Source organism: Schistocerca serialis, chromosome 1 (assembly GCF_023864345.2).
Source record: "Schistocerca serialis cubense isolate TAMUIC-IGC-003099 chromosome 1, iqSchSeri2.2, whole genome shotgun sequence".
NCBI classification, from domain to species: domain Eukaryota; kingdom Metazoa; phylum Arthropoda; class Insecta; order Orthoptera; family Acrididae; genus Schistocerca; species Schistocerca serialis.
The window spans coordinates 26,511,941-27,665,373 of NC_064638.1; the positions used below are offsets into that span (position 1 = coordinate 26,511,941).

General features: G+C 43.2%; 2 protein-coding genes and 1 non-coding gene across 8 annotated transcripts; 2 read left to right on the forward strand and 1 right to left on the reverse strand.

Moving 5' to 3' along the window:
• Positions 1-54,412: 54,412 nt before the first annotated feature.
• On the forward strand, positions 54,413-84,310 carry LOC126456930 (uncharacterized). Its single transcript, XM_050092868.1, has 4 exons — positions 54,413-54,536; positions 83,786-83,884; positions 83,980-84,090; positions 84,204-84,310. Coding segments are annotated over exons 1-4 (312 nt in total). The 5' UTR covers positions 54,413-54,435; the 3' UTR covers positions 84,205-84,310.
• A 13,149-nt stretch (positions 84,311-97,459) lies between these two features.
• On the reverse strand, positions 97,460-821,589 carry LOC126461015 (tight junction protein ZO-1). Of its 6 annotated transcripts, none has more exons than XM_050095962.1 (20): positions 821,441-821,589; positions 505,577-505,749; positions 432,145-432,362; positions 400,128-400,415; positions 389,755-390,144; positions 381,730-381,796; positions 381,432-381,582; positions 379,505-379,656; positions 361,878-361,999; positions 344,997-345,169; positions 312,090-312,261; positions 280,815-281,037; positions 265,807-265,981; positions 238,784-239,023; positions 177,798-178,352; positions 161,426-161,634; positions 157,481-157,821; positions 147,156-147,459; positions 120,286-120,479; positions 97,460-98,378 (listed from the first exon to the last, which is right to left on the reverse strand). In XM_050095962.1, exons 1-20 carry the CDS (start codon positions 821,492-821,494, stop codon positions 98,128-98,130), a joined length of 4,452 nt encoding a protein of 1,483 aa, XP_049951919.1. In that variant the 5' UTR covers positions 821,495-821,589; the 3' UTR covers positions 97,460-98,127. The 6 variants fall into 6 exon arrangements, with proteins under 6 accessions (XP_049951919.1, XP_049951920.1, XP_049951921.1 ...); XM_050095963.1 differs by lacking the exon at positions 821,441-821,589 and adding an exon at positions 602,503-602,675; XM_050095964.1 differs by lacking the exon at positions 238,784-239,023.
• Positions 748,825-748,898, forward strand: Trnat-ugu (transfer RNA threonine (anticodon UGU)). Its single transcript has one exon. It is a non-coding gene; the product is annotated as a tRNA-Thr (tRNA).
• Positions 821,590-1,153,433: the final 331,844 nt, after the last annotated feature.

Below are 1,153,433 nucleotides of genomic sequence, written 5' to 3' on the forward strand. Positions count from 1 at the left end.
TTCTCCCAAGAAAAGGGGGACCCCAGGGCTCCATGCTAAGTGTTGTACTGTTTGCTATTGCCATAAATCCAATTATTGATTGTCTCCTTCCTGATGTCTCGGGCTCCCTGTTTGTGGACGATTTTGCGATCTACTACAGCTCTCAACGGACCAGCCTTCTTGAACGACGTCTTCAAGGATGTCTCGATCACCTCTACTCTTGGAGCACCGAAACCGGCTTCCGTTTTTCTCCCAGTAAGACCGTTTGTGTTATTTTTTGGCGACGTAAGGAGTTTCTTCCACCCTCCTTACATCTAGGACCTGTCAACCTTCCGTTTTCGGACGTCGCTAAATTCTTGGGTCTTATGTTTGACAGAAAACTGTGCTGGTCCTCCCACGTTTCCTATCTTTCGGCTCGCTGTCTGCGTTCCCTTAACACCCTCCGTGTCCTGAATGGTACGTCCTGGGGAGCGGACCGAGTGGTCCTTCTCCGCCTCTATCGCGCCTTAGTGCGCTCGAAATTGGACTACGGAAGGATAGTTTACTCCTCTGCTCGGCCGTCTATTCTTCGTCGTCTCGACTCTATCCACCACCGTGGATTACGTTTAGTGTCTGGAGCTTTTTACACCAGCCCTGTGGAAAGCCTTTATGCTGAGACTGCTGAACCTCCGCTGTCCAATCGGCGAGCAGTCCTTCTGAGTCGTTATGCTAGCCATCTGTCTTCAATGCCTGCTAATCCAGCCCATGACATTTTTTTTTTCGACGCCTCCTTTGATGTAGTGTATGCAGGCCGCCCCTCCTCCCTACTACCACCGGGAGTCCGCTTCCGTCAACTGCTCCATTCTCTTTCCTTCCGCTTTCCTAAAACCTTCTTGTCAACTTGGGGTACAGCACCGCCTTGGCTCCGTCCCCGGACCAGCCTGCTCCGTGACCTTTGTCAATTTCCCAAGGATGGTACCCCTTCACTTGTTTATCGTCGGGCATTTGCTGCTCTATGTGCACAAGTGAAGGAAGCCACATTTATTTACACTGATGGCTCGAAAACATCGTTAGGAGTAGGGAGTGCCTATATTGTTGGCGACATCCCAAATCAATTTCGGCTTCCCGACCAGTGTTCGGTTCGGAAGACAGCTTTACGCTGTTCTCCAGGCTGTCCACTACATCCGCCGCCATCAGCGGATACAGTATGTTATCTGCTCAGATTCTCTCAGCTCTCTCCTCAGTGTCCAAGCTCTTTGCCCTGTCCACCCTTTGATCCACCGGATTCAGGACTGTCTGCGCTTGCTCCACCTGGGGGGCGTCTCGGTGGCGTTCCTCTGGCTCCCGGGACACGTTGGTATCTGTGGAAATGAGGCGGCCGATATTGCGGCCAAGGCTGCAGTCTCTCTTCTTCGGCCAGCTATTGAATCGATTCCCTTCGCCGATCTACGGAGCGTTTTATGTCGTCATGTTGTTCTTTTATGGCTCGCACATTGGTCGACACTTCCCCATAATAAATTGCGGGACGTGAAAGCTCTTCCTTGTGCTTGGACCTCTTCCTCCCGAACGCGTCGTTGGGAGGAGGTAATTTTAACTAGACTCCGGATGGGGCACTGTCTTTTTATCCATCGACATCTTTTAAGCGGCGATCCTCCCCCACTCTGTCCCCACTGCTCTCAGCTGTGGGCGGTAAGACACCTTTTAATTGAGTGCCCCTATTTTACTCCGATACGCTCCCGTCTACAGCTGTCGCCTGATATATCGTCAATTTTAGCAGATGACACGCGCTCGGCCGATCGCGTTCTCGTGTTTATTAGTGCCAGTGAAATGACGTCAGTCATTTGAAGCTTTTTTTTGGGGACAACCAACCCCTTTCTGTATTGGATTTTTAAGCCTTCCTTCTGCTTTTAGACCGAGCGAGGTGGCGCAGTGGTTAGACACTGGACTCGCATTCGGGAGGACGACGGTTCAATCCCGCGTCCGGCCATCCTGATTTAGGTTTTCCGTGATTTCCCTAAATCGCTCCAGGCAAATGCCGGGATGGTTCCTTTCAAAGGGCACGGCCGACTTCCTTCCCCGTCCTTCCCTAATCCGATGAGACCGATGACCTCGCTGTCTGGTCTCCTTCCCCGAAACAACCAACCAACCATCTGCTTTTAGTTTCTCCAATTTTTTGAGTTTCGTTCCCATTGCTGCCGGTTTCCATTTTCGGTTTTTACTGTTTCCTAAGTCACGGACCGGGCGCTAATGACCATAGCAGTTTTGCGCCCAAAAAAAAACAAATAACAAAGAAAAAAAGACGGTCAGATTAAAAACGCAGTGAGACGCTGGCTCCAATATCGACCAGTAGTGTGGTACCACGCGGGAATACACACCTTCCCGTTAAGGCAGCGTAAAGCCATCGCATTGAATGGAGGTTGTTGAAAACTAGCGTTGGCAGCCACAAGTGGGAGTAGTATTGTGTAACGTTTACTTGAAACGTCGGACTGTTTCTGTTGATTCGTCTGAAAATCACTTGGGCTCCGGAAGGCGAACCGAAACTTAGTTTAAACTTCAGGCTTCGCGAAACCGGTTGTGCCTGTGCTTCTATGACGATCATGTTGACAGCCCAGCGTCCCACGAGCGAATGTCGTGAAACGACTTGCCTTCTGCCCGGCCGGAGGACGTACTTCCTCTCGCTACGTCCAGAGCGGCAACAGCCAGTACCATCCCTAAGAGGAACAGAACCATTATAACAGATAAAACACCACCACATAACAAACCTGACATCATACTCACCAATAAAAAGAAGAAATTAACACAACTAATCGAAATATCCATACCCAATACAACAAATATACAAAAGAAAACAGGAGAAAAAAATTGAAAAATACATCCAACTGGCTGAGGCAGTCAAGGACATGTGGCATCAGGATAAAGTTGACATTATACCAATTATACTATCAACTACAGGACTTATACCACACAATATCCACCAGTACATCAATGCAATACAGCTACATCCAAACTTATATATACAACTACAGAAATCCGTAATTATTGATACGTGTTCAATTACCCGAAAGCTCCTAAATGCAATATAACATATACCGTACAGTTAAAAGGAAGTCACGCTTGATCAAGGTCCGCGTCACTTTCCGTTTTTGACCAGACATAACGTCTGAGAAAAGAAAGAAATAATAATAATAATAAAAATAATAATAAAAATGGAACAATCGACGCTAAGTGTTCCGAACCGATAAGTAACGAAACCAAACTATAGCGACCCATCCACCACCTATTGTGTTACACATTCATTTTGCTTGTAAAAACTGCCTGTCATCACGACTTCTCCATAGTTGACTCCAAACTTCGTTAGCAACAGTAGCTCGCATAGTTTAAATGTTGTGCAAGTTAACAGACAAGGTGATAATTTTTATGTTTCACCACAATTATAGATATGAATTTCTCGGGAAAGACTTTCCCCCTGGGCCACCCCCAGAATTCATCACTAATTCTCACTTCACGTATGTTGAATGAATACGGAAATCAATGTTCCGCGACCGCAGAAAGGTGCAGTCGATTTAACGCTTGTGTTTTGGCTGCCAGGGATTGGCGGAAATCAGACGCTGATCTGTGACTTACCAGTGACCGCTAACGTCGCTCTTGCCCCGAGCGCATTTCACAATTTCTTAAGGTTTTGCCGAATGCAGACAGCACCATTCATGTTGCTCACCATTCGACTCATTCAGACTGTTGCTAAGAAACGACATGCGACGTCGAAGAGACCCCTGTATTGTTGAAAACTGCGTCACATCGCGATTGCTGTTGTTTACTGCAAGACGGTATGCGGACAATTATCACCGTTATTTAAGGGAACTGATCACCGATCATAATAGGGGCGTAAATGGGCTGTGGTGTCCGGGGCAGTTCCGCCGAGAACAACACCCTCACAGCCTTACTTCCTGCAGCACCTCATCTTATACCCAGAAGAGCTAAAGAAATTAATATCATGTAGGGCCCCTGCGAGCATGCGGAAGTGCCGCAACACGACGTGGCATACTCTCGACTAATGGTTCAAATGGCTCTGAGCGCTATGGGACTCAACATCTGAGGTCATCAGTCCCCTAGAACTTAGAACTACTTAAACCTAACTAACCTAAGGACATCACACACATCCATGCCCGAGGCAGGATTCGAACCTGCGACCGTAGCGGTCACGCGGTGCCAGAATGAAGCGCCTAGAACCGCTCGGCCACCCCGGCCGGCCGCTCGACTAATGTCTGAAGCAGTGCTGGAGAGAACTGAATTCGTGAATCCTGCAGGACTGTCCATAAATCTGTAAGAGTACGAGGGGGTGGAGATCTCTTCTGAACAGTATGTTGCAAGACGTCCCAGTGTTTAAACTCAGAAGAGTGTTCCTGGAACCACTGTGTAGCAATTCTGCAGGTGTGGGGTGTCGCATTGTCCTGCTGGAATAGCCAAAGTCCGTTGGAATCCACAATGGACATGAATGGAAGTAGGTGATCAGACAGGATGCTTACGTGCGTGTCACCTGTCAGATCCGTATCTAGACGTATCAGGGGTCCCATATCACTGCAACTGCGCATCCCCACACCATTGCAGAGCCACCGCCAGCTTGAACAGCCCCCTGCTGACATGCAGGGTCCATGGGTCCATGGATTCATGAGGTTATCTCCATACCCGTACATGTCCATTCGCTCAATACAGTTTCAAACGACGTCCAAACAGGCAACATGTTTCCAGTCATAAACAGTCCAATGTCGGTGTTGACGGGCTGAGGCAGGGAGTAAATCTTTGTCGTGCAGTCATCAAGGGTATACAAGTGGGCCTCCGGCTCTGAAAGCCCATACCGATGATTCTTTTAATGGTTTGCACGCTGACCCTTGTTGATGGCCCAGCATTGAAATCTGCGGCAGTTTTCAGAAGGGTTACACTTTTCTCACGTTGAACGATTCTCTTAAGTCGTCGTTAGTCCTGTTCTTGCAGAAAATTTCTGCCCGCAGTGATGTCGGAAACTTGATGTTTTCTGGGCTCCTTCTATCCACAGTACACTCGAGAAATGGTCGAATAGGACAACCCCCACTTCGTCGCTACCTCGGAGACGCTGAGTCCCATCGCTCGTGTGCTGACTCAAACACCACGTTGGAACTCGCTTAAATCTTGGTAACCTTCCATTGTAACAACAGTAACCGATCTAACAATTGCCCAGACACTCACATAGGAGTTGCCGACTGCAGCACGATACTGTACCTGTTTACATATCTCTGTGTTTGAATACACGTGTGTACCAGCTTCTTTGGCGCTTTAGTGTACTGTCAGACCTCACAGACGTTCTTCTGTGAAACATGCAAGACCTGCACTCCTGGAAGAAAGGATATTACGGAGAGTTCTTTCTTCCAGGTTTCGCAGGAGAGCTTCTGTGAAACCTGGAAGATAGAAGACGAGTAAGGCTGCGAGGACAGGTCATGAGTCCTACTTGGGTTCGATTCTCGTTCAGGCGTGGACACCTTTAATCTGCCAGGAATTTCATATCAACGCACGTTCAGCTGCAAAGTGAAAATTTCTCTTTGGAAAGTAATTTATTTATTTTTATTTTATTTTACACGTCTAGTTCATTAGGACCAAATTGACTAGCAAACCTCTGTGATCATGGAACGAGGAAGCACATGAAATTAACATCGGAAACCTTAACTGCAGATTACGAATAGTACGAAAATTACAAGCTGACGAGCAAAATCTGGCATAATCCACAATGTAACACGCGAATTTTCTTTCTTTTATCCAGGAACTCCCCGGCACACGAGGAGTGATCTGTTTCCTTCACGGCTTATTGAAAATGAGAGGATCTGAATACTGCATGCCTTTCTGCCCAGGAGTAAAGGAGATGCGATCCAAATGCAGATTGGATTTCTCCCTAATATTAACTGAGCGGAAAGATGCTACTTCCTGGGAATAAGCTAATAATGTTAACAGCGAATGGAATTGGAGAAAATATCTATTGGAATTCTGACACTGGCCTCTCAAGACTCCTGAACAGGGGTCGACAAGAGGTTTCGTGCCATGTACCACATTTTGCTCGAACTGCCTGTTTCTGAACCAAAAATACCTTTTTAGAATGGGAAGAGTTAGTCCAGAAGGTTGTAACCTCCCCACAATAATTTGAAAGAAAGAAATATGACAATATTTAATTATGAATGCTAATGGTCACTGCTCTATGCGTAACCTGCCCACAATGAAATCTACTGACAATGACAATTAAACAAAATTAGCAATCTGACTCAAATGTAAATTCTTCACAAAAATTAAAGTCCATTCAGTGATAAGAAAATTCAATTAAACCGAAATATCGGTCTATGGCCCTGTGTAAATCAATCAGAATTAAAGTCTTACCTCAGAATAACTGGATGTCAAATTTCTGCTCTTATCTTTGCGCACGGCTTGGAGGAACTGCATTGCAAATAATAATATTCCTTTTTTCTGTCATTTTACTGAAAATTTTCTTTAAAAGAAGTGGAATGAAATGGGAAGTGCAACGAAATCTTTAGTTCAATAAAAAATAAAATTTTTGAAAAAATGCTTTTGAAATTAAAATTATTATTGGGGGACTTGTTAGAGATTGATTACAATAAATAAGTTTTACATTGTCTAATGATTATATTAATTAACAGTATACCTCATTCAGCATCTTGACCAGTGTTGCCGACCGCCTACATCACACAACCGCACTGGGCTGCTACTACTGACCGACCGCTCTGCATGACGACTATTAGCGTACTGCACTGCACGACTACTACTGACAGAGTACTGCCCTCAACTAGACAGAGCTACAGACTCGCAACGACTGACTGACTCGCAACGACTGACTGACAGACTGAGAACCGCTCGCAACACTCGCGCGGTCAAGCGCAAACTCTCTGGTCACAGATGCTACAATGCCTCGCCATCGCTGCTATGTTACATACGTGTTTCATAACCCTCCACTGGGGGGGCAAAAATTTGGCAGCGATGGTGAGTCATTTGGACTTGCCAAGCGCGGCAAAATTTTTCTTTAATTAACAAAATCCTACAACTTACAGAATATTTAAATGTTGTGCACACGCACTAAGTACAAAATATATCAGACAAAGACAAAATGTGAATACAAAACATAGTAGCAAATCAGAAAAATGTATGTACAAATTTTTTGACAGATAACAAAGTGCACAGGCACTGAAAAAATTCTTTAGCATATTCAGAACAAATAAACAGACTGGCAAAAAATATTATGTTGACAAGTGACATGAGTGCACATGCACTGTAGTTCATAAAATAAAAAAATGTATATACAATATAAAAGACAAGAGTGTACATATACTGTACTTCAGAACAAATCGAAAAATGTCTTTAGCATTTTCGCAATAAATAAACATAATGGCAAGAAAATCATGTCCAAAGTGCACATGCACTGAAAAATGTCTTTAGCATTTTCACAACAAATAAACATAATGGCAAACATCATGTCGACCAGTGACATAAGTGTACTCGCACTGGAGTTCAGGAATCGAAAAAAATGTATAACCTACGAACAGAAATGATGTTACCAAAAAAAATGATTTTCATTATGTGACAAGAATTAGGATAGGAAAGGGAAGGATTGCATCATGGTTGTAGCACTTTAGATTGTACACAGCTGTTCTGAAAGTCCATATCTTTCCACAGAAGTACAACACCAAGTGACACAACTTGAAGTTCTTTTCCCATCAGAATTTATCAGTGTAGCCAAGACACTGAACTGTCGTAGTACTGCTCCATGTTTTCATTTTGGCAGTACATTAGGTACACCAAACAGTGGGACCATAATAACGTCTTCATCGCTCACGGTGGTGGACAGCATGTCGTGTCAACACCACTCTCTTACAAGGCACACCAACGTAGAATTAGTGCAAAACCAAAGATAGTGCTCCATGATCACTAGGATAAACAGGACAAATGGACATTGCAGTAATTCAGAGTAGTCAGCTTATGAGGTGAAGGACATCAAGTCACATAATATTGACAATTACAGACTTAATTAGCAGTTTGTGGCATTCATAGCCCAGTTATTGAACATTTCTGTACCAAGTATGTAGTATTACAGAAAAATGTTCATTAATTGTTTTACATGGAATCAGTAGCCTTCTTTTCCTAGTTACAAAGCATTATGAAATAAATGCATTCTTTTCCAGTTACAAAATATAGTATAATTAATTAATCATTTGTCTTCCAATAGTAATAATCATTATCTTTTTCCTAACCACAAAGCATTATGAAACAATAGCATAGTTAATTAATTATGTGTCATTCCAATCTAGTAAGAATTATTAGCCTTCTCCTAATTACAAAGCATTATTAAACAGTCACATTCATTTCCAATTACAAAGTATGGCATCGTTAATTAATTATTTGTCATTCCAATGTAGTAAGAATTATTACCCTTCTCCTAATTACAAAGCATTATTAAACAGTAATTAAGATTCATTAGCCTCCTAATTACAAAACATCCTAATTACAGTTAATTAATCATTTGTCATTCCAATCTATTAAGAATCATTAGCCTTCTTCTAATTACAAAGCATTATTAAACAGTCACATCCTTTTCTGGTTACAAAGTATCAACATTGGAAACAAGAGCTAATCAATGGCATAATTAATAACAATTCTTCAAGTGACATTAATTATTGGCACTCAGTGGCCAGCAAGTATTGAATAAAATAAAACATAGTTCATCATTCAGTATTATTCAGATCATTACGAAGTCATTATTAAAAAATCAGCTAATTAGTCATAGCATTAATAATCATGGGCATTATAAGTAGTCTCATTACAATAAAACATTGTTCCTCATTCAGTAGTATTCAGATCATTACAAAGTCATTATTAAAATCAGTTAATTACAATCATAGCATTAATAATCGTGGGCATTATAAGTAGTCTCATTACAATAAAACATTGTTCCTCATTCAGTAGTATTCAGATCATTACAAAGTCATTATTAAAATCAGTTAATTACAATCATAGCATTAATAATCGTGGGCATTATAAGTAGTCTCATTACAATAAACAGTGGCAGTTATTAGCTAGTGACAAAGCATTATTTTATATATATATATATATTTTTTTTTTGTCTCATTAGGAAGTCATTACTCAAGTGACATACTATTCAGAGTTGATCAGTATTATTCAGAATTATCATTAACTAGTGACATTATGTGGGACTGGTAATACCTCTTTTAGCAATGCATTGCGTTGGGATCGATAATTGATTGCTGAGGCATAACACTATTTGCTTTTGACCTATTGCAGCAAATGAGGATAGGTAACGTCATTCGTCATGAGTCAGCTGTAGCAAGATTATGTAACAAGGCAGTACATGTGATCACATTTATAAACGATAGACACAAATGGGTAAAAATATAAAAATGCAAGTACTAGAACAGGTATAATAAGTAACAGGTTTAGCAAGTATCATGAAAAGCTTCTCCTGGAAAAAATACAAAATGGATTATTGACCTGAAAGAAGAAACGCATACTATGCTGAAAAGTAGTGAACTTCGAATTAACAGGTAGTGAAATGTGTATAAAATATGTTCCATAGCTGTCCTTTCCAAAACTTTCCGTCATCCTACTATGCAATATAACACCTGCTGTCAAAGCAAACTGCAACAAAAACTTAAATAACTACATAGCATAAATACATAACTTCAACATTATCCTCATCTGTAAAGAAAAAAAAACTTCATTATTCATTATCCATATTATCATAACTTCATTATTATCATCACCTGTAAAGAAAAACTTCATTATTCATAATACCATATCCTTCATCATTATTCATCAGTATTCATTATCATCTGCAAAAAATCACCTCATTACTCATTATACAACTATTCCTTATCTCTAGCATATTTCATCACTAAAACTAAGATGTGTAGTTCAGTCTGACAGCCTGCATCAATCACCTTGTATTCTGAAAGAAAAAATTAGTTAAGACTGCTATTCTGTGATGAGTATAGTATATTCTTGTTAATGTTTGTTAATCCTGATCCATTTACTCTTCCTCATAAAGTTATTGCATCTTCTATCGTTTATTCCGTAGGTGAAATTCCCATTTCTGTTGAATTTATCTCTTACACGCATCATTTCTTTCTGAAATTGATGAACAAAGATTAATGTCTTGCATTTAAATCCTATACCCACTAAATACTGACTGGTTTATGGTGACACAATTAGCCATACAGCATAACATGACAGAAAACGTAATATGTCAAAGACATTGACAGTGTTCAGATGCCAAAATGTACAGAGAATATCACAATGCAGCAGCAAAAGAAAAATGTAAAACAGTCACGATGTTGAGATATCATAGGGCAAAAAAAAAAAAAAAAGTCAAAGTCGACTGGTGTGTGTTATATCTTAACTATTTCACAGTGCATATAAACAAAACTGGAATACAATCATACATAAAAAGACAAAATGTGACGTTCGTTGTGTTCAGCTTGTATGTAGTGTAGTTAATAGAGGCGAGAATTAAAGACTTTAATGGAGAGAGAATTTGATAAAATTAATACGTCATTACATAGAATTGCATAATTATTCATAAAATACGTAAGTTCATTTGGAAAAATATGCACGGTCTGATGTGTAACGACAAGAAAAGCGACCTGCTAACCTTACCTTGCCGGGCACTTGCCAAGAAAAAATACGATAATCATCAGTAATTAGTCAGGTGAAATAATTGCGTTAGTAAATGGCATCATAGTGTGTTGAATCATAAAGTGTCTTCACTCAATAAACGGTTTAATGTTTGAGATATGGTGATTGCCTTTCGATTTTTTGGTTCTCAAAGTTTCGACGTGTACAACATTGGGGTGAGGGATGCTGCGAATCCGATATGGACCTGCGTATAGAAGTTCAAATTTACTGCACTTACCTTTTAATTTGCTGGATAAATAGTGTGTACGTACTAATATCTTCTGTCCAACGTGAAAGTCGCGGCGTGTACAAACCTGTTTTTGCTGTCTTCTCCGGCGCTCTGCGGCACGTTTGATGTTCTTCAGCGCAATGTCAATTATTTCGTGGTGTCTTAGTCGCCTACATTTGGGTAATTTTACTAATTCTTTAATTTTGTTCGGTGGTTCAACGTTTTTCAGTATAACAGTCGGAGATAGCATAGTGGATTCATTTGGAATGGAATTAATTACATCTTGGAATGAGAGTATGTGTGTATCCCAATTAATATGTCTTTTGTGGCAGTATATTCAGCACAGCTTACCAATTTCTTTCATTAATCTTTCACAGGGGTTCGAAGAAGCGTGGTACTTGGATATATAAATCGGAGAAATGTTTCTGGCTCGTAACATGCGTGTCCATATGCTACTACGAAATTGAGATCCATTGTCAGAAATTACTTTCATTACATGCCCTACATGAAATAGAAAATGTTTTACAAATGCTTTCGAAACAGTTTTAGCAGTAGCTTTACGTAACGGAGTGAAAGTAACAAATTTTGAAGTGAGCTCAACAGCGACAAAGATGTAGCAAAAACCTCTGTTAGTTCTCGGAATCGGACCAAAAATATCTACTGCGGCCATATGTCTTAATTTAACAGGTATAATGGGATATAATGGAGGAATATGTGAAGTGGTGTCTGATTTAGCTTTCTGGCAAATTTTACAAGACGTTAAAACTCGTCGTATACGTTTCTCCATGTTGGCAAAATAACAGTTCTGTCTCAGTATAAGAAAACATTTTCGTGCTCCGTAATGTGCGTAGCTTAAATGAGTGTACCAAATTAATTTGTTGACCAGTTCGTCAGGAATGCATCATAACCAATTGTTGCTGTCAGGATGAGAGCGGCGAAACAGAATGTCATTGCGTACAGTGTAATGGTTTCTAATCGTAACATTATTCTTATCTTGCCAAAGGTGTTTAATTTCTTTCCACACGTTGTCTTTATTTTGTTCTTGTGCTATGTCCTTTAATGACGATGAAATAAAATTTTCAAATGCAACTTGCTGAATGTACATGACACTGAAATTTGCTTTGCAGAAGTTGGTTGCTACGTCTTGCTGATTGTTGCTCGTACGTGTTATTATTATTTACGGGAGAATGTTGTGGCATATCCATTATATGAACTGTTCTGTTATTTCTTATTGACGTATTACGCTATCGATGACACCTATTGTCTGTTTCATTCATGATTATTTGTTGTTGCTGCTCATAAGATCGACTGTTATTAAATGTACGCCGAGAATTGTGCTCATTATTTTTACGTCTGTCGTGATAGTCATTCCTATACGGTGTATTGCGATACGAGTTGAAATAGAGTGTTGTCTGTACGTAGTTATTTTTTTGCTGCCATGCGTTACCATTTGTTGGAGCTGGGACTATACGTGCACGCGGCGAAACATTAAAGTTTGGTTGACCTTGTAGACTGCATTGTTGGTTACGTATGCTAAGCGGCTGACTTTCATGCTATTGTGGTGGAAAACGTCTATTGTTACCAAAAAATGCGTTTGCTGTTAATTTTACACATACTGATGATTACGATTTTTATCTGTTATTTAGGTTCTCGTGATTCTGGAGTGCCTAATGAAAATTGTCACATTCGCTAAAAATTTGTCACATCGGGTTTTCATTACTCGTTTCTTAATACTAGGTAGAGCAATAGTTGAAGAGCAGTTTTGATAGATATAAAGGATAGTAGAAGAAAAGGCAGCAGTGCAGAAAACTAAAAATGAAATAGCACTACTACAGCTCGGGGCCCTATGCTCGCTACGGCACATATTCATTAAAGCGTAATGAATCCCCTGAGGTCATTTACGCACTGCAAATAAATTTTAGCTTTTGTGTTACAGGCAAAAGCGGTAAAATTTCAAAGGCAAATTGTTGTATCCGTGCTAATTCAAATTTCTTCATTACAGGCAATGCTGTTGTAAATACAAAAATAAATTGTCGCATCTGGTTCAAAGCTAGCTTCTGCATTACAGGCAATAGCGGTGAATGTACAAAGATAAATTGTCGTATACAGTGCAAAGCGTGTGCCTGTACGCTGTCATTATTAAATTCCTTAGATTTTCTTACAAATGCAAATTGTTCGAAATCTACGTTCTCGTCACTCAGTTTGAGAACACGTTCAGGTTTGTGTGTGAATTTGTTTGTCTGTGTCGTTTCGTACTTCAAGTTGCGTAGCTTTTCATATTTTAAGTCGCGTAGCTTTTCGGATTTTAAGTCGCGTAGTTGCTGTAAATTGCTCAAATTATACACGCTGCGTGACTCTGACAAATGCTCGCAACGTGGCGTCTGCTGTGATGTGTTATTGGTGACTGAAATAGTTTTTAATTCTGTTACTGTAACACTTTCGACATTTTGGTTGTTCCGTTGTTCACTTTTATTATTGACTTCCGTATTCGGAGTGTGTGAAACTTCCAATGACTTCAAATTAAACTCGTCGCATATCTGTACTGCGTTTTTACGGCATTGTTTGGTGACTGCATTAATCCCGTCTTTATGTGATTCTGTTGTGTCTACACGTGTGCTACTTAATTCTTGTGCGACAGTGCCAACTTCTTCATTACTGTTATTAGCACAAGTCTTAGTATCTACACGTAATTGTACTTTATTGTCCCGACATTGCACGGTAATAGCTGTATTCAGTTCACTAACTTGTCTGCTCCGTTCGTTAAGGTTGTCTTGTTTTTCGTTCGTCAGTTTGAAACTTTCATTAATTGTTTCGCTAAGTTGTTTGTAATGGTTGTCAAAACTTTCATTAAGTTGTTCGAAATAATTATTCATCATTTCCTTCCGCTGTTTGTACTGTTCACGAAGTTGTTTGAGATCTTCGGCATTTTTGTCAAGTTTTTCGTTCTGTTGTTTGAAATTTTCATCAATTTTATTAAATTTTTCATTAAACTGTTTGAAATTTTGCCGCAAAAATGCCATAATTGGATCCGATTCAAAATTGGCATTTCTATTCTCTGTGCTATTCAATGGTCGATCTGGAATTGTCTCGTTTTGCGTGACCATTTGGTCATTCTGTAATTTACAAAAAGGTTTGCCAGTTAAACATACACTGTCAGTCCCTATTTCGGAATTAAATAAATCCGTCGTACTTTCACTACACTGACCATTTTCATTCGAAAAATTTGTTTGTATGTTACTTAAATTTTCCAAATCGGGTGTGTTAAGCTGGGCAGCGCTCATTACAATAGAGCGTCCCGCGTCATCAATTGTCGTCAAATTAACACAAGACACAATCGAGTTCGTTTGTTCATCATTAAGACAAAAGTCATCATTAGTGGTTGGAATGCATTGATTGTCAGTGAACGCAGGATTGTCATCATTACACTGCGTGACACATGTCCTATCAGTCACGTTGTTTAAGTCGGTAAATTCATTCACAATACCTCGCGATACACTATTCATAGTCTTTCGCGGCATTTTTACAACAGTCACAAATATTCACAAAACAATAAGCACAAATGCAAAAACAACACATAAATACAACAGAGCAACGAATTGCCGTTGACCTGTAGAAAGAAAGTCACAAAATTAGTAAAAGCGTAGCGCCCAAATCCTAATTATATCTAAGCAAATAAGAGCAGATATCTGACTGTTGTTCAAAAGACTCTCAACGAAATTCGATCCTGGACTGGGTGTCGCCAAGTGTAACCTCCCCACAATGAAATCTACTGACAATGACAATTAAACAAAATTAGCAATCTGACTCAAATGTAAATTCTTCACAAAAATTAAAGTCCATTCAGTGATAAGAAAATTCAATTAAACCGAAATATCGGTCTATGGCCCTGTGTAAATCAATCAGAATTAAAGTCTTACCTCAGAATAACTGGATGTCAAATTTCTGCTCTTATCTTTGCGCACGGCTTGGAGGAACTGCATTGCAAATAATAATATTCCTTTTTTCTGTCATTTTACTGAAAATTTTCTTTAAAAGAAGTGGAATGAAATGGGAAGTGCAACGAAATCTTTAGTTCAATAAAAAATAAAATTTTTGAAAAAATGCTTTTGAAATTAAAATTATTATTGGGGGACTTGTTAGAGATTGATTACAATAAATAAGTTTTACATTGTCTAATGATTATATTAATTAACAGTATACCTCATTCAGCATCTTGACCAGTGTTGCCGACCGCCTACATCACACAACCGCACTGGGCTGCTACTACTGACCGACCGCTCTGCATGACGACTATTAGCGTACTGCACTGCACGACTACTACTGACAGAGTACTGCCCTCAACTAGACAGAGCTACAGACTCGCAACGACTGACTGACTCGCAACGACTGACTGACAGACTGAGAACCGCTCGCAACACTCGCGCGGTCAAGCGCAAACTCTCTGGTCACAGATGCTACAATGCCTCGCCATCGCTGCTATGTTACATACGTGTTTCAAGGTAATAATGTATGCTATAAATGAATGAAAATAAGGAAAGTAGACTAATTTCCGTGTTCGACTGTCACTTATTGCAGATACTGTTGTAATAGTAAATATAGCAGCATTATGTTTTTGAATAGGCTCCTGAATGAGGGCTTTCCATGACAGCTTTTCCTTAGCAGCTATCCAAACTCTTAGGAATTTGGAGTGTTCAGATTCACTTATCATATGCCCATTCTGTGTAATCAGAACAACAGTTTTGATTGAATTGTCCGATAGAAACTGTAAAATCTGAGTCTTATTGTGATTCAGAATCAATTTTGTTTCTACAAGCTAGGAACTTACATCTTGAACTGTACCATTTCATACTTTGCTTATGTTGCACTCAACATCCTTCACTATGAAACTAGTGTCATCAATAAACAGAAATATCTCACAATCGCCTGTTATTTAAAAAAATATCATTTAGATATATAAGAAACATCCCCCAGTCAGAATCCATGTCATACCTGTCCTTATTGTTGTGGCTGTATGATCTTTCACTGTATGTTCTTAACCCTAGTACCAGTATGGGGGAGGGGGGGGGGGCAAAAATTGCCCACAGTATTAGTTTTATTTGTGTAATATATCTATCTTTTGGAGTGAAGAAGCCAGAATTTTGGTAATTGTAGAAAAATATCTAGAGTAGGCTAAGTGCTGTCATATATAATTTTTGTGAATTATTTAAATTTGCCTATTACATTTAAGTGCGGGCAGTTTTTGCCCCCCCCCCCCCTCCCCTTAGACATCGGTGAGGTAACTTTTCTCATTAAAATATTTCTCAATATAGCAGAAAGAAATGCAGGTTCTGACTGTTGGTACCGCTGTATTGTGTTGCCATTGTTGTTTTGAAATAAATTTTCTTTGTTGTTCGAGCATTTGTACATTACTCGCAATTCTAATAAAATGTCTCGTCAGTATAGGGACTGTGTCTGTTGTGTGCGGATGCAAGAGGAGTCGGCCAAAACGCAGCTGGAAGCTTTGTTGGCCACAGTCAACAGGCTCCAGAGTGCCACCTTGAGGTGCAGTGGGGATGGCGTGCCTGGGGCAGCCTCTGCTGCACTGGATGTGCAGGAGGGATGTCACAGCTCTCTGTCACTGAGCCGACCTCAGGTGCGACGGAGCCGGCCGGCCCACTCTCACCTCAGTGTGGGAGGTCTCGAGCCTCAAGGCGAAGGCTGCATGGGGGACACAGGCTCCTGCCAAATACCATGCACTTTGCTAATAGATTCAGTGTGCGATCTGATGCAGGGGGGGGGGGGGAGGAGGAGGCTGAGCCGTATCAGACTGCACCTTCTGCCAGGATAGTGGCTGCTCCTTCAGCAAGGTCCAGACCGGCACATAGGGGGTTAAGGGTATGTTAGTTACTGGGAGCCCCAATGTTAGGTGGATCATGGAGCCCCTCAGGAACATAGCGTCTAGGGCGGGGAAGAAGTCCAACGTTCACTCGGTGTGCTTGCTGGGGGCCTTGTCCAGGATGAGGAAGAGGCTCTTCCAGCAGCTATCTATCGAGCGAGCGAGCAGGTTGCAGCCAGCTGCAGATTGTTGCACATGTCGTCGGGGTTCGGAGGAAATCCTTGGGTCCTTTCGATGGTTGGCTAAATTGGCGAAGGCGTCCTCCATATCTCGAGGAATGGAAGCCAAGCTGACGATCTGCAGAATCGTACCCAAGGTGGACTGGGGTTCTCGCGTTTGGAGTCGAGTGGAGAATCTAAGCCAGAGGCTACGTCGACTCTGTGACGAAAATGGTTGTAGATTCCTCGACCTACGCTATGAGGTGGAAGGTTGTAGGCCGCCCTTCGATAGATCAGGGGTGCACTACACGCATGAAGCAGCTACATGGGTAGCACAGTACTTGTGGCGTGCACATGGGGGTTTTTTAGATTAGGTTCCTCCCCGTGGGAAATAAACCGCTGGCCTGAAATATTACAAGTTCATGACACTGATGTGGATCTGCCAACTGTAAAAATTGTTAGTTCGCCAAAGGATATAAATATGCTTAATCTCATTTTAGTAAATTGTCGAAGTGTCTTTAGCAAGATCCCCGAGTTTATTTCGGAGATTAAACAGTAGCAATGCCAATATTGTATTAGGTACCGAAAGCTGGCTGAAACCAGACATAAAAAGCAGTGAAATTTTGATCTCTGATTGGACAATGTTTAGGAAGGATAGGACTCATGCTATGGGGGGGGGGGGGGGGGGAGGGGAGTGTTCATTGCAGTTAAAAGCTGTTTAAACGCAGTTGACATCGATACTGCGTCGGACTGTGAAATAGTCTGGATAAATCTGTCAATCGGACAAGGATTGACCATTGTATTAGGATGTTTTTATAGACCACCAGCATCCGCAACAAACGTCGCAGAACGTTTCAGGGAAAGTCTTGTGTACATAGGAAGTAAATACCCAAATTATCCATTAGTTATTGGAGACTTTAATCTAGCATCCATTGACTGGGAAAATTACGCGTTTATCACAGGGCGCAGAAGCAAAGATTCGTGTGAAGTTATCCTAGGAGCGCTCTCAACATACAACCTTGAGCAATTGGTTAGAAAACCAACTCGAGATGGGAACATATTAGATATCTTGGCGACAAAGAGACGCCGGCCGCGGTGGCCGTGCGGTTCTAGGCGCTGCAGTCCGGAACCGCGGGACTGCTACGGTCGCAGGTTCGAATCCTGCCTCGGGCATGGATGTGTGTGATGTCCTTAGGTTAGTTAGGTTTAAGTAGTTCTAAGTTCTAGGGGACTGATGACCTAAGATGATAAGTCCCATAGTGCTCAGAGCCATTTGAACCATTTTTGACTTGATCTTTTTGAGGAAGTTAATCTAGGAGAAGGTATTAGCGTCCATAATGTCGTTGTGGCTTCTATGTCAGTGGAAGTTGCAAAAAAAAAAAAAACAAAGAAACAGCGTAGAGTTTTCTTGTTTGGGAAAGCAAATAAGTGTCATTAATGGATATCTTCATAGTAGGCTCTAAGCATTCACCGCGGGACACAAAGATAGTGAGCATCTTTGGTCGGAATTTAAAGGTATTGTCCACCATGTGCTAGAGAAGTATGTGCCTATCAGAAGTATAGGGGATGGAAAGGATCCACCGTGGCACAACAAACATATTAGGAAGTTGCTGCGAAAGCAGAGAATTTTGCACAGTCGTTTTAAACGTAGTCACTGCCCCGCGGACAAACAAATTATGCGAAATGAAAGCAGCTGTTAGTAGGACAATGAGAGATTATTTTAATGAATTTGAAAGCAATATTTTATCTGCAGATTCTAAAAATAACCCCAAAATATTTTGGTCGTACGTAAAATCTATGAACGCTACAAGTAATTCAATACCTTCTCTTGCTGACAGTACGTGTAATGTAACTGATGATGATAAACAGAAGGCCGAAATTCTAAACCTAGCTTTCAAAAACTCGCTTACGATAGAGGACTGCAGCACCATTCCCCCTTTCAATTATCGAACAAACGAAAGGATGGCTTACAATCACAGATACACTAAACACTATGTCAAACAGTTAAGATCCTTTGACGCCAGAAAGGCATCTGGCCCAGACGGTATCCCCGTAAGATTTTATGTTGACTACGCTACAAATATAGCACCACTCTTATCCGTCATCTATCAGAGATCATTGGAACGGTGGAAAGTTCCATGGGACTGGAAGAAGGCCCAGGTCATAGCAATCTATAAGAAGGGTAAAAAATCAGATGCACATAATTAGCGGCCAATTTCACTGACATGTTCCATGATTCTACAACAAATCTATATTTTGTGTTCAGACATAATGATCTTTCTAGACTCTGAGAAGCTCATCTGCAGAAACCAGCACGGTTTCAGGAAACAGCGTTCATGCGAGACACAGCTGGCCCTCTTTGTGCATGATATACAACAGGCTCTAGATACCGGCTCCCAGGTTGATGCCATATTTCTCGACTTTCGAAAGGCTTTCGACTCAGTTCCGCACTGTCGCTTGCTACAGAAAGTGCGCGCTTACGGTGTGTCCAATGACATATGCGGTTGTATAGAAAGTTTTCTAACAGGTAGGGAGCAGTATGTCGTCCTGAACGTGGTAACTTCAAGAGAAACAAGAATAATTTCAGGTGTGCCTCAGGGCAGCGTAATAGGTCCTCTGCTTTTTACGATTTACATAAACGATGTGGTTGATGGCATTGACAGCGGCCTTAGACTGTTTGCCCATGATGCTGTAATCTATAGGAAAGTAGTATCACACGAAAGTTGTGAACGAATCAATGAGGATTTGCAGAAAATAAATGCGTGGTGTAATGACTGGCAGTTATCTCTCAATATTAGTGTGACCTACTGCGTATAACAAGGCGAAAATCCTCATTGATCATTTATTTTGTACATATATATTAGTCTTTGGAAGTGTTAACATCAGTCAAGTATCTGGGTGTGAACATTCGAAATGATCTCAAATGGAATGGTCAGATTACACAAGTAAGAGGTAGGGCGAACTCTAGATTGCGGTTTATTGGTAGAATCCTGAAGCGATGCAGTCCTTCAACAAAGGAAATAGCCTGAAATACGTTAGTTCGTCCAGTCTTAGAGTATTGTTCGTCTGTGTGGGACCCTTACCAGTTGGGTCTGATTCAAGACATTGAGAAGGTACAAAGAAGATCGGCAATATTCGTGACTGGTACATTTAGCGCGTCGTCTATCTGCAAGTGTGTCCCACTTCAACGTTCTATGACATTTGTAACGCTCTCGCGATGGCTAAACAGAAGGGGCTTCTCACTAAATTCCGAAATCCAATCTTCACCGAGGATGTAGAGCATATATTATTACCACCAACTTTCAAATCGCGTAATGATCACCATTCAAAGGTAAGGGAAATAAGAGCTCCTACTGAGGCGTTCAGACAGTAGTTTTTCCCTCCCGCGAATTGTGCCCTACGCCACACACCGCTTGGTGGCTAGCGGATTATATATGTAGATATCTCTCCACCTGTAAGAAACCTCTTATATCTACATGTCAGCTATAATAAATGAAGCAAGTGAAGTTGATGAAATTCGTCCAGAAAAGACTATATAGTTGACATTCATTTTCAATTGCTGTGTCACGTTCACGGAGTTCATCCGCTGATGAACAGCATGCAGGTGCTTCCAGCATCATGTTACAGCAAAAAGCGGTAGGGAATATATTTCTGTGCGTCCAAGGCAAGTACGCACGTCAGTACAAAATACAGTGAATTTTCCTGAAGTTTTGACTCCTGAAGGCTTGACCTATAGTGTGTCAGAATCTTTCAAAAAGTTTATAACTCCCGAAATAAAGAAGATTATCGTGGATTATATAAACCAAGAAGCTCGTAATAAGAACTTAAAACTTAAAACAACTATAGAAGAAATATACACCTTCATTGGTATTTTGATACTCGTGGGCACAAATAATGACACTAGATTGCCTCTTGAGAACTTATGTGGGAAAGTACTGGGAAAGAATATCTACGTAGCTACAATGAGTAGTATTCGATGTGGAGAACTTCTGTCCCTGATTAGATTTGATGATAAAGAAACAAGAACCGAAAGACGGAAGCAGGATAAGTTTTGCCCCCTTCGTGAAGTTTTCGACAAAACTGACGAAATGTTTGTGAAATACTACGTACCAAGTGCAGATCTAACGATCGATGAAATGCTCTCCCTATTTCGAGGAGGATTTCCCTTTAAGGTCTTCATGAAAGACAAGCCTGGGAAGTATGGCATATTGATTAGGATGTTATCAGATGCACACACCCTGTATGTTCTAAAAATGGAGATCTATGCAGGGAAGGATGAACGACCTGCCGAGGAACAGAGTGCAAAGGCAGTTGTTAGACGCCTTGTGAAACCGCTTGCAGGAAGTGGAAGAATTATAACAGATCGTTATTATACATCCACAGACGTAGTCTAGGAGCTTTACAATGATCAAAAGTTAAATTTTGGTGGGCAAACTGAAGAGTAATAGAAAATATATAGCTCTCGACCCTGCGTCTTCTTTAGCTGTTCTGGTAAGTTCTTATCCATAGGTCCGAAAATAGGCAACACACCAGTTACCTTGGTTTCATACGTCCCCAAATTGAAGTCTACTAAGAATCTCCTACTTGATATGCGATCACAAGTTTTCCCGGCGTATTTCCAATTTGAACAGTTCTCGGGTATCCGACCGAGTAGCGTCGTAATTTCTCCACAATATTTCGGCAGACATACACGCTGCCATCTTCAGGTGGTTCCTGACGAATGCTGTGCTGTTCCTCTCGGCGCCTATATATACTGGCCGTTTCCCCCTCCACCGTTCTCCTCCTGGTGTCTTCGGTGAGGCTACTGGAGGCGGTGGGGGAAGCGGCGCCTGGGTCTGAACTGGGGTCTGCAGTCTCCCAGCTGCCGCCGTCGGGGGCGGTCCTCGATGTCTGGGACCGCATCTTTCTCTCCAGGCTGAGTGCGGGGTTCCAAGCCTGACTAAGTTGAAGGCCGCTGTCTTTATTAACTAGATCGTCCTGGACGATGGTGCGCTACCGTTTCTTGACGTCCTGGTGAAACGGAAACCTGACGGCAAGCTGGGACACAGTGTATACAGAAAACATACACACACACCGATTTGTACCAAAATGCCTTCAGTTGCCACCACAACTCCCAGCGTGAAGGCCTTTTGCACACACTTGTTCACAGGGCACGATCGATCAGCGATCAGGAGAGCCTTCCAGCAGAACTGCAGCACCTCGAGACAACATTTCGGAAAAATGGGTACAACCAGAAGCAAATAAGACATGCACTCAGACTGCGCTAAGAGAACAAGAACAAGAAACAGAAGAACACAAGTCATTGGCGTGCATTCCGTTTGTTTCCCCAGGATTCTACTGATTTTTCTTGAGGTGTTTCCGACACAGTGTGGAATGTGTGTTCCGACCCCCTGCAAAAACCTTGACTCTACTGGGTTCAGTGAAAGATGACCTAGGCCTTCGAAAACCAGGTGTTTATCAAATTCCCTGTCAGTGCGGAAAATCATACATTGGGGAGACAGTGCGCACTGTAGAAGAGAGGTGCCGCGAACACAAGCGCCATACCAAATTACGCCAGGCCACTAAATCAGCCGTGGCTGACCATTGTATAAAGTCTGGCCATACTATTGACCACGAAAAACCAAAAATACTCTGTCAATCCTCCTACTTATGGGACTGCGTTACTACAGAGGCCATCGAAATCCGACTACAGGACGATCTACGAGTAATTAATAAAGACAGCGACCTTCAACTTATTCAGGCTTGGAACCCTGCACTCAGCCTGGAGAGAAAGATGCAGTCCCAGAGATCGAGGACCGCCCCCGACGGCGGCAGCTGGGAGACTGCAGACCCCAGTTCAGACCCAGGCGCCGCTTCCCCCACCGCCTCCAGTAGCCTCACCGAAGACACCAGGAGGAGAACGGTGGAGGGGGAAACGGCCAGTATATATACGGCGCCGAGAGGAACAGCACAGCATTCGTCAGGAACCACATGAAGATGGCAGCGTGTACGTCTGCCGAAATATTGTGGAGAAATTACGACGCTACCCGGTCGGATACCCGAGAACTGTTCAAATCTCCTACTTCTTTCCACACAACACAATGATAACAAGGTGTAGGAGTCGACAGAGAAAAAAAGGACAAGCATCAATCTCTACTACAATGAAACCAAAGGGAGCATAGACCGCATTGATCACGTAACGCAATATCAAGGTGAAAAAGAGAGATAATGGCCACCTTCTCGCCCCTCGTTTTACTGAATGATAGATATTGCCTGCCTTAGTGCTGGAACAATCTTGAAAAAGATAAACAACCCAAAGTGGAATAAGAAGAAGCGTAATGTAAGAAGGCTGTATCTGCTAGAATTAGGTCAACTGCTCGTTTGGCAAGCTGTGGAAGAGACAGCAAAGAATATCATGGGTTTGCAAAAGCCAATCGTCTCTGCAATGGGAAGTGATCTAAGGGTAACGCTGCGAAGCCGTCCTGCAACTGTTCAATCTGTTGAATTTTATTCAAGAGGAAGATGTCACATCTGTTTGAAGAGTAAAACTCAAAAAAGGAAAAAGACAAGATGACAAAAGTCTGTAGTTTGTTGCAGGTGTTCCAAGTATGTGTTTTCCATTCTGCAAAAAAATCATATGGAAAGGTAGTGGAATTGAAAGTGAGCAGGAAGGAATAACTCAACTGTAATTTCTGACTTTGATTTTCTATTTTCTTATTTGTGGTTTGCTATTGTACGTTCTTTTATGATTTCTTAATATAAGTCTGATGTGTATAAAAGTGTTAGTTTCATGAAAAAATACAATAATATTTCTCATTCATTTCTTTATTTATTGTATTTGTATATGTTATAATGTTTCTGATAACTATGGAAAGTGCGTTGCAACCTAGTAAAGAAATTCCTCGTTCATTAAATAATCAAATCAAAACAGCGTGCCAATGTGGCCGAGCGGTTCTAGGCGCTTCAGTCTGGAACCGCGCGACCGCTACGGTCGCAGGTTCGAACCCTGCCTCGGCCATGGATGTGTGTGATGTCCTTAGGTTAGTTAGGTTTAATTAGTTCTAGGGGACTGATGACCTCAGATGTTAAGTCCCATAGTGCTCAGAGCCAAATCAAAACAAACAAAAACAAACGAACAAAAAAGTCAAAATGTGGAGGACAATTTTTGCCCCCCCCCCTACCCCACACACACACACACACACACACACACACACACACACACACACACACACGCACACACACACACACAGCGCCTTAGACACCCATGTGACAGATTCGAGCTTTTAGTGGTGCTCAGTTTAAGAGATGGGGATTGTGTAGAGAAGTAAAGTGCTCTTTCATATAGTTTTGATAAATGTGCTTTAACAATTCCAGTATTTTATTTACAGTGTAATGAAGGCTACTTTTTTTGGTAGCTCTCTTATTTGATACAGCACAACGTATTTCTCAGTAATATGTAGTTTCCTTGCCACGTGTTGTCCACAGCACAAATATAATTTTTGTAGAAGCAGTAATCTGACTTGTATCCTTTAACCAATGGAAGCTTCAGCTGATTGAATTGATATTATATAGAATAATAATTGACGGTGGCAGCCCTTGATAATTACCGTGCCCCTTGTCTTGTGCAAACAGAGAGCTGGAGATTGACTACTGTGATGGAGACAAAGACGTACTGGACAGAATTACTGCCCAAATGCCAAACCTGAGGGTGGAAACAGTTATGAAGAGGGTGGCTACGAGTGACACTGTTCCCAGCACCTGGAGCTGGTTAACTGTGGGACTGGCACACTGCTGGAGGCTGCACTCATGTTTCCTAGGTCCTGGCTGCAAAACTCAGCAAGGAAATGGGAGCACTGGCTGTCATCGGCATAATAAGGAAACGGGAAGGGGGAAACAACTGCCAGTATGACAACAGTGAGCACTTTAGTAATTCCAGATGTCTCGAGTGTCTGATTTTTGTTTTAAATTATTGCATTTAGTTATCGACGACTTGAGTGACTGTCAGTGAAGGTCAGCGGATACAAATTGAAATTACTTTCTGCAACATTGCAGATGGCACCCAATGTTTTTAGTACTGTGTGGCTGAAAATATTTCTGTGCATAATTGTAGATTAAAGTTTTTCATATGTAGTAGTGTTTGACTACATTCACTAAATGGCATGTTGGTCACACTAAAAGGATACTTGCGATTTGTTTCATTTAAAAGACATTATTTGTTTTCTTCCTTATGCATCTGGTTGTGAGTTAATACTACTCAAAGAAAACATATTTGAATTTAATCCCAAAAACTGATGTACACGCGTGTATTTTTGGGTGCAATCAGATTCCTGCAAGTGTGTCTCAGTTTCTATTTTCAAACAATGGAAACTCCAGGTAGGAATATCAACAATGTAGGAAAAGATAGATTGCTGCTTACAGTAGAGAAGACCGTCAAGTTGCAGACAGGCATGATTAAACGACGCTCACATGTAGCTTTCGGCCACAGCCTTCGTCAGTAAAGAGAGACATTCACACACACACACACACACACACACAAGCAAGCACACCTCACGCACACACAACTGCCAACTCCAGCATCTCGGGCCAGCATTCCTTTTCCTACATTGTTCAGTTTTTATTTTTTTTTTTTTTAATTGGCTGTGAATCACGTCTTGCTCCATCTCCAGTAATCTTGTCCTTCTTATCATGTTGAACTGAAGTCAGTGTTTCTTCAGGCTTCCAAAATCACTAAGGTCCAGATAACAAATATGGGCTCTTTCCAGCCTCCATTATCAGTTCAGAATTCCCATGACAACTGTAATTATGCCTCCTTACTTTAGTTACTGTTGTAATCACTGGCCTGAAGACTGGTTTTACACAGCCCTCCAACCTAGTCTCTCCTAAGCATTCCACTTCATGACTGGGTAATGTTGTGCACGGCAGCACTGTAGTCGAACCTTTGTCGTATTCTACATGTTAATGTATTTCTCTTTCCTCGTAGGTTTTTCTTGCTCTTACTACTTTGAGACCACCAGAAGTAAAGAGAATATAAAACAGTTATTTTGCTTGCCAAAAATGGATCATTTTCAAATGAGCAGTTGTATGCTGAATTTTAAGCAAAAAATTATTTATTCAGTATCAAAAGTTAATAATTCTATTATGTATATGGTGACTTACAAAAAATGTTATACGAGTGGCGACAATTCTCTTCAATATAGTTTTAAACTCTTTGCTAGAAGTTACCCATAACTCACGCCAACAGGCACTAGTCAATAAAACCCGTGTCGGCACAACTAGGAGTTGGCCATCTGCACAACTATTACTGCACGTATCGAGAGACTCGGCCAATTGAGCGAGATATGGACAGTGTACCAGGAATAGATGAACATTTATTAACCAAGTAAACACTGAATAGATAACGAAAAAGATGTGAGGTTAATTAGTGCTGGAGAAGAGTTTGATATGAACTGTGTATATCTGCCAAGAAATTATTGTATCAAACATTGATGAAATCTCATGCAGTACACAGAGAACAAAACGAAACCCAGTGCCTCTCGCAGCTGGCGTAAACGCAGCAGCTGACCGTAAGTGACAATTTCGGTCACTACGTCAGCCACTCGGGAGAAGAGGAGCACTGTCGACATCTGGAACGTGTTCTGCTGTGTGGCAGCAGCTCTGCTTTGGGTGGGTGCTGTTACGCTTGAAAAGTTGAACAGAACGGGTAGTGTCTTAAAAGGAGATTGAGGTGCATACCAACAAAAGAAAAAAAAATTAATAAAATGTAGCCAGACTGCATCAGAAAGTGATGATGAGGGAATTAGGTGAGAAAATGCAACATTGAAAGCAGTAGATGCGTTTTGCTGTTTGGCGAGAAAGATAACGTGATGGCCGAAGTTGAGAGAATATAATAAAATTAAGAGCTGACAATAGGAACAAAACCATTCCTGAAAAAGAGAAGTTTCTTAACACTGAATATAAATTCCATTTAGAAGCAAATGTGCGACGGGCATCCGCAGCTGTGGTAGAACATCTTGCAAAAAGAACTCTGGCTGTGACTGTACCATTATCTGTAATGTGACACGACCAGTTTTGATATATACCTGAGGATGTGGATATAGGCCACAAAATAGAAAAAAAATCTGAATAACACTCTATATGGCCCACTGGACCCACGTCATGGCATTACAGGCACAACATCCTAATGACGACAGTCAGTAAACATACTCGTAATACCTTAAAGTCTTTAAAGGAATTGATGTGGGACAGAATGGTGACAAAATCGTCACTAGTAAGATGGCATTGCCTACCAAACGCAGATAATTAGTTATAGAAGATGCCAAATGTGTGGATCGTCCTCCATAATAGGGAGGAAGAACTTATAACCAATGATAAAGAATATGGAACAGAGTCCTTGGAGAATAGCCCATACCAAACAGATTGTTTGCAATGTCTGTTACTAGGATGTGATTTGTTGGTATGCAAAGAGTAACAACACACTGGCTACACGGAGCACAGCGCGGAGCGTCAGTGCACAGAAAATAGTGCTTTTGTTGCGGCCAGCCCAACTTTCTCAGCTGCGTGAAGTACACAGGATGAGGTTTATCTACTGCTCGTCCCCCTCGCAGCACCAGCTACGATGCAAGTTCTGTGCCCCGAGTCCCGGTGCGTTTGATCCCGGGGGCTGTCACTAGGATATCCTGCATGGTCTGTAAGCATTCAACCTGTTCGTTTGCTACGGGCTATTGTCCAGGGTCTCTCTATTCCATATTTTTTGGTATTGGTTGTAGGTTCTCCCTTGCTTTTATGGAGGATGATGTATGCACCATTTGGCCCCTTCTATAACTATCGGGATTTGGCGGGCAGTGCCATTTTACCAGCGAAGATTGGTTCACCTTTCTTTCCTACAGCGATATCTGTAATGACTTAAAATATTTCGAGTGTGTTTAGCGATTGTCATTATCACGGTTTTGTGATTGTAATGTTATGACGTGGGATCCCTGGACCATACGGATAGTCATCCAGATATTTCTGTTTAGATATACACCTGGGGATGCGGCTGTAGGCCACATAACTGGTCGTGTCGCATCAAAAATTGTCGAAGAATCCAGAAGATTGGAAGAGGGCACTAATTGTCCTGATATTCAAAAAGTGAATAGGAAGGATTGTAGGAACTACAGGGGTGTCACACTGATTCCACACGGTGCCGAGGTATATGAAAGGATCCTGGAGACCAGATTCCGAACTAGGGTTGAGAAACAAATTGAGAGGAACACCACAGGTTCAAACTAAGCTAGCACCAGGAACACAACTATGATTTTTGGAAAGACCTCACGATTTCCTTTGTTGATACAGAAAAGGCATTTCATAGTGTCTGTAGAAGAAAGGTCTGGGAAGCACTAGAAAAGAAGGAGTGGAAAAAGAGACAATAAGCAGAGTGGAGGAAATGTACTAAGATGTGTGAAAATGGGAAATAAAAGAACAGAGTGGTTTCAGCAAACAAGTGGCGTGAAACAAGGCAGTGTGTTGTCACCTCTCCTCTTCAGTGTGGTCTTTGCTGAGGTAATGACTAATTTGGGAGAAAACAATGGAGAAGACAATATGAAAGCAGTGGTATTTGTAGATGACATGATCACCTGAGGATACATGCAGGAGGAGATTTAGGAACACCTGGATGCTTGGGAAGAAACTGTGAGAAATTTAATGTAAACAAATATGAAATCGTGGTTACAGCTAGAAAGAAAGAAAGAAAGATAGACCAAGTAATGGTACTGTAGGTGAACAGTTGAAGATAGTGGAATGTGTCAAGTACTTGGGGAAGAGTAACAGAGAAAAATCGAAGAACTAAGAAAGTGATCAGTGAACATGACAGACAGGCAGAAGCCTTCCTGTGAAATGTCAGGAACCTGTTTTGGAATGAAGATGTAAAAGTAGAGAAGTGATGCATAGAAGTCATTGCATCGCCAATACTGATCTGTGCATGTGAAAAGAGAGGTAAGCAGATTACAGTGATGTGAAATGTTCCTCAGTAGTAGGACAGAACTAACAAAGAGAGATAGGATGAGGAATGAAAGAGTAAGCGAAACAGTGAAAGAGAGCATGATAGAAACGTCAAGACTAAGATGGTATGGATATTTAGAGAGATTGGAGAACAAGAGGATTCCCAAGAGATACACGAAACGAAGATGGGAAAGAAACGACCACGAGGAAGAGTAAGGGGTAAGTGGCTGAAAGGTGTGCAGGAGTGTGTTGAGAAAAGAGGCGAGAACTGGACCATAGTGAACACAAGAATATTGTGGAAAAACTGGATTAAATGGCGAGGCTTATTTTCCACCCAGCTCAAGCCATACAGTTGTAAGCAGTGTTCTTTTTGCGAGATAAATTTAAGTTTTAGGAAGTATTTTATGAAGATATTTGTCTGAAGTGGAGCCTTCTACGTATGTGAAACATTAACAAATATTTCGGCCAAGAAGAGAGAAACAGTTTTTGAGGTATGGTGTTACTAAACAACGATGAAGATTAGATGAGTACACTGAATAGGTACTCAAGAGTTGCTGAATTAAATTGGAGAACACTAGAAATACATGGCACAACCTCAGTAGAAGGAGGGATTGCTTGACAGAACACCCTAAGGCATCAAGGAATTGGCAAATTGGCAACTTGGTAACAGAGGGAGGTTCGGGCGATTAAAACTTGCAGCAATGGACCAAGGTTGGACTATAAGAAGCAGGACTGAAAGCATGGGCCAAATGCAGTGATGAGATGAGCACAGGATAGATTAGTATGCAGAGCTGCCTCGAAACAGCCTTCACTATGGAGACCACAACAATTCCTGCTGGGAATCTTCCAAATACTCTTTGATAGAAATCCACCTATAAATACATTAAATTTGGAACTGTATTGTGACAGATAAGTGTTAAGCAACCTTTGCAAATTCCTTTTGTCTGAATTTTTCAGAAGAATAATGTTAAAATTTCCACACACCATTGCTTGTTTCTTTTATCTGATAGGGCGCATAATGACTTAAACATTTCAATTGTAAACATCTGTATCCCCACCCCAAAAAAGAAGTGCAATGTGCAAACAAATGCTGTAAAATGTTTAATAAAACAGTAAATGTGGAAGCGTATTATAAGATAGTAAAGGGATCACAACCTAACAATGAAAAACACGCCCGTACGATAATACTAGCTGCTCCGTGCTTTGGTGTTGCCCCTACACGCTATCACAGATAACTGTCTCCAGGCATTCACCAAACTCTAAATCTTCCATTGGATTCCAAGAGGATGAAGCATAATTCGTTACTCCAAATCACTCATTGCCAGTCATTCAGTGTCCAGTGACATCACTCTTTACACTTTTCAATCGTTCCTTTGCACTGCATACAGAAATATTATGGATTGTGGGGAGCTGCTTGACCACTGTACATATTCTCTTTAACTCATACACAGTCAGTATGCTACCTGCACTGCTAGTGGCACTTTGTAAACTCACAAGTGATTCCTTTAGCAGATATCAAGCTATTTTTTATAACCACACTCTGCCATGGTCGATGGTCCGTGTCCATCAGTACGTGAGTTCCACTTGGTCTGGGTTTAGCCGTGTTGGTGCACAGTCAGAATGGTCAAAATGTCCCTGCTTGTCACTCAGGTGACATCCAGCGGTTACTCCCTGTCCAAAGACACTGAGCTCTCAGGACTGACCCATTCAGCTGTTCCCACTTCTTTACTGGCAACTCAGTATTCCTCCCCACCTTTCATACTTGTAGGTCTGCCTCTTGACATATAGTGGTCAATTCTGCGTTATGTAGGGCTTTCTGGTTTGGGTAATTATATGCTCCATTTAAAGAGTTAGTTCTGAAGAATAGAAGACAATGCTTTCGGTGTCCACGTCTACGTAGCATTAGCTGACAACAGGCTTTGGTTAATAAACTTATATGAAGACTTGGGCGTATTATTGCAATTCCAAGCGAACTACAATCTTAAGGGATCCAATAAATCTTAATTGCTATGAAACAAACTTTACTATGAGAGCTGCATGTGATGAACAATTGAAAGTTAGTTCACTGGCCTTAGCCAGGCACACAAGTCAAACATGGTCTAAGACAGATGTGGCTAAACATTATCTCATTTACTGAAGCTCCTACTGATGCCTGCCCATTCCTTCATACATTATGAATGCAAGAATCATGATGCACAGTTCTCAAAATAAGATAATACAGGGATATGCATGCTTCTATTGTAGTTCATAGTTAAAACATTCCATTCCACTCTAGTGGGTCAACTCAGATAGACGGTACTGACATGTAAAAATTACTGGAGCAATGAGTGACTCAGACTGTATTCATCTACAGGCTCCTTCAAGTGTTTTCTGTGAAACACAGCTCCTCCACTGCAGATGTGAATTGGATTTAACATCGTGGCAGCTGACAATGTAGACGAGAAACACACTCTTGGGAACACTAAATACATTCTGGAACAAAGTCTTCTATAACGTATAACAAGTGTGTATATGCCCCAGAACAAATGGGAAATCAGGGAAAATGCATGAATTTCTTCATCCAGTGAAATGCAGGAATTTTTTAACATTCTGGAGATTTTTCATTGTTATACATTTGAGATAAATTTTTGTAATTTTGACAGGTAAGAACTTATACTCTAACAAAGGGCGTTACTTTAGCCCGCTACTGCAGAACAACACTGCAACAATAAAACGTAAATGAGAGAAAAAGCACCAAAATAAAACTTCCCTTGCAAAGACCACCTGTATCCAGATGTGTAATAGAAATTTAATATATTTCCTTATTCCATTTTAAAATGATGGCACACTTTTTACTTGTTGCAGTATTTTTTAAAATTACAAAAATTACCCTGGAAAATTAAGACGTTTACAAATTTGAAATATATTCAGAGGTAAAAGATGGTCATGTATCTGGGAACAATCTACTGCAATTTAAACATATTGTGATCTATAAAGTCTTGTCAATACTGTATTTAATCCTTTCAGACACTCTGGCTACAACTGTATACATTAAATTTTACTGCCTTTTAGTTGCAACAGAAATATTCTTCCACAGTGGAAACCTCAAAAACATATTTGTGAATGTTCCATCTTTTTATCATGTATATCTGCTGCCAATTGTTGGGCTTACCTGTAAAAATATCTACAAGTCACTGTAGCAGCGCACAGAAACATGAAAGTGATTCGTTAGTTATATTCCGATATGTAAATGAACATTTTTATTATTATTTTGCATGTGGTAAACATTGAATGAACAGTTTATTTATTACAATAGCGAATATTTGAAAATAAGTTACTTTAGTCCATAAAAAAGCCAAATGTACAAAGTATAATTTTTGTATAAATTGCATCTGACATCATTGAAAAAGATCACCTAAGAGCTTTACAGCCTATAGAAAATCATTCCTTCTTCCAGAAAACATTCAGATCTGAAAGTGTTAATAGTCTATTTCTTACATTATTATTCTATTAGACACTAATAATCAGAAAGTGAAATCAAATTAAGCATAGATATTATCAAAAACCACTTACAACTTAAATGAATTTTGAAATAGATGCTGTCTACATCACTCGTACCAGTTACAGTGTAAGGACTACAAAAATACAATTTTCAATAATTTGTGTAGTTTTTGACCAAATTCAACGATGTAAAATGCTGTCATAATCTATTCATCAAGAAGTATAATGTTACGTTAAAAGTTTAACACAGTGAGACAAATATTACTATTAGAAACTGTCCGTTTCTCTCGAGGCTACGTAAGTAATGGCCCGCAAATACCCAGACTATATTCATTCAGTATATAAGAATTTGAGTACTTTGAAGTTATATTTAAAGTTTGTCGGAAGTCACAAAGCTATACGAAATATTTTCTCGCTGACACCATCCACAAAATGAAGGAAAGAATAAAAATTATCGCTTACTATATTTTCGCTATTCATGCAATAAAACTTCAGCATCAGGAATAAAGTTTTAATTTATTACTTCCTTACTACAAATTCTGTTCGCTGAATGTACCTGCGGAGTTACATTTAAGAGCCAAAGAAACTGGTACACCTGCCTAATATCGTGCAGAGCCCCCGAGAACACGCAGAAGTGCCGCAACACGCCGTGGCATGGACTCGACTAATGTCTGAAGTAGTGCTGGACGGAACTGACACCATGAATCCTGCAGGGCTGTCCATAAATCTCTTATGAATAGCACGTCGCAAGGCATTCCAGGTATGCTCAATAATGTTTGTCTGGGGAATTTGGTGGCCAGCGGAAGTGTTTAAACTCAGAAGAGTGCTCCTGGAGCCACTCTGTAGCAATTCTGGAGTGGGGGCTGTGTATTGTCCTGATGGCATTTCCAGAATGCACCATGGACATGAATGGATGCAGGTGACCAGACAGGATGCTTACGTACGTGTCACCTGTCAGTCGTATCTAGACGTATCAGGCGCCCCATATCATTCCAACTGCACACGCCCCACACCATTACGGCACCAAAAACTGGCTTCTACTTAAGACAGAACGCAATTACCCCATTTACATTCATTCAGTGTTTCAACATGATGGCAATTCCAACGAACTTTAACCATAATTTCAAATCTTTCCTACATTTTTTCTTTTACATGCTGAACATCAAATATTTAACACATTAATTTATTTGTAAGGTAACCAGAGTTTGAAGGTGTCTTATTCGTAGGACTTGGATTGTTTGAAAAATTAGAGGTTTATTGGTTGGAAACTAATACAAATTTCCATCTTCGAGACAGGTATTGTGAAGACATTAAAGACATTCAGCTAATTTGCAAATATCACCTTTTCCATGGTAAGAGACCTCATTCTGTATCAGGGTACAAACGGTCCACGACGGACGAAATATAAATTAACCATTGACTTGTTATATAAATAGTTCTAAAAATATACAGCATTTTACACCCCACAAAATTCTGTAGCTGACGAATTATGTTCCAAGTAGTTTTAATGCACTTTAATGTGTAGAACACGAAATATTTACATATGTTTCGTAAAACGCATTATGTGTAACAACAAAAACTATAAAAAATGGCAAAAGGTACTTACTGTGGTCTAAAATGCGGATTCCATCATGTTATTGTAGAATCAGTCAGTATACCAGTAGTTCCCAAGCTTTCTTAGACGATTACCCCTGAGTGCAATCAAACATTAGCGTGTAACTAAAGTTGGTGATAATGTTCAGGAGGGGGGAAAAGGGGGGAAGGGAGGGCGGGTTTATTAGCTAAACTAAACTATAAATATCAATCGTCTTTCACATGTTTCATCATTTTAAAAATGAAAGAGAGAGAGAGAAAAAAAGTCTTTCATTAGTGAGTGTGTGTGTGTGTGTGTGTGTGTGTGTGTGTGTGTGTGTGTGTGTGTGTTTGTTTCAGAATGAATGATGAAGCAATTCGCAGTGTGTCGCAAGCACAACTCGGAACTCCTTCTCAGATAAGAAAGCTAATTATCCACAATGAGGGTACACACTTGTTACAAAACATACTACTTCTGCGTTACTCATCTCCATTGCGGCATTTACTTGACCTGCACACTGCAACCTCATTTAAATAAAAACAAGTTCAGATGCGTGCGCTGTACTTACCGTTTGTGAATAACTCGATTGCTGGGCCCCTTACTTCTGAACTGCGTGAGCCGGCCGGTGTGGCCGAGCGGCTCTAGGTGCTGCAGTCTGGAACCACGTGACCGCTACGGTCGCAGGTTCGAATCCTGCCTCGGGCATGGATGTGTGTGATGCTCTTAGAACTAATTAAGCCTAAGTTCTAGGGGACTGATGACTTCAGATGTTAAGTCCCATAGTGCTCAGAGCTATTTAAACTTTTTTTTTTTTTTTTAAATTGCGTGACCTGAGGCTGATAATGCTTCATGTCTAACCACTCTAATAATAATAATAATAATAATAATAATAATAAAGAAAATTCTTTCTAGAACGAGCAGAAACTAGCAAAATACACAAGGCAATCACTCATATAAATACATCGGCTACACCACTGCAATTTCATAACCACTTCTACAACCCTTTAGATCACATAACATCAACAGATACGAAGAAAGTAAATTGGAAAAAGAAAACACTTCATGGCAAGCACCCGTATCATCTAACACAGCCACACATCGATCAAGAAGCATCCAACACATGGCTAAGAAAAGGCAATATATACAGTGAGACAGAAGGATTCATGATTGCAATACAGGATCAAACAATAAACACCAGGTATTACAGCAAGCATATTATTAAAGATCCCAATACCACAACGGATAAATGCAGACTTTGTAAACAACAAATAGAAACAGTAGATCACATCACAAGCGGATGTACAATACTAGCAAATACAGAATACCCCAGAAGACACGACAATGTCGCAAAAATAATACATCAACAGCTTGCCTTACAACATAAACTTTTAAAACAACACGTTCCTACATACAAGTATACACCACAAAATGTACTGGAGAATGATGAATACAAATTATACTGGAACAGAACCATTATAACAGATAAAACAACGCCACATAACAAACCTGACATCATACTCACCAATAAAAAGAAGAAATTAACACAACTAATCGAAATATCCATACCCAATACAACAAATATACAAAAGAAAACAGGAGAAAAAATTGAAAAATACATCCAACTGGCTGAGGAAGTCAAAGACATGTGGCATCAGGATAAAGTTGACATCATACCAATTATACTATCAACTACAGGAGTCATACCACACAATATCCACCAGTACATCAATGCAATACAGCTACATCCAAACATATATATACAACTACAGAAATCCGTAATTATTGATACATGTTCAATTACCCGAAAGTTCCTAAATGCAATATAACATATACCGTACAGTTAAAAGGAAGTGACGCTTGATCAAGGTCCGCGTCACTCCATTTTTAACCGGACTTAACGTCTGAGAAAGTGAAGGAAATAATAATAATAGTAGTAGTAGTAGTAGTAGTAGTAGTAACAACAACCTGGACGCCCGAGTGGCCGTGCGGTTCTAGGCGCTACAGTCTGGAACTGAGCGACCGCTACGGTCGCAGGTTCGAATCCTGCCTCAGGCATGGATGTGTGTGATGTCCTTAGGTCAGTTAGGTTTAATTAGTTCTAGGCGACTGATGACCTCAGAAGTCACATAGTGCTCAGAGCCATTTGAACCAGTAATAATATTGTGCACCAGTTTGTGTAGTTACTTCTGTGTCATGTTGTCAATTCATTTAATTGTTCCGAAACGAGATATTAAGGAATTTCTGGACTACTGCAAGTACTATTTACAACTTGGAGAAGAGATTTTCCTGAGATATTTAGCATTTGTATGTGTCTGTCTCACTTTTATCATGAGCAATGCACAGGACATAGCACAACGTATATGTGTAGTGGGTGGACTCTGTGAGGAACCTGTAACCTCCATAACATTAATGCCGCTAACAGAGGAAAAGTAAGTATTGATAACTTATATAATCATATTAGGGTTTTACAAAATTTGATAATGGCAATGATATTTGAAAAAAATTTAGTTTTGTGACTGAAACAGAATCGAATTGCTTAGTTTTTACCTCTCAGAAAATTTCATTTTACCCCTCAGGGGGTATTTACCCCCACTAGATTGTTGTAGCTCGAGTATAGGATAACACCATTTTTCTGCTCGGTACTTCACTGTCCCCTACGGATGTAAATGTTGATGTCGATTGCGGTTTGGGTAAATTCCTTTCTGATCATTGACCCTAGTAGTCAACGCCACGTAATCTGTGTAGCGCACTCGTAGTTGTGTGAACTTTTTTTTTTCCACGGCTTGCCTTACTGAATTGGTGTAAAATATCTCTGAACTGCTGGCCATTGCCACGACACCTAACTGTGAAGCAAGGTTAGGCTGTCAAGGAAATCCCCAGTCCGGCGCAAACTGTGTGAACTTCTAGGCCGATAACGAACGGCCTACACACATCCCTGCTCAATACTGGGACAATGGTGGGAGCTTCAGAGCGTGTGTGATCGGTTTTTAATCCAGGAACTTACTCTTTGTCTCCTTCCCCCTTTTCTTTCTTTGAGCTCTTGCATCAAAGCTCATCTACATCTATACTTGGCAAGCCACCTGACATCCTGTGGTGGAGGCACTGTCTGATCGCCCCTTGCCTATCCCACTCGCGAATGGTGCATGGGAGGAATGACTGTCGGCAAGTGTCTGCATTACCTCCGAGCTCTCGGATTTTCTCGCCGTGGACATTTCACGAGATGTATGTGGGAGGAAGTTGTTGTCCCTTTGCGGGACATACTCTCTCGGGATTTCAGTAGTAAACCTCTCCGTGGTGCAAAGTGCCTCTCTTGCAACGTGTACCACTGGAGCTGTTGACTATCTCCGTAATGCTGTCGCGCCTACCGAATCTCTCTCTCTCTCTCTCTCTCTCTCTCTCTCTCTCTCTGTCTTGTATCAGTCCTACCTGGTAAGGGTCCCAGACACATGAACAGTACTCAAGAATCGGTCGAACAAGTGCCTTGTAAGCCACTTCCTTCGTGGTCTAGTTACATTTCTGTAAGATTCCTCCTATGAAAGTTACTCAAGCATCTGTTTTTCTTAATATTTGTTTTATGTAGTCATTCCACTTAACGTCGCCGTGAATGGTTACTCCTAGATATATTCAGCAGTTACTGTTTCAAACTTGTTTGTCATCACCCAGTGCTACTCCAACCATACTTGCACATAGGGTATGTGTAGGTGTGATGGTTGTCAGTGTCTGTGTTCACAGTGGAATGCTCACTCCTAAAAGTTAATTAAATTAGCCCTGTCATTGACGACCTGTAGCGGGGAATAACATGTGAATAAATCCCCAAGTTGTGAGAATACTCAACTTAATCAGGATCAGTACTTGGACTCTGATCTTAAGAAATGAAGAAAAACTGAGTACTTTTAAGATATTTATTATAAAAACCAACACTAAAAAACTGTTCAAATGGCTCTGAGCACTATGAGATTTAACATCTGAGATCATCAGTCCCCTAGAACTTAGAACTACTTAAACCTAACTAACCTAAGGACATCACACACATCCATGCCCGAGGCAGGATTCGAACGTGCGACCGTAGTGGTCGCGCGGTTCCAGACTGATGCGCCTAGAACCGCTCGGCCACTCCAGCCGGCAAAACCAGCACTAGAAAAAAATGCAAACTGAACACAGTTATTGACACGAAACGTTAACTCGTACTGATTAACCCAAATCTGAGATCGGCATACATCTATGACTTGATTCGAAATCGCGTCCTCATTTGACTGAAGCAGTAAGTGGTTGATACTGGTTAGGCAGCTGGTCATAATGTTCTCAGGGTTGCCAGAAGTTCTGGAAATAAGGGAATATCATGGAATTTCAAACGTATCAGGAAAATATGAAAAAAAAATTGAAAAATATTTTTTTTGTCTCAGCAGATGAATTGGTTTGTTTACCGAGATGTCATGCGTCGTCGCTGGCTGGGCGCAGCTGAGTACGTGAGCCGCTTCCCTACTCCCTCATTCCTACTGCTTCTACTTCTACCGCTCCCCTCGGCTTGCAGTCAGTGTTGCCACCGTTTCTTGCTCCTACCTCAGCAGCTGGCGACGAGTGACAGGGAGGCGTGAGGAGTGGATTGTGTGGACCTGATTCTCACACATTGTCGACGCAGCGGCCGGAGACAGCGCTGATATGTGCACGAGTTGAGTCTGAGTGCTTGTGTGAATGTGTGTGTACTCTCATTTTCTGACAAGAGCTGTGGCTTAAAATTTAGTTGCGAGAGGATGATTCTCTTTCCTACACACCTGTCTGTGGCTCAGCAATCATCTTTATGGTGAGTTGCTACCTATCGTCATTATTATTGATTCCCAGTGTATATGAACAAGTTGTCTGTTGCGTGGGCTGATCACCGCAGTCTCATTTCGTCGACATGCTGTCTGTGGCTCGTGAATAGCTGGCCACACCAGCGGACATCCATGACGAGACAAAAACGCAGGCCGTATTTGATTTGTGGGTATCTCTTAACGGATCAGGCTGGCCAACCTGAAGCCCATGTTTCCCACTAACGTGCAGGCCCTGTCCCTCACCGATCTTCCTGCAAGCCGGGTCTGTTTGCCGGTGGCGTAATGTCGCAGATTTTCGTGGTTCATCCACGGACTCCGGGCTGCAGTGCTCCTTGGCAGGCCAGAGGACACAGGCAGTGGATTTCAGGAATTGTGACAGTCTCGCCGCAAGTACAGTGTACAGTGCCGCGTTTTATACACTTTTATTTATTCTAGTACATTTTGGCACTTCAAAAATAGTTTATATATTGGAAAATATGGTTGCTGAGAGGAAGAAAATTGTGGCAATCACTGGCAGTTTGAAGAAATACGTGAGTAAATAGCGTACAAAGAAAAACCACACAATGCCTGTAATATGATAGACATAAAACATTGGGTAATAACCGACAATAACAAACATAGTAGAACCAAAATTTTATTGGCAGTTACCTATAGTGCTGGTTTACACAACCCTTCCCTGCCTTATAAACTTCTTTCAAGAGGCCTACTTTTTCCAAGGTTATTTCTGAAATCGGTGAAGATATTTTAAATCTTTCTTGCGACTCCAGTGATACGCGTTTTTTTTTTTTTTTTTTTGTCACCAGATGTGTTTCGTTTTGTCGAAAAAAAATATCTGTGGTCTTCATGAAATATATGTACCAAATGGCTTGCTTTCTCCATCTAAGAACAGTTCATTACAAAAGATGTTGATGTTAGTACTTAAGTGTTTTTCTCACACGTTTAGAAATACAGAAGTCTTCACATTTTTTTGTCAATTTATGCCTCTTGAGATCTCAAAATTTGTCCCCCTAGGGGGCCCACAGCTCTTTTGTGGGTACGTGTGTGGTGCGCATGGGTCTGTGAGCTATTGCAGGCTTTATTATTTTCCAGGCTGCTTTGCCTTCCCCTATCTTCTCCTTCCTTCTTCCTTTCCCTCTCCTCCTTTCTTCTCTTGGTGTTCTTCTTAATGTTGCCCCGGCTATCCTCATGACTTTACTTTGCCTTGCAGTTTTTGTTGGTTGCTTTTCCTCCTCCTGTTTGGCTTTTCTTTTTTCGTCCCCCTCAAGGATTAGATCTACATCTCCAAATTTGAAACCCCTAGTGGGAGCCAGATGGGGAAGAACTCCCTCCCTAGCGTCTTTGGCGTGGGTTGCTCTCCCCCTCCTCTCCCTCTCCCTTTTTCCCCTCACTCTCCCTCCCCACCAAAGCCCTTTGGTCTCCTTGCTAGGTCACCGGCTCGATAGCCAGTCCATGTGGTTGAGCTTTTATCTACCCATCTGGTTGAACCCCTTGACAACACAGGGCTCACACTGCTGATGCTTGCCCTTGTGCAAACCTAGGAGTGGTTGCCCATCTTTTCGGGGCATCAAACCTCCCGGCAATGACCGTCCTTCCAGGTAGCAATTACTGTGGCGAGCCCCTGTTCTGAGTGTGTGGCACACGAAATGTATTACTCTCTGTCCATTCTACATCACACACATCCATGCCCGAGGCAGGATTCGAACCTGCGACCGTAGCAGCAGCGTGGTTCCGGACTGAAGCGCCTACAACCGCTCGGCCACAGCGGCCGGCACCTATGTCCTCATTGACTGGACACGGTACTTTCCTTCTTGCCTCGACATGTTCACGGTTATTGAAGTTTTTGTTTATAAACTGTAGCGACAAAAGTTATGAGACAGCGATACGTACGTTTAAGGATGACGGCAGTATCACGGTCACGAGGCATAAAAGGGCAGCGCGTTGGCGGAGCTGCCCCTCTGTACTCAGGTGATTCGTCTGAAAAGATTCCCGGCGTGATTACGGCCGCACGACCGGAGTAAACAGACGCCGAACGGGGAATGTCCCATTCTTCTAGCTCGAACTACCACTCCATTTCTCAGATCTATAGGGTGTTCAATATGCAAGAACCCGTGGTATCAACACTGTGCCGAGAATGCCGCACTTCGAGCATTACGTCTCAGAGTGGACAGCGAAGTGGCCGCCGGACTTTACTTAACGACCGAGAGTAGCGGCGTTCACGTAGAGTTGTCAGTACTAACAGACAAGCAGCACTGCATCATACAACCGCACCAGCCAATGTGGAACGTACGACGAACGTATCCGCTAGGAAAACGCGGCAAAATTTGACGTTAATGGGCTATGACAACAGAAGACTGGCGCGGGTGCCTTTGTTAACAGCACATCACCACCTGCAGCGCCTCTGCTGGGCTCGCGACCATTTCGGTACGATATGACATGTCCGAAATAACAAATGCCATCTACATATCGTTAAGGCTAACCTCCTTCAGTGCAGATGCACACGAATTGCCTGAACTCTTACGGGACTCCGTGAATTGTCTGCCGCGAGTAATGGATATAATGGCAGGGGCACTACGAATGTAGCGTGTGGACTCTAAGTTGAGAATGCGGGTCTCACGGGGAGCGTGCCGGCGATAAGTCCCTGCCGTCGCACTATCCTCTGTGCCCTCGGTGGCTCAGGTGGATAGAGCGTCTGCCATGTAAGCAGGAGATCCCGGATTCGAGTCCCGGTCGGGGCACACATTTTCAACTGTCCCCGTTGATATATATATCAACGCCTATCAGCAGCTAATGGTATTGATTTAATTTTAATATCAGTATGACGCTAGACGACTGAAAGACAGAGTCCTGGTCAGATGAATTCCGATTTCAGTTGGTAAGAGCTGACAGTATGGTTCGAGAGTAGTGCCGACATCACGAAGCCGTGCACCCAACAAGTCAAAGAGGCACTTTATGCAAGCTGGTGGTGGTTCCATAATGGTGTGGGTTGTGTCTACAAGGATCATTGACTGGAAACGGAAACGGCCGTGTTCAGCTACTTGGAGACCATTTGCAGCCATTCGTGGCCTTCATGTTTCCAAACAACAGAATTTTTATGGATGACAATGCGCCATGTCACCAGCCCACAGTTGTTCACGATCAGTTCGAAGAACATTCTTGACAGTTGAGAGAATGATTTGGCCACCCCGATCGCCTGCCACGAATCCCATCGAACGCTTATAGGACATAACCGAGAGTTCCCGCACCGGCAACGTTTTCGCAATTATACAGGGTAACCCATTTATCTTGACCACCCTCAATAACTGTTTGTCCAGAAGCAAATTACAAAATGTTTCAAGCAAATGTTCTTTAGTCGTCAGGGGGACATCAATCAGCATGATTGCCTTCGTTCCAGCTTTGTTTTTTTACAAAGATATGAACAGCGGTATGACTTTCTTAAGTGGCGCCCTGTATTTTTTATTCGGTAATTCATTTCCTCTCCTAAAGACCTATTCAAAAATGTATCACAGTGTCCCATTCACTGAAATACAACCTTATTAATTATATAACACAACATTCACGTTGATCCGTACCAGATCGGGTTGACGGAGGAGACAGAGCAGATCCAAAGAAGAGCGGTGCGTTTCGTCACAGGGTTATTTGGTAACCGTGATTGCGTTACGGAGATACTGAGCAAGCTCAAGTGGCAGATTCTGCAAGAGAGGTGCTCTGCATCGCGGTGTAGCTTGCTCGCCAGGTTTCGAAAGGGTGCGTTTCTGGATGAGGTATCGAATATATTGCTTCCCCCTACTTATACCTCCCGAGGAGATCACGAATGTAAAATTAGAGAGATTCGAGCGCGCACGGAGGCTTTCAGACAGTCGTTCTTCCCGCGAACCATACGCGATTGGAACAGAAAAGGGACGTAATGACAGTGGCACGTAAAGTGCCCTCCGCTACACACTGTTGGGTGGCTTGCGGAGTATAAATGTAGATGTAGACGCTCCCAGGGCTTAGTGCGAGGTACTCGGGGTAATGGAACACATCCACGTGCTGACGTTGACAGAGGGAAAATGTAAACATAAGTAGAATTCACACCCGTCATTCCGTCAACCATCGTCAGTTAAAGAGTTAGTCATTTTATGTACTGTTGTGTAGAGTAGGCATACAGTAAAGGCTGTTCTTCCTACTAACTGCATCGACATAACGTTTCTTTTATTGTCGTTGTTGAAGGTAGGTGAAATGTTACGCAGGCAGCGGAACTTTACAGAGAGCGATATCCCGACGCGAACCCATCTTCCCGACGGATGTTTTCTCGTCTTGTTGCGACGTTCAGGAAACGGGAAGTTTCAACCCACAACGCAATCGTCGTAGCACTCGCACAGACGAAGCTGCCGAAGTTACTGTTCTCGCTTCCGTTGCTATGCATCCATATGTGAGCATACGACAGCTTGAACACGAGATTGGAATTCCTAAAACCAGTGTATATCCCATTCTTACAGGTCACCGGTTCCATCTTTACCATGTACACCTACATGAAGAATTGCATGGGAATGATTTCCAGAATCGTGTACAGTTCTGTCAGTGGGCACACGAGCAAATTCTCGTCAATCTGAACTACTCCTCCAATGTTCTATTTAGCGATGAATGTTCTGTATCAAAGGACGGGTAAATGCAAGGAACATGCATTCTTGGTCCAGCGACAACCCACGACGGCTTCGACAGATGGAACATCAGCGTCAGTGGAGAGTTAACGTGTGGTGTGGGATGCTTGGTACTACAATTATTGGCCCTTATTTCATCAATGGTAGTCTAAACTGCACAGGGTATGGCAACTTCCTCAGACGAATTCTTCCTCCTCTTCCGGATGAAGTGCCGCTAAGAACCAGAATGCTTATGTGGTATCAAGACGATGGATGTCCAGCACATCATGCCTTGCGTACACGTCGTGTTCTGAACCGAAGGTATCCTGCCAGATGGATTGGTCGAGGAGGAACAGTTACTTAGGTTGCTAGGTCTCGTGATTTAAATCATATGGACTTTTTTGTTTGGGGATGCATTGAAGACGTTGTCTATCACGATATTCCAACAACTCCAGAGGACATGCATGAACGTATCGTGCTTGCTTGTAATTCTCTTCAGCAGGCAACACTGGAAGCAGCAAATAAGTGTTTCATTCAACGAGTGCACCAGTGTATTGGTGTCCAGGGTCACCACTTTGAGCAACTTTGAATGTTCTACTCCTGGGCGATGGTACACGAGAGTCAGTCATTTTTGTGTTGTGTTTTTACTTGGTTTTTAATTTGTTCTCTGACAACTTCGACAAGTGGACGAGTTTGTGATCACGGGCCCAAAGTCAATGTAATTAATAACGTTGTGTTTCAGTGAATAGTACATTGTGATACATTTCGAATAGGTCTTTAGGAGAGGAAATGAATTACCGAATAAAAATACAGGGCGCCATTTAAAAAAGTCATACAACTGTTCACGTCTTTGTAAAAAAACAAAGCTACAACGAAGACAATCGTGCTGATTGATGTTCCCCTGACGGCTAAAGAACATTTGCTTGAAACATTTTGTAATTTGCATCTGGACAAACAGTTATTTAGAGTGGTCAAGATAAATGGGACACCCTCTATATGGCTAGAGAGGACTTCCACCGACTTGTTGTGTTCATACTGCATCGCGCTGCTGTAATGTGCCAGGCAAAAGGTCGGACGCGATGTTAGGAGGTATCCAATGACTTTTGTCACCTCAGTGTTTATACTAGAGACAGAACAAGTAAACCAGCATATGGACAAGGGAAGAACTGTACTTTTTAACACTGCTAACGAAGGAATTTTGCGTCCGTTCATTTTGTAAACAGTGTGATCTGCGAGCCAGATGCAGCTGACAGATGCCGCTGTTGATCGCTACGACCGCATATACCACGCTGAGAACACGTACAGTACGCACGAGTGACATCATTTCTGAATTTTCAGCAGTACGTTGAACTTGGTATGTACAACTTCGGCGTTCGAAGGCATGGTCCATGTGTCAATACCTTTACCACACTGTGAACACGCGGCGCCACCAGGCGAATGATCACCTTCTAAAGTGTGTCTGTCGTGTACAGCGCTTGAACATATCGAGCTGAATTTGGCAAATCCATATTGGCTTACGAGGGTTGGAACTTAAAAGTGGCAACTATTTATTCACAACCGATACAAAAGAGTTACATGTTTGCACCTGTTATTGCCCTTCAAAGTAGTCACCAGCGTTGTGTAGAGCCCGTTGCCAGCGATGTGGAAGGCGTAGTACACCGTTAGCAGAGCCTGTTGTGTTGATGGTGCGAATGGAGCGGTCCACTGCCTGTCGAATCTCTGGAACAGTTCTGAGGCCAATGCCACGAAGTGATTCCTTCATCTTCGGAATCGAATCAGTCACAAGGACGTAAGTCCGGGTAATATGATGGATGGTACAGTACAGTAGTTCCCAGTCCATCAACCGAACAGAGCAACCACAGCTTGCGCTGTATGCGCCCGCGCATTGTCGTGCAAAATGATGGGTGGGTTGCGCAGAAAGTGTCGCCGCTTCTTTCGCAAAGCTGGTCGCAGGTGATGCTCCAAAAACGAACAGTAATATCGTGCATTGACGGTGGCATTCGCTTCAGAACTGTTCGAGATCCAACAGGCAGTAGAGCGCTCCATTCGCACCATCAACAGAACAGGCTCTGCTGACGGTATACTACGACTTCCACATGGCTGGCAACGGGTTCTACACAACGCTGGTGACTGCTTTGAAGGACAGTAACAGGTGCAAACGTGTAACTCTTCTGTATCGGTTGTGAATAATTAGTTGCCACTATTTAACTTCCAACCCTCGTATATACGTCATATTATAGTTCTCAAATGGTCATAATGTGTGAACATAAGTGTTGTCCATATTTCTACAAGAAATTCATTTAAGCAAAATAGGCCTATATTTACCTGCATGTCCCGAGCGAACCTTCTTGAATGTGGAAGTGATCTTTCCTCTTTCTTTCAATGTCTTGATACTGTTAGTGCAGCGACCTACGATAGACTGATGCTAGTGGAAGAGCAAGTTCTTTCGCATAATGGCCGTACAATGCCATATATATCACACCGAGTCCAGACACCTTTCCACTGCTTACTGATTTTAGTTGATTAACAGAAGATTAATTATGGCTCATTCAGAAGTAAGTTGTTCACCATTTTTCCGTCCCTTACACATACGGATTGTAGCAGACAAACGCTGACACTGGGATTAACTGCCCTCTGACAGACACAGTACAGTGCTTTGCGGAATATTGTACGCTGGTGTCCAAAATTCAAGAAGGGAAGTAACTTTCATATGATGTATCTGTGCCAAGTAACAGCTCGATGAAACTTGGTCCAAATATTGACAAATCTGCTGAAGTATATTACAGAAGGTAACTGAAAGAAAGTATGCAACCAGAGGAAGATAAATGACACTTCCATTCAAAGAAAAAAAACACGCTGAAGACACCGCGATTCATGGTGGTCCCCTGGAGATAACAAACGACGGGTCGTGCTTCTTAACATGGTTTGTAATCGCCACTAAACGTGCTGACCTCAGTGTTGGGTTGTTTGGGGAAGGAGACCAGACAGCGAGGTCATCGGTCTCATCGGATTAGGGAAGGACGGGGAAGGAAGTCGGCCGCCCCCTTTCAAAGCAATCATCCCGGAATTTACCTGGAGTGATTTACGGAAATCACGAAGAACCTAAATCAGGATGGCCGGACGCGGGTTTGAACCGTCGCCCTCCCGAATGCGGGTCCAGTGTGCTAACCACTGCGCCACCTCGCTCGGTCCTCAGTGTTGGTAATGATTTCTGTTGTAGGGTGTTCCATTCCTCAACCAGCGCGATTGATAACTGCTGGATGGTCGCTGGTGCATGTGGACGTTCTGCAGTGTCTCTTCATCGGATCCGATATGTGGTCGATGGGATTTAAGTCGGGGAACCGGGCAGAGCAGTGAATTCTCTGAATATCACAACGTTCCGAGAGCTGCTACCACGTGCGCTGTTACATGCGGCTGCAAACTGTTGTCCATGAAAATGTAGTCATTGCCGAATGTACCCATGAAAAGATGAACTACTGTCATACTTTTCCACAATAGCGTTGACCTGTAACTGTTCAGATTTGGAGGTCATTACGCCCATGCAAAACTGTACATCCCCGTACCATAACACCTGAACCACCAAAACTACCATGTCCGACAATGCCGGACGTACCCAGGGACGTTGCCGAACATCAACGTTTTGCTGGCCCTGGCGCTATCGTATGGGGAGGCATAATTTTGCATGCCTTACTCACCTCCAAATATCTCAACACTGTACACCCACAGGTCATCGTTATTGTAACGCTGTACTCCTCCCCTCATGTCGAGTCGTTGCAGGCGAGCACTCGGCCTCGATTTCATTCTTGTGGATGAAATTGCGCGATCGATTCGAACTGCGCAGGTTCAAATGGCTATAAGCACTATTGGACTTAACATTTGAGGTCATCAGTCCCCTAGACTTAGAACTAGTTAAACCTAACTAACTTAAGGACACAGCCATGCCCGAGGCAGGATTCGAACCTGCGACCGTAGCAGCAGCAACTGCCCAGGTGGAGGAGCTCTTTGAACGAGATGATATTCACAGAAATGACTGGTCTGCCCGTTTGCCCGACTTAAATCCCATGGGGAAAGTGTGGGATGCGTTGGGAATACATTTTGCAGAACGCCCACGCGCATCGACGACCATCCATATATATCTCAATTTATTGATAAGGTAGATAATTGTTTTTCTAGTATAAATAGTACATTTGACTTCCATTCCTTCACCAGCGCGCTCGATAACTGCTTTCTGTTTGGAACACCCTACAACAGAAATCCCAACCAACCTTGTGTCCACCGTAGGAGGAGCATGAAATGCCATCCATGGTGATCACACGCCCTGTTGAGAATCATGTTCAAAAATGTTCAAATGTGTGAGAAATCTTATGGGACTTAAGTGCTAAGGTCATCAGTCCCTAAGCTTACACACTACTTAACCTAAATTATCCTAGGGACAAACACACACACCCATCCCCGAGGGAGGACTCGAACCTGCGCTGGGACAAGCCGCACAGTCCATGACTGCAGCACCTGAGACCGCTCGGCTAATCCCGCGCGGCTAAGAATCATGTCCCGTTCGTAATATTTAATGGGCCATCGCAAATTGCGGGACTTCAGCGTAATTATTGTCTTTGAATGAAAGTGACATTTATCTTCGTGTGATTGCGTATTTCTTTCAGTTACCTTTTTATAGTATACTGTAGCAGTAGTTTCTATGTGTAATCCAAGTGTTGCCGAGCTGTGTTCTTTGCAACGACAAATGATGCCAAAGTTTCTTTCGTCCTTAAGTTTTGTACACCAGTGTAGATCCTTCAGTAGTCGATGTAGATGATGCAAGATGAAATATAATAACTCCAACCGCTTACCACGCCAATATGCCCTGAAAATAATGTTCGTATTTGTCATTTTTTAAACATGTGGTCATTAATTACCTAAGTCAGAGTGCACGTAGTCTTTCATATGGATACTGGTCACAGTTCTCTTTAGGTTGAACAACGTGTTTCCAAAAACACTAAACAACAAATGTAGCCGCGCGGGATTAGCCGAGCGGTCTTAGGCGCTGCAGTCACAGACGACTGTGCGGCTGGTCCCGGCGGAGGTTCGAGTCCTCCCTCGGACATGGGTGTGAGTGTTTGTCCTAAGGATAATTTAGGTTAAGTAGTGTGTAAGCTTAGGGACTGATGACCTTAGCAGTTAAGTCCCATAAGATTTCACACACAATTTTTAGTTTTCACACACACAACAAATGTATTGAAATGGTCATTGTTGTTGTGGTCTTCAGTTCGACGGTTGGTTCAATGCACTTTCTCGCGCCACGCAACCGTGTCCAAGCTTCTTCATACTCTACTGTAACCTACGTCTGTTTCAGCCTACTTACTGCCGACAGGATTTCCTCTACAATTTCTACTCGTCACCTCCGCCCCCCCCCCACCCCCCCGCTCCCCACCTCCCATACACAAGCAACATACACACTTATCCTCCTTACACAAACGGACGATAAACATTTTACACAACTGGCGAATAGAAAATTTTGAAATGTGGTAATACACATCATGAAAACTGAAAGACTTCAACAACTGAAACTGGGAAGAAAGAAATCTGTGGCCGCTGATATGACACATTCAAGTAATCGTCAAAGTTTCGATTCCCGTATAAGGCTACACAAGAACAAATACTCGTACCTTCAGAAAAAAAAAAAACTTCTTAAGATTTAAATTTATGTCGGTACGGCATGGTGCCTCATTCACAACGCTACGAAGACGTGCTCGAAACCAGCTAAGAAAATTACAGTAATGTCTCCAAAGCCATCTAGACAATATTCGATGAAGACACAAAAACACAAAAATAAATTACAACCCCACTGCCGATGGGCTCATAGCCCATTACCAGTTCGTTAAAATAAAAATGATCTATAATCATATATACACCAATACCCAGTGAGCCTGCTGTCGGCGATATATAGATAAGCTCTGCTTTCTCCTGAATTGTAGTCGGAGCAAGCGTTGATAGTAGTTTAGACGTCTACTACTCTTTAGCGGAGGGCAGAAGTCCCTCGCTTCATTTGTTACATGTCAGTTCTCCATTACATGTTCTGAAAGTTCACAAAATTTTTTCAGTGTGCTATGTTTTTTGTTATTTGTTGTAGATACTGGGAGGTAACCCCATCAGACTATATGTATTTTTCGGTAGTGAGGTTCAAGGTTAATGTTTATTACTAAACTATTTCACTCAGATGTCTGGTTAAAAATTTGTGCAGTTAACAAAATGTAGGCTGTAGTTGCGTATACTGGACCCCCATCATTCGCCTAAATCAGCGACTGTAATAATATTTAAAAGGATTCACATTTATTCTTCAGTCTCAATCACATTTTTGATTGCCTGGCGTGTTTCGATCTCTCTGGATCATCTTCATATCTATGTGCGTCATCAATCCGTCTTGTAAACATTTTACGCTCTCCTGTAGCAAATAACTGGTACGAACAACTGTTGATCATGTTAGGACAGCAACCAGCCACAAATTTACTTTGAGTTCCTTTATTCAAAGGAAACCGTTACCGATTTCGAATCGTTGCGATTCATCATCAGACGGTTTACACGCTTTCTTTCTACATTTGGTGTGTTTTTTACAGATTAATTGTCCTAAAATATAAATAAAACACAATTATAAACATGCCACACACAGATGGTTGCGTTGCAGATTTTCGTTGCATGTGACTTACGTGAAACGTCGGTTTCGAGTGATTGTTTCTATAACGTTCATCCAATCGATGTAAATGCATTCCCACTGCATCCTCGTTGTTGCACACGTAATAGTTCTCACTGTACACTTTAGATTTGTCACTGAGTTCATTCCAACCACGCACCACATGTTTTGGTACATACAAAGAGCTTACAAACATATGGGTGTCACAGATGCTATGATATATCGTAACATTTGACGATGATGTCCTATGTTTGGAAAGGATCATATATTCTTTTACAAAATTGTAATGTCTTTTACATTAGTGTAGAGGGGAATTAGCTGCAAAATTTTTAACACCACTTTTATAAACCTTTACGCACCATCAGGCAACAATGCGAGACGAGAGAGGGCAGCCTTTTTTAAAAGTGACATTTTATTTCTACTCCAAGAAAACCCTGCAGAAATTGTCATTGGTGCAGATTTTAATTGTGCTTCAAATAAAAAGGATCAGCGACCAAATTTTAACTTCTCCCAAGAACTGCAGGCGTTGGTCACCAACATAAAGTGGTTTGACGCGTGGGAAATAAAATATCCGACGCTGGTTCGCTTCACATATATCACTGGTGCTACACAGAGTAGAATCGACAGAATATATGTCACCCCCACTTTAGACACCAAAGTCTGTGGTATCGAGGTGATACCAGCCGCCTTCTCTGACCACCTCGGAGTGAGGTGCAGCATCAAATTATCCAGGCAAAAGACATATTGGGGTCGCCCACTGTGGAAATTAAATATCAACACCCTCTCTGAAAACGCTCTAGCTTTAAAGATGCAAGAAACTTGGCAGTCTGTTTTAAGGATGCGTACTAACGTGCATAACCCAATAACAAATTAGCGTTTAGTGTCCTGCAACTTTTATGAATTCAACGAGTAATGAATCGTTGCCAACCCAAAGAGGTTAATTCCTTATGTATAGTTTATCTTGAGCAGTGGACGCACTTCATGCTTGTGTTCAGTTTTAATCTCCCATTGCAAAATTTAAGACATGTGTTGTTATCATTATTAACAATACTGCCAAAACAGTAACGCAGTGAGCGTAGATTTAAGATAGTGCTTCACGTTCTTAACTTCATACTACAGTATAATCATAAAGGAATATTTTTTATTTTGCTGATAGTTAAAGTTTAACTAGAAAACATGCAAATGGGCTATCCCAAAGTATTGTTCTTCATTCGGAAATGAAAAAAAACTTGCAGTTTTCGATCCTGTTCCATAATTTCCTTTACATATACTGACACAAATTTGAAATATACTTCACGGAAAAAACATTAAAAATTGTGCAACATTCAGGTATTCCTAAGCTCAGCCCAACGTTACAAAACACTAGTCGTTTGCTGTTGTTATAACTACTCTAGGTACACCCAACATGTTGTTTGCAGGCCGTCTTAATGTAAGTGGCGTTGCAGGACACCCGTAACATGGACTCTTCGCCGCGACCAGAACTTCCGTGTCTTTGTTCCGTGGCGGCAGTGTCCACTGTGACCAGGAAGTGTGGTCGTGCGGCGTTTCATGGTTGTGACGTGTATGCCTGGCGACATGGGTACTGCACGGGTACAACACATCCTGGACGCTATCCTGACCCACAGACATAGTTAAAATTACACCTCACATGTTCCCTGGGTTTATTTTTTACCAGATCCCACCAGTTTCGACATCTTAGAGAGTGCATAACTGACACGCATGTTATTTCATACGGACGTGCACAATATATCAGTAATATCAGTAACCTTTCGACTGTTTTTTTATGTATGCTAAATGTTAATGCTTTGTATGTATCAACATGTAAACATTGTTTAAACAATGGAAAATCCTGGATGAAATGTAATTGTGTTAGCCGGCCGTAGTGACCGAGCGGTTCTGGGCGCTACAGCTGGAACCGCGCGACCGCTATGATCGCAGGTTCGAATCCTGCCTCGGGCATGGATGTGTGTAATGTCCTTAGAACTACTTAAACCTTACTAACCTAAGTTCTAGGGGACTGATGACCCCAGAAGTCAAGTTCCATAGTGCTCAGAGCCATTTGAACCATTTTGTAATTCTGTTATGAAAAGGGTAGTTGCTACACGCCATACAGCGGAAATTCTGAGTCACGTATAGACACAAGAAAAAGAGAGTCAGAAACTGTGTGTGTCTTCTTTTCGACGAAGGACTTGGCTTGTTGATCGAAAGTTCACTTTCCAGTCTTCTTCTTGTGCCTATATGCGACTCAGCTTCTCCGCTATATGGTGAGTAGCAATTATCCTCTCCATCCGCTATTTGGTGAGTAGCAACTATCCTTTTCATAACATTGTATACATCGTTTGTTTGTCCTGTACACCGGACGCCACTGATGATGTACTCTCGGGCCCGAATGGCGGTCTGACAGTTGAATACTTTTCATTCTGTTCGTGGTGTGGAGCAAAATGACTTTTAACAAACACTTACAAGCTGCAGAAGACGAAGCACACGAGATTTCACCATAAAAAAGAATTAATAAGTCGACTCAACACTGGAAAGCAAACCAAAATGCAGAGGAAACCTGACACATTACAGTATTTTTATGAGTTTTGTAAGTCATATTGTTTTATTCCCTGTTCCCCCTACAAAATTAGGTGACACGCCTTGATAGCTAAACAGGTGATGAAACAGATATTCTGAGCAGTTGTCTAGACGCGGTTATAGTCGAAGAAACGGATGTGACGAGATTCGTTAAAGTGGGAACAAGGCGCCCCTATCTGAGGTAAAGTGCAGTGGCTGGTTATCGTGTGACACTGTCCTTTTTTTTTCCTATGCTCAGCTTTCCCTAGAACGTTGGAAAGAACATGTGCCAGCCCAGCTGTCTGATATTTGAATTCACCTAAGTGTAGTCGCTATTTTAACGACTCATGTACGGGTATCTACTATAAATACTTTTTTACCTCTTTTTATTTTATAATAGTAAACTCGACAGTACAATCTTTCTTATTAATTACAAGTGTATCTCTTCGGTCACAGATTTTTCAATAACTGAATATGTAATCTTTGCTATGAGAGCTTGTACGGCAGACGAGAATAAGCAACCGATAGTGGAGACTCGGAGTGAGTTGTAAGCACGCGGCTGCAGGGAGGCGTCGTGTCTCGCGACCCACCGAAAAGGTGCCGAGAGCAACGTGTGAACTGAAGTATAGCAAATTATAAGGGGCTAGTGATTAGCGTAAGTAACCTGTGAACGGTTACATTTCACCTGACTGAACAAAGACGGTTTCGCAAGTACGTTGGGCAGCTCTCGTACACTCGCAGTTGAATGAATTTCTGGGCGTTATAAATAAGAACAGAAAATTCTGCCTACAGCGGGGACTACATGTCCCACCTTCACCCGCCCATGTTAGGCAAAATTCTTCCGCCTGACACATATAGCACGATTACCGTCAGAGGGTGGCACGGGACCACAAGCCCCACCGCCACACCCCCAAAGTCAATTGCAGTGACGCAGTCACTGCCCTGTGGAAATTTACCGCCTCACCAACACAGCTAGACCGGTGATGCTGTATTGTAACATATCACCCCGGACCACAAGTCCATTAAAAGATAAAAAAAAAAATGCCTGACTCATGCAGTACTATCACCGTCAGAGGGTGGCATGGGACCACAAGCCCCACCGCCACACCTCCAAAGTGAATTGCAGTGACGCAGTCACTGCCCTGTGGAAGTTTACTGCCTCACAAACACAGTTAGACCGCAATAGACTGGTGATGCTGTATTGTAACATATCACCCCGGACTACAAGACCATTTTTAACAAAAGAATGTAGTTGATGTGGTGTCACCGCCAGACACCACACTTGCTAGGTGGTAGCTTTAAATCGGCCGCGGTCTATTAGTATATGCCGGACCCGCGTGTCGCCACTGTCAGTGATTGCAGACCGAGGGCCACCACAAGGCAGGGGCCACCACAAGGCAGGTCTCGAGAGACTTACTAGCACTCTCATCAAGAACGATGTATACTAATGATGGGTTAAAGTTAAGTATTCCAGCAGCTACGTACCTTTCTTTATAGCATTCATTACGTGTCCTGTTTCAGACCTCACGCCATCCTGCGTGAGTTTAAGCGCGTGCCTTTCGGTTACCCATCACTGTGGACTGGCTGTCTTGTCAGTCCACAACATTTTTGACGACGAGGCTTAAAAGAGGATTTCGCGTTCGTATTGCTCTAATTTACTTGTGTCATGGCTTCGCCACATTCTCCAGATGTACTGTCCGAATTTTATCGCTTGCAGAATCAGCAGACGCAGGCGTTATTGGATGCCCTTGGACAGCTCGTCCAGGGTCAACGTGCAATGCAAACCGATGCGGCAGCCGCCGCTTCACCGCTACCGCAGCCACAACATGCTGTGCACCCCCGCTTCGGCACTACGATGCGGAGGTGGAAACCTGGACGGAGTGGTCACGCCAGCTTGGATTTCATCTCGCCGCGTACAGAATTCAAGGTAACGAGCGGCAGCCTCATTTATTGGCGCGTGTAGGGGTGCAAACGTACCGTGTGATAGTGAAATTATTTCCCCGACGCGACGTAGCAACTCTGTCCTACGAAGAAATTTTGTCGGCATTAGATGCATATTTCAAAGAAACAGTCAATGTCGTTGCAAAAAGGTATACGTTCTTTCGTACAAAACGTACGGCCGGTAAAACTAATCGGGAGTGGGTTGCAACATTGCAAGGCCTTACCAGGGATTGTGCTTTTGAGTGTGAATGTGGACTCAATTATTCAGATACTATGGTACGTGGTGCAATTGCACAGAACGTTTCTGATATTCGTATACGGGAGCAAATTTTGAAACTAGTCAATCCCTCCCTTCAACAAGTGATAGACATATTGGATAGGCAAGACACACTTGACTTTGCTCAGGAATCATCTGAAATTTCGCCAGCTGTGTGTCACATTAACCGGCCCGCCGGGCGCGCTGCACGGAACGGTAAACAGCCCTCGCACCCGTCCGCGTAGCCACGTGTCCCGCGCCAGCATGCAAATGCAGTACTAAAGTCATGCCCGCAGTGTGCTACTAGACATTCGCGTGAGAATTGCTCGTCACGCCAAGCTATTTGCTTTTTCTGTAATAAAAAAGGACATGTTCAGAGTGTTTGCCAGAAAAAGCTCAGATCGGACACTAAAAACAACGATTCCAGGCCTTTTGCTTCGCGCCGGTATCGAACCAAGACTGCTCAGGCTCGTGAACCTCCGCCCATGGCCAGGCCTTTTGCTTCGCGCCGGTATCGAACCAAGACCGCTCAGGCTCGTGAACCTTCGCCCATGGACATTCATGTAGTTAATTCCACTCAGCCCAGTGCCACTCCTTCTAACAGTGACTGTGTTCGTCCCACAAATAGTGTGCGTCGACGTCGCCGGAAATCGCGTCAAGTCGCAAGTGCTGCTGTACCAGTATCAGTTCAAATTGCACGAGAAAGTCGCTCTTGTCGTCAGCAGGACAATAAACTTTTTGTAGACTTGGACATTAATGCCAACGTGATCCCATACCAGCTCGATACCGGAGCTGCAGTTTCTCTGATCAATAAAGACACGTACAAACAACTGGGCACACCCCCGTTGCATGCCGCCAATGTTACGCTAACTACATATTCAGGTCACGCGATCCCTGTGTTAGGACAGTGCAGCCTTCTTGCAACATACAAGGGACAAACAAAACTTGTGTCATTTTACATCCTTCGTTCTTCTTCTGCAGTGAACTTGTTTGGTTTAGATTTATTTCAGTTGTTTAACTTGTCTATAGTAAATCAGGTACTATCAGTGAACCAGACTGTGCCTTCAGACAGTGTTTCTCGTCTATGTGAGGATACAGCATTCGATTCCTCCGAACTTGCTTGTAGGTTCATTGATTCGGAAACCGATGACGTGGTCGAATCGTTTCCGATCGATTTTCGTCGTGTAGCTACAGCCTCAGCTGCTGACCCTGTCCTTGCTACGGTTTTGCGTTTTGTTGCTACGCAATGGCCCTTGTCACAGTCATGGATAGAGGATCCGTTGGTTCGCCGATTTTTTGCTCACAAGGAGAGACTTTTTGTTCGACGTGGTGTTTTGTTGTTGCGTTCTGATAATGATCAGTCCAGAGTCGTGGTCCCACGTTCGTTACAGTCCTCTGTCTTAAAGCTTCTTCACCAAGGACATTGGGGTATTGTGCGAACGAAGCAACTTGCTCGTCAGGACTGTACTTGGTTCGGAATCGATGCTGCGATTACGAATATGTGCTCTTCTTGCATGGCGTGTGCCGAACAACAATCCGCACCGCCGCGGAACTTCTTTGCATGGCCAAAAGCCACTTCCCCTTGGCAACGCTTGCACATAGATTTTGCTGGTCCATTCTGGAATGCTTGATGGTTGGTTGTGGTCGATTCTTTCAGTAATTTCCCTTTTGTTGTCCGGATGTCTTCCACGACGTCTTCTGCCACCGTCCAAGCATTATCCGCTTTCTTTTGCATTGAAGGTCTTCCACAGACTATTGTTTCCGACAATGGCCCACAATTCATGTCCGCAGAATTTCAGTCACTCTGCAAGGCCAATGGTATTCGACATCTGACATCCGCGCCGTTTTCGCCTCAGTCAAACGGTGCCGCTGAACGATTGGTCCGGACTTTCAAGTCACAGATGTTGAAGTTGAAAGAGTTGTTGCTCTTTTTGTCTTCGTATCGCTCTCAGCCTCGAGATGGTCGCTCGCCGGCTGAGTTGCTCCACGGTCGTCCTCATCGAACCTTGATGTCTTCGTTGCATCCGCCGCATCAGGTTCCTGTGCAGCGGGAGACTCCTGTTTTTGCTCCAGGCGACGTTGTATGCTATCGAAACTATCGCGGTTCACAGCGTTGGCTCGCAGGGCGCATTCTTCGCTGCCTCGGCCGCGCTATGTATCTGGTTTTGGGGGCCACTGGTGAGGTGTGTCGGCATCTCAATCAGCTGCGTCTCTGTCGTCGCACGGGTTCTGCCGCTCCCCGTCTGCTTTCAGCGACGGTGCCGTCCGGTCAGCGCCCTGGGGACCCATCTACTGGCTCGCCTCATCCCCAGGTGTTACCAACGCTGCCTTCCATTTTGCCCCATGGCGACGCGCCGCCGCCGCCGCCCTTTCTCCCGCCGACGCCGCCCGCAGTAGACGCGTCGCTGCAGCCGCCAAGCGCCTCGCCTCCCTGGGTCACGCGCCGCCGATCGCTTCCCGTGACCAGCACTCCTCCGCCATGGAACTCTTGCCCGCTCCGGATCACATGGCGTCTTCGCGCGTCGGGTACCCCGACGCGATGGAGGTCGACCCTTCGGCCCCTCCTGTCTCTCTACGGGCGCATACACCGCATGTTGGCGTGCACCCTGGACTAGGTTTTCAGGCGTTTCCTAGATCCCCTCGGACCGAATGGCAGGTTGCGGGTGGCACAGCCTCGCCTGTTATTAGGCTTCCCACCTCGTCGCATACGTCAACATGGGGTCCTCCCACGGCGGGCGGAAGCCTTATAACACAACCGTTCGCCGATTTGCGGGGGAGGAATGTGGTGTCACCGCCAGACACCACACTTGCTAGGTGGTAGCTTTAAATCGGCCGCGGTCCATTAGTACATGTCGGACCCGCGTGTCGCCACTGTCAGTGATCGCAGACCGAGCGCCACCACACGGCAGGTCTCGAGAGACTTACTAGCACTCGCCCCAGTTGTACAGACGACTTAGCTAGCGATGCAACACTGACGAAGCCTCGTTTATTTGCAGAGAAGATAGTTAGAATAGCCTTCAGCTAAGTCAATGGCTACGACCTAGCAAGGCGCCATAGCAATTGATAGATATCGTATGAAGCATGTCTCATCAAGAACGATGTATACAAATGATGGATTAAAGTTAAGTATTCCAACAGCTACGTACTTTTCTTTATAGCATTCATTACGTATCCTGTTTCAGACCTCACGCCATCCTGCGTGAGTTTAAGCGCGTGCCTTTCGGTTACCCATCACTGTGGACTGGCTGTCTTGTCAGTCCACAACAGTTGATATGCTTAGAATAATATTCAGTAGTTCATTGTTGGTTATTACCGATGTGTAGCGTCATAACGCAGAAGGGAAGGTGAAACCCGTAGAAATTATGCGTTTGCGACGGAAGTCGTCGGTATGATGTACTGGTACAGACAAACGATTTCAACTTTAGAAAAACTGGATTAATCATATAAGAGAAAGACCTTCACAAATTGAGGAAGGCAGTAACGTGTTTGTCCACCTCGGGCAGCTACTCGTTGGAATTCCTGACGAATACCGCACCAAATTCTGTCCACCTGGTGCGTTACATCGTGAAAATCTCTAGCTGCTTGGAGGACCCCTCCCACATTGGTGCAAACTTTCTAAATTGTGGAGAGATCCAGCAACCTTTTTGGCCAAGGTAATGTTTGGCATGCACGAGGACAAACAGTAGAAACTCTCGCCGTGTTAGGGCGAGCATTATGTTGCTGAAATGTAAGCCCAGGATGGCTTGCCATGAAGGGCAACAAAACAGGGCGCTGAATGTCTGCGACGTGCACCTGTGCTGTAAGGGTACCGCGTATAGCCATCAAAGGAGTCCTGCTATGAAAACCAGAGGAGTCCTGCTATGAAATAAAATGGCAAGATAGACATCTGGCCGTATGGCGGACGATTGTCAAATTGGTATTCAACTACTATCTGGGTCGTCCCCAGACACTTCTCTGCTGGTCATCGAGACCTAACTCGAAGAGCGACTCATCACTGAAGACTAGTCCAGTCGGTCAGATTGCAGGCCGAAGATGCGTCTGGAGACGAGGAAATGTCTCGCAGAGATAGTTCAAACATTCATCATCTTTCGATAAAGCTTTCACGATCTGTTTCAATGAGCTCAACATAATGTGTAGCGGTCTCAATTCAGTTTTTTGGTATACAAGATACAGCACGAGAAGCTTTAGGTACGAAAACAGCAAATGTAATGGGAGGCGATACTACACACAGAACACCCTATTTCTACCGAGATGTTCAAAAATTACTTGTTCAGCCAGTCACATGCGGGAAGGCTGCATGGAGTGTGAGATTAATAGTAATAGGTTTAAATCGAATATACGAAAAATAAAACAGCACTATTGCAAGTGATAGACAAAACGCATGAAACGAGACCTTTATGGAACACAATGTGTGGTGAATGCCCCTGGAGCAAATGAACGATGCTACTGAACACATTCGGATATAGAATATGCAATAAAATTCAGTGGGAAAATTATTTTCGACCTTTCTTGGTCTCTATTGATTGGGCTATCACATCACCAGCATAGTCGGCTATACCCTTAACATTATTATTATCATACGACTTTTGTAGATGTTTACTCCTCCCCCCATGAACCATGGACCTTGCCGTTGGTGGGGAGGCTTGCGTGCCTCAGCGATACAGATGGCCGTACCGTAGGTGCAACCACAACGGAGGGGTATATGTTGAGAGGCCAGACAAACATGTGGTTCCTGAAGAGGGGCAGCAGCCTTTTCAGTAGTTGCAGAGCTGCATCAAACCAGTCTCAGGACTGAAGACCACAACAACAACAACAACAACGCTTGAACTAACTACACTGATATTTCGATCCAAACTTAACCCTTGCAAGCACAGTACATTCGTAGTCTGAAAGCCACATGAATGCAACGACATAACTGTTTTGTTTATTTTGCACTGTTGGAATTCATAAAATTGTTAGGTGAAATTTACACAATTGTTAAGTGCTCAACTAATACAGTGGTGGAATATAGGGATGAACTTTATTAGGCTTGAAAGCCCATTTTCGAGTACAGAACTGTTTCCGACGATGGAAACCATGTGAAGGTAATGTGTGTGAAATCTTATGGGACTTAACTGCTAAGGTCATCAGTCCCTAAGCTTACACACCACTTAACCTAAATTATCCTAAGGGCACACACACACACACACACACACACACACACACACACACACACACACACACACACACACACACACACATGCCCGAGGGAGGACTCGAACCTCCGCCGGGACCAGCCGCACAGTCCATGACTGTAGCGCCCCGACCGCTCGGCTAATCCCGCGCGGCACGTGAAGGTAAGTGAAGACCAAAGACAGACTGAATGTGGGGAAATAATTCGTGCAGTCACAAATTTCTGACGAATAGTAGGAGTGAGTGGCGTGACCAGCGTACTAGAAATCCCGACTGGTAGGGGCTGAGTGTGGGACTGAGGATGCATTTGAAGGTCACTTTGTACGTTTTTCTTGAGTAACTCGGAAACTACGGCCTCTAGCGAAAACGTACCCCAATGTAGAATTTAACTATTTTAAATTTCCTACAAAAATGTCCTGTTAATTGTTTCTGCACAATTTGTAGTTTGCGCGTGGTGAGCGAGAGAATATGAAAATCTCCCGCATGGTTTTTGAAGGCCAGCTGTAACACTACGGGCTGCAAAAAACAAAATCGGTAGGGGCAGCTTGAGACACCTTGTATATTATACAGCAACTGAAATGTGTACAATGCGAAATATTTAAGAATGCAGCACGAAACATAACATTCTATCAGTGCTAAAAACTATAGAAAATGGCGGAAATTGCTTATGGCGGTCTCCAATGAGGATTTCTTCGTGTGAGTCTAAGATTTGTCATGTGACTGAAGTACCGACCAAAAGAAAAACACGTGTTCCTAGCTACACTATCTGCTAGGTACAACACACTCCCGACCTAAAACTAGAGTAATGGCATTTCCGGGAATATTCCCATTCTGTTCAAAGACAACTATCAACACAAAACCTACAGAACAGATCCCTTATTTCTCCTATCTGGTTGCTGAAATAAGTGACAATAAAGGCTGGTATATTGAAACTACGTTTCAACGTTTTCGAACACATTTGTGGTGACGGTGAGTAACAAGACAGGAAAGGGCGTGAGAATAAAAGTAAATAAAGGCATCACCAGTTTTAATGAATGGGAGTGAGACAGAAGGACGTCAGTAAGACCGAAAGGACGGAAATGAGGATTTCAAGAAATGTTAGACCCAATACGTAATGAACACGGAAGAACAGAACTTAATGTTTAGAATATTAGAGAGAGTGGACGATACAGAAGAAGAACGAAAGAAGGTATTAACACAATAAATGAAGACAGATTGCCAAAACGGATAGGGCTAATAAGCCACAACGAAGAAGAGAGTCGGAAACGCCCAGGAAAAGATGGGAACAACTCTGAGTGTGAAGTCGGAATACGTATTTTTCCTTCCCAAATCGTGGAGTGCAGAAGAACAGACTTTTACTCATGTCGTTATTTTATAGCATGTATATTATCCAGTGATTCCAGTAATGATTTATTACATTTTATTATGTATCTAAAAATTTTCCGCATGTCTCAATTGCAACATACTCAACAAGGAATGCAGGAGTATCAACTGGCCAACAATTGCACGGGCCGTGCATGTGGGAGGCAGGGAGGGTGTACGAGGTCAGTTGCGGCGCTTCGCCAATCTTCACGACGTATCGTTCGCGGTCATTCAGTTGGAATTCACTTGTTTCCAGCATTTGACTTACTTCAGTTATTCACCGATTTTAGAAAATGTTGCAACTAGAAGGGGAACCTTTGTGCCATCGTTCATAAATAAATAATCACACAAATACTCATTCCTCTGCACACAACTGTACACCAGTTCGCTTATTCATAGCTTGAGTAAACACTGCCATATTAAATGTCATAAAGTTGTTCGATGCAAACATAAACGTCAAAATAGGCAACATTTATAGTTTAAGGCGAGATTTCGTAGATTAAGAAGTTGACATGCATTTACCTGCACGTGGTTTCCATCTTCGGAAATAGTTCTGTATTCGAAAATGGGCTTAAAGTCCTAATAAAGTTTCACGAAGCAAGGCAAAAAGAGTCCCGTTTAATCAACACAATACGAAATGTTTTTCCAAGATCCTACAGTTAAATCAGTCTTTTGCAGCCAGAAGTGTGGAGTATAATATGGTGTACTGAAATCCTAAATAAAACCAACCTTTCAGGGAAAAATGTTTCTGAGCGCCTCTCGTAATTCTTGATCAGCTTCGATATGAAAAGTTTCTCGCACTGGAAGCGACAGTCACTGGCATGGTTATTAGTAATTGTTGGGTTATGGGTTTCCAATTTCATTTAAGTATTTCAATATTAGCACTGAAGTTTTCATATTCTTGTTCACTTTGTCTCTGACGCAACAACTTTTGAGTATTCACCACTTACCTTTTATACTTAGCTCTCTCACACGTTTATTTCATAGCGTTTTCAGTTCATCCTATAAGTGTCTTAAACTTTTTGGTGAAAAAAACTGAAACAAAAGTTTGGGCAACTGGCTAAGTATTCCGAAATATTCAAACTTATAATACTGTGTCAACGACAGGGTAGAAAAAAATCAGCTACGTATTCTCCTCTGGAAGCTGTGGCCTGCAAAGTACATCGTCACTTTTACAATCAAATTGGGCAAAATTTGAACAAAAGAGAACTGGCAGAAAAGAAACCAATCTGTAAAGTTTGAGCTATCACTTTCGTAGTTACTGCGCGTTAAAGAAAACCTTCCTCACGGCAATTCTCGCTTAAACTTTATTTAACCTTCGAGCGATTTGGTTGCTAATTTCACGTCCATGTTTTCTGCCTGAAGGGCCTTACTTGCAAAGAGAAGCTCATACCGTATGACAACACCGTCAATAAACTAGAAGTTATCTAATTCGTTCACAGCAAGAAAGTGTGCTTCGCTCTTCGTTTTCAATTCATCAATGCTATTGCTCATCTCAAGAGGGGCATCTGTGACTTCTCTTGATTGGTACGTCATAGCGTCGACACTCTCCACCCAACTTTCCCATCGAGGTTCTGAGAGCTTCCTCACTGTTAACTTTGGTACTCTGTTTTTGGTGCATCCTCTCAGAGAGCGGAAATCTTATTGAACAGTGTATGTTCTTTGAATTACACGAAAAAATGTAACTGCTTTTGCTGTGCGTTTTGCCGCATCTGATAACACAAGATTAATATTCCAGGTAGCACATGGCACATAAAATGCTCTTGGATTACATCGGGATTCTGGTTTGAACACCACTTCAATTACCATCTATATTTGTACCATTTTCGTAACTTTGGCCTCCGCAGCTACGAATATCGAGACCTAGTTGGTCTACTTTCGATAAACGGGTTTTAGGCAAACTTTCTCCTGTTGTTGAAGAGACATCCATAAAGTCTACAGTCATTGTTAAGTTTGTAAACCTATAAGAATACACAAACAATGTCATTTGTTCATTTTTGGTTGTATCAAGAGTACAATGAGGGATGACTGTTAATTTTCTAGAAGAAAGTAAATATTTTTCAGTGTTGTTTTGTACTTTGAGTGCATGCAAATTTATGAGTTAATGTTGAATGTTTTTGTACACAAGAGCGGTCAGGAATTTCTTAAGTTTTTAACCGCGATTAAATTTTTCTGCAAAACAGGGTCAAATTCTACAATCATTCGGATCAAACCAAGAAAATTGCAATTATTATATTGATAGAGCATGTAGCTGGCTCCTTTGAAGGCCATATTATGCTGAGCCAGATACCTGATGGCGCGTATAATTCTGTTTAGAGCCAAAACCAACGTCGCTTCTCTCTTTCTAGTAGTTCACTTCGATAACTACCACTTTTTTGTTTCAACTGTCTCACACTGTCAGCATCTTTTTGCAGTGTATGTGGACAAATGATTGAGACTGGGTTCATTTAGGAGATCGGCTTACAGGCCATGAACAGTCTGTCACTTGACAGCTTGTTTGCAGAAGATCGAAAAATTTAACAACAGCAACAAAGAACGTTTTTGGTACATTTCGAATACACAATCCATTTTCGATCCCTTTTTTCTCCATTGGATAGAGTTGTTACATAATAAAAATTTACAATTCATTTTTAACTTTAATACGAGAAGGGAAGAAAATTTTCAATTTTAGTAGGGCCTTTCTGTACAATTTCATTTATTATGGAGGATGTTAACGTATTAGGTCAAGTGCCTGGGTGTGGATTTGTGATTATTTCACGGCCGCTATTAGTAGACCTAGCTGAATGTGGGATACCAGTTGGTTCTCATAACAATATATTTTCAGTTTTATCTAAAGCACCACATGATGAGAGGGTAGTGTTAATGACATCACCATTTCAGCATAAATTAGTTTTAATTTGTGAAGATAAGCGTCTTTTTTTGCAGTTCAAAATAGTTCGTGATGAAGTTTTTTATCACCTTATTTTTATTTATTTATTTATTTTTTTAATTTTTTTTAGCACACGGGAGGAACTCTATATCGTATCACAGGACGCACATACAGCACAAGAAACATTTTGAACTCGAACGTACATTTAAACTCATGACAACTAACAAATTATTCTGTGAGATACCGATGAGAATAATGCTTAATTGTTAGCCACAGCAGTGAGTTGCAAGGGTGCAGAGAAGCGCTAAGAGACAATGAATAACGTTTCTCTTAAATTACGGATGAGCAGATATTAACAGGAGATACTGTCGCGCATCCATATTGGGGATGGTGGTTATCATTGGTACAACTGGTTTTCCGTTATATCGATTTATTACAACGTCAGTGCCACGGACACCTGACCGCTCAAATTTTGAAATAACTGAGTTAAGTTTTTATTTCTGTTATTTCCTGTAATATATGTAGGAAAAAGTTGACTTCCTCAGTTTCAAGATAAATAGTATCAAAATAATGAATAGGCAATAAAAGAAAACTTATGTCGAGAAAATCAGTGATCAATGGTCGGACTGTGTTAAGTGGTTGAATACTACGAAAAATTACTAGTTTTATCCTATTGATTCTAATTTTATGAAACTAAGTTCAAAAATTATGTAATCTAGGATCATACCACTATTTGGACATTATAAATAGCCAGCGCTAAAGGATGAAGACTGAGGTTGAAGAGCTCGTATTTTGCACGTTGGTTTGTCCTTTTTCAAGGGCTACAAGCGGACAAAGGTATATTATGTAGGCACAGAGAGCAGATCAGCTACTTTCTATTCTTATTCTATACTACAAATTATTGTTAAGTTTTTGATTTATTACGGTTACCATAATATCGTTCCTCTTTTATTATTTCGTAGATCTTCAATCATTCTAAAGTAAATGAAGTATTGTACTTCGTTCTTGTGTCACTTCACAAAAGTATTTCCACACTATAGATGTAGTCACGGACGGTGGCTTTCGAATTTAGCCTCGGTCTATGCACTTACGTCGCGCGTACTCCGTCAGCCAATGAGTCTTCAGCAGTGTTCTCAGCGCTGTGCTGTGAATGTTAGCCGGCCTGAGTGGCTGTGCGGTTCTAGGCGCTTTAGTCTGGAACCGAGCGACCGCTACGGTCGCATGTTCGAGTCCTGCCTCGGGCATGGATGTGTGTGATGTCCGTAGAACTAATTAAACCTAACTAACCTAAGTTCTTGGCGACTGAAGACCTCAGAAGTTAAGTCGCATAGTGCTCAGAGCCATTTGAACCATTTGTGAATGTTGTAAGCAATGCGAGCATCATACGCGATCGTAGCGAGTTATTTAACGAATTTTTATTCCATTTGTTTCGAGTTTTCATGGTTGATGGTGGTGGTAGGAGACTAATTCTGCACTAGAAAGCGTGTATCCTGCAAATTATATCTCTCGCTTGCATCAGGTGCAAAGCACGTGTATGCGAATACGGCAACTGCCACTTGTAGACTTGGCCACTGTTTCTATGTTTCGATACAGTGTATCGATACGTGGAACTGTTTCAGTGTTTCGGAACGGCTGTGGTTCACTGTTTGGAAACAGTGGTGTTTCATTCCGCCCCTGTCTCGGATATCCGGACCAGATTCGATCTCGAGCCAGACACAGAAACTGTATCGTTGTTTCAAAATAAGGCTGGTTCAGTCCACCTGTGCTTGGAACGGACTGATTGTATCGAAACAGTGATGTTTCATTCCGCTCTGTGTCGGACGAGATTCGGGCTCGGCACAGGTACTGAAACACAACATACCACTTCGTGAAACACTTTCAAGAGTGTCGAAATCGTTTTGACAAGCAATAGCATGAAGCTTAAGATATCCGAAAATAAAGCTTCGTTTCTAGATGACTGTCCTATTCCGAAATGGCGTAACATTTGCTTTATAAACATTAACCAAACAGTAAAACAACGCATACTATTCACATTCAAAATAATAAATATGTGAAAATCATTCAGTTAAATTACACTTTTTTTTATAACATACTTTTCTCTGTTCAAGTACAGTAATCATATTAAGAAACGCAAGTAAGTCTAGAACATTTTGAATAAAAAAAAGGCGTAGAGTGACAGTTATTATACATATACATAAATTTAATGAAGGTATAATTGCAAGCAATCTGTTTGACTTATCGCTGATAGTGTAATGGTGAACGGGAAGGGCTGGGAAGCATGGTGAATGTATAGTAACGGTTCGAAACACCTTGAAAGACAAAATTTTTTCTGTTATATTTTGTTATTTATTCGAATTATTTAGCATTATTTGTGAGTCTATAGTCACTGTGCCTATTATCCACAATGATTCCCTTTGTGTGTATGGGAATTAGCAGGATGGGTATATTACCATACTAGCGGAATGTGGGAATCCCAGTAGCATATCTGTTGTTTCTGCAGTTCGCTCCCATCTCCAGTTCCGTTCGTGGTGGTTCTTCTGTCTTCAGCTATGGCTGTCCTCAGCCAATTGAAAAGTATGAAAGTCACACGACACGAAAGCAGCGCATTTGCTGCAGGAAATACGAAACTGCCAAGACGCCTAAGTGATAGTTTCATACTTTCTGCGATATGATTAACGTTCTCGCACCTCATTAGTGTTTATATGGACATACCTATACTGTACACATTCAAGATGATAAAATGTCTAGGTTTATTAGATTACAAAACACAAACTGTTTCACTGTTTCGAAACAGCGTATCGAAACATTAAATTGTACTGTTTCATTTGTTTCGAAACAGTAACGTGTTTCAGTTTGCTCATCTCTAGCCACTTGTAACCGGCAACAATGCAATCGCCGTCCTTGACCTGTGTGAACCGCCATCGTTCGTGGATGGGACTCTAGGATTGGTGCCGTTCTCCAATAGGATTGATGTCCGGTGACGACAGGGAGAAACTAGCATATAGACCAGGTGGGGGTAAGTCTTCTACACTGCACGCACACACGTTTACGTTAAGCCGCGACACATGGCAACAGGGACATTACTGTCTCAGCAATGCTGTACCAATTCTTATGCCATGTGTTTGTTGGTCGTTTCTGTCGGCGGTATTATTAAAATAGCGCTGATCACTTCTCTCATTTTCTACAATAATGCAGTATTTCAAAACAATGGAAAATGTATGAATAAAAACTACTCGTTTTCCAAAAAAAGATTTATTTAAAAACAAACAATGGGAAACTCCAGGTAGGAATACCAACAATGCAGGAAAAGACATGTTAAGTTGCAGACAGGCATTCTGACTGCAGGTGCTGGAGTTGGCGGTCGTGTGTGCATGAGGTGTGCTTGTGTGTGTGAGTGGTGTGTGTGTCGTTTTTGCTGATGAAGGCTGTGGCCGAGAGCTAGCTTTTAATCGTGCTTGTCTGCAAATTAACGCGTCTTTATTTAAAAACAAAAATTTACACTGCTGCTATGGCTAACTGATACTTCAGTATTTTTCCCAGTTATTAGTAACAAATAAAAATACCTGTTATAACCGAGGCCAAAAGATACCGAAAAATACCGGTTATCGATAACTAATCCTTATCATAGACCTTGGTTCCCTCGACTCCGATGCTGCGATAGTTTTGTACGATGTACACCAGTAGCATGTAGTCAGGAAACAATGGGTATATACCTCAACACCTAAATACTTGATTCATGCCTAGGATTGTCATATCTATCTGGGGCCTCGTCGGGACGCTCTGAGATGGGGGTGTAGAAATGAAGTAAAAATTTTATTTAACATAATCACTTTATATTTAGAAATGAAATACATGGAATTTGTTGCGGCCGAAGTAGTTGGTACACTATAATGTTCGAAAGATTTCACCTTTCCAGCAAGTCTTTTTTTTACTTTTTAAGTGTTTATAAAAATCCGTGCAAGTTAGTTTGTCGTTAAATGGCAGTGTGGCATTGATTCCACAGTCCTTGACAGCAGTCAGTTTCTTTCCTCAGTCCACTGGTCCGACATCAGCGAAAGTACTCTTTCCACAGTGGCGTTGAGTGCGGGAATAGAAAACAAATACTCGCGTGATTTTAGCCGTTGGCATTTGCGTTCAATGATTTTCGGTTTGCTTAAGAAAATAAGTACACTTTTCCTCCACAGAGTGTGTAGACTTCCATTCTTCGAGTCACGCTTAGTTTCTAAAAAGCCCTTCATGTAGAGTACTTCAGGCGACAGTTATTTTCACGAATATATGTATTCACAATATTTTGAGTCAGGTATATAATAATGTTTTAAATCTTCACCCAATCTGAGGTTTCAGATCGAATCAAATACTTGATATTTATTAAAACAGAAAGCCCATTTCTCGAACTAGTCAAATGCTACGGTATAGAGAACCATTCTGTCTACCTCAAACTTCGAAATAAAATTAAATTAGAACAAATTAAAGAATGGGAACCCTAATCAAGAAATAATTATCTGGGTTTGCATGCCAATAACATTTGCAGTCTTCCTTTCATTCAGACGTCTTTGAGTGTCGATTAATGAATGTATTTCTTATTTCAGTTATCGATACTTTATTCTTCTCCACGATTAATATATATATATATTTTAAAGAGCCGAGTTTGACTGCAGAAACATGAAGTAAATTTCGCTGATAGGACTACTCAAAAAATCTGAAATTGTTTTAGGTGACCTGTCTTCACCGTCCAAAAATTGTATTAATGGAATTCAAGGCTTAAGAATTCTCTCAGTTGCGGGCATTAACAACAGCCATCTTGTTTTTGAGTGAGATAGAAGAACATGATGATTGACACCATCGTGTAAGCAGAACTCTTTCTACTTTTATGTACTTATCATGTATACTGAAAAATTATGAAATATTTTCATGACGATTATTTCCGTCGGTTAAGTCTGCAGCAACACTTTGATATACACTGAAGCGCGAAAGAAACTGGCACAGGCATGCGTATTCAGATTCAGAGATATGTAAACAGGCAGAATACTGCGCTGCGGTCGGCAACACCTATATAAGGCAAGTATCTGGCGCAGATGTTACACCGGTTACTGCTGCTACAGTGGCAGGTTATCAAGAGTTAAGTGAGTTTGAACGTGGTGTTATAGTCGGTGCACGAGCGATGGGACACAGCATCTCCGAGGTAGCGATGAAGTGGAGATTTTCCAATACGACCATTTCACGAATGTATCAGGACTCAGGTAAAACATCAAACCTCCGACACCGCTGCCGCCGGAAAAAGATTGTGCAGAACGGGACAACGACGACTGGAGAGAATCGTTGAACGTGACGGAAGTGCAAACCTTCCGCAAATTGCTGAAGATTTGAGTGCTGGGCCATCAACAAGTGTCATCATGCGAACCATTCAACGAAACTTCATCGATATGGGCTTTCGGAGCCGAAGCCCCACTCGTGTACCCTTGATGACTGCACGACACAAAGCTTTACGCCTCGCTTGGGCCAGTCAGCACCTACATTGGACTGTTGATGACTAGAAACATGTTGCCTGGTCGAACTAGTCTCGTTTCGAATTGCATCGAGCGGATGGATGTATACGGATATGGAGACAACGTCATGAAGCCATGGACCCTGCATGTTAGCAGAGGACTGTTCAAGCTGGTGGAGGCTCTGTAATGGTGTGGGACGTGTGCAGTTGGAATGATATGGGACCCCTGATACGTCTAGATACTACTCTGACAGGTGACGTGTACCTAAGCATCCTGTCTGATCACCTGCATCCATTCATGTGGGGTGTCGCATTGTCCTGCTGGAACTGTCCTAGTCCGTCGGAATGCACAATGAACAAGTCCAGAATTCCTACAGAGTAGCTCCAGGAACACTCTTCCGAGTTTAAACACTTCCGCTGGCCACCAAACTCCCCAGACCTGAATATTATTGAGCATATCGGGATGCCTTAAAACGTGCTGTTCAGAAAAGATCCCCACCCCATCGTACTCTTACAGATTTATGGGCAGCCCTGCAGGATTCATGGTGTCGGTTCCCTCCAGCACTACTTCAGACATTATTCGAGTCCATGCCACGCCATGTTGCTACATTTCTGCGTGCCATTAGGTAGGTGTATCCGATTTTTAGCTCTTCTGAGTAGTATTGTCGAGAATATGGGCAGAGCATCCAATTCCTTGTATATTTTTTCCTAGTTCTTTAATCTGCTGGAACGAATTCCGCTGGCCATGTTAATGAAGCGCTCCGAAGTTGGTATTCATACTGTTTCCACAAAAAGGGATTAATTTGTCTAATGGAATCTGCATTTGTCTTTCAAGGTCAGGATAAAACTTTGCACTTGTCTCCGATGTTTCGTATTCAGCGAATCAAACTTCACTAGCTTCTGTTGAATTTCAGCAGTTTTAGTAAAGTATTAAGCAATTAAATGAAAAAGAAAGAACATCTTTTCAGAGTTGTGGTTCAATGCGTCATTGCCTGTGTCGTAGAATGAAACGTATTTCAGTTGTTTTATGCATTCGGACACAGAGTGCGGTGCGAGCTTTTTAACAATCGCTGTAGTTTCGGTCCTGTCTGTAGACTGCTATGCGGTGACTTTGGAGTCAAGATACACTGCGGAAATCAGTTTTGCGGTACAGTCGAGAGAGCTGAAGGATTGATGCTTGACAACGTTATAAGCTGTTGTTAGTTCTGCAGCAGCAACGAGAAATTCTTCCTGGGTATCTTCTTTAATCATGAAAGTAGAAATATACCTTGATGTCGAATCTATTTGTATGATTCTTGGTAGAAATGTGATGCCTCATATCTGCCTTACCTCCACGAGTTACTGAAACGAAACATCTACATATCACACACAACGCTTCCTGCTCCGTGCGTCTTTTGTTGACAGAAGACCACTCTTTTGTGTAATCATCCGAAAAGTGGCACTTTCTATTTCCATCCTAAGGCATATTCGTAAGCTATGATAAGTTCATTAGACAGGAACCAGTCGGCAGTAACAGTATAGTCATAGAAGTACACGTTATTGTTCACTTCACGCAGTAAAAACTTCAAGCGTTACTAACTTGCACTCTTTGTTCGTATTACGTATAGAAATAACCGTCTTATCAGATTGCTATTCACTCGAGAACTGCCCGATTCTTTCGCGTGGCGCTGCTTAAATAGTTCCAGCCACGTACCACTGGAAAAATATGGTATTTTCTCAAACAGTGGCGCTAGATGTAGAAGGTGCTTCCATCGTCGATACAGGGCACGCAATATGCAACGCCATGTGTGAGACGATCTTGTCAAAATAAACGTGTTGACTTTTACTAATTGAGGCTGCGCCAACAGATGGCGTTACTCCATAACTTAAGGCAAGGTGGTAACAGCATTTTGTAAAACTGGGACAGAATTAGGTCCTGTCTGGATGTCGGGACAAGAAGGTCCGTCATGGTGACGGTCCCCATATATCGAGTGGGATGGCAACCTTATTTATACTGCTGCAATTCGTTACGGCTGTACATGGAAACGACAGGGATAATATCGGGTCCTTAATTTGGGAAATGTTCCGTAGAGTTTCACGTGCCCCAAGATTGCAAAATAAATTCACGGCACGAAAAACAGAATAATTGCCCATTAACAAAGTGACAACCAAACACCCCGGTGATTTGCTACAGCCAGAATAATCTTGGATTCAGCAACGCTAAAATCAGTGCCAATCATTTCTAGAAATACACGAGAATTCTGAAAATAATAAAAAGTTTACATCCCATTCTAGGTGGGGGTAAGAACTCCCCTTGCTGAGCCTATGAGAACAGTGATTAAATGTACATGATTTGTGAAGAAGTTACGTTTCAACTCATAGGAGAAAACCAGTTTGGCTAGGACACCACATACTGGTTCTATACTCGCAGTTGAAACATGGGTAGCGGATTAATAGCCGTGTATTTGTAACTAGAAATCACAGAGATATGGTATTTATTTGCAGGAAAGTTGTGAACTGTCTGAATGGGTATTCATTGGACGTTTCGTAAGTTGATAGTTTTAAGTTAAAGTAATTATTTCATGAATATGCTTCGTATGTGCAGGGAAGCTGTGAATTGTGAATTGATAATCGAGCTCTCGTTATGTAACAATGCATCACAATAATGTGGGTAATATGCACTCCATTTTATGGAAAGCTAGTTTTTCTCGCATCTAATATTTTACGACGACATATCTGCTAAACTATCTTGCACTATGATTCCAGTTTGGAGGCACGTCCAGTCGCATACTTGTATTGTGTCTGAAAAACGGGTTGTGAATACAGTTATTAGCAAAGAAATAATAAATTAGAAAGTCATGCATATTACTCCCCGAACAGCGAAAACATAGTAACTGATACAGATTTTTTCCTTTCTTTACTTAGAGGGAATTTTCGGCGAGAAAAAAGTATCGGAGTAGTTCGAAATTATGAGAAAAGTCAGTTGGAAGTCGCAAAGCGCTCTGATTCTGGAACACTGTATGAGGGTAGCCTGGGTGATTCACATGCTTTGAGTTACGCTGCCTTAGTTTAATGCTTCAGTCGTGCTAAACCTGTTACGTAAGATCACACCTCTTACTGAGATCATTACGACAGCAATATAAACACAGTCTATAAATATGTGAAATGCTGAAAATCAAATTTTTCTTGTAAGACGTTAAATTGGGGTCTTGCTACTGGAATTTATTTTCAGTTTTATGTGATTTTTCAGACCAGACATACAATGGAGAGACGTGGCGTAGAATGCCAACGTTGCTCTCGCCTTTTGAAACCCATGAAGTGTGCCATCCCTCAGCACTGTACGACCACCGTGCATTCAATGGAAAGTTATGAACGCAGAATTTCGAATTTGGGACTACGTTATTAAAGTATTGTTGGAGATACGTCTGACATAAAATCTTATTAGCCTAGGCAGTGGCCATCAATTCGACGGCATAGTGGATGGAATGGTAATACTACGGCTTTACACTGCACTTCACTAGACGATAGGAGAGTCTGTGTTAAGACCGTGGCCTGCTTTCCCGCATGCTGCTCCTTCCGCCGTGGTACTGTGGATACGCTTTGATGCTCCAACACGACATAAAAGTTCGACACGGAAGGAATGAACGGCTGCTATTACACCATTTGAGGTAAGATGGCTCTGGTAATGTCAACTCTATGGAAATGGAAATGAAGTCCCATGCTTCTTTACAGAGCGTGGGGGAACGATGCGGGAGATCCGCACCGCCTTACTAGGCAAGGTGGTTTGCCGTTGCCTTCCTCCGACCGTAATGGTGATGAATGATGATGATGATGATGATGAAGACGTCACGACAACACCCAGTCATCTCGAGGCAGGAAAAATCCCTGACCCCGTCGGGAATCGAACCCGGGACCCCGTGCTCGGGAAGCGAGAACGCTACCGCGAGACCACGAGTGGCGGACAATGTCAACTCTATACTAAGTTGCTTATCCTCAGGGTTGCTATGTTCCCCTCTGTTTCTATGCATGAACTTAAATCAGACACTAAAGGGCTATTGACCGCTTACCAAGAATTTCCTGATTAAGTCATCAGTAAAAGCCGGAAATAGTCCACAGGACACCCGGTATCAATTACAGGTTATTTAACAGACATGTCATTTTCGGTATTTTACGTAATTGTTAACGGACTTCTAAAATTCAAAATGCTGTCCTCATGTACCGTGGGTATAATCTTACGTTAAAGGTTCAGCATAATTTCTCAAGTACGAGAGTTGGGTAATTTCGGCGGCTCAAGACGTATACACATTTTCCAACTATATTCACCTTGTATTTGACAATGAGAGCACTTTGAGACTTCCAACAAACTCATAATTTCAAACGTACGTGACACGTATTCTCCCTATGGCCCTTCATAAAGTAGGAAAAAAAGTTTCTCATGTATTAAAGCTTTAGGATCCGGTTTTTTGTTGTTGCAGTCTTCTGTCCGAAGACTGGTTTGATGCAGCTCTCCTTGCTACTCTCCCCTATGCGAGCTTCTTCAACTCCGAATAACTACTGCAACCTACATCTTTCTGAATCTGCTTAGTGTATTCATCTGTTGGTCTCCATCAACGATTTTTAGTCTCCACAGTTCCCTTCCAGTACTAAATTGGTGATCCCTTGATTACACAGAAAGTGTCCTATCAATCGATCCCTTTTTTTAGTCAAGTTATGCCACAAATTTCTTTTCTCCCCAATTCTGTTCGGTACCTCCTCTTTAGCTACTTGATCTACCCATCTAATTTTCAGCATCCTTCCATAGCATCACATTTCAAAAGCTTTTATTCTCTTCTTGTTTAAACTGTTTATAATCCATGTTTCACTTCCATACTTTGCTACAATCCAGACAAATAAGAGTCAGGAAGTGTTTCCTGAAGTTAAGTCTATATTCGATGTTAGCAAATTTATCTGCTTCACTAACACGTTTTTTGCCATTACCAGTATACATTTTATATCTTATCTACTTCGACCATAATCAGGTATTTTGCTATCTAGATAGCAAAACTGGTCCACTACTTTCAGTCTCGTTTTCCTAATCTAATTCCATCAGTATCAGCTCATTTAATTCGTCTAAGTGTCCACCCCCTGGTAGCTGAGTGGTCAGCGCGATGGAATGTCATACCTAAAGGCCTGGGTTCGATTCCCGGCTGGGTCGGAGATTTTCTCCGCTCAGGGAGTGGGTGTTGTGTTGCCCTTATCATCATCATTTCGTCCCCATCGACACGTAAGTCGCCAAAGTGGCGTCGCCTCGAAAGACTTCCACCAGGCGAACGGTCTACCCGACGGGAGCCCCTAGCCACATGGAATTTAGATGAATGGAAAATGTAAATGCCATTATCCTTTTTTTGTTTTCGTTAATGTTCATCTTATATCTTCCTTTCAAGACACTGTCCATTCCGCTCAACTGATCTTCCAACTCTTTGCTGTCTCCGACAGAATCACAATATCATCGGCAAACTTCGAAGTTTTTATTTCTTCTCCCTGGACTTTAACTCCTTCTCCAAATTTTTCTTTGGTTTCATTTACTGCTTGCTCAGTTTACAGATTGAGTAGCGTAGTGGACAGGCTACAGTCTTCGTGACAGAAAATAGAAACACCTACAGCCGTTTTAATTTATTTTGTCGCTACCAGTTTCAATACTCCATTGCGTCACCTTCAGGCTGTCTTTGATGCTGCACAAAATAAATTAAAATCATAAGGATGGCTGTAGGTGTTTCTATTTTTTGTCACGATAGTAAACGGTCGTCGTCCCAGAGACCTCCTGCTAAAAGGATGAACATACAAAAGGCTCACTCCCTTCTCGACCACTCTTCCATTTCATGTCCCTCAACCATTAAAACTGCGGTCTGGTTTCTATACAAGTTGTAAATAGCCTTCCACTGACCGAAATTCTGAAGATAGCAGGGATAAAATACTAAGAGAATATTCCAGTCGACATAAGTATACAGGTGCTATAAACGTAGGTTTGTCTTTCCTTGAACTGTATTCTAAATAACACTGATAATTTTAAAACAACCACGTATTGGGTAAAACGGCGCACTAAATGCATCGTTTGCACTTTTACGCTGCGCCTAAGTATGAACACAACTAAGTAACTGCCTTTTACCACTCATATAGACTTCCACTTCACTACTCGTTCTGCAAGGGAGGCAGGTTGGGTGAAATACGCGGTGAAGTGTTTTATGGAAATATTTCATTGTGAAAGCATTTTTGAAGCTAAATATATGAAAACTGGTGTGTGTCATCTTGTTTGGAAATGAAAGAAAAAACGTGTTTCACTGTTTTTGGAAAACCAACCCCTAAGGGGAGTGAAATGGGGACAGACTGAGATTTTCACTCTGCAGCAGTGTGTGCGCTGATATGAAACTTCCTGGCAGATTAAAACTGTGTGCCGGACGGAGACTCGAACTCAGTAGCTTTGCCTTTCGCGGGCAAGTGCTCTACAAGTTCTGCAAGGTTCGCAAGAGAGCTTCTGTGAAGTTGGAATGTAGGAGACGAGGTACTGGCGGAATTAAGGCTGTGGGGAGTGGTCGTGTGTCGTGTTTGGATAGCTCAGTTGGTAGAGCACTTGCCCGCGAAAGCAAAGGCCCCGAGTTCGAATCTAAGTCCGGCACACAGTCTGGCCCTGAAACTTCCTGACAGATTAAAACTGATTCACTCACTCATCATCGCCCAGCCGAAACCGCTACGGATAGAAACTTGAAATTTGGAGAGGGTGTGAATCTTATACTGTAGTTATCGTTGAAGTAGCGATTGTTCGAAATTAAAGACAAAAAAGGGGTGAAATAGGGGACGGAAGGCTTTCTCAAAATACACTCCTCGTAATTGAAATAAGAACACCGTGACTTCATTGTCCCAGGAAGGGGAAACTTTATTGACACATTCCTGGGGTCAGATACATCACATGATCACACTGACAGAACCACAGGCACATAGACACAGGCAACAGAGCATGCACAATGTCGGCACTAGTACAGTGTATATCCACCTTTCGCAGCAATGCAGGCTGCTATTCTCCCATGGAGACGATCGTAGAGATGCTGGATGTAGTCCTGTGGAACGGCTTGCCATGCCATTTCCACCTGGCGCCTCAGTTGGACCAGCGTTCGTGCTGGACGTGCAGACCGCGTGAGACGACGCTTCATCCAGTCCCAAACATGCTCAATGGGGGACAGATCCGGAGATCTTGCTGGCCATGGTAGTTGACTTACACCTTCTAGAGCACGTTGGGTGGCACGGGATACATGCGGACGTGCATTGTCCTGTTGGAACAGCAAGTTCCCTTGCCGGTCTAGGAATGGTAGAACGATGGGTTCGATGACGGTTTGGATGTACCGTGCACTATTCAGTGTCCCCTCGACGATCACCAGTGGTGTACGGCCAGTGTAGGAGATTGCTCCCCACACCATGATGCCGGGTGTTCGCCCTGTGTGCCTCGGTCGTATGCAGTCCTGATTGTGGCGCTCACCTGCACGGCGCCAAACACGCATACGACCATCATTGGCACCAAGGCAGAAGCGACTGTCATCGCTGAAGACGACACGTCTCCATTCGTCCCTCCATTCACGCCTGTCGCGACACCACTGGAGGCAGGCTGCACGATGTTGGGGCGTGAGCGGAAGACGGCCTAACGGTGTGCGGGACCGTAGCCCAGCTTCATGGAGACGGTTGCGAATGGTCCTCGCCGATTCCCCAGGAGCAACAGTGTCCCTAATTTGCTGGGAAGTGGCGGCGCGGTCCTCTACGGCACTGCGTAGGATCCTACGGTCTTGGCGTGCATCCGTGCGTCGCTGCGGTCCGGTCCCAGGTCGACGGGCACGTGCACCTTCCGCCGACCACTGGCGACAACATCGATGTACTGTGCAGACCTCACGCCCCACGTGTTGAGCAATTCGGCGGTACGTCCACCCGGCCTCCCGCATGCCCACTATACGCCCTTGCTCAAAGTCCGTCAACTGCACATACGGTTCACGTCCACGCTGTCGCGGCATGCTACCAGTGTTAAAGACTGCGATGGAGCTCCGTATGCCACGGCAAACTGGCTGACACTGACGGCGGCGGTGCACAAATGCTGCTCAGCTAGCGCCATTCGACGGCCAACACCGCGGTTCCTGGTGTGTCCGCTGTGCCGTGCGTGTGATCATTGCTTGTACAGCCCTCTCGCAGTGTCCGGAGCAAGTATGGTGGGTCTGACACACCGGTGTCAATGTGTTCTTTTTTCCATTTCCAGGAGTGTATATCGCAATTAAGGCAGTTCTGAAGCTAGAACTACGAAAATCGGTATTTGGTTTCTCAGTCAGAAGTAAAAAAAGACACGTTACAGCAATTTTGGAAATCCGACCACTAACTGGGGAAAATAGTGAGTGAACTTTTTTGGAAGTAATTCATTATCACTATTTAAAAAGTCGTAGGTTGCACAATATTCATTATTAAAGAACAACTAAGGCATATTTAAAGCTAAATCTATGAAAATGGATGCTAATTTTTTAAAAATGTTTCACTGTTTGTGGAAATTCAATGCCTGAAGGGAGTGAGATAGGGGATAAAAGGTTTAAAAAAATTATTTCATTATGGAATCGTTTTCAAAGCTAAATCTTTGGAAATTAGTATTTGGCTTCTCTGTTAGAAATAAAAAAAATGTGTTTACTCTTTACAGGAATTCAATCCTTTAGGGCGTAAAATTGTTAGGAAAATATTTTACATTAAAAAAATTTTAAAGTTAGCCTACGAAGTTGGTTAGATATAGAGAAGTATGTGTTTCAATGGAAACATCATCACAAGAACGCAAACGGCATGATGAACAATATGAAAATTTGATTAAAGAAAATAAAAAAGAAATCTGTGCAGATGATACAGACTACGCGTGAAAAGCATCGGGTGCTAAGGTAGTATGTGATACAGACTCAATTTTACAACAGAATAAATAACGTTCGCACACTTGCTTTGAACCAAACGTTGAACTAACTTTACCGAATTGTCTGTACAGTGGAGGATATGGCTCTTGGGATAATATTGTGTATATTGTATAAATTTCTGTAGTTGTCATATGAGCTCAAGTGGGAGGTAATGAGGAGGTACATCAGCAGCCACAACCATAAATGGAAATCAGTGTTCAACGTGCAAAGTGTTGACATTTCTTTGAGAACTCGTGACGAAAATTTTCAATTACTGAAACGAAGGTAATCAAGTCTGGTCGAGAAATGACTGCCTTGAGCTTTGAGAAATGTTTCATGTCATGAACTAGAATCTGATTTTTCCACAGGATTAACCTTTGTTTTTTAGCATCAATATAGTCGCCATATATGTAAATCATTATCCCCTTGCATTAAAAGACTTGATGAAATCAAATAACTGGTGACGTCATGCATAAAAGATTTTGTCACTGCTCTATTTTTCACCTTAACTCTTCGCCTAATCACATCGTCTTTGTGCCTGGTGGTGTAACGACGTTCCAATGAAGGTTTTTCCCAGCTCATAATAGTGCGATGGTGTATTAAGCCGTTTGCATGGCGTTCAAAGAGCAATTTCCATTTAGCACTGAGTGATGTGACTTCTCCACTTTTTCTTTTAACAAGTGCGTAGACGCAGCGGTGTTCCTGATTCAGAACGTAAATCTAATTTAGCACAGTCGGTGTTGTGACAGGGCGACTGGCTCTCTCTAGCGGCGTCCGGCTGCTGACTCGCTTTGCATTTCCTGTTCCCCACCGCTCGCCCCTCAGCACCATTTGCCGTGGCGCTCGGAGCGCTGTTTGGCCATACCAAATATAACCAACTCATTTTTCTGAAAATATATAGAATTGAATCAGTATCTTTCTTCAGTTTGGTGCGAAAATTGCTTCTCAAAATAATGTTAACGTTTCCTTTGTCTTACAAGAAATTATGAAAAAGACGTGAGAAATGTTCTCAAACGTAGTTTTAGACATGAGCTGTTAACATATATACTAGGTGTCGAAGATTTTCCCCCACCAAACGCTGACTGGAAATATCTTGTATGATGAGGGGCCCCATAATCTGCAGGTTGACAGAAACTGTTCCGTCAGTGGAGGCGCGTCTATTTGGTAAAACATCCACACCTTCACCTCCGTGCGACTCATCGCCTGCCTCGGGTGGGTCCTGAACCCGTCCTAAAGTGAGGAGGCGTGTTTCAGCCCGAATCAATGGAGCACTCTGTTATTTCAGAGGCAGGTCTCCGTGCCGGCGCTGACGCACGGCGTGGTAGGAGGTCCACAAAACCTCAGGTGTTGGTGGGGATGTTTTGCACTTTTCCAGAGAAGTGGTAAGGGTGGGGGGAGGGGGAGCGTGCGTGCATGCGTCCGTCGGTTACTACTACTCGCACGACATCCCGACAAGGAAATTCATCGCTCAGTCCGTCTAAACGCCAAATGCATCCAATTTGTCGCTCGGCCGGTTGGTACGTGTGTAGGGCGCTTCGAAAAGTTGCGAGCTGTGGCCGTATTGGCTAGACAGCTCTTGTGACGTCACATCCCCGAATCACGTGTTCGCGGCGCCTCAGTTAGCGGGGCCGGGTTGTATTCAGCGAGTGGGGTTCGAAACTTCTAATCTGCATAATTCTGGGTTCTAATTTATCCAGCTGGGTTGCTGTTTAAATTTCCAGCGAAAGCTAAACCTCCCTACGACGTAACAGTTAGGTGATGAATAATTCGATAAGAGATATCGTAAGAAAAGTGTACAAGTTTCCACGGCGGTTCAGTAACTCGTTACTTGTAGGACGATATCTGCAATTGATAGGCCGACTAGAAAGATTGCCAGGTGTGTATCAGTTAGCTTTCGTTAATAAAGTTATGTCTTACCATCTGCGCAAGTTGGTTCGCCATGCTTCGCTAGCGTTAAAGGACTATCGCATTTTACGATCGCCAGAGCAGCGTACATTTGCAAAACGTTATCACGAGCAAAAATGTTCCGTTAGCTACATGGAAAGCAGCAGTGTTCGTTGTAAAATCTGACAGGGAGTGACGTACTGAAATTAGGACTGAACTTTCACAAATCCAGGTAAACATTATCTTTCATAATGTTATTGTAATGAAGTAAAAGTTTAGCTACCAACAGATGACAAAAATCAGCGATTTAATTCAACAAAAATGGCAGTGGCTCTTTCAAACCAGCAACCTCATATCGGATTTAGGGTCAACGGAAGCGTCCGTGCCTCTTAGAACATTTACAGTCAGCACATGAAGTAGATGTGAAATATATTTTAGCACCGTTGATGAATTTCAGAAGTGGAAGGAGGAAAGTGAGCAGAGAACGCTCTCAAAGTTCGCCAAACGCCGTGATTCCCATGCTAAGGTTGATTCAGAAGTTGTTTCTTATATTTGTCACCGGTCTGGCAAGTTTGTGTCTAGAGGAAAAACGTGCGATGTCTTAAATTACAAGGTAGTAGTAAGATTGGTGCACTGTGCCCTGCTAAGATGAGAGTAGATATGAACCTGCTGTGTGAAATATGTTTCAACCCATGTTGGCCACAAATCCGAGTTATGTCATCTGCAACTAACAAAAAGAGAAAGGGCTTGTATTGCTGCATACCATTCTGTCATATTAGACAAAATTACAGATACAGTTGTAGATTCGAACTTGGAAAGGATACATTTGATTACGAGACAGGATCTACATAATATAGATCAATCTTACAATTTGTCCTTCACGTCAATAAGAATGTGTGAAATCTAATGGGACTTAACCGCTAAGGTCATCAGTCCCTACGCTTACACACTACTTAACCTAAATTATCCTAAGGACAAACAAACACACCGACGCCCGAGGGAGGACTCGAACCTCCGCCGGGACCAGCCGCTCAGTCCATGACTGCAGCGCCCAGACCACTCCCTCGGCTAATCCCACGCGGCCGTCAATAAGACACCATAATCATGCAATAAGTGTACAAGCATGGGTAAATGAAGTAAATGGTGGAGACAGTCCTTGTGTGCTTTTCTATAAACCACAAGATGTCGTCCTTGATTCGTATCCACAATTAAAGCGCTCTGATTTTGCATTGATAACTATGAACAATGCCCAAGGCGAGATGTTAAAGAAATATGGGAACGACTGCGTTTGTGTTGATGGGACACATATGGTCTCAATGGATATAATTTTGAGCTTAACTCTACTAGTGCCGGCCGGAGTGGCCGAGTGGTTCTAGGCGCTTCAGTCTGGAACCACGTGACCGCTACGGTCGCAGGTTCGAATCCTGCTTCGGGCGTGGATGTGCGTGATGTCCTTAGGTTAGTTAGGTTTAAGTAGTTCTAAGTTCTAGGGGACTGATGACCACAGATGTTAAGTCCCATAGTGCTCAGAGCCATTTGAACCTTTTTTTTTTTTCTTTTTAACTCTATTAGTGCTACACGATCTGAGACAGGGGTTTCCATGCGTGTTTCTAATATCCAACAGGAATGACTCCCAGGAGCTGTCCATATTTTTCCAGCATATAAAGAGGTAGGTTGGATTAATTTCGCCAAATGTTTTTATGTCGGGTTTGGCCGAGTCTTTCTTTATTGCACGGAATGATGTCATGGCAACTCCATCTATGCGACTTTATTGTACATGGCATGTTCATAGATGTTGGAGGAAGACTATCAAATGTAACATTCAAGGTGTAGAAAAACAAGGTGAAGTGTACAAGCAAATCAGAACTTTGATGCATGAGCTGGATGTAGATTCATTTGATGAGATGTTAAATATTGCGCCAGAGAGATTGGAATGTGATCCTGATACAGTTCAATTTGCCACATACTTCCGAGACAACTATGTTGGGAATGCAAATTGTTGGGCATATTGCCATAGATTGAATGCTGGAATCAATACCGAAATGCAAAAGAATGCATCGCACTATTATATATATATATATATATATATATATATATATATATATATATATATATATATATATAGGTAGTAAATGTGTCAAACGTTTAGACAAAGTTATTTTTGCATTGATGTCATTAGTGAACCACAAGCTGTTAGACAGGTAAACTGACAAGTAAACTTAAGGACATTCGCCTTAGGCATAAATCTGGGAGTAATATTAAGGAGGACTTCATTACTATGGGGTTTTCTGGCCGGAAAGTGCAGTTGCACTGAAAGTCATTATCATTTACAAAATAATCTGTTGACCTTCTTGAAGATGAATACAGATTGATGTGCATTAAATGTAGGGCTTGCATTCATAGGTATTCTTGTACATGTATCAACTATACCATCAAATGGAATATGTGCAAGCACATACATAGTGTTTGCCAGATTCAGTTAAAGCAGCAACATTCTGAACACTCAGGAAATAGTGAAGTTATACTTATTGAGAGTGAAGATATTTCTGTTGTAGACGAGAAAACAGGAATACTAGCTGAGGTAACGAAAAAAGTAGTAATGATTCTGTACCTTCGTCAGTCCAAACAATGGAACGTACCACAGTTTTCTGGTATTGTATCTGAACTGACTTCAAATGACTTGGAAACTGCTAAAAAAATGTTATCATCGCTAAAGGCAACTATAGCTGTAGGAATGTTGCAGCAAAAACAGGCACCTATGCAAATAGGAAGGAAACAACCACAAAAGATTTCACCTCAATGTAGACTGTACTCTAAAAATAAAAACAAAAGGAGTAACAATGCATCCCTGGTGTTACCAAATTCAGAAGAATCCAGTTTGATCAAATTATCTCTACTGGCAGACAAAGGTTTGTGAAAAAGGTATGTTACTAATGCCCCCCCCCCCCCCTAACAACATACATCCCTGCAGCAAAAAATGCTTGTAATTAAGCACTCTGCCCACATCAGCACACTATAGTAAAATTCTACGTATGACTCAAGTGGCAATGATCAACCATGAAGTAAATAATTAATGCTGTTCCTGTTCTCTGGTTGTCAGGTTCTCGTGTGTACCCTTGTTTGCTCAGTAATTTGCTTGGTCTAAATGTTCGTTAATTTATTCTGTATATTTTGTTTCTTGTAATTAATTATCCTTGTAAAGTGGTCATAGCCAATGTCACAGCGCCACGCTGCCTAAGCCGTAAACCAGTGCTCTATTATCTGTCAGCAGTCTAATATAATATTCTGTTTGCAGGTTCAGCTCTTCAAAAGATACCAACAATAAGAAATACAGAGGGTGTAGCAGGTCCATCCCTCATTACAGCATGTGCCCTACAGCAGAGCACGACAAATCGTGAGTATTATTTTATAACAAAAATGTACATTAATGCCTGGATTTATATCATTCTAGTTTCATGCCATAGTTCCTTATAGCAATCTGGTTTGCAGTTCTGCTTTCAGGCTCAACTCCTACGATTCAGCCAATAGTAAAACGGGCCGAGGTGGCATCTGGTCCGTCACTCGCTACATCGTACGTGCTGAAACACTGCCCGAGGAATAGTGAGTACTATGAATCGAGATATTAGTGCACCTCTGTGTTATGCCATTGTTTCTTTTTGTCACAGCTCCTTATAAATCACTTACTGTAACTTAGTTTGCATTTCTGCTTGCAGGCTCAACTTCCACAACCCAACCAATACCAAAACAGGCTCTGGTGGTGCCACATCCATCCGTCAGTACAGAGCGTGTGTTGCTACACAGCTCAACAAATGGTGATTTTTATGAATTCAGGCATTAGTGCATCTCTTTATTATAAAATGATATTCCAGCTTTTTGCCATAGTTCCTTGTAAGTTATTTATAGCAATCTGGTTTTAAATGCTGATTGCAGGTGCTGTTCTCCCACATTTAAACCAGTGGCAGGGCAGGATAAGACGGTATCAGTGCCATCCCTCGCTACAGCGCATGTGCTGCAACACAGCAATGGAATGGTATTATAAAATCGGGCAGTATTTGTGGATCCTTTCTGATCTGAAATTTTGCTTGCCAACTACAACCTTCCTTATGAACTTTCATTTCTCATTTATACCAAAGACGAGTGTCCTTTTGTGTAACTAAATTTGGTTACCACTTGTCAGACTGGTTTTTCTTCACAAAATACAAAATACAAATATAGCTAGGCCTGTATGCATTCTTTCTGTCTTGATGTTGCTATTAATACCAGTATTTAGTGTATGAAATTATGGCCAATATTTCACATTACAGGTATAGGCAATTGTCTTGGTTACAAATTAAACTGTATCAGGATCACATACATCCTTGTTGTGAATCACGTTGTCTGCACTGGCGATTTGCTCACGTGTCCCAGTACACCTCGCACATTAAGTACACTTCACTGGGAAAATTAAAAAAATGCTGTAACTTTTGAATCACTGCAGATAAGACAAAAACTGTTTCACTCTAATGCATAAGAAACATTACAGTTTACATCCTTAATGGACATCACATGCAAGTTACACCAAGAATTAAATTTAGCAATAGTTTTTAAATAAGGCTAAATTTCACTACATAGTCTTCCTTATAATAATGTCATACACACTTCATTTTACTCCTCACTAAACTTGAATTAAGAGAATCTTACCTTGCTCACTGAGGAGAAAGATGCAGTAAACACCAAATGAAAAGGCTAAATGACACTAAGACAACACAGTATGGTAGTCAGCACTCAATATGGTATAACCACTACTAGATATTGACACCACTGACTATGCCTCTGAGAAGCACAAGCGGAATGTGGAGACGATACAGGATGAAGCATGTATCATTGACTGTGACACCTAGCCAAACTGCTAGGTACAGAGATCGGCAGTGTGGAGATGTACTTCATAGTGTTTACAATCCCAACATCAAGGATGCCCGCAGCTGCAGGGAAAGATTCTCAGAGTGAAGGTCGAAGGTGGTGCACTTCATACTGGACACATCGTGCTTCAGTAGTGTGATAATTTGCTGCCAGTCAGTGTGACTGCACTAAACATGTTGGTCAACTCTGGTCAAGTGCAGACAAATTTTTTTTTTAGTTAGGCTGTGTGCTAGGAACCTTCAATAATTTTCAACATTGTTCCTTTTATTTGATTATTTTCTCAGAATGTGCCATACGGCATATAGGCAAGATTTATCAAGTCACTTTGTATGAGTGTTTTCCTCCATAATTCTCTCCCATGCCACTCAGATGTCTAAAAATGTGTTCTTTGTGAAGACTGTCTCTGTAAGTCAAAGCAATGACCAGAAACACAATATTCTGTTTAATCTTGATTCAATGCTTAACATATTCTGCAACTGACACTTAAACTAATTACGAGTTAATAGCATGTGCATAAGCCAACAGCAAATGTGTTAATTGCTAATATTTGAAACTGAGTAGCTAAATGGCATAATGCTAATTTAATGGCTTCCTACTGTCCTCACAAATTATAAACATTAGTTTTTAAAATTTTTTTCCCCTTCACATCACTTTTCAGCACCTGATATGTGCATGTAACATTTTTGATGTTTGAAAAGGCTTTAAAAAATTTTATTCCAACACAAGTAGCCAAAATATTTTTAGCCAAATAATCAAAGTTTAATTCTGCTAGCTGCCATGGTATGCAGTGAACTTTTTAAATGCTATTAGTAGACCTTACATGAGGATTGATTGTTGGAAAGGGGGGGGGGGGGGTATATATCTTCACTTGCAGGTTCACAACAGATATTATGGAAGTTACTTTATACATTGATTATCTCTTTGTTCTGTGTTCGGGAGTGTAACAGGATTGTACTGTATGTGATGAGACTAAAAGTTTTCCAATGAGAGTGTGGATGTGCAGTTCTTAAAATATTAAGACTTCCATTTGTTGGCGTGACAGCCAATTCCTAATCTAACAACACAGGTTGGTTTCACTCATGACCCGGGAAAAACCCGGGAATTTTTTCATCTGGGAGAAAAGTGGGAAAAACTCAGAAATTTTTCAGAATTCCGGGAATTTTTCATTGTTTCAGTTTTCAATTAGTTTTATGTAATTTTGACTGGTAAGAACTGATACTCTAGCAAAGAATGTTACTGTAGACTGCTACTGGAGAATAATACTGTAGCAATAAAACTTAGCCGGCTCGGTGGTCTAGCGGTTCTAGGCGCGCAGTCCGGAACCGCGCGACTGCTACCGTCACAGGTTCGAATCCTGCCTCGGGCATGGATGTGTGTGATGTCCTTAGGTTAGTTAGGTTTAAGTAGTTCTAAGTTCTAGGGGACTGATGACCACAGATGTTAAGTCCCATAGTGCTCAGAGCCATTTGAGCCAATAAAACATACATCAGAGAGAAAAAAAATAAAAAAATAAATAAAATAAAACTTTTGTTGCGAAGGAAATGTGCCATTTACAACAAAACACTGTGCACGCACAAACATCTCCGCAAACAGCAAAAATATTTCAATGGCCATAGGGCAAAGACTATGATGGGATACAAGGGTTGAGAACTGTTCATAAGAGATAAGAAGGGGGAGCTGGCTTTTAGTGCAAAGGAGAACTGTAGGATTTTTGCAGAGTCCTTTCACGACCTGCTAAACTGTGAACCACCCGGAGACGGACTGGAATTGGGAACTGATACAGAAGAGAGAGAGCAGTAAAGAGCAAAAAGGACAATAGGGCTCAAGTGGACTGCCTAGCCTTTGCAGACAATCTAGGAATAGTAAGTAAGATGGAAGAAGACACAACTTGACAGCTTAAGTAAGGTAGCCAGAAAGGTGGGACTGAGGATCGTCTATAACAAGACAAAGACATGAAATACCACTGCAGACTGAGAAACACTGAAAGACACTGTGCAAATGGTGGACAAATTTAAATACCTGTGAGAATTTATAAAAGGAAGAAATAGGAGCAAGGAGGGATAAACAGAGAGGATAAAGAAGATAAGGTCAGCCTTTTGTATGATGGGAGAGATATACAATAAAAAGATACATCCACAGAGGCAAAGATAAGCCACTACAAGGCAATGGTGAGGAATACTGTATTATATGCTGCTGAGACGATGACACTATGAAGAAATGGGACAGAGCGACTAGCGAAAGAAGAAAGGAAAATACAGAGAAAAAAACTGGGTTCCGAAAGAGGTAGAGAGAAGTGGTTGTGAAAACCTAGGGAAGAACTATACTGGAACATGAGGGAAATCAGACTCAAAAGGGCAAGATTTGCTGGACATGTAATTAGGATGAGTATGGACAGAATGATGAAGAGTGTGTGGGAAACAACAGGAACCAATTGGGTTGTTGAACTTTGGAAGGACTGGTTGGAATTGGGGATCAAGGTTGAAGGAAAGGAAAACTGTAGGAACAAATATACACCAACCAATATGCCAGAGATCAATGACAGAGAAGAATACAGGAAAAGATTAGTGTGTCACCAGTGGAGCCAACAGGAGAAAAGGACACTGAAGATCTCGCAAGAAGAGCAGGAGAGAAGAAGAGAGAGAATGAAGAGGTTCTGGGAAAATAAAAGAAAAATGCAGTCTACGAAGGGGGCTACCCATGGTTCTACACAGACCATAATGCGAGAAGAAGAAGAAGAAGAAGAAGAAGAAGAAGGGCAAAGACTATGCAATACTTCATAACAATAAACTGATTTCTATGAGTGTGACATCACAACAATGTACATTACGTTCGTTTGAGCAATTGCCAGCGGGCTCATGCGCATGCGCAGTTGACTCGCATATGAGCAGTACCTTCTCCCGCTTCCGGCTACTTGAAGTGTGGCTGTTAGCTGTATCGGCAGTAGCTCCAAACACCCAGATGCAAACGAGAAAATTTTTTCTGGCGTGCTCTAGCTGCCAGATTTGCACATGCACAGAGTAGGGGGGGGGGGGGGGGGGGGGCAGTACATGTATACACCCTGAAAATAGAGCAGGGAAAAACAAATATTTATATGCTTCTGTATAACTCCTGATTTCTCTTGTCTTATTTGGTAGCAGTAGAATTGCTCTGCAGTCAACTTCAAATACTGGTTCGCTAAAGTTTCTCATTAGTGCCTTTGGGAAATCCCTGTAGGAGAGGCGACGAACTCTTCATAGTATCTCCATAACACCTGTGTGCTGTTGGAGCCTACTGGTAATAAATCGAGCACCTCGATTGTGATCTGCTTTGAGTCTTTCTTTAATCTGACCTGATACGGATCCCCAACACTTGAGCAGTGATCAGGAATAGCTTGCACTAGCATCCTATATATGGTCTCCTTTACAGATGAACCACATGTTCCACAAATTCTCCCAATGAACTGAAGTCATCCATTTGCCTTTCCTAACACAATCCTCACATGCTTGTTCCACTTCATATCACTTTGCCGCGTTACGCCGAGATATTTAAGCTACGTGATCGTGTCAAGCAGAATGCTACTAACGCTGTATCTGAACATGACATGTTTCTACATTTAGATCTAGCTGCCGTTTATCACACCAATTACAGATTTTCTTGTATCCTCCTACTGTCACTCAACTTTGACATCTTCCCATACATCACATCATCATGATCAAATAACCACAGATTGCTGACCACCAGATCATTTATGTATACATAAAATAATAGTGGTCCTTTCACAGTTCCCGGGCAACTCCTGATGACATCCTTATCTGTGATTAACACTCGCCGTTGAGGACAACATACTGTATTCTATTACTTAAGAAGTCTTCGAGCCACTCATATATGTGGGAAACCCATCCCATATGCTTTTAGCTTCATTAACAGTCTCCATTGGGGCCACCATGTTAAATGCCGTCCAGAAATCTACAAATATGGAATTTGCCTGTTGCCCTTCAGCCAGAGTTCGCAGTATTACATGCGAGGAAAAAGGGCAAGAAGAGTTATGCACTGGTGATTCTTTTCGAAACTTACTGATTCATGGACATAACCTTCTCAGTCTCAAGAAAATTTATTATGTTGAAACTAAGAATATGTTCAAGGATTCTGTGGCAAACCAATGTTATGGATATTAGTCTGTACATTTGTGGTTCTTTTAACCTTCTTATATACAGGAGTCACCTGCATTTTTTCCAGTCATTTGGGATTTTGCACTGGGTGAGAGATTTGCAATAAAATGAAAGGTAAGTAAGGGGCCAACAATGTAAGGTACTCCTTGTAAAACGGATTCGATAGACTCTGACCTCCGCAGGCAGGGGCTGTGGTCGTTTTGGTGTGAGTTGTGTGTGTACATACTGCCTAATTTAGATGAAGGCCTTTTTGGACAAAAGCTTACTTGTTTGACAGACTTTTTGCTGTGCCTATCTATTGACACACCGTCTCTGCTATATGGTGAGCAGCAACTATCCTTTTCATAATATTGTCAACTCTTTGAACAGTCTCTCTACCCTAGGGTGGCTCATTACTATGTTGTCCATATGGAACTCTGTGTGATGGTCACATGGCAGGATGTTTGCATGATTCTGCTGCGTGAAGCAATTTCTTAACTGTGTAAGTTAGAATTTTGGCTTTTGTTTTGCTACCTTCAAATGTCACATGAGACTGGTCAGCGAGTGACTAGATGGAACCTTAACCCACTTATCGATTTTACATAGGACCAGAATTTTCTTGGGTCCTTGGCTAGATCTTTTAGTAGGGTACAATGGTGGTAGTTGTATGCTTCTCGCGCAAATCTTTTCAGAGCTGCAAGAATCTTTACTAACCTTTGCATGTAATCATTTGTGCATTCTCTTTTGAACTGAAAATGCAACAGCTTTTGCTTCCTCAGCATATTCCAAATTTCATTGTAAAGTCATGGAGGGTCTCTTTCCATCCTTAATCCAACTTACTAGGCACATTGTTCTCCAGATCATGATTTACAATCTGTTTAAACTTTGCTCATAATTCCTCTATATCCATCTTACTGGAGCTAAGTGGACATCAGTTCATTGCATAAGTGGAGGCTAACAACTGACTATCTTCTTTTTGTAGCAGGAACACTCCTCTAACCTTCTTGGCTGAGTTACTTTTTTAATCACAGTTGCTATGATGATATTATCATCCCTAATACCCATATCTATTCCAAAGCTATCGATGAGGCCTGGCCTGTTTGTAGCTACAAGGCCTAAACTGTCTGTCTGTAATCCCCCCCCCCCCCCCCCCCCCCACCGCAATGAATCCATTGATGTCCCTGTCTGTGCTCAGTAGGTTAATACTGCAGGAACTGTGAACTGGGTATTTACACACATACTAACTGTACCCGTAGACTTTCTTAGAATGACTATAGAACTGTCACAGTGGAATTGGGTGGCCAATAAAAATATCCAGTAATGAACTTTGTTTCACTTAGACCTGTTACATGTGTGACAGCTAACTTCACTGTCACACTCGAATTTGACCTCAACAGAGACAATATTTTCATCAATTGCAATGAACACTCCCCCTCCTATGACATCCAATCTGTCTTCTAATAAACATCCCATGACTTGATGACTTGCTAAATATCTCGGAGCTTTCTACTTAAGAGCTGTGATGTGTTTCACAGTAGTGAAGGTGAGCAAATGCTCACAGCTCTTGTAGTATGCGTTTAGAGCCCAATATAATAGACTTTTTTTTTTGCTTCTAATGATCATTCTTTCATACCCCTCAATATTGACCATTCATCCTGGGACACTCCATATTGTTTTCTACTACACAGTTTTGGCTGTGTAACCAGCAATACATACCAGACGTAACATAATTAAAATACAAAGGATAAAGCATCACTGGTCGTTTAGCCGACAGAATAAAAAGAGAACTTACAGAGTATCAAACAGAGTTCGGACACATTAATTACACGTGCTGTGGTCGAAGTCAACATACTTCTCTGTGCCACACAGTTTTAGAAGTAAAGTGCAGTTGACCTGATATACGATAATACAAACAGGAATTAAGTAAACTTAAAAATGATAAGTATTTTCATGTATGATATCCTCCCTTGCAGTGTACTTAACTTCAATACCAGACTCTAGAATAAAGGCATGACACCAGGTGTTTGAAAACATAACAATGAAAATAGTGCAACAAAACACAGCCTGTGACAGCACAGCTCAGTGAGAAAGCAGGAGACAGTGTAGTTGACACCACTAATATTACATGCACAGTTAGAAATGAACATCTGCAAATCACTACAGCACGAAGTCTTCCGGCTTCTGCCAACAAGGACTGGGAAGTCCACATGCTGGTTTGTAGTTCCCACATGACAATCATTTATACTGTGTAATAATAAACCCCATGCGAATAAGAGAAAAATGAACAATAGAACAACACTGTTAAAGGAACCAGCCATCTTCTGATGGCTACTGGGACAGCAGCTGCTATATTTATTTGCATTAATGATTGTAACTTGAGCTGAAGGTATTATCACTATTGCAAATAGAGAAAGAAAAGTCTAAACACAGAATCTTAAAGTAGTCTTGCTAATGTCTCAGATCAGGTAGCTGGACTATTTCATAACACTATAGGGGAAAACTTGCTTCCCACATAGAGAACACTTTGAGTAGGAAATAGCTGCACAATAATTGTACAGTACTTCCTATTTCACATATGGGTGTTTACAAAATCAATTGTGGAATATTACAAATAGTACTGTGTGTGTCAGACGGTAGAACATTTAGTGAATGGATTAGGAAACATACATCTCTAAGTGACAGCAGTAAGTCTTTTTTTGGAATACACATCACGTTGGAAATGCACGAAATAATGAGTGTGGATGATGTACATATTTATAAACTAAATAAAGGAAAATTATGGACATTCTTGGGAAGATAGAAATACATAACAACATCCACAGACAATCTTCAAGCATCTTCAGAGAAAAAACTGGACTAAAATGTCGAAAGTCACTAGAGAATTTTAATCAAATATTGTGCAATATAATATTTGCTAACTTCAGAGTGTATGCGAATTTCCTGTGCAACTTCACAATGATGTTACATTCTTGCTTGTGAAGCTGTTAACTTTCCAGTATCTCTTAACCTCGAACCTTGCCTCACCTTCATTCTCCAAATCCCTGAACATGCAAACTAACCTTACATTTGCAGAAAGAAGTGCAGTACATCATCTAAATACTGATGCCGACCTCATATCCTACCTGCAGACAAAGGTTCCACCACCATTGTTTTGAACTGCAAGGATTACCTGGCAGAAGGACTCCGCCAGCTGTCAGATGCTTCCACATACAAACCTTGCCACAGTGACCCCATTCCAGAAATCCAGTATGATTTGCAGTCACTCCTCAAATCCTTAGGTGGATTCTGGTAAGAGGTTGTGGAATGGGCCTCTCTGCTCACCCCTACCACTCCCTGCACTCCCACCTTCTACGTGCTTCCTAAGTCCATAAACCCAACCACCCTGGCCTCCTCATTGTGGCCAGTTACTGTGCCCCCACTGAGAGAATCTCTGCTCTCGTAGACCAACACCTTCAACCTGTTACCTGGAACCTACTCTCCTATGTAAAAGATACTAACCAATTCCTCCACTGACTCTCCACAGTTCCTGTCCCTTCACAACACGGTCCCCTGCTCATCACTATTGAGGCCACCTCCCATTACACTAACATCCCTTAATGGCCAAGGCCATACCACTACTGAACACTACCTTTCCCAGCGCACGACGGATTCCAAACCGACAACCTCCTTCCTAGTTGCCATGACCAACTATATCCTCACCCACAATTACTTCTTCTACCCACAAGCAAATCCGCAGTACGGCTATAGGCACCCGCATTGCACCATCCTATGCTAACCTATTCATGGACCATCTAAGGGAATCCTTCCTAAACACCCAGACTCCTAAAACCCCTCACCTGGTTCAGATTCACTGATGACATCTTTGCGATCTGGATTGAGGGTGAGGACGCCCTATCCACATTCCTCCGGAACCTCAACAGCTCCTCCCCCATTTTCTTCACCTGGTCCTACTCAAAGTAACAAGCCACCTTCCTAGATGTTGACCTCCACCTCTGTCCATATCAATCCCGACTAACAACCAGCAATACCTCTACTTTGACAGCTGCCACCCATTCCACACCAAGAACCTTAGCCACCCATGGTCATCACATTTGCACTTGATGGCCAGACCTTAATTATCTTCCCAACCTTGTATAGAAACAAATCTCCTGTGCCTTATCTTTCTAGTCTCCCATCACTGTCCAGCCACAGAGGAGCATTCCCCTTGTAACTCAGCACCACCCAGGACTTGAGCAACTGAATTACATTCTCTGCCAGGGTTTCGAATACCTCTTGTCATGCCTTGAAATGAGAAATGTCCTGCTCTCTATCCTTCCCACCCCTCCCACAGTGGTATTCCATCGTCCACTGAACCTACACAATATACTTGTTCATCCCTACACAACTCCTGTTCCTAACCCCTTACCTTATGGCTCATACCCCTGTTATAGACCTAGATGCAAGACCTGTCCCACACATCCTCCCACCACCACATACTCCAGTCTGATCACAAACATCACCTATCCCATCAAAGGCAGGGCTACCTGTGAAACCAGTGATGTGGTCTACAAGCTAAGCTGTGGATCCTTCCCACCAACACCAGCTTTTCTGAATTGTGCAAGTGGGAACTTTGCCTGCAATACAAGCTACATTCTTGTAACACTCCTGGCCTCGACCTTCATTAGTCACTGTCCTCACCCATCCAGCCCCTTCCCCTTCCACCACTGTACCGTCCCATTCCACCACTGCACCAAGTCTTTTTACTTCCCTCCTTTTCTGCTACACCCTCCAACCACCCCCGCCTCTACCCTGCCCATTGTCTAACCTTCACTGTCCACCACCCCTACCCTACTGCCCTCCCTCTCCCCACCCCTGTCTCATCCTTACCCCCACCCATCATGTGGTGCTGCGGCTCGCAGGGTGGTTTCAGTTGCCTAGACTGCAGTCGTGTGTGTGTGTGTGTGTGTGTGTGTGTGTGTGTGTGTGTGTGTGTGTGTGTGTGTGTGTTCTTGAAAGCTTTATTTGTGACAGTATTTTTGTTGTGCCTATCTGTGACTCAGTATGTCTGCTGTATGGTGAATAGTAACTTTCCTTATCAATATTGGTACATTCCATCCTGGAGTTTCCTTTGTTTGTTATCTCATTACAGTATGCTGTGTAAAAAACTGTCACAGAAATGTTGTTATTAATTATTAACTATTTGTAGTTTAAGACACTTTTACATAGGGCCTTCCTATGAACCATGTACACACAATAAAGAAACAAAATTCCTTCTTTCACAACCAGTCACTCATAAATTGTACTATGTTAGTTTCATTGTTAATGAAGATTATCTGTTCATATTTGATCAGCCAGCCACAAGGTGTTCCTGTCATAGTTCAGTAATGCCTTGAACTTGTATATAACTATGTAGTGTGACTACAGTTGTCGTAACACCTGGTGTCGGGACTGTAATTCTAAAGTCCGATAATGTACTTAAAAGGGGAGAGATCATACAGCAAAATATTTAACTTCCCTTTATTCGTGTTTATGTTATTGTGTCTGGCTATCCCCATTCTTATCCATTTGTGTGACATATCCAACTTTCAGTGAATAAAAGTTGCCAAGACTACAAGAAGCACTGTGGCCCGTACAGATTAACTATGGAATATTCAAGTACTGAAGATAAAGAAATTGAAAATATACAAGGTGATATTCACAAATCATTTACTTCTGTTTTGATTATGACCAAATTAAGACAAGAAAAAACTTCCTATTTACAAATGCCAACACACACGCGCGCGCGCGCCCACACACACACACACACACACACACACACACACACACACACACACACACACACACAGAGAGAGAGAGAGAGAGAGAGAGAGAGAGAGAGAGAGAGAGAGAGAGAGGGTTGTGCTTGTATGAATGTGTTTTTGTTTCTACTTTAGAAGAAGGGGTTTTGGCTGAAAGCTCACGTGTAGCAGCCTTTATTATTATTATTACTACTGCTGTGTAATTAAAACCCTCAAAAATGACAAAGCTAGTGGAGAAGATTGTATTACAGCTGAACTTCTGTAGTGGTCCTTGCCAAATATAGCAAATGAGCTAAATTTACTCCCTGAAGAAATCTAGAAAACAGAAAAAATCACAGAGAAATGTGAAGTTGCTTTTAACATCCACCCCACAAAAAAGTGTGCCACAGAGGAATCTCTTTACTGCCAGTAGAAAATAAAGTATTTTCCAAGAATTTATTAAGCAGAATAGAAACAATATGAGACAGTCATTTAGGTGAATATCAAGATGAGATTAAATATTTGTTCTGAGCATGACCTTCCCTTCCCAAAACCAAGTCAGAAATTCACCACAGATTACTTAATTCAAAGGACATTGTAGTTATGTTTGTGGATTTCAAAAAGGCTTTTGTTTCAGTCGACAGAGAAGTTATAGATAAAATAATTCAAAAATTTAGCATGAAGTCTAAATTGGCAAACCTAATCTATGAAACACTTACAGATACAGTCTGAAAAGTAAAATTTATGGGAGAAATTTCACAGCTTTTCAATATAAAAACAGATGCACAGCAAAGTGATGGCTTATCCCAAATTCTTTTTAAATAGTATGTTAGACAAAACAGTGAGAATTTGGAACAAAAAACTTATTGAATTCAACATCTCACCTTCAGGAAGAGGAAAGAAAATAGATTGTAGCAAAATCATCTATAAATGCAATTTCACTTTCCGAAAATGTGGCATCTGCTACTGCACAAATAAGTCTCCTGGAAGAAACAGCCAGCAGAACTGGCTTAAGAATTTCTGCAGAAAAATCAAAACTTGTAACAAACTTAAGGAGGCTCCAGAATTACTGAAATCAAATATTAGACAAATAGAGAGTGTAAAAAAATTCAAATATCAGAAAATGCTTTGGGAAAATCTGCAACAGAGGAAAGGTTGCATAAAACGGGGAGAGCATAGGGCATCACCAAAGACCTTTACAGTAAAAAGTGCCTATCCAAAAATGCAAAAATAAGGCATTACAGCACAGTAGTGAAGCCAGAATGCCTAAATGCAAGCAAATGTCTGGTGCTAAGCTATAATTTAGAAGTACTATAAAGGTGACTTATAAGGAAACACAGCATAAGGTTGGAAATTACAAAGGAATGTTGAAATATACCAAAATATAAAAAATATTTCAAGCACAATGAGAAAAAGAGGACTCATGTTATTTGGAAATTTATTTTGATTGCGAGACAGTACATTAACCAAATGGTTTACAAATATTTGTGGGGTAAAAAGTCCACAAGAAGCTGGGTTAATGCTTAATGAAGGTTTTACAAAGAAACAATATAAAAACACAGAAGATATTAACAACAGAGAAGCCCTTCAGGAAAATGTAATGAATCCAAGGCAGGGTAGCTAAAAAGACTGGTTCAAAATAATCTGAAGACAGAAAGAAGAAACACAGTGAACAGATGAAAACATACTGGCAGAAGAGAAAAGACAAAGAATTGAAATTGGAATGTGGTCCTTAGATGGCCTATATACAATTAAAAATAAAAATAAAAAATTTGTATAACTTCATTACCTTCATCGAAGCAGAGCATACACGTTCACCACATCAGCTAACTGCATCAGAGCTTAAGGAAATTTATTAGGAAATTTATTGTGCATTGCAGCCATAATTTTCTGCTTGGCTTGCCAGCATCTTAGTTTCCTTTCAGTTTATTGTAGTCTTTATAAATAAACCATTCTAGGCATTTTTTCTTGTCTTCCTATTCCACTAAAGCTTGGCACAATTCATATCCAGTTTTAGATTTACTCCATTTAATTCACTACCCTCCAATATAACCACCTTCATTCTTCTTTAAAATTCATGTTCACTTTTATAGAGCAATACCTTTTTTAAATGCCTGCTAATTGTTCCACACTCCATGTTAAACCTATTTATAATAGTTAACTGAATGTATTAAATAAATCAATATATACATACACATATTTCTTTGACTTTATTTTAGCTACTTCGATAGAAAAATCAGGTTTTGTTTTCAGTATTTATATTCAATACACTGTGCTAACATTTGGTAAACTACACATTTTCGTTATTATACACAGGAAAATAATATTTGTGACTGGGTGCCAATACAAGGCATATGGCATGAAAAATCAATGACTTTTTTTAATTAGGATAATTTATAGTTATATACACTTAAATTCAACTACAGAGATAATATGGAAAGGAGATGAGGCAGTTTAGTTACATACAAGAATTATATGATATGTAATTGCAAAATTTAACAAAAAATTAATGAAAGACTTTCCTCTGCACTTGCGTTTGCTAGCACAAAATATAAATCCTGCTGGATTCAGCCTCATCCCCAATGGTAACATTGCATAAAATAATAGACATAAATGTAAAAAACTGAGGTGTTGCAACTGACCCCACTGAAGCATAGCTTTTTATGGCTTGACTCAGTACTGGGATTTTTCTTCCTGAAATCTTACTGTTGCATGTAGGTATCCCGTAAGAACAAAACAAAGAATTCCATGTGCATTTTCTCTAACATAGTCATTGTATCATCATAGTCACTATCTAACTCATTTTTGAATTTCCATTCAGTCACTAAACAAACACTTTGTAACTCTGCTATATTCTAGAAATGGTCTACAAGAACAGACACACTGTTGGGTCCTATGTGTTTTGCAGTGTTGTTACTGTCCAGTGCAACACTCTGCCAGTCTTTGGGTTGACACGAATGCTCTCCAGATTCACCTGATTTAAGAGCAAAACTCCACGGGTCTGACGGGTCAGACGATGCCCAGTGGGGAAGGCGAAGTTCGACAGGGACTTGGAACTTCAGACCGTGAGGCCCACACATTACTAGTGGACTTAGTAAAGCTTCACCTGAAACAATAAAAAACATGTACAAATGGCAAATTTACTAAATTAAGAACATAGTTTTACTGAAATGATTTGAATTTTTTTGGTCAGAAAAGGGAGAAAGAGACACTGCATTATTTAGATCACAAAAATAGTGGCACTGCAGCTATGTTTCCTATGTACTAAAACTGTTTTTGTATTGCCATATTTTAAATTGTTAAATTATTAGTCACATTTTTGATTAACATTTGTTTTCTCCACTTAGTAACATCATAAGGAACTGACATTAATTTTTTTTTTTTTTTTTTCCAGTGGAGCCCCCTGCTTCAAAGACTGTATAAAGTGAGATGGTTTTAAAGAATGCAGAAAGATCACCTACAAAGTGCATTGAATATATCAACATAGAAAATGTTAAACAATTTCCTATACAAATTTCTTCACTCAACCATGGGGCATACCTTGGGCATCTGGGTCCTAATAAACTTGTAGACGTCAAATTGATGCACTTTCCTTCAGTTTACCAAGTTACTGTTATCAAAACAGTTGTAACAACTATACCCATCAATTTCATCTACAGCACTTTTATTATACACAAATCAAAAACAGCTAATAAAATTAATTTTTATTTATTTACTTGTGCTTCGGCCATTCTGCACAGTACTGTACTACTCATCAAATATGTCACAGGAATATTTATACTTCCACAATACTAGTCATCAAAGTTTGGGGCTTTAGGCTTGCTCTTGGTCCTTGTTGGCACTACTATCTTTTCTAAGGAGGAGCCCTGTCAACACAGCACATTTCTATTCCTATCCCTGCGTAATCAGAGTACGATTTCATCACTGATGGGATGTGACACCCAACATACTTTTAGTTTGTAACAGAGCAAGATAAAACCAGCCTCCTTGTCCTTGTAGCCTACCACCCCTGACATCAACATAAAATTTGTTTTCCTTTTGTGGTGTAGTTCTATGAAAGGCATATATATGACATTTGCAGAAATTAGCTATGTTCTTATTCAAGCAGGAATTTGTAAAGTTCTACTGCTCACTGTGTCATCTGCCTGTTACAGATTACTACAATCTAGTTAACTTGACTGGAAGTAATTTTTATAGGGAGATATCCATAATCCAAGATTCATAAGGAACACATAGGGTTCAGTTTTTTAGTGAGCAAATACCAGTTTGTTTATAAATTGATATACTTCATCTTAAAGCCCTCATTCCCTTCTTCTCCATAAGCATCTTTTGTGAAAATCATACTATTTCCAAATAATATATGGAAAATTCTAGTTGAGAATTACAAAATATTTAGGAATAAAGGAGAGAAATCACTGAAAGGCGGAAGCTCCGTGTTGTCGATAGGTACACAAACAAAAGGTACAGAGCTTTGGTAGCTTTCAGAATAAATTTCCTGTTTCAAGCTTGTAGGAAAAACATGCACACAAACACAAGTTCACTCACATGCACATGCCTGTCTCCCTACATTGTGCTCAGTCAACTGCCAGTTCTTTCCTGTCCCACAGTGAGTGTACTTGGGTGAGGTGGGGATGCATGGTGGGGTGGGATGAGGGATGGAGAGAGGAAGGAGGCAGAGAGGGGGTTGGGGGAAAGCATGTAGCAGCTCATGGGAGAGTGGGGAGCCATCTGTGGGCTGGCTAGGGGTACAGAGAGAGGGGGCAGGTGGCAGATGGCTGGGCACACGATTTCACAGTGGGTGGAGGGTGAGGGGTAGAGAGTTACCTTATGTTTAGGCCAGGGAGGTTATGGGAGTGAAGGATATGCTGTAAGGATAGCTCCCATCGATGCAGCTCAAAAACGTTGGTGGTGGTGGGGAGGATCCAGGTGGCAAAGGTTATGAAACAGCATTTAAAACATCGCATGTTGGGATCTGCTCCATGTTGTAGCACTGGGTGGTCCACCTTATTTTTGGCAACACACACCTGATCCTCACGTCCATCCCAAGAACTAACCACAAATAAGTGCAACCTGCCTGGCTTTGATTATCTATCATCATGCCCTGAAATGAGGGACAGCCTACCCAACACATTTCCATCCCCTCTCAAAGTGGTGTTCTGCTGTCTATACAAACTTCAAAACATCCTAGTCCATCTCTATGCCACTCTCACCCCTAACCCCCTGCTACAGGGATCACACCCTTGTGGAAGGCCCAGATGTAAGACATGTCCAATCCACCAACCCAGCACCACCTACTCCAGTCCCGTCACAGGCTTATCCTACCCCATCAGAGGCTGAGCCACCTGTGAAAGCAGCCATGTTACATACCAGCTCTGCTGCTACCAATGCACAGTGTTTTACATTGGTGTGACAACCAACCAGCTGTTAACTAGAATGAATGGCCACCACCAAACTGTGTGTGTGTGTGTGTGTGTGTGTGTGTGTGTGTGTGTGTGTGTGTGTGTGTACACACACACCATCCCTGTCCCGGTACCCCTGCCCAATTCATGTCAACTAGTTGTGTACACACACACACACACACACACACACACACACACACACACACACACACCATCCCTGTCCCGGTACCCCTGCCCAATTCATGTCAACTAGTTGTGTGCTGCTATCTCACCCCCTAATCTGTGAAACTGTGTGCCCAGCTGTCTGCCACCTGCCTCCTCTACCTACACAGCTAGCTAGCCCACAGATGGCTCCTCAGTCTCCCATGAGCTGCTAGACGCTTCCCCCCAATCCCCTCCCTGCCTCCTGACTCTCTTCATCCCTCACCCCACCCCACCCTGCACCCCTACCTCACCTCAGTACACTCAACTTGGGCCAGGAATGAGCTGGCAGTCAACTAAGCACAATGTAGGGAGACCGGCGTGTGCATGTGTTTGTGTGCAGGTATTTCCTACGAGTTTGAAAATGGAAATTTATCCCAAAAGCTAGTAAAGCTCTGTACCTTTTTGTTTGTGTACCAATTGAGACACAGTGCTTCTGCCTTTCGGTGAGTTGTCTCCTTTATTCCTGAATAATTCTATTTAAAAAATTATTCCTAATCAAAGTTATGTTTCGGAATATCTGAATATTAAGTAATGGTTATTTTGAAAATCCAGTACCACAGTTTTGTTGCTCAGATTTTTCTCATCCCAAAAATGTCTACTTCCATTAGCAAAATTTGTTTGACCATCAGATCATCTGATTTTGCTCTCTTCTCTGTTATAAATCAAAATATAACAACAAATTTTGATTATTATTCTTGTGTGTGTCAGTAAGTAGTTATTAAGAACAGTACTTCCCTCATTTCATGCCTAACAGCTACATTATTGATACCTCTATGTTGTTTGCCTTCATCAGTCAATCCTCAATCAGTTAACAAAAAGTATACGGTGAAGTAGCAACAATGTGTACTTAGTCTGTTGGTATCAAACATTATATTACCGTCACGTATTTATGAGACAGTGAGTAAGCGGGATATATATGTGTATCATTCTCATGCATCACTGACCTAATCTGCTACCAATGAAATGTAGCACACTTTATTAATGACAATAGCTTACTGAACTGGTTTAAAAATTGAGACTCCTGACAGTTAAAATCTGCTCATCATAGAAGTGAAACTGTGTTTCAGTAAATGTGAAGCAATTGATGCAGTGTAAACAGGGAGTTCACTAGAAACGGTGATGTAGTGTAAAAAGGAAGGTCACTACAGGCAGTGATGCAGTGTAGTGTACATTCTTTAACCAATGTCAATCTAGCTCACTAATAGCAGGAGTGTGATTCAAGGCAATAGATTATGAGACCATCAAACGCAAAACACAAGATCGGATAATTTACAAGATGCCTTCAAATTCAATGTTTCTTCTGTACACATGCATCGTTTCAAACAGTTCTGACAGATGACAGTGCCGTAGTGAAGCATTCAAATGACGTCTATGCAAAGTGACGTCTATGCAAAGCACTCTTACAAGCACTGTGTTGTAACTGAACCTCCGTTGCAGGAAAAAAAAAACTGTGGCGAACACCTGTAAACATTTGTGTGCAGTGTATGGTAATGATGCAGTCGGATGATGGACAAAGAAAGTTATTGTGTCAGGAAGCACAGAAACTGAGGTCCATGGTTGGTCACGTTCCAGACGTCCTGCCACAGCCATTGCCCCTGACATGATGAATCACACAGATGCATCACAACTTGAAATTTGGGTCTACAGCTATCGATGAACATTGGAAGTGCATGTGCAATGACTGAGGCACTCGGATATTCAAAGACACTTGCCCCTGATGGCTTCACAAATGCTCACAACATACCACAAGTTTCAATGAAAATGCATTTCACATCGACAAATGGAGCAGTTTGAGGCCTGCAGAGAGGCCTTCCTGTCACTGATTGTTACAGGTATGCATCACTTTGAGCTCAAAACAAAATGGCAGTCACTGGAGTGGCACCACTCAGAATCACTAAAAAAGGAGAAATTCAAAGCAGCTCCCTCTGTTGACAAAGTCACGATGACAGTCTTTCAGCACAGTGGTGGGTTCATTCTCACAGGTGTGTTGCCAAAGGGGTCAACCATTAATTGAGAAGCATACGTGAAGACCTATTATAGTTACTTAACGTTTCCACTTTGTTATGTGGCAGAGTATACTGTCTAAATTATCTAAGTAAGTTTTTTCATCTGTTAGGGAAATGGTAAATACACACTAACGTAAGTTTCATGACATCAGATATGATTCCAGTGATTTCAAAGTGTTGCTCTACACATACCCAACTAAGATCTAGTGCTCCAAACTCATTTCAATTGAAACAAAGATAACAGTAGCACTATTACCGTACTGCAAAAACTTTTTCCATGTTTATAACCTTTTGGTACATACTATTCTATTTGTCCTGGTTTACGCCAATGTTCAGATAAACACAGGAAAGAATACTTATTTTGTGGCAATGACTGCTCCAGTACTTCAACTTTACTTTCAAGACCCTGGTTGTTTAGAAATAAGATGTTACTGTGACTTAACTGTGAGTTATCTGGCTGATTTACCACATTTTTATTTCCTTCTTGGCTTGAAACCATAAAAAATCATCATTGAATGACACAGACGTATTTTGCCTTTGGCTCCTCCTTAGGCTGTGCTGTACTACTGCTCCAGTTGTTGTTATTTCTGTCACTGCAACTGTTGCTGTTGCTGCTGCTGCTACTGCTTCTGATGATAATGTTGCTGCTGTTTCACTCATTCCTGGTGTTTGCTCTTCCACAACTACTGTGCTGTTCTGTGAGTTGCTTGCATTTGGGATGTTCACTTGCGTTAACAAAATTTCACATTTGTCTTGGAGGTGTGTAGCTTCACTGCCAGCAGATTTACCATTTGAGTCTCCAGGTAACACACACTTCTTGTCCATGAGAGGTACGATTCCTGTATCATCACACTGCACATTTCAGATTTTATTTACTACATCTAAAATTTTTGTTACTATGTTTCTCCCAAGTTTACTTTGATGAAAGCCATGTGCTGTGTGGAATCTTTTCCCCAAATTGATTATGTTCACAATTGTTACATTTACAAACTGCCTGTGAATATTTTGGATCTCTGTATTCGCACTTTCAATTTCTTTGTTTATGCAGGACCCTTACCTCAATTTGTAATGATGTGTCACTGAAAAAACAATAATGTTTGTTCCTCTCAGCTCAAACAATTTTCTTTTTAATGAGATTAAGAGATTTTTTTCCCCTCCATTCCTTGCAACATTGTTTCACACTGCCAGGCAGATGGAGAAGTCATTTTTGCTCAATGAGAAAATTTTTTCCTGGCTCATTGGTGTAGCAGCACTGAATTTCACTCCTGGCTTTATTATGAAATTGAAATTATGACTGCTAGCCTGCCAGAATTAAGTGGCTATACTTCGCCCTTGGCTCTCTGCATATAATTCAATTTTACGTGTACTTGCTGTTGGGAGCCTACTGATTTTCTGCCTACCTCTGCTGTGCGTGATGTCATGTTTGGCATTATTTATTTTGTCTTCTTTGTTAACATAGGTCAATAATGTCTTAGGTGAACAGCTTATCAGTGGCAAATTTTTTGAGAGCACTTTCGCACTTAACTGCAGTTGAAGTATTCCATATTCTACCTCGCTCACAAAGTTGTTTTGTTTTCCATGCGGTGTACTCGAACTGTTAACAACACTATCACATTCTGTAATAGAAAGAGCTTGAAAGTGATTTTTGTGCACTACATTTATGTTCTCTTCACAGTTTGCTATACCCTGTATTATCTGTTTGTGTCTTTAGAACTTTATTTCCATCTAATCCTCCAACAAAGTCCAACTTCCATGCTGTGATTTTGTTGTGTTCAGTACACTTTTATCTTCTTTAAGTTTCTTGATATCCATTTCCAATAAACTGATAATAAAAAACTTGACACACATTCTTAGAGCTTTGCTGTTTCATCTTTACAGATGTTTGGGCAGTGCATCCTTTACTACATTCATGTTGTAACATGAGATTATTACTGTATTAGTATTGTCTACACACTGAAATAGAAGTAGTGCTTTGCATGGTAACTTTTAAGAGGAGATTGACCTACATACATTCATAAATAGTTCATCACACAGTGATAGCATTATGGTCTGTTCTAAATACGTATGCCACTAAAAAGTCATAAACATTACTATATTTTATAGAAACTCAGACTGCCAACTAACAGTCTTGCACAATAAATACATTTAGTTCCCTTCTGGGAAGAGCACATGTTGACCTTGTTACCAAGTTATGAGCATAAACATGATAAAAATCTACAATTGGAAATATTGCAATACTAGGTAATACACAAACATATGACAATTTAATTATTGTTCAAAACAATGAAAACAGAAGTAATTTGGTGACATTAAAGAGAGAAACAGTATGAGGAAGTTATGGACATCAAATTGTGTATATTATAAATGGAATGTTACCCACCAAAAGATTATTCTATAGTCTCCTCTCTTCTCTCTCATTATTCTCAATTCTCTCCTTCAAATGTGCAATACAATTTGCCTTTTTCTGTTCATGTATTTAAATTTTTTCTCCTTTTTGCATACATTACACTTTCTTTCCATTTGTACCACTCTGAAGATTTGTCTATACTCCCACTTTTATTTTGAGTTTTCTTTCTTGCTTGTTCAGACACACTGAATCACTATTTGTTGTTTAGTAAGCTGCTAATGTATTCAAATGGTATTAGGAAATTGCCCTTTTACTTGCCCAGACAATGACTGTGTGTCCTAGTGGCAGTCAGCGGTAAGGGCGTCATAAGCAAAGAGATCAGTAATGGTATGATGAAGGAACTGCTCACAGTCATGCCAAAAAGATTATCCATGCACTCACCATCAGTATTTTGGAAAACCAAAAATAAGACGAGCGATACGGAAATAATGTGATATTATCATTATTTAGTTACGCTATTATAACAAAGATACTTAAAGAATTCTTTGAAATTAAATGGCAACACAGCAAATGTGAAGTTATTATTATCCATTCATTCATTCACAGGTGCTTCGTAAACCTCATCATGCAGGAAAAACTTCATGGACATGTAATGAGTGAAATTATACATTAAAAGGCAAAAGCAGCAACTACGGATGGGCTACATCTGTAAGGTAAACTGATAATAAATTATAAATGGTGCTATTCTACCCACACTCATAATGATGGGAATCAATTTATATATGTACATTAGTAGAAAAGACACAGGTCCTTCTCTTTTACTACTCTGCTGCCGCTTTATCAGATACTTCAGACTAAGCATCTAGTAACACAAACAACTACCTGCTGCCAGTATATGGAGAACCCTAACTCTGTCAATACAATTTCGGAGGTTGAACAGTGATATTTTTTGAGTATTTCATACGAGCGAGGGACCTGTTGTCCACGATGGACCATTACAGACTAATTGCATTTACTTTCATTTCTTCCCCAGTTTTTCTTCGTATCTGTATAGCACAACAGCACAAATGTCAAATTTTTGGTTTGGTCTGTTTAGTCTGCTGGTTTGGAAGCAAACTTGTTCCATTCACTCATAATACTGTTGACAAGAGTAATGCTCACTTTACTCTGTCATAAAACTCATAATCAGTAATGCTCGGTTGTATCTCGGGCACATTTTTCCAGTACTCTCAGTTGTACATTATCAGTTATACGTAACAGTAAGTATCAGTTTACTGGCAAAGATTTGGCCGACATGTACTTCGTGTTTTGTATCACTGAATGAAAAGAAAGAGTGGCACAATAATGCAATGCTGAGCTGTACTTTTACATGTAAGGCCTGACGCATCACTCTCTGTTTTGCATTGTACGTTTTAGTGATTGCATAATACAGGCTTTTTCATGTTGTGTGCCTATTTTCATGGAAGCAAAGATAAACAAGTAACAAAACGAATGAATCATAATTACATTATTTCCCAGGAACAATCCATCGTAGTCCACAGGTTTGTTGTACCAGAATACACTATAGGACAAGGTCCGAAATTGTGTCAGTGTAGTTGTAATACACTCTGTATGCTTGCAGAGGGGAGGTCTGTGAGGTTAATATGGGATTTGCCCTCCCAGGCTGAAATATTCTGATAAATTGTAGAGAGCCTAAGGTCAAAAAAGTATTCTCTTACTTGATTTTTGAACATCTGGGAATGTTAAGTTTCCAGCCTGATGTCCACTGGAAACTTGTGATAGGGTCCAAGCAGGCTGTACTCTATCTATTGTTTGTGCTATTACCTAATTTCAACCGTCAGTCATTTTTGAGAACCTCGAGATCACTGCTACTTGTAGACAGCACTGATTCCAAGGCACTTCAAAATATTAGCTAATAACACAGACAATACATAAATTACAGCCTTCATGGACCATATTTTCATTCTTAAAACATATGTAGGTTGTGGACCCCAACTAAGAACAAAATTATATGCAAAGTACACTGATGAGCCAATACATTACAACCACTGGCCACCACAATGTCGTAAGCTGCCCGGTGGCACTGAGGGCACCTGACGTGGTAAGAAAAGTATACGAGTGCAGCAGGGATGAATAGTGAATCATTCTAGAAATGATAAGTAGTGCAAATATGGAAGTTTGCTGACTTAAATGACTTTGACAAATGCCAGATTGTTGTGCCTCAGTGCCGGCATCTCGGAAATGGCGAAGCTGGTCAGCTGTTCGTGTGCTACTGTCACGAGTGTCTACGGAAAGTCGTCGAAGAGTGCTGAAACCGTGAGTAGCTGACAAGGAGCTGGCCATCCGTACCTCATCACAGAACACAGGGATCAGAGGCTTGCCCACTCTCTAGAGCTGGGTAGGTGATGACCTGTGGTAGATCTGACAATAGATTATAGTGCCGGTGCAGACACAAGTGTTTCGGATTATACCGTTGGAATGTGGTGCTCTGCAGCAGAGGACTCCTAACCTGCTCCCGTGCTGACCAATCGACACTGTCAGTTATGATTACAGTGGGCACGGGACCATCAATATTGGACCATGTATTGGTGGAATCATATCACCCAGTTGGATGAATCCCACTTATTGTTAAACCAGGTCTACGGTTGTGTACGGATATACTGTCATCCAGGCAAAAGGCTGCTCAAAACAAACAGCATGCCACGAACGCGTGCCGGTGGGGGCAGTAATATGTTATGGGAATATTCACCTGGGCTTTCGTGGAACCTGCGGTAGTAATCAAAGACACCAAGCTGTGGAATACGTGAACATTATAAGGACCATCTGTAACTCCTTATGCTTGACATCTTCCTCAAATGAAGCCCACACCCACCACAGTAGTTTAAGCATAGATGACAACTAGCATCACATATGAAGACCATCCATAAATTACTGTAAATGTGTGGCCTGAGCATAGGCAACTGGTGCCACAAACCTCTGGAGACCTATCGAGTACTTGTTGAATCCGTGGAAAGGAGTCACTGGCGAATTGCTTGCAAGTAGAAGGTTACAATGTTTTGGCTCATCAGTGTATGCTTGCAATCCTATATGCAGTTCAACACAGTGAGAGATACTTCTCAGTGTGAGGCAGGTAGAACTGAACTTTTTTGGCTAACTTGCCATTATGCTGGTGTCACCTATGTTTATTACTGGATACCCAAGAACATTGTACAATGAGCCTCATCTCTACTTTTGGTACCTGGAGGCATTTTTATTTGTTTGGAATTTGAACAACATTACTTTCTGCAAGATTAATGATTAACCTGTTTGATGTGAACCATGTGTCAGTCTGTTCCATTATTCCCTTCATTGAGTCTGGTACATATGTGTTTGGGCCCTTTATCAGTGTCATTGTGTTAATAGCAAATTTTGCAGTTCTTGAAGAGTTTACAATCTTCTTGTCGAATAATTACAAATGTGACTTGAGGGGATGGTGGTACTGGTGGTAATGTATGCAATGTCTGTCTGAGTTATTCTAATGGGTCTTGCTTGATGGACTACTTTTTGTCCCTGCATTTTTGGTACTGTTAGTTAGAGTTAGCTGAATTTAGTAGCTTATAATTTGAATCCAGTAACCTATGATTAGATCTGAATATCACTTGTCTAGCTGTCAAAGTCATGAGAGAGTTGAATTCCATTTGCCTGACTGAGTTTATTCATTTTTCAATTACATGTTCAGCCTCATATCCCCCATGAACCAGATACCTTGCCACTGTAAGGTGACTTTGTGCTTCAACCATAGTTGCAATCACAATGGATGGTATTTGTGGAGTGGCCTGACAAACATGTGAATTCTGAAGAGGGGCAGCAGCCTTTTCAGTACAGCAATGACTGATCTGGGAACATCAGTCAATGTGGCCTTCCTGTGCCGGTACTGTGAATGGCTGAAAGTGAAAGGAAACTATACTCCTTACATTTTCGGAGGGCATACAGCTCTGCTATATGGTTAAATGGCATCCTCTTGGGCAAAATATTCTGAAGGTTAAAGTGGTGCCCAGTGGCATCTTTGGGCAGTGACTACTCAGGATGATGATGCCATCAAGAAAACAAAACTGGGATTCTACAGTTGGAATGTGGAATCGTGAATACTTTAATTGGGCAGGCAGGTCAGAAAATTTAAAAAAGGAAAATGGATAGGTTGAAGTTACACACAGTGGGCAGTAGTGAAGTTCAGTGGCAGGAGGGACTGAACTTCCAGTGAGGTGAGTGCAATACAAAATCAAACAGGGTAATGGAGGAGTAGATATAACAGTGAATAAGAAAATAAGAATGTAGATATTATGAAGAGGAAAGTGAATTCATTATTGTAGCCAAGATAAAAATGAAGCCCACACCCGCCACAGTAGTTTAAGCATAGATGACAACTAGCATCACATATTAAGAGATTGAAAGAATGTATGATGAGATAAAAGAAATTATTCATATAGTTAAGGGAGACAAAAATTTAACTGTGATGGGTGACTAGAAGCTGGTGATAGGGAAAGAAAGATGAAGAAAAATAGCAGGAGAACATGACTGTGAGAAAGGACTGAAAGAGGATGCCGCCTGGCAGAATTTTGCACAGAGTATAATTTAATCACTGCTAATAATTGGTTTAAGAATCATGAAACAATGTTGTACACATGGAACAGACTTGGAGACACTGGAAGGTTTCAGATCAGTTTTTAATGGTGACACAGACATTTCCAGGGCAGATGTGGATGATTATGACCACAATTTATTGGTTATGAAAACAGATTAAAACTAAAAAAAAATGCAAAAGGTAGGAAATTAAGAAGATGGGGCATAGATAAGTTCAAAGAACCAGAGGCTGTTTAGAGTTGCAAAGGGAGCATTAGGCAACACCTGATTAGAATAGGGGAAAGGATTAGAGTAGAAGACAAACTAACACTTTTGAGAGATGAAATAGTGAAGATAGCACTGGATCAAATCTAAAGACATGGCCTAATAGAAAGCTTCAGATATCACAGGGGATATTGAATTTAATTGATGAAAGGAGTACATCTAAAAATGCAACAAATGAAGCAGGCAAAATGGAATACATACATCTAAAAATAGAGACGGACAGAAAGTGCAAAATACCAATGGCTATAATGCAAGACTACAGAAGCATGTATGGTAAGGGGAGAGGTAGAAACCACTTACAGGAAAATTAAAGAAGCCTATGGAGAGAAGGGAAACAGCTATATAAATATCAAGAACTCAGATGGAAATCCAGTACTAAGCAAAGAAGGGGAAGCTGAAATGACTAAGGAATATATAGAGAGGCTATACAATGGGAATGAATTTTAAGGCAATATTACACTAACGAAAGAGGAAGTAGATGAAGATGAGATGGAAGATATGATATTGCAATAAGAATTTGACAGCACTGAAAGACCTAGTTGAAACAAGGCCCCTCGAGTAGATGATATTTCCTTACAACTATTGATATCCTTGAGAGAGCCAATCACAATGAAACTATTCCACCTGGTGTGCAACTTGTGTGAGACAGGTGAAATATTCTCAGACTTCAAAAGGAATATAGTGATTCCAGTTCCAAAGAAAACAGTTGTTGGTGAGTGTCAATAGTATCAAATCATTGGTTTAATAAGTCAAGATTGCTCACTACTGACACAAATTATTTACAAATTAATGGAAAAAAAATTGAACCGCAGGGAAGATCAGTTTGGTCTCCGGAGAAACGTAGGTATATGAGAGGCAATACTGACCCTACAGAAAAGCAAACCTATATTTATAACATTTGTGAATTTAGAGAAAACTTATGATAATGTTGTCTGGACTATCTTCATTCAAATTTTGAAGGTCATAGGAATAAACTACAAGACCAAAAGGTTATTCACAACATAAATGAGACAGCAGTTATAAGAGTCGATGGGCATGAAAGGGAACCAATGATTGAGATGGTGTAACAAAGCAAACTGAAACTTAAACCACTTGCTATTAGTTCAATCTTGGCAAATGACTGATTTTTTTTTCCATTTATATTTCAAATGGATCTGATTACACATCTGTGGGTACACTACATTTACTCAAAATTACATAAATCCTATACATACAGTATTCTCATTCAGGTTTATTATTCAAGATTTTGCCTGTAATGTGTTGGTTCCATTAGTGTAATGAGTTTTGTGATAGACAATATTAATTAAGTTATTAACAACAGAAAACTTTACTACTAAACAAGAGAGAAAATTTAGACTGAGCTAATCAGCAGAATCTGAAGCAGTGATGCCACACACTGGAAAGCACTATTCAACTCCTGGAATATGTTTTTATCTGCTGGAATCTAATTCACATAAAAGATGTATTTAATTAAAGTTTGGGGAAAGCCACACTTACTACTGTCTTCTATGCCATAATACCGGTTCAACACACAAGTTTATCCACATACTTTTGCATACGTATTTTTTATGGACTGGATGACATTATAGATTAAGCAGTTAAGCCACTAATTAAAATCTTCACAAAATTGATTATAAAGTATTATAAATTTAATTAAATATGGCTTCTGTATTTATAGTTATGGAATAGTCAATGTGGATGACTTATCTGGTATGATCTTTTGTATTTTTATAAACCTTTCTTCCTGAATTTAGGATGAATTTAATTTTAGACTTAACAAGATAGTGATCTGTATCTATTTTGGTTCCTTTCTGTACCTTAATATTTTGAATTGTCTTAAATTCTCTTCTAGAAATGGCTATGTGGTCAATTTGGAACTCTCCAAGGAGTTGATATGGTGCTTTCCAAGACTTCATCTTCTTGGGATGTTTCTTGAAGTGTGTAGTCATAATTTTGAGGTTGAAGATTTCACAGAGTTCCACAAGTCTTATTCCATTGTTGTTTGTCCTCTTATGCACTGGGTATTCTCCAATGATGTTTTTGTATTTCTTCTCCTTGCCAAGCTGTGCATTAAAGCCGCGGAGCAGAATGATGACATTTTCCTTTGGAATCTTCTGAATTGTGTCTTCTAGTTCTTCCCAGAAAGTCTGTACTTCGTTCGGATTATTTATAGTGTCAATATTTATTGGAGCATGAGCATTCACTAGTGCATACATTTTGTTTTTACATTTGATTGTGAATTTAGAGAGCCTGTTGGACATAGAGCTGAAGTTTGTTACAGACTCCGTTATATTTCTTCTAACAATAAAGGCTGTACCCAGTAGAGGGCATTTTCCAAAGATATACCCTGCTGGTTTTCCTTTATAAGCTCTGTAATTGCCCATTTCAAAAGAATTTTCATCAGTATAGTGAGTTTCTTGTAGTGCTGAAATTTGGATATTATGGTGTTCAAGTGCGTGAGTCAGTTCTGGATGGTTTCCTGTTTTGATCAGTGAGTTAATGTTCAGTGTTCCTTCTTGAATTTGAGTTTTTTTAGGTTCTTTCAATAAAACAAGAGCAGAAAGTGCAGGCTCCCCAGAATCCGAAATGCCTGCTTGTGACCTGAGGTCGAGAGATTTTACTCCCTGGGGTAATTTGTTTTCTTATCCACTCATAATCCATAAAATCTGTAACGTTGGAGTGGTGGAGCTTTCCGAAGATTGCTTGAGATACAGCTGGAGTGCTAGTACAGAGGGTTTGTGTTTGGTCCGCGAGAGCTGTTTTGTTTTGCTCAAGTCCGCTGGCAAGCCAGTGAGGACCCCCCCTCCCCCATCCGCCACATGGGGACGTGCCATGTCAGAGTATCACCTCTCTGTCTGTTATGACAGCGTAACATTTTCCCATATAATATGTGAGTTGACAAAAATTCACTGTCATTAACTATTATGATTGTAGACCTGTCATTTATTGGTGGTAAAGATGACACTTGTTACTGTAACCCTAACACTTCCTAACTGAATGATAAGCTCAATTATCATAATTACTTTCTACAAGTTCAGTTTATTGATGTAATTAGTATACCATCATGTAGCTCTTACATGACATTATACATTTTTTTGTTTGATATTTTTGCAAATTAATGTTTGTTTCATCTTTGATTTTCCTTATTCTACACTCACAGCATGTTGTTTGTTCACAGCACCACACTGAAATTTAACTTGTCAACTAGTGTTCCCTCTGATTTCACCAATGATTGTATAACTGATAGTATGTTTTTCCTCTGTGGTTTTAGACTCTTACGACAACTGTGGGTACATTGGCCTGTGGTGTTGGTCACTTGTTAACAATCAGGAGTGCATGCGTAATTTATCTAAGCTTTTGAAAATAGTCACATTTTGACAATATAATGTATGGATAGATAAAAAAAATCTACTCACCAAGAAGTGGCAGGAGAAAACACACACTCACACTCACACACACACACACACACACACACACACACACACACACACACACACAAAGGTTTAACTTATTCAAGCTGTCAGAGCCAGTGGCTCCAAAAGCTTGCATAAGTTAAACCTTGTGTGTGTGTGTGTGTGTGTGTGTGTGTGTGTTCTCCTACTACCTCTTGTTGAGCGACTTTTTTTTTTTTTTTTTTTTTTTTTTTTTTTTTTTTTTTTTTTTTTTTTTTTTTTTTTTTAAACTTTATAAGCTTTTGAAGAGTTTGTCAAAATCTGGATATGTCACATTTTACATTTTGCCATTGCTACATTTGGTTTATGAAAATGTATTCTGTGAAAAATACGCATTTTTAAACCAACAGATGTTAGAATTTTGTAAGTACTGTGTATGTTGTTGGTTTTAAGAGGTACAACCCTATTTTTTTGTTATGGCCTATGTATATTGCACATGGTTTCATCTGTTCATTTAATTCTTCCATTTGATTATGATTGAAATAACTGAAATTGGTCATATAAATAAAATTTGCACAGCTGATTGGCAAATAAAAATGCTTTCCTAAAAAATTCCTCAAGTGTAGACTTGTACACCAGGTGAAGCATGGACAACAAGCAGTTCAGACAAGAAGAGAACAGAAGATTTCGAACTGTGCTGGGACAAAAGAATTCTGAAGATAATATGAGCAGATTATGTAACTAATGAGGAGGTACTGAAAAATAGTTTGTGGCACAACAGGACTAAATGAAGGAATCAGTTAAGAGAACACATTCTGAGACATCAAAGAATCAACAATTTATTTTTCGGAGAAGTGTGTAAGGTAAAAATTGTAGTGAGAGACAAAGAAATGAATACAGTAAGTAAGTCCAAATGAATGTAGGTTGCCATAATTACTCAGAGATGAAGAGGCTTTAACAGGATAGAGTAGCAAGCAGAATTGCATCAATCTAGTCTTTGGACTGAAGATGACAACAACGACAACATTCAGCATCAGGTCACGAGTGATGAGGCTGAAATAGGCACTTCTTTTTTTTCCCCAAAATACTCACTGTGTTTCCCTTAGGCAGTATGCCCAGGCTAATTTGTGTAGGATTCTCATTTTATGCCTATGGTTGCTCCAGGCTGCTCTTGCCTATTTCTTGTAATTAGATGTGCACAGTACATACTTCTTGGCTTTTTGATTAGATGGAGAAAAAAGTTGCAATGTTGCTCATAGCACACTTTCAAGTCTTGATTTAGAGGTAGTCCTCTGCATTAAATAAAGCTCTCTCTTCAAAGTACAATATTATGAGAATGAGAGTTTCTGTCGCCAAATAGCAGAGATGCTGAGTTGCAGACAGGCACAACAAAAAGACTCTCACAATTAAAGAATTCGGACATTAAAGCCTTCGTCAACAATAGACATACATACGTACAGACTCATGCAAACACGACACACACACGACTGCGGTCTCAGACAACTGAAACCACACTAAATTGTGAGAGTCTTTTTGTTATGCCTATCTGTGACTCGGCATCTCTGCTACATGGTGAGTAGAAACATTCCTTCTTGTAATACTGTTACATTAAATCCTGGATTTTCCATTGTTTGATTTCTTCCAAGTACAAGATACTTTGATCCCAGGTATTAACCATTCTTTCTGTCAGATTCAAGTCTTCTTGCTCCTGACCCACTGTAAAGGGAAAGGGCATTCATTTTGTTGTAAAAATATTTTTATTAAAAATTAAAGTTCTCATCTACCATGTGTTGTCAATAATTTTTTCCCATTTTTTTTTATTTTATTTACACGTCGAGTTCCACAGGACCAAATTGAGGAGCAAATCTCCATCATGGAACATGTCAGCAACATGAAATTGCAACATAAAAGTAGTAACAGATAAAAATAAAATGTTTATGAACCCAAAAAAAAGTCAATCCGTAAGTTTAAGTAAACGCAATCAACAATACAACATGATATAGTTTCATTTTTCAAGGAACTCCTCGACAGAACAGAAGGAGCTGCCAGCCATGACGAAACTCTTCAGTTTCAATATGAAAGGGGGAAGTCCGATCCAAATGCAGGTTTGATTTCTGCCAAGTATTACCTGAGTGAAAGCTCAGTTATTCTTGGGAATAAGCAAAAATACTGTTAACAAAAAATGACAGTATATATATATATATATATATATATATATATATATATATATATATAAAAAAAAATAGAAGGAAACATTCCACGTGGGAAAAATTATATATAAAAACAAAGACGAGGCGACCCACCGAACAAAAGCGCTGGCAGGTCGATAGACACACAAACAAACACAAACATACACACAAAATTCAAGCTTTCGCAACAAACTGTTGCCTCATCAGGAAAGAGGCAAGGAGAGGGGAAGACGAAAGGAAGTGGGTTTTAAGGGAGAGGGTAAGGAGTCATTCCAATCCCGGGAGCGGAAAGACTTACCTTAGGGGGAAAAAAGGACAGGTATACACTCGCACACACGCACATATCCATCCACACATACAGACACAAGCAGACACCCAGGCTGCCCATCACTGCTAGACCCCATTTAGAATATTCTAATGGAAAGCAACTCTTAAAGAACATGAGAAATGTGTTAAGGAAAACATAATATTTATCATCTATGTTAGCGGCACTATAAACATCATGCCACTCTTGGTCCTTGACAAGGTTTAAAAAACTCTCTATTGCTGTTGGATTAACTTTCCTACGTAGTATGTTATTATATGTGACATTTCTTTGAGTACAAAACCCTTTTAGTGTTAAAACTTGTGTATCGTGGTCTGAAAGGCCATTCACCCTTTTACTAACAGAATGCCCATCTAGTAATGAAGAATGAATAAAAATATTGTCCATGGCTGTGCTACTGTTCCCCCACACACTAGTTGGAAAAAACACAGTCTGAATGAGATCATATGAATCTAGATCTACCAACATCCTTTTTCTTGCACCATCATATAAAAAAATTATATGGAAGGCACCAGTTATAACTAATTTCTGTATTTCCTACAAAGTGAATCAAGAACCTTCTCTAGCTTCAGCAGAAATGCTCTGAAGTCACAGTTAGGGGACCTATAAACAGCAACAATTAGAAGTTTAGTTTCACTAAATTCAACTGCCCCTGCACAACATTCAAATATCTGTTCAGTGCAGTGCCATAAAACGTCTATGGCTTCAAATGGAATACTGTTTTTTACGTACAGAGCCACTCCCCCTCCCTGCAAGGAACTCCTTGAAAAAACAGCCAGCTAATCTGTATCTTGGCAAAGGAAGCATCTGAATTGTCAAATTATTTAAGTGGTGCTCCAATATAACAATAATTTCTGAGCCAACATCAATAAGCAGTTCACTAAATTTACCTCTAATACTATTTTGATAAAATAGGCTAATTCCTTCTCTACTTGGAAACATGACTTCATCTGAAGGAGAGCCCTTAGTTAGAGGGACTTCCTTTATGCAGGTATTCCTATCAGCTAACTTCAATCTAAAAAAGGTGCAACTATAACTGCAACTACTACAGGAATTTTTCCATAGTGTCCCCACCACCACCACCCACTACACTGTCACCTATAAGCTTTGCCAGCCTCCCTTTCCCATACCTATTGAGATGCAGGCCATGCCCAGTGAAACCCGATCTGCTGATAGACCCAACTGGCACCACTGAAATGTGACTCATGCCCGCTGCCATCAGTGCCCTCTCCAGCCCCATGTTAATGCACCTAGCAGCTGCATTAAGATGAGGACCATCATGATGCTGAAACAGTTTCATGAAATGCACATTAGTGCCACCAGTTTGAGTAGCTATCTTTACCAGGTCACCACCTACACCATATTCCCCGACCCTGTCAACACTGTTCCCTGCTCCACCCACTATCACTATCTGATCCTCTTTTGTAATATTCCTACATAACTCCCCTATGCTGTCAGTCATCTGAGCCAATCCTGCACTAGGCTTCACAATGCTGGTGACCTGGTACTCACCCCCCAATACTTCCTGCAACTGCTGGCCCACACCTATATCGTGCAAACTACCTAGCAGCAGAACCTTCTTCTTTCTGTTAGACTTTGCAACTGACCTAGGCCTCCTGAGGATTGCTGCATGTTCCCTACATCTACAGCTACAAAAGGCTCCTCTCAACTCATCTCTGACAGTTTCTATTGCATATACGCAAAGTATAACTGTCTGAATGCCTCATCCTCCTAGCTGCCTTCTTGCCAACTGCCAGTTCCCATTCCCCACCACCCTTCACCTTCCTCAACCTATCAAGTTCCTCCTTTGCATGACACATGGTCACTGTTGTCTCGGGGCACTTAAGGGATGACAGTGGGGATGGCAGTGTCCACTTGTGTATGAGTTTATGTGTGTGTGTGTGTGTGTGTTTCAAATTATTCTGTATATACCCCCCCCCCCCCCAGTCAATGATGTAACTGAGTCAGCATTTACAGTTCTGTGAACCACTGCTTTACTGATTGATATGACGTGCTTTACTGCTGGCATCATGGTCAGATAAACAATTTATCTGCTTCTGTTGGATTTAAAGATAAATTAACAATTGCTTGTGTACTGTGTACAGCAGATGTTGGGAAAGGTTGCCGGGACGATTAAAAAAAAATTAAATAAAAAAAAAAAATTAACACACTGCACATAGCATGTAAAGCAAACAGTGGAAAATTTGGGATGGTACAACAATAACAATATGCATTAGAATGGATTGCTATTCCCCACATAAAACAGGCACTGAGTGAGTGTAGACGGGCACATTTAAAAGTAGATTGTTGGATATTATTCAGCTATTGGACCAAATACTTTGACAAATGAAGAAGCAAACAAACAATATTATAAAAAGTATACATTGGTAACCACCATAAAGATTGCAGGTTGAGCTGCAGAAAGGTACAACTAAAAGACTGTTACACACTGAACTTTTGGCCAAAGACTTTTTCAGAAAAGAAAGGAAAGCACAAACACATTCACACAAACAAATACACTTTATGCATACATATTATTCAGCTATTGGACAAAATCCTTTGTCAGATGAAGAAATGCACAAACACATTCCTATGCACACAATTCGCACACACATGGTCACTCTTGTCTCCGGGCACTTAGGGGATGACAGTGGAGATGACAGTGTCCATGTGTGTATGAATTTATAAGTTTTGTGTGTGTGTGTTTCACAATCAAATAATGGAAAATACAAGTTGGAATATCAACAATACTATGAACTGGATAGACTGCTCCTCACCTTAAAGGAAATGTGCTGAGATGCAGACAATATTGTCACACATTGAGCTTTCAGCCAAAATCTTCTTCAGAAAAGAAAAGAAAACATACACACACACACATTCATACAAGCAAGTACATCTCAAACACATGACTACCAACTCCTGCCGCTGCAGCCAGAATGCTGCGGTGACCGGAGAGAGGGGTCACATATGCTTGAGGTGTGGATGCTTGTGTGTGTGTGTGTGTGTGTGTGTGTGTGTGTGTGTGTGTGTGTGTGCGTGTGTGTGTTTTAAGATTATTATTATTTGAAAGCTTTGGCCAAAAGCTCAATGTGTAACATTCTTTTTGTTTTCATGAAGTAGCAGTCTATCTTTTTCATAATATTGATTTTATGTTTCTTCAACTATCTCCTTTTAAATGTGCCTATCTGCATATCAGTGCCTGCTCTGTGTGGAGAACAGCAATTTATCCTATTTCCTGTAACTAATAAGTAAGATACTTTTGTTTCATTATTTTGCCAACACCTACAGTGAACATCAATGAATTGTTTTAGCTAACATAGATATGGCTAAATGCTATAAAATGGTTAAAACACCAGTCATCAACAAAGACAAAAGTAAAGGACTTCTGCAGCACAGAAAATAAAGCTTTTTTTGTGTGTGCAAAAGATTTAAGGGATGATGAATGACACTGAGATGGACAAGATAGATAATGAGACATAGCCGAGTACTGAACTGAGGAGAGGTGTTAGACTGGTCTTGTGTTCAGTGGACTACAGATATAAAATATTGACATTGACTAAAAACTGAAGAGATACTTAAATTGAGGACATAAACACAGTCTGAAGAATTAGGAAAAAAAATGAAAGGTTTGCATTTAATTGATCAATTACAACCACCCTCTCCACCATCTGAAATCTGACTTACCCTGTCATCAATTTTTACTCTTCAACAATGGACTTTTAAGATATTAGACACTTGCGCTTCATTCATAATCAAAGTATATGTTTCCGTTCCTCTGGTTTAGTTAATATTTCTGCTCTTTTTGAGCGATCAATGACTCAATCTATCATTTGTCAAATTTTCTGCATTTGTACCTTTTCGAGACTCAGTACATGGCATATTCAGTTAGTAAACTCAGCTTTCAGTAGGATAGAGTGGGTTCATTGGCTGCATATATTCATCCTCTTTTTGCTTCATATTGGTGTCAGATGTAACACTATGAGACGGTATGTACAGCTTCCATAGTTACGATATGACTTGTGCCTCGGAATAGTCAGCACCAGAATTTTGGGAATAAATGTGTTGCTTATAATTTTCATACAACTGTTAAATGTGAAATTTGCTGCAGATGTTAAAAACAGCATGTTAGTGCACCTCTAGCAGTTGTCAGTAGCAGCAGAAGTTTCAGCTACTTTACAATATTAGTAGGACGAGGTAAAAGGAAAGATAACAAAAGGAGAATACTTGTCACAGTAAAGAATAGAGAAAGTCACACAAGAAGCCTTACCTTTATCCACATCTAAGGGAGGCAACACGGAATTGTCCCTGCAGACCTTGAAGTAAATTTCTTGGTTTGCCCCGCAAGGGAGGGCCCCGGGCGGTATCACAATAGCGACACCTGTCTCGGGGCTGTGCAGGGTGCCCCCCTCGTGAGAGAACACCCCCCTCGCTGTGGCCACCACCTCGCCACCCCCCTCACCCCTACGTACACAAATAGCAGTGTTAGTATTGGATGCACACGTACACACATTAATTGCTGGGAGTAAAGATTAGTTGCCTTTTAGAACCGAGAATGCAAAGTGAAATACTCTCGATTCGAAAAGATCGTGTGACTGTAAGCACATTCACTCATTACAGGCATCACAAAGTTGCATAAAATGAAAAAGCAGGAATAGTAATGGAAAATTGGCTCTTGTGTCAGACAGACTGGTTGAACAGTATTGGAATAAGGACAGTGCAATATATCCAGACCAAACACCATTGCATGATATTTAAATTACCTACTAGGTATTCTACAGATTAATGTTAATACAGAAAACAACAAAATAACAGTACTTAGATGTAGATTCCAATATGTCCCAATTAATTAGGCTGAGATTCTTACTTCTTATTTAGTGCCATCCACAAATGAAGTCAGTGTAGAAACTGTGTAATACTACAGCATTTTCTAGTGTGTAAAAATGCAAAATTATGAACAATTTGGGGTATTTTAAACATTAAATGCTTCTTTTGCATTACATTCCTAATATTATACTGCTGAAATCACAGAGATACTAAAAACACTGTTTTGGAATCACAATACGCAAGGTCACCATTTTGTTTTGGACTATATGGCAATGTCCGACTTATGGAACATGTACTGGAATCAGCTTACATGCAGTCTAAACAGAAACTCCAAATGAATATATGAAGTAATGTAATCCAAGTAAAATGACAACAAAAGATGTAAACCATGTTTATATATCACATTCAGTTATTTCAAACAATGGAAAATCCAGGATGGAATGTACAATATTACGAGAAGGAAAGTTGCTACTCACCATATGGCGGACAGACTGAGGCACAACAAAAAGGCTTTCACACACAAAACTTTCGGCCAACGACCTTCGCAACCACAGACAACAGACACACACACACACACACACACACACACACACACAAACGTAATTCTCACACACGACTGCTGTCTCAGGCAACTGAAACCACACTACAAGCAGCAGCACCAGTGCATGATGGGAGTGGCGACTGGGTGGGTATAAGGAGGAGCCTGGGGCAGGGAGGGGGAGGGATAGTGTGGTGAGGGTGGCAGACAGTGAACTGCTGCAGGTTAGGAAGGGGGCAGGGGAAAGATGGGGAGGGGGGGGGGGGGAGAAGTACAGGAAAAGGAGAGAAATAAATAAATAAAAAAGACTGGGTATGGTGGTGAAACGATGGCTGTGCAGTGCTGGAATGGGAGCAGGGAAGGGGCTGCATGGATGAGAACAGTGACTATTATCCTCCCACCCTACACAAAAACAAATTTCCTGTGCCTTATATTTCCAGTCTCCCACCACCTCCCAAAGTCCCACCATATCGCCACACAGGAACATTCCCCTCATAACTCAGTCCCACCCAGGACTGGAGCAATTGAATTACATTCTGAGCCAGGGTTTCGATTACCTCTTGTTGTGCTCTGAAATGAGAAATGTCCTGCCCCTTATCCTTCCCACCCCTCCCACAGTGGTATTCCGTTGTCCACCAAACCTACACGATATACTCGTCCATCCTTACAGAACCTTTGCTCCCCATCCCTTACCTCACAGCTCATACCCCTGTAATAGACCTAGATGCAAGGCCTGTCCCATACATCCTCCCAACACCACCTACTCCAGTCTGCACACTAACATCACCTATCCCATCAAAGACAGGGCTACCTGGAAACCAGTCATATGGTCTACAAGCTAAGCTGCAACCACTATGCTGCATTCTATATAGGCATAACAAACAACAAGCTGCATGTCCGCATTAATGGCCACAAACAAACTGAGGCTAGGAAACAAGTAGACCACCCAGTTGCTGAACACACTGCCAAACACAATACCCTTCATTTCACTGGTTGCTTCACAGCCTGTGCCATATGGATCCTTTCCACCACCACCAGCTTTTTCTGAATTACACAAGTACATTTGCGTGAGTGTAAGTGTGTGTGTGTGTGTGTGTGTGTGTGTGTGTGTGTGTGTGTGTGTGTGTGTTGTTGTTGTTGACGGAGGCCATTGGTGGAAGTGAAAATCTTTTTGTTGTGCCTATCTGCGACTCACCATCTCCACTATATGGTGAGTAGCAACATTCAGTTATCTGAAACAGTTGCTTCACTTCTATGTGAAAATATTAAATGATACTGAACTCATAAAATTATCACACTCATGTGCACAATTCTTGACAGGCAACATGCAAAACATAGCACTGGATTTCTATTGTAGCCTTTAAAACTGGGTCTATCCAGTTGGAGTTGCAAAAAAACGTGACAAATCATTTGTTGGAACACTGCAGAATGACATATAAGCTACCCCAGATCGAAGAGCTGAAGTGTCTCCTATTCTTTTATAAGTACATAGACCTGTTTATTTCTACAATGGTCTACATCAGTTTACAGCTTGAACATTTAGCTATTTTTTGACATAATCACCATTTCTGTTGATGCATTTTTGTAGATGATGTGGCAGTTTTTCCATGCACATGTCATACCAGCTTGCTGCCATGCTGTTCAGAAAGTTATGAACCTCTTCTTTCACCTAGTCGTTGATCTGAATCGCTTTCCAGCCAAACGTTCTTTTAACCTAGGGAACAGGTGATAGTCACTGGGTGCCAACTCAGGACTATAGGGTGGGTGGGTGATTATGTTCCACTGATACTGTTGCAGGTGAGCAATGGTTTGCAGCGATGTGTGGGCGAGCATTGTCACATAGAATGTGTATGCCCTTGCTCAACATTCCTCTTCTCTGGTTCTGATTGCTCGTTTGATTTTTTTCAGAGTCTCACATTACCTGTCAGCATTAGTTGTGGTCCCAGTGATTCAGCTCCAATGACGAGGTGAAAGAAGAGGTTCATAACTTTCTGAACAGCATGGCAGCGAGCTGGTATGACATGAGCATACAAAAATTGCTACAGCATCTACAAAAATGCATCGACATAAATGGTGATTATGTCACAAAATAGCTAAATGTTCAAGCTGTAAACTGATGTAAACCATTGTAGAAATAAACAGGTCTATGTACTTGTAAAACATAGGAGACCTTACTTTTGGGAATACCCCCCTAAATAAAAGCATGTGGTACAGATTAAATGGGATGCACTAACGTAGAAACAGGCAAATACTTAATAATTTAATATGGAGGTGTCAGCGGCTGGTTGCTTAAAGTAACTGGGCAAATTACAAATTACAGTAGAACAAAAGAACAGGCAGAGGAATGACAAAACTAAAATGCTGCTCAAAATGTATGCAAGTGAATACATACAATGCTAAAAAAATATGACGAAGGTGAGAAAAACGAGAATTATATGATACTGAAAAGCAAAAGAATGAAGTTGACAAATGAAGCTGTCACAGGTCTGAAGACAAAAGTAGATGGCTTTGATTTTCAGTTATATACAGGGCTGGCGTTAAAGGAGAAAAATGCCCAGGGCTTGGCCTCTGGTGCCTAACTAAATAGGAGGCAAACACAAGATTTAAAATCTGCACTTAGGGTTCTGAACAAAAGGCCTGAGCACTGGAGGCCCTCACTGAACCTGCAGGATTGTTGTAAAAAACATATATACAGTACATAACTAGTGATTTTGTTAATACAAAATAATACGATTTGGCATGTAAGGCACAACAAACTAAATCAGGCACTGTAGAGCAAAAAAGTATTATTTTTACTTACATGCAAATGTTATAATATTTATAAACATTATTTTAATTTCCATCATTTGATAATGGATTTTAATGGAGATATAACTATTTTAATCAAAGTCAGGAAAATTTAATAAGAATTTTATTCATAGCCATATTAAAAATGTATGTTACATAATATGTATGAGTATGCACGTACAAATTTTAAACTTCACGTTGCTTGTCAAATACTGCTTTTGTATACAGACTGAGCTGGAGTTCGGCAAGTTTAAAACTTTGCTTGACAATTTTCATATGATAATAATATAAGCATTTAAAGCACATTCATTAGTGAAATAATCAAGTGTCTTAAAACAAATTATGTGTTAAATACATAAAAGTTTAATTAATTGACATCTACAATTTTTGTATTTGATACTTTCTTCTTTTCATCATTTCAAAATGATCTTCACCTTTTAGAGCATTAAGACAATAATTTAGACAAAATGTTTATGTTTGAATCATTTTAAAATGGATTACGTTTTCATTTTTGTGTACGCTAGAAGGCCGCTGGCCAGCTGAGGTACTATCAGTCAGCACCTACTGTGAGCTACCATAGAGCCTGGCAATAGAAAGCAGCGAGCTTTGACAAGCCGAGGTTACAGAACTGTATTCACTGAACTCTTGAGAGTGTGGACATGTGTAGTTTTGTTTTGTTGCATTTTGTTTTTATTGTGGCTTGCCACTACATATGAATGTCAGTGGAGCTGAACAGCCTGCTGCATGCTCTCCAATATTTTGTGGTCATGTAGGATCATTGCATCAAACAATTTTTGAGGGTTTTGTTACAATGGAAACAAATGTTGTGGGTGGAAAAAAGTGTTACAGTGCTTTATCAGTTTATGAAAAATGAAAGTTTAAGGTGGTAAAAGATAAAGCTGCAAAAAAGGGACAGACACTGTTACTCTATGTGCTCACTAAACCGCCAATGTCGGCGAAGTCGGGATTTTCAGAGGCAATGTACATCGTCAGTTAGACAGATGGACTTATAACTGATTATGGTTATTGTGGTGTGGACACTTAGGAATGAGCCTGCATTCAGGAGAAGTGCACAGAAAAGTGAAAGTAATAGTATTAGAGCAAGCGAATGACAGTGGCGAAACCACTCCAGAAACAGAATATGTTTTAACAGCTGGATCGACGAGGAAAGAGAAGCTTTCAGATTTTGATATTGGTCTCTGACACGGAAAAAAGGGCTTCTGCAGTTTATAGGCCGAATAAGCTGTTATGCAAGGACCTGAGTGAACACTGAAAACACTGCTACTGGGCCAAAAAAGTAATCAGTCTTTCCTTTCTCATGTGTATGACTGCATCTAAAAGTATGGGGAAATATCAAAAAGCAGCTGACTTGTTTGAAACAGTGGAAAAAAGGCATTGTACTACTTTGCTTGCCAGCAGTTTTCACAATGCAGGGTTGTCTCTAAGTCCAGTTTGGCTGGGGATAAGCAGGAGGTTGGAAAAAGTTAAAACAAAAAGTGAGTTAATATAAAAGCAGCGATGATCACAAAATGTTGCACTTAGAATGGCGCAAATTAGAAAATGCGCTAAATAGTCATTCAGCTGTAGAAATTCTTTTAGATCAAAGCACTGTAAGAGAAGAAAAGTACTGGACTGAATTATTGCATTGTGTAATTGAAGTTATCGTTTTTCTCCCAGAAAGAGGTTTAGCTTTGAGAAGTGATAGTGACCCAGTTGGAGAACACTGAAGTGGCAATTCTTTGGATGTCTTAGAGTTTTTGGAGATATGATACAGTGATGAAAGAGTATTTAAGATAAATTGAAGTACTGCAACAAGGAGGAAAATGCACAGTTCATTATCTATCACATGATGTTCCGAACAAATTTCTGAAATAGCTCAAACTTTGCTCCTGATAAACCTGGATGTGGGGGTCTTCTGTTCCTGATGTTTCATCCAGGACTGTGCTGGACATACTCAGAGATGCTCTTCCATTGAGTCTTGTCAACTGACCCGGTCGGACATCTGAGAGTGACATAAATACTGTAGGAAAGGGGGCATGGTCAAAGTAACATGTGATGAGCAGAGATAATCCTTGTCAGAGATGAAACTTGATCGATTGTCCTCTTGTCAAAGATAAAACTGTCTAGCAATTCTGCACAGCTACTGTCCATATGTCAAAAAGTTTCATTACGTCCTCTTTCCTATTAAAATTATCCTGATGCTTATAAATTTCAATGGCTTCTCTACATAGTTGTGGGTAATAATTTGACACTGTAGATAAAGTTTGTGTTTCAGAAAACTTGTCCTTGTGGTTTCCTGCCTGAACAGCATGCTCTGCTACAGCTGATTTCTCTATTTTTCCTAGTCGGCAAAGACTTTTGTGCTCTTTTAGCCATTTATTTACTCTCCTCTTGGTAGTCCCAATATAAACTTTACACACATACACGGAATTTTGTATACACCACATGTCAAAACAGGAGGGTGTTTATCCTTCACAGATCGGAGTACTCGACTTATTTTGTTTGTTGATCTAAACACCAGTCTGATGTCATGTTTCTGTAAAATCTTACTGATCTGATTTATTACTTTTTTGATAAAAGGGAGAGAAACTGTATTTTTCCCAATGTTGTGGTTCATCCTTGTCCTTCGGTCTTCTGTTCCTTGGTCACAAAATTCTCTTTACCTCTTTCCCTGAGCAGCCATTTTTCTCAAAAGCCTGCTTCAGCTAGTTTATTTCAGTGTGTAGCTGTTCTGAAGTGCATATCTGTTCAGCTCTATTGACAAAACTTTTAATGACGCCCCTCTTTTGTTGCGGATGGTGATTGGAGTTTTTATGCAAATATCTGACTGTATGTGTTAATTTCCGAAAAACTTCATGTTCCAAACTTCCATCGGACTGTCTCATAACTAAAACATCCAAGAAAGTTATTCTGTTATCATTTTGCATTTACATAGTGAACTGGATTTTTGGATTAATTTTTTTTAGATGATCAAAGAATTTATCCAAAGCCTTTCTACCATAGGATCAAACCACAAATGTGTCATCTACAAACCGGTACCAGTGAGATTGTTCCTCATTTGCTTTGTCCAGAGCCGATTGTTCAAATTTCTCCATACAGAAAGTAGCGATAGCAGGATGTAATGGGTTACCCATTGCTACACCATCAAGTTGCTCATAAAATTCATCGTCCCACTGGAACTGACTCAAAGTAAGGCAATGTTTACAAAGAGCAGTCAAATCTCCTGGAAAAATATCCATTGTAAAAATCATAACTTTGTTAACTGGAATCATAGCGAATGAGGACACTATGTCGAAACTTAGAAGAATATCTCCAGGGGCCAGAATGACCCCTGCTATTTTCTCAATAAAATGATGCGAGTCTTTTATATATGAGTCAGTTTTCCCAATATATGGTTGTAAACGAGTTGCCAGATATCTTGCTATTTCGGTGCATGGGAGAATTGATGGCACTAACTATGGGTCTTAAAGGAAAATCTATTTTATGAATTTTGGTTACACCATACAGTCTAGGACATAGAGCTTCACTCTTCAACAAAGCTCTTTTATCTTCTTTTTGAATAGAGGTAGGGGACTTAATTAGATTATTTGTTTTCCACAGTATGCTGGCTGTAGGGTCCTTCATAAGTTTCTTGTACTGTCCGGACGTTAAAAGGTTAAAAATTTTGCTTTGATAATCCTCTGTATTCATAACAACAGTAGCATTCCCGTTATCAGCAGGAAGAACCACTATCTCTTCATCTGCATTTAAACCTCTGAGAGCCTTCCTCTCACCTTTTGTTAAATTACTTTCCAAAGGTTTACTGTGGCATAAGACCCTGGTGTTTTCAATTCAAACTGCATTTGCAGTTTCCTTGGGAACATTTCATATACCTACTTCTACATTCGCAATAATATCCTCAACTGGTATCTCATAGGTCTTATACTGTAGTTTCCCTCTTTTGAAAGGACGGAAATCTCATCCTGGTACAAAACTCTCTATGGCTTGTTAATAACAGTATCAGACATCACCATATTGCTTGTAGTTTTTACATTAGTTTGTAACTTTCTGAACTTTTTCTTATGTCTACTAGTAGTCATTTCCGTCATAGCTTCCATAGATGTAAATGTAAGGTAATCTATTTTATTCCACAGATCTATCTGAACCTTACTAGCAAGGAATAAATGCAGTTTCAGTAACTTATGGTCAACAGAATCCATTTCTTATCCTGTATAATGTATCCTTTCTCAGAGTACTGCTCTTTCTGTGCAATCATAAATCCAATGCACCCAAGCTGCCTGGAGTTGGTGACATATGGACAGTAGCTCTGCAGAATTGCCACAGTTTTATCTTTGACAAGACGACAATCGATAGTTAAATTTTATCGCTGACAAGGATTATCTCTGCTCATCATGTGTTACTTTGATGATGCCAGCTTTCCTACATTATTTATGTCGCTCTTGCTGGACGTCCGACCAGCCAGTCAGCAAGACTCAGTGAAGGAGCGCAGTCCTGGATGAAACGTCACGGTCAGAAAAGTTTCTTGGACCACGACCTCACATCCCGAAAAGTTTAGCAGCAGCTATGTTATCCGGTTGAAAAAGCCTTCATTCTATGAGCTCAAACTTTGTTTGCGAAACTACTTTAACAAAGACAAAAATGTAATGAATACTTTAGTTTTATTGTGGATGCAACTTACAATGAAGCTCAAACAGAGAAAAATGTCTTTCTAATGGACTATATTGCCCTCAATGAAGAAAATCAATACAGAATTGTTAACTGTGCCAAAAATACTGGTTAGGCAGATGCTAAAATGATTTGCTAACAGCTAAAATGTTATAGCTTACAGGTTTCATACTGTAGTGGCCAGGGTAACGATAATGGAAGCTATATGTGTGGTATCTTAGAGAGCTCAAGCACATATGTTAAAAAAAATCCTTGCAGTGCTCATTCACTCCATCCTTGTGGCATCCATTCTATGAATAATTGCACAGATGTAGTCACTTTTTCAGAATTGTTCTGAAGATTCAAAATGGAAAGGTTATATATACTGAATTGTCCCTTCATGGCCTATTGAAAACAAGATGGTCTGTGCAGACAGATGGCACGTGTCCATTTGCTAAGTATCTGGCACGATTACAATTTTAATTTTGACTGAACTACAGAGCACTAACAAATCTTTTAAATCATTTCACTGTGTCTTGACATCTTCAATGTTTTACAAAGTATTAACTGCAATAAACATAAGCAACAAGCAAGAGAAGCAACTACAGGTGCTGAAAGTGCAGAAGTTAAGAATCTAGTGGAAGAACTACATAAACTGAGAACGAGTTGGGATACTATTTATGTAGAAAGTTGTGAAGTAGCAGAAAATACTGAAATACTACCTCACTTGAATATAATGATTCATGGCACACAGAAACGGAAAGGCAAAAGAAAATGCTTTGCAGAAGATTTAAACCTGAACTCAGAGAACAGTTTAAACTAAAATTTTTTGATGTGATTGTAGATAAAGTTGTAGGGGACTTAACTATAAGGTGTGCTGCCACAAACAATGTGAACACATTTGGTTTTCCACAGAACTACATAAGCACAGACTATTCTACAATATCAGAGTGCATAGAAAATATGGCACCTTTGTACAGTGGAGATCTGAAAGAAGATATTTTGCAGTTAAAAAACGACCCTTGAAGCTAATTTTGAGTCTGAGCCAGTTCCTCCTTTGTACCTTCTCAATGCTCTTCATAACTGCAATTTTAATAACATATTTCTAAATATAATAGTAGCCTTATAGATTTTCCTGCACTTTGTTACTGCTGCGCAAGCACAGTGGTCATTCAGCATTCTTGCAAGAATTAAGAACTGTTTGAGAACTGTAATGGGCCAAGAGTGGCTTGATGGATTATCTATGATCACAATAGCATCTGGCAGGATTACAAAGGTCAGATTTCTTAAAAAATGGCACTGTTTGATTTGGCATTAAAATTTTCTGAATTTACTGAAAATACCAAAGTTTAGAATTAAAAAAATTGAGTGAGGGTCCTAAGTTGTCTTGTGACAGCCAGAGCGACAGCACCAGCAGCAGCGAGTACTGTTTGTATAAAGCGTTTATTTTGCATTTTGTTTACGACCTTCCACTAAGGAAGGGGTTCTATTTGTGTTTATCTGCTCTGCATAGTAACTAACAGTTCTTGATAAAACTTTACGTAGTTTTCGTGTTAGATTTCTTAGTGTTTTCTTGATCGTTTAGAACAGAAAGCGCCCTAAAACCGTCTTTTGTTTGTTTCGCGGCCGTTAGCCACTAGTCACCCGAATCAGCAGTTGTCTTGTGACAGCCAGAGCGACAGCAGCAGCGAGTAGTGTTTGTATAAAGCGTTTATTTTGCATTTTGTTTACGACATTCCACTAAGGAAGGGGTTCTATTTGTGTTTATCTGCTCTGCATAGTAACTAACAGTTCTTGATAAAACTTTACGTAGTTTTCGTGTTAGATTTCTTAGTGTTTTCTTGATCGTTTAGAACAGAAAGCGCCCTAAAACCGTCTTTTGTTTGTTTCGCGGCCGTTAGCCACTAGTCACTTGAATCGGCAGTTGTCTTGTGACAGCCAGAGCGACAGCACCAGCAGCAGCGAGTACTGTTTGTATAAAGCGTTTATTTTGCATTTTGTTTACGACCTTCCTCTAAGGAAGGGGTTCTATTTGTGTTTATCTGCTCTGCATAGTAACTAACAGTTCTTGATAAAACTTTACGTAGTTTTCGTGTTAGATTTCTTAGTGTTTTCTTGATCGTTTAGAACAGAAAGCGCCCTAAAACCGTCTTTTGTTTGTTTCGCGGCCGTTAGCCACTAGTCACTTGAATCGGCAGTTGTCTTGTGACAGCCAGAGCGACAGCACCAGCAGCAGCGAGTACTGTTTGTATAAAGCGTTTTTGTACTTATTTGCTGCGCGTAGCTTTTAAATAGTTTTTCTGGGAAAACCTAGCGTAGTTTTCGCGTCTCGTATTTCAGTGAGTGTTTCTTGATTATCAGAGTAGCTCATCAGAAGATTATCTTGGGAATTTGTCACCGTATAGAGTAGGGTAAACATAGTCATGTGTAGGGGCTGTGGTTGTTGTGAGCGGACGCAAGGAGAATTGGCCACTCTTCGGGGGCAGGTGGAGGCTTTGTCTGTTAGGCTCATCGAGCTCGAGGCGCAGGCGTCGGCTCGTAGTGGCGTTGGGGCAACTGTGGTGAGACCTATGCCTACTTCGGTGGCCTTGGAATCACATGGAACCCCTGATGTCGCTGCGTCTTCCGGCAGTGAGCATCTTACCGGTCAGCCATCACTCCAGGGTGAATGGCGGACAGTGGTGGGCTCGCGCGTGCCTGGCCGAAAGGCGAAGGTGGGATCTGGCCGCGTGGCAGCTGCCTTACCCCTTTCCAACAGGTACGGGGTGCTTCCTAGTGGTGATGACATCGTTTCCGAGCCACCACAGGGTGCCTCGCCTGTTGGGCCAGTGGCCGATTCTCCGGCAAGGTCCCGACAGTCACAGAGGGCGGGCCTATTAGTTATAGGGAGCTCCAACGTTAGGCGGGTTATGGAGCCCCTCAGGAAAATAGCGGGTAGGTCGGGGAAGAATGCCAGTGTGCACTCGGTGTGCTTGCCGGGGGGTCTCGTCCGTAATGTGGAGGAGGCCCTTCCGGCAGCTATTGAACGCACTGGGTGTGACCGGCTGCAGATAGTAGCACATGTCGGAACGAATGACGCCTGCCGCTTGGGTTCTGAGGCCATCCTTGGTTCCTTCCGGCGGCTGGCTGATTTGGTGAAGACAACCAGCATCGCACGCGGAGTGCAAGCTGAGCTTAATATCTGCAGCATAGTGCCCAGAGTCGATCGCGGTCCTCTGGTTTGGAGCCGTGTGGAGGGTCTAAACCAGAGGCTCAGACGACTCTGCGACTATAATGGTTGCAAATTCATCGACCTCCGTTATTGGGTGGAGAACTGTAGGGCCCCCCTAGACAGGTCAGGCGTGCACTACACACCGGAAGCAGCTACTAGGGTAGCAGAGTACGTGTGGCGTGCACACGGGGGTTTTTTAGGTTAGAGGGACCACCCCTTGGGCGAAACGATAAAATACCTCACGGCTTACCAGAGAGGACATTATCATCGTTGATAAAGAATGTCCGTCCTCAGAGACCAAAAACAGGAAAAGTTAACGTAATATTGGTAAACTGCAGGAGTATCCAGGGCAAGGTTCCTGAATTAGTATCTCTTATTGAAGGAAATAGTGCGCATATAGTATTAGGAACGGAAAGTTGGTTAAAACCGGAAGTGAACAGTAACGAAATCCTAGACACAGAATGGAATATATACCGCAAGGATAGGATTAACGCCAATGGTGGAGGAGTATTTATAGCAGTAAAGAATTCAATAATATCCAGTGAAGTTATTAGCGAATGCGAATGTGAAATAATCTGGGTTAAGTTAAGTATCAAAGGTGGGTCAGATATGATAGTCGGATGCTTCTATAGACCACCTGCATCAGCAACCGTAGTAGTTGAGCGCCTCAGAGAGAACCTGCAGAACGTCGTGAAGAAGTTTCGTGATCATACTATTGTAATAGGGGGAGACCTCAATCTACCAGGTATAGAATGGGATAGTCACACAATCAGAACTGGAGCCAGGGACAGAGACTCTTGTGACATTATCCTGACTGCCTTGTCCGAGAATTACTTCGAGCAGATAGTTAGAGAACCAACTCGTGAAGCTAACGTTTTAGACCTCATAGCAACAAATAGACCGGAACTTTTCGACTCCGTGAATGTAGAAGAGGGTATCAGTGATCATAAGTCAGTGGTTGCATCAATGACTACAAGTGTAATAAGAAATGCCAAGAAAGGAAGGAAAATATATTTGCTTAACAAGAGTGATAGGGCACAAATCGCAGAATATCTGAGTGACCACCATCAAACGTTCATTTCTGAGGAAGAGGATGTGGAACAAAAATGGAAAAAATTCAGAAACATCGTCCAGTACGCCTTAGATAAGTTCGTACCGACTAAGGTCCAAAGCGAGGGGAAAGATCCACCGTGGTATAACAATCATGTACGAAAGGTACTACGGAAACAAAGAAAGCTTCATCATAGGTTTAAGAGTAGTCGAATCATAGCTGATAAGGAAAAGCTGAACGAAGCGAAAAAGAGCGTAAAGAGAGCAATGAGAGAAGCATTCAACGAATTCGAACATAAAACATTGGCAAACAATCTAAACAAGAACCCTAAAAAGTTTTGGTCATATGTAAAATCGGTAAGCGGATCTAAATCCCCTATTCAGTCACTCGTTGACCACGATGGAACCGAAACAGAGGACGACCGAAGAAAGGCAGAAATACTGAATTCAGTGTTCCGAAACTGTTTCACTGCGGAAAATCGTAACACGGTCCCTGACTTCAGCCGTCGCACGGACGCCAAAATGGAAAATATTGAAATAAACGATATCGGAATTGAAAAACAACTGCTATCACTTAGTAGCGGAAAAGCATCCGGACCAGACGAGATACCCTTAAGATTCTACAGTGATTATGCTAAAGAACTTGCCCCCTTTCTATCAGCAATTTATCGTAGATCGCTGGAAGAACGTAAAGTACCTAGCGACTGGAAGAAAGCGCAGGTCGTTCCCATTTTCAAGAAGGGTCATAAATCAGATGCGAATAATTATAGGCCTATTTCGCTTACGTCAATCTGTTGTAGAATAATGGAACATGTTTTGTGTTCTCGTATTATGACGTTCTTAGATAATACAAATCTCCTTCATCATAACCAACATGGATTCCGCAAACAGAGATCATGTGAAACTCAGCTCGCCCTATTTGCCCAAGAAATTCACAGTGCCGTAGACACTGGCGAGCAGATTGATGCCGTATTCCTGGACTTCAGAAAGGCATTTGATACGGTTCCGCACTTACGTTTAGTGAAAAAAATACGAGCTTACGGAATATCGGACCAGGTTTGTGATTGGATTCAGGATTTCCTAGAAGAAAGAACACAACATGTCATTCTTAACGGTTCAAAATCTGCAGATGTAGAGGTAATTTCGGGAGTACCGCAGGGAAGCGTGATAGGACCTTTATTGTTTACAATATACATAAATGACTTAGTTGACAACATCGGTAGCTCCATGAGGCTATTTGCAGATGACACGGTTGTCTACAAGAAAGTAGCAACATCAGAAGACTCGTACGTACTCCAGGAGGACCTGCAGAGGATTAATGCATGGTGCGACAGCTGGCAGCTTTCCCTAAACGTAGATAAATGTAATATAATGCGCATACATAGGGGCAGAAATCCATTCCAGTACGATTATGCCATAGGTGGTAAATCATTGGAAGCGGTAACGACCGTAAAATACTTAGGAGTTACTATCCGGAGCGATCTGAAGTGGAATGATCACATAAAACAAATAGTGGGAAAAGCAGGCGCCAGGTTGAGATTCATAGGAAGAATTCTAAGAAAATGTGACTCATCGACGAAAGAAGTAGCTTACAAAACGCTTGTTCGTCCGATTCTTGAGTATTGCTCATCAGTATGGGACCCTTACCAGGTTGGATTAATAGAAGAGATAGACATGATCCAGCGAAAAGCAGCGCGATTCGTCATGGGGACATTTAGTCAGCGCGAGAGCGTTACGGAGATGCTGAACAAGCTCCAGTGGCGGACACTTCAAGAAAGGCGTTACGCAATACGGAGAGGTTTATTATTGAAATTACGAGAGAGCACATTCCGGGAAGAGATGGGCAACATATTACTACCGCCCACATATATCTCGCGTAATGATCACAACGAAAAGATCCGAGAAATTAGAGCAAATACGGAGACTTACAAGCAGTCGTTCTTTCCACGCACAATTCGTGAATGGAACAGGGAAGGGGGGATCAGATAGTGGTACAATAAGTACCCTCCGCCACACACCGTAAGGTGGCTCGCGGAGTATAGATGTAGATGTAGATGTAAGAATGCTTACCCTAGTGTACCCTGGTTGTATAACAACCATCACAAAGCTAATTTTCGAAATACGCACTGTGAAATGGGTCATAACAACAACAGTGAGTGGCATACTACACTGAATAGCCAAAGAAACTGGTACACCTGCCTAATATCGTGTAGGGCCCTCACGAGCATGCAGAAATGTCGCAATACAACACGGCATAGACTCGACTAATGTCTGAAGTAGTGCTGGAGAGAATTAACACTATGAATTCTGCAGGGCTGTCCATAAATCCATAAGAATATGACAGGGTGGAGACCTCTTCTGTACAGCATGTTACAATGCATCCGAGATATGCTCAATAAGGTTCATGTCTGGGGAGTTTGGTAGCGAGCGGAACTATTTAAATTCAGAAGAGTGTTCCTGGAACCACACTGTAGCAATTCTGGATGTGTAGGGTGCTGCACTGTCCTGCTGGAATTGCCCAGTCTGTCAGAATGCACAATGGACATGAATGGATGCAGGTGATCAGACAGGATGCTTACATACGTGTCATCTGTCAGAGAGTCCAATTGAACATACCCCATACCATTACAGAGCCTCCACCAGCTTGAACAGTTCCCTGCTGACATGCAGAGTCCATGGATTCATAAGGCTGTCTCCATACCTGTGCACGTCCATCCACTCGATACAATTTGAAATGAGACTTGTCCAACCAGACAGCATGTTTCCAGTCATCAACAATCGAATGTTGGTGTTGACAGGTCCAGATGAGCCATAAAGCTTTATGTCATGCAGTCATCAAGGGTACACAAGTGGGCCTTCGTCTCTGAAAGGCCACATCAATGACATTTCATTGAATGGTTCACAAGCTGACATTTGTTGATGGCTCAGCATTGAAATCTGCAGCAATTTGCGGAAGGGTTGGAATTCTGTCACATTTAATGATTCTCTTCAGTTGCTGTTGGCCCCGTTCTTGCAGGATCTTTCTCCAGCTGCAGCAATGTCAGAGATTTGATGTTTTACTGGATTCCTGATATTCACGATACATTTGAGAAATGGTCATACAGGAAGATCCCAACTTCATCGTTACCACGGAGATGCTGTGTCCCATCACTCATGTGCTGACTATAACACCACATTCAAACTCACTTAAATCTTGATGACCAGCCATTGTAGCAGCAGTAACCGATCCAACAAATGTGCCAGACAATTGTTGTCTTATACAGGCACTGTCGACTGCAGCAGCGTATTCTGCCTGTTTACATATATCTGTACTTGAATACCAGTTTCTTTGGTGCTTCAGTGTATATGCAACTAGGAACCATCATAGAATATTGTTACTAAAGTCATGAAACAACTTTACCAAGTCTATATGAGGAGCCATTTGGTGGAGACTGATCGTTAGCCAGTGAAAAGCAAGGCTTCCACACATACAAATAGCTTATGCACTACATGGAAACATCATCTTATGACCAAAGGGATAGGAGAATGTTGAATGGAATCTGCTATTTTTGTAATGTCATTCATAACTGCTTACAAAAGTAAAAGAAACAATGGAGCCACTAAAAAACTGTCATATGTCGTGTGCTTGAAATAAACTGGCAAGGTAATGTGCAAGGATGAATGACCATACCGCCTTTCCACTAAAGCAAAGATTATGGTAACCAGAATGCAAATGGTCTCTGTAGTGCATTATAGTTGGAATCACGAATGATGGTGGTCGAGTTGAGGCTTGTTCTGTGCACCTACGACATGCATTCTCCAACAGCCAGTGGCTGTTCAGTAGCGTTCTTAGCACTCTGCTTTGAATGCTGCAGCTAAAGTGAATGTTAAACAGTATTGTAACAAGTTGTTTAGTGAATTTTTGTTCCATTTGTTGCGAGCTGTCATCGCTTATGTTGGTGGTAAGTATACATTCTGCATAAGGAAGCGAGAGACTTAATTTGCAGGGTATATGCTTTCTTCAAGCAGAAGGCACGCATGTACCGCAACTGTCGCTTGGAATTGTCAGCAACGCAATCCTCATCTGTGCCTCGACATGCACCAACGACCATCGTTCTTGGATCACAATATAGTCAGCTTGTACTATTCACGCAGTCCAAGATGCAGTGACCTTAATGGTTGCTACCATCATCCGACCTTAATGGTTGCTTCCATCATCCAACGTGTAGAGTGTGATCTTGGATTGTGAACAGTGCTGTAGTCACAGACATATCTCTGGTGGGCCGGCACAGCTATGTCTTCTGCCAAGGAATTTCTGTTCAATAATGTCCTGCCACTGTAATCTCTAAACCTATCATGACTCTTTGCTTCCAATGCCAGCAAACTGCATTACAACTGAATATAAAGCATTTGAATCGTATACAATAAAATAAATTTTGTCACTTATATGCAGTATGTTAAGCAACTACTCCGTGAGCAGTACTGCATTTTATAACATAATTTGCTCTTTGACTCATCTCATTAAAACTATCTTCTTATGCAGTTAGCTATTGTATGCATCAATTTGCCAGAATATACTGCTTTCAGTATGTAATACTACTTTATATACCAAGAATACTTTACACACACACAGAAGTTCATCAAAATTATAACGAGTCAGAAAACAGGCCATAAAAATAATTCTCCTTAAAGAAAATTTGCTAGTTTAACAAATTTTTGGGTGATCTCTTGCAATGACTACAAATTTCTAACTTCTTTAATGTATCTAGAAATATACTTTCCAGAACAGTAGGTAATGCTTTTGAATTGTCATTTATAGTCATACAGTCCCTACAGAGTGCTTACTATATAGAAGATGTTATCCAACTATAGACTCACTACTTGGTACTCTAATGTTATGTTCTCTGAATCAAAGGCAGAAATTAGGGATCTGTCTGTAATTTATATTACTGGTTGAGTATGAAAACCTATAATTTTTTTTGGTAAAGTGACACTGTTCAACAATACATAAGATTGTTTGAAAATGGACAGCTTTGAGCCCTTACATCACAGAACAAAGGCTTGTGCAGAGCATGACTTAAGACTAAAAAGAAAGTCACTACTTGCTGCTCAGAGTCAAGCCAAATTTGAATATTTAACAAATTTCATAGTATACTCACATAATAGTGGAAAGAGCAAAAGTAATGCCTTGTGGTTCCGAACTGATTAGGTAAACAAATTTTATAGCTTAAAATGAACCAAGTAAGTGGTATTGAGATGACTTGTGAGAATCAGGGGGTGATACTGTAGGGATGTTTCCTTACCTAACATACGAGTTGATTACCAAATGGTAGAACAAAGCGTGGTAGGTGCTGCAAAAAATATTCATACATGGTCAAGGGACACACCTAATTCCCAATTATGCAACTACAAAGAAACAAACAAAATAGACTCAAAATTCATAAGTTCTGTACGAAGTCACTCGCTGGTGCGGTTGGTGCAGAAAAATGGCATGGCATGGTAGGAAAGGCAGATGCCAGGCCAGTTGCCAGTCTCATCTCGAGTTTCACCAGCACTATGATCTTCTGATGTGAAGTATGGAATTAATAATCTTCAGCAGAATATGCGGCACGAAACACTATCTATGCCCAGCTGCATAGCAGGGGTTTGATGATGATGATGTTTGGTTTGGGGGGCACTCAACTGCGCGGTCATCAGCACCCGTTCCAAATCCCAATTTTTTCACAGCCAAATTTTTGTACATAATAGTCCAATCTAACCACTGTCACTAATGATGATGATGATGAAATGATGAGGACAACACAAACACGCAATCCCCGGGCAGAGAAAATCCCCAACCCGTCCGGGAATCGAACCTGGGACCCCGTGATCCAGAGGTAGCAATGCTAGCCACTAGACTACGAGCTGTGGATGCATAGCAGGGCAAGAGACAGTGTGACGCGGGTGTCTTTCAAACTTCACGAAACACATCACCACGTGGTGTGTCTGTAGCGGTGTGAGCATGGAGAGGGAACCGATGTTGATGCCACGAGGAGAAGGAGGAGACTGATCGACGCTAGGTCGGTGGAAGTCTCGCCAAGGACCAAGCTATTGTTATATACTGGTAGCCAGAGACTGTAGTGTGCAGTTATCAGGTCACATGGCAGGATCGGCTGCTTGGGATGGAAGTAACAAGCAAAGGGAGAAACTCGTGCCTTAGCAGATAGCTGTTGTGAGCCAGGGGCATACGGAACTGCTAAGATAGCTGTGTGGCGAAAGGCCACCATGATAGAATAAGGACAATGAACGCCACTTTTGCAGCAGAAAAATGAGGTCAGTCAAGAGCACTGCTTGTGCTCGTGAGGTGTGTGTGTGTGTGTGTGTGTGTGTGTGTGTGTGTGTGTGAGAAGGTCACTACGGCACAGAGGTGCTGTGAGGTGTTTATGGGGATTATTAGAATTATGTGATATTAATTCTCTCCTGCATGTTGCTGTATTAGTGGGCAATGTGCTTAAGCTTCAGGATCTGCTCTGTACTTGAGTGGATATGGCTGAAATTGCAGAGCAGATCTTTTAGCAAATGGCAAGTTCAGTATCTTAGAACATTCAATCCATTTGGGAGAAGAAATTAAAACATCCAATTAGTTTTACACTGTACTGCAAATTAGTATTATGTCATCCATTCAGAACTTTTAAATGCCTTTCCTGGAAAAAGTATGGGCTTACTATAGGAAAGCTTTTTTTACTAACTTAAAGAGTTGGTTTCACTTTCTGGATCAGTCTATCATTAACTAATACCTTGACTTCTATTCCTTTTAATGACTGAAACCATTAGGTACAGCATAACTAAAGCAATGTCGGAGCTGCTACTTCTGGTAACTTCCTTTGAAGACATTAATGAGTGAGTGACAATCTACATAGTATGAGTGTAATTTACAGTGCCACTTTCATTGTCTGTACTTTATTTAGTGGTAAAAAGGAGGAGGACAGTTTTGTTTCATTGAGAAATTTAAAATTATAATTGCTCTAAAACCTGAAAGAAAGCACTTTGGTTGAGTCTTTGCTGCAGGAATTTGCTGATTGACTAGTCGTGTTTTCTGCGACTATTTCGGTAAAACATTTATGAACTGAAATATTTTTAATATATGTTAGCTGTAAGTGGTTTCAACTTCTTCTGAGTGGCAGAGTTGACATTCACTCATTATGGTTTTTTGAAAGATAAACCACAGTGTTTAAGTGATTTGAAGGAGTAATTCCTGTGATATTAAAGTGAGTCCCAAGTAGGAAAGCAAATACTGGAATGTTTCATTAGGGATATTGACACTTATGGACTCCCAATTTTAATAAAGGTAACTCTGGACGAATACTGGGTATTATTATAGGGAAGGCTTCAGCATATGTGAAAATTTTGCTGCCAGTTGGTTCAATGGTTGTGATTCAATGATTGTTATGGGCAATACAAAGATTCCATACATCACTTGAGACCTGTCTCATCATATATGGGGAGATTTTTTCGTGCAGTGGTACAGCCATAGAAAGCCTGGCAGAAGAATTCCGCCAGCTGACGTAGTTTTAACTTGTTGTAACTGTGAACATTATGTATGAGCCATCTCCTATAAAGACACACATAAATTTTTGCAGTTGTTATACGAAACCCACTGGATGTACAGGGTGACAATTATTGAACTATATGAAATAAAATCATCATAACTTTTGAACAGTTTGCGTTATGTCCAAACTGCATGGCTGGCTATGGGGCATGATTAGTATGTGGATTCTTGTTTGGTTTATCGACGAAGCACAGTTTTATTTGTATGGGTTTGCCTATAAGCAAAATTGGCACATTTGGGGGACTGAGAATCTGCATTTTGCAACCGAGAAATCTCTTCACCCTCAATGGGTGACTGTGTGATGTGCAGTGTTCAGTCACGGAATAATTGGTGCGATATTCCTTGATGGCACAGTAACTACTGAATGGTACATGAACGTTTTGGAAGATGATTTCATCTCCTTATCCAAAGTGACCATGATTTCAACACAATGTGGTTCATGCAAGATGGAGCTTGACCCCACAGAAGCAAGAGAGTGTTTGATGTCCTGGAGGAGCACTTTGGGGACTGCATTCTGGCTCTGAGATACCCAGAGGCCACTGGCATGGGCCTCGATTGTCCACCATATTCTCCAGACCTGAACACATGTAACTCCTTTTTGTGGGCTATATTAAAGACAAGGTGTACAGCAATAACCTCAAAACCATTGCTGAGCTGATAACAGCCATTCAGGAGGTCAATGACAGCACTGATGTTCCGACACTTCAGCGGGTCATGCCCAATTTTGATATTTGTCTGCGCCACATCATCACCAATGATGGCAGGCATATTGAACATATCATAACACAAATCTGAATATCTGTAGTGATGTTTACATGTTGAATAAAGTGTGTGCATGCCGTAGTTTGTAGCTAATTTGTGTTTTTTTCAAACATTTTAATAACTGTCACCCTGTATTTAATTAATTCTTCAATATGTTTGACTGTTGGCTCAAAAATGTGTTTAAGAGCAGTGAACATAAGTATTCTTTTGAACAAAAACCAGGCATGTGAGGAGAGGAATATAGTTGATCCATCGTAACAATCAGATACCAGAGTTTGATGTTAAACAAACATCTAAAACAAACAGTTAAAGCTATATAAAGAATTTCACAAACAATATTGGAACATTATAAATTCCTTTACCATTACAGGACATGTTACTCAGAGATTACAAGCTCAGTAAAAGGCAATAAAAACAGATCATTACATCTCCTATGTATTGTTTTTCTCAGTTTTTAAATTTGACACTATAAATACTTGACCTCTGAAATTTACTCAGATAGTTACTTACAGTGTGTTTCAATTTCAGCAGTAGCAGGTTCCCAGTGATGAATCTTATATTAATGTTCTTATTTTGAAACAGCCTGACTACCTCATTGTTTAGGTGTACTTGGTACTGACACTGTACAACAACTTTATGAGAAGAACAAAATGTATCTGAAGGGCAAGCAGGTTCAGCCAAGTAATTGGAAAGGTTTTCCCTATCCTCTGCACCTGCAGGCACATTTCCTTTGCAGAGTATGAAAGTACGAAATTTGGGTGAATAAGTGCATGGCAGTGTCCTGCTTGTGTCAGAAGTGATGAGAGTGGATGGAGAGAGCAAAAACCCAGTGCCAATACGTGGCCTACTTCTCTCGAAGAGCACCAAAGGGGTCGCAGAGCATAACGTCCTCGGCCTCATCACACGGACAGATCACCACTGACAGTGTGACGTGCCATCACTTTGTGAGACACTGCGGAGAGGTTTGGAATTTAATACAGCACACTGGCGCAAATACACTACATCGTGCCAGCTGAATGCACAGTGCTCAGAATGCAGTTCTGCAGGCTGACTGGTGTGAGAAGGTGCATCAGGTGGAGTTGGCGAGGGGAGAGCCGAGGCAGAAAGTCAGACGGAGGGGTGGGAAGAATTACTGACAGCTCAGAGGGAGGCACAGGCAGTACTGATAGGAACACCAGAGAAACAGGCAGCACCTGCTTAGGATAGGAATGCAACACACTGAAACTGTCGCCAGTGAGTTCGTGCACTGCACAACGATGATGATGTGGGGTTAGGGGTGACAGAACAGATGACAGGGAGACTGTGGGGAATAGCACGTGTGTGCAGGATGATAGTAGTTAGGGTCCTGGGAAAGGACAGAGGAGGGTTGTGGCACGGGGATAGTGGAAATTGAGGCCACTAGGACTATACAAACAAAGAATACGTTGCAAGGACACCCATCTATGTCAGTCAGGAAAACTGGTGCTGAGGGGAATGATCTAGATGGCACCAGTTGCGAAGCCACCACTGAAATCGGGTATGTTGTACTAGCAATGTGTTCCGTCACTGGGTGGTCAACTCTGCTCTCAGTCAAAGTCTGACAGTGGCCATTATTCATGTGGGCAGCACTTTGGTGATCAAGTATACATAAAATCCTGTGCAGGAAATTCAGCAGCGCCAGTATACGGCATGACTGATTTCATATGTGGCCCTGTCTCTAGTGGGATAGGATAAGCCCCTGACGGCACTGGAGTAGGATAGTAGGATATACTGAGTATAAGAATTACCCAGGTCTTCCACCTGGTTCTTCCACAGGGATATGAGGCATGCAGAAAGGGGCTGGCACTCGGACAGACCAGGATATTGCATAGATTGGGTGGGTAGCAGAATACCACTTTAGGAGTGGGAAGGATTGAGAGTAGGATGTTCCCGATTCCCAGGCACAATAGTTGAAGCCTGGCAAAGGATATGGTAAAGGTGTTCCACTCTGGGATGATATATGGTGATAAGGGATGTGTCCTTTGCAGCTGGTTCTTGGGGGTGACGGGAGGCTTAGGGATGTTCTAGGACACAGCACAGGAATTTTGTTTGTGGGCTTGGTTTACAGGATACTGCCTCTCTGTGAAGGCCTCTGTGAGACATTCAGCACACTGAGCAAGGGACTTCTCTTCAATGCAGATGTGCTGTCCACGAGTGGCCAGACTATATGGGACTGATTTCTTGATGTGAAAGGGAGGACGTATCGTCGGGCATCCACATTCTCTTCCCCACAGTCTTCCTTTCCTATGTTCCATCACCCCCTCCTGATCCACTCCTCACCACTCCCATCATGCACTGCACAAACCCATGGGTTCCAGTGCCCATGAGTCACATTCCTATTCTGTAAACCTCGTGCCTCCCTCCGAGCTGCCAGCCACCATTCCTTGACTCTCCATCCCATGCCCCATCTCCTTTCTCCTGTTACCCTGCCCCACCAGTCACCTTCACAACTGAGGTCTCGGTATTATGTATACAGCTTGCACAATGTACTTGTACATCTAAATTTCTGTGACTCAATGCCCCTACTATTTGGTGGGTTTTTACCTCAACTCCTAAATTATTTACATCCTGCCACAACTTTCCACACCATATTTATGTAGAATGTTGTGTGTTTTTCTAAAACTGTTTTGAGGACCATATGTTGGGGGATCAGAATTAACAAAATAATAGCCATAATGGAAGCCTAGCAGATGTTATTTTGAACAATTGCACAAATTTAATGAAAAATCAAATTTTGATAGAAATAATCATCACCTGTGGTCATTTTAACAAAAAAATTGTGAGAAGTGTTCTCTGTCAGAGAATGTACTGTGAAAACTGTGAACTGGTTTATTCTATAAGAAGTACTACAAATGTGCCACTACTCTACATTTAATATAGTGCTACTTGGCCAGAGGGAGCTTTTTATTTATATTCCAGTACAGTATCTTCTGGTGCTGGAAATTTTAAATGTTCTACAAGGAACAGAACTTCCAAAAACTGAGATGAAAACATTTTTCTGCTAAATTACCTGTAAGCATTCTCAGTGCTCACTCACTTTCTTCAGATCTCTAAAGCTATCCAACAACACACGGGTAACAACAGGCAGGCACCAAGTGTCGAACACCATTACCACCGTTCCTCGTCTCGGTCAGAAACACACCGCAGGAGGCTTCTATTAGAATATACCTCGGAATGTTCTGTACACTGGTATTTTGACTGCTGTTTCCACATGACACAAATGGCAGTGATAAGTTCAGACACGGTGTAATTGTCTCGGTTGTATTGAACTACAGCTAAATATCACAAAAACTGCTTGAACCCTTCAAATCAAGAGAAAAAGTGGACATATTCTGATACAGCATGAAGTGAGGAAGTCAGAATGAAAGCCCCCTGGCTGCAACAGCAGGGCACGGTATGATGCTCAGGTCAGGCACTGACAAGAAGGCCATTACGCAGCAGCAACCACACCCCTAACTTCTTTGCATTCCCCTGGATCAAAAGAAGCCTGATAGTGCAATGCTCCCGGTGTAGCAGGATGGGATGAGAATGACAGCTAGTGGTTGGTGGAAGCCAGCTTCTTGAGTGTCAATATGGGCTCAACCCCCACCTGGGCACTGTGGGTTCGTATATGGTTTGTCAAACTGCAGAATCTTTCTTACATCCCAGGTCACAGACACGAAGTAGTCTGACAATACAGAAGTGGGCACATGACAAGGGTGCTTTTGTCAGTATGATGTCGACTGTGGCACTTGGTCTTCTGTGTCCTAATTATGTCTTTGGGCCATAGCTGAATTCTAGGCAGTTACACTGGATAACTGAGAAGACTTTTATGTGGTGCTTGAGTGGCTTTGCCATTGCAAACTTTTCAGGCATTTATGAATAAAAAGTGCAGGCAGAAATTTATTGACTGAGAAGTCATTTTTAGAAGAACATTAATTGATTCTACAAATATTTTCAATAAATTTCTTTTTTATGTCTTTAATACTAACTAGATAAACGTTGTGTATTGTGACAAAGTTGGGAGCTGAAGATGGTACTAGCAGACAACAAGAAAACAGCAGCAGAAGAAACATACTGCCAAACTTGCACATACGACACACACACACACACACACAAACACACACACACAGATATATCATAATATCATAGTTCCACTGGAGGTCATGACTGGCATTCTTGAAAGCTATAGGCAGGCATCTAGTAAACAGTCAGAACCTCAAAATGGTTGAGATGTTATGGACAAGCGCGAAGTACAACTGAAGAGCCACAATTACTGAAAGTCTTCACCCTGGGTGTTTACCCACTGAAATAGTTTGATTCTTCAGGTACCCAAGATCAATCTAATACGGGTCCCGTCTCCTGAATTTCCTACCTGTCTGCACTTTCTTCATTTTTAATCTGCAGTTTATAATCAATGAATTACGGCCAGAGTCTACATTAGCCTCTGAAAATGTTTTGCAGTTTAAAACAGGATTTTGAAAGCTCTATCTAACAATGAGGAACTCACAGTGAGTAATATGTATCTAAAAGATGAGAAAAACGGCAAGGTAGAAGCGCGATTGCCAGTCACACTCGATACGAGTCTCGATCTAACTAGACTCAACCTAAATAAATCATTTTATCTACAATACAGGCCAGAGCAATGAATTAAAATTTGTACTGAGGCCAGAGCTTGATCCCTGGTCTCCTGTTCACTAGGCAGATGCACCTGAATGAAATGCCTGTGCCTCAGGTATAGGGGACAAATTAATCAGATAAATTATATGTTCCAGAGATACAATAAGCCACAGCTTTATCTGTGATACTGAATTCAGGCTGAAGCAATGAATTAAAATTTGTACCAAGACTGGGATTGAAAACTGGCTCTACTGCTCACTAGGCAGATGCACTAATCATTACACTGCCCTGACAATGCGGCTAACACAGCTGCACAGATTACCCTAGTTTGGGGATAGCGCATCTGCCTAGTGAACACGAGAGCCAACTTTCAATCCTGGGCTTGGTAAAACTTAAAATTCATTGCTTCGGCCTATATTCATTATCACAGATAAAACTGAGGCTTAGTGTATCTCTGGAGCATATAATTTATCTGATTAAATAAATCAGTTTATACTGGATCTCTCTCTTGCGCTGTTTCACCACTTCACTCCCCTACTTTCATCCTCTAAATTTTTTTTTCCCAGTGCATTCCGATTATTTTTCTCTCTTTACCGTAAGTCAAACTATTGGTTGACCAGAATTTAATTATTCTATCTTCTTCTGTACTGCATAAATTCCTCTGCACCATGAATCCTCTCTCATCTACTGAGTCACATTTGAAACCGTACCTCTACTTTTCTGCTTTACCGTGAGTTTCCTCTCCTTTTTTTCCTTAATCACTGATAGAAGAAACCTTATTTTACATCACCATTAGTTTGGGACATCCTCTACACGTTATCAACAGTAATGTGCTACAGAAATGCTACCGAGTCACTAGTATAACTTTAAATGCTACTTTTATGGCAGTGCCTTTCATCGCGTTCAGTGCTCTAATAGTGAGACTGCCCTAAAGTATTAATAATGGACATTAATACTGAGAATAGTGAATTTATAGGTAAAAATGTTCATAATGATGTCCTCTAATATCTAAACAGAAGAGCACAGGAAATTATGCTAACAGGTCCAAAACATGCAAATGCACGGTACTACTGATTCTATAATAATTAAAGATGCACACATGTAAAAAGTTAGTATTTATAATTCAATAGCACTGACCTTAAATTATTATCGAGGTAATGCTGCACGGTGTTCCCACGTGGGTCTGTCGGTTTCTTGTACAGCTCGAAGGCCGAACCTCTCTGTTCTCTATTTGCGAGATCTAGCCCACTCGGTTCTCGATTGTGGTGACTGTGGTGATTGTGATTACGGACATTGTCGGTAGGGGCATTCCTCGAAGGAGGGACGTTGTAGTAATATTGACCTCCTCCGGCTCCTGCTGCAGTTCTGGGCACTGACGGATTGTAATTCCGGTCCAGACTACTTCCGTGACCAGAATCGAATCCGCCGTTTGTTTCTTCAGCTGAAATATGCAAAGTACAACATTGGTTTCCTGTAAATGAATGCAATAAAACTACTGTGGTAATTGAAAGACGGACTGAATGAAAAATAGAGAGAAAAGTTCCAGATGCTGGAAAACTGAAAGACTATTGTCAAACAAGAAGCCAGTGTTTGTAATTTTTAGAATTACTATGTGTTCTAAGTACGAGTAGAGAGAAGAACAATATTAGAGAAGGAAAGTTGTTACTCACCATACAGCGCAGATGCTGAGTCGCAGATAGGCATGACAAAAAGATTCTTACAATCATAGATTTTGGCCAAATGTGATATCCTTCATTTCAATGACTGCTTCACAGTCTCTGCCATATGGATCCTTCCCACCACCACCAGCTTTTCTGAACTGCACAGGTGGGAACTTTCCCTGCAATACATCCTACATTCCCGTAACCCTCCTGGCCTCAACCTTCGTTAGTCACTGTCCTCACCCATCCGGCCCCCTCTCTCTTCCCATTCCAGCACTACACAGCCGTCATTTGGCCACCACACCCAGTCTTTTCATTTCTATTCTTTTCCGCTAATTCCCCCCCCCCCCCCCCCCCCCCCCCACCACTCCCCTGCCCACCATCGAAACTGCAGCACTTTACTGTCTGCCATCCTCACCATACTATCACTCCCCCTCCCCACATCAGCCTCCTCCTTACCTCCACCCAGTCGCCACTCGCATCATGCAATGGTGCTGCTGCTCGCAGTGTGGTTTCAATAGTCTGAGACTGCAGTCATGTGTGTGAGTTGCGTTTGTGTGTGTGTGTGTGTGTGTGTGTGTGTGTGTGTGTGTGTGTGTGTGCGCGTGTGTCTAATGCTGACAAAGGCCTTACTGGCCGAAAGCTATAATTGTGAGAATCTTTTTGTTGTGCCTGTCATGACTCAGCATATGATAAGTAGCAACTTTCCTTCTCTAATATCCTTACATTCCATCCTGGATTTTCCTGTAGCTGTGGAAATGTGTGGTCAACTGACTGAGTGACAATGCACATATGTAAGAGATAGTGTAGAGACCACGTGCTTCTTCTTAGTACAAGCTGCCAAGCATTGTTGCTGCCGATCTCCCTTCCCAGATGTCAAATTTTTGCTTACAGAATGTCTGATTCACTACTTTTTCTCTGTTGGTCGATAATGGTGCAACTGCTGTTCCTGTGTGCAATGGCAAAAATGGTTTTTATCGTTTGGATGTGATGGTCATTCATCTGATAACGTATTATGGTGTTGATGTAACTGGTCTACAGAGATGGTACGAATGTATGATTGTCAAAATAAATGCTATGTCTCAAGTGCAATATATAATTTTTATCTATTTACATAACACTTTAAACAATATGAAATTGATAGATTGTTACTCACTATGTAAAGTAGGCACTTAGTGGTAGAAAGACGCAGTGACCAAAAAAGTAGGCTACATACACTATGTTATCAAAAGTATCCGGGCACCTGGCTGGAAATGTCTTACAAGTTCGTGGCGCCTTCCATTGGTAATTAGCCTTTATGACAGCTTCCACTCTCACAGGCATACATTCAGTCAGGTGCTGTAAGGTTTCTTGGGGAATGGCAGCCCATTCTTCATGTAGTGCTGCATTGAGTAGAGGTATTTATGTCGATTGGTGAGGCCTGGCCCAAAGTTGGCGTTCCAAAATATGCCACAAGTGTTCTTTAGGATTCAGGTCAGGCTCTGTGCAGGCCAGTCCATTACAGGGATGTAACCACTCAGCCACAGGCCATGCATTATGAACAGGTGCTCAATCATGTCGAAAGATGCAAGCACCATTCCCGAATTGCTCTTCAACAGTGGGAAGCAAGAAGGACCTTGAAATATTAATGTAGGCCTGTGCTGTGATAGTGCCACGCAAAACAATACGGGGTGCAAGCCCCCTCCACGAAAAACATGACCACACCATAACACCACCACCTCTGAATTTTCCTGTTAGCACTACATACGCTGGCAGATGACATTCACCGGGCATTCGCCATACCCACACTCTGCCATCGGATCACCACATTGTGTACCATGATTCGTCACTCCACACAACATTTTTCCACTGTTCAATCATCCAATGTTGATGCTCCTTACACCAAGTGAGGCATCGTTTGGCATTTACCGGTATGATGTGTGGCTTATGACCATCAAATCCCATTTTTCTCACCACCTGTCTAACTGTCTTAATATTTACAGTGGATCCTGATGCAGTTTAGATTTCCTGTGTGATGGTCTGTCTGCCTATTAAACATTATGACCCTCTTCAACTGTCGGCAGTCTCTGTCAGTCAACAGATGAGGTTGGCCTGTACACTTTTGTGCTGTATGTGTCCCTTCATGTTTCCACTTCACTATCTCATCAGAAATAGTGGACCTAGGGATGTTTTGGAGTGTGGAAATCTCTCATATAGATGTATGACACAACTGACACCCAATCACCTGACCATGTCCAAAGTCCGTGAGTTCTGCTGAGCGCCCCATTCCGGTCTCTGCCGATGTCTAATGACTACTGAGGTCACTGATTTGGCGTACCTGGCAGTAGGTGGCAGCACAATGCACCCAATACAAAAAACAATATGTTTTTGGGGGTGTCTGGCTACTTTTGATCACATTGTGTATTATCAGCTATCACACTAAATCTTTCTCAGACGTAGACAAAACCCCACAAATTCACATGTGCACTGTCCCTTCAGGCACTGTGGACCACCTGCGACTGGGATAAGGAAGAGGGATGGGGTAGGAAGGGGGACTGGTATTGGGTTAGAGGTAGAGATGCTGTGCTGCCAATCAGAGTGTGAAATGGCATGGTGGGGACAGGATGGTAGGCTGCTAGGTGCAGCACTGAGGGGAGGGGTGGGGGAAACAGAGAAGGGGAAAGGACTATGGATGTGCCCTGAGAGGATAGCAGTCATGTGTGAAGCTCGAGAGGGAGCAGGGAAGGGAATAGGTGCATGTGGGAACACAGAAGGTCGAAGCCAGAGGGTTACAGGAATAGAAGGTATTCTCATCCCATGTAGGCTTTCACAGCCGGTGTCTTCATCAGTAAACACTTCCGGGCTCCTCAGCACGCTCCCACCTGTGCAGGTTGGGAAAATTGGTGTTGGTGGAAAGAATCCAGATGGAACAGGCTGTGCAGCAGATGTTGAAGTGAAGCACATCATGTTGGGCAGCATACTTGGTAAGTGAGTGGTCCAACTGTCTCTCGGTCACAGTCCAGTGCTGGCATTTGTGTGGGCAGATGGCTTGCTAGTAATCCACATAGGATGCAACACAACCGTTGCAGCTAAGTTGGTACACAGTATGGCTCTTATCACAGGTGGGCCTATCTTTGAGGGAGTAGGAGATCCCTGTGACATCACTGAAGCAGGTGGCAATGGAAGGATGTACAGGACAGATCTTGAATCTAGGTCTGTTACTGGGATATAAGCGATTAAGCGATGAGAGGAAAGGTTTGGAGTCAGGGGTGGGACAGGGATGAATGAGGACACTGTGTTCATGGACACAACCACTTACAGGCTGTCCATCCACAAAAATGACCAAGAGGGAACTGCCCCAGTGTGATGGTACAGTTAAATTCAAATTGCACTGTCTAAAAGTTTTTTATTTATTAAACAATATCGGGTGAAAATCCACTGAGTAAAATGATCGATCTTATACAAAAGGTTAGTGTTGAGGAAACGTCTATAACTGTGTCAAAAATCTAAAAGTGTAGTGTCTGTCATAAATGTTTTTTGGAAGGAGAGACTATTTTGTTAAAAATTAATAATTTCATGAAAAATAAAATATAGAAATGGATGTAAGTTATAAATGTACTGACTCAACATTCGAAAGGTATTAGAACATGTAGTTCATTTAAACAAAATGAAATCATAAAGGTAGGGAATCCACTATCGGTTTTCAACCAACAGTCTTTTGGATGATGCAGGTGCAAGCACTCCGAGAGAGGAAAAGAATAGGAAACCAGAGGCAGTTGCAGTCAAGCCGTGGCAGTATACGTGTCATGCGTGTCATGGCATGCCTGCGGATGTGAGCCTTCAGCAATGACAATTTGATGTGAAAGTGCTCAATATTTGGTGTGGCAGTGGTTCATAGCTCCTGAAGTTGTCTCCAGTTTATTTTGTGTTGGAAAGCAAGAATATCTGACTGGATTTATATGATGGTATATGGAGTTGATGCCACAGCAAGTTAACATGGCTGCTGTAAGCGTGTGGTAGTTATAAATTAATTCCATCACCGCAGACGTGAAGAGCCTATTCAAATTTTTAAACAGCAAGCACCAACTTCAACACTGATACAACTGCAATGAACAAGGCAAGACATTTTCGCATTAACAGTCTTTAGCAGTGTATCAGAATTTTACAGTCAACTTGATTGTTTGCCAAAGTTCTAATATAGTTATGTTAAAAGTATTTGTCAGAATCATTGTCTGAATGTCCTATACCAATCCAAAGTTCCCTGCCAATTTGTTAAATGTAAATTTTGTGTCACCCTGTATGGTCAAAAGATCTTAGTCAATTAATTTTGATGTTACGGCAATCATGCAGTGTCATATAAAAGGAACTTCCAAGAATAATTGTTTACTTTCAATCTGAAGAGACAATAAGTGTGGTTGCTATGATATGTCATTGTAAAATTTAAGTTAATGAGATTTCTTACTTTAAATTTGCTTTATCAGAATATTAGCTTAACATAATTATTCAAAGTAAAGGTGGCAGCCATTAAGCCGTGTAGGAATAACTCAGCCCTCCTCCATCTTGTTTCCAAATAAAATTGTTGCCAGAAAAGTCATTAAAGTGTATTTACTTTTGGCACACTAAAAGAAATATAAACTGAAATAAAGTATTGAAATTGCTTCTTCCGAGCTGGAGACCAAAACACTCTTTGTAGCTATAGTTTACTTTCAGTGGATCTGTCGTAAGGTAAGGTTAAATAGCTGCACGCTGTTTACTACAGGGGTGATATAAAACCAAATCCAGGTAGGCCATATAAAGTATTATGTGTGTAACAACTTGCACGGCATACCAATCCTGCCGCACGGGATTAGCCAAGTAGTCTAAGGCTCTGCAGTCACGGCCTGTGCGGCTGGTCCCGGCAGAGGTTCGAGTCCTCCCTCGGGCACGTGTGTGTGTGTGTGTGTGTGTGTGTGTGTGTGTGTGTTTGTCCTTAGAATAATTTAGGTTACGTAGTGTGTAAGCTTAGGGACTGATGACCTTAGCAGTTAAGTCCCATAAGATTTCACACACATTTGATACCAATCCTGAAAATCGAATCCCACTATACACACCTCGATTTGGAAAGAAATTTAAAACATAAGTAGGTGCCTTGCTAATAATAGTATTCTGTTATCTATTAGGCAAGATGTGTAAAAATTTGTGTTAGAGATTGTTATTACTGTTAGGAAAAACACTGAAATGTAGAGCAGTTGTAATGAAAATGCCCTACTGGGCTAACAAAAGCTGTATTTCTCTGAGAAGCGATACACAGTCAATGGGGGACAGATGCAGGTTCTTCTTTTTTGTAAGGCAGTCCCGGCAGGGAGCAGTGCATGTGGAGGGTGTCATAAACCCGACTGCTAAATGGAATCACATTGCGTAGTGTGACCAACATTACAAAATGATACAGAAATTATTCTGCACATTATTACTTCCATATTAAGCAATATTAGTGAGTCATACAGCTAATTATTGTCATGTTTGTAGTTAAAAAACATTCCTTTCCCTGCCACATAACATTAAAATCAGTTCAATTACATGTGATTCGGACATTTAAAATACAAAGGCGAATTGACAAAACGTGGAATCATCACCACCCAGCTCAACTTCCACAGCTGCTTCAGAAACTGTGCCATCTGGATTCATTACAGCAACATCAGCTTTTCTGAATATCATAGATGGGAACTCTCCCTGCAATGCAACCTCCATTGCCACAACCCCAGGCATCAGTCTTCGTTATCCTCTTTACTCCAACCCTCTGCCTTTATCCCCTTCGCTGCTGGCCTAGTCCCACTCCAGTCTCATGTGTGTCTTCTATTTTGCCGATGCATCACATCCTTGCATCATACTCCTACAGGCAGTACTACCATCCTGACCCACCACTAACCCATTATCACTCCCCTTCCCTGCCTCTCACCTCTTCTCTAACCCTAACTACCCATCCTAGTTGAAATCGTTGCTAGTTGCAGTCAGGCCTTAACACTCAAAGACAGCAGTGGTCCTGTGTGTGTGTGTGTGTGTGTGTGTGTGTGTTTTTTTTTTTTTTTTTTTTTGTCTACGTCTGTTGAAGGACTTGGTGTGACAGCTGATAATATTCTGCAGTCTTTTCTCACTGTGTCTGTCTGCCACTCAGTGCCTCCTCTATGTGGTGAGTAGTGATTAATCCATTTCATTATTGCCGTAAGGGGAAGTCCTGCAGTTTTTATGAATTGCTGGCTGGTGTTAGTTCATAAAATACAGCTAGTTATTAAAGTCCAAAACCCACTCAGCCTGGAGAACTAGATTATACAAATATCTGCGGACTCATGAAAGAAAATGATTTGCTGGGTCATCAGTACTTTGCTATGTCACATTTTTTTTTTTAAGTTTCAGGGTAATGTTAATTTTGTGATACAAAGACAAAATTGAAAAGTTACTCCTATAACTATGAAGTCTCTTGCAACATATTTATTCAATTATATGTTCTCAGTAAACATGTAGAAAGGAAAAAAACTGGTTGGGACATTCATTGAGAAGGGAGTGCTTGGTAGCAGATGATTTAGAAGGATTGGTTTGTGGGAGAAGACTGAGAGGAAGAAGGAGATACAAGATGATAGACAACGTAAAGGGAAGACGAAATTATGCATACCTGAAGAGGATGGCAGAAGACCGGACAGCCTGGAGACCTACCATGTGGAAACTTGCCTTTCGGCAGAATACTAATGATGATGATGAGTGCACATGTGCCAGTAATTCACTACAAAACTATAAGCTTTTAACAATAACCACCATTTGCTTATCAAAAACACAGCTAACAGTCAGACAATAACCAAATGAAACAGATGTGACAGATGAGTGTCCACTATGGTTAGTGATTACATTGTCACTAATGATGTACCGAGCGAGGTGGCGCAGTGGTTAGCACACTGGACTCGCATTCGGGAGGACGACGGTTCAATCCCGTCTCCAGCCATCCTGATTTAGGTTTTCTGTGATTTCCCTAAATCGTTTCAGGCACATGCCGGGATGGTTCCTTTGAAAGGGCACGACCGATTTCCTTCCCAATTCTTCCCTACTCCGAGCTTGCGCTCCGTCTCTAATGACCTCGTTGTCGACGGGACGTTAAACACTAACCACCACCACCACCACCACTAATGATGTAGCATCATTTGCCCAGTCTTTGTTTCTATCATATGTATAATATTAGATATACTTAATTAGGCAGCTGACTGGATTGGTAAAGGCAGCTATCATGCACACAGAGTGCAAGCACAACTTATCACTTGCAGCATATTACCCCGTGTTGACTGCAGTACTCTGGTTTGGATTTGAGAGGGAGGTCTAAACCACGGGCTCACACAGTCCTGACAAAATCTCAGATTCAAAGGGTTTTTTTTTAGTTTAGAGGAAGCTCTCCTTAGGGCCAATGATGAAATGTCTATCGAAGTCAAAGGTAGATCACCCAGATTGCTCTCAGTGGAGAACATTTGGCCTTGCAGGTCAGAAACGGAAATGTTAAGGTGTTATTAGTAAACTACACGAGCTTCCATGTTAAAGCCCTAGATTTAGTCTCCTCTATTAAAGGTAATTATATAACATAGTATTAAGAGGAGGAGACTTTAACTTACCTGCTGTAGAATGAGACAGTCATGCAGTTTACAGAGGTGCTAGAAAAAGAGTTTGTGTGAGACTGTTCTGAAAGTCTTGTCTGAAAATTACCTCACACAGATAGTTAATGAACTGAAAACAGTATCTCAGGCCCCCTCACAATGAACCATGTCTAATTTCTGGCTACCAATACTTAGACACACACCACCCCCAACTCTGCAGCAGGAAAATGCACTTGTACAGCAGTACAAAAACTACAGAAAAATCCTAACCTCCTTGATCACACAGACATTCTGAGCAAAGGTAGGCTTTGCTTTCATCGGCCAGTCTTAGAAATGCAAGAATGTTAGTTGGAAGCAGCTTCAACATAACATTGATGACTGCTGGAGATCAACATGGCAGATTAATGTGACACTGAAACGACTTAATGTGTTACGCTTACAGACCGGTCCACCTAGCTATGAATTGCCACACAAGATCTGGTTAGTTCTTAACTGAACAAGAACCAACAATGGAATGTGTGTTGACTCTTTGCACACACGGATGAAAATAATCTCACCAAGTTGTGAGTGTGGCACTGAAAAGCAGACTGTTCACTCTGTACTTTGAGAATTTCCTTCGAGTGTTTTCCCTGTGACCTAACACAGTTCATAGTCATGAGGACGGAATCAATAGTCTGTATTTGTGACCTGGATATTAATTTGTAGTCTGAGCTAATTGTAATATTATTTTTTGTGATGTAGCCACATGCTAAATGAATAAAATTTCTTTGTAAATTCCCGAATCAAGTGCATCAGTGTTTAAGGAAAGTGTTTTTCTTAGGTATAGCACAGTTTTTTGTCAATTAGATGTTACAGATGCAATTGACACTTCAGTTTAGTTCATAATTTTAAGAAATAGAACAAATGTTTTATTTTAATTGTCCTATAATATTTCAATAATACCCTAAACATACACTATTTATGAGAATGTTGTGCAACATTGAGAAACAATCAGCACTAAGTGCAGCTGCTGTGTCATCAGTACATTTACACTGGAAGACTTAATGTAACCTCTAAGGATATATGGTGATCATCTTTGGATCTTCTATAATAATCCCATCCATGTTTGTCTATCGAGCTCTTTACTAGGTGTCTCTCCTACGAATCCTCAGGCTCATTTTCCCTGGTGTTTCAGCAGTGCTGCTGTTGCTGGCGTACTGGTTATTCTTCGTGTTTTACTGTTGTCCCTGTTAATACAGATCGACAAACCAAATATCACACTAATGGCACTGCAAATATCTGCTGAAATACCATAGAAAATGAGTCTGACAGCTCTTGGGAGAGACATCCCATATACCTCAGCTATATGGTGAGTTATTACTTTTACTCCTCTAATTACAAAATACACGGTGCTTGACAGAAGAACAGTGATAAAAAAGCTATAATATGCAAAGAAATTTAGCACAAGGACATAAATATAGACTACCTACTGGAAGAAACTAGCATACAATACCAGTACACCAAATGAACCAATCGCGTACAAGCAGATGTCTGCTTGTGTCTGTATATGTGTGGATGGATATGTGTGTGTGTGTGTGCGCGAGTGTATACCCATCCTTTTCTCACCCTACGGTAAGTCTTTCCGCTCCCGGGATTGGAATGGCTCCTTACCCTCTCCCTTAAAACCCACATCCTTTCGTCTTTCCCTCTCCTTCCCTCTTTCCTGATGAGGCAACAGTTTGTTGCGAAAGCTTGAATTTTATGTGTTTGTTTGTGTGTCTTTCTGATTTGGGGGGGGGACTCTATTTTTCCACTTTTAAGATAGCCCCAACTTGTAATTCAATGATCGTATCCCATATAATGCAAATTATAAGTGACATTTAAATCTTCTTGTTTTCTTTTTATCTTTACTATTAAGCTACTCTTACAAGGAAAAATGTAAATTTTTCCTTAATCTCGAGTTACTCTCCACCCACTGTCTGGACTTTGCCTTTCCTTCACCACATATCAATGTTACATTTTTCTATTTGACCTTTCCCAGTATTAGGAAGAGTTAATTTTCAGAGGCTTGAGGAGATTCAAGAATGGTTTTAAATTTATGCCCCAGACTTGCTACAGCTATTTCTATTGCATCATTTGATAAGAAAATATTAAAATTTTGGTGATAATAAGTTTTATTCTCACTCTGAAAAGAGCAAATAGCTTAAACACTATTAATATGTTGTACAAAAATTACCTCCATTCTGGTGTGGAGTGAAGGTAGCACCATCTAAGCTTCCAGCGGTTGAATATGACTTGGTATGCTGATATGTACTGCTGCTGGCAGTGCCAGATTTCACTACTGGTGGAATGTTTGCATTATCGTCATTCCTCAGGATGCCCACAGGTGATGAGGACAGACCGGCCTCACCGCTCTTGTGAGCCGAGTGCTGGTCATAGTTGCCATCTCCTGCTGTGCGTGTCCAGTGGTTCTGATTGTCAGTAGGAGGAGGGCGGTAGTTTTTAGGCTTGGGAGGTGGCACGGGCTTGTAATTGGCTGATTTTGGAGGGGGCATTGGTTTATTATAATCACTGGGTCTGAAATGGTTAAACAATTTATTGCTAGCATACTTGTGGCCAATAGAATTGCAGATAAATCTATATACAGCATAATCAATTTAAATACTGCAGAGAAAGTATCTAAACTTTGGATACTATGCATAAAAACATTAACTGAAAGCACTGTACTACTAAATGATAATTATAGTGCCAGAATACAGTGAATACTAAATAAATCATAGATAGAGAAACTGTGTGTGCGTGTGAGTGAGAGAGAGAGAGAGAGAGAGAGAGAGAGAAAGAGAGAGAGAGAGAGAGAGAGAGAGAGAGAGAGAGAGAGAGAGAGAGAGAGCATAACTACCTGGTTTCATGAGAATTAGATACTCATTTCGAGGCATAAACATTTTTTTGCAACAAGATACAGTTTTCTAGTGCTACTTTCACACTAATTATTAGGAACAGGAAAATTTTGTGAAAAGCAACACAAAATCTGTGATTTTTAGTGGTTCAATGCAAAATTAATGGTTTTTACAGAATTTCATTTTTCCCTGTTTCCCTGTAAAAATGTTGTATATTTGAAGGATGCAGTTTACTAATATTGCTAGCTGACAGTTATTAAACACTGAAATTGGCTTTTGATTTTTTTTCTTAAAGGCTGAGTATTGTGCATAACATTAAAATGACAGCACAGAAAGAACTATGACTCTAGATGTGACATCAAACAGAATACCCTACCTCCAACAATCTCTATATCAGTAACAATTTGTCACCGACATAACATTTCCTGACACTTTTGCACAACCCAATGAAAAAAAAGTGCATTTTTGAGATATCTTTAATGTGGTGCATCAATTAAACTACATAATTTCTAGTATGAAAGCATATATATGAAAAATACAGCACTTTCATAATGCTAACACAACATGGCATTTGATCACTTTTCAACCTAACCTAGGCTGGGTCTATGCAACAGATCTTGCTGCAACCACAAACATCATTTAAAATATAAAAAAGATAATATTGAATAAATACTGGAATAAACATTCTCAGTTTTACCACCAGAAACATGTCTGTATGACATCATGTGCCCTGTTCTCTGATTGGATGACACAGGGCACTGTCCCAATTTTGATGTTTTTGTATATATACTTATGCGCTACAAAAATATGCATTTTAATTGGTGCACCACATTAATGAGCTCCCCAAACCACATCAATTTCGTAAATATGTTGTGCAAAAACATTTACAAATCTGACATCACTGGATAAAATCGTTACCTGTATTTCAACAGAAAAATGAAGATTGCTCCATTATTGTGGTAAAATTAAGTTTTGTTTGTTAAAGCGGTAACATGTTGAGAAATATAATGTGACAAATACTTCAGACTGAGATGAAATATTATGGCCACAAACCCGTGTATTAAGTCTGTTCATAGCTCCAGGTTCTTACTTTGACTGTGGAGTGATGAACTCTATTAAAACTGACATGGCAAGGAGTCTGTTATGTGTAACTAGAATGACAAATTTCAGATGTGTATGATATTCTGAATCTCTTTATAACTTAGTGGAAAAGCAACTTTCCAAATCAGCAGGACATGCGAATATTGTCAAATGTCTGGTATTGTGCTGCAGGCAGTTCATCTTCCACATCAAATTGCAGCCTCTGGGAGCTTGTTCTTACACTACGGAGAAGTGAAGTGTTGATGGATTGGTGGCATAATATCTCAGAAAAGAACTTTGATGATATAACAATGCTTTCTGTTGAAATTTATTTTTTCTTTAACAGATTAGATTCAATGGGTTTAATACAAATTACTCTTTTAATAACATAAATAAATGTGATCTGTGTTGCCAAAAAAATATAATTAAATTGTTGGGTATATTTTTCATTTTCATATAACACAGGAAAACAAAGAAAAGGACAAAAATAAGTAATATATGGTTCGTAATTAAAAAATATGCTGTCAGAAACTAAAACAAAAATTAGCAAAAAATTATTACAAAATTGGAAGAAAACACACAGGGGGTAGGGAAGTGCGCACATGGGGGAGAGGATGGGGGACGGGGAGGGGGGGAGGGTGAAAATGGTCATAAAAACAATTTTTTTCTTACCCCTACTTATTATCAGTCTTCAACATTGTGCTAAATGAATAACTTTCAACTTCAAAAATGGTTCAAATGGCTCTGAGCACTATGGGACGTAACAGCTGAGGTCATCAATCCCCTAGAACGTAGAACTACTTAAACCTAACTAACCTAATGACATCACACACATCCATGCCCGAGGCTGGATTCGAACCTGTGACTGTAGTGGTCGCTCTGTTCCAGAATGAAGCGCCTAGAACCGCTCGGCCACCACGGCCAGCTTTCAACTTCAAATCACACAGGAATATAATGAGCCTCTACTATTTACAACTTCCACAGACATGGCACGATAAATTATTTCACAGTCAACACTGATTCCAGTGAGGATTTTTTGGAAAATATTGTAGAAGAATCCCCAAGATGTGTCGAGCTCTGCATATGCGGTGCTTGGCATTTACCATTAAACACAAAAGTCATTAAATAGTGTTCATAATGGCTCACATGCTGTGATGATTCATAATTTCTTCTGTTAATACTAATAGCAGTGACTGTGACAAAATTACGTACTTTACTTACATGTATTCACTGGTCTACGATTTTATAACCGCAAATGGCACACTAACAGGGGAAAATGAAACATGTATTGGCAAATTTGAGATGTTTTTTTCCTCCTGTAAGAACACTGTCCCTAAAGACATACAATAATAGAACACAGTGAACCATACATCAAATTGAACTCAAATATTGATTACAAGGGGCTCACACTCACTTCAGTATGAACTGTTCTAGCTGAATGTGCCCCACGGCAGCTTTCTGCACCACTATCTATTTGTCTTCACAACAAGATTGAGCTCTAACGGTGATGTTCAGTTATAAAATTGCCACTACAGCTATACTGAAATGTTACTGTTGAATTTTTATATTAAACTTATCACCACATATGCCATATTTTACGTTAGCTTGCATTATTGACTTCCTGGTACAAAATCAAAACACAGTACTGGAGCTGACTGTAATTTCTACAATTTATGTCATTAAATGAAGCTGACAGAAAAACTATAGGGATAGGGAGCTAAATACAAGTGATAAAAATATATTTGTACTCAATAATGGCAGTTAGCAGCAAGATGTTATGTGCACACACTTAAAATATATACCACAGTTCCTTTGTGCAATCTAATGGCTAATCCCAGTTATTACGATGTGCTGCTGACACAGAATTAGACAAATGGTAAATAGATGAAGAAATTTAATAGACTAATGACAGCTCAGCATAAACGACAAATGAAAAAGTTATTTGAGGAACACTAACACAATATTTTGCTGTGGAGACTAAGCTCAGACTAAAGTGTTTTGGCTAGATATAAATATACGAGAGGCTTTGTGGAGTGGAAGAGTTACATGATTTGTTCTGTATGAAAAATGTTCCAAGAGTTCTGATGAATAACTGGAAATAAAAGACAGTAAAAACATCAAATGAAATCATTATAAAAAAAAATTCCAAATAATGTTTCAAAGAAAAATTGCAAAAATTGTATAGCAAAGTTTTAAATACTTACCTGTATTTACTGTAGTCAGGCGGTTTATTTGGCTTTGGTTCTGTGTTGCTAACTTTAATCGGTTGAGCTGTCGACCTCGTGAATCTATATGGATCATGATTCCTCGGCGACAGAGGGCCACCGTTTGTACTACATTTCAGGTCATCATGTGCATTAGGACCCAGACGATTACTGTAGGAGTCGTACGAGGACACACTGTCGTAGCTGCTCTGTATGAATAAAATAGTAAAAACTGTTTATAATTTTAAAAATTTAAAATTCTAATAAAACAATTTTGAAACAATTACTTTGAAGCCAAATATAATATTGAAATACATTTCTTGAAATAATCAAATTATGGCTGTGCATGGTGATATTGGAGCTGCTAGCAAATGTGTACTGAAAGTTTTCTTAATGTGTCAAAATTTTATTATTACTGATCATTATATAGGAGGAAGAAAACCAATGAAGCAAACAACTGGAGATACAATGTCTGACAGTTGCAATGCCACAGTTAGTTCCTTTAGTTTATGGTACATGTGCTCATTTTTTGAAATTTAAGAAAGTGTTCATCTTTTGTACACTGCAGTGTTTCCATTGGATAAAAATGTGTATTTACCAGGGCTGCAGGTAATGTAATTTCTATGAAACTGGAGCTATGACCACCATTTGTCTGTTTCACAAACTGCGGCAGTAGCATCTTGCGACTAATAACTGCAACCTTGTAACTACTATAATTACGTTTGTGGCGAGTAATGATATTACGTGAAATAATAACATCTGACAACACTTTACTGTAATGATATACGTTATTCACTTTATGATCAGAAAACGTAACAATACAGAACAAAAGTAGACATCAAGTTAGTTCAAAGATCATTATAAAGAGAGAGCACATGGATCGACGTATTGAACTGATACATGTTGTTAGCGACATACACTCTCTTTATTGTAATTTATCCACAACTAAAATGTGTATCAGATTTTTTACAAATTGATTCAGAAACTAAGTGCTCTGTACAACTGAATTTTTAATAAAATTAGCATTAGCAAATGTTTATTCCTGTCTAGTGTCAGAAAAGGTAATTTTTATGTATTGTTACTATAGATTTGATTTTATCAACTCTTGTTGTGTGCAATTTTTTATGTATTATAAATTTAGAATGTAAGCTCATTTAGTTCAATTAGAATGTGGACTCGGAATGACAGTCATTTTCAGGTGTGAAATGTGATGGATTCAATATGTGTACAGTAGAAAGGTACCTTGCTTATCTGTTAAGACACTGCAAACTACAAAGAGAAGATTTTTGGGGAAACTACCCTTAAAGCGAGACCTCAAGTACTAGTCCCTCTGACAAGTACAGCTGCATCTCCATACAAACATAGGTGCGTCATTAGCAATAGTGCTCTGCTCTATAAATACAGTGTCTGGAGGGTGTTCCAAGTAGGGAACCCAGGCCCTTTACCGACAGACCAATGTAAAACAACTCTGCCTGTAAACGTTCAACATCCTGTACCAAGTTAAAGAAAATATAGAACTGGGGGACTATGGAAGTAGTCAGCAGTCAGAACATAGAGTGAGTAACTGTGTCTCCCACAGATGTGGCAGTATGGGACAGGATGCCTTCGACATGCTAAAGTGAGCTCGAGTTTGCAGCCTGTACCCTGTTTCCTCATGGTGACTGGCACATGAGGCAGGAAACACTGGGCGTGCTCCTCCTGTTCCCATGAAGCAGCAGTCCTCCTAGAATTGACTGTGAACGTACAGTTCTGAGATGAGTGGGGACTTGGATAAGAGTTTCTGACTACTTTAGAACAACCGAGGTCATGACTTTCTAGATTTGCCACAGAGCTGAAAGATGCAAGCCCCCAGAAAGTACTGAGGGCCAACAGAAATGTTCAGACAAAACTGACTCCAAGAGTATCTAGATTCCTCTGTTGTAACTTAACAGTCGGAGTAGATTTCAGCCGTCCTACAACAGATTGGACAAACTATAATTTTGTGAGTGATGGTAGAGACAAAACTTCCTATTAAACCATTCTACATACTACATTCTACATACATAAGGCAAATTTACTTATAACACACAGGATTAAGCCCAAAACATGATGGAAACATACTTTATTCTTTGAGACTAGAATCAAGTACCACAATAAAATTATTGTCACAGTTATTACTGAGGTATAATGAGCTACAGAAATACGGAAAAGAGGTGGCCATACATTACGCAAATTGAGAAGATGCGGACTTCCTCGAGTTGTGACATGTCAAAATATCTGGTGGAACGATACTGCCTTAACTTATTTAGACATCAATTGTACATTGAGTGTTACTTAAAACTTAGTTGTTGTTGTGTACTTGTGGTTATGTTTTATAAATGGTTGTGCAAACATGTTGTAGATAAAAGGTAAATAAAGAGATCCTGTGAGCTGTTGGGTGTCTCGAACCGTGCAGCCACTTGAGTGGCAAAGATAATATGTCGTGTCACACCTTGCGGCCGAGAAGATATACGACAGAAAGCACTTACAATAAAGTAATTTTTAAAAATACTGGTAGCACCATTCATTTGTTTATTTTAATGTCTCTCAAAAATTTTAACACAGTTCTAATGAGCAGTATTGTTTTGATTAGAGTATAGGAAAGTTATCTGATGAGGGGAATCTTTCAGTCTGGGCACTGTGAGGTTGATGTTATGAGGTCAGGTAAGTCAATGTGAAAGCTTTGCTACCTTTGAATGTTGTAGTTCAAAACAGAATTTGGTTCTGCTAATTTCTGGAGAGATTAGTAGAGGTTCCTATGGTTATTCAAGATATTATTCAACTACAATTTGAAGTTGAAAGATCTTGGGCAGTATGAGAGTAACTGAGGGACTGAAATAAATGGTTGAATCCTTGAGGGATTAGTAGCTGATGACTGTATGTTAACGAATCACTTTTTGTTAAATGATATTTGAGGATTATTAATTGGAATTGGCATAAGTTCCAATTTGGTTCCCACCTATGGTACTAGTGGGACTGCACAGAACCACCTTGTCAGGAAGAATGGATTCTGTGCGTGTGTGGAATCAGTTGTCAAGTTGCAATGAGTGAAATGGGATAACCAACCAGTATGCACATGATGTCCAAAGCATCACATATTAGGTATTTTGAGACTTTTAAAAAGCTTTTCATTCAGTCTAATACTGATATCTACTAAACGAAATACGTGTGTACGAGACGTCTACACATGCTTATGACTGTACAAAAGACTTTTTATTACAATGAACTCAGAATGTTATTACCCATAAATAGCCATCCACAGACACAGAAATAATTTTGACTGTGTACTAGTAAAGGATGACAGTGCCATTACTGTTCATGACACACTGCCGGGGGGGTGGGGGATGGGGGGGGTGGGGAGGGGGGGGGGGGGTGAAGGATAAGAAAAAAGATGTGAAGCACCCAGAAGGTGAGGAAGAAACAAAGTGATACTTCACAGGTTGAGACAGTATATGATGTTATTTTATTGATTACAGAATCGAGTCAAAAGAACTTGACAGCATGAGCGCTCTAATCTGTATGATGTTGCACTCCCTCTAGCCTGCAGGCATGCACTGCATCCTCTCATAAGGTAAGGTGGCCCACAAATTTTGTAACTTAGCCTTGACATCCTGGATACTGGCACTGTTAGAAGATGGCTACCAATGGCAGTTATAAAGCGAATGCTGAGGAACTTCAATGGTCTGACAAATGGGCAAAATTGAAATGGCACACCTCTATGATGCTTCGTTCATATAAAATCGAATACATTATTAACAGAATGCCACAGGAGCTGACGAGTGAATGAAAGGCAGTATACGAACAATGGCAAAAGCACGATGTGAAAGCAGCAAGTGTCATAGCAAGTGTGCTACGCAAACCAGCTGCTGAACTTGTGTTGATGTACAAAAAAGAAATATCGAACAAATGACATGCACCATTTGAAAATATTGCCACATATATTAATTACAACCTTCTTTTAGGTCAAACATTATGAAGCAGATGGTAGTAGCACTTAAGGTATGTGGCTAAGCTGAAAGAGTTACACGTACATGTAAGTGATGAATTAACAAAAAAATAAATAGAATACATTATCTGAAAGAATATTAAATGATTGAATCTTATCTATGCTGGGAAAGCGATATTTAATTTTTAAGATCTCTGGATCACAATACCACTGGAAAATCAGAGTTTGAATTTAATCATTGAAAAACTTTGTGCAACTAAATTGCATCAACAAAATATAATGGAATCACCTAAATCTGCCATCTCAAATGCATAACAAGGGGAACAAAATAAAAATCAAAAGATGTCAAAAGAATGAGGAAAATAAAAATTTCGATGTAATAAACACTAACTACTAGGACAATGGGCGGCGGAGTATCTGTGGAACACACGAGAAGACATTAATGCTTTGTGAGAGAGAAGGCAAGTGGAAATGCAGTGTTTACTTCACATTTCATAGGTGAGTCTACTGGAAACTACAGTGGTGTAAATAAATGGTGGCGTGGCAGTGGTGCTGCAAAGCAAATTACTCCGAAAAAAATAGCACTTTCATTCTACACAGTGAATTTGATGTTGCTGGAGTGATTTCATTAGGTACTTGTGCATTTGGTCAAGAAACAGTTAAGATCGAAATTATATGATGCGATGAATGGTTGACTGCCAGAATGGAAAAGATTTTATGTGCCTGATGCAACTGCTCAGCCAAAGCAGCTGCATGTAACAGCTACAATAAACTGTTTTGACTACAAATGTGCTGTGATTACTGAAAAACCAGTGGTGACATTGTCATGAATGGTTATGTGGAAACTGGGCTGTTTGTATTGAACATGGGAGCTGTCAGTCAAGAAAAGAGAAATCAGTTGAACTTAGTGACGCCCTCTGAAATATTGCCAAGTGTACCACAAAAGATTTGGCCATCAAAATAAAGAACATGTGAAGAACATCTTGAAGAAGATTGCAAAGATGAATTTTGTGCTGGATTTGCATTACAAAAGATGCATAGAATATCATTCACACAACAAGCAAACCACTCTGATATAGAACCCAGCGATTCTGCAATACTTCAGCATTCATAGGATGTTCAGCTAACATCCATGTTTGTGCCTCTTTAGTGATTCCATTTCTTCATTAATAGCGTGCATCCATTTTTCTTTCTCATTTGACTGCAATACTTCATAAAAACAGTATGGATCTTTATGTCAATCAGTACCAACTTTTCTTAGCATCAAGAAAATGGTGAATTCTTGGTGCTAAGAAAAGTTGGTACTGATTGACATAAAGATCCAAACTGTTTTTATGAAATATTGCAGTCAAATGAGAAATGAAAATGGATGCAAGTTATTAATGAAGAAATGGAATCATTTAAGAGACACAATACATGGATGTTAGCTGAACATCCTATGAATGCCGAAGTATTGCAGAATCGCTGGGTTGTATATCAGAAAGTTGAAACTGATGGAAGTAATGAAGATCATGGGTTTTCAAAACAGTGCTGCAAATTGTTGTCTGGTCTACCTAAAACAATAAAAATAGACTTTATGTAGTAATTTATCTTTATGATGGCTTAATTGTTGGCACTCACTTGGAAGAAACTACTGCTCTTCTAAACACTTTACAATGTAAATACGATATAAAAACAGGTACCCTCAATACTTTTCTCAGCAAAAAATATAGTAAATGAAGAGGGAGCAATTATGATAAGAAGAGGACAATTTAAGAATTTACAGTGATGGTGATTTTGCTGGTGAGAAGCAGTCAAGGCACTCAACAACTGGCATTATGATGATGTCCTATGTTGGAACAAATTGATGGAAAGAAACAGTCGGCTGATCTTGTGACGAAGTCATTTGAATGAGTTTGGATTGATTTACTATGTGTAAAAAGTGAAACAGTAACTATTTGTTTATTTGCTTGATTTTGTTTTCCCTTTAGGAGGAAATGTTGTAATAAAAGGAAAAATGTAAATTGTTAGTGAATAGTATTTTTTGAAATGCCATTTCGCTTTGTAGGAACTCTTTGGAATAAGTTTTGTTACTGAATAGTCCATGTCTTGTGAATAATAGTTCCTTAATGAAACTGTATTGGTCGAACTCAATAATTTCTGCAACAGTTTTTTATACTTTGGTCTATCTACTTCTGGCACCCACCTCCTTTTCCTTTACATCATTAATACCATAGCTTAATTTTTTTGAGACTGCACCACCTTCAAGCATCTAAAAATGCCTCTCTTCTGTGATCTTCTACATCTACATCTACATCCATACTCCACAAGCCACCTCACGGTGTGTGTTGGAGGGTACCTTGAGTACCTCTATCGGTTTTCCCTTCTATTCCAGTCTCATATTGTTCGTGGAAAGAAAGATTGTCGGTATGCCTCTGTGTGGGCTCTAATCTCTCTGATTTTATCCTCATGGTCTCTTCGCGAGATATACGTAGGAGGGAGCAATATACTGCTTGACTCCTCAGTGAAGGTATGTTCTTGAAACTTCAACAAAAGCCCGTACCGAGCTATTGAGCATCTCTCCTGCAGAGTCTTCCACTGGAGTTTATCTATCATCTCCGTAACGCTTTCGCGATTACTAAATGATCCTGTAACGAAGTGCGCTGCTCTCCGTTGGATCTTCTCTATCTCTTCTATCAACACTATCTGGTATGGATCCCACACTGGTGAGCAGTATTCAAGCAGTGGGCAAACAGGTGTACTGTAACCTACTTCCTTTGTTTTCGGATTGCATTTCCTTAGGATTCTTCCAACGAATCTCAGTATGGCATCTGCTGTACCGACGATCAACTTTATATGATCATTCCATTTTAAATCACTACTAATGCCTACTCCCAGATAATTTATGGAATTAACTGCTTCCAGTTGCTGACCTGCTATATTGTAGCTAAATGAGGCTCTGAGCACTATGGGACTTAACATCTATGGTCATCAGTCCCCTAGAACTTAGAACTACTTAAACCTAACTAACCTAAGGAAATCACACAACACCCAGTCATCACGAGGCAGAGAAAATCCCTGACCCCGCCGGGAATCGAACCCGGGAACCCGGGCGTGGGAAGCGAGAACACTACCGCACGACCACGAGCTGCGGACTTGTAGCTAAATGATAAGGGATCTTTATTTATATGTATTCGCAGCACATTACACTTGTCTACATTGAGATTCAATTGCCATTCCCTGCACCATGCGTCAATTCGCTGCAGATCCTCTTGCATTTCAGTACAATTTTCCATTGTTACAACTTCTCGATATACCACAGCATCATCCGCAAAAAGCCTCAGTGAACTTCCACTGTTATCCACAAGGTCATTTATGTAATTGTGAATAGCAACAGTCCTATGACACTCCCCTCCGGCACATCTGAAATCACTCTTACTTCGGAAGACTTCTCTCCATTGAGAATGACAGGCTGCGTTCTGTTAGCTAGGAACTCTTCGATCCAATCACACAATTGGTCTGATAGCCCATATGCTCATACTTTGTTCATTAAACAACTGTGGGGAACTGTATCGAACGCCTTGCGGAAGTCAAGAAACAAGGCATCTACCTGGGAACCCATGTCTATGGCCCTCTGAGTCTCGTGGACGAATAGCACGAGCTGGGTTTCACACGATCGTCTTTTTCGAAATCCATGCTGTTTCCTACAGAGTAGATTTCTAGTCTCCAGAGTCGTCATTATACTGGAAAATAATACGTGTTCCAAACTTCTACAACTGATCAACATTAGAGATATAGGTCTATAGTTCTGCACATCTGTTTGACGTCCCTTCTTGAAAACGGGGATGACCTGTGCCCTTTTCCAATCCTTTGGAATGCTACGCTCTTCTAGAGACCTACGGTACACCGCTGCAAGAAGGGGGGCAAGTTCCTTCGTGTACTCTGTCCTCTCAAGGCTTTCCTTAACATAAATAATTATAAATAATTATGTGCTCCACTCAGTCTCTTCCCTTAACAATTTCTTTGTTTTCTTGTCTCTTGAATAAAACCTCAGTTTTGACTGGTTTTTATCTTCGAAGTTAATGTGTCACAGCCAAGTCAAAACCAGTAATGCTCACAGTAGTGAACTTACTTTTTAAGATACACTGGACACATAGCTTGAAACCATTATTTAGTTTTAAATATGGTTCTCGGACAAGATGCTGGATGTCACTGTGCCTAAGAAATATTGTGGAGTTTTCACAATGACATCTGACATTTCATCCAATAACCATATTTACATCTAACCTGTCAGGAAAGCCTCACACAACACTATTTAGCTGGCAGGTTGATAGACACACAAACATACACACAAAATTCAAGCTTTCGCAACAAACTGTTGCCTCATCAGGAAAGAGGGAAGGAGAGGGAAAGACGAAAGGATGTGGGTTTCAAGGGAGAGGGTAAGGAGTCATTCCAATCCCGGGAGCGGAAAGACTTACCTTAGCGGGAAAAAAGGACGGGTATACACTCGCACACACACACATATCCATCCACACATATACAGACACAAGCAGACATATTCAAAGGCAAAGAGTTTGGGCAGAGATGTCAGTCGAGGCAGAAGTGCAAAGGTAAAGATGTTGTTGAATGACAGGTGAGGTATGAGTGGCGGCAACTTGAAATTAGCGCAGATTGAGGCCTGGTGGATAACGGGAAGAGAGGATATATTGAAGGGCAAGTTCCCATCTCCGGAGTTCGGATAGGTTGGTGTTAGTGGGAAGTATCCAGATAATTTGGACGGTGTAACACTGTGCGAAGATGTGCTGGCCGTGCACCAAGGCATGTTTAGCCACAGGGTGATCCTCATTACCAACAAACACTATCTGCCTGTGTCCATTCATGCGAATGGAGAGCTTGTTGCTGGTCATTCCCACATAGAATGCATCACAGTGTAGGCAGGTCAGTTGATAAATCACATGGGTGCTTTCACACATGACTCTGCCTTTGATCGTGCACACCTTCCGGGTTACAGGACTGGAGTACGTGGTGGTGGAAGGGTGCATGGGACAGGTTTTACACCGGGGGCGGTTACAAGGGTAGGAGCCAGAGGGTAGGGAAGGTGGTTTGGGGATTTCATAGGGATTTACATTTATTTACATTTGGCCAAACAGTACTCATCTGTTTTCAAATAGATTGCAGCACAAAAACATATGTTAAATTGACACTAATGTTCTTAATGTGCTTTCCATTCAAGACAAACTGGTAGCAGTTTTCAGCCAAGTTCATTTGGAAAATATTAGTTTTGTTTCAGTCAATCAGTTGAAAATATTACTCAGTGAAAGATAATGATTACAGGACTTCTGTTAGATGACTATTTCAGCTAAGTAATTAGGAAAATGAGAATTCCTGGGTGACAATTGGTTTCACATGTTTCAAGTGATTCATTGAACTTTTACTGAAATAAATGAATGCTTTTCACCAAGGTAATCTAAAAATAGTTTGTAAGTGCAGCAGAATCAATCATAATAATTTGTTTGACAAATTATACACAATTATTAATTATCCAAATACTCTCATAAGACAATATGAATAAATATATCAACTCATATGTACTTATATGATACCAAATTATCAACTTTTTTCTGTTGCATGTTTTTAACTAATTAAAAATCATATCTGTCAGAAATGTACTAGTACCTCACAGTTTCAAATCACTGAAAGTAATATTCAGATAATTAATGTTGACAATTTTAGCAGCTTTTTAGCTGTGCTACCGAAGAGTAATTTGCTACTGGCAATACATTTTGTTAATTCATACTCACACTGTTTTATACAGAAAGCGAAAGAAGTGAGAGGAGATGAAAGACTCCATCAGACTACTATATAGGGTGGGTAAGTAATATCATCAAGCCTCACAAAAAAAGGCAGATCTCGCAACCTAGTAAACTGAAGATGTAACCTTAACTACTTGAAAAAAACACTTTCTATAGGCTCAAACTGCACTCTCTTGACCATTATCACATGTAAACTGAGGTCATTACTGCAAACATGATACTGTACAAGTGTAAATATCTTGCAGCTTAGATGATGTGTTTCCAGGTAATCATTATAAGATGACAAATACTTTCTTCTTCACAATATTTCAAAAACTGACTACAGTGTCTCAACACTAAGTTCAGTTTCTAGACTTATGAATATGTCTGATACCACAGCTTGCAGCTCCTGGTGGAGATGAGGAGGTGAGACATCAATATACTGTGCAGAGAACTGGAATTCTCTACCCAGATGGGCAATCTGCTCCTAGCAATCACACATGCCAAACCTCAGAAATAAAACCTCTCAATTTCTTCAGTCGATAGTGAACATATTACGACTGACACCTCCCTGATTCTACCTTCCTCTTTAATTTTAGTGAGCTATGGTTCCAATCCTCCCCCCCCCCCCCCCCCCCCCCCCATGAACCATGGACCTTGATGTTGGTGTGGAGGCTCGCGTGCCTCATCGATACAGATAGCCGTACTGTAGCTGCAACCACAATGGAGGGGGAACTGTAGAAAGGCCAGACAAATGTGTGGTTCCTGAAGAGGGGCAGCAGCCTTTTCAGTAGTTTCAGGGGCAACTGATTGACTGATCTGGCCTTGTAACATTAACCAAAACGGCCTTGCTGTGCTGGTACTGCGAACGGCTGAAAACAAGTGGAAACTACAGCTGTAATTTTTCCCGAGCAGCTTTACTGTATGGCTAAATGATGATGGCATCCTCTTGGGTAAAATATTTCGGGCAGGGACTACTCAGGAGGACGTTGTTATCAGGAGAAAGAAAACTGGTGTTCAGTGGGTCAGAGTGTGGAATGTCAGATCCCTTAATTGGGCAGGTAGGTTAGAAAATTTAAAAAGGGAAATGGATAGGTTAAAGTTAGATCTAGTGGAAATTAGTGAGGTTTGGTGACAGGAGGAACAAGACTTTTGGTCAGGTGAATACAGGGTTATAAATACAAAATCAAATAGGGGTAATGCAGGAGTAGGTTTAAAAATGAATAAATAATAGGAGCGCGGGTAAGCTACTACAAACAGCTTAGTGAACGCATTATTATGGCCAGGATAGACACGAAGCCCACACCTACCACAGTAGTACAAGTTTATATGTCAACTAGCCCCACAGATGATGAAGAGATTGATGAAATGTATGATGAGATAAAATAAATTATTAAGTTACTGAAGGGAGATAAAAATTTAATAGTCATGGGTGACTGAAACTCAATAGTAGGAAAAGGAAGAGAAGGAAACGTAGTAGGTGAATATGGAATGGGGTTAAGGAATGAAAGAGGAAGCCACCTGGTAGAATTTTGCACAGAGCATAACTTAATAATAGCTAACACTTGGTTCAAGAATCATAAAAGAAGGTTGTATACATGGAAGAAGCCTGGAGATACTGGAAGGTCTCAAATAGATTATATAATGGTAAGACAGAGGTTCAGGCTCTGAGCACTATGGGACTTAACTGCTGTGGTCATAAGTCCCCTAGAACTTAGAACTACTTAAACCTAACTAACCTAAGGACATCACACACATCCATGCCCGAGGCAGGATTCGAACCTGCGACCGTAGCGGTCGCACGGTTCCAGACTGTAGCGCCTAGAACCGTTCGGCCAAGAGGTTCAGGAACCAGGTTTTAAATTGTAAGACATTTCCAGGGGCACATGTGGACTGTGACCACAATCTATTGGTTATGAACTGTAGATTAAAACTGAAGAAACTGCAAAAACGTGGGAATTTGAGGAGATGGGACCTGGATAAACTGACTAAACCAGAGAGCTTCAGGGAGACCATTAGGGAACGATTGACAAGAATGGGGGAAAGAAATACAGTAGAAGAGGAATGGCTAGCTTTGAGAGATGAAATAGTGAAGGTAGCAGAGGATCAAGTATGTAAAAAGATGAGGGCTAATAGAAATCCTTGGGTAACAGAAGAGATATTGAAATTAATTGATGGAAGGAGAAAATATAAAAATGCAGTAAATGAAGCAGGCAAAAAGGAATACAAACGTTTCAAAAATGAGATCAAAAGGAAGTGCAAAATGGCTAAGCAGGGATGGCTAGAGGACAAATGTAAGGATGTAGAGGCGCATATCACTAGGGTAAGATCAATACTGCCTACAGGATAATTAAAGAGACCTTTGGAGAAAAAAGAACCACTTGCATGAATATCAAGGGCTCAGATGGAAATCCAGTTCTAAGCAAAGAAGGGAAAGCAGAATGGTGGATGAGTATATAGAGGGCCTACACAAGGGCAATGATCTTGAGGACAATATTATACAAATGGAAGAGAATGGAGATGAAGATGAAATAGGAGATGTCATACTGCATGAAGAGTTTGACAGAGCACTGAAAGACCTAAGTCGAAACAAGGCCCTGGGACATTCCATTAGAACTACTGACAGCCTTGGGAAAGCCAGGCATAACAAAACTCCACCATCTAGTGAGCAAGATGTATGAGACAGGAGAAATACTCTCAGACTTCAAGAAGGATATGATGATTCCAATCCCAAAGAAAGCAGGTGTTGACAGATGTGAAAATTACAGAACAATCAGTTTAATAAACCACAGCTGCAAAATACTAACACGAATTCTTTACAGACGAATGGAAAAACTGGTAGAAGCTGACTTTGGGGAAGATCAGTTTGGATCCCGTAGAAATGTTGGAACAAGTGAGACAATACTGACCCTACAACTTATCTTAGAAGAAAGATTAAGGAAAGGCAAACCTACATTTCTAGCATTTGTAGACTTAGAGAAGGCTTTTGACAATATTGACTGGAATACTCTCTTTCAAATTCTGAAGGTGGCAGGGGTAAAATACAGGGAGTGAAAGGCTATTTAAAATTTGTACAGAAACCTGATGGCAGTTATAAGAGTCGAGGGGCATGAAAGGGAAGCAGTGGTTGGGAAGGGAGTAAGACAGGGTTGTAGCCTATCCCCTATGTTATTCAGTCTGTAAAGGAAACAAAACCAAAATTTGGAGTAGAAATTAAAATCCATGGAGAAGAAATAAAAACTTCGAGGTTCGCCGGTGACATTGTAATTCTGCCAGAGACAGCAAAGGACCTGGAAGAGCAGCTGAATGGAATGGACCGTGTCTTGAGAGGAGGATATAAGATGAACATTGACAAAAGCAAAACAAGGCTAATGGAATGTAGTCAAATTAAATTGGGTGATGCTGCGGGAATTAGATTAGTAAATGAGACACTTAAAGTAGTAAATGAGTTTTGTTATTTGGGGAGCAAAATAACTGATGATGGTCGAAGTAGAGAGGATATAAAAAGTAGACTGGCAATGGCAAAGAAAGCGTTTCTGAAGAAGAGAAATTTATTAACATCGAGTATACATTTAAGTGTCAGGAAGTCGTTTCTGAAAGTATTTGTACAGAGTGTAGCCATGTATGGAAGTGAAACATGGACGATAAATAGTTTAGACAAGAAGAGAATAGAAGCTTTTGAAATATGGTGCTACAGAAGAATGCTGAAGATTAAATGGATAGATCACATAACTATTGAGGAGGTAGTGAACAGAATTGGAGAGAAGAGAAATTAGTGGCACAACTTGACTAGAAGACGGGATCGGTTGGTAGGGCATATTCTGAGGCATCAAGGGCTCACCTATTTAGTATTGGAGAGCTGCGTGGAGGGTAAAAATCGTAGAGGGAGACCAACAGATGAATACACTAAACAGACTCAGAAGGATTTAGGTTGCAGTAGGTACTGGGAGATGAAGAACATTGCACAGGATAGAGTAGCGTGGAGAACTGCTTCAAGCCAGTCTCTGGACTGAAGATCACAACATGGTTCCAATGTGGACTTTATAAGACTGAAGTGTGATGTCAACATAAGAGTGAAGATTATCAGGTCCTTAAAAATTTAGATCTCACAGTTCCACTAACAGTGCCATTAAGTTGATGTTTTAGAACTAAAGCAGTACTGGCAGTTTACAGTTGCTGAAGAAAGCAGAAAGTAATAACAGTGTTAGTTACCAACCACCACTAGAAATATATATACAAGAGTACTATGGTATCACCAGAAAGAGGGGGCTGTTCCCCATTAGACAGTCTACAGTCAGAAATGAATTATGCATTATTTTAAATGAGGTTTAAATTTTGCACTATGTGGATTTATTTTCAAGCAGCTGGAGATTACCTTGTTTTGACACTAAACTGACTATGTTAGTGGACATATACTTTATATGGACAATATTTGGCATTTGTGGAAATTGTAACACCAAGAATAGTACACTGAGCTGAAAAGCACTTTACAGCGCAGATTAGGTACACGATCTCCGACGGAGAGGTTCTCTTACAGTGGGAAACTCCTACACGCTGCTATTGGAACTTTAACTGTCACTGTGCAATATCGACAAGGAACTAGTTACACTCCTTGATAATCTCTCTCCACACTGTCCGTAAGGGAGTCGGTTCAGGACAGCGTAAACAAACTGCATACAGAGCACATGTGGGGCTGCAGATCAGGTAGGAGGAACGGCAGTATCTGTCAGTCTTCGAAGTGTCAAAGTATGGACAGGCACAGCTCAAGTGAAATGTAGTGTATACAAAGGTGAAAATTAGGAGCTGCATTTTCCTGGTGTGCTGGTAGCCAATTAGGTAGTTGTCAGTACAAAGGGGTAGTAGCTGACAGCTCATTTTTGGGCTTACACAATTCCACTCTGGCCTACAACAGAGGCAACACACTTGTTACAACACCAAATTCACATTCCAGAGGACAATGGTTTGAATCCATTAGCAGCTCCCCAGATTTAAGTTTTCCCTAAACTGCTTAAGGCAAATGTCATGATGTTCCTATCAAATGCACTTGATCAATTTCCTATGTGTAGTACTGCCAGCCCAAGCTAGTGTTCCACCTCTAATGACTTCAGACAAGAGATGTCAAACTGTCCTTTCTTTCTTCCCAGAATATATGGCTTCTGTCTGCGAATGCATACAGTTCTGCAGGTGTCTGTATTAACCTGAGAGTGTGTGTGTGAAGCTGTGCAACCTGTTAAAGATATTGACAACCACATGATACTCTGTCATCCAGTGCCCATTTGTCATCCTACAACCTACAACCTCCTTCTGTGCATTGCCCCCCCCGCCTCCTGCCCACTCCCCCTCCCCACTCACACACACACACACACACACACACACACACACACACACACACACACACACACACACACCACTCTCATAGCAGTATTACCTGTATGAACACAAATGTCATGGTACAATAACCCATTTCCCAGAGACTAATCATTGTGACCTGGTCTAACTCATTCACACCCTGACACTGTGGTATCACGTATCCACACCAGCCCACAGGTGACAGAGTTGGCAACAGAACTGGAAGTTTCCACCAGACATCATCGTGCTCCTGCGGGATCTTGTGGAGGTGGCGGAGCACGCCCACTGGGCCACGCCTCCAGCAGCACGCCCAGCCATCGCAATACAGGATGGCTGTTGGCAGCCACACAGCCCACTTGCACTTGGAACCTCTCCACTACTTCACGCTATGCAGTCGCTGACTAATTGTGGCGCCGATATCGTCATTCACAATATAGTTTGGAGAGCCTCGAGCTTGTTGGCACTGAGAGCTGGACTCTATCTCTTGCTGCATTATTTGCAATGAGTTTTTGTAAAGTTGGAGAAATACTAGTTACGTAAATCTTCCATTGACTACGTTAACGTGTTCACTGATCGTTTTTGCTCCCGTCCAGTTTTCCTCTGATGACACTTACTGCACCGCTCTGTACCCCACCTCTCCTCACCACTGTATACCGAGTCATACGCAACAGCTGTACTCCTCCCATAATGATGAGATGTACTAGTACTTACTTTCATATTTTCATTTTGTTTAAGATGTCTTCACTGATTCTATCCCATGTAATACTGGATTTTCCATCACAAAATTAGAGCATTAATGAGCTTACATAGGTCAATGATTTCTGATGCTTTGTTCCTAGTACCTCCCACATTCCAATATTCATTTGGCCATTCATTCCAGGTCTATTATGTTGGGGACAGTTATTCAATGGTGTTGGTTCAGTCAGAGAAATAACTTGTTACAGGAATATGATAACGCAAACTTTAGAGACATTCAGAGCAGTTGTAGAAAAAAAAAAAAGGATGAAATGCACACATTTTACTTTCATGTTGCCTAGAAGTGTCACAAGTCAGCCAGTTCGTGTGTTTATTACACGAATGTGAAAGATACTTTCTTTTTAGCTGCAAAATAGATCTCTAACAACACTGTATGCAATTATTGCCATCAGATCAGATAATGCTACACGAATTGAAATGATCCATTCTAAAAATATAAATATCATTAATACTTCTATTTAGCAAGAACTATAGTCGATAATATGTCTGATATGTAAATAATATATTGGAAAAAAATGTTTGGACTTACTGACTTCATATTATGCCTTTCGAGAGACGAGCTGCCTGCAATTCTGTGATGTGGGGTGGCATTTATGTAATTTGGAGGCTCACTACGAGACGCGAAATCGGGTTCTCCGTCACTAGTTTTCCCAAAGAGTCTTTCGGCAGCAGACCTGCCTAAAGTAGTGTGAGGGGGCTTGTTGCTGCGATCGATACGGGGTGGGAGTTCGGGCGGCCCACCGGTCGGGAGAGGTGGGGAGTGGGCCAGTGGGGATCGAGGCAGGGCACCTCCACCACTCCCGTCGCTCGTCCGGAGCTGAGGGTAGCCGGCAGGACTCGACGCCTGATGGTGGTGGTGGTGGTGGTGGTGATGGTGGTGGTGGGCATAGTTGAGGTCGACAGTGGAGGAAGTGACGGGAGGCTCACTGGCTGCTGTCGTCAGGTGTGTAGGGGAGAAACCGTACTTGCTGTCACCCCCTTGAGATCTCCGTTTGCCGATACCAGCTGACGTGAGATTGTGCCCGTGATGATGATGGTGGTGATGCTCAGGTGGGACAGGGACCCCATTGTGGTTATCATAACCCTGCAGTAAAAGTATACGACAAAAATAGTAAAACTGTACATAACTGAACACAAAAAACTAGACATATGTTTTTACATTAATAAACAAAATAAAACAATCTATATATTTTGTGCTAAACAGCTGTGTACACAACAAAACTACCTCGGGAGTTCTGAATAAGAGCAATGATCTTGAATCAAAAACAAGATATTGATAATTACTTCTTAATTTTATTTTTTTCACTGCCACATTTCTCTTGTGGCAGATTTCAGAAAAATATTAAAATTTTTAATACTTGAATGCAAACACTGCTCTAAACAAGGTCAGGCTGTCCATGTCAGTTACTGTAACTTCTAATATTAATCATGGACATCATACAAACTGGACATAACAATATCAGAAAGACAGTTAAGAGATACCATGAAATAATAAATAAATATATTCTGCCAATATATACAATCCATGAAAGATTTTCACATAACTCAAAGCATGATAAAAGTCTGTGAGGGATAAAGTTACATATCCTGTATCCCAGTCTGATGATTAACAGAAATGTCAGACTCAATTTTCATTAAAGAGCTACATAAAATATAAAATTCTCACTTTTACATGCCACTGTGCTTGTCTTCAGATCTTATCCCACAAAACAAGTATTATTATGGACAGATATGCATAACAGACACAGTGAGGAACTTACACATACTTATAAGTTCACCTACTACTTCCCATTACACATTCTCCATCCTGAAGGTAAAATGAATGTGGTCCTTCTCAATATTTATTACAGTGTTTTTATATAATTTGAATGACAGAAATGTGTGTCTGAATCAAGAGAGGACTGTCCTACTAATAGAGCTTAAATTTGAACAAATTAGGAAACATGGTTGAATCCTCAGTATTTGTATTGTTTAAATACTTATCTGACCAGAAGCAAGGAAAAGATAGGCTACATGAGCACATAAAAGCCTGACAAGTAAGAAACTACTTCTCTCTTTTCTCTTGCTCATTGTGTTGAAATGTAGCACAGCAGAATACTTCCCTTTTCTGTAATCCCACAACTAACATAAACATTGTAGTTTCTCTTTTTTTTTACTTTTCTTTCTTTCCATATACTAGCCATATATGAAACCCCTAAAATTCTTATCAATGGAATATTTTTCTAAACCTCATTATTCATTGTATAGTTCACAGCCTGCTGAAAACAACAATGTAAATATTTCATGCACAAACATTTTGTTTGAGGAAATATTCAAAATTTACAATTAATGAAAAGCACAAGGTCTTTAGAATTCAACCGTGCTATTAATTCTGTGTTTCAAGATTGACATACCTTGTCTGAAAGCCCTAATTTTCATTTTTCTAAAGAACACTGACTCTTCTGAAAACCGTGTAATTCAAAATTATCTTAAAACTATTGCCATCATTAAAATTCCAGAATTTTCAGACCTTATAATTTAATCTTTTCAAAAATCCACTGCTGTAAGGCTGTAGACCCACTTTTCTGATTCCAAATATGAATGTTTTTCCTAGAATAATATGCTAGTATATGAAATATTCCAATTATAAAACTTGATTCTCCAGAAAATTCTTGGCAGGCTTTTGTAAATTCGACTACACACACCCCCATTCAAAATATAAAACAGGTCCTATCATTTATATCTTTTGATGATATTTAACTAACTGTTAATTATGACAGTTTCACCGCCTAATGTGGGTATGAATTCTATACTTTTTCTTGTCTTTGCAAATATGAAAACTGAGGTAATTTGGTATTTTGTGATAAGTGTCCTTTGTGTGTCTTTACACAAGTAACATACACAGAGCCAAAGTCAGTCCATGGCTAGCATTCAAAGACTGCAGGAAGTCTGTACCCAGTAGTCATTTCTAACTTTGTGAATCAATTGCCATTATTTCATGTGAGTCCACACTACACAATCATCATGCAATGGCGATGCAGTCAGTGGGAGTTTAGCATTTGGCCACATAAAATTTCATGCCAGCAGAGGATGCTGAGACAGACTGAATTACATAAACACAGCTACTGTGTGGAATGTACTAATATTATGATCACTATCATAATAGAAAGAGTGTGATAATGTGATATCTAGTAAAGTTCAGTAATGTCAAATAACCAAAAAATATGCATGTCTTTCACTATCTAGCGGCCAGAAACAGTCGTCATGTGTGTACAAGTGGTGCTTATGTGAAAGTGTGTGTGTTATCTACTTCAGTAGAAGGCATTTTCGCTGAAAGCTAAAACGTATAGCAGACTTTTCATTGTGCTGGTCTGTGACTCAGTGTCTCCTCTGTATAGTGTGCAGCAATCTATCCTTTTTCATAATATCAAACTACAGAAAATCCAGGATGGAAAGTAACAATATTATGAAAAGGAAAGTGGCTACTCACCATATAGCGGAGATGCGATGCCGAGTCACAGATAGGCACAACAAACAGACTCACAATTTGAGCTTTCTGCCATCAAATATCTTTGTCAAAATTAGACAATAGACACACACACATACACACAAACACACATGAACAACAGCAGCAGTGCGTGATGGGAGTGGCAAATGGGTGGTGGTAAGGAGGAGGCTGGGGTGGGGAGGGGGAAAGATAGCAGGGTAGGGGTGGCGGACAGTGAAGTGCTGCTGGGGAGCGCAAGAACAGCCAGGTGCAGCCGGGAGGTTCGGCGGAGGCAGGGGAGAGGTTGGGTGAGGAGAGTGGGGGGGGGGGGGGGAATTGTGGAAACAGTAACCACTGTAAAATATCTACAAGTAAGTAAGTAAGTATTCAGAGTGACTTTAACTGGAATACCACATATAAGAAATAGCAGGAATAGCAGATGACAGACTAAGATTCATAGGAAGAATCTGTAGTAAATGTAACTTATCCACAAAGGTATTGGCTTACAAGGTGCTTGTTCAACCCACTCTTGAGTACTGCTCTTGAATCTGGGACTCCTAGCCGGTAGGACTGGTAGAAGACGCAGAGAAGATCCAATGAAGAGTGACGCATTTTATCATGGGATCATTTAGTTGGTACGAGGGCGTTACAGTGATGATCAACAAACAGCAGTTGGGTTGGGTTGGGTTGTTTGGGGAAGGAGACCAGAGAGCGAGGTCATTGGTCTCATTGGATTAGGGAAGGACAGGGAAGGAAGTCGGCCGTGCCCTTTCAAAGGGACCATCCTGGCATTTACCTGGAGCGATTTAGGGAAATCATGGAAAACCTAAATCAGGATGGCTGGATGCGGGAACAAACTGCAGTGGCAGATGCTACAAGAGAGGCATTGTGCATCATAAAGAGGTTAATGTGGTATCAACATTTGATACCACACTTGTTAGGGGTTGCAGTTATCGACTGTCGTCTGTACTAGTATCGTTGGACCCGCGAGTCTAGACTAATGCTGCTCCGCAGCTTGCAACGAATCTCTAGCGTACGCTCGGCCACTCTTGCTCGGGACATCAAGTAGGAAAGTTGTATAGCCTTCAGCTGAGAGGATGCAACCTCTAACAAGGTGCTTAGTTAAAGTATGGCCTCTATAGCTCTCTGTTTGTAATTATATTCATCCTGACTATGAAGACTCCTGTACCATCAGTTAAGTACAATATATAACTTTTTACCAACAACTTCTAATTATTTTAGTCGTTGCAGACCCAGACCATACAGCCAGCTCCTTATTGACTTCACTGACAAACCTGCTGTATATGCAAAGAAGAGATTTGTATGTCTCTATTTAGCATTGGCCACCAGTCATTCACAATGGCAACGATTCGCTCATCGTCATCGTAACAGTTTACTATTGAAATTGCGAGACACTACTTTCGGAGGAGAGTCAAACAACTTCCTCAGCACACAAAATGACCATAACGACAAAATTCACGAAATTAGAGCTAATACAGTGGCTTACCAGCAATCATTCCTTGAAAACATTGCTCATGAATGGAACAGGAAGGGGGAGATCAGTTACTGGCACCAGACAGACCTTTCATCATGAACTGTCAAGTGGCATGCAGAATACAGATGTAGATGTAGATCCAAAATAAAATGCAGCATTCTCCCTACCAAGAAATTCCAAATCCAGTACCAAATTTTGTGTGGTAACTTATATGATACTACATTCATTAACAAGCTTCAGTGTGAAACTAAGTCACATGTTCTTTGGAAGTCAAGAAACACTGCACAAAATTTGTAAATACGGTGGTCTTGGCACTGCACAAACATGGTGTAAAGATTATTTACGAACTGATAAAGAAGATGAAAGAGTGTCTCACATTGGCAAAGAACAACAGAGACCATACTCATTAAATCAAGAATATACCATATGCTGTGTATATCTGGAAAAACCTGTATTGGAATGGGCAATCCTCCAAAATCAGGATTGCAGAATTAAAATGATAGTGTAGGTTGGGACAGGTAGACATATCATGTGAGACTGACCACATTATAAAATTCGCCTCCTCATAAAGTTTCATTAGGGTGAAGAGCTACCACACACAGTTGTTCAGCGAAGCCATACAAATTCACAAACATGACAACAGTTTCAACAAGGCAGAAGAAAGCCTCTGTGTAAACAGATCCTGGATTCCTGTGCTGTAGTGAATGACTGTTCCAGGTAACAAGGGGAGAATCAGAGCAGTAATGATAATGAAAAGGCCATCAAACATTGGGTGCAATAGGTCATCTCCAATTGTGGATTTGGCACCTGTCCACAGGAAGGAATGGAGGGTGACAATGCTAAGGCACTCATGTTGGTGAAATGTCATGAAAATCAGTAAACAAACAATGGTTGAAAATGGCATGGTGGAAGTCAGCAGGCAACACATCAGCAAGTGGCCACAAAAGCATCAACAATTTTATATCTCATTATGTTTAAACTCATGACTATATTCTAAGATTCTACGACAGCTGGCTGTGAAAGATATTGGTCAGTGTTTTGTGGATCACCTCTGCTAACATTCCTGTAGAGGGCTACGACCTGTGCATTCTTCATACTTCTTTTTTGAGGTGCCAACTATAACTGAGCCGATAATTCTGTACTGAGTCTTAAAAAGATTCCATCAGACCCTGAAGGCTAGTTCTATTTTAGTGATTTCAGCTTTGTCTCAACATTGCTGAGACTAATTTCTATACTGTTCCTCTTTCCAATGGTGTGAATATTAACTGAGGCAGTTTTCTCAGATTTTCCTTCATAAAGGAACAATTGAAAGCAAGAGTTCAGCATTTCTACTTTTGATCTGCTACCCTCAATGTTAATTTCTTTGTCATCCATGAGTGTCTAGACACTTAACACTGGTGTCACTGACAGCCTTTACATACAACAGGAATTTCTTTGGGTTTTGTGATCAGTCATCAATAAGATTTTGCTATGGTATTTGCTGAAAGCTTCATACATTGGCCATTTGTCAATCAAGAACAATTCATTTGGCACCTCCAATTTGTTTTACATTTATTGTGTGGTTGTCACTGTTTTTTTGGAAGTTTCTTTTGGAAACTTTATACCACGGAGGGCGTCTCCCATCAAGAACTGTTCTACTAGACAGATAACCATCTAATGGTTAGTCAAATAATTCTTTATTCTTTATTCTAGTGCTCGGATCAAGAGCCCAAAGGATGAGATGTATTTCTTCCTCATCATGCTCATTATCGATTCTATTTTCTTGTCTACTGTTTCAGCTGAAGCTTTCTCCAATACACATTTATTTGATAATGTTTATTTATAGATGTCCTAATTATTCTTCTTTCTATCTTGAATATTTTGTGAATTTCTGCTGTATTAGTTGTTTTGGAGATGGTTTCAGCTGCATATGTTATTTCTGTTTTATAATGTTTTAATTTTGGAGCTATCATCAGACTTCTTTTTGTTGCATGTGTTTAATGTTCAATTTTTAACTCTGTTTTGCCATGTTGGTTTCTCATTTGTTTTATGTTCTGACTTCACTTAAATATTTAAATGTATCAACAGTTTTGATTTCCTTTTTTTCAATTGTAATTTTGTTTGCTAATTGTTTTTGTCCCTCAAATGACAGTCTAAGGCTAATTTCTGCACTAATTCTTGTAGTGATTTAACTTGTCGGCTGGTCTTAAACACTGATGATCAGGAGAGGAAGATAATCAGCAAATTCCAAGCAGTTTTATACTTATGTAATTTTCTTTCTGAGTTCCCAATTCTTATGTTCTTTAGGTTATCCTTTTCCTTCTCTCTCATTATATATTCCAGTGACCCACTGAACTGTTATTGCGGTAGGCAGTCACCTTGTCTGAAGCCTATTTTTATAACAAATGTTTCAGGAGTTTCTCCTCTAAACTTGATTTTTGATTTGGTGTTGGTTAGAGTAAGTTCTATTTGTTTAATTAGTTTTTGATGAAGTCCTAGGTTCCTTAGAATTTTTAATACTGGATATCTATGGAGACAATCATATGCCTTCTTTAAGTTTACAAAGGTTATGGTCAAAGATTTGTTCCATCACCTGTAATATTCCATAATTATTTTTAAACTAATGATCTGCTCTCCATGACTTCTCTGATGTCTAAAATCTTCCTGATGTTCTCCTAATTCCTACTCTGGTTGTTCCTTGATTTTCTCATATAAGATCTTGGATAAGATCTTGTTCAGGCAGTCTAGTAGAGAGATTTTCTGCAGCTGCCTGGATTACTCCTAAAGCATTTGTTATATTAAATGTGTCTGGTGCATTTACCATATTAACCCTCTGTAAAAATCTGAGCGTTTGATGACACTGCCAGTCTTTTACAGGTGTAAATGAAGTACATCTCTGACAAAGATGATTGTGGATATCGTCAAAAGCTATGATTTTTACAGAGAATTAATACAACATTTACCTCAATAATGTTTAATAAAAACCTCGAAATGTTTTAACAGCACTTTACCTGACCTCAACATGGGCACTGGTAAAGTTTCCTTCTGGTGATAAAACAAAGGAAGGGGCAGAGGGCAAAGTTTACATTCTGTAGTTTTCACTTCTTCTGTACTGTGTCTAGTTGATGGTGGTTAAGAGAGCAGTAGACCGGATGAGACTCCAAGTGCTTTGAATTCTCTCTTCCGTTCTGCTTCAAAAGAACTATACAAACAACTGAAAACAGGTGCTCAATAGATATAATGGTAAAAAAAAAGGGGCAGAATCATCTTCCTACAATGGCAGGAAATGACATGGTATTCTGTGGGCTGTCAAGCTATATGCTAATGCACCCTTGTCAAACAACACCTGTAAGTATGTAAATGTCTGTAAAATAAATTACATTATTTTTGTTGTTCTTAAACCGAGCGAGGTGGCGCAGTGGTTAGCACACTGGACTCGTATTCGGGAGGACGATGGTTCAATCCAGTCTCCGGCCATCCTGATTTAGGTTTTCCGTGATTTCCCTAAGTCGCTACAGGCAAATGCCGGGATGGTTCCTTTGAAAGGGCATGGCCGATTTAATTCCCCATCCTTCCCTAACCGGAGCTTGCGCTCCGTCTCTAATGACCTTGTTGTCGACGGGATGTTAAACACTAATCTCCTCCTCCCTCCTCCTGTTGTTCTTAAATTGTTGTTGTTGTTGCGGTCTTCAGTTCTGAGACTGGTTTGATTCAGCTCTCCATGCTCCTCTATCCTGTACAAGCTTCTTCATCTCCCAGTACCTACTGCAGCCTACATCCTTCTGAATCTGCTTAGTGTATTCATCTCTTGGTCTCCCTCTACAATTTTTACCCTCCACCCTGCCCTCCAGTACTAAATTGGTGATCCCTTGATGCCTCAGAACATGTCCTACCAACCGATCCCTTCTTCTAGTCAAGCTGTGCCACAAACTCCTCTTCTCCCCAATTCTATTCAATACCTCCTCATTAGTTATGTGTTCTACCCATCTAATCTTCAGCATTATTCTGTAGAACCACATTTTGAAAGCTTCTATTCTCTTCTTGTCTAAACTATTTATCGTCCACATTTCACTTCCATACATGGCTACACTCCGTACAAATACTTTCAGAAGTGACTTCCTGACACTTAAATCTATACTCGATGTTAACAAATTTCTCTTCTTCAGAAACACTTTCCTAGCCATTGCCAGTCTACATTTTATATCATCTCTACTTCGACCATCATCAGTTATTTTGCTCCCCAAATAGCAAAACTCCTTTACTACTTTAAGTGTCTCACTTCCTAATCTAATTCCCTCAACATCACCCGACATAATTCGACTGCATTCCATTATCCTCATTTTGCTTTTGATGATGTTAATCTTATACCCTCCTTTCAGGACACTGTCCATTCCATTCAACTGCTCTTCAAAGTCCTTTGCTGTCTCTGACAGAATTACAAAGTCATCGGCGAACCTCAAAGTTTTTATTTCTTCTCCATGGATTTTAATACCTACTCTGAACTTTTCTTTTGTTTCCTTTACTGCTTGCTCAATATACTGATTGAATAGCATCAGGGAGAGGCTACAACCCTGTCTCACTCCCTTCCCAACCACTGCTTCCCTTTCATGTCCCTCGACTCTTATAACTGCCACATGCTTTCTGTACAAATTGTAAATAGCCTTTTGCTCCCTCTATTTGATCCCTGCCACCTTCAGAATCTGAAAGAGAGTATTCCAGTCAACATTGTCAAAAGCTTTCTCTAAGTCTACAAATACTAGAAATGTAGGTTTGCCTTTCCTCAATCTTTCTTCTAAGATAAGTCGTAGGGTCAGTATTGCCTCACACGTTCCAACATTTCTACGGAATTCAAACTGATCTTCCCCGAGGTCAGCATCTACCAGTTTTTCCATTCGTCTGTAAAGAGTTCACAATGGTATTTTGCAGCTGTGACTTATTAAACTGATAGTTTGGTAATTTTCACATCTGTCAACACCTGCTTTCTTTGGGATTGGAATTATTATATTCTTCTTGAAGTCTGAGGGAATTTCGCCTGTCTCATACATCTTGCTCACCAGATGGTAGAGTTTTATCAGGGCTGGCTCTCCCAAGGCTATCAGTAGTTCTCCCATTTCATCTTCATCTACATCGTCTTCCATTTCCATAATACTGTCCTCAAGAACATCGCCCCTGTATAGCCCCTCTATATACTCCTTCCACCTTTCTGCTTTCCCTTCATTGCTCATAACTGGGATTCCATCTGAGCTCTTGATATTCATGGTTCTCTTTTCTCCAAAGGTCTCTTTAATTTTCCTGTAGGCAGTATCTATCTTACCCCTAATGAGATAACCCTCGACATCCTTACATTTGTCCTCTAGCCATCCCTGCTTAGCCATTTTGCACTTCCTGTTGATCTCATTTTTGAGACGTTTCTATTCCTTTTTGCCTGCTTCATTTACTCCATTTTTGTATTTTCTCCTTTCATCAATTAAATTCAGTATCTCTTCTGTTACCCAAGGATTTCTACTAGCCTTCATCTTTTTACCTACTTGATCCTCTGCTGCCTTCACTATTTAGTCCCTCAAAGCTACCCATTCTTCTTCTACTGTATTTCTTTCCCCCATTCCTGTTAATTGTTCCCTTACGCTCTCCCTGAAACTCTGTACAACCTCTGGTTTAGTCAATTTATCCAAGTTCCATCTCCTTAAATTCCCATGTTTTTGCAGTTTCTTCAGTTTTAATCTACAGTTCATAACCAATAGATTGTGGTCAGAGTCCACATCTGCTCCTGGAAATGTCTTGAAATTTAAAACCTGGTTTCTAAATCTCTGTCTTACCATTATATAATCCATCTGAAACCTTCTAGTATCTCCATGCTTCTTCCATGTATACAACCTTCTTTTATGATTCTTGAACCAAGTGTTAGCTATGATTAAGTTATGCTCTGTGCAAAATTCTACCAGGCGGCTTCCTCTTTCATTCCTTACCCCGATTCCATATTCACCTACTACGTTTCCTTCTCTTCCATTTCCTATCATTGAGTTCCAGTCACCCATGACTATTAAATTTTCATATCCCTTGAGTATCTGAATAATTTCTTTTATCTCATCATACATTTCGTCAATCTCTTCGTCATCTGTGGAGCTAGTTGGCATATAAACTTAGTAGGTGTGGGCTTTGTGTCTATCCTGGCCACAATAATGTGTTCACTATGCTGTTTGAAGTAGCTTACCTATACTCCTATTTTCCTGTTTATTATTAAAGCTACTCCTGCATTACCCCTATTTGATTTTGTATTTATAACCCTGTATTCACCTGACCAGAAGTCTTGTTCCTCCTGCCACCGAACTTCACTAATCCCCACTATATCTAACTTTAACCTATCCATTTCCCTTTCTAAATTTTCTAACCTACCTGCCCGATTAAGGGATCTGACATTCCACGCTCCGATCCATAGAATGCCAGTTTTCTTTCTCTTGATAGTGACATCCTCTTGAGTAGTCCCCACCCGGATATCCAAATGGGGGACTATTTTACCTCCGGAATATTTTACCCAAGAGGACGCCATCATCATTTAACCAGACAGTAAAGCTGCATGCCCTTGAGAAAAATGACGGCTGTAGTTTCCCCTTGCTTTCAGCCGTTCTCAGTACCACAACAGCAAGGCCATTTTGGTCAGCGTTACAAGGCCAGATCAGTCAATCATCCAGACTGTTGCCCCTGCAACTACTGAAGGGGCTGCTGCCCCTCTTCAGGAACCACACATTTGTCTGGCCTCTCAACAGATACCCCTCCATTGTGGTTGCATCTACGGTACGGCTATCTGTATCGTTGAGGCACGCAAGCCTCCCCACCAACGACAAGGTCCATATTATAATACCATATATCCAATTTTCTTGTAAAAGTGATCTATGGATGAATAAAATGATTACTACTGATGCTACTACTACTACTATGCTATTACATGAGGATGGGAGGAAACGATGGGGCAGCAAGCAGCTCGATAGGAAATCACAGCTTTTGCCTATAACATCCATCCCACAGGCAATCGTGTGGTGAATAACAAAGAGAATAATGAGAATAATTTGGCAATTTCTCTGGCAATCAATTTGCAACCTGTCACTTTTTTACAATTTAGTCAACCATGAACAGGTTTTCAAGCAACTGCAGCCTCATCATCAGTTGAGGGACACTGTACACTTAATAGCAAATTGTGAGATATAAAATGATCAATTATGCTTAGATACACAGCCTTTTCAATAACTTTAGCAAACACTGATGGTGTAGAAGTTGGTCTCAAATTGTCTACATTATCCCTTTCTTCCTTTTTATAAAACAGCTTTACTACTGAATACTTTAATCGTTCAGGAAACTGACCATTCCTAAAGGAAAAATTACAAATGTGGCTAAATACAGGACTAACATGCACAGCACATTATTCCGCTAGCCACTCCATCATGTCCATGAGAGTCTTTAGTCTTCAATGATTTAATTACTGACTCAATCTCCCCCTTTTCTGTATCAGACGTCAATCTCGAAAGGGATTTGCCAAGAAAGTTACATGGTTCCCTGCAGAAACTAAATTTTTATTTAATTTACCAGCAATACTCAGAAAATGATTGTTAAACACTATACTTACATCTGATTTATCAGTAACAGAAACATTTTTACTATGATCTGACTTTATATCGTCGACCTTGTGCCACTGACCAGACACTTCTTTCACAACTGACCAGATGGTTTTAACTTTATCCTGTGAATTAGCTATTCTATTTGAGTACCACATACTCTTTGCCTTTCAAATAACATTTTTAAGCACCTTACAGTACTGTCCGTAATTGGCTACTGTAGCTTGATTGTGAATGCTTCTAACATTTTGATGTAATTGCCACTTTGTTCTACATGATATCATTTTCCCACTAGTCAGCCACCTGGGATGCCTACTTCTGCTAGTACCCCGTTTAGAACATTCTCATGGGAAGCAACTCTCAAAGAGCATAAGAAACGTGTTAAGGAAAGCATTATATTCATCATCTATGTTATCAGCACTATAAACATCATGCCGCTCTTGTTCCTTGACAAGGTTCAAAAAACTCTCTATTGCTGTTGGATTACCGTTCCTACATAGTTTGTAATTATATGTAACATTTCTTTGAGTATAAAAGCCTTTTAGAGTTAAAATTTGTGCATCACGGTCTGAAAGGCCTTTCACCCTTTTACTAACAAACTGCCGATCTAGTAATGAAGAATAAATAAAAATATTGTCTATGGCTGTGCTACTGTTCCCCCACACTCCAGTTGGAAAAAACACAGTCTCATTTGAATTTAGGAGATCTACCAACATCCTTTTTCTTGCACCATCATAAACAAAAATTTATATTGAAGGCATCACATGTAACTAATTTCTGGTACTTCCTACAAAGTGAATCAAGAACCCTCTCTAGCTTCAGAAGAAATACAGTGAAGTCAGAGTTAGGAGACCTATAAACAACAACAATTCGAAGTTTAGTTTCACTAAATTCAACTGCCCCTGCAAAACATTCAAATATCTGTTCAATGCAGTGCTGTAAAACATCTATGGACTCAAATGGAGTACTGTTTTTTACGTACATAACTACTCTCCCACCCTACAAGGAACTCCTTGAAAAACAGCCAGCTAATCTGTTTCCTTGTAAAAGAAGCCTCTGAATTGTCAAATTATTTAAGTGGTGCTCCGACATACCAATAATTTCAGGGTCATCTATAAGCAGCTCACTAACTGTATCTCTAATACCTCTTATATTTTGATGAAATATGCTAATTCCTTCTCTAATTGGAAACATGACATCCTCTGAAGGTGAGCTGTTAATTAGAGGGATTTCATTTAAGCAGGTGTACCTATCAGCTGACTTCAATCTAAACAAAGTGCAGCTCTAACACCAACTACTACACGAATTTTTCCATGAGTGACACCACCACCACCACCACCACCCACTACACTGTCACTTATAAGCTTTGCCAGCTCCCCTTCCCACACCTATTGAGGTGCAGGCCATGACTAGCGAAACCTGACCTAGTGATAGACCCAACTGGTACCACTGAAATGTGACATATGACCTCTGCCGTCAACACCCCCTTCAGCCCCATGTTAACGCACCCGACAGCTGCTTTAAGATGAGGCCCATTATGATGCTGAAACAGTTGCATGAAATGCACATTAGTGCCACCAGTTTGAGTAGCTATCTTTACCAGGTCACCACCTACACCATATTCCCCGTCCCTGTCAACACTGTTCCCTGCTCCACCCACTATCACTATCTTTTGTAATATTCCTACATAACTCCCCTATGCTGTCAGTCACCTGAGCCAACCCTGCACTAGGCTTCACAATGCTGGTGACCTGGTACTCACTCCCCAACACTTCCTGCAACTGCTGGCCCACATGTCTACTGTGCAAACTACCTTGCCGCAGAACCTTCTTCTTTCTGTAAGACTTTGCAACTGACCTAGGCCTCCCAACAGCTGAGGACTGCTGCATGTTCCCTACATCTATAGCTACAAGAGGCTCCCTTCCACTCAACTCTGGCAGTTGGTCAAATCTATTGCATGTATGCAAACTATAACTGTGTGAATTCATTGTCAATGACATATATTACATATATCTACATCAATGAAATGTGTGTTAATTATAAATTCTTTGTGATTTTGAATCAATGTTCATTTGAGAGTCCATAGATCGCCACGGATATCACAGGTGTCATATTGTTAATGGTGACATTTTTTGATCACATAAGACAACTTCCATATACCGAAAACATGTAAACAACTGACAGCAGTAATGTACACGACAATATTTATACTGTGAGATGAACATCAATCTGTTCATTACACAGAATTTATAATCAACACGCACGTGACTGATATACGTATACATAATGTACGCTACTGGCATTGGGTTCTGCAACCGAGTATTGTTATTAAAAATTTTAAATGCCGCTCTTAGTGTTTACAAGATGTTCTTTAATGAATATTTACAAGTTGCAGAGCACCAGGCAGACAAGATTTTTAAATGACCTTACTGGTGAAAGTCAAATGCTAAATACACTCATTTAGTTCAGTAGTCCATAAATCAATGGGTGACTTTCTATAAAAATGCTGTAGCACAAGTATGCATGATTAATAATCCCAAATGTCAAACAAGATATTATATGCCAGATCATTTGAGGTGCTTACAGTTTTTGCTATTCTTTATTATGTTTGCTAATTTTTTGTTGTGCACTTGCATGTATTCCAGGAGGTGAGCCGCAGAACTAATCAAATTTCTCTTTTCAGAGTCTTTGCTCCCCCTCCACCCCTGCCACTGCACCTTAGCCGCAGACAGCCATAGTGATGGAGCTAAGACAAGCTTTTCAGTTTCAGAACCAACAAATTGCTACTTTGCAGATGATGGCACAACAGCTTCCGGCTGCACACGCTGCACCAGCCACTCAACAACAGCTGGCTGACCAAGCAGCCCGACTAGTGTCGCAGACCGGCACACACCGGTGTCCCAGCAGCTTAACGATGCCGAAGACACAGTCCCGAGCTCATTGTGCAGCTCATCAAGTTCAAGGTACTGTGAGGCTACAATACTTTGTTTCGGTTGCAGGGTCCCCGGTGTCCAGGTTAATACAAAAACTATTCCCAAGTGCATCTCCCAACAAACTCAGTTATGATGAAGTAATGGCTGCATTAATGAAGTACTATGACAAGCAAGTTCAAGTAGCTGCAGCCAGATACAGTTCTTTTGCTTGCAGAAAAAGCCAGAACAGATACACCAAAAATGGTAGACAAAACTAACAGGCCTGACTAGGAAATGTAAATTTAAGTGTAGTTGTGGAAACTTTTACAGTGATTTAATGGTTGGAGATGCTATAACATTCAATGTCCCTGATAGTAGAATTCAGGAACAGATCCTAAAGTAATCTGATCATCACTTCCTCAAGTCCTGTGAACTTTGTCTTGCCCTAGATGTTTTGCTCACCGTAACAGACAGCACTGCCCATCACATAACGCGACGTGTTACACACGTGGAAAACGAGGCCATCTCCAAGCAGTTTGTTTGCAATGGCACAGAAATACCAATTTTGCCCACTCTCAGAAAAAGAGAGGCTCCTGCACATGCAGTGAACATTATGTTTTCCAAACCTAGAACAGATCCTGATAAAAGTTAGATTAAGGTTGTGCCTCCTTCTCACCCTAGTGCTGTGCAACAATGTTCTAACAAACTATTTTTCTCATTACAAATTGCTGGCCGTCATGTGAGCTTTTAGTTGGACACAGCTGCCTCAGTAACTTTGCTTAATCGTGCCAGTATGAACAGTTAGGCTCACCATGGCTTTCTAAATCTAGCAAGCACCTCGCAGAGAGGAAATTACAGTGCTCGGACAGTATACTTCGCCTGCCACTTACAACTCTCACACTAGGATAGTGAATTTTATTGTGTTGAAATCAAGAGACGGTGAGAACATTTTTGGTTTAAATGCCTTTGATTTGTTTCGACTCAGCATCCACGACAACGTACTTTCCGTATTGGATTTTGCACTGAAAGACAGTGTCGCTAGCTTGCTTAAAGAATTTCCTGAGCTATTTTCAGAAAGAGTGGGAAAAGCTAATAACTTTGTAGTGCATGTTACATTGAAAGACAATGCACAGTCTAAGCATTTCCAGGCCCACCCTGTTCCAATTGCTTTAAGAGACAAAACAGCAAGTGAATTGAAAGAATTGCAAGATAATGGTTTAATTGCTCCAATTCAAGCTAGTCAATGGGCAAGTCCACTAGTTTTGCTGCCTAAGCCTTCTAGTCACATTCGCATTTGTGTGGACTTCAAGTCTACAGTCAATTCACAGACAATAGTTGACACTTATCCGTTACCTCGCCCTGAGGAACTCATGGACAGGATTGGTGCAGGACATTACTTTTCTAAGACAGATTTGCATGATGCCTATTTAAAAATGTCATTGGATGAAGAATCACAGAAAGTGTTTGTTGTAAATACACACTTAGGACTGTTGAAATATTTGCATTTGCCCTTCAGCAGTGCTTCTACACCCACCATTTTTCAACATTACTTGGTACAGCTGACTGCAAAAGTGCCATTTTCTTCAAAATATCTTGACGATCTTATCATCTCAGGTTGTACACCAGAGGAACACACTGCCAATTTGCATACTCATTTTTGAGTGTTGTCAGAAGCAGGACTCAAGTGACGTCATGAGAAGTCTGATTGTTTTCAAATTGAACTACAGTACTTAGGTCATACGATAAACAGTCAGGGTGTGCACCACTCCAATCTCATTTGCTTGCAATCCTTGACCTGCCTGTTCCTCACAATGTGTCTGAACTGCAGTCAGTACCAAACAAGACAACATACTAAATTCAGTTCATATCGAAGTCTGCTCAGATTGTGGCTCCATTGCATCACTTGTGTCACAAAAATGTACCTTTTGTGTGGACTAAAGACTGTCAAGATGCATTTCAGAGAGTCAAAAATGCTTTGTTTAGTGACAGACATTTAGTGGATTTTGAACCTGCCAAGCCAGAAGTTTTGGAAGTCGACACTTCCTGCCTATGGAATTGGCGCTGTGCTTTTGCACAAAATTGGTGCACGAGACATACCTATTGATTTTGTGTCAAAGTTGTTAACTCAAACTCAGTGCATTTATTCACAAATTGAAAAAGAAGCTCTCACTATTGTGTACGGTGTGACAAAATTCCATCACTATTTGTTTGGTTGCAGGTTCTGCTTACAAGGGAACCTCCCCATCGCACCCCCCCCCCCCCCCCCCCCTCAGATTTAGTTATAAGTTGGCACAGTGGATAGACCTTGAAAAACTGAACACAGATCAATCGAGAAAACAGAAAGAAGTTGTGTGGAACTATGAAAAAAATAAGCAAAATATACAAACTGAGTAGTCCATGAGCAAGATAGGCAACATCAAGAATAGCGTGAGCTCAGGAGTGCCGTGTTTGCGTGGTTAGCGTGAGCAGCTGCAGACCGAGGGGTCCTTGGTTCAAGTCTTCCCTCGAGTGAAAAGTTTACTTTCTTTATTTTCGCCATAGTTAGGAACTGTCCGTTCGTTCATTGACGTCTCTGTTCACTGTAAAAAGTTTCTACATCTACATCTACATTTATACTCCGCAAGCCACCCAATGGTGTGTGGCGGAGGGCACTTTACGTGCCACTGTCATTACCTCCCTTTCCTGTTCCAGTCGCGTATGGTTCGCGGGAAGAACGACTGTCTGAAAGCCTCCGTGCGCGCTCGAATCTCTCTAATTTTACATTCGTGATCTCCTCGGGAGGTATAAGTAGGGGGAAGCAATATATTCGATACCTCATCCAGAAACGCACCCTCTCGAAACCTGGTGAGCAAGCTACACCGCGATGCAGAGCGGCTCTCTTGCAGAGTCTGCCACTTGAGTTTATTAAACATCTCCATAACGCTATCATGGTTACCAAATAACCCTGTGACGAAACGCGCCGCTCTTCTTTGGATCTTCTCTATCTCCTCCGTCAAACCGATCTGGTACGGATCCCACACTGATGAGCAATACTCAAGTATAGGTCAAACGAGTGTTTTGTAAGCCACCTCCTTTGTTGATGGACTACATTTTCTAAGCACTCTCCCAATGAATCTCAACCTGGTACCCGCCTTACCAACAATTAATTTTATATGATCATTCCACTTCAAATCGTTCCGCACGCATACTCCCAGATATTTTACAGAAGTAACTGCTACCAGTGTTTGTTCCGCTATCATATAATCATACAATAAAGGATCCTTCTTTCTATGTATTCGCAATACATTACATTTGTCTATGTTAAGGGTCAGTTGCCACTCCCTGCACCAAGTGCCTATCCGCTGCAGATCTTCCTGCATTTCGCTACAATTTTCTAATGCTGCAACTTCTCTGTATACTACAGCATCATCCGCGAAAAGCCGCATGGAACTTCCGACACTATCTACTAGGTCAGTTTAGTGTGTGTTTTGCGACCGCACCGCAAAACCGTGTGATTAGTAGACGAAAGGACGTGCTTCTCAAATGGGAACTGAAAACATTTGATCGCAAGGTCATAGGTCAACCGATTCCTCCACAGGAAAACACATCTGATATATTCTATACGACACTGGTGACGGCATGTGCGTCACATGACAGGAATATGTTTTCGACCCACCTAACTTGCACACTTGGCGAATGTGTAAAAAGATTCTTCTACCTTGCCCAATTTAGGTTTTCTTGTGGATGTGATAATCACTCCCAAAAAAGTGACAAAAACATAAGAGTTTGTCACATAAACTGCAACAAACGAATGCAACAGTTTCACAGTCGCACAGTTTTCCCTGTGCTCTGTCAAAACATATTTTTTTAACGTTTTCAAATTTTTCCTTGTGTAGACCGTCAAATCCTGCATATGTCCAAGTAAATCTGAACATGTCCTGGAATTTTGGAGAGCGAAGTTGATTATGTGTGAGTGCCTGAAATTTGATGATTGTCTGAAAATAAAAAATTAAACTTTTCACTCGATGGAAGACTTGAACCAAGGACCCCTTGTTCCGCAGCTGCTCACACTAACCACGGGACCATGGCGCTCCTGAGGTCACGCTACCTTGATGTTGCCTATCTTGCAGACGGACTACTCAGTTTGTATATTTTGCTTACTTTTTTCATATTTCCACACAACTTCTTCCTGTTTGCTCGATTGATCTGTGTTCAGTTTTTCAAGGCCTATCCACTGTGCCAACTTATAACTAAATCTGAGGGGGGTGCGATGGGGAGGTTCCCTTGTTAGTGGCAGATCGCAAGACTTGGCAATCCTTGTTTCATCTGTCAAAGTCGGTTCCTGCATGCACTCCTCAAAAATTGCAACAATGGACTTTGTTGCTTTCACAGTATTCGTATTACATTCACACGTCTTGGACTTGTTCATTGAACAGTATGCAGAACTCAGTTGGGCACCAATATTTTGGAAGTCAGCATAACCTTTCAGTTCAACAGGATGTGATTCTAGTTCAAAATGACAGTGAATAATTGCATATGCTTATTCCCAAAGTGTTGCAACAGGATGTGTTGTGATTGCTCCACCAAGAGCATAGGGGAATAGTTCGCACAGACGCCCACATTGGACAGAAGACGTCACAGTGTTCCTCATGCGCGGAGAACAAATCCACTCCATGACAGACATTGTCAGCTTGCCCTAAGACACAATCGTCATGGCAATGAATGTATATAGACTTTGCTTGATGATTTTCGAACCCTCGTTGGCTCATAGTGGTAGACTCTTTGAGCAAGTTTCCATTTACGGTGTCAATAGCTTCTATCACATCACATAGCACCATTCAAGCAGTGTCCTCCATATTTTGCATAGAAGGTTTGCCAGAACTACTTGTGACAGACAATGGACCACAGTTCACTTCATGTGATGATGAACAGTTTTATGAACAAAATGGCATTTGTCATCTAACAAATGCTGTGTTTCACCCACAGTCCAACAGAGAAGCAAAACACACCATACGCACATTCAAGCAACAGATGGCCAAGCTTTGCATCACCCACACACGGGAACAGGTGCTGCAATTCTTTCTCACCTCCTACAGCTCCCACCCACGAGACAGACCATCACTGGCGGACCTTCTGCACAGCCGCCGGCATCAGACACTGCTACACACGTTACACCCACCGCAGCATCTGGCGCCACCAATGGTCCACAAATATCACTTTGCTCTGTGTAATCTTGTTCTTTTCAGGGTTTACAGCAACTGTGGGCACTGGGAAAGAGGTGTAATCAAGGAAGGCATTGGCTCTTCTATGTACCTGATTGCACGCCCCAATGGTTTGCAGCGCTGCCACCAGGATCAAATTCGCACATGTCATTTTCCCCATGATTCTGCTGGTTTTCCCCACAGATTCACAACCTCACGGGACCGCGTGTGGCCTTTGCAGCCGCCCGCTGGAGCCACCAGCGCCCCCTCCCCCCCACCCCACCCCCTCCCGAAGGAGGAGCAGATGGACGATGCACCCTTGTCCCCGCTGATCCCGCTTGCTGACCCCATAGATCTGGACCTGCCATCACCATAGCTGTCATTGCCACAGCAGATGCCCTCAGGCCTGGATGTGTGCCCTGGCAGTAGTTTTCCATGGGATGTTCCTGTTGCCTCACAATACAGATGGCGGGATACGGTTGGGAGTATGCTGTCCTCCACAGTCATGGCTCCCAGCTTTCTACATGCCGCTTCCTACCTCACTCCCCATTGTCATTCGCAGCCTCATTGCACAACAATTGTGCAGCATGTTGGGGGGAGTGCGGGAGGAATGTGCTGGCATAATCTGTTGCCAGCACTCCGATTAGCAAAGAGGTTGCGAGAGGATCGATAGAGGCCAAAGACAGACTCACAAAAAATGCGCCGCCAATGCTCTTTCGGCTGCCAGTATTAGGTTGCTGCCATGGACCAGAGGGCTAATCAGTTCCGGTCAGTCATCCAGTGAGTCGAAGAGTTGAGTCATCAGTTGCAGCAAAGCAGCCCAGTGGGAGTCACAGTTGCAGATAGCTCAGTCAGTCAGTACCCAGCGACCAGAGTAGTGTACATAGCGGGACTTGCACTTCACTAGCAGTGAGGTCAAGGTGGACTATTACAGACGAGCTTGTATCACAACACCTGGACTATCTTAAGATAAGTAACTTCTTGTTCTGGTTAATAAAGAACCCTGTTAATATATGTGAGCAGTTGTGTTATAGAAAGAGGGTACTGGCCACCAACAACATCTTCTCCTTGCCTCCCATGACACAAGCATTATACAATAGAAAGTACTGTAAAAACTTTCAAAAAAAAGTTGAAAATTTAGAAAAAGGAATGTGGAGATCCAGAGATACTATGGACAAAAGAACACTTATATTGGAATCAAAGAGAACTACCTTAGAAACATGAAAAATTTGAATGAAGGTTTAATTTCACAAACTTGTAGTTTGTTGAAGAGAAAGAAACCAGTTACACAGTAACAGTAAAGAACAGCAAATTGAAACCCTAAATGTAAGTTCAGCTATACACAGTGCAAAAGCGATGCTTCTCTTTTTTGCAGTTTTGTAGATGTATTCCTCAGAAGGGAGGTTCTTGTGTCTACATATTTCTGAGTATTAAGCCATGTAACTCTGATTCATATAAAACTAGTGCTTCTCCAGTGCATAGGGCTGAGCCTACATTACAGCTTTCCCGATGAGTACAGCCGAGACCCCACACCTAAGCATCGTTAAATACAAATCAAACAGTGTAGTATCATATTCAAAACCGATGGAAGAAGGAAAACTAGAAAAAAGTAGAGAAATGTAGTAAGAAAGTTCTGGGAGAAGTAAATAATTTAGAAGTAAAGGAGACCATTCAGTAAATATCAGAGACATGAAGTCTCCGGCAAGCACACTCAAAAAAGAAGGAAAACTTGCTAGCTCTACACACACACACACACACACACACACACACACACACCTGCGTTCTTACATAATGGGGACTGGGGTCTGGCACTATGTGGGGGCATGGCTAGAGTGTGTGTGTGTGTGTGTGTGTGTGTGTGTGTGTGTGTGTGCGCACGCAAGTGCGTGTAATTGTACTCTAGCTTGAGAAAGGATTTATTTCGAAAACTAACAAGTTTTCCTTCTTTTTTGTGTGTGCCTGCTGACATTTCAGTACCTATGCTATTAGGAGAGTGGTTTCCTTTACTCCTAAGGAAAGTAGAGAGAGGCATACTAAAGATTTATTTGCAAGAAAGTAAACATAAGAAGGAACATTCATATATGAGATTCATTAAAAACACTATTCTCCTGCAAACACTCAAAAATTGCTTGCTGTAAAAGTAGCTCCAATTCTCTGAGCTTTCATCTCTACTGCACACAATCCCTAATTCTTTGATCTCTGGTTGTAATTGTTTTTCACAATCTTTCAGCTTCATTCCCTCCCTATCTACAAAGTAATTTATAATCATCCCTCTCTAATCAGATATGTCCTTTCACAAGTGCTATTTCTTGGATTTATAATGTAAGAAGAACTGTATTATTGTTGGATGCACGAAACTTTCCCTTCTTGTTTTAACTTCTCACTGACAATTATTCCAATGCACATAAAATTAACAGTTAAGAGTTACGGTTTGTGTGAGCATTCATACATGAGCTGGCAGTGCTGCTGCCAGAGTCTCTGTATCAGACCTGTGCTGACACAAGTCATGAGCATTCCCTGCCAAGGTTTAGCACTCTTCACAAGTTTCACCAAATTTGTCTGATGGATGCACAGTACATAGGGTTGTCAGAGGCTCCATTTTTGGGATGTCAGTATTCTGGCGTAGAGAGAATCTGAAGAGTCCTGCGTGGAGCGATCTCGTGTGAAGGGTTCAAGCACTGGGTCCACCCAATTAATTCTGCAAGTGCACCTCAGTGCACAAAAGCTCGATTAAGTAAATAACAACATGGATCATAGAAACCATACTACAGTATTTCTAATTAGGAACAATAAACTGCAGACCTTCAGAACATAAAGATAGTTCAGCGGAGCTAGAAGAGTAGTTAGATAAGATCAAATGCAATATTGTACAGTTATCAAGTGCTATGGAAAAGTAGGATCAAATAAAATTAAAATCTGGACATACATTTTACTACAAGGGAACAGAGTATGGAAGACATTCAGACCTTCTTGTAAGCAAGGAGATGAAGAACAAAATAATAGATATTGAGGAATCTTGACAAAATAGCAAGACTTGTCTTAAAATGAACAAAGGATGTTCCATGGAAATCTTTTGGTATTATGAGCACAGAATTTGATTAGAAGCTAAAAGACCTATACAAGGAATCAAAGAAACCAAAAAATACAACAAAAAAACCCAATACAATGTACTAATGGAACATTTTAAGGTCAAACTAGAAAAGGACTATTTTTCTGTGTGGGTATTTAGATATAACAGAGGAAATTACGCAGATATCACTGGCAGAATTGGTTGCAAAGTAATGAAAAAAAAAGGGACATGTTCGCCTCTAACGTGTTGTTCCAGAAGAAGAAAAGAAATTGATTTGGCAGAGAACAATTATAATTAACATTAAACTGACTGTATTTTAACAAAAAATTAAAAAATGTACAGGCTGCAGCAATCTCAAAGTATTGACAGTGTGGGCAAACTGACACTGTAAATATCACCAAAATTTGCAGGTGCTACTAATTATGATATTTTGGTGATTACAAAGCTTCTGTAGACATGATAGTTAGTTTAGTGTTAGTGCATCTCAACTTAGTATACACATGCAACGGTTGGAGCTTTAATAGTGGCAACTATTGATTTACAGCTCGTACAAAATAGATACACGTTTCAAAGTTTTACTGACCTTCAAAGAAGTCACCAGAAGTATAATCCACTGCCAGAGATGTGGAAGTCGTAGGATATTCTTAGCTGTGCTAGTTGTGTTGACAGTTTGAGCAGCGCAGTCTATTGCCTGACAAATCTGTAGCAGTTAACACTTAGCAGCGCCATCAGTCAAACAAATCAGTAACAGTTTGCTCTGTATGTGTTTGAGCATTGTCTTGCAAAATGGTGGTCAGGTCCTGCAGAAAGTGTCATCACTTCTTTCTCTAAGCTGGTCATAGGTTGTGTTCCAAAAATGAGCAGCATAGAGAAAGAAGTGAAGACACTTTCTGCGGGACATGACCATCATTTTGCAGGACAAAGCTCAAACACGTGCAGTGCAAGCTGTTATTGATTTGTTTGACTGATGGGGCTTCTAAGTGCTATACCACCTACTGCACTCCCCTGACTTAAGCCCTCATGAGTTCAACTCGATTTCTAAACTAAAGGAAACACTTCACGGCATTTGCTTCAGAACTGTTACAAATTCATTGGGCAATAGACCACGCTGTTCAAACTGTCAACACAACTGGCACTGCTAAGAGTATCCTATGACTTTCACATTGCTGGCAACAGGTTATACACAATGCTGGTGACTACTTTGAATGGTCAGTAAAACGTTGAAACATGTATCTATTTTGTATGAACTGTAAATAAATAGTTGCCACTATTGAAGTTCCAACTCTTGTATTTACAGCAGTTAAATTCAAGTAGTGATAATTCTTGGAGTTCTAATTACAATAAAGCTAATTACAGCAGTATTGTTGAAAACAATTTACAATATTTCCTAAAGCACTAGCTATGTAGAACAGTGGCAAGCTTTACGTCAGTTTGGGGATTAAAAAAAAAAGTGTTACTATATTTTACTACCAAATTTGTTCACTTGATACGTGGGTAGTGGATGCAACTTAACCTGATCTCAATGTGCTTTAGTGGCAGTTTAATCACATAGAGGAAACATCATCTTTTGTGGAAGATATCTAGAAATGTAACAGATCACTAATTTGTTGATAAAACATCAAATGCTGTTTACAATAACACTAACATGTCCCTCCATTATCTGTAGCTTTGCAAAATAGGGATTGAAGATTCATCAATAGTTGTAATTTATTTTAGAAATCAGTCTAACCACACAAATGCTTTGCAAGCTTCACTTGCAACCACATAGTCTGCCTCCAGTTGAGAAACAGCTGTAATTTGCTTTTCCACATAACTCTATCTCCATGACATTTGAGTAGAATGCCACCTGTTGATCCTCTTTTACATTTGTCCTACTATGATCGGCATCACTATAAGCGCCAATGTTACAGTCTTCATTCTTCTTAAACTACATGTTATCTCGTATCCATTCTGGTTCAACTGACATCCATCACACTACATTTCTCTATAGTCCTCATCACATATGCAATTAGCTTATGTGAATAAAGTTGTTAAATTTCTTGATTTGCAAGCCAAGGAAGTAATCAACCTTTTTTTACATTTATCTGAAAATGTTTACCCAACTGTTCAATAAATTTAGTTATTGCATCAGTAGAGCCTATAGTCAATCCATCATCAACATAAAACAGCAATATCAGGTTTTCACCCTAGAATGTACATGTCCCTGAGCAGCTCTCTGTACATTACATTTAGTAACAATTTTAACAAGATATACACCATTCATACCAGAATTTTGAGGCTTGCTTTAAACCATACAGACTCTTCAATAATTTACATACATGTCCAATACTATCAACATAGTACTTTGGTTGATACATTTCTGTTTCACAACACCATTGAGAAATGCTGTCCTCGCATCAAATTGTCTTACACACCAGTCATGCTGAACTGGAACACTCAACGGGTTGCTTGATACATCTGCTTCAGATGAAGTTTGATTATGCCTTTGTTGCTTTTTGTTAAACTTCATTTTTGTCATCACAGTTGCAGCAAACACTTCATCATATTTTACTCTCAGCTCATAATTTAAATACCATTCTTGTAATTTATTTCATGTTTTGTCTTCAGCAGGTCATCATAATTGCTTGGTTTGTCTGACATAGAAAGAGCAGTTTATATTTAATTACATTTGGCTTGGCCTTGTAACCAGTAGACGATTTCCACACAATGTTATGAAATTCGGGTGTAAGTAGAGCAATGTTTTCAGCTGAGTGATTATCATAGACCCAGATTATCTCAAATCTTTTTGGCAGTATTACATTCCCAAACACAAAATATAGGCTTGGTATACAGTGATCAAATCAGGCATTACAGTTGTACAACTACACTATCAATGAGAATCTGTTGGAAACAGTGTCTACCATAAAACATCTAGGAGTAAGTACTTGGAGTGACCTTAATTGGAATGATAGCATAAAACAAATAGTAGAAAAAGTAGATGCCAGACTGAGATTCATAGGAAGAATCTCAAGGAAATGTAACTTATCCATGAAGGAAGTTGCTTATAAGGCAGTTTTTCAGCCAGTTCCTGAGTATTGTTCAACCACCAGGTAGGACTGATAGAAGAGATACAGATGATCCAGTGAAGAAGGGTGTGCTTCATCACAGGATTCATTTAGATGGTGCTAGAGTGTTACAGAGATGTTCAATCAACTCCTGTAGCAGATGTTACAAGATTGGTGTTGTGCATCACAGAGGGGTTTGATATTGAAATTTCAAGGCAGCACTTTCTGGAAAGTGTTGAACAACATATCACTTCCTCCCACACACATCTTGCTTAATGACCACAGTAACAAAATCCAAGAAATTAGAACCAATACAGAGGCTTGCTGGCAATCATTCCTCTGACAAACCATTTGCAAATGGAACAGGGTAGGGGTAATCACGTAATGGTACCAGAAGTATCCTCCACTACACACCTTTAGGTGGCTTGCAGAGTATGGTGTAGATGTAGATGTTATGTACAACAGAACATCATCAGGAAGTCACAGAGACTGACAGATGTACCTAGATGGATACAAGTTAGTGTCATATTACTGTAAGCGCAATATGGGGAAAGTGGGAGAGCCATTTACACGTGGACAAAATCCCAAATGCTACATTGATTATGTTTTTGAGTGCTGTACTTCAGTGATGGGACTTGGAAACATACAAAATAGCAATTTAGACAGCCCATACGCTTCCAAATGGAAATATTTAAACATGTTAAGCAATTGACAGGGGTCCTAATAAGACTTATTAGAAATAACTATGAAGCGATTGTATGTGGAGATCTAAATACAGATTTTATATCAGATATTCAGATAGAATTAATGATGTCCAGCTCTGGTTTGACCCCAACAGTACATTTCCAAGAACAATGAGGTGACACAGTGCAACAGCAACAGATAGTTTATTTGTAAATCTTTCTGTCTTTAATAAAACAGATGTGAGCCCAATAATAAATAAATTATCTGATCATAATGGAGAGTCAGTACCAATATGGCATCCTCATCAATTGAGTTTAAGTGAGAAATGGAAAGTACAATTTCACATAATTGTAAATACTGACTTACTTACACTATTCAGAGAGAATTTAATCAATTCAGAGATTTAAAAAATAATGATGCCGGAAGTCAGAAGTGTAAATTTCAAGTATTTATCTAAAAATAAATAAGGCTACTAGATTATATTCAACAACAAGCTGAACACTGTAATAAGAGGGGTAGTCAAAGTTTTAATTGGACAATATTAGGGAAGGAAAGTTGCTACTCACCATGTAGCGGAAATGCCGAGTCACAATAGGCACAACAACAAGATTCACACAATTATAGCTTTCCGCCATGAAGGCCTTTGTCAGCAAGAGACACACATACACACACCAAATGCAACTTGGACACACGTCTGCAGTCTCAGATAACTGGTGTGGTTTCAGTTATCTGAGACTGCAGACGTACGTGTGTGTGTGTGTGTGTGTGTGTGTGTGTATGTATGTGTGTGTGTTTGCATGTCTATTGCTGACAAAGGCCTTAATGGCTGAAAGCAATAATTGTGTGAATCTTTTTGTTGTGCCTATCGCGACTCAGCTCTCCGCTGTATGGTGAGTAGCAACTTTCCTTCTCTAATATTGTTACATTCCACTCCTGGATTTTCCAAAGTTTCTCAATCAATGGAAAATCCAAGATGGAATAATGACAATATCCTGAAAACGGTAGAGACAACATACTCTCTCTCACACACACACACACACTCTCGCGCAAATCCAACTCACACACACATGACAACAGCCTGTGGCTGCCAAGGTTTAATCTGGCAGATTAATCATGAAAATTTTGATATTTCAGAAGTTATGTTAGATGAGGTGTAAAAAGCAACTCAAGTTAGGAAGAAAAGGAAGGGAGGCAGAGATCACGAGATTTCAATAGAAATGATTAAAGCAGTAAGTGAGTAATATAAAAAAGTGTTAAATATAAAACGAGCTTACAAAATTGTTTACAGAATGTCTGCAGAGGAAAAAAATTCCCCAAAACTGGAACAATGTCATAATTATACTATTCTACAAGAAAGAACACATAAAAAAGGTACACCAAGAAACCAACGTCAATTTTGATCCCATGATGGCATATGCCACCTTCAGGATAGTGGATTTACTGCTAATGGTTTCAAAATCATCCACCAACAGATAGCATAGTGGCATTGTTACCAAGCTGCCATGTGTCTGTACCTTTTAATAATGAATGCCCAGAGTCAGAAGGTTCAGTACGGTGCAAACTTGTGAAGAAAGCAGTCAACTATGCAACAGAGATGCACCTGTGTTTCCTACAACCAACTAAGCAAGTCTGAAAGGGGTCAAATTGTGGCCTTCGGAGTGTCGGGATGGTCCTTTTGGAGAATTGTCAAGCAAATTGGATGTGCTGCATTAGTTGTGGAATGATGCCGGTATCAGTAGTTACGTGAAAATTCCCACACCTACAGACAAGGTTCTGACTGTCCACACAGTACAGATGCCCACAAGGATCATCGTGTCGTAAGGGCAGCAGTGGCAGGTTGTACAGTTACCACAGCACAGATAAGAGGGCTTCTGAGCCCAGACGTGTCGACACGAACTGTTGCAAAATGTTTATTAACAGTGGGATAATGGGCACGCACAACTCTAGCCTATCTTCTACTCGTGTCACAGCTCCGATGTGCACGACTCGACTGGTGCCATAAGGTGACAATTGGAAGACTGACTGGCACACCACGGTCTTCAGCGACGACAGCATATTTTGCCTGCATATAGGTGACGGTTGTCTGCATGTATTACATAGACCTGGTGAGCACTACACTGCAGATTGCATTCATTCAAGACTCACTAGGCTCACTCCAGGCCTTACAGCACTTGCAGAATGTTGTTAGACCCGTTCTTTTGTTGTTCTGGCAACAAGAAGGTGACATGTTGTTCTGCAAACTGCCCTAGAAACTCAACATGCTCTGCAAGACATGCAGCAACTTCCCTGGCCAGCATCATATCCAGACTTGTCTCCAGTCGAGCACGTGTGGGATATGATGGGATGAGGAGTGACTCGTGTGACTCATCAGCCAACTATTCTTACAGACAGGTCGAGCTGGCACGGCATAACATACCTCAGGACATTATTCGACACATGTAAGATGGACTGGATGCCAGAGCTAGCACACATGGAGGCTACACCACATCCTAATATGGGTGTTTCAGCATGGGTCGATATCTGCCTATGCTACTGATCTGTGAATGAAATAATTTCATGTACACCATATGCACTTTTGCAAAAATAAATCTTGAGTGAATTGGAAAAAAATGTACTAATTGTTTTTTCTTTGGCAGTTTATTCACTAAAATTATCACAACTGTATTGGAGAAACATTACATTTTATTCAGGCATATGGGCATTCTTGCTTTAATAGTGAAAGTGGCACAACGATCCATTGATGAGTCATCATCTATGACCTCGTCTGAGATTCATTTCGACAAAATCTACACTGACACAATGAGAATGATGGATCTGGCAAAGCGTATGATAAGGAGATACTAAGGACTGTATCACTTCAAAAGTCATAACAGTTTCTCTGAAAACAGTAGAGATCTCGACTCACTCTAATACTCGCGGTTCAGCGAACCCTTTCAGCCACCTCTCATTAAAAATGATTTCTGGTGATCATTCTGCGGGAGTTGACTTTTTCCCTATGTTCGTGACTTAAATAGATTATATCTTGCACAAAGGAGAGTTCAAAGACCCAAATTTGGATTTAGTTGTTGCATGTGTGTTCCAGTTCCAGTTAATTTCCACACAATGCCAAGGGGTACATGCACCGCTTTGAAAACTTACGCAGATACATTTTATTCAGTCTGCAAGCACTTTATTATCCCATCTCCTTTAAGATCTAACTTAATCAGCATCTATACTTGATGAACAGCAAGGCTGAGCTAAAGAAAAAATCACAGAAAAGAAAAACTTTTTTATGACATAACAACCAAGTCTGGTGCACTATGTGTCAATAAAGTCAAAACAACAGCAGAGATGCCATGCTGAATCTAAAAATAAAATCTGCAATTAAAATACGTGTCACAGAGACAAGACGGTTCCCAACAGACAATGAAATAATGCTGGATGGGAGGAGCTTCACTGCAAATACCTAAGATTTAACAGAAACAGCAATAACAATTCTGAGATATTACCTCACTGCTATTTGTAATTCCTGAATACTGACAGTGCTACAATGCACCGGTCTCAATTTGAAGGTTCTGTGGTGAAATTCTCTTTCCATTCAGGATAAATGTCCTGAAACTGCATCATACTAATGCCACAAGAAATTCAACCGCAAAGGCAGAGTAAGACGTACAAGAAAAAAATAGTAGAAGTCTCAAGAAAGACTGCTCATTATGCCTGAGAAGGATAATTTCCTTGATGAATAACATAACAAGCTAAGAAAGTCAATAGAATGACAACAGTCAATCATTTATGTGTTTACATACATCATTACTTAAAACAGAATGGTCACATTAATCCAATAGTTATGAAAATAGATTAATTCCATCTATATCTATTCTGCAAACCATCCTTACATTATTCTGCAATACATGGCAGAGAGTACTTAGCAGGGTAACAATGTTATGGTTTCTTCCCAGTCATGCCACACATGCCTCTACAAGTGCTGTAGTTACTCTCATTCTATCTTCACGGTCCCCGTGGGTGTGCTATATAGGAGGCTGTAGAATATTTCCAGATTCTTCACTTAATACTGATTTCTGAAATTTTGAAAGCAAGATTTTACAGAATAGCTTGCATTTGTCTTCAGGCATCTGCAATTTAGGTATTACAACATTTATGTGTCACAAGGCAAATAAACCACTGACCATTTGTGGCATCCCTCTTTGTACACTTTCATTATCCATTGTTTGTCCTATCAGGTATGGCATACACACAATTGAGCAAGATTCTACGATGAGAGCCTGACTGCGTTTTCCCAGAATCCTGCCAATGAACTGAAGTCTGCCATTTGCCTTACCTATGCCTGAGTCTCTGTAACCATCCCATATCATATCCCAATGAACTGTTGTTGTTGTGGTCTTCAGTCCGAAGACTGGTTTGATGCAGCTCTCACTGCTACTCTATCCTGTGCAAGCTTCTTCATCTCTGAGTAACTACTGCAACCTATATCCTTCTGAATCTGCTTAATATATTCATCTCTTGGCCTACCTCTATGATTTTTATCCTCCACAACTCCATCCAATACTAAGTTGGTGATCCCTTGATGCCTAAGAATGTGTCATACAACCAATGCCTTCTTCTAGTCAAGTTGTGCCACAAATTCCTCTTCTCCACAATTCTATTCAGTACCTCCTCGTTAGTCATGTGATCCACTCATTTAATCTTACACATCCTTCTGTAGCACCACATTCTGAAAGCTTCTATTCTCTTCTTGTCCAACCTACACTACTGGCCATTAAAACTGCTACACCATAAAGATGACGTGCTACAGATGGGAAATTTAACCAACAGGAAGAAGATGCTGTGATCTGCAAATGATTAGCTTTTCAGAGCATTCACACAAGGTTGGCGCCGGTTGCCACACCTACAACGTGCTGACATGAGGAAAGTTTCCAACCGATTTCTCATACACAAACATCAGTTGACCAGCGTTGCCTGGTGAAACGTTGTTGTGATGCCTCTTGTAAGGAGGAGAAATGCGTTCCATCACGTTTCCTACTTTGATAAAGGTCGGATTGTAGCCTATCGCGATTGCGGTTTATCGTTTTGCGACACTGCCGCTCGCGTTGGTTGAGATCCAATGACTGTTAGCAGCATATGGAATCGGTGGGTTCATGAGGGTAATACGGAACGCCGTGCTGGATCCCGACGGCCCCGTATCACTAGCACTCGAGATGACAGGCATCTTATCCGCATGGCTGTAATGGATTGTGCAGCCACGTCTCGATCCCTGATTCAACAGATGGGGACGTTTGCCAGACAACAACCATCTGCACGAACAGTTCGATGACGTTTGCAGCAGCATGGACTATCAGTTCGGAGACCGTGACTGCGGTTACCCTTGATGCTGCATTACAGACAGGAGCACCTGTGATGGTGTACTCAACGACGAGTCTGGGTGCATGAATGCCAAAACGTCATGTTTTCGGATGAATCCAGGTTCTGTTTACTGCATCATGATGGTCACATCCATGTTTGGCGACATTGCGGCGAACACACATTGGAAGTTTGTATTCGTCATCGCCATACTGCCGTATCACTTGGCGTGATGGTATGGGGTGCCATTGGTTACACGTCTCGGTCACATCTTGTTCGCACTGACCTCACTTTGAACAGTGGATGTTACATTTCAGATGTGTTACGACCCATGGCTCTACCCTTCATTCGATCCCTGTAAATCCCTTATTTCTTATTTCAGCAGGATAATACATGACCACATGTTGCAGATCCTGTACGGGCCTTTCTGGATACAGAAAATGTTCGACTGCTGCCCTGGCCAGCACATTCTCCATATCTCTCACCAATTGAAGACATCTGGTCAATGGTGGCCGAGCAATTGGCTCGTCACAATACACCAGTCACTACTCTTGATGAACTGTGGTATCGTGTTGAAGCTGAATGGGCAGCTGTACCTGTACACGCCATCCAAGCTCTGTTTGACTCAATGCCTAGGGGTATCAAGGCCGTTATTACGGCCAGAGGTGGTTGTTCTGGTTATTGATTTCTCAGGATCTACGCACTCAAATTACGTGAAGATGTAATCACATGTCAGTTCTAGTATAATATATTTGTCCAATGAATACCCGTTTATCATCTGCATTTCTTCTTGGTGTAGTAATTTTAATGGCCTGTAGTGTATTTATTGTCCATGTTTCACTTCCATACATGGCTACACTCGATACAAATACTTTCTGAAAAAGATTTCCTAACACTTAAATCTATACTCGATGTTAACAAATTTCTCTTCTTCAGAAATGCTTCCCATGCCATAGCCAGTCTACATTTTATATCCTCACTACTTCAAACATCATCAGTTATTTTGCTGCCCAAATAGCAAAACTCAGCTACTACTTTAAGTGTCTTATTTCTTAATCTAATTCCCTCAGCTTCACCTGATTTAATTCAGCTACAATCCATTATCCTCATTTTGCTTTTGTTGATGTTCATCTTATATCCTGCTTCCGCGACTCTGTCCATTCCATTCAACTGCTCTTCCAGGTCCTTTACTGTCTCCGACAGAATTGCAATGTCGTCGGCAAACCTGAAAGTTTTTATTTCTTCTCCATGGATTTTAATTCTTACTCCAAATTTTTCTTTTGTTTCCTTTACTGCTTGCTCAATATACAGATTGAATCGGGGATAGGGCTACAACCGTGTCTCACTTCCTTCTCAACCACTCCTCTTTCATGCTCCTCGACTTGGTTTTCCTTAATCTATCTTCTAAGATAAGTCATAGGGTCAGTATTGCCTCGCGTGCTCCAACACTTCTACAGAATCCAAACTGATCTTCCTCAAGATTGGATTCTACCAGTTTTTACATTAGTCTGTAAAGAATTCACGTTAGTAATTTGTAGCCATGATTTATTGAACTGATAGTTCGGTAATTTTCACACCTGCCTACACCTGCTTTCTTTGGGATTAGAATTATTATATTCTTCTTGAAGTCTGGGGGTATTTCGCCTGTCTGAGACATCTTGCTCACCAGATGATAGAGTTTTGTCATGGCTGGCTCTCCCAAGGCTCTCAGTAGTTCTAATGGAATGTTGTCTATTACTGGGGCGTTGTTTCAACTTAGGTCTTTCAGTGCTCTGTCAAATTCTTCACATTTCATAATTCACTTATCATATCTCCCATTTGCTCTTCATCTATGTCCTCTTCCATTTCCATAATATTGCCCTCAAGTACAACACCCTTGTATAGACCCTCTATACACTCCTTCCACCATTCTGCTTTCCCTTCTTTGCTTAGAACTGGTTTTCCATCTGAGCTCTTGATATTCATACAGGAGGTTCTCTTCTCTTCAAAGGTCTCTTTAATTTTCCAGTAAGCAGTATCTATCTTACCCCTAGTGATACATGCTTCTACATCCTTACATTTGTCTTCTATCCATTCCTGCTGAGCCATTTTGCACTTTCTGTTGATATAATTTTTTAGATGTTTGTATTCCCTTTTGCCTGCTTCATTTGTAGGATTTTTATATTTTCTCCTTTCATCAATTAAATTCAATATTTCTTCTGTTGCCCCAGGATTCCTATTAGCCCTTGTCTTTTTACCTACTTGATCCTCTGTTGCCTTCACTATTTCATCTCTCAAAGCTACCCATTTTTCTTCTACTGTATTTCTTTCCCCTGTTCTTGTCAATCTTTCCCTAATGCTCTCACTGAAACTTTCTACAACCTCTCGTTCTTTCAGTTTATCTACACCCCATCTACTTAAATTCCAACCTTTTTCACATTTCTTCAGTCTTAATCTGCAGTTCATAACCAATTAATTGTAGTCAGAGTCCTCTCAACAGACAGCCCTCCACTGTGACTGCATCTAGGGTATGGCTATCTGTATTGCTGAGGCATGCGAGCCTCCCCACCAACGGCAAGGTCCATGATTATTGGGGGGAGAGGGATATACTTTACATGTAAGTATATGTATGGGTTGTTCTGAATCACTGATATCACAAGATACTATATTTTTTCTTGTTTTGTGAAATCTTTTATTTAATACTTCTGTATATTTAATCTAGTTGCCAATATTTGTAAAACTTTAAAATCATATCCAGATCTGACTGAATTTTTCTGTAGGTTGTTTTAGTACCTCATTACAGACAACTGTGTCATCTGCAAAAAGTCTATGGTGACTGTTAGCATGATGTCTAACAATTTACAACCTGGTTCCTACATCCCTGTCCTAGCATTATATAATCTACCTGAAACCTTCCAGTATCTCCAGGCCTCTTTCTTTCCTGATTATTAAACCAAGTGTTAGCTATGATTAAGTTATGCTCTGTGCAAAATTCTACCACGTGACTTCCTCTTTCATTCCTTACCCCCAGTCCATATTCACCTACTACTTTTCCCTCTCTTCCTTTCTCTACTATCAAATCCCAGTCACCCATGGCTATGAAATTTTCATCTCCCTTAACTATCTGGATAATTTCTTTTATCGCATCATACATTTCTTCAATCTCTTCATCATCTGCAGAGCTAGTTGGCATATAAAGTTGTCCTACTGTGGTAGGTGAGGGCTTCATGTCGATCTTGGCTACAATAATGCATTCACTATGCTGTTCGTAGTAGTTTATTTGCACTCCTATTTTTTTGTTCATTATTAAACCTACTCCAGTAGTACTCTTATTTGAATTTGTATTTGCAACCCTGTATTCACCTGACCAGAAGTCTTGTTCCCCCTGCTACCAAACTTCAATAATTCCCACTATATCTAACTTTCACTTACAACAATATTGTGAAAAGGAAAATCCCTACTCACCATATAACAGAGATGCTGAGTCGCAGATAGGCACAACAAAATAAGTAAAGCTTTCGGCCATTAAGGCCTTCATCAACAATAGACGTAGACACACACACACACACACACACACACACTCACAGACGTGCACACTCACGCAAACACAACCCACACACACAACCGCAGTTTCAGGTAACTGAAACCACACTGCGAGTAGCAGCACCAGTGCATGATGAGAGTGGTGACTGAGTGAGTGTATGGAGGAGGCTGGGGCAATGAGGGGGAGGGATAGTATGGTGAGGCTGGCAGGCAATGAAGTGCTAGTGGTTAGGTGGAGGGCAGAGGAGAGGTTGAGGTTTGGGGGAGGAGGAGGGGGGGGGGAAGTAGAGGAAAAGTAGAGAAATAAATAAATAAATAAATAAAAAGACTGGGTGTGATGGTGGAATGATGGCCGAGTAGTGCTGGGATGGGAACAGGGAAGGGGCTGGATGGGTGAGGACAGTGATTAACGAAGGTTGAGGCCAGGAAGAATACGGGAATGTAGGAAGTATTGCAGGGAGAGTTCACACCTGGGAGCTCCCAATGCCTTACCTCGTGGCTCATTCCCCAGTAATAGACCTGGAAGCAAGGCCTATCCTATACATCCTCCCACCACCATCTACTCCATTTCATTCACGAACATCACCTATTACATCAAAGGCAGAGCAACCTGTGAAACGTCATGTGATCTACAAACTAAGCTGCAACCACCATGCTGTATTCTATGTGGACATGACAACCAACAAGCTATCTGTCCACATGAATGGCCACCGAGAAACTGTGGAGAAGACACAAGTGGAGAACCCTGTTGCTGAACATGCTGCCAAACATGACATCCTTCGTTCCAATGACTGCTTCACAGCCTGTGCCATATGGATCCTTCCTATCAACACCAGCTTTTCTGAATTGCGCAGGTGGGAACTCTCCCCGAAATACATCCTACATTCCCGTAACCCTCCTGGCATCAATCTCTGTTAGTCGCTGTCCTTAGCCACCCAGCCCCTTCCCTGTTACCATTCCAGCACTACACAGCCATCACTCCACCATCACACTCAAGTCTTTTTACTTCTCTCCTTTTCCACTACTTCCCCCCCCCCCCCCCTTCCCCCCAGCCAGCAACCCTGCCCTTGTCCTCCGTCTAACCTGCAGCACTTCACTGTCCGCCACCCCCACCATACTATCCTTCCCCCTCCTTATCCCCACCCAGATGCCACTCCCATCATGCACTGGTGCTGCTGCTCGCAATGTGGTTTGAGTTGCCTGAAACTGTCTTGTTGATGGAGGCCTCAATGGTCAAATGCTTTATTTATTTGTGACAGTCTTTTTGTTGTGCCTATCTGCGACTCAGCATCAACATGGTGAGTAGCAACTTTCCTTTTCATAATATTGCTCCATTCCATCCTAGATTTTCCATTGCTTAACTTTATCCTACCCCTTTCACTTTCCAAATTTTCTAACTTACCTGACCGATTAAGTGATCTGACATTCCATGCCCTGATCTGTAGAACACCGGATTTCTTGCTCCTGATAACAACGTCCTCCTGCGTAGTCCCTGCCTGGAGATCTGAATGGGGGAATATTTTACCTCCAGACTATTTTACCCAAGAGGACGCCATTATCACTTAACCATACAATAAAGCTGCATGCTTTCGGGAAAAATTATGGCTGTAGTTTCCCCTTGTTTTCAGCTGTTCACAAAACCAGCACAGCAAGGCCATTTTTGTTAGTGTTACAAGGCCACATCAGTCAATCATCCACACTGTTGCCCCTGCAACTACTGAAAAGACTACTGCCCCTCTTCAGGAACCACACGTTTGTCTGGCCTCTCAACAGATAGTCCTCCACTGTGACTGCATCTAGGGTAAGGCTATCTGTATTGCTGAGGCATGAAAGCCTCCCCACCAACGGCAAGGTCCATGATTAATGGAGGGAGAGGGATGAACTGTTACATGTAAGTATATGTATGGGTTGTTGTGAATCACTGATATCACAATATACTATATTTTTTCTTGTTTTGTGAAATCTTTTATTTAATATTTCTGTATATTTAATCTAGTTGCCAATCTTTGTAAAACTTTAAAATCATATCCAGATCTGACTGAAATTTTCTGTAGGTTGTTTTAGTACCTCATTACAGACAACTGTGTCATCTGCAAAAAGTCTATGGTGACAGTTAGCATTGTCTGCCACTTCATTAGTATACAACACAAAGAATAGGAGCCCAACACTCTTTCCTAGAGAACACCTGACATTACTTCTAGTTCTGTCAATGATTCTCCATCAAGATTACATGCAGCATCCTGCCTATTAAGAAATCCTCAATCCAAATAGCAGTTTTGCTCACAACACATATGATCATGCTTTTGAAAATAAGCATGGATGTGGTACTGAGTGAAATGCTTTTTGAAAGTCAAGAGAACTGTATCTACCTGACTTCCTTGATCTGTGGGTTTCAGGATGTCATGTGGGAAAAGTGAGATTTGAGTTTCAGACGACTGATGTTTCTGGAATTCTTTTTGGCTGTTGTTGTCAGGTCATTTTTTTTAAATTGTCTCATTATGTCTGAACTCAGAATATGTTCTAGGAAGCTACAACAAATAGTCGTCAATGAAACTGGAGGTTAGCTTTGCAGATCACTTGTGCTACCGTTCTTACAAACAGCAGTATTATGAAAGGGACAAATTGCTACTTACCATATAGAGGATACATGGAGTTACAGACAGGCACAACGAAAAGATTGCTATACATTTAAACTTTCAGGCGAAATGCCATCTTCCGAGGTAGAAAACACATACACATTGACACAAGCACAACTCACACACACATATGGCCAGTGTCTCTGGCCCCTGTGGCCAGACTGCATACTGCAACTGCAGCTGATCTGAGCTGAAATTTGGGATAGGTGGTAGGGGTAAGTAGGAGGGATGGGGTGGGGTGTGTGAAGGATAGTGGGGGAAAGTGCAGTACTGTTTGTGGGAGCATGCAGAGTCGTGGTGGGGACATGGTAGGGCCGATAGGTGCACTTGGGAGGTTCTGAGGCAGGTGGGAGCAAAAAAGGAGAGATGTAGAGGAGGCGAAAAAGATTAATAAGTGCACTGGCAGAATAGAAGGCTATACAGTGCTGGAGTTGAAGCAGGGAAGGGGATAGTTAGGTGATGGCCAGGGACTAGCGAAGACTGAGGCCAAGGGGGGGGGGGGGGGGGGGGTTTACAAGAATGTAGGATGCATTGCAGGGAGAGGGTCTCAACCTTAACAGGGACTAGCAGGCAGAGAGGGTTGTGTGTATGCATGAAACAGAGTATTATGCTGACTGTAGCACACCTACTGTCAGGGTTTCCCATGCCAGACAGGCATCAGGAGATCGACCAAACGAAGAGTGTCCCACCACGCCTCATCTCTCCCACATCCACTCCCATAGCCCTTCCTCAGTTCCCCAGGTTCTAAACCCCAGGTGCATTCGACATTGGAAGATGTGTCATGAATGGAGCCTCAGGGATATTGGGTGGCCCTGCACAGCATGGGACTCAATGGTGTTGGCATAAAAATCTCAAATTTTGAGGGGACAAAAATGGAGAGTACGAAACAAAACAAGAACTGTGGGACTTGATGACACCCCAAGCATCCAAGTGCTGGGAATGGGACTGATGGAAGTTGTTTTGGCAACTGGATTGCATGATAGGTCAATAGCAGAAGTGGAAACAGTTGCTGAGATGCTGGACTTGGTCAAGATGAAATACTTATCTGGGGCTCAGAGGAGAAAGCTCCCCAAAGAACAAAAAAAAAAAAAGGGGGAGGCAAGGAATGGCTTCCTAGACATATATGGAAGGAATTAAAAGGTCTCAAACTTGAGACCTCCAAAACAAGACTGTCTCAGAGTGAAGGGAGTAAAATCAGACCCCATCAACCTCCAAGATGGGGAACAAAAAAACAATAGAGGATTTCAATACTCCCATTTCTAAGGATAATCAGTCAAAGAAAGAAGTAGGGAAACAGATCTATTACACTGCAGTCTTGGTTTTCACAATCGTGGTAGAGGACTCTGTTTGAAAAGCTTGACGGGACACAAGTCCAGGCCACAAATTCAGGAGAGTCTATCATGAAAAGGTGCTGTAATGTTTGTCTGTAAGAGGATCTAAACAGTGGATTAGCTTAATGATATGGTGCCCGAGATATCTCTGTGGGAAGAAGCAAAGCTGCTGACCAATACAGCAGGTGAGCTCTTCAAGACTGCACAGACATCAAATTGGGAACTGAAACTTTTTAAAGATACTCCTCCAAAGACTTTGTTAGAGAAAGTATAAACACAACACCAGAAGGTTTCAACAGAGGATTGAGGGGTAATCAAGTATAGCATTGTATCGTACAGCCAAATCCTTGTGATTGAAGTAGAATCCCTGAGGGCTATACGAGCAAACGACCTTAAACTGCCCTTAGGTTCTCACATGTCTGTCAGGATAATCCAAGACATTGGAAGTGGCCATAGTGGCAAGCTGATGGCTACAAGTGTTTCAGATAAACCTGCAACACAGTAAAGGGGCAACTGCCACCCTGAATCATCTTCTGAGAAGACAGGAGATGGGTGTAACCCTGTTCCAGGAATCCTATTTCTATGAAGTGAACATTTCAGGCCCTAGAGGAATTGGAGGTAACGTGATTTATGCTATAAACTAAAGAACTCTACAACATGCATATACATCAAAAATGGAATTGCGTTCATGCCAATGGCAGATTTTTGTTCCAGGGATTTAGTGGCCATCAGGATGAAGCAATGAAAGGAAGTCAGCATGAAGGAAATTGTACTGACCTCAGCTCAACTTCCTTACAGGGGCAGTGTGCTTCTCCTTCTCAAGAAGTGAGGAGAATGGTAGGCAACTGTTGACAGCTGAATGGACAACTGTTGGTTGATTGTGATGTCAATAACCACAACATATTGTGGGGAAGCAGTGAAACCAACAACAGAAAATATTTACTTGAGAGTAACCTCTAGAACCCAAATAGAGCAATGGAGCTGACCTTCAGGAATAAAAGAAGGGAAGAAGTACATGACACAACTTTTGGGCCCCTCTTAATGGATAGTTACTTCAAACAATGGCATGTGGTGTTTGAGCCAACCTTATCTGAACACAGCATATCAAGTCTGAGATTGAAATAGGTGCTAAACAGATCATGACCTATAGGAATCGTCGGGAAACTGAATGGATTCATACAGGAAAGACCTGAACCCGCATCTGTTTGAAGTCGGAACTTCAATAAGGAATCCAGAAGATTATCGGGAAAAGGCAGACAAAGGGACGTCTGGCATTGAACTACTCAAGATTCACTTCCCTCAGTGCACTCTGGCAGATTACACAAGCCAAGACTTAGTCCCTGAGATGCACTGGTTTACAGGAAACCAAAGGGAGAACTGGGAATCTTGATTTTTAAAAACTCCAGAGCACAGGGGAATGTTTCAATCATTCATGTCAGTAGGCCCCAATGGAATCTTTCTGGCTCTACTGCAACAAACAAGGGGATAATCATATTCCTATGCAGACTCTTTAGAGTCAACCTACTAGCAGGAGCCATTCCTAATGCTTGGAGAACAGTGAAGATTGGTTTCATTCTGAAGCCAGGGAGAACATATCATACCAATGCTAAGGATATGAGACTGACCAGTCTGTCCTCTTTCCTCCTAAAGACATTAGAAAAACTGGTTAATCTGCACATCTGGGAAGCGAGGTTACCTGAGGTTACTTTACATGCAAACTGAAATGCATACCAACCAGGAAAAATAATGTGAAACAGCACTTCACCAATTTGTTGGGAAGGTGGGATAAGCACTATACTTTCAAGAAATTGCTCTCTACATTTTCCTGGACCTGAAGGACATTTCAGTACTACAATCTTTGAATTGATGGTTAGCGATGCAGAGGAGCATGGCATTAACACCAACATATGGAAGTGGATTGAGGCCTTGCTGAGTAAACAAAAGGTAGAAGCCATTCCATTGAATTAAAAAATTATGATCAACATAGGGTATCTGCAAGGAGAGGATCTGTTGCCAAAAAAAAAAAAAAAAAACCTCTACCAGCAAAGGGTATAGTGAAACAACTAGGGATATTTGATGATACAAAACTATCTTGGACCTGAGACACAAAGAGTATATGTTTCACGGTGAAAGGTGCTCTTATGTGCATTAGAAGAGCCTGTGGTAAAAACTGGGGTCTAAGCACCAGGATATACTGGATATATACCACTATAACAGGAAGAATGATAAGTTATGGGGTTACAGTCTAGTGGAATAGAGTACAACAGATGGTGGCTGGTAAGGAGCCTGGTAAGTTGCAGATATTTGTATGCTTAGCCATAACAGGCGGAATTAGCAGCACTCCCACTGCTGAGATGGAGACTATGCTGGATACATCCCCATTACACCTTATGGATTATAATGGAGGCAATAGCAGGAATAGATAGGTTAAAAACAGGAAATAACTGGTTTCCTTTAGGATATTCCAGAAGCTTAGACCAATACAGGGAGTGAGGTAAAAATAGGAATGGTCGTGTAAATGATGACTGACCATAAGCAACTTCCAGCTGCTTCAGTAAACCTTTTCAGGTAACAACTGGAAGGAGGGAACAGTGGAAAAATGAACCTCCATATTGCTCAGAATACAGAGCCTAGTTTACTGATGACTCAAAAATACACAATGGTGCTGGAGCCAGAGTATACATGGTATAGCCTAGACTAGAGGGAGGCTGGCCATGTTTTCCCAGGTGGGTATATCTGCTGCCACAATGTGCACGAAAGAGAATCTGCAAAGGTGCTACAAGGATGTGGCATTCACATTCAATTATAGCTCTTAAATGCCTATCAGACCCAGCAACAAGACAAAAGATTGTTGCAGAACATCATGAAGCCCTTGTGAGACCAGGGTAAACCATCACTAACACAATGATACAAACAAAACTACATTCCTGGATTTGGAGGCAGCATACATACAATATTGGCCTAGAAACACAGCAACCTAATTATGCCAAAGAGATGTTTGAAAAGAAGTTCTACAATCCTGGGCTTGATCAGGGGACAGATTAAACTCTTGGTAGGACTGATGACTGGCCATGGGAACTTTAAAGAACTAGTAAAGTTCTCTAACAATTCTTCAAAGGTTCTGGCTGGCTTTACTAGAGTTACAGGAAGAGAAACCACACAATAAACTTCATTTCAATGTGGGTAACAATGCACTAAGACCAATGTTGCTTTGTCTCCTAACATAAATCAATCAATCAGCTGTGAGTCAGGGAAGTGTTGTGTATGAAATACTATTTGGAATATACTTGAAAGATTTTTTGTAAAACATAGTGAATAGTAGAATATCAAATTAGATATAGTTACTACCAATCTGAAGATAAAGATACAACGAATAAGAGCACAGACAGATGAAACCACTGTTAACTTAACTGCTCAAGGTGTTAGGTTTGAGAAAGCTTTTGGCGAGACAAACATTTCCGTAATACAGTTAAATACTGAGCTAAATCCTAAATTAAATGCAACAAATGTTAAAACAGACAAACAAGCAAATAAAGGAAAAAGAGTCAAATAAGTGAAAAGATGTCAGATTTGAAAGCAACCATACTAAATTTAAAGGGCAAATTCCATTCTAACATAATTAAGCAGTGTGATCTAGTGAGAAATGAAGTAAATAAACAGTCTGGTGAACCAAATACTGATCTAAAACAAATTTCACACACAAATGTGTAACATAATATTTTAGACAAAAATAAAAGATTCAGAGGCATTCATGTTCCATTTCCACAATGCTGGAGTGACACATTAATGATTTAACTGTACAAAAGGTTCAAGAAAAGACAGAATTATCTGCCAGTACACTTCATTCATCTGTTAGCGATAAGGAAGTTGGAGTACAAATGCTAAATTCAGTTGCAGACAATAATTTTAATTCTGTTATATACACAAAACCTGTGTATGAGTCTATTGAAATTTAGTACAAAATTACAACTCTACTGCACAATATATTCTACAAATAATTTTTGTAAACAATTTAAAAGGAATTTTGTTGTCACTTACAATTTGATGTTGATTTATCAGGAATTGTTTAATTTTGGTTTCAAATTATGTAATCACGACTTAACATTGGCATTAATTAAGAGAACTACTGGTGAAAGGAGAAGAATAGGGTCATGTTGAACATTTAAATTTAGATTGTAAGTTACAAAAAGAAAGGCAAATAATTTTGAAGAATTAGGCTCCTTACACACTGGCAGTGTGGTCATGCAACATGCCCACATGGCTGTGCTGCATTCCTCATTTAACATTCAGTTCTCATATGGCCTTACACACGTCCCTGCAACTGGTCACAGCAATTCAGCCGCATTCGACCCTTCCATATCTGGTGATTTAGTAGCTACAATTGCAGTCTTGCTTCATGACATTGTGCTGTGTTTGCCATTTGTTATCATTCTTTGACTGTCAGATCTGTCATTGTAAGGATTTTATGCTCTTTTCTGCAAAAATCGCTTTTGGTAAGGAACTTTTCGTAGCTGAAGTAGAATGGTGTTCTGCATTTTTTATTACAGCACTAATATAAAAAACCATAATGCTTGGGGGGAGATGTATAAAAAAAATTGTTTTGATTCTGAAAATAACATTGTATTGGAGGAAAACAAATGTGGTATCTGTTAAACAACTGAAACTCATAACTCACAGCATAAGTGGCTTCTCACTGGTGTGGTGCCCCGTATATCTTCTAAATAAGTTATTTCTAAACGTCCATCCAACTCGAATCCAAGTCTTTTGTGAACACAGCTCTGCACAACGCAACATGCTCTAATTACTGCTGCACAGACATTTAAAGGATGATGAAATGTTTGTTACTTGTTGAATAGGATATTCAAAGTGCACTCTGTGTAGCAGTTGGTAACCAGTAACTATAAACTTTTCTTTCTTCTGTCAAATTTTTTTCCACTATCTTGATGTTGCTCATTGTCTTCAAGAGCAAATACTTCACCTCTCATCAAGCAGTGTCGAAAGTAGAGGTTTTGGCAAATTTAAATTACTATATTTCAATCGTTTATAAAGGTCACTCCTTTTATAAATTGTGAGTCTTCACTTTTCTGTACAAATTCCGTTCTATGAGTGTAAATTAATAGTCACTGGGAGAACCTGCTAGTAACACAATGGAGAAAAGGGTCTGTAGAAAGACCCAATGTATTCAGGTTGACAAGTATAATATATTTCCCATCGACTGCACCACGACAGTTGTAAAATCAGCATATTTTTTTTTTAAATTTCTGCTATATTAATCCAACCTTCTTCCAATGCACACAGCACGCATATGTTTTGTAGATTATACCTAATTTCCTGAGAAGTGTCTTGCACAATTCTGGATATAGCAGAGATAGCAAGGAATAATGCATCTCTGTAAATGTACAGTGTATGTTAAGGTGCCTCACATAAGACACGATTGTGTTATTTCAGCCACGCAGTTGTAGATGGAGCGCGAAAACATCTGAAAGTCTACATGAGAGAATTCAACAAGAGGAACACCTAAAAAGTAGTTCTCCTACAGAATCACACAAAAATGTGTATATATTGATATATTAATTTCCTACCACCTGTAATTGCTACTAAATCAGAAGCTGTTGCTCATACTGACATAAATGATTTTCATGTTCAGAATGGGGTTGCCTCCGGTTCTTGTAAGAGTGACAGAATGACAGAGGAGAACAAATTGCTTCAGGTACTTGCAGCAAACATCAGGAAAAACAATCATCCTGTCAAGCATTTTCTACTGTCATTATTAAACAAAGTGAAATCTGTGCCACAACATCTGAAGATGGATGCTAAATTTGAAATAATGTCAGTTTTGAGGAAGTCTTACAGTTCAGTACTGTTTTGCATCAAGCAAGAAGTAGACAACAATTACCACACAGCCACAACCATTTGCCCAGAACCTCACAGTTCTCTGCAGCAGCCTCCAGATGGCACTTGCAAACACGGACCTCTTTCTGCTTCTGTGCCAAGTCCTTCTGCACATCATATAGATCTGTAAATAGTGCGGACAACCATCAAAGACAGTGCTGTCAACTGTGAAATCACTGCTTCTGCCTCATGCTGGCAAACATGGAAGTCCTTCCACTGTCAGGCAACAGATCAGTTCAGTGCCTGCTGCCAGCTCAGTAAAGTTCCTGCAAGACTACTTTCCTACTTAGCAGTTTCTATTTACAGATAAAAGGACAACCAAGAGCATCTGCAGTACTAGCTTCAGTCATGGAGACAATATCACAGACTGCCAAAGAGACAGAAAAAATTAATTAGATGTTATCGTATCAGGTTTAGGACATCCAATGCCACACATCAAATTGTACCGAAGTTCAGTACCATTTAACAACACATTCTTAATAAATGATATTGGTTATTTCTTGTTGTGTTGTCACATTTCTATTCTTGCACTGCCCCAGTCAAACAAGTGTTAAATTAGCATGCAATCAGACACTTTTAAAGAACTATACCAGTAAGACACTTTTCTGCAACCGTGGATGTTTGGGCTGAATTAATAGTAGCATTCTGTTACAAGGTTCGCAAGAACTAGAAAACTGAAATTTTCAATTCACTTCATATATGGCAGTACCTGTATATTCAAATCCACCTGTAACTGTTCTCGCATCAAGCCAAAGCCCAAACACATCAAATCATGATGCTGTGTTTTCACCCACATCATCGGATTCAACTGTGGTTACTGATTTATTTTCTGTGTAACTTAAATATTTAACAGTTGATTTCTTGTACGTTAATATACATTTGAACAAATTCCTGTTGAGAAACCTATCTTAAAAGTAAATGTACTTATTAAACAAGCACCTTTCTTATCTTAAAGTAATCAGCAATCTTTCATCTGCTGATATACCATTCCTCATTTGCTTACTTTCCTTTGTTAGAATGCCCTTGGCAGAGCATATCATTCACTAAAAATGTCACAGACATTCTGAAGTAGTTAAAAAATTTTGCAGAGTTTCTCTCAGTAGCTTATGAACTGTAAAAATAGTCCATGTTTCTCTCAAATTGTTAATACTGGATGAATCCAATACTTTCATTGTCACTGGGGTGTCTTTTTTTTTCTACAATAACATAACAAAAAACAACTCTTCCTCATCATCTAACTGGCTCATACATGCACAAATACAGCTCTTGCCACAGAGCTTCAGCTTCACAGTTCAGTCACATGCCTGGTGATTCGATTGCACTAACCATTCGCTCAATAGTCACACACTGCCTCACTTCAACTGTACAGCTGAACTGCTGCAGTGGAGCCACTAGTGTGAAAGCAGCCGAAAGAGGAAGAAAAGAAAATGAAGATTTGGAGTGAAACTAGAAGACCACAAGTCTATATTAAGTAAAAGGTGGGTCGATACGTGTATCCTGAGATGGGTCTCGACACACACTTTTCAATGCAACTGGCACAATGTGGTTAGAATCGCATGCTGAAAAGCTTAGTTCACCTAGAGACTGTGACCAATCTCTGAAATATTTCTAAGATGACCAATAAAAAGCTTTATTGTGACATGATAGATAGGGAAATGTAGAATCAACGGTGAGAAAATAACTAATATAATGAATTTCTTCTTCTTCTTAGGACCACGCATTATTGACATTTGTTGGCCTTCCTTTAACCCAGTATTCCTTCATACATAATGAATGGGCTAGTTTTCATTGTGCAGACCACGTATGTCGGTTTTAACTAATTTTGTTTGGATATAATTATTTGCACAGATTTATTAATTGGTTTAATTTACAATTGTCTTGTAAAAGGTCGTTTATCATATTTACTTGACTATAAGACACAGCTTTTTCCCCAAATTCCTCATTAGGAACAATACTTTCTGCCATCATTATTGCATAATTTGTAATCTATGAAAGAACTAAAATAAATATGAAAAACTAACCCTGAAGCTTGGTCCTTTCCAGCATGTGTTACCCTTTAAGATATATCAAACACAAATGTACCACTAATATTTTAAATGATGACATAAATGGCTAGTCTTCTGGGTCAAAAATTTTTCTCAGTGTTTGGCACTCAAAGTGTTAAGTTTTGAACAAGATTCAGACACTCCATGATTTACAAAATTCATCACACTTCCTCACTCATAACATAATTCATCTTCTGCAAAAAGAAATTTACTTTGAAAGAAATACTTCTCAAAACACCATTCGAAATATTTTCCTGTGACAGATTAGAAATATAGACAGTTGTGAAGCCACACTCATCAAAAGCAGTTTGTTATTCTCAAATATTGCTCAGTCTTCATCATCCTAGAGACTTTGAAAAATTTGGCTGTCAGCAGATACTTGTGCATGAACTTTGTTTTGTTGTTTTCTTTACAACTAACATTTTATTTTGGTGTTATTCTCTTGTTTGTGTTTTATTACTGCAGTATTATTCCGCAGCAGTGGGCTAAAGTAAAATTTTTTGTTAGACTATCAGTCCTTATCTCACCAGTCAAAATCACAAAAATTTAACTGAAAACTAAAACAATGAAAAGTTCCCAGGTTTATCTGGATTCTTCCCAGCTGAAAAAATTCACAGGTTTTTCCCAGATTTCCTGGTTTTCCCAGGGTGTATACCCTTGACCTTACATTCGCAAATAAAACTAATGTTACTGAAGACAACATATTTACAATGTGTAATGTAAAACTTGGGGTTGTCTCGTACATATAGATGAAGTTTGGCACTTGAGAGCCCACACTGATTTAATACGAAGAATCTGGAAGGATTGGTGATACCAGTTTGGGTACTGGATGTGTAAAGGGAGTGGAGTGGTGAGTGGGTAGCCAATTTCATCATGCTGCCAAATGTGGGAACGTGTAAGATGTGCCTTGGCTTTTTACAAACATCTACCACAACTAAACTGCAGTTTTCTGAATCCATCAATAAACAGAATTGAATTCACTTTAAAACTGGAGAAGTACTCAACGAAAGAACACATTTCTGCAGGAGATATGTTATAACATATTCACACAGATCACTAGAAACACAGTACAGCAAATGAAATATGAGCTTCAACAACAGAGCTAAGCCTGCTCTGTAGATTTTCATGGTTCACTGCAGAGTTAATCTGAGATGGTACAATTTTTGCCAATTCAGCTGAAGGGAACTGAGACAACAGCATTGTTATTATTCTGTTTGCTTATATTGTCTGCATGGTAAGAACTGTAACCTGCAGCAATCAGTAATGGATGCAAATTACAGCAATGACACTATTGAGATATATGTGTTTGTTTACATAGACACTATAACACTAATTTTGAGTTAATGGTGATCTATGAAACAGAGGCCACAAAGAAATGTACAGCAGGAAGAAAATTTAACGTCACAAATGAGAATATACATAGTTGGCATCGCATAAAGAACATGAGTTTCACAAATCCAACTTTTAGTTGACTAATGCAAAGAAAGTTTCATGAACTGGAGCAGCGTGTTATTTAGTGCATGCAAGAGAAACACAGTGAAAGCTTTACAATAACTCAAGAAATTATCCAAAGCAAGACGCCAGAAATAGAGAGGAATTTTCCAATGCCATGTGTCATAGAATTCAGAGAACTTACTGGTGGGTGCTTGAGAATGATGAAAAGGGCTGAGCTTACAATAAGATGTAGAACAATGCTAGCCCAGTGACTTCCTGTGGTGTCTCAAGAAAAATTACTTCTGTATTGGCACCATATAATCAGTCTATGGAAAAGGCACACAACTATATCCTAGTCCATATGAGTGACACAAGTTAGACACTTGTTTGCTTTGACATGCCATGATACTGGTAATTATAATGACGATAAGAATTATAAATATGATATCACAGATTACTGACTTATACAAAAAGCAAAAATAGGAAGACAAGATAGAAATTGATGTAAACCATTTCTTTCTTTATTTCTTGTTGTACTATCAAAATGTAGACAATCAATAAATGGCATAAGTTTACAATACAGTCAAAACATGGAAAATCCAGGATGGAATGTAACAATATTATGAAGAGAAATTTGCTACTCACCATATAGCATAGGTGCTGAGTGGCAGATAGGCACAGCAAAAAGACTGTCACAAATGAAGCTTTTGGCCATTAAGACCTTCGACAACAATAGATGACACACACATACATACACATGCAAACGCAACGCACACATACGACTGCAGTCTCAGGTAACTGAAACCATACTGCGGGCAGCAGCACCAGTGCATGATGGGAGTGGTGACTGGATGGGGATAAGGAAGAGGCTGCAGGGTGGGGAGGGGGAGGGATAGTATAGTGGGGCTTCAGACAGTGAAGTGCTGCATGTTAGAAATAGGGCAGGGGAGAGGTGCAGAGGAGGGTGAGGGAGGGGGGGGGGGGGTGAGGAAGTACCAGAAAAGGAGAAATATAAAAAGAATGGTCATGATGGTGGAATGATGGCTGTGTAGTGCTGGAATGGGAAGAGGGAAGGGACTAGATGGGTGAGGACAGTGACTAGCAAAGGTTGATGCCAGGAGGGTTAGGGGAATGTAGGATGTATTGCAGGGAAAGTTGACACCAGTGCAATTCAGAAAAAGCTGGTGTTGGTGGGAAGGAATCATATGGCACACGCTGTGAAGCAGTCTTTGAAATGAAGGAGATCATGTTTGGCAGCATGTTCAGCAACAAGGTGGTCCACTAGTTTCTTGGCCACAGTTTGTCGGTGGCCATTCTGGCAGACAAACAGCTTGTTGGTTGTCATACCAAGATAAAATGCAGCACAGTGGTTGCAGCTTAGATTGTAGATCGCGTTACTCGTTATGCAGGTAGCCCTGCCTTTGATGGGAAAGGTGATGATCATGACCAGACTAGAGTAGGTGGTGGTGGGAGGATGTATGGGGCAGGTCTTGCATCTAGGTCTGTTACAGGGGTATGAGCCATGAGGTAAGGGATTTGGAGCATGGGTTGTGTAAGGATGGACGGGCATATTGTGTAGGTTTGGTGGATGGCGAAATACCACTGCGGGAGGGGTTGGAAGGATAGTGGGCAGGACATTTCTCATTTCAGGGCAAGACGAGAGGTACTCAAAACTCTGGTGGAGAATGTAAGTCAGTTGCTCCAGTCCTGAGTGGTACTGAGTTATGAGGGGAATGCTCCTCTGTGGCTGGATGGTGGGATTTTGGGAGGTGGTGGGAGACTGGAAAGATGAGGCACTGGAGATTTGTATTTGTACAAGTTTGGGGGGATAGTTATTGTCAGTGAAGGCTTCAGTGAGACCCTCAGTATATTTCAAGAGGAACTGCTCGTCACTGCAGAAGCGACGACCATGGCTGACTAGGCTATACGGAGTTGGACTTCTTCATATTGAATGGATGGCAGCTGTCGAGTGGAGGTATTGATGGTGGTCAGTAGGTTTGATATGGACGGAGGAACTGATGTAGCCATCTTTGACCCACAACCATGGATCCTTGCTCCTTCCATCTGTGTCAATACAGAAAGTTTCCTTATCCCTAGCCAGATCCCAGTGCCACACACTGTTCCTACATTGTTGCTTGGCTCATGGAATCTCCCTTAATGGTCTTACCATCAAATTACCCATTTCTGGCCGGCACCCCTACTTCCACAGTGACCTCCACCTGTTCAAATTCTGCCTGCCAGAGTGTCCGAGCAGTTCTAGGCGCTTCAGTCTGGAACCGCACGACTGCTACGGTCACAGGTTCGAATGCTGCCTCGGGCATGGATGTGTGTGATGTCCTTAGGTTAGTTAGGTTTAAGTAGTTCTAAGTTCTAGGGGACTGATGACCTCAGATGTTAAGTCCCATAGTGCTCAGAGCCATTTGAATTTTTTTGTTCAAATTCCACCAATCCTTAGCCCTCACCAACACAGTCCTGCAAAAGCATAAGAAGCCCAAACTTTGTTGCAGTTCTTTCTCTCTGTCCACAATATTCTTCTGCTATGTAATCCCAATTTCCTGGAACACACACTGAAACTCTTGCCCTCCATTAATTAAAGTAACATGCACAACACCACCTCAAAAAGCTCTCCGTCCTGCTCACTTCCTACTCCTGCCTTGGAGTATAATTGTCCACCACCACTACAACAACCTCCAAACCTCCTCCACATCCACTCAAGCTGAAACACCCTGTCTCACAGACCTACTCTACTTACCCCACCCTCCAAAACTGCCTCCAAACACGACACAGAACCCAGAACCTAAACACAGCCATAGCAGTCATGAACCTTTCCTCCAGAAGCCTTAGCCCCACAGAAATATCAGTTCTTTCCAAAGGCCTCACCTTTTGCCCCATTCCCAAAATACATCATGCAGGACCTGTTAATGACCTTCTCTCCTTCTCATAGTCCCTACAGTGAAAACACATTTTTCCCCCAACCCTACCAATCAGACTCAACCAAAGACCAATATTAAACCTTGCCTAACTCATTTCATCCAACCATTATCCACTCCCACTGTCCCCAAATCACCTCCCGTTAACTTTCCAGAATTTCTTAACCTCGAACTTTGCCTCACCATCATTCCCCAAATCCCTCAACATGCAAACTAACCTTACATTCACAGAAAGAACCAAAGTCCACCATCGAAAAACTGATTCCAACCTTACAATCCTACCTGCGGACAAAGGCTCCACCACTGTAATTTTCAACCACTAGGATAACCTGGCGGAATGACTCTGCCAGCTGTCAGATACTTCCCCCTACAAACCTTGCTACAGTGACCCCATTCCAGAAATCCAGAAGGATCTCTAGTCACTATTCAAATCTTTAGGCTCATCCCAGAACTTCTCCCTGGAGTCCATCTCTCTACTCACTCCTACCACTCCCCGCACTCCTACCTTCTATATGCTTCCTAAAGTACATAAACCTAACCACCCACGATGTCCCATTGTGGCCGGTTACTGTGTCCCCACTGAGAGAATCTCTGCTCTCATAGACCAAACCTCCAACCTACTACTCGGAACCAACCCCCCTACATAAAAGATACCAACCATTTCCTCCACCGACTCTCCAGAGTTCCTGTCCCTTTACCACATGGTGCCCTGCTTGTCACTACTGATGTCACCTTCCTTTACAATAACATTCATAATGCCCAAATGATTCCAAACCAACAACCTCCTTCCTAGTCACCATGACCAACTATGTCCTCAGCCACAATTACTTCTCCTTCGAAGGTATTACCTACAAACAAATCCGAGGTAACGGCTATGGGCACCCACATGGTGCAATCCTATGCCAAGTTCCTGTCCCTTTACCACATGGTGCCCTGCTTGTCACTACTGATGTCACCTCCCTTTACAGTAGCATTCATAATGCCCAAAGGATTCCAAACCAACAACCTCCTTCCTAGTCACCATGACCAACTATGTCCTCAGCCACAATTACTTCTCCTTCGAAGGCATTACCTACAAACAAATCCGAGGTAACGGCTATGGGTACCCACATGGCGCCATCCTATGCCAAACTATTCATGGGCCATCTAGAGGAATCCTTCCTAAAAACCCGGAATCCTAAACCCCTACCTGGTTCAGATTCACTGATGACATGTTTGCTGCCTGGATTGAAGGGGAGGACACCCTATCCACATTCCTCCACAACCTCAACAGCTTCTCCCCAGTTTGCTTCACCTGGTCCCACTCAACCCAGTGAGCCACCTTCCTAGATGTTGACCTCCACCTCAAAGATGGCTACATTAGTATCTCCATCCATATCAAACCTACTAACCAACAGCAATACCTACACTTCAACAGCTGTTGTCCATTCCATATCAAGAAGTCCGTTCCACACAGCCTAGTCACCGGTGGTCAATGCATCTGCAGTGATGAGCAGTTGCTCTTGAAATATACTGAGGGTCTCACTGAAGCCTTCACTGACCGTAACTATGCCCCCAACCTTGAGCAAAAACAAATTTCCCGTGCCTTATCTTTCCAGTCTCCCACCACCTCCCTAAGTTCTACTGTCTGGCTACAGAGAAGTGTTCCCTTCATAGCTCAGTACCACACAGGACTGGAGCAACTGACTTACATTCTCTGCCAGGGTTTTGATTACCTCTCATCTTGACCTGAAATGAGAAACGTCCTGCCCACTATCCTTCCAACCTCTACCACAGTGGTCTTCCACCGTCCACCAAACCTACACAATATACTTGTCCATCCTTAAAAAACCCCTGCTCCCAGTCCCTTACCTCATGGTTCATACCTCTGTAATAGACTTAGATGCAAGACCTGTCCATTACATCCTTCTACCACCACCTAATCCAGTCCAGTCACTAACATAACCTATCCCATCAAAGGCAGGGCTACTTGTGAAACCAGTCATGTGATCTACGAGCTAAGCTGCAACCACTGTGCTGCATTCTATTCCCGTAACCCTCCTAGCATCAACCTTCTTTAGTCACTGTCCTCACCCATCCAGCCCCTTCCCTGTTCCCATTCCAGCACTACACAGCCATTCTTTTTATTTCTCTCCTTTCCTGCTACTACCCCCCCCCCCCCCTTTCCTCTCCTCCATCTCTCCCTAGCCCTTCGTCTAACATTCAGCACTTCACTGTCCACCAGCCCCACTATACTGTCCCTCCTCCTCCCCGCCCCAGCCTCCTCCTTCCTCCCATCATGCACTGGTGGTGCTGCTCACAGTGTGAATTCAGCTGCCTGAGACTGCAGTCGTGTGTGTGAGTTGCATTTGCTAGACTATGTGTGTCTGTGTATGTGTGTCTGTCGTGTATTGTTGACGAAGGCCTTAATGGTCAGTAGCTTTATTTGTGACAGTCTTTTTGTTGTGCCCATCTATGACTCAGGTTCCCTGCTGTATGATGAGTAGCTAATTTCCTTTCCATAATATAAGTTTACAATAGGTATAAAGTTAATTTTTTAGGCAGGTATTTACTTCTTATTAATAAACCAGTTTGTCATTCTGATCAGTCAGAACATGTTAAGACAAAAAAATTTCAAGGTGCCTCTTAAGAAAGGGAGCTTAGTACTTCCTAAATATTTTGGTATAATGTGATTTAGTTGGTAATGGCAAATTAATCTGTTTTGGTGGGTATTATTTTAAAACTTTTTTGTGTGCCAGCAGTGTTATTTTCACACAGGAAAGGACAGGAAAGATAGTTGACCATATACGTAGGTTAATGAGTGCTATCATCAGGATCAGAATAACAACTATAATGTGCTAAAATAGACAATAAAATAACAATTTTAAGATCTTCACATGACTGCTAATATAATGTTTATGACACACTAATACGTAGTTTTATAAATAGTAACGTAATGGCAATGATTGCTGGTGAGAATGTTATAGATGGGAACTCAGAATACTGTCTAAAATGATTAAGATAAAATAAAAACATGCATACAGGTGGTTTCATTTTCTTTTGCTAAGTAGGAGTAGTACTGTTTGATCTTAAAAAGTATATGTGCTTATGAGAAGGATGGTTTACCCACATATATATAGTGTGGCAGGAAATAGGGTGGATGTACAAAGAAAGGAAGAATAATTTCAAAAAGAAATATGACTGAGGAATGAGGTCTGAACTTTATTTCAATAGAAGTGAAATATTTAATATTTTGAGACCTATTACAATGCACAACAAAACTAACCTGAGTTGCACAAGGCTTAGAAAAATAAGTAAGTAGCAAACTATTAAAGTTATGAGGACTGTCTGACATTGTGCAATAAAAATAATAGAAGTCAAAAATATAAATGTCATAGCAGGGTTTAATATTTCTAAGTTCTCAGAATATAATTTCACCTGTGTCAATACCAAGATAAAACTGAAAACTACCATGGAACAAAAAGATAACCAGGATCTATTGTTTTCTGAAGTAGATGAATTTTTTAAGATTCTTTCTTGTAAAAGTAGTATAAAAGCACATTATTCTAACTGTACTGCAGTTACCATTAATATTCAAATTCTGTAATAAAAATCAGTATTTGGTGCAAATATACAAGCATATTATACAATTATATTGTAGTTGCAATAAAGATTTAAATATCTGTCATAATAATAAAATAAGATGTACAAACATAAATGCACATTCCTTCTGTTATAACAGAGTTACCATTATATTTGTGATGGTCAAGATAAAACAATGAGATGTGCAAATGGGAAGCACATTCATTTTCCGAATTGTGGTTAGTTTTATAACATGCCAGCACTTAAAGTGATGTATCAAAAGAATTTATTATTAACATAAAAAGACTACAGAATGACACAAACAGTACATATGAAGTAGGGAAAGTAACTATACCTATAGTGACATCATTCATCTAAGAGGTGGGGATGTGTGGTGAAGCATATCATGTGTATTCCTATGTCTTCTTAATGATGAAAGATTCTCATGAATTAAAAGTATAGAATAATGAAAGAGAGGTAAGAGCACAGATATTTCACAGGGTTGTTTTTTATTTACATACGGCGAGTCATGGTGAGAGATGGCACATGTCTTCAAGATGGGACAGTAATGAAAGCAAATTTGTGAGAAGAAATACCTGCTACAAGGTAAATATGTGAGTTCCAGAAGACGTGCAAATGTCTAAAGAATATTTACAAATAATTCTGACAATAGTTACTATGTGGTGTAAATAGATAAATGAAATTTTCTTTTAATATTCAATTTATGATAGGATTATGTATTGGAGCATTATCATTATTGACAGAAGCTACTGATGTTATAAGTTCAATGATGTACATGTTTAATGTCAATATATGGTTTATTAATATGAATGCACTTACAACGATCTTCAAAAAATTGTGGTATTGAGTTTCTTGACAACAATAACAACACAGTTGTAGAATAAGTCCAGCAGAACCTTTCAAGAGGTCATGGTCCATAAAATAAAAAGGTCACACAGGAACTGCATTAAATAATACAATGTCCAAAGGAACAGCTGGAGAATTAGCGAACTATTGTAGTTACTGAGCATTAAATATGTATGGAGAGACACTGTCTGTGGTAACCACTGGACATTTCAGCAGAAAGTAAATGTGAGTTTTCAGCAAGAGGAAACAGGAAATTCACTAGGACGTCAAGTGTAAGTGACAATCTGAAGTGTAAGAATGCTTCAAGAGGATCCCACAAAAATCAGTTGATGGTCAGGAGATATGACCACTACATACACAGCTCTGCATTTTTCATCTGCAGGTTTACACTGTTTGGAGATAATGGAATTAGTCTACATAACACCTGAATTCCAATATATGCCTACACCTTACTATGTTTTATTTAACAACTGCAAAATCATGTCTGTTGTATTTCCCCTCTGGCTGACTATATTTTTACATTTCTGGTGTTATAAAATCTCCATTTTTCTGGAAATATGTCAGTAGCATGTTTTTAGGTTGGTGCCAGGACATTATTTTAATATTTAAAAAAGATTATTCCATTAACAGCTTCAATTCTGAACTTTAAAAAAGGATAGCTATTTCACAGTGGCTATGGGGAAACATTCAGAACATACACAAACATAAGCAGAATCAAAATTTCTGAAGTGTCAGTTGTCCAGTGTCTCTGTGTGACATTCTGGAATGACAGAATAAGCAGTGGTGGCTGCTGTGTGGGAGCACAAGAGCAAGTGAACACCCAAACTTTTGACACCTTGTGGATTTGTTGGCCATTTTTCTTTGAATGCTGTTAAATGTAACATAGATGCAGTAATCTGAAATACATGGTACTAAATCTACTGTGCTTTGTATTGCTACTCCTCTAGACAATGTGAAACTTGACATCATGGTTGCGACCACATCTTCAGTTGTGCACATTTTAAGGACCTTTTGCACAAGTGCAACCAGTGTGACGTCATTGCCTTATGGGTCATGTGCATACAGATTTCATAAACAATGTGCATGGTTCACAGTGTGCATGCAGCTAAAAGTTTACAATAGTGCCACCAGGTGGTAGCACACTGCAGCAGACTTTTATCCCCATTTGCACGGCATAAGTCACGCTAGATGGTAGCATCCTCTTCAGATATCCCAATTCATTCACTATACAGTAAAATTAGATTAGATGACAGTAAATGTTATAGTTATAGTGATAGAAAAATCTGGTTTGTGGATTTGCAAATGAGCTGCAGTACATTGAGTTTTAAATTTTATCTTACAGTAATCCATTTCAGGCAATCAGAACCATAAGGGCCTAAAGCACATCAGCGTAGATTGTGAGATTGTAGCATTGCTCATTGATTCAAGCTTCTGACATTTGTGCTGTAGGCCCACAGTGTATATATGAACATTCATGAAAAGCTGCCACACTGTTTACTCTTATATTCACTTAAATGTATGATCGACAATGGTGTGCTTTTGGCTTTTAAGGCTCTCAGAGCCTCATTTGTGCTCTTGTCAAGTGACCCGGTTGGTAGACATTGCTACTTTAATGTAATCATTTCCACAAACGGCAGCTTGTGTTCAAAGTTGGTTGTTTACTGTGCAGGAATTCACTTTGATGTGCGGTATCAACATCAACTCTGTTGAGTAGGTTTTTAAGCGCTAACAGAAAAGAAAATTATCAGGAAAAGTTAGCTCCAAAGGAATTAGGGTCTCCCAGACAATATCCGTTGATTGAGAAAGTGATGAAATGAAATAAGTGTCTGTACAGGCAAATATTTAACAAGGAAGTGTTCAACAGCATATGTTGTTGTGTTGGCTCAACATAAGAATGCCTGATTTTCAACCCGAAAGTTAATTTCTGGACTAATACATGTTTTAGGGATTTTGTACATTTGTCCAAAAAAATAAAAAAAGCACTAAAACTACCACTTACACAAAAATTCAAAATGGAGAGTAGTAAAAGCTTACATATTAGTTCATTTCTGTCCTAAAATGCACTTAATTATGTCCAAAACAACAAAATTCCACAAAAACAATTTTTTTTCTTTTCTTATCCTTGTTATGACTATCATTAGTATTATTATTATTATTATTGGCACTGGCTGTAGTTGCATAAATTTGTTGATAAGTATAACTGTTATACAGCAGATGATATTAACCTGAAGTCTCAAATTTATCTGAATCTAAAAATTTGTGAACACCCAGAACATATACTCATGAGCCACCTCTGAGAATAAGGACCTCCAGCTTATAGGTGCCCTATGCATATCAGATAGTGCAAAGGATCAATTCAGAGGGATTTAATTGATAATTTACAAGAAAACTTAGTATAATGGGTACTAAGAAAACAGGCATATAGAGGAGAAGGAAACAAGCAAATAATCCTAACAAACACAGGTCTGGAAACCAACAATTTCCTCAATACAACATATTACACTGAGTACATACAAGCCATATAAGAGATTTCCTGAGGATACAAATTGCACTTGAGGACAAACACTTTACAGTGAGTGTTCCAGATGGTCGCCATTCGTGTGAAGCTCAGCTACAGTAAGCACATTCAGATGGATGTAGGTCGTAGTGGTTCTGCACGGATGAAGAGGCTGACACAAGATAGACTAGCATGGAGAGCTGCATAAACCAGTATTTGGATTAAAGACCGCAACAACAGAGAGAAATTCTACAGACTGTGACTACCAAACTGCATCCAGAACTCCACAACACCGACTGTGAGAGAAGGCCACTTCCCGAGTTGCGGCCAACAGCTGCACCCATCTCCAGGCAGCCTGCATCCTGCAACCAGCATCTCAGGAACTCGGTGGCCTGCCCCTGCCCCACCAGTCAGACCCCCTCTCCTCCCTGATAAAGGACGGTGGTTTCTCTCTTTCTATGGCCTTCTATCAGCCGCATTGCAAGCTGCTATTTCTGAAGACAAACTGTGAATTCAACAATTTGCTGTATCTAATATTCCATTTTATGCAATAGTCAATTGCCACACACGGAAAATAGCTGTTCATTGTGAATACTGTGAGTAAGTGTTGCTGGTCTGCAAAGGAACTGCTTATAAAATTTGCATTTGATTGGATCTGATTTGTCCAGTGTTCAGAATAAAAATTAGATGACGATTCACTCATTACAACACGTGTACACAGCAGACACGACAGTGTTATAAGAGTCGACTAACAAATACTTGTGGAACACACTGTGTAAGAATTAATGCACATCCGGAGGAAGGCTAGTTACAATTTTCCAAAAACTTATTTTTTATAACAGATATATATTATTTACTTTTGTCAGTCATAATTTATCAATAAAAACATGGCTGCCAGCAACAGATGCTTTGCTGATAATAGTGAAACCATTGTGTTACTCTTACATGCATACACAAGCATTTCATGATAGGTGGAATAAAAATAAAAGAATATGTTACATCTGTCTACACACATATTCCCAAGGAACTATCATGATATATGAATTACAGCACATACAGATTTTTGGCAATAGTTATTTTTTTAATATCACCTGTGGGTTAAAATAGTATCTCCACCATATTCCATAAAACCTCCTACAGAGCATAAATGTGAATGTGAACAGAGAGTAAAATGTATGATTTCTGAGGCTTACTGCAGCATATAGGTGAGAAACAGTTTTGCCAAACAATATCTGCAACATTCCTTAACAAAAACGGAAAGATGAAGAATGAAGAAAAGTTTGAGATACAGAGAACAAAAGGATGCACCCCTGTACACCAACTTCCAGATTTACATGTACAGTTTATAACAGCTTCTATGATCCAGCATTATGTTAGTTTTTAAGGCAGGCCGAACAAATTATATGTAGAATATTAATCACTAAGTGAGATAGATATTGGTATGGCAAGCAGTGACAGTAATCACAGGCATCAATTGTATACATCAGAGTACTCCTCATCTCACTCCTCATCTCAATGGTCAACTTCTTGAGTTTACTTTTGTTGCAAATAGATATCACCTTACCCTACTACCATCTAATAATTTCTTGTCTGTCATGATAATCCCATGTAGTTTGTTCCTTCTGTCAACTAGGTTATGTTAACAATTGTGTCCAGTTTGGTACAGTTAAAAAAGAGTTTTCACCTCCTCCACTGCAGACTGAAAGGTCAGGTCAGGGGAAAGTATGCTGTCCGTAAGTAAATTGTAAAAATATGTAATATAAAACATACAAAAAAAGTTTGACGGATTCTATAATGAACGACAAAACTCATCCCCCATAAAAGGAAGTTGAGCAGCAGAAATTATGCCACAAATGTTGGACGTTGTGCTCCAGTGTATGAGTATATATGATGTGAAATATTAATATTACTCATTCAGAATCACACATTACTGTATCTCTCATGAAACAGGAGCAAATCTTTCTACAGTACAGTCCAAACAACTACATTTTCTATCCTTGCACAGAAATCTAGAGAGTGTACTGACCTGTTTGTACGGGTTGTTGGCCGAGTAAGGAGGAGGAGCACTATAGCCAGGACCGGTGTCCTCCTGTGTCGCAATGCTGGGGTCCGACGAGCTCTTGATGAGGCGAGGAGGAGGAGATGCAGTCACCACTCCACTCCCGTGAGGCTCTGGGGAAAGGTCGAGGTCGGATTCGGGGGAGGAAGCGTAGGATAGGCGAGACGTCATAGGGAACAAGAAGTCATCTGACAGGGCTTCGTCGGGCTAGAGAGAAAGGGGAATGTGTGTTAAACCAAATAAGCCAATCTCGAGTGAGTCAAAAGGGGGCTCTTACACGAGGGAGTTAGATTATGTGAGGAGGTTAAGTATGCAATGGGAAAGCAAAAGCTGAGGCTACATGTAGTTCTTCATATACATATGAAAGTGAAGAAAAAGAATTACAATTAAGAGAGTCTTATGTCACAGCCTCACATTCATATACACTATAACACACACACACACACACACACACAAGTACATCGTTATATACACTGATTTGTGAATATAAGGAAAAAAGACACACACACAAATATTATATGTGCTAAAAAAGTAATGAGGCTGACCATATTATAAAGACTGAGGTTACACTACATACCAATCTATTCTATATTTTGTTTCGTTGCTGATACCGACAGTGAGTTGAAATGAATCACCATTGATCTAACTCTCACCAGTGCCAATTTTCTGCCACTCTCTCTTGCTGTCTCTCCCACCACCTCTCCCCCGTTCCGATATATACAGTTGCCACCTAATGTAATCAAACGGTCGTGGCCAGCAGTACAATAAAACACTTACTTACCATCAATGATAAACACAGATGAGTTTATTTATGAATTACGTACAGGCTGTGAAATGTTATACATGCGAAATCTCCTGTCTTGCACAAAATCCTGAGAAAGTTAACTATGAGGGAGGTGGGAACATTGATAACAAGGTCACTAGAGACAGAGATTGAGAAGGGAGGGGGGAAGGAACTGGCCATGTAATTTTTAAAGGATTCGTCTGAGCATTTGTTTTAACCAGCTTGGATGAACTGTGGAAAACCCAAATCTCAACAGCCTGTATGGCACCTCAACAGTCACCCTCCACAATAACAAGTCCAATGCCTTACCACTGTGCCACTTTGCTCAGCAAGAGCTAACTACAGCAATCAAAAACAATAAAATGAATGAATCCAAACTGACCACTGCCAAGGATCTCGAGATCTCATATGGCATGTAGAATTACCATAGGGGACAAGAAATCGGGAACAAACTCTGAATGTATCTGAAGGGTCAAAATGTAGGAAGAATCAGAAATCTCCTGAGGTTAATCCACTAACTTTCCATAAAGGAGTAGATTTAAATTTACATTTACACAAAATGACATCTGGCCACCCATTCCTGTGTCCTGTGTCCAGCTGATGCTGCATAGGCACCAATATGCTACTTCTCCAACTTTGCTGAGAACTGTACCTGTATATAGGCATTTATTACAGAGGGTCACCACTTGCAAATGCATTTTAAAGCTACTTGGAGCTGCTCCCCAAGAATGAGAAACTTGTACCCCTTCTGTCTGCATCTAGTGTATATGGCATGATTAATATGACATCAGTTTTCAAAGTATTTGTGCATTATGTAACGAAGGTGGAGCCTGGGAACTGGCTCGCTATTTACCTCTGTGGACACGGAAAAACCATCTACAACCAAATCTGGGCTGCCTGTCATTAATCCAAGTAGCAGATTCGATCAAAGGTTGGTGTGCCCCTCCTGTCCTGGAAGCAGCTACTTAATGCACTCAGCTATCTGAGTGGATCACAAGAGAGGATACGTGAATAAAAATGTGGAAAAGTATGCTAAAATCCTCACAGATGGGCTGGCAAACATTTTTTTACAAAATAATGTTACCAAAGATAAATCTTGGGCTGTTGAGTACAGTACTCAATTCAAATTCCAAATAAAGATCCATCCACCATTTGTACCATCATTACATGAAAAGTAAATGTTCTCTCTACTTTTTTCCTCAGTGCAGCTAGATTATTCCCCAATATGAATTTGTAAACCAGGAACAGCATGTCGACTGATATTGTAATTGAGATGCTATCGAAAGAATTACAAAATGGAATCGTAATGTTGTGCTCCTCTAGTCTGGATTCTGTGACCCAGCCCACTGTTACTTAGTCTTCTTTTACTGAATTTTCCACACAAAAAGAAATCCAGTATAACCTACAATATTTTACAAAAGTGCTTCATTACTTTTCTACCACATTGTGTGTACACAGAAAGAGTAAGATCAGAAGTAAAATGTATAAGAATAAAATATAACATACAGAAATAAGTAATAAGAAAACATAAAAGTAAAATATCACTGTAATAAAAAATTGGAATTAATTATTTTCAAAGTGAATAAAACTTTGTGTATTTTTCAAGATGGGAACAAACATTTCATGCAAGGTAGGAAAAAATGAAAATGAAGCAAAGAGAACTGTGCACGATAAATTGTGTTCGAGGAATAGTGGTGATAAAATCGAACAGAGATAAAGCACACATACCATTGTTGCCGTGCACACACGTAACAACACAAATCAAGCAGTCTGTATTCCCTCCATCCCTTTTCCATCAGATCGTACAGTCATTTGACTGAAAGTGCCACTGGCAAATTATTGTACGATATAGATCACTGCCTTGGGCACTACAACTCCTGCAGCTGTCATATTTTATGCAAAACAACTGCAACACAGTTGGAATATGGTCCCCCATAATGAGTAAGAAGCACAGACTAGGTACCACGATAACAACTCTGTAATTTTATTGTATTTATTTCCTTAATTATGGCGCACACATCAGTTCTGAAGGCTTGTGGAGGTACGAGTAACAGCAACTGTAGCATTTCATGTTAATTCAAAATTATTCAGTTTCACCTGCTCTTTTAATATGAAGTAGTAGTATAAGTACAAAACAGAATTGCTGGCCAGTAGTTATGTTTACAAATATGAAGTAGTAGTATAAGTACAAAACAGAATTGCTGGCCAGTAGTTATGTTTACAAGTTGAAATGTTTAGTACTGCCTATAGGCACATCTAAAAGAAAAAGTGAATTCCCAGCTTTCGGAACAACAGATCTCCCTTCATTCCTGTTACAGGAGGGTCTCTCATCCTTGGGTCTCAGTGAGCTGTCCTTCCTTTTTAACCCTTCCCACTAAATCATTCTCTCCTTCCTGAGGAAGGAACTGAGAGCTAGGCTAATGTTATCACACTTACTTTTATAATTTATATTGGCATTGCAACACATTTTGCCTCCTGAATGTAATTACCGAGCAAGAATTCTAATTCGGATATATTTGCTAAATTGAATTTTTCTTTGAAACAATAATATCTACAAGGTCAGTATGGTGTTTGTGTTAAAAGAGTAGATACAGAAAACAGTGATTTTATAAATAAAACAAAATTCTCACTCTCAGATACCCCTTTTCAGCAAACATTTGTGTTTATTTGAGACAAAAGAAGAAAAATGAGAAGTCAAAACTCTACTTCTATGCTTTTCATAATACACCTCTCATTAATGCACATGTTTTCAAGAGAGTTATCTCGAAATTTAAGGCCCCCATACAGTAATGTCATCTCCACAAACTGTGGCTCATCTACTGCGTACAACCAACAAGTCTACTGATGGAGCTGGATTACGTAAAACTTATATTCGATGGCAGATGTATTTCTAACATCAATGTACAATGTCTTGTCCCTGTGAGATTGCTAGCGCCAGCCGCAAGCCAACACCCAGTGTTCCCACTGACTTAAAACCCGTAGGATTAATGTCTGGTATTGTCTTGAAATAACTATCATTTTCCTTCCAACCATATTTAAAGATAATAGAATAATTATGCCTAAAATGTTTAACATATTTAGCCATCGGCTTCACTGAGGTTGGAATTACTATCATCAGACGACGCACAGCGCGTCACTTGCGGCATGCAGCTACGGCTCGATGAAGGCACGGGCGCCAACGCCTCATAACCTTCCTCTTCATCACTTTGCAACGAAAGCAAAACACAAGCCTCTGTGTGCAGGAACGCCGTGTAATGGCCGCCCGGGCCTCTAGTTTTACTAGGCCCCGCCCGGGCTAAAAGTCGGCAATCGGAAGTGATAAGTGGCATGATGTCAGCGATAAGCAGCCTGACGGGGTCTGCCTGCGCTGCAGCACGGAGCATCATTCACTCTGCGAACATCGAGGAGTGCGGAAGCTTAGCTCTGGGAGATCGCTGGGTGTCGGCTTGCTACATTCACTGTGTGTTAACGTGCCTCAGCAATGTCAGTTCTCTCAGACATGGATAGCTTTTGTGATTAAATAGCCACCTACTTTTTTCTGTTCATCATATACTTGTATTAAAGGTGATTTTTACCAACAGTTAAGTGCAGAGCATCACAATCTGATGACTGTTAAACTACAGGTGCCCTGAAAATGATTAAACGAACAATTTCTCGCTTTAGAGCAAAATAGGTGAGGGCACACTAACCCCAAAACATCTATGTTTGGTCTGGATTGCAACACTCAGTTCGGCCTTCAGGTTGATAACTGCTTTACTTACGTGTGATTCATGCAAACATTTACCAAATAAAATGTAAAAAAACATTAAGGAAACATAAATGAAAATGAATCCTTCAGTTTCAATTGAAATTGTTTATATTCAATGAAATTATTATCCTAAATACATTTAACGCAAAATATTTCAATTGAAAAACTGACTGGGATCCAGTATAGAGCACAATGCTGCCTGTGCTACCACCCAAACAACATTCTGACCGAAGATAGTACAGTCAAAACCCGCTAACTGGAAATTAATAACAAAAGTGACTTGGACAGTGTCAAGGTAAGTATTTCATGATCTGTGACTGAAGTTTCTGAGATGTTATGTCTATTAATAGGAAAAAATCTACTCATATTGAGGCAAAACATGGAAACACCCAAAAGGGATGTAAATTTCCTTTTCTGGCAAAAGTGTGGAATGAGTTTGGGGGAAAAAGAATTGTAACACTTAAGGATGAGGGAGTTGTGACCCAGGACCAAGAATCAAGGGACACTTGAGTCCCACATGTTTCCATCTGTTGCTGCATGGCAAGCAAATGAACATATTAGGTATGTTGCAAATAGTCGTGTTTGTTGTAAAGTCGAAAGATGAGTACTGGTGTACTGTAAACTGTCCTTAATCATTACAAATACAAGTAACTATTTTCTTTGGAAAATAACTATGTACTGAAGTACATATCATGCTGCCAATACAATATTAACTGCTGCTATCCAATGTAACTGCCTTTTTCGATGGGGGGGTCTCTTTTTAACTTACTAGCTTACAATTAGCTGTAATCACTAATAGTGCTAACAATCACAATAATAGTTTAATGTATAATAACAGTTTATTATTATTATATCATATAAATTAAGTTTGAAGAGCTGCTTCTCTGTTGTTAATGTGTACCATAACTCATGGCACATCCCTGAAGGTTCTGTCCCTAGACTGGCTTTATGAAACAATGTTAATGTCCTTTTGTCACATCTTCTAAATCAGCAAATTGTACTGCTCTAACAAAATTAATACATGAAATGGATTTACATATTGTGAATACATATTAGCATCACCTACTTGTGACAAATGAAAATTTGTATCAGACCGGGAGTTGAACCCAGATTTCACACTTGTCATGAAAAGTCACCTTAACAACTTGTGTGTCTGAGGGATACTGTACTGCAATAAATGCAGTTACTGTGTCAACACAGACACAATGGCCTTCAGACAGCAACTGCATTTATCACAATAAGCCTCCTTTAGACAGTACACGCATGTCTGAAAGACATTGTTTGTAATAACTGAAGTCACTGAAATCCCACAGGTACTAACAATAAAATGATACAACTGAAATAGTATGTGCCATAGTTCCATGAATAATACCATTTCAATTCAGGTTCTACTTGTTACCCTGCCTTTATAGTAAAAACATGAACACGCAACTGTACATGTTTTCAATGAACACTGGCAAAGTTTCACTTTTGCCAACATAATATTTCCAGAGATATAGTCATTTGTTGACGCCATAATGCAAATATCAAAAGTGCACCCCTGTGTTTTCATAAACACTGAGACATGGTATCTCTAGCAATATTTTTCTCAAAGGAAACAAAACTAGGCCATCTTGTGCAACATGTTGCACTTTACTAAGCACAATAATAATAGAAAAAATTCTTGAGCAATTTTCCAATACATAATTTGAAGCAAATCAAATGAAAAAATTAATGCTTAAAAAATAAGGTTTAGCTTTTTATATCTCTGGAAGTAACTATGGATAACCCTGGAACTTTGATGCAGTAACTCAACAACACAAGGCTTTTAGAGTATAAATTTTAATCTTGTATTGCTTTCCAATAGTTTACAGATTAAGGGCAAAGTTAACGATTTTCTAAAAATGCCAGAAATGGCTATTTTTAGCCCACTTTTATAAAAGAAACACATAATGCTTCTGCAAACTCTTTTAAACCCTTTTCATTAGAAGTACAATGTTCTAAACCATGTAAAAACTATATTTCGCTTTGCAGTGTGAGTATATAAGGTCCTAAAAAACAAGTTGGAGCTGCATTTAAAATACACTCTTCAAAAAATAAATGTAATATCTATTACCATGTTCTACAATTGTTTAGCACTCACTTAGGCAGGTAATAATGAAAATCTTGATGATAAGAAGTGAGAGCAAGCAAGAACAACTTAGAAAACTTTTCTCATGACTCTTCATGACATATTTCGGCCTGTTTTTCTGCTATGATAACTAGAGAACCAAACTGGTTATAAACTTCAGAATGTAACTGTGCACTGCCAAGGCACTGGCTATCACATTTACATCCCAAGCAGTTGTGTCAAATACCCACACCTACTTGGGAAACAAGTGCGCCAACTGCATGCCAGGGAATGTTCTGGGGATGGTACCGTGTAATGAAACCAGTTGGGAAAACAAAAGAATTGCAACAATAGACTAAAACATACAGTATTCCTGAGAATAGTATGCTAGACAAAAACACCAATAACAGGAATTAGTTCTAGTGGAAGGTCAAAAGCTATAAGAATCTCAAATTGGAACCCAAACCCAGGGAATGGAAGGTGACTATCAGGGAAATAAGAGTATATTGTGTGGTGGGCTAATACAACATCAGTACCATGTCAAAGCAGATAAATGAGCAAAGCCAAAACATTAAAAGAAAACAAGTATCTAAAGAGGTCAAATATGAATTCTTTTTAAATGAAGTACATATTTGCAATAGCTTATAGTTAAGTGTGATACCCTTTGAACTGTGTACGGCCTACTGTATTATACTTTTTTAAATATACAAGGTTAATATAGAAAGTGGTATCTGCATATCATCAAAAGTTGTCAGGGCCTAAATATTTGAGTAAGACAGACCATTTAAAAAAAATTTTCCTCTTTATTAACTGCCACATTAGACCTAAATTTTGAAACAGTTATTTCATCAACACAAATAAAAAATAGGAACAAAGGAGGAAACAAGGAAATAAAATTAGGGTTCAACATCACATCAAAGATGTGGTCATTAGAGGCAGAGTTTGAGCTTGGATTGTCCAAAAAAAACTGACTGTACACTTTTCAAAGTAACCATCCCAGAATTTGCCTTCAGCAATTTAGCAAAACCACAGAACTCCTAAAGGTGGATGGTCTGACTGGGCTTTGAGGCCCGACCCTTCCCATCGAGTGCCTGAGCACTGCCTTATTCACTTTACACCCCAGCAGCAAAGAGGAAGCCAGGTGTGGAAGTATGACAGAATGCAGGTAGATCACTCTCATCTGTACATACTTCACTATGAGGAAGCGGCAGTGAGTGGAAAGTGACGAGAAGCTAGCAATATTTAAATTCTGATTTTCAAATCTTTTGTCCCCCCCCCCCCCCCCCCAATAATGGCCTGCATGGATTACTGTCAAGTCAGGGCAAACTGAGTGCACCCACCTCCAGTAATCTCATAGTCGGTAATGTGTAACTTGTGTGTCAACAATGTATGTAGTTTTATAAATAACTTGAGGAGAAAAGGCAACAAATCACCAAGGTCAGGGTGCCAAAGCATTGGTAAGCAGGAAAATGAGACTAAGAGCTCTGCTAGTTTTCAGACAAGTCCCCCTCTTTGAATTATTTAGACAGGATCAAATTGCAATGTATCCTCCGATCCCTTAATCCACTCAGCTTCGATCTCCGCTACCCCACTTTTCTCCTGCCCCCGACCCAATAGCCCTAACTCCACTCTTCCTGCACCCACTCTCTCCTCCCCACAATCACCCTCCCCCACTCCACTCTTCCATGCCACAATGTTCCAGCCAAGACTCTCCTTGGGTGCTGCTGGAGCGAGTTCGCTGGCGTCGTATTCCTGCCCTGTGCACCTGGTGCCCCTCCCTACCGGCCATCTGCCACCCTTCCGCAACCATTCCTCAAACTCTGTGCCTCCTCTTTGTCCCCACTCACTACTCTATCCCCAAGGCACCTCGACCCCAGCTGAGCTGTGGTGCTGGCACAGAGTAGCTATGCACGTGTGTTAGTGTTACTCTAGCTCTGTAAAAGGACTCGTCAGAAAACTAGCAAAGTTTTGAGACCCATTTACATGTCTACCAAGACTTGATGCCTCAACTGCTTGGAATTCATTAACTTTACACCACTAGGGACATAACATTATCGTATTTATACGTACAGTTCTGATAAATTTGACTGATTATGTGTCAGTTTCTTCCTCTCCCTCCTTCATGACAGTTGTAGCTATTATTCTCTTGTTATTAATCGTACATCGTTCTAGATACTACAAAGTCTGAAGTGTGTTCTCCAAGATTAGAAAAGGACAGTATCAGAATAATAATGTATAAGTGAAGCCAAGAGTTTCAGTGATACACACAGGTCTGTAATTATGTAGACTTATGTAGACCTTTGCTACAAGTGAACTGAAATATGCATTCACTTTACACTTCTTAAAACTCCTACTTCTCTGATCTGTAGACTAAACAAATAAAATTTTCAGTGGATTTTTGTTTTATGCAAAAGTAGTTTCACACATTGTCTGCATAACAGCAACACTGTTCTATGACGGTTTAAAAACAGCTTATTACTATGCTAATGTGCTCAGCAATTTGTGTTTCATTATGAATACACGCTATTTGTAGTTTTTTCCATTAAAAGGTGCAAATAAGTTGTAGAAAACAAAAATTGCAAGGCAAAAACTTCTCCTTTCAGGAGATGTTTGCGAAAACAGCATTACGGCAAAGGTGAGGACCTCCAACAAGATTGTTACGCATGGTCAGGAGTGAAAGCATGGAATTAATTAATTTGTAAAATATTTTAATGTCCAAAATGTAAAGTGAATGTAATATGTATATGGTCCAGAGACTCCTAATAAACATAAGATCAATCTACATTAATTGCTAAGTCAATCGACACATTAAAACGTGAGCTCATTTTTCATGGTCATTTGCATTTAGCATGAGAACACAAGCAATTAATGTGAAGCAGACATTTTACACAAAAGATCAGTAGCTTTCATGCAGCATACATGCAATGACATATTGTGTAACTTGCAGTGGTGCTGGAACAGAGCTAGGTTTGCACACTGGTTCCTACTATGCTAATGAAATGTTTGTGATACTCAACACTGACACTACTTAACTGTAATCATGATCTTCATAGATACCTACATAACACTAACAGAATGTATGGTAGCCAAACATCTGTCATATATACCCAAAGAAATGTTCTGTAATCACAGGTAGATAAGTATTATTATTCTCTATGTGCCTGGGCTCTACCACAATTTCATATGGATAATACTGATTATTCTGAAAAATATACGCAGGTTGAGGGTGTAGGACTGGAAAGGAATTATTCAAGGGAAGTAAATACATATCAGACAGGAATTCAAATGGCTGTAATGGAAAGAAATGAACACATTTTTAGTATTTAGTTATTCTGTATCATTTATATATGAGTTCTAAAACTATAAATAAGTTGTAATAAATGAAAGAGGCAACTCATAAACATATTGTTTGCAGATAAAACAATCTCTCCTTTCAGTACATAGAAAATGGCTACATACAAAATAACAGAAATTAGTAATAGTATAAGACATACTTTGGAGTATCACTGATACAAGAGGATGTTAAAAAATTTCTGTCAAGCGAAGTGTCTTTTGTTTGTTTCTATAAACCAGAGGGCAAAAAGAAGGGACAGAGAACTCATGAATATAGCATGTCTTTGTAAGGAATGAAGGAAGGCAACAATCAAAGAAAAATGAATCTCCCTTTGTCCTACTCATCCATTTGGTATTCCTCTTTCCTTTTATCATGGAGAGGAATTACTTAATTTGTCTACTCAAGTATAATTCTCTACTTTCAAAACCCTCACTACTTGTGATCACTTAAACTAGAACTAAAATATGTATATGAAACACATCAAATAATGTGGGAGCTCAGTTTTGAAGGGCATACCATTCTGAACCGTGATATTTTTATTGCCTTGTAGCATCAACACGAAATATTTTCCATAACATTTGATAAGAAAGATACAATACTACATCTACATTAATGTAATTCTGAAAGTGACAATGTGAATAAAACCATTCTATAAGAATAATAAATAAAGTGATCACAATAAAAATTAATATTGCTACCTGAAATAAAGTGTTACTGATCTGCAATTGACAACCAAGTGCTTAAACCTCACATCCATCATCAAATTCACTGTTATCAAAATGGGCTTCATGCAAGCACAGAATTACTGTGTTAACAGAAACATTAAAAAAAAGATAATTACTTTTTTTATGAAAATGAAACCAATTAAACCAACAACAGGTACATCTCTGATAGCCAAGAAATCTGAAGAAAGAAGTAAAATGAAGAAACTGAAGCAAAGCAGGCGAGACTAAATCATACAGAAAAGAAGTTACTATGTGAGAGTGCTCTGTTGGAAAACTGAGGACATAAGAGAGTTGAAAGGGCTGCTAAATGTCTAGCCAAATAAGTGTTGTAGAATGTAATTACAACAACAATGAAAACAAATTAGTGTATGAGACAGAGAGAGAGATGCAATGAAAGGAAAATAAAAGATAGCAATTAAAAATAATCATGAAGTATTAACAAAGGATTACATGTTGTTATGGTCTTCAGTCCTGAGACTGGTTTGATGAAGCTCTCCATGCTACTCTATCCTGTGCAAGCTGCTTCATCTCCCAGTACGTACTGCAGCCTACATCCTTCTGAATCTGCTTAGTGTATTCATGTCTTGGTCTCCCTCTATGATTTTTACCCTCCACGCTGCTCGCCAATATTAAATTGGTGATCCCTTGATGCCTCAGAACATGTCCTACCAACCGATCCCTTCTTCTAGTCAAGTTGTGCTACAAATTTCTCTTCTCCCCAATTCTATTCGATACCTCCTCATTAGTTATGTGATCTATCTAATCTTCAGCATTCTTCTATAGCACAACATTTCAAAAGCTTCTATTCTCTTCTTGTCTGAACTATTTATCATCCATGTTTGACTTCCATACATGGCTACACTCCATACAAATACTTTCAGAAATGACTTCCAGACACTTAAATCTATACTCGATGTTAACAAATTTCTCTTCTTCAGAAATGCTTTCCTTGCCATTGCCAGTCTACATTTTATATCCTCTCTACTTCGACCATCATCAGTTATTTTGCTCCCCAAATAGCAAAACTCCATTACTACTTTAAGTGTCTCATTTCGTAATCTAATTCCCTCAACATCACCCGAGTTAACTCGACTCCATTCCATTACCCTCATTTTGCTTTTGTTGAGGTTCATCTTATATCCTCCTTTCAAGACACTGTCCATTCCATTCAATTGCTCTTCCAAGCCCTTTGCTGTCTCTGACAGAATTACAATGTCATCGGCGAACCTCAAAGTTTGTATTTCTTCTCCATGGATTTTAATACCTACTCCGAATTTTTCTTTTGTTTCCTTTACTGCTTGCTCAATACACAGGTTGAATAACATCGGGGAGAGGCTACACCCTGTCCCACTCCCTTCCCAACCACTGCTTCCCTTTCATGTCCCTCGACTCTTATAACTGCTAACTCGTTTCTGTACAAATTGTAAACAGCCTTTCGCTCCCTGTATTTTAACCCTGCAACCTTCAGAATTTGAAAGAGAGTATTCCAGTCAACATTGTCAAATGCTAGAAACGTAGGTTTGCCTTTCCTTAATCTAGCTTCTAAGATAAGTCGTAGGGTCGGTATTCCCTCACATGTTCCAATATTTCTACGGAATTCAAACTGACCTTCCCCAAGGCCGGCTTCTACCAGTTTTTCCATTTGTCTGTAAAGAATTTGTGTTAGTATTTTGCAGCCATGACTTATTAAACTGATAGTTCAGTAATTTTCACATCTGTGAACACCTGCTTTCTTTGGGATGGGAATTATTATATTCTTCTTGAAGTCTGAGGGTAATTATCCTTTCTTATACATTTTTCTCACCAGATGGTAGAGTTTTGTCAGGACTGGCTCTCCCAAGACTGTCAGTAGTTCTAATGGAATGTTGTCTACTCCTGGGCCCTTTTTTCGACTTAGGTCTTTCAGTGCTCTGTCAAACTCTTCACGCAGTATCATATCTCACATTTCATCTTCATCTACATCCTCTTCCCTTTACATAATATTGCCCTCAAGTACATCACTCTTGTACAGACCCTCTATGTACTCCTTCCACCTTTCTGCTTTCCCTACTTTGTTTAGAACTTGGTTTCCATCTGAGCTCTTGATTTTCATACAAGTGGTTCTCTTTTCTCCAAAGGTCTCTTTAATTTTCCTGTAGGCATTATCTATCTTACCCCAAGTGATATGCGACTCTACATCATTACATTTGACCTCTAGCCATCCCTGCTTAGCCATTTTGCAGTTCCTGTCGATCTCATTTTTGAGACTTTTGTATTCCTTTTTGCCTGCTTCATTTACTGCATTTTTGTATTTTCTCCTTTCATCAATTAAATTCAATATATCTTCTGTTACCCAAGGATTTCTACTAGCCCTCGTCTTTTTAACTACTTGATCCTCTGCTGCCTTCACTACTTCATCCCTCAAAGCTACCCATTCTTCTTCTACTGTACTTCTTTCCCCCATTCATGTCAATTGTTCCCTTATGCTCTCCCTGAAACTCTGTACAACCTCTGGTTTAGTCAGTTTATCCAGGTTCCATCTCCTTAAATTCCCACCTTTTTGCAGTTTCTTCAGTTTTAATATACACTTCATAACCAATAGATTGTAGTCAGTCCACATCTGCCCCTGGAAATGGCTTACAATTTAAAACCTGGTTCCTAAATCTCTGTCTTACCATTATATAATCTATCTGAAACCTGTCAGTATCTCCAGGCTTCTTCCATGTACACAACCTTCTTTTATGATTCTTGAATCAAGTGTTAGCTATGATTAAGTTATGCTCTGTGCAAAATTCTGCCAGGCAGCTTCCTTTTCATTTCTTACCCCCAATCCATATTCACCTACTACATTTCCTTCTCTTCCTTTTCCTGCTATCGAATTCCAGGCACCCATGACTATTAAATTTTCGTCTCCCTTCACTATCCGGATAATTTGTTTTATTTCGTCATACATTTCTTCAATCTCTTCATCATCTGCAGAGCTAGTTGGCATATAAACTTGTACTACTGTAGTAGGTGTGGGCTTCGTGTCTGTCTTGGCCACAATAAGGCGTTCACTATGCTGTTAATAGTAGCTTGTCTGCACACCTATTTTTTTTATTCATTATTAAACCTACTCCTGCATTACCCCTATTTCATTTTGTATTTATAACCCTGTATTCACCTAACCAAAAGTCTTGTTCCTCCTGCCACCGAACTTCACTAATTCCCACTATATCTAACTTTAGCCTATCCATTACCCTTTTTAAATTTTCTAACCTACCTGCCTGATTAAGGGATCTGACAATCTACGCTCCAATTCGTAGAACACCAGTTCTTTTTCTCCTGATAACGACGTCCTCTTGAGTAGTTCCCGCCTGGAGATCTGAATAGGGGACTATTTTACCTCCGGAATATTTTACCCAAGAGGACAGCATCATCATTTAACCATATAGTAACGCAGCATGCCCTCGGGAAAAATTATGGCTGTAGTTTCCCCTTGCTTTCAGCCATTCGCAGTACCAGCAGAGCAAGGCTGTTTTGGTTAGTCTTACAAGGCCAGATCAGTCAATCATTCAAACAGTTGCCCCTGCAACTACTGAAAAGGCTGCTGCCCCTCTTCAGGAACCACACATTTGTCTGGCCTCTCAACAAATGCCCCTTCATTGTGGTTGCACCTACGGTATGGCTATCTGTATCGCTGAGGCACGCAAGCCTCCCCACCAATGGCAAGGTCTATGGTTCATGGGGTGGGGGATTACGTGAAGGAACAGAAAACTGGGTGTGTACGCTGCAGAAATACTGATAAATTTGAGGTTAGAAAAGTGGGCAGTTTTCATATGAGAAGGATGTACAAGAGTCTCACCACTTGTTGCTCAACAGATGCTACCCTCCGTTGTGTCTCAGAAGTACTTGGGAAAAAGCAGTAGTGAACGTAAGAGCTATCGCCACAACTGACAAGTCACTGTGAGACTGTCTTGTCATGAGAATGGTGCATGCTGTCTGTCGTAACTCTACTCCAAATATGAACTGCTGCTGAGAGAGCAATAAATTTTGGACAGTCTAAACCCAGAATTGAATCATTCTACTTTTCTGGATATGGGAATGTTTCAGACTCTTCCATACAAAAGCTTTTTATGTGTAAAACTGCAGAACTTACCTTAGAGTTTTTTTTTTTTTTTTTTTTTTTTGGAAGGATAAGTATAATTCCTGTCATCGTAATCATGACATTTGTAATCTATCACAGAAGTGAAGTAATGATTGTTTGTTATGTGACAGAGCAAACAAGTATAAAAGGATATACAAGGACGGGAACAGAATTATGGTGTGCTGTAATTGGTGTAAGGTAGACAACAGAGTGGTATTCCCATTCTGTATGCTAAACACTCTTTGTAAGAAGAACTGGTTACATGCTACCAGACCTTTTATCCAATGAGTGTAGGATTTCTAAATGTGTATCTTTAGGGTAGTCAATTAAATTGGGATTCAGAAGTCATAAACATGTGAACACGATACAGTACCGTATCTGCCTCCGTGGTTGAGGCCATCAAAGCACGCTCGTGTGGTGGCACTTGACCGATTTGAATGCTGCTCTTTTTTTTTTTTTTTTTTTTTTTTTTTTTTTTTTTTTTTTTTTCCCCATCAGCCTACTGACTGGTTTGATGCGGCCCGCCATGAATTCCTTTCCTGTGCTAACCTTTTCATCTCAGAGTAGCACTTGCAACCTACGTCCTCAATTATTTGCTTGACGTATTCCAGTCACTGTCTTCCTCTACAGTTTTTGCCCTGTACAGCTCCCTCTAGTACCATGGAAGTCATTCCCTCATGTCTTAGCTGTCTTAGCAGATGTCCTATCATCCTGTCCCTTCTCCTTATCAGTGTTTTCCACATATTCCTTTCCTCTCCAATTCTGCATAGAACCTCCTCATTCCTTACCTTATCAGTCCACCTAATTTTCAACATTCGTCTATAGCACCACATCTCAAATGCTTCAATTCTCTTCTCTTCCGGTTTTCCCACAGTCCATGTTTCACTACCATACAATGCTGTACTACAGACGTACATCCTCAGAAATTTCTTCCTCAAATTAAGGCCGGTATTTGATATTAGTAAGCTTCTCTTGGCCAGAAATGCCTTTTTTGCCATAGCGAGTCTGCTTTTGATGTCCTCCTTGCACCGTCCGTCATTGGTTATTTTACTGCCTAGGTAGCAGAATTCCTTAACTTCATTTACTTCGTGACCATCAATCCTGATGTTAAGTTTCTCGCTGTTCTCATTTCTACTACTTCTCATTAACTCCATCTTTCTCTGATTTACTCTCAAACCATACTGTGTACTCATTAGACTGTTCATTCCATTCAGCAGATCATTTAATTCTTCTTCACTTTCACTCAGGATAGCAATGTCATCAGCGAATCGTATCATTGTTATCCTTTCACCTTGTATTTTAATTCCACTCCTGAACCTTTCTTTTATTTCCATCATTGCTTCCTCGATGTACAGATTGAAGAGTAGGGGCAAAAGGCTACAGCCTTGTCTTACACCCTTCTTAATACGAGCACTTCGTTCTTGATCGTCCACTCTTATTATTCCCTCTTGGTTGTTGTACATATTGTATATGACCCGTCTCTCCCTATAGCTTACCCCTACTTTTTTCAGAATCTCGAACAGCTTGCACCATTTTATATTGTCGAACACTTTTTCCAGATCGACAAATCCTATGAAAGTGTCTTGATTTTTCTTTAGCCTTGCTTCCATTATTAGGCTTAATGTCAGAATTGCCTCTCTCGTCCCTTTACTTTTCCTAAAGCCAAACTGATCGTCACCTAGCGCATTCTCAATTTTCTTTTCCATTCTTCTGTATATTATTCTTGTAAGCAGCTTCGATGCATGAGCTGTTAAGCTGATTGTGCGATAATTCTCACACTTGTCAGTTCTTGCCGTCTTCGGAATTGTGTGGATGATGCTTTTCCGAAAGTCAGATGGTATGTCACCAGACTCTTATATTCTACACACCAACGTGAATAGTCGTTTTGTTGCCACTTCCCCCAATGATTTTAGAAATTCTGATGGAATGTTATCTATCCCTTCTGCCTTATTTGACCGTTAGTCCTCCAAAGCTCTTTCAAATTCCTATCTCTTCTAAATCGACTCCTGTTTCTTCTTCTATCACATCAGACAAATCTTCACCCTTATAGAGGCTTTCAATGTATTCTTTCCACCTATCTGCTCTCTCCTCTGCATTTAACAGTGGAATTCCCGTTGCACTCTTAATGTTACCACCATTGCTTTTAATGTCACCAAAGGTTGTTTTGACTTTCCTGTCTGCTGAGTCTGTCCTTCCGACAATCGTATCTGTTTTGATGTCTTCACATTTTTCCTTCAGCCATTTCGTCTTAGCTTCCCTGCACTTCCTATTTATTTCATTCCTCAGCGACTTGTATTTCTGTATTCCTGATTTTCCCGGAACATGTTTGTACTTCCTCCTTTCATCAATCAACTGAAGTATTTCTTCTGTTACCCATGGTTTCTTCGCAGCTACCTTCTTTGTACCTATGTTTTCCTTCACAACTTCTGTGATGGCCCTTTTTAGAGATGTCCATTCCTCTTCAACTGTACTGCCTAGTGCGCTATTCCTTATTGCTGTATCTATAGCGTTGAGAACTTCAAACGTATCTCGTCATTCCTTAGTACTTCCGTATCCCACTTCTTTGTGTATTGATTCTTCCTGACTAATGCTAAATCGCTCCAGGCAAATGTCGGGATGGTTCCTTTCAAAGGGCACGGCCGACTTCCTTCCCCGTCCTTCCCTAATCCGATGAGACCGATGACCTCGCTGTCTGGTCTCCTTCCCCAGAACAACCAACCAACCTTCCTGACTAATGTCTTGAACTTCAGCCTACTCTTCATCACTACTATATTGTGATCTGAGTCTATATCTGCTTCTGGGTACGCCTTACAGTCCAGTATGTGATTTCGGAATCTCTGTCTGATCATGATGTAATCTAATTGAAATCTTCCCGTATCTCCCGGCCTTTTCCAATATACCTCCTCCTCTTGTGATTCTTGAACACGGTATTCGCTATTACTAGCTGAAACTTGTTACAGAACTCAATTAGTCTTTCTCCTCTTTCATTCCTTGTCCCAAGCACATATTCTCCTGTAACCTTTTCTTCTACTCCTTCCCCTACAACTGCATTCCAGTCGCCCATGACTATTAGATTTTCGTCCCCCTTTACATACTGCATTACCCTTTCAATATCCTCATACACTTTCTCTATCGGTTCATCTTCAGCTTGCGATGTCGGCATGTATACCTGAACTATTGTTGTCGGTGTTGGTCTGCTGTCAATTCTGATTAGAACAACCCGGTCACTGAACTGTTCACAGTAACACACTCTCTGCCATACCTTCCTATTCATAACGAATCCTACACCTGTTATACCATTTTCTGCTGCTGTTGATATTACCCGATACTCATCTGACCAGAAATCCTTGTCTTCCTTCCACTTCACTTCACTGACCCCTACTATATCTAGATTGAGCCTTTGCATTTCCCTTTTCAGATTTTCTAGTTTCCCTACCACGTTCAAGCTTCTGACATTCCACATCCCGACTCATAGAACGTTATCCTTTCGTTGATTATTCAATCTGTTTCTCATGGTAACCTCCCCCTTGGCAGTCCCCTCCAGGAGATCCGAATGGGGGACTATTCCGGAATCTTTTGCCAATGGAGAGATCATCATGACACTTCTTCAATTACAGCCACATGTCCTGTGGATACACGTTACGTGTCTTTAATGCAGTGGTTTCCATTGCCTTCTGCATCCTCATGTCGTTGATCATTGCTGATTCTTCCGCCTTTAGGGGCAATTTCCCACCCCTAGGACAAGAGAGTGCCCTGAACCTCTATCCACTCCTCTGCCCTCTTTGACAAGGCCGTTGGCAGAATGAGGCTGACTTCTAATGCCGGAAGCCTTCGGCCGGAAATGCTGATTATTTATCAAAATTTAGGCAGTGGCGGGGATCAAACCCGGGACCGAAGACGTTTTGATTATGAATCAAAGACACTACCCCTAAACCGTGGGTATGCTAGTGGTGGAAAAAATGTTCACTGCCAGTGTGTGGCCAGCAAGGGGAAGAGAGGTGGTGGCATAAATTTCCTGATTACCAGATTTAGTGCCAGTGTCCTGGTTTAAATACCAAACTCCTCCGCAGTGTCTCACGAAATGAGGGTGTGCGACACTGTTGACGGTGATCCATCCATCGGATGGGGACTTTAAGCTTGGCAGCCTCTTTGGTAGTATTTGCAAGGAATGGGCTGTGTGGCAGTACTGGGTTTCACCCTCTCCCTTCTCTCATCATCATCATCATCATCATCATCATCACACAACACAAACATCATACTACGCACGCATGCACACACGCCGGCACACACACACACACACACACACACACACACACACACACACACACACACACACACGCCGGCACACACACACACACACACACACACACACACACACACACACACACTACACACATGCAGTACTACAAATATTGTAATAGAACATGTTGCAAATAAATGAACAAAAAATTACAGTAGTGTAGACCTTTTAGAGTCTGTAGGGGTAAGTAATCGAAAGGCTTCCCTAAATAATCTGCAACAAGTATTTAGGCATAATGAACTTGTGCCACATTATTGCGTGCCTTCAACACAGATATATTTTGAGTGTTGGCTATAAAAAAGTATGATATCTGTCTTCAGTGCAATCTTTTTACTGCTATGGAAGAATACTCTTTTCTTTATGACCAGAAAATTTTGTTTCCTTGCAACTTTCTGACTACGTATGGGACAAACGCTGAGCTGCAGTACAGTTCAGAGCCCAACTTGCACTGACTAGGTATGCCAGTTCTAGGGTCAGAGGAAGGCAATGGCATAACATCTCCGATAGGACTATGCCTAGGAAAACAATGTAATATTCGAACTGATCTTCAGGTTTGATTACAGCTTTAGCAATTCTTTTTCTTTTTTTTTAATAATATAATTAAGAGTATAAGTGCACTAATGATTCATTCAACATTTGGGAGCAACACATCTTCTTTACATCACTGCTCTACTTACTTTCTATGCCACTTATTTTTCTATGATAACCTAAAACAGGTTCCTGCTACTTAACAACAGATAGCTGAAGCTTAGTAAAAGTATTAAGTCACTTATGAAAAACCTGGTTTTTACTTGTAATTTACTTGAAAAATAACATGGAAAATGCTTAAAAGGTTGTGAACAGGTGCTGTGTGAACGTAGTCTACTGCAGCAGCACGGTACCTCAAAGAGAAGAAATATTACCATTATAGCCACAATAGCAGCGACCGGTGACTAAATGCAGCTATTTGCGAGCTATAAGTGATTTAATGTGTGGTCACAGTGTTAAAAAAAAACTTACTTTAACGGAAAGAAAGCTGACTTATGTGACCATAAAATATACAACTTTAGGAAGTTTTAAATTCTAGAGAAAGTACACCAGGACATCACAACTATATCTAGTTAATGCTCAGACAAAGTAAATTAGGAACAATGTGTATGTTGTTGAAGATGTAAACTTCCATAAGAATTTGTATTACAGGTCATGGACCATTTTATAAAAATAATTCGATCACAGGAAGGTCGACATTGACAGGAAAGGAAATAGAACCATAAGCAAAAAGTCAAATGATTCAGAAGAAACATTTTTCAAAGCGTGCCTACAAAAGACAGGCAGTCAGAAAATGGGATAATCTGATCTAATACAATGAAAGAGGAGGCTTTTATGGCTTTTCCTCAAGGTTCAAGATATGAATCTTCCCACTCAATGTCAACACATTAAATGAAGCAATGGAAAATCCATAATAGATTAATTGAATTAATTAAATAAAATATATGTCAATAAAATAAACTACAAAGTCTCCGTCATAAATAAATTTGAAAAGGGGATGATAGGAAACAAGTTGCAGCATTAAGAAAAACAAAGAGAAAACCTAAGCATCAACAAATACCTGAAATAAAAACAATTAAGGGAGACAGCACTGAGTAGAGAACAAAAGATGAGGAATGGACAGTATAATCAAAAGAAAGACAGAATGCAGGCACATGAGGAAGAATATTTAAAATAACAGTCTGTTCAAAATTATTTTAGAATTAACAGCTACGAACGAAGTGGCAGGATGAAGCTCACGAGGAAGGCATGGCACACACTCAGCCAATCCCATGAGCCCTGCTGTATAGCCGCAGTAACCATTTCCAGTTGCCAGACCTTCACCCCAACACTGCAACACTTCCTGCTTGCACTACATGGCTTATTGACGTGAGGGATTGTTGGTTACCCAGGGAGATTTTGTTTATTTTCTATTCTTAATATTTTGCCTGTGATCACTGTGCGTCATGTGGTGACTCTGAACAATGTCAGAAGGAAGTTTGCCAAATGTTATTCCATTGGAAAACTCAACATTGCTGTCTCAGCTAGGGCCAAAATATCGTACAAAGCGATAAATTTAAGGAGGTGGAGGTTATGGATCTCATCTCTCTTCAGAAACCATAGTTCCCCACAAGGCAAAAACTTAAGGGCATACAGTAAATAGGCTATCACTCGTCACTGCCATTTTGACCCAAAAGAATTTGTAGGTCCCAAATTAATGGCTACATTGGCAGCAACAATTTTTAAAAAGTACAGTCTTTGGTTGAGACACTCATCAATGAGGCTGTCAGATGACACTAAAAAAGGAGGGGGCATGGGGGGAGGGGGGACAAGCATCATTTAATAAAGATAGTTACAGTGTCAGTCAAATATGTGTAACAGTGATGAGAGAAATGTCAGAAAAGTTTTTCCATTCTCACACAAAAAAGATGCACAGGCAGATTTATCTCTTGCAGCAATCGAAAGTCAGGATGGAATAATGATAATATTATGAAAAGAATAGATGCTGCTCAGCAGCAATCTATCCTTTTCATAATATTATCATTAGTCTTTCTTCCAAATTGATAAGTGTCCTCACTTTGACTAACAGGCACAATTCTTTGTTATGTTACAAATAAGTAGAAAGTCTGACTAGAAGACATTATAATAAGATAATTATACACCCAGCAATGTGTTTCTCTCATTAAAACCAAATGTGCAACAGCTGCGCTTTTAAAATGTGAGCACAGCAGAATGTGTCACATTTAACTCAAATTATTCTGTGGATATCTCCAACAAAGTTGCAGGTTGGAGCATATGAAAATATGATGCATTCATAAGATTTTGTTCATAAATGTGTTCGGCTAAATTCGATTACAAAAAAGCTTCCTGCATGTCAAAAGTTCAGTAATGTCCTCAGAAAATGCATTTTTGTGAACTTTCAGTATTTCACCTTAAAATATTGGAGCCCTCGCAGAAGACATCAATCCCATTTCCATCTATGTGCACCGAATGCTTTATGGCTCCGGGTGAGTTGAAGGAGATGTAAGACTCCATGTGTTTTCTGTGAGGGATGTGGCAACTCAGCTCCACAGTATCACATGTTCCTGCCAATGTTTCAGTCCAAAATTGTTTTTGAGCGCACTATAGTACAACAGTAATGCAGGATGAGGGAAAATTGGGACAGTAATAATTGCAAATGAAGTTTTTGGGAAAGAAATTAAAAAGAGGATACAGTTGAAGCGGATTAACATAATATTAAGAAGATTAACATTTGCATATTTAGAGTTGTCATTTATAGCATTCTACAACAGTAATAATAGGGAATACTTGTTACTACTTCATTCACTATGTCCTGATACAAATCATCCTGTGTGTTTCTGTTTCTATGAGTAGTTTATTCTCTAGTAAAGTTCTGGTACAATGTAATAAAATTTCGGAGTAAAGGGAACCATTCACCGAATAGCAGAACCATGGAGTCATCAAAAGGCACACACAAAAGAGAATGAAAACTTGCTAGTTTTCTGAACAAATCCTCTGATGAGCCAGAGCACTACCTGGCACAATGTGTGTGTGTGTGTGTGTGTGTGTGTGTGTGTGTGTGTGTGTATGTGTGTGTGTGTGTACTCTATTGCATCATAGGATTTATACTGAAAGCTTTCGTGTGTGCCTGTCAATGACTCCCCATTTCTGCTATTTGATGAGTGGTCTCCTTTACTCCAAAATTACCCATCACTTAGGATAGTAATGAATATTCAAATGATTTTATGGACTTCTCAAATTCAGCTGGTTACACAGAATATAACAGAAAAATGTTCTTTGTTATATGCCTCAGGCACAACTTTGACTCTGTTGGCTTGAATCTCTTAAAGTACCTTCCTGTAACATATTGAGTAGGTCAACGCTTTTTGGAGATTATAGAAAGCGCACACTGCTATATCTTCTTGCCAGCACTCAGTCCATTCCTATATTTAAGGCAGTGATCTTCTTACACACAGATAAACTGGATCAGCTGTGATGTACAGCTCGAGAAGAGTTTCAGTGTTTTTTTAGCTTAATTGTGCAGGTTAGAGAGGTGACAGATAGTCTTCACCACAGCTAGTGTCAAGTTACTTGGAGCTTCCCAGGTCGAGATGCGGCTGTTGTCTTCTACCTACTACCACTGCTTTCTGCCCTACCACTGTATGAATCTCCATTCATGTGCAGCACTGTATATTTTCTTTTTGGTGGATTTGCTTTGTATGTGCAGCAAGACATCACACACGAGTGTGCCCTGAAGCAACTACTTGAAATACTTTACCATAGTCAGAAGTGTTCTTTCAGAACAGTTTCTACGACAACCAGTGTTCTGTGTGAGGAGGACTGAATAACTGATAATCAAACAGTCTACTGGTTTTTCATATCTAGACTTTGTGTTTCCAGATGTCTGCCTTCTTCTGTTTTTGCTTATGAATGCCACCAGTTTTCTCTTATACAGTACATACTAACAAACATACTACATCGGTTCTCTCAACACAGTTGTTTGTAAAGGGGCGATATGCAATGCCTCATCTCCAGTACACAAAGCGAGGTACCACTAATGTGGCTATCTTATTTCCAATAATTATTCACAACAGCTTATAATGCATGTTCTACTTGAACATATACATACACATACTACAAACCACTGTGAAGTGTACAGCAGAGTGTACCTAAACATCGTACAACACAGTAGGGTTTCTTCCCATTCCAACTGTGCGTGGAGTGCAAGAAGAATGACTGCTTAAATGTTCTTGTGCATGCTGTAATCAGTCTCCCATTCCAACTGTGCGTGGAGTGCAGCAAGAATGACTGCTTTAACTTTCTTGTGCATGCTGTAATCAGTCTCTTTTGTCTTCACAGGCCCTATGGGAGTCATTTGTAGGAGGTGGATATAGGAGATAGTGCCCTGCAAGCTCATGTGTAGTCTGCAGAGAGCAGATGTACACTTTGAAAATGTCGACAGAAGTTGCCAAAGATGATCAAAGTCACCTCACATAATAACACGAGTGAGTAACCACTTCTCAATGAATGTGCAGCTGTCACAATCACGTGGATATCAATCACACACTCGAATGCAGACTATGAGTTTGCAGTGTGGACATGTGCAATGTGGTTTCCTTACCACCGTAGTTACACACAATTTATTTGAATGATGAATAATGAGTACAGTTAAAAATTATCATTCATTATTCGTGAACACCAAATAAAAATATTTCCTGAAATATTATACATTTACATGAATAAAAAAATTTATTTGTCATCTGTGAATAAAAAGTGTTGCGAAAAATAGATTAATTTGAAATTCTATGACCCTAACTGCTCCATTTCGTTGTCATTTATTAAAGAAATATACATATTGTTGCTTTTAAATTAGTTTTCAGAACAATGCTTTTTTCAAAGATCTCATCATAAAGTTTTGAAAAGTAATATTATTAGATAAATAAAAAAATCTATTCACCAAGCAATAGTGGGAGAAAACAAGTATAAAAGTCAAGGAAATGTGCAAACTTCCAGGGAAAGTGACTCCTCCTAATTCCGGCAGAAAGATTGAAAGGGAAGGAAGGAGGACAATGGAACTGACTGACGAGGTTTAGGAAATGGCCTTAATTTACCTCTTTCTTTTTCTTTGTTCTCAGCATTTCCTCTCAGCAAATATTCCTTTCAGTCTTTTATATCTTTTTTTCTACGCTGTCTATTTATGACTGTCCCCCCCACCATTACCATACAATGTGCACTCAGCTTTCTGCTCTTAGTAATGCTTGCACAATGTTTTATCAGTAATCTCTATTTTGTTTATTACCTTATCTTCCATCTTTAAGCTCTCAGATGCTCCCAATCCACAAAGAAAGTATGGTGACACTCTACATTATTTTTTATCCATAAAGAAATTTGTTTGAACGCTCTACTTATTTGAATAATTATGTAGACAGAAATTTACTCGAATAATGCCCATTTCTGCTTGCCAATAAATATAGGATGGAATAATGACAATATTACGAAAGGTTCTGGTTTGGAATTACGAATTATTAAGGAATAAAGGAGATGACTCACTGAAAGGTAGATGCGCTGCATCAACGATTGGTATGCGAACAAAAGGTACAGAGCTTTGCTAGCTTTCAGAATGAACTTCCTTTTTCAAGCTCGTAGGAAAAACATGCACACAAACATACAAATACACACTGTGACTCATATGCACACACCTGTCTCACTACATTGTGCTCAGTTGACTACCAGCTCTTAACAGGCCCATAGTGAGTGTACTAGGGTGAGGGGGAAGCAGGGAGGAGGGAGGAGCAGGGAGGAGGTTGGGGGAAAGCATTAGATGTTCATGAGAGAGTGGGGAGCCATCTGTGGGCTAGCTGGGGATGCAGATAGAGGGGGCAGGTGGCAGACAGCTGGGCACACGATTTCACAGACTAAGGCACAAGATAGCAGCACATAGCTCCCATCTGGGCAGCTCAAAAAAGCTGGTAGTGATGGGGTGGATCCAAATTGCACAGGTTGTGAAGTAGTCACTGAAATCTCACATATTGTACTTTGCTGCAAGTTGTGCCACTGGGTGGTCCCACCTTGTTTTTGGCAACACACATCTGCCCTCACATCCATCCCAGAACCAATCACAAAGAAGCACCCCCCTTGTCACCCAATACAACCTGGCTTTGCTCATCTATCATCATGCCCTAAAATGAGCCACATCCTACCCCAGATACTTTCATCCCTCCCAAAGTGGTGCTCCACCGTCCACCCAACCTCCCCAACATCCTAGTCTGTGCCTATGCCACTCCCACCCCCAATCCCCTACCACAGGGATCATACCCTTGTGGAAGGCCCAGATGCAAGACCTGTCCGATCCACCCACCCAAAACCAGCTACTCCAGTCCCTTCACAGGCTTATTCTACCCCTTCAGAGGCCAGGCCACCTGTCAAAGCAGTCATTTTATATACCAACTCTGCTGCAACAACTAAACTGTATTTTACATTGGTATGTCAATCGACCATCTGTCAACTATAATGACTGGCCACCACAAAACTGTTGCCAAAAACAAGGTGAACTACCCAGTGGCAGAACCTGCAGCAGAGCACAACATGTGAGTTTTCAATGGGTGCTACACAACCCTTGCTATCTGTATCCTCCACAACACAACCACCAGCTATTCCGAGCTACGCAGATGGGAGTCCCCCCCCCCCCCCCCCCCCCACGCCTCACCAAATGGTGTGTGTGTGTGTGTGTGTGTGTGTGTGTGTACCATCCCCTGTCCCAGTACCTCTGCCCAATTCGTGTCGGGTACTTTTGTGCTGCTATCTCATGCCCTAGACTGTGAAATCACGTGCCCAGCTGTCTACCATCTGCCCTCTCTACCTGCATCCATAGCTAGTCCACAGATGGCTCCCACTCCCCCATGAGCTGCTAGATGCTTTTCCCCAATTTCCTCCCTGCCTCCATCTCTCTTCACCCTTCAACCCAACCCACCTCACCCTAGTACACTCGCTCACCTTATGCCGCCTTAGGTCGTGAAAGAGCTGGCAGTCAACTGATCACAATGTAGGAAGGCAGGTGTGTGCATATGAGTGTGTTTGTGTGTATGTTTATCCTACAAGCTTGAAAGAGAAACTTCGTTCTGAAAGCTAGCAAAGCTCTGTACTTTTTGAAACTTCCTGGCAGATTAAAACTGTGTGGCGAACTGAGACTCGAACTTGGGACCTTTGCCTTTCACAGGCAAGTGCTCTACCATGTAACAATGTAACACATGGTAAAATTTTTACCAATGCACCAGCAAGTCTATCTATGTAGGCCAATCATGAATATATGACATTAATTTTGAGATTAGGTAACCGACTACATCTCACAGAAATGGTAATATATCCAATATGAAAACTGGAAAAGTTAATTTTGTTTACCTTGCTCTCACTCATCCATACAGGTGAGTTTTGCTGCTTTTCAATCAGTTCTCGAACTTTCCGGTACCATGAGTCGGGACTTGTCAGAGTTACACTGCACGTGAATGTATGTCCCCAAACCTTCTCCAGTTTTTGACATTGTTCAAACAATTTTTTACTGCTTTTATGTGCTGCCCTGTGCAAAGAATGTAAGTACCCATTAATAACATTATACATGGCAGTATGCACTATGACATTATTTGTGTAATTATCACAAAGATGCTAATTACTTATACTTTCATATCACACATCAACTAAATGAGAACATAAATGCTGATATCCTTTGTGAAAGTGGCCAGGTTCAATGAGTGAAGTATGTTTTGGAGTATTCTCTTTCTTTATTTCAATATTTCCTTGAAGGTCTATGAGACACAAGAAGTATGCCTTTGAAGTAACTCAGTACTGAGCTGAAAAACTGCAAAAACTTGAGAGTTTTCTGGATCCATAAAAGAGAGGGTACACTTACATATAATTTGGGATTTTTTTAGAAGTGAATCAAGAGCACAAAAGACTAGCAGGAAAATATAGTGAATGTACTGTCATGCATAAGCCAGAGGAATCTTCTCAGATTACAGTGTTGCGAACAGTGAGATGTACTTGTAAATCCTACATTCCCGTAACCCTCCTGGCCTCAACCTTCATTAGTCACTGTCCTCACCCATCCAGCCCCCTCCCTGTTCCCATTACAGCACTACACAGCCGTCATTTCACCGCTACACCCAGTCTTTTAATTTCTCTTCTTTTAATTTCTCCCCTTCCACTACTTACACCCCCCCCCCTCCCCCTTCTCTTCTGCCCTCCGTTTAAACTGCAGCACTTCACTGACCGCCACTCCCACGATACTATCCCTTCCCCTCCCCGTCCCAGCCTCCTCCTTACCCGCATCCAGTTGCCACAACCATCATGCACTGGTGCTGCTGTTCGCAGTGTGGTTTCAGCCCTGAGACTGCAGACGTGTGTGCAAGTTGCATTTGCATTGTGTGCGTGTGTGTATGTGTGTCTACTCCTGACAAAGGCCTTAATGGCCGAAAGCTATAATTGTGTGAATCTTTTTGTTGTGCCTATCACAAATCAGCATCTCCGCTATATGGAGAGTAGCAACTTTCCTTCTCTGGTATTGTCAGAAAAGAATATAGTACACAATTATGCAAAAAACTGATAACTGATTTTTTGAAAAATTTCAGCCTACCATAAATGAAGTTCTTGTGATGTAATGCATACTAGCAATTATAAGGCCTTACATAAATTCTTTGTGTGATAGAAACTGAACTAAATCTTTCTGTGGCCCAATTCAATTTATATTTCATTTTCAGCACTTCTGCTTGTAATGAGTATTCAGAAATGAGCTACTCTTGTTACTATTAAGCTACTTTCAGCCCTCACAAGGCAAGTCACCTTGAAAACTTTGAGAGGGAAGCTGAATCACTTTTGGATTGTACGAGGGTTGCCCAGTAAATAATGCCCCATATTTTTTTTTCTCCAGAAGTATTTATTCCACAACAATCAAATTTACATATGTGAAAGACTGATGTTTTGTCTACTTGCTTTATTTTTCCACATAATCTCCTTCAAGTTCGACGGCCTTTTTCCAGCGAGACACAAGAGCGTGTATTCCCTGCCGGTAAAAATCTTTACTCTGCCTACGGAGCCCGGTTGTCACTTCGTGAATCACTTCGTCATCGGCAAAACGTCTTCCACGAATGAAATTCTTAATTGGCCCAAACAAGTGAAAGTCTGAAGGAGCCAAATCGGCGCTGTAGGGTGGATGGGGTAGCACTATCCAACCCAGTTTTGCGATGTGTTCACAAGTCCTCAAACTTGTGTGAGGACGAGCGTTATCATGCTGAATCAAAACATCCTATGGGTTAACATGACGCCCAAGGCGCCGGAAGCGCTACTTAAGTTTGTCTAATGTTTTGACATAAGCCTCTGAATTAATGGTACTGCCTTTTGGCATCACATCAATGAGAATTACGCCCTCGCAATCCCAAAACACAGTCATCATGACTTTTCCGGCTGAAGGAACTGTTTTGAATTTTTTCTTCTGAGGAGAATAAGCATGACGCCATTCCATCGATTGTCTTTTTGTTTCGGGCTCAAAATGATGCACCCAAGTTTCATCACCTGTCACAATCCGTGACAAAAAGGCCTCCCCGTCAACGTGAAAGCGTCGCAACAAATCGAAAGAAATGTCTTTTCTTTGGGATTTGTGATCGACAGTAAGACACCGAGGAACCCATCTTGCACACACTTTTGAGTATCCAAGCTGATTGATAATCACATCCACACTTCCTTTGCTTACTGACAACTCCAGTGCCAATTGTCGAGTCGTAATGCGTCGATCCCGTCGAATGAGAACATCAGCCCGCTGCAACATGTCAGGCGTGACAGCCGTGGGAGGCCTTCCCGACCGCGGCAAATCTCGGAGCTCCGCAGCACCGCCCTCTGATGCTTTCACCCTCTGTGCCCAGCGACCAACAGTACTCCTATCGACTGCAGATGTTCCGTAGACGTTGCACAAGCGTTTATGAATATTGCCCACGGTTTCTTCCTCTGCTATGAGAAATTCAATCACTGCACGTTGTTTCTGACGGATGTCACTTGCAGACGCCATTTTAGAACATTCCTACACCACCGCTCTCTGTCGGAGGAAATTTAAACTTTGCGTACACACGCGGGAAACTTCAAATAACTCGCACCTAAGGTGTCACATTTCTAATATTTTTTATTTCGGAGAAAAAAAATATGGGGCATTATTTACTGGGCAACCCTCGTATGTTTCATGATATGATGTTATTACAAGCTCGCCATGCAAAAAGATAATCATATTATACATGAACGCACAAATCTGGATCCATATATTACTAATCAGAGAAAAGCCAGATCTTAGTAAGTTTCTACCTGGTTTCAGTAAAAGGAACATTATAAGTGAATAGTATAATTTATTTCAACTATCAAATATAACATCTGTTGCACTATTTAAGTATGGTGTCTAGGAACTATAATGAAAGCAGTCAGGCTGCATTATATTAATTGGGGCTTATTCATTTTGTAGGAAGGGCAACCTTTATGTGGGACATAATTACCTCCCCCCTCTGCCCCCCAACAAGTGTGGTACTTTAATATACAGCAGAAGTTTTCACTATACAGACAGCATACAGCAGTGAGTAGTTGAATTTACTCAACTCTTTGTTTGTAATTAAATTCATCAAATATTTTTATAGCATAGTTTTTGATTAGATAGAAAGTGATCCATGTGGCATGCATAACTACACCAATAACAAATGGAGATTCAACATAAAGTGTAATTACAGCCTTTCAGTTACTCTCTCGCTATTGTTCTGCTACATCAATACTTGCTCATTAGCTGTTTCTGCAATTGATGCATTAAATATCTTTGTAAACTGTCAAACCCTTTCAGGCCACTTCCCATGAAACAGAAAGGAATCAGAAAGTGCACTTTATAACAACTCCTGAACTTCATTAGCTTTCAATAAATATAAATTTGACCACAATGATAAGCTAACCAGTTAATTTTGAAGTCCTGTACAGAGGAGTAGTGAGGTGAGGTGAGGTGACCTCGGGCCTCTGGAAAAACTGCCAAAGCTGGACCCCCACTCCCACTCCTGTGAAACTACCTTCCTGCAATTTTTACTTCAGACATCTAGCAAATTTTATTATATTGTTAGTAGGTTTAATAAAAAATAAGCACTATTGAAAAATATTACTTAAATGTAATTATTGCACACAACAAATTAAATGTGTCATTTTAGTAAATAAATTATAAATTGTATAAACTTCTAAAAAAACTGAAAGTAAAACAAAAGTTATACATTTTTGTTTGTGGCAGGTGCTGTACATTGGTTTTAGTATGATGTATAACAAAAAATAGTTTTTGTGTGTTCCTCATAAATTATTAATAGTCCATAAATGATTAACTGAAAATAAAATACAAAGGACTATTGTTATTGAGGAAATATTCCTTTGCAGGAACTGTGTTTTTACTGTTGTTTTACTTCACTTTTCCTCACTACGAGTCAAGCAAACTTAGCAATTATGTCGTGTTTAATAGTTCAAGCAGGGCAGCCAATGACAACACGCAGAGCACATGTTTATCTGGAGGACCAAGTAAACCTTCCAGCTTTTCAAGTTTGCTTCCTTCACAGTCACATCTCTTTTCCTTCTTCAATTGGCAAAAATAGGAATATGTCAGATACCTTCGGTCAAATAATATACCCGTTTCAGCAACTGTTCTTCAACCTTTGAGACATCACAATATTGTAACGAAATAGCAGCGAGAACTCAACTGCTGAACACGTGTGAGCTGCATAAGTAAGCGGCTGTGTGAACTGAGGACACTGTTGCCACATGAACTATGTTAGCAATAGTTTGGTAGAAGTCATTTCTCTAAGACAATACTAGAATGACATGACATTGGACAAACGACACTGTGACAACAGTGTGCAGTTACAGTGACAGGCTAAGGGAGAGGCTGAAGACGGCAACAGGAGGAGCAGGCGAGCTCACATACCATTCCTGGTTAATGCTTGAACCTGACTTCTTCTTCTTCTTCTTCTTCTTCTTCTTCTTCTTTATGATCAATGTTTTGCACCCCCTCTATGCCCGTGCCCCTGACAGGGACCTAGCTCCAACTTTTAGGTACAGCCATGGTCCTCCTCCATTTTAAACACATTGATGATGTCAAATTTTTGTTGTAATGTAATTATACTTATTCCATGTTATTGGAGGGAAATGTTACAATAATGTGTATGAACTTTTGCAACAAATGTGTAGTTTCTTTCTCACTCAAATTTGGGACAAGAGGTTTGCTCACAAGCAAAATTCAATGCAGCTCATTTGCTTTCTCATTGGACTTGGCACCTCCAGGCTCAAATACCTAAATTTACTGGCTGATCACTATGGTACTTACTTTATGTCCACAGTACCCATCCTGTTGCATGAATAACAACAGCTACAATTTTGTTTACGTAAGTAACTTTCTTCACATGTCAATAAAAATTAACTGTTGCATGGGGAGCAAGCGAGAGACCTCCACTTGAGCAGTCACTTCTTTTGCCTTCGAATGCATCTTCAAGTTCCTTGATCACTGCTGGTGCTCCCTGGGCAACTAATTGGTCCTTTCCAATTAGGCTAACTCTCGCAGAAGGTGATTTAAAGATAATTCCAATGGCGATTACGAAATTACCAACAATATGAAACCCTATACAAATTGCACTGTTCAGAGCCAACCTGGAAATGTGCTCAGAATATGTCAACTGAATGTTGAGGCACTGTCCAGAAATAAGGGCGAAATACTATCTAAAATTTTGAGAGATAATAGGACGGATGTCTCAGCACTGCAAGAGACTCATACTGAAGATGACAACGCTCTGTGGAAGCAAGGGCGCATCCCAAGCTATAAATTAGTGTCCCGATTTAACCACCCTCAATATGGAGTTGCCAGCTTTGTCCGCAACAACTTAAAGGGTGTCTCAGTTATTCTTGAGGAGAAACCAAACAAAGAAAATGTGATGGTAGTGGTGATTCAGATCGGAAATCTAAAAATGGCAAATATCTACAAACCACCGAATAGCACTTGGTGCAAACAACTCCCAGTGCTAGAACATCCTGCAATATATGTAGGTGATTTTAACAGCCATAGTTATGAGTGGGGCTATGCCGAAGATGATGAAAATGGTAGAAGTCTGGCAGAATGGATGGAAGCAAACAACTTAAAGTTCCATTATGATGCAATGGGAAAAGACACATTTAGGTCTAGAAGATGCGGTACAGAGAGCACACTTGACCTCTGCCTGTCAACTATGGATCCTTCAGAGAGCAGTAGCGGAACTATCATCAGAAAGGTCCTACATGACTTTCCCAGAAGCCAACATCGCCCCATTCTCATCTCCTACGGGCTACACATTCCCCCAGTGCGGTCTGCTCCTCTATCCCACTGGAATTTTCAAAAAGAAGATTGGGATAAATTTTCTAAATTGCTGGACGAGTCAATAACACGGGTCCCTGCACTTCCAAAATCATACTCAATGTTTTTAGAGATCGTGATATCTACTGCCAAAAAGAGCATACCCAGAGGATGCCGGAAAGAATACATTCCTGGCTGGAATAAAGAGATCAACCAGCTGTTTAACCAATTCAAGGAAAGTGGAGACCAAGAAACAGCTACGAACCTTAAGAATTCTTTGAATGAACAAAGGAGAGAAAAATGGCATAAAGAAACAAGGGACCTCGATTTCACGCTCTCCAGTAGGAAAGCATGGACGCTGATTCACAAACTTGGAGAAGACCCTTCCCACAGCAAAGAAAACACAACATTCTCATGTGACCCAATTGTGTCACTTAGTGAGAGTTTCCAAAGTCCCAACAGATAAAGCAAATCTTTGGCAAGTAAAGAGAGAGCTTACGGAAGTCAAGAAATCTCTGCAACATAACCCGGAATTCTCTTCTCCATTTACAATCACTGAACTGGAGATAGCCCTTAGCATACAAAATGTAGAAAAGCTGCAGGTGCAGATGGGCTTTACGCTGAATATTTGGTGCACAGTGGACGGTAACGTGAAATTGGCTAGTTTGCCTTTTTAACGAAATTCTTCGTACAGCAACATTACCCAAAAAGTTTAAAAGAGCAAAAATTATCGCTGTCAAAAAGCCAAGGAAAGAGGGAACAGCTGCAGAACACTTCCACCCAATATCTCTGCTTAGCTGTGCTTACAAGCAATTGGAAAGAATGATTCTAAACCGAATCCCAGATCAAATTAATGCTATGATACCACCTGACCAAGCTGGATTCAGACCTTATAGAAGCTGCTGTGAACAAGTACTCTCCTTGACTACTCACATAGAATCTGGATACCAAAAGAAACTTAAAACTGGAGTAGTGTTCATTGACCTGTCAGCAGCTTATGACACGGTGTGGCGCGAGGGCCTATTATTGAAATTTTTGAGAGCAATACCTTGCAAAACTCTAGGCAATTTCTTAAGGAACATGTTAAGCAATAGGCAGTTTAAAGTATATCAAGGAGAAGAGAAAAACAGATGGAATGTACTCAATAACGGATTACCTCAGGGCTCTGTTCTTGCTCCAGTGTTATTCAACATCTACACAGCTGACCTGCCGAATTTGACCCGCCAAAAGTTTCAATATGCAGATGTCCTGGCAATTTCATATCAGAGTGAAGACCTTTCTGAATGTGAAGAACACCTAATGAACAGCCTTACTAAACTTTATGAGTACTTTGAGACATGGCGACTGAGACCAAATGTTTCTAAAACCGAGGTAAGCCTGTTCCACCTCTCTAATTGCCTTTCATCAGCAAAGATCAGTCCACAGTTCGGCCCTCTTGGCACAGTCAGATACAATGAAAGCCCAAAATATCTGGGAGTTACTCTGGACAGAACTTTAACATACAAAAACTTTCCAACTTGGCCAAGAAGATACAAACACGAGTGAACCTTGTGAGAAAGCTGGCAGGCAGTACATGGGGAGCAACCACATCAGTTCTCCGACGAGCATCCCTTGCAGTGGTATACTCTGCAGCAGAATACTGTGCACCAATTTGGCTCTGAAGCACCCACATAGCAAAAGTAGATGTCCAACTGAACTCGATTATGAGAGTAATTAGTGGTACAGTCCGGTCTACACTTACTTGCTGGCTACCAGTGCTTTCAAACATCTGTCCACCAGACCTCCGTCGAAAGGCTGCTCTTTACAAGCTCTGTCAGCAAGTTTCTGAAAACAACTCGATCCCTCTTCATGACGATTTGCTATCACTGGCCAGGAAACGCCTCAAATCTAGAAGACCAGCATATGAAATTGGAGTCCAAATGCTATCCACAGGATTCGACCAGGATGAAGAGTGGAAACGTGAGTGGCAAGCTACAAGAACCCGGAACCACGAACTTGTAGACAACCCAACAGTTCCAGTTCCAGGCTTCCACCTGCCGAGGGAGGTGTGGGTGCAGTTAAACAGATATCGGACCGAAGAGGGTAGGTGCAAATACAACATGCACAAGTGGGGCTTTTCAAGTGACAGTGGGTGTGACTGTGGTGACACCCAAACAATGAGCCACATTGTGAATGAATGTCCAATCAGACACTTCCCTGGTGACATTGAGAAGCTCCATCGAGCATCCCACGAGGCACTCTGCTGGATTGAGTCCATCAACATCCGAGTGTAGTCTGAGCAGTTTTAAAACTTGTGTACTGTAGATAATTTCACATGTTCATTTTTATATATATTTCTGGTGACTTACCGAACAAAAGCGCTGGCAGGTCGATAGACACACAAACAAACACACGTGGAATGTTTCCTTCTATTATATTTATATATATTTCTTTGTTTTACTAAATGTCTATTACTGTAACTCATGCATACAATAATAATAAAATATAACTGTTGCATCAGTGGACCTTTTCAGACAGAACTATCCCTTGGGCAGTTATAACAACAGCTAAAATAACAAGAACTTCCAGAATTATTTGTAAAGTTAGCATATAATTGTTTAAGTAGCACAGACTTTTATATACAATCCAATGAGAGGAATGGCAGTTCTATCATTATGTCTAACTGCACTTACCCTCACAAATGGACTGTTGGTATGTAATAAACAATGGCACAAACTGGAGACACTACAGCATATTCACACATCTTATTAAAAAAATTAAAGGCTTTACATTTTAAAAGGAAAGAAAACTATGTATAATTAGAGTGAAATCATGCAAAGCACTAACATGAAAACTTTTCTAACAATTAAGACATCTGAAATGGAGACACATCAGCCTGAATCATACACATTGCCCTGAAACAACATAGAGAACAGTCTAATTGTAATGTCTCAACACTCCAACAGTACAGAGTCACATTATTGTTTTGGTGGATGCTGAGAGGGCACAGAGTAACCCTAGCTGGAAAACCAACACCCCAGCACATACACAATTTAATTAAAAAGTACAAGTGACATCCATAAAGGAATGAACACAATTAATAATGGAATTTAACCTGAGTGGAAAACACGGTTATAGTTGCTGACACCGATTACCAAGTTATATGAGACAGAAGTTCAAATGCTCGACTTGTATTCGAGAAGCTGTGGAGTTACTCTCTGTTCAACTGTTCCCTATTTTTTGAGGCTACCCTAAATCAAACCAGCTGTATGGTCAGGTGGTTTTTTGAAGACACTACTGCTGGTTCCTTCCTCCCTCCTACTCCACATGACCTGAAAATTTGTTTGCAGTAACTGTAACTTTTCACTCTCCCTTTGATGATTCACTTCTTAACGTGGGAAATACTCTGTACCCATGGCATGCTAAATACATGTGACTCAATTTATCCAGGAGTTACTACATAAACTGTGGATATCAGGTGAATATACACTGATATTAATATAACACATTTAAATTATGCAAAGTACATGCTAGGATTAATATTTTTGTAGTGAATGAAAATTATGCATCAGGCAGGAACTTGAGCCCAGAACCTGTGCCTTGGGCAGAATATGCACAGCTTTTTCTGCTCATCTCACAGACCGATCCAACATTTCAAGTCACACAGCTCGTTTCTGCCTGACTGGTCAGAGTTCCACATAAGATAGGTCTCCTACTCTGCTAGTAACTAGCATTTCTCAGAGAAGGGGGAGGGGTCATTGAGAATTCTACATTATTCACCAAATCCCTAGTTTCTTAATACCATCCACCAGCTCTCTAGATATCTCAAGGGAAATTTGCCATTTGGTGATTTCATTAATATTTTCCAGTCTTGAGTGTCAAGGTCTCTCATGGAGCCAAAGGTCCATTCCAGCCACACCAAATACTGCTCCTCTGTTTTCCTGGCAGCTAATGTTTAATGTTCCTACAGGATTATTGCCTGTGTACAAGATCAATCACTTCTAAGTTTGGGCTTTTCCAAGTGATTTGTGTTCAGCACGTGTGTAAGACTAAAACAATTTATTAGCTTCTGATATTTTTCCATAATACTCAAAAAAGATATGGACAAGTGCAAAATCTTGATTTTCTACTCGTTTGCTGACCTTGTACACTGAATCAGTCAGGAATGGCTCCATGTAACAGGTGACGTCTTTGTTGTCATCTTTAATTTGACAATCAGTTTGATGCAACTCTCGATGGTAGTCCATCCTGTGCAAACTTCTTCATTTGTACATAACTACCACAACCTATGTCCTTTTGAACATGCTTACTCTATTCATCTCTGGCCTTCCACTACAATTTTCTTACTTTTTACTTTACTTTACTTTACACATAGCAAGGGCCTTATTGACCGTAAGCCTGCTCTACAAGCCTCTTCCACTTCTGCCTGTCCAATGCGCTGTTTGTCCAGTTGCTGTTGCTGTCCATCCTAGTTGTGTCCTCCAGAATGTTATCCCGCCATCTGATTCTGGGCCTCCCTCTTCCTCTCGTTCCATCTATTGTTCTGCTGAATGTCATTCTAGGTAGTCTGTTCCCTGTCATTCTTGCTGTATAGCCTGCCCAATTCAACCTTCTCCTCTTGAGCACTTCGACGATGTTATGGTGTTTGTACACCCCTCTTAATTCTTCATTTCTTCTTATTCTCCATTCCATGTTATTTTCATCTTATACAGGTCCAAAAATTTTCCTTAGAACTTTTTTTTCAAATATTAACAGTTTTTCTTCATCTTGCTTTCTAAATATTAATGTTTCACATCCATATAACATCACAGGTATAATGGTCGATTGATATAAGTGGATTTTGAAGTTACTGCTACTGATCTTTTTCTTAGAATTTTGATGAAACTAAAAAGTGTCTTGTTTGCTGTTGATAAACGATCATCTATTTCTATATCTGTTCTGTTGTTTTCTACAACACCAAACTGATATCTCCGAATATGTGCTATCGACTGATTCCATCTTGTGATAAATTTATGCCACAAACTTCTTTTCTCTCCAATTTTGTTGAGTACTTCCTCCAATAGTTACGTGATCTATTTGTCTAATCTTCAGCATTCATCTGTAGGAACATATTTCCAAAATTTCTATTCTCTTCTCATGTGAACCACTTATTGTCCATGTTTCAGTTCAATACAAGGCTACACTACAGACAAACACCTTCCAAGAAGAATTCCTAATACTTAATTTTTTTAAGGATTTAATCTTGCTTTCAACTGTTAGAAATTTATTTTACAACTGTAATTTCAGCATTACGCTATTTTAAAGCATAAGATTTTGACATACAGGCAAAATAAAATTCTAACAGCTGAAAGAAAGATGAAATCCTTTCAATACATTTAGAGAATCATTCTAGAAGAAAATAACCAACTTAGTTTAACATTTGATGTTAGCCAATTCCTCCTTTCTGAAATGTTTTTCCTGCTATCGCCACTCTGCATCAAATATCACCTCCATTTAGAGCATCATTAGTTATTTTTCTGTCCAGAAAGCAAAAATGATCTATTGTCTCATTTCTTAATCTAATTCTGTCAGCATCAGCTGATTTAATTTGACTACATTCCATTACCATCATTTTATTTTTGTTAATGTTCATTTTATAATCTCTTTTCAAGGCACTATCCACACTGTTCAACTTCTCCTTCAAGTCTTTTGTCGTCTCTGACAGAATTAGAATGCCATTGGCAAGCTTCAAAGTTTTTGTCTTTCTCCCTGAACTTCAAGTCTCTTTCCAAACTTCTCATTGGTTTCTTTCACAGGCTGCTCAATGTACAGACCGAATGCCATAGGGGACAGAATACAACAGTATCTTAACTCCCTTAAGTTTTTCAACCCCCTTCGATGCTTACAGCTGCTATCTTCTTTTTGTACAAGCTATAAATAATCTTTCACTCCCTGTCTTTTATCCCTGCTGCCTTCAAAATTTGAAGCAGAGGGATCCAGTCAACAGTATCAAAAGCATTCTATAAACCTATAAATACTATAAACTTTAGTTTATGGAATTGGAATTAGAACATTCTTCCGGAAGTCTGAAGATATTTCACCTGTCTCATAATGACACCAGATGGAATATGACACCAGGTGGAATAATTCTGTCATGGTTGGCTGTCCCAATGATCTTAACAATGTCGAGGGAATGTTGTTTACTCCAGGGCTCTTGTTTCCGTTGTTTCAATTTGAGCTTTTCAACTCTCTGCCAAAGACTTCTTACAGTATCATATATTTCACCTTATCTTCATTTACTTCCTCTTCCCTTTCTACAATGTTGGCTTCAATTCGCATGTATAGAACTTCTATATATTCCTTCTACCTTTTTGCTTCTCCTCTTTGCTTAGCACTGGCTTGCTATCTGGGCTCTTGATATTCATGCAGCAGCTGCACTGATCTCTAAAGGTTTTCTAATTTTCCTACAGGCAGCACTTATCCTTCCCTTACTTATACTTACTGCCACAGCCTTGCATTTGTCCTCTAGCAATTCCTGTTTCGCCATTTTGCACTTTCTGTGAATCTCATTTTTCAGGTGTCAACATTTCCTTTTGCATGTTCCATTTGCCCCATTTTTATATTTTCTCCTTCCATCAATTAAACTTAACATCTTACAGTGGAAAATCCGGGATGGAATGTAACAATATTATGAAATGGATAGTAACTACTCACCATACAGCAGAGATGCTGAGTCACAGATCGGCACAGCAAAAATACTGCTGGAAAGTGAGCTTTCAGCCAACAAGGTCTTTGTCAAAAATGGAAAACACACACACACTCAAGCAAACACAGCTTACACACACACGACCACAGTCTCTCTGGCAGCTGAAGCCAGACTCTGGTCTGTCTTCCCAACAGTCTTTTTGTGGTGCCTATCTGAGACCCAACATCTCCGCAATATGCTGAGTAGCAATTATCCTTTTCATGAAATTGTTAAACTCAATATCTTCTGTGTTATACAGGAACTTCTCCTAGGACTTGCATTTTTACCTATGTGATCCCCTGCTGTCATCCTTATTTTATCTCTCAAAGCTCCCCATTCGGCTTCTAATGTATTACTTTGCTCTATTTCAGTCCAATGCTGGTTAATGCTCTTCCTGAAAATTTCAACAACCTCCGATTTTTTTTTTCATTTTTTTCCAGGTCAAATCTCCTTAATTTCATACCTATATGCAATTTCTTCAGTCTTAATTTGTGGTTCACAACCAATAACTTATGGTCAGAGTCCACATAAGGACCCTGGTAATGTCTTTCAGTTTACATTATGATTTCAAAATCTTTGCCTTACCACTACATAATTAATCTGAAATCTTCCAGCGTTCCCTGGTCTCTTGCGTATATACAATCTTCTTTCATGATTTTTGAATCAAGTGTTAGCAATGATTAAATTATGCTCTGTGCAAAATTCTAACAGGCGACTTCCCTTTTCCTTCCTTTCCCACATCATGCCCGCCTACTGTTTGTCCTCCTCTCCCTGTTCCTACTACTGAATTCCAATCACCCATTACAATTTAATTTTGCTCCTCCTTAAATATCTGAGTAATTTCCTTTATCTCATTATACATTCTTTCAGTCTCTTCTTCATCATCATCTGAGGTGCTAGAAGTCATATTAGCATGTACCATTGTGGTACATGTCCATCTTAGCTAGGACAATGTGTTCACTATGTGCTCACAGTAGCCTACCCGTATTCCTATTTTTGTGGTCACTGTTTGACCTACTCCTCCATTACTGTTATTTGATCTTGTCTTTATAACATATACTCACCTGACCCTAAGTCCTGTTTTTCCTGCCACTGCAATTCACCAATGCCCAGCCTGCCCAACTTCAATCTATCTATTTCCTTTTTTAAAAAATTCTCTGATCTACATGTCCAATTAAGGGATTTAAATTCCACACTCCACCTCACAGAATGCTAATTTCGTTTTTCCTGATGATGTCATCACCCTAAGTAGTCCCCATCATGGGATCCAAATTGGGATTTTTTTCCCCCCCCAGAAAATATTCCCCAAGATGATATCATCATCATTAAGCCATGTAACTTGCAGATATTTGAACACAGATGCAAATTATCCAAAGAAAGCCTACCTACAAAGTTTCAAGAACCAGGTTTAAATTACTCTAGAAATATACTACAACACCATACATATCGCTCCCACAAGGATCGTGAGGCCAAGATTACATTAATTACAGCATGCACAGTGGCAATTAAAGAGCCATTTTTGCCATGTTCCATAAGTGAGTGGAATGGGAAGAAGCCTTAATATTTGGTCCAATGAGAGGTACCCTCAAAATATAATGGCCATAGTTTCCCCTCTCATTCAACCATTCAGGGAATGAACATAGCAAGCCTACGTTGGCTGATAATACAACATGGCCAGATCAGTCAATTGCCCAGACTGTTGCACCTGCAACTACTGAAAATGTTGTTGTCCCTCTTCCAGAACCACAGGTTAGACTGCCTCTCCACATATACCCCTCCGTTGTGCTACAAGAAGATCTGTGGTTCATTGGGGATGGGATCACAAAGTTATTACGTACAAATTAGGACAGACAGGACAAAAACAGGGGAAAGAATTGGTCATATGGTCCCAACAGGAGTGATTTACACAGAGTTATTCTTCCAACAGACAATGTAATAATGAATAAACTAAATAGGTGAAAGGTTCAGGCTACTCCTATAAAAGATAGCCTTGAGAAAATTAAACTTCTTGTCCAGCAACAACAACTTCTGATAATTCTACTGCGTAATTATTAAAAAATGTAATGATCTTACACAAATAACATACTTACATCATAAATTCTGGCCAACAGTCCTTTCCTTGTGTACACAAATGACAACAGTATTACACAAACACAGGCAAACAAAACAAAAATGATGAGTACTCACCAGCTAAAAATATCCACCATTGGGCTTACAAAAAGAAACAAAGTGCAAATTAAAAACTTAAAGTACATCACTCTACAAACAATACCAGTTATGAGTAGCTGTCAAGTGGGTTACTGACACTGTTATTCCAAGGAGCTACTTCTGGAAACTTACTTGGAAAGACCTGCACGAAGCTCTTTGACGACATGTTTCGATTCTGCTCTAAGAAAGACAACAATTGGATAGAACTGAGCATAATTCAGCCTGTCAACTGCATTAGGTGTGATGTCCAACAGTGCATGTTTTCCTCTGTCCATTATTTCCCTTATGGCACTCAAGCGAATTATTCCTGATGACTTCTGACTCTTTGGGATTTCTTCCAGATTACTGTCCAGCTCTGTGCAAAAGATAATTAATCCAGTGTGATAAGAGTGTTTCAAAATAACTAAAAGTCATATGCAAGACAATTGACATTTAATAACAGTTAACTATTTTTGTATTTCCGCATTATGCGTGCTGGGTCCTTGCACGGAATTCTCCAGGTACAACCTAATGGAATCATTGCCCACTTTTTTAAATGACACAAACTAAAATAAATTAATACATATCTACTTGCAGCTCAACTGTACATTCTTCATTAAACACTATCAGGAACAATGGCACACAAAGATTGCGAGTAGGAACCATCTCTCCTTTGTAGAAAAGGAAGTGAGGAAGAATAGGGCTTATTGTTCCATGGACAATAGATCATTGGAGATGCAGCAAAATCTCAGATTAGGAATGGACATGAAAGAAAAGTGGTTAGATCTTTTTCAAAGGAACCACCCTGCAATTTGCCTGGAGCAATTTGAGAGAATCAATCTGCAAATACAGACAGTGTTCTGCAGCACTGCCCTCATTAATGAAAATCCAGTGTCTGTCTTACCACTGTGCCATCTCACCGAATGTCTGCCTTCTAGATTGCAAGTCATAAGAGTTCATATCCAAGCAGGATTCAATACTGAAGACAATTCTACTCCAGTCAATGAGATTCCAGGCCGGAGACACTTCTGGAGATGGCTTAGCAACAGTGGGATGCCAACCAGAAGTGGTAGTCTGGGGTGACACTTCCGTTCATAGCAGGACACCCTTGGTTACCATTCAGAAAATATTACACTGTTAACTAATTTAGTTCAGAAAACTATACACACATATATGTTAAGAAAGGTGATACACAGCTTTTTACACCAGCTTCTACGGGTAAAATGTTTTTAGCACATGAGGTGCCAAATTAAAACCATCACACAAATGTCAAAGGAGTGTCAAAAATATTCGTCACTGGAGTCTATGGGGTGCCATCAGAATGTGTTTTATGGAGTTCATTATGCATGACAGTAGAGGACCCCAGAAGCTGAACAGATGAGGAACTGATTAGTAAGGACCAACTGCTGCCAATTTCCCGTAGTCTCGGCAGATTGCACTCTCTGTGTTGAATGTGGCAATTAAGTGACTCTAGTAAGCCTTTAAATACAGATTGCCAATAATGAAAGCAGTCTTCACAGATCTTAGTGCCACCAAATTTTCTCCTACATTTGTGAGAATATGATCTGCAGTGGACGACTTCCTGAGTTGTCTAGATTTTACATAGTGGGCATGGTAACAGTATGAATGGTCAGGCTAGAAAATATACTCCATGTTTGCATGCTTGACTGTAAATGCCAGGTTCACCGAGATCCATATCATCTTAGGCTGGTCAGAACAGAGCTACAATTTTTGGTGGTCAGTGAAAGGCAGTTTCAGTGTCTCAGTTCCTTAACACACATCATTTTTTCCTTGTAGACCTCTCATCTCAATTTTTCTCATGCATATCTGTCTAGAGGTGTTGAGTTTAGTGACTGTGCAGGCCATTTTATTTTTTCTGAATGACTGATTAAGTGATCTCCGAGTGTTCAGTTAAGAAGTCATGTAATTATATGTGCAGAATGTGTGGGGCATCTGTTGTGTCGATAACATGTGAATTGCTTTATCCTCAGTGGGGTGTTTTGCAGTATCTATGGCACTATATTTGTTGCTCTCTATAGATACTTGTGGTGTACATTAGCATTCCTGTAAATTATTTATTCGTACTGCAGTTCGGTACAGTTTGACTAAATGAAGCTACAGTTACACAGGAAGCAATGATGTGATTCTTAAAAAGCTTGCACCGTACGTCGAAAGACTGACGTCACTGTTTGTCCACTTCCCTCAACCAGTGTACATTTCCAGATGACCAATAGTATGTATTGCAAAGAATGATTTGCTCAATTTTTTAAATGATTGTTAATCTGTAAACAAAATAATGTATCACTGCTTCACTTTGCAGTTTTGTAGACACTATATTTGAAGAAGTGTAACCAATTTTGAAAGTTGGTGCCATGAAGCAAAATGTAGAAAGAATAAAATGTGTTGGAATCTAGTATTCACACAACATTCCTTCAGACAAACACATGCACACATTTGAGCTGCCTCTTACTGTTATGTGGCCTGTGTGCTACTAAAATGTGTGTTGCTAAAATGTTTCTCTAATCAGTTATACATTACATTGGTGTACTTTATACTTCACAGAGCAGGTGAGCTTTGCATAATCAGAATATCTTTCAGTATATAACTAATCTGCTGCTATAACAGTTTGACGAAATCCACCATAAGGAAAATCTGCGACCACTCTTTTGATTGTCATATGTACTGTGAAACTCTGAATAGCTTCACAAACAAGTCATGTGATAGGAGAGCACAGACTAATGAGATTCAAATGCACAGACACGAACTGTAACTGACTCATGTGTTTGCTTATATTCGTTACTGTAGGGCTGTCAGTTGTGTGACTTTATGCCACAGAAAACAAAACAAAAAAGTTTGTGGTTCCATTATGTTGGAATGAAGTCAGTGTCAGAACTCAGCAGCTGTAAAAGTTAAAAATTATTTGGGTACATCAGCAAATTCACTGCATTGATCGCTGGTACAGCTTAACGACATCTCTGTTCGTTACTCAGTTTTGGGTGGCCTCTCTTAGCTGCCATGCCCTGGGCATTTTGAAACAAGGAATGAACCGCAGACACTGTCGGGTGATAAAATACATTATTTGTGATTTTAGCATGTGAATAATTTACAGTAGTAACTGTAGCTTCATTTAGTCAAACTGTACCAATCTGCAATACGGATAATTAATCCACAGGAATGCTAATGTGCACTATCAAACACAGTACTCTTGATTCTATGGAACTGGTGATCTTTCATTGAGAGTGAATAGAAAACAAAATCGAGAAGTATGGGAAGTGTGAAAAGGAAGAAGCTGATTTTTTATTTAGAAATGAGGTGGCATGCATGATAATGTTTTGGTAAATTTGATTCAGATTTTAATAGACCAAGAAACATTTTACTGGGTGTTTATAACTAAGGCGCAGCTACTCATAGAGGGCTCTAATTATTGCACGGTATTAAGACTGGATGGATATACTAATGAGTTAGTGCGGAACTGATTTACGCTCAGGAGTGGTGATATATTTCCAATTTACGCCATCAGATGCAAACCTGATGCTGTGAATGTTAGAAAGACATAGAAATGTTTTGACATGTAATGTTGATTTAATTATTAACCTTCAGTGTAAGCACTGGAGACAGATACAAGATGTTGCATCTGTAAATTAAAGTGACCAACAGTTGCTTGCAGCACTTCTGGTTGCCTTTGAGCAATGTGTTCCTGTATACTAGGCCTCCAGATCAGGTAGACACCAAACGTGTCCCTGGTAAACACGTTCTTTTAGTTATTCCCAGAGTCAAAAGTTGCATGGATTCAGATCAGATGATCATGCAGGCCGTGAGTGTGAAAAATCTCTGGAGAGAAAAGGTTTGTGGAAGGTTGCATTCAGCAGATTTTCACTGCACATGTGACACGACCTGTTGCCCGATATTGCACAAAAACAGGAGTTTGTGCTGTTCCGAAGCAGGAATCTCACGCTGTACGAGGAGGTCTCGATTGTGTGCACGTCACAGTACACCTGACAGGTCCTTTCAGTGTATTCTCTTCAAAGAAGAGACCAAGAGCAAAGATGCTCATGAATACATACCACACTGTCACAGACTAATACATACCACACCATTGCAGACGTCGAGTTCAGCGGTTCTCCGTGCACAATGTGCCTCGTCACTCAATAGAATAGTGCCTAATCACATGTCATCAATTTCAGTCTGTGCCAGAAACCAAAGGGCAAACTGAGAATGTTGAAGCAAATCATGAAGTCTCATGTTGTGCACTGTCTGCTTCTTGTATAGGTACCGCTGTAAAATAGACCACGAAACTTTCCATACTATTGACAGTGGGATGGACAGTTCTCGAGTATCAGCACTATCCAGGCCACTCACAACAGAGACCTCGTCAATGACACCTCCACTGGGATAGGATGCATTTCTCTTACAGGTGCCATACCATGCTCACCCACGTTTTTGAATTTCATTATCACCTTCTTTAAACCATTGAACCATTTAATGGCATCAGGTCTCCCTTCAGACCTTTCAGATGATGACACTACCCTAATGCAACACTGTAATTGCTACCCTTCACCTAAACCAGTTTTGCTAACAGCACACGATATCTCTTCTCGATAGCTGTAGTGTTCGATCTCATTAGGGCTTGTCAAACGACAGCGTGGATGGTGGATGTCATACCATCATTCAAATGCTGTACAGCACCAGATTTGCACCTGGTGGTCAATATGAGAATTAATTTTTTTCTGCATAAATGGGTTCCACATTAACGCATTTGCATATCTATCAAATTTTGATGCCGTATGATAATGACAGCCCATATTGGACCTCTGTGAGGAGGTACGCTTTAATTACAACCACCTAAAGTGCACGTCATTTGTGACGGCGGCCGAGTTTAGGTTCGTTCTGCGCATCTGACATCACAAAACACAGTCAGCCAATGAACAGAGAACGACGTTGCCAGAGCTCGACTGCAGTGCAGAGCAAGGACGAGTGTCTTCAGTTTTAGAAACGTTCAGTCATAAATAAAGTAATTGAACAAAAGCAATGTCTTGATAGCAGACTTTCTTTTATAGAAAGTTTGGAAAAAGCATTCTATTAATTAATTAAACAAAACAAACAATAAGCCTCCTAATTCAGGCGATAGCAAGGAAAGGTGTTTGTATCATTCTCACTAACCGCTTTTTCGCAATAAAGAACAGCGGTAATTGTTTATTTCCTATTGTACTTCGATGAAACATGAGTAATTCATAGTCATACCAACAGTGTTTGTCGGTGTTTTGCGTGAGTTTTACAGTCTCCCGGGAGATATATTGAATGTCGAGCTGCGTTAGCATAAAGGTTAAAGTGTATGGCAGCTAAGCGAAAGGTTCTGAGTTCCAAACTGGTTCAGTGCTTAATACTTTCTTTACTGAAAAACAATATCAAAGTGTCTTACTTCATGAATTTTACGCGTTTGAACGTAATTTTTTGAAATTTCTAGTGGCAACTAAAATTGACCATACGGAAAGTATACACTATGAACTTTTACCTCTGCAAACTCTTCAAAATTTCGTGCAATGGTTTACTACAGCTAATGCTGCACAATAACTGTATTGAACATCGAAACAAAATTTAGTCATTTATGGGGGGAAGGTATCAGTCAAAAGATGTGTAAAAATAAAATTTTTGGGCCAAATAGTTTTTGTGAAATCGAATGATAAAGTGTGTCAAAGCAGTCGAAACTCCATGTGTCTGTACAGGCAAGCAGTGCGATGACGACAAAATCACGCACAGCGCGGAGTGCGGGGAGCATGTCTCTGTAGCAGCGAAAGGGTTAATGCGGCCATGGTGGCTTTACTTCATAAAGTGTGCGCTCCCCCCTAAACGTAAGTTTGCGAACTATACTATACTATGGCGCTGCTTCTCTTGGCGCGTACAACTGGCAATGCAGCAATCTCCCACGTCTGGGCGTGCATGCGTGAACCGCCAAGATAAAAGGATTGAACTATAGTACATTAATATTAAAGAGGAGGGTACTGTTGAGAACGACAATGAAAGTAAGGAAGAATGATAATCAAACAAGGAAGAAATTTATTAAGCAAAAGCATATCTAATTACTCATGCCTGAAATTCACAGTAGATATTTTACTTTTATCTGATAGCATACTTCTTTGTTGTAAACCATCTCTTTTCAGTTTTTATCGTTTATTTATTTTCTTATTAAAATGAAGTGTTGCAATATTCATCTCATCTTTCTACAGTCATGTCAATTTCTTGCATTGCTGTTACATTCATAAACTTCAACTGAAACTCTCAGTCAGTAATTAATTTGTTCTTTCTTTGAATTATGTTCATTGTTTACCTCTTATACTAATTTTCGGTAATGATTGTAAAACTTAATGGCTTTTTCTGTTTTAAGGCAAGAACTTGTCCCCATAAATAAGAGCCAGTTGCCTACTTTTTTGATGTAATGTGCCTATTTTGTGTTCCATCTACTTCTTTTGTAAATTATTCATTGTTTATCCCTTATAATCTCTATTTGAAGTCTTGGATTTGTACTTTTTTGGTAGTCATCACTTCCTTGAGCCTCTGAGGTGAAATGTACTCGAACAGCAAAGCCATAACCACTTTTAACCAGTAACTAGTCAATATCATGTTGTTTAAATAGCTGTTACTTCAATAATGCACTTGAATAACTATTTTTCAGTGCAAAAGGATACTTGAATGTACTAATGAGCAATGTCTAATTCACAGCAAACACACAAACTCACAGTAATTGCAGATACTTATTAAAGATACAGCTATTCCAATAACCTGACAGAGACTAGTGATTAGTCGAAAATGGAGTTCTGTTTAGTCACAGTATTTTACTACAGTGACTGAACTTCATCATTTCTTGCAAGTGTGGTGTTCACCAAGTTTGAAATATTAATAAAATTCTTTCACAAAGAACGTCTGCTGTAATTTTCTAAATTTATTCCCTAATGCAATTTCTGACTAATAACATAGATTCATTCAAAAGAAAATGAAGCATTTACTCAATGAGTGTTGGTCAGAGAGGCGGTTACCTGCTTCACAGTGCTTCTGTAACCACTGTACAGTGTCGTATGCATTACACTGCAGGTGTCATTCTCAGTAAGCTTCCAACAGAAATGAAAAATGCAAATTATAAGTTGCAGATTTTCATATCTAAGTTGAAGGACTTCTTATTAGTGATTGGTGCACTTCTCTTAAGGTCAGTTCACACTGGATGTCAACAGATTGTCACAGAATGGAAGGAAATGTCTCCATCAATGGTTATACATTGATATTAGACAGAGTGTTACATCACTTAGTGCAGTATCAAATGGTGGAAGAGGAGTTGTGGAGGATCATATATCTTACAAAAGGTCAAAATATAGTATCAGCATTAAGAAAATAACAATGATAGTAGAATTTATTAATGATGAAAGCAAAATTCTTAACAGATGTCCTTGACAAATGTCATACGGTAAATTTACGACACTGCTGAGAACTAAAATAAGTTATTCATTCAGTCATATTGTGGGTCAGTTCTTGATTTTAATTAAAACCAGCCTAGCACTGATGACTGGTGTTGTAATGATTCCAGATGAAATACAGCACACAGTATGTCTGTCCAGAATTGCTTCCTAGCATGCACCAACTCTCGAGGACAACATTCTGAGCACTCGATACGACAAAGTCATAAAAAGAAAAAAACCATACCCAACTTATATGACTGCTTGCATTTGTTTTTGTTATAAATGTTAAAAACTACTTGCAGAGACCAGTCTGCTATCACCCTTCAGATAGATCTAGTCAGGATGGTTATATTCTGCATGGCCTGCCTCAGCTGTCTTACCTACCCACTGATACACATTGTTCAATAAAATATCCAGGTTTCTATAATTTATATGTTTTATACTTACAATTTACATGTTTTCTTCTTAAAATATATTAGGGTACCTTTTATTAACTTTGAGCAAAATTTAATTCCACAAACAATTCATTTTTTGAGTGAAATTTGATTACAACCTGCACACCTTTCATACCCTCTCAGTTGGGACATATATTTGATGGCAACATTCTGTTATAAATCAAAGATGTTCAGTTTGCACACACAAAACAATTTGATAATTCACTCAATAAAATTAAATAGTTACCAGCTGACAAAGAAAATTTTAAATATAATCTGAACTCTTTACTTTTAGACGTCTCTTACAAGGGAGCAGTCCAATCCAAAATGTCAAAACGTGCCCTGAAATTTTTTATACTGGAAGAATACACCAAAAGAAACATAATGTCAAGATTTTAGCTGCTAAGACACACTGCAAGTATTCAAAAATATGTTAAACATTGTCAAATTCATAGTTCACCAGGTGACTGGAGAAATGTAGCAGACAGCGCATGTGCAACGTGGCAGTCACATAACCTTGATTAATGGCACATTGGTAAACAGTATAAATTTTCTGAACCTTACAAAGATAAAATAAAAAGAATGTGGTATGTAACTGAAGTCATCTACTTTTCCTGAAGACCTACATGTGGGTTATTTACTAGTTCATTTCTTGGAGTTTCATTCAAATGGTGCCGACATTTCATTAGAAATTGTGAACAAATTAGAAGAAAGAGGAAGTAACTCTGAAAGTTCCATGAATTGTGGTTCAAATGGTGATTGTTGTGCTAATTAACGCCCAGAGCAAAAATATAGTATCTTGCTAGCCCAAAGAAAACATGGAGAGTAATATCTTTCAATGACAAAGAAAAGCTGTAAAAGTTTTGGTTCAATAAAAGAGGGAGAAAATGCTTAAAGATAAGCTGCCTTCAAACCCCATATCATGTTGTAAGACCAGAACATGAACTGTATAAATGGAAGAGAGATTTATTTGCAGAAATATGTGCCAAAATCAAACTTGCAAAAGTGCGAAAGAAAAACTATTTGAAAGATTTAGAACTGCTCACGAGAGGCAGTGTACCATCACCGAGGGAAATCTATGAGTCTAGGCCCCCAGAAGTGAAGTGCGATGAACATTACTCATTTCCAGGCTTCTTTGACCTGGTTAAATAGATTTGCAAAATTATATAGAAAAGGAAGTTACAAAATTCAAAGTTTACTTCAAGTAAATGTGTAGAGGACTACGGACAAACTCTCACCTTCTTGTTGTCCCCTAAAATGTTGTGCATGAAGCAAAACAGAGTTCCCTGTGCAGTCAACAAACATTATGACACACAGCAACTCTTAGTGTCTTGGCCAGCTGCACAAGGTTTCTCAGTTGAGGAGCAATGGTGCAAACAGCCCTATCATGGTGGACCCATAAAGTCTCGGTAGGGATAAACTCTGGACAGTTTTGTAGCCAGGGCAGTACTGTAAATTCATCCTAATGTCTTTGAACCTCAGATGTAAACTGAAAGCTGTGTGACGCACTGCATTTTCCTGCTAGTAGATGTCGTCATGCCAAGGGACAGGGTTCCTAAGGATAGATGCATACTTGTGTGATCCACTGTGCCTTCCAGAATGACAAAATCATCCAGGGAATGCCACAAAAACACCTCCCAGACCATAATGCTACTTCCTCCAGCCTGTACCCTCACGACAGTTGTTGCAGCGTGTTCGCTGTCAGGCATTTGATGTTGTTACACCAGTGGCCATTTGCCACCTGGAAAGACCACTGTTGCTACTCAGTGCATAGCTAGTTGTGGTACTGGCATGCAAATTCCAACTTTCATCACCAATGAACAGCACTTATTGTGGGCTGCCTTGTACATAGAACAGTTTCCAGAATGAGATTTTCACTCTACAGCGGAGTGTACACTGATATGAAACTTCCTGGCAGATTGAAACTGTGTGTCGGACCGAGACTCGAACTCGGGACCTTTGCCTTTCGCGGGCAAGTGCTCTACTGTCTGGGCTACCCGAGTACGACTCGGCCCCGTCCTCACAGGTTTACTTCCGCCAGTACCTCGTCTCCTACTTTCCAAATTTCACAGAAGCTCCCCTGTGAACCCCCTGTGAACCTTGCAGAACTGGAAAGTAGGAGACGAGGTACTGGCGGAAGTAAAGCTGGGAGGACGGGGCGTGAGTCATGTTTGGGTAGCTCAGTAAGTAGAGCACTTGCCCGCGAAAGGCAAAGCCCCGAGTTCGGGTCTCGGCCCGGCACACAGTTTTAATCTGCCAGGAAGTTTCATATCGGCACACACTCCACTGCAGAGTGAAAATCTCACTCTAGAAACATCCCCCATGCTGTGGATTAAGCCATGTCTCTGCAATATCCTTTCTTCTGGGAGTGCTAGTTCTGCAAAGTTCGCAGGAGAGCTCCTGTGAAGTTTGGAATGTAGGAGACGAGGTACTGGCGGAAGCTGTGAGGACGGGGTGTGAGTCGTGCTTGGGTAGCTCAGATGGTAGAGCACTTGTCCGCAAAAGGCAAAGGTTCCGAGTTTGAGTCTCGGTCCAGCACACAGTTTTAATCTGCCAGGAAGTTTACACAGAACAGTCTCGGCGGAGACACTGTTGGTAGACCTTTGGTTCATCTGGGAGGTCACTGAACAACAGTTGCCCATTTATTTGGCTGTCCATATCTCCACAGCTGTTATTCACCGCTGTCATCTAGGGCCCACGGTGAACTACAGTTGCCTTGGTGCCATTTTGCCATGCACGGTATGTTTTAACCACAGCAGCACACGAACAGTTTACAAACGTAGCCATTTTGAAAGTCTTACACCCTTGGCCCGAAAGCCAATGATGATGACATTTCCGACGTCAGATCGATCATTCCATTTCCACAGAACAACAATGACTGTATTGCTTTTCACATCCCCCCTAATACGCTTTATATACCCTCCACTCTAGTACTGCCACCCGCTGTCTGTGAATGGTTATTGCTCCTTGACCTTGAACATAGGTGGTGGTCACATTAATACACTGGACCAGGCCTTCAGGAACTTCACGGCAAATTAAGGCAAGAAAAAAAAAAAGACTGCTTAGCTGCAAAAATGTTGTAATCGATGCAGCAGAATCTGGAGAAATGGGAGAGAATAATTTTCAGTACTATGTACGAAATGTGTTCTTATTAGTTGCAGAAAATAATTCACTGTTGGACTCTTCGTGAGGACATAATGATACCTCTGTCTTTAGGAGGACAATGAAGAGACTGTTATAATGTAATGTGGATTCCACCCGAAACTAACAATGTGATTTAGCCCCTCAATAAAGGCATTTTTCAACAGTGTAAAGCATTTTTCAGAAAATTGTCAAACAATATAATTTCTGATAGCTCTTTGTCATTTCAGGTTTATCAATGCAACACTATTACTAGACTACAGTCAATTGCTATTGTCAGTTTGCATCATCATGTTTTACGAATTTGATCAAGTATGTCTGATATGCAGCACAATATGTGGAACAATGGCTATGACCATTTCTTACTCCATTCTAGCTCTGTCTAAATAAAGCTAGTAATTACTGTGAAGTGCTCAAATGCATTTATCTTTCTTTTAGCAGGCGTGCCTTGGGTAAGGAAAATGCTTACTTTTTGTCATCCAATACACACTTCACATTTCTGTGATGATTATAAGCAATAAACAAGGAACAGTCTCATTGATAGTAAAATGTACATAACTGAAAAATTCTCATAAGATCTGTGTGACAGTAATTTTTATAAAATACTGATTTTGTTTCCTGTCCCAGTTACTTGCATAAAAATTACATCTGTGACAGTTCAGCTGTCAATATGAAATACAAATTATTAAAAAAAATTAATAATTTCAGTCATTTTACAAATAAGTGCTTAAAATTCATTTGTGTGCACTTTGAACTTCGCACATGTGCTGCTATGTTCTCTTGTCACAGCTGTGTCTGCTTACTCGGCAGATCTGGCAGTATGGAGGAAGGTCTGCACAAACTTCTGTTATAACTGGTTCTTCATGCAGAAAAACTAAGTAACTCCCTCCCTCCCCACGTACATTAGCAGTTAAAACCTTTGTTGTTAAATTTGTCTTTCACTTTTAATACAAGTAGTGACAAAGACAAATATCTTCACTTTTATTACATTTAAACCACTGTGCTACTTAGTAATGCACACACAGACAAAACAAATCATATATATAAGGGCACTAGACTGACTTGTTCCATGTCTTTTCAATACAATTTGGACAAATGATGCACAGAACAAGGAACTAACTATCACACCGCAATAGCAACTGCAGTGTCATTAGCAAAGTGCTTTCTGTAGTTCACTGTAATGTGTTTCAGACAGTAAACAAGTATGTGGTCCACCATAGAGACTGTCTGTGCTTTCTACTTGGAGATGCAGTTTCATTTTCAGTTTTGTGGAATATTTATTGCTCCTCAATATCAGTAAGTACTCTGTATGAAGCTGACATAGAGATCCCATTTCCCTTGTTTGTAGTGCTAGCATGGGAGATCGGCATTTATCCTCCGAGCCTCATATTACTCACATGAACAGAGCTTACTTCTTCCAATCTTCATGGATACTTTTCATAATAGTAGACAACATGTTGAAAGAACTCATCCATCTCTGTACATTCAGAATTTTAGTCAAATCGCTAGAGTAAAAATGATATCTACATGCATTCATCTAGCACTAACACTTTCAAATAACAACATATCACTGATGTGGTTGCAAGAGGATACACTTTCAAGATATTACGGGGAACATTTTGTGATCTATCCAAAGCAGTGGATGTGTAAGTTGTTATATTATTTTGGAAAGTTAAATTCTATGGAAACAATAACATAAAAAGTATATGGTATCTCCAACATCTAATTTAATGTGTAACCAACTATAAAGTTGGTTGATCTGGGGGACGGGATCTAACAGAGAGGTCATCGGTACCATCGAGTTAGGAGAGGATGGGGAAGGAAGTTGGCTGTGCCCTTTCAAAGAAACCATCCCGACATTTGCCTGAAGCGATTTAGGAAAATAATGGAAAACCTAAATCAGGGTGGCCAGATGCAGGTTTGAGCCGTCAACCTCCCAAATGCAAGTCCAGTGTGCTAACCATTGCGTCATCTGGCTCAGTTAAATTAAAAAAAAAATTGTTTTCTGGGTTACTTTCAAACTTGAAAAATTCAGAATTATAATGATGGACAGAGTAAAGTTCACAGTTTGTTATTAGAAAACTAAAAATAGATATCTCAAAATTTTATGACAAAAATAATGAGTCATTATTGGAGACCTACATGGTGTATCTTCCAGAGGGTAGTTTAAACACCTCAGAAAAGTGGACAAAAGTATCATACAAAAAAAGTAGGCAAAATGTGAAAAAATGGAAATATAGTGAATGATAATTATCGTCAAGTACTTTCTAGTATGGATTGTGGGAAAGCAGTGAACAGATGGTAAGAGTGCAAAAGGTACAAACACGACAAGACAATCCAATGTGTATTCTTCTTTTTCTTTTGCCTTTGTCCTGCTTCTACACGGGGTTGGTATTATTATCTATTGTAACTGGAATGGTTAACTTGAAAGGGGGGGGGGGGGCAGACTGCCCTTCCTGTTGTTGCTACCCCATTACCCCTCAGGAGAGAATACGTGTACTCCAACTGCCTATGTGTATTGTTATCCATGTGAAAGTGTGCAAACATTTTCAACATGTCTGGGCAACTGCCTAAAAACCACATGCAGGCTGGTTGGAACACAAGCCCTCGTCATCATGCCAACAGGCAGATTTGATCTGGGATCAGGAACCTGTCCAAAAAATAATAAACACTATATGAATGTGAAAATTAATGATTTACCAAATCACAATATCCCAATGCTCTATGTGATTATGTGGAAACACTTGACTCTGCATTATAACTGCTTTACAGCCAATTAATTTGTTTGTAATCCTAACAAAACCCAATAACTTCTGTTAGGTGTTTCTTAGAATATGTAAAATAAATTTATCAAACAATGGAAACTCCAGGATGGAATGTAACAATACCAGAGAAGGAAAGTTGCTACTCACCATATAGCAGAGATGCTGAGTCATGATAGGCACAACAAAAAGATTCACACAATTATAGCTTCGGCCATTAAGTCCTTTGTCAGCAGTAGACACATATACACACACGCGCACACACACACACACTCACGCAAACACAACTTGCATACACATCTGCAGTCTCAGAGAACAGAAACCACACTCCGGGCAGCAGCACCAGTGCATGATGGGAGTGGCGATTGGGTGGGGGTAAGGAGGAGGCTGGGGCGGGGAGGGGGAGGGGTAGTATGGTGGGACTGGTGGACTGTGAAGTGTTGCAGTTTATACAGAGGGCAGGAGAGAAGGTGCAGAAGGGGAGGGGGTAAGTAGAGCAGGAAGCAGAGAAATAAAAAGAAATTAAAAGACTGGGTGTTGCGGTGGATTGATGGCAGTGTAGTGCTGGAATGGGAACAGGGAGGGGTCTGGATGGGTGAGCACAGTGACTAACAAAGGTTGAGGCCAGAAGTGTTACGGGAACGTAGGATGTATTGCAGGGAAAGTTCCCACCTGCACAATTCAGAAAAGCTGGTGTTGGTGGGAAGGATCCATATGGCACAGGCTGTGAAGCAGTCATTGAGATGAGGGATATCATGTTTGGCAGCGTGTTCAGCAACAGGGTGGCCCATTTGTTTTTTGGCCACAGTTTGTTGGTGGCCGTTCATGCAGACAGACAGCTTGTTGGTTGTCATGCCTACATAGAATGCAGCACAGTGGTTGCATCTTAGCTTGTAAATCACGACTGGTTTCACAGGTAGCCCTGCCTTTGATGGGAGAGGTGATATTAGTGACCATACTGGAGTAGGTGCTGGTAGGAGGATGTATGGGACAGGTCTTTCATCTAGGTCTACTACAGGGGAATGAGCCGTGAGGTACGGGATTGGGAGCAGGGGTTGCATAAGGATGGACGAGTATATTGTTCAGGTTCAGTGGACGGCAGAATACCACGGTAGGAGGGGTGGGAAAGATAGTGGGTAGGACATTCCTCATTTCAGGGCACGACGAGAGGTAATCGAAACCCTCGCGGAGAATGTAATTCAGTTGCTCCAGTCCCAGATCGTACTGAGTTACGAGAAGAATGCTCCTCTGTGGCTGGGCTGTAGGACTTTGGGAGGTGGTGGGAGACTGGAAAGATAAGGCACGGGAGATTTGTTTTTGTACAAGGATGTACCAAATGAGTTTTCGCCTTCCACTATCGTCGTCTTCCACAGACTTCACCTCTTCCCTCCCCTCCCCCCCCCCCCCACCCCCCACTTGTGCAACCATTTAGTCCTTTTCGTACTTTTAGCACGTATTTGGGTGTATTTTTGCATAATTCTTCAGATGTAATTCTACTTTCTTATGTAATTTTTCACATTGTTTGCAGCACCATGGATCCTTGTTCCTTCCATCTGTGTCAATACAGAAAAGTTTCCTGATCTCTATCCAGATCCCAGTCCCACATACTGTTCCTGCGTTGATGCTTGGCTCACGAAATCCCCCCAAATGGCTTTACCATCAAATTACCAATCTCTGGTTGCCACCCCTCCTTCCAAAATGACCTCCACCCATTCAGATTTTGCCAATCCTTAGCCCTCACCAACATACTCCTGCAAAACCATATCAATCAAGCCGAATCCTCCTTGCAGTACCTTCTCTCCATCCGCAAAATTCTCCTGCTATGTAATCGCAAATTCCTGGAACCCATAACACATTGAAACTCTTGCCCTGCAGGAACTTGGGCAATGTGCAGAATGCCACCTCAAAAAGCTCTCCATCCTACTCACTTCCTATTTCTGCCTCAGAGTACCACTGTCCACCACTTCTACAACAACCTCCAAACCTCCCCCACACCCCCTCACAGCTGACAAACCCTGTCTCGCAGACCTACTACACGAACTCCACCCTCCTAAACTCCCTCCCACCACCACACAGAACCCAAAACCTAAACAGACCCACCACAGAGTTATCAACCTTTCCTCCAGAAGTCTTAGTCCCACAGAAATATCAGTCCTTTCCAAAGGCCTCACTTTTCGTCCCACTCCCAAATCCAACCATGTAGGACTAGTCAAAGACCTCTCCATCTCCTGGTCTCTACAGTGGAAACACTTTTTCACCACCAACCCGGCCAATCAGACTCAACCAAATACCAATATTGAACCTTGCCTAACTCAGTTCACTCCTCCATCCAACCATGATCCACCCCCACTGCCTCCAAACCAACCCCTGTTAACTTTCCAGAATTTCTTAACCTCGAACCTTGCCTCACCATCACTCCCCAAATCCCTCAACATGCAAACTAACCTTACATCCACAGAAATAACTGCATTCCACCATCTAAAAACTGATCCTGACCTTATAATCCTACCTGCAGACAAAGGGTCCACCACCGTTGCTTTTAACGGCAAGGATTACGTGGCAGAAGGACTCCAGCAGCTCTCAGATACTTCACCTACAAACCATGCCACAGTGACCCCATTCCAGTAATCCAGCAGGATCTCCAGTCACTACTCAAATCCTTTGGCCCATCCCAGAACCTCTCTCCAGAGTCCATCTGTCTACTTACCCGTACCACTCCCCGCACTCCCACCTTCTACATGCTTCCTAAGTCCATAAACCCAACTACCCAGAACGCCCCATTGTGGCCAGTTACTGTGTCCCCACTGAGAGAATCTCAGCTCTCATAGACCAACACCTTGAACCTATTACCCGGAACCTATTCTCCTATATAAAAGATACCAACCATTTCCTCAACTGACTCTCCACACTTCCTGTCCCTTTACCACACGGTGCCCTGCCCATCACTATTGATGCGACCTCCCTGTACACTAACATTCCTAATGCCCATGGCCTTACTGCTATTGAACACTATCTTTCCAGACGCCCTATGGATTCCAGACCAACAATCTCCTTCCTAGTCTCCATGACCAACTATATCCTCACCCACAATTACTTCTCCTTTCAAAGCATTACCTACAAACAAATCTACGGTACGGCTATGGTCACCCGCATGGCACCATCCTATGCTAACCTATTCATGGGCCATCTAGAGGAATCCTTCCTAAAAATCCAGAATCCTAAACCCCTCACCTGGTTCAGATTCACTGAGGACATCTTTGCTATCTGGATTGAAGGTGAGGACACCTTATTCACATTCCTCCAGAACCTCAACAACTTCTCCCCCATTTGCTTCACCTGGTCCTACTCAGCTCAACAAGCCACCTTCCTAGAAGTTGACCTCTACCTCAGAGATGGCTACTTCAGTACCTCTGTCCATATCAAACCTACTAACCACCAGCAATACCTCCACTTCGACAGCTGCCACCCATTCCATACCAAGAAGTCCCTACTGTACAGCCTAGCCTCCCATCATTGTAGCATCTGCAGTGATGAGCAGTCCCTCTCAAAATATACCGAGGGTGTCACTGAAGCCTTCACTGACCATAATTATCCTCCCAGCCTTGTACAAAAACAAATCTCCCGTGCCTTACCTTTCCAATCTCTCACCACCTCCCAAAGTCCCACAGTCTGGCCACAGAGGACCATTCCCCTTGTAACTCAGTACCATCTGGGACTGGAGCAACTGAATTACATTCTCCACCAGGGTTTCGATTACCTCTTGTCATGCCCTGAAATGTCCTATCCACTATCCTTCCCACCCCTCCTACTGTGGTATTCCGCTGTCCACCAAACCGACACAATATACTCATCCATCCTTACACAACCCCTGCTCCCAATCCCTTACCTCATGGCTCATACCCCTGTAATAGACCTAGATGCAAGACCAGTCCCGTACATCCTCCTACCACCATCTGCTCCAGTCCGGTCACTAACATCATCTATCCCATCAAAGGCAGGGCTATCTGTGAAACCTGTCAGGTGATTTACAAGCTAAGCTAGATAAGATAAGATAAGATACTTTATTGTCACATAACATGTTTTTATACAATCATTCGATTGAGAACATTGGTGACTCATCAGTCTTTAACCTAAGTTGTTACAGTATTTTATATACTACAGGAAATACGTAATACATACATTGTTTATTATAATAAAAATACAACATTATATTTTAAATCTTTTTGTTACTCATTAAATCATTACCATAACCTTCACACACCTATATGAAGCATGGATGTACTGAATGGAATACAAACCACCATTCAAACTATAATTCTATTTATAAACATGAATATACAGTTAACGTGTATACACTAATCTCTAAAATAGCACAAGGCTTCCAGGAGACATCATGTGCTTACAAGAACCTTATAATAGAGGTGGGCAACTAACGTGTCTACCAAAACATGCTACCACAATAACAGGCAGCAATAACTGTAAGGCTGCAATAGTAACTTAAAAATAGAACTTATAACATAATTAAGGTAACAGAGTTATGCAATCAACATTTAGTTACGACAGAGATAACTAATGGGAACCTTACATGGACATCCATGTACACCCAATACAATGATCAAGTACAACCATATGCAGACCACATCAGAAAGCTAGCAATGTATGCCACAGGCAAAAAATTAGTGATAAGTGCTGACATGAATTCCAGAATGACCCTCTGGAACTCAGACATAACAGATAAAAGATGACGCATAATTACTGACGTAATATAAGAAACACAATTACATGTAATGAACACAGAGGGACCTATGCCAACATATGCAGGGTTCAAGGGTATGAGCAGTAATATTGACATTACACTAGCAAATAATGCAGCAATGGCACACTAACAAACTGGACCATATACAACAATATAATGAGTAGGGACAACAATGTCATAACATACACAAGAACTCACACTCAGAACACAACGATCAAATCAAGCACCAGACACTTATTGCCTCACAATGCAGAATGGAACAAATTAATGGAAATTATCCAACAATACAATCCAGAAAACATTAGTGGAGGGATCAATTACAGAGCGCACAAGCAGCTAACACTGGTAATACAAGATTCTCACAACACATCAATATCAATGGCACAGAAGACAAAAAGCTCACCAATAACTTGGACAACGAACTCCCTAGACACAAACAAGATGCCACATACAAACGAAAATTATATTAAAGGGAAATAATAGATACTGACAGAGAAGATAAGAAAACCCCACTAGTTCTGGAAAAGCTAAGGCAGAAATCATGGTACGATGACAATACACCAGAGTTTCTGCTGTATAAACTACTCACTGATGATGTCATCAATACAGACACACTATATCATACAACACTATGAGAAAACCTACACACATTATACAACACCACAACTGCCATCTGTCGTTTTGCACAATAAGAGGTTGCGCTACCAATCTCAGAGCTCAAAAACAAGAAAGCACCTGGACCAGATGGTATCCATTAGCACCACTGATCACGCCGTTCCTAACAACGTTACTGAACGATGCATTATGGCTGGACAGGGAACCTACAGTATGGAAAACCTCCAAAGCAGTCATTATTAAGATCCTTCAGATCCAAAGACTTACAGGCCAATATGCCTTATAAACATCTGAGCAAAGTTTCAGGAGAAACCACTGTGTAACTGCTTGCAAACACACAGAGGTAGAGCCAACAACAGTTCAGCTTCAGAACAGGCAAATCAATAGATGATGCCATCAACCAGGCCCTTCACATAATTCATACTACAACACAGAAATACACCATTGCAATAAACATTGACATTGCCGGAACATTCGATAACCTCTGGTTGCCCGCAATGTTTTAAAGTTTAAGACATCTTAAGGTACTACAATCACTGTATAACAGTTTCCTAGACTACTGTAAAGTCTGAGTAGTCAAATGGCAGATGGACAGCTGGAAAGCAATTAAAAGAATTACCAAAGGCTGTCCTCAAGGGTCAATCTGCAGTCCCATCTTCTGGGACATAACAATCAAACACTTCCTGCAACTTCTAGATGGGGATGAAAGGCTAGATGGAATTGTCTCCTATGCAGATGACCTATTAGTTGTAGTCACTGCAAACAACAGAGCCCAGCTAGAAGAGAAAGCCATCTACAAAAAATTACACAATGGTGTCACAATAACAGAATCAGGATCTCCAAAAACAAAACAACACACACATTAGTGAAAGGATCACTCCAAAGTAATTCTTCAGCTAAAATTATGGAAACAAGCATCAAATGAGCACATGTTACACACGATCATGGGGTACACATAGATGAGAAATTGAATTTCCACGAACACATAAGGATAACAACAGACAAAGCAGAAAAAATACTACATAAACTGGAGAAGATAAATTCAAAACAGTACAGGCTACCTCTACCAGTCATAAGGACATACCACTATGCACTCTTTGAATCAGTAATTAGCTTCACAGCTAGCACGTGTGCACACATGGTCATCAACAAAGCATCAGTCACATGAAGGTAAAGAAGTGTCCTACTAAGGCTATCTGGAGCCTTCAGCACTACCTCCATGGATGTACTGTGAGTGGTGCTCGGAATATGCCCCATAGATATCACAATCAAATACAGAGCTGCAAGGTAGTAGTTAAAGATGGAGAGACTAGATAATGTACATGCAATAACTGGTGTACCGATACAGATGACATGTCACCTTAAAAGTTGGCATTTGGATACATGGCAAGGTAAGTGGGATGTAAGTGATATGAGGCATAGACTTCCTCCCTAACGTAAGGGACCAGTTGAGAATGAAACATATCGATCCCAACTACGGTATGGTACATTTCTTAACTGGACATGGACCTCATCCCACGCAGTTAAACCGCGTGAGCCTGAGGCAGACATCTACATGCACATGCAGCGACGCAGGTTCCCCATAACACACTGTCTTCTTCTGCGGACAATATGTGAACAACAGACATACACTACACTTTGAATACACAGAAACAAACACACATATATTCACAGCAAAAATGGATGAAGAACAGTGGGCACAATTAATGGCATTGACAAACATTCAACACATGACAACAAACAACGCATGACGAGAACCTGCAGACACAGCATAAAAGAAATGCCTACATGCAACATTAGAGCAATTTCCAGAAGGTGGACAGCAATACCCACAATGATAGCAGAAACAGTGACAGTGAAGAGGAACAGCGGAGGAAGATGAGATGTGACAGTAAATAAACATAAGGTGCTGGCAATCTAGCTAAGAAATCAGCAAATTCTGTACATAGATTAGCACTTAATACATAAGGTTAGTAATACATAGGATTAGCAATTTCTCTACTACTAACCAACTCACATATATTTTTATTTTATTTATTTATTTATTTATTTTTTGGGGTGGGGTGCCTGGAGGTCAACAGCTCGAAGAAACCATTCTGAGGTATTCACCATCACTCACAATCGGTGATGGCACTAACAAATCTCTCCTCTATCCTATCATCTTTTTATATTCGTCACAAAAAACAACAAAGTTTTATTTATATTTCAACCTTAAATTATTGTTATTTTGAAAAGTATTGTTCTTTGTAAATGTTATAAATAAAAACAAAAGAATATAAAACTGCAAAAAAATGAAAAAAGAAAACTACAAGATGTATGATCTTCTTTTAAAACATCAGGTAACACGTCTACAACTGCGTAATAAATAGATAAATAATACACTACAGGTGGCAGAACCCGACTTAGTGTTGATTTTCACTTTCATTACAGTGTTGCCAGAACCTGGCCAAGTGCCAAATAAACACCTAATTGAGTTTAATACCAACAGTACTACAACCAGACTCCAGGTTGTCACATGAGCAGTAGTTTTTTCGACTAACCAGAAAATCTATCAGCATTTGGGTTCCACAGGTCTGCAGCTGCCACAGCAGCAGGTTATTTCACACATCAAGTAAAAGATTCCCTTGAGAGGGCAAACTACTGTACGGGCAAAATACAGGGTGACAATTATTGAAGTATATGAAATAAAATCGTCATGACTTTTGAACGGTTTGCCTGTGCGTCTAGTATTTGTGAAGGCCTGCTATGTGAGCAATAATAGCTCAACAGTGCAGCTCAAAGGAAGTTTGCAACTGAGTTCAAGCTGAAGATAGCAAGTCCAAGTGTGCTAACAATCAAGAATTCGATCTGCAAGTCTGAGAGAATGGGAAGTGTTTGCGATGACAGTGTTGGAAATGTCAGTCATTCAAAAAGGGTTAAAACACCTGAAAACATCAAGAAGACAAGCACTGTGTTTCAAACCAGCCCAATAAAATCAATGAGATGAGCTGCACAACATCTGGGAATCAACTGGGAGACACTGTGACAAATTGTTATTGAAGACCTGCATCTCTTCCCATACAAAATTCAAACCCATCAGCCATTAAGCCCTAGGTCCATGGAACAGCAGTTGTGTTTCGCCAACACTATTGTTCACAGAGTTGAGAAGGGAACTTTGATGTGAACATAGTTTGGTTTACCGACAAAGCCCACTTTCATTTGAATGGGTTTGTCAACAAGCAAAGTTGGCATATTTAGGGGACTGAGAATACATGTTTTGCGATCAAGAAGTCTCTTCATTCTCAATGGGTGAATGTGTGGTGTGTAATGTCCAGTCACGGAATAATTGGTGCAATATTCCTTGATGGCACGGTGACTAATGAACAGTACATGAGGGTTTTGGAAGATGACTTTATCTCCATTATCCAAAGTGACCCTGATTCATGCACGACAGAGCTCGACCCCATGAAAGCAGGAGAGTATTTGATGTCCTGGAGGAGCACTTTGGGGCCGCTTTCTGGCTCTGGGGTACCCAGAGGACACTGGCATTGGAATCGACTGGCTGCCGTATTCTCTGGATATGAACACTTGCGACTACATTTTGTGGGGCTATATTAAAGAGAAGGTGTACACCAATAACACCAAACCCATTGCTGAGCTGAAAACTAGCCATTCAGGAGGTCATCGACAGCATCAATATTCCTACACTTCAGCGAGGCACGCTGAATTTTGCTATTCATCTGTGCCACACCATTGCCAAGGATGGCAGGCATATCAAACATGTCATAACCTAAATCCGAATATCTGTAGTGATGTTTACGTGTTGAATAAATTGTGTGCATGCCGTTGATTCTAACTTTATGTCTTTTTCATATATTTCAACAACTGTCACCCTGTATGACAACATGGAATGCCAAGTCACTCTGCTGGCTGTAACTTTGCTGTTGCTTGTAAACATTTTTGGTTTACACATTTTCACTACATTTGGACGATGTGAACCTGATGTCAAGCTTGGTACCATTCAAGGATTTAGATTCATTATTAGAGAATTATCAACATTAATTACAATGAATGTTTGGTACGGCCAAAGACTTTGAAGCTCACATTTCACTTAAGTAGTTTGGAGCACTTAAATTTTATCATGCAATATGAGATGCAGTAAAGGGGGAATCAGTGTGATTACAAGATACAGCGGGTAATTGCACCAATTTCCATTAGTCAGTGGATAAATCCCATGGTCACTGCAAAGAAAACAAACCCGTGCATCAGAACTAGCGGTGAGTCTAATTCCATGATTAACCTCCATGATTAACCCACAAAGTGAGATTCACATTTAACCAATCCCTCAGCCTGAGGAATGTTTAAGCAAAACATTTTCCAAAGATTGACTTGAAGCATGCACACTTGCAGCTGCATCTAGATGCACACACACGTAAAATCTTGGTAATAAACATGCTTTTTGGAATGCATCAATACAAAATATTATAATTTGGGGTCATCTCAACATGAGAAATTTTCCAAAGATATCCAGAGCAATTAACTCAGGTTACTCCAAAGTGTGTTAACTATTTGGATGGTGGCAGCTACCACAGCAGAACAAATGAAAAACTTGCAAACAATGTTTCAATGATTGCTAGACCAATTGGCTCCACTGTGACCTGGAGAAACACGAGTTATTTGCATCATTAGTATTTGGTGGATATATATGTTAAACAGCAAAGGAAACATGCTGATAGCAGAGCACGTTGATGCTATCAGAACCCTACTAGTTCCAAAATACTTAAAGCAACTGCAATCTTTTCTGGGGAGTGAACTACTATGCATAATTCATTCCCCAAGGAGCTCATCTCATACATTCATTGAACCACTTGAGGAAAAGAGCATTCCATTCACTTGGTCTCATGAGTGGCACACAGCAAATTTCCAATTTGAAAAAAAGAAGAAGAAAAGCACAGAAGTCAGATCTGCAATTAGTGAAGGTCACACAGGAGAAGGTTCTATCCCTGCAACCAACGCATCAGTGTACGACACTGGAGCCATCCCATGACATAAGAATGCTGATGGTACAGAGCACCCAATAGATTTTGCATCTATGACACTCTCACAGGCACAGCAGAATTATTCACAAATAGAGAAGGAGGTGTTGGCAATTGCATATGGTTTTAAAAAAGTCCACATTTTTCATATGGGAATAAGTTCTAGTTACTCACAGATCACAAACCCCTCAAATCACCTCCCACACAGAATGGTGCAGCCATTGCAATGTTGGGCTTTACCCTTGAGCAATTATCATTATGACATTCATTTTAATCCCACTGCAAAAATGCCAATGCATAACTCATTATCATGCCTCCCCATTTCCACAACATTGAGTTTGACTGCAAGGAAGCAGTATGTATTGCCCAACACCAGATTGTGCTCCACCTTGCAAGATTTCCAAATCACAGCTTCCAAAGTAGCGGCTACTACGCAGCACGCCCTCATGTGTACAGCCGTGATGGTGGTGGTGCAGAACTGTTGGTCAGTGTGTCTCTGAAAAGGTTCACACTTAACAATATTAAGTCGCCAGTCGCCACTCCCATCATGCACTGCTTGCAGTGTGGTTTCAGTTGCCTAAGACTGCAGTCGTGTGTCTGAGTTGTGTCTGCGTGCACCTGTGTGTGTGTGTGTGTGTGTGTGTGTGTGTGTGTGTGTGTGTGTGTGTGTACGTCCATTGTTGATGAAGGCCTCAGTGGCCGAAGCTTTATTTGTGACAGTCTTCTTGTTGTACCGATCTGTGACTCAGCATCTCCACTATGTGATGACAATATTGTTACATTCCATCCAGGATTTTCCATTGTTTGTGATTAAGATTCAGACTTAGTAACACAAAATCATATTGCTGTGAAACAGAGGCTTAACAATTCTTTAGGCGTAGCATTGTTTCCTACAGAGGATGCTGAAATTCCATGTCCATATCCTTCAGTGAAACAGGCAAAAAGGAATACAAACGTCTCAAAAATGAGATCGACAGGAAGTGCAAAATGGCTAAGCAGGGATGGCTAGAGGACAAATGTAAGGATGTAGAGGCCTATCTCACTAGGGGTAAGATAGATACCGCCTACAGGAAAATTAAAGAGACCTTTGGAGATAAGAGAATGACTTGTATGAATATCAAGAGCTCAGATGGAAACCCAGTGCTAAGCAAAGAAGGGAAAGCAGAAAGGTGGAAGGAGTATATAGAGGGTCTATACAAGGGCGATGTACTTGAGGACAATATTATGGAAATGGAAGAGGATGTAGATGAAGATGAAATGGGAGATACGATACTGCGTGAAGAATTTGACAGAGCACTGAAAGACCTGAGTCGAAACAAGGCTCCCGGAGTAGACAATATTCCATTGGAACTACTGACGGCCGTGGGAGAGCCAGTCCTGACAAAACTCTACCATCTGGTGAGCAAGATGTATGAAACAGGCGAAATACCCTCAGACTTCAAGAAGAATATAATAATTCCAATCCCAAAGAAAGCAGGTGTTGACAGATGTGAAAATTACCGAACTATCAGCTTAATAAGTCACAGCTGCAAAATACTAACACGAATTCTTTACAGACGAATGGAAAAACTAGTAGAAGCCAACCTCGGGGAAGATCAGTTTGGATTCCGTAGAAACACTGGAACACGTGAGGCCATACTGACCTTACGACTTATCTTAGAAGAAAGATTAAGGAAAGGCAAACCTACGTTTCTAGCATTTGTAGACTTAGAGAAAGCTTTTGACAATGTTGACTGGAATACTCTCTTTCAAATTCTAAAGGTGGCAGGGGTAAAATACAGGGAGCGAAAGGCTATTTACAATTTGTACAGAAACCAGATGGCAGTTATAAGAGTCGAGGGACATGAAAGGGAAGCAGTGGTTGGGAAGGGAGTAAGACAGGGTTGTAGCCTCTCCCCGATGTTGTTCAATCTGTATATTGAGCAAGCAGTAAAGGAAACAAAAGAAAAATTCGGAGTAGGTATTAAAATTCATGGAGAAGAAATAAAAACTTTGAGGTTCGCCGATGACATTGTAATTCTGTCAGAGACAGCAAAGGACTTGGAAGAGCAGTTGAATGGAATGGACAGTGTCTTGAAAGGAGGATATAAGATGAACATCAACAAAAGCAAAACAAGGATAATGGAATGTAGTCTAATTAAGTCGGGTGATGCTGAGGGAATTAGATTAGGAAATGAGGCACTTAAAGTAGTAAAGGAGTTTTGCTATTTGGGGAGCAAAATAACTGATGATGGTCGAAGTAGAGAGGATATAAAATGTAGACTGGCAATGGCAAGGAAAGCGTTTCTGAAAAAGAGAAATTTGTTAACATCCAGTATTGATTTAAGTGTCAGGAAGTCATTTCTGAAAGTATTCGTATGGAGTGTAGCCATGTATGGAAGTGAAACATGGACGATAAATAGTTTAGACAAGAAGAGAATAGAAGCTTTCGAAATGTGGTGCTACAGAAGAATGCTGAAGATTAGATGGGTAGATCATGTAACTAATGAGGAAGTATTGAATAGGATTGGGGAGAAGAGAAATTTGTGGCACAACTTGACCAGAAGAAGGGATCGGTTGGTAGGGCATGTTCTGAGGCATCAAGGGATCACCAATTTAGTATTGGAGGGCAGCGTGGAGGGTAAAAATCGTAGAGGGAGACCACGAGATGAATACACTAAGCAGATTCAGAAGGATGTAGGTTGCAGTAGGTACTGGGAGATGAAAAAGCTTGCACAGGATAGAGTAGCATGGAGAGCTGCATCAAACCAGTCTCAGGACTGAAGACCACAACAACAACAACAACATCCTTCAGTTGCCACATACATCCCACTCGAGGGTGTCCAAGACGAAAGCCTTAGCTTGTTCCCACATTTAATGGCCAGGGTAGGCAGCACAATTGAGCACACATTGTATGACACACGTACACATGTAATCGAGCATCCACAGCAAAAAGCTTCCTCCCCCTCTCCTGGCCCCAGCCTGAGCACCCTTCGGAGAGGGTGCACACTGATTCTGGTGGCCCTTTAGAGGGTGGATGCATTCCCTAATTTTCGTTTGTGACGCAAGTCACTTCTACAACTGCACGCTCTACAATCAGAGCACTACTTATCTTTTTTTTGCCATGGATGGAATACCTCACACTTTATTGTTTCACAACAGACTCCAGTTCATTTCAACAGACTCTGAGGTATTCTGCCGATGCAATGAAATATGGTGCCTGACCACATCCCCATTATACATGGCATCAAACTTGGCAGCAGAGTGTATGGTCAAAACCTACCAGATGCAAATGTGGAAAGCACTGTCAGTGCTCCAGAATCCCTAGCAAAGTTTTTTGCCACACCCCTGTACACCAATCGACAGACAAAGCCCGGCTGAGGTACTGCAAAGGCACTGGCCGCACACACTCTCAGACCTGCCACAACCTGCAGCATGACTCTCTGAGCCCAAGTTACACATCCAGCTACAAGCAGAGTGTCAATGTGTGGGGTTACACATTCAGCCAGAAGTCGTATCAGGCACTGGCCATTATTCTCAGCCATAGTAAAGGGTGCCAGATGATCCTCTGTCTCTGGAATCAGCCACCACTGCGACCGCACAGGAGATATCCTCACTCCTCAAGCCACAACAGGGGCTTCCGGCCCCATAACTTTCAATGACCAAGCTTTTAAGAATTCCCCACAGACTGCAAGTGCTCCTAGGTTCACACCTTACTACAGTCACTGAGCTATTACAACATTACAATCAGGGCCCATTGTCATCACTAGTGGCAAAAGGAGCGGCATAGGATTGACAACTCATCAAGGTCGGATCACTTTCTCTGACACTGCAATCAGTGGCAGTCTCAGTACCTTGGCAGCAATCACAACAACAAATAGACCATCAGCACATGGCCACAATGTTCATGGGAATAGAAATCCCAGATTTTGAGATGCAACTGGAGCCACAGACAGGGCTACCAGTACAGCGCTCCCGCTCTCACTGGTAGGCAGAACATTTTGGGCTCTCCACGTCTGTTAAAGGGTGGGAGGTATTTAGTACTGTTGCCAGACTCTCATTTCCTTATCGAAATGAACGCACCAACATCAATGTGAGTTGCTCAATTTCACGGTCACATTGCAGACAGCAGAGACTTTGCATCAGCTGGCAAGACCCTCTGGTGGCTTTAGGAAGGAGAAAAGTACACACATTTCCCTGATCTGTGTTGTGTCAATATATCTGAAGCTTACCAATCACTGACAGTAATTTTTGCATATAGTTACTACTTGCTTGCTCTCAGTTATTTCCTTGAATTCATATTGTGGTTTTGTTCATACACTACTAACAATTCTTGGTTTCCATGTTTTGTACTACTCTCAGTTTCTTCTTTTAGATTTTCGTACCATTCTTGCTGTCATCCATTCGGTGCTCTCTGCCACTCACAGCTTCCTCAGAAACCATTTTGTAGCCTTCCACATCTGCATTACTAAATTTACTCGAAAACTGACATCACCACTGAAGAGGCAATGAACAATTTTCCTTCAATGTCTGAAGAGTTAACAAAATAACACAGAAGAATTAGATACTGGACAATAAATGTGGTAAGATACAGAACTTTGCTGACTGGATAAGGAGAAATTTTAAATAAGTAAGAAACATGTAGCATAAAGTGAAATTAATAGACTGATACCTCTCATGTCTAAACAATTCTCTTCTCCGATTTTAAATTTTAAAATACATAAATAAATCCTTTCCAAATTCATACAATGCTAACAGGGGTTTATTCACCTTTGGAACATTTGCATTGCTCCTGTTTCATGACACTTTGGAAGCTGCACCATCAGCTTTGAAAGACAAATATTCATTCACATAAGATGTTTCACCTCAATATCTTCTGTATGCTAGAAAATTACATTATATTATCTGCGACACCTACTGCATAATTTTTGTTTCCTGCTGATCTGGATATCATACATAGCACCATTCCAGAATTAGCTCTTGGACAGAAGGCCAAACTAAGCACAGATTCATATCCAGTGGTGACTGATGTTTAGTGCTACAGCAAACTACTGAGGACCATTCAGTCTCACGGCAGGTGGCTATCGAAAACTAACCCCTGCTTGAAAAGTTCACAACAATACGTGTTCACAATTACTACATTACCTTTATACCATGTCACTTTCAGTTTTGCATACAGAAGTTCTCCCTACTGTGTTTTTTTTTTTCTTTCTTCTTTTCTGTGCTAAAGCTGAAATGTATGCAAGTGTAAAGAAAATCAAATATTTTTTTAATGCTGTAGCCATGTAGAACAAAATAAAACAGTTTACAGATGAGTAAAATCAAAAGGGTGTTTTTTGGATTACATGATCATGTTACAAAAGTATGGAATTAATGCATATTTGAAAACAAAGCATTATGTAACTTGGGGAAGACAGCTTATGTAAACACTACAATGGATGTAAGATATAGGCAGCAGGCTTGTGTTATTATTATTTACACAAGCAGCAGCAAAACAGCTGCCACTACTAATACTGCCAAAAGCAACAGGAAATACGGTATTACTAGCACTGTCAGGACAATTTCTGGTGTCCCCACTAGTTAAAAATAGGAAATAACAATCTCAGTATTTTTAACTGCAAAACAAATTACACTCTCAAAGAGAACTGACCTTTTCTAGGACATTTCAATAAACTGATCCCATAGCCAGTATAGGTACATGGTATGATGTCTATGAGTCCGCAGCAAAAACAGAAATGATAGTAGTTTAATGAATTTGCTTTCTTCAGTGTACAGTAGTTGACAAAGTTATGAATTTAAAGAACAATGACATACATAAAAACACAGTTACAGGAATTATAAGTACAGACATAGAAAGGAGAAAAAGGTACAGAATTGTGGTCTAAGAAACACAATGTGCACAACCCACAACATGAAAGCATGTACAAAAGAAAACAAAATCAAGAGTAATGGATAAATTGCCATGAAACAAGATTCGTATATCATATATATAAATTTACAATATGGTGGAGAAAAAGAACTTATTTTTTTCTTTGGAGGGAAAGGGGATATGGAGGGAGAGGGGGAGGGGTCAAGTAACATGGGGAGCAGCTCATATACAACACAGAGTACAGTTGCAATATTATGAAAAGGATAGTTGTTACTCACCCTATAGTGGAGATGCTGAGTCGCAGATAGGCACAACAAAAAAACTGTTGGAGAGTGAGATTTTGGCCAACAAGGTCTTTGTCGAAAATAGACAACACACACACACACACACACACATATGTATGTGCAAATGCAACTTTCACATATATGACCACAGACTCTGGCAGCTGAAGCCAGACTCTCTTGGACTAATCTTTACCTCTAGCATGCAAATTCAAATATATCTGGATGAACCTGACAGTCATTTTAACCTGTCACAGTTACAGTGAAAGATGCGCAAGAAAATCAGCCATGCCCTTCTCAAAAGAGCCATTGCCTAAACAAAGGCAACCGCAGGAAACCTAAATCCTCATGGCCAACTGGAATATATGGGTTGTTTGTCTCTCAAATGAAAGCCCACTGTCTGAAGCACAATGCTGCTTCATTTGGTATCACATACTGTAATGTAAATTTTGGTGACATAGTTAGTGGAACATCAAATGATCCAATGTACATGCATAGAATGTACAAATTTTCCACATCAGTCTTACTCATCATGTTTCTGAATGATGTGGACTCACCAGTGTGTCATCTATTCTCTCCAAATCCCACTATGGTGTGCATGAGGATTGGTCCAGGTTGGTTGAACATGCAGTACGAGCTTCTTGACACTGACCAGTGGTCATGAGAGACAGTCCACACTGCACACAATAGTGCTGACATTTTTAACCTCACAAGCCATATAAAATACACACTAGCTGCAGAGGACCTGGTGTATGAGATTTTCACAACTAACTTTCATTCTGTGCTTGTTTATAATAATTCGGATCACTCCTCGCAGCTACCTATCCCAAGGATTGCTCTCTATTTGCAGCAATATTGAGGACTACACTCACAAAACACAGGACTTGATCTTATGACTTTTTTAAAAATTTGTTTGGACACATATGTGAACAGTTCACCAAATTTTGCTGTTAACACTTCCAGAAATTCTTCTGCAACTCCCCCTAAATGTTACAATTGTTATACTGACATTGTTCATCACTTCAGCCTCAAATGTATTCTGATTGCTAGCTCACCTGATGTACAATAACACCTAAAACATGTTCCTATTGTCATTCAATTCTATAAATAAACTTAGAAGTGTAAACTTACGAGGTGATGTAAACTTGTCCGGAAAATCTTTAAGTAGTTTCTCTCGGGCAATATCAGCCACTGGACCAAAGAGAACAACAGGGCGCACAAAGCCCGGATGCCTGAGCACGACTCTTTCATAAGCTGGAAATTTGCTTATGCTATCGGCAAACACAACATCATCCCAGTGGTCCTGAAAGAAATAGTCATAACATCTGTTACACAAATGAATTACTAAGAACAGAGTTAAAAATATATGTGAATTAACTGTTCATAACAAAACAAGACTCCTGCTCAATAACTGAGGTCACAGACACAGGGCTCTCCAGGACAGCAACCAGCTACTAGCCTCATTCTTCCATGTGGGGCACATTAAAATCTGACAAGTAATTACTCTGATGAGTATTAAAAAGTTTCCGGCTCAAGATGCTGGAGTTGGCAGTCACGTGTGCGTGAGGCGTGTTTGGTTGTGTGTACTAATGGTGTGTGTGTCTCTTTTACTGACAAGACAAGATCAGGACAAGTGAAACTCAAAAGGAAAGTAAATAGAAATAGAGAAGAAATTACAAGATATAACATAGGAAACCTGGTGAAAGTAGATATAAAAGAAAATTTTACAAAAGAAATTAAAAGCAATCTAACAAAACCGAGACTGACCAATGCAGAACCAAAGGATGTCGAAAGCAGATGGAGACACCTGAAGGGCTGTATTCAAGAAGCAGCTTCCAAAATCATGGGTGAAAGAAAACGACCTAATAAAATTTGGATTAACACAAAGTGTCAAGAAAAAGTGCTGGAAAGAAGAAATGCGAAGAATGTATGGATTAAAGAAAGGGACAATATGACATTGAAGGAAAGATACTATAAACACCGCCAAGAAACGCAAAGAACCCTAAGACAAGAGAAAAGGGAATACTATAACAATATGATCAGAGAAGCAGAGGATTTCCAAGATCACAGGACAAGGCAGATGTATCAATATATAAAAAAATCCTTTGGTAAATTCAATAAAAGGGAACAGTTTATAAAAAATCAGTATGGGAAAATATTGACCAACAAAAGTGACATACAAAACAGATGGAAGACATACTTTTCACAACTTCTCAAATGCAATGACCCACACTATTACTTTAAATTGGAAGAACCTGATACAACTGATACAGCTGATACAGTTACAACACCATCAGTAAATGAAATACAGCAAGCAATAAAGAAACAAAAGAATAACAAGGCTTGTGGCGAGGACAAGATATACGCTGAGTTATTACAGAAGGGAGGCCCACAACTGGAATTAGAAATACAGGCGTTAATAGAAACAATTTGGGAGACAGAAACCATTCCTGCAGATTGGAAAACTACAATTGTGTGCCCCATATTTAAGAAGAATGACCCACTAGTTTGTGATAACTACAAAGGAATTGCCTTACTGGATGTCACCTACAAAATCTTATCGAGCTGCCTATTAAACAGGCTGATATCAATAACAGAAGAACTGACTGGGGACTACAAATGCGGTTTCCGCAGAAACAGATCCACATTAGATCACTTATTTACCCTAAGACAAGTAACTGACAACGCGAGGGAATTCAATGTAGATGTCCACATATTATTCATAGATTTTAAAAAGGCCTATGATAGCATACACCAACACACACTCCTAAATATAATGAAGGAATTTAAAATACCATCAAAATTAATCAGATTAGTTAAAATGTGTATAGATGAAACTTTATGTCGCTTAAAGAGACCGATAGGAGAAACTGAAAATTTTAAGGTGTACACTGGACTGAGACAAGGGGATGCCATTTCACCTATTTTATTTAACCTTGTCCTAAGAGAAGATTGATAGAGAATTTTCTAAAACCAGTCCACAAGGGATCCAGCTGCACGATGTGAACATCACAAGACTTGCCTATGCAGATGATGTAGCACTAATAAGTAGTTCCAAAAGAGAATTAATCAGAATGATGCAAAATTACTACAAAATTGCTGAGAAAACAGGATTACATGTTAATGAAGAAAAGACAGAATACCTGCCCATAAGTAAGAAAACCAGAAAAGATGCACCTCTGACTGTAGATGGATTCAATTTGAAGACTTTTGACCACTTCAAGCACCTAGGAAGTCTTTTTAGTAATAACAGCAGAACAGATATAGAACTAGATGCCTGTTCATCAACAGCACAAGACACTTTTTAGTTTCATCAAAATTCTAAGAAAAAGATCACTCAGCAGTAACTTCAAAATCCACTTATATCAATCAACCATTATAACTGTGATGTTATATGGATGTGAAACATTAATATTTAGAAAGAAAGATGAAGAAAAACTGTTAATATTCGAAATAAAAGTACAAGGGAAAATTTTTGGACCTGTATACAAAGAAAATAACATGGAATGGAGTATAAGAAGAAATGAAGAATTAAGAGGGCTGTACAAACACCGTAACATCGTCGAAGTGCTCAAGAGGAGAAGGTTGAATTGGGCAGGCTATACAGCAAGAATGACAGAGAACAGACTACCTAGAATGGCATTCAGCAGAACAATAGATGGAACGAGAGGAAGAGGGAGACCCAGAATCAGATGGCGGGGTAACATTCTGGAGGACACAACTAGGATGGACAGCAACAGTAACTGGACAAACAGCGCACTGGACAGGCAGAAATGGAAGAGGCTCGTAGAGCAGGCATATGGTCGATAAGGCCCTTGCCACATGTAAAGGAAGGATAAACAAATATAATTTTATACACTATGTCTTCTGAAACAACATCAATTGTTTCTAATAATAAATTTAATTGCTAACAGTCAAAAATCACAAAATGCATTACTGGTTTTAGTTTATTTAATCACCTTCAGAGAGTGTTCAGCTACTAACAACATTTGTCACATGAGATAAATAACAGCCGACATCAAAATCTACAGACCACATCAAAATCTACATCTATACTCTGCAAATCCCTGGCAAGTACATGACACAAGGCACTTCCTATTCTATCAGTTATTGGAATTTGTTCCTGTTCTATTCAATAATGCAGATAGAATGACTGTAAACACCTTTGTTTGCACTACAATTTATCCAATCTTGTTATAATGTACGAAGTTGTAGTATATTTTTTTTTTTTTGTCATCAGTCTACTGACTGGTTTGATGTGGCCCGCCACGAATTCCTTTCCTGTGCTAACCTCTTCATCTCAGAGTAGCACTTGCAACCTACGTCCTCAATTATTTGCTTGACGTATTCCAATCTCTGTCTTCCTCTACAGTTTTTGCCCTCTACAGCTCCCTCTAGTACCATGGAAGTCATTCCCTCATGTCTTAGCAGATGTCCTATCATCCTATCCCTTCTCCTTATCAGTGTTTTCCACATATTCCTTTCCTCTCCGATTCTGCGTAGAGCCTCCTCATTCCTTACCTTATCAGTCCACCTAATTTTCAACATTCGTCTATAGCACCACATCTCAAATGCTTCGATTCTCTTCTCTTCCGGTTTTCCCACAGTCCATATTTCACTACCATACAATGCTGTACTCCAGACGTACATCCTCAGAAATTTCTTCCTCAAATTAAGGCCGGTATTTGATATTAGTAGACTTCTCTTGGCCAGAAATGCCTTTTTTGCCATAGCGAGTCTGCTTTTGATGTCCTCCTTGCTCCGTCCGTCATTGGTTATTTTACTGCCTAGGTAGCAGAATTCCTTAACTTCATTGACTTCGTGACCATCAATCCTGATGTTAAGTTTCTCGCTGTTCTCATTTCTACTACTTCTCATTACCTTCGTCTTTCTCCGATTTATTCTCAAACCATACTGTGTACTCGTTAGACTGTTCATTCCGTTCAGCAGATCATTTAATTCTTCTTCACTTTCACTCAGGATAGCAATGTCATCAGCAAATCGTATCATTGATATCCTTTCACCCTGTATTTTAATTCCACTCCTGAACCTTTCTTTTATTTCCATCATTGCTTCCTCGATGTACAGATTGAAGAGTAGGGGCGAAAGGCTACAGCCTTGTCTTACACCCTTCTTAATACGAGCACTTCGTTCTTGATCGTCCACTCTTATTATTCCCTCTTGGTTGTTGTACATATTGTATATGACCCGTCTCTCCCTATAGCTTACCCCTACTTTTTTCAGAATCTCGAACAGCTTGCACCATTTGATATTGTCGAACGCTTTTCCCAGGTTGACAAATCCTATGAAAGTGTCTTGATCTTTCTTTAGCCTTGCTTCCATTATTAGCCGTAACGTCAGAATTGCCTCTCTCGTCCCTTTACTTTTCCTAAAGCCAAACTGATCGTCACCTAGTGCATTCTCAATTTTCTTTTCCATTCTTCTGTATATTATTCTTGTAAGCAGCTTCGATGCATGAGCTGTTAAGCTGATTGTGCGATAATTCTCGCACTTGTCAGTTCTTGCCGTCTTCAGACTTGTGTGGATGATGCTTTTCCGAAAGTCAGATGGTATGTCACCAGACTCATATATTCTACACACCAACGTGAATAGTCATTTTGTTGCCACTTCCCCCAATGATATTATAGAGTCATCATTAAAACTGATTCTTGAAATCTGTATGTAGGTTTTCTTGGAATAGTTTATGACTATCTCCAAGTGTTTGCCAGTTTCTTTGGCATCTCCATGACAATCTCACAAGGGCCAAACAAACCTGTGACCATTCATTCTGCCCTTCTATGTTTCCATTCATTATCCCCTGTTAGTTCTATCTGGTGTGGCTCCCATACACTTGAGTAGTAGTCTAGCATGGGTCACAAGAGTGTTTTGGAACACTTATTACATTTACCTACTATTCTACCAATGAACTGAATTCTGGCACCTCTTTTACCTATGGCGAATGTGGTGTCACCGCCCGACACCACACTTGCTAGGTGGTAGCCTTTAAATCGGCCGCTGTCCGTTAGTATACGCCGGACCCGCGTGTCGCCACTATCACTATCAGTGATTGCAGACCGAGCGCTGCCACACGGCAGGTCTAGAGAGACTTCCTAGCACTCGCCCCAGTTGTACAACCAACTTTGCTAGCAATGGTTCACTGACAAAATACGCTCTCATTTGCCGAGACGATAGTTAGCATAGCCTTCAGCTACGTCATTTGCTACGACCTAGCAAGGCGCCATTATCAGTTGCTATTGATCTTGTGACGCATGTACCGTCAAGAGCGACGTTTTTCATTAACGGATTAAAGTTAAGTATTCCACCAGCTATGTCCGTTTTTCTAAATTCTAATTTCCTTGTCCTGTTCCAGACCTCACGCCAGCCTGCGTGAGCTAAAAACGCGTGCCTTTCGGCCTCCTCTGGTAACACGGTGTTGGCTCTCCTGCCAACCAAAACAGCAAAACCTATACAATCGTTGCACAGCCAGATATTTGTGTAAATTGACCAATTCCAACTGTGACTCACTGAAATTGTAGTCTTAGGATACCACAGTTATTTTGTTTTGTGAAGTGCACGACTGTACATTTCAGAACATTTAAAGTGAGTTGTCAATTTCTAAAACACTTTGAAATCTTATCAAGGCCTGACTGAATATCTGAGCTGCTTTTTCAGACAATACTTGATCAATAATGCATCTTTTGCAAAAGGTCTGAGGTTACGGTTCACATTGTAAGATCATTAACGTATGACATGAACGGTATGGGTCCCAACACATTTCCCTGGAGAAAACCTGAGTTACTTCTACATCTGTCAATGACTCTCAAAAGACAGTAACATGCTGCATTCTCTTTACTAAGAAATCCTCATCCTTTAACAATAATTTGATACCTCACATAATCATACTTTCGATAATCCTGAAATACTGTGTCCACCTGACTTCCGTGTTCCATGGTTATCACGATATCATGTGAGAAGACTGCAAGTTTTCTGTGTTCGATTTTTTTGGAATTCATGCTGGTTGGCATGAAGGAGGTCATTCTGTTTGGGACATCACATTATTTTTGAGCTTAGAATATGTTCTAAGATGTTACAGCACACAGATCTCAAGGGTAGTGGACAACAGTTTAATTCCCACTTCTACATGTACATCTGTACTCTGCAAACGACTATGAGATGCATAGCAGAGGGTACGTTCCATTGTAAAAGTTACTACAGTTTCTTCCTGTCCCATTCACATATGGAGCATGGTAAAAATGACTGTTTGAATGCCTCTGTGTGTGCAGTAATTATTCCGATCTTATTCTCATGATCCATATGTTAGTCATGTGTAAGGGGTTATAGTACATTCCTAGAGTAATCATTTAAAGCTGGTTCTTGAAACTTTGTTAACAAATTTTCTCGGGACAGTTTATGTCTATCTTCAAGAGTCTTCCAGTTCATTTCCTTCAGTATCTCTGTAACACTCACCCACAAATTAAACAAACCCGTGACCATTTTTTCTACCCTTCTCTGTATACGTTCCATATTCCCTATTAGTGCTACCTGGTACAGGTCCCATACACTCGATCAATATTCTAGAACTGGTCACACAAGTGATTTGTAATCTCCTTCATAGACTGATTGCACTTCCCCAGTATTCTACCAATAAACCGAAGTCTACCACCTGCTTTACTCACAAATGAACCTGTGTAATCATTCCATTTCATATCCCTACAAAGAGTTACACCTACGTATTTGTATGAGTTGGCCAATTGCAACAGTGACTCATTGATGTTACAGTCATAGGATACTGCAATTTTTCATTTTGTGAAGTGCAAAATTTACATTTCTAAACACTTAGAGCAAGTAACCAATCTCTACACCAAGATCCGACTCAATATTTATGCAGCTTCTTCCAGACAGAATTTCATTATAGATAACTGCATCAGCAGCAAAAAGCCTGATTTTGCTATTAATATTATTGGCTAGGTCATTAATTAACAAAGTGAACAGCAACCGCCCCAACACACTTCTATAGGGCACACCCAAAGTTACTCTCCATCCAAGATTACATGCTGTACTAAAAAGTCCTCAATTCAGTCACAAATTTCACTTGATACCCCATATCATCATACTTTTGGCAATAAGCATAGGTGTGGTACTGAGTGAAACGCTTTTCGGAAATCCAGAAATACTGCATCTACCTGGTTTACCTGATCCAAAGCTTTCAGTACGTCATGTGAGAAAAGTAGGAGTTGGGTTTCACATGATCGATGTTTGCGAAATCCACGCTGGTTGGCACTGAGGAGTTCATTCAGTTCAAGATATCTCATTATATTTGAACTCAGAATATGTTCTAAGATTCTACAACAAATCAATGTCAAGTATATTGGACGATAGACAGGTGCGACCTGTACCTCTTTCCAAGAATTAGGCATGACTTTTTTGTTCGAGGAATCTATGATAGATTATATACTGAAGAGCCAAAGAAACTGGTATAGGAATGTGCATTCAAATCAGAAATATGTAAACAGGCAGAATATGGTGCTGTGGTCAGCAATGCCTACAACAAGTGTCTGGTGTAGTTGTTAAGACCAGTTACTGCTGCTACAATCACAGGTTATCAAGACTTAAGAGTGTTTGAATGTGGTGTTATAGTCACTGCATGAGCGATGGGATAGGTAGAAATGAAGTGGGGATTTTCCCGTATGACCATTTCACAAGTGTACCACAAATATCAGGAATCTGGTAAAATATCAAATCTCTCTGACATCACTGCAGCCGGAAAAAGATTCTTCAAGAATGAGACTAATAAAGACAGAAGTGCAAACCTTCCACAAATTGCTGCAGATTTCAATGCTGGGCCATCAACAATTGTCAGAGTGCGAACCATTCAATAAAACATCATTGATATGGGCTTTCAGAGCTGAAGGCCCACTGTGATGATTGCACAATATGAAGCTTTACACCTCACCTGGGCCTGTCAACACCGACACTGGACTGTTGATGACTGGAAACATGTTGCCTCGTCACACGAGTCTCGTTTCAAATTGTATCAAGCGGATGGACATGTACGGGTATCGAGACAACCTCATGAATCCATAGACCCTGCATGTCAGCAGGGGACTGTTCAAGCTGGTGGAGGCTCTGTAATGGTGTGGGGCATGCGCAGTTAGAGTGACATGGGATCTCTGTTATGTCTAGATATGGCTCTGACAGGAGACACATACATAAGCATCCTGTCGGACCACCTGCATCCATTCATGTCCATTGTGCATTTCAACGTACTTCAGCAATTGTAGCAGGAGAATATGACACCCCACACATCCAGCATTGCTACAGAGTGGCTCCAGGAACACTCTTCCGAGTTTAAACACTTGCGCTGCGCACCAAACTCCCCAGACATGAACATATCTGGGATGCCTTGCAATGTGCTGTTCAGAAGAAATCTCCACTCCCTTGTACTCTTTTGGCTTTATGGACAATCCCTGCAGGATTCATCGTGTCAATTACCTAGTGCTCTACCTCAGACATTAGTCGAGTCCATGCACACGTCATGTTGCGGCACATCTGCATGCTCATGAGTGCGCTACACAATATTAGGCAGGTGTAGCAGTTTCTTTGGCTCTTCAGTGTAGTTAGAATAGTTAGAAGAGGGGTGAACTCAGCCACAAAGTCAGTATAGAATCTAACAGGGATTCCATAAGTGCCTGGATCTATGTTCAGTTTTAATGATTTCAGCTGTTTCTCAACATCACTGACCCAACTACTTATTTCATTCAGCTTTTCATTGGCACAAGGATTGTTGTTGTTGTTGTTGTTGTTGTGGTCTTCAGTCCTGAGACTGGTTTGATGCAGTTCTCCATGCTACTCTATCCTGTGCAAACTGCTTCATCTCCCAGTACCTACTGCAAGCTACATCCTTCTGAATCTGTTTAGTGTATTCATCTCTTGGTGTCCCTCTATGATTTTTACCCTCCTCACTGCCCTCCAATACTAAATTGGTGATCCCTTGATGCCTCAGAATATGTCCTACCAAGCGATCCCTTCTTCTAGTCAAGTTGTGCCACTAATTTCTCTTCTCCCCAATCTATTCAATACCTCCTCATTAGTTATGTGATCTATCCAACTAATCTTCAGCATTCTTCTGTAGCACCACATTCTGAAAGCTTCTATTCTCTTCTTGTCTAAACTGTTTATCGACCAAGTTTCACTTCCATACATGGCTACACTCCATACAAATACTTTCAGAAACAATACACGATGTTAACAAATGTCTCTTCTTCAGAAACGCTTTCCTTGCCATTGCCAGACTACATTTTATATCCCCTCTACTTCAACCATCATCAGTTATTTTACTCCTCAAATAGCAAAACTAATTTACTACTTTAAGCGTCTCATTTCCTAATCTAATGTCCGCAGCATCACCCGATTTAATTCGACTACATTCCATTATCTTCATTTTGCTTTTGTTGATGGTCATCTTATATCCTCCTTTCAAGACACTGTCCATTCCGTTAAACTGCTCTTCCAGGTCCTTTGCTGTCTCTGACAGAATTACAATGTCATCAGCGAACCTCAAAGTTTTTATTTCTTCTCCATGGATTTTAATTCCTACTCCGAATTTTTCTTTTGTTTAATTTACTGCTTGTCCAATATACAGACTGAATAACATCGGGGATAGGCTACAACCCTGTCACACTCCCTACCCAACCACTGCTTCCCCTTTCATGCCCCTCAGCTCTTATATCTGCCATCTGGTTTCTGTACATATTGTAAATAGCCTTTTGCTCCCTGTATTTTACCCCTGACACCTTCAGAATTTGAAAGAGAGTATTCCAGTCAACACTGTCAAAAGCTTACTCTAAGTCTACAAATGCTATAAATGTAGCTTTGCCTTTCCTCAATCTATTTTCTAAGATAAGTCATAGGGTCAGTATTGCCTCACATGTTACAACATTACTGCAGAATCCAAACTGATCTTCCTCGAGGTCGGCTTCTACCAGTTTTTCCATTCACCTGTAAAGAATTCATGTTAATATTTTGCAGCCATGGCTTATTACTCCGATAGTTCGGTAATTTTCTTCTTGAAGTTCGAGGGTATTTCGCCTGTCTCATACATCTTGCTCACCAGATGTAAGAGTTTGGTCATGGCTTGCTCTCCAAAGGCTATCAGTAGTTCTAACGAATATTGTCTAGTCCTGGCACCTTTCAGTGCTCTGTTAAATTCACGCAATATCGTATCACCCATCTCGTCTTCATCTACATTCTCTTTCATTTCCATAATATTGTCCTCAAGTACATCAACCTTGTATACACCTTCTATATACTCCTTTCCTTTTTGGCTCCCCCTTCTTTGCTCAGGACTGGTTTACTATCTCAACTCTTGAGATTCATAGGGTGGTCTCTTTTCTCCAAAGATATCTTTAATTTTTCTGTAAGTGGTATCTAGATCACCCTTGTGATATTTGCTTCTACATCCTTACATTTGTCCCCTGGCCATTCCCGCTTAGCCGTTTTGCACTTCCTGTCAATGTCATTTTTGAGACATTTGTATTCCTTTTCGCCTGCTTCATTTACTGCACTTTTATATTTTCTCGTTTCATTAGCACGTTTGCTGCCATCGGCGCACCAGCGTGCCCGGCCGATACTGGTGCACATGCCATGGACGCGCCTGCGCGGTGACAGACTCAGCTGTTGAGAGGCACATGGTTTAGTCAGCACAGCCATTCGGTGTGGTTTATTGGGCAGGCGCTCTGAGAATGTATTGTTTTCAATTTTTACGGGTGCGGTTCACATTTTTCCCTACAGTTTTTCTTTGTTGTGGGACTGAAAATGGAAAACAGTTGTGACACGGCGGGCCCCTCAGAACCTAAGAAGCATAAAATACAGGACACAATAAACGTACAAAAACTAACAGATGTGGAATTATTATGAATATTAGAAGAAAGCAATTCGGAAACTGAACTGGCCAGTGGGGAGGACGGGTGGGAATCCAGTGAAGAGTCTGACGGACCCGAGTTTGATTTAGATAAGACTGTAGGAATGGCTTGAATCCAAGCGACAGGGAAAGGGCAGAAGGAGTGGTAACAAGTGGTAACACAGCTGATAAAAGTGTTGCATGGGAATGCAAGCCAGTTGGAATGGCAAATTGCCCGTTTATAAAAAATGGGGGACTGCTAATTCAACCAACAGGAAACACTCCCTTAGATTATTTTCGTCTTTTGCTGACGGACGAACTTCTATTGAAAGTTGTAGAAGGAACAAATCAAAACGCAATTGAATTATTCCTTCCTGTGGGAACCAAAGAACTATCACAAATAAATTTTTGGAAAGATGTGACGGTTGGCGAATTGTTAGTGTTCTTGGGAGTTTTCTTGAAAAAAAAAAAAAAAAAAAAGAGGCTCTGAGCACTATGGGACTTAACATCTGAGGTCATCAGTCCCCTAGAACTTAGAACTACTTAAACCTAACTAACCTAAGGACATCACACACATCCATGCCCGAGGCAGGATTTGGACCTGCGACCATAGCGGTCGCACGGTTCCGGACTGAAGCGCCTAGAACCGCCCAGCCAGTTTTCTTGCACATGGGAAATATAAGGATGAGGAAGTTGCAGGACTATTGGAAAAAGGACCCTTTATTTCACATGAAAGGAATTGCCGATAATATTTCACGAAATCGTTATCTTCTAATACTTATTTGTCTGAGTGTAATTGGTAAAGTTCTTGATTGTATCTTCTCTGCTATTTGACATACATTGTATTTCATAAGTTTCTTCAAAATCTTGTATTTGTTTTTGAACGCTGTTTCTACTATATTTTTGCTCAATAAATATGTCGTTTGTTATTAGGATTTTTCCTTTTATTTTTGAATACCAAATAAAAATGTAGTACTCTGTCATAATTTCCAGGAAAAATAAACGAGACGCACTAGCGCATCCATGGCCACTCACTACAGAATATGGCCTGATATGCCACTGACGCCTGAGTGCGCCTAATAAAAAATTTGATTCACGAGAGTGAATTTTATCTTTTACTTATATAATAAATACATTTTAACTCCGCCATTGCCGGTCCCAAGCCCGAATCCTCATCTTACAAGTGATGAGGGCGGAGGAGGGGGAGGAGAACAACCTCGTAACAAAACCTGGGTCCATCTGGCTCCGGATGGTAGCACCCTGTGAGGGCCCCTGCCTAGGGTTACGGGTGAAAACCGGTCAACGGTCTCATAGGCGGATGAGGAATTTTTAACTCCCAACGGCTGAGAGAGCGGAGGAACCAAAAATCTATAACTGCAAGCATCTGTACCCAGATTGGGCGGCTTGTGGGCAGCGTCTGTTCCTCATGTTAGAGGCGGCTGTTTCAAGAAACCTTCTAACGCTAACAACGTTAGTCGTATTCCTGGTAAGTTACGCAAGTAATCTCCCCAACTTTGAAGAATTTCAACAGTTACAATCTTAACGCATGATGGAAATGTCTTTCAATAACGAAACTACCCCAGGTGGCCAATCCACCGTCGGCAACGACGCAAGCAGACCCAAGGATTCTGGGGAGTCTGCAACACCATGCAAATCCAACAAGATTAAACCCAGAAAAATCTTCAACATAGCAACTCTCAACATAAACTCCCTTCTCAAAGTGGGAAAACTTAAGCACCTTACAGACCAGTTACACACGGAAGACATACAAATTGTGGCGCTACAAGAAACTCGCTTCACTGATGAAAACACATTTGAATCAAACAAATTCAGAATATTTAAAGGAAAACCTGGAAAAATTGTAATGAAGAAATGCCCTCAGCTTGGCACAGCTTTTGCTGTAAACACAAAAATTCTGAACTCTGTCGAACATTTTTAGTCAACATCATCGAGAACATCTTTCCTCACTTTTCAATGTGCAAATAAAAAATACACATTAATCAATGTTCACACTCCCAAAAATGACAAAAATAATGCTAAAAATAGGGAAGAAACAGATGAATTCTGGGAAAACCTTAAGGATCATATATTAGAAATCCGAGAAAACAATGCAAAAATACTTCTAGGAGATTTTAACGCTCAGATTGGAAAAGAAAAGAAATTCCACGATATTGTCGGCAACTTTCCCGCACACAAATGAACCAACAAAAATGGAGAAAGGTTAATCATGCTCTGTAAGCAGTTTAAACTCAAGCTAATGTCAACACGTTTTAAACATCTTCCCAGAAAACAAAAAACCTGGGTATCTCCGATAAAGAGTATCGGAGAATTTCAAATAGATCACGTTGCCATCTCCTCCAAATGTGAAAAAGAAATATTGAACATATGTGTCCGAAAATCTCTAAACCTCAATTCTGATCACTATCTCACGAAAATAAAAACTAAACTGATCCCACAAAACAAACAGAAAAGCAGAAACGGTGAATATAAAAACAGAAATAAAATAAATTTTGATCTTACAACCCTGAGAAATTACAACCTTAAGTCCAACTCTAACCTCAAGGATTTTCAGAAAAGACTAAAGACATTCTCCCCTTCACAAAACCTCCAAGAATTTCAGAACAACTTGATTGAGGCAACAGAAACAACCTTTCCAAAAAAGAGCAAACCGAGACACCCGTGGTGGGACAGCAACTGTAATGAAGTTCTGCATGAAAGACTTAAAGCCTGGAAAAAGTGGAACTCACATAAAACTGAAAACAACTTTGATGAATTTAAGCAAGCCAGAAAGAATGCCTCGAAAACTATTCGCAACACCAAGAGACAATATGAAAAACAACAACTGGACTCAATCGAAGAGAATTTCAAGAAATGCAACACGGCAGCTTGGTACAAAACATTCAACCAGAAACTCCGAGGATACCAGTCCCCTTGCCTAAATCTTATGAGAAATAGTAAGACTCTCGCCACCAACAATACTGAAAACTGTGAAATCCTGGCTGAATATTTTGAGACACTCCTATACTGCCAAACACCCATCCAGACTCTCAGTTTTATGCAACCAGAAACATTACCAACACATTCAACACCTCCGACACGAGAGGAAATCACAAACATAATCAAAAATCTCAAAAACAGGAAAGCATGTGGAGAAGACACAATTACAGCAGAAATGCTCAAGCTTGGGGGAGAAACATCAGTAGAAGCACTACACAAAGAACTTGAACAAGTATGGGAAACCAACAAAATCCCAAGTCACTGGAAAACTGCCCTAATTCACCCTTTGTTTAAAAAAGGTGACAAAAGGGATGTTAACAACTATCGTGGAATATCGCTTCTCCCAGTCCCATACAAAATTCTATCAAAAGCCCTGCTCAATCGTGTATCACCAATTATAGAGGGAAAACTTGGAGAATATCAAGCTGGCTTCAGACTAGGAAGATCCTGCACCGAACAAATTTTTAACCTCAAAACAACAATGAACTATTTATCTACAAGGAGCAAGAAATATTTCATAACATTCATTGATTTATAAAAAGCTTATGACTCAATCGATAGGGACACACTCATCAAAACACTTCGAGAATATGAAATAGATGAAACAACAATCACCATAATTAAAGAAACATTAACAAATACAACATCAAAAGTAAAATTCCAAGGAGAAATTTCACGGCTTTTCGAGGTCAAAACCGGCGTCAGACAAGGAGATGCGCTGTCCCCGGTACTCTTCAACTGTGTTCTGGTTAAAGTCATAGCAGAATGGAGAAAACTCACGCAAAAACATAGAGTTGAGAAAGTCCAAATTGGAAGGAAGTGCTACAAAGCCATTGAAACCAACTGTTTTGCCTTCGCTGACGATCTCGCCTGTTTAACTTACACACAAAAAGACACAATAAAACAAATAGAATTACTTAAAGAAACTGCTGAAAAAGCAGGCTTGCAAATTTCATTTGAAAAGACAGAAATCATTACAAATATCAAAAATCCAACAAAGAAAATAACTACGAAATACGGGAAAATACAGGTATCTAAACATTTTAAATATCTTGGTGAACTAATTCAGCCTGTGGCAAAAGGTCATCCAGCCTGCAGGGCTAGAATACAAAAACTAGAGACAGCAACTCACTACTGCAGACAAATGTATTCAAAAAAATGTATATCCAAAAACATTAAACTCAGACACTACCAGACTGTCATTAGACTGCAGATACTATATGCATCAGAAACACTGGCAAATTTTACATATGCAGAACAGATAGAAAATCGTGAAAGAAGAATTGTGAGGACAATTCTTGGACACAGGAAAATAACAGATGATCAAGGCAAGCCTGTATACAGACTAAAAAGCAACAAAGAAGTGTATACGAAGTGCAGCAAAATTACAGATGAAATTAGAAAAAGAAGATGCTCCTTTTATGCTCACATCATGAGGATGAACCCAAATAGGCTTACAAAACAAATATTTTCGTACATCGCAAATCTAAAAAATAAAAATTTATGGTTTATCAACACAGAAAGAGATCTAAAAGAAATGGACATAGATCAGGAAACAATATTTAACAGAAACCTTTTTAGAAAAAAACTGAATTCATTCACGGGTTTCGGTGTGAAAATTAAGAAGACTTGTGGAACTAAATGGTCTGAAGAGAGAAAAGCCGCCTTCAGCGCAAGAATGAAAGAAGTGTGGACTGAGAGAAAGAAGACTTCCCAGAAGCGCAAGAAATAACTGTTTTCACGGTCTTTAACAGCCAAATTTGTATAATAATAATAATAATAATAAACAGACAACAAGGACAAGCCAGAAGAAACAGACAAATTCTGGGACAAACTCGAAACCACCCTGGCAAAAATACCCCAAGACAACGCGAAAATTCTACTAGGCGATTTCAACGCACAAATCGGCAGAGAAAAACGCTACAGAAAAACAGTAGGAAATTTCCCTGCACACAAATTCACCAACAAAAACGGCACCAGACTGATCGACCTCTGCCAGCAAAACAACCTCAAAATCATGTCAACCTCCCTGATGAAAAAGCCCAAGAAACAAAAGACGTGGCGATCACCAGTCCACTCACTAGGCGAATTCCAGATAGATCACGTGGCAATCTCCTATGAATACCAGAAAGAAATCCACGACGTCCAAGTGAGAAAAGGCGCCAACATAGATTCGGACCACTACCTAACAAGAATCAAAATCAAACACACACCAAGAAGACAACACAAAAAGAAATTGACCTCACCGAAATTTGATACAAGAAAGATCAGAGAATCGAACATCACAGAACACTGGGAAAAACAAGAGGCGAAAGATTGGACCAGCTTTAAACAAAAAATTGTGAACACAGCCAAAGAACTGATCCCGCTGACTAGAAAACCCAGGCACCCTTGGTGGAACACTACCTGCGAAATCGCCCTATAAAATCGAAGAACAGCTTTCACAAACTACAACAGCAACAAAACACAAGAAACACAGGACAACTTCTATGAAATTCAAAGACAAACATCGAAAACAATAAGACAAGAGAAACGCAAATACATAAACGATCAGCTAAACTCCATCAAAGAAGACTTCAGAAATTTCAACACACGGGATTTCTACAGGACGTTCGCCAACCAAGTCAAAGGATACTCACCACAGAACCTCTGCTTCAGAAAAGAAGATGGAAAACTGGCACTTACCAACAAAGAAAACTGTGAAGAGCTCGCGAAGTACTTTTCAAAATTACTAAATTGCCCGGAACCTAACTCAACCTTCGAACCCCGAGAACCGGCCAACGCACCGGAAGACTCACCATCACCAACAAAAGAAGAAATCCTCCACTGCATAAAGAAACTGAAAAACAACAAGGCAGCCGGTGAAGACGGAATAACGGCAGAACTGCTGAAGAACCTAGGACCAAACTCGCTAAACGAAATCACACAAATCATACAGAACACCTGGACAACCGAAATCATACCTGACGACTGGAAGACCGCACTCATTCACCCGCTACACAAGAAAGGTGACAGGACAGACACAAACAATTATAGAGGAATTTCCTTGCTACCAGTCACCTACAAAATTCTATCAACCTGCCTTCTCACCAGAACGCAAGGACAACTGGAACCCGCCACCTCGGAATACCAAGCAGGTTTCAGACCCAACAGAGCCTGCCCCGAACAAATCTTCAACCTGAAATCAATCATAAAGTCCCACATGACAAGCCCCAAAAAAATCATCTGCACTTTCGTCGACTTCAAAAAGGCTTACGACTCGATCGACAGAAAGTCCCTCATCCAAATCCTCAGAGAAAAAGGCCTAGACCAAAAGACCCGAAGACTAATCGAACAGACACTAACCAATACAAAATCCAAAGTCAAATTCATGGGCGAAGTCTCGGACCACTTTGAAATCCACACTGGCCTAAGACAAGGAGATGGACTATCCCCGCTATTGTTCAACATCGTCCTGGACAAAGTAATGAGCGAATGGGAAGCTGAAGTCAGGAGACAAAACACCTGGAGACCAGTCACATTAGGAAGGAAAAGACTGGAAATCCATTACCTAGCATTCGCAGACGACCTAGCGATACTGACCTATGACCCAACATCAGCAAAAACACAGATCGAAATCCTGAAAGAATGCGCCGAGAAAGTCGGCCTACAAATCTCTTTTGAAAAAACGCAAGTCCTAACAAGAGAAGGCGACGACATCACAACCAAGTATGGCAAAATTAAAGGGGTCACACACTTCAGATACCTAGGCGAAATCATCGAACCAACCAGAACAGAGAAACTGGCTTACGAAGACAGACAACAGAAGACACAGAAATCACTAGGCATGGTACGAAACGTCTACAACAAACAATGCATTTCCAGAAACACCAAGATCAGACACTATAACACAGTGATCAAACCTGCCGTACTGTATGCCAGCGAAACACTAGCACTCAACAGGAAAATCAAAATTGAAGAAATCAAAAAAGAAGAACGCAAAATCATGAGGAAAATTTTAGGAGGAAGACCCACACCAGATGGCTACAGACTACAGAAGAACTCAACAGTAGAAGCATATTCGAACATCGAGAACGATATGAGAAAAAGGCGCCTTAAATTCTACGGACATTTAGATAGACGCCCTGAAACAAGACTCACCAAGAAAATTCTAGAACACATCAAGACACTTAAAGTCTCGACACCCTGGATGGAAGGAGTCCGAAAAGACCTACAAGCAATTGGCACCACAAACACCACAGACAGAAGCACCTTCCGAAAACACATAGACAATTGGGAAGTAAAGTCAGAAGCGCTAAAACAGCGGACCAAACAAGAATGGTCTGAGGAGAGAAAAGAGGCCCTCTCCAAGAGAATGAAGGAGTACTGGAAGGACAAGAAGAACAAGCCTTCAAAGTCATAAGCTTAACGATTTCCTTTTAGGGAAAATTCGCCAACAATAACAATAATAATAATAATAATAATAAATACGTTTTATATTACTTATAGCAATACAGTTTGAGATTCTATTAAAAAAATAATTGGTTACGTGGCAATGCAAGGCCAATTACAGTGGCAGCAAACGTGTTAACTAAATTCAATATTTCTTGTGTTACCCAAGGATTTCTACTACCACCTGTCTTTTTACCTACTTCATCCTCTGCTGCCTTCACTATTTCATCTCTCACAGCTACCCGTTCTTCTTCTGCTGTATTACTTTCCCCTGTTCTTGCCAATAGTTCCTTAATACTCCCTCTGAAACACTCTACAACCTCTAGTTCTTTCAGTTTGTACCCATCCCATCTCCTTAAATTCATACCTTTCTGCAGTTTCTTCAGTTTTAATCTACCCTGAGTATGTGGACACTAATTTCGGTTCCACTAACAGCCTTTGCATACGACCATAATTTCGCTGGGTTTTTTGAGAGATCTTTCATTAAGATCCTACTATGATAAACATTGAAAGCTTCATGCATTGTCCTCTTGATAGCCGAACACTTTTCAGTTGGGATCGCTCTATGTACAACCCTATGCTTTGTTTTCCACCTATTATGTAGCAACATACGTTTCTTTAGAAATTTCTTTACACAGAGGGTCCTTCTCATCTTGAACTGTTCTACAAGGTACATCTATATCAAGTGCGTGGTCAATTGTTCTTTGAAACTTGAGTCACTTACCTTCAACATCCTCTTATGCATTGTCCTGTTGGAAAATGGCATCACAATACTGTTGCATTGGAGGTTACAAACGAGGACACAGGATGCCCGTGATGTATTGCGGTGCTACCAGAGTTTCCACTGTGCCTCTACAACACACTGAAAGAATAGACCTCTCCCCAGACATCATCATATCCACGAACAGTGCCCATCTGAGATAGTGCAGAACTGTGATTCATCAATGAACACAATGCAGTTGCATTCCTTATCAGCCCACAATTCCTGGTCATGGCACCATTACAAATGCAGCTAGCTGTGTTGTGGAGTTAACAACAGCCTATGCATGGGATGGTAAGTCACTCCTCTGGTTGCTTCTAGTCACTGACCAACAGTGCAGAATGAGACAGAGTGTTGCAGGAGGTCTAATACTTCTTCTCGGATGGGTCACAATGTGCTTGATGCTCAATACAATGATGCCCCCTTGTAGTGGTCAGACATGTTCAGCCGGAACCTTGATAACTAAGATATCAGTCCTCTAGACCACTCTTACATCTGAATATCCCACAAATCTCGATACTGCACAATTTGACCAGTCAGACAAATGGAGACACACAATGAGCCCCCTTTCAAACTCTAACAGATGCTGATAAATGTTGTTCCTCAACATCTGATGCCGTTCACATCCCTTATACACTCTACTGGTTCTGGTAACAACACGAACCATGAATAACACCCATGCACTCAGGTGATCATTCTACCTGTCTCAGAAAATTGCACATCTTAATCATTTACAAACCCACCAATGGTATGTGTGTGTACAAAGGTACATTGACATCCAATGATGTCTTGTAGGAACTTCACTTTTTTGCAGCAGTACATAATAAGTGAGCTTCTGAACTATCTGTTGTAGACAGTTTTCGGAGAACACATACAGTGACATTTCGCAGGATGTCTTGTCACACCCACCACTTACAAAACTATAATTTTCTCAGTTGACTGTTGGATGATTCAAGCCTCCTGTGATGATCGCACTATCATTGGCAAAATTACATACTAGCGAAACGTTTTCAGTTAAATCTGGAGGTGAACCTGGTTATTAGATTTGGGTTACTTGTCTACTGTGACAAATAAGCCACCTGTATTTCTTCCTTTCGATATATATTTAAATTTACCCAAAAAAATCTGACTGCTATTAATTTCAAATTTTAACCAAGTTCCTGTATCTAGTATTATGTGAGCTCCACTGCTTTGTAGGTGTACTTCAAATTTTGGTACTTTGTTGTGAATTCTTAGGCAGTTAATCATTAGGATTTTAATATTCTTGTCTGTAAGGGGCATTTCTTTGGATCTTACAGTGATACTTCTGGATACCTAAGTAGAAGCATTTCTACATCTACATCTTCATTTATACTCTGCAAGCCACCCAACGGTGTGTGGCAGAGGGCACTTTATGTGCCACTGTCATTACCTCCCTTTCCTGTTCCAGTCGCGTATGGTTCACGGGAAGAATGACTGCCGGAAAGCCTCCGTACGTGCTCAAATCTCTCTAATTTTACATTTGTGATCTCCTCAGGAGGTATAAGTAGGGGGAAGCAATATATTCGATACCTCATCCAGAAACGCACCCTCTCGAAACCTGGACAGCAAGCTACACCGCGATGCAGAGTGCCTCTCTTGCAGAGTCTGCCACTTGAGTTTGCTAAACATCTCCATAACGCTACCAAGCTTACCAAATAACCTTGTGATGAAATGCACCATTCTTCTTTGGATCTTTTCTATCGCCTCCATCAACCTGATCTGGTACGGATCCCACACTGATGAGCAATAATCAAGTATAGGTCGAACAACTATTTTGTAAGCCACCTCCTTTGTTGATGGGCTACATTTTCTAAGGACTCTCACAATGAATCTCAACCTGGTACCCGCCTTACCAACAACTAATTTTATATGATCGTTCCACTTCAAATCTTTCCGCACGCATACTCTCAGATATTTTACAGAAGTAGCTGCTACCAGTGTTCCGCTATCATATAATCATACAATAAAGGATCCCTCTTTCTATTTATTCGCAATACATTACATTTGTCTATGTTAAGGGTCAGTTGCCACTACCTGCACCAAGTGCCTATCCACTGCAGATCCTCCTACATTTCGCTACACATTTGATGTGTAGTGCACAGCTGGACTACTCAGAGCGATCCTGCAGTTCTCAAATGCTATGGCGCAAGTCTAGGAACTTGCAGCCTCTCTTGCCAAAGAACCTTTAAAGTCTCTGGTTCGAGCCTCATACTTGGCTCAGGACAAGGGGGAGCAATGGGTCCTAATGTGCTGCATGTGTGTCAGGGTGTACTGATTGTGGTGTTTGCATTGGATTAGGCTGTTATTCTGAATCACTACTGGTTACCTTTATTACAATTAAATTGCAGTTTACCTAATGCATATTCAAATTTAATAAAAAATTTTTTGAATTTTTCAAATTAAAAAATAGTAATTGCTGTTGTTTTGTTTCACATGACTATTGCCATATTTTAAGACAGCTGAACAATGAAAATGGCTATATATACTTAAATAAGTAACATATATCAAATTTCCTGAATTTTTACTGCTTTCAAGAATCACAGAAATTTGAAGTTAAGATCAAAACAAATGCGTTTGTTATGGCTGCAACTGTCTCGTATAATGCTGCAAGTATAACTGTATCCCCAATCTCCAGTAAAATTCTGGTCAACAAATTTAAAAGTGAGGAAATAATAATCAAACCCGACTAGTGACTGGCATTCTTGTGTAGAACTGAGTTGTAAGATTCGTTGATTGCAGCACAGACTGGACACATATTTTTTGTGAAACTATACCAAAGATGTTCACCAAAGGTAGTCCAGTCCCCGGTATTTAGCAATAAACTTATCATTAAACTTATCATTGAGATATTTTTGTACCATATGATGAAAATTCTTTCTAAAGATCTTTGAGCAACTCCTCAATATTTTGTACAATTGTAACACTTATAGCTTTGATTTTCTCTTCAGTATTTCTCTGGTTACATGTGTTATTTGTATGTTTGCCTTTAAAAGTCGTGTGTGGTATATTGGAATTCATGACATGCTCCACATATGATATATGGCCATTATTTAAGTAATGACAGATGTGATGTTGTGGCTTCAACTGTATTAACCCCATAAGTATTCATGGATATTTTGCCCCTCCTTGGAAAAGAATTTTTAACAGTTTCTGTATACCACATGTATTATTTTGTGTCTTCGGATAGAATCCGTAAAGATGGTCTGTGACTGAAACCGGTTGATATTTCTGTTTTAAATAAAAAAGAAACTGATGGTCAAATATCCATTTTATACATATCCTCATCCTTGAATGTCTCATGGCGAGCAAACACATGACCTGGAAAGTATTTCAGCCCTGAACTTTCAAAAATAAAAATTTGACATAACATTTTACATAGCTGGTTGCTCAGACATCACGAGAAGCAAAAAACTGTTGATATATGTGAATTCCATAATAAATAATCAGTGTGATTCAACTCCTTGGAGAAGAAATGTTTGGCTGTGGAAAACACTTTTTTGAAAACCAGGACAATTTACTTTCTGGTAGCTATTTGACATTTCAAGTGCTTCAGTAGAACAATATTCTCAACCTTGACATATTATGAGATGGGAAGTTGCTACTCATCACATAGCGGAGATGCTGAGTCGCACATAGGCACAACAAAAAGACACTCACAATCATAGCTTTCGGACATTAAGGCCTTTGTCAATAATAGACACACATATGCACACACGCACATGCACACATAATTGTGAGAGTCTTTTTGTTGTGCCCATTTGCCACTCAGCATCTCAGCTATAGGGTGAGTAGCAACTTTCTTTCTCATAATATTGTTACAATCCATCCTGGATTTTCCATTGTTTGATTCTCAATCTTGAGGTATTTATACAATATCACTTTGCATCACTGAGCTTAATGAACTTGATAGTGAATGGCATGTAGAAAAATAGCAGGGGTCACTTCTTACTGCTCTCTAATTTTATATAAAAATACAATTAGTTACTGCAAAAGTGCTTGAATGCATCAGTTTTTAAATGGTGGTTTTTCGTTCAAAAAGAAGGAGGAGGGCTCTTAAGGGGAACAATTTGTTCTGTAAATTTAATGATGCAGTGGTCTCAGTGCATCATCATAGGAAGATAATCAACAGATGAGTGTACAGGTAATGAAGTACTAGCAACTGCTTCAGGTGGAAAGCTCAATGTTCATGTACTGCATGAAGTTTAGTTTTTTAGGCAAGTATTCTGTAGTTTTTAACTAATTCCTCTACTTATTTTTGGCTCTGAGAGAGCTAAGTTCACATTGATAGGGCTAGCCATTGTGCCTATTGTGGTGTCATGATGAAGGAGTCAGATGGTTTTGTATCATCACAGCAAACTGTGCTGGATGATGTAGAGGTAGGATAATCTAAGTCTCCTATTGTGTACATGAGGTGGATCTGGTGAGCTACTCCTGCTGCTGACAGATGAGGCCAATCTGACACTGAGTGGACAGCTAATGGCAGCTGACAGGTCTTGTCCAGATCTGAAGCTGTTTCGCAGGGTTTAATGCTGAGCCTCATACTTCTAACGAAGACACTGTATCACATTAACAAATGGGCAGAACTTGCAGATCTCACCTCTTCTGCTCTGCTGACATCTGGGTTCTCACAGAGGCAAAAGAAGGGGCTGCTAGGTAGCTTGAATATTAGATGCATCAAGGCCCCTTTTAAGGAAATAGGGCCACATGGAGGAGATGCACTAGCTGTGAATACCTAGAAGAATTGTCTGCTGGGTGGGACGGGCCACCTGAAGTGCAATCACAGTCACTTACTCGAACTAGCACCAACACTTCTTTCTGGTGAGTGGTAACAACAGCTGGCCGAGGTCCTAGAAAAGTTGGTGATTTGCAGCACCATTCTAAGATCTGATTGGAGCCCAGAACTCAGTGGAGGGTCTAAACCAGAAAGTCTGTTATTTTCATGATGAACTCGACTGTCGATTTCTTGATCTACACTACACAGCAGAGACTCATAAAGTTGCACACAATAAGGAGGACTGCAGTAGCTGATATTATTAATATATCCTTTATAACTGGTAAATTCCCTTCTTCAATTAAAAAATGAATAAAAAAGCCACTTTATAAAAGAGATTGTACATATAAAGTACAAAATTATGCAACTATTAGGTTTTGCTTATAGAGAGGATAAACTATAAGAGATAGATGAGTTTCCTGAACAAATGTAAAATTCTTGCCAATGCATGGAATGGTTTGAGAAAAAATAGGTCTACCAATACAGCTGTGTATCATTTCCTAGAACTGGTTTTAATTGCAGTAGACAATGATGAACAAAACTGCAGAATATTTTTAGATCTATCTCAGATATTTTGTCTCATTAACCATGACATATTGCTAGGAAAGCTGTATCAGTATGGTGTCCATGTAAAAGCGTATAACTGCTTTAAATCATATCTGTTTGACAGTTATAAAAGTGTTGAAATAACCCATAATAGCAGAAAATATTACTCAAGATACAAGAAACTTAACTGTGGTGTACCTCAAGGTTTTGTTTTATGCTCCCTGTTTTTCTTGGTTTATATTGACTCACAAAACAACCTATCAAGCTCTGAATCAGTCCTTTTTGCAGATGGTACAACCCTTTTTATCAAAGGACAGAGTGAAGCCGATATACAAGAAAAAATAACTGCAACAACAAATGAGGCAGCAAAATGGTTCACGGACAACTGTTTACTTACTTATCAAACTGTTTACTTACTTACTTACACACACACACACACAAGATGAATTTTAGGGACATAAGGAACAAAATAAAAAAGGACATGTAAGTAGAGACAGGGAACTGTGTAATAGAACAAACATCTTTCACAAAAATTTTAGGTGTATGATTGGCTGGCAATTTAAGATGGGAAAACCAAGTTGAATTATTGAATAAAAGAGTTACTAAATACTGTTATACATAAAGAAAACTTAAAGAATACTGCAATTTTAAAAAAGTATTATGTGCCCACTACTTTTACATACATAGCCTTATAAGGTATGATATTATATTCTGGGGGAAATCCATTCAAATACTCATGGGTGTTGCCCACAGAGATTTGTGTAGAGAACTCTTAATGAATTAAAAATTTTGACCCACCCTGGTTTATTCATTTATGAATTTATATGTTTTCTTAAGTCACATCAAGAATTCTCTACTCAACAAAATGAAATACATAACTGTGAAACAGAGTCATTGATTCAAAAGCTCTGTACCAAAATAGTGTGATGTATCTTCCAAAATTAATGTGCAATGCCTTGCCTAAATAAATCAAATACTGCAAAACTTACATAAACTGAAAAAAAGGATTAGAGAAACTATTGTTATGTAAAAGTGACTGAAGTGTTGATGAATTCCTTTGTCATCGAAACAGATAGGTTTTATCATTTGATTTATGCCTACAAACTATTGTTATTGAACCTATATGTATAAGGACGCTAACAAATTTGTGCAAATATGTGAAGTATAATTAAAAAATAATGTTATTGCTTTTAATTGTTAGAAATATAAATTGCTCTCTCTCTCTCTCTCTCTCTTTCTTTCTATATACAATTCCTGTATCATGAATATAATAAAATGGATGATAATAAATTACATTAAACTATACACCAGAGACACCCATTGGGCAGTCAGAGCATGTGTAACATGAACAGATTCTTTTAAGAGCAAATCTCCAAGACCTCAGTAGGAATGCAAGTGTCAGATAAAGCAATTACTACAGCAAACCTGACAATATATGTGGAGATGAGAATCACACACTATTTGTTGTTAACTACCACATCATTTGTAGAAAAGTTCAAATGGCTCTGAGCACTATGGGACTTAACTTCTGAGGTCATCAGTCCCCTAGAACTTAGAACTACTTAAACCTAACTAACCTAAGGACATCACACACATCCATGCCCGAGGCAGGATTCGAAGCTGCAACTGTAGCGGTCACGCAGTTCCAGACTTTAGCGCCTATAACCGCTCGGCCACCCCGGCCCACGCAGAAAAGTTCCAGAAACAAAAATGACGGTATTCTGGGAACTTATAGATAGTTGCAATACGGAGAGAGTAGGAAAATTGTGACACTTGGAACATTTCGGAAAGATGAATTATCTTTCAAACAGAAGCAGGTGGACAAGTAGACTCTATTATCCACTTGATACTGTACTACACTGTTGTCTAATAACCAAGAGAGCACCATACCGAGTATCTTCACAGATATGTGTGAGTGGACTGATGAAATTATACGTTATACTGGCTGGCAAATTTTGAACAGAAATGATAGTAATATCAGGCATGTCCTAAGGATCTCTACTGTTCTCAATATATATAAATGATTTATCGAGAGGGTCAAGAGCGTTATCAGATTGTTCACTGATGATTTTCACTTTTTTGGTGTAATGACAATAATTCAATAAACTGCTCATAACAAAGAAAAAGAACCCAGCAGTATCCAGCCACAAGGTTAGTGGTTAACACCTGAGGCGTGCCAGTCCAGCAATTTAAGGCGGTACTAAAAAGCAGTAAGGAATGTGACAGACAGAGAGAGTCTGTAATAAGCAAAATTAATGGGAAACTAAGGCTTGCTGGAAGAGACCCAGAAAAGTGTAGTGACCTTGTAAAGGAAATCACATATAAACACTAGTACAAAGATATAAAGTATTTCCCCAATCTTTAGAATCCTCATTAACTATGAACAACAGCAGACACTAAACGAGTTCAGAAACCTGCTTCTAGGATGAGAACAGGTCAGTATAGCTCATATCAAAGTGTATCAGAAAAGCTAAGGGAACATAAATGGGAATTTTTGGAAGAAAGGCAATGATGTTGTTGCAAAATGTTGTTGGGTAAATTTAGAGAATTATTATTGAGAAAGGCTATGACACTCTGGTATATTTTACACTGAGATGATGAGAATATGATACGAGAGATAATGTCTATAGAGGCATATAGACAGACATTACTCCACTGCCCAGAATGTGGTTGGGATGTAATACAAAATCATTAATACTGGTATAAGATATCTTATGCCATGCACTGTTAGTGGCTTGTGAATTATCTATCAATAGCTTAGTTTAAAGTATATTTTTGCTCCAGTCTTTGAGTGATTTCTTGGTTCAGTATATGAAACCTGCATATCACTGCAGCATGAATGCTTACCACAGATGTGTGAAACTTACACCAAGTAAAGGATTTAGAGGGAGGCTGTCTTCTCAATTACCATCAACACTGACTCTCTCTGCTCCACTCCTGGGGTCACACCACAGCATTCCCTCTCACCAGTGGGAATATCACTGTGAGGAACTAAACACATTCCATGACCTTGGAGATTTGCTCCTCAATTTGGTCCTATGGAACTAGATGCACAAAAATAAAATAAAAAGGAAGTTCAATTTGATGATAAATAAAATAAATTAATGTGGTAATGGAAAGATGTGGTGAATTTTCCACTATAACAAATTTATATCGCCAAGTGACTCCATTTTCTTACACCTCATGCTGTCTGTCCTTCAAAAGTTAGCAAAGTTTTCAGTCTTGTTTATGTGCTTTTCAACAACTCAGCATCTCTACTTACTATTCAGTGAATAAAATAACTTAGCAAGAGAGGTAAATATATGAAAATTATAATATCTTATCAAAAGTATCCAGACAATTATTAGTGGATATTAACACGGTATGTGCCCACACTTTTCCTTTACGATGGCTCATCCTCTGCTGCAGATAGTGTCACTGAGGCACCTGAATGTCTACGGAGGAATGGCAGCCCACCGTTCCTCGAGAACCCAAACCACAGAACGTTGTCATGTCAGTGCTGTGGTCCGCATCTGAGCTGATGTCCAACTGAGCTGACGGCCTAATTCGTCCTGAAGGTGTTCCCTCAGTTCAGGTCAGGACTTTGGGCAGTCCATTTCAGGAATGCTGTTGTCCACAGATCATTGCCTCACAGTTGCTGCTTTATAATGGATGCACTGTCATGCTGATACAACCACTGTCTGTTAACTTTTCCTCTACTGTACACAGTACATAGCAGTGTAAAACATGTCCATATCCTTTCGCATTTAGCGTTTTCTGAAGCACAATAAGAAGATCACATCCCACCAGTGATAAACAACCTCATACCGTACTACCTCCATACTTCACTGTTACACTACACATGATCTCCAGGCACTCACCAAACCCAAACCCAAATCCAAACCCTTCCATTCGATTATCAAAGTGTAGAACATGATTCATTAAGCCAAATCACACTTTACACTCACCTCAAACATCACTTAGTACAGACAACAGAAATGTACGGCTTACGAGGACCTGCTTAATAATTGTATCCCATTCTTTTTAACTTTCTACTCACTGTTATTGTGCTAACTGGGCTTTTGGTAGCACTTAGAATCTCATGACTGATTTCTTCTGCTGATTTCGTGCAATTTTTTACAACCACTTTCCACACTGCTTGTCGGTACATGAGGTCTGCCTGTCCTTGGTATAGCTGTGGTTCTTCCTTTATCACCAACAGTCAACTTGGGCAGCTTCAGAGGGGTCCAAAGTGTCCCCGGTGAAGCTGGTATTCAGGTGACATCCGACGACTAGACCACGTTCGAAGTCACCGAGCTCGTCTAACTGAACCGTTATCCTGTTACTGCTGCTCTACTGACAGAACGGTACCCCTCACTTCCTTTCATAGTGGCAGTTCTGCCTCTCATGACATCTAGTTTCCTCTCATTAAACCATTAAATGAACAATACTAGTGAAAAGACCATAAAATTGTACCACAAACATATGCATCTGGTGACTGGTGGCAAAAATTAGATGAGGCACAGGAGGGGGAGGGGGCAGGGGGGGGGGGGATTTTCACGTGAGACACAATTAGAAAAACATTTGTTTTTCATCCAAAACAATGGTAACTTACATATTCAGACTACAGATATAATGATGACATATGTACATGTCTGATATTTTAAAATTTTATCACAAGTGGAAGCGCAAAAACTTCGCATTGTTTGCCTTGAAAATGAATAAATGGCCAAAGGTGCAATAATGCATTTTATCAATAAATAATTTTAGTAATCAAAGCTGACACCAAAAAGTTTCACAAGACTGTAAACTGCGGCCAAGAAAAGTTTTAAGCACTTGTCTTATCTTCAGTTATATTGCTCAACAGCTTTTGGAAAGTTATACTCAAGAGAATTGTTGAAACGGCAACTGGAACGGTCACGGGGTAGTAGTGATGGAAACGTGGCGGGACCCGCGGAGTGGCCCGCGAACGACAACACAACGGGAGAGGATGGACACGACCATTGGAGGACCTTACAACACAACAAGAACAGACAACAGAGTAATGAACCAAACAAGACAACTGCATCCACTGGAACAGTAACACGAAATTCAATACGCTGTCTGAGGCGATACGTCCTGAGACGCACGCGATGTTAGACTGCTGGCTGAGCGCGAGGCAGACGCTTAAGTATGCTATCGGGGGCACCGCTATTGGCCGCTGGGACCTCGTGTTTCACTGTGGCACCCTCACAGTAAAAGCGGGCCAGGAGGCGCGCATAGCCACAGCTTACGGCATGACGGTGCAGAGACCTCTATGGGTCTTTGACATCCATGACGTCTGGCACAGATTCAAATTCTGCGGCGCGCAGTACCAGAAGAATATGGTTTCTTTTGTTTTTCATAGAACACAACAATAAATATTAAATGTGCTGATTATATCTCATTTCTGAGATAATGACATTTATATTATGTAGCTTTCAAGAAATCAAACAATGGAAAATCTAGGATGGAATGTAACAATACCAGAGAGGGAAAGTTGCTACTCACCATATAACAGAGATGCTGAGTCATGATAGTCACAACAAAAAGATTCACACAATTAAAGCTTTCGGTCATCAAGACCTTTGTCAGCAGTAGACACACATACACACACACACTCACACAAACGCAACTTGCACACACGTCTGCAGTCTCAGAGAGCTGAAACCACACTGCGAGCAGCAGCACCAGTGCACGATGGGAGAGGCGACTGGGTGGGGGTAAGGAGGAGGCAGAGACCCCCTCCCCCCTCTGCACTTTCTCTCCTACCCTCCATCTAAATTGCAACACTCCACTATCCGCCACTCCCACCATACTACCCCTCTCCCTCCCCGCCCCAGCCTCCAGCTCTCTGAGACTGCCGACGTGTGTGCAAGTTGCATTTGCATATGTGTGTGTGTGTGTGTGTGTGTGTGTGTGTGTGTGTGTGTGTGTGTGTGTGTGTCTACTGCTGATGAAGGCCTTAATGGCCAAAAGCTTTAATTGTGTGAATCTTTTTGTTGTGCCTATCGCGACTCAGCATCTCCGTTATATGGTGAGTAGCAACTTTCCTTCTCTGGTATTGTATCTTTCAAGAAAATATGAAAACAAATGCTGATACTCCAAGAGCAACTGTTTTGTTCCTGTCTCTGGTACTAGGCTGCTAGGACATAAGAACATCCAGCAGCAATCACTCAACAGCAAGCTGTTTCTCTTTATAACTTTATTCCATTAGTGAAATATGTTTCTGAAAGTGGTCACCATAATTTGGTGGGAAGAAATCCAGTGTGATAGCTCAAATCGTATTTTTAGCGGTATGTCACACTGTACCTGCTCATACAAGTGTACCAAATCATTCATGAGTCCTCTGAAATTTTCTGCTTTAAAATTTTGCTGAAAAGCATTGAAAAGACTGTTAAGATATTGCCATTATATGTTTTTCCCTTACGTTTTAGGACTAATTGAATCTGATAGTCTTTAAAAAGTTTTCTGATCTTACTATACATCTATCACCTTATACCTAAGGTACCTGACGAACTACATCCTCACCCATTAACTGCCATTTGTTGTATAGGACAATATACAAACAAACCTGGGCCACAGATATGGGTATCTGCATGGAACATTCCTAAGCTGACCTGTTTATAGGCCATCTGGAAGAACCCTTCCTAGACACCCAAGATCCCAAAACCCTCATCCTGTTCAGATTTATAGATGATATCTTCACGGATTGGATGTGAACCGAGACACCCTATCCTTATCCTACTACAGCCACAGCACCCACTCCCTTATCTGCTTCATCTGTTCATACTCAGTGGAGTGTAGAATATTTCTGGAAAACGAAAACCACATTTCCAATGCTTCTGTAAATATTTCTACCCATACTGAGACCCCTAACCACAGAGAATACCTCGATTTCGATAGCTGCCATTGCTTCCCCTAGCAGGCTGGGTACACACAGATGATACATCTGTTGTGATGAACACTCCCTTCACCTACATGGTAAAGACCTTCTTGAAGCATACACAGATCCCCACGAAATGGCTGGAAAAGACCACTTCCTCTGCCTCTTCCCCCCTCCCCCACCCCCAATTACCCAGTATCATCCTAGACTGAAACAAGCTAGCCACATTGTTTTCCAGAGCTGGAACAATCCTTGCCACTCTGCTATCAACTGAATTTGTGAAACATCCCAGTCTTAATCTGCACCCGCTTGCCACACGGGCCATACCCCTGTGGAAGGTCTGGGTGTGAGACCCGTCCTATTAACCCACTCAGTACACCCTATTCCAGTCCTGTCACATTCGTACTCTATCCCATCAGGAGCAAGACCACCCTCAAAAGTGGTCACACTGTGTAACAACTCTGCCGTTAAATCTCACACAGATTTTCACACAGGCACAACGCCCAGCCACCTGTGTGCACAAACGGTCACTGACAAACTGGGCCCAAGAGCACACCTGACCACTGATGGCCAAAAACTCTTTCAAACACTTGGTCAACAGGAGTGGCTGCTTCAAAACTTTCCTCCCTCACCCAATACCAGCTTTTCCAAGCTATACAGATGGGAATCATCCTTAGTACACATCTTAGAATCCTGCATTCCAACAGCCCTCAATCTAAACTAACCCGTGCTCCTCCCCCTCATCTACCCCCACCCCTACTCCTGTGTCCCATGCTCAGTTGACATGCACCTTTCTGCAACCTCCCTCCTCCCCTGCTCCATCGTGCAGTCCATGCTTCCACATCACTGTGCACCAACTCCCAGTGCCACACTGCTATGACCTCTCCCTCCCACCACAGCCACCCTTCCATCCCCTCCCTGCCCCTCACTCATCACAAACTTCATACAACACAACCCATCACCCCAGTTGAGCTGCAGTGTGTGTGTGTGTGTGTGTGTGTGTGTGTGCGTGTGTGTGTGTGAAATAGCACATCATCTGAAAGGTTTGCAGTGTTTTCAATCTTATTTATATGTCTATGTAGGCATCCCATATTGATGTTCCAAAACGATTGTCAAATTTGTTATACTCTATCCCGTTTTTGTCACATGTGCTTGAAACTTTCACCTATCCTTCAGTAGCTGCCTCATTCCAGTCAAGATTTCACCTTCTTTTGTTTTCTTCACTCCTAATACCATTTACTGAGAACTTAAGCACTGTTGTTGAATAAATATCCCTTTTTCTGTGTATGTATAATCTGCATTTTCTAATATGCTGGAAATGTTTTACTTTTGTACACATCTGTATCGTTAAAAAATATCTAAACCTCTAATCACCTCTCCGGTGAGTCTGTTTCTTCCAACCATTCTATTAATTTCACACTGTATATCACAAGTCTACTATAGTTTCCATTTAATGGTCATTTAGAATCTGCACAAATGCTTTTTTTTGTGATAAAACAATGATAAGATTTAGTAACTCATAGAACTGGCACTGGCAGATACTGTGTGAGGTGCTAAGCATACGCTTAAGTGAATTAAAGGAACACTCTCCGCCGGAATATTCTGCATCAGTGACAGATTGTCATTAACCAGTTGTAAGGACAAGTATCTATGATAATTATGCACAAATTTCTACTGGATAAAATTCTACGGGGCTTCAGTATCATTTTATATCAGTACAGAATACTTACTCTTCCGAGAGACTTAGACCTACGATGACTGCCTCGACGCCTCCGGAAGAAACTACCTCTGCTCTCTGATGCGGTCAGTTCTTTCTTTGTAGCGTTAAACTGTGCTGTGGCAAGCTCTTCAGCCCGTGCCTTATTAGGTATTATACCTTTTTGTACTTCCTGATTGTTACGACCTAAAACAAGAAGTTGATGAAAAGACAGGTTCCACACAATCTCATGAAATGTTTAACAGATATGTAACAGAATAAATTAGAGGTGGTTAGTAGATCTATTAACTTGCCAGTAAGCCAGAGTTTCAGACTAGTGTACTCCCCCCGTTCATCTACAGTATTACTGTAGGAGTGACAAGCAGCTCAGAGACTTACAACAGCAGACTCCCATTTGAATGAAGTTGAGTTGGCTGACAGATGCAGAATTAGTGGCTAGCGTGCCCTCAACAGGTATGTCTGTGATTGTTACAGGATGTTACGATAAAACTGAGGAGGCACTCATCTGATACAGAAGTGGAACTGGACACACACAGTAAGTATTCAGATACATGTCAAGAGCAGCGTTTTTATGAGAACTTTGTTGTATTTGTAATCGTGCAATATGTTGTGCTTAGTTAGATGCAAGCAGTCTGACTATATGACTCAGTGGGTATACGCTAGACTTAAAATCCAAAAGCCTGGCATACAATCCCCAATCACGTAAGAATTTTTTCCCCCTGTTTCTTACACATCTTTCACCTCTGCAATTATTTATTAATGTGGATAATGCCAAGCTCCACAGCAGTACAGGTCCACACTGAACTGAAGGTGCCACTATCTGGAAGGGTCAGTCAGCCTGAAGATGGGAGGAAGGCAAAGGGATTCTGCTTCAGACCAGACGGTTCCTATAAAAGCACTGCGATGTTAAACCGACTTTCAAAATTAGGGCAACTATCTTATTTATCTCACATGAGAGATAAGATGTGTAGCAATTAACAATGTGTAATAATTATGAACAATTTCTCACCTACTTCCAAAGGCACAATTGTGGAGAGCTAAAATAAGCCACTTCCACATCTGGAGGTGTACATTAGTTTTAGAGTTATGCACAGCACGAAATGAACAAGCATAAAATGGAATAAGAGATGTCCAAATTTAGAATTAATTGAGACAGTGAGTGCATCTTCGACTTTCATCCCTAAGATATCAGCAATCCTGATGCCAAGTAATGCTATGCATTTTGTTGACATAATGATTGTGAATCAAAGTGTAGAAGTAAGTTTAGTATCACCATGATTCCATAGAAATAAAATTTCATTGAGAAATCTTAATTCTATCAGTGGATAAATGATAGTGTTTTCTTCAGTACCTACAAACAAAAATAAATAAATAAAGAATGACTGAAAGAAAGGAAGGAAGAAGGGTGGGGGGGGGGGGGGGGTAATTCCACAGCCTGGCCAGAAGAAGGTATTCACTTGAGAAGCTCTACTTGGTCAATCTAATAATTCTAAATTTCAATGGTATATTAGTGCTATGTCAAGAAGAAGATACGGAAATCACAGCATTCATAAAAACTTAATTGGCATATTGAGTCAACAAATATCATCTGATAACTTCAACTTCTCCAAAATGCAGTGACAAGCAGATACTGTAACCTACTTGTGGAGTTAAAATACATCAATACACTTTGGCAGATTCCACAGAAGACAATAAACAGTATTCTTCAACAAGCAGGTAGGGGTCTATCTTACTTTTACATCATATCTATGCATATCTATCACATTTTCCCATATAAGATTTTAAATTCAGCAGACATATTGATGTGAATTTTAAAATTACCCTGGTGAACTGGATATTCAAAAAAGGTTTTGGGCTTGCTGTCGGTCATATTACAATGCATGGGATTTCAACTGGCCAGCTGCCGGTCATATTCAGGTGAGTTCATCTGTTTCTTGTTGGTGCCACTATAACTCTTTGTTAATAATTAAATTACTGAAGACTTTCATATTTGAACACTCAGTACCAACTTGAACATTAGAGTAGAACTTGTTACTCAATTTGATTTTTATTTGATCATGTAGTACTACATTGTGATCAGCAAAAGTATGTGGAGCAGAGGACATGTCAAGAACACAATATATTCATATAATAGAGGGAAACATTCCACGTAGGAAATATATATCTAAAAACAAAGATGATGTGACTTACCAAATGAAAGTGCTGGCAGGTCGACAGACACACAAACAAACACAAACATACATACAAAATTCAAGCTTTCGCAACAAACTGCTGCCTCATCAGGAAAGAGGGAAGGAGAGGGAAAGACGAAAGGATGTGGGTTTTAAGGGAGAGGGTAAGGAGTCATTCCAATCCCGGGAGCGGAAAGACTTACCTTAGGGGGAAAAAAGGACGGGTATACACTCGCACACACACACATATCCATCCACACATATACAGACACAAGCAGACATATTTAAAGACAAAGAACTTTAAATATGTCTGCTTGTGTCTGTATATGTGTGGATGGATATGTGTGTGTGTGCGAGTGTATACCCGTCCTTTTTTCCCCCTAAGGTAAGTCTTTCCGCTCCCGGGATTGGAATGACTCCTTACCCTCTCCCTTAAAACCCACATCCTTTCGTCTTTCCCTCTCCTTCCCTCTTTCCTGATGAGGCAGCAGTTTGTTGCGAAAGCTTGAATTTTGTATGTATGTTTGTGTTTGTTTGTGTGTCTGTCGACCTGCCAGCACTTTCATTTGGTAAGTCACATCATCTTTGTTTTTAGATATACACAATATATTCAGTGTCACAAATTCAGTAATAGCTGCAATGTTGATTTTACTTGCTAAAACTATCATTAGTAACAGCATTTGAGCTTTATGACTGGTCCTTATTCCAAGTGTTATGAATGTGGATGCTTGAATTTCTTTCCACTATAACTTGTCTCTTGTGAGTGATATTACTGTATTTTAATGTACACAAAGGTGAAGGTTAAGATGCAAAGCATTTTGAAGATATTTCTGCAAAATTGAGATAGTCTTTCTTCTTTATACAATTTCAACTACACTTCTTTTTGCAATTGGAAGGAGACACAGCATTGATCGTATTTTTTTGTTTTATTATCCGCAAAATCGATTTTTGGTCACTTAGTGACCATCCTCAGTGCTGTAATATACAATTAAAACTGGTAGGCACTGGTTTATGTGATCACTCTAAGCTTGTTGATACCAGTGCCTACCAATTTATGTGATCACTCTAAGCTTGTTGATACCAGCGCCTACCAATTTTAATTGTATATTACAGCACTGAGGATGGTCACTAAGTGACCGAAAATCGATTTTGCGGATAATAAAACAAAAAAATACGATCAATGCTGTGTCTCCTTCCAATTGTATCCAATATCTGGTCGTGGTGCACAGAACACTCCATGGAGTCGCCAATCAACACTTCTTTTTCCCAAAATGAACACTTTCACTGATGATCATACTGTTACTTTGTTTTCAAGTGTGGTTTAAAGATATTATGCTATACTTACAATATTATGAGAAGGAATCAAGTGTGGTTTAAAGATATTATGGTACACTTACAAAATTATGAGAAGGAAAGTTGCCACTCACCATACAGCCAAGATGCTGAATCGCAGCAAGGCACAACAAAAAGAATGTCACAGTTATAGCTTTCGGCCATTAAGGCCTTTGTAAACAATAGACACACACACACACACACTAATACAACTCACACAAATGAATGCAGTCTCAGGCAACTGAAACCACACACACATATTGATGTGAAAATGTACAAAAACAAATCATCCGTGCCTTATCTTTCCAATCTTCCACCACCTCCCAAAGTCCCACCGTCCAGCCACAGAGGAGCATTTCCCTCATAACTCAGTACCACCCAGGACTGGAGCAACTGAATTACATTCTCTGCCACAATTTCAATTACCTCTTGTTGTACCCTGAAATGAAAAATGTCCTGCCCATTATCCTTTCCACCCCTCGCACAGTGGTATTCCCTGTCCATCAAACCTACACAATATACTTGTCCACCCTTACGCAACCCCTGTTCCCAGTCCCTTACCTCATCGCTCATACCCCTGTAACAGACCTAGACGTAATAACTGTCCCATACATCCTCCCATCACCACCACCAACTGCAGTCAGGTCACTAACATAACTTATCCCATCACAGGCAGGGCTACCTGTGAAACCTGTCATGTGGTCTAAAAGCCAAGCTGCAACCACTGTGCTGCAGTCTATGTAGGCATGACAACCAACAAGCTGTCTGTCCGCATGAATGGCCACTGACAAACTGTGGCCAGAAACAAGTGGACCACCCTTTTGCTGAACATGCTGCCAAACATGATATCCCTCATCTCAATGACTGCTTCACAGCCTGTGCCATATGGATCCTTCCCATCAACACCAGCTTTTCTGAATTGTGCAGGTGGCAGCTTTCCCTGCAACACAACCTACATTCCCGTAACCCTCCTGGCTTCAACCTTCATTAGTCACTGTCCTCATCCACGCAGCCCCTTCCCTGTTCCCATCCCAGCACTACACAGCTGTCATTACACGCCCACACCCAAGGCATTAATGGCCAAAAACTATAATTGTGAGAGTCTTTTTGTTGTGCCTATCTGAGGACTCAGCATCTCCGCTGTATGGTGAGTAGCAATTTTCCTTCTCATAATATTGTTGCATTCCAGCCTGGATTTTCCATAGTTTTATTATGGTATACTTACATAGAAACTGCTTGTCAATGTACTGCGGTAGTTTTTTCACACTGAATATGTGTGAGCTTAGTGTTAACACACTGTTGCCATTTCAGCTCATTCTCCACAGTAATAAATACAAATCTAAAGGATTCTGTTTCTTCCAATTTTGTTCCATTCACAATTGTGTCCACACACTTGCACTTTTATTTGTTTCTACACACTAGCAAATCACATGCTGCTTCATGCATTGCATGGGAAACAGCATCAAATGTTTTGGAAAGAATCACAGACACTGCAGCAGATACAACCTGCTTTTAATCTAATGACTGTACAGTATAATTTATTCTGTCACAAAGAAAACTGACTTGAGGAAACTACAGCACTACAAAGTGTTACAAGCCCTGGGCACTGCTTATTTCCAGAACACTGCTGACAGAAACATTTAAGAGTGAACAACTATTCCCACCTTTTTTAACTATTGCCTCATCCCTTGAGGAGGAAACAGTGATAGGTTGAGAAAGGTTAGAAATGAGAGGCAGAGCTCAGAATGAGAGAGACCCACCTGCAGCAAGGACGAGGCAAGAACTGTACCAGACCAAGAGAAATGAGAACTGAAATGAACGGTACAACTACAAACTCAAAGCAAGATGGTGGAAAGGCAAAGAGATGGGGGAGAAGAGAAAACTAGATGAAAAAGAATAAAGAAAAGAAATATGAAAAAATATAACAATAAAAAAACAATAATAGCAAAAGATACATTGCTACTCACCACACAGAGGAAGCAATGTATCGCAGACAGGCGCAATGAAAAAGAATGCTAGGAATATTTCTGATTTTGGGCATATTCATTCTTTAGAAGTTGATAACTGGGTCTGAGGGCCGACTGTGTGTGTGTCTAATGTGAACACTATCTGGGCAGGGGAACTGGGGGTGAGGAAGAGGTGGAGGTGGAGGGTGAGAGATATCAGGGTAGGGGTAGGGGAGGATTCTACCACTGGAGTGTGCAGGAAAAGGGTAGGGCTACTAGATGCAGCATTGGGATGTTACGTTGGGCGCGAGGGGGGTGGGACAAAGCAGTGAAGAGGATATAACTCATAGGTGCATTGGCAGGATAGGAGCTGTGTGTTTGTATCGTAATGGGAGCAGGGAAGGTGATACGCAGGTGCAGGACGGACTTGCGAAGGATATATTGTAGGAATGTTCCCACTTGTGCAATTCAGATGGCACAGGCTGTGAAATTGTCATTTAAGTGAAGAACATCATGTCAGGAAGCCCTTTCAGTTACTGGGTGGTCCAGCTGTTTGATCACACTGATATTTTGTGCCTGTGCAGAATTCAGCACAGTGATTGCAACTTAGTTTGTAGATCATATCGATGCGTCCACATGTGGTCCTGCCTTTGAGGGGGTAGGAGATGCCAGTAACAGGATTGGAGTAGGTGATAGTAGGAGCATATATGCGACAGGTCTTGCATCTAGCTCTACTGCAATGAGGCAAGGTGTCGGGAGCACGAGTTGGGTAAGGACAGACAAGACTATTGCATAGGTTGCGTGGGTGACAGAATACCACTCGAGGAGAGGTGAGGTGAATGTGTGTCATTTCAGGGTAGGATGAGGTAGTCAAAACCCTGGTGCGGAATGTGTTTTAGATGCTGCACTCCTGGGTGGTATCGAGTCATGACAGGTTACTTCTTTGTGCCCAGACAGTAGGTATGTGGAAGACGCTAGGTAATTGAAGATACTAAACACAGGAGACCAGTTTCCGGACAAGGGCAGGTGGGTAATTTTGGTCTGTGAAGGCCTACATGAGACCCTCAGCATATTTGGAAAGAGACTGCTTATCGCTACAGTTGCAATAACCACAGGTGGCTGCACTATATGGAAGAAACTTCTGCATGGAAGGGGGGACTGTATATTAATAGAGGTTAAGTCCAGGAGGTTGCCAGGATATGAGCATTTTCTAGTGATCAAATCCCATCACCAGAGTTCAGGAATACTAGTATCAGGTGGGAGGATCCAAACAGACCCTGCGGTGTGGTGTAGCAGGCACTCAGGTCACGCACATTGTGCCGCAGAGCACAGATATTGGGTATCTGAAACACGGAAAATTCTAAGTCAAATCATGCACTTAGCTAGTTTAGTTGTGGTCATACCTATGTAAAACAACATACAGTGTACATACACTATTTGGTACGCGAGATATGTTGCTCTGCCTTGATTGATCTGCAAGGTATATATGTAGAGAACACACATACACACTACATGGGGGATACTTTCAACTGAAATGGCAAATTGTCTCGAAAACAGCTTAGATGTAAGATTGACAGCATCCTCAAAATCTTTATAAAACTGTTTTTGCAGTTCTTTCCAGGCTGCAATGAATTATTCAAACGTCATGTTTCCTTTAACGCAAGTGAGCTTAGGGAACTGCACTGTCTTTGCAGAATTTGTCCCTTCCACAAAGCTATTTTCCTTTTAAATGCATCCCCATCAAATCAGAAAGAAGTTAACTTGCAATGTCTTACTGTGGGCAGCATGCAGTCAAGTCCACTTAAAATGCGAGTCCGTACTCCAGAGATATTCTAATTTTTGTTCACGCATTCCTTTTTCCTTCATAAATTCAACAGCAGCAAGTTTCAATGCAGCCAAACAGGACCAACATGCTGTTATTCTTTTCTTGGTTGCCAAAGGAAAAACACTGTAGGCATCCACTGGAGATTGTAGAATGTGTATAGTGCAGTATGTCTGCTGAGAACCACATCTGTGTGCCAAGTTCCATGCTGGTTGCAATTCGACACAAGACAGCAGTCGATTTGGGAGGCCAGCCTCATCCATTACACCAGCTCAATGGGGAGGATGGGAGAGGAGGAGTAGGGGGGGGGGGGGGGGGGACACAAGCACCCACCCTATATGAGATTTTCACTCTGCAGTGGAGTCTGCACTGATTTGGAACTTGCTGGCAGAATTAAAACTGTGTATTGGACTGAGACTCGAACTCGGGACCTTTGCCTTTTGCGGGCAAATGCTCTACCATCTGAGCTACCCAAGCATGACTCACGACCCATCCCCATAGCCCCAGTTCTGCCTGTACCTCATCTCCTACCTTCCAAACTTCACAGAAGCTCTTCTGCGAACCTTGCAGTTTGGAAGGTAGGAGTCGAGGTACTGGCAGAATTGAGGCTGTGGGGACAGGTCGTGAGTCTTGCTTGGGTAGCTCAGATGGTAGAGCACTTGCCTGTGAAAGGCAAAGGTCCTGAATTCAAGTCTCGGTCTGGCAAACAGTTTTAATTCTGCCAGGAAGTTTCACCCACCCCATAGTCCTGATATCTCCTCATGCATTTATCATACATTAGGTCCCTTAAAGAAGGCTTTTAGGAGCCAACAATTCCTGTCGGATGAGGATGTGTAGCAGAGACAGACATCTTCATGTAGCAGGACACAGTGTTTTACCAAACAGATATATTCAACCTGATGCATCTGTGGGATGATTGCCTCAATGATTATGGTCATTTTGCCAGACTGGCATACCGATTCTGGATTGCCCCTAATATTACTTACTTCCAAAATTAAGTTATCTAGATTTGTAGCGCTAGTTTATTCTGATTACAAAAACACCATTTTGTACTAGGGAAACATGGTTTGTTAATTATCTGAAAAATTATGTATTTTAGCCAATTTTGGTGGGAAATGGGAATCCCTATGGGAGTATACATATAAGGGCGAGTCAAATGAAAACTTAAATATTATTTTTAAATATTATTTATTGTGCAGAAGTGGTACAAAGCTGTATCACTTTTCAACATAATCTCCTCAATGCTCAATGCAAGTCCTCCAGCAATTACAAAGTACATAAAATCCTTTAGAAAAAAATTCTTTTGGTAGTCTGCACAACCACTCATGCACCGCGTGGTGTACCTCTTCATCAGAACAGAACTTCTTTTCTCCCATTGCGTCTCTGAGTGGTCCAACGTATGAAAATCACTTGGGGCAAGGTCTGGTGAGTATGGTGGATGAGGAAGACACTCAAAATGCAGCTCTGTGATTGTTGCAACTGTTGTATGGGCAGTGTGGGGCCTTGCATTCTCATGTTGCAAAAGGACACCTGCTGACGGCAATCCATTTCACTTTGATTTGATTGCAGGCCGCAGATGATTTTTTAGGAGATCTGTGTATGACGCACTGGTGACAGTGGTCCCTCTAGGCATATAATGCTCCAAAATCACGCCTTTTTCATCCCAAAAGAGAGTCAGCATAACCTTCCCTGCTGATGGTTCTGTTCGAAACAGCTTTGATTTTGGTGATGAGGAATGGCGCCATTCCTTGCTCGTTCTCTTCATTTCTGGTTGGTGGAAGTGAACCCAGGTTTCGTCCCCAGTAATGATGCTTGCAAGGAAGCCATCACCTTCTCGTCCAAAGCACTGAAGAAGTTCTTCACAAGCATCAACACGTTGTTCCCTCATTTCAGGAGTCAGCTACCATGGCACCCATCTTGCAGACACTTTGTGAAACTGGAGCACATCATACACAATGTGGTTCAAATGGTTCAAATGGCTCTGAGCGCTATGGGACTTAACATCTATGTTCATCAGTCCCCTAGAACTTAGAACTACTTAAACCTAACTAACCTAAAGACATCACACAACACCCAGTCATCACGAGGCAGAGAAAATCCCTAACCCCGCCGGGAATCGAACCCGGGAACCCGGGCGTGCACAATTTGGTGTGCTGACCCTTGACGAATCTGTAAATATGCTGCAATGTCATTCAGTGTCACTCAGCAGTTTTCCTTCACTATGGCTTCAACTGCTGCAATGTTCTGTGGAGTCACAACTCTTGCCTGACATGGACGAGGAGCATCTTTCACTAAAGTCACACCATTTGCGAACTTCCTACTCTATGCGCAGACTTGTTGCTATGACAAACATGCATCACCGTACTGAACCTTCATTTGTCAAAGAATTTAAATAGGTTTCACACCTTTACTATGCAAAACCCGAATAACAGAACACTGTTCTTCCCTGGTGCAAGTTGCAAGTGGGGCGGCCATCTTTATACTGATACTGCAACGGTACGTGTGCATCTACACTATGCTGCCACCTACAGGCCATTCTGCACGCTGTTTGTAGCACGCTTACCAACTTACAGGATAATGGCATGAAATTTCGATTTGTTATTTCAAATTTAAGGTTTTCATTTGACTCACCCTCGTAGTATTCACAATATTGTATTGACAATATGGTATATTTACCTGTAATCTGACCCACAGTTAAACCAGATTACTCCTTGGCTCATTGTAATTCAATGCCCATCAGTTCTACTATGTTTTCCAGTAATAAACAGAAAATTTAATAATCAGTTTCTATAATTATTCATAGTTTCCTGGAAGTAGGACTACTGGACAAGTTTTTTGGTACCTAATAGCTACATTGTTAACACTTAATGGGTGATAAATAGATTGGTATCTGCATTTGACAATTTCATGGCTTCATATTAACTCCTGGCCACTTCTGATTTATCTGTGGCAAGCTAGTAGTGGAAAAGGAGCAGTGGACAATCTCTGATTTTGTCGAAGAAAATTAAAATTTTATGGAATTAATGGCTTTATGCACAGCTGGTTTGCATCATACTTAGGAAACAGAACGCAAAAGGTTGTGCCAAATACTTCAGACAACGTCGAAAAGGTAAAAATTTTTATTGAAGTGGGTGGGGTAGAAGGGAAGGGGGGGGGGGGGGGGAGGAGGAGCAAGGGGGAACCACAAATGACATCCCACAAGGTTCAGTTTTGGGTCCACTTCAGTTCCTTATGTATGTGAATGACCTTCCAGTTAACATACAATAAGCAAAATCGATACTAGTTTTGTACAAGAAATACAAACATACCAACAACCGATGTCACACAACGAGCAGGAGTCAGTACAGAGTCGACTGCTCCAAATTACCATGTGTACATACTGATGAAAACAAACTGAATGAAGCATATTAGTGAGCTTCTCAAACAATTATGTTTGACTATTTTTGCTCCTCATATAACTGCTAATCTTGTATACAAATATATCAACTTCCTGACATATTCTAGACATTTCTACTGAATAATGTCTTACAGAATAATTTTCTGGGGTAACTCATAATTTATAAAGAATGTATTGGTTGCACAAAAGAGAGCAGTAAGAATAATATTTGGTGTTCACCCACGGGCATCAAGGAGCCAGGCATTTTAACTGTACTGTCACAATTCTTAAGTATGAATTGAAATCTGTCATAAATAATTCATCACAATTTGAGAAGAAAAGTGATGTTGATACATACAATTGTATAGGGAAAAATGACCTATATTACCAAGTGTTAAAGCTTGAATTGCTCAGAAAGGACCATTTGACAAATGACATAAAATATCTGACAGGTAGCGAAGCAATTTTTAAATCTAATTTAAAATTATTTTTCCTCAATAACTTCTTCTATTCCATTGATTAATTTCTACTTACATACTATGGAAAATCCAAGAGGGAACGTGACAATATTATGAGAAAGAAAGTTGCTACCCACCATATAGGGGAGATGCTGAGTTGCAGATAAGCACAACAAAAAATGTCTCAATTGCCTGAGACTGCAGTCTTGGGTGTGAGTTGTGTGTGTGTGTGTGTGTGTGTGTGTGTGTGTGTGTGTGCGCATGCATTGTGCCTATCCGCAACTCACAACTCTACTTACAAACTTGTAGCCAGTAAAAAAATAAAAAATAAAAAAAAAATTATGAATAAAATAAAATAAAATAAAAGTGTAGCTGTATGAGTATGCCGAAAAAAAAAAAGTGTTAATGAATGTTAATGCTAACTATGTGCACAGATTCTGTTAACTGACTTGTTCCACATCATTTTGATAAAAGAATCTTTCATGTGATCTATGAGACATGTGACTAACTAACTATTTTGTGTACTTTGCAACAAAGGTTGGGTACCAGGACAAATCATGGGCCCGGCATAAAATGTGTTCAAGTTCTGAGGAATGACTCATGCTTTCTGTGCAAATGGGACAGTCATACAAAAGACAAGCATTGGCCTCAAAAAATTTGGAAAATCAGGATGATAAAAGTTGGAGTAAAATTGTACATTTGATTCAAAGGCAGATCCAAAAAAACTTCTGCAACCACTTCACAAAAACATGGCATTATGTAAAAATTTATGATTAATAAAGCCCTACTTTCAAATGCCTGTGGCACCTAAATTACCATGGCTATGAGAAGTGAAGATGAAAGAAGGGGATTTTCATCAGCCCTGACATTCACAAATTAATGACAGATTAAACATCTGAAGACAAAATGAATGAAATTTAAAAATAATTTCAAATATATTTTAAACAGTAATGGAGAAGGAAAGTTGCTACTCACCATATAATGGACATGCTGAGTTGCGATAGGCGCAACAAAAAGATTCACACATTTATACCTTTCGGCCATTAAGATCTTTGTCACCAATGGACACACATACACACACACACACACACACATACTCATGCAAACACAACTTGCACACACATTTGCAGTCTCAGACAACTGAAACGATACTGTGAGCAGCAGCATGATGCATGATGGGAGTGGTGACTGGGTGGGGGTGAGGAGGAGGCTGGGGTGGAGAGGGGGATGGATAGCAGGTGGGGGTGGTGGACAGTGATGTGCTGCTGTTTAGACGGAGGGAAGGAGAGAAGGCAGCGAGGGGAAGGGGGGGGGGGTTAAGTAACAGAAAGGAGAGAAATATAAAGACAGAGTGTGGTGGTGAAATGACGGATGTGTAGTGCTGGAATGGGTACAGGGAGGGGGGCTGGATGGGTGAAGGCAGTGAGTAATGAAGGTTGAGGACAGGAGGGTTACGGGAACATAGAATGTATTGCAGGGGAAGTTCCCACCTGTGCAGCTCAGAAAAGCTGGTGTTGGTGGGAAAGATCCCATGGTACAGGCTGTGAAGCAGTCACTGAGATGAGGGATATCATGTTTGTCGGCGTGTTCAGCAACAGGGTGGTCCACTCGTTTTCTGGTCACAGGTTGTCGGTGGCCATTCATGCGAACAGACAGCTTGTTGGTTGTCATGCCTACATAGAATGCAGCACACTTGTTGCAACTGAGCTTGTAAATCACATGACTGGTTTCACAAATAGCCCTGCCTTTGATGGGACAGGTGATATTAGTGACCAGACTGGAGTAGGTGGTGGTAGGGGGATGTATGGGACATCCAGGTCTATTACAGGGGTATGAGCCACGAGGTAAGGGATTGGGAGCAGGGGTTGTGTAAGGATGGATGAGTATATTGTGTAGGTTTGGTGGACAGCAGAATACCACTGTAGGAGGGGTGGGAAGGATAGTGGGCAGGATATTTTTCATTTCAGAGCAAGACGAGAGATAATCGAAACCCTGGTGGAGATTGTAATTCAGTAGCTCCAGTCCCATATCGTACTGAGTTACAAGGGGAATGGTCCTCTGTGGCCAGACTGTGGGACTTTGGGAGGTGGTGGGAGATTGGAAAGATAAGGCACGGGAGATTTGTTTTTGTTCATGGTTGGGAGGATAATTACAGTCAGTGAAGGCTTCAGTGAGACCCTCGGTATATTTTGAGAGGGACTGCTTGTCACTGCAGATGCTACGACTATGGGTGGCTAGGCTGTACAGTAGGGCCTTCTTGGTATGGAATGGGTGGCAGCTGTCGAAGTAAAGGTATTGCTGGTAGTTAGTAGGTTTGATGTGGACGGAGGTACTGATGTAGCCATCTCTGAGGTAGAGGTCAACATCTAGGAAGGTGGCTAGTGGGGTTGAGTAGGACCAGGCAAAGCAAATGGGGGGAGAAGTTGTTGAGGTTATGGAGGAATGTGAATAGGGTGTCCTCCCCTTCAATCCAGATAGAAAAGCTGTCATCAATGAATCTGAACCAGGTGTGGGTTCTGGGATTCTGGGTTTTTAGGAAGGATTCCTTTAGATGGCCCATGAATAGTTTGGCATAGGATGGTGGCATGTGGGTGTCCATAGCCGACCCCAGATTTGTTTGTAGGTAATGCCTTCAAAGAAGAAGTAATTGTGGGTGAGGATATAGATGGTCATGGCATCTAGGAAGGAGGTTTTTGGTTTGGAATCCATTGAGCATTGTTCAATAGTGGTAAGGCCACAGGCATTAGGAATGTTAGTGTACAGGGAGGTCGCATCACTAGTGATGAGCAGGGCACCGTGTCGTAAAGGGACAGGAACTGTGGAGAGTTGGTGGAGAAAATTGTTGGTATCTTTTACATAGGAGGACAGGCTCCGGGTAATAGGTTGTAGGTGTCGGTCTATTAGAGTAGAGATTCTCTCAGTGGGGGAACAGTAACCGGCCACAATGGGGCGTCCTGAGTGGTTGAGTTTATGGACTTTAGGAAGCATGTAAAAGGTGGGAGTGCGGGGAGTGGTAGGGGTAAGTACAGAGATGGACTCTGGGGAGAGGTTCTGAGATGGGCCTAAGGATTTGAGTAGTTACTGGAGATGCTGCTGGATTTACTGGAATGGGGTCACTGTGGCAAGGTTTGTACATGGGAGTACCTGCAGCTGATAGAGTCCTTCCGCCACGTAATCCTTGGAGTTGAAGACAATGGAGCCTTTGTCTGCAGGTAGGATTATAAGGTCAGGATCAGTTTTTAGATGGTGGAGTGCGGTACCTAAACCCCTCACCTGGTTCAGATTCAATGATGACATCTTTGCTATCTGGATTGAAGGTGGGGACACCCTATTCACATTCCTCCAGAACCTCAACAACTTCTCCCCCATTTGCTTCACCTGGGCCTACTCAACCCAACAAGCCACCTTCCTAGATGTTGACCTCTACCTCAGAGATGGCTACATCAGTACCTCCGTTCATATCAAACCTACTAGCCACCAGCAATACCTCCACTTCGACAGCTGCCACCCATTCCATACCAAGAAGTCCCTACTGTACAGCCTAGCCACCCATCATTGTAGCATCTGCAGTGACAAGCAGTCCCTCTCAAAATATACCGAGGGTCTCACTGAAGCCTTCACTGACTGTAATTATCCTCCCAACCGTGAACAAAAACAAATCTCCCGTGCCTTATCTTTCCAGTCTCCCACCACCTCCCAAAGTCCCACAGTCTGGCCACAGAGAAGCATTCTTCTTGTAACTCAGTACGATATGGGACTGGAGCAACTGAATTACAATCTCCACCAGGGTTTCGATTACCTCTCGTCTTGCTCTGAAATGAAAAATATCCTGCCCACTATCCTTCCCACCCCTCCTATAGTGGTATTCTGTCGTCCACCAAACCTACACAATATACTCGTCCATCCTTACACAACCCCTGCTGCCAGTCCCTTACCTCATGGCTCATACCCCTGTAATAGACCTAGATGCAAGACCTGTCCCATGCATTCTCCTACCTTCACTTACTGCAGTCCAGTCACTAACATCACATATCCCATCAAAGGCAGGGTAGCTGTGAAACCAGTCATGTGATTTACTAGCTAAGCTGCAACCACTGTGCTGCATTCTATGTAGGCATGACAACCAACAAGCTGTCTGTCCACATGAATGGCCACCGACAAACTGTGGCCAAAAAACGAGTGGACCACCCTGTTGCTGAACACGCTGTCAAACATGATATCCCTCATCCCAATGACTGCGTCACAGCCTGTACCATATGGATCCTTCCCACCAACACCAGCTTTTCTGAATTGTGCAGGTGGGAACCTTCCCTGCAATAATCCTATGTTCCTGTAACCCTCCTGGCTTCAACCTTCGTTAGTCGCTGTCCTCACCCATTCAGCTCCCTCCCTGTTCCCATTCCAGCACTACATAGCTGTCATTTGACGCCACACACAGTCTTTTAATTTCTTTTTATTTCTCTCTTTTCCGCTAGTTACCCCCCCCCCCCCCCCCCCCACCTTCTCTCCTGCCCTCCATCTAAACTGCAGCACTTCACTATCTGCAACCCCCACCATACATGATTTCATCCTGCTTTTAAGTGATATATGCTTTCGCAAATGGAGAACTTAAATGTGTGTTGTAAGTGTTAGTTTACTTTGCGATGAACTTTAGTGGACAGTGAAGCAGGATCACTCACAAACTTTTACAGCAATATATAATCAGGACTTGGATATTGATTTCACTATTGAGTTAGTTGCTTTAATTGGGGAATCTACTGGGGCTCTTTTAGGGCAGAAGCACAGCAATGACTGATCCACTTCTATGATCATAGAGACACACTTTGTCATCAAGATCGTTCACTAGCCCAGATGTGAATGATTCTAGTACTAAGTTGCGAACACAGATGCAAACTGTCACAATTATTTTCTCAGCTGCGGGAAGTCAGTTGCAACAGACAATAATTGGGATACGCTACTGTGGAACTTGATAATGACTATGAGAACTTATTTTGCGATACTTTCACTATCAAGACTCTTGTGAAAATTGCCTCACACAGCTAATGTCAATAAAATGCTTCTTCAGCAAAGGGGAGCACAGCGTATAAAATTAGCCCCCCCCCCCCTTTCCCCAATGATTACACAGTTTCAAGAACATTACTTCTAAATTTTTTCTTTGCAATAATGAGTCCAAAGGGAACTGTGATTTACACACCTGTGATATATAACATAAAAATAAGTTTCATGCAAATGAGTTCTGCTTGTCTATGGAAATAGCACAAATAGTATATAGCAGTTTAGTGTTAACTGTTATTACAGTATACGGAATTGGTACGTAACAGCTGCTTCTCTTTGTGAAAATGTTGCTCCATATCCCTGAGAATGTACCTTTATTAAGGGATAACAACAGAAGAAGAGCTGATAAATTAACTAAAGCTAGAGATGCTACACAGTTGTATGAGGTAATGTTTCTAAGCAACTATAAAGTGTATCACTGAACATCCACACCTCCTGAAAGAACAACTCAAGAGACCCTAAAAACCTGAAAGCAGGTACTTCCCAACTACAGTTGCAACCCTGCCCCCCCCCCCCACCCCCCCCCCACCCACCCACTCCTGTCCACCAAAGAAAACTGTTATTTTTCACCTGTTACACTTTTATTTTGTATACACTGTGTTGCTGCCTGAATTCTGTATGTAAAAATATAAATATAAAAATTATGAAGTATTTCAGTCCTACCCCAGTCACCAGCATAACTGGACATTCCTCTTCTGTCTCAAATTATAAACAGAAAATTGCTGCAATCTTACCTATTCTGAAGACTTGCCATGAACCGACAACACCATTGTGCAGAGTATCAACCACGTGAAAGACATCTCCTTTCCGGAAACTCATTTCTCCTTTATTTGGTTGGTCATAATTAAAGTGAGCTCTGTAAACATGAAGTTTAACATCATTAAGCAAATCAGACACTACAGTGAAGTCTGAAGCAGTAAAATGTCAAACTTAAATTGTAAAGGGAAGTCTGGTACATACAAAATTTCCAGCATAAAAATCGAAAACATTTTTAAAAGTGAAGGAAACAAATTAAATTAAAGTAAATAAAAAAGTCCTTCTTAATAACTATTGAAACATATACGTCTTTTAATTATGTTTTATAAAAAAAGGAACAACTCCTTGAATAGAAGAATTGTCGAGTCACTGAAAGGCACATGAGCTCGAGCGCACCCGTGCACAAATACACACGCATGCACACTCACATGCGCGCGTGCACCCTCCCCCCCCCCCCCCCCCCACACACACACACACCTGTACAGCTACACTGTGCCGGCTCAATACACAGTGCTGCAATGCTGGGACCACAGTTCTGCTGGTTGGCAGGGCTGAGGGGCTGTGTCAAAGGGACTGGATGAGGAGAGGAAGGAGGTGGGGAGTGGGAGAGAGGGCTACAAAAGACAGGCAGACATTTCAGAGGGAGGCAGCTGGTGGGCAAGATATGAATGTGAGAGGGAGAGGCAGCAGATTCATGGGATAGGAACGCAACACATGGGCACCGGCACGAATGGTGGAACACATGCTGTCCCTCCCTCCCATATTCATATGCTTCACATGGCTGCGTCCCTCTGAACTACTTGCCTCTGTTCCCTAGTGCTCTCTCCTACTCCCCACCTCCTCTTTCCCCTCGTCCATTCCCTCTGACAGAAACCCGCACCCCGATTTATCGGTGGAACTCCAATACTAGCACAGTGTACTCGGCCAGCACAACGTAGCTGTACAGGTGTGTGTGTGTGTGTGTGTGTGTGTGTGTGTGTGTGTGTGTGTGTGTGTGTGTGTTTTCTAGTTCAAAAAAGGATTCATCCAAAATGTAGCAAAATTGTCAGTATCATTTATAAGTCTTTCTACAGTTCAATGTCTCTACTATTTGGTGAGTGTTACCTTTACTGCCAAATTCTTTGCATTCCATCAGGATTTTCCATTACTGTATTTTTAACTATCTTTATCATGTACAAAAGAACATATCTCTTATTACCCTGGGCTGTTACTCTGGTATAATATATTTACTTTGATTCTAGACCAGCACCTTGCCTGTTTCACTTGGGGTTTGATTCCTTATTATGTATTATCACCATTCCTTAATCTTGTTGTCTTCTACTTCTGTAGCATTTCTCTACTCATAGAAGGATCTCAGAATAGTCAGCACCTTTTTGTCAACAGCTGGACAGTTATTTTATCTTTAATTCTGAAGTAGGTGTTCATTCCCACTAGAGTTGTCAGTTATTGTGAAACAGGATAATTATGTATGCAACCTGCCTTTGAGTCTGGTAAACTTTTTTTCTGCGAATTTGAATTTCAGCTGTTTTTGTATTTTTTTTTTATAGCAGGCATGGTGAACAAGCATAGTATTATCTTACAAGTGTGTGGGAAACTATTATAATCCACACTCAGCTGATTGGTATACCAGACTCATGGTTATTTATTCGGAACACAGTGTTTACCTGTAGCTGTCTTGCCTACACAGAGTTAGCACACTGCACATTAAGGTATTTCTACATGAGCAGTTCTACTGTCCCAATAAATGAGCACATTATTCAAAAGTTTGTGACTGCCTACCTAGTTTATTCTGTTTTCAATCCCGTACAGCTCTTTTAATTTTGATGAGTGTAAAGAAGCAGCGAACCCCATCCTCTGAAGATGGGGAGAGAAACAGAATTAGCTTCAAGAACTTTTGTTTCTTTTGGTCTTCTATTACAGGACAAGGCACCAATGAATCCAAAATCTCAAGATTCAGCAGCCAGTTTACTTCTACTGGCAATATTCCAGTTTGCTGAACTGAGAACAACAGATTATGTAAAGGCAATGCCGCAGTACGTAATAGAGGTCTGAGCTGCAGATGGACATCTCAACTACAATTGAGATGCAGTAGCTGAAGTCGTAAAACATTGTTCTAACACAGAGGCACAGACATACACACATACAGCTACACTATGCAGATTGCAGTGCTACCTACTTTATTCTTGTTTCTTTTATGTGCTTATCTAATTCTCATTGTTAAATGGTGAAGTGTTATCCTCCTAGAACTTTCCATATCATATTACTGATTCCATGCTCCTAACAATTTTCACCATTTAGAAACTTTTGTACGTAATTTTCCTGTTCACAAGAACAGAAGAAGAAGAAAGGAATGAAGGAATGTGAAATGAAGCCTGGTGATCATAAAGAGTACAGTACATTATGCAAGAATGGATGCTTCATTTGTGAAGAGCACGATGCTTCAAAATCATGCTTCCATTATTCTATACTAGAAGAAGGTATATGCAATTTGGTTAGAATAACTTTGGATGAAGACCCACACATTGATGAACTGAGGAAGTATGGGGACTGGTCACAATGATGGGATGTAGGTTAAGAAGATTAATCTTTGGCAAAGGCACAAGTCTGAAGTATCATGAACTGAGAAAATATGGGGATCAGTCACAATCAGAAGGAGGTATTGCTTATGAAGAATGGTAGCTATGCCACAAGTTGCTATCACAAGCATACTTAGAAATAGGAGAGAAGCATTAGTTTGTATGAACAATAAGGTAGTCACAACAAATAAACTTTTACCACTGAATGAGGAAGTGTTAAAAAAATTCAATTGGGAAACATTGGTATTAGTGTTAGTAAAGGAGTACCAAGATGAGTCATGAAGAAGAAAAGGACAGTGGATGCAGTGTCTACTTTGCAACATCTAAATCTGGAATTTAGTGATCACATCCTGATTCAATATGGAAGTAAAAGCAAATGACTTAATCCATATGTTAGCAGAGGAAAAAATTCAAGAGTGCACGTACTTGTTGTATTAAGTACCAATTAGCAGTTAAATGATGATGTTTGACATGCTCAAGAAATATACTCCTGCAACCCACCTTTCAAATGCTACACATTATGGGAACATGCTCATTAGCTGCGTTTACAGCTGCTGTGGACAATATACAAGAATATATGAAGCTCCAAACAAATGTGAACTCTAAAATGTTCTTACAAGAAGAGGTAAATTTCTTTGTCAGAAAGTGTGATCGATAGTAATTGTGGAATCACCAAAATATTACAATAAAGCCCCACACATACAGGACTTCAACACATCACAAGAAGAGGGAAGTAAAAAAACATCCCAACTCTCAGGTCTACTACATGTGACTGATTAATCAAGTGTTTAGCAGGGTTGCAGAATTGATTTTTATGCAACAATATTTCGACAGTCGAGCCAGTTGCCTTCTTCAGGTGCCATGGACTGTATTATTGTGAGTAATCACTGCCTTGACTCCAACCAGGAAGTAAGTATGCATAACAGCACAGTTTGCTGCATCTGAAGAAGACAACCAGATCGACCGTCAAAATATTTTTGCATAAAATGGAAACTGAAACTCAGCTGAGCACCTGAATGCCATCCAGTTTAATTGGCTGTTATCCTCAGAATTCATAAGTGACATATGCCAAGAAAGCTTACATTGAAATTTAGGCTCACTATTTTTACAGATATAATCAGAAAGAATCCACTAGCTAATTATCAGAAGTCATAAATAATGGAAAGAAGACTGAAAGGCAAAGTTGTGAAGTTCCTCAATCAAACAATACTAAAAAGGAACATGATATACGGAACAAATTAAATTATGCTTCGAAATCTGAATGAACAATAATACACATTTTCATATGAAACAAATTTTAATGAAATAATTTGCTTGTGAAGGTAAAATCAATCTTCTACATGATTCCTAAAATCCACAGAATCAACAGTAGTGGGTGTCCCATTGTAGCTGGTAGTTGTGTTCACACTGACAGAATCTCTGCTCCTCATGAGCAACTCTTCAAAATAATTGCCTGTAACCTAGCCCCCCACATCAAAGACATGAACTGTGTTTTCACCCACTCTCAACCACCTCCAGCCCATTACCAACTTGACCCCTACTCATCATTGTTGAGGCCATCTGCCCATGCCCACGAGCCGGCTGCTATCAAATACTACCTCATCCATTGTCCTCCCAATTTCAAACCAACGCCTCATTCTTTATACATCTAATTACACACTCCCTTCACACAAAGATATATAAACAAATCTGAGACACAGCCATGGGCATCAACATGGCATCCTCCTATGCCAATCTGTTTATGGAGTATCTATAGGATATCTGCCCAGCCTCCCAAACCTGAAACCACATGTCAGGTTCATGTCCGTTGATGATGGATGCACTACCTAAACCCAGGGCGCAAACACGATATCCTCATTCTTCCTCAGCCTGAACACCTTCTCTGCCATTTTTAAACCTGGTTTTCCTCAGCCCAATGCACCCCCTTCTTAGACAATGATCTCTGCCTATCTGATGGATCTATCCACACTTCTCTCCATATCCAGCCCACGAATCGTCAACAGTTCCTGCATTGAGAGCAGTCTTCCCCCTCTTTTCTTTTTTTTTTTCTATAACCACACACACACATATACACACTCCCACATAATTTGATCAACCACAGATGCTGCATCTCCAGAAAAAAGAATTCTCTTGCCGAGTATGCTTAAGATCTCGCAAAGGCCTTCACTGAGAGGCACTATCCCCCAATCTATAGACAGAATCCCACACCAAATCCTCACACACACTTAATCCCCTTACCAGTCCCAGAACCAGCTCAAAGAAGCAGCCCATTTGTCACCCAATGTCATTCTATACCGGAGCAACTGAACCAAACACTTTGCCAGGTCTTCAACTATCTGCCATCGTGTCTAGAAAAGAGGAACCACACATCCACAAGCCTTTCCACGCTACCTATAAAGGTCTATCATTATGCCACACTCACTTGCTACCTCTTGCCATTTGGCTCGTATCCTTTAGAAAGACCCCAATGTGAGACTTGCCCGATTCACCCCTCCAGCAATTCCTACTACTGTCTTGTCGGAGGCCTATTGTCTTCCATCAGAAGAAGAGCTACCTGTGAGTGAAGCCAGCTGTGCTCCTTTTCTCCAGAGCAGTTTATGTGGACACGTTTGCCAACTGACTGTCCCCCTGAATGAATGGTGACCACCAAATTGGCTGAGAGCAGAGTTGACCACCTAGTGACGTATCACACTGTCAAGCACAATACTTCGATGGCTGCTTCACAATGTGGGCCATCAAGATCCTTTACCGGAACACTAGCTTTCCAGGACTACATAGATGGGAGTGATCTCTCAACAAATCCTTCATTCTTGTAACCTCCGGCCTCAATCCCCACTAGACCTGTGTCCCACACCTAGCTCCAACCTACTGCACTGGCCTTAACTTCCCTCATCCTACATCAACTCCCTTTTCCCTGCAGCCTCCCCCCTCCTCTGTTCTATCAACCCCAATCGACACACACCTCTATGTCACCATCATCGTGCACTGCATGAGCTCACTGGTGCCAGTCCCACATTCCTATCCAGCCAGTACACCTGCCAATGGTTGAGACTGTCAGCGACATTTCCCCAATCGACCCCCCCCCCCCCCCCTACTCACCAATTTCGCTCTCCCTCCTCTGCCCTTCCACCCCACACAACTTCTCACCCCAGTCTACTTGCAAAGTTGCTAAAGGATTCATCCCAAACCTACCAAAGTTCCCAGTCTGTCAGTTACTTGACAACTGTGCTATTTGTTAGTTGTTATCTTTACTCCTAAAATATTTACAATCTACAAAAACTTCCTTTGCCATATTTTTAATGAAAATCATGGAACAAGCAACTAGATAGGTTGGAACTTAAATAGTGGCACCAAAGCTGTGGAGACAGTATGCAATGGAATCTACTATTGTCGCTGATAGCACATGTTGTTGACATACCTACCTCACCTCCGAGCAAATGGACTCGCCCGTCCCAGGTCACCGGCGTGCGCACAATTGAGGGAAACACAGTCACTTGTGAATGAGCAGTCTAAAGTAATGGTGTCACTATGTTTTTGAAACAGGAACAACGGAACTGGATTAAGATTCAATGTGCCAGAGGTTGTACAGCATGACAGTGTCATCAAGGTCTTCAAGAGGCGTGCGGGGAATACGCATTGCTGTACAGAACAGTTGCACGCTGGGTAAAAGCCTTCAACGAAGGTCGCCTAACTGTGGCAGATGTGCATCGGGCAGGTCGTCCTAGCGTCTCTGAAGAAGTGCATGCTGTTGCCACATTAGTGGACAGCGATCGACGCCATACGATTCGTGAGCTCGCCCATGAAACTGGATTAGCGCACAAGACTCTGCTTTGCATCCTGAAGCCTGGGCATGCAAAAAATTGCATCATGATTGGTTCTACATGACTTGACGGAAATGCAGAAATTGATGCATTACGGCATTGCTCAGACGCACTTGGAGCGCTATGACCAGGAACGAGAGGCTTTCTTATGCCGCATCATAGCACTGGATGAGACATGGGCCACATTGTATGAGCCAAAACTGAAACGCCAATCCAATGAATCGTGTCATTATGGGTTGCCGTGAAAGTTAAAAGTGTGTCAGAGCCCCAGTATGGTTAAAGTTATGGTGGTTCTTGTGTACAACTGTGATGGTGTTATCCTAATGCATTACGTTCCTCCACGGCAGACTGTCAATGCACAGTAGTACTGGTTGTTTTTGGAGCATCACCTGCGACCAGCTTTGCAAAAGAAGCGGTGACACTTTCTGGGCAATCCACCCATTATATTGAACAAAAATGCACACGGGTGGAAACAGCGCAAGCTGTGGCTGCTCCGTTCGGTCAATGGGACTGAGAAATGCTGTAACATTCATCATACTCCCCAGACTTAAGTCCTTGTGACTTTGATTTGATTCTGAAGATGAAGGAAACACTTCATGTCACTCGCTTCAGAACTGTTCCAGAGATTCGACAGGCAGTAGACTGCTTCATTCGCACCATAAACACAACAGGCTCTGCTAACGGTATACTACGCCTTCCACATTGCTGGAAACAGGTTCTACACAGTGTTGGTGACTACTTTGAAGGACAGTAACAGGTGAAAACATGTAACTCTTTGTATTGGCTGTGAATAAATAGTTGCCACTATTTAAGTTCCAACCCTCGTATATACGAGACACTGAACAGTCAGCTCCACATAAAAAAGATTGAAATCAACTTGTTCCTCACTGCTACCAGATTAACAAAAACAGACACATACAACTATATTGCCTGGTCAAATGCACTCTCCCTGAGCATCACTCATATTTTAATGAAACTTTTGTCATTTTAGCAAAAAACTTGTTTGGGTACACAGCTGCATCGTGCTGTCAAATAACTAACTGTCACTAATGTTTCAGGGACTATTAAGTGAGCTTCCTGTGTGTCTACCGATCAGAAGGGTCTGAAATCCCTGAATTCCATAGAATTAATTATCTGAGGCGTAATTTTCAGAAGACTATTGGTCAAACCCTCCCCCCATGAACCATGGACCTTGCCGTTGGTGGGGAGGCTTGCGTGCCTCAGCGATACAGATGACCGTACTGTAGGTGCAACCACAACGGAGGGGTATCTGTTGAGAGGCCAGACAAACATGTGGTTCCTGAAGAGGAGCAGCAGCCTTTTCAGTAGTTGCAGGGGCAACAGTCTGGATGATTGACTGATCCGGCCTTGTAACATTAACCAAAACTGGCTTGCTGTGCTGGTACTGCGAACGGCTGAAAGCAAGGGGAAACTACAGCCGTAATTTTTCCCGAGGGCATGTAGCTTTACTGCATGATTAAATGATGATGGCGTCCTCTTGGGTAAAATATTCCGGAGGTAAAATAGTCCCCCACTCGGATCTCCGGGCGGGGACTACTCAAGAGGACGTCGTTATCAGGAGAAAGAAAACTGGCGTTCTACGGATCGGAACGTGGAATGTCAGATCCCTTAATCGGACAAGTAGGTTAGAAAATTTAAAAAGGGAAATGGATAGGTTAAAGTTAGATATAGTGAGAATTAGTGATGTTCGGTGGCAGGAGGACAAGACTTTTGGTCAGGTGAATACAGGGTTATAAATACAAAATCAAATAGGGGTAATGCAGGAGTAGATTTAACAATGAATAAAAAAAATAGGAGTGCAGGTTAGCTACTACAAACAGCATAGTGAATGCATTATTGTGGCCAAGATAGACACAAAACCCATGCCTACTACAGTAGTACAAGTTTATATGCCAACTAGCTCGGCAGATGATGAAGAAATTGATGAAGTGTATGATGAGATAAAACAAATTATTCAGGTAGTGAAGGGAGATGAAAATTTAATAGTCATGGGTGACTGGAATTCGAGAGTAGGAAAAGGGAGAGAAGGAAACATAGTAGGCCAATATGGATTGGGGGGAAGAAATGAAAGAGGAAGCAGTCTGGTAGAATTTTGCACAGAGCATAACTTAATCATAGCTAACACTTGGTTCAAGAATCATAAAAGAAGGTTGTATACATGGAAGAAGCCTGGAGATACCAAAAGGTATCAGATAGATTATATAATGGTAAGACAGAGATTTAGGAACCAGGTTTTGAATTGTAAGACATTTCCTGGGGCAGACGTGGACTCTGACCACAATCTATTGGTTATGAGCTGTAGATTAAAACTGAAGAAACTACAAAAAGGTGCTAATTTAAGGAGATGGGACCTGGATAAACTGAATAAACCAGAGGTTGTAGAGAGTTTCAGGGAGAGCATAAGGGAACAATTGACAGGAATGGGGGAAAGAAATACAGTAGAAGAAGAATAGGTAGCTCTGAGGGATGAGGTAGTGAAGGCAGCAGACGATCAAGTAGGTAAAAAGACAAGGGATACTACAAATCCTTGGGTGACAGAAAAAATACTGAATTTAATTGATGAAAGGAGAAAATATAAAAATGCAGTAAATGAAGCAGGCAAAAAGGAATACAAACATCTCAAAAATGAGATCGACAGGAAGTGCAAAATGGCTAAGCAGCGATGGCTAGAGGAGAAATGTAAGGATGTAGAGGCTTATCTCACTAGGGGTAAGATAGATACTACCTACAGGAAAATTAAAGAGACCTTTGGAGAAAAGAGAACAACTTGTATGAATATCAATAGCTCAGATGGAAACCCAGTTCTAAGCAAAGAAGGGAAGGCAGAAAGGTGGAAGGAGTATATAGAGGGTTTATACAAGGGCGATGTACTTGAGGACAATATTATGAAAATGGAGGAGGATGTAGATGAAGATGAAATGGGAAATAAGATACTGCGTGAAGAGTTTGACAGAGCACTTAAAGACCCGAGTCGAAACAAGGCCCCAGGAGTCGACAACATTCCATTAGAACTACTGACGGCCTTGGGAGAGCCAGTCCTGAAAAAACTCTACCATCTGGTGAGCAAGATGCACGAGACAGGTGAAATACCCTCAGACTTCAAGAACAATATAATAATTCCAATCCCAAAGAAAGCAGGTGTTGACAGATGTGAAAATTACCGAACTATCAGTTTAATAAGTCACAGCTGCAAAATACTAACGCGAATTCTTTACAGACGAACGGAAAAACTGGTAGAAGCCGACCTCGGGGAAGATCAGTTTGGATTTTGTAGAAATGTTGGAACACATGAGGCAATACTAACCTTACGACTTATCTTAGAAGAAAGATTGAGGAAAGGCAAACCTACATTTCTAGTATTTGTAGAGTTAGAGAAAGCTTTTGACAATGTTGAATGGAATACTCTCTTTCAAATTCTGAAGGTGGCAGGGGTAAAATACAGGGAGCGAAAGACTATTTACAATTTGTACAGAAACCAGATGGCAGTTATAAGAGTCGAGGGGCATGAAAGGGAAGCAGTGGTTGGGAAGGGAGTGAGACAGGGTTGTAGCCTCTCCCCGATGTTATTCAATCAGTATATTGAGCAAGTAGTAAAGGAAATAAAAGAAAAATTTGGAGTAGGTATTAAAATTCATGGAGAAGAAATAAAAACTTTGAGGTTCGCCGATGACATTGTAATTCTGTCAGAGACAGCAAAGGACTTGGAAGAGCAGTTGAACGGAATGGAAAGTGTCTTGAAAGGAGGATATAAGATGAACATCAACAAAAGCAAAAAGAGGATAATGGAGTGTAATCGAATTAATTCGGGTGATGCTGAGGGAATTAGATTAGGAAATGAGACACTTAAAGTAGTAAAGGAGTTTTGCTATTTAGGGAGTAAAATAACTGATGATGCTCGAAGTAGAGAGGATATAAAATGTAGACTGGCAATGGCAAGGAAAGCGTTCCTGAAGAAGAGAAATTTGTTAACATCGAGTATAGATTTAAGTGTCAGGAAGTCGTTTCTGAAAGTATTTGTATGGAGTGTAGTCATGCATGGAAGTGAAACATGGACGACAGCTAGTTTGGACAAGAAGAGAATAGAAGCTTTCGAAATGTGGTGCTACAGAAGAATGCTGAAGATTAGATGGGTAGATCACATAACTAATGAGGAGGTATTGAACAGAATTGGGGAGAAGAGGAGTTTTTGGCACAACTTGACAAAAAGAAGGGATCGGTTGGTAGGACATGTTCTGAGGCATCAAGGGATCTCCAATTTAGTACTGGAGGGCAGCATGGAGGGTAAAAATCGTAGAGGGAGACCAAGAGATGAATACACTAAGCAGATTCAGAAGGATGTAGGTTGCAGTAAGTACTGGGAGATGAAGAAGCTTGCACAGGATAGAGTAGCATGGAGAGCTGCATCAAACCAGTCTCAGGACTGAAGACCACAACAACAACAACAACATTGGTCAAACAATGAGTGACAAGTGTTTTATGTATACACAACCAGGTGAATTAAAGGACTGGGACAATATTGGATCAATAAAGGAAATAATTGATCAGTGAATCAAATTACCCCAACATACAAAGCAGTTGTTGCTTGCAGCACCCGAAACTAACTTCAGTGGATTTATAAATTGTGTGGGAAGATTTGAGTGTTGTTCAATCACTGGTCTGAGATATAAATAGGATACAGGATTTTGTGCTCAACTATGCCAAAGATTTTATGGTGCTTTGAGAAAATTCAAATGTAAGTGTATGAAGAACTGCAGTGTCTTATACTGTGAGCTACTGAAGAGAATAAAGAAGAATTAATGTAACAAGAACTACAGTATGGCAGTAATAGGGATACAAGAAGTAATTTCACTGATGACAGTGGGAGCTTATCTAATATTACTGAACAAATGTTTGAATTTATTTATGGTGACAGGGATAATTTTTAAAGTACAGAAAAGTCAAGTGCACCCAAATTAGATGAGGAATTGACTAAGCTGTATATGTGCCAGTGGATGTTCTGATGGATGGAGATTATTCCATGTATGACTAGTGTATAAGGGAAGAAGATCTTTTTTTCTTTTTTTTCCTTTTTTTTCTTTTTTTGAGAAAGAATTAATGAAAACTATATACGAGGGGCGGCTGTAAAATAATAAGACTACAGGTGAAAAACATTTTATTTCAAAAATCTACATATTTATTTATTGTCACCCTATATACTTCCATCCTTTCTCTCTAAAATGCTCCATGCAAATTTTCCATTGATAGAAACAGTGCTGGAAGTCTTCCTCTGTGAGCTCCTTGATGACGTGGACCACTTTTTCTTTCACTCCTCCAATGGACTGTAATCTTATCCCTTTTAATACAGATTTGATTTACGCAACTAGATAAATGTCACAATGCAAGGTCAGGCAAATAAGGTGGGTGGTCTGACACTGGGAGGCAAGTAGCCTCTTAATAGACAGTGTGGTATGACCCAGTGTGTCATCTTGATGCAGGAAAGGTAACTTTCTCCTCCACAACTCAGGGTGTTTTTTACTTCCTCATGGAGTTTAGCAAGCACCTCAAAGTGTAGTACAGACAATTAATAGTTTGACCTTCAGGAACCCAGTGAAAAACCACAATTACACAACTATCAAAAAACATTTGAACTGCTCAAAAACTTGGGTACATAATAAACAGTCTTCACTGTACACTTGTTTTAGTAAAACTCAGGTTACATTGGCAGTTTTTCCAAGTTTCACATGAAGCTTTATGACAAGTTGCTCTATTACTACACTTTTCATTTTTTCTGACAAAATAAAGTAATAGCTCTTACACAAGTGAAGGGAACAGTCACATTGATTTGTCTACAGACACCAGAAATACAGCATTAGACTGAAAACACTTCACAGATATTGGTTGTTCATCTTCTGGTGCATAAGTACTTACTCTGAGACAGTGTCAGTGCCACATATAATGGAAGGTCTGGGATGGAATAACAACATTGTCCAGAAACAGGAAACAGATCTCCCATGCCTTGTCTCACTAGTCAATTACCATCCTCCAGACACCCTCTGCCTAGCTACAAAGAAACACTCCTTTTGTGACTCAATACCACCTGTAAGAGAACAAATGAACCACATTCTCAGCCAGAGTTTCAACTACTCTCATCCTGCCTGGAAATGACAAATATTCTTCTCACTATCCTCCCCACGTGTCATACAGTAGAAGTCTGCTGCCTACTCAACCTATGTAATTTCACTGTTCATACCCACTCCACCCCTGCTACCAAGCCCTTGCCTCTTGGTTAACATCTGTACTACAGACCAAGGTGCATGACCTGTTCCATTACAGCCTCCCAGAACAACCTGCTCCAATCCTGTCATTGGCATCTCCTATCCCATCAAAGGCAGGGCTACCTGTGAAACCAGCCATGCGATCTACAAACTTATCTGCAACAGCTGTGCCACATTCTACATGGGTATTCCAACCAGCAAGCTGCCTGTGATCACGAATAGCCACTGCCAAACTATAGTCAAGACACAGCTGGACCACCCAGTTGTTGAATGTGCCGTCTGACACAATATGCTTCATTTTAATTACTATAAGTTATGTGATAAATATTCACAACACTGACTCAGCATGTGGGAAGAAAGGTTGTTTAGAGTTTAATACCCTGTCAGTGATAAGATAATCAAAGATAGAGATGAAGCTCAAGTTGTGGAAGAAAGTAATCTGTCACTTTTTCACATGAATCAGCCTGACACTTCACTTGTGCAACACAGTAGAGCCATAGAAACCAAATGGGAGAACAAGTGGTGAATAACATGGAGTTTCAAGAAAGTATTTCATGAGGAAAAATTCTTTCATCCCGCAAACATTCTGAGAGTAAAAAGACTTGGAGAAAGAAATGAGGTAAAATAGTGTTTATTGATTTCAAAAAAGCATGTAGGTGAACTAATAGACAGACACTCATCAAATTTTGTAATAGGAGCAAACGGAAGTCCAAAGTCCACTATACATCAGTTATTAAAGAAATCTACCACTAAAATTAAAATTTCATGGAAAAAATTTGGAGCCATTCACGAGTGAGAGAGAGAAGTCAGACAAGGCAGCAGGTCATTGTACATCTTAGAGAAATAAGAGTATACCAAAGATCACAACAGACACAGAATTACCAAAAATTAGTGCTGTGTGGTGACTAAGATTAATTTTATAAGTGATCGTCCACAGAAAAAATGACGGAAGGTCTCCTAAATTCATATAATTTGATGTGAATCACATTCTTTCCAACCAGAGTGCAGGAAAACACAACATTTTTGTTGCTAGAGAGGCTTTCTGTTACCAAAAGAATAACTTGCCTTTCAGACCATGATGCATACATTTTAAGACTCAAAGGAATTTGTGTATGCACAGATGTTAATTAGATTTTATTTAGAAATGTTAATCCAGTGGCAACATGACTTTTTAAAGAACAAGAGTGGCAGGAAGATTATAGTGCAGATAACGTAGATGATAAATATAATGCTTTCTTCAACAAATTTCTTATTCCCTCTGAAAGATGCTTTTCGTGAGCAGATTAAAAACAGGGCACTGGCACTTACAGGCAACTTGGGTGGTTGGTTAATGGTATAAGGATATCATGTAGAGCAAAATAGAATTTATATAAAAATATTAGGGATAGTAACAATCAAGCTGCAGTAGCACATTACAATCAATGTTTAAAAAAGTCATGTGGTATGCAAATAGAAAAATGGTGAAGAAAGTGTGTGGCCAATGGCACAAGGTGGAAGATATAAAGTCAATATGTCGTAAAAATGTTTTTGTTACTGATGAGTCAGACATATGTAAAGTATTTAAGAATCACTTTCTGAATATAGCAGCTGAATTAACTAAAAACTTGGTATTTACAGGGAATTGTACAACTCTCTTAGAAAATGGATTCCTAGACTGCTGCCTGAAACATAGCTCCATGATACTGATAAGGATGAGAATGAGTCAATAATCAAACCGCTGAAGACAAAGGACCCTCATCAGTTTGGTGGGGTATCTAGTAGGATACTACAGCACAGTGGTGCATGTGTTAGCCCTACAGTTAGCCACATTTGTAATTTTTCCTTCAGCAAAGAACCCAATATTGATACCACTTTATAAAAAAGGAGAAAGGAATAACGTAGCCAATTTTAGATTTATTTCTATGCCAACAGTGTTTGCAAAAGTTATTGAAATGGCTGTATAAGAATAACTGATCATTTCAGTTCAGATAATTTGCTGTAAAATGTACAGTTTGGTTTCTGAAGAGGTTTAACAACTTCTTTTCTCTTTTCTCAGTGAGACACTGGTAGGATTAAGCAAAAAGTTGCGAACACTGGGTGTCTCCTTTGATTTAAGTAAGGTGTCTGATTGTGTTGATCACACAATATTATTGCAGAAGTCAGATCATTATAGAATATAAGAGGTATCTCACAACTGATTCCTCTCATACTTTAAGAACAGACAGCAGACGGTTATTCTAAAATATATCTCTCTGCCGATAACACTTACATGGTAGTGAAGGATGTTGAGTGCAACACCGGCAATGTATCACACATGCATTTCGGGACCTGCGTTCATGGCTTGTAGAAAATAAATTGATGCTAAATCACATTGAGACTCAGTTTTTACAGCTTCTAACACATAATTTTACCGAAACTGACATTTTGATTACACAGAACGAGAATATGATTAATGAGTCTGAACAACTGAAATTATTAGGTGTTCAGATAGATAGTAAGCTTAGTAAGCTGTCATGAAAAGCCCACATCCACGAACTTGTTCAAAAACTGAATGCTGCTATATTTATTTCTCATTAGAATAGTATCTGCAATAAATGATAGTTCAACACAAAAAGTTTATTTTCATTCACTTATGACATATGGGATATGCTGAGTTAACTCTTCCCACTCACAAAGGGCAGTTTAAGCAAAATGTGGTGTAAGTTTACCAAATTCTCACTCAGGATTCCAGGACTTCGTGAATTCTGACAGTGGGTTTGCAGTATATAGTTTCTTTGATGTCATTTGTTGTTAACAATATCAGCTTGTTCCCAATAATTAGCAGTTTTCATTCGGTTAATACTAGGCAGATATCCAAACTGCATTCTGATCACACTTCCTTGACTCTTATGCAGGAAGATGTACAATATTCTGCTGCACCCATTTTCAATAAGCTACCACAAAAATTACACAGTCTTAGAAGTAATCCTGACACTTTCCAGTCCAAACTGAAAAATTTCCTTGTGACTCACTCCTTCTACTCTGTCAGGGTGTTACTTAGAAAAATTAAGCTAATTCTTATGTTATATTGTTGATTACGCTAATATATACTAATAGCATATCATCCGCACAGGAATCACATATATTTTATTTTATCTATTATTGCTTTTCTGACATTAATTTCATGTAATGGCTCAAAGATGACATAGTAGAAAGAATCCTGATGTGACAGAGAGAAGCATCTGGAATAGGGATTTGGAAGAAACCAAGAAAGGAGACATATTTAAATATCTTAGGGAGTGAATGAATTCTGCTTAACTGTTAGTTCCATGTTTTGATTCTGCTAGTGTATCAGCAGCTGAAACATTGTGCATATGTGTTGTTTAAGGTACAGGTACTAGATAGGGAGAGCAAACTGGGCAGTGTAAGAGGAGGAGTTGTCCATTTTTTTCACAGTAGCTGCTTCTCTCCTAATACACATACATAAAGTAATCTACAAGTAATTCCCATAATTACCATTGTGATTAGATAAGCACTAGCCATACATTGTTGTTAGTATATTTTTACAGAAGTAGCTGATTCTGCCTGTTAATGGATAACTTGAATCATTCCACATCCCCAATAGCTCCCATTCATGATGGGATTAAAGGCACACAATGAATGAATGAATATCTACATCGCCAGACAGACTGAATACAGAAGTAAATATAGGAAGAGCTTGGGCAATGGAATTAGCATACAAATTAACATGTAATGGGCACGATGAAAAGAAGACATCCTACAAAGAGACAATAAAACATTACATCACAACAGTGAAGCTACTGAACAAGGAAGGAAAGATAGAAAAAAGAAAGAAAAATTAGGAAAGATTTTAGGACAAGAAAAAGTAAAAAATGGTTTGCAGAGGAAAAGGAAGAATGAAGACCTGTACAGACAATCAGAGAAGATAACAGACATTATATGCAAGAGAAGACTGAAATTCTATAGGAGTATTACAACACTTACAAATAATATTTTCGACAATACTCATATTATGAAAAGGACAGACTGCTACTCTCCTTAAAGAAGACATGTGTTGCAGACAGGCACAACGAAAAAGACTGTTACACATTGAGCTTTCGGCCAAAGCTATCTTCAGAAAAGAAAAAAAAGGAAAAGCACACCTCACACAAAAACATGACTGCTATCTCCGGCTTCTCTGGAGCAGAGTTGAAAGCTCGATGTGTAACAGTCTTTTTCGTTGCACCTGTCTGCAACTCTACATGTCATCTTTACAGCGAGTAACAATCTACTCTTTTCATAATATTGTTGTATTCCAATTTATTGTTTCCATTGTTTTAATTAAATTTTTACCAATGTCACAAAGATAAAAGTGACCACAAAATGAACTGACAGTGAGAAATGAAGTGTTTCAAATTAAGACACCCACAAAAGTCGTGAGGACACTTCGTCAGAAGAAAGGGAAACAACCTCAGTGAAAAATGAAGATATTCTACAAGGAGAACAAGAAGAGAGAGATTAGCAAATTTATAGTTTCTTATGATCCATAGTACAACAGATCAGTGATGAAGGTAAAACAAGAAGAATTGAAGACAACAAATGTAAAATTCATTACTTGGTTACTTTTCTGTATACAAACATATGTACAATGATTTTGAAATGTTTCTTTCACTTTCAGTTCCTTCTTTGCCTCTCATACTGGGATCAGTCACCTATCCCTCTATATCAGCCTTCTCAGACCTTCCACACTTAAATTTATATATCAGCAGTACTGGAATACTGCCTCATGAAAATAAATAGTGGGGGCCATTCTGTTTGTGGGTAATTTTACATTTTTGTGTAGGGTATTCTCCATATGGGAAAAAACTGTATTGGAGTTCAACAACTACAATAAAGATCAATATATTATGTTTATATTAGCATTTCAATGCTGTTGTTAAGTCAGCATAAAAAACAAATCACACATGGAACTCACTTGATATGGAACGAGTCTCCTCGCTGACTTGCAACGATTTGCTCGTACTCGTCTTTGCGGTACTGTACAATTAGGTCTATCTGATCCTGCAAGCTTAGCAAGAACAGAACAGCCTCTTCCCGTGTAATGCCCTTCATGTCCATGTCGTTCACCTATACAATGGAATGTTGAAGGTATTAGAAGAAACATAAACAGAAAAATGAAAATTTGAGTACATTTTTGTTTCTCAAAAACTTAGAAATTCTATATGTTATATGATGTTATTTGAAAATGATTGCTTTCCTTTTTAATTCTATAAAACAAATTAAAACAACAATGTCAACATCCACTGGACATAATAATTTTCATTATAACAAATACAAGAAAATTACAAACACATGGCAGCATTACTGACTTATACTTAGGGTTGGTATTATGATGCTATTGAAGCTCTATCTGAGTCATATTAGTTTGTAGTTTGCTCACTGCTGTGATTATATAAACACATCCAATCTGCTTGTGTGCACAGGGAAAGAACAGAGAGTTGTTAACCACTTTCTCTGGTCATTAGGTGAGCCTCTGATTAAAATTCATTGCTGGCTTTCAACACAAAATGAGAAGAATGGCCTACCAGGTAAATGTTTATAACTGGTTAAAATCTCAACCACTGAAGAGAAATATGATTTTGGTGACGCGACAGGTCTGAGTTAATGAGACAGCAAGTTTTCTGCAGTTTAGTCATAAGATTATGCGCTACATGCTAAATTTCTGCAATATTGAAGTGTTGGCAGAAGAGCCAACACTGTGTTGCTAGAGGAGGCCGAAATGCACGCGTTTAATTACACGCTGACTGGCGTGAGGTCTGGAACAGTTAAGGAAATTAATAGTAGCAAATAAAGTACGTAGTTGATATAATACTTAACTTTAATCCACAATTGTAGAACATCGCTCTTGATGATACATGCTTCACATAATAAATATCAATTGAATACGGCGCCTTGCTAGGTCGTAGCAAATGTAGCTGAAGGCTATGCTAACTATCGTCTCGGCAAATGAGAGCGTAGTTGTCAGTGAACCTTTCCTTGCAAAGTAAGCTGTACAACTGGGCGAGTGCTAGTAAGTCTCTCTAGACCTGCCGTGTGGTGGTGCTCGGTCTGCAATCACTGACAGTGGCGACACGCGGGTCCGACGTATAGTAACGGACCGCGGCCGATTTAAAGGCTACCACCTAGCAAGTGTGGTGTCTGGCGGTGACACCACAAATACAATTACCAAGAGAGTTCACAGTAGATCACAAGTGTCAATAGCTACTGATTCTTACCCGACTCGAATGTATTTTTAAGTATAATATTTGCAATGATGAAATATCACCCGAGATTCTTGACAGAGAACAAATTTGAGATTTGTGCAACTATGGAAAAAACAATGCTAATCATTTTTATGGCATAAAATGGTCTACCCTGAAAGGATGCCTGTAGAAGAGAAATACAATTGATAAAGCAAAATTCACTGTTACACCGCTCAACAAACTGATGCCAGCAATTCACCCCAAATATTGATAGATATTATCCATAACAAGTGTTATTGTTTCACAACACTGTAGTCCCACACACTACTGTCTACAATGTCAAACTATTAGTACAATAGGACTGAAAGGGTTGCAAAACCATGGCTGTGCACAAGTTCTCATGACTTAGTGCTGTCGACTTTATTAACTGCTCCGAGATGTAGTAGTAAAATGTTAATTTTATATCTGCGGTACTGTATGAGAAACAGTAGATAAACAATTGCACAACCAACCTTAAGATCTTTTCTCATCAGCATTATACAATCTGACTGGGTGCATTAAAGAAGACGGACTATACATAACAAAGTGATTTACCTGATACCTTCTTTTTGGGACACCTATATATGAAAGTTAAACTACATGTGTACACACAAATGTTACCTTTAGGATCTTGTCACCAGGCTGCAGGCCTTGGAGAGAGGCGGGGCTCCCAGGCTGGACTGCTGTCACGAAGATTCCCACCTCATTGCCTCCAGTCAATCGAATGCCAACAGAACCTTCCTTTTGGAATGTGATGAACCGAGGATCAGGTCTGTATTATTCCAGAGATTTAAAATAAGAATTAATGGAGCTTTTACAGTAATAAATGATTAAATAAAAATATATCAGCATCTGAAATGCTGTTGTGTGCAATATACAAGTCATAATTTACAATATATGCTATTTTCTGGTTACTCACATTGGCTGTTTCGATCTCTGCAGCAGTGGATCATCATCATACAACTGTCGTCTACTGCTGTAATAGTCTGTAACAGAAAGACATTGCTGTACACTGTCAGCTTCTAGCTGGTAACAGACCATAGATATGGAATGGCATTTAAATGCCACTGATACTTTAACATAAAGGTAACTTACAAACATCAATTTTAAGTTTTAATTTTCAACATATGGTCAATGTCAGCCATATGTAGAGTTTACTTGAAATGATGGGATCAATCTTAACTGACAAAGTGCTTTCTAATTGCTACATTTATTACACAAATGTCTCAGAATACATCTAATGGAAACAACATCTCAAACAAAAATTTTCAGCACATTGTCTGGTATTTAAGGACTATGACAGATTCAATTTTTAGTATGAGCTAAAGTCAAACTATACCACACATTATTTAGCACAGTGCATCCACATGATTATATATAGGAAGGATGTGGTTTATTAAGGGAGAGGGTAAGGAGTCATTCCAATCCCGGGAGCGGAAAGACTTACCTTAGGGGGAAACAGGGACAGGTATACACTCGCGCGCGCGCGCGCGCACATACACACACACACACACACACACACACACACACACACACACATCCATCTGCACATATACAGACACAAGCATATGTAAAGGCGAAGAGTTTAGGCAGACTGTTTTGAACATCAGTCTGAATGCCAGAATCATTGTACTGTGTCTGAGGGAGAGTACTTTGAAGTCTGTAATGGAATTTGAAGAGTGGTAAATTCAGAGAGCCCTATGTCTTACACTTAGGCCTATTATACAATGAGCAGAAACAGAGAATGTTTATACCATTTGTTGTTCATAATCCAGAATAGTAGGATGAATGCTCCAGAAATGCTCAGTGAAGACAGTCTCCACTCACCAGCTAATACATGGGCACTGCTCGGTAGTGTCAAAGTGACCTAAGACTATGCAAATCCCAGATCTGTCGGATATCCTGCCAATGTGTCAAGGCAGTCTTAGGTAACATAAAGCACATTGTCAGATCATTCCTAAAAACACCAACAGCACACCAGATTGCAGCAGCCAAAACACTGATTGGTTTATGAACATAATATGGTTCTGACACAGATGTCTAGAATCTATCAAGAGGCAAGTACGGAAATTGCTAATCAGTCACGATAGTGGCTCGGCCTTGAATCCCGCACATAGTCCGATTAAGAAAAAGGCGATACACCACAACAAACCAGGGACAATGGAGCAACAGCAGTGATGCCACTAATGTGTGCCTTGGGCAGGTGTGAAAGGAGGCTGGAGGAGGAGATGCAAGGCGCAGAACATGGAGAGAGCCATAGATCGGAAAGAGAGGATAGAAAGAAAAGGGCAGCACAAGTCCCTACACAGACAGTTAACTAGCAAAACTGATGATGGCAATGTGAACGCTTGCCAAAATATTGTGCCCAATAGGCATTGACATTCAGCCATTCACCCATCAACTATTTCATCACAAATTACGCAGAGAGAAACTAAAGCAACACAAGCACAGTGATGTTTTTTTTTTTTCCCAAACAAGTGGTCCCAGTCCCTCCTGAACAATAGGGAGCAAAAGGCAGAGAGAGTTCACATGTCTGATAAATTTTTGGTAAAACAACTGAATCACTTGCCTGATCAACACTGTGACCGTGCATCTGCTGGTAAAATTGATTCCACCTCACGTTATCTTTAGTAACATTGTTGATCCACAGAATTATTTCTTGCAGTGAACAATGTTGTAAGTGAAGGCGCTGTGGATGATGCACCAAATGTTGTATTCACAAGTAAAGCTTAAATGTGCTTGAATAAAGGAAGGAAAACTAAAATTCACTTTTGCGAATGGAAGTACAATAACACAAGGAACTGCGGGATATCTAGGAGAAATGGACCTTTCCCAAGAAATTCTCAGGTGACAGAGTTTCAAGTACAAGGTTGTAAATGCAATGCATAAAGAAAAAATGCAAAACAATTCAAGTAGCCATAATCTATATATATAGTAAATATTTACAGAGTCCTAATATAGTAGTGTTATACTTAGTCAAAACTGGAATTTTTTTTTAACATAATTCCTATTTTTTATACCATTTTCATTCAAATGTAGGCCTAAATACTGCAGATTCTGAGAGATGTCCAAAACATTAGGAATGGAATTTCATTCTTTTCTAGGAGAGAATTTGTGACTGTCAACTTTCATGTGGAGATTTGCCAGCAAATGATAAGGTGCAACTATTTTGGAGATTTTATGCACTTGACTGTGACAAGCAGATAAAATTTTTGGCTTTCTAATGTAATGAGATGGCTGATGCAAAGAGACAAACAACAGAAAAGAATTTGTCTCTTTGCCATTGTTCACTTATATATCACCTGTCTTTAGGAATTCGTAATGCACGTTTTTGTTGACAGATCCTATGTAAGTGCAAATTTTGATCAACAAATTAAAAAGCAATTTCCCCCTCAAAGACAAAACAATAAAGGATTCCAAAAGGCCTCTCAGAATCCTGGACCATGACAGACCAAAGCAAAAACGCTACTACTCCAAGTGTAGAAGTTAGTTGTTATTTAAGTTCAGATGTGAGCATCTGTGAAGTGTATATCCTTTCACAGGAAAAGTATTATGAACTATCTCCTGCTTTCATGTGTTTTTGGCATAAAAGCATTGCCAGGAGAGGCTTGGTAGAGATCTCTTCATGCATTCTGAAGTACCTTCTTTACACACTTCAATTCGATCCAGGACGGTGGGAGGCAGAATCTGATAGTCTGGTCTGACCATTGCAGTGGGGTGAACAACAACTGACAGATAATTTCTCCTTTCTAAAATCTGATCATCTGTAAATATTTCACTCTCTGTAGTCCAGAAATTCCTCATTACAAGCCATAGTTCCCTACAACGTGATATGGACTTGGCCACTATAGACAGAAATAAACAATAGTTTCATGTGTATCAATCACCCAGCAACTGTATTCAAGTCACTGACAATGCCAGAAACAATGGTTTCCTTGTCTCCAAGATAGATCCATAGCATTTCAGGGATATTAGCACACTAGACCAAAGGTTGCATAGCAGCTCATTCAAAATAGCTCAGTATGTCTTGCTACAAATTTCATCTGATGACCGTACTACACTACAGGAATGAAAAAGTCATACCATCCTGCAACCATGGGCTTTGTCAAAACATTGTACAGAAGCTGTGAGGCACTGAGAAAAGAAATCTGATGCCAGCTAAAATTTCAGTTTTCCCTATCTCGAATGAGCTTTTTGCCAAGAAGAATGACTTATTTGACATGTGTCAGAGTACCCCAGCTGAAAATTACAAAGTGAATAGTGAATTTGCATATCTGGCTGGCTGTTGACTGAGAACTCAAAATGTAATGCTGAATGTACATGTTCCGTGTAATTGCAATAGTAACAGTGTTAAATTTTTCAGCATCTTTTGCTGCTGCTTGTACAGATTTATATTGCAGTTAACATTATGTGTTCCAGCCTGAGTTGCTATATTTTATCACAATAAGCTTTCTGCTTCTGAAATAACTAACACAAAAACCACACCCTTTCAGCACTACAACATTGCAAATGCACAGAGATCACACTGGTCCTACAGGGAAATTAAAATAGTGGTACTTTTTCAAAGATAAATAATCAATTGTGCAATAACTGTTACAACAATATTCAGAATGGCATTTGTCTGCATCACAACAGATAAGAGTAAAACAGTGTTTTTGGTTTCCTGCAAAATTTGTTTTTTGTTACAAACAACACTAGATGGATGAACACTTCAATTGTCAGACAAGTAACATACAAACGTATGTGTTCCCCAGGAAAGTGTATTGGGTCCAATTCTATTCTGAATATATATCAATAACTTTCCAGAGGCAAAGAGAAAATGTTTTCTTTGCTAATGTCACCAAAACCACTGTCACTGATAAATCATCAGAACTCTTGTTAGAAAAAGCAAATGAAACTCTCTAGGACGTTTATGATTGTGCAGTATGTGACAAATCAACATTTAATATAAAGAGGAAGCACAATTCTGTTACATTATGGATAGTCGACAAATTTCTGTACTGTGTATCACACACAAAGTATTTAAGGATGAATATTGATTGTCAATTAATGTGGAATGACCACACTAAGATGCTGGCAAAAAGCATCAATATGTTTCGCTTTTAGATTTCTGTCATCAGTCTGTAATAGCCAGTGGTAAGTGGTGACACAATATTGCCATGTACACTCAGTTCTTAGCTATGGTATTCTTTTCTGGTGATCGAAGGCACAAAACATGGATGCAGTTTTTAACATATATAGAATATAACTAGAAGTAGCAGTTGGGCCTGGAGACCCATACTATACCAAGTGAATATACCTGTCAGTCTGTTGTGCATACCACAGAAAACATAACTAAGTATTTCACTAATAGTTTTGTACATAGCTGTGGAACAAGACCCAGTTTGGACCTTAGTTTGCTACGCAAAACCAAACAAAAAACTGAAAACAGCATTTTCTATCAGCTATAAAAGTGTATCATAAACTGCCTAATGAAATGAAAATTATTATTAAAATACATCTGTTTAAAAAGGTAGCTAAATAGTTCTTCATAAATAATGCATACTTCACAATCAAAGATTACTTAGAGGATTCAGAGCAGTGGTTAAAGGTGAAAGAGGATAACTACAACACCTTGTCACATCACAACATTCTGCAATGCTTTTGCACAAAAATTACATGTCGGAATATGCAGTGAATTATAGTAATGTCTTGTGATTCTCCTGGGTTCAAAATCTCACTCATCATGGAGGATGCTTACTCAGTTTTTTACGTGGACTAAGGGGAGAACATGAAGACACGCATGGGGTTAGAGGCATGTTTACAGGCCTGCAGTCAGGTTCCCTTAGGGACGTGACATAATGCAAGCGGCATAGCAGCAGAGCTACCAGAGTGTGCAGCCAATGTGTGTAGCAATGAAGACAAAAACTGTGTTCATATCAAAGAACACTGAACAAGAGGGACTAATCAAATGGGGCAGTGCAGTTATTAAGAAGTTAACCTCATACTCAGGAGGATGAGATTGTTCTGCCCAATCATCTCGCTTTAGGTTTCCCTAAATCATTTCAGGCTAATGCTGGGATGGTTCTTTCATCAAAGGCCATGGCCAACAACCTGTACTATGCCCATATACTTGTGAATTCAAACAACAGAAAGTCCTGGAGGTAGTAACACCAATATGGAAAGAATAGCAGCTACTCACTACACTGAGGAGGCACTTGGCCACAAACAGGTACAATGAAAAAGACTGCTAAAATATTAAGCTTTCAGACAAGGTCCTTCTTCCAAAATAGGTAACTCACAAACATTCATACAAGAACAACTCACACACACATGGGCACTATCTCCAGGTACTGTAGTAGCCTGACTGTAACCACGTCTGACATGAACAGTAATATAGTGGGGCAGGTGATGCGGGAAAGAGGAGGCACGGGTTGAGGAGGGGGAAAGATAGCAAGGTAGGAATGGGGGGAAATGCTTTGCTGCCAGTGGGAGCATGCGGGGTCGTGGTGGTGATTGAACAGTGCTGCTGGCTGGAGTGTCAGGAGGAGGGGGCCATCTCAGTCACTTCTACACCTGCGGTGTTTTTAATGTCAGCCATTATGATTACCACAAGTAATTTAGACTAGAAGTTTCGCAGTCCCGAAACTCGCCTTTCACAAAATCGAGCTCACTCGGACATATGTCACAAATTCCTCTACTGCACAACTTTCTCAAACATACATATACACAGTTTTATAAAATATCGCACTGACACTTTATTTTTGTCCTCCATTCACTCTCTCTGTCTCTTCAATACACTCACACAACCAAAACACAAGGAAATAATAATTTTCCAAAGTACTTCTAATTACATCAGAAAACTGTGGTAATGAAACTAAAGAAAATTTGAGAAAATTAGATTGTATAAACCGGTCCTCTGGTTGTAGTTTCAGTTGATACTATTGGTAAATATGTCACAGTCCCTAACTCAGTTTCACAATGCCAGCACGGTTATTATGTGCTTTAGGTAAAAACTTGTCTTCGAAAGTACTGAAGTTATTGATTTGAAATTTTACCAATATGTTGTACTACGTACAAAAAAGATTGATTAATATTTAATAGTACTTCTTCAGACTCATAGAGAGAAGATGTAATATAATGCATGCAGTGTTAGGCAAGTATGTGATTTGCTCTGCCCAGATTTCTGGAATGGGGTCACTGTGGCAGGGTTTGTTCACGCATGTCTCTGACAGTTGGCAGAGTCCCTTAAAAAGGTAACCCCTGTGGTTCACAATCATAGTGGTGGAGAAGTTGTCAGTAGGTAGGAAAATAAGGTTGGGATCAGTTGTTAGGTGCTGCATTGTGGTTCTTCCTGCATATGTAAGGCTGCTTTCCATGTAGAGGGATTTGGGAAATGATGGTGAGGCCAGGTTCAAGGTTAGGAAATCATGGAAAGTTTGAGGAATTGTGGTCAGGCTCGGTTCTAGGTTAGGAAATCCTGGAAAAGTTAACAGGGGATGATTTGGGGGCAGTGGGGTTGATTACGGTTGGATGAGGAGTGAACTGAGTCAGGCAGGGTTCAATATTAGTTTTGGGACAATTCGTAGAGTTCGTGGCAAAAAAGTGTTTCTACTGCAAGGAGTAAGAGAGGAGGAGGTCCTCAACAAGCCTAACATTATTGAATTTGGGAGTGGGGCAAAGAGTAAGGCCTCTGGAAAGAACTTACCTGTCTGTGGGACTGAGGCTTTTGGGAGACAGGTTCATGACTCTGTTTCAGGTCTGTTTAAGTCCTCTGACTCTATAAGGTGATAGGAGGGAGTTTCTGCAGCTGTGGGAAGTGTAGTGGGTCTGCAAGGTAGGGTTTTGTGGATACCAGAGAATGTAGGGAGGGCTGAAGGAGGTTCTTGTACAGTGGTGGATAGCGGTAGTCCAAGGCAGTCGTAGGAGGTCAATACGTTGGAAAGTTTTTTTACATGGCGTTGTGCATGCTGTCTAGTTCCTGAAGGGCAAGAGGTTCAATCTGAGAGATCGGATGTAGGAATTTGGCATTGCAGAGCAGGAGAATTTTATGGATGGAAAGAAGGTATTGCAAGTAGATTTGGGCCTGTTTGGCATGGTTTTGTGGGATGTGGATGGTGAGTGCTATGGATTGACAAAATCTGGACAGACAGAGATTGTAGAAGGAGGGACTGCAGCTGGAGATGGGTAATTTGATGGTCAGGCCATTGGGATTGGGAGGCAGGGGTATTTCAAGAGCTATGCAAGAAGGCAGGAACCATATGTGGGGCTGGGTTTTGGCTAGGGAAAGGGAAACTATTCTATATTTGTCAGATTATAATTCTTGTTTCTTGGCTCATCACAATTCTGATACTTTGTGTAAATTTCCTGTAGTTGTTCTGTTCATACTTTTTGTAGTTTACTCACTACACCATCTTCAAACACATTATTACTGTTGTGTTATATTGATTTAAACAACATAATATTAAAATTTACAGTTTCTGATTTAGAGGAAAGGTTATGACTGGGCAACAGAAGAGGATAGGGGTAGGTGGGAGGTATATCCGTTAATCTCCTAGGGCATTAAAGTGCCTAAAGCTTGTTCAGAAGGTACAACATCTCAAAATTTCTGTATCATGGGGACAGTGGTAACAGAGAGATACAAAGCAAGCGTTGCAAAAAGTACAAAAGAAATCGCATGGAAATAAACAGATGGACGGACCATGATGAACAGAAATGAAACAAAGAAACAGTAAAAAATTATAAATATTGGAAGGTTACTAGAGAGAAGGAGACTACAGGGCAAAACTAAAATATTGTGTGTGGACAGAAGAAAGTTCATACTATTCGAAACTCCAAAGTGTGCACAAAAGAGACTGGAAAAGTAATATTTTCACTGAAAATATTCTGAAACATATCATGTATGCAGAAACAATGTTTAACACATCACAAATTTATTACAAATCTAGAAATGGGGAGAACCCACCTTCAGGACGTGGAGGTGGCGGACGGGGAGGTCCGAGGAGGTCGTGCGGCAGTGGCGGTTGCGGGGGTGGAGGCTCGTCTAGCCCGCTGCGGCTCCGGCCGTGGCTGCCACTGCCTTCTACTCCGGCCACCCCCGCCCCTGTCGACGCCCCCACAGGGGTGGCCGGCCTGTCCAGCTGGCTGAGCGAGACGTCGAGCAGTGGTCCCCGTGACCGACCGCGTGGCAGCAGGTTGCTCTTGTCCTCCACTGAGCCGGGCTGATGGGGCGGTGCTGGAGGTGGCTGCTGCTGGTGGTGGTGATGGTGGCGTGTGGGGGGCTGCACGTACAGGTTCTGCGACGAGTAGTTCGGACCGCTCAGGCCGTCGAGGTAGTTTCCACTGCTGTGAGACTCTGGAAATGAGAAACAGGTCTCAGTTGCCAACACTCAGAACAAGTGACAGTTTAAGCAGATTTTATGTCAGTGAAATCACTGGGAGACTGACAATGGTTATTATTTTGTATATTTCCCATGGATATATGTTCCTGTGACAAAATTATGACACTGGGCTTCTTCACACTGTTACTTCCCTTTTTATTTTACATTTCACAACTCAAACAACCAAATTAACGCTACTCTTTCAGAGGTTCTAGCTAAGATGCATGCTTCATCATATGTAATAAAACACGTGTGCACCAGCACAGCTTCTGTCCTGGCATTCACATATTTCAGTATGATGTAGCAATAATGCTGCTCCAGTGGCACAAAGTTCTTGGCACAGAGAGGCAGATCACTCTCTCTCTCTCTCTCTCTCTCTCTCTCTCTCACACACACACACACACACACACACACACACACACACACACACACACACACACACACACAAGTACACATGCATTTAATTTTATATACACAGATATTTTTTACATCGACAATTTTTCATCCCACCCCTTTAAATCCAGCAGATAAAAATAGGAGAAACAAAAATTAAATCAACATAATGGAAACCCTCAAGAGTTACTCTATTAGCAGCCTGTTTAGATCTCAAACTTCTTTCAACATCTATTGTTTCTGTTTTTTTTTTACCTTCTTCACAGCCCTTCTTTTATTTTCGCTACTCAATCAAGAAACACAGCACGATCACATTCTGCTAAAGTAGGTCATATCTGCTCAACATGACACTGGGTAGAGAGATGGGCTGACTGCACAGTTTACAGGTTCACCAGCCTGCTGCCACTGCACTCGATTAGAGGCAGTGTTGCGGCTGAGACACTCGATACACATCGACACACCACAGAACGCTTCACTTCCACTGCTTGCTGATGTGTAGTTCTTCTCTGCCAGCATTTAGTCTTCCCCCACCCCCGTTCTGTGCAGCCTAATGTTTTATATACCAGAAATTCTTACATTTATAGTCGGGTACGGTGTCCTAAATATGATACAAAATGTGTTTTCATTTTTTAAAGAAAAAGAGTACCCAAAAGGAAAAAAATGTATATGAAAGACAATGTTAGCTGCTTTAAAATGGCACTGTGTTTAATTCTTTAGAGCTACAAATCTAAACAAAAAATAAATAAAACACTGTATCATTTTTTTGGACTGAAAATCTTAAATATGAAACGACTGGTTCAAAATATGATGCACATGAGATATTCCTAAGTACAATGAAGATAGGAGACTGAGGTCTTAAAAATGAGATAGAGCACACAAAAAATGATACTTATGTGTAACTGGGAGTTTTCTTTCACAGATTTTTTAAGAATATTTATGGCATGAAATAAACGCCGGTTCAACTACAAAAACTTCTTTATTTGTTTCTTCTATTTTCAACATTATTAAGTTAAGCTACAATGAGTAGAAACTGTTTACAATTATACTTCATATATTGACACTGATGCAAAAATAACAAATGCACAAAAGAGAACCACTGTCTTATTTTTTTTTTCATGAACACCAACAGGACCATTAAACACAAAACAGATTCCTCATCTGACATTTCCAAAACCAGCAGCAACATGAGGAATTGGCAATTTCCCTATCACATCACTCTTAATAATCACAGAAATGTCTTTTTCATTTAATTTAAAAACTTTTTTTTGTCCTTGTCTACAGACTCTAGAGCCATTACTTCAAGATCATTTTCTAATATTTTTTGAATGGTGCACACATACCTATAACTGTAAGAATTTCTCCTCCCTCCTTGAAATTTATGCAAAATATAATCTCCTTCAGCTACATGTGCTGGATTAGTCATTACAACAGGATCTGGTGTGGATTCTTTTAACAGATCGACATAACCAAGGTTGTCATCACTCTTCAAAGAGATGTCGGAATCTGAACCAGTATCCTTAGGCCTACTCTTTTGTGCATTTGCAGTAGTTTTGGCTGTAGGCATAACTTTTCTAGTCTTCTGCTTTTGGCTTAGGCCTAATCCTTTGTTTCCAGAATGAGATTTTCACTCTGCAGCAGACTGTGCGCTGATATAAAACTTCCTGGTGGATTAAAACTGTGTGCCGGACCGAGACTCGAACTCGGGACCTTTGCCTTTTTTGGGCAAGTGCTCTACTAACTGAGCTACCCAAGCACGACTCACGCCCCGTCCTCACAGCTTCACTTCTGCCAGTATCTCATCTCTTACCTTCCAAACTTTACAGAATCTCTCCTGCACACAGTTTTAATCTGCCAGGAAGTTTCCTAATCCTTTGTTGTTTGGAGGCTTATCTTATTCAGCAATGAGTTTCCTGTATTCTTCTGAAGTTATTACCGTATTTACTCGAATCTAAGCTGCACTTTTTTTCCGGTTTTTGCAATCCAAAAAACAGCCTGCGGCTTAGAATCGAGTGCAAAGTAAGCGCTAGTTCTGGAAAATGTTGGTTGGTGCCGCCACAACTAACTTCTGCCTTCGAATATATGTAGGGCTACACAGGCATGCTTTGCTGGCACAAAGATAAATACTGGCGTCAAAACCTCTGCGTCAGTAAATAATTTTTAAAAATAAGGTGGAAGACGAGCTTTTTTCGTCGCCCCGAGTTTCGACCACTGTATTTTCATACATTATCCAACGAAGTAAATACAAATTCCGTATTGTTCATCTTCAAATGTAGCAGCATTTCAATGTATTGCGAAAATCCGACTGGCAAGACTGTTTGGGATGTTTGACAATATGGCCAACTCTACGTTCTGAATTTTTTCCTACCTGTGAGAAGGGATGGCTGCTAATAGGAACTTTTTATGATTGTGAATCACATGCAGTATTCTCTTCGCCATAAGAATAATACGAATATAAACATTTTGCCATGTATTCTTTCGTGTTTGCTGCTATTTCATTTAAACCCTGTCTGCCTAATAAACTACGAAACTAGTGTGAGACAACAGCAAACGCGGAAGAATACACATATCATGTCATGTTTATATTCGTATTATTCTTATGCCCAATAGTGATACAGCCAGAAATGAAGCACGGCAATTGACTAGATTTTTAAATCTAAGATGACTAATTTCTGTGCAGAATGTAATGTACAAAAGAGGCGTCTGCAAAGACTTTCAATCGGAGAAAAATTTTAGCTAAACTCTCGTTCAGAACATCTTCTATCATACGCAGTCTATTATTTGGTTCTCGTTGATCATTATTAAAGAAAGCAGCAGTGTAAGTAACAACAAATAGCAGTATCTTGCCATTGTTTCGCTAATGAGACAATTCCTCTCTCTCTTTATTGTAAGCGGCGGTAGCGCGCACACAACAAGCAAGACATGCCGCGAGCGGCGACAGGTCGTAAACACACATTATCAGAATGCGACAAACAATGCATGGCACAGTACAATAATGCATTTTCAGCTTAGAGTGACGTAAACACCTATAACAAAGAGATCGGCACTTACCAGATCAAAGAAAAATAAGCAATCGATTCAAACCGGACGAAGCACGTGAAAAAGGAAGGGTACCCATATAAATACGAACGGAGCGCCTGACGCATAGCAATGGCTACCTGGTAAAGCTTAACTGCTAAGCTTATGACTCGAACGAAAACTACTGTAGCTGTATCGTCATTCATTCGACCTAAATTGTGTCTCGTATTATAATGGACCAACTTTGTTTCGATTTGGAGGTGAGGCCTAAAACTTTTCTCTCCCTCTTGAATTTCGAGTCTCAAATTTCGGGTGCGGCTTAGATTAGGGAAAAATTTTTTTCCTTGATTTCGAGTCTCACTTTTCAGGTGCGACTTAGATTCGAGTAAATACGGTACTTGTGGCATTGGGTTGATGCGACTATGCTTGGTCACAGGTTTCTCAGTTGTCGTTTTTTTTTTTTTTTATTCTCTGAAAGAGTAAATTTTCAAAACTTGCTGATGATTCACTGCTGAAAACAGGGGCTACAATAATTTTTTCAGAACCACTAGCTTTAAAGTCGCCGCCATCAGAGCAAGACAACTGGGTGTTCTCTTCCAAAATTCTGAGGTTTGGCTCACTGATATTTGTGGATTTTTTCATGTAAGTTTTGTGTAATTTTACAGGATCCAGTCGATGAACAGGATACCGTGACCTGTCATAGGGGCAGATTCCTGTGTTCTTGAAGCCTGATATTATGTATTTAGGTTTCAAAGCATCTGGCCATACTTTACACACAAGATCCACACAGCTGGTCAGTTGTATGTGGCGGCAGCTTCACGATTGCAATTCTCTCATTCCTTGCTTTTTCAATTACTGTGGGATCTAAATGACTAAGGTGACCATCCAACAGTAGAAGTAAACGTCTCTCTTTCACAGTGTCACAGAAGTGACTGAAGTAGCTCGAAAAGACTGATGACGTCATGAAACCATTAACAGCAGTTGAATAAAATGTGCCAGATAAATCACATGCTGCCTTCCAGGAGCTCCATAGGTGCACTCCCTCAAAAATGATAAGTGGTGGAAGAGCCCTGCCTGAAGCTGATACACAAGCAAGCACTGTTGTATTGTTCAATGAGTTCAATGAAACTATTAGTCAAGTAAAAGCAATTCACGACAGAAAGTGCGGCAGTTATCGAACTGGAGAAATATTTAGTAGAAGGAAATTTGCCTAGAAACAGCAATCCCTTACACTGGTGGGAAACATGAAAATTGCTGTGGCCGGCGCTGCATCAACTGCATTATGTATCACAACAACATGAGTGGCCTGTGAAAGAATATTTTCAAAAGCAGGACAAATATGCACTGAGAAGAGAAAGAGACTCGCATCATCTAAAATGGGTCCAATTTTATTTATAAATAACAATACTGATTAATTTTTACTTTATGGAAATGTTCCCATAAAGGAACTGACTGTAAGTGATAACTGCAGGTACACTTCAACTACAGTAATGATAATTCTTATATTGTGTTTTTTCCTATAAAAATACCAAAATATAACAAGAATCAGTCTTCATTCAAAAAATTTTTTCACTTGATAGAAAAATTTAGGATTTTGTTGTAACATTTATAACTTTAGCAGCAGACCAAATTTAAAATTTTTGTATCTGAAAATTACTGTGGACCTAACACAAAATTATTGCTCCTCTTCATATGTTCTTTCAAAATAGGACCAAAACAGATAAAATTCAGGTTTAGTGACCTGAATTAAATTTCTTTTACTTATTTTTGTGAGTGAATGGTGAGTGGTGACTCACGAAAAAGAACTAGTTCATTCCAGTGAGTGACCAGTCCTGATCCAGTCTCTGAAAAGAACAGTTTTGTCCGTACATAGTGTACAGCGCGTAACCCAGTCAGGAGCCAAGACAGGGACGCCTGAGAGGGTGTGGTAACAGAAGCGAAGGAAGAGCGGGAGGCTCGGGCCCGCAGGCAAACTATCTGCGAGATTACCGCGAATGTGTGGATACGAGTCGGCGCTGTCCTGTGCAGTGGAAATATGAAACTTCCTGGCAGACTAACACGGCGCGTGGCCTACGATTCGAACCTGGGACCTCTCCCTGTCGTGGTCGCGTGCAGCATGGCTCAGACCCGAGACCCGCCCTCACATGTTTACTTCGGCCAGTACCTCCGCTGCTATGTTCCGCTCTCTGGCGTACTTTGCAGGACAGCTGTTACGGCGTGTCGCCCACTCGGCAGGGTGGAGCGCACGCTCATGAGAGGCGGAGCTCCCAGGGCCAGATCTCTAATTGAGCTCAAATGTGACCCGAGCCCTACCTTAACGAGAAGTACAACACTGTATCGGCATATTACACTACTGGCCATTAAAATTGCTACACCAAGAAGAAATGTAGATGATAAACGGGTATTCATTGGACAAATATATTATACTAGAACTGACATGTGATTACATATTCACGAAATTTGGGTGCATAGATCCTGAGAAATCAGTACCCAGAACAACCACCTCTGGCGGTAATAACGGCCTTGATACGCCTGGGCACTGAGTCAAACAGAGCTTGGATGGCGTGTACAGGTACAGCTGCCAATGCAGCTTCAACACGATATTACAGTTCATCAAGAGTAGTGACTGGCGTATTGTGACGAGCCAGTTGCTCGGCCACCATTGACCAGACGTTTTCAATTGGTGAGAGATCTGGAGAATGTGCTGGCAGGGCAGCAGTCGAACATTTTCTGTATCCAGAAAGGCCCGTGCAGGACCTGCAACATGTGGTCGTGCATTATCCTGCTGAAATGTAGGGCTTCGCAGGGATCGAATGAAGGGTAGAGCCACGGGTCGTAACACATCTGAAATGTAACGTCCACTGTTCAGAGGGCAGTCAATGCGAACAAGAGGTGACCGAGACGTGTAACCAGTGGCACCCCATACCATCACGCCGGGTGATACGCCAGTATGGCCCTGATGCATACACGCTTCCACCGTACGTTCACCGCGATGTCGCCAAACACGGACGCGACCATCATGATGCTGTAAACAGAACCTGGATTCATCCGAAAAAATGACGTTTTGCCATTCGTGCACCCAGGTTCGCCGTTGAGTACACCATCGCAGGCGCGCCTGTCTGTGATGCAGCGTCACGGGTAACCGCAGCCACGGTCTCCGAGCTGATAGTCCGTGCTGCTGCAAACGTCGTCGAAGTGTTCGTGCAGATGGGTTGTTGTCTTGCAAACGTCCCCCTCTGTTGACTCAGGGATCGAGACGTGGCTGCACGATCCGTTACAGCCATGCAGATAAGATGTCTGTCATCTCGACTGCTAGTAATACAAGGCCGTTGGGATCCAGCACGGCGTTCCCTATTACCCTCTTGAAGCCACAGATTCCATATTCTGCTAACAGTCATTGGATCTTGAGCAACGCGAGCAGCAATCTCGCGATATGATAAACCGCAGTCGCGATAGGCTACAATCCGACCTTTATCAAAGTCGGAAACGTGATGGTACGCATTTCTCCTCCTTACACGAGGCATCACAACAACACTTCACCAGGCAACGCCGGTCACCTGCTGTTTGTGTATGAGAAGTCGGTTGGTAACTTTCCTCATGTCAGCACGTTGTAGGTGTTGCCACCGGCGCCAACCTTGTGTGAATGCTCTGAAAAGCAAATCATTTGCATATCACAGCATCTTCTTCCTGTCGGTTAAATCTCGCGTCTGTAGCACGTCATCTTCCTGGTGTAGCAATTTTAATGGCCGGTAGTGTACATGTTACAGTTTGTTGTACGCCGTACCTGTTGAAGGAGGTGTATGTCCACAGTCGTCGTCATGTTTGGAGTGAATATTGGGCTCGTCTTTGCAGTGAGTACCCAGTTCTTTAACAGACCATCAGATGACATCTCCTCAATATTTATAATGCTGTTCATCTTGCAGTCACAGTTCTAAAATGGCAATAACGGGAGATTGAGATGAACCCTGGCAGAATATTCCAGAGGCTCGATGTTAAATAACCCAGGACGTGCTCGCCTCCTGTCATCCACCTTGAGCAATGCAGACGGGTTATCTGTAGCCTTATATCAGCTGCAAACGTGCAAGTGGCCCGTCAGGCGTGGACTACAAAGGCCAACGGTAGTAAAGTGCGTAAAAAGAATGGAATATGCAGGTAAACAAATTGAAAGATAGCGACATGGCACGGGTATTTGCCACTAAGCTACAAATGAGATTTGAGTTTGGAACGATGCAAGACAACTTCCACGTTTAGGGCCACTGGATACAAGGAAGCATATGAATGTGCTATTAGTGAATTCAAAAGTCTTCTCGGACGGAAAAGGGAGAACATACGAAGAGTGTAATTAAAAGATCAGAAGCGGATAAAACTGCAGGGACAAGTGATTTTTACAGGTCAGGTAGGGTTTCTCATAAAAGGATATATACGATGAATGTACGACATTAAAGATAAAAATGGAAATATGGTTTTGAAGAGAACATATGGAAATTTGGAAGGAATATTTGGAGGACTATAAATGTTGAAGATGGAAGTTTAGAAATCGAGCAAGCCATAAACATCAGATTGTAGTTCCAGAGCCGACAATGAAAGAGACAGTCGACGCAATCAAAATATTAAAAAGCTACCAAGTTCCTGGGAGAGTTGGAGTAGCAACTCACCTACTAAACGGAGGAGATGCACGTGCGAGACAAATAGACAAACTCGTGGCCAGCAGTTGGAACGAGGGGCAAGTGCCGGCTGAGTGGAAAGAAGCGGTAATAGTACCAGTTAATAACAAGGCAATGAACAAGAATGCAGGAATTACAGACGTATCTCAATAATTAGCACAGCCTATAAATCTTCTGCAACACTTTTCTGGATAAGGTTCTAACCACACACTATATGGTCAAAAGTATCCGGACATCCCCAAAAACATAAGTTTTTCATATTAGGTCCATTGTGCTGCCACCTACTGCCAGGTACTCTACATCAGCAACCTCAGTAGTCATTAGACATCATGAGAGAGCAGAATGGGGCGCTCCGCGGAACTCACGGACTTCGAACGTGATCACGTGATTGGGTGTCACTTGTGTCATACGTCTGTACGCGAGATTTCCACACTCCTAAACATCCCTAGCTCCACTGTTTCCGATGTGATAGTGAAGTGGAAACGTGAAGGGACACGTACAGCACAAAAGCGTACAGGCCGACCTCGTCTGTTGACTGACAAAGACCGCTGACAGTTGAAGAGGGTCGTAATGTGTAATAGGCAGACATCTATCCAGACCATCACACAGGAATTCCAAAGTGCATCAGGATCCACTGCAAGTATTATGACAGTTAGGCGGGAGGTGAGAAAACTTGGATTTTATGGTCGAGCGGCTGCTCATAAGCCACACATCACGCCGGTAAATGCCAAAGGACGCTTCGCTTGGTGTTAGGAGCGTAAACGTTGGACGACTGAACATTGGAAAAATGTTGCGTGGAGTGACGAATCACGGTACACAATGTGGCGATCCGGTGACAGGGTGTGGGTATGGCGAATGCCCGGTGAATGTCATCTGCCAGCATATGTAGTAAAGCACTCCGTCTTCAGGCCATAAGTGGCCCATCGGGACCATCCGACCGCCGTGTCATCCTTAGGTGAGGATGTGGATAGGAGGGGCGTGTGGTCAGCACACCGCTCTCCCGGTCGTTGTGATAGTTTTCTTTGATCGGAGCCGCTACTATTCGGTCGAGTAGCTCCTCAATTGGCATCACGAGGCTGAGTGCACCCCGAAAAGTGGCAAGAGCGCATGGAGGCTCCGATGGTCACCCGTCCAAATGCCGGCCACGCGCAACAGCGCTTAACTTCGGTGATCTGATGGGAACCGGTGTATCCACTGCGGCAAGGCCGTTGCAGCATGTGTAGTGCGAACAGTACAATTCGTGGTGTTATGGTGTGGTCGTGTTTTTCATGTAGGAGACTTCCACCTCTTGTTGTTTTGCGTGGCGCTATCGCTGCACAGACCTACACTGATGTTTTAAGCACCTTCTTGCTTCCCTCGTTTTAAGTGGGGGATGGAGACTGCATCTTTCAACACGATCGAGCACCTGTTCATAATGCACGGTGTGCGGGTCTGCAGCGGAGTGGTAACACAACAACAACATCCGTGTAATGACTGGCCTGCACAGAGTCCTGACCTGAATCCTATAGAGCACGTCTGGGATGTTTTGGAGCGCCGACTTCGTGCCAGGCCTTACCGACGTCGATACTTGTCCTCAGCGCAGCACTGCGTGAAGAATCCCATTCCTCACGAAACCTTCAAGCACCTGATTGAACGTATGCCTGCGAGAGTGGAAGCTGTCATCAAGGCCAAGGGTGGGCCATCACCATACTGAATTCCAGCATTACTGATACAGGGCGCTACGAAATTGTAAGTCATTTACAGCCAGGTGTCCATATACTTTTGATCACACAGTGTATTTAAGAGAGGTTATTGATGAAAGAAATGGAATTTGTGGAGAATCGATGTGCCATTGACCAGCTATTTGTAAAAGTCTTCGATAGCATAAAAACAGAAAAAAAGCTGACCTTTGGTGAGGGCGGCGTGGTCGAAGCAGGCGGCGGGGGCGGCGCCGGGTCCGGCGGAGGCGGCGGCGGCGGCGCGCGGCTCGCGGCGCACCACCAGGCTCAGCTTGTCCTTGCTGGCGTCGATGAGCTTGCGCGCCTCCTTGAGCGTCATGCCGTCCGTGCTGTGGTTGTTGATCTTGAGCAGCACGTCGCCCTCCTGCAGCTGCGCCTCCGCGCCGCCGGCCCCCGCCCGGTTGGCGCGCGCCAGCTCGCGCACGTAGATCTTGCAGCCCAGCACCAGGCCCAGGTCTGCAAAGGCGGAGGCAGCGCCCGTTATACTACAGCAGTCTGTTGCCCAGCACCTAAGAGGCGGTGAGCGCGGCTGTCGCGACAGAGTACACTGCTAGGCGCGAATTGAGACGCGTGTAGCGCGTGTGGCGCGACGCAGCGCAGCGCGCATTTTTGTGACTTCGCAGGTTCAAACGGGACCGCGCAAACTGCGACGCGACGCGACTGGGACGCGACGCGCGCCTGCGCCAGGTGGCGCGGCGTTGTGGTTGAGGCACTGTTTTCTCGCGCCGCGCGTCGCGCGTGCTTCACTAGCACCGTGGGAAATTTGAGGCGGGCAGCGGAAAAGTAGCCCGGCCATATGGCTCACATCAGAACGGTGCATATGAGCAGTGGTAGTATTGCCCCCATATAATAAATTTTGCCTTACTGTGTACTAAATTTTATTGCATCTGGGTACTGTTTCGTTTTTCGCCATTTAAAAGCTCCAACTTTCTTCGTTAGCACGTTATACTTCTCTGTTATTTATATCTGTATAGTTTTGTTTTGTTTTGTTTTTCTTCTGTCAAGAAAAATGCAATCTTCAGGTAGAATTTTATCATATACCTCAGCGATGTTTTCAGATCGCAAAAAGGGACAGAGGGTAGTGAATAAGGAAGCAAGGAATATTATAAAATCATGTGATTAAGAAGCAAGGCAGGAAAGTAAAACAAGGTTATCTTCTCGCTGGCTAGTAGGCTGGTGTATCTGTACGATCTGATACAAAAATTTAGAAAGGGATAATCTCCTCAGGTGTGATCCCTTTGTGCTCCTCGTAAAAACCGTCCAAGATCTGAAGTATAGAAGTCGCACTGTGATTTCTTGGATATAGATGTAATAATGTAATACGACACACTGTACTTCATCACACTTCCACTGCAAGCTAGAAATAGTCGAAAAGCAGTCACAAATAACAATGTTTTAATTGGTTCGCCGTGATGAGAAAAAACATTTCAATTGTTGCATGCAACAACTATCAGCATTAATAATCTAATTATAAAACTGGCTACACAAATGAAGAAAATGGTCGGTATTATTACGAAAGTAGGAATATCCTAAAAGAGTGTTATGATTAGATATATTTAATTTCATGAAATGTACTGCTGACAAAGGCAGATCTACTTTCACGACAATGTTTTCGAACTCCAACTCACAAAGCACACATGGCTAGCTTGTGCATTCCTGTCGCGCGCATTATCCTCCGCTGCTGACAATACACTCACCAGATCAATTGTTTATTTTTCTCAATAACAACTATTTTATTCGCGATCACACATTGTCAGTTTGGCAAGCCGTAGGTGAGTAACAAGTATCTGGCATGTGCCTACAATTCCGCCTGAAGGAACGCTCGTCATTATCTTAATACTGCTCATATCAAGAGAAGGAATAAAATCCTTTGGTAAGTTTTCATTACAGTCGCTCAGTGTTAAAAATACGATGGGTTACGGGGATTCCACCAACAGAATTGGCAATCTATTTTTGTGTGAGTTGTTAACCTTTTCTCATTCGAAGAAGCATCACTGTTTGTGAGGAACGGCCACATTACCCTTGGTGACTGGTTTAATTGTACTTCCTTTGTCGCAGTGTAATTTGCCAAACTCATCTCACAGCAGCTATTGAGCCAGAATTCCGAAACGGAGTGCTTCATTAAACAAGTAATTGGCGATCACAGAGCTCAATAGCTTACGAAAAACCTCATAGAGTCAGTTTGCAGTAACATGAAAGAAGAAATTTCATGTTTATTTTCATACTAGGAAGCTCTTGTTTCGCTAGCTGTCGATAACTCTCAAAAAATTACAGTCACTGGAGTGGAGTAAGTAAAAAGGGAAGTATATGTACTGATATATCGCCATAGATAAGAAAGTTCCGTGTGTTTAAGAATTGGGAAAACACTCTCCTGCTTGTGTGCTATCATTTGCCAAACTTTCGTTTCGATGTCTCTAGCGGTTTAGGAGATATGAGAGAGGTTCCGAGTATTTCATTCTCGCGGGCGTGAGATCGGAAGTGAGCTACATGGGATCCATTTTCTCTAGATCGGAGGCAGATAGAGACCTCCTCCCAAGTGTAAACAGAAATTCAACATGTTAGCTAAATTTCATACGGAGCGACATATGGTGTAATACGCACCAAACGCAAAATCACAGCGACCCCTAATTTTCGTTAAAAACTTTTTGAGTTTTGCGTAGTGTCTTAGTAAATTGTGTACATCACAATAAGACTGGTCATTAGCGAGATCATGGGCACTTCGCCACGAAGCTGACATATAACGCTACGAGTAAGGCAAAAATCAAATATTTTCAGTGAATAGTTTCTGTAAAATGGTTTGAGGAAGATTACAGGTTGCGCGCGCGCGCTTCGGTTCTGTCAGCGCAGAGCGTCGCCAGTCGGCGCGTGCGAAGTTTGGTGTACGCGTCGCAATGTGCGCTGCACCCGCGCGACTCGTGCGGCACGTGCGTGTCGCGCTATAGTGCCGTGTCAACGTCACACGCGCTACACGCGTCTCAATTTGCGCCTAGCCTGAGGTGACAAGTCTCGTGCTATAGCGATGTGCACATATACAGACAGCGCTAGTATCACGTCCACCAGGTATAAAAGGGCAGTGCATTGGCGCAGCTGTCATTTGTAATAAGGAGATCCGTGCGAAAAAGTTTCCGATTTGGTTATGGTCGCACTACGGCAATTAACAGACTCTGTACGCGAAATAGCAGTCGGAGTTCGAAGCACGGGACATTCCATTTCGGAAATCGCCACGGAATTCAACATTCCGACATCCACAGAGTCAAGAGTGTGCCGCCGGCCGCTGTGGCCGAGCGGTTCTAAGCGCTTCAGTCCGGAACCACACTGCTGCTACAGTCGGAGGTTCGAATCGTGCCTCGGGCATGGATGTGTGTGATGTCCTTAGGTTAGTTAGGTTTAAGTAGTTCTAAGTCCCATAGCACTCAGAGCCATTTCCAAGAGTGTGCCGAGAATAGCACATTTCAGACACACTTCTCACCACGGACGACGCAGTGGCCGACGGCCTCCATTTAACGACCGCCAGCAGAGGCGTTTGCGTAGAGTTGTCAATGCTAACAAATGGTTCAAATGGCTCTGAGCACTATGGGACTTAGCTTCTTTGGTCATCAGTCCCGTAGAACTTTGAACTACCTAAACCTAACGACATCACACACATCCATGCCCGAGGCAGGATTCGAACCTGCGACCGTAGCGGCCGCGCGGTTCCAGACTGTAGCGCCTAGAGCCGCATGGCCACTGCGGCCGGCGTCAATGCTAACAGACAAGCAACAATGCGCGAAATAATCGCAGAAATCAACGTGGGATATCTACATCTACATCCATACTCCGCAAGCCACCTGACAGTCTGTGGCGGAGGGTACCTTGAGTACCTCTATCGGTTCTGCCTTCTTTTCCAGTCTCGTATTGTTCGTGGAAAGAAGGATGCCTCTGTGTGGGCTCTAATCTCTCTGATTTTATCCTCATGATCTCTTCACGAGATATACGTAGGAGGGAGCAATATACTGCTTGACTCCTCGATGAAGGTATGTTCTCTAAACTTCAACAAAAGCCCGTACCGAGCTACTGAGCGTCTGTCCTGCAGAGTCTTCCACTGGAGATTATTTATCATCTCCGTAACGCTTTCGCGATTACTGTACGATCCTGTAACGAAGCGCGCTGCTCTCCGTTGGATCTTCTCTATCTCTTCTATCAACCCTATCTGTTACGGATCACACACTGCTGAGCAGTATTTAAGCAGTGGGCGAACAAGCGTACTGTAACCTACTTCCTTTGTTTTCGGATTGCATTTCCTTAGGATTCTTCCAATGAATCTCAGTCTGGCATCTGCTTTACCGACGATCAACTTTATATGATCATTCCATTTTAAATCACTCCTAAATGGCTACTCCCAAATAATTTATGGAATTAACTGCTTCCAGTTGCTGACCTGCTATTTTGTAGCTAAACGATAAGGGCTCTTTCTTTCTACGTATTCGCAGCACATTACACTTGTCTACATTGAGATTCAATTGCCATTCCCTGTACCATGCGTCAATTCGCTGCAGATCCTCCTACATTTCAGTACAATTTTCCATTGTTACAACCTCTCGATATACTACAGCATCATCCGCAAAAAGCCTCAGTGAACTTCCGATGTTACCCACAAGGTCATTTATGTATATTGTGAATAGCAACGGTCCTATGACACTCCCCTGCGGCACACCTGAAATCACTCTTACTTCGGAAGACTTCATTGAGAATGACATGCTGCGTTCTGTTATCTAGGAACGCTTCAATCCAATCACACAATTGGTCTGATAGTCCATAAGCTCTTACTTTGTTCCTTAAACGACTGTGGGGAACTGTATCGAACGCCTTGCGGAAGTCAAGGAACACGGCATCTACCTGGGAACCCGTGTCTGTGGCCCTCTGAGTCTCGTGGACGAAGCGCAACCGTTAGGATAGTGCGGCAAAATCTGGCGCTAATGGCCTATGGCGGCAGACGACCGACGCGAATGCCTTTGCTAAGGGCACGACATCGCCTGCAGCGCGTCCCCTGGGCTCGTGACCGTATGGGCTCGTGACACTAGCCGACTAGTCAGGTGAGTGCCGATTTCAACTGGTAGTAAGACGTGACGGCGGGGTTCGAGTATGGGCCAGAGCCCGCGATGTGATGGACCCAAGTTGTCAACAAGGCGCTGCACAAGCTGGTGGCGGCTCCAGACTGATGTGGGCTGTGTCCACGCGGAATGGACTGAGTGCTCTGGTCCAGCTGAACGAACTGAGACAGTCTGCAGCCATTGGTCGACCTGACGTTCCCGAACAACGATGCAGTTCTTACGCATCACAACGCGCTATCTCACAGGGCTAGAAGTGTTCGCGATTGGTTTGAAGAATATTCTGGAGAACTCCAGTGAATGATTTAGCCACCCACATCACGCAAAATGAATCCCGTCGTACATTTATAGGACATAATCTAGAGGTCAGTTCGCGCACAAAGTCGGGCACTGGCAACACTTCCACAAGCACGCCTGAACATTTCGGCACACCCCAGCCACTTGTAGAGTCCAGGCCACATCGAACTGCCGCACTACGCCGGGCAAAAGAACACCCGACACTGTGTCACGAGCTGTCCCACTGCTTTTGTCACCTCAGTGTAACAGAAGATGACTCGAAGCAACGAATGGTGCACCACACTCTCTTAACCTTCACTTCCCTCATATTTTCAATGCGATTTCTTAAATGAGGGCAAGTAACAGTTCACGAATATTATCAAAATAGCACTGTACGTTGTTAGTGCTTGGGCAGCTTAGTTTTTCCACTGCATTCTTGCAATAGCAGTGAAACGTTGTTGTTCTCTTGCTACTTATTACAGATTATTTGATAGCATTTGAAAATATCCCTGAATCTTATGCATGCCGGATTTTATAATAATGACCTGTCTCCTCATACGAGGACATTATCTGTCAAGATAAATTTCCATTACTATCTCCAGTTTGTTTGGAATTTTTTCTCTCCGTACAATATTTTATCGTATGCAGCACCAGTCATATAGGAAATACAGTAAATGTAGCTACATGCTTCAGGCAAACCCGAAAAAAATAATTTTATTTTCCTGCATTCTAGGAAAGAACTGCAAGGGTTACGCTGACAGTCCCTTCCCTCGATACTAAACTGAAAGAAGTAAGCACAAGTTACATTAATACGATCCACAACAACAGACTAGGAGAAGAAACATAACTGGACCGGGGATAATATAGGGGGCAGAGAAATGAGAAACGAGGCAGATGGGGAAAAAGTAACTAAATTCTTTATTATTTCAAAAGTACTCCCCGTAACTGCTAATACAGTTACCTCACAGTGCGACAAGAATGTCAATGCCTTCGTGCGAAAATGTTTGCGTTTGACTGCAAAATGACGATTGCATCCAGGCGTGTACCTCTTCGTCTGCAATAAATCGACGGCCACGAATGTCGTTCTTCAGGGCTTCAAACGTATGGAAATCGTTTCCGAGGAAATTGCGATTGTACAGAGGATGTGTAACGGCTTCCCGGCGAAACCCCGCAGCATAGTCGAAACAACCCTGGCAACATGTCCTGTGCTATCGACAGCTACGATGCCACTGCTTGGGTTGGCACCACGACAGACACCGACGACAGCTTCTACGAGCATCGCTACAGATTCTCCCCATTTCATCAGGTGCAGCCAGCCAGGACACCTCGCTTCAGCTTCGCACCTGATTTCAAGTTATGTATTCTTATTGCTCGAGTACAGGGGATTTAAATTCATACAGCAGTACCGACGTGTTTTACCTTTTCCTGTTCCTTACCCACGCGCCGCCTCCCAGGCGGGATACAAAATGTCCCCTCGAAGCAGACGAGAAGCTCCATACGTGCGGGGCTCAGTTCCTGTCGCGGTCGCCAGTGCCTCACCTGAGGTAAAGTTGGCAGCTCGTGTTCACGTGACGACTACACCGGCCATCTGACGCCAGGCCAGAGCTGCTGCGGGGTGTCCAGCTCACCTCGCCACGTATGCGTCAGGAAGGGGAGCCGCGTTGTGGCACACAATACCTTAGTACGGGTTGCCTACATCAGGGGTAAGCATTTTTTTTTAAGGACAAACCTATTCTTCTGCTCCGTGTCAGCCATTAACATTGTGTTCTCTTTTGATTCACAGATCCTTAACCTATTGTTCCACGCCACTTTTGATGTCAGACCGATGTGCAAATTAATTAAATTGACTGCTGATTGATTTATGCAACCCCTTCCCTTCCTCTTAACCTATTATTCTGCTAAATGCTCTGCGACCCCCTGGGGATAATCTGTCCATCTGGGAAAGCCTATCCCTCTGCCGACGCATCCTCCTCTCCCACCTCTCTGTGAGATACCCTCGCCAATACCAGCAAATCTGAGGGCCCCACCTACTCCAATAGCCCCCCCCCCCCCAACCAAACTCTAACAATTTGGTAGGCTAATTAATTAAACCGTCAAAGTAATTACCGCCTCCCCCTCTTCGAAACCCAACAGCACTCCGCCTCCCCTCCCCGACCTGGAAATTGGCGGGAAGAAGATGCACTCCACCGGATATTTGGCGGGCAATCGATTGCAGTGTATGGAATACTGTTTCGAGAATTTATGGTGGACAAGGCAGTCTGTGAAATACTGTTTATTCAAACAATTTATTGGATACAAGGCGATGTGTGGAATTTAGTTTATTTATTTACTTAAAGAATTCGACGGGAAATCGATTGTTCTGTATAGAATATGGTTTGAACAATTTCTGATAGACAAGGCAATGCATGGAATATTGTTCATCTAAACAATTTACGGGATACAATTCACAGTTTGAAATATAGTTTATGTATTTATTTATTTAAAGAATTGGTGCGGAAATTGATTGCAGTGCAGGGAATAGTTTATTCAAACATTTTGAGGTTGTAGACGGTAGTCTGTAATAAATAAACAATTGTGGCGCTTTTTTTTATTGCGATTGGAGAAGGAACGCCGTCAACATAGCTCACCGCCCATAATGACACTGCTAAAAACCGCGCGCCGGCCAACCCGTGCGCCGCGCACACTGGACGTCGCAATAATCATCGAACGACCGTGGCAACCTTTGGATATTCGATGCCTGAGAAATTCCTGTTGAAGCACGTGTTCTCCCTCTCTCCATCTCTCTCTCAAGTGGTTGCTCCCTGTTTGTGTTGTGTGACCCAACGTATACAACACACAAAGATGTCGTCCCCCCCCCCCCCATCCATCCAGCCATCCTCCATTCCATCCCCCTCACCGGTCTCCTAGCCGCTTATGCAGACCTGGCGTTGGTAGTCGGTACATCCCTCCTCTCATATTTCCACTGCTGTGTAAACTTATAGTGAATGGAACAAAGGCATTTGGGAAGAAGTAGGTAGCATCTGTCATGTGTCACACTAGCCCCACCTCCGTCCTGAACAAAGTAGGGTATACTTGCTAACCCAGCCCCCCCCCCCCCAGCAGCACCACCAGCAGCGAATCACTTGGATATATTCGATCACTATATCAGACTAATTGACTAATTAATTAAATCGATACTTTTTGTGTGGAACAGTATTTCCTTGCTTCCTATTGGCGGCTACTAGGATTGGAATATTTGGCGGGATTCAACCCTGCAACTGCAGTTTGGTTACCTACAAATTTCTAGCACTTTGATCATAATGCGTAATTTACAATTACGATTGTCCATCTTTCCCTTTGTGTATTTGAGTCACATAGCATTTTGCATTCTTAGAACAATGTCAGAGATTGAAAGATATCTCCACATCCTCTTCGACCAGCACTCCCTGTACCTCTGTCAGCTGACCAGAAGTAGAAGCATACTACATGTGCTACATTCCACGTCTCATGAAAGAACAGAGCAAGCTGACTCCATAAGTCTTATTCAGCAAAGACTGTTCTGCACCAATCATATTCACAGTACCCATCCAGGTGCACAAGATGTCTCCGGATACACGCACGCCGAGGAGATTAGCATTGCTTATTGGTCTATAGTAGATATCAGAATGTTCTGATGATATAACAGATTGTTAAGAAGAAACGTCTCGTTTATAAATGATGGAATGGCAGATGGACTGAGTTGGAAGCATTTCACTTCCATCAACTGTGCAATAGACCACTCTGGAACTTTTCTATCCCACTCACTACAATGACAGACTTTAAGATCATAAAATTACGTCCCTCTACTCCAAAGAAAACCATAGACTCTTTGTGATACTCGCACAATATAGCTGTCTGGAGGTGTATAGCGTCCACTGTTCACATCCGATTACAGAAATCATGCTATCCTCATATCAGTCCTTTAAATGATCGTCAGCAACTGCAAATGGGTCTTAAAAGGAAACAGACAAATGCACAGCACCAGTGTTTGACATGTGAAATTACACACCATGCTGCACTAATCCTGTATACAGCACAACGGTCAAGCAAATGTATACACAGGGCTCACAGTACCTCACAAACTCCTGTCACTAAGTTAGAATCATCGTAGTTACGAAACTGAAGACTCGATTTATGCCCAAATGCGGCAGAGGCATGGAGTACTTCGCGTAGTTCATCTGAAGGAAGATGTTGAAATAGGTTTTCCATCGATGGACATGATTCATCACCCATGCATTGGAAGTCCTCTGGCGACTCATATGGAGACGTTTCCTGTTAACGATTGCCCGTGGTTAGCACTCCAAGTCACACAAAGAACACGCAATTGTATACGAGTTGATCACAAGCTATACCACACAACTGATGCACCCCAAGGGATAAAGGACGAAAATGGTTAAATGCGTGATAAATGACCAGCAGCAACATCTCCCTCTCTCCAGAACACATCGTCACTCTATCATTATATCATATCTCGTTACAACCCCTCTCAACCAATCACTCCATCTACTTTCTACACTCATCAAAAAAAGTTTTCAGCACCATGTTCCCAGAACTACTGAGTATATACGTTGACTCTGGATATTGTATCACAGACTCAGTCCCTTTGACTGTTCAGAGATGTCACTAACCCCCCCCCTCCCCCCCCAAAGATGTAAATAACCATGCATGAGCAGCGCCTATTACACGGAGGGGGTCCGTCAGCCGATCAGTTGCAGTAATTCCACCACGAAGGAGGTACACGGCTCGTGTTGCCTGTAGTTCAACCATGCCTAGACGGTCAATACCGCGGTTCGTCGCGTCCGCATTGTTACTTCGTGCCAGGAAGGGCTCTCACCAAGGGAAGTGTCCAGGCGTCTCCGAGTGAATCAAAGCGATGTTGTTCGGACATGGAGGAGATACAGAGAGACAGGAATTGTTGATGTCATGCCTCGCTCAGGGCGCACAAGGGCTACTACTGCAGTGGATGACCGCTACCTACGCATTAAGGCTCGGAGGAACCCCGACAGCGACGCCACCTTGTTGAATAATGCTATTCGTACAGCCACGGGTCGTCGTGTTACGACTCAAACTGTGCGCAATAGGGCGCGTGATGCGCAACTTCACTCACGACGTACATGGCGAGATCCATCTTTGCAACCACGACACCATGCAGCGCGGTACAGTTGGCCCCAACAACATGCCGAATGGACCGCTCAGTATTGCCATCACGTTCTCTTCACCGATGAGTGTCGCCTATGCCTTCAACCTAACAATCGTCGGTGACATGTTTGAAGGCAACTCGGTCAGGCTTAACGCCTTAAGACACACTGGCCAGCGAGTGCAGCAAGGTGGAGGTTCCCTGCTGTTTCGGGACGACATTATGCGGGGCCGACGCACGGCGCTGGTGGTCACAGAAGGCGCCGTAACGGCTGTACGACACGGGAATGCCATGCTCCGACCGATAGTGCACCCATATCGGCAGCATATTGGCGAGGCATTTGTCTTCATGGACGACAACTCGTGCCCTCATCGAACACATCTTGTGAATGATATCCTTCAGGACAACGACATCTCTCGAACAGGGTGGCCAGCATGTTCTCCAGACATGAACCCAGTCGAACATGCCTGCACCGAATGGCCCCTGAGGATTGGACCAACAGTGCCTTGATGAACTTGTGGATGGCATGCCACGACGAATATAAGCGTGTATCAGTGCAAGAGGACGTGGCACTGCGTATTAGAGATACCGTTGTGTACAACAATCTGGACCACCACCTCTGAAGGTCTCGCTGTATGGTGGTACAACATGCAATGTGTGGTTTTCATGAGCAATAAAAAGGGCGGAAACGATGTTTATGTTGATCCGTATTGCAATTTTCTGTACAGGTTCCGGAACTCTCTGAAACATGGTGATACAAAACTTTTTTTATGTGTGTCATCCTTTAATGCAGACCCATGTCAGTTTAGAGGGAGATGGTTCTCTTTTTCAGTAACGTATCAAAGACAGCATTCCACTTGCTTGTATCACTATTACCTCAGTAGATAGACAGCGTAATGTTGTTAAAAAACCACGCAGCAACTGTTCTGTAAGGTATCTGATAGTTGACACTGCATGGTTGTGATTGGTGGAGAGTACAGATAAGCACATTATAAATACTGCCTGTTAGGGTTCGAAACACACAAACAATCGTGCACAGGGTCAAACGCACATTCCATTATGTAATTGTATACTGCAGTTCCTGGTAATTGAACACACTTTAGCTAAGAGGACTTTATAAATATCAGCAATGAGGTTGCCAAACTCTGGGTTCACACCTGCGCCCGTGATCGGATGTATATATGTTTATTACTCTACATTTGGTGTTCATCCATGTTAAATATTCTATTCCAGCCGTCTTATTGCTGTTGATTGAAAATGACTGTTTCTCTAGCTCCAGGTGCTTCCATGTGCATTTGCTCTGTTTTCTGTATGTCTGTGTCTGTGCATGTGTTGCGGATGGCTCCCATTACCCAGACTGGACCTGAGTTAAGTGTTGGAGTGTGTATCCACTGCGCATTATATCCGGAGCGATGTTGGGATGCGGATCCACAATACGCCATGTCTGGGACTTTCTCTGTTAGATGGTACAGAATAACGAGCAGCGAGAGGATGTTTAGTTGACAGACACGGATGCACCCCAAGAGACGCAGAACTCCTTCGGACTGCGGTACCTGTATGTAGTTTTGAAATGCACCGCAAAGCAGTAGCAAAATCGTCGTCCCCCTTCCAGTTCCCTTATGATGCGAAGTCTTACTAATTTTCCTGATAAGAAACACCACCATAATTGCTCGTACAGTGTTATCTACTACTTCGGGTTGCAGGAGAAAGCTTCGTTTGGCGCTGGCCTTGCACCTTGTACACGGTTGGCGCAGCTACGACAGGATGTTCCTCTTTCCACTGGGTGGTCAAAACACACTCCTACCGCATTAACTTGGCTCAACCTGTTTCTCCATGGGATGCAGAATGTGGTGGATATAGTGCTCCCTGTCTTCCACTCAGTTCCGACTTACATTCCAACTATCACATGGACGAAGCTGTAGGTAGGGGAGGGCACAATATGAGAGTGCCAAGAATATGATTGACCAGTTGCTGTATCATTAAAAGACATCTCCATAGTATCCAACATAAGTGTTTGGTAGATTGGAGAAACTTGATTTCAAATTAAAGACAGCACACCCATAAGAAAGCATAAAATTATAGATCTGAAAAACCGGTGTATTGATCGTAGGATTTTATACATTTGTTATGACTTCAATATAGCATTGCATTCTCTAAGTGATTCCTCACAGAGCACACCACGTACTGTACATCTACATCTACATCTACATTTATACTCCGCAAGCCACCCAACCGAGTGTGGCGGAGGGCACTTTACGTGCCACTGTCATTACCTCCCTTTCCTGTTCCAGTCGCGTATGGTTCGCGGGAAGAATGTCTGAAAGCCTCATTGCGCACTCTAATCTTTCTAATTTTACATTCGTGATCTCCTCGGGAGGTATAAGTAGGGGGAAGCAATATATTCGATACCTCATCCAGAAACGCACCCTCTCGAAACCTGGCGAGCAAGCTACACCGCGATGCAGAGCGCCTCTCTTGCAGAGTCTGCCACTTGAGTTTGTTAAACATCTCCGTAACGCTATCACGGTTACCAAATAACCCTGTGACGTGATCATACCCAATCAAACCTCGTCCTCCCTCGCCTATAATCCCAAGGATATATCGCAGAACCTCTGTTACACTGTCACCATGGCATTGAGATTGAATGTGTTACAAATACTGTTTGTTTGTATGAGAAATATCTAGCAGCGGCACGAGAGAGTTGCAAATATCGGCTTAATACCACGTTCCTTAGCCGAATCACTCTCTAAATTCCGTGACAAGTGTGATTTTATTACGAGCTTACACAGCCGGTAAGGTCCACCCGCACTTTTAGTCAGTTAATGCACACCCCGCGACCACCCTCTATATTCAGTCTCACGGTATTTGTGGGAAGACCATTTCACTCAGGAGCAGTACCATATCTTGGTATATATAGTTTTTAAAATAAGTATTGTTAGCGATACTTTTGTATGCCTGTAAAGTCAAGACCGCTTTTTATGCGGAGTGACAGTAACAAGGTCGTTGCGATCGTTATTTTTAACAGCTGGTCGCTTATAAGTCGGTTACATTTCTCTTCCTAAGACACACTGGTACCACTCGAAGTACAAACAAATGCGGCATGCCCATCCATGGAGGATTTTCGCTGAGTATTGTTTGGTGCCACCAGCATTCAGTTAACGAAATATTATACTTAGTACCGGTATCTGATAGATTCGCTGTGATGGGCAGGCTTAAAAATTTGTGTTGATGTGTAAAGTTACTGTGGGCATTGTTCCAACATGTGCAAAGAAAAAAACTATGTCCGGTCATACGGGAGGATATGGATTTGACGTGGGAGATTGCGATTTCAAGGCACCGATAGCCTTGAAGGGGATGGAGGCTTTTACGTGGAAAATAATGTCCAGTCATAAGAAGGATACAGATACTGATATTTCCAGGGCCAGAGCCATTGAGAGGATGTGTTTCCTGTACTTCGCTGATTGTCGAATATCATCAGATTGCAGCTGCAATCGTAATACTTAATTGTAAGTCCAGTGATAAATATAACACTGTTTGGCACGTGGGGCGGGCGGCGGCTGTAGTGTGGCTGGAACGAAAGGGCATTTCCGGCGTAAGGGTCTCGCGGGCGGTGGGTACAAAGAAAAGTTCCAGCCCAGCGGCTACTCGACACTCGGCCGCAGCTGCAGGGCCAGTTCCCGGCGGCGGCGTCCTCTGGATAGCTGAACAGCGAACTAATACTCAGTACGTGTTGGGGTGTCTCCGTGATACCATGTGTTGTGAGTATTCTGAGATTTTTACTTAGGTATTTGAGAATTAAATAGTGGTCAGTGACTTTGACGCTGGACGTACTGATAACATCGGAATTCCAAGGACTCTGTTCATCCCCGGACACCGTCCACGGCCGGGTGGTTCTCTCCAGCCGGCCGAGTCCGGCTGCTGACTGGTGACCTGGCGCTGCCTGTCGCTGAGGCGCACTGCGCCACTCTGGCCGCCCGGATATCTGCGTGTGGACATCGGGACGCGACCTCTGACATCTAGCCAACTACTAATATTACGGACTGTATGGTATCGTGTTTAGTGATTCTCAGTACATCACATTGGACTCTTGTCTTGCAGGGCAATGTTAGCACTGGTATTCGTTGTTGTTACTATCCCATCACGCAGTAGTGCCTTCCTCCTCCTCCCACTCATTCCTCGTCGTGGTGTACCTGAGAGAACAAACTTAGGGGGGCTATACACTCCTTCAAAAACCCAACTGGAAAATCAAAATACCGACTGATCAATTTATTGTTTGCGATGGCGGTACCGCGAGCACTCACAGAAGTCCAACACCTGGCCAGACAGTTTAAGGACGTAGGATGCAACGGAACTGAAATTTCAAATTTTCGGTGACCTCCAACATAATTGACTTCCTACCAGATGACATAACAGCTAGTATCCATTCACAAGAGGCAAAGAAAAAAAAAATCCAAGGGTCTGGAAAGCGGGTTGTTGCAGAATTGAATCCCGCCAAATACTCTAATCCTACAGGTCGCCAATAGGAAACAACGTACTGTGAGCGCAGGTATCGCTCTCCGCCGCGCGATCATGTTCTTTTCTGGGTTTATGCTAGCCTTGGGCGCTGGGAATGAGACGTAATCCAGAGACGCATTGGTTCTTCTGTGTATTTTATTGCAGGTCCCGATGGTCTGCAGCGCCGCCACCAGAACGAAATTCGGGTAAGTCATTTGTCCCGTGATTCCGCTGCTCTTCTTCCTCCAGATTCACAGCCTCACGGGACCGTGCGGCCCCCCGGCGGTGCCACCAGGGCACCCGAGCACGCGAGCAGGAGCGGATGGACGATGCGCCCTGGCCACAACGCCCCTGCTCGCCGACCCCTGGGACCTGCCCCGACGTCACCGCCATTGCCCCAGCACACGCCCGCAGGCCTGGACGTGTGCCCTGGCAGCCGTTCTCCGTAGGGCGTTCCTGTTGCCTCGCAAGCTAGATGACGGGTACGGTCGGGAGTAAGCCGTGCTCAACAGACACGGCTCCCAGCTCGTGCCTGCGTCCACCGCACTGCCTTCCCCGAGTTCTCGTTCGCAGCCTCACTACACGATAACGGTCCGGCATTTCCGGAGGGGGGGGGGGGGGGCGCAAGAGGAATGGAGGAATGTGCCAGCATAAGCTGGAGCCAGCACTCCGAGCGGCAAAGACGTTGTGAGAACATTGACAATACACGCCGGAGCAAGATAGCCTATCAGAAAGCGCAAGGAACGCGCCGGCAACGCCCTCTCGACCGCCAGTATTTAGATCGCCGCCGCGGACGGAGAACCCAGTCAGTTACACCCAGTCAGCCAGTCATCCAGTGAGTCAACGAGCCGAATCATCAGTCCCAGCCCAATGGGAGTCGCACTCGCAGTTAGCTCAGCCTCCAGCTCACAGTCAGTACCTAGCGACCAGAGTAGCGTACGTAGCGGGACTTGCACTTCACCAGCAGTGAGGTTAACGTCGAGTATTACAGACGACGTCGTACCACAACACCTGGACTACCGTAAGTAACTTCTTCTTCTTATCAATAAAGGACAGTGCTATTACATGCGTGCAGTTCGTGTTATAGACGAGGATACGGGCCACCGACAACGCCCGCTCCTTGCTTCCCGTGGTACAAGCCTTCAGTGACAACGAGGCGACACGAAACTTTACATCCTCATAGTGGCCCTAGTAGCGCCAGCCTAATGCTGCTGCCGCGAAATTGGAATACTCGTCATGTTTCGTTTATGTCGCACACCTGCTTCTTGGTGCTGTGATTTTTTTTTTCAATTTTCATTTCCTGCAGGTGATCTCTGAACTGTTCACTATTACAAGGTGGTGTATTTCCTGATACAATACTGTGGCACACTCATTAAAAAAAAAGTCTATGGGCAGCAGTGATCCCTAGGAGCTTAAAAATACGTAACAGTCGATACTAGGAACAATAAATACATTACAGAGCATGCTCTCGTTCTTAAAACATATTCAGGCCGTGGACCCCCACATAAACGAAGTTCAAAGAACTGTTGAATGCAACATTCGTTAACCTGAAGGGCCCGTGACTTAATTCTCATACGTACAAAACATCTCTCGGTATTCTATCGGCACTGTGGTTTTCCTGTATGGATATGACAAGCGCATTCTTTTCTTAATGACCGTTTAGATGTTTTGTTGGAAGTCGCTAAATGGAATCAGTTTCGTATCAGCGCCTTTGATTTTCTAGTACTGCTTTAACGTGTAATTATATTTTATTCTTTCGTCAGGTCTTTCGGACGAATTTGTCGTGAAAAACGCTTAAGGAACACACTGGAATCACTGAGATACGATGAATACCGCACCGGTCACACTGGTTGCTTCTCGTAACACACCGCGTAAGCATTCTTTTACGAGAACCATTCAGATGCAAATGGTGCCGTCTATGACTGGACCGAGTGCGGGGCCAAGTGTGAACCACAGCCAGGCGTGAACGCCCCTCTTCCCAGAGAGATCTTCCACAGGACGGCTCATCCAGCGTTCATCGTGTCGCTCAAAGCGTGGCATGCAAAGTGCTTCATTTCATCCCCACTTTTATAATCAAGAATGAGACCAAACTATATCCTGCACACCAGACTGTTTTGTATTACACGATCTATTCGAGAATCGTTCAACATAGAGCCTAAAAAAACAGGCACCATAGCTGAGGGCTGTACTTCATGGTAACCACTTCGCAGAGGGTTATGTAGGTACCAGTTGAGGGGGATGGAATGGAGGATGGATGGGGGGAGGGGGCCGGACATCTTTGTGTGTTTGTATCAGTTGGGTCACACAACACAAACAGGGAGCAACCACTTGAGAGAGAGATGGAGAGAGGGAGAGCATGTGTTTCGGCAGGAATTTCTCAGGCATGAAATATCCAAAGGTCGCCACGGTCGCTCGCTGGTCATTGCGACGTCCAGCGTGCGCGGCGCACGGCGGGTGCGCGTGGGCGTGGCGCGGCCTGCGGAGGAGCCGGCCCGGCTGGCGGCGCGTGCTTCGCGACCCAAAGCTTTTTAACAGTGTCATTACGGGCGGTGAGCTATGTTGACGGCATTCCTTCTCCGATTCCAATAAAAAAAAAGCGCCACAATTGTTTAAACATTACAGACTTTCTTCCCAACCTCAAAATGTTTAAATAAACAATATTCCCTACACTGCAGTCAATTTGCGAACCAATTCTTTAAATAAATAAATATACTATACTTCAAACGCTGACTTGTGTCCCATAAATTGCTTAGATGAACAATATTCCAAGCATTGCCTTGTCGGTCACAAATGGCTTAAAAAATATTCTATAGACTGGAATCCACTTCCCGCCAAACTCTTGGAACAAATAACTATATTCCCTACACTGGCTTGTATCCAGTAAATTCTTTGAGTAAAAAATATTCCACACATTGCCTTGTCCATCTGAAATTCTCGAAACAGTATTCCATACACTGCAATCGATTCGCCGCCAAATATCCAATCGACTCAGTCTTCTTCCCGTCAATTTCGAGGTGCGGCAGGGATGAGGAGGGCTTGTGGGTTTCATATGGACGTAATAGAAGGGACACAGATTAAATTACCGAGCGATGTGGCGGAGTGGTTAGCACACTGGACCAGCATTCGTGAGGTCGGCGGTTCAAACCCGCGTCAGGCCATCCTGGTTCAGGTTTTCCGTGATTTCCCTAAATCGCTTCAGCCCCATGCCGGGATGGTTACTTTGAAACGGCACGGCCGACTTCCTGCCCCATCCTTCCCTAATCCGATGGGATCCATGACCTCGCTGTCTGGTCCCCTCACCGAAAATCAAACAACAGATTAAATTAAAACTCGAGGTGTATCATTTAGCAGCCTAACATATTAAATGCTAAAAGTTGTGCTCTTAGAGCTATGCAATAATTACAAATTTAAAATATGAAAATAGAATGGAGGAGATACAGATTTATAACCACGTAAAGGACCACCCTGACAGAGTTTTTAATGAACAAGAAGACTTGTCAAATGGAAAACTTCTCCATAATTTTGAGAGGAAATGTTACAGGGGCACAATAAACGCAGTTGCCGCTATACTGATAACAACATTTGAATAAAATCTTCTCGGTTTTGGAGACAATACGGGGGCACCGTGCATCCACGTAATAAGACGTCGCACTTTCATTCTCTTTTCATTTACTTCATTTCCGTAACACTACACGGCTTTAAGATCATAATTTTTAGCATTTCTGCCGGCCGAAGTGGCCGTGCGGTTCTAGGTGCTACAGTCTGGAGCCGCGCGACCGCTATGGTCGCAGGTTCGAATCCTGCCTCGGGCATGGATGTGTGTGATGTCCTTAGATTAGTTAGGTTTAATTAGTTCTAAGTTCTAGGCGACTGATGACCTCAGAAGTTAAGTCTCGTAGTGCTCAGAGCCATTTGAACCATTTTTTTTATTATTATTTTTTTAGCGTTTCTGGTATTCGAGTGGTAAGTTATACGTCTGGGGTTTTATTTTACTGTATCTTCCTGCCATTACCTCCACACCAGTTATGTACGTAGAGTACATGGACACTGTAGTTGTGTGTGTGAACTTCAGCACAACATCTCTGTAACAGTTGCTCAACTGTCGCGTGGCCACTTCAAGCACTGCGCGGCGCCCGCAACGTGTGTGGTGAAGTGCGGCGGAACCTGAAATATATGTTATTTTTAAAACTCTGATATACTCCTGTAATAACGGCGCTAGCTAGTGTTTCCAATTTCACGACGCATGCACTCACAAGCACAACAACAGGCTGCTATTTCCATAAACACACGAGCAGGGACCTGTACGGCATAATGGTCGATGTTTTTTTTTTTGTGAACCAACTTATATTTTTGCTAGAAGATATTGTGATGTGCCCTGTGTGTCTGTTTAGTTCTTCACTGATTACTAATGCAGAGAACGTACGGTGCTTCGGTTTTAGATAACAAGTAAGGGCGTAAGGTACAGACATCAAAGGGGCACTGCGGCCTCCCGCCGTACAACCGCGTCTGCCGGGTTAGCTGCACCGTAGGCGTTAGCAGCGGAACCCCGACATACCCGTAGTTCCGGTCGATTACATTAGATTAGATTAGATTAATACTAGTTCCATGGATCATGAATACGATATTTCGTAATGATGTGGAACGAGTCAAATTTTCCAATACATGACCATAATTAAGTTAATTTAACAACATACTTAAGTTAATATAACAACTTTTTTATTTTGTTGTGTTTTTATTTTATTTTTTTAATTTTTTAGTATTATTTTTTTCTTTTTTTTCTTAATTTATATCTAAAAATTCATCTATGGAGTAGAAGGAGTTGTCATTCAGAAATTCTTTTAATTTCTTCTTAAATACTTGTTGGTTATCTGTCAGACTTTTGATACTATTTGGTAAGTGACCAAAGACTTTAGTGCCAGTATAATTCACCCCTTTCTGTGCCAAAGTTAGATTTAATCTTGAATAGTGAAGATCGTCCTTTCTCCTAGTATTGTAGTTATGCACACTGCTATTACTTTTGAATTGGGTTTGGTTGTTAATGACAAATTTCATAAGAGAGTATATATACTGAGAAGCTACTGTGAATATCCCTAGATCCTTAAATAAATGTCTGCAGGATGATCTTGGGTGGACTCCAGCTATTATTCTGATTACACGCTTTTGTGCAATAAATACTTTATTCCTCAGTGATGAATTACCCCAAAATATGATGCCATATGAAAGCAATGAGTGAAAATAGGCGTAGTAAGCTAATTTACTAAGATGTTTATCACCAAAATTTGCAATGACCCTTATTGCATAAGTAGCTGAACTCAAACGTTTCAGCAGATCATAAATGTGTTTCTTCCAATTTAATCGCTCATCAATGGACACACCTAAAAATTTGGAATATTCTACCTTAGCTATATGCTTCTGATTAAGGTCCATATTTATTAATGGCGTCATACCATTCTCTGTACGGAACTGTATGTACTGTGTCTTATCAAAATTCAGTGAGAGTCCATTTACAAGGAACCACTTAGTAATTTTCTGAAAGACAGTATTGACAATTTCATCAGTTAATTCTTGTTTGTCAGGTGTGATTACTATACTTGTATCATCAGCAAAGAGAACTAACTTTGCCTCTTCATGAATATAGAATGGCAAGTCATTAATATATATTAAGAACAACAAAGGACCCAAGACCAACCCTTGTGGAGCCCCATTCTTGATAGTTCCCCAGTTTAAGGAATGTGCTGGTCTTTGCATATTATGAGAACTGCTTATTTTAAATTTCTGCACTCTTCCAGTTAGGTATGAATTAAACCATTTGTGTACTGTCCCACTCATGCCACAATACTTGAGCTTGTCTAGCAGAATTTCATGATTTACACAATCAAAAGCCTTTGAGAGATCACAAAAAATCCCAATGGGGGGGTGTTAGGTTATTCAGATCATTCAAAATTTGATTGGTGAAAGCATATATGGCATTTTCTGTTGAAAAACCAATATTTTGATGAAATATACTTACATTATTTTTAATTACACTTTTATGAGAACCTTTCCTTATTCTAACATTTGCAGTACTCTCCTGTCTGAGTTTCTCATTGTGCTTAGGCCTAGTTCCTATGCCAGTCGTCACATGGTGTTCAGAGAGGCAGATTATGTCAACTGGGTTGGGTGACTTTAATTCATCAATGCAATTACCTAGGACTGAGATACAAGTTGGTGGAGATAAAATTTCTGGTGATTGGTGAAAATTTATAATTGACAGCTGTGATTGGTGATCCAATGTGCTAGAATTGTGCTGTTTAATTTCTTTCCTAAACTGAAGATTTGTTTCAATCCTGACCTCTCGTAGAACTTGACATCTTTCTGTCTTACCCATCCTAAAAAAGGTGCTGCTCCAACACCTGTAACCACTGGTATTTTACCATTCATGGCAGTGCTTCCCGCCCTTCAATTTCCTGCTATTATCCCAGCCAGTTTCCCCTTCCCTTTCCTGTTGAGATGTAGGCCGTGCCTGGTATAGTCCCACCAACGTGGTCGCACTACTTTACAACGCCAACCACGTGAACTGAACTAGAGCTGACAGTATCCCTCCGCTCATCGAGTATTTACGGGGCCGCACGGCCCAACGATGGTGAGTTGTGTACGAGTGTCAGCGACAGCTCTATAATGGCCTACGAGTGTCAACTGCCTTGACAGCGCCCTGCTATCCAGCCAGCATTCCTGAATGGACTGAGAATTTGGGACGAACAAACTATTTTGTTTACGAGACAGCGAGCGAGTGAAGTTACCGGCTTCGTGTGACACTTCCGCGTTTCACACTCACACTCTTCGTAAGAGTTACAAAAGTGTTTACTGTACTCGAAATGAATGTTGTGACTCTGATTCAGTTCTGTCACTCCATACTTGAATAGTGACACTGATAAAGTGAAACAAATCCTTAGCGTACAATACAGCACATTGTGACGATGGTCACAGCAAAAATGTCGACGAGTATGGGATTTTCGAAATAAATGATACGTTTAAGGCGTGGATGCTTGCTGCATTGAGACTTGCCAACGGCTCACAGTGAAACAATTTTGAAACTCTTCTAATAGTGACGCTCCTACGTATGGAACTGCATTGCTGGATATCTCGACACAATTCGTTATCTTGTTGCAAAAGATGCAGGGGACAGAGGAGCTTTTCACCGCCCCCATTCATGAGTTTCAACAAGAAATCGGAGACATGTCTGAAGTACCCAGCAATGCTGGGACCGCACTCGTTTGCCCCAGAAATCACAGGTCAGGCGCAAAGATTTCACGTTCCCCTATGCTTATTGTATAACACCCACACCTAAATGTACCGAGGCTATTCGAAAGTTAACACCTCCAATTGATGTGAAGTAGCTGAAGTTCGTTCCGGTCAGCGAACCCATTACAGAAAATGTATTCTGCACACTCCGTCTATTTAAAGCCTTTACGTCCGTTGTTTTTTTTTTAAATAAAAAAAGTGCGGTCGCAGTGGTCTACCAAATGTCAACACACATTAGACAACCTTAACCTGGCTCTCAATACTCCTTCTTCCTCAATTAACTATGATCCAAAAAAGTCTATTAAGGAGGCCTCTGATGCTTCGAACTTAGGTTCGCAGTCATCATTTGACACAGGGTCAACGGCGTGGAACGACCGACGGCTGCCGAGTGCCTCTAAACCCTCACTGCGATGCTAACAAGGGAACCTCCGCATCGCAGCCCCCTCAGATTTAGTTATGAGTTGGCACAGCCACAGTAGATAGGCCTTGAAAAACTGAACACAGATCAATAGAGAAAACCGGAAGAAGTTGTGTGGAACTATGAAAAAATAAGCAAAATATACAAACTGAGTAGTCCATGCGCAAGATAGGCAACATCAAGGATAGAATGAGCTCAGGAGCGCCGTGGTCCCGTGGTTAGCGTGAGCAGCTGCGAAACGAGAGGTCCTTGGTTCAAGTCTTCTCTCGAGTGAAAAGTTCAAATTTTTTTTATTTTCAGACGATTATTATCTCCTTGACAGCTATACAGGACAGAAGGATCAGGCATTGTACAATTTTAGTGTGGGAGTAGACGTGATTACCATTCATCCAGGTTGTACATCTCTTGTGCAACCGTTAGATGTGTGTGGTTTTCGGCAAGTGAAATACATTGCGAAAAGAGTCTATGATATTGCGAAGCTGCACAGGTACAGAGAGCAGTATTGTTTACGTGATCGTGTGTCAATTATCAAAGTTCAGGCACTCACACATAATCAACTTCGCTCTCCAAAATTCCACGACATGTTCAGATTTGCTTGGACATATGCAGGATTTGATGGTCTACACACGGAAAAATTTGAAAACGTTAAAAACATATTTTTTGACAGAGCACAGGGAAAACTGTGCGACTGTGAAACTGTTGCATTCATTTGTTGCAGTTTATGTGACAAACTCTTATGTTTTCATCACTTTTTTGGGAGTGATTATCACATCCACAAGAAAATCTAAATCGGGCAAGGTAGAAGAATCTTTTTACCCATTCGCCAAGTGTACAAGTTAGGTGGGTCGACAACATATTTCTGTCACGTGACACACATGCTGTCACCAGTGTCGTATAGAATATATCAGACGTGTTTTCCTGCGGAGGAATCGGTTGACGTATGAACTTGCGATCAAATGTTTTCGGTTCCAATTGGAGAGGCACGTCCTTTCGTCTGCTAATCGCACGGTTTTGCGGTGCGGTCGCAAAACACAGACACTAAACTTATTACAGTGAACAGAGACGTCAATGAAGGAACGGACAGATCATAACTTTGCGAAAATAGAGAAAGTAAACTTTTCACTCGAGGGAAGTCTTGAACCAAGGACCTCTCGTTCCGCAGCTGCTCACGCTAACCACGGGACCATGGCACTCCTGAGCTAACACTCTCCTTGATGTTGCCTATCTTGCCCATGGACTACTCTGTTTGTATATTTTGCTTATTTTTTCATAGTTCCACACAACTTCTTCCTATTTTCTCGGTTGATCTGTGTTCAGTTTTTCAAGGCCTATCCACTATGCCAACTTATAACTAAATCTGAGGGGGGTGCGATGGGGAGGTTCCCTTGTAAGAAAATGCAGTCAAGTCGGTGTTGGCCATTGTTCTCGCTCTCAAAAATTTTCGCGACTACGCGGAGGAGCAAAGATTTCTTGTATTAACGAACTAGGAGCCTCTGACGTGCATCATCCCACCATTGGGAGACGTGTGGCTGCGGGACGGGACCTGCCGCCGCAGCAGGGCGCAGCGCGCCGACGGCGGCGCCCCCGCCTTGCGGCCGTGCCCGACGCGCCGCCCCATACAGCCACCCGGCGTGTGCTTCCGCGCGGACATTTCTACAAAAGAAGGCGTCGAACATTTTCCTATTCGTGCTACTTTTCCATTGCCAGTCTGAGGGACCCTATTCTGTGTAACGCTAGCCGCTACGCCGAAACACAGTGGCTGACGAATAAGAAGCTACTTTGTAACCCGAGGAAGAAGAACATGTAGATGAAAACGACGTAGCACGTCCTCGGTTCCCATTGTAAATCATTACGAACTTCGAGAGCATTACCTTTACGTTTATAACGAAATGCAGCGTTGAAGTTTCTCTGTAACAGTTTTCATCGAATTTAATTCGAGTCAATTACAATTATAATGATGAGAATCAGTGGAGATATAATTAGTTAAATGCAGTTGTATGCTACAAGTAGATAAGATTAGATTAGATTCAGTTTTCGTTCCACAAACTCAAAAATTGGACGATTCTCGTGGGTGTGGAACAAGTCAGAAAGTACAACATAAAAAACATAAGAGTATTTTAATATAATATTTACTTCTCTGATTATTTGTCAGGAGAGCGTCAAAATATGTGAATACATTACACTGAACTGAAACTACTAATATTTACAGAATTAATACACAGTCAGAATGAAATAGAGTTGTACACTTTTAATTATCATACACAAAATACCTAATCTTGACTGTTGTGACCAAGTGCTGTCAAAACTGAAATCTAACAGACATTTTTACTTAAGCTGGTCTAACAGTCCCTGTTAAGATGTTCATCAATAGAGTAGGCGTTGCTTATCAAAAAGTCAAACTCTGTTTAAACTGTGCGGTACCTGAAACTAAATTTTTAAAGGTTGTTGGAAAATTACTGAAAATGTGTGTTCCTGAATATTTGACCCCTTTTTGGACCAAGGTATGTGGTTTTTAGGTCTCTATTTAGTTTGTTCTTCTTCTATGTACTGTTGGAAATAGACACATTACTTGTAACAAATTTCATTAAGGAATAAATATACTGAGAATATGTCGTTAGGATACCTAATTTTCTATTTTCTATTTGATGTTCTTGAATTTACACCACAAATCAGTCTTATTTCACGCTTTTGCACTCTAAAGATTTTTGTTTGGTTTGGCGAGTTACCCCAGAATATGATTCCATATGACGTAATAGAATGAAAATAGGCAAAATACGCAAGTATATTTATATTTATAACTCCTACATCTGACATCTTTCGCACTGCAAATACAGATATTTGTTTAGGTACTTCAGCAATTCTGTGGTATGCCCTTCCCAACCCAATTTATTATCGAGTTGTAATCCCAAAAATTTAACACTGTCGAGCTCTTCGATCTGCATGTCTTCATATGGTATACAGATGCTAGAAGGAAATCTCTTACAGGTCCTGAACTGCATACAGAAGGTCTTTTCAAAGTCTAGTGACAGCGAATTAGGTTCAAACCATTTTTTAATATCACAGAAATTTTGATTAGCAGCCATTTCTAAATCTGTAGTTGACTCGCTATTTAATTATTGCAATGTTTGTATCATCTGCAAACAAAACAAAGTTAGTACCTGGAAATGTAACACGAGAGCTCATTAACGCGTGCAAGACCCAAGATGGAACCTTGAGGAACACCACATGCAATCTATTCCCAATCAGATGAAGACTGATTGCTCACTCCACATGTATTTCGCAATGACACCCTTTGTTTCCTGCTATAGTTAGGTAACACCGTAATATTCTAATTTACTTAAGAGACTGCTGTGATTGACACAGTCAAAGTCTTTTCATAGGTCAGTAGCCCCTAACTTGTTAGCTAAGGAAGTAAGTACAATCGCATTGTACTTGTAAATAGCCTTCACCATACCAAACTGTGACTTGGACAATATATTACACTATTCGCCATTAAAATCGCTACACCACAGTTTCCAACCGATTTCTCATACACAAACAGTAGTTGACCGGCGTTGCTTGGTGAACCGTTGTTGTGATGCCTCGTGTAAGCAGGAGAAATGCGTACCATCACGTTTCCGACTTTGATAAAGGTCGGATTGTAGCCTATCGCGATTCCTGTTTATCGTATAGTGACATTGCTGCTCGCGTTGGTCGAGATCCAATGACTGTTAGCAGAATATGGAATCGGTCGGTTCAGGAGGGTAATACGGAACGCCGTGCTGGATACCAACGGCCTCGTATCACTAGCAGTCTAGATGACAGGCATCTTATGCGCATGGCTGTAACGGATCGTGCAGCCACGTCTCGATCCCTGAGTCAATAGATGGTGACGTTTGCAAGACAACAACCATCTGCACGAACAGTTCGACAACGTTTGCAGCAGCATGGACAATCAGCTCGGAGACCATGGCTGCGGTTACCCTTGACGCTGCATCACAGACAGGAGCGCCAGCGACGGTGTATTCAACGACGAACCTGGGTGCACGAATGGCAAAACGTCATTTTTTCGGATGAATCCAGGTTCTGTTTACAGCATCATGATGGTCGCATCCGTGTTTCGCGACATCGCGGTGAACGCACATTGGTAGCGTGTATTCGTCATCGCCGTACTGGCGTATGACCCGGAGTGATGGTATGTGGTGGCATTGGTTACACGTCACGGTCACCTCTTGTTCGCATTGACGGCACTCTGAACAGTGGACGTTACATTTCAGATGTGTTACGACCCGTGGCTCTACCCTTCATTCGGTCCCTGCGAAACCCTACATTTCAGCAGGATAATGCACGACCGCATGTTGCAGGTCCTGTACGGGCCTTTCTGGATACAGAAAATGTTCGACTGCTGCCCTGGCCAGCACATTCTCCAGATCTCTCACCAATTGAAAACGTCTGGTCAATGGTGGCCGAGCAACTGGCTCGTCACAATACGCCAGCCACTACTCTTGATGAACTGTGGTATCGTGTTGAAGCTGCATGGGCAGCTGTACCTGTACACACCATCCAAGCTCTGTTTGACTGAATTCCCAGGCATATCAAGGCCGTTATTACGGCCAGACGTGGTTGTTCTGGGTACTGATTTCTCAGGATCTATCCACCCAAATTGCGTGAAAATGTAATCACGTGTGAGTTCTAGTATAATATATTTGTCCAATCAATACCCGTTTATCATCTGCATTTCTTCTTGGTGTAGCAATTTTAATGGCCAGTAGTGTACCTGTAGTTAGATGCTTAAGAATACAATTGAACACAACCATGTCAAAAATTTTTGAAAAAGCCAGAAGATGTGAAATTGATCGATAGTTTGATGGTATCCCTTTATCCCCCTTCTTGCAAAGAGACTTAACTTCGGCATATTTTTGCCAGTCTGGAAATGTTCCGCTAACAAGAGATTGGTTACACAAATAACTTAAGGTACTACTCAACTCTTTGATTAACTTCGTTATGTTTTCATAACAACGAAAATACTTTCATTTTAAGAATTTTATGATCGATGTTGCTTCCCTGGGAGACGTGAGAGTCATTTCCATTTCACTGACGTTGATTGTATACACTGGTTTCAGACATTCCACTGCACTGTTTACTGGACCTGATAATCGTAAGCTGCCAGTAACAGAAAAAAGTACTTGTGTAAGAGGTTTGTAATGCTACATGCACTTGTTACCAATGTATCATTTATTTTTAGACTATCTGTACCTCTTCCTTTTTGGCCTCAACTGTCTCTGTCTTCGCTATATCCCATATAGTCTTTATTTTGCTGCCTGGCGTAATTATCTTCTTCTGATAATAAAGCTGCTTAAATTTCTGGACTACTTGCTTCAATATTTTGCATTATTCTTAGTGAAGCATTAGAATGTTAACATCAGAGCTGTTCCTAGACACCAGACACAGTCTCCTTTTTGTCCCACATGATTTCCTTATTCCTTGTGTAATCCATGGTTTATTTTTCGACTTCTGTGTGATTTGAGTTACCGTTATGGGAAAACAGTTTTTCAAAAGAGGAAGTAACTTTATTAATGAATGTTTCGTATTTTCCATTTGAGTCAGAAGTGTTGTAACTTCTATCCAATTCATGTCTTTGAGCAATCTCCCAAAATTCTCAATATTTTACTGATTTATCATTTAACACAAGATACTGCATGCCATGATCAGATAGCCCATTTACTAACGGTTTTGTGATATCACTTTTTTCACTAGATTTGTCTACAAAGGTATTACCAATGGCAGTTTCTGAGCATTTACATACCCTAGTTTCAAAGTTCACAGCAGGAATTAAATTGGACATCAGTATTACCAACTGCAACAATTGTTCACTAAGAGAGCTTTTCAATAAAACCACACTTAAGTCACCACCAACCACTATTTCCTTGTTTTTTTACTGCGAGATGAGAAAACAGAGCTAGCAGGTTTTTTACAAGTTTCCTGACTATGCTATATATATATATATATATATATATATATATATATATATATATATATATACTTACTATCGTAAAGGACTTATTATGAAATACTACTTGTGTTGCACATGCTTCTAGTTGTGATCTGGGTAAAATTTATTAATACGAATATTCTCGAAATTAAAACACTTGGCAACTCCTCCTTTCTCCATATTTTCTGTACAGAAAGAAGCTAACCTGGATGCTCTACCATTTAACATATCCATACCAGTGGTCACATGATGTTCAGAGATGGAGATTATATCAATTGGTTTGCTCAACCCTAATTCTTCAACACAAATAAGCAACTCATTAAGCTTAGCCCTTAGTCCTCAGATATTATGATGCAATAAGGCTAACTGATATTGTGCACTAACTGAATTACCGCTGGATGAACCTAATTTTTCTGTCAGTTTTTGAATATCTCCAGTTTCAGTCAGGGGCTGTTTGCATGAGTTGTGTACATTAACATTTGCTTTCTGGCTGCCCGTTTGATTAATGTCAATGTAATTTTGAACCTGTCACTCAACATCTTTTGTTTCTGCCGACCCTGTCGGCTGTTCTGTTACTTGCAACCACTGATACTTTACGACATGCGATAGTGCCCCCAAGCCCTAAGTTATTTGCTATTAACCCAGACAGTTTTCGCTTCCCTTTCCTGTTGAGAGGAAGGCCGTGCCCATTATAGTTCCACCTACCGATAGAGTCAACAGGAACCACACTGATGTGAGACCCCATAGCTGATCCAAACAGGCGTTTGACCTCTAAATGAAGCCTCCTTACTGAAGAATTTGAATGAGGCCGATCAAGGCGGCTCAGAACAGATACGAGTCCAACACCAGTATGTCTCGCTCCTGAAGCTATCTTTAGCAGGCCACCCTCAATTGGATAATTAGGGTCCCTGTCTATGCTGTTGCCTGCCCCACTCGCTATTTCCACGGTGTCTTCCTTTGTGAAGTCTTTGCAATGCGAACTTATACATCCTCTATCACCTGACCCAGACTTGCACTAGATTTGAAGAAACTTGTGACCTGGTAACCTGACCCTACTTCATCCTGCTACAGTTGGCCAATACCTGTACCATGTGAACTACCTGACAAAACTTTGTTCTTCTTGACAACGTTTTCTCACTTCTCAGCGAAATTAGTCGAGAAGAGAAAAATAACCAGACGAATGACTTGGATAAGAAATATGAGCCGAACAATAGAATTCACGCCCGTTAGCGAGTTGGCAGTACGCGGCCTGATGAAGCTCAAGGGAACCACAAATCGCCTCATCCTAACCATATACGCACCCTATTTGTTCCGAAAGCCAACAAAGACCTTCTATACAACAATCCCTCGGATTTGGCCACAGCAAAGAAAGAATCAATAGGAGGAGAATTCCTGGACGTAGAAAAGGCATCTGACATCTTCTGGCACGATGGACGTACCCACGAACTTGATGGACTTAAATGCCCAGAGCACAAAATCGAGATTATTACCTCCTTCCTTTTTCGAGAGAAATGATATTCGAGCCAGCTACATACATTCGACTGAGACAGGACTACCGCAATGTTCAATCTTACGTCCTGTCGTGTACAGTATTTACACGAAAGGCAGGAAAACAGGTCGGCGGTGACTAGCTCCCTACGCCGACGATAGAGCAACAATTGGGACTTGTCGCAACCTTCTTGTCATCCATATAAGTTATAGCATCACCTGCACAAAATTACGCGAAGTGCAGCATTTATGAGGCGAAAATTTACCCGACAAATGCCACGCTACTTAGACTGGTGTGCAAAACTTGAAAACGAAATCACTGGAAAGTAACACAGGTCAATGAAAGTAGAAGGTAACTGAAAGAAATACGGATTGAGGCAAACACAAATGAGACTTTTATTCAAACACAATGATTACACGTGAAGCCATCGGGAATTACGATTGTCCCCTGGAGAATGCTAAAGGCCGGTCACGGTTCTGAATGGAACGTGTGATTACCACGAACGACCACGCATGGTCTGGAACGTTCTCCCGTGCTGCCCATACGGATCGTAAGGAATTGTTGTGGCAGGGCGTTACGTTACTCCAGCGGCGCGCTTTGCAGCTGCTGGACGGTCCTCGAGGAAAAGTGTGTGTGTGTGTGTGTGTGTGTGTGTGTGTGTGCGGGGGGGGGGGGGGGGCAAGGCCAGTGCAGTCGCTGAATCTCCTCTCGCTCCAAGTGCTGCTCCACCTGTGCTGTCCGATGCGGTTGCGCACTGTCATCGAAACAAATGACGTCACAGACGAATACTGCCTCGGAGGAAGGAGTATACTGCGATCGGAGAGTGTACTGTGTATTCAGAGATTTGGAAGTCGGCGGGCCCGTGCGACATCATGTCTTCCGTCACCACAGGACCTGTACTACTAAAACGATCACGCTGGACAGTGTTTCTGGGTGTATCGTGTTTTCCCGCCTCTCGCCACACGAGAATGCGTGCAGAGTTAGTACGGAGACTGAGTCTGCTTATCACGCGAGCCCTCTCCTCGTCTTCCAAGTCACTGTGCTCTCGGGAACACCGCACATCTTTCAACACGATGCACCGTTACCGAGATGCCGCACTCCTTCAGCACACGTGTTTTCGGCCGTGACGTGTCGTTTACGGATGACAATGCGCGATCGCAGGTGGAGGAGTTGTAATGATGATATCCGGCGGACGGAGCGGCCTGTCCGTTCCCCGTGGAACACGTGTGGGGAGCGCTCGGGAGGCGGGCTGTGGCGCAGCCAAGTGCACAGACGGCCGCCCGGCAGCTGTCGACGGCGCCGCTGCAGCCACAGGGCGCCCTCCGCGAGAACTCCTCGCCAGCGTGGTGCACGGGAGGCGTTGCACAGGATGCCCTACTGCGGTCCGTAATATGCGGCGGGTCACCGTAGATCGTGGTGACTTCACTGTAATTATTGTACTTCACTACAAGTGTCGTCTCATTAGGTATTTCTTCGAGTTACCTTCTATACTACACTGTAGCAGTACTTTCTATACATCGCCCAAGTTCCATCGATCTGTGTCACTTAGGAATGATACATTGCGCGAAAGTTACTTTGGTGCTTAATATTTTTTTACGACCTAGGTGAAACTCGCAGAGCGGCATCTCTCCATTGCCTCGGTTTGAGTCGTTACCGTATTTAGGCCTGTAAACTGACAGACATCTTACCTGGAATAAACACCTCAAAAAAGCTGCAAACAAAGACTGTACTTTCTCTCCCGAATGGTGTAGGAAGTGGGTTGCAAACTCCTCTTCCGGCGCCACCTTATGCTTCCAGTCGTCCTGTACTATTCGGGAGCACGGCCTATGGCGGCAGATGCCTCCCTCAAACTCTCCTGCACTTTCAAAAATAAAGCTTTTACGATAGTATCGAGCGCTGAAGATAGTTCTCCCGCCATTTACACCCTCATCCACTTCGCAGAAATGTGCAGATAACCCTTGCCCCACATTCTTATCCTAGACGAGGAGCACATGACAGTCAGATGGCTACTTGCCGTCCTTCTTGCTGGCCTTGGTGAGGCAGAGCTTGAGCGTCTGCGCGTGCGCGGCGCCGTGCGGGGGCGGCGGGGGCGGCGGGCAGCCGGGCAGCACGACGCGCCGGCGCACCGCCAGCGACACCGTCGAGCCGGAGTCGCGCAGCACCTGCACCGCCGTCGCGTACTCCACGTTCTCCAGCGACACGCCGTTCGCCGAGATGATGCGGTCGTTCACCCTGCAACATCGCCACCACACCCGTCTCCACACAGTGTCCACAAATTTCTGTTTTCACTTATTACTCTATACCCACGTTAACCCCTCCAAAACAAACAAACAAACAAAAAAATGCTTCAAATCGCTCTGAGCACTATGGGACTTAGCATCTGAGGTCATCAGTCCCCTAGAACTTAGAACTACTTAAACATAACTAACCTAAGGACATCACACACATCCATGCCCGAGGCAGGATTCGAACCTGCAACCGTAGCGATCGCGCGGTTCCAGACTGAAGCGCCTAGAACCGCTCGGCTACAAGACTGGCCCTCCAAAACAGTCTCCGATTCACTTGTGCCGGTGCTTTTTATAACCGCTCAAATATTTGTGCAAGTCAGTCTTCGGGATAGCATTTAGATCTCTCAGTCCTGCCTTTTCGATCACATTTATGCCCGTAAAGGGACGGACCCTTTAAAGCTGTCTCCATTTTAGGGCCAAAGGATACGGAAGCTGGGGCATCATTACACGGCGTATCCAGAAATTTAGAATCTATTTTGTACAAATAGTGATGGAACTTGCAATATTTGCTACGGCACACGTTTATTAGTGATTACTTTCGACACGTTCACCACCAATATCACGACACGCTTCCCATTTTTGAGCAGTGGCGCGGAACACGTTCTGAAGCATTTGGCAGCAGCAGTAGCTCGTGCAATGTGGTTCCTGACCTGCCGCAGTGTGATATTGCGCCGGCCGAACACACGTCCTTCGATAAATCCCCAAATCCCCAAACAAAAATGTCCGTCGGCGTGAGGTCAGGGGAACGTGCTGCCCACGGCGAGGGACCTCCACGTGCAACCCGTCGCCCAGGGAACTCGGAATTCGGGGACGAGCCAACATCTGAGGCATAAAGACACGGTGCCCCATCTCGCTGAAAGTAAACTGTATCCCGAAATCGATTCCGGATAAGCTGTGGCAACAAAAATTTTCTGAGCATGCTGAGCCGTGGTGCTCGCTACTGGCGCGCCAGTCTCTTGGATGTCCATTATCGATCCTTCGATGTTTCTTATCTTTGCTCGCCTTGTTTTCCGCATTCGCGGGGCGAGCGTCAGTTGACGTTTGCTCGGGCTACCTGCGGAGACGCCGCGAGGTACGAGGTGGGAAGCAACCACGTATAGTGGAGTTGGTTGTACGCGGTCTGCCGGTTCAGGACGGAGGATACGTGTTGGCTGCCTGCCTGTCTGCTCTCCTGATTTTGCTCGCCGTGCCTTGCGACCGCCTAGCTTGGGTTGCTGCCTGGTGTATCCTACACGAACCATACCGGACGTCCAGCAGAAGTTAAGCAGCCTTGTGTTTCTTTCAAAGAAAAGGAGCAAATGTATAAGACCTTTTGTAACCAATTTTGGTGGCCTCTTAAGTGTCGCCCTCGCGTTTACACTGCCTTTGGGGAGAACAAATTCTTTTAAATTTAAATAGTTGGGGTTCCCTGTCCTTTATAATCTTTTGGGGGCTTTTATTTTAATTTTCTCTTTGGGGGTTCCTTCCTTGTGCTTGGTTAAATGTTTACTTGTATAGCGGGAAGTGACTCCTGGTTAAAACTCAGATATGGTGTTTGATGTTACTGCCGCCTCCGGCATTCGTCTCTTCAATTAAGTGTTGTCATCCCTTCGGGCGACCTGGTGTCACTCCTCGTTAATTAATGCTGGTTTATGTGCACTTAATTTCCAATTGGCCATTTGAATTAATATTTTGGAGCGCAGTATAGCACTAAGGCAACCTTATTGTATACCACCCCGGTCTAGTTCCTTAATTTTCAGTGGCACGAGTTAGCTCCACTACCGGTTTTACTGATGTGCTCCCTTCAAAATCTTGTCTTGTATAAGTCTGCCCCATGTGTGTCTGGGAACACACAGATGAGCTTTAGTGTAACTTCAGTGCTAGTCAGTTAATGGAATCTTCATTTTGGCTTGGCTTCCACTGAAGAGTTTGAGTGGAGCGAAGTGTGTTTGATTTGTTATTCACTTACTTGCTGTAAGTTTGTTTATTTAATGGGGAGCAAGAAAATGAAAAACTGTTGGTGTTAACTCCCCTAATTGATGGGTGTTGCTAATTCGTTCCAAATGGCCTACTGCTTATTCAATGGCAAGGCTGTTGATTAGTTGGTTGCTGTGAGTACAAATTCACGCTATTTATTTGTTGCCGAAACTGTTAAAGTGTCTGTGTCGTGATTCAATTACTAGCTACGTGTTGGAGCTAAATTGATATAAACCTTACATTGCCTCCTTAAAATTTGTTCCCAGTAGAAACCCTTAAGAGAACTAAGTTTTGTCACTGTTTATGTTAACCTTTACTGGGAGCAATATTTCATGCAGTTAAATTTTGTCTTAAAATGTGTATTTCTCTGATGTAATAAACGAGTGATAAAAGAAAAAAAGCAAAGGGGCCTGGTCCTTCCTATTGGGTCCGGTTTGTATCACGTATCACATGCCTAAGTACGCTACTTCACTCAAAACGGTCCGTAAAACTTGTCACACGTGGTGCCCATCCAAACATGAAGCTCGTGAGAGTCTCGCATGTTCCACTGGTGGTGTGTTAGCGCAGATAACGCAGTTACGCCTGTTAACCTTTCCACAAATGTGGAAGGTCACTCCATCCCTGAATAAGGTGTGATTCAGGATCTCCAACGAGGGGCAGGTCGATGCACGTGGCTACACAGTCTGCAAAATCTTCTTCTTGCCCATGGCGGAGAACCTTCACGTCGTACGGCTTCTTCCTTCAAGTACATCGGAATGTTCAGTTCCACTGACAGACGCCGCACCTTCCGTCGTACGTGGACGGACGACCTCGTCCGGGCCCTCTTGCTAGCGGTCGAGTGCGGCTCAACTTCTTTACCAATGTGCGCTTTTTTTTTATCGGTGGGAACATCGCGATGGAATTTGCGCTGAAACCTCATCCGAATGTCATCGTACGACGACCTCCGTAGCCTCCACGTCACAATCGTGATCTTATTTCCCACGGTAAACATTTTGCACACTCACACTGCAAACAATGAAACACGTTTAATTGATGGCATGCGATTACTGCACGATATCAGGTAGCAAAGTAGACACAAAATATGTTACCTGCACCACTAATGATTTAACAAATCCAACCCACTCCTAAAGTATGTATTTGTAGAAAATGGATACTTAATTTCTCGACGCCCTGTAGTACCGCTTTGGGCCAAAATTTCACGAACGGCCAACGAGGGGTCAACTCGTGCGTTTCTGTGCTGCAAATGCCATCATTTGTTTCGCCACAAAGCCGGTGTTTCTTTCTGGATTCCTTCAGTCAAGCGGCAGTAGTCATTATGGATCGTTCGATCTCAGGCAAGAACTAATAGTGCACTTGGCAGTAAACAATCGACGAACGCAGAGAACGTAACGTTCATATTTGAGCGCTCTTGTCGAGATTGTTTCGGTCTTGGCGATCCACAACACAGTCCGATACAGATGTTGCAGAACTGGGACTGGTTGACACGAGCAACGTTATTCCACAAGTCCTAAGACATTACACCTTTAAGTACAGTTAAAGTGTTATCTGCACGGAAAAGAAAACTGGAAATGGAAGACATCGAAGTAAAGAAAATTAGAGTATACAGATAAGACAACTGCTATAAAGGAAGAGGCTACAGCGGATGTGCAGGCTAGGTTTACGTATGGCTTCAAACACAGAATATGGAGAAATCTAGCTACGATTAGGGAATACAAGATAATAGGGTTTTACCGTAAAGAGTAGTGCTAAGTAGCCATATGTTGGAGTACTGGCCGAAAACGACGGACTGGAGCATGTTTACTATGTTAAAAGACACACGAAAAGTCTGTTTATCAAACTCCATTCCTCCTTAGAGCTGCTTAAAAAGGATGGATACATTATATCGAAGTGTGGTGGGCTCGATGTCAAACACTTAGCAACAGAACAACCGTTTGCAGTGCTTAAAAGCAACGGAATAACAACCTTTAATAGCAATTCGTTTGCAAGAGTTGTAAACAAAGTTCCATACCGAAATACCGCAAGAATGTGCAGCAGAAGAACTTGCAGCTTACACCCAGGAAGATGTGGAGTGTCATAACAACAGTGTCATACAGGAAATAAGAGGAAAAATTATTAAAGTCCCCGAATTCTCTCGTCTAGAAGAACTGCCAGAAGGAACACAACTAATTGTCAATGCCATAAAAGAGGTAGTTTACAGGAAAAAAATTAGATTATGCTGGAGTTCGAAAACATACTTTCTCTGTATTCGCCAAATTACTGGCTGGAGAAAGAAATAAATGATTCAAATGTGGATTTAAGTTATAAGTTAAAAATTAAATTGAACATTATTAAAGCTACATCTAACAAAAATAAGGAAACACTTGTTTTCAGTACGTAAATGTCAATGCAAAAGTTAATAAATATTTGGTACTAGAATATTTGCTTGTCTTATTCGCTAATCTACCAAAATTTCTAACACATTTCCTATATACAGTGATCCATGGGCATGTATTTCAGTTGTGGAAAGTGGGTAGTCGAATGAACTTGAAAAGTAGTTGAAACTAGGTAGTTGAAAGTATAGTGACCCCCTTTTCGTACCTATATGAATTGTGATTTCAACGCACTGAGGAGTATATACGAACGTAAGTGGTGATAGATTCTTTTCGTAAATGGCTGCACAATACAGCAATGCAAGTGTTCAACAGGGCAGGCAATATGGCTGTAACAATATGTCCCGTCATCGGCACCCCTAAGCGTACCCTCGCATTTCCCTTGTTGTTCTATCGATAGTGATGTTGATTATGGTACATCAACATGCGTCAGTTATGTCTTTCCAAGCATTACATCCGTGGGTGCGGTACACATGGTGCCGGACGCCTGTCCTTCATAACACTTGTTTGAGAGAATCTTGGCAAGATGAAGCACCTTCCAGAAGCGCTGATTCAAAGAATTTGTCAGATAATTTCCTAGGAATGAGGAGAATCGAGACATATAGCCAGTGTGCGTGTAGGCGTACCATAATTTTTTCGAGCGCTGACAGATATAGAAGATAACTGCACTGTTTGTCTGAAATTCGTATATGTTGCAGTGTAAAGTTACTGTGGCTTATGTTGTGGCATGATCAGAGAGATGAGTGTGTGTCCTATAGTGAGGGATGTACAGATTCAGCGCATCGATAACCGCGAAGGTATGAGAGAGATTTTTACGTGGAAAATTATGTGTGCTACAGATACTGAGATTCATTCGAGAACCACAGCCGTCAAGAGGAGACATTACCCGTACATAGATCGGTGTCAGACTGTAGCAGCAATCGTAATATTTAATTGTAGTTACACTGGTAAATATATTCCTGGCTCCCAATATTCTTGTGAGTCTTGTATGTATTTGATGCTCGGTAGAAAACTTTGGCAAGGTTTAACTGTCTGTGGAAAATAATTTTGCTGCTGAAAGTCTCGTCTACAGAAAACAATGGCTGACGGTGCTCGCACACCGGCAGCGGCAGCAGCAGCAGCAGTTTGACGAGTAAATTCAGTGACGGACGGGCTGTACCGTTAGGATCGCTAGGAACAATGCGCCCTGCGCTGTTCTGGGAATCATTGGAACATCTCTCTCGGCGCTGAATCCGCACGGCAGGTATGCATCATCGGGCCAGCAATGGTGTCTAGGTGAACACGTATTTCGACAGGAATTTCTCAGGTGTCAAGTATGAAAGAGATGCTGCTGCCTCATCCTTGCAGGACTCAAACTGACACCAACGCGTCGCTTGGCAACTGACGACTGCGTCGTCACTCTGCATGGGCCGCCGATGCATCCCAATTCCTGGGGACGTGTGCGAGGTTGGCAGTGTTGGTGTCGGGTGTCAAGTGTCGAGATGTGCTTTTTATTAGTGATCTTTTTTTTAAATTACATACCATCGATTTCACCGACGAATAGGATGCTAAGAATTAAAAAAACTACCCCACACATGTGAGGATTACCGATTTAATAAATTTGCATAAATTTGTTATATCAACGTGGTGTTAGAGGTAAAATAGTTAAGGGAAGGGTGTGCGTGAGTGGGTGACATGGAGCAGAACAGCAGGTTAAATGCAGAACAATAGGTTAAGTTGCATAATTTTTATGTGAAATGCTGTACAATAGTTTAAGGGGTGGATGACAAAGAAGAATGCACCATAAATTGCGTTCAAAAGCATGTGAAATTCGAAAGGTGTACCACAAAATGGTGGGAGGACAAAACTAATTATTTAATTTGGTATCAAAGGCAGTACAATAGTTTAAGGGAATGGGGGTGACATGAAAAACCACTTAACAGAACATTAGGTTAAGTGCTGACAAATGCCCAAACGTTAGCTTAACACAACCAGAGTACAGTGCCAAACATTAGGTTATGCAACATGTTTGCCACATGTAATTGCTTCTTACCAATTAGCAGAGAATGATGAGCAAGAGAAATCCAACCCCACAAACTGAATTTTATATAAATAAACAATATACTCATGAATTTCCTGTTACGAGATCCCTCCTCTCCACCAATTTCTATATATTTCATACACTGCCTTGAATCCCCTAAATTGTTTAAATAAACAATATTCCACACAATGTCTAAATTGTTTGAACAATATTCCATACACTACAATCGAATTCCCTCCAAATGATCGATCAACTGAGTCTTTTATCTGCCAATTTCTGGGTGGGAGGGGAAGTGGTTTACCAGAGGCAGGGGGTTAATTAATTGATCAACTTAATTAAGTAGCAAATCAAATTGATAAGAGCAAGAGGGGCTATCCAAAAACTCAGACCTGAAAGAGTACCTGTAACAGTGAGGGGTGAGGTTTCCTGAGGGGGGGGGGGGGGGGGAGGGGAGTAGGAGGGGGGGGGGGACAATAGGTTAAGTGTCTGTCAATCAAAAGGAAGGAATCTTTTAGCAGAACAACAGGTTAAGTACCTGTCAATCAAAGGTATGCACTCACAGGCAAACCTATTGTCCTTCTTTGATTGACAGGTACTTAACCTATTGTTCTCCTTTGATTGACAAGTACTTAACTTATTGTTCTGCTAAAAAGGATCCTTCCTTTTGATTGACAGACACTTAACCTATTGTTCCCCTGCCTCTCCCCCTCCGCCCCTTCGCCCCTTCCTGCTACATGTACACTTTCAGTTCCGAGTTGCTGGAATAGACCCCTATCACTCTTATCAACTTGATTAACTACTTAATTAAATTGATCGATTAATCAACCCTTCGCCTCTGGTAAACCCACCTCCCCTCCCTCTCGGAAATTGATGGGAAAAAGACTCAGTTGATCGGTCATTTGGAGGGAAATCGATTGCTGTGTATGGAATATTGTTTTAGGGGATTCAAGGCAGTGTATGGAATATATGGAAATTCGTGGAGAGGAAGGATCTCATAACAGGAAACTCAAGGGTATATTGTTTATTTATAAAAAATTCAACTTGTGAGGATTGGATTTCTCTTGCTCATCATTCTCTGCTATTGGGAAACACGTAGGTATCGGAAGAAGCAGTTCCACGGGGCAAACATGTTGCATAACCTAATGACCAGCGCTGTACTCTGGGAGTCTTAACCTAATGTTTGGGCATTTGTCCGCATTTAACCAATTGTTCTGTTAAGTGATTTTCCACATCACCCCTATTTCCTTAAACTATTGTACAGCCTTTGATACCAAATTAATTAATCAATTATGTCCTCCCACCATTTTCTGGTACACTTTTCGAATTTCACATGCTTTTGAAAGCCATTTCTGACGCATTCTTCTTTGTCACCCAACCCCTTAAACTATTGTACACCGTTTTACATAAAAATTACCCAAATTAACGTAGTGTTCTGCACTTAACCTTGTTGTTTAGCTCCAAGTCACTCACTCACGCACACTCTCCCATAACTATTGTACCATTAACACCATCTTGATACAAAAAATTTATGCATATTAATTAAATCGATACCCTTCACCTGTCAAACTCCTGCTGCCGGCGTGGGAGCACTGTCAGCCATTATTTTCTGCAGATGAGACTTTCAGCAGCAAGATTATTTTGCACAGATCGTTAAATTGCACTGACAGTTAAACCCCACAAAAGTTGTCTACAGATAATCAAATACAACAAGACTTACAGGAATATTGGTAGCCCGGAAAATATTTACCAGTGTAACTACAATTAAATATTACGATTGCTTAAACTTCACCTCCTTAATAGCACTCATCTTCAGGAAAACTATTGTCATTTGAGACATGCACAACCTTTGTATACATATACGTACATAAGGCAATAGGGGATAGGGTTTTTTTCTAAATAAGAAAGATGTATGGTGAATAATTTTTTCTTGGTTTATTCAGTTCACACAAATACAATATAGCTCTTGAGGTACAATCGAATTCTTGAGGTACAATATAGTATTCTTGAGGTACAAATCGACTCTGCTATCCCAACGCAGAAATACTTTTAACTTACACGCTACAACAGTAACACAAGTGAGACTTTTTTTATAAATCTACGCTTAAAATTAATGTGGAGATACTTTGTTTACAACTGCAACAAAATTGTTATTGTAAAAATCGTTGCTATTGTGGACTGTTGAAATTAGATTCTGTGCAGTCTCTCAGAATTATTGTAAAAGCTATGCTACTGGGGCTGTGGAATTTAGCTGTAGAAGTAAAGAAAGTATCTCCACCTTAGTTTTTAGCATAGATTTAGAAAAAACAAAAAATTCCTACCTGTGTTACTGCTGTAGCGTATAACTTAAAAGTAATTCTGCATTGGATTAGCAGAGTCGATTTGAACCTCAAGAATACTATATTGTACCTCGAGAATTATATTGTATGTGTGAACTAAATAAATCAAGAAAAAAATTATTCACCATACATCTTTGTTGTTGTTTACAAAAAAGACCCTATCCCCTATTGCATTACACACATATATGTATACAAAGGTTGTCCATGTCACAAATGACTTAAGTTTTCCTGAAGATGAGTGATATTAATGAGGTGAGGTTTAAGCAGTCGTAATATTTAACTTTTAGGGGTTTAACTGTCAGTGCAATTTAACAATCTGTGCAAAATAATTTTGCTGCTGAAAGTCTCATCTGCAGAAAATAATGGCTGACATTGCTCCCACACCGGCAGCAGCAGCAGTTTGACAGGTAAATTCAGTGACAAGTGGGCTGTCCTCTTAGGATCACTAGGAACAATGCACCCTGTGCTATTCTGGGAGTCACTGGAACATCTCTCTCGGCGCTGGACCTGCACTGCAGCTATGGATCATCCAGCCAGCAAAGGTGCCAAGGTGAACACGTATTTTGACAGGAATTTCTCATGTGTCAAGTATGAAAGAGATGCCACTGCCTCATCCTTGCGAGACCCGAACTGACATCAATATGTCACTTTTCAGCTGACAACCACGTCATCACTTCATGTGCACCGCCGGTGCATCCCAGCTCCTGGGGACATGTGCAGTGTTGGTATTGGGTCTTGAATGGCGGGATGTGTTTCTTATCAGCGATCATTTGTTTAAACTATATTCCATTCGCTTTGGCCGATCAATAGGATGTCGTGAATTTAAAAACAAAACTGCCCCGTACATGTGAAGAATATCGAATTAATTAATATGCATAAATTTTTTTCAACATGGTGTTAGTGGTAAAATGGTTAATGGGAGGATGTGCATGAGTGAGTGACTTGGAGGAGAACAGCAGGTTAAGTCCAGAACACTACGTTAATTTGGGTAATTTTTATGTAAAACGGTGTACAATAGTTTAAGGGGTTGGGTGACAAAGAAGAATGCGTCAGAAATGGCTTTCAAAAGCATGTGAAATTCGAAAAGTGTACCAGAAAATGGTGGGAGGACATAACTGATTAATTAATTTGGTATCAAAGGCTGTACAATAGTTTAAGGAAATAGGGGTGATGTGGAAAATCACTTAACAGAACAATTGGTTAAATGCGGACAAATGCCCAAACATTAGGTTAAGACTCCCAGAGTACAGCGCTGGTCATTAGGTTATGCAACATGTTTGCCCCGTGGAACTGCTTCTTCCGATACCTACGTATTTCCCAATAGCAGAGAATGATGAGCAAGAGAAATCCAATCCCCACAAGTTGAATTTTTTATAAATAAACAATATACCCTTGAGTTTCCTGTTATGAGATCCTTCCTCTCCACGAATTTCCATATATTCCATACACTGCCTTGAATCCCCTAAAACAATATTCCATACACAGCAATCGATTTCCCTCCAAATGACCGATCAACTGAGTCTTTTTCCCATCAATTTCCGAGAGGGAGGGGGAGGTGGGTTTACCAGAGGCGAAGGGTTGATTAATCGATCAATTTAATTAAGTAGTTAATCAAGTTGATAAGAGTGATAGGGGTCTATTCCAGCAACTCGGAACTGAAAGTGTACATGTAGCAGGAAGGGGCGAAGGGGCGGAGGGGGAGAGGCAGGGGAACAATAGGTTAAGTGTCTGTCAATCAAAAGGAAGGATCCTTTTTAGCAGAACAATAAGTTAAGTACTTGTCAATCAAAGGAGAACAATAGGTTAAGTACCTGTCAATCAAAGAAGGACAATAGGTTTGCCTGTGAGTGCATACCTTTGATTGACAGGTACTTAACCTGTTGTTCTGCTAAAAGATTCCTTCCTTTTGATTGACAGACACTTAACCTATTGTCCCCCCCCCCTCCTACTCCCCTCCCCCCCCCCCCTCAGGAAACCTCACCCCTCACTGCAACAGGTACTCTTTCAGGTCTGAGTTTTTGGATAGCCCCTCTTGCTCTTATCAATTTGATTTGCTACTTAATTAAGTTGATCAATTAATTAACCCCCCTGCCTCTGGTAAACCACTTCCCCTCCCACCCAGAAATTGGCAGATAAAAGACTCAGTTGATCGATCATTTGGAGGGAATTCGATTGTAGTGTATGGAATATTGTTCAAACAATTTAGACATTGTGTGGAATATTGTTTATTTAAACAATTTAGGGGATTCAAGGCAGTGTATGAAATATATAGAAATTGGTGGAGAGGAGGGATCTCGTAACAGGAAATTCATGAGTATATTGTTTATTTATATAAAATTCAGTTTGTGGGGTTGGATTTCTCTTGCTCATCATTCTCTGCTATTTGGTAAGAAGCAATTACATGTGGCAAACATGTTGCATAACCTAATGTTTGGCACTGTACTCTGGTTGTGTTAAGGTAACGTTTGGGCATTTGTCAGCACTTAACCTAATGTTCTGTTAAGTGGTTTTTCATGTCACCCCCATTCCCTTAAACTATTGTACTGCCTTTGATACCAAATTAAATAATTAGTTTTGTCCTCCCACCATTTTGTGGTACACCTTTCGAATTTCACATGCTTTTGAACGCAATTTCTGGTGCATTCTTCTTTGTCATCCACCCCTTAAACTATTGTACAGCATTTCACATAAAAATTATGCAACTTAACCTATTGTTCTGCATTTAACCTGCTGTTCTGCTCCATGTCACCCACTCACGCACACCCTTCCCTTAACTATTTTACCTCTAACACCACGTTGATATAACAAATTTATGCAAATTTATTAAATCGGTAATCCTCACATGTGTGGGGTAGTTTTTTTAATTCTTAGCATCCTATTCGTCGGTGAAATCGATGGTATGTAATTTAGAAAAAAGATCACTAATAAAAAACACATCTCGACACTTGACACCCGACACCAACACTGCCAACCTCGCACACGTCCCCAGGAATTGGGATGCATCGGCGGCCCATGCAGAGTGACGACGCAGTCGTCAGTTGCCAAGCGACGCGTTGGTGTCAGTTTGAGTCCTGCAAGGATGAGGCAGCAGCATCTCTTTCATACTTGACACCTGAGAAATTCCTGTCGAAATACGTGTTCACCTAGACACCATTGCTGGCCCGATGATGCATACCTGCCGTGCGGATTCAGCGCCGAGAGAGATGTTCCAATGATTCCCAGAACAGCGCAGGGCGCATTGTTCCTAGCGATCCTAATGGCACAGCCCGTCCGTCACTGAATTTACCCGTCAAACTGACAGGAATTTCTCAGGTGTCAAGTATGAAAGAGATGCCACTGCCTCATCCTTGCGAGACCCGAACTGACATCAATATGTCACTTTTCAGCTGACAACCACGTCATCACTTCATGTGTACCGCCGGTGAATCCCAGCTCCTGGGGACATGTGCAGAGTCGGTGGTGTTGGTGTTGGGTCTTGAATGGCGGGATGTGTTTCTTATCAGCGATCATTTGTTTAAACTATATTCCATTCGCTTTGACCGATCAATAGGATGTCGTGAATTTAAAAACAAAACTGCCCCGTACATGTGAAGAATATCGAATTAATTAATATGCATAATTTTTTTTTCGACATGGTGTTAGTGGTAAAATGGTTAATGGGAGGATGTGCATGAGTGAGTGACTTGGAGGAAAACAGCAGGTTAAGTCCAGAACACTACATTAATTTGGGTAATTTTTATGTAAAACGCTGTACAATAGTTTAAGGGGTTGGGTGACAAAGAAGAATGCGTCAGAAATGGCGTTCAAAAGCATGTGAAATTCGAAAAGTGTACCAGAAAGAACATGACTGACTAATTAATTTGGTTGGGGGAGAGGTTAATTAGTTGATCGATATAATTAAGTAGTCAATCAAAAGAATCCTTTTAGCAGAACAACAGGTTAAGTACCTGTCAATCAAATGAGAGGAATGGGTTTGTGACTGAATGCATACCTGCCTCTGATGTAGGCAACCCACACTAACAAAATGTGCCAGAACAAAGTTTGTCCTAATACTGAAGAGTAATTGGCTGACTGGCGTAGTTGAAAATTTCTTGCTTAAATAATATTGTTTTCATGCATATCGTCACATTAATACACTCCTGGAAATGGAAAAAAGAACACATTGACACCGGTGTGTCAGACCCACCATACTTGCTCCGGACACTGCGAGAGGGCTGTACAAGCAATGATCACACGCACGGCACAGCGGACACACCAGGAACCGCGGTGTTGGCCGTCGAATGGCGCTAGCTGCGCAGCATTTGTGCACCGCCGCCGTCAGTGTCAGCCAGTTTGCCGTGGCATACGGAGCTCCATCGCAGTCTTTAACACTGGTAGCATGCCGCGACAGCGTGGAAGTGAACCGTATGTGCAGTTGACGGACTTTGAGCGAGGGCGTGTAGTGGGCATGTGGGAGGCCGGGTGGACGTACCGCCGAATTGCTCAACACGTGGGGCGTGAGGTCTCCACAGTACATCGATGTTGTCGCCAGTGGTCGGCGGAAGGTGCACGTGCCCGTCGACCTGGGACCGGACCGCAGCGATGCACGGATGCACGCCAAGACCGTAGGATCCTACGCAGTGCCGTAGGGGACCGCACCGCCACTTCCCAGCAAATTAGGGACACTGTTGCTCCTGGGGTATCGGCGAGGACCATTCGCAACCGTCTCCATGAAGCTGGGCTACGGTCCCGCACACCGTTAGGCCGTCTTACGCTCACGCCCCAACATCGTGCAGCCCGCCTCCAGTGGTGTCGCGACAGGCGTGAATGGAGGGACGGATGGAGACGTGTCTTCTTCAGCGATGAGAGTCGCTTCTGCCTTGGTGCCAATGATGGTCGTATGCGTGTTTGGCGCCGTGCAGGTGAGCGCCACAATCAGGACTGCATACGACCGAGGCACACAGGGCCAACACCCGGCATCATGGTGTGGGGAGCGATCTCCTACACTGGCCGTACACCACTGGTGATCGTCGAGGGGACACTGAATAGTGCACGGTACATCCAAACCGTCATCGAACCCATCGTTCTACCATTCCTAGACCGGCAAGGGAACTTGCTGTTCCAACAGGACAATGCACGTCCGCATGTATCCCGTGCCACCCAACGTGCTCTAGAAGGTGTAAGTCAACTACCCTGGCCAGCAAGATCTCCGGATCTGTCCCCCATTGAGCATGTTTGGGACTGGATGAAGCGTCGTCTCACGCGGTCTGCACGTCCAGCACGAACGCTGGTCCAACTGAGGCGCCAGGTGGAAATGGCATGGCAAGCCGTTCCACAGGACTACATCCAGCATCTCTACGATCGTCTCCATGGGAGAATAGCAGCCTGCATTGCTGCGAAAGGTGGATATACACTGTACTAGTGCCGACATTGTGCATGCTCTGTTGCCTGTGTCTATGTGCCTGTGGTTCTGTCAGTGTGATCATGTGATGTATCTGACCCCAGGAATGTGTCAATAAAGTTTCCCCTTCCTGGGACAATGAATTCACGGTGTTCTTATTTCAATTTCCAGGAGTGTAGTTTTCCTAAGTCCTGATCCACTTAGTATCCATCCTATCCCTTTGTACGAAGCGAGATAACCATAAAATGAACTGAAGAACATTAATATATTACGTTATCAAAACATAATTTTTCCAACTTTTGGACAATTACGTAATAATGAAATATTTGGCTGTAGTGCGAATAATGTCAGAAATAGAATGATGCAAAAGCCAGTGTAAATTCATTTGCTAACAATAGAGTAACTTTGATATAAAAAATTGCTAGTAAAACTTAGCTGCCTGGTACATTCTGTGTCATTCCACACCGGCAGCCTAGGGAGTTACCGCCTCGTGTGCAGTCTGCCGTTCACACGACAACACAGGCGGCTTTATTCGGAGTGGTGTCGCGACTCTGAAGCACCGGACTGCTGACGAATGGCGTCGCACCGTTGATGATATTTGGTGTGTGGGGCGCTCAACCGCGCGGTCATCAGCGCCCGTACAAAGTCCTAATTTTTACCCTGTCCAATTTTTTGCACAATCCAGTCATAGCCACTGTCACGGATGATGATGAACGATGATTAGGAAATGATGAAGACAACACGAACACCCAGTCCCCGGCGTCAAACAGTGCTGAGTCGCGCGGTACCCAGGGCGGCCACCTTCAGCGAATGTGCCGCCGACCTGGACAGGGCAGCCACCACGGTGCTACAGCCCACGCGCTCTCGAAGTCCCTTTTGAACTGTTAATATGTTGTGGAGAGAGTGGGAGTATCAAAGAAAGACAAAAGGAGACAGTGTAATCGAGAGAGGTGACAAAGACAGTGGCAGTGGGATATACTGTAAATCAGTGGGAGAAAATGAGAAAGTGGTAGAGAGACAGAGACATAGACAGTGACAGTGAGAGAGAGATATTGAGTATGAAGGCTTTACTACAAAGAGAGACCAGGTAAAAATCTAGAATATTGTGTGTTAAAATAGTGGAAATATGATCATAGACCAAAATGTTTGGAGAGGAAGACAGAATGTAGACTGAGGGCCCTGGTTCCCCAATCTCCTGTCAGTATTTCAAAGAGGAACATACTCTTATTTTATGTGCTGCAACAGGAGCATTTTTCTGCTGGTTTATCCTATGGTACTATTTGTTGCATGAGATAGTGCTGGCAAAATTAGAGCAAATTAACAGTTTGTCGTGCAGTAGGTTGATTCAGAGAATGTGGTAGTACACAAACGTGTATCATCAACCCACTATTAACAGTACTAACTTGTGTTGTGTGTTATGTGCAATGCTGTCCCGTAGTGATCGAAGGCAGTCTGAGGGCGGAGCGATACGCCACGGACATCTCGCGTCCTCGTGTATTACATCTCCCGCGGCGCCGTTTTTTTAAATTTTTTTTCTTCAAAAGGACAATGCTCGTCAACACGCGACGTCTCTCTACGAACTGTCCTGCCCGATGTCGAGGTACTCCCCTCCCCTGCAAGATCGCCAGATCCGCTCCCGGCAGAATACGTGTGGACAAGTTACATGAGTTGTGTGCCCATTCTGTCTAAAATTGATTCGATTTTAAAATCACTGAAATAACGTTACATACCCGTGAAGTTTCATTTCATTTCCTCTTCTCCTTCTGGGACCTGCACTTTTATTGTCAGGCAGTGAGTACGGGAAGTAGCAGCAGCTGTGGTCACTATCGTAAACGTATGTAGTGGAGAGGTGCTACCTTCACTGAAAATAACAGCAGTGTGTCGAAGGAAGAGGTGCTCCATTCCCACCAGCCTATGTAGCCGACAATGTGACATTAAGTAAATTCTTAATTTTAGTCGTTACACTATAATACGGATAAACTTGTGTAAATGCCTCGTGCCCCAAGAGAGTTTGACTCTGGTACTGAAACATTTGCGATACCTTCTGAATCGGAAATATCTTTGCCATCGTTGTGATTATGAATCCACGTACAAATATGTCGGATCTTACGTTCTCCTAAAAATTGTAAATTGTCTATACCTACGAACGAATGTATGTAGTTCGTGGGAAATGTTTCGTATACTAAAGTGAATCCTGGAAGTATACTGCAGTTTCTGATTAGAAGAAGGACAGCAGACAACGGTTGATACTAGTAATAAAAGCCTGAAAATGTTCAAATGTGCGTGAATTCCTAAGGGACCATACTGCTGAGGTCATCTGTCCCTAGAGTTTCACACTACTTAAACTATCTTATAGTAAGAACCACACACACACCCATTCCCGAGGGAGGACTCGAACCTTCGGCGGGAGGGGCCGCGCAGTATCTAACATGGCACCTCAAACCGCGCAGCCACTCTGCGCGGCAATATAAGAAGCCGACTCCCACGAATACTTGCCTTACGAAGTGGAAGCTGGTAAGCAGGCGTCCGCGTCTACATCGACAGTCGGCCGGTTCTGTTTGCCCAGCAGCTCTATCTCTCCCGCGTGTCAGACAACGCAGTAACCATTGTCGCTGCCCTTGTCCGCATACGTTCGAAACACCTTGTCAACCCTATTTGGCAGGAGACCCACACACCCTTGAACGATATTCTAAGACGGGTGGCCCAACTGTTGCGCAACCAGCCTCATACGCTCACTGACTGCATCTTTCCGGCATCATAACGGAGAACTGAAGTCTGCCGCCCCCTTTACCCACAGCTGGGCCAGTGTGATCGTCCTGTGGCTCATCAACAGAAAGCTGCGTTTCGGTGTTCTGTGAAGTAAAAATTTTGAACATTTAAAGCAAGTTGACAATTCCTGCACAACTTTCGAATATGTCTCGACTTTTTGCAGCTTTTTCAGATAGTACTTCTTTACACATGGCGTTGGCATTCCCGGAAAACCTCAAGTTACTGTTAATATTACCTCGAAAGTCATTAATATACACGACGAACAGCAAAGGACCCAACACATTGCCCTGGGACGCACTCGAAGTGGTCTCCACATCTATCAAGGACTCTCTATCAGATAGTGATGCATCGTCCGTACCGAGCAACCCGCAGTCTACTCACAAATTTCGCTTGACACACCGTATTAGCGAAATTTTGTTAATGAGCATCTGTCTGGTACTAGGTCAAATGTTTATCGGAAGCGAACAAGTACTACGCCAATCTGACTGCCTCGATCGGTGCCAGATTGGCGCTCAAAGTCAACTCGCTGCTCCTCACGAGCATTCCGACAGTAACCGTCAGGCCACAGGAGCGTGCTTTCAGGTTCGACACACGCTTTTATTGTTAACCAGGTTTCCTCCTAAGGTCTCTGAAAACTCCTAGCAGAGGTTTCCTCGTGTGGTGCGTTGGAGTAGCACCAACGGGTGAACGGCGGCAGTGGAGGAACGTGGCGTGTTCTGCCACTCGGAACATAGACTAATGAATGAACACGTTATGGCCATCTGATTAGTAGCTTATCTGCACACTTCTCGAATGTAATACAGCAACGGTTATGGACCGCACGGATTCCGAAAAGCCCCGGTAGGTTTGCAGAAGTATGTAGTACCAGGTGTCTACGCGAGGTCACGTAATGCCAGTAAATTTGGAGACGGTGGTTTTTGGTGTGCAAATGGCGCCCTACAGCAGCCCAGATATGTTCCGCCGTGTTCTGGTGAGTCGAATTAACTGGTCGAGGCATCAACGTGACTCGAGTTGAGTGCCCCTCAAACCACTGTAGCAGGATTCTGGCCCCCCGACACAGAGAGTGGTCCAGCTGGAAGACGCCGTCGCCGTCAGGGCCGACGTCGAGCGCGAAGCGATGCGGGCCGTGCCAAGTAACGGTGCACAGGCGACAGTTTTCGTGGTGTCTTGGACTGCTTCCGCGGGTCCACCGGAGCCCAGGGGAATGTCCGACATAGTACAATACGATGTCTCGCTGCCCACGTTATTCCGAACTACGACGCAGTGTTGTTCCGGACATTCGTGCGCGGCTGACGACACGTGGAAGTCTGGGTGTGGCCGTGAGACATTCTCAGATAGGCAGATGGTAAGGCAACCACTCCCGATAAGCGGAAAAGCGGGGTTCGAGTCTCGGCCCTCGTTTCACTATACACCCGACGATTCTGCACATTCGTAAGTGCGAATACATTTCGTGCACGGTATAATACTGTCCCCACAGCCCGGCGACAGTTTTTTTTTTTTTTTTTTTTTGTGGCTTTAGGGCGCACAACTACAGTGGTGATTAGCGCCCAGACTACGTTAGGAATGCACCGCGAGGCACAATTTTAAAACAGCAACTAAAAGGGAAAACACGATAAAAGACAGACTGACAGGCATAGGATAAAAAAAAACACCATAATCAAATGTCCTTAGAGATGGTTTGTCAAGTTGATAAAACGAAGAACGCGAGCAGCTGCTCGTGGGTCATCCGCTAAAATGGCATAGAGAGTACAGGGCAGGCCAAGATCAAGACGCAGTGTGTTAAAATCCGGACAGGACGTTAAAATGTGGCGGACCGTCAGCAATTGCCCACATGGGCAGAACGGCGCCGGCGCAGCCGTCAGCAGATGGCGATGGCTGAACCGGCAGTGTCCAATTCGTAACCGGGCCAAAACGACCTCCTCCCGCCGAGAAGGGCGTGAGGAGGACGGCCAAGCCGCAGGAAGAGGTTTCAAGGCCCGAAGCTTGTTGTCCGTAAGTGTAGACCAATCGGCAAGCCACAGCGATAAAATGCGCCGACAAATGACCCTGCTACAATCTGATGAAGGGACACAACAAGAAGCTGTGCGAGGCTGGAGGACCGCAGCCTTGGCCGCGGCATCTGCAGCTTCGTTCCCAGGGATACCGACATGGCCAGGAACCCACATACAGCTAACCGGAGAACCGGCGTCCACCAGCTGCTGAAGAGAGCGTTGGATCCGGTGCACGAAAGGGTGAACCGGATACGGATCACTGGAGTGCGCTCAGGGAATCGGAGCAGATGACATAAGCAGAATTTCGGTGGCGGCAGATGTAAAGAACAGCCTGGTAGAGGGCAAAGAGCTCAGCAGTGAAGACCGAACAATGGCCATGGAGCCGGTATTTGAAACTTTGTGCCCCGACAATAAAAGAACACCCGACCCCGTCATTGGTCTTAGTGCCATCTGTATAAATGAAGATCGTATTAATGAACTTCGAACGAAGTTCGACAAACCGCGAGCGGTATACCGAAGCTGGGGTAACCACATTTGGGAGCGAGCTGAGGTGAAGGTGAACGCGAACCTGAGCCTGGAGCCAAGGTGGCGTTTGGCTCTCGCCCACTCTAAAGGTTGCAGGGAGTGGAAAATCAAGTTGCCGAAGGAGGCGACGAAACCGAACTCCAGGGGGTAGCAGGGCAGATACATACAACCCGTATCGACGGTCGAGAGGGTCGCCAAAAAAGGAACGATAAGACGGGTGGTCGGGCATTGATAATAGCTGACAGGCCTACCGACAAAGCAGTATATCGCGCCGGTATGTTAGTGGCAATTCACCAGCTTTAGCATGAAGACTCTCGACGGGACTAGTATAGAACGCTCCGATCGCAAGACGTACTCCCCGATGTTGTATAGAGTCGAGGCGGCGTAAGATGGACGGCCGTGGCGCGGCCTGCGTTTCGAGGCGCTGTTCGCCTGGATGGTGGAGTATCCGGACACACTGATCGACTCTGTAAGGCGGTTATCAGATTTTGTTACTGAAGAACGAATACAGACAGTGTGGGGATGCACCTCGGGCCGCACACCTACCGATCCTCTTATCATTCGAGAACGTACACAAACCAGGACGTTAGTGGCTCCCAGTATACTAGCTGCAGCGAGGGCGCGGTAAGTTGACCACCGCCCCAACCCCGCCGAGCTTTATGTAGATCGCGGACAATTTCATCGACGTCACTTAAAATTAAGCACGTCCTAAAATATTGCTGTCGCTGTAAGTACTTTCGTTTGTCGCTGAGAAGGAAAAGTACAATCTAAACAGGCTCATAACGTAAGTCGGCGTTATTCGATTCGGCTGTTGCTAGACCGGTATACGATGTAGAAACGCGGGCCACAGTTTGAGAAGCACGGAGGGCTACTTGTATCGACAGTGGCACGGCGTGGCCACTCGCACCGCCGGTCCTCCGCGACTGCAGCCTCTTCCCAGCTGCGGTCCTGCCTCCGCCTCCGTGCTACCTCCGACGACGGCCGAGCGCTGGCGGTTACGCGGCGCGCTGCCAAGCAGGGAGTCGCGCCCCGGCAGTGCTGTCTGAACAGTCCACTCGTGTGGCGAAACAAGCCACGAGTTTAGGAGCACTCTGTCGGCTGCTGGGGTAACACAGCTTATTCGTGGGTAATGCTACACGTATCGCAAACGGAAAATGTTTCAGATCCTGAAAAATTAACGTTAATGGCAGTTATTGCTTAGAAACTACGTATATTTGAATACTGCATTTTGCGATTGAAAAGGAATGAAAATAAGGGGGCCAGATCATTCCATGTCAAATCAACACCCTTATTTTTACCTCACCGTCTTATATTTTACTGAAAGTTGGTATACTTATAGTGGACACTGAGACTAAGAAAAATACCAAATTTCAATTTTTTATCTCAAACCATTCCTGAAATATGGCTATGTAAACTTTTCAAAAACCAGCCAAAAATGTGTTAATGGACTTTTTTTAAATTGTCCTAGGAGCTGTCCTAATTGAGCTAGAGAACTGGGAAAGGTGTCATTTTGCAGCATTTTGCATGATCTTACCAGGGATATACAACAAAACATAGCTTCTAATTAATAACCTTTTTCAAAATGGTAATTAATATTTTGATTTAATTTTTTTACAAAAAGTACATAACTGAAAATTTTCAAAATATTTCCATAACTATTTCATACTATTGTAAATCACATGGCAAAATATAAATCTGGGATGATGATGCGTTCATTGTTAAAAAAAATTATTCCGGACTCTTGTTTTTCACTAACGGCCCTAGTTTGACTAAACTGACCTTTAACAAACAAGAATTTCTTTAAAATATACTGAAAGGTAAGTAAAAAAAGTATTAGAAATATCAAAACATCACCTTATTAAACAAAAACTAATCAGCATATTTTATTATTAAGTTGATTACTTATTTTAATTTCATACAACTTCACTAACAGTATATTAACCGATATAACAAAAACAAGAAATTGAGCATTTATCTACAAACTGAAATAAAGAATGAACAAGTACAAGTATTTACATAATAGTTCTGATCCATGATGTTTGAAATGGAAATATTAAACAAATTAAATACGCAATGCTTGTTTTTGAGTAACAGGTATCTGTACATAGCTAAATTTAACACAATAGGTACTAACAATAATTTTGAAACAACTTTCTATAAAATATACATTAACACTAACCTGAGACAAAAATTAAGTTTTGAGTTGAAAGCAGTTTCCCGATAAATTGTCTTGGAACTTCACATATTACATTTTAATAAAGCTGACTGGGGTTGTTAGTACCCCCATCGGGCGCCTCCCCAGGTGGCGGATAGGTGAACGCCTCCTAGATATAGGTGGTACTGGGGAAATCAAATACCCAGGGCGAACCAAAAACTAACGAAATGTAGCGTCTGAACTCCTAGAGGAGCTGCTACAAACAGCGTCTGTTCTCTATGTTAGGAGCGGCTGAACACACGCTCTGGAACTTACAATCCCAGTTTTAACCTCGGAATGGCCCAAAAAGCCATCTCCCCCCTGAATTTCAAACAACTACGCATGATGTCAATTTCTCTAGATAGAACTACTTCAGGAGGTAACCAATCCTCCGCCGCTAACAGCAGCGCAATCAGGCCTAAGGATTCTGGAGAGCCTGAAGCACCATGTCGTTCAAGGAATTCAAAATCCTCTAAACTGAAGAAAAACAACGTACATTTCTTTGGAACCCTAAATATTAACTCGCTCTTGAAGCCGGGAAAACTGAAGCAGCTCGCCAAAGTCTTGAAGGTATATAAAATCCAAATATGTGCGCTGCAGGAAACCAGATTTACAGATGAAGATTTAATGGATTATGAAGGATACAGGATATTTAAAGGAAAGAAAGGCTGGAACCCATGTGGAAGAGGCCTTCCCCACCTTGGAACAGGCTTCATCGTGAAATCTAACTGGGTAACTGGGTGACTTCCAGTCACCTAATGAACGCTTGTCTTTTCTCACATTCCGCGCCCTAAATAAAACCTATACACTTATTAATTGCCACGCATCCATCAACAATGACAATAAGAAAACCCTCAGAAAGTAGATACATACTGGTAATCTCTAGACCACGAACTTTCTAAAATCCCAACATCAAATGTGAAAATACTGTTTGGGGACTTCAATGCACAAATAGGCCAAGAAAAAAAATACAAAAAAACAGTAGGAAACTAGCCGGCTCACAAAAGGAGAAACAGAAATGGAGAAAGATTAATAGAACTATGCAAGGGTCATAACTTAAAATTAATGTCTACAAATTTCAAAAAACCTCCTAAGAAACAGAAAACATGGAAATCACCAAACACAAGTATTGGAGAGTTCCAGATAGATCACATAGCCATCACACACTATAATCAAAAAGAAATAACGAATGTGAGAGTTCGGAAAGGGGCAAACATTGTAACCGACCACTACTTATCGACAATCAAATTAAATTTCATACCACAAAGAAAGAAACAAATACAAAACAGGAAAACTCAAAAGATAGACGCAAACATCTTGAAAGAGAAAAGAGAAGAATTCTGTCAAAACATAGTTATATGTTCGGATAAATGGGAAGATATAAAAGAAGGAATGATAAGATCTGCTCAAGAAGTCGCAAAAATGAAAAAGAGAAAGAAACACGAATGGTGGGATGAGACATGTGAGGAAGCAATAGAACAAAGGATGAAGGCATGGAAGAAATGGCACTCAACCAAAAGTGATAAGGACTACCTGGAGTTCAAACAGCAAAGATCTTCTACAGCAAAACTCATTAGATCAGTAAAAAGACTATTTGAAAAGAACCAACTTACACAAACGGATAAAGATTTTAAGAGAAACAATAACAGATCCTTTTACAGCACATTCAGACAGAAACTACAAAAATATGTAGCACCAAATCTGTGTTTTAAAGATACCAGTGGAAAACTGGCAATGAATAATGAAGAAAATTGTGAAATATTAGCAAAATATTTTGAACAACTCCTCAACTGTCAGGAACCTATTGAAAAATTACCAGCCAACACCCCAAACACAGTAAACAATAATTCTGAACCCCCATGCCTCATAGAAATCAGAGAAATCATTAAAAACCTTAAGAACAATAAAGCACCAGGGGAAGACATGATAATTGCAGAAATGTGGAAAAGTGTGGATAATACAACTCAAGAAAAACTACTGGGAATAATCAATGAGATTTGGAGAACGGAAAGTATACCGGAAGAATGGAAAACTGCATTAATCCACCCCATCTTCAAAGATGGGGATAAAACCGATGCAAATAAGTACAGAGGGATATCTTTACCTCCGGTAACGTATAAAATTCTATCTAAGGCCCTACAAAACAGATTGGAGAAACAACTTGACCAAGAAATTGGTGAATACCAAGCAGGCTTTAGGAAGGGAAGATCTTGTGTGGAGTAAATTTTAAACTTGAAGTTAATTATTAAATATAGACGATTAAGAGGAAAAGACATCTTTATCACGTTTGTTGACTTCAAGAAGGCGTACGACTCCGTTGACAGAACAACCTTGGTTAACATCCTTAGTGAGTTTGGAGCAGACAAGAAAACAGTCGCAATCCTCAAAGAAACACTTACGGATACCTATGCAAAAGTAAAGTTCCGTGGTGAGGTTCCAGACCATTCAAAATCAGAACAGGATTAAGACAAGGAGATGGGTTGTCACCTACCCTATTCAACTGTGTGTTAGAAAAAGTTATTAGATAGTGGAGGAAGAAAACGACTGAAGAAGGAATACAAAAAATCAGATTAGGAAGAATAAAGGATGGATTAGAAGTAGATTGCCTCGCTTTTGCTGATGACTTAGCGATTCTGGCAGGAAGTTTGGAAGAAGCAGTCAAACAGATCAATATTCTGAATGAAACAGCAGAAAAAGCAGGACTGAAAATCTCCTTTGAAAAGACAGAGTACCTAACCAATGTACCAATGTACCAATGTGACATTTCTGTTTTTTTCTGTCTCTAATAAAATGATTTGACTTCTTCAATGGATTACAACACTGCACTCTTACAGCACTGCTCTTTTTACTTGGTTCCATATTTATACAAAAACCACTTATAAACTGTCCTTCAATGTATAGATTTACTTGAATGAACTATTAAATATAATAGATACAGACTGGTCAACACAGAGGTAACAATTAATTTTCACTAAAACCATAGTGCACAATAATGGTGTAGGCACGCAAAGCCTTAGAAGGTAACAATACAGACTACATCATCTCAACAACGGCTCCAGTCTCTGAAGTATTGTACAGACATCAAGCCCTTTGTAAACGGTCCTCTACTGATGTACTACCTTAAAGGTCAGTTTGCTCAAACTAGGGCCGTTAGTGAAAAACAAGAGTCCGGAATATTTTTTTTTTTAACAATGAACCCATCACCATCCCAGATTTATATTTTGCCATGTGATTTACAACAGTAGGAAGTAGTTATGGAAATATTTTGAAAATTTTCAATTATGCACTTTTTGTAAAAAAATTAAATCAAAATATTAATTACCATTTTGAAAAAGGTTATTAATTATTTATTTATTATTATTTTTTGTCTATCACTGGAAAGAGCATGAAAAATGCTGCAAAATGACACCTTTCCCAGTTCTCTAGATCAATTACGGCAGCTCCTAGGACAATTTAAAAAAAGTCCGTTCATACATTTTTGGCCAGTTTTTGAAAAGTTTACATGACCATATTTCAGGAATGGTTTGATGTAAAAAATTGAAATTAGGTATTTTTCTTAGTTTCAGCACCCACTATAAGTATACCAACTTTCAGCAAAATCTAAGAGTGTGAGGTAAAATTTTTATTTAAAGCGTGTTGATGCTGGAATGCACATTGCGAATAGGTGTATAGTATAACATTTTCAAAAAGAAGAAAAAACACCATTTTTGTTTTTCTGTCGTTGCTGTGCTGTCTTTCGCCTACAATTTTAAAGAAATGATTGAGTAACATTCTTGTGGTTGTTGTAGTGCGAGAGCGCCGTTCGACATTGAAGCAGCAGTGTTTTCCATACCGGTGACACACCGCCCTTTGTGCCCCACTGGGTCAACAGAATGCTACACGACCGCTGCCGGTGTCTGACAGAAACTTGCAGTTCCATTGTCAACTTAAACACGCCACGCCGGTAGGCTGGTATCTGAGACGTGCCTCTGTCCGCCTCGTTTAAACACGCGCCCTAGTTACGCCTTGGCTCCCCGCCGGCGCTTTTCCGCGTGGCGGCGCCGTCTGTTCTCCTCGTCTCATGCCCCGCCCTCTAGGTCGGCGGAGTGGAGTGACTGAGTGGTGAAGCGAGGCAGTACGCCATCGACTCAGGAAGTGCTTGTTTGTCTTACTTGCGGTGGTTTGTGTGGTGTCGGCCGGCTCATTCCACCGTGAGGTTCTAAGGGCATAGCGTGTCTGACTTGGAGAAGCCGTTAGCTCCGATTATGCATGTTCTTGTCGGAAGAGAATTGAAATAAGGAGCTGTGATGCTGTTCCGGAGAATAGTGGGAGTCGCCGAGGACGGTTGCTCCGGGAATGTTTTGAGACCGAGGGCGGCAAATTTTCCTCCGGGACTGAAAAGTATATTTCGCTATTGCTTTTGACTTGCTATTGCCTTGTATTAGGGTGGTGTTTGCGACTTCCTTTATGTTGCTGCCGGCGACATTGTGTGTTTTCCGTTCCGGTTTAGCTCGCCGGTTCTGAACCTATGAAGGAAAAGGTTGAATATTAGTTTTGCACTGCGTTTGCGGAGTTTGACTTCGAGTGTGTGGGTTGTTCTTGTACTGCTGGGCTGGTTCCTCGGTTACGCGTCGACTTGAGCGCCAATTGTTTGGTTAAAATTTGCAGTAGGCACTCCGGGCATGGTCGATGCTGTACAACGAGGATAGTAGAACATGTTGAATCAGAGGCTGTGAATGTGAACTGTTGCTCTGTCATGTCACAGTAGGAGACTGTCTAATTAGGTACTGATGTATTGGTGGCTATCTATTGATTCTTGTGACCAATTTGGTAGTCAGTTCCAAGCCTACGTGTTCTATGTATGTGAGAGGAAGAAAAGAAATTTGTGAAGTACGTGGCTGTGCACACTTAAAAAGTTGTTGGTGCATGTGTTTATCTTAAAGATTGTTTTAATACCGCATGTTATCAGCCTCCTTTTAGACTGAAAATTTTACACGGTTAGCGAATTTTATTTGTATGTTTCCCTATATGAACTGTGTCGATTGAGCTGGTGACTTTCACGCCAGTTTGTGAAATGTGGCAGCTTTACAATGCGGTTTAATGATTTGTAATTGAAGGGCATCATTTAATTCCTCTTTAGGGCTCGCCTTGTATTTCTCCTGTTTCGTACTACCTGAAGATTGTAAATCATGATATTGGGGCACGATGACTGATTGGTACCCTTGCAGCTTCTTGTATTTCATACTCAGCAATTGTGGTTAAACTCTTGCAAATTTGCTGGCCAGCTTGGTGTGCGATTGTTTGCATTTTAAATTTAGATTTTATGCAAGTTTACCTATTAGAAGTATATGCATGTATTGTTGCACTTAGGTTTTAAGCTGGATAGTATCAATTGATTTATTTAAGGTTGCCAAGTTTTAGGGAATTGCTTCGCTGTATGATAGTTCTTAATGCTTAACGTGGATTCTAAATGTACTGTGGCCCTTAAAGCTTGATTACTGATAAATTTGTTCATTTGCCTTCTACACTGCTGGCCATTAAAATTGCAACACCACGAAGATGACGTGCTACAGACGCGAAATTTAACCGACAGGAAGTAGATGCTGTGATATGCAAATGATTAGCTTTTCAGAGCATTCACACAAGGTTGGCGCTGGTGGCGACACCTACAACGTGCTGACATGAGGAAAGTTTCCAACCGATTCCTCATACACAAACAGCAGTTGACTGGCGTTGCCTGGTGAAACTTTGTTGTGATGCCTCGTGTAAGGAGGAGAAATGCGTACCATCACGTTTCCGATTTTGATAAAGGTCGCATTGTAGCCTAACGCGATTGCGGTTTATCGTATCGCGACATTGCTGCTCGCGTTGGTCGAGATCCAATTGTTAGGAGAATATGGAATCGGTGGGTTTAGGAAGATAATATGGAACGCCGTGCTGGATCCCAACGGCCTCGTATCACTAGCAGTCGAGATGACAGGCATCTTATCTGCATGGCTGTAACGGATCGTGCAGCCACGTCTCGATCCCTGAGTCAACAGATGGGGACGTTTGCAAGACAACAACCGTCTGCACGAACAGTTCGACGACGTTTGCAGCAGCATGGACTATCAGCTCGGAGACCATGGCTGGGGTTACCCTTGACGCTGCATCACAGACAGATGTGCCTGCTATGGTGTACTCAAAGATGAACCTGGGTGCACGAATGGCAAACGTCATTTTTTCGGATGAATCCAGGTTCTGTTTACTGCATCATGATGGTCGCATCCATGTTTGGCGACATCGCGGTGAACACACATTGGAAGCGTGTATTCGTCATCGCCATACTGGCGTATCACCTGGCGTGATGGTATGGGGTGCCATTGGTTTCACGTCTCTGTCAACTCTTGTTCGTATTGACGGCGCTTTGAACAGTGGACGTTACATTTCAGATGTATTACGACCCGTGACTCTACCCTTCATTCGATTCCTGCGAAATCCTACATTTCAGCAGGATAATGCACGACCGCATGTTGCAGGTCCTGTACGGGTCTATCTGGATACAGAAAATGTTCGATTGCTGCCCTGGCCAGCACATTCTCCAGATCTCTCACCAATTGAAAACGTCTGGTCAATGGTGGCCGAGCAACTGGCTCGTCACGATACGCCAGTCACTACTCTTGTTGAACTGTGGTATCGTACTGAAACTGCATGGGCAGCTGTACCTGTACACGCCATCCTGGCTCTGTTTGACTCAATGCCCAGGCGTATCAAGGCCGTTATTACGGCCAGAGGTGATTGTTCTGGGTACTGATTTCTCAGGATCTATGCACCCAAATTGCGTGAAAACGTAATCGCATGTCAGTTCTAGTATAATACACTCCTGGAAATGGAAAAAAGAACACATTGACACCGGTGTGTCAGACCCACCATACTTGCTCCGGACACTGCGAGAGGGCTGTACAAGCAATGATCACACGCACGGCACAGCGGACACACCAGGAACCGCGGTGTTGGCCGTCGAATGGCGCTAGCTGCGCAGCATTTGTGCACCGCCGCCGTCAGTGTCAGCCAGTTTGCCGTGGCATACGGAGCTCCATCGCAGTCTTTAACACTGGTAGCATGCCGCGACAGCGTGGACGTGAACCGTATGTGCAGTTGACGGACTTTGAGCGAGGGCGTATAGTGGGCATGCGGGAGGCCGGGTGGACGTACCGCCGAATTGCTCAACACGTGGGGCGTGAGGTCTCCACAGTACATCGATGTTGTCGCCAGTGGTCGGCGGAAGGTGCACGTGCCCGTCGACCTGGGACCGGACCGCAGCGACGCACGGATGCGCGCCAAGACCGTAGGATCCTACGCAGTGCCGTAGGGGACCGCACCGCCACTTCCCAGCAAATTAGGGACACTGTTGCTCCTGGGGTATCGGCGAGGACCATTCGCAACCGTCTCCATGAAGCTGGGCTACGGTCCCGCACACCGTTAGGCCGTCTTCCGCTCACGCCCCAACATCGTGCAGCCCGCCTCCAGTGGTGTCGCGACAGGCGTGAATGGAGGGACGAATGGAGACGTGTCGTCTTCAGCGATGAGAGTCGCTTCTGCCTTGGTGCCAATGATGGTCGTATGCGTGTGTGGCGCCGTGCAGGTGAGCGCCACAATCAGGACTGCATACGACCGAGGCACACAGGGCCAACACCCGGCATCATGGTGTGGGGAGCGATCTCCTACACTGGCCGTACACCACTGGTGATCGTCGAGGGGACACTGAATAGTGCACGGTACATCCAAACCGTCATCGAACCCATCGTTCTACCATTCCTAGACCGGCAAGGGAACTCGCTGTTCCAACACGACAATGCACGTCCGCATGTATCCCGTGCCACCCAACGTGCTCTAGAAGGTGTAAGTCAACTACCCTGGCCAGCAAGATCTCCGGATCTGTCCGCCATTGAGCATGTTTGGGACTGGATGAAGCGTCGTCTCACGCGGTCTGCACGTCCAGCACGAACGCTGGTCCAACTGAGGCGCCAGGTGGAAATGGCATGGCAAGCCGTTCCACAGGACTACATCCAGCATCTCTACGATCGTCTCCATGGGAGAATAGCAGCCTGCATTGCTGCGAAAGGTGGATATACACTGTACTAGTGCCGACATTGTGCATGCTCTGTTGCCTGTGTCTATGTGCCTGTGGTTCTGTCAGTGTGATCATGTGATGTATCTGACCCCAGGAATGTGTCAATAAAGTGTCCCCTTCCTGGGACAATGAATTCACGGTGTTCTTATTTCAATTTCCAGGAGTGTATATTTGTCCAATGAATACCCGTTTATCATCTGCATTTCTTCTTGGTGTAGCAATTTTAATGGCCAGTAGTGTATTTTTGAGAACTTTGCTAACCTTAGCCATCGGCCAGCCCTTCAGGCTGAGTTGTTTATTAAGTACCTTGATGAATTGGCCCTTCTGCCCCCCCCCCCCCTTTTCGAAGCTCTACAGCCCCTAAGGCTTTGAAATCCAGTTTTTATACTTAACCTCCCTTGTTAGTGTACAGGGGCCCTTAAGGCCGGCTTACTGATACACTTATTGCAGAATTTGTTTGACTAATTTCATTTATTACCCGGCCCTTAAGGTCGAGTTACTTGTTATTTTCGTTATCTTGTTAATTTGGCCCTTCAGGCCCCTTACTTGGAAGTTGCACGGCCCTTCAGGCCTCTTCATTGTTTCACACTGCCTTGCCTAAACTGTTGGAAAATCTGCTCTTTAACTAAAGTCTAGTTAACTATTTTGGTGGCCCTTCAGGCTCAACACGTTATATGTATTCTTTATAAATTGGCCCTTCAGGCTTTCTTTGCGGTTGTAGCCCTTAAGGCATTCGCAGTACTATGTTGCGTGGTACAATGTTAAATTGTTGATGTAATAGTTTCTTAAGGTTTGATTCTCCCTATATTTATTATCTTGGCAGACTGTATATTGTATTTTAGCTAGTTTTAATAAATGCATTAGAAGTACGGTGTTGTGTTGCTTCTACCAGCACTTGGCCCTGCTTCCTCACTCGATCCTAGTGGCTCCTTACTTCCTTGTTGTTAGAATTTTTGCCCGTTAGCCACTATTATCGGTTTCCGTATCAATACGCCATATCAAACAGAAACGCTTTACCTCCATGTTAGAGCTCAGCTTCTACAACTCTTCAATACGTTACACTGGACTCGCATGCGGGAGGACGAAGGTTCAATCCCGCGTCCGTCCATCCTGATTTAGGTTTTCCGTGATTTCCCTAAATCGCTCCAGGCAAATGCTGGCATGGTTCCTTTGAAAGGGCACGGCCGACTTCCTTCCCCATCCTTCCCTAATCTGATGAGACCGATGACCTCGCTGTTTGGTCTCTTCCCCCAAACAACTCAACCTCTTCAACACGTTAATCGTGCGAAACACACAGGAAATATGAAACAGTTTACGCAACAGTTTGTAATGTATCTATTATTATTATTATTATTATTATTATTTTCTTTTCTCCCTCGTTCTTTTCTTTCTAAATAATGAGTCATTTTGTACCAGCGATACTATTGGGTCACAAACAAAACACGTAGAGATATATGCTCTTCAATGTTTCAATATCTTTATATTCATCTGTTTGTTTCTATAAGTGGTAGCGGGTGGAGGTATGACCGGTTCCGCCGAGTTAATATAGTTAAAAAACGTGTATTCAAATTCTGCATTAAAAGGTGCTACAGAACGTTATCGAGATAGCAAAGTTTATTTGTACATTCACGGCGACCACACCCGTCTGTTCATCATTCCGCGACGCGGCAAGAATCCTGCATCAAGAGGATCGAAGCTCCCAGCAATAAATAATTTGCGTGAGCAGAAGAGGGGCTATCCGGAACCAGTATTGTCTTACCAAGATTTCCAATTATTTAATCAGCAATTATTAATCAGTTTCCATTATACATTACATTTCATTCCCCCCCGCCACTATTCAAGTTTTCAAAGGCCCGCACAAATAAGTCTAGTGGACATAGATCTGGACAGTTCGGAGCCCAACTAACTGGTCCACCTCTACCTGTCCGTCGGTCACGGAATCTTCGTTCAGAAGCCTACCGACATTAATGGAGCAGTTCTATTGTGCAGGATGTGCATGTTTTGCCGCACTCGTAAAGCCGCGTGTTCTAGCTATCAGAACAGCTGGAGTGTTCCCTAAGAAAGCTCGGTAAGGTGTCCCGTTGAACCTGGGTGGTAGAACATGAGGCCCTAACAAAGTCACCAATAAAGCCGACCCGAACGTTGACAGAAAATCTTTATTAGTGACTTGACTGGACAATTTAGTGAGGATTCTTGACAGACAGCCCGTAATAAGGAATACGAGTGGCCTAAAAATTGAACCTTACGGGACTCCTTTCGTAATTGCTCACTTGTCACTACATTTTTTTTCTCCTTCAACATTGTTTGAATTATTCAAGGGCAACTTTTTGCATTCCGTTTCTTAAGTGTGATTCAAAAGAGCTGTGTTTCCTATGATTAACGTGATTACGTATAATTGGAGAATCTGAGCTCTAACATGGAAGTAAAATGTGAAGAATGCTTCCTGAAAGTTTGACCATAACTTTTTCTTACACCTTACGTACGATGCAAAATTCAGTACACAAAGCGGCGGCCACCTGAGACGCGGGAAAACGACTGAAACCCGCCTCGACCTGGAGTCTCTTCAGGTCCGGATGGCAGAGGCGGCACGCAGCCATCTGCAGCTTCCCGCCAGATTAAAACTGGGAGGTCGCCTCTTGCAGCCATCGCTCTTACCGGCCCTGCGTCAGTTTCGCCAGTATTACGTATCTTCTACTTCCCAGACTGCTGAATGACTCGAGTGCTTCGGCACCGCCCGCCAAAGTCAGCTTTCCGCGTCTGACTCAAGCCGGACACGCGGTTGGCAGCAAGTTTCGCCGCACACTCCACTAGCAGTCTGCAAGAATCATTCGCGTATTCCTATTCTGACCTCCTCGAATTTCTAAAATCTGTTTATAGCAGGTGCAAAAGAGGAAAGGGACACACCTGCGTCTGAAGCATTAGTGTATTTTTAACAACCAACGATATGACACGCACAGAAGATTCGTACGTCAGCATTTGTGGAAAATACGGACATAGAGTTAGCAATCGAGCCTAAACTTAACCAAAAAATCAGAAAGAAGCCTGCTCTACACTTACATTAAATACTTCCAGTTCGTCTCCCATTACTAGCACTATATTTACTTGTCACCAGAAAATAGTTACCTACAGCTGGCAGTGCTGAACTCTGCTGTTAAAAGATCACTTTTTATCCTTCATCACAGGTATTAAGATAATTTGCGGAAAGAGTGGCTCATACTGTACTTTTCTGAACTGGTTGGAATTCAAAATTTCCTGTTTTACGTTGGAAGGAAGCTCGTTCAACACCTTGGCACCAGAGCACACGCGGGCGCAAAAACTACACGAAAATTATTTTTCTACCCAGCATTGAGACTACGTAGGTCAGAGTTTGGCTGAAAATATTTTTTTAAAAATAAGGACGTTACGGGATCACCATACTCGAGGAGTACCGCTTGGCGGAAACTAGTTATCTGGAAATAAATATTCATTACAAAACTTGCGCCAGTTCCACGACGACGTTCTTCGACTACACTGTAGCTGTGTCACATGTTCAGCATTCTGGTGTCATCGGCAAATACAATCAAGGGGTAAACGTGTTGGAAAGTGAGTATAAGAATTCCAATATTCTAAAAGAAGCTTCGGCAAAATGTACAGCATCTACTTCACACAATATTCTTATTTCCCACTTCTGTTGCAGAAATTTAATATTTGCTTTAAGAGTACTGCCCAAGAAGACAATTTCATCAGGTGACAAGGACTGAAAACGCGCAAAATAAGCCAACGCTCTTCTCTTTAGCTCACAACAGTGAGAGATAATTCTTAAGGCACCACATGGTGAACTGAGCTCCCTGGTTAATTTAGCCATATGGTGTCTCCATTTTATCTTGTTTCACAACTGGACACCGAGGACGTGTACACAGCATGTTTCACATACTGTTTGACCATTAAGGTCCACTGCTGGTGACAGAAGATCATCTTTGCTTGTTTGATATCACATATTATATATAATTCGTGATGTTAAGAGTTGAACTGTTTCCTGCGAACCGCCCGAACGCCCGTTCATCTATCATCTGAGCTTTGTCTGCTAGGGTTGAGTATGGGCCCTCCACTGGTATGCTTGTGTCAGCAGCGACATTAAAGTTTTTTAACCTCCCTTCAGTCATCGACGCCAACGCCCTTGCCGCAGTGGTAACACCGGTTCCCGTCAGATCACCGAAGTTAAGCGCTGTCGGGCTGGCTAGCACTCGGACGGGTGACCATCCGGTCTACCGAGCGCTGTTGGCAAGCGGGATGCACTCAGCCCTTGTGAGGCAAACTGAGGAGCTACTTGATTGAGAAGTAGCGGCTCCGGTCTCGTAAACAGACATACGGCCGGGAGAGCGGTGTGCTGACCACACGCCCCTCCATATCCGCATCCAGTGACGCCTGTGGGCTGAGGATGACACGGCGGCTGGTCGGTACCGTTGGACCTTCCAAGGCCTGTTCGGACGGAGTTTAGTTTAGTTTAGTCATCGACAGACACTTATATGTACACTTAGAATAATCTTGGGAGTAGTACTGACCCACTCAGTATTACGTTCCCGCACTCTGACGTTCGTTTATCACCTGTCACAAAATTCTACATGAAAGTAAGACCCCCCATATTAGAAGGACGCAATTAATGCTTTGTTAGCTCTGTCATGACTTGGCTTGCAAGGTCTTGTATCGCTTTCCCTCGGGAGAAATCTTTAAGAAGGCGAAAAACACAGGCGGATACCAAGTTTTACTCACTTCAGTAAGTCATTATACACCTGGAGGTAACTTTCTCAAAAACTTTTCAAAACACTGGAAAGGGTCAAATAGGTCTATAATTATAGGTGGTTTGCTTGTGTCCAGTTTTATAGGAGGTGTTAGTGCAGAATATTTACGTCTGCCAGGAAATGAGCTCACGGTCAAGGACAGTTTTAAAAGTAATCCATCAATCCAGGACAAGATACTACTATTCTGCTAAAAACAACTTTATAGCGAAAAGATATACAACTCCTTAGTGAGACGACGAATTTTATAATCTCCTTACGAGTTGAGTATTTCAACGAAATGTCTATTGGCGGTGCAAGCAATGTCTCCACAAGTTGATATAGTGCACCAATGCGTCCGTATGTGTTTTTTTTTACATGCTGATTACAACTATTGCTGCCACCGTGTGGAAGTGAGGCCCGCGAGTGACAGACAATGGCTTAAATGTTTCACCGTTTGTCGCACTGCCGTTTCCTAGGGACTCAGTTTCATTTGGATTGTCATTTTTGGATTGTTTCTTGTTTGAAAATATTACATATAGTTTTGCCTCAGTCTTGTTACGTTTTATTCTCCACGACATTGTGTGTGATTCGCTTTTAATAACAGAATGATAGATTTTAGAGTACTTGTCGTAACAGAGTTTCAGTTCTAGAGCACAGCTTGTCCTCTGAATCAGAGCTCTCATACAAACTTGGACATAGATAAGACTGGGTGCTCTCGACGGTGAAATGTGACAGAAAATCTAGACTGAAGCCTCCACAAAAAATGATTCTCCTATTAAGTTTGTTTCTTACAATACACTGACGGAAAAAATCGTAGCAACAAAAATAATTAATGTAGAATAATGAAATTTCGGAAATACATTTGTCTAGGTAACATATTGAAGTGATTAACATAGCAAGATCAATGGTTAATGTAAGTGTGAGATAAGTCACTGCAAATATGAAGTGCTGGTACATTAGTAACCGGTGCAACCGCCAGAATGTTGAATGAAAGCATGCAAACGTGAATGCATTATGTTATATAGGTGCCAGACGTCAGTTTGTGGGATGGATTTCCATACCTGTTGCCGTCGGTCGGTCAATAGAGAGGCGGTTAATGCTGTTTGTGGATGAGGCTGGAGCTGTCATCCGATGATGTCCCATATGTGCTCGACTGGAGGCACATCTTGTGATCGAGCATGACAAGACAACATGTCGACACTCGGTAGGGCATGTCGAATTGCGACAGGAGTACATGGCGGTGGGATAGGCGTTATCCTGTTGGAAAACACCCCCTCGAATGCTGTTCGAATCACTAGACTGACGTATAAATTTGCAGTGAGGGTGCGGGAGATAGCCACTAGAGTGATCTTGGTGACATATGCGATCACACCCCAGACGCCAACTCCAGGTATAAGTCCAGTGTGTTTAGCATGTAGACACGCTGGTCGCAGGCCCTCAAAATGGCCTACTTCTAATGAGCACACGGACATCACTGGACTGAGGCAGAACTAGCTTTCATCAGAAAACACGACAGACCTCCAACCTGCCCTCCAAAGAGCTCTTGCTTCGGCTAAGTCGTAAATGGTGATCGTTTGGGGTAAATGGAATGCATGCCACAGGCCGTCTGGCTCGCAGGTGTTCTTAAAGTAACCGTATTGTAACCCTTTATACTGTGACTGCGATGCCAGTCCTGCTGGAACTGCTGCAGCAGATGCAGTACGGCTGTCTGGAGCCCGGTCTTCTTCCGACCGCACTTTTGTGAGATCACTCCTGCCACCAGATGGTTCAAATGGCGCTGAGCACTATGGGACTTAACATCTGAGGTCATCAGTCCCCTAGAACTTAGAACTACTTGAACCTAACTAACCTAAGGACATCACACACATCCATGCCCGAGGCAGGATTCGAACCTGCGACTGTAGTGGTCGCGTGGTTCCAGACTGAAGTGCCTTGAACCGCTCGGCCACATCTCCTGCCACCAATCATGTACAGTGGCGACATTCCTGCCAAGTCTTTCTGCTGTATCGCAGAAAGAACATCCAGCTTCTGCTAGCACCATTAGACGACGTCATTCAAACACAGTAAGCTTTCGATAATAGCGTTTCTGTCGCCTTAAAGGCATTCTTGACTACCAGCAACTCACCACGTCATATCACAAAGATAAATAACGCTCACGACCGTCAAGAGTGTGTACTTAAAGCAAACTTGATTTGTGTGCTGGTGTAAGCTGGCGCCAGCACTCGAGGTGGCAAAGGGATTGCAAGAAGATCGATAATTGACACCAGAAGGAGCGAACCTATCAGGAGAGAGGACAAAGACAGACTCGCAAGGAACGCGCCGCCAACGCCCTCTCGACCGCCAGTATTTAGATTGCCGCCGCAGACGGGAGAACCCAGTCAGTTACACCCAGTCAGCCAGTCATACTGGGAGTCAACGAGCCGAGTCATCAGTCGCAGTCGCAGTTAGCTCAGCCTCCAGCTCACATTCAGTACCTAGCGACCAGAGTAGTGTACATAGCGGGACTTGCACTTCATCAGCAGGGAGATTATCGTGAACTATTGCAGACGAGCTCGTACCACAACACCTGGACTACCGTAAGTAACTTCTTCTTCTTATCAATAAAGGACAGTCCTATTACATGCGTGCAGTTCGTGTTATAGACGAGGATACGGGCCACCGACAACGCCCCCTGCTTGCTTCCCATGGTACATGCCTGCAGTGACAACGAGGCGACACGAAAATCTGCATCCTCCTGGTTACTAGCGCCACTCTAATGCGATTCGCGCGAAATTTGAATACACATCATGTTTCGCACAACTGCTTCTTGGTGCTGTGATTCTTTTTTTCAATTTTCATTTCCTGCAGGTGATCTGTGAACTGTTCACTACTACAAGGTGGTGTATTTCCTGATACAATACTGTGGCACACTCATTTAAAAAAAAGTCTATGGGCAGCAGTGATCCCTAGGAGCTTAAAAATACGTAACAGTCGATACTAGGAACAATAAATACATTACAGAGCATGCTCTCTTTCTTAAAACATATTCACGCCGTGGACCCCCACAAAAACGAAGTTCAAAGAACTGTTGAATGCAACATTCGTTAACCTGAAGGGCCCGTGACTTAATTCTCATACGTACAAAACATCTCTCGGTATTCTATCGGCACTGTGGTTTTCCTGTATGGATATGACAAGCGCATTCTTTTCTTAATGACCGTTTAGATGTTTTGTTGGAAGTCGCTAAATGGAATCAGTTTCGTATCAGCGCCTTTGATTTTCTAGTACTGCTTTAACGTGTAATTATATTTTACTCTTTCGTCAGGTCTTTCGGACGAATTTGTCGTGAAAAACGCTTAAGGAACACACTGGAATCACTGGGATACGATGAATACCGCATCGGTCACACTGGTTGCTTCTCGCAACACACCGCGTAAGCATTCTTTTACGAGAACCATTCAGGTGCAAATGGTGCCGTTTGTGACTGGATCGAGTGCGGGGCCAAGTGCGAACCACAGCCAGGCGTGAACGCCCCTCTTCCCAGAGAGATCTTCCACAGGACGGCTCATCCAGCGTTCATCGTGTCGCTCAAAGCGTGGCATGCAAAGTGCTTCATTTCATCCCCATTTTTATAATCAAGGATGAGACCAAACTATTTCCTGCACACCGGACTATTTTGTATTACACGATCTATTCGAGAATCGTTCAACAAAGAGCCTAAAAAAACGGGCAGCATAGCTGAGGGCTGTACTTCACTTTAAAATACTTCTTACATGATAACCACTTCGTAGAGGGTTATGTAAGTACCAACTGAGACATTACTCCCGTGACTTCTGTCCAGCCACAAGATGTTCGTCTTCTTAAAATTCTTCTTCCAATACTTGGCTCGGTCCTTATGCACTGTGGGCGTACTGTCAGTCTACTGTTGAACTTGTCGAGATGTCTTAATGCTTTCGACTTTAGTGTTCAAAGAATCGTACCTATTCGAGACAGCGACACTGAATCTACAACCTTATTTGGAAGACGACTGTGATCCAGTTTTCTGGCTTCCCAATTGCAGTCCACAAAACTGCCAACTCTTGCGCTACAGTCAAAACAGCTCGACGTTGCAAGAGCAGCTGGCAGTTACTGAGTACCACTGTAGCGCCACTCACTGCCTCTCCAGAAATGACCAGAATCAGTCCTCGCGCAGGTCGTAACACGAAATCCCCTACGAAAATAAGGCTGTCGTTTTCCGCAGTGATTGCCTTTCTAAACGATTGTGCGGCAGTCTGCGCTCAGGTTCAGCGCGATAACCAACTCCGACAAAAGGCTTTGTTCATTGAGAAATAATAAATAAGACTTCAGGGAATGATTTTTGATAAAATGGATCGTAAATGCAAAGTGTTGTGATCGGCAACTGCGTTTCGTAAATTAAACGTAATTTTTAAGCTTTAAATACTTCACAAAAAGAAATATTTGCAATTTAAATGTGATTTTTAGGCTTTAAATACTTTGCAAAAAGAAATTTTAGCAACAGAAAATTATAATTATTTGGGAAGATTATTATATTCCCGAAACGGAAAATTGTTTACGGAAGACTAGTTTCATGCGTTTATCAAGGGTAGTTTATCAATGGAGGGTGGGGGGTGGTATGACGTCAAACGGGCCGACTTGGAGCAGGAGAGGCACCACAGGACATTGTAATTTCCACTGTCTATACTTTTACAAATAAATTCACAAGACTTTGTCAGCATGACCAGAAAGGTTTCGGGATTCACACTCATAGCAGTGCAAGTTAAAAAACATAACAAAATAATTTTTTTTACACGCGAAATTTCATCATTGTTTCACTTGCTATTGGCTGCATTTGTCGCTTAGGTTCTTCATAAGTAAGAGAGATTCTTCGACGAATTTTGCACAGCATGCAAACCATAGTTACAGGTGTATGAAACACTATAATCTATTTAATTTATGAAAAAATTAATGAGCTGCTACAATTTAAACTTCATGTTTAGAAAAAACTCAAATTTTATAGTTAATTATCTCAATTTTTACCATAGTTTTTAATAGATTTCGAAAATCATAAAGTATCGCGTAGCGAAGATTATTCCACAGGTGAAAATGTTTACTGCCACAAAAACGAGCGTTAGCTTAATCCACATCCACTACATAATCCAAAAAACCGTAATAACTTGTCAGTTGGACTACGATAAAGTAACGGTTTTGACAGCAGCTACGCAAACCTAGTTTCTGTACAAATTTTCCCGTAGAGCCGTAGAAAGTTGGTTGTGTTGGAGTAGTACGTTGTGCCACGTATGTGATGTGATGGGCCAAACTATTACGAGCCCACGCGCTGGACTGCGCACCACGGCAGCGTTTCGGCGTGCCACCGAGCCAAGTCGTCGGTGGGTTTCCGAAGTCACCAAGCGTCTGTCTACGTCTACATCGACATGGTTACTCTGCAATTCACACCTACGTGCCTGGCACAGAGTTCATCGAACCATCCTCATACTACCTCTCTACCATTCCACTCTCGAATGGCGCGTGGGAAACAGGAACACCTACACCGTTCCGTTTGAGCTCTGATTTCTCTTATTTTATTGTGATGATCATTTCTCCCTACCTATGTGCGTCTCAACAAAATATTTACGCATTCGGAAGAAAAAGTTGGTGATTGAAATGTCGTAAATAGGTCTCACCGCAAAAAAAAAACCGCCTTTGTTTTAGTGACTGCCACCCCAACTCGCGTATCATATCAGTGACACTCTCACCCCTACTGCGCCATAACACGAAACGAGCTGACCTTCTCTGCACTTTTTCGATTTTCTACATCAATCGTACCTGGTAAAGACCCCATACCGTGCAGCAATATTCCAGCAGAGGACGGACAAGTGTAATGTAGGCTGTCTCTTTAGTGGCTTTGTCGCAGCTTCTAAGTGTTCTGCCAAGAAAGCGCAATATTATCTATGTGGTCTTTGCAATTCAAGTCGCTAGTAATTGTAATTCCTAGGTATTTAGTCCAATTGGCCTAAATGGTTCAAATGGCTCTGAGCACTATGGGACTTAACTGCTGTGGTCATCAGTCCCCTAGAACTTAGAACTACTTAAACCTAACTAACCTAAGAACGTCACACACATCCATGCCCGAGGCAGGATTCGAACCTGCGACCGTAGCAGTCGCGCGGTTCCGGACTGAAGCACCTAGAACCGCAAGACCACCGCGGCCGGCTATTTAGTCTAATTGACAGCCCTTAGATTTATCGTATACCCAAAATTTATCGGATTTCTTTTGGTACCCATGTGGATCACCTGGAACTTTTCTTTGTTTAGTGCTAATTGGCACTTTTCGCACCGTACAGAAATTGTCTATCATTTTGTAATTTGAACTGATCGTCTGTCCACGCCCGTCTGAGGCCACACAGCTGGCGCCCGATGCTGTGGTACACGTGTTACATCGGGTTTAGATCGGGCGAATGTGGTTGGCAAGACGTTAACGTGAGTTCACTGTCGCATTTCTTATAAAACTGCGCCACGCTTCTGCCCTCGTGACACGGGCAGTTGCGCTACTGTGAGTTGACCTCGCCGTCGGGTAAGATGTCGAGCACGAAGCGACGCAGCTGGTGTTCACACAGCCAGGCAGTTGTCACAGGCGCTACGTTTGCTATACTGTAGATCCCGTTAAAGCCCCCATCGTATTATAAGCACGACTCCAGCGGCTGTTGACCGTGGCGCGGTGCACGGCTGGAGCAGCCGTTCCCCTGGACGACGGCCTGCTGGGGCACGACCGTTGCCCTGGAGCGACGAGAAACGTGACTCGTGCCAACAGCCGTCCGTCTGCACTGACCGGCGGTCCAGCTGCCACGGTCCACTGGCCACTGCGACGCCAACTGACCGTGTCGTGACCTCAACACGGAAACACGTGGCGAGCGGCCGCTGTGCGCCGTGAACAGTGAGCTCCGCCTGCGCCGGCGCTGCACTCTGCCAACACATACATCTGCCACACGTAGCCGCGCCTGTCCTCCTTTACAGCGCGGGCTAGCCTCAACTCTCCACGTTCCTTCACGAGTCGAGGATGTCCAGTGTCCGGTCAACTGGGCGTGCTTTCACCGTCTTTCAGTCACACGCTCACAACAGTACCGCGCAAACAGCCCATCAACTTCACCATTTGCGAGAGGCTTGTTCACAGGCGCTGGGCTATAACAATCAGCCCTTTGGACATAAATAAAAACTCATATCTTTAGCTGAAAAAAAAGAAACTCCCTTTAGCTGTTTCAGCAGTGTAAACTGTCATCTTTAGGAGTGAAATAAGCTCAAAAGTAAGGGTAGCAGCACAACGTTGGTAGGAGCAACATAATATACACTACTGGCCATTAAAATTGCTACACCACAAAGATGACGTCCTACAGACGCGAAATTTAACCGACAGGAAGAAGATGCTGTGATATGCAAATGATTAGCTTTTCAGAGCATTCACACAAGGTTGGCGCCGGTGGCGACACCTACAACGTGCTGACATGAGGAAAGTTTCCAACCGATTCCTCATACACAAACAGCAGTTGACTGGCGTTGCCTGGTGAAACTTTGTTGTGATGCCTCGTGTAAGGAGGAGAAATGCGTACCATCACGTTTCCGACTTTGATAAAGGTCGCATTGTAGCCTAACGCGGTTACGGTTTATCGTATCTCGACATTGCTGCTCGCGTTGGTCGAGATCCAATGACTGTTAGCAGAATATGGAATCGGTGCGTTCAGGGGGGTAATACGAAACGCCGTGGTGGATCACAACGGCCTCGTATCACTAGCAGTCGAGATAACAGGCATCTTATCTGCATGGCTGTAACGGATCGTGCAGCCACGTCTCGATCCCTGAGTCAACAGATGGGGACGTTTGCAAGACAACAACCATCTGCACGAACAGTTCGACGACGACGTTTGCAGGCCGCGCAGGATTAGCCGAGCGGTCTAAGGCGCTGCAGTCATGGACTGTGTGCTGGTCCCAGCGGAGGTTTGAGTCCTCCCTCGGGCATGGTTGTGTGTGTTTGTCCTTAGGATAATTTAGGTTAAGTAGTGTGTAAGCTTAGGGACTGATGACCTTAGCAGTTAAGTCTCATAAGATTTCACACACATTTCAACATTTTTGAAGTTTGCAGCAGCATGGACTATTAGCTCGGAGACCGTGGCTGCGATTACCCTTGACGCTGCATCACAGACAGGCACGCCTACGATGGTGTACTCAACGACGAACTTGGGTGCACGAATCGCAAAACGTAATTTTTTCGGATGAATGCAGCTTCTGTTTACAGGATCATGATGGTCGCATCCGTGTTTGACAACATCGCGGAGAACGCACATTGGAAGCGTGTATTCGTCATCGCCATACTGGCGTTCACCTCTTGTTCGCATTGACGGCACTTTGAACAGTCGACTTTACATTTCAGATGTGTTACGACCGGTGGCTCTACCCTTCATTCGATCCCTGCGAAACCCTACATTTCAGCAGGATAATGCACGACATCATGTTGCAGGTCCTGTACGGGCCTTTCTGGATACAGAAAATGTTCGACTGCTGCCCTGGCCAGCACATTCTCCAGATCTCTCACCAATTGAAAACGTCTGGTTAGTGGTGGCCGAGCAACTGGCTCGTCACAGTACGCCAGTCACTACTCTTGATGAACTGTGGTATCGTGTTGAAGCTGCATGGGCAGCTGTACCTGCACACGTCATCCAAGCTCTGTTTCATTCAATGCCCATGCGTATCAAGGCCGTTATTACGGCCAGAGGTGGTTGTTCCTGGTACTGATTTCTCAGAATCTATGCAGCCAAAGTGCGTGAAAATGTAGTCACATGTCAGTTCTAGTACAATATATCTGTCCAATGAATACCCGTTTATCATCTGCATTTCTTGTTGGTGTAGCAATTTGAATGGCCAGTAGTGTACATTCTGTAGATTACTCGACTACACGGTGTGTGTTTCTCATTCAGGAATAACATCTGAATGGCGGTTGTTCGTGTGTTGCGGCGCGTGTGAGAAGCGGAAGCACCTACCAGCACACACAGGATCGTGGACTAGAGGCGCTGCAGTTAGAGGTGTACATGTCCCGCTTTTAACCCGCCCATGCTTGCCCGGTGGCCAGGCGGGCAGGCCGCCGCTCGTTGTCAACAGAACGGGCAGGCTGCTTCACTCCCAGCCAAGCCAAGCAGAACCCAATCCGGGCAGGCTGCGGGAAACTTGCTTGCCTGCCCATATTACTGCTGAGCTGCGCTACGCAGCCGTTTAGTCTGCGCGCGTCATTGTCGTATTATGAACGTTAATTAAAAGTTTTTATTTTACCTGAGCACCAAAAGACAAACCCCAACATTATATATATATGTATTAATTTCAGGTAAAAGAAATATTGGTTTTATTTGCATATTCTTCCTTTACGCGTTTATTTCGGGCTTCTTATCTTTATAAATAAAAATTAATTGCCAAATGTGTTGATAAGCGTAAAACTCGAGAACGCCTGGACAAGTTCGGCTAAATTTTTTTTGCTGTGTTCGTAATTCTCAGGACAAGGTTTTTATAAAATAAAATTTTTCGAAAATCGACCGAAAAATTGGAAAATTTGACAAAAACTGAAAGTGCGTTTTCATTGTGTCCGTGTGTTTGTATTGCATACAATCTTGATGAAATTTTGCACACTATACCTTGAAACCAAGAGGAAGGTCACAGTCTACATAAAATTTCATATGGTGCATGGCAGAGGTTCCTTTACATAACGGAACTCGACAAATTGTACGTATTTATTCCGATCTTGATGAAATTTGGCACACTTGATATTCAAAGCAGGATGAAGGGCGCTGCCTGCTTAAAATTCTGAATGGTGCATGGCGGAGGGTACTTTACGTACACACTTCTACACCAACCTACAATTTTATTCCGATCTTGAAGAAATTTTGCACACTTGACCATCAAGAGGAACATCACTGTCTACATAATATTTCGGACAGTACATTGAAGAGAGTACCTTACAAAAGATTTTGACATCGTTTGCGGGTTACCATGAAAGTTCACTATGTACGCATGTTTCCATGGAGAAGGTTTTTGAATATTTACATGTGCATGTATATGTATATATATATATATATGTATATATGTTTTCTTTTTCTTTCTTCTGTCCATTTTGTTCCTGGTCTCTTTAGTGCTTCCTTCTCCGACAATACAATCCACTTTTCCACCTTATTTCTAAAAGTTTTTCTATCTTTGACATCTTTAAGTTCAATATTTGCTTTTTGTAAATCTAATTTTACTTGGCTAATCCATGGTGTTGTTGATTTGACTTTTTCTATGTAAGTGAGAATTCTGTTGGTGAGTCGTGTGGGGGGGGGGGGGAAGTCTAGTGACATGTCCATAAAATTTTAATCTTCGCCTTCTTATGTCTGCTGCCAGGTTTGATATAGTTTCTGCATATAGTGCTGTTGGCTTAATTACTGCGCAGTAGTGTCTGATTTTTGTGTTCGAGGAGATGCATTTTTTATTGTATATTTCATGTGTCATACCATATGCTCTCTTCATTTTCTGTTGTCTGATCTTCTGTGCAACTTTCTCTCCTCCGGTTGGCTCCAAAATTTCACCTAGGTATTTAAAATGTTTTACTCTATTTATTTTTCCATATTTTGTGTTCAAACTGTGTATATGGAATTTCGTACAGAAATATTCTGTCTTTTGAAACGAAATTTGTAAACCTACTTTATCCGCGCATTCCTTAAGGATCTCTATTTGTTTGGTGGCGATTTCTTCATCATCTGCAAGTATGGCCAAGTCGTCCGCGAATGCTAAACAACATATCTCCACGTTGTCTTTGGTTCTACCAAGATGGAGAACGAATGAAAGAAGTATGGAAGAAACGACGTCAGAAAGCTTTGCGTGATCCTTCTGGGTCCATTCGCGATAAGTAAGTATATATGTATTATATATATATATATATATGTATGTATGTATTTGTCTATGAGTATATATATATACTCATTGACAAATACATATATATACATATACATACATATATACATATATATACGCATATACATATACATATATATACGCATATACATATACATATATATGTATATATGCATATATATACATAAACATATATAAATATATATATATACATATACATGCACATGTAAATATTCAAAAACCTTCTCCATGGAAACATGCGTACATAGTGAACTTTAATGGTAACCCGCAAACGATGTCAAAATCTTTTGTAAGGTACTCTCTTCAAGATCATAGACATTTCGTTTAAAAGAAATGTCTATGATCTTTTTGAAATTTGAGAGCTGCCTGACACATTCACAGTCATCGTGTTAGACAATTCGCGCACAGCAAATGTCGTTTAACAGTTGCAAACCATTTTTGGTTGAGTGAACGTGTTATATTGGCTGTAAAAAACCTTGATGTTAACGAAATGAATTTTCAGATTCAAAATATGACACCTGGCGAATTGCTGACATACAAGTCGGTTTATTCCGTTACTAACCAAGATGATGTAGTCAACTATCCTACGGAATTTTTAAATTCGCTGGATTTCCCCGGATTACCGCCTCCCAATCTGTAATTAAGTCGGATCGGCAATCATGTTGCGAAAGGTAAACCAGCCACGTCTTTGTAATGGCACCCGGCTTGCGGGGAAGAAGTTAAAGAACAACGTAATCGAAGCCACAATTTTAAAAGGAAAGTACAAAGGTGAGGACAGTTTGATTCCAATATCACTAAGATTCCGACCGACATGCCATTCGACTTTAAACGGTTATAATTTCCAGTGCAGCTTCATTTGCCATGTCGATAGATAAATCGCAGGGGCAGTTGTTATAAGTTTGTGGCATCAATCTTGAAAATCATGTTTTTCACATGGCTATTTGTATGTCGCATATTGCCCTGTCGGGACACCTTCAACTTCATTTGTTTACGCACCAGAAAACAAAACTATCAATGCAGCGTATCAAAAAGTATTACAATAAATGCTACCTAGCAATAAACTTTGACACTGATTCACTGATCACCACAAAAGTTGACAGATATATATGAGTTTTCATAGATAGGTGAAGAGGAGATGAACTGAGGTGGCGGAATCCAACAGAGAGAGGACGAGAAGAAGGATAGAGGGTGGGGGGGAGATGGGCCAAGGGATGGGTTCAAAAATGGTTCAAATGGCCCTGAGCAATATGGGACTTAACTTCTGAGGTCATCAGTCCCCTAGAACTTAGAACTACTTAAACCTAACTAACCTAAGGACATCACACACATCCATGCCCGAGGCAGGATTCGAACCTGCAACCGTAGCGGTCACGTGGTTCCAGACTGTAGCGCCTAGAACTGCTTGGCGACTTCGGCCGGCCAAGGGATGGGGAGTGGGAGGGGGGGGGGGGTGGAGGTGATCAAAGAGATAGTGGGAGAGGACTAAATGGATAGAGAGAAAATACGGGAGGGAAGATGGACTACGAGAGTATGGAATAAATAAATGCCCAGGCAACGCAATGCAGTCTGTGCTGCACTTTTCAACACCGAAACGGATGGATATTTGTACTAAAGAAGTGAACCTCCACCCCCCAAAAAGAAGATTGGTCACCTCCCCAGAAGAATAAATTATCTACGCCCCTATTAACCACTGTACTGCAATGAGAACCAAATTAAGATTTTGGAAGTCTAGATTCTTTAACTTTAGTATGTTTCAGCCAAGTATGACACCAATTATATAAATATTTAACTACGTTTCCAGGATGTATTTTACTGGTTCTGTGAATTCATTCGAATTTGGAAAAATCATTCTAAATTGCCAAAATGCATTTTAACAAAATCGAAGGACTTGTTTCGTATCCAGTTCGTCTAAAAACTATAGTACTGGGAATACAATGGCGACCCTGAGCCATTTTTCGCGGCTCCTACGTTTGCGTCATGAGAGTCCACACTTGTAGTCTAGGTCTGCATCATGAGGGACCATATTTCGGACCATCATGATGCAGACTAAGACGACGAGTGTTTACTTGCATGATGCAAATCTAAACGACGACTCTAGACCCTCATAACACAGACCTAAACGACGAGTCTGAATCCTCATGACGCAGATATAGACGCTGTGGAGAGTGGCTCAGAGTTTCCATTATATTCCTACTACAATACATTCATGGAAAAAGACGCTCTTCATTTTAGGAGTATTTGTAGTGTCTAGGTTTTCAGCATCTTGACTCTGCATGTGGGATTCCCCTTAATATAGAAATACAAGAATAAAATTACATTTTGCAATGTGTGTGGAACTCAACAAAATAAATTGTAATTTAAACTCATAATGTGTATTGCCTTACTCCACAAATGAATATTTTATTTTGCAGAACACTTTTCAACATAAAATCTTTACAAATTTCCCTTAGTTCCCCTGAAAGTATTATTTAGGCCAAACCAGATACTCCTAAAAATATTTGGCTACTTTTGCAAACCCAAGTAACAGAAAATGGTTTTCAAACAATAATTAATGTCACTTGGAAAGATTGAAATCAAAAATTTTAGTCTAAAATAAAAATGAACTGTGTGCATTACAAAATTTCTATCTCAGAAATTGACGCCCAGAAAGCACAAGAAAGAAATCTGCACTCTTAATTAGTAAATTTGCGCTCAAACTCATAGTTTCCCGTTTAATGTTCTACTGTATTTTCAATGTGTCTGCTGATTAGTGTTTGAATTAATTATGACGAGATCGTTAAGTCTGTCTGCATTAAGACGTGATCGTTTTTCGCTAGTTAGGTTTCCAGCGCAACTAAAAATTCTCTCACTAGACGCACTAGTGGCTGGTATATTTAATATTTTTCTTGCCACACACGCAAGTCGAGGAAGTCGTTGGGAGTTATTTTTCCACCACTGTAGAATATCTCCCTCGTTCACACAGTGTTCTTGCAAGTATCTGCTGACTTCATCATGTAGGAGAGGAGGCTCTTCTGCCAGTCCTCAAATTTCGCCATTTTGTACGGCCCTGGATTTGTTTCTTGGTTGCTGTGATTGGGCACTTGTACTGAAATTGTACAGGTTCCAATTAATATTTGCAGAATAATGTGAAGATCGTACTACACATAGTTGAAATTATAATAGGTTTTAGATGATGCTACCATTTATCGTCCTGTAAAGTCACCAGAAGATCAAAACTAACTGCAGGACGATTTAAATAAGGTATATATTTTTGGTGTGAAAATTAGCAGTTGGCAATAAATAATGACAAGAGCGAGGTTATCCCTGTGTGTACTAAACTAAGTCCGTTAAACTTCGTTTACAAGATCAACCAGTCAAATCTAAAGGCTGTAGATTCTACTTAATACCTCTGATTACAATTACGACCTACTTAAATAGGAATGGACACACAGAAAATGCTGTAGGCGTTTTAATGACAAAACACTCTTTTGGAGCATTGCTACGAAGTTGGAGAGCCTTACTATTGACGGAAGAGGTCGAAAGAGTCTAAATAAGGGCAGCTGGTTTGGTATTATCGTAAAATAGGGGAAAGAGTGTCGCGGAAATTACACAAGAGTTGGGGTGGTAATCATTTCAACAATGGCGTTTTTTGACGTGGCGCGATCTATATATGAAATTTCGATCACCAACTTACACCTCCGAATTCGAAGAGATATTGTTGAGTCCCGTATACATTGGAAGAAATGATCATCAGAATAAAATACAAAAAAGCAGCGCTCAGACGGAGAGCTGTAGGTGTTCTATCCCGCGCGAAATTCGAGAAAAGGAGACAAATAAGTTGAAAGTGGTTCGATGAACCCTCAACTAAGCACTTGCGTGTGTCTTTCAGAGTAACCATGTACATGTAGATGAAGAATATATGCATTATCTTAGGAGCTTACCTTCAGCACACATCTGTCGTGTTGCTTGGTAAACTTCAATTTTTTCATCCTCGGTTAACTTTCTTTATGTGCGGTAGTTAGCCACCATAAACGTTGCAATTTTATGCAACATACTAACGCACATTTTCTGTTCTAGGAAGGCATCAGCGGCTTGTTTCAAAGGTTTCATGTCCTGAAAATACATTTTCTCAACATACATATTTCACAAGTGGTTCTATAATATTCAGATGGAATAAAATTACAGACCTCTTCATCGTTATCCCGTACGGTACAGTGAGTTTTTAAGGCATAAAACCACGGTAGAACTAAATGTAGGGTTGGATCCTTGTCACTCTCTAGATCAACTGTGGCTTCTTTAAACGGCTTAAGAAATTCTACAAGCTGGCCAGTTATATGGTGGTCATAACCCAGCATCTTATCAGAGGCACCTTCATTATGTAAAACAGCCTTCACTGAATCAATCTGAGAATGGACTGATACAAGCATGTCAAAATAACTATTCCAACGAGTTGAAACCCACTGCTTTAAAGATGAGTTCAGTCTCACACAGAGACCTCTTCTCTTGAAGTACGAAACCGTAGCCCGCACTGTATTAAGAATGGCTAATATATTTGGAACATTTTCTTTCAAAAACTATTCGCTCAGAACATGTTTCAAGACTGTGTTTATACTATGAGCCATGCATGGAAGACGCTGATATACTTCGAGAGCTTTGACAATGTTACTGCCCTGGTCTGTGACAAACGTAATTTTGGCAATGTCTTCACGAGAAACACCCATAGTTTCTAAGCCATCTTCCAACTCGTTTCGAATATTCGAGGCAGTTTTTGGGCAGTCAGGAAACGCAGAGCACATTAGTACGTATTTATTCAAACGCCAGTCTGAATTTATGTAATGCATTGTCACGGACATGTAATGCACCCCTTTGTAATTGTCTGTTCATAGATCAATTGTACTGGCACATATACCAGAACGAATCGCATGCACTATATCTGGGAGCATTTTGCTGCGCACTTTATCAGCTAAGGTTTGAACTTTCCTAGCTACTGTCACTCGGGAAGGCATAACATTTTTAATATCAACTGAGCCATATTTTTTACCTATGTCGATCAGTGTCTGCCCTAAATTAAGAAATCCTTCTCCCTCTATACTGCTAAATGGTCTCAGGTCCTTAGCACACATTTCGACGCACTTTTCAGCCACTAAACCTTTGTCCTCTTTCAAGATATTTACGGAGTGAGGGAACTGCTTGTCAAATTTGCACGCATGTCGTAACATACTCGAGGTTCCCGAATAAGTACTTAAGAGCTTTTTACATAGTTTGCATTGAGACACACCTACCGATTTATTTGAAGCGGCCTCATAAACACACGAAAACGTTTCCCATGCGGCACTTGTGCTCTGTTTCGTTACCAGCATGTATTCGCCAGTTGTCAATTTTTTTCAATCTCACTAAAGTTCGACCTATTCATTGTGCTGCCTCCACCGTTGCGATAAATGAACTGCGGGCTAACTACCTGGCTACTCTAGTCACGGTAGCTTGACAGCGCAACCTGTTGTCAGGCGCAGCAAGCTGAGCGGGTCCCGTGAAGCTTGGCAGGCTTGCGGGAACCCAGGTAGCCCGGGCTTGCGGGAGCCCGTATCGCCCGCATTGCCCACTATGCCTCAGTACACGCGCACTCTTGTGTTTACATCGTGGCAGGCTGACCTTCATGAATGGTTGCAGAGGTGCTAGGGGCAAGCAGGCTGCAAGGGGAATTTGTACACCTCTTGCTGCAGTTCATGCTGCGCTGTATTTCGGTTCGCGCTCGTCACAATACGGCGACTGTGACGCGGGTGTGAAATTAGTGGCCTCGGGAGGAGAGGACCGTACAGCGACCCGCCGTACCGCGGGTCAGCAAACTGGCCCGTCTGCACGCTGACAGCGACCATCTGCGCGGTTTCTCTGAACGCAGCGGCAGGGAGAGAGGAGGCAGCCGAGGCGGCACTGCACGCGGCAGCGGCACCGAGCCGCCTTCCCACACGAATCGCAGGTCTCAGTGCGGCACCGTGACGGACGTAGTTCGTGTGCGAAGGGTCCGAGCAGCGAGAACGCCCAGTTTGTACCTTCGAGCTCTACCTGACCTAAGCTTTCAACAGGATAATGCAAGACCGTATTTTGCCCGTGCTGTCGCAACCTACCTTAGTACAGGCCTCTGGTATCTGGTCACGCGTTGCGGAGACAATGGCATGCCGACACTCGCCAGCCAATACGATCAATTAACTGCACCGAGTAGCACGGAATGACGTACCTGTACCTGTCATTAAAACTCAGTTTAGCCGGCCGGTGTGGCCGAGCGGTTCTAGGCGCTTCAGTCTGGAACCCCGGGACCTCTACGGTCGCAGGTTCGAATCCTGCCTCGGGCATGGATGTGTGTGATGTCCTTAGGTTAGTTAGGTTTAAGTAGTTCTAAGTTCTAGGCGACTGATGACCTCAGATGTTAAGTCCCATAGTGCTCAGAGCCATTTGAACCATTGGGAATCCTGACTAAAACCAACCTCCTATCAGAAATAAAACACGTACTGCATGAACGCTCCTCATATTCGAAATTGCGAACACGGCGACACTCTAGCTATACAATTTATTGGCGACATATGAACGTCACGTACGTCTGAAGGACCGTACCTAGTAGAGCGTTAAACTCAGACACTGCAAATAGTATTTACATGACTAGGCAAAGGCTACGACAGTAACAAGTGAGTCTCTTCCTGTGCGGGAACCACAGCGACTGTGGGAGTGCAGGATGTGCACACACAGCGCCGTACGGAGGTCTGAGTCGGTCCTGGACTCGCGCTCGTATAGTCAAAGCTGTTAAGGTACCCCTAGCGAAAAGCGTAAAACGTGGGTCAAACCCCTGGTCGAGCTCAAATTTTCGTATGTCACCAATACATTGCACAGCTTGAGTCTCATCGCAATGCGAATACGAGGCGGTACCCACACAAACCGTAATGCTTTAAGAGCTATATATTTTCAAATTATTTACGAATTAACCTTGTTCCCTTCAAAATACTCTCCATTACAACTAGTACTTTTGTCCCACCTGTGCTTCCACTGTTTGAAACGTTTTTTTGTAGTCATCTAGCAGTAATAGGCACCCTGGGTGGCTGACTAGTCGGATAAGGATATCACGTAGAACAAGGCGGGAATTATACCGAAATGATAGAAGTAGTCACAATCAAACTACAGTAGCCCATTAGAAACACTATTGTAAAGTGCTGAAACATGTTATTAGGAAGGCAAGGAGTATGTGGTGCGCAAATAGCTAATTCACAGGATAAAATTAAAAACATATGGTCAGTTGTGAAGGAAGTGTATGGTTCAAAAATGGTTCAAATGGCTCTGAGCACTATGGGACTTAACATCTATGGTCAACAGTCCCCTAGAACTTAGAACTACTTAAACCTAACTAACCTAAGGACATCACACAACACCCAGTCATCACGAGGGGAAGTGTATGGTCAGCAGCACATGGTCGACGATATAAAGGCAGTTCGTAGTAAAAATGTTTCTGTTACGGTACTGATAAATCAGATATATGTACAGAATTTAACAATCATTTTCTGAGCATTGCTGGTGAATTAAATAAAAATTTAGTCTCAACAGGGGATCATGTAACTCTCTTGGAAAATGCCTTTCCAGGATTGATGTCTGAAAAACTCTGTGACATAGAGAAGGGGCAGATTGAGTCAAAAGTTAAATCACTGGAGACTACGGACTCTCACAGATATGATGGAGTGCCTAGCAGAATACTGAAGTACTGTGCAGCACATTTAGCCCTGTATTTAACCATATTTGTAATTTTTCCTTTAGGAATGGTCAGTTTCCTGAACGATTAAAGTACAGAGTAGTAAAGCCGACTTATAAAAAGGGACAAAGGGATAATGCAGATAATTTTAGACCTACTTATATGCCATCAGTGTTTGCAAAAGTTATTGAAAAGGCTGTGTATGTAAGGATAATTGATCATTTTATATCACGCGATTTGCTATCAAATGTACTGTTCGGCTTTAGGAGTCGTTTAACAACTGAAAATTGTATATTCTCTTTTCTCTGTGAGGTACTGGATGGGTTGAACAAAAAGTTTCGAACGCTTGGCATTTTTTTTCCTCTAACTGTGGCTTTTGATTGTGTTGATCACAAAATATTGCTCCAGAAGTTGGAACATTACCGAATACGGGGAGTAGCTCACAACTGGTTCACCTCTTACTTTAGCATCAGGCAAGAAAAGATCATTATTCACATTGTTGATAACGGCTGTGATACGGGGTCTGAGTGGGCTACAGTCAAATGCGGGGTGCCCCAGGGATCAGTGTTGGGGCCACTCCTTTTCCTTATTTATATAAATGATATGACCTCTAGTATTACGGGTAACTCTAAAATATTTCTGCATATTTCGTTTCAAATAGTGTAGTTCATGACCTAAGTGAGGTGTCACCGCCAGACACCACACTTGCTAGGTGGTAGCTTTAAATCGGCCGCGGTTCATTAGTACATGTCGGACCCGCGTGTCGCCACTGTGTGATCGCAGACCGAGCGCCACCACAAGGCAGGTCTCGAGATACGGGATAGCACTCGCCCCAGTTGTACGGACGACTTTGCTAGCGTCTACATGGACGAAGCATTGCTTATTAGCCGAGCCAATAGTTAGAATAGCCTTCAGCTAAGTCAATGGCTACGACCTAGCAAGGCGCCATTAGTAACATTGCATGTATCTAAAGAGTCTCACTTGTATCGCCACAATCTCCAGATATACCAAAAGGATGGATTAAAGTTAAGTATTCCCGAAGCTACGTACTTTTCTTTATAGCTTTCATTACTTCTGCTGTTTCAGACCTCAATCGCCTGCTTGCTTAATGGCCGCCTCCCTTAAAAAATGTGCGTAGTTTTGGCAAACTGCCAACACTACACGAAGTTCATGGCTTGTAGAAATAAACTAACGCTAAATCACAGTAAACAGTTCCTAACATACAATTCAACAAAAAATGACGTTTTAATTTCACAGAATGGGCATATGATTAGTGAAACTGAACAGTTCAAATTTCTAGGTGTTCAGATAGATAGTAACCTGTCGTGGAAAGCCCACGTTCAGGATCTTGTTCAAAGATTTGATGCTGTCAATCTAACTATTCGAAAGGTATCAGAAGTGAGTGATCGTTCGACACGAAAATTATTTTCATTCGCTTATGTCGTATGGTAATATATTTTGGGGTAACTCTTCCCATTCTAAAAGGATATTTTTGGCTCAAAAACGGGCGGTTCGGGCAATAAGTAGTGTGAGTTCACGAACCTCTTGTCGACCTCTTTTCATGTGTCTGGGTATTTTGACATTGGCATCTCAATATGTATATTCCTTATTGTCGTTTCGTGTTACCAATATTAGTTTATTCCCAAGAATAAGCAGCTTTCATTCAGTTAATACTCGGCAGAAATCAAACCTGCATTTGGATCGGACTTTCTCAACTCTTTTGCAGAAAGGTTTGCAGTATACTGCTGCATCCATTTTCAATAAGCTACCACTAGAGTTCAAAAATTTTAGCAGTAACCCACGCGCTTTCAAATCGGAACTGAAGAGTTTCCTCGTGGGTGACTCCTTGTACTCTGTCGAGGAGTTCTTTGAAAACTTAAGCTGATCCTTGTTGTATTGTTGATTGCGTTTACTTAAACTTATGGATTGACTTTTTTCGGGTTGATAAACGTTTTATTTTGATCTGTTATTACTTTTATGGTGTAATCTCATGTACTGATCGTTCCATGATCTTGGAGATATGCTCCTGAATTTCGTCCTACGGAACTTGAAGTGTAAATAAAAATAAAATAAACAGAAGTGGCTCACAGCTCCTCCCTCGTTTTTTTCTTGACTTCTTGAATGTTGTCAAATAGTTGCCATTTCATGCTCCTTCTCATGCGTGGAAACACGAAAAATGCGGCCGGAGCCAGGTCAGGTAGGTAAGGAGCGTGGGGCATCGGAACCTTGCCCTTTTTAGCCAAAAACTAACAGACATGGCTGTGTGTGCAGCTGCATTGTCGTAGTGGAAGAGCCAGTCTCCTGTCTGTCACAAATGGGATCTTCTTTGACGAACAGTGTTGCACGATCTTCTTTAAACTTCCAAATAAAAGGTCTGATTTACGGTCTGACGTGGGGCAAGAAACTCTCAATGAACTACGCTCTTGGCATCGAAAATGCAAATCAGAATTTTTTTGATGTTTGATTTGAGTTGACAAAATTTTTTTGGGTGGGGCGACGATACGTTGGTTTGAACGATGCTTTGTTTCTCGGTCGTAACCACAGCACCATGACTCATCTCCAGTAATGAAGGACCTTTGACAGAGAATTTGGATCGGTTTCAAGCCGTTCTTTCAACGCACTGTATGTTTCAACTCGACGTCCATTCTGACTGTCAGTCAGAACCAAAGGAAGAAACATCCTGATAAGCAGTTTTCACGTTAAAACTGTTTCAGTAGCATTTTCACCGAGCAGAAAACAAAATTTCACAGCTGCACGTTGTTCACCTAAACCAGTCATCGTAAAAAAACTAGACAAGGAAAAAACAGCGCTAGCAAAAGTAACCACGAGATGAACAGAACAAGCCAGGTGGGCAACACAGGCGGCCCTGAACCGGCAGCGAGTTGCGCTCTGCACGCCTAACGGCCCAACAAGGGCGCATTAGACAAGCTCCGCCCACGGTGATGGTTTTTTTTCTTTTTTTTTAAATCCCTCGTACATTTCCTGCACTTTATCAGTAGATCACAGCGGTCAGCGGCTTCTGTTCCTTCAAATGTGAACGCATGTCTGAATAATACTGCATACTAGACTACTAGACAGTTAGACGCTACACACAGTACAGTAACTCATACTGTAGCAACAGGTGCAAACTGCATTTCCTCCAAATTTTGGCAGCAAGACCCGCAGTAACACACTCGATCCCTCTCATTTCAGTGCAGCTGTAATTCTCTGTGAAAGGTGGAACTGTCAGCAGACTGCATTTGTGTGGAGCGCCTTTAGTGTTGTTACCAGGCCGGCTGCGGTATATAAATGGTGCGAACGACGACCGATGTTGAGTTGTCATCGTGAAGAACACGAAACGCCGCGTACTCGTCTGAGATATCGTTATCAGCACCTAACACAGTCTGAAAGGGGCCTCCATTTGGCCGGATGGTCGAATCGTACGATGTCTAGATTTGTGGCGCACTCGGATACGACGGTGGCCTGACGTTCGTCTGTACGCAACGTGAGGGCAGCCACACTCGTCTCCGATGTTCCGGCTGACGTCGTCTGACCACAAGCGAGGAGCGCCTTATTGTGCACCGAGCACAGCGTAACACCTTACAATCTGCGCCTGCCAGCCGAGAACGAGTGATGGAGTTGCCGCAACGTTCTGCGGCAGCTCGCGGCATCGGTGAGTGACCGTCAGCAGCCGCAGTAGGGAAGGGTAGGCTGCCAGTGACACGGCACAGACGGCCAGACTTTGAGTGGTGCCTGACAGGAGAGCACGGATTGCTGACGAGTTGCGCGGTTCAGCGCTGCCATCGATGGCAATCGTCGACGAATATGGTGGTGCCCTGGCGAGAGGTCCCGGTCTTCCGATGTGTGGTGTTACTGCCGGCCCGGGTTCGATTCCCGGCGGGGTCAGGGATTTTCTCTGCCTCGTGATGGCTGGGTGTTGTGTGATGTCCTTAGGTTAGTTGGGTTTAAGTAGTTCTAAGTTCTAGGGGACTGATGACCATAGCTGTTAAGTCCCATAGTGCTCAGAGCCATTTGAACCATTTTGTTACTGCCGGTGTCGCAGTGTAGGAGGCCGTCCGGTGTGACTGTGGGAACTGTGACGTCTGTGACGAACTATGGCGATGTAATTGAAGGACAGGAAAACGATTGTGCACGCGCGACATATGCCAGTACGAACGGTGTGCGTCGTGCTGAGGCACCCTCGTGTCCAGCGAGACCCGCAGACAGAAGTGTGCGCGGGACAGGCGCGCACGCAGTGCCAGCGTGTGTGATAACGAGGTCCAGCTACCAGGTTGCCTTAGAAAAGGGTACAATGGCTTTATGGCTCTCTGCCCAACCCAACCAGCGCACTGGGGGGCTCCGTATAAACACCAATGACTACGCACACAGATAGTAGCTCCATTCTGGGAACCGGCAACCTCGACCATTTTTATGTGATCGGAGGCTTTCCCGGCGATTGTGAGGTTCTCTGGCGTCCACCCGGATCCGATCGTCCAAGTTCCACGATATTTCGGCGAATAACCGTTCCGCCGTCATCAGGTGGTGCTGATGGAATGATCTGTCTGCGCTGTGTTTGTGGTATTTATGTCCGCGGGGTCCCGAGTCGTACCCCGGCACGGCCGGCCGGCGGGGCGCCGCGTGGTCGGAGGGGTGGGGGTAGCTGCAGCCACGTCCGGTGGTAGGCGCAGTTCATATCCGTCCGCCGAGGCGGAAGGATCTCGCGTCCGCTCTTTTAGGGTGTTTAATAATGGTTTCCAGGCCCTGCTAAGTTGAAACCTGGTGTCCCTGTTGATGAGGTTATCTGCGACGCCAATTTCTATGGCCTCCTTATAGATACTGTCCCAATAGGCGCTTGTGGCCGTCAGGATTTTTGTCTTTTGGAATTTCGCTGTGTGTACGGTTTCAATGCAGTGTTCTGCTAGGGCCGAATGGCTAGGTTGGCGTAAGCGGGTGTGACGTTCGTGTTCCTTGCATCGGTCCTCGACCGTGCGAACTGTTTGGCCGATATAGGATTTTCCACAGCCGCACGGGATTTTGTTCTTAAGGCCTACGTCATCTTTTGCCGTTCGTAATAGGTCACGAATCTTTGCTGGTGGTCGGAAGACAGTGTCAATCATTTGTCGCCTTAACAGCCTCCCTATTTTTGACGACACGTTGCCAGCAAACGGCAGAAAGGCCAGAGCCTGCTTCTCTTCTTGGGGTTGTTCTTCATCTCGGTTTTCGTTGCACTTTTGCTGTCGGAAGACCCTTTGGATTTGGCGGTTGCCATACCCATTCTTGTAGAACACGGTCTCCAGGTGTTTGAGTTCCGTTGGCAAGTTCGAGGACCTCGGATATTCGAGCATTTTTGCTTGTTGTCGAGGCCGGTAGTGGCACGATATCAGTCGCAGGCATGTCAAGATTCTCTAGTACGTTTTAATTTCGGTAATGTAAATGTGATAAAAAAAATCGAGGTATGCGATCTTATTATAACAATACACAGTTCTGCATTCGCAGGAGAGTCTCGCCGTAGCGTTCGATTGGACTGACTTAGAAGCTAACGTTTATTACGCCACCAAGGTACCGCAGACAGTAATATGCGACACAAATTTCCACGTGATACGTCCACCGGTTAATGAGAAAAAGGGCCTTAGCAAACGGACGGACAGACAAACAGTCTGGCGGCAAAATAATGATAAAACATTTACTTTTCTTCCGATATAACTAGAAATTTACAGTTTCCGGTTTTTTTCTTTTGATTGTAATGTGAATCCTTCCTTTTTGCCATATTTCGTGATTATAGACCAATAGGTTTTCATAACTGATGATGGTCGAAGTAGAGAGGATATGAAATGTAGACTGGCGATGGCAAGGAAAGCATTTCTGAAGAAGGGAAATTTGTTAACATCGATTATAGATTTAAGTGTCAGAAAGTCTTTTGTGAAAGTATTTGGGTGGAGTGTAGCCATGTACGAATGAGATACATGGTGGACAATAAACAAAAAAATTGTTGAAATGGCTCTGAGCACTATGGGACTTAACTTCTGAGGTCATCAGTCCCCTAGACCTTAGAACTACTTAAACCTAACTAACCTAAGGACATCACACACAGCCATGCCCGAGGCAGGACTCGAACCTGCGACCGTAGCGGTCGCGCGGTTCCAGACTATAGCGCCTAGAACCGCTCGGCTACCCCGGCCGGCGGACGATAAATAGTTTGGATAAAAAGAGAATATAAGCTTTCGAAATGTGGTGCTACAGAAGAATGCTGAAGATTAAATGGGTAAATCACATAATTAATAAGAAGGTACTGAATAGGATAGGGGAGAAGAGGACTTTGTGGCAGAACTTGACGAGAAGATACGATCCGTTGGTAGAACAGATTCTAAGACATCGGCGGATCGCCAATTTAGTGCTGGAGGAAAGCGTAGGGGGTAAAAATATAGCAGAGGCAGACCAGGAGGTAATAAAGTACGCAGATTGAGAAGGATGTAGGTTGGAGCAGTTACTCGGAGATGAAGAGGCCTGCACAGGATAGAGTAGGACGGAGACCTGTATCAAACTAGTCTCTGGACTGAAGACGATAATATCAACAGGTTTTCAAGAGTGAGTCTGAGTTAAAATATGTGACACAAATGTTGATATCTTTTTACTGCACTGAGTTAGAAGCTTCAATTGGTGACACCGCCAAAGATCACAGACTTCAGTACCTGGGATAAATTTCAACTTGATACGCCTGTGCATACCAGGGAAAGAAAGGTTTTTAACAGTCGGCTAGATAGATGGAAGGGAAAGGGACCCTATAAGGGGTTTCGTTTCTGCCGGTTGAGCCGCGGAATCCTAAAAAGGAGAGCGCTCTAGCCGATTCAGCTAGCCATCTCAGCAGTGACGCGCGCACAACAAAAGCCGTGAGAAGGCGCCAGAACTGCTGCAGCGCAGGGACCACTGCCCCCCGTAGTGCACCAGTTTGTTTAGCCAATGTGCAGTAACCGATCTAGAATCCGGGGTACTGCAGTTTGTATAAAACATTTCCATTTGCATAAAGCTCACTTTGTTGCTGTGAAGATGTGAATAACTAGAAGAAACACTTTAGTTGTTTCTGTTTTTAAAACCTAACCACCGGCGTGATTTTTAGTTTTTCTTTCCTTTGAATATTGTCTGTTTGTATGCACGCACGTGGTTTCCGGCTTTTTCAAGTCTGGGAACTGCCTTTCGGCGATACTACTTTTCAAGTAAATTCGAGCACTTTGGCGTCCACGGTGACAGTGTTGTGATTAGTTTTGGCGGTGAAACGGTTATTTGGAGAGAATTTCCCAACGACAGTGCGAGGAAGCGCAGACTGGCGCCGCCCCTGTACAAGTCGGCTGGGGCGGCACAACTGCGACCTTTCCCTACAGGCCGCCCCCACACGGCACACGGAAAGCTGTTGTGACCGCTACGAGGCGCGGTCGCTGCAGTCTCTCAGTCCGCCTGCTACGTCTTCCGGAACGTGCTCCTCGTCGCGATCCGCGACCGCAACGTCCTGCAGGGGCAGTCGTGAGCTGCACCTGGCGCGCAATTCGCACAGTTTCTGTATGGGAAAGGACGCAAGGACGCATGCGAAATAACTGTGTCAGATCCGTTAGCGAACAGGAGGCAACCAGCCAGTGACGTAGACAGCCGTCTTGCAATTCATTGGTCCGTGTTCAAAAAATGGTTCAAATGGCTCTGAGCACTATGGGACTCAACTGCTGTGGTCATTAGTCCCCTAGAACTTAGAACTACTTAAACCTAACTAACCTAAGGACATCACACACATCCATGCCCGAGGCAGGATTCGAACCTGCGACCGTAGCGGTCACGCGGTTCCAGACTGCGCGCCTAGAACCGCGAGACCACCGCGGCCGGCCGGTCCGTGTTCCCTGAACCATTCACAAAGCTGAACAAATGGTTCAAATGGCTCTGAACACTATCGAACTTAACATCTGAGGTCATCAGTCCCCTAGAACTTAGAACTACTTAAACCTAACTAACCTAAGGACATGACACACATCCATGCCCGAGGCAGGATTCGAACCTGCAACAGTAGCGGTCACGCGGTTCCAAATTGAAGCGCCTAGTACCGCACGGCCACACCGGCCGGCGTTGTCCACACATTGCAACTAACTGCTTTGTAAGTGTGTACCGGCGCTGTCGGAACAATTATGTCATGACGGATGCGCACGGCGAAGTGGACACGAACCGCACACATACCAAAGTTTGTCGGTTCGACTGACTACTGTTTTCAACACTCCTACGGAAGAAATTAATCAGAATCTCCACAATTTAAGGCATCAGGCAAAGTAGTTGAGTATCACAGATTAATTAACATAGAGAAACACGCCAATTTACGGTTGAATGTTATCGTTCTGGAGCTCGAAAAACTGTCGTTAGGTTCACGTAATGAAGATGTAATTTTTATGACGTGGTACTTACTGATCACGTCATTATGTTCGGTGTTAAGGACACTCCGTTGGGATCTACGAGTGGCTCCTTAAGTAAATACAAGTGAAACCGTCCAGATAAATGTGTGTCCCGAAACGCTTCATTTATCAGATATCAACCCTCTTATGGGTATGAATATGAAATCTGGTCCAATATTATTTCATCGTAATTGTTGCTGTACCAAGTATTGAACAGAGTAAACGTACCTGATGCTACAAATCTTTGGGCCACAAGCAGTCTGTCTTTAACACTATCGGATTTACGGACAACAGTGTCTTGCTTCGCAATTTTTGATCAATTCATTGAATTTCCTCCATCTCCATCACTATCATTTTCGATATTGTTGTGGATCTTCCATCACAATCTCTACAACTAGATTCTTGTATGCTCCAAAATCATCCCGCCGCCTAAGCCACTTTCTTATCCAACACGGACACGATCGATTGCGTTTCTCTCTGCCTCTAAAAGTACTAAAAGCGTAGCTGCAGGCCGACACTCTTGCTTGACGCACAGGGCTATGACCGCGTCGCGGCGACCTCTCGCCTCCGACAGGCACTCTCGCCCAGCTCTCTCTCTCTCTCTCTCTCTCTCTCTCTCTCTCTCTCTCTGTGTGTGTGTGTGTGTGTGTGTGTGTGCCAGACATCTGCTCTCCAAACACTCTCACTCTTACAAGAAGTACTCGCAAGTAACTATCCTTGGGTGGCGCAGCAACACAGCCCCTGTGAATTCTGTACCTCAGCGCGCAGACAAATGACAAATCTAGCGTGGCCCTGATACTGAGTTCAACAGTGTAGTGTAGTGTTGCACAGTAGTTGAGAATTATAAATCAGAAAATTTGTGATCCACTAATGCGGCACAGCCTAGCACGCCAGTTAAGCGTATGCCTACTGAATTCCAGATGGCCAAATGGAGTAAGTACTCTTTTTGTCCTTAAATTTTTTTCGATATATATATATTTTCCCCTCTGAAACACCATAATGCTTGGTTACCCTAACACATTTTAAATTATGTTAAAATATTATGTGTTATATTCGTGCCAATTCATATGCAACATTTGGTCTGTTCTTGTATCCAGTAACAAGACTAAAAGAAAATAGCAAATAAATAAATAAATCCCAGGCCTTACAGACATCAAAATTGAACAATGGACGACTCATATTGCGGGAAAACTGCAGAAATGGTCTGCAGAACGAACAAAACAATTAGTGCAGGCGCTGTTGCTAGTGGCAGTAGTCCGGCGCCTACACAGCCTGCACCAGCTACACGAAGAACCGGCACTTAAACTGCTCCCCGAAACGACGGCGACTCGCTTACGATTACGCGACCTTTCCAAACCTGCTGGCTACATGATAGTTGTTGCGTCTTAAGAATACATGCATGTGAGAAATTACTGTGAAACTCACATTTCAAAGCTACAATTGGATTTTCCAATTATGGAGAAAGAGCATAACTCACGGTGCTAATGCCAAAACATAGAATTGTGTCAAAAGTATCTTCATCATGAGATATGCGTGAAAGAAATACAATATTTCAGGCCAGCCCGATATTGTTTTCGTGGAAGGATTGTTTCTGGAGGAAAGAAGATCGGTTTCAACGCTCCATCGACACCGAGGTCGAGACGGATCACAACCTCGGAGCTTGTGAAGATTGGGGAAGGAAATCGGTCATTACGTTTCAAAGAAACCATCCCGTCATTTGACTGGAGCGATTTACGAAAATAACGGAAAACCTAAATCTGGATGGCCGGATGCAGATTTCAACCGTCGTCTTCTAGAATGGGAGACCGCTGCGCCACCTCCCTCGGTGAATTGTTTTTCTACAGTTGTGAAACATAACAACACTCCATTTGTTGCTGTGGGCTTTCTTGTCTAACAAGCACCACAGATACCAACAAGTACATTTTCAGAGTCGTTTCTGCGAATCACTGGAAAACTAGCACCGCAATGGAAGACGATGAGTCACGAGAAAAGAAGAAATGGTCGAGCAAACGAAAAGTTCAGATTACGACGAAGTTTAACCATCGACGAGTTGGTACGAGAAATACAGATCCGTTGCGGCACAGAATATTAAGGGGTAGGAAATCAGAAATTTTTATTAAAACTCGTTCGCGTTGGCAAATGCAGTATCAAGTTATGCCAGAAACAGAGGCTGTTGCAGGAAGCATGCCAGTGCGTCCTGCCTTCAACACATTACGACACCATTCATCCCCCCAGTGAGAAATCCCCACTCAGCAGACAGAAGACGCAGCCAGCTCGTGAGCCGCTTGACGTGGGACGTCTGCCATCTTCCGCACAGCTCGCCGCCCTTCAGCCCTTTAAAGTTTCGACAGCCGCCGGGCCACGGTTGACGCTGCCTTCTCATTATCGGAATACGGGCTGGCGTTCCCCAAGCAAGTCTTTACAAGCTCTCTGCTGTTTCTCGTCCATACAAGCGACTTGGGAGAAAATGTGCAGAGCCCTCTCAGAGTGTTTGCATATGCTGCTGTCGTTTACCGTCTACTAAAGTCATCGGAATATCACAACCAATTGCGAAAAGACTGAGACACAATATTTCTACAGTCTGAAAAGCAGCAATTGACTCTGAACAATAAAAAGTGTGAGGTCTGCATAATTACTAAAAAGAATCCGTTAAATTTCAATTACGCGATATAAAACAAATTTAAAAGGCTGATCTAAATACGTTCGGTTACAATTACGAACAATTTAAACTGGCGTCATCAGACCGGAAATTTGCGAAATGCGAACCAAACACGGCATTTTATTGGTAGAGTACAAGAAAATGTAACGGATCTACTAAAGAGACTGCCTACACTACAGGCGTATGTTCTCATCTCCAGTACTGCTGTGTCGTATGCGATCCTCTCCAGACACGATCGAAAGGCCATTGAATAAGTACAAAGACGGACAGCTCATTTGTATTGTCACCGAATAGTGTCACGAATTTGATACAAGAGATAGGACGACAATTATTACCACAAAGTGCCTCGTTATGACTGGGTGTTGTGTGATGTCCTTAGGTTAGTTAGGTTTAAGTAGTTCTAAGTTCTAGGGGACTGATGACCATAGATGTTAAGTCCCATAGAGCTCAGAGCCATTAGCACAAAGGCGTATTACGTTCACAGCAGAGTAGTAGCGATGTGGTGTTACAGCGCAATTTTTATATTAAATCGATGTAAAACTGATATGCAAATTAATTAAACTGATCAATTAATCCGCCCGACCACGCCCACCCTTATCCCCAACCAACCTCACCCCCATCCCCGGATGACGTCATGTGTTTTCCTCAGTCTGCACGTGGGCCCCAAGCCCCTCCCTCCTTTTCACTTTCCCCATTCCCCCCTCCCCACAACCTACCCTACTGGCGGGAATTTCGATTTTTGGCGGGAATTTAGAAGTTTCGTGGCAATTTCGAATTTTGGTAGGAATTTCTTTGTCCCAAGGCTGTGATGACATCCCACCCAACCCACACCTGTGAATTGGCGGGAAATTAAAAATGGCTGTGCCCTCCTGGATGGAAAGCCCAAGACCGGCCTCCTAAAACAATTATACCACCAGATGCACTTCGAACTGGCAGGAAATTAAAAATTAAAAATGGCGGTGTCCTTCCCGGCACTGAAACAGAAAGCCCAAGTGCTGCCACCAACACACGGAAACCGCCCTCATGCAGGAGAGGAAGGTTAGGTTAGTGTGCCGGCCGTAGTGGCCGAGCGGTTCTAGCCGCTTCAGTCCGGAACCGTGCTGCTGCTATGGTCGCAGGTTCGAATCCTGCCTCGGGCACGGATGTGTGTGCTGTCCTTAGGTTCGTTAGGTTTAAGTAGTTTCTAAGTCTAGGGGACTGATGACCTCAGATGTTAAGTCCCATAGTGCTTAGAGCAATTTGAACCATTTTTTAGGTTAGTGTACTATATTTATTTTCGTTGGGAAACTGACGTAAAGTTCAGACCTAATTACGTAATTAATCATAAAATTGGCCCTAATTACACAATGAAAGAAATTATTGATTTCCTGCTTCGATGTGCTTACTAGCCAATTTTTTTCGTATTCCTCTTGCTGTAGCATATTCGTTCCCATGCACGACATGCTAGTATTAGACAGAGAGGAGTTTAATAACTGTACTACCTGTAAGGATACAGCTGAGTATCATATCTATAGTCATTTAATGTCAGAGTTTGCTAAAAATGCATGCTCAAAAATCACCCTGCAGCCCAGGTAACCAAAACCGATACACGCCAGCACAACTGATGGAATTCTTGTGGATTGGCAGGAGAGCCAACCCAGGAATCTCGAAGAAGTCGAAAGGCACGCGTTTTAGCTCACGCAGGCTGGCGTGAGGTCTGGAACAGGACAAGGAATTTAGACTTTAGAAAAAAACGGACGTAGCTGGTGGAATACTTAACTTTAATCCATTAATGGTGAACGTCGGTCTTGCCGTTACATGATTCACAATATTAATAGCAACTGATAATGGCGCCTTGCTAGGTCGCAGTAAATGACGTAGCTGAAGGCTCTGCTAACTATCGTCTCGGCAAATGAGAGCGTAATTCTGAGTGAACCTTTCCTAGCAACGTCGGCTGTACAACTGGGGCGAGTGCTAGGAAGTCTCTCTAGACCTGCCGTGTGGCGGCGCTCGGTCTGCAATCACTGATAGTGGCGACACGCGGGTCCGACGTATACTAACGGACCGCGGTCGATTTAAAGGCTACCACCTAGCAAGTGTGGTGTCTGGCGGTGACACCACAGGAATAACTGTATCACTGTTATAATTACACTTCGAAACTGTCGTGAAAAAACGAGCACTCGTAATAAACGGTACATAATGTACTGGGAAACTCGTCGTCTCGAAAGAGTGCAGAGGGGGCGGTAGTTGAACATGCGTTCTTCTCGAGAGGCGCTCCCAGACGGCCCTCTCGCCTCCCCTCACCCCACCCATCCCTCGTCCGCCGATAGATCCACCTACAAGTGGGGACAAAGCCTTTTTGCGGCCCACAGCCCTTGTGGCGTGCACGTGCAGGCTGCGGTCGCCGTCTGCCTTGAGGCAATGGTCCTTTGCGAACACGACAGCACGTATAATGAACTAAACAACAGGAGATGAAAGGACGACCACTTCAAGTGCCACTTGTCTGTTTAAAGCATAGTGGCACAGCCCCACCGCCATACACTGCCCCTAATGGTCAGGGGGCACACCTGCGCCGGCGACCTTACACAGACTACGCACGCCCGCAACAGCTCCAATAGACCGCCACGGACCCCCAGCCCCAGTGCTTCAGGCGGCAGGGCGAGGGCCGTGTCGCGAAGTACTGCCGCAACGCGGCGCGGTGCGTCAAGTGCTCCGGCGAGCACGACAGCCGCGCCTGCGACCGCGGCAGCAACGTTCTGCCGACTTGTGTCCGGTGCGGCGGCCCGCACGTCGCCAGCTGGCGTGGCTGCCCGGCTTTCTCGAGCCGCAGCCGGCGCGGAGGCGGCGAGGAGTCGCGGCCGCACCGACGCAGCGGAAGAAGAGAAGACGACGTCTGAAACGACGCGGGGAGCAGAACAACCTGGCGCAGCCGAGGGACGGCGCAGTAGCAGCTCGACCTGCCAGGGGCAGGGACGACCGCCCGGAAACGGGCAGCCAGGACGCAGCTCGCTCTCCCGTGAAGAAACGTGACCTCGAACTCGGCACCGCCGTAAGGGAGGTCACTGCAGCCCTCAAAGCCGTCACGGCGGCAGAGAGGGCTGCCTCCGCAGCCGCCGTGGCTGCAGAGAAGGAAGAGGCCTCGAGGCAACTGCGAGCAGTCTTCGCCCGAGGCCTCAGCGCAGCAGTACCTGCGAACACTCCTGCGACGTTCGCGCGACTGTCCCAGCGGTTGCCCCAGCAGCACCGCAGGTGAAACGTGCAAACAAGACAACCGCCGCCCCAGCGGAACCGGTGGTGACGCCGATCGCTGCGGGAGCGGCCCCGCAAGGGACCGAGAAGACAAAAAGGTAGCCTTCATCGCACGAGCGAGAGCGAACCGCCTGCATTTCTCCGACGCTGAAGCGGCGCAGCTCTCTGAACAAACGGAGCTGCTCGAAGCTCAACTGCAGAAGGCCTCCGCCGTGCAGTATAGTAGGACGCCGTTCTGCACCGGCCTGATGAAGCTGTACCAAGTCACTGACGACACGGCGCAGCAGAGGGCCTAACAGCGAATTCCTTTGTTACAGGGGGGAAGCCACTGCAGCAGGCCCAGGAGAATCCACACGAGCCCAGCCGCAGCAACAGGACGGACCCAGTTAACGAACACGCAGCACATAGGTAACGATGCACGATACCTCACACTAGCCTTACCTCACCTTGCATGCTCTGTCGCAGCTAGCAAGCCGCTACTGCCCTTACTACCCGTCCTACTGCCGCAGAGGTTTTTTTCCCTTGACGCTTGCCTTGGCACTTTTTTTTCTCTGCCCTTACAACCGCTACCCTTCAATCGTTTTCGACCACTTCTATCTCCTGATGGACCATGTTAATGAGTAATCTTACCCAGACGCATGGATAACATCACAGCCCGCATCCTGTGACGCCTGATTCAAAAACTAAAATGTTTACGGAGGTGACAGTAGAACTTTTGGCTCGGTCACCACGTTGGTGTGGGCGTGGAGGGGCCCCATCCTTTATAAATGTCGTTCTTCATTTAATGTCAACACAACTCTTACCTGCAATCTGTTAGATGGACTGCTCAGAAAGTTTGAACCCCTCTGGAACAACAACGGAATTCCGGAGAACGGTCAAATCGCTCCACGGTGTCTTCAGTACAATGTATTGCCGCGAACAAATTGCTGAGCTCTAAGCGTTATCGACACCAACAAAAGCTACACAGACATGAAGCCGGCATCCCTTAGAACAAAAGCGTGATAAATGAGGCCCATCCTGACCGCAGGTTGCTGGTCTAAAAGGACAGCCGTGACCTTCTGTGGAACTCGGCCACCACGCTGTCCCTAACACTGGGCTGTAACAATTGTATTTCATATCAACGCGCCTCCTATAATCAAGCATCTATTAAAAAAGGAAAGCACTGTTGCGACGATAATAAATGTCCTCTTTCCACGAAAATAGGCGCAGTCGATTCTCATTTAATTTATGAGAAAAATCGGTATGGTTTTTACTTTCAACTGCAGAATATAATTCGCATCTCATTTTTTGCGACATCCAACGAAGTGCACCGCCGACGGTTACAGATGATCAGCAGACACATGTCCATTCTGCGTAAAATCGGGAAAAACTTGCGGTATTTTGTGCGAAAACTACTGATCACTGCAGAATGTCCTCGTTATTTCAAAACCGTCATAGGAGGAAAGAAAAAGCGAGGATTAAAATCCGAAGAAAAAAACAGCTATGTTAAGCAATTTCTTACAGCTTGATGGACAAATTACACGATCTGAGAGCTTCTTTCGCGTTCAAACAAGTGTCTGTAAATAAACTGTCATGCATGTGTGTATTACAAACATATCAGACACGTGAAATAAGATCAGAAAATACAGTCTTTCACGCCATCGGCTCACATTTTGGAAAAAATCACAATCATATTACGTTCGACAGCAAGAAACTATAATTCAAGAAAACGTAGCTGTTTTGTACGCTATGGCAGGTCCCGTTTTACCAATGTGATGCTATATGATACTAGCATTTACGAAACAAATCGTGAGAGTCTGTGTAGGTTGGGGAAGAAATTTCGTTAAAAGATTTGCCGCAACGGAAAAAAAGATACGCCTGCCAAGAATCATTCTATTTTTTTTTTTTTTTTTTCATCAGCCGCACTACATGCACCAGGTGGGTCAAATGGGAATCCGTGGAGGGAAGACGACGTTCTTTGCGAGGAACACCGCTGAGAACAGACATTTGAAGCTGACCGCAGAGGGGTTCTACAGCCCACAACATACATTTCACTTAAGGACCGCGCTATTAAAAACACGATCGTCGCGACTATGTTACCGTCACCCTGCGTGAAAAGCGATCTTGAGTCTACAGGCACACGGGTCGCTGATAGCGTTATGCTTTATGGTAGAAATGCTGTCTGTGATTTGGAATCAGGTCTATCCATTCAATCACATACTTGCGTTGGATCCTGCAGAGACGTCTTTTAATGATTACAGCCACTGGTGAATCATATTCGTGCCACTCTAATACCTCAAAACGAGTCACCTTTTTCGAAGCTATCTGCTAAGGACCCCATAAAGCAAAAACTCCAGCGCTGTTTTTAGACAGTCCCTCTGCATCTTGTAACTGTTCCTCAGACTCCGCCCCGCCTTCCCAGCAGCTTCGTACACGTGATCGTCCCAATTTAAGGCTGACCTGAAAGGAAGTCGGCGAGTGTCGTATCTAAGACCTTTTGCACCCTGTAGATAAACAAGATGAGCTGAGTTATTGCGACACTACCAGGTTTTGACCATTCAGTGGAAATTAGAACACGTGGTCGTAGCTCCGCCAACCGTGTACAGTGTGTAGGGCCAGTGCCAAAAGAAGTTTCCTCAGCAACACGAGGTAGTAGGAAAGACAGTACGAGCAGTTACAGTGGTTTTTCTTGTTGGGAAAATTAAGAAGTCGTCGTGGAAGAAGGACGAGGTTATTCCTAGTGCATTGCGGTACATCTCCAAACTGCATACAGGTATTGCCGTCCGAAGGAGATCTGCATCTCTCAGAGTGCATTCGTGTCTGTCACCCAAACATTGTCTCCCACTTCGGTATTTTGTACCATCCAACAGAGAAAACCTACGATCTACACAAATGCCGCTAACGTCATCCGTTAGACAACTAGATCGGAAGGTTTCTGCCTTCTGATATATCGAAAACAAATACAGTCTGTGTGCCGGCGTTGACCATATGTGGCGATCCTGTTAAATATACAGGTATTGATTGGTTCATTGGAGTAGGCGGCTTGTGATCGAAGTCGCTTCCACAGACCAGTGTAAAGTTTCGTCACGTGTACTGTAGGAGGACTGTATCCCACAAACTATCAACTGCAAGACAGGCTCCCTGTGTTGTTGTTTGATACACTGTCTTTTTCTGCTCTAACACATCCAGGCAGCGCATGAATACAGTTACATATACCGCCATCATTTTTTCCCCCACTACTTAGAGGTCTGTTTCAGGTGTTAAACCGACATTCAACAATGTTCAAATGTGTGTGAAATCTTATGGGACTTAACTGCTAAGGTCATCAGTCCCTAAGCTTACACACTACTCAACCTAAATTATCCTAAGGACAAACACACACCCATGCCCGAGGGAGGACTCGAACCTCCGCCGGGTAAACCGACATTAACACGTTTTCTATCCATTGCCTCCCACAGAAAACCGTACATCGTTTTGTGTAAATTATGCTGCTGCTGCTGCTTCCAGGATGATTGAAATAAAAGACAGAGGCGGTATTTCCTATTGAGAAAAAGAATGCGGAAGACATCGCGACATAGGGAAACAGGTACAGTTTTACGGCGTTCTGGGCCGTTTCCAAACACCTGCTTTAGGGTGACTGATGACCTCTACATTTAAAGCCGTCTTTCACAGTGACGTGGCAGCAGATGTCTCGAACATATATGTACCAAAGTATACCAGACAACGCCCTATACTGATGTGCATATTTCTAGTACCTCGATCGTGGTGCGTTATTTACGATTACGATTGCCCATCTTTCCTTCTTTCCCTGTGCAGCTGGGAGTCATGGAGCATTCTCGCATTCTTAGGATAAAGTTGTAGACTGAGAGATCTCCGCGCACTGTCTTTGACCAACCCTCCCTGAAACTCTGTCACCGATTTAATTTGCAGCCGACCATGAGTAGGAGGCCACTACACGCACACTATGCAGCAGAGCGAGCCGGGTCCGTAACTGTTGTTCAGCGTAGACTCTTCCGCACCAATCTTACTCACAGCGCCCATCCAGGTGTACAAGATCTCACCAGATGCGCGCATGTCGAGGAGCTTAACACCCCTTATCGGTGCAAAGCACATACGGGAGCGTTATTATGATATAACAGACAGTTATAAAGAATAAACGTGTGGTTTATGCATGATGCAGCTCCAGACGGACGTGGTTTGAAGCATTTTACGTAAATCAACTGCGTTATCATTTCAGAAGTATTGTTCTAGTGCCTGGGGTCAGTACCAGGAACGTATCAGTAAGAGAGAAATGATCGTGGAACACACAGTGCTGCACTTAAAACACGCTGTTTTGCTAGAGCCGCGCGGCTTCCAATCCGCCTTACAGGTCGTGTGTAATACAACGCTGTTAATATTAACAGTGTAAAAAATATTCTTCCAGCGCATGGCATACTTTCTCCCTGCAAGTTTCTCTACGATAAACTATGGTCACAGACTGTAAAGTATAAAGCTACTACCTTGCACAACAAAGAAAAGATTGATTCTTTATAACAAAAATACTTTTTCCAGGGGTGTCTGACGCCTGTAGTTTAGCAAATTCAGGCCCGATTACGGTTCTGAAATCGTGGTACGCTCACAACAGCCGAATAAAATGATCGTCGACAGCCGAAAATGCACACAAAGAAACAAACATCACGATCAGTGGCCAGATGAGAAGTAACAGTCGTACCGCCCCTGGTAACCTTCCTCTTGCACACAGAAGCTATGCGACGATGTTAGGTTAAATTGCTCATGTGCACGATAATATAGCCTTTTCAAATGGCTCTGAGCACTATGGGACTCAGCTGCTGAGGTCATTAGTCCCCTAGAACTTAGAACTAGTTAAACCTAACTAACCTAAGGACATCACAAACATCCATGCCCAAGGCAGGATTCGAAACTGCGACCGTAGCGGTCTTGCGGTTCCAGACTGCAGCGCCTTTAACCGCACGGCCACTTCGGCCGGCTATAGCCGTTTCGCCTTGACGCCCCGTCTTTAGAATGTCTCCTCTCTCCACTATTAAGGTGTGTATATGTAACATCAGTCTACTCCCCTCTTCCATAACACGCAATTTTATTGATTTTGCTCAGTACTCTTTTCATGGTATCTGTCTGTAATTTTTCGTATTCTCAGTCAGTTTCCTTAATTTTACTAGGTTTTCGCGATTTTACATATTTCATGCTGTTTCCCTCAATATTTACGTACCTAACAACAATTTTTCGTGATTATACCATGTCTTCCCCGAGTTTCACCGATTTTATGTCATTTCCCATATTTCTTTCACAATTTTGCATATGTATATGGTCATATTGTTGACATATCAATGTTCTGTTTGATTTTCTGCGAAAATATTGGCGCATGCTATACACGAACCTATTAAAAAGTTTCACCAACTGCGACATAATCGCGTATACAAACAGTGAGCCAATACTGTAAAATGCTTTTTTATTCTAGTTTCTGATCACAAATGAATTCTTTAGACGATGACCGGTTTCAGTCTGTAATGACCATCCTCAGATCTTTTTTACGCCATGTCCTAAAGTGAAGCAGCTATAATGGTATATTCATATGTTTTGACGATGCTATTATGGCCGTATCACTTTAGGACACGGCGTAAAAAGAGGACACTGTACAGCTGGCGCCCGCGGTCGGAAACGGCGGCGCAACCTGCACGCCCGGCTAGCATCTGTATTTATGTGGAAGCACGCGTTTCTGGCCGCGTTCCCACATTTTTGTCCGTCCTCGGTGTATTCTAGAGCGCCGGTGAAGGCTGTGGGCAGGGAAGTGCGAGGAGGAGGAGGAGGAGGAGGAGCAGAGCTCAGAGTGGAGGGGCAGACGCAGAGTGCGCGCTACTCACTGCAGCTTGCCCTCGGCGGGCCCCGCCTTGAGCACGTCCGAGATGGCGATGGCGGGGTCTCCGTTGGCGAAGTGCGGGTTGTCGCGGCCGCCGGACACGGCGATGCCGAACCCGTAGCCGGGCACGCGCGTCAGCGTCACCTGGTGGAACTCCCAGGCGATGCGCTCGCCGCCCTGCAACACACGCACACACGTCGCCGGTTACACTCGGTCGCTGCCAGTTCAGTTTCAGGAAAGCCATTTGTATTGTAAAGAGGCATTTAACGAGACGGTCGAAGCATTACATACGTGCAACAAAAAATACGCAACACCAATGTTAAGTGACATCACGGGAGCTACGGATAGCTTCCCCCAGTGTCCATACTACAGCTTCAGATTACTCTAGCGGCAGACTTCAGGAATAGTCAGATGGTACACAAAAAGTAATAAAAGACTTACCGAACGGTACCCACAGCAGTCGATTTGTGGGCCAGTATTTTGGGATTTCGCAATCGAGTCTACGTCGTGCCAAGTGGAAAATGATGACCGAGTCGAGTGTGTGTGTGTGTGTGTGTGTGTGTGTGTGTGTGTGTGTGTGTGTGTGTATGTGTGTATGTGTGTGTTGGGGCTTATGGGCGCTCAACGTCGAGGTCATCAGCGCCCTGACACACATTAAGAGGAACGAATGTGGGCAGATCTAATAAAACTGAAGCACACACGCAAAGAAGGCAGGAAAAGAAGGAAAATGCTACATAAGAAAGTAGAACGTAAGGAAAGGGAAAGCGTAGCAACAAGAGTGCCACAGTAAATTGTCATTGGCTGGCCACTTACATAAAATATGGGCGAGCTTGTCACACAGTGAGCAAATTAAGACCCTCTCCCTAAAATCTTTGTAAAAACATTTGACATGGGACAGAACTTTAAAACTTTAACCACATTCGTCCGAGTGTTGCGTAAAAGAGATGGCTGGTTCGCTGGCAAGTCAGCCGCGGCCCGCTGGTCACAAAATAAAACGCAATCCATTAAAACGTGGCGCATAGTGACCTGGACGCCGCAAGCACCACACATTGGAGGGCCATCAGTCGCCTAGAACTTAGAACTAATTAAACCTAACTAACCTAAGGACATCACACACATCCATGCCCGAGGCAGGATTCGAACCTGCGACCGTAGCGGCCACGCGGTTCCAGACTGAAGGGTCTAAACCGCACGGCCACACCGGCCTTCTGTGAGCGAGTGCATCTAGTGTTATGGCAGATGTCAACGCGGGTGTTGCGTCACAGAATGCACGAGTACAGCAACGATCGTAGTCCGTAAGTTTTCCCAAGGCTCTTCCCAAAGACAAAAAAAAATTCTAAAAACTAATGGTAACGTAATTCGATGCCTTTCCAGATCTTATACACATTTATATATAAATGCACTAGTGTAGGTATATACACACAATAAGTTCACGAAATATATATATATATAGAGAGAGAGAGAGAGAGAGAGACTTCAGGCCACGAGTGGCCTACCGGGACCATCCGACCGCCGTGTCATCATCGGTGGAGGATGCGGATAAGAGGGGCGTGGGGTCGGCACACCGCTCTCCCAGTCGTAAGATGGTATTCTTGACCGTAGCCGCTACTATTCGGTCGAGGAGCTCCTCAATTGGCATCTTCAGGGTGAGTGCACCCCGAAAAATGGCAACAGCGCATGGCGGCCTGGATGGTCACCCATCCAAGTGCCGAGCACGCCCGACAGCGCTTAACTTTGGTGATCTCACGGGAACCTGTGTATCCACTGCGGCAAAGCATATATATATATATATATATATATATATATATATATATATATACACTCGTTTTTATACTTTTATACTTTTTTAAGCGAAGAATTCTTCGCCATAATTGAGTTATTATTGTCACAAATATTATCATTATTATTATTATTATTAACATTTATTTTATTGTTGTTGTTATCGTCTTCTCATCTGACGTAGCTCTCCATGCTAGCCTGTTCTGACCGAGTCTGTACATTGCTGTATAACTTTTCTGAGCACTTGAACCTGCTCACTTTTGGCCAACCTTAGTTTCCGCTTGCAACGTCTACCCCACTCGACCACCAAACCGACTATTCGTTGATGCCTCAGGATGTGTCCTGTCAACTGATCACTTCTTTCCTCACCGATTCGATTCAGTACTTAACTCATACATCCAACAAATCTTTAGCATTCTTATATGCCGCCACATTTCAAAAGCCTATATTCTGTTCGTGTCTGAACTGCTGATCGTCCACGATTAACTTGCAAACAAGGCTGCATTCGCGAGAAATACTTTCAGAAAGACTCCGTGACATTTACATTTGTGTAGCACGTTAAAGTATTCCTTTTTTTCTGTTTGGGTATTCCTTTTTTTCTGTTTGCAAATGTAGTGTCTACAGAAATAATGTAGGAACTGATATCTATAAATGTCAAAAAAAGCAAAATAATGGCCCTCAAACGGAAATTTCCGGTACTTTCGGACATAGTAATAGGCGAACAAGCAATGGAACAATTGTCACACTTTGAGCTCCTAGGCTTTGCTATAACGACGTCATTAATAAACGACAAATGTTTTGCGGCACAATACGTAGATCACATAAAACAAGAACACAGTCGTTTGAAGCGAAATTTTTGTGGGAAGTATTACAACAGAGAGCCAATACAACAGAAGAACTTAATATACACAGTGATTCAGTTGCCCCTACGGCTGACGTTTTATGCAGCCCGCAATGTTACAGTTGCCCTTCATAAACCACGCGCGAGATTTTCATATTCTGTCGCTCGCTACGTGCTACGGAAAAAATGAACAGGACCTTTTGGACGAAATTTAATGCAGTTAAATTTTTTACTGTGATACGTTGTCGCTAGGGGTCGTAGTTTCCGAGCTATTCGAGAAAAACTTACAGAGATGACCTTCAAACGCATCGCCGCTTCCACGCACAATCACTATCGGTCAGGATTTCTATTGTGATGTTCATGGCGCTCCCCTCTACCATACTACAAGTATTTGCGACTTAACGAATTATTTCCCACGTTCGATCTGTTTTGGTCTTCACTGACTGGCATTATTACGTCACCGGCTTTCTCGAGCACGTACAAATTGTGAAATCGACGTTTGTGAATTTTAACACCATAAAATAAACATTTACATCGTTGTATTCGTCAGACTTTCTGACTAGGAAACTACTGTGTTCGTAAGCGTTAAATTTGGATGAAATTGTCAATGTAATTAGTTTACCAAAGTAGCTTATCGTCCTTTGTCCTCTTGAGCACGTTTGCATTACTAATGTTAACGAAGTAGCCGACTATGCTGGTGACGTAATAGCCGAATCAATGGACACCGATAAAGTCCGAACATCGCGAATAGTTCGGGCAGTTGGTAATCTCTGTACAGTGGTAGTAGGGAGTGCCAGGAGCAAAGTACTAGCAAACCTGACTGGTCGGGGACGGGTGTGGTGTGGAGGTGCTTTTGAACATCAGTTTTGCCAATTTTTCTCGAATAGCTCGAAAAACGTGGCCTCCGGCGCAAAACGTATCCTAGTGCACAATGTAGCTATATTAAATATCCTTGATAAAGGCCCTGCTCACTTTTTAAATATGGCTAAAAGTTCTTCCTTAGCGAGCCAGAGAAAATGAAAATCTTGCTCGTGGTTTATGAAGGGCAGCCACAAAATTGTAATATTGTGGGTTGCTTAAAAACACACGGCAGGGGCAGCTGAATCACCTTGTATACTGCACCAATATAAAAAAAAGAGCAAGGATGAATAAAAACAGGTACGACGTAATGTCGAAAGAGAGCACAGTTTAAAAGGTAATCAGTAATGTCATTGACCTAGCTTCTACTAGATATATTCCAGCGTGGATTACGGTGGTGCGGACTTGGGACATGAAGTGACTGTTACAACGGACGCCGAGACGGCAAACTGAATGTGTGGAGACGGCTGCAAGCTGTCCAGGCTGACACGGGCGTCCCAGGTGCCTCGAGAAGGGACCCCAGTTGTTCGGGGTGCGGCCAAGTCAGCATTCGCGAATGCTTTGCACGTTTCGTGTCTCGGGGTAACAGCCGCACTTAAGAATGACACTCCTGTGGTGTCCGTAAATTCGGTGAGTAACATCCCGTGCTGACAAACCTTCTTGCTTGAAATGAGCCCTCGAGGTGGCCTACGCCGCTACGCTGACGTACTGAAGAGCGTGTTTGTTGTCCCGCGCAGAACTGCAGTCGCAGCTCACCCTTCCTAACTACACTGAGAACCGTACTACACACGTGGCTGCATGGAGCGATTTCCCTTGGTGAAAAGAACACTGAGAAAAAGCTTTCCGGTAAAACAAAAATATATAAATAAAAAAAATTAAAAGACAGGTAAATATGTATGTAAGACGAGAGCCAGTTGGGCACTTTGTGTGGGAGAAATGAATGTTCCTCACTCCTCTCAGAGGGGCTACTTTCGGAATTGAAAGAATGAAACCTGTCCGTGACGCCGAGCGTGTATCTTTTAACGTTTGGCAGTGGAGTTGAATGTAACTCCTGATCAGAAAAAAACCAGAACACTTTGAACGACTAGAGACAGGACGTTCATATTCACAGGACACGTGCATTAGCATGTCCTGCTTTTCAGTCACCTCGGTTCAGCATGTGTCCCGGTGTCTAGTAGGCACAGGGTCCGCCATGGGCCCTGGTAACTTGCTCCACGAGTGACGGCATCGACCCGTGTCAGGAGCGCATGGTGTCCTGTGTTTTAACCATCCGTGCTGCACTCATCTATTCCGAAGTTCATCTGTGGTGACTGGCACTGGACCACAGCACTTGATCCGTCGTTTCAGGAGACGCCACACATTTTCGATTGGCAATTGGTGGCGATCTGGCGGGCCAGAGCAAAAGGGTGACATCCTGTGACACCAAGAAACACGTGGTCGTGCACTGACTTGCTGAAAAATAATGTCTGGGATGTTGTGCGGAAAGGGTACAGGCGCGGGTCGCAGGACCTCATTCGCGTAGGTCACACTGGTCACAGTGCCCTGGATATGCACCAACTGCGACGTGTGGTTCTGCCCAGTAACACCCGCACCACAAGGCCTCGAGTTGGTACTGTACGTCTGATGCGAATCCAGTCACTGTGATGCCGCTCCCCCTGTCTGAAGCGAATCAAAATCGGCCGTCATTTTCAATCAAACAGAACCTGTATGCGTCCGAAAACACTGTATGATGCCATTCCTGTCGCGAGTGACGTCGTTCCATACACCATTACCGTCTAACATGTTTCTACACATTCGTCAAAGGTAGATGGAGAGGTGGACGCCGCGCACGTAACCCATGCCGCAGTAAACAGCGACGGACTGTCACCCCTGGTAGCGTACGGTGACTTACGCTGTTCCACTGCTGCGCCAGAGACGAGGAAACGCAGATCTGTCCTGCATCGCCATTCGGATGACGTGTCGCTCTTCTTTGGGGGTGCAGCCGGCCTATGCGGCCGAGCGGTTCTAGGCGCTTCAGTCTGGAACCGCGCTGCTGCTACGGTCGCAGGTTCGAATCCTGCCTCGGGCATGGCTGTGTGTGCTGTCCTTAGGTTAGTTACGTTTAAGTAGTTCTAAGTGTAGGCGACTGATAACCTCAGATGTTAAGTCCCATAGTGCTCAGAGCCATTTGAACCATTTTTTGGGTGGTGCAGAGTGCCCCATCCCGTCCTGTTCTACGGCCTTCCGTGAACCATACTGCAGACACCCGTTGCACTCCGTCCCACATTTCCCGGGTGCATTCATCACGTTCTGTCATGCCAATAATGCGCCTCATTTGAGAGTACTTTTTGCGTATACGTCTCTGAGGCACCCTGCACGTCTGCTCAAGTCACTCTGATCCAATACCTTCGGTTTATAGGAACAGTGAGATCGCAGGCACATTTTACCGGTGAGTGGTGTTGAGCCGCGGTATTGATGTTCACCTGGAACCCGTAGGCCGACACGATTCAAATGCTAATCATTTCTGCAGAACACTTCCTGTGAATATGAAAGTCCTATTTCTACTCGTTCCAGACGAAGCAGACGGCTGTGATGTTTCTCACACACTTCGCTATTAATTGTAGGCGGCAGAAATTTCAGCCCCAGTTTGTAAATATTTCTCGTGAGAATTAAGTTTGCACTTGTTCAGAATTGTCTGCCTCAGCAGCCGGACAACTCGACCACTTGCCCCCAGCTGCCGGCTGTCCCGCAGAATCGGGTACAGGGAAGGCGCACGCTTGGGCGGTCGTCGCTGCTCCAGCTCGCCAACCGCACTACGCGTGCGGAGAGCGGGCGGGTATTAGGCAACGGCGATTGCTGCCTCGGCCTACCGCAGAACGAGGCGATATTTCCACTGACGGACACTGCCCACAACTGACTTTCGTAATGCACTGGTTTACGTGCCACCGCACAACGGCCGTCGCAGCACGTATAACTGGGCAACGGGGATGGAGCCGGAGAGGAAACGAACCCTCGCTCTGCTTCTTTATGGGTCGCAGTCCACAAAGGGGCTGTATAAATCCTGACGTCTCTCCGAGGGTGTGAAATAACAGCCTTCGAGACAAGTAGAACAGTCGAGCAGCAGAAGTCTGTCCGGAAGTTTTACAGAGGAAGGGGACCAGACAGGGGGCCGCAGCAGCGCAGCGCTCGCCTAGCCTCGCCCCCACCATCTCGGCTCCGCGGCCGTACACCGTCTGGTTAAAATTAATTGTCGGTTGACTCTACACGGATTGAAGCTGCTTTCCTCAAACACAGCGCTCAACGTCAAGGCCGAACTACTCATCGTTGCCAAACTGCCACAAACAAATGCTCACTTCGCTTCCACTTCCTCGTGCGGCTTCCTCGATGTGTTCGGATGGCGAATACTGTGGATCTTCTTTCTAGACTAAAGTGACAGAGGTCACGGGAGAGCGATATGCACGCACACAGATGGCGGCAGTATCGCGTGCACAGTATATAAAAGGGCTGCGGAGTTTCGGAGCTGCCTGTACTCAGGTCGTTCGTGTGAAAAGGTATCCGAAATGATTATGGCCACGCGACGGAAAGAAACAGACTTCGAACGCGGAATGATAGTTGGAGATGGACGCACGGGACAATCTATTTCGGATATCGTTAGCGAATTCAATATTCCGCGATCCACAGAGTCAAGAGTGTGCCCGGATTACCAGATTTTAGACATTAGCTCTGGCCGCAGACAACGGACTGCCATCAGTTAACGACCGAGAACAGCGGCGTTTATATAGAGCTGTCAGTGACAGCAGACAAGCGACACTGAGTGACATAAACCACAGCAATCAGTGTTCGACGTTCGACGATCGTATCCGTTACAACAGTGGCGGAATTTGGCATTAATGGCCGAGGGCAAGGGGACGACAGATGCGAGTGCCTTTGCTAACACACGACATCGCCTTCAAAAAAATGGCTCTGAGCGCTATGGGACTTAACTGCTGTGGTCATCAGTCCCCTAGAACTTAGAACTGCTTAAACCTAACTAACCTAAGGACATCACACACATCCATGGCCGAGGCAGGATTCGAACCTGCGACCGTACCGGTCGCGCGGTTCCAGACTGTAGCGCCTAGAACCGCTCGGCCACTCCGGCCGGCCGACATCGCCTTTGCTTCCAGCGCCTCTCCTGGTATGGTGACCATATCGGTTGGGCCCTAGACGACTGGAAAACTGTGGCGGTCAAAAAATGGTTCAAATGGCTCTGAGCACAATGTGAGTTAACTTCTGAGGTCATCAGTGCCCTAGAACGTAGAACTACTTAAACCTAACTAACCTAAGGACATCACACACATCCATGCCCGAGGCAGCATTCGAACCTGCGACCGAAGCGATCGCCCGGTTCCAGACTGTAGCGCCTAGAACCGCTCGGCCACTCCGGCCGGCTGTGGCGGTCAGACGAGTCCCGACTTCAATTGGTAAGAGCTGACGGTAGGGTTCGAACGTGGCGCAGACGCAACGATGCCGTGAACCCAAGTTGTCAACAAGGCAAAGTGGAAGCTGGTGCTGGCTCCATAATGGTGCGTGCTTTGTTTCCGTGGACTGGGTCCTGTGGTTCACATGAAGCGATCGTTGACTGCAAATGGTTACTCTCATCTACTTGCAGATCATTTGCAGCCATTCCTGGACTTGACGTTCTAATAGAAAGATGTCGTGTCACCGGGCGCTATTGTTCGCGATTCGTTTCAAGGACATTTTGGACAATTCCAACAATTGATTTGACCCCGATGTGAATCACATCGACCATTTATGGAACATAATCGAGATGTCAGCTGGAGCACAAAAATCCTTCACTGGCGACACTTCCACAATTATGGACGGCTATAGACGTAGCACGGTTCAGTATTTCTGCAGGGGTCTCCCAAACACTTGCTGGATCCGTACCCCGTCGAGCTGCTGTACAAAGCCGGGGTAAAGGAGGTCCGACACAATATGTAGAGGTATGCCCTCACTTGTGTCACCTCAGCGTATTTCGAGTTTCATCAGACACGGTAATCACACTACCATGAACAACAACAACAACAAGTTCACTGAGTCTTTTTGCGGATGATGCTGTGGTATATCGAGAGGTTGTTAACAATGGAAAATTGTACTGAAATGCAGGAGGATCTGCAGCGATTGACGCATGATGCAGGGAATGGCAATTGAATCTCAATGTAGACAAGTGTAATGTGCTGCGAATACATAGAAAGAAAGAGCCCGTATCATTTAACTACAATATAGCAGGTCAGCAACTGGAAACAGTCAATTCCATAAATTATCTGGGAGTACGCATTATGAGTGATTTAAAATGGAATGATCGTATAAAATTAATCGTCGGTAAAGCAGATGCCAGACAGATTCATTGAAAGAATCGTAAGGAAATGCAATCCGAAAACAAAGGAAGTAGGTTACACTACACTTGTTCGCCCACTGCTTGAATATTGCTCACCAGTGTGGGATCGGTACCAGATACGGTCGATAGAAGAGGTAGAGAAGATCCAACGGAGAGCAGCGCGCTTCGTTACAGGATCATTTAGTAATCGCGAAAGCGTTACGGAGATGATAGATAAACTCCAGTGGAAGACTCTGCAGGAGAGACGCTCAGTAGCTCGGTATGGGCTTTTGTTGAAGTTTCGAGAACATACCTTCACCGAGGAGTCAAGCAGTGTATTGCTCCCTCCTAAGTATATCTCGCGAAGAGACCATGAGGATGAAATGAGAGAGAGCCTACACTTAGGCATACCGACAATCCTTCTTTCCACGAACAATACGAGACTGTAACAGAAGGGAGAACCGATAGAGGTACTCAAGGTACCCTCCGCCACACACCGTCAGGTGGCTTGCGGAGTATGGATGTAGATGTAGATGAAGCACACGCACACACAGACGCACGCGCACACACACACACACACACACACACAACGCTGGTAAGGAAATACGCAGGTTTCATACACAGCCCTAGCCGAAGGCGACAATTTACAGTCCGGTTTTAGCGCTCAAACTGAAAATTTTCTGTCTTGAGTTTGGCCGTAGAGGTTAACTTTAATCGCCGTGAACAAAGTGGACGTGAAATTACTTGTCCCGCAGGTTTATGCCCGTCGTTTTATCGGATACATTGCACACCACATCACGGCATTGTCGTTAGGATAGCACACGAGTTTAAATTTAGGACCAGGAAACATACCGTCTGGTCAGTTGAAACCAGCCGTCGACAGAGCACTTCGCGTTCCCGTCACACTTCACGGTTGCGGCTGCCAACGACGCCCCGTATTCCACGTACGCAAGTAACAGCACCTGTGACGTGACCCGCCGGCTTTGTGCGTCGCCTGCAACCGAGGGTCGGCCGGCGCCCGACCTGCCAGCAGTCAACTGCGAGTGACAGGCGTAAGGTTGGAAGTAACGTTGACAAGCGTACTCGTATGATGGACCTAATTTAAGCTGCAAAAATGATGATTTTAAACTGTTATTCACTGATTGGAGGAGGGTGCCATGTGGGTGAAAATTGTTTTACTAATGGTTTTTGGGGAAATTTGCTAAATCTAATCGACAGGCAGCTCCGAGTCGCGGCGGGTGCAGTGGCCGTATACGCCGCGCAGACACGAGAGGACAATCAAGTCACTTAGTCGGTCCTTCGTCTGCATTCACTGCAGACTAATGATTTTATGTTTGTGTCAAGATAAGCCTATTGCAGTTGTTACTAACGTTCGTTCACAGACTGTTAGAAAATTACGATGAATCGCGGTGCTCTTTATGTTATTGAAAGAGTACATAACTTCTCGCTGATGCAGTAATCAGTCGCTTCCTTTACAAAATAAACTAAAGTCAAAGAGTTGTGCGTCTGAGTTGCGTTTGCGTTACTGTAACTGTGTGCCTATTGTTGACGAAGGCCTTTCGGTTCAAAAAATTGATTTTTTTTTAAATTGCATTTTTGTATCCATAAAAGTGTTTAGAAGCCACCCATGAAACGGTTTTTCCGAATACGGAACGGAAATGTTTGTTATTCGCGGTTGAACTAAAAACTGCACCTGTCTGAAATCGGCCTTTTTCACGCACCAGTTTTTTTTTTTCTTTCGGAGGACAAGTTATTGTACCGGTGCTTGGGAGGAAACACACAAAAATCCAAATGAAAGTTTGAACGCGTGTGTTTGGAAGTTAGCCCCCAAGCATTTGCATTCTGGTGCGAAGACTGTGGAGATTGTGGAGCAGCTTCAACAAAGAGTATGCAGCAATTCTGAAGACCATGACAACGACGGACGTCACCCTGGGACTCTATTCGACGCAGTTCGCCAAGCATTCGGACGACCACCGGATTCAAGCGGCCGAAAACCGCTTGTCACCGGCCGTGCGAGCAGCTCTGGAGCAGCGCAGGATGGCCCAGATCGAGCAGAGGGCCTTTTTTAAGGAAGAGGAAGGACTAGTTTATGGACCCGGAATAGCAGATTGAACGTAAGTTGCATAATATTTCATTTACATGTAGTCAAAACTTCACTTCGCGCGGTATGGTAACTTCAAATCTACGGGACCGATTGGCATGATTCTTTGTTTCCGACGAAGTTAACTAAATTGTTGAACCACTTTTTTCCGATCCATCAACTATAAATATTTATACTTGGCCGACGAAGTCGAAAAATCGATGAAAAAACCCTATTTTTTTTCAAATGGCCGCCATTTTGTTTCCAATGGTCCGAATCACTTAAGCGAGGTACAACTCCTAAAGAACCTTGTATACTTGGCTAGCGTGAGCTCAGTTTTGATTTCAGACGAGCCGGCTGACCTGTGACATACCGCGCGTGGAGATCTACATCGACATTTTGTTTCGTTCCGACGGCACTTGCACCTTTGCTCTTGGATATTTCCGGTCGAAAAAATTCCAGTTTGTAGAGGAAATATCAACAAACATTATGACCAAATTTGACATTGATACCTATAACACAACCACAGAAAACAATTATCAAAGAACATGCTTTTTTCGGGCCAAAGATAGTAAATCTCCCCTTAACAGCCGAAACTTCAATTGTGAGAGCCTTTTTGTTGTGCCTATCTGCGAGTCAGCATCTCCGCTATATGGTGAGTAGCAACATTCCTTCTCATAATTCTTTTGCGGAGTCTACAATTACTTTGATACACTTTTTTATTCCTTGTTTTACATTTAGTGTTCTTTCGAGCTTAGCGGAGACTGGAGCGTAGCAACATCACCGCTGGCAGTCAGATACGTATTCTAGGGCCACAGTTATCTACCCTCCCGTAGATATAATGCAAGCCGTTATTTAACGTTGCTATTACAAATCTCGAAAGGTACTGGATAGATTTATTTCAAACTTTATACTCTAATGAACATTCCCATGGACATATGCTATGTATTTTTAATATATACAGTATATAAATATATATGTAATACAACAAGGATAAACGTTGTTAACAAATATCTCGAAAAGTTCTTGAGCAATTTACTTCAAATTTTTACACTCTACTCTAATCAAGAGATAGGCTATATATTTTTAATACATATAATATACGAATAAATATGTAACATACAAATGTTAGCAAAAATCTCGAATAGTTCTTGAGGGAATTTCTTCAAAATTTTACACTATACTCTAATAAACGTTCAGACGTATGTAGGCTAGATATTTTTTTAAAAAACGACAATGTATAGATTCTCTGTTCAAACTGACTAGAAGACAGAAAAAGTTGTGCTGTGCTGTGAAAATATGCAGTTTCGATTGCCTTTCCACAGACAGTTTCGGCTACTATAGAAAGGCATGTAAACCATTTGACAAAGTGCTTCCTCCCACGTACAGAGTGTTCCAGAGTTGTTGCAACATACTTCGAGGGACTGCAGAGGGTATCTCGAGGAACAAATCGAGGATAGGAAACTATATCCAACGACTCTACAGAGCGTCGGCGTTACGGGAGCCGGCACCTGCCACTAGACCACCCCTCAGCCAGCAAACGTGACTTTGGACACTGGCGAACTGCAGGCGGAATGTTGTCTGTTATTCACTGATCGCGACTGATTACCACGAACGCTAATGGAGGAGATGGAGCTAGCTGCTGCGTACATAGGCGATATCTCTTACGAATGCGATGCTCTGTGGATGACGATTTCGGACACGGCCCTCCATATGCAGTTTATTTTTCTCCTGTACTCTGTTTTATTAAGCAGGAGATTTTAGAGGGTTCCAGGAGAAAAATAAACGCATTCACAGGAGACGAGATCTGTCTACGAAGCAGCTAGCTCCAGCTTCTTCTGGCGACCCTTGCAATCAGCGGCGATCAGTGAATAACAAACAACATGGCGGGACGTTTCACCTACGGCAAAGAAAGTCACGCTTACTGCCGAAGGGGTGGTCTAGTTGCAGGCGCCGGCCCCTGTCACTTCGACGCTCTGTAGAGTCGTTGGGTGACATTTGCGAACACGGGTTCCTACCCTAGATTTGTTTCTCGAGACACCCTCTGCAATCCCTGTAAGTCTGTCGCAACGATTCCCTGTAAATCTTCCTTCCCTACATGTATGTTCTTCTTTTACGCGATCAAGCCCAGTGGACCGCACCCAGTGGACCGCACGCTGCTACAAGTTTCCTCCTCCACTGTATTCTGTCCATTGCTGCTATCTGCCATCCGTCCACATCTACAGACACTCGGTTTAAATCTTCATGGAGGCCATCCCCCTAACGCTTCTCGGGTCTTCCTGGGAGTCTCTTTCCTGTAGATGGGACATCCAGGAGCTTCCGAGGCCATCTGTGATCCTCCATCCGGGCCACATGGCCGGCCCACTGCATTCGTTTGGCTTTGACAGTTCCTGCTATGTTGGGCTGCTGGTATAGTTCCTCAAGCTGATCCTCCATTCCCCTGTATCTGCATCCAGAACCGGACCGAAGCTCTTCCGAAGCACTTTTCTCTCAAAAACCATGAGCTTATGGAAGTCCTGTTTCCGGATACTCCATGTCTCACAGCCATATAGAACAACAGGCTGGATCAGGGTTTTGTGCAGTCGAATTTTGAACTGTCTGGAGAGATATCTGGACCGAAACAGTTGTGCTAGGCTGTGGTAAGATCGGTTTCCTGTTTGTATTCTGGCATGATGAGTTCTCAGTGAAAAGTGCCTCTAGGTATTTCAATTCTTGCACTCTTGTAGGACTGGTCCCCAACCTGCAGTGATTGTGGATGACCAGCAGTCTGACAATGACCACGCGTCATAACGAGGTACTCTGTCTTGGCTTCGTTTATGTTTAGCCCAAATTTGCTGGCAGCCTCCGTTAGTGCTTTGGTCATTTGCTCCAGCTCCTCTTCCGACCTGGAGAGTAAACAGATGTCGTCTGCATAGGCTAAGTGTGCCAGTCTCTTTCCTTCGATTTCAATCCCTTCGTTCTCTTGGAAGGTCTCGCGTACGATCTTCTCGAGGACAAAGTTGAACAGGATAGGGGACAACCCATCTCCTTGCCTGAGTCCTCAGTTACGCAATTTCCCATCTTCACCTTTGCAAGCGTTTCGTTCAGACAGATCTTTATCAGATTGATAAGTTTCTCTGCTATGTCAAACTCCCTTAAACAATTGAGCAGGCTCTTGCGATGTATGCAGTCGTAGGCCTTCTTAAAAATCAACGAATACAATATGAAAATCTTTACCATATTCACCCAGTTTCTCAGTGAGCTGCCGGAGACTGAAGATGTGATGTACTGTTGACCGTCCTGGCCGGAAACCTCCCTGGTACTCCCCAATCACCGATTCTGCCACTGGCTGAATTCTGTGTATGAGGCAGTTGGACAGGATCTTATAGCAGACGTTAAGCAGGGCGATTCATCGATAGTTGTCACATTTCAGTTTGTCGCCCTTCTTATGTATTGGACAAATCAGAGCTGTTTTCCATTCTCCTGGTAGTTCTTCTTTGGTCCATATTGCCTGTATCAGTCGGTGTATCTATTCTGCAAGTTTCTCTCCTCCTGCCAGGATCATTTCAGCCTGTATTCCATCTTCTCCTGGACTCTTATTCTGTTTAAGGTGTCTGATTCTGGTTTTTATCTCATCCAGGGTAGGTGGGGGATAGTCTGCATCGGGTGTAATTGGGTTCTGGAAATCAAACTGCAGTTCGGGTTCATCACAATTTAGCTGCTGTTGAAAGTACTCTTTCCATCTCTCAGCTATGTCGCTATCGTTCGTCAGGATCTCATCATGGGAATCTTTGACAAATTTCTGCTTGGCCTGGTGACCTTCCCAGAGGTACTTCACCTTCAGAAACATTTCCCTAGTCAAATAGTTCAAATGGCTCTGAGCACTATGCGACTTAACTTCTGAGGTCGTCGCCTAGAACTTAGAACTAATTAAACCTAACTAACCTAAGGACATCACACACATCCATACCCGAGGCAGGATTCGAACCTGCGACCGTAGCGGTCGCTCGGTTCCAGACTGTAGCGCCTCGAACCGCATGGCCACTCCAGCCGGCATTTCCCTAGTCTTTTGTCCTCTGAGGTCTGTTTCTGCTTCAGTGATGATATTCCTTATGTATTTCCTCTTTGCTCTTCTCAGAATTGCTTGTGTAGTCTTTCAAACCTCCTCAAATTGTGCTTTCGCCTGTGCCAGATTTGTCCCCTTCAGCCATTTGTTTCTGGCTTCCTTTCTCCATTCCAGGACATCTGCACATTCCTTTTCAAACCAGATCTTCTTGCCCACTGTTTCATATAAGTGTTTCTTTTGCCGTATCCCTAAGTGAGCTCTGGATGTTTCCCCACATTAGTTCAAGGTCCTGATTCGCGTCCATTTCACTGAGTGCTTCAAAGCGGTTACTAAGTTGCACCTGATATTAGGTCTTCGTTGCTTCATCTTTTAGTTTCTCCACATGATACCTTTCCACTGTTTTTAACTTAGGCCCCGTTCTTCCTTTACACTGTACGTTTAAAAGGCCTCTGACTAGGAAATGATCACTCCCAGAGTAAAAGTGAAGTGAAAGGCGAGTTCTATTGACACTACAGGCAGTGATGGACGCTATACCAAATGGACAACTGACGATCCTCCTTGGTGATATGAATGCCAAGGTTGGGAAAGAACAAATATTCCGAGAGACAACAGAAAGGCACAGTCTACACGACCTAAGCAATGATAATGGAATGAGGTTCATCAGCTTCGCTATATCATCAGGACTGTTCATCTCCAGCACAAACTTCCAGCGGAAAAATAATACATAAGGGAACCTGGGTATCACCAGCTGGGAGAACTATAAATCAAACAGACCATGTTGCCACTGATATCAGGGCAAAGAGACGCGTGTAGGCGTTAAGACAGCGCGAGGTGCGGAAGGTGGGAGAGATCATACCCTGGTTAGAGGCCTTTTATATAATTTTGTACACACAACAATGTGCTGTTTTGTCTTCTTCCTCACCGTCGTTTTTACGGAAAACAGGAAAGCTGATTTATGGCTTATGATTGGAGCACCGTTACAGAACTTGAATTGCACAAAACTAGCAATTCTACCTTCTCACAGATTAAAAATACGCGAAATACTGTCGCTAAAGTCACTATCCTCACAGATAAACCTGCTGGAGAGCTGTCTCTCATACCCGGCATACCAACGATCCTAAACGATTTACCTATTCATTTTAAGCGACTTCAGTTCCCATGAAGGTTTCGTCTGCAACAACGAAGACCAAGATTTAAGATCAGAGAGCGTTTAAGAGACAGGGGTTGGGTGGAAGGGGGAGTGTGGGAGGTAATGGACAGAGAAGGGGGGGGGGGGAGGGGAGGCGACGAGATAGAAATAGAAAGGGGGGAAGTAGCTGATACGCAGAGACAGGGTGGAGGATGAGAAAGAGAAACAGGAAAGGGGATGGGCAGAGAGAAAGGGCAGGGAGTTTAGCATAGGAATCCAATCCTTTTAGGAACTGCAAAGCATTACCGGGTTCGCTAGTGATTTTTATATTGGTAAATTAAAGTCCCCATTAGATTTTTATTTTAAGCACCTTATCGCTTGTTCCTCACCCGAGCCACGTATAATAATTCATTTTATATGTACTTTGGGCGTTCCGCAAGCAATGTATATATTAAAGCTACGTACCTAGTGGTTTGAGGTACTATAGGCACTGGAGTGTAGCAGAGATATTTCACACGCGAGACTGAGATTTACCTGCTGAAGCGCATAGCCGTAAAAAGCACAAGGAACTTGTGAGACAACGCCCAGCACAAAAAATGGGAAACAATTTTGAGCACAATCCCTCTTCTGAGGTGCTCACCCGCTGTACAGTGCAGATACAGTATCGGCCGTGTCTTCTGCAGCCACCGGCAGGCCGCACTCGGTCGCCCTGCACGCCAGAATCTGACATATAGCGCGCATTCACCTGACACCTAATGCTCTGGCAGTTTTATTGCACGGCTCGCTTTGGAAATTGAACCAAAATAGCTGATTGTGATTTCCTTGTGGAACACCGTCTACCAACACCTTTTCTGAGGCTTTCTTAGTCTACCTCAATTGTGCCTTTTGTCGCCTGTTGGGACCGTACTGTGGTCATTGCAGGAGGGTAAGGTGTCGGAGCTGGCGCTGACTACTCCCTCCTCCCTCACAAAAAAGAGCCGGCCAAGAAGAAAGCACTACCGGAACAGGTACACCAACAGCTCTCGAGCTGACAACTCCGATGCGTCAAGCGTGTGGACGACATCGCTTTTGGTCCCAAAAGACGCCTCAAAGTATTCGCGAACAACGATAAGCTGGACAGAGGACGCGGATCAGGCACGAGAAGGAAGGAAGGGCAGAAGGAACACAGGGCGAGGCAATCAGGCCGCGAGGACAGGCTTGCACTGGACAGAGGCGGGCCGTGTCCGCTCCGCAGGAAGCAACCCCGCATTCGCCATCCGCGGCTTTGTGAAACCTCGGAAAACCTGAATCTGGCCGGATGGAGGAGGCATCCGAAACCGAGTAAAAGTGGCTGAGCCGCTGCACCAGGCCACTGCTGCTGCCGCTATCGCTCCGTTACGCAGCGTGAGACGAGCCGGAGGCGAACACGACACACGTGCAGCACACGCCCTGACTGGGTGTGCACGCGCTAGAAGGAAGTCTCCGCCGTCCTAGTAGCTACGGAGTCTCGGACGTGTCCGCTCTCTGAAGCCAGTCAGCCTCATAAGGCGCGACGAAGCGTTCATGGGCGAGAGCTCGGTCGAGTTTTGTGACGTCAGAATGTGGAATTTCACATTCCACAGCAATCCGTAGTGTGAAAGACTGAGTAACGCTAGTAGTATTTCGTTCCGTGGAGAGGAACGTGTCCACTGAGTTGCCAGATCGCGTTCTACGTCATAAGCAAAACCTGGGCGACGCCATATTGGATGTCGTCTTTCTCAGTCGACACCCATGTTTGTCGAGTTTTTCTATTATGACTTTCGTCCCATGAACGTATTCTGTATCAAAACACCAGCGCACTGAGGATCTCTAGAGTGTGCGAGGCGTTGCTGCTGCTGCTGCACTCTATTGTAACGAATTGGCAGCAAACGCACATTCGTGTTAAAGTCTCCCAGTGTTGTCGTTTAAATACTGTATTATAACTTGCGTGTTAAGAAAGTATGCCGTTTCAAGACAACAGTGCATTGAAGATGTACCGAAAATGCATTCCTCCTGGTACGACTTGTTATAATTATGTATCAGTTAATGACGTCGGCTGTTAAAGGATTCAGAACACCATAAAGTAAAATATATAGCCGTTCATATTAACAGAATCTTCCGACGGTTCTTGGTAGAACAACATTATAATAATAAATGAAAAGCACCACTTTGCTTTTGTTCTACAATATTATTTTTATTGCTAACCGGTTTTCGGCTTACAAGGCCATCTTCAGACATTCTGACATTCTGAAGATGGCCTTGTAAGCCGAAAACCGGTTAGCAATAAAAATAATATTGTAGAACAAAAGCAAAGTGGTGCTTTTCATTTATTATTATATAGCCGTTTTTACCGAAGTTCACCTCTGTCTAGTGCATCGATGCATCGAGTTGGAAATTCGAATATACTGGGTGCCCATCACACTGTTTCATAAATATTGTGTATAATTGTGTGCACAAACATGCATGCGCATGCATGTATGTATACATGTGTTCTCTCTCTCTCTCTCTCTATTAGACACATACACACACGCGTGCGCGTACACACACACACACACACACACACACACACACACACACACACACACACACACACACACATACATACGCGTTCATGAAGTGCACGAAATATAACCGTGCCATTGCAATAAATACATTTTGCCTTATCTACAAGACAGTCTAAATTACTTGCAGCAGGTTATTTTTGACTCTCTCGTTTAAAGTCTTGTATTTCGTATGTGTTACGGCGTAAACTCAAGCGCCGTCCGCCCCCGGTAGCTGAGTAGTCAGCGCGACAGAATGTCAGTCCTAAGGGCCCGAACTCGATTCACGGCTGGGTCGGAGATTTTCTCCACTCAGTGACTGGGTGTTGTGTTGTCCTAATCACCATCATTTCATCCCCATTCCGCGCAAGTCGCCGAAGCGACGTCAAATCGAGAAACTTGCACCCGGCGAACGGTCTACCCGACGGGAGGCCCTAGTCACACGACATTTACATTTAACTCAATCGCCGGCACGTCAGTCGGGAACGACAAAGCAGAGAAGGCTGTGAGAAGAAGTCAGCCAATCGCACGCTGTCCGGACCTCCCTCCAGGACGACAACGGAACAGCAGCGGCCCATATGTGAAGAGGACATAAACGCCGCGACCGAATGGCGACGGCCCAGTTCAAACGCAGCTTCAAGATTGCCGATCTGGATAGCAGCGTCACCTCTAGTTACTTCGCTTGTACTCTCTATGTAGCACGGACTTGGGATTGTCTATAGTGAAGAAGATTCACTATTTTGTACGTCGCCCTTTGCTTGCGACACATCTGTGTCATTGTCAAAAGTTAAATATTGTAATTTTCTTGTTGCAATATAACTCATCAATACGACTTGTTTGAGTTTTTGTCTAGGGAACCGAGTAAACAGGCTTCCTATACACCGCAATATGTTCAAAAATTCTGATGCTGAAGAGAACCAGTAAACTAGTGAGGATGATCTTACTAAAATGTGAGAATGACGAAATAATTTTTTTGTTGTGTGGAAGGCTGTTGTAAATTTGTATCGTACTATTTGCAATGTAAGATTTAATATTCGATGTCCTTACTGAGTGGACATGGAAGTCTCCTTTTTAATTTAGAGTAACGAAGCTTTTATCTATGTGTAGTACAAACAGAATAATGTGACCAGCATACGGACAAAGAAGCAAATGTGCGTGTTTACAGAGCTAACGGAGCTGTTTTCGGCGCACCTGTTTTCGTAAACAAGCTGTGTGTTTTGAGAGCCACATATAGCTGACAACTGCCGCTGCAGAGCGCTGCGTTCGAAAACCACGACGAGGAGCGCGTCACGCTCCGTGTGACGTATCGGCTCGCTTCTCAGATCCCACCGACTGTAGTGCTGAACGGTGAGAAACACGTTTCGTGTGAGGCCAGCTTTGCAAGCTGAAAGTCTACGGAAGTGTCCTAGGTGACAAATATGTAGGGTACTGAAGAGCGGCTCTCTGTTTCTTACCTGCTCAAAGCCCACAGAAACTAGCAGACTGAGGTTTGCCGACACAATGCAACGGCAGGAAAATCGACTAGCTCCCCAGCCCTGTTAAGTCATGTTCACACACGCAGCTAAGTTACTACAAGGACACGTATTAAGAAGTGGTCCCCGGTGATCAGAGGTCCCTGAAGACGGCCGTCCGCTGTAGAGAGTCTGCTCCACTGGCACCGCGACGGTCCTTGGCCTGCGTGCTCGAGCCGGCGCGGCGGCAGACAGTTAAGTAAACATTGGAGCGCCGTTAGGCCGAAGTTTGCTACAAGTTCATTAGGCAGTCATCCGCAGGCGCGGCAGAGGTGCTAACGAGCTGGGCTGGGCGCCGCTAATGTCCGCCACCAGGGGGCGCCCTGTGGCTGCCGCCAGCACCCCAGCTCTCTCACTGCCGCAATTTCCACAAAAAAATACTTCGTTGCCCGAAACAAGAACCGATACACGCTGTGCCGTCCTCTGGCGAGGTACGGAGTCCTTGCAGCTCTCGATACGAAAACAGGAATGTGCAGTAGAGCTATACAACGGAAAAAAAAACTTGAAGACATCATTAGGGAAAGAAGAGAGGAAGAAGATCAACTTGAGATGGGAGAAATGATACTGCGAGGAGAATACGGCAGAGTACTGGAACACCTGCACGGAAACGAGGGCCTCGGAGTAGACGACACTGCCTCAGAATTCCATACGAGTACGCGGCGTTGCACGGATATCTATTTACTTGAGTCTTCTACTAGCCCATTCCCTCTTTCCATCTCCTCCTCCCCCTCTCTACCCCCCCCCCCCAAAGCTCTCCGTCCTACTTCTCCTCCCGCTCTCTGTATCCGTATTCTCCTCCCCTTCTGTCTACCCGAACAGTATTTCTTTCCAGATAGTAAGTAACACCAGTATTAGTATTTGGTTGAAATAGACCCAGGGGTTTAAGGCGAGCTGTCTTCCCACTGATTCACCCTTAGACACACGTCACACATATTTCACATACGTTTAGAATTTTTCACAGATATTTGTATACATATTTCATTTGTATCTATAGTGAATTTCACCCTGCCGTTTCTTTTCTGAACCATGTGTCATACGATGATTGTGTGCGAAATGTGTTGCGAATGAAGTCAGCAGAACAAAAGTAGTAAATCGACACGCCACGTACGATGCGGCAGTTTTCCACGCGGCTCCGTGTTCGTGACGTATTACTTCCTAACTACGTGTGGTACGGCGGTGTAATTCTGCAGCTACGTTCAGTGGCGTACGTCGACAGCGTCTGCAAAACGCGGTGCGAACAGATTTAGTAGAAAAGAAATAATAAATTAAAACATCATTGCTGATGCAGCGGTTTTCCTCCTCGAACAGCAAAAAATGCAGTGGGCGGTAAACTTTTTCCGCTTCATCATTCTGTGCAGGGCGTTAGCGAGCAAAAGTTTAGTAAGGAATTAAAATTCAGTGTGACGTTTGTTTCAAGTGATTGGGTGCTCTCAGTCTCGAATACTGGACGAACAGTCTGGCTGTTTGGGGTGGTTCTTACCCCGTGGCGCTATTTTCCAGACAGTAAATGATGTTTGCTCAGAGTTTCAGTCCAATGGACCCAATAGTCTAGCTGGAGATGTGTTACATAAATAGCCTAACACATTTTGTAAAATGTGTGGATGAATGGGTACACCATATTTATGTGTGTAAATATGTATGTATGTACATGTATATACATACTGGAGAAACGGTCAATATTCGAGGATACGATACAACCATCATTCTAAGCAAGAAAGAATAGTGACCGTGGGGTCTGAAATGCATACCTTGACACCTGTGAGGGCCTTTTCATCTTCGCTACGTGGAACACCACATCTCCTCCGTCGTAGAAGTGCTCATAGCTGTTAAGGTACGCATTTCAGACCCAACGGTTACTGGTCGTTTCTGCGTCGAATGATCGTTCCGGTCATATGCATGGATACTAACCATCCCTCACAGGACACTCTGTATATACACGAATTCGTGAATTCTGAAGACTGCTGTACATTTATCACGCAACAGTACGATCATTTTGAGTGTAATGGACAAACTTTGTGTTTCCCGCCTCCAAGCGTGGACTGTACTGTCAAACGTTTTGCAGATGTCACTCTCCATTGAAATGGAGAAAATTTGAAGTTGCATACATAAACTGCACTACTTAATTTTAGCCTTACAGCCTTCACATAGCGTTGTTGCGGTCATATGATCGTGAGAAACGGTCATTTCTACGTCGCCCTGCCAATACTACACCGCAACAGCGAAATGGTGCGCTCGACTTGCCCGCCACGACACGGCTTTACACTCACGCACACTTCAGTATGGGGTTGAGCAAGATTTTTTTTTCTTTATTGTGAGTTTTATCACCTTACACAAGGCGGGCTGTCAGCAGCTGAGTACGCCGCTCTTCAGCCTTGAAATTTACAATAAGTAATAAATAGAGGGGACACAGAGAATACAATCAAAAATGGCGGGCAAAACAATGTAGACACCAAAAAACAAAAAACACGGAGCCGTTCACGCCTGACGAGAAAACATCACTGACACTAGTTGACACGGCGCACATAACACGGATGATGGCGATGGTACACGTGAACAGTGGCGGCGTTTCGGCGAACAAACACTAAACACAAACGAAGGCACACACACGAGACACTAATGGCGATGACATCCAGCGCACGAATGTTCACTGTGCGTGTGCGAGTTCGGGGACCTGCCAAGAGAGAAGGAGGAGGAAGGGGAGTGGGAGAGCGAGAGGGGGGGAGCAGAGATGCCACGGGCAGGGGAGATAGGGGGAGGGAGGAAGGGGGAGGGGAAGACCGGGGGAAGAGGGGTGGAGGGACGGGACGGGGGAAAAGGAAAGAGAAGGGAAGGGAAGAGAAGGGAGGGAGGGTGCCTAAAGGAAAGGACACCAGAAGTGGGGGGGCAGGGTCAAAGGTGATAGGAGGGGTAGATGGAGGGGAGGAGGACATCATCAGGGAGGGGGAGCTGGTGGAAGCCACCTTGGGAGAGGGTAAGCAGGGTTGAGAGATGGAGACCGGGCGGGACGTGACAATACAGGCGCGGCAGCGGGTGGGGGTGGGAGAGGATCGGGGAGACGAGCGGGTGAGGAGGATCGATTTTACGGGAGGTGTACAGGATCCGTATCCTTTCAAGGAAAAGGAGGAGGTGGGGGAAGGGGATGATATCGTACAGGATCCGCGTGGGGGAGGGGAGACGGATGCGATAGGCGAGGCGGAGAGCATTACATTCAAGGATTTGGAGGGATTTATAAAAGGTAGGGGGGGCAGAGATCCAAGCCGGATGGGCATAACAAAGGATAGGGCAGATGAGGGATTTATAGGTGTGGAGGATGGTGGAGGGGTCCAGACCCCACGTACGGCCAGAGAGGAGCTTAAGGAGACTGAGTCGGGAGCGTGCCTTGGCTTGGATTGTCCGGAGGTGGGGAGTCCAGGAGAGGCGACGGTCGAGGGTGACGCCAAGGTACTTAAGGGTGGGAGTGAGGGCGATAGGGCGGCCATATATGGTGAGATAGAAATCAAGGAGGCGGAAGGAAGGGGTGGTTTTGCCTACAATGATCGCTTGGGTTTTGGAGGGATTGACCTTGAGCAACCACTGGTTGCACCAAGCGGTGAACCGGTCAAGATGGGATTGGAGAAGGTGTTGGGAGCGCTGCAGGGTGGGGGCAAGGGCGAGGAAGGCGGTGTCATCGGCAAACTGGAGAAGGTGGACGGGGGGCGACGGCGGCGGCATGTCCGCCGTGTACAAAAGGTACGGAAGGGGGGAGAGGACGGAGCCTTGGGGCACACCGGCAGAGGAGAAAAAGGTGTAGGAATCTGTGTTATGGATGGTGACATAGGAAGGACGGCGGGAGAGAAAGGAGCCGATCAGAAGGACTTAGTTAATGGCAAGGGCGATGGTTTGGAGCTTGAAGACGAGACTGGAATGCCACACGCGGTCATAGGAACGTTCGAGGTCCAGGGAGAGGAAGATTGCGGAGCGACGGGAATTAAGCTGTTCGGAAAGGAGATGAGTGAGGTGAAGGAGAAGGTCGTCGGAAGAGAAGGACGGCCGAAAGCCACACTGGGTAACGGGAAGGAGGCGGTGCTGGCGGGGATGCCGGTGGATGCGTCGGGTGAGGATAGATTCCAGGACCTTGCTGAAGACGTTGAGCAAGAAATCGCGTATCTGTTATAAATCACTTTGACAAGTCACAGATATCACAATAACAACTTTACAGAAACTAGCTGCGATTTCAGTCGCAAGTAGCCTTTAACGTTGAACGCCGTGTGCCATCTGTTGGCCAAATTTAGTACTTCTTCCTGTGAACCCGTTGTCTACCTGCGGATTCAGTGACAAGTCGCAAGTAGCAACTAAAAAGCGCAGTTGACATTCAACGCCGTGCGCCATCTGACGGCCTAAGTTCGTACTACTGTTTTTCCGTGACAAGTCCAAGCTAGAGGTCACAAGTAGCAACTAACAAGTGCAGTTAATATTAGGTGCCGTATGCCATCTGTCCCCCCCCCCCCCCCCCAAACCCATGAACCATGGACCTTGCCTTGGTGGGGAGGCTTGCGTGCCTCAACGACACAGATAGCCGTACCGTAGGAACAACCACAACGGAGGAGTATCTGTTGAGACGCCAGACAAACGTGTGGTTCCTGAAGAGGGGCAGCAGCCTTTTCAGTAGTTGCAGGGGCAACAGTCTGGATGATTGACTGATCTGGCCTTTTAACACTAACCAAAACGGCCTTGCTGTGCTGGTACTGCGAACGGCTGAAAGCAAGGGGAAACTACGGCCGTAATTTTTCCCGAGGGCATGCAGCTTTACTGTATGGTTAAATGATGATGGCGACCTCTTGGGTGAAATATTCCGGAGGTAAAACAGTCCCCCATTCGGATCTCCGGGCGGGGACTACTCAGGTGGACGTCGTTATCAGGAGAAAGGAAACTGGCGTTCTACGGATCGGAGCGTGAAATGTCAGATCCCTTAATCGGCCAGGTAGGTAAGAAAATTTAAAAAGGGAATTGGATAGGTTAAAGTTAGATATAGTGGGAATTAGTGAAGTTTGGTGGCAGAAGGAACATGAATTTTGCTCAGGTGTATACAGGGTTATAAATACAAAATCAAATAGGGGTAATGCAGGAGTAGGTTTAATAATGAATAAAAAAATAGGAGTGCGGGTAAGCTACTACCAACACCATAGTGAACGCATTATTGTGGCCAAGATAGACACGAAGCCCACGCCTACGACAGTAGTACAAGTCTATATGCTAACTAGCTCTGCAGATGACGAAGAAATTGAAGAAATGTATGATGAAATAAAAGAAATTATTCAGATAGTGAAGGGAGACGAAAATTTAATAGTCATGGGTGACTGGAATTCGGTAGTAGGAAAAAAGAGAGAGGGAAACGTAGTAGGTGATTATGGATTGTGGGTAAGAAATGAAAGAGGAACCGCCTGGTGGAATTTTTCACAGAGCACAACTTAATCATAGCTAACGCTTGGTTCAAGAATCATGAAAGAAGGTTGTATACATGGAAGAACCCTGGAGATACTAAAAGGTTTCAGATAGATTATATAACGGTAAGACAGAGATTTAGGAACCAGGGTTTAAATTGTAAGAGATTTCCAGGGGCAGATGTCGACTCCGACCACAATCTATTGGTTATGAACTGTAGATTAAAACTGAAGAAACTGCAAAAAGATGGGAATTTAAGGGGATGGGACCCGGATAAATTAAAGAACCAGAGATTATACAGAGTTCAGGGAGAGCATAAAGGAGCAATTGACAAGAAATGCGGAAAGAAATACAGTAGAAGAAGAATGGGTAGCTTTGAGGGATGAAATAGTGAAGGCAGCAGAGGATCAAATAGGTAAAAAGACGAGGGCTAGTAGAAACCCTTGGGTAACAGAAGAAATATTGAATTTAATTGATGTAAGGAGAAAATGCAAAAATGCAGTAAGTGAAGCAGGCAAAAAGGAATGCAAACGTCTCAAAAATTAGATCGACAGGAAGTGCAAAATGGCTAAGCAGGGATGGCTAGAGGACAAATGTAAGGATGTAGAGGTTTATCTCACTAGGGGGCAAGACAGATATTGCCTACAGGAAAATTAAAGAGACCTTTATAGAAAAGAGAACCACTTGCATGAATATCAAGAGCGCAGATGGAAACCAAGTTCTAAGCAAAGAAGGGAAAGCAGAAAGGTGGAAGGAGTACATAGAGGGTCTATACAGGGGCGATGTTCTTGAGGACAATATTATGGAAATGGAAGAGGATGTAGATGAAGACGAAATGGGAGATATGATACTGCGCGAAAAGTTTGACAGAGCACTGAAAGACCTAATTCGAAACAAGGCCCCGGGAGTGGACAACATTCCATTAGAACTACTGACAGCCTTGGGAGAGCCAGTCTGGACAAAACTCTACCATCTGGTGAGCAATATGTATGAGACAGGCGAAATTCCCTCAGACTTCAAGAAGAATATAATAATTCCAATCCCAAAGAAAGCAGTGTTGACAGATGTGAAAATTACCGAACTATCAGTTTATTAAGTCACAACTGCAAAATACTAACGCGAATTCTTTACAGACGAATGGAAAAACTGGTAGAAGCCGACCTCGGGGAAGATCAGTTTGGATTCCGTAGAAATGTTGGCACATGTGCGGCAATACTGACCCTACGACTTATCTTAGAAGAAAGATTAAGGAAAGGCAAACCTACGTTTCTAGCATTCGTAGACTTAAAGAAAGCTTTTGACAATGTTAAATGGAATACTCTCTTTCAAATTCTGAAGGTGGCAAGTGTCAAATACAGGGAGCGAAGGCTATTTACAATTTGTACAGAAACTAGATGGCAGTTATTAGAGTGGAGGGACAAGAAAGGGAAGCAGTGGTTGGGAAGGGAGTGAGACGGGGTTGTAGCCACTCCCCGATGCTATTTAATCTGTATATTGAGCAAGCAGTAAAGGAAACAAAAGTTCGGAGTAGGTATTAAAATCCATGGTAAAGAAATAAAAACTTTGAGGTTCGCCGATGACATTGTAATTCTGTCAGAAACAGCAAAGTACTTGGAAGAGTAGTTGAACGGAATGGATAGTGCCGTGAAAGGAGGGTATAAGATGAACATCAACAAAAGCAAAACAAGGATAGTGGAATGTATTCGAATTAAGTCGGGTGATGCTGAGGGAATTATATTAGGAAATGAGACACTGAAAGTAGTAAAGGAGTTTTGCTATTTGGGGAGCAAAATAACTGATGATGGTCGAAGTAGAGAGGATATAAAAAGTAGACTGGCAATGGCAAGGAAAGCGTTTCTGAAGAAGAGAAATTTATTAACATCAAGTATTGATTTAAGCGTTAGGAAGTGGTTTCTGAAAGTATTTCTATGGAGTGTAGCCATGTATGGAACTGAAACGTGGACGATAAATAGTTTAGACAAGAAGAGATTAGATGCTTTCGAAATGTAGTGCTACAGAAGAATGCTGAAGATTAGATGGGTATATCACATAACTAATGAGGAGGTATTGAATAGAATTGGGGAGAAGAGGAGTTTGTGGCACAACTTGACTAGAAGAGGGGATCGGTTGGTAAGACATGTTCTGAGGCATCAAGGAATCACCAATTTAGTACTGGAGGGCAGCGTGGATGGTAAAAATCGTAGAGGGAGACCAAAAGATGAGTACACTAAGCAGATTTAGAAGGATTTAGGCGGCATCAAACCAGTGTCACGACTGAAGACCACAACAACAACAAACAACTTGCCATCTGTTCCCCTACGTCCCTACTTCGGTCTAAGAACCTTGTGTCTCACGATATGGATGTATTATATGCTTTTGTTCGAAGAATTGAAACAAGCAGCTAATTTGCTCCGAGAAAAATTTTATAATTGGTTGACAATTGGTGCCGATGAGGAATGTGAAGGCCGAACAAAGATTGTGCTAATCCCCCTCCTCTGTCCAGATCCCCCCCTCCCATCTGCCCCGTGCGACCGCTACTGTCGCAGGTTCGAATCCTGCCTCGGGCATGGATGTGTGTGATGTCCTTAGGTTATTTAGGTTTAAGTAGTTCTAAGTTCTAGGGGACTGATGACCTTAGAAGTTAAGTCCCATAGTGCTCAGAGCCATTTGAACCATTTTTTTCCCATCTGCCCTTGCCTGTGGAGTGCCATCTTCGTGCCGACGTTTTAGTGCAGTGTTCCTAGTGATTGTTAAGTGTTGTGCGTCTTTTCCGAAGTGTTGCGAACGGACATCATGCTGCCAAAGGGTGTGATTTTTTTTTTATATCTCTTACGAACAGAATCCAGACTGTCGCCGTGTTTTTTTTTTAATTGCCTGTCTACTTTTTCCCTGTCTGCTTCCTGTGTATTTTATTATCATCGCCCACCATTAGTTTTATGTTTTAACTTTCCACAATTTTCAACCGTTTTACATTTCACGTCACTGTTTTATCACCTGTTTTTATCGTTTCTTATATTCTTATGTTTAAAAAATTCTGCAGGATGTAGAGCGGCGTACTAAGCTGCTGCCAGCCCGCCCCATTCGGGGAGGAATTGAAATTCAATAAAGGAAAAGACTACTACTAAGGAATGACGAGATACGTTTGAAGTTCTCTAACGCTATAGATACAGTAATAAGGAATAGCGCAGTAGGCAGTACAGTTGAAGAGGAATGGACATCTCTAAAAAGGGCCATCACAGAAGTTGTGAAGGAAAACATAGGTACAAAGAAAGTAGCTGCGAAGAAACCATGGGTAACAGAAGAAATACTTCAGTTGATTGATGAAAGGAAGAAGTACAAACATGTTCCGGGAAAATCAGGAATACAGAAATACAAGTCGCTGAGGAATGAAATAAATAGGAATTGCAGGGAAGCTAAGACGAAATGGCTGCATGAAAAATGTGAAGACATCGAAAAAGATATGATTGTCGGAAGGACAACCTCAGCATACAGGAAAGTCAAAACAACCTTTGTTGACATTAAAAGCAACAGTGGTAACATTAAGAGTGCAACGGGAATTCCACTGTTAAATGGAGAGGAGAGAGCAGATAGGTGGAAAGAATACATTGAAACCCTCTATGAGGGTGAAGATTTGTTTGATGTGATAGAAGAAGAAACAGGAGTCGATTTAGAAGAGATAGGGGATCCAGTATTAGAATCGGAATTTAAAAGAGCTTTGGAGGATTTACGGTCAAATAAGACAGAAGGGATAGATAACATTCCATCAGAATTTCTAAAATCATTGGGGGAAGTGGCAACAAAACGACTATTCACGTTGGTGTGTAGAATATATGAGTCTCGCAATATACCATCTGACTTTCGGAAAAGCATCATCCACACAATTCCGAAGACGGCAAGAGCTGACAAGTGCGAGAATTATCGCACAATCAGCTTAACAGCTGCTGCATCGAAGCTGCTTACAAGAATAATATACAGAAGAATGGAAAAGAAAATTGAGAATGCGCTAGGTGACGATCAGTTTGACTTTAGGAAAAGTAAAGGGACGAGAGAGGCAATTCTGACGTTACGGCTAATAATGGAAGCAAGGCTAAAGAAAAATCATGACACTTTCATAGGATTTGTCGACCTGGAAAAAGCGTTCGACAATATCAAATGGTGCAAGCTGTTCGAGATTCTGAAAAATGTAGGGGTACGCTATAGGGAGAGACGGGTCATATACAATATGTACAACAACCAAGAGGGAGTAATAAGAGTGGACGATCAAGAACGAAGTGCTCGTGTTAAGAAGGGTGTAAGACAAGGCTGTAGCCTTTCGCCCCTACTCTTCAATATGTACATCTAGGAAGCAATGATGGAAATAAAAGAAAGGTTCAGGAGTGGAATTAAAATACAAGGTGAAAGGATAACAATGATACGATTCGCTGATGACATTGCTATCCTGAGTGAAAGTGAAGAAGAATTAAATGATCTGCTGAACGGAATGAACAGTGTAATGAGTACACAGTATGGTTTGAGAGTAAATCGGAGAAAGACGAAGATAATGAGAAGTAGTAGAAATGAGAACAGCGAGAAACTTAACATCAGGATTGATGGTCACGAAGTCAATGAAGTTAAACAATTCTGCTACCTAGGCAGTAAAATAACCAATGACGGACGGAGCAAGGATGACATCAAAAGCAGACTCGCTATGGCAAAAAAGGCATTTCTGGCCAAGAGAAGTCTACTAATATCAAATACCGGCCTTAATTTGAGGAAGAAATTTCTGAGGATGTACGTCTGGAGTACAGCATTGTATGATAGTGAAACATGGACTGTGGGAAAACCGGAAGAGAAGAGAATCGAAGCATTTGAGATGTGGTGCTATAGACGAATGTTGAAAATTAGGTGGACTGATAAGGTAAGGAATGAGGAGGTTCTACGCAGAATCGGGGAGGAAAGGAATATGTGGAAAACACTGATAAGGAGAAGGGACAGGATGACAGGACATCTGCTAAGACATGAGGGAATGACTTCCATGGTACTAGAGGGAGCTGTAGAGGGCAAAAACTGTAGAGGAAGACAGTGATTGGAATACGTCAAGCAAATAATTGAGGACGTAGGTTGCAAGTGCTACTCTGAGATGAAGAGGTTAGCACAGGAAAGGAATTCGTGGCGGGCCGCATCAAACCAGTCAGTAGACTGATGACCAAAAAAAAAGGAAAAGAAATGTGCTAATGGACAGACCCATCGCGTAGCCTGGAATTTCCGTGACATATTGAAACACTCTTCAGCATAAAAGCTGAAACTGTAGGGTAATTCCAAAAACAGATAATGGATAAGGCTCCGATGAGTATTTTGATGCGTATTACACACATATATCGTACATAAGCTACTAAAAATGCAATCTGCTGTCTACTACGTAACTTTTACCAAATTTGTAGCAACTACACTCCTGGAAATGGAAAAAAGAACACATTGAGACCGGTGTGTCAGACCCACCATACTTGCTCCGGACACTGCGAGAGGGCTGTACAAGCAATGATCACACGCACGGCACAGCGGACACACCAGGAACCGCGGTGTTGGCCGTCGAATGGCGTTAGCTGCGCAGGATTTGTGCACCGCCGCCGTCAGTGTCAGCCAGTTTGCCGTGGCATACGGAGCTCCATCGCAGTCTTTAACACTGGTAGCATGCCGCGACAACGTGGACGTGAACCGTATGTGCAGTTGACGGACTTTGAGCGAGGGCGTATAGTGGGCATGCGGGAGGCCGGGTGGACGTACCGCCGAATTGCTCAACACGTGGGGCGTGAGGTCTCCACAGTACATCGATGTTGTCGCCAGTGGTCGGCGGAAGGTGCACGTGCCCGTCGACCTGGGACCGGACCGCAGCGACGCACGGATGCACGCCAAGACCGTAGGATCCTACGCAGTGCCGTAGGGGTCCGCACCGCCACTTCCCAGCAAATTAGGGACACTGTTGCTCCTGGGGTATCGGCGAGGACCATTCGCAACCGTCTCCATGAAGCTGGGCTACGGTCCCGCACACCGTTAGGCCGTCTTCCGCTCACGCCCCAACATCGTGCAGCCCGCCTCCAGTGGTGTCGCGACAGGCGTGAATGGAGGGACGAATGGAGACGTGTTGTCTTCAGCGATGAGAGTCGCTTCTGCCTTGGTGCCAATGATGGTCGTATGCGTGTTTGGTGCCGTGCAGGTGAGCGCCACAATCAGGACTGCATACGACCGAGGCACACAGGGCCAACACCCGGCATCATGGTGTGGGAAGCGATCTCCTACACTGGCCGTACACCACTGGTGATCGTCGAGGGGACACTGAATAGTGCACGGTACATCCAAGCCGTCATCGAACCCATCGTTCTACCATTCCTAGACCGGCAAGGGAACTTGCTGTTCCAACAGGACAATGCACGTCCGCATGTATCCCGTGCCACCCAACGTGCTCTAGAAGGTGTAAGTCAACTACCCTGGCCAGCAAGATCTCCGGATCTGTCCCCCATTGAGCATGTTTGGGACTGGATGAAGCGTCGTCTCACGCGGTCTGCACGTCCAGCACGAACGCTGGTCCAACTGAGGCGCCAGGTGGAAATGGCATGGCAAGCCGTTCCACAGGACTACATCCAGCATCTCTACGATCGTCTCCATGGGAGAATAGCAGCCTGCATTGCTGTGAAAGGTGGATATACACTGTACTAGTGCCGACATTGTGCATGCTCTGTTGCCTGTGTCTATGTGCCTGTGGTTCTGTCAGTGTGATCATGTGATGTATCTGACCCCAGGAATGTGTCAATAAAGTTTCCCCTTCCTGGGACAATAAATTCACGGTGTTCTTATTTCAATTTCCAGGAGTGTATATTCACGAGACTGATATTTTTTCCGACAGTACAATACGCAGTTAAGCTTTTGCCCGTATTTTCAAATATTGCATTAGTACTAGTCCCCATGTCAACTTATAAGTGTAACATGAGTGTTTTCACTTGTACCTCATCAACTTTAAAACACGTAACCTCCGAACCTAACCTAGGCCCCGGCCTACGCTACAGGTCAGTCTGTCATCACAACCAATATTCAAGTCGGGAGGGGTGGACGGATCAGTATCACATTCTAGCAAGTATTTATCACCAAATACACGGCAGAAAATTTTAGGATATGGGATGTAGGGACAAAATGGAATTTTCATAATTCACTCACAGTGTAGTTCACATTAATTTATCATTCCTTTCAAATCACATAATGACTTCAATGACACACAGTACCAATACTCATTTTGCACTCTTATGGTACCAACTATGGCTCTTTTACGCTGCGAATTCTTCAAGGGTCGTTTTGAATCTTCACGATTATTACTTCTAGCTGTGGGTGGGTTCAATGCCGCTGTGGCAGATTTTCCAGGTCTGCTGTCACTCATATTTTGAATTACTGCTACATCGAGTGACTGAAATGTGGTTCAGAGAGTTGTGAACGTAACAACGCGGTTAGAATCTGTATTCTAAACGTGAACTCCTATGAGACTGTGTGGTATTTGTGCTATGATTCTCAACATCACACTATTAATATTTTCACACTTCGACCAGTAATACACTACTGGCCATTAAAATTGCTACAACAAGAAGAAATGCAGATGATAAATAGGTCTTCATTGGACTAGAACTGACATGTGATTACATTTTCACGCAATTTGGGTGCATACATCCTGAGAAATCAGTACCCAGAACAACCACCTCTGGCCGTAATAACGGCCTTGATACGCCTGGGCATTGAGTCAAACAGAGCTCGGATGGTGTGTAGAGGTACAGCTGTCCATGCAGTTTCAACACGATACCACAGTTCATCAAGAGTAGTGACTGGTGTATTGTGACAAGCCAGTTGCTCGGCCACCATTGACCAGACTTTTTCAACTGGTGAGAGATCTGGAGAATGTGCTGGCCAGGGCAGCAGTCGAACATTTTCTGTATCCAGAAAGGCCCGTACAGGACCTGCAACATGCGATGGTGCATTATCCTGCTGAAATGTAGGGTTTCGCAGGGATCGAATGAGGGGTAGAGCCACGGGTCGTAACATATCTGAAATGCAGCGTCCAAAGTGCCGTCAATGCGAACAAGAGGTGACCGAGACGTGTAGCCAATGGCACCCCATACCATCACGGCGCGTGATACGCCAGTATGGCGATGACGAATACACGTTTCCAATGTGCGTTCGCCGCGATGTCGCCAAACACGGATGCGACCATCATGGTGCTGTAAACAGAACCTGGATTCATCCGAAAAAATGACGTTTGGCCTTTCGTGCACCCAGGTTCATCGTTCAGTACACCAACGCAGGCGCTCCTGTCTGTGATGCAGCGTCAAAGGTAACAGCAGCAATGGTCTCTGAGCTGATAGTCCATGCTGCTGCAAACGTCGTCGAACCGTGTAGATGGTTGTTGTCTTGCAAACGTCCCCATCTGTTGACTCAGGGATCAAGACGTGGCTGCACGATCCGTTACAGCCATGCGGGTAAGATGCATGTCATCTCGACTGCTAGTGGTACGAGGCCGTTGGGATCCAGTACGACGTTCCGTATTACTCTCCTGAACCCACCGATTCCATATTCTGCAAACAGTCATTGGATCTCGACCAATGCGAGCAGCAATGTCGCGATACGATAAACCGCAATCGCGATAGGCTACAATCCGACCTTTATGAAAGTGGGAAACGTGATGGTACGCATTTCTTCTCCCTACACGCGGCATCATAACAACGTTTCAGCAGGCAACGCCGGTTAACTGCTATTTGTGTATGAGAAATCGGTTGGAAACTTTCCTCATGTCAGCACGTTTTAGGTGTCGCCACCGGCGCCAACCTTGCGTGAACGCTGTGAAAAGCTGATCATTTGCGTATCACAGCATCTTCTTCGTGTCGGTTAAATTTCGCGTCTGTAGCACGTCGACTTCGTGGTGTAGCAATTTTAATGGCTAGTAGTGTATAAAGCTTAAGCCAAAAGAAGAACATAAGAAAACATACTTAATACTAACTGTTTTGTTGAGAGGAAATTTTGTCTGTGGGCAAGCGTATCTTTCGTATATCGTGTAACAACTGGGGAAGAATCGTTGGAAATATTAATAATACCATGTCAGGTAACTTTTTGTCAGGTGAGTTACTGAAATGTTACATTTGGCCCTCATAAATAATCGTCTATACAGGGAGAACACATTCCTCGGTTGCATTGACACAGTTCATTTCTTACTTACGCCTAATGCCTGTGTAAATCGCGTGTCACAGAAATCGCGCAAGTCGGAGAAATCGCGTAAATCGCAGGAGCAGCAAAATCGTAGAAGTCGCAGAAATAGCGGAGCGATACAAGTTGTGAATTCGTTATCTGCGATTCTTAACTGCGACAAATCGCAGATACCGAAAAGTAGCATTAACAGAAATCACTGATATCGGAAAATCGCAGTTTAGCCCATCCCTACTTCAGTCAGAGAGAGCGAGACGACGAGTAGAAAGCAACGCCGCCACCCTCACACTCGCGGAACTGCGGTGGGAAGGAAGGAAGCAAGGGGTGCTGCAGTGCTACCTGATACCGGCGCGTCGGTCTGCAGCACCCAACACTCTCCACTGCCGCCTGATCAGAATTAACCACTGCAAGGAGGGGTGGCCTGTGCAGGCGCGAAGGGCTGGCGGCGGCGGCGGCGGCGGCGGCGGCGGCGGCACGCTCTCGCGCTCACCCCCACCCCCACCCCCGCCCCCACCACACCAGCAGCTGACGAGACGGCAGACGGCGAGCAGCCGGCTCGACACTTGCTGTGCAAATGAGGCGAGCTGACCCGCTTAAGCGCCTCCACTGGGGCAGCACCTTGGCGGCTCTCTCGCCGAACGCAGCTGTGTGGAGTGGCCACGGGTGACAGGGGCGCGGCCCGGCTCACCTCTGTCGGGACTCCTCCTCTCACTTGCCCGACGCGGACCCACCGACTCCTCTCCTGTGGAGCACCTCTTCCCCTCTCAAAGTAGGCAGCGTAATTCGAAAGGACGCGCACGAAATGAAGGAGGCGACAAGTTAGTCGAAATACGACAACTTTCGAATTCGAGCTTGCGGTGTTGCAACTAATCTTGAGCCAGTGACAGGTTCGTAATGCCGGGAGCGATAAGGTCGTATCTACGTGCTGGTTACAATAAAAGTTTTGTTACTCGAGTAGGCACCCACGAAAAACGATACATCGTAAGACAATGAAACTTTGTGAAAACATTTGTAAGCACATGTGGAAGAGAAATTAACGAATAAACCGTTCAAAAAAACACATTTTAATTTGCACGTCAGAGCGTTCAAACCTGGTGATCCGGGCGGTTACGCAGTTTGGAAGAGGCCGACGGCCAACTCTGCCACAGTTTTGCAACCTTCTGGGCCTGATGCGTAATAAATACCTTTCGAGGGCACAATATGTTGATACAGCCAATTACGCTACTACGAATATTTTTTTTATTCAAACTGTATCTCTAGTTCGTCTATACAGTCATCACAAGGTTGTCTGCAATAGAAAATCGTATGAATTTTGGTTTGTCGTACTACATGTAAGTTGCTTATGAATAATGTGATTTTACATGCCGACCTTTTCATACAATATCGCTGTTTCTGTCGCCGTGTATTTGTTACTGATTATATCTTACATTAACGTAGTAGCAATAATCAGCTCTGTAGTGTGTCGTGACTTTTCTTTTAGTTGTGGTCAGAAATATATCATCGTCTGTCGTTGACATTTAGTGACAAGCAGCTGCGACACATGAACAGCGATTTCATTATTTCTTTTGCTGTCTATTTGTTTACTGATTATCTTCTTTCGTTGTTATTCTGGTACTAAACTGTTGTCACATTTCATTAATAATGTCCAGAAAGAAACTTAATTTCCAACTCAAATTCCGGGAGAGCAATTACGTCAGATGATCAGCGATACTGTGTGATTATATATGCTTGTTGAAAATTATACCAGCAATGTTACTGAGTTATATTGAAAGTACATCTGCGGCGTTGAGTTATTTAAGTTAAATTTTCTCCCTCGTTATATTACGGTTTATGGTTCAAATGGCTCTGAGCACTATGGGACTTAACATCTGAGGTCATTAGCCCCTAGAACTTAGAACTACTTAAACCTAACTAACCTAAGAACATCACATACATCCATGGCCGAGGTAGGATTCGAACCTGCAACCGTAGCGGTCGCGCGGTTCCAGACTGTAGCGCCTAGAACCGTTCGGCCATTCCGGCCGGCCACACGGAACAGTCCATTATCTTTGCTATACTGACGGTGTGTGTGTGTGCATTGACGGTCCTTGTTGTTTCTCACATTCCCAAGCTTTCACTGGCTCAGGGTTACAACATCATAAGTTCCTGTTTCAAAGTTGTTGTTATTTCGATTTCTCTATCAGCCCCTACAATTTCTTCACAATGTTTTGAATCGCCCGTTATTCCAGTTTGAGTCTTTATCCGCCACAGCGCCCTCGAGTACCACGAACAACTTATCACATGTCCTGTCATTGTCCCTTCTTCCTGTCACTGTTTCCCCGACGTTTCCATTCGTGAGACGCTGTGTACTGGTCGGCTACCAGCAGAAGTTGCCAACAGTTTTATATTATCTGCCACGAGCCAGCGATGTACAGCTAAAACACATTCGTATCCACCGCGAGGAATTAACTGCGTATCATCGTTAAGGAGGTACGTGTTTCTCCTATCGTAGCGGAGTGCGTCATCAACAGCCAACTGTGAAGCAGGAGGGAGGTGTCTTTTACGGAAAATCAACTAATCTAGAGCTCCATGCAAAGAATGGAAGTTAACCATTCTGCTAGAAAAACCACCGACGGAACATCATTATTTGTTTAGTTACCGTACATTGTAAGTATGAGGGCTGCTTTTCTGTCAAGGTCTGATGGGTCGCGAAATGGAAAACACAATGAGAATTAAAAATATTTATTTTCAACAGTCACGTCACTTCCCAGTTATTTCTTTACCCAGTCGCCGCTCCCACCTAAGACATTTGTCGTAGTGAAGTACTAACTTTCCAGTGCCCTCGTCATACAAGGCAGCCGGCAGCCGGCCGTGCTCTCTGCGCTGCTCTGCAGCTCGTTGTCTGTGCCAGAATGTTGTCTTGGTGGCCAGTGGTTCATCTTAGCACAGAGATGAAAATCAGAGGGCGCCAAGTCAGGGCTGTACAGTGGGTGACCAAACGTTTTCCAGCAGGAACGTCTTTATCGCAGCCATGTTTTCTATTTTTAAGCTTCTACTTTTAAGCGTGTAATCTGTGTTGCAATGCGTGATAAGTGGGGGTGTTGGCGTAGGATGATCGAAGAGGGGTTGGTACCTGTCGACTGCGGGCTGGAGCTTCAGCTAGGTGACGGTAGTGGGCAACTCGAAGACGCTTTGCAAAAGAGACGAAAGAATGGCCGAACAGGAGGCATGCGGAGTCATACGAAAGAGCAGACAGGGCCGTGGAGGAAGACGTCAGCCAATCGCCCGCTGACCGACCCCTCTCCAGGACGACAACGCGACAGCAGCGGCCTCTGTGTGGAGAGAAGATAAGCGCCGCTCCCGACTGGCCGCACCCACTTCTACGGCAGCATCGAGATTAGCCACTTCAAGACCAGCGACTTAGGAATTGTATACACTAAAGAACATTGTTTATTTTGTCTGTCGCCCTTTTGCTTGCGACACATCTGTTTAATACAATTGTAATCACTTCATTTTGTAATAAAATTCACTAATACGATTTGCTTGAATAGTTGTCTAGCGATTCGAAGAAGGATGTCTCCTAGGCACCAAATGTTTGACGAATGGGCAGGATTCAACAAGGCAAAGATTTGTGCCTTCATGCTGAATAAGATAACGCGAAATTTGAACTAGATAGGTTGAAAGGGGAAAAAGATCTTGGAAACTGGGTAAAGGCAACAAGCAATGGTCGAAAGGAGAGCAGCAAATTCATCTACCTCTAACGGATAAATTTGACTTGTTAACTCATGTAGGAGGGGAAGAGCCTCATCTACATCTACATCTACATCCATACTCCGCAAGCCACCTGACGGTGTGTATCGGAGAGTACTTTGAGTACCTCTATAGAACCTCTCCCTTCTATTCCAGTCTCCTATTGTTCGTGGAAAGAAAGATTGTCGGTATGCCTCTGTGTAGGCTCTAATCTCTCTGATTTTATCCTCATGGTCTCTTCGCGAGATATACGTAGGAGGGAGCAATATACTGCTTGACTCCTCGGTGAAGGTATGTTCTCGAAACTTCAACAAAAGCCCGTACCGAGCTACTGAACGTCTCTCTTGAAGAGTCTTCCACTGGAGTTTATCTATCATCTCCGTATCGCTTTCGCGATTACTAAATGATCCTGTAACGAAGCGCGCTGATCTCCTTTGGATCTTCTCTATCTCTTCTATCAACCCTATCTGGTATGGATCCCACACTGCTGAGCAGTATTCAAGCAGTGGGCGAACAAGTGTACTGTAACCTACTTCCTTTGTTTTCGGACTGCATTTCCTTAGGATTATTCCAATGAATCTCTGTCTGGCATCTGCTTTACTGTCGATTAGTTTTATATGGTCGTTCCATTTTAAATCACTCCTAATGCATACTCCAGATAATTTATGGAATCAACTACTTCCAGTTGCTGACCTGCTATATTGTAGCTAAATGATAAAAGGATCTTTCTTTCTATGTATTCGCAGCACATTACACTTGTCTCATCCAGCTATAGGTCACAGTATGTTGTACCACTATAGCAGACTTCCAGCAACGAAACTCTACGTATATTAGAACAAATAAGCCCTCGGTCATAAATATTAAGTCAAAATTGACCAGGTTTCGACGCTACTATGAGCGTCGTCTTCAGAATTAGACTAAGTGTTCTAAAACATATTAGATATATAATATATTAATAAAATTAAAGTTTGTACTGACTGGAAAAAGATGCAGTACTTACAAGTCACATATTAAAAAAGATCTAAGCCGGAAAGGCGACGTCATGAATAGTTGAGAGATGGCGAGCCGCTAAGGGCTGCTCGTACTGTGAACAAGGGTTGCAACAAGACTCTACGTAGGTCGGTACCAAATGGGAGGAGGAAGGAAAGCGTCTTGCTGCTGGGTAGTAGCCGTAGGAATGGTGCAGCCCAGGTGGCGGAGGACAGGGTACCAGGTCACAAGTATTGTGAAACCAAGTGTCAGAAGACAGGGAATTAGTGCAAATATTTTGGCAAAGAGGGTGAAGTCATTACAGTTGGTGGAGCAGGGAACAGCCTGCCCAAGAACAGTAATTACAGCATTGAGGGCGACCTGGACGAGATAGGGGTAGCAACTTCACAGACAAATGTGAGTTTTGTGGAGCTGCTGCAGCGCCATGGCCAGCCACGGGTAAACACTGTTGTGAGCCGTGCTGCTGCAGACTGAAACGAAATCTCGTATCACTGCGGTGCCACTGCTACAGCTGAGAGGTGGGAGTATACTAGACGTGGCCTGCACCTGAATAGCAGGTGGAAGGATGTGTTGGCTGGGTTTCTTGCAGGTAATGTACGGGCTGCCACCGTCACACACAGCAAGATCCCTGTGCTTACCAGTGCCAGAGGGGCAGCTGTTTCACGCTGGAATCAGGTTTCCAGCATCCTGTCTTGCAAGAAGTGAAAACAACAGAAGAGTCCCACAAAATGCTTAATAATGCACAGAAAAGTAAGGTTAGCTTATTTCATCAAAATATTTGATTACATGATAAGGTAGAAGAGCATCTTGTCTGTCTGGAAAATTTAGAGAGCTCTTAAAAGATACCCTATGCCTCTCTGAGCACCACTTAACCACAGGATTAGGCAAGTTACATATAAAAGATTACACTATTGTTGCTTACTCGTGCAGAAATAACAGGGAAAAAAGAGGAGTCTTAACATACATTAAGACAGGACACACTTTCAAAAACATTGAGGCAAGTAGATTTTGTAGTGATCAGCAAACAGAAGTGCGTGCTTGTGAATTAATGCTGAAAAATAACTCATTTTTAATTGTAAATGTATATAGATCCAGACTGGGAAATTTTGAACTATCTATGAGGAATTTCTTTCCTGACTGTGCTGTCTGTCACACAGCAGCAAGCAGTTAACAGTCTACGGTGACTTCAAAGTAGATCTTCCAAAGAGTGCTGATAAGAAAAATGATCTGGGTACCTTATTTGTATCCTACAATTTGGTCTCAGTAATTAACTTTCCAACACGGTTGGATTAAGATAGTAGCTGATACCATTTTCTTTGGCGGAACCCAAAGAAAGAATATAACCGTTTACCCAGTAACAAAACCTCTCTCTGATCGTGAGGCACAGGTAGTTAGGATAAATAATAATAATAATAATGTCGTGTGACGAGGATGTTCCGTCGGGCAGACCGCTCGCCTGGTGAAAGTCTTTCGATTTGACGCCACTTCGCCTACTTGCGCCTCGATGGGGATGAAATGATGATGGTTAGGACAACACAACACCCAGACCCTGAGCGGAGAAAATCTCCGACCCAGCCGGGAATCGAACCCGGGACCTTAGGACTGACAGTCTGTCACGCTGACCACTTTTTTAAAAAAAATCTCATTTTGTTCGCTTTCGTTCGTTGTATCTGCTCGGGGTGGACGTCGTAAGACACCTGTTTTAGATCGTTGTTGATCGGTGAACTCAGTTTTTTTTATTACAGAAGGCAGCTAACCCTCTGACCGAACACGCTGAGCTACCGTGCCGGCTCTCATTTTGTTCGCTTTAGTTCGTTGCATCTGCTCGGGGCGGACGTCGTAAGACGCCCGTTGAAGTTCGTCATTGATCGATTAACTCAGTTTTTTTATTACAGAGAGCAGCTAACTCTCTGACCGAACACGCTGAGCTACCGTGCCGGCACCACTCAGCTACCGGGGGCGGACGTTAGGATAAATAACATAGCGCCTTACAGTATGGACACTCCACACTGGAAATCAGTTAGAATAATTAATGAGTCCAGGACAAATGTTTTAAGAACAGTTTACAGAAGATGACATGGGATGTAATTTATGATGAACTAAATGCTAAAATGAAATTTAATCTGTTCCACGATAAATTCGTATCATTATTTCACAAAAGTTTTCCGCACAAACTAATCAGAAAAGACACTAAACAGCCCTGTACAAAACCATGTATCACGAGGTGGATTAAAGTACTTTGCGAAAGGAAAAGGGAAATTATCTTTTGGTAAGAACAAGCAATAGTTGCAGACTACAAAGAATACTCAAAATTACTAAGAAAGGTTATTAAAAAATCAGGAGACATGTAGATAATTCCAGAAATCGGTACTCAACAGACTTAAGGATATATGAAATGCAGTGAAACGAGAGACAGGACAATCAGCCACAAAGCAAGACATCACTACTGAACTGAATGGCACGGATAAGTCACAGGTAGCAAACACATTTCATGATTCTTTCGTAAATATAGTAGAAAGTATAGGGACAAACAATTCAAGAGCAAAATGCAGCGGTATGTTGAAAATGTAACTTCCATAAAATTCAATCATACGAATATGTTTAGTGTCGTAGCAGGCGGAGAGGTGATACTCCGACGTGGCGCGTCCCAGGTGGCGGATAGGGGGGTCCTCACCGGTTTACCGGCGGACTTGAGCGAAATAAAATAGCTCTCGCGGACCAAACACTAAACAACCTCTACGGCTAACAACCGTAGTTGTAACTCGGAGCTTGCTCCATACAAGGTTGACTACCTTTGAAAGTCAAACATGGAAGGAAATCTTTCAAGGAATAATCCACCGCTTGGCAATAACCAAGGAAGACTGCACTCGGATACGGTGGGCAGTCATCTGAAAGATAACTTGGATGAGTCGGAGCATCTGAAAATACCCAAAACGGACAGACGACCAAAACTCAAGACAGGACAAATAAACTACATTGCGACACACAATATAAATTCCCTCATACAACCAGGCAAACTCAAAATTCTGACGGATGAAATGGATCGCAAGGGGATTCTCATAACCGGACTTCAAGAAATGAGAAATACTGATCAGGAGCCGATAGAATCACAAGGATATAGGATTTATAAGGGAATACCAGGGAAAAGAGTCATGAAACAGTGTCCACAATTTGGAACAGGATTCGTGGTGAGTCTGAAAATAATAGAGTCCATAATAGAATTTAAAGCACAATCTCCCAGGCTCTCAACATTAACTCTAAAAGCTGCAAATAAAATGTACACAATAATAAATGCCCATGCCCCGACAAATGATAAAAATAATAAAAAAGAACACAGAGAAGAGGTAGAAAAATTTTGGGAGCTCTTAGATCAAACGACGAATAACATTAATAAAAATCACATCAAAATTTTAATTGGAGACTTCAATGCCCAGTTAGGAAGGGAAAAGAGATATAGAGACATAATAGGGAAATGGACAGCACAAAGAAGAACAAACAAAAATGGCATAAGACTAGTGGAATTTTGCAGAAACCATGAAATGATCTCAAAGTCGACGTATTTTAAGAGAAGACCAAGTAAACTAAAAACTTGGAAACATCCAGACTGGAAAAAAGGAGAATGGCAACTGGACCATGTCTGCATGGATAAGAATTACCACAAGGAAATTTACAATGTGAAAGTACTGAGAGGGACAGATACCAGATCAGATCATTACATGATAAAAATTAAAATTAAATTAACCCCATTAGCAAAGAAAAAATCCCACCAGAAGAAGAAGAGAACCTATGACCCTCATAAACTGATACAAAATAAGGATTATGAAGCACAAACCAGGGATATAAAAATGACAGATGATCTGGAAGAAATAATTCCCAAATTGAAACAAATAGCTGAACAAGTTGCCCCTATAAATCCAAGGAAAAAACACCAGTGGTGGAACGATGAATGTGATGAAGCAGTGTTGGATCGACACCAAGCCTGGTTAAGGCATCAAAATGAAAAAACAGAAAAATCATATTTGGAACTCACAAAACAAAGGAAGACAACACAAAAAATAATAAGGAGAGTTAAACGTCAGTACCAAAAAGATATACTTCTAATGATAGAAACAAATAGTGAAAAAACAAACTCAAGAGACTATTACAAAATATTTGGCAGACAATTACAAAGATATGATCCTCCAACATTAATGTTAAAAGATAAAGATAATAACCTAGCCCATAGCAATAACAAAAATACAGAAATTCTAGCAGAAACATTTAACAAGTTTCTAAATTGTGAAGATCCCCCAGAACTTCATCAGATAAACACAGAAACCCCAATTAAAACACCAGCAGAAAATATAAATCCACCTACAATTAATGAGGTCTACAGAGCTTTGAAAGAACTCAAAAACTAAAAAGCAAGTGGAGAAGATCAAACGTTTGCTGAACTTTGGAAATATGCAGCAGAACCAGTAAAGATAGCATTACACCAATGCATAGTAAAAATCTGGAATGAAGAGAAATTACCAGAAAATTGGACTACTGCTGTAATACATCCATTACATAAGAAAGGAGAAAAATCAAATCCAGACAACTATAGAGGAATTTCCCTTTTGGACTGCATGTATAAGATCATGTCAAGAATACTATACAACCGCTGTAAAGATCAATTAGAACTGGAACTGGGAGAATATCAAGGAGGATTTAGATCCTGGAGAAGCTGCCCAGAACAGATAATCACCTTGAAGTTAGTTATGGATGTCTACAAAAGAAGGCAAAAACAACTAGTCATAACCTTTGTAGATTTCAAAAAGGCGTATGATTGCATCCATAGATCTTAAATGATGAAAATATTAAGGAATTTTGGACTTCATCCTAAATTAATAAAAATGATACAATTAACCTTAACAAACACCAAATCCAAAGTAAAATTTAGAGGAGAAATATCTGAACCATTTACGATTAAAACAGGGTTGAGACAGGGAGATTGTTTATCACCATTGCTATTCAATTGTGCTCTTGAATATGTAATGAGAGAATGGTACAAGGAAAATCCTATGATATTAAAATTGGAACTAAGAAAGATAAAATAAACCTAAATTGCTTGGGATTTGCTGATGACCTAGCATTACTAGCTAATAATATTCAGGAAGCCACGAAACAAATAACAAGCTTACAAAATATAGCACAAAAATTATGACTCCAGATATCATTTGAAAAGACTGAAATAATGGTAACGGATCCACTTGTAATAGATCACATCACAGTGAACAATAGGGAAATTAAAATAGTGAAACAATTTAAATACCTGGGTGAAATTATAACACATAAATTGGACGAGAAACCTGCATGGCGAGCAAGAACTAATAAAATGATAAAAGCTCAAAAACTAACATGCTCTACGTACAATAAAAAATGTCTATCAATTAAAACAAAATTAAAACATTACAAGACGGTGGTTCAACCAGAGGTTACATACGGAAGTGAAACTCTTTTTAAAGTCACCCAGAAAAACAGAATTGACAAAATTTTAAAAGTAAAGTGAAGAATTGCTAGAACATGCATAAATAAGAAATATCAAAAATCTGGGCAATGGCGGATAGTTCCAAATGAAGTGGTATACAGAGAACTGGAGCCCATCACTGATACTATACGAAAGAAAAGGATCTCTTTTTGTGGTCACATTCTGAGGACACCAGAAACCAGATTATCAAGGAAAATTATTGAGAAACTCTGGAATTTGAAACAACAAGGAGGATGGCTTAAGGAAATGAGAGAGGATATGGAAGAACTGGAAATAACTCTGGATGATTTGCAGAACAAAACGCCAAATTTAAAGAAGTTGAGGGACACAGAAATAAGATTTAAACCAAAAATTGACAAACGACTTACAGTGAAAACGGTATTTACAGATAAGGAACGACGAAAAGCATCGGAACGAATGAAGAGATACTGGGCCACTCGGAAGGGGAAAATACCAAAGAAGAGGACCAGAAATGATTGACTGAAGTGGTCCAATGAGGCCGTAAAAGCAGAAGAAGAAGAAGAAGAAGAAGAATATATCACCAACTTCCCCTTCTGAAATTCCGAAAATTGCACATTCTCTCAAAAATAAAAACTCGTCTGGTTTTGATGGTATTTCCAATTGAGTTCTAAAAATTAGTTCGCATGTAATAAGCCCAGTCTTATCTGAAATGTGTAACGCGTCACTAGCTCGAGGCATTTATCCAGGAGACAGGAATATGCCGTTGTTAAACACCCTTTCAAGAAAGGTGATAAGAGAGGTGTCAGTAACTACCGACCTGTTTCACTGCTGACATCATTCTGCAAAAGTTTTGAGAAGATGATATATTCTAGAATAGTACCTCACTTTAGCAAATCACAGTTTGGGTTTCAGAAGGATTACTCTACTGAGAATGCCATTCACACGTTCCCTCACAAGATTTTACAAGCATTAAACAATAAAATAGCGCCAGTTGTTGCTTTCTGCTTCCTCTGTACGGCATTTGACTGTGAGAATCAGAGTATTCGCCCAGACAAATTGGCATTTTATAGGATTGATGGTACAGCCAACCAATAGCCAATGTCATATCTAACAAAAAAAAAAAAAAAAAAAGCAGAAAGTTGTACTTATTAATTCCAGCAATATAGTCCAGGGACAGCGGAGAAATCATGTGTGGGGTTCTTCAGGATTCAACCGTAGGGTCACTATTGTTTTCAATATTAGGTCAACTACTGTTCCTCATATACATAAATCGATCTTCCTCCTAGTATATTATAAGCAGAATTAGTTCTTTTTGCAGATGACACTAGTGTTGTAATCAATCCAATCATACATAGAGAAACAAAAGAAACCGTAAACAACGTTTCTGCGAACTGTCTCGCCCTCAATTTTATATAAAGACACACCATGTTTATTTCTGTAAATCTAGAAGTACTACACCAATGATAAGTGTAAAACATGCCGAGGAAATAATAAAAAGGGTGAAAGCTTCAAAAATAAAAGGTGTCCATATTGATGAGAATTTGAATTGGAGAAAACACCTTTTGGAACTCCTAAAACTACTTAATCCAGCCACACTTGCATTTAGAAACATTGCAAATCTTGGGGAGAGACAAAACGGTACGCTGACATATTTTGCATATTTTCGTTCAGTAATGTTATATGGTCACCATATATTTGGGACAGGATTTGCGGTTCATAATAAAATAATGGCCAATGTGATGCCACTAGAAAATGTCAGTGAAAGAATAGGCTTCATCAGAATCAAAGGCAAATATAGAAACATCTCATTAATAAGTGTCTATTCCCCAACTGAAGACAAGGAGGAAGACATTAAAGACGAATTCTATGACACCTTAGACCAGATGAACTCCAGATTACCACAGTATGACATTAAAATTGTGCTGGGAGACTTAAATGCCAAAATAGGACAAGAACAGCAATGGCAACCATATATATGCATGTTCAGCATTCACACTGAATCAAATGACAATGGTATAAGGCTTATCAACATCGCCATAGCTGGAAACATGAAAATAGCAAGTACATCATTCCCCCATAAAGACCTACATAAGTCAACACGGACGTCACCGGATGGATTAACTAGGAACAAAATAGATCTTTTTTTGATAGAGAAAAAACATAAAAGGGGAATAACAGATTTTTGGACAATGAGAGGGGCTGAGATAGGATGAGACAATGGTCCTGTGCTAATAAAGATGAAACATTCAATACCAAAACCACCAAGTAAGTGGTAAAAGAACCCAAAGAGTTAATGTGAGTAGGCTAAAAGAGGAGGACATGAATAAACAGTTCAAGATTAAGCTTAAAAATAGATTCGCTGAATTAGAGAATGACAACAATAGAATAGAAGATGAAGATATCAACACAAAATGGAAGATGACATCAGTTATGAGGGAGACAGCACATGAACTGGAAGGTGGCGTTATTTTACAACTTACAAACCGCGTTTAAATCCAGTGAGACATAAGTAAGTCCATTCAATAATAGAAAACACAGATTTGTGTTCATTCATTAAAAACATGCATGTGACTGACATTGTCTAGTAAACTTAATTTATTGTATAATGTCTGCATGTTGGGTGACTGGGAACCAAGCAGCGCTGTGAAACTCGCGGTAGAACGGAAGGACACGGGAAGCTCACACATTCATTCTGCCAATAGGACGGCACAGCCGCTTCCGGCGCTAATCCCGGGCCCCGCCCGTGAGCAAGACCACCTGCAAGGCGGGAACAAGTGTCCGTCAGGCAAAAACACATGGCAGCAGGTATTCGCGTACTTTCCTACGGACATAGAAAGAACTTCCAGAAACTTCGATCTGGATTCTAAACTGCGATTGGTCAGCGTTTAGAGACGAGCGCCTGCCGGAAAGATGATTCGCCACCCAAATTTAAGGAGGGGGGAGGAGGGGGGGGGGAGGACTTTGAGCAGCGAAAAGATGAGAGAAGTAAAAAACAGGGAGTCGTTACGGGGTCGTGGGGCAGGAGAGTCGTCTTGGAAGTCCACAGCAGTCGACGGACGTCTTCGGGTGTAATTCTGGTGAAGTACAGTTTTGCTATTATCTCGCTGAGGCGAGAAGTTCTGCGGTTATAGCTTCTGATCATTACGGTGATCTTGCTTGTGCACCGGCGTGTAGGAAAGTGAATTTACATTGGTGAATTACGTGCTGCACTCTGTTCTGCACTGAGGTTTCACACTGCTCATTGAGATAATAGTTCCTACTTGCTATTTAGTACAACAGGGGATGTCAGTTACTCCGCGCCTAATCACAGATCGCGAGCACATTATAGGGCAGAGCCAGACGGTTTACGGACCAGTATTAATACACGGAGAACCTCAGTTTTTTAATCATTATTTAGTTTCTTTAAATTGTTTTTATGATGAATAAATGTGTTAAAATCACGGCATTTACCCTTTAGTAGATAGTATTTTCCTGTACCAATTAATCTTGTCTCTTGTGTACATTTTATAACTTATTCGTTAAAAGGGGGACTGGATTTTGTCGGCTTATCGTGACATTCTATCCTATCCACGGGATAAGATTAGGAAACGGGTAGGTTATCACATGACAATTTACATAATTAATGAGAATAACGTACTCCAACTGGGGGACATATAACTGTCAGGGCGACTTCAGTAGCGTTAAAATAGTCTACGCGCAAATTATCACTTGTACGTTCTCATGGCAAGTCTCCGCAATCAATAGCCAGTAGAAGAAGTGGTGGCACGTTAGAGAACTACTAGGAGATGATAACAATAGCAATATAAAGCGCAAATCATGGTTCAATGAAACATACAGAAAAGCGGTACAGGGCTGGAAGAGAGCTAGACACGCAATGATGAACAACAACCACCATGGAAACCAAACAACATATAGGAATGCCACGAGACAAATGAAGAGTATAATAAGGCGAGAAAAAAGAGCATTCATATATAAACAGACAGAGAAGGCTGAGGAGGACTATAAACCAAAACAACTTTAAACAGTTTTACAGGACAATGAACAGCTATAGAAAAGCGTACAGAGCTGTGATACTGAAGGACGAGAATGGAAAACTGATCACTACGAACGAAGTAAATTTAGAGAACTGCAGGAAATACTTCAAAAAACTGGTGAACAACCCGGTAGATATCAAAAACAATGAAAACAAGGCACAAAACAATCAGAACGTACAAACATTAATCAAAGAACCAACTCTGATGGAGTTGAAGGAGGCAATAAAAAGACTAAAATATGGAAAGGTCCCTGGCATAGACATGATATCAGCAGAGCTCATCAAAGAAGGGGGAGAGAAGATACATGAATAGTTAGCCGAACTGATAAAAGAAATGGCTCTGAGCACTATGGGACTTAACATCTATGGTCATCAGTCCCCTAGAACTTAGAACTACTTAAACTTCACTAACCTAAGGACAGCACACAACACCCAGTCATCACGAGGCAGAGAAAATCCCTGACCCCGCCGGGAATCGAACCCGGGAACCCGGGCGTGGGAGAACTGATAAAAGAGGTATGGAGAAAAGAAGTAATGACGAAGGAATTGCAAACTGCTGCTGTATGTCCCATAGACAAGAAAGGAGACAAAATGGTGACAGAGAACCACAGAGGGATATCTCTCCTACGCACACGCTATAAAGTAATATCAAGAATTATACTGAACCGGCTCAAACCCTAACATTGAGGAAATATTAAACACAGCATAAGCAGGGTTCAGAAAAGGTAAATCAACAATCAACCAAATATTCACACTAAGACAAATATTAGATATGAACTGGGATAACAATCATGATACCTTTTGCCTGTTTACATATTTCAACAAAGCATCTGACAGCATAGTAAGAGAGGAAATGTGGAGGATAATGACAGAGTATGGGATACCTGAAAAGCTGATAAAGCTAAAATGTGTGTGATGGAATCAAAGCGTAGACTGAAAGTACAGGGGGAGTTCTCCGAAGCATTCGAAGTAGAAAAAGGAGTGAGACAGGAAGATATTACATCACCAGCCCTGTTCAATTTAGCCCTCAGCAACACCCTGAGGAGAGTAACATGTGAAAGTGCAAGAGTCGCCATAGGAAAAAAGATAAATGTCCTGGCTTTTGGGGATGATACCGTGCTGATAGGAAAGACCATGGAAGACGTGGAGAAAATGGGGACTCTGCTAATAGAAGAAGCTAAGAAAGTAGGTGTAAGTATAAATGAACGTAAAACAAAGTTCATTGTAGTCGGAAGAAGAGCTCATTTAGGACCAAACCATCAAAAAATCGGAAATATTACAATACAGAGGACAGACACACTCACGTACGTCGGTGTCAACATCAATCAACAAACCCTTATAGAACAAGAAATAATAACAAGAATTCAAACTGGGGGAAGATGTCTAGGAGCAATGCACAACATAATAAGATCGAAGTTACTATCTAAATAAAATCAGAATATATCAAACCATCATAAAACCAATCGCGTGCTATGCAAGTGGGATGGAGCCTGAGAAAGAAACCAGAGAAAACACTCATCACTTTTGAAAATAATGTATTGAGAAAAGTATATGGACCAGTGAAGAGTGGTGAATAAGGAAAGCAGAGAACTCAGACAATTATGCAGACTGCCTGACGTCGTAGTGAGTGAGAAAGTCAAGAGATTAAGATGGTGCGGACATGCGAGGAGGAGAGGGGAGAACACGGTAATAAAGGCTGTAATGGATGGAGAAGTTGAAGGAAAGACACCACTGGGACGGCCGAGAATGAGATTGAGCAATAACACCGCGGGAGACATGCAGATACTGGGTCTGGGGTCTGGGAGATTACAGGAAAATGTGGCAGGTTTGACTGTGCGAGGACAAGGACCGGCTGCGGTCTGTGTGGCCAGTATAAGTAAGTAAGTAATGTTGTTGTTGTTGTGGTCTTCAGTCCTGAGACTGGTTTGATGCAGCTCTCCATGCTACTCTATCCTGTGCAAGCTTCTTCATCTCCCAGTACCTACTGCAACCTACATCCTTCTGAATCTGCTTAGTGTATTCATCTCTTGGTCTCCCTCTACGATTTTTACCCTCCACGCTGCCTTCCAATGCTAAATTTGTGATCCCTTGATGCCTCAAAACATGTCCTACCAACCGATCCCTTCTTCTAGTCAAGTTGTGCCACAAATTTCTCTTCTCCCCAGTCCTATTCAATACTTCCTCATTAGTTATGTGATCTACCCACATTATCTTCAGCATTCTTCTGTAGCACCACATTTCGAAAGCTTCTATTCTCTTCTTGTCCAAACTATTTATCGTCCATGTTTCACTTCCATACATGGCTACACTCCATACAAACACTTTCAGAAATGACTTCCTGACACTTAAATCTATACTCGATGTTAACAAATTTCTCTTCTTCAGAAACGCTTACCTTGCCATTGCCAGTCTACATTTTATATCCTCTCTACTTCGACCATCATCAGTTATTTTACTCCCTAAATAGCAAAACTCCTTTACTGCTTTAAGTGTCTCATTTCCTAATCTAATTCCCTCAGCATCACCCGATTTAATTTGACTACATTCCATTATCCTCGTTTTGCTTTTGTTGATGTTCATCTTATATCCTCCTTTCAAGACACTGTCCATTCCGTTCAACTGCTCTTCCAAGTCCTTTGCTGTCTCTGACAGAATTACAATGTCATCGGCGAACCTCAAAGTTTTTACTTCTTCTCCATGAATTTTAATACCTACTCCGAATTTTTCTTTTGTATCCTTTACTGCTTGCTCAATATACAGATTGAATAACATCGGGGAGAGGCTACAAACCTGTCTCACTCCTTTCCCAACCACTGCTTCCCTTTCATGCCCCTCGACTCTTATAACTGCCATCTGGTTTCTGTACAAATTGTAAATAGCCTTTCGCTCCCTGTATTTTACCCCTGTCACCTTTAGAATGTGAAAGAGAGTATTCCAGTCAACATTGTCAAAAGCTTTCTCTAAGTCTACAAATGCTAGAAACGTAGGTTTGCCTTTTCTTAATCTTTCTTCTAAGATAAGTCGTAGGGTCAGTATTGCCTCACGTGTTCCAACATTTCTACGGAATCCAAACTGATCTTCCCCGAGGTCGGCTTCTACCAGTTTTTCCATTCGTCTGTAAAGAATTCGCGTTAGTATTTTGCAGTTGTGACTTATTAATGTGATAGTTCGGTAATTTTCACATCTGTCAACACCTGCTTTCTTTGGGATTGGAATTATTATATTCTTCTTGAAATCTGAGGGTATTTCGCCTGTCCCATGCATCTTGCTCACCAGATGGTAGAGTTTTGTCAGGACTGGCTCTCCCAAGGCCGTCAGTAGTTCTAATGGAATGTTGTCTACTCCCGGGGCCTTGTTTCGACTCAGGTCTTTCAGTGCTCTGTCAAACTCTTCACGCAGTATCGTATCTCTCATTTCATCTTCATCTACATTCTCTTCCATTTCCATAATATTGTCCTCAAGTACATCGCCCTTGTATAAACCCTCTATATACTCCTTCCACCTTTCTGCCTTCCCTTCTTTGCTTAGAACTGGGTTGCCATCTGAGCTCTTGATATTCATACAAGTGGTTCCCTTCTCTCCAAAGGTCTCTTTAATTTTCCTGTAGGCAGTATCTATCTTACCCCTAGTGAGACAAGCCTCTACATCCTTACATTTGTCCTCTAGCCATCCCTGCTTAGTCATTTAGCACTTCCAGTCGATCTCATTTTTGAGACGTTTGTATTCCTTTTTGCCTGCTTCATTTACTGCATTTTTATATTTTCTCCTTTCATCAATTAAATTCAATATTTCTTCTGTTACCCAAGGATTTGTACTAGCCCTCGTCTTTTTACCTACTTGATCGTCTGCTGCTTTCACTACTTCATCCCTCAGAGCTACCCATTCTTCTTCTACTGTATTTCTTTCCCCCATTCCTGTAAATTGTTCCCTTATGCTCTCCCTGAAACTCTCTACAACCTCTCGTTCTTTCAGATTATCCAGGTCCCATCTCCTTAAATTCCCACCTTTTTGCAGTTTCTTCAGTTTCAATCTGCAGTTCATAACCAAGAGATTGTGGTCAGAATCCATATCTGCCCCTGGAAATGTCTTACAATATAAAACCTGGTTCCTAAATTTCTGTCTTGCCATTATATAATCTATCTGATACCTTTTAGTATCTCCAGGATTCTTCCAGGCATACAACCTTCTTTTATGATTCTGGAACCAAGTGATAGCTATGATTAAGTTATGCTCTGTGCAAAATTCTACCAGACTGCTTCCTCTTTCATTTCTTCCCCCCAATCCATATTCACCTACTATGTTTCCTTCTCTCCCTTTTCCTACTGACGAATTCCAGTCACCCATGACTATTAAATTTTCGTCTCCCTTCACTACCTGAATAATTTCTTTTATCTCGTCATACATTTCATCAATTTCTTCATCATCTGCAGAGCTAGTTGGCATATAAACTTGTACTACTGTAGTAGGCATGGGCTTTGTGTCTATCTTGGCCACAATAATGCGTACACTATGCTGTTTGTAGTAGCTAACCCGTACTCCTATTTTTTTATTCATTATTAAACCTACTCCTGCATTACCTCTATTTTATTTTGTATTTATAACCCTGTAATCACCTGACCAAAAGTCTTGTTCCTCCTGCCACCGAACTTCAATAATTCCCACTATATCTAACTTTAACCTAACCATTTCCGTTTTTAAATTTTCTAACCTACCTGCCCGATTAAGGGATCTGACATTCCACGCTCCGATCCGTAGAACGCCAGTTTTCTTTCTTCTGATAACGACGTCCTCTTGAGTAGTCCCCGCCCGGAGATTCGAATGGGGGACTATTTTACCTCCGGGATATTTTACCCAAGAGGACGCCATCATCATTTAATCATACAGTAAAGCTGCATGTCCTCGGGAAAAATTACGGCTGTAGTTTCCCCTTGCTTTCAGCCGTTCGCAGTACCAGCACAGCAAGGCCGTTTTGGTTAATGTTACAAGGCCAGATCAGTCAATCATCCAGACTGTTGCCCCTGCAAGAACTGAAAAGGCTGCTGCCCCTCTTCAGTAATGTTATATGGAATAATGTTGTGGGATAAGTCACATTTAAGAGACAAAGTCTTCATTGCGCAGAAACATGCTGTAAGAATAATATGTGGTGCTCACCCACGATCATCTGGATATGCCTGTTTAACGCCGCGATATTGCAGTGCCTGTTATCCCCAATTACGATGCAATGTTCCTTCGGACATGCATGCGGAAGACAGGGAGTGCGGCGACTGCAGCCGCTATGAAATAGATGGTACGCACTCGCAGTGGCGAATACGGACAACGATCGGCTGTGTAGTGGAAGGGGGGCAGCAAAAATCTGTGCCGGACGGGGACTGGGAACCCCGGTTAACCGCTTATCGCGAGCAGTCGCGTTACTGTTTGGCCACCCGAGCGCGAGACACGGCCAGAGCCAGACTTTCATACATGTCGCCAGCCGTGTCGCTCACAGCTCGTACTCGTACATCCGTTATGTAGATTACAGTACAGAGGGGATATTTTATTTGAAAGTTACTTGCCCAGTGTCGGCAGACAAATACGATACCGCAGTGCCTTTGCATCGCAATTCGGAATAACACAGGCACTACAATATCGTATTTATCCGTCGACACCGAGTAAGCGACTTTCAAGTGAAATGTCTTCCCTGTACGGGGATTTACGAGTACACGTGGTTGGAGACATTGCAAGTTTGCGTCTGGACGTGAGTCGTGCTCGGATGGCCAAAGGTACGCCGGCCTTCGGCTGTGGTGAGGCGCGCCGCGCACGCCTCGTTTGCGTCTCGCCTGTCGTACTGCTCGCGACCGAGCGCGGGTTTGTTTACTTCCGCGCAACAGCTTGTCCCAGGGTCCGACTTCATCGACCGTCATGGCGTTTTCTTACCTTTTCCATCAGATCACGACCGAGCGAAGGCATATGAAGTCGAACGTCTTATACGGGATGAAATGCGTCTCCCGCCAAAGGATGTTTTCGGAATTCACTTTTCGACCCTCAGTACTGCAGTGTGGTGCAGAAAGCTGGAGAATGACGAGCTGTCCGCCGACGATGTTTGCGGCACCACGGTAACGCTCCCGCACCCTGGTGGACGTACAGCGACTGTTGTGGTTGACCGTGATTGTCTTGACCTCCGAACGTTGCGGGTTTTCCAACTCCCGTTTGAAGTACCGTCGGACGCTGTGGTGGCCGCCTTTAGACCTCACGGCAACGTCGTCAGTCACACGGCTGAAACGTGGAAGACGTTCCAAACATACTGTGTTCTCAGTGGTGTCCGTCAGATAAAAACTGGACTACGGAAACATGTCGCTTGCTACTAGGTTATTGCCCGCTGTGGGGCTGTCGTCGTGTACGATAGTAAGCTGCGCACCTGTTCAGCTTGTGGCCAGGAAGGCCACTGCGTCACGCCTGTCTGATGCGTCTGCGGCGGTGCTGCATACTACCCTATTCCGAATCAGTCGGTACCCGCGTCGGCTCCTCGCGACGACGCAATGGACGTTTCGCCTGTCTCTCCTACACTCCTCCCGGAGGCAGTATAAATGAAAGACGACCGTCAGCAGCGACAAGCTGTCTGTCCCGACCCCGCGGTTGTTGATCATAGAGCTGTACCTACCTCCGCCTTTCTACCATCTGTCCACATGTCAGACGATAGCCGCCCGCCATCTGACAAGGAACAGCATGTCAGGAAGCCGAGGAAACGGAAGAGACCACACCGTTTCCCTTCTGATGAGTGCCTCCTTCGGATGTGTGCACAGGATGACGACCCCGCTACTGATGGTGCGCTGTCGTCTGAAGCCCTGACACCTGACAACGAGACGTCCTTCCCCGCCACCATCACCGATCGGCATCCACCTGCGGCCACCGACCTTCCCCCCAGCTGCGTCTGAAGCTGCCGCCTCCCTTCCTGTGCCTGACGCTGCCTGTGGCCGTACCCCTGATATGTTCCACTGAGTCGACCCGCTGACACGTCTGTCTCCTGGGCGGATGACGTCGATGCTGAGCATGGAAATTCTGGAGGTGTTCAGAGCGATGGACCCCCTAGGTGGGGTCGGTTCCCTCTCCGACACAGTGATGTGCCCTTCCACGGGGACCTAACAGTGAGTTCCCTGTGCTTCCCCCGTGTCTGAACCGCCTGTCATACTGGCGATGGCAGCTTTCCCAGTTTATGGCACAGCCACGGTCATTGTCAACACCATTCGCGTACGCCAGAAACTGGCTTTACTCCGTGACGTTGACGTAGCTCTCGTTCAGGAGGTGCACGCTGCCACTTTCTGTGCTCCCCCATGGTTTTACAGCACACGTCTCCCCTGCTGCTAGTGGGGTGACGATCCTCTCACGTAACGGTATTCTCGCTGATGCAGTTGACTATCGCCCTGATGCCAGAGGTATGGCTCTCGCGATTACTGACGTTAGGATCGCCAATGTCTATGCGCCACCTGGTTCGGGTTGCCGCCGTGGACGTTCCACCTTCTTCTCAGGGACAGTCGCGCCTCTCTTCCTGCGTCAGCACGATGCACCGAGGCACCTAAAGACCAACTACCACGTCACTCTCCGTGCGCGGCGCTAGCGACTGCTCTCCAGCACCTCAGTCTAGTGGATCTTGGGAAAATCTTCATGTCGATTTTGCGGGGTTTACGCATTTCACTAGCCACTTTTCCAGCCGATCGTGTTTACACCTCCCTCCAGGCAGCAGAAGTTTGGTCCATTGCGTCCACTAACCATTATGCATACACCTGCACCATTAATCTCTGCCGCCAAAGCGAGTGGCGCGACCGTGGACCACGGAAACTGAACACGATCCACCTTACTTCAGCCGACTGCCGGCAGCTCATCGATACCACATGGACAGCTTGTCGTCGACGCCGGTATCCCTATCAGTCTGCCCTGACATGGTGGGTGCACTGTGCAAAGCCTGCCCTCCGCAAGGCCTTAATTGGTTGCGCAAGGGAGGTTGCGGCGTGGCGGCGACCGCCTCAGGCATTCTATTTCACCATTCTCCGGGAATGTATATGATGCCGTTTTCGTCAGAGCGACAGGCGACGGCGAATAGTGCCAAGGCACATCCCTCTCTGGCCGCCATCTTGAAGGAGCTATGGTCACGGCCCGCACACTCTATGGGTTAGTGCCAGAGCGTTCATGTGTGTACCATGCATCTTGCTGCGACAGATGTTGTCCCTAATTACCCGTACGACTCCTCATCAGATAGCTACTCAACTGCTACTCTTTCCGGACGCGTGTTACTTCCCGCAAGCGAAGACGAGCTCTGTGAAGTGGATTTGTGAACACGCAGCACATTACTTGTTTGCTGATGGCGAGAAAAGTATCCTTGACTTTTGTCAGCTCCTTAATGAACTCCGTTGTGCAGTTGTCTGCAATTAAAAATACAATTTTTCTCCAATTTCCTTTGGGGTGTCTTCCTTATCTCACCCCAGAGCTGGGGTGTTCCTGTCATGAAGAGCTGATCCCCGCCTCTTCTGCACCGATATATTCACTGGTCATCGGAATGCTCTTCTCGGAAAAACTATATGTTGATAGTCTCAATTATTCTGACGTCTTGCTGTGCCCTCCTCCTAGCGTGACGCCGGTTTTCTAATATTCTCGGTGGCATTAATGACAAAAATAAACAAATAAAAATAAAAAAGGAAAGAAAAGGAGAATAAACTCATAAACGATGTCCACTGTACGTTTACTGCACGTTCCCTACGCTTTCCTTGGTTGCTGGAGGGTGGGAACGGGACATGGTGGATAAGCCTTGCATTGCGACCCCTGCGCACTTCGTCCCCACCTGTCCCTTTGGGCGCCAGGAAGGTTCCTTTAAAAACAAACTGGTGAGGCGACCGACCGCTCACGATTAGCGGGAACTCCTGGTTCGAGTCCCGGTCCGGCACACATTTTCATTGCCGTCATTCCATTATACAGCTGACGGTCGTCCATATTCGCAGCTGCGAATACATGTCATGTATCTCTTAAAGGAGTTGGCTATTCTGACTACTACTTCACAGTTTATTTATTCCCTCGCGAAGTTTTTTGTTCAAAAGGAACAGTGAAGTACATAATTACAGTACCAGGAGGAAAAATTACATTAATTACTCCATGTTATGATTGTTTTTATCAGAAAAAGGGATACACAACGCTGCAAAAAAGTTTTTGACCACTTATCCATTGATGTAAAATGTCTGAGACACAGCAAAGTAAAATTTCGTAACAAACTGAGAAAGTTTCTGTTTGACAAGTCCTTCTGTTCCGTAGATGAGTTTCCATTGCTGTAATGCTGAAATGTGTAACAAGTAGTGGATGGGAATTAGTGACTTACACCTGTATATCTTTTCCCTTTGAAACAAAATTAAATAAAAGACGACTTAGAAATGTTCAGAATGTAACCGTACGAACAAATTACTTTGCGATGTGAATGTAAAAAAACTCGTTCCACATCATTACGATCTATCGTGCAAAATGTTCCACGGAACGGTTACACTATCTCGCAGTGCATAGCCGAGCATTGTCATGAAGAGGGACAACAATCCACTTCTCTTGTACTGAAGTGCCCTCCGTAGACGATTTTCTCGAATCGCCTGAGCCATTCCTTGTACAAGGTTAAGCAATCACTTCCCTCCGTGACCGCCTGTACGTCCTGGTTCAAGTTCCTTCCCCATTGCCGCACTTCCTGTGCGGCTGGTCCCGGCGGAGGTTCGAATCCTCCCTCGGGCATGGGTGTGTGTGTGTGTGTGTGTGTGTGTGTGTGTGTGTGTGTGTGTGTGTGTGTGTTTGTCCTTAGGATAATTTAGGTTAAGTAGTGTGTAAGCTTAGGGACTTATGACCTTAGCAGTTAAGTCCCATAAGATTTCACACACATTTGAACATTTTTTGAATATTGCCGCACTTCGGTGTCATGCGTGGGCTGGGTGAAACCGGACAGCCCTCTTCGCGTGAGGAAATAGAATGACAATAGGCTACGCACTTCACGCTTGGCAAGAGACTCTATTCCTCCAGGCCCCTTCACCTGGTCACTGTGCGGTCGCAACATAAAAGTGCGACCGGACCTTGAGGAAAAAAAAAACTGTGCGGTCGCAAAATAAAAGTGCGACCGGACCTACAGGGAAAAAAAAAAAAAAAAAAAAAAAAAAAAAACACTTGCGTCGTATTGTTAGTAACGGCGCGTTCGCTCGGGAGAAGTGTTATTGTATCGTTTTAGCATTCGTCTAGAATACTGGCAAGACCACTTGACGTAATTTTTGAAGTAATATTTTGTATACCAGGTCTGCATACCTGTCGTTGACGAGCCATTCAGTACCACCCGACCGCCGTGTCATCCTATACAGATGGCGCTATTCAGATGCGGTAAGAAAGGGGGCGGTGTCGGCTCTGCAACCGCCGTCGGTTTCCGCTCCGATCCTCGGCTGACTTCTCGATCTGGCTTGTACGTCGTTCCAGAACTCCTGCCGAGGCAAAGTCGCCAGCAGCACTGGGAACTGAACCCGGGTCCACGAGGCAGCATCGCGCGACGCGTGTCGCCACACTGCGTTTCATTCGCGTCGGCGCTGTTGAATGCCCGAGGCTGTATTGAGAGAGAGCTTTCACGCCGTTCGTCGGATATGGATAGGCTTCTTCGAGTGCAGTTAGGGCAGAGCTACGAGATGTCCGTTGCCAGCCGACACGCCCACCACTCCAAGCAGAAGAGTTTAACGTCCGTCTGCTGGACACGGCAGGCGCGTCCGGAGAGGCAAAGCCGCCGAGGCTGCCCTCGGAGAAAGACCGACCCACCTCTCCACCTCCAACTAGGGCTGCAGTACGTCCGGATTTCCCCTGACTGGTCCTAGTGTTGAGGGAGTACACACGCGTGCTGGAGGGATTATGATACAAGTATCCGGGGTAAACCTGGATCTTGATTCGAAATACATTGTAACTAAACCTTAGTTAAATTTCATTAAAGGAGGACCTAACTATAGATACTTCCTTGTTTCTAGTCTATTAAAGACGCAACGGTAACCATGCTTGCCCGCTCTCCTATGCGCATACAATACGTTCCGAAATTGTCTCCACAACTCTGATCAAGTGTATTTTAGAAATGCGAATAGGTAGAAAGGTACGGTTTGCGGCATCGTGTTCACACACACATACAGCTGTTTTTTTTTATCAGATGTTCACATGTTAGTTATTGACTGGACACTGTCCAGCAGTTGGCACAATGTGTGGAATGGTTGGTACACACACCCATGCCCGAGGGAGGACTCGAGCCTCCGCCGGGACCAGCCGGTCCACATCCACATGGTATAATGTCGCTTATTACATCCATATCAAGTAAGCATAGTGAAACTTACGTACTTCATATCTTGGACACTTTGGACCAGAAGCAAAAAGGAGTCAAATCTGTGGAAATTACACCTTTTCGACTTTTTGCAACAGACCGTAGAGATACGTCAGCATAACAGGCAGCAAGTAGGTAACCTTGTTTTACTTTCCCGCCTTGCTTCTAAATCACGTAACTTTTATATTTCTTTTCATTATTCACTACCCTCAATATGTATCGTCTGTTCTTTCTTGCGATCTGGAAACATTGTGGAGGGAGAAGATATAATCCTAGTGGCTAATGGCTCACCAGTTACTGAACTGTGCATTGTTCTTTGCAATAGAAGAAACAAAAGAACTGTACAGATATTTGTAACTGAAAACTATTACGCGCTAACGAAAACAGATGGAGCGCTTAAACGGCAAGAAACGAAACATTACTCAGTGGTAATAAAATTCAGTATACAGTAAGGCCGTATTTTTCGGACGGGTAATACTTTCACCGCCCATATGCGCCATGCCGAAGTGAACATACTGCAGGACTGCCTTCCCGCTCCCCGCCTCACCCCTCCCCCCGGCAGTGGTCGCGCGGCGCGAGAAACTGTGCCGCAACCGTTGAACGCCGCGCGACCTGGCGCAGGCGCGCGTCGCGTCCCAGTCGCGTCGCGTCCCAATTTGCGCCGCCCCACTTGAACCTGTGATGTTACAAAAACGCGCGCTGCGCTGCGTCGCGCCACATGCGCTGTACGCGTCTCAATTTGCGGCTAGGCTCATGCACGCAGGCGCGCTTTTGTTTCTGTGTGTGTGTGTGTGTGTGTGTGCGCTTCGGGTATCCACGTTAGCCGCCTTCGCTAAGGCCAACGCGATGCAGGCCATGGCCCGTCAGGAAGTGCAGCATACCGGCACCTGGGTCAACTTGACTCAGCCTCAGCCATTCCCGCATGTTCGGAAAGAAGGAGAAAAGCCGACGGCCCTTGTCAGATGTTTCCCATTCTTTTTGCCACGTTTCAAACTTCCAAAGATTTAAATGGCGTTTTTCTGTAATATGCTGGCCTGTTATCTCGTCCATGCTCCCCTTATCCAGTCTACACCTTTCTAGCCAGTATGACGCTGCTCTGTGTTACAAGTACAACGCATAAGGCTTCGACGGACGTGGTGTCAAATGCCCCTGACACCTCTTTGTCCCACACGGATTTTTAGGTCGTGAGTAACAGCAATGTGCCCAGACACTTGCTGCCAAACACATTATATATTCAAAGAGGGCTCGCAGTGCCTGCAATGGTAGTCTGCAGTGAGTTGAGTTAAATGCGACGAGTTTGTGCATTAGTCTTGTCGCTTTTTGAGTTGTCTTATGGGTTCGTTGAATATCAGTCGTTCGTCGAGGTATCTTGTCGTTATTTTCTTCTGCATGCTAGTGTTGTTCAGCCTAATATAATGCGGCTTCTCTGCAAGGCACCTTGCATCAGTAAATACGCTGTCTTGTGTGCCGCAATTGTGAACCTGTTATGGCTGCACCAATCACTTATTTTTATAAGGATTTGTGTAGCCTTGGTTTCGAATTGCATTCTCGAGTTTGCAGTTATTACTACTAGCAAGTCGTCAGCTTAGGCTACTATACGCCTCACCTTATCACCTTAATGCAGATTGGGCAAGAGCGGTTCTATCTAAATATCTCAGAAAATTGGCCCACAGATTGAGCCTTGTGGGCATCGTCTTTTTTTTTTTTTAACCTTATGTGTTCCTGCTTCCCATTGCGCCACCCTATCTCTGCTGTAATCGAATAAGCTATTGTATAAGAGTACTGGTGTCTGCATCTCTCATAGACTTGCAAACAGGGCCGGCTGCCAGAGGTACCTGCTATATCTACTGCTACAGCTACTGCGTGTTCTTCTTGTGTGCCCTGTATTATTTCCAACGTACAGTTGTCTGCATCGTGTATTGAGCTTTTTGGTCTATAGCCACACTGATGTAGAGTAAGCCCGAAGAGCGTCTTGCGTGACTGTAGTCGATTACACAGGAGCCTCTCTTGCACCTTAGGCTTTCAAGAGGCAGATGGGCCTGCAAGTCTTTGGGTCTATTGGGTCCCATCTTCTCATTTTTGATGATTACTATGTTCGCTGTTTTCCACATGGCAGAGACCCTACTCTGCAGCAGTGCTTCGTTCAGTAACTCTGTTAGAAAGGGGGGGGGGCTGTACAACAGTATTTTTTAGTGTTTCTGGGTGTATGCCATCTGGACCGGGAGCCTTTTTATTCTTTGTTTTACTTCTAATGCTACCTCCTCTTGGTTGGGTTGGGTTGGGTTGGTTTGGCGGAGGAGATCAAACTGCAAGGCCATAGGTCTCATCGGATCAGGAAAGGATGGGGAAGGAAGTCGGCCGTACCCTTTCGAAGGAACCGTCCCGGTATTTTCCTGAAGCGATTTAGGGAAATCACGGAAAACCAAAATCAAGACGGCCGAACGCGGGATTGAACCGTCGTCCTCCCTAGTGCGAGCCCAGTGTGCTAACCACTGCGCCGCCTCGCTCGGTACACCTCCTCCTGGGCAAACGGGACTCTAGCAGGGCCATCTGTGTAGGTGTCCTCCATTAGCCTTCGTAAGTCTGTGTGCTGTTACTGGTCATTCGCCTTCTCGTCATCAGGGAGAAGATTCTTCAGCAGTCACTCTGCTGAACACGTCCAGCCCCCTGTAGTAGGCCACCTGTACGCCTAAGACTTGACAGTACTGTCGGCGTCTTCACCTCATCCGTTAGAAGTCCAAATGGTTCTCCCACATGTATTGTTTCGTAGCTCAATTTTGACAAAATTGTTCCAGTGACCCTGTCTGGTCTTGTATAGTTTGTTTTTATATTCCTGATTTGCATCACAGTACAGTTTCAATCTGAGCTCCTGCCGTTTTTGTTTTTTGGTAATGTTTCCTTTTGTCTCTAGCGTCTTTCAATAGTTCTGTTAAATCAATGGACCAGTGGAGTTTCTGTTTCGGTGGACTGCCGGTTTTTGGGATAGCTAAATGTTGTGCTTTTTGAAGCAGGCCCATCAGAATGTAAGCGTTATAGTCTATGCTACCATTGACGTCCCTTAATTTTTGCCAGTCAGTCTTGTTTCGAAGAAGTCGTTGTTTTTGTTGGTGAGAAGTTGGTGTGTTCGTGTTTGTTTGGATGAGAAAGGCGTTGTGGTCACTGTATGTGTCATTTTCCTATAGTTCCCATTTGTTGACGTATATTATGGACTTTGCAGTTGCTAGTGAGATGTCAATACTGCTGGGTCCTCATGTACTGTTGCAGTATGTGTCTGTCCTGCTTTGTTTAGAACGAAGAGGCTGCATTCATTTATTGCGTCAATTACGATTTGTCCCCTGTTGTGTGTTCTGCCTGCGTGTCATAGAGTCCACGGCGCATTAATAGTATGAGTAATCTTTTGCCCCTAGAAAATTGTGCTATATGTCTTATTTGATCAGTTAAAGGCTATGTGTCATATGAATACTGTGCATACATGGATATGCTAGTCCAAGATTCCAGTCCAAGCGCAATTACGGCTGTGGCTACATTTTCAGAAAAAAAGTTGTGTTATTTTTGTGACTGTGTAATTTATGTTCGCTGTTACAATTGCAGCCTTGGCATTTTGGGTCCCGGTAATTGTTAGGAGATATTTGGGAAAGCCTGGAAATCTAGCGCCACGCATATATGGCTCTTGCAGACATTATATTTGCCTGTACTTCGTTCAGAAGGCTACTCAGTTCCACTCCAACCGAAGTGCTCCTCCTATTGCTGTTTACTTGTAAGGTCTTGACAGCGGGCGGGGGAGGGGGGGGGGGGGGGGGGTAAATGGTAAAGGTACAGCACTTAGGTATTGTCTCTTTAGGACCGTAACAAACGGGTCCCTGCGCCCTGACGAAGTCCTTACAAACTCTATCTATGTTTAAACCTTCACCTCTTCATGCGCATGCTTGTCCTAAGACTCAGCAGAGTTCACGATGATCGGTTGGCAATGTTCTCTGCCCTAAGTATCATTCTGTCGGTCTGCTCTGTTGTAGGCAAACATACTTTTTCCTCCTTTCGGGTGATTGAGGCGTATCACCAGACGCAAAGCAGTAAGTAAAATTTCCCTATTTTCTAACCTACTTTTGCGTAAGTTATTCTCAAGATTACCATTATCAGTTACGTTATTATTGTGTTGTTTGGGGTTTCTATGTGTGTCCTGGGAAACATAATCTGTCTTCCCCTGTTGTTTGTGTACATAGGGAATTGTGTGTGGATGAAGTATTCCTAACCGTATTATTAGATAGATTGTATTTAGCATTGGACTTTTTGGAAAATTGTTTGTCCATATTGAGTGTTTCCTTTGTGGCTATTTCCCCGTGTGTCCGTGTTGTGTGTGCTGTCACCATATGTAATACATTCGGGCTATATGTACGGTCTGCATCTGCTAGAGTCATATTTTGAGTTTGTTTTGACCTAGTGAACAGTTAGCAAGTGTTGTATGCTTTTGTGTTTCTTGTACTAATCTGTCAATATGTGTATCTGTTCCCGGTTTTTCGGGGTTATAAGATGAATTCACTGACGTGCTCCGAGGGATCCTTTTGTGTTTGTTTTCTCAATGTTTCGTTACGTTCCCCGCTACACTGGTAGAAAACGTCCTCTTCCAACACTTCCACTCCGGTCTGGAAGATTGCCCACTGGAACATTACGTATTTTGTCTGCTTTCCTTCGTGGCAGTCAATGGCTCCCTGCACACGCATGTCACCAACGTAACACTGATGTTCAAATATCTTTTTGCTGTATTATGTCACACATTTCCAGTAATGTAAAATTGTTCGATTCTAGACCTGTTAATTGTGCTATACCCACAAGTTGCCGCCAAGCAACTGCACGCCGTCATTCTGTCGCTTTAATTCATGGAGACATGTTTGCGCTTGCATGTATTGTTTCTCTGCACATCTATACCTCTATTTAAGGAGGGCTTCAGTGTCTGACCGACGTAGTTGTGCTCCGCGTCGGTGGGCGCCGTCGGCAGTGTCGCATTCGGCGCCTCTCGTACAGCTGCTTGTGGATGCGGCACTCAGGCCCCCCCCCCCCCCCCCCTACATTATCAGTTGTCCTGTTTCTATATACATCCAACGGTGGCTTGCTCTGGGCATTATGGGTTCCTTACCGTAACGTTTTGGCGGCTGACATAGGCCCCAGCAAGCGAAGCATTTCTGATCAGACACAAAATCTTTGATGAATATAAACTCTTCCCCATTGCAGCAGCAGAAAAAGAATCCTTGAAGTGATTTCGAGGACGTTATTAACTTTTCGTTTACCTTTCGAGCCTATTTTGAACTTTATTTTGACTTCCTCGTGGATCTCTGCCTTAGAGATGTATTCAGTTAAGTTGACCTCATATAGTTCCTCCAGAAAGTCCTCATCTGTTAGAATAGTTGCAACACGATATACTGCAAGGATAATTCGGAATTTCCTCGGCTCTTCATATCTAATATATTTTAGTTAGGCTGGCTTTTCAATGATTTTCGTTTTATCTGGTTGTGTTTCAGTTTCTAAGGTGACTGTCTTTGCTATGGGTCTGATTTCTTTTATTTTTACTTTGTTTTCTCTCGGATTGATTGTTTTTGTGGTTGTTTCAGGTATGGCCTCGGTGTCTCGATTGTTTTCAGATCTGAATGACAGAACACTCGACTGTTTTAATTTGGCATGCTGTATGTGTTCTTCTAGTTTCCTCTTCGCTTTGAAGCTCAGCTTGCAGCCGCAACTGCCGCAAACGATTGTGGAGTTGACTTACTTTCTCTTCTTAATCTTTGATTTTATGATTTGAGATCGGTCATTTCTGATCCCAGACGGTGAATTCGGTCCAGCGCATCTGGTACACCGGCGTTAGATAATTCCTTATGTAATCACTGACTTTCTTTACTTAACTCCTCATTTTACCATTCTAATTTTGATGAAGTTATGACGAATGCCCAGATTTTATTTGTGACTGTTTCTGGTATAACTGTTAAAGTTCTTTTATGCCTGAGTTCGTTTTGAAGCTCCGTATAAACATCGTCGAGCACGGCGATCTTTTCCGCAGTCGACGCACCTGAAGGTGTTACTGGCGCAGTGTCATTTCAGCAGGCGTAATTCGTTTCATAGCACCTGTTTTTCTGCCGCTCGATGTGCTGTCATTCTGTTTTCCTTCTGAAGTAACCGTGATTACTGTTTTTGGTGATCCACTGTCCTAGAAGGACTAGCGGCGGCTGCCGCCAGCAGAGACAGGTAGTTCTTCTGGTCTGATGAATCCCAATGCCATCTTCACCATACCGATAGGAGGGCGCGAATCCGTCGTCTTCCGTGGGAACAGCTCGTTGACACCTGTTCTGCGGGACGGAGACAAGTTGGCGACGGCTGGGGAGCATCCACGGGTCCGGCAGAGCTCGTGCCAGAGACCTCAACGGCCACGGACTGTCGTTGCAGACCACGTAAACCCCTTTGCAACGACCACGTTTCTCGACGGCACCGGCATTTTTCAACAAGATAATGCGCCGTGTCACGAGGCCAGCAATGTGATGGGGTGGTCCGAGGAACACTGTGCCGAGTTCCAGTTGATGTGCTGGCCCACCAGCTCGCCAGATCTGAACTCGATCGAACACATCTGCGATGTGATTGGACGTGGCGTCAGAGCTCATCGCCTCCCCCCCCCCCCCCCCTCCCCTCACCGTAATTCACGGGAATTAGCTGACTTGTATGTTGAGACTGTCTCCAGCGACCTACCTAGGTCTTACTGCTTGCATCGCATGACGCGTCGCCGCTGTTATCTGGGCCAGAGGTGGACGAACCGGCTATTAGACAGGTGGCCGTGATGTTGCGGCTGATCGGTGCGAGCATCACGCCTACAGGCCCCACGACTGACTGGCGGCGGCGCGACGAGAGGCAGGGCGCTGGCTGGCCGCTCCGGGCTGGAGCCTGCGCCACGCCTGCCAGCTTTGCGCCTCCGCCGGCCGCTGCGCGCGCCTATCGATTGCGTAGCGCGGGTGGGGGGAGGGGGGGGGGGGCGGAGCGGGCAGCTGTGACAGAGGGGAGCGGGGCGAGGAGGGCGCGGTTCACACACACACGCACACAATTCGCTGACGTCACTATCGGAACTGCGAAATTACTGCGTTCAGGGTGACGACTCTCGTGCAAACGGAACCGACTCCTACCTACGAACACACTTTCCGATAGCGCGTAGCTAGCTACCGATATCCAGACGATGGTAACAGGCGGCGTCAGTGGAGATCGAGGGCGCGTTTCCGGGCAGCAGGTGGCCACAGGCGAGCTCCTCTCAGGGACGGGCCACCGCCAGCTATTTCCCCCGACTGATTCTGCCCGATTCGAAGGCTGCGCCTCCCTTCGAGCTTCCCCCTCGCACAGCTTGGCGCACACGAGCTCATTTCTGCAACGAGTCTCGTTCTGAAGCTCCGTCAGTTTTGCGGCGCTTTTCACACGACACCGAGTCTCAGTTGTTTCAAGTCTGGTGTAAGAGTGAACCGAGAACCACAATGCAAAACCTTATAAAACAGTGCAACGAGAGAATCACGTACCCCAACACAGATCTCACGCTTACTTTATATGACAGTATAACAAATGTGAAGAAAGTCATCGGCCAATAACTGACAGCAGTAACGCAAACACGACGTGTACCGTCAAGATACGATAGCTTTCGCATCATAACATACGAACATAGACATAGTTGTAATTGGTTTCCATGTATCTGAATGGTTGTTTGCTTTCCAGATGAGCACCAAGTTACACATTACACAGAACGTATAACTGACATGCAAGTCGTTCACATAGAGATACGTGATATGCCGCTTACCATAAGGTCACGCATCCGAATACAAGTTTGAAAATTAAACATTTGAAATGCAGCTCATTCTGTTTCGAAGAGATTCTTTAACAAATATTCACACGCTACGGAGCAATACGTGAAATGCCCTACTTAACCCGCAAGACAGGACAGATAGAATAAATTGTGGAAAGGGACCAAAATAAGGGGCTGTCAGTTACAATCGGACATATAACTTTATTATTTTATCAAACGTAACAAGAGCCCAAAAATTTTTTAAACACACAGCTTTAATCTTTGGGACTTAATTCCCGGCTGAAAGCCGCTTTAATTTAAAAACGGCTGAAGGCCAGCCAATAACTTAAAACGCAAGCATAATCATAAATTTAAAAGGCAAGCCTTATTTTAAAACAGTTCTCTAGTTAGGCTGAAGTAAACAAGTTAAATTCAAATCGTCTGAAGGCCGAACACTTAAAACTCCAAAACACTAATTATTTAAAAAGCCAAAGGCCTTACGTGAAATAGTACTTTAAACTAGGCTCAGGGCCTTAAGAATAAAACTAATTTAAAACACAAAACCGTCTAGAAGTCATTCGAGTACCAACAACAAGAACAAATTTCAAAATAAGGCATTACACACAAGGGCGCATAGATGTTCGAGGGTCGGCCTGTAATTCAAACACTAACGCTCACTTATGTGGGACAGGCAGTCGGGCCAACCATTCACCATCCGACGACAACCCAACAGACCGACAGTCAACGGACCCACCGACAAGATAACTCCCGCTTCAGCCGACCAGGGCACAACAGGGAGTTGAACGGAACAACGTAGAAGGTATTGGCGCCCACAACCAATCATACACGGAGCTGTCAAACTACACACCGTGCTGGACAGCAACAACACGATGAGGAAACTACACTGCCTGAAATTTACGACAACGCCAGGGCAGGTAACCGGAACATTAACGGTTACAAGGCAGAAGATTCCTCTGGTGCACTTCAATTCAAATAACCAAATACTGTGAAACTCCACCAGAGGGTGGCTAGAATTTTCCAACTCGTAAACAACGTTGTTGCTCGCTGGAATATCCCAACAGCCGACAAAGAACTCCAAAACGGCACAATGTGAACAGTCTTGACTTGCTGGTAGGTTAAGTGAAAACTCAACTTTCGTGTCGAGGGTCGGTGAGCCACGGACCTCGTAGCAATGGGAACAGCGCCACACTCTCCGGCACCGCGTAGAGATCACCAGCGGGCCCCGGCCAAACTACGGCCCACCGAGAATTCCTCACTGCTCTACGCCAACCGACCGACTCTTCGGACACCCCCCAGCCGGAAACTATAAGCGCCAGGTCGAAGATAGCCCAAGGTGCGAATATCGTCACCCGCGGAAGGCGAGGATAACACCATAATCGTGATAATCGCGAGAGACTACAGACACACACACACACACACACACACACACACACACACACACACACACACACACCTGTTGTGACTTGGCAAGACAGCCAAGTCACTATGAGAAGAAGCCGAAAGGCACGCGCTTAAGCTCACGCAGGCTGGCGCGAGGTCTGGAACAGTTAAGGGAATTAATAGTGGCAAATAAAGTACGTAGTTGATGTAATACTTAACTTTAATCCATAAGTGGTGTACATCGGTCTGACGGTACAGGCATCACAAGTTAAATATAAACTGGTAATGGCGCCTTGCTAGGTCGTAGCAAATGACGTAGCTGAAGGCTATGCTAACTATCGTCTCGGCAAATGAGAGCGTAATTTGTCAGTGAACCTTTCCTAGCAAAGTCGGCTGTACAACTGGGGCGAGTGCTAGGAAGTCTCTCTAGACCTGCCGTGTGGTGGCGCTCGGTCTGCAATCACTGACAGTGGCGACACGCGGGTCCGACGTATACTACCGGACCGCGGCCGATTTAAAGGCTACCACCTAGCAAGTGTGGTGTCTGACGGTGACACCACACACACCCATGCCCGAGGGAGGACTCGAACCTCCGACGGGAGGAGCCGCACGAACCGTGACAGGATGCCCCAGACCCTGCGGCTACCCAGAGCGGCCCTGTGCTCTTTGTAGGGCCTCTGACATTACGTGCGTTTTGTAATCTATACTGCCTTGAACAGTGTATAGTGACGACGCCTCAACAATACCTCGATCTTTATGCCTGTCGGCTCTTCCTATGAGTAGATGCTGCTGTCCACTATCCATGTTATGCGTATTCACATATCTGTCCGTGGTTATGAGGATAGCGTTGTGACTCTATCTACAGTCATGCTCATAACTTAAGGATAATTGCAGAATGTGGTGCCACACAACGTGGCACTACACAAAGCTGGCGCTAATAGCATAGCCACGTAGGGAACACACACGACACAGATCTGTCAGTCCACGCTATTGGTGATAAGTTGAGAAAACCGTCCCGAAACACATGGGCTACAAAACGCCACTGTTTCCTGCGCATGTACCCCGACATCAGTATGGGATATGATCACCATGCACACGCACACAGGCCGCACAACGGGTTGGCATACTCTGGATCAGGTGGTCGAGCAGCTGCTGGGGTATAGCCTTCCTTTCTTGCACCAGTGCCTGTCCGAACTCCTGAAGTGTCCCAGGGATTTGAAGACGTGCAGCGATACGTCGACCGAGAGCATCCCAGACGTGCTCGATGGGGTTTAGGTCCGGAGAATAGTCAGGCCACTCCATTCGCCTGATATCTTCTGTTTCAAGGTACTCCTCTACGATGGCAGCTCGGTGGGGCTGTACGTTATCAACCATCTCTGAAAACGCGGACATACTGGTGCAAAATGACGGCCCGATACACCTGACCTGTTACAGTTCCTCTGTCATAGACATGCAGAGGTGTACGTGCACCAATCATAATCCCACCTCACACCATCAAACCACGACCTCCATACAGGTCCCATTCAAGGACATTAAGGGGTTGGTATCTGGTTCCTGGTTCACGCCGCATGAAAACCCGGCGAGAATCCGGGACCACTGTTCCAATGACCATGTAGTGTGTTCCTGGCAGCAGGCTTTACGGGCACTCCAGTGACCAGGGTTAAGTGCAATGCACCTTGCAGGTCTCCGAGCGAATAAACCATGTCTGTTCTGTCATCTGTAGACTGTGTGTCTGGAGACAACTGTTCCTGCGGCTACGGTAAGGTCCCCAACAAGGCTACCTGCAGTACTCCGTGGCCGTCTGTGGGCACTCATGGTGGGATATCGTTCATCTTGTGGTGTACACTGTGGACGTCCCGTGCTGTAGCGCCTGGACACGTTTCCAGTCTGCTGGAATCGTTGCCATAATCTTGAGATCACACTTTGTGGCACACGGAGGGCCCGTGCTACGACCTGCTGTGTTTGACCAGCCTCCAGTCGCCCTAGCATTCTACCCCTCATAACGTCATCAATATGTATTCTTTGAGCCATTTTCAACACACTGTCACCATTAGCACGTCTGAAAACATCTGCAGACTTACTCGCTGCACCGTACTCTGACATGCACCAACACACCTCTATGTGGACTGCTGCCAGCGCCACCGTGCGACGACCACAGTTAAATGCACCGCATGGTCATACCCCCTGGTGATTTAAACCCGCAAACCGCCCACCAGAGCGCTGTTTCACCATGTACCAGCATTATCCTTAATTTATGAGCATGAGTGTAATCACCTCCATGTGTTGACCAGTGGAAGAGATTTTGTGTTCCCTAGAGAAAGATCTATGTCACTTATGCCACAGGCGTCTCTGCGTTAGGTAGGTGGTTGTCCCTTCCTGTTCAGCATGAGACTGCATTTACCATGTCAAGCACCAGTTGTCCTCTGTCGTCAGTTCCACAAGATTTTGCGTTGATATCGATTAGAATGAGCAGCCTTTTTCTTTCTGAGTGTCATGCAATGTCTTTTGTCTAAGGAAGATTCTGTATCATACGAGTAATGCGCGTGTATAGGCGACATGAGCCTTACATCCCGTCCGTCTGTTATTTCTGCTGTGGCGATGTGTTCAGATCAAAACATGGTGATCTATGAGGTTTTTATTAATTACTGTTATCGTGGCTTTCGCGTGTGATGTTCCTGCTATTGTTGACGTAAGGGGAGCCCTGAAATCTTCCTGCCTCGCAGACGCGGTTCCTGAACGCAAGTGACGTCTGCTTTAGTCTCGTCTACGAACCTACCTAGTTCCACGTTTACTAGGGTACTGCCCTGGTAGTTTAGTTCTATTACGTTCGGAAGGGGTATCTAGTGAAGGAAAAACACTTGGGTGTGGTTTCTTTAAAATCCAGGAACATACGTTCATGTTCTTTCACAAAGTCCTTGTATACTTTCCCTACGTTTAGACTCTCTCCCCTTCGCGTACATGCCTCCCCTAAAAGCTTACATAGTTATTTGTGGTTCATTGGGGGATTTTCAACTCTTAGGACCATCCCGTCAGTTCGTTCTGTAGTTAGGAAGCAGATTTTATCCCTGTTTTCATGCTTGGCTCGTATTACACAGTGAAGAGCTGTTTGAAATACATCCTTGTTTTCTGGTCTGCTGAGCCGCAGGTTAGCTTCTAAGTTCTCGTAGTTTACATGATTACCGGCATTCAGCTTGGGGTTGTTGGTAGTGACTGGTTGGTGTTCTTGACTGTTCGTTTGTTGCTTCGATTTCGAGTAATTTTGTAGTATATGATTTTTTCCCTGCTTTATGGTTTCTGGTAATGTGGAATTTGACGTATTTTCGCTGAGTATTTCTCCTGAGAGAGAACTGTTGTTTTAGATCTCTAGTGGGGACTTGTTCGTGATAGGTGACTGTCGTGTGTCCGTTTCTGGGGTGGCTGTGTCTGGTGTTGTGTCGGTGCAAAAGTTGTCTCTCTCTTCAGCTGCATTACTGTTTTGTTTTTCATGCTGACTGTGTGTGCTATCCCCGTAGGCAAAGCGAACTGGTGTAGTATAGTGTCTACATTTGGTTGTATCATATTCTACTTGTTGTGCACGAAGCGTGCAATTGTCTTTGTTTATGTTTGGTTCTGGTGTTGTATTTCTTGTGAATTCTGTGACAAAAAAATGGTTCAAATGGCTCTGAGCAGTATGGGACTCAACTGCCGTGGTCATAAGTCCCCTAGAACTTATAACTACTTAAACCTAAGTAACCTAAGGACATCACACACATCCATGCCCGAGGCAGGATTTGAACCTGCGACCCTAGCGGTCGTGCGGTTCCAGACTGTAGCGCCTTTAACCGCTCGGCCACTCCGGCCGGCAATTTTGTGACATCTTCACTCTCAGGATGCTCAAGGATGTCTTTATATTTCTCCGTGCTATCTCGTAGTATTACGTCTTCCACTTCGCAAAGTCGTAAAAGGAGAGTAGGCTGAAAGATGACCCAATTACATATCGTTTATGTAGCCGGTAATGCTGAAGTTCCTAAACTGTATTGTCTACCAGAACTGAGGCATTACATATCTGCTTTTGGGGGTTGTAGTAACCCCGTGTGTTGCCACCAGGCAACGGTTCGGCGATAGCCTTCCATCTTAAGTCGACGGCGATTTGTACCTTTGCCTGTCTCCTTTTTTAGTTACGTCTGTTACTGCGTGTGTTAGGAGGGTGGTTCAAAATGGTTCAAATGGCTCTGAGCACTATGCGACTTAACTTCTGAGGTCATCAGTCGCCTAGAACTTAGAACTAATTAAACCTAACTAACCTAAGGACATCACAATCCATGCCCGAGGCAGGATTCGAACCTGCGACCGTAGCAGTCGATCGGCTCCGGACTGAAGCGCCTAGAATCGCACGGCCACCCCGGCCGGCTAGGAGGGTGGGTTTCTGACAGTTATGATAGCAATCCTTATTAATGGATGCCGTCCGAAACATCGTAGTCGGTGTGCTCTATTTGTCAAATGGTTCAAATGGCTGTGAGGTCATCAGTCCCCTGGAACTTAGATCTACTTGAGCCTAACTAACCTAAGGACATCACACACATCCACGCCTGAGGCAGGATTCGAACCTGCGACCGTAGCGGTCGCGCGGTTCCAGAGTGAAGCGCCTAGAACCGCTCGGCCACACAGGCCGGCGCTTTATTTGTCTTTCGTAGGGTTGCTTATATGTAAAACAGTGTGGCCCCCCTGCCTTATCGCAAGTTCTGTTTTTGTGTTTGCACGGTATACAGCGTACAGGTTTCTCCTCCATGCATTCCGACTTTTTGTGTCCCTGTTTTGCACATCTCCCGCAAACCGGGTCTTGTACGCTTCGATGGTCGACCGAAGCCCCAACAATTAAAACATTTTTGTATAGCATCAAAGTCGCTGACATACAAAGATTCAAACTGAATAAAATCCCTTTCTTTTTGAAGCAGCAGTAATCGTACTCTTGGCGATACCTCTAAAATATTGTTTACTGTCCTTTTGTCCTTTGGTCCTGTATTAAATTTTATTTTAACCTCGTTATCGAACTCGTTTTTAGTAATGTGTTCACTCAGGTTTATTTCATAGAGCTCTTCTAAGAATTCCTGGCAGTTAAATATGTTGAGACATGGTGCACTGCCAGCAGGGGTCTGAACTTCTTGGGTTCCTCACACCTAATGTCCTTAAGCTGTGCTGCTTTTTCTATTATCTTTTTCTTGTCTATTTGTGATTCTGTTTCAATTATTACGGAGAATGCTGTTGACCTGATTGATTTTATTTTTAATTTGTCTTGCTTGGGGTTAATTGTTTTAGTGATGGTTTCTCTAATGGTGCTAGACTGTTCAGCTTTTGTTTGTTGAATGCGTTCCGGTACTTTGCTTTTAGGTTTTGCAATCGAACCGGCAGCCGCAACTGCTGCAAATGAGAGTGAGAGGGGTTTATTTTCTGACTTCAACCTCTGATTTTCGGATGTGAGTTCCGCTATTTCTTGTTCCAGGCGCTGAATGCTTTCCTGGGCATCTGGTGCGTTTGCAACCACTAGTTCTTTTCTGAGTCTGGCGTTTGCAGTTCTGAGCTCTTCATTTTGTCCATAAAGCCTTGCTTGACCTAGTGCGAGTGCCCAAATTGTGTCTCTAACCTGCGACGTAATTGTGGTTGACGCCCACTTTTGTTTTAGTTCATTCTGGAACTCCGCTAAGATCTCATCTACAGCGCTTGTCATTTTCTCTCTTTCGGGAATTAACTGATCGCTGGGTACCAATCCGCTTATTACCCCCGTGCTCCTGCCCGTCAGAGCTGCGTCACTGTTTCGACGTTTTCCGACCTGCCCACATCGATTCCGGGAGCGCGTTCGGCGTTTTCGAAAGTAGCAGCGGCCGCTGCCAGCCAGAGTGCAGCGCGACGTACGCTCCAGTGTCCGCGTATACTCGCGGGCGTGGAGCTTCACTTGGTCAAGAGCCGACGCACACGTCCCAAATGCTCCACAAAGTGAGGGAAAGAGAGAGCGCACCGGATGAAATTTGCCGTACGGCAGCCGATTCCCAAATTCTGGATCGAAGATGTCGAACGTCACATCCGATGAATCACCCTCACAGAAAACTGACAGAAAATGTAGACTTCACCCACAGCAGCTGGAAGCTGCAAACCCAGTTTACGTACAGAAAACAAAAATGTCTCAATCTCAGATAGCTCTATATACAAAAGAACAAAAGACCGTCCGAACAGCCCTTGAAGGCACAACAGTGCCGACCGGCCGCCGTGTCATCATCAGTCCTTATGCGACACGAGACGCGGATATGGATACGGAGGCATATAAGAGACAGAGCAGTAAGTGTTCCCTTGGACAAAAGTTCAAAGATAAGGCAAAGCGACGAATACGTGAACTAAACAAATCATAGGAGATATCAGTCCCCCTATTCAATTCACAGAAAACGAACTAAGAAAAGGCCATAAAGACGTTTGAAGTGGGAAAGGTTGCTAGACTTGTTGTGATATTCCCGGAATTTACTGAACACCTGGGACCACCATGCTAGAAATTGGTTACAACAATTCTGTACAAATGGTCTGAAGACCTGCCGTGTTCTTAGCCAGCTGAATACATCCAAAACACATGCTATTCTAAATCCGAAAAACCGCAAGATGGCCCAGCAAGCTATAGCCCTATGGCTCTGCTAAGTGCCTGCTATAAGCTTTTAGAAAGGATAATCTAAACAGAATTTACCAACGAATTGATGAAGCTGTCTCTTCCTACCAGGCAGATTTACGTACAGGGCGTAGCTGTTGTGAGCAAGTTTTGGCCCTAATCTCAAATGTTGAAGTTGGGTTTCAGAAAGGACTGACAAGTTCTGTGGTATTTACGGACTTAACAACAGCCTATGACACGATATGGTGATCTCAAAATGAAGAAAACTGTTCCAAGTCTCAAAATCCCAAATTTGCTGAAGAATATGCTGAAAAATCGGTACTTTCAAGTCACAGTCAAAGATGCCACAAGCAAATCCTTCACCGTCCAGAACGGATTAACCGAAGGGATCAGTAATGGCTCCACTCCTCTTTAATCTACAGTATACACCAGTCACGCCACAGATACAAACTGTAAAAAATTGTTTTATGCCGATGACTTGGCAATAGCCACAGAATCTGAGAACTATGAGCAAGGTGAGCGAATAATCGACAAAGATCTAAATGCCGTAGGTAAATATCACAAGGAGTGGAGGTAATGCCCGACCCTCAGGAAACAAGTGTGCTGCTCCCACATGACAAAGTGAGAACTAAACGTATTCTTTTGTGGTGGAAAAGTACAACACGATCGGTTTCTAAAATATCTCCTGGTATACCTACATCGTCCTCTTTCCTTCATAAAGCACCTCGAATCCACACGACAAGAACTGCACGTCAGGAACAGCTGATAGAACAATCTGGGGAGCACACGCAAAGACGCCACGCGTAGGTGCACGAGCACCCGCATGTATGGCGTACATGTTGTCACGTTAAAACGATGGATGTACACATTACATATCTGGAACACTCAAATCCACGCCTCCTCCAGCCCTACCTGTTCTCTGGAACACTGCCTCACCACACCTTAGGCGACAACTACAAAGATCCACCAATAATTAATACGCTGAGTTTCTTATTACCCCATGACTTGCTTGTCTAGGAAACTCACTTGGAACGATATTCCGCCCACTTGTGACTTTGGGAGACCAGAATGGGCATCCTTGCAGAAACACGGCTACAGGACTTAGACAGATCCAACCGAGCCACTTCCACGGATGCCTTTGCCTCGGAAATTGTTTAGCCGCGTAAACAGTGTCCGAACAGCGCACGCCAACACCGGAGCAACGCTTTATGAGCGGAAAACGGCTGAAAATCCTCAACGCGACCGTGGCGCTCCAGAACAAAGCGTACAGCACACAGGAAACTCTGGGGGACTTGGCAGGATCCGCTAGCAGCAACAACTGCATGCTCCAGCTGAAGGGCCGAACTGACTCGACATACTGCTGCAGCAGACACACAACGAAGAATGCAGTGCTATATGGAACTCTACATTTTAGTCAGTGATAAATAACACAGTTACCATTACACATTCAGTATCTTTTTAATTTTATTTATAATGCATGTTTTTTTGCCAATGCTGTATAATTCTTAGTACATAAATGTTCTATGTTTGAATGTTTGAAATTTGTTACCTCTGCAGACGTCATACAGCAAATAAAACAATAACGTTCACAGGAGTGTGTAGGATCTAGCATACATTTAAGAACGAAATCCACTACGTACTTTGCTTCTTCCAATTTTTTCGTAAAAAGTGACGTCCCTCGCACCTCACTTTCTCCGTTCGGCACACCAGATACGTGTGACAACGCACGCAGTTTTGGCGCTGCTGTGTGATCTAAAACGACCACTCGTGACGAACGAGACTCACGTCATTTCAGGAATACAACGCCAGGGGCGCTGCAGTAGCCTCACTTGCCACGAGTTCTCGATTGTGACAAAGAAGCTGGCCTCGTGTCAGAAGAGACTTGAAGTTCACAGCGATCGGCGAACGAGTGCCGCAGCGGCTGCCACAGCAACACCATGGGTTCCTGCGTGGCTCGGGCCCCGGCGGGAGCCGCCTCAGCTACGGGGGCGTGTGGGCTCCTCGCGGCTCAGGTGGGTCCAGCAGGCGTCGCACGCCACGTACTAACACGCAGGAGCCCACTGCAACTCGCCAGCGGGCCGGACACGTTCTTCGGCAGAGCTGACCTCGTCTCCGTGGCAAAGCACGATGTAAACATCCAACGAAAATGAAAGAACCCAAATATACGCTGATAATGCAAACAACTGGTCACTTGGCATAATACTCTCTTCGGGGAACATCCACAACTGTTGCTAAAATTTTTCACGATGAATAAATCCGCTTTAGTTGCACCTGACAAATCTTTTATTTGGATAGATTCGTAACACGACCCGCGTTTCAGAATGTAGATTCCATCTTCAGTCGTTCGCATTTGGTTAGATTTGCAATGGGTGCTTATTTTTTTCCGTTAGGCCCCGTTTACCCGGTGTGGTACTGATTGGCTCAGAGAACCTTTCATGCCTCATCTCCACGGTACCTCACATGCTACTTGATAAATTTGCTCGATTCTTTATGCCACTGGCACGACTTTCTCGTGCGCAATCAATGTATAACACGATATTAACATTTGTTTGCGCCCTTTTCATGTTAATTAATGTTATGAAGAATCCCTCTTAGTTTTCCTTGTTTTCTGTTGCGTCTGATGATGGGATTTACATCCCGAAACCAAGGTCATGTGAGCGATTTTATCCAAACAAAGGATTTCCTTACGTAAAACTGGAGTGGATTTGTAATCATTAAAAATTGGTCTGTTGTCAACCGGTATGTAGTAGAGAAATCGAACTTCCCTACCTAATACCGCACACGACGTCAGACACAATGTTGCGCACTGGAGGTCAAGCACTTACCCGACAGAGCGAACCGCTGGCTGCCCGAGGCGCCGTGGCAGCCAACTTGGTGACGTCACAAGCTGTGCACTCCGGCCGTCCACTTCAAAGCAGCGCCGGCCGGCGTGCAGAGCGGAGGTAAGGCGGTTCGCGACGGTTCCCTTTTAACGTGATTGAATCTACCGGCGACCAGAAGACGGAACGTGCAAAGCAAATGTTGACAAGCGAAAAGTTCAACTAGACGACGGCGAGGAAATTACGCAAATGCAACATTTCGTTTACAACGTTCACAAATGTGTTACAATACATTTCTCTGATATTATGAACAATTCAAGGACATACCATCGTCGTAAAAACTCGATAACTGTTAGCTCATTTAAGGCCAGCAAGGAAACATTATATGATTTTGTTTTAAACGGAGCGAAAGAGAGGGAATAGTTGCATAACACATAACAATTTTTACGAAAACAAAGGATCAAAACTAAAGCGGTCATTATTTCGACGAAACGTGCATTCATACATATTACACTGTGAATAAATTACGATAAAATAACAGTTTGTTACATGTCGTCACAAAGGTGGCCCTAAACGTCAACTCTTGCCCGTGCTAATTTAAAAGCAAAACTTGGAACTGCAATACAAAAATGGCCAGCGTAAATTGAAAAAAAAAAAAATACGTAGATACCTGAGTCAAGATTACCTCTTATTGGTTGGTTGACTCTGGCATTCGCCTGAAGCTATTTAGGGAAATCAGGGAAAACAAAAATCAGGATGGCCGGACGCAGGTTTAAATCGTCGCCCTCCCAAATGCGAGCCAAGTGTGCTAACACTCGGTAGTCATTAACATACCTCCGACTTTGGTAAAAACCTTTTACGTTCCTCATTAAATAAAGACAATAGAAGTTGTACGTTCACGAATTACGCCAATTTATGATTGAAAACGCTAGTTTTGTAGCACCTAAAAATACCTAATTTCAGGTGAAAAATCAAATTAACCCTCAATCGGTGTTGTGGGGTATGAGGATACCCCCTCCAAAATTCCAGTGCACATAATGTCAGAATTTTAAGTACTGCGCACTTCCGCTTCTCAGTAGCTTTCGTTCAGATTGTTGTGAGCAATTGTAGTGAGCAGTCATTGTTGCGAGCCGCTGTTGTTTTGACTTGGTAAGTAGAATAACCTGCTTGGGGTATGACGCGACCCCATCACACAGTTTACGTTACGAACTCAGTAATTTTAAACACATTATATTTTCATTTCTTACAGAAATATCACTCAGCATGGCTAACAAGGCCAGAGTGGGTGTTTTTGATCCAGATTTTCAGACTCACTCAGTGGTTACATGAAGTGGAAGATATTGAATACAGTGATGCTGAAACTGCCAACGAAAGTCATACTGAACGCAACAGTAAACACGATACTGAATCAGAACTGGATGTATCAGATAGTGATGAGTATGAACGAGTTAGCGAAGGAGCAAAACGGAACACTTTCTATGGACGCAACCGCTGTAAGTGGTCAACAGTGGAACCTAAGAGAAATGTTCGAACTCCTGCTCACAATATTATGGTACATCTTCCTGGACTCAAAGGGAATGCACAACGACTTAGCCATTCTTGTACACCACTGCAGGTATGGGAATGCTTTTCTTCAGAGGACATGCTAACTGAAGTCGTAATACACACAAATGAGAAAACCAAACAATATAGAAGTCGATATGCTGATGAAACATGAACAGAATTGAGAGATGTTTCACTGACAGAAATGAAGGTCTTTATTGGATTACTATACTATACTCCAATTTTCACATCCAATAAAGAGAATCTTGAATCCCTCTTTGCTACCGATGGTACCTGCCGCGATATATTTCACTGCATAATGTGACTAAAACGAATGTTAGTTCTGCTAATCTGCCTTCGGTTCGATGAATCCGGAACTAGGAATGAGAGACTGAAAACCGATCCTGCAGCTGCAAAGTCAAGCATGCCGAAACTATCATCTCTTATTCGTAGTGCTTACAAGAATTTCCTGATTTCTCAACTAAACAGAAGAATTATTCACTGCAATGTGTGCAGCAAAGACCAAATGTTAACCTTTTATCTGCTGCACGAACTCAGAAAACAGTGATGCCATTGCTTTTCCCGAGTTAACTTGGAACAGACACATGCGAATGCAAAAATCTTGTTTCTGAACCCATAATGTAGGTTATTTTTGCTAACTAGATCTCGACGTAAATTCTTCCACTAAGGGATTTCTCATTTCTATTTGTTTTTCTGTAGGTTCTGAACAGAGGTCGCATATAAGTCAGCATGCTGCAGGGATTAAACACCAGGCAAATATAATAAAATACATCAAACTTGAAATAAACCTTTGTAACTAAACCAAATGCAACAAACAAAAACGAATTTCATCTTGACCTGTGTCGAGCGATTGTTGCAGCAAACATACCATTCAATGCAATTGAAAATAGCCAGTTCAAAAGTTTTCTAGAGAAATACTGTCACCGTAGCATCCCATAAGAATCCACACTGAGAAAGGACTATTTAGATTCTTTATATGAAAATACATTGAGCAGGATAAGGGAAGATATAGGCGATTCATACATGTTGATCTCTGTCGGTGAGAGAACTGACAGATAAGGTCGATATGACGCTAGTTTGATTGTTGGGATGTCAGATTCTGACACTCGCTCTGTACCTCTTGCGGTGTGCAGCAAGGAGCTCAGAAAGACTAACCAGGAAACAATTGCTCACTTTGTTAATAAAGCCCTCAAATTACATTCCCCAACAGTCTAGACGAAAAAAAGGACTTGTAATGTACGCTGATGCAGTCGCATACATGACTGCCGCTGTTAAACTGCTGAAAGTACTTCAGCTAGCCTTTCTCCATGTCACCTGTCTTGCCCATGCCATGAATTGTGTAGCTGAGACGATACGTCTCGAACTTCCACAGGTCAATAAGCTAGTTTCAACCATCGAAAAGGTTTTTATTAAAGCACCTACAAGAATCCAGTTATTCCGAGAGGAACATCCCAACGTACCACTTCCACCAGAACCCATACTCACTCACCGGAGAAGGGGGTTAGAGACCGTGCATTTGAAAGACGTTAACGACATTCTTCTTAAACTGCGGTAGGAGCCAGTGAGCATTACTTCAGCTACAGATCTTCTAAAGAACCCAACAATTTCCAACGACATTGTACACATCGACGTTCGATACCACACTTGTTAGGTGTTGCAGATATCGACCGCGGTCCGTAATAGATATCGCTGGACCCGCGAGTCGCGACCAGCGCCGCTCCGCGGCTTGTGACAAGTGTCTGGAGTTCTCGTCCACTCCTGCTCGGGAGCCTTCAGCTGATAGGAAGAAAACTATAACAAGGCGCTTAGTCAAATAAGGCATAAGTAATGCCTCTCTAGATATATGCAGCATATGAAGAAGCCTGTAACACAAGTTAAGTACAATATACATTATTTTTTACCAACGACTACTAATTATTTCAGTCGTTGCAGACACAGACTATCCAGCCAGCTCCTCACCGACTTCACAGCCAAATCCGCAATATATGGTTCTGTTTAGCATTGGCCACCTGTCATCATAACAAATGACGACGAGAATCGTAAGATACATAAAATCTCATTATGCATTTCTGGTCCTTATTACGAAAGCTCTGCAGTGTTCAAGGAAACGGGCCTCCACGCAACTGCGATTGATAGAAGAGATGACAGAAAAAAATCAGCATGGTTCCAGATTCTGTCGATATGAAAGTTAGTGAAAAACTAAAGACAGTGGTAAAAAAAAGAAAAGTAAAAAAAAGGGACTGATCACCCTCTGCACAGTGGCTGACACCTTATCGGGCATATCAACAGAACATGAGTGTGTGGTCTCATTGGCCTAATTGGCCTAATAACGTCATTTAAATATGCTGCGGTTACACCTGTTGACGCGGAACGTTCATTGTTGGCATATAAGATGCTATTAACACACAAGAGATGCACTTTCTCAAAGGAAAATGTGGAGAAAGTGTTAGTTATTTAATGTGACTGCAATTATGGACATGGACAATAATATAATGTGGGTTTTTGTCAATCTATCTTTCTAGACAGCAAAATGTCAGGTTTTGGACACCTATTTTCTGATTTTTGTAATGACAGAACCTATTTTAGGTATATAATTTAAGATTTTTAGAACCTCGAACTCCGAGGTCACAACACTCGCAATAGTGTCTCCTGTAGTTCCCTAAAGAATCAGGTACAGCCCTGGCTGGCCCGCAGTCACTTACACCACGACATATACGATCTGAGGAGAACAGTGCTCTTGTGGCTACGTGAGGAGGGAACCCACACCCTGATTATTCACCTCTGCCGCCGCCGTGCCCTACAGACTTTAGTAGCGATCTGGTGCCTTGCAGCGAATCAAACGGATTTAACTAGGTCAGTAAGGTGGAAGGAGGGAGGGGGGGGGGGTTGGGGCGAACCGGGGTATCTGCCCCGTGCGACAATTTCAGGGGGCTCTGTATTGAAGAAAAAAACTTTGTTTCACAAAGCGCCTACCATCCAGCGCACTTTGGTCTGTCGATTATTCATATGATTTTGAAACGTATCCCTGTTGGTTTATGAACATTTTTGAACACATTCTAAGTTGATTTCTGAACGAATCATACGTTGATTTTTGAATGCGTGCATAGTGTACGTGATGTCTCCGCCAGGGGAATCCCCGCCGCATTCAGGGAACAAAAAAACTTTCCCCCAGCAAAAGGAAACGGAGCTATACGAGCTGAGCTGAACAGACCAGAACGGATAAAAGCTAATTGCTGTTTGTTTATGTGGTTGATTCGTAAGCGAATGATAAGCGTTGTTATAACTATTAGCGAAATCCGTAGATTCAGACTACCAGAGTGGAAATACGTAACTTAAAGGAATAACAGGTAAGAAATATTACATATTATCTCTCGGCGTATCCAAGAAAACGAAATTTTCACAGAAAATTTTTGCCAAATTACGTTAATAAGTGCCAGATGTACAGTCCCCGGTAGCAGCCGCTTAAGTTATAGTCTCGGAATAGCGCGGAAAACCCGTTGTACAAAGACGTAATAACGCCTAGCCGGAGAATAAACGCGGGATAACTAAACTGGTGATTCTCTTAGGGTTCGTGAAGTTAACCGGAGAATAAGTTTTGACAATGGCGGGAATACTTGCAGAATTAGTAAGCACAGGATCATTTCTTAGAACGAGGAAGGAGGGGAAACGGGGGCATCACACAAACTATACGGAAGAATTGACGATTCCAAATTTATATAAACGTTTCGTCGTACTACTGGTTTTCGGTCTCATGTTTGGGGAACTGGTGCATATGAATTAATGTGAAACTATTTTCTAACGTAAAACTTTTTTCTTGTAGTAGGCCTAGTAGGCATTTGATATTGGTACTTCGTGAATTATGTTCTGTCGTGTTATTTATGTAAACAAGGTAGATAAAAATGACAATTTGGGCCAAAATTTGGGCCAAAACAGTCTCGCATATTTGGCGTGTGTTACAATTGCTGCAATGTTAGAAAGGTCTATTTTGTTTTACGTAGCAGACAGTGATAAATTAGACAGCTTTTTCAGTATCAGATAACGACAGTTTGATTTTTTGTGTGGCAAAACGTTTGATGAACTTTGATGAGGTAACAGATTCTATCGCAGGAAGGAAAGCACGCCATGTAAATCTGTAACAAGAATAGAGAGAAAAAAATGCTGTGACTTAAGTACTGAAGAAATGTGTACTGCTTGTACGTGTCCTGTATTTAAATTTATGTCACGCAAAAGAGAAACTTGTTACCAATAAAGAGTGCATATTTTCTGAAGCGTTTTTATTCTCCTGGCCCCAAATAGCGCCACCCAGTATTAACTGTGAGTTTTTTCTGGAGGGGGGTAAGATGACAAACCAGCCGACTGGGAGCAGGTGAGGCACAGAAAGACATTTCAATTTCTACTGTTCTGTAGATCATCAAGGCTTCCATTACAAAACATATACGTTCGAAATCCACACAGCGAAATACAGTGCCGTGCGACAGACGAATGTTGTGTGAAGAGGTGTGGCATTGGACGTTGGCACAGTTAAGACCAAATAACATGTCTGACATTTCCTCAAACACACATGTTTTGCATATCAGACGCTTGAGAAAGACGTGCGGTACAAAATGAACATGTTTTTCAAAAATCGACTTTTTTCAAATTTATGATGTTCCTATCTCAAACACTCGATTGGGAATGGGGATGGGGGGGGGGGGGGTGGCGGCGCCACTATCAAATTTTTGCCACTCTCGGGGCTGATGAAAAATGAAAAAGAACAAATAAATAACGCCGCTGCGAGTTTAGAAGACTGGAGAAAAGCGTTATGTCACGTTAAAAATGGCTCGATTACTACTAGAGGAAGGGTGCTTTGACGTACGAAGGAATTGACAGCGTAACAGCACCGGTCGGCGTGGACTGGATTAAAACAGTCGTCGCCGTCGTACGGAGCTGACGCGGCAGACGGCGATATTGCAGTAAGCAAAGAAGCGTAGAGCGAGCCATCAGCTCCCCATCTCACGCACGGCACGGAAGGAGGCCCACGCGAGCAACTCACCGCCTGCTCGATTGGTCTCTGTGTCAAAGGGGTAATACACAGCAGGCGCCACGCCACCGAGTCTCAAAGTTTTGTGAAAGACGAGCGGGTCCCTGCGAACATCTTTTGGCAAGAGTGGAGAAAGAGGACGTCACTCGAGAGCGATTGACGTTGCTAACAAATAAATTACTTGCGGCACGAAAAATTCGAGGGACCAGACCAGCCAAACGTGAGCAACTGGCGGGAGCAGATTCTTCAGAGCGTGTTGTGAGGCTGAAGCCTAGACGCCCGTGGGAACGCCGGTTGCCAGTGGCTGCTCTGTTCACGGCAGCTGGGGGACATTTCGAAAGTCCAAGCACTTTCGAAATGTCGCGATGCGTATTTAAGCTCACGGTCGCTGTACCGACGACAGCTTCGTCAACCGCAACCGACGCGCCGCTCACATCTTCGCGGGAGACGCCATATTTAAACCTGCGGGCGAGCTGGCTCTTATCCGTTGGGAGGCGCCACACGTACACGCCGCCAGACGACAATGAAATCACGTGATCTCATTGCGTACGACTCCTCTCATTGGCCGGCTCATCTTTCTAATCAGCCGCTATTTAGTGACCCCCCCCCCCCCCCCACACACACACAAATTCGGCGCCTCTGCAGACGTATCAAGATTAGTAAGGAAGACTGGAGCGAGGACACTTTCTCGATGTGGCAGGACGTTCAGATTGTTTTTTTTATATTCTTCTTAGCAAGAACATTACTCTCATTATATACAACTCAGCACCACGGAAGTACCTACAAGTATTGGGCAAAAGGGGGTACAAGAATAAAGTACCATTATCCAAGACAGCTGCGATGACGTCATCAAAAATGGCGGCGATGATGTCATCCAAGATGGCGTCGATGATGTCATCCAAGATGGCGGATTTTGGCGCGAAGTTTGAATTTTGGTGGCAAAGTGCCATGCTCCCCTCCCCCAGAAAAATGGCAGGAAGTTCATATTCCAACCTGATAATGCGTCACACCTAGGAAAATGGACTTGTCTTTATTATTTAACCAATTTCAAGCAGATGGGTTCGCAACTGAGCCTGGACTGCAACTGGCTTAGTTCATATCCGTGCTGGCAGAGAGCGGTCTTCTGACGTCAGGTGATGATACACAAGTACCGCCATTCAAGATGGCTGCACCCGATGTTCCACCACGAGCTCCAGAGCTGAAGCAGTTCACATCGTCATGTCGCGTGATGACACAAGATCGTCTGCTCTCTCTCGCTCGCGTGTGTTATAACCGGACACGCGCCGCGCCACCGGCGTTCGACGGCTTACGTCACACACACCCGGCCACCACCTCCACACACGTGCTGGACACAGTCTTCTGTAAATATGCAAACACCCACATCGCGCATCTAACCTATCAATTACCTAAGTACTTAATTTCATTTGAATTTTAATCACAATAAATAATTCAATTTACAATTTCAATATTCACTGATCAAATGAGAAGTTCCACATTTTCCCACTATCAGCGCGGTGTTCATTGATGACTTAGTACCCCCACCCCACCACCCCTAGAATGCTTCACTCCTATCGGTCACTTAATTCGACTTCATATAGGTATGAAAAGGTGTTCACTATAGTTTCAACTGGACTCGCATTCGGGAGGACGACGGTTCAATCCCGTCTCCAACCATCCTGATTTAGGTTTTCCGTGATTTCCCTAAATCGTTTCAGGCAAATGCCGGGATGGTTCCTTTGAAAGGGCACGGCCGATTTCCTTCCCAATCCTTCCCTAACCCGAGCTTGCGCTCCGTCTCTAATGACCTCGTTGTCGACGGGACGTTAAACACTAACCACCTAACCTATAGTTTCAAGTACTTTTCAAGGTCCTTGGACAGTTTACGAGTACTGAGCGTGTTTGCAGATATGTGTACTGCTTTATTTAGGAGCAGTTTGCATTCGTGCACTCAAATTAGGAGTTGTTTGCGCGTCTGTGGGCTGTGCAACATGACCCCAGGCACATCTTTGTGGGTGTTTTGTGATACTGTGATAAATATACTCCATGCCTAAATAAAATGTTCGAAAATAAATAGAGTGCAGTCAATCCTTACTCTCCGGCTGAGTCGTTTTGCCACCATTTTCCCAAACCATCTTGGTTTACGTCAGGAAACGGAGAAAGCGTCCTCTGCTGGTGGTACTGAGTACTAGACCTCGTGGAGAACACACTGTTTGCCGCCATGGATAACTGTACTTGCGTCATCAGTTGGTGTCACTGTGACGTCCTCTGATGGAGAGTAAATGTACTAAGCCAGTTGGAGTCTGGAGCTCGTGGTGAATCCACTAGGTGGCGTCATCTTAGATTACGGTACTTGCGCCATCACTTGACGTCACTGTAGCATCCTCTAGTGGCATCGGTATGAACTAAGTCAGTTGGGCTATGGACTCCGCGACGAATCCATTTGGTGAGGGTGCTGCCTCTAATTGTTTAAATAAAGGCTGGTGTATGATTTCTACAGTTGACGATTAGCAAGCAGTCTTTTAGATGGATTATTATTTTGACAATTTAAGGAGTTGTTTGGCTATCTGGCCGCAAACGCTCTGCATTGTTTATGAATGGTTCGCACGTCTGTAGGTTGTGCAATGTGTTATTTTTGACAGTTTACAATTAACAAGAATGTGTGTAGAGCTTTATACATGAGATTTGTTGGAGTAGTTTGCAGGTATGTATGCTGTGGGGCATGTCAGAGCGCGTGTTCTGTGATACATATACTCCATCCCTAAATAAATTGCTACCAAATAAATGAAGTACACTCCTTACCGTCTCCATAAATGGGCTGAGTCCTTTTACCACCCGCCCCTAAGACGAGGTGGCGGTCTGGCGACTTAGGTTAGTGGTGGTGAGGAGCTTCGTTTGCAGCAATTTTCTTATATTGGTAGCGAAAAACAAGTGAGCTTTGTATACTGGCAGAATTCAAACTTGGCGCGAGTTCCCAGGAGGAAGTGGCGGTCGGGTGGATGAGGTTAGCACAAGTGTCCTTTCTTCCCCCAATTTTCTTAGGTTGGTAGCGAAAGTGCAAGTGACCTTTCTATACAGCCAAAATTCAAACTCTGCGCCAGTTCCTAGGAAGAGGTGGCGGTCCCGTCCTTGAAAAGTAGTTGAAACTAGGTAGTTGAAAGTATAGTGAACATCTCTTCATACCTATATGAAGTCGAATCACGTGGCCGATAGGAGTGCAACATTCTAAGGGCTGGGGGGGGGGGGGGGTGTGCTAGGTCAGTAATGAACACCGCACTGATAGTGGGAAAATGTGGAAATTCTCATTTGATCATTGAATATTGAAATTGTAAATTGAATTATTTATTGTGATTAAAATTGAAATGGAATTAAGTACTTAGGTAATTGATAGGTTAGATGCGCGATGTGGGGGAGGGCGGCGTGATACTTTCCCGCCAGAATTCAAAATTCCCGGCAAAAATACGCCATCTTGGATGACGTCATCGCCGCCATCTGGGATAACGGTACTTTGTTCCCATATTTGTACCAATACTCCTACAGCACTTCAGTTCAAAGTTACGTTTATCTCAGTTCCTAAGTGTACATAGTGCATTAGCCCTTTGTAGACATGTGATTGCGTTTATTGACAACCTCCGCTACCAGCACATCAGTTCTCAGAAATATGGCCTGACAAAAAAAATTGAGCAGCCAGATGTCAATGTAACTTTGTACATACCCATCGGTGGGTATCTAAATGATAGGAGTTGCAATTCTGTATCATAGGTAGAACGGCCACGAGACGGCATTGTTCGTGTTTGCTTTTGTTACCAGGTCTGGTCGGTTATAGAGCGGCCATCGACAGCGTCAGATGTCAAGTGATCCACTGTGAAGGACACACGGATGCCGCGTACTCGTTATCCGCTTCTGACAGAGTTTGACAGCGGCCTCATTCTTTCGCCTGCTTGTCGAATACCGCAATATTCAAATTTTGTCGTCCTTTCAAGTGTGACAATGATTCGACGGTGGCTGCACGCTGACGTGAGGGGTGGCCGCACCCGTCGCCGAGGTTCCGATCCACCACACGGAAGGACCGCGATTTTGTGCACCCCTTAACGTCTGCGTCAGTCGTCCGAGAACAAGCTACGGACTGGCGGCAACATTCTGCGTCACCGTACACCACTGGACAGAGATTAATCGTAGCAGAATTGCGGAATTACTGTCCCGTACGTAGTGTGTCGTTAAAACCACAACGCGAGCGGCTGCGTCTGGAGAGGTGGCGTGAACGGCACCCCGGCAGAAACGTCACGGTCAGCCTACGTGATCGCGTGTCTCCTCTCGTGCCACACACAGTAGCGTGGCGCAGTTTTTCAGCACGACTACGGTCGCCCACCAGCGACACGCGTCCGCGCCACGTCCAGGTACTCCGCTGGTCAGCCGCGTGGGAGCACCCCGTCCCAGCGTCAGAATTTAGTGGAACAGCGACTAATTCAAACGTTTCCGGCCAGCTCGGCTCACGAGAAGCTGCAACGACTCTACGGCACCCTTCCCAAACGAATCGGCGCACACGTCCAGACCGGAGTGGACGCAACGTCACAGTGATAAGTGATCTCACACTGCCACCTTCATTCTTGATTTGACTCTACTCTATAATCACGACGATAACAACACGTGTCCTCTCAACTCGTCAAATATAAGTCTGTTTCCTCTTACGCTTCTGGGGGCTTTACTTTTTCTGTCACACAGTTTAGAACACAAATTGTAAAGTGTCAAGCCAAGAACACGTACTACTCATTAAACACCTATTAATTATTGTATTTAACGTGAAGATTACGGCAGGACTACTGTTTGCCAAAAAGAAGAAATTTTATGTTTACATGACTCCACGATTTCTCTTTTACTTAACATTTTAATATTTAGAGTGAAACGTCTGGTCACCAAACGGGTTGCTTCAGTCAGATGAACGTACGTGGCATTATCTCTCAGTTTCGATTTCCTAACTGCGATTATTGTAAACAGTCTTTCACATACGTGTCTAGTTACGAACATACTGCAGAATCGAGCAGTTATTTTAAACGATTCCATGAGCAGTTCACGAGAAAAATTCTTGTAGATGTTTTCTATTTTTTTTTCTCTAGTGCAGAACCTCTCTCCTCCCATACGATGATATTGGAATTCAGTGAGTTACAATCGTACTTTAGGATGCGACTTTCCAAAGTCCAGTGCAAAAGGAGTTGCAAAAATATCAAATTGAACCTTTAACTGATTCGAATTACTAAATCGCTTATAGTGATTTGTAACGCGATTTGAACGAGCGTGAGCATACGTAGCACTATAGCATGTAGCGCTAACGAAAGACGACACCAAATTGTTATTGTAAAGGTTCCCTAACGACCACAAGAGGTATTAAACAGCTCGTCACAGACCGTTCAGTTACGAGATCCTTGTAACATAGAAATGGTTACTGAAAATAACGTCTCGTTTTAAGAGCAGGAAGTAGGCAGTAATCAGCGGAAGACATGAAGAATTGCAGAAACACGTCGAATATCTACGCAACAACGTAATTTTTTTTTCACTGAGCTTCAAGAGAAACCATTTTATGAACGCGTAAAATAGGAGGAGGAGATTAACGTTTAACGTCCCGTCGACAACGACGTTATTAGGGACGGAGCACAAGTCGGACTAGGGAAGGATGAGGAAGAAAATCGGCCGTGCCTTTTCAAAGGAACAATCCCGGCGTATACCTGAAGCGATTTGGGAGAATCAAGGAAAACCTTAATTAGGATGACCGGACGCGAGTTTTGAACCGTCGTCCTCTCTAATGTGAGTCCAGTTTGGTCACTATTGCGTCAGAACAGAAAAGAGTCGAACAAAAGACGTATCGTCGACTGCCGAATGTGCTTCCTACAGCAGTTACGAAAAGCCATCGTAACCTCGCTTCTCTCACACGCCAGATAGTAAGAGAAGAGGTACAACAATTTATGCCATCCATTAACATCTGACCGCGTATACAAGAGACAGGAGCGACGAACTTTGCCCCCATACTTAAGGAGGCAATAGAGAATTTGAAGTAAGAGGTGTATCGACCTTTGGAACCGATCTCCAGCGCCAGTCGTACGAGCCAGATGAGTGGAGGACTCCGCCGACTCGGTCTTACGCCGCCGCCATCAAACAAGCCAGCACCTGACCAACGCCGGTACAACCAACCCCTCCACAGTCGCCGGAAAAACTGCCTGTTTGTTTTCCCCGTAGACGCCCTAGAAACGTTGTGCGCTACTGCGAAGAAAGAAGGCGACTGTTAGACGGCTATTACGTCGCAAGACGTCAACCGTCACAACAGTCCTATCCACGCCGGTCACTTGGTTCAAATGGTTCAGATGGCTCTGAGCACTATGGGACTTAACAGCTATGGTCATCAGTCCCCTAGAACTTAGAACTACTTAAACCTAACGAACCTAAGGACATCACACAACACCCAGTCATCACGAGGCAGAGAAAATCCCTGACCCCGCCGGGAATCGAACCCGGGAACCCGGGCGCGGGAAGCGAGAACGCTACCGCACGACCACGAGCTGCGGACGCCGGTCAATTGCAGACGATTATTACCGACCTGCTGGACGAAGGTCGTCGTCGTAGCCTGGAGGAGGTCGCTCCCCAACACGCCGTAGTCAATCTCTGTCGCCGTACAGAGTTACCAGCTACCAGCCTACCCGCCGAATTTACAAAAAATAAGATAAGTGACTATCTACGGAGGCGAGGCCTACAGAGATTAAAATGTTCCATGGAAGACAGTCCCCAAGATATCAGGAAATCTCGCTGACTTCATCATCGACGGACAACCTGCCTGGATACTAGTAGATTCAGGAAGTTATTTTTCTGTAAAGTCGAATGCTTATCATCGCCTGTTAAAGACTATGTTCCGTGATACGAAAGCAACTGTGTTGAAGGTCGCAGATGGCAAATTTGTCCAGCCGAAAGGGACATGAACTGCAAGAAAAACTATCAATAGTAGAACGCTGCCTTTCGAATTTGTCGTTTTTGCAGAATGTGGTCATAAACTTATTTTCGGGTGGGAGTTCTTGCAGAGAACACAAACAGTCACCGAGTGTGGAAGCTTAAGGGTCCAGATTGATGAAGCTACTCCAACAAGCACACATAGTAAAACTTCTCTGTGCAGTTATTTGCCGATGAAGACTTTTTAATCCGACCAAACGAGTTCCAGTCGTCAATCTAGATGCCCAGTTAAACTGTTATGGTTCAAATGGCACTAAGCACTATGTCAGTAAGGAAATTGGACGATAATTGTTTAAGTCTTTCTTGTTGCCTTTCTTATGATAAGGTTTAACAACTGCATATGTTAACCTGTCTGCAAAAATCTCTGCGCCTGACATGCATTCCAAGTGTGGCTTTGTTGCCGCTAGGTGCGCCGGTGGGTCTCCCACTATCAGACAGCAACCACTTTCTACGTAGTGAGTACGTCGTACGTTAGACTGTCGTAAAGATCCGACGCACAATGTCAGGCGTTTGTGACTTATTTCGCTAAAGGACCTGACAGAAAGGCGTCATTCCTTTTATCTGTGCGTAAAGGTACGAAAACGAAAATATAAAAGAATTCAGGAGTGCCGTGGTTTGTTGTTGTGATTTTGCTGATTTTCATTATGACCGTAAGGGATTGATGGAAATTTAAAAGTCGAATTGACGGTCCAGTATCATTCTGGAGAATTTGTTTCTAAGATCGGGTGTGAGTCGTCCAATATTACGGATGAGGTTATAGTGAGAAGATCATGCTTTTGCCTGGACTTTTTGGGTGTGTACTGAATGGTGACAAGATTTTTCGTTATTTAGTGGTCTGTATGGGTGACAAAGTTCGGCAAATAACGGAGAGCTATGCGGAGGAATGTGCTTTAAATGATTTGCACTTTCTAGAAATTGGTATTTGTTGCTAACGAACACTTTTCGGAGACACAAGTTATTATGTGAAGAAGAAACACTTGGTAGATTCTTGACTTTTTCCTGGCTATGAGTAACTAACAGCTTTTGATGAGTGGATACATTTGATAGCTGAGATGATTGGTTATGTTGCAGACGTGATCAATGGAGTCTCTGAATGTGAGCTTGGAGTCAATACTAAGGGGGTTCTGTCTGATGTAATTACAACATCCTCAGGAATTCGCCGGGATTCAGATTTGAGAGAAGCTATTGAAATACTGTTGCCGAATTATTTAATTAATTGTGATGATGGTTTTAACGCTGCACCGTGACCTGAAATGTGTACGATGGGGCGTGACTTTTCAGTCTCCTCATCAAACTCCAGACCTATGCACTTCTAATTAATTATGTTCGTTCTTGCACATCCTTTTAATCAAACCGCCCGTCTAATGTCGCCGTCAATCATCAACAAAACCAGCTCCCGCACCTTCCAACCTAACGCAAACGTGACCTCGAGGATCTGTCCTCTCTCCAGTACTGTTACGTCCTAAGCCATACGCCAATGACGCCACTTCCTTAGTCCTCTAACCTGCCTTCCGGAAATACCAGGGGTTCTCCAGATACATCTAAGCCAAATCACCTCCTGGTACAACCAGCAGCTCCTCAAAATAAACCGTCCAGAAAACCGGGTAATAATTTCAGCAGGAACTACCACCAGCTTCCGCCCCACAACTTTCATCTTAACATTTACGACCGTCCTGTCCAATTAACTAACACGTCGGAATAACGCTTGACTGCCGTCTAACGTGAGAACCCCATCTACTAACCATTCACAGAAAAGTCCACTACTAACTGGTCGAACATGGGGGTTGCACGTCTCCACAATCCTACACGCCTATAAGTCCTTGATCTGAGCCACCGTGTGCTATGCTTCCTTCCCCTTTCTACCACGCCCTACAGACCCCCCCCCCCCTCCCGCCTAACTTGTCGGATGAACTCAGCGTCCCCTGCAGGTACCCCTCGCCCTACTGCCACTAACCACCCTGCTCTGCGATCCTACCTGATGCTCCGCTAACACACTCACCCGGCACCACACCTGGACGCTCTCCATTTTCTCTCCCAACAATCTTCAGTCTTCTCTCCTTAGCCGCCTATCGGGCCTGGTTCAACACCCCACTCCTACCTTGTCAGGGCTCACATTCTCACCACTCTCCTTTCATCACATCCTAAGGGTTACTTCGGTACCTTATCCCTCGTAACCCCCCCCCCCCCCCCCAAAAAAAAGAAAATCCCTGAACCAAACAGCCACCCAAATGAAACCTATACTACACAATAACAACGAAAAACCGATAAATTTCGTAATACCCTTACTTTCGACAATCTACATTTAAACATTTCTGTGCAAATATTTTAAACAATCAATAAATCAGCCTTTTATCTTTTAATTAACGACACTTACCATCTATCTTTTATTTTGTAAACACACTCAGTTCTTTAACGCCACGTGCTGCGTGTTATTCTCTTAACGTCCTCTCATATAGCAGGCTCTGCACTGGTAGTCTGGATATCAATCACTGTGAACCTGCGAGTTGCGGTGGACGAACATTATTTCTGCACATTTCCAGCACAGACAATTTATGAACGTATGTTCGACATATTCTTTTGGTCACGTTAAACACACGATAGCGTTTACATGAAAATGGAATTACATATTTCCAAACCGCTGGTGACAGAAAAAAAGAGAAGAAGCAGCAGTTGTCGTGAAGAAAGATGGCTTGTCCAGAACGCCGCCGCTACAGGTTTCCCCGCCGACGCGCTCACCACGAGTGCTCTGTCCACATCTGCTTTATACCTCCTACTATTTGCTGATGACAAGATGTTCGCGTTTTCCCGCTTCAGTTAAAGTTCCTCGAAACAGTGCTCACGTACACTGAGGGTATCTTTGTTGTCCATCATAATCTATTTCTTCTTCTTTTCTTTTTTACAGACTTCATTGTGGATAATTAGACGCCTTCCCTTCTTTTCTTTTTTACAGACTTCATTGGTGGATAATTAGACGCCTTCCCTTTCAGTGGGTCAGTTGATTTCTTTTATGTGGTACACACGTCTGAAGTGCTATATCGATGCGCAAGTGACGCATGTCGTGTGAATGCTTCGTTTCGCACTGACTGGAAGAAATACACGGGGCGTGGGGAACGCCGGCCAGACAGGCGACAGCGAGCAAAGTGTAAACACCATGAAAGAATCTGTCGGACGACGTGTGACCTACGCATTGCGGATTACATCAAGAAATTCCTCACTATACCACAATAGAAGAAAACAAGAAAATAATTATATTCAGCAACAAACATCTCTTAACACTAGAAGAAAATTTCCAAATTCAGAAATATAACAACAGAAAAGAAACACGTAGAAAATGACCAAATGTAAGCAACCAAAGGATATTTAAACTAATATAATATAGTAAAAAAATAAAAACTGCTCTGCAGCCACAAAAACATTATAACATTAACCAGGACATATCCATCCATGGTCAGTCACCACACTACCATAAAAAAGTAGCCGCGGGGGATTAGCCGAGCGGTCTAAGGCGCTGCAGTCATGGACTGTGCGGCTGGTCCCGGCGGAGGTTCAAGTCCTCCCTCGGACATGGATGTGTGTGTTAAGTGGATCTACACAATGTGAAAACAAAAATACATTCCATGTCAGTGAAATGCAGCGTACCAAAACGGAACACCTGTATGTTGGATTGGGTTGTTTGGAGGAAGAGACCAAACGGCGAGGTCATAGGTCTCAGTGGATTAGGGAAGGACGGGGAAGGAAGTCGGCCGTGCCCTTTCAAAGGAACCATCCCGGCATTTGCCTGGAGCGATTTAGAGAAATCACGGAAAATCTAAATTAGGATGGCAGAACGCGGGATTGAACTATTGTCCTTCCGAATGCGAGTCCAGTGTGCTAACCACTGCGCCACTACGCTCCGTCACCCCTGTATGTAGAAGAACGTTAGGAATGTAGTAAGCAGCAAAACAAACGTGAGTAATGATAGTAATTTAATACCGTTTAAGAGGAGTAATTTAAATGGGAAACAACTTTGTCAGAAAAAACCATATCGTTCGAGTGGTCACTGAAGATTCTTTAAAATAAAACGAAAGGGAATTGTCTAAGATTTTTATCACGGTCGCAAAAGACGGTATATGTCACATATTACTTAGGAATAACCCAGTGCCACAATAATACAATTTTAAAAAAAAATGTTTTTCGATCACGTGTCATCGCTGAAATGTATCACCGCGACAAAAAGCGTTAATCGAGGCGGGAAACTGCCGACATCGCATCGTCAACATATAACAGTGGGCAGATGACAAAACACGAGTCCGGCTGGGTCCCACACGGAACGCGTCGGTGGCGGCGTCGGCGTCGGCGCGGCCCGCCGTCCCAGCCTGACACGTGGGCCGGCCGCCGCGTGGCACGCACGTGCTCGCCAGCTGGGGGCGGCGCCTACCTTGTTCAGGTTCGTGTAGAACTTCATGGCGCCGCAGCGGCAGGTGTTGCGTCGTGTCGCGCGTTTCGTCGCTGGGTCGAGTCGGAAGCGAAAACGTTCGAGTGGTCGAGTCGTAATGTGGTCGGCGGCGCCGGTGGAGCAGGCCAACGCCCCGGGCGGCCGGCCGCCCCCGACTGCCGCCGCCGGCTGCGGCCCCCGGCCTGGGGCGGCGCGGCCGCGCGCTCGCGCATGCGCAGAGCCGCCGCCGCCGCCTCCGCCACAAATACGCGCACCCCAGCTGACCTGGCGCGTCTAGCCAGCCAGCCAGCCGCGGTGCAGCCGTGCCAACGGAAAGGCCACACTGCTCACTCCTCGAAGCATTCCACTGCACAGCTCCTCGCTACTGATTCAGAGGAGATCACGTTCTGCACTTCCGTTTTCCATACTTCTGGCGGTTCGTTCACTGTTATTCACTTGTCAGCTAAAATCAGATTACGAATAGACCTCGATCTGTGGCGTCATCCACACGCACCTTCTTCAGTCTCGTGTGAATGTCTGCCACTGCCTCGTCCTCAGTGCACGGGACTTGTACAGCAACACGTCGCTGCAGACGAACACAAAGAACAGCTGGCATCTCGACGGAGTGCTATGACAGCGCCACTTGCGGGAACAGCATAACGCTAACAGACCGCAAATATTCTCGGAAAACTGTTTACTTTTGGCTCTCTCGGGGACATTGAAATCGTTCAGTTCGCTGCCACATTGCAGTGCCAGTTCCTGCGTTAAATGGTGATTTATTATAAATATGCAGTGTTAGAAGATGTGCTTAATTACGATCGTGACTACACGCCTGCATATCCAACGAGACGAGGCCGAGCAAGATGTGCTTGGACCATTTACAACCTGCGCTGCTTGCACCACGGTCCCACCACGTAAAGTAGGCCCCTCCAAAATGACAATTTATACTAATTTCACACTTTCTCCCATTCTAAAAGGAAATGGTTTTAAATTTTAACTGTTCTAGTTATTCTACTGAAACTCAATACACGAAATCCTCCACAATGCATCATGCATGCATACAAATATGCTCGCAGTGCCAGAGAGCTCATATTTCTTGTGAAAACAAATCACATGTACAACAAATATCTTTGACACCTTGAAAGTCGTTAACGATATTATTCTAAGTTTATAAGAGGATGAATGTTTGTATGACCTTCATGAATACCTAATATGTAGAACAAAAGTATGATTTCACAAAAGTATGACTTCTCAAAAGAATTCATCTATTCATTTTGAAGTGACCGTCGTACCACAACACAGCTTTACAACTGACGTTCTGTACTTTCGTTTTACGTAAGTATTCTCCAGCCTTGCAGTGTTTGTTTTTCACACACATCCCAGTTGATTCTCATCTCTGATGCAAAATAAAGAATTTTTATAACTTACGTCACCACACATACGTTCATCGTGCTGTGCAATGTGGCGCCAATTTTCAGTGTTGAGTGATCCAATAAGTGACATAAACAGAGGTGTGTGTGGGGGGTGGGGGGGCAGGAGGGGGGGTGGGGGGGAGACTGAAAAGCAGTGCAACAGAGGATGTCAGAATACCAGGGCATTTTTTTTTTTTTTTTTTTTTTGTGGAATTGTCTTTCTATAACTCGCTACTTGTGACAAGTACTGCTTTTGCGTATTTATTCAAAATTTTCTCTCACGTTCCAAGGGGGCACAACAACATCCCCAGTGCCCAGTTTCAGCAAACATAAGAAATCTGACATCAGACTGCGTCTACTTTGGAGCGCACAACACCGCAAGCGTCTGCGTTAGGCTCGCTGTTTTTCGATAAACAACACACGAAGCACCACGCAGCAATTGACAGACCAGGATGACTTTCCAAGAAGGGCCACAAAACAGGGCGCAGAATATCGTCGACGTACCGCTGTGTCGTTAGGGTGACAACCAACAGTGTCCAGCTGTGAAGAGAAACGGCGCCCCACCGCAGACCGGTACTGCCGGCTGCGGCCGCCTGTCAGCCAGGCATCCCAACGCTGCCCGAGGTGTCCAGACGGTGTGCGGACATTTGCCACGCCGGACACCTGCCACGACTTTACCTGCTCCGAAGGGTTGGGTCCCTTGTCTCCCCCTCCTCCTGCTCAGCGCTGTCGCGCAGTAAAGGGACTTACTAAGCCTTTCCGCTGGTTTACTTAACATAGGACCAGAATCTCTTTGGCCACATTTCTAGAGACACTTTCGTTGCGGAAACTATTAAATGCATCTCGCATTGAAATCTGCACCAAATTTCGAGCCTCAGTAAAACTACGCCAATCTTGAGATTTTGCGTTCGTCTAAATTATACGTGCCCTTTTCGGTGCTCCTGCAGCAGCTTTCTGTCGTGTTTTGTGTGCAGTGGGGAATCAGTTCCGTCTGTTATTAATTTATTTGGTATGAATTTCTCGAGTGCTGTTGATACTATTTCTTTGAACTTAAGCCACATGTGGTCTTCATTTACATAGTTTGGAAGGATTGGAGACTATCTCAGCTGCTTTTATAAATAGATATATTTCGCGTTTAGTTTTGGTGAATTTCTTTGTTACGGAATTGAGCCTCGCTACGACTTTGTATATCCGTCGTGACGCACAGGATTATTTGAGGCTAAGAGATCAAGTGTGTTTTCGTAACCATTTACAATTTGAATGGCCTCGTGAACTTATTGTTCAAAATAATTTTAAGAAAAACATTTAGAACAATTACGGAAGTTGTTTTCTATCTACAGTAGGGTCAGAAGATGTATTTTTGTCAACATACAGCAGGTAGATTGAAGTAACTACCAACTATAATTGTATGAGCAGAGTACCTATTTGTGGTGAGACTCAAGTTTTCTTTGAACTGTTCAGCAACTGTTTCATCTGAGACCGGGGGTCGGTAAAAGGAGCCAGTTATTAATTTATTCCGGCTATCGAATATAACGCCTGCCCATAATAAGTCACAGGAAGTATCTGCTTCAATGTCGCTTGTGAGCTGGAACACACGTTACATTATTTTTCCTTAAGTTGTGCTTATCGTTTCTGTTGTAGAGCAGATCATTGCAATTACGGCTTTTCCCTCCAAAACCTAGGATGCTTTCTCTGTGACCCTGTAAATACCAGAGCTAAACAATGTAGAACAACAACGTACGTTGCAAGCATAGCATTCTGTATTACTTCATGTCCATATTTCTAACATTTTAAAATTGTACATCGGCTTTAGATGACATGTCAATCATAGATGTTCTTATCGCTATTTAGTGAACGTATTTTCAGTCATGTTTTGAACACTGTCCCGTTACACTTTATGAACTAATGTTTCACCGCAAGGGATATCGGATTTTAGAGAGTAAATTAATATAGTGTGTGTCGTTCTTCTTTTCAAACATTCATATTCCCATTTCTTCTTTCCTTATTGTCTTTTGGGCATGGAGTTGTACTAATTAAAGTGGGCACAAATGCAGTGATCAGAAAGAAATGACTAGCGTACATTCGCATTCTCTTTACATCGTTCCTTTCTTGTTGCTCCCATGGCGATGGACTGCATCTATCGCAATCGGTAAGCGTGAAAGTAAGCTACTGTACAGACAGAGGGATCTATATTTATACTTGGCAGAACTAATTACATACTGACATAGTCGTCGGTATTGCTTTCGTTTCCCAAAAGTCATAAATATTTCGATTTCGGAAAAGAAGCTCTGTATTTGCCCAAGATGTCGAAGAAGAAGATCCCTTACGTACTGGTTGTATCGAGTAAGATGTGGAGACGGCGGTTTGAAAGCGGACAGAAGAAGTACGAGGAAGGGCGTCCCTTACCTGAGGGATCGCTACTCAAGCTACCTGGCGAAGGGGCAAGTGTGGCAAATGTCCGGCGTGGCAAACGTCTGGCATTCGTCCAGACACATCTCCGGCCTTAAATCCCATTGACTAGAGTAGAATTGTCTTCAGTGACGTGTCCCGCTTTGAAATGAGCTCCGACGACCAGCGAAGAAGCCTCATTACGATAAAAGGCGACGAATTATACGTTATTTGTAGAAAATGAAGTTCAGAACAGAGGATTCTAATGTAATCCAGCGACCCACCTGAAGATTAGGTTGTAAGCTCTGGAAACGCGTCATCGATGGAAATTAAAGTGACTGACGTAATTTGAGTGGATTAATCCGAAGGTATCAAGCACTCTGGACTAATATCTTATACGACTTATCACTGATAATTACATTATAAAATTTATCAACATGCGAATATCTTTATGCAACTTACGCCATCCATGAATCTTCATCCCCTTCAAATCCCACAACAGTTTCTCGAAACTGAAAGATGATTCTAAGAAACTAAAACTCAAACAAACACTCTACTGCGTCAGTTCACACCGTGATATCGCCGAGGGACGGGTCAGCAAAGCGGAAAAAGAAATGCGGAATGAGCAACATCTGTGTGTGCTTTATTATTCCAAGTCAGTGAATTCCGTTAACGGTTAGCACATTCCGTACGGGATGTATCTCTCTCTTTCTCCATTCTGGTATGCTGTACTGCACAGCAACGAATGGACGAAAATAACATGCAGGCAAAAGAGAGAGGCCGAGGGAGAGAGGGCTAGGCGGAAATAAAGAGCGCAGAGAGACTAGTCGGACGCGGACTCGCACATTTAAATCGTGAGAGAAAAACTCATAACACACTTTAATTCGCGGGCCGCACCACGAGTTGTTTAATTTCTGCCTCAAGTCGAAATCGCTTTCTGGGCGGCTGCTAGCCTTTTACGGCAGTCCAACTCGCGCAATTTCGGAGCGTGCAAATTCCTCTACAGCTGGATCCATTACCCACCCGGATTGAAAACTCAGAAGACTTAAAATTTCGCCAGCAGCCGAGCCTGATGCTTCCCAGGAAGTGGATCTCGTGGCCACGACCGTGAAACAGCAGTCAGTCCACCCATAAAGATCAGAAAATAATTCGGCGTGTTTAAAAACAGCTGAACCACTTCACACTGCAAAATAGTGAAACAAAACGACTGTCAACAGCACACGGCAAAAGTAAATGGGCACTGAAAAGCGTGTGTAACTCACACCGACACATTAACTTCCAGAATTTATCAGAGAGCACAAAAAAACTAAATAAACAATCTTGTAAGCCCACAATACAATCAATAAATAGAACAGCACACCAAACCACTTTTCAAACGAAAACCTCAAGAAATTTTAGTGATGTCCACAGGCCATTTTAAACACTTAAAAAAAAATTAGCAAGTAATCAATAACTGAGTATTGCTCGGGACAGATCAACTACAGCAATGATAAACGTCAAAAAATGGCATTTGCTCTAATTTATCTCAATACATAGTACAAATACATAATACAAAATCAGTTAGCGACAATGCAGAAGTAGGTTTAATAATGAATAAAAAAATAGGAGCGCGGGTCAGCTACTACGAACAGCATAGTGAACGCATTTTGTAGCCAAGGTAGACACGAAGCCCACGCCTACCACAGTACTACAAGTTTATATGCCAACTAGTACCGTAGATGGCGAAGAGATTGAAGAAATGTATGATGAGATAAAAGAAATTATTCAGCTAGTGAAGGTAGACGAAAATGTAATACTCAAGGGGGACTGGAATTCGACAGTAGGAAAAGGAAGAGAAGGAAAAGTAGTAGGTGAATACGGAATCGGGGTAGACTTTTGCACAGAGTATAACTTAATCATAGATAAAACTTGGTTTAACAATTATGACAGAAGATTGTTGGCAGAAAATTTAACAGACCTACTAAGGAGACTATCTACACTACACTTGTCCGTCCTCTTTTAGAATACTGCTGCGCGGTGTGGGATCCTTACCAGATAGGACTGACGGAGTACATCAAAAAAGTTCAAAGAAAGGCAGCACGTTTTGTATTATCCTGAAATATGGGAGAGAATGTCACAGAAATGATACAGGATTTGGGGTGGAAATCAATAAATAAAGGCGTTTTCCATTGCGACGGAATCTTCTCACGAAATTCCAATCACCAACTTTCTCGTTCGAATGCGAAAACATTTTGTTGACACCGACCTACATAGGGAGGAACGATCACGACGATAACATAAGGGGATCAGAGCTCGTACGGAAAGATATAGGTGTTCATTATTTCCACGCGCTATACGAGATTGGAATAATAGACAATTGTGAAGGTGGTTCGATGAACACTCTGCCAGCCACTTAAATGTGATTTGCAGAGTATCAATTTAGGAAACAGGTTTTAAATTGTAAACATATCCAGGGGCAGATGTGCACTCTGAGCACAATCTATTGGTTATGAAATGTAGAGTAAAACTGAAGAAACTGCAAAAAGGTGCGAATTTAAGGAGATGGGACCTCGATAAACTGAAAGAACCAGAGGTTGCAGAGAGAGCATTACGGGACGATTGACAGGAACAGGGGAAAGAAATACAATAGAAGAAGAATGCATAGCTTTGAGAGATGAAATCGTGAAGGCAGCAGAAGATCAAATACATAAAAAAGACGAGGGCTAGTAGAAATCCTTGGTTAACAGAAGAGATATTGAATTTAATTGATGAAAGCAGAAAATATAAAAATGCAGTAAATGAAGCAGGCAAAAAGGAATACAAACGTCTCAAAAATGAGATCGACAGGAAGTGCAAAATGGCTAAGCAGGCATGGCTAGAGGACAAATGTAAGGATGTAGAGGATTATCTCACGAGGGGTAAGATAGATACTGCCTACAGGAAAATTAAAGAGACCTTTGGAGAAAAGAGAACCACTTGTATGAATATCGAGAGCTCAGATGGAAACCCAGTTCTATGCAAAGAAGGGGAAGCAGAAAGATGGAAGGCATATATAGAGGGTCTATACTAGGGCGATGTACTTGAGGGCAAAATTATTGAAATGGAAGAGGACTTAAGTGAACATGAAATGGGAGATATGACACTGTGTGAAAAATTTAACAGAGCACTGAAAGATGTAAGTCGAAACAAGGCCCCAGGAGTAGACAACATTCCATTAGAACTACTGATAGCCTTGGCAGAGCCAGATCTGACAAAACTCTACCATCTGGTGAGCAAGATGTATGAGACAGGAGAAATACCCTCACACTTAAAGAAAAATATAATTATTCCAATCCCAAAGAAAGCAGCTGTTGGCAGGTGTGAAAATTACGAACTATGAGGATTGGAACTTAATTAGTGGCAACTATTTATTCACAACCGATACAAAAGAGTTACATGTTAGTAGTAGGGCAACAAGGACGCCACCCCAAAGTAGGTCATCCCAAAGGCCGCCGTCACCCCTGACATCACGTGACGTCAGCTGATGATACTAGTACCGTTATCCAAGATGGGGGCTGTGACGCAAGTACGTAACATCACGTGACCTCAGCTGATGATGCGCGTACCGTTATCTAAAAATGGTGGGAAAGAAAGGGCAGTTGGTTCAAAATGGCTCTGAGCACTATGGGACTCAACTGCTGTGGTCAGAAGTCCCCTAGAACTTAGAACTACTTAAACCTAACTAACCTAAGGACAGCACACAACACCCAGCCATCACGAGGCAGAGAAAATCCCTGACCCCGCCGGGAATCGAACCCGGGAACCCGGGTGTGGGAAGCGAGAACGCTACCGCACGACCACGAGATGCGGGCTAAAGGGCAGTTGGGCTACCGCCACTAACGTAACTCACCTCTTTCTAGGAACTGGACATAAGTCTTTATTTAAACAATTACACACAGTACCACCATCAATTGTGTTAGCCATCCTCTTGGAAAATTTTGCTTAGGGGAGTTGGTATGGTGTCGCAACCCACTAGAGGCTGCTCATTTAATTCGAATATAATTACTATAAATTTCTTTTAATTTGTTTAAATTACTCTCAGTTTCTTTAAATTTGTTTAAAGTTCTTTAAATTTGTTATCCACCTACAGCATTAGATCGTGTTACCACCACAAGAGGCTGAGAAATCGATAGCTGTATTACATGCGCTGGATATTAACAATTAGACCCACTACCGCCATCAAATGTGTTTACTATCCTCCCGGAAAATTTGCATGACTTTTGCTGAGGGAGGTTAGTATGGTGTTGCCCCCACTGCTCATTCAGATAGGCAACAAAAGGTGTTCGCTGCACTTCCAAATACCTAGTTTCAACTACTTTTCAACGTCACCCAACCACATTTCCTACATACATCGGATCTCAACTAGTTTATTAAACTGATACAAAACACTCGCCATGCCAGCGGTCTGGAGGGGAGGAGAATTCGTGTGAAAAAACGAATCAGCCTGTTCTGGGCTGCTGGAGAGAGGAGGGATAGTACTTTATTTATTTTTTTGAACAATTTATTTAGCTACGAATTTCACCTAATTACCTAATTTATTTATTATGCTGATGCAAAAGCACTCACCCTAATGTGCTTAGAGTCACTATATACAGTTTACAGACCTCTAAACTACTCCTAAATAATAATACATTACACTGATGTGCAGAGACGCAAATAACTCGTAAATTACAAAGTCGCGCTGTGGCTAGCACTCTGGACTCACATTCGGGAGGATGACTGTTCAGTCTTGCGTTCGGCCCATCCTGATTTACGTTTTCCGTGATTTCCCTAAATCGCTTCAGGCAAATGCCGGGATGGTTCCTTTGAAAGGGCACGGCCGACTTCCTCCCCTGTCCTTCCCCCAAATATCCATCCTAATTACATAATTAATCACAAAGATCGGTCCTAAGTACACAACTATATGCATAGTGCTGCATAGGGACGGCTTAAAATCGCAAAAACTAACTATATAACTCACCTTATCATGCTTTAATTACACAACTATATGCATAGCACTGCACAAGAACGGCAGTACTTCACAAAACTGACAACTCGTGTTATCTTGTTTGGGAAAAAATTATATCACTCGAAACCAGCGACAGAAACTCTCAAACTCTACCCTACACCTACAAGCTAAGGGAAAAATGTTTAACTCACTAGATCCTGCTGTCGACAGAGATGAGTTTAAAAAAAGTCTATTAGCTCCAAGCATATACCATCTATCCAAGTTTGACGTCAGAGTTGACTACACACGACTACTAAAAAATCACCCTAACTGAAGCCAGTGGGAGATCCTCGTCCTTAAAGACTGCCTTCTCATCCATATACATACACAAACTACGAGATAGAGCTACTGCGCTAACAATTTCAAGGCACCTACTTCGCCAAAATGCCTCGCCGCCGAAGCCCCGCTTTCCCTCCAAATGCATCCTGTTCAGCGTTTGATTATTATTTATTTAACATCAACTTCACTCCTATGATAAAGCAAAACATTTCCAATCACAATAAATGTCCTGTTTTTCAGTAAAATAGACAAAGTCCAGTTTTATGAGTAAAAATCTATATATTTTTTCACATTCGACTTAGAAACTTAATCACCTCCCCGAACACATTAGTACTGGGACAAGGCCGGTTCTGAGCCACTCTGCATTGTTGCCACATGTATCCAAGATCTCGGCGATGACGTCATCCAAGATGGCGGCATGTAGACATGGCAACAGTGCATGATGTCATCCTAGATGGCGGCCGTGACGTTATCTGTAATGGCGGATTTTAGTGGGAAGGTAGGTCAATTGGGCTACCTCCACTGACCTAATTCCCCTCCCCTCCCCACCCCTCTGACAGAAAATGGTGGGAAGTTCAAATTCCAACAAGATAATACATTACACCACGGTTGTCTTTACTAAGCCAAGAAAATTGCGAGATGATAGGTCGCTTGGGCTACCCCCACTAACCTAAGTCACCCAAGCGCCGCCTCCTCCTAGGATCTGACACCAAGTTTGAATTTTGGCGGTAAAGAAAGGTCAATTCGCGTATCTCTACTAAGCTAAGAAAATGGCGCAAAAGAAAGGTTACCTCCACTAACCTAAGTCACCCGACCACCACATCCTCCTAGGGATTAGCAGGGAAAGGACTCGGCCAGTGTCTTTATTTAAACAATTTCATGCAGTACAGAAATCCAGTGTATTCGCCATGAGGTCTGGACTCCAACTGACCTAATACACAGTACCACCACCAGAGGGTGCGCTCATCTGTGACATAATCCAAGATGGTGGGGGGAAATAGCTGGAAACACTGTGTTTGCCATGAGGTTCGGACTCAAACTGACCTAGTACACAGCACCACCACCACCACCACCACCACCAGAGGGCACTACCGTAACGTCAGCTGATGACTCGAGCACCATTACCCAAGATGGTGGCATACAATGTGTTCACCACGTGGTCTAGTACCCAGAGGGTGCTTTCGGACATGCACCACATGTATAGCCCGTGAGTGCACGAATGCTGACGTCATGGCCTCTAGCCCGCACGCTCGTACAGATGCCACAAATCGTCTTGTAGAAATATGCTAACGATTGTAATGGAACATGTGGCTCATAGCGCATCTAAGGTATGAATTACCTAATTAATTAATTCCAACCCAATTTTAATGATATTCGATAACTGTATGAGTCATTTGGAGATTCAATGATAAAATGAGAAGTTCGAGGTTTTCCGACTAGGAGAGCAGTCATCATTCATTCATGACATAACACCCTCCACCCCTAAAATGCTGCACTCCTATTGGCTACTGCATCAGTGACGTGGTTCGACATCATAGAAGAAGCTATATAAGCCAAACCACAACAGAACTCGCCCTCGGTCTGCTTCTGTAGTTCGAGTTCGTCAGAGGTAAATTGTTGTACTTCCATCATCATCATCATGAAGCTTACCGACAGCAGCAGCAGCGACAAGCGCAACTGAGGAGATGAAGATCAATTACCCAGTAAGTACTTTTTCGATGTTCAAATATCTGTTTGAGCCGCAGTCCAAAGACTGCTTCGCCCTTTAACAGATGCTGTGACTGTATTCAATGTTTGTTTGTGCTATATCTATTTTGGACCACAGTCTGCTGCATCCTTTGATGGATTGTGTGTGTTATATCTGTTTTGGACCGCAGTCTACAGAGACTGCTGCGCCCTTTAACAGATTCTGTGTTTGTGTTATGTGTTATATCTGTTTCAGCCACAGACCACAAACTGCTGTGTCCTTTGACAGATTCTATGTCTGTGTTATGTGTTATATCTATTGGGCCAGTCTACCGACTGCTGCACCTTTCAACACAGTGAGTGTGTGTGTGTGTGTGTGTGTGTGTGTGTGTGTGTGTATACTACAGAGATTTTTTTTCTATACTGGATATTATACTCAGTCTTTTCCGTATTTCTAGATTTCATCCCTCGCATGTTAGCTGAGCTACCGATCAGCTAGAGGTCGAGAGGGCTGAGACACAGCGTGAATGTAAGTACATTTGTAAAATGTAGTTCTTAGATAAAATAATTTCGTGTAATATATATTGGTTTTCCAAGTGCCTATATTGAGCTGTCTGAGACATATTCTTATCTTTCCTTTCTACACGATTTAATACATAGAGAGGAAGCAGCTGAGGGTGTCGTGCAAGGCAGTGGTGAAATCCCTGATTGGGTTTACGAGATGGCGTCCGCTGAGGATGAAGAAGAAGAATCCGAAATGCGCAAGCTCATGGCCCTTTTAGATGAGGTGGTAGATATATCTGAGTCGGTGGGAGACGTCAATGAATGTGCTGACAAGTTGCTCAAGCCAGGGAGCCAGAGTGGAGAAGGTGAATATTTTTGAACTTTATCATTACAGCAAATAATTACCATTGTTTAGTGTTATTATTTATTGTTTTAAATATAGATCACTAAACTTATTTCTTCTTATTTATGTTACAGGCATATCACACGAAGTACATCGTGTATCTAGAGCTGTCGTTGCGGGGGTGGGAATTGGCCGCACACCACAGAGACACACAGCGCCGTGTATAGCGTCGATCACAGCTGTGCGAGAGGCGACAGCAGCACCTGCTCCCGCGGTGCCGTAAGCCCTCTGGTACCCGTGGGCAACTCAGCCGGCAGAAGACGACGAACAGGGGCATCTGCCTCCCACCTCACCAGTCGGTAATGGGGACACCAGACCCCGGGAGCCATCGCCGCAGCCCGGTTGTTCCACCGACCATCATCGCCTCCACCTCCTCAAACAGGTCGTGCCCACCGTCAACGAAAGGTGTGTGTACCAAGGTGCATACACCTCCCTACAGCTGACGCATCCTCACCAGCCCTGTCATTGACGGGACGGACTCCTAGCTGTAGCAGTAATACCAGTAATATTGATTACCCTGTGGTTAGCGTAGTGCTCTCCCCCGTCCTATTGATAGTGAAGGACGTCAGAATAATGGTATAATGACCCCTCTAGAATACTCAGCAGCTGCTACGGCTCTTGAGGGGCGCATCGCATTCACAAGGATTCAGAATCTGGCGGGGAGGTATCGCGACACTGTCGGGTTTTTGGAAGTGTGCCTCTGTGGCTTGGAAACTGAGCTCCTCAAAGTCCTAGACAATCCGAGATTTAACGACATTAAACGCAGTGCAGTAATATGCTGAGAGTTGAACATCCACCTAAACATTCAGGTGATGCAGAGGCTACATCTCTGCACTATATATGGAGTGATAATGACGATATTTCTCGGAACACATCCATTGCTGAGTGGTATCATGAATCCACTTTGAGCGCTATTATGGCCCGATTTTCCGAGGTACAAGTATGTGGGTCCACTAAAGCGCTCGGCCATATACCACACCACCGGTTAATGGAGGGTTCAGTTATATTAAGCTCCCTCAGGATATAGCTAACAAGAAGGCATGCATTAATGTTGAAAATAGAAAGGATCAAGCTTGTTTTGCATGGTCAATCCTGGCTTGTGAGAGAAAGTACAAACACACAGATCATTCGCAGCGTCCGAACAGTTACAAAGTCCGTGATATAAAGACATATTATGACTTTGATGGTATAGAGTTCCCTGTATAGATTCAGGACATACCTAAATTTGAGGTGCAGAATACCGTCATATCGGTTCACATTTATGGCCTGGAGAAGAAAGGCAAGTCAGATGAGCAAGACAAGCACACAGTTGTCGGCCCCCTCCATTTCTCAAAGTATGCAGGTGAGCGAGAGCTGCATGTAAACGTGCTGCTCTTCTCTGAAGGTGATAATTACCACTATGTTTGTAACAAAGACACTTCCCGACTCCTTTCCTCCCAACTAAATAAACATGACCATAAACAACATATCTGTTTAAGGTGTCTGAATTATTTTTCATCAGAAGAGTTATTAGCGATGCATCTATTAGATTGTGCTTCCAAGGACCCGGTACGTCATTATGCCCACAGAGGAAAATAATTTTCGTAGTCCTTTCGTAGTGTACGCCGACTTTGAATGCCTGCTGGCTCCTATTATTCGTTGTGAAGGGAACCCATTAGCCTCACATACAACCTTCACACAAAAACATGTACCTTATGCGGCAGTGTTCCAAGTTGTATGTGGATATGATTCTAAACTTAACCGCTATGAGTCTTATGTCGGGGATGATCCTGCGGTTTGGCTCCTCAGAGAGCTTGAAAAACTTTCATGGGAAGTTGATAAGCCCTACAGCACCAACATTCCCATGACAAAACCAAATGAAGATGATGAACTGTATGAAAAGGCGGTTAACTGTCATATTTGTGGCTACTGTTAGATAGAAAAGTGGAAACTCCCCGTAGAGATCATTGCCACCTTACAGGGAAAGTTGTGCGGTGCAGCTCATAACGCATACAATTTGAAGTTACTATGGCACATACCTGTCTTTTTTCATAATTTGAGTGGGTATGATGCTAATTTTCTCGTTGAGCACTTGGCTAATTTTGGTATGAAGAATCATCAGATCAGTATCCTCCCTGAAAGTGTTGAGAAGCACAATTCTTTCTCAAAACGAATGACGCCAAAAATTACACTATGCTTCCTTGACTCTTTACACTTTATGCGGACTTCACTCCAGAAACTAGTTGAACTTTACCTCAGAATGATTTGCATATCACTCGATCTGCATTTACTGATGAGGAAAAGTTCCAACTTGTGACTAGGAAAGGAGTTTTCCCATATGAGTATGTTGATAGTATGGCAAAACTCAATGAAACCAGGCTTCCCGACATATCTGCATTTACCAATACTCCCCCAGGCGATGCCATAACTACAGCAGATTATGAGCATGCCGTAAATGTCTGGCAGGAATTCAAGATCCCCAATTTGGGAGAATATGCAACACTATACATGGACACAGATGTGCGTTTGCTTGCAGATGTTTTCGAAAAGTTCCGGAGTGTATCAATGGCCATGTACTCTTTAGACCCCACCTTTTATTAGCCGGCACCTGTGTTGCCCTGGGATGCTATGCTCAAAAAAATGGGGCGCAACATCAAAGTTTTGACTGATGCTGCAATGCGTCTATTTTTTGAGCGTGGGATCCGTGGGGGACTTCGTCAATGCGTTCACAGACATGCCAATGCAAATAGCCCACGGATGGGTGTTGGGTTTAGCGCATCCCTTGATTCGAGTTACATTATGTACTTAGATGTGAACAACTTATACAGGCATGCCGTGATACAGTGGTTGGTGGGTTTTGATGGGTGCCCGGAAACGAATAGAAGGGATTAGGTGGAAAAATAATGGGTCTTGCGGCCGATTCTGATGTAGGGTATATGCTTGAGGCAGACATCATATATCCTAATAATTTGCATGGGGAGACAAGAGACTTTCCATTATGTCCAGGGCAACAAATTCCGCGAGGAAGCACCACCCCTAAGCTGATGGCTACTGTTGGAGAGAAGCACAGGTATGTTATTCATTATCGTAATCTCCAGCGGTGCCTCAGATTAGGTATAAAGCTTGTTAGAATCACCCAGGCTATCTCCTTCAAGCAATCCCCCTGGTTGAAGGAGTATATTGAACTAAATACCGAAAAGATGGTGGTTGTGAGTAATGATTTTGAAAAAGATTTTTATAAATCAATGAATAATTCCATTTTGGGGAAAACTAGGCAGAATGTAAGAAATAAACGCGATATTTTGATTAGAACCGCATGGGAAGGGCATTGTGGCGTGAGAAAGTGTATCGCCAGGCCAAATTTTAAGCATTCCACCAACTTCAATGAAAACTTTGTCGCTGTGGAGATGTCGAAGACTGCAGTAGAGTTTACGAAGCCTATTTATTTGGGGATGTGCATATTGGATATCTTCAAATTCAACATGTACTGCTTCCACTACGAGTAAACCTTATTTCGTAGAACCAAAGTTGCTTTATATCGATAAAGACAGCTTTATCTACTGGATCAAGAACTGCAATCCATGTGAAGTAATTAGGTGCCATAGTAAAGAATTCGACATGTCTTCTTATGAGGTCGATAATCCTTACAATGTTGTTCCTAAGAACAAAAAGGTTGTCGGTCTCATGAAATATGAGGCGAATGGTTTACTGATTGTAGAGTTTGTGGGATTGACATCCAAAATGTATGCATATCATACAATAGATGGGGGCACACAAAGGCGGGCAAAGGGTGTTAATGTGCGGCATCTCAAGATCTCACAGTTGAAGACTATTTGCAGTGCCTGTATGGTTGCAGCATTCAAGGTGCTCCTCCACACATCATTCAGCAAACTAGTATTCGATCACAAGGTCACAAAGTGTAAAGTCTACTGCAAGAGTCATTTTTGAGGATGGGGAGGAAACCCTCCCATACTCACACTATTTACTTGATTACTCTGATTGAGAGATATAGAGAGAAAGAGTGTGTGAATGGGGTGAGGGGGTTTATGCATCAAATAGTATGGCTCTTTTATCATAGTGTAATTATTGATTGTGTGTGTGATGCATGGTGTGAATGTGTGTGTGTCTACATATATAAGCACCATGTGTTGGAAAATGAAAAAAATTATTGCGACTTTATTTATATATAGGCAAAATACGCTGAAAAAATATTACTGCCTCTCTTTCGTTATCCGTGTGTGTGTGTGTGTGTGTGTGTGTGTGTGTGTGTGTGTGTGTGTGTGTGTGTAAATAGAGTAGTGTTTAAGCTTCATCTACCTCTAGCCATCCAGTCAAAGTAGTTTTGTTTCCATCCAAATATTTTTTTCTTTAGTACAGCTGTTTAGGTTGGATGCTTTAGAGCTAGCCAATTAATTGTCATTATTAAAGTATTTCAGCTGTCTGTGGTGGAAAATGTCTGGAGCCACCCAGTTCAAAAAATATTTAGAGCTGCTCAGTTAAGTTGGAACCATCCAATTAAAAGTTGATGTTATTAAAGTATTGCAATGATAAATGTATATTTCATTCACATATATATAGAACATGTCTCGTTAAGTTGGACCCACTCAATTAATTAATTATTTAATGGAAAATATTTAGAGCCATCTAGTTAAGTAGGAGAACGTTGATTCACAGAGCAGCTCTGTTCAATATAGTCTGTTTGGATGGAATTTCTTTAACTGTAGTATTTAGCATGTAAGTAAGTTAGTCAATACCTCTGCTTTAGTTTTAAGTATGGCACTATAAGAAAAAAAATATTCTGTTCGAGGAATCTCCAACATGTGTTGGATTCTAGTAATAATAAGAAGTTAAGAGTATCACTGCGTTGAACTGATAATGTATCTCAATAACTATATATATATATTGTACATCATGAACTAAATTGTAAACTCAAGAACTGAATTGAAGTTAACAAAGGAAAAAAATTCGTTACCCTAAATCACTGTTCTTATTCAAAAAAACCCTAATCATTATGTTTTTGTTTAAAAAATACACTCCTGGAAATTGAAATAAGAACACCGTGAATTCATTGTCCCAGGAAGGGGAAACTTTATTGACACATTTCTGGCGTCAGATACATCACATGATCACACTGACAGAACCACAGGCACATAGACACAGGCAACAGAGCACGCACAATGCCGGCACTAGTACAGTGTATATCCACCTTTCGTAGCAATGCAGGCTGCTATTCTCCCATGGAGACGATCGTAGAGATGCTGGATGTAGTCCTGTGGAACGGCTTGCCATGCCATTTCCACCTGGCGCCTCAGTTGGACCAGCGTTCGTGCTGGACGTGCAGACCGCGTGAGACGACGCTTCATCCAGTCCCAAACATGCTCAATAGGGGACAGATTCGGAGATCTTGCTGGCCAGGGTAGTTGACGTACACCTTCTAGAGCACGTTGGGTGGCACGGGATACATGCGGACGTGCATTGTCCTGTTGGAACAGCAAGTTCCCTTGCCGGTCTAGGAATGGTAGAACGATGGGTTCGATGACGGTTTGGATGTACCGTGAACTATTCAGTGTCCCCTCGACGATCACCAGTGGTGTACGGCCAGTGTAGGAGATTGCTCCCCACACCATGATGCCGGGTGTTGGCCCTGTGTGCCTCGGTCGTATGCAGTCCTGATTGTGGCGCTCACCTGCACGGCGCCAAACACGCATACGACCATCATTGGCACCAAGGCAGAAGCGACTGTCATCGCTGAAGACGACACGTCTCCATTCGTCCCTCCATTCACGCCTGTCGCGACACCACTGGAGGCGGGCTGCACGATGTTGGGGCGTGAGCGGAAGACGGCCTAACGGTGTGCGGGACCGTAGCCCAGCTTCATGGAGACGGTTGCGAATGGTCCTCGCCGATACCCCAGGAGCAACAGTGTCCCTAATTTGCTGGGAAGTGGCGGTGCGGTCCCCTACGGCACTGCGTAGGATCCTACGGTCTTGGCGTGCATCCGTGCGTCGCTGCGGTCCGGTCCCAGGTCGACGGGCACGTGCACCTTCCGCCGACCACTGGCGACAACATCGATGTACTGTGGAGACCTCACGCCCCACGTGTTGAGCAATTCGGCGGTACGTCCACCCGGCCTCCCGCATGCCCACTATACGCCCTCGCTCAAAGTCCGCCAACTGCACATACGGTTCACGTCCACGCTGTCGCGGCATGCTACCAGTGTTAAAGACTGCGATGGAGCTCCGTATGCCACGGCAAACTGGCTGACACTGACGGCGGCGGTGCACAAATGCTGCGCAGCTAGCGCCATTCGACGGCCAACACCGCGGTTCCTGGTGTGTCCGCTGTGCCGTGCGTGTGATCATTGCTTGTACAGCCCTCTCGCAGTGTCCGGAGCAAGTATGGTGGGTCTGACACACCGGTGTCAATGTGTTCTTTTTTCCATTTCCAGGAGTGTATATATGTTTGAACTTTCTGCAGTTACATCTGCACTGCACCGCACAAGTCTACAAGACTTGGCACATTTAACACACACACACAATTTAAGAGAACTGATTGCATTCAGATCTGCATTGCACGCATCCAGAAGCGCTACTCCTCCGGTGACAGCGCACAAAGGCTGTGGTAAGTGAGTCAGACAGTTCTAGTGGAATGCAGGTATAGTATCATCATTAAAACGTAGATTCTAAGGACGTAGGTGTCAAAAAGAAAAAGTATACAAGGATTGTTAGGGAAGAAAAATTATTTATTTCTCATCCAACTTAAAAGTAATTTTACATTCTCATAAGCAGATACAGTAGCACTTTTTTGATAGATGTTCTTGGGTCAATGGATAGATGGACAGCCGTAGAATTCCAGGTCTTAAATAGAAGATTTGATGCACCCATGAGCTCTTGTCCTTCCCCTTCATGCAGACGATGGTGTCCATGTGATCAAATAATTTAAACGCAGTCACCATATCTTTATAGGGTATGCCAGGATCATCCCAGTGAATTCCGTGGTAGAAATCTGATAACAACTTTGTGCTCTTCCTTGCCTTAGCACACTTCTCTTGCTTGAAAGATCTTGGTGATGCAATGTTTGCGGGGAATGTCTCTATTATACCAGCATGTTGTGTGTACGCTACAAACGCAACATCTTTAAATATGAACTGTCTACGCTCACTGTCACAGAAACTCCGAGCATCCGCAATGATGTTCACACCGTGACACATCATCGTGAAGTGCTCTAGGTACGGAGCAGTATCTATTCATTTATACAGCTCGCTGCACAACACCTGTGAGTGGGCAGTAGTTAATCACACGTTCATCTAGAACTAGAGCATACGCGGCAGTGTGTTCTGGGAAATCTGTCGATGATTTAAATTCAGTTCACACATCTACAGGTCCAGACTGAATTATCTCATTCTGTTTCAAGCAGTCTATTATGATGATCAGTGAAAGCCTTTGAACTTACGTGGACAGAGTAGACACCCTCCATCCTCTCCTTCAGCAATTTCATAATAAGAAGGGCGAAACCTTGCATACATGTCATACACTACATTGTATACATTTTGATTCCACTGCAGATGTAGATTGTCATATGGGTAGAATTCTGAATTGAGGTAGACTTTGGCATTAGTTAACTTGCAGTTATCGAACACAGTGGAATGATTTGCTATATTACTTCTTCCATCAGTCTGAAATGCAAGTATGATGAATCTGGATGTCTCTAGATGGCTGGAGGTTTTAATAGCCCATGTTTGTCTGCTTGCAGTCGGCAACACTAGGTATTCAAAAATCTCCCACAAGCGAAATCTCAGTGACAGAAATGTGCCTGAATTCAGGACTTTTAGAAGCTTCAAACGCTTCTCATCTGATACACTGATGTGAGGCATTTTCCATATTCTCTTGTTGATTATTATCACATTCTCCTCTTGAGGTCTTTGAACATATGACTTATTGTGTGTCGCACTCCGCACCAGAATGAGTTCCTGTTTAGCGTTCATAATAATCTGGATCATGTCCTCAAAGCTCCCCCATAAGCATTTTTAAAGGTATGCAGGCTGTAAATCGCTTGTATTCTGCAACTGTTCGATCCTCTGGATCATCTATGAACCATCCTGCATCTTCTACACTATGCAAATCTGCTGGTGATGCCGAAACATACACTCCTGGAAATGGAAAAAAGAACACATTGACACCGGTGTGTCAGACCCACCATACTTGCTCCGGACACTGCGAGAGGGCTGTACAAGCAATGATCACACGCACGGCACAGCGGACACACCAGGAACCGCGGTGTTGGCCGTCGAATAGCTCTAGCTGCGCAGCATTTGTGCACCGCCGCCGTCAGTGTCAGCCAGTTTTCCGTGGCATACGGAGCTCCATCGCAGTCTTTAACACTGGTAGCATGCCGCGACAGCGTGGACGTGAACCGTATGTGCAGTTGGCGGACTTTGAGCGAGGGCGTATAGTGGGCATGCGGGAGGCCGGGTGGACGTACCGCCGAATTGCTCAACACGTGGGGCGTGAGGTCTCCACAGTACATCGATGTTGTCGCCAGTGGTCGGCGGAAGGTGCACGTGCCCGTCGACCTGGGACCGGACCGCAGCGACGCACGGATGCACGCCAAGACCGTAGGATCCTACGCAGTGCCGTAGGGGACCGCACCGCCACTTCCCAGCAAATTAGGGACACTGTTGCTCCTGGGGTATCGGCGAGGACCATTCGCAACCGTCTCCATGAAGCTGGGCTACGGTCCCGCACACCGTTAGGCCGTCTTCCGCTCACGCCCCAACATCGTGCAGCCCGCCTCCAGTGGTGTCGCGACAGGCGTGAATGGAGGGACGAATGGAGACGTGTCGTCTTCAGCGATGAGAGTCGCTTCTGCCTTGGTGCCAATGATGGTCGTATGCGTGTTTGGCGCCGTGCAGGTGAGCGCCACAATCAGGACTGCATACGACCGAGGCACACAGGGCCAACACCCGGCATCATGGTGTGGGGAGCAATCTCCTACACTGGCCGTACACCACTGGTGATCGTCGAGGGGACACTGAATAGTGCACGGTACATCCAAACCGTCATCGAACCCATCGTTCTACCATTCCTAGACCGGCAAGGGAACTTGCTGTTCCAACAGGACAATGCACGTCCGCATGTATCTCGTGCCACCCAACGTGCTCTAGAAGCTGTAAGTCAACTACCCTGGCCAGCAAGATCTCCGGATCTGTCCCCCATTGAGCATGTTTGGGACTGGATGAAGCGTCGTCTCACGCGGTCTGCACGTCCAGCGCGAACGCTGGTCCAACTGAGGCGCCAGGTGGAAATGGCATGGCAAGCCGTTCCACAGGACTACATCCAGCATCTCTACGATCGTCTCCATGGGAGAATAGCAGCCTGCATTGCTGCGAAAGGTGGATATACACTGTACTAGTGCCGACATTGTGCATGCTCTGTTGCCTGTGTCTATGTGCCTGTGGTTCTGTCAGTGTGATCATGTGATGTATCTGACCCCAGGAATGTGTCAATAAAGTTTCCCCTTCCTGGGACAATGAATTCACGGTGTTCTTATTTCAATTTCCAGGAGTGTATGTTTTAAGGGTTGATATTATGCCGACATTGCATGTGTGGTCGATCTGACACTCATTGAGTTCATAGCAAACCGCTTGGAAAAGGAATGTTAAAGCGTTATGTGTCAGCTTAGATCCCACTGTATCGCTGCCGTCGGTTTTCTTGAATGACCCCTCTAGGCATATGAAACTCTCGCAAGGAAGCGTGAGTGCGTCTTCGTGCTGGATAACAATCCTGATTTCATCGTTCGTGTTAAACGTGGTTGAAGCGTAAGGTTTATGAGAGAAGTGTTCCTGACGTATAATTCTCTCGTCATACTCTACCGGACAGGTTATACTGAGTGAGGACATCATTGCACAGTTTCAGACCAGCTTATTTAAGAAACTCGTAGTTCGCATGTGTTATCACTTTGCTGTTCGGTAACGAAATGGCATGCTGTGGATTGCGTGCACTCCTTTTATACCGTACGCCCATCCTGCCTTAGATGTGATCGTACAATGATTGCCTCACCACAAAAGTCAAGTTGATTTTCTGGTCCACAATACGCAGCTCCAAATAGTAAAATGTCTGAGCTTTCACTGGAAGGTATATTGCATTGGCAGGGTTCTCAACAATCTTATACCCCGTTGCAAGTGAGGGGAAGAATCCGTAAATAGTGTGAATCAGACTATCGTTGAGACAGGAGTTCATTTCAATGTTACACTTGACACGGATTGTGCTGATGGGGAGTATATCGACCGTCCGATCTCACTTGTAAAATTCACTTGGATCCTTCTTCAAAATCTCTCCTTTTGTGAAACCTCGCAGGTGTCCTATTGAACCTTTCTGGTTAAAGTCCTTATTTCAGATTTAAATGTATTGATGTTTGCACATAGTTCAATACCTTTTCCAGACTGTTTTAAGACGTTGTTTAAATCGTCGATATCGTATGCACCCGGTTCTATTTCCACAAAATCTTTTTCACCATTAATATCCAGATGAAGTTTATTGTTAGTCTCTGTGATATTTGGGTTGCTGTTGTACATCTCCATTGCAATCAATGCAATACTCCATTCACCAACACTCAAATCAATTGGCGGGAAATAATTGCACGCAATACAGCTGATCGTTCTTTTAATATAAAAGTGTACGACATTGCATCTGAACCTCAACTGAATAATGAATGTTTAAACCTCCTCCTTATATAGCATGCTTCTTCTTCTTCTTCTTTGTGAACGTCAAGAGAAACACGATGCATAGATGTCCACAGGGGTGTGTATTAAAGTCCTGATAGCGTCGATAATTGTAGAGCACACGTCTTTTGAGAGTGAAGTATCGTTGTAATTCTTCTGGTGGCTGCAGGTCACCAAATTAGTCGAAATAGTAGACAGTATCCGCATTATTCATAACATATGATACCCAGTGGGTGTTGGGGCCTCCAGCAACATCCATATTCACAATACCACATTCACCAGTTTTCCACATAGTCTTCGGTAATGTATCCCACATAAACACACCATGGAATCTTGGTATCTTTAATTTGTCTCTAACAAACTTAAGAAGATCTGTTTTTGTGAGTGGTCGATCAGGTAGGACCGCTAATGGGCTTTTTTTTTAATTTATGAATAAATGAAGCCCTTTCCTGTACGGTTGCAAGTGTAGAACTTTTCCGATGGCTGCAGCTTCCATCATGCAGTTATGTGTTCTTACCTCTTCTAACTGTGCTTGGGAGTTTTTCGTGTTCTTGACCGTTCGAGCAATAGCTGCAGCACCACCAGCGAGGGAACATACTGCCGAGAGCACGGAGAGGGCCGGGATGAGAAATGGAATAAAACCACCAGATGTCTTGGGTAATGGTAGAACTCTAGGTGCTTTAACCGATCCTCCTCTTCTTCCCGCATCTTTCTGCTTGAGTGCGTTTTTAGCTGCATACATCGCTGTCAGGATACGGTTCTTCAAACAGCCCTTGTTGTTCTTCTTCTTGTTTAGTGCACAATGTGCAGCATTCATAACTCACTTGAAATTCATCGCTCCTAAACCCAACTTAATTTTTCCACGCATGGTTTTGTCAGCTGCAAATGCTGCGATGCGTTGACCTATATCCTCTCATCTCCGTATCGCCTCAGCCTTATCAGCTAAAATCCTATCTGCAATGTGACGACTTGATGGAACTTTATTTGCAGTGTATGCAGTGCCGTGTTCCGTACACGCTTCGTCGAGCAGATTAACCCCCTTATCACCTCGTGCCAAGAGTTTTTGGAAGCTTTGTCCCAGGTCCACACTTGTTATACCCACGGACGTGTAATTCGACTGGCAGTTTGTCTAGAATACCACCACCACCTCCTCTAATGCGTCTCCTAGCACACATGTTATGCTACTGTGGTGATTGTGGACTATGCATGCCCATTATATAGCAAATCGCCGGCATCAATCCAGCAAGAAAACCAAGCCATTTGACTAGTGCTTTATTTCCTCGACGTCTTATGACTCTCTCCACGAGAAAAACATTTGGTTCTGAGCCTTTCTGCAACTCCTCAGTGTAGAAGTAGCCTGCAGTTTCTTCACCTTTACTATCCTTCAATATATATGTTCTAGGATTCGTTGTTGCACCTTTGAAACTGTAAATATCTCAGTTGACCAGTTCAGTAGGTATGATTTCTCAAATGCAGTCTTAGGTTTTGAGATACGCACCAAATCACCTACATTAAATTTCTGTTTGCATGGATCCAGCATCTTAATGTGATCGTACATGAGTCCATTATCACGAACGTCGATTGGTCTCATTTTTATTGTGATATGTCTGGTTCGATTACACTGAGCAATTATTTCTGGGAAGATATCTGTCCATTTGTATGAGCCGCGAAGGTTAAAACACATCCACAGTCAACCTTTTATTGTTCTGTTCAGACGCTCCACGATAATTGCCTTCAGGTGTGTGAATGTTGAGTAGTGCTGTATTCCGTACTGCTGCATCACTGTCTTGAAATAACTATTGTAGAACTCCCCACCGTGATCGGTTTGGAGGTTGTCAGGGCATCGATTCGTCCCAGTCTGTAGCAAACGCTTAAAAACATTGGCGCCATTTCGACCCGTTTTTGTTTTGACAAATAATGCCCAGGCAAATTCTGAGTATATATCAATAACCATTAAAATATATTTGAATCCATTATTATCATGTGAATATTCCCTCATATCTACAAGATCAGCTTGCCACAAGTCATCCAAACCTTTAATCATAACATGCCTGCGAAGGTATGTTTTGCGTGCTGGTTTGTGCAGTTCTCGAACTACTGTCTCCACCATTCTTCGATGATACCTCTCTCTCTCTAAGCTCCGAGATTATTGAAACAACCTCATTCCAATGAGCTGTATTACCTGCAGCAGCTGATGCCACGAGCAGTCGTAGTCGATCTATTAGTTCGTTGGGGTCGTCATAATATGTATACAGGGTGAGTCATAAATGAGGAAAAATACGTCGTGCAAATTGCCAAACACTGAGCTACAAACATAAATTCGTTTTCCACATGTTCCTATGTCAATAAATGACAATGCCATTGAGTGGTAAAAATGTGGAAATGTGAGGTGGACTTTCGGGTGTTAGTGTGCGCAGACATTGGCCAAGGGGACAGATCGGCAACACGGCACAACATGCGAGTGTTGTAGGTAGTCTAGCCGCTCACGAGAAGGCGAGGCATGCGGCGTCCAGCGACGGTCTGCGAGCAACGACAGCGCCCACATCTACCTCGTACCGGTGACGCTGGCCGGTATCATGTATCGTGGCTAGTTGGCATAGGGAAAGGAACGTGAGGAGGGGCTGCACTACTATACATGCATCTTTTGTAATTTGGTATTTGTGTCCCAGACTTAGTTTTAAGAAACGAGTACATAGATGCAGAATACAAAATACAACTACACAGGTACATCGCAGTTAATACAAACGAATACAATACACCTGTACAAATCGAAACTAACATAGAAACACATGACCAGAAGCTGCAGTGGCGGTTTATAAGTACTGTTCGAAATGACGGCCACGATGTGTGTGGCAAAGTTGAACTCTCCGCAGGAAGGATTGCTGAACACGATCCAACACATCTGTACCTTTTTGCGTAATATCACAGGCATATTGTACTCTGCGTTGAAGGGTATTGACATCGAAATCCTCTCCTTCATAAATCACAGATTTCAGATGGCCCCAGAAAAAGAAATCCAGCGGATTCAGGTCTGGCGATCTTGCTGGCGATGTTACAGAACCTCCACAACCGATCCATTTCGAAGGGAAGGCATTGTCCAGGTGGCGTCGCACTGTGCCGCTGAAGTGAGCGGGGTCACCATCATGCATGTACCACAGGTTCATACGAGAGGCCAGACTAACGTCTTCCAACAATTCCAGTAATGTAGCACCCAGGAAACGCAGATGCCGCTCCCTTGTAAGCCTTTGTGGCAGCACACGTGACCCTACGAGATGGTGATCAATAATAATACCACAACAGATATTGACACCGCATAATTGTTGGTACTATCGTATCACTTTGCTGTAGGGGTTTTCTTCCGCCCACTCGTGCCAATTATGCGAATTCACTATACCCTCCTTTGCGAAATAGGCTTCGTCGGTGAACAGTATTGTTCGTGAAAAATGCCGGTCGTGGGTCTGACGCCGTAGTTGCAGAAGTTCAGCCTCCTCTGGTAGTCTTCCGGCAATAACGCCTGTACCTTCTGCATGCGAAAGGGATGGTAATGGTTTCTATAGAGTACTCACATAACAGTAGAATGTGACATTCCGACCGCAGTAGCGAGACACCTGGTGCTTATTGTTCGGTCCACCGCAACAGTTTGTAACACTCTTTCTTCGTCATCCGCACTGTAAGCGACGGTCAGCCACGACCACTAAATCCTGGAGGTGCTACACATGCACCACACTCCCTCAAGCACCTGTCCACGTTTTTGCGGATGGAAGGCGCCGGCTAGGAAACCTCTCGTGATACAGTTGCCTTGCAACGTCAGCTCTTCCATCTGAAAGCCTGTAGGTGAGGTGGATGTCGGCGTATTCATCGTTTGTTAGCATAATTTTCTAAACTGGGAGCACTTGGTTTATGAAGTATGTGCTTGTGTTCTGAGATGTGTTTAAAGGAGATGACTATGTCCAGTGGTAAGGAAGGCTTGGATTTGACGTGGAATACTGTGATAGCAAAGGGGAGACCATGTCAAGTGATAAGAATGGTATAAATATTTCTGTTTGCGGAGCCGTAAGCAGGGTGTATTTCGGATACCTTGCTCATTGTCGAATGTCATTTAATTGTAAGTATAGTGATCAAACATATATGTGTTCGATATGGTAGGATGATTCTGTCTGTGCAGGGCCTGTGGTGAGAATGATTCAAGTTTCCCGCAAACAGTGGGACGCCATCCGAATGGGGACGGCTGTTGCAATACGGGAATGTATTTGATTTGACTGTGTAGTCGTCTACACTACCGAATAGCGAACTAATACTTAGCATGTGTTGGGCAGCTTTCGTGATCAAGTTGGAATTTGACAAGATTGAATATGGATGTGTGTTTCCGTTGGGCCATTATTCTGTTATCGTGTAAATTGTTCGGTCGAGTCCTTCTTCCCACTTGACTTCTTTATTTAGTTGAGAGGAGTTCGATTGTGTTGTGTGCATCTAGCAGGTGGTAGACACGTTTGCCGGTTGTCTAGATATGAGAAAGACGTTATTTGACTTTGTAAATTATAGGGCGTGATTTGGAATCTGCTTAATCACGGAAATCTGTATTCGTGAGTGGAAATATCGGGTTAGACGTAAATGTCTAAGTCAAACATGAAAAACTATACGAGTTATTTGCGTCTCTGCACATCAGTGTAATGTATAATTATTTAGGAGTAGTTTCGAGGTCCGTAAACTGTATATAGTGGCCCTAAGCACGTTAGGGTGAGTGTTTTTGCATCAGCGTAATAAATTAGGTGAAATGCGTAGCTAAATAAATTGTTCAAAAAAATAAATAAAGTACAATCGCTCTTCTCTCCAGCAGCCCAAAACAGGCTGATTCCTTTTTTCACGCGAATTCTCCTCCCTTCCAGACCGCTGTCATGGCGAGTGTTTTGTATCCGTTTAATAAACTAGGTGAGATCCGATGTATGTAGGAAATGTGGTTGGATGACGTTGAAAAGTAGTTGAAATTAGGTATTTGGAAGTGCAGCGAACACCTTTTTTGCCTATCTGAATGAGCAGCCTCTAGTCTGAGTGAAACAATACTAACCTCCCTCAGCAAAATTCATGCAGATTTTCTGAGAGGGTGGTGAAACCATTTGATGGTGGTAGTGGGTCTAATTGTTTAAATAAAGACTTATGTCCAGTGCATGTAATACAGTTATCGATTTCTCAGCCTCTTGTGGTAACACGAAACTAATGCTGTAGGTAGATAACAAATTTAAACAAATTTAAAGAAAGTTATAGTAATTATATTCGAATTAAATGAGCAGCCTCTAGTGGGTTGCGACACCATACCAACTCCCCTAAGCAAAATTTTCGACGACGATGGCTAACACAATTGATGGTGGTACTGTATGTAATTGTTTAAATAAAGACTTATGTCCAGTTCCTAGAAAGAGGTGAGCTAGGTTAGTGGCGGTAGCCCAACTGCCCTTTCTTTCCCACCATTTTTAGATAACGGTACGCGCATCATCAGCTGAGGTCACGTGATGTTACGTACTTGCGTCACAGCCCCCATCATGGATAACGGTACTAGCCTCATCAGCTGACGTCACGTGATGTCAGGGGTGACGGCGGCCTTTGGGATGCCCTACTTTGGGGTGGCGTCCTTGTTGCCCTACTACTCATGTTACTGTTCTTCGAAGTAGTCACCAGCGTTGTGTAGAACCCAATGCCAGCTATGTGGAAGGCGTAGTATACCGTTAGTAGAGCCTGTTCTGTTTATGGTGCGAATCTCTGGAACAGTTCTGAAGCTAATGTCAGGAAGTGGTTCCTTCATCTTCGGAATCAAATCAAAGTCACAAGCACTAAGTCCGGCTAATATAGTGGATAGTACAGTACTTCCCAGTCTCATCAACCAACAGAGCAGCCACAGCTTGCGCTGTATGCGCCCGCGCATTGTCGTGCAAAATGATGGGTGGTTTGCGTCCCTCCACGGCAGACCGTCAATGCACAGTATTACTGTTAGTTTTTGGAGCATGACCTGCGTCCAGCTTTGCGAAGGAAGCGGCGACACGTTCTGCGCATGTCACTCTTTTGTATCGATTGTGAATAAATAGTTGCCACCAAGTTCCAACCCTCGTATCAGCTTAATAAGTCACGGCTGCAAAATACTAACGCGTATTCTTTACAGACGAATGGAAAAACTGGTAGAAACGGACTTTGGGGAAGATCAGTGTGGATTCCGTAGAAATGCTGGAACATTTGAGGCAATACTTACCTACAACGTATCTTAGAAGATAGATTCAGGAAAGGCAAACCTACATTTCTAGCATTTGTAGAGTTAGAGAAAGCCTTTGACTGGAATACTCACTTTCAAATTCCGAAGGTGGCAGGGCTTAAACACAGGGAGCGAAAGGTTATTTACAATTTTTACAGAAACCAGATGACAGTTGTAAGAGTCGAGGGATATGAAAGGGGAGCAGTGGTTCCGAAGGGAGTGAGACAGGGTTGTAGCCTCTCCCCGATGTTATTCAATCTATATATTGAGCAAGCAATAAAGAATATGAAAGGAAATTTTGGAGTAGGAATTAAAATCCATGGAGAAGAGATAAAAACTTTGAGGTTCGCTGATGACATTGTAATTCTGTCAGAGACAGCAAAGGACCTGGAAGAGCAGTTGAACGGAATGGACAGTGTCTTGAAAGGAGGATATAAGATGAACATCAACAAAAGCAAAACGAGGATAATGGAATGAAGTCTAATTAAATCAGGAGACTTTGAGGGAATTAAGGTAGTAGATGAGTTTTGCTATTTGGGGAGCAAAATAACTGATGATGGTCGAAGTAGAGGATATAAAATGTAGGCTGGCAATGGCAAGAAAAGCGTTTCTGAAGAAAATAAATTTGTTAACATCGAGTATAGATTGAAGTGTCAGAAAATCTTTTCTAAAAGTATTTGTATGGAGTGTACTCCTTTAAGGATGTGAAAATTGGACGATAAATGGAGAAGAGAGTAGAAGCTTTGAATGCTGAAGATTAGATGGGTAGATGACGCAACTAATGAAGAGGTATTGAATAGAATTGGGGAGAAGAGGAATTTGTGGCACAACTTGACTAGAAGAAGGGATCGTTTGGTAGGACATGTTCTGAGGCATGAAGGGATCTCCAGTTTAGTATTGGAGGGCAGTGCGGAGGGTAAAAATCGTAGAGGGAGATCAAGTGATGAATACACTAAGCAGATTCGAAAGGATGTAGTGTGCAGTAGTTACTCAGAGATTAAGAGGCTTGCACAGGATAGAGTAGCACGGAGAGCTGCAGCAAACCATTTTCTGGACTGAAGATCTCAAAACAACAACATAGTACAGAGCTGTATTCTATACGAAAATTACATACAGACACATTCGCAACAAAACTGTGTACAGATGAAATGCAATGATAATAGAGACTTGTGACTGATTTCTGTCACCAACCACAAAGCATACATCATATACAAAAAAGTAAACTTCATAAGTAATCTAAACAACGACAAAATCTGATATCAAGATTTCGTAACCTAAAAACATTTGTGTGTTTATATTTCAGAAATATTACAATAAAAAGCCCACTGAAGATGCCACAACTGTAGTGAAACATGTCTGAGGATTAAACGTAAAAAAATTATGCTCTTGCAACAAAACGGATCCTATTTAACTTCTTATATGCCTATGTTTTTGTCTGTATCGACCCGAAGGTGTTTTTCTGATGAACTTACAATACGCACAATTTGACGAACGAGTAACTGGTTCAAAGTTCCAAGTTCTGTACTGTACTGTACTGTACTGTAGCTGAAATACAAATTGGTTAGCCGGCCGAAGTGGCCGTGCGGTTAAAGGCGCTGCAGTCTGGAACCGCAAGACCGCTACGGTCGCAGGTTCGAATCCTGCCTCGGGCATGGATGTTTGTGATGTCCTTAGGTTAGTTAGGTTTAACTAGTTCTAAGTTCTAGGGGACTAATGACCTCAGCAGTTGAGTCCCATAGTGCTCAGAGCCATTTGAACAAATTGGTTACATCAAACCAAAGTTTATCAGTCCGTGGACTGTTTGCTCAAATAACCAGAACTTGTAGCCATTTCTTTGTTTATGCTTTTTACCCTCCTACAGCATCTTCTTCATGGTAGAGTAAAACTTCCATCCAACGTCCTCAATTATAGCTCGTACATATTCCATTCTCCGTGTCCCCGTACAATTTTTGCCCCGTGCGTTTCGCTCTGACAGCCTGGAGGCTAGTCCCTAACATCTTAACACGTGTGCCTCCTTCTTGGTATCATATTTCACAGCACACATTATTGAATGATTACGATATTTTAGAAGACAGTCACATCCACTAAATTTCTGGAAGTATGTGTGCGAAGCGATTAAAAGTGTAATCACATAAAACCAACTGCAGGTAAGGTAAGATACCAGCCTAAGATTCATTGGGAGAACCTTCACGAAGTGTTGGCCCTCTACGAAAGAGGTAACTTACATACATTCGTTCGAGTACTACACGAATACTGTTCGTCAGTTGGGATCAAATTCAGACAAGAAACAGAGAAGATTACAAGACAAACTGTGCTATTCGACAAAAGTTCATTTAGTAAGCGCAAAATCATCTTAAAGATGATCCATCTCCAGTGGCACAAGCTGCAGGGCAGGCTTCGTGAATCACAGCGAGCTTTAGTGTTAAAACTGCAAGAGCTTACGATCCTAGAAGAGTAACTACTGCCATGAAACCGGCTGGACACTAACTGACTACCCTAAGGAGCTTCATACTAAGTCAGTGACCGCCCTTATGAGCTGTATACTAACTCACCGACTGCCCTTATTAGCTGTATACTAACTCACTAAGTGCACGTTTTGGCGGTGAACTAACTCACCAACTGCACTTATTCGCAGTGTACTAACCCACTGACTGCCTTATTACCTGTATAGTAACTCACTGACTGCGCTTACAAACTGTATACTAACTCACCGACTGCTCTTGCCCACTGTATACTAACTCACTGACCGGCCTTATAAGCTGTATACTAAATCAACGGCTGCCATTACCAACTGAACATTAATTCACTGACTGTCCTTACTGGCTGGATAGCAAACCAATGACTGCTTTGGTGCGGCGCCACAGCGCTGCCATCACAAGCGATGGCTGGTGGTTCCCGCGCGAGACCACTCGCTGCTTACCTGCAACAAACAGATGGAAAGTGCATTAGGTTGTGCTGTTCACTTAAGAGAGTTATTGTTTAGAATACTCTTTCTATCAATATTCCTGATCGGTAATGTTCTTATTGCGTCCTTCAACTGCCAGCACGGAATTGAATTGTTAAAAAAGGCGTAAACAGGATTCTGTGATGTCAACGTAAGACCACGAGGAACAGCTCACCGAGAAATTCACACATGTCACAAGAAGCGAATATCCACATTTGAAAATGTCTCACGAACCCTACATTGAAAGTAATTCCTGTTATTTGTGATAATTATGCTCCTGAAGATATAGCACTAAAAGGCGTTGAATGTCTACAATTTAATAACAAAAGTAATTCTTATGGAACAAGAATGAGCGTCCAGTGTGATGGAATCGTAGCTGCCCATGTTGCTAGAAAAGATATTGCGCTCTACGTATGTCTAAATCTAGACCGTTGTACATTGAATTTTCACGCAGACTGGGTGAATTACAATACTGTTAATGATCACGTGCTGTCGTCGTATGAGCTGTCGATGTTGAACTTTGGTACTGTCGATATGACGATTGTTTCGGTGAACGTAATTCTTGTAAAAATCATCTGGATTCTGGTGGGTCCAATTTTGGGGGTTCAATTGCTCATTTTAGTAGATACTTAAAATAAATTTACACACATTTCCAAGATGCAGTTCATTACCTCAGCTAATACGATTCAGGGGCTGTCACGAATTTTTCGTATTGACGGTTTACCAACCACAATGGTTATGGATAACGGTACCCCATTCAATGATCCTGTATTTCAGTCACGTTGTGAGGTGAACAGCACACGCACATTCGACTGACGCCCTCCGACCTCGAATCCAACATCTCGCAGAGTGGTTTGCATTCACTTTTAGGGCACAAATGCCGAAATTATTGAACAGTTATAACGGAGAACAGTTATAACGAAGAAGATGCCTTAGCAGTGTTTTTATCTATACACCGCAGCACGCACCAGGACAGTCAAATTCCTGTGGAAGAGGAACATGGTCGACGCCAGAGGACACGACTGTCTGTTGTCACGCTGCTCGACCAGGTCGGGCAGCCGCACAAATGCAAACTCCACGATGAAGTGTTTGCCTCTGCATTTCAACACGATAAGCGTAGGTGGGCGCCAGGTCGAAAATACCGTGCTGCTGGGTCGCTCCACGTTTTAAGTTCGGATGGATAGTCACGCCCGAGCCAGGAAGCACCTCGACCAGCTACATCTGCGGTGGGACTTTCTGCACCTACTTCGTTTTCAGATCCACTCCATCCTGGCCTATCACTGTATCCAGAGCCAGTGTCTTCCAGACTGCAGGGTCACATCTCCGTGGAAGTGGAGAGGAACCCTGACCTCAACACTGTCCCGATGAAGGTCGACACCGCCGGCCCCGAGACATCTCATCCCACTGAGGCTGTTCTCCACACCAAAATTGCTCTGCCACATCTCCTCCAGGGGAGGGGGCGGAGGGGAGCAGAAGAGATGCTACACCCCACGGGCTAGGCCCTCCCACAGTACATACAGAGGTGCATTGGGTTGCCTACTCAGTAAATGTCAACAGCATTGCAACAATAATATGATTACAGTCAGATATGTGGACGGCACCAGTTGGACAGGCAGCGCCAACATCTCTGTACCAATTCTTTTATGGCAGTCACGTGTACGAAAATATAGAGCCCCGGCCAGTATTTATGAACCCTCACAACTCCATGACAGCCAATTGGACTATGGTTTACAATATACAGAATGGACTACGCCCGGCAAGATAGCTTGCCTATACTGGACTTTGAATCAGAAAAGCGTAACTTTTTCAGTTTGAACTTCGCTTCCTTAGAATATGTGTGAACTTGATTATTTCATCTACAGTGTCCTCATACGATTCAAACTGTGTATACTGTGCCTTGAATAAATGTAGTGTCTTTTACTGGTTCTGTGATTTGTAGTTATATTTGACATGCAATAGGGCACTCTGTGATGGCCGGTACAGCAAGACCTTTCCCCTACAGTAACTCACCTTTTTCTTAAAAACAGAAAGTGTTCCGGCGTAGCATCAGGCGCCGGCACATCGGCCTGGAACGTTACAGCAGAGGGGCTGTGAGACGACGCCACACTGACTAGGATGACACCACGACAGGAGCGGCCCCTATACGAAGAGAATATAAGCGCCGCTCCAGGTAGCCGTGGCCGCACTAGAATACGGGCCGTGATCCAACGCTTTAGCCGTGACTTACGAGCTATTGTGCTGTGGTTGCATTTAAATTGTATATACCAAAGTATATTGATTATTTGCATGTCGTCAATCATTTGCGACACCTCTTTGTGAAAACGCAAAGATTTGTCAATTTAATTTACTGTAATAAACTCGATTAATAAGATTTGCTCGAACTGTCGTGCACCTATTCGAAAAACAGCTCCCTAGGCACCCTATATTAGAGGAGTGGGCCGGATACCACAGAAAGTATGCAGAGGCAGCTTCGTGACATGACCTGTGCAACAGGCACAGCTACACAGCTGATCCTCCTACCCATCTTAACGTGAGGTGTTGCGAACAATTACCGCCCCTCTTTTGTGGAGAATATCCGCAGTCAGATGTTCCAAGACTGCTGCTAACATGCTTCCAGAAACGTAACACCCCATCCATTCCAGCAAACCCCACATGACACCAGCAATCTGACTACCTCTCTGCTACCAGTTATAGGATGAACACGTTCCATGTAACAACCGTTTCAGCGTGTTTTAACAAAATATAGATCTACAAGGCCTTACGCAAACGTCTGTAGGCACCAATCCACAGCAGCCGCAAATCCTTCAGCTGAGGCTCCAACCGTCAGTATCGCCCTATACCAACATTCTCGCAGAGCTGGTGTCAAATATTATTAGCTTAACGTCAATGTGGAGCGAATTATCGATTATGAGATTCTCTCAGAAATAACCGAAAATGTGAGAAAACCTCAGTTCGCTAGTACGAAGGCTATCTCTTGATACTGTCATAATTATCCAACAACCGATTTGGACAGCTACGATTTTGTAAGTGATGGACGTGACAAGAAATCCTGCCAAACACCACGAAAACTACCTAGAGCACATTGTTCAGGAGCTCTGTCACGATGGAAATAAACTGAAAGTAATGCCAACAGGTAGAGCTGCCCCCTTCGAGGGTGCCGGCGCTGACAGTGGTGTCGGTGAGCACGAGGCAGTTCTGGCAACAATGATTACCAGATTACAACTAAAATAAGCAGAAAATTTCGTATTTTCAGCTAACTGGCTGAAGTGGCAATACGGCCACATCCCAATGCCAAACTTGAAAAATCCATCATGCACAGGGATATGTAAAGGAACACTAGCTCTAGTTTAAAAGACTAGTTCGTCATGCACTCGAGAGATATGTGCCTAGCGGAACAGTTTATGATAGAAGACGGTCCACAGTATACAGTCAATGTAAAGAAACGTCTAACGAAACTGCAACTTCTGTATAATATGAAACACAGCATGGGGCTCTACACCGAGAAACGCTACACGAAACACATATGGCCGTTACGAGGGCAATGGGTGAAGCCTTCAATGACCACCGCAGCAGAATATTATCGATAGATGTCTCATGAAACCCAAAAAGTGCTGGTCATACGCAGTGGCTCTTGTGGCACCGAATGTAGAGTCCAAACTCTACTGGATGAAAAATAACTTGAAATCGAGGAAAGTGAACCAAAGCAGAAATCTGTTTTAAAATGTTCCTACACTAAGGAACCGCTGGAAAATGAGCGACACAGATGGAACTGTAATTTTGCAGATTCTTCTGCTACCCTTGTTGTAGACGGGTATGACCTGTTCTTTTTCCTGGTACTGAGCACAGTTTCTTCCGCGAGGGATTTACGGTAAACCACGGTTAAAAGATGAGCAAACTAAACCGAAATTTCTGTATACAATTTGATTGTGATTCTACAGGAACCTGGAACTTTGTGAAGGTTTAGCGAGTTCAGGTGTTTCTCAATATCACTGGCACTCAGTAGCATATCGACGATTATTAAATGACGTCGGATTGCACAGAGTATCGAGCCAAGTTTGTGACTGTTTGTTGGTAGGGGCCACTCTGCGTGGCGGCGGCTTGGATGGGGAGGTCAGCGAGAGATGTGGAAGTAACTTCGTGTGTGCCACAGGGAAGTGTGTTACGACCCTTGCTGTTCACGTTGTATATTAATGACATTGTAGGCAACATTAGCAGTAACCACAGTATTTGCGGATGATGCAGTAACTTATAATGAAGAATATGTAGTAAAATATAATGAAGAACTATGTAAAGGAAAAATGATTCAAATGGCTCCGAGCACTTTGGGACTTAACTGTTGAGGTCATCAGTCCCCTAGAACTCAGAACTACTTAAACCTAACTAACCTAAGGACATCACACACATCCATGTCCGAGGCAGGATTCGAACCTGCGACCGTAGCGGTCGTGCGGTTCCAGACTGCAGCGCCTAGAACCGCTCGGCCACCAGCGGCCGGCTGTAAAGGAAAGCTCACGTATTCAGTCAGCTCTCGATATACTGCAGAATGCTAAAGATTAACTGTCTAGATCGGATACTAATGAAGATGAACTGAATTCAACTGGAAAGAAAAGAAATTTATGGCGGAATTTGGTTAAAAGAAGAGAACGATTGACGGGACTCATCCTGAGGCATGAAGGAATCGTCAATTTGCTAATTGAAGTAAGAGTGGGAGGTAAAAATTGTAGAGCCAAACCAGGGCACGCACGCAACGCGCAGCTTCAAATCGATGTAGGTTGGAGCATTTATGCAGACGAAGAGTCTTGCGTAGGTAGACTGACGTGGAGAGCTGTATCAGAGCAGCAATCAGACTGAAGAGTCTGCAAGAACAAGAACAGTGGTCTTATGTCAAAGACTGTCACACGTCGTATAAATCTTCGGTGAGAAATGGAGCCGCAGCTCCCGTTTGTTTCCTTTAGTTGAGACCCTCTGCCTGATACCTTCTAGTAAACTCGGGAACTGTCACGTATTGAGTCTGTTTCGACGCACTGTTGTACCGTTTGTGAAGTTTCGGGAAAGGCAGAGTCAAAGGAATGTGAATGTCGGACTGCGAACACGTCGGCCTTGGAAATATGCCTTCCACACCTACATTTTCATTTTTATATATAATTTAATTAACTTTCCGAGCTTCGCGAATAGTTTCGGAACCGCAGACGTATTCTGGAGCAGTCCCCAAGCAGTAAGAACCCTGTGTAGACGTTCGAGCGAAGTTGGGATTGCTCGAGAATTCGGCTGCGATTCAGAAACTGTTCGTGAAGCACGTTTGGTTAACTAAATCGAATATAAATAGAATGTGGATATGGAAGTTTTATTTCCGAGACAAAGAACCCAGCAGCGGTGTTCCCGCGGTGGCTGGCACGGTATTCCGAGGCCCCCCGCGGCGCTGCTGACGCGGCTGGCAGACACACGCAGCAGCCACCCCCCACCCCACCCCCCTCCTCTCGCTCACTCTTCTGCCGGTTCCCTCAACTCGGATTACCTCTCACCTTTGAGGACAGTGGTCTCTCAGGAACGTGACCTTCGCCGGTCAGTATGCGTTACATTCTGGTTCTTCCAGTGTGTGCACTCTTACAGATCGAGCTCTCATTGGCTCTATGCGTTTAACGAGAGGCTACTCACAAATTCGGTGTTCTGCTGTGAGTTTCCGTGCTACTGCGGTCGCGCAAGGAGCGAAAGAGTGCAGTGTGCACCTAAGTTGTTCTCACTGTCTCTGCTGTGGTGGCAGCTGAAAGTTCGCCAACTCATCACAGATTCAGAGTGCTCCAAATGTAAGCAGCGGTGTTCCGACAGGGTGGCATAGCTTTTCTTCAAATATCCCGGGCATTTGATGCGGACCGTCCAACAAATCCGAGTTCCCATTCGTCTCCTCTGCTCCTAATTTCACACATTTGTATTACTCAAAAGACATCCGTAGTATTACTTCTAGATATTCAAACAATACGGCAGGATCGTCACTAACCTTGTAATAGGATGCTACGGTTTTTGTTTTTTTTCTTTTCGTCATGGTCATTAACTTGCAATTATCCAGAGCGAGTGGAAATGCCGTCCAAGTTTTTCCGCGTCTACTTACGGACTGTAGTGTACACCACAGCATCGCCTGTGGCAATTAGGGAGCTGCTCGCTCTCACCAGAAGTAGAGCAGGTGAATTTCTTAACTGGGTCTTCCGTCGCTTCTTGGTAAAACAAAATTATAAGAATGAAAAGCACAAGATTTGTGTGTTCTAAAGGATTAATTTATTCAGGTAAACCGGTATTCTGCTAACAACGCCACCATCTGTCTTTAACTGACCATCGTCGTCAAAGAAGCTACAATATTTGTAAACAACATTGTAAAAGATATCACTCATCGAGACTCACGCAGAAACGTACAACAAATGTCGCTGGCAATGCACAGCCCCAGATCTACGATGTGTCCGCGCCCCCCCCCCCCCTCCCCGTACCCCTAGAGCGTTTGAGATAGGACGCCAAAACTCTTGAAAAAAAAATCTATTTTTCAAAAAATGTGCATTTTTAGGGCGCGTCTTTCTGAAGAGTTTGATATGTCAGACATGTTATTAGGTCTTAACTGTACCAAAGTCCAATGCCGCGCCTCTTCATGAGCATTCTTCTACCTCACGTCACTGCATTTCGCTCTGTGGAATTTAAACGTGTATATTCTGTAATGGATGCTATCAAACTATATTCAGGACAGTAGAAATTGAAATGTCCTGTGGTGCCTTTCCTCCTCCCAGTCGGCCATTTTGAAATCCTACCTACTAAAGAATTTAAAAAAAAAAATCACAGAATACTGGATGGAACTATTTGGGAACAGGAGAATAAAAACTGCAGAAAATATGCACTCTTCATTGCCTATTAACTAATAACTTTTGTGTGACATAAAATTAAATACAGGAAACATAAAAGCACTAAAGACAAGAGACAAGCAAGACAGTACACTTTTCTTCAATCCTTAGGTAACAGCTTTACACGGCGTGCTTTCCTTCCTGCAAAGGAGTCTATTACCTCAACAAAGTTCATCAAACTTTTTGCCACATAAAAAATTAAAATGTCGTTATCTAATACTGAAAAAGCTGTTTATACGAATAATACCCAAGACAGGTGTGGTTTCACGATATTGCGTCTAATTTATCACTGTCTGCTACATAAAACAAAAAAAACCTTTCTAACATTGCAGCAATTGTAACACACGGCAAATATGCGAGACTGTTTTTGGCCCAAATGGTCATTTTTATCTACCTCGTTTACATAATCTACACGCTACAGTAGGAAGCAATGTCCACGGTCGTTTTTAGATCAGTGTTTGCTGCGGCGTGATCAATAACATGTCGGTAGCTGCAGTCTCTTTTAGAAGAGCGAATGACGGGGATCAGTTACTTGCATTTTTGGTAAAATTCCTTTATCGAACGTCTCGAGGAGGCTCCTTTGGCTTCGTGGACTGCAACGTACTTATAGCATGACGGAGTCCCTCCACACTTTACCAGAGGTGTGAGGGAACGTCTGAACCGCACTCACCCCAGTCGCTGGACTGGTCGTGGTAGTTCAGACGGCCAGGCCTGCACGGAGCCTGAGGTGCGCACACGCAAGGTGAACACGCGAGATGAACTGCTTGATCGCGTCACGGATACTGCTCCCCTCATCAGGGAACGGGCAGAGGCACTCAGACAAGCAACACAGATTCTCCCAGAAGCGCACAAATGCGCTGAAGTTGACGGTGGGATATTCGAACACTTATTGTGAACTGTACATCTGTCATGCGACCTGTACGTTAATACTTAGCGGTAAATGTCTCAAATATATGTATTTTTCATTAGCTACTTTGAAAAACTGTTGTACACGTGCAAACCTGACAAAGTATTGAATAACACAGAAAATAAATAACAATATACATGAAACATTAGTGAAGAAAAACTGGTAAAAGCCGACAGCGAGGAAGATCAGTTTGAATTGCGGAGAAATGTAGGAACAGGCGAGGCAATACTGATCCTACGACTACTCTAACAATATAAAGGCAAACCTAAGTTGAAAACGTTTGTAGGATTACAGAAAGCTTTTGACGATATTGACTGACTCTCTTTGAAATTCTGAAGGCAGGAGGGGCGAAACACAGAGAGCAGGAGGTTATGTACAACTTGTATGGAAACCAGACGGCACTTCAAAAGGAGTCGAGGGGCATGAAAGGGAAGCAGTGGTTAAGGAGGAAGTGAGACAGGATTGTAGCCTATACCCAGTATTATTCAATATGTACACTGAGCAAGCAGTAACGGAAACAAAAGAAAAATTGGGAGTAGGAATTTGCCGATGAGATTGTAATTCTTCCAGAGACAGCAAAGGACTCGGAAGAGCAATTGAACGGAGAGTGTCTTGAAAGGAGGACATAAGATGAACGTCGACAAAAGCAAACCAATGATAATGGAATGTAGTTGAACTAAATCAGGTGATGCCGAGGGAATTAGTTAAGGAAACGAGACACTCTAAGTAGTTGATGAGTTTTGGTATTTGGGCAGCAAAATAACTAATGATGACCGGAGTAGAGAGGTTATAAAATGTAGACTGGTAATGACAAGAAAAGCGTTTCTGAAGAAAAGAAATTTAACATCGAAAATAGACTTGATTGTTACGAAGTCTCTTCTGATGGCACTTGTGTGGAGTGCAGCTATGTACGGAAGTGAAATATAAATGATAAACGTTTTAACAAGAAGAGAAAAGCTTCTGAAACGTAATTCTACAGAAGAATGCTGAAGATTAGATGGGTAGATCACGTAACTGATGAGGAGATACTGAATAGAATTTAAGAAATTTGTGGCACAATTTGACTAAAAGAAGGGGTCGGTTGATAGGACACGTACTGAGGCATCAAGGGATCACCAACTAATGGAGGCAAGTGTGTGTGGGCGGGGGGGGTGGGGGGGGGGTGGGGGGGGGGAGACCGATACATGAATATCGTAAGCATTGTTAGGAGATAAGGAAGGGTGCACAGGATAGAGTAGCACAGAGCGCTGCATCAAACCAGTCTTTGAGTTGAAAACATCAACATCAAACGAGTTCTACGTCGGAAACCATTTGGAACAGGGCATATGTCCATATCAAGATTTTTGCTCCAAATGATAGTTCCTGTCATATCCCTCAAGAACTGACCTTTCCTCCTGGGGCACGCTGTATGCCTGTAAGTACATACGCATGAAGATGATGACAACAAACTCGAAACGCGTAGCATTATAGTAAGACTAAAGGAGGCGTGAATGTGACTGACAACAGTGCGATCAGATAATTTGGAGTATAGTGTCACGGTTCTCTGTGCGGCGTGGCCACTGCTCACACTGGCAGCTTTCTCACGTAGCGCGGCTCGACGCTACAGCACCCGCCTCGCGCCGCTTCCCAGCACTGCAATGCGCGGCGACCCGCAACTCCACGCTCCTGTCCGCTCGGCGGTCCGGCGCTGACTGCAGTCGCAGCAGCGTCCCACGCGGCCAGGTTCCCCCACCACCAAGCTGAAGTCGCGCGTCAAACGCGATAGCGTCGTTCCGAGGAGGAGGGGGGGGGGGGGGGGCGAGCAGAGACCGAGGCGGCGTGCACGCCGCGCCGCGCCGTCCCGCCTCTTCAGCGCCGCGACTTGCGGCCACCGCACAGCAGTCAGGCGTTCGCCGGTTCTTTACCTGCATTCAGTGTGCAGTCGCGACGGCCACAGTTACCAGCGCGTTCGACACATGACGCCGGACTGTGGCAAATTTTGCCACGTGATTCTCTTGTTCACACTTAACAGCACCTGGGGCTCGGTATCGCACCGTATCACTATAATCAAATACCGTAACGAAAAGATGAATTGTTACAGTAAAAGTGGCACTTTAAGTTGCAGACAAGGACAATTAAACGACATTTACACACAAGAATGCATTCTAGTGCGAGCTACCGGAGTTGGTGTGATGTGTGCTTGAGGTGTGCTTGCTTCTGTGAATGAATGTCTTCGATGGCTGTGGCCGAAATATTGTGTGTAAGTTTCTTTTCATACTGACTGTCTGCAACTAAACGCGTCACCTTTACGGTCAGTGGCAAGCTATCATTTCCTTACGCTGTTGATATTCCAACCTAGAGTTTTCATTGTTTGGACATTAACGTGGTCTTTTTAATTACCCTCGTAGTCAGAAGTAAAGAGACGAAAAAAAGTATTTTCGATGTTTCATTTCGCAGAGCGGTGAGTACTGGGACATGCAGGGTTATTCGTAGGTGTTTCCGGTGTTCCGGAAGAGGACCGCGCAGAAATTACGAGGGACGCAGGAAACAGAGCCACACCAGTGCATGGAGCACCATTCCAAGTTTTCAACTCACACTACGCATGCTCAACATGACACCGCGCGTGATGCGACGGTGTAGTTCACTGACACGAATTTTGCGGGAATGCAGGATTGCAGCCCGCTTTCCAAATCTGTTTACTCGTTTGCCTATCTGCAGGCAAGAACTATTTCAGTGCGACAGCTAAACTTGGAAACGGTACAACGTACAGGTGCAAACTGCTCGTATTCTGCAAACTTTTTTGAGAAGGAAAGGCCCAGACCAGCCGTAATAATTTTAATATTCTTTATGACATCTTTTTCCCTTTATTGCCATTCTCAAGTACCTGTGAACATACTGTAGCACTGGTAGGACTGCCTACATATGTTGTGGTCGTCTATGCGAATACTAATACTTTGCAATTATAGTCGTACTTAACGTCCAGTTTGACTTGACGTCGACATTACATCTATAGCAAACTGTCACTGTCTAATTCGTAGTGATTAAGTAGCATGTAGTAATTATAAACGTATCGAATACGTTTTGGCACTTGTTTGATACTTCGTTTACTTTAAGGTACGATTTGACATCAATATGGCAGTTCTTTTACTATGACGCTATGTGTTTAAAAGTGTAATTAGGTAAGTCACGATAATATAATAATAAATTTTCACTGACTGGATTTTGCTGTAAATTATATCTATAGTTTGAGTGCTATCCTTTATTATGTCAATACAGTTTTCCGGATAATATTTATGCTTCAAGTCTGGTCGTTTAACTATAATCCACACAAAATTTAACCAGTGAAATATTATATTATCATTGCTTAGCTAGTAAACGAGCAATCGAATAAGTGTCAAAACGTATTCCATACGTTTATAATTACTACGTGTCACGTAATGACTAAGAATTAGACAATGAAAGTTTTCAATAGATGCAATATGGACTTGAAATCAAACTAGACGTTATCAGCCACAAACAACCACTGTACATGTGGACAGTCTCACCAATGTTATATTCGCACGATAATAGGGAATGGCAATAAAGCCGAAACACCTGTCGTAAAGAATATCAAACTTATTGCAGCCAGTGTCGACCTTTCCTTTTCAGAATGTCACATTGTGACATATACTACGATGCGGGTCCAATTGAAAGAAAGTAATAATAACAAAATTCTCCGAACCATTCCCTTCACCAGTGGAACGCTGATACTTAGCAATAACATATAGCAAATTTCCGCTGGTTCTCTCATAAGCCGTAGGGCTACAGATACGAGGCGATGGTTCAGCTACAAGCAGGGTAACAGGTTTAGCTGCTAGACGCTCTCCGCAGCCCTCTTTCGACCTTCATTCTCGGCCGGAGGAATGGCGACGCATTGTTGTTGTCGATTCGCTTTTAAGCTTATCCAGGCGCACAGCAGAGTCGAGGCAACCCACCTGCCTCTACTGCTGTACTCCGGAGCCACCTTACGGCGTGTGGCGGAGGATACTTGGTGTAACAGCGTCGCTTCGCACTCTCCCTGTTCCAGTCGAGTACGGCTCGCGGGAACAACAACTGCTGGTATGCCTCCATGTGCGCTCCTTCACGGTATTTTCACGAGAGATACGTAGGACGAAGTATTAGATCGGTTGACTCTGCTACAAACACACACTCTGAGAACTTTTAACAGCTGACCGTACCGTGATGCAGAACGCCTCTCTTGCCGCCTTGCGGAGTTGACTGATCATCTCCGTGTCGTCTTCGCGGTTACTAAATGAACATGTAACGAAAGGTGCTGCTCTTTCGATGTTCTCTGTTTCCTCTATAATGAATCTCAGTCTGGCATTTGCCTTACCCGGAAGTAATTTTATGCGGTTGTTCCACTTCAGGTGCCTCCTAGGTATTTTGTGGAAATAAATGCTTCCAGTGATTGTTATGCAGGGCTTGTGAAACTATACAATACACGGTCTTTCTGTCCAGGTGTTCGCAAAAAAATAATGTGTTACATTGTTTATGTCGAGGGCCAATATTGCCCCTCCCTGCAGCAAGCGCCAATCCTCCCGCATTTCTGTGCAATTTTCCACGGCTGTGACATCCCTGTACACATCATCATCATCCGGTAAAATCCCCGTGGAAGTTTCAACGTTATCTGCTACGTCATTTGATATTGGCCTATAGTTATATGCGTCTGTTGCACGATCATTGATATGATCTGAGCTTTCTCGAAAATATTGGCAACGCTCCGCTCCTCCAGAGACCCGCGGTACACTGCTATTAGAGGAGGGGCACGTTGTTTCGCGTACTCTCTGTAGAATCGAACTGGCGTCCCGTCACGACCAGTGCCCTTTCCTCTGTCGAACGAATTCAGTTGCTTGTCTATTCCTTGTTTATTTGTTTCGATGTCTGTCATTTTGTCACTCATACCGACGATTTGAAGGACGGACTAAAGTACGACCTTGCTCAGTGAAACAGTTTTGGAAGAAGATGTTTAGAATTTCGGCCATTTCTGTGTCATTTTCCGTTCCTATGCCATTATGGCCGCGTTAGTATTTCGGCATTTTTTTGTGTCGTCCTCCTTTTCCATGCCATTACAGTCACATGTTCAAGAATCATAAAAGAAGGCTGTATACATGGAAGAAGCCTGGAGATACTGACAGGTTTCAGATAGATTATATAATGGTAAGACAGAGATTTAGGAACCAGGTTTTAAATTGTAGGACATTTCCAGGGGCAGATGTGGACTCTGACCACAATCAATTGGTTATGAACTGTAGATTAAAACTGAAGAAACTTCAAAAAGGTGGGAATTTAAGGAGATGGGACCTGGATAAACTAAAAGAACCAGAGGTTGTACAGAGTTTCAGGGAGAGCATAAGGGAGCTATTGACAGGAATGGGGGAAAGAAATACAGTAGAAGAAGAATGGGTAGCTTTGAGGGATGAAGTAGTGAAGGCGGCAGAGGATAGAGTAGGTAAAAAGACGACGGCTAGTAGAAATCCTTGGGTAACAGAATAAATATTGAATTTAATTGATGAAAGGAGAAAATATAAAAATGCAGTAAATTAAGCAGGCAAAAAGGAATACAGACGTCTCAAAAATGAGATCGACAGGAAGTGCAAAATGGCTAAACAGGGATGGCTAGAGGACAAATGTAAGGATGTAGAGGCTTATCTCACGAGGGGTAAGATAGATACTGCCCACAGGAAAATTAAAGAGACCTTTGGAGATAAGAGAACCACTTGCATGAACATCAAGAGCTCAGATGGAAACCCAGTTCTAAGGAAACAAGGGAAAGCAGAAAGGTGGAAGGAGTATATAGAGGGTCTGTACAAGGGCGATGTACTTGAGGACAGTATTATGGAAATTGAAGAGGATGTAGATGAAGATGAAGTGGGAGATACTTGAAGAGTTTGACAGAGCACTGAAAGATGTAAGTCGAAAGAAGGCCCCGAGAGTAGACAAAATTCCATTGGAACTACTGACGGCCTTGGGAGAGCCAGTCCTGACAAAACTCTACCATCTGGTGAGCAAGATGTATGAAACAGGCGAAATACCCTCAGACTTCAAGAAGAATATAATAATCCCAATCCTAAAGAAAGCAGGTGTTGACAGATGTGAAAATTAACGAACTATTAGTTTAATAAGTCACAGTTGCAAAATACTAACGCGAATTCTTTACAGACGAATGGAAAAACTAGTAGAAGCCGACCTCAGGAAAGATCAGTTTGGAATCCGTAGACATATCGGAACACGTGAGGCAATACTGACCTTACGACTTATCTTAGAAGAAAGATTAAGGAAAGGCAAATCTACGTTTCTAGCATTTGTAGACTTAGAGAAAGCTTTTGTCAACGTTAACTGGAATACTCTCTTTCAAATTCTGAAGGTGGCAGGGGTAAAATACAGTGAGCGAAAGGCTATTTACAATTTGTACAGAAACCAGATGGCAGTTATAAGAGTCAAGGGACATGAAAGGGAACCAGTGGTTGGGAAGGGAGTGAGATAGGGTTGTAGTCTCTCCCCGATGTTATTCAATCTGTATATTGAGCAAGCAGTAAAGGAAACAAAAGAAAGTTTCGTTGCAGATATTAAAATCCATGGAGAAGGAATAAAAACTTTGAGGTTCGCCGGTGACATTGTAATTCTGTCAGAGACAGCAAAGAAGAGCAGTTGAACGGAATGGACAGTGTCTTGAAAGGAGGATATAAGATGAACATCAACAAAAGCAAAACGAGGACAATAGAATGTAGTCGATTAAACTCGTGTGATGTTGAGGGAATTAGATTAGGAAATGAGACACTTAAAGTAGTAAAGGAGTTTTGCTATTTGGGGAGCAAAATAACAAATGATGGTCGAAGTAGAGAGGATATAAAATGTAGACTGGCAACGGCAACGAAAGCATTTCTGAAGAAGAGAAATTTGCTAACATCGAGTATAGATTTAAGTGTCAGGAAGTCGTTTCTGAAAATATTTGTATGGAGTGTAGCCATGTATGGAAGTGAAAGATGGACGATAATTAGTTTGGAGAAGAAGAGAATAGAAGCTTTCGAAATGTGGTGCTACAGAATAATGCTGAAGATTAAATGGGTAGATCACATAACTAATGAGGAGGTATTGAATAGAATTGGGAAGAAGAGGAGTTTGTGGCACAACTTGACAAGAAGAAGGGACCGGTTGGTAGGACATGTTCTGAGGCATCGAGGGGTCACAAATTTAGCATTGGGGGGCAGCGTGGAGGGTAAAAATCGTAGAGGGAGACCAAGAGATGACTACACTAAGCAGATTCAGAAGGATGTAGGTTGCAGTAGGTACTGGGAGCTGAAGAAGCTTGCACAGGATAGAGTAGCATGGAGAGCTGCATCAAACCAGTCTCAGGACTGAAGACCATAACAACAACAACAACAGTCACATGGCGTCTGGAGAGATAGCTTTGATCCAATAACTGATTTAATATATGACCAAAACTTGTTATTATTTTCTGGTAAATCGGTAGACAGCATTTTAGTTTCGAATTCGTCGAACGGTTCGCGCATAGCCCTCCATGCGCCAGTTTTAGCTTCGTTCGGTTTTTGTTTGCCTGTGATGCTTCGGCTACGTTTAAATTCGCAGTGAAACTCTCCTCGCTTTCGTAGCAGCTTTCTAATACGGTAGTCGGACCACGGTAGGTGTTTCCGATCCCTCTCTAAAAGCGTTTCGAGCGGGCAGCAGTTCCTCGACTGTTGGCGTCTGTTGCTGCTTCTGCTCCGTCTTCTACGGTGCTCGGAGTAGGAGAATGACAGGCTCGGCGGCCGGGCACTGAACCCGCGCCTCGTACAGCGCGGCGCTGTCGACGCGCTCGACATCCACCTCGAAGGCTGCTCGCAGGGCGAGTCCTCCACACCGTCAGCCGAGCACCGCCCCCCTGCAGCGGCGCACCAGGCCCCTATTCTGTATCTTTCCGCCATTTTGTCGATCGGTTCAGCACGCGAACGCACCAAACGGTCTTGTTTTCGAAGGAGTGCCCCAACATTATTCTGTAAGCATTTCGGAAGCGATGACGAACGGTCCTAGCGAACCGAGACGCTGTTGTTAGTTCCCCTCGCTCCAACCAATCAAAAGCAATGTGCCTCAGATCCGGGCATGCGCACTGCAGCGCCACGAACCCGAAGCGGCTAGCAGCCGACACATGCACACTTTTCTTCACAGTACCGAAAAGTGTGGTTAGAGTACGTAATACTGTTCAAATTTCGCTGACCACATCCTTCCATGAGTACACGATAACGATAGAAAACTGACCGTGTTCTGGAAACTGTCATAAATGTCACATCATGTCATTTTATTCTCATCCACATCGACGTCTTGTTTTGGACTTGACGTTTCGGAATATGAGTTAGAAATGGACTGTAGTACCATATTGTGCAGATACATCTATATAAACACCCGAAAAATTCGTCATTTTTTCTGTTTTCCGTTGTTCCTTAGTTGCTGCAAAATTCATGGTGGTACGTTCCGTCTATGCAACTAATTTGAAGGCAGTTTGTGTATTGCCATACGTGTTTCGCTTCTTTTATTCGTGAAGATGCTTCACAAATAAATGATGCGAAACACGTATGGCAATAAACAAACTGCCTTATGTAACTTGCATAGACGGAACACATCTCCACGAACGCGAAAAATTGTTTAAAAGAGTGTCAAATAATAATAACATGCAGAGAATGTGGTTGTACCTCGGCCCTAGAGATCCAAATGATGAAGTAGCCTACTTCCCAATATGATACATCAACGACTTGGTTCACAAAAAACAAATTTAAAAAAACGCCTTTTCGAGAGCGTGTGGCGAGTGGCGAGTGCAGCTCAAAGTAGTTCGTTGTAGTTTATAACATGCATCTGATGAAACAAAATGTTTCATATAATTATGGTGGTACAGTCTAAAAATATTGTGGCGGGAATATTTCACCTCTGCCTACTGTTGTGAAGAATTCGATCGCAGTTAAAGTAAAGACGATTGCAGCTAGTTTCATTCGCAGTAACTTAAGTTGTGCTCTTAGATTCCTGTCATACTCGTAAATCGCTACGTATTCAGGAAAAAATGGTGAATTATTTGTGACAAGAAAAAGTATAAATGTCACTGCCAGTTGTTTCAAGCACAGAAATTTCATCTTTCATTTCTTAAACATATATCAAAGAGACACATTACTGAGAAAGCGCGCTCTTACTCGTAAATAATAACGAATATATCAGAAAAATGCTTAAGTTCGACGATTAACTATGTCTCAGAATGTGTTACAAACACGAAGAGCAGAAAAAATATTTTTGCATCCAGCAGTATATAAACCTACGACCTTCGACACAGCAGTAGCAGTGCGTCGGCTTACCTACTGCGCTACTACGGCCCGCTTGTCTGTAGCGCTTTATTCTACATAATTCCGGTCGAAAAAGAGACAGGCTGACATCGTTGCCGAATGATACGGGCCATAAACGCATGAAAGTTTCGAAGGTTTCCTTTATCAGGATTTACAAAATTTCTTTGCACTGTTATTAAAAGTTTTAAACGCATTTCGATAATTAATAAGTAAACCATTTGCGGAAAAAAGTACGCGAACTCACTAGTAATTTCAGCGAACATTCATGTGATATATGTAAGCAGAGCGGACCTATTGAAATTTAATGATTTTTTAATTGTTAATTACGTAAAAGTAACAAGTATTTTATAAGAATATTGACCGAAACTGTTTTTTTTATGTTACAATAATTCACGGTAACAACAACACAAACCCTATTTCTAACAAAGGAAAATAGTCTATTATGAGCTCACTTTCCACCCGGTTGCATCATGGTGATTCTTCAGTAACACAATCACTAAATCCGAAGTTAAAACCGTTCAATATCCTTAAAATAACAAATCCTTGGTGTAAATAAATCACACCAAACCGAACGAGAGGGCCATACTGAAATCCAAAACCTCTCCGTCCAGCTGTCGAAAAATCGGCACGAGGGCCGATCGGTAACAGGTCTCAGAAGCTTAGTGAATAGGAACTTGGGATAAAGAACCTAAAATGACGTCACTACCGAGGCTAACCTACTGCACCGATCGGTATGAACGATACAGAGTAGGGCCCCGTCCACCCCACAGTCCACCGTCAGCACCGCAGACGTCCTGCAGTCTAGGCGCCCTCTCCCCCACGGCGCGCAATCAACGACAGTTCGTTTTCACTGGAACATCAAACACGGCGATTCGGCCCAGGCGCGCGCTCCACAGGTGCGGCCGTTGTGCCTAATCTCTCTCTCTCTCTCTCTCTCTCTCTCTCTCTCTCTCTCTCTGCAGCGAAACCGGGGGGTGAGCTCTGCTGCTGCCCGCTGCCGCCATTACGCAGCAGTGCTGGCGTTTGTGACGTCACAAGCGGCCAGTTCAGCACCATATGAGTCTTGAATCTCGATCGCTTCTTGTATTAAGCTATCCTAGCAAGTATCTGCTTATTTAACGATAGCCCCCTTTACACTGAAGCCAGCACAAGCGAGCGTGCAACAGCGAACAAGAATTGTCTCAGGCGTGACGAAAAGCATTCGGTTGTGTTCGGTTCGCATTCGCCTGTAAGAGTTCTGATTACTGTCAACCCATCAAAGGAAGTTCATCTCCTGTCCGTTACGGCGCTACACACGATGGAAAGCTTTTGTCTCCTATCTGGACTACACTCCGTTCGTCACACGAATAAACATCAAGTAGACATTACACTACGTATTCTTCCGCGTTTTGTGGCAGCTCACTGGATTTCGTTTCGCGTGGGGCGGAAGCCGAGCTGCCTCGCGTACAATCCAGTACGATAATGAGGATTAGACTTGGCCACTGTTTCTATGTTTCGATACAGTGTATCGATACGTGGAACTGTTTCAGTGTTTCGGAACGGCTGTGGTTCACTGTTTCGAAACAGTGGTGTTTCATTCCGCCCCCGTCTCGGATAACCGGACCAGATTCGATCTCGAGCCAGACACAGAAACTGTATCGTAGTTTCAAAATAAGGCTGTTTCAGTCCACCTGTGCTTGGAACGGACTAGTTGTATCGAAACAGTGATGTTTCATTCCGCTCTGTGTCGGACGAGATTCGGACTCGGCACAGGTACTGAAACACAACATACCACTTCATGAAACACTTTCAAGAGAGTCGAAATCTTTTTGACAAGTAATAGCATGAAGCATAATATATCCGAAAATAAAACTTCGTTTCTAGCTCACTGTCCTATTCCGAAATGTCGTAACATCTGCTTTATAAACACTAACCAAACAATAAAACAAAGCATACTTTTCACATTCAAAATAATAAATATGTGAAAATCATTCAGTTAAATTACACATTTTTTTGTAACATCCGCTTCTCTGTTCATGTGCAGTAATCATATTAAGAAACGCAAGTAAGCCTACAACATTTTGAATAAAAAAGGCGATGAGTGACAGTTATTAGACATACATATAAATTTGATGTAGGTATAAATGCAAGCGATCTGTTTGACATATCACTGATAGTGTAATGGTGAACGGGAAGGGCTGGGAAGCATTGCGAGTTCATAGTAACGGTTCGAAACACCTTGAAAGACAAAATTTTTTTCTGTTATATTTTGTTATTTATTCGAATTATTTGGCGTTATTTGTGAGTCTATAGTCACTGTGCCTATTATCCACAATGATTCCCTTTGTGTGCAGGGAAATTAGCAGGATGGCTATCTTACCCATACTAACGGAATGTAGGAATCCCAGTAGCATATCCGTTGTTTCTGCAGTTTGCTCCCACCTCCAGTTCCGTTCGTGGTGGTTCTTCTGTCTTCAGCTATGGCTGTCCTCAGCGAATTGAAAAGTATGAAAGTCACACGACACGAAAGCAGCGCATTTGCTGCAGGAAATACGAAACTGCCAAGACACCTAAGTGATAGTTTCATACTTTCTGCGATATGATTAGCGCTCTCGCACCTCATTTGTGTTTATATGGATATACTTATACAGTAGACATTCAAGATGATAAAATGTGTAGGTTTATTAAACAACGTATCGGAACATTACATTGTACTGTTTCATTTGTTTCGAAACAGTTACGTGTTTCAGTTTGCCCATCTGTAATGAGGATACGTTTTATGCTGTGCGTGACGTGCGTATCGACTCAGCGACAATCCGGAGAAGACCTCTATCGGCGAATTTAGCTCGAACAGCTGTGGCCAGACAAGTGATCCAACTAACCTGCAGTTAAGTGAACAGTTGCAGTAAAGACGTGAAAAAAGAGAGGCAGAGAACAATACAGCTTTGAACTTCATTTAATTTTTAAACAGAAGGAAATAATGTATAGTAAAATTTAGGCGATACGATTCTTAGGTGACCGGACAGAAAGATAACATGCTCCCGAACTTAGCTAACATAGTACTGTAATTGCAAACAAGAGTGATGAAAATTCCTGAGTTTAACCAGGGTAATTTTTCTGCATGGGCTATGTGTGGCGTAAAAGCGCACTGCTGGGATTTTACCATCTAGTTAAATACTGAAGCCACTGAAGGTATTACACTCAGTCGTCTGCCGATCTCTGAACTCCTTCCATATCGATCTCCGAGGCATACATTTCAGTACTGCTACGTTGATAACGAGGCGATCAGCAACAGAATCCCAAGCCACCAAAAAATCCACATTGCCTCCTCCTCCTCCTCCTCCTCCTTTAGTGCGCTAGCTCCAGTACGTTTGGAAGCATAAATGTCTTGTTATTTCTCACGACAAATCCCTTATCTTGGCTCCAGATCAATTCTGCTCAGATTCCAATGTTAAGGTGACAACTGAAAAAATGCAGCATTTGTACAGTGTACTCGACGCTGTGAAAATTGGTGTCTTCCATGTTTCTACAACGCTGGTCACTCTGGCTCGCATGAGAAGACGTCTGTCCTGCAAAACAATGGGCATATTCATATAAAGAGTATTCGATTTTTCAGTTCTCTCTCTCCAAAAAATTTAATTGTGTAACGTCCTCTTAACTTCAACAATCCTTTACAAAGAATGTATATTTTCAACGAAAACCAGGATTTTGTATGCGGTATGTGATTATGAACTAGAAGACGTGCATTGTTCTTGAAAAATGATCGTTGCGTTTGAGTTAATCATCGTATCTTTGACGAATTTCTTATTTAAATGATTTAGGTATTCAACCCCAACAAAAAAAATTATAATCCACAAAGAATTTCGACCCGCTGCCTGTCGGCATACACGTTAACGAATCTACGTTACCCCATGCATAGAATTCATATGCCTTTTCTTACTTTTAGCACATGCAGTGTTTCTCGAAACAAGTCAAAGCTGATTTCTCTCTGTAATCTTGTGAAAAACATACAAACTTGATTCTCGCCATTAGCTCGCGAGCACTCGCGCAATGAGCATTTTGCTCACACGAATTTGAAAACAATCGTTCTCGTTCACTGGGTAGCGGGGTTTTGTACGTCTCCGACCCGCGCCAACTGCTGTCATTGCGCCAGTACGAGGGCGTCGCTCGTAGGTATCATTTGGTTGGGCCGATCATCGCCGTGCGGCATTTTGCTCATAATGCGAGTGTCGACATAAGTATATACTTTGTTATTCATATTTCTTAAAATGTAAGTTTTGTGCATTGCTCTCGGTTTATTATGTTTTTCTTATTATTTACAATAGTTAAGTAGCTATGTAATGAGTAAACCAACATTATTTTGTATTTTTATAACAGGATAGACTAGAAGAAAGAATTTTGGCGTGGCTGGAAGAAGACGACTCCGAAGATATTGCAGTAGCATCTGCGAGAGCCGATAATACCGAAGTGACCGAGACAGTGAACACAGCGACAACCGTACCGATACGAAACAGTCATAAGATAAGGTAGAGGTGGAAATGTCTTCCATCCAAGCACGAGTTCAGTTATTTTACTTAGGCAAAGACAAACAAACGAAGTGGACTTACAATCTAGGACGTTGCAATGTGAGGACAGTATCTCATAATATTGTTACAGATAGACAAGAGATAAAAGCTGTGGCAAAAGTTATCAAAGGTATTATAGACTGTTTAATTCTATTTGTAAGCGAAGAACTTCTTACTGACATAGTAACGTATACGAATATTCATATTAGAAAAATCAAGGCTCGATTTTCAAGAAAGAGGGATTGTAAAGAGACTGATGTTGCGGAACTGAAAGCGTTTATTGCCATTTTATATATATAACAGAGCAGGCTAGGAAAAAATGGCTAAAAGAGGAATGTGATGCAATTGATGAACTGGACAGGAAGTGAAGATACGTCTTACTATACATCAGAGTAAAGACTATGACATGGGAACAAAACAGAGCAGGAAGTGCTACTATGGAAATTTTGAGTAAAGACGAAGAGGTAGTGTACAAAGATCGTGACGATGTCCTCCAGACATGGGAAGAATATATAAAAGAGCTATATGACACAAATCGCAAACCAGAAACTCTGGAACTTGAATCACACAACAGCGTAAGTGATGACGAGAAAGGACCAACCATCATAATGGAAGAAGTAAAGTCTGGCATTGCTGCAATGAAAAATGGCAAAGCAGTAGGTACAGATACAATACCGGGAGAAATACTAAAATGCTTGAACCACAATGGAATAAGAGAAATATTGAGATTATGTAATAAAATATACGACAGTGGTGAATGGCCTGAGGACTTTCTGACAACAGTAATGATTCCATTACCGAAAAAACAAGGAACCAAGAAATGCAGTGAGCACAGGACAATCAGTCTCATTTCACATGCAGCCAAAGTGATGTTAAGAATAATTAATAAAAGACCTGAAAAAGTAATAGAGGAGAATCTTGGCTAGGAGCAGTTTGGCTTGAGACGGAATACGGGCACCAGAGATGCAACAGGGCTCCTACGAATCTTGGGAGAAAGGTTTACTGAAAAAGGAAGAGACCTATATATGTGCTTCATCGATTTAGAAAAGGCATTTGACAATGTGGTTTGGGACAAGCTGGCGACTATTATGAGGGAAAAGAGAGTGGACTGGAAAACCAGAAGACTTGTAAACTCATTATACCTTAATCAAAAAGTTTCAGTTAAAGTGAGAGGAGAAAGTACAAACTGGATCAGACGAGGGAAAGGAGTAAGACAAAAAAATGGTTCAAATGGCTCTGAACACTATGGGACTCAACTGCTGAGGTCATTAGTCCCCTAGAACTTAGAACTAGTTAAACCTAACTAACCTAAGGACACCACAAACATCCATGCCCGAGGCAGGATTCCAGACTGCAGCGCCTTTAACCGCACGGCCACTTCGGCCGGCGGAGTAAGACAAGGATGCTGTTTATCACCTACTCGTTTCAACCTCTACTTGGAAAATATGATTGACCAATGCTCATTAGATGACAAAGGCGTAGAAATTGGAGGAAGAAGAGTAGGGTGTTTGAGGTTTCTGATGACATGGTGGTTTTAGCCACAGGGGAAAAAGAATTACAGGATTTGGTGGACACCATTGCAACTAACGGAAAAAAATATGAAATGAAAATTAACACAAATAAAACAAAAGTACTGGCATTAGGAGGAAATAAAGAGATGAAAATTATGCTGGCTGGAGAAATACTAGAACAGGTGCAAAATTTTAAGTATCTTGGAAGCAGGATAGACACCGACTGGAAGTGCACCACAGAAATTAAAACATGGATAGCAATGGCAAAAGGGGCGTTTTATAAGAAAAGGAGAATTTTCTGCAGCGGTCTAGACAGAGAACTCATGAACAGACTCATAAAATGCCTTGTATGGAGTGTTCTTCTATATGGCGCTGAAACATGGACTATAAGGAAAAAAGACAGAGGAAGGCTGGAGGCTTTTGAGATGTGGACATGGCGGAGGATGGAGAGAAAATGTTGGATGGACAGCCTCGTTAGAGGTCATCTGATCCCTACAATCGGCCATTTCGGCCCTGTCGGTGCTACTCGTGCACGCTGCAGTGAGAGGGACGAGTGGGCGAGCGTCCACAGCGCCACTGCGGACACACGCTCGCGGGATCGCAGCAGGGAGGAGGAAAACAATCGTAGCACTGGCGTAAAAGTGACACCTCGACTTCTAATGTGCGCAACCCTCGACACTGGACTCCTACTCGCTCCGTAACTGTTCCCCGTGGCTGCCGAGCGTAGTAACAGCCTGCCGGCACCAGGCGGCGTGTGGCAAACGGTGGTGGGGCGACTAAGTAGCGTGTGAGAAAGCTTCTCGCGTGTTGTGCGCTGAGCCCAGCCGCCGTATGCCCAACCCAAACGTACACAGTCTCTAGCACGGTAGAGAAGCACAACAGAAAGAGAGAGAACAGCACCCTGATCGCAGCGGTTTGCCAGAGGAACCCTGCACCGTGCTTCTTTACTGGCTCACCCAGCAGCACTCATTTTCGTTTGCTTTGGCTCACAGAATTCTAAAGTGAACAAGATGAAGTACTGCAGCTGAGTTCTCGTGGTCGCTGCTCAGAGCTCGCAGTGAGCCTGGTTGCACTACTCACTCACTCACTCACTCACGGTCTGCAACAATGGGGCAGCAACTTACGAGCTGCGAGATGTGGGCTGGGCAGTTACCCGTGAACGAGATAGAGAATACGGTCAGTCGCCATCCGGCAGATTTACGCAACGCTGTAGCAGCCGTACAGGTCACACCATCACCCGGTAACATGGCGTCCATTTCTGCAACACCTAGTAAGGGGCCCTCATACCGCCTCTTGCTTAGCATAGAATCTCTGTTAGTGGATGACTTTTTCTGATAAACGTTTATAACTAGAGCTAAAATTTCACGACTGTAAGTTTTGTATAGTTTGACCAGGGTTAGGGAACGCTATTACGGTTCTATAACGAGAATCTCCAGAAAATACTAATTAGACAGCACAAAAATCATGACTGGGTCCTACAATAGGCGTGTGTCACGTTCTGCGTGTGACTCAACGCCAACGAATACTTCGTCTTAAATCAAACAGTAATCAGTCCTGACAGCTTCACTAACTGGAATGTAGAGCGCAAATTGATTGAAAATAATACAGACACATGTTTTCATATAATCATTCGGTAAAAAAAAGAGAACGAATGCTTGCAAAAAACACAGTCAACTACACTCCTGATCAATGTTACACACAGTGCATCTTGCGTCATTAAATTTGTAACTGACTTTAACTGTCTTAGTCATATCACCGAATGTGTAGTGCACTCCGGAATGGATACAAAACACCGGTTTACTCTATAGGACCAACAAATATTCTTTCTTCATTCTTGAGACAATATCAGCTGGCTGTGGTCGCATTGTCTCTTGGTCCTTGTCAATTATTCCGCGCGGCTAAATTGGTTTCCCGAGTACTGCATCTCCCGGGATTCAAAGGTGCGTGGCGGCTCCGAAATTGTTTGAGGAAGACTGCAAACAGACTGATTTTTCCCCATTTACTGTCCTTGTCCCATCACTCAACAACAATTTGGAGTTAATACAAGGGACGTCCGACAGCTAATGCAACACTTTTGTTCGTGGCTAATTATGGTTGAAAAAATGCGAAACTTGTGGGACATCGTCGAATATTCCCGCTTCCAATCCGTATAGTTTCATGAAGTTCTGACAGGTGGCGGCCCTATACGTAGCCTTCAAAATGGCTCCTGTAACGGGGATGCATTCCAAGCAGACAGCTGTCATTGCGTTTCTTTTGGCGGAAAACCAGAGCGTCGTAGATTTTCATAGATGCTTGTAAAATGATTACGGAGACTGGTAGCGAACGGCTGTTGGTAAAGTTCATCTTATAGCCTCCTTTCAAGACAATGTCCAATCAGGGCAGTGTCTTGAAAGGAGGATATAAGACGAACATCAACAAAAGCAAAACGAGGATAATGGAATGTAGTCGAATTAAGTGGGGTGATGCTGAGGGAACTAGATTAGGTAATGAGTCACTTAAAAGTAGTATATGAGTTTTGCTATATGGGGAGCAAAATAAACGATGATGGTCGAAGTAGAGAGGATATAAAATGTAGACTGGCGATGGCAAGGAAAGCATTTCTGAAGAAGAAAAATTTCTTAACATCGAGTATAGATGTAAGTGTCAGGAAATCGTTTCTGAAAGTATTTGTATGGAGTACAGCTATATATGGAAGTGAAACAAGGACAAGAAGACAATAGAAGCTTTCGAAATGTGGCGCTACAGAAGAATGCTGAAGATTAGATGGGTAGATCACATAAATAATGAGGAGGTATTCAATAGAATTGGGGAGAAGAGAAATTTGTGGCACAACCTGACTACAAGAAGGGATCGGTTGGTAGGACATGTTCTGAGGCATCAAGCGATCACCAATTTAGTATTGGAGGGCAGCGTGGAGGGTAAAATCGTAGAGGAAGACCAAGAGATGAATACACTAAGCACATTCAAAAGGCTGTAGGTTGCAGTAGGTACTGGGAGATGAAGAAGCTTGCAAGGGATAGAGTAGCATGGAGAACAGCATCAAACCAGTCTCTGAACTGAAGACCACAACAACAACATCAAATTAACTAATTAATCAGCCGGCCGCTGTGGCCGAGGAGTTCTAGGCGCTTCAGTCCGGAACCGCGCTGCTGCTACGGTTGCAGGTTAGAATCCTGCCTCGGGGCATGGATGTGTGTGATGTCCTTAGGTTAGTTAGGTTTAAGAAGTTCTAAGTCTAGGGGACTGATGACCTCAGATGTTAAGTCCTATAGTGCTTAGAGCCATTTGAACCATTTTTTTCGAGCTAATTGATCAATTAATTAATCCCCAACCCTGGATGATGTCATGAGTTTTCCCCAGCCAGCGCACGGGTCGACATTGCCGGCCCCTTCCCCTCCCCATCCATAGCCCTCTCCCACCTGCGCTATTGGCAAGAAATTCAAATTTTGGCGAGAATTTCGAATTTTGGTGAAAAACTCAAAAATGGTGAAAATTTCTAAAATGTCGGGAATTTCTGTGTCCCAAGGCTCTGCACATGTCCACACACAACACCCTCCCCCACGCAGGAATTGGTGGGAAATTCAAAATGGCAGGTGCCCTTTCCGGGAATCAAACTACGGTCCTTCCAGGCAGAATGCCCAAATGCATGCATCAACACAGGTAGAAGGTCAATCTCTGTGCAGTTGCAGGAGTGGAAGGTCAGCTTAGTGCACTTTTATTTATTTCGAGCAGGATATTGAAGTAAAGTCTGCTACCCAGTGCGTGTTGTGAACAGTACCTACAAGGGATGGTCAACACCAGAATAGCGATCACATACATGTCTGGTTTGAGGATGTAAAGCACTTGGCCTTTCCGAGTTGGAACACCGCAACACAAATGTTCCGGCGTAACAACGAACGGCGGCAGGAAGATGAGGAGAGAAGGCTGCGAGACGACGTCAGTCAGCCAATAGCCCGCTGGTGAGGACCGCACCACGACAGGAGCGGGCTCTACACGAAGAGAATGTAGGCGCCGCTCCTGCCAGCCCCGAGCAGAGAGTAGAAGACGAACCCTAGGTGAGCAGTGACTAATGAGCGAGTGTGAATGCTTACGTGGAACACTGTAGATAGTGAGGGCAACTGTCTGTCTGCATGTCGCCCATCGCTGCGCCAGCTCGTTGTAAATCCAAAGTTAAGTATTGTCAATCTTCTTCATTGTAATAAAAACTATTAGTGTGATTTGCTTGAACTGCTGTATAGCTATCCGAGAAGGCAGCAACCTTTAGACACCCTGTTAGAGACGAGTGGGCAGGACCCCACAACAAGAGTCGTCCACTGGGAGTGATAGCCTGCTGGATACGGTCTTCTTTCCTGTACGGGTGACAAAATTTTACGCACACGTGTAGGTCCATGAAAGTGAGTTATGGAGCAATTATGCTTAATGTCAGCACGTTGACGGTATTTGTCTTTCGGTGCATCACAAGACAGACGCGGTAAAATGTTACAGGAGATTCTATTACAAGAAGAGGTACGGCCGGTTAAAGTTTGGATGCAGATAGTTTGTAATTCTTTTCTTTTCTTTTTTTTTACCTACTCTACATGTTAGAAAATAATGAAGAGGAATGCTCTCGAACATAATAAATGATTGTATATGTTGCGGATTGGCAAGACAGCCAATCCACTATGACAGGAAGCCGAAAGGCACGCGTTTAAGCTCACGCAGGCTGGCGTGAGGTCTGGAACAGGACAAGGAATTGAGACTAGCAAAAAAGGTACGTAGCTTCTGGAATACTTAACTTTAATCCATAATTGGTGAACATCGCTCTTGACGGTACATGTTTTACAGCATCAAAAGTAACTGGTAATGGCGCCTTGCTAGGTCGTAGCAAATGACGTAGCTGAAGGCTGTGCTAACTATCGTCTCGGCAAATGAGAGCGTAATTTGTCAGTGAACCATCGCTAGCAAAGTCGGCTGTACAACTGGGGCGAGTGCTAGGAAGTGTCTCTAGACCTGCCGTGTGGCGGCGCTCGGTCTGCCATCAGTGGCGACACGCGGGTCCGACGTATACTAACGGACCGCGGCCGATTTAAAGGCTACCACCTAGCAAGTGTGGTGTCTGGCGGTGACACCACAGTATATATGCTGATCTGTATTAGTATTTCATACACCTGAAATGAATGTAATGCCCTGATGCATGACAACTGTTAATATGAACATGCAGAACTCTCCCAGGCTACTCCGATTTTTCTCGCAAAAGTAATAGAAATCGACTGTATCTATTTTTGGTGAATCATGACTGTTTTTATTATTATCGTCACGATTATGTGTTTAAATACGTATTACCTGACGCGTCCTGTTCTTGAGTCTTTTGTCCACCTCTGACTGATTTCTACAGACTGGAGATAGTATATCACTGCCACCAGACAGATTTCATTGTGGACCGTCACAACAGGATAGAACAGGCCTCTATCCCCGCCTATGGTGAGGAGAGGGCGGGATGTAGGATGGGAGATAAGACTGACTCTATGCTGGTCAGTTTGTGACCACACGTCGAGAACAACACACGTGCAGCTGCCACCCGTCTCTTCAGGTGCGATCTTTTTGGATTGGTTTCTGCGGTAGTTGTGTTATTGCAATGGTTTTTCCCAATTCGTAGTACATGTGGTGCATTATGAACATTTACTTACGAGTGCTAATTTTTTTCATGACAATTTCTATCTGCAGTCAGAAAAGTGAAGGATTTCCATCAGTTGTGGTAGCGTGTATTGTGCTCCCCAACACTTCAGCGATTGTTTGCTGCCCTATCCCTTCTTAATGTATGTCAGCGTACAAGTTACACAGCACGTATACGAAGGTGATCTGGGAGCAGTGGAATAGGACAAAGTTGTGGAGAAATAAAGAGAGCACTGTGTATTTAAGTTTCAAGCACGAGGGTGTTTGTTGAGGAATGCAGTGCGAGCCGTCTGTGGTGAACTCCGATGTCAAACGGCGAGACACGCACCCGGTTGGTAAAAAGGGATGTCTGTGGGAGCGTGGTGTCATCCCCAGTACTGTGGATTGACCAGCCACGTCTCAGAAACACGAACAGCTCCAGAACAGGCAGTAGTCTCTACGAATTGTGAACTGCATCTTCAGTCCATCTCGTTGCATCACCGTTATTTGCTGGAAAGTATTTCCCCTACACTTGTGGAATATCACCTCCTACCAACCCTCATGCAAGAGGTTATAGACATAGTACTCATCTGAATTCTTAGATGTAATACATTTAATAAACTCCTCTCTGTCCAACACCAATATAGCGTCAGTTCAGCATATTTCTGCCAAAAATAAAGATAGTACCTTCCACTCCAGCGCTTTTCACAGCAGTTCACAAGTGGAAGACAGAGATATATTTTGACATGTAGATAAAGGTATCGTCGCATGTAGAGTTTTTATTTATTTTGAGGATGTCTGCCACTAGTTTCGAGTGACAGTGTCAATTTTTTTCCAAGCAGCATAACAGCAGTTGCATGACATCGTCAATTTTTTAACTGTGTCCTCATAGTCTTTAGCAGCACATGACTGAATAAAATCTCGGTTTTCAAACCGAGTCAATTTGAATTTTTGAACTATATTGCGCCTTTAAGCGCTCCTTTTGTAGGTCTTGCACAGAGATGTATACTTACGCCCAGTATTTGTTATTAATTACACAACTAGAACCGATCTTTACTTCAGTTTTCCACCCAAAATAAAGTACACTTACCTGACCTCCCTCTCCTGCAGCTGGGCAGAGACTGACCGTTTGGCTGCACTTTGGCTTTCTGCCCAAAAGGACAGGGGTCTGAGTCCTGGAAAGGGCAGTCGGCAGTTTGAAATAGCCACCAATTTCCAGCCTGGGGGGGGGGGGGGGGTGCGACATCAGCAAAGCCTTGGGACTAAGAAATTGTCGCCAATTTTGAAATTATCACCATTTTTGAATTTCCTGCCGGAATTAGAATTTGCTGTCAATATCGGAAATTCGTACCAGTAGGGCAGCGTGAGGAGGGGTGCAGACAGGAGAGGGGGGAAGTGGGACGCAGGTGTCTGCTGGGTATACCCGTGGCGTCATCTGGGTGTAGGGGTAATTAATTGATCAATTAATTAGTTTGATATCATTTTTATATCAAAATTGGGGTGGTATCACCACTACCACACTACTTTGGTTTCTCTCCATCGTTTTATCCTCCCCTCCTCTCCACAAGTGACACCCACCCACCCACCCACCCACACACCCACCCACACACACACACACACACACACACACACACACACACACACACACACACACATTTTGCTCCGTTACTAAATTATCCGCATGTTGACAACCAAGATGGCTGATAACGTAAACCATAGGCTTCAACCCTTGTTTGCCAGTCCAGCGATAGGATGTGATGCCAATATACGACAGCATATTCTCAATATTTTCAGCGACAACCATAATTTAGTACTAAGAGGAGATTTTGTACTTAAAGTCAGGCCGTGCACATAACGGCAAGTTTTAACACTGTGAAGCGTCAGAGGATTGGGGTGAAGGAGGCAGCAGCCTACATTTCCTGCCATCCCCAGCAGCACACACGTGTGTATCTGTGGGATGCATCGCCGCTGGAGTAAATGCTTACTGACAGGCGGACGGCAGCAGCCTATCGCAGGGAAAAATCGGCAACCAGTGACTATGTAAGGGCAGGTTTGCTCAATGCTGCCGCTGATATTTCTTTTGCATATAAAAGAGGCAATGACCGGGGTTACGCGAGATACAGCGTGGAGATCTACCCACCTCGGCTGGGATGCTTGCCTTCCTGACACGCTCCACGCCGGACTTGTAAACTGTTCCCTCGCATACCTACGTCTCTGCACTGCAGTACGTTGGATGGGTCCGTGGATTCATTTCGTTTCTCTTCACACAAGCAGTCGGCAAGATTTGCAGGTACAGCAGTGTGCCTAAGGATGTTGTCGATTACGCGGTTCTGTAGTGCGACAGTCGGTTGCTGTCTTTACGTACATAACTCCGCAAGATCACTACAACAGGACGTGCTGCATCCTGGACAGACTACCGGTAGCTCGCGACGGAACTTACTGTATACGTTGCAACAAACGCAAAGAGTTAAAGCCCGATATTTGTCAGACTTTACGTATATGTTCGTCAGATAACGGTTACGGAATGATTAAACGTCCATACCGTTCAGAACTGATGTCAACCCACCCACAACGTCAGAATGAGGTGAGCTCGCTACGGGTGCGGTATTGGTCGTGGCGTGGAAGCAAACAGTCTGCAAACGACATCCTGAGGAACTTCTTGGCAAGCGTGAATTACACGCTGTGCCAGCTCGATGTACGGAGGCTGGTATAAGAGTAAACTATCTGATCAAAAGTATCGGAACATCCCTATGTCATGCACGACTGACCATTAAATGTCAGGACAGGCTGACCCGCCAATGTAAAAAAGTGGGGAAGGGGGTTGAGTATTACAGCGCCTACGGTTTTTCCAGGTCCAGTGTTACTGACGTGTGACTGTGAAGTGGAAACGCAAAGCGACGACCGCAGCTAACCGAGACCAGGCAGACCTCGCATGCTGACCATCGAGCGTCGCTGCAGAAGCCGCTTGATGGGAACGGAACGATGAGTCGTGAGTTCCCCAGTACTTGCACCAGTGCAGCCAGCAGGTAGCAGCTAACAGAGAGTTAGTGCAGTGGTCGACCGGCTGCTCACACGCCACACACTTCCGTAGCCAGTGATGAGGGACGCTCGGCGTGATATGTGGATGGCTGGACGCGAGTAATTTGGAATGACGAATCACGTCGTATCCTGTGGCAATGCCAAGGAAGGGTTTGGGTTTGGCAGATGCTCGGAAAACGTTACCTGCCATTACCTCTAGCACCTACAGGGGAGTACACGCCTATTTTTCCACGGCTAGAAAGTGGCCCGCTTATTGCGCTTGGGGAAATACTAAACGCCGAAGGATGTGAGCGTATTTCACGGCACTGTATACCGCGTACGGCAGAGGAACAGGTGGGGGCGACGGCTGCCTGTGTCGGCACGACAGTGCACATTGTCGTAGAGCAGGATGTGTGAGTCAATAGTCTGTACACAACAGCGTACACGAAATGGATTGGCCTGCCCAGCATTCCGACTTCGACGCAATGGGACACCTTTGGGATGAGTGGGAATATACTTCGATCCGGACGTCAGTATCCAACGTTGTCTGGTGTCGGATTGGCTGCCATTGTTCCACAGACATTCAGACACTTCACTGAAAGCTGTAAGCTAGTAAGGCGAACGCTGGAGACCCATCATATTAGTGTCCGGGTACTTGTGTTCGGATAGTATCCTTCAACCTGTCGCTGAAAATACGACTGAAATGGGACGTTTACGTCGCAATATTTTGTTCCAAATATTAGCAACACACTCAGAATTTCGCTTTTAAGAACGTGATTATTTTCTTATTTCCTACACAAGAGTTGTTCGGCGCGACATCAGAGCGCCTCACTGACGACTATGAGCAGCCCCCCCCCCCCCCCCCCCCAACTCGACTCTCGACCACTCGATGACGAATTGTGCGATTTTTCGAAGCAACGTTCTGGTAGCCTTCTCTTTTCAATGTTTTTGATGCTAGTAAGTTTAGACCAAACATGGTGAAAACTGAGGCAATATGCTCCCGCCGCCCTGCTTTCATTAAGTGACAACATGCAACGCGCAGAACTGATCCTCATTCCAGTTGCTGGGAATTTGGAGGTCGAACACCACGCAACTTGACAGCGGCTCCCGACTCGTCCCGCCGAAAGCAACGTAGTTGCCATCTGACAGCTGCCACCGTTCACAGAACGTTTCGACGATTTGCCGAGGCCGACTGGGTGGGAGGGCTCGCAGTGGAAGCCCGAGTGTGAGCGGCAGTGTCGCGCGCTAGGCGCGAAACTCTACGAGTGCCGACCGGAATGCGATTAATCGGCGTAAACCGCATTAGCGACAGCTCGCGACAGCGGAGGACAGGCGACGAAGCGATGCTGTAGCGAGCAACCCGCGGCTCTGCTCAGTCTGCTGAGTACGTACCACTACCACGGGACACCGAGCAGTGAAGCATCAAGCGGACGAGTGCTCGGAACACGCTCTCATTACAAAAACTTTATTTCTCGGGAACTTTGCATATCTTACTTTAAATCGCTACACTCCTACAGGTCCTCTGACAGCCCCTGATTCCTTTTCTCTACCTCTCGTTACAGGCCGCTGTCACAATGGCGCCTACGCAGGAAAGACCGCAGCGTGTTTTGTGGTTTCGTCAAACACGGTCGCCTATTACAGTTCGGATGTGCCTTCCTTCCAGATCTGCTAGATGTGAACACAGACTGACGGCGCAGGTGACACGGCAAGACCTGGAGTCTATGACCGCACTGTTGACACCCTAGGTACACTATTACCACTCATTCCGCGTCGTATTTACAGAGAAACAAGCGTACCTCAGACCGCTGTGGTGAATATTTTACAGCCGGCCGCTGTGGCCGAGCGGATCTAGGTGCTTCAATCCGGAACCGCCCTGCTGCTACGGTCGCAGGTTCGAATCCTGCCTTGGGCATGGATTTGTGTGATGTCCTTAGGTTAGTTAGGTTTAACTAGTTCTAAGTCTATGGGAGTGATGACCTCAGATGTTGAGTCCGATAGTGCTTAGAGCCATTTAAACCATTTTAAGATTTTACACAAATGGCTACATTTCCGTGTGCACAAAGTGCAACTCCTGCCTTCTTTGCAGACACATCATACGCCAAGACCTACTGAGTTTTCTAGAACACGGTCGAAGGAATCTATTTAGACAACGGCTGCCTTAATTAACTTCTTTTTTTTTCGATGGAGCGACTTTCCACATATCTGAGAGAGAAACAGGCGTAATGTGCGGATCTGGGGGTCCGAGAACTCACATATCGAAGTGCAGCAGATATGGGACATCCCAGAAGCGAATGTGTAGTGGAGCTTAATTACGGCAACACTTTGCCTGGACATGTTGCAATTTTAAGTTGCGCCTCCGTTACAGCAATTTCAACCTAGGGTAGTATTTCAGCAAAATGGTGCACCTCCAGTCTGGGCGTTCTTTGTTCACCGCTTCTAGGATGAAATCTTCCGAGACGGATGGATCGGCAGTCGCGGTCCACCATCGTGGACACCACATCCACCTGACATATCCCCTCTCCATTCTTGAAGGGGTTACGTTAACGACAAGGTGCTCATTTCACCTGTTCCCGATAAGCAAGCTCTTACGGCAAGAATACCACGTGCTGTACAGGCGGCAACGGAAGATACGTTGGCGAACAAATGTATTTTATAAAAAAAAGAAAGAAAGAAAGAAAGAAAACCGCGTAGCTGTATCTCGCATAGTTTCGTATAAACAAATTTTTGCAATCGGAGGAAGAGCTTATGCTTACCCTGTATTTCATCTGAAGAATCACTAACATAGTGGAAAACATATCTTTACACGTCACTCCGCGCATAGCGACACTCGCGTTCTACGTGGTTCCGGATGATGAAACCCCACGAAAAGGATTTCTTCGCCTAGGGAAAATAAGTCAACCATTAACACACGCAACACGCAACACAGGCAGAATTCAGACGGCCAAAGAGAGCGGGCAGCAGGCGAGACAGCGCGACGTGCAGAGGCAGTGGCGCGAACGAGAAATGCTGTGCAAGTCCTGCGGCTGCACACAGGCAACTAACAGGCACATTACACCTTCATTCTTAGACGCAAATCATTTACGGCTTAACCATCCGACGTCAGCTCCACCCGCCTGGTCGCTAGAAACGGGGCTCATACCGTCAACAGGAAAAGCTTACAAGAAAAAGCTGATGCCGACAACAGACAACATACGACTGGACCAGTATACCGCCTCTAATACATCATCAGATTCCTAGATCTACAGGGTGTTGCAAAAAGGTACGGCCAAACTTTCAGGAAACATTCCTTACACACAAATAAAGAAAAGAATGTATGTGGACATGTGTCCGGAAACGCTTAATTTCCATGTTAGAGCTCATTTTAGTTTCGTCAGTATGTACTGTACTTCCTCGATTCACCGCCAGTAGGCCCAACTGAAGGAAGGTAATGTTGACTTCGGTGCTTGTGTTGACATGCGACTCATTGCTCTACAGTACTAGCATCAAGCACATCAGTACGTAGCATCAACAGGTTAGTGTTCATCACGAACGTGGTTTTGCAGTCAGTACAATGTTTACAAATGCGGAGTTGGCAGATGCCCATTTGATGTATGGATTAGCACGGGGCAATAGCCGTGGCGCGGTACGTTTGTATCAGACAGATTTCCAGAACGAAGATGTCCCGACGGGAAGGCGTTCGAAGCAATTGATCGGCGTCTTAGGGAGCACGGAACATTCCAGCCTATGACTCGCGACTGGGGAAGACGTAGAACGACGAGGACACCTGCAATGGACGAGGCAATTCTTCGTGCAGTTTACGATAACCCTAATATCAGCGTCAGAGAAGTTGCTGCTGTACAACGTAACGTTGACCGCGTCACTGTATGGAGAGTGCTACGGGAGAACCGGTTGTTTCCGTACATATGTACAGCGTGTGCAGGCACTATCAGCAGCTGATTGGCCTCCACGGGTACACTTCTGCGAATGGTTCATCCAACAATGTGCCAATCCTCATTTCAGTGCAAATGTTCTCTTTACGGATGAGGCTTCATTCCAACGAGATGAAATTGTAAATTTTCACAATCAACATGTGTGGGCTGACGAGAATCCGCACGCAATTGTGCAATCACGTCATCAACACAGATTTTCTGTGAACGTTTGGGCAGGCATTGTTGGTGATGTCTTGATTGGGCCCCATGTTCTTCCAGCTACGCTCAATGGAGCACGTTATCATGATTTCATACGGGATACTCTACCTGTGCTGCTAGAACATGTGTCTTTACAAGTACGACACAACATGTGGTTCATGCACGATGGAGCCCCTGCACATTTCAGTCGAAGTGTTCGTACGCTTCTCAACAACAGATTCGGTGACCGATGGATTGGTAGAGACGGACCAATTCCATGCCCTCCACGCTCTCCTGACCTCAACCCTCTTGACTTTCATTTATGGGGCATTTGAAAGCTCTTGTCTACGCAACCCCGGTACCAAATGTAGAGACTCTTCGTGCTCGTATTGTGGACGGCTGTGATACAATACGCCATTCCCCAGGGCTGCATCAGCGCATCAGGGATTCCATGTGACGGAGGGTGGATGCATGTATCCTCGCTAACGGAGGACATTAGCAAAATTTCCTATAACAAAGTTTTTGAAGTCACGCTGGTACGTTCTGTTGCTGTGTGTTTCCATTCCATGATTAGTGTGATTTGCAGAGAAGTAATAAAATGAGCTCTAACATGGAAAGTAAGCGTTTCCGGACACATGTCCACATAACACATTTTCTTTCTTTGTGTGTGAGGAATGTTTCCTGAAAGTTTGGCCGTACCTTTTTGTAAGACCCTGTATATCTAGACAGCAGATTACTGTGGCAGCGACACGTCAGACACGTAACATTACACATGATCCGACACAGCACACTTGCAAGGTGCACAGCCGAGCCACGGAGATCCTCTACAGGTCGTTCACATCTGTCCTGCGGCATCGCGCCACACTATCACAGAAATTGGAGGAGCTACAACAGAGAACAGTGAGAACACGTGTGGGTGCAAGCTAAGCGTGACCCATCAATGCAGTCCTTGCAGAAGAAAAACATACGCTACTCCACATTCGACAACAGATACTAGCACAGAAATCCTTATTTATATCACCCACGAATCCCAATAAAGCGACGATCAGGAAATGACAGCAGTTAGATTCAGCAGCAACAAAATAGGAAAAATTCATACAACTTCTCCTCTTATAACAAGCTGCGTCAGCTCCGAGCATTGTTGCCGTTAGTCCTACAGGACATGGGTATACCAGAAACGGCTATCCGTAAAAGCTAGCTTCCTTCGGAAACAAGCTGTTTTACTAGCACTCATTCACAAACAATATAGAACATAACCACAGAATACTTTCTGTCATAACGGTTGAACGAATTATATCCAAGTCTACACGGACGGCTCCAAGACACCAGAAGGAATTGGATATCCTTTCTGCAACATATTGCCAAACACTATGGGGAGATGTGCTATACCTAATGAAGCGTCTATTTATACTGCTGAAATACCTACAGTTCGAGAAGCAGTAATCTATGGAACAAGGCACGAATTCCAAAAAAATGTTTATCTCATCAGATTACAAAACAGATCTACAGAGGATACAAATATCGTATCGGAATGCGACTACAGTTGATTATATGCAGGATACACTGACTTTGATTCGTACTGCAAGGAAAGTTAACACTGACGTAAATGTCATGTGGATAAAAGGGCATTCAGACATCACTGGAAACGAAATAATTGACACATGCGCTAAAGAAAGTATTACTCGAGGCATATTCCAAGAAATGAAACTCTCATGTAGTGACTCTATATGGAAAACATACGAACAAGCACACGAAGAATGGAACAGGCAATGGACAATAACCCAAGGAAACAAAGGAAGTGTGTATTCCATTGTGACTGGAAACTGTGGAGGAAGACATGGTCTAACGGCGTCAGAATGGCTAATCGCCACCACAGCTCGTTCGAATGCATTGAGGACGTGGCTGCCTCCCCAGAGTTATACACTCTCAATGAGCAGACATGACAGTCAAGAAGAAGCCGATTTAAATCACTTCATACTAGCATGCACAAGAACCGAACACAAAAAACAAAATTACACTGCAAATTCAACCAGCTAATGGTCCCATTACATACATCCATTACTGTCCTCTTTTATACGAATGCTAAAAGGATGCAGCTCATACGACTCTACCTAAATGTCTCATACATCTTATTTGACTTAAATTTACTTTCAATGTTTATATCTCTATAGGTAACCACGTATATACGTATATACATCGTAGAAAGAAGCATTCATCAATATGTAATTTTATTTTGGTTTCGAAACTTTGTATGCACCCATGTATATATGTTAATGTAAATTGTAAATCCAAGAAGTGTATCATACATAAATGTATAAACAAAATATAGCTGGTGAATTGGTGGGTACCATTTACAACCAAATAAACAACGGCTACACTCCAAACAAAGACATTCAGAATAGGCGTCCGAACATTTACATTTTTTTCCGTCTTAACAAATTTCTCTTTTTCTCAGTAATGCTTTTCTTGCTGTTGCGTCTGCGTTTTATAATCGCTACTTCAGCCATTATCAGTTTGTCTTGCCGACCACGCAGCAAAATTCATCTACTACTTTTGGTGTCTAATTTCCTCAGCATGGTCTAATTTAATTCGACTACATTCAGTTACCCTTGTTTTACTTTTTCTTGATGTTCATCTCGTACCCCCTTTACAAGACACTATCCATAACGTTCAACTTCCACGTCCTTCTTCCGTATCTGACAGAATGGGAACGTCATCGACAAACCTCAAAGTTTTCGTTACATTTTCCGGGACTTTTAATTCCCTTTCCAACTTTCTCGTTCGTCTCCTTTACGGTTTGCTCTTCGTACAGACTGAACAACAGCGGGTTCAGGCTAGGACCCTGTCTCACTCACTAACCAACTAATGCCAACCTTTTTCTTTTCTTTTTTTTTTTTTTGTTGGCACAACTCTCAGTGCTGCGTGTTATGTCATTTCATTGCAACTTGTTTCTATATTATATCTTGAGGCGTCTCCATGCATAGATGACAAGTTACACACACCTACTACCACCATCGGTTTACACTGATCTCACATAGCCGTGGATGAAGAAATAGAAAGTTCAAAATTGTTAAGGCTTTCGTGGCCACTTGTTGACAAACTGCCTATTGGCTTCTGTCTCGGGTTCTTCGGCAGACGTTCATCTAATGATTTTTCTGACGTTTCGCCAGCACGAGTGGCTGGCATTGTCAAAGCTTCACCCTCCATTGCCGGTGGTGAACTGGAGCCGAGCTCGCGGGCGCAGACTATATGTACCTGGCGCGCCAACGTCCGAGGGCTTCTCCGCGGTCATTTCCGGTGCGGTTCTCCTCTTGCTACCCGCGACGGTCGTTCGCTGCAGTACGGGAAGCCAGGATCCGTTTACCTTAAGGCTTTCCTCTTTCTTGTTCAAACTGTTCGCGTGCTTTTGTATTTCTACAGCTTCTCTAAACAAGCGCGTGTGGTAGTGCTTCTCTACAGCCAGAACTTCCGTGTCGGCGAATTTTATTACGTGGTCGGTCTCATTCAGTGCGTGCTCTGCCACGGCCGATTTCTCCACCTGCCCCAACCTACAATGTCGCTTATGCTCTTTGATCCTGGTGTTAATGGATCGTCCAGTCATTCCGACATAAACTTTTCCGCATGTGCATGGTATACGGTATATTCCCGACATTGCAAGTCGGTCTCTTTTCTCCTTCGCCGATCTAAGACACTTTGATCTTCCTTGTCGGTTTGAAAATCGTCTTTACGCCATGTTTGCGCAATATACGGCCGATTCTGTCCGTCACTCTGGGAATGTATGGCAGAAAGGCCGTACCCGACATTTCTTCTTCTAGTTCCTTACTTCGCCGAGTGTTTGGCTCTGTTAAACTTCGAATGTAATTTGTGGAGTACCCATTGCTCCTCAGGACAGTTTCCAGGTGTTGCATTTCTCGTCTGAGGTGTTGCGGCTCACATATTCGTCCTGCTCTCGTTACGAGCGTACTAATCATGCCTCTTTTCTGGCTGGGGTGGTGGTTTGACAGTTTGTGCAGGCATCGGTCCGTGTGTTCGATACACGCTGTGTCCCAGGTTTTCGCCGTCCCTTGTGACCAGCACATCTAGAAATGGCAGTTTCTTATCTTTTTCTACTTCCATGGTAAATGTTATGTTGGCATGGAGGCTGTTCAAGTGCCTTAGGAAGTCACCGAGCTGTTCTTCACCATGGCTCCACACCACGAAAGTATCATCGACGTACCTGTACCACACCTTAGGTTTGCAAGTCGCCGAGTCCAGTGCCTGTGCTTCGAATTGTTCCGAAGTAAATGATCAGAATTGTGGCAAAACCACTCGTGAACATTTCATCACGATTATACTCCCGCTCGCACCTTAATGCTTGTTCGTGATAAATCTGACAGGGATTACTTTGAAGAGGATAAAACTGATATTGATGAGTAAATAAATATTCTTTAAGAAAAACAAAAATTCCCGTTACTTTTTCATCACATTTCGTACATCAGCTTCCACTCAGTTTCTATTTTACATTGTGAAAATTTGTGAAAAGGCCTCGCCCAGAATCGCAGTTGGGTGTGTGTGTGTGTGTGTGTGTGTGTGTGTGTGTGTGTGTGTGTGTGTGTGTGTGTGAGTGTGTGTGGGGAGGGGGGGGGGGGGGAAGAGAGACGTTTAGTGCTTGATTCCTATTCGAGCTAGGAAAGTGGGCTAAAAAGTATTTGGGTGGGCCATGACCAGCAGCCATTTGTATAGTCATTCGAACATGTCTTCCTGCAACCATTTTCAACTATTTTACAGTGTATTAAGCAAAGCTTTAACGACGAACAAGAGTTGGCGCTCAGGCAAATTGTGAGAATCGATTAATTCCTTTTTAACAAATTTTAATTAGGCTGAAATTAATGCTCAGCGAATGGCGCTATTTCTATGTGCACTGTTCGGATTTTACGTGCAAAAACAGTCAACCTTCAACAACTCCGGGCTGGAGCGAGACTCTGGTTCAAAATGGTTCAAATGGCTCTGAGCACTTTGGGACTCAACTGCTGAGGTCATTAGTCCCCTAGAACTTAGAACTAGTTAAACCTAACTAACCTAAGGACATCACAAACATCCATGCCCGAGGCAGGATTCGAACCTGCGACCGTAGCGGTCTTGCGGTTCCAGACTGCAGCGCCTTTAACCGCACGGCCACTTCGGCCGGCTAGCGAGACTCTGATGGTTCAAGTTTGTCCCATCGGTGTACCTGACGTTGGTCTAACATTAGTTTCAACCGTTTCAAAAAATCTTGTTTCATTCGCATTTTAAGGGCAAAAAAACACGTTTTTGTGGGAGGATTTTGAAGCGTATCACTTCTTTATCTTAAACTTGTACGAATCGGTTGAAACTTGGCATGAAGGCAGATAAATGGATAAAGTCAAAATGAATTTTTTTGTCCAGTAATCTTTATCTGTTGTCGAGATACGGTGGTTTAAAGTGGAGCTAAATTTAGCACATATTACTTCGTTCTTACGTGAATTGAATGCACAGAAACGGTTCAAAATGAACTAAATAAATAAGAATGCATTCTTACGATATAACTGAAAGCTCACTTTGAAAAATTTAGCTTCACTCGCATTTCACGGGCAAAAACATGTATTGCTGAGTTTTCTTACGCGCGCCACTTCTACGTTTCAAACTTGGGTGAGTCCGTACAAATTTTCTAAAATGGTAGACAAATACATGCAGTTAATGGTCGTCCTGTGCTTTGTGAAAGCTCTACCTGTTGACCCGATATAGCGATCTGAAGTACACATAAAATCGGATTTTCTACAAATTGCACATGCTGAGATGCTCTAAAGTGATACAGATGTTCTTATGGTAATTACAAGAAGCGTTTGCGAAAATCTTCCATCGTTCGGGTTTTAACTGTGAAAAATCGCCTGTTTGCACTGAAACTGTGTTTCGTAGAAAAGCGGTGCATTTTAAGCGCTGCATCTGGACATAACTTAATAAACTGGTTTCACAGTTGTTTGTCGTTTAGTTGTTTATAAGTTAAAGCTTTTATTCACCAGTGGCTTAAGATCATCGAAAAATCTTTGGAGACGCAAAACAATTCATGTACCAAACCAGAATTACGTCCAGCCACGTACAAAATGATATAATGTCTGATCGCGCATTTATAGCTTTATCGAAGACCACGCAGAAAATTAAACCAACCCGAAAATTGGTATAAAAACATCAGAAGTCAGGTCACTTTACTTCTATCCAAGTGAAAATGTTTTATTGTATTTTCTTCAAAACGTACTACGCTGCTTTCTAGAAAATTTAGTTTCGGAGAAAACAAACTTAAGTTCATAGAATTTTGTCGTGTATACATTGTTTCGCAGGTCTTCTGCTTATTTCACCCAATTATATTAAAACTTCAATTGTTGCAACATTTCGCGCCGAAATTATTCACGGATTTCTTCTAGCGGCCGTTTCTTAATTTTAGCTTCTGTTACTGCGTACTTTAAATAAACAGTGACAAAATTTTAAAATAAGAGATGATAACAAGACGTATGCTTTTCAATGTTTGTTGCGCAAATCGTTCACCGTTCATGTAATGCATGATTCATTTCATGGCCACCTTTTTTATTTTTTTGTTTCAGATACAGCGTTTAATTCACAACATTCTGAAAATTTGAAATATTTGGAAAAGTTACGTTCGCTCAGCTAATAGGTAAGTTACATTTAACTAAAGATCGGAATGGTTCCCAATAAACTGCGCATATTTTGGTCCATCAGTTATTTGGTCGACGGGTTAAATCCTTAACTAGTTAATTGTCAAATTAATTTTCAATTACTCAAAGCAATTACATTGTTAGTTGGTTCTTTTTGTGCCTTAGAATGCTTCGTCCTGCTGGTCGTCAAATCACTGGATGTCGAAGAGCCAGCCTGTCCTAGCGCACCGTTGCCTGCACCTCGCGACTGAAGTCCCAGACCTTGTGTCCAAAACCCAGAAGACTCGCCAGCCATGGTAGACAATATATATCATTTTCTGAAGAGCAAACATGGAGGGTGGTTTATCTGCTGTGAGGACGCTAAAACAATTTTGTTGATTTCTGTATGTGGATTATCCTCCTTACTCACCTCCTGATACATGTCTGGCGAGGAGTGTGAGAACAAATAGACGCTAATTTATGTGCTTCTAGTGAGTGGGCTCCACCTGCAATAGGAAGTATACGACAGTGGGTGTGCGTGTGTACAGTAATAGGAAGTTTCCAAGAGTGGGAATGCATGCATCGTAAACTTTAATGAGACTGTGTCATAATGCGCGACATGGCAAATGCCATGCTGGATGACACGATGGCGTATGTATATTATGCGACGTGACATAATATATTATGTTACTCTAATATTTGAAGCTGCCAAATTCGTCGAAAAGCTAGTTCCCTTCTTTTACGTCCCTAACTACGCCCAAGACATATTCGCTTTTCCTGTGCTGTAATACGAGCATTTTTTCATTCTGGGCATACTGCGTCTGCGATTAAGGAATTAGCAACTTGATACGACTAAGTACGCAACTGCAGCTTTCAGTTCCAATAGTCGAGGTGCAAGTGTGTTGACACATTGTGGCGCCTTTTCAGTTGACCAGCTGCAGGGCGACGTATGCGACAACGTATGGTTGCGTACAGATTTTAACTCGGTTTGTAATTCAAGTTTCTTTTTCTTTGTTTCTATCTAAACAGACCATCTAAGGATGGCTCACTAGCAGTCAAAACTGAAAGACATCACTTGGGCTACCATAGGCCGAAATGCGTAATTAAAAAGTTGCAAGGCGGTCCCTCGGTTTGCATAAGGCAGAGCATTAGGGTAGGGCTGGAGTGTGCCTGCCAGTGATGCCTCCCTACCAGACTAAAAGCGCTGCTGTCACTCGGAGGCGACGGAAATTAGAGCTCTTTTCGGTTTGTACAAGTTCTTACCAATCTCCCTCCATATGTCCTACACCTGCTTCAAGTTGCGGCCGATGAAAAGCTAATCTCGCTATCAGTCAAACTGCTTCATTACAAAACGAACAACTTGCAACAAATAAAGGAACACTGCTGGAATCGGACGAGAAGGTTAACCGACCTTTTGACAGTTGGGTAAAGTCGCATTACATTAGAGTCTGGAGCTGTGAATGACTGTTCATTGTAACCTGAATAGTAACACGGTTTACTGAGAAGTGACTTGGCGTCTTCTGAATCGTCTACCGCTAGATTACGTGTGTAGGTGACAGGTGACGTCTCAATGTTCAGCGGCACGTTTCCCTTTTCCGTCTACAATTTGTCAGAAATTGTCCCAGCAGCAGCGTGCCTGGCTGACAGCCGCCAGCCGCGCACCTGTGTAGACCGAGGAACGAGCACGATGCCAAAGCGACAAGAGGTGCGAACGTTACAACGGCTTGAGGAGGACGGTGACCTGTCAGAGTCGTGTTCTGATGAAAGTGATCACGTGACTGCAAGTGACCGCAACGCTTAAAGAGCCGAGGCATGAGGAAAATAGATCCAGCTCGTCTGAACTGAGTCGTTAGGATGCATTCAGTTAATTACGGAAAGGATCGTGAAACAAGACCGGACACAAAAGGTCCTCGAAATTTTCCAGCGACTGCAATAGTTTTTCATCTCTCTGGAAGCAAAGGTAGGGCTCGTTCGGTCTAGACTCCAATAGAAGTTCTGAACTTCCTGTACTGAAGCGTATATGTAAACGTTCGTTGAAGATTTACCATAGAAAGAAATCCAAGATTGGCAGGCACCACACATATAAACCCTTTTGTCGGGGTCCTTCATGTCATTCGTACAATGCGTTGTTCGAAAAACAATTTCAAGGAGTTGTGGGACAAAAAATAATGTGTTATTCATGTTAACACAAATCATATATATTAATATATATCCTGTAAACTGACTCGTTCTGCATCATTTCGATGGAAGAACCGTTCGAATGATCTATTAAACGCGAGACTAACTACTACAAACTCTAAAGCCAATGGATTGGAGTGTTGTTTTTTGTTACGAGTGAGAAGAAATTACGTTTTCTCGACCGATGTTTCCGCTTTGAAGCAGCAAATACGCATAAATAAACTAGCTCCACTCAGAACTTCTGTTAGTTTTGTTTAGTGATCTTCTGTGTCAAAGTGCGTATATAACCATCGACGAGCAGCCTCTGTCTTTTAGGGAGAACTGCTTTTCTAGGCAACACATACAAAGTAAACTTGCAAAATATGGATTAAAAATCTTGTCGATCCCAAGACTGGCTATACAGTTAATTTGGAACTACACGTCGGCCAACAGCGTGAGGGGAAATTCCGTGACTGTAATGCTGCTAGCGATTTTGTGCCGAGATTAGCAGAGCCTATTTCTGGAAGCAACAGGAATGTAACAGGTGGTAACTGCGGCTACGCTGTTCACATCCTGATGGGATGACGCTCCATCAAATATCACCACCATTTCTCCAGCCACCTTACACGCGGCAGAGTGGTCAAGCCACCTGATGAATCAAACAGTTGGCATTGAACCTTTCCAGGAGCCGTGTCTTTCCCATCCAGGTTTGAAACGTTGGCCTTTGAAAAGTACTGTCGGTGGGACTGATGTACCGAGAGTAAACGGGCATGCAACAACTGTGCATGCTCCGCTGCACTCTTCTTGCCAAAACCGTTTGGTGATGGTGTACAGCGAGCCGACACCCTTTCTCGTCGCTATTATATATCCTCTCTGCCTTCGTCATTAGGTTTTTACCCATCAAAAGATTTCGTAGCTTTGAGAAATGATGTCTCACAATAAATTTATTTCATTTCATTGCACGATCTGCGTTCATTATTTGAGTTTTTCTCGCAGCTACCTCTCGGTGACGCTGCAAAAACAGCCTCAACCACTTACTGCCACCAGGCTGTTTTGACACATGAGAAGGGTGTGGTAAACTCTTAACTAGGCACAAGTTGAAAATAGAGAGAGAGAAAACTTTCGCAGTAATTGGCACACCAATCTGACTCAGTCGACCAGTACGAGACCACAGTTCTTCCCTCGTTTCCTTCCTAAGATAAGGATTACGGCCAAACTTCACAGCACACGAACCAGTCTGGATATGATCGCATAGGGTCCTCCCAGGAATTTTACGTACTGCTGAAGCTCTTTTCACACTCTTTCCTTCGTTAATGCATCCACTGTAGCCTTCAAATGTTCTCCTAACGATACTGCTCTTTTAGGAATCTAGAATTAAAGAAAATACCATTCAGAGAAGCTACGGTAGTTTTACGCAAAACCATTGTTTTAATATTATAAACTTATAAAAGAAAGTAAAAAATGTTTATGCAGTGTAGCGTAACGGCAATAACAATTTTTTGTATGTAGACCCATAACGCAATTATATTGCTGTATGTAAATCTATAAAGCCACCATGGCGTTTACGTGCTGCCATGTACTTCATAAGTTTTCGTTTTCGTAAGTAAAAACAAATAAAGGCGCGAAATATCACGACAAACTAAATTACGTTTAGATGATAGGTTAATTCCCAACAAAATTTCTCATCAACATCGTTTGGTTGCAGATAACAAGCTACCTGTAATAAATAATACACAAGTGGTCCTGAAAAGTCATGCGCACTAAGTCTAAAGGTATTAAAAAAACGAACTATTGCTTGAACTAAGTATCCACGTAATTTTGTAATCATTTAGTAAAAATGTTCAAATTACAGATTAAATAAAACGAAAACCCACTGATGATGGCACAGTGGTGCTGAAACATGTTTGGCAACTTGGAAAAAACGGTGTTTGGCACAACTGGCGGACCTCACATCCTACAATTTTAACTGCAAACACGGTCAACACAAGGAGCTGCAAATCCAAATGATGATGAAAAATATTTCATCGACATCGTTGTTCCACAACCATGCTAAACATACTACCTAACGAGACACTGAAACGGTTAACCATATTGTACCATGCAATCAAATTTTGCAACACTAAAGGAAATTTCGAAAATTTGAACACCCGTTTGAACACAAAGATTTAGATTTACATCGTAAATGAAATATAGCATCAAATGCGTCGCGTCAGTTCTTAGGCCTAACTGTGAAAACAGGCATATCCGATATTTGCTGACTATAGCGGCATCTACCACGAACCGTAAAGTTACTTAGAAAGTGTAGTTAGTGCGCAGACATACACAATGCCTATTGACAGAATGACAATTGTGTTTTTTGCAAGATTCTAGTGCGAGTCGTTTACGAAATATAGTATTTTGAAAAGTTTCCACACTAACATTTGTTTGTGCCATTCAATCTACGTAGTTGCTACGTACGATGTTGTTATGTTTACTTACCGCGTGTTTCAAATGGTTCAAATGGCTCTGACCACTATGGGACTCAACTGCTGTGGTCATAAGTCCCCTAGAACTTTGAACTACTTAAACCTAACTAACCCAAGGACATCACACACATCCATGCCCGAGGCAGGATTAGAACCTGCGACCGTAGCGGTCACGCGGTTCCACCGAGTGTTTGTGTGTTCCTTGAGTGCATAGAAACTTGTTATTCAAGCAGTTAGGTCATGACTGGACAATAGGAATTACAATTCATAAAAAGCCGACGTACTAACGGTGTATGGAGAGTGTAGTAAGGGTTCAGTTCGTCCTTGTACGATGCATGCAGCAAAATGTCCCTATAGACGTCAACCATCTCGGCTATTATTTATCAACCTCTTCAACGAGTCACGTGAAAGTGGTAGCGTTAACACCTAGACAGCGTAACAGAAGGAAACAAGTGACGACAGAAGGGGGAGAAGTAATATTCTTGCTGCTGTTGTACATGATCCGCACATTAGCTGAGGCGCAGTCGCACGAGGAAGTGGCGTAAGTCAGACATGTTTCCTGCACATTCTGCGTCCACACAGTTTCTATCACGTCTCTCTCCATGGCGAGCTACATGAATGCGATTATGAGAAACGTGTTAACTTCTGTACAGGGGCAAAAAAGAAAGGATACTCCAGATGTATCTCGTATCTTGTTTAGTAATGAAGCCACATTTACAAATCACGGCCAGGTACACCGTCAAACCATGCACTATTGGACTGTTGACAATACCCGTTGGCTTCGTCAGGTGGAACGTGAGTGTCCGTGGAGTATAAACATGTGATATGCGATACTGAACCATCAGCTCATTGACCCGTTCTTCACAGACGGAACAATGAACGTGCATAGGTATCGCAGCCTCCTGACAGACCACCTTCCATGGATGCTAGAATACGCTCCTCTGCAAGGTAGGAGGAAGCTGTGGTACCAACATAATCGCTGCCCAGCGCATAGTGTACTAAGTACTGTAACATGTCTTCTCGAATTGTTTCCAAATCGTTGGGCTGGACGCAGACGAGCTGTGCCTTTGCCGGCCCGATCCCCGGATTTGACGTCTGTAAATTTTTTTGTGCGGGGAAAGCTGAAAGACACAATCTACAGGGACACACCAAATACACTCGATGACATGCAACGACCAGCCTGCTTGGATATCTCCGCTGAAACGCCAGCACATGTGCAGCAGTTCTTCCATACCAGACTGGAAGCGTGTATTGGCGCTGCCGTGGGCCGTTTTGAACACAACCTGTGATGGTCAATCGTCTCCTTACTGGTCAGACTCCACATATCCACATAACTAGTTTATGCACTCGTGTTGTTCATTAGTGTGTGCTACCACAGGTAATGTACAAGTGCGGCGTGGGAATTTTTCAAAGTATGATATCTCGTAAACGACTCGCACTACATTTCTGCACAAACACCACTGACACGGCTATTTACCCTGCTTTTAGTTTGTTAATGTCAATAGGCATTGTTCTACTCAAAAAAGTGCATGTCTCCGCTATGTTTGCAAAAAAAAAAAATACACTTTCGAAGTATTGCAATCTGTTGCTTCGCTGATAATACGAGCCCTTGACTACCAATCCATTCTGTGAAAATCACACATCAATAGCACTTTCCATTTTCGCAATATTCGCGGTGAAAATTTTGGGTGATTCACCCTGTATGGTTTGAATGAACTAAAACTTGCACCGTAAATATACACACACTCATATTCAGAAAAAAAACAGAGCACCTTGAACGACTAGAGATAGGACGTTCAGATTCGCAGGACATGTACATTAGTATGTTCTACAGACATGGTTAGCCTTTCAGTCACCTTGGTTCAGTGTTTGTTCTGTTGGCCTAGTAGGCACAGGGTCCGCCTTTGGGCCTGACAACTTGTTCCATGCGTGACGGCAACGACGCGTATAAAGCGCGAACGGTGTCCTGTGGTACAGCCAAAATCCGGCCATCATTTTCAAACAAACAGAACCTGGTTCGTTCAAACACACTATCTGATGCCATTCTTGTCCCCAGTCACGTCGTTCCATAGAGCATGGGGCGTGTAGCATTTTTCTGCACATTCGTCAAAGGTAGGTGGAGAAATTGACGACGCTCACGTAGCCAACGCCGGCAGTGAAGGTTGTCTTCATTCCAGAGCCAGGGAGAATTGATCATGCCAAGGCCAAGACAATGAGACAAATCAGTCTGTCCTCCTTTCGTCTTAAAACAGTAGAAAAACTGGTGAACGTGCATACTACGAAGAGGAGGTTAACTGGGGTCCCCCTACATATAAACCAACATGCATACCAACCAGGAAAATCGTGTGAAACTGCACTCCACCAACTTGTTGGGAAGGTGGAGAAAGTATTACACTTTCAGGAAATAGCCCTTTGCATTGTACATCGAAGTCGCTTTTATCAACACGACCTCCGAATCCATGGTTAAGGCAGCAGAGGTGCATGGTTGGAGATCACCATTTGCAAGTGGATTAGAGCCATGCTTAGTGGGAGAAAGGTAGAAGCCACCATGATGAAAGAAAAAATAGTAATCAACACCAGCAGAGTCTGTCCACAAGGAGAGGTCCTGGCCCCTCTATTGTGGAGCCTTGTGGTGAATGAACTCATTGTAGAATTAAATTCTAGACAGTACTTTTGCCAGGGATACGCAGACCATCTTGTCATAGCAGTATTTGGCAAATTTTCAAGTACAGTCAGAGCTATGGCACAAGGAGCATTGCAACATTGTACAAAATTGGTGCACGAAATAGGTTCTATGGGTCAGTCCTAAGAAGGCTGTTGTAGTACTATTTACGAGGAAGCAGATCCAACACACAAGCTTCTCGATGAAACTACCAGTGAAGGGGATAGTGAAATGTCTAGGGGTAACCCTGGATGAGAAACTATCGTGTACCCCTCACATAAGCAGCGCCTGTTCCAACGCGAGAGGTGCTCTAATGAGTACCAGGAGAGCTTGTGGTAAAAACTGGGGCTTAATCCTCAAGAGTATGAACTGGATATACACCACGGTAGTAAGATCTATGATCACTTAATGGGCTACACTGTGGTGGAAAAAGGTAAAACAGCAAGTAGTTGCTAAGTAGTTGCTAAGGAGCTTGCTAAGGTGCAAAGATTGGCCTGCTTAGCCATTACAGGTGGAATTAGCAGCGCACACCTACTGCTGGGATGGGAACCATGCTGCATATGCCCCCATTATACCCGTGGGTAAAGATGGAGGCAGTAGCTGGAGCACACCGGTTAAAGACTGGCAAAAACTGGAACTCACTGGGGTATCCACATAGGTATGGTTGGGGAAATGATGGCTGACTATAAAGTATAATAACTCCCAGCTGCTTCAACAACCCTTTCAATGCAGTAACTGAGAGAGCTCTGGAAGAGCAAATTTCGACTCTGTACTGGGGACATAGTCCGCTTCACTGACAGTTCGAAAACAGACCAAAGTGTTGGGGCCGGGGTATACGGAGTGCAGCCAAGGCTGGAGAGTACAATCTCTCTAGGGAAGATGGCCACTGTGTTTCAAGGAGAAATATCTGCTATCAGTGTGTGCGTGGAGGAGAATTTGCGGAAGTGTTACAGAGGTCGTAGCATTTTCATTTATTCAGACAGCCAAGCAGCCCTGAAAGCAGTGACAGCCTCTGCAACAAGATCGCAGATCGTGGCAGAATGCCACAAAGTCCTTGTGGAGCTAGGGGAAAGCAATAGCGTAAACCTACTGTGGGTCCCTGGTTACTCAGGGATTAATGGTAAGGAACAAGCCGATAGGTTGGCCAGGATAGGTGCGATGACACCATTTATAGGACCGGAACCTGTCCTGACAATCACTAAGGCGGTGATCAGAATAAAACTACGAGACTGGACAAGGAGACAGGGCTAGGGTCCAAAATCAAAAGCATGGCAAGGTATTGATGTTGAAGCCATGTTCTAAGAGAAGTCTCTCAACCCTGGGCTTGAACAGGAGAGAAAGGAAACTCACGGTTGGACTATTAATAGGCCATGGGAATTTCAAAAAAATGGTTCAAATGGCTCCAAGCACTATGAGACTTAACATCTGGGGTCATCAGTCCCCTAGAACTTAGAACTACTTAAACCTAACCAACCTAAGGACATCACACACATCCATGCCAGAGGCAGGATTCGAACCTGCGACCGTAGAGGTCGCACGGTTCCAGACCGAAGCGCCTGGAACCGCTCGGCCACAGCGGCCGGCAGGGAATTTCAAAAAACACCTACATACAATAGGGATAATAGAAGAAGACCCGAAATGTAAGATGTATGGTGTGAGCGAAAAAAATCACATTATTGATGAAACTTCCTGGCAGATTAAAACTGTGTGCCGGACCGAGACTCGAACTCGGCACCTTTGCCTTCCGCGGGCAAGTACTGGCATAAGTAAAGCTGTGAGGACGGGGCGTGAGTCGTGCTTGGGTAGCTCAGTTGGTAGAGCACTTGCCCGCGAAAGGCAAAGGTCCCGAGTTCGAGTCTCGATCCGGCACACGGTTTTAATCTGCCAGGAAGTTCCATATCAGCGCACCCTCCGCTGCAGAGTGAAAATCTCATTCCGCATTATTGATCTTCGAATGCGAGGCATTGGAGATTAAAATATTCGGATCAACCAGACCTGAAGAAATTGTGTCTAGCAAAGCACTGGTAAAGGATCCCCTTGCACTGTTCAAGGGCATTGGTTGACTTTACTAGAGACACAGGGGACGATACCGCACAATAAACTCTGTTTCAGTGCAGGCAGCAGCGGGCTTGACCAGTGGTGTTTTGCTTCCCTGATACAGTCAAATCAAATCAACCAACGCCGTAATAAATGGCGACGGTCTGTCACCCCTGATAGAGTGCGATGTGTTCCACTGCTGCACCAGAGCCGAGAAGGACGCAGATGTGTCCTGCAATGCCATTCGGATGAGGTGTCGACCTTCTCACCTTCTCAGGGTCGGGGGTCGCGTGGTGCGACTTGAACGTGGCCTTCCGTGAACCATTCTGCACACACCCACACGAGCACCAATTTTCTGGATGGTTGCACCACATTCTCTCATGCCAATAATGCACCCTCCTTCAAACTCATTGATTTGACAGTATGGTTCCCGCATACATCTGCGAGGCACCCTGCACGTCTTCTCTAGTTACACTGATCCATTACTTTCGGTTTATAGCGACAGCGAGAGCCGCAAACACATTTTACTGGTAGGTGGCGTTGCACCGCGATATCGATGTTCACCCTGAAACCGCGGGTCGACATGCTTCAAATCCCAATCATTTCTGCAAAACATACTAATATACATGTCCTCTTAATACGAACGTCCTATTCCAGGTCGTTCAAGGTGTTCCGTTTTTTCTGAATATGAGCGTATATTGACGGTAGGCAACGAAAACCTCGCAACCACTAACTCCATTATCAAAGAGAGAGCCAGCCGAAGTGGCCGAGCGGTTCTAGGCGCTGCAGTCTGGAACCGCGAGACCGTTACGGTCGCAGGTTCGAATCCTGCCTCGGGCATGGACGTGTGTGATGTCCTTAGGTTAGTTAGGTTTAACTAGTTCTAAGTTCTAGGGGACTAATGACCTCACAAGTTGAGTCCCATAGTCCTCAGCACCATTTGAACCATATCAAAGAGAGATTCGGAAGTCCGGCAATTTCTCCAATTTGTCAATAACTAGGCTTCTGCTTTATAGTTACACATGTAACAACTTTATCTGTACCACTTTATATCATTTTTAAAAAGCCTTTTTGCTTCTCCCGTAAAACTTAACAATTTGGAGTTACTAGATTTCATTACAAACTTCTAGGATTTGTAAAGGGGGCTGAGTAGACCTTTTTTTTTTAATTGGAACCTCTGTATGTTTGAAAACACATATGCTGGATAGGTACGCGGCAGGGTAGTCACGATCGGCTGGTGTTACCTGACGTCCATCCTATATGTCTGATCTGCTTCGGGCCTCTTTCACGTGTACGTGAGTGTTAAAGCGACACGATTGAGTGCACGTTTGCAGAGTACGCCAATATGATCCTTCTGTATGGCGAAGCTTACGGTAATGGAAGAGCTGCTAGTCGCCTTGATCAAGATCGTTACCCATAAGTTGTTTTTTTGGTCATTAGCGAGTACGAATGAAAAACAAGTGACGTACTGGGGGTCACGCCTAGTAAATTACTTGTGAAAGCAGCCGCGTTGCTAACATGTCTTCAAACTGTTGTAGCACAGAACCGGTACGTTTCTGGACATGTGTTCCATTCAAATTATTATCTACTCGACCCCCTGAAAAGTCCTAGAAGTTTGTAAGGGGAATTTTACAGCACCCTATATACATCATGAAAACTGGAGAAACGGCAGTAGCTAAAAGAAGTAGAGAAAGTCTCTCCAAGTACCCATGAATTTTCCTTTCGTGCAGTCGTGCAAAATGTGCTCCAGTGTTTGTTCCGATGTTCCGGAGTCGCATTGGTCATCATCGGTAATCATTCATTTTGTGTGGTGCTGCTGTGGTCAGGGCGTGCTCAATTTCGACATAGCTGATGAAGCCCCGTATTTTTCTTGTTTTTTCGCTTCCGAGGGGGGGGGGGGGGGGGGGAGGATCTGTTTCAATTGTTTTCTCATCAACACAGTTAAGGTGTCCACTGATTTCTCCATCATTCTCTCAGAGTACAGCTTTCTGGGGCCAGATGACCATGGTTTACCCAGACTGGTTCTCTAGATTTTAGTCAGGCGCGTGGTAAGTTGTTCAATGTACCATCAATTTGTATGTCTCTCAATGTTGGAGTTTCATCCACTCATGTGTGATTGAATTTTATCATCAGAGAACTGGAGGGGCAATACTAGCGAATACTGACAGCCACGGCTAGGTGTGAATTTAAAAGTCGCTGTCACGATCCTCAGGGCGTAGTTTTGACGGCTGTCTATTTTGTTGAGACGGCTACTTCTACTCCAAACTGGAGGAAAGGATTCGGCGATAGGATACATAAGCGCTTGTGCTGTAGTCCTTACGGTCTTCAAATTACGTAGATACCCAGCTAGCTCCAGCCAATTTCCTTAATATATTATTTCTTGTTTTTAACTCTTGTTCTCTTAGTTCTAGGTGTTTCCTAAATGTCGGGGATATCTCCAGAGTCACACCAAGATATATTTGTTGTTGCGATTACGTTGTAATTTTTTTTGCGGAAGATTACATTCAGTTCCCTGTTTAGCAGTCTGCTGGTTACGTGGAATGAGCTGACTTCTGTTCTATGTCAAAGCAAAGTCTCCACTTTTGTAATACCGGTCGATCTTTTCTAGATTTTTTTGGTGTGTTAACCTTTTTCGAATGTGTTGTTTTTGAGCTTCGATTGCTAGGTCGTCGGCATAGCTATACTTTACAGAATCAGTGGTGACTATGTCCCTGACGTGCAGTTAAATAAAAGTAGGGCCAAAGACCAGTCCTACGGGAGACGTTCTTTACGGTACAGGATTTAGTTGCAGTTTCTCCAACATTAAAAGAGCCGCTGTGCTCTTTGATCTTGGAGCGGCATAACGATGGTCAAATTGAAGAAGGAACTGGTGATGAGCGGGAAGATGAAAGTATTGCATTATATAAACGCACAAATATTGGAATCGATCTAGCGGATCAGTTGTCAAAACAGTTACGTTGCTAGGACTATAATAAAATGGCCCATGATGGTATTTTTTGATCTTCTGAATAATTATCATTCTAAAAGACTTTTAGGACATCGCCTGGGAAACGATTAAACCTCAGATATAACGCTGGTGCTCTACTCCCCCAGGTTCCAGTTGAAATAAGGAGGAGAGGAGTTGAAAAAACCAGCAGACTCCGGAGGTCGTTATCATGGCTGTGAAAGAGGAAGAGACAAAGCAATGAGGAAGCGGTGCTTAAAATGTATGAAATGGATGTGTTTATAACATCTCTAAGAGATTTGTGTAACAGGTAGTCCGTGTACAATCAAAAGTCAACCCTTTAATAAACATTTGGGAAATAAATGAAAGAACCAACATTTAAAAATGATTTTCCTTATCCTAGATACATTTTAATAGGTGGGTGACTTAATAAAAGGAGGGCGCGTAAAAGAATTGCCTTAATCGTACTCAGCAGTGTCACTTATCTAATCGATCTGATTGCCTTGTATGTTCAAATGTGTGTGAAATCTTATGGGACTTGTCTGCTAAGGTCATCACTCCCTAAGCTTACACACTACGTAACCTAAATTATCCTAAGGACAAACACACACACCCATGCCCGAGGGAGGACTCGAACCTCTGCCAAGACCATTGCCTTGTACTGATGTGTGTTTAGCACATGTGACGTCGTGAGGCCCGAGGAAGAGTTTTTGGAGTTACAACGAGGAAATAATCACAACCTGCGTCCACCAGCCCTTTGTGCTCGCCTCGCGATCACCCTTCCCGTGCTCACACGTCACGTGTCAAACTCAGATGGCCACAATGAGTCACTGCAGGCTACAGGCTGCACACTTCTCATTCCGTCCCGCTCTAAGCAGAAAGCAGCGCTTAAAAACCTTTATGAACTAACCTAGGAAAGAGGCAACATTCTGGCAGTTTCCTTTTTTCTGTTTTCATAATTCTGACACTCTATCAATTGTTCTTCTGTAGAATCAAGCAACTATGTAAATATATGTAAATGTATATGAATCGGTGATATCTATAGCTTTCAAAGAGTAATGCGCACGAGTTTTAACATCGCTGTCCACTGTTTTCTTTCTTACGACTTCAGCATAAATTATATGTTACCCATTACTTTTCAAACTATTCTTGTCTTGGTACGGGCGCTGAATTATTAATTACGAACTCATTTATTTGGTTTACAGAACTTGCAGTATATAATCGCAGTCCGACTGAGAGATTAAGAATTATTTGTTATTTTAGTAGCAATTTACGATCAATATTCTCCTTCATTTTTTCCAAGCGTGTAAATGCGTAAAATACAGACAGATACATTATATTCATAAATTAACATTATATTATAAATTGTCTTAATAGAAATCGGACAATTAACAATATAGGTGAAATGATAAAGTTTCAGTTAATTTCTATTGTTGTAATTCTAATTGTCGACATTTCTGTTTCATGTTAAAAACGTATTTGTGTGGAGACTGACTGTGCCGAATTGCGCGATGTAGTGTTTGCGCCGAGAGACCACAACTTCCGTCGACGGAGCTGAGCGCCAAGTTGGTAAAACATAGGTCATTCATATTCCTTTCTATCCTGCTTGCTAGCAAGCTGCACTTGCAAAATAATTTAAAATTCAGCTTGCAGCTTAAGCAAAATTTGCTCTTGTAGTTAACCACTGTTATGAGAATAATTTGGTGGTAAACATGTAGTGTCGTAAGAGTGGAACTGTCAAACTGCTGTCACGTCGTAACTAACATTTAATTTCAACGTCTTGACACCATTTACGATCTTAATAAAGCAGTGACATTTACAAAACAGTCCACTAAAGACGCAATATGGACGCCACATCAATCTAGACGTACTTGAAAATGGCGATTAAGTCGAAACAGTCTGTCCAGTCCGTCGCAAATAAAGATCAATTATTGTAAGCAGCTATTTGGTGTGTGTACTCAAACAATCATGTCGTTATCAGACATGTATTAACGCTGCTAACCTTAAAGAAGAAAAATTGGATTCAATACTGATTACCCGCCGCGTGAACAAGATGGATAGGCGTTGCTTGACTGTATTTTTAAAAGCCCATCACTGCTGCATTAGAGGGTGTTTTCAGTAAACTACATTAAAAAGGGATTGATAATTATTGATTTCATAATGACATTAGGGATTTTGATTTTTTTCAAATTTATATGTTATGTCGAAGATTGCCTACCAGAAAACATGGATCACTGTGATAATGGTGACACTGAATTTAGCCCCGAAGTAGGTCAATATGCCACTCAGGAGAGTCAAACAATATACGATTAAAGCGAATTATTCCAAAAAATTGATGTTTTTTCACAGACGACGTCCTCAGTGCTAAATCTCGTAGTCGATGTTTCGGCTACGGAAACGTCCATCACGAAAGAAATTACAGGCAGGCAATAGCCCTTGTCGCGCAAGCAAGACCCAATGGCTAAAGCAACTTGCGAAAGGCAAGCCGCTCCTTCATGTCGGCCGAAATTGCGGAAATTAAATGAGTTGATTCAGGTTTGACTGAAGCTGTAAGGAAATCAAGAGACGAAGTACTAGTTGCAGACCAGGCTCAAGTTGCGTTATCGGAAACGGTTCGACAGCCGTGTGATCGAGTAATTAATATGGCTGCCGAGCATGTAAAATTCATACACGAACTTTTTGATATCCGGAGCAAGGAGCCCGGAAATAAATTTGCTACCTGGGCTTATAAAAAGGAAATGAATATAACGTACACAATAGATATTGGGTCCCACGCAACAGTAATGCACTTTAACTCCGAATTTTCTGCCGAATGTGGATGCTGCATGTACCTCATTCGGATAGAATTGAAATAATATATAAATAAACTTGAAAGTGAATTTTCCTTCTGACCAAAAATAGCAGTGAGGGATATCGAAGAATCAAAAGGGAAATTGCCGAAACCAAGGAGATAAGTGATTTAAATATGTCAGTAACGCGCAGTACATAATCTGTAATAGATTCTGAACCATAGCTGAACGGAGAGAATCCCGCTCTGTTTAATGCTATTTCGTGTGTACCGATAGATAACGAATCTGTTTGAAGCTTCAAAGCTTCCTATATTTAAACCGGACAAAAAAACTGTTCACCCAGAGGCGCAAATAATTAGTTCTTTTGGTGGCACATCCCAGGTGCTTCAGTTGCCCACAGTGCAGCATCGGTCTGAATGTATTTGTGTAAATACATTCAATATAGACAAATGTTTTATAATTAAATAATTAAAACTCGTAACAAGAGTGGGATTCGAGTCTGTATCTCTAGGAAGAAGAGGAGGAAGAAGAAGAAGACTTGTTTAGAATACGACACTGGAATTGAGAAGGTGAGCATAAAGCCATGCGGAAAAGTTGCGCACGGCCTTTATAATCATCTAGAATATACATAACGAGCAGCCCGTTTGCACCAAAGACAGAACAGTCCTCTACTCCCGCGACGCCGCGCCACAGAACATCACTGCCAATGCTATTGAGAAAATGCAGCGACAGACACTGAGGAAAATATTCGGACCCCGCATATACGCACGGAAGCTAAAAAGAACTGTGCTCCTTGTCAGAAAAGTTTAATTCCCTATGACCTAAAGTTCACAAGAAGGATGTCGTTTTAATAGAAATATACACGCCAGCAGATATTGAGAAATATATTCGGACCCAACATACACATACGGAAGCTCAAAAGAATTGTGTTTCCTGCACAAAAGCTTAATACTGGACCTTGAGGTGACAAAAAGAATGCCGTTTTAATACAAATATACATGCTAACATGTCTACAGACTGGTGAAGAAAGTAGAAGAATATTACGAAGAGATTGAAGGAGTTGGAAAACACGTTTACAGTATTTCAAAATGGGATAAAAGGTCAAGAGGATGAGACAAAATCCGAAGGAATCTGTAGAAGTAGTTGTATGGGTGAGGAAGTTCGAAACAATAAGGAAAAAATGAGCACAAAGACAATGCAGGATAAGATAGATGAAAGAAAGAAAGACAGTAGCAACTGAGGAAGGAAAAAGAATGTACAGAAAGTCGAACAATGAATCACGGCCAGATTCTCACTCAAAATGGTCGAAAATTCGATCTCTTACTGAATTTTTTGAAAGGTATATGTGTCTAGAAAGTTGGGACGGAGAGGTTTTTTAATCTGTGCTCTACAGAAGTTTCTCCAGCCCATTGTTCGCCGCAGTGTCACGGTCGCTGTGGGATGCTCTCGGGCGGAGACGCCCGGCACAGGTAGAAAACCTGTCGTGCCGTTACGACCGCTCATAAAATGATTTACACTGCAGTATGCAAGCAAACATATTCGCCGAAAAAGCTGACGAACAATGTGTGCAGGCTGCTCAGACAGATCGGGTTTCCTTGCCAAGAAGAACGAGGGAATTGCTTTCCGGGAACAATTGGAGATAGAGGAAGGGTTGATATAAGGCCCTGGAATTGTACACTAAATGTAAGTAACGAAAACATCTTTTTTGGTCGAATTTTGATCAAAATTGGTCGAAACATAATTTTGGTCCGCCAGTCTGGTTTAGTCATTCTGAATTTCTAAAATCTAATTTCATATATGTGTTCAGCGACATCAAAAATACATAATAACATGTAGTTTTTGGGCAAATTGGAGTAATAATACATATAAAAGTTGACCATAAAGTTTAAATTGATTTTTCTGAGAAACGATTTTATCCTAACTGCGTGCAGCATAAATTCAAAACGGTTCAACCTATTAACTTCTACCTCTGACCCATAAAAAGTAAACATTATTCTTGGGAGCGTACACTTATAATAAATGAAATTTGTTAATGTTAACTATTTTTTGTAAAGCCATAAACAATAAAAAAATAAAAATCGAACTCTAAGTTCGTGTTAGCACCATATCGTTAAATTTAAAATTACTTAATTGTGGTTAGGCACAAGCTCCCAAAAAATTAATCTAATATCGACTGATGTTATCCATTTTTGATTTCAGATAACTCCTGTGCACGGAGCCTGCATACTCCAAACTCGCAGGTCCTTCATCAAACCATAATTACGGGCGCCATTTTGTTTTTTAATCGAAAATCTATAATAAAGTTCAAAGTATGATCAATTATAACCCTAAACAGAAACTTTGTATGTCTTTGAATTGTTTTTAAAAATTTCTAAACTTCATCTATTTTTTGCTATTTTGAATAAGAACCTCGCCTTAAGTAGAGAAACAGAACAGGCAGGGATGGCATGGATAAAGGAGAGAGGTAAAGAAATAGGAAAACTAGAAAAGGGAGGAAAATACAAAATGATGTGTAGATTAGCTGCTGACCTATGAAAGCAGGAGAAGTGGTGGTACTATGGTTCATGAACTGGAGGAAGTGTTGGGAAATAGCAAGAATATGTAGAATGCCTACATGAAACTAATTAAAAACGAAATGATACTGAATTAGAAGAGGCGACGAGAGTTATAGAGGCGGACAGAGGACGCTGCATCTTGGAAGGAGAAGTAGAGAGGGTTCTAAGAGAGATGAAGAATCACAGAGCATGTGGAAGTGATGGATTACCAGCAGAGTTGTTTAAGAGTCTTGGGAGTAACGGAGTGAAAGAGCTAACTTATCTATGTAACAAGATATATGAGAAAGGTGAATGGGTGGATGACTTCCTCTCGCAGTACCGATTGAGAAGAAATGCAATGCCAAAAAAAGGAGGATTTTAGAATCGTCAGTTTGATTTCTCAAGCGTCAAAAGTTCTACTAAGAGTGATGAACAGAAGACTCCACGGAAGACTAGAAAATATATTGCAGATTGTAGAGGAACAGTATGGATTTAGAAGGGGAACAGGTACAAGAGATGGAAATGGACTACTGAGAATTATAGGTGAGTAATACATTGAATAACGAAGAGAAGTTTACACTGTTTCCATTGACTTGGAGAAAGTCTTTAACAGAACACGGTGGACTAAATTAATGGACATTCGAAGAAAGAATGGTGTCGACTGGAGAGGTAGAGGGCTGATTAAGAATTTATACTTACAATATAAAATACGAGTACAGATTGGGAATGAGTTGACAGAGGAAAGCACAGTGACTGGGGCTGCTGTTTCTCCGCAATACTGTTTAACATAGTATACGTCGAGCACTAATGGGGAGGTACTGAATAGGATTGGGGAGAAGAGGAATTTGCGGCACAACTTGACTAGAAGAAGGGATTGGTTGGTAGGACATATTCTGAGGCATCAAGGGATCACCACTTTAGTATTGGAGGGCAGCGCGGAGGGTAAAAATCGAAGAGGAAGACCGAGGGATGAAAACACTAAACAGATTCAGAAGGATGTAGGTTGCGGTAGGTACTGGGAGATGAAGAAGCTTGCACAGGCTAGAGTAGCATGGAGAGCTGCATCAAACCAACAACGAGAACAAGATGTCGAACATATTATTTAGAAATGTTTGAAACGTAAAGATGCGGACGGGTTGCTGGCAGAAGGATGATGTGGTGGTATTGGCACGGAGCGAAAAAAATTATGATTGGAATCTTAAAAGAATTAAATAATACCTGTGAGGAATTCGGAAAGAGAATTAATAAGAAAATGACAAAAGTATGGTGATAAGTGCAAGAAAAGTAAAAGCAACTATAAAGTTAGGACAGGAAGATATAGAACAAGTTACTGCTTTCAGATATCTGCGAAGCATAATTACGGACAACATGAGATGTAATAAGGAGATAGAGGTATTTAATAAAAAGAGAAGGCTTCTATGTGAGTGCACCGACAGGGACCTGAGGAAGAGATTGGCGAAATGCTTTATATAGAGCGTGGCATTATACGGAGCTGATACATGGACACTGACGAAAAAGGAAGCATTTTGGATGTGTCTTTGGTGGAGGATGGAAGGGATAAAATGGGTAGACAAAGTGATAAATCAAGAGGTGATGTGTAGAGTGGGGGAAGAGAGAGAAATTTTTAAAGGTAATCAGGAAGAGGAAACACAAGTGGCTTGAACACTGGATTCGAAGAGATTATTTGCCGATGGATGCTATGGTGGGAACGGTGAATGGCCGAAGAAGAAGAAGAAGAGAACGGACGCTTAAGATACCGGTTGGTGGAAAGTATAAGGATAGGAAACAATTAAGAGAAAACGAAGAGGTAGCGAGTGCAGGAGAGCTACATGTGAAGACATGCCCTAGGGCAGAACACACATTATGATGACGATGATGATGATCTAGAGGGTAATCAGTTTGAGAAGGTGCCAGATTCGACGAATGACGGAACGGCGAAGGCTGGCTGCGTAACGATACATCTACATCTACGAGATTGAATTTTTACAGAAAGACGAAGCAGCGAGTGGTTTACTTAGGACAGATGCGGCTCCTGGTCCATTAGGGCACGGATGCAGATGCAGTGCGCAGTGGAGGAGCGGGCGCAGAACGCGCTGTGACAAGGCCAGGCCGCGCGCTATGCAGGCAGCCAGAGTGGGCCGGCCTTGGAGTGAGAGGTTGGTGCGCCGCCTCGGCGCGCGCACCTTGCTCTCTGCCGCTGCCGCGCCGCGCCGCGCCAACTTTGCAGGTGTGGCGGTGGACGGCCGCCAGCCAGGCTAGCAGATGTCGCAACAGCGCAGCGCAGCCAGCGGCTAGGCAGCGCGCAGTCCGGGCTGTGTCCTCAACACCGGAGGCTCTCCTAATTTCCTGCACCACGCTGCCGTCACAATACGTGTACCTCGATGTAGTCTTTAGCGACTCTCCACGATACTCTATCCTGCACAAGTCTTCTGCTTTGCACCCTACAACAAATTCAACCTGGTTACTCTTTTCAAGTTCGATCACCTTCGAGTCAAACTGTACCATCAGTATCTTTTCTTCTCAATTCCGCTCGGTACCTGATCATTAGTTATCTGCCTTATCCATCTAATCTTCAGCATTCGCCCATAACATCACATTTCAAAGGCTTCTCTTCTCTACATTGTCCACGTCCCAGTTCTCTATACGTTTAATTCTAGATAAGTAATACCAAAAAAATAGATCTCGACTCTTACATTTGTGTTCCACGTTCACTTTTTCAGAAACGCTTTTCTTGCTATTGCCAGTCTGCATTTTAATCTTTTTCACTTATTCGGTCATCATTCATTTTCCTGAACGCATAGGAAACCTCGTCTACTATTTCCGGTGTTTCACTTCGTAATTCTCTAAACATCATCACCTGATTCAATTCGACTACATTTACTTTTATTGATATCCTGCAGCCTCTCTTGACGATACCTACGATTCAGCCAAACTGATCTAAATCCTTAGCTACCTCTAACAGTACGCCAATCCTCACAGTCTCTGCTTCATCTACCTAACCTTGAATTCCTTTTCCAAATCTCTCCTTTGTTCCCTTTACTGCTTGCTGAACGTACACACAACACAAGACGAGGCGTAGGATGCAGCCGTGCCTCACACTGCAATCAACTCCTGCCTCCTCCTCCTCCTCCTGCCTTACGGCGCTTACGACTGCTACCGCCGTGTATTAATTTCCTCCCAAGGTGACGTGTCCTGTCTTGTTTCGAGAATCTTGACGCGTGTACATACATGGGTCACAAGTTACAAAAATATATCAGTAACTTAAATAAATTACGATCCTCTGTAATAACCTAAGGCAGTAATGCTTGAAGAAGTAATAAATGTTTTCGCACCATGAAATTTATTCCGGAAAACTTATAGAGAAAGGGAAAGAAGTATAGGAGGAAGCTCGACAGTGGCGTACTGGATAATCAAGTACGAGTAAAAGTACACTACCAATGTCTATATGGTACAAAAGGAATGTCTCGACTGACTGACTCACTGACTGGCTCATCATCGACCAACTCAAACCATTAAAGACAGAAACTTGAAATTTGCTAAGAGTGTTGATGTTATATTGTAGACGTCGTTTAAGAAGGGATTTTTCTATATTCCATTCCTAAGGGGGTGAAAAACGGGAAGACAGGTTTTTTGAAAATATGTAGCTATTATATACGTGTTTCAGCATATTTTTTTTTTTAGAAATTTAACCCGTAAAGGGCTGAAACAGAGCGCGAAAGATTTAAAAAAAAAAAAAACATTATTAAGGAACTATCAAAGTATTTTTAAAACTTACACTGACATCTTGGCTACAAAAAAAAAAAAAAAAAAAAAGAAAGTGTTTTACTGTTTTTGGAAATTGAGCCCATATGAGGTGTGGGGCGATAGGAATAGTGGATGAAAGTTTTTACGGAAATTTGTATTATGGAAGCATTTTTTAAGCTGAATCAATCTAAATTTACATCTAAATTTATATTTGGCTTCTCTATTAGATATTAACAAATATGCATTTCACTGTTTTTGGAAATTCAACCCCTTTAAAGTGGTGAAATGAGGGATGAAAATTTTTGAGAAAATATTTCGTTATATTAAAAAAATTTTTAAGCTGAATGTATGAAAACTGGCATTACTCTTTACGGTTAGATATAAAGACACAAAATGCATGATTAACAAAAAACCTTGGACTCCCGATACGAGAACTGCTTTTTGGTGAAAAGTGATTTTGGGAAAGACTATGGTTCTATGGCCTTAACTATCGTGAAAGGCTTCGGAGATGTTGCAATTTGTGAAAAAAAAAATAAAATTTCGATTAAAGAAAAAGAAAAGACAAAAATCAGTGAACACCATCCAGTGGACATGAGCGAAGAGTGCGGACTCTAAGCTAGTGTAACAGCTGTAATTCCAAATTACAAGAAACATAGCCCAACAGACATCAACACTGATTTTAAAATTCTCAAATGCAGTAACAGTCCCTCATAGAAACTAATAATTAAAGAAAATTATCAAATACAAAAAGCCATCGTTGAAGGAAAGCAAGTAATAAATAAATACACAACTCTCTGCAATGGAACTCTATTCTCTGCTCTCAAAGAATGATTAAATAATACCAACCTACTAGAGAATCCCCCCAACCCCCAACACACACATACACACCTTCGAGAGATTCAGAACAAACGCCAGTGACATCTTCAACTGTTCCACTGTCGATCATCATGTTTTCACACCTTCAACTGTTCCACCGTCCGCCTTCTTGTTTTTACAGCTAGTAAGCAGTGACAGTGGCAACTCAGTACACAGAATTTGACAGTGACGAAGATGAGGGAAAAAAAAATGTAAGTGAAACTTAATGTAAATACATACACACACACACACACACACACACACACACACACACACATACACACACACAACCTTTCACATAAAATTAATAATTTCAGGCATAGCTATAACAGTTTAGGAATCGTATTTTTTTGCGAAAATATTTTGTCTACATTAAGTTTTATATGGTTGCAGATGACAAACTGTAAAGAAAAACAGACACTGTAAAAACGTAATACAGCAAGAAAACCACTCCATGTGGTAAGAAGGTATGATTATATAATTTTATGTGCTCTTCAAAAATCTGTGTTTACGATTTAAAAACTAATATTTACATATATGTAAATAGTAAAGAACATTCCTTATGTTTAACAGCCACAAATAAAAACCCACTGACGATTCTCCAACTGCAGTGAAACATATCTGGGACAAAAAACAAAATTGTGTTTTGCTACGGGCGTACCCCACCCAAGAACAAATGTATCTAAGCTAGTGATTAAATCGTACGTAGGACCCCGTGCGGGCAAAGCTACCAACAGGTTACATACTTGAAGTGCTTGGGTGAGATTATCGGGATCAAAGGTAATGATGGGGTGGCCAATAAAGGCGCACAGAAAAATCGGCGCTGGGGCTGTAGCATCACCTGGAACGTCCGTAACAAGAAGGCCAGAATGTGCAACAACCAGTCATGCTCCCAGGAGCACTCTTCGCGGTCGACGCCTCGTTACTAAGCGTCAGTGCCAATGCTACGGAGAAAATGAAGCCACAGATATCCAGGGATATATCTCGACCCACGATTCGAGGATGTACCTGATGCACGAAAGATCAAAAGAACTGTACAGGGGTCCCTGTCTTAACGATTTGGTTCCATTGGACGGAAAATGCATTTGAAATTTTACGGGCTTAAAGCACGAATGGACACGCGACGATTAAGTAAGGAAGTCTTTCCGTCACAAACGGAACCCGAAGAACCAATGTACGATGGCTGGTCCACAACCAGTACTGTCTGACGGCAGTCGCTGGGACAGACCGCCCCGTTGCACAGAGAAGAAATCGACTTTTGTGATTTCACTTTCAAACATCTGACGTAATGAAGCCTCACACTCGAACCGCTACGGTACACACTACAACTGTGTTGTCGGATCGCCAATGCTGGCAACGGCTCGACTCAAGCAGTCGCGGCCCGCAGTCGACTGCCTTCCGCCGGCTTAAGCCGATCCGGAACGAGGGAGCCCTAGTTTAGGACGTTGTGAACTTGTTAAAAATTTTAATAGAAAGACGATAGATCAATTTCAGTTTTCGGGAAACATAAACAACACGGAGACTAAACCTAACTAATGATACCGAACGCTTTTTAAAAAGCCCAAACAAATAATAATAACAACAGTCTTGTACGTTTCCCACGTTTCGTTTGATGAGTTTGGCACAATGCCAACCAGAACTGCTTCTTGCATGCCAAACTGAAAAGGAAAGCAAATGTTTCTTTATGCAGAGAAACTTGTAGCCATTACGTTAAATATTTAAGAACAATACAGTACACCCTCCTATGTTCCTATCCTGGAAGTTGGACCTCTCAGGATACATTTCGTAAACACCTTGCTGCTTTTCATGTATAACGTACTTCACAGTTGTGGGTCTGGATGGTTTGCCGCTCTACCTATTCGACAGGTTCTGTCTTTTTAAGTGTAAGTGAAATCGAAAAAAATGCGTATTCCGTTAAAAACTGAAGTTTGCGGCAGATGAAGTTCCACCACACAAAACAATTTATAGAGTAGACGTGCAAATTGTTGGCCCAAACGCACACGTCTCTGGTATATGAGAGACGTGTAAGTTTTCTGTCGCTGGCGCGTAGTACCCTTCTGCACAGTACACCATGAGACGCAAGCGGAGGAAAGTCAAGTTTTTTTTTTAATTTTATTATACACTCTTGGAAATGGAAAAAAGAACACATTGACACCGGTGTGTCAGACCCACCATACTTGCTCCGGACACTGCGAGAGGGCTATACAAGCAATGATCACACGCACGGCACAGCGGACACACCAGGAACCGCGGTGTTGGCCGTCGAATGGCGCTAGCTGCGCAGCATTTGTGCACCGCCGCCGTCAGTGTCAGCCAGTTTGCCGTGGCATACGGAGCTCCACCGCAGTCTTTAACACTGGTAGGATGCCGCGACAGCGTGGACGTGAACCGTATGTGCAGTTGACGGACTTTGAGCGAGGGCGTATAGTGGGCATGCGGGAGGCCGGGTGGACGTACCGCCGAATTGCTCAACACGTGGGGCGTGAGGTCTCCACAGTACATCGATGTTGTCGCCAGTGGTCGGCGGAAGGTGCACGTGCCCGTCGACCTGGGGACCGGACCGCAGCGACGCACGGATGCACGCCAAGACCGTAGGATCCTACGCAGTGCCGTAGGGGACCGCACCGCCACTTCCCAGCAAATTAGGGACACTGTTGCTCCTGGGGTATCGGCGAGGACCATTCGCAACCGTCTCCATGAAGCTGGGCTACGGTCCCGCACACCGTTAGGCCGTCTCCCGCTCACGCCCCAACATCGTGCAGCCCGCCTCCAGTGGTGTCGCGACAGGCGTGAATGGAGGGACGAATGGAGACGTGTCGTCTTCAGCGATGAGAGTCGCTTCTGCCTTGGTGCCAATGATGGTCGTATGCGTGTTTGGCGCCGTGCAGGTGAGCGCCACAATCAGGACTGCATACGACCGAGGCACACAGGGCCAACACCCGGCATCATGGTGTGGGGAGCGATCTCCTACACTGGCCGTACACCGCTGGTGATCGTCGAGGGGACACTGAATAGTGCACGGTACATCCAAACCGTCATCGAACCCATCGTTCTACCATTCCTAGACCGGCAAGGGAACTTGCTGTTCCAACAGGACAATGCACGTCCGCATGTATCCCGTGCCACCCAACGTGCTCTAGAAGGTGTACGTCAACTACCCTGGCCAGCAAGATCTCCGGATCTGTCCCCCATTGAGCATGTTTGGGACTGGATGAAGCGTCGTCTCACGCGGTCTGCACGTCCAGCACGAACGCTGGTCCAACTGAGGCGCCAGGTGGAAATGGCATGGCAAGCCGTTCCGCAGGACTACATCCAGCATCTCTACGATCGTCTCCATGGGAGAATAGCAGCCTGCATTGCTGCGAAAGGTGGATATACACTGTACTAGTGCCGACATTGTGCATGCTCTGTTGCCTGTGTCTATGTGCCTGTGGTTCTGTCAGTGTGATCATGGGATGTATCTGACCCCAGGAATGTGTCAATAAAGTTTCCCCTTCCTGGGACAATAAATTCACGGTGTTCTTATTTCAATTTCCACGAGTGTATTTGTGGCCTTCGGTCATGATTCACCGAGCCAGCTCAACGGACAAAAAATTTGTCACGCTTTGAAGAATTATTACAAGCATAATTTAATATACCGTATAATTCCGCCCCTGGACTGAATAACCGCCTAGTTTCGGTTTAGAAGTGAGTGCACAATGTGGTGCACGTACGCCATATTCAGGATAAGTCACTCACAGGACTCGACGGCTCAGTTCCACCAAACTGCGACGATGGTGATGTCGGCATTTTACCCGCTGTTCCAATACGTCCCACGTTCAAGACAGGTGATTTGGCAGGCCAGTCGAGATGTAATAGTACGGGGGAGAGTTCAGAAAACCAGTGGCACATTTTTCCAGCCCGTTGAACTTCACTGTTGTCGTCTTTATGTGCCTGAGCGGTGCACTGGCCTCTGTTGTGGAGACCCAGTCCAAACGTTCACATTGCACGCAGTCTCTTCTCTCGCTAAAAGTTGGAATGGACTTTCATTCACTACCTGCAGCAGTTCCTGACGGGTGTGGAAGCTATTTTGATTCATAAACTGTGGAAGGCGTCTCCCATATCCCTCGGTCAAGTTCTTTCTTCGACCACAATTCTGAAGTCCTGTTTCGTGGTCACGTGTGTTACACCACCGTCGGCACACACGTTCAACAGTTCGCCGAGAAACACCAACCAATCCAGCAACTTCACACGCCGTACGGCCATGAGCACGGCCAAACACAATTACCTCTTTTGGGCATTCTGTCACGTCTTTACGTTTACCTACGTTTTCATTCAATCTCTGCGTGAAACATACCGTCTCCCTGATCGCTAGAGCCTTACGTTCACGTAGAGCAAAGCGCGCGCCGTTTAGCTGGAGTGTTGCGCCGACTGTATAAGGTTCAACGATTCATCTGGGGTGGGCACTAGTGTGATTAAATTTTTGTTCGATAAGCTTAGGTGGTACGCTAAAAATTAAATGACATCCCAGTCACACACATGCATACACTCGTGGCTCACATACAATATTTACATTATTTGTAAAAAGAGTAATTATATCAGGGGACCCACACAAAACTTTCGCACTTTATAATTTTAAATAATGACAGAATATTCAATACGCGTAGTCGTCGGGATAAGGATGGTTGTAAGAATGAAGACAAAACATCTTTAAAAATGAACCGAAATATGTGACGTAATAATCATGAAATTATGATACATCCGTGTATATACATTTTAGAGCAGATAATTTTGAATAAAATTCTTCATACGGCATTAGAGTACCTCGGTGTAAACGATACGTGACGTGAGAATGTAAGTTCCGTGTACTTATTGTTTATCACTTTCGTTAAGGGGTAGGGGCAGATACATGGCAGTATCGAAGTGGTCACAGTTATTTCATATGACAATGCTCTATACAAATTACCCAGTCAGCAAACACTTTTGTACAAATAAAACGGTATTTGTAATAAGATGACATGAAAAAGGAGTGTTTTATTCGTGATTAATAAGTTAGCTTTGTAAAATACGACTTGAAGCTGGACATCCATGATCCCCTTTGTCTATTGACAGTTAAAAGTTTCTTTTATGTTAAAATTTTTCACAAATAGTAAGTTTTAGGGCTACGTTGGTGCGCATTGTCACAAGCTAGTCAAAAAACCTTTCTATCGATACCTCTTTCATCCCTCTGCGATTAGTATGTGCTGAGAAAAAGGGATGTTGACTTGAGAAACAATACATGTGATCATGTGTGTTCAGCCACTAAGAAGTTACACACACAAGGATTACTTACTTACCCCTGTCTACAAGTTTTAAGCAGCATCTTCAAACATCACATGCAAAATATTCATATTCTCTCGCTTGCTACTTGCAAACTATAAGCCCTGCAGAAAAAATGATCAGAACCTTTTCGTAGGAAATTTAATGTAGTTAAATTTTGTGCTGCGTTACGTTTTTTGCTAGAGGCTGTATTTTCTGAATTATTCTAGAAAAAGGCACAAAAGACACCTTCAAACGCATTTTTCCAAAGTAAATCGAAAACCGTGGCCTACATTACATTTCCTGCAAAAAGGTCCTCTTTATTCTTTGCACGCAGCGAGTGAGAGAATATGAAATCTCGCATATAGTTTTTGAAGGCGTTGCAGGTTGCATAAAACCTAACGGTAGGGGCCGCGAATCACCCTGTACATCTTTTACAGCGTTTTCATTCTCGTGGGACGTAGTTGTCTAAAAACTGCAGGAAACAGGATGCTTCAGGGCACTGCACTGGCTAGCCGAAAGTAATGTGCCGGATTTCCCTCTCTGCACCACAATCACACAGAAGTGCTGCCGGAAGCGGCCTTCTTTAACAGAGGTGGATCACCGTGACCATGGTGCCCCTTCGCCCGCAGCACAGTACTTTTGCTGTAGTTCAGCAATACGGTCTGTAACCAGGTGCACAAAGTGATTGTTGGTGTTATTGACAACATGATTCCATATGAACAGCAAGGATAATCTCGAGTCTGTCATAATAGTGATCGCATCCGTATCCAAGCCGTCGGCATATTCGAGTCCCTCTAGTACCGCAGTGAGTTCCGCTGTAACTACAGAGGCTTCCGGAGGGCGTTGGAATTGGCCATAGCCGGCCGGAGTGGCCGAGCGGTTCTGGGCGCTACAGTCTGGAACTGCGCGACCGCTACGGTCGCAGGTTCGAATCCTTCCTCGGGCATGGATGTGTGCGATGTCCTTAGGTTAGTTAGGTTTAAGTAGTTCTAAGTTCTAGGGGCTGATGACCGCAGCAGTTAAGTCCCATAGTGCTCAGAGCCATTTGAACCATTTGAATTGGCCACTATGTCGTGTCTCTCCATTATAATATACGCTTCCATCACTGTTTTGGGTACGGGAACCATCTGTGTAGAGACGGTTCACACGATCTCATCTGCTTATTACATCCTTTCACAATCGCGGGTTCATATTAGGTTCCATGTATGGCGCATCTGCGCTAATGTTTAAAAGTGCGAAGGCAATAATCACGTTCGTACTTGCTGCCATACTCAGACAACTGATTTTAATGACGGGAAACGCGCGACTATGCCCCTGCTGACCCCTCTCGCCCCCACGCCTCTACCGCTGCAAAGAATATAATTACGTCTCTGCCGACAGAGCACTGCGACTTCTTTTCACACTGCATTTTATTTCTTGACCAGTATAGTATCAACAGAAAGAAAATTAAATACGCTACCTCTTAAATCGCTGACATACTTTTATTATGGTCCTGGGAGTCAGCATAATATTTTTACTAAAGGGGTCGCGTATTCAAAAAGGTTGAAAAACACAGACATAGAGAAACAGGGTGAGCTGAGTTAATGCGACAGGACCACGTTTTGGCCACTCGGTAGAAATAGGAACATGTTGTCGTAGCTCTACCAACCGTGTACGATGTGTACAGCCTATGCCAAACACAGCTTTTTTCCTGTAACATGAGGTAGTAGAAAAGACCGTATGAACAGTTACAGTGGTGTTTTTTTTTCAGAAAAAATTAGGAAGACTCGACATCATACGAGAACTTTATGAAGGACGAGGACTTTGCTACTGCACTGCGGTGGATTTGCAAACTACATACGTAGGGAAATCAATAACATATTACCACACCCCTCTCTTCACATACATCGAAAACAAATATCACCTGTGTACTGAAATTGAGCATAAATTGAGCATATGTGGCGATCCCATTAAATATACAGGTATTGGACCATTAGAGCACGTGGGCAGTGATCGAAGTCACTTGCACTGACCAGTGTGAAGTTTCTTTGTACGTTCTGTAGGAAGACCATATCCCACAACTAACAATTGCAAGACAGGGTACCTGTGTTGTTCTTTCATAAGCAGTTTGATATATTGTTTTTCTGCTGTAACACATCCAAGCAGTGTATATCTACAATTTTGTAAGCCGTCATACATTTTGTTTTCCCACCATGACTTGGAGGTCTGTGTCACATGCTAAACTGACATTAGCCCTTTTGGATCCATTGGCTTTCACAGGAAGCTGGACATCACGTGGTGTAAACCATACTGCTCCCACAACACACAAGATAGATAAAATAAAAGAGTGATGCAGTGTTTCTTATAGACAAAAATGTGGAGGACACCACAGCATACAGAAACTGCAAGAGTTTGCGGCATTGTGGAGCGTTCCCAAACAGCTGTCAGACAGGCAGCGACAGTGATGTAACCGATTTTATGACATTTTACATGTTCCCAACCAATAGCGAATTGTACAGTTTCATATGTGTGCTTTGGCAGTTTTGTTTCTCACATTTCTGCATGTTAATTTAATATTTAGTAGACACAGTTCTCGCGTTTCCGTTTGTGTTGGAAAGTAAACCAATTTTGTGACATATTAAAAGTTCCAAAAAAGGAGAGAATTATTTAATCTCACCCAAGTGCTTTGATAGTTCACTTTTTGAATCTCTGCATATTAATCTAATTTATTTGACACAGTTCTTGCATTTTCCAGTGTGCGACAATAGAGTTCTATAACAGGTGTCAATTGTCCTTCATTTGTCTGTGTAGTGTAGTTTTCTGCAGTCTTCAATATGGATAAGGTCTGCAATTGCTCTGTGTGGATGCAAGCCGAGTTTGTGGCATTTTGCTTTCAGCTCCAGGCTGTGATGGCTTCTGTTACACAGCTTGAAGCTGCAGTGGATGTCTATCACTATTGTGGGTTCGCCATGGGGATCCAAAAGATGTCCATCTCGGCTGAGTCCACTCATCGGTCCGCACCGCTGCCCGGCCCAGTTACTGCTCGCACTGAGGTCGATCCTTCACCTGTGGTCACGTGGAAAGTCGCCTCCGTACATGGCAGCTGGTGAAAGGCTTCCCAAGGACCGCGCATAAGGCCTCCCCAGTTAGCCTGAGAAACAGGTTTCAGCTGCTGTCTGTGGCTGACACTGTCTCTCAGCCAGATGCAATCACTTGTCATGTTTCAGAGGAAATCTCTCATCCTGCAAGATTCAGGCAATCACAGAGGATGGGATTATTGGTGATTGGTACCTCCAATGTTAGGAATGTTATGGGGACCCTTCGGAGACATGGCTGACAAGGAGCGAAGAAAGCTCATGTGCACTCACGTGCATACCAGGTGGAGTTATTCCAGATGTGCAGTGTAGATCCCATGTAGAGCACAAGGTGCAGCCAACTGCATGTGGCAGTTCACGTCGGTATCAATGGTGTATGTCACTTTGGATCAGAAGGGATTGTCTCTGGTTTCGAGGGGCTAACGGAAGTGGCAACCGCTGCCAGTCTTGCTTGCGAGATGAAAGCAGAGCTCACCATTTGCAGCACAATCGACAGGACTGATTGCAGATCACTGATAGAGACCCAATGGAGGGCTGAATCAGAGGCTCAGACAGTTCTGCGACTGTGTAGGCTGCAGATTCCTCGACTAGGTCAGGAGCCCACTATATGCAGGAGGCGGCTACATGGGTATCAGGGGCTGTTTATCATGCACTGGTTAGGTTAGAGGGTCTCGAGGAAACTCAAAAAGGGCTTCAGTCTCAATGGGTACAGATCGAACATAGGATGAACGTAGATCCAGGAACCATTGGTATAATAGTTATGAACTGTCATAGCTGTGTTCAGAAAGTATCAGAGCTCTCAGCGCTAACTCAGGCACTAAAGTTCAGCCGAAATTTTTGCGAAGGACCCAATGGTGTTCAGAAAATATAGGCTAAACACAGATGACAGTGGCATGTTTGTTGCTGTTCGAAGTAGTTTACCTTGTAGCGAAACTGAAGTAGATAGTTTCTGTGAGTTAGTATGAGCAGAGGTCATAAAAAATAATTGGATCCTTTCACCGACCACCCAATTCCGATGTTACAATTGCTGAAAGGTTCAAAGAAAACTTGAGTTTAATTTCAAGCAAGTGCCTGACTGATACAATTATAGTTGGTGGCGACTTTAATTTACCCTCGATACGTTGGCAAAAATAGATGTTTAAATACGGCGGTATGCGGAAGACATCATCCGAAACTGTGCTAAATTCATTCTCTGAAAATTATTTCGAGCAGTTAGTTGATGAGCCCATGTGAATAGTAAACGGATGTGAAAACACAATTGAGCTCTTAGTAAAAAAATAATCCTGCGCTAAGAGTGAGGATAAGTGAACACAGGGTTGTCGTAGCAAGATTAAATATTGTAACCCCCATTCCTCCTAAAATAAACGAAAAAATACCTATTCAAAAAACTAGATAAAAATTCACTTGACGCCTTCCTGAGAGATGTAGCTTCTATTCAGAGAAATAGTATCCACGACAATTGAGAGATTTATACCGAATAAACTAACAAACGACGGAACTGATCCTCCTTGGTACAAAAAACGGGTCACAACACTGTTGCAAAAACAACGAAAAAGCATGCAAAATTTAAACAAATTCAAGATCTCCAAGACAGGCGATCTAGTACAGAAGCTCGAAATTTAGCGCGGACTTCAATGCGAGATGCTTATAGTAGTTTCCATAACGAAACTTAGTCTCAGAACCTGGCAGAAAATCCAAAGAGATTCTGGTCATGTCAAGTATGCTAGTGGTAAGACACAATCGATGCTTTCTCTGCGCGATAGCAATGGAAATAGTACTGACGACGGTACTGCTACAGCAGAGTTACTACACAGCCTTCCGAAATTCCTTCACCCAAGAAGACGAAGTAAATATTCCAGAATTCAAATCAACAACAGCTGCCCCCACGAGTAACTTAGAAGTAGATATCCAAGGAGTAGTAAAGCTACTACAATCAATAAAAGCAAGTGTTCCGGTCCAGACTATAAACCAATTAATTTCCTTTCAGTGTGTACTGATACAGTAGCTCCATACTTATCAATCATATGTAACACCTCGCTACACGAAAAATCCGTACCCAAAGACTGGGAAGCAGGGCACACCAATATTTAGGAAAGGTAATATGAGTAATACACTAATTACAAGCGCATACCTTTAATGTCAATATGCAGCAGGATTTTAGAACGTATATTGTGTTCGAACATTATGAATTACCTCGAAGAGAACAGTCTATTTACTCACAGTCAAGACGGATTTACGAGGTGTGATTGGAAAGTTTTAAGAATGGGCATGTAATTGTAAAATGGTGGTACTTACATGCTACTGTGATATCCTTCAAAATAGTCTCCTTCTGATTGAACACATCGACTCCAACGGTGTTTCCACTTTTGGAAACATTCCTGGATATTTTTTTTTTCCTAAAGGCTCTTCGTATTTGCTTGGATGTCTTCAGTCGAATCAAATCGCTTCCCTTCCAGCGAAAATTCCAGTTTAGGGAACAGGTATAAGTCCACAGGGGCCAAATCAGGGGAATATGGCGGTTGTGGAAGCACATGAGTTTTGAATTTTGTCAAAAATTCAACGACGGAGAAGGCAGGATGAGCCGGAGCATTGCCATGGTGTAGCACCCAGCTCCTGTCTTACCACAATGCAGGTCTTTTCTTCCGCACCTTTTCGTGTAAATGCTCAAGAACACATTTTTAGTATTTCCTGGTTAATTATCTGTCCTCAAGGGTAAATTCATGATGCACAATCCCGGTAGAATAAAAAAAAATCACCAACATTGTCTTTGCCGGCCGCGGTGGTCTCGCGGTTCTAGGCGCGCAGTCCGGAACCGCGCGGCTGCTACGGTCGCAGGTTCGAATCCTGCCTCGGGCATGGATGTGTGTGATGTCCTTAGGTTAGTTAGGTTTAAGTAGTTCTAAGTTCTAGGGGACTGATGACCACAGCTGTTAAGTCCCATAGTGCTCAGAGCCATTTGAACCATTTGAACATTGTCTTTACCTTCGACCGACTTTGCCGTGATGAACCTGGAGTCTTCCACTTTGGTTTCAAGATAATATCAATATACCCATTATTCGTCACCTGTAACAAATCTGGGTCAGTTTTAGTCTGATTTATCAGTTCTTCAAGTCGGTATTGTCTCTGGTCACTTGACAACACTTTTTGCAGACATTCGATGCATGTTCACACTTTCAGTTAAAATTGACTGAACTGCATAGAAACTTAAATTAAGTTCGTCAGCCATATCCGTAATTGTAAGTCTACTATCAGAGCGCACTAAGTCGCGAACTTTCACAACATTTTTATTCATTTCTGAGGTGGAAGGACGGCCGTACTGTGGTTCATCTTCAAATAATTCGCGGCCGTTTTTAAATCTGTTGAACCAGACAAAAACATTTGACTGACTCATATAATTATCTCCAAAAGCTGTGTTTCATAATTCGTAAGTCCCAGAAGCTGATTTCCTGGTTTTAAAACAAAATTTCACACAAACTCGTTTGTGGTATCGATAGCAACGCATAGTTTCAAAGGTTGGCACTACCACGAGACACAGACGACAGCACCCTCTAGCCGGTGCTGTCCGAGTTCTACGAGCTCCGCGACTGCTTCGCCCCTTTTCGTCAGGTGCAGCCAGCCAGGAAACTTCGCTACAGTTTGCCCTCCATACGACGAGTCGAAGACTTCGCATCTGTATAAAGTTATGTATTCTTTCTTGCACCAGTAAACCATTTTTACTCACTGCAGTACCGACGTATTTTTCCTGCTCCTTCTACCCACGCGCCGCCTTCCAGGCGGGATACAAAATCGTTGCTCCATTTTTACGTGCATTTTCACGCAGACAGAATCCGGCAAGAAGCCCTAATAGACCCGCAATCAATCGGTGCCACAACGAACTGAATAACGGAAACACAGTTTCCTGTCAGAGGGCGTTCAAGGACAAGGCAGTGACTCGCACCCCACCCTCCGTGGACCTGCCCGCCAAACCAGTAAGCAGTAGCGGATCCATTCTTGAAACTTTCAATCACATCTCGTAGAATACATCCTTCTTCTTCTAATAATTTCCGGGTATGCAGCAAGATCCCGTCGACATTCTGCCACGATATTTCTGCCCAGAGACGTCCGGCCATCATCATGTGACTGCACAACTACTGAAGAGCCTAGGTGCAGTCGCGGTATTTATGCAGAATCTTGCGCATGCGAAATGTACTGGCATCCTACAGCGCATGCGTCAGGTGTTTTTTGACATGCGCGGCATAGTCGAGTTCTACGTGCTGCCCTCGGTGGTTAAAGTAAAAGATCATTTAGTCATGGAGTATCGAATGATGCCGTCGATTCCGCTGTGATTGTATAATTTTAGTAAGAGGATTCCAATTTTTATCCAGCTGAAAGCCGTTATCACGATTTATAAGATTATCGGCAAGACGTATTTCCACTAATTCTTTGATTACAGAATCCGGAAACCGGAGCTAGAATTTTTCTTCCGTTGTATTCTATTGAATGTCCCAAAAAAATACAGTGCTCTGCTACTGCCGATTTTGACGATTGCCACAGCGGGTGTATCTTTCATGTTCCGACAATAGATCAACTGCGTTCCTTCCATACGCCGGGAATGTGTCGTCGCAAATAGGCAGATTAATGAAGAAAAATTAGATCAAGGTTAGCTTCCGTCCACCAGCAAAGAACCGGGCCCTGGTTGCATCGTTAAAGACGATTTACAACTCAAGAAAGCAGGCGTCTACATAATTCCCTGTGAAAGTGGCTCTGCATATATTGGCCAGACAAGAACTGCCCACAAACGATGTACAGAACATGAAAGATACACACCCGTCTGCGTTTTCGAGATTTACCTGGCTCCTTCCGAACCGCGACTGCTACCGCTACTATTTCGCATTTAACTAATGTTTTCAGTCCCCCCTTTCGGTTTCCTTCAAGGACTTCTGTTTTCAGAATGATCTTAAGCATATCACTACTACGCCATATTATCCGCAGCGATCTTTTGCGGAGAAGGTCGTCGAAATCTTAAATCCGCTTTGATTATTTACCATCAGAAGACGCCTAGTAAGTGGGACTCTAGTTTGCCTTGGCTTAGTTTTGCTTTCAATACCGCCAATAATGAGGCCTTAAAAGCTACTCCCACCTCGCTGATCCTTGCCTATCCTGTTAATTCCCCTCTCTCGAACTTATGGGGAATTCATGATTTGATTCCGGCGGATATAACACCTCAAGTCGTCAGGGAAAACTGGAACCGTGCCAGACATCATATACTCAGGGCCCGTAATAAACAAGCTGAGCGTTATTATTGTAATCGACGAGCCTTTAGAGGAAGGCCAGGAGATCAGGTCTATGTCCGTAATTTTCACAGGAAGCAGGTGCGTGTCGGAAATCTAGGTAAATTCACTCCCGGTTTTTTGGGGCCTTGGACCATTGCGCGTGTTGTGGGCCTGGTTAAGGATAACCGCACCGGTAAGCAGTACCGGGTCCACCTGACCCAAGTTAAATTTGGTTAGTCCTATTGTCGTGTTACCCGCCCCACCCCCTCCCCTCTCCCACCAGGTTGGTGTCAGCAGCAGCATTTATCAATACTAGTACTGGTGTACCATCTTTGGTGAGACCGCTATATTTCCGTCTGCTGGTGTGTGCGAGTTCTTGTTATTCAGCCCTTAAGCCCTCAGTTCTTCTATTTTGTAACTCAGGCCTTCAGCTCTGTATATTTATTAACGCAATTTTAATAACTTGTGCTCTGGCCTTCACCCGTATCGTTTCTGAATTCTTTAAGGGCATGTGTGATTAAGTGTTTTTAGCAAATAAAGTTTGCAAGCAGCATCTGATTTGGGCCCCTTTCAACAACCAGATCCGCTCTGTCCTGCGAAACCAGATTACAAGTGATGTTAGCGAAGTTTTTATAGTTTGTAGTTTTCTCTGTTGGATGGTACAAAATAATGACGATATAAACAATGTTTTGGTACAGACATGAATACACCCAGAGGGAAACGCATCTCCTTTGGATTGTTGTACCTGTATGTAGTTTGGAAATGCACCTCAATGCAGTAGCAAAATCCTCGTCCTTCTTAAAGTTCCCATATAATGTGCTCTCTTCTTAATTTTCCCGATAAGAAACACCACCATAACTGCTTGTACTGTCTTTTCTACTACCTCATCTTGCAGGAGAAAGCTTCGTTCAGCACTGGCCTTACACAGTGTACGCTGTTGGCATTTTGCATTTTTTTAAAGAGGGATTCCTCACATAGTGTACCATCTACTGTATGTGATCATTCTCAATCAAGCATCATCCTTCTTCACCTATAGCCCTGTGGAGATATTGCAGAACGTCTGTTACACTGCTACATGCCATCAAGATGGAATGCATTACGGAGACTTGTTTGTTAGCCTGAGAAATATCTTGCAGCGGCATGAGGGAATTGCAAATATCAGCTCTATACCACGTTCCTTGTTCCTTAGCCGAATACGTTTCTAAATGCGATGAAAAAGGTGAATGTATTATGAGATTACAAAGATGGCGACATGAACACGCACTTTCGGTCTTTTAATACATATTCCAGCCATCTTTTAATACATATTCCAGCCATCTATATTCAGTGTGACGGTATTTGTGCAGAAGACCATTTCATTCGGATGGAACACTATCCCTCAATTTATAAAGCACGTATAGTTTTTAACATGGAAATATCATCGACTCTCATGTGTGCCTGTAGAACTAAGACTGCTTTGAGATCTTGTTTTTAACAGCGTGGTCCTCATGTGGAATGTATGTTGCCTGAGTAGAATACTTCTACAGTCAGCTTTAAATGTTGATCTCAATAGTGTTCCTTGAAAAGAACATCGGCTATCCTCCAAGGATTCCGACTTGAGTTACCAAATCACCCGCCAACTAATTTGGCGGGAGACAGTAGGAATACTTCTATAGGGCTGTACTCTGAGGGAAACCTAGGTATACGGACTCATTCACGTTTGGGATGTGGCGGTGACAAGACAGTTGTTTCATTATTGATCACTTGCAGAACATCTCGAAAACACATTTCAGAACTTTTCGGTTTGCACAACATGAGAATAAAAGCTTTCGAATGTGGCGCTACAGATGGAAGCTGTCGAGTAGATGGGTAGATCACATAACTAATGAGGAGGTACTGAATAGAACTGAGGAGAAGAGGAACTTGTGGCACTACATGACTAGATGAAGGGATCGGTTGGCAGGGCATGTTCTGAGGCATCAAGGGATCACCAATTTAGTACTGGAGGGCAGCGTGGAGGATAAAAATCGTAGAGGGAGACCAAGAGATGAATACACTAAACAGATTCAGAAGGTTGTAGGTTGCAGTAGGTACTGGGAGATGATGAAGCTTGCACAGGATAGAGTAGCCCGGAGAGCTGCATCAAACCAGTCTCACGACTGAAGACAACAATAAGAACATATGTAAAAGATACCGTATGATACATTTTCCATGTTTCTGCTGGCTAGGATGCGACTTGCGACTTATAAATATGTGTAAGTGTGTTTCATTCCGAAATGATATTGCTACAGGAGTGTTGCCTGTAGGTGTAGGATGTTACAAGCGAAATGGGTCGCTGTTCTACTATAATTATTACCCACCCTTATGTTCCTCCCAGCAGCAGCTGTTTACTTGCAGATCGGCAGGAAGCTACTCCCTGTACTTCAGTGATAGCTTGTTTTCCCATCATTATTTCCCATATAAGGCAATTGGCTAGGCTGGCTGGAGTGTCTCTAGTGTTAGACTAATAACGAAAAAATCCTTCCTACATCCAACTGTTCCTGATGAAACTGGACGTAGGCAATGTCTAATGATTGATTCATGGCAATTCAAAGTGTGTAAATAAAGAATCTGTACTGCATACAAAATAAATACTTATCTCAGTCCTGTACGACGGCTCAGGATAGACTGAAGCTCCTTCACAAGTGGAGGATGGGAGGGGATGTGGGGTAGTGTGGGAGGGATGATGGTGCATGTGGGGATGACGAACAAAATGCCCTCTGTGGAGTTGTGGACTAGGTCAGCTGGTGTCCGGAAATCAAGGCAAACACACAAAATTTGATATTCCCGACAGTAAATTTGAATTTCCTGTTAATTCCAGTGGGGAGGGGATTGAGATGGGACCCTCATGCCAGCTTGGGCGAAACCCATGACTTCATCAGTTGGTGAAGGGTGCGTAATTAATTAGATATCAGTTTGATATAAGTGGCGTATGACAACTGGTCAAGAGAACAACAAAGGGCTGACATGGATAAGAACAGTAGGTTAGTCCCTTATATAGCAACCTGCATTAAGAAAACGCCCTGATGCCGCTCTTGGTGCACTACCTACTTTAAGTGTCATTATTAATCTTTTTTTGAGCATACTATTCTGTATTCTGAGCGGTCACTCATGCATATCACTCTGATCTTAGGCTGCTGTAATACGCAGCACAGTGTTTCCAAACATGTCGAGGGTAGTGTATTTAGCGACAACCACTGCATTTCTTACTGTCGTTTTTCAATGGCCTTCCATCTCAAGTGTTCACGGGTACTTTTACTACAAAAAATGCCTACTCGAATGGATTACACGACGTTAATAACACACGTAAACAGAGTGTTTCCGTAAGAGCGCTCAAAAATTTGGAAGGACATAGACGATGCTCCACTGAAAAATTTAAGGTAGGGAAACTGGGGTTGGAAAAGCCACCTTAAGGAGATAATGGGAATGAAATCACATTGCTGTGCACTTTTTTATTTACAATAGTTACAGTTAACTGCCCCATGAACCATGGACCTTGCCGATGGTGGGGAGGCTTGCGTGCCTCAGGGATACAGATAGCTGTATCATAGGTATTGAGGGGTATCTGTTGAGAGGCCAGCAAACGTGTGATTTCTGATTGACTGATCTGGCCTTGTAACACCAACCAAAACGGCCTCGCTGTGCTAGCACTGCGAACGGCTGAAAGCAAGGGAAAGGTACAGCCATAGTTTTTCCCCAGGACATTCAGCTTTATTGTATGATTAAATTATGACGGCATCCTCTTGGGAAAAATGTTCCGAAGCTAAATCAGTCCTCCTTTAGGATCTCCGGGCGGAGACGACGTTGTCAGGTGAAACAAAACTGGCGTTCTACAAATCGGAGCTTGGATCGTCAGACCTCTAATTGGGCACGTACATTAGAAAATTTAAAAAGGGAAATGGATAGGTTGAAGTTAGATGTAGTTGGAATTAGTGAAGTTCGTTGGCAGGAGGAACAACATTTCTGGTCAGGTGAATACAGGGTTATAAATACAAAATAAAATTGGGGTAATGCAGGAGTAGTTTTAATAATGAATAAAAAAATAGGAACACCGATAAGCTACTATGAACACCATAGTGAATGCACTATTGTAGCCAAGACAGCCATGAAGCCCACACCTACCACAGTAGTACAAGTTTATATGCCAACTAGCTCCGTATATGACGAAGAGATTGATAATGATGAGATAAAAGAAATTATTCAGATAGTGAAGACAGACGAAAATTTAATAGTCATTGGGGACTGGAAGTCGACAGGAAGAAAGGTAAGAGAAAGAAAAGTAGTAGGTGAATATTTTGGGGTAAGGAATGAAAGAGGAAGCCGCCTGGTAGATTTTGCACAGAGCATAACTTAATCATAGATAACATTTGGTTTAAGAATCCTGAAAGAAGACTGTAAACGTGAAAGAGGTCTGGAAACACTGGAAGGTTTCAGATAGCTTATGTAATGGTAAGACAGAGATTTAGGAACCAGGTTTTCCTGGGGCAGATTTCGACTCTGACCACAATTTATTGGTTATGAACTGTAGACTAAAACTTAAAAAACTGCAAAAAGGTACGAATTTGAGGAGATGGGACCTGGATAAACTGAAAGAACCAGAGGCTGGAGGGAGTTTCAGAGATAGCATTAGGGAACGATTGAGAAGAACAGGGGAAATAGATACAGTAGAAGAAGAAGGGATGGTGCTTGTTAGGAAATAGATCCCTGTACAGCCTTTCACCAGCGACAGCATTGCAACCTACTTCCCCATACACAAGGTGCATGTCAGTGAATTCTGCGAAACTGTACCGGAATGGCTCCATCGTATTGTACTGTACTTCTCTTAATGGGACTGAATAATGATTGGGCCTGTCATTGATTCATAGCACATTCTGCCATTGGACGATGTAAATACGATACAACAGGCCACCTTATGGACAAATAAAGTAACCAAAACCTGCATCATGACCTCTCATAATCAGTTTTGTCTTCGTTGTTTCCTTGCAGTAAATAAAGAATGAATATGTAAATAAACAGCACAATACGTGTAAACATATAAGCATGTTAGTTGTAAATAAGCTGGAAGACAGTTATGCTAGACAAAGAGGTAGACGTCTATATCTTCTTAAGCTAGTTTTTACGATTCCAGGTTACCTACCTCAAACTGTTCAGTGTAGCATGTCCTGTTACATTTTTGCACGATCTTACGAAAACGCCCTGCATACATGGTGCACTGGCCTGTTCATTAAATACTCGTATTATATGATGCAACTTTAACTTCGCTTCAAAAACCGACATTACAAATTATTTTCTACTTCTTTCATAACAGTACATAAAATGTTTTAGTATTATTCTTACCCATAATTAAGAGGTACTCGATGTTACGATGTCTTACCTGAAAAGAAGAAGAAAACATAGGTTACGTCACGTCTGACATTAATACAGGATATCATAATAGTATAATGTTTCGAGAAATAAACTACTACAATTACACAGTCTTGACCTGATTCATTATGGAATAGAGCTGGTAAACAGAGAATTTCAAAGTACCACAAACACATTATCCAAAGTCACTATGATTGTAATACGTATTCATCTTGTGGATCTGCAGCTGCTGGTATTTTTTTCTGTGTTTGTACTTAAAATTATAGTTTCCGCCTTGTTACCCAAACATGTTTCGGCACCTCTGTGCCATCATAAGTGGGTTTTGTTTATTGAAAAACTGTAAAAAGTGAACATATTTTAGGTTGCAAGTGATCTAACAAAATGAAGCCTAAAGACAGTTTTTGTTCTCCCCCTCATTTTACATTATAGGGTTTGGCAGGAACTTCTGTATGGTGTCCTGCACTAATAGCTTGTCATCTTCAAAGAAAAAGACGTAAATGTGAATTTTATCAGTTAACACTTCCCTTGATTTTTAAGAAAACCTGATTTCGGTGCGGCAAAATGTTTTGCGTATTGTTATTACTCACGTTATGTTGTGACGGACTCTTCTTCCTTTACGTATGTGTCAGCAGTGCTCTCAGAATGTTAACAGTTTTGATACCTACTATACAGAGTCTGTTGCCTCAACACACATTGAGCATAAGGACCACGAATATAAGATACGAGAAATTATGGGTCATACGAAGGTTTTAAATTGTAAGAGATTTCCAGGGGCAGATATGGACACTGACCACAATTGATTGGTTATGGACCGTAGATTAAAACTGAAGGAACTGCAAAAAGGCAGGAATTTAAGGACATGAGGTTGCAGAGAATATCAGAGGGAGCATTAGGGAACGACTGACAAGAACAGGAGAAAGGAACACAATAGAACAAATTGTGTAGCTTTGAGACATGAAATACTGAACGCAGCAGAGGTACAAAGATGAAGGCTCGTAGAAATCCTTGGGTAACACAAAAGATACTGAATCTAACTGATGAAAGGAGAAAATATAAAAAGGCAGTGAGTGATGCACGCAAAAGACAATGCAAACGTCTCAAAAATGAGATCGACAGAACAAAATGGCTAAGCAGGAATGGCTAGCGGATAAATGTAAGGACGTATAAGCATATATCGCTAGGGGTAAGATAGATGTCTCCTACAGGAATATTAAAGGCACCTTTGGAGAAAAGAGAACCACCTCTATGAATATCAAGAACTCGGACAGAAAACCAGTCGTAAACAAAGAAGGGAAAGCAGAAAGGTGGAAGGAGTGTATAAAGGGTCTACACAAGGGAGATGTACTTGAGTGCAGTATTATGGAAATGGAAGACGACGTTGATGAAGATGAGATGGGAGATATGATACTGCATGAAGAATTTGACAGAGCAGGGGTAAATTACAGGGAGTGAAAGACTATTTATAATTTGTACAGAAACCAGATGGCAGTTATGAGTTGAGGGGCATGAAAGGAGAAGCAGTGGTTGGGAAGGGAGTGTGGCTGGATTGTAGCCTATCCCCGATGTTATTCAATCTGTATATTGAGCAAGCAGTAAAGGAAACAAAAGAAAAATTCGGAGTAGGAATTAAAGTCCAGGGAGAAGAAATAAAAACTTCGCCGATGGCATTGTAATTCTGTGAGAGACAGCAAATGACTTGGAAGAGCACCTGAACGGAAGAGACAGTGTCTTTAAAGAAAGGTATAACATGAACATCAAGAAAAGCAAAACGAGGACAACGGAGTGTAGTCGAATGAAATCAGGTGATGTTGAGGCAATAAGATTAGGAAATTAGACACTTAAAGTAGTAAAGGAGTTTTGCTATTTGGGCAGAAAAATAACCGATGATGGTTGAAGTAGAGAGGATATGTATACTGGCGATGGCAAGAAAAGCATTTCTGAAGAAGAGAAATTTTTTAATATCGAGTATAGGTTTCCGTGTCAGGAAGTGTCTTCTGACAGTATTTGCATGGAGTGTATCCATGTATTATGGAAGTGAAACATGAATGACAAACAGTCTGACAGGAAGAGAATACAAGTTTTTGAAATGTGATGCTACAGAAGAATGCTCAAGATTAGATGGGTAGATCATGTACGTAATGAGGAAGTACTGAACAGAACTGGGGAGAAGAGGAATTTGTGGCACAACTTGACTAGAAAAAGGATGGGTTGGTAGTAGAGATTGTGAGGCATCAAGGGATCACCAATTTAGTACTGGAAGGAAGCTTGGACGGTCAAAATCGCAGAGGGAGACAAAGAGATGAATACGCTAAGCAGATTCAGAAGGATGTAGGTTGCAGTTGTTTCTCGGAGATGAGGAGGCCTGGGCAGGATAGAGTAACATGAAGAGTTGCATCAAACCAGTCTTTGGACTGAAGAGTACAACAACAACAACAGCAACAACAACACGGAAGCATATAGACAGTCGTTTTGCCCTCGTTCTATTTACCAGTGGAACACGAAAGGAAATGACTAGCAGTGTACAGGGTATCCTATGCCAAGCGCCGTAAATTGGATTCGGAGTATTGATGTAGATGTATATGTAGAAGGCAAACAGGATGTTAACATCTTCAACTTTTGTAGTCCTGTCTTCCTCAGTTTCGTGTAATATTACGGTATATTGATAATTTTTACTTTTTGGACCGTCTGACCACAACTGAACGTAACACAATTTTCGTGCGTTTCGGCTTTATTCTCTGCAAGGCATCTTCAGTGGCTTGGAACACGTTCATATTTTTACTATTTAGTTTACAATCTGGGCAATGTACCTATAGGTTATAAACAGTTCTGGTGGTAGCAAAAAGAAACCACGAGAACTGTTTATATATATATATATATATATATATATATATATATATATATATAGGGTGTTTCAAAAATGACCGGTATATTTGAAACGGCAATAAAAACTAAACGAGCAGCGATAGAAATACACCGTTTGTTGCAATATGCTTGGGACAACAGTACATTTTCAGGCGGACAAACTTTCGAAATTACAGTAGTTACAATTTTCAACAACAGATGGCGCTGCAAGTGATGTGAAAGATATAGAAGACAACGCAGTCTGTGGGTGCGCCATTCTGTACGTTGTCTTTCTGCTGTAAGCGTGTGCTGTTCACAACGTGCAAGTGTGCTGTAGACAACATGGTTTATTCCTTAGAACAGAGGATTTTTCTGGTATTGGAATTCCACCGCCTAGAACACAGTGTTGTTGCAACAAGACGAAGTTTTCAACGGAGGTTTAATGTAACCAAAGGACCGAAAAGCGATACAATAAAGGATCTGTTTGAAAAATTTCAACGGACTGGGAACGTGACGGATGAACGTGCTGGAAAGGTAGGGCGACCGCGTACGGCAACCACAGAGGGCAACGCGCAGCTAGTGCAGCAGGTGATCCAACAGCGGCCTCGGGTTTCCGTTCGCCGTGTTGCAGCTGCGGTCCAAATGACGCCAACGTCCACGTATCGTCTCATGCGCCAGAGTTTACACCTCTATCCATACAAAATTCAAACGCGGCAACCCCTCAGCGCCACTACCATTGCTGCACGAGAGACATTCGCTAACGATATAGTGCACAGGATTGATGACGGCGATATGCATGTGGGCAGCATTTGGTTTACTGACGAAGCTTATTTTTACCTGGACGGCTTCGTCAATAAAAAGAACTGGCGCATATGGGGAACCGAAAAGCCCCATGTTGCAGTCCCATCGTCCCTGCATCCTCAAAAAGTACTGGTCTGGGCCGCCATTTCTTCCAAAGGAATCATTGGCCCATTTTTCAGATCCGAAACGATTACTGCATCACGCTATCTGGACATTCTTCGTGAATTTGTGGCGGTACAAACTGCCCTAGACGACACTGCAAACACCTCGTGGTTTATGCAAGATGGTGCCCGGCCACATCGCACGGCCGACGTCTTTAATTTCCTGAATGAATATTTCGATGATCGTGTGATTGCCTTGGGCTATCCAAAACATACAGGAGGCGGCGTGGATTGGCCTCCCTATTCGCCAGACTTGAACCCCTGTGACCTCTTTCTGTGGGGACACTTGAAAGACCAGGTGTACCGCCAGAATCCAGAAACTGAAGGCATTCCGCCAGACACGTTGTCAAAGGTTTCGGGTAATTTCATTCAGAGACTTCGCCATATTATTGCTACGCATGGTGGATATGTGGAAAATATCGTACTATAGAGTTTCCCAGACCGCAGCGCCATCTGTTGTTGAAAATTGTAACTACTGTAATTTCGAAAGTTTGTCTGCCTGAAAATGTACTGTTGTCCCCAGCATATTGCAACAAACGGTGTATTTCTATCGCTGCTCGTTTAGTTTTTATTGCCGTTTCAAATATACCGGTCATTTTTGAAACACCCTGTATATATATATATATATATATATATATATATATATATATATATACACTCCTGGAAATGGAAAAAACAACACATTGACACCGGTGTGTCAGACCCACCATACTTGCTCCGGACACTGCGAGAGGGCTGTACAAGCAATGATCACACGCACGGCACAGCGGACACACCAGGAACCGCGATGTTGGCCGTCGAATGGCGCTAGCTGCGCAGCATTTGTGCACCGCCGCCGTCAGTGTTAGCCAGTTTGCCGTGGCATACGGAGCTCCATCGCAGTCTTTAACACTGGTAGCATGCCGCGACAGCGTGGACGTGAACCGTATGTGCAGTTGACGGACTTTGAGCGAGGGCGTATAGTGGGCATGCGGGAGGCCGGGTGGACGTACCGCCGAATTGCTCAACATGTGGGGCGTGAGGCCTCCACAGTACATCGATGTTGTCGCCAGTGGTCGGCGGAAGGTGCACGTGCCCGTCGACCTGGGACCGGACCGCAGCGACGCACGGATGCACGCCAAGACCGTAGGATCCTACGCAGTGCCGTAGGGGACCGCACCGCCACTTCCCAGCAAATTAGGGACACTGTTGCTCCTGGGGTATCGGCGAGGACCATTCGCAAACGTCTCCATGAAGCTGGGCTACGGTCCCGCACACCGTTAGGCCGTCTTCCGCTCACGCCCCATCATCATGCAGCCCGCCTCCAGTGGTGTCGCGACAGGCGTGAATGGAGGGACGAATGGAGACGTGTCGTCTTCAGTTATGAGAGTCGCTTCTGCCTTGGTGCCAATGATGGTCGTATGCGTGTTTGGCGCCGTGCAGGTGAGCGCCACAATCAGGACTGCATACGACCGAGGCACACAGGGCCAACACCCGGCATCATGGTGTGGGGAGCGATCTCCTACACTGGTCGTACACCACTGGTGATCGTCGAGGGGACACTGAATAGTGCACGGTACATCCAAACCGTCATCGAACCCATCGTTCTACCATTCCTAGACCGGCAAGGGAACTTGCTGTTCCAACAGGACAATGCACGTCCGCATGTATCCCGTGCCACCCAACGTCCTCTAGAAGGTGTAAGTCAACTACCCTGGCCAGCAAGATCTCTGGATCTGTCCCCCATTGAGCATGTTTGGGACTGGATGAAGCGTCGTCTCACGCGGTCTGCACGTCCAGCACGAACGCTGGTCCAACTGAGGCGCCAGGTGGAAATGGCATGGCAAGCCGTTCCACAGGACTACATCCAGCATCTCTACGATCGTCTCCATGGGAGAATAGCAGCCTGCATTGCTGCGAAAGGTGGATATACACTGTACTAGTGCCGACATTGTGCATGCTCTGTTGCCTGTGTCTATGTGCCTGTGGTTCTGTCAGTGTGATCATGTGATGTATCTGACCCCAGGAATGTGTTAATAAAGTTTCCCCTTCCTGGGACAATGAATTCACGGTGTTCTTATTTCAATTTCCAGGAGTGTATATATATTTTGCCCAAAATGTTCAAATGTGTGTGAAATGTTATGGGACTTAACTGCTAAGGTCATCAGTCCCTAAGCTTACACACTACTTAACCTAAATTATCCTAAGGATAAACACACACAGTCATGCCCGAGGGAGGACTCTAATCTCCGCCGGGACCAGCCGCACAGTCCATGACTGCAGTGCCTTAGACCGCTCGATTAATCCCTCGCGGCACGAAAATTGTGTTTCATTCAGTTGTAGTCAGAGAGTGCAAAGAGTAATAATTATCCATATACCGTAAAAGAATGATCTTACATGATAGGGAGCGAAAAAAGTACGGAAACAGTGGCAGAATGTAAAAGCACGGAAGGATGAAAGTTAATGCACAGACTTTCAAACGTGATCCATACATAGTAGACTTACTACCATCGCCCTGATTTTTGACACTAATATTTTTATTTGTTACACTTCTTTTCCCGCCCTTGCACGATTCCTGTTTTTGTGATCCTGTTGATTTCAGTTCGTGACAGTTTGAAATCATGTGTTTGCACATCGCTGGTTGCTGCGTTGCCTTTTAACACTCTGTTTAGTATACAGACCGACCAAGCAGGCCATCCACGTCTCGCTTACCGAGCTGTAATGTTTTCACGCGGCACAGTGCCAGCCAGCACTGCTTCACGCTTGGCACAGCCATCCGCTGAGAGGGCATTGTCTCTAGGCAGGGAAACTCGTAGAGACGATGTAAGTATTTAGACACGGTACAGCACATCCTTCGCTGTTTCTATCTTGGAAACTGGGCCCGTACGCGCCTTGCTACTTTCCTTCACAAACGTACACGGTTCAGTTACAGTACCATTTGCAGCACGGTCTTGAGGAAGAGAGTGAGTGAGGTTCCGGAGGGTGCCGACACCGACGTGGAACCACGCCGAGTCCAGTGGCGTGGCCAGCTGCGCTAGATCTCTAGGTTGAGGAGACTCTGGTGGCCAGGTGAGTACGGTAACTTGGTGCTCGCACTGTACACTGCGAGGTGAGTGACACTTTGTAGCGTCTTGCTGGTTGACGCCACGGTGCCGACGAAAATACAAAGTGGATTCGGAGGTGGAGGGATAGATGCGTACTCGTACTGATCTGTCACGCCTTTGTAGATGACGAGAGTACCGAGGGAATGCCACGAAAACGTCCGCCACGCCACAACGTTTGACGGCATACACGCCAACGGCCGTCTGTCCGATGGAGCATAAAACCCGATTCATCTAAAGACCCCCCTATCGCCACTCAGTCGACGTTCAGTTGCGCTGTTGGCGGGCAAGTTCCAGCCTTTGCAGCCCACGAATAGCATTCGGTACGGGTGCACGAAAGAGGCGCCTGCTGCCGAGGCCGACACGCAGCAACGTGCGCTCGACTGTCGTTGAGAAGACACTGTGGGTAGTGCCCCGGTTCATCTGGGCGGGCACTCGCTCGATGGTTGCTCGTCGACTCGGCCGTACACTTATCCTCCGCCGTCGTTGAGCCCCGTCTCCTGTGGACTGTGGTGGACCACAGTTGCCTCGACGCCGGTGTCGGATAGCGCCATTTTGCCACGGACGGTATCCTTTGACCACGGTAGTACGCGAACAGTTTATAAACTGTACCATTTCGGAAACGCTTCCACCCTCGGCCCGAAAGCCAATGATCATATCCTTTTGACACGAGATAAATCGCTCTGTTTTCTGTGTTCTCCCTCCACAGCTAGCGCTAGCACCTGCACGCTGACGTCGCACACAGGCGGTGAACACAGTAATGTGACTCAGCCGTGTATTTCAGATCTACGGTTCTCGATGGCATCCTGTAGTGAGGTAATTTTTTTTTTAAGTTCAATTAACAACTACCGTTGCGCTCTGAGATTAGTGCGTCATGTTCCACTCCTTGTGGACGGGGGGCTGCAGGTGGCACACTACGCCAAGAGACTGCACATATAATTTATATATTTTTAAGGCAAAAATGAAAAAAACAAGTTCTTTTTATTTGGATTGTGTCCATTGTTTTATACCATAGACATGGATAGGTATCGTAGAAACATGAAAAACAATCATTTCCACAGCATCGAGTACAAGTGCTGCATTTTTACACTTGCTACTGTACCATTACAATATGAACCCAACAGAACTGATCTGGAGCCAAGATGCCGGATTTGGCACGAGAAGTAACAAGACTGTTAAGCTGCCAGACGTACTGGAACTAACAAGCACGCAGCTTTTTCACACGCCACTGCCGAACGCTGGCGGGATATAGGACGGATCGTCATGAAAGGAGAAGAGACAATGCTGCGCCTGGTTGGCTTCGTGGAGTCTGTTGTTGATAGGCTCGTTATCAACGTAGAAGGTGACACTTCCAAACTGAAATGCATTTCTCGGATTCGGATAAGGAAGGAGCTAAGAGATTACCAGACAACGGACTATATGTAACACCTTCAGTGGCTTCAATATTTAACTATATAGTGAAATCCTTCAGTACTCTCTTACGCCACATATAGCTTATGGAGAAAAATTACCCTGTGGTTAAGTCAGGAATTTTCATCATTCTTCTTTTTAATTACAATAGCACGTTAGCTAAAAACGATAACGTGTTGCGGTTTTCGTCTAGTCGTCTAAGGAGCGTATTGCGGGAGATTTGCAGTGTATTATTTCATTCTGCTTAAAAATTAAATGACATTCTAAGCTGTATTGCTCCTCTGCTCGTCTCTTTCTACGTGTGAACTGCTGCTGGCCTGGGACCGCGCGACTGCTACGGTCGCAGGTTCGAATCCTGCCTCGGGCATGGATGTGTGTGATGTCCTTAGGTTACTTAGGTTTAAGAAGTTCCAAGTTCTAGGGGACTGAGGACCTCAGATGTTAAGTCTCATAGTGCTCAGAGCCATTTGAACCATTTTTTTGCACCTGGCCACGCCACTGCAGGCTAGCTGTATAAGCTGACCGGCCATTCCTGTTCAAGTTAAATGCGCCGGTAAAGCTGGAAGAACACATAGTGCAATGTTTACATCAGGTTTATTCTTATGATGAACGGATTATAGTGATGCCAACCTGCCATAACATAAGCAATGCTAAAAGTACAGGGCTTAGAATGCTATGTACGATTTCCGATTACTCAAAAGCACTGGCTAATACGTAAAATTGACAGAGGTTGTGTTAACAAACTTACAGTCTGAGTTCTCTATACTAAACACTGAACAGTTCTTGAAGAAACACCTCGCTAATAGAAACACACGCTATCGCCCCATCCTTCAGGCCTGAACGTCTGCAAGGACTGAGGCGCGTGGTCTACCCTGGCCGTTATCCATTACACACCGTTATGCCTAACTGTTTTCCCCGTACAGTTACGTAAGAACGCATGTGCCAAATGTGCGAATGAGTGTGTTATTAAACAAAACACGTCTACAGACAAGCACCTGCCGAGATATTTAGGCAAAGCACGTACTTTTTTACTGCTTTTGCACTGACTTATCGGTTGTTGCTCAAGAATTCCGACACGACCAACTCAATATTGTACTCAGAATCGGCAGCTTCTTTCCCGGAGCCGGACAACCACCCATTTTCGCGAAGAGTGTGTGTGTGTGTGTGTGTGTGTGTGTGTGTGTGTGTGTGTGTGTGTGTGTGTGTGTGTGTGTGTGTGCGCCCCACTCAATCGAAGCGCTCCTGCCCAGACATACAACCATAAGAAAAAAATTACGGGGAACAGCGTGGCCAAGCAAACCAACACAGATACATTACCTAATACCAAGTGTTACACAACGGAACTAATGCCTTGATTAGCCAAAATCAGTACTCTGATACAGCAGGGACACAAAACACTGATCAAACCTTAGATATTATCACACTGTTTCAGATAGTAATAAATGTAATTCAACGCATCAACCAAGAACTAGCAGAAACAACGAAACAAACATGCCAAATTTAAACAGACGCAAAATCCTTACAATAGTTTCCACAACGAAACTTTTTCTCGAAACCTGGCAGAAAATCAAAAGAGATTCTGGGTGTATGTAAAGTGTGCAAGTGGCAAGACACAATCAAATGCCTTCACAAACGAAGACGAAGTAAATACTCCAGAATCCGAATCAAGAACAGCTGCCAACGTGAGTAACGTAGAAGTAAATATCCTCGGAGTAGTTCAAATGGCTCTGAGCACTATGGGACTTAACGTCTCTAGTCATCAGTCTCCTAGAACTTAGAACTACTTAAACCTAACTAACCCAAGGACAGCACACAACACCGAGTCATCACGAGAGAGAAAATCCCTGCCCCCGCCGGGAATCGAACCCGGAAACCCGGGCGCGGAAGCGAGAACGCTACCACGAGCTGCGGACCTCCGAGTAGTGAAGCAACTTAAATCACTTAATAAAAGCAAGTCTTCTGGTGCAGACTATATACCAATTAGCCCCCTTTCAGAGTATGCTGATGCAATAGCTCCATACAATCACACACATCCGTTCGCTCGACGAAACAGCTACACCCAAGCATTAAAAACTTGCACAGGTCACACCAATATTCAAGAAAGGCAGGAGTAATCCATTGAATTACAGGCTCATATCATTAAAGTCGATATGCAGCAGGATTTTGGAACACATATTATGAATTACCTCGACACACAGTCAACACGGACTTAGGATACATCGTTCTTGTGAAACACAACTAGCTCTTTACTCGCATGAAGTGTTGAGTGCTATTGACAAGGGATTTCAGATTGATCCCGAATTTCTGGATTTCCCGAAGGCTTTTGACATTATACCATACAAGCGGCTTTTAGTGGAATTGCTTGCTTATGGAATATCGTCTCAGTTATGAGACTGGATTCGTGATTTCCTGTCAGAGAAAGTAGTAACTGACGGAAAGTCACCAAGTAAAACACAAGTGACTTCTGGCGTTCCCCAACATAGTGTTATAGGCCCTTTGCTGTTCCTTGTGTATATAAACCATTTGCGAGACAATATGAGCAGCCCTCTTAGGTCGTTTGCAGATGATGCTATCGTTTATCGACTAATAAAGTCATCAGAAGAACAAAAAAAAAATTTGAAAACGATTTAGAAAAGATATCTGTATGGTGGGGAAATTGGCAATTGACTCTAAATAACGGAAGTGTGACGTCATCCAGATGAGCGCTAAAAAGAATCCGTTAAACTTGGGTAACACGATAAATCAGTCAAATCTAAATGCCGTAAATTCAACTAAATACCTAGGAATTACAATAGGAGTGAGAGTGTCACTGAAAAATACAGGATTTGGGGTGGACATCATAAAAAAGGCGTTTTTCGTTGAGGCGGAATCTTCTCACGAAACTTCAATCACCAACTTTCTCCCCCGAATGCGAAAATATTTTGTTGGCACCTACCTACATAGGGAGAAACGATTACCATGATAAAATAAGGGAAATCAGAGCTCGTACGGAAAGATATAGGTGTTCATTCTTTCCGCGCGCTATACGACGATGGAATAATAGAGAATTGTGAAGGTGGTTTGATGAACCCTCTGCCAGGCACTTAAATGTCATTTGCAGAGTATGCATGTAGATATAGACGTAGGTGGTTGCGTTTCTCAATCGTATAGAAAAGGAGTAATAGAGGATGCACTGAGGACACATTATGCCTCATAAAACAATAAATTCGGTACAAAACGCCCGTAATCCACCATGGAAAAAATGAAACATAATTCCACTCGCCGAAATATCCAGATAAATAATGCATGGATTAATATTTTGCCACTGGATCCTATGAACTGGGAAGATATCACGAATATTACGGTTATATATTCACTGATTATCATATGGCACTAGTTTCAGCCGCTTAATTCGAAAGGTTATTCCTTCCTTCCTTCCTCGGCAGCCTACTTCTCTTGAACAACACACGGGGGAAATGCCGAGCTTACCGTCCCTATCACGCGGACGGATCGCCATAAATAGTCAACACTGTTATTTTTTATTATTATTTATGCACCATAACTACAGCCTATTAGCTAAAATGCTACAATAGGCCATACAAATCACATTTCCTTGGATAATTATAAGTTATGTATTAATTATTTATTTCTGATACTTAATTTTAAAAAAAATGGAGATTAAAAAAGCAGTTGACATACGGCCTCACTTCATGAGGCACTGCGCAGAAGCTGAGAATTTAACCCAGGGCACTGGCGCAGAGACTGACGTCAGGAACTTTACGCCATCACCTATCCTCCCCTTGACGGCCAAATACTGGCGGTGAAAATTTCTTCCACCACCAGGATTCGAACCGTCTTACTTCCGAGTCGTGCACCACGCACAGGTGTGCGTTAACAACTTTGTAAGAAGGGACACACACACATCTGTCTTATACGAATTCTCCTTTGTAGACTGACAGCATTTTTCCAGTAACATGCCACGGAACCGAAGGCTACTGTCTGCCTTACCTACGACTGAGTCTAGTTGGTAATTTCAACTTCATATGCCTAAACACTGTTCCACCCACGTATTTGGAGAGTCGTCTGATTGTAGCTGTAACTCAGTAATAATGTAGTCACAGGATACTACTTTTCATCGTGAAGAGCCCAAATGACTTATAACTGCCATACCTAATTATTGAGTGGTTTTACTGCCATGTAGTGTTATGTCCAAAATTCTACTTTTTCAAGAGCAAATATAAAGTTGCAGCTCACTGCAAATAAATATATATTTCATGAGTAAATTATGGCACGGCAGTAATTTGTAAATGTAAATTCTGAATCACAATTACAAATCTATTCTTCTAACTGCCTCAAAATTGAAACTTTCAAAATCACGATCTTACAAAAAATTGTTTTTGAAGCGGAATGAGAGCAATTAAAAATTGACATCTTACTCAAAAAAAAACAGAACTGTTGACTATTGTTAAGACATACACCAAAAAATGAAAACTGAAACGCACAAAATGAAAATTCAGACAAGATCACTAATTCGATATTGTCGCAGTTTCACCGCATTGTTCGTGACTGCTTGAAACGTTACCACTACCACACTGCACACCCAGAAACAAGGGACGGTAGACGGGGGACACGTTCATTGTCGGACTTCCAGAACATGTTATTTTCTCAAGTAAAGCTCCTGGAATTCACGGTTACTCAATGTTACAGGCGCTTTATCATACGTGATATAATGCATTTTCAGCCCGTTGCTTCAATTTACAGCGACATGTTTTTTCCTCTTCGTCACACACTCTTTAAAGATTCTAATTGTCAGAAAACCTGAACGGTGCATTTCATAAACCACCAACTTATTTGTTCGCGCTTCCTCCCTGACGTTGAACCAATACATCGCTATATAAATCGTTCTCTTTTTATAGGCAATTTCAAGACACTCAAAATCACCATCGCTGGGCACGTATGAATGTCCTGAAAACAAAAATTTACGTTAAAACGTTTCGACACCTTTTCCACTGGGCAAAAGTGCGAAGAATACATTGAAATGGGACCACATCACAAAGTTCGTTTAACTAGTTTAGGAGACAACCCCTTCTTGAACTGCATCAGCAATAATGAAGCAATCTCTACAAAGCGCCAAGATGTAATCGTCTCATCCAAACAATAGCAATATCCCGTTTTGATTTCCATGTCATTAATGCCGGAATTCATCCGAACAATAGCAATATCCAGTTTTGATTTCCATGTCATTAATGCCGGAATTATGAACGTACCCTGATCAGCCAGAACATAACGACCGCCCACTTAATGGCCGGTACGTCCACCTTTCGCGAGGATAAAGGCGGCGACGCGTCGTGACATGGAATCAGTAAGGCTCAGATAGATCGCGCGCCTTCCCCATTCTACACACTGACAGTACGCTACTGATATTAAATGCACCGCGCGTGTGTCTGACTAACAGTCATTCCTCGGCAGTTGATGCAGCTCTCGCCTGAACGGGTTTATATCGATAATACTGTATATTGAACTGGGGACCTAGAAACGACGGACAGACTTCGTCCTGCGGTAGCCCGCAGTGGTCCAGAACCCCACAACAGGCCACAGCAGTCCACACGCCCCACACCGAACCCAGGGTTATTGTGCGGTTCGGACCCCACTGGAACCCCCGGGAATGTCTCATACCAGACGAGTGTAACCCCAAATGTTTGCGTGGTAGAGTAATTATGGCGTACGCGTACGTGGAGATAGTGTTTGCGCAGGAATCGCCGTCATAGTGTAACTGAGGCGGAATAAGGGGAACCAGCCCGCATTCGCCGAGGTAGATGGAAAACCGCCTTAAAAACCATACACAGGCTGGCCGGCACACCGGACCTCGACCCAAATCCGCCGGGCGGATTCGTGCCGCTGCCTTCCCGCTCGGGAAGCAGCGCGTTAGAACGCGCAGCTAGCCGGGAGGGCATATCGATAATAGGTCATAATGTTCTGGCTGATCGATGCACAGGTTTCGTTTGTTGTAAGCATCACTGACCGTCAGTACTTGGACTGGAAGGGCCTTTTGTGGATCCGTAGACATCTTTTACGTTTCAGGATTAGGATTGGAAGAAACACGGTTCATTCACTTTGAGCTGTCTCAACTTTCCTTGAATGTAGTTCACAATTTGTTTCCAGGATCGCTGTTTTTGCGTTGTCAGATACGCAACCATTTTATTTCATTTTGTGTCACAATCTTAATAATTACCTTTTCTCAGTTTCTGGAAATGTAGGTTTAGCTTAGTATTAAAAATGTGTCGGTAGTAACTTTCCTTCATGAACTGTCTGCTATCCTGAAGGCGTACTTCTTGGTACAAACCACACATCTTTCGAATGTTCAGATGATGACTCAAGTACGTCGTGTTTACGTTACCACTTCTCGTGTAGTGTGATTTAGCAACAGGAAAATCGTTTATATGCTGTTCAACGAAACATATACTCCCTGCATGTACGCCTGTCTTACGTGGATTAGGCTCGCACCTTCGTTAAGCCCTCGCGACGAGCTTTACTTTCTCCGCAGTTTTTCAAAGCTCGCGACACTCCTCCTACTCACTGAAAATGTGTGGAGAAGATACTGTTAGCACGTTTCAACGGCCCTCAAGCCGACAGTATGAGGGTAACACTTGTGTACGGCATTGCTAGACCGACGATTACCACTACAAGCGCGCATGCAGCGCGAACGATTTCAGACAAATAAGCGTTTTGATTACCAAAGAGCTCCATTTTCCAAAACCCTTCGAACTATTTCTTTCGGTCAGCTTCTGAAATCTTGTGAAAACACGCTTTGCGGCACGTGTAGTCCACGTTGCGATACATTTAAGATATTATGAGTTTTCAGAAACGATCCTTGTATCATTCGCCACTGTTTCGCAACCTTTTTACAATATCGTGCCGATTTCTGTCATACATTCTAACCACTTTGGACCGAGGAATTGCAACAGTCACACCTATATTTTCACAGTCGTTAACAGACAGATCCCGTTAATTTAGTCTTGAACTACACGCATGTAACAAGATGAATGTATGGCACACAACACGTAACACTCAAGTAAACAACATTATCAGACGGTGGCAAACTACTGCGATGGGCGCTTGGACTGAGTTGCCAAGGCGCTCGGCAGTTTCGTTCACTGTAATTGCAACGAGACTGCCTGTGAGCGAACTACTGACTGGGACCCGCGCCACCTGCCGGATACAGAGACTTGCCCGTCTAGAAATGATAAGTCGTGTCAGGCTCTCTTTCAGTCTTTACGAGTTAGACCACTTGGCAACAAACGCTCCCGTTTCTTAGTAGATTGGTTGGTGAAAGGCAAACTTACGTATACAACATTTCTAGATGTAGAAAAAGCTTTTGTCACTGATGACTGCAATAGACTCCTTGTAGTTCTAAAAGTGAGAGAAACAAAATATATGAAGTGAAACGTTACGTACTGAAACAGGAAAGCCGTTATAAGACTCGAAGGATATGAAAGGTAGTCCGTAGTTGAGAAGAGACTACGACTAGAGTGTAGTGCACTAGTCTGCAGCTTGAGCAAACAGCAAAGAAAACGCCGGAGAATTCGTGAAGAAATAAAAGAGCAGGCAGAAGAAATACAAGCTTGAAGGTTTGCTGATATTGTAATTCTTTGAGAGACGAGAAAAGACTTGGAAGCCCTGTTGAGCATAATGGAGAGTGTCATGAAAAGTGTTTATAAGATAAACATCAACAAAAGTGAAACAAGGGTAATGGAGTGTAGTCGAATTGCATCAGGCGACGCTGAGGGAATTAGGTTAGGAAATACGACACGAAAAGTAGCAGCAAAATAAGTGATAGTGGCCGAGGTAGTGAGGGTACAAAATGCAGACTGTCGACAGGAAGAAAATTATTTCTGAAACAGTGGAATTTGTTAACAAAGAATATGTTAGGAAGGCTTTGATGAAGGTATTTGTCTGGAGTGTCGACTTGTACGGAATGAAACCTGGGAAAATGGTTCAAATGGCTCTGAGCACTATGGGAGTTAACATCTGAGGTCATCAGTCCCCTAGGACGTAGAACTACTTAAACCTAACTAACCTAAGGACATCACACACATACATGCCCGAGGCAGGATTCGAACCTGCGACCGTAGCGGTCGCGCGGTTCCAGACTGAGGCGCCTAGAACCGCTCGGCCACACCGGCCGGCCCAGACTGAAGCGCCTAGAACCGCTCGGCCACAACGGCCGGCTTTTTTTGTGCCTCGAAACGTGGATAATAAACAGTTCAGTCAAGAAGAGAAAAGAAGCTTTTGAAATGCTGTGCCATAGAAGAAAGGGGAACACAAAACGGGCAAATCGTGTATCAAACCAAGACATGCTGAATAGAACTGCGGAGAGATGGAGTTTGTGGGTCAACTTGACTAAAAGAAAGGGTCAGTTGATAAGAAACATCATGAAGCATCGTTGAATTGTGGCTTTCGTAATGCAGGGAAGCGTAGGAGATAAAAAGTGTAGAGGGACACCGAGACTCGAAACAGTAATCAGGTTCAAGTGAATATAGCCTGCAGTAGTTAACCTGAGATGTAGAGGAGATGCTACCGTGGAGAGTGGCAGAAAACAGTCTCCGGACTGAAGCTCATAAAAATCAGCTTGTGGCTGAAAACTTGTATTTATAAGAGTGCTACAAATGAAACGGTACGGAACGACATAACAACCACACAAGTATAAATACGCATATGCCCATTTGGAATAACGTAGTGAGACTTCTAGGAGTAGGAACACGAATGTAGAGTCGTCACCGCCCCCTAAAAGATTCAAAGCTGTGCCCTCCGTAGGCAACGTGATGCACACCGTCTTTTCGATGTCTGAGATCCGAAGTAGTCGAATCTTTCGGGTTGTTTCAACTTGAGAATCGCTAAGCCTATAATCTGACCCAATAACGTTGATCCACTTTCTCTGTCATTTTACGCGCAACACATATCCGACGACTACCAGTGTTAAGTGCTCACTTGTCAACGGTTAGCCAGCGACGGGCTCTTTCCGCAGTCGTGAAACAAAAATCAAGCACGCGCACTACGAATGCATACGAATATAGAGAGCACACGCGCCCCGACACCATTGTCGGTTTCGACAATAAAAAATGCGGTCAGATCCTTTTTTTAACTGGCCTTCTATAATTAATTATTTGTTCGGGATATTTACAGTCACAGCGGTAAAGAAGAGAAGGGTGATTAGGATCGGGAGGCAGCGGAGACTGGTGGCGTCTCTCAGTGAGAGCAGGAAGCTCAACGAGCGATAGCGTCGGGTGAGGTACCACCTGCTCTGCTCTGCTGCACGCCTGACGCCTAGGTATGCGTGCGTTGCGCAACACGCGGCGGACGTCAGCGCCTGCCACAGCTTTCGCTTTCGCCGGCGAGTCTGCGACGCCGAGCGGCGGCTCTCCGGGCCGGGCGTCGCGCGCAGACGAGCCGGAGGCGGCCCCGCCCCCTCCCTCCCCCCCCCCCCCCACGCGACTTCCGGCGGCCAAGGCCAGCGGGGCCGTCAGCCCGGTCCAAGGTCGCCACGGCAAGGCACGGCCTGTCCTAGCCACAGGGCTCGGCTCTCAGCCTCGCCTCCTCCTGCTCAGCCTCAGCAAGCTACAGCCGACCACCTGCCCGGTGCAGTGTTTGTAAACACCGAGGCACGGACCGCTCTGCCACTAGTCCCCGAGCGCTCTATTCTGTCCCTACACTGGATCTGGCGTGCGGGGGTATCGCTTCTCATACTGCGCTAACCCGAAATATCTGCCAGTCGAGCTCGATCGCACCCTTACTTAACTAGGAACAATGTATGTGTACAAATATGAAGGTAAGCGCCCGGAACAATATAATCGAAAACTGACGTACTATAGACGGGGAGCACAACGCAGACTGATTTGTCTTTGTGTTTTTCCGGCGTGGCGTATACAGCCGAAACTCTCTTCGTGCAATATCAGTAAATCGGATCTACAGGGTGAAAAGTATTTAACCCGACAAACTCTGGGTGACTGAAGGGGACATCAAAACGAATATTTTTCCCTAATGTCATTTTTTCCTACGAGGATTATTTAAACCGTTGGAGGCCGTACTACGCTCTTCAGTTGATAGAGGCCGTATTACGATCTTCAGTAGTTAAAGGGCGTATTACGTTCTTCGGTTGTAGGCTACTGCTGTCCACCAGTGTAGTAGTGCATTGTCTCTGTTTACTAATGGAGCGATGCACCTTGAGTGAGTACACTGATACGGTTGGCGCGTACTGCGTAGCGCACCACAACGGACGAGCTGCACAGCAGGTTTATCAACAACAATATCCTGATCGCCGTATCCCGCATCATACGACCTTCGATGCTGTGCTGTGCTGCGTGAAACCGCGTCATTTAGCAGATTACCTGGACAGGGACGCCGTCGCACGGTAAGAACGCTGCAATTTGAGGAAGCTGTCTTGCAGCATGTGGAGCGGGATCCTTCAATCAGCACGCGTGCAACTGCACGTCACATGGGGACGAATCAGACGAATGTAACAACAGTCCATCGAGAGTAATTGTTACGTTCATTTCACTTACAGCGTGTCCACAACCTGGAACCAGTCGATTATCCACCCAGAGCACAGTTTTCGCAGTGGTGCCTGGAATAGTGTGAAATGCACCCTACATTTCCATCCTCCGTGTTGTTTACCGATGAAGCAACGTTCGGGCGTGATGGAGTCTTCAACATGCACAATTCGCATGTTTGGAGTGAGGATAATCCACATGCCACAGTTACTAGCGCTCATAAAGTGCGGTTCTTCGTTAATGTGTGGGTCGGTGTTGTTGGAGACTGTTTAATTGGGCCGTATCTGCTACCTCGTTGTTCTCTCTTGGTCATAAAAAAATGGAAAACTGTTTGTTGGTGTGGTGTCACCGCCAGACACCACACTTGCTAGGTGGTAGCTTAAATCGGCCGCGGTCCATTTAGTACATGTCGGACCCGCGTGTCGCCACTGTGTAATCGCAGACCTAGCGCCACCACCAAGGCAGGTCTCGTGATACGAGAGAGCACTCGCCCCAGTTGTACGAGAACCTAGCTACCGACCAGATGTACGAAGCCTTTCTCTCTCATTAGCCGAGAGACAGAATAGCCAGCAGCTAAGTTAATGGCTACGAACTAGCAAGGCGCCATTAGCCATACAGTGATTGTACTTAAAGTCTCCTGTGTATCGTCAAGATCGACGTACCTCAATGATTGAGTAAAGTTAAGTATTAAACCTGCTCCGTACTTTTCTTCCTAACATTAATTACGTATCCTGTTCCAGTACTTCACGCCCGTCTGCGTTAGTCTAGCTTGCCTTTTCAGCCATCTCAACTTCACGGTGTCGGTCCAGATACCGACACAACATTGGCGACGAGGGAAAAGAGTTCTTTCTGATTGCTTACATTTAATTGTGTCATGGCTTCGCCACATTCTCCAGATGTACTGTCCGAATTTTATCGCTTGCAGAATCAGCAGACGCAGGCGTTATTGGATGCCCTTGGACAGCTCGTCCAGGGTCAACGTGCGCTGCACACCGATGCGGCCGCCGCCGCTTCATCGCTACCGCTGCCACTAAACGCTGTTGCACCTCCCTTTCGACCATACGTGGCAGCCGATGAGACCTGGCACGAGTGGTCTCGCCAGTTCAACTTTCATCTAGCAGCCTACAGAATTCAAGGTAAAGAGCGGCAGCCGTTTTTGCTTTCTTGTGTCGGTGTGTCCACATACCGTGTGATAGTGAAATTGTTTCCCCGACGCAACGTAGCAACTCTGTCCTACGAGGAAATTTTGTCTGCATTAGATGCCTATTTCAAAGAAACAGTTAATGTGGTTGCAAAACGGTATACGTTCTTTCGTACAAAACGTACGGCCGGTCAAACTAATAGGGAGTGGGTAGCAACATTGCAAGGACTGACTAGGGACTGTGCCTTTGAATGTGACTGTGGTCTTTCTTATTCAGATACAACGGTGCGTGATGCAATTGCACAGAACGTTTCTGATGTTCGCATACGGGAGCAAATTTTGAAACTAGTTAATCCCTCCCTTTAACAAGTGATAGACATATTGGATAGACAGGACACACTTGACTGTGCTCAGGAATCTTTTGAAACTTCGCCAGCCGTGTGTAACATTAACCGGCCCGCTGGACGCGCTGCGCGGCCCGGTAACCGGGCCTCGCGCACGTCCGCACAGCTGCCGCCGCGCGCTAAGCCACGTGTGCCGCGCCAGCCCACAAATGTAGTGAAATCGTGCCCGCGGTGTGCTACTAGACATTCGCGTGAACATTGCCCGTCACGCCAAGCTATTTGCTTTTTCTGCAATAAGAAAGGACATGTTCAAAGTGTTTGCCAGAAAAAGCTCAGATCAGACAATCACAATCATTCCAGGCCCTTTCCTTCGCGCCGGAATCGAACCAAGGACACTCAGGCTCGTGGACCTTCGCCTATGGACATTCATGTCGTTAATTCCGCTTCGTCCAGTGACACTTTCTCTAAGAGTGACTGTGATCGTCCCACAAAAACTGTGCGTCGACGTCGCCGGAAATCACGTCAATTAGCAAGTGATTCTGTACCAGTGTCTATTCAAATTGCACAAAACAGTCGCTTTTGTCGTCAGCAGGACAATAAACTTTTTGTGGATTTAGACTTTGAAGGCAAAGTGATACCATTCCAGCTCGATACCGGAGCTGCAGTTTCATTGCTCAATCACGACACGTACAAACAACTGGGCAAACCTCCGTTGCGTTCCGCAAATGTTAAGCTAACTACATATTCCGGACAGAAAATTCCTGTGTTAGGACAGTGCAGCCTTCTTGCAACATACAAGGGACAAACAAAACTTGTGTCATTTTACGTTCTTCGTTCTTCTTCTGCAGTGAACTTGTTTGGTCTAGATTTATTTCAGTTGTTTAACATGTCTATTGTAAATCAGGTGCTATCAGTGAATCAAACTGTGCCTTCAGACAGTGTTTCTAGTGTATGTGAAGAATTTGCAGACATTTTTGCACCGGGCTTAGGTTGCGCTAAAAACTATGAAGCACATTTAGAACTGAAGGGAAACGCGCAACCGAAATTTTTCAGAGCGCGCAATGTTCCCCACGCATTGCGTGATGAGGTCGCAAGAACGTTACACGATCTCGAATCACAGGGTGTACTTGAACGTGTGCAAGCTTCTCTCTGGGCCTCACCCTTAGTAATTTTGCCAAAACCTTCCGGAAAATTGAGACTTTGCGTGGATTTCAAGGCCACAGTGAATCCACAGCTAGTGACTGCTACTTTTCCTTTGCCCCGCCCGGAAGATCTTTTTGCTAAACTGTGCCCGGGAAAATATTTTTCAAAGTTGGACCTAGCCGATGCGTACTTGCAAATACCGGTGGACGACGAATCCCAGCGCGTATTGGTGGTTAACACGCATCTTGGATTGTACCGCTTCAAAAGACTGCCATTCGGGTGTGCATCCGCCCCTGCCTTGTTTCAGCAATATTTACAAACTATTTGTGCGTCGGTCCCTACTGCAGCAAACTATCTGGACGATATAGTGATCTCCGGACAGACAGAAGAAGATCATCTTGCGAACTTACGAACGTTATTTCAGGTCTTGCGGCAAAATGGTCTTCGCTTGAGGGAGGACAAATGTGTGTTTTTTGCTCGTGACTTACCATACCTGGGACATGTCATTAATGCCCAAGGCATACATCCGAGTCCAGAGCACCTCCGTGCCATACAAGAATTGCCTTCCCCTCAAAATGTGAAACAGCTACAGAGTGTGTTGGGTAAAATTAATTATTACAATAAATATGTGCGCAATGCCTCTTCCCTTTCAGCTCCGCTTCATCGCTTACGCCGTAAAGGTGTTCCGTTCGTCTGGACGACGGAATGTGAACGCGCCTTTCGCCAGTTGAAATCGGCGTTGCTTTCTAATACTTGCCTTACGCCATTCGATCCCCAGAAACCCCTTTTGTTGATGGTAGATGCATCGGATTTCGGGATCGGTGCTGTGCTTGCGCACAAAGTTGGCTCCCATGATCGCCCTATTGCCTTTGCGTCCAAATTGCTCTCGTCTGCGCAAAGAAATTATTCACAGATAGAGAAAGAAGCTTTGGCTCTCGTGTTTGGTGTTACTAAGTTCCATGATTTCTTGTATGGTCGTCACTTTACCATCATCACAGACCACAAACCTTTGACATCGCTTTTTCATCCGACCAAGCCTGTACCTCCACGTACAGCGCAGAAATTCATTCGCTGGTCTATTTTCCTCTCGCAGTACCGCTACGATATCTTGTATCGGTCCACTGCTAAGCACGGAAACGCCGATGCGTTGTCCCGTTTGCCTGTTGCTGAGGATAAAGCATTCGATTCTTCCGAACTTGCTTGCATGTTCATTGATTCGGAAACCGATGAAGTGGTCGAATCGTTTCCGATTGATTTTCGTCGTGTCGCTACAGCCACAGCTGCTGACCCTGTCCTTGCTACTGTTTTACGTTTTGTTGCTACGCAATGGCCTTTGTCACAGTCTCGGATCGAGGATCCGTTGGTTCGCCGATTTTTTGCTCACAAGGAGAGACTTTTTGTTCGACGTGGTGTTTTGTTGTTGCGTTCTGATAATGATCAGTCCAGAGTCGTGGTCCCACGTTCGTTACAGTCCTCTGTTTTACGGCTTCTTCACCAAGGACATTGGGGTATAGTGCGAACGAAACAACTTGCTCGTCAGCACTGTACTTGGTTCGGAATCGATGCTGCGATTACGAATATGTGTTCTTCGTGCCCGGCGTGTGCCGAACAACGGTCCGCATCGCCGCGGAAAGTCTTTGCGTGGCCAAAAGCCACTTCCCCTTGGCAACGCTTGCACATTGATTTTGCTGGTCCATTCTGGAATGCTCGATGGTTGGTTCTGGTCGACGCCTTCAGTAATTTTCCTTTTGTTGTCCGGATGTCTTCCACGACGTCCTCCGCCACCATCCAAGCGTTGTCTGCTATCTTTTGCATTGAAGGTCTTCCGCAGACTATTGTTTCCGACAATGGCCCACAATTCATGTCCGCAGAATTTCAGTCATTCTGCCAGGCCAATGGTATTCAACATCTGACATCCGCGCCGTTTTCGCCTCAGTCCAACGGTGCCGCTGAACGATTGGTCCGGACTTTCAAGTCACAGATGTTGAAATTGAAAGAGTCGCATTCTCGGGAGGACGCATTGTTGCTCTTTTTATCTTCGTATCGCTCTCAGCCCCGAGATGGTCGCTCGCCGGCTGAGTTGCTCCACGGTCGTCCTCATCGCACCTTGATGTCTTTGCTGCATCCGCCGCATCAGGTTCCTGTGCAGCGGCAGACTCCTGCTTTTGCTCCAGGCGACGTTGTATTTTATCGCAACTATCGAGGTTCACGGCGTTGGCTCGCAGGGCGCATTCTTCGCTGCCTCGGCCGCGCGATGTATTTGGTTTTGGGGGCCTCTGGTGAGGTGCGTCGGCATCTCAATCAGCTGCGCCTCTGTCGTCGCTCGGGTTCTGCCGCTCCCCGTCTGCTTTCAGCGACGGTGCCGTCCGGTCAGCGCCCTGGGGACCCATCTACTGGCTCGCCTCATCCCCAGGTGTTACCGACGATGCCTTCCATTTTGCCCCATGGCGACGCGCCGCCGCCGCCGCAGCAGCAGCAGCCGCCGCCGCCGCCGCTTGTTCTCCCGCCGGCGCCGTCCGCATTCGACGCTTCGTTGCAGCCGCCAAGCGCCTCCCAGGGTCCCGCGCCGCCGATCGCTTCCCGTGACCAGCTGTCCTCCGCCATGGAACTCCCGCCCGCTCCGGACCACATGACGTCATCGCGCGTCGGCTACCCCGACGCAAGGGAGGTTGATCCTTCGGTCCCTCCTGTCTCTTTACGGGCGCATACACCGCATGTTGACGTGCACCCTGGACTAGTTTTTCAGGCGTTTCCTAGCTCCCCTCGGACCGAATGGCCGGGTGCGGGTGGCACAGCCTCGCCTGTTGTTAGGCTCCCCACCTCATCGCATACGTCAACATGTGGTCCTCCCCACGGCGGGCGGAAGCCTTATCACACGACCGTTCGCCGATTTGCGGGGGAGGAATGTGGTGTCACCGCCAGACACCACACTTGCTAGGTGGTAGCTTAAATCGGCCGCGGTCCATTTAGTACATGTCGGACCCGCGTGTCGCCACTGTGTAATCGCAGACCTAGCGCCACCACCAAGGCAGGTCTCGTGATACGAGAGAGCACTCGCCCCAGTTGTACGAGAACCTAGCTACCGACCAGATGTACGAAGCCTTTCTCTCTCATTAGCCGAGAGACAGAATAGCCAGCAGCTAAGTTAATGGCTACGAACTAGCAAGGCGCCATTAGCCATACAGTGATTGTACTTAAAGTCTCCTGTGTATCGTCAAGATCGATGTACCTCAATGATTGAGTAAAGTTAAGTATTAAACCTGCTCCGTACTTTTCTTCCTAACATTAATTACGTATCCTGTTCCAGTACTTCACGCCCGTCTGCGTTAGTCTAGCTTGCCTTTTCAGCCATCTCAACTTCACGGTGTCGGCCCAGATACCGACACAACAGTTGGTTTAATTAATTTGCCGCCAGAGAAATCTTCCTCTACCGGTTTAAATATTCCTCATACGAAAAAATGACATTAGGGAAAAATATTTGTTTTGATGTCCCCTACAACTTCCCAGAGTTTGTCGGTTTAAGTACTTTTCAACCTGTATAAGCTCTTCGGTATAGCTCCCCTAGTAGTACGCAGCAGTTGAACGGAATGAAAGCTCTGAACAACAAAGGAAAGGAGGATGCAAGATGACTAAAAAGAAAAAAAAAATATGGGGGTAATGGAATACACTCGAATAAAATGAAGCGACTGTGAGGCTACTAGGTTAGGAAATGATAGTAAAAGTATAATAGATGAGATTTTTTATGTTTGGGGATAAAATAAATAACGATGGGCGAAGTAGAGACGATGTAAAATGCAGACTGGCATTGGGGAGAAAATCATGTCTGAAAAAAGAGTACTCCATTAACATTTAACATTAATTTAAATGTTGGGAGGTTTTTTTCTGGAGGCATTCGTGTGCCGTGCAATCTTGTACGGAAGTGGACAATAAGTAGTTCAGACAAGAAGACAAATGTGGTACAGCAGAAGAATGCCGAAGATCGTAACTAACGAGAGAGTGACGAATACAACGCCAGAGAAGATAAATTTGTGGAATAACTTGACAATAGACGAGATCGTTTGATAGGACACATTCTGAGACATCGAGCAATCGTCAATTTAGTACTTGAGGGCCTCGTGGGGGATAATTGTGGAGGGAGACAAACGGACGAGCAGAGTAAGCAGCCAGGTTGAAATGGATGTGGGTTGCAGCAGTTATTGGGAGAAGGAGAGCCTTGCACAGGATAGCGCAACGCGGAGAGCTGAAGACCTCCACAACAACAACATTTAATGTGTCTTTAACACGTCGATTCTATAATGTTAACTGAGTTCGCTCCTTTGAAAGGTCCGGCCGACTTCGTTCCCCACGCCTGAAATATCCGGAGCGTGTCCTCCGTCGCTAATGAACTCGACCCTACCTTCCCTCCTCCTGCGACTAGAGCTCCCTCCCTGGTCTCCCGTCGTTACTGACGAGACCAGCCCAATAAAAACAATCGATTCAGTCGTTCGTGGTTTTACGAATCGACTGAGAGTCACTCAAAGGAAGTCTAGGGGGTTGGAGGCGACTTCAACCAACCGAGTATAGACTGGGATGTCTACGGATTCACTGATGGGGGTGGGGGCAGGGGGTTACAGACGAAAGTCATGGGAAATACTTCTGAACTCGTTTTCTGAAAATTGTCTTGAGCAGCTAGCTCGGCAGCCCATAAGCGATGGAAATATCTTAGATCTCGTCGCTACAAATAGTCCTGATCGTATCGACAATGCCGGTATACAAACGGGGATTAACGATCATGATCAGTGAACTATGATTACGAAATAAATCAGTCAAGAAGACTAGGAGGATGCTTCTGCTACATCTAGCACATAAGCAGTTATTGACACCTTACTAGTGAATTGGCATCTCTTTGTACCAATACGATGGACGTAGGGGAACTATGGGGAAAGTACAAGCGCACTGTAAATCGTGGTCTGGAGACTTGCGTGCCTAGTAAGTGGATAAAGGATGGAAAAGCCCCACCATGGTTTAATAACGAAATTCGTGAGATGCTGAGGAAGCAGAGGCTGTTGCACCCTAGCTTCAAATGAGGACGCACAAACGACGACAAGCGAAGGTTACTAGAGATTCGTGCATCTGCGAAAAGATCTGTGCGCCAAGCATACAACTACCACCGTCACTCCTTAGAAAACGATCTGGCAGAAAACCCGAGAAAATTCTGGTCGAAAAAACCCCCACGTGCGTCTAAGGCTTTCATTCAGTCCCACGGTGTGGCAGTTGAAGATAGCAAAACGAAAGCCCAAGTTTTAAATTTCACGTTCAACAAACCGTTCACGCAGTCAATAAGTATACCTGGCGTAGACAAGAAACTTAAAGATTTGAAAACAAATAACGCACCAGGTCCGAATGGAATCATCATCATTTAAGACCGATTATGCCTTTCAGCCTTCAGTCTGGAGCATAGTCCCCCTTATAAAATTCCTCCATGATCCCCAATTCAGTGCTAACATTGGTGCCTATTACTTCAAAATCATTCTTAACCGAATCCAGGTACCTTCTCCTTGGTCTGCCCCGACTCCTCCTACCCTCTACTGCTGAACCCACGAGTCTCTTGGGTAACCTTGCTTCTCCCATGCGTGTAACATGACCCCACCATCTAAGCCTGTTCGCCCTGACTGCTACATCTATAGAGTTCATTCCCAGTTTTTCTTTGATTTCCTCATTGTGGACACCCTCCTACCATTGTTCCCATCTACTAGTACCTGCAATCATCCTAGCTACTTTCATATCCGTAACCTCAACCTTGTTGATAAGGTAACCTGAATCCACTCAGCTTTCGCTCCCATACAACAATGTTGGCCGAAAGATTGAACGGTGCACAGATAACTTAGTCTTGGTACTGACTTCCTTCTTGCAGAAGAGAGTAGATCGTAGCTGAGCGCTCACTGCATTAGCTTTGCTACACCTCGCTTCCAGTTCTTTCACTACGTTGCCATCCTGTGAGAATATGCATCCTAAGTACTTGAAACTGTCCACCTGTTCTAACTTTGTTCCTCCTATTTGGCACTCAATCCGTTTACATCTCTTTCCCACTGCCATTCCTTTCGTTTTGGAGATGCTAATCTTCATACTATAGTCCTTACATTTCTGATCTAGCTCTGAAATATTACTTTGCAAACTTTCAATCGAATCTGCCATCACTACTTAGTCATCCGCATATGCGAGACTGCTTATTTTGTGTTCACATATCTTAATCTCACCCAGACAGTTGGAAGCGCAGTTCAATTTTATAGCGAGCACGGGATTGGCCCCTTAGCTAGCTCGAATTTATCGTGAATTTCTTGCCCAGCACGAAGTCCCAAACGACTCGAAAAAAAGCGCAGGTGATTCCAGTATATAAGAAAAGTAAAAGAACGGATCCGCGTAATTACAGTCCAATATCCCTAACTTCTGTTTGCTTGAACACATTCTCAGTTCGAATACACTAAACTTTCTTGCGGCTAAGCAGCTTATGTCCACAAATCAGCACGGATTTAGAAAGCATCGCTCGTTCGAAATTCAGTTTCCCCTTTTCTCACACGATATACTGAGAATTATGGATGAAGGGCAACAGGCAATTTCCATATTTCTAGATTTCCGGAAAGCATTTGACACGGTGCGCCACCGCGGGCTGTTAACGGAGGTACGAGTATATGGAATAAGTTCCCAGATATGTGAGTGGTTCGACCACTTCTTAAATAATAGAACCCAGTCTGTTGTCTTCGACGGCGAATCTTCATCAGAGACAATGGTATCGTCAGGAGTGCCTCAGGGGAATGTGATACGACCGCTGTTGTTCTATATATATATAAATATATATATGTGTGATTTGGCAGACAAATGGCTCTGAGCACTATGCGACTTAACTTCTGAGGTCATCTGTCGCCTAGAATTAGAACTAATTAAACCTAAGTAACCTAAGAACATCACACACATCCATGCCCGAGGCAGGATTCGAACCTGCGACCGTAGCGGTCGCTCGGCTCCAGACTGTAGCGCCTAGAACCGCACGTCCACTCCGGCCGGCATTTGTCAGACAGGGTGGGCACCAGTCTGCCGTTGTTTGCTGCTGATGCCGTGGTGTACGGTAAGGTGTCGAAGTTGAATGACTGTAGAAAGATATAATACTACTTAGACAAAATTTCCAGTTGGTGTGATGAATGGCAGTTAGGCCTAAATGTGGAAAAATGTAAGTTAATGCGGTTGAGTAAGAAGAACAAACCTGTAATGTTCGGATACAGTATTACTAGTGTCCCGCTTGACGCAGTCAAGTCGTTTAAATATCTGCACGTAACGTTGGAAAGCGATATGAGGTGCAATGAGCATGTGAAAACTGTGGTAGGGAAGGCAAATGATCGACTTCGGTTTATGGGGAGAATTTTAGCAAAGAGCAGTTCACCTGTAAAGGAGACCGCATGTAGGACGCTGGTTCGACCTGTTCTTGAATACCGCTCGAGTGTTTGAGATCCGTACCAGGTAGGATTGAAGGAAGACATCGAAGCAATTCAGAGGAGGGATTTGTCACCGGTATGTTCGAACACAACTTAATGTGTTACGGAGAAGCTTAGGGAATTCAGACGGGAACCCCTGGAGGGGAGGCGGTGTTCTTTTGGGGAAACACTATTGAGAAATTTTGAGAACCGGCATTTGAAACTGACTGCTCCCGCCAGCATACATCGCGCGTAAGGACCACGAAGGTAAGATACGAGAAATTAGGGCTCATACGGAGCCGTACAGACTCGCTCTATTTGTGAGTGGAAAAGGAGGGGAAATGAAAAGTAATTGTACAGAGTACCCACCGCCAAGCACCTTACGGTGGCTTGCGGAGTATTTATGTATATGCAGATGTAGATATAGAGCAATCGAATGAAAATAATCGATACAGCCCGTCGTAGTTTTGCGTATTAATTGAATTATTCATTCTTCCTTTTCGAGTGCAACAAGACAGTGGTCGTTACGTAGGTTGAACGACGAATTCGTTGTTCCCACGAAGAAATACTTCTGACAAGTGGCAGTGTATGCCAGAGAATTAAATTAATTTGTATTCTACGAGGGCTATCCACAAAGTACATTACGTTTTGGAATTAAAAATAAATAAAGTATTGGAATTTTTTTTATTACATACATATGAAAGCCACACTTAAATACTACTTTTCTACATAGTTGCCATTTAAATTAAGGCACCTATCGCAGCGATGGACGAGCTTGGAAATTCCTTCGTCGTAAAATTCGGCCGTCTGCGCCTTCAACCACGTGGCGACTGTCTTTTGGGACAGAAAAGGTGTGATTTTTGTGGACTTCCGGGAAAGAAGCACTACAATAAACTCTCAAAGGTATTGCCAAACTCTGCACAACCTCAGAAGAGCAATACAAAACAAGCGCAGGGGAAACTTGGGCTCAAAGATCTTGCCGATTCACGACAACGCCCGGGCCCACACGGCAAATGCCACTCGTGAAGTTCTCGAATCTTTTAAGTGGGAGTTGTTTCCTCATCCGCCGTACAGTCCCGACCTGGCACTGAGCGACTTCCACTTACTCCCAGCAATGAAGAAGTGGTTTGCTATGCAGCGTTTTGAAGACGACGCACAGCTTCAAGAAGAGGTAACCACGTGGTTGAAGGCGCAGGCGACCGAATTTTACGACGAAGGAATTTCCAAGCTCGTCCATCGCTACGATAAGTGCCTTAATTTAAATGGCAACTATGTACAAAAGTAGTATTTAAGTTTGGCTTTCATCTGTATATAATAAAAAAAATTTCCAATACTTTATTTATTTTTAATTCCAAAACGTAATGTACTTTATGGATAGCCCTCGTATTAGTTTGTGTTCACGTTTCCTCATCATTAACTTAAAGGGAACTATGAGTATGGATGCAAACTAGTGGCAATGACAGAGCTTCAATAAATTTAAATTCAAAAATATTCATTTATTTAAACGTCAGTTTCCAGTGCACTATTACAGAGCAGACGTCTGTGGGTAACTTGGTGTGTGTGGCAACAGTGCGCTTGGTTCACACAGCTGCTGCCTGCCTAACTTGCTCATGTTCAACACTAGAGCTCTTGCTGCAACTTTGCTGCAGTATAGCAGTATCTCAAACGTTGGCGAGTTGATGCAGCAGACCATTTGACTGAAGGCGTCCGATTTTTTCCGACTGAGGACTGGTGCGAGACTATTTCAACTTGAGTGCTTTAAAGTGTCGTTGTTTAACAGAATAATAAGTGAAACGGAAAACAAGTCTCACATACATCAAAACATTTCATCTGACTTTAATTTGCTGCCAGACAACGCCTTAAATGAAAGCTCCGTAATTTTTCTTGAAAAATGTGCAGCTGATATTGGTGCCAATATAGCATAGATGTGTGGTCGTTATCTGTGCGAATGCGCAGGTTGCCCGAACTCTTACGGGAATCGGCACTTTCGAGTGCGCGAGTAATGAGTGGATGGGTAAATATCTATTAGGTACATTACGTATGTAGATTGTGGACAGTTGGGAATGTGGGCCTCACGGGAAGCGTTCAAGGGTAAGTCCCTGCAGTCTCGCTATTCATCTGTGTCCTCGATGGCTCAGATGGATAGAGCGTCTGCCATGTAAGCAGGAGATCCCGGGTTCGAGTCCCGGTCGGGGGGCACAATTTCAGCTGTACCCATCGACGTATATCAACAACACCTGTCGGCAGCTGAGGGTTTCAATTATTTATCATTATTCAGGTAGTGAAGGGAGACAAAAATTTAATAGTCATGGGTGACTGGAATTCGTCAGTAGGAAAAGGGAGAGAAGGAAACATAGTAGGTGAATATGGATTGGGGGGAAGAAATGAAAGAGGAAGCCGCCTTGTAGAATTTTGCACAGAGCATAACTTAATCATAGCTAACACTTGGTTCAAGAATCATAAAAGAAGGTTGTATACCTGGAAGAATCCTGGAGATACTAAAAGGTATCAGATAGATTATATAATGGTAAGGCAGAGATTTAGGAACCAGGTTTTAAATTGTAAGACATTTCCAGGGGCAGGTGTGGATTCTGACCACAATCTATTGGTTATGAACTGCAGATTGAAACTGAAGAAACTGCAAAAAGGTTGGAATTTAAGGAGATGGGACCTGGATAAACTGAAAGAACCAGAGGTTGTAGAGTGTTTCAGGGAGAGCATAAGGGAACAATTGACAGGAATGGGGGAGGAAATACAGTAGAAGAAGAATGGGTAGCTCTGAGGGATGAAGTAGTGAAGGCAGCAGACGATCAAGTAGGTAAAAAGACGAGGGCTAATAGAAATCCTTGGGTAACAGAAGAAATATTGAATTTAATTGTTGAAAGGAGAAAATATAAAAATGCAGTAAATGAAGCAGGCAAAAAGGAATACAAACGTCTTAAAAATGAGATCGACAGGAAGTGCAAAATGGCTAAGCAGGGATGGCTAGAGGACAAATGTAAGGATGTAGAGGCTTGTCTCACTAGGGGTAAGATAGATACTGCCTACAGGAAAATTAAAGAGACCTTTGGAGAGAAGAGAACCACTTGTATGAATATCAAGAGCTCAGATGGCAACCCAGTTCTAAGCAAAGAAGGGAAGGCAGAAAGGTGGAAGGAGTATAAAGAGGGTTTATACAAGGGCGATGTACTTGAGGACAATATTGTGGAAATGGAAGAGGATGTAGATGAAGACGAAATGGGAGATATGATACTGCGTGAAGAGTTTGACAGAGCACTGAAAGACCTGAGTCGAAACAAGGCCCCGGGAGTAGACAACATTCCATTAGGACTACTGATGGCCTTGGGAGAGCCAGTCGTGACAAAACTCTACCATCTGGTGAGCAAGATGTATGAAACAGGCGAAATACCCTCAGACTTCAAGAAGAATATAATAATTCCAATCCCAAAGAAAGCAGGTGTTGACAGATGTGAAAATTACCGAACTATCAGTTTAATATGTCACAGCTGCAAAATACTAACGCGAATTCTTTACAGACGAATGGAAAAACTGGTAGAAGCGGACATCGGGGAAGATCAGTTTGGATTCCGTAGAAATGTTGGAACACGTGAGGCAATACTAACCTTACGACTTATCTTAGAAGAAAGATTAAGAAAAGGCAGACCTACGTTTCTAGCATTTGTAGACTTAGAGAAAGCTTTTGACAACGTTAATTGGAATACTCTCTTTCAAATTCTGAAGGTGGCAGGGGTAAAATACAGGGAGCGAAAGGCTATTTACAATTCGTACACAAACCAGATGGCAGTTATAAGAGTCGAGGGGCATGAAAGGGAAGCAGTGGCTGGGAAGGGAGTATGACAGGGTTGTAGCCTCTCCCCGATGTTATTCAATCTGTATATTGAGCAAGCAGTAAAGGAAACAAAAGAAAAATTCGGAGTAGGTATCAAAATTCATGAAGAAGAAGTAAAAACTTTGAGGTTCGCCGATGACATTGTAATTCTGTCAGAGACAGCAAAGGACTTGGAAGTGCAGTTGAACAGAATGGACAGTGTCTTGAAAGGAGGATATAAGATGAACATCAACAAAAGCAAAACGAGGATAATGGAATGTAGTCAAATTAAATCGGGTGATGGTTAGAGACTTAGATTAGGAAATGAGACACTTAAAGTTATAAAGGAGTTTTGCTATTTGGGGAGCAAAATAACTGATGATGGTCGAAGTAGAGAGGATATAAAATGTAGATTGGCAATGGGAAGGAAATCGTTTCTGAAGAAGAGAAATTCGTTAACATCGAATATAGATTTAAGTGTCAGGAAGTCGTTTCTGAAAGTATTTGTATGGAGTGTAGCCATGTATGGAAGTGAAACATGGACGATAACTAGTTTGGACAAGAAGAGAATAGAAGCTTTCGAAATGTGGTGCTACAGAAGAATGCTGAAGATCCGGTGGGTAGATCACGTAACTAATGAGGTTGTATTGAATAGGATTGGGGAGAAGAGAAGTTTGTGGCACAACTTGACCAGAAGAAGGGATCGGTTGGTAGGACATGTTCTGAGGCATCAAGGGATCACCAATTTAGTATTGGAGGGCAGCGTGGAGGGTAAAAATCGTAGAGGGAGACCAAGAGATGAATACACTAAGCAGATTCAGAAGGATGTAGGTTGCAGTAGGTACTGGGAGATGAAGAAGCTTGCACAGGATAGAGTAGCATGGAGAGCTGCATCAAACCAGTCTCAGGACTGAAGACCACAACAACAACAACAACATCATTTGTTCAAATGTGTGTGAATTCCTAAGGGACCAAATTGCTGAGGTCATCGGTCCCTAGACTTACACACAACTTAAACTAACTTATGATAAGAACTACACACACCCCCCTTGCCTGAGGGAGGACTCGAACCTCCGGCGGGAGGGGCCGCGCAGTCCGCGACAAGGCGCCTCATACCGCGCGGCTCAGTCGCTTGTATTCAGGTGATTACGTGAAAAGGTTTCCAATATGATTACTGTCGCATCGCGGGAATTGAAAGGCGTTGAACGCGGAATAGCAGTTGCGAGGTAGACGCATGGAACATTCCACTTCCGAAATTGTTTGGGAATTCAATATTGCGAGGACCACAGTCAAGAGTGTGCCGAGAGTACCAAATTTCTCTTACGTGTCTCCTCGTCACTGATTAATGTTGCAACACGTTTTCTGATCTCAAAAAGGTGTTGTTTAGTCTCAGGTGAATTTTTACAAGTATATTCCTCGGAGGTTCTCTTTTGTATTTCCAAAGTGTTTCACATGCTTAGTTCCAATCAATGTTGGTTTTTTGTTCTTATTCTGCGGGTTGGCGGCTCTTTGGGTTTCTGCATAATCTTGGTTCGGAACTGTTCCCTGGTGACTGCCTTTTCTTTCTCCCATTCCTCTGTTATATTATTTTCTTAGATCCTTTTTGTGTCTCTGTTCCGAAGCTGCGTGCTCTTGCAGCATGCTCTTTTGGGGTACATTTAACTCTGACGTGGACAAGATAGTTAACCAAGTTTATACGTTTGCACCTCCGCTGATCTGTACACCGTGAACTTCTTTCCGAGAACGGTATCCGAGAGAATCGAGAAGAATGTGCTACTCATCAAGAAACTGTATGGATTATCTACAGGTCTTTTGCTTTCGGAAAGTTTTTCCTCAGGGAAGTAAGTGATTTTCAAACCATTGTATTGACACAACGCACTGAATCTGCCCACATTCCTGTTGGAGAATTTATGTGATGAGAAATCACACACATTTCTTTGGTATACCTTATCTCCGCTAAATTGTGCGATGATATGAGCTAGGAGGATTCTTAAAACTGTTCTTTGTTACACATATACTGATTGCGTTCCGGCATAACGTCAAGCGCCGGCACGTCGGCCCGAAACGTTGCAGCAGAGAAGGCTTTGAGACGATGTCAGCAACAGAACGCTGACTAAGACGACACCACGATAGGAGCGGGTCCGCAGCTCGTGGTCTAGTGGCTAGGTGGCTAGTGTTGCTGCCTCTGGATCACGGGGTCCCGGGTTCGATTCCCAGCTGGATTGGGGCTTTTCTCTGCCCGGGGACTGTTGTCATCATTTCATTATCATTCGTGACAGTGACTAGATTGGTATGTGTAAAAATTGAGAGTTTGTATGGGCGCCGATGACCCAGCAGTTGAGCGCCCCACAAAGCAAACATCATCATCAACATCATCATCAAACGACAGGAGCGGAGCCTATACGAAAAGAATATAAGCGCCGCAACTGGCGAGCCTCGGCCGTACTAGAAGAGTGCACTAGAAGACGAGCCGTCATCCTAACTCTTGTCGTGGATTATGATTTGCTTGCATGAAAATTGTACGTATCGAAGGACATTGATTGTTTGCGTGTCGCCAATTGCTTGCGACTCCTGTTTGTGAAACGGCAAAGTGAAGTATTATCAATGAAATTGACTGTAATAAACTCCATTAATAAGATTTGCTTGAATGTTGTCTAGCTATTCGGGCGCACAGCTTGCTGGGCACCCTATGTTAGACGAGTGTGCAGGATCCCACAGATTATTATTTATTTACTAGAATGATACATTTAAACTGTCGTGTGAAATATTGTACATAAACATCGTTAAACTAACCAAAATTTTTTAAATACAAAAGAAGCTAACTAAACCTATGGAGAAAAAAAAATGCAGAGATGTAGTTTTACGGCTGGCTGGGGGTGGGGGAGGGAGGACAGATTTTGTAGCTCTGCCAAGGGCGCAGGACCACCTCGGTACAGCTCTGCGTATGATGTAGCCACCAAGATGATCACTTAGCAGCTTCCTTGCCGCTCTTCACACTTCCTGGCGGCATAGTATTTTCCGAGAAGAGTTTGTCCTCAAGCGGCCACAGCGCTTCGCCGTGCCTCTTCTCTCTCTTGGTGATTTCCACGCTTCGAAAGCATTAGCGGCCACAGCAAAGGGGATAGTGCAGTCCTCGATCCGCAATTTCTCATCCTGCTGTTTCCTTTTTCAAACGGACCACCGCGTTTTTAGCCAAGTTATCAGTGGTCGTTACAAAATTTTTCCCTATTATGGAAAATCAGTCTCACGACTAGCAAATACCATCATTATTGGCGCAAGATGTTTTGCTTGTACCTGTGCTGATCTCTTGCCTCAACAGCGGCCATGTTTGGTCGGCGAACTGCGCATGCGCGGCACGGTTTAAAATCGCTGTCAATATTCGTACTGCAAGCAGATTTGTTACGTTCTCGCATAGGTACAAATACAGTAATTCAGACCGGATGATATGTTTTGAAGCCGAGCTCGTGGAAGATGTTTTGGCTGTAGGATGGAGGGGACAGCAACGCGCAGATGAGTGGAACAGAACGCTGCATGCCACTTGGGCAGCTGATGGCTTGAAGGGTGACCACTAACCATACTGGTCGCCGTTAGATGAATATGGCTCTCCATACGTGAACTGCGGAGTCCTCATCAAGACAAAAAGCACTTCGTCCTGTACCTGGTGACAAAGAACTCCCTGTTCAAGAGCCTCCAGAAAACGTTTCTGTGAACTCTAAGGAATTCTCGACTGACGACGAAAATCCATCCTGCGAGGCATCAGCATTTTTTTTCTTTTTTTCCTGAACAGAAATACGCTGATGTTTGCTTTCGACTAATTTGTTATTCTCTTTATTCCTTCAGGGAAACGCCATCAGTGGCCATTTTTTAATAACGCCTATTGTTGCCATGTCAAATTTCCATTTTTCACAGTACAGCAGAGTTTACACGACTTCACCTCATTAACAAGATCATACGGCTGCACGGACAACAGAATTCTGAATCAAGATTCTATTACCAAATTAGGAACTGAGAACACGACAGATCAATAGCTTATGAAAAAACTCATTGTTCGCATAAAAATAAATGTGTAAGTTGTTTCACAAGCTACCGATGGCCCTTAAGAAAATTATAATATTATCTTCAAAACAATTATAGTTAATTTCATCACAGTCGATATGAAAGTTTCGTATGTTAACCTTAACGAACTATCATTTTCAAAAACTCGTTTCAACATCTCAAATCGTTTATGTAATATGGTGGATGTTACGAACAGTTCGCGGTAATTTTTTTTTTCTGTGCACATCCATTTTCTCCAGACTGGAAAAAAAGATCTCCTCGCAAGTTAAAAGAAAAATTCAATACGTTGGCTGCATTTCGTAAACAACAATGTGCACCAAACGTTAATTCATAGTGACTTTTATATTTCATTACAAACTATTGGTATTTCATGCGTGAGTTCCTTAATTTTGAAATATAAAAAAAAACTATGGCCACAGATGAAAAGTTAGGCAGTTCACTATGAATCTGCCATACAAGGCTGTAAGCTGCGAAAGAATCAAAAATTTACAAGCAAATTATCATCAGTCACTTTACACTTTGCTTCATTTATTTCATAAGTAACTGAATCTTCGATTAGACGTCTCCATCCACAGCGATCTTCAGCACTCCTTAATATAATGTGAAGAGGCTGGCCGATAATGTTCGTCATTTAATCCAGCCATCTACTTGCTGCTCCTCCTCGTGATCTTCTGCCTTCGATTTTGCTGTGGACAATGGTCTTTTCTAAATTTCTTCTTTCGTTTTTAAAATGTGTCCAAGGAACTGGAAGATTGTGTAAGTAACGCGGGAAGATAAATGTCTGGGTTGCTAAGTACTTCTATAATGCAAGCATTGGTTTTTATTTATGTTCATGGTATGCGTAACGCCTTTCGCCAACACATCTCGAAGGCATCAATTCTGCTCTTGCCCCTAGCTTTTACAACCAGTGTCTCGCGGCTGTACGATAACACAGGGAATGCCAACGATTCCACCAAGCGCATCTTTGTTGTTTTGGATACTGCTCGGTTCTGCCAGATTTTAGTGTCTTTAACCACTGCAGTCAGACCAAGGGTGATCCGTTGTTTTGTATTTCATTATCCGACTTTCCTGTGTCATTGATTAGAGATCCCAGGTATCCACAATCATTCACTACCTCCAGATCTTGAAAGTTTGATATGATCTAAACTTGCCAATTAACAACCACCAGCAAAGCCCCGATTTCTTAAAAATTCGAACTCACGTGTATAAAATAGCTTCAAACGTTTTGTTACTTTACAAATGAGTTAATAATCTGGCAAATATATTCAGAGGTGTACGCGGATATTTTCTGCAAAATATGTTGCGAATCGAGTTAGTAGTAAACAAATAATTAATTAAAACGCTACAATTAAAAGTCTGACTGCATGAATCGCGAAGGTGTATGAGACAGTCAAATAAAAACTGTTTTTATTTCAAAAGCAATCGCCACAGCTGTTAAAACATTTATCCCACTGTGAGACAAGACGGTCACTGTCTTAATGGAAAAAACGTTGCGATTGTCTACCGAACCATGGTTGCACCCAGGGGCGCACATCTTCGTCCTAAGCAAATCGATGATGTGGAAGGGCTTCCAAGCGAAACATTTGCAGCGTAGTGAAAACAAACCTGGCAACATTTTTGGAGCCCTGAAGAAAGACAATCGCGGTCGTCGATTTGCTCCGTTCGGAGAGGTGCAAACATTTTTTCGATGAAGGCGCTGACCGCCTTGTCTCACAGCAGGATAAATGCATTAACAGTTTTCGCGATTACTTTTGAAATAACAGTTTACTTACTTATATGAACGACTACTGAAAATAAAACTTTTGTTGCAAAATAACAGTTTTGTTTACCTACTAAACTTCGCAAGTTACAAATTGTAGTGCTCCAAATTGGCGAGCAGCACTGTCTTTATTTTTCGCTTTGGCGACATCAGGTGAGCCATAACAATATATGCTTCAAATATGTAAATTTAGTTCTACGATTTATGCACTGAACGTCCGGTTTTCTATTTATTTCATGTTGCACGCAGGAGATACTGACAATAAGGTCTTGAGCCTGCATGACCACTGTATGTTATCAACATTCGTGAAATACACCGACTGTTAATCAAATGTGTGTCAACTACGTATACTGATCAACGCAGTGTTTGTACTGTAGAAGCTTTCTGAAGTAGTATTTCTTATAAGAAAATTCAAAAAGGCCTCTGGCTATTCATTGAAAGGATAGCTTTTCTGTTTTAATTTGGTGGTGACTCATAGTTTTGAGGATATTCAAAATTTGGTACATTGATACTCGACAGGGTGTATAGTGAAGGGTTCGAACTATGAACAGTGAGTTTTGGTTGATTCTTGACTTCAGATTTGATCTTGGTGGTCATTTCTGTGGTCGATATCGCTACAACTTACCCTGCAGTAAAATCTGTGAGGCTTACTTATCACCATTTTAAAGAAGTGGTTAGCAGGAAAGTGAGCATAGAAAGTCAGAGGAATAATAATTATTACGATGATTTCTTTGCAGTTTGTGATTAGTATTTAAGAAGAAAGTAATCGAAACTGATATATTTCGACATTACACATCAGACCTAGTAAATAATATCTGAGGTCAAGCGAATTTTATCAAGTCGGTATGTTATTGTTTTAGCGCTGCGAAAGACTTCTTACACAACGAAAACAATTTATTAAAAAATCTAGAAGACACACCATTCTCATCTAGGAAGATTCAACAAACCTGATATCCATCTATTTAACAGAATGAGGAATATATTTACAATGAAGGAAGATATGAAATTATTTACGGAGACATTTTCGTATGAGGTGTATCCCCGCCGATAAACATCTTCATTTATATCATCAGAAATATTCACTGAGAAATTTTAAATAAATGTCGGTACTTCTGACGGAAGACTATAACGTTTACCATATCCTAAATATACCGGCATGACTCTGTGAGCAACTGAAGAGAAGAGAGGATTTCAGTTATAAAGTTTGCATTTAAGAAGAGAGTACAACCAGTAGAAGATAGTATTGTGCCTAACAACGGGAAGGAACACCTCAATATTTGTCATATATTTCTGGCTAGGTGTGCTTACCTTCTATTCGACTTGTTGCTATTCAGATTTTCGCATTTATAGATGTGGCACACCCAACTCTTTTCCACTTCTGTCTTGCACAAAAACAGCCCAGTATCCGCCATGTTGCCAAATGACATCTTTGTTCACATCCAGAAATTATATCTGTGATCAAAGTTATATTTTGCTTACTGGTTCTACAAGTAGCTTACATCTTAAGGCGCGTTTACATTGAGCTTAGAACATGTTTTTGTTCGGAACATTGTGTGCAACTTGTTCCCTCAACATGTTGGCAACATTGTTCGTTGTTCACATTCCCGTTCACACTAGCGACCAACATTTCTACGTATTCGCATAGTCTGCTGCGGTAAACTGATAGGTTACTTTGTGTATTCTCATCAAGAGATACGCTATGTCAAGTGAAGAGGAAGAATTAATGACATTTGGTGCTGCATTAATAATACTTAACGAAATGAACAGACGAAGAAAACGACGTAGTCGTCGTTGGTGGACCAAAACATACTATAGAAGACGTGGCGGGAATGACATGCTTTGTGAGCTGAATCAGGAAGACGGTTCTGGCTTTCTCAACTTCACTAGGATGTCTCCGTCAGATTTTGAAATCTTGTTGAATATTATAGGACCAGTTGTTTCAAAGAAAAGACACAAATCTCAGAAAAGTAATCCCTGTCAACCAAAGACTTGCTGTTACTCTTCGTTTTAGGGCATCAGGAGACGCCTATCAAAGCCAGCCATATCTCAAATAGTTCCAAATAGTTCCATATCATCCAGGAAATGTAGTTATTTAAATCCAAACCACTTCGTTTCGTAAAGTGTGTCAGTACCACATCCAGATTTTTTACTTTCCTCTATTTTTCTTTTCTCTCGTCGGTACTGAGACAAGAGATATTTAATTTTTTTGTCCACGTCACTGCTGCAGGAGCCAAGCGCAGCAACAACTTTTTGTAATGAATCATGTTTGATTTTAGTATTTTTGTAACCTGCGCAACGTACATTCCACAGGCACTCCTCTGCCTCATAGAGCGATATCAACTGGAAAATTTTGTCTTGTGACCACTCCATTTCAAATAAAAATGAAGGAACATAAAATAAACGCACCACCACACGCCAGCAAAACAACACCAAACCACTCACTCTGAGCAAATGACCACTAGCGCTGCGTAGCAGAATTTAGTGGTAACAGGCCAGGAACAATGCTTCTTTGATCTCTACCGACGCAGCCGTGGAACACTGATTTTGTCTTGCGAAAATGTTGAGAACATCGGTAATCCATTACTAGCCATGAACAATGTTGCGAACTCAGTGTAAAAGCGCCTTTACGTAGCCTAGTAGCAACGCTCTGCTGCAAAAGTGTTACATTTGTCAACTGGAGCAACACTAGCGCACCTAGCGGTGACAAAGCAGTCACGTTCAAGGTCGCGTAACTTTGTTTCCAAAGCCATTTTGTTGAACATCGTTGCCGTCTGTGGCTCAGATGCAGCAGCAATTCTGAAATTGGTTTCTGCTGCGTTAGGAGGCAGTTTTATTGCTTTGGACGTTTTATGATAACATAGGCGTGGTTTTCTCTTCCGATACAGGTGTTGTGGCTTATTTGACACGTTAAATAATGCAGGTATTACACTAGATTAAAGTTTCCTGAGCTCCACATTCATTGATTTGGTTGGACTTGTAGACAAAGCTTCGCGTTGTTGGGTAGATATATGACGTCGTTCTGCAAAAGATCGGGCCTTATAGCGTTTACTAGCAAATTTTTGTTAATCCTGCCAAGCCTTTCTGCAGTATAGCAGATGGAAGACGCGGCTTCTCGTTGCCGTATTACACGACCTCATTCACTCAGTGAGGTGTTGATAATTGTGTCGCCTTAAAGTTATTTTTGACGAACATCAACTCACCACGTCCAATCTCAAAGGTAACTACTGCTCACGACCGGTACAGCTTGTATTTAAAGCAAACCTGATTTGCATCCTCAGAGTGGAGCTATTAGCGCCACTCTTATGCTGCTGGCGCGAAACTTGTACAGATATCCTTCAGACGTAGAAACATGCCTACCGCTTTCGTTTACGTCGCACAACTCCTTCTTGGTGCTGCAATTTTTTGCTGTCAGCGTAGTATTTTTTTGGAGTGTATCGCTTATTATGGGTTAGAAAATAATATCAAATCAATTTCGTACCGTTGTTAGGCAATGATTTAAAAATCGATTCAGAGATTTTATCCAGGCTGCAATGTAGGGTCTTTTTAGGAACAGATCATACACATGCAATATGAGAAAAGGTTTAAAAATTGGAGATGCAAGTGGATTCAACGAAGCTCAAACAAACCACAACACGTATACCAGCAGGCAACATACAAGAAAACATATAAATGACATTCAAGAAAGCTGCTATATTGTACAACCTAGTCTATTATAGATGGCAGGAGGAATAACAGGAAATGAAAGGGCAGAGAAAAGGCACGAGTAGATTTCGAGGAGAGAGCGCAGAAACTAAAAAAATCCTATCAAAGAGGAAGAACAACACAAATACAAAAGCCTGAGTAACAGTATCACTAGAGAGGTAAGACGAGGGAGAGTAAAGTATTTTGATGATGCCTGCAACTCCTGAAGTTTTTTAGCGTGAAAACAGGAAACATAGTCAAAGCTTATAAATAAATACAATATTTTTTTGAGGACACAATAAACGGAAGCACAACAGCTATGGATGAAAATGGCAATATGTTGAATAATGATGACGAAACTGCAATATGGAAACAGTGCATACGAAAACTGTACTACGTAGAAGAACTGCCACAGAACACTTTTGAGGAAGATACAGAACTAGACGGAAATACATGGTCGAAGCAGTATTGAAAGACGACATTGAATTATTTCGGAAGAAACTGAAAAACAACAAATCTCCTGGTACAGTCAAAAGTCATTTTGAACTTCTAAAGTCAGGAGGAAGTAAAATTAAAAATGAGATGTTTAATAATATGTACAACTCGTACGCACAGGGAAATCTAGCTACACATTCTGAGACAAATTTTATGATTCTCATTCGCAAGAACATAAATGCCATAAAATGTGAAAACAACAGGAATGTCATTCTGGTTGTTCATGCATCGAAAATAATACCCACAGCTGCCCTAAGCCGAATACTGCAGGAAGTTGAAGCTTCATTCTCACAAGATCGGCTAGAAAGCAATACTTGTTACAAAGTAATATCTACAGAAATGACTGCAAAAGAATCTAACTACATGCGTAACTTCCATAGACACAGGAAAAACTTCTGATAATGCCTAATGGAACACAATTTTTGACGTTTTGAGAAAGGCTGTAGATCCCGGCGGAGGTTCGAATCCTCCCTCGGGCATGGGTGTGTGTGTTTGCCCTTAGGATAATTTAGATTAAGTAGTGTGTAAGCTTAGGGACTGATGACCTTAGCAGCTAAGTCCCATAAGATTTCAAACACATTTGAACATTTTGATAGGCTGTAGTAGAGTACAAAGACCGAAGAATAATACAGAAACTTTACAAAAATGAGATAGCTCTTATTGATGGGAGACGAACAAAGAAGATGTGCGTGTACGAAAAGCTGGTGCATTTTCATCCATTCCAGAGAATAGCAACCCGGCAAGTAAAGTGACACGGGTGGAAAAACAGCAATTTTTAGCTTGTCACTGAAAAATGCACAAGAATGTGCACGAAAAATATAATGGAATCAACTGCCAACAAAACTTACTTGTAATTTAAAGGATGTTTATACTATTTCAGTATGAGTTTATAGAATTAATTCTGTAATTCGAATTTTCTCAGGTATTGCCTTTTTTGAGTGGTGGTACTGTTCTTGCCGGAGTCGCTATGTTAAGATCTACCGATTACATCCTAGATTAACGCAGTGGCGGGGACATATGTGGGGGGGGGGGGGGGGAGGCGCCCGCATTTCCACCCGCGCCGCCCCCGCCAGTCAGCCCGCACGCTATTCGTTCGTTTGTTTCGTCAGTCGACTCGAATCGAGTTATCGAGTAGTTGCACTTCCTTATGTAGCACGCGCGTCCGCGTCATCGCATTTTATACGTTTCTGTCTGGGACATACATAGCTAACATATACTAATTTGCCAGGAAGAATAGGCGCATAGAATCCATCATTTAAGGAAGAGAACCACAATTATAACTTCTTTTATATCATAAGATGACACTGCCTTGTATATGTGTATAATCAATTTAGATAAAACTTTGCATGTGACTTGATTATTTTTTATTACGGTAGAAGTAACGGTAGCGCACGATATCTTCAGCGTCCCCTCCTTGAGGGTTTTCTGTATCCGCCACTGGCTGAAAGTGGAGGTGATCTTGAAGCCATGAAAATTAAAATGGTTAATGATACAGGGGAACAATAAGTCCAAAACTAAAGTGATAACATGCGATAAAAAAGAGAATGTGAGAGTCCGAAATACTAGATCAGGAGGAATGGATGGAACAAAGCCGACGCCAGAAGTAGAACTGCTCAATCGAAAATTGTCTTCAACAAGAAGACCTTAATTTACATTTTTTTAGTTAACTGACGATTGGTAAATTGATACTTCAGTAACTGCAATAAAATGGACCAAGTTTCTACATTTTACAAAATTTGCCTGACTTTTGGACATTCTTTTGTGGTCCATCTAACTATACGTACGGGAAGATAGTCCATTACACTACCCAAACAGCAAAGTTCATCTACTTCTTTTAGTGTTTCCTTTCCAAACCTAATTCCGTCGGCATCTCGTGAGATAAATAGACTGCAATCCATTGCCGTGTTTTATTTACATTGTTGTTCAGGTTAGCGTAATATCTCTTGTGAAGATGCCATCCATACCTTTGAAAACGTAAAATTTTGCAAGAGGTTCGAAATTCTGACAAAATAGGAATAAGCTATAGGGAAAGACGGAGAATATACAATATGCACAGGAACCAAGCGGGAACAGCAATAATGGAAGAACGAGAAGGATGATGATGGTGGTGATACGGTGGTGCGGGCATACTATGGCGAAGTCTTTAGCGCCCGTACGCAAATTTTCTGAGACGAATGCAGATGATGTTTGTTGTTGTCTTCAGTTCAGAGGCTGGTTTGGTGCAGCTCACCATGCTACTCTACCCTTTCCAAGCTTCATCATCTCCGAGTAACTACTGCAACCTACATCCTTCTGAATCTCTTTAGTGTATTCATGCCTTGGTCTCCCTCTACGATTTTTACCCTCTGCACTTCCCTCCAATACTAAATTGATGATCCCTTGACGCCTCAGAACGTGCCCTACCAACCGATCCCTTCTTCTAGTCAAGTTGTGCCACAAACTCCTCTTCTCCCCAATTCTATTCAATACCTCCTCATTAGTTATGTGATCTACCCATCCAATCTTCAGCATTCTTCTGTAGCACCACATTTCGAATGCTCCTATTCTCTTCTTTTCTAAACTATTTATCGTCGAGTGCAGATAAAGATTGCAAATTTATTAAAACGCGAACCGCAAGCAAAGACAGGAACGAAGTGCTCGAACTAAATACAATGTAAGACAGAGATTCAGTCGTTCGCCCTAGTGTTCAATGTGTACCTCGAAGTATCAACGACGAAAAAAAAATGAATTGAAATTCAAGGTGACAGGATATCAATGATAATATTGGCCGATGGCATTGCTACCGCCAGTGAAATTGAGGTAGGATTACAGGACCTGTTGAATGGAATGAACAGTCTAATGAGCACAGAATAGAGATTTTGAGTAAATCGAAGAAAGGCAAAAGGAACAGCAGCAGTTCGATCGGCGATCAACGTAACTTCAAAAGAAATGACGACGACGTGAAGTAATTCTTCTTCCATGGAAGCGAAGTAACACATGACGGACGAGGCAAGAAGGACGTTAACAGCTGATTACACAAGCAATGAGGGCAGTCCTCGCAGAGGTAACAGAATGATCGTAGGGGCACAGTGCTGTACGGTGGTGAGTCACGGACTGTGGCACAACCAGGAAAAACAGAGGAGGAGGTCTTTATATGTGGCGCTGTCGAAAATTTGCTGGATTGATAAGGCACGAGAAGGTTGTCCACAGAATCGCAGAGGAAACGAGCGTGTGAAAAACGCAGGCAACAAGAACATACGTTAACACGTCAACAAATAGCTTCCAACGTATAGAGGGAGTCGTAGAGGGTAAAAACTATAGAGGAAGAGAGGTTGGAAATACATGCAACAAATAGCTGGAGTCGCAGTCTGTGAATGGTACACTGAAGTGAAGAGGAATTTCGTGTCGGGCCGAACTGAGAGAGTTACAAGACTGGAGTGTATACGTAACAAAGAATAAAAAATTATACACCAGCTACGAAAAGCACTAACAATTTGGAACGATTATTGAGACACGTACCATGGATATCAGAAACGTTTACGCAATGAGGAATCTACAAAATTAACTGTGAAGAATGCCAAATATTTTGTATTGGACAAACAGGAATAAAAGTTAGAACACGATTTAAAGAACACGCGACAAGAAGCGACAATAACCCATCCACATTTGTTGCACGCAAAATATCTAATACAGATGGATCACTTCAAATATTACATAAGTTACAGAAAGGAAAAGCATGGATGTAATGGAAGAAATTGAAATTTACATCCATCTAAAAGATGAGTTAGAGTTTTAAATGAGCAAAAGACCTGCGAAATGGAAATTTTTTGGTTCTAGGCGCTTCAATCTGGAACCGCGCCACCGCTACGGTCGCAGGTTCGAATCCTGCATCGGGCATGGATGTGTGTGATGTCCTTAGGTTAGTTAGGTTTAAGTAGTTCTAAGTTCTAGGGGACTGATGACCTTAGAAGTTAAGTCGCATAGTGCTCAGAGCCATTTGAACCATTTTTGTAAAGAACACTAAGACGAGCGACGGAGAGAGGTGGAAACCGCAGGAGGGAACAGGAGGCGTTCGGCAGGAGTTCTGTTCTGAGGGCGCGCGCAGCCCAGCCAGAGGGCGCTGTCGCCTGGTGCTCTGCATACTTCACCGCTGAATAAGGCACCAGGGGAATGAGAACAGGACTGTTCGTACTGATTTGTACCGTGTTTCGAACAAAAGTACCTTGGGTTGCGCAATAACAAAAAAAAAAAAAAGACACAAAATTTGTCGTTCTTAAGTTCTCCTAACGACCACTAAAGGTGTGAAACAGCACATCCTAGGCCGTTTTTAAATCTACAGTGAGAGCCCATCCCCCTGTCGCACGCCCGCTTTTATTTCAAAGGGTTCCGATAATTCGCCCATAAATTTAACTTTCGAAAATGTGTTTTTAAGGGTCGCTTTTATAATATTAGTCGTTTTCTTATCCAAACTAATTTCTCTAGGACTGATAATAGAGATTCTCTATCAATCAAATCACACTCCCTACTATAATACTTCGTCAATAGATGATTGCCTACGATACGAAATAATACTGATTGAAAATCAACGATCGGTGTGCATCTCTCTTAGGTTTCTCTTGCGAGTCCTATTACACTATCGTCTAAGGCGCTGCAGTCATAGACTGCGCGGCTGGTCCCGGCGGAGGCTCGAGTCCTCCCTCGGGCTTGAGTGTGTGTGTTTGTCCTTAGGATAATTTAGTTTAAGTAGTGTGTAAGCTTAGGGACTGATGACCTTAGCAGTTAAGTCCCATAAGATTTCACACACATTTGAACATTTCTGAAACCTATAGTTGCTGAAGATTCGCGTTTCTTTTTAAGAACAGGAAATAAGAACAGCAAAGACATGATGAATTGCAGAAAGACGTATAAGCTTAACAACGTGAAGTTTTTGTTCGGCATGCGTCGAAACAAACCAGTTAATGAATGCGTAAAATAATAAGCGGATATGGACTGCAGTACGTTCATTATTTAACGGACCACGTAAGTCACTATATCCATAACTCGCGAGAAAATTACCACACGGGCGTCATAATAAAGCGACGAAAACAATTAAACCGTTTCCCAGCTCAAAAGGAACCGATTCCGCAGTTGTTGCTACATGACACCCACAAATGCCACAGCTTTACAACACAGTCGTCTTTTCAAAAAAAAGTAATTACATTAAATAAATATTCGTGAAGTGCAACAATAAGCAATTCTTTACTCTTTGTGCAAAACTGTCGCTGTGAAATAAAGTGCCAACGGAAGAAATGCTCCTTATGGGCCACGAAGACGTTGTTGCTAATGTCATTTCACTCACGAGTTTCAGGTCTGTTTACATTTATGTTACGATTTTTCGGGTCTGTCGATATTTTACTAACTTTTCGAACGCAAAAATATAGTACCTGTGGCGTCTTCTGTCATCGGCGAGCGCCGTGACATGCTCGCGTGTGTGAAAGTACAGTGCTGCAAAACTTTCCCGCTGGACGCCAGAGACGCAATACACAAGCAACATATGTTCTGTGTTTATTCATTGATTGTTTATTTCTGTTTCCACGTTCTACTCCGTGGTGAAAGCGTGAATCCAAGTGTGTTAGATACGGAACAATTTACCGTACTGAACTTTTCTCACGCCTCCGCACGAGTTATCGGTTGCAGTGTAATATTGTCTGTTTCGACCGTAGGGTTTCGTAAATAAATTATTCCACGAAGCTGGGAGAAGCCTACTTCTCTTATTCAGCCTGTCGGGTTCAGCTAAACTGCTGGCTGTCCGACCTTTGCTTAACGTGATTCAGAAGAATGAAGACCTTCAGTTGAGCAACAATATCTTTATTGCGAGCGCGTATCTGACGACGCCCGGCATGCATGGACAGATCGGAGCTATAAAATTTGCTTCCGGCCTATACAGAGGATCCTTAATCCTCGGAAACTTCCGTAGTTAGGAGAGGAAACAGTACTCGTCCACACAAGTCAGGAGGCACGGAACTGCTCACTAACTCAAAAAACAAGGAATAATAACAATAAACAGAACGTATATAAAAGCTACAAAACACAGCGCCTCTAGAGGCTGAGCGCGGAACTACACTGACGTCGTGTACAGTAATTACGACCGCACAGCACTGCACTGACACACGCGCACAGCACACAAACACACACACACACACACACACACACACACACACACCGGCGAGCTTAAATTAGCGCGCGGGAGCGTCGCTACAAGCCTATAAGCACACTCAGATGTTAAACCGTCGATCGCGGTAATTCAAACCAGTACCGACAGTACCTTTTTAGTAAATATTAAGTGGAAAAAGAATTACAAACAAGTTACGGCATAAACGACATTAAGTGTGGGATGGCTTTCTTGCCGCTAGGAGCGTTGGTGTCTCTCTAATTATCAGATGGTAACAAGTCTGAAAACAGTGAGTGTCGCGGCTAGAAGTTGTGTTTTGTTGGACTAAAGTGGAAGTAAGAGGACTGTGGCAGGCACAGAGAGAGTGAGATGGGGGACGATCTTCAGAGCACAGCACGGCTTGCAGCACACAGGAAGCGGAGGCCGCCCAGTCGCATTCCAGTGCCGGCTGTCTGTGCCTGTGCCTCTGCTGTGGTGGGGTGGGGGAGGTGGCCTTGTGTGTGTGTGTGTGTGTGTGTGTGTGTGTGTGAGCGCCGGCGTGCCACAGCCGTGACGCGGACCACGAGTCCGGCGCTGCCTGCAAGCCTTACAACACAGCCTTCCCTCGCTACTCAGCGTACACGATTCTTTCAATTCTGTTCCCATTACATCCGGATTAATTTCCTCGTTTACAAAATCGCATACCATTTTCTACTCGCTACGTGACGAAGGCAGTTACCGCTGCAGAGACGAGCAGTCTTAAGACGTATTTGGAAATATATCTCGAGTGATCATCTTGCGGTTGAAGCTCCTTTTTTTTCGTGTTTGCTTTAACAATACGTATGTTTCTGGATAGGGTCCGCCTTTAGCAAAACACAATTTTGTTTTTTAACCCAAACATGTTTCACTGCAGTTGCAGCATCTTCAGTGGGCTTTTATTTTTCATCTGTTAAAGATAAAGAGTGTTCTTTGCTGTTTGTATACATGTAGCTACTAGTTTTTAAATCGTAATTACAGATGACTACGAAGTCTTTCGTGACGGAGTCCTTGCGTAAGAATGAAGTCCTGACGAAGATGACGGAGGTAGTCATCGACAGCTCGGTCTTTTATCCAGATTGGGCGCGGCAAGTACACCGAGAATTTTTTACGCACGTAATTACAGATATTTCAAAAAACACACAAATTATGAATTCATACCTTTTTACCACATGGTGTGGTTTTCTGATGTCTTGTGTTTCTTCAGTGACCGTTTTGTTCCACAGTTTGTCATCTGCAACCACTTATGCCTTAAAGTAGATAAACTGTTTAAGCCAAAATTACGATTTGAAAACGTGTTACTTCTATGCCTGAAATTATTAAAGTCTATATGTGTGTGTGTGTCTATTTACATAATGTTTCACTTACAGTTTCTTTTTATTCATCTTCATCACTCTCAAACACTATATATTGGCAGAAGTAAAGCTGTGAGACCGGGCGTGAGTCGTGCTGCGGTAGCTCAGATGGTAGAGCACTTGCCCGCGAAAGGCAAAGGTCCCGAGTTCGAGTCTCGGTCGGGCACACAGTTTTAATCTGCCAGGAAGTTTCACTATATATTGAGTTGTCACTGTCACAGTTTACCACCTGTAAAAACAAACATGGCCTGCAGTGTTTACACCTTCAACTGTTCCACTGCCCGCCATGGTTGTTTTTACAGGTGGTAAAAAGTGACAGTGGCAACTCAATGTATAATGTTTGAGAGTCATGAAGATGAATAAAAAGAAACTGTAAGTGAAACATTATGTAAATAGACACACACACACACACACACACACACACACACACACACACACACACACAGACACACACACACACACACAGAATTAAATAAATTCAGGCATAGAAATAACAAGTTTTCAAATCGTAATTTTGGCTTAAACAATTTATCTACTTTAAGGCATAAGGGGTTGCAAATGATAAACTGTGGAACAAAACGGTCACTGTAGAAACACATCAGAAAAACCACACCATGTGGTAAAAAGGTATGAATTCATAATTTGTGTGTTTTTTTCAAATGTCTGTAATTATGTGCATAAAAAGTTTCTTGCTGCGTCAAATTTGGATAAAATTCCGAGCTATCGATGACTACCTCCGTCATCTTCGTCAGGATTTCGTTCTTATGCAAGCACTCCGTCGCGGAAGACTTCGTAGTCATCTGTAATTACGATTTAAAAACTAATAGCTACATGTATACAAACAGCAAAGAACAGTCTTTATCTTTAACGGATGAAAAATAAAATCCCACTGAAGATGCTGCAACTGCAGTGAAACATGTTTGGGTTAAAAAGGAAAATTGTGTTTTGCTAAAGGAGGACCCTATCCAAAAACATATATATCTCGAATGATTACTCGTGCACCACTTTCGAAGACTTTGGACCGACATGCAATGGAAGCTGGTACGAAACTTGATGTTGGCACGGGTAGGCTACCCGAGAGCTCGAAAAGCAAGCAGAAAAAACAAAATTTGACTAAAATTGACGAGAAGGAGGCGATCTCATTTCTCTCAAACAGGACCTAGAATCCGATCGACACTCAACGCTTAGTGGAAATGTGGATAGTCGGCCAAACTGAATAAAAACGCATTTATGTAGCTTGCAGAATATTTTAAGATACCAGACACGCACCACTGTGTAAAGATCCTCAACGTACATCGCCTCCTCTGCAACAGGTGCAAAGCAAAGCACAAATCCACAGACAGACACTGAGGGAAGCGAGCAACAGTTACTGTGCTCGAAAACCCCAACATCTCGTGGTACGTTAAGCTTCTCACTGGAACAGAGATGTGGGTCGACACACTTCTGGGTGAGACAAAAACCAAAATACAAGATACCGAAACGAAGGCCTACATGTCGATTTCTGTCTTCTAACGTTCAGTCAGGGACAAATGTCCAGGGATGTTAACATTATCCAGTGCTGGCATACACTGACGCCAGCACACAGTGCGTCACAGATGTTACGAGAACATCGACAGAGGCCAACAAGACACACAGGAAACGCGCAGCCAACGCCCCTCCTGCCGCCAGTGTTAGACAGCCGCCACGGACCAGAGGCCCAGTTAGTTTCCAGAGAGCCACAGTGAGTGAGTTCCGGCGTGTCATCGCGTCGGAGCCGCAGTCACAGCCGCCAGCTCAGAGACGGGCAGCGCACAGCAACTAGTGCAGTGTACACAGCGGACTTCAACAGCACTGAGGCTAAAGTGGACTAGAAGAGAGAGTTTGTACTACAGCACATAGAAGCTTAAGTAGCTTTTCATTATGTGATTACAGAACCCTGTTATTAATGCGCGCAGTTTGTGTTAGAGGGTACTGGCCACCAAACAACTTCCTCTGCTTGCTTCCCACGGTACTGCTCTACAGAGACAACGAGACGGCATCAAACATCCAGTAGACATCAGGCGAGTGGAACAGTAAAGAGTAGCAGCAGCATAAATAGCCAAAACTGAATAAGTGGAGTCCCTGTCAAATTCTATGCAGAATTTGCGACACCCAGTTTCAAGTCCCGGCCGTAGCACAAATTGTAACACGTTGCTTCAGCCTCTATCCTTATCGAAGACAAATTTGAGGCTCGTAAGTGCCCGAAAAAATGTTATTCCATGATTAGGTGTGCACGGGAGGGGATACTCCCTGTCAGGTGGAATGGAGGGCGGTCACATGGGTGATGCAAGGTGGGAAGCTGCTGTCTGAGCTCTCCGTACCTGAGGCACTCACATTTGAACACTGTTCAAGAACAGGGTTCTTCAAAAAGAGCGCAGGTCTTAACATATCAAGTTATTAACTTTATTTTTTCAAAACGCGTGCAAGAACGGTGCCCGTGACGTTCGCTGCGCCTGTGTGACAAGGCTCCACTTGTACTGCGCCAACACACATCGGCTTTCCTCCTGTAACTCGGAAGTATCGTGGTCTACGGACATAAACCAATGATATAAGATAACCCCAAAGAAAAAAAACTGCAAAAGATTAAGCCAGACGACCTCGGTGGCGCGAAACGAGGCGGCCCTCAAGCCGCTAGTGGAGCAACTCAGTCGTTTCGCGGAAATGTGGCAGCTGGCACAGCTCTCCAGTGTCCACCCCACTGATTCCAGGCCACGAGAAACCTCTTACCATCGCGCGGTAGCGGCCCCCATTAAGTGTCACAGCCTGCCCTGCCCCACCTTCAGAAGAATAAAGAGGCCGATGGCGCAGCGCACCCCAAACCTACACCAAACCGTCACTCGCTGTCGATCCATTTCCTTCTCTCGAACCGTGCAAGGGTTCCCTGGCCCTCAGATAAGGCAATTCCATTTACTCACAAATCCGTGAAGTTCGCTCCATCACTATAGACGATGTTCCTTACAAAAACCGACGTCTTCTCAGAAATGACCCAAGGAAGTGTCGCCTTTTCCCAGGATCAGCTTTCTTCAGGTGCTGCCTTAAAGGACTACTATAAGGGTAGTAATGAGATCACAGCAGAGCATTCGCCGTACTTACGAATGCCGGCCGAGCGGTTCTAGGCGCTTCAGCCTGGAACCGCGCGACCGCAACGGTCACAGGTTCGAATCCTGCCTCGGGCATGGATGTGTGTGATGTCCTTAGATTAGTTAGGTTTAAGTAGTTCTAAGTTCTAGGGGACTGACGACCTCAGAAGTTAAGTCCCATAGTGCTCAGAGCCATTTGAACCGTACTTAGGAATACCCTGTACCCACTTCTGGGAAGAAGCGGCTTACCGGACTGCCAGCCAGACTGTGACGCCACACACCACTCCAGTGCTCTGCATACCCTCGACTGGTCGTGAGGCAGCGCACAGCTCCTTAACGCTCACTCCAGAACCCGTTTCATCCAACTTTACACTAAGTCTGCGAACTGATATGCACTTCTTCGCCCTATTGTTGCATAACTTTCTCCATTCTGATACGTTTTCACTATTAGCATTAACAAAGTCTCAAGAAGCAGCCTTAAACGTTCATTCTAGGAATACAGCATAACCCCCTACGTATCGCTCGCACACGGATCGTGACGATAGATCAGAATAATTACTGCACGCACAGAGACAGTCAAACAATCATTCTTCCCGCGCTCCATATGTGAATGGAACTGGAAGAAACCATAATAACTGGTACAATGGGACGTACCCCGTGCCTTGCACCTCACGGTGGTTTGCATAGACACAGATAATCCAAGGGCCACAGAGAAAGGAAGGGCCGGGCGCCACAACATTTTGCTCTACTCGTGGGCAGTTCGTGGTGCATCTGATCACTTGCGAATCTGCCCGCTTTGCTGCGCGCTTGAAGGAACGTGTAAACGGGAAACGACACGTGCGGCCTCGAGCCGCCTCGTTTCGTAAAGGGGGCTAGACTAGAAGATTTACTGCTTTCTTAACTTGTGACGCTGCCTGGTGACCTCTGTTCCCGAGTCCTACAAGTATGCCGGCCGCTGTCTGGAGTAGTTACGAGAGCTGGGAGCCGCTTCGTGGCACGCCGGCACGTTAGGCAGTGACGTCATGCTACACGGACTGGGCAGCGCGCCGCCGTACAAACTGTTCGCGACTGTCAACTGACCTAAGCTGCGCCGTCGCGCCGCGTCTTGCCACTACTGTGTCAACCGCACGCCGCGTCCCGCACTTTGCTCTGGCGGCCAGCTCAAACGCTCAACGAGACCCGAGCGGCTACACCCGCTCCCGCTGCGGCGCCACGTTGCCAGATGACGGCTGTTCCAGCGGGCGGCCAGCGCGGCTCATCGTCTGCCTGCTTCCCTCCAGAAGCTCCAGCCACCACACTCACGCTAATGTCCAGGGCTTACGTCGCCTGCTTACTTTTCTCGGTTGCGACAAACTCGCCCATTTTTATTTCATTCCGTAAGTAGGCTGTTTGGGTTTTTATGTTGGTAACGCCACGTAGCGCTCTATATGAAAATCACTGGCTATGCTGTGTGCAGTCTGTGGCTGGTTAGCATTGTTGGAATATTCGCTATTGTAGTGTTGCGCAGTTGGATGTGAACAGCGCGTAGCGTTGCGCAGTTGGAGGTGAGCCGCCAGCAGTGGTGGATGTTGGGAGAGAGATGGCGGAGTTTTGAGAGCGGATGATCTGGACGTGTGTCCATCAGAGACAGTAAATTTGTAATACTAGATATGAACTAATATGTATATTATGACTTTTTAACACTATTAAGGTAAATACAGAAGATTTTTGTGAGGTAAGTGATTCGTGAAAGGTATAGGTTATTGTTAGTCAGGGCCATTCTTTTGTAGGGATTTTTGAAAGTCAGATTGCGTTGCGCTAAAAATACTGTGTGTCAGTTTAGTGTTTATCAGGATAAGTAAAGAGCGAAATGTCTGAGTATGTTCAGTTCTGCTCAGTTGTTTGAAAATCACATAATGTAAGAGGTTTACAACCACAGTAATTAATTAATTTTTCTAAGGGGACGTTTCAGCGCTATTTTCAACGCGCATTCCTACAAACGCATACCGTCTAAAGGGCATCGCATACAGGGCGTCTCTGTATCCACTGAAGAGCCAAAGAAACTGGCACACTTGCCTAACATCGCGCAGCGCCCCCGCAGAAGTGCCGCAACACGACGTGGCGTGGACTCGACTGATGTCTGAAGGTAGTGCTGGGGGGAACTGACTCCACGAGTCCTGCAGGACCGTCCATAAATACGCGATAGTACGAGGGGGCTGGCGATCTCTTCTGAACAACATGCTGTGAGCCATCTCAGGTATGCTCAATGATGTTCACGTCAATGGTGGCCAGCGGAAGTGTTTCAACTCAGAAGAGAGTTCCTAGAGCCACTCTGTACCAATTCTGGACTTGTAGGGTGTCGCATTGCCCTTCTGGAATTGCCCAAGTCCGTCGGAGTGTACAATGGACACGAAACGATGCAGGTGATCACACAGGATGCTTACCTACGTGTCAGCTGTCAGACTCGTATTTAGACCTTTCAGGTGTCCCATACCTTTCCAAATGCACGAGCCCCACACCATTACAGAGCCTCCACCAGCTTGAAAAGTCCTTTGCTGACCTGCAGGGTGCACCGATCCGTGAGGTTCTCTCCATACCCTTACACGTCCATCCGCTCGATACAATTTGAAACGAGATTCGTCCGACCAGGCAACAGGTTTCCAGTCATCAAGCATACACGAGTGGGCCTTCAGCTCCGAAAGCCCATATCGATGATGTTTTGTTGAACATATACAACAGGCAGAATTAGTTCTATTTGCAGATGACACTAGTATTCTAATCACCCCCAGTATACATACAGAAATGGAAGAAATGGTGAAGTATCATTTTTTCTGCGAATGGTTTCATCCTGAATTTCACAAACACACATCATATTCAGTTCTGCACCTCTAGGGGTACTGCACCAGTGATATGTGTAACACATGGTGATGAAATAATAAATAGGGTGTAACCTTCTATTCCGTAGAAGAATTTCTATGTTTGTAATGTGTGTGTGTGTGTGTGTGTGTGTGTGTGTGTGTGTGTGTGTGTGTGTGTGTGTGTGTTGGGGCTTATGGGCGCTCAACGTCGAGGTCATCAGCGCCCTGACACACATTAAAGGGAACGGATGTGGACAGATCTAATAAAACTGAAGCACACACGCAGAGAAAGCAGGAAAAGAAGGAAAATGCTACATAAGAAAGTAGAACTTAAGGAAAGGGAAAACGTAGCAACAAGAGTGCCACAGTAAATTGTCATTGGCTGGCCACTTACATAAAATATGGGCGAGCTTGTCACACAGTTAGCAAATTAAGATCCTCTCCCTAAAATCTTTGTAAAACCATTTGACATGGCACAGAACTTTAAAACTTTAACCACATTCGTCCGAGTGTTGCCTAAAAGAGATGGCAGGTCCGCTGGCAAGTCAGCCGCGGCCCGCTGGTCAGAAAATAAAACGCAATCCAATAAAACGTGGCGCACAGTGACCTGGACGACACAAGCACCAAACATTGGAGGGTCCTCCTGCCGGAGCAGGAAGCCATGTGTCATGTTTGTAATGTGTAAAAGGTGGTGGATAGGAATTGCTAACTCAGTGTGTATATCTTGTTTTCATTTCAGGGAAAATAATAATAATAATAATAATAATAATAATAATAATATGGTGATGTTTAGCGTGCAAATTGATGTATAAATTAATCTGCATTATGAATGTTGAAACACGTATGTTGTGTGGCGGCGATGGCGAGGCATTGCAGAGTCTCTGACCAGAGAGCCATTTATCGTGGCTAGTCTGCGCTTGACCGCGCGAGAGTTGCGAGCGGTACTCTGTCAGTAGTAGTCGTGCAGTACAGTTGTGTGTGAGGAGTCGGCGGGCGTCGACATGGCACTCTGGTCAAGATTCAGGATGAGGTATATTATTTTTAAATGCGCTCAGCTAATAATGTAAATTAACTGTAACTAATTTATGCAACAATCGCCCCAATAATAATTTTGGTTTTCAAAGCAATTTTTTTACAAAGAATTCTTTAATGAAACAAATATTCCCTTGATATTCCTTAAAGAAAAGCTTCCCTTAAATTCAAAATTTTTGCAATTAATTTCCTCCAAGCTATGGCAAAAATAAATAAGAGCAGATGCAGCTTTACTAAGGTAAGAATTTCAGTCTAATTAATGAACAGGGCCTAAGATCGACATTTCGATCTGTTTATGTTTTCATTGTCACTGAGATTTTATTATCACTGAATTGACTTTCATTTTTTGTGAGGAACTTATACTTGGGTCAGATTGCTAATTTTTGTTTAATTGTCATTGTCATTGAATTTATTTGCTGGGAGGTTACGTTAGGTTGTATTCTTGTTAACATTCAACTATTGTGTTTCAAAATTTCTCTGGGGAGCTTACACTTAGCACAATGTCCATAAGCATTTAAAATAATATCCATAAAATTTCGGTGGGGAGGTTACACTTGGCGATACCCAGTCCAGGATCGAATTTCGTTGAGAGTCTTTTGAAAAACAGTCAGATATCTGCTCTTATTTGCTTAGATATAATTAGGATTTGGCGCAACGCTTTTACTAATCTTGTGACTATCTTTCTACAGGTCAACGGCAATTCGTTGCTCTGTTTTATTTGTTTGTTGCTTTTTGCATTTGTGCTTATTTGTTTTGTGAATAATTGTGACTATTGCAAAAATGCCGCGAAAGACTGTGAATAGTGTATCGCGAGGTATTATGAACGAAATTACCGATAGGACATGTGACGCGCAGTGTAATGATGTCAATCCTGCGTTCACTGACAATCAATGCGTTCCAACCACTAATGATGACTTTTGTCTTAATGATGAACAAACGAACTCGGTTATGTCCTCTGTTGATTTGACGACAATCGATGACGCGGGACGCTCTATTGTAATGAGCGCTGCCCAGCCTAAACAACCGGTTTACTAAATTTACGTGATGAACACACAAATTTGTCTAATGAAAATGAACAGGATACACAAAGTACGACGGATTTATTTAATTCCGAAATAGTGTCTGACAGTGTACATCCGACTGACAAACCTTTTTGTAAATCTCAAAATAACCAAATGGTTACAGAAAGCGAAACAATTCCAGATCCACCATTAAACAGCACAGAGAATAGAAATGCTGACTTTGAGTCAAATCCAATTATGGCATTGTTGCTACAAATGACTAAGCAGTTTAATGAAAGATTTGATAACAATTCCAAACAACAGAGTGAACAGACCAAACACTTAAATGAAAAACTTGACAATAATGATGAAAATCTCAAACAACTTAGTGAACAGGTCAAACAACAGAACGAAAAACAAGACAAGTTAAATGAAAAATTAGACAACAGTTCCAGACAGCTTAGTGAACAAATTAGAGCCGTTGCCGCGCAGTGCCATGACACTAAGGAACAGTTGCGCGTGGAAATTGAGGCTTGTTCAAAAAAAAGTAGCGAAGAAATTAGGTCTATTGCTCAGGAATTAAGCGAAATGCAAACAGCCGCAACAGAAACACTTAGAGACGAAATTAACGGAGTCGCTAAACAATGCTCTGAAAAAGCTACACAATTACGGGACGAGTTTAAAGCAATGACAGCAGAACTTTCGCGCACAATGGATGAAAAGATAGACGCGAAATTTGAACAACGGAACACTCAGATTGACGAACGCTTTAATCACCATATACAAAACAGTGATACGCGTTTCCGTAAATTTATTCAGGATCAAAACAAAGTAAAACGACAAGTAATGGAAACAATCACTGCTCAGAGACAAGAAGACAAACGTAAAATGTTCGCGAAAGCGAAGACATATGTAGACAACAATATTGCTACGGTATCGGACAAAATTAATACCATCGAACAGTTGAACGCGGAATTACGTGATGAAATTTGTGACCTTAAATCGAAAACAGACACATACACAACCGATTTTCAAACAGTGACCGACAGACTCGAACAATTAGAACTAACACAGGATTCAGATGTCGTCAAAACTGACGTTAAAAAACTGAACGAAACAACACGTAAATTGCAAAAACAGATTAATGCCTCTGACACTAAGTCTGATGAGCAGGTAAAAATACTGACTGAAAAATATGACGAATTGGCCAGTCGTATTGACGTTATAGAAAGTGGTAATGACAACAAATCAGACGATACTACACCGGTTTCATTCAGTCAAACACCGGAATTTCAAAATCTACAACAGACAGTCAATGAGATCGGTTCAGCTAATAACTCATTACGGAGAAATTTGTCAGATTTACAGCATGAGGTAACAGAGATAAAAAATATTTCAGTTAATAACACATCACAGCAGGCGCCACCTTTCGAACATTTGTCAGACTCACGCAGCGCATATAATATGGGTAATTTACAGAGACTACGGGACTTAGATTCAGAACAGACACAAACAAATAGATTCTCTTACAATACAGAACCTGTTCTGTCATATAGAGACAATAATTTTGATTACAAACATTTTCTGTCAGTGAGAAAGTTTAAAGTGTTTAAAAATGACAGAACAACGATTCACCCACTGGATTGGATACAACAGCTTAGCTTTGCTTTTCCACCGACTTGGCCCGTAACGCACAAACTCGAATTTATTTGCAGTTTTCTGGAAGGCGAACCGGCAACTCGTATGAGACCGATCGCGAGACAGTGCTATTCGGTAGAAGAGTTTCAGAATGCTTTTCTATCAGCGTACTGGTCGAAGACGACACAGCGCGGAATTAAAGATCAACTAATTAGTTTGCCAAATTATGAGAACTCCAATTTTCCCAGTGTCACGCAATTTTTTGAGCATATGGTCCAACAAAACCAGTACCTAAGTGAACCGTACAGTGAATCTGCACTTATACAATTATGCATTTCCAAATTACCACGGTCGTTACGAGTGTCACTTCTAACGGGGCAGCAAAAAGAAAACATTTCAGCATTCAGAGATCTTTTACAGCTCTTGGAAGTACAACAATCTGATTATTCTTTTGTAAACAAAAATTTTTCTTATAATAACCAAGGTCAACAAACGTACAGCAATTATGGTCGGACGCGTAATTTTAATAGAAAAGGTAACAGACGCTTTAGGAACGACAACTACCAAAACTCTAATAACGGCCAAAATTCTAATTATCAATATCGTCAAAATTTTCAGCAACAGGAACCACACTTTAGTAACAATAGAGGTGTTTCACAACAACAACATCAAAACCAGCCGGTTAGCATACCTAACCAACAATGGAATGCACAAGTTCAACCAGGCTTTAATGTTCCGCCGCGTGGACGTATAGTTCCAGATCCAACAAATAGTAATGCACGGCAGCAAGGAAATAACTACGTACAGAGAAGACAGTATTTCAATTCCTATCGCAATGCACCGTATAGGAATGACTATTACGACAGACGTAAAAATAATGAGCACAATTATCAGCGTACATTTAAGAACAGTCTATCTTATCAGCAGCAAGAACATTAGCAACAACATATTCTGGTGAATGAACCAGGCAATAGGTGTCATCTATAGCGTAACACGTCAGTAAGAAATAACAGAGCAGTTCAAATAGTCGAAATACCACAGCATCCTCCCGTAAATAATAGCACGTACGACAGAATTTGACCAGACACAGTACAGGTTGCATATTCCAGTAACGTAAGCAATAATTTAGACACGCAGAATCTTGTTCACGAAAATGTTATTAATTTTGACGCCATCCGACACACGTTTGCATTAAAGACAGAATTACGACGTACGTAGACGATATTCTTATTGCAGAAGCTAACTGGTCTGAACACAATGTGATTTTAGAACAACTGTTGCAAACTTTCCATGCACAAGGACTCATAGTTAACCTCAGTAAATCGCACTTTGGCAAAACTTCTATAAAATTTCTTGGACACGTAATTTCAGCAGAAGGCATTGCGCCTGATCCGGAAAAACTTCAAGCTCTACGTGACATTACTATTCCTACAACGAAGAAGCAATTACGCAGTTTTTTGGGCTTAATTAACTTTTTTCGTAAATTTATTCATCACTCCGCTTTAGACACTCCTAGATTATGCCAATTAACAGGTAAACACAGTATTTGGTCTTGGTATAAGCAAGCACATTCTGAATTTGTGAACCTGAAACATGCTTTGTTGAGTTCTCCACTTTTGTCGCACCCAGATCTTACTAGAAATTTTTCCATTGCCACTGACAGTTCCAACACCGCTTTAGGCGTACATATTTTCCAGGAAATTGAAGAAGATGGTTCAATAGTAATTAAAAACATCGCATTTGCAAGTCGCATTTTGGCACCTGCTGAACGAAATTATTCCGTTACAGAACTGGAAACATTATGTGTTGTATGGGCTTTCACGAGATTTAGGCACTTTCTTTATGGCAGACATACCACCATCTACACATACCACAGAGCGATACAATTTTTACTTTCGGCTAAATTCACACACGATAGATTAAGTAGATGGAAACTTTATTTACAAGAATTTAATTTTACGATTGTCCACATTCCCGGCACACAAAATGTTGTAGCAGACGCACTATCGCGTTCTCTGAGCAACAATCAGCAAGACGTAGCAACCAACTTCTGCAAACCAAATTTCAGTGTCATGTACATTCAACAAGTTGCATTTGAAAATTTTATTTCGTCGTCATTACAGGACATAGCACAAGAACAAAATAAAGACAACGTGTGGAAAGAAATTAAACACCTTTGGCAAGATAGGAATAATGTTACGATTAGAAACCATTACACTGTACGCAATGACATTCTGTTTCGCCGCTCTCATCCTGACAGCAACAACTGGTTATTATGCATTCCTGACGAACTGGTTAACAAATTAATCTGGTACACTCATTTAAGTTACGCACATTACGGAGCAAGAAAATGTTTTCTTATACTGAGGCAGAACTGTTATTTTACCAACATGGAGAAACGTATACGACGAGTTTTAGCGTCTTGTAAAATTTGCCAGAAAGCTAAGTCAGACACCACTTCACATATTCCTCCTTTATATCCCATTGTACCTGTTAAATTAAGACATATGGCCGCAGTAGACATTTTTGGTCCAATTCCGAGAACTAACAGAGGTTTTTGCTTCATATTTGTCGCTGTTGAGCTCACTTCAAAATTTGTTACTTTCACTCCGTTACGCAAAGCTACTGCTAAGGCCGTTTCGAAAGCATTTGTAAAACATTTTCTATTTCATGTAGGGCATGTGTTGAAAGTAATTTCTGACAATGGATCACAATTTCGTTCTGCTACATGGACACGTATGTTACGAGCTAGAAAAATTTCTCCGATTTATATATCCAAGTACCATGCTTCTTCGAACCCCTGTGAAAGATTAATGAAAGAAATTGGCAAGCTGTGTAGAATATACTGCCACAAAAGACATATTGATTGGGATACACACATACTCGCATTCCAAGATGTAATTAATTCCATTCCAAATGAATTCACTATGCTATCTCCGTCTGTTATACTGAAAAACGTTGAAACACCAAACAAAATTAAAGAATTAGTAAACTTCCCTACCTGTCGTCGACTAAGACACCACGAAATAATTGACATTGCGCTGAACAACATCAAACGTGCCGCAGAGCGCCGGAGAAGACAGCAAAAACAGGTTTATAGACGCCGCGACTTTCACATTGGACAGAAGATATTAGTGCGTACACACTATTTATCCAGTAAATTAAAAGGTAAGTGCAGTAAATTTGAACTTCTATACGCAGGTCCATATCGGATTCGCAGCATCCCTCACCCCAATGTTGTACACGTCGAAACTTTGAGAACCAGAAAATCGAAAGGCAACCACCATTGGTCAAATATTAAACCCTTTATTGAATGAAGACACTTTATGATTCAACACACTATGATGCCATTTACTAATTTTTTTATGACCACTTATGCAATTATATTCACATGACTAATTACTGATGATTATCGTATTTTTTCTTGGCAAGTGCCCGGCAAGGTAAGGTTAGCAGGTCGCTTTTCTTGTCGTTACACATCAGACCGTGCACATTTTCCATTTTTTTTATGTGTGTGATTTTTTTCTGTTTTGTTTGTATGCACTGTGAAATAGTTAAGGTATAACACACCAGTTGACTTTGACATTTTTGTTGCCCTATGACATCTCAAGATCGTGACTGTTTTACATTTTTAGCTGCTGCAGTGTATTATTCTGTGTACATTTTTGCATCTGAACACTGTCAATGTCTTTGACATATTACGTTTTCTGTCATGTTATGCTGTATGCTTAATTGTGTCACCATTAACCAGTCATTATTTAATGGGTATATGATTTAAATGCAAGACATTAATCTTTGTTCATCAATTTCAGAAAGAAATGATGCGTGTAAGAAATAAATTCAACAGAAATGGGAATTTCACCTACAGAATAAACGAAAGAAGATGCAATAACTTTATGAGGAGGAGTAAATGGATCAGGATTAACAAGCATTAACAAGAATATACTATACTCATCGTAGAATAGCAGTCTTAACTAATTTTTCTTTCAGAATACAAGGTGATTGATGCAAGCTGTCAGACAGAGCTACACATCTTAGTTTTAGTGATGAAATATGCTAGAGATAAGGAATAGTTGTGTAATGAGTAATGAAGTGATTTTTTTGCAGATGATAATGAATGCTGATGAATAATGATGAAGAATATGCTACTATGAATAATGAAGTTTTTCTTTACAGGTGATGATGATAATGGAGTTTTGATGAGATGTATAATGAAGTTTTTTTCTTTGCAGATGAGGATAATGTTGAAGTTATATTTAGGCTATGTAGTTATTTAAGTATTTGTTGCAGTTCGTTTTGACAGCAGGTGTTATATTGCACAGTATAATGACTGAAGGTTTTGGAAAGGACAGCTATGGAACACATTTTTATACACATTTCACTACCTGTTAATTCGAAGTTCACTACTTTTCAGCATAAAATGCATTTCTCTTTTCAGCTTAATAATCCATTTTTATATATTTTTTGCAGGAGAAATTATTTATGAGATTAATGTGCTATAAGCAGTTGTTCATTAAATCTATGAATGTGGTTACATATACTCTACTTGTTTCATAATCTTGCCACAGCTGACTTATGACGAATGACGTTACACATTTTTCATTTATACCAATAACCCAGAAGCAAATTCTTCTCTCTTGCTTTCCCCTATAATTACCCTAAGCAATGCAATGCTAACAAAAAAATGTATTACCAGTCCCAAATAATGTTACTAGTTTAAGAGAATTCTGAATAATACTGATCAGCTCTGAATAGTATGTCACTTCAGTAATGACTTCTTAATGATACAAAAAAAAAAATACAAAATAATGCTTTGTAATGGGCAAATAACTGCCACTGTTTATTGTAATGAGACTACTTATAATGCCCATGATTATTAATGCTATGACTGTAATTAACTGATTTTTAATAATGACTTCTTAATGATCTGAATAATACTGAATGATGAACAATGTTTTATACTATTCAATACTTGCTGGCCACTGAGTGCCAATAATTAATGTCACTAAATGAATTATGTTATTAATTATGCCATTAATTAGCTCTTGTTTTCAATGTTGACTTTTCATGTTTTGGTAAATGGCCAATGAGTGCCAATAATTTGTATCACTCAATGTATTATGTTAATGCTAGGCCAATAATTGACTCTCCTTTTCAATTAAGACTTCTGATGAACATTATTCTGTCATACTAAATATGCTTTGTAACTGGCCAAGGACTGCCACTGTTTATTGTAATACGATTACCTATGATGCCAATAATTTAATTTTATGAACATTATTCTGTAATACTACATACTTGGTACAGAAATGTTCAATAACTGGGCTATGAATGCCGCAAACTACTACTGTAATTCTCAATTAAGCCTATTATGTGACTTAATGTCCTTCACCTTATGAGCTAACTACCCTGAATTATTGCAATATCCATTTGTCCTGTCCATCCTCATGATCATGGAGCACTATATTTGGTTTTTGCACTAATTCTACGTTGGTGTGCCTTGTAAGAGCGTGGTGTTGACACGACATGCTGTCCACCACCATGAGCGATGAAGACGTTATTATGGTCCCACTGTTTGGTGTACCTAATGTACTGCCAAAATGAAAACATGGAATATTACTACGACAGTTCAGTGTCTTGGCTACGCTGATAAATTCTGATGGGAAAAGAACTTCAAATTGTGTCACTTGGTGTTGTACTTCTGTGGAAAGATATGGACTTTCAGAACAGCTGTGTGCAATCTAAAGTGCTACAACCATGATACAATCCTTCCCTTTCCTATCCTAATAGTGAAGATCATTTTTTTTGGCTAACATCATTTATGTTCATGGGATATACATTTTTTCGATTTGCTGAACTCCAATGCGAGTACACTTATGTCACTTGTCGACATGATTTTTTTTTTGCCATTATGTTTATTTGTTGTGAAAATGCTAAAGACATTTTTTCGATTTGTTCTGAAGTACAGTATATGTGCACTCTTGTCTTTCATATTGTATATACATTTTTATTTTGATGATATGTTCTGAACTACAGTGCATGTGCACCTATGTTATGTGTTAATATGTTTTCTACTGAACTTCAGTGCCTGTGCACTTTTCTCATTTTTCAATATGATTTGTACTCATTCTGTATGTTCAATACTTCAGTGCGTATGCACTTATGTCATTTGTTACTCATTGTATATACATTTCGTCATTTGCTGATATGTTCTCAACTGCAGTGCATGTGCACTCATGTCACTTGTCAACATGATTTTTTGCCATTCTGTTTATTTGTTCTGAAAATGCTACAGAATTTTTTCAGTGCGTGTGCACTTTGTTATCTGTCAAATAATTTGTATATACAGTTTTCTGATCTGCGAATATGTTTTGTACTCACATTTTGTTTTTGTTTGGAATGTTTTGTACTCGGTGCATGTGCACAACATTTAATTCATGTACTACATCTAAATATTCTGAAAATTGTAGAAGTTTATTAATTAAAGAAAAAATTTTGCCGCGCTCGGCAAGTCCAAATGACTCACCATCGCTGCCAAATTTTTGCCCCCCCAGTGGAGGGTTATGAAACACGTATGTTGTGTGGCGGCGATGGCGAGGCATTGCAGAGTCTCTGACCAGAGAGCCATTTATCGTGGCTAGTCTGCGCTTGACCGCGCGAGAGTTGCGAGCGGTACTCTGTCAGTAGTAGTCGTGCAGTACAGTTGTGTGTGAGGAGTCGGCGGGCGTCGACATGGCACTCTGGTCAAGATTCAGGATGAGGTATATTATTTTTAAATGCGCTCAGCTAATAATGTAAATTAACTGTAACTAATTTGTGCAACAATAGCCCCAATAATAATTTTGGTTTTCAAAGCAATTTTTTTACAAAGAATTCTTTAATGAAACAAATATTCTCTTGATATTCCTTAAAGAAAAGCTTCCCTTAAATTCAAAATTTTTGCAATCAATTTCCTCCAAGCTATGGCAAAAATAAATAAGAGCAGATGCAGCTTTACTAAGGTAAGAATTTCAGTCTAATTAATGAACAGGGCCTAAGATCGACATTTCGATCTGTTTGTGTTTTCATTGTCACTGAGATTTTATTATCACTGAATTGACTTTCATTTTTTGTGAGGAACTTATACTTGGGTCAGATTGCTAATTTTTGTTTCATTGTCATTGTCATTGAATTTATTTACTGGGAGGTTACGTTAGGTTGTATTCTTGTTAACATTCAACTATTGTGTTTCAAAATATCTCTGGGGAGCTTACACTTAGCACAATGTCCATAAGCATTTAAAATAATATCCATAAAATTTCGGTGGGGAGGTTACAATGTAAAATGACTCGTTCCGCAGCATGACTATTTATCCAGGAAAATGATCCACGGAACATGAAAGTAAGTAACTAACTGAATGGTTCGCATGCTGACACTTGTTGATGGCCCAGCATTGAAATCTGCAGCATTTTGCGGACGGGCTGCACTTCTGTCACACTGAATGACTCTCTTCAGTCGTCGTTCGTCCCGTTCTTGTAGGACATTTTTCCCGCCGCGGCGATATCAGAGATTTGATGTTTCACTGGATTCCTGATATTCACGGTACACTCGTGAAATGGTCGTACGGGAAAACTACCACTTCATCGCTGCCTCGGAGATGCTGTGACCCATCGCTCGCGCGCCGACTATAGCACAACGTTAATTCTTGATAACCTGCCATTGTAGCAGCAGTAACCGATCTAACAACTGCACCAAACATTTGTTGCCTTATAGCAACCATGGACCTTGCCGTTGGTGGGGAGGCTTGCGTGCGTCAGCGATACAGATGGCCGTACCGTAGGTGCAACCACAACGGAGGGGTATATGTTGAGAGGCCAGACAAACATGTGGTTCCTGAAGAGGGGCAGCAGCCTTTTCAGTAGTTGCAGGGGCAACAGTCTGGATGATTGACTGATCTGGCCTTGTAACATTAACCAAAATGGCCTTGCTGTGCTGGTACTGCGAACGGCTGAAAGCAAGGGGAAACTACAGCCGTAATTTTTCCCGAGGACATGCAGCTTTACTGTATGATTAAATGATGATGGCGTCCTCTTGGGTAAAATATTCCGGAAGTAAAATAGTCCCCCATTCGGAACTCCGGGCGGGGACTACTCAAGAGGACGTCGTTATCAGGAGAAAGAAAACTGGCATTCTATGGATCGGAGCGTGGAATGTCAGATCCCGTAATCGGGCAGGTAGGTTAGAAAATTTAAAAAGGGAAATGGATAGGCTAAAGTTAGATATAGTGGGAATTAGTGAAGTTCGGTGGCAGGAGGAACAAGACTTTTGGTCAGGTGATTACAGGGTTATAAATACAAAATCAAATAGGGGTAATGCAGGAGTAGGTTTAACAATGAATAAAAAATAGGAGTGCGGGTTAGCTACTACAAACAGCATAGTGAACGCATTATTGTGGCCAAGATAGACACAAAGCCCATGCCTACTACAGTAGTACAAGTTTATATACCAACTAGCTATGCAGATGATGAAGAAATTGATGAAATGTAATGACGAGATAAAAGAAATTATTCAGGTAGTGAAGGGAGACGAAAATTTAATAGTCATGGGTGACTGGAATTCGTCAGTAGGAAAAGGGAGAGAAGGAAACATAGTTGGTGAATATGGATTGGGGGGAAGAAATGAAAGAGGAAGCCGCCTTGTAGAATTTTGCACAGAGCATAACTTAATCATAGCTAACACTTGGTTCAAGAATCATGAAAGAAGGTTGTATTCCTGGAAGAATCCTGGAGATACTAAAAGGTATCAGATAGATTACATAATGGTAAGACAGAGATTTAGGAACCAGGTTTTAAATTGTAAGACATTTCCAGGGGCAGATGTGGATTCTGACCACAATCTATTGGTTATGAACTGCAGATTGAAACTGAAGAAACTGCAAAAAGGCGGGAATTTAAGGAGATGGGACCTGGATAAACTGAAAGAACCAGAGGTTGTACAGAGTTTCAGGGAGAGCATAAGGGAACAATTGACAGGAATGGGGGAAAGAAATACAGTAGAAGAAGAATGGGTAGCTCTGAGCGATGAAGTAGTGAAGGCAGCAGACGATCAAGTAGGTAAAAAGACGAGGGCTAATAGAAATCCTTGGGTAACAGAAGAAATATTGAATTTAATTGATGAAAGGAGAAAATATAAAAATGCAGTGAATGAAGCAGGCAAAAAGGAATACAAACGTCTCAAAAATTAGATCGACAGGAAGTGCAAAATGGCTAAGCAGGGATGGCTAGAGGACAAATGTAAGGATATAGAGGCTTATCTCACTAGGGGTAAGATAGATACTGCCTACAGGAAAATTAAAGAGACCTTCGGAGATAAGAGAACCACTTGTATGAATATCAAGAGCTCAGATGGCAACCCAGTTCTAAGCAAAGAAGGGAAGGCAGAAAGGTGGAAGGAGTATATAGAGGGTCTATACAAGGGCGATGTACTTGAGGACAATATTATGGAAATGGAAGAGGATGTACACTCCTGGAAATGGAAAAAAGAACACATTGACACCGGTGTGTCAGACCCACCATACTTGCTCCGGACACTGCGAGAGGGCTGTACAAGCAATGATCACACGCACGGCACAGCGGACACACCAGGATCCGCGGTGTTGGCCGTCGAATGGCGCTAGCTGCGCAGCATTTGTGCACCGCCGCCGTCAGTGTCAGCCATTTTGCCGTGGCATACGGAGCTCCATCGCAGTCTTTAACACTGGTAGCATGCCGCGACAGCGTGGACGTAAACCGTATGTGCAGTTGACGGACTTTGAGCGAGGGCGTATAGTGGGCATGCGGGAGGCCGGGTGGACGTACCGCCGAATTGTTCAACACGTGGGGCGTGAGGTCTCCACAGTACATCGATGTTGTCGCCAGTGGTCGGCGGAAGGTGCACGTGCCCGTCGACCTGGGACCGGACCGCAGCGACGCACGGATGCACGCCAAGACCGTAGGATCCTACGCAGTGCCGTAGGGGACCGCACCGCCACTTCCCAGCAAATTAGGGACACTGTTGCTCCTGGGGTATCGGCGAGGACCATTCGCAACCGTCTCCATGAAGCTGGGCTACGGTCCCGCACACCGTTAGGCCGTTTTCCGCTCACGCCCCAACATCGTGCAGCCGCCTCCAGTGGTGTCGCGACAGGCGTGAATGGAGGGACGAATGGAGACGTGTCGTCTTCAGCGATAAGAGTCGCTTCTGCCTTGGTGCCAATGATGGTCGTATGCGTGTTTGGCGCCGTGCAGGTGAGCGCCACAATCAGGACTGCATACGACCGAGGCACACAGGGCCAACACCCGGCATCATGGTGTGGGGAGCGATCGCCTACACTGGCCGTATACCACTGGTGATCGTCGAGGGGACACTGAATAGTGCACGGTACATCCAAACCGTCATCGAACCCATCGTTCTACCATTCCTAGACCGGCAAGGGAACTTGCTGTTCCAACAGGACAATGCACGTCCGCATGTATCCCGTGCCACCCAACGTGCTCTAGAAGGTGTAAGTGGCCAGCAAGATCTCCGGATCTGTCCCCCATTGAGCATGTTTGGGACTGGATGAAGCGTCGTCTCACGCGGTCTGCACGTCCAGCACGAACGCTGGTCCAACTGAGGCGCCAGGTGGAAATGGCATGGCAAGCCGTTCCACAGGACTACATCCAGCATCTCTACGATCGTCTCCATGGGAGAATAGCAGCCTGCATTGCTGCGAAAGGTGGATATACACTGTACTAGTGCCGACATTGTGCATGCTCTGTTGCCTGTGTCTATGTACCTGCGGTTCTGTCAGTGTGATCATGTGATGTATCTGACCCCAGGAATGTGTCAATAAAGTTTCCCCTTCCTGGGACAATGAATTCACGGTGTTCTTATTTCAATTTCCAGGAGTGTAGATGAAGACGAAATGGGAGATAAGATACTGCGTGAAGAGTTTGACAGAGCACTGGAAGACCTGAGTCGAAACAAGGCCCCGGGAGTAGACAACATTCCATTAGAACTACTGATGGCCTTGGGAGAGCCAGTTATGACAAAACTCTACCATCTGGTGAGCAAGATGTATGAGACAGGCGAAATACCCACAGACTTCAAGAAGAATATAATAATTCCAATCCCAAAGAAAGCATGTGTTGACAGATGTGAAAATTACCGAACTATCAGTTTAATAAGTCACAGCTGCAAAATACTAACGCGAATTCTTTACAGACGAATGGAAAAACTGGTAGAAGCGGACCTCGGGGAAGATCAGTTTGGATTCCGTAGAAATGTTGGAACACGTGAGGCAATACTAACCTTACGACTTATCTTAGAAGAAAGATTAAGAAAAGGCAAACCTACGTTTCTAGCATTTGTAGACTTAGAGAAAGCTTTTGACAACGTTAACTGGAATACTCTCTTTCAAATTCTGAAGGTGGCAGGGGTAAAATACAGGGAGCGAAAGGCTATTTACAATTTGTACAGAAACCAGATGGCAGTTATAAGAGTCGAGGGGCATGAAAGGGAAGCAGTGGTTGGGAAAGGAGTGAGACAGGGTTGTAGCCTCTCCCTGATGTTATTCAATCTGTATATTGAGCAAGCAGTAAAGGAAACAAAAGAAAAATTCGGAGTAGGTATTAAAATCCATGGAGAAGAAATAAAAACTTTGAGGTTCGCCGATGACATTGTAATTCTGTCAGAGACAGCAAAGGACCTGGAAGAGCAGTTGAACGGAATGGACAGTGTCTTGAAAGGAGCATATAAGATGAACATCAACAAAAGCAAAACGAGGATAATGGAAGCCGGATGATGCTGAGGAAGTTAGATTAGGAAATGAGACAGTTAAAGTAGTAAAGGAGTTTTGCTATTTGGGGAGCAAAATAACTGACGATGATCGAAGTAGAGAGGATATAAAATGTATACTGGCAATGGCAAGGAAAGCGTTTCTGAAGAAGAGGAATTCATTAACATCGAGTATATATTTAAGTGTCAGGAAGTCGTTTCTGAAAGTATTTGTATGGAGTGTAGCCATGTATGGAAGTGAAACATGGACGATAACCAGTTTGGACAAGAAGAGAATAGAAGCTTTCGAAATGTGGTGCTACAGAAGAATGCTGAAGATAAGGTGGGTAGATCACGTAACTAATGAGGATGTGTTGAATAGGATTGGGGAGAAGAGAAGTTTGTGGCACAACTTGATTAGAAGAAGGGATCGGTTGGTAGGACATGTTTTGAGGCATCAAGGGATCACAAATTTAGCATTGGAGGGCAGCATGGAGGGTAAAAGTCGTAGAGGGAGACCAAGAGATCAATACACTAAGCAGATTCAGAAGGATGTAGGTTGCAGTAGGTACTGGGAGATGAAGAAGCTTGCACAGGATAGAGTAGCATGGAGAGCTGCATCAAACCAGTCTCAGGACTGAAGACCACAACAACAACAACAACATAGGCGTTGCCGACCCCAGCGCCGTATTATGCCTCTTTACATATCTCTATATTCGAATACGCATGCCTATACCAGTTTTTTTGGACGCTGTCTGGGTTCCCTGTCCGTGTGAGTGAGGCCGCGAACCAGTGACCTGACATAGCCTCTCGCCCACGCAGTCGCCGGACTGAACCAACACCGACTCAAAGGAAGGCCTCGGCGCTTGTTCGTGACGTCACGTCAGCTAGGCACTGCCAATGCTAGATCTGTTGCAGGCATACTTATAATGGTGGTGTCTCCCTCCCTGACACAGGAAAATGTGAAGCTATTGGCGGTAGTTGACCAACACACATTGTTCTGAGAAATTTCTGCAATCAATTAAATGTGCAATTCATTACACTTCTTAACAAATAGTGTAGTCCTGAACTTAAATTTCCACCTGTTTTAAGGATTGACATACAAAAACAACTTCATGGTCCAGCAGCAACAGAATTCGTGCTTTTTTACCTTATCTGTAAATCGGTGGAAGTTACGTTTGTACTGGGTAGCTTTTACAAAAAACTGTGAAGATATTGGTGCTCTGCTTTAGGTATCTTGGTTGACTATGGGATGAGGAGCACTGAATGTTAATGAAGTATCTTGCGATTGTACACATTGGGGGAGGGGGTGGGGGACAGAAGAAGAGGCAAAAGAGAGATACTTGTTTTATGGAATAAATTTTTTTTATCTTATAAAGTATCTCCTTTCAGTTGCAAGAGGGGAATATTTATCTTTTCTAATGTGCATGTTTAAAAAAGTTTAAGCCAGCCGTATTTTACATGTATGAAGCTATTTCGTTTCCTGTTCAGAATTCCTTTCGTTGAAATGACTGGCAACAGTTGGACATTTACACACGTAAATTAGTTCACATTTCCAGCGACAATGTCAAACGAAAATAAATAAATAAAAGAAACGAGTTCATTGTAAGGGGGTTGGGGTAAGTTTCGATAACAAAATGGATCAAGTAAATATAGTTACTTGAATGTAAAATTTCCGAAGCTGGCAATGGGGCAAAGTATCTTCTCATATTGATCTACGTTTGTTTCGACAGGATTCAGTAATACAGAACTATGATCTTCATTTGTAGCTTTACGATAGTAAGAAAATCTTTCATCTAAATAAAACTGCAGAATCCAAAACAATACCAAACAGTTTGTCAAAAAATAACAGATTTATAGTGATAAGCACGCCCAGGCGTTCCTGCCTGCAACAGACCTGGCGTTCGCCGTGCCTTCCCTTGAGTCGGTGTTGAGTCAACACGCGCCGCGTCTGTCGTGGCAGCGGGTTGTTGCCAAGTGGACAACGCGTCCAGAATGACTCACGGAGTTGCGGTGCGCCTCAGCAGTCACTCCCTTCACAGCCTGGGTCAACAGCTATCTATGAATAGCTTTCACTAGCCGCGGGCTGCTTCCCTCTCACTATAAGGTACCTCGAGTCACCAGAGCATGACGAGCACGTGCCGTATACACAATTAGCGCGAGCAGCCTGTGACCGCGGAAATGTATTTATATTACGTACGTTAAGGCACGCGAGCTCACACATAGCTGTAACACTACACAGGCATCGGGCATAAGGAGCACGTTGACCTCCTCGCAACAGGAGCTCGGTTTCCCTTGATTTCTATGCATCCGATCACATGCCTGCAGTTAAAGCGAGGCCGTGTAGCGCTTTGGGGATTCGACGGAACGAGCCTGGAGCCGCCCGTCACTGCAGCGTTTGTCGTGTGTGTGGGTGTGCTACCTGCCACCTGGTTCCTCCTCTCCCCTGCGCCCCCCCCCCCCCCCCCCCCCCACGCCACACCCAGCGACCGCACACGAGAGATCCGGCAGACCCCACCTAACGTCCTCCACAAGACAGCGCCTCCCTCACGGCAACTTTTGCAATCACCTGTACAGGTTGCGCTGACGTCACAGACTCCCCAACTTCCACGTCCGTCGCACTCAACGTCGGGTGGTGGTTTAACTGACCCAACACCAGCTTGATTCTTTGATGTCTCAGAATGTCTCCGATCAACCGGTCACCTCTTTTAGTCAAGTTATGCCACAAATATTTCTCCCGTATTATATTGAGCCTCTCCTCATTACCTACGGCATCTGTCCCTCTAACCTGTATTATTTTGCTGTAGCACCACATTTCGAAAACTTCTGTTTTTGTCTTGTCCCATACGCTTATCGAGCAAGTTTCACTTTCGTACAAGGCGACACTGAAGACAAATACGTTCAGGATGTCGAGTAATTTCTCATCTTCAGAGTCGCTGTTCTTGCTATTACCATTCTACACTTTATATCCATTCTACTTCGGCTGGCAGTAGAAGATAGCGAAAGGAGAGCTTAACTTTTAAATTTCGCAGCGAACACACAGTGCGTAGTGGGGCGATCACTCTGTTGCAGAAATAATTCAAAAGCCAAGACCCCTTAAATACTGTTGACTGGATAACCGGTTTCAACACACTAAAGGTGCCATCATCGGAAGCTACATTCAGATCCGATGATAGCACCTTCAGTGTGTTGAAACCGGTAATCCAGTAAACAGTATTTAAGCGAACTTGGTTTTTGAATTATTTTTAAGTTTCGCTTTCAAGGAATCAGATCATTAACGCAAGAGGATCGCAAAAACATATCGTCGTTTGACTATCGTATAGACACCCCCATAGAGGACGTAGAGAAGCAACTGTAAGAGTTGAAAACAAATTAGTCACCAGACCAAGGTGAAATTCCAGTTCGGCTTCACTGCGCTGTTGGCCCCTTACTTGATCTCCATTTACCGCGAATCTCTCGCGCAATGTAGAGTCCCAAGCGAATGGTAAAAAGCGCAGGTGAATACTGTACACAAGGATAGTAAAAGAACTCACCCGCAAAATTACACTGAAATATCCTTGACTTCGATTTGTTGCAAGATTCTTGAGCAAATTCTCATTTCGATTATAATAAATTTCCTTGAGACAAAAAAGCTTCTCTTCACAAGTGAGCACGGACCTAGAAGGCATCGCTCGTGCGAAACTCAGCCTGCCCTTTGCTCACAAGGTGGATAGATGGCAACAGGTAGATTCCGTATTCCCTGATTTCCGGATATCATTTTACACGGGGGTCCACTGCTGCAGCTCGTTGACGAAGGTCCGAGCATGCGGTTAGCATCCCAGATATGTGAGTGACTCGAAGACTTACTAAGTAATAGGACGCAGTGCGTAGTACTCGACGAGGAATGTTCAGTACAGACAAGGAGTGCCCCTGAGAAGTCTGACGGGGGACCGCTCTGCCCTGTATATTTATATTTAATTGATGAAAGGAGAAAATATAAAAGTGCAGTAAATGAAGCCGATGAAAAAGAATACAGACGTCTCAAAAATGAGATAGACACGAAGTGCAAAATGGCTAAGCAGGGAAGGCTAAATTTAAGGATGTAGAAGTATATATCACTAGGGGTAAGACAGATACTGCCCATAGAAAAATTAAAGAGACCTTCGGAGAAGAGACAACCACCTGCTCAAATGGAAAACCAGTCCTAAGCAAAGCAGGGAAAGCAGAAAGGTGGAAGGAGTATATAGAGGGTCTATACAAGGGCGATGTACTTGAGGACAATACTATGGAAATGGAAGAGCATGTAGATGAAGATGAAATGAGAGATATGATACTGCGTCAAGAGTTTGACAGAGCACTGAAAGACCGTGAGGAGACTACATTCTATTAGAACTACTGATAGCCTTGAGTGAGCCAGCCGTGACAAAACTCTTCCATTTGCTGGCATTACAATGTCATCGGCAAACCTCAAAGTTTTTATTTCTTCTCCATGGATTTTAATTCCTGCGGCAAATTTTTCTATTGTTTCCTGTACTGCTTGCTCAATATACAGATTCAATAACATGGGGGAGAGCCTACAACCCTGTCTCACTCCCTTCCCAACCACTGCTTCCATTTCATGTCCCTCCACTCTTATAACTGCCATCTGGTTTCTGTACAAATTGTAAATAGCCTTTCGCTCCCTGTGTTTTACCCCCGCCACCTCCAGAATTTGAAAGAAAGTGTTCCAGTCAACATTGTCCACAGCCTTCTCTAAGTCTACAAATGCTAGAAACGTAGGTTTGTCTTTCCTTATCCTATCTTCTAAGGTAAGTCCTACGGAATGCAAACTAATCTTCCCTGAGATCGGTTTCAACTAGTTTTTCCCCTCGTTTGTAAAGAATTCGTGTTAGTATTTTGCAACCGTGACCTGTTAATCTGATTGTTCGGTAAGTTTCACACTTGCCAACACCTGCTTTCTTTGGGATTGAAATTACTATATTCTTCTTGAAGTCTGAGGGTATTTCGCCTGTCTCATACATCTTGCACACCAGATGGAATTATTTTGTTATGGCTGGCTTTGTCGGCGACATCAGCAGTTCTGAAGAAACCGCATCAAAGTGATCATACGAGGTCTGTCCAAAAAATTCCGCAACATTCCAATGGTGTCTTGGGGCGTAGTGCGGTTCGTATCCCTGCACACGCCTGTGTTTAATGCGCAACTGCTGAAAATTTCATTGTTGTGTGTCTATTAGTTATTGTTGAGTGCTGTATTGAGTAGAACGTTGTGTCTCATAGTTCGCGAATTTCGAGATGGCAGAGTTGGAGGAGCAACACGTGTGCATTAAACTTTGAGTGAATCTCAAGAAGACCTCTACAGAGATACACAGAATGAAGCAGCAAACCTAAGGTGATGAGTGCCTAAGCCGTACTCTGTGTTACGAATGGTTCACGGCTTTAAAAATCGCCGGACGGAAGTTAAAGATGATCCTCGTTCAGGACGCCCTTTCATACCTACAGACGACGCGCGTTTCAGGAACGTCAACGAAATTGTGCGTACCTGTCGAAGACAGACTGTCCGGGAGATTGCAGAAGAATGTAACATTCAGTTTGATCGTTTCATGAAATCCTGACACAGCATCTTGGAATGCATCGTGGTGCAGCCAAGTTCGTCCGACGGCTCATGAGTCAAGACCAGAAAGACGTTCGCCTCACAATCTGTGAAGAGCTTTTGGATAGCGCAAGTGAGAACGAAATGTTCCTTAAGAGAGTCAGTCATAAGTGATGATGAGACGTGGGTCTGTGGTTATGTTGTTGAGACCAAGGTTCAATCTTCACAGTGGGCCGGGATAGGTCCCCACGACCAGAAAAAGCTCGCCAGGTCAGGTCTCAAGTGACAGCCACGCTGGCAGTTTTCTTTGACGTTGAAGGATTAGTTCATCACGAGCTCGTGGGACAGACGTAAATTTCTGGTCGATGGTACTATCGGGCCGTGTTGCAACACCTGCCAGAAAATGTGAGAAGGAAACGGCCTGAAATGTGGCGAGACAATTCATGGCTCTTGCATCACGACAACGCACTCGCATATTCTTCGCTGAAGCTGGGTGACTACTGCGCAAAAAACAAAATCGCTGTGCTGTCTCGCCTTCCGTGCTCTCCAGACTTGGCGCATGCGGAATTTTTTGTTTATTTGCAAAGTTGGAAACCCCATTGAAAGGACGAAGATTTGCACGATAGACGAGATAAAAGGAAATTCGCAGGTAGCGCTTCGCGCGATCTACCAAGAGACGTGCCGAGATTGCTTCCGGAAGTGGAAACAGGGTTGGGAGCGGTGTAGAAATTGCGGAGGAGACCTTGCACAACAAGTAAAAGGTAAGCGTGGAAAAATGTAGTGGACAAAGCTCCGGAATTTTTTGAACAGACCTCGTATAACTGTGTGTTTATCCTCACGAAGAACTTCCGTATCATCCCATGTACTGTTGTTTAATTTCTACCTTAAGCAATATATCGTAAAGCATGTAGAGTGAGGCTCAGTATAACGTCAGATAAATATACACTGAAGCGCCAAAGAAACTGGTATAGTCATGAGTATACAAATATAGAGATATCTAAACAGACAGAATACGGTTCTGCGTCGGCAACGCCTATATAAGAGAACAAATGTCTGGCGCAGATGTTAGACCGGATACTGCTGCTACAATGGCAGTGAATTTGAACGCGGTGTTATAGTCGGCGCACGAGCGTTGGGACACAGCATCTCCGAGGTAGAGACGTAGTGGGGATTTTTCCGTATGATCAATTCACGAGTGTACCCTGAATATCAGGAATCTGGTGAAACATCAAATCTCCGACACAGCTGCGGCCAGAAGAAAATCCCTCAAGAACAGGACCAACAACGACTGAAGACAATCATTCAACGTGACATAAGCGCTACCGTTCCGCAAATTGCTGCAGATTTCAATGCTGGGCCATCAACAAGCGTCAGCGTGCGAACCATTCAACGAAATATCATGTATATGAACTTTCGGAGCCGACTGCCCTCTCACGTACCCTTGATGACTGCACAACACAAAGCAGTAATCGTCGCTTGGGCCCGTCAACACCGACATTGGACTGTTAGTGACTGGAGACATGTTGCCTGGTCGGACGAGTCTCGTTCCAAATTGCATCGATCTGCTGGACGAGTACGGGTTTGGACACAACCTCATGAATCCATGTTCCCTGCATGTCAGAAGGGGGTTGTTCAAACTGGTGGAGGCCTTGTAATGGTATTGGACTCGTGCAGTTGGAGTGATTGGGTCCCCTGATACGTCTAGATACGACTCTGAGAGGTAACAAGTACGTAAGCATCCTGTGAGATCATCTGCTTCCACTGATGTCCATTGTGCTTTCCTACGAACTTGGGCAATTGCAGCACGACAATGCGACACCCCACACGTCCAGAATTGCTACAGAGTGGCTTCAGGAACACTCTTCTGAGTTTAAACACTTCCGCTGGCCACCAAACTCACCAGACATGAACATTATTTAGCATATTCCGGGAAACATGCAACGTACTGCTCAGAGAAGATCTCCACCCCTCGTATTCTTACGGATTTGGGGACAACCCTGTAGGACTCACAGAGTCAACTCCCTCCATCACTAATTCAGACATTAGTCGAGTCCATGCGTACTCGCGGGGGCCCTAGATGATATTAGACAGGTTTACCAGTTTCTTTGCCTCTTGAGTGTATTATATGGGTATTTAACGCTCGGGCGGAACATGCGGCGACTGCATCACTCAGATGTTTCTGAATGGGGCGCCGTGCAGCAGGTCTGCCGCCAATGACAGCTGGTTCCGTTCAGTCGCAGAACACGTTCGTATCGGCAGTCGCACAGCGGAGCAGACAGAGTGGAGCACCCCGTGTGACTGACTGCACGCCACGCCTCCTACAGGTCCGGAGCCAATGTCGATTCGGAGGCGAAATCGCGAAAAAAAAAAAAAGAAATCTGAGACAGTGGGCTCCACTAACACACGTTTATTATGTAATAAATGTCGACGGTTTGATCCGGGTCGCCGCAGTTATTTTTAAAATTTGACGCCTAACGGCTTCTGTGCTCGAGTCGGTGAGCGACGGCTGGGGCTGCGTGCTTACGAGCAAGTAGCTGAGTGTGATCGAGACCGGAGGTTCGCCGGCGCGCCTCACAGTGGGGAGAAGAAGGCACGTACAATGCGCTTATCTGTTTCCTGTTGCTCGAGAAAGATGAAGCGAGAGTTGGACTGGAAGCTAGGAACTCGTCACAGACTTGGTGGGTAGGCCTACCACAAGGGACGAAAAAATTCCGAAATGCGCATTCGGAAGCGTTTTCCCTGCTCACTTTGCAGGAAGGTTTGCGTGTAAAAGCAGGACCTCAACTCGCGGAAGGGACTGACGTCCCGTCATCATAGCTGTCAACATCGTTTTAGCTCCTGAAAATGTAAGTCTGACCAATACATATTTCACTATTAATAATCTTACAGCAGGCATATTATTCTCATTTTTAATGTATATTTTACTATTAACCATTTTACATCTTACTGATTACTCGCGCGAGTTTTTTTTCAGTGTTGCAGTTCTGCAAGCAGTTGGAAAAAGAACAATCGATTCCCTGCAAATCAAATTCAAATTACGTCGACATTGGAGAGGGAGAGAGAGAGAGAGAGAGAGAGAGAGAGAGATGACGCATGTCTCGAATGCCGACGTAATTAAGCGTGAGCACTTTCTTCTGCTTATGCAGTCTATCGTTTATTCCTTGTCATATGTATGAATGCAATTCGGATATGTTTTCCATTCAATACAGTATTACAGAATCTGCAAACAGCAGTGGACAATCTGGGGTCTACTACCAACTCATATCAAGCAGTGGATGACCGCCGGAAATAAATGATTTAGAGTGATGAATAACGCTACACCCACTGGCAATGCGATGGATAGGTTTTGGTTTGGCGAATGCCTCGAGTGTGTGTGTATTAGGGACGTCAAATGACGACTTTATCAGCGCGTATGCCTGGATAACCTTCCCTGCCGTCGTGTGTAGTGCCAACTGTTAAGTACGAAGGAGACATTGTTTCGTGGTCAGGAAGGACATGGAAACACTTTACAGCACCGTGTGCTGCGGACAGCAGAGGAGCGGCTCGGAGACAATGACTGATGGTAGTGAAATGGCAACGCATGCTGCCACAAAGCAGCACCTGCGAGCCGCCGGCCTGTGGACAATAACATTTTCTGAGACGGGCCCTCCTGCCCAGATTCCCCGACTGCGCCCGACAGAAGAGCTTCGGGATGAGTCAGAGCGGCGCGCCGGCCTCACAACAGATCCCAGCGTCCGCCACCACTGCCTTCTCCGGTTTCGTCTCTTCAGGAAGAATGGGCTCGCTTTCCTCGACAGAGGTTCAGACACTCCATTTAAAGTGTCCACACCAGACTTCAAGACGTCATAAAGACGAAGGCTACAAGCATCCCGTATTAATATCCAGAAATGGCTGTCCGGATACTTTTGATCAGATAGCGCAGTTGGGCGCTGGTGGGCGGTATGGACACGAAACGTCAATAAAAAAAATAGTTTCCATCCGTTCAGGGGTGTGATTTCGGCTTCGCACTCTGCTCCCAGACGACGCCACAAGGGGTCCAGGAAACGGTGCACACGAATTTCAATTCAGTGTCACGAGAGACGTGTGATTTATTGTGCTGCACACACATTCACAGTTTCTAGTGTGGTAGGGAGGCGCTGCAGTGAAGATCTTTAGCACGCTAGTGTGGAGAGTGTCACAAAATCTGCCAAGTGCGAAGTTGTCGAATTTTATACGTTTATTTACATATATATACGTATACAAGCTGAATTCCAGAAGTTTCTTTGTGTCCTAGTAAAATCACATTTGTCAGACACATTCGATTCCAAGTCTAATTGTAAAGTACTACGTGAAAGTTCAAATGTGCCTTTCATGTTGATCGAATATTGGCACGCTTCAATTCTCGCAGCACCACACTGACCAGTGATACAGATATTAGAGTCAGCACACAGAGCGGCTGCCGAAATGACCAAATCACAATTACGCTGTAGGACCCGATGGAGTTACTATCACATTCTAAATAATATTTCTTTTTTTAATTACAGTATACACAAGATCCCCCAGATAAAAAATGCGGCCACTACTTGGAGGAAATTACAGCCATCTACAAGAAGGGCCAAAGAAACAAGTACACCTGCCTAATATCGTATAGGGGCCCGGCAACACGACGTGGCATGGACTCGACAAATATCTGAAGTAGTGCTGGAGGGAATTGACATTACGAATCCCGCAGGGCTGTCCACAAATCCCTAAGACTACGAGGGGATGCAGATGTCTTCTGAACAGCACGTTGGAAGGCATCCCACATACGCTCAATAATCTTCATGTCTGGGGAGTTTGGTGGCCAGCGGAAGTGTTTAAACTCAGAAGACTGTTCCTGGGGCCACTCTGTAGAAAATGTGGACGTGTGGGGTGCCGCATTGCTCTGCTGGAACTGCCCAAGTACGTCGGAATGCACAACGGACATGAATGGATGCAGGTGATCAGACAGGATGCTTACGTATGTGTCACCTGTGAGAGTCGTATCTAGACGTATCAGGGGTCCCATATCACTCCAACTGAACACGCCCCACACCATTACAGAGCCTCCACCTGCTTGAACAGTCCGCTGCTGACATGCATGGTCCATGGATTCATTAGGTGGTCTCCATACCCGTACACATCCATCCGCTCGATACAATTTGAAACGAGACTCGCCAGACCAGGCAACATGTTTCCACTCATCAACAGCCCAATTTCGGTGTTGAAGCGCCCAGGGGTGGCGTAAAGCATTGTGCAGTGCAGTCATCAAGGGTACAAGAGTGGGCCCTCGGCTCCGAAAGCCCATATCGATGATGTTTCGTTGAATGGTTCGCGATGGCCCAGCATTGAAACCTGCAGCAATTTGCGGAAGTATAGCTCTTCTGTCACGATGAACGATTCTCTTGAGTCGTCGTTGGTCCCGTTCTTGCAGGATCTTTTTCAGGCTGCAGCGACGTAAGAGATTTGATGTTTTACCGGATTCCTGATATTCACGGAACACTCGTGAAATGGTCGTACGCGAAAATCCCCACATCGTCGTTACCTCGGACATGCTGTGTCCCATCGCTTGTGCGCTGTCTATAACACCGCGTTCAAATTCACTTAAGTCTTGATGACCTGCGATCGTAGCAGCAGTATCCGGTCTAACATCTGCGCCAGACATTTGTTGTCTTATATAGGCGTTGCCGTCGGCAGAGCCGTATTCTGCCTGTTTACATATCGCTGAATGCGAATACGCATCCCTATACTAGTTTCTTTGGCGCTTCAGTGTAAGTGAACTGCGAAACGTCTGTCAGGCACCATTGATACCGACCCACATTAGAATGGTGGAATGTATTCTGAGCTCGAACGTATGTGTTCCACGCCAGCCAACTTGGATTCTGGAAACATCGGTCATGCGAAACTCAACTCATGCTTTTCTCATACGAGATCCTGAAAGCTACGGATAAAGGCAATCAAGCAGATGCAGCATTACTTGACTTCCGAAAAGCGTTAGACTCAACACCACACCTACGCTTGCTATCGAAATTACGACTGCATGGGATAGTGGGCAAAATGTGTGACTGGATTGGGGATTTCTTAACAGGGAGGATGCGACGTGCTATCTCGGATGGACAATCGGCGACAGACATTGAAGTACCTTGGTATGTGGCACGGGGAAATGTGTGAAGACTTCGTCCGTTCATGTTATCTACCAATGACCTTGCGGACAAAGTTAACAGTAAGCTCTGAATTTTTTTGGCGTGGAGGAATCTATAATGAAGTACTGTCTCAAACGAGCTGCATAAATATTCAGCCAGATCTTGATAAGATTTGAAGATGATGCAAAAGTTGGCAACTCGCTTTAACTGTTAAGAATGTAAAAAATTAACTTCATAAAATAAAAAACTGTAGTAGCCTATGATTGAAGTATGAACAAGTTACAATTGAAATCGGTCATCTCTTACAAATACCTGAATGTAACGAGGATGCGAAGTGTAACAACCATATAGGCTGAGTCGCAAGTGTAGCAGGTCGATTAGTAGAATACTAAGGAAACGCCAGCAAACACTTGTGCGACTCGCAGTAGCATATTGCTCAAACGTGTGGGGCACCACGAATGGTCACAGGTTTGTTTGAGCTATGGGGGAGCGTCACGGCGATACGGAAGGAACCGAACTGTCGAACTCTCGAAGATAAATTAAACTACGCCGAGTAAGTCTACTTACAAAGTTTCAGGAATCGGCTTTAAACTATTACTCTAGGGGTAAGCTAAGCTTCAACACCCTGCGAGTCCCTGTTGTAGAGTTCGAGAGGGCAAGGTCAGGCTACTTACAGCGCGCACAGACGTGTCTAAACAGTAATTCTTCCCACCCTCCATTCGCGAATGGAAAGGGAAGACTCCCCAGCGAGTGGTGCAATGGGAAATATTCTCTGCCACACACTCGATAATTCTTTGCGTTGTGTGGATGTCACGTCGATTGGTGAGTTAAATACGCGTGTCGATGGAGGTATAATTCTGTGAAAGATAAATCGAGTGGCTGGTTGCAGACATTTGCGCGCGTTTCAATGACACGGATGGTAGCGACTGTTCTGCCTAACCCGATGGTTCTGGAGAGTGCAGAGCTAGCGGAGGCGAGGCGAGGCAGCGAAGCGGTGGGAGGGGGGGGGGGGAGGCCGCGCGTTGTCTTCAGTCGACGCCAGTTACTCCGGTATTCGTCTCCACGTCCGTTTTATTAGTTACAGCGCCCGACACGCACTTCCCCTACAGAAATGAGGAGTGCCAGCTCAGCTGATCTCTGTTCACAGTGCTTGGGCATCCTCGTGTAACGTAGTCCAGCAACAAAGGAAGCTGCTTACAAAACACTCGTTCGACGAACACCCGGATATTGTTTGTCGGTCTCAAGTCCGTGCCAGATGGGATTTGTATAGGAAACAGAGAAGGTCCAAGGAAGAGCAGCGCGTTTCGTTACACGTGCGTTTAGTATACGCGAAAGCGTCGCGGAAGTGAACCGACACCTGCGGCAGGCGCTGCAAGAGACGCCATTTGCATCGCGATAGCTCTACTGTTGAAATTCCGGGAGCGTACCTTCCTCCTCTGTATAACTTGCGAAAAGACGACGCAGATAAAATAAGAGAGTTCCTAGACAGTATCTGCAAATATAGAATTTAGGTAACTACGTTATGCAAACGCATTCTTTAGAATACACCATATTTTCGTTTGCTTCGAAAGACAGCTGTGTGGGAGATCTCTAACGCGAGATAATGTGGCTTGAATGTGACGCGCGACGCGCTAGTGGCTCAGAATCTCGGTGGGCGCCCGATTAGTTTCACTGCAACAGTAAATAGTTCACATGCCTGTAAGCACTAAGGGACTTAACATCTGAGGTCGTCAGTCCCCTAGAATTGGAACTACTTAAACCTAACTAACCTAGGGACATCACACACATCCATGCCCGAGGCACGATTCGAATCTGCGACCGTAGCAGCAGCACGGTTCCAGACTGTAGCGCCTAGAACCACTCGGCCACAGCGGCCGGCACTAGGTATATAATTAATTCATTATTACGTGTCCTGATTACACTTCCTACTTATTTGTGACATAATTACGCCTATATATCGAGATGAGAAAACTTGGCGGTTGTGACTAAACAAGAATAGTGATAACAAAATACGCCACCTAAGTAGTGCGCCAATTGTAATGCAAAGAATGAGAGGGATTGTTTTGTACGAGGAGGACTGAATTCCTGCTGGTAAGAGAGGTAGCTGCGAAGAAACCATGGGTAACAGAAGAAATACTTCAGTTGATTGATGAAAGGAGGAAGTACAAACATGTTCCGGGGAAATCAGGAATACAGAAATACAAGTCGCTGAGGAATGAAATAAATAGGAAGTGCAGGGAAGCTAAGACGAAATGGCTGCAGGAAAATGTGAAGTCATCGAAAAAGATACGATTGTCGGAAGGACAGACTCAGCATACAGGAAAGTCAAAACAACCTTTGGAGACATTAAAAGCAATGGTGGTAACATTACGAGTGCAACGGGAATTCCACTGTTAAATGCAGAGGAGAGAGCAGATAGGTGGAAAGAATACATTGAAAGCCTCTATGAGGGTGAAGATTTGTCTGATGTGATAGAAGAAGAAACAGGAGTCGATTTAGAAGAGATAGGGGATCCAGTATTAGAATCGGAATTTAAAAGAGCTTTTGACGACTTACGGTCAAATAAGGCAGAAGGGATAGATAACATTCCATCAGAATTTCTAAAATCATTGGGGGAAGTGGCAACAAAACGACTATTCACGTTGGTGTGTAGAATATATGAGTCTGGCGACATACCATCTGACTTTTGGAAAAGCATCACCCAATCAATTCCAAAGACGGCAAGAGCTGACAAGTGCGAGAATTATCGCACAATCAGCTTAACAGCTCATGCATCGAAGCTGCTTACAAGAATAATATACAGAAGATTGGAAAAGAAAATTGAGAATGCGCTAGGTGACGATCAGTTTGGCTTTAGGAAAAGTAAAGGGACGAGAGAGGCAATTCTGACGTTACGGCTAATAATGGAAGCAAGGCTAAAGAAAAATCAAGACACTTTCATAGGATTTGTCGACCTGGAAAAAGCGTTCGACAATATAAAATGGTGCAAGCTGTTCGAGATTCTGAAAAAAGTAGGGGTAAGCTATAGGGAGAGACGGGTCATATACAATATGTACAACAACCAAGAGGGAATAATAAGAGTGGACGATCAAGAACAAAGTGCTCGTATTAAGAAGGGTGTAAGACAAGGCTGTAACCTTTCGCCCCTACTTTTCAATCTGTACATCGAGGAAGCAACGATGGAAATAAAAGAAAGGTTCAGGAGTGGAATTAAAATACAAGGTGAAAGGATATCAATGATACGATTCGCTGATGACATTGCTATCCTGAGTGAAAGTGAAGAAGAATTAAATGATCTACTGAACGGAATGAACAGTCTAATGAGTACAAAGTATGGTTTGAGAGTAAATCGGAGAAAGACGAAGGTAATGAGAAGTAGTAGAAATGAGAACAGCGAGAAACTTAACATCAGGATTGATGGTCACGAAGTCAATAAAGTTAAGGAATTCTGTTACCTAGGCAGTAAAATAACCAAAGACGGACGGAGCAAGGAGGACATCAAAAGCCGACTCGCTAGGCAAGAAAGGCATTTCTGGCCAAGAGAAGTCTACTAATATCAAATACCGGCCTTAATTTGAGGAAGAAATTTCTGAGGATGTACGTCTGGAGTACAGCATTGTATGGTAGTGAAACATGGAGTGTGGGAAAAGCGGAACAGAAGAGAATCGAAGCATTTGAGATGTGGTGCTATAGACGAATGTTGAAAATTAGGTGGACTGATAAGGTAAGGAATGAGGAGGTTCTACGCAGAATCGGAGAGGAAAGGAATATATGGAAAACACTGATAAGGAGAAGGGACAGGATGATAGGACATCTGCTAAGACATGAGGGAATGACTTCCATGGTACTAGAGGGAGCTGTAGAGGGTAAAAACTGTAGAGGAAGACAGAGATTGGAATACGTCAAGCAAATAATTGAGGACGTAGGTTGCAAGTGCTACTCTGAGATGAAGAGGTTAGCACAGGAAAGGAATTCGAGGCGGGCCGCATCAAACCAGTCAGTAGACTGATGACAAAAAAAAAGAGACGTGTTATTAAAAGTAGAAACCTACGAAAATATAATTTTGCTATGACACGTCAAACAATGACGAGTCTCCACCTGTGCATCTTATCTGAGACAACATTACTCCAGCTTCTGTCACGAATGCTTTAAGTGCCTCTGACACTGTCGTTGTTTAATGACGCATCATTTGCAACAGCTTTTCTTTTTAATATCTGCACTCTGTGATGTTTTTTTCAAGATGGACAAAGTATGATCGAGGGCTTTTTTTTCGATCCTCAAAAATGGTTCAAATGGCTCTGAGCACTATGGGACTTAACTTCTGAGGTCATCAGTCCCCTAGAACTTAGAAGTTCTTAAACCTAACTAACCTAAGGACATCACACACATCCACGCCCGAGGCAGGATTCGAACCTACAACCGTAGCGGTCGCGCGGTTCCAGACTGCAGCGCCTAGAACCGCTTGGCCATTCAGGCAGGCTTCGATCCTCAGATGTGATGTCCGAAACGGCTTTGTTGCGAAATGCTTCGACAAGCACGCAGCGTAATTTTTTTTTTGTTATTGTTGCTGGAAACGTAAACATAAATTTGGGTCTGTGGTAATTGTGTTGGGTTGAACTGGTGGTGACATAACGTATATTTTTGCCTGCTCGCTGATTTCGTGCCTGGGGAATCCTAGTTGTAGTAGATGTATTAATTCATAAGGTCGACGTTTTTAAGGTTATCTCGTACGTCGACGCTCAAACGCTGGAGCGAATCACATTGTCTTTTTGTTTTGCCACGACAGGCGCCTCGTCAACAACTGCAGAATCGTTGGGAGCATTGTCGGCAATAATTGATGACGCTGTAGGGCCGTAACGCGCGCGCAAACCATTCCACACGCTCGACCGTAGAACCACAAGCTGATAAAATTTGTGAACTCGCTTTTGACATTGCTTAGTACCAGGAAACACACAACGAAGTGTGGTGTACCGAGATAGCACACAAGAAGAGACTGCGACAGTCGGTACCAGAAGCACGCGCAAACCAATGACGGTGCCCGCGAGAATGTTGGCCGCGAATAGAGCCGCGCGCGCATTAAGCCGTCGGCACACGGACCGTGCATCCGAGCGTTGAACGTGCCAAGTTTCTGACGTCATAGCGTGGAACAGCACGTTCGGGAGTCTTTCCGAACGTGCAGAGCAGTATCTGGCATGTCAGATATTCTGAGCGTGCGTCTGAGCGTTGACCAATGAGATGGCACACGTACGCCATCTCCCTTCAGTAGAGAGTTGTGAGGCGCCAAATTGGCATTCATTTCAAGCCTATATGTATACCTATGCCGTTTCTGAGCACCAGCAAATTGAGAATCACTGGAAAACCCGTTGTTAACTGTGTGATTCGTTCCAATAAAATTATGAGAAACATCATATTCGTGGCAAAAGAATTACTGTAACTTGCGTATTACGAGAATAGGCTATTTGAAGACAGCGACACACTGAAGATCCACCCAAAACGCATTGTTCTTGGTACAATTTTTTATAATTAAATTTCAATTAGTAACATATCTATCGATTAATGTTTCCAGCAAGGGTAAGGTAATATGATTAGATGCCAAGAGACTATTGTTGGTTTAGCGTAATGAGTAGCGTCACTGTTTTTTGTTGGGGCGGTAGTTCGCGTCTTGACCCTTCCAAATATTTTTGCTAACATTCGTGTTGTTATTGCGTTCTGATACTTTATTATTAGTTTAATACAAGTATAAACTGTAATATTTGATGTTATGTAAATATAAGTTCACCTTTTTTTGAGGGGTGACTTTGTTCGATTGGCTTAATCTACAGGACAGCTTGCGCTACTTGTATAAAGATAGTTTTCTCCTTTTTCTTTTACGCTTCGTAATTCACTTGTTGCAAAGATTTTACTACTGGGTAGGAACAGTGATCAAGTAAGACTGACCTTGGGGTTTTAATAAAATGTGGGAATGATGAAATAATATTTATCTTAAGCGTAGAAGTATTTCAAATTTGTACCACACTGTTTTTAATGGAACTTTTATAAGCCTATGTCCTTATTGATTGGACTCGGTACTTTCCTTTTCGTGGACAATGGAGGAAATGTGCGTTTTAATAGAGCTAACGTGGGAATTTTACGCGCGCCCGTTGAGTAAACAGTGTGATTTACGAACTAGACACATCCCTCAACTGCCGCTGGAGTGCGTTGCGATCGCGTATACCACGTTGGGGCCCACGTACCGTATGCACAAGTCGCATCGTTCCTGAGCGTTCAGCAGCACGTTGAACTTGGCACGTTCGACGTTAACGTTCGACAGCACGGTCCGTGTGCCGACGGCTTAAGTAACCGTGGACGAGCACAAGTTGCCAGTTGCACGTCGGCCAAAGTGTCGCAAGGGAGCTCCTGCAGAACGCTCGTCGCGCCTTCGGGTCCTCGAGCCGTCGAGTGAGACGGTAACAGTGACCGGTAGATACGCAGATGTTCGTCTGCAGTGGAAACACAACAGTGAATAGAAGTATCGTGTACGGGCAGAGACCGACTGCTTAGAGATCTGACTCAGTACTGTTAGTTTGTACCCGTTCTTCGAATAGTACACCGAAACAGAAGATTACTTTTCTTCCGTCTTTCATTATTTAGTTTGTGTCCACGGATGTGTAGTCAGCGCAGGACAGATAGGGTAAATGTGCGTTCTACAAGTGCTGTAACCGGCGTTACCGAAGCTCAGTAATATATGAGCGTCGTTCAATAAGTAATGCCCCATATTAAAAAAAAAATATACATGGACAAACATCCTTGTTGGTGCTTCACATTCGATGTTTGTTCTTTGCGCCGGTGTCAAAATGGCGTCTAAATACGACTCGCGTTACAAGCGGCGTGCTGTTATTGAATTCTTGTGTGCAGAAAAAGAAACCGTGGTGAACATCCATAAACGTTTGTGTACAGTATATGGCGATGCTGCGGTTGGACGACCGGTACAGAAAGTTACAGCCTCAGGACAGGCAGAAACAGAGCTCGATGATCAGCCACGCTCGGGACGTCCTGTCACAGCCACTGCTCGAGACATGCTGACTCGTGCGGATGCCGTTATCCGTGCCGACCGGCGCATCACAACTCGACAACTGGCTCTACAGTTGTCAGTCAGCATTGGAAGTGCGTGTGGAATGACTGAGACTCTCGGATGTTCAAAGAGGTTCCACGAATGCTCACAGCGGACCAAGAGATTCAAAGACAGGCCATTTCATCTGAAGTCTTGGAGCGTTTTGAGACCGACGGAGGCCTTTCTGTCACGGATCGTTACGGGGGGACCAAAGTTGGGTGCACCACTTTGCGCCGGATAGAAAAAGGCGGTCCATGGAGTGGCATCATCCTCATTCACCACAAAAGAAAAAATTCAAGACAACCCCCTCTGCCGGTAAAATCATGGTGACAGTCTTCTGGGATTGTGATGGCATCACTCTCGTGGATGTGATGCCAAGAGGGTCAACCACCAATTCAGAGGCACAAGTGAAGGTTCTGAATAAACTCAAGAACCGTTTCCGACGTGTTACATCGAAAAAGAATCCATCACAAATCTTGCTCCAACACGATAATACACGCCCACACACAAGTCTGCGAACCCGGGAACAAATCGCCAAATTGGGTGGGACGTTATTGTCTCGTCCACCCTACAGTCCAGACCTGGCATCCTCGGACTTCCATCTCTTTGGGCCGCTTAAAGATTCTCTACGGGGAACCCACTGTGAAAATGAGGAGCGTGTCAGTCATGTAGTGAAAACATGGTTATGCCTACAGGACATGAGCTCTTACCAGCAGGTAACACAACGTTGGCGTACGGCCATAGAACGTGATGGAGACTGTACAAAAATGCGACATGGAAAGACATGTTGATGTACATTGTCACCAAATTCTGACTCTTTAACCATCTGGTGAGCAAAATGTATGAGACAGGCGAAATACCCCCAGACTGCAAGAAGAATATAATAATTCCAATCCCAAAGAAAGCAGGTGTTGACAGATGTGCAAATTACCGAACTATCAGTTTAATAAGTCACGGCTTCAAAATACTACCGCGAATTCTTTACAGACGAATGGAAAAACTAGTGGAAGCCGACCTCGGGGAAGATCAGTTTGGATTCCGTAGAAATATCGGAACACGTGAGGCAATACTGACCCTACGATTTATCTTAGAAGCTAGATTAAGGAAAGGCAAACCTACGTTTCTAGCATTTGCAAACTTAGAGGAAGCTTTTGTCAATGTTGACTGAAATACTCTCTTTCAAATTCTGAAGGTGGCAGGGGTGAAACACAGAGAGCGAAAGGCTATTTACAATTTGTACAGAAACCAGATGGCAGTTATAAGAATCGAGGGACATGAAAGGGAAGCAGTGACTGGGAAGGGAGTGAGACAGGGTTGTAGCCTCTCCCAGATGTTATTCAATCTGTGTATTGAGCAGGCTGTGAAGGAAAGACAAGAAAAATTCGGAGTAAGTATTAAAAAACCATGGAGAAGAAATAAAAAGTTTGAGGTTCGCCGATGGCATTGTAATTCTGTCAGAGACAGCAAAGGACTTGGAAGAGCAGTTGAACGGAATGGACGGTGTCTTGAAAGGAGGATATAAGATGAACATCAACAAAAGCAAAAAGAGGATAATGGAATGTAGTCGAATTGAGTTGGGTGATGCTGAGGGAATTAGAAAGGAAATGAGACACTTAAAGTAGTAAAGGAGTTTTGCTATTTGGGGAGCAAAATAACTGATGACGGTCGAAGTAGAGAGGATATAAAAAGTAGACTGGCAATGGCAAGGGAAGCGTTTCTGAAGAAGAGAAATTCGTTAACATCGAGTATTGATTTAAGTATCAGGAAGTCGTTTCTGAAAGTATATGTATGGAGTGTAGCCATGTATGGAAGTGAAACATGGACGATAAGTAGTTTGGACAAGAAGAGAATAGAAACTTTCGAAATGTGGCGCTACAGAAGAATGCTGAAGATTAGATGGGTAGATCACATAACTAATGAGGAAGTATTGAACAGAATTGGGGAGAAGAGGAGTTTGTGGCACAACTTGACTAGAAGAAGGGATTGGTTGGTAGGACATGTTCTGAGGCATCGAGGGATCACCAATTTAGTACTGGAGGGCAACGTGGAGGGTAAAAATCGTAGAGAGAGGCCAAGAGATGAATACACTAAGCAGATTCAGAAGGATGTAGGCTGCAGTAGGTACTGGGAGATGAAGGAGCTTCCACAGGATAGAGTAGCATGGAGAGCTGCATCAAACTAGTCTCAGGACTGAAGACTACAACAACAACAATAGCAATAAATATGTTCTGAGTAAAATAAAAAAGAGCATTGCTTATTGAACGACCCTCGTATTTTGCAGTTCACTATTCTGTGTTACTTTCGTTGTGTGTGTGTACGAGCGCTGCCTTAGAACCTACGGATCCGTCGTAACAGAATACTGGTATCAATCTTTTTCAGCGGCAGCGAAATTTTCATCAAAATGGAAGCTCGCAGTCCTCAACATAAAGAGTGGAAGCAGCAGAAAAAGTATTGACCCCACAACTGTGAGGAATGAAAACGAACAAGTCTGAAGGCGCAACGGAGGTCGCAGAGGATGGGATGCCGGCTGATACTGCAGCTCAAGAGCGAAGTGTTGCGGTAGTGAAGTGCGGGAGACGGTGTGGCCAACGGCGGGTGTCTGCGGCGGTCTGAAAGCGCGCCGTGCCTTCCTAAGCAGCTGTCGGCCCTGGAGTACTGTCCAGCAGGCACACGCAGGCCGGGCGCACGGGGCTCCCGCGGGCCCCAGCAGCTTCGCCACTGCACTATCCGTCTGCAGAACGCGAGGGCGGAACAGCGCCTGTTAACACATTGACTGCCACCTGAGTGGCTCGCAGTTACACGGGTTGTGACGGCACGTGAGCCGTATTTGGTTCAGGGATACATTCTACTGTGGGCTGCATGAGCCCTAACTGGCTCACATGCGAAGTTGTGTTTAGAGGCCTCGCGAGCCTCGTGGGTCTCACAGAGAATGCGTTTGAACTACGGGTTTAAAAGTAATGACTCTCAATATTTTTGCGGTTGGTAGCCATGGCGATTCCTAACTGCAACCGTCAGAGGCATACTTAACAACGACCCAGCTATAGTAGTCTTTTGTTAGTTTTGCTGATTGGTCGTGTATGCTAGTTGAGGTTACGTTTGTGTATTTGATTAGTTTCCTAGTTTATTATTATGGCCAAAAGAAGCCAAACTTTTGAAGAACTTGAACAGCTAGTGAACGAGGCTACGCAAGACAGTTTACCAAATTGTAAAAGTGACATTTTTAATGTAGATTAGTTCTTACAAAGAAGAAAACAGCAACCAGCCACTATTAATACTGCTATTTATTTAGGTAAACAGCGTCGTTACCGGTTTCGAACTGGCAAGTTCATCATCAGACGGTTGTTCACATGATTTTCAAGATACACTTTACATTATCGTCCGTTTTCGATTTTTATTATTCCACTGTGGCGAAATATTTTTGGTGTGTTGTTGCCCTATGGTAGAAAACAGTGTTTGAAGCGCCATATGTGAAAATAACTAACCTCCAAACGATGAAATACAGCGTACATAAATATGTGAGGTTAAGTGGTTATGGTACTTGCGCCGAAAATTCCGCGCGATTTTGTTGCGAAGTTGCAGGATTGTATTTTTCAATATTGCTAAATATATCCAGCACTTACCTAATTTGTACAAATTACGTAAGTGCTGGATATTTGATAACACAGACAGCGACCCTGATAATGAACGTTATGTTAGAGACCGTACAAAGCAACGGAAGTGTTTTGAAAGTGATGACGAAGAGAGTGACTTTGAGAAATCGAATCTCTGTGATACGCCTAATCCAGGTAAAACTTTTCTTATCAGGTCTGGCTCTTCACAAGATACATTAGGCCCAGAAGAGCCTCCCTGCTCTATCACAAGATACATTAGGCCCAGAAGACCCTCCCTGCTCTACAGGCCGTAATTATTTAAAACATCCATTGTTGCAAAATTATGTGGATGTGAGTGTAATACATAACGGCGGTAATTCCGAAAATGACGTCGATGAAACACCAGATGGAAATATAACCAATGTCACAGATCTAATATGGCCAGATGCTACTAAGGGGCCAGAGATATTTCCTACGTGCTTTCTCCCCTTCTTTATCAAATGATGTTTTGGATACGTTGAGCAATTGTTCACCAGAGGAAGCGTATTTTTATCTCATTGACAATGACGTGTTTGAGTTTCTTGTGGCTGAAACAAATCGATATGCAAAACAAAAAATTGATTCTCAACAACTCAGTCGCAATTCCGGGCTAACGTAATGGAAAGAAACAAACATTGCAGAGATGAAACTTTTCTGTGGCATTATGATCTGGACGGCCTTGGTGGAAATGCCAAACTTAGTTTGCTATTGGAGCAAGGCGACGCTTCACTCTAACAAGGTCAGCTCCATTATGCCACGTAATCGGTTTGAAATACTCCTCAGATTATTTCATGCTTCTGATAATGAAACTAGAATTCAACAGGATAGACTCCGCAAAATCCAACCTCTCTCAGACCTGATAGTACCAAAATTCAAGGACACGATTTGTCCTCAAGAGGATATTTGTATTGATGAGACTATCACTCCTTTTAGAGGATGTCTGTCATTTCGGCAATATGGACCAAACAAAAGGCATAGGTATGGGGTAAAAGACTTCAAACTTTGCCTTCCATCTGGCTATACATGGAACCTCTAAGTGTACTCTGGTAAGGAAGTAACTACAGTTGTTTGTGTTCCTCAAAAAGTACTTATGGAGTTACTTGACCTTTTGTTTTACAATCGGAGGACAATTGGTACAGTAGTGTATCACTGGATGCAGAACTAATCAATGCGTCCACACACCTTGTTGGCACTCTTAGGAGTAACAGAAAAGCTAACCCACACACCGTAATATTTACAAAACCGAAAAAAGGGCAAGCAGTATGTTCATAGTTGTTGTTGTTGTGGTCTTCAGTCCTGAGACTGGTTTGATGCAGCTTTCCATGCTACTCTATCCCGTGCAAGCTTCTTCATCTCCCAGTACCTACTGCAACCTACATCCTTCTGAATCTGCTTAGTGTATTCATCTCTTGGTCTCCCTCTACGATTTTTACCCTCCACGCTGCCCTCCAGTACTAAATTGGTATCCCTTGATGCCTGAGAACATGTCCTACCAACCGATCCCTTCTTCTGGTCAAGTTGTGCCACAGATTTCTCTTCTCCCCAGTTCTGTTCAATACCTCCTCATTAGTTATGTGATCTACCCATCTAATCTTCAGCGTTCTTCTGTAGCACCACATTTCGAAAGCTTCTATTCTCTTCTTGTCCAAACTATTTACCGTCCACGTATCACTTCCACACATGGCTACACTCCATACAAATACTTTCAGAAATGACTTCCTGAGACTTAAATCTATACTCCATGTCAACAAATTTCTCTTCTTCAGAAACGCTTTCCTTGCCATTGGCAGTCTACATTTTATATCCTCTCTACTTCGACCATCATCAGTTATTTTGCTCCCCAAATAGCAAAACTCCTTTACTACTTTAAGTGTCTCATTTCCTAATCTAATTCCCTCAGCATCACCCGACTTAATTCGACTACATTCCATTATCCTCGTTTTGCTTTTGTTGATGTTCATCTTATATCCTCCTTTTAAGACACTGTCCATTCCGTTCAACTGCTCTTCCAAATCCTTTGCTGTCTCTGAGAGAATTACTATGTCATCGGCGAACCTCAAAGTTTTTATTTCTCCTCCATGGATTTTAATACCTACTCCGAACTTTTCTTTTGTTTCCTTTATTGCTTGCTCAATATACAGATTGAACAACATCGGGGATAGGCTACAACCCTGTCTCACTCCCTTCCCAACCACTGCTTCCTTTTCATACCCCTCGACTCTTATAACTGCCATCTGGTTTCTGTACAAATTGTCAATAGCTTTTCGCACCCTGTATTTTACCCCTGCCACCTTCAGAATTTGAAAGAGAGTATTCCAGTCAACATTGTCAAAAGCTTTCTCCAAGTCTACAAATGCTAGAAACGTAGGTTTCCCTTTCCTTAATGTTTCTTCTAAGATAAGTCGTAGGGTCAGTATTGCCTTACGTGTTCCAACATTTCTACGGAATCCAAACTGATCTTGCCTGAGGTCGGATTCTATCAATTTTTCCATTCGTCTGTAAAGAATTCGCGTTCATGTTCATAGAGCAACACAAAAATCTCCGTGATCAAATGGAAAGATAAATGGGATGTTTTGATGATTTAAACCAAACGATGATATGGTGCCTATAAAACGTAAAAATGGTGTGGAAGTTTCGAAACCCAAAGCAGTCGTGGACTACAATGCCATCAAGTCATTTATTTATGTATCCGATCAGATGAGCTCATACTCAACGACAGTTTGGCGTACGGTCATATGGTAGAGAAAGACTGTTTTTTAAATCCTTTTTGGACGTCTTTTGTATATGTTCATGGTGTAGAACTTGGCAAACAAAGGATCCAAGTCCCGCATACAAATAATTCCTTTGAGGGAGCGCTCGACTCTACTACTATTGAATGCCAAATATCCACAACCACGAGTAGCACTACAACCGTTCCAGGAAGATAACAGCCATCGCCTTGTGGCAGTAGAGGGACCAAAGCCGAGCAGTCGAAGCAGGTGCTCGGGAAGAACAGAAGAAAAAAAAAAAGATGTTGCTAAGAAAGTGAAGAGGGTGAGCAATAAATGTGACAGTTTTACGTGCAAAGAGTGTTTCAGACACATTCACAATGCTGTGTCGGACCAAGGCAAGAAATTGTAGATAATATTATATATAGCTATTATAATCAAATAAGCTAAGCGTTTGAGTCATTTCTGGAAAAACGCCTTTTTTATACCTATTGCGGTTTTAAATCAAATAAGCCGAATGTGGCTCATGTGGCACAGATTATAATTGTGTTAAATTGATGCTGCGCGGGATTAGCTGAGCGGTCTAAGGCGCTGCAGTCATGGACTGTGCGGCTGGTCCCGGCGGAGTTTCGAGTCCTCCCTCGGGCATGGGTGTGTGTGTGTGTGTGTGTGTGTCCTTAGGATAGTTTAGGTTAAGTAGTGTGTAAGCTTAGGGACTGATGACCTTAGCAGACAAGTCCCATAAGATTTCACACACATCTGAACATCATCATCTTCACTCATTCTCGAACAATTCTCGTAGTTCCTTATGTCCTCGCAACGTATCTGACGAAGCAAATTCTGGTGAACCCTTCGAGCTTCTCTTCTCGATATGCGCAGTTTCGCCTACAATTGTCTCCATTTCGCTTTCTTTTCGAGCAATGCGCTCGCCACCGACATCAAATTAAATGCTGTTGCACAGACGATTAACTGTTCGGCATCCACTCCCGAACATCGATGACGAAAAATTTTACAACCGTGTTGTAACTCCAGTGAGTTAGTTTGGCTAACGAAGCTTTACAAAGCCTTTCACAGAGACATTTTACAGGCCTTACCCTCGCTGCCACAGGGTAACGCCCCTCGGCCTCAGCCGCCAACAGCCTGCACTCGTCAGCCGTGCTGTGTGTGGACTGCAGGCTGGCTGCCGCCTGTGACGTCACCGCCTGCCGCGGCTCCAGTAGAGCAGCCCTGGCAGTCAGAGTTCTGTTACTTTCACTCGTCTTCCCATTACACGCTTCGAACACTTGTACCTCCAACAACACGTGGATTCACGTAAATCGACAAGACACAGTCGACGATTTGTACGTACGAGTTTCCATTGGCATTCTCCGGCATCGAAGTTCTGTGAACACTTCTCTCGCAGATGTAAACAATATTGCGGATATTAACGCATTTCAGTGTTCACAGGCTGCTTTCCGAGTTGTATTTACGTAACCTACACTGGCTGCAAATGGAAGTAGTATAGATTGTGCATCAGGAAGACATAAAATAAAGATATTGCCGAAGAAGAAAGAATGGTTATATAACAAGACCACGAGCTGCTCACGTCAGAATATAGAAAACATGTTAGAACTAATAACAAAGAACGTTTGTACTGAATAGATGACAACAGATTCAGCTAGATCTCCAGGTATCTTACGGAAAAGGAATTAACAACCATCTCGATTCAAGTGGTTAGGAAAGAATTGGAAAGGAATGCCACTAGAGAAGAAATACTGAAAAGAAAAACTTTTTCTAGAGAAAAAGCCTTGACGGATTGCACCGCAGGAGGTGAAAAATCTGGCACAAAGTGGCCTCAAAACAGAAAAAACAAACTCAGTGAAACAATGCAGGAATACTGGATAAAAAGGAAAAAACGAAGGATGAAGAACGTTAATGGCCTTCAAGCAAGAAGAAGAGGATCCCGCGAAAACAGTTCCTTCGCAGTCTTTAGCTTCTAGGCATTTACATTTCTATTTACACTCACCCAAGCAGTCGAAGTGTGCACGTAATTTAAAGTTACGTACTTAAACTGATCTTTGCAGCTCACTGAACTGGTTCAAATGGCTCAGGCACTATGGGACTTAACATCTGAGGTCATCCGTCCCCTAGACTTAGAACTACTTAAACCTAACTAACCTAAGGACATCCGACACATCCATGCCCGAGGAAGGATTCGAACCTGCGACCGTAGCAACAGCGCGGTTCCGGACTGAAGTGCCTAGAACCGCTCGGCCACAGCGGCCGGCCAGCTAAACTGACAAAGAGATTTTATGGTCTGTGTTCCTATGTAAATGGTCAGTTTGCCTCTTTCCTCGTCTGCAGTACACATTTCGCCGCTGTTATGTGTCAACAACAATGAGTGACAATTCTGCGCGATACTTCCTCAACGTATGTGGCGCCCAACTATATTTTGTCGTCCTGCACGGTCCAGTACGTCCTAATATACATTTTTGCGTAAAAATTCCGAACCGGCCGCTGCGGACGAACGGTTCTATGCGCTTCAATCCCGAACCGCGCTGCTGCTACGGTCGCAGGTTCGAATCCTGCCTCGGGCATGGATGTGTGTGATGTTCTTAGGTTAGTTAGGTTTAAATACATTACTGGCCATTCAAATTGCTACACCAAGAAGAAATGCAGATGATAAACGGGTATTCATTCGACAAATATATTATAGTAGAACTGACATGTTATTACATTTTCACGCAATTTGGGTGCATACATCCTGAGAAATCAGTACCCAGAACAACCACCTCTGGCCGTAATGAAGGCCTTGATACGCCTGGGCATTGAGTCAAACAGAGCTTGGATGGCGTGTACATGTACAATGCCCATCCAGCTTCAACATGATACCACAGTTCATGAAGAGTAGTGACTGGCGTATTGTGACGAGCCAGTTGCTCGGCCACCATTGACCAGACGCTTCCAATTGGTGAGAGATCTGGAGAATGTGCTGGCCAGGGCAGCAGTCGAACATTTTCTGTATCCAGAAAGGCCCGTACAGGACCTGCAGCATGCGGTCGTGCTTTATCCTGCTGAAATGTAGGGTTTCGCAGGGATGGAATGAAGAGTGGAGCCACGGGTCGTTACATCTGAAATGTAGCGTCAAGTGTTCAAAGTGCTGTCAATGCGAACAATAAGTGACCGAGACGTGTAACCAATGGCACCCCATACCATCACGCCAGGTGATACGCCAGTATGACGATGACGAATACACGCTTCCAATGTGCGTTCACCGCGATGTTGCCAAACACGGATGCGACCATCATGATGCTGTAAACAGAACCTGGATTCATCCGAAAAAATGACGTTTTGCCATTCGTGCATCCAGGTTCGTCGCTGAGTACACCATCGCAGGCGCTCCTGTCTGTGATGCAGCGTCAAGGGTAACCGCAGCCATGGTCTCCGAGGTGATAGTCCATCCTGCTGCAAACGTCGTCGAACTGTTCGTGCAGATGCTTGTTATTTTGCAGACGTCTCCATCTGTTGATTCAGGGATTGAGACGGGTCTGCACCATCCGTTACAGCCATGCGGATAAGATGCCTGCCATCTCGACTGCTAGTGATACGAGGTCGTTGGGATCCAGCACGGGTCCGTATTACCCTCCTGAACCCACCGATTCCATATTCTGCTAACAATAATTGGATCTGGACCAACGCGAGCAGCAATGTCGCGATACGATCAAGCGCAATCGCGATAGTCTACAATCCGACCTTTATCATAGTCGGAAATGTGATGGTACGCATTTCTCCTCCTTACACGAGGCATCACAACAACGTTTCACCAGGCAACGCCGGTCAGCTGCTGTTTGTGTAAGAGAGATCGCTTGGAAACTTTCCTCATGTCAGCACGTTGTATGTGTAACCACCGGCGCCAACCTTGTGTGAATGCTCTGAAAAGCTAGTCACTTGCGTATCACAGCATTATGTTCCTGTCGGTTAAATTTCGCGCCTGTAGCACGCCATCTTCGTGGTGTAGCAATTTTAATGACCAGTAGTGTAGTTCTTAGTCTAGGGGACTGATGACCTCAGATGTTAAGTCCCATAGTGCTTAGAGCCAGTTGAACCGTTTATCGCAAATTCCGAAATGTTTGCATCACGGTTTACTAGTGCGTTTTCAAACAAGCCTTTATCCGTGTCCCGTGCGTCCTTACCACTGCACGCCGTGCATATTCCAGGCAAGCAGACCAGGGCACCACCTATGCGCGGGTGGGGGTGGGGGTGGGGGTGGGGAAGGCGGCCGCGTCTCCTCTACTCCACAGCTGCGCGACGTCGCCTCATGTACAGTCACCCTCTGAAAACTCGCCTCGATGCGGCAAACGCACAAGTACGGAATCGAGTCTGACAGTCTGCACGCACACTGACACTGGCCGTGGCATTCAGTAATTCGACCGTCATTCACGACATCGTCAGAGGAACTCGGCCTGGCTGATTCTTTCCTACAGTTGGCAGACAAGACTATCACCCGCACAGCTGACAAGGGAATCTCCCCACACACCCCCTTCATATTTAGTGGTAAGAGGCACAGGGGACAGAGAGCCCGTAAAAAACTGAACACAGATCTATCATGAAAACCGAAAGAAGATGTACTGAACTGTGAAAAAAAAGATTGAAATTTGTATCTGTGTCGTGGTGTAACATCCGTTTGCAACAGCGAGGTGTAAGTAGACATCAATTGATTCTGCACAACTACCCTACTAGCAGTCGAAAGGAAGTGGCTTTCGAATGGGAATCGCTAACTTTTGATGACAGTGGGAGAAGCCAACCGAATCCGCCACCGGCGAACACGTCTGGTGTAGCCCTACCATACACGGCGTTAGTGACAGTACGCGTGTCACGTGACGAGAATCTTGTACGGCTGGTGAGTGGGATATGCCTCCTTGTCCGATTTAGATGATTGTATGAATGTACTACCAACGAAATGATGAAAATATAATAGCCTAGTTTCGTCACATGCGCCGGAACAAACGAGCGCAACGGTTTCAGAGTCACACAGTTTCTCTGTGCTGTTTCACAACGTAAGTTTTAAACGTTTTTGAAGTTGCCTTCCGGTTTTGTAGCATTGACAAGTTCACACCCGTTTATTTGTTGTTTTTATTTCTGTGAAACGTCTATGTGGTATCTTCTCTCACTGTTCATCACCTTTACTTGCGACGGTAACGTATTCTTATCACATGACTCACATTCTATAACCAATGTACAGTATGACAACTACCAAGGCAACAGAAAGAGAACGAACATTTCAATGACCGGACGGACAGTTCACAATGTTGTGAAAAAAGAAATGAAAGACACAAGATAGTTTTGAACACGGTTCGACCACTTCACAATCCATGGCCAGTTAACCACGACGCTATGGCTGTTGATCTTCGTCCAGTATTGCATTTGTTAAGCTTGAACCGTTCACTGTTTCTATGTTGCTTTTTTTTTCAGTGCAGTACGCCTTCTTCCTGTTTTCATGCTCGATCAGTGTTCAGCTTTTGACGGGCTGGCCATCCAGCGGGTCATCTTACCACTACATCTGAGGGGTGGTGGTGGTGGTGGTGGTGGTGGTGGCGGCGGCGGCGGAGGGGGGGTTGGTGTGATGGGAAGTTTCCCTCGTAAGTGATGTACCAGCCTTGTCCTCGCCTTCCTGTTGCATTGGTGCACTCTTTACCAGAATCAATCCCGCCTCATCGCTGCATCTGCGAACGAGAAGAGAGGTGTTGTAGGCTGCACTCCGCGCGGGTCCTGCTTGATGTAAAGCCCCGACATGTCAGTTGTGGCAGCGAGTGAATCAGCCGCTGATCACGCCGCCAGTGGTTCAGCTGCGTGAAATCCCGAGTGAGGGGCTGCAAACTGTCTGTTACGCTGCGGAGTGCGCACGTGCAGCAACACGGGACTGTGGCGTCGCCCGCTAACATCGCAAGGTACTCTACCCACGCAAAGCAGACTCCTGTTACACAGACGAATTGTGTGGTCTCGTGTCTTTTTAACCTTTATGAACACGTTTATTTTGTTTTCGTTACTCATTGCGAATGCTGGACGACTGAATTAAGTGTTCTCCCAGAAGAGAGAAAAAGCCTAGAGTAGGCCATACGCACAAATAAGAAAGTAAATAGAGGAAGTTTTTTAATGGAAAATGTTTCGAGGCGAAAAAGTCAAATCTTTTTATCGAGAAAAATAATTTTCTCCGTTGTTTGGCAGTTAGGGGGAAAACGAGATACAAAGGATAAAGTGAAAAGCCCCTATTTACAGCCTTGTAAATATTGTTTGATGTTTTCGTCGAGTAGATAAATGTGGACTTTTGAACTGTCTTTACGACAAATGGCTCTGAGCACTATGGGACTTAACATCTATGGTCATCAGTCCCCTAGAACTTAGAACTACTTAAACCTAACTAACCTAAGGACATCACACAACACCCAGTCATCACGAGGCAGAGAAAATCCCTGACCCCGCCGGGAATCGAACCCGGGAACCCGGGCGTGGGAAGCGTGAACGCTACCGCACGACCACGAGCTGCGGAGAAGCTCTTTACGACATTTTTCCTACTGTTTTATTTCTCACTTTAGCGTACGATCCTCGTCGAGAACACCCACTACGAATTTTCCGTCGATCATTACCACTGCTCGCTCCTGCATTGCGCACATTTCGAATTTTCGGTACAAAGGGGGCTCCTGACACCTTTCACTCGCCGAACTGCGCAGCAGACAACTGTGTTGTACACGAGGCGACCACTGGTGACAGGTGGGACTGCGTACATGACTGAAACGCCAGAGGCGCTGCAGTAGACTCACTTGCCACTAGTCGCTCCCGGTGAAACGGGCTCAGAATTGACGGCCGTCGTCGGCACGCGAGACGAAGTGGCGCGCGGCCTCGAGGAATGTGGGCCCGGCACTCACCTGGTCGGCGGCGGAGGGCCCGCCCTCGAGAGGGCGCGCCGCGTCGCGCTCCATGGCGGCGCCGCCGTCAGCAGCCGCCGGACATGCACGCTCCACGCTCCAGCGGGCGCGCGGGGGAACACGGCACAGCACTCGCGGCACGCACTCACACCTCCTGGGGCCGCAGCCGACTGCCGGCTCCCAGCACGCTGCCAACTTGTTGCCCGCGCCTTCTCCGTGGAAGGGAGAGGCCTCAAGATGGCGGCCTACTAACCTTGGCGCGCGGTTGCCACGTCGCGGCGCCGGGCGGCGCACCCGCACTAACCACTAACCCACAGCAGCCGCCGCACGCCGCCGCCGCGCTCTGTAATTCGCGCATTCCTTCCCTCCCCTCACCACGCAGCCGGGGCGATTCGGCCGTCACGGGCCACCCCGCGGCCGGCTAAACAAACGCTCGCCACACCTTCCTGCCCCGCTGCAAACTGAAGCTGTGAGTCGCTCGCCTCGTAATTCCGACAGTTTCCCAATACTGATCACACCTTCCGAATAGAAAAGTATCTGCCCATCCACAATTCCTATTGCTACGACCTCCACCTGCGAGAGTATATTGTTGTTGTTGTTGTGGTCTTCAGTCCTGATACTGGTTTGATGCAGCTCTCCATGCTACCTGTCCTGTGCAAGCTTCTTCATCTCCCAGTACTTACTGCAACCTACATCCTTCTGAATCTGCTTAGTTTATTCATCTCTTGGTCTCCCTCTACGATTTTTACCCTCCACGCTGCCCTCCAATACTAAATTTGTGATCCCTTGATGCTTTCAGAACATGTCCTACCAACCGATCCCTTCTTCTTTTCAAGTTGTGCCACAAACTCCTCCCCAATTCTATTCAATACCTCCTCATTAGTTATGTGATCTACCCATCTAATCTTCAGCATTCTTCTGTAGCGCTACATTGCGAAAGCTTCTATTCTCTTCTTGTCCAAACTATATATGGTCCACGTTTCACTTCCAAACATGGCCGCACTCCATACAAATACTTTCAGAAGCGACTTCCTGACACTTAAATCTATACTCGATGTTAACAAATTTCTCTTCTTCAGAAACGCTTTCCTTGCCATTGGCAGTCTACATTTTATATCCTCTCTACTTCGACCATCATCAGTTATTTTGCTCCCCAAATAGCAAAACTCCTTTACTACTTTAAGTGTCTCATTTCCTAATCTAATTCCCTCAGCATCGCCCGACTTAATTCGACTACATTCCATTATCCTCGTTTTGCTTTTGTTGATGTTCATCTTATACCGTCCTTTCTAGACACTGTCCATTCCGTTCAACTGCTCTTCCAAGACCTTTGCTGTCTCTGACAGAATTACAATGTCATCGGCCAACCTCAAAGTTTTTATTTCCTCTCCATGGATTTTAATTCCTACTCCAAATTTTTCTTTCGTTTCGTTTACTGCTTGCTCACTCTACAGATCGAATAACATCGGGGAGAGGCTACAACCCTGTCTCACTCCCTTCCCAACCACTGCTTCCCTTTTATGCCCCTCCACTCTTATAACTGCCCTCTGTTTTCTGTACAACTTGTAAATAGCCTTTCGCTCCCTGTATTTTGCCTCTGCCGCCTTCAGAATTTGAAAGAGTATTGCAGTCAACATTGTCAAAAGCTTTCTCTAAGTCTACAAATGCTAGAAACGTAGGTTTGCCTTTCCTTAATCTATTTTCTAATATAACTCGTAGGGTCGGTGTTGTCTCACGTGTTCCAAAATTTCTACGGAATGAAAACTGATCTTCCCCGAGGTCGGCTTGTACCAGCTTTTCCATTCGTCTGTGAAGAATTCGTGTATTCTACAGCCGTGACTTTAAATGTTGTCAACTCCCGGGGCCTTGTTTCGACGTAGGTCTTTCAGTGCTCTGCCAAACTCTTCACGCAGTATGATATATCCCATTTCATCTTCATCTACATGCTCTTCCATTTCCGTAATATTGTCCTCAAGTACATCACCCTGGTATAGACCCTCTATATACTTCCACCTTCCTGCTTTCCCTTCTTTGCTTAGAACTCGATTTCCATCTTAGCCCTTGATATTCATGCATGTGGTTCTTTTTTCTCCAAAGGTCTCTCTAATTTTCCTGTAGGCAGTATCTATCTTACCCCTAGTGAGATATGCCTCTACATCCATACATTTGTCCTCTAGCTATCCCTGATTAGATATTTTGCACTTCCTGTCGATCTCATTTTTGAGACGTTTGTATTCCTTTTTGCGTGCTTCTTTTCTTGTTTCGTTTCACCCTCTTTGGGGTACGCTGGATCAATCATTTCTTTGCGCGTTGTTCTTTTCTTAGGGCCCAGTATTTCTTCATTCTTTCTGATCTTTTTCTCTCTTCTTCCGAGATGCAGGGTTTGGACGTTTGTGTAGATTTGTCTTGGAACCTGATGTTTTCATCTTTAGTAATTAATTTAGCTGTTAAATCAATAAGTGAATTTTCTGAAATCTTTAATTCTACTAGGTCTTTCTCAGTTTCTTTAAACCACTTGGGTTTCGTTCTGCTGTTACGGAAAAAGTCAAAGATTTGTTTAGTTACTCTGTTGGAATTCATTCTGAGAAGATGACCATAGAAATTTATCCTCCTTTTTCTCATAGTATGTGAAAATTTTTCGATTTTCTTGTTGAGACTTTATTTTTGATGTATATAATCTTATTGTCTTGAAATTTTGGTCCTATGATTTTTCTTGAAATTTTTCTTTCCTTTAGCTCAAGTTTCTCCATTTGGCCTTTGATATTCATCTTTAGTGTTTCTGGTGCATACAGTGCTTCTGGCTTAATCACTGTCTTGTAATGTGCAGTTTTGGACCCCCATTAAAGGGATCTTTTGTTGTATGTATTTTTTGTTAGTTGGAAAACCAATTCAAGTTTATTTTTTCTGGGTTCCATTGCTTTGCTTTCCCCAGCATTCCGACTACTGCATTCTCCGAGATATTTGAATTCTTTTACTATTTCAATCTTGTTGTTGAACTGTGAGGTATTTTTATGAATGCTTGATGTTTGTCAATATCTTAGTTTTTTCAAAGGAGATGTGAAGACCTATTTTAGTTGCCTGTTTCTTTAGTTCAAGGATTTGCTCCCGTGCTTCTTCCATTGTTTCAGCAAACAGGGCCATATCATCTGCAAAAGCAATGCAGTTTAAAGGTTCTTCTTTTTGCAACCCTATCTTATACCACTTTTAATATTTGTGTTCCATTCTCCGACTACTTTCTCAAGCGCACAATTGAACAGCAACGGTGAGAGCCCATCCCTCTGTCGCACTCCCGTTTTTATTTCAAAGGGTTCTGATAATTCGCCCATAAATTTAACTTTCGAAAATGTATTTGTAAGGGTCGCTTTTATAATATTAGTTGTTTTCTTATCCAAACCCATTTCTTGCAGGACTGATAATAGAGATTCTCTGTCAATCGAATTGGATTCCCTACTATAATAGTTCGTCAACAGATTATTGCCTAACATACGAGATAATACTGATCGAAAATCAACGATCGGTGTGCATGTCTCTTAGGTTTCTCTTGCGAGTCCTACTAACCTATCGTGTAAGGCGCTGCAGTCATAGACTGCGCGGCTGGTCCCGGCGGAGGTTCGAGTCCTCCCTCGGGCATGGATGTGTGTGTTTGTCCTTAGGATAATTTCGGTTAAGTAGTGTGTAACCTTAGGGAGTGATGACCTTAGCAGTTAAGTCCCATAAGATTTGACACACTTTTGAACATTTTATTACCCTATCCTAGAAAGAGAGTCGTAATCATTGAGATGTTAAAGAAAATCCCGATCGCAGAAACTACCGTATGTTACTGTCACAAACGGTCTTGGTTCTACAGGTGCACACAAGTATCTATGTTAAAAGCTATACCCACATTTTCGAATCTAGGTACGACATTACCTCTGAATTAGGTGTTTTTTTTTTCGGGACAAATACCGTGACTGTGATTGTAGTAATGTGTATTTCCAGCCCACGATGCAACCTTGTGATAAAATTACCCCATTTTGAAAGTGATTCAGCTAAGGAACGTGGTATGTAAGCTTCATTTGCGACTCCCTCACACCACCCCAACTAGATAATTCTATAGTATTTCTAGCGCAATCTGTCTCGATACTATATCAGAGGTTCTGCGATATATCTACTGAGGTATAGGCGATGACTGATTGAGAAGGAACACAAACAATAGCTGTAGATGATGTGCTGATTGAGGTCGTAAGAAGAAAAATGTACACTAGCTTCTCAGATCTCTAGTGTTACACTATCCGCTTGAAATAATGTAAATCATATGGAATCAGGTCTCTCCATTCAAGCACATATCTGCATCGGATCACACCAACAACTGATCAGATTTCTGGCACTCCCATATTTCGAACAGAGACACCTTTCCCGAACCTAGCTGCTACAGTAAAATTCCAACGTGGTTTTAGTCACCCCCTACGCATCTTCCAACTGCTCTCATTTCTACAGCTTTCCGGATGTGATCATTCCAATTTAAGTCGGAACTGAGCAGAAGTCGGAGAAAGATATACCCACCACCGTCTGCAACCAATGTAGACATAGAGTGACCTGAGTTAGAGCAACAGGACGGTGTTTTGGCCATTCAGCGGAAATGCGTGCAATATTGTACACCCCCAAACTACATACAAGTACTATAGGTCCACGTCTATTCAAATCAGTCAGCCCAACATGCTATCATCGTTATTCTATACCCCCAACAGAGAAAAATTACGAACTATAAAAGCTCATCCGATTTAAAAGTCACATACGCACCGATGCTGGTGCAATGACGCAAAGCTGTGGTGCGGTCCAGCGCGGTGAAACAGATTTCGCAATGCTTTCCTAGAACAGTGAAGCGTGCAGCCCTTCAAGCATTCCTAACGGTATAACCAGTCCCTCACCGAATTCACACCTCAAACTGCCGCTCCTACTACCGCCTCTGGGGCACAATACTATTAAATATACAGGCACCGCAGAGACCACTTTAAAGTTTGATCACGTACACTGTACGCGAATGATCCTATCCCACAGACTATACTAAGTCGCATGAGACGCTCCCTCTTGTCATGGTTCAAACACTGTTCTCTAACACGCCTTTGTACAATGCCAAACATTTCATTTATCTGCCACGACTTCGAGGACAGTGTCAGGTTCTAAACTGACATTAAGAAGTTCTGACCCACGGCCTTTTGCAGGAAACTAGACGTTGCATGGTGCAAATCATATTCTTACGGTGGATAGCATAATATGCCGCACATCAGTTTATTTTAAATAAAAGACAATTACAACATAAGCAAAGTGGAAGAGTTTTGAAATGTTGGCTTAGCTCCCCAAACTACAGTTCGAAGGTGATTCACGAGCTCTACATTTAGACTCGTCTCTAACACTGACGGAATAGCTGATGGCTTTGCGTTCCCTTTCGACTGAGTCCTCATATTGCACTCATGTACACGATCAGTGTTTCGGTGCTATCCACCCCAGAAGTTGCTGTCCATCCACCAAAACTTTTACCCCAACTTAAACAAGCAATATCAGTCGATCATTATGTGGTAACCAGTGCACGGATGGGATGGAAAAGACAACATGGATGTACTGTAATAAAAAGCATCACAGTTGATAGCACGAACAATTTTGCATTAACTTCAACACCGGCCATTGATGTGACAGCATGTTCCCCAAATTTCAGTATCATAGCTAAACAACCCCTTCTCCACTTTGCGAGTATCAGTGCGAACATGGATAGATGAATGTGCAATACATCCATTCAGTGTTAATTCTCGAACACATGAATCGTCAAAGTATACCAGACAGTGCTCCATATAGCTCCTCGAGCATAGTGCTTAATTTACGATCTATCTCTCTGCGCATGGGAATCACAGAGGATTCTCGCTGTCTTAGGGTAAAATTAGAGAGTGAAAGACCATCCTCGCAATGCCACTGACAAACCCGCCATGGAACACCGTTAGCCAATTAATCTGCAACCGACCAGAAGAGGACCGCTACACCCCACCTCGAAACGTGTCCATGTTGAGGAGCTTAGCATTGCTTATCGATGTATAGTAACAGATTTCAAAGTACCATGATGCAATAGCAGACAGTTAAGAAGAACAAGAAACGAATGATTTTTATGCGCAATGGAGCTCCAGACGGATGGAGTTCGACTCATTTTTACGGAAATCAAACAAGCTATCAACTCTAAAGCACTGTTCTAGAGTCTAAGATCGGTACCTGGGAGGTACTGGTAAGAGAGAACGTAAACACACGCACTCCTAAGGCTACAACGTTCTGCACTTAAAACAGGCCTATAAAGTTAGATCACCTGCGTTTCCGACCTCTCAAATGTATGGAATGTAGCCTTGTTAATATTCATTTGTGAGAGATTTACTTCAACAGTATGTCATACATCCTATTTCCCGCTTTATCTACGAAAAACTATGTTATCAAACCTTAAAACACTTGCCCTGCGTGGTACGAGCACAATATAGCTTTCTGGAGACGTATAGTGTCCACTGTTCACATCCGAACACCATTCAGAAATTATACCATACCTGCATCAGACCTATATAAAATGATCGTTAGTAGCGGGGTACACATCCTACAAGGAAACAAATAAATGCATAGCAGCAGCGTCCGACATGTGAAAATTACAACTCATTCCATCACTAACTCTCTAAACAGCACATCTGTCGGGCAAATGTGTACACGGGGATTGCAATGCCTCACAAGCTCCTACCGCTAACTTACTTATGACGCTGAAGTCTCGATTTTACACCCAAGATGCGATAGGGGGGGGGGGGGGAATGGAATACATGACATAAATCAGAGTTCATTTAGAGGAATGTGTCAAGATTCATCACACATGAGATGGAAGTCCTCTGATGACTGACGGGTTTACCGTTAACGATCGCAAGTAGACAGTGCTTTAAACCACATACAGAACATGTAGATGTATATGACTAGAACGCAGGCTATGTCACGCCACTGATGCATCCGGACAGAAGACTGGAAAAAAAATTGACCTGCACCAACTTCTCCTTCTCTAGAGTCAATGAGTCAACCATTAATTCATACCTCTTTACAGTTCCATCTCAATCGATCACTTCGTCCACTCTCTGTTATCCTTCAGCGCAGAGGCAAGTAAGTGTAGAGGTGAATGGTCCTCTGTCATCCTGAAAAGCATCGAATACAGTAGTCAACTCGCGTGTATCACTGGTACCTCAACAGACATACAGTATAATGCTGCCTCAACGGAAAAAAATTGACTACAACACTGATTCCCTTCGTTTCGATGTCGACGTTTCCCCGGATTCCTCCTGTTGCAGCATACTTGTTACCATGTACAAATTGTTTGGTGGGAACCAGAAGATACACAAGTACTTCCTCAAGTTTGCAGCATTTCAGTATATATGTTTGGAGACAGATCCACTATATGCCACCTCTGCGATAGGGTTCATGGGTGGAACAACCACATGTTACATCCAGACACATATTCCATGTCTGTAGTTTGGTCCACCTGTGGAGGGGGGTGGGTCCGGGGAGCCTTCGGTGAGCCATGCATATACACACACTGTACACACATACAGAAAACAGGGCAAACGAAAGAGGGCAGCTGTGTGTGGTTTGACAGCTGATGGGTGCGTGACTTCGTGCTCTAGTGGACAGGGGGCTGTGTTTATGTATCTTGTTTACGTGTCTGTTGAATTATTTTGCTAACAGGTCTGTAGGCTGTGCTATGCCTTATTTGGACAGTTTATGAGTACTGAGAGTGTCTACACATCACTGTGCTGCATTATTTAGGAGGAGTCTGCATGTCTGTACTTAAATTATTTGGGTAAATTAGGAGTTGTTTGCGTGAATGGAGAGCGTTATTTAGGAGTAGTTTACAGATCTGTGGGCTGTGTGGCGTGACCCCAAGCATGTGTTTTGTATCAGTGTGATAAATATAATGGCTGCCTAAATAAAATGTTCCAAAATAAATAGACTGCACTCCTTCCTTACTCTCCCCTGCATCCCAGTGCAGCCTGAGTCATTTTCGCACCATTTTTTCCCTACAGACCACCATCTGGGATTAGGTCACACGAGGGATGACAGTATCCTCTGGTGGCAGTACTGTGCACTAGGTCAGTTGGAGACCAGATATCGTGGTGGAGATACTGCTTGAAAAATAATAAAGACTTATGTTTAGCATAGGCAGAGTTGTTTTCCGGTCATTTCGCCCCACCATCTTGAATGACATCACGCACTGCGCACGTTAGTGCACCTTAGCCCAACGCCATGGGTTGATAAGGGGAAGTGGTGGTTGGTTGAGGATCGTGGTGGAGAGTTTAACTATTTCCTTCCAACTCCAGGTGGGTGTGGCATTCGTAAAACTTCATTCCAAGTCCACAGTAGCGCACTCTGGTGGTGTCAATATGTACTAGGCCTCATGGTGAACACATTGTATGCCGCCATCTTGAATAACAGTACTTGCGTTATCACCTGACGCCACGGTAGCGCCCTCTGGTGCTGTTACTGTGTACTAAGTCAGTTTGTATCTCTTGGTGTCGCCATCTTGGATTACGTCACAGATGAGAACACCCTCTGGTGGTGGCGATGTGTTCTAAGTCAGTTGGAATCCACCAGACCTCATGGTGAACACAGCTGCATGGAATTGTTTAAATAAAGACTTGTTCTAGTCCTTTTTTCCGACGAATCCTTAGTAGGAGGTGGCGGTCGGGTGACTGAGGTTAGTACAAGTGTCTTTTCTTTCGCGCAATTTTCCAAGATTAGCTGAGATATGGGAACTGACTTTTGTTTACGACCAAAATTCAAACTAGGTGCGAGTTTGTAGGAGGAGGTGGCGATCGGATGACTTAGGTTAGTTCAAGGGACCGATCTTCCCGCATTTTTCTTAGGTTGGTAGCGAATCCTCAAGTGACCTTTGCTTACAGCAAAAATTTAAACTTGGCACCAGTTCGTAGGAGGAAGTGGCGGTCGTGTGACTTAGGTTAGTTCAGGTAGCCGAAATGTGCTATCTTCCCGCGATTTTCTTTGCTTAGTAAACTGTGGTGTGACGCATTATCCTGTTGGAATTTGAACTTCCCACCATTTTCTGGGTGGAGGGGGGTTAAGTTGGTGGAGGTAGCCCTAAAAAATTCAAACTTGCCGCCATTTTCTGGGGGTAGGGGGGTTAGGTTAGTGGAGGTAGCCCAGGTGCGCTATCTTCCCGCGATTTTCTTTGCTTAGTAGAGATAACTGGGGTGTGGTGCATTATCCTCTTGGAATTTCAACTTCACACTATTTTTCTGGGGAAGGGGGGGCGTGGCACTTTACCGCCAAAATTCAAACTTCACTTCATCTTGAATGACGTCATCGCCGCCATTTTGGATGATGTCATCGCCGCCATCTTGGATAACGGTACTTTGGTGCAGAAACCTTGTTGTCCCAATACTGAGGTCCTGTGGGATCTTTCTCACTTTCTTGCTATTTTTCAATAACTGAGATGTTGAGATAATTTTTGAAGACATTTTTTTCACGAGAAACGGCTCCATGCGAAAACGCAAAGATTCAACAGTGGGTCTCAAAAATATGCTAAATGAATTTTGTCACGAAAAAGTTAATGCTGTTAGAGAAGAAAAAGGATGCTACAAAAGGCGCAGACGCTGAAGACAGGTGCTAGGAAATCTGTGTTGAGAATGCTCATTGCACGTTATTTTTGCACGGAAAGTCATTTACAACTATTAAATAACCAAAACATTTTGTAATGCAGGACTTGAAAATTCTGGCCTTATTACTTCCTGCATTAAGTCTGATTGTGGTCTATTCCAGCAACACACGCATCGCTCCAGCCTCGTACTATCTCCTCTGTGTGACTGAGGTGACAATGGAGAGGTAAATTTTCTTTGGTTGGATGTACCGAAACAGAGTTGTCAAGGACCATTAGCCATCTGACACATGACTTACCTGCACCATTATCATCAAAAGACATTATGATATTTTTATAACTTCTTAGTCGAAGCAAATGTAAATATATAATATGTAAATACTTATTTCGGTGCGTACATTACACTCACGGAGAATGAGAAGTTACTTGTGAATCAACCTGTATATGACGCACCTCGAAGGAAGGATTCCAATGGACGGAGTATGCTACGTTAGCCTTGATGTCGGTATGTGGCAATCTTCGGCAAGTACGTAAGTGACCTCTGTTAACGTCAACTAAACAGCAATGACTCAGGCGTCTGGCATGGCCGCCTCTGCTACAGGATGCAGGCTACGCGTGAGTACGCGGAAAAATCGCGAAGGCCGCCGTCTCTGCCAGCGTCAACACACCACCCACCGCCTCCAGATCATACACGATACAGCGACAATCCGTCCCTAACTGGTGATCATAACAATAGCAACCGTTATTGTCGATCGCTTGGATTTCAAAAATAGATCGAAATCGTAATACTGACACTGTCTTTAAACTTCCAAGCACAAAGTGATGGTTACTGGAGACTTTTATCTGCAAAATGAAAGTTATTGCGCTTGTCTGTCCCCACGTTTCCGTGTCCAGGTTTCCAAGAGGTTTGCATCAGCTGAAAAAGGGGGGGAGGGGGGGGGCACCTATTCCCGTACGTCCAGGTACCCAGCGGAGGAATATATCTTATGCCGCTTTCCTTTACTACACTTGTGGCGTGCTGAGCGAAGCGGAGCGAGAAAGGAACCTCAGAATATAGCCACGACTCAGCTACTCCAGGAAACACGTAATGCGTGCACAGTGCACGTAAAAAGTGACAACTTTCTTGCATATTTCGTTCGACCTTTATAGCTTATTCAGAAGGCACATCTCAGTGTTATCAAAATTGTATGTTACAGGTTTCACATTTTATAATATCTATCTTAAATGCGTATCAAAAAATATTAAAAACTGAACACAACGCATCAAGTAAAATTCATTTTTGACGCGCAACAAATATTCTGATGCTTGACGTTTTTGTGTACCCGGAACCACACGTAATTGTCCGTTTCACAATATGAGAAACAGTATTCAGACAAGCACATCATCGTACACAAGAAAGCTGCATAGAAAGCCGTCACAAGAGTGGCGAAAGCTGATTAGCCGCGTCGACGGTGAATGCAGTCAGTGAAGCAGTAAGGAAGGTAGTTGGACGTGACTCCGAGGTACAGACGAGTGGTTCAGGAGAAAGTTCATCAGAAAGAAAACTGAAACAGTGCTGCAGAATTGTTCAAAAGAGGAACGGACAATGGGGAATCAAGTCAGAATGCTAAATGGAGAAGAAAGACTATTTAGAGAAGGTTGCTAGAAAGAAAGCACTGAAGAAGCGCCGGGCGGTGTGAACGAGCGGTTCTAGGCGCTTCAGTCTGGAACCTCGCGACCGCTACTGTCGCAGGTTCGTACCCTGCCTCGGGCATGGATGTGTGTGATGTCCTTAGGTTAGTTAGGTTTTAGTAGTTCTAAGTTCTGGGGGACTGATGACCTCAGATGTTAAGTCCCATAGTGTTCAGAGCCACTTGAACCGACTAAAGAAGCAAATCGCAAACTGGACGACTGTTGCCTCTGAGTAGCAGTCCACCCTGGGGACAGCGACCAGCCACGCACAGCTGCCGCACGCACAGCTGGCGCAGTCGGCTTGCTGATCGCTTATCCATCCACACATCACTTTACAGTGATGCCAACACAGTGCAAAAATAAAATTAGTAGATAAGAGGCATGCAGGTGTGTAGTTAGCTACAGGTGTAGTTAATTCCGAAACAGATGACGCTGCGCCACACACATGGCGTCCATTGCAGGCGCACACTCAAAACACACATCCCTTCGTCTGACCGCCAGCGGCATTAAAATAAGACCCGCCTGTCTGCCTGTCTACTATAACATTCCCTGTCTCAACAACGGGTTTACCATTCCTTCAAAATAAAGATGTTAAGTCCAGCAGCAAGAAAGTAGATTGTTTTATTTTTCAGTTTTTACTAGCGTAAACATTTAAATCAAACATATTTTGTGTTCAGAATGAGATTTTCACTCTGCAGCGGAGTGTGCGCTGATATGAAACTTCTTGGCAGATTAAAACTGTGTGCCGGACCGAGACTCGAACTCGGGACCTTTGCCTTTCGCGGGCCAGTGCTCTACCAACTGAGCTACCCAGTTTGGAAGGTAGGAGACGAGGCACTGGCAGAAGTAAAGCTGTGAGGACGGAGTGTGAGTCGTGCTTGGGTAGCTCAGCTGGTAGAGCACTTGCCAGCGAAAGGCAAAGGTACCGAGTTCGAGTCTCGGTTCGGCACACAGTTTTAATCTGCCAGGAAGTTTCATATTTTGGGTTATGTACATGATTTCTTTTGTATAGTTTGTGTTATGTAAGAGGTATGCTTTAACTGGCTTTTTAAACATTTTGGTTTTAGGGTAGCGACGGATTTTATTAATAATACTTGTTGAGTAGCCGGCAGTGGTCGGGAACGTATTTTTCCAACCTTCTGTTAGTCCACCTCCTCTTTCCCCCTCGTTCTGTCCATCACCTCCATCCCCCTCCCCCCAACCAATCTGCTCCTCCCCCCTCTGTACACCTGCTTCGTTCGCCGCTGTCCGTCTGCTCTCCCCCTCTCCTACTCCCCTCTCTTTGTCAATCTCCTCTTTGTCTCTGTGTATCTTCTCCTTGTTGTTTTCCCTGTTCATCTCCTGCCCTATCCTCTCTGTGTCCATCTCCCCTGCTCCTACTTGTGTCTCTGTCTCCTCCTCTTCCTTTTCTCTGTGCATTTCCTCCACCTCGCCCTCTCTCTGCCTGCCTCTGTCCATCTCCTCCTCTTCCCTATCTCTGTCCATCTTCCCTCTCCCCTCTTCGTTTCCATTTCCCCTCCCCTATGTCCATCTCCTCCTCCTCCTTTTTGTGTCTATCTCCTGCTTCCCCTCGCTTTCTGTCCATCTCAGCGTCCTCCCTTCACTCTCAATGTCATTACACTCATCCATCTCTGGTGGTTCTTACGCCTACTGTATTTCTTTCCAGATTGTAACTAATATGTGTAGCAAATTTCAGTGAAATAATTCCAGGAGTTTAGTATGAGATCCTTACACGTGACTTTGTTCGCATACGCTCATGCCAAACATAATCCGCGTAGTATTTCTACGCATATTTCACCTGTGTATGTAGCGAATTTCAACCTGCAGTTTGATTTTCAGGCAGCTCGATGTTTATGACGTCAAATCTCCAGCATTATGTACTGTTCAATGATATAAATTTGCAGGTACATTCAGTGGTAGGTGTGGATACTGTCTACGAGATGTGTTGTGAACAGAGTTATCAGCAAAGAAGTAATAAACTAAAACGTCATGCACGATGCAGAAGTTTTTCACGTGTTCCTTATTTGACGTGTTATCTCCTAAACTACATGCCGTAGAGTGAAATATTTTTATAGTCACATTCAGCGGCAAATGAGGATACTGTCTGAGAAAAGTGTTGCGAATAGAGTCCGTAGCAATGAAGTAATAAATCTAAACGTCTTGCACAGGATCCAATCAACTGCAGTACGTAGCTCACATTGTAACAAACAATGTCTGTCGTCTGGGCTCTGAGGTCATCCTCGGACCGTACCAGCTAATGGCAGACAAAGCTGAGAAGACCAGATTTGCACACAGAGTTTTAACGAAGCTCACGATTTGCACCACTGTCGCGAGAACTGATCTAGGCCCCTCGGTCTAGTCGAAGGACTAAACTACAGAATTCGAAGGTTCTGTGACAAGCTAGGTTGTGACTCCCTGACTTGCGCTATAGGGTTGAGAATTGTAGGGTCCCCTTAAATGGATCAGGTGTGCACCACACATCAGAGGCTGCTACTCATGTAGCTGACTGTGTGTGTGTGTGAAGGGGGGGGGGGGGGGGTACACAAAGACTTTTTAGATTGGGCGACTCTCTTTCCAGGTCAGGAAAGAATGAACTGCCCCAGCATTCGGAACCAAGCGCTCGAGTTTGAAGCGCTCCTGAAGGGCAATGAAGCTCACATAAAACTAGGCACAGAAAGCTGATTCAAACATGAAATTGGCAGCAGTGAGGTTATTAGGGAAAATTTAAGTATACATCGAAAGGATAGGTCAATGAGAAATGGGGGTAGTGTACTTTTCGCAGTACACAAGAACCCCAAATTCACCAAGACAGAAACTGAAGCTGCATTTGAAGTTGTTTGGGCATGACTCAGCATCAGGGGTGGGCGTAAAATGGTAAGTGGATCCTTCTGTCGCCCACCAGACTCATCCCTGGATGTAACCCAAAACTTTTACAGAAACCCTCAGTTCGCTTGTACGTAAAATCCCCAATCACACTGTAGTCATCCCTGTAGAGGTAAAGCATACGACAATCAATGGGGAAAACTGACGTTTTCATAGTTTTTTTAAAGGAAATCATTTTCGCCGTTAATGTAGAAATTATTTACTTCAGAATTGTAATTTCGGCCTTTGGGGCATTTTCAAGTGGTACTGCGACAGAATTTGCTTCAGCACATATCAGACTTTAAAATCCTTCGAAAAGTATACATGAGCCCGTCAAAAATCTTATAAGGTCTGACTTGTGCCGAAGCAAAATCTTTTGCAGCAGCACTCGAAAATAGCCCAACGACCGAAACTGAAATTGTGAAACAAATAATGCTACAAGTCAACGGGGAATAGGCTGTCCTTTAAAAAATTGTGTGTGACTGTGAATCCCGACCATAAGAAGTTAATCAGTGTTTTTTGTGGTGCGCGTGATAAGACATCCTGTGATGGCTTCTCTGAAATATACCTAGATTAGGTAGTTCGGAAACACACTCACGATGGAAAAACGTTGTATCTAATGGCAACAAATGGACCTAGTCTCTTTGTGGATGTCCACGTCGAAACTGGAATGAGTAACCATGACGCGGCTGTGGCAGTAATTTTTGCCAAAGTACGGAGAACAACTGAAACAAGCAGGAAGATATTTATGTTCAGCGAACTACATAAAATATCAATAGCGTCATATCTCCGTCAGGTACTTGAAGCTTTCAGCACAATGCAGGAGCCTGTAGAAGAACTATGGTTAAGTTTAAAAGAGTAGTTGAACATTCATTGGTAGACATACACCCGGTAGAGCAGAAGGGACCCTCCATGTTACACAGCCACTGTAAAGAAACTTCTAAAGAAACAAAGATTACTGCATAGTAGGCGTATAACAACGAGCTGGGCTAATAGAAAGCGTCATGACGGATACAGGGATTAGTGAACATAACGTCATTGTAGCGAGGCTCAAAACCATATCACCAAAACCACTAAAAATAAACGCAAAATATATTTAAAACAACAGGTGTATATTCGCTTGATGACTTCCTGAGAGGGAGACTCCATTCCTTTAAAATTAATTATGTAAGTTGTGATGTTACAAAATAGAAGTGATGTTGCTATTCAATGGAAAGTTGGAAATTGAGATTTAACTAACTGTTTTATCAATCACAATTGGCGTAAGAATCATGGATTGACCATTGTCATAAAATATTGCATTATGAGATGTGAATAGTTTTTACTTGCGGTTTCGCGTGGCTTGAGGCAGTCTCAACTAGCGTGCTATTGATTAAGAAGTTGCGGTATCGTCTTTCTAATTACTTCATGATCGTAGATACGATCATACCCGGTTGTGAAGTTATTGTTATGACAAAAAAATTTCCTAAGGGACCAGAAAGTTCTTAAGGGCGCAAAAACAACTGTAACATCACACAAAAGAGAAATTCAATATTAAAGCTGATGCAAGAAGACGATAAAACAGTTTTCTTTTTATCAATGTAACACGCACATTGGACTGCTGATCTTGGAGTCTGTAATATTAGCAAAATGCATAATTAAAATGAAAATGATACTGAGGAGATAATAGAAATGAGCACTGCTGAATGATTCAGTATTCCCAGAACAAATATTTATTATAACTAAAACATATATCGTACCTTAAGCTTAATACTACAATGACGGTAGATTTTTTATGTCCGTATCATGTCCATTGAGCGCTCTTTTATATAGCCATTGTCCTCTTGAGTCGCTCGTGCTTCGTCACGGTAAGTTACAACAGTTCTTCTTCCTACACTTCACTCAAAACTTAGACGGAACACGTTTTTATTTATTTAGTAAAAATAATTAGATCAGACCGCCACAAATCTGCGTCCGTCTTACTCGAGAAAAACAGTAAAAGTCTTTTTAGCGCTCAAGGCTTCATTTGTTCTCCAGCGAACAAAATAGTGAAGGATCGCATATCCATCCGTACTTTTCTGTTTATATTGCCGCCCAAAGACGACGAATTACATTATCTAGAAAATTCCACCGTCGCCATGCGACGCCTTATTATATATTAATCATTCTTTATAAACAAGTATTTGCCTTCTGGCTGAATTTGCTGTTTTAATTAAGCCAAAAATAGCGAATATCACATTGCCTCCCATGAGGAGAGAGGGAATGCCGAAGGATTACCTCGATCCTCATGTCCTCATGAGATATTCGTGATTTTTGGTGTGACATTTACATAACGTTACTGGCGTACAAAGTACATAAATTGAAATCACATTTATAAACATATATCAGATATTTATCATTTTTCAAAATAAAGTTTTTCATTCTTTGTTCATCAGTCACTTCATTCCATAATACCAAAATTAACATTTATGTGCATATTTAAGTTTGGTCCATATTTGCTTATAACAATAAGTGAACGTTCATTTCGCACTTCAGGGGATAGAATTCAGGAATTACTTTCTCTTGAGCTTAACAACTAATACATGAGTACAGTGAGTGCTTATTTTCACTAAACTAGAGTGGACAATGTTCGAGCATCTGTTGACTCCTTGTGGTTCAATTACAGTTTAATAACGTAGCACTACACTTCGTGATGCTTTCACTTTCTGTGTTAGCTGTCTACGGCGTTCATTATGCAGTACATCTGTCCTTTCCACTGTGGTGCCAGGAATTCAAGTGGCTTCCCGGGTTTTTATTTACAATATGAAACAGAAGAAGTGGAAAATTATTAGTATGACTTACAAGCTACTGGATACATTTGTTAAGGATCGGGACTGGTCTGGAGTTTAGGGTCTTCCTATAGTGCACATTCATTTTCTTTGTCCATCAAGAGACAGGATTATAATTCATTTTAGCAGTGTTCAGGAGTGCCGGTATTAATGGCTTTAAGGTCTGAGTAATCTAACAATCTACTTCTCACTCATCTTAATTTTAACTCAAGAAAATTGCATAATTTACATATGAAAATGTAGTCACACAAGTGTACAAATGTCTTTCCTCCAGTATGTACGATTGAAGTCATGGCGGTTAGCAGTTTAAAGTTTGGATTGTTTCGTCACCCACACGTCAGCCACTCACAGCGGCTGCACAGTGTTGCGTGAGCTCCAACACTCAGTATCCGTTCGCGCTAAGGCTGTAACAGAGCTGCTGGTCGTAGATTGCTCCTTTTTTTTTTGTGAACTTCGTATCACACGAGTGCATCGATACAAACACCTCGCGCGCGTTTTCCATCGGAGGAGCCAGACACTGAAGCTGCCTCCATACTTTTCTGTCAACTGCCTCCCATGAGGCTCACAGGTAAGTGACGACGAATGTTTTAGCTGTCGCTGCACTTAGAACAACACTGAACTTTGCGTTGCACCTGTTGTCGTAGCCTTGACTTCTTTTTTACACTTGCAGTACAACACTACCACTAGTATACAGTGAACAGTTATTTTTATTATGCACGTCGCACTTTAGTGTGCATCTTCACACAGCATTCGTGCTTAGTTCCTTCGCCGATGGAGTTCATTTACAAAACAATCAATTTTGCACGTTTCCTCCACTGGTATAGAAAGACTTATATTCTACTATTTACAAAATATCACTTACGAGCTAGTATTTACAATTAATGGTCACTCCTTTTGTTAAGTCCAGTGAACAACTGCTTTATGAATGGACTCTTTATATCTCAAGGTTTACTTTCACTAGTGAACCTAAAAATATTCTTTCAAACTTTCTTTTAAGGGCTCATCTCCTCATTATGAGAACTACAGGCTTCGCAACACTCGTTGCATTTATTCTTTAGTGCACCCAAGATCATTTTCTACTGCCACGCAGCATATCTACTACATAACGAGTACGCATTTAACGCTGAATCTTTTTTTTTTTTTTTTTTATAAATTTGAGGGCAGACTGGATAACAATAGGTCTCCCTCCTCGCTTCATGTACTCAGCAATCGTTCTCTGTTAAAAAAAAAAAATAGGGTAACGCGCGTCTACTTTTTTTTCGCATGAATGGAATTACCGACAGTTCACTGGGTTTACGCAACCGGTCCATAACAAACATTACCAAAGCTAGCGAAGTTCATCACGCTACGTGTCTCATTTCTCGTAAGCACTGCTTTGCTTCGAAGCACACGTGCCTTTTACAAGTCGACCCTTGGTCTGGGTTAATGAACCAGGATCAAAAGGAACGGGCACAAGGAAAATGGATTTCATAAGAGGAGTGTCTTAGGAGACATTTTTGCAATAAAATCTGCATGTAAATTAAATTATCATAATAAACATAGGCACATATATAAATTTCAACCTCTTTCATTACAGCATACTTTGCTACTTCTACGTCTTACTCTGGTTATAGTCAGTATTAAGTTTAAATATCACTGCATTGCTTGTTCTTTAGATTAGCCTTCAATTAGGGTATTGAATGGTCGCTAGATTACACTACAAATCTTCTGAAGATCTTTACTTGGACTTATTTATGATACAGGCAGCTTGCTGTGTGGTTATTTAGTAACTTGATTCTACTGAAATCAATTCGTCAGCTAACATTCCTCATATACTCTTTACATTGGGCTCAGATCACAGGGAAATAGTTTACTTTCATAGCAATTACTGGCCTCGTGGAGTACTTACGCTACATTATTGATGCTTCATGGTTTGCCTCTATTTGTACTGTATTTCACCTAACTTAGTTTACTACAGCTTATTGTCTCCTTGCGTGAACACATGCGGGTTACCACTTGTTTTTCCATTTAACAGCACGCTTTAACTGAACTTTAAGCTATTTCTTCTACTCCTGTCCACTGTCTGGACTGTTTGACCATGTACCTTTTTTTTTTTTTTTAAGCAGGTAATTTGGGCTTTTACTACAGAACTTCAAGTACTTACATTACTAAAAATAAATCTATCTTCTTGTACCTTGAGAGAAGTGCTTATTTACGCATCCTTCTCCATTTCTCACCTTTACATATTTATATAGCTCCGGGCAATCGCCTCGCAAGCATTTTTTTTTTTTTAATACTAACTTAAAATTAAATTGAAATTCTTGGTGCAACCCCAGTTTCCTGCTTCAGCTTGTTGAAGAAATATCGGTTCATGTCCATCACTATAAACAATTTTTTCATACATAGCATTTAATACTTAAAGTTTACATGTAGTAGCCGTTACCATGTAGTCAGTGCGCTGTTCAACACAATACTTATCATTAACAGTTCACACAAGGAAATTTCCAGTACGTAGGAGGTAAGAAACCGAAACAGATTCTATCTGCAGTTGAGGCTGTGTCTGTAAACTAACTCTCTGTTTCAATGGACCAATCGCTCCCGATATGGAGCAGCCCTGAATCGGCAATGATAAAACTTTTGAAACAGAAGACACCTGTCTGAAGAGACATGGTGGACATGGTGACATGACATTGATGTTTGCTCCTGTATCAACAACGGCTGTGAAAGGAATGTTGGCAATAGAAATCTTAATCGAAGCCTGGACCTGTTCATCATAAATGTCATTAATGTCTTGAGCTTCTAGGTCAGGTGCAAGGTCATCTCGTAAGTCGGTCTCATGGTCGTACCGTATCGCATTAACATACTCAGAATCAGAGTATTCGTTAGTGCCCCCACTCAAAATCCGCAGCGACCTCTTGGAGGCTGAAAGGTGCTGCCTCTAATTTTCCGTAGGATGTTTAACCTGTTTGTCACTCATGGCCTTAAGTGTTTGTTCCGTTTCATATTGGTGCTGGTTATGTGGTACAAATGCCGGTGTAGAGGGGTAAAATCCACTGGGTGCATTCACTTGTGAATAAAATACTTGAGACGGCGGCTGTCGCCCGATCTTTTGGTTGCCGGCAGAACCATTTCCTTGTGAAGGAAAGTTCGCATTTGGTACCGTTTGAAAATTGTTCCGCGGTCCTCTATCCTGTGAATAGTTGTTCTTATGTTGTGCTGGGTGGCCTCCGCCTTGCCCATGCCACTTGCTATATTTCGACCTATAACTTTGATTGTACACTGGCCCATTTGAAAAATTACCGCTAGTTTGTGGAGAATTTCCATACTGCTCAGGCGCAGAATTAAAGGGTGGGTTTCCGTACTGATGTTGTACCTGGTGGTTGTAAATTGGGTGGTATCTCTGCTGATTACTGTAATTGGTTTTCTGCTTCCGTTTAAAGTTATTGCCGTTTGCGTTTTGATAACCGCTGGCAGGTTGGTAACAGCGGTCGCAGTAGCTCGCTCTCTCATTCGGCGCATTGTTGTCCGCGTGCGATGCATTCTGCTGGCTGCCAGGGAAGAATTTGCCGCTGCCAACCTTGGAGCGCACATCCTCGCTAATTAAATCTAAGGAATCCAGCACAGAAAGGAATACATCCGTGTCTTCTTCGGACACATTTACTAATTTCTCTCTAATAGACACAGGGAGTTTGCTTTTGAGAATCGTAATTACGTCCTTGGAAGAAATCGGAGAATCCCAGAATTTAATTTTTGCTAGATACTTCTCAAAGTATCGCCGGAGACTTCCATGCTTCTCATTGAAAATTTCCGCACCATACACCTCCTTCCTTAATCTTTGCTGTACCCCATTACTCCAAAATTTTGCCAAGAACATTTTCTCAAACTCTTCATAATTCCTACACGTGTCTACCATTTCCGTTCCCCATAATGCTGCATCACCAGAAATAAAGCCAGTGACGAACTGAATACGCTGTCTGTCTGTCCAGCTCCTGGGAAATATGCCGGAAAAATTCTTTAGGAACACGATGGGGTGTATTTCTCGCTTCTGCGGATGAAAAACAGGAAAAGTGCGATGCTTAATCACACTTTCCTCTTGCATCAAACTCACAATTGTGGGCGGATCATTTAGTTTCCCTACTCGGGACTCAACAGGACTGTTGTTTTGCATGTAATCAGGCGGTGAACAATAAGGAGTTGACTGACATTCGTCACCGTCTAAATAGTTGTTCCCTATAGTTTGCGTATGCGTGTGCGGATTTTCTACCCAGTTTCTCAGCATTCTGACTTCGTCCACTACTTGCTGCTTCCACTCGGGAAGATCCCGTGTGAGTGTCCTCCGAATCTGTCCCAATTCAGAAACTACTGTGTCTCCCGACTTACCAGGAGCAGCTAAGATTTCGTAAGTTACATCCTTGACAGTCTCCCTAAGCTCCTCCCTGACCTTCTTTTCGATAAAAATATCTTTACCCTTTATCCATTCACTGTAGTGTTCCGACAATGCCTCCGCGTGTGCTTTCACGGTGCTCTTAACCTGTTCTTCAATATTGATTGAGTCTATCTGCCTCGACAGATCCTCCACTACACCTTCAATGTCAGATACTGCATTTCTAACTGAGTTTATTTCTTTGGTAGCTGCCTGAATTTTTGTGTTTAATGTTCCAGATACTTCAGCTATTTCACTTTTCACCTGTTTCTGCATTTTCTGAATTTGATCACTGATCTTAGTTTGCACCTCACCCAAATGGGTATTTAATTCAGCCGTAATTTCTTTATGCAGATCTGTTTTGATTGTGCCTAGCTGTGTTTTTAATGATTCGCTTACAGCATCTAATCGGGCGTTAACAGTCTCATTTTGTGTTTTTATAGTCTCATTTTGTGTTTTTACTGATTCGCTTACAGCATCTAATCGGGCGTTAACAGTCTCATTTTGTGTTTTTACTGATTCGCTTACAGCATCTAATCGGGCGTTAACAGTCTCATTTTGTGTTTTTATAGTCTCATTTACTGCGTCAAACTGTTGTTTCAGCATTTCCATTAACGCACCGAGGTCATTTGTAGCTGCAGCGGGAAGAATTTGGACTTTAGGGTCACTTTCCCCTGTTACAGACATGGTTAGTTCAGTTTCCACACGGGAACCTACCGTTCGCGATCGTAAAGGGTATGGAATACTATTAACGTCTTCACTCCCGTCTCCTGTTGTCACCTGTCTCTGTTTACTATCTGCCATTTTCTTTAGTAAATCACGTGCTACGTAAGGCTTTCGTCGTTTGTCAGTGACGTGGTGAGTCCGGTAAGAGCACCACTCTCGCGTGAGCAACAAATGAAATTCTATCTGGCAAGAAGACAAGATGGAACCTAACCGTTTCAGACAAATGAATGAAGATGCTCTTCACTGCAAATTGCGCACACTATCCACCATGTTGAAAATGCAATACAGGTATACTAACAATGGGGAGAAATAATTTCTATTATCAGACTACGAAGAATTTTACTTTGAAAGATAAAATAAAGCAGATTTTCTATAGCGGGAAGGAGATAGAAAGGATGTGGATCAACTTGGAAAAGCAACGTTGCTACTGAAGCACTACACTGCGTATGCAAAATTCTGACTTACTTTTTGATGGCTTGAATACCGCTATGTTGTCTCAGCAAATTCACGTCTCTTTTCTTTTCTTTTCTCTCGGTAATTAAACTGCATTATTGACCGTTATTCTCACAGAGATACGATGTGTACATGAAACAACAGAACATTTATTAACACAAGCACATAGAAAATTTTCCAAGAATTTGAACTAATTTTTGGTCAAGTCCCTGTTCGGGCGCCAAGTGTGATGTTACAAAATAGAAGTGATGTTGCTATTCAATGGAAAGTTGGAAATTGAGATTTAACTAACTGTTTTATCAATCACAATTGGCGTAAGAATCATGGATTGACCATTGTCATAAAATATTGCATTATGAGATGTGAATAGTTTTTACTTGCGGTTTCGCGTGGCTTGAGGCAGTCTCAACTAGCGTGCTATTGATTAAGAAGTTGCGGTATCGTCTTTCTAATTACTTCATGATCGTAGATACGATCATACCCGGTTGTGAAGTTATTGTTATGACAAAAAAATTTCCTAAGGGACCAGAAAGTTCTTAAGGGCGCAAAAACAACTGTAACATCACACAAAAGAGAAATTCAATATTAAAGCTGATGCAAGAAGACGATAAAACAGTTTTCTTTTTATCAATGTAACACGCACATTGGACTGCTGATCTTGGAGTCTGTAATATTAGCAAAATGCATAATTAAAATGAAAATGATACTGAGGAGATAATAGAAATGAGCACTGCTGAATGATTCAGTATTCCCAGAACAAATATTTATTATAACTAAAACATATATCGTACCTTAAGCTTAATACTACAATGACGGTAGATTTTTTATGTCCGTATCATGTCCATTGAGCGCTCTTTTATATAGCCATTGTCCTCTTGAGTCGCTCGTGCTTCGTCACGGTAAGTTACAACAGTTCTTCTTCCTACACTTCACTCAAAACTTAGACGGAACACGTTTTTATTTATTTAGTAAAAATAATTAGATCAGACCGCCACAAATCTGCGTCCGTCTTACTCGAGAAAAACAGTAAAAGTCTTTTTAGCGCTCAAGGCTTCATTTGTTCTCCAGCGAACAAAATAGTGAAGGATCGCATATCCATCCGTACTTTTCTGTTTATATTGCCGCCCAAAGACGACGAATTACATTATCTAGAAAATTCCACCGTCGCCATGCGACGCCTTATTATATATTAATCATTCTTTATAAACAAGTATTTGCCTTCTGGCTGAATTTGCTGTTTTAATTAAGCCAAAAATAGCGAATATCACAAAGTGTATTTCAAATATCGCTCAAATTCAAAGATACAGTATCGACAGCAATAGATAGATTCATACCGCGTAAGTTAATAAGAGACGGGACTGATCCACCATGAACACTAAACACATCAGAACACTGTTGCAGAAGCAACGAAAAAGCATGCCAAATTCAGAAGAACGCAAAATCCCCAAGACTGGCTAAGTTTCACGGAAGCTCGAAATATAGTGCGGACGTCAATGCGAGATGCTTTTAATAGTTTCCACATTGAAATATTGTCTCAAAATATGGTAGCAAACCCAAAGAGATTCTGGTCGTATGTAAAGGACACCAGTGGCAAAAAACAGTCAATACCTTCACTGCGCGATAGCGTTGGAAATGTTACCGATCATGGTGCCACTACAGCGGAGTTACTAAACACAGTTTTCCGTAATTCCTTCACGAAAGAAGATGAAGTAAATATTCCAGAATTCTAAACAATAACAGCTGTTAGCATGAGTGACATAAAAGTAGATATATTATGTGTTTAGAAACAACTCAAATCACTTAAGAAAGGCAAGTCTTCCGGTCCAGATGGTATACCAATCAGGTTCCTTTCAGAGTATGCAGACACAATAGCGCCTTTCTTAGCAGTCATATACAACCGCTCACTTGATGAAAGGTCTCTTCCTAAAGACTGGAAAGTAGCACAGGTCACACCAATATTCAAGAAAGGAAATAGGAGTAACCCATTGAATTACAGACCCATATCACTGACCTCAATTTGCAGTAGGATTTTGGAGCATACACTGTACTCGAACATTATGAATCACCTTGAAGAAAATGATTTATTGATACATAACCAACACGGATTCGGAAAATATCGTTCTTGTGCAACACAAGTTCTTTATTCCCAAGACGTAATGAATGCTGTCGAAAAGGGATCTCAGATTTATTCCATATTCCTAGATTTCCAGAAGGCTTTTGATACCGTTCCTCACAAGCGACTATTAATCAAATTGCGTGCATATGGAGTATCGTCTCAGTTGTGTGGCTGGACTCGTGATTTCCTCTCAGTGAGGTCACAGTTCGTAATGACAGACGGTAAATCATCCAGTAGAACAGAAGTAATATCTGGTGTTCCGGAAGGTAGTGTCATAGGCCCTCTGATGTTCCAGATTTACATAATTTTTTTTTTTTTTTTTTTTTGGTCATCAGTCTACTGACTGGTTTGATGCGGCCCGCCACGAATTCCTTTCCTGTGCTAACCTCTTCATCTCAGAGTAGCACTTGCAACCTACGTCCTCAATTATTTGCTAGACGTATTCCAATCTCTGTCTTCCTCTACAGTTTTTACCCTCTACAGCTCCCTCTAGTACCATGGAAGTCATTCCCTCATGTCTTAGCAGATGTCCTATCATCCTGTCCCTTCTCCTTATCAGTGTTTTCCATATATTCCTTTCCTCTCCGATTCTGCGTAGAACCTCCTCATTCCTTACCTGATCAGTCCACCTAATTTTCAACATTCGTCTATAGCACAACATCTCAAATGCTTCGATTCTCTTCTGTTCCGGTTTTCCCACAGTCCAAGATTCACTACCATACAATGCTGTACTCCAGACGTACATCCTCAATAATTTTTTCCTCAAATTAAGGCCGGTATTTGATATTAGTAGACTTCTCTTGGCCAGAAATGTCTTTTTTGCCATAGCGAGTCTGCTTTTGATGTCCTCCTTGCTCCGTCCGTCATTGGTTATTTTACTGCCTAGGTAACAGAATTCCTTAACTTCATTGACTTCGTGACCATCAATCCCGATGTTAAGTTCCTCGCTGTTCTCATTTCTACTACTTCTCATTACCTTCGTCTTTCTCCGATTTACTCTCGAACCAAACTGTGTACTCATTAGACTGTTCATTTCGTTCAGCAGATCATTTAATTCTTCTTCACTTTCACTCAGGATAGTAATGTCATCAGCGAATCGTATCATTGATATCCTTTCACCTTGTATTTTAATTCCACTCCTGAACCTTTCTTTTATTTCCATCATTGCTTCCTCGATGTACAGATTGAAGAGTAGGGGCGAAAGGCTACAGCCTTGTCTTACACCCTTCTTAATACGAGCAATTCGTTCTTGATCGTCCACTATTATTATTCCCTCTTGGTTGTTGTACATATTGTATATGACCCGTCTCTCCCTATAGCTTACCCCTACTTTTTTCAGAATCTCGAACAGCTTGCACCATTTTATATTGTCGAACGCTTTTCCCATGTCGACAAATCCTATGAAAGTGTCTTGATTTTTCTTTAGCCTTGCTTCCATTATTAGCCGTAATGTCAGAATTGCTTCTCTCGTCCCTTTACTTTTCCTAAAGCCAAACTGATCGTCACCTAGCGCATTCTCAATTTTCTTTTCCAATCTTCTCTATATTATTCTTGTAAGCAGCTTCGATGCATGAGCTGTTAAGCTGATTGTGCGATAATTCTCGCACTTGTCAGCTCTTGCCGTCTTCGGAATTGTGTGGATGATGTTTTTCCGAAAGTCAGATGGTATGTCGCCAGACTCATATATTCTACACACCAACGTGAATAGTCGTTTTGTTGCCACTTCCCCCAATGATTTTAGAAATTCTGATGGAATGTTATCTATCCCTTCTGCCTTATTTGACCGTAAGTCCTCCAAGGCTCTTTTAAATTCCGATTCTAATACTGGATCCCCTATCTCTTCTAAATCGACTCCTGTTTCTTCTTCTATCACATCAAGGAAATCTTCACCCTTATAGAGGTTTTCAATGTATTCTTTCCACCTATCTGCTCTCTCCTCTGCATTTAACAGTGGAATTCCCGTTGCACTCTTAATGTTGCCACCGTTGCTTTTAATGTCACCAAAGGTTGTTTTGACTTTGCTGTATGCTGAGTCTGTTCTTCCGACAATCATATCTTTTTCAATGTCTTCACATTTTTCCTGCAACCATTTCGTCTTAGCTTTCCTGCACTTCCTATTTATTTCATTCCTCAGCGACTTGTATTTCTGTATTCCTGATTTTCCAGGAACATGTTTGTACTTCCTCCTTTCATCAATCAACTGAAATATTTCTTCTGTTACCCATGGTTTCTTCGCAGCTACCTTCTTTGTACCTATGTTTTCGTTCCCAACTTCTGTGATGGCCCTTTTTAGAGATGTCCACTCCTCTTCAACTGTACTGCCTACTGCGCTATTCCTTATTGCTGTATCTATAGCGTTAGAGAACTTCAAACGTGTCTCGTCATTCCTTAGTACTTCCGTATCCCACTTCTTTGCGTATTGATTCTTCCTGACTAATGTCTTGAACTTCAGCCTACTCTACATCACTACTATATTGTGATCTGAGTCTATATCTGCTCCTGGGTACGCCTTACAATCCAGTATCTGATTTCGGAATCTCTGTCTGACCATGATGTAATCTAATTAAAATCTTCCCGTATCTCCCGGCCTTTTCCAAGTATACCTCCTCCTCTTGTGATTCTTGAACAGGGTATTCTCTATTACTAGCTGAAACTTGGTACAGAACTCAATTAGTCTTTCTCCTCTTTCATTCCTTGTCCCAAGGCCATATTCTCCTGTAACCTTTTCTTCTACTCCTTCCCCTACAACTGCATTCCAGTCGCCCATGACTATTAGATTTTCGTCCCCCTTTACATACTGCATTACCCTTGCAAAATCCTCATACACTTTCTCTATGTGTTCATCTTCAGCTTGCGACGTCGGCATGTATACCCGAACTATCGTTGTCGGTGTTGGTCTGCTGTCGATTCTGATTAGAACAACCCGGTCACTGAACTGTTCATAGTAACACACCCTCTGCCCTACCTTCCTATTCATAACGAATCCTACACCTGTTATACCACTTTCTGCTGCTGTTGATATTACCCGATACTCATCTGACCAGAAATCCTTGTCTTCGTTCCACTTCACTTCACTGACTCCTAGTTTATCTAGATTGAGCCTTTGCATTTCCATTTTCAGATTTTCTAGTTTCCCTACCACGTTCAAGCTTCTGACATTCCACGCCCCGACTCGTAGAACGTTATTCTTTCGTTGATTATTCAATCTTTTTCTCATGGTAACCTCCCCCTTGGCAGTCCCCTCCCGGAGATCCGAATGGGGGACTATTCCGAAATCTTTTGCCAATGGAGAGATCATCATGACACTTCTTCAGTTACAGGCCACATGTCCTGTGGATACACGTTACATGTCTTTAATGCAGTGGTTTCCATTGCCTTCTGCATCCTCATGTCGTTGATCATTGCTGATTCTTCCGCCTTTAGGGGCAATTTCCCACCCCTAGGACAAGAGAGTGCCCTGAACCTCTATCCGCTCCTCCGCCCTCTTTGACAAGGCCGTTGGCAGAATGAGGCTGACTTCTTATGCCGGAAGTCTTCGGCCGCTAATGCTTATTATTTATCAGAATTTAGGCAGTGGTGGGGATCAAACCCGGGACCGAAGACGCTTTGATTATGAATCAAAGACGCTACCCCTAGTCCACGGTGCTCTACATAAATGATCTAGATGATAATCTGAGCAGCCCCCTTAGATTGTTTGGAGATGACGCTGTAATTTACCGTGTAGTAAGATCATCAGACGATCAATTCCAATTACAAAATGATCTAGAGAGAATTTCTGTATGGTGTGAAAAGTGGCAATTGGCACTGAACAAAAAAGAGTTCGTGGTCATCCACGTGGGTACTAAAAGAAATGCGATAAATTTTGGGTATACGATAAATGGCACAAATGTAAGGGCTGTCAATTCGACTAAACACCTAGGAATTACAATTACGAGGAACTTAAATTGGAAATACCACATAGATAATATTGTGGGGAAGGCGAAACAAAGACTGCGCTTTGTTGGCAGAACACTTAGAAGATGCGACAAACCCACTAAAGAGACAGCCTACTTTACACTTATCCGTTCTCTGCTGGGATATTGCTGCGCGATATGGGATCCTTACCAGGTAGGACTGACGGAGGACATCGAAAAAGTGCAGAGAAGGGCAGCTCGTTTCGCGTTATCGCGCAGTAGGGGTGAGAGTGTCACTGATATGATACTCGAGTTGGGGTGGCAGTCACTCAAACAAAGGCAGTTTTCTTTGCGGAGAAATCTATTTACGAAATTTCAGTCAGTAACTTTCTCTTCCGAATGCGAAAATGTTTTGTTGACGCTCACCTACGTAGGGAGAAATGATCGTCATCATAACACAATAAGAGAAATCAGAGCTCGAACGGTAAGATTTAGGTGTTCCTTTTTCCCACGCGCCATTCGAGAGTGGAATGGTAGAGAAGTAGTATGAAAACGGTTCGATGAACCCTCTTCCCGCCACTTTAGTGTGAATTGCAGAGTAACGATGTAGATGTAGATGGTGAATGAAAGGCGTTTAGTTGATAAGACAGCAATTCGTAATGCCATCAATGACTACTGTACCAGAATATTGTCAAATGATCTTTCACAAAACCCAAAGCAATTCAGGTCGTATGCAAAGGCTTTTAGTGGCACGAAGTTAGAGTCTAATTCCTAGCCAATGAGACAGGAACTGAAACTGAAGGTAGCAAAGCAAAAGTTAAAATGTTTATCTCTGTTTTCAAATGTTTCTCCACAAATGAAAACCCAGGAGAATTGCCCCAATCAAATCCTCGTGTCACTGAGAAGACGAGTGAAATAAGCATTAACGTCAGTGGTGTTGATAAACAGCTGAAATTGTTAAAATTAAGCAAAGCTCCAGGGCTTGATGGAGTCACTATTAGATTTCATACTGAATTTGCTCCTTAGTTAGCCCCTGTCGTCGATTTCTCGAACAAAATACTGTACTCGTCTACAAGAAGGGTAGTAGGAGAAATCCACTAAACTACCGTCCTATATCCTTAGCACAGATTTGTTGTAGAATCTCAGAATACATTCTGAGCTCAAACATAATGAGATATGTCGAACAGAATGACTTCCTCCGCGACAACCAGCATAGATTGCAAGAACGTCGATCATGTGAAACCCACATCTGTATTAAGGCAATCAGATAGATGCTGTGTTTCTTGTTTTCCGAAAAGCATTTGACTCGGTACCGCTCCTATTCTTATTGTCAAAAGTACCATCACGTGGGGTATCAAGCGAAATGTGTGACTGGACTGAGGACTTTTGGTAGGAAGGTCCCAGCAAGTTATATCGGATGGAGAGTCATCGTCAGATGTAAATGTGACCTCAGTTGTGTCCCAGGGAAATGGGTTCGGACCCTTGCTGTTCATATTGTATGTTAATTGCCTTGCACACAATATTAATAGTAACCTCAGTCTTTTTGCAGATGGTGCAGTCTCTATAATGAAGTGCTGTCTGAAAGGAAGTGCTTAATATTCAGTCAGCTATGTAAAATAGTGCACTTCACAAAACAAAGTATCCTATGCCTACAGTATCAGTGAGTCGCAGTTGGAATCGGCCGGGTGATAAAAATACCTGTTTGCAACACTGAGTAGAGAAGGAAATGGAATGATCACATACGCTCAGTTGTGGGTAAACTAGGTGGTAGTCTTCGGCTTATTGGTGGAATACTGAGGAAATTAAATCAGTCTACAACGGAGATCGCTTACAAATCACTTGTGCGACCCATTCTGGAAAATTGCGTAAGTGTGTGGGACCCGTACCAAATAGGACTAACAGGATATATTAAACGTATACAGAGAACGGCAGCACGAATAGCTACAGGTCTGTTTGACCTGTAGGAGAGTGTTACAGTGATGCTGAAGAAACTGAACTGGCAGACTTTTGAATCCAGACGTAAACCATTCCAAGAAAGTCTACTAACAAAATTTCAAGAACCGGCCTTAAATTACAACTCTAGGAATGTGCTACAATTCCCTACTTTCTGCTCACGCAGGGGTCGTGAGAACAAGGTTAGAATAATTACAGCACGCACAGAGGCGTTCAAACATCGTTCTTCCCGCCTTTCTTTGGAGTCATCAGTCTTCTGACTGGTTTGATGCGGCCCGCCACCAATTCTCGTCTTGTGCCAACCTCTTCTTTTCCGAGTAGCACTTGCAACCTAATTCCTCAATTATTTGCTGGATCTCTTCCAATCTCTGTCTTCCTCTACAGTCTCTGCCCTCTACAGCTCCCTCTAGTACCATGGAAGTCATTCCCTCATGTCTTAACAGGTGTCCTATAACCTTGACCCTTCTCCTCATCCGTGTTTTCCACATATTCCTTTCCTCTCCGATTCTGCGCAGAATCCACTCATTCCTTATCTTATGAGTCCACCTAATTTTCAACATTCGTCTGTAGCACCACGTCTCAAATGCTTCGATTCTCTTCTGTTTCGGTTTTCCCACAGTCCAAGTTTCACTACCATGCAATGCTCTGCTCCAAGCGTACATTCTTAGAAATATATTCCTCAGTTTAAACCCTATGTTTGATACTAGTAGATTTCTCTTGGTCAGGAATATTCTTTCTGCCAATGCTAGTTTGTTTTTGATGTCCTCCTTGCTTCGTTCGTCATTGGTTGTTTTGTTGCCTAGGTAACAGAATTCCTTAACTTCATCTACTTCGTGACCATCAATCCTGATGTTGCGTTTCTCGCTGTTCTCATTTCTGCTACTTCCCATTACTTTCGTCTTCCTTCGATTTATTCTCAGTCCATATTCTGTACTCATTAGACTGTTCATTCCATTCAGCAGATCATGTAATTATTCTTCCCTTTCACTCAGAATAGCAATGTCATTAGCGAATCGTATCATTGATATCCTTTAATCTCGAATTTTAATTCCACTCCTGAAACTTTCTTTTAATTCCACTCCTGAGACTTTCTTTTATTTCCACCATTGCTTCTTCGATGTACAGATTGAACAGTAGGGGCGAAAGACTACACCCCTGTCCTGCACTTTTCTAAATGGCTCTGAGCACTACGGGACTTAACTTCTGAGGTCATCAGTCCCCTAGAACTTAGAACTACTTAAACCTAACTATCCTAAGGACATCACACCCATCCATGCCCGAGGCAGGATTCGAACCTGCGACCGTAGTGGTCACGTGGTTCCAGACTGTAGCGCCTAGAACCGCACGGCCACTCCGGCCGGCTGCACTTTTTTAATTCGAGCACTTAGTTCTTGGTCGTCCACTCGTATTCCCTCTTGGCTCTTGTACATATTGTATATTATCAGTCTCTCCCTATAGCTTACTCTTATTTTCCTCAGAATTTCGGATATCTTCCACCATTTTAGATTGACGAAAGCTTTTTCTAGGTCTACAAATCCTATAAACGTGTCTTGATTTTTCTTCAGTGTTGTTTCCATTATCAACCGAAACATCAGAGTTTCCTCTAATGCCTTTACCTTCCCTAAAACCGAACTGATCGTCATCTATCACATTCTCAAATTTCTTTTCAGGTCTTCTGTATTTTATTCCTTTCAGCAACTTGGATGCATAAGCTGTTAAGCTGATCGTGCGATAATTCTCGCACTTGTCAGTTCTCGCAGTCTCCAGAATCGTGTGGATGATATTTTTCCGAAAGTCATATGGTATGTCGCCAGATTCATACATTATACACACCAACGTGAACAGTCGTTTTGTTGGCACTTCCCTGAATGATTTTAGGAATTCTGGTGGAATGTTATCTATGCCTTCTTCCGTATTTCATCGTAGTCCTCTAAACCTCTCTTAAATTCTGATTCTAGTACTGGATCCCCTGTCTCTTCCAAATGGACCCCTGTTTCTTCTTTTATCACACCAGACAAATCGTTCCCCTCACGGAGGCCTTCAGTATACTCTTTCAACTCTCCACTCTCTCCTCTGCATTTATTAGTGGAACTCCAGTTGCACTCTTAATGTTACCACACTTGCTTTTAATTTCACCGAAGATTATTTCGACTTGCCTCTATGCTGAGTCACTCCTTCCGACTATCATTTCTTTTTCAATTTCTTCGTATTTGTCACGCAGCCATTTCGTGTTAGCTTCCCTGCACTTCCTATTTATCTCATTCCTAAGCGACATGTATTTTTGTACTGCTGTATTTCCCTGAACATCTTTGTATTTCCTTCTTTCATCGATCAATTGAAGTATCTCCTGTTACCCACGGATTCTTCAGAGTTATCTTTTTTGTACCTATGTTTTTCTTTCCTACTTCTGTTAGCGCTCTTTTTAGAGATTTCCATTCCTCTTCAACTGTACTGCCTACTGAGCTATTCCTTATTGCTGTATCTATAGCCTTAGAGAACTTCAAGCGTATCTCGTCATTCCTTAGTACTTCCGTATCCCACTTCTTCGCGTATTGGTTCTGCCTGACTAATGTCTTAAACTTCAGCGTGCTGTTGATCACTACTATATTGTGATCTGAGTCTGTATCTGCTCATCGGTACGCCTTACAGTCCAGTGTCTGATTTCTGATTCTCTGTCTGACCATAACGTACAGTAACTGAAATCTTGCCGTATCACCTGGCCTTTTCAAGCACACCTCCTCCTCTTGTGGTTCTTGTAGAGAGTATTCGCTCTTACTAGCTGAAATTTGTTGCACTTTCTCCACTCTCATTGCTTGTCCCAAGCCCACATTTCCTGTACTCTTTTCTTCTACTCCTTCTCCTACAACTGTATTCCAGCCCCCCATGAGTATCAGGTTTTCGTCCCCCTCTACGTATTGTACTACCCTTTCAATATCGTCTTATAATTTCTCTGTCTCACATCTTCAGCTTGCGATGTCGGCATATATAGCTGAACTACCGTTGTCGGGGTTGGTTTTCTGTCGATTCTCATAAGAACAACCCTGTCACTGAACAGTTCGCAGTAACACACACTCTGCCCTACCTTCCTGTTCACAACGAATTCTACTTCCGTTATACCTTTCTTTTGCTGCTGTTGATTTTACTGTACTCTCATCAGACCAGAAATCCTTGTCTTCTTACCATTTCAATTCACTGAGCCTTTGTATTTCCCTTTTCACATTTTCTAGCTTCCCTCATGTTAAAGCTTCTGACATTCCACGTGCCGACTCGTAGAATGTTAACCTTTCGTTGGGTTTCTCATGGTCACCTCCCTTTTGGAAATTCCATCCTGGAGATTCGCATGGAGGACGGTTCCGGAATCTTTCACAATGGAGAGATCATCATGACACTTACTGGACACATGTCCTGTGGATGCACGTTATGTGTCTTTAATTGAGTGGTTTCCATTGCCTTCTGCATCCTCATGTCGTTGATCATTGCTGATTCTTCTGCCTTTAGGGGCAATTTCCCACCCCTAGGACAAGAGAGTGCCCTGAACCTCTATCCGCTCCTCCGCCCTCTTTGACAAGGCCGTTGGCAGGATGAGGCTGACTTCTTATGCCGGAAGTCTTCGACCGCCAGTGCTGATTAGTAATCAAAATTTAAGCCGTGACAGGTTTCGAACCCGGTATCGAGAATGTTTCAATTACTAATCAAAGCCGCTACCCTTTTTTTTGTTTGTTCAGGTATAAATCAGGGGGCAGAGGGGGCAGAGTGGAGTCCTGGCCAGGATGTCCCCTTCTCCTTACAGGATAAGGGAGAGTCATCGGGAAGGAAGCATTGTACATTTATTTAATTATTTTTTATTTTAATATCCCAGGAAAAAGAAACGATCACGCATGAAAAAGGAAGGAAAGAATTATACGGTCGAAGTGACATTCTCGTCACTTTACTGGAAGGAATATCCTAGCCCACGAAACTACGGGGGGAGGGGGTGTCATGATGAAACATGGTGCCTAGAAAGTTCGGAAAGTGGTTTTTGTATTTAGAGTGATGTCGGATGATCTCATGTTGTCCTAGTGGAGAGAGCCAATAGTCCATGCCGGATATCACATAGTGTGACGCGTGCCTCCAATCCAGCAGATTGCCGACGATTTTTGCGAGGGGAAAAAGAGCGCGTCCGGGAAAAGCAAAGCGTCCGTCGTGATCGTGTAGCCGTCCGTGCGCTGGAGGAGCGCCTTGACGTGTCGCGTCGGCCGCCAAACATCCTCCGCCTCACCGCACTGCAGACGACACGTAAGGCAGAGTGGAGAACCTACCGCGTGAATGTCGTACAGTCGTCGGCGAGTGACTGTCTTGCGGTTGATTAATGTACACCAAGACGATCTCGCTGCCGTGGCGAAGAGAGGCGTACGGACGGCTCCCCAGATGTGTCCTCAGTCCTTCGTTGGGTATTTAAGCTCGACAACATTGGTGCCGTAACGACGCCTCAAGTATCCGTATGTATCAGGGGTTGTGTCAATCCTTGTAGAAGGTATCTGTAACTGAACATAACTAAAATCAACAAAGAATCGCGCGTCGTGGGAAAAAGAAAGCGATTTTGTGCCTGCCGCCAACGGCGGTTCGAAGGACGGGGTGAGAAGCACGTCCAGGATCGCCGACGTGACGGCGTGTTGCCGCTGGTTCCAGGTTCGTAGCGTCGCTCGCAGGTACACAGCGAGAACCTTGTTCCGTACATTCGTGAGATTAAGTCTTCCAGAGTGGCGCTGGAGAGTTAAAGTCTCGTATTTTACCTTAAACAGAATACCTTGGCTGACATATTGCGCAGAGGTCGCCATAAACCTGTCGGCAGTACCATATGGCATTCGCAGTTCCTGTCCCAGGTGTGGCAGTCTGAGGCAAGATGAACATTAGTATGGTAAGGTCTTATGGGACCAAACTGCTGAGGTCATCGGTCCCTAAGCTTATACATTACTTAATCTAACTTAAACTAACTTACGCTAAGGACGACACACACACTCATGGCCGAGGGAGGACTCGAACCTCCGACGGCAGTAGCCACGCAGACCGTGACAAGACGGCCAACACCGCGCGGCTACCCCGCCCGACGAACATTAGTACATTCCACCCTTTGGAGCACGTCGTGGGTTGGGAGTGAATTGTTGCATATGCGCAGGCGGGCGTGTTCTGGAGCCGGTAGCTCGCCGCCGCTGACGGATGTAGCAATGGGGTGAACGAAACTCCAAAGCGTCGCATGATGTCCACCGTCGGAAACTGACTGCACACACTGTTCATCCCATGTCCCATGTGGATAATCTTGGTTTCATTCATGTTGACCCTGTACCCGCCGCGACGCCGTAGGTAGCGAGAATGGAAACTACTTACCGTACCGGGTGATCAAAAAGTCAGTATAAATTTGAAAACTGAATAAATCACGGAAGAATGTAGATAGAGAGGTAAAAATTGACACACATGCTTGGAATGACATGGGGTTTTATTAGAACAAAAAAAGAAGTTCACAAAATGCCCGACAGATGGAAATGAGTGATTCTGGTTTTGTAACTGCTACGGTGACGGGCGATAGGTTTGCCGATATGTTACAGAATCGCATCATCCCCAGCCTGGCTGATAAACACCCGCTGGGTTGTACAATGTTTATGCAGGATGGCGCTCCACCCCATATTGCTAGACGCGTGAATGATCTCTTGCGCGCGTCGTTTGGTGATGATCGTGTGCTCAGCCGCCACTTTCGTCATGCTTGGCCTCCCAGGTCCCCAGACCTCAGTCCGTGCGATTATTGGCTTTGGGGTTACCTGAAGTCACAAATGTATCGTGATAGAGGGACATCTCTAGGAATGCTGAAAGACAACATCCGACGCCAATACCTCACCATAACTCCGGACATGCTTTACAGTGCTGTTCACAACATTATTCCTCGACTATAGCTATTGTTGAGGAATGATGGTGGACATATTGAGCATTTCCTGTAAAGATTATCATCTTTGCTTTGTCTTACTTTGTTATGCTAATTATTTCTAACCTGATCAGATGAAGCGCCATCTGTCGGACATTTTTTGAACCTTTGTATCTTTTTGGTTCTAATAAAATCCTATGCCATTCCAAGCATGTGTACCTCTCTATCTACATTATTCCGTGATTTATTCAGTTTTCAAATTTATACTGACTTGTTGATCATCCGGTACTTCGTTCTCCTACAGGACGAGTATCATCGTCTGCCTATGCACGACTTGTGAAGGAACTCGCGCGGAGTCGGACGCCTGTAAGAGTCCATCGAAGAGTCTGCATCGATACTCCGAGCACTACTGCGAACAGCGCCATCCACAAGGGACATCCTTGCCTAACTGAGCTGCAAACAGGAATCGTTCCTACCTCCCTGCCCATTGACTCTCACCGTCCAAGGAGCGCCGCGAAGGAGGCGCATGAAGACGGTATTAAAACTCTCAGGTATCGCCATGCGTCGCATGATCGAGTCAAGGAAATCACGGTTGATCCTATCAAAGGCGCGGTCAAAATCCGCTGGTACGAACGACGCTCGCATGCGACATGCTTCTATCACAGCAATGGTGTCACGGTTTTCGCCTAGGAAATAATGAATGTTGCTCCGAACCCTTAGACAAACCTGGTCTGATGGTAATGTCGTGGACATTACAGTCTTGAGCTTTGCCGCCGCCGCGCGGGATTCGCCGAGCGGTCTAGGGCGCTGCAGTCATGGACTGTGCGGCTGGTCCCGGCAGAGGTTCGAGTCCTCCCTGGGGCATGGGTGTGTGTGTTTGTCCTTAGGATAATTTAGATTATGTGTAAGCTTAGGGACTGATGACCTTAGCAGTTAAGTCCCATAAGATTTCAAAAACACATTTGAACAGCCTTGCCACCAAAATTCGCGCAAAGATCTTGTAGTCAGTGTTGAGCATCGTCAGCTTTCAAAATCGATGAGCGTTTACACTCCCTGCCGATTTCGATATTGATATAAGCATTCCAGCGATGAATTGCGACGGGACGTCCGTTTCAGGGTGCAGCATTTCATAAAATTGGAGTGTCAACCCATACGGCCCAAGGGATTTACGCACCGCATCCTTCGTCAGTGCCCTCCATATGTCAATCCTCCGTTAGGGGTTCCAATAACGCATCTGCATCCGTACCGTCCACCCCCGTTTGCATCTGTCGCAAAACGCCTTCTCCTATCCGATCGTCCGTCGGCGTCCCGGTGAAAAGGAGGCGGTCATGGTCCAGTAGCCCAGCAGCAATGTCCTGTTGTGGCGTCAAGGACCGATCACCACCATCATGGAGCACTGTCATCGAGGACTGGAGATTACGCGCGTGTCCCCTGGATACACGATGCATGGAAATGCGTTCTGCATCGGCGTTGTTGAAACACTGAACACGGATCGAAACTCAGTCCCTCCAAACGATGTCTCGTGATCGATAAAACGCACGCCTGGATGTGGTGGATTTCCGCTCGACGTTCTGTGGTGGGACCCTGGAGGTCAGGTCACGGAGCACCATGTAATAATATCCAAGTGTACCTCGGAGCTATCTCGCTTTTTGCTTTCCATAAGTTGTGAGAGCCCTTCGAATCGCCGGTTTTGGACATTGCGGCCACCACGAAAGAACCGCACGGTGCATCAGGAGATGGCTAATGCATGTCTGCCAAGTTTCTTCGATCCGCTGGCGACATTCGGGATCCACCAACAAGTATGAATTAAAGCTGTTGGTCTATTATGGCCAGGGGATATCGGCTAGTACGTACTTTTCAATTCAATAAACTTTACTAACAGCCGGTGTGGCCGCGCGGTTCTAGACCTCGAATCCTGCCTCAGGCATGGCTGTGTCATGTCCTTAGGTTAGTTAGGTTTAAGTAGTTCTAAGTTCTACGGGGAATGATGACCCCAGATGTTAAGTCCCATAGTGCAAGAGCCATTTCAACCATTTTTTACCAACATCTGTACATTGTATGAAGTTGTCGGCTGTGAACTTAGAGGACTCGCCTTGCTTAAGTAGGACTTGACTTTCTTGTTGATTTGTTTCACTATGGTAATGCCGACCTGTTATGTGATGCAAAGGAAACCAATCATATCTTGTATTACGATTTACTGTACAACTTGGGCCACAAGATAGTTGTGAGTATTCTTAGTGTTCGCTATGCATACTACTTTCTCCTAATATGTCGACTGCCGCTGGGTTATGAACCATGGATCTTGCCGTTGGTGGGGAGGCTTGCGTGCCTCAACGATATAGATACCTGTACCGTAGGTGCAACACAACGGAGCGGTATCTGTTGAGAGGCCAGACAAACGTGTGGTTCCTGAAGAGGGGCAGCAGCCTTTTCAGTTCTTGCAGGGGCAACAGTCTGGATGATTGACTGATTTGGCCTTGTAACACTAACCAAAACGGTCTTCCTGTGCAGCTACTGCGAACGGCTGAAATCAAGGGGAAACTACAGCCGTTATTTTTCCCGAGGGCATGCAGCTTTACTGTATGATTAAATGATGATGGCGTCCTCTTGGGTAAAATATTCCGGAGGTAAAATAGTCCCCCATTCGGATCTCCGGGCGGGGACTACTCAAGAGGATGTCGTTATCAGGAGAAAGAAAACTGGCGTTCTACGGATCGGAGCGTGGAATGTCAGATCCCTTAATCGGGCAGGTAGGTTAGAAAATTTAAAAAGGGAAATGGATAGATTAAAGTTAGATATAGTGGGAATTAGTGAAGTTCGGTGGCAGGAGGAACAAGACTTTTGGTCAGGTGAATACAGGGCTATAAATACAAAATCAAATAGGGGTAATGCAGGAGTAGCTTTAATAATTAATAAAAAAAAATAGGAGTGCGTGTAAGCTACTACCAACAACATAGTGAAGGTATTATTGTGGCCAAGATAGACACGAAGCCCATGCCTACTACAGTAGTACAAGTTTATATGCCAACTAGCTCTGCAGATGACGAAGAAATTGAAGAAATGTATGATGAGATAAAAGAAATTATTCAGATAGTGAAGGGAGACGAGAATTTAATAGTCATGGGTGAACTGGAATTCGATAGTAGGAAAAGGGAGAGAAGGAAACATAGTAGGTGAATATGGATTGGGGGGAAGAAATGAAAGAGGAAGCCGTCTGGTAGAATTTTGCACAGAGCACAACTTAATCATAGCTAACACTTGGTTCAAGAATTATAAAAGAAGGTTGTATACCTGGAAGAAACCTGGAGATACTAAAAGGTATCAGATAGATTATATAATGGTAAGACAGAGATTTAGGAACCAGGTTTTAAACTGTAAGACATTTCCAGGGGCAGATGTGGACTCTGGCCACAATCTTTTGGTTATGAACTGTAGATTAAAACTGAAGAAACTCCAAAAGGGTGGGAATTTGAGGAGATGGGACCTGGATAAACTGACTAAACCAGTGGTTGTACAGAGTTTCAGGGAGAGTATAAGGGAACAATTGACAGGAATGGGGGAAAGAAATACAGAAGAAGAAGAATGGGTAGCTCTGAGGGATAAAATAGGGAAGGCAGCAGAGGGTCAAGTAGGAAAAAGATGAGGGCTAGTAGAAATCAATGGGCAACGTATGAAATATTGAACTTAATTGATGAAAGGATAAAATACAAAAATACAGTAAATGAAGCAGGCAAAAAGGAATACAGACGTCTCAAGAATGAGACCGACAGGAAGCGCAAAATGGCTAAGCAGGGATAGCTATAGGACAAATGTAAGGATGTAGAGGCATACCTCACTAGGGGTAAGATAGATACTGGCTACAGGAAAATTAAAGAGACCTTTGGAGAAAAGAGAACCACTTGCATGAATATCAAGAGCTCAGATGGAAGCCTAGTTCTAAGCAAAGAAGGGAAAGCAGAAAGGTGGAAGGAATATATAGAGGGTCTATACCAGGGCGACGTACTTGAGGACAATATGGAAGAGGATGTAGATGAAGATGAAATGGGAGATAAGATACTGCGTGAAGAGTTTGACAGAGCACTGAAAGACCTGACTCGAAACAAGGCCCCAGGAGTAGACAACATTCCATTAGAACTACTGACAGCCTTGGGAGAGCCAGTCCTGACAAAACTCTACCATCTGGTGAGCAAGGTGTATGAGACAGGCGAGATACCCTCAGACTTCAAGAAGAATATAATTCCAATACGAAAGAAAGCAGGTGTTGACGGATGTGAAAATTACCGACCTATCAGTTATATAAGTCACAGCTGCAAAATACTAACGCGAATTCTTTGCGGGCGAGTGGAAAAACTGACATCGGGAAAGATCAGTTTGGATTCCGTAGAAATGTTGGAACACGTGAGGCAATACTGTCCCTACGACTTATCTTAGGAGATAGATTAAGGAAAGGCAAACCTACGTTTCTAGCATTTGTAGACTTAGAGAAAGCTTTTGACAATGTTGACTGGAATACTCTCTTTCACATTCTAAAGGTGGCAGGGGTAAAATACAGGGAGCGAAAGGCTATTTACAATTTGTACAGAAACCAGATTGCGGTTTAAGAGTCGAGGGGCATGAAAGGGAAGCGGTGGTTGGGAAGGGAGTGAGACAGGGTTGTAGCCTATCCTCGATGTTATTAAATCTGTATATTGAGCAAGCAGTAAAGGAAGCAAAATAAAACTTCGGAGTAGGTATTAAAATCCAGGGAGAAGAAATAAAAACTTTGAGGTTCGCCGATGACATTGTAATTCTGTCAGAGAAAGCAAAGGACTTGGAAGAGCAGCTGAACGGTTGGACAGTGTCTTGAGAGAGGGTCATAAGATGAACATCAACAAAAGCAAAACGAGGATAATGGAATGTAGTCGAATTAAGTCGGGTGATGCTGAGGGAATTAGATTAGGAAATGAGACACTTAAAGTGGTAGGTGAGTTTTGCTATTTGGGGAGCAAAGTAACTGATGATGGTCGAAGTAGAGAGGATATAAAATGTAGACTGGCAATGGCAAGGAAAGCGTTTCTGAAGAAGAGAAATTTGTTAATATCGAGTATAGATTTAAGTGTTATGAAGTCGTTTCTGAAAGTGTTTGTATGGAGTGTAGCCATGTATGGAAGTGAAACATGGACGATAACCAGTTTGGACTAGAAGAGAATAGAAGCTTTCGAAATGTGGTGCTACAGAAGAATGCTGAAGATAAGATGGGTAGATCACGTAACTAATGAGGAGGTATTGAATAGGATTGGGGAGAAGAGAAGTTTGTGGCACAACTTGACTAGAAGAAGGGATCGGTTGGTAGGACATGTTTTGAGGCATCAAGGGATCACAAATTTAGCATTGGAGGGCAGCGTGGAGGGTAAAAATCGTAGAGGGAGACCAAGAGATCAATACACTAAGCAGATTCAGAAGGATGTAGGTTGCAGTAGGTACTGGGAGATGAAGAAGCTTGCAGAGGATAGAGTAGCATGGAGAGCTGCATCAAACCAGTCTCAGGACTGAAGACCACAACAACAACAGTAACTGATGACGGTCGAAGTACAGAGGATATAAAATGTCGACTGCACACAGAAGTTTGGTTTTATGCTACTAACATAATGTATAATACATTTTTTAGACTATTGTGCTGAAGCTACACTAGATTTAATTTAACACCAATACTTTCATCGTTTCCAAGCTTAAGCGGTATTATGAGTACCTATCGCTTCTTGTAAACTTGATTTGTACGCCATTATATTACGATAAGTATACTCTTTTTTTTATGCAGGGCCTCAAGCTGGCAAAATGAATTGCCGAAACTGGTTATAAAATATCTTAAAAGTGTACGGCTGTTGGTACAATTTGTTGAATGAATACGATGAATTAGGCTTCCACGAAGTACGGCTCTGCCAGACCCGCTGCTGTGGGGGAGTTAACGTGTGTAGATACGCAAGGTGATCCGTAAAAGCTGTGGGCCAACGTTCAGCAGCCAACACGTGGGCGCTTAATCCGTCACATACGTAAATCCGATCCAGCTTGTTCGCCGAGTGGCCAGTAATAAACATGTTACCTTCCCTCTGGCAGTGGAACTTTTCCCACGTGTTCATTAGTGTCACGTCTCAGCAGATCGTGTGCAATGCATAGCAGGAGCTGAAATTCGGGGTTTGAACCTTCGGTGTGCGAATGCAGTTAAAGCCACCGTCTACTAAGATGTGATTATATCTGCACCTCGCCAAACCTTTCACAAGTTTTTTGATTCCAGGAAAAAAAGGTATTTTGATTGCACCTGTAACCAATTTTTCACCACATCAAAGACTTCTGTGTCGGTCGGAAATCTTCTTCCCCTGAGCGCTTCCTTCGACTGTACAAACGTATGGAAATCCCTCGGAGCCGGGTCTTGACCGTGTTCCAGCACTTCGAGTCCCAACTTCCTTGTTGATTCGGCCGTCGAACGGGGTCGATAGTTACCTCGCTACAGGACAACACCTTCTCGCAGTTTCACGCGACTTTTGGATCTGATTTCAGGTTTCAGTTTAGTTCGCAGCACACCACAGTAGTTCTCTCTGTTCATAGTTTCGCCTCTTGGGGTGAAATTAACGGCTGCCACACCTCCCATGTCACAGAATAGTGTTAGCATAATCTTACCAGTTTGACGATTGACGTTTCAATTCCTTAACTTCTAGTGATGATGAGTATTTCCAAACCATGCTCTCATCCTTACTTTCCGGTTCTTGCTGATGCAACCACGTTTCGTCTCCAATAACGATTTGCTGTAAAAATCCATCTCCCTCGCGCTGGTAACGAGCCAGATGTTTAACGAAAGATGTCCATTCTTTGCTACGCTGACAGTTGTTTCGGAAAACTTGCACACTTTCCGAAAATTTAGGCTGTCGTTTAAGATGGAATACGCTGAACCTTGACTGATACGTGAAGTATTGGCGATTTCGTTCACTGTGATTCGTCTGTCTTCCATCACCATACCTTCAACGACTTCCAAATTGTCATCAGTTCTTGATGTCTATGGCCTGCCCGATCTCTCTTTGTCACGTAGAGAAGTTCTTTGTTTGAAGCGCTCTATCCATTCCTACATCTTATTCGCGATAAACAGCTGTCACCACACTGCGCTTGCATGCGACGAATAATTTGCGCAGGTTTAACATCTTTCGCAAACAAAAAGCGAATCACTGCCCTGATTTCCAACTCGGTCCGGATCGACAATGGAGCTACCGCGTTTCACGGTCTGCTACAGTATAACGACTAACGGGGTTTAAGAGCGACACGTCGTACAGAATTCTTGCAGACAACAATGCCTCAGCCCTGGATACTAGCAGTGTTACCACGCCCTACGGCGACAAATTGTATAAGGCCCTTTACTTTCAGACTTCCTTTCGTAAATTAAAACGTTATGCTCGATGCGGCAGTTTACTGCGCGAACAGCGAAAATCTAGAAAGCCATGACCTTTTCTCCTTTCATCATTTTGTGGGGTCGTTAGCGAGAAAACGTATAGTGATGGTTTGAAATTGTGTGTCCAGTTTGTAGCAAGCCTGTACGTGCTCTGATTATCAAATACTGGATGACTAAAGTATCGGTATTGTAGCTACACTGTTTTTGCACCCCGCTCCTCCTCCCCTCTTTGATACGTGTCTGGTTTTCACTCGCCACGGTGACTCTCTCTAGACGCCAACTTTGGTTGAAATCGGTCTTGTGGTTAAGTAGGAGATGTCAAACATACATACATAGAGTTTTATAATTCGTATGAATTCCGTTGTTCAGTCACTGTACTTCTATTTTCTAAGTACGTCTGATTCAGTTATTCACCTCGCAGTAACACAGCGACGCACTTGTTAGCTTTAACAAAAAATCATTCACAGAAGGTTGGCACCGGTGGCGACACCTGCAACGTGCTGACATGATGAAAGTTTCCAACCGATTTCTCATACACAAACAGCAGTTGACCGCCGTTCCCTGGTGAAACGTTGTGGTGATGCCTCGTGTAAGGAGGAGAAATGCATACCATCACGTTTCCGACTTTGATAAAGGTCGGATTGTAGCCTATCGCGGTTGCGGTTTATCGTATCGCGACATTGCTGCTCGCGTTGGTCGAGATCCAATGACTGTTAGCAGAATATGGAATCGGTGGGTTCAGGAGGGTAATACGGAACGCCGTCCTGGATCCCAACGGCCTAGTATCGCTAGCAGTCGAGGTGACAGACATTTTATCCGCATGGCTGTAACGGATCGTGCAGCCACGTCTCTATCCCCGAGTCAACAGATGGGGACGTTTGCGAGGCAACAACCATCTGCACTAACAGCTCGACGACGTTTTCAACAGCATGGATTATCAGCTCGGAGACTATGGCTGCGGTTACCCTTGACGCTGCATCACAGACAGGAGCGCCTGCGATGGTGTACTCAACGACGAACCTGGGTGCACGAACGGATGAATCTAGGTTCTGTTTACAGCATCATGATGGTCGCATCCGTGTTTGGCGACATCGCGGTGAACGCACATTGGAAGCGTGTATACGTCATCGCCATACTGGAGTATCACCCGGCGTGATGGTATGGGGTGCCATTGGTTACACGTCTCGGTCACCTCTCGTTCGCGTTGACGGCACACTGAACAGTGGACCTTACATTTCAGATGCGTTACGGCCCGTGGCTCTACCCTTGATTCGATCCCTGCGAAACCCTACATTTCAGCAGGATAATGCATGAGCGAATGTTGCAGGTCCTGTACGGGCCTTTCTGGATACAGAAACTGCTGCCCTGGCCAGCACATTCTCCAGATCTCTCACCAACCGAAAACGTCTGGTCAATGGTGGCCGAGCAACTGGCTCGTAACAATACGACAGTCACTACCCTTGATGAACTGTGGTATCGTGTTGAAGCTGCATGGGCAGCTGTACCTGTACACGCCATCCAAGCTCTGTTTGACTCAATGCCGAGGCGTATCAAGGCCGCTATTACGGCCCGTTTATCATCTGCATTTCTTCTTGGTGTACCAATTGTACAGTGTGTTAACTGTAAGACGGCAGAGTTGTGTGGGGATTGCGGGGAGAGGAGGCAGCAAGCATTGGCTGGCGAGGGGATAGGAGCCGGGGGGGGGGGGGGGGATGGGGGAGGACAAGGCACGCCTACCAGTTGCAGTGCTGGCACTACAAACTGCGCGTCATGCTTACACGAAAGCAGACGAAAGGCTTGGAAGTAAAACTCGCTTTAAATGTTGTTCGTAAACGAAACTGAAATACTCATGTACATATATATGTCTAGTATGCGCTCACAAACCATTCATCCGATTGCAATGAAACGAGATCGCCAGTGCACAATGTCTGGACGTTCTAACAACACATTCCTCTTGTTTTCCACCTTACGCCATATGAATCCCATAGACAAAAGTACTTTTCTCAGCGAGACAATACTCCACTTCCAGCCTATTTTGTCGTGCAAAACTGGAAGCAGTGTTGGCAGGCTCGGCACAGTCTTCCGCACTGAATAAAATTCCGCTATCGTGTCGCGAATGACACGCTGGTTGAAATCATCGATCATTACTTCGATTTCTCCACTTCTTTTCCTAAGTTCAAAGTGAGAGAAAGATTTACAAGAAAATGCCTTCTGCACTGCATGGATTTTTTTGAATTTGGAAATGTACTGTAATCTGAATGTGTTTCGAAATAATACAGTAACCAGTGGTGTTTCAATACAAAGCAATACGGTAGCAAGGAAAAATGAAATATAAAGTAATTCGGACGAAATAGGGGGCTCCTTCAATGTGATCGCGAACAAAATATCTGAAATGGAAACTCACCTTTTCTTGCCAGGCGTTTTTGGTGATACGCCAGGAAGATTCTTGGAAAACTGTTTGATTCTTCCAATGCTACGCATGCTTTGTCCTGTGTATGTAGCAGCTCTCACTGACGATTTGTAAATGGGGTGAAGCAATTTTTTCTGCTCCCTTTCCCTTTCGCAGCATTCAATCACACGCAGTACAATTTTGCGAGCATCGCTACGTAATACTGGTTTCCTTCTAACCGTAGGCCTACCGGTAGGGGTTGTTGGCGACTCCCGAGATGGGCCAGCAACGCCTCTTCAGTCATTTTGATAATGTTTAGCACAACTGCACAACAAAAACACGCAGAACAGTAGAGCGCAAAACAATAACGAAGCAGACGACAATGGCTACCTTGTGCAACACAGTCAGCTACGTAATGTTGGCAGCAGTCGAAACTGCGTGCCTACCGAAGCCTCCCGACGTTTACCGACTTCTACCGATTCAGGACCAGGGAGAGGTCTGCCATCTAAAAGTTCACACACTGTAATGGCCAGTAGTGTATTTCGGGGGGAACGGGCAGGCGAATCCGTCCGGCGAATATCCTTTCGTTTCCAGAGGTCCTTCCCCTCCTCTGTTCGATGTTGTCGCGCATTCTCATCCGCAAGAGTGAAGTTACAGCCTAACATACACCTCGAAAGACGCACACGCGTAGGCAGCGCAGTCTCACAATAACCTTGACCTGTGAGTCTACAGTATTCAGAGATTTGCGAAGGTGCCAACAACGTAGGGACTGGACTGACGAGGAGTCGGCTAGTGCAAATTCAGTTTGTGTAGCGGTCCTGGACGTAATGGACCCAGGAACACTGTGGAACATGATCGATTTGGTGAAGCAGGTGTTGCGGTGTTGGGAGGCGTAATGTCACAAGTACGCACTGGCCTGCAAGTTTCCGGAGAAGGTAAGTACACCCAGCGCTCAACGCTGCTGTCACACTGCGTGCCTTTGCAGGAGTGCATCCGGCCCTGGATGACAACGCAGAAACGCATCAGACAGTGCAGTTGGAGAAGCTTCTGGAACGAGAAGATATTAGGCGAATGGACTTGCCTGTCCAGCAATAAATCCCATTCGACCCGTGTGGAAGGCGCTGTGGGGGATACGTATGGGAGGGGGGGAGCGCGCTCCCCCCTTGCAAGGGTGCCCGCATGGCCACCCGCGCCGCCCCCGCCAGTCATCCCGCACGCTATTCTTTCCTTTCTTTTGTCAGTCGACACGACTGAATCAAATTATCGACGCTCAAGGTGTACGACGGCAGGAGAGCTAATGCTGATAGGCACTTTGCTCGTATTGTTGAAGAGACAAAGGCGGTTATGGAACAGTTAGACGTGGAGATGAGTGTTCCTCGTCTTACAGGCAGACAAAGACACAGGGAAAACTGCGATCATAACGATGAAACTATGACATCAACGCAATTATTCCGTTTGAATGAAACTGACACACCTGTTCGTCTGATTGCACATTTCTTTCAGTTACCTTGTGTACTATTGATAGGTGTGATGTATAATTTTGGTATCTGAATCGATTGTGAGCGAGCAGCGATATTGTAAAGCTGTATAGCACAAGTTAGGTTATTATCTTTGGTGTCCGCGAGGGTGCAGATAATGTTAAGCTGCGTTAGCGTGAGGAAGCAACGGTAATGTTATGTTTCAAATGTAAAGTCTCAGTTTATCAACATATTTAATGAATATGATTACATCAAGGTTGTAACGAAACTGATTTGTCAAGGAGGAAGTTTAATGGAACTAAGTGTATACCAGAAGTGGAATGTCAGAGGTAAATATGATAGCGGTGTTCCTTTTTTTCATTATTGCTGCGCCATTGCACCAACTTGGTTATTGTACACATAATTGCTAGATTTTAAGGATAGGAAAGTGTATTGTTTGGATGTTAAGACGTTCATTAAATTTAAAATCAGCCTTCAACAGTTTCTCACAGTACGCAAAAAAACTTATTGTTGTCATTTATGTCCATATTTCATTTTTCACTTACCGTTCTCATACAATTTTCAATTGACCATGATTTTTCCAAAACAACAGTTCGATTTGCAACTAACAGAGAACACATTGCACCTCACGAGTGTCTCGGTGCAGATATAGCAATTTGCAAGTCTAACATAGCGGCGCACAAGAGAGTGCAGTACTGCAATCCGTTATCCAGGTTTGCGCAGAATAGACGTAAGGACTAAACATTTTGACGCTTTTTTTATTCAGTCAGGGCCAACTTACGTCATTCACAGACAGTTAGATTTTCTGTGTTGTGTATCACTTTTAGTTTTGGGATCTGTGATCAGTCTTGCAAAACTAATTATCGTAGATTTTATGTGAAAGTTAATTATTCAGGCAGTTTATACTGTCCAAAATTCTTGCAGTCAGATTACTAACTTTTACAGTACATTACGACAATGCAGTTTTGCATTCTCATTACGACAGTACGAGTTTCATTACGACAGTTCATTATTTATTACAGCTCACATCTTCCAATCAGAAACAGTACTTCAATCTTATTTTTATTTATTTAGAGAACTTTCACTATACTGTAGCAGGTATTTTTATATATGATCTAAGTTTCATCGACAGTATAATGAGAAGGAAAGTGGCTACTCGCGATATAGCGGAGATGCTGAGTAGCAGATTCTCACAATTAAAGCTTTTGTCCATTAAGGCCTTCATCAACAATGGACACACACACACACTCAGGCAAACGCAACACACACACAGGACTGCAGTTTCAGGCAACTGAAACCCAGTGCATGATGGGAGTGGCGACAGGGTGGGGGTAAGCGAGTGTGTTACCGGTCAGTGACATATCGTGCGGAAGACGGTGTGGCTGTGGAGTTTTGCACGGCGGTGTACGGACCACACCGGTGTACTGGAGCGTACAGCCTCGCAGACGGGTGCGTAGCGGCCGCCGAAGATTAGCGTGCTCCGGGAAACCCTGTAAGCGGCGCTCCGGGCCCAGGAGCTGTTCAGGCGCGTTCTCCACTTAAGCCCGGGGGGCCTCCGCCCTTGTGAGGCGTCTTACGTCTCAGATTTCTGCTGGCAGGTTGCACATACCTAAAGCGTACTCGTGTGGAATACACGCGACGCCTGCGTTTGTAGTCGGTTCTACTTTTCGCTGTCGCGTAAACTGCACGCAGGGAAACTTACCCCCTAGGAAAGGTCGGGGGAATACTGACTCATCTCCCTGTCGGAACTGCGCTGCCTGCCTGACTGATGGAAGGGCCGAGGGCTCTAACGTGGCGCACCGGTAAAGAGAACAGCAGATACTGCAACAAGGCTGTAACGCCCAAATTTTTAGAATCTGAAGTTAAGATAATTTATTTTATTTTCTGTCGGAAATTTTTACTTACGATCAGATCTTCATAAAGTACAGCGCAAGCCATAATAAAGGAAATAATGAACGTGGACGGAAGAAATTGTTTGTCTTCTTCTTGAAGAAGCATACTTAAAAGTAAATATGAAATGAAATATGGGCCATGCTCGCCGATCAGGGTACTGTTCATGTAGAATATGTAAGACGCCTTGTAATATGCTCGCATATAGGTGACAAAAGTTGTGCATAGCTTCGGCTTCCACTGCTTTCTTGCTGTACGTGTGACTTTTTGTTGCGCGTCCGTCCCGCATCGGCCTACTGTGGGGTCGGCCCGGTCAGGAACGGATGCGGCGTGATTAGTTTAGAGGCGAGAACACTGTCGGGGGGACCGGCGGACGACACAGCCTGCATTCGGCCGAACCTCGGTCGCCGGTACAGTGGACTGGCGCTCGGCTTCTCACCCACGCCACACGGAGGACTTCCGCGCGGAGGCGCAGTTGTTATTCTTATAAAGTAGCGTCCGGCCAATGTAATGAGGGAAGAAGAGGAGTTGGCAGTTCTCGTAAGAGCACCATTTATGTCACTGCAAGAAGCTGATCATCGGAAAAAGAAGTAGAAGAATAGACGACGGTGTTGGACGGTCTCTCTTTTAAAAAAGTAGGGACGCAGGTCGTGGAAAAAAATGTATGTCTACCTGAAAGCTTGTAAGTAGGCTGTTTAAGTTTTTATGTTGGTAACGCCACGTACCGCTTTGTATGAAAATCACTGACTGTGCTGTGTGCAGTCTGTGGCTGGTTGGCATTGTTGTAATACTCGCTATTGTAGTGTTGGGCAGTTGGATGTGAACAGCGCGTAGCTTTGCGCAGTTGGAGGTGAGCCGCCAGCAGTGGTGGATGTGGGAAGAGAAATGGCGGAGTTTTGACAGCGGATGATCTGGACGTGTGTCCATCAGAAAGAGTACATTTGTAAGACTGTATGTCATGAACTAATATATATATGTTTTGAACACTATTAAGGTAAATACATTGTTTGTTCTCTATCAAAATCTTTCATTTGCTAACTGTGCCTATCAGTGGTTAGTGCCTTCAGTAGTTTGAATCTTTTATTTAGCTGGCAGTATTAGCGCTCGCTGTATTGTAGTAGTTCGAGTAACGAAGATTTTTGTGAGGTAAGTGATTCATGAAAGGTATATGTTATTGTTACTCAGGGCCATTCTTTTGTAGGGATTATTGAAAGTCAGATTGCGTTGCGCTAAAAATATTGTGTGTCAGCTTAGTGTTGATCAGAATAGGTAAAGAGAGAAATGTCCATTATAATTATCCGGGCTGTTATGCCGTGGTCGGTTGATGAATTCTGTGGTGATTCCCAACGTTTCGTCTCCGACTGTCAGTCAGTAGCGAGCCAGTGTGTGTGTTGGACCTTCCATCAAGCTACGGACCCCCTTGAGGATGTCTCCCGCAGTCGGAGACGAAACGTTGGAAATCACCACAGAATTCATCAACCGACCACGGCATAACAGCCCGGATAATTTATAATGGACATGATATTTCCGGCCGTGAAAGTTTACATTTTAGTAAAAGAGAGAAATGTCTGAGTATGTTCAGTTTTGCTCAGCTGTTTGAAAATCATATAACGTAAGGGGTTTATCAGCAAAGTCATTCATAAATTTTTCTAAGGGGAGTTTTGAAGCTCAATTGGAAAGCTTCAGATTTAGAGTTGTTAGTGGATGGGTAGGCCCTAAAATATCCGAAGATAGGACGTCTTCGAGGGGAGCAGTACCTGCAGGAGACAGCTAATTCTCTCTTCCTGTTTTGTATCTTTCGCCTTGTCGTTCACGGCGAAAAAAATGTCAGTAAAGACACAATTTTCCTTTTCGCACCGTGCGTATCACTTTCTCATAGCCGAGTAATTTCCCTCCGAATGTCTACTTTGTTTTCATAATCGTTGTTCGTAGGGGCACGTCAGCACTCCCAATCCACGGTGGAACTACCTCACCCTTCATGCTGCCTCTGCACTCCACTCCGTACTGCACTATTCTTAAGCACAATAAACACACACCGCCTCGAAGCGAGAACAGGCATTCCCAGCAGGGCAAACGGGAACAGTTGGAATTAAACTTTTCAGGACGCCCACAGGTCGCATTCAGTATGTTCTATGGAGCGGCATAGCTCTTTATTTTAACAGCCCACTACTCTAAACTTTAAATTCCAGAGTTCCTGACGATGCTCTTGCTAAACTGAAGAGCGAAACCGTCGAATAAAACATACTACGTACAAGTTGTGTATGTCTAGGAAAACTTACACAAACGCTTGTTCTAGAGACACGACAAATCGCTACCGAACCAGCAAAGAATATTCGATCCGGCATCCACTCTAGCAGGGCCAGCTGACCGCCAACGCTTCGGTTTTGCCGCCAGCAGACCGAACCGCAACGAAGGCTAACGGCTTCGTTGGCTGCGATTCACCGCCCGTACACACTGGCCGGTATTACACTATCACACTTCGTCAAAGTTCATACGTCAAATATCTATGTGAAAGAAATCTGATGGTGTAATACGGAACTTTGTCCAATCTCGCCTGTCGTCAAATAAATATCATAAAATCTAGGAGACTCGCCGTAGATTTTGGTCATAAAAGTCGTTCGTCTTCTGTTCATTGCGACGTGAAATGTAACCGCCCGGAGAGTTGGCGTCGCTACAGCTATTTGACGTCTCTGTAGTGTGTTTGGAAACATGGCTTCAAAGTCAGTGTGTTCCTTCGACTTTTTTTTTTTTTTTAATGTATAAACCTGCTTCGCCTAGGGTGGGTGTTTGAGCAAGGGGCACTGTGTTAATTGTTAACTGTGTGTTGATGTCCAGAATCACAGCTACAGCCGTTCACCTCTACATCTGGAAACATCCAGGCAGCTTTTCAGCAACCTAGAATAAATGATGTGGTCACACTCTAAAATAAAAAATTCTTTCTTAGTTTTTCATTCTACTTTGTCTGTTTTTGAACTGTGGGTACCACAAGTTAAAAAGCGCTTTATCTCTTTCGCAGTTTTTATTAATTTTGTAGTTGTTGAAACGCTAATTCCATTAAATTATTGAAAAATAAAAGTAGCTGTTATTGTCCACATAGTATACTAAATATATATATATACACATCACGTATCACATATGAACATATATAAAACATATTCCCCCTTCAGTGCTTTATAAATCGCTTCACACGTTTCTGGAGTTATTTTGATTAATGTGCAATGTGATATGGGAGTGCTGTGTTGTAAACTGGACTAGCTCTGTACTGTATCAAGAAATCGCAGTGTCACAGTTCGCCTGTCTTCTGCACATGTAGCATTTCTCAAGAGAGTATTCTACTTTGTAATACAAGATTCCACTTTACTGAGCAAATACGGAAATACACACTCATCCATTCGTAGGTATTTCATATATTAAGACTTGACGTTCCCCACCAGCAGCTCTCGTAACAAATTTTGCTGATTGCTTTTACTATCACGACGTAGTACCTACGGCTTAGTCGAAGTACGTTTCCTTTTTTTCCCTCCGCTATTCTTCCAAATTCACACACAGTGCAACTGTGGTACTAGCAGCTGCACCGCACAATAACAGCTTGTTGTCCGCCATCTTGAAATTTGACGAAAAATATGACGACAGTGTAATACCCCTTTTTTAACGCCACGTCAGAGATCTTTGTCGAAGAAATTTGACGAATATATGATCATATATTTCTTTGTCAAAGAAATATGATAGTGTATTAACGGCCTAATCGAATCTCGGCCAGCTAAGCGGCTAGCTGTCGTTCGTTGTCCTTCGTCGGTCTAGTTTGTACGCGTCTCGAGGGGTGACCGGATGTCCTTTCTTACGCCACATCCTGTTATTCTCTGACAAGGGACGTGTTTACCCCCACTGTCTGCGTATACTGTCGTTCGTGTGAGAACGACCGGAAGTCTTCTGAGTGTTGGCCCGAGTAGCAGTCCGACATATACAGCTGGCGGTAGTGTAGCGTTCACAAGATGTAAAAAGGCCAGTGCATTGACAGGGCTGTCATTTGTACCCAGGCGACTCGTGTGTAAAGGGAATTAACAGACTCTGAATTGGGAATTGGAGCTAGAGTCGTGCGACATTACATTTCCGAAATCGTTAGGGAATTCGAAATCCCGAGGTCCATTGTGTCGAGTGTCTGTCGAGAACATCAAATTTCAGGCGTTACCTCTCACAAGTGACACTGCAGTGGCCGGTGGCCTTCATTTAAGGGGGGTAGAACGTCAAACGGGCCGACTTGGAGCAGGAGAGGCACCACACGACATTTTAATTTACACTGTCTACACTTTTACAAATAAATTCATAAAACTTTGTCAGCATGACCAGGAAGGATTCAGGATTCACACTCATGCCAGAGGAAGCTCAAAAACATAACAAAACAATTTTTTTTACATGTGAAATTTCATCATTCTTTCAGTTACTAATGGCTGCATTTGTTGCTATAGGTACACTTTTCTTCATAAGTAAGAGAGATTCTTCGATGAATTTTGCACAGCATACAAACCACACTTACAGGTGTAAGAAACTCTAGAACTTCCCAAATCTGTTAGAAGCTGTGGTAAAAATTGAGATAATTAACTATAAAATTCGAGTTTTCTCTAAACACGAAGCTTAAAACGTAACAGCCCATTCATTTTTCCATAGATTAAATAAATTCTAGAGTTTCATACACCTGTAAGTATGGTTTGTAAGCTGCGCAAAATTCATCGAAGAATCTCTCTTACTTATGAAGAAAAGTGTACCTATAGCAACAAATGCAGCCAGCAGTAATTGAAAAAAAAATCATGAAATTTCACATTTAAAAAATATTATTTTTTCGTGTTTTTGAACTTCCACTGCTATGAGTGTGAATCCTAAATCCTTCCTGGTCATGCTGACAAAGTGTTATGAACTTATTTGTAAAAGTGTAGACAGCGCAAATTAAAACGTCCTGTGGTGCCTCTCCTTCTCGAAGTCGGCCCGTTTGACGTCCTATCCCCCTTAACGACCGACAGGAGCCGCGTTTGCGTAGAATTCTCATCGCAAACAAGCAACACAGCGTGAAATAACCGCAGAAATCAATGTGGGACGTAAGACGAACGAGTCTGTTGGGACAGTGGGGCGAAATTTGGGATTAATCGGCTACGGCAGCAGACTATCGACGCGAGTGGCTTGACCAGTAGCACGACACCGCCTGCAGCGCCCCTCCTGAGCTCGTGACCACATCGGTTGCATACTGGACGACTGGCAGTGCTATGGCGTCAAGTCAAGCGCCGTCACGCCAGCGCCAGTCGGGAACGATAGGGCAGAGGCGGCTGTGAGAGACGTCAGCCAATCGCACGATGACCGATCCCTATCCGGGACGAAAACTCGACAGCAGCGGGCCCTGTGTGAACAGGACATTAGCGCCGCGACCGACTGGCTTCAAGATTAGGCACTTGTGTATATAGAGGGTCTATACAAGGGCGATGTACTTGAGGACAATATTATGGAAATGGAAGAGGATGTAGATGAAGATGAAATGGGAGATACGATACTGCGTGAAGACCTGAGTCGAAACAAGGCCCCGGGAGTAGACAACATTCCATTAGAACTACTGACGGCCTTGGGAGAGCCAGTCCTGACAAAACTCTACCATCTGGTGAGCAAGATGTATGAGACAGGCGAAATACCCTCAGACTTCAAGAAGAATATAATAATTCCAATCCCAAAGAAAGTAGGTGTTGACAGATGTGAAAATTACCGAGCTATCAGTTTAATAAGTCACCGATGCAAAATACTAACGCGAATTCTTTACAGACGAATGGAAAAACTAGAAGAAGCCGACCTCGGGGAAGATCAGTTTGGATTCCGTAGAAATATTGGAACACCTGAGGCAATACTGACCTTACGACTTATCTTAGAAGAAAGATTAAGGAAAGGCAAACCTACGTTTCTAGCATTTGTAGACTTAGAGAAAGCTTTTGACAATGTTGACTGGAATACTCTCTTTCAAATTCTAAAGCTGGCAGGGGTAAAACACAGGGTGCGAAAGGCTATTTACAATTTGTACAGAAACCAGATGGCAGTTATAAGAGACGAGGGGCATGAAAGGGAAGCAGTGGTTGGGAAGGGAGTGAGACAGGGTTGTAGCCTCTCCCCGTTGTTATTCAATCTGTATATTGAGCAGGCAGTAAAGGAAACAAAAGAAAATTTCGGAGTAGGTATTAAAATCCAGGGAGAAGAAATAAAAACTTTGAGGTTCGCCGGTGACATTGTAATTCTGTCAGAGACAGCAAAGAAGAGCCGTTGAACGGAATGGACAGTGTCTTGAAAGGAGGATATAAGATGAACATCAACAAAAGCAAAACGAGGACAATAGAATGTAGTCGAGTAAACTCGTATAATGTTGAGGGAATTAGATTAGGAAATGAGACACTTAAAGTAGTAAAGGAGTTTTGCTATTTGGGGAGCAAGATAAGTGATGATGGTCGAAGTAGAGAGGATATAAAATGTAGACTGGAAACGGCAACGAAAGCGTTTCTCAAGAGGAGAAATTTGCTAACATCGAGTATAGATTTAAGTGTCAGGAAGTCGTTTCTGAAAGTATTTGTATGGAGTGTAGCCATGTATGGAAGTGAAACATGGACGATAAGTAGTTTGGACAAGAAGAGAATAGAAGCTTTCGAAATGTGGTGCTACAGAAGAATGCTGAAGATTAGATGGGTAGATCACATAACTAATGAGGAGGTTGTTGTTGTTGTGGTCTTCAGTCCTGAGACTGGTTTGATGCAGCTCTCCATGCTACTCTATCCTGTGCAAGCTTTTTCATCTCCCAGTACCTACTGCAACCTACATCCTTCTGAATCTGCTTAGTGTATTCATCTCTTGGTCTCCCTCTACGATTTTTACCCTCCACGCTGCCCTCCAATACTAACTTGGTGATCCCTTGATGCCTCAGAACATGTCCTATCAACCGATCCCTTCTTCTGGTCAAGTTGTGCCACAAACTTCTCTTCTCCCCAATCCTATTCAATACTTCCTCATTAGTTATGTGATATATCCATCTAATCTTCAGCATTCTTCTGTAGCACCACATTTCGAAAGCTTCTATTCTCTTCTTGTCCAAACTATTTATCGTCCATGTTTCACTTCCATACATGGCTACACTCCATACGAATACTTTCAGAAATGACTTCCTGACACTTAATCAATACTGGATGTTAACAAATTTCTCTTCTTCAGAAACGCTTTCCTTGACATTGCCAGCCTACATTTTATATCCTCTCTACTTCGACCATCATCAGTTATTTTGCTCCCCAAATAGCAAAACTCCTTTACTACTTTAAGTGCCTCATTTCCTAATCTAATTCCCTCAGCATCACCCGACTTAATTAGACTACATTCCATTATCCTTGTTTTGCTTTTGTTGATGTTCATCTTATACCCTCCTTTCAAGACACTGTCCATTCCATTCAACTGCTCTTCCAAGTCCTTTGCTGTCTCTGACAGAATTACAATGTCATCGGCGAACCTCAAAGTTTTTATTTCTTCTCCATGAATTTTAATACCTACCCCGAATTTTTCTTTTGTTTCCTTTACTGCTTGCTCAATATACAGATTGAACAACATCGGGGAGAGGCTACAACCCTGTCTTACTCCCTTCCCAACCACTGCTTCCCTTTCATGTCCCTCGACTCTTATAACTGCCATCTGGTTTCTGTACAAATTGTAAATAGCCTTTCGCTCCCTGTATTTTACCCCTGCCACCTTCAGAATTTGAAAGAGAGTATTCCAGTCAACATTGTCAAAAGCTTTCTCTAAGTCTACAAATGCTAGAAACGTAGGTTTGCCTTTCCTTAATCTTTCTTCTAAGATAAGTCGTAAGGTCAGTATTGCCTCACGTGTTCCAGTGTTTCTACGGAATCCAAACTGATCTTCCCCGAGGTTGGCTTCTACTAGTTTTTCCATTCGTCTGTAAAGAATTCGTGTTAGTATTTTGCAGCTGTGGCTTATTAAACTGATTGTTCGGTAATTTTCACATCTGTCAACACCTGCTTTCTTTGGGATTGGAATTATTATATTCTTCTTGAAGTCTGAGGGTATTTCGCCTGTCTCATACATCTTGCTCACCAGATGGTAGAGTTTTGTCAGGACTGGCTCTCCCACGGCCGTCAGTAGTTCCAATGGAATATTGTCTACTCCGGGGGCCTTGTTTCGACTCAGGTCTTTCAGTGCTCTGTCAAACTCTTCACGCAGTATCGTATCTCCCATTTCATCTTCATCTACATCCTCTTCCATTTCCATAATATTGTCCTCAAGTACATCGCCCTTGTATAGACCCTCTATATACTCCTTCCACCTTTCTGCTTTCCCTTCTTTGCTTAGAACTGGGTTTCCATCTGAGCTCTTGATATTCATACAAGTCGTTCTCTTATCTCCAAAGGTCTCTTTAATTTTCCTGTAGGCGGTATCTATCTTACCCCTAGTGAGATAGGCCGCTACATCCTTACATTTGTCCTCTAGCCATCCCTGCTTAGCCATTTTGCACTTCCTGTCGATCTCGTTTTTGAGACGTTTGTATTCCTTTTTGCCTGTTTCACTTACCGCATTTTTATATTTTCTCCTTTCATCAATTAAATTCAATATTTCTTCTGTTACCCAAGGATTTCTACTAGCCCTCGTCTTTTTACCTACTTGATCCTCTGCTGCCTTCACTACTTCATCCCTCAAAGCTACCCATTCTTCTTCTACTGTATTTATTTCCCCTATTCCTGTCAATTGCTCCCTTATGCTCTCCCTGAATCTCTGTACAACCTCTGGTTCTTTCAGTTTATCCAGGTCCCATCTCCTTAAATTCCCACCTTTTTGCAGTTTCTTCAGTTTTAATCTACAGGTCATAACCAATAGATTGTGGTCAGAGTCCACATCTGCCCCTGGAAATGTCTTACAATTTAAAACCTGGTTCCTAAATCTCTGTCTTACCATTATATAATCTATCTGATACCTTTTAGTATCTCCAGGGTTCTTCCATGTATACAACCTTCTTTCATGATTCTTAAACCAAGTGTTAGTTATGATTATGTTGTGCTCTGTGCAAAATTCTACCAGGCGGCTTCCTCTTTCATTTCTGTCCCCCAATCCATATTCACCATATGAGGAGGTATTGAATAGAATTGGGGAGGAGTTTGTGGCACAACTTGACTAGAAGAAGGGACCGGTTGGTAGGACATGTTGTGAGGCATCGAGGGGTCACAAATTTAGCATTGGAGGACAGCGTGGAGGGTAAAAATCGTAGAGGGAGACCAAGAGATGAATACACTAAGCAGATTCAGAAGGATGTAGATTGCAGTAGGTACTGGGAGATGAAAAAGCTTGCACAGGATAGAGTAGCATGGAGAGCTGCATGAAACCAGTCTCTGGACTGAAGAACAGAACAACATAGAAGCGTCGACGCTCGTTACTTTGCTTGTACACTCTATGCAGCACAGACTAGGAATTGTTTATACCGAAGAAAATTGCTTATTTTGTTTGTAGCCCTTTGCTTGCGACACATCTGTGTAATTGGCAAAGTTAAGTATTGTCATTTACTTTTTGTAATAAAACTCATTAATACGATTTGTTTGAATTCCTAGACACCACATATTTCACAACAAGCAATGGAAACGTAATAGGCAGACCGCGGCCTGGTCAGATGAGTCCCGATTTCAGTCGGTAAGAGCTGACGGCGGGGTTCGAGTACGGCGCAGACCCCACGAAAGCACGGGCCCAAGTTGTGAACAAGGCACTGTGCAAGCTGGCGGTGGCTCTGTAGTGGTGAGAGCTGTGTTTACACAGGATGGACTCTGTCCTCTGGTCCAGATGAACCTAACGTTGAATGTGCACTGTTAAACTTGGCCGTTCGTCGACCTTATGTTCGAAAACAACAATACACCGTGTCACTGGAGCCAAATTGTTCGCGATTGGTTTGAAGAACATTCTGGGCAATTGGAGGGAACGATCTGGCCACCGAGATCGCGTGACACGAATCTCATCGAATATTCGCGGGAGATGATCGGTAGGTCAGTTCGTGTACGACATCCTACACCGGCGACGCCTTGGGAATTACGGACGACAGTACAGCCGCCACGGCTGACTGTTCGTCCACGGGACTCGCGACGACTTGTCGAGTCCACCTGACGCCGAGCTGCGGCAGCGCGCCGGCCTGTAGGAAAGTCTGACACGACACTGGGACGTACCCCGTACCTTTTGTCACCGCAGGCTCTGTAATCAGTAGCGGAGGTTCGGCACAGACTCCTGTTTAATGTCTGGCGGAAACACGTGGTCGACGAGGTGCGACACCGTTTTTGCGTCACAAGGAAAACTTACGAGCCGCCACATTGCATCAAGTTAATCTCCACATTTGAGCTTCTTTCGTCCCAGCCTAGTGGGCACGAATACAAGCTGCTCCAGGGCATCGGAAAATTAAGGATGTCTCTAAAACGCATCGTTTCTTTATTACGATTTCTTACAATAAAATTAATTACACCAAACTACACTACTGGCCATTGAAATTGCTACAACACGAAGATGACGTGCTACAGGCGCGAAATTTAACCGACAGGAACAAGATACTGTGAGATTAGCTTTTCAGAGCATTCACACAAGGTTGGCGCCGGTGGCGACACCTACAACTTGCTGACATGAGGAAATTTGCCAACCGATTTCTCATACACAAACAGCAGTTGACCGGCGTTGCCTGGTGAAACGTTGTTGTGACGCCTCGTGTAAGGAGGAGAAATGCGTACCATCATGTTTCCGACTTTGATAAAGGTCGGATTGTAGCCTATCGCGATTGCGGTTTATCGTATCGGGACATTGGTGCTCGCGTTGGTCGAGATCCAATTACTGTTAGCAGAATATGGAATCGGTGGGTTCAGGAGGGTAATACGGACCCCGTGCTGGATCCCAACGGCATCGTATCACTAGCAGTCGAGATGACAGGCATCTTATCCGCATGGCTGTAACGGATGGTGCAGGCCCGTCTCGATCCCAGAATCAACAGATGGAGACGTCTGCAAAATAACAAGCATCTGCACGAACAGTTCGACAAGGTTTGCAGAAGCACGGACTATCAGCTCGGAGACCATGGCTGCGGTTACCCTTGACACTGCATCACGGACAGCAGGACCTGCAATGGTCTACTCAACGACGAACCTGGGTGCACGAATGGCAAAATCATTTTTTCGGATGAATCCAGGTTCTGTTTACAGCGTCATGATGGTCGCATCCGTGTTTGGCGACATCGCGATGAACGCACATTGGAAGCGTGTATTCGCCATCGCCATACCGGCGTATCACCCGACGTGATGGTATGGGGTGCCATTGGTTACACGTCTCGGTCACCTCTCGTTCGCATTGACGGCACTTTGAACAGTGGACGTTACATTTCAGATGTGTTACGATCCGTGGCTCTACCCTTGATTCGATCCCTGCGAAACCTTACATTTCAGCAGCATAATGCACGACCGCATGTTGCAGCTCCTGTACGGACCTTTGTGGACACAGAAAATGTTCGACTGCTGCCCTGGCCACCACATTCTCCAGATCTCTCACCAACTGAAAACGTCTGGTCAATGGTGGCCGAGCAACTGGCTCGTCACAATTCGCCAGTCTTGAACTGTGGTATCGTGTTGAAGCTGCATGGGCAGCTGTACCTGTACACGCCACCCAAGCTCTGTTTGACTCAATGCCCAGGCGTATCAAGGCCGTTATTACGGCCAGAGCTGGTTGTTCTGGACACTGATTTCTCAGGATCTATGCACCAAAATTGCTTGAAAATGTAATCACATGTCAGTTCTAGTATAATATATTTGTCCAATGGATACCCGTTTATCATCTGCATTTCTTCTTGGTGTAGCAATTTTAATGGCCAGTAGTGTATTTGTCTTATACGCATTGCTGGCGGTCGTGTGAACCTCAGTTAGACACAGGTGCATCAGTAACTTTTCTTAATCGTGCCAGGTACGAACACACCTCATACCGCGACCTTCTAAATCTGGCAAGCACCACACTGGCTGTAATGGACAGGAAATTTCTGTGGTTGGACTGTGTTGTTTGCCTGCCGCTTACAGATCTCAATCTAGGACAGTGAATTTTACTATGCTGGAATCAAGAGACAATGGGACCATATTCGGATTAGATGCCACGACATCGTACTTTCCATATCGGCTTGTGGTCCAAAAGACACTGTCGCTAACTTGCTTAAAGAATTTCCTAAATATTTTCAAAAGCAATGGGAAAAACTAGTAACTTTGTAACGCATGTTACATTGAGAGACAAGGCACAGCGTAAGTTTTTCCGAGCCCGCCTCGTTTCAATTGCATTTAGAGACAAAACAGCCAGTGAATTTAAAGAATTGCATGATAATACTGTAATGGCTTCCATTCAAGCTAGTCAGTGGGCAAATCCTCTTCTTTTATTGCCTAAGCCTTCTGGTTGCATTCGCATTTGTCTTGACTTCAAGTCTATAGTCAACCCACAGTCAGTAGTTGACATCCGTTACTTCGCTAAGAGGGGCTCATGGACAGGCTTGGTGCAGGACGTTACTTCTCTGAGATACATTTGCGTGGTGCCTACTTGTAAATTGCATTGGAGGAAGAATCACAGAAAGTTTTTGTTGTAAATACACACTGATCAAGTATTTGCGTTTGCCCTTCGGCACCCGCCATTTTTCAACGTTACTGGAAACAGCTTACTGTAAAAGTGCCATTTTGATAAACTGCCTTGACGATATTGTTGTATCGGGTCGTACGCCAATTTGCGTAATCTTTTTCGAGTGTTGTCAGAAGCAGGGCTCAAGAGTCGTCTCGAAAAGTGTGACTTTTTAAAACTGAACTACACTACTTATGTCATGTGATAAACAGTCAGGGCGTGCACCCGCTCCAATCTCATTTGGTTGCAATCCGTGACCTGCGTATTCCTCTCGATGTGTCTGAACTGCAGTGAGCACTAGGGAAATGACGGACTACATTCGGTTCATTCGGAATGCCGCTCAGACCGCGGCCCCATTGCATCGCTTGCGTCGTAAAAATGTATTTTTTGGGTGGACTAAGGTTTATCAAAATGCATTTCAGGAACTGAAAAATGCTTTGCTTAGTGACAGATGTTTAGTGCATTTTGACGCTGCCAAGCCTGTAGTTTTGCAAGTCGACGCTGCTTCCTACGGAGTCGGCACTGCGCTTTGGCACGTAATTGGTTCACAAGACCGACCTCTTGCTTTTGCCTCAAAGTTATTAACTGAAACTCAGTGCAGTTATTCTCAAATAGCAAAGAAGAATCTCGCTATTGTGTATGGGGAGACAAAATTCTATCACTATCTGTATGGTCGCAAGTTCTATTTAGTGACAGATCACAAGCCTTTTCAGTCCTCGTTTCATCCGTCAAAGCCGGTTCATGTACACACTACTGCAAAATTGCAAGGTTGGGCTTTGTTTCTTTCCCAGTATCAATATGAAATTATGTACAGATCTACGGCAAAGCAGGGCGATGCAGACGCCCCGTTTCGCCTCCCCATTGGCCCAGACTCTGATTTTGATGCATCTGCCGCATCTTGTCGCCAAATCGATGCGCAGGACTCTGTATTGCTGGAATCTAGAGAAAAATAGCGCAGGCTGCGGAAGCGGACCCAGACCTCAAGATTTTGTCGCATTGCATTCGCACGTCTTGGCCTCGTTCACTGAACAGTATCCAGAACTCAGTAGTGCGCCAGTATTTCGCACGTCGGCATAACCTTCCACGTCAACAGGGTGTGATTCCAGTTGAAAATGACAGTGTACAACCGCATGGGCTTATTCCGAAAGTGTTGCAAAAGGATGTCTCGCGATTGTTTCGCCAAGGACAATGGGGAGTTGTTCGGACTAAACAGTTAGCGTGACGGCACTGTACTTGGCAGGGCATGGACCCCCCATATTGAACAGATGTCGCGCATGCGCTGAAAACCAATCGGCTCGCGGGCCATGATGGCCGAGCGGTTCTAGGCGCTTCAGTCTGGAACCGCGCGACCGCTACGGTCGCAGGTTCGAATCTTGCCTCGGGCATGGATGTGTGTGATGTCCTTAGGTTCGTTAGGTTTAAGTAGTTCTAAGTTCTAGGGGACCGATGACCTCAGATGTCAAGTCCCATAGTGCTCAGCGCCATTTGAGCCAGTCGGCTCCGCCACAGACTTTCGCAGCTAGGCAGCGAGTGCAAATTGACTTTGCAGGACCATTTTGGAATACTCGCTGGTTCACTGTGTTAAGACTCTTCCAGTAAGTTGCCATTTGCGGCGCCTATGAATTGTACCACGTCACGTAGCGCTCTTCAAGCGCTGTCCTCCATATTTTGCATACAAGGTTTGCCAGAAGAACTTGTGTTGGACAACGGACCTCAGTTCACTTCACGTGGCTTTGAACTGTTTTGTGAACGAAATGGCATGCTCCGTTTGACCCCCCAGTCCAATGGAGAAGTGGAACGCTTCGTACGCACTTTTAAACAACAGATGGCCAAGCTTCGCACCACTGACATAGAGGAACAGGCGCTACAACTGTCGCTCCCACCCAGGAGAACTTCAGAAACTAAGTTACACATTATAATGGGAGGCCAAGTATTTTCGCTGAATGCTGCGGCACACTTAAATGTGACACGGGTGCATAACACTATTTTTCAACATAGTCACTAAATCTCTATAAACAACGATAGGAAGATTTTACAAGTCCTCGAATTTCTATTCGACAGAAATCTGCTGCTTGGTGGCGGAACCGTTCGAGGATCTCCAGTGTGGTCGTCTGTATAATTGAAAAATCACTGACTGCGGTTCCTCGATTGCCGGGACACGGTCACCTCTAGCCGATGTCGATATCGATGGCTTTCCTTCCCCATCACCATCATCCGCTTCTGTACTGCCTCTGTGAAACTGTTGGCGCCATTTCACGCGACACTGAATGTAATCCGCATGCCGCCAGAGTTTAACTGCCAATCTGTGTGCAATTTAGATATTTTTCCCACCATAATCGTACTGTGCCGCATATATCGACTTAGGATTACGTTTCCGGTTGTCGCGCCATTTGACTTGCAAACTGTGATGCACTTGTTTATCCATACAGCAGCAAAACTGCATCTAAAGGGAGCCCTGCAACACGTACGAGGACGACGTGTGTAACTTACTTCCTAAACTCGGGTACAGTCGAATACGAACACTGGAACCCAACTAAGGTAAAGGAAACCATGGACGAACTCAGGAAACAAAAAATCTCTACAGAAGAGGGAAAAACGTAGACAGAGACAATAAAATGCTGTGGAAACTGATTGTTTTTCAGCGCTATCCTCAAAGGGAAATTACCGATATTTATATATATATACCGCCTTAAGTGCGAATTTATATATACAGGACGAAAGTTATTTAAGGCGAGAAACGGTGGAAGTTCTGCAACCACAGCCACGGCTCTACGTCCAGCGTCTATCTCCCCTCCGCATACTACACGACAACGGTGCAGCATTTTAGGGGCGGGGGCAGGGGGGGGGGGATAATGTGCTGGCGTTAAGCTGTCGTCAGCACACAGGTCGCCAAAGATGAAGCGCGAAGATCGATAGCAGGCGCTGGACCGAGCGCGCCTGTCACGTCAGAGGACAGAGACGCACAGACAGGCAACACGCCGCAACGCCCTCTCGACAGCAAGTATGTAGGCCGCCGCCGCTGCCGAGAGATTTTGTTACCACAGGCTACGACAGTACATAGCGGGATTCATAGTGTACCAGCAGTGGGACTGAAGTTTGTAATACCAAGACTATCGATACTGTCTGCAAGAGCGCTATCACTGACGAGCTTGTACCACAGAACATGGACTCTATCCCAATTAAGCAGAAGTTCATGTGACTAAAAGAACCGTATTAATCCTTGTGTGAATTTGTTCTGTAGAACGAGGATACCGACCACCCGTAACAACGTCCTCCCTCTGCAAGACCCTACAGGGGCGATGAGCATACTACGGTTATTATTACAAGCGCTCATTTTTCTTTAAAAACCCATTGCACACCAAAACCTAATGTAGTCGGTATCATGGCTGGGTGGATGAAGTAATGTAGTCGGTATCATGGCTGGGTGGATGAAGTATCAGGACTTCGTCGTAAGTGACTGGGCCTATGATGGTGTGGAAGAAGACCAGAAGAAGAAGAAGAACGGGGTATTCCTACCGGAAAACATAATATTGATAATTGTATGTCGATCCAGCTGTGCAAGACAAATGTTCTCATGTTACTACTAACACACCCAGGTGGAGTCCCCTTTGAGCACGAACGTGTGTTTTAAAAACGCTTTTTCTACCCAAGTACCAGCTACTGCAAAGATACTGTAGGTGTTGCTGGCGTAACATACTCGACATTCAGTCAAATCAATCAAATTCTGCCACCAGAAAAAGTAAAGCCAAACACGGTGTTCTTATTTGATGAAGTTGCAGTGGAAAACCAAGATCTACTTCTACGATATTTCTGTTTTGGTTATAATACGGGTATTGACGAATTTCATTTGAGGCAGACATATTCCAGAATCCCGAAACAGTTGGTGAGCGATAATTCAAATCTCATTATAGCTTTCAGACAAGACATTTTGAATCTAAAACACATTACCAGGAACATGTAGGAACTGACATGTCATTCGATGATATTGTGGACATATGTGCAGATTGCTGGAACGTCACACAGTAAGGGGTTTCCTGTTATTGATAAATCAAGAAAACTGGATGACATTAGGTACAGATGGAACTTCCAGAGGTTTCTATATAACTATCAAAAATAATGATGAGTATGTCTGTACATCACACCACGGACAAGTCTGCATATATTTCAGGCACTCAGCTTGAGACGATAGATGTGCATAGACAGAGAACGCATTTGCACATAGATGAAAAATTTCAATCTCTCGAACGTAAAGTTAAATAGCTAATGACGCATGCCCAGGCCCTTCTGAGACTAGTTTACGTAATAGACACTAGGGTTAAGGAACTGAAGATATACACCCACATCATTCTGAGAGAGAAAATAGATGACTTAGTTGTAAAAGTTGGTGGAATTGAAAAGAAAGTGCATGACTTAATTGTAAAAATTGAGTGAAATGTATATAACATGCAGCCTGTGCAGCAGGCCGCTTAGTATATGGCAAGATGTCGACTAAGCGTAACATCATCGCTGCGTGGAAGGCTGTTGGAGAGAAGTTACGGTTGCTGAGGTTAGGAAATTTGGATCAAGAGCAGATACTGTGGGAAACGTTTCAACCAGTTACTGAATCTCACGATGAGCCCTCAGCGAAACGACACAGCGATGTTGGTGATGCTATTGCCTGTTTCATTAACCGTCTCAGAGACGCTGGGATAGACAAAACATTTGGTGCCAGTGGAGAAAAACCATACGTGTTGGGCACGCAGCCTATAACTTGAAATGAAAAAAAAAATACAGGTAAGAGATAGGGAATTTCGAAGAATACCAGGTCTGCTAATTTTCCTAAAACCCTCAAAACAGTAAAATTGTCAAAGATCTGGAGATGTATGGTGAAATACTACAATTGACTGATGTACGCAAGAAAGCAGGAAACTAACTCAGTTGGATATACTGACATTAGAAAACCATTATTATTACACGTTTGGTAAGGCATTGACATCCTATACCAAAGAGTCAGCAAACAGTTCCCTCAATATATACAGGGTAGGCCATCTGAAGTTTCGGATGAGATTATCTCGAAAACTATACATCGGGTAGAAAGACAAGTTCGTAAGCTTAAAGGGGGACATAAAATGATACTACTCCCTTTGGGTGGGGCGGGGGCAACTTTTAAATCTTAAACGGAAACCCCCATTTTTTATTGCAGATTCGGATTCTCCATAAAAAAGTAATCAAGTTTTGTCTGAAATATTTTTTTAAACCATTGACAGATGGCACTGAAATCGAGAAAAAAGTAAAATTGGGGAAGAACTCTTACTTAGAATTATCCGAGAGAAACGCATCAAACCGATAAAAAATGTGCACCAATTCTTTCGTTACGCCAAATTAACCTATTTTTGTACAAAATGTACTGTGGCCTACTTCTAGCCTTACCCAAGAACAACGACATGGACGTAGTGGAATGATGTTCCCATGGGGTGCTTCATTAGTGAGAGTCCCCTTGCCTCTCACATGTTGAGGTGCTACATTAGTGTGAGTCCACTTGCCTCTAACTATTTGGGGTGCTTAATTAATGAAATTAGCCACGAAGAAATTGTTCAAAATTATCCCCATTTTCTTCAATGCATAAAGTCAATCGTCTGCGAAAGTTGTCCACAGTTTTGAGCAGCACATCCCGTGGAATGGCTGCACACGCTCTTCGAATGCGCTGCTCCATATAGTTTCGACTTGTAGGCTGTCTTCCACAAACAATACTTTTTAAATAACCCCACAAGAAAAAATCAGGTGTTAGGTTTGGTGAACGTGTAGGCCACTGAATTAGTCCGCCGCGTCCTATCCACGGACCAGGGTACCGAAAATTTAAAACGTTCCTCACATTTTTAGCATAATGGGGAGCTGCTCCGTCCTGTTAGAACCACATTCGTTGCCTAGTTTCTAAATCAACATCTTCCATTAGCTCCAACAAATCAGCGCGGAGAAGCTATAAGTAAGATTCCCCAGTAACATTTCGGTCACAAAAATACGGTCCAATCAAGTAACCGTTTAAAATTCCACACCAGACCAGTAACGACCATTTGTGTTGATTGACAACGGGTCTGTGCAGTGTGGATTGACAGGGGACCAATAATGACAGTCATGGCGATTTAATTCGCCATTGTTTTGGAATGTGGCCTCATCGGTGAACATAACGTATCTAAAAAAGTCATTGTCACCTCTTATCATTTCAAATGCCCATTGGCAGAAATGCACGTGTATTTGCATATCTTCCGGCGTTAATGCCTGTGACAGTGTGGTATGATACGCACGATATTTATGTGCCTTCAAAATCCTCAAAACAGTTGATTTCGGTATTCCAGTTTGTCTCTGAATCGCACGAATACTCACTTCGGGATCCAGTTGAACACAGGCGAGGGCGGTAAGGGTACGAGCGTCATTTTCATTGGATTCGCGATGACGAGGTGGACGGTGCATGTATCAATTTCGAGCTCGTTGAGTGCAATTTCGAATAATGTTTTCGCTTGGATGTCGTCTGTTTGGGAAACGACCCGCATACAGTTGCGCAGCTGCAGGGTAATTGTTATGGCATTCACCTAAAATTAACATCATATCAACAATATCTGTAGGAGGATAGTGAGCCATGCTTCGTCAGTTGATGTTTACGGTTCACAATCAGAAAGTGAAATGACGTCTGATCCCATTGCTCCGACCTTTATACTCAGTTAGCAGTTGTTTGGAAACTGCACAAACCAGCATGCAAAACATATCCTCATAGGCATGTTATGGTTAAATATTTGGATGACTTATGGCAGGCTGATCTTGTAAATATGAAAAAAAAATCGCATGAGATAATGGATTCAAATATATTTTAATGGTTATTGACACATACTCCAAATTTGGCTGCACATAACCTGTTAAAACAAAAACGGGTAGAAAGGTCCTGGATGTGTTCGAGCGTTTGTTGCAGACATGGGCGAATCGATGTTCTGATAAACCCCAAATCGATTACGGTAGAGAGTTTTGCAGCAGTTATATCAAGATCATAATACAGTGGTATGGAATACATCAACACTCAACATCGTCCACCTGAAGGCGAGTGTCATGGAACATCTGAACAGAACATAAAAGGCCAAATGTGGATGCATATTAACCTTCACCGCTCGTACACATGGACAGATATCCTCCCAGAAATAATTGCACATTATAATCGGGCCAAATATAGCACAATAAAAACGAGACCAATCGACGTTCATGATAATGGATATGTGGATACCGTGTGTACTATCCGTATTAAAATGCTGGATTAACGTGAACAGAAATTTAATGTTGGTGATTTGGTACATATCTCAAAACACAAAACAGCATTTGAGAAGTCACACCTCCCAAGCTGGTCGAGATGTTCACAGTTTCCACATCATAGAGGACAAATCCCAGAATTTACATCTTAAAGAATAGTAACGTCTCTGAAATTTCAGGATGCTTTTACACGGAGGAAATGCAGAAGAGCTCAGAATCACACGTTTTTCTCATAGAGCGTGTCATAAGATGTCGAGGGAATAGAGCACTAGTTAAATGGCTCGGCTTTCCCGCGACGAAGAGCAGCTGATTCACGCTGACGATTTGCTATATAATTGCGTGCACAGAGCGAAACCAGCACAGTAGCATAACATGCGTGATAGGAGATGCTTCATAGGAGGCGGTGGTATTCTCGACAAAGTACCCATCGAATTGCATATTCCGCGGTAAAATCACTGTGGACCTCGTACAAAGCTTCAAAAACATTTGGTTCGTGGTGGTAAGGGGATTAGCCTGCTTGACGAGGCGTGTTTGGAACACCACATTGCGTACAAAATAAAGATCTCCCAGGGCGTCAAGCTGCAGGTCGAATTGTAGCCGAAGGCCAAGGTAGTGCGTGAGAGAAAGGATACTGGTACTGGACGGAGGCTGCAGCATCTCTAGCTGGTGAAACCACGAGTGGTGGAGTGAAGTTGGTCTTAGTGGCGACAAATTTCAAGCAAGTCATGAATGCTGCACGTCGTGTATTGAAGAAGAAGAAGAGGAAGAAGAAGAAGAAGAAGAAGAAAAAGAAGACAACGATCAAGAAAAAGGAGAGGTGCTTAAAAACCTGTAACCTGACAGCGATGTATACCGCTAAAAGCGCACTGAAGCACAAATGATCCGTTGAAGCTGCCAGGGTTCTGCCGATACGCGTGACATCAGGTGGAACTATCTCCATGCTGCCCTCTCAAGTCTCTCGGCGGTGGGTTCCCTGGCTGATGGTGCTGCGTCAGTTGCACAGAACTCCTAGGAGTAGCCAGAGGATGCAAGACGACATAGCCACATGACTGAAGCAGCAGCCATCAGAAAAGGACTATACGTGAAACCATACAAGACAGGATTAGGTCTTTTCATAAATGAAAAAGAAGACCGTTAGCTAACCTATCGGATATACCACTTAGAAACACAGATCCGCTCAAGTTTGTCAGGAAACAATTCAGCATTCCAAGATTCGGTAGTGTGTTTATGCGGAATACGTTACCGAAGAGTACGTGGAAATCCGGAGAATGTGGAATTGTGAATTTAGTTGTTGATGGGGGACCAGGAACACAGTGGGTGGCGTATGTTAAGAAAAATACAAATAACGTCTACTATTTCGACTCATTTGGAGACTTGCAGTCGCCAGAAAAGTTGCAACGAGACGTCCCCGACGGAAGACATGCGTTCTGCAATTTTCAAGGCTACCAAGACTTTAATAACTATTCATGCAGGCATTTGTGCATCATGTTCCTCCTAACGTTTACGAAGAAGCATATATTTAAGGAGGTGCAGTAAGCATCCACAAGTCAGACCAGATTCAGATGCGATTTCGTACACTATGAATTTAAAAGAACGATCGTCAGTATTACGCGCGAATTACTTCCCATAGATTGATTTAAGCAACGGGGAGTACATTATTGCATTGATTGGACTGGAGACTTACCACGGCATTCGGAATATCAAAGAATCTAACAATAAAATTCATCTGGAAATTAATGGTGGAAAAGAAACTGTAGAAATAGAACCTGGTGCATACGATATTGACGATTGAAACGCAGTTTTAAAATCGTCTGGAAAACGAATTGCACTACGCGCAAATATCAATACACTTAAATCCCGTCGGCCGCGATGGCCGAGCGGTTCTAGGCGCTTCAGTCCGGAACCGCGCGTCTGCTACGGTCGCAGGTTCGAATCCTGCCTCGGGTATGGATGTGTGTGATGTCCTTAGGTTAGTTAGGTTTAACTAGTTCTAAGTTATAGGGAACTGATAACCTCAGCAGTTAAGTCCCATAGTGCTCAGAGCCATTTTGAACTTAAATCCCGAAATAAAGACAAAGAGTGCAACGATTGAATTTAACCAGAAAGGAACAATAGGACGGCTACTGGGTTTTACAAAAGGACAGGTTTTGAAGAAGGGTCTAATACACAGATCCGACCTGTCAGAGGATGTACTCCGTATTAGTACAATCCGTGGTCGACTGTAACATTGCAACAAAATCTTATCTCAACAACAGACTGATTCATGCAATTTATGGATTCTTGCAATCAGCGGGAACAGGATATAAGACCATTGGGACCCCTACCAACGCTATTTACCTCCCAGTAACAGTTCAGGCTGTGGACTATATGCAGCTGTGTACCAGGACCAAGAGCAGTGTAATCAACTTGTCGATTTTCGCGGCGACGAAATTATTGTACGACTACATGTAAAGCGGAACCAGCAGTGACCATAAATCGGCGGGGGCCTTTAACCAGCCGGGATCTGTCTGAGGCAGAATCGGCGACCTTCAACTTGCCAGAACAGAAACGGTGGCGGCGAGCTTCAACCAGTCGGGGATTGCAGTAGCCCTGTTTTGTCAACTTAGGCAGGATGGGCGTAACGCATAATACCAGAGTGCACAACAGAATAGCAAGGTGACAATGCGTGCAAACTACGAGTCAGTGGGTCTGAAGCCACGCATTGACATCTATCAATATAACTAGCCCGGTGCAATATGACGAGTGTATTATACGCCAGGAATACTTCTCGCATAAACCTCACGCATCAGCCAAATTTAATAACAACGATGAAATTAGGATTGCCATCCAACACCAAGACGCTTTAACCCTCCCATGCAAGAGTTTCATATACCTGGATGAATCATTTACGAAAAGTAGCATTAGAAAATTGCAGCGAAATGCAGGGATGTCTGCAGCGGATAGGCACTTGATGCAGGGAGTGGCAACCGACCCTTAACATAGACAAATGTAATGTACTGCGAATACATAGAAAGAAGGATCCTTTATTGTATGATTATATGATAGCGAAACAACACTGGCAGCAGATACTTCTGTAAAATATCTTGGAGTATGCGTACGGAACGATTTGAAGTGGAATAATCATATAAAATTAATTGCTGGTAAGTCGGGTGCCACGTTGAGATTCATTGGGAGAGTTCTTAGAAAATGTGGTCCATCAACAAAGGAGGTGGCTTGCAAAACACTCGTTCGACCTATACTTGAGTATTGCTCATCAGTGTGGTATCCGTATCAGGTCGGGTTAACAGAGAAAATAGAGAAGATCCAAAGAAGAGCGGCGCGTTTCGTCACAGGGTTATTTGGTAAGCGTGATAGCGTTACGGAGATGTTTAACAAACTCAAGTGGCAGACTCTGCAAGAGAGGCGCTCTGCATCGCGGTGTAGCTTGCTGTCCAGGATTCGAGAGGGTGCGTTTCTGGATGAGGTATCGAATATATTGCTTCCCCCTACTTATACCTCCCGAGGAGATCACGAATGTAAAATTAGAGAGATTAGAGCGCGCACGGAGGCTTTCCGGCAGTCGTTCTTCCCGCGAACCATACGCGACTGGAACAGGAAATGGGGATAATGACAATTGCACGTGAAGTGCCCTCCGCCACACACCATTGGGTGGCTTGCGGAGTATAAATGTAGATGTAGATGTAGAAAAGTAATGGTACTGCAGCAGTGGCATCGAACGCTTCACTAATGCTTCATTCCTGTTTCGTGAGACACGAGTGTATTTAACTGGGTTGACATTAACCGCACACGCGTTTTAGGCATAACGTCAGCTCTTAAAACGTATGACTCTGCTTCTCGGATTTTAACGACTTAGAAAATGTTGGGTGGTTTATTGAAGAGCCAGAATACATGAGATTTACTACATGTATACCTTTAAAATCGCTAATGGCATACTTTGAGAACATGTGGCGAATTGTCCTGAATGCTAAACAGGAACCTGTTCTTGTACGGAATGCAACAGATGACAACTCATACATTCAAGAAGAGAACGAGATCACCATCAATAAAATATTGTGGAAGATGTACATAACAGTATCAGATGATCAGCGTTTGAAGCTTTTAAAAGTTCTGAATGCCGGTGTATTTGTACAGCTACCTTTGCGTTCATGGGAGGTACACAGTGCTACCGACTGCAAGCAGACAAATATGGTTTATTAAAACTACGCCTCAATTGGAGACGACAAGGTTCATCCTACCTGCATTTCAGATCAACAGAAGAGGGAATGTAGCAAACGATTCCACCAAATCTGACAACTGTAGCTTAACTAATGTCAGAGTATACCTCAACTCCGAATTCTACTCGAATGATAATGTACACCTGCAGTGGGATGAAAGTGTGTACATTCTAGCGTATGCCATGCATTCAAGGTAGTGTGCTTCATACTATGAAGAGGAAGGATGTCTCCTCAGTCCACGAAAATGCAAGGAGCTGCCGCCAATCGTGGTAATAGACTGCTTAAAACACGACGAGATAGTTAAATCTGGACCTACAGATGTATGAATTGGATTTGAATCTTTCGCAGATTTCCGGGAACTCACTGCCGTGTGTGCTCTAGTTCTACATGAGCGTGTGGTGAGCTGCTGTCCACTTTCCGGTGTTGTGCAACGAGCTGTATGAATGAACACGTGCTGCGCCATACCTAGAGCATTCCACATTGACATCTCGAGGTGTGAACAACATTGCAGACGCTGAGGGTTTCTATGATGGTTAGCGTAGACAGCTCATATTTAAAGATCTTGCATTCATAGTGTACACAGAAGATGCCAGAATAATAGAGACACTCTAAGCAAAAATTGCATTACCGAGGTCTTTCAAGGATGTGAAGAGTGATAAAACACGGAAGAGCGCAAAAAGGTTCACAGATTTCTACCACGGAATTCGCTGCGATGATGGTGGTATACCTTTTAACGATATGACGACGTCGCTTCTATTATTCGACCATACGGATACCATTATCTACGTGGAGGGGAAAGAGAAGATTTCGGGGATGGGTCGAATCGTCCCGTTTGCTGGTATTCAAGACCTGGAATCATACGGGTGTCCCGCTTTCCATCGACTCAAGAAGAAGGCGTGTGAAAATGGTGACGCTGTGTCAGCTTAGGAAAATGTAAAATTATTTTTACGTTGGTTAACAGTTTTTGATGTTGCTGAGGCAGCAGTCATACAATATTTTTTTAAAGGAACACATGGTCATTTTACTTTTTTTATTGTTCATTTAAATACAACCCATGTTTTGGCCTGTTATGCAATTTTCAAGCATCTGCTTTTGTGTCTTTAGCATATATTGCAACATGTTTACGGTCTTGCAACATATGTTAAAGAAATAAAATCAAATATTTGAAAATGGCATAAATCGTCGAAACTTGGATTGTACTTAAATAAACAATAAAACAGTCTAACGATGGTGTGTTCCTTTAACAAACTTTTAAGTTGGATGAGAAATAAATGAATTTTTAGATCATAATAAGTGTGTACTTTTTTTCCACTCTGTTCCCCTTTGCTGGTATAGTGTTACCCAGATACGATGTCTGTGTTTCTCTTCAAGCACAGGAGATGTAATTTTAAACCTGTTTGCTGTATGTCGTTGGAAGCACACACGCTCACGTGCCTCCTGCTCCAGTAAGGCAAATCGAGCTGCACGACAGGCGTGATTCCATGCAACAATTATATATATATATATATATATATATATATATATATCTCCCATCTTAAATTTCACCCTCTTAATAGCACTCATCTTCAGCGAACCTAATGTCATTTGTGTTATGCACATTCTTTATATAAACAATGCAATAGAGGATAGGTTTTTGTAAATAACCTAAGACCTAATCAAAAATGTATCACAGTGTACCATTCACTGCAACACAACGTTATTAATTACAATTCGCAACATTGACGTTGACACTCCCAGCGCTTATTGCAGGTACTCGGGATAATGGAACACATCCACGTGCTGACATTGTTGTTGTTGTTGTTGTGGTCTTCAGTCCTGAGACTGGTTTGATGCAGCTCTCCATGCTACTCTATCCTGTGCAAGCTGCTTCATCTCCCAGTACCTACTGCAACCTACATCCTTCTGAATCTGCTTAGTGTATTGATCTCTTGGTCTCCCTCTACGATTTTTACCCTCCACGCTGCCCTCCAATGCTAAATTTGTGATCCCTTGATGCCTCAAAACAAGTCCTACCAACCGATCCCTTCTTCTAGTCAAGTTGTGCCACAAACTTCTCTTCTCCCCAATCCTATTCAATACCTCCTCATTACTTACGTGATCTACCCACCTTGTTTTCAGCATTCTTCTGTAGCACCACATTTCGAAAGCTTCTATTCTCTTCTTGTCCAAACTGGTTATCGTCCATGTTTCACTTCCATACATGGCTACATTCCATACAAATACTTGCAGAAACGACTTCCTGACACTTAAATCTATACTCGATGTTAACAAATTTCTCTTCTTCAGAAACGATTTCCTTGCCATTGCCAGTCTACATTTTATATCCTCTCTACTTCGATCATCGTCAGTTATTTTGCTCCCCAAATAGCAAAACTCCTTTACTACTTTAACTGTCTCATTTCCTAATATAACTTCCTCAGCATCATCCGGCTTGATTCGACTACATTCCATTATCCTCGTTTTGCTTTTGTTGATGTTCATCTTATATTCTCCTTTCAAGACACTGTCCATTCCGTTCAACTGCTCTTCCAATTCCTTTGCTGTCTCTGACAGAATTACAATGTCATCAGCGAACCTCAAAGTTTTTATTTCTTCTCCATGGATTTTAATATCTACTCCGAATTTTTCTTTTGTTTCCTTTACTGCTTGCTCAATATACAGATTGAATAACATCGGGGAGAGGCTACAACCCTGTCTCACTCCTTTCCCAACCACTGCTTCCCTTTCATGCCCCTCGACTCTTATAACTGCCATCTGGTTTCTGTACAAATTGTAAATAGCCTTTCGCTCCCTGTATTTTACCCCTGCCACCTTCAGAATTTGAAAGGCAGTATTGCCTCACGTGTTCCAACATTTCTACGGAATCCAAACTGATCTTCCCCGAGGTTCGCTTCTACCAGTTTTTCCATTCGTCTGTAAACAATTCGCGTTAGTATTTTGCAGCTGTGACTTATTAAACTGATAGTTCGGTAATTTTCACATCTGTCAACACCTGCTTTCTTTGGTATTGGAATTATTATATTCTTCTTGAAGTCTGTGGGTATTTCGCCTGTCTCATACATCTAGCTCACCAGATGGTAGAGTTTTGTCATGACTGGCTCTCCCAAGGCCATCAGTAGTTCTAATGGAATGTTGTCTACTCCCGGGGCCTTGTTTCGACTCAGGTCTTTCAGTTCTTTGTCAAACTCTTCACGCTGTATCTTATCTCCCATTTCATCTTCATCTACATCCTCTTCCATTTCCATAATATTGTCCTCAAGAACATCGCCCTTGTATAAACCCTCTATATACTCCTTCCACCTTTCTGCCTTTCCTTCTTTGCTTAGAGCTGGGTTGCCATCTGAGCTCTTGATATTCATACAAGTGGTTCTCTTCTCTCCAAAGGTCTCTTTAATTTTCCTGTAGGCAGTATCTATCTTACCCCTAGTGAGACAAGCCTCTACATCCTTACATTTGTCCTCTAGCCATCCCTGCTTAGCCATTTTGCACTTCCTGTCGATCTCATTTTTGAGACTTTTGTATTCCTTTTTGCCTGCTTCATTTACTGCATTTTTATATTTTCTCCTTTCATCAATTAAATTCAATATTTCTTCTGTTACCCAAGGATTTCTATTAGCCCTCGTCTTTTTACCTACTTGATCCTCTGGTTGTACCTGCTGACGTTGACAGAGGACAAATGTAAACATAAGTATGCACACCCGTGATTCCGTGAACCATCGTCATTTGAAGAGTTGTGTGAGTATAATGTACACCATCGAAGAGAAGGTAGAAATGCAACTCGTCTATGGGGAATGTAAGTTAGCAGAACAGTAATTTGCAGCGCTGTTTTCTTACGTACAGGTACATTCAGTACAGTAGTTTAGTCCTTTTAAATACTGTTGTGTAGAGTAGGCATACAGTAAAGTCTGTCCTTCCCACAAACGGCATCGTCATAACGTTTCTTTTATTGTTGTTGTTGTTGAAGGTAGGCGAAATGCTACGCAGGCAGCGGAAATGTACAGAGAGCGATATCCTGACAAGAACCCACCATCGCGACGGATGTTTCCTCGTCTTGTTGCGACGCTTCAGGAAACGGGAAGTTTCAACCAACGACAACGCAACAGTCGTAGCATTCGCACAGACGAAGCTGCCGAAGTTACTGTTCTCGCTTCCGTTGCTATGAATCCACATGTGATCACACGACAGCTTGAACACGAGGTTGGCATTCCTAAAACCAGTGTACACCGTATTCTTACACGTCACCGGTTTCATCCTTACCATGTAAACCTACATCAAGAATTGCATGGGAATGATTTCCAGTATCGAGTACAGTTCTGTCAGTGGGCACAGCAGCAAAATCCTCACCAACCCGAACTTGTCATCCAATCTTCTATTTACCAATGAATGTTCCTTCTCAAACAAAGGACAGGTAAATACAAGGAACATGCATTATTGGTCCAGGGACAAGCCACGATGGCTTAAACAAGAGGAACATCAGAATGAATGGAGAGTTAACGCCTGGTGTGGGATGCTTGGTACTAAATATTGGTCTTTATTTCATCAGTGGTAGCTTTTGTTTACATATTTTTAAACTTTTTTTTACTTTCTTTCACGCATGGTGTGCATGTATATACACTGAACCCCCAAAGAAACTGGTATAGGAATGCGTATTCAAATACATAGATAGATATGTGAACAGGCAGAACACGCCGCTGCGGTCAGCAACGCCTATATAAGAGAACAAGTGTCTGGCGCAGCTGTTGGATCGGTTACTCCTGCTACGATGGCAGGTTATCAAGATTTAAGTGAGTTTGAACGAGGTGTTATAGTCGGTGCACGAGCGATGGGACACATCTCCGCGGTAGCGATGAAGTAGAGATTCTGCCGTATGACCGTTTCACCAGTGTGCCGTGAGTATTAGGAATCCGGTGAAACATCAAATCTCCGGCACAGCTGCGGCCGGAGAAAGATCCTGCAAAAACGGGACAAACGACGGCTGAAGAGAATCGTTCAACGTGACAGATGTGCAACCCTTCCGCAAACTGCTGCAGATTTCAATATGTCTGCCTGCGAACCATTCAACGGAACATCATCGATATGTGCTTTCGGAGGCGAAGGCCCACTCGTGTACCCTTGATGACTGCACGACTCAAAGCATTACGCCTCGCCTGGGCCTGTTGACACCGGCGTTGGACTGTTGATGACTGGAAACATGTTGTCTGGTCGGTGACTCCCGTTTCAAATTGTATCGAGCTGATGGACATGTATGGGTATGGAGACAACCTCATGAATCATAGACCATGCATGTCAGCAGAGGACTGTTCAAGCTGGTAGAGGCTCTGTAATGGTGTTTGGCGTGTGCAGTTGGAGTGATATGGGACCCCTGATATTGTGTAGACACGACTTTGACAAGTGACACGTACCTAAGCATCGCGTCTGATTACCTGCATCCATTCATGTCGATTGTGCATTCCGATGGAGATGGGCACTTCCAGCAGGACAATACAACACGCAATACGTCCAGAATTGCTACAGAGTGGCTTCAGGAACACTCTTCTGAGTCTAAACACTTCCGCTGGCCACCAAACTCCCCAGACATGAATATTATGATCATATCTCGGATGCCTTGCAGCGTGCTGTCCAGAAGAGATCTACACTCCTTTGTACTCTTGCGGATTTATGATCAGCCCTGCAGGATTCATGGTGTCATTCCCCCCCCCCCCCCCCCCAGCAGTATTTCAGACTATCGAGCCCGTACCACGTCACGTTGCCTCACTTCTGTGCGCTCCCGGGGCCCCTACACGATACTGGGCAGCTGTACCAGTTTCTTTAGCTCTTCTGTGTATGTTTACACATAAATATAATTATGTGTATGTTTACACATAAATATATATATTTTTGCTTGTTTCATACTTTTTTCCACACATGGTGTGCATATATACACGTGTACATATTACACATAAATAAATAAATATTTACATGACACAGACATACAGACACACAAAATTCCTTACATATGATAGGACACACACACACACACACACACACACATACACACACACACACACACACACACACACACACACACACACACACACCATCTCTCTTTTTCTCTCCCTCTCACTCAATCACGGTCCCCGACCCCTTGTCTCGCTACAAGTGAGTAGTGTGAATATGGGAGAGTTTCGGTGCCGTCATCAGAAATGTCCTTTTTATTGTCTTGAGGCGACAGGCCGATTTTAGACTGCAACACACACGATCGAATACTAGTCTGCAGCACCATACCTGGAGGGGGCGGTGCAGCATCGCTAACACAGCTCTCCAGGCAACTTCCAATGTGCAATACACATACATTTTTGATTACAGACCTACAAACTCCACAATCGGCAATCCATTCGCCTCGTCTCTCATAAGACCGATAACCTTCTTGTTTTGTGGAACAGTACTATAAGGATTATCGGCAGCGTATGAGGACGTGTCGAATTCGTTACCATGGTACCTCATTACTTCGTATGGATCACAGTTCCTCACCCAATAGATGAAGCTATATATATCCATATGAAGTGATTTAGGATCTGCAAAATGAAAGCGGCACATGTGGAGTTTGGATAGGTCTAGTATGCACATCTCCAGATAAATTGGTTTCCTAAACGCTACCGCAGTCTTTGCCATATCCAAAGCAACAAAGTTCTTAATGAATATGGTGACCCGTTTAAAATTTGTTCTTACTATGCATTTTCTGACGCCATAACGCCCATCGCATTCGGTTCTAAGCAAAATTTCAATATGTTCCCTCCAATTGTCCAGTGTTTCGCCGAAAACTGAATTGTTCATTATTTTAAAAAAATCTTTGTAAAAGTGACATATCAAGGAAGCTCTCTGTCTCGTATTCAAATCAATATACTCCTTCAACCAGGGGGCTGCGTCAAGGAGCTAGCCCATGTGATTCTAACCAGCTCCATCCATAGGCTTAGACAATGCTGGAGGGTACAATAATGAATAATGTATCTCCGCTTATTCCCCAGCGTTGTCACCTGTTTTGGGGTGGAACCTCCATGAGGAATAAGTTGCTTTGGACACAGTGGCAAATCGGCGTGCGCATCATGCAAACTAATTGTGTATGTGAGTTTGCTCCACCACATAGCCCCCAGGGGCTCAGCATTCATTTGCTGAGTACGGGCTTGGCGACCCCGGGGTCCTGAGCTGGGGACTGGCCGGCGCCGCCAGTCTCCTGTCACCGTAATCCCCGGACATGCTTCAGCGACCACCGTATGGCGCGGCGGTGGAATGTTGTGTGCTGCGGGGAATGGTAATCTTGGCTTGACCGCCTGGATTGCGGGGAAGGCCGACCTCTATAAAAACCCCTCAATCTTCCGGTGTGCTCCGCGCCTATGAGATGCATGGCTGTTGAGGTGGAACAGTCGCTAGCGGGCAACCTCTGTGGCACCTGCCGCACCCCAGTTGTATCAGGCTTACTCAGGCATGCGGGGCTCTGTCTGAGCGGACCTTTAGTTCCCTAGCTGCTCGTGGGACCGCAATGGACCCTTCGACCTCTACATTCCTCCCTACCAGTGGCTTGCGTGGGCCACTGGTAGGTAAACATACCCCATCGAAGAAGCGACTTCGTGCTGCGAGTCCTCCAGCGCCTAGTGCTGATCGAGATTTGTCAGACTGTCGTAACAGACCACATGCTGATAATCAGAATGTGTTTTTGATTATTAAACGGAAGGAGGGTAGCTTTGAGAGGGTTTCTCCCTTTTACATCCACAAGGGTCTTGAGGGAATTGCAGGAACACTTAAATCTCTGAAGCGACTGCGCAATGGGACTCTGTTAGTTGAGACATCGAGTTCCCGTCAAGTCGCTTCTCTTCGGAAAGCAACCTGTCTCGGTGAGTACGCTATCGAGACCGAGCTCCACTCCACTCTGAACTACAGTAAGGGTGTTGTGACATGTAGGGACTTGGTGGATATCCCCACAGACGAGTTGAAATCTGAGTGGGCTGACGAAGGTATTGTTGACGTGCAGCATATTATGAAACGAGTCGATGGGGACCTAGTCAAATCCGACTCGTTTATTCTCACGTTCAGTTGCCCACGACTCCCAGAGCATGTTAAAGCGGGGTTCTTACGTTTGCCAGTAAGGCCATATTTCCCCAACCCAATGCGCTGCTTTAAATGTCAGCGCTTTGGGCATACTACGTTGGGGTGCAATGGGATAGCCACTTGTGGTAAATGTGGTCAGCCTGCTCATGAAGGAGCTGATTGTTCATCGCCTGTGAAGTGCGTGAATTGCTCTGGGAGTCACCCTGTCTGGAGCCGGGTCTGCCCCATCTATCTCGACGAACGGAAGATACAGGAGATTAAAACATCTAAGCGCATCCCCTATGGTGAGGCCAAGAAGCTCTGTAAGGCCGTGCAACCTCCTGTGTTTACTACATCTTTCGCATCCGTTCTGAAAAAACCGATACAAATGGTCACTGTTGCTACGCAAACGGAGGTTGCTAGTGTTAGCACTAATACCTGCGTTTGCCAGTGCACTTGTGCTGCTGCGGTTGTTTTGCAACCTGCGGCTCTCCCCGCAACGTCGGACAAGGCTGTGGTTGCTGACATTGGGGTGCTTCCTCCCTCTCCCCATATGGGGCCTTCTGCCCAGGCGAGTAATGCTCCGCTTGTTGACAAGGCTCTGCCTTCTAAGCCCCCCAAGACGAAGACGCCGAAGCTGAAGGTTTTGCCACCTGTGGAGACTGGTCAGGGTCGGTCCGATGACGAGGCCATCGTACTGTCTGACGTCTCCCGTGGGTCGTCATCGGAGCTGATGGACATTGACGTCGACCGGGGGCGATCGTCTCGCCCCAGGAATAAATCTCCGGCCAGTACGGGCTCTCCTCCAAAGCACAGAGGCAGGGTGAGAGTTCAGCCCCCCTGATCACTGTCTCCCATATTACAGTGGAACCTGAATGGGTTCAGGACGCATGTGGCCGAATTACAGCTCCTTGTACGAGAGTGCACTTTGTGCTTATGTATCCAAGAGACACATTTTCGGGCCACTGATGATCCTTCTTTACGGGGCTATACCTTCTATCGGAAAGATGATCTGATGGGGGAAACGGCAAAGGGTGGTGTTGCGGTTTTTGTCCGTGACATGCACCCCTCCCCCCCCCCCCATGAACCATGGACCTTGCCGTTGGTGGGGAGGCTTGCGTGCCTCAGCGATACAGATAGCCGTACCGTAGGTGCAACCACAACGGAGGGGTATCTGTTGAGAGGCCAGACAAACGTGTGGTTCCTGAAGAGGGGCAGCAGCCTTTTCAGTAGTTGCAAGGGCAACAGTCTGGATGATTGACTGATCTGGCCTTGTAACAATAACCAAAACGGCCTTGCTGTGCTGGTACTGCGAACGGCTGAAAGCAAGGGGAAACTACAGCCGTAATTTTTCCCGAGGGCATGCAGCTTTACTGTATGATTAAATGATGATGGCGTCCTCTTGGGTAAAATATTCCGGAGGTAAAATAGTCCCCCATTCGGATCTCCGGGCGGGGACTACTCAAGAGGCTGTCGTTATCAGGAGAAAGAAAACTGGCGTTCTACGGATCGGAGCGTGGAATGTCAGATCCCTTAATCGGGCAGGTAGGTTAGAAAATTTAAAAAGGGAAATGGATAGGTTGAAGTTAGATATAGTGGGAATTAGTGAAGTTCGGTGGCAGGAGGAACAAGACTTCTGGTCAGGTGACTACAGGGTTATAAACACAAAATCAAATAGGGGTAATGCAGGAGTAGGTTTAATAATGAATACGAAAATGGGAATGCGGGTAAGCTACTACAAACAGCATAGTGAACGCATTATTGTGGCCAAGATAGATACGAAGCCCACGCCTACTACAGTAGTACAAGTTTATATGCCAACTAGCTCTGCAGATGACGAAGAAATTGAAGAAATGTATGATGAAATAAAAGAAATTATTCAGATTGTGAAGGGAGACGAAAATTTAATAGTCATGGGTGACTGGAATTCGAGTGTAGGAAAAGGGAGAGAAGGAAACATAGTAGGTGAATATGGATTGGGGGACAGAAATGAAAGAGGAAGCCGCCTGGTCGAATTTTGCACAGAGCACAACATAATCATAACTAACACTTGGTTTAAGAATCATGAAAGAAGGTTGTATACATGAAGAACCCTGGAGATACTAAAAGGTATCAGATAGATTATATAATGGTAAGACAGAGATTTAGGAACCAGGTTTTAAATTGTAAGACATTTCCAGGGGCAGATGTGGACTCTGACCACAATCTATTGGTTATGACCTGTAGATTAAAACTGAAGAAACTGCAAAAAGGTGGGAATTTAAGGAGATGGGACCTGGATAAACTAAAAGAACCAGAGGTTGTACAGAGATTCAGGGAGAGCATAAGGGAGCAATTGAGAGGAATGGGGGAAATAAATACAGTAGAAGAAGAATGGGTAGCTTTGAGGGATGAAGTAGTGAAGGCAGCAGAGGATCAAGTAGGTAAAAAGACGAGGGCTAGTAGAAATCCTTGGGTAACAGAAGAAATATTGAATTTAATTGATGAAAGGAGAAAATATAAAAATGCGGTAAGTGAAACAGGCAAAAAGGAATACAAACGTCTCAAAAATGAGATCGACAGGAAGTGCAAAATGGCTAAGCAGGGATGGCTAGAGGACAAATGTAAGGATGTAGCGGCCTATCTCACTAGGGGTAAGATAGATACCGCCTACAGGAAAATTAAAGAGACCTTTGGAGATAAGAGAACGACTTGTATGAATATCAAGAGCTCAGATGGAAACCCAGTTCTAAGCAAAGAAGGGAAAGCAGAAAGGTGGAAGGAGTATATAGAGGGTCTATACAAGGGCGATGTACTTGAGGACAATATTATGGAAATGGAAGAGGATGTAGATGAAGATGAAATGGGAGATACGATACTGCGTGAAGAGTTTGACAGAGCACTGAAAGACCTGAGTCGAAACAAGGCCCCCGGAGTAGACAATATTCCATTGGAACTACTGACGGCCGTGGGAGAGCCAGTCCTGACAAAACTCTACCCTCTGGTGAGCAAGATGTATGAGACAGGCGAAATACCCTCAGACTTCAAGAAGAATATAATAATTCCAATCCCAAAGAAAGCAGGTGTTGACAGATGTGAAAATTACCGAACAATCAGCTTAATAAGTCACAGCTGCAAAATACTAACACGAATTCTTTACAGACGAATGGAAAAACTAGTAGAAGCCAACCTCGGGGAAGATCAGTTTGGATTCCGTAGAAACACTGGAACACGTGAGGCAATACTGACCTTACGACTTATCTTAGAAGAAAGATTAAGGAAAGGCAAATCTACGTTTCTAGCATTTGTAGACTTAGAGAAAGCTTTTGACAATGTTGACTGGAATACTCTCTTTCAAATTCTAAAGGTGGCAGGGGTAAAATACAGGGAGCGAAAGGCTATTTACAATTTGTACAGAAACCAGATGGCAGTTATAAGAGTCGAGGGACATGAAAGGGAAGCAGTGGTTGGGAAGGGAGTAAGACAGGGTTGTAGCCTCTCCCCGATGTTGTTCAATCTGTATATTGAGCAAGCAGTAAAGGAAACAAAAGAAAAATTCGGAGTAGGTATTAAAATTCATGGAGAAGAAATAAAAACTTTGAGGTTCGCCGATGACATTGTAATTCTGTCAGAGACAGCAAAGGATTTGGAAGAGCAGTTGAACGGAATGGACAGTGTCTTAAAAGGAGGATATAAGATGAACATCAACAAAAGCAAAACAAGGATAATGGAATGTAGTCTAATTAAGTCGGGTGATGCTGAGGGAATTAGATTAGGAAATGAGGCACTTAAAGTAGTAAAGGAGTTTTGCTATTTGGGGAGCAAAATAACTGATGATGGTCGAAGTAGAGAGGATATAAAATGTAGGCTGGCAATGGCAAGGAAAGCGTTTCTGAAGAAGAGGAATTTGTTAACATCCTGTATTGATTTAAGTGTCAGGAAGTCATTTCTGAAAGTATTCGTATGGAGTGTAGCCATGTATGGAAGTGAAACATGGACGATAAATAGTTTGGACAAGAAGAGAATAGCTTTTGAAATGTGGTGCTACAGAAGAATGCTGAAGATTAGATGGGTAGATCACATAACTAATGAGGAAGTATTGAATAGGATTGGGGAGAAGAGAAGTTTGTGGCACAACTTGACTAGAAGAAGGGATCGGTTGGTAGGACATGTTCTGAGGCATCAAGGGATCACCAATTTAGTATTGGAGGGCAGCGTGGAGGGTAAAAATCGTAGAGGGAGACCAAGAGATGAATACACTAAGCAGATTCAGAAGGATGTAGGTTGCAGTAGGTACTGGGAGATGAAAAAGCTTGCACAGGATAGAGTAGCATGGAGAGATGCATCAAACCAGTCTCAGGACTGAAGACCACAACAACAACAACAATGCACCCCTCATCTGAGCTCCCTCTCGTTACAGACTTGCAAGCAGTTGCAGTTGACCTTCTTGTGGGTCGGAGGCTCACAGTCTGTTCACTTTACTTACCACCTCAGGATGCGATAGACTCTGAGGCTCTCGCAGACCTTATTAGCCAACTCCCCCGCGCATTTCTTCTTCTGGGGGACTTCAATGCTCATAATGTCTTATGGGGCTCTTCGACTACTTGCTCCAGGGGTCGCATTCTGGAAAGCCTCATGATGTCTGAAGAACTATGCAGCCTCAACTCTGGTGCTCCCACTCATTTCTGTACTGCTTCTGGGTCGTCATCAGCTATTGACCTTTCCTTTTGCTCTCCAGCACTCGCGGATTCTGCTCTGTGGGAGGTTGATGCTGACCTCCATTCTAGTGACCACTTCCCCCTTTGGATTCGCCTCCTGGATGAGGCTATGGCATTACCAGTGCCGTCCCGGTGGCACCTCTGCAGAGCTGATGGACACTTTTCAGCCAACTGGCTGTTTTGGAACACCGTGCCAGCGTCCACGAATGGGTAGACCATGTTACAGCCGTGATCTCCCATGCTGCTGAATTGTCAATCCCACGGTCATCCGGTCGTCCCAAGAGGCGTCCTGTCCCTTGGTGGACCACTGAGTGCCGCTCAGCCATCCGAGCCCGCCGTGCAGCTCTGCGCCGCTTCAAGTGCCGTCCCTCAGCTGACAATCTTGCGGCCTTTCGGGTGGCAAGGGCCAAAGCGCGGCGAGTGATTAAAGAGAGTAAACGACGGTCATGGCAATCGTTCTTGAACTCCATCTCCCGCTCCACTAGTTCTACGAAAGTATGGGAAGCCATCAGGACAATTTCCGGGAAACTCGGCCAGCTACCTGTCACGGCATTGCTGCATCAGGGAAGTCTCCTCACGGCGCCGAGAGACATTGCCCAGACACTGGCCATGCATTTTGCGGAATCTACCGCCACTATTAACTGTGATCCAGATTTCTGCCGCTACCGCACTGCCATCGAGAGGGGTCACTTGGACTTCCGGTCTCCTAATTCTGAACCCTACAACTGCCCCTTCACAATGTGGGAACTGGATTCGGCGCTGTCTGTGGCTCATGATACTGCGCCTGGTCATGATCAAATCCGGTATAGCATGCTGCGGCACTTGTTACTGCCTTCCAAGGAAGTTCTCCTGAATTGTTTTAATATGATATGGTTATCCGGCACGTACCCTGACTCGTGGAGGGAAGCGATTTTGATCCCCCTCCTCAAACCGGGGAAGGACCGAACGCATCCCAGCAGTTACCGAAGTATTGCTTTGACGAGCTGTGTCGGGAAGACGTTAGAACGCATGGTCAACCGTCGCCTGGTTTGGCTGCTCGAAACCAGGCAGCTCCTTAGCCCCTCGCAGTGTGGCTTTCGGAGATGTCGTTCAACTATAGACAACTTGACCCTGCTTGAGGCGGCCATCCAGCAGGCCTTCCTCCGTAACCAGCATTGTCTCGGTGTCTTCTTTGACATTCATAAGGCGTATGACACTACTTGGCGCCGCCATATCCTCAATCAACTCCATGAGTGGGGTTTTCGTGGCCGTCTCCCCATCTTCCTTCGGTCCTTTCTTTCCCACCGCCTCTTTCGATATAGGGTTGGTAATGTGCTATCTGATTTGTATGTGCAGGAGAATGGTGTTCCTCAGGGAAGAGTTTTAAGTGTCACCCTCTTTGCCGTCGCTATTAACAGTATCACGTCCACTATCCGGAGTCCTGCCCAATGCTCCTTGTTTGTGGACGATTTTGCTGTTTTCTGTTCTTCCTCCAGTCTTGTCACTGCTAGTCGGCAGTTGCAGCTTACGATACAGCGATTAGAGGCATGGACTGCGAAGACGGGTTTTACCTTTTCTGCCGACAAATGTGTGTGTATTCATTTTAATCGTTCTCGACGTCTTTTTACCTCCCCTGAATTGCGTCTGAGGGACACCATTCTTCCTTTTAGCGACACTCTGCGGTTCCTGGGCCTCAGTTTTGATTCCAAACTGTCGTGGTTGCCTCACCTTAAAGACCTCAAGGTGCGGGCCCTGAAGGCACTGAATATTTTGAAGTGTCTGAGCCATCGGTCCTGGGGAGCAGATCGGGCGCGTCTGCTGCAGTTTTATAGGGCTTTCGTCCGATCGCGTCTTGACTATGGTTGCACCGTGTATGGGTCAGCAAGGCCTTCGTATCTGAAGATACTTGACGCAGTACACCATGAGGGTATCAGGCTGGCCACTGGTGCCTTCCGTACCAGTCCCATCCCCAGCCTGTGTGCTGAGGCAGGGGAACCGCCGCTCGCCATCCTGCGGAAACTCCTCATGGTGCGACGGGTGTGTCAATTCCTTGCCTGTCCTACATCCCCTGCGTACCCTACCGTTGCCCGACCGCCTATGGAACGTCTCTTTTCCAGTCGTCCCAGGGCAACGAGATCATTTGGGATTCGTGCCAAGCATTTGCTTGAGTCCCTTGGTGTGGAGCGTGTGGCCCCCCAACGACAAGGTTTTACTCGCCTGCCTCCCTGGTTGCTCCAGAGGCCCAGCGTCCTTTTAGACTTGTCGGAGTACCGGAGGAGCTGCACTTCTGCGTTTGTTTTTACCTCCTTATTTTATGATATTTAAAACCAGCATCCCGACCATGTACCAGTATTTACGGATGGCTCTAAACAGGGGGACTCTGTTGGTTGTGCTGTTGTTTTCCCTGATCGACTCGTCAAGTTACGGCTTCCTGCGGCGTTTACCATCTTTGATGCCGAATTGTTTGCGATCTTGCGGGCATTGGAGTGGGTGAGATGTGTTCCCAGTCGTAAGTTCCTCATCTGTTCTAACTCCCTGAGTGCCCTTCAGACCATGCAACACTTGTACCCAGCGGATACGGTCGTCCAGAACATCCATGATGCCCTACTCCACCTGCAGCGGCAGGGGAAGGAGGTTTCCTTCTGCTGGGTGCCGGGGCACGTGGGTATTAGGGGAAACGAACTGGCGGATGTGGCTGCCAAAGATGCATGTTCCCTTCCTCACGTTGTTGAATGTGCCGTCCCCCTCCATGCTGTTACCTCCCTCCTGCGTTTTCGCGCTATGCGTCAGTGGGAAGAGGAGTGGCTGGCAGTCGGTGAAAATAAGCTGCGTCTGGTCAAGGCCACCACGCGGCCATGGCGTACGTCCTACCAGTCATGCAGGCGGGATGAGGTTCTCCTCACTCGCCTCCGCATCGGGCAGAGTCCCTTCACACATGGTTTTTTACTCCGGCGGGAGGATCCCCCCCTCTGCAGTGCTTGTGGCGTCCAGATTACTGTCCGCCACATTTTACTTGACTGTCTTTTATTCTCTGACCAGAGGGCGGTGGTTCCTTTGCCACCGGATTTGCCCTCTATTTTGAAAGACGACGCAACGTCTGTGTTTAAGGTTTTACGGTTTTGTGTCCTGTCCAATTTGTTGCCACGGCTTTTAGGGAGAGGTTTTTAATGTGCTGCTGGATGACTGGCTCACCCAGATTTTAGGTAAGAGGTCAACCAGTCACGTCTACCTCCTTGTTTCCCTTCGGTTCCTGTCCTCCCTTCCTTGTGTTTCCTTTCCTTTTTTAGTGCACTCCTTCTCCTCTTGTTTTGCCTCTGTATGTGAGGATTTGGAACTGCGTCAGGTCTGTGTCTTTTAGCTGTTCCCCTTGTTCGTTGTTCGTCTTAATCCCTTCACTGCATGTGTTCCTGTTTTTATGCGTTTGGGCGCTGATGACCCCGCTGTTTAGCGCCCGTAAACCTCAAACACACACACACACACACACACACACACACACACACACACACACACTCCACCACATACCCTTCATTAGAATCATCTGCCATTCCCCCATGATTTTTCTACATAATCCCTTGGATTCGTCTTTGCACACCCATCGAAACCCCCCAGTTGGCGGTGATTGTTTCATGGCATGCCCGTCCAGGCACATTATGTAACTCAACTCAAGGGATGCGCTGAACCTGTCACCCATCCATCGGTCATTTGCGTTGGCTTGCCTATGGACAAATTGGTAAAATCCCCAAGGATCCCTGGCTCAAAGAAAAGAAGCTTCTCAGAATCGGTCAATAATTCAATGCTGCAATTCCTTTTCTTGAGCATTGCGTCCCAAGGCAACACAGGTGCAATGCAATAAATGCCGTGATCCAGAGAATATGTGGTCATGCATAGACTCCGCAATTTCTCGGAAACGTTCGCAAGCAAGTGAACGTCTGTGTCGATGTAAAGCGGTTCGTACTCTCCTAAAGTGGAGATGTTGAATTCCCGCCAGACATTCACGGCATGCTCATACTCTGCATCTGTTATGGCACCACCTGGAAGGTTGCTGGAGTACGCAACTATATCGGATAGCCTGGTTTCGTTGAGTATTGCCATACTATCCGGATAATCGTACGGGAGAACCCCCTTCCTAGACAGAAGTTGAAACTTTTTCTAGTCGGGAAATGCAGCTAGAGTGATATGTACACTCCTGGAAATGGAAAAAAGAACACATTGACACCGGTGTGTCAGACCCACCATACTTGCTCCGGACACTGCGAGAGGGCTGTACAAGCAATGATCACACGCACGGCACAGCGGACACACCAGGAACCACGGTGTTGGCCGTCGAATGGCGCTAGCTGCGCAGCATTTGTGCACCGCCGCCGTCAGTGTCAGCCAGTTTGCCGTGGCATACGGAGCTCCATCGCAGTCTTTAACACTGGTAGCATGCCGCGACAGCGTGGACGTGAACCGTATGTGCAGTTGACGGACTTTGAGCGAGGGCGTATAGTGGGCATGCGGGAGGCCGGGTGGACGTACCGCCGAATTGCTCAACACGTGGGGCGTGAGGTCTCCACAGTACATCGATGTTGTCGCCAGTGGTCGGCGGAAGGTGCACGTGCCCGTCGACCTGGGACCGGACCGCAGCGACGCACGGATGCACGCCAAGACCGTAGGATCCTACGCAGTGCCGTAGGGGACCGCACCGCCACTTCCCAGCAAATTAGGGACACTGTTGCTCCTGGGGTATCGGCGAGGACCATTCGCAACCGTCTCCATGAAGCTGGGCTACGGTCCCGCACACCGTTAGGCCGTCTTCCGCTCACGCCCCAACATCGTGCAGCCCGCCTCCAGTGGTGTCGCGACAGGCGTGAATGGAGGGACGAATGGAGACGTGACGTCTTCAGCGATGAGAGTCGCTTCTGCCTTGGTGCCAATGATGGTCGTATGCGTGTTTGGCGCTGTGCAGGTGAGCGCCACAATCAGGACTGCATACGACCGAGGCACACAGGGCCAACACCCGGCATCATGGTGTGGGGAGCGATCTCCTACACTGGCCGTACACCACTGGTGATCGTCGAGGGGACACTGAATAGTGCACGGTACATCCAAACCGTCATCGAACCCATCGTTCTACCATTCCTAGACCGGCAAGGGAACTTGCTGTTCCAACAGGACAATGCACGTCCGCATGTATCCCGTGGCACCCAACGTGCTCTAGAAGGTGTAAGTCAACTACCCTGGCCAGCAAGATCTCCGGATCTGTCCCCCATTGAGCATGTTTGGGACTGGATGAAGCGTCGTCTCACGCGGTCTGCACGTCCAGCACGAACGCTGGTCCAACTGAGGCGCCAGGTGGAAATGGCATGGCAAGCCGTTCCACAGGACTACATCCAGCATCTCTACGATCGTCTCCATGGGAGAATAGCAACCTGCATTGCTGCGAAAGGTGGATATACACTGTACTAGTGCCGACATTGTGCATGCTCTGTTGCCTGTGTCTATGTGCTTGTGGTTCTGTCAGTGTGATCATGTGATGTATCTGACCCCAGGAATGTGTCAATAAAGTTTCCCCTTCCTGGGACAATGAATTCACGGTGTTCTTATTTCAATTTCCAGGAGTGTATTTGACTTTCCAAATTAATGCCATCTTATCTGCCACAACTTTAGATGGATCTATATAGCTAAACAATCCATCTACCGGATCATTGACATGTGTATGGATGTCCCAGTGTAGTATTCGGCTTTAGCCGACACTTAAACTTTCATTTCGGAAAACCGGGCTTTCAGGGTGAATTCACGAAAGCCGTCGGTGATTGATGTGCTCCGCGTTATATTGTCATTTTCTACCCAAAGATAATGATGAACTGCTTTTTAAAACGAGAGGTGTATTTGGGGGGGGGGGGGAGGGGGGCGACAGTTGAATGCACAGCACCGCACCGCATTTAATGGCGGGATAGCGCCTCTACCGTCATTAACTGACTACTCCTCGATGTCTCAGCGTATGGCGTATCAACCGGTCGCTTTGTCACATCCCGGCACTGCCCTTCTAACACTCATCGCGAATACTCAGAAGTTGTGCCTGTCTTGGTCCTCTCTTAAGTGGACCAAAGATGAGGCGCCTCATTGATTACAATTACGATTTGGAAGGCAGGGGCCGTACCGCTGCTGGGGAGTACTGAAGGTGAGAGGGTTGTGATTATTGTAATCGTGACTGGGTTAAAGGCGAAGGCTTGTGAGCGGCGGGATGAGCGCCAGCTCGGAAGCAAGGCAGCTACGTGTCCACAGACGGCGTATTACAGTTTTGCAGACGACAAGCTGCATTTGAGCTGTGGTAGCTTCCAGTGAGTGGCAGATGGTGCTCATCTTCGTTGGTGGCGACCAGATTAAATGTGAATAAAATTTGTAACTGAATTGCTCAGAACTGCTTTCTATATAATCTCCATGTATGTCGTACTCCAGAAAAATAGTACTAATGGTAATACAGGCCTAATCCAAGAAATACTGTACCTAATAATAAATTATATACAGAAATGATCACTCTTTTTTTTGTATTGTGTAGGTAATTGAGCTGTGGCGCGGCTCTGGGGCGCCAGACGCTGTCGATGACTCCTCTGGTTGAGGTCGGCACTGTGTGCGATCGCGAGCGCCTCCTGTCGGAGCGGCTCCTAACGGGGGAGTGAGTGCGAGTAAAGGGAGTCTGGGGCGGACAGCAGGGGAGAACGGACATTGCGGCCGCACTCTGAGGCGACAAGGGAAGAGTTGTTGTGCACGGCCCAGAAGGGAGCGTTGAGCAAGGCGGCAGTCAGCATCGCTTCCCGGGGGACAGAGTTGCGGCAGTCCAGCGAGCAGACACCAGCTCCGGGAGCAGTGCTCCGGTTTGTGGACGTGACGCGGGTCGTATTTTGGCGCAGTATAGTTCGCTTGGTACGCATCTGCTGCTCCCTTTATGCCCACGTGTGTTGTTCTGTCCGTACGTGCATTGAAAAGGTTACGCTCCGGCTGGAACAGTGGCTTGTGCTTTACGTTCATGCACCCTGACTCATTTGTTTTGCTGCAGGCAGCTGTAATTTCAGAGATTTGTTTTTGTAGAGTTCGTCTCAGCCCGGTGGTGCCTAGTATCCGAGAACAAGACAGCTAAGGTGTGACCTGTTGTTTTGGGTTTTGGAGTCCTGTTTGGGCAACCTAGTTATCACGCACACAAGTGTATTGCTGCCGAGTGACGTTAGTACTAATCTTGTGGAACTGAGCTTTCAGTGACTGGCTCGTCTGCAAAATTAATTAATTTAACCTTTGTGGTGTGTTGTTTTTTTGCTTTCAATGGTGAATTTCTTGTCATTCATTTGTGTATGTTTCGCCGTTAATGATAACTGTGAATAAGATGGCAAAGTCTTGAAGGGCTTGGGTATCGTGACTGTATTTTTGGCAACAGTTTAATTTGGTTTCTTGTTTATCGGTCTGGTGAAAACGTATGCCAAGTTTACTAATTTCCGCCTGTGGTCCGGAAGTTGGTTTGAAGGTAAATCCGTTGGTAAATCTTTACTGGACCTAACTGTTAACTGATCTTGCGTTGAACTAATGCCATTATTAAATCGTTTCTTGTGCGCTATAAATTGTATTACCATAGACAAGGAGACAGGGCACATCCTGTGGTCGAGGGGTGGGCACGGTGGCTGCTTTGCGCGTGGCGTCTTGTCGCTCGCTATCATTTCCCGCGTTAGTACGGGCGGCGTGAGATCTGTTTGCTCGCGGTTGGATGGCCGCTAGTCAGCTGTGCCTGATCCCGCTTCAGGGTGTGCCGTGTTTCGTAAGGCGTACGCCGACTTTCAGCCACTGTTACTCCTGTGTTGCTGTCTGTCGCTTACCGAGACGTTGGTCTGTTTTAGCACGGCGGCCACTGGGCCGTGACGATGTCGGCTGATGACCAGCGTTGGGGCGGTCGTCCGCTCTGAGTGGCTTCGGTCGCCTGGACTTGGCAGTTACCTTCTGGTTAAACAGATCGAACTTGTTTATTTGCTGTAAATTCCTAAGTAGTTTGTGAGAAAAGTTGTAACGCGGCTTTTCATGATTTTACACAATTCGAGCATATTGGTAAGGCATTTTCCTATCTATGTTTTATTTAAATGATAATTCATTATTGGGGTTATTCACCTGTTGAAGCTTAACATAAAATTCGTAACTTAGCTTTCATGATTTTACTTAATTTAAGCATTCTTGTAAAGCAGTTCTTTATCTAAGTTTTATTGATTGGTAATTCTTTATTGGGGTTATTCACTTGGCTGAAGGTTAACATATGTTTGTAACCAAGTTTATGTTCTTTCTTAATTGAGATCTGTTAAGAGCCTTTATCGCTGGAAGATCATTAAAGCTTGGGTGCTTCTAATTGTGAATACTGTTGTCTGTCTATGTTGTGGGCTACCCTTCCACTTCCACACCCAAGCTGTCCTGTCTACCAGTAGAGTAATATTTTAGTTGGTTGATGTGCGTCCAACCGCTTGATTTGTAGATTGTTTTTGAACTTCAGAAATTAATGTTTGTTTTTAGCAAACAACCTGCTTTATTAATTTTAGAGTCATTGTAAGAATACTCCAGTTTCAAGCACACAGATCGAGAATGCTAACACTATTGAAAGACGGCCCCATTTGCTGTTTTCAACATTTGCCATTGACGAATAACAGGATGGGGAGGGGGTGGAGAGGGGCGGAGCGATTGCAGGACTCCACGTGCTTCACTTGGGCTGTGTGTCAACTGTGCACTTACCAGCTGCTGCCTACATAGCTAGCTCTTATTTCAAAAACAGTATTTTTGTTGGTACTTCGCTACGATACGGTATGATCTTAAAGGACGACCACCGGATTATGAAGCATATAATATGCTGTTTAACCGTAAGCTTCCTATTTTTGCCCATTTCTGCCAACTTAGGACTGGTGTGGAAATGGAAATGAGTGTTTGGCGTCATTGGCAGCGAGAACCCCTTACGGGGCAGGTCTTATTACATTTGACGCCACATTGGGCGACCTGTGCGTCGGATGGGGATGAAATGATGATGAAGACAATACCCAGTTCCTGAGCGGAGAAAATCCCCGACCCAGCCGGGAATGGAACCCGGGCCCCTAGGACGGCAATCCGTCATGCTGACCACTCAGCTATCAGGACGGACAGGACTGCTGTGAAACTCTTTAAGCTAAACTGTTTCAAAATATGTGATAGAAATATAACTGAAACGGTAAAGAGAACTCACACATAACACATCATTACATCCCGCTTTAATTTCCTGCCATGAAAGCGTTAAATGACAGCTCCCTATCTTATTGTGAAAAATATGACAGAAATATCGACACATGAAAACTATTTAACGGAATAGCTGCTTTCAAATTATAGTAAAAAGACTTGTTGAAGATCGCTGACACACATTCCCATTTAGACGTTCAGAATTTTTTCTGTTCCATGTGACGGTTACGAGATTGCTATCCATACGTAAAAAAAAAAAGATATTTATGACAATTTTAACGCACTTATAGCAAGTTAAAGATGATAAAAAATCGCTTATGATCTGTCGGTGGATTGTGACACAGCTGCTGAATTTGATTTCACTGTCAACAAGTTTTATTGCGCCCAAAGCAAGGAAATGGAAAGTAAAATTATACTGAGGACACAGTTCTTGGAAAGGAATATGTTCTAAACACTTAATTATAGCCCTTTTCTTTTATTACACTGTCAGTTACTTAATAGGAGCAAATAAAATGTATTCTTAATTATGACATTATCATGCTAAAATCAATAAAAACAATATGTAGATTTTGTTTTACTTTCACTTGTTTTAGAATGTTTGTACAGTGTGTAATTTATTTGCTACACGCTTCATTTCATTTGTTGCGACCAATACTCTTCGTCTGTATAGCTCATTTACATAATATTTATCAATAAGCTACCTTACAAATTAGAAAATTCTCTATATCCGTGTAGAAAAAAAAAAGTCACATGTAGTTTTTGTGGAGGGTGGCGGGGGAGTGGTCGGGGCGCAGGTTTGGCATTTCTGCCAGGGGCGCAGGAATCACCACGGTACGGCTCTGGCTACGGTGCTAGTCCCCGACGTCGATACCGGGTGATCAAAAAGCCAGTATAAATTTGAAAACTTAATAAACCACGGAATAATGTAGATAGAGAGGTACAACTTGACAAACATGCTTGGAATGACGTGGGGTTTTGTTAGAAACAAAAAAAGTTCACAAAATGTCCGACAGATGGCGCTGGACAGCAAAACGTCAGTGACTGCGCATGACAGTCGTGTATAAAAGGAGCTGTAATGAGAGAGAGAATCAGATGCGCCAGCAATCGCAGCATGTTGACGTTACCAGAAAAGGCGCTTTTAGTGAAGCTGTATTATCAGAATGGAGAATGTGCTAGTTCAGCGTTACGATCCTATCGCCATAGGAAGGGGATAACGAACGGGTAAAGGTTCGTTGACAAATGCAGCTGTGGCGAGAATGATTTCGAAGTTGGAAGCCACGGGTTGTTTAGGTGATAGACCCCGTAGTGGCCGACAAGGCGTAATGCTGCCGAGACACTTCTGGAAGAAATGGAGACTGTAGCTGGTTCGTCTATGCACAGGGAAGTCAGCGCTCGTGCAGTCGCACGTCGCACCGGCATTTCATACACTACTGTTTAGTTGGCACTGAGGCGTACCCTCCGATGCTATCCGCACAAAATCCATCGGCATGATGAACTGTTACCTGGCGATTTAGTGAAGCGGAGGGCACTTGCGGTGTGGGCGTTTCAAAAGATGGCGGAAGATGACGATTGGTTGAGTAACATGTTGTGGACCGACGAAGCTCATTTCACGCTCTGAGGGTCTGTCAACGCCCACAATTGCAGAATTTCGGCTACCGAAAATCCTAGAACTGTCGTGGAAACTCCATTGCACGACGAGAAAGCCACGGTATGGGTTGGATTTACCACATCTACCGTTACCGGGGCTTTTTTCTTCGAGGAAATGCGTGATTCTGGTTTTGTAACTGCTACCGTGACGGGTGAGAGGTACGCCGGTATGTTACAGAATCGCATCATCCCCAGCCTGGCTGATAAACACCTGCTGGAACGTACGATGTTACTGCAGGATGGCGCTCCACCCCATATTGCTAGACGCGTGAAAGATCTCTTCCGGGCGTCGTTTGGTGATGATCGTGTGCTCAGCCGCCACTTTCGTCATGCTTAGCCTCCCAGCTCCCCAGACCTCAGTCCATGCGACTATTGGCTTTGGGGTTATCTGAAGTCGCAAGTGTATCGTGATCGACCGACACCTCTATGGATGCCGAAAGACAACATCCGACGCCAATGCCTCACCGTAACTCCGGACATGCTTTACGGTGCTGTTCACAACATTATTCCTTGACTACAGCTTTTGTTGAGGAATGATGGTGGGCATATTGAGCATTTCCTGTAAAGAACATCATCTTTGCTTTGTCTTACTTTGTTATGCTAATTATTGCTATTCTGCCGGACATTTTTTGAACTTTTATATTTTTTTGGTTCTAATAAAACCCCATGTCATTCCAAGCATGTGTGTCAATTTGTACCTCTCTATCTACATTATTCCGTGATTTATTCAGTTTTCAAATTTATACTGACTTTTTGATCACCCGGTAGACTGCAGACGAGTGGACAGGCTGGCGAGGGGGGAGCAAGACAGCTGGCTTGACCAGGGTGCGGGCAAAGGGGGGCTATGCGTAGCTGTTCCGTCCAGCGGGCCCGGCCGAGCTATGTGACTGCGGGGGTCGAGGCGGAGGGGGAGAGAGGTCGGGGTCACGCCACTGTGCGCGGTGAGGGAGCGCGGGCGAACGGGGTGGCGAAAGCAAAACAGGAAGGACACAGGCTGTTTAGAAATTCTGCAGTAACCAGAGGGCAGTTATAAGAGTCGAGAGGCACGAAAGGCAATCAGTGGTTGAAAAGGGAGTGAGACGCAGTTGTCGCTTATCTCCGATGTTATTCAAGCAGTAGAGAGCGAAAAGAAAAAATTGGAGTAGAACTTAGAGATTTGCCGATGACTTTGTAATTCTGCCAGAGATAGAAAAGGGCTTGCAAGAGCAGTTGAATGAAATGGACAGTGTCTTGAAAGGAGGGTATAATATGAACATTAAGAAAAGCAAACGACAACAATGGTATCTAGCGCAATGAAATCAGATGAGGCTGAGGGAATTAGATTAGGAAACGAAATACTTAAAGTAGTAGATAATTATTGCTATTTGGCGAGCAAAATAATTGACGATGGACGAAGTAGAGAGGATATAAAATGGAGACTGGCAATGACAAGGAGAGCGTCTCTGAAGAAGAGAAATTTGTTAATATCGAAAATAGACTTAAGTTGTACAAAAAAAATTTTCTGAAAGTATTTGTCTGGAATGTAGTCATGCACGCAAGTGAAACATGGACGATAAGCAGTTTAGAAAAGAAGAGAACAGAAGGTTTTGAAATGCGGTTGTGATATTATTGGGTTACAGACATTTTTGCATATGAGAAAAGGACAGCCATCGAGCTGTAGTTTGTAATGATACTAAGCATGGCAACACGAGAGTAAAGAAACGAAATCTGTTTATAACGTGCGCCTATACCAAGACGCGCGGCCAGCGTTTAAAAGGTACTTTTAAACACTATGACTCGCTGGGCGCAGATATTTAAAATCATTGCCGCAGCGCTTGATAGCAAGAAGCTGCGAAACAGAAGAAAGAACAATTTATCATTTGTCAGGAAAATTCTAGAGTCTTTATAGTTAGTTGTATTTCTGGTCGCCGATATGTTAACATGTACTTCATTACCTTTGATGTTTGGTCGCCGACTTGTTAAGACGTGTTGTGTAGCACCGCTACAAGTTATGTTTCATTTAATGTGAAAAACCACGTTATCACCAAGAAAAAAGAAACGCATTTGTAAACCTTGTGACGATAAAAAATACTTACGCGCACGCCAGGACATTTAATATTTACAAAATATCACACATACAAAAGCAGCGATTGTTGGACTGCTCCATGTATGAGAAAAACATAAAAAAGTAAGTTTTGTATTCATTGTAAATTTGTTAATGTTTATAGTTTAACGCCTTTGTTCTTTGAGAATATATTGATGCTTCACTGTACAGAAAATCTAAGCTTATTCTTTTCTTTAAATTAATCACAAATAATGTTTATGTTTAAATGAACTTTGTTACAGGTTCGCTCTTTATTGCGGTGTCTCGATTGTATTTGGGAGACCATTAATGTGTTCAATTTCCGATCTGACAACTTTTTTTACAAAATTTCACTGTTTTGCATTCATTTCCAATTTTTTTTATTATTCAAATAGGTCCCTTAGGTAATTTCATTGAAGAGTCTGATTGTGTGAAAGCAATCCGGGTTAAGAGGTCATTTGAGAAACTATTTTCACACAATCAATCTGTACGTCTCCTGAACACAATCGAGAACCGACGCATCGTCGATCATTCATTAATTTTTCTCTCTTTCCAAGTCGTACCAAAAAACGGCCAATGAGAACTGCTGTGAGTACGCAATCTAGTGTTGAAAGGGTACAGTACCGCCCGACATTGAAAATAGGTACAACATACTTCATTATTTTTGTCAGAACAACACTTTTTTTGTAAAATAACTCAATTTCAATTAATACAGCAAAGCCGGATACCAGTGTGGGAAAGAATGGCAATCTATTTATTTAATTGATCACATGTGCACTCCCACAAAGTAAATCCCTACATCTAGTTTGGTGAGATCTGTGAAATGAATGTATGGTCGTCTGCTAACCACAGATAGTGAATGTGAATATATGATCATCTTTGAGACGATCCTTTGGCCACCTTTGGTGGGACCAAAGAGATGAAATTTACCAGAGCTTTGAGCGCCTGAAATGTGGCTGACCAATACGGTGGCAAGGTGCTTCCCCCACCTCGACAGAGGTGCGAGATGACCTACAGAACGGCCATATTTCAGCACTCTGCCGCTGGACCCTGTGCTGTTAAGACCTGTTTTAGTTGTGCTCCGTAATGTCGAAAGAGTGGAGATATGGTATGCATGTGTAATATTTAAGAGTAGTTTGAAATATTAATTTCTCTATTTCAGGAACTTTTGTGGGGAGAATTAAATGTCAGGCAGGTAATATTAAAGGGACTGTAGTAATCTTCGGAAGTGACCAACGGTCACAATGAAACCACGTGTAGCAATAAGTTGAAATACTTCCGTGTGCTTAAGTTATGCTGAATTACTAGCGTGTGTACAATAAGTTGAAATATTTAAGAAATAGCGTGTGTACCACAAGTTGAAATATTTAAGAAATGGCGTGTGCAGGACTTGAAATTAGAGACGAGTACTTCCCCGTGGTGAGTACTGTGTGTCTCAATCTGTGTATGAGACAAAGGATAAAGAGAAGTACTCGTCCATGGTATCAGTTGAGGACTCGCGTGTGTGATGTTCTTAATATTACTTTGCGTGATATACACTCCTGGAAATTGAAATAAGAACACCGTGAATTCATTGTCCCAGGAAGGGGAAACTTTATTGACACATTCCTGGGGTCAGATACATCACATGATCACACTGACAGAACCACAGGCACATAGACACAGGCAACAGAGCGTGCACAATGTCGGCACTAGTACAGTGTATATCCACCTTTCGCAGCAATGCAGGCTGCTATTCTCCCATGGAGACGATCGTAGAGATGCTGGATGTAGTCCTGTGGAACGGCTTGCCATGCCATTTCTACCTGGCGCCTCAGTTGGACCAGCGTTCGTGCTGGACGTGCAGACCGCGTGAGACGACGCTTCATCCAGTCCCAAACATGTTCAATGGGGGACAGATCCGGGGATCTTGCTGGCCAGGGTAGTTGACTTACACCTTCTAGAGCACGTTGGGTGGCACGGGATACATGCGGACGTGCATTGTCCTGTTGGAACAGCAAGTTCCCTTGCCGGTCTAGGAATGGTAGAACGATGGGTTCGATGACGGTTTGGATGTACCGTGCACTATTCAGTGTCCCCTCGACGATCACCAGTGGTGTACGGCCAGTGTAGGAGATCGCTCCCCACACCATGATGCCGGGTGTTGGCCCTGTGTGCCTCGGTCGTATGCAGTCCTGATTGTGGCGCTCACCTACACGGCGCCAAACACGCATACGACCATCATTGGCACCAAGGCAGAAGCGACTCTCATCGCTGAAGACGACACGTCTCCATTCGTCCCTCCATTCACGCCTGTCGCGACACCACTGGAGGCGGGCTGCACGATGTTGGGGCGTGAGCGGAAGACGGCCTAACGGTGTGCGGGACTGTAGCCCAGCTTCATGGAGACGGTTGCGAATGGTCCTCGCCGATACCCCAGGAGCAACAGTGTCCCTAATTTGCTGGGAAGTGGCAGTGCGGTCCCCTACGGCACTGCGTAGGATCCTACGGTCTTGGCGTGCATCCGTGCGTCGCTGCGGTCCGGTCCCAGGTCGACGGGCACGTGCACCTTCCGCCGACCACTGGCGACAACATCGATGTACTGTGGAGACCTCACGCCCCACGTGTTGAGCAATTCGGCGGTACGTCCACCCGGCCTCCCGCATGCCCACTATACGCCCTCGCTCAAAGTCCGTCAACTGCACATACGGTTCACGTCCACGCTGTCGCGGCATGCTACCAGTGTTAAAGACTGCGATGGAGCTCCGTATGCCACGGCAAACTGGCTGACACTGACGGCGGCGGTGCACAAATGCTGCGCAGCTAGCGCCATTCGACGGCCAACACCGCGGTTCCTGGTGTGTCCGCTGTGCCGTGCGTGTGATCATTGCTTGTACAGCCCTCTCGCAGTGTCCGGAGCAAGTATGGTGGGTCTGACACACCGGTGTCAATGTGTTCTTTTTTCCATTTCCAGGAGTGTATTAGCGAAGTTAAGGGAACAGACGCAGGCATGGGAAGCAGACGTGTACAGTCCTTGGATATATCTTTCGAAGTTAGTGAGGTAACAGGAGGTCTTTGAAACCATTCGGACAGTATCATACGTGGAAAGTGGGATGTAAATATCACGAGAAACATCAACACCAATAGCTATCATGCAAGTGCGCGCCCTCACAGCTAACCGTGTGCAAGCAGTGCAGCGACCTGCCGTTTAAGCTACATTCAAAGAATATCTCTACATAGACACTACCACCGAGGCATCCATCTGCCAAGTAGTAGCAAAAACTAAAGTGAAAAACAGAATGGAAGTAAAGAATCCAACAAAAACCTGGAAGAAAATATGGGAAAAAATTAACTTCAAAGTCTTGTCAACAGAAATGTGCTCTGCTCGGTATCGAGTAGTTAACGAAATTGTACCGACAAATGACAGATGGCGGGCGGTAGCACTGAGTGACGCGAACTTTTGTTTTACGTGTGCGTTAGCGGACTCTCTAACTTATCAGCTGGCCGCGGTGGCCGAGCGGTTCTAGGCGCTTCAGTCCGGAACCGCGCGACTCGTACGGTCGCAGGTTCGAATCCTGCTTAGCGCATGGATGTGTGTGACGTCCTTCGGTTTAGTTAGGTTTAAGTACTTTCTAAGTCCTAGGGGACCGATAACCTCAGATGTCAAGTCCGATAATGCTCAGAGCCATTTGAACCATTTCTAACACATCGTTTTACATGCAAAGGTTACAGCACTGTTTGGCCTCAGGTAAAGCAACAGGCAGCATTCCTGAGGAGGTATGACGAGGAGGTACACCACAGAGGATGAACTGACGACGCCGGGCGCCAAGAATTTCCCGAAACAAAGGACTGACGCAGTCACGTGGCTCTGCGGTGACTTTGACGACTGTGCCATCAAGAACAGAAGACAGACTCGATTGAGGAGTAAAAATCACATATTATATTCGAATTTGATAAAGGTTGAATCAGAAAAGACCATAAGAGCGATACCCGTAATATGCTAAAATAGTAGGGAAGGAAGAGATAAATATTTTGATCAAACTTGAGCGAGACAAGCGTACTGGTGTGAGAGATATTGAACAAAGATGGACACCGCACGCTGACTACGTTAACGAGATCGATTCAGAGTATCTCACCTGGACTGCCAATTATAAGAAAGCCGGGCCATACGTGCTCTGTGTACATTACATTTGATTTTATCTACATTTTAGCTGCTGTATGTAGGTGACTTTGAAATGTCCCCTTAGAAAAATTGTAAATTAGTGTGCTGGTAAACTTCTACGTTATTTGTTACAGGGACAGCTGAGTAAAACTGAACGTACTCAGACATTTCTCTCTTTACTTATCCTAATCATCACTAAACTGACACACAACATTTTTTAGCGAAACGGAATCTGGCTTTCAGTAATCCTTGCAAAAGAATGGCCCTGAGTGACAATAACCTATACCTTTCATGAATCACTTACCTCACAAACATCTTCGTTACTCGAACTATTGCAATATAGCGAGCGCCAATACTGCCAGCTAAATAAAAGACTCTAACTACTGATTGGCATAGTTAGCAAAAAAAAAAAAAAAAAAAAAAAATTGATAGAGAACAATGTATTTACCTTAATACTGTTCAAAAGTCATAATGTATATATCTATCAATTCATGACATCCATCTTTACAAATTTCCTTTTTCTGGCGGACACACGTCCAGGTCGTCCGCTTATAGTGACCTCTCAAAACTCCGCCATCTCTCTCCCAACATCCACCACTGCTGGCGGCTCACCTCCAACTGCGCAACGCTACGCGCTGTTCACATCCAACTGCGCAACACTACAATAGCGAATAATCCAACAATGCTAACCAGCCACAGACTGCACACAGCATAGCCAGTGATTTTCATATAGAGCGCCACGTGGCGTTACCAACATAAAAACCTAAACAGCCTACTTACAAAAAAATGGTTCAAATGGCTCTGAGCACTATGGGACTTAACTTCTGAGATCATCAGTCCCCTAGAACTTAGAACTATTTAAACCTAGCTAACCTAAGGACATCACACATATTCAGGCCCGACGCAGGATTCGAACCTGCGACTGTAGCGGTCGCGCGACTCCAGACTGTAGCGCCTAGAACCGCTCGGCAACACTGGCCGACGCCTACTTACAACTTGACATTTAATTCACATCGTTTCAATATATACCTTAGGGGCTTCCGAAACAGACGACGATCTTATTTTTGCTTATTTGTCAGAAGAACAAGATGACTAATGCAGAATCAAACATGATTATTTACAGCTCCTCTCCTTAAAGAACCCAGAAGAATAAAATTCCTTTTTAAGTATACACAAGTGTTTGGAAGAAGAATTTATTTTAATTACCTCATTAATTTCCGAGAAGGAGCAATTGTTTATTTTATCCGGGAGCAATTACCATTTGATGGAGATCCGAGTATTTAGATTTCTTGCAATTTATCTACCTGATATGTACGAATAACAGAAACGTATTAAGAATCGTAAAGAAGAGAAACACTTTGTTTAGTGGCGAGAACAGCGACGGGCTAGGCGGAGTGGACTGAGCCCCGATATACGTAAAAGAAAGAGAGAGAAGAGTCGGTGGAGCAGTAGCCCAGGAAAGGCACAGGTTCCGGGTTCGTGTCCAGACTTGAGACACAGTTTTACTGTCCCGGCAAGTTTAGGAGCGAGTGCTCGGTTACATGCACACTCTTGTTAACAAGGGACCAGTGGATGGAGCGAACGCCCTCTGAAACGACTCCTCCTGTCTTTTCCGTAGACAGTGCATGACGCTTGCCAGAATATGAAATGCCGCAGTCAACGCTACTCGAAAAAAGTGCCAGACGTTCCTACAGGCCAAAACTGGAAGAAAAGTTCCTGTAACGATATGCCTGGAAACCGACGTCTGCTGCTATACGGACTGCTTGATACGTTGTCTGCATCGACGGTACTCACACGAGGTCAGCTCTGTGCGAGCAGATGCTTGACGCCTTTTACAGACAATTCGTGCGAGCTCTGTGGCCAGGAGAGCACCGGTTACAGTTTTATCAGTGGCTTCTGCGGCTAATTATCAAGATCCGCAATTCAGAGCCTGCATTCTGTTTACAGATGAGGCCCGACTGGCAAGAGATGGAATAATAAATTACCAGAATAAGCCCATGGGGGCAGATGCAAATTCTGGAGCGCCGGTGGAAGTGAGACTTGGGGGGGGGGGGGGGGCGCTTCAGTAACAACGTGTTGTTGTTGTTGTTGTTCTGAGACTGGTTTGATGCAGCTCTCCATGCTACTCTATCCTGTGCAAGCTTCTTCATCTCCCAGTACCTACTGCAACCTACATCCTTCTGAATCTGCTTAGTGTATTCATCTCTTGGTCTCCCTCTACGATTTTTACCCTCCACGCTGCCCTCCAGTACTAAATTGGTATCCCTTGATGCCTGAGAACATGTTCTACCAACCGATCCCTTCTTCTGGTCAAGTTGTGCCACAGCTTTCTCTTCTCCCCAGTTCTGTTCAATACCTCTTCATTAGTTATGTGATCTACCCATCTAATCTTCAGCGTTCTTCTGTAGCACCACATTTCGAAAGCTTCTATTCTCTTCTTGTCCAAACTATTTACCGTCCACGTATCACTTCCACACATGGCTACACTCCATACAAATACTTTCAGAAATGACTTCCTGAGACTTAAATCTATACTCGATGTCAACAAATTTCTCTTCTTCAGAAACGCTTTCCTTGCCATTGCCAGTCTACATTTTATATCCTCTCTACTTCGACCATCGTCAGTTATTTTGCTTCCCAAATAGCAAAACTCCTTTACTGCTTTAAGTGCCTCATTTCCTAATCTTATTCCCTCACCATTACCCGACTTAAATCGACTGCATTCCATTATCCTCGTTTTGCTCCTGTTGATGTTCATCTTATATCCTCCTTTCAAGACACTGTCCATTCCGTTCAACTGCTCTTCTAGGTCGTTTGCTGTCTCTGACAGAATTACAATATCATCGGCGAACCTCAAAGTTTTTATTTCTTCTCCATGGATTTTAATACCTACTCCGAATTTTTCTTTTGTTTCCTTTACTGCTGGCTCAATATACAGATTGAATAACAACGGGGAGAGGCTACAACCCTGTCTCACTCCCTTCCCAACCACTGCTTCGCTTTCATGTCCCTCGACTCTTATAACTGCCATCTGGTTTCTGTACAAATTGTAAATAGCCTTTCGCTCCTTTTTATTTTACCCCTGCCACATTCAGAATTTGAAAGAGAGTATTCCAGTCAACATTGCCAGCAACGTATGAGCAGGAATTGTCGATGGCGGACTGGTACGGCGATACGCTGTGCGAAACGGAGTGACAGAGCTCCTGCATCGCCGATATCTGCGCGACGGCTTACCAGCGCTACTGGAGGAGGTTGGCTCTGCAGGAGGACGGCGGCTGTGAGGCGAGGCGGCGCCCCACTTGCTGCGGGTCGCGCGGCGGCAGCGCACTGCCGTGTTCTGCGGGCGGCGGACTGGTCGAGCAGGAGCGGCGGCGTGGGCGAGCCGAGCACCAGACCACAATCCGTTGCATTACTGCTTGTGACACATTTCTCAAACACATCGTAAATCACGCATTGGACAAGTATGTGCCGAAAAAGTGGGTTACGGACGGAAAAGACCCACCGTGGTTTAACAACGCAATTCGGAGAATGCTCACGAAGCAAACGCAGTTGCACTCGCGGTACAAGAAAGATTGGGAGAATGAGGACAGGCAAAAGTTAGTAGAGATTCGCGCTGCTGTAAAAAGAGCGATGCGCGAAGCATTCAACCACTACCACCGTCATACCTTAGCAAAAGATCTTGCTGAAAACCCAGGCAAATTCTGGTCTTACGTAAAATCGGTAAGCGGGTCGAAGGCTTCCATCCAGTCACTCACTGATCAGTCTGGTCTGGCAACAGAAGACAGCAAAACGAAAGCTCAAATTTTAAATTTAGCATTTGAAAAATCTTTCACGCAGGAGGATCGTAAAAACATACCGCCGTTTGAGTCTCCTACAGATTCCTGTATGGAGGACATAGTGATAAACATCCCTGCGGTTGTAAAGCAGCTCAATGGGTTGAAAATAAATAAACCGCCAGGTCCTGATGGGATTCCAATTGGGTTTTACAGAGGGTACTCTACTGCATTGGCTCCTTACTTAGCTTGCACTTATCGCGATTCTCTTGCCCAACGTGAAGTCCCGAGCGACTGGAAAAAAGCGCAGGCGAGGCCTGTATATAAGAAGGGTAGAAGGACGGATCCTCTAAATTACAGACCAATATCCTTAACATCGGTTTGTTGCAGGATTCTCGAACACATTCTCAATTCGAATATAATGAATTTCTTTGAGACAGGCAAGTTGCTGTCCATGCATCAGCACGGGTTTAGAAAGCATCGCTCCTGCGAAACGCAACTCGCCCTTTTTTCTCATGATATCTTGGGAACCGTGGATGAAGAGTATGACGGATGCCATATTCCTTGACTTCCGGAAAGGGTTTTACTCGGTGCCCCACTGCAGACTGCTAACTAAGGTAAGATCATATGGGATTGGTTCCCAAATATATGAGTGGCTCGAAGACTTCTTAAGTAATAGAACCCAGTTCGTTGTCCTCGATGGTAAGTGTTCATCGGAGGTGAGGGTATCATCTAGAGTGCCCCAGGGAAGTGTGGTAGGTCCGCTGTTGTTTTCTATCTACATAAATGATCTTTTGGATAGGGTGGATAGCAATGTGCGGCTGTTTGCTGATGATGCCGCGGTGTACGGGAAGGTGTCGTCGTTGAGTGACTGTAGGAGGATACAAGATGACTTGGACAGGATTTGTGATTGGTGTAAAGAATGGCAGCTAACTCTAAATATAGATAAATGTAAATTAATGCAGATGAATAGGAAAAAGAATCCCGTAATGTTTGAATACTCCATTAGTAGTGTAGCGCTTGACACAGTCACGTCGATTAAATATTTGGGCGTAACATTGCAGAGCGATATGAAGTGGGACAAGCATGTAATGGCAGTTGTAGGGAAGGCGGATAGTCGTCTTCGGTTCATTGGTACAATTTTGGGAAGATGTGGTTCATCTGTAAAGGAGACCGCTTATAGAACACTAGTACGACCTATTCTTGAGTACTGCTCGAGCGTTTGGGATCCGTATCAGGTCGGATTGCTAGATTTGTTACTGGTAGGTTTGGTCATCATGCGAGTGTTACGGAAATGGTTCAGAAACTCGAGTGGGAATCTCTAGAGGAAAGGAGGCGTTCTTTTCGTGAATCGCTACTGAAGAAATTTAGAGAACCAGCATTTGAGGCTGACTGCAGTACAATTTTACTGCCGGCAACTTACATTTCGCGAAAAGACCACAAAGATAAGAGAGATTAGGGCTCGTACAGTCATTTTTCCCTCGTTCTGTTTGGGAGTGGAACAGGGAGAGAAGATGCTAGTTGCGGTACGAGCTACCCTCCGCCACGCACCGTATGGTGGATTGCGGAGTATGTATGTATAGATGTAGATGCAGATGTGACGAGATCTGAAGCCGTAGCTGTATGGTCGAGAAATCGACAATGTGCAGATGTGTGACCGATGCGTGTGTCACAAACTGAAGAAGGGCTCAAGCACGTGTGAGGATGCGTATCAAACACGTGCAGCACTGCCTGTGCTGTGTACTCTGCGTAACACAGAGCGGAGATCAGGTGCACAGGGCGTATCGCCTGCCAGCTGTCAGAATGTCGGGCTCCGTCAATGAAAGACCTGAGCACAACGCGAGCAATAGAAATGCGCCTTCTGTGAGGGATACTGGGTCAGACGAGAAGGGATACGGTAAGGAAAGGAGCAATACGAAACATCCTGCAGACCAGACACCTAAAATCAACTTTGGAGAGTGATAGAAGTTGAGGTTGTTGTGAGGGAGGAGGCTAGACAGAGAGGTCATCGCTCTTATCGGATTAGGGAAGGACGAGGAAGGAAGTCGGCCGTGCCCTTTGAAAGGAACCATCCCGGCATTTGCGGGACGCGGGACGCGGAACTGAACCGTCGTCCTCCCGAATGCGAGTCCACTGTGCTAGCCACTGGAGAGTGATAGGCTTAAATGGTTTGGTCTCCTTAAAAGACTGCGGCCAAAAGGACTTCCGAGGAGAATCTGGATGAAGACCAGTTGGAATTTCACAAACGAGACGGAACGACCAGATGAAGGGTAATGTGAACCGAAGAGGACTGCAATGCGAGGGGATGCTAAATGATAGACTCTGAGAGAAGAGGAAAGCTTTGAGCAGACTATGTGAACGACCTGCATAAGCAGACACGTTTCGGGAAGAAGCAGAAAAGACATGGGAATTAGATGACAGATTGGCCTATATGTCAGCAAGTATCGACTTTCGGACACGATATTATAGGAATTTTTACTCTAGTTCGAAGCAGTGCCTGCTGTACGAACATCTGACGCTTGTCTTAAACACAAGCGGCTTATAGAGAAATTGCCTGCTTATCGAATATCGCCTCAGTTTTGTGACTGGATATCCGACTTCCTATCAGAGAGGTCACAGTTCGTAGTAATTGACGGCAAGTCATCGAGTAAAACAGAAGTGATTTCTGGGTTTCCCCAAGGTATTCTTGCAGGCCCTATGCTGTTCCTTATCTATACCAACGATAGACAATCTGAGCTGCCATCTTGGGTTGTTTGCAGATGACGCTCTCGTTTATCAACTAGTAAAGTCAACAAACGATCAAAACAAATTGCGAAACGATTTCGGAAAGATATCTGTATGGTCCGAAAATTGGCAATTGACTCTAAATAACGATTGTGGGGTCATTCCCATGAGTGTTAAAAGGAATCCGTTAAACTTCGGTTACAAGATAAATCAGTCAAATCTAAAGGCCGTAAATTCAAGTAAACACCTAGGAGTTACAATCACGAACAAATTAAATTGGAAGGTACACATAGAAAATGTTGTAGGTAAGACTAACCAAAGACTACGTTTTATTGACATGATAGTTAGAAAATGTAACAGATCTACTAAGGAGACTACCTACACTACGCTTGTCCATCCTCTTTCAGAATACTGCTGCGCGGTGTGGGATCCTTACCAGGTAGGACTGACGGAGTACATCGAAAAGTTCAAAGCAGGGCAGCACGTTTTGTATTATCGCGAAATATGGGAGAGAGTGTCGCTGATGTGATACAGGATTTGGGGTGCACATCATTAAAACAACGGCATTTTTCGTTGCGGCAGAATCTTCTCGCGAAATTCCAATCACCAGCTTTCTGCTCCGAATGCCATAGTATTTTGTTGACGCCGACCTACATAGGAAAAAAGGGTCTCCATGATAAAATAAAGAAAATCGGAGCTCGTGCGGAGAGATATAGGTGTTCATTCTTTTCGCGCGCTATACGGGATTGGGATAATAGAGAATTTTTAAGGTGGTTCGATGAACCCTCTTGCCTGGCACTTAAATGTGATTTGCAGAGTATCCATGTACATGCAGATGCAGATGTAGATGTAGGTGAAACACCGTGCATATGAGTAAATATTTGTGTGTTTGCCATATTTGCCTGATTATCAGTTCACACCTCGTAACGAGTTGTAGAAATAAATTAATTTCTGTGAGGTGAATATGAATTTCGCACGTTAGCCCCGTCTGCAAAATGAGTGTCGTGCCCAGAGTTTTTGTGTGACGGTTCTTTGGGCAGCGCCGCCGCCCCCGCCGCCCCCCTCCACCCCCAGCTGCTCCCAGGAATGCGGCCGGCCGCTCTTCCGGGGCTTCGCGGCGCCTCCGCAGCTGCCCGGCGCGTAACGCAATTACGCTAATGCCTGCCGGACACAGCGCGCGCTCTCGCACGTATGTATGTGTGCGTGTGTGTGCGTGCGTGTACGCAGCAGAACGCGAGTGCTCGCCGGCTCAGCAGTTCTGCGTCGCCACAGCGTCTCATTTTGTATGTCATATTGATTTTCTTATGATAACGCTACAGCCAAATGACTGATAAGCCTATTAAATCATCTCGCTTTATCAGTCGTGCTGTCGCAGCGTTTCGATGAGTTTTCTACTCGTCACCTTCGCCTGAAGATGAGGAATACGAAATTCGCCGAAACGCAGCGACAGCGCGACTCCACGACTCGGCTGATAAACGCGAGAACGAAATTCTTCGAGGGGCCACCCATCCTACCTGACACGTTACTGTAAAGCGGGATGCTTCAGCTTGTCGCTGAGAACAGCGGCGCCCCCAGTTAAAATGGCTCTGAGCACTATGCGACTCAACTTCTGTCGTCATCAGTCGCCTAGAACTAAGAACTAATTAAACCTAACTAACCTAACGACATTACACACATCCATGCCCGTGGCAGGATTCGAACCAGCGACCATAGCGGTCGCTCGGCTCCGGACTGCAGCGCCTAGAACCGCACGGCCACTCCGGCCGGCACCCAGTTAAAGGCTCGCCGCGATGAAATTGAATAATATCAGTACCTGAAATCACTGAGTCGCTTCGCCTGTGAAGTAACGTTCCTCTCACCGTACACTGCGAAAAGTCTGGGTGTTGATTCGAGTACGTGTTCTGTCGAATACGAAAAATTTGTATTAACGAGAGCAGAAAAATGCCTGATTTCTGCTCTGGCCTGCAACTAGCGTGACTCATACAGTCACATCCTACAGTCTCCGTACTCAAGATTTTCAAATCTTGTTTTTGCAACTAATTAAATGCGTATTTATTTTACTGCATACACTTCATTTTATTTGTTTAAAGCATCGTCATCGGTCCTAAGCGGACATACGAGGAGGCGTTCTATTGGCAGTGCAACACATTATTGTTTCTTAGCCAGTTGACAAAATCCGGAATATGTTTTGGGACATCGTGGAATGTTTCTGCTTCAGCCCCTATAGTTTCACGACTTTGCTGTAGGTGGCCGCGCAGCACTTTGACTCCAATATGGCGTGTGTAATGGAGGTGAGTTCCAAGGAGAGACATGTCATTGAGTTTCTTTTGGCGGAAAACCAGAGCATCACAAATGTTCACAGACGTTTGCAGAACGTCTACAGAGACCTGGCAGTGAACAGAAGCAGGGCGAGTGGTTGGGCGCAAACCTGTTCGAGCTGCCCCTGTACCGCTGAGACTGCTGCACTGTTGCAACGTGCGGGTAACCTCATTAGAGGTGAGACGTTTATGGTGGCAGTACTCAAACACTCGTCCGTCGGTTGAGGTTCCTCACCGCCTAGCAGAAGTCCATAAAAGACAATGAAGTACCATCTGTGCAGAATTGCATGCACCTTACGAGGCTGATCGTTGTGGACTGACAAGACAGCCAATCCACAGTGACGGGTAAACGAAAGGCACGCGCTTAAACTCACGCAGGCTGGCGTGAGGTCTGAAACAGGATACGTAATGAATGCTATAAAGAAAAGTACGTAGCTGCTGGAGTACTTAACTTTAATCCATAATTGGTGAACATTGGTCTTGTTACTGTACATGCTTCATTAGATACATAGCAAAGGATAAATGGCGCCTTGCTAGGTCGTAGCAATTGACTTAGCTGAAGGCTATGCTAACTATCGTCTCGGCAAATGAGAGCGTAATTCTTTCATTTCTGAGGAAGAGGATGTGGAACAAAAATGGAAAAAATTCAGAAACATCGTCCAGTACGCCTTAGATAAGTTCGTACCGACTAAGGTCCAAAGCGAGGGGAAAGATCCACCGTGGTATAACAATCATGTACGAAAGGTACTACGGAAGCAAAGAAAGCTTCATCATAGGTTTAAGAGTAGTCGAATCATAGCTGATAAGGAAAAGCTGAACGAAGCGAAAAAGAGCGTAAAGAGAGCAATGAGAGAAGCATTCAACGAATTCGAACATAAAACATTGGCAAACAATCTAAACAAGAACCCTAAAAAGTTTTGGTCATATGTAAAATCGGTAAGCGGATCTAAATCCCCTATTCAGTCACTCGTTGACCACGATGGCACCGAAACAGAGGACGACCGAAGAAAGGCAGAAATACTGAATTCAGTGTTCCGAAACTGTTTCACTGCGGAAAATCGTAACACGGTCCCTGACTTCAGCCGTCGCACGGACGCCAAAATGGAAAATATTGAAATAAACGATATCGGAATTGAAAAACAACTGCTATCACTTAGTAGCGGAAAAGCATCCGGACCAGACGAGATACCCTTAAGATTCTACAGTGATTATGCTAAAGAACTTGCCCCCTTTCTATCAGCAATTTATCGTAGATCGCTGGAAGAACGTAAAGTACCTAGCGACTGGAAGAAAGCGCAGGTCGTTCCCATTTTCAAGAAGGGTCATAAATCAGATGCGAATAATTATAGGCCTATTTCGCTTACGTCAATCTGTTGTAGAATAATGGAACATGTTTTGTGTTCTCATATTATGACGTTCTTAGATAATACAAATCTCCTTCATCATAACCAACATGGATTCCGCAAACAGAGATCATGTGAAACTCAGCTCGCCCTATTTGCCCAAGAAATTCACAGTGCCGTAGACACTGGCGAGCAGATTGATGCCGTAATCCTGGACTTCAGGAAGGCATTTGATACGGTTCCGCACTTACGTTTAGTGAAAAAAATACGAGCTTACGGAATATCGGACCAGGTTTGTGATTGGATTCAGGATTTCCTAGAAGAAAGAACACAACATGTCATTCTTAACGGTTCAAAATCTGCAGATGTAGAGGTAATTTCGGGAGTACCGCAGGGAAGCGTGATAGGACCTTTATTGTTTACAATATACATAAATGACTTAGTTGACAACATCGGTAGCTCCGTGAGGCTATTTGCAGATGACACGGTTGTCTACAAGAAAGTAGCAACATCAGAAGACTCGTACGTACTCCAGGAGGACCTGCAGAGGATTAATGCATGGTGCGACAGCTGGCAGCTTTCCCTAAACGTAGATAAATGTAATATAATACGCATACATAGGGGCAGAAATCCATTCCAGTACGATTATGCCATAGGTGGTAAATCATTGGAAGCGGTAACGACCGTAAAATACTTAGGAGTTACTATCCGGAGCGATCTGAAGTGGAATGATCACATAAAACAAATAGTGGGAAAAGCAGGCGCCAGGTTGAGATTCATAGGAAGAATTCTAAGAAAATGTGACTCATCGACGAAAGAAGTAGCTTACAAAACGCTTGTTCGTCCGATTCTTGAGTATTGCTCATCAGTATGGGACCCTTACCAGGTTGGATTAATAGAAGAGATAGACATGATCCAGCGAAAAGCAGCGCGATTCGTCATGGGGACATTTAGTCAGCGCGAGAGCGTTACGGAGATGCTGAACAAGCTCCAGTGGCGGACACTTCAAGAAAGGCGTTACGCAATACGGAGAGGTTTATTATCGAAATTACGAGAGAGCACATTCCGGGAAGAGATGGGCAACATATTACTACCGCCCACATATATCTCGCGTAATGATCACAACGATAAGATCCGAGAAATTAGAGCAAATACGGAGACTTACAAGCAGTCGTTCTTCCCACGCACAATTCGTGAATGGAACAGGGAAGGGGGGGATCAGATAGTGGTACAATAAGTACCCTCCGCCACACACCGTAATGTGGCTCGCGGAGTATAGATGTAGATGTAGATGCGAGTAAAGAGCTAGTTGTGTTTCACAAGAACGATGTTTTCTAAACCCACGTTGACTGTGTGTCAATAGACCGTTTTCTTCGAGGTAGTTCATAACGTTCGAGCACAATATATGTTCCAGAATCCTGCTGCATATCGACGTGAATGATACTGGTCTGTAATTTAGTAGATTACTCCTACTACCTTTCTTGAATATTGGTGTGGCCTGTGCAAGTTTCCAGTTTTTAGGTACGGGTATTTCGTCGAGCGAGCGGTTGTGTATGATTGGCAAGTATGGAGCTATTGCGTCAACATACACCGAAAGAAAGCTATTTTGTAAGCAGTGTGCACCAGAAGACTTGCTTTTATTAAGTGATTTAAACTGCTTCACTACTCCGAGGATATTTATCTGTACTTTACTCATATTGGCAGCTGTTCTTACTCGAGCACGCTACAACCAGGATCCCGCACCTTCCGGCTTCCATCTGTTCGGCCCAGTTAACGATGCAATCTGCTGGAAGCAATACGCTGATGATGGGCAGGCCATTGACGCAGCAAGACGTTGCCTCCGACGTCGGTCAGTACAGGTGGCGTAAGCCAGTCATATTGAACGAAGATTATTTACAAAATAAAGTTTTATAGCCAAAAGCGTGGGGGATAATATGGTGTACTGGAATCCAGAATAAGACCAACCTGCTTTCAGAATAAAAAGTTTGGCGGTCGTATTTATGAACTGAGTTTGATTTTAGATATAAAAGTATTTCGTTTCGGAAGGAACTGAAGTGAGAGGTTTTTGCTTACTACGTTTTCGTCTCATTTTTGTTACATTTGCAAGTGTGTAAATGTAGTCTGCACTCACGTTTGCCAGGTGGTTCTGCATTTCGTACTTTTGGATTTGGCCTTATGTAACTCTGACTAGGAGTACTGCCCACTTGCTGACCTAAAACACGACTGAGTATCGTGCCATTAATAAAAAAAAGTTGGAACACGTCAGGCAATACTGACCTTACCACTAATCTTAGATTAAGGAAAGGCAAACCTACGTTTATAACGTTTGTAGACGTAGAGAAAGCTTTTGGCAATGTTTACTGGAATACTCTCTTTCAAATTCTGAAGGTGGTAGGGATCATATAAAGGGGAGAAAGGCTATTTAAATGTGTACAGAAAGCAGATGGCAGTTATAAGAGTCGAGGGGCACGAAAGGGAGGCAGTGGTTGAGAGGAGAGTGAGACAGGGTTGTAGCCTATCTCTAATGTTTTTCAGTCTGCGTATTTAGCAAGCAGTAAATGAAACAAAAGAAAAATTTGAAGTAGGAATTAAAATCTATGAAGAAGAAGTAAAAACTTTGAGGTTTGCCGATGACATTGTGGTTCTGTTAGAGACAGTAAAGGACCTGGAAGAACAGTTGAACGGAATGGACAGTGTCTTGAAAGGGGGATAAAAAGGTGAACATCAACAAAAGCAAAACGAGGATAATGGAATGTAGTCGAATTAAGTCGGGTGATGCTGAGGGTATTAGATTAGGTAATGAGACAATGTAGTAAAGGAGTTTTGCCATCTGGGGAGCAAAATAACTGATGGTGCTCGAAGTATAGAGGATATAAAGTGTAGACTGGCAATGGCAAGGAAAGCGTTTCTAAAGAAGAGAAATTTGTTAACATCGAGTATAGATTTAAGTGTCAGGAAGTATTTTCTGAAAGTATTTGTATGGAGTATAGATTTTAAGTGTGTGGAAGTTTTTTCTGAAATTATTTGTGTCGAGTGTAGCCATGATGGAAATGAAGCAAGGACGATAAATAGTTTGGACAAGAAACTTTCGAAATGTGTTGTTACAGAAGAATGCTGAAGGTAAGATGGACAGATCACGTATCAAGTATGGATGTACGAAGTATTACTGTTCAGTTGCGCAGCTGACTTTGCCGCTCCTAGTGTCGTCTTACAAACTGAATAGGTCATCTGCCTTGTCCAGTATAGTCTGCTGCACGTCGGGGAGTGCTGCAGCTTTCGGTGTGCGCAACGGGACGTGGTGGGTCCTCTGTGCACGCAAGTACTGGAGGGTGAGCGCTGAGAGCGGGTGTGCCCGGCAGTGTAGAAGGGACAGGCGACGGCCGAGAGCGCTCTGTACAGTACACTGTAAGGTACTACGGGATAAAGTATTTTATATAGTAAACTATGTTTCGTCTAATCATTGTGGAGTGGAAATAAGGGGAGGGCAGCGAGTCTTCTCGCAATACACGCTCAAAACTTCAATGTACCAATGCAGGAGCAGAGGCTTGCGAGTAAACTGCGCGCAATTACCACTCTCAAGTCACAGGGGTGTGTTTAGAAGTGAAATGTTACGTTCTCGCATCGAAAATTCGGTTTATTAAATGGATCCTATCCACTACGCTATGAAGCGTATAAAGGTGAAATAGAGAAGTGCGATTGCAAGTGATTAAAGTTGGTGAGACGCTACACGCGATTTCCGAGCACAGAGGACGAGGTGTGCGAGCTACGAATGGCGCAAGGAAAAGGGCTGTGCCGAATAACGGCGAGGAGTGACTATTAACTGAAGAATACTGTTGCGAGGGCAGAGCACGCACACGTAACTGCTTTGTGTTTCTTTCCTGTCTAATAAATGATCGCGAGCGTACAATTATATCAATTATGCATCGGGCGTTACGATCAAATGACAAAATTGTCGACTGTAAGAAAACTGGAAAAAAATAGTGTCACCTGCGTACTTCCACATACGCTGCTAGCAATTTATTCCTATTTCCCAAAAAAAGTTGTTTTGATTAATGTCAACTTCTCATCTAACAGCATCCATAATTATTTTGGTGCACATTATAGTAAAATGGAGACAGGTGCGATGCCGCTTTAGCAAACTCATGTTTATACGTCGTCACATATTATCAAGTTATCAAGGCGGGTGGGAGGGGGGCGAGGGGGGGGGGGGCAGACAGCCGTGGGTGGCAGATGGGCCTAATGTGGAGCAGGCAGGCAGGCAGGCAGCACGGCCAACGGTGTGGGCATACCGGGTGAGTCGCGTAAGACGTAACACCCCCATTATTCCGTTGGCGATTGTACGTATGGACAAGCGGTGTTCCGCGAATCATAGCCGACTATGGGGCACATACTTTGGTACATGCACAATAAACACAACGTTTATATTGACCGAGATAATGAGGCAAGTAGATATTTTTTAAATGGGACGCTATACTTGCTTTACAATCATTCGAACGCTCTGTAAAAGACGCGTATAGTGATGTAACGCATGTTGCTGTTGTGATTCAAACTTCGCTTAAAAGACGCTGGGAAATTCTGTGCGATTGAAGGTCGAGGCGGTCGGAAGCGGCTGCAGGCTGTAAGCACGCCTCGCGCGACCCGCAGGCCGAGTTGCCGTGCTCTATGCAGCATGCACGGCCTACGCTACGTAGGTAAATCCTCATCCGCCCTCTTTTAAGTAAAGTTTGAATCACAATAGTAACATGCGTTACATCAATATACGCGTCTTTTCCAGAGCGTTCGAATGATGGTAAAAAAAGTACAGCGTCCCATTTAAAAATCATGTACTTGCCTCATTATCTCGGTCAATATAAAAGTTGTGATTATTGTGCATGTACCAACGTATGTGCCCCATAGTCCGCTATGATTCGCCGAAAACCGCATGCCGATACGTGCAATCGCCCCCGGAATAAAAGGGGGTGTCGCGTCTTACGCGACTCACTCTGTGCAGCTGACTTGCCTGGCGCCCTCACTCCGGCCAACGCGGCCTTGCTACGCTGCTACTGCGAACAGCTCGTAGCGACGGGAAGCTGCGACGACGTGCAGCTTTTCTCAGTGGTGGAATTATTCCAGAGGCAGCGCAGTCTCCCGGAGAAGCGTACTCAGGAGGATTTCGTCACCAGGAAAAACAAAACTAGTATTCTAAACGTAGAAGCGTGAAATGTTAGCTCCCTTAATTGGGTAAATAGGTTAGAGAACTTCAAAACGGAAAGAGCAGTGTCTTTGAGTACCGTACATCTCGATCGCTAGGAATGTGCGGTTTCAGGTGGAGTTCATAGAAAACTGGGATTTGCATTCGTTATTCTACTAAATTCCTTTCCTGGCAAGAATAGGACGCCAGATCTCGAGATCTAGGGACATATAGGCAGAAGTGCCTAAATATTTAAGTAGGCTTATAAGAATCATCCAAGTAGCAACTGCAAATGAAAAGCATTAAATTGTGAACGTTCTGTACCAAGAAGCAACGGTGGAACTAGTTAACAAGCAGCAGTTATTTTCCTTACAACATTGCAGTCCTTGTGTTGTTAAGAAGAACGATGCAATGATTTTGTGGACTCGCACCCGGATTTGCCGCCTTAGGCGAGCGGCCGCCTTAACGGCTTCGGCTATCCGTGCAGGAGGCGCGGCCGGACCCGAACTTCCGTACGTCGTCGTTCCTGCCTCACAGCCTCTACCCGTACCGAACACACGTCAAATGATTCTCGTACAGGGGAGGACATTTTCACTGAAAGTCGCTGTGCGGTACTGGCAGGTAAATACGATATTTCATATAATTATTTTCGTCTTAAGTGCTCTTTCTTAAATAGTCATATTTTCAGCCTGTATTTTTCCTTACAATATTCATTTGTACAATATAAAGAAATTTTCTGGTTTATTCACATCGCCTTACTGCATTCCTCCCTACTTACGTATGATAGTCATAGCAATGCTGCGATCACACTGAAAGAAAAAGCCGCCAACAACATCAACAAGTGTCTACCGGTGTGAGCAGTGGGCGGCTCGCGCTCTTGCCGTTCGTAACTTGACGTCGTGTAACAGCGGTAGTGGCGTCTCGATTCCGTCTCGAGTTAATGGTGCCACTGAGTTGCTAGTATTGTTTGTCCGTGAGTGGCAGCAGCGGCGGTTACCGATAGCCAGTATTGTGGTACTATCTTTGGTGCAACGGCTAGGATTCCTGGTCGTCGTGTGTGTCAGGCAGTTCGGCTTCGGACGGAGCAGCGAGGAGGTCCGAAGCGCGAGGGCAGGCCGGGACCGCTGGCGGCATGCAGGCGCTGTCGGGTCCAGGGGCTGTAGCCGACGACCGAACCCAGGACGTTTGAAAGCTGAGTGAACCGTGTCCAGTGCTGAAACCTCCACTGTTTGAGAGCTCGCTGTTGTTTGCGTGGTGCTGCTCCCAGACCAACCGCAACAAGTGGAGTCTGTCAGGTTGGCAGAAGCTATTAGCCGCCTTCTGCTCCTCGATGTTAGTTTGGATTTAGTATCATTCTTATTAGTGAAGTGCAACCAGCGGTATTTTCTGCCTTGTGGCCGCTAACGCCTTATTCACCTGCCCTGGAGGTTAGCGTACTTTTCTGGCAGTGTACATTTCCTCGTCGTTTTATGCTATCCGACACGGCGTGTAGTTCGACAGCCTCTTGAATTGTACTGTGCATATGTTTTGGAGGTCTACCTTGGTTCTGGTGTTTCCTTCGGCCTTGGATGTGTTTCTGAAGACGTGGTGCTGTCCATCTCTTCGCCCTCGCCTAAAAATATTCTCTCGTTGTACCCGGTGATCGGACGTTAGGCTGATTGGTTAGTCGGTAGGTGGGCACTTAAGCTACCCCTAGTGTGAGTTGCCACCCTGTTACGTGAGTACAGCTCTTGGCTGCCTGTGTCACGGCTTACCTCAGCTGTAGTCACCGTCCTCTCAGGTCGATCCAGGGAGCACTGTGTGTGGATCACTCCGACTTATTTGGACAAGTCGTCATAATTGTTTAAAATTTACCCCGATGTTATTGCCTCCCCCACTTGTAATTCCGGCCGTCAGCAGTTAATTGCTTGTAACACTGCTTGTGGCCTTCAGCCAACAAATTAATTTGCAATTTTTCTTAATAAGGACTTCAGCCGTTACTGTAGCTTGTTACCGTTTTGATTGTTAAGAAGAAAATATCTTAGTATTTGTTAGTGTGTAACTGCCTTGCTCACCTGTGATTCAGGCCTTCAGCCGTTGTGTATTCTGAAATTGCTGCTGGCCTTGAGTCGTTAATTGTTCGTAACATTGCTTGTGTCTTTCAGGCGACAAATAATTTTTAATCCCGTTTTACTGAGGCCTTCAGTCGTCACTATATCTTGTTACAAGTTATTAAAAATATTAGAAAAGATTTTAGTATTTTTAAAGTGTTCTTGTCCACCTTATTTGTAATTCAGGACGTCAGCCATTGTGTATTTTTGGAAACTGCTTGTGTCTTTCAGACGACGAATAATTTTGAACCTTCTTGATCATGCCTTCGGCCGTTGATTGTGTGTAATATTGCTTGTGGCCTTCAGCCGGCAATAATTTGCATTCCTTCTAATAACACTTTCAGCCACCAGTGTCGTAAAATTTTTAAAAAATGATTGTCGAGAGTTTGTTTTTTTAAAATAAAGTGTATATGTTTTTGTGCAACCAACGGTAATTGATTAGGCCCCGTCCACACCTTCCCTGCTTTCCCTAAGCCCCACGTCTCAAAGTGCTTCGAGACAAAATAAAATTCTAAACCAAGCAAAACTAGAAAATAAAAGGAAACAGTTGTTCATTTTTCACTTACGGTATCAGTTTCAGCCGACCCCTCTGTTTGGGACTCACCTACGGAAGAAAAAAGCAAAAGATAAGTGATAGTATAGAGCTTGACAAAGTTTTGGGACAGATTCATGGATGTGCTAGCAAGTCCAGAGCTGAACGCTCAACATTTATGTTTATAGCCGCTGAAAACGGACAGCTTATGAACTAGGTTGCAGGGTAGGTGCTGATAAAGTTCAGTTTACACAAGGCTTACCAAGTTTGGAGGAATGCCTTCGATGAGAGACACAGGTTATTACGCTAGCGTATCTCTGTAGGCCAGTAGCTTTTAAAAAGTCTAAAGCAGCCGCAGTAATCGTAGAAGTAGTGGAAGCTGACAGCTTCTAGAGAGGGCGTGGCCAGCCCTGGGTAATGAGGGGGGGGGGGGGGGGGGCGGGGGTAAGCTGTACATGCAACAGGTACAGAGCAACACTGAGGGCAGCGTGCTGCTAAGTGCTGCCCGCCGCTGTCGACCCGAGCCGGCCGGCCAGAATGGCCGAGCGGTTCTAGGCGCTTCAGTCTGGAACCGCGCGCCCGCTACGGTCGCAGGTTCGAATCCTGCCTCGGGCACGGATGTGTGTGATGTCCTTAGGTTAGTTAGGTTTAAGTAGTTCTGAGTTCTAGGGGACTGATGACCACAGATGTTAAGTCACATAGTGCTCAGAGCCATTTGAACCCAGCGAGCCGGTGAGAGCGCCCCCTCTTCTCCCTTCAGATGTTGTCCAGTGTCCTAACAGACACTCCCACTAATGTTTTTGTAACGTTCGCATTATAAGAGATAGGCTAACCAGACGCAAGAAACTAACATACACAACTGTGCGTAACAGATCATGAAGCAGCACATTACAATTGATATAATACACACCACTGGCCATTAAAATTGCTACACCACGAAGATGACGTCCTACAGACGCGAAATTTGACAGGAAGAAGATGCTGTGATATGCAAATGTTTAGCTTTTCAGAGCATTCCCACAAGGTTGGCGCCGGTGGCGGCACCTACAACGTACTGACATGAGGAAACTTTCCAACCGATTTCTCATACACAAACAGCAGTTGACCGGCGTTGCCTGGTGAAACGTTGTTGTGATGCCGCGTATAAGGAGGAGAAATGCGTACCATCACGTTTCCGACTTTCGTAAAGGTGGAATCGGTGCGTTCAGCAGGGTAATACGGAACGCCGTGCTGGATCCCAATGGCCTCGTATCACTAGCAGTCGAGATGACAGGCACCTTATCCGCATGACTGTAACGGATCGTGCAGCCACGACTCGATCCCTGACTCAACAGATGGGGACGTTTGCAAGACAACAACCATCTGCACGATCAGTTCGACGACGTTTGCAGCAGCATGGACTATCAGCTCGGAGACCGTGGCTGCGGTTACCCTTGACGCTGCATCACAGACAGGAGCGCCTGCGAAGGTGTACTCGACGACGAACCTGGGTGCATGAATGGCCAAACGTCATTTTTCGGAGGAATCCAGGTTGTGTTTACAGCATCATGATGGTCGCATCCGTGTTTGGCGACATCGCGGAAAACGCACATTGGAAGCGTGTATTCCTCATCGCCATACTGGCATATCACCAGGCGTGATGGTATGGGGTGCCATTGGTTACACGTCTCGGTGACCTCTTGTTCGCATTGACGTCACTTTGAACAGTGGACTTTACATTTCGGATGTGTTACGACCCATGGCACTACCGTTCATTCGATCCCTGCGAAACCCAGCATTTCAGCAGGATAATGCACGACCGAATGTTGCAGGTCCTGTACGGGCCTTTCTGGATACAGAAAATGTTCGACTGCTGCCCTGGGCAGCACATTGTCCAGATCTCTCCCCAATTGAAAACGTCTGGTCAATTGTGGCCGAGCAACTGTCTCGTCACAATACGCCAGTCACTACTCTTGATGGAGTGTGGTATCGTGTTGAAGCTGCATGGGCAGCTGTACCTGAACACACCAACCCAGCTCTGTTTCACTCAATGCCCAGGCGTATCAAGGCCGTTATTACGGCTAGAGGTGGTTGTTCTGGGCACTGATCTCTCAGGATCTATGCACCCAAATTGTGTGAAAATGTAATTACATGTCACTTCTAGTACAATATATTTGTCCAATGAATACCCGTTTATCATCTGCAATTCTTCTTGGTGCAGCAATTTTAATGGCCAGTAGTGTATTAATCACAAGAACTGCAAACATAACAAAACAAAACAAACGAAAGAAATTATTTAAATCTACCATCGAGGAAGTACGTTCTATCTTTAGATATTACAGTAATTCACAAACTGTCAAAGTTAATCACCTGTCTGTAAAACACAGAAAGTAACATTAACGAAAGAGAAATCAGAAATAAGAGAAACTATTTCAGACGTGCACAATTCGAGTACATTTTCGTACTGTCGTATTTTGAAGCACCACTAATTCTGTCGATCGCTGGAATGTTACACTCGCAAAAAGAAAGGCGTGCAGTACCTGCGTACGAGAAACTGAATCACTCTAAACCTCGATTCGTGCTTTCAGGTGTATTACACTTCAGGATACGCAGACTTCCACCTTTTCCAGGTCAAAAATGACACGATTGTATACCTGAAACCTTGTGACGTTCGTTTTTTACCCGGAATACCCACGATCGTATGACGCAATTGCTTAGTGGGAATACCAATGATTCAGAGTATTGTCGTAAAACGTGGGTTGCGGGTTCGGTTCCCGCCCCGACTACAAAGTATAGTGCAGCCGGCCGCTTCTAGGCGCCTCAGTCCGGAATCGCGCGACCGCTACGGTCGCAGGTTCGAATCCTGCCTCGGACGTAGATGTGTGTGGTGTCCTTGGGTTAGTTAGGTTTACGTAGTTCTAAGTTCTAGGGGACTGATGACCTTAGATGTCAAGTTCCATAGTGCTAAGAGCCATTTTAACAAAGCATACTGCTGTTTGTAATGATGATATTGGTACATAGAAATAATTAAAGTTATAGTGATGTAACAAAATTCCTCGCCCTATTTTGGCCAGTTGCGCCACAGTGTAGGGATGTATTGGTCACACAGCCGCAGTGAGGTGGCCCCCCGCTGAACTTCGCGTCTCCGCTTTGGCAGCTCCACGCCCATCACCGAAATCCCCCCACTGTTGCCTGTCAGAGAGGCTGTGAATCCCGTCTGGCTGGCGAGGCGAGGCGAGGCGATCCAGCGCCAACTCCTCTGCTAACCGCTCCGAGGCCAGCTACCAGCTCTTCGCTGCTGGTGTAGCGGCTGTCTGAACTGGCATCTTAATTTGCACTCTTGCGGCGAACTAGACCAAAATCCTGCCGCCCTATCTACACTGAAGCACCAAACAAAGTGGTATAGGCATGCGTATTTAAATACAGAGATATGCAAACAGCCAGAATACGGCGCTGCGGTCGACAACGCCTATATAAGACGACAAGTGTTTCGCGCAGTTGTCAGTTCGGTTACTGCTGCTACAATGGCAGGTTACCAAGACTTAAGTGAGTTTGAACGTGGTGTTATAGTCGTCAAACGAGCGATGCGTCACAGATTCTCCGAGGTAGCTATGAAGTGGGGACTTTTCCCTAGGACCATTTAACAGTGTACCGTGAATATCAGGAATTCAGTAAAACATCAAATTTCCGACATCGCTGCGGCCAGAAAAAGATCCTACAAGAACGGGACCAACGGCGACTGAAGAGAATCGCGTAATGTGACAGAAGTGCAACCCTCGCTCATATTGCTGCACTTTTCAATGCTGGGCCACCAACAAGTGTCAGCATGTGAATCATCATCGATATGTGCTTTCGGAGCCGAACACCCACTCGTGCACCCTTGATGACTGCACGACACAAAGCTTTACGCCTCGCCTGGGCGCGTGAACACCGACATTGGACTGTTGACGACTGGAAACATGTTGCCTTGTCGGACGAGTCTCCTTTCAAATTGTATCGAGCAAATGGACGTGTCCGGGTATGGAGACAACCTCATTAATCCACGGACCTGCGCGTCAACAGGGGACTGTTCAAGCTTGTGGAGGTTCTGTATTGTTATGGGGCGTGTGCAGTTGGAGGGATGTGGGACCCCTGATACGTCTAGATCGACTCCGACAGGTTACACGAGCGTAAATATCCTGTCTGATCACCTGCATCCATTCATGTCCGTTGTGCATTCCGACGCTCTTGAGACGCCACACATCCAGAATTGCTACAGAGTGGCTCCGGGGACTCTCTCCTGATTTTAACAAGTTCCGCTGGCTACCGAATTCGCCAGACATGAACATTATTGAGCGTATCTGGGATGCCTTGGAACGTGCTGTTCAGTAGAGGTCTCCACCACCTGGCACTCTTCCAGATTTATGGACAGCCCTGCAGGATTGAAGGTGTCCATTCCCTCCAACACTACTTCAGACTTTAGTCGGCAAACGCCCGCTAAACCCGCTGGGCAGAACAGGTGATTACGGTTTTGGAAAGGGCCAAATAAGGTTGGGGTCAGTTTCACCTTAAAATTGGTATTTTATTGTAATTTAATAACACATTTACAACCAAAGCGGCACATAGCCGAACCATTACAACTACGTGTTTCAAAATGCAATTCTTTCACGTCTGAAGGCATCCAAACAAGAAATCTTGAAGATCAGCAAGATAAAAATGCAGTTAAAATAGCAAATAATATATATATATATATATATATATATATATATATATATATATATATATATATATATATATATATATATATGTAAACAAGATGCAATACAAACGGCTGAAGGCCCACAAAAAAATGTTCAAGTTTTTAAAAATAAATTCCCCTAACCTTTCAAAGGAAGAAGGCCACAATGTTTAAGCTAGAAAGGTAATTTTTCCAAAATTTTAAAAAATGTAAGCATAAGGCTTAAGTTTTCAGTAGCTGAAACCGGACTAAAGGAAAAGACGACACAACGACAATATCCTTTCAGGAAATCTCCACTTGCCGGGATTCAATCTTACATAAAACACTGTAAATCCAAGAATTTTTTTATCATTGGCTATGATAGATTATAAACAGACAATTAAACACTGGTGAGAAAGACAGTAAAGACAACAGCACTCCGAAGCCTCCAGGGGGTCGGTCTGCCCTTGTTCACTTATGCTAGACAGGTGGTGATCTAACTACACTTGATTCGTCGCAACCGAACCAAGGGACAGCTACGAACCGACCGATAAACGACTTGCTTGCCACCAATCAGTACATGAGAATTCAAACACCAAATGTTACGGGCCGGATTACCCACAATCAAACATGTATATGTATTAAGCTGTCAGACTACACACCGTGTTGGACAGCGACAACAGGTGAGGAAAGGAGATTGCCTGATATTACGTTATAGCCAGGGCAGGTAAGCGGAACACTAACGGCCAAAAGGCAGGAAATTACGCTGATGCACTTGAATTATAGTCAATCACTTATAGTTAATTCCACGGCATGGGGGCTAAATTTCAACAATACAAACACTCGGTGTTGCTCACAGAAAAACCTCCCCAACAGCGAACCACCGAAACGAACCACACAACATGAATGGACGTGGCTTGGGTACTTGAAACCACTCCTCAACTTTGACGTCCTGGGTCGGTGAACCACGAAGCTCGTAGCGATTGGACAGCTCCACACACGCTCCGACACTGCGCAGGGACCGCCAGTCGATCCAGCCGACTGCACCGCGCGGAGATAACTTCTCTGGTCTGCAGCAATCCACCGATTGCCCTCAGAATGCCGACAACATCTAAAATAGTCGTCAGTGAAAATAAAGCCAACTACATACACAATGTGACAAACACTGCACGAAGGCCTGAACGATACATCTACATCTATATCCATACTCCGCAAGCCACCTGACGGTGTGTGGCGGAGGGTATCTTGAGTACCTCTATCGGTTCTCCCTTCTGTTCCAGTCTCGCATTGTTCGTGGAAAGAAGGATTGTCGGTATGCCTCTGTGTGGGCTCTAATCTCTCTGATTTTATCCTCATGGTCTCTTCGCGAGATATAAGTAGGAGGGGGCAATATACTGCTTGACTCCTCGGTGAAGGTATGTTCTCGAAACGTCAACAAAAGCCCGTACCGAGCTACTGAGCGTCTCTCCTGCAGAGTCTTCCACTGGAGTTTATCTATCATCTCCGTAACACTTTCGCAATTACTAAATGATCGTGTAACGAAGCGCGCTGCTCTCCGTTGGATCTTCTCTATCTCCTCTATCAATCCTATCTGGTACGGATCCCACACCAGTGAGCAGTATTCAAGCAGTGGGCGAACAAGCGTACTGTAACCTACTTCCTTTGTTTTCGGATTGCATTTCCTTAGGATTCTTCCAATGAATCTCAGTCTGGCATCTGCTTTACCGACGATCAACTTTATATGATCATTCCATTTTAAATCACTCCTAATGCGTACTCCCAGATAATTTATGTAATTAACTGCTTCCAGTTGCTGACTTGCTATATTGTAGCTAAATGATATAGGATCTTTCTTTCTATGTATTCGCAACACATTACACTTGTCTACATTGAGATTCAATTGCCATTCCCTGCATCATGCGTCAGTTCGCTGCAGATCGTCCTTACCGAACAGTAACTAAGCACACACGAAGAGAAATCGCTGGCCGGAGTGGCCGTGCGGTTCTAGGCGCTATAGTCTGGAACTGCGAGACCGCTACGGTCGCAGGTTCGACTCCTGCCTCGGGCATGGATGTGTGTGATGTCCTTAGGTTAGTTAGGTTTAAGTAGTTCTAAGTGCGCGCACACTCACACACACACACACACACACACACACACACACACACACACACACACACACTCACACAGACACAGCCGACGTATGAACGATCTGCGAGCCAAAACGCGTCGTCCGGTAGGGCGACCGACCGACGATGCACCAAGACGGTGGCCCGGCTCAAGTAATGCGTGGCGGCAACAGTCGGACGAGCCATGTCGACGCAGGCCTCACTGCTGCTCCAACCCGAATGCACCAGTGCCGCATTGCGACTCCCCGACTGGCAGGTCCGGACTGTGCTCCAGACGCGTTCCAGCTGACTGGCAGACCCGAACTCGCGACGCGAACTCCTTACGTCAGACTACGACCGGGAAGCAATAGCGGTCGAGCAAAGGTACTACGAGAGGGGATATATCGATACGCGCCGCTAGCGCCGCTCACGGTCAGGCAAGGCGGCAGCTCAGTGACAGTAGTAATTTAAAGTAACGCAGTGAGGTGGAAGTACGATAAAAACTGGGTGTAAAATAGATTATGGCGGGAACACGAGCCACGCTCGGTTCAAGTCTTGTCCATGCCACGCTGTGTTGCGACTCTGCAGCGTGCTCGCGGGGAGCTCAGACTACACTAGGCAGGTGTACCAGTATCCTTGGATCTTCAGTTTTTCTTCGTGATTGTGCGGTGAGGTGAGAAAAGTCACGGGACGCCTCCCAATGACGTCAGACCTCCTCCCGTTCGGTGTAGTGCAGCAGCTGCACGTGACGGGGACCCGGCAGTTCACTGCTCACATACCGAGCCACGCTGCCGTCCGTGATTACGAAAGCGTTGCCTGCGCAGGATTCTATGCGCGAACTGACCTCTCGAATATGTCCCACAAATGTTCGGTGGGATTCGTGTCGGGCGATGTGGGTGGCCAAATCATTCGTTCCATTTGTCCTGAATGTTCTTCAAACCAATCGCGAACAGCTGTGGCCTGGTGACATGTTTGGTAACAAAAAGTTCATGAATGGCTGCAAAAGATATCCACATAACCGAAAATAATTATTTCTAGTCAATGAAGCGTTCATTTGGATCAGAGGACCCAGTTCATTTCGTGTAAACAAAGCCCACACCCTTATGGAGCTACCACTAACTTGCACAGTGGGTTGTTGAACATTTGGGTCCGTGGTTTCGCGAGGTCTGCGCCACACTCTAGGCCTACAATGAGCCCTAACCAACTGCAACCGGGAGTCGGTGTTCCAGTCGCGTAGGGTTACAGGCCGAGGAGAGGCGCTGCAGGTGGCGTCTTGCTTTTACGACAGGCTCTCGCGTTGGTCAATTGTTCCCATAGCGCATTAAACCAAAGTTTCGTCGCTCTGTCCTAACGGACATTGATTTTTGCGGTTATTTCACGCAATGTTGCTTATCTGTTAGCACTGACAACTCTACGCAAACGGCGCTGCTCTCGGTGATGCCTGAAATGTGTTATTCTCGGCACACTAGTGACCCTGTGGATCTCGGAATATTGAATTCCCTGGAAAGTTCCGAAACTGAATGTCTCATGCTTCCCGACTGTATTAGTGCCACATTGCAACTCTCCGACTGGCAGGTCCGGACTGCGCTCCAGGCGCGTTCCAACTGACTGGCAGCCCCAACTGGCGACCCGAACTCCTTACGGCAGACAACAGCCGGGAAGTAATACCAGTCGAGCAAACCATTCCTCGTTGAAAGTCTGTTAATTCTGTGTCGCCATAATCACGTCAGAAACATTTACCATGTACAAATAACAGCTCCACCAATGTATTAGCCTTTTATACCTTCCGTACGCGATCCTGCAGCCGTCTGTGCATGTGCACATCGAAAAAGTGCAAAAATAAAGGGCAGCTCGTTTCGTCTTATTGCGGAATTGAGGTGAGTCACTGGTATGGTACGCGAGTTGGGGTCACAGTCACTGAAACAAAGGCGGTTTTCTTTGCGCCGAGATCTATTTACGAAATTTCAATCACCGACTTTCTCTTCCGAATATCTAAATATTTTGTTGACACCCACCTACGTTGGGAGAAATGATCATCATAATAAAATAAGAGAAATCAGAGCTCGAACGGAAAGATTTAGGTGTTCCTTTTTCCCACGCGCCATTCGAGAGTGGAATCGTAGAGAAGTAGTATCAAAATGGTTCGATGAACTCCCTGCCAGGCACTTAAGTGTGAATTGCAGAGTAACCATGTAGATGTAGATTTAGATACGTCATGACTTTTGTCACCTCAGTGCAAATAACTGGTCACACGGATAAGTGCTTCAAAATGTCCGTCTGTAAGCTGGCTATAATGTCGCACCTTACAAGCACTCATCTACATACTTTGCCGTGATTTACAATCGGAACTAGGCATGATTTGATAGGTTTTACATCGTATATTTGAATATTTAAAGAAGACTGACTTGATAGTCTATGCTAGCAGAGGTTGCAACGCCAGTGGAAACGAAAAGACAGGCGTAACTCAGGCCCTGGGTGGAAAAGGCCACACAGGTGTGGTGGTCCCGCTAAAAATAGCATAAGACGGACGGTCAGGGCACCCGAGCGTTGAAGCACAATGGAGTGGCGGCAGGCCGGTATTATGGCTAGGCCAGAGGGATAGCGGAAACTCTGAAAATCTTGGACGCAGCAGAGAGGAACGAGTAGAAATCACGCAGGCTGGGGTATTTCCGAGAATTTTTACTCTGAGAAGCGTGCCGTTGCATGAATTCCTAATTAATGGGGATGGGTATTTCCTCTCAAACATACCGCACTGGACGACAAAAGACTAAAATATGGTTGGTTGGCGTTCGGAAGAATCTGTAGAGAGGGAGAATATTCTGTGGTTTCGAGAATATGATTCACTTTCTGCAGCTACAGGGAGGGGAGCCGAGCTTTGCTGGGAAGCCAGCGGTGGAGAGAAAGAGGTCTTCCATTTTGAGTGCCTGTGTTTGACAGTCGCTCATTATCAGCTTTTGTTGGTACAGAGGGACTTTCTGCCTATACTCTTAGGAGATTTTATAGTTAGAACGGCTTGGCACTGTACTCTTGCGAACTTATACCAATATGGACTCCGCCTCCGGGTAGGGAGTCGTCGCTGAGTGCGCAGGGTTGAGTAATTGAGAGCACTTCCTCTGTCTACAGTATATTCACATAGAGACCTTATTTAAATTCCGTCTTTGTGGCTGGGAGCTCGCCTTTCTTGTCTGTAAGACACAGAGAGGAGAAGACGGTATTAGATCATACTAGTCAGAGGAGCGCCCTCTGCCGTCCTAGTGTTTGAATGAGTTTTTTATTTTTTTGTGGCTGGAGTTGTTCCATTGTCGCAGACGTGTACGAGAACCATCATTCCGACGCACCGGCCGCGGTACGTACTGTGATATTGTTAATTGCTTTGGCTTATTAGGGCTATAAAGCTAAACAGCTGTGACCACGTAAGTTTTATTTCCACCGAGGTTGCACGCCACTGTAGATCATCTTTGAAAGTATTCTCTTCTACTGTTTGGTACGTAGATGATGTCAATCATCTCCCATTATTTATACTGGATCGTGTAGCTATAAGAAGGGGTAGATATGGGCAATTGATAATAATATTTGTTAGGAAATTCATTTGTGTCTCTTTATGTCCATTGGACATTGATATATAAACATTTGTAATATGTAAAAGGGATTTTAATCTATAATAAATGTATAAGCAGAATCAACATTTATCATTTTGTAGTTACTAGTTCCCGTAATCATTCATTTATGTAATTCATATGTTAAACAGGAAGAATGAGGAAATAATATCACCATTAAGAGATCCTAAGATCTGCTTCAGGGGTAGTCAGACATGGCCAAATATCCATTTTCGGGTTCAGTATTTACCGTTGCACACATTCATTTTCAAACCCGCCTGGAGTAGCATTATGGACATACAGCTATTTATAATACGAATTTTCTGTCAGATAAAATTCAGCACACGAACTGCAGCATCCGTGAAAGTTTTGCATAGCACGAAAATTAAAATCAGAAATTTAGCTTGACAGTGAAGATAAACACCCAGAAGAGTCGGTACGATGACAGAATACCGTGGTGCACGTACATACACCATCAGTGGGTGTGTAAATCATCAGAGTTACGATCCTCTGTGACAGACAGAACGGCCACTAGTATGCGTTAGTGATTTCTCCGTTCAGTATTGTTACCAGGCATCGTAGGCCAGCCTTCGATACTGACCGATCACTGTTAAGTACTGGGAGCTGCCGCATAGTCGTGTGAGACAGCGTTATCAGCAACAGAGAGTTGGGATCTCTATCTGGTCGGCTGGTCGAACTGTGCGGTGTCCTGGTATGCGGGGCATTCGCCTGCGACGGCGGCCCGATGCCCATATGTGAGGCAACCTGGTGCAGAGCTGTTTGCGGCCGAGCTGGTTACAAGCTGCCGTGCCGTCCAGAGGCCAGGCAGCCCCCCTCGTCGCCAGGGTCCTGGTGTCCACGCGAGGCTGCCACAGGTGAGGATCGCCGCACCGAGCGCCGAGCACGCGGCAGCCCCTTCCTGTGCGCCTCCTGCCTCACACCCGACAGCAGACGGTGACTGCCTGCGCCATCCCCACCGTTGTTCGGAGACAGGAGCGGCTGGGCTGGAGGATTACCTGCCGTCAACGCGAGCGCACGAGGCGCGCGGTCACTGCAGACTAGTGCCCTTGCAGTGATCTCGGCGGCGGGTCGTGGCCAGTTATGTTCGCTGGTCTGCCCCCGATACGACACGTGTTAACCAGCTCGGCCGCAAAAACCGTCCCAGTACCAGATTCCGTAGTACAACAGTTGTGCACCAGGTTGCCTTACATATGGAAATAACCGCCTTAATGACACTGTTCCCATCGGAATCTATGAATGCATCCAGGCCGGAGGGGTGCAGCTTCATACTATTACTGTTCAGTGCTTTCGAGAATCTGCCTCTGTTTCGTAGCCACTGAAATAACATCATACGCTTCCATGGTACCAGAAGGAGTTGTAGGGAGCAAAAGCTGTTGAGGAACACAGAAGAGTGAGATTGGAATACATCCAGCAAATAATTGGGGAGGTAGGTTGCAAGTGCTTCTCTGAGGTGAAGAGGTTGGCCGCACCAAACCAATGAAAAGACCGATGACTAAAAAACAAAAGAAAAACTGTCTCTCTACCCGTCAGGATTCGTACCACCTCCTCCCCTTCTGGGTCCTTTTTTGTCAGACACTGTATTTTTGCCTTAGCAGCAGGTGGAACGGAAACATGGCGCTTCGTCCCAAATACTAAGAACCGAAAATGATAAAAGACGAGACTGCTCTGAGGGAGTTGGAAACCAGAATGAGGCCTGTAAGAGAGCTGTGTGATAGAAACCAGTCGACTGAAAGCAACGCCACACACGTGTTATACTCTAGTGTACAAAACACGGAGACGCGCGATGCGTCACCGCTCGGTAAAACTTGCACTGTGTACAGAAACAGACGCTACAGTGTAATTCAGAAGGCAAGTAAGAGAATTACGGACTGAAACGAAGAGAATTGACGTTTTCATTGAAAGACCGTGATTTGTGGTGGCCACTGGGACATTAGAACAGGCAGGGACACGGTCCTTAACAGGACGTGTGACCAGCACGGAGGGCAAGTCGCGCTGTGCCCCGGGCCTCCACACGTGCTGGCCGGGATGTAGGTAGGTCTGGGGAGACGGCAGGCGCGCCCACTCGCCGAATACCCTGCCGTTGCGACGGCTCCGTCATCAGCCCTGTTCGCGCACTTTGATCCATTTATTGGCAGGACACTTACAAACTGTAACAGATCTACTAAGGAGGCTGCCTACACTACGCTTGTCCGTCCTCTTTTAGAATATTGCTGCGCGGTGTGGGATCCTTACCAGATAGGACTGACGGAGTACGTCGAAAAAGTTCAAAGAAGGGCAGTACGTTTTGTATTATCAAAATGACTTGAAAAATGATTTAGATAAGATATCTGTATGGTGACAGAAGTGGCAACTGGTCCTGGATAAAAAAAAAGTGCGAAGTTATTCACATGAGTACTAAAACAAATCAGCTACATTTCGATCACGCGATAAGTCACACAAATCTGAGGGCTGTAAATTCAACTAAATACTTAGGGATTACAATCATAAATAACGTTAATTGCAACGATCACATAGATAGTATAGTGGGTAGAGCAAACCAAAGACTGCCATTCATTGGCAGAACACTTAGAAGGTGTAACAGGTCTACCAAAGAGACTGCTTTTTACGCTTGTCCGCCCTATTCTGGAGTACTGCTGTGCGGTGTGGGATCCGCATCCGGTGGGACTGACGGATGACATCGAAAAAGTACAAAGAAGGGCAGCTCGTTTTGTACTATCGCGAAATAGGGGAGGTGATGTCACAGACATGATACGTGAATTGGAGTGGCAATCATTAAAACAAACACGTTTTTCGTTGCGACGGGAGCTTCTAATGAAATTTCAATCACCAGTTTTCTCCTCAGATTGCGAAAATATTCTGTTGGCACCCACGTACATAGGGAGAAATGATCATCACGATACAATAAAAGATCAGGGCTCGCACGGAAAAATTTAAGTGCTCGTTTTTCCCGCATGCCGTTGTAGAGTGGAACGGTAGAGAGACAGCACGTTCAAATGTGTGTGAAATCTTATGGGACTTAACTGCTAAGGTCATCAGTCCCTAAGCTTACACACTACTTAACCTAAAAGATCCTAACGACAAACACACACACCCATGCCCGAGGGAGGACTCGAACCTCCGCCGGGACCAGCCGCACAGTCCATGACTGCAGCTCCTTTGACCGCTCGGCTAATACCGCGCGGCAGAGACAGCACGAAGGTGGTTCATTGAACCCTCTGCCAGGAACTTTATTGTGAATAGCAGAATAATCACGTAGATCTAGATGTAGATTATCGCGAAATAGGTGAGAGAGTGTCACGGACATGATACCGGATTTGGGATGGACATCATTAAAACAAAGGCGTTTTTCGTTGCGGAGCAACGTCACGAAATTCCAATCACCAACTTTCGACTCCGAACGTGAAAATATTTTGTTGACGCCGACCTACATAGGGAGAAACCATCACCATGATAAAATAAGGGAAATCAGACGTCGTACGGAAAGATATAGGCGTTCGTTCATTCCGCCCGCCATATGAGGTTAGAATAATAGAGACTTGTGAAGGTGGTTCGATGAACCCTCTGCCAGACAATTAAATGTGATTTGTAGAGTAACCATGTAGATGTAGATGTAGATGTAGAAATGAAGTCAGGGCCGAATGCACCCTGAAAAAGGGGCACATGGGGGAACGGTGCATTGTCACAATAACATTGACCAGTGAGTGTAGCTGTTCAAAGATTTGAAGGCCAGTACGCCCATGCAGTGTCATGCCTCTCCACGCCACACCGCCAGGATCACCAAAAGGACCATGTTCGACGTTATTCTGGATGTACCGTAGTATGGCAAAACGTGGGAACATATAAGGCGTTCGCAAACATTGTCGAACATGATCATTTTGGTTGTTCAGGTGGTCCCACTCAGGTGGACCGGCCTGAAGATAATGAATGGTTCAGCGTTACACAGGAGCTAGAGAAACTGCCAGCACACATACAGAGAAGACAAACCAGTGGCCGGCAATATTTGTTTCTTTCCATTACGTTAGCCTGGAATTGCGACTGAGTTGTTGAGAATCAATTTTTTGTTTTCCATATTGATTTGTTTCAGCCACAAGATACTCAAACACGTCATTGTCAATGAGATAAAAATTCGCTTCCTCTGATGAGAAATTGCTCAACATATCCAAAACGTCATTTGATAAAGCAGAGGGAATGCACGTAGGAAATATCTCTGGCTCCTTAGTAGCATCTGCCCAACAGATCTGTGACATTGGTAATATTCCCTTCTGGTGTTTCATCGGCGTCATTTTCGGAATTACCGCCGTTATTTATAGCACTCACATCCACATCTTTTTGCAACAATGGATGTTTTAAATAATTACGACCTGTAGAGCAGGGAGGGTCTTCTGGGCCTAATGTATCTTGTGAAGAGCCAGACGTGATAAGAAAAGTATTACCTGGATTAGGCGTATCACAGATATTCGATTCCTCAAAGCCACTCTCTTCGTCATCACTTTCAAAACACTTCCGTTGCTTTGTACGGTCTGGTCGGCCGGGATGGCCGAGCGGTTCTAGGCGCTTCAGTCTCGAACCACGCGACCGCTACGGTCCGAGGTTCGAATCCTGCTTCGGGCATGGATATATGTGATGTCCTTAGGTTAGTTAGGGTTAAGTAGTTCTAAGTTATAGGGGTCTGATGATTTCTGAAGTTAAGTCCCATAGTGCTCAGAGCCATTTGAACCATTTGAACAAACCAGTGTAAACAATATTCTGGTAGTAAAGTATCACAGATACGCACTCATAACCCTGATAATAAGGTGCTAATACGTTGCCAGCTGCAAGCCTCTTCATTGCGTACTTATAGTAAGAAGTGACAGCTGTTAGATTCTGGTTCGTATATCGTGGTGAAAATTCCTAATACTGGATGCCTTGAAATCTGATTCAAACTGATATCTACACTACTGCTAACGACAATTGCAACACCAAGGAGGAGACATGTAATTACAATGGCATTTATCCACAGATTAGGACCTGACAATACTCAAGTGATTAGAATTACAGAACTGCATCCGCACTTTGACTGTCAGAATCCTGTATGGTGTGAAGCTGCCACATGCTCTAGATGACCTGGCACGGAATCATAAAGGGCCTAGACATGCTGCTGGGGTAGGCACTGCCCTGTGGTTAGGAGGCGCATGCGCAAAGCCTCAACAGTGATTGTGGTCGGACCAGAACGAAACAGTTGCCCACCGACTGTATCCCACACGTTTCATGGGCGACCTGTCAGACAAACGTGCAGACCAGGAAAGCATCGATAGCTCTCGTTCGCCAAAGAAGTCTTCCACGTTCCTCTCCAGATGTGTCGGGCCATTGTCCTGCTGAAATATAGCGTCTGAAGATACCTGCAGGAGCGACAGTTGCTGTTCACATTTCTCTCAACACGTACCTGGCAAGATCGCGTTTCACAGACAGTGGTGCTCCGAAACAACAAACTTGGCACTTGGTGGTTATTTTAGTTTGCCCGATTGTGGTAACTACGGTGACCGACGGAATTTTTGGTCTGTGTCCGCCCCTAGTAGCTGACTGGTTTGTGCGACGGAATGTCATACCTAACGGCCCGGGTTCGATTCCCGGCTGGGTCGGAGACTTTCTGCGCTCAGGGGCTAGGTGTTGTGTTGTCCTTATCATCATCAATTCATCCCCATCGACACGCAAGTCGCCCAAGTGGCATCAGCTCGAAAGACTTGCACCAGGCGAACGATCTACTCGACGGGAGGCCCCAGCCACACGGCATTTCCATTGGTCTGTAGTAAATGGGTTAGTTGTACTGCAGCATCGCAGCTAGTACGTATCTGGAGCCAATGGACTGATTGATGGACGAGGGTGGTGGACGCGGCGGCGGCTACTGGGTACTGGTGCACACAACGTGACCACAGTGCAGGTGGCCGTCACTGTACGTGCAATTTGAAGCTAGTCTCTTCAGCAAACACTAAATTTTGCCACCCAGTACACTAGTGGCGATGTTCAGTTATCCATGCGGTCTAAGGTGTCGGTTTTTTCTCAGTTCAATGGAAGGCGACGCGGTGGCTTGCGTGCCACCAGCCCAGTGCTTAGCGACTAACTAGGAATGCAGACATGCACACACATGTTGCTCCATGTCGAGCCGATACTGTGGGCGATGTTCTGTCGGCTGTGGCCATGTGGACAACACGTCGGTCGTCCTGCGCTGTTGTCACATTGTGTGGTCCGGCAACCCGCAGTCGCCGCCGTGGAAGACCCTCATCTGTCCACTGGTTCCGGATACGTACGAGTGTCGAGCAGCACACCCTGCAAGAGCTGCAATGTTACAGTACAACCCATTTACTACAGACCAATCATTCTGTCCGTTCTAAGTCAGTGTCATGCTTATACAGCGCCTTCTGATGTCCAAGAGGCATACCGCCATTTGCTTGCACGCTTCCACTTCGATATCTTTGCACCGTCTGAGCATCGCGTAAAACTGTTCTGTCCAGTGTTACAACAGATGGTGCTTCTGCGCCTGTGTGCACGGCAACTCTCTGCAGTCTTAACTACATTATAGTGATTCAGGCCATTTATTTTTCGTGTTACAATTTTCACAGACAATAATGTATTAGCTCCATTTCCATTTTATTACTCACCGATTCATTATTTATTGAGAGAAATACAGAAAAAAATGTCTGTTTGCGGAGTTCCGGTCTGCGCCATAGATTTTTCTTGAAAACGTCGGGATAAAATCATAACTAGTGTTTCATATGAATATTCAGTTTAATTATCAATCTCAGTTAACACAGTGGCTAGACAGAGGACGGGCGCACGTGATCCCGTGCACGTTTGGAGTGTCGTTCTCCCCTGCATGCCCGATGCCCTGGCTACGCAGTGTTTTTTCATTTCCTTTTTTGGTGCTGCGTAGCTCTCGCATTCGCTCGGCACTCGACTTCTTGAGCTCCTTCGATTCCTTTCGACCCGAGCTTTCCCCTGACTTGAGTCTTCTATAATTCCGACTATGTTTGCGAGTCACATGAGACGACATACTTCATTACTTTGTAATTTTCAGTTTAATACCGATTTTAATTTCTATTCCGAGGTTTGTTTTCTGTTTTCTCACTTTTGGATCCTAGTACACCTCTGCGAGCTCTTCACGGTGACATCCGAATCGATGCCCTAGCTAAACGTGTCTCATTGTGCCAACTTATAACTGTACTCGAAGCTAATTCGTAGCAATCGCTCCACATATACCTGTACAGGTACGATGACGTCATAGGCACAACGAATACTGTGCGACTACAACGTACAGACCATCTACCGCATTTGGCTCAAGCACTGATTATGCATTTTTAGTGCCGTAGTTGTTAGCGATTCAAATGTGACGGTATTTTGTGACACAAGAAAGTCCATTCGAGGAGGGAATAGACATTTAGACCTCAAAAAATATATTTTGGCAAAATTTAAAATCTGCAAATCATCTTTCAAATACAGTTCTTAGGCCTTCGCCTGTCTCTCTGTATTTCTCGTTCGACACAGTTTTTCCAGAGCTAGATTTCTTCACGTTGCACGTTAGAAAGTTCGTCAAATCTTCATTGGTCAGCTCCTAGTTCGCAAGGAAGTAGTTTACGTTTGATTCGCTTCACTTCCTCACGTATGTCTGTGACGAGGGTTTCCCATAAAATATGCAACGTAGTGCGCGGCCTCACTTGTCTCGGTGAGTACACATCGCGTTACCAAGAGTGCGAGGATTCTTGGGCGACACAGCTGAAGCTCGAAACACGGACAATTTTTTTAACTGCACAATGTTGTGGCAGAGTGTTCTTGGCTACGGTACTGCCGACCTTGTGGTCTGTTTCACTGGCGAAAAATGACTGGTACGAGGCACTGCACGCACCGTTGATCCCTCTTATCTTATCTCTACGATCCCTACGCGGAACACAGAACGGCGCCTTCCTGAAAGATCTGTTCTCTAAGTTAACCCAACAGGCTCTCACTGTATCTACGTAGATTTTCTCGAAAGAATTCCCATTTAATCTCGCTGAGGATTTCTGCCACACTTTCCTATGAGCTACACCGGTGTCCTAAGGTACTAGTGACGTGTAACCTCATTTCAGCCGGGCAGAGTGGCCGAGTGGTTCCAGGCGCTACAGTCTGCGACCGCTACGGTCGCAGGTTCGAATCCTGCCTCGGGCATGGGTATGTGTGATGTCCTTAGGTTAGTTAGGGTTAAGTAGTTCTAAGTTCCAGGGGACTGATGACCTCAGAAGTTAATTCCCATAGTGCTCAGAGCCATTTGAACCATTTTTGAACCTCATTTCATCCGACGTGTGCTATCACACCTACTTGTTAAGGAGTCCAATCACAACACATAAGAACTGCTCATACTAGTCTCTTGTATTTCTATAACAGTGCACTTTCCCGCAACCCTACCAAGAAATCCAAGTCTTCCATTCACCACACTTACGTAGGCTTTACGTATTCATATTTCTTTTAGTACCGGTTCTTAGTATTAGCCCCAAATATCAAAACGATATGATGTGCCACGAATAATCAGATACTACCGTCTTCTCCCACTTTCTCGGCTATAACCATAAGAAAGTACAGGGCGTCAAAATAAAACTGGCCTGAAAAAAAAAAAAAATCAATGTCTCCAGTCTGTAGTGTATTACGCTCATGGAAGAAAATCCCGATACCAGAAAATAATTAATGTAGAGTAACGAAATTTCGGGAACACATTTCTCTTAGGTAACATTTGTAACTGATTAACATAGCAAGATCGCAGGTTAACGTGAGCGCGAGATAAGCCTTTGCAGATGTGAAATGTTGGTACATCAATACGCGGTGTAACAGCCAGAATGTTGAATGCGAGCATGTAAACATGCATACATCATGTTGTTCATGTGACGAATGTGCGTTTGTGGGATGGAATTTGAAGCATCCCCAACTCTCTTGTGGTTCACTTTTTAGGTATTCCAAGTCGACGTCTGCTCGTACATACGTATCGTCGGTAGCTTTTCCAGCTTTACTTCCCGACGTGACAGCGACGACTCTCCGGTGAGGTGCGGGCCTTGTGTTTTGCTATTACTGCGAGTCTTGTAAATATCGATTTTATTGAGTAATTTGCCCTGCTAAATCTCTCAACTTTTATGATTAAGACAGCCTGCGCCACCTTTCGGAGGGAGTGGGGACGTCAAAGAGTCACAAAAGTTCATATTAGGCAGTCCGTGAAACACGTAAACGTTCACTTCAGTCAGCGTGTTAGTTAACGCCTACGCTTTCCGCTAGATGGGGCTGACTTACTGCTGAATAGCTTTGGTGCCGTAAAACCTTCACTGATTAGTACTAGCTAAATGAAATAAGTACAACACTCTTGTATTTCACTTTCACTCTATATTCAAGGATTAGGATGGTGATGGTCTATTTAAAAGGTTCCTAGCCCGGAGGAATGTAAATAGTCCGCGAATGCCAATATGCACGCGCTCTACGTCCAGATTCGCAACTAACGGCACACGACACTTTCAAAAGTCCACACGTTAATGTCTGAATACCGGTACCTCTGAAGACACTCGTATCAGCAGATAATTTGAGTTTCTGTCGTCTATATGTCCGTAGTTTCAATCTAGCGCTATAGTCTTAAAATTCCCGTAATACTCCGTTGCTACCAACCGTCAGAGATCGTACACATCACTTTTAATCTCCGTAATATTCTAACAGCTTATCGTGAATCTTAACACGATAAAGTCCAATCTAATTATTGTCTCGCTGACTGACACGCGTTCCCCGCCCTTTAACGATACAATCACGGAAAAAAGGACGCAATAATGACGATAAAGGCCTTTTTATGGGTTTTTCATCACAAGAGTTTAACGTCACTGTCTCCTCCATGACGGAGCTTCCGTGCCTTTGCTGTACTTAGACGTTAAAATTGTTAATTAATTAACGTGCTCTTTGACTTTTTGTCTTTGACAAAGATAAGACAGGTACAGAATTAAAAAATCTCTCTTTTGAATTTTTTGCCTAGATGCATGCATTATAAAATTTTCATCTGTCTAAGATAAAAAATCTGTGAAAAAAAATGGACTATAGATGAATATGTTTTCGTTGTGGCTGCTGTAAGGAGAGAACGGGTTAGGCACAGGACGAGTTGGCGGTCGGAGGTTTCCGCTTCTCAAGTTCTCATAGAACGCCAGGCAAGGTTGGAGAAAACTGCTGCCGGCCGCTGTGACCGAGCGCTTCTAGGCGCTACAGTCTGGAACCGCGCGACCGCTACGGTCGCAGGTTCGAATCCTGCCTCGGGCATGGATGTGTGTGAAGTCCTTAGATTAGTAAGGTTTAAGTAGTTTCAAGTTCTGGGGGACTGATGACCTCAGATGTTAAGTCCCATACTGTTCAGAGCCAGAAAACTGCTACAACTCGTGATGAAGACTCCGTCTCTCTCTCTCTCTCTCTCTCTCTTGGCCTCAGAAGTACTCACAGGCGGCGTAAGATTTTCTGGAAAACACTTTCAAAATGAGAAGGTTGAACTTCTGAACTGTCCATTACAGGGCTCCGGCAGCAGAGTGGATTAAATAAATGCCGCACATTACCTTTGAGTGAACGAACAATTAATCACACTAATTTTGAAATGAATGGTTCACATCAAGTGTGTCGTGCATCAAACAACAAGTGTCCCGGGGCGATGAAGCAGGTCCACCAACGAGAGTTCCAGCGCTGTGAAGAATGCTCGTTGAGATAGTGGGAGAAGACACACCTGTTGAAGGCTATACGCTTACCTTAAAACTTTCTGCAGCAAAAAATTATACTTGAAATGGTACTGAAAATGGTGAAAGGTCAACGGTAAACGAACTGTTTAAAAAAAAAGCGGATTCATGAACGAGTCAGACAATCAGCTGTGACAACAGAAGTGCGGATATATGCAGTCGGGTTCCCGCGATAGTTTCCCAGCTTAGGAGAAAATGTGACATTTGATGACTTCGTACATTTTGACGACCGTGTGGAAGGCAAGGGCGCCATGACCGACGTGGAAATTTTTGCTGTTCAGGGTGATACAGACGAAGAAGAAGAAGACGAAGAAGAACCAGTTTCATCTGTTACTCGAAAACAGTCGTGACTTGGTAAATGCTTAGAACGGAAGTAAAGGATGAAAAGGAACATCCTTCTTAGATCTCCTGCTTCCCCTTTTAAAGAAATTCGAAATACTTGGGTATATTTTAAAACTATTTTATAGGGTATGCCTTATTCCGACTTTCTTTTGATTCCGCCTTCCTCACTGAAACTTTTGCTATCTCTGATTCTGCATTACTGGAACACTTTCTGCGGTCTCTTCAACTTGGAGTTACTGTGAGTCAACTGCCACTGAACTACTCACACTGATGAGATGTCAGAGTTGGCTTACACCTCGCACCCCATCGTCATGAGGTATAAAGTTGGGTATAAATCTGCAGTTCTCTGCACTAGAGTTACGCTTGGTTTATTTTGTTTCGGGGGGCAAAAACAACAGGGGTCATACGCGCCCATGTCAGAACTATAGAACACAAAGAGAGAGAGGAGTTAAAAAACGACTAAACGTCAATCTCAATCGACATAAGAGAAGACAGCTAAAACCAGGGACGTGGAGAAAGTCTGTAAAATACACAATAGTGAAACGGAGGTCCAGAACTAAAATTTAAATGGCCTTCGCCATATTGCTACGACGGATAAAAAGTAAAACGCAGTCGTTCGCTAAAAGCCGTCAGGAAATGGCAGACAATTAAAACTTGGGTGCAATGTGTACAATATGGTGGGGGAATGTGTCATATTATTGGGATTTCCGTCGTATGAAAGCTGTGAGTACCCTTGGAAAGGCATTCACCTATCTGTATATTAAATGATCAACTTATGAGACCTGTTCTTTGCAAGACATTTGTTTTATATAATTTACGTAACTGTAAAGATGCGCATCTAGCGCGGACGCTAATACATCGATTGCGCAGTCAAAGAAACATTTTTAACAGAAGCTGAACTGAACGTTCCGCTTCGATCTAAATAAAAGATGACAGTAAAAACTTTTGTAGATCTTCAGATTTTATCGTACTTCTGCTTGTAATGTGAAACCGCAAAGAAGGTCGTCTTTAAGCCATAAAAGTGAGCGGTCTTGCCAGACAATATTAGTAATTAATAAAATTCGAGTAATTTATGTTCGATAGTGTAAACCGGCAAGTTGTTGTTATGAAGATGTTGAACGTTGTAAGAATTGTCTTGAGGGATGGAGAAAAGTAATGACTGTAATCTATGACAAAAACGTGAACCAAGGAGCTAGCACAGGACAGACTGAAATCTGATCGCACCATACACTTAGAAAAGTACTTATGTAAGTTATACTGTTTATAAATAATCCCTAATTGCTTGTGAGAATTGTTTGAATATATTTAGTGTTTATTCTATTCTTTTCCTTTATATATTTTTTTTACCTCCATGTCATATTATTTTTTGTTAATATCAAACAGCCTTTACTACAGCAGAGAATACTGCGGCATCCTGGTCGTAGACAGAAGGCCGCTCCTTGTCTTCTGTACAACTCATAGCTGCCCCATTTATTAATGATTTCATTTGCAAATGCAATTTTCTTTATTGTTCATTGTTAAAGGTCCCTTAGGTGATTCCGGGTTGTTCTTTTCCAAATAATAGAAGTCTTTGCGTAATCAGAAACTAGCCTCCTTCTGACAACGATCAGGAGCCGACCAGAAGGCGGACGTCTTCGATCGCTTTCGTGTCTGCTGTGGCAAAGCTGTGCCAAACTGGGAACACGACAGTCTAGTACGAAACAATATATATATATATATATATATATATATATATATATATATATCAGATTAAAATTTAAAAAAATTTTAATATATTTAACCTATTTGTTTTTTTTTCTTTTATCATACTAGAAACGCCACTCGCTGCGGGAGGACTGAGAGGAGGTCGTCCAAGGCTCCGGGAGAGGCTTAACAACCCGGAGGTTGTTCCCGTGAAGGGAGGATCAGTGGTGATACCAAAGTGACACCGCCTGACGGACGGTAACCCCGAGATCATCGGGGGGGAATATAAGAGCCAGTAGGCTGAGGTACGATGGCTGCAGCCTTGGCAGCAGCGTCAGACCGACATGACCAGGTACCCACAGAAACAGTACAGTGGCTCCAATCAACAGTGGACACGTGACCGTTTTCCTGGACCCGCTGCACTAAGGGATGGGCGGTGTGCAGCGCACATAGACTGAGTGAGTCTGAGCAGAGGACACAATAGAGAAGGCTGTGTCGCCAAATGTGCTGAGTGGCGTGATGACGGGTGGAGAGATCGGATGTAAACACTGAGCAGTGTGGCAGAAGCCGATACCGGAAAACGTCGGTGCCAATGCCGATGGCACGCCCGACCCCACGGTCAGTCCGAGAGCAATCAGTGTACACAAAGGTACAGTCGAGAAGTTCCATGCGAAGATCGTGTAAATGAAGGCTATAGAACGAGGCTCCCTCATAGGAAGCGAATGAAGGCCAAGGTGAACACGGGCCGCCGCAAGAATCCAAGGTGGCGAAGGGTTCACACCCACCGCAAAGTAGCAGGAAGCGTGAAGTTAAGATGACTGAGCAATAGCCGAATGCGAACTCCAGGAGGTAATAGAGAAGGCGGACTCCCCCGAACTGGCGATCAAGGGAGAAAGTCACGGCAGTAGGACAGCAGTATTTCAGCAGCTTCTGCATACAGACTCTCAACTAGGCTAGTGTAAAAGGCGCCAGTGGCTAAACGGATGCCGTGATGGTGGATACTATTGACACGATGTAAGAGGGACGTACGTGCAGAGGCATAAACAAAGCACCCATACTAGTGTTTCGAACGGACAAGGGGCCGGAACAAACGGAGGAGGGTGGTTCAAAATGGCTCTGAGCACTATGGGACTTAAACATCTCAGGTCATTAGTCCCCTAGAACTTAGAACTACTGAAACCTAACTAACCTAAGGACATCACACACATCCATTCCCGAGGCAGGATTCGAACTTGCGACCGTAGCGGTCGCGCGGTTCCAGACTGAAGCGCCTAGAACCGCTCGGCCACCCGCGGCCGGAGAGGGTGATTCGATCTCCACCCCAAGAAGTACCACTGAGGACACATTGGACATTGAGGGAACGAATACAGCGGGCTGCCAGGTAAGGCACGTGGGAGCACCAAGACAGTTTCCTATCGAGAATGAGCCCCAGGAATTTCGTAGTTTCAACGAACGGAAGAGCAACAGGACCAAGATGTAAAGACGGTGGGAAAAACCAATTGCGCCGCCAAAAAATTCATACAAACGGTTTTGTCAGAGGAAATACGGAAGCCATTGTCGACGCCCCGTAAGTAAAGACGATTAGGACATCGCTGAAGACACCGCTCGATGAGACAGGTCCTTGGAGAACTGCAATAGATGGCAAAATCGTCAACAAAAAGGGAGCCAGAGATGCCCGGCGGGAGACAGACCATTATAGAGTTAATGGCGATAGCAAAGAGGACGCCACTTACGACGGAACTCTGACGCACACCATTTTCCTGAATAAGGGTTTCCGACAAGGCAGAACCATCATGTGCTTTGAAAACTCGGGCTATCAAAAATTCCTTAAGGAAATGGGGTAGGCGGCCACATCAGCCCCACATGTAGAGAGTATGGAGGATACCAGACCTCCAGCAGGCGTTTTAGGCTTTCTCCAAATCGAAAATCACGGCAACTCTCTGGGATTTCCGCAGAAAACAATTCATGATATGAGGACAATCTGCCGAGATGGTCAACTGCGGAACGGCGCGCTCGAAATCCACACTGTCCTGTGCTAGACTCGAGCCACCATACAAGCCAGGCACGAGTCGTATGTCCCATCAGCCCAACACAGCTGTTGAGAGAAATGGGGCGGCAGCTAGAAGGAAACTGTTTGTCCTCACCTAGATTAGGTAAGGGTATGACAGCAGCATCACGCCAGCATCTGGGAAACGTCCCCTTTGGCCAGATGCGGTTGCACGTATTAAGCAGAACGTGCTTGCCCGCAAGAGAAAGGTGCTGCGACAACTGAATGTGAACAGCGTCTAGCCCTGTGGCGGAGGATCGGAATGCAGTGAGAGCATGATCTAACTCCGTCATAGTAAAGGCGGCATTGTAACATTCATGATTTTGAGCAGAGAAAAGTATCGCCCTAGCCTCCTCCGCTCGCTTCCGATAGATGAAGGCAGTGTGATACTGGGAAGAATTCGAAATATCCGCAAACTGGCGGCCCAAGGTGTTTGAGATAGCAATACGGTCCACGATGACATCGTCTGCTACTGTCAGGCTGGAAATTAGGGAATGGATCTCGGTCCCACGGAGCCATCGGAGGCTGGCCCAAACGACAGAGGAGGGAGTGGAACTGTTAAAACAACCAGTGAATGAAATCCAGCTACCTTTTTTGCTATCCCGAATAATGCGACGATACCGTGCACGCATCCATTTATAATGAATGCAGTTTGCCATCGTCCACCAAGCGACCGGGATACGGCGTGGTAAAGAGGAAGCGTGGGGAATGGAGCGTTCTACAGAGGTAAGCATAAGGTTTGAAAGATATTCCACCTGGTCAGGGAAACCTCGTTCTTCGAAGGTCGTAAAGGAGGAGTAAAGCCGCTAGTCAGCCTTAGTAAGCTGCCATTCGGGTGTGCACGCAGATGGGGTAGGAATCAGCAACCGGATAGCACATGGGAATTGGTCGCTCGAGTAGGTGTCAGAAAGAACAGAGCACCCGAGACGATGGGCAAGCTCGGCAGCGCAGAAGGATAGGTCCAAATGGGAATAGGTATGCAAGGAGTCAGAAAGGAATGAGGGTGCTCCTGTGTTAAGGCAGGAGAGGTTAGGTTGATTAAGACACCTTTCCGACAGTTTCTGAGAGAACCCCAAAAGGGATGGTGCGCATTAAAGTCGCTGAGCAGCAGAACTGGGTGAGGTAGCTCCCCAATATCCTAGAGGAAGTAAGGCCCGGTGATATCGTAAGCCGGAGGGATATAAATGGTACAAAAGGAAAAGGTCAGGTGAGGCAGGAAAAGGAGATGACAATGGTCATCCCGTATGAGCAGCACGACTTCCCAATGAGATGGAATGCCGACCTCAGGGGGAAGGTCAAAACGGACTGGGAAGAAATGTGAAAGCTCAGAGAGGTCTTGAGGATGCAATTTTCTTTCCTGATGGCAGAGTACAAGGGGTCGCTGCGATTCTAAAATCAGCCGTAAATCCTTTTTGTTGGGTCGAATTCCGCGAACGTTCCATTGGAGAAAAGTCATGATGAGGAAAAAATGAAGGGGTGTCACGCTGGCGGCTGGCGGCTGCCGAGTGCCAGCCTGTCAAGACTCACTCGCTGCTACAGGGCACAGAGGCTCCAGGATCCTGCTCCATGTGGTTCACAGAAGCATCGGCTGTCTCCTACTGTCGGTCCACAGAGTTCAGTGCAGAAAAACGGTTGGTGGAGCGCACCGGCGATACGGGGGCCAGCCGGGTGAAGGTATCAGGTGGCGACACCATTGAATAGGATCCTCGAGTTGGCGAAGCAGAAGGCCGTTTGCCTTAGTTGGACTTCGAGCCTTTCTGGTTTGCAGTGAATCTGGTGTTGGTTGGCTGGAGGGACACAGGAAGTCTTACAGGAGTACTCCTTCTGTCCCTTCCAGACTGCCAGTTGTGGAGATGGTGATATCGCTCCTTGAGGCGAGAGTTTGATGGCTTGTTGCACAGATGGACGAAGGGATGGCGATGCTATCTTGACACTGGGCGATTGCACAATCTCAGATCTGAATTCGAGGTCGCATGTCTGCGAGGTCATGTCCTCCACGGAGCGAGATTTAACAAGAATAGTACTGTAAGTGCCGGACGGTAGAATGCAGGTTCTGAAACTAGCCAATAACTTTTGAGGGACCGGATAAGGAACTTTTTCTTTTACCCGGATCTCCTGGATCTCATTGAGATATGCGGACAATCTCGAGAGAAGGCGTCTTGGTCGCCATTGCAGTTGATATAACGGGGAGAAGGAGGTGGACAACTGCCCTCATATGCATCCGTACCACAGGTTACAAATTTGGCCAGGTGTCGACCAGACATTTGAGTGTGGTTAAACGATGAAACTGGTGGCAGCGCATCAGGGTTGGAATGTATGGTCGGACTTCATAGACTGCTTTGATCTTGGACTGAAGCACCACTCTATTGAAGGTGAGAAAAAGAGTGCATGTGGGCACTAAGGAGAAATGTATCTTTTTCATCACCCGATGGATGGGAATGACACCCTGATTAGAGAGGTAAGATTGGTTTTCTGCCTCCTTCAGACCGTCGAGCAGCCTAGTGTAAATAACACCACGGGGAGAATTCAAAGTGGTGTGGGCCTTGACATGAACAGGACAGCTGTGGAGAAGCGAAGTGGCAAGCAGTTGTAGTGCTCGAGAATCAGGCCTCCAAAAGCAAAGTGTCATTCTGTAAACGAGAGCAGTAATCCAGTTGTGGAAACTGCATCAACAACTAACCGAATACTAAGCGGATTTACCATTGCGAAGGACTGATCGTCTTCAGTACGTGAAACAACGAGGAACTGTGGTGCAGCTGTAAGGGTCGTTAGTCCGATTACGTTTCGTAGACGTTGATTGTGAAGATGATTGGCTGATTGTGAGAAAATCCCCCATGATTGCCAGCGTCTCTGATGGCGCGCTCCTTCCGACTGGGGTCCCTTGACAAGGGGTTGGACACGCCTTAGGTGACGGTCACACCCCAGGTCACACATCCTGAACACCTTACAGAAGGACCTATCGGCAATTTCTTGGGAAGGTAGCAGCTCAGGCAATCACCCCCTCCCCCCGTGGCCTGGCCTGTGCCAGGGGGTACGTGCGAATCTACCAGTCGACCTGGGCCTGGGAATTACGCGTTACCCAGTCTCCTGTTGTGCGAGGCACGCATGGAGCGGCCTTCAGAAGCACACAGGCAGGAAGAAGAAAAATAGAAACCGCAAACGCCGATACGGAAGAAGGATAGGAGAAGGTGAACAAAGGAAAAGGGAACGAAAAACAGTGGCGGGACTATTCTTGTGTCAGCGATGGGCAATGCGGAACATTCCCCAAAACACAAGAGACATGTTTCTCAAGGGAGGGAAAAAAAATTGGAAGAGGATAGACATGCAGCACGAAAGAGATGCTGCAAAGGCTGGAGCCCCGCGGTAGCCAAGCACGAACCCGCCAAATAGTGGCGAGCCGCCAGAGAGGATACAGTTGTGTACGTTCAGTGCTGTTACTAGGCATTGTTCGGCATATAACTAGCTTGAACAGCCTCAGATGTTGAGTGACCGTGGTGAATGACACGCAGGGACTGCATACTCGTATGGAACGAGGTAGTCGGCACCTGGAAGTGGTCTCATTGTGGGTATACATTTGGCCAGCTCGTACAGTATCCAGATTCGTGAGGCATTCAGATGTGACAGAGGCCCGATGCTGGATGGCATGTAAGCAGGTGGGCAGGCATACACGTCTGACCACCACGAGGAACGATCGACGTATTATACACTGAAAATTACAGACCAATATCCTTAACATCGGTTTGTTGCCCGATTCTCGAACATATTCTCAGTTCGAATATAATGAATTTCCTTGAGACAGAGAAGTTGCTGTTCACGCATCAGCACGGCTTTAGAAAGCATCGCTCCTGCGAAACGCAACTCGCCCTTTTTTCACATGATATTTTGCGAACCGTGGATGAAGGGTATCAGACGGATGCCGTATTCCTTTACTTCAGGAAAACGTTTGACTCGGTGCCCCACTGCAGACTCCTAACTAAGGTAAGATCATATGGGATTGGTTCCCAAATATGTGAGTGGCTCGAATACTTCTTAAGTAATGGAACCCAGTACGTTGTCCTCGATGGTGAGTGTTCATCGGAGGTCAGGGTATCATTTGGAGTGCCCCAGGGAAGTGTGGTAGGTCCGCTGTTGTTTTCTATCTACATAAATGATCTTTTGGATAGGGTGGATAGCAATGTGCGGCTGTTACCTGATGATGCTGTGGTGTACGGGAAGGTGACGTCGTTGAGTGACTGTGGGAGGATACAAATTGACTTGGACAGGATTTGTGTTTGGTGTAAAGAATGGCAGCTAACTCTAAATGTAGATAAATTAATGCAGATGAATAGGAAAAAGAATCCCGTAATGTTTGAATACTCCATTAGTAGTGTAGCGCTTGACACAGTCACGTCGATTAAATATTTGGGCGTAACATTGCAGAGCGATATGAAGTGGGACAAGCATGTAATGGCAGTTGTAGGGAAGGCGGATAGTCGTCCTCGGTTCATTGGTAGAATTTTGGGAAGATGTGGTTCACCTGTAAAGGAGAGCGCTTATAAAACACTAATACGACCTATTCTTGAGTACTGCTCGAGCGTTTGGGATCCCTATCAGGTCGGATTGAGGGAGGACATAGAAGCAATTCAGAGGCGGGCAGGTAGATTTGTTACTGGTAGGTTTGATCATCACGCGAGTGTTACGGAAATGTTTCAGGAACTCGGGCGGGAGTGTCTAGAGGAAAGGAGGCGTTCTTTTCGTGAATCGCTACTGAGGAGATTTAGAGAACCAGCATTTGAGGCTGACTGCAGTACAATTTTACTGCCGCCAACTTACATTTCGCGGAAAGACCACAAAGATAAGATAAGAGAGATTAGGGCTCGTACAGAGGCATATAGGCAGTCATTTTTCCTCGTTCTGTTTGGGAGTGCAACAGGGAGAGAAGATGCTAGTTGTGGTACAAGGTACCCTCCGCAACGCACCGTATGGTGAATTGCGGAGTATGTATGTAGATTTAGAACACTGTGGCCGCTTCACATGCGTGCCTGGCATCGGAGAACAATCGGCGAACTCCCTACGACATTCTGTGTTGTTTCGCACCATCGGTCGGAGCCCAGGAGCAGTCGGATCAGCGAACTGCCTTCGCGAGCGCAGGCCGCCCGCACGACCTCCGCCGCCCAGTTTGGCGGCGACTGTTGTACGGGGGCGCAGTAGAGTCAGAGCTGGAGTGCCGGGTACGGCTGGAGGTCAGGGTCGGCGGAGCAGCGTGCCAGCACGGCGGTGCGCCACTCACCCGGCGCGCGCTCGCGTCCCGGCTGTCGACGCTCGTGCGGCCAAGCCGTGCCGTGCCGTGGCGTGGCGCCGCCCTCCTTCAGCACACTGCAGTGGCATTGGGCGGCGCCAGTGGCCAGAGCGATCCCAAGACCTGACCTGACCTGACAGGACACGTGTGGGGGCCAGGCCTCATGTCAGACCGTGGCTCAGCGCCAGCACCCAGGATGAGGGTCAGTTCCTACAGTTGTGGGAACCAGCTTGCCTCGGGAAAAGATACGACGCCCCCCCCCCTTCCCTTCCAACCGAATCGCTGCATGCATCGAGGCCAGAGTGTGTTCAACATCGTACTGAGAAGCGCGTTCATATTGCCAAGTCTTTATAAATTTGATTCATATTTAATCACTCAAGTAACATCAGAGATCGTTCCAGTCCACATCCTCCCCCCATGTAGATTCTTCACTCCTTCTGTGAGACCTTGTATGTACCTAAGCTCGTCGTCCGGCGTTCCAATATTTTTAGACTTGCTACTCTAGCGGACACGGCTAGAGAGAGGAAGACCGACCGAGGTGGCGCAGTGGCTGGTACTCGCTCTACTGTAGACGCCGCGAAGCCCGTACCTCGCGGTGCAAAACGCACGTTTGCAGTTTAATCGCGGACGGATATGCTTTGAGCATTCTATCGCGAACGTCTCCGCTAAACCTAAACGTGAAAGTGTACAGATGTTTCATAGGTGATAGAAACCGACACACGAATAGCGAATACGGCGGCTACTCCCGGTCGGGAAGTAACGCCTGCCGAGAGCCGCAACAGACTGAGGCCGGCAGGCAGCCCCCCCCCCCCCCCCCCCCCGCCGGCAGTTCCGCCGCGTCCGCCCCCGCCACGGTGGGCGCTCCCTGCAGGAGCGACTGGCCGCGAGGGCGGCGGTCACCCAGTCCTCCCACCGAGGCTCACTTCCAGCCCCTCCCACGCACAGCTTAGCTTTCCCGGCGGGGCGCCAACTCGCTGTCGATGGGACAGATCGATGTCCCTCGGCTCGAATGTCGACTGTACATTTACGCCATTTTCTGTATTTTTGTCCTACTAATGTATACCTATGAAATCGTCGCACGAACTATATAATACGGTGTCAGTGACCGTCAATTATTTCTGGAGAAATTTACTGAATATAGAATATTCTACAGTGAAGTTGTACTCTCGTACACTAACGCAACACTATTACTATCCGTGCGTCGAAAATTCTGGACTTTGTGAAAATCTTTTCAATAATGAAACTTGAAAGTGATCCGAATACAAAGACTTTATTTACAGTTTAGTTAGATGAAGATGGTTCATCTAATGAAATGCACATATTACACAAATATTTTGAGGCGAGCTCACTTATTCATAAATCCATTCATTCATTATTTCCACACACTTGGATTATGGACTAAAATGTTGTCGGCAACTGGGAGGCCTCTTCTCTTACTGTCACATGTTTGCAGATAGTAACCATTCCTTCCGCGGGCGACTGTATTTTCTTCATCGCTGCCTGAAGATCCGGCATACTGACCAGTTTCACCATTGTCCATAACTGCTGCAGGAGCATCGACTTCAGAATACTTCCCTCACCAGACTCACTCACGTCACTTTCGCACGACTGAGTTCTTCTAACAGTGTTGCCCGAGCCGGCCTGCGTGGACGAGCGGTTCTAGGCGCTACAGTCTGGAACCGCGCGACCGCTACGGTCGCAGGTTAGAATCCTGCCTCGGGCATGGATGTGTGTGATGTCCTTAGGTTAGTTAGGTTTAAGTAGTTCTAAGTTCTAGGGGACTGATGACCTCAGAAGTTAAGTCCCATAGTGCTCAGAGCCGTTTGTTGCCCGTGTGGCATCTTCCGTTGGTAAAATGTCGCGCCTGCGTGCCCTTTTCACATAATTCTGCTCCACACTCAGGGGCAGAACAGCTACACAACGTGTACTCTAGCGTAACACTGTTCCCTTCAAAAATATTTCTGCCAAATTAATTAAACCATAATGTCTCTCAGCTTCGAACGTCCGTCCTCTACTGGGTCTCAATCACTGGCTGAATTTACACTGGCGGCTGCGTGGCAGCAGGATCTGTACGTCAGGTGAAGCTTGCACAGTAACAAACAAAAAACTCCACGGGGAGAATCACCGTGGTGTACACTTCTAGGGTTAAGAATTAAACGATTAGTGACCACGAAAATTCTTCCACACCCCGCCCCCCCCTTCCCCCACCATTCGATATTTGTCTACTTAGGCAAGCTATCGATGGCTTCAGATGGCTTCGGAAAATTACTGTTAATGTATAAATGAGGAAATTATATCATCGCCTTTTTCATTAAAGTGTGTCCTGCCCCGTGCTCCTAGAAGTGAATCTGTATTTGCTTAAGCAGTCCGAATCTATGCTTCGAGACATGTTGGTAATTTTATTTTATTCTCCAGAATGACATTTTCACTCTGCAGCGGAGTGTGTGCTGATATGAAACTTCTTGCCAGAGTAAAACTGTGTGCCGGGCCTGGACTCGATCCCGGGACCTTTCCCTTTCGCGGGGAAGTGCAGGAGAGCTTCTGTGAAATTTGGTAGGTAGAAGTCGAGGTACTGGCGGAACTGAAGCTGTGAGGACGGGTCGTTACTCGTGCTCGGGTAGCTGAGTAGCTAGAGCACTTGCTCTCGAAAGGCAAAGATCCCGAGCTCGAGTCTCTACCCGCCACACAGTTTTAATTTTCTTATTTTACTCTCTTTCTCTTCGCAATGAGGCTGGGTTGGACCGCCATAGACAGTTCGCTACCTGCACTAAACGTCTCCGAAAGCCTTTCAGTTACAAAACGATGATAAATAACATTCTATATTGTATAGGCAATATTATTAGACTGAAAGATAATTACGCCTGATCTTATTTACTTCGCTTACAGTCGAATACTGAGCAGAAAGGGATCAATGGCAGCTGAAGTTACAGCACTAGCCGCACACGCTCGGAAAAGCGTCTGCCGAGGCGCACGAGGAAGACAGGCCGCGGCGCGTACGTCACGAAGGTAGTCCGGAACTCGCCCCCCGCTCAACTCAGCAGACAAAATGCGTTTCTAAACCTGTTAACTCGCAGCTGGGCGTGTAAGTACTAACGAGAATTGTATGTACCACTGGAATCTGCTATTATGAAGTCTTACTGGTTTACAGTATTACAGCCAAATTTAATTTAAGATCAATACTCGATGTAAATGGTATAACGGCGTGTTTATAGCATTTAGTCTCTTCTGATTAACAGTACTCATTACATGTTGGAAGTGGTGCCTTATGCAACTGATAATCATTTTAGCACGATTTTGTTTTATTGTACGTCAGTACAGCCGTAACGAATTATAAACAGGCCCATGGACTTCCCATCATTATAGGAGTAATAACAGTAAGATGTCCGCCCCCGGTAGCTGAGTGGTCAGCGTAACAGACTGGCAATCCTAAGGGCCCGAGTTCGATTCCCGGCTGAGCCGGAGATTTTCTCCGCTCAGAGACTGGGTGTTGTGTTGTCCTAATCATCATCATTTCATCCCCATCGACGCGCAAGTCGCCGAAGTGGCGTCAAATCGAAAGACCTGCACCAGACGAACGGTCTACCCGACGGGAGGCCCTAGCCACACGACATTTCCATTTTCAACAGTAAGATTTCATAATAGCGGATTCCAGCAGAAGATTCAGTTTTCGTTTGTATGGACACGCCTAGTTACGAGTTAACAGGTGTAGAAACGTAGTTTGTCTGCTGATTTGAGCTAGCGAGCGAGCGCAGGACTACCTTCGTGACGTACGCGCCGCCGCCTGGCTTTTCTAGTAGACCTCAAGCGTCTGCCCCGTGACGTCACAGCAGGTAGGCTGAGGGCGCCGTCGCGCTGCGGCATGTGACGGCGAACAGGTATTGCGTTAACATTTCACGACCACCCAAATTAAACATTAGGGAGCGGGACCAACTCGGCGAACAGTCTCTCCGGTTGCTGTTAATATTCAGGAGGCACTCCACCGGCGCGCAGCCCGCCGCGCTAGTCCGCTGGGCTCCCGGCGAAGACCCCCGCGGCGCGCCGTTCGCTGGATAGGCTGCAAATGTATTCCGAGACAGTGTGGGAGCTTGCTGGTAGCCGCGAGAAGCGACTGCGAGGGCGCTCCTCCAGCGTCACCCCCTGCTGGCCTTGCCCCTCGTCAGGCGCGGTAGCTGATGACGTCACGGTGGCGTCGCCAGCACAGCGGGCCGCACCTACTCGCCGCCGATACCGTCCCTGTTTATGGGATTTGGGACGACTCGGCCAGAAACGAAAACGACTGACGTGGCAGTTCCAGGTGGCCAAGAGATTAGGACAAGAAAAAGAGGGGCACGAGCCATCTATATTGTCGCGCTTCCGACGCAGTGGTTGGCGCAGCACACACTACGGAATGGTAATCCGAGGAACGTGAGGTTCAGTGCCTACGGGGAATCTGTTCTTCGTTTCCAATTTTTACGGTGTTATCATTGCAAAGAAACCGAAATAATGGTCATTGTATTGTATCTATTACGAAAGCATGAAAAAGAAAGGCAAAGCAACATTTGGGATTGCAAAAAAATTTCCAAGAAAGACTGTACCTGCAGTGTCTTTCAGGGTGAGGGTAATTCCGATCATAGAATGAAGGCTTTCACGGCAGGTGTCATGACTTAACATTTCCGGGCTGAGATGCCGTGGTCCATACATAAGACTCTCCCCTGACGTTTCGCCTTCGACTGCGGAAGGCATCGTCCGAGGACAATCGGCGAACTGCGACGAGAGCGCGATTGAGCGCCATGTATATAAGCCATCCAGAGGGCGCCGCTGTCAGTCACGTGACGTCGGCTGTGCTATGATCTCTGATATTGCCAACTCTCTCAATTGAAATTAATCGACTGTCACGCTGTTGCTGCAATGTTGACATCCATATCCTATCCAGCTTAATGCCTTCATCTTTTCTATTAAAATTATTGCAGTGCTTGGCAATCTCAATGGCCTCTCTGTACATTCGCGCATAATAATGCGACGTCTTTGCTATGACGGTCGTCTCACTAAACTTTATTTCATGATCACCTTCCTGAATCACATGTTCCGCTACAGTCCATTTATCAATATGTCCGAGGCGGCAGTTCCTTTTATGTTCACCCAGTCGGGTGTTGACGCTTCTTTTTGTTGTGTCTATATAGACCTTTCCACAACTGCGTGGAATTTTACAGACGCCTGGTGTAGCTATACCATGTCGCTTATCATTTGCGGATGTTAAACATTCTTGTATTTTCATGGTGGGTCTGAAGACAGTTTCCACATCGTACTTGCTTGAAATTTTTCCAATGCGGTCAGTGACCTTATTCATGAATGGTAAGAACCTTTTCCCCTTGGGTTGGAGTCGATCCTCGTCCGTTCTGGTTGTCAGTCTAGGGCGTAGTGCACGATCTATCTCTCTGTTGAAATACCCATTCTTCTTTAAGGTCGCTCTGAGGTGTTCAGTCTCATCATCTGAGTGAACTGGTTCACATATTTTGTGCGCCCTCTCTGTTAATGTTTCAATCACCCCTCTTTTACGTCTTGGGTGGTGGTTGCAGATAACGATCAGTGTGTGTGTCTTTTCTGAAAACCTTATCACCCAATGATCCGTCCTCTCGTTTGATTACGGTCACATCTGACAAGTTCAGGCGACGATCGATTTCCTTCTCTATAGCAATAATACTATGCAGATGTAACAAGAAGCCATCCACTCCTCTTCCCCATGGGTCCATATAAAAAATGTATCGTCTACATAATGATACCAAACCGAAATAATGGTCATTGTATTGTATCTATTACGAAAGCATGAAAAGGAAAGGCAAAGCAACATTTGGGATTGCAAATAAATTTCCGAGAAAGACTGTACTTACAGTGTCTTTGTGAAATTCACGGTGAGGGTAATTCTGATCATAGAATGAAGGCTTTCACGGCAGGTTTTGTCATCACTTAACATTTCCGGGCTGAGATGCCGATTGTCCTCGGAGGATGCCTTCCGCAGTCGTAGGCGAAACGTCAGGGGAGAGTCTTATGTATGGACCACGGCATCTCAGCCCGGAAATGTTAAGTGATGAGGGTAGTTCTGTTCATTTTTGTAGGCGCGACGAGCGGGAAGTCTAGGGCTGCGAAGAGGCCAACCACTCACAACAGCAGTAGGGATGGGGGGGGGGGGGAGGGGGGAGCGGCATGCGGCCACTGCCGACTGTGGGCCGACTCCCGGCGGCTTCCTCTATGTCGGGTCTCAAGGTCCAGGGCGACGCACGCTGACACTATTTGTACAGTGGCCGGAGGCAGTTTTCTCGCGAAAGCCTCACGTTCTGAGCAGGAACGCACCAGCCCGCCGTCACGGCTGCGACGTTCCGTGAACATGGTTGTCGTTCTACACGGGATGGCCGACACAAGGGCGGGCGGGCACCACACGTCGCAGCCCAGTTGTCGCATTCACTTGGCGCCCCGCACTGGAATGCCTGCTGCGCAGAGTCCTGGCGGAGGCTGCGACAGGTCGGTCGACTGTTGCGTCGGCACACTTTTGTAGTCACTGTCGGCAATTGGCGAGAAGGAACGGCGTTGGCGCCTGGGTTGACGGAGTACGGTGCTGGGGGTCTAGACGAGTGCCGCCCATGTTGCAGAGTAACTGCAACTCGTTCGGCCGCCCGGCCAAACACTCGGTTCCTTTCCTTTTCTTCGCGCTCACGCTTCTGTCGGCCTGCTAGGCGGGGCCCACCTCCGCCGCTACCGGCACGCCGCGCCACGTTGTGCCGTAGTGTCGGCAATGTGAACGGCTCCGGCCTGTAGGGCTTCAGCTGAGATTTCAGCAGCCCAAAATCGAACTGAGCTCTCACAGTAGTAATATATGTAAAACCACTTCGCCTCCTTAGGCGATATCGCGGTACTGCATCCCATTATCCACTTGTTTATCGTTTTGTACGTTTCACCTGTTCTCTTCGCGCCCCCATCTGGTAGTGTACAAGCACACTAGAATCCTTCATCTACATTTAAATCTACATGATGTAATGGGACGCGAAATTAAAGCGTCACCCATCCACAAGGATCAGCTCAGTTTGCAGGTGAATATAAGTTTAATATAATGTTTTGTTTATGTATTTGTAATATTTTGTTATCTTTGTAAAATATTTAAAATTTTGTATTTTTGTTTTGTATGTTTCATGTTTGGAGAGAGCAGCGCAACTCGCGGAAACATCATCTTCACTGCCGGAACCAGAAAGAAAATTGCTGGCCGGTAGACGTCGCGGGTCGACAGCCAAAGATCCTGTGATCGGGTTGTTGCGTCGAACCTCCAACATTCAAATGAATAAAAATTTGTAATTTTCCATTGTAATGACGTCACAGAATGTTTAGTACATGTTGTATTTTGTTCAGTTCTGTTTTGTCGAGTCTGATGTTCACATCTGTATCTAGCACATACGAAGACAATAAAACAGTGTATGCTCTAAAGCTTAAATACGTGTTCGAGAATTATTTATGAAGAGTTATATTGTGGAAGAATTATTACTGGATTTTTCCAAGATATTAATTTTCAGAAGAGTTTGATTTCGATTTTTGAATCTTAAAGGTTTTACAGTCTGATTTTAATATGGGAAAAATAAGATAACTTTCAAGAATCTAATTTCGAAGAAGAAACAAACGACATCTAAATTTCAAAAGTTTGCGCTAACCAGTTGGACTGAGTGACGTAATTTTTGTACAAACGACTCAACTGAAGGTGTTTTAATTACAGTTTCGTTCAAAAATCTTTTATAGAGAACTTTAAAAGAATTTAAATAATTTTTTTGAAGTGTATCGTAAACGACGTAGGTGACAAAGTCTGCACATGGTCATATTTCAAACAAAAATCATTGAGTCACTCGCGTCCTTACACTACAATGCATACTCTGCAAATCACATTTAAGTGAGGGTTCATCGAACCACCCACACTATTCCCTAGTATTCCAATCTCGTTCAGCGTTCGAAAAGAACGTACGAGCTCTGATTTCCCTTATTTTATGGTGATGGTCGTTTCTCCCTAAGTAGGTCGGTGTCAACAAAGTATTTTCGCATTCGGGGGAGAAAGTTGGTGATTGGAGTTTCGTGAGAAGATTCCGCCGCAACGAAAAACGCCTTTGTTTTAATGATGTCCACCCAAAATCCTGTATTATTTCAGTGACACTCTCTCCCCTATTTCGCGATAATACAAAACGTACTGCTCTTCTTCGAACTTTTTCCCCACACCGCGCAGCAGTATTCTAAAAGAGGACGGACAAGCGTACTGTAGGCAGTCTCCTTAGTAGATCTGTTACATTTTTTAAGTGTTCTTCCAATAAAACGCAGTCTTTGGTTAGCCTTCCCCACAACATTTTCTGTCTCTTCCAATTTAAATTGCTTGTAATTGTAATTCGTAGGTATTTAGTTAAATTTGCGGCCTTTAGAGTTGACTGATTTATCGTATAACCGAAGTTTAAAGGATTCCTTTTAGCGCTCACGTGGATGACCTCACACTTTTCGTTAATTAGCCTCAACTGCCAATTTTCGCACCACATAGATATCTTTTATTTTCTGATGACTTTATTAGTCGATAAACGACAGCGTAATTTGTAAACGACGTAAGAAGTCTGTTCATATTGTCTCGCAAATCGTTTATATACATAAGGAACGGCAAAGGGCCTATAACACTATGTTGGGAAAAGCCAGAACTCACTTGTGTTTTACTTGGTGACTTTCCGTCAGTTACTACTATCTGTGACCTCTCTGACAGGAAATCACGAATTCAGTCACGTAACTGAGACGATATTCCATAAGCATGGAATTTCAGTACAAGCCGCTTGTGTGGTACAATGTCAAAGCGCTTCCGGAAATCCAGAAATACGGAATCAATCTGAAATCCCTTGTCAATAGCACTCAGCACTTCATGTGAGTGAAGAGCTAGTTGTGTTTGACAAGAATGATGTTTTCTAAGTCCATGTTTAGTGTGTGTCAATAGACCGTTTTCTTACATGTAATTAATAATGTTCGAACACAATATACGTCCCAAAATCCTGCTGCATATCGACGTTAACGTCCCGTCTGCGCAGTTGGAGACAGGTCTGGTGGTCGAGCAGGCCGAGGCAACGCGTCCACCACTCTGTAGAGCGTGTTGGTTCACAACAGCGGCATGTGGCCGAGCGTTACCGAGTTGGTTAACGCCCCTGGAACGCTGCTCACGAATGGCAGAACAACAGGTCGAATCACCAGACTGACGAACAAATTTGCAGTCGAGGTGCTCCTGCTGTCATAAAGAAACGACACGCCATACCATAACGCCATATACAGGTCCAGTGCGTTTAGCACGCAGACAGGCTGCTTGAAGGCCCTCATCTGGCCTCCTCCTAACCAGCATACAGTCCTGTCACAGAGACAGAACCAACTTTTGTCAGACCTCAACCCTGCTCACCAGAGACATCTCACTTCACACCACTGAAGTCGTTAAGGGCTGTGGTTTGGCGTTAGAGAAACACACTCTGTAGGGCGTCTGGCTCGGAGCTGTCCTCGAAGTGGCCGATTTGTAACAGTTCGCTGTGTAACCAGGGGCCAACCGCTGCTCAGCCTGCTGCTGCAGATGCACTACGGTGCACAGGAGCCGTGCGCGAGACACCGTGGTCCCCCCTCTCGGTGATGCCACGTGGCCATCCTCCGCGACCACTGCTGCCGGCAATCACGCACAGCGGCTGCACGCGAGCCGAGACTTTCTGCGGTACTGCAGAAGCAACATCCATCCAGCTTCTCGTTCAGACTCAGTGACGTCTTGATAATGGCGTCTTTGTCACCCTAAAGGCGTTCTTGACTCACCGCGTTGTCTAAGTAACTCTGACGACCGTTGTACACTCCTGGAAATGGAAAAAAGAACACATTGACACCGGTGTGTCAGACCCACCATACTTGCTCCGGACACTGCGAGAGGGCTGTACAAGCAATGATCACACGCACGGCACAGCGGACACACCAGGAACCGCGGTGTTGGCCGTCGAATGGCGCTAGCTGCGCAGCATTTGTGCACCGCCGCCGTCAGTGTCAGCCAGTTTGCCGTGGCATACGGATCTCCATCGAAGTCTTTAACACTGGTAGCATGCCGCGACAGCGTGGACGTGAACCGTATGTGCAGTTGACGGACTTCGAGCGAGGGCGTATAGTGGGCATGCGGGAGGCCGGGTGGACGTACCGCCGAATTGCTCAACACGTGGGGCGTGAGGTCTCCACAGTACATCGATGTTGTCGCCAGTGGTCGGCGGAAGGTGCACGTGCCCGTCGACCTGGGACCGGACCGCAGCGACGCACGGATGCACGCCAAGACCGTAGGATCCTATGCAGTGCCGTAGGGGACCGCACCGCCACTTCCCAGCAAATTAGGGACACTGTTGCTCCTGGGGTATCGGCGAGGACCATTCGCAACCGTCTCCATGAAGCTGGGCTACGGTCCCGCACACCGTTAGGCCGTCTTCCGCTCACGCCCCAACATCGTGCATCCCGCCTCCAGTGGTGTCGCGACAGGCGTGAATGGAGGGGCGAATGGAGACGTGTCGTCTTCAGCGATGAGAGTCGCTTCTGCCTTGGTGCCAATGATGGTCGTATGCGTGTTTGGCGCCGTGCAGGTGAGCGCCACAATCAGGACTGCATACGACCGAGGCACACAGGGCCAACACCCGGCATCATGGTGTGGGGAGCGATCTCCTACACTGGCCGTACACCACTTGTGATCGTCGAGGGGACACTGAATAGTGCACGGTACATCCAAACCGTCATCGAACCCATCGTTCTACCATTCCTAGACCGGCAAGGGAACCTGCTGTTCTTACAGGACAATGCACGTCCGCATGTATCCCGTGCCACCCAACGTGCTCTAGAAGGTGTAAGTCAACTACCCTGGCCAGCAAGATCCCCGGATCTGTCCCCCATTGAACATGTTTGGGACTGGATGAAGCGTCGTCTCACGCGGTCTGCACGTCCAGCACGAACGCTGGTCCAACTGAGGCGCCAGGTGGAAATGGCATGGCAAGCCGTTCCACAGGACTACATCCAGCATCTCTACGATCGTCTCCATGGGAGAATAGCAGCCTGCATTGCTGCGAAAGGTGGATATACACTGTACTACTGCCGACATTGTGCATGCTCTGTTGCCTGTGTCTATGTGCCTGTGGTTCTGTCAGTGTGATCATGTGATGTATCTGACCCCAGGAATGTGCCAGTAAAGTTTCCCCTTCCTGGGACAATGAATTCACGGTGTTCTTATTTCAATTTCCAGGAGTGTATTTAAGGCAAACCTTATTTGAAATCTCATAATGGCGTTGCTAGCGCTAGTCCTTTGCGACTAGAACGAAATTTGAATTGACGTCATCTTTAAGATATGGAAACACGCCTGCCAACTTTCGTTTATGTCGCCCAGCTCCTTCCTGGTGTCGCTACTTTTCTTCCGCCAGTGTAGACAACTGCATCATGTGTGAAAAGGTTAATAATGTATACAACATGAACAGCAAGAACCTCAGCACACTTCCCTGCGTCACAGCAGAAGTTACTTCTACATCTGTCGATGAATCTCCATCCAAGACAACGTGCTCGGGCGCCCTATCACCAAATCCTCAACCCTGTACAAATCTTGCTTAATAACCAATACGATCGTAGGGGGATGGAGGGCGGGGGGGGGGGGGGGGGGGGAGGTGAGTCAAATTCTTTCGGGAATCGAGAACTAATTCATCTCTAGTGGTGCCTGGTGTCACGGTTTTGAGGATTTCATGTGAGAAAAGTGGGAGTTTGGTTTCACACGATCGATGTTTTCGGAATCCATGCTGACTGGCATGGAGGAGGTAATTCCTTTCGAGATGCCTCATTATGTTTGAGCTCAGAATATGTATTACAATTCTACAACAAGTTGAATTCGTGGTTGTTGGACGATAATTTTGTAAATCGCTTTTGGTACTCTTCTTGTACAGAGCCGTAACCTGTACTTTTTTTGCCGCTATTAGGCACTGTTTTTCGTTCGAGCGGTCTGTGGTAGATTATGGTTCAAGAGGGGGCTAACTTAGCTGCAAAGTCGATATAAAATCTAACAGAGATTCCATTGCGCTACAAGAGTGCGAAAAAACATCGACCCTTCGAGCAAAGGACAGATGACTTTAGGTAGATGAGCTAATCACGAACGTGTATGCTTCTCAAATCATTACAGTCACAATGATTTTGTAAAAAGTGACAAAACTCTTACATTTATTTTAGGTATCTTCTGTCGTAAGCACCTCACACCTAACTATGAATGTTAAAACTGTTCAGACATTATGTTCTGAACGAAAGGAGGCCAAATGCTGCGAAACTACAGAAGTGAGTAGGCTGCTTTATTTCAGAGATCCACGTCGGTGTGAAAGGCCGCTACTTACCGAGAGGTGAGTAACGAGTAGCTGCAAGTTTTGTGGCTCCTCATTCCTGCACGAGGGTGGGCTCACGTGTTGCTGACGCTGTTTTGACTACGCCGCAGGAATTTCGCTGGCGAGCCCTTACACATCCTCTATAGAGTGCCGATCTCTCCCTACGCGATTTCCGTACTTTAGTTGCCCCTCAGAAGAACACTCGCGGCTGTCGATTTGCACAGGACGAACAGGTACACGCCTGGCTACAATCGTGCTTTCGCGGGCAACCGGAAACATTTCTCCATGAGGGAATTGAACGTCAGTGGGTTAAATGTATGAACAATTATGGCGATTACTTTCAAATAATAGACGGTTTACTTAATTTTTTTCCAGCTGTCTCGTTTCCATTTGACTGCCCCGCATACAACGCAGTACAGTATAAACGAGGTTGCACAAATATTCCATCAGACCTTGATAAGGTCTTGTCAGTCTTGCAGAGATTGGCAGCTTGCTTTAAACGTTCAGAATTGTAAAATTGTGCACTTCACAAAACGGAAACAGGTAGACCTATGAATATAGTATCAGTAAGGCAAAGGCGGACTCGGTAAACTCAAAGAGATACCTGTGTGTAACACGCAGTAAGGAGTACCTGCAGTGTCCGTGTGGTACGGTGTACATGCACGCATGTCTGAAGTAGCACGCAGTACTGCCAATCACAGACGTATGAAATGAATTAAGTGTACTCGTACTTGAATATACTATGAGACGGGGAGGAAGCCAAAAACGTTTGCGCTGCGTAATGGGAGAGAGCACGGCAGGAAAATGCTCTTCTCGTTTCAAGAGGGATCGTTTTGACACCAGTGACCCTCCGCGTCCAGGAAGACCTCCAGGGGTTGATGAAGATCGTTTATACGCGTTAATTTACAATAATTCACGTCAATGTACTCGAAAACTGGCAGTTGTGATGAAATCTGATCATTCTACCATCGTTCCACATTTGAATGCAATGGAGAAGCTTCAAAAATTGGGTGTATGGGTACCGCATGCTCTAAGCCAACATCACAAAAATCAAGGTGTGACCATATGCGCGTCTTTGCCTGCTCGTCATTAACTGGCTAGTGAATGTCACCGACTATTCATATCCTGCATCGTTACTGGTGACGACAAATGGTGTCTTTATTCTAAGATGAGGATAGGAAAGAAATGATTGAGCCCAACCAAAGCAGCAAGACCCCGTACAAAGACTTGTGTGTCCTCTACACAAGATACTGCTGTGCATCTGGTGGAGCAGCGGCGGTGTGCTGTACTGCGAACTGCTTCCCCAAGGCGTAACCACCATTGCCGACATCTATTCTCAACAACTGGAACGTCTTGCAGACTCAGTCCAAGAACAACAACGAGGAAGTGTGCGTGAAGCGACGCTACTCCACGATAACGCCCGCACGCATTCTGCTACACTGACAAAAAAACGCTATACAGGAGTTGACTTGGCAAGACATCCCGCACGTATCTTATTCACTTAATCTTGCACCCTCGGATTTTCACCGTTTCCGCTCTCTATCGACGCAACTTCGAGGACAGTCCTTTCCGGATGTAAATGCCCTCCGAACAAGGCTTGACGATTTCTTCGCCACAAAACCACGTGAAATAGTTATAGCAACGTTGGCAGATTGTTGTAAATACTGAAGAAGAATATATTATTGATGACCCAAGTCTCTGTTGTGGGTATCTGTTGTGTTAACTAAACTTAAGGAAAAACGCTGCGGACCTATGCACGAACCCACTGTTCAAGTTTCGAACAACATCAAACAAGACATCACCTTCTCATACCCAGCACGTTTCAGCAGAGGGGAAGACCCATGGAAACACTGTCCACAAAAATTGTCATAATATTGACGGTGTCTCGAACGGCGGTATGGCAACCACAGAGAAAGGCCCAAAATTCGAGGACGCTGTTGCTGCCATCTTGAAACAAATAATGAACTGAGAGCCCTTTGATTGAGTTCATTCCGCCGGCGTAGTAGCCGTGCGGTTGTAGGCGCTACAGTCTGGAGCCGGGCGACCGCTACGGTCGCAGGTTCGAATCCTGTCTCGGGCATGGATGTCCTTAGGTTAGTTAGGTTTAATTAGTTCTAAGTTCTAGGCGACTGATGACCTCAGAAGCTAAGTGGCATAGTGCTCAGAGCCATTTGAACCGTTGAGTTCATTCCGTTTGTGTTTTTGCGTTGGAGAAATGTCTCATCCGGGAACAGAAGCGACTGTGGCGCAATAGCGACGCAAGTATTTTCCGTGTCAACAGGCTCACCTCTGCAGAAGGTCCCCACACCGGTTGGTGTTCATCCATGTTAAGTATGTTACACTGAGGGCAAAGTGTAGAATCTGCCATATTAATGTCACTTAGCCAGATTTGTTTCCTTCATGTGTTTGTCATTGACAACCAAAGTCCGTGTCGTACGATCTTTCGTGACGAGGACGACACAGCGCACGGAACGCCGTAACACGCGTCAATTAATCTCAGGATGCTGGCTCTCCACAGTGTTCCAGATGTTACCCCCTCATCATTAGACGATACGCGTTACATGCGTTAGGAGTCCAGGTACGAGGTAAGGCTGCTTGGACATAACTGTATTCGATGTAAGAGTTCTTGAAGTGTGGGAGGGAAGTAGAAATATGAGCTATTGCAGTGGGAGTCACTCCGGAAGGAGGAGATCTCCCAAAACAACAGCCTGATGGTAGGTCCACAACTCAACCTTCACGCAGATACAGAGTGCAGCCTCTCTAAGATGGACGTTGACTAGGCCAAGCTTTACTTTCCGAGGGGAAGAGTAGTTGTACCATAAAGAATTTTAAAGATAAGACCCGCACTCACAAAATAAACCAATGTTGCCACCAACCTTTTCACCATCGACTTCGGTATCTGTTAGATGTGGGGCAAATTCGTACCCTAGATGCCAGATGAGTGTTAATAAAGTCAACCTGTTGTATCATGTCCACAGCTTAGAGCAGATTACTACGGTCGCCCATGCAGACCACTTGAAGAAAGTATTTACAGTTAGCTGTGGCCGTTCTCCGTACGTCACGTGGAAAGTAATTCCGAAGCATTTAAGTGTGTCGATCGATCGCATCAGAGCCACACTCCCTTTCAGAAGACTACTGCCAATGTCCAAAGAACCAGACTTCTTCAAATTCATACGACTGCCCACAGCAGTTCCATATGGAGTGATTCCAGCACCATATGCACTCAATCTCTAGACCAAGCCGAAGAAGGTGATCCTTGTACGCCTAGTAGTGTATGTCCTCTCATTGCAAAACCAGTTAACCAGCTTGACAATCTGTATAACAGTCGCTCAAGAGCAATGGAAAAAAGGATCGTGGACAGTGGACAAAGTTGCTGGACCAATTTGTGGTGTCACCGCCAGACACCACACTTGCTAGGTGGTAGCCTTTAAATCGGCCGCGGTCCGTTAGTATACGTCAGACCCGCGTGTCGCCACTATCAGTGATTGCAGACCGAGCGCCGCCACACGGCAGGTCTAGAGAGACTTCCTAGCACTCGCCCAGTTGTACAGCCGACTTTGCTAGCGATGGTTCACTGACAAATTACGCTCTCATTTGCCGAGACGATAGTTAGCATAGCCTTCAGCTACGTCATTTGCTACGACCTAGCAAGGCGCCATTATCAACTGCTATTTATCTTGTGATGCATGTACCGTCAGACCGATGTTCACCAATTATGGATTAAAGTTAAGTATTCCAGAAGCTACGTACTATTTTTGCTGCTATAAAGACCTTGTCATTTTCCAGACCTCACGCCATCCTGCGTGAGTTTAAACGCGTGCCCTTCGGCCTCCCGTTCTCGTGGATTGGCTGTCTTGACAGTCCACAAAACAATTGCGAATTAAGAACATGACCAACAGGACATCCATTGGTCAGGACCTGTGACGAGGCACCCATAGAAAGCGCATGATGTTATGGTGATGTCACTTCCACATGATAGCCGTGGCTCAGCCTATCAGAGGTTTGGTCAAAGTCTGCCAACACCAAGTTGCATCGAAAGCGGCATATCGCTGCTAGAGCGGTAACATCATGATAGTCACAGTCTGTGTGTTACTGTCCCCACCAAGACACATCTGGTCCAAAGGTATAACTTCAGGGACGACGTCCTTGAGACGTGCCGTGCGGAGCTGGATGAAAATTTTAATCACAATTCAACACGATAAATGACTGCACAGCTTCTGGAGCGGTATAATCTGTACTTCCACGAAGGCAGGAAGGGGTGTAATCTCAGGGTGCATCAGTTCTTCGTACTAGCATTCCAAGGAGGGGTCATAATGCCGTGGAATGCGCGATAAAACTCCAGGGATAACCGCCTAGGCCCAGTGTCTTGTTGACGGATCCATTACAGAGAGCGTCACTGAGAGCATCAGGCGTAACTGGTCTGGACAGCAGCCCCTTGAAGAGCACCAGGCGAAGACTGCAGGACTCCGTCCATAGCTCCCTCAAGGCAGTGACGTGTAAGTGAGATAATCTGCGCCTTTACCCTCTGAATGTCAGCCAAGGAACAGAGAGGTCCCAGAGCAGCGTGGAATAAAATTCCAAAGTATTTCTATGTCAATACACCTTGTCCCGACGATATTGTATCACTGTGCGATTCAAAGTAGGCTTAGCACATTCAAGCCACCATCAAAGGGTACATTAGAAGGCATCTTTCACAGGTGGTCCATGTTTCCTCTGTTAACTTCCGATCCTGGAGAAGTGCGACATACAACTTCTGCATGCCTCGACCATGCCCCACTCTCTTCCATTAGAGAGATGTGCATATGTACGTGATATGCTCAGAGATGGGAAACAGACATTGTCAAGACGACTCGACAAATGTCTTGTAACATACGTATATCCACTTTGATCACCGTGCACTCATTCCCATGTATCAGCGAGATTCAAAGCACTATCAGTCGTAGTTCAGGACAGCGGTTATAATAATGTCACACAGTTGAAGTCTCCATCAAGCAGAACGTGGTTGTAGCAGCTCGTGAACAAAGGGACGATGTCTTCCAAATGAAACTGTAATCATTCCCATCGCTTTTCCGAGCCACAGGTGGGGTAAAAATTGATGAGTCAGACATCATGGAAACTCTCCATCATGAGAGGCCTGGGTGATGGCACATAAACCACATCTTCAAAAACGATCCCCTCCCAGAGGAGTATTGCCATCCCATTATGGCCTTCATTGGATGGCATAGCATAGCCATTGCTTCCATATAAAGCCTGAAACCTGTCAAGGCGAACGTCATGCAGGAGGGCAATGTCGATGTCTGACGCCCGCAACATTTGGTGGAGACAGGGAAGTTTAACCTGTGTCCCAATCGTGTAGACATTTACGGAGCCAATCCTATAAGCCTCTGGAGATATTGCAGTTGTAGTGACGCTACAGGACGATTCCATCGAAATCCCCAGTCGATTAAGATTTATTGGTTGCTGCAGTAACTGCAGTTATTTCAATGTTTGTTGGTCCATCTTCCACATCATTCACCCATGCAGCAGTGCATGGGCCCAGATCATCCAGCAGAGCCTCTGTAGTACCTGAGGGCGACAATGTGGAGTCAGAGGAAGACAGGCGACATCTCACATGATATCCATTGATGGTAGGCACGTCGCTAGGTTCTGACCCTGAAACAGGAGATGGCCATGATGATCCACCACAGGAACATCCAATAGCAGAAGGTTTTGGTAGAGAGGATTAGTATCGTTCATTGGTTGTGGCTGGTAGGTGTCTGACTGAATATGCTGATGCTTCTTATGTCTCTTCGGTTACCGTTGTTTACGCACCTGTACTTCAGTATTCGAGGATGTTTGCAGGTTCCGATGGATAGGGACGAAGGTGGTGGGTAGGTACAACCGTGGAGTCAACGTCCATCTCTCCCGACAGAACCTTCCCCACTGCCCATCAGCACAAGTGAAGTAAGAGACATAGACGACATTCCCTCCAAGATGTGCAGACAGTGGATTGGAGTCATTCCAGAGGATTTCGTCATATGCCAGTGGAAGCATCATCAGTGTAGTCGGAACCAGTGCATTCCCAGGTGGCAATTGCATGATCCTCCTTTGTATACATTCTTAGTCAACATCTCCCTCTCAGCCACAGCCCAAGCACATATTTGGCTGGAATGAGATTTTCACTCTGCAGCGGAGTGTGCGCTGATATGAAACTTCCTGGCAGATTAAAACTGTGTGCCGGAACGAGACTCGAACTCGGGACCTTTGCCTTTCGCGGGCAAGTGCTCTACCAACTGAGCTACCGAAGCACGACTCACGCCCGGTACCCACATCTTTACTTCTGCCAGTACCTCGTCTCCTACCTTCCAAACTTTACAGAAGCTCTCCTGCGAACCTTGCAGAACTAGCACTCCTGAAAGAAAGGATATTGCGGAGACATGGCTTAGCCACAGCCTGGGGGATGTTTCCAGAATGAGATTTTCACTCTGCAGCGGAGTGTGCGCTGATATGAAACTTCCTGGCAAATTAAAACTGTGTGCCGGACCGAAACTCGAACTCGGGACCTTTGCCTTTCGCGGGCAAGTGCTCTACCAACTGAGCTACCGAAGCACGACTCACGCCCGGGACCCGGTACTGGCAGAAGTAAAGCTGTGGGTACCGGGCGTGAGTCGTGCTTCGGTAGCTCAGTTGGTAGAGCACTTGCCCGCGAGAGGCAAAGGTCCCGAGTTCGAGTCTCGGTCGGGCACACAGTTTTAATCGGCCAGGAAGTTACATATTTGGCTGTCAGTTGCAGATTACAATGTCATGGCGACCGTCAATATATAAATAGGATGGCACGTGTTGGGTCAATTCAGTACGGACTTGCCTCACTCCATCGAGGGCTGGGTACATAGTGAAGCAAGCCCACTTCTCCATATGGGTGGAGCGCAGGAATCACTATCGCCCGCAGTCCAAGTTCTACATGGTCTACATCCATCTCTCCAATATCACCTCCTCAATGATGGAACTTGAAACAGCTCATATTGTCATTTAGAATCTTGATACACGCTGTGCACTTAAGTAACTTGAGGTATGGATAGGTGTATGCCAACACGATCGTAATAATCAATAACATCTTTGAGAAATTGTTCAATTTGATGTGGTTTTCGACTTGCATGTTCTCTCGAAAAACTGAGCTTCAGTGTCGATGTACGATACAAGTAGACCCTTCTCCTTCAGAAGGAAATACAGTAATACGTGGGGAGGCGCTGGCGCCAGTCGCTTTCTCCGTTCGATTCACCCGGATCGATTGTTTCCCCTCTGATGTTGCCTATCTTTGCCTCGTTGGCCGGTGGTGGAGCTGGTGGGATGGCGGGCAGACTGGGTTTTGGCTTCGGAACGGCCGGTACGTGTCGCTGCTCAGAGAGTGAAACTTGTGCTTGCGTGGAGTTAGCTGGATTTGACCGGTGTACGTGGCTCGGAGTGCGGAAGCGGGCCTGTTATTGCAAGTTGTTGAGGCGTGGCTGGGCCATGGTCTTCTACACAGGAGGCTGAGCAATGCGTTATTCATTTTGGATAGTGAACTATGTACCACGCAGCTGTCTATTGAAGAAGTAGACATTCAAGCTTTCTAGTTTTGCACTTGGACCTACCCGTGTTATCACGAGCTTCTACCTTTTCTTATGAGTGCCAATATTGTATTGGAACTGCGACGTACTGGTGTAAGAATATTGTGGTTTGTCTTATCGTTGTCCTTTTAAGACCAGTCTGTTTGTGCTGGGCCAATTTTATATATTTTGAAATTTGATGTCTACAGTTAATTCGTTTAACCATTTTTTATTTGCCTTTGTCTTGATGTGATCTATCTTTGTAGAATTTTATCTTATTATATTCTTGGGTTGTTAACATTGTTTCTCTTGGCTGTGGCTGTGTGTTTGTGCTTTTCTGTTGCAGCACTACAGCGGGCACCTAGTCCATGTCTAAATCGATGTCCGGAGTACGACGCCTTGGCCGGCCAGTACCAGAGGGAACGGGAGGTTCTTTTGGCCGCGGGGAAAATGGCAACCGATACGGCGGCCACTGAGCTCTTCGGGTCGCAGTGAGTGGGGATCTTGCATTAAGTTTCCTCTGCATTGGGACGCCAAGGCGTCTGTTCCGTTTGCTATGCTGCTTATACATTTCCCTTCAAAACCATAAAGGAAGGTGTTCTGAATTATACCTTACGTGCAGCGGGAGCTGGACTTATGTACATGTTAAAGAGAAATACTTGATGGGTAGTGGAAACTGGAAACTATGTGAATTTTCCTATTGCGCTTGCCCAGGTGACCTATTTAAAAGAAACTTATTTCACCTTTATTATTCAAGTGCCCTTTGTTAAATGAAAATGATTTTACTTTTATTATTGAAGTGCTTACAGTTAGTATAGAAGTTATAAGAAGTTCTTGTTTGCACCTAATTCAATTAGAAAGGTATTGTGTAATGTATTTTGCTGACTTGTGAATAAGAGACACTTGTAGAAAATTTTTGGTAAATACTATGCCCTTTGGGTTAAACTGTTGATCAGTAATAAATTAGTTGTATCTTGCAAGTCCTCTGTACTTGTTATTATTTCACTTGTCACTGGTTTGAACGTAAACTCCACGATGCATATAGTGCGTAAAGGTGGCAGAAGCACACAAATAACCGCGAGTGCCAGCTCCACCGCAAGGACATACGCAGAAACATTCGCATTTAAACAGCGATTTTCCCTGCGCTACATACGTGAAAGGGACCGGAAAAAGACGTAATAACTGGTACTGTGGGACGCAGCCTCTGATAAGCATTTCGTAGTGGTTCACAGTGCGTAGATGTAGATGACTGCAATGTCCCGCTGTGATATGGATCAGGTTGCTTTTCAATAGTAAAACACACAGGCGCGCGCGCGCGCGCGCGCGCCCACACACACACACACACACACAGACCCACACACCACATTACTATAAATTTAAGAAATATTCAGTGGTATAGAAGTAGAGTTATCAAACAGATATGATTTCAGATTGTGCTTGATGTTAATTTTATAATCGATTGAATTGTTCACGTCACTGAGTAAGTCGCCAAAGATTTTAGTGGTTCAATATCTCACTCCTTTCTGTGCCACGCTAATACTGAATGATGGACAGCGTAAATCATTTGTCATTCAAGTATTATGTGTATGAATGTTACTATTGTTTACCAGCTGTGATTGATTATTGATAATGAACTTCATGAGACAGTAAGTGTGCTATATTGCTCAAAGGTAGCCAGAACATCGGAATTGCGTTCCGCCTGACTTCTATGCAACCCACTTAACGTAGTTGCCTGGCAGGTCCTCTACGCCTTTTCCACTGCACTCGTTCGGCTGTACAAACTGGTTAATTCAAAATGGAGAACACTGCTCTGTATCACAATCAATCCACACGTAAATTAATACACCGTTATTGGAAATATCAGGTAACATTTTATGAGAGATGAAACAGTCGTTAACGGTTGTCAATCCGAATTTATTACAATAAGTGACATTTCAAAAATGTGGCCCGTCGCATTAGTGTATTAGACAACTGATATCTGTAGCTCTATCAAAACATCACTGAGTGAACTAAATCCTTTGTGAACAATGTGGGCTCCCAGAGTCTATGACAATTCGAAGTATTTTTGCTCTCTAAAATGTTTCCGAACGAACTATAATAACTCGTATTAACCGTACTCCGTTTGACGAATGGTTTTGCATAAAATGGTTAATGAACCACTACGTTAGAAAAATCACAGTTAACGGTATCAAACGCTATGTGGAATCATCGGCATCGGTAGCGTGCAGAATTTTGTTAGACAGGAAGGTGACGTGTTATTACAACAGGACAATGGTGAGCAAGGCGTGCAGCAACTTCCCTGGCCAGCACGATCTCTGGACTTGTCTGCAATCGGACAGGTGTGGGACACGATGGGACGAGAAGCGACTCGTGCGACTCGCCGACCTACAGCTCGTACAGAACTACGTAAATAAGCCGAGCAGGCATCGCATGACGTATCCCAGAACTGTACTCGCCATCTGTACGACCGACTGGACGCCAGAGTCAGCGCCTGCATTGCTGCCCACGGAGGCTACACCGCGCACTAACATGGGTGTTTCACCGTGGGTCGACACCTGCTACCTCAGAACTGCTTGCGCTGCTGATCTGTAAATGTGATCACTTCATTTGCTCCATACGGACTGTTGCAACAATACATTTTGTGTGAATTGGAAACCTGCAAAAAAGTGTATTAACATGTTCCCTAACAGTGTATAACGGTCTGTGACCATTTAACCTTCGTGTGACACTTGCGTTCAATGGGCAATGTTGGGGACAAGAGGACGGAAGGAAGAAAGGAAGGAAGAGTGTGGTTAAATGCCGGCCGGGGTGACCGAGCGGTTCTAGGCGCTACAGTCTGGAAAAGCGCGACCGCTACGGTCGCAGGTTCGAATGCTGCCTCGGGTATGGATATGTATGATGTCCTTAGGTTAGTTAGATTTAAGCAGTTCTAAGTTCTAGGGGACTGATGACCTCAGAAGTTAAGTCCCATAGTGCTCAGAGCCATTTGAACCATATTTTTTGTGGTTAAATGGTTAGTCGACCACGCTGAGGGTTTTCATTTGTTATTTGTAGATGTTTTCTTTAGTAACAAAGTCGTCACATTCCTTAACTGATATCCTGCTTTCTGTTCCAACTATTACCCATATACTTTGTAATGTTGTAACTTTAATTTTCTTAGCTGCTGTGTAGTGTTGTAACTTTAATTTGGTATGCTGATATCGGTGCTAATTGACAATGAAAGTGGGTTAAAAGCCGTGATCTGTCTGGGGACGTTAACCGTGGATTACTGGGCAACTGTTTCATCAGATATTTAGTCTAGGTTTACCAAGCAGACTAACATTAATGATAATCTTTTAATAGTCATACAAAACCGGTAATATATATATATATATATATATATATATAAAAAGAGAATTTAAATAAAAAGAAAGAAATCAGTTTATTTTTGGAAATTTATTTTAAGATTGTTCATTGAAATTTCAGCATATTATACGTGAGTTATAACTGAGCTGGTGCCTTATTTACGATAGAAAAATGTGAGATTGTAATCTTACGGAACACATAAAATATGGAGCCGAGATTGGGAGACTGCATACGACACTGCATTCATAAGATAACTCACGAAGAACATTGAAACATAAGCAAGAAGAAATTAACCACAACCAACAGATTCAGTTTTTACCCAAAGAAATTACGTTCATACCACAATCCTGTCCGTCATGTAATTACCACACACTGGTATACTAAATTCATATTAACTCTTTGTGAAGTCTTCGCAAAAAGAATAGCTGAGGGCTACTTTGATGATTACACCACATGCTCCACGTGGTCAACTTGGTTTACACAAAGCGTACAACTCCACAATAATTTTGATAATTAAAATACATTAGATCGAAAAGCAATTGACAAAAGCAAAACCTTGAACTGGTTACTAACGTCTTACTATTAACCTGATGGGTCAAACAGTTATATAAGCACGTGGTACTGGTCTCGCAAACTCCACTCCACGTGGGTTGAACATAAAGAAAAGCATAAAGAAAAGTTGTTATATTGTAAAATATTGTCAAGACGAGACGTTATAATCACACAAGCATTCACATTTAAGATTGATGAACTTAGTTAGAGTTACTGATCAACACGTGGTTCCACTTTACTCACAAAGTAGTAACAAAGCAACAACCGGAAACTAATATGAACTTCACACGAGAATTACACTACGCTGCAATTTAAGATAACCTTAGATATTTTAGTGCTAAACCCGAAATAAAGATGATTAAATTTTCAGTTAGGCTGAACTTAACAAATCCATTGTCCTATGGACTTAGCAGACACGCGCTTAGCCGGAGATCTTACCACTTCAGACGCTCGCCACCGCCAGACTGCAACTGCCTACTGCCGAGCGTGTTTCCTGAGGGTGGCTCACAAAGACAAACGGAAGGGGCCAGAGGGGCAGCTTCCTATACCAACATGACAACGGACGGACAGAACCATACTAAGGATAGAAACCTCTTTGCTTTTAGGAAGCGTAGCTACCTGTTCCGACGTTGGTCCTACTGTTCTCTAGCCGACAGGCTTGTCTGCTACCCTCAAGCATGCAACTACAAACACATTTGATCATTCATCCTCTCACACAGAAGGGAAGGGGGATGACAGTATCTTATCATATACAGTATATAAAAGAAAGCGGATGTAGGTTCCGTATGAGACTGTGTGACATGAATTACATATAAACTGTGTTTTAAAGTGTAGTAGTGTGACAGATCGTTCTTGTTTACGTGTAAAAGTAACACGTTCCACTACTCAGTCTCCTCCCAGATAGTCAGAAACGCCACAGTAAATTTAGAAGAGGAATTTATTCCATAAATGACAACAGATTTAAGAAATCAAACATGAAAGGAATCCAACAGAGACCTTTCAACTTGTAATTTTACTATCTGAATTATTAATTTCAGATATTGTACAGAGTTCTTTTTTTTAATTTTTAACCGCTCTGTAGCGTGTCACGGTTGGCCCAGTCACCTTGCTCGATGGCATTGCAAACGCGGTCATTTCACCCCAGCCAGTCATGCTCACCCGAGGGTCATTTTTCTTCGATTAATGCTATTACTTTTCTTTCGGCTCAATAAAAAGATCGGTTCAAGCTATATGATGTAAATTGCATTAATGTAGTTCGAAACAGATTTTTCTGCAAACATGCGAAATGCATTACTACCTGCATGGAGTATCTGTGTCGTCATTTTTATACGAAATCTATTTGCTAAAAATGGGTCAGTCGATTACGTGGGTCTTGAGATTAATCACGCCAGCAGAAACTGAATTGAAATTGTTATTCTTTCATTAAGCGTTTGGAGAGAGTAGCTATTTTTTAAAACATTTCAAAATGTACTTACCGTGAGGTGGAATAATGTTTTCATATAATTAAGCTGTTTATCTTGAAATTAAAACTGGTTTTATGAAGTAAAGGGAGGGAAATGCGAGAGAAGTAGCATTGTTCCGTCAGCCAATGTACTCTGGGCGCCGCGTGGCAGCCAGCTAATGTCTGTACCGGCGGCGAGGGACGAGAAGACGCCGTGTCGCAACTTTGGTGTGCTGCTTACTGACATTTGAAAAAATAGCTCTGAGGACAATGGGACTTACCTGAGGTCATCAGTCCCTGCTGACATTCGAGCGCAGTACTATTACACCTGCGAGTGACGGCGCTTCAGTCGGTTGCGTTGGGAAGCAAGGGGGGGGGGGGGAGGGGGGGAGGAGGAAGGTACAACTACAGTTAGGCAATGAAAATTGCACAAAACTTGTTGATTATAAGTTACGGAGTGGATGGTCCGTCACACAAGGGGCAGGCGCTACGTTCGTCGTCTGCGGTGCCCGTTTCACTGGAATCCGTTCAGATTTCATCCTTCGTGTCAGTTTCTGTAACGCTGCCGCCGTCATGTGCTGGGTATTCACCTGCACTCGCGAACCAACGTCGATTATTACATCCTCTGTTGCTTTCTCCGTTTACCCATCTCTGCTCCAATAAACATTTTCTCTTCCTTTTACGTGTTGGCAAACATTTAACCGGGATTTTTGGTAACCTTAGATAATGAGTCTTTGGTTATTTGTTTTAGAATAGTTAAATGAATCTAAGGAATCTTTTGTCTGCAGCTTTTTATTTCCTTGTTGTTTAGCTGTACAGGGTTCAGATCACTGTGGTATGCTAGGAAGCTCAGAACATTGTATCTGTAACGCATTAAAACGGCATCTGCTTTAAAAACAGGCTTTGGTTTATTGGATTGGATTGGATTGCATTGTTTGGGGGAAGAGACCAAACAGCGAGGTCATCGGTCTCATCGGATTAGAGAAGGAAGTCGGCCGTGACCTTTCAAAGGAACCATCCCGGCATTTGCCTGGAGTTATTTAGGGAAATCACGGGAAACCTAAATCAGGATGGCCGGACGCAGGATTGAACCGTCGTCCTCCCGAATGCGAGTCCAGTGTGTTGGTTTATTATGATGGACAATTTGCAAAAGCTCATTTCTTGATAAGCTGAATTCAAAAAGTGATTTTGTTATGAATGAACCATTCGGTTATGTGCGTTATGCGAGTTTCAGTAGTGGGTCTTTTATTTGTGTGAACAGTAGTGTACAGTGCGTTATCGGGAACAATACTGCCGCCTGGGTTATTCGGAGTCAGCTTCTGTTCTAACCACTTGTGATTAATATCCCCATTCATATCATCGTGATGATATTGGAATTTACATTTCAACTAATAACTCTGCTCGCTGTATGAATGACTTCGCCCCTTCAGCGAGGACAAAAACAGCTCTTTAGCCTGCTCGGCCGTTAGTCACTACGCCCGGAACTTCTTCACACAGCCAGAAACGTTTTCATTTTATGATGTGTATGCACCCACATCTGTTAATACAACGGGCTTGTTTGGCGCCTTTTCATTACTTATGATTGCTCTGCACGTTTCGGCCGCTACCGCGGGTTTATCTGGTCCCTTTTTGTTATTAACGATTCTCCAAAGTATTCTATACACTTTGCTACAATGTCAGGAAGTTCTGTTTTGAAAATACTTCCACAACATTAGGATTTCCTTCTTCTGCTCGTAATACTCCGATAATAACCCCGTACACCAACAGTCACTTCACAAAGGAAATCAATATGTGCCACCAAGCGAAAAGCAGAGTACTGACGTCAAAACAGGAAATGTCTCACATTTTGACTGCTTACAGAGCGATATTTTCACTCGGTGGTAGAAAGAGGAACTATTTTTTTTTTCAGCATATTCTATGGCATCACCGATTAATTAACATAGCTACGATGTTTCAGCGTCCTGCATTGTACACAGTACCCATTACGGCGCTCGGAACACATTCAGTTTCATTACAACCACATGGTACATCACACATATCCTTCTACATACCATGAAAATGCCTTCTCCAAGTCGTTTATAGTTCTCCAGTGAACCAGAAATTGCTCTATTATTCACTTTGCAACAGATAAACAAATTAATTGACAGCACAACAAAAAAGTAAGTATGTAACAGTAGTTACCTCACGTTGAATTGTTGCCAAACTTCTTAGAGATTGCGCATCCAAGATGGCGGCCATAGACGTGGCAACGTCGCAGGGCGTCATTAAGGGTAGTTCAAATTTTGGAGGGTAAAGTAGGTCAGTTGCGCTACATCCACTAACCTAACCACTCCAGTCAGTCTTCCGAAGCGCAAGAGGCTAGACGTTCACCCCCTCCAGTGTACGGCCTCTTCCAGTGGGGCCAGAGACTGGGGCAGGCAACGCGCCTGACCACCTGCCCCAAGTCTCCGCACCGGCTTATGGCGAGGTCACGTGGCACCCACGAAGCCCTTCCTGTGGCACTACAAGTACCTGCAGGCTCCCCCGTTCCCATCCCTGGCTCACACATACCTCCCGTCATTGAACGCCAACTGCTTCACGCGTTATTACATATGGCGTTGTGGAATATTGTCACATCCATAACTTGAAAGTATCACAGGAACTAAATGTACCACTGCACTCAAAGAGAGAGAGAGAGAGACAGAGAGAGAGAGAGAGAGAGAGAGAGCTTTGCAGATGATGCGAGAATATTTAAACAATTACCTATTTTATTCCTGATTAGATGTGAACGGTGGGCGCCACACACCTATGCATAGCTATATTGTGCATGTATCACAAAGAATCGATGTTTTAAGGAAGTAGCTTTTTCATTTTATGGTTTGCACCATAATTTATCGTAGAGAAACCTGCAAGGAGAATATATATCATGTGCTGGAATATTAACAGCGTTTGATTCCAAAAGCCTAACTGGTCAGGAACAGCACTGCTCTAACACTATAGCGTGTTTTGTGTGTAAAACCGTGTAGCCTTAGGAGTGCATATGTTTATGCTCTCCCTCTTACCTTCCCAGACACTAGAACAACAGAATTGATAGCGCAGTTGATTTACGTAAAATGCTTCAAAATCCGTCCACCTGGAGCTCCACCCATCATAAAAACCACCCCCTTCTTAATCTGCATCAAACACTTTCATTTCTACTACTATACACCGATGTGGGGTGCTAAACTTCTCGACAAGCGCGCATCTGGAGAAATTTTGTGCACTTGAATGGGTACCATGAGCAAGATTGGTGTAGAAGAGCAGTTATGGACACGGCTCGCTCTATTCCTTCAGAAGACGTGGACTGTAGCGGTCTACTTCTGGTCACCTGCAGATTAAATCGGTGAGACTGCTGCAGGAAGGCTTGATGAAAGACAATGCAAGGAGATCTTCCAATCTCTAACTTCATCCTAAGAATGCGAGAAGTCTCAGTGACCTCCATCTGCATAGGGAAAGATCGTAAATTACGCACTACTACCAAAGTGCTAGAAATATGTAGAGCGCTGGCTCATATACTTTGGTGTACGGGTTGGAGAATTAACAATGAATGGAAACTGCACAGTCATCTATCTGCATTCCATCCCATCTGTCCACTGGTACACTGTCGGTTACCACATAATGACTGACTGACATCAATTGTTTGAAATGGAGTGTTGGTAGAGGGGCAACAACTTCTGAGGATGGTTAGCACCCAAACAGTGATCACACACATGACTGCAATATGAGGAATAAATCTAAATCGAACACTGAGCCATCAGCTATCCCATGAAAGAGGAGTTTAAATGTAAAGGCCATCAATCACCTTTGGACAGCTGTTTGGAAATGCTCCTCAATACCGTAGACCTCTTCGAGATTACATATGTTGTGACTGTCTCTTATTTAAAATCATCCAGTGTATGTGTTGTGCGAGCAGCAGCAACAACATAATTTACACCGTGCGCTGTCAAGTTTTCTGTGAGAGCCAATGGCTCGAAACATGTTAACGTCAGTTTAGTACCTCACACAGACCTCTAAGTCATGCTGGAAAAAACAAAATGTGTAGCATTGTACAAAACTGTATCATATGCTGCCTGGACGTGTTACAGCTGAACAAAAAACAATGTTCCAAACAATGACACGGGGAACCCCCCCTCTTGTGACTGATAGTGTAGTCTGTGGGAGATGGTCCTCCCCTGCAGTACAGGCGATGACACTTTATACTGGTCTGTCAAGACGACTGAGTGGATTAATACCTGTACACTTAATGGGAGTTGGCACATATGCTTAATGCCAACACATAGATGCTATTTGTTTTCGATATATATATATATATATATATATATATATATATATATATATATATATTATCGAGTGATCAAACTTAATAAACCACGGAATAATGTAGATAGAGTGGTAAAAATTGACACACATGCTTGGAATGACATGGGCTTTTATTAGAAACAAAAAAAAAAATAAAGTCCACAAAATGTCCGACAGATGGCGCTGGATAACAAAACGTCTGTGACTGCGCATGACAATAGTGTATAAAAGGAGCTGTAATGTTACAGAATCGCATCATCCCCAGTCTGGCTGATAAACACCTGCTGGAACGTACGATGTTTATGCAGGATGGCTCTCCACCCAATATTGCTAGAGGCGTGAAAGATCTCTCGCGCGTCGTTTGGTGATGATCGTGTGCTCAGCCGCCACTTTCGTCATGCTTGGCCTCCCAGGTCCCCAGACCTCAGTCCGTGCGATTATTGCCATTGGGGTTACCTGAAGTCGCAAGTGTATCGTGATCGACCGACATCTCTAGGGATGCTGAAAGACAACATCCGACGCCAATGCCTCACCATAATTCCGGACATGCTTTACGGTGCTGTTCACAACATTATTGCTCGACTACTGCTATTGTTGAGGAATGATAGTGGACATATTGAGCATTTCCTGTAAGGAATTGTTATGCTAATTATTGCTATTCTGATCAGATGAAGCACCATCCCTCGGACATTTTTTGAACTTTTGTATTTTTTTGGTTCTAATAAAACCCCATGTCATTCCATGCATGTGTGTCAATTTGTACCTCTCTATCTACATGATTTATTCAGTTTTCAAATTTATACTGACTTTTTGATCACCCGGTATATATACTCAGTTCTCTGTTGAATGAAGTTAGCGGAGCTCTGTTGTGTGGTACATGATGAAGAGAATGTCTGGGTGACCGACGTGATGCTCCCTGAGAGATGCAGACCTCCTTTGGACTGCAGTACCTGTATGTAGCTTGGAGACACACCGCAATGCAACAGCAAAACCCTCATCTTTCTCCCAGTTCCCGTAACTGCTTGTGCTGTCTTTTATACTACTTCTTGTTGCAAGAGAAGATTTGCTTAGCGCTGATCTTTCACATCGTACTTGGTTGGCAGAGCTATGACAACGTGTTCCCATTTCCACCGAGTGGTCAAAACATCGCCCTGTCGCATTAACTCAACTCCACCTGTCACTACACAGGTTGCTGAATATGGTAAAACTCTCCGAGTTCTGCTCAGTTCCAACTTAAACTAGAACATCACACGCACAAAGTTGCACATTGGAGTTTTGCTGTAGCAGACAGGTTTGGAAAAAGGTGACTCGTTTCGAGATCTTAGAGTGTCACAATATGATTCAATACTGGCTGTAATCATTAAAAGACATCTCCACAGGATCCAATGCAGGTATGTGGTTCAAAAATGGCTCTGAGCACTATGGGACTCATCTGCTGAGGTCATTAGTCCCCTAGAACTTAGAACTAATTAAACCTAACTAACCTAAGGACATCACACACATCCATGCCCGAGGCAGGATTCGAACCTGCGACCGTAGCGGTCGCTCGGTTCCAGACTGAAGCGCCTAGAACCGCACGGCCACACCGGCCGGCCTTGTTATATCATTGACATCGGTGTTCGCGAGTGGAAATATCAGTTTCTCTATTTTTTTGAGTTTTCACGTAAAGATCGTCGCAGACATGATAAGTTTCTAGGTATTTAGTGGTTTGCAGCACGTTCTACCTCGCTGCATCTCGCTAAAGTTTCGGGTTTCCAGAGAAATAATTTCCAATCTTTATCTTCAGAATTATACTGTGCAAGCGACCGGTAGCATACTGCTATGTGCTTGATATCTGGAACTATCGCGTAAATGGTGTGATATTCTGGCAAACCGTGTGAAAATACATACGTTTTGTAATCCCAGAGTCTGTAGAAAGCAAGCAAGCAGGTCGGGGCCAGAAGCAGTGACGACTGCGTGCCGAGGGGGACCAGCGCTGAAATATTCAAGCTTTCCTCGACAGCAGCAGAGCAGTACAACTGATGAACAGTCTTTGGCAGTAGTCTTCGTGTTTCATTATCTGTAAGTCACTTTTGCAGAGAGTAACTCTCAGTGCAACATGACCACTGTATGTTTCTTCGATCTGTACGAAATAGTTTTGCCACTGAGTCTCATCTGCAGAAAATGGCGGACAGTGATCCCACACCGGCGGCAACAGCAGTGTGTTGGGTAAATTCAATAAGAGCCAATCAGAATGCTCCATTCACAAGACATCCTTGCCCTTGGTGAGGGGTATAGGAGCTTCTACAGACTGGTTCGAACAAGACAGGCGCAAGACATCTACGGAAAGTTCTGAGTGTCACGTGATGTCTTCTTTGTTCAAGTGTTCAGAGACGCGTCCGAGCAGGATGCCGTCCCTCATCCGCCAATGTGTGTTCAGAGCTTCTCCAGACCAGCAATGTAAGACACCGAAAAATCACTGAAAATTACAGCCACTTCTCTTGTCTGTAGGACAGTGCTCTGAATTCTGTTTGTGTAATTGTTCTGATTTCCCCGTCTGTGCTTAGACAGAGCTCCGAGAAGTGAAAAAATAATGTCCCTGACTCCAACAGCAGCTAATATAAACTAAGCCCATTCACCATTTAAGGAAAGTGATGAGCATCAAGATAGCTGTGGGACTTCTCTCTCTTTCTCTCTCTCTCTCTCTCTCTCTCTCTCTCTCTCTGGCAGCGCCTTCAAACAATCAACGAAAACTCGAAAAGTGGTGAGAGTACAGTTTAGAGTTACAGAGATATTTATTTCGAGTTCCAAATATCATTATTTTGATGTATAAAATCAGATACAGCAGCTGATATCGATTTTGGGTTCTGTTTGCAACAAAAGTGCGTGAAGTGTGTCAGGGAGGTTTCACAGGTGTAGAGCGATCTGCATTTATAGTCTGTGTTCAAGTGTGGCGGTATACACTTCAAAACTGAAGTGAACTACTGTGCAGCGATCTTTTTCTTGAATGTGTCTTTACAGTATTCAGTTGGATTTAGTAACTCCTGAAGCAGCTCTTGCTCAAAGACAAGTGTATTTCCCACAAATGCATCGAAAGCGTCTCAGGGACAGTTTCACCAATGTATTGAGATTCATGTTCGAGCGTTGGTATACACACAGTAAAATTGAGGCGAGGTACTGTGCAACTATCTTTTTGGGGAATGTATTTATGGACGTATTCAGTTGGATTTAGTAACTCATGAAGCAGCTCATTCTCAAAGACAAGTGTATTTCCCATAAAAGCTTGATAAGTGTCTCAGGGACAGTTTCACAAGTGTGCCGCGATCTTTTTATAGTCCTTGTTCATACGTGGCATTGGCGGTATTCCTTGGAATTAAACGTTAACTGCTTAAATATTCTTGGGTCATCTGTAAAGCTCTCTTTCTCTCTCTTCGTGCAGTAGTACATTTAGTTCCTGTAGTATCTTCAAGTTATTGATGCGACAATATTCCGCAACACCATACGTAATAACTCCTGAAGCAGCTCGTTTCCAATGACAGAGGGTTTCTGTGCACCAGGGATGGGAAGGGGGGAGGGGGGAGGCCGCAGTTATTTCCAACGAACAGCAAGTGCTCACTGGTTACCGTGCGACCATCCCGTAAGCCAGTGTGGAGACTTGGGATAGGTAGCCCCTGCCCAAGTCTCTGGACACGTTGGAAGCGTTGGAGTGAGTAAATGTCTTGCCTCTTTTGCTTTGGAAGATTGACTGACTGGAGTTCTATCGAATGATCTACATTTACAGCAAATACATTTATCAGTAACAGTTTTCAACTGTAATTTAACCCATATTCATTATTTCAGGAAACGTATTTGTCTTTACCAAATATCATTGCTATCAACACAGTCCTCAGATGCTAATATATTCCTCTTCCTTCTCGGCACAGACATCTTCAGCACAAACATCTTGTCCATTGAGCACAGCAAACAATTATGTCCATCCTCTCAGTCCAGCAGCTAGACACATTTCCCTCAGGCCAACATCTTGGATTATGTCGTGGGAGGGGAGGGGACGGCAGTGCCCTCTGGTGGTGGTACTATGAACTAGGTCAGTTTGACTCTGGACCTCATGATGAACACATTGGATGGAGCTACTGCCTATGACAACTCAAATTGTTGAAATAAACAATGCAAACAAAATAGAGACTTATGTCTGTCCTAGCCAGCAGTCCACACACACTCAGTACTTTTCCCACCTTCCTCATGGTACAAACAATCCTGTTGGAGGAGTATCAGCAACTGAGCACTATACCAGAGGTATAGTAAAGTTCTTTTATTATCACACAACCCCATCTTCAGGTGTTGTAACTTGGTGCTGTGACCCCCAAGTGCCACGGTGAATGTGTACACTACGCACGGTGTGCTACCTATGAGCGCAGAACAGGGAGTAGCGAATGCAAAGGAGGAAGCTGGTAATTTCCTGGTGGGCGAGGGGAGGGAAGCAATGCATACAAAATAAAGACTAATTTCCATCCTATTCCACAGCTCAGCACTAACTGAGTCGTTTCCCCACCAATTTACAGATGGGGGAGTGGTGAGGAACAGGTGGTGAGAGGGGGAGAAAGGGAGGGTGTTAGGATAGTGGAGGCAGCCCAATTGACCTGTTTTCCCTCCAAAATTTCGACTTCCCACTTCGCTGTCACTAAGACATTGCCACATCTATGGGCACCATCTTGAATAAATTTGGCAAAAACGTAATATGGGGTAACGTCCTTGTTGCCCTACTACTTGTAATGGATTTTACACTGCTGTAGAGCTTATACATTATCATTATTGTGATTATTATTATTATTATTATTATTATTATTATTATTATTATTATTATTCTTTCCTTTCTCAGACGTTATGTCTGGTTAAAAATGGAAAGTGACGCGGACCTTGATCAAGCGTGACTTCCTTTTAACTGTACGGTATATGTTACATTACACTTAGGAACTTTCGGGTAATTGAACACGTATCAATAATTACAGATTTCTGTAGTTGTATATATATGTTTGGATGTAGCTGTATTGCGTTGATGTACTGGTGGATATTGTGTGGTATGACTCCTGTAGTCGATAGTATAATTGTTATAATGTCAGCTTTATCCCGATGCCACATGTCCGTGACTTCCTCAGCCAGTTGGCTGCATTTTTCAATTTTTCTCCTGTTTTCTTCTGTATATTTGTTGTATTGGGTATGTATATTTCGATTAGTTGTGTTGATTTCTTCTTTTTATTGGTGAGTACGATGTCAGGTTTGTTATGTGGTGGTGTTTTAGCTGTTATAATAGTTCTGTTTCAGTATAATTTGTATTCATCATTCTCCAGTACATTTTGTGGTGCATACTTGTATGTGGGAACATGTTGTTTTATTAGTTTATGTTGTATGGCACGTTGTTAATGTATTATTTTTGCTACATTGTCATGTCTTCTGGGGTATTCTGTATTTACTAGTGTTGTACATCCGCTTGTTATGTGATCTACTGTTTCTATTTGTTGTTTGCAAAGTCTGCATTTATCTGTTGTGGTATTGGGATCTTTAATAATATGCTAGCTGTAATATCTGGTGTTTATTGTTTGATCCTGTATTGCAATCATGAATCCTTACGTCTCACTGTATATATTGCATTTTCTTAGCCATGTGTTGGATGCGTCTTGATCGATGTGTGGCTGTGTTAGATGATACAGGTACTTGCCATGTAGTGTTTTCTTTTTCCAATTTACTTTCTTCGTATCTGTTGATGTTAAGTGATCTAAAGGGTTGTAGAAGTGGTTATGAAATTGCAGAGGTGTAGCAGATGTATTTATATGAGTGATTGCTTTGTGTATTTTGCTAGTTTCTGCTAGTTCTAGAAAGAATTTTCTTAAACTGTCTACCTGTCTATAATGTAGGTTTTTTATGTCGATAAATCCCCTTCCTCCTTCCATTTCTGCTTAATGTGAATCTTTCTGTTTCTGGATGTATGTGATGTATTCTATATTTGTGGCATTGTGATCGTGTAAGTGTATTGAGTGCTTCTAGGTCTGTGTTACTCCAATTCACTATTCCAAATGGTTATCCAGTATGTAATCTTCCTGTTTAGTGTGTTTTCCCTTGACTATGCTATTTTTCTTACATTTGTCTGTTCCAAAAACCATATTTATATCATTGCTGAATACTTCTGTTATCTTTAGTAATTGGTTGAGTTGTTGATTTGCTGCTGCCAGTAGTTTTAGATCATCCATGTATAGCAAATGTGTGATTTTGTGTTGGTATGTTCCAGTAATATTGTATCCATAATTTGTATTGTTTAGCATGTTGGATAGTGGGTTCAGAGCAAGGCAGAACCAGAAAGGACTTAATGAGTCTCCTTAGTATATTCCACGCTTAATCTGTATTGGCTGTGATGTGATATTATTTGAATTTGTGTGGATATTAAGTGTGGTTTTCCAATTTTTCATTACTATGTTTAGGAACTGTATCAATTTAGGATCTACTTTGTATATTTCCAATATTTGTAGTAACCATGAGTGGGGTACACTATCAAAAGCTTTTTGGTAATCAATGTATGCGTAGTGTAGCGACCTTTGTTTAGTTTTAGCTTGATATATCACCTCTGCATCTATTATCAGTTGTTCTTTACATCCTCGTGCTCCTTTGCAACAGCCTTTTGTTCTTCATTTATAATTTTGTTGTGTGTTATATGTGTCATTAATTTCTGTTTAATGACTGAAGTTAATATTTTGTATATTGTTGGTAGGCATGTTATGGGGCGATATTTAGCTGGGTTCGCTGTGTCTGCTTGATCTTTATGTTTCAGATACGTTATTCCGTGTGTAAGTGTATCAGGGAATGTGTGTGGGTCTGCAATGTAACTGTTAAATAATTTAGTTAGATGTGAATGTGTTGAAGTGAACTTCTTTAACCAGAAATTTGCTATTTTAGCATTTCCAGGGACTTTCCAATTGTGAGTAGAATTAATTGCTTGGGTGACTTCATGTTGCAAAATTATCACTTCAGGCATTTGTGGTATCATCTTGTATGTGTCTGTTTCTGCAAATATTATTATTATTATCTTTCCTTTCTCAGACCTTAGGTCTGGTTCGGAATGAAAGTGACGCGGACCTTGATCAAGCGTCACTTCCTTTTAACTGTACGGTATATGTTACATTGCGTTTAGGAACTTTCGGGTAATTGAACATGTATCAATAATTACGGATTTCTGAAGTTGTATATATAAGTTTGGATGTAGCTGTATTGCATTGATGTACTGGTGGATATTGCGTGGTATGACTCCTGTAGTTGAAAGTATAATTGGTATAATGTCAACTTTATCCTGATGCCACATGTCCTTGACTTCCTCAGCCAGTTGGATGTATTTTTCAATTTTTTCTCCTGTTTTCTTCTGTATATTTGCTGTATTGGGTATGGATATTTCAATTAGTTGTGTTAATTTCTTCTTTTTATTGGTGAGTATGATGTCAGGTTTGTTATGTGGCGTTGTTTTATCTGTTATAATGGTTCTGTTCCAGTATAATTTGTATTCATCATTATCCAGTACATTTTGTGGTGCATACTTGTATGTAGGAACGTGTTGTTTTAAAAGTTTATGTTGTAAGGCAAGCTGTTGATGTATTATTTTTGCGACGTTGTCATGTCTTCTGGGGTATTCTGTATTTGCTAGTATTGTACATCCGCTTGTGATGTGATCTACTGTTTCTATTTGTTGTTTGCAAAGTCTGCATTTATCTGTTGTGGTATTGGGATCTTTAATAATATGCTTGCTGTAATATCTGGTGTTTATTGTTTGATCCTGTATTGCAATCATGAATCCTTCTGTCTCACTGTATACATTGCCTCTTCTTAGCCATGTGTTGGATGCGTCTTGATCGATGTGTGGCTGTGTTAGATGATACGGGTGCTTGCCATGTAGTGTTTTCTTTTTCCAATTTACTTTCTTTGTATCTGTTGATGTTATGTGATCTAAAGGGTTGTAGAGGTGGTTATGAAATTGTAGTGGTGTAGCCGATGTATTTATGTGGGTGATTGCTTTGTGTATTTTGCTAGTTTCTGCTCGTTCTAGAAAGAATTTTCTTAAATTGTCTACCTGTCCATAATGTAGGTTTTTTATGTCGATAAATCCCCTTCCTCCTTCCTTTCTGCTTAATGTGAATCTTTCTGTTGCTGAATGTATGTGATGTATTCTATATTTGTGGCATTGTGATCGTGTAAGTGTATTGAGTGCTTCTAGGTCTGTGTTACTCCATTTCACTACTCCAAATGAGTAGGTCAATATTGGTATAGCATAGGTATTTATAGCTTTTGTCTTGTTTTTTGCTGTCAAATCTGTTTTCAGTATTTTTGTTAGTCTTTGTCTATATTTTTCTTTTAGCTCTTCCTTAATATTTCTATCATCTATTCCTATTTTTTGTCTGTATCCTAGATATTTATAGGCATCTGTTTTTTCCATCGCTTCTATGCAGTCGCTGTGGTTATCCAATATGTAATCTTCTTGTTTAGTGTGTTTTCCCTTGACTATGCTATTTTTCTTACATTTGTCTGTTCCAAAAGCCATATTTATATCATTGCTAAATAGTTCTGTTATCTTTAGTAATTGGTTGAGTTGTTCCTGCCAGTAGTTTTAGATCATCCATGTATAGCAAATGTGTGATTTTGTGTGGGTATGTTCCAGTAATATTGTAACCATAATTTGTATTATTTAGCATGTTGGATAGTGGGTTCAGAGCAAGGCAGAACCAGAAAGGACTTAATGAATCTCCTTGGTATATTCCACACTTAATCTGTATTGGCTGTGATGTGATATTATTTGAATTTGTTTCGATATTAAGTGTGGTTTTCCAGTTTTTCATTACTATGTTTAGGAACTGTATCAATTTAGGATCTACTTTATATATTTCCAATATTTGTAGTAACCATGAGTGGGGTACACTATCAAAAGCTTTTTGGTAATCGATGTATGCGTAGTGTAGCGACCTTTGTTTAGTTTTAGCTTGATATGTCACCTCTGCATCTATTATCAGTTGCTCTTTACATCCTCGTGCTCCTTTGCAACAGCCTTTTTGTTCTTCATTTATAATTTTGTTCTGTGTTGTATGTGTCACTAGTTTCTGTTTAATGACTGAAGTTAATATTTTGTATATTGTTGGTAGGCATGTTATGGGGCGATATTTAGCTGGGTTCGCTGTGTCTGCTTGATCTTTAGGTTTCAGATAAGTTATTCCATGTGTAAGTGTATCAGGGAATGTGTATGGGTCTGCAATGTAACTGTTAAATAATTTAGTTAGATGTGAATGTGTTGAGGTGAACTTCTTTAACCAGAAATTTGCTATTTTATCATTTCCAGGGGCTTTCCAATTGTGAGTAGAATTAATTGCTTGGGTGACTTCATGTTGCAAAATTGTCACTTCAGGCATTTGTGGTATCATCTTGTATGTGTCTGTTTCTGCTTGTATCCACCTTGCATGCCTGTTATGTTGTACCGGGTTTGACCATATGTTGCTCCAGAAGTGTTCCATGTCTGTTATGTTTGGTGGATTGTTTATTTCAATGTGTGTGTTATCTATTGTCTGGTAAAATTTCTTTTGGTTTGTGTTGAATGTTTGGTTTTGTTTCCTTCTATTTTCACTTTTTTTGTATCTTCTGAGTCGTTTGGCGAATGCTTGTAATTTCTGCTTCTTTGCGTCTAATTGCTCTGTCGCTTCTTGTTGTGAGATTTTACCTAACCTTTTTCGTTTTTTTCCGAGATTTCATTTCTTATAAATTGTGTTAGCTGTCCGATGTCTTTTCTCAGTTTTTCTATTTTGATCTGTAGCCTGTGTTGCCATGCTGGTTTTGTTGGTTTCTTCTGTGTGTTGGTTGGTTCTGATCTCTGCCTAATGTGTATATTTAGTGTAGTGAGTGCTCCTATATATACCAGTAGTTGTAACTCTTCCATAGTTGTGTTTTCATTTATTTTGTTGTGTATGATTGTGTTGATAGTTTTTATTGTTGTTTCGACTTGTGGGTTATTTGGTGGTCTATGCAAGAATGGTCTAATGTCTGTATTTGTGTCTTTGTATTCTATATATGTTAGCTGAAATTTTTCTTCTATATCTAATATCTGTGTCACTTTGTGTTCTATTTGTGCTTGTTCTGGTGGCTGCCTTAAGATTTCGTTTTCCTCTGATTGTTTAATTGGTGGGTGTTGTTCTTTGTTTGTTTGCTCTGGGATGTTTGAGTCCATTACTGTATTTTCTTCTTCTTCTGATTGCACATTATTTTGTTCCAGTATTTGTTGTACTTGTTTGATGTTATCTAATTCTGACTGGGGTATCCTGTTATTTTTGATTATTACACGGATCTGATCAACTAGTCGTTGTTCTGTTAAAAATTTTAATTCTGGGTATCTGGTAATAAATGTTGTGTATACTTGTGATCTGTATCCAGTTGTGTTGGTTCCTAGGTTTGTTGCTTGGTAATAACAGAACATGAGGTGTCGATTAACTTCATCTGACCATCTCATCCTCTGTCTTTGTTTTCCTTCTAGGGTGGTTGCAGGAAGCATATCCTGCAAAACACCTCTATTTGGATTTAAATCATTTTCCAGTTGGCTAGCAGTGTCGTTACCATTGTGGGCGGGCATATGGTTCAAGCGTCGTCCCCGACCATGACGGCGCTTGTCCGAGGCTTCATTAGTTCTGTCCTGAACCAACTAATCACACTAAAAGGGGGGTTAGCCCTATTAGTGGTTTGTTCTTTTCGTCTCCTTTTACGACTGGCAGAACATACCGGAGGCCTATTCTTTTCCCGGGCCTCCACGGGATTTATTATTATTATTAGTATCATTATTATTATTATTAGTGCCAACGGACATACATAAAGTATTGACTGGCAGTGTCAGGTCTTCCATTTTCTGCCATTTGAAGAGTTATGAGCGCAGCAATCAAGTGATTTACAAACAATGTTTATGTTATTTTCTTCTATTTTCTTTCGTTCCTTAGTTGCTTCGAAATTCGTGGAGGTATGTTCCGTCCATGCAACTAATTGAAGGCAGTTTGTTTAGTGTCACATGCGTTTCGCTTCTTTTATTTGTGAAGGATCTTCAGTGACCTGTAATACATGTTTCTTTTTATACATATAATAAATGTATTATGTGGAAGTTACAGTGTCTTACTATGTCACATTTTCTCGTGTTTTTCTCTTACTTTTTAGGTTAGAATCTACTTTTGTAGCACGAATTTCGTCATGTGAAATTACCGTTCGGTGTTACGATTTCAGCGCTGTTAGCTCATGCGTGTGGTTCTGGAAGTATGTGTATTAGTCTCCATACTCCAGTTGGCCGATTTTTGGCGTTCTTTCACCCACATTTGACTCAACACACCGCATATGTCAGTTGTACTTTGCATTTTGTGTTCAACATGTGTGTGTTTTTGGTGTATAGTTTTACGAACTGTCGCTTTGTGTTTACCTTTCATCTTTTGTTTGTGTAGTCTGTGTGATTTGATGTTTTTCATTTGTTATGTGTGCGTGTGCGTGTGCGTGTGCGTGCGTGTGTGTGTGTGTGTGTGTGTGTGTGTGTGTGTGTGTGTGTGTGTGTGTGTGTGTGTGTGTGTGTGTGCTAAACGAGCAACAGTGTCATAGGTGTAATACAATATGTCCGGAAATATACCTAATAACCGTCCTTGTCAGGATCATCCAACTAGAGACGAGATACACCTAGTTCGTATTATGCAGCTTAATATTGAAGGTATAAGCTCTGCCAAATGTATTTACAGAAACAACGGCATGAATTTAACATTGATGTTGTCAACATTCAAGAAACACGTACCAAAGATGAGCAAGCTCTTTAGCATAGAGGACGAATAGCCACTTATGTGAAGTCAGGCCTAAACGGAGTGCATGTAATTGATTCTACAGAAGTTAAGCACATCTACCCAATACTAATCCAGATAAACGACTTAAAGATTGTCAACCTGTACAAGCCTCCAAGTGTAAATTGGACTTCCACAGTTCTGCCGGCTTTTGATCACCCTTGTATATACACCGAAAACTTTAACAGCCATCACACGGATTGGCGGTAAGACACCGTGGATGTCTGTGGGGAGTCACTAGCTCAATGGGCAGAAACTACCAGCATGCACTTGGTCTTTGATGTGAAAGACAAGGGAAGCTTCCACTCTGCACGCTGGAATAAGGATTACAACCCAGACTTGGTACTTGTGTCCAAAGATCAGCTAGATCAATCACTTAATGCCACTCGTATGTCTAACTTCGCAAACTGCCAACACCGTCCTGTTATGACAGAAATTGGTTCAAAAATTCCCCTTGTAAACTCAGTGCTCTTCTCAGATGGAATTTTCAACGAGCTAACTGGGATGGATTTTCAAAACACCTTGACTCCAACTTAGCTGCGAAGAACTTACAGACAACAGCAAACAACTACGATGAATTCATTAGACAAGTTATGAAAGCTCCTAAGTCAAACATTCCTAGAGGTTACAGAAAGGAATATGTGCCTGGAGGGAATCAAGAAAGGCTTTAAATCAAGAATACCAAAGTTCTAGAAATCAAACAGTGAGCTCACACAACTATTCCACTCTTTAAACGACAGACGAGAGAAATGGGGAGCAACACACAAAGAAATGAACTTTAGCTAGTCAAGTAGGAAAACATGGAGAGTGTTGAATGGGCTAACTGGCAAGCATCCACCTCGAAAAGCCGTATCCTAAATTTAGTCCCGACTTCATTGCCAACCGGATCGCAGACCTCACAAGGGCAAAGAGAGACAATAATCATACCAGAGCAGTAAAATGTAACCGCTCTAGCCTCAAGCGGAGTGCCCCAAGAAACGAGTCTCTTTCCAGGCCCTTCTCCATAGCGGAAGTAGAAAGTGCTGTCAAGCTACAAAGTCGGTAAGGCTGCTGGCCCTGACAACATCTATAATGAATCTATTAAGAACATGGGCCCACACTGCATACGCTGGCTCACTTCGCTCTTCATTTACATACTCAAAGAGAACAAACTTCCCAGACAATTCAAACAGTCGAAAGTTATAGCCACTCTCAAACCTGGCAGGCCTGAAGACAGCCCTGAAAGCTACCACCCTTAAGCACTGCTCAGTTTTACATCCAAACTTTTGGGACGAGTCCTCCTAACCAGAATAGCACCGTTCGTCGAGGCTGCTACCCCTCCTGAACAAGCAGGTTTTCAAGGCCATTTCAAATCGACAGCTGCCTGCATTTGACCTGACAGCTGCGTATGACGCTGACTGGCGACAGGGACTGATCTACGAGTTACTGCAAGTTGTACCATGTCGAGAAATTGTGGATCTAATACCCAGAATGCTTAGTGAAAGGAAAATTGAAGTGTTTCTAGGCAGCTCTAAAAGGCACAAACGGAAACTAAGCAATGGACCACCACAGGGATCTTTTTTTAGCCCCATCACTATTCAATTTATACATTAATGTTTTACCAACCACAACATCAACTACATTCATCTATGCTGATGACATCGCACTGGTAGCACAGAGCAGTAATTTCGAAGATAGTGAACGAATTCTTACGGAGGATCTGGAGAAGATGTCAACTTTCTTTAAGACCTGAAGATTGATCCCAAGCACATCAAAAACTGAAGTCTCTTGTTTCCATCTAGCGAATCTTACTGCGAACTACAAACCAAGAGTTCTGCTCAATGGACAAACGTTGAGGTAAAATCCTTTCCCAAAATATCTCGGAATCACTCTAGACAGAACCCTGAGCTACAAAGAGCACATCACCAAGCTTTCTCATAAAGTTGCTGCAAGGAACAACATACTACATAAGCTCAGTGGTACCACCTGGGGAACCTCTGCTGACTGTCTCTACGTTTAACTGGCATCAGTCTTGTGTACTCTGCTGCCGAGTGATGTGCACCTGTCAGGTTGGAAATTGTACATGTGAACAAGGTAGACACAAAACTGAACGATACAATGCGCTGCATTATTGGTTGCATCAAACCAACCCCATGCCATTGGTTACCTGTACTGAGTCACATACCTCCACCTCACTTAAGGCGGAAACAAGCTCTACTGAGGGAGGCCAAGAAAATCTCTGCATCACCCTCTCTACCTGGCATCCGCCACAGCAACGATAGCGATCAAGAAGATTAGCAAGTGTTACTGCAGGACAACTCATCGCAGATGGTTTTGACCTAAATGAAAGCTGGAAGCATGAATGGTCAACAAAAACATTGGGAACAAGGGGCCACCACCTTGATCCCACAAAGAAGCCAAAAGGTTTTGACCTACCGAGGAACCTCTGGTGCCACCTCAACAGGTTAAGGACTGGACATGGTTGTTGTACCTACTTCAGGTACAAATGGGCCTGGATCCGTTCACCAATGTGTGAACGCAATCAAGAAGAGAAAACAATTGAACATCTAGTCCAGCACTGTCCACTTCATTCATACCATGGAAATCCCGACGACTTGTCCACTCTCACACCCAGCTTAAGTAATTGATTGAAAAACGCGGAGTTTAAGGTTTAATCTTTTCTTATATCATATGTATATTGTATAAAATCACTTGTCTTATATCAACTGTATTTTGTATAATATCACCATACGGTTAAATAAATAAAAATATGTGTGTGTGTGTGTGTGTGTGTGTCAGAGAGAGAGAGAGAGAGAGAGAGAGAGAGAGAGAGAGAGAGAGAGAGAGAAGGGGGAAAGGAAGATTGATTAATTATTTATTCTGGTTACATTTTCAGATCTCTCTTATTGTTTTGGTAGTTAGCATGGTCAGAGAGTTAGAGCTTATATGGATTTGGCCATTGAGTGACTTCATTTCCATTCCAATAGCTGTCTGTATGTGAAAGTTTACTTACAATGTTTTTGTTGTGATTATTAACTCTCACAACTGTCATGTCACGTTCTGTATTGGATTGTTCATGTCAATGTTGTATAAAGGGTTTGGCGAAGGTAGAATGGCTCCTTTCGTATTTCCTACGTCTTACATGTTCCTTACATCTAGTTTTGAAGTTCCTACCTACCGTTGCCAAATATACTGATTTACAGTCTTGGCACTCTAGCTGGTATATACCTGCTCCTCGGTATTTATCTGGCTTGTCTGTTGTTTGTAAATGTGACTGGAGTGTGTTTCTTGTACTGTAAGCCACGTGTAATCCCTGTTCCTTTAATATATTTGCTATCCTGTGTGTTGCTATGTGGTTGTATGTAGAATTTTTTTCCTTTTACTCATGTCATGAATCTTACTGTTTTGTGTTTCCGTGTATGCGGTAGTGTCTGTGGTGTTTTGTGGGGTACTTTGGTGTTTGTGTTCTCTGCTTGTTTGGATTTTTCTTTAGTTGTGTTAGAATTTTTTGGTTGAAGTTTTTTACTATGTGGGTGCTGTAATCATTGTTTGTGACAGTGAGTTGTATGGTCTGCTATTCTTTTTTCATAGTTTTCTTTGCTGAATGGGATGTTAATTAGTCTGTGTAACTTGTGTCTCAGGGCCGCTAATTTTTGATTTCGCCAGTGGTTGGACTAAGCATGTATAATTGTGTCTGGGGCTGTTGGCGTTCGAAGATGTCAAAGGTGTGTTTATTGTTGTCTCACTTTATTGTTATACCCAAGAGATGTCTTTACCTTTGTGTTTTTTTTTTCATGTATGGAAAAGAAGGCACGCAGTGACCAAATCCGTATAAGCAATAACTCTCTGGTGATGGTAGCCACCAAAACAATAACAAACAGATCTGAAGATGTAACCAGACTACATAATTATTGGATCTTCCTTTCCGACCCCCTACTCTCTCTCTCTCTCTCTCTCTCTCTCTCTCTCTCTCTCTCTCTATCTCACACACACACACACACACACACACACACACACACACGTACACAAATATCAGTAAAAAATGCACACTCTGAAGAAAGAATGACACGTTTACACACAGCAAAATACACACACACACACAGACACACACACACACACACACACACACACACACACACACACACACACACAAATACACACACACACAAACACACACGTACACAAATATCAGTAAAAATGCACACTCTGAAGAAAGAATGACACGTTTACACACAGCAAAATACACACACACACACACACACACACACACACACACACACACACACACACACGAGAGAGAGAGAGAGAGAGAGAGAGAGAGAGAGAGAGAGAGAGAGAGGGAGAACAAGTGAAAAATATCAAACCACAAACCACACACACAACACACACAAAAGACGAACGATAAACACACAGTGACAGTTGGCAACACTGCACACCGAAAATACACACATGTTGAACACAAAATGCAAAGCGCAACTGCTGTACGCGACGTGTTTAATCGAATGTGGGTGAAAGAACGCCGGAATTCGGCCAACTCGAGCATGGAGACTAATGAACATACCTCCAGGACCTCACGCATGAGCTAATAGCGCTGAAAATGTAACTCCGAACGCTAATTTCACATGATGAAATTTGTCCTACAAAAGTTGATTCTAACCTAAAAAACAAGAGAAAAACACGAAAAAATGTGACATAGTAAGATACTGTAACTACCACATAATACATTTATGTACAAAACGAAACATGTATTACAGACCTTTGAAGATGCTTCACAAATAAAAGAAGCGAAACGCATGTGGCAGTAAACAAATTGCCTTCAATTAGTTCAATAGACGGAACATATCTCCACGAAGTATATTGGTCACATTTGAACGTGGTTGGTTTTGAATGGGGGTGCAGAATGTAGATGATGAATCTGTCGCTAGAGAGAGGAATGATGGAGAGGAAGAATGTTTTGTGATAAACTTCAGCCGTCTATGCAGATATTTAGATCTCTTTTTTCAGGAGGTAGATTGCACTTGCGATGCACTGAGAATCGCTTTATTCTACGGAAGGTCCTTAAAAATAAGAAGTAGCAAGTGTCTCATTAGTTTGTGGTTTATAAAACACCTACGAAGTCTAAATATCACTTTTCTACCATAATTTTATAAATAAAAAATTCTGTTTCAACTTAAAGCTTAGTTGGGTTGTAATGATAATAAGCGCGGGGGGCAGGGGGGGGGGGAGGAGTAGGGGGGATAAGCGCTGCTGCCTGTTTGCAGTACGGACTATTGGTCTCAGAAAGGTTGGCAACCTCTATTCCAGACGTATTACAAATTAACGTCCCCTACCAAGTTTATTTTGTCTAAATCTGAGGAACAGCTTTAGGGTTTTTGATACGGTTTTTTTTGATACGGTTTTCATTTAGAGACAAACTGCGCCGTGAACTTTTGTACGTTAATTTATTGCCGCCACATCAGAGTGGTCGTTCGGCCGCGCATCTGCCTGCGAGAAACCGGGCCAGGTCGCTAGCTTCATACGACTAGTGACCTAATTCAAATTGCCGCCATAATGTACTCATTAAGAGGTACGATCTTACGTTAAAGGCTGAACAAAGCGTTTAAGTTTTCAGGCATTGTAGCTCATGGCGCCCATATTACCCACACTCATTTCATCCAGTATTTGAGAATGACGGCACTTATAGACTACCAATTTTACGAACAATTTCAATCATTTGGAACTTTTCTCTCCTGACATTCCCCAGAAAATAATAAAAATGTCTATTTGTTACTACATTTCGCTTTCGATGCAATACATCTTCAGCACAAGACATGTCTATGGGTCAATAATGAGAGCCTAATGAAAACGACGTAGTTACAGTTTTGCACCTTCAACTACAAAGCTTTTACTTGCTTAACATCAAATATTTAACACATTAACTAATTTTCAAATTAATCAGGTTGTCGAAGTTTTTGTACATGTGAGGTCGATTCTTTAATGAGAAGGGGGATATGGGATTTAGTGTTAAGAAGTGTGTTTAAAAAAAGTGTCGCACATTGCTGCCAGCAGGTAGTACAGGAAAGCAATACGTGCTGAAATATGGTCCCACGAAGATCCGCATTTCACCGGCTGCGTATTAGCTACACACGAGGCAAGATTCAAGGGAGAGGATATAGTAAATTATCAGAATACGCACATGTTGGCAGATGGAAGTTCAGGCAGATCACAGAGGTGAGCCATCAGGATCGCTTCAATGTCAGTGTACAGGCAGGAGTTGTTGTTGACGGACTCGCTGGGGCATGCACTGTACCAAATAGGTTGACATGTGCTGTGTATCTCCGATTTCTGCAAGGTGAGTTACCAGCGCTGTTGGACAGTGTTACCCTCACACAAATATGACGTGTCGTTTATGCACGACGGGGCGCCAGTTGATGTTTCCCAGGCCGTGCGACAGTACAGTACACAGCCGATGGACTGATGGAGGAAGTGTGGTACTATGGTCCCCCCACTTACCGGATCTGGATCAATCGGATTTCTGGCTACGGGGACATTTAAAGGCGACAGGGTACGCCAAAGCGTTCAAACGATGTGCCAGGAGGGTGTGACCGATAGCTGTGACGCTGTCCGAATGGAGCCAGGTGTGTCTGAAAGAGTGCAAGATTCACCGTGAAGAAGGGCTCGAGAATGTGCCAGGATGCGTGGTAAACCCATGCGACAGAGGCCGCAGTGTCTGCTTCTGCGTAACAGGCAGGCCTCTGTGTGTACGGGCGAACAGATATCGGTTTCTGGACACACAGTGGTAGGGATTTTTCTTCTAGTTTTGATTAGTACTGCTTCCTGCGACACGCTTTCAGGCAGAGTGTGTGTTACAGCGCAGTTTACGTCGACACGAAGCGACCACCGTGGCGCAGAGCAGAGAGAGACCTGCCGGTGTAAGTGTGGGTGGCGTCGCACGCCTACCTCTCTGTGCCTGTGCAGGCGGTGGTGGCGGTGCGCCTTGGACACCCCCGAGTGCGAGTGGGGGCGGCGGCGACGCAGCCGCTGGGCGTAGGCGGCCGGGAGCGGCGGGGGCGGCGGCGGCGGCAGCGGCAGCGGCAGCGGCGGCGAGTACCAGGGGGACACCTTCATGGCGGCGGCGGGTCGCGCACTGCCTCCGAGCGCGGCCGCACCGGCCCGGGGAAACCCTACACGAGACACCGCCCCCACTGCCGCCCACCGCCGATACGGCCGCCGGGGAGATTGGCGGCCCTGCCTGACACTCCACATCTGTCCACCAGCGACGGAATTCCGTGAGTGACTCCTGTGAGCACTCGCCGAGTGACGTGTTTACATTACAACACAACTTGAAAAAAATAAATAAATAAATAAATAAAATAAAAGTATGATGCAATACGTTTCTACTCAGGTCTGAAGATTGCCGACCGAAATTAATTAGCCTATTATAAATAAAAATTTTGTACGGAGACTGGAATTATAACAAAACAAATAATAAAGCAAACTTGCTTCAGCGGGCAAGCCGATGCCAGGAAGTGGCTATGAGCAGGCCCAGCTTACAGACCGGACCAGCTGCCGCCGCGATTGCAATAATATTACTGAAGAAATACTGGGGACGAGCAGCAAAAAGTTGAAATATAAACAGTAGACGTATTTCGCTGAAGAAGTTGATACACAGTTATCAAGGAACAACGCTGAATGAACTATAAGCAGTGGACGTCGCTCAGATTACAAAGTTGCAGGGAATTTCGTATGCAAGTTCTATTGTTCAATCAAATATTCGAATACAGGATACAAAAATGCGGCAAGATTTATCGCAGAGAGATCACCTTTCAGTTACTATTCGATGTCTGCATGATCCTCGTCATCTTGTTTACTTGATGGGCTAGGCTGTACGCTGTGTTCTGGAAACCGTCTTGTCCTCGGACGTTCGTTCGACGCTTCCAACGAGTTTGTAGCGACTGTAGGCAGACTATCTTGCTGCATTCTTTCTAAATGGTTACGTCAACTGACTTTATATTCCATAAGGGTACAAACGGCCGACTTGGAGCAGGAGAGGCACCACAGGACATCTTATTTTCTACTGTCTATACTTTTACAAATAAATTCACAAAAAACTTTGTCAGCATGACCAGGAAGGATTCAGGATTCACACTCATAGCAGTGGAAGTGCAAAAACATAGCAAAATAAATGTTTTTTAGATATGAAATTTCATCATTTTTGATTTACTGTTGGCTGCATTTGTTGCTATAGATACATTATTCTTCACAAGTAAGAGAGATTCTTTGATGAATTTTGCACAGCATACAAAGTATACTTACAGGTGTACGAAATTCTAGAATTTTCCAAATCTATTAAAAACTGTGGTAAAAATTGAGATAATTAACTACAAAATTTGATTTTTTTCTAAACAAAGTTTAAAACGTAACAGCTACTTCATTTTTCATAAATTAAATAGATTCTGGAGTTCCAGACACCTGTTAGTATGGTTTGTATTCTGTGCAAAATTCATCGAACAGTCTGTCTTAGTTATGAAGAAAAGTGTACCTATAGCAACAAATGCAGCCAATAGTAAGTGAAAAAAATGATGAAATTTCACATGTAAAAAAAATATTTTGCTACGTTTTTGAACTTCCGCTGCTACGAGTGTGAATCCTGAGTCCTTCCTGGTCATGCTGACAAAGTTTTATGAATTTACTTGTAGAAGTATAGACAGTGAAAATTAAAATGTCCTCTGGTGCGTCTCCTGCTATAAGTCAGCCCGTTTGACGTCCTACCCCCCTTAAATTTTCATTTCCAAGTCGTAAATGCGTAGCCTTGGTCTTATTTCTGTGCTTCGTGTTTTGTCCGTGAGTGAGCAGCCTTTGACTGACCTGACAAGTTTCATCCCCGCTGTCGTAGATTTCCTCCTCACTTGCAGCTAGTACTACCGGACCCACCACTGCTTTGTACAGCTTCAGTGCAGAGTTCCATGAGTTGTTCCACACATATGTTTAAATTTTTCAAAGGCCTCATCTATTGTTGACGATATTTCATATCTAAAATGGCTAAGGGTGGATACCTGCTCCAATATTTACCCATCTCAGCATTAGATCTAAGCCGAGCGGTTAAAGGCGCTACAGTCTGGAACCGCACGACCGCTACGGTCGCAGGTTCGAATCCTGCCTCGGGCATGGATGTCCTTAGGTTAGTTAGGTTTAAGTAGTTCTAAATTCTAGGGGACTTATGACCACAGCAGTTGAGTCCCATAGTGCTCAGAGCCATTTGAACCATTAGATCTAATCGTCTTTTTCCCACAACAGTCACTACTTTTAATATATGCGGATATGTTAAAGCAGTCCGGCCAAACCCTATCCGTTCTTTTCTGGTTGACCCTCAAGCCAGCTACTGACTCTTCTGGAGTACATACCATAGGCACTGTCCGACAGTCTGATGGCTCTACAATTTTCATATTCTTTTCTGTCACATTACATGAAAATAGTAATGATCTTCGCTTCTAGCCATTTCTGAGGTATTCTTGCTTGTCTCCAGCATATATTCAGCAGATGCGTGAGTCTGACATGTAAGACGCCTCCACCATATTTGCAGCACTCCACATTAATCCCGCCCATTCCTGCTTTAAGGCTTTGAACGCGTCGATAACCTCTTCAAGAGAAACGACATCCAATCCGTGAAGTCCGCCTGTGTGTTCCCCTCTTCCTCCCAGTTCCTGTCTCCTTAGTAAAGGTTTCCGTAGTAGGAGCGCCTGGATTCCTCGTCAGTCACATTTAGTTTCAAAGCGTCTCTCTGCTCTTTATGTAACATTTTCAGTGCCTAGTTTAGTCCTCTCCTACAGTAAAAGATATATTTCATAAACTTAATGATGATGATGATGATGATGATGATATTTCGTTTGAGGGGCGCTCAACTGCACGGTTATCAGTGCCTGTACAAATTCCCAATCTTTGCTCAGTCCAGTCTCGCCAAATCCCTGACTTCACCGGGAATGGAACCCAGGAACCCGTTGCCATAAACTACTTCTTGTCGATCTTGATTTCTACTTTGTCTCGTCCATCTAGCATTTAAATTTTACGCGGCACAAGATAGTGGTTGGAGCTTGTATCGTAAACCCTGCAAAATCTGACACCAGTAACTTGTCCGGCTATTTTGTTGTTTGCTGTGATATATGGGTTACTGAACTAAAACCTCTTGCAGACCATGTGTATTTACGTATCCTTATGTATCCTGTATTTACATTGATAACTGTCTCTCCTTTTAATTTGTTGTGTATCACTCTCCATGTTTCATACCTCCTGATGCAGCCTTGACTAGTACTAATTTTATTTTATTTTATTAGTTTTGTTTATTAATAGAAACTTATGTAGGCATGCTATTCCTATTTTGTGCTAAAGGTTTTCCTGTCTACTCCATTGTTATTTATGTACTGTTCAGTTCTTACTTTTTCATTGCAAAGATGTTACTTACTGTATGTTTCTACTTCAGTCTAAATGTGTTACTTCTCTTCCAATGTTGTCTGCTAACATTTAACTTCTTTGGTGATAATACTCACAAGCGAACCTCCCCATCGCACCCTCCTCAGATTTAGTTATAACTTGGCACAGTGGATAGGCCTTGATAAACTGAACACAAATCAATTGAGAAAACAGGAAGAAGTTGTGTGGAACTGTGAAAAAATAAGCAAAATATACAAACTGAGTAGTCCATGGGCTACATAGGCAACATCAAGGAAAACGTGAGCTCAGAAGTGCCGTGGTCCCGTGGAAGCGTGAGCAGTTGCAGAAGGAGAGGTCCTTGGTTCAAGTCTTCCCTCGAGTGAAAATTTTACTTTCTTTATTTTAGCATAGTTATTATTTCTAGCAAAGCTGCATGGTCATCCACAGTAACTGTTCTTTCGGGAACAGATACTACCGTCATATATAGTTAGTTATTATCTGTCCGCTCGTTCATTGACGTCTCTGTTCACTGTAATAAGTTTAGTGTCTGTGTTTTGCGACCGCATCTCAAAACCGAGCGATTAGTAGACGAAAGGACGTGCCTCTCCAATCGGAACCGAAAACATTTTATCGCAAGGTCATAGGTCAACCGATTCCTCCACAGGAAAACACATCTGATATATTCTATACGACACTGGTGACGGCATGTGCGTCACATGACAGGAATATGTTGTCGACCCACCTAACTTGTACACTTGGCGAATGGGTAAAAAGATTCTTCTACCTTGCCCGATTTAGGTTTTCTTGTGGATGTGATAATCACTTCCAAAAAAGTGATGAAAACATTAGAGTTTGTCACATAAACTGAAAATAAAAAATTAAAGTTTGCACTCGATGGAAGATTTGACCCAAGGACCTCCCATTCCGCAGCTGCTCACGTTACCACGAGACCACGGCGCTCCTAGGGTCCCTGTGTCCTTGATGTTGCTTATCTACCCATGAACTACTCAGTTTGTATATTTTGCTTATTTTTTCACAGTTCCACACAACTTCTTCCTGTTTTCTCAATTGATCTGTGTTCAGTTTTTCAAGGCCTATCCACGGTGCCAACTTATAACTAGATCTGAGGGGGGTGCGATGCGGAGGTTCCCTTGTCAGTAAATGTCTGAAGATGGCCTTGTAAGCCGAAAACCGGTTAACAATAAAAGTAATATTGTAGAACAAAAGCAAACTGGTGCTTTTCATTTATTGTAATGTTGTTCTACCAAGAACCGACGGAAGATTCTGTTAATGTGATGTTACAATCTTTTACTGTTAGTTCACTTTCTCCAAAAGGAGATATGTAATTAAGAATGCATCTGTTGCCAACTTTCATAATAAAGTCTCCAAGTACGAAAATCTAATCGGTATCTGCAAATCTGTTAACCACTTTCTGTACCATTTTATAAAATTGTCCCAGTTGTTGTATCGTACTCTCCTGTGGGGCATAGGCGCAGATTAGCGTAAGCATTCTTCTTACACGTTTCAGACGCACCAGCATTGTTCCCTCCGAGGTATAGTCGTAGCTCTTAATTATTTGTTCTAAACTTCTTTTTTGTAATTTTTATTGTAGTTACTTATATTACATTACATAATAATATTATAATTTTTATAGTAATTACTAGCTCTCTATCAACTATAAAATATTGTGTAATGCTCTCTACAAATTTGTTTTTTGTTTATCCTACATACAGCTTTGCAGTTTTCAACAGTTTTACTAAATCATTTTCTTGATTAGTTCTTGATCTAACATTCAAAGTCCCAAAAACTAATTTTTCAGCAATCCACTCCTTATTGTTTCTCTTTTCCAGTCGGTTGATATGTAATCCGTTTGCAGTTCCGCAGCTAATCTGGTTTCTGCCAACGATGCATTTTCCCCCCTGGCTGCATTACGAGCACCAGACAAGAGAAAGCTCAGTAGAGGGGCTATAGTAACACATTAGTGCCTCAGAGCGTGCACGATTTCCATTTAGGATTTATTCCTCTAGGCTCTTTCGTTCCCCCCGCCGTTGGGATTTTTGCAGACAGTATTTATTGCTTTTATAACACATGTAAATTACGAAGAGCATCAATGCAGACGATAAAATTAAGAATCAATTAAAATCGAAAGACGTCTGCACATGCATATTGGTCGTCAATGTAATCTTCTTCACATGTCTCCAGAGAGGCGAATTCTTCAGGCACGGATTCAGCTTGTCTGCAGGTGCTGATCTTGAAATGATGAGCAAAGTTTGACAGAAATCATTGGCGAGAAACATCACCCATTTGAAGCTGATCGCTTTAAAAATTTCGCAGAGCATGACGAAGTTTCAACAGCTCTTGAAGCAGAGGTTCTGACCTGCTCACCTTTTTTTTTTTTTTGGTAACTTCCAGTACTTAATGTTTGGTGACAGATGAGGCGTCCAAATGTAGTTTAATTGTGTGTGGCACAAATTTCTTTAGCCTACTAACAAAGAAGAACTGAATGTCATTTACCTATAAACAAAAGTTATCCATATTGACGTTGAGCTCTCAACAAAATGAAAATGCTATTCAAGATGCTAATCATAAGAACAGTCTCTGCTTGTTACAGCAGAGAATTGAGGAGCCTATATGGTTTTTGCGATCGTTTCAAGGGTATAGAAGTCGATGTGCTGCAGTGTCATCTAGTGGCCAGTTACAGCAGGGTGGTTAGCGGAAAAACTTTCTCCCTCAAAAAATGCATATGTGAGCCAACTTTCATAGTAATCGGTCAAACTGTATCGACGTATATTAATCTCAAACAAAAATACCAACATATATATTTATACATAAAGGTGTTAACAAATTCCTATTTTTCAGAAATGCTTTTATTGCTCTTGCCAGTTTGTATGTTTGTCTGCCCTACTTTGACCATCATCAGCTACTTGCCGCTCAAGTAGCTAAAGCAACATACTACTTTTGGCATCCCATTTCCTCTTGGCCCTCCAATTCAATATTTCCACATCTAAATCATCTATATTAGTTACTACAATACACGCAGTTCGCTTACTGGCACTAACTGAACAACAAACTCCATAATCCATAACCGATTTGCTTATTGTCACTACTTAATTAATAAACCCCATAATCAATAACACATAGCCCATAACGAATAACCTGTTACCTGTAACCCATAATCCATAATCTGTAATTTGTAACTATTACACATTAGGCATTACATGTTATAAATTATGTGCTGGTGTTTAACCTGTAACTTTTATGCATTAAGGTGTTGAGGAGTAGCCATAAGGTGTCATGTGTGAATTGTTAGGTGTTGGGTTTTAAGCATTCAATGTCATGCATTATCTGCTAACAAGGGAACATCCCCATCGCACCCCCCTCAGATTTAGTTATAAGTTGGCACAGTGGATAGGCTTGAAAAACTGAACACAGACCAATCGAGAAAACAAGAAGAAGTTGTGTGGAACTATGAAAAAATAAGCAAAATATACAAACTGGGTCGTCCATGCGTAAAATAGGCAATATTAAGGGCAATGTCAAGCGAGGAGCGACGTGGTCCCGTGGTTAGCGTGAACAGCTGCGGAACGAGAGGTCCTTGGTTCAAATCTGCCCTCGACTGAAAATTTTGCTTTCTTTATTTTCGCAAAGTTATGATCTGTCCGTTCGTTCATTGACGTCTCTGTTCACTGTAATAAGTTTAGTGTCTGTGTTTTGCGACCGCACCGCAAAACCGTGTGATTAGTTACGAAAGGACGTGCCTCTCCAATGGGAACCGAAAACATTTGATCGCAAGGTCATAGGTCAACCGATTCCTCCACAGGAAAACACGTCTGATATTTTGTATACGACACTGGTGACAGCATGTGCGTCACATGACGGGAATATGTTGTCGACCCACCTAAATTGTACACTTGGCGAATGGGTAAAAAGATTCTTCTACCTTGCCCGATTTAGGTTTTCTTGTGGATGTAATAATCACTCCAAAAAAAGTGATGAAAACATAAGAGTTTTTCACATAAACTGAAAATAAAAAGTTAAAATTTTCGGTCGAGGGAAGATTTGAACTGAAGACCTCTCGTTCTGCAGCTGTTCACACTAACCACGAGACCACGGCGCTCCTCATCTCATACTGCCCTTAATATTGCCTATATTGCACATGGACGACCCAGTTTGTATATTTTGCTTATTTTTTCATAGTGCCACACAACTTCTTCCTGTTTTCTCGATCGATCTGTGTTCAGTTTTTCAAGGCCTATCCACTGTGCTAACTAACAACTAAATCTGAGGGGGGTGCGATGGGGATGTTCCCTTGTAAGTATTTGGGTTAGGTGATAGGCATTTGGCATTTTGAGTTAGGCATCATGCATTATACATTCGATCTGTAACAGCTATGCATGTCGTATTAGGCACTAGGCACTAAACATTAGGCATCTGGCATTAGGCGTTATGCCTTGTGTTAAATGTTAGGCATTAGCCAACAGATGTTATGCATTATGTGATGGGTTAAATTTTATGGTTTATGGGTTACAGGTTGTGTGTTACAGGTTAGGGGTTGGAGGTTATTGGTTATGGGTTATGGGAACAGGATAGCAGTACCAGTCCTACCCCAGGTAACGGTCTTATCTCAAGGTCACATCCACACTTCTGGAAAATCCAACCCAAACCCCTCCCATGATGTACATACTCCATCACCTACACCTGTAAAGTGTGGTGTCACCGCCAGACACCACACTTGCTAGGTGGTAGCTTAAATCGGCTGCGGTCCATTTAGTACATGTCGGACCCGCGTGTCGCCACTGTGTGATCGCAGACCTAGCGCCACCACAAGGCAGGTCTCGAGATACGATATAGCACTCACCCAGTTGTACGGACGACATTGCTAGCGACAATACGGACGAAGCCTTCCTCTCATTTGCCGAGAGACAGTTAGAATAGCCTTCTGCTAAGTCCATGGCTACGACCTAGCAAGGCGCCATTAGCCTTACCTACTTTGAGAGTTATCGTATAAATGTCTAAAGAAGAACGTGTAAACCAAGAAAGATTAAAGTTAAGTATAAAGCAGCTACGTACTTTTCTTGCTACCATTCAATAGTTATCCTGTTCCAGACTTGACGCCAGTCGGCGTGTGTGTACGCGTGCCTTTCATTCGGCTCACTTCGCAATGTGGCGTAACTAGCTTGTTACGTCACAACATAAAGCACTCATGCACGGTAAATTCAAGGTCACGGCGTGACTGACACCACACCATTGCATCTCAGGCAATTGTTTGATATAAAACTGGAGTGTGCAGGTTCCAGCTCAGATATTGATCCAGGACGAGGTCATCCACCTCCCATTGATCTAGAGCCAACAGGATGACTTTTAAAATAACTGGGATCCACTCTCCTCCCCAGTTTTCTCTCAAGGTCAACAGGGTGCCTTAAAAAGGCGGGAAACCTCCTCTCCAAGCCTTCTTTCATTATTATTTGAATTACGCCAGTTTTGTCATCGAAGGTCTGTGCGCTGCACTGAGAGGACTATGAAGCAACAGCACCAGCAGAGATCAGCTACCACCTCCAACCAGAATATAAAGACGAAGAAGACTGTCACAATCTAAAGTAAGTACTATTATTATTAACCAATTGCCAACAATTATTAGTAGTATGAAATTTCGAGAACACTTCCAATTTGTTATTTTTGTTTTCCAACAGCACAATGAGCCCCTGATATAGCACTTGCATAAACGTCAGACCAGGATACACGGACGTTGGAGATCGTATTGTCTGTGGCACAGCAGCAGCAGCAGCAGACCGCAGTCGCCCTTTCAGATCCACTGGCTCTGCTGTTGGCGTGTTCTGCAGCACCACAGACACAGCAGCAGCTGTCGATGCTGCTTCTACTCACCGAGTGCCTTTAGGTGGTTGCAGAATGGGCTGCTCTCTGCCAATATTTACAAACTGCCTGCTAGTGGACTGAAATATGTGAATGTAGGCTACACGTTGGATACTGACTTTGATTCATAATTGAAACTGAGAATGCTCAACATGCTCTTAAATTGCACTTTTCTCCGATGGAGTGGGACTATCTGTGTAGTTTGATGGAGTACATTGAGATGAAGATAATGACAAAGTACGACTTCCATCATATTCCTATAGAAATCTACAACTTTACTGTTAATACCTCCACTATCAAGACGTGTACAAACGCAGTACTCAAGCTAACATCATAGATTTCTGTTTATTTCTTTCCGCTATTATGAACTTCCTTGGCCTAGAACGAGTATCCTGCAGGACACAGATGAACCGTCGGCATCCATATACCAAAGCTGCACTCTATGGCTTTGTAAGCTATCTATGTGAACATGCTGTATGTGTGGAGAATTGTATAAATTCATATGTTCATGCATTATTGGAGAATGCTATTGCCGTTTTTGGGTCTTCAGTGCTAAGACTGGTTCGACGTAGCTCCCCATGCTACTCTATCTATGCCCCCAGAAGTATAAAATATATAGAATCAGAATTTACAGAGGGATCTCGTACCTGAAATATTGCAAAACATAATGGGTTTAACGATTATGATGATTGAAAATGTATGTAAGTAAGGAAATATACGCTATGTGCCTACAGAGCTTACCATCAGAACACCTCAAAGAATGTGAGTGTTGAACTTATGTATGCACTATCGATGCAGCACCGTCACTATCAGACAGGTAAAACATTACGTGCATATCCGAAACTCTTCCATGCAGTGGGGACAAGAAGATCGTTGAACAGAAAAGAAAGGTTTCTGCCCTCCAGGCAGAATTAAGATGGCATACTCTGTATTCGATAGGTTGAAGGGAAAAAGGGAGAATCGGAGCTGGATTAAGATGACCAGCAACAGACAGAAGGAGAAACCCCAGGAATCACATTTCAGATTTCGGTTAGCAATCAGTTTGACTTGTTACCTGAAGTAGAATAAGGGCCTCAACCAGTTTCTGAGCTTAATAGGGTGCAGTAAGCTCGTAGGAACGACTTTAAGGCTAGGTAGATAAAAAAGTTACGTAGAAGGAGAAGAATCGTGCTACTAGGGAATAGTCACGGCAGAGCTGTAGGCCAAGTGCCACAGGAAAAGCTAAGCGCAGAATACCAGGGCCCAAGCATCGTGGAACCTAGCGCAAAGCTTAGTTAGAGAAGATGTCCGCTTTGTACAGGGATTTTCGTGGCGGCGATAAGGGTACTTATAGTAAGAGGAGCAGGAACCAGCTTGGCTAGCGACTTAGAATATAGCATTACTCGTGAGGTGGAGGAAACATGAGCAGCAACAGCACACACTCGTGTGGGGTTTGCGGGGGTTCTGCAGCGGCATGACCAGGCCTGTGTTAGCTGGTGCGAGTTGCTTTTGACTGAAACAAAGGCTCACATCTGTGCCATGCCTGTTGCTACGATTTGGAGATGCGGATACACTATCCAGGTCTGCACCTGACTAGGAGTGGAGAGAAAAGATTAGGTGAGTAGCCTGCAGAAAGCGTAACGAGGGCCATTGGCACAAGAGGCAGAATCATTGTGATTACTGGAATCAAAGGGGCACTTTTTTGGATTAGTGTAAAGTTACAGACAGAGAGTACTGAAAGAAATTAGAGCAGTACAACAACATATACATGTAACAGTTTCCAGAAAAATAAAATTAAGCTTGTTGTTGTTAAATATCAGGGATTATAAACTTGCATAATTTTCTTGTACAGTTAACATAGAAAAAGGAGGAGCTGCAACAAATGTAAAGGTTGAAACTTCCTGGCAGATTAAAACTGTGTGCCGGACCGAGACTCGAACTCGGGACCTTTGCCTTTCGCGGGGAAGTGCTAGTTCTGCTAGTTTCGCAGGAGAGCTGCTGTAAAGTTTGGAAGGTAGGAGACGAGGTACTGGCGGAATTAAAGCTGTGAGGACGGGGCGTGAGTCGTGCTTGGGTAGCTCAGTTGGTAGAGCACTTGCCCGCGAAAGGCAAAGGTTCCGAGTTCTAGTCTCGGTCCGGCACACAGTTTTAATCTGCCAGGAAGTTTCATATCAGCGCACACTCCGCTGTAGAGTGAAAATCTCATTCTAATGTAGAAGTTGGTCACAAAATCAAAAACATTGAAACAAATCGTTTTTGTATTAATTAGAACCTGAAGCATGTGCTTGTGAGATGTTATTTCAGAATACTTCTCTGATAATTGTTAACAGCCTACAGATCCCCTCTATGAAACATTCAGCTGTTGTTGTTGTTGTTGTTGTGGTCTTCAGTCCAGAGACTGGTTTGATGCAGCTCTCCATGCTACTCTATTCTGTGCAAGCTCCTTCATCTCCCAGTACCTATTGCAACCTACATCCTGAATCTGCTTACTGTATTCATCTATTGGTCTCCCTCTACGATTTTTACCCTCCACTCTGCCCTCCAATACTAAAGTGGTGATCCCTTGATGCTTCACAACATGTCCTACCAACCGATCCCTTCTTCTAATCAAGTTGTGCCACAAATTTCTCTTCTCCCCAATGCTATTCAGTACCTCCTCATTAGTTATGCGATAATTCAGCTATTTATGAGAAATCTAGATGCGTTATTGAGCTACATGTCAGACAAGAAGAACAGTTAATAGTTTGTGGAGATTCCTTAAAAATACGGACAGTAAATATGAACGAGAATTATTATTCTGGTGTTTCACTCTAATTTCGGTAGTCAGTAGTCAATTTTCAAATCGTGTGCAGTAAAATACTAGGGAACATATTAATAACACTTTTATAGACAGTGATCAGGCTGAAACAACTAATTGTACCCGAGTGCTGACTGACTACCTGATTATGCTGCACAATTAACGGAAATAAACAGCATGCCACCTGGCAACCCTGAGGCAGATTCCTACAAAACGGTGAGGCTTATTAATGAGAACAGGACACAGTGAAGAGTAAGCTAGAACGGGTGGTACGGAATGAGGTATACGTGGAAAGAGACGCTAATGTCGGATTAAATTTATTTCATAGAAAATTTGTGTCACTATTCGAAAGTTGATTTCCTAAAAAAATTATACACGAGATCCATTAAAAAACAAAGAGTAAGTCAATATACTACAAAAAATACTATAGTGTTTTAAGGGAAGTCATTGGAATGTCCATGTTCTGACATAAATAAATAATGCAGATAAGAGACAGGACAGTCAGTGAGTGTGCAAGATTCCATAACAATTAAAGTAAAGGACAGTGTTGTAACTGATGGTCTGTAAGTTTCAAGTACTTATGACGATCACTTTCTAGTGTAGCAGCAAAAATAGGATTAAATAGTTGAGTGGAAGAAGCTAGAGACTGTATCAAACACGTCGTCACACAAAACTGTAAGCGACTAGGAGTAGCGCCAACATTCTTCACTGAAACTGATACAGTTACAAAAGTTCGAAAAAACAAAAGCTCTTGTGCGGTTGATGGCATTTCAAACACAATTCAGAAAAGCTGTTCCAGCTTAATGAGTAACGTTTCATAACTGCATATTTTAACCTGTCAGGAAAAATTCCCTGTGCATATGATGTATTGCATACATGGCTAAGGACAACTGCATGAGAAAGGTGACAAGACCGATTTAAACAATTATCATCCAGTTTCCTTACCGATATCTTTTTTCTAAAATATTCGAAAGAGTAATATTCTAAAAAATTTGTGTATCACAGTTCGAATGCGAGAAAGGAGGAGGAGGAGATTACTGTTTAACGTCCCGTCGACAACGAGGTCATTAGAGACGGAGCACAAGCTCGGATTAGGGAAGGATAGGTAAGGAAATCGGCCGTGCCCTTTCTAAGGAACCATCCCGGCATTTGCCTGAAACGATTTAGGGAAATCACGGATGGCCGGACGCGGGATTGAACCGTCGTCCTCCCGAATGCGAGTCCAGTGTGCTAACCACTGCGCCACCTCGCTCGGTAATGCGAGAAAGATTCGTCGACTGAGAATGCTATTTGTTCATTCACTCATCAAATACTACAAACCTTAAATAATAATATATCGCCAGTTGGTATTTTTTGTGACTGTTACCAGGCGTTTTATTGTGTAGATCATGTTACTCTCTCAGAAAACTCGAGTTTTATGGAACTTATGGCTTTATGCATGGCTTCATAAACAGAATGCGAAAAGTTGTGGTGAATAATTCAGACAACTTGGAAAATGTAGAAAATGTAAGTGAATGGGAAAAAAAATCACAAAGAGAGTCTCACAGGGTTCAATTTTGGGTCCACTCCATTCCTTACGCACGTAGATGAGCTTTCACTTAACATTCAATAAGTAATCTTACTGCTTCTGCAGATACCAGTGTTATAATAAAGGCCATTAAAGGGACAGCAACAGAGGAGTTGGTAACTGAAATTTTGAAAACAATTATTGAGCTGTTCTCTGAAAAATGACTTCCCAATGTTTTGAAACACACACACACACACACACACACACACACACACACACACACACACACACACACACAGATTCAATCCTGCACCGCAAATAGAGTCTTAACAAGAAATGCTGTGGCAAATGAGCATGAGTCAGTAAACAGGGCAGATTGCTCCAAATTTTTGGGCGTACATGTTGATGAAAACTTGAACTTGAAGAAGCATATTACTGAAATTCTCAAACAGTTAAGGTCAGCTACTTTTGCTCTTCGTATAATTGCTAAACTTGGAAACAAACGTATCAACATCCGAACATATTTTGCATATTTCCACTCAGTAGCGTCTTACGGAATAATTTTGTGGGGTAACTCATGACTTAGAAAGAAAGTATTGGTTGCGCAAAAGCGAGAAGTAAGACAAATATGCGGTGTTCACGCAGGGTCGTCATGTAGGTACCTCTTCAAGGAGCTGGTTCAAAATGGCTCTGAGCACTATGGGACTTAATATCTGAGGTCATCAGTCCCCTAGAACTTAGAACTACTTAAACCTAACTAACCTAAGGACATCACACACATCCATCCCCGAGGCAGGATTCGTACGTGCGACCGTTGCAGTCGCGCGGTTCCGGACTGTAGCGCCTAGAACCGCTCGGTCACGGAGGCCGGCCAAGGAGCTGGACAACTTAACTACGCCGTAATAATGCGTATATTCGCTGGTGAAATTAGTCATAATGAATAATTCACCACGATTTGAGAAGAACAGTGATGTCCATACTATACACTATACGGAAAAATTACCGTTATTACCCACTGTCAAAGCTGTCAGTGGCTCAGAAGGAGCTCAATACGCAGCAACAAAAATTTTTCATCGTTTGTCCAATAACATAAAAAGGCTGACAGGTTGCGAAGCAAGTTTTAAATCTAGTTTAAAATCATTTCTCCTGGACTACTCCTTCCACTGACGAATTTCTCCTGAAAAACTGGTACCCGGTAAAACAAAATAATAAGTGTAGCTCCACGAGTAGGACTAAAAATAATAATGTATTCATTAACGTTAGCACTAATCATGTATCAGTATTCGGTGAACTGTCTCGTTCCACAACATTTCGATAAAATAATCGTTCAGATTATCTACGGAACACGTAACTGACTTTGAAACAAATTAAAAACATGCGATGTGGAGACGTACACGCCACCATTTACCGCAGTCGCAGAAAGCACCGCCACACCTCGGGGGCGGCCGCAGCCGCAGCCGCCGCTGCTCTCGGAATTCTAGCAGGCTGGACACCTCTGCTGCTAATGTATATGTGTCGTAAATTGCTCCCTGCCGGCGAATAGCAGTTTGCTGGGGGGGGGGGGGGGGGGGGGGAGGGAGGGGGAGAGCTGCGGTAGCCCAAGGCAGTCTCGACAAGAATCAGCCAGCAGGTGCTAACTCCCGCCTTAGCCAATGGCAGTCGATCAGAATTAGTGGCTACTCAACCGGCAGATGAGTTAGTGGGAGACATGGAATATAGCCTGAGCCGTGGTAAAAATTTCTGTTTTGAAGAGCGCGCCGCAGCGCATAGTGTGAAGCAGTCGCCCTCCGTTTCTGGCGGTGGCGCCGCTGTGGCAATCGCAGCTTTGGTGTCTCCCTCTGGTGGGAAAGGTTGCCTGTTCACTTGCATTTAAGGGGCGCTATGAGCTCGCCAGTCGGTCAGTCTGGGTCAGTCCCTCGTCCGCATTGGTTAGGCAGTTAGTGTCTGTCTGTCGTTCGGATCAACCTTTAAAGCCGTCAAAATGAGAGTCTTTCCACTCCGCCAGCAAGAGAACTTGGCGAGTGGTCGCCTGGTAGGGGCTTAGTTCCTGCATCTGAGTCTGCGCGTTAGGCCGCCAGTCTGCTCGAGTTCGCTCAGGCAATGGTCGTTGGCGGTTGGATCGATCGATCGGTTGGTCGGTCGCGCACTGAGACACGAGATGACTTGTCCGCCTTGAGCGTCGGCGCATGTGAGGTCGCCACGTGAGTCCAGTGGGCCGCGGTATATAGCAAGGAGTAGTGACTTCGCGGTCGACACGAGAGCAACAGGAGTCAACCCACGACATGGGTCTGGCCGGTGCGAGCTGCGACGCCGTGAGACGGGAGATCGGCGCGCCTTCCTGCGTCCGTTGAAGCGGCTGGCAGCGGACGGTTCAGGAGAGCGATTTGGGGGTGCTGTGCGAGGTCTTCTCGAGAAATCGCAGTTTATTAGAAGTTAAGTGATTGGTGATATGTTGTTTCATTTACTCTTGTTAAATTCTACTTGTTTTCTTGGTGAGGTCACCAGCCGTTTTGCTTTGCGGTCGTCCCACCATTCTTCTCCGTTTGCCCACCCGCGGGAAGGTGGTTGTTTATAAATTGGGTGGTCCGTTTTTCCCTTGTGCAGTAGGGGCGAGTTAGAGCAACCTGCGGTTCGGGTTGTTCGGTAATCTCCCTATCAATCTACCGTACGTTAGTAGCTGCCTCGTCATGTTTGTCGAATTTGATGTGTTAACGAATTTATTCCTTGGAGTGTAATGGCCTAATACCTGAGATATGTTTTGATCTTTGGAAACTTTGATATTATTGCCTATGATCTTGAGAGGCGGTATCTGTGTACTGTAGAGCATCTTAACTATTGTTTGACCAACCTTGTAGAATTTTATATAAGATTTTATTTAAACGATCATTTCAGTATATAAACTTGCCACATTTTCACCGTAAGACCTTCGTTAGAAGTTAAAATCGAGTTGCACCTTCGGTGGCAAGGTTAACATTTTGTTAGTGGTTCGTACCATTTCCATCCCTCCTACGGGGGGTGCATTGTTTGTGTGCTTGTGTAAATTGTTAAAACTCTTAGTTTAAAGTAATCTGGTGTGTTGCAGATTTGCACCAGTGTAGTCTTTCAGAGGCTGTTGTGAGCGGTCGTAACTACGGCCGTGTCAAAAGGGAGCGGCAAGGTTCTTTGCCCGAAAGCTCATACAGTCAAAACTTGTTTCTTTCTGCCTCTGAATAAATTGTACCTTTGATATTTAGAAGGTGTCTCCTGATTATAATTTTAAATCTGTTTCTTTAAAAAATGCTTTTAGGCACTACTAAAATGAATAAAATTCCCATTTGTTGAAAGGAATTTGGTTATGATTTCATCAGTTACTCCCTGGCAACTACCTCCATGCTTACATAGTGTGATTAAATGTGTTAATGTTCTTGATGAATCGCTAGTACATAAAGTAAATTCTTAAGAATATTCTTTGAAAATAAATCACGGTTCATAGCCACTCACTATATGGGACCTCAGACACACAACGGCCAAGCATTCTACGCACTGGAGGTAAGATCAGCGCGGCTCGCAGAAGTAAGGCTCATTTCTACCATACTTTAGTCGCAAAGTAAACCATTGCACTTCACTTCTAAAAAATGCCTGCCTGTTAGCAGCGCCTACGCACCAAAGCAATCCAACTGCTGACAGCGAATACAACTGGGATTAGACCAGCATGCTGTCAGAAGCAGGTAGAGGAGAACGCAACCAGTTTTAAAAAACAATCAAAATTTGTTATTACCTGTTTATAAGTCTAGAGAATATTTCCAGTAATCATACGTCACGAATGGATAATTGCCTGTCAGTTTACTATTCCCTCGTTATTTTTCTAAAACTCATTCCACATGCATGAAATTGGTAGTTTCCTATGTCTGCAAATGGCGTCCGGCTCGGAGCTGTCCTCGAAGTAAGCGTTTGTAACAGCTGGTTATTTCAATGTGGTGCGCACTGCTGCTCAAATTCCTGCTGGAGATGCAGTACACCATGTTCTTCCCTCTTGGGTGTCCCATGTGGCCGTCTGGAGCCCGGTCTTCTTTCGATCGTACGTTCTCGTGAACACAGCTGCCAGCAATCATGTACAGTGTGTAAGATGGCAGGAATTACGCCCCTTACATGAAGTCATTAAAATCACCGAACTCACGTTGAGCGAACAGTAGGGCTGAACAAAAATGACTGACAAGGCACAATGCATCTTGTAGAGGGTATAGTATGGACGTAGTGGAATAATTAATGTCCGGTGATGGTTTTAAAGTAATTCACGTGACATGAAAACTTTGTGGAAACGAGTCGATTTACTGGACGCTACTTTACCACAGGGATGTATTTAGAGTTGACCGTGGCCGGCTGGGGAACGGCGAAGGGAAGCGACAATAGGCAGCTTAGGGTGGCTCAAACTCTGTGAAAGCGGTAACAGGGCGCAGCTTCCAGCTGCCTTAAGATGAGTGACAGTGAGGGGGTGGTTGACATCAGGCTCGTGTACTGGGAAGCAGACGGACAGACGGAGAACTTACACGCATGTTGATAAATGTCCGTCGTCCCGTTTTCAGTGAAACATGTGAGAAAGCCGCGCAAAGCTACAGTGAAGCGGCCAACAGAGGCCGAAAGCAACTTCACGCTGAATACACAGTCTGCAGAGTCTGAAGCAAATCAGATGAAGAGCGGCAGAATGAAATACACCGGCCTCAGATGGGAACATAGGACCAAGAAATTTGACGTACTCTCCTGGGAGTCAGAATTTCGGAAAAATTGGTGCTTTATGCAGATGCTAACCTTGACGGGTGGCCTGGGAAGAGCTAAATAGCAGAAGTTGACAGGAAGGGATATTTTGTGGGAATTTGTTCACTTCCCATAGCAGGCATTGGTCAACGCTGGGAAGTGATGCACAATTAACGCGACTTGCGCTGCAATTGGGGTAAGTGATTTTGCAGGAAGGGAAACTGAGGCGAAGAGCGGACTGTGAGAAGTCTCTGTAGAAGTTTCTTCCGTTCCCAGCTTGCGTAGAGTGCGGAAGTGGCACTCTTTACTCAGCTTGCCTGAGAAAGTGTGAGCATCTCTGCTGGTTAGGAATTAGCAAACGGAACGATTGAGCTTGGAGATAGAAAGTTTTGGTTCAGCTATGTACTGAGCAAGATAGCTAGGAGTGAATAGACGAGCGCAGCGTTGCAGCACCCCGAGGTCGGCCGACGTCCTCACAACGACGACGCCCCGCCACGCTGAATTCCGTGATATTGCGCCCGCTCCAGCATGAGTTAGGCCACTGATTAATTTGTTGGATCACGTCGGCAAAGTTTCCACGAGGGTTTCATGGGCTGTGTATTGTACAATTCTTCTCACACTTTGCTTTACGCATGGGTCAGTCGACAGGAATTAATTTTGGTTTATCGCGCTTTACTCCACGTAAACGCAATTTATTCCCACTGCCTGTTAGGAGAGTCATGTAATGTGATGAAGGTCGTGAGATAAAATAAATATGTGCTAATCGACTGCATCTGTTTTCAATCAAGTAGTTGAAATCCCAAGTCACTTTCTTAATTAATTTTATGTTCAACATTTGCACCTGGTGTTCAATAGCTGAATATAACATCAATGTGCACCTCTTTTTAATTGAAAGGGATCAATTAATGTCAACACTGCCACCGCAGTTCAATCAAGAGTCACAGGGCCTTATTACTTTCTTTGCATTATCCGATATTGCGGCAGTTTTGTACTCTCTGTTGATCTGTTAGTCAGTTAGCTGGGGTGAACACACGCCAAAACCAGATAAGTGACGGGTGGGGTGTTACAAGTGGCTAGATACCTGCCAAGTCTTTCTGCAGTATGGCACAAGGAACAGCCAGCTTCTCGGCGCCCTATTATACGACTTGGTTCAAATTCAGTGAGGTGTTGGTAATGGCGCCTTTGTCGCCTTAAAGGCATTTTTGACTAACATCACGTCACCACGTCAAGTCTCAAAGGTAAGTAACGCTCAAGACCGTTGCGACGTGGTTTGAAAGCAAACCTCGACTGCATCCTCACAGCGGTGCTACCACCGTCACTCTTACGCGACTGGCGCAAAACTGAGGTGACGCCGTCTTTCAGACGCAGAAACGCCCCTACCAGCCTTCATTTATATCGTGCAACTCCTTTTTCGTGTCGCAACTTTTTCCAGCAGTGTATGTGTGACACTACTGTATTTCTGCAAGTTGTCTACTGCAGTTATGAGAACACACGGAAGTTGGGTGGTGAATTCCACTGCTCTGCTGGAGTACTGACTATTCATTGTAAGCAAATTGCGTTTCAGTATCGATTATGGGGTGTATACACCACAGAAGACGAGCTTTTTAATAAAAAAATGCTAATGGTGGGAGAGAGTACCAAACACCAATGCTCTACTAAAAAGGACTGTTTTTGTTAACACAAGCTACATACAGGGTGGTGCGAAGTACTTGTTAGAAGCCGGCCGGAGTGGCCGAGCGGTTCTAGGCGCTACAGTCTGGAGCCGCGTGACCGCTACGGTCGCAGGTTCGATTCCTGCCTCGGGCATGGATGTGTGTGATGTCCTTAGGTTAGTTAGGTTTAAGTAGTTCTAAGTTCTAGGGGACTGATGACCTCAGAAGTTAAGTCCCATAGAGCTCAGAACCATTTGAACCAAGTTCTTAGAACGTACACTGCAGACTTCAAAGTACAGTGTGGATGTGTTCTGTTCTGCATGAACCAGTAAAATTTCCTTCAGGGAAGTTTCAAGAGACCGCATCATTGTCTTGGACACCTTGGCATTCACTGGACACGGCGTGGAATGGCCTCCTTAAAGTCCCGATAACATTCCGCGTGATTATTTCTTATGGTGTAATGCAAAGGACAGAATCTCCAAACATGCACCTTTAACACTCCTGGATCTTTGTACTACAATTTTCTTAGAGATTCAGTCAGCCAGAATTCATGTCTTCCACAAAGTCGTTAAGAAATTCAGTACAAAGCTCTACTCACTCATTGCTGCAGAAGGAAAGCACTTCGAAAACTTTGTGTATTGAAGTTCCGGTTGTCTGTTATAGCCTAAACTTGATAACGTGAATGTTTCACCCCATGTTAACTCGTATAAAAAAACTTGTTAACTCTTATTTTATTTTTTATTTATTTATTGCCAAATTATAGACCTGTTACCTGACGTTTAAAACAGGTCGTACATCTTACAATTTTCGTTTTTCATCTTTTTACAGTTTTCTTTCCTTTTGTTTTATCTACAACATTTACAAAGAATGATTTAAAATAACAATAATTTGAGGTTGAAATATAAATAAAATTTTGTTGTTTTCAAGAAGAATATAAAAAGAAGATAGGATAGATGAGAGATATGTTAGTACCATCACCGAGTGTGATTGACGGTGAATACCTCGCAATGGGCAATGGTTTCATCGAGCCGTTGACCGCCAGTCACACACACACACACACACACACACACACACACACACACACGCACGCAAATGGTTATTAGTAGAGAAATAATGTTTCTTATCCTATTTGTTACTAATCCTATGTATTAACTACATTAGGTCTGCATCCTTGTACAGCATTTGGTGTTTTCTTGGCTAGATTGCCAGCAATTTGCTTATTTACTGTCACATCTCAGCTTCCTCCTCCTGTTCCTCCTCATTGTCACTATTTTCGCTGTCACTGTGGGTATCGCTGTCCATCCTCTGGAGATTTCTGTTACGCTGCACATAGGCATGTCTGTGACGTCGTGTCCGCATATACTCTTCATGTGTTGTTTTTGAAATACTGTTTGTCAGTGCGTTTAATTGTGCCCATTGTTCTTCGTCTCTTATTGCTGTGTATATATCTATGTCTGTATCTGTGTAATCTAAGTGTAGTGTATGTCTATTGTTCGCGTATTGCCCGCAGAAAAAGACAGTGTGTTCTGGGGAACCTTCTTCCCCGCATGTGCATGTAGGTGTCTGCCTCAGACTCACGCGGTTTAAGTGCGTGGGATAAGGTCCGTGCCCGGTTAAGAAATGTACCATACCGCGGCTGGGATCGATATGTCTCATTCTCAACCGCTCCCTTATGTCAGGGAGGAAGTCGTGCAGCCTACGTCCCCTATCACTTACATCCCACTCACCTTGCCATGTATCCAAACGCCAACTTTTAAGGTGACGTATCGTCTCTATGGGCACACCGGTTATTGTGTGTACCTTATCTAGTCTCCCCACCTTTAACCAGTACCTTGCAGCTCTGTATTTGATCGTGATATCTATGGGGCATATTCCGAGCACCACACACAGTGCATCCGCTGAGGTGGTACCGAAGGCTCCAGATAGCCTAAGTAGGACACTTCTCTGCCCTCGTCTGACGGATGCTTTGCTGGTGACCACGTTCAGTCTATGTGCCCACGTGCTAGCTGCAAAGCTGAGTACTGATTCGAAGAGCGCACAGTGGTATGTACGTATGACTGGTAGAGGTAGTCTGTACTGTTTTGAATTTAGCCTCACCAGTTTGTGGAGTATTTTTTCTGCTTTGTCTGTTGTCAGCCTTATGTGTTCGTGGAAATTCAATTTTTCATCTATGTGTACCCCAAGATAGCGCGTAATGCGTGCTCGTTTGATGTTTGTGTCCCCAATTTTAACCGATGGATTCCTTTGGAGTGATCCTTTCAGTAAAGTGTATGTTGTTTTGTTTTCGGCTATCCTGAGTTTGTTGTTGTGACACCACTGAGTAATTGTTTGTAGTAATCCACTGGCTTTCTCTTCTAACTGGGCTCTGTTGTTTGCAGTGACTACAACTAATAGGTCATCTGCGTAGGCGACAATTCCGTCTGACCTGTCATCCCCATCCAGAAGTTGTAGGAGGGGTTCGATTGTTATGTCCCAGAAGATGGGGCCGCAGATCGACCCTTGAGGACAGCCTTTGGTAATTCTTTTAATTACTTTCCGGCTGTCCATCTGCCATTCGACCACTCGGTCTTTACAGTAGTCCAGAAAACTGTTGTACAGTGATTGCGGTACCTCCAGAAGCCTTAGCCTCTGAAACAGTGCTGGCCACCAAAGATTATCAAATGCTCCGGCAATGTCAATCATTATTGCCATGGCGTATTTCTGTTTTGTGGTGTTAACTATGTACAGGGCCTGGTTGATGGCATCATCTATTGATCTGCCAGATCTGAAACCGAACTGGTGTTGGCTCATACCCCTGAGAGCTGTGTGTGTTTGCAGGCGCTTACACAGTAGCTTCTCCTGAATCTTTGCTAGGGTGTCTATTAGGCATATTGGCCTGTAAGTCTTTGGATCTGAAGGATCCCTGTCCGCTGATTTCTTAATAATGACTGCTTTGGAGGTTTTCCATACTGTAGGTACCCTGCCCAGCCGTAACGTTGTTAGGAACGGGGTGATCTGCGGTGCTAGTTTTTTCAGTGTTTCCGAGTAGATACCATCTGGTCCAGGTGCTTTTTTGTTTTTGAACTCTGAGATTGCTAGCGCAACCTCTTCTTCCGCAAAAGCACAGGTGACAGTTGCAGTGTTGTATGGTGTGTGTAGGTTTTCTCTTAGTGTTGCATGATATTGTGTGTCTGTATCGATAACGTCGTCAGGGAGCAGTTTATACAGCAGAAACTCCGCTGTATTCCTCCATCCCCTCGTCATCGTGCCGTCATTCTGCCTTAGCGTTCCCAGAACTAGTGGTGTTTTTATGTTCTCTGTCAGTATTTTGTATGGTTCCCCCCATATATTTTGCTCTGTTTGTGTTGTTACAAATAGCTCCCATTGTTGTCTACGCGTGTTGTATAGGGTCTGTCTGTATAAGTCTTGTGCATGCCTATATGCTTCAAGTCTTATTCGTCGGTCCCTATCGGCTATCGCCCTTTGATATAATTTTCGTTTGCGTCTTGCGTCTTGTTTGAGTCTCGTAAGTTCGTTGGTCCATGGTATTGGTGAGCAATTTGTGTTCTTTGCTGTCGGTATTGATGTGTTTTGCGCATGTTGTATCACCTGTGTTAACTTGTGTGCTCTATAATCGATACTTCCATTGATGTTTTCTGGATCTTGTCGTTGGATAATTTCCGTTAATTTGTTCCAGTCTGCTTTGTGCAACAGCAAGTATCTGGTGTGTGATTTGGTCATTGTGTTCTGAGTGTGAGTTAGTGTGTATGTTATGACATTATGATCACTACTGGTTATGTTGTCGTATACAGTCCAGTTTGTTACGTATGCCATTGCTGCATTATTTGCTAGCGTGAAGTCGATATTACTGCGCGTACCATCGAACCCTGCATATGTTGGTATAGGTCCTTCCGTATTCATTACATGTAATTGTGTTTCTTGTATTAGATCGGTGATTATGCGTCCTCTGTCATCTGTTCTGTCTGAGTTCCAGAGGGTCGATCTGGAATTAATGTTAGCACTTACCACTAATTTTTTGCCTCTGGCATACATTACTAGGTCTCTGATGTAGTCTGCATATGGCTGTATTTGATGGCTGTATTGGGCGTACATGGATGCAATAACCCATGTGACGTTCCCGTTAGTTATCTCTATGGTAACCAAGTGTTGATTGCATAACTGTGTTACTTAACTATGTTATAAGTTCTATTTAGAATTACTATTGCAGCCTTACAGTCATTGCTGCCTGTTATTGTGGTAGCATGTTTTGGTAGACATATCAGTTGCCCGTTTCTGTTATAGGGTTCTTGTAAGCACATGATGTCTGCCTGCAGGTCTTGTGCTATTTTAGGGATTTCCGCGCTGACTGTCGTACTGTTTTTTGTATTATGTTGTAAGATATTCATTTTTGTCTATGTGTTCTGGGTGTTTTACGTGTACAAAACATTTACTGCCAGTCTGTGAGTAATCCAAATATGTTCGTCCGTGTGCTCTTACACGATCTATATATATTTTGTCCAAGTCGAAGGATTCTGACCTGCGCAGGCAGACCTGGAGCATGAGGTCGAGCAGCGGCTCTGCTGATGTAGGAATATTTTTGTCTTTAGGATGATTCTGTCTGTTTGCTCAGTTACTGGAAAACAGAGAGAATCTCCCTTTGGATGGCACAATCTAAGTAGCATCCGCTGCGCTGTCTGCAGTATCTCTTTTTTCTCTAGCCTACTTAAAAGTAAGTTAAGTTCTAAATTATCATAATTAGGTGCAGCTGGCTTGCTGTTGGTGCTGGTTTCTGTTGCGATCTCTGAGGTGGTACTGGACGGATTGTGGCTTGGTGTTGGCCGCTGATTGGGGGACATTTTAAGACCTCTTTGGGATGTCACACGGTTACTTTTCGTTTTGTCACACGCCTCTTCAATGCTGTTTGCCATCACACGTTTTTCACTGATGTTGGTGGTGCTTGCTGGCGTGGTTTCGGCGATGGTGGTGATTTGTATGGGACTGACCGTATGTGTTATGTTGTCTTTGTTTGTGTTTGGAGCGGAGGTTGTTGCTAGACGCACTTTGACATCTTCAACTTTTGATGGCATTAAAACAAGCGTTCAGTGCATAGTGCTGTGGAATGTGGAAAAAAAACAGCAAATTGGCGCTCATAGGAAGAAGAACAACACCAAAAATGCAACAGGAGCGTAATATGTAAGAAACTGTCTACGCAATCTGCCACTGATGATGCCTTGCAGAAAATAAAGGCGAAACGCGTATGGCACTAAAATTGTGTTTTATTCAGTTGCTGTCAGACGGTCCATAAGTAAAAATTATCAATATACCGTAATAATAGCACGTTGACATCGTTGCAAATGTCACATGTCTCTCCCTCAGATTTGTCCTCATCTAATTGGTCTACTTTTATAAGTCTGGGTCCAGTAGTTTTGAGTTTTGTATTGGTCTGTAGCCTGAGTGTTTCGATATGTTTTGATTCAGGGACTGCATGCCTGTCTGTTCCTTGTTCCTTTTTCCCGGGGTGAAGAGTGCCTTCCGAGACAAATTTGACTGGTTTGATGTACTGTTCACATTTACGTGTATCGTAGGGTTTTCCATGTGATGATGATTCTGGTTTGTGTTCATCCTGTGTATGTGTGGTGTGATGTACTTCGGCTGGGAGAAATTGTGAGGGAGTATGTCGGTTTTGTTTGTACATTTTCCTGTGCACAATATATGTAAGCTCATCTTCCAACTCATCTATCCTCTGCATTAATGTTATTTGGAAGTTTATCCAGTGGTGTAACTGTCTTAATTTGCTTTGCCACCTCGTAGTGGATGGAACCACAGATTGTCATGTCATCTATATATTATTTATATAGATTGTTTTATGCATAACTGCTATATTAAAGCTGTGGAAACATTTTTCACAATGCAGGACCTTGCTGAAATATACCATCCATCGAAATTCTAAAGCCAGCCGGAGTGGCCGTGCGGTTCTAGGCACTACAGTGTGGAATCGAGCAACCGCTACGGTCGCAGGTTCGAATCCTGCCTCGGGCATTGATGTATGTGATGTCCTTAGGTTAGTGAGGTTTAAGTAGTTCTGAGTTCTAGGCGACTGATGACATCAGAAGTTAAGTCGCATAGTGCTCAGAGCCATTTGAACCATTTTTTTAGAATTCTAAACTGAGAAAAACCCACTGTGCCAAGTATACTTAAACCAAATTAGAATGCAGGCTTATTTGGCGAATTTCGTCGATTGAAGTCTTCTTGGGTTGCCAGCTGAGTCAAGGCGCCATTCTGCGGCAACATTTTGACAAGTTTCCTATTTGTCTTGCTGAGGCGAAGTGCCGGGTTCATATCCAGTTGACGGTGGAACGCAGGCTCCTGAGCCTTGCCTGCCACGGCTGGGTCGCCTCCAGAAGGGCTGTGGCGGACGGTGGTGGGAGAGGGGGGAGGGGCGCATTGGGGTGTCCACGCGTCGCATCCCGGCGCTGCCAGTCTTGTCCATCCACTGCCTTCTCCGCTTTCACATCAGAGGACTCTTGACAAGTTCTTGCTACTGCTACAACCAGGGGCTGAGTTGGAAACCGCTATCCAGGTTGATAAGACCATAATAGACCCGCATCTCCACTGCCTCTTTGATCCTCGAATCCCAGAACCTGTTGGCAAACATGTCACCTTCTTTGATGCTGTACTCTGTCATCGCATATTTGTGTTTGACCGAGGCGAACGCTTTTTGCATGTTCTGAGGGGCGCTGCAAAGTAAACCGTTGCGTCTGGTTGACAAATTGCTTGTCATATACGCAACTGATCGTGTAGACTCGAGGTGTCTGGAGTCCTAGTTTGTCTTTCATTGAGCCAAGCAAATTTTTGATTTTAGCTGATGAGCGGAAAATGGTTTTAATGTCGTTATTCTCCAGTACTCTGGCAGTCTTGGCCACGGACGGTCTAGCATACGGAAGAAACGCTACCAGATAGAGTCGCCAGACATCGCAACACTTCTAGGAAACGGCTCTTAAAACCTTACCTGTGAAAGCAAAAGCTTTCTATCGTTACGTGGAAGACACAATCGTGGTGTGGCCACATGCAGCAGTAAACCCGCAGGAGTTTTTTGGCCATCTTAACAGCATACACGACAATACGAAGGGCTTATTTCAATAGTGGTACAAGTCCATTACCTCCACTTTTCTGCCTATAATTCTTCTGAAATTAATGATCCAACCAAACAGAAGGAAAGGTTCATTTCTAGCAAGAAGCCATATGTTTGAATATGTCTGGTATCTCAACTGCATATTTTTCAGCCCTCATTTAACTTTAGGGCTCTGTATCTCAAAATGAACACAAATGGACTTGTACCACTATTGAAATAAGCCCTTCATATAAAGTGCCTCAAGAAAACGGAAGTCAGCGTTTCCTCGATATCCTGATAAGGAAGAAAACTGTTGCCACACTGAGGCATGCCTTCTTTAGAGAACAGGTGAATACGGACCTGTACCTAGAGGCCAACAGTTGACACCGTGCATCACAACACAGCCCACACCTGCGCTCACTGTCCCGGTGCACAGAGAATGAGACACATGCCAGGAGGAGCCTACCCACCGAGTTGCAGCGTCTGAGGGAAAACTTTTGCGTGAGTGGCTACTCCGAGACACAGGTAAGACGAGGTCTCCAGCCGAGCAAGGAGAAGAAAGAAGGCGGCCTGGGTGAAGATACAAAGCACCTGGCGTTCCATCTGTATGCTAGGTCGCCCACACCCATTATTGCCAGGGTACTGTAGAAGAACAACATTAAAACCAGTTTTCGCTCATCGGCTAAAATCGAGGGATGTATTTAGATGGGAATCGAAGCCGCTTCTCGCGCATATTAGTACTGCCGAGAGCCCTGTACCCGGTAAAGTAGAAACGACGTATCGTCAGCACACCAGACTTAAGAGGTCCCAGGCTAATCGGCGCACCACTTAAAACCACATAAACATTTAAAGAACAGCTAGAGCAAAGTTAACCACAGATTAACAAACTTCAAATGAACTCCTCTCAAGAAAAGTACGCAAGCACAACAACATTTTCACAAGACTGATAAATTCTTAGTCCCTGCTCGTATTCTCTTAGCAACAACTGACACCGGCAGAAAAACAAGTAAGCAGTGAACCTGCAGAAGCTAGGCAAGATAGTCAACGATCTCTAGCTAAGAAATTCTTCAAAGGACATGGGCCAAAGACAAACATCAGGAAACAAAACCACTCGTAGCTACTCTGAGGGGCAACCTGTCGACAGCCCAGCCGGCGCTGCCCGCTCACCCGGTACACAGCAGATCTTCCAAAGTAACCATGCGGCCCACCACAGCCGAAAGTGAAACAGCGGATGACAGCAGCTGCCGTGTATCTGGTTGGTTGGTTGTTTCGGGGAAGGAGACCAGACAGCGAGGTCATCGGTCTCATCGGATTAGGGAAGGATGGGGAAGGAAGTGCCCTTTGAAAGGAACCATCCCGGCAGTTGCCTGTAGCGATTTAGGGAAGTCACGGAAAACCTAAATCAGGATGGCCGGACGCGGGATTGAACCGTCGTCCTCCCGAATACGAGTCCAGTGTCTAACCACTGCGCCACCTCGCTCGGTGCCGTGTATCTGGTGTTACTGTCATTCTTCAAGTTGTCTACCGGCGTAATTCTTCGCTACCTGTGGTTATAATTACATACCATAGATAGGATGAGATCGTTAACGAAGATGACTTTGGTGTTGAATAGAGGATGTGCTCTATATTATTCACATTATCTAGCAGTATTTACAACCGAGAAAAGTTGCTAACATGGGCCAAGTCCTCTCCTTGAGTTATGCTATTACTGATGTTACATTAGCAAAGTGTGATTTGTGGGGTAATATCTATTTGTATTCTGAATGGTGTCGTATTCTTTCCCAATACTTGCAAGTGAAATATTTGGGTGCGACCTAAAATGACATAATAACTCTATGTTCCCCTTCAGCAAGGTGTCATTCACTCTGACAGTGAACTGTTATGACAGACATATGTGCAAGGAAGAGACGTATCCGTCGGTCGCGAGGTGTGGTGACAGCACCGATGGCGGCAGTAGTGGGGCAGCCTATGTACCACCCCACTTTCCATTGTTGCCAAATTTATACAAGATGGCGGCGCTGACATCATCCAAGATGGCGGTATGTAGACATGGCAACAGCGCACGACTCCATCGAAGATGGCGGCTTTTGGCGGGAAAATAGGCCAATTGTGCTATGTCCACTAACCTAAGCCTCCACAAAAAATGGTTGCAAATTCAAATTCCAACAAGATAGTGCATGCAAAGCCGTACTTTTCTTTATTATTATTATTATTATTCATTATCATTATTATTATTATTATTATTATTATTATTATTATTATTATTATTATTGTTGTTGTTGTTGTTGACATCTTGGGTTGTCAGGTGTTCTGACGGATATCAGCGTCATACTTGCATGATATTTTGGTCACGTAGCTCGTGGCCTTCATCAGGTGGGACCTGAGACTATTATTGTTATTGGCCTACCTCCACTAGAAAATTCGCGCCAAATTCAAATTCCAGCACGATAATGTCTTGTAAATTGTACTTCTATTTTTTATTATTATCATTTGGGAAGGTAGTGAGACAGGGTTGTAGCCTTTCCCCAATGTTATTCAATCTTTTTATTGAGCAAGCAGTGAAGGAAACCAAAGAAAAATTCGGATTAAGTATTAAAATCCATGGAGAAGAAATAAAAACTTGAGGCTCGCCGATGACATTCTGTCAGAGACAGCAAAGGACTTGGAAGAGCAGTTGAACGGAATGGATACTGTCTTGAAAGGAGGATATAAGATGAACATCAACAAAATCAAAACGAGGATAATGAAGTCTAGTCGAATTATGTCAGGTGATGCTGAGGGAATTAGATTAGGAAATGAGACACTTAAAGTAGTAAAGGAGTTCTGCTATTTGGGGACAAAAATAACTGATGATGGTCGAAGTAGAGAGGATATAAAATGTAGACTGGCAATGGCAAAAAAAGCGTTTCTGAAGAAGAGAAATTTGTTAATATCGAATATAGATGTAAGTGTCAGAAAGTCGTTTCTGAAAGTATTTGTACGGAGTGTATCCATGCATGGAAGTGAAACATGGACAATAAATAGTTTGGACAAGAAGAGAATAGAAGCTTTTGAAATGAATGCTGAAGATTACATGGGTAGATCACATGACTAATGAGGAGGTATTGAATAGAATTGGGGAGAAGTTTGTGGCATAACTTGACTAGAAGAAGGGATCGGTTGGTAGGACATGTTCTGAGGCGTCAAGGGATCACCAATTTAGTATTGGAGGGCATCGTGGAGGGTAAAAATCGTAGAGGGAGACCAAGAGATCAATACACTAAACAGATTCAGAAGGATGTAGGTTGCAGTAGGTACTGGGAGATGATGAAGCTTGCACAGGATAGAGTAGCATGGAGAACTGCATCAAACCAGTCTCAGGACTGAAGACCACAACAACAACATCATTAATTATTATTATTTATTGAAGGTGTCCGATTTTCTCGGCCAGGAAGCCATTTGCGTTATATCCATAACAAAAATCTATCACAAGTTCAAATCCCAATACCATAATCGATCACATGTAGGAACTTTCGCGGTCACTTATCTTTTTTCACAGGTAAGCTATCAAAATCGCGTCAAATAATAAAGTGCACTTATATTAACCTAAGTCGCATCCTTTTTTTGCAGGGGGAAAGGGATAGAAGGGTCATTCCATCTCAAATCAACTAACAGTCTGAACCTTGATATCTCAGATTTGAATGAATTTTTTTTCAGGTAATGTACCCACTAACACTAGTTTAAATTTGAAATTTCAGATTTTTCTGATGTTTCGTTTTTGACTTTCAAGGGTTTAAAAATAAAAAAAGCCTCCATTTTTGATCAATCGATTATTGTTTTAAAATGCTGTAGCTCCAAAACTATACAACCTAGAGAGCTCAAACTTGCATCATTGTTTTCCTCTATAAATTCCCTTCAATTTGATATGTAACATGATTATGCTACCTAAATCCGAAAATTTTAAACAATTCCAAAAAAAACATTTTTTGAAATTTCCAAAACACATACCCTCGGACTTTTTAATAAAAATTGTCTGTTGTCCAGTCCAACTGACTACATGCATGCAAAATTTCAAGATGGGATCTCAATGAATTCTTGTATAAAATAATATTTTACTACCGCAATACACACTAGTGAGTTGAAAAGCAGACTGTTTCTAGGCTATGACTACTAAGGTAGGCTTATGTAGTTCTAACAAACTTAAATTATTATGTTTACCTTTTTATGCAACATTACACTTTTTATTGTAAAAAAACGTGAGATTTTCATATAGGGTCAAGGGTCTAGTTTTGGCCACTACCTCACTTATGGCCACCCTGAAGTAACGGGGAAGCTACACTGCATCCTTTCATCATATATTATAAATGGGAGGGAAAACTAAAACATCTGCAGTATGTCTTCATATCAGATTGCCTGAAACATAATGCAGTCGCTTTCTATGTATTCCAGAAAAACTGCTAGAAATCATAAAGCAAAACTTGCCTTTTGCACTTAAAAAGATTACTTACTTTTCTGATGGCAGTGCTGCACAATATAAAAATAAGAAAAACTTCCTTAATTTGTGTTTGCATAAAACTGATTTTGAAGTTGAGGCAGAGTGGGCGTTCTTTGCAACATCCCATGGAAAGAGCACATGCGATGGCCTTGGAGGAACTGTTAAGTGGCTAGCTGCTAAAGCCAGCTTACAAAGGCCATATAACCAACAAATCTTAACACTCAAATCACTTTATGTATTTGTCATGGAAAACATAAATAACATAGACTTGGAATATTGCACAACAGAGGACTATGAACTGACCAAAGGATACTTACTTCCTCGGTTTAGTGACTCTAAAGCGATTGTGGGAACACAGAAGTTTCACTCATATAAAACCTGCACAGAGAGTCAAATTACTGTCAAGCCTTATCATTTTAGTCTGGACGAGTCTCTTGAATATGTGACAACAATGAACCAAACAACGCCGTCACATATGGAAAATATTACTGCTGGTTTTGTGACAGTAGCATATGACGACTCTTGGTGGCTAGGATGCATTGAAGAAAAATACAATGACATGTACTGAATAAATTTTTTACACCCAAAGGGTCCAGCCCAGTCTTTTTACTATCCACTGCCAAGAGATATATTAGATGTACCAGGAAATACTCTTTTACAAACAGCGAATCCAACATCAGCTACGCGAAGAACCTACACTTTAAGTGCTAAAGAAATGAAGTTGTCTTCTCTTGCTTTGGAAAAATATCTTAAAAGATAATAAAAGAAGCACGTTTAAATTATGATACACCTACCCTCACTAAACACTAAGTTGTATAAATATCATGTGTATTAACTTTGTAAATACCGATTGGTATTAGAAATACAGTTCTATCCATGCAGATATCAACAAGTTAATCTTTTTCCCAAGTGAAACTACTTATATGCCAATTTCTGATGTAAGGAACTTGTTGTAAATGATTACAAATAACACTGGAAAACTATGAAAAAAATATCTGCCATTTACAACTAAGGATGAAGGTGAGTGGCTTTATTCAATTTTTTTTAAGCACGTTTATTACCAATTAAAATGTGTTCACTCCCTTCCGATGCATAGTTAAAAGAATAATGAACATTAAATTAAAACAACACTGTATCATTTAATGAATTAACAAACAATGAGAGGGTAATGCTGCATAAAAAGGCTAACATAATAATTTAAGTTTGTTAGAATTACATAGGCCTACCTTAGTATTCATAGCCTAGAAATAGTCTGCTTTTCACCTCACTAGTGTGTATTGCAGTATTATTTTATACAAGAACCCATTGAGGTCCCATCTTGAGATTTTGCATGCATGTAGTCAGTTAGACTGGACAACACATATAATTTTTATAAAGAAATCCGAGGGTACGTATTTTGGAAATTTCAAGAAACGTTTTTTTGGAATAGTTTAAAATTTTCAGATTTAGGTATCATAGTAATGTTACGTATCAAATTGAAGGGAATTTTCAGAGGAAAACAATGGTGCAAGTTTGAGCTCTCTAGGTTGTATAGTTTTTGAGCTACAGCTCTTTAAAACAATCATCGATTGATCAAAAACAGATGTTTTTTTTAATTTTTAAACCCTTGAAACTCAAAAACCGAAGATCAGAAAAATTTGGAATCTCAAATTTAAACTAGTGTTAGTGGGTACTATACCTGGAAAAAAATTCATCCAAATCTGAGACGTCATGGTTCAAATCATGTAGTACAATTGGTTGATTTGACATGGAATGACCCAGAAGTCTTTATTTCAAGCAGTACGGTCATCACTTGTTCTCCAGCACAATCAGTACACATCTTCGAGATCGCAGCAACGCCCAGTGCAGTCGCCACGACGTCCGCTCTCCAACTTAGTTGAAGTCGTCGCCAACCCCTGGCCCCGCCGGCCAGTGGGCGGGATGTTGCCCACGGCGGCGACGTGAGGCGGCGCGCTGGGGCCGGCTCGCGCTAGCCCCCGGCTACTGGCGTCGCACCACTCACCTCAAGTACACATGTTTACGCTGGACACGCTGCAACTTGCCGAGGTTGACGTCACAACGGTCGGCCGTTCGATCCAGCACGCGGTGGACAGAAAACGCGCTCTCGCACTTTTGGCAGCAAAGCTGTTTTCCTGGACAGGTTCGAACAGGTCCATATTCACGTCAGACACCCGCCGATCACTGCAATCTCCCCTCACATTACACAATCGTCCGAGATGTTTGCTACAAGCTCCAAAGTTAAGTTCTATCACGTGACCCACTAAAAGCTATTCTTCATTATAAGTCATCATCATTCATTATTATTATTCATTATCACTCATTATCATTTATCATCATTCATTGATTATCATTATTATTATTATCCCCTTCACTTTCTCAGACGTTAAGTCCGGTTAAAAATGGAGTGACGCGGACCTTGATCAAGCGTTACTTCCTTTTAACTGTACGGTATGTGTTATATTGCATTTAGGAACTTTCGGGTAATTGAACATGTATCAATAATTGCAGATTTCTGTAGTTGTGTATATATGTTTGGATGTAGCTGTATTGTATTGATGTACTGGTGGATATTGTGTGGTATGACTCCTGTAGTTGATAGTATAATTGGTATGATGTCAACTTTATCCTGATGTCACATGTCTTTGACTTCCTCGGCCAGTTGGATGTATTTTTCAATTTTTTCTCCTGTTTTCATCATTCTCCAGTACATTTTGTGGTGTATACTTGTATGTAGGAACGTGTTGTTTTAAAAGTTTATGTTGTAAGGCAAGCTGTTGATGTATTATTTTTGCTACATTGTCATGTCTTCTGGGGTATTCTGTATTTGCTAGTATTGTACATCCGCTTGTGATGTGATCTACTGTTTCTATTTGTTGTTTACAAAGTCTGCATTTATCCGTTGTGGTATTGGGATCTTTAATAATATGCTTGCTGTAATATCTGGTGTTTATTGTTTGATCCTGTATTGCAATCATGAATCCTTCTGTCTCACTGTATATATTGCCTTTTCTTAGCCATGTGTTGGATGCGTCTTGATCGATGTGTGGCTGTGTTAGATGATACGGGCGCTTGCCATGAAGTGTTTTCTTTTTCCAATTTACTTTCTTCGTATCTGTTGATGTTATGTGATCTAAAGGGTTGTAGAAGTGGTTACGAAATTGCAGTGGTGTAGCCGATGTATTTATATGAGTGATTGCCTTGTGTATTTTGCTAGTTTCTGCTCGTTCTAGAAAGAATTTTCTTAAATTGTCTACCTGTCCATAATGTAGGTTTTTTATGTCGATAAATCCCCTTCCTCCTTCCTTTCTGCTTAATGTGATTCTTTCTGTTGCTGAATGTATGTGATGTATTCTATATTTGTGGCATTGTGATCGTGTAAGTGTATTGAGTGCTTCTAGGTCTGTGTTACTCCATTTCACTACTCCAAATGAGTAGGTCAATATTGGTATGGCATAAGTATTTATAGCTTTTGTCTTGTTTCTTGCTGTCAATTCTGTTCTCAGTATTTTTGTTAGTCTTTGTCTATATTTTTCTTTTAGTTCTTCTTTAATATTTGTATTATCTATTCCTATTTTTTGTCTGTATCCTAGATATTTATAGGCATCTGTTTTTTCCATCGCTTCTATGCAGTCGCTGTGGTTATCCAATATGTAATCTTCTTGTTTAGTGTGTTTTCCCTTGACTATGCTATTTTTCTTACATTTGTCTGTTCCAAAAGCCATATTTATATCATTGCTAAATAGTTCTGTTATCTTTAGTAATTGGTTGAGTTGTTCCTGCCAGTAGTTTTAGATCATCCATGTATAGCAAATGTATGATTTTGTGTGGGTATGTTCCAGTAATATTGTATCCATAATTTGTATTATTTAGCATGTTGGATAGTGGTTTCAGAGCAAGGCAGAACCAGAAAGGACTTAATGAGTCTCCTTGGTATATTCCACGCTTAATCTGTATTGGCTGTGATGTGATATTATTTGAATTTGTTTGGATATTAAGTGTGGTTTTCCAATTTTTCATGACTATGTTTAGGAACTGTATCAATTTAGGATCTACTTTGTATGTTTCCAATATTTGTAGTAACCATGAGTGGGGTACACTATCAAAAGCTTTTTGGTAATCAATGTATGCATAGTGTAGCGACCTTTGTTTAGTTTTAGCTTGATATGTCACCTCTGCATCTATTATCAGTTGCTCTTTACATCCTCGTGCTTTATTGTTCTTCATTTATAATTTTGTTCTGTGTTGTATGTGTCATTAATTTCTGTTTAATGACTAAAGTTAATATTTTGTATATTGTTGGTAGGCATGTTATGGGGCGATATTTAGCTGGGTTCGCTGTGTCTGCTTGATCTTTAGGTTTCAGATATGTTATTCCATGTGTAAGTGTATCAGGAAATGTGTATGGGTCTGCAATGTAACTGTTAAATAATTTAGTTAGATGTGAATGTGTTGAAGTGAGCTTCTCTAACCAGAAATTTGCTATTTTATCATTTCCAGGGGCTTTTCAATTGTGAGTAGAATTAATTGCTTGGGTGACTTCATGTTGCAAAATTATCACTTCAGGCATTTGTGGTATCATCTTGTATGTGTCTGTTTCTGCTTGTATCCACCGTGCATGCCTGTTATGTTGTACCGGGTTTGACCATATGTTGCTCCAGAAGTGTTCCATGTCTGTTATGTTTGGTGGATTGTTTATTTCAATGTGTATGTTATCTATTGTCTGGTAAAATTTCTTTTGGTTTGTGTTGAATGTTTGGTTTTGTTTCCTTCTATTTTCACTTTGTTTTGTATCTTCTGAGTCGTTTGGCTAATGCTTGCAGTTTCTGCTTCTTTTCGTCTAATTGCTCTGTCGCTTCTTGTTGTGAGATTTTACCTAACCTTTTTCGTTTTTTTTCCGAGATTTCATTTCTTATAAATTGTGTTAGCTGTCCGATGTCTTTTCTCAGTTTTTCTATTTTGATCTGTAGCCTGTGTTGCCATGCTGGTTTTGTGGGTTTCTTCTGTGTGTTGGTTGGTTCTGATCTCTGCCTAGTGTGTATATTTAGTGTAGTGAGTGCTCCTACATAAACCAGTAGTTGTAACTCTTCCATAGTTGTGTTTTCATTTATTTTGTTGTGTATGATTGTGTTGATAGTTTTTATTGTTGTTTCGACTTGTGGGTTATTTGGCGGTCTATGCAAGAATGGTCTAATGTCTGTATTTGTGTCTTTGTGTTCTATATATGTCAGCTGAAATTTTTCTTCTATATCTAACATGTGTGTCACTTTGTGTTCTATTTGTGCTTGTTCTGGTGGCTGCCTTAAGATTTCGTTTTCCTCTGATTGTTTAATTGATGCGTGTTGTCCTTTGTTTGTTTGCTCTGGGATGTTTGAGTCCAATACTGTATTTTCTTCTTCTTCTTCTTCTGATTGCACATTATTTTGTTCTAGTATTTGTTGTACTTGTTGTTTGAAGTTTTCTAATTGTGACTGGGGTATCCTGTTATTTTTGATTATTACACGGATCTGATGAGCTGGTCGTTGTTCTGTTAAAAATTTTAATTCTGGGTATCTGGTAATAAATGTTGTGTATACTTGTGATCTGTATCCAGATGTGTTGGTTCCTAGGTTTGTTGCTTGGTAATAACACAACATGAGGTGTCGATTAACTTCATCTGACCATCTCATCCTCTGTCTTTGTTTTCCTTCTAGGGTGGTTGCAGGAAGCACATCCTGCAAAACACCTCTATTTGGATTTAAATCATTTTCCAGTTGGCTAGCAGTGTCGTTACCATTGTGGGCGGGCATAGGGTTCAAGCGTCGTCCCCGACCATGACGGCGCTTGTCCGAGGTTTCTTTAGTTCTGTCCTGAACCAACTAATCACACTAAAAGGGGGGTTAGCCCTATTAGTGCTTTGTTCTTTTCGTCGCCTTTTACGACTGGCAGAACATACCGGAGGCCTATTCTTTTCCCGGGCCTCGACGGGATTTATTATTATTATTATTATTATTATTATTATGTGACTGAGAAAACCGTGCTATACTTTTGGCGCCGAAATTTGCTCAACAGTTAAACCCGCCATGACTGTACAAGAGCACGTTTGCGCCACGATACCCCTCACCAAGTTAGTTGACTCTCTCTCTCTCTCTCTCTCTCTCTCTCTCTCTCTCTCTCTCTCTCTCTCTCTCTGTCGCGCGCGTTATAACCAGATGCGTACCCCGCGGACGTCCGACCGCTTACGTCACACATCCTCGATCGCCTCCTCTATACACGCGACAAACATAGTCTTCTGTAAATATGCTAACACCCACATCTAACCTATCAATTACCTAAGTACTTAATTCCACTTCAATTTTAATCATATTAAATAATTCAATTTACAATTTCATATGCGTATGCAAAGGTGTTCAACTACCTACTTTCAAATACTTTTAGAGGACCAGACCGCCACCTCTTTCTAGGAACTATCGCCGTGTTTGAATTCTGTCAGTGAGGGAACGTCACTTGCGCTTTCGCTACCAACCTAAGAAAATTGCGCGTAAAGAAAGGGCACTTGTACTAACCTCATCCATCCGACCACCACTTCCTCCTAGGATCAGGTGCCAAGTGTAAAATCTGCCAGTAAACAAAGCTCACTTACGACTTCGCTGCCAACGAAAGAAAACTGCTCAAAACGAAGCGTACCACCCCCAGCACTTCCTAGAGTTCAGCTGGTAAAAGGACTCACAGAACACACGCTCTGACATGCCCCACACCATACAGACCTGCAAACCACTCCCACAACTCATTTATAAGGCTCTAGACACACGCTTGCTAATTGTAAACAGTTAAAAATAACGCATAGCACAGCCCACAGACATGCGACCCGCTCGTAAATAATGCAAAACATTTACGTCCAAAGACCCAAACAACTCCTAATTTTCGCAAATAATTTCAGCAGAGCTGAAAACTGCTCCTAAATAATGCAGCACAGTGATGTGTAGACACGCCAAGTACTCGTAAACTATTCAAATCGCGCGTATGAAGGCCTACCGACCCGATCCCCAAATAATGCAATCAACGCGCGCGAGCACAGTTCATTGAGTACACAGGAGGCAGCGATAAGTGACCTGTACCTCAGATGTCGAAGCGCGCACAGCCCCTGCTCGGCTTCTGCAAACATGAGGTGGCGGCACCTCCCTCATACGTAACACCTGTGGAATTCCTATCCAAATACGTGCTCACCTACACACACGTGCTGATGTGATCGGGCGGGAGTGCAACCCCGAGTTTCAGCCGAACGCAGGCCAAAGTTGTATGTAGACGCCCTTAATGACCGAGCGCTTATTTACACACACAACACGCTCTCCAAGCAGAGCCGCGCGCGTTCGGCCTTCCTCACTCTAACTGCGGACCGACGAAAACGCTTCAGAATTCCATTCCACAGTAGCAGAACCTGCTTTCCTCCCTTAGCGATTCTAACGGACCATAAGTGACGGTTGACTGACGCTTCACGGCGCGCGCCACAACCCCCGCGAAGTGAGGCAGCCACAGCTCCCACCCGCCAGCCGCCGCCACTGAACACCGGTGAAAGCTGCATTCCAAGCAGCGCTCACACCAGCCTCATATTGGAGGCATCTCCAGGTGCTGCTCGTCTCTGCTGCTGAATACAAGGCGTGTTGACACACACAGACACACACACACACACACACACACACACACACACACACACACACACACACACACACACACAGTCATCCTCTCTACTCATCCCATAACATAAGCAATAGTAACTTTACAATCCAATGTATATAAAGCCTACACAATGTAAGCCACACTAACTTTGACAATACCGACTACGTGCCCCAATGCTCTCCATCCCAAAGGAAGCGCTGTGAACCTGCTCTCTCTTTCTACACACGTGACACTCAGCGGTAATCAGCCCTTCTACATCAACGGACGGAAGTCCCTCTCAGAACTGTTCCACAAATTCGGCGAGTTTGAATTTTGGTGGAAGATCATACAATTCGTCTAGCTAACAAAAATGGCTCCAAGTTCAACTGTGTTTAGCTCCTATCACAACCACCAGAGCGCTCTGTCATCAGGTAAGTTGATGACGCAATTACCATTATTCAAGATGGCTGCAACCAGTGCAAAACGTGTCACCTTTCCCGAACCTGCATGCTACAGTAAAATTCCAGCTTGGCTTTCGTCACACCCTAAACATCGTTCAGCTGATCCCATTTCCAGATCTTTGCATATCTGATATCTGCAATTTAAGTCAGAGAAAGACGTATGCATTACCTTCTGCAGCCTGTCTAGAAACAGAACGACCTCAGTTACTGCAACAGGAACTTGTCTTGACCATTCGCCAGAAATTCAAGCGCCACCGGCGGCACGTCAAAGCCACACATCTGTCCACCTAGACAGCCGTCCACTGAGCCCCAGGACCAGCATGCCGCAGTGGGCTCTCTCTCTATACCTGCTCTCCAGCTACTGTCTAACGACATACACTGCACAAATGGATTCCTGAATAGCGCAGATCTCTATCCCCCCCTCCATCTCCAACTCGACATGTAAACAGTGTCTCTCCTCCAGCCAGTGAACCCGACGTCACTCACGCTGCGCTGACGATTTCCACTCACAAATCTTAAACACTCCCATATATAAACGCCTATTCACTCCTGCCAAAACTCACTTAAAAATAAAAAAAGCATTATCCGTTTCTCAGCATAGATTAGTATGCATTTAGAACAAATAGACAAATATAATTCCAAGCAGAAGTCATACATATGATTAAAAAGAAAAAAAAATGACCTCAATTTAGGTTATCCGACATTTATTTACATTTCGTAATGATACAGTCGTAGATGAGTCATGTCATCCACTCGCTCATTCCTACAGCATACACTTTCTCAGAACTTGTACTACTTATATGCCACCCACCCTCTTATAATAATTTTGTACAAGCATTTACGCCCCCACATACAACCCAGCACAATAGACCATAATAATTCCTTTTTCCACAGATAGTCATATTCGGTGAACAATTAAACATACTAAATTACGCATACATTAATCAAATACACTAATACTTTTACCGACATACACATACCTCTCACTGAGGATAGGGCATTTAATATTATATACTTAAACACAAACCAATGATAACCATATTCCGGCGCACACCTTGTCCTCGTAACAAAGCACACTGGCCAATCATGTGACAGCATGTTTTCCTAATTTCAGTATCATAGCTAAACCACACCTCCTCTACTTTGCAAGTATCATTGCGAGCATTGATAGATGACTGCTCAGTACGTCCATTCACACTTAATTCTCGAACACATAAAAACGACCAAAGTATACCAGACAACGATATACATATTTCTAAGACCTCGCGCATAGTACTCGATCAATCTCTCTGCGTATGGCGGTCACAGAGCAGTCTCACCCTTTTACGTTAAAAGACCATCCTAAGCTCGGCATTGACCAGCCTACCCCGCAATAACGCTACCCAATTAATCCTCAACCAAGCAGAAGAAAATAGCTACACTTCACCTCTCTTGAATGAATACAGCTTTCCTAGTCCTAACCCCTCCAAGTGCACCACATTTCAGGAGATGTAACCAAGTCTTGGAGCTTAGCACACCATATCGATCTATAGTAACAGATCTCAAAGTGCCTTTATTTAATAGCATACACCTAAGAAGAACAAGAACGGCGAGATATTTATACACAACGCAGTTCGACACATATTTACGTAAATCATCCAATCTATCATGTGTAAAGCACTGTAGCTGCATATGGCTAGAACGCAGGCTATATCACGTGACTAAAGCATCCAGATAGAACACTGGAAAAAAATCGACCTTCAGCAACTTGTCTTTCTCCACAATAAATGAGTCAACGTTTAAATACTACCTACTTACAGCTCTGTCTCAATCGATGATCCCGTACACTGTCTGTTACCCTTTAACACAGATGTGAGTAAGTTTAGACGCGAGTGATTCTCTGTCCTCCTCAAAAGCATCAAATACAGTATTCAGCTCGCGTGTATCACTGCTACCTCAGTAGACATACACTATAATACGAACTCAACGAGAAAAAATTGACTACCTTCCTTAGTCCGCTCCCTTTGATGTCGTCGTTTTCCTGCATTCCTCTTGTTGCAGCATACTTGACTCCATGTACAAATTGCTCCCTGCGAACCAGAAGATAAGTACGTCCTCATTTTCACTGCATTTCGGTATATGTTAGGTTAGTTTATATGTATGCGCTAATCAGTTTTCCCATTTCTGTCGATTTTATGTCAGATCCATCCATGTGACCGCGACATAACCTATCTTTCTGTGTTCTAAAATTGCCTGTAAATGTAACCCAGACGCATCCAGTCACCTCCACATTCGGGGAGCGCCTGCTCTGTTTTCTGTATGCCTGTGTACATGCATGCCTCGAGGGCGGCTCCCATGACCGGCGGTAGACTCGAGTTAACGTTCGAATGTGGATCCGCCGCGAGTTGTATCCGAAGCGGTGTTCAGATGCGGATCCACAATACGCCGCGCACAGGGTAGTCTTTGAAGGCGGATCCGCCTCGCGCAATGTAGGAGGCTGTATTCGCATGCAGAGCTACAGCATACCATACCCGAGTTGGCGTTCGAGTGTGGATCTTCAAATGGTTCAAATGGCTCTGAGCTCTATGGGACTCAACTGCTGTGGTCATAAGTCCCCTAGAACTTAGAACTACTTAAACCTAACTAACCTAAGGACATCACACACATCCATGCCCGAGGCAGGATTCGAACCTGCGACCGTAGCGGTCGTGCGGTTCCAGACTGTAGCGCCTTTAACCGCTCGGCCACTTCGGCTGGCGAGTGTGGATCTGCTGCGTACTATATATCCAGAGCTGTGTCCGGGGGGCGGATCCACCCCACGCAGCATCCGTGATAGGATTCGCGGGTGGACCAAGCACACGTTTCGTCCGGACAAGTATTCTACGCTCGAAGTTTGGTCCACCAGCCGATGGGACCGGTTCCTGGGAGCCGTCCGCGAGGCGTGCATGTCCACAGACATACAGAAAACAGAGCAAGCGCTCTCCGAATGTGTAGGTGACTGGATGCGTCTGGGTTACATTTACAGGCAATTTTAGAACAGAAGCTGTGTTGGTCCGTTTAATAATAGAAGTGTCATAGAATGCAATTCGGTGTCCGTTTTCCAGTGTACGCGCCGCTATAGATGATTTTTCGCGATGGCGTAGGTGAAAACACCTAACATGTTATGAACGAAAACGAACGAATAGGCATAAACACTGTCGCAGTGATGGACGAAAACCAGTTAAGAAAGTCAATTGTAAATAGTGCAGAATGCCTAAAGGTGCGAAGAGCAGATGTGAAATGAAGTCTGTCGACACCAACCACTGCTAGCAAGAGGGGAAGGAGCGGACTATGTAAAGAAACACCGTAAGTAGCTTTCAGGACAACTTTATAAAGGAAACGCTGTTTTTAACGTAAAACAATAAAAATGTACAAACGTGTGTATCCATTTTAGAATAACCACAGAAGATCCTTTGTAAATAAAAGCGAAACGCGTCTGGTGTAATTCTTTATAACAGATTAATCTCAGTGTATCCTCTGCAGCATTGTCCCCATAAGGAGCGAATCTAATGATACTCATGACTGTCTCAAAAATAATTGTCCCGGAAAACATGAAGAACTCCTTCGAGCGCTTCAAGTTGATAGCGATGAAGTGGTGCAACGAGAGGTGAAGTTGTGGCTCCGGCAACAAAGCCAGACATTCTACAGTGGTGTTTTCAAACAAACTGATCTCTCGTTGGGAGAAATTCGTTTGCCGCCAGTGTGAAGATATTGAGAAATAAAAACCTAGGTATAAAGAATAAAGACGTAGAATTTTAATGAAGTTTGTTTTATTTAAAAAGCTTTCAGAATTTTCACATAAATACGGAGGGATTACTTTTCACCACGCCCTCGTATTTTTGTTTGTTGTCAATTTCTGTTGGTAGTGTGTTTTTATGTTTTTTTTTGCTAATATGACTAGATTTTACTTTATTTATGAATTAAATATTTTCAGTGAATGTCTTACTAATACAGGGTGTATAAAAACGCATTTGACTAGGCATGGTGGTTGGTAGATGGGTGTCACGTGAGCATACTTTGATAATAAGCTTATGTTCGGAAACGCGGCATTTGTGTGCTGGTGTCTCTAAAATGTACAGCAGGATGTAGGCAGTTTGGCTCACACAAGCTACGCAAGGTGCAAAAGGGACACTGCATATTGAAAGAAGATTACGGTTAATGAAGTAAAAGATCCACACAGTGGACACCAAATGAAAAAGCTAATCCTTATGTTTCTGATCTAGACTGCGAAGGAACTGTTAATCAGAACTCTGGGAGAAGTTGTAGTTTAATTCACAATCGATTTATTGATCTTAAACAAGACAATTGATTATTAAAGAAACATAATACAAAAATATTTATTTAACAAAAGCCTTACTAAAATGAGATCTATGGTGGACAAAGTGATCTGCTGGGGATCGACACACGACACCAACCAGAACACTACTCACTCTATCTCACTTCATACACGTGAGTCCAGGTTATGGCATCAGACTATACCACCACCAAGCATCGATACTCTACCATAAAAAAAAGGAAGAATATGGTTCGAAAGAACAGGGTGGTGAGAAATAAGCCCTACTTTGCAGCAGCGAATACTTTACCATCCTACTGGTCAAGGCACCACACTACGATGCGTTCGGCGACTGAAGTCATGGACGGCGGAAATCTGTTATTAAATGCGCGTTCCCGAAAAACGCAACTACACGGTCTCACGTTCAGTTAATACAGAACGCAGGTACTTCCCTAAGAGCCTCTGAAACCCCGATGGATTCCAGTGTGCAAGTGGACCCGTTTGCTGGTCTGCCAAACAAATTTGACTCCGTACCACGACTGTGCGTGTTGGAATACGTCAAATGTTTGGACGGCCAACTCAAGACAAAGAAGTACACCCACTCGTCACTCGTTGTGACCATGATGATATAAGCAGTACCTCTGACGGTTCAGAAGTTGACTGGCACAGGCTCTAAGTCGCGCCATAGCAAAGGACACAAGTCTCACCGTTTAGTTAGAGACCTGCAGTTCTTTACTAGCGAAGCGCCAGTACCAGAGACTTGTACGAGAGTGCCGATCTCCGTTTCTCTGCGTTGCCTCCTCAGCTCGGTTCTAAAAGCACATTTCTCTTTTTTGACTTCCCCCAATTTCGCACAAGCCAATCACGAGCTGGAGCCCGGCCTTCTAAGCTCGGTGAATGGTCTTTGCACTTCAAACTGATTTGACCAATGAGAAACTTAAAGTTAATTGGCAGAAAATGGAAAAAAAAATTCAGGTTCGCAGTCTCTTCCCCACACGATTGCCGTGTCTTTTGCTAACACAATACAGAGTTGAAGCAGAGCCCTCCATAAACAGCTTGTTATCTCCCCTGTTGCGTCCATTTCAAAGTTTGCAAAGAATGGCCATAAACTAGCATTGACAAAACATGTTTTGAAACAGAGTCTGCACATCTGGGCGCCAGTTTTCCTGTCCCACAGACACTTGCAGAACGTTTACATTTCTTTTGGCGGCTTGCTCGCTAACAAGGCCTACAATGTGTTGTTGGCGACTTTTCGGCGCTAGGCCGTGTACCTGGACGTCTGCCCCTGTCTGTGGCGCCAAGCTTAATGAGTTTCTGCACAATACGACTGCGGCACGGGGCTGTGGTGTCACCGCCAGACACCACACTTGCTAGGTGGTAGCTTAAATCGGCCGCGGTCCACTTAGTACATGTCGGACCCGCGTGTCGCCACTGTGTAATCGCAGACCTAGCGCCACCACCAAGGCAGGTCTCGTGATACGAGAGAGCACTCACCCCAGTTGTACGAGAACCTAGCTACAGCCCAGTTGTACGAGAACCTAGCTACCGACCAGATGTACGAAGCCTTTCTCTCTCATTAGCCGAGAGACAGAATAGCCATCAGCTAAGTTAATGTCTATGAACTAGCAAGGCGCCATTTGTATCAGTGCCTATAGCTTACGAGTATTCAAGAGAGATGTATTCCAAGGACTAATAAAAAGATAAGTAATAAGCATCTACATACTTTTCTTCTTATTCATTTATAAGTTCTCATGTTCCAGACTTCACGCCCGTCTGCTTTAGCCGTGCGTGCCCTATCGGCTACAGCGTTAGTGTAGATTGCATTTTCAGCCATCTAAACTTCACGGTGTCGGCCCAGCTACCGACACAACAGGGGCCGTCTGGAAATGTCCCTTCATCGTTCTCCAGAAAAAGCGCGCTTTGTCGCCCCAGCAACGCCGTGCTTTTACTGCAGTCGTTTAAGTCGGCACCCTGTTCCTTTGACCGCAGGTAAAGTTTACCGTATTTTTTTCCCTAGAGCATGCAAACAAGACCATAAACTGCTGCCCACCATTTCATCACAATGTATGAAGTCAAATCGCCGTAGATCGTATTCCCTACACCGAATCCGAAGTGAGAGTGCCCTGCAATCTCTCAATATTACTGTCAGTAAAAGCCACTTTAGCTCAGCTGAATGACGCCTTGGGCAGCTGGTGGATTGGACGTGGGAGCCCCAATAGCCTGGTCCCATCGCTCACTGGACATAACGTCACTGTATTTTCATTTCTGGAGATGTATGAGAACCCTTGTGCAGGGGAGACTCGTCGAGTCACCACAAGACCTTGTGGCGGGTGGAGTCATTCGTGATATGCCGAAAATATTTCCAACGGTTCGGCAAGATATCGTCAAGCTATACACATAGCGCACCGAAGTTGATGGCGGTCGTAAGCGAATCAAGCTGACGTTTGCCGACCGCAGTGTACTGCGAGGTGACCAGAGTCCTCCTAACGTCGGCCGGGCCTCGTTTTGCCCGGCGCAGCGAACCACCTCGCCGTGGCACGGAACCCACAAGTCAGTGCGAGTCGCCTGCAGCCTTCATAGCCGGCCATAATTGCGAAGGTGTCGCCAGCGAAGGATTTTATGCACGAGCTGACATCTCGATTATGTGCCATAGATGTTCGACTGGATTCGTGTCGGGCGATCTGGGCGACCACAGCATTCGCTGGAACTGTGCAGAATGTTTGTCCAGAATGTTTCTCAAACCAATCGTGAACAACTGTGGCCCAGTGATATCGCGCATCCACAAAAGTTGCATCTGACCGAGCCACGTGTCCCAGTCGTCTAGTGTCCAACCGACGTGGTCACGAGCCAAAGAGAGGCGCTGCAGGCGATCTCTTGGTGTTAGCGAAGGCAGTCGCGTCCGTCGTCTGCTGTATAGTCCATTACATTTCGCCGCACATACCTTCGTTATGTATCTCACGTTGGCTTCTGTGATTATATGAATGAGTGTTGCTTGTCTGTTAGCACTGACAACTCTACACACACGGTGCTGCTCTCGGTCGTTAAGTGAAGGCCGTCGGTCACCGCGTTGTCCTCGGTGAGAAGCAATGCCTGAAATTCGGTATTCCTGGCACACCCTTTACACTGAGGATCTCGGCGTACTGAATTCCCTAACGATTTCCGAAACGGAATGTACCATGCATGTAGCTCCAACTACCATTCCGCGTTAAAAGTCCGTTAATTGCCGTCACACGACCTTAAGTCGGAAACGATTTCATATGAATCACCTGGCTGGGTACAAATGACAGATCTACCAATGCACAGGCCTTTTGCACCATGCGTACACGAAACTACCGCCATCTGTTTGTGTGGATATCGCTATCCCGTGACTTGTCACCGCAGTGTACATTGTCGCCTTTTCTTCTTCCCTAATTTGTGTCGTCCCAACTGCGTACGTCCTATTTCACATTTCAGAGACGCTAGGACGCAAACGAAGCGTTTTCGAACATATGTCCATTCTCACAGTATGCTCAGACGTTACCAGTATACCAACTAGCTCACCTTGTAACATAACATTTGATACATGTTTACTTTCCAGTATACGTATACAGGTTGGTCCATGGATCGTGACCGAGCCAAATATCTCACGAAATAAGCGTCAAACGAAAAAACTACAAAGAACGAAACTTGTCTAGCTTGAACGGGGAAACCAGATGGCGCTATGGTTGGCCCGCTAGATGGCGCTGCCATAGGTCAAACGGATATCAACTGCGTTTTATAAATAGGAACCCCCATTTTTTTATTACATATTCGTGTAGTACGTACAGAAATATGAATGTTTTAGTTGGACCACTTTTTTCGGTTTGTGATAGATGGCGCTCTAATAGTCACAAACATATGGCTCACAATTTTAGACGAACAGTTGGTAACAGGTAGGTTTTTTTAAATTAAAATACAGAACGTAAGTAAGTTTGAACCTTTTATTTCAGTTGTTCCAATCTGATACATGTACCTTTGTGAACTAATCATTTCTGAGAACGCATGCTGTTACAGCGTCATTACCTGTAAATACCACATTAATGCAATAAATGCTCAAAATGATGTTCGTCAACCTCAATGCATTTGGCAATATGTGTAACAACATTCCTCTCAACAGCGAGTAGTTCGCCTTCCGTAATGTTCGCACATCCATTGACAATGCGCTGACGCAAGTTATCAGTCGTTGTGGGCGAATGGTTCAAATGGCTCTGGGCACTATTGGACTTAACTTCTGATGTCATCAGTCCCCCACAACTTAGAACTACTTAAACCTAACTAACCTGAGGACATCACACACATCGATGCCCGAGGCAGGATTCGAACCTGCCACCGCAACGGTCGCGCGGTTCCAGACTCTAGCGCCTAGAACCGCTCGGTCACCGCGGCCGGCCGTTGTGGGTGTGTCACGAGAGCATATATCCTTCAACTTTCCCCACAGAAACAAATCCGGGGACGTCAGATCCGGTGAATGTGCGGGCCATGGTACGGTGCTTCGACGACCAATCCACCTGTCATGAAATAAACTATTCAATACCGCTTCAACTGCATGCGAGCTATGTGCCGGACATCCATCATGTTGGAAGTACCTCGCCATTTTATCATGCAGTGAAACATCTTGCAGTAACATCGGTAGAACTTTACGTAGGAAATCAGCATACATTGCACCATTTAAATGCCATCGACAAAATGGGGGCCCATTATCCTTCCTCCCATAAGGCCGCACCATACATTAACCCGCCAACGTCACTGATGTTCCACTTGTCACAGCCATCGTGGCCCAATAGTGCATATTATGCCGGTTTACGTTACCGCTGTTGGTGAATGACGCTTCGTCGCTAAATAGAACGCGTGCAAAAAATCGGTCATCGTCCCGTAATTTCTCTTGTGCCCAGTGGCAGAACTGTACACGACGTTCAAAGTCGTCGTCATGCAATTCCTGGTGCATAGAAATATGGTACGGGTGCCATCAATGTTGATGTAGCATTCTCAACACCGACTTTTTTGAGTTTCCCGATTCTCGCGGAATTTGTCTGCTACTGATGTGCGTGTTAGCCGCGACAGCAGCTACTTGGGCATCATCATTTGTTGCAGGTCGTGGTGACGTTTCACATGTGGCTGAACACTTCCTGTTTCCTTAAATAACGTAACTATCCGGCGAACGGTCCGGACACTTGAATGATGTCGTCCAAGATACCGAGCAGCATACATAGCACACGCCCGTTTGGCATTTTGATCACAATAGCCACACATCAACTCGATATCGACCTTTTCCGCAATTGGTAAACGGTCCATTTTAACACGAGTAATGTATCACTAAGCGAATACCGTCCGCTCTGGCGGAATGTTACGTGATACCACGTACTTATATGTCTGTGACTATTACAGCGCCATCTATCACAAAGCGAAAAAAGTGGTCCAACTAAAACATATTTCTTTACGTACTACACGAATATGTAATAAAAATGGGGGTTCCTATTTAAAAAATCGCAGCTGATATCCGTTTGAGCTATGTCAACGCCATCTAGCGTGCCAACCATAGCGCCATCTGGTTTCCCCTTTCAAGCTAGACGAGTTTCGTTCTTTGTAGTTTTTTCGTTTGATGCTTCTTTCGTGAGATATTTGGCCCGGTCACGATCAATCGACCACCCTGTACATATTTCTACTGCAAGTCGTCAGGCACATTTTTTCTGCAGCAGATATCTGAACTTTCGTTTTTGAAACCAACCTGCAACTTCTAGTGTCAACGGAAAATGTCGATATGTTTTTCTATACAAATGTACCGATTTTTAATGTGGAATTTGATAGAGCGGTCCCAAATCAATGTAGCATGATATTCGTACTATCGATATATGTTCACAGGGAAAGTAAAACAGTACTGCAGCAGCACCTGAGCGGCGGCACGCGACACTGGGCAATTCAGACACGGAGAACGTGGCTAGCTAGAGGGTTACTGGTCGTGCGGTTTCTGCCGTAGGCGTCAGCTGCTCTAGAGGCTGATAGATGGCAATCCGCGCAGCCGCAGTATCAATACACTCAACTCAGTACCACCTCGAAGGCGATTCACAGACCGGCCTGATGTTTCAGTTCTCTTATCTCCAAGACGACAATACCGAATTTTGCGTAGGTCCGAGATGAATGTAACATAGCACAAAGTGGAGAACGCCTTTAAGTCAGCCTAACTACTGCACTTTATGAGAGGTACTACTATACATTCACAAAGCAGTTCCTGACCAACTAAACGGTTGATTGCTGCCAAACCGTTTTTCTGTAGGTTGCATTACGTGGTCAACAATGAGTTTATCTGGCTACTTTAATACTGGTTCTTCGTTGTGGCCACATGATCCATTAACAGTCCACATATATAAGCTAAACTCCATCCTGACAGGCACTTATGAATGAGTGAATGAAAATAGTTTCTGTTGTCCCATTGAGGGCAAAGGCCTCGTACAAATATGGGTAGCTGCTTTTAAATACTCACGCGGTGAGCTAATCCGTTTAAGAGGGTGCCGCACTTAATGCACACTACACGTTGAATTACACTTGCTCACTTAGTTGTAGTTTAGTTCTTTCTGTTTCTGGCTATGCTGGTCCTCTGTCTTCCTGCTTGTTTTCTGAATAAGTCCGACCGTTTGCACCTTGGGCTTCCTCGGAGTCTCTTGCAGATGTATGGGTCCCATGCGGTAGCTCGTGTTGCCCACCTCTCGTCTTGCAGCTTCGCCACGTGGCCTCCCCATCTCCATTTGGTCTTCGTAACCTGTTGTGCTGTGTCTATTGTTGCCGACATCGTGTGTATCGAGGTTTTTGATATTCTGTCTTTCAGAGATATGCCAAAGATCTTCCTCTGCATTTTCTTTTGGTATACCTGTACAATGTTTCTCTCTTTGGCTTTGAGAGCCCATGTCTGACATCCATGTAATAACATTGGGAAAACGCAGCTTTCGAGTGTCTCCATTTTGAGCCTCCAATTCAGGGTTCTGTCTAGCAATATGAATAAGGCCCAGAAGGCTTTCCAGGCTAAGGAAAGCCTTTGTTTTGTTTCTTCTTCCATTTTGTTGTTAAAGGAAATTATTTAGCCTAGGTATGTGTATTGTGACGCATGCATCAGTTCCGTTCCTTTCTAATCCATTTGTCATTACCTGCGTTTTAGATTTGTTCACTGTGTGCCCTGCCATCTTGCTTTGTGTGTTAAGCTCCTGGAGCATTGATTGCAGTTCCCTCGCAGTTTTGGCAAATAGGCCTTGAAAGGGTACAGTACCGACCGACAATGAAAATAGGTACAACATTCTTCGTTATTCTTGTCAGAACAACATATTTTTTCTAATAATAACTCAATTTCAATTAATACAGCGAAGCCGGATACCAGTGTGGGAAAGAATGACAATTTATTTATTTAATTGATCACATGTGCACTCCCACAAAATAAATCCCTACATCCAGTTTGGTGAGATCTGTGAAATGAATGAATGTATGGTCGTCTGCTAACCGCAGATAGTGAATGTGAATATATGATCATCTTTGAGACGATCCTTTGGCCACCTTTGGTGGAACCAAAGAGATGAAATTTACCTGAGCTTTGAGCGCCTGAAATGTGGCTGACCAATATGGTAGCAAGGTGCTCCCCCACTTCGGCAGAGGTGCGAGAGGACCTGAAGAACGGCCATGTTTTCAGCACTCTGGCGCTGGATCTAGTGTTGGTAAGACCTGTCTTAGGCGTGCTCCGTAAGGGCAAAAGAGTGGAGAGAATGGCATGCATGTGAAATACTTAAGAGTAGTTTGGAATAATAATTTCTCTATTTCAGGAACTTTTGTGGGGAGAATTAAATGTCAGGCAGGTAATATTAATGGGATTGTAGTAATCTTCGGAAGTGACCAACGGTCACAATGAAACCACGTGTAGCAATAAGTTGAAATACTTCCGAGTGCTTAAGTTAAGCTGAATTACTAGCGTGTGTACTGTAAGTTGGAAATATTTAAGAAATGGCGTGTGCAGGACTTGAAATTAGAGACGAGTATTTCCACGAGGTCAGTACTGTGTGAGTCTCAATCTGTGTATGAGACAAGGGATAAAGAGAAGTACTCGTCCATAGTACCAGTTGAGGATTCGCGTGTGTGACGAATATGAGCTTAATATTACTTTGCGTGTTATGTTTCCGTGTGATGCTAGATTCAAACTCTAATACTCTGAGAGAGAAGCAAGGTGAGTCAGCCGTCTATCCAGCAACGCCACTTCGCTTACATTGCACAGGAAGACGTGCATATATCCTCCAGAGTTCGTAGTAGAAAGGAAAAGTTACGAAGTGGGGAAGTGTCGTGTGAAACTGGGATGAATACTAATTGAAGTGGGAAAGCTGAAAGTGAAGTGATTCTAACGTTGTGAATATTCTTTGTGATGTATTGTATGTTGCGTGTGATGTATTTCATGTAATTTAAGTATGTGTAGTTTGCATGGGAGAGTAGCAAGATAGGTTCAGAGGCAGTGGGTTATGCATGTTCCTTTTTGTACCGCTCGGTCTGGAGGAAATTTTCGTGATGATGGGTGTGAGAGTCGTAAGATATAGCAAAAGATCCACCATGCGGAGTTTCTCGTGTGTAATTGTTGTATAAACTGTAATGGTGTTTTTAGGTTATCTTTGAATCATAATAGAATTTATCGGAATAAAAAAGATAGTGAAAAGAAAAAGATTGGTGGCCTTGTTCTTCGACTAGTGTGTAGTCATGATATCCAGAAATTATAAAGTGTGCGCCATTCATATTCAGTGCGATGGCCACGTGTTGATCAAAGCCATTGGGTAAAAAAGAAAATGTGGTATTGCCAGAGCGTAGTGAGCAATCAGAGTTGTGTAGATTACTAATAGTCATATGTGCGTTATCCGTTTCCGTTGCGTATTATTCAAACAGGAGAATAATTTGTAGCTTTAATTGTGGGTACTAGAGCTCATAATCGGTCATTGATGTTACTCGATAAATAAGAATGAATCCACTCGCTTGGCAGACCACTCATCTTGCAGGCCTGACTGCTTGATGCCACAGTATGAGCAAGGCATGTGGGTGCCTCTCAGCCTATGTCGTCAGCGAACCTCAAATTCGGTAGTCTCTTGCCGTTGAGGCATATTCCGTCATTCTTATTCCATTTTAATTCCCTGAATACGTCCTCCAGGATGCAGGTAAATAGTTTTGGGGAGATGAGATCCCCGTGCCTAACTCCTCTTTCCACGCGGAAAGGTTGGTCTGTCTTCTCGAAATGGTTCAAATGGCTCTGAGCACCATGGGACTTAACAGCTGAGGTCATCAGTCCCCTAGAACTTAGAACTACTTAAACCTAACTAGCCTAAGGACATCACACACATCCATGCCCGAGGCAGGATTCGAACCTGCGACCGTAGCAGTCGCGCGGTTCAGGACTGAAGCGCCTAGAACCGCTAGACCACCGCGGCCGGCTCTGTCTTTTCGGTTTTAACTCTAACGAAGCTGTTGTTTTGAATGTTTCTTAGTAATTGGATGTATTTTGCTTCTACTCTTTGATTTCTTAGTACTTGAAGTATGTTTGGGTGTCTCATGGTATCGAATACTGTGCAGTAATCAACAAAAGCAAGGTATATTTTGAGGTGGCGATTTTCTGATTTTTCTGTTATTTGATTGCTGGTTTGAATACGGTCCACTGTGCTAAATCCTTTCCGGACTTTTGTTAGTTCTGAAGGTTGGTGCTCGTCTAGTGTTTTTGTTAATCGCCTTCTTAATATTTTCGTGAACAGTTTATATTGGTTAGACATCAGGCTTATGGGTGTATAATTGTTCCTGTCATGTTTCGTACCTTATTTGTGCAAAAGTGCAATCGTACTTGTTTTCCACTGGTCGGGAATGTCTTCGGTTTGTATGATTTTGTTGAACACTTCTGTGATGATTGGTGTTAGGAGATCTTGGGCTTCTTTCAAAAGCTCATTGTATATGTTGTCTTCTCCAGGTGACTCTCCATTTTTCAGTTGAGTGATGGTTGTTCTAACCTCGCTGTATATTATAGCGGGTATGGTTTCAGTGGTGTTTGGGTCTGGATCGACAGGGTTGCGGTCTGTGGCTTTGTTTGATAGAGAACTTGTGTATACTCCGTTGCTCATTTGATTACACCCTCTCTTGTGTTCAGCTGTTCTCCCGCCTGATTCTTCTTTCCTGGTATCCATTGTTTCCAGCCCTGGGCGCTTATCCTCGCTTTTTTAAGAGTTGTTTGTTTGTAGTATTTGTCTCGTTGTTGCTGATCGATGTTCGCAGATATTTCTGCGTATTTCACTTTTCGTTATTTTGTCTAGTTTGGCGTATTCTTCTTTATTCCTGTCTGAAATATCTCTAGTTTTTATCACTATCGATCTGTGGTCGATTAGCTGTATGGTACTCTGACTTAATTTGCTTCGACTTATCTTCATTTGCTCGTCTTTCCTTGCGTCCTTGTGAGCTTGATATATGCATTCTTCTAGTGCGTTATACATTTCTTGAGTGCTTTGTTTTGTATTGATATTTGCTTATTGTAGTTGCTTCTGTAGTTCTTGCTTAAATTTATCTGTGTTCAGTTCTTCTATTTCTGTTTTGCTTGCTTTTCCTACGTTGCTTCGTAATTTTTATTTTTGTCCTCACCATTCTACGGTCTGTGCTAAATTTTAATTGTAAGATTACTTGGATGTTATTTACTGTGTTTTGTTTGCCCGTTAGAATGTAATCTATATCGTTTATCGTCTTGCCATCTGGCGAGCGCCAAGTCCATCTTTGGTTTTGATTTTTCCTGAAGAAGGTGTGGGTTATTTTTAGTTTGTGTTCTTGAACAAATTGTACCATTCTTTCTCCTCTGCTGTTCCTTATTCCAGAGCCGTGTGGTCCGACTGGTTCTTCGTCATCGTTACTGTGGGGGCCGACTCTACTGTTGAAATCTCCAATTATTAGGTTTATCTGTGACTGATATCTCTCTAAGGTACGATCTAGTTTCTCATAGAAATCTTCTAATTCTTCGTCGGTACTCGTTTCTGTTGGGGCATATATTTGAACATTGTTATTTGATGGCTTTTTTTGGTAAGTTTCAAAGCTGCTATTCTTTCTAATACTCCCGCAAATTCTTGCGTGGATGGTTTTAAGTCACTTTTGATGACGAAGCCTATCCATCTTTGTCCTGGGGTTGATCCCTTATAATAAAGCAGATCGCCGTTTGATTTCTCTATGATGGCTTGCCCTGTTTTCCTTATTTCGCATAGTCCGAGTACATCGAATTCCATTTCTTTTTGTGCATTTTCGAGCTCTTCCTCTCTCTTTATGGTTCTCAGCGTTTGTACGTTCAATGTTCCTACTATGAATTCGTTGTTATTGCTCCTTGTAAGTCTGGTGCTCTGACCGTCGATTCTTCTATGTTGTCTGTTGTGATTATATTATATTCTTGCTTGGTGGTGGTGGTGGTGGTGGTGGTGGTGGTGGTAGTGGTGGTAGTGGTGGTGGTAGTGGTGGTGGTGTGTGTGTGTGTGTGTGTGTGTGTTTTTTTTTATTTATTTATTTATTTTACAGTCTTCTGGGCTGAGTGTCAGGGTGTTCCTTTCTTGTTTTCTCCTTTGTTTAGTGTAATTCCACATCCTCTGTTGTTGCTCTTCTTGTGGATCCAAAGAAGTGAAATTGGCGTATTAGGTGTTTTCTCAGGCCAGAAATGTGAATCTTGTGTAATTTCTAGGTCACAGAAGGAAATTCCCACCTCGAAGGCTTTTTTGTTTCCTAATGTGTGTAGTTCCTAGCATGCTAAAGGTCCCGTTATTCCGTTCTTTAACAGATATTTCATCACTATTTCGTTTGCGGCACTTTTCTTATGGCCGAAAAAAATCCTGAACTGTTGTCACAGTAAAGTGGCTAACAAATGCTTAGAGTAAAACAAAGTATAAAAAGGAAAGCAGTATCACGATTTCATGGGGTCAGTTCCTCAGTGTAGGTGTTGAAACGGGCCGCCGTTGGTTCGCAACACCCTTCCAGTCCAGGAGGGTGGCTGTAGCGTGCCGTAAGAGTGCAGCACATGACTCCTAAAGTCCAGAGAAGGCCTGCCCGGTGGGATTTTTCATCTCGCCACTGTTGTCACATTGTCCAGCGTACACCGTGTCCCGTAATGTGGCCCAGAAATAGAAATCCAGGACAGACAGACAGACAGACAGACAGACAGACAGACGTAGCTGACCCCGGCAGAAGTCTGTCTCCCGTTTTATTGGGAATAAACTGTTTGCGCGCGGATGCACTGAAATGGCGGGGAGTGGCATCCTCTCTCATCAAAATCAGCTACCTCGTTCTTAAATCTATATCTTGGAGCAGAGGAGACAGTCGGCTGGTGTACGTTATCCCGTTCAGCTTGCCTTTAGAAATGCAGACGAGCGACACGCCCACCACACCACCACCCCAGCAACTCGAGATCCACCGGTGGTGACCACCTGCCGTGGCGGTTCACAGACGCCCGATACCGTTTGCCGGTACCATCTGCCACACATGTGCTGCAAAACGTTGAGTCGTCTGGGACTACAGTTTCTTCCAAAACTCGGTATGTTGTCTTAATGCCCACTCACAAAAGGCTAGCCGATTGGCGTGGACACCCACTGTTAGCCCGTGGTGGACGTGGCAGCGGTATGGCTGCATGTTTCAGTGTTTCAGAACGCAGCGTTAGATTTATAACTCCCTAGGGAGCATGCTTAAACTTCTGTGTCGATGTGTGTGTGTGTACCATATCCAATGCAATGGCGTTGTTTCGATCCCGCTCTAACGAATGGGCACGTGAAATTCCGCTTTAAAAATCGTTTTGCTTGTAACGTGAAACAAACCGCCGCCTCCCGCAGACACCGAGCGTCGCGCGGAAGGCGTGACGGCCGGTGTTGGTCTGGGGTGGCCACGGCTGCACACTGCGAAGACGGAATTTCAAAAGTTTGCCGATACAGCAGAAAAGAGAAAATGCTTCTGGCGACTCTTCCGAGGGCGGTGGACACGGAAGTGCGCATTTTTTTTTTTTTTTTTTTTTTTTTTTTTTTTTAGTGGACACTTTTAAATCTCGTAGCAATATGGCATCCAGTTACGCATGAAACATCTAGTTTGTCACCTTGGTAACATTGTGTAAAAGTTTCATTGCCATGCAACCGTTGTTAGGGGAGTAATAAAAGTTTTCCTAAGAAAATTGAGCCGTGGCGCTCGTTACTGGCGCGCCAGTCTCTTGGATCTCCATTATAGATCCTTCGCTGTTTCTTATCTTTGCTCGCCTTTTTTGTTTTCCGCATTCGCGGGGCGAGTGGCAGTTGACGTTTGCTCGGGCTACCTGTGGAGACGCCGCGAGGTACGAGGTGGGAAGCAACCACGTATATGTGGAGTTGGTTGTACGCGGTCTGCCGGTTCAGGACGGAGGATATCTGTTGGCTGCCTGCCTGTCTGCTCTCCTGATTTTGCTCGCCGTGCCTTGCGACCGCCTAGCTTGGGTTGCTGCCTGATGTATTCTACACGAGCCATACCGGACGTCCAGCAGAAGTTAAGTGGCCTTGTGTTTCTTTCAAAGAAAAGGAGCAAATGTATAAGGCCTTTTGTAACCAATTTTGTTGGCCTCTTAAGTGTGGCCTTAACGTTTACACTGCCTTTGGGGAGAGCTAATTCTTTTAAATTTAAATAGTTGGTGTTTCCTGTCCTTTATACTCTCTTGGGGGCCTTTATTTTAATTTTCTCTTTGGGGTTCTTTCCTTGTGCTTGGTTAAATGTTTACTTGTATAGCGGGAAGTGACTCCTGGTTAAATCTCGGAGAAGGTGTCTGATGTTACTGCCGCCTCCGGCATTCGTCTCTTCAATTAAGTGTTGTCATCTCTTCGGGCGATCTGGTGTCACTCATCGTTAATTAATGCTGGTTTATGTGTACTTAATTTTGAATTGGCCATTTGAATTAATATTTTGGAGCGCAGTATAGCACTAAGGCAACCTTATTGTATACCACCCTGTGCCCCGGTCTAGTACCTTAATTTTCAGTGGCACGAGTTAGCTCCACTACCGGTTTTACTGATGTGCTCCCTTCAAAATCTTGTCTTGTATAAGTCTGCCCCATGTGTGTCTGGGAACACAGGGATGAGCTTTAGTGTAACTTCAGTGCTAGTCAGTTAATGGAATCTTCATTTTGGCTTGGCTTCCACTGAAGAGTTTGACTGGAGCGAAGTGTGTTTGATTTGTTATTCATTTAATTGCTGTAAGTTTGTTTATTTAATGGGGAGCAAGAAAATAAAAAACTGTTGGTATTAACTCCCCTAATTGATGGGTGTTGCTAATTCGTTCCAAATGGCCTACTACTTATTCAATGGCAAGGCTGTTGATTAGTTGGTTGCTGTGAGTACAAATTCACGCTATTTATTTGTTGCCGAAACTGTTAAAGTGTCCGTGTCGTGATTCAATCACTAGCTACGTGTTTGAGCTAAATTGATATAAACCTTACATTGCCTCCATAAAATTTGTTGCCAGCAGAAACCCTTAAGAGAACTAAGTTTTGTCACTGCTTTACTGGGAGCAATATTTCATGTAATTAAATTTTGTCTTAAAATGTGTATTTCTCTGATGTAATAAACGAGTGATAAAAGAAAAAAAGCAAAGGGGCCTGGTCCTTCCTATTGTGTCCTGTTTGTAACACATTTCAAAAATAATGTTCCGTTCCGTTACCAATTGCTGAGTGAAAAGAGTACGTGAGCCCACGTACTGCTCCCCTCCACCGAAGAAAATAAAAAGGATTGCAAATAAATAGGTTGGAAGGGAAAACAAGTTAGGCACTGTTCATTAAAAAAAATATCACTTCAATATACTCATAATCAGTAACAGCCTTCCATGTATTGCCGCGTTACAAACTGCAGGTAGTTGACTAGGGAGGGTTAACTTCTGATAATGGCGCAGCTAGCAAGGACGATGAAACACTGGAATTGAACAGAAAATGTACCATTTTGAAATTAAGAAACTTTAACACGAAAGGTGTTAAAGGTTTGAGGAAAGTGAAAAGAATATGTTACTTATCCAAACGTACATTTTAACGGTGCTTTTATACCGAATTGGTAAGCCATACAGATCTTCTTAAAAGCCGATAGTATTGGTAAACCTTCCAGAGAATCTATATATTGATTTCGATGTTTCTTTTTTACGAATGTCTTTATTTACGATGTAACCTCCTTCGTTTTTTCCTGAAATTTTGATTTTTCCGAGAGAGGATTGTAAAAAAACTCCGTCGTAGACATGATTGAAAGACTGAACCACTTTAGACAGGTAAAACCGAAACGATGTTCTACGTTTTCCGTCGACTTTTGCAACAGAAATATCTTCTACATCTGGTTCATCCTCTGAAAATTTATATCCAGGTCAGAGCTACTGTTGCTCACAGACATCTTTGTCTCCAATTCCGACGAAGAAGGCTAATGAGTTGGTTCCTTTGAAGTTATTTTCACAGTAGAAAACTTCCACTTCTGTTTACTACGTCCGGCAAGCGTTTTATTTTCCTTCTCAGAATCTAACGCTTTCTTCTCAGCAGAGTCCGCCTAGAGGTTTGCTTTATGAGGGATCGAACTTCGCAGTTTCTTGATGGGATGAAAGTACGCAATGCGACGTTCTTGCCCAACAGACCTGAGAGCTTTTACCCATCTACAGATAAAACGCACAACTAAAGTGATGGAGGTCAAGGAGAATATTGAAAACTTTTAGCTGCCAGTTCAGGTATATGGTTTATCTAATTTTTAAATAGACGTAAGTTCGCCAAATACTATAACTACAGATATTTTACATCGGAAACATACGAAAGTGACGTAGTGTACTTTCTCTAGCTGTAAGCGTCCGACTGCAGTGAGGTTCCAGACCAGAACTAAAGAAATGATGACGTGTGTGCTGCCTCGTGGAAGAACGTTTAATTTCTACTTTAGGTACCTGAAAGATTGAGTTACACTCGTGCCCTACACGACTTCTGAAAGCTTGATGCGTACACGTGCTCCACATGAACTCTGAATGCTTGATACATGCTCGTGCCACACGTGTACTCTGATAGATTGATGCTTACTCATTCCTGTGTGATCTCTGAAAGCGTGATGCAAACTTGTGCCACACTTGATACCTGAAAGCTTGATGCGTACTCGTACCCCACGGAAACACTGAAAGCTTATTGCGTAACGTGGCATATACGAAGTCTGAAAGCTTGATGCGTACTCATACCACACGTGACCTCTGAAAGCTTGATGTATACTCTTTCCCCATACGTACTCTGACAGATTGATGTATACTCACGCCCCACGATAGCTCTGAAAGCTTGATGCACACTCTTGCTCCCATTAATTCTGAAAGCTTCATGCGTGCTCTTGCCCTACACATTCTTTAATCCCCCACTATATATATATATATATATATATATATATATATATATATATATATATATATATATATATATATATATATACAGGGTGTTACAAAAAAGTACGGCCAGACTTTCAGGAAACATTCCTCACACACAAATAAAGAAAAGATGTTATGTGGACATGTGTCCGGAAACGCATTCTTTCCATGTTAGAGCTCATTTTAGTTACTTCCACCTACGCTCAGTGGAGCACGTTATCATGATTTCATACGGGATACTCTACCTGTGCTGCTAGAACATGTGCCTTTACAAGTACGACACAACATGTGGTTCATGCACGATGGAGCTCCTGCACATTTCAGTCGTAGTGTTCGTACGCTTCTCAACAACAGATTCGGTGACCGATGGATTGGTAGAGGCGGACCAATCCCATGGCCTCCACGCTCTCCTGACCTCAACCCTCTGGACTTTCATTTATGGGGGCATTTGAAAGCTCTCGTCTACGCAACCCCGGTACCAAATGTAGAGACTTTTCGTGCTCGTATTGTGGGCGGCTGTGATACAATACGCCATTCTCGAGGGCTGCATCAGCGCATCAGGGATTCCATGCGACGGAGGGTGGATGCATATATCCTCGCTAACGGAGGACATTTTGAACATTTCCTGTAACGCAGTGTTTGAAGTCACGCTGGTACGTTCTGTTGCTGTGTGTTTCCATTCCATGATTAATGTGATTTGAAGAGAAGTAATAAAATGAGCTCTAACATGGAAAGTAAGCGTTTCCGGACACATGTCCACATAACATATTTTCTTTATTTGTGTGTGAGAAATGTTTCCTGAAAGTTTGGCCGTACCTTTTTGTAACACCCTATATATATATATATATATATATATATATATATATATAATGTAGTCCCTTTAGACTAAGATTTTCTATGTGTCTAATTCCCGACCAGAGTCGCGTAATAATCTGAAGTGTCAGTGGTTAGTTTTGGTTTTACAGGTATACACTGATATGCAATGAATCATGCCAAAACAGTTTGTTGTGCTACTTAAATTGCCCGCCACTATCTTACGCAAAGTTTAAGTGAGAGCACTGAGACACGATGTAATGGTGTACGTTCCGAATTCGATATAGGCAAGCCTGAGAGATGGTGGGCGTGGCTGAGAATGCAGCCCAGCAGGTGTCAGCGTGGCTCCAGAGACCGTGCTGAGTGAGGCTGCCGCCATGACAGTACATCGTCACTATCAAGTCGCGATACCCTGGCCACTATAGGTAGTGTTCAGTAAGTGGAAACACTGACCCAGAAAGGAATATGCAAACTGTTTAAAACAAGAGCGCCTTCGATTGGATATTACTTGATTCAGTCGTGACAAGAGTAAAGAGTCATTTCAAGATTTATTTTGAGAACTAATAATAGGAAAAAATATAACAGCTCTAATCAAAGAGCCACTCGATCACTTACTTCAAAAAAATGTTCAAATGTGTGTCAAATCTTATGGGACTTAACTGCTAAGGTGATCAATCCCTAAGCTTACACACTACTTAACCTAAATTATCCTAAGAACAAACTCATACACCCATGCCCGAGGGAGGTCTCGAGCCGCACAGTCCATGACTGCAGCGTTTAAGACCGCTCGGCTAATCCCGCGCGGCTCACTTACTTCAAGCGTCTGGAAGTGATATATGAGAACTTTGAATAATTCAGCTTGTAGTGAACTAACATCAAAACATAGTACTAAATTATGGAGTGCCATAGAAAACAGCAATATTAAACATTGGGATCAATAAAGAAGCCAGGTGGCTCCTAATTCGTATAATTAATTAGACATTTAATCTCATATATAGTTAATTTGCTTTTTCAGTGAGAACCCTTAGAGATATTATAAAATTAATCACGTCACTAAAAAGCAGTAATTGTAATGGATATGGTGGTGTTTCTAACAGAATATCAATATCTTGTGTTGATGTATCCTTCTAATCTATCATTGGCCAGTGGCAAATTTCCTGAAAACTCTTCAAAACTGTTTGAGAAAGAGGCCTATAATACATCACTGACTCATTTAACTGAATATAACTTTTTAACTGCCATTCGGTAAGGGGTTCTCCACAGAGGAAATACTGCAACACCCACAAATGAAGTGCTAGCGGAGCTAAGGAAGAAAAATCACCCTGGTCGTATATCCCGGGCAGCGTAATTTACGAGCGTACCTAGATGCTTCGGGAGATGCTAGTCTAGACAATACAGGGACACGTAGTCATCACCAGTGGACAGATCCGGAAAAAAATCCTTTGCAAATGACTGGACTGATGCTTAGTTTTAAAATTTGTTTTAAATTAATAAAACTTTAGTTAGTTATGACAGGAGAATTTTAATAAACTATAGCTGAAACTGAAAAATAAGTGCAAATACCACGGTGTTTGGCGTCATCGATGCGGTTTTGAAAGCGACACAATAGTTTTAATTCAGGTTAGAAAATTTATAATTGTTTTTCTGTGTTAGGAATGTAAGATTCTGTGATTACGAAGCAGAGTTTGGACATCAATATAATGATGATAAACACAAGGGGTGCGTGAGTGCGATATGCGTCTTGTTTGAGTCGGGAAGTGGAGGTACGTTGTGTGTGGTTGGAATGCCGCAGCATTGCGCTTCGACTTGCAAGAGGACACAACGGTCTGTTCGGGATGAGACTACGCAGGTTAGTAGTACACATCAAGTGTGTCTAACTGTGAAAGTTGGAAGTCATACCAGCCGGGATATTTCGAGAAAAAGTGTTCTAAAGTTTTAAGCACAGTTCACATACCGTTCACTTCATGCGCCATGGCAGCCCAGCGGAATGGCTTGCCACCCTAGCGGTCCTGGTTCACTTTTCCCTTCGAGTAAAATTTTATTTGGTTTTTTAATTGTTTCAAAAATTATAATAATTTATTTTAAACAAAGTTAATGACCTAAAATATTATCAATTAAATCATAAACAGTTCTATTTATTTTATGAAATAACTGTTACAGCTAATTACCATAAAATGTGAATTACTATTGACACTTTCATTTAAAAAAGTTGAATAACTTTAAATGAATTTTAATGCAACTAAATTAAAGCTTTAATTACTATTATAATTAAAATTTTATTTCAAATATCACATTATAAGTTGTGGAAGGGTTAAAAATATTGGTTGTAAATTTGAGTAACGTGGAAGTGGAGAGTACTGCTGGTGCCCTATTGTAGCTACAAATAGGCGGATAGTCAGCAAGTGTTAGGACCCTCACAGAACTAATCCACCAAAGGTTCTTACCTGCTACAGTACTGTACATACGTTTGTAGCCACCCTTATTCCTGTAGAAACTCGAACTAACACGTCACTTCGCTATTGACTTTCGCAGAGATTGAAGCTATCTGTAGTGTGCAATATGATCGGAATTTGTAAAATGTTGCGAATTAAAAATGTCTGTTAATGAAGAAATCGCAGAGGTATTAGAAGATGCAGGTGAAATGTCGAAGGTGAGGTTAAAAAATGAGATCATTATCACGAAAGTTTGCTTGCTCAGAATAATTTTATTGCATCGGAATCTTCAATGACAATTCGTCGGGAAGCAATTTTGGTGAGTGAAGAAATTTACGAACGTAATATGGCAATGCTGGCTGAAAAAAAACTTTTAACTGATGATGAACTTGCTCACGAAAATAAAACCTGGACGAAGAACCTTTTGAGAAAGTTTAGGACCACAGCTCATCTGATGGATATAAACCAGAAGATCAAAAAAGAAGTAGACGGCCTTCCTTTGAATTAAAAATTAAAGTGGTTGATACTGCAAAGGTTAAAAAATAGGAATTTTTATTCCAGTGTGAAGAAGGAATAAAAAAACGTGACAATCAATATGACAAGTTCGCAGCAATCAATATGACAAGTTCGCAGCAATCAATTTTTGGACATATGATCGTTTCGTTGACGCTCGGAATTCACAGCAGTAGGCTTCAGCAGCAGTACAAAAATTTATAAATTTTGAATTTAAAGCTTCTGGCAGTTCGGTTCATAAATTCAAAGATAAGCCTGGAATTCGTCAACGAAAAGTCACAAAATTTTTTCCAAACAAATAAACAGCGATGATCGGAAAAAACTTGGCATCTGCATACAGAATGAGATGTTAAAATTGATGCCGAATTTGAACAAAAATTTTGCATTCAATACGGGTCAGACAGTTAGATTATTGCCGAGTATTTACTAATTCATTTTGCCCTCTGTATGTGCGGCCATCTGACAAAATACTACAGTTTCAGTTGTTTCCTCTTCCAGACGTCAGCGTCAGTCAGTGTACAACATGACTCTAGCTCCCAAAGAAAGCCAAACTGTTTTAGTCGAAAGGCACGACGGGAATGAAGTGAGATATATGATCACACCGTGCTACCTCAAACTTGTTGCTTGTTTACAAGAAGCAACCGTAACTTTGGCTCACGAGATAAAAACACTGTTAACTGCATGCGTATAAAGCAAACGACAGGACTGTATATTGACTTTCTCAATGGTTGTTTGAAGTCTTACATGGAAAAAGAACAGTTTCTCTTAATTACTGACTCTTTGGTTGGACAAGCAGAGCACGAATTATGTACGAAATCTTTCAGGGTGACGGGAAGTCACCGCCGTGTACAGTTAGAGTGATTCTTCCAAGATGCACGCCTGTCGTTCAGCCCTGACACGTCTAATTTTGTAGACATGTAGCTAAATGTAATAAAGCATACACAAAAATGCACTTATCTGACCGAAAATAAGAGAAAAAATTCTTATCAAGACTGTGTAAAAATACCATCACTGGTGTACTATCAACTGTCATCGCTGATTTTAATGGAATGATCTGGAATGCCTGGTACGCTCCCAGGGTTTCTGATGAAAGAGCTGTTTTCGTTCTTGTTAACGGAGAAAGTTTCCTAACAGATCTTTTTTTAGAAAAAGTTTCGAGTAAACAATCGTCCTACATAAATTATGCAGTGTGTCAAAATATATTTTTGTTGTCAATATTTTTATGATAATTATCGTTCTGATGCTTATATGTAAAATACGAAATTGATGAATAAAAACGATATCGTAAAAAATATTATGTAAATGTAATCCTGCCCGAAACTGTGTTACAGTGGTAATCAAACCTTTAATTTGCGTCTATTAAAACGCGTTTGAAATTATTCAACTTTCTACAAAGAAAATATTAATTATATGTAATTCACATCTTATGTTAACTAGCTGTGTCTTTTCATAAATAAAATAAATGACCTGACTGATTTTTAACGTCAGTACCTCCATTTAGAAGTTTTCATAAGTTCTAAAACAATAAAAAACAAAAATAAAAAGTTACCCGAACGCGTATCGTTTGTGTGACAAGCGAGGCCACTACAGTCGCAGCCGTTTCGCTGTGTTGCCACGGGGTACAAACTGACCAGTGCGTGAGCTGCGTGGAAGACTTCAGAGCCGTTTTCTCGGCATATTCTGGTTCAAAATGGTTCAAATGGCTCTGAGCACTATGGGACTCAACTGCTGAGGTCATTAGTCCCCTAGAACTTAGAACTAGTTAAACCTAACTAACCTAAGGACATCACAAACATCCATGTCCGAGGCAGGATTCGAACCTGCGACCGTAGCGGCCTTGCGGTTCCAGACTGCAGCGCCTTTAACCGCACGGCCACTTCGGCCGGCTGGCATATTCTGGCTAATACGCTTTACGACATTTATGAGTGGACAATGAAATATTTTGTTTTACTGCTCGTCTTTCATTCGAAGGCAACAAAAATAACTTGTGAATTGTAGAACGAAAAAGCTGCGTTATCAAAGTGAAAAATAATAGAACTTTTTTATTTTCATCATTTCCATCTAGTTTAATAGATACTATATTTTTATTGAAGCTTGAGCAATACAATGGCGCCAGATATTTCTGGTTTCATTAAAAACTTTGAAAAGTATCAGCAACTGCCTTAAATGGAAACAAATTGTTACTTTATTATGTTTAGCTCTCTAATTAGATTCAGAAATGTATTTCTGTTACAGAAGAATGTCCAGGAATGAAAGTGACAGAAGCGGCGACTCCAGATGGCTAAGGATTTAGGGGAAAAAAATAAATAAATAGCGCTGATCGTGCGAGCCAGGAATCATTTACGGCGCAGCGCAAAGAGTAATGCGATCAAGTGCCCGCGAGGAAGCTTTATTTTTTATTTTCACTTTTTACGTCACTTACACTGTACATAAACCGAAATTGTGTTCAGTTTATTGTCTCTGATACGATGAAAGCGTACGTACCGAAGAACAAATTTGTTGTATTAACTACAGGACAAGTAAATCTACAGTTATACCTTGAGATTCCTCAAGGTGAATAAGGATTGCCATCATTGAGTATTAAAGTGATTTCCCGTACAGAAACCAGATGGCGGTTATAAGAGTCGAGGGGCACGAAAGGGAAGCAGTGGTTGGGCAGGGAGTGAGACAGGGTTGTGACCTCTCCCCGATGTTATTGAATCTGTATATTGATCAAGCAGTAAAGGAAACAAAAGAAAAATTCGGAGTAGGTATTAAAATCCATGGAGAAGAAATAAAAACTTTGAGGTTCGCCGATGACATTGTAATTCTGTCACAGACAGCAAACGACCTAGAAGAGCAGCTGAACGGAATGGACAGCGTCTTGAAAGGAGGGATAAGATGAACATCAACAAAAGGAAACGAGGACAACGGAATGTAGTCGAATTAAGTCGGGTGATGCTGAAGGAAGTAGATTAGGAAATGAGACACTTAAAGTAGTAAAGGAGTTTTGCCATTTGGGGAGCAAAATAACTGATGAAGTAGAGAGGATATAAAATGTAGGCTGGCAATGGCAAAGAAAGCGTTTCTGAAGAAGAGAAATTTGTTAACATCGAGTATAGCTTTAAGTGTCAGGAAGTCGTTTCTGAAAGTATTTGTACTGAGTGTAGCCATGTATGGAAGTGAAACGTGGACGATAAATAGTTTAGACAAGAAGAGAATAGAAGCTTTTGAAATGCGGTGCTACAGAAGAATGCTGAAGATTAGATAACTAATGAGGAGGTATTGAATAGAATTGGGGAGAAGAGAAAGTTGTGGCACAACCTGATTAGAAGAAGGGATCGGTTGGTAGGACATGTTCTGAGGCATCAAGGGATCACCAATTTAGTATTGGAGGGCAGCGTGGAGGATAAAAATCGTAGAGGGAGACCAAGAGATGAATACACTAAGCAGATTCAGAATGATGTAGGTTGCAGTAGGTACTGGGAGATGAAGAAGCTTGCACAGGATAGAGTAGCATGGAGAGCTGCATCAAACCAGTCTCAGGACTGAAGACCACAACAACAACAACTCCCCCCCACCCCCTCCCAAACGCAATCCACTAACGCAACTCTGCGACACGTATTTTTTATCTTCGCCGCCTAAGGAATTTGATTGAAAAGCTTCAAAACTGCCCTTATTCTTGATATACTAAAAGAAATTAAATGGCGAGAAGATTGCATCCACTGTATCTCAGCACCTGTCGTCACCAACATTTGGGTAAGTGACCGGTTACGCACGGTTTGCTGCGGAACTCTGCAATGAGAGAGAGCCTTTATGAATATAGACCAAGTTTGTTTTTGCATGGTAACTTCAAAACAACCGCGTAATTGTAGAAATGCGGCGTTTATAACGCATGCAAGACGTGGAGGAAACTACTGCTACCCCTGGTTTTACGATGCGTGTTACGGCAAGACGTGTAAACCATGAACTGTAGGGTAGTGAAAGTTTCTAATTTTATATATGAACTCGTGTAGGGCTTACGTTGCCTTCCCGGGTATTTCTTTGCAATTCTAAATTTCAGTTTGCCTTTTCTTGTCATGTCGTTTATGAAAATATGAAAAATATAGATACTAAGAATTACTTCGGTTCTTGTAGTATAAATAACGTAACAACTGAAATTAGAAAGAACGTTCCTAGTTAGGGACCCAATTCGTCGTCCCCTAAATTACCGGTCTGCAGTGTTTTCATTGCATCACCTTGTGCTTGGAAACGATCCGCGGCAAAACCGCTATCGCCTGTAATTGCCTGGCCACGTGCAGCTCCCACTTCTGTTACTTTCATCTCTGACCGAGCGCCGTGTACAGCAAAAATTTCAAGAACTGTTGATGAATACCCGCGGTCTCCTTGTAAGAGTCCAAGGCACAGTAACTGTCTGAAGGAAAGCAAGGAACCAAATGAATGCCGCTTGTATGGAAAAAATTTCGAGCCGACTCTGTGTGAAGCATAGATTTTGAACTAGAGTGAAGGAGAGCACGGCGGTGTGCGACCGCTACCGTAGACATCTGAGAGCCACAAAGCCAACGAAGAGACAGATCGGAACATGTTCAGAGCGGCCGCGACGTGTTGTGGGGAGTAGTTGGCGGCGGGCCCGCTGGGCAGCGCTGCGTGCGGCCCAGCGCGGCCCCCTGGCGTCTGCGCGCCGAACTAGCTGCGGCACCCACCTGTTCCTCTACGGGCTCTGCGAACAGCTCCGCGTCCGGCGCAGGCGGTGGCGGCAGCGGGGGCAGTGGGGGCGGCAGCGGGGGAGGCCCCAGGCTGTGGCCGTCGCCGGACGTCGACGCCAGCGAGGAGCGCCGCGACGGCGGCGTCAGCGTCGGGGGCGGCTCGGCCTCCCTGCACACGTCAAAGGCGTCGTCTCACAGTCTCAGAATGCACTGGAAAACTGCAACGGCAATGAAATGTTGCTCAAACTAGATGAGACCAGCAGGTTTTCCAAAACAGCACGTGCCTAGATTCCAACGCATTCATTGCTACACGCTTAGCGACTGAAGGGCCAACAAAACAAGAGCAAATGTAGCTAGCTTACAAACAACCAGCAACCCCACAGCCCAGAATACTTGAAGAGTCGTACTTCTATCAATGAAAGAGCGTCACACGTCGAATAACTTTACAAATGAGTTGACGTGTTATATATTTGACATTAAAGCCACTACACGCATTTTTCTGAAAAGCTAGTTTTTTCTCGTAAACTAGGTCTGGTAACAAAGAGTATGGTCATCAGAACAAGACGCAGACTGTCCAATATTAAAATTGGACAATGTACCATTAGCCAAGTAAGTGAATTTACATATCTTGGAAGCACAATAACTGAACACTTGAGATATCACCACGGGGTAAAACTCGAATTGCCACAGCGAAGGAGGCATTCAACAGAAAGAGGAGAGTCTTATGTGGCAAATTAGATGAAGGAGTAAGGAAAAGGCTTGGCAAATGTCTGGAATGTAGCACTATATGGGGCAGAAACATGGACGCTGAGACGAGAGGATGAAAAGAGATTAGAAGCATTTGAGATGTGGATGTGGAGGCGAATGGAGAGAATAAGCTGGATGGAAAGAGTGAGTAATGAAAGAGTATTGGAAAGGGTTGGTGAGGGAACATGTCTGCTGAAGGTTGTAATAGAAAGGAAAAAAAAACTGGTTGGGACATTCATTGAGAAGGAAATGCTTGCCAGCAGATGCTTTGGAAGGAGATCGGTCTGTGGGAGAGCCGGCCGCGGTGGTCTCGCGGTTCTAGGCGCGCAGTTCGGAACCGAGCGACCGCTACGGTCGCAGGTTCGAATCCTGCCTGTGTGTGCTGTCCTTAGGTTGGTTAGGTTTAAGTAGTTCTAAGTTCTAGGGGACTGATGACCTCAGATGTTAAGTCCCATAGTGCTCAGAGCCATTTGAACCATTTTTTTCTGTGGGAGAGGACTGAGAGGAAGAAGGAGATACAAGGTGATAGACGACATAAAGGAAATAGCAGACGTGGAGAGGATGGCAGAAGGTCGGACAGCCTGGAGAACTACCATGTGGAAACCTGCCTTTTGGCAGAACACTGATGATGATGAAGTCTGGCAGCCCGAATGCTATTTACGGAAATTCAGTACGGAGTGGGTTGTGAATAGAGTTAGAAGTAAAGAAACAATAAATTAACACGTTATGCTCGATGCCGAAGTTTTAGCGCACGAACGACGGTGTTCCCCTGACTGGATGAATGTAATCTGCGTAATAAGCGCGCAGTGAGTTACGGTGCTTCACGACGCATACGCTGTTACCATGGTGCTAAACCTGGAAAACGTAGTCCTGTGGCAGTGAGCAGAGCGGCACGAGACATTCTGGAGAGTGGGGAAGTGCAGCCGGTAGCGCAGAAGGTCGGCACAAAGACGTAGACGTTCAGGGGGGAGAAGTGGACCACAGCTTGTGGCAGGGTGGGGGGGGGGGGGGGGGGGACAGGAACAAGCGACGTAAAGAACAGGCAGCGCAGAGTCCTGCGCGGTGAGGAACCATTGCGGGAAGGGGAACATACACTTCCGAGATCCACGAGTACGAGGCCACTCTACTGAGAAGTGGGGTTACAGACAGTTGACCACGGTGATACATTCAGGTGAGGGGAGACACACACGCGACAGAGGTGGGCGCCTGTACACAGCGCATCCCGCACTGGCTGCGGTGCAGGCGTGTCGACGTGCGTTCTCGCACGTCCTTTTTGCTGCAGTTAGGCAACGGTTTGTGCAAGTCCTGCAGAACGAGTAGGTTCCCGGTTCACCGTGACCCGTACATATTCAGTTAGCGTCGGGTCTGACGAGGCCATTCGGTTTACGCACACGGTGAAGAGCACATTGTGTCGCAGTTGCGGTATGTGGACACGCACTGCACTGCTGGAAAAACACGCCACTTTCCCGTCAAGGAAACGGCAACAACCGAGTGAATGCCGGCACGGTAACTCAGCGTGTTCGGTCAGATGGTTAGCTGCACTCTGTAATAAAAAAAAACTGAGTTAATGGATCAACGACGAACTGAAACGGGTGTCTTGCGACGTCCGCCCCGAGCAGATACAAAGAACGAAGAAGAATAAAACGATATTTAAAAAAAGTGCTAACATGTTAAAAAAAGACTGAGGTGGCGCAGTGGTTAGCACACTGGACTCGCATGCGGGAGGACGACGGTTCAATCCCGCGCCCGGCCATCCTGATATAGGTTTTCCGTGATTTAGCTAAATCGCTTTAGGTAAATGATGGGATGGTTCCTTTGAAGGGCACGGCCGACTTCCTTCTCCATATTTCCCTAATCCGACGAGACCGATCACTTCGCAGTCTCTAGTGGTCATTAAAATTGCTACACCAAGAACAAATGCAGATGATAAACGGTTATTCATTGGACAAATATATTATACTAGAACTGACATACGATTACATTTTCACGCAGTTTGGGTGCATAGATCCTGAGAAATCGGTACCCAGAACAACCACCTCTGGCCCTAATAACGGCCCCGATACTCCTGGGCATTGAGTCAAACATAGCTTGGATGGCGTGTACAGGTACAGCTGCCCATGCAGCTTCAACACGATAGCACAGTTCACCAAGAATAGTGACGTATTGTGACGAGCCAGTTGCTCGGCCACCATTGCCCCAATCCTATTCAATACCTCCTCATTTCGAAAGCTTCTATTCTCTTCTTGTCCAAACTAGTTATCGTCCATGTTTCACTTCCATACATGGCTACACTCCATACAAATACTTTCAGAAACGACTTCCTGACACTTAAATCAATACTCGATGTTAACAAATTTCTCTTCTTCAGAAACGCTTTCCTTGCCATTGCCAGTCTACATTTTATATCCTCTCTCTACTTCGACCATCATCAGTTATTTTGCTCCCGAAATAGCAAAACTCCTTTACTACTTTAAGTGCTTGGTGGCTAGCGGAGTATATATTAGTAGATATAGAGGGGTTGGAAGGGAGCACAAACCAAATGAGTTTTAGGTTGGGAGGAGTCGGGCATCGAATCGTAACGCTGCGAAGGGGGGAAAGGGGGGGGCGTGAAGAGCAGCAGCGTGGGCGAGGTTGCCCCCCCCCCCCCCCACGAATACCGCAATCCTCTCTACACACTGCCTGTGAGTCTCTTTAGACGACTCAACCGTAGTGATAATGCATGTCTGTCAAGAATTGAACTTGGCAGCAGTCAGCAGCAGCACAAGAAAGCAGCAAACGGGCAGAAGAGCAGGCAGGCAGGCGCACCACTAGTGCCTACTGCGACGGGCAGAGCCCGCTCCGTGGCGCAGCGAGTCCCCCGTGGACAAGTCAGACGTGTGCTTGCTTAACTTTGCGCCATCACGTGCGCTGCCTCTCTTCTTTCTGCAGCAACCGCATACGAGTACAACTAGTATGCACGGTACGTTCCACAGGTGCAAATGTAGTCTCGTAAGTTAAATAATGTTCTTTGGTCAGTGTTGACTTCATTTACTTTGCTGTTTACAAGTGGTTTTCGTTATTGCTGGTCCTCAGGGTTTGGGGAGCTTCCTCCCTTACCATTAGGGTGGTGCCTGTGTGCTATGGGATGGTCTGCTACTCACAAGGGAACCTCCCCATCGCACCCCCCCTCAGACTTAAACTAAGTTGGCACAGTGGATAGCCCTTGAAAAACTGAACACGGATCAATCGAGAAAACAGGAAGAAGTTGTGTGGAACTATGAAAAAAATAAGCAAAATATACAAACTGAGTAGTCCATGCGCAACATAGGCAACATCAAGGAAAGTCTAAGCTCAGGAACGCCGTGGTCTCGTGGTTAGCGTAAGCAGCTGCGGCACGAGAGGTCCTTGGTTCAAGTCTTCCCTCGAGTGAAAAATTTGCTTTCTTTATTTTCGCAAAGTTATGATCTGTCCGTTCGTTCATTGACGTCTCTGTTCACTGTAATAAGTTTAGTGTCTGTGTTTTGCGACCGCACCGCAAAACCGTGAGATTAGTAGACGAAAGGACGTGCCTCTCCAATGGGAACCGAAAACATTTGATCGCAAGGCCATAGGTCAACCGATTCCTCCACAGGAAAACACGTCTGATATGTTCTATACGACACTGGCAATAGCATGTGCGTCACATGACAGGAATATGTTGTCGACCCACCTAACTAGTACACTTGGCGAATGGGTAAAAAGATTCTTCTACCTTGCCCGATTTAGGTTTTCTTGTGGATGTGATAGGCGCTCCTGAGCTCAGACTGTCCTTGATATTACCTATGTTGCGCATGGACTACTCAGTTTGTATATTTTGCTTATTTTTTCATAGTTGTACACAACTTCTTCCAGTTTTCTCGACCGATCTGTGTTCAGTTTTTCAAGGCCTATCCACTGTGCCAACTTATAACTAAATCTGAGGGGGATGCGATGTGGAGGTTCCCTTGTCAGAATGTGCATTTACACTTTCACTTTTTAGAGCTGTAAGGTGTTCTCAGTACCTCACCCTACAGTTTCTACACGTCCCCGTCGCTTATACTGATTTACAGTCATTGCTGAGTATCTGATGTATCACCACTTAGCCAAATTTGTCCAACTTGATTTTGTTGCGCTGATGTATCTCCTGTGTAACCATACATATCAACACAGCTTTTGCATCGCCTCTTTGTTTCGATATTCGTCGTGCAAAAAACAAAACTTGGCTCTGAGGCCTGAGTATATGTCCATTTACAATGGGTGCAAATAATCAAATAAAAAAGTTGTGCGACGACAAAACCGCCTATTTACCACGGAGGGTTTTTCATAGCACTCCTGGGCAACGTCGATACGTGGTGGAACGTCCACTGATGCAGGCTCGATCGAATTCGTCACGCCATATCATCGATGATACCATCGAGCCAGCTGGATCCCAATAACCCAACTCTGCGATTCCGATTTTGCGTACGTCGCTGAGACTAAGAGGTCATTGTCAAGATCAAAAACCAGCTCGTTTTAATCGATCCCACATATATTCGATTGCGTTTATGTTTGAGGAACAGGCAGGCCACTCCATTGTGGTGATGGAAGAACGTGTTCTGGAGAACAGCATGATGAGCATGACCCATCACGATGAAATTGTCACCAAAACGTTTGTCAGGTAATTCCAGTATTGGCTGCAGAATCACAAACTGTAGGGCGGTGAGACCGGTCTCAACAACCGCGAGAGGTATACGGGGGCCCCATGTGATACCACCACACAACATCAGTCTGCCAGTGACGTGTTGCAGCTCCTTACACATTCCCTCATAATGTATCGCAGGGCACAGTTGCACAGTAATGATGATAGACAATCACCTTATCTTAAGCCTATATAACAGAATTCCAAATTACATTTGATGACTTCAAAAACAACACAGTGAAAACCAGAATACAGCCAGGCACACAAACCTGGCTACAAACGAAGATCAATGAATTGGCTGCAGAAGGAGTGATCTGAGACGAAGAAAGAAAATATCTATAAGAATGAGGACGTATGGTTCACACAGAATGGCAAAACACCCTCCTTCATACAATAATAAATGAAAATATCCCCCATATAACCACTGCACTACTGAATTGTCTTATTGAATTATTATTGACTCTATTGCATTATTGAATAACAATAACCTCTACTTGTATAACTGACTAGAGCGGTCGAATGGAGGTCATTTGATACGTTTTTATGAAGAATCCGTGGGTCGTTGTCTCAAAACGGCTTACCCACGTAACACGCGAGCTATAGAGCGAAAAAATTTATTACAACAATTCGTACCAATATCGATTCCTTTTCGAGACAACCAATGTGCTGGTGCTGAGGGACAGCATATCTTCATAGGGCGTGACGTGCAACCTAAGATGAGCTGAATATCAGCTTCGACTGAACACGACCAATACAGTATGGCGTCTTGCTCTCTGCTTGTGACTTAGGGTGCGTTCTACTTCCTATTGGTTCTACTTTACTTGGCACGCCACCGAAACATAACAGAGCTTATTTTCTTTTTCACTTGACCAAATGGCTCCTCAACGAAAAGTAACAGGAAGTGACGTCAGAAACCTTGTAGAGAGCCATGTCACCATTAACTAACTCGTCCCGTGTGCCGCTGGCTAAATCGACTAAAGTGAGGAGATTTATTTAAGTGTTTGTATAGTTTGAATGCTGAATCAGAAACTTGGATAGCACATCATCATCATCATCATCATCTCCTTTGGGCCTCTGTCCCACATCAGCGCGGGGTCCGCCTCGTTACTACGGAACTGGTGACATTAGTGACGGGGGGTGGTCGGATGCCCTTCCTGCCGCCACCCTGTACCGCCCAGGACGGAATTTGTGTACCCCAGCTGTCTGCGAGTCGTGTAACTGAGGCGGGACATGGTGACCAGCCCAGTATTCACCTAGAGGGATGTGGAAAACCGCCTAAAACCACATCGAGGTTGGCTGGCACACCGGCCTCGTCGTTAATTCGCCAGACGGATTCGATCTGGGGACGGCGCGCCTACCGAGTCCAGGAAGGAGCGCATTAGTGCCCTCAGCTAACCTGGCGGGTAGAAACATCGATAGCTAATAACGAAAATAATGACATTCAGAAAGCAGTACAGGAGAGATATTAATGTCATAATGTAAGAGATATCTAAAAAAAAAACAGTCGAAGGCAAAGTAACAAATTAATTTTACAAGTGGAAATAGCAGAATAGACCATTTCCCAAGTCATCAGTGGAATTATAGACTGGAGAGATGAGTGTGAAGTAGCGAAGTGTCTGGAAGTAATTAATTTAGGGAAGAAGTATGCATTCGGTTTCGACAAAACCTGTCCTGAAGGGACTAGACACCTTCGGCCTACGATAGTGTAACAAAGAATTTACTGCGAACGTCATTCCCATGTCATCCGCTAATCTTCATAAGAAGAATGAGGAGTTAGCAGTTGAGTGCTGATTCTCGCAAGGGAATTCCGTATCACAAAAAATATTTTTAGCTGCATAGAGGTGATCTGAGCCTCACACTGGGAAATCGATGAAGCATATATATAGCATATCTGAACCTTCCTTTTGTGAATGACATTTCACTATTTGCCTGTATTACACACAGACTTTGTGGATGAATGGAGCTACGTACTCTGGAACGGTAATGTAACAAGAATTACATATGACGTGCATTTATTGATTGCAAATTCAAATCATATTGCTCAGAACAAAGATTGCGTCAAATAACTCTTTACTAGAGAATGAGTGCAGATACGCATATCAGTACGTAGTAATTATTGATCACCAGATAGGAAGGAACCACAAATGCTCTGACAGAATAAACTGATAGGATAAGAAATGTATCCATCCATGCTAACTTACTGTTAGTCGCAGAATGAAATTGGTGATGATGATTTCATTGGAAAGTTGCTGAGTAAAAGAATGAGAACTCCAAAGGGCAAAATCATGGCCGAGAGGTCCCCTTAAAAGTGACTGATCAATTAATGTGAAACAAGTTTGTTTGTGTGGCCATGCTCCGCAGCAAGCATATAAATACTTGTTTTGTAAATAAAACAAAACTGCCTTTTCCTGGTGCTAGTTACTTTATTTATCCCAGACGCGTTTCGCCTTCTCCTGTTCCAAGGTATCATCAGTGGCACCTATAACGATACAGTTTTGTTGGTCATAGATTATCAAATAGTTCACTTCGCTACTGTTTGCTAATCTATGACCAACAAAACTGTATCGTTATAGGTGCCACTGATGATACCTTGGAACAGGGGAAGGCGAAACGCGTCTGGGATAAATAAAGTAACTAGCACCAGGAAAAGGCAGTTTTGTTTACAAAACAAGTATTTATATGAAACAAAGCGCCTATCATCCTATATGCTTTTCGTATGCCGTTATGCTGCGAAACTTGGGGGCGCGGCAAGGATGCAGGCAGAGATGAACCCTGGCACGACGCAGCCCACCTGCCGTCCAGGAAACAGCTGACCGTTCTCTCAATCGGTAAATCTGAGTCGACCGCTCCTCTCCAGTTCCCAGCGACCGCCTCTGCCAAACTCCAAACATCGATTTCTTCTGTAAACTTGTGCTCCCTATTAAAACAGCACATTAAACCAGTTTGAGACTGTTTATTTTATTCTCACGATCGGAGAATTAACGATTTTATTCTCGAAGGCGCAGCAGCGCTATTTGGAAGACTTCGAGTGCCACCTATGGCAACTCCCCGTTTCGAAAAGTTGTGAGCGCCAATCGATGCCAAAGCGCCGCTCCAGAAGTCGCGAGTGCTGACCAACCAAAAATCGCCCCACCGAAACTTTCTGCAAATTTTTTCCCCTCAAAGTTTACGATCGCGGCCCAGGCGGCCTGGTGGCGCGAGACAGAAGACCCGCCTGTGGGGGCGGCCATCCCGTTGCTCCTACACAGCAGTGAGATGTTATCTTTACGAGGTACACAGCTTTGCGTGAGTGGTCGAGTTCCTTTCGGAGAGAGCTCTGTATTCATAACCGCAACTACGGCGAGGGCTGAAGGCAGTACTTGAACCCACAGCACACAGGCATTGCTAATCCGGTAAGAGGTTGACGCCGCCCTTTGTTCCAGAGAATGCGCCGAGGGCGTCCCGGTGTTCCCCTGTGCCCCCCCCCCTCCCTTCCCAGGGGGTCCGGTGACCTGTCTCACCTGCTGAGGCCGGCGTAAACCAGTGCGCCGTAACTCCACTCCACGTCAACTACCAGAGAAACAGGGTCATCACGTATTTTAGAATTAAAAGAAAAAAGAAGGTAATTCTGTGCAATCCTCACGCACTGCCATGAATAATACCGCTCTGTTGCATATACGGTACGTTAGAAACTAACGAGGAAATTTTCCTATCACATCGAGTGGTAAAGTTTGGTCGGTGAAACGCGATGGAGCAAGAGGTTGGTTGCAGCTTGACACGCCTCATCATCGGATAAAGGACAGCACCGAGGTTCTCTTTCTTTTTTCGCCGTCGTATTTGTGAAAGATTTGGGACTTGCTAATTAATTTAATAGAACTATGTTCTATAATATTTGATGTTCTATATACACTATGATCAAATGCATCCGGACACCCCCAAAAACATACGTTTTTCATTCTAGGTGCCGGCCGGGGTGGCCGAGCGGCTCTAGGTGCTACTGTCTGGAACCGGGCGACTGCTACGGTCGCAGGTTCGAATCCTGCCTCGGGCATGGATGTGTGTGATGTCCTTAGGTTAGTTAGGTTTAAGTAGTTCTAAGTTCTAGGGGACTGATGACCACAGATGTTAAGTCCCATAGTGCTCAGAGCCATTTGAACCATATTAGGTGCATTGTGCTGCCACCCACTGTCAGGCACTCCGTATCAGCGACCTCAGTAGCCATTACACATCGTGACAGAGCAGAATGGGGCGCTCCGCGGAACTCACGAACGTGGTTAGATGATTGTGTGTCACTTGTGTCATACGTCTGTACGCGAGATTTCCACGCTCCTAAACATCCCTAGGTCCACTGTTTCCGATGTGATAATGAAGTGGAAACGTGAAGGGACACTTACAGCACAAAAGCGTGCAGGCCGACCTCGTCTGTTGACTGACAGATACCGCCGACAGTAGAAGAGGGTCGTAATTTGTAATAGGCAGCCAGACTATTACACAGGGATTCCAAACTGCATCAGAATCCACTACAAGTACTATGACAGTAAGGCGGGAGGTGAGAAAACTTGGATTTCATGTTCGAATGGCTGCTCATAAACCACACATTACGCCTCGCTTGGTGTAAGGAGCGTAAACAATGGACGACTGGTGGAAAAACGTTGCGTAGAGTGAAGAATCACGGTACGCAGTGTGGCGATCCGATAGCAGGGTGTGGGTTTGGCGAATGCCCGGTCAACGTAATCTACCAGCGTATGTAGTGCCAACACTAAAATTCGGAGGCGAAGGTGTTGTCATGTTTTACATGAAGGTGGTTCAAAAATGGTTCAAATGGCTCTGAGCACTATGAGACTTAACTACTGCGGTCATCAGTCCCCTAGAACTTAGAACTACTTAAACCTAACTAACCTAAGGACATCACACACATCCATGCCCGAGGCAGGATTCGAACCTGCGACCGTAGCGGTCGCGCGGTTCCAGACTGTAGCGCCTAGAACCGCTCGGCACATAAAGGTGGTTTGCAGCCCTTGTTTTTCGTGACACCATCACAGGACAGGCCTAAATTGATGTTTTAAGCATCTTCTTGCTTCACACTATTGAAGAGCAATTCGTGGATTAAGAATGCATCTTTCAAAACAGTCGAGCACCTGTTCATAATGCACGACCTGTGGCGGAGTGGTTACACGACAATAACATCCCTATAATAGACTGGCCTGCACAGACTCCTGACCTGAATCCTCCAAAATACGTTTGGGTTGTGTTGGAACGCCGGCTGCGTGCGAGGCCTCACCGACCGACGTCGATTCCTCTGCTCAATTCAGCACCTCTTGAAGAATGGGCTGCCGTTCCCCAAGAAACGTTACAGAAACTGATTGAATGTAGGCCTGCGGAAGTGGAAGCTGTCATCAAGGCTAAGTGTGGGCCAACACCATATTGAATTCCAGCATTACCGATGGAGGGCGCCACGAACTTGTAAGGAATTTTCACCCAGGATCAATTAGTGTATACAGGGTGTTACAAAAAGGTACGGCCAAACTTTCAGGAAACATTCCTCACACACAAATAAAGAAAAGATGTTATGTGGACATGTGTCCGGAAACGCTTAATTTCCATGTTAGAGCTCATTTTAGTTTCTTCCACCTACGCTCAATGGAGCACGTTATCATGATTTCATACGGGATACTCTACCTGTGCTGTTAGAACATGTGCCTTTACACGTACCACACAACATGTGGTTCATGCACGATGGAGCTCCTGCACATTTCAGTCCAAGTGTTCGTACGCTTCTCAACAACAGATTCGGTGACCGATGGATTGGTAGAGGCGGACCCATTCCATGGCCTCCACGCTCTCCTGACCTCAACCCTCTTTACTTTCATTTATCGGGGCATTTGAAAGCTCTTGTCTACGCAACCCCGGTACCAAATGTAGAGACTCTTAGTGCTCGTATTGTGGACGGCTGTGATACAATACGCCATTCTCCAGGGCTGCATCAGGGTTTCCATGCGACGGAGTGTGGATGCATGTATCCTCCCTAACGGAGGGCATTTTGAACATTTCCTGCAACAAAATGTTTGAAGTGACGCTGGTACGTTCTGTTGCTGTGTGTTTCCATTCCATGATTAATATGATTTGAAGAGAAGTAATAAAATGAGCTCTAACATGGAAAGCAAGCGTTTCCGGACACATGTCCACATAACATATTTTCTTTCTTCTGTGTGTGAGGAATGTTTCCTGAAAGTACCTTTTTGTAACACCCTGTATAACTGTGCTCTCTTCGGAGTGATCTGTTACTGTCAGTAATTTATAAATTAAGCATGAAACACGAAATGTCTAGCAAATATTAAAAAGAAGTTGATCATCTGGTGTGACACAATCGCACAAGAATTAAAAAGTAAATTAGTCCTAGCCATCTCTAAAGTATCAAAGAAAATTTACAAGCTACTTTTAGGATACTTTTTTGCCAAAGAAGAAAGTCTTCAATCAGAGTACATCTTTAACCACCAATATGACATATTTTTCACCAATTTATTACATCAGATGGTACAATAGCGACGCGTTTTGAACGGATTCTAAATATGCTGCTGTTTTGAAACAGCTTCGGTTTGTCTGCTGGAATGGCTGTTCAATCCTTTTAATTGCATACCACTTCCTGAAACTAGTTCTCAGCGTTTCTAAAGCCGAAGCTACGCTGTTGAGGAAGCTTACTGAGCAGTGTGCACCGTACGATGAATGGACTCAGTGCTGGCTAGCTTCAATTTGCTCTTTGCGTGTAAATCAGCAAGTCGTCTCACATTCGGGATTGATGAAGTGTTTGGAAAAATAATTTGTACAAGTTTTTCCGTAAGTTTCGGAATTATTTCTTGCAAACACTTTAATCTCTGCCGCATCCACAATCCAGTCCTCATGAATGTAGAAATTTATACATTTATAAACAACGTAACTTCGAAGTTAGCGTACTCCGCCGTGAAGAAAAAGCGTAACCCCCAGTTCTCTCTAATTGAAGGGAATGTTATTATTTTCAACTGCATCTGTATTTGCATCCTCGAGTATCGTGAACCGTACTATCACGAAAGTCGACAGTCAGCTCTTTCTGCCTTCGCTACAGGGTGTCACGTCAGAATGACGTCACGTTTGCATCAAGTCTTGTCAAATGAGTATTACCCATGCTGACGTGACTGAGCCCAGACCTGCTCCCATAATGCAATGCGCGCCCGGTAATGGCTCCGCCGACTTCTCCGTCAACTTGCAAGCGCTCTCTCTCATTCCAATTCGGCTGCTGTCCTTAATTCAGCTCCTCGTCACAGGAACTGAAATTGGCGGCAGCGAAGCAGAAGCACAAATGCCTATCTCCGTTCCGAAATGTTCCATTACAAAGAAAAATCCAGGATAATTGCTCCAATTTAATCCTCAAGCCACTGCAAAAATCAGTTAAAAAAGTTTTCGTGCCAGTAATATTGAGAGACTGATCAACTCGTAAAATCCGAACGAAGTTCCAGGGTCCAATAGAATCATTATCAGATTCAATACTCAATTTTCGTCTCAATTTGCCACTGTTTTAACTGTAATCTACTGTCTACTCAGTAATAAAAGCGTGCCCAGTGCTTGGAGGCACAGAGGCAGGCGAGGTGTGCAGACGTATGCTGTTTACGGTCCCATCGCTGTGAGCCGACCATCAGTTCCATAATGACACTCTGAAATTTACTTTTAACGACGACTATGCGCGACGGACGCCTTTCGAGATAGAGGTGTTTTTGCGAGATGTATCAAACTAAGCTTTCACGAAACGAGCAGGATTCACTTGTCTGTAGTCAGATGTACGGTTTCTGTGAAGATGATAAAGACAGAATGTTGTGACAGAGTCATAGTCTCAACAGTGGAACGATTTAATTTCAATCATTGTGACGGGAACGTGGGGGAGGTGGGCTCTGGATCATAAGGATCTCTGGATATCTCTCCAGAGCAAATCAGTTCAGTTCTAAACACGTATGGCACGATCATGACTAACATGGCAGGAAATTGTACAAGTTTCCAAACCTTTCCCGTCCTAAACGGTGTCAAACAGGTTAAGATTGACCTCCAGCGACGTGTCCCCTGGTATATTAACGTCCGCAGATGTAGAGAGATCGTTATGTACGAAGGGCAGCGCTGAACGTGTTCAGGATGCGGCAAGGAAGGCCGTGTACGATCTGAATGTGTGCAGAAGAGGTGGCCCAATTAGCTGTGTGAGAAACAACTTACCGAAGAGTTACGTTGCAGGTCAGCAAAGAGGAGGGTCTGGAGTGACAGCTACTGGGCAAAGCGTCACACCAGTAGACACGGATCAGATAGGCGACACAATCACCCCCTTGATGAACGGATGGACAGGCAACCAGTGATGGCAGAGAACAACCCAGAGATGTCGGGCTACAGGAGGTGGCAGACCCGATGCCACCTCAGGCTGGCACACTCTCAGATGATGACATGGCCGGACCACGCCACTCGCTATGAAAATACAAAGAACAATGGATATCCCCGTTAAACGCGGGTCAAGTGGCGAGGGAAGTGCGTGAAAGAGCGCAGAGGATCGCCCGCACCCTTGCAGGAAAATCGGATGGTCACCGAGACGGAATCGCCGAGATAGCTCTACTCCGCTGCCATCACTGACATGGCTGGGAAAGAATCCACCCACCCATTAGACGGAAGTGGACGGGACACGTGGAGTGGCACTGTACGGGCTGTCCGAGAAGCGGCGCACTGGCGCAAGATTGGGACGTGCTGAGATGCCTCAGGGCGACAGGTAACTGGCCTGCTGGAGTGGAATGCGGTGTGTCGGCTTAAGTCACGAATGAGGGAAAGGCTTTACATGTCGTGACGTGGGAAGCGCACGGAGTCGAGGGTCGCGCTGAGGGGTAATGGCCCACCTGTACGACAAAAAGTAGCCACCTCAGGCAAGGGCAGAGACACTCAGCTTCCCCTCAAAGAGAGATTCCAGCACAGGCATACGAAATAGGACCGGTCAACATCAACACACACGCAGCAGCCTGAAGTTGCGGGCCTTACGTGACGCGTTGTGTGCCGCCGAGTTAGATGTTGTCCTACTGCAAGACTTCTCGAAAATAGACCTCCACAATATTATTGGATATACTCATCCAGGAACTCTACAAGACCTTGGAACAGTAGTACCACCAAAGAAAGGAGTGGTAGGGAAAGACTTCCCCGGGGAACTCGTGGCGATACCATCGTCTCTTGTGAAAACTCGCCGTCGAGGACATCTTACTGAATTGGAGACCTATCCCGTATGTTAGGGCCTTTGCTAAAAGTCTGCGTTGGGGCACCGTCTCAAACGCTTTCCCGAAGTCTAGGGAATGTTTCCAGGGTTCGTAGGAAATCCTGTCAGTGAAGGGCACGCAAGCTGACGTGTTCACGTGGCCCGTCGATCTATCTACTTGGCGTACGGCTGCTGTACGACGCAGATAGCGTTGTTATGTAACTGGAGAACTAGACATTTCCGGAAATACATTTACAACTTGTGTTTCCGATATCCACATGTTCTACTCGAATTTCGGATTGCCCATCTAGGCAGCGTGTGCCCAGCAGACTAGCAAAATACGAGGCCTATTCGGAAAGTAAGGAACGATCTGTCGCCAAATGGAAACCACAGTGAAAATCAAAACTTTTTTTCTTTTTTGCAATACTAAGCTACACCTACCATGTACTTCTCTACATATTCGCCACTCCGACTTAGACATCTGTTGTAGCGTTGTACCAACTTCCCAGCACCTCCATCGTAGAAGGTAGCTTCATGTGCTTTCCCACAATTTTCCGCGCTGGACTGCAGGCTGTTGTCTGTGGCAAAATCTTGTCTTCATAGGCAGTTGGTTCAACGCTTCGTATCGAAAACGCTGCAGGAGCGGTGTGTGGGGCTGCACGAATTCACACGAAATCTCTCATCAGGCGCCAATGCTTTGACGGGAGACACTATGTTCTAAACGTCTTTAAGCGCTCAGAACAAGGATGAGGGACATGAGATGCTGCTTACGAGCACACTAGAGACATTGCGCGACACATCTCTACAGAAAAAAATTGGTTCAAATGGCTCTGAGCACTATGGGACGTAACAACTGAGGACATCAGTGCCACATAACGTAGAACTACTTAAACCTAACTAACCTAAGGACATCACACACATCCATGCCTCAGGCAAGATTTGAACCTGCGACCGTAGCGGTCGCGCGGTTCCAGACTGAAGCGCCTAGAATTGCTCGGGCACTGCGGCCGGCCCATCTGTACAGAGCCTCATCGGATTGTCTCCACTCCAATTCACGTATCATGTCTGTGACACTATCTCCCCTATTTCGTGATAATACAAAACGAGCTGCCCCTCTTTTTACTTTTTCGATGTCATCCGTCAGTCCCACCTGATTCGGATCCCACACCGCACAGCAATACTCCAGAATAGAGCGGACAAGCGTAGTGTAAGCAGTCTCTTTAGTAGAAGTGTTGCACCTTCTAAGTGTTCTGCCAATGAATCGCAGTCTTTGGTTTGCTCTATCCACAATACTATCTATGTGATCGTTCCAATTTAGGTTATTTGTAATTGTAATCCCTAAGTATTTTCTTGAAGTTACAGCCTTCAGTTTTGTGTGACTTATCGCGTAATCGAAATTTAGCTGATTTCTTTAAGTACTCATGTGAATAACTTTACACTTTTCTTTATTCAGGGTCAATTACCACTTTTCGCACCATACAGATATCTTATCTAAATCATTTTGCAAGTCGTTTTGGTCATCTGATGACTTCAAAAGACGGTAAATGACAGCATCATCCGCAAACAATCTAAGAGGGCTACTCAAATTGTCTCCTATGTCGTTAATATAGATCAGGAACAATAGAGGGCCTATAACACTTCCTTGGGGAACGCCGGATATTAATTCTGTTTCACTCGATGATTTTCGGTCTATTACTATGAACTGTGACCTTTCTCACAGGAAATCACGAATCCAGTCGCACAACTGAGGCGATACTCCATAGGCACGCAGTTTGGTTAGAAGACGCTTGTGAGGAACGGTGTCGAAAGCCTTCTGGAAATCTAAAAATATGGAATCAATTTGACATCCCCTGTCGATAGCACTTATTACTTCATGAGTATAAAAAGCTAGTTGTGTTTCACAAGAACGACATTTTCTGAATCAGTGCTGACTATGTGTCAATAAATCGTTTTCTTCGAGGTACTTCATAATGTTCAAATACAGTGTATGTTCCAAAACCCTACTGCAAATCGACGTTAGTGATATAGGCCTGTAATTAAGCGGATTACTCCTACTTCCCTTTTTGGGTATTGGTGTGACTTGAGCAATTTTCCGGTCTTTCTGTGAGCGAGTGGTTGTATATAATTGCTAAATATGGAGCTATTCTATCAGCATACTCTGGGAGGAACCTGACTGGCATACAATCTGGACCGGAGGCCTTGCCTTTATTAAGTGATTTAAGCTGCTTTGTTACACCGAGGATATCTGCTTCTATGTTTCTCATCTTGGCAGTTGTTCTTGATTGGAATTCAAGAATATTTACTTCATCTTCTTTGGTGAAGTAGTTTCGGAAAACCGTTTTTAATAACTCTACTTTCGTGGCACTGTCATCAGTGACTTCACCGTTGTTATCGCGCAGTGAAGGTACTGATCGCGTATTGCCACTGGTGTGCTTTATCTATGACCAGAATCTCTTTGGGTTTTCTGCCAGATTTCGAGACAGAATTTCGTTGTGGAAATTATTAAAAGCATCTCGCATTGAAGCACGCGCTATATTCCGAACTTCTGAAAAACTTTCCCAATCTCGGGGATTTTGCGCTCTTTTAAATTTGGCATGCTTTTTTCGTTGCTTCTGCAGCAACGCCATGACCTGTTTTGTGTACCATGGGGGATCAGTACCATCACTTATTAATTTATGTGGTATATATATAAAAATTGCTGTCGATACTGTCTCTTTGGAAACATTCCACAAGTTTTCTACACTTACATGATCAGATCGGAAGGAGTGAAGACTCTTAAAAAGGCGTGAAGACTCTTAAAAAGGCATGAAGGCTATTTTTATTAGCTTTTTTTAAATAGATATACTTTGCGTTTCTTTTTGATGCTTGTAGGTCTTACGGTATTCAGATTAGCAGCAACTTCCTTGTTGTCGCTAATCCCTGTATTCGTCACAACACTCACTATTTGTCCAGGATTATTTGTTGCTAAAAGTTCAAGTATGATTTCGCAACCATTTACGCTTCGAGTGCGCTCATGAACTAATTTTTCAAAATAATTTTCTCAGTAAGCATTCAGTACAATTTCGAACGAGGTTTTATGCCTGCCGCCAGCTTTAAACGTGTAATTTTTCCAGCATATCGAGAGTAGATGGAAGATACCATCGACTACAATTGTTTGAGCGGGGTACTTATTTGAAATGAGACTCAAGTTTTCTTTGAACTGTTCAGCAACTATATCTTCTGAGTCGGGGGTCGGTAAAACGATCCAATTAATAGTTTAGTCCGATTGTCAGGTTAACCTCTACCTATACTATTTCACGTGAACTACCTACTTCAATTTCGCTACAAGGCAAATTACCTCTGACAGCAATAAATACTCCACCACCAACTGTATTTAATCTATCCTTTCTGTGCACTGTTAGATCGTTTGAAAAAATTTCGGCTGAACTTATTTCCGGCTCTACAAATATTTGAGCTTAAGTGCTTTCTATTAGGGCTTGGAGCTCTGGTTCTTGCCTAACACAGCTGCAACAATTTCCAACAACAATACCAATCGTTTCTGCAACTACCTTACTCTGTTTTACCTGCCCTCTTTTAGACGGACGGCCCTGAGACCCTCTAACCTAAAACACCGCCCAGTCCCTTCCACACAGCCCCCGCTACCCGAGTAGCTCACAGAACCGCCTGAGCCTCTGATTCAGGATTTCAAGACAACGTAGTTGTATGGAGATAAACAGCGATTAATTTACGTACGATCAATTACACTACTGGCCATTAAAATTGCTACACCACGAAGATGACGTGCTGTAGACGCGAAATTTAACCGACAGGAAGCAGATGCTGCGATACGCAAATGATTAGCTTTTCAGAGCATTCACACAAGGTTGGCGTCAGTGGCGACACCTACAACGTGCTGACATGAGGAACGTTTCCGACCGATTTCTCATACACAAACAGCAGTTGACCGGCGTTTCCTGGTTGTTGTGATGCCTCGTGTAACGACGAGAAATGCGTACCATCACGTTTCCGACTTTGATAAAGGTCGGACAGTAGCCTATCGCGATTGCGGTTTATCGTATCGCGACATTGCTGCTCGCGTTGGTCGAGATCCAATGACTGTTAGCAGAATATGGAATCGGTGGGTTCAGGAGGGTAATACTGAACGCCATGCTGGATCCCAAAGACCGCGTATCAATAGCAGTCGAGATGACAGGCATCTTACCCGCATGGCTCTAACGGATCGTGCAGCCACGTCTCGATCCCTGACTCCACAGATGGGGACGTTTGCAAGACAACAACCATCTGCACGAACATTTCGACGACGTTTGCAGCAGCATGGACCATCAGCTCGGAGACCATGGCTGCGGTTACCCTTGACGCTGCATCACAGACAGGAGCGCCTGCGATGGTGTACTGAACAACGAACCTGGGTGCTCGAATGGCAAAACGTATCGTGTTGAAACTGCATGGGCAGCTGTACCTGTACACGCCACCCAAGCTCTGTTTGACTCAATGGCCAGGCGTATCAAGGCCGTTATTACGGCCAGAGGTGGTTGTTCTGGGTACTGATTTCTCAGGATCTATGAACCCAAATTGCGTGAAAATGTAGTCACATGTCAGTTCTAGTATAATCTGTTTGTCCAATGAATACCGATTTATCATATGCAATTCTTCTTGGTGTAGCAATTTTAATGACCACTAGTGTATTAAACTCATTTTTGGCTCATGATGGAGTGCTAAGATGTACCAATGTCTCCTCACTTTGGAACCCTTTCTTAAGGTAACAGTATAGGGAATTTGTAAATGTAAGGTTTATACAACACATGAGTTTATAAATTCGGTAATACGTCTGATTTTATTACGATGATCCTCTCTCCGTGTGTAGGTGAGAGATTCCAATATCGTTAAATGATATCACCATAACGAAAAGGAACGATAAGTCAAGAATCATATCTGTGATGCTCTAGTTATCGCCTCCACCCACCAGGTTACATGTGATTAGTATGAGATGGATTGGCTAATTAATTAAATTGTTCACCAGAGTCACTTTTTATGGCGAGTTCAAATGGGCATCCCTGGAGAGAACACTACATTCTTTTCGAGGAACACAATTGAGAACCGTCACTTGAAGCAGAACACAAGACGATTCTATCACTGGAAACATACATTTCCCGTAAGCACCGCACTATTAGTTAGAGGTGGCGATTGTCTTCGGCAGTGACAATTCTCACTTATATTTCTACTACTGTAACAATATTTAATGCAACTGATCGTCGTGTTTTTCTGAGAACACGAGTTTGATCTAATAATATGTTTTTTTATAGTAATAATGTAATTTAATTTACTTAGCACAGACTTACCGACGGTGTCTGCAAACCAACAAGTTATAAAAGGATCGCCTGAGGAATCTAACTGTTTTTATTGATTGAAGGAGTTAAGAATGCCCACTGTTTCCGTATTTCCTTATCCTATTGAGGCCACAGCAGGAGGGAGAACGAAATGAATGTATGAAAATAATTGCAGGAAGAATGTTTGGGGAGAGAATAAAGATCTAACGACAATTAGCGATTGTGGGTATACGGTAGGGAACAACTAGTCGATAGGCAGCGATTATGGGAGCTCTGAAACTTCAGCCTTTGACTGTAGCGAGGTGTAGGAAGGTTGGACAGTCTGCAAAACTTACGTTTCAGTGTTTGGGAGGCAAAGCGCGGGATCATTACCACTGGGTAGAAGCGAGGTTTGACCGACAACTTCAAACTGGGGACATTGTGGCCGCCCCCGCCTTGAGCGGTCAGGCGAGCAGAACGCAGAATGGCAGCGTGGGTCCGAGCCGGGGACTGCTGCTGAAGACTTGGACGAGGGAGGACGCTTGTCTGAGGTGGGTCCGGCGATGCTCGATTTGAGTGTGGGAAATGTGCTATATTTATGATTAATGGTTTCACATTAGGTCAACAACCCTCTTTTTGCAGCTAGACGTAAAGTAATATTAATATTTTGGGGGAACGAAATTTATTTAGGCGGTTAATGTGCAATAGTAGGCGATGTAGAAATGTTGCGTTGCTTTGCTTTGTGATAGTAATTCGCAATTTTGGGGTTTTATAACAATTTCGCGGTGAATAATTTAATTTCTTGAGCAAGCAATTTCATTAGGAAAAATTAAATATTTAACTGCGTGTGGCAATGTATTTAGTTTTACACCTGGCACTCACCACGAGGGGCTGATCAGGAATTTTGAAACTAGAAGATGCACGAATGCTAGGGACCTATAGCATGTAAGTAGGAAGTGTGCTATCACCTGAAATATGCGTGTCGAATTAAGTACTGTTATAATTTTTCAATTTTCTTACATATGTGCAATCTTCAAAGATTTAGTAACGTGGATCGTGTGAAGGCGTGTGTCAAATTTTAGCAAACCAAGTGAAGATTATGCTTGCTTATCATGTTTATTGGAATGTACAGTCACGTGGGGAAATTTTCTGAAAAATTAATATTGCAAAGCGGGGATGGAGTTTGGTAAACTGATAACGTAGCTATGATTTTAGGCTGCAACGAAGTAAGTAATTCAATTTGAGTGTGTGTATTTTGTATGTGTAATTTTAGAAGGGTTTTCATATTTCAATGGGTGAAGTTGTGTCGGGGGTACGCAGCAGTGGCTATTAAACTGAATGATGAAATAGGCGCAGAATTTATATGTGATAATTTTGGTTTTCGGTGAATATCGGAACTGCTAATGTTGTGGCGACACGCAGGTCCGACGTATACTAACGGACCGCGGCCGATTTAAAGGCTACCACCTAGCAAGTGTGGTGTCTGGCGGTGACACCACAGCTAACGGATCGATCCTTAAATTTCTCCTGTGCATATGTTGGTGCAGTAATTGTGTGTGCATGTCGATTAATGGATGCAGTTGTGGAATATCTTTTCTTCCAGTCCAAAAGTGGGCATCTGTGGTAATAAGAGATACCACTCTGTAGGAGACTATAGTTTTAGTAAAAAAGTGAGATGCATCAACGATAAATTTAAATACAAAGCCAGATGCGTTAAATTTTACGTTGTTAATAAAAAAGTCAGATGCATTTAATTTACATTGTGGAATTTCATGCAGATTTAATGCTGTGTAAAGATCAGATGCGCTAAGATTTGTTTAAAGAAGTGAATTTTTTTGTTCTTATAATTATCTCAAATGAATAAACGATTTGTTATATAAAATTCAAATTTGAGTCGGAACATGCTTTCTGTAAGAGTAGAAAAACCTTTCATTATTTTATTTTCTGTTAAAAAAAGAAATTTTATTTAAAAATTTTACTATGTGTTTGAATGTCAATCACTGGGCCAAGCAGAATTGACATAGCTTTCAAATATGGGCATTTATGCAAAGGTCCCGCAAATAAATCCATTGCGCGTAGTGTTAAACTGAAGTAGTAGAGGGAACCTTTCGTACTTCAGAACATGAGTATATTACTGCCACCCTGTATAAAAAGGTATTTTGGTTCTACAGGCACACACAAGAGTTGCTAATAGCGTTACGACTTCTGGTAGAAATGCTGTCTGCAATGTGGAATAGAGTTTCTCCATTCAACCACATACTTCGCATACATATTTCACAATGCCAGGATAGCAGATGCCTCGGTGTGCTGTTTCGACTGATAACTCGTATTATGGTCACGTATGTGATCACTATCCCAGTGATAGCCACCGCCTCCACCAGGACACTTTCTCCATTCAGATAAGAGATATCAGTCAACCGTTATGCAGTAATCAATAGTGTACCTGTGGATGGATGGATCTTATCGAGCTAGTAGTTTTTCTCTGTTGTATGGAACAAAATAACGGCGACAGGGAGAATGTTTGGGTGTCAGACGTGAATGCACCCTGAGGTATGCAGATCTCCTTTGGAGTGTAGTCCCTGTATGTAGTTTGGAGGCGCACAGCAATACAGTAGCAAAATCCTCATCCTTCTTTCAGTTCCTGCACTGCCTCTTATACTGTCTTGTGTTGCAGGAGAAAGCTACATTTTGGTGCTGGCCTTACACATCGCACACTGTTGGTGGAGTACGACAAAATGTCTCCGTTGCCACAGAGTGGTCGGGAAAGATGGTCTGGTTGCATGACCTCAGCTCGACATGTTTCGCCAAGGAGTGCAGAAGGTGGTAGATACAGTGCTCTCCGACTTTTGCTGAATTTCGACTTACATTGGGATGTTTCGATTTACATGGACGCCACATTGGAGTTTTGCTGTAGCAGGTAGTTTCGGAAAAGGTGACTAGTCTCGAGATATGAGAGTGGCATGAATGATTCACAAGTGGCTGTAACCATTAAAGGACATCTCCGTAGGACCCAACGCAAGTATGTGGTTGAATGGATAGCCTTGATTCCAAATTGCAGACAGCTTTTCTACCTGAAATCGTAACGCTATTAGGGACTCTTGTGTGTGCCTGTAGAACCAAGACAGTTTTTTTTATTCAGGGTGACAGTAGTATTTCAATGTGATCGTGTTTTTAATATTTCCTAACGTGGAATGTATGTTGCCGGCGGTAGAATCCTTCTGTGGTCAGCTACAAATGTCGGTTCTCAGTAGTGTTCCTCGAAAAGCTCATCGCCTTCCCTCCAGGGATGCCCATTTGAATCACCTGACGAGTGTAATGCGACTACTGAATATGAAAGACTACTCGCCGTCCAAAGTGTCTCTTACGATCAGTTTGATTAATTGGCCTATCAATTTAATACCAGTGACATTCCACCTGGCAGGTGGAGGCGATGGCTAGGGCATCACGGATATGATTCTCGGCTTGGTGTTTCTTTTTGTTCCGGCAATGTCTTTTAAAGATATTTGCATCTCACCTATACAGAGAGAGAGAGAGGAGCATCGTATTAAATCAGATGAATTACCGAATTTATAAAGTGACACATAGTATAGACCTTATATTTAAAGCTTCCCTGTGCTGTTACCGTAAAACAGAGTCTGAAAGTGATGGGGCGTCCTGTGACACTGGTAGATCTTAGCACTCCGTCATGAGCCAAAAATGAATTTAATATTCTAGTCCTGTCATGCAGGATGTGACCCATAAGAAAATATGATTTTCTACCTAATGAGAAAACATCGAGGCACAACATCCGCTCTGATAAAGGTGACAGATGACCTGAAACTTGCCATGGACAGACAAGAAGCGACTATCATTTGCTTCTTAGATTTCAGCAAAGCATTTGATACTGTCGACTTCGAGATCTTACTAGCCAAACTTAGCGGTCTACATTTCTCAGCAAGTGCAGTGCAACGGTTTCGCTCATACATGACGTCTGTTTGTCCAAAGAATACCGGTTTATCATCTGCAATTCTTCTTGGTGTAGCAATTTTAATGGCCAGTAGTGTATTAAACGCATTTTTGGCTCATGATGGAATGCTAAGATCTACCAATGTCTCCTCACTTTGGAACCCTTTCTTAAGGTAACAGTATAGGGAATTTGTAAATGTAAGGTTTATACAACACATGAGTTTATAAATTCGGAAATACGTCTGATTTTATTACGATGATTCTCTCTCCGTGTGTAGGTGAGAGATTCCAATATCGTTGAATGATATCGCCATAACGAAAAGGAACGATAAGTCAAGAATCATATCTGTGATGCTCTAGTTATCGCCTCCACCCACCAGGTTACATGTGATTAGTATGAGATGGATTGGCTAATTAATTAAATTGTTCACCAGAGTCACTTTTTATGGCGAGTTCAAATGGGCATCCCTGGAGAGAACAGTACATTCTTTTCGAGGAACACAATTGAGAACCGTCACTTGAAGCAGAACACAAGACGGTTCTATCACTGGAAACATACATTTCCCGTAAGCACCGCACTATTAGTTAGAGGTGGCGATTGTCTTCGGCAGTGACAATTCTCACTTATATTTCTACTACTGTAACAATATTTAATGCAACTGATCGTCGTGTTTTTCTGAGAACACGAGTTTGATCTAATAATATGTTTTTTTATAGTAATAATGTAATTTAATTTACTTAGCACAGACTTACCGACGGTGTCTGCAAACCAACAAGTTATAAAAGGATCGCCTGAGGAATCTAACTGTTTTTATTGATTGAAGGAGTTAAGAATGCCCACTGTTTCCGTATTTCCTTATCCTATTGAGGCCACAGCAGGAGGGAGAACGAAATGAATGTATGAAAATAATTGCAGGAAGAATGTTTGGGGAGAGAATAAAGATCTAACGACAATTAGCGATTGTGGGTATACGGTAGGGAACAACTAGTCGATAGGCAGCGATTATGGGAGCTCTGAAACTTCAGCCTTTGACTGTAGCGAGGTGTAGGAAGGTTGGACAGTCTGCAAAACTTACGTTTCAGTGTTTGGGAGGCAAAGCGCGGGATCATTACCACTGGGTAGAAGCGAGGTTTGACCGACAACTTCAAACTGGGGACATTGTGGCCGCCCCCGCCTTGAGCGGTCAGGCGAGCAGAACGCAGAATGGCAGCGTGGGTCCGAGCCGGGGACTGCTGCTGAAGACTTGGACGAGGGAGGACGCTTGTCTGAGGTGGGTCCGGCGATGCTCGATTTGAGTGTGGGAAATGTGCTATATTTATGATTAATGGTTTCACATTAGGTCAACAACCCTCTTTTTGCAGCTAGACGTAAAGTAATATTAATATTTTGGGGGAACGAAATTTATTTAGGCGGTTAATGTGCAATAGTAGGCGATGTAGAAATGTTGCGTTGCTTTGCTTTGTGATAGTAATTCGCAATTTTGGGGTTTTATAACAATTTCGCGGTGAATAATTTAATTTCTTGAGCAAGCAATTTCATTAGGAAAAATTAAATATTTAACTGCGTGTGGCAATGTATTTAGTTTTACACCTGCCACTCATCTATTGCAAATATCATATGTATGCTGATGACCTTCAGTGATATCTGAGTGCGAAACCAAGCAATCTCAAGAAAGCTATTGATAATTTCAATACTGACCTCGATGCACTATCAAAATGGGCACAGGACATAGGACTAAAACTAAACCCACCTAATCCCAAGCGGTACTTGTTGGTCACTCTAAGCTCATTAGCCCAAAACATCGGGAGTCCGTACCATCTCTTATCCTAAATCGAACAAATATTAACTTCTCTCCCTCAGCAAAGAGTTTGGGGGTAATAATAGATGAAAATCTAAGTTGGACAGAGCACGTAACTTCATGTGTGCAAAAAAGTATCAGCATCCCTTCATGTCCTACAAAAATCTAAAAACTCTTCCCTTTCGATCTGAAAAAGAAATTAGGACAAACGCTTATACTCCCAATCATTGACTATAGCGATATTATCCTACAAGGCCTCTCTTAGGAAAACTCGCGACGTTTTGAACTGGTCGTGAATGTCTGCGTCCGATATATCTGTGACGTTCGACTTTTTGATCACATTTCACCAGCATATGCGCAACTGTCCTGGCTGCGTGCAGACAAACGCAGAGATTTCCATACACTCTGTCTCATCTACTGCCTTATAAATGTACACTGTCCCTCATATCTCTCCTCGTCCTTAACGCTTATGTCGGAACAACATGACAGAAACACACGTTCCCATCAAAATAAAATCCTCTCTGTTCCACTGCATCGCTCAGTCACCTTCTACAAGTCCGTTATAGTAGCGGGAACCCGACTCTGGAATAACCTCCCTCGTTATGTTAGAGAACTTAAAAACATGTCCAGGTTCAAAAAACAGTTAATGACGTGTCTACTTAAGCAACAGTAATGCCTTCCTCTGTACATGAATGCACTTCACCTCATTACTTCCCTCTTTCCCCCCTCCTTAAATCTCCCTTCCCCAAAACTCGCTATACTAGTAAACATCTACTATACACACCAAGATATTAATGTACATCTGCACAAATCTTCATTACTATTGACAATTTTCTCATGTTTATCATTATTATTTGATTTTTTTACTATTATTATTATTGCTTTTTTCATAATTTGTATGTATAGCATCTGTTGTAAAAATACTGCTAGCATTTACTTTTATTAGGTCTTAGTCTTTACTCTTTATTCATATTTAGTGACAATATGAATAAAGAGCAAATTTTCTTATTTAAACTATTGTCATGATGTAACTCTGATGTGTGAAATGCTGCATGTGTGGAACACTGGTCCGATGTAAGAGAGGGCCTGATGGCTCTAACCTGATCAGGTAAAATAAAAAAAATAAATAAAATATAGCCTATGCCATAGTGCTGTACAGGATTTTCACAACAAAGGATACTTTAGCGATGTGAAAACGCTTGTACGATGTGATTTCTTCTTTCTGCGAAAATAACTCGTATAAAGGGGAAGAATCTACATATCGCGTGAGAAATTCCAAGTGTATGGTCAACAACATCGCTGCTTCGGATTGGGTAAAGTGCATTTTTTAAACTGTTTTAGTCTATGTCCGGGTGGAATTGTTTAGAACTATTGTATACGTCCAATCTGGAGTTAATTGTTTCGCAGTGCACCCTGGCTGGCTGCAGCGGTGGCTACGAAGAGTCGGCAACTGGAAGAAGCAGATTTGCTCATCCTCTGACGTGTAGAAAGAATGCGCCGAGCTGTCTGACCTTCCGCACACCACCGACGGCTGGAGAAGGGAGCAGTGGGCTGGGTGAGCACGACAGAGGTGGACGTGTGTGTGTGTGTGTGTGTGTGTGTGTGTGTGTGTGTGTGTGTGTGTGTGTGTATGTGTATGTGTATGTGTATGTGTATGTGTGTGTGTGTGTATGTGTGTGTGAGAGAGAGAGAGAGAGAGGGGTTGTTACTATTCTACCACACATTAAAGCTTTCGTTTTTATGTATGTAGCACCCATAGTCTAGGGGTAGCGTCTTTGATTAGTAATCAAACCATCCTCGCTCACGGCTTCGATTCATGCTACCGCTCGAACTTTCATTAATAATCAGCACTGGCGGCCGAAGACTTCCGACATAAGAAGTCAGCCTCATTCCGCCAAGGGCCTTGTCAAAGAGGGCGGAGGAGCGGACAGAGGTTCAGGGCACTCTTCCTCCTAGGGGTGGGAAACTGCCGCAAAAAGGCGGAGAAATCAGCAATGATCAACGGCATAAGGATGCATAAGGCAATGGAAACTACTGTATTAAAGACACGTAACGTATATCCACCGGACATGTGCCCAGTAACTGAAAATGTGTCATTAGCAAAAGATTTCCCCCCCCTCCCCTCCATTCGGATCTCTGGGAGGGAACTACCAAGGGGGAGGTGACCATCAGAAAGAGATCGAATAATCAACGAAAAGATAACGTTCTACGAGTCGGGGCGTAGAATCTCAGAAGCTTGAACGTGGTATGGAAACTAGAAAATCTGAAAATAATAAGGTCAATCTAGATATGTCAGAATGAGATTTTCACTCTGCAGCGGAGTGTACGCTGATATGAAACTTCCTGGCATATTAAAACTGTGTGCCGGACCAAGACTCGAACTCGGGACCTTTGCCTTTCGCGGGCAAGTGCTCTACGGACCGAGAGCACTTGCCCGCGAAAGGCAAAGGTCCAGAGTTAGAGTCTTGGTCCGGCACACAGTTTTAATCTAGATATGTCAGGGCTCAATGGAGTGAAATGGAAGGAAGACAAGGATTTCTGGTCAGATGAATATAGGATAATATCAACAGCACTAGAAAATGGTATCATGGGAGTGTGCTACTGTGGACAGTTCAATTATAGGGTTTCTCTTATCGGAGTGAACAGTAAACGAACACCGACAACTATAATTCCTATAATTCAGGTATCCGTACTACTGTCGCAAGCTGATGATGAAGTGACATAGAAAGTATATAAAGATATTGAAAGGGTAATGCAATATGTCAAGGGAGATGAAAATCTAATAGTCATGGGGGACTGGAATGCAGTTGTAGGAGAAGAAGTAGAAGAAAAGGTTACAGGAGTATATGGACTTGGTACAAGGAATGAGTGAGGAGAAAGGCTAATTTTCTGTAATAAATTTCAGCTAATAATAGCGAACAGTGTGTTCGAGAATCGCAAGAGGAGGTGGTTTACTTGGAAATGACCGGGTGATTCAGGAAGATTTCAGTTAGATTACAACATGATCAGACCGAAATACCGAAATGGGATACTGGATTTTAAGGCATACTCAGGAGCAGATATAGACTCAGATCACAATATAGTAGCGATGAAGAGTCGGCTGAAGCTTAAGACATTAATCAGGAAGAATCAATACGCAAAGAAGTGGGATACGGAAGAATTAAGGAATGACGAGATACGCTTGAAGTTATCTAAGGCTATAGATACAGCAATAAGGAATAGCTCACTAGGCACTACAGTTGAAGAGGAATGGACATCACAGATGTTGGAAAGAAAAATGTAGGTACAAAGAAGGTACCATGGATAACAGAAGACATACTTTAGTTGACCGACATAAGGAGGAAGTACAGAAATGTTTTAGGGAACTAAGGAATACAGAAATACATGTCGCTTAGGAATAAAATAAATAGGAGGTGCATGGAAGCTAACAATAAATGGCTGCATGAAAAATGTAAAGAAATCGAAAAAGAAATGATTGTCGGAAGTACTGACTCAGCACGTAGGAAAGTCAAAACAGCCTTCGGTGACATTAAAATCAAGGGATGTAACATTAAGAGTGCAATGGGAATTCCACTATTAAATGCAGAGGAGAGAGCGGATAGATGGAAATAATAAAGCCTGTATGTGGGGGAAGATTTGTCTAATGTGATAGAAAAAGAAACAGGAGTCGATTTAGAAGAGATAGGGGATCCAATATTAGAAGCAGAATTTAAGAAGGTTTTGAAGGACTTAAGATCAAATATGGCAGAAGGGATAGGTAACATTTCATCAGAATTTCTAAAATCACTGGGGGAAGTGGCAACAAAACGATTATTCACGCTGGTGTGTAGAATGTATGAGTATAGCAACATACCATATGACTGTCGGAAAAATATCATCCACACAACTCCGAAGACTGCAAGAGCTGACAAGTGCGAGAATTATCACACAATCAGCTTAACAGTTCAGGCATCCAATTTGCTGACAAGAATAATATACAGAAGAATGAAAAAGTATTCTGTGGATGTGCTAGATGACGATCAGTTTGGCTTTACAAAAGGTAAAAGCACGAGAGAGGCAATTCTGACGTTGCGGTTGATAATGGCCGCAGGACTAAACTAAAATCAAAACGCGTTCATAAGATTTGTTGACCTCGAAAAAGCGTTCGACAATGTAAAATGGTGCAAGACATTCGAAATTCTGAGAAAAGTAGGGTTAAACTATAGGGAGAAACGGGCGATACACAATATTTACAAGAACCAAGAGGGAATAATAAGAACGAAGTGCTCGGATTAAAAAGGGTGTAGGTCAGAGATGTAGCCTTTCGCCCTACTTTTCAATCTGTACGTCGAAGAAGCAATGATGGAAATAAAAGAAAGGTTCAGGAGTGGAATTAAAATTCAAGGTGAAAGGACATCAATTACATGACGTTGGTATCCTGAGTGAGGAAGAATTACATGATCAGCTGAACAGAATAAACATACTAATGAGTACAGAATATGGATTGAGAGTAAATCGGAAGAAAGCAAAAGCATTCCTGGAATTACTCTACCTAGGCAGTAAAATAACCAGTGATGGACTGAGCAAGAAGAACAACAAAAGCAGACTAGTAATAGGTAAAACGGCATTCCTGCTTGGTTGATTTGTGGGGGTCGAAGGGACCAGACTACAAAGGTCATCGGTCCCTTGTTCCACTACCATAAAAACTCACAAGGCGTAAAAACAAGTAAAAGAGGTAACAAGGGACGACATAGAACAAGAAATACACAGAAAAAGACCAGAAAACAAGGAAATAAAAGCACATAGAGATTTACAGTGGTTGGTCGAGCATGGAAACAAAAAAGGAAAAGCCAACCACCAAGAAACACACTAAAAACCACAATTTAAAACCGTAGGCCAAAGGTCAGACTCAACACAAAAAAGGACACAAACCCTTAGATCGAGCGATAAAAGCCCCGTGCACGAAAAAAACTGAAAACTAGGTCTGTCATTGCAGCGTCATCTGATAAAAGTGCAGGGAGCGTATCAGGCAGCATAAACGTCTGCGTGAGTGCAGTTAAAAACGGACAGGCCAACAGGATGTGGACCACTGTCAACACTGATCCACAGTGGCACAGAGGTGGGTCCTCACAGAGCAAGAGATGACCGTGCGTCAGCCAGGTGAGGCCAATGCTGAGCCGGCAGAGAACAACTGAGTCCTTGCGGGAGGCTTGTAGGGAGGAGCGCTACACACCAGTAGCCTCCTTGACGGCCCAAAGTTTGTTGGGCGAAGGCAAGGTGCGCCATTCTTCACCCCAGGTGCAAAGTACCTTCTGCTGCAAAACTGACATGAGGTCACTCTCTGAAAGGGCAATCTCCAAGGCTGGTGCGTCGCCAACCTGTTTGGCCAGCGTGTCAACATGTTCATTTCCCAGGATGCCGAAATGACCCGGGGTCCACAAAAAGACGACAGAGAGACTGCAATGGGCAAGAGTATGGAGGGACTCCTGGATAGCCATCACCAGACGAGAGCGAGGGAAACACTGGTCGAAAGCTCGTAAACCGCTCAAGGAGTCACTACAGATAACGAAGGACTCACCTGAGCAGGAGCAGATATACTCTAGGGTGCGAGAGACAACGACCAGCTCGGCAGTGAAACCACTGGAGCCATCCGGCAATGAGTGTTGTTCATAATGATCCCCTAGAGTAAGAGCATAACCGACACAACCAGCAACCATCAAACCGTCAGCATAGACAGCGTCAGAGCCTTGAAACGCAGGAAGGATTGAAAGAAAGCGGCGGTGGAGGGACTGAGTTCTTCAGGCCCTGTGCCAAATCGAGCCGAAGGTATGGGTGGGGCACACACCACGGGGGTAGACGTTTATGGGCCCGGAAAATAAGAGAGAGAGGGAAAAACTCAAGCCCAGAGAGAAGAGCCTGGACACGAACTGTGATCAGGGCTGCCGCTGTGGCTGATGGACAACCAAGTTGGGGAACAGCAGATGGTAATTGGGATGCCGGGGCAAGCTACAAACGTGGGCAGTGTAAGCGGCCAGTAATTGTTGGCGCCGGATCCACAATGGAAAGACACCAGCCTCCTAACTATCCCAGTGACAGGGCTTGTGCGGAGAGCTCCAGTGGCTAGTCGGATTCTGCTGTGAAGGATGGGGTCAAGCAACCGTAATGCGGAAGCTGATGCTAAACTGTAAGCCAGGCTCCCATAATCTAGACGGGACTGGATTAACGCCTGGTACAGCCGTAGAAGGGTAGACCGATCGGCACCCCAGCTGGTGTGACTCAAGCAACGAAGAGCGTTAAGATGCCGCCAGCACGTTTGTTTAAGCTGCCGAATATGAGGGAGCCAAGTCAACCGGATATCAAAAACCAATCCCAAAATCCGATGCGCCTCTACCACTGAAAGAGGTTCGCTGTCAAGATAAAGCCGTGGTTCAGTGTGAACAGTGCGACACCGACAGAAATGTGTAATGCAGGTCTTGGCAGTTGAAAACTGGAAGTCCTGCGCAACAGCCCAAGACTGTGCCCTGCCGATAGCACTCTGCAGCTGCAGCGCCGGTGGAGCTATAGAATAGGCAGAAGTCAGCATACAAGGAAGTTGAGACAGACGCTCCCCGCACGACTGCTACGGTCGCAGGTTCGAATCCTGCCTTGGGCATGGATGTGTGTGATGTCCTTAGGTTAGTTAGGTTTAAGTAGTTCTACGTTCTAGGGGACTGATGACCACAGATATTAAGTCCCATAGTGCTCAAAGCCATTTGAACCATTTGAACAGACGCTCCCACCACTGCATCAAGCTCATTAATTGGAACTAAAAAGAAGCAGACACTCAAGATGGATCCTTGTGCGACCCTATTCTCCTGTATTCTGGAGGAACTATGGGAGGGCGCAACTTGGACACGGAAGGAACGAAGTGACAGAAAATTTTGTATGAAAATCAGGAGCAGACCCCAAAGACCCCAACTATGAAGTGTGGTGAGTATGTGATGTCGCCATGTCGTATCATACCCCTTCAGCATGTCATCAGATTATCAGTTGCAGAGTGGCCCTTATGGAAACCTGAGATGGAGCCAGGACCCGAGACTCAAGCAGCTAACTCAACCTCCAGCACACCATGCGTTCGAGTACACCTTGCAAAGAAGATTGGTGAGGCTAATGGAGCGGCAGCTATCCACCTCCAGTGGGTTCTTGCCAGGTTTCAACACAGGGATTACGATGCTTTCCCGCCAGTGCGATGGGAACTCACCCTCAACCCAGATACAGTTGAAAAGGTCTAGGAGGATTCGCTGGCAGTCCACTGAGAGGTGTCTGAGCATCTGACAGTGTATCCGATCTGGGCTGGAAACCATATCAGGGCAAGCACTCACTGAATGGAGCACTGTACGAGTCAGGGTGGTGCGTATGAAATGAAAGGCTCCGACATTCCAACCGCTGTCTCAGGGAGTGGAAGGCCTGTGGGTAATTTGCAGAAGTAGAAGTCTGAGCAAATTGCTGTGCTAAGTGGTTTGTAATCATGTCGGAGTCAGAACAGACTGCTCCATTCAGTGAAAGTGCAGGTACGCTGATCTGGGTCCAATAGCCATAGAGTCGCCTAATCTTGGCCCAAACCTGCGATGGAGAGGTACCGAGGCCAATGGTGGGGACACACCTTTTCCAGCACTCTTGTTTGCGTCTGCGAATGAGGCGGCGGGCTCGCGCACGGAGCCGTTTAAAGGCGATGAGGTGTGCCAATGAGGGATGCCACTTGTGACGCTGGAGTGCCTGCCTGCGATCTCTAATAACCTCAGCGATCTCGGGCGACCACCAAGGCACAGTCCTCCGCCGAGGGGACCCAGAAGAACAGGGAATGGCAGATTCTGTGACAGTAACGATGCCGGTGGTGACCGAGTGAAACACGGCATCAGTGGCATCATTGGAAAGAGGATCAATAGTAGCAATGGAGGTGAAAAAGTCCCTGTCAGCCTTATTCATAGCCCATCTGCATGAGCACCCACAAGAGTGACGCTGTGGCAGTGACAGAAAGATCGGGAAGTCCAGAATGAGATTTTCACTCTGCAGCGGAGTGTGTGCTGATATGAAACTTCCTGGCAGATTAAAACTGTGTGCCCGACCGAGACTCGAACTCGGGACCTTTGCCTTTCGCGGGCAAGTGCTCTACCAACTGAGCTACCGAAGCACGACTCACGCCCGGTACTCACAGCTTTACTTCTGCCAGTACCTCGTCTCCTACCTTCCAAACTTTTAATCTGCCAGGAAGTTTCATATCAGCACACACTCCGCTGCAGAGTGAAAATCTCATTCTGGAAACATCCCCCAGGCTGTGGCTAAGCCATGTCTCCGCAATATCCTTTCTTTCAGGAGTGCTAGTTCTGCAAGTTTCACGGGAGAGCTTCTGTAAAGTTTGGAAGGTAGGAGACGAGGTACTGGCAGAAGTAAAGCTGTGAGTACCGGGCGTGAGTCGTGCTTCGGTAACTCAGTTGGTAGAGCACTTGCCCGCGAAAGGCAAAAGTCCCGAGTTCGAGTCTCGGTCGGGCACACAGTTTTAATCTGCCAGGAAGTTTCAGATCGGGAAGTGGTCACTACCGCACAAGTCGTCATGCACACTCCATTGGACAAACAGTAATAGGCTAGGACTGGAGATCGAAAGGTCAGTGGTTGAGTACATGCCATAACCTCACTGAAATGTGTAAAGTCACCATTATTTAAAAGAGAAAGGTCGAGCTGTGCCAATACCTGCTCAACAATGCTGCCTCGGCCTGTTGCCACTGATCCACCCCACAAAAGGTTATGGGCGTTGAAGTCGCCCAGTAACAGAAAAGGTGGCGGCCATTGGGCTATAAGCGCAGCCAGGACATGCTGTGGTACATCACCATCCAGTGGAAGATAGAGACAGAAGACAGTAACAGCCTGAGGCGTCCACAACTGAACAATGACGGTCTCCAAAGGTGTTTGTAGAGGGACAACACTCGCTGTAAAGACGGTGAAGGATGTAGATGCAGACGGCACCAGATACCCTTTCATAAGCTGCCCAGTTCTTATAATAACCCCGAAAGCCACGCAGGGCGGGGGTTCACATCGCTGGAAACCAGGTTTCCTGAAGAGCAATACAGAGGAAATGGTGAAGGCTGAGAAATTGTCAGAGCTCAGCAAGATGGTGGAAAAAACTGCTGCAGTTCCACTGGAGCATGACATTGTCCATGGCCGAGAGAAGCGTGAGGGGAACGAGGAGGCAGATTACGCTGCTGGGTCACCTGCTGCCACCGATGGAGTACCTTTGCGAGTGACATCGATTGTGTCTGAGGGTCCGGCGAGATCTAGGTCCTCAGTGGAATGCAGAATCTCTACCTCGTCCGCAGATGCAGAAATTGTAGGTTGCGGTGGGGTGGGTGCCATCGCAAGTTCCTTGGTCTTAGAGGCCTTCTTCTTGGACTTTTCTCGCTCCTCCTTGGGTTTCACTGGCTGGTAGGGCTTCACTGATTCAGTCTATGGGACAGAGGAGGATCGAGAAGCCCTACGACCAGCTGCTTGTGGGCACTTATGTCACTGCCAGGTGACATCCTTCCCACATGTGGAAGCCTGTGAAGGGAGGGACCCAAGGGATCCCTTGCGAGCGAGAGGAACCAAAGAAGTTGGATGCTTCTCTGGCTTAGAAGTGGGGAGGGAGGGGTCTTGCTCCCTAGGTAGGTGGCACAGGGGCAACAGGGCGGGTAGTGCCTCCCACGGTCAAGGGGGCATGTGGAGTCATACGGCTCGGGGAACCGACTGGAATTCACTGAACGGATGGGGCTATCAGGTTGTCGTAGTGGCGGCACATGAGGAAGTCATTCACACAGGATGGAGTCATTCCTATCTTAGCCTCAGTATAGGTCAGTCAGTCCAGGGTCTTATATTCCATGATTTTCCGCTCTTTTGTAAGATCCTGCAGTCTGGTGAGCAAGGTGAATGATGCTCTCCGCAGCTGACACAGATGGGAGGCAGGGCACATGGAGTATTGGGATGTGATGGGTGTCCACAATCTCGACATGTGAGGCTGGAAGACAGCGGGAAGACACATGGCAGAACTTCGAGCACCTAAAGCACCGCATCAGGGGAGGGATATAGCGCTTGACATCACACTGGTAGACCATCACCTTGACCTTCTCGCGTAATGTATCACCCTGAAAGGCCAATGAAGGCACCGGTAGCAACCTGATTATCCTTCAGACCCTGGTGGACACGCCGGACGAAATGTACACCCTGCCGCTCTAAATTGGCGTGCAGCTTATTGTTGGACTGCAAAAGAAGGTCTCTGTGAAATATGATACCCTGGACCATATTTAAGCTTTTATGGGGCATCACAAGCGAGTAACCCCCGTGACTGGGCAGAGGATGCTGTTTTGATCTAGACTGACCCAGATCACCTTTTGGACAAGCCCTCCACCTCCCTGAACTTGTCCTCTAAATGCCCAACAAAAAACTGAGGTTTCATTGTCATGAAAGATTCCCCATCAGCTCTCGAACATACATGACCGTGGCGAATAAGATCAGCTGCCATCCTTAGCCTGACGTTTCTCCTATGGTGTGGCCAGGGAGGGGAACGGTTTGGGGTTATACTTCTGTGCGGTGAACTGAGCTCGTGGTCGCTTAGAGAAAGCTGTTGTTTCACCACCAGCAAGAGATAATGGACTAGGCTTCATCATGTGTCATCTGCCCTGATGCCACCCTCTCCGACCAGCGGCTCTCCCCACGGGCGTCACCCAGCCACAGCAAAGGGCCACCTGGCAGTATGGCCATTGTCAGGAGTCCCAGTGCCCCAGGGGGATGGGTATCTACCCCTTGGCACACGTGTGGAGTTAACGGCGCAGGCATCAGCAGATCCCTGTGTGGTCAGGGGGAACAACCAAGAGGGTACATGGTGGCACCACCACAATGGATTGACTACTGTGCTGGATATCAGGTGTAACCAAGTACATGGCCATCGTCAATGCAGGAATAGGCAATGCATAGTGAATGGTGGAAAACGCACCCAGGAAGGTTTCCTCGCCCAAGACATGGAGAATGGGCAGAACTGCAATGTGACAATGAGAATGTGGGCTAAAGATCTCAATGCACAATGGACACGATGCATCTTGTAAGGCTCCCTTCCCCAATTTTCTCACTCTTCGGGAAAATTTTGAAGAATGGAGGTCAAACCGTACAGGGGACCGTCACATAAAGGCCGAAACGTGTGAAACTCCTTTTAGTTGCCTCGTATGACAGGCACAAATACCTCAGGCCTATTCTAACCCCCAGACCCGCAGGGGGACCTCAGGTTTGATTACAGTATTGTAGCGACGACTTTTGATGGAGGTTGGCAGACATTTTTTGTTTTAGATACCCTATGTTTTGTATACTACACTCTTCATCTTCAGTAGCCTGGTGTTCGGCGTGGTTTTCTCCTTTCTTCTCGGTTCGAGCACTTGCCCTTGGTATTTAAAATGTGGTACTCTGTTGACATGGCCATATTTCGCGTTTAACTTCAGGAAGTTGAATTTCGTGCAGAAGAACTCTGCTTTTTGGAAGGAGATCTGTAGCCCTGCTTTCCCTGCGCACTGTCTGAGCACTTCTACCTGCCTGACTGCTGTAGCTTCGTTGTCTGTAAGTAGTGCCAGGTCGTCCGCAAAGGCTAAACAGCCAACTTCCAGTTCATTCTTGGGTCATCCTAGTCGCACTGGATTCCTGTATCCTTTTAATTCCAGATCTTTCTCCCATTCCTTAATGACTTTGTCCAACACTAGATTGAAGAGGAGTGGCGAGAGACGCCTTGCCGCACGCCTCTCGTGACCTCAAAGGGTTCAGAGACATCTCCCCTAATTTGGCTTTTGAAGTCTTGTTTGTCACAGCGTTTGATCCCTCACACAGTGTCTGGTTGTCCAAACCCTGTTCGTACGGGTTTACTGAATAATGACTGGCGGTGAATGGGGTCATACGCTTTCCTAAAGTCAACCAAAGTGCATATGACTGGCGTATTTCTGAGGGCTTTGATTTTCAGTGTAGTTTTGAAATTGATTTGTTCTGCGCAGGAGCGGCCAGGTTGCAAGCCCGCGTGGTACTCGCCGATCTTGTGTCCCAGCTGGTCATGTGCCCCTTTCCGGAGGCACTTATATTACGAACTTATCTCTGTACTTCACATTCTTATCATTGTTCTGTTGTCAAAATTGCACTAATATTAACGTGGCACTTTTTTGCCCAAAGACGAACATTGTTGTTGTGGTCTTCAGTCCTGAGACTGGTTTGATGCAGCTCTCCATGCTACTCTATCCTGTGCAAGCTTCTTCATCTCCCAGTACCTACTGCAACCTACATCCTTCTGAATCTGCTTAGTGTATTCATCTCTTGGTCTCCCTCTACGATTTTTACCCTCCACGCTGCCCTCCAATACTAAATTGGTGATCCCTTGATGCCTCAGAACATGTCCTACCAACCGATCCCTTCTTCTGGTCAAGTTGTGCCACAAACTTCTCTTCTCCCCAATCCTATTCAATACTTCCTCATTAGTTATGTGATCTACCCATATAATCTTCAGCATTCTTCTGTAGCACCACATTTCGAAAGCTTCTATTCTCTTCTTGTCCAAACTATTTATCGTCCATGTTTCACTTCCATACATGGCTACACTCCATACGAATACTTTCAGAAATGACTTCCTGACACTTAAATCTATACTCGATGTTAACAAATTTCTCTTCTTCAGAAACGCTTTCCTTGCCATTGCCAGCCTACATTTTATATCCTCTCTACTTCGACCATCATCAGTTATTTTGCTCCCCAAATAGCAAAACTCCTTTACTACTTTAAGTGCCTCATTTCCTAATCTAATTCCCTCAGCATCACCCGACTTAATTAGACTACATTCCATTATCCGTGTTTTGCTTTTGTTGATGTTCATCTTATATCCTCCTTTCAAGACACTGTCCATTCCATTCAACTGCTCTTCCAAGTCCTTTGCTGTCTCTGACAGAATTACAATGTCATCGGCGAACCTCAAAGTTTTTATTTCTTCTCCATGAATTTTAATACCTACTCCGAATTTTTCTTTTGTTTCCTTTACTGCTTGCTCAATATACAGATTGAACAACATCGGGGAGAGGCTACAACCCTGTCTTACTCCCTTCCCAACCACTGCTTCCCTTTCATGTCCCTCGACTCTTATAACTGCCATCTGGTTTCTGTACAAATTGTAAATAGCCTTTCGCTCCCTGTATTTTACCCCTGCCACCTTTAGAACTTGAAAGAGAGTATTCCAGTCAACATTGTCAAAAGCTTTCTCTAAGTCTACAAATGCTAGAAACGTAGGTTTGCCTTTCCTAAGGAAATAATAAAAAAACGGGCCGAGTTAAACGTGTGCCGAGGCGAACGCTTAGCGCGGCACTTGCTGGCTGCCGCCACGCAGCCGGTGGGCCGGCGGCAGCGCGCAGCGCGGTGGGCGGCGGTGGGGGCGGCGCCGCTCATTGCCCTAACAGCGGCCAAACTCGATTTCCTCCCTCTCACTCGCCGTGCGCCGCGGACCGACTGCAAAGTGAATTAATTGCCAACTCGCGGTGAAGTTCCAAATTGGCGAGTGTTTCGCAACTTCGTTTGGAAGTTGTGCGCTTACCACCGATAATGTCACTTAAAAAGGGCGGCACTCAACCGAAGGCGGGAGTTTCCAAATGGGTGGTTATGACTAAATTCTCTGACTTGTCCGCATTCAATCTGCGCTTCAGGGTGTAACATTAAAATGGGGAAATATTCGCCGAGACCTCACTTTGACGCACCGATGCCACGAAATTGTTAAATACGTAAGGTAATTCAGACCCGTAACCCCGTCATGGTGATGAAACTAATGTGCGGCTGACAGTGAAACACTCGTACATATATGTGCGTCAGCTATCGTCGTGGTACGTGTAATGTTACTTTCCTTTCACTTGTTCATGCTAAACCGTTACGAGCTATCCACATACAGGGTGTTTTAACCGCTGAAGAAAGCTTCGTCGATGGGTGTCAGTGCATTCGGAACACACCAAGGATGTTTGAACGTATGCGTTCATCGACGAGGAGGCGGACTGAATCCTGCTTTCTCATAAACCAGGAACACTTGTCCTCAAGTGTGTATCTGCAGTCTGGATCCTCGGGGACTCAATTATGCTGTTTGGAATAGGTTGCATTGGAAAAACCATTAGTTTCCCGACCTACGATTGTTAGGATTATTTACCTGCTTCATCGTCGTGTACTCGCCCCTTTCGCTTGCGCCTATAATAGTGGAACAGCGTGGAGAGGTTCCCGGTTCTCCGTCAGTTTAGAAACGAGACCCACATCATACAGTGGCGGAGGTTGTAAGTCTGCTGCTCACGTGACCGTGTATACTAATGAGTTCAAAACCAATACACCACTTCGAATGTAAACCTAATCATAGTTGGTTGAACGCTATTAAAATGACAGAACTCCTGTGCTCAAGCTGAAGATGTTCAACGGGTTTAAATAATAGTGCTCCTCGCTGCAAAAATGACAATAATTCCAAATGCGCCCCACGCGGGAGAAAGAGCCGCTTGTCATCTCCTAAGGCAGCAGTTTTGTAGTCGTCGTGAAATTTAGCTGTAACAGCCGTTTCATATTATCCGCTGAACTGAGCCTCGTTCTAGAGTTACGATCTTTAGCATGTAACGTATGGACAGTATGCGGAACTCCCGAACATCAAAAGTTACCTCAGCTCAGAAACTAACTGTGATCAGTCTGCGGCTTTAAAATCTACGCTATGGTTTAAATGTGCACAACGTAACTGAATGACGCAAATTTTTTATGGCCCTAGCTATAAATTCTTCGGATGGGAGATTTACATGCAAAGTGTTTAATATGGAGGAGAGGCGTGTAACTGAAACAATATTTTATTTAAAGTCGTTAATTTATTCACTAAAAACGTCACTCATGTGTGTAAATCATGAGAAAATGCAGAATGGTTTACAACACAAATCCTAGGAATTCTAGTTAGTGGCTTCAACTGAGTAACTATACTACGCGATTGGGCGAGAAGGTACAGGAGATAGGCAACATAATGTGAACACGTGTACTTACTTGGGAATGGTTTGTTAATAAGAGGTTGGACCCCCATTTGCCCTCAATACAGCTGTGAATCTTCTTGGAATACTAGCATATAATGATTCTATAGTCTCCAGTGGAATGTTATGCCACTATTTGATCAGAATCTCTCCTAAGTCCTGTAGTGAAGAGGGAGGCGAAAATCTGCTCTGGAGTCGGCGCTCCAATGCCGCCCACAAGGGTTCGATAATGTGGAAGTCCGGAGACTGTGGTGGCCAGGGAAGGCGCTGCAGTACAGTTGCTTGCTCCTCATGTTACGATTCTACTTTCCTGGCTGCGTAAATGGATGTATTATCGTCCTGAATTATGGAATCATTATTGGGGAACAACGTTTCGATAATGGAGTGCACCTGATCAAATAAAATGTTCTTATAATCGTTGGCTGTAACGCAGCCTTTGATAGTAATCATGGGACCAGCAGAATACCACGATATGGCTGCCCACACCATCACACTTCCACCTCCACGTTTAACCGTTGGAATCAAGCAATCAGGCTTATAGGATTCTTTTGGAGTTCTCCAGACGTAAGTCGGGTGCGATTTTGGATGTAACGAAAGCGTTGACTCGTCGGACCATATGACGCGTTCCCACTGATCAGCCGTCCAGGATTTATGCTCCTGACACCATGTTTTTCGCTTCTTTGCTTTGTTTGTCGTGACTAATGGTTTCGCTACAGCACCTCGTCTACGAATATGCGCTTTATGGAGTTGTTGGCGGACAGCGTCGATTGATGCGGAGTCACGAAAATGTCTATTGAGCTCTGCAGTCGCTTTAGCCTTCGTAGTTTTTTGTTGTTTTGACACAATTCGTGTTCGCTTACGACGATTTCCGTCATTTCGTTTTGATTTGCGCCCGCTATTACGTTTACACGACGATGTCTGTCCATGTTTTGTGTAGGCTGTCAGGACAGTTGCTCTTGAAACATTCAGTAAGCTGGCTGTCTTGGTCACCGATGGTCCAGCTGATTGGGCCCCCACCATTTGCCCTCTTTGGTAAGTCTTTCATTGTACGAGTCCGCAGCTCGTGGTCTTGCGGTCGCGTTCGCGCTTCCCGAGCAGGGGTCCCGGGTTCGATTCCCGGCGGGGTCAGGGATTTTTACACCTGCCTCGAGATGACTGGTTGTATGTGTTGTCCTCATCATTTCATCATCATTCATGAAAGTGGCGAGATCGGGCTGAGCAAAGGTTGGGACTTTGTATGGGTGCTGATAACCGCGCAGTTGGGCGCCCCACAAACGTCGACCTCTGCCTCTGAATGCAAATACGAAGTGTGCGCTGCTCGTAAACAACCTGCACTGATGCCTACTTCGTACTGAACACGCACATTCGAGCAAGACACGTGCCTCACCAGCGTTGTTGACGGTCAAACACAGCCATCCCGTTACTACCACCGTTCACATTATTTTGCCTATCCCCTGCACGTCCTGGTGACGTTAAGGTCGATCAGAAACTCAATCGCAGAGCTCGTTAATCCCACATGAGAAACAGTAACTGTCAACCTGGTCACACATTCAGAGCAGCTACGCTGACACACAGCTACTGGTACCGGATCCCACAAGTGTGCAGTGGGTCTGCCCCGCGACGCAGGTAGGCGGTCCATGTGTTAACGTCGCGTCGTGCAGCTGTCGCCCGGAGACGGGGGCGGGTCGCTGTCGCTGCCGCCGCCGGTTCATGTGATATGACCGAAACCGGTCACCTATGTTCTTGTAACATACGTGGTGTGATTAAGACTGAATTTTAAAAACAAAAAATTAAAAAAAGTTTTAATCACTGTTCCAAAAATGTTTATTAGTATTTTAAGTCCATGAAGTAGTGAAGCGACTTAAATCACTTAACAAAAGAAAGTCTTATGGTCTAGACTGTATACCAGTTAGGTTCCTTTCAGAGTATGCTGATGCAATAGCTCCATACTTCATCATATACAACCGTTCGCTCGACGAAAGATCCGCACCCAAAGACTGGAAAGTTGCACAGGTCACACCAATATTCAACAAAGGTAGAAGCAGCAATCCACTAAATTACAGGCCCATATCATTAACGTCGATATGCAACACGATTTTGGAACATATGTTGTGTACGAACATTATGAATTACCTCGAAGAGAACGCTCTATTGACACAGGCTCAACACGGATTTAGAAAACATCGTTCTTGTAAACACAACTAGCTCCTTGCTCGCACCAAGTGTTGAGTGCTATTGATAAGGGATTTCAAATGGATTTCGTATTTCTGGATTCCCGGAAGCCTTTTGACACTGGACCATACGAGAGGCTCGTAGTGAAATTGCGTGCTTATGGAATATCGTCTCAGTTATGTGACTGGATTTGTAATTTCCTGTCAGAGAGGTCGTAGTTCGTAGTAATTGACCAGAACTCATCGAGTGATTTCTGGCGTTCCCCAAGGCAGTGTTATAGGCAATTGGGTATTCCTTATCTATATACACGATTTGAGAGACAATCTGAGCAGCCGTATGAGATTCTTTGCACATGATGCTGTCGTTTATCGACTAGTCAAATCATCAAAAGAACAAAACACATTGCAAAACGATGTAGAAAAGATATCTGTACGGTGCGAAAGTTGGCAATTCACCCTGAATAACGGAAAGTGTAAGCTCATCCTCATGAGCGCTGAAAGCGATCCGATATAAACTTCAGCTACACGATAAATCAGTCAAATCTAAAGGCTGTAACTTCAACTAAATACCTAGGAATTACAACAGCAAACAATTTAAATTGGAAAGGACACATACAAAATGTTGTGTGGAAGGCAAACCAAAGACTGCGTTTTATTGCCAGAACACTTGGAAGACGCACCAGATCTACTAAGCAGACTGCCTACACTAGGCTTGTCCGTCCTCTTTTGGAGTAGTGCTGCACGGTGTGGGATCCTTACCATATACGATTGATGGAGAGTATCGAAAAGGTTCAAAGAAGGACAGCACTTTTTGTGATATGACGAAATAGGGGAGAGAGTGTCACTGAAATTATACAGGATTTGGGGTGGATATCATTGAACAAAGCCGTTTTACGTTGCGGCGGAATCTTCTCACGAGATTTCAATCTCCCAGGTTTCTCCTCCGAATGCGAAAATATTTTCTTCACGCCGACCTACAAAGGAAGAAATCACCACCATGATAAAATAAGGCAAATCAGAGTTCGCACGGAAAGATATAGGTGTTCGTTCTTTCCTCGCACTATACGAGATTGAAATAATTGACAATTGTGAAGGTGCTTCGATGAACTCCCTGCCAGGCACCTACATGTGATTTGCAGAGCACCCATGTAGATGTAGAGACGCTATCGTGACCAGCAGCCAGCCTTGCATCAGAGGTCCTCTGAAAAACACAGCATTTCACGAGGGTACGCCATTATTTCGTGTAGGCAGTTTTTCTTTGTAAAGGCGTCAGCTAGCTGTCTGCGAAGGCGTTCCAAACAACACGAGAGAGTTGCACAGCTCTGCTCCTTTTCGAAATAATACTGGTTTTTGTAACAGAAATAAAGGGGGCGTGGCAGCATACATGACAGTAACTTTAAAATTTGGTGTATATATATATAGGTCATTTTTCATTTGAAACCCTGTAATGTATATATCAATGTAATCAGGAAAGACTGCAGATTTTAATAAAGTCATAAAAATATTTGGATTTTTCCACCATTTATAAGTGCCCTGTATCCTTAACACCGAAACCGGCAGGAACAAATATGAATTTAAAAACAGCTCTGCATCATACAGTTTTACGAAAATCTTCTTCCTTTGTGACAGTGATGGTTGCGTATGTCCGCTCTTAGGTGATTTTGCGTCACAATAGTATTGCATTCCCCGTCACACGAAGCTGGATGGCGGCTCATAAGCTCTTTGGCGGCGGTATGAAGTAGGTATTTTTCGACAAGTATTGATGGAAGAATTTTTTTCGCACTTGCCTCCCTTCTCCCATAACTCAGCTTCATCTGAAATTAAAATCTTTCATTGCTTACAATTGAAATTAATATTTTGGCAGGAAATAGAAAACCTATAAAACTGTACCATCACACCCTGTTTCCACATATGCATATATAACAGCGTTTTCGGCTGTCGCACTGCATGTAATAAGGGGAACCTATCGGCGTTTGACCATTTTCAGAAATATTGGAAATTACCTCTCCATACGGAAACAAAAATCTTTGACCTATTTCTCAGATATTTCGAACTGTAGCTCAGATATTCCAACATTTCAAACGCCAAGGCCAGCTTGTGTAACAGTGGCTACTAATATTGCCGTCACCGTATTTGAATTTAACTGTTCCGCCTCTGGATTGTTCTTTAGTTTAATAGTTAATGCTCGATACATTAGCTAAAAATCTCCAAAAGTTATTTTTACAGATTCTCCTAGCCATGTTTGAGCTTCATGATATTTCGGTGGAGCAGAGTTTCTCACAGTGACAAATTTGAGTGTATCCTTCCCATTAGGTTGTGATATTCTGCATTATACAGGTTAGTCAGAAACAGTAAGGAAAGCTGAGAAATAATTAAGAAATTGCGCCGTTCTCGATTTAATTAGCACAGAATTCGGCGAGTCAGGTAGCTGTTCGCACAAATTCAACTAGCATGCCAGAGACAGTGCCGCCACACTTGTTCTTCGTTTGGTTTTCTCAGACCGAACGAAAGCACCTTTCCTTCACTTAACTTAAATTTATCATTACCGAAAACAAACATTTTAAAGGGTAATTAACATTTCACGTGGTAACTCAAGCACCCACACATGTTTGCGCATTACCGTATTTTAGCGAGAGCATTTGGTTGCTTCTGTGCACGCGACGGAAACGGAAACGGTGCATATTTTTTTTTTCTTAACAGTTATTTCTCAGAACAACATCCTTCAACATCCTTAAAAACTTTTCAGATTTTCTGGCTATGGTGTTTCTTTCAACGATAAGACAACTTACGATCTCGAAAACGATGCATCGTACGAATAAAAGTTCCAGGTGAAAAGTTGATATTAGTTACAGGGGGCATCTGTCTGAGCTACAACTGGCCACATCCAATCCCTCTCCCTACCTGCGTGGAGTTTGATATCATTGTGTTTTCAAACGGGAACCCTCCATTTTTTGTTGTATATTCTGATTCCACGCCAAAAGATACGTACCGTTTACTCAACCGTTGTTCTCCATTTGTGGCAGATTGCGTCGTGATGACAAATGTCAAGCGTACTTGTTTTTGCATTTAAGAACAGACGCAGTTCATTTTACGATATAAATGTAAAGCTTGGTGTTGTAACGGTTGACATTGACGCTCAGACGTCACATGAGTGTTGCACCAGGTGGCTCGTCAGCGTCCTTGGTTTGTTAACGCCTTGTGCTGCTTCTTACGCGACAAGCTAATCGGCCCTCTTGTTGTGGAAGCCACACTGAACAGGGAAGGACGTCGTAAGTTATTCCAAGGGGAGTTACTCATTCTGTTGGAAGATGTACGCCCTCATAGTGCAACAGAACATATGGTTGCAACGTTATGATTGTCCAGAGCATTACTCCGCAAGAGCCAAAGAAGCACCGAACGGCCGTCTCCATGGCCGCTGGCTGGGTAGAGGTGCAGCGTCACCCGAGCTCACGTCCCGGATTTTTTTTTTTTCGTGGGTTCAACTGAAGAACAAACTGTTCTACAGAACGTGATAGAACGAATCGGAAATGCTTGCGCAAACATTCCAGCACCCATACTTTTAAGTTGGTTACACGTAAGGCACACGGGCAACGGCCTTGCCGCAGTGGATACATCGGTTCCCGTGAGATCACCGAAGTTAAGCGCTGTCGGGCGTGGCCGGCACTTGGATGGGTGACTACCCAGGCCGCCAGGCGCTGTTGCCATTTTTCGGGGTGCACTCAGCCTCCTGATGCCAATCGAGGAGCTACTCGACCGAATAGTAGCGGCTTCGGTCAAGAATACCATCATAACGATCGGGAGAGCGGTGTGCTGGCCCCACGTCCCTCCTGTCCGCATCCTCCACTCAGGATGACACGGCGGTCGGATTGGCCCGGTAGGCCAGTCATAGCCCGAAGACGGAGTGCTTTTTTGTTGTTTTTTTTGTTTTACATGCACGCCACACGCGAATTAATAAATGTGTAGAAATGGAAAGTCGACAGTTTGAGCATTTGCTGTGAATCACAATTACGGTGAGATGCAAGGGGACTCATTGAAATTAAGCATCCCAATGGGAAAAGGCAAGGGAATTCACGGAAATCAAGCATCTCGATGGGAATTTAAGTGTATTACGTTCACGTCATTGTTCGTGGATCATGCTGAACACAGATTCTAACCAGACATGAAAACGCCAAACGTTATCGTACTGTGCAATCAAATTTGTAACACTAAGATAAATTTCGAGTGTAAGTATCAACTGTTAGGACAGCCTTTTACAGTTACATCGGAAATGAAATGTAGAATCAATGCGTCCGTTTTTCATTGCGAAAATACGCACACTTAATTTTTACAGCGCCTTGTAGCTCGAATAGAAAACAACGGTGCGTAAACTGTACATAGTTTATTATCTACAAGCCGAACATGCAATAAAGTGGGGAGGGGGGGTGTGTGTGAAATTTAAAGATACACCCTGATCACGCTGGAAGGGTGGTTAGGAGGTGGCCATTTGTAGCCACAGGCAGATGTCCTCTTTACTAATATCAAATTTTCACCTAGAACCTTTTTTTCGTGCCATGCGTCGTTTTCCAGATATTTAGTTGTCTGAAGTCACAACAAACAGTCTGCGTCTACCGGCGTCTGTCAAGCTCAGCTACTCCAGAGGTGTAACGCAAGCGCCTGGACCGGACTCGCTGGCGACCTCGACTGGGCACAGCGCTGCGTGAGACCTCCGCCACTTCCAACCTTCACACGCTCCACTGCAACTTCACGGAACCAGCACTCCTGCCTTCCAGCAGTGCTCGCTCGTCTTGTAAGGCTGTAGAAGTTCGGGAGGTGGAAGATGAGATGCTAGGGGAAGTAAAGCTGTGAGTCATGCCTGGATAGCTCAGCCAGTGGAGTTCTTGCTTGTGAAAGGCAGCGGTTCAAGAACACAGTATTAATCCTTGTAACGTTCCCCCTGTACTATCTTGACCCCTGCTGTAGTAATACCGAGAATGATAAGCTCGACTAAAGCGAACTGGAAACCACAAACTTATTAATGAGCAAATACGTTTGATTAGGACGCAGATTCCAGAATCGTGTGCAGTCTGGTTTAGAGGATTACGTAACGTGTGAAGTTAGTGAACCTAGAAATCCAGTCCAGTCATGCGGGACCTCTCCGGAATGGTTTACGTGGCAACCAATAGATTACCAATGGTCTGTGGAGAAACCTGTAATAAAGTTGACGAGCAACCATAAACAAGTGAATCATCCGTCCAGGAGGAATTGGTACCCTTCCTCGCCATTTGTGTCCACATACTGTCCTGCTGAAAAAGACGCGCGAAGCGGGCTGCTCGACATAGCGTTCAGTACGTGGGACATTAAATCTCGTGCCAACAGCGCAGCAAAGCGTCAGCTCCGTCGTTTGTCCATAGCGACAGACGCGCACTGACAAATGAAAACGTTATGACCATGCCCACTCCATAAAGCGGGATGGGTGACGACCTGTTCCAGATCTGACGCCAGAGTACGGCGCTGGTCCAGGCACAAGCGTTCCAGGGCGCGAAGTTCAGCTTACATTGGCACATCCACAGCAGACGTTCCGATGTTGACCCAACGACGCTATCAATTAAGATTGCCAGTGAGCACGGGATCATTGTCCCAACTAGACGGATAAATCACGTTTCTTCTTACACTGTGTTGATGTCCGTGTCCGGATAAGTAGTCAAGGTGAACGGCTCCTCGAAACATGCGTCGTGCTACACATGTGGTGGACCAGTCGGAGCACTATCATGCTGTGGCAGAGATTCGCCTGCTCATCATTGGGACCTGTGGTGGAGACAGTAGGCACATGACGCCTGTGAACTACATGGAGGTTACTGCGGCGCACTCGCACTCCTCTTGGTCGACGTGCTTCATGACAGCCATGACACCTTCCAGCAGGATAACTCTCCTTGTCACAATGCCAGGATCTCGCTTTAGCGATCTTCGGAGAGTGATAGTGAACTCACGTTGACGTCTGGACCACCAAATCTGCCTGATCTGAGTCGACACAACATATCTGCGATGCTATCGAGTGACTGCCTCCTGGACACCCACAAACTACCGGCCCATAATTCAGTGTACCTGTGCAACCTCTGGCTTCACATCTGGCGCCACGTTCCTTTGGATGCCTGCCGAGCACTTGTCGAATCCGTGGGAAGGAGAATAGCTGCTGTACTGCTTTGGAAATGCTGAGAAATGTCAAGTTCAGTTGGTGGTCATAACGTTTTGGCTCCCTTCCATTTCCACTTCCCCCTCCCCCCTCTTAAACCAACCAACCTCACCACTTTGTGTAGCCATTGCCAGTGGACGGGTCTCAGCGGCCCTGAAACATTGCCCGGCACTGCAGACAGTGGTGCACTGCCTCCTGGACGAAGCAGGCAGCGCCGGCCAGCAGGTCAGCCAGTCGAGCGCTCTAGGGACTGCCTCGCACTCTGACCACTGTGCGCTGCCCGCGCAGCACGGTACAGTGCAGTGCGCCACTGCCGCCTCAACACGTGCACCAATGTGCTGATGCCTCACCGCAACCAGTTTCCAAGTGCAGCCCCCTACAGCTGCAGCCGACTCCACGCATCCACTGCTTTCGATTTATTGCTCTGTACTTCTCAGCACTCTTTCAACGCCTCGCACAGGCAGATCGGTCTTTGTTGCCCAAGTTGGCTACGATTTCGATCGCAATCTGTCAAAAATTTTCAATAATGTCGGTAAAATCCATGTCGCCCCAGTTAAACACATGCAAGAAACAAAATCTGTCCGTATGGTATGTCCAATTATAGTTTATCGGACTATTTGTAGCAGGATGAGTGGCGCTACAGTGCGCTTCACGTTCCTGCTGACGCCGTCGTCAGTCAGAAGACTGGTCTGATGCAGCTAGTCCATGTCGTGCAAGCCTTTCTGTATCTGATAACTACTTTATCCTACATCCATTTGGCTATGCTTACTACGATCATCCGTTGGCCTCTCTCTACATTCCTGCCCCCCCTCCTCCCCCCCCACTTCCTTCCTTTACCAAACTGATGCAATTTTGGTGCCTCAGGATGTGTTCCATCAACCATACCCATTCTTTTTTCAAGCTGTCCTATAAAATTTTCCCCCAATTAGATTCGGTATCTCCTCATTCGTTCCTCGATCTACCAAGCAAATCCTTAGCATCCTTCTGTAGCACTATATTTCAAAAGGTTCTATTTCTTTTTTTCCTGGCGTTTTCTAGAACTTCCCATTAAATAAAAATTTGGTCCTCATTGTTGGGTTTGACATGCCACCAATTTTCAAAATTCTCCAGATGTGCAGATCTTGCAGGGAAGGTCTCCCAAGGTGATATGTGCTCCACCTTCGGTCTTGCCTTTAATTAGGTAATACACCCAAAACACAGCATGGTTGCCATCCCAGTGTGGGAGGGGAGTCTTCAAGTATCTGCACGATGGTAGCCACCTGACCACATAGGGATCATACCGTTGGTGTCTGAGCTGAGAACTCTCCATGTATGCCAGAGGGTATGTGCCCATCATGGCTGGGGCAAAGAGACTCTCAGCAACGGATTACTGGCCAGGTGGCGCTAAGGCTGGATGGCAGCCATGGGGGGAGGCCCCATTCAGAGTGGGTGGCACCGTGGTGGATGAGTCGCAAATAAGTAGATGAAGTTATCCCCCGCTGGTGGTTATATGGCCCCAGCAGTCTCTATGGAAAGCAAGTTCTCTTTTAATGCAGAGATGTCCCCTTCCCTGGCTACACTGTGGGAGGTATGTAGGGCTAAGTGGCAAGCAGGTAAAAACTTGCCACAGTACTTGCTTTCCACAAGGACTGATGGGGATTCTTGCTTGGCCACAAAGTCCTTATTCATTGTGGAGAACTTAGAAGACATGTTTGGGGAAGTGGCAGCCCCCTCTAAAATGAAAAGTCGATTCTTGTTGTTGTTCTTGTTGTGGTCTTCAGTCGTGAGACTGGTTTGATGCAACTCTCCAACCTACTCTATCCTGTGCAAGCTTCATCTCCCAGTACTTACTGCAACCTACATCCTTCTGAATCTGTTTAGTGTATTCCTCTTTTGGTCTCCCTCTACGATTTTTACCCTCCACGCTGCCCTCCAATACTACATTGGTGATCCCTTGATGCCTCAGAACATGTCCTACCAACCGATCCCTTTTTCTAGTCATGTTGTCCCACAAACTTCTCTTCTCCCCAATCCTATTCAATACCTCCTCATTAGTTATATGATCTACCCATCTAATATTCAGCATTCTTCTGTAGCACCACATTTCGAAAGCTTCTATTCTCTTCTTGTCCAAACTACTTATCGTCCATGTTTCACTTCCACACATGGCTACACTCCATGCAAATACTTTCAGAGACGACTTCCTGACACTTAAATCTATACTCGATGTTAACAAATTTCTCTTCTTCAGAAACGCTTTCCTTGCCATTGCCAGTCTACATTTTATATCCTCTCTACTTCGACCATCATCAGTTATTTTGCTTCCCAAATAGCAAAACTCCTTAGTTTTGATCAAGACAGCTTCTCCTGCCCCGTCATGTGCGCTGCTCGCTTGTAACAAGCTCGGTAACATACTGGTGACTGTCATTCCTCGTCATTGCTCATAACAGTCTAAATGTGGACCAGGGCATCATTTTCCACACCAGCTCTTACAATCTGATGATGAGCTACCCACCAACTGGGAGTGACAAGGTGTCCATAGGGAGCCAATGTTTGAAATTAAGGCAGATGTCTTCTCATTGCAACACTATCCCCATGTGTAGACGATTGCTGCAATTGAACACTCCTTGTGCACTTCTCCCCAAGTGTGTCAGTTGTGGAAAGCACCATTATTTCTGCTTGTCAGTACCATTCTCCAGAAATGGAAGAAAATACAAGAGTGTATGACATTGGACAAACTAAGTTATCAAGAGACCAAGAAGACATGAGCAGTTGCACCCAGCATGTGTAAATACTGCAACTACGACGACGTCGCCCCCTTTGGCGGCGGTACTCCTGCACATTACACCTCCTGTACAGCTGTCCTTCAGGGCTGCTCAATGAAACCTGACCCCCTGATGATTGGACGCTCTCCTCTTGCTGTGTCCTCGCACTTATTTCGGTATCGTTGGCCTCTCACTCACTGGGGACATTGGTCCCCACATCCTAACTGGAGACAAATCACTTTCCTGTGACTTGTCGCGTGAGGAAGGGTACTCTCAGGATACTTTCTTCGAAGGCTTCTTCCCGTCTATAAATGGACACCAGCCACTAGATGAAAGAGCCAAAGGCTGCTGGTTCCAGGCCTTCACTATCAACTGATTCAGAGAAGCCTCTGCAGTCATCCAAATCCTCTAAGGTGAGGAAAGATATGACAAAGTGCTCCTAGAATAAGGAGATTCCAGTGTCCCCCACACTACCAGATGTTACATGTTCCACTGTTGTAGACGAGGCAGAGATTCTGGCAACACCTGAGGCCCCATATCGTACCACACAATGAAACCAGGAACCTATGTGTTGATGCTTTAACCAGCGGCAGCAAATGATCCTAGGGCATAACTTGCCACTTTGGTGCCTTCATGGGCTCATGGTACCAGGACAATATTTTCCTTCAGTGGAATTTTAGTGGATTTTTCCACCAGCTGGCTGAGCTATGAGACCCTATAAGCACTTCTCCTGCCTTTTACCGTGCTCTTTAGGACACTTGGTTTTCAGCCATTGTTGGATACCATGAATATTGTAAGAACCATGCTACCTAATGCAGGAGCAGTGTTGGCACAGATGTTCTGGACACTCTATATAGTGAACTTGTGCCTCTCAATACACCTATGGAGGCTGTTCACGTAATGCAATGTTAACCACTCTCCCAATGGTGAAGTGTCTAACATATACTTTGCATTGGTTTCTCAGCTTTCCCCACCTTCCCTAATTTTGTGGTATTTCAATGCCCATAGCTCTTTGTGGGGTGGAAGCATGATCACTGGCCATGGTAAAGGACTCAAAAAATTACTGGCACCTTGACCTTTGGCTGTTCAATACCTGATAACCCTGCTCACTTCAGTGTGGTGCACAGAAGTTTCTCGTCCATTGATCTTCCCATCTGCAGCCCTTTATCTTCTCTCATCCATCCACTGGAGGCTCCACGTTGACCTGTGTGGTAGTTGCCACTTCCCATCTTCCTGTACCTCCCTCAGTGTTACTCTCCTTGACATCTGCCCAGATGGGTCTCCACAGTGCTAACTGGGGTGTTTTCAACTCTTCTGTCGCTATTGGCTCCCTGTCACACAGAGATATCGATGAGGTAGTCCAGAATACAACTACAGCCATTTCTTCACGAGCTGATTTAGCGATCTCCTGTTCCTCTGGCCAGCCACAATGGAAACCAGTAGCCTGGAGGTCATCAGAAATCGCAGAGGCCATTAGAGATCGTAGGCAGGCTCTACATCACCATAAGCGGCAGCCATTGATGTATCACCTCATTGGCTTTAAGCGACTCATTGTCCAGGTCTCCACCTAATAAAACGACTGAAACGAGGCTACTGGGAACAGTGCCATTCAGCCATCAGACCACCTACCTCTCCTTCGCAGGAGATGTCTCTGTGGACAGCAGACACCTGCTGGTTTAACTGGTATTATCTTGAATAGCGCTGTGTATGTTACCCAGACGCCATCGCCAAACATTTTGCTCTGCATTATGCTTGAGCCTCAACATCTGCGAATTATCAACCAGCCTTTCATGTCCTAAAACAGCGGATGGATTGAAAGGAATTATCTCTAACTACACTCCAGCTGGAGCCATATAATGCTCAATTCAGAGAGTGGGCATTCGTCAGTGCCCTCTGCCGTTGCCCTGGTACAGCCCCAGGGCTCAACTGCATCCACAAGCAAATGGCAAAGCATCTATCGGTGAACTGTCAGCGTCATATCCTTACCATCTTTAGTGGCACCTGGAGCGAGGGCGAGCTCCCATCGCAATGGCGGGAAGGCATCATCCTCCCAGTACAGAAATTGGGTACACATCCTCTCGAGATGGACAGTTATTGCCCCTCTGTAAGTTACTTGAACACATGGTGAGCTGACAGCTGTGTTGTCTCTGGGGTCTCGAGGTTTCCTAGATACATCCTGTGGTGGTTTTTGCTATGGCCATGCCACTACTGATAGTATTTTGCCTGATGTAAACACCTTGTAATTGTCTTCTTTGACCTGCAAAAGTATTATGACACCACATAGCGACACTGCATCCTCAGTACCTTACAAGGGTGGGGTCTCCGGGGTCCACTTCCGATTTTTGTCCAGAATTTTTTGTTGCATTGTTCTTTCTGTGTTCGAGCTGGTACTTCCCACAATACCCCAATATCCAAGAGAATGGAGTGCCACAGGGTTCTGTACTGAGTATCTCTCTCTCTCTAGCAGCCATAAGTAGCAGTAGCTGTGGGGTGCTCAGCATCACCACCTTACATGCTGACTATTTTTGCGTCTACTATTGCTTCTCTAGTGTGGGTATCACTGAATGTCATCTGCAAGATGGCATACAAAAGGCGCAGTCATGGGACCTCACGCATAGATTTCAGGTTTCAGCCACTAAGACTCGCATCATGCACTTCATACTATGCACCGACAACCAGAACTTTACCATGACAAGCAACTAACAACTACTCAATGTGGTAGAGACTTACTGCTTTTTAGGACTGATCTTCAATGATGGTTCACGTGGATTCTCCACCTTCGCCAGCTTTAACAAAAGTGCTGGCTCCACCTTGATACACATTTCCGCCTGAGTGGCACAATTTGAGGTGTGGATCACATTATCCTTCTACAGCTTTACAAAGCCCTGATACAGTCTCATCTTCATAATAGGCATGTTGTTCAGCATCGCCCTCAGCTTTGTGGATACTAGATCCAGTATGGCCTGCAACAGGATTATTTCGAACTAACCCTGTGAACAACTTACTCGTTGCAGCTGGGATCCCTCCAGTACTTACCAGGCGATACCAACAGCTTGTCAATATGCTAAGCTTTCGAACTACCGTTTCATCTTTCCAAACACGGAAATTCATCTCCCACAATGGTGTCCCAGGTCAAGGATTACGATCGCTATCCGCATCCGGTCCCCCCTCTCTGAACTCCAATAATTTCCTCTACCACCACTGCTCTGGACCCACTCGTGTACACCTCTATGGTGCATCCCTTGGCAACAAAAATGACTGAGCACTATGGGACTTAACTTCTAAGGTCATCAGTCCCCTAGAACTTAGAACTACTTAAACCTAACTAACCTAAGGACATGACACACATCCATGCCCGCACGGTTCCAGACTGTAGCGCATAGAACCGCTCGGCCACCACGGCCGGCCCTTGGCAACAGCTTCGTCTTGACCTGTCACAAGGTCTGAAAGACTTTTTCTCCATGCCTGCACATTGTGAGTTTCAGAAGCAGTCTGTACTGGTGGCTTGATGGTGGCTGGTCATGTAGGCTCATGTGTTATAGTGTTCTCTCTGCGGATTTCTTAGCCATCTCTCGTGCTCTTGAGTATATCTCTTCTTGCACAGGTGAGTCTTTCCTCATCTGCAGCGACTCCTTGAGCAGCTTGCTGTTTTACCCTTGCCATCCCTTGGTCATGGCTATCTAGGATTCGCTGTATGTCCTTGAACAAGGTAGGTGCTCAGTGACCTTCGTCTGGACCCCAGGCTACAGGCCACTTTGGGGTGCCGGGGAATGAAGTTAATGATAACTTAGCCAAACTGGCTGCCACTAAGTTGACTCTTTAGATCTGCTTTCTGCAAACAGACCTCCGATCGGTGTTATACTGTCGAGTTTTAGAAATCTGGAGTATGGAATGACTCACTCTGACTTCACCAAACGAGCTACAGGTGATAAAGGAGGCTACCACGCCACGAATCTGTGGAGGTCCTCCGTGCAGGTCTCTCACAAGGACTCTACCACTTATTGCCGTCTCTGCACTGGCCATACATGGCTGACTCATGGTCATCTCCTCTGTAGCGAGGACCCATCCCATTGGTGATGGTGCACAATTTGCTGGACTGTCGCATCCTTATTCCCCTACAGTGGACTCTTAATCTCCCGGGCTCGCTAGCCTGATGTTAGGAAACAATGCCTTACTGGATGTATTAGTCTTATATTTTATTTGTGAAGGGGACTTCTACCCCTTTAAGGGAAGGCCATTGAGGGGTATACAGAACACACTGTTGCCTCCTCTGCCCAGACTGGGCTGCGGTTGTCTGGGCGAGGACACCCACCCAGCCCTCAACCTATCTGCTCGTTTACTCTTCCTCGCCCCTCTCATGTGGTCTATTCGACTTTGTCTTTTCGGTATCTGTGCTTCTCTTACCCTCTCTCTGTTGCTAGCTTTTCCTAGGAATTTTCTGAGTAGGGTACCTCTCGTAAGTGGGGGTGGGAGATGTATGTCCCCTCACTGCATTCTACTTTTGGCGACTTCTGGCTCTCCCTAGACAGGGCACCTCATTTGCCTTTCTTCGTATATCCCTCTTCTATTTTGTCTATTATCGAGCCTTCGTTTACGTTTGGTGGACCTTGGGGTTTTCTTCCCATGGGTTTTCGCGGTAGGCCATCTCCGATGTGTAGTTATGCAGGCATCGTTCGAGGAAAAAGTGAGTGAGGACCTAGTAGTTTGGTACCTTTAATCATCCAACCAACCACGTCTCCCTTCCGTGCACTGATACTCTCAACGCAAGTCCTTCCAGACATGTTCGTCTTTCTTAGAAATGCTTTCCTTGGTATAGATTACCTATATTTGATAACCTCACTACTTCTGTCATTATCAGTTAATTTGCTGTAAAAATAGAAAAGCTGGTGAACTACTCTTAGTGTCTCATTTTGGAATCTAATTCTTCTAGCATCACCCCACGTAACTGCAATACATTCAATTAGCTCTGATTCTGTTCATTTCACACCCTCGCTTCAAGACGCTTTACAGTCCGTTCAATTGCAGCTCCACGTCACTTTCTGTGTCTGGCAAAATTACAAACGTGAAGCTTTGTACTTCATCTCCCTGAAGTTTAATCGCCTTCTCAAATTTATTCTTGCCTTTACTGCTTCCTTCGTGTATCGATTGAACAACAATGGGTGAGGCTACAATTCTGCCCCATTCTCTTCTCAATCTCCGCTTCTCTTTCATGTCTTCAGATTCTTACAACTGCAGTCCGTTTTCTGTACAAGTTTTATATAAAACTTTCATTCTATGTACTTTATCCCTGTTTCCTTGAGAATTTCAAATCGTGTCTTGCAGTCAACATCGTCGAAATGTTTCTGCAAATCTAAGAATTCAATAATAGCATGTTTGCCTTTCTTATTATTTATTTATTTATTTATTTACACATGAAGTTCCATAGTACAAAATTGAGGAGCGAATCTCCAAGCTCATCGAACATGTCATTACATGAAATTACAGCATAAAAGTAATAACAGATAAAAGTAAAATGTTTATGAACCCAAAAAATGTCAAGCCAGAAATTTCAGTAAACGCAGTCAACAATATACCATAAGAACGAGCTTAATTTTTCAAGGAACTCCTCAATAGAATAGGAGGGACCCATGACGAAACACTTGTTTCGGTTTGAAATCGCGTTGGTTACGCCCATTCTGTGAAGTTAAAACGGCGGGTTTTGTTGAATTGTGAGCTAGAAACTGTAAAAATTGAGTCTTACTGTGATTTAGCGTTTGTTTTGTACAAACGATGAACTTATATCATAAACTGCACTATCTGAAACCGAGACAATGTTGCACGCAACATCCTTTACTATCAAGCAAGTGTCATCAGCAAATAGAAATATTTTAGAATTACCTGTAATGCTAGAGAGTATATCATTTATATAAATCAGGAACAGGAGTGGCCCCAACACTGATCCCTGGGGCACTCACCAATTGACCGTACCCCACTCAGACCCCACATCAAGCCATTCTGAACATTGTGAATAATGACCTTTTGCTGTCTGTTGGTAAAATAAGATGTGAACAAATAGTGAGCTACTCCCCGTATCCCATAATAGTCCAACTTGTGGAGCAATGTATTGCGATCAACACAATTAAACGCTTTAGTTAAATAAAAAAAATATGCTTAGCGTTCGAAACCTTTTGTTTAACTCATCCAGTACCTCAGAGAGAAAAGAGAATAAAGCATTTTCAGTTAAAAGAGCCAACGTCCGTGCCACAGTGGTAACACCGGTTCCCGTCAGATCACCGAAGATATGCACTGTCGGGCTTTGATGGGTCACAATCCGGTCTGCGAAGTTCTGTTGACAAGCGGGGTGCACTGAGCCCTTGTGAGGCAAACTGAGGAGCTGCTTGATTGAGAAGTAGCGGCTCCGGTCTCGTAAACTGATATACGGCCGGGAGAGCGGTGTGCTAACCACATGCCCCTCCATATCCGCATCCGGTGACGCCTGCCGGCTCAGGATGACACGGCGGCCGGTCGGTACCGTTGGGCATTTCAAGACCTGTTCGGACAGAGTCATTAAACGATATCTAAAGGCAAACTGTACATTTGATAGCAAATTATGTGAAATAAAATGATCCGTTATTCTTACATACACAGCCTTTTCAATAGCCTGTCTTGTGGGATAAGTCCTAGGACCAGAACATCCTCCAATGTTCCTACGCTACTGTACAGCCCAAACTAATCTGTCCAAAGGTCGGATATTAAAAGATATTTCCCTTGACTAATTTTTAATCTGGTCGAGTAAATGTTCAGTTTTAGATACTTCCGCTAATAATTACTGTTTCCTCATAACATAAGGCAGAAAACAACAGTTAGAGACTTGTGACTTTACACCGGTTGTGCAGCAATGGGCTAACAAACACACACGGAGTTGACATTTACTGCTGCAAATACGGTCTTCGCCATCGTGCCAGCGCAAAAATCCTCGCATTCTGATAGCCCATTCACACAGAAGTAACGCTTGAAATGGTTCAAATGGCTCTGAGCACTATGGGGCTTAACATCTGAGGTCATCAGTCCCCTAGAACTTAGAACTACTTAAACCTAACTAGCCTAAGGACATCAGACACATCCATGCCCAAGGCAGGATTCGAACCTGTGACCGTAGCGGTCGTGCGGTTCCAGACTGAAGCGAAAGTAATTCGTCTGGATACAGAAATGTACTTCATAATACTCGTCACTTGTTACGTCAGTGAAGCGAAATGATATACTTCAGGCCTACACAGAATGGGGTGCTTGCAGTAAATGACAACACTTAACTGTTCGATGCACTCATTGCTCACCAGGGACAAGCTGGAGTGTGTCAATCATATTACTGTTTTATAGGTTAGAACAGCGTCACTTCTACAACGCCAAAAGCGAATGCGTTGGTCAACACGAGAAAGTGATACTCTGAAGAATTTCTGGAACATATGTTTTATTTGAAAGCATGTGACTGTATGTACGAATTTGCCTTTTGACTAGCGAGAGCATCGTCGCCGCCACCCCCTGGCTCTCCGACATCGGGCTTCCAAATGGTCTGCCCCAGTCGCTGTGCGGTCCAGCCAGCCAGCAGATGCCGCGCTGCAGCTGCAGCCAGCGCTCGGAACACGTCTGCTCACAGCGGCTCTGAACAGTCAGAGCTGCTACTCAGCGCTGATTGGCGCGCGCTCCTCTTTCCAAACGGGACGTTTCAAACTGACAGTTCGTTACGCTAAAACGTCACGCGAATGCAACGTTCTCATTCACGATTTTTTATTTCTTTCTGAATTACAATTGGGATTAAAAGCCCTCGTTATTCACCTCTTTCATAACATTTAAAGTAAGAAGTCTCTTACTACAGTTACCTGTATTTGAGTTTTCTCTTCATTTATTGCAACCCGTGAGAAGCATTAGCACACGTACGGTGTAAGCAAAAGACTGAATCGTGAAGGGGGTGGGGGTGGGGGAGGAAAGGAACAAAAATGGGAAGCAGTGACGTAGAGCCTGGTTCTCTGTCCAGCAGCCTCCTCCGAGTGTGCAGCTTCAGAAACGTTAGTCTACAAACGCGTACGTAGACCGACAGACAACGCCAGCAACGGGGTCCCATACTTGTTCTTGACTCTTAATCCCGCTTTAGACGAGCGACTAAGTGCTAAAAATAGCTTACCAGAAGAAGTGCGTGTAAACTGGCATGCAATCATGACGCGAGTGGGGGTGTATGACGTCAGCGAGCTATAGATTGTGCAGAGTGGGGACCTGCTATATTGTAGCTAAATGATAAGGATCTTTCTATCTATGTATTCGCAGCACATTACACTTGTCGACATTGAGATTCAATTGCCATTCCCTGCACCATGCAGCGAAATGACGCATGGTGCAGGGAATGGCAGCTGAATCTCAATGTAGACAAGTGTGATGTGCTGCGAATACATAGAAAGAAAGATCCTTATCATTTAGCTACAATATAACAGGTCAGCAACTGGAAGCAGTTAATTCCATAAATTATCTGGGAGTACACATTAGGAGTGTTTTAAAATGGAATGATCATATAAAGTTGATCGTTGGTAAAGCAGATGCCAGACAGATTCATTGGAAGAATTCTAAGGAAATGCAATCCGAAAACAAAGGAAGTAGGTTATAGTACGCTTGTTCGCCCACTGTTTGAATACTGCTCAGCAGTGTGGGATCCGTACCAGATAGGGTTGATAGAAGAGATAGAGAAGATCCAAAGGAGATCAGCGCGCTTCGTTACAGGATCATTTAGTAATCGCGAAAGCGTTACGGAGATGATAGATAAACTCCAGTGGAAGACTCTGCAGGAGAGACGCTCAGTAGCTCGGTACGAGCTTTTGTTGAAGTTTCGAGAACATACCTTCACCGAGGAGTCAAGCAGTGTATTGCTCCCTCCTACGTATATCTCGCGAAGAGACCATGAGGATAAAATCAGAGAGATTAGAGCCCACACAGAGGCATACCGATAATCCTTCTTTCCACGAACAATACGAGACTGGAATAGAAGGGAGAACCGATAGAGGTCCTCAAGGTACCCTCCGCCACACAGCGTCAGGTGGCTTGCGGAGTATGGGTGTAGATGTAGATATGTTTCCGAGTATGCTGCATAAACAAGGGACTACGGCTGCGTCTGCTAATATCGGAGGTTAACTTATTCTGGGGGAGCTCACTTCTGACATAGGAACGGATATCATACTGTTCGGTGTCTTTCATGTTTATTGTGCTGTTTCCTCTTTTTCACCACAAATTAAAAATTTACTCAGGGTATTTGTAGTTTTTTCCTGCTACTGTGCCGAGCGGTTCTAGGCGTTACAGTCTGGAACGGCGCGGGCGCTACCGTCGCAGGTTCGAATCCTGCCTCGGGCATGGATGTGTGTGATGTCCTTAGGTTAGTTAGGTTTAAGTAGTTCTAAGTTCTAGGGGACTGATGACCTCAGATGTTAAGTCCCATAGTGCTCAGAGCCAACTGAACTCAACCAACCTGCTACTGTTCTCGAAGAGAAGAAAATCTGAAAGCAAAAACCTACTCACCTTTTATGGAGAAGAACCCTACACTATGCATAAATGCACTGAACCGCCAAAGAAATTGGTATAGGCATACGTATTCAACTGCAGAAATACGTAAACATGCAGAACACGGCGCTGCGGTCGGCAACGCCTATATAAGACAAAACGTGACTGGTGCAGTTATTAGATCGGTTACTGCTGCTACAGTGGCAGGTTATCAAGATTTAGAGTTTCAACGTGGTGTTATAGTCGGCCCACGAACGATAGGAGAAAGGATCTCCGAGGTAGTGATGAAGTGGGGATTTGCCAGTACGACCATTTCGCGAGCGTACCGCGAATATCAGGAATCCGGTGAAACACCAAATGTCCGATATCTCTGCGGCCGGAAAAACATTCTGCAAGGATGGGACCAACGACGACTGAAGAGAATCGTTCAACGTGACGGAAGTGCAACCCTTCCGCGAATTGCTGCAGATTTCAATGCTTGGCCATCAACAAGTGTCAGCGTGTGAACCACTCAACGAAACTTCATCGATATGGGCTTTCGGCGCAGAAGGCCCACTCTTGTGCCCTTGATGACAACACACACAAAGCTTTACGCCTCACCTGGGCCCATCAAAACTGACATTGGAGTGTTGATGACTGGAAACATGTTCTCTGGTCGGACGAGTCTCGTTTCAAATTGTATCGAGTAAATGGACGTGAACGGGTATGGAGACAACCTCATTAATCCACGTACCCTGCATGTCAACAGGGGACTGCTCAAGCTTGTGGAGACTCTAATTTTACGGGGCGTGAGCAGTTAGAGGGATATGGGACCCCTGATACGTCTAGATACGACCCTGATAGGTGACACGTACGTAAGCATCCTATCTGATTACTTGCATCCATTCATGTCCACTGTGCATTCCGACGGACTTGGGCGATTCCAGCAGGACAATGCGACACCCCATACGTGCAGAATTGTTACAGAGTTGCTCCAGGAACACTCATCTCAGTTAAAAAGCTTCCGCTGGCCACCAAACTCCCCAGACATGAACGTTATTGAGTATATCTGTATCTGGGATGCATTGCGACGTGCTGTGCTCTCCCCCCCCCACCCCCCCCCCACCCATTGGATTTATGGACAGCCCTGCAGGAATCATGTTTTTTTTTGTTATGGTTTTAGGGCGCAAAACTGCTACGGTCAATAGCGCCCGGTCTGTGACTTAGGAAAAGGTAAAAAACGAAACTGGAAACCAGCAGTAATGGGAACGAAACTCAAAAAATTGGAGAAACTAAAAACAGAAGGAAAGCTTAAAAAACCACTATAGAAGGGGATTGGTTGTCCCCAAAAAGAGCTTCAAACGACTAACGTCATCTTACTGGCACTAATAAACTCGAGAACGCGATCGGCTGAGCGCGTGTCATCTGCTAAAATGGAAGATATATCAGGCGACAGCTGAGTAGAATAGGGGCACTCAAGTAAAATGTGTCTTACCGCCCACAGCTGAGAGCAGTGGGGACAGAGTGGGGGAGGATCGCCACTTTAGTCAACCATAGTGC

What these genes read in the sequence shown, in the direction of transcription:
- LOC126456930 (XM_050092868.1), top strand. Translation starts at nt 54,436, where the DNA reads ATGCTGTGCACCCCCGCTTCGGCACTACGATGCGGAGGTGGAAACCTG. An exon ending in CGCCGCGTACAGAATTCAAG is followed by an intron (nt 54,537 to 83,785) that starts GTAACGAGCGGC and finishes TTCTGTTTGCAG; the next exon opens with GTTCAGCTCTTCAAAAGATA. An exon ending in ACAGCAGAGCACGACAAATC is followed by an intron (nt 83,885 to 83,979) that starts GTGAGTATTATT and finishes TCTGGTTTGCAG; the next exon opens with TTCTGCTTTCAGGCTCAACT.
- LOC126461015 (XM_050095962.1), bottom strand. Translation starts at nt 821,494, where the DNA reads ATGGAGCGCGACGCGGCGCGCCCTCTCGAGGGCGGGCCCTCCGCCGCC. An exon ending in GGAGACTCGTTCCATATCAA is followed by an intron (nt 362,000 to 379,504) that starts GTGAGTTCCATG and finishes TCATGTTTACAG; the next exon opens with AGCTCACTTTAATTATGACC. An exon ending in CCAACAACCCGTACAAACAG is followed by an intron (nt 178,353 to 238,783) that starts GTCAGTACACTC and finishes CTTTTACTGCAG; the next exon opens with GGTTATGATAACCACAATGG.